The 1150874-nt window shown below is 39.4% G+C and overlaps 4 protein-coding genes and 1 long non-coding RNA gene across 11 annotated transcripts; 3 read left to right on the forward strand and 2 right to left on the reverse strand.

Moving 5' to 3' along the window:
- Window positions 1-372: 372 nt before the first annotated feature.
- CCSER1 (coiled-coil serine rich protein 1) lies at window positions 373-742910 on the reverse strand. 5 transcript variants are annotated; one of them, XM_052776395.1, is made up of 11 exons: window positions 742805-742910; window positions 665300-666658; window positions 662464-662651; window positions 606447-606540; window positions 553296-553416; window positions 443758-443968; window positions 380369-380446; window positions 328320-328403; window positions 273954-274031; window positions 145060-145105; window positions 2746-3056 (listed from the first exon to the last, which is right to left on the reverse strand). In XM_052776395.1, the coding sequence occupies exons 2-11, from the start codon at window positions 666612-666614 to the stop codon at window positions 2971-2973; spliced, it is 2301 nt and encodes a 766-aa protein (XP_052632355.1). In that variant the 5' UTR covers window positions 666615-666658; window positions 742805-742910; the 3' UTR covers window positions 2746-2970. The 5 variants fall into 5 exon arrangements, with proteins under 5 accessions (XP_052632377.1, XP_052632346.1, XP_052632355.1 ...); XM_052776416.1 differs by lacking the exon at window positions 145060-145105 and adding an exon at window positions 101312-101359 and having other exon boundaries at window positions 2949-3056; XM_052776386.1 differs by lacking the exon at window positions 145060-145105 and having other exon boundaries at window positions 374-3056.
- Window positions 742911-805765: 62855 nt separating this feature from the next.
- Window positions 805766-853759, reverse strand: MMRN1 (multimerin 1). Its single transcript, XM_052776427.1, has 8 exons — window positions 853150-853759; window positions 836260-836379; window positions 833872-833978; window positions 828325-828423; window positions 823517-823690; window positions 816576-818555; window positions 810037-810183; window positions 805766-808917 (listed from the first exon to the last, which is right to left on the reverse strand). The coding sequence occupies exons 1-8, from the start codon at window positions 853674-853676 to the stop codon at window positions 808496-808498; spliced, it is 3576 nt and encodes a 1191-aa protein (XP_052632387.1). The 5' UTR covers window positions 853677-853759; the 3' UTR covers window positions 805766-808495.
- A 37938-nt stretch (window positions 853760-891697) lies between these two features.
- Window positions 891698-963855, forward strand: SNCA (synuclein alpha). The gene is made up of 6 exons (XM_052776442.1): window positions 891698-891777; window positions 893713-893858; window positions 900265-900306; window positions 908608-908753; window positions 962113-962202; window positions 963220-963855. Exons 2-6 carry the CDS (start codon window positions 893738-893740, stop codon window positions 963250-963252), a joined length of 432 nt encoding a protein of 143 aa, XP_052632402.1. The 5' UTR covers window positions 891698-891777; window positions 893713-893737; the 3' UTR covers window positions 963253-963855.
- Window positions 963856-970257: 6402 nt separating this feature from the next.
- Window positions 970258-972007, forward strand: LOC128152492 (uncharacterized). The gene is made up of 2 exons (XR_008238674.1): window positions 970258-970955; window positions 971905-972007. It is a non-coding gene; the product is annotated as an uncharacterized LOC128152492 (long non-coding RNA).
- Window positions 972008-1089516: 117509 nt separating this feature from the next.
- Window positions 1089517-1124663, forward strand: GPRIN3 (GPRIN family member 3). Of its 3 annotated transcripts, XR_008233432.1 has the most exons (3): window positions 1090266-1090593; window positions 1115578-1122349; window positions 1122389-1124663. XR_008233432.1 is itself a non-coding variant. In XM_052776469.1 (2 exons), exon 2 carries the CDS (start codon window positions 1115687-1115689, stop codon window positions 1118066-1118068), a length of 2382 nt encoding a protein of 793 aa, XP_052632429.1. In that variant the 5' UTR covers window positions 1089517-1090041; window positions 1115578-1115686; the 3' UTR covers window positions 1118069-1124663. The 3 variants fall into 3 exon arrangements, 2 of the variants coding, with proteins under 2 accessions (XP_052632429.1, XP_052632416.1); XM_052776469.1 differs by lacking the exon at window positions 1090266-1090593 and adding an exon at window positions 1089517-1090041 and having other exon boundaries at window positions 1115578-1124663; XM_052776456.1 differs by having other exon boundaries at window positions 1115578-1124663.
- The last annotated feature ends 26211 nt before the right edge of the window (window positions 1124664-1150874 follow it).

Raw genomic sequence — 1150874 nt, forward strand, 5'->3', positions numbered from 1 at the left:
ACATGCTGTTGCTTTATGATTTACTATATACAAAAGAGGATCAAACAAAGGACCTCTGTTTTACAGTTACTGCTGTACTGTACATTATCATGTGGCTAACACCCTTCTCTGGGTGAGATATACACTTAGTATTACAAATAACAATGCTGAAAATACTGATACAAAACAGCTTCAAGATGACATTTTAAAAATATCCCTCACTTTAATTGAACTGTTTTCTCCAGTTTTTTTAAGTTTCAGCTTTATAAAAGATTCTCCAAGAAAATAGTAGCATTTAAAATGTTCTTTTTGAAATGTATAGATGGATTTTTTTTAATAAAGCGTAATCCAAAAGTTCATTTTTCCAGGAAAAAACAACTATAGATACAGTACATAAGTTAAAACTGAAGAGGGGTTTTTTGGTTGGTGGTTTGTATTTTTTTTTTTTTTTTTTAATGTAGTATAGTACATTTGTATCCTGGAAAAAAAAAATCCTTGATTACAGTGTATGTTAATTTATTTACAGATCTGAAATATAATTGCATACATCAACTCTTGAGATGAGCAAGATTGAAATGTATTGTTAGTAAGAACTAACTGTCCTTTCAACCTACCATGACTTTAAGAGATTGCTGAGATGAAAACATGATTCTGAGTAGTGAAATTCTGTTACTACTATTTTAAACTTTTTTGGTAGACGTTAAACTATGAGTTTCAATGCAGGACTGGGAGTCTTGAATACCCATAGTTAATTCGGTCAAGCTATGTTTGCAATTTTTGTACATTCTGTTTTGGCTGTAGCAACACACGCGAACACGAAGAAGTTTGGCAAATGTTTGTCTTGATTCTTATGTATCCAGCTCTGGATACAAATTACCACTACAGAATATTTAGACAAAACCTGTTCTCTTCAACATCAGATAATGTCATAAAATTTGCTCTAACCAAATTAGAAACCTCAATAAATAGAATCCTGAAAGTTCAGGCTGCTGAAAAGGCTTTGCAGAATATCTGCCAAGCTCATAGTCTAACTTTTTCTTAATCTAACCAATCACTGTATTAATCCAAATATTAAGTAGTTAAGCAGATATATTTAACACTAGGTAAACTTTTTATCATTAATTCATTTTATATGCCCTATGTGACTTACCTTTTAAAAGTTACAGCATTTTTAGTGGCTGCAGAAGCTTCCTTTTTCATTATATGCTACTTCAGTTAAGTCACACTGGTTTGTTTCTTTGTCTAAGAATGTGCTGCACCCTTGTCTTTTGTTATTAATCACCAGTTAGAGAGGTGACCTGTCTCAGATCTGCCTCAATTGTACTTAAAGGTGCCATATTATTTATAAACTACTAACTATATGTCCTATTATCATTCAAACAGATTACCCTCCATCAGAGAGGTTGTAAACTAAGTGTTGTGTTTAGTATACGCCACATGTTTAGAGTAACTTGACTGAGATTCCTGTTTTCAAGCCCTCTGCAAGGGGAAAACAGGATCTTTTGTTACTGACAAGTCTGCACGTTCTATGCTGTGATCAGATGATTTCATATTCCCATGAGACCAGCATGCTGCACGTCAGGCAGCATTAGATTCATCTAACTTGTGTGTAATACGTCAGGACTAGCAAACCCGCTGAGTTGGTATAAACCAGGTCATTAAGTGCAGATGATACAGTCTACAGAAATTACAACTTACCCAGGTAATTTGGACTGGGTAATAAGAGACAATTTCTCTTACTTTAGTCTTTCACCCTTTTTTGGTTTGGGAAGTGAAATGAAATTATATGATGCATTACATAGCATAGAATGTCACATTGTGTCATGAGCGATACAGTGCCTGTAAAGCACAAACATCACCACAACTTGACATGTCCTCATAGACCAAAACCACTTGAACAAATGTATTTAAATAAAGGTGTGGAGAGGGAAGGGAAGGTTGAGGAACCAAGTTGATATCCTCAGTTTGGGACTCAATTACTGACTCAAATACCTGGTGAGCCTCTATGAACCTTGTTAGAGGAAAATCAGTCACTTCCTCTACTTGTGGCATGAGGCATTCATAAAATACATACAGTAGGAAGCGGTAACACACCTCTACAAGTGAGCAAAGCTCATTGTATTAAAAAAAAAAGTGTAAAAAGGGGATCCTCAAAGATTTCTGACTCCTTATTTCCCTAGTCTCTATGAAATTCAAGGTTTACTAATTACTTATCTATTCATTCCTCACATCTACTTTAACAGTAACATTATTAAACATACACATATTATTTAAGATCACCTTCTAGAGCTTCAGGAATGATAGTGGCTTATGGAGGGAAAAAAAATATACATATTTAGCCAATATTGGACTAGCAATGCCAGCCAAATGGTCCCATTTATTATACCCATGGTGACTTTTGCATGACAAATCAATCTAGTCTACTTCATCCTTTTGCCACAGTTCCAGATAGGAAAGTATGGAACCTACAGACAACGTTAATTTTTTACTTTATTATTTCAGATGAAAGTAGCAGCAGATAAAAACTGAAGATTGAGCTCTAGGTGAGCTTATGTTCCTCTTTAATCCATGGCAAGAATACAAGCACCTTGTTACCCATCTTGTTGACCTAAAGTTTGTAGCTCTGCTGTGTGTAAATTGTGGTGGAGGAAAACATTTTTTCTGCTGTACATGTGTAAAGAGATGGGTCCCCTCGGAGGCTGTCCGAGTCTCCCTGTGAAAGTGGTATGCTGCCGAGGTGCAGCTGATGGGTCTTTTGGAGCTCCTGAGAACACTGGATAGCTGTCTGCCTTGGATGCTGGCTTTGCTGTGCTTGGTGTGGTGGTGGCCAAACCGTTCTGGGTGGCTTCTGAAGCGAGGGTTTCGTATGTGCTTCTAGCATGCTTGATGACTTCCACAATCTCCTTCTCTTTTAAGAGGTTGCTCAGACACAGATTAGACAGCTGACAGCTCTTGCTTTCATAGGCCGTTGCTTGGTTGCCTGATGAATATCTAAAAGGGTCCTCGGTGGGAGTATGTGCTGACTTTCTGTCCCTTGTGCTGAGATTTTGGCTCACCATTCTGTTTGGATATGTAGCCTGGGGAAACAAAAAAACCCGTATTTGTAATAGAACATATTAGGAAAATGGTGTAGAGTATATAAAACACTCCTCACTACAGATGTACAGCACACGGGGCTGGCAGATTAAAACAAAAGACAAATCTCAAATACTGGTAAAACTCCCAAAGTTCTGCTAGCATAAAATAGAAGTATTGTTCATTCATATTTAACAGAACTAATATTGAAAAATGCTTATTATAGGCAATGATTTCGGCATTTTCTTTAAAAAAAATAGTTTAAATCAAAGGAGGAGAATTTTTTTTCAGAACATAATGAATGGATAAAAAGGTTCCATGAATTGTAAACAGATTTTCAAAAGCATTTCACATGATGAAACAAAAAGAATTTTGATTGCATAGAATTCAAATCTTAATACTCTCCAATACTTACAAAATGTAAAGAACACCTTTTGTGAATATCTTCATGCCTTGGTTAAGCTCAAAACATGCTTAATTTTCATTGTCCCTTGAATCTAGGTGTTTTGTTGTGTACTTACAGTTAAATACATGCCAAAATGTTCTGCCAGAGCAGAGCAATAATTTTATTTCAGCTGCCTTGAAAAAATACAATGCAAGAAGGATTCCAGCATGTTAGCAACTTTTGATGCTGTGTGAACATGCATGCATTTGTATTTGTTTAAATAAGGGGAATTTATCTGTGCATGGCAAGCCAGATCACTGCAGATTTCCAGTGTGTGCTTAGTGTGATGCTCCTTTTTGTCCTCCACAGAACACCTGGCTGGGGAGGAGATGATGGGGCTGTGGGATCTTTTCTCACACATTTAAAAAATATACTCTCAGTGTATAAAGTGTTGAGGCGAAAATGCTAATACAGTCACAGCAGAATTCTGCCTGTTCCATGACTGACTGCACTAGGTAGCTTCCAGAGGTGAAGCCCAGGAACTCAGCTCACAAAGAGATGAGGAATGGCACTACTCAAGATGTGAATGTTCAGAAGTCTGGTCCCTAGAGGAACTTGAGCTTTGAGCCTATATGGCTTTGTAAGAAAGCTTCATCTCTTTATATATAGTTACAAAACATATATGACACCAATTTGCCCATTAAGACTTAAATACCTGAAAGCTGTATGTGAGTTTCAAAAGTTGTTGACACAACCTACTTAAACTCTACTGTCCTTTGTCAGCTAATATTGTGTGTGCAAAAAAGAAGGGGGTGAGTGGGTGTGTTTCATTAGCTTCTCTAGATACATATCCATACAATGTTTCAAGGAAATCTTTAACTTACACTGCAATTAGTGCACCTCCAATTATTTTTTTTTTCTTTTTTTTAACTAGTCAGGTTATGGTAATTAAGCTGCAGTTATGTGAAGAAGGATTCTAATAATAGCATCAATTATACTTTATTTTAAAAGTTATTTTGGAATACACACTTGCCCTTGTTTTATCGCTGTCACACTTTCCCAGATACTGGTTAAAGCACCTAGTTCATTTGCAACAGAAGTCCAATTTTACTCCATATAGGTTTTTTGCAACAGAACTCTGAAAGGACATAGTAACAGCTTCTTGACATTTACATTGCTATATGGGCTCTGACGTTGCAGAACAAATCTGAGAAAATAAAAAATACTCCCAAGCCTTACAACAATACTTTGCTAAAAATATTTCAGGATGTTTCCATGATTCCATAGGAAACTTGTATACATTGTTTCAGGACAATCTGTATCACTTTGCATGCATTTCTATTTTAAACAACACAGAAGAATGATACAGTTAATATTCACAGCTTACTTCTTTTCTTCTTTTTTTTAGTGTAGGCAGGCTAATGGTCATGCTTCTACACAGATTCATATGCAGGTTTAGATACAAGTATTGCAGGGCATTGTAGGCACCAGAGATAGTATTTTCAAAAATTATTAGTACTGGAGTAACATTTTCCGCACTTGATTCAGTGCTGATTGCACCCAGACTCATAAATGGGAGTAAAACACTTCCGGAAAACAGCACTTAAGTTTTTATGCCTACAGCACATAGATGTTGAGATGAAATTCAATTTAATTCCTAGGGAATCATTCTTGGGGAGAACTGTCTGTAAGTTCAATCACTTTTTTTAAATTTATTTATTTCTATACCAGTAAATAAAATCTTCCTACTGGGACAAGAGAGTCAAATTCAATGCCGTGCCAAAAATCCCTGCATTTGTTGTAAGAGAATGTTTCTGAAGTTACCATGCGTCACCCTATGCCCTTTGGCAACATAAAGATTGGTATCATAGAACTGAGAGGAACTTCCAGATGGGACATCTAGTCTATTCTACACTTCTGGTTAGCATCAGCTTATCCCTATGTTGTTCCTGACATATTTTTTTTTTAACCAGCTGTTAAGGACCTTCATCGATGTAATCTGTACAGCCTCCTCAGCTAACCTTTTCCACTACATTACCTTTACTTTTAGGAAAGGTCTTCCTAATGTCTAAACTGAATCCTTCTGGCTTCAAGTCTATTCCTTCTATCTCTCTCTACCATGGAAATGAAGAAAGAATTGCTGTTTGATCTTTGAATACCTGTTTATGTCTTTGAAGAATGCTGACAAGCTACCCCTTAATCTCTTCTGCTCTAGAAGAAAAAATATCACATTGATCTTTTGTCATAGGACTCATCTTTTAGACTCCGAGTCATTCACACTTGTCTTCTCTATAGATTCTCTTCAGTAATTCCACATTTTTTCTTGAAGTAGATGGCCCAAGAGTACAGCACTTAAGGTAATCCCCTACCACTACGAAGCAGAAGAAGCACTATTAATCCTACGAAGGACTTTGCCTGCTTCTTTTTAATTCACTCCAGTATGAGGTTAGCAATTTCACTTTGCAACAGCATGAAATTGTTCACTCATGTTCATCTGGTTGTCCACAATAGTTCCAAGATTTTTTTCTGCAGAATTATTACCAAGTTGTTCAGCTGATTATTGTCACATAGGCATAATTCCTCATTTGCCTCTGTTGAATTTCATCATTTTTCCTCTGATCTTTTGTCTAAAGTATCAAGATCATTCTGAATTCCAGTTCTATCCATTAACATGTTTTCCATCCTGCACAACTTCATGTAAGCTGTAAATTTAATAAGAATATTCTCTACTCCGTCATTCAGGTAGTCGATGACTAGTTTTGAACACTATAAAACCCTACTTACTATAGCCTTCTGCTTTAACATTGGGCCATTGGTAACTAATTTCCAACGACAGTTTTCCAATTTACTCTATATTTGTTTCATTTAGTCTGCATAGTATGTTTATAAAACAGTATCAAAAGCCTTACTAAAAGCAAGAAATCTGACATCTACAGCTTTTCTTCTAGCCAGAAGGCCTGTTACTGTGCTGTTGAATGAAATTAGATTGGTTTGGCAATTGATTTGATTTGTAATCCACATTGGCTCTTGTTCATCTTGTTTTCTTCTATGTGCTTATAGTTTGTTTGATTACTTGCCTCAACTTTTTGTCTGAGAATTGAAGTTAAACTAATGGAAAACATTATAATATATTTAAGATGAATCACAACCTCCCCCCAACACTCATAAAAATAGAGACTGATACTGCACTCTGATCAGTATATTCTTGTTTTAATAAAAATGCCTCAGAGCTTTTTGTAGTGGCATACACTGCTCAGTAAAAAGTCTAGGAATTAAGAACAGTTTCTCTTCTTACAGCTGCTATTGAAGTGCCAATGAAAGGATATAATTTATCTGTTTAATCAGCAACTATCCTTGTTCTTGTCTTCATTCAGTGAGATTACTCAGTCATAAACAGCATGATATGTGAATAATTGGAGTTTAAACATGTTGCTGCAGACTTTTGTAGCCTTGGCTACAGAGGCCACTTCCAGTGAGAAGCATGACCATTGCTGGAGGTCTTGGATACAAATTGTCTTACAGTCTTAAGAATGGCTTAGCACTTACTTTTGTCTCTTGAAATAGAATAAAAAAATAAAAACTTGTAGGGAAAAAATTCTTATGAAATGAGTTATACCAACAAGGTAGGTTTTACAGTAAACACAGCAGAATCAACTGGTTTTGAAAATGAGAAGTGCAGAAGCATATTCAAAACAAGGCATATTGTTGAAAGTGGGTACCAGTAAAAGGTACAAGGCATGATTACATCATTTTTTTATATTGCTTTTTTAACTTGATCTTGATGAAATGCTCTGTTTTGAATATCTGGCACTGTGGTGTTTCTTTCCTCTTCCTTATCAAGGTTCTCTTTCACATGAAATATTTTCATTTTAGAAAATACATGCTGGATTTGTAGGCCTCCAAAATATTTGCTTCTGGTTGTTGGCCAAAGGGGGGAGACAGTGTGTGTGTATGTATCAATAAATATTTAATAATATATATGTGGTGAGGGAAGGTCTTAGTTTTGTGAAGCTGTAACTTGCTGAAATTCCCCTTCTATTGAATAATTAAACAAATACCAGGTGGTGACAAATTAAGAGCTAATTTACCTAGATTTTAAAATATCAATAGAAATTCAGAATATGCCATCAGTATTCTAAGACATTGGTTTGATCCTGTCTCCAGCAATAAGACACAGGTGGTTAACATGGAAAGACAGACTCGTTCTATCAAATGCATAGTTAGACATGAAATGAACAGGGATTTTAATAGAAACACCACCAAAAAGCAATACTATCATTGTTATCTATGACAAATTACCAAAGAATAGCTTCTAATCAGGAAAAGAGAGAACAGTGGTCAGATAGGAGTCAAAATCAACAAGAAATCCTCTCCCCTTCCCCCTTCCCCATAACATTATTCTCCCCCCTGTCCTGGTTTCAGCTGGGATAGAGTTAACTGTCTTCCTAGTAGCTGGTACAGTGCTATGTTTTGAGTTCAGTATGCGAAGAATGTTGATAACACTGATGTTTTCAGTTGTTGCTAAGTAGTGTTTAGACTAAAGTCAAGGATTTTTCAGCTTCTCATGCCCAGCCAGCGAGAAAGCTGGAGGGGCACAAGAAGTTGGCACAGGACACAGCCAGGGCACCTGACCCAAAGTGGCTGTATTGGGTCTGGCTGAGATGGAGTTAATATTCCCCATAGCAGCCCTCATAGCGCTGTGCTCTGCATCAGTAGCTAGAAAGGTGTTGATAACACACCAGTGTTTTGGCTACTGCTGAGCAGTGCTGGCACAGCATCAAGGCTGTCTCTCCAACATTTTTGCCCCCCCCTCAATGGCAGGCTGGGGCAGGGCAAGATCTTGGGAGGGGACATAACCAGGACAGCTGACCTAAACTAACCAAACAGATATTCCATACCATATGACGTCAGCTCAGATATAAAAGCTAAGTAAAGGGAGATGGAACGGGGGGCATTTTTGTTTTCCAGAGCAACCACTACGTGTACTGAAGCCCTGCTTCCCAGGAAGTGGCTAGACATCGCCTGCTGATGGGAAGTAGAGAATAATATCATTTGTTTTTCTTTGCTTTCACTTTATTGAATTGTCCTTATCTTGACCCACAAGCCTTTTGTTATATTTTCTCCCCCCCTGTCCAGCTGAGAAGGGGGAGTGATAGAGTGGCTTTGGTGGGCACCTGGCAATCCAGCCAGGGTCAACCCACCACAGTGGCCAACGGTGTATTCCATACCATGTGACGTCCCATCTAGTATAGGAACTGGGAAGTGGGGGTGGGGAATCACCGCTCAGGGACTAGCTGGGTGTCGGTCGGCGGGTGGTGAGCAATTGCACTGTGCATCATTTGTACATTCCAATCCTTTCATTATTACTGTTGTCATTTTATTAGTGTTATCATTATCATTATTAGTTTCTTCTTTTCTGTTCTATTAAACCGTTCCTATCTCAACCCACAGGTTTTGCTTCTTTTCCCGATTTTCTCCTCCATCCCACTGGGTGGGGGGGAGTGAGTGAGCGGCTGCGTGGTGTTTAGTTGCTGGCTGGGGTTAAACCATGACACCCCCAAAATATTGACAATAAAAAGTCCAATGCTGCTTTGAATTTCATGCAAATTATTTTTTGTATCATTCAAACATTTTTATAAAAATCACAACATACAGAATTGAAAATAATTGTATGTTGTTGTTTTTCATTTGCTGAATTCAGATAGTTTAGCTTGAAAGAATGTAGTCCAACTGAGTTTTCTTGCTGGCCCGTTTTACAATTATTTAGAATCCTCATGATCTGGTCAGAATAAGAAAAATATCCCAGAATGAAATGCACAACAGTGAGAACCACACATGCAGCACCAACAAGAAAAATACTCTGGACAAACTTGAACTTTTATTTTTAAGCTATTTCTCCTTATCTTCCTGTAAATGTTTCATGCAAAATTTTCTGTGGTGGACTTTTGGGTACCAACTGCATTCTATGAGCATTAGATGTGAGGGAGCAAAGCCACAATCCCAAGGCATCTGTTTGCCAATTTGAAGGCTGAGTCCTTGTCCAAAGCTGAAGGTGGCTTCATGCCAGTTGTGTTCCAGCCTAGCCTAGAGCAGCTGCAGGGCTGCTGTAAACTGCTGCTTGGCAGTGCTCCAAGGGGCTGATCTGCCAGCTGGTGACTGCCGAAGCAAAAAATCCATTCATCTCTTTCCCTTTTACTTTTCAGTAGCTCAGCTAGAACCAACAACTTCTCTGCCCCAGAAATCCCCAAATGCCACCCTACAGTCTGCCTAACTGTGGACTGAGGAAATGGGCTGCAATTAGGATGCAAATGTGGCTCTGAAACTTTTTTCAGAAGTAGCCCATTTTAAATATATGGAGAGAAAAAAAGCGCCTCCTTTGTTGTTTCAAATACATCTGAAAGTTTAAGAAAACATGTAGATTTGAATTTCCTGATCACATTAAACAAAAAAGTGCATGCTTTCTTGCTTGAGTCTAATTCTCAAAAAGAAAAGAAAAAAAAAAAAAGGATTTCTATTAAAATCTGATTGGCTGTAATATTTTGATAGGTTGGTATCATGATCACTGGTGTTTTACGGTACATGAATATGAGAAAGATCTAAATATCTTAGGTTTGATTATTCCACACTGGTGCTAAATACATTAAGATTGAACCAAAAACGGCAACTTAATACTCCTAAAGTATTTTTTCCATAAATTTTTTTGATGGTTCCTCTTTATGATTGTCATTCTGGCAACTTTATCTTAGAAAAAAACCCAAACCCCTCAATGACCCACTTTAAAGTAATGAAAACTGACTACTCTTATAGAAAGCTCCAGAATGGAACACGCTATTAAAAAAACACTGCAGCCGTTCATCACTTTCCATTTTCAAAACCAATGAGTGAAATATGACAAGAGTTAACGACAAGACAATAGTGCTGCAGGACATTCAAAAATGGATATTGTTGCTGACTGTCTTCTGATAAAGTACTGATATAAAATGACAGAAAAAGACATGAAATACAAAAAAAACCAAAAAAGGGTGCAGATTTTTAAGATGCCTGTGCCCAGAGGCATCTGGGAGTCTTAGATGCCTATAACGTAATTCTTCCAAGTAGAGCAGCTTTCTTAAATACATTATTCTGACAGCAGGCACAGAGAATAAAACCAAACAAAATACTTTCTCATCAGTGGATCCAGCACACCCGGACGACCAACGAACAACAGTGTATTTGAAGAACAAGGTTGTACCACCCCAAAGTATTTTTACTTTCAGAGGTATTAATGGAAGCACGCTCTAGAGAGAGTAATTATTCTGACAGAAACATGAAGATTTCCTGGATTTCCTCAAGTTTTCTACTGCTTAATTATTTTGTGTTTGCTGTTACATGAGGAATATAAAATGTGTTCTGCAATATAATATTAACTATATAGTCAAGCATAGCTCACTTGGCCCTTGTCAGGTCTCAGCTGGACTGCAGCACCTTCTGCAGAACTGTCTCCATTTGCAGCCTAGCCCAGAATTCATAAAATATAAAGCAACATAAAGAAGTCCAGAAATAAAACAAGGTGCTATAGCTCTATGTTTCGAAGGACAGAAAGGATGAAGCCCTGCATCACGCTTTTGAATTTATATCCCTTCAGATGCCTTTCACACTTCTGACAGTTTATATAAGTGCAGATCTAATTTACCAAAACACAGGTTAACTCAGTACTTTGGTATGCCACATCTGTCACTATGTCAGTTCCTTAATTTCTACACCTCCTCACTTTCGTGCTTATCAGCTTCCAGCCTAGAGATGATCCAATACAAAATGTAATTTAGCTGCAGCAGGTAATTGTTCTTCATTCAAGTCTCTTAAAAAGCACTCATTCTTATTGATTTCAGTAGCATCTCAACCATGAGAGTAGCTTTTACAACTCAGATCTGGACCTATTGATCAAATGATGCTGCCTTCTGGCAACATGCGACACATGAAAGAAATAAAGTCCAGTGTGTCAAAATAAGGCATGGACTAGTATCAACAGGTTATGGGTAAGAACCAGCTGCTGATCAATTTGCAAGCTCTGCTGTAATCCATTACAAAATGAATGCAGTTAACAGAAATCGGAAACATTCCTCTTTCTGCCTTTCAAACATCTTTATTTACTTACTGAAAGGAAAAATTATGACATGCTAAAATGCATGCCTCTTTCCCATAATGCCCTTTTAACCAACAGGCCAGTTGAATACAGGTGAACTATAGTGGTGAGCTAATGCCCTAAAAGGATTTTATGGTAGTGGTGGTACAGTGTGATAAGTAGCCCACAGAGGGCTTAAATCAGATATTCATCTTCTCACAGCATAGAATTACCCTTGAAAAATTTCATTTATGTAAGTAATAATGCACAGTTGAGGCAACAAGGTATAAAAGGATGCAATGCTGTTTTATAAAGTAGGAAGAAAACAGTGAAGAATTTCTCATTAATCTCTAGTAACTTACAGTAAATCACTACTCTGCATTCTCAATACTGCATTTTAAGGGTTAACTGGAAGATTTTTCTCATTAGTAAAGCTAATAGAAAATTTTGCATTTTACAGCTGTTTTTACTATGTCTTCCAAATTAAACATTTGGAACTCTGGAGCTGTTCACCAGTGTTAGTCATATTCTTCAAAAATGTTACAAAGTTCATTTGAATGATACTGAATACACCTTATTATACCCTGTGGCTTAAAATTCTAAATAACTATAAAAATACTGACGATAATGAAAAGCTACTAAATAGTGTGAATCTTTCAATGACATGACTACAGAACAGCAGGACATACTATGTGAGACAACAAATCTTATTTTACTCAGTCTGTATCTAAGACTTCCCCAAGATCAGAAAGTCAATCCAGAAAAGGTGATTTTTACCAGACGGACTTTTCTTATTTTGGACCTGGGGACACAATGGTAAGAAAAATGCAATGGACTTTTACACCCATTTAAAAAATCTGTTAAATACCTAATCCTGGAAACATCCTGTGTTTAGCAAAGACTAGCTCCCCTACCTCCAGCAATTCTTGTAACACCTCTGTCTCTCTTGATGCCTTTGGCACCTTTTTTTACTGACCTCCTATCCCCTCAGCTTCTTTGGGTAGCCACAGCTATTGCATCCAATGATGAGGAAAATATCTTCATTAGGCTCTTGTTGTACACAGGCTCCACCTTTGGTTATAGGTAGCAGAGTCTAGAATAAGGTGTCCAAGTCATACTTGGTCATGGACCTTCTAGGTTCCATTCAAGGGGACGGGATCGGCCCCATGTTCACCCAGCACTTTGGGTCTCACTATCCCTGTGCAACCCACGAATTAAGGGCCACTTGTGCCACACTTTTAGCTACAGTCATATAGAAAGTCATAGGTGTCTACACTTACGGTCCTCTTTTGCATAACTGATGCAAAATGAACCGATAGAACTTGGGAACTAGGGAACACAAGGGTCACTTCAAAAGACCACAGTTCATGCAGTATGAGCAATGAAGTTTGACACAAAGGTCATGAGGAAACACTAAGGAAATACAAGCAGGAAAACTGCACAAGTGCTAATTAGCACTTCTGAAAGAGTGTGCTACTCAGCTGACATTTATTGCTATGCTAACGCAGGTGTTATGGCTTTGCAAGCCAAACTACTATTTCTGTACAGAATTTGATGTGCCATGTAGACATAAGTAGTTGTTCAAAGATGTCTGCCTTGTGCCTTACGTATTTTTTTTGATGACCAATTGCCTGAAAGCTGTGAAGTCCATTTCTAGCCTCAGGCCTGACATGTGGTCACCAGAACCTGATTGTCATATCTGTAGATCATCTGAATTAAGACTGACTTGTAGGTGGCAATTACCTTTGACAACTAACTTCTATTATATACATGTTTAGGTTTTACCAGGTTTCTAATTATACAGTAATTTATTGTCCTACTCTAATGTCACCTAACATAATTTCCTATAGTACCAGAAATTCTGTATGTAAAATGAAATTCATATGACAAGAATTCAGTTAGATAAGATACCAGGATACAGTTGTCTTAGGAGTAGTAGTCTCAAAAAGATTTAAATATGCCATGTTCAATTGTCTATATACTGTATAGCTCTATATCTGAGACATACTTCTAGGAAAAGAAAGAAAAAATATAGTGTCTACATTAATTGCTTATAAATTCTCATTTAAAATGTGGAGGAATGCATTAGACATTGTGCTTACAGATGTATTCCTGTTATGTTTAGGATAAGAATCTTAAATACTTTGGCATATGAGGCTTTTGCTTTATCAGCTGGACATAGAGGAACTCAAACCTCTATTGTGTCTCTGTATATTTTTATTATCTTACCTTCTGTGAAGAAAATAATCATACATACTTATCTTTAAGTTCAGGGCTTTCCTGTGTCACTTTTAATTAGTGAATGTCACAAATCAGATTTCTAATGAACATGTGTCTTCTGAAAACAGCACTGCTTGCTCTTTCATAAAAAACGACACAAAACCCCAGATGAATTGTACTTAGCCAACACTCACCTTTTTACATTACATTCTTTAACAACAATAAAAAAACCTTCCATTGAACTGAGTTTCATAAATTGGCATCCTCACTTTTGAAAGCAATAGGGGCCGAACTTATAAGACCAGCGGGGGAAATTGCATACATTGGCAAATGATGTTCAGCTACTGTCATGTTAATCAGTGACACTACGCCTCAGCTCAGTATACAGTCTTCAAAGGAGAAATCAAAGAAATAACAAAAAGGGGAAATTTTATCCTGATGACAAGAAAAGAAATCCTAATTGCCCTTTAATTGACTTGACTTTTTATTTTTATGACAAGATTACTGAGACCAAGACATCCTTGAAGACAAAGAGAAAATAGACTTTTTGTTTTTCTATATATGTATATGATGACACCTGTTTTAGGAATGAAATGTCACAGAGTAGCCAGATTTTTTTATCCCTAAAGTAAATTCCTATAATTAAGCCTTTTTTGTGATTAGACAAAAACATAACAACTTACCTACAATCAATCCCTAGTGTTAACTGGTCAGGTTCAGTGTGTTTGACAACATGCAGAAATAGTTTAGACTCCTATGACAGGATGAAGCATTACTATTCCAGAAAGGTACTGACTCCCTGCTGTAGGATTCAGTCAGAAAAAAAACCTGTATGAACTTTGCACCGTAGGATGACACTCAGTGAATCAGATTTCATTCATAATAGAAAAACTTCCCTTAAAATATTTTCTTCAGCGATATTACTATCTATGATGGCTATAAAACTATGCTGAGTGAATCATTCCATGTCTATTGGTTTTTTTAGGTATTGACAGTCTTAGAAACAGGGAAAGAACAAATAGGATTCTCTTGGAGTAGGGAATATACTTTTTTTTTTTTCTTCTGGTAAACCAATGACCGAAGAATGTATTGTCTTTGTCGGTATGTAATTGGTGCATATAAATTCTGTTCTGTGATCTCCATCTGTCAATATCAAATATATTTACAGAAAGAAAATATTGTCAGGGAAAGAAGGAGACTCACAGCTAGGAGGTATAAGTAGTTCAAAATGTGACCCCCATAAGGAATCCATATAACTGATTTACATGAAAGAGATACTGCTCTAAAAAAACAGTTAGTGTTTGTAGTTGAATGACGTAATTTCCCTCATGTTCTAAAAAAATCCAGAAACCTATCTTCTATCATTTCAAAATTGTGTATAGTTGGCAGTGATAGAAATTTTCCCTTACTGCATAATTTCAAACAAACCAAGTTTCACATAGGTAAGATAGCCCATCAGATAAGTACACAAAATAACCTCTTCCCGCCTACACCAGTAGCTTACACAAAAGTAAAAAAATATTTCATAGCATCTTTACTGTACCTCTATAAGGGTCCATTCAGTTCAGCTCTCTTTAAAGCAGCTAGCGCAGCATGGTGTTCATTACAAGATATACTACTTAGTGTTCGGGAAAGTCAACTCTAACAAGGTAAAACTATTTCATATATTTCATGTATTTTAAGGCCAGTGAAAAACGTTATAATCATCTTGTCTGACCTTCTCTGCAGTAGAAGCCATAGATTTCTCTTGGTGAAATCATGTATGCCAAAAAAGGGGGTAGAATTAAAGCATAACTTAAAAGGCTGAAAGTAATGGAGAATATATTTTATTTCTTCATAATCCACTAAAATATTTTTATAACAATGCAATCTAGGTCCTTACTGGAAATGTTGCTATATTCTGGTAACAAAGCTTAAATTAATATTTGAACAAAAGAAAATAAGCAATATCTGCTGACAAAACTGCTGCTAAAATATGCTAGGAGATGAAGCGTCTTTAAAGAGCAGAGGGGAATACTGTCTAAGATGTTTAGGAACAGACAATTCTTGGAGAAAGCGCTGGTTGGTTTTGGAGTTATCCCTATCTGGAGAAAGTTTTGGTGATGTAAGTAGTTATATGTACGATTTGAAGGTCCTATTCTCTTTTCTAAATGATTATACAGGGTCCATGACCATGAGGAGCCCACTACAGCCTGCAAAATGACAAAGAACCCAACACTTCACAAAAACCTTGCAGTACCAAGATAATGTTACTTGGAAAAATAACCTTCGTTTCCATCTTAATTCCCTGGAAACATGCAAACAATTAATGCAGCTTTTTCAAAATATTCAGCATATCAGCTCCATATTTCCTTCAGCAAAACTATATTACATAAACTTAGCAAGGGAAAACAAACAGAAGGAAACAATAACATAAATAAGCACCCGCTGAAATGTCTTGGTTTGCCTTTCTTTCTAGGAGAACCAACATCAAAAATTTTGGCAAAAATACTGAAATACCTTTATTGGTTTCTGCTTGTCTATTCATTTGCCTAGCCTAAGGAAGTTTAGCAAGATTATATTTCATATTATGCCTCCAACTTTCTGTAATAATGCACATAGGGAGGCATTTACCTACTGACTGTTGTAGCATACCCTTTGTAAATGTAAAAGTTTACATTTTCTTTTCTTTACAGATGATACTGTGGGTCTCTCATTTGAAAAAAGTAATAGAAGATGATTTGCTCAGTTGGGTTTATAGGCTTTTCAGCTGTAAATTGATGTAGTATTGCTGACTTACCAGTTGCTGCATAATAGCTGCTAAAATGGTTGAAAGTTTTAAGCTTCTTGTGACATAAACATCAGCTCAACTCTTAGCCTCTGCTGTTTGCCATCTTATTTCATTAAGCACTATTTTAAAGGAACTCCTAAATTCTGAAAGGTTTTAGTGAAAACATGGTCCCATTGAATCCACTAGAAAATTTCCACTGGCTTTATTGTGCTGTCTTGAGCAGGAAAGAACTTAAGCATGTGCCTGAAGGCTATTTACTACCATATAAATTAGGGACCAGTGTTTTTGTTTTGTCTGAACACCACATGCTGTTGTGATGGCAGTCTCTTACCCCTCCCTCCTGCCAAATTAAGGGTATAAGTTACTTTAAATAACTCATAACCAAAGTAATTTGTTCAAATACACTGTTTTGCAAAAAGATGGCTTTTTAATACCTTTTAAGAAAAAAAAAAAAGACATATTTCTTCTAAGTAGCCATCTTGAAAGATGAGTATCTGTTTGGTTAGAGCTATATATCAAAGACACATTTTAAAAATACAAGGTTTTTCCCAGGAATCAATACTGGGTCCAGTCCTATTTAACATCTTCATTAACTATCTGGATGGTGGGGCAGAGTGCATCCTCAGCAAGTCTGCAGATGACCACAAAACTGGGAGGAGTGGCTGATACACCAGAGGATCACGCTGCCATCCAGAGGGACCTGGACAGGCTGGAGAAATGGGCCAACAGGAACCTCATGATGTTCAAGGGAAAGTGCAAAGCCTGCACCTGAGGAAAAACAACCTTATGCACCAGTACATGCTGGGAGCTGACTGGTTCGAAAGCAGCTTGGCAGAAAAGAACCTGGGGGTCCTGGTGGACACCAGGTTGAACATGAGCCAGCGATGTGCCCTTGCTGCAAAGGCGGCAAATGGTATCCTCGGCTGCATTAGGCAAAGTACTGCCAGTGGGATGAGGGAGGTGATCCTTCCCTGTATTCAGCACTGGTGAGGCCACACCAGAAGTGCTGTGACCAGCTCTGGGCTCCTCAGTACAAGTGAGATATTGACATGTTGAAGAGAGTGCAATGAAGAGCCACAAGGACAATTAAGGGACTGGAGCATCTCTCTTGTAAGAAAAGGCTGAGAGAGCTGGGACTGTTCAGCCTGGAAAAGAGAAGGCTCAGGGGGATCTCATCAATGTGTATAAGTACCAGAAGGCAGGGTGCAAAGAGGACAGACCCAGGCTCTTTTCAGTGGTGCTCAGTGACAGGACCAGAGGCAATGGGCACAACCTGAAACAAGGGGGTTCCCTCTGAACCTCAGGAAACACTTTTTCACTGTGAGGGTGACTGAGCACTGGCACAGGTTGCCCAGGGAGGTTTTGGAGTCTCCATCCTTGGAAAAAGCTGTCAAAAGCTGTCTGGACAACTGGTCCTGGCCAACAGGCTTTAAGTGGCCCTGCTTGAGCAGGGGCTTTGGACAAGATGACCTGCCAACCTCAACCACTCTGTGATGATGTGAAGGTATTTGCTAGTCTGAGATCAGATTAAGAGCACAGGTGAGAAGCAAAAGTCTGAACAGGATGGAGTTTAGGAAGTTACATACACATAAAGCCTGCAACTCACTTTCTACTTTCTCTTTTTATTCACACCCTATCACCAGGGCTGAAGCTCTGAAGTCTGCTGACCCAGTGCCTTGGTCCTAAATAAGACCAGAAGAGCTTACAGTTAAACCTGGCAGGGAACACAATTTTTTCCAGGAGGTGAGTCCTTTGACCAGCTTAAGCACCAGCTTGCAGCCATGCTGCTCCAGTAACAAAGAGCTCTCAAGCCACTCTCAAGAGGAGAGATCTCCGCCCTGACCATCAGACTTTCTGCTGTAAGCTTAAATCCTTATGAAGCTCAACTCCTCCATTTTGTAGCGTTATTAGTGTTGCAGATGTTCCTAGTGTTTTCCCCCAACAGCCAAAACAGCACTGTTTTAAAACTGTGATTTATCTATAAAGGATCCATTTAATGTAATCCACAGGCAATGAACCTGCCTATCAGTTGAGAGGCCCCAACACTTAAACTGGCTAAAAATTTAGCCAATGTAGCTAAAAAAGGCACCATGCTTAAAACTCATGAAAGCCCTAGAAGCAGGATAACAAACTTTGCACATAGGCAACAAAGCTGTCTAAGGCAACATACCAGACACTCCAATTCACTGTACGCTGAAAGATAAAACACGGGCAATGTTTGACATTCACGAAGGAGAACAATGTGCATGCACACACTCACACACCCCCTGGGGATTGACAAAAGATAGCCTCACATTTGACTGACATCTGTCAACTCATAAAAGCGTATAAAGCACATACATACAAACAACTCTCCAGAATATCCCAACAGCACACCCGAAGTAGGCTATGTAGGCTATGCTTACAACACATCCTAGGTGACCATTATTTAGGAGGGGATATGTTACAAGCTGCTTATTTCACCTCTGGATTTCTGCCTCAGCCATTGGCAAATCTCTCCCCCTACTTTCATAAACCTTGCAGGAAACGGGGAATACTGTTATAATTCAGGGCACATATCCACTCTGCTGCCTCCAGGCGTCCAGCTAGTGCGTGCCATCTACCTTTCAGTCTCTCAAACATAATCTCTGTTGTGATCTGGAAGATGCTTAGGCATTAGTTTGGTAGTTCTTTGCTCTGGTCCCAAAGTAAAAGTCTTCCTCAGCTGTGGAAATAGAGATTAAGCAGGGTGTCCTGGAGTGAAAACAAGTGTACTGATGCCGTTCATGCCCATACTGCGAGGTGTGCTGAAAAAGCACCTTTGTCTCATTAGGAATATCAAGCAGAAATTTTGAAAACCCCAATTCACAAAAAATTCCATATCAACCAGGAGTACAAATGATGAATCAAGTGTTTCTTGGGCATTGGAGCACAACTGAGCATATTCCTCCTAACACATATCTAATTTACTGCTGTCAGGATAGTCCCAAGATCACATTTCCCTGCAAGTGGCTGAGTAGTTGCATGCAGAGACACTAGTAACCTCAGGAAGACTGGCAAACACCCACCAACTGCTACCTGCCACATGCAATAAACAGCACAAAGCCACCCGGTCAGAGCAGTCTCAACAGTTCACCTCCCCAGGCCAAACAGGTTAACAGCTGACTTGTGGCTTTTCATGTAGGAATAATCACACACTTCTCAGCAGACAAACTCTTATGCTGATACGCTGCCTGCATAGCGCTAGGGAAGGAAACCGAATGCAGAATGTCTACACCAAACCTGACTACCCCAAACCTGCAACACAGCCCCTTTTTTTTTTTTCAACCACAATCAGTTGTTTTGTAGTGCACAGTATGTTGCTGCTTTGAGAAAATTCAGGCTCAAGCAACATCTCTCTTTCACCTTTCTCTTCCTTGTCCTTCTCTTTTTCCACTTGCTCATTTTCCTGGAGGTGCAGCTACAAGGAAGAGGAACTTATGGCAGTTGCTTCTATGCCAAAAAGCAATTTGTCGAACAGTCACAGTGACAATATGTTGAATAATGCCAACAGAAAGTGTTGAATATGCCTGAGTGCCAGGCTACAGTGCAGAGAACTGCTCCTGCCCTGAGCTCCAAAGAATTTGAACGCTGATGCCAGAAGAGGAGATCATCAAAATGGGAGTCATACCCCTTCTGCAAGCTTGACCTGTGATGTGGCACTCTGTGATTCCCTTTCCATGAACTATCCTGCCTTGGAAAGTGGGAAACACAAGGCTGCTTGAAATCCTTTCATGAGATGCAGTGATATATGGAGCAAATTGTGTTGCAAAAAAACCCCCCTCCAACTGACTCCTTTGCAAACTGGTTTTGAATTGAAATGGGGATCTTAACTTTTCAGACCACTTCCCTTTAAATGCAGAAAAGCATATTTTAGAAAATAAATAGGAAGTGGCTGCTATGTGGAAAGAAAAGCACTCTCCTTTTAGTACCTGAAGACGAATGCTGAAAGTGTACACGAATACCAAGCTTTATATGGGAACAAAAATACATCACGTGCCCATGCAAAAATGAAACTGCTTTTAAGTAGCAGAAATGTAGGTTATCCTTTCTCTTCAGAAATTATTTAATTGAAAAATAGTCCACATTTAACACCTTTCATTTCAAGATAGAGCACCATTGCTTTGAAATCTTAACAGTGGATTTAACAAAATTTATGCTATAAATTCAACACACATCGTTACTGGAATCTGTAACCAGAATGTCTCATTATAAGTTCTCATTAATATGAAACCACATCCTCCTGAAAGCTCTGATAAGGGCATCTAACATTTTCTTTTTTTTTTTTTTTTTATCTGATAACAGTTACTAAGCTTTATTTTAATAGGATTTAAATCTCACAATACCACCTTAACATAAGATCAAGCTGACTTGTATGTCCACATAAAAGAAAATAAAATTAAAATTTATACCTACAGTACAAACATAGAAACTTTTCTCTTTCTATGTTTAGTATATATTTACACAGAAAAAATATTAATGATTGTTATTTAAGATCCTATTTAATGAAAATATTTCTACTTCCTTCTGTGGAGCTTTTAATATTAAATCATTTTCAAACAATGTTGCCTATAATAAAGCTCACAAATCCAGAGAAGGAAAGAACTTGCATAGATATCAAAAAACAGAAAGGAAAAACAATTAAAAAAAAACAACAGTGAAAAAAAAAATGAATTATTCACCCATGAGAAGTGTAAGAACAGGTCAGATCAGACTAAATCCACATGTATGTGTGCACATATTTGGGCTTATGTCTATGGCCTCATCAAAATATAGATGTCCCAATATGGAACCTATAGATTGCACAGGCAATATTCCCATAACGTTGCTAGAAATGTTGACATGATGTACTGGCTGAATTTGACCATTTTTGATTTATATAGCCAGTGCAGACATGAAATAAAAAGTACACTAAATCTAACTAGTCCACAATGCCATAAACAATACCTATTATACTTTATTTCATTCTCTTGGGGAAAAAACGTATGGTAATTTGCTAAGCTTTTTTCCCTTCATTCTTAACATTTATGGCTATTACTAGCAGAAAGCAACAACAGCTTGACTTTTTAGCATGCAAAATGCTAGATCAGAAAAAGACATATAAAAGAAAAATATGTGCTACTCTCCATTTGTACTGTGTCAGCAAAGCCTTTAACTAGGTATCCTTAGTAGATTTTGCTAATTATAGGTGATATCCAGTTCTTACAAATTACCAGGGGAAGACAAGGTAATGAGGTATGAGAATAAGATAATTTATAGGGGTGTGGCATTAAAAAAACTAATGTCTCTATCTTGCCAACGTTTTGCATGTGAATTACAGCCAACGCACAGTATTCCAAAGCCTATTTCAGAAATGCCCCATATTTAACAGCTGTGTCTCTATTTAGACTGTATATTGCTATGTTTAACTGTGGTCGTTATTGTTTCCTCCTCAAACGTGAGGCAACAGGATGTCTACATTGTAGGGAACCACCTCAAGCTCATACTAAAAAGCAGGGTAGAACATCCACAGAGCATTATTTAAACTTCTGCCCTGGGGGCTTGGGGTTCTCTGCAGAATATTTCTCTTCGGAACCACATTTTTGAAAGCGATATCAAATCAAATGGCCACTGCTACAGTAGCCAATATGGGGCACAACCCCATGCGCACAAAACTTAACCCACTACGTTAAGTTCTGTACCTTTGTCATCTTTACTGTTTAACTTTGAGTAAATGTTTCCTGCTGCTTCAGGGAGGGTAGCTGCATTCCCAGCCATCCCTGCCTGCTAATTCTGTTGTGCCAGTGTCAGGGTTTGAGGGGTTACACAGTGAATTAGATAAGGAAGTTGGTGTGGCTGAAAACTATGTCTTTCAAATCTTTCTATATGTGGAAAGTTATTTTTCAACCAGAACAGTTCACTGATCAAGCTCACCGTGTGGTTGTACAAATGCTTTTTATTCACACAAGGAAAGCAGCCAGAACAATCAGCCAAAGAGGAAGAGGGAGACCAAGATCTCTTTTTTTTTTTTATGAGAGGGCAGCAATGTGGCAAGTGAAAGTGGGTTATGCAAAAAAGTTTGGTGGGGATCCATCTCCTTCTCTGCCTGAGCTCTCCTGCCAGAGGCACAGTACTTACTTCTGCTTCTATTGCGCTGTGATGCTAGCAAATGCACCATCGGCACTGGCCCTGAAGGGAAGCAAGACTCCTGTAGACCCAGGGGATTATAAAGCTCTGGTGGGAATAGATCCCACCCATCTCCAGTGCCAGAGTTGTCCCTGTGCATAACTATGACCATCATACTCCTACTGCAACGCCAGTGCCACCTCCAGCCAGCCTGCCCAGCTACTGGATTTGCTGCATTCATCTCTGAGACTTTTGTTCCTAGTTCTGGTTTGTCAAGGCGTGGAAGCAGCTGCAAGTACTGGCTAAACTTTCTCTTATATGTGACATCAGTGGGAGTTACCGACTTTGGAATTTCACAAGGTCGTCGTCTAACTATTAATTTTGCTGTTAAAGAACTTCTTATTCACTACTTCACTATGAAAAAGCCACAAATATCCAGCTACCTTAGGTCCTATTAGACCATTAAATGAAAGCCATCAGCACAGTAAATTTTCTTGTCTTCACATAAATAATGACGAAAACCCAATCAAAACTTAAAATATGTAAACAGACCATCATTATTCTTTCTAGCATGTAAATTATTAATAAACATATTGCACTGGAATAAGCACATTTGCATGGAGTTTGCATGGGTTCTACATCATCTCAACACACTCAAGTCAATTGACTTTCACCCTGAGATCAGATTTGTTCAAAGACAGACACAGGATATTTTTCTGTAGGGTGATTTTTTAAAAAAATTACCTGCAAAAGTGTAATGTTCTTATATTTTTCAGTTTTTAAAAAGAAAATGTAAAGACAACATTTATTACTGAATTTGAGAGATAAAATTATTCAGTAAATGCTGCTATGAAAACCTACTGGTCATAGGAGGATTTAAAACAATCTTACCCATATTATGGAAGTGTCAGTTGCAAGGGTGATATCAGGAATAAAGTACTGGAGTGTCTCATCTTCATCTTTCAGCAGTTTGGCTTTGATCATTTTTTCCATTTGAATTTTCTCTCATTTTAACTTCTCCACTCATACAACCACTACCCCCCCATTATATGAGCACTTCACAAATATTAATACAATTATTCTTATGACAATCAAGGGAGAAAAGGAAGAATTATCAGCTTATAGGCATATGACAGACAGAGGATTGATGATTTCCTAATTTTGCACAAGGATCTTTTGACCCCAGGATTGACTCGGGTTTTCTGGATTCCAGTCCAGAAGAACATGGTTCTCACCCCTTTGCTCTCTGTAAAAGATACCTGCTTTTACACAGAGCCAATAAAAGGTTCATCATTTGTTATTACAAAAAAGGTAATGAAATTATTAATGGACTCTTGTACTGCAATACCTCAATTCTATTTGTTCTGGTTTGGCAGGCATTTGCTTATTTTTAAAATGTGACAGAGTCTTTATCAGATTATTATCTATCACCTTTAATGTTATTCTCAGACACACTATTCAATATAGTGCAAATAAATCAGCATCATTTCTATGTCTTGTTACATATATTAAAAAATGCTTTTCCAAAAATTTTACAGCTTTGACTTACTTCAATATTTCTATCTTGAGAGTGAAGATACTAGTTTTTTTGCTTATCCACATTGCTCAGAATCAACTGATGTAATGACCCAGACAAAGCCTTTTTCATAATTAAACCCTTCTTTTCTTTACAGATTTCTGGGAGGAGGTCTTGAATTTAGACAAATGATTGCAGATGGTGACATAAAGCTGTACAGACGATAAATGGTAGCCGTGGCTTTCAGGTGAAACTCTCCATTTTATACAGAGCCCTTCTAAGGTCTCCAGAACATTTTATACCTGAAAATAGAACTTAGCTAGGATTTAAGTCTTTTGTATACACTTGTTCTAGCTGCTTACAAAGAGAAGTTGCTCAGTGGATCTATTTCTGTAGTCAAACATACACCTGCATGGCTCTTACCGAAGGTTTGGGGCTTTAAGGAGTACACTTAAAAGGCTTTTTTGGTGGTTTGTTCCCTGCCCCCCCCCCCCCCGATATCTTTTGAGTAATGGGAAGTATGACAGCTGCCAACTCCTAGAAGTATCAAGTGAGAATTCATTGTCCCTGGCTTTATAGATAGCATGTCAGATAATTTAGAAGGAAGAAATTATTTTTCTTCTTCATTATATATAGTGAAATGTATATGTTCAGATTTTAGAGGCAGATGTTTTTATCACAGTGTATTCTAAGGCAGATCATTAAGCACACAATCATAGTTTTTAAGCTTTTAAGCAAGGATGCAAAGCAGAAATCCTCGTTCACCTCCCACATTCTCCGTTATGATGGAAGCTCAGACACTGCAATGGAGAAGTTGCCACAATACAAGAATCCTTTGCTCCACATTTTTATTTCAGGCCTCTGAACTCTGCACAAAAGGCAGCAGAATGGTTTCCTGGGGCTGTTAAGTACAACTGCATAAGGCATATGTATTCCATACATATATCCTTACATCCATTGCACATATTGTTTTCAAAACAATCCGACAAGCTTATTTTAATGCCACATGTTTAAGCTGAGTTTCCTGATAACGTTGTTTGAGACTTAAATTAAAACTCTCTGAAGTCAGTGTATACCTCCATCAGTGGTCTGAGCAGACTTGTTATAAACATCTTTAATCCTACTTCAAATTTCTAGTCTTGTCTTCCCCCCCCCCCCTTTTTTTTTATTTTATTTTTTTTTCCCCTCTTCTTTCTTTTAATGATCTGTATAAATTCATAGCTACTTTTACTGTCTCCTCATTCATTCAGGATTGCTTTCCTGTTTGGAAACATTCAGGACTGCTTTTCCTGAAATGGCTAACTTCTGCCTTTCCTCCCCAGCATTGCTAACTATCACATATATTAACTTCAAAAAATATGTAGGAAGAATCTAATTTGTATTTCCTGGTGCAGTTATATAAAATTATTAAGCTGCTTCTTAGGCTCCAGTTCAGCCTTTAAATGATATAACTCAGTAGTTTCTTGCCAAGGAATTTACAAATTGACCCACTAACTTTAAAGAGCTCTGAATTAGGCCCTTAGTAATTGGGATTTATTTCTGAAATTTTTAACGTGTAGGGAGTTCCAGAGCACATTAGGTCCCTGCTGAAAAGAAGGTTCCTTAATACTATATTAATATATTAGACATTTTAAAAGAGAAGCTCATATTGCTACTCTGATCCTGCAGTGATATATCCCAAGCAAGACTGAGTGCTTTCCTGGAAATAACCAAAATATCATTCCTCCTTTCAAATTAAGCTTCAGTATTCTTGACAAAATGTACCATTATCATGCGGCAGGACAGCAGGGTGAATTTCAATGGAAATAATATCCCCACTAAAATTCATTATATAAAAGTAAAAAAACCTCAAAAGATTTCTCTGATTGAGGTTTGAACTTTGTTAAAATCTTGTACTAATCCTTAAAAAATGTCTGGAGGAATTATAAAGGAGCTTTTGCAATTTCAGTAAGTCTGTGCAACTCCAACTGACCCTTTTTGAAAGGGAGATTATTTAGTCCTATATTTAGTCTTTTGAAAAGTCCCAATAAAATGTAATGAAGTAGTATTTAAATTCAGTTTGGAGACTAACTCCTAGGGAGTCTTTAAGCAAACAGGATTTTTCATGTTACTATTTCCTGTTGTTGTTTTAATAAAAATAAAAAAAAGGAAGCTAATTAATTTGTAACAGAAAAACATTTTATTTTTCTTAACTTTATTAATGAAGCTGCTTGTTCACATTCAAGCTAATTCAGTCCTCATTGAAACAAATGGGAAAAACTTAATTTGATTTCACTGGGCTTCAGGTCAGGACCCCAGTGGCTTGCTATAATTCTGTGGTCTTTGTTTCTTCCTTCTTCATCACAGGCTGCAATGGAACAGGAAAAGATTGTGTATAGCATAGAGCACAATCATCTATTGTACTCTCAATATAAATTTGGGATTGTCATTTCGCTGAAAATTGCCACAGTTCTCTAATTTTACAGCACACGGCAGTCACTTTGCCATGTTTTTTATGGAAAAATAGTTTCATAACAAAGACGTGAAATCTTTAGGATGCAATGCAGGGGGTTTTGGCATATCACTATGTCTTTAAATTTAGACATGTCTAGATATTTCAGATCTTAAAACTCTTGTTTGTGCTACCAAGGTAGGGATATGTACCCACCTCAGAGGTTCTGTTAAAGCTAGAAAGACCTGCCCATCCTAGGGCTGCAACTGTTCAATGTCTGAATAATGACAATCTTAGCCACTGAAATTCTTTGTCCCCACATTACAGGGGATGGGGAGTTGTTTAGATTGCTGTGGTTTATGACCAGCTCCCTGGGGTCAACACTCTCGCTTACAGCCAAGAATCAAAATCCACCCTTTTCCCTCTTGAAGACATGAAATTCATTAGCATTAAAATCGACAACTGATTTAAAGCAAGAAATTTTGCTCTTTGAAACTGCTCAGACTACAAAATGCCGGAAATAGTAACACAAAACTGGAGAAATATAGACTAACAACTCAAATGTGGTAGCAGTCCTACGACAAACTGCAGAACCATATGATATAAGTTATTTTTTGAAGTATATTAAAAATGTCATCAAACTGTTTCATGAAATACTAATTTAGTTAGCATTATACTGTACCTCACATTATAAGTAATACTTTAAACTTCATTTCTGAAACAGCTATAGAATATTTTCAGCCTATTTCTTTCTCAGCAAGTGTACAAAGTGTCTCATTCTGTTGATAAGACTATTGTACAGCAGCGTAGTCAACAGTCTTCAAAAGAAAACAATGTGGACTTTAATGGCAGAGTTTGTATAAAATTTTACTGTATTTTAAACAGTAAAGCTGCAAACCTATCCTCTTGTGGGAGTCAAAATTAAATCTGGATCCAAACATGTTCAAAACTGAGAGCTTTGAGCCCATATAGCACATATAGCACTCCTAATATTAATTATGAAAAGCAACATTCAAATTTCCAGTTTAACATTATGGTTCAAATTTGCCAGGGGAAAGATTGAAACGCAGCCTCTGTATTTTGAAGGGAACACCAAGGCAGATTATAACTTACAGCAACTTATTTTGCTATTTCCTTAATTTTGTTCAGTCAAGCAGTAATGAGAAACATTGTAATTCTTATGACTAATCAATATTCCGTAATGATCTCGTTTAGAAAACCTCGCAAGAAGAAACAGAAGTCCCAGTTAGCTTACGCTGTGTAATAAAATGGTCAATTTAAGCAACGCACGCTATTTTCCATTTTCAGTCTTATAATAACGCATTACTAACAAAGCATTAGTAAAGATTACATTACATTGCATTCTGCAATTTAACTGGGGAGCATTCATCTTTGAATCAGCAATCCCCAGGTTTTATGCTTTTCACCAGCTGACAAATTTTATTCTCGCTAAGAAGGCTACACCACTGTGAAGTCTAAAGGGGCTTGCTGCACCCCTGCATGGAGGGCTTTCCCTACCTACACTATGTCACGGAAGGAAGCGAAGGAGAAGGCAATGAAGCTTAAACGGACCCCGTTTTGCATAATCTTCTGCGTGCTTGCATTGAGTGCAGGCGCCCAGGCGCTGGCAGTGGGCGGCTGCAGGTCGGTCTGCGTGAGGAGAGGCCGGGGCTGCCCCGGGCCGGACAGAGCCGGTTCCAGCCGGCTCCAACCCACCCACCCACCGCGGGGCAGGGCTCAGCCCCGCAGCCGAGATGGTGGCGCCTCGCGGAAAGGGTGTTTAAGAAAGGGCAGAAAATGCTGGGCAGAGAGAGGATGAGGGAAAAAACCTATATCCAATACAAACATCAATATCATCATTGAAAGAAAGAAAGAAAAGAAAAAGAAAGGAAGGAAGGAAGGAAAAAAGAGAAAGGAAGGAAGGAGGCGCATAAAGGGAAAATTTATTAAGTATTCATAATTCAACAGAACTTTTTTCCATCTCTATGTCTGTTCATAAAGCCATCAATGAATATGCTTTGCATAGTCTTGCTGTTTACATGATGCACAAAAATATGCTGAAAGCTGATCTTCACTGGGCATGTTGATCACTTGCAACGAATAATGAGATGTATTTTTTGGTGTATCTATAAACTCTATTTCTTCTACTTGAACACAGTAGTAACATTCAGAGAAGGAACTGACTCGTAGTACACTCTTCGAAATCAAAAAAGGCAGAAGACTATTAGCATGAAATAATTCCTTTAGAGGTATTTTAAAACTATAAGCCACCGAAGTATTTTACTTACAGTTTTATTACCAGAGCTGTTCAGTACAACCTGAAGTGTATTTTCAGCACCCCAACCAACAAAGTAATGTCTTTTAGGGTTGACAGTAGCATTTCAAACCTCACAGTTTCCTTGCTTTATCAGTGTGAATAATAAAAGAACAAATAAGCTTCTCATAAGCCTTCCATTCCTGACTTGGTGGTTTTTTTCCCTCACAGAAGAAAGTCTTGCAGCAATGTAAGTACTGTGCATAGGCCTTTGTTTTCCAGATTTGTTGCCTTAACAATGTATTTTTTATTCTTAATCTGAAAAGCAGTTTCAGAGTGCAGTGGATATGAAAATGATTCATAATGGAGAGGAAAACGCTCTTGGGATATGAAGTGCTTCAGGGAAGAGATGTAATATACATACAAAAAGTAAATAAATTCCCTCTCACTACCCTCTGATGTGAATTTTTGTAAATATCTACAACGTGTTCTGTCAATACTAATGTTCAGAACATGTATCAAGCATGTGACACAGAAAAGAATGAACCCAAGTAAAATTTATTAAAAAGGCTCTTTTTTAGCCTAGACCAAGAAAAATCAAGCAATGACTTTCTCATTAGCAGAGAAAGTAATTCGCATGTTGCTCTGGTAGCTTCTCATTCCAGTGAGTGGTTTTCTGATTCTCTACAAAAAATAACCTTGCTAAACAGTCTCTGCTATAGACTCTTTTTAATTCTATTTCTAAGACAAAGAAATTACAGGAACAGCATTGCAAATTATCTTTGCAGGTTCATTCTAATATTCTCATGGTCAGTCCCATCACACCATCTAATCATATAATGCTCATGCAAAATAAGGTTAAAATTGAGGCAACTATAGAACAATTAATTCACATTAGTTTGCCACATTTAATTTAAACAAACAGTTTTTATATGATTCTATGGGGTTTCATAATCACTTAAATAGCACATACTTGAGAAATTTTATTGAATAATGACAGGACTAGACAGATTCTTAAGGCAAGCTTTTGCTAAATTAATTCAGTATAGCAGGACCATATGCAAATACAGATTACTTCTGACGTTATGAGGGTCTGATACACTAGGTAGTGATGTGACATGACTTGACACTGAAAATCATATGCATGAATCTTAGGGCTTTCTCAAAGCTTCTAACTCCATGGTTACTATTAGGAAAGCATCCAAGAATTCACAAAGACTAACATTATAACACTATACATGTTGCATACATATATGTATATATGTACTGCACACTGAAAATCAGTACATAACCAAATTTGTTTGTTTCTTTATCCCCCCCCTCCAGTTCCTCCTTATTCTACAGAGCTCTTAGTGTCTTCTAATGAAAAACACTAGAGGACATACAGTTGATAAGGTGATATAAAATTCCCTATTTGTTTATTGCCTACCTGAGACCCACAATAGAATATATGTCCAAGTATTGCGGATCTGTCACTTAGGTGTTTCATTTCTTACACATACACGTCAGGCTACAAACCTCTGGGAGTACAGAAACATAATTTAAAATTCACCATACTAATCTTAGCAATTTCCACAATACAAGAATTGAGCAGAACAAATGCTTTACCCTACCCTCGTAATGTCATTTGCTGAAAACAGGGGTCCTACTTTTTCATGGTATATGTCCACTATTTTAAATGGCCTTATACCTAGGAATGAAGTTAGCCTGCCAATTTTTAATGAAGGCTATACCATAGAGCAACACATAGAGGTATAAGGACTCCAAACGATATATGTATGCATTGAGTATGCTGAACTGTTGTCATAAGCAGACATTTTCTCTTATTCTTACAATGTTAATTTTTTGGCAGCATCACAGCCATTAGACTATTTCATTAGAGCTAAAAACACTGATATGTATTCTACTTTTAGAGCCTTTTTGCATTTTAGTACAATTTTGAAATTTCACCTATTCCTGCTGTAAGAGTAATGTTAGCCTGTGCTGCACCAACAAACTGAGATATGTGAAATTTCACTCTGTAGATTTAATGGACTGCAGGTAACACATTTTCATATTAGTGTTGTTGATATCATGGGGGTTTTTTACATATATTTTTTGTTCCAAGTCAATCATTCAACAGAAAAGTTATTTTAAATTTGACACCTACAAACCTATTTTGTACTCCTCCTCATTCCTCCCTTTACTCTGATAATCAGCTGAATGATACCTATACTTCTGTAAAGATCTTTCTTTAAAATCCCATATCCTATGCTCACATTTTCTATATTCTTCCTGTTGGATATTACCTAATTTAAAATCAGAAAGGAAAAACTAATCCTTTTGGCCATCGCCTCTGCGGTTTTATACATCATAAGACCTCTGTGAATCTTCAAAATTGGGTTCTGTTTTATATTGCCACATGCACTAGTGTGCAACAAGTAGATAACTAATCACTGCATTAAAGGAAACAACTCCGGTCCCTGAAAGCTCACATTTAGAGACTACATGTGCATTGCAGTATCTGATTTGCATGTGCCTCTTAGCTATACACTTGTAGGTAAAATGGGCAAGCTAATACAGGTAGACAGGTGACTCTGATTTTGAAAACCTGACTTAATGCAGGAAATACTTTAATGTCCACTAAAGACATGTCACTCTCAGATTTTTTTTTCCCATGGTAGCTCTGCCAGAAGCCAAAACAAGAGTATAAAACATCACACTGAAGGGCTACAGTTTATTTAGAATGCAATGAAGGTTCCAATCTTTCAGCCCTGACTAAGTTAAGCTTGCATTTCTTTCAGTGACACATGATAACAGAACTGGATCAGATAAAAGTAAAATTGCTTCTGATTAGAGAGACAAAAAAAAGGTGCTCATTACAACAAGTTCTATATTCGGGTTGTCAATATTGAGACACCTTCTAAAAACACAAGCTACTCTTGAAGTGTTACAGAGAGTTGTTCCGGTGTTTCATTTCTATAACAGATTAGACAGTTCATAAAGATCTTTGTCATAAATTAAGAAAATCAAACTATGCAATGTTGTAGAGCTGAATAAAAGGAGACAGAGAATAATATGAAGGTAATGAGAGAGTAACATGCAACAGTTTTCTAGTGGAAGAGTTTGTCTAGTTCCTGACTTTTTTAAAGATATAGTTCTCTGAATTCTTTTGACTTTTTGAATACACAACTTTGGCAATAGCAATCTCCCTACAGAAGTGAGATCCGTCATTTTTACTGAAAGACTTCTGCTTAGCAAAACTGAATTTTCACCTTCAAGGGCACTGTGAAATATTGCCATAGAGACTACCTATTTTTAGAAAGAACTACCAAACGTGCTTCTAGAGCTCTTGATCTGCATAATGTGGAGAATAACATTTTGAAAGCCAGAAGGGAAGTATTGTTGATATTAAACATTGAGAGAAAAACAACAAAAAAACCTCAAAGCAGGAAGGGGGGGGGATATAAAAGGTGGGAAAGAGCAGAATGGAAGAGAGATGTTCATTTCATTGGGTTTTAATTTTAGTGGCAAGCTTTTGTCTTCTCACCAGTTTGGAAAATATTACTTTTCCTCACATGCAAAATTCTGATGTGCGTAATCAAAGTTCAGCTCATTCTAATTGCATAACTTGTAATCATTCCCTTGAAGGAGATGAACACCAATACTGCTCCTTGTATGCTTGAATAGTAAACCAGTGGAATCCTTAACATCATTTTCTCCTTTTGTTCACTTATTTATTTCTATTTTAGCATGTAATTCCTTGACTATAGACTTTTTCATCAGCTTTTCTGGCATCCATTGCACTGGAGCTTGGTGAAGTAAAGCCACAAAAGACTTAGCAAGTATTAATAAGCAAACCTGTAGTGCTTGCAACCCCTGCAGTTTGGAACTAGCACAGCACGATTAATTAGAAACAGTTGGGCATTGCAACAAGCTCCTATCTATATTGCCCTGGTTGGGCTAGCTCTCCGATATGAGGATTCTCTGTAGCTGAAAATCTCCTCTAAGCTGATTTGTGTAACTACTCTAGGTTGGTTTTGGAAGAAAAGTGATTTTCCACCATCTATGGCATAAAAGCGTAACTTTGTACATTGCCCCTTCTCTAAACCAAGAACACCAACAAAGCCAAAAATAAATGGTGCACATGATAGAAAGATGAGGAAAAACCTGAGAAATTTCTTTTCATATTTTGTTCACCTAATAGAACTATGACTTGTATTAGGTGCCAGCTATGCCGTATGATTGGTCTGAAGACTAAGAGCTTTTTAAAGATTCATGGAATAATGAATCAAATCCATCTGTTCTATCGTAAATGTCTATTAAAGAAAAAGCCAAACCTTCCCCTTTCAAATTTTATATTTTTATCACCTACATATGTGGCATATTAACATCTATTTCTTGCTGGAGATAAATACATAAAAAGATAGACTGTTTTAGTGGCCCATAATAGCACAGACATGAATTACTACTAATGTGACTTATTGTTCATGGTCCAAAATAAATTCTATCTTATTATATTCAAAGCTGTCTTCACTTACTGTTGTTTTTAACCACCATCATATGAATTGGCTTTTATTCTTTGAGATCATTCATAGACCAATAACACTTTTATTATACCTATCTTCCCTTATGTAAAAATCCTTTTTATAGTAATTTTGAACCTCTTTACTATCTCAATAAGTGTCATTAAATTCAATGAGACCACATATTTAGTAAGGTCTTATTTGGTGTAAACAGAACGTTAGGCTCCAGCTCCAGATTTTCCTTGTTTCTCTACATATACTGTATTCATCAAGATCAGATTTTAATCTTTATTTTTTTTCCTCCCCTGTTCCCACACATACTTATCCTCCTTGGACTCCAAAAGAAACAGTTTCAAAACCAGAAAAATTATGGTGCATGTTTATAACAATGAGCAATGTCACTGGAACAAACAATTTGTAAACTAATGGGTTAAGAACATGAAGACTAATTTTTTTTCAGATGAAATTTCATTTGCCACAATTTGTCTGCGTTACTTTTTTTTTTTCAATAGGATTTGATTTGCTGTGCCGTGCTAGGGACCCGTGTGTCCATGTCACACCTTGAAAGGGCAGTGAACTTCACACCACGTGCCAGTTCTGGTTGGCGGTACCCACACAGAGGGAACAAGTTGCCCAAAGACCTTGTGTCCACATTGCAAATAGCTCTTGTGTGCAAAATCAGCCGTGGTTACACCAGGAAGAAAGTCAGCTCAAACACACCCTCAAACACACACGTCGACTCACAGGTAAGACTTGGACACACAAGGCAAAACTGTCACAGCAGGATGAAACTCTTGGGAACATGAGGTTGCTTTGGGGCTACTTTAGCTTAGTACCAGAGATTTAACATAGTCTTGCTTAAAAAAACTGTTAGAATTCTGCTTTTTAAATGACACAAATGGAGATGGGGCAGCTGGAACAGTTTTTCCACTGTTTCTTAGAATTTTCTTTCCAAGTTTCTAATGCTGAATTGATTCATCCAATTCAATTGTCAAAGTGTGTCAGCTACAAAATTAAACAGCATGTAGCCTTTGTTCCACTATCTATTTCTAGTGAAAAAAAATAAGTCTAACATTCAATAATAAAGTCACAGCGAAGTTGGGAAGTAACTTTTTTTCTCTTTCTTTCCTTTCTTTTCCTTTTTAAAAAAAAATAATCACAGGCCTATATAAGAAATTACCCTGGAAAATACATAGCACATCAGGAGCTGTGGCAACGTCATTTATAAACCAGAACTCTAGAAGAGAAAATAGTATTGCATTACCACTATTTATATACAAAAATGCTCATTAATAAGAAATCATAAAATAAGTTCTTTGGAAATTCAGCTGATGACATTTGCATTACAGAATGTGCAATACAGGAATTCATACTACAAAAAGAGAAGGCAGTGACTAAACAGGTTTTCAGTCTATGGATAAATCTGCTGATTGATATTTTTGGGAAGGTGAAGGACAACTGCATCTATCATAAATAAAATTCTTCAGCTTTTCATCTGAAACACCACATTATCCCCCTACAAAAGAAAACTTAAAAACAGTGTTCTGTGAAGGCTGGTAACAATAACTCATACAAATATCAATGGTGTTCCTGCTCAGTGCTGCTCTGACTTGCAACCATGAGAAAAAGTTCCAATGGCACAGAGCTGTGAAATCTGAAACACTGGTTGTGAACGCAGAGATAAAAAACTAGCAAGGTTTTCTGCGGGGTGACAGAAAGGTACAAATTCAGAACCTGCTGAAAGAGCTTCTCAAGAGATAACACATCATATTCATAACAACCCAATAATAATGCTACGGATAAGAAAACCTGAAAGAAACAACTCTTTTCTATGTAACACGAAGCTGCTGAACAAGAAATGCTTAGGAAATTTATGCACTAAATGCAAGGTCAATGCGACAGAGCAGTAAGATACTTTTAAGTTCAGTGGAATTAGAAATACCCATTTCATGTATTTTAGTCTATGGTTTTTAATATTCTAAATTCAGCATTTAATGTGGTGACTACTGGAAGGTATACATGGTTTTTACCGGAGAGATTATTAAAAATGTGCATTTAAGTGTACCCTCTCCAGTAATGATACTGTGTGCAATGTAATGTTTATTTGGGGAGATTATGCCTTGAGTTTATATGGGGCTAGGCTGAAATATACGGGGCTCGGCAGGATGAACACACTGCCAAATTCGTAACTCTTTATGTGGAAAATGAGACAAACCCAGCAGACTGGGCTTTTGCCTATGGCAAATAATCACTTATCATGAAGGAGCTTTGTGAAAAATGATCCTTCAATTTGCATTAGTGCACATGAATATGGAGTACTTCACGCTTTCCAAATGCACTCTGTTTAGCTCTAATGCTTACACTGAAATGATCACTTCTTTCTCTTTCAGTATAATTTCCACCTGCATTCATTGTTCTGTGATTAGAGACAGAAACAAATACAATGTAAATCATATCAATCCCAATACATTAAGCATGCCGTACAATAATAATAATAAAAAGAGGTAAAAGGAAACAGGAATGGCAAGACTTTGAGAGGTCATTTGATCTATGTACCTAGGAAGGATCATCGGTGCTTAAATCATACTCAATACTGCTAACGTTTTTAATGAAAGCTCTCAGTAGAGCTCCACACTCTGTGTGACTCCTTCCACATGTTGGTAGGAATTGGCCAGTGTTGTGAACATGTTGTCTTGTTTTTTGGGATTATTCAGTATTTGGAACTATCATTTTGTACTGAAAGCTTCTCTGGATAAAGATTTTCCCTTTTCCCAGAGTGCCGACAAAGCTTTCACTTAAAACATTTTATCTCAACAAGAAGATGCTGCCACTACAGCTCCCCACAACCAGCAGTAGTTCTTGTGCCTTTTGTAGCCCATAGGTAATAGTAACAACTAAATTTTACAGTCTTTGGAAGTAATGTGAAAGGAAGCCATTCCCCTCATTCTGTATCACGTGCTCTTTTTCCTCAATATCTGAAGCCTTTATACAGTTTGCTTAGGCATATCACACAGGGACTATCTACTTCTCTCTTTAAATAGAAAACCTGAACAACTCACTTCTTTCATGCTTGAGGGCAATTATGAAGGCACCAGAAAGCAAATTAGACAGTACATGTTTAGGCCTCAGATATAAAATAGATCAAAGTAATTTAATCATTGCACATTTCAAAACAAATAGCATTCAGCTATTTGATGCTGCCTTCATGAGAAATCACTGGACTAGGGGTATTTTCTGATGAAATCTTTGTTTTCATTCCCCAATCTATTTAAAAGCCTCACAAGGAAAAATTTCATATAACTCAAGTGAATTCATGATACTCCATCAAACTTACACAGAGGACAATCTATCTGGGCAACAATTTTGTGGTAACATTGCCTACAGTTTGAAGATCAAAGCTTACGAAAATTTCTAATAATTCCAAAATTTTATCAGGCTTCACAATGCATACTGAGTTAGAATAGCATCTGGCTTTTGACAATGTACACAATATAAGGAAGAAGCTTATTTATGTACCCTGCCTGTCACATCTGAGGGTCTTGAATCCAGGCCCTTCTTAGTAGCCAGTAATGAGCAGTGTTTATATGGCTGTATACTTGTTGATAATTTGTAGAAAAAAACTACGGTCAGTCTTGTCTTATATTAACCTATCTTAAGGTGATGGCCAACCACCACCTGCTCAAATACTAGGACTTACATACACAGAATTTCTTTCATTTGCTTTGATGGAAGAAGGAATTGGCCTCCAAGAAGCAATAAAGATAAGGATGTTCAAGGCAAATTCTGAAGAAAAAGAATTCCGTACAAGAAGGTAGAATTTGTGTCAATTTACTAATTAATCCTGTAATGCAGACCTTAAACATGAACCACCTGGAGCAAGAGGTAGACTTTTGTGCACTGAGATTTCATTTCAGGTACATGGGACAAATGCAGGACAACATGTGACCCCACAAAATTTCATACTACTGGCAGAATGAGACGAAAAAAAAAAATGAAAGCAACGATTGTTTGACAATTGAAACATGATTCGCTAGAGATACTCCTTCATTCCACATCTATGGAAAACCCCTTGAATTTCATACCCAGCCATCTGTGACTGCCCAGAGCTGCAACTAAATATGCCACCTTAACAAATCAAACAAGAAATATGATAAAAGCGATTAATACCATCCATACAGACCACCATGCTACATATGAATTAGTTGTACTCACTGGCTCTATTACTGTAAATATTGCTGTAGTTCTCTTGATTTGTATAAAATTGTTTTTCCTTTAATATCCTACCTAATACTATCAATAAAGAAGTCAGTCACTGACATGGTGATTTGTACTGGATTACATAAATGAAGGTTTTCTCCTTATCCCTCCTTTTTTTGTGTTTTGTTTTTTGTTTTAATGTTCTGCGTGAGATGTGTGTTTATACAGAGGAATGTGTGTGCACTCCTGTAATATGCAGGGAGGGAGACAATCTTGCTAGCAGCTGACAAAGACCCAAAGGAGAAGATTCATCATACACACAGGCTCCATAGACAGGGATGTCACCTATGATCTGATACATTTTATAGGATGAACACTGACAATGATATAGTCAAGCTGCTAAGGTTACATCAGTTCTTCAAGTGCGATGAACATTTTTGTATTCCTACTGGCAAGATGGCTAACAATTCTCATATAATTTTTTTTCATTCCAATAACAACTGGCGCTTTCTCTCTCCTCAGTATTGTATGTTCAGTTGTTTGTTTATTTTCATTGCTAAACAAACCAAAAAAAGAGTGCCAACTGAAAAAAAGGATATGTTTGATATTAAGTACTGCAAATAGGGAATTATCCCAGTAGAGTGGTGTTGAAACAGCACATTTCAGATGCAACCATAAGAACAAGCTGACAAACTGCAGGAGTCCTACATGTGAGAATACAAGTATACTGAACAAAATGTTATTTTATATATGTATGCATATGTACATGTGTTTATATATGAGAGACCTTACTCACAGTAATTATCACAGATCTGGAAATAATTATTTTATGAAGCTATAGTACTTGCTGAAAAAAGTGCTAGATTTCTTCCTGTGTATTCATATAAAGAAATTTTTTATTTAAAAATCCTAGGGGTTTACCAGGCAGACTGCACATTAGTCCCTCATATTTACATGTACATTGCAGCATCCCATGCTAGAAACCTTTGGTAAAAATACTTTTTTCTATAGGCATGCTGTGATTTTCAATTCTCATACAATCTGTCAAGGCAGAACCACTTTCCATAAGAACACTCAGCGGCTACTGTCTTCTGGCAACCAAGATCTGTGACCTCTGACTACCAAGCAGCTTCACTGACACACTGCCATGACTGGGGCTCTGTTTCACAGCAAGCTCCAGCATGCTAGTTCCAGGCATTTTGATGCTGAAGTTGTTTGCAGAAGTGATTTTTTTTTTCTTTTGTTTTCTTTAAAATTACAAAAACATTTTTCACTTTCACCTTTCCTGAAAGTGGATGACACACATTTGGCCAACCACCTCGTAAAAACTTGAAACAATAGATTCACACATTACAGAAATTGGAAAAGCCAAAATGGAAGACAAGATAGTTTAATTTTGAATTAATTTTCAGAAGGGTGGCGTAAATGGGAAGACTCAATTGAGAATGTGATTTCATATATTGAGTGTGATGAGTGGAAATTAAAAGCAACAGGAACATATTTAAGAAGATGAGACATGGAGGAAGTAAGGGATTGTCCAGAAGAGTGAAAAGCAAGTGGGTGTTTCAGAGTGGCATTTATATAATGGATATATAATGTACGAAAGTGTGTAAGTACTGCTAAGGCAGAAGTCATGGAAAGTAAGAAAAGGAGAACTCATGAAGAAACACTTGGGGACATCATAACAGACTTAAGCTAGGAGGGGGTGATCTCACATTGTCGATCATGGAAAAGTGAATGAACGGAAAACAGGACTAAAGGCATGACAAGACAGTAATCACAGCTTCAAGATAAAAAGCTGAGCTTTTACGATCATAAATGTTCATTTGGGGGGAAACTTTCAAACTACGTCAGTCCTTAGGCATCTCCTATCTAGAATCAAGTACTACCAATAATGCATTGGTGCAGAGGAAGTGTTCAGAGACTGTATGTGATTTTAGATTAAAAATCTTTTGTTCTGTAAGAAAAGGATGGCATCTATATTGTATACCAGAAGCTGCAATTATGCAGATAGCACAATTCAATCCATTATCATTAAAGCTCTTCACATAGAGTTTGGAATATAGAGTTTCTCTGTGAAGATCAGTGTGACAGTGAGTTATCACCAGATACACTGCATGAAACATCAAATTGTACAGTGCAGATACTATGTTTTTCATATAGCAATAGCTGCACTTTGTTCTTAAAATATCCTGGAAAATGCACACTGCTGTTGCAAAGTGCTGCTCAGAAATTCAGAGATATGTTTTTTTCTTGGACTATCCTTTAAAATGTGTAAATTCGGGGCAAATATTAATGGGTGCTGTGCCTCCTGTAAAGCTAATCTGCAGGATTTCCAGATATTGCTTATTTCAAAGGGATTCTGTGATTCAGAGAATACCCCAGCAGAATGTTATGTAAATGAGTTATTAAGAAAACAGACACTAAAATGAGTGAAATGAATGCAAGGGAAAAAAAAGTCATTTTCAGACTGATAATTCTCGGCTTGCATCACATCTGGGATTAAAGATGAGACTGCTTTAATAACAGATTTTTAGTTAAAATTCCATTCTGGGTTAGGGGTTTCATATTTCAATCCTCATCTCAACTCAAAAACTGAGCTCAAAAGTTCAACTCAAACCTAGTCTTGCTCTCCAAACACTCTGTGTTAAGAGATAGCAACTGGATTCAGCAGTTCGAAGGCTGTGTTTTGTTGCAGAGACATGGCTGTTGGGGAATGGGTTTTCAGAAGAAAAACAAGGGACTGGAACAAAGGCCTAACACACTGCTTTGGCAGCTTGATTAGCCATGAGATCTTGAGCAGTAATCAACTGGTGCTTTGTAATGATTCTTATTAGTACATTGTTCAGGTTCCAGCCTCACTCAAAACTAATAGGATACAGATTTAGCTGTTACTTTATATATGTAACTATAATTGTGCAAAACACTGTTTCCCTTTACCTGGTTTAATTATATTAGAAGATTAAAGTTATAGGCTATTTTCAATTCTGTGTAGCTTTATGCATGAGCAGAAATTTATCAATCTGTGAATTAAGCAAATGCTTGAACATTTAATGGGATAATTTAGGGGAAAAAAGAGCCAGGACAGAGAAAGAGGGGTTCTCTCATTAATAGTGTTCTCATAGTTAGAGAATTGATATCTTCTAACTGAATTAGAACTAAGTTCATCCAGCCAGGCTGGTCTTGCTCCAAAATAAATGGTAAATGATTAGGAAAACAAGATCAGAGGTACTGTAGCTTGAGTTTGGCAATTGGAAGTAAATGTCACCTGAGATGGTGGTCAAACAAAGAGCTTGATTTGCAAATTTGATTTAGTCTGCGACTGAGGAGGAAGACATTTGTGGGGCATTACAAACAGCCAAAAGTGTCTTAGGGAAAGTGAAGACTGACTGTTCCCTAGAAAGATGGAAGCCTTTAGCACAGAGGAACCATTTCGCAGAAATGTTTGTTCCTGTTTATTTGTCCAAATGTTTGGCAGGTCTTACTGCTGTCGTCCTAAATTCTTCATCTTTTTCTGCTCTCTCCTTCTCCAGAAAAGTATCATCTTTTGAACTTACAGATTCAAGTGTATTTAGGGATGCTCCAGATTTTTAGTACCTCTACACTGAAGAAGGCTAAAATTGCTTATTTCCCAATTTCCCAACCTCACTTCTCCTTTAACTCCTGAGGGGTATAAAAATTTTTAAATGCGAAGTCAAACCACTGACTGCTTACCATCATTGCTAATGTACCTTCCCTATTAGAAGTTACTAAAAATAGAGCCTATACAGAAAAACACACATTTATGATTTCAAAACACCAGGTCAGTGCTGCTTCTGAATGTCATCTGGAAAATGTGAAGGGCATATGCTGTGCTAGGGACATGTTGCTGGACAAAAATTACTGCAAACAGGTAAGGAAGTGAAAAAGTGCAGACGACGGAGTCAGAGTTAAAGTAGGTGTGCTAGGATCCACTAACCTCGCAATGCTGGAGCATCAACAGACTATTTCTAAAGAAATTTAACATGACATAATAAACCATCTGCTTAATGGGAAATGCAGTCTTTCACCATTTAAAACAAAAACATTGTATGTAAGGTGAATGAGCAGGCAAGCTGCTGGCAGCAAATCTAAATCTGCACAATATGCAAATAAGCAATTTATTAACCACAATTTATAACTAGATAGCAAAAGCCAATGAATTCCACAGATTTTATGGAGATATCTATATATATGACTGTAATGTTTATATTTACAATTATCTTAGGCATCTGCTAAAAAATTATCTTTTCAAAGGTAATGAACACTGAAAACATGAAAAAGAGGGATCTGTTTTCTTGTAAGAAATAAACAGGCCATTAAGTAATTAAATATAGGCACTGGTTTGACTGTGGCGTTTTATAAACTATTCTCTGATCATCCAGTTCTGGTACTAAAAGCAGCATTTCGGGAAGCAGAGAAGAAAACACATCTGCAGACTACTTAATAGAGAAGGCCACAATCCTTATAAACAAAATCCATCTCCTTAGCTAAAAAAAAAAAAAAAAAAAAAAAAAGCCAAAATACTGAGCATGTAGAAGGACAATGTATTCATTACGTTGGACATAGCAAGATCAGGGTTTCACAGTGGAACTGTGAGCATGCACATCATATACGCATGTGAAGTACATAAAGGCTTTACAGTTCAACCTACTGTTGCATTACATCTCTTTACAGAGAGAAGGGGACTGGCAGAGCAGGATGAAGTTTAAGTTAAAAGCGTGATATAATTTTGGTCCAGGTTCCAATATCTGAGATTTAACATTTGTAAGACATTCTGTCTCAGAGAATACTTCTGAATCTATGGGGGAGGAAAAAACCCAAACAAAAACCCCAAGCTTTGTGTTTCCTTTTAATTTACGATTTATTACTGTATTTTAGAACACATTCATTAGATCTGTCCTAAGCCATTTATTTCTCATGTGCAAAGGGCAGTAAAGGACAGAAAAAATAACTCAAAGAATAAACAGCCTTAATGCTCGGGCACCATCGCCAGATATACTGTACTGAAGTGCCATGCTATGGATATTAAAAACAGACTGATGCATAGAAATACAGAATTCAGTGTGAAAGACTGGATTTAGTACACACGCTATCAGCAATAATCCGCTGCTTTGGCACAATCAGAGAATTTCCATGCACATCCTCGACAGAATCATGCAATATCTCTAAGGATAGAAAAGTCTTCTTTCTAGAAGCTCAGTTGAACACAGGGATTTAAAGCACAGGTTAGGACATTACCACTGCAATAATCTCAGCTGTGTGAATAGTGAACTTCTTGGTCTAATTGCTAAATCAGCTTTTTTCTTTTTGTGTGTGGGTTTGGGGTTTTTGGTTTTGTTTTTGTTTTTTAATTAAAAGAAAAGAAACTAAACAAAACATGTTGCTTTCCACTTATTTTTTAAATGAAATATCAAGTGGAATATTTTTATTTGCATACAATGTTGGCTTCTCTTTTTGACCTGAATGTATTCACTGAATTTGATCTAACTTCATGAACTGAACATTTGCTGAAGTTGTTCATTGACATTTTGTCAAGTTCTACTGCTTATAGGGCTTTTATATTAAGTTGGATCATTTGCCAAGAAAGTTGCATGCTTTTTGTAGGATTTTCTGATCCTTCCTCCCCCAACTAAATCCCCACTTCTGTCAAGATGCTGAGTTGCACCACGTTAGCTGCTATTACGTAAACGCTTTTTGTAGGTATTTTTTATAATGACTTTTATAAAGTCAGACCATTTTTCCTGAGCTGCTGTGCATTAGTGGTTACACATGCCCCATTTACTTTCATTCTTCTGAAAACGTATATGTTTAAGCAGCATCAGTTCTTTTCTGATACATGATTAATTCTTAAAATTAAATATGTATACAAATATTTGTCCACCAGTACTTACTACTGCAACTGAGGAACTTTTCAAGTAAAAGCAGTCAAAATAAAGATTATTTGCTACTACCATATCTCTATCTGCAGATAGCTGAATTATTTGAATGAAATTAAATAAAATTTTATGCAGAAGTATTATAATTATCAGTTGCTTATTTTTTTTTAATGGTCAACATGGGTCTTTTATTTCAGGTGTCCCTTGGCATAAAAATAATGAAGATTTACTCTTTGTTTCACAGGTATGATGTGATGAAATTTAGTAATGACTTGTTCTCATCTAGAAAAGCACTTAAACAACATCTTAATTTGAAGCATTTTAGCAACTGTCATTGCCTTCAGCAAGACTACTTATATGCTTAAGATTACAGTGGTGTTAAGAATGGATGAACTGCAAACTTTCACTGATTTTTTTCTTCACAGAAAACCAAACCAAAATTGTTCTTCCTAAAACTACATGAACTGGTTTCAAAATTTGGAACGCCTGTTATGGCTTCTAATTGACAGAGAAAAAAAAAATACAAACAGAAAAAAAGATATAGAAAACCTACAGCTTGCCTAAGACTTATCACTGTGCTGAACCACTGTTATGCCATACGATAGAGTTCAGCTCTTCCTAAATTAAAATTCTGTCAGTGACAGCTCATAAAGAAGGCAAAACCCCTTTGATTCCTCTGTAACACAGGAAAAGAAACCTGCAATTCCCTGTCTTTAAGCTGTTTGTATAAATTGACATTTGACTGAATTCCATGTTAGATAGTCAGCTGAAAAAACAGGGCTGAATCAAAAGCACTAAAACTCTCTTTGTTAACATTTACTTGTATAATAAACCATTTACTTATCATGCCAGAAGAGTTCACCTATGGCTTTTCCCATTCCCTGTATATTTATTGGTCTGCATGTAGACTACGTAGGAACATTTTCATGTCCTGTTCACAAGAGAAGAATATACTGTAGCAATTTCTGTATCTAATGATTGCAGTAGGTGTACCATTATTATGTCCTTATTTCCCAAGCCTCCCTCTGGCATTTTTAAAAGCTGCTGTTGCTAGTAACCAAAATTCTCTTATGCCTTACTGGAAAGGAGCTATGAGAAGTCAAGGTAGATTTTTTTAATGCTGCTACAAAGTGAAAGAAAGCTCAAAGGAAAACAGCAAACGATGAGAATCCAAGCCCCATTAATAGCCAAATAACTTTCATCGTATAGTGGAAGTCTGGAAAAACAATGGAGTCTCTTGCTCAAAGAGCTATTTTTAAGAGAGTTTAATTAAAACCTGTCTGACATGCTCTGCTTTGAGCACAGCTTTGACTTGTTTCAACTTCAGTGGCACAGCATTCATTTATGGCATAACTTTTTAGAGCAGATTAGCTTCAAATGACAGGGCAAAATCCATTATTCTAGAGCTCTTGCAGAGAGACACAGAAAGCTCCTTCCATGGTGATCTTGTTACCTTTTCAAAATCTAGCAGCACTAGCTCAAGCAGATAGCTAAGCTAAGGTACCTGCTTAAAACAGGTAGGGGAACTGAAGACTATTCTCCACAGTTGAAATGCTCATTATTGCACACAGAACTGCCTTACCTAACGTTTTGTTCAGTATCGCCAGTACCATCTGTTTTGGACTACGGCTTGCTGATTTATATGTTAATGAGCTCTTACCGGTCTTCCTTGTTCTCTTGCTAAACACAACCCTCGCCATTATTTAAAGAGGCACCAAATAAATAAAAGTTAGAACAATAAAAGAACACAAAAATTAACTTCTCAATGAATGATATTTGGGGAAAGGCAGAACATGTATCTGCAGTGACAGAAAATTATTTAATGTATTAATTGTGACATATGTTTGAGTAGAATGGTTCCACTCATCGGGAGCATTATAGCAAATAAAACTGCATCCAAAACATCAAAGAAAAGGCAAACATATTACTTGTTACTGCACTGCTAAAGAGTCACTGGAGCATATGAAACTGTAGAGTAACAGCTAAAGTGTAGCACACTATCTTGGTTAGCATGTCATATTTTCTCCTTCCTCATACATTAAAAATATATTAGTCAGAGTTGCCCATGACTTCATGAAAATATAGTCTCACTTTTCCCTATCACTTTGTAACAAAGATGAAAGCAAAAAGGGGACAAATTTGTTAGTTAATATACAGAAATATTTATACTATAAATCTCTCATGATTCAGATATGTAAATTCATTCCTTCTCATATTCTCCCATTCCCTCCACAATCCATAGCTTTTCTAAGCCTGTCAAATCATCCTTTTGTCCTCTAAAGTATTCTGGAACAATATCTTCTGATGACAGTGACATTTAGTGATGACAGTAAAGCTGATAAACTGATTATTGGGTTGCTATCATTTCCTATTCTCCTCTCCCACTTCTATAAAGCTGGAATAAAGAAAGTCTAGTACCTGCACTGCATTAAGTAGTCCTTTTAGCCTTCTCTGTAATATTAGTCTCAGTAAAACTGAGCCATCTGCAGACTGAAGAAAAATGATGCTACCATGAACTGTTGTTTCTTGTCCATATAAAAGTACACGCCATGTCTACATTCTACCAAGGAAAACATTGTGCTGCTAAGATTGTATTTCACGAGCAAGAGATTCAAAGCTGATTCTGCTATTTATAATGTACACATTGGTTATCTTGGTTGTCAAGGAAGAGACCCTTTTAATGCTGGAACTTCACGTGGAATGGAATAGAACGGAACAGAACAGAACAGAGTATTTCAGTTGGAAGCGACCTACAACAATCATCCAGTCTAACTGCCTGACCGTTTCAGTTAAAGCGTGCTATCAATGGCATTGTCCAAATGCCTCTTAAACACTGACAGGCTTGGTGCATCAAACACCTCTGGAGAAAGCCTGTTCCAGTGTTTGACTACCCTCTCAGTAAAGAAATGCTTCCTAATGTCCAGTCTAAACCTCCCCCGGCGCATCTTTGAGCCATTGTCGCGTGTCCTGTCACCGAATACCAGGGAGAAGAGATCAGCACCTCCTTCTCCACATCCCCTCCTCAGAAAGGTGTAGAGAGCAATGAGGTCACCCCTCAGCCTCCTTTTCTCCAAACTAGACAAGCCCAAAGTCCTCAGCCACTCCTCATATGACATGCCTTCCAGCCCTTTCACTGGCTTTGTTGCCCTCTTCTGGACGCATTCAGGGACCTTCACATCCTTCTTAAATTGTGGGTCCCAGAACTGCACACAGTACTCAAGGTGAGGCCGCACCAAAGCTAAAGTACAGCGGGATAATAATTTCTCTCGACCAGCTGGTTACACTGTGTTTGATGCACCCCACGATGGGGTTTGCCCTCTTGGCTGCCAGGGCACACTGCTGACTCCTATTGAGCCTGCTGTTGGCCAGCACCCCCAGATCCCTTTCTGCAGGGCTCTTCTCCAGCCACTCCTCTCCCAATTTATATTTGTGTCTGGCATGCTCTCCACTAGCAAGTCTTTCCCCAAAAATCCTCATGTGTACTAGTGAAGACTGAAATCTCTTGCACCTCTCTTGCAACTGCTTATCTTCATATCTTTGACAAGTATTCTTAAAACAGAGAAAGCAATATGCATGCCAACTAGTCTTGACTTCTGCCTGAAGACTGTTGGTTTCATATTTGCAAATGTTCCCTTTTTTCTCCTACTAAGTTTAAGTTTCATTTTGTTCATCGTGGAATAAGTAGGTTGCAATCCAAGTTCTAAAGTCAAGTTAAAATGTGGCAAAAAGAACTGCTTGAGAATGCATATCTTATGATGTTTCTAATAACTGGGTAAATATTACTTACTCTTTATTAGGGAAATGCAGGCAGAAGGAGAATCTGACTTACCCAGAGTAGTCTGCAAGTCACTAGATTGTCTAGGAACAGAACAAATTAATCCTAACTGCCCATTGTTTCCAATCTACTATATAATGTGCTGGTTAAGCTGTACTTTCAAAGTGCTTGATTAATGAGTGCATATGCAGGGGGACTTAATCAAATCTTCCCTTTGCTCCATCTGGGTGAAGCCACTTCTGCTTTGGCTAAGTGAACCTTCTTCATCTGTGGAGCATGGGGGAGGAGGGCAAGAAAAAAGCTGCAGGACTGTTTGGCATCATCCTTTTGCATGTCAGAAGACAGTGTTTCACATGAGCAATTCTAGAAGCCTGACTCCACGGTCTTCTCGGTCAGTGCGTATCTACGCTTTCTAATGAAAACACATCCATTTCTATCAGTTCAGTCCATGAGTTTAAATAGAAAAAAGTCTTCTACATGTGCTCATGGTAAGAATCCTAACTGGTATGAGATCTCTGTGTAATAGGATATCAGTTATGGACTCGAGAAATTTAAGAGTATATTTGTTGTCTTCTGTGGAAGCAGATCAAGACCTTCATTAGAAAAGAAGATCCTATTTTACTCTTTGACACCATTAACTCTTGTTTCTGTAGCACTATCGACTTCGGCGGAATAAGATACAGCTAAGTATGTCAGGATATTAAATCTGGTTCTTATTTAATACATCTCAGAGATGTTCTAGCTATACACTTCAGCAGTTCCTCTATTTCAAAAATGCTATAAAATTTTATGATGTCATTTTGATCAATTTTGCACTTAGGAAACGATAGTAGATGTTCTACTTTTTTCTCAGTAAGACAAAACCAGAAAAGTAACACGTACTTCCCCTGGCAAAGGTGAATCATCAGGACGTGTCCATCTAAGTGAGCATCGAACAGTCAAAACTGCCAATAGCTTTTAACATATACTCCAGGCTTCACAAAAAAATGCAGACAGTATTCCATTCCTGTAGTCTTCTCTCCTGCATGCACTGTGTCCCACCATCTCACTTCAGCTTTCTGGAATTTGTCTCACTTTACATTTCCAACTTGCAAGTTTCCCTTTTTCTAATAAAAGTATCAATGCTGATAACTTTTTTCCCCAAGACTCTTTTCACTTGGCAAATAATAGAAAAGGAACGTATCCTGTTTCTCAAAACTTGGATCTGTGTGTCAGAAAAAAAACGTATCTTTAAGCTCTATTTCCCTGTTTATACAAAACATAACTGATCCTGTCATGAAAGACAATGCAAACACACAAACATGAATGAAACTCTAAATGACTTTTTACCACTGTTTTTACACATCCATGAAAATGCAAAAATCTTGCTCCTTTTTTGTTTATTATACCTCACTTTTCCTCAAGTCCTTTCTTCCCTTCCCCTGCATGTGCACAATTTTTCAGCAGTTTTTAGTATTCCACGTTTCATAACCAATATACAGAGAATTTTGCTTGCTGAGAATTGTGCTGAGCCTTGAGTGAATCAGACTACTTTTCTAATGACTGGAAGATCCTCCATTAATTCTTGTATACATGATGTTTTCTATGTACTTTATATCCTCCAACCTAAGCAAATTGACTCTGAATGAGAGTTGTCCTGTGTTTCCTTCCTTCTCTCTGTCTAATGGATTGAGACATATAAATGACAACTGGTGTGATGCCTATAACTGTGCAAAATAACGTTCTCAGATGTACTGCCAGACATATTACTTTACTGTAAAAAAAAAAAAAAAAAGAAAAAGCTGCAATCTTGCAACTACTTTTTACAAAGTGACTAAAATCAAAACAAAGCTGTTCTGGTGGTATTTGGAGCCTTTTTTCATTTAATTATTTAGAACATTCATTCACAGCATCAGACATTAGATTAAGTACTCAAAATTTATCTCTAGACAATCCAATCCATTTTTAACAGCACTTCAATAAAACAAAAATAAAAACCGACAGAGCACAGAGACTAAGGGGGTCTAAGACTTCAACTAAATTATAATTCAGTAACATTTTTTCACCACAACTAACACCCAGCACTTCAAAAATGTCTGAAGATGTGAAAGCATCCTGAAAAGGGTAGTTCTACCATTCCTGTTTAGAGAACAGATAGAGAAGCTGAACGTAACAGAAAATCAGATTCTCCATCCAACTGCCGCTTGCTATGTGACCTTGCCACCTGAATGTTGTACAAAGTGCAATGTGACTGAGTATCCAGACTTTCTGAAGCTGAAATACCAGAAATTGAGATGGGAATTGTCCTGGTTTCAGCTGGGATAGAGTTAACTGTCTTCCTAGTAGCTGGTACAGTGCTATGTTTTGAGTTCAGTATGTGAAGAATGTTGATAACACTGATGTCTTCAGTTGTTGCTCAGTAGTGTTTAGACTAATGTCAAGGATTTTTCAGCTTCTCATGCCCAGCCAGTGAGAAAGCTGGAGGGGCACAAGAAGTTGGCACAGGACACAGCCAGGGCACCCGACCCAAACTGGCCAACGGTGTATTCCATACCATGTGACATCCCATCCAGTTTAGGAACGGGGAAGTGGAGGGGGGGCAGGGATTCACCGCTCGGGGACTGGCTGGGTGTCGGTCGGCGGGTGGTGAGCAATTGCACTGTGCATCATTTGTACATTCCAATCCTTTCATTATTGCTGTTGTCATTTTATTAGTGTTATCATTATCATTATTAGTTTCTTCTTTTCTGTTCTATTAAACCGTTCTTATCTCAACCCACGGGTTTTGCTTCTTTTCCCGATTTTCTCCCCCATCCCACTGAGTGGGGGGGAGTGAGTGAGCGGCTGCGTGGTGTTTAGTTGCTGGCTGGGGTTAAACCACGACAGGAATGAAGAAAAGATAATGAATCTCTTTTTCATACATGTGCATACACACCACATACCTGCTCTCCAATGGATCACAGCATATGGATCACTATTCTAGTAGTCTAAGATGACTGAGTTCATAGCTAAGGAAGCAAGTAGCCTTCTCCATGCCTACCTCAATCCAGTATGACTCAGAACTGCTCGCTTTGAAGCTCTTCTACTAACTTTTGGAAAAAAGGCTTTATATTGGTAGCCTAAGTGTTGAATGATTATGCTTCCATAGAAAGGGCGAATGCATTAATCTAAATGAAAACAAAACAAAAAAACCCCAACAAACAAACAAACAAACAAAACAAAAAAAACCAAACAATCACAAGTAAAAGAATAGTATGGAGAGGGCCATGTACTGAGTATCTTTTGTGAATATTCAACCAGCACTCTTCTCAAGCAAACAGTATGCTAGAGGAGTGGATGCTTCAGAAGGCCTGGTGTAGGTTTTCTACACACAGGTAAATTTGCACATCAGAAAGAACAGCAACCAACATTAAAAATAAATGTTTTAATACGCAAAATATTTCTGTGAATGCAGTGTGGCATTTTATTTCTGAATTGCAAATTTTACTCTTATCTCAAAGCATAAGAGCTTGACAGAGCTGCCACAAAGATGGCCTGGTAAACATACTGACAAAGAACATCTCCTTAGCTGGGAGCCCGGAGACATCCCTGATAAGCTCTGCTGAAACCTTCTTCATGGGGAGTGGTTGGCAGGACAAAGAAACCTTGATGGGTGCAGGACAAAGAAACAGCGATAAGGAACTGACCTTCCAGGAAAACAGGAGTCAGCAACAATTATTCTGGGAACTGATGTCCTACACCCAGTTACACCAAAAGGGATGAAAAGTAAATTGCTTCCTACTTGAAATGAGCTTCTCTGCACAAGATGTCCCAGACAGCCTGGGCCCTGGCTGGGGACACCTGACTGACTCCAGACTCCATGACACGGGTCATCTTTGACGTGAGACTTTTCTGTCATTGATTAGCCCCCACTGCTGGGACTGGTTTGGTGAATGTCATACTGATAACACCTCACGTAATATATTTATAGGAGCACACACAGGTAAAGGTTAATTATATAAGTATATACTTGCTTCACTAGTTGGAATTCTGTAACAACTTTTAATATACATATATTTGCTTTCTTAGTGGTAATTTTGTAGTGACTTGTAGGGTGTGCGTATATATATATTTACTAATAGTAGTTTTGTAGTAATTTGTAATAAGGAAATTCTCAGAAACCCAGACCCCCGTGTCCTTGTGTATTGCAGAATCCTGAGACCCCCACCGTCACGATCTTTACACACCTGTGGGTTGGGTAACCCACAGACAGGCTGTGTCTGTGACCGCTACAGAACTGAGAAACTATCCATCAAAAATTTGGCATCCATTTATCTCTTGAGTCAGGGGCAACATTTGAAGCTCATACTGGCTATCAACGTCCTCTCCTGGAAACACCAACAGCAGGTCTGGGCTAAGCATTTCACTTCCAAGGGGATCTTCTGTTAACTTCACTGTCAGTCCTTTAGCAGACATTTTACTACTTCTTTGAAAATTTGTAGCAACATAGCCCTACAAAAAGTCCAATTACCATCATTTGCCTCAAGACAGACAGTGAGAAACCCTGAAGTTAAAAATACACAAGCTGGTAAAGTAAAAAATTGTCCAAATATTATGAAAAAGAAAATTAGCTAAGTGAATAAAAACATCTTCTAAAAAAGCAAAAATATCTAAATACAGTCATTACTGTAAATCCTGAAAAAGTATTTGTGTGAAGATGATTATAAAATATGCCACTCACTCTTTTATTACTCAATATTAAACCAGACATGGCATAATAATTACCATTACTGCTGACTGTTTGAACTGCTTTTACTCTATGCTGACTGTATTTAAAATAATCCTGCCTCCAAGAACCTCTTCCCTCAGAAGTGAAAATAAATGTTACTTCTGTGTACAGTTGCTTATCCTCTCAAATCTTTTCATTAGCTTACTGCCTTTTCTGCATCAAGATCCTGAGCAACTTTCCAGGAGCTTCTGTACTCCTGCCTTCTCCAACACAATGATGGCTCTCTCCCTCAGGCAAGCTCCCTCTCTTGTATCCTTCCTTTTAAAATACTCCTCATCCATATTACCTTTAAAGCCTGGAGCTTCCTGGTATATTTTACACTTCCTTAATTTTCTCCTTTTTGAGGCTTCCCTCACAGTGTCCATATTCTAAGGGGTAGCAGCAAATCCATCACAGCTTCCTATCTCCCTCAGCACCCCAAGCTGCTGCTCTTTGCGAGTTTGTGTTGTATGCACTGGAAAGGGTCCTACCTGTCTAGCAAAACCACACTCCTTTTTGAAGACTTCTGCCATAAGCATGTGCTGAGTGTTTTGGTAGCGTGTTTGACACTGCAGCATCTCACCTACTAAACTCAGTCTGCAGTAAGGATTTGCAGGACTGAGCCCAGGATTGGACTGAGCATGTTGGATTTAGGGCAATGATTGGCATGGGTTTAATTTTTTCTGTGTGTTCATTCTTGCCTTCTGATAAGTTTGATACAGGGCATGAATGGAAGGCACGTTATGAAATTGGAGAAAAGAGAGCATAGCTAACAGAAAACTTTTGTTCCCTGAATGACACTGAATGCTTCACCTGTTTTTGTAAAAAATGATATTATCTAACATGGATATTCTCTCTTAGGCTTGATGCTGTTATCTGGGTAAGACAGGTAACTTGCCAGATCTCTGATCACACTTACCATGTCCGCCTGCTTCAGCCAAGATGTTAGCCTGCACTTTTCTCACCAGTACCTCCACATTTCTTCATGGAGACATGTTTCTTAATTTCAGATGGATTCAGGACACTCCTCCCATTGCTTTTGTCAGTGGTTAGTGGATTAGCTTTCACTTGGCCTCCCTCCACACTTCTCCAATCTTATAAGAAAATTATTTCTTCTTACCAAGCCAGAGCATGTCTTCTGTATTTCAGGGATAAAAATCTGATACAAAAGCCCAAAGCAATCATGCTGCATATGTATTTAAACCCACAACTAACAGAAACACCGTACTTCTAGTGCCAGTGAAGAAGAGGTGCTGCAAGAGATACATCAGGAAAAGAAACACCCCTTGAAAATAAAGACTTCTGCGTTATTTTATGAAGGATAGAATGTAAATAACAAATGCCCTGCTACCTATCCCAGACTTTCTATTACTCAGTCAGCTTAAAATTCAGGAGCTTTCTTCTCCCTTGGAAGTAATGTAAGATTCTCTGGTAAGTGACCACATATCCCAGCATGGTGCATGCCAGCCCTATAGGAGATCACCACAAAATAAATCCATTTAACTCTGCCTCTTCTTTTATTTCCCCGAACATTTAGAAAAAATATTATCTACTTGCCAATGGAGGGACAGTATATTGATCATTTCTTGGGAAAGTGGTTATGGGAATAATGATGGTTACTGTAACTGTCTACAGTTTTTTGTTCTCTGGGAAGGCAAGGGAGAATATAGTTGGATGAACTGCCATAACGTTATGTTTCATGTGCATTAGAAAAGTCTTCATATGTACACAACTATCTTTCTTTTCCAAAGCACATAAGATACAGAAACACTTCTGTACCCCAAAATGCTCTGCAGAGTTGAGCAAAGGGGAGGTGAGGGCGTGGGGAGAGGTAGAGAAGAAATAATTGATACAATGCTGATTAAGAAAAAGGAATTTGCATCTTGTCCAAAGACTTTCTAGGTTGACAGGAAAAGACCTCAATCAACTTTAACAGGAGCTTTTGGCTTCTACAGCTGTGCCTAAAAGAAGGGAGAAAAGTTGCTGCGAGATAAGCAGTGGTGCAGAATATAGAAAGAAAAGTTATACAACACGGAGAAATACCTTCATGGTTGGGAAAACTATGTTTCTACCAACATCTGTCTGAGGCCACAGTCTTTTTTTAGCTACGTACAGTTATTTCTATTGTTGTTTCTCTATTCATGCCAGTCACAATCAAGCATTTACTGCAATTTCTTTCAATGCTGATAACATGTCAAAGACTAACTTTTAAAGTTAATGAAAGTCTTGCTGGTAAAAAAATGTAATTTCTGTAATTACTTGCAAGTGTTAGTAATAATTGCCTTTATGCTGATTTGAAGATGTATATCAGACATGTTTTCAAAGGCAAACTCGAATTAAAATTTGACACATAATACAGATATTATGGAAAAGATTTTTTTTTAATCTAAGACTAAGAAACATTTTGTTTTCAATAACAGTTGCAAAAGAAAAAGATTTTTCCACAAAACATTAAGTAATTTATCTAATTAACAATCATTTTTTTCTTTATTTTGAAAATAATTGAATGCTTTGTACATTTTGTTGTATGAAGATTGTTCCCAAACATGGTAATAATAAATTTCATTTTTAAATTATTTTTCTGCATTCTTATTGGTCAGAAGTAAGCTTTGGCCATAAATTATGGACAAAGATTTTTAGGTTGTATGCATGAAGAAACAGCAATTTTTTTAACAGTTATACATAATACTTTTTTTAATGCTGGGCTTCTCGAATGAAAAAAAAATTCCTATTCATTATCTGCAATCTAATATTGCCAGATGGACAATTTGAAAATGAAGCTGTTGATAAACAAGAATTGGTGCTTGATTATCATCATTCTAATTCTAAAGAAAAGGCTTGCAAAAATCAAATAAATGCATATGAAATCCAGCCTAAACAGTAAGTACACTCAAATACAGAAAGCTAGTCTATTTTAATAATGCCAATGTGAAGTGTGTGTAAAATTAACTCTGAACTGCCAGGTGTTCCTAAAAATGAACTTTTTTGTGGGCAGCTTTCTCTAAATCAATAATCTATAAAATGTTAAGTAATTTATTTCACAAAGCAAAACAGAAAAAACCCCACCCTTATTCTACTATCTTCTAACTTCTGATGCTTTACCTGATCTTGTACACTTCCTGAAACCAATGTTACAGCTACCATCCTTAATGAGGCATCAGAATGTGATTCTTAACCATTTTTAGTCCAGATGTTATCTGACATACGTACACTTTTGTTTATTCCTACCACTATTGGTCGAAATGTTCAAAAAATGATTCACTTTCTTGGTAAGAGCTTCCTTAGGGTGTTATTTTACCAAACCAGATGTGAGACACAAACAAATGTTCAATTTTGCCTTCCAGCTGCAAGTAAATTCCTACCAAGTCAGTTTTTGTTATATATATGAGGCAGGTAAGTGTTAAGTACAAAGAATAGCCCAGATGAACAATTTCCTTCTGTGGAAATTTAAATTAATTGCAATTCAGCAATTTTATTATGCCTATAACAAAGATAGGGCTATTTAAGCTGACTGGGAAATACTGTATGTGAAACATAATTTCCTTCTGCTATTGCTTTAAAATTATATAAAATATACACACCAAAATCATTTCTTCTAAATGATGGCTCACTGCAACCTGATAATTCTTCTGACCTGTCATTTAGGCAGTATCTTTCTTTACTTCCAGCAATCTCTCAAAGGCATGCTGTGCAATGGCCTATACACAATAACACTTCATCCTAAACATGTAGAATTTCAATGTGTTTCACTTCTTTGATACAAACTAAGCTGAAAATTTTATTTACATATGCAGCGCTACTTTCATTGTACATCTGGAGAGAAGACAACAACACCTACTTCTCATGCTACCACAACACAAAGTTCAGACTTGCCCCCCTCCCTCCCCCCCCAAATTTTTCTTTAATGCACTGTGTTAATGTGATCCATTAAAGCACAAGTGTTCTGGCTTTACCTATTTAGCCTAATATCATCTGAAAAAAAAGATATATCGAGGCTGGGAAAATTGATTCAGTCTCAAATTAATCTATCCAATGGATAGATTTAATGCTGCTCATGCAAAAAACAATAGTTGTATGCGTCAGTGCTGAGTTTATTTTAGTCTGTGTTCCCTGCACCAATATGAAAAAACTCCTAGGACCCTACGTACCACTTACATAGCACTGAAGGACATAGTAGGCAAACAATTAGAGGGCTACATTTTTAAAAGTCAGAGAATAATTTTGGTAGAAAATATGGAGAAAAATTGTAGACACTTTGAAATAAGCTTTCCTTCCCCCCTTCCCCCCCTAAACATAGCAACTTGGGGGGGGGAACTTCCCAGAAAACTATAGAAATTGCAATTGGAAGAGAGATGTGAAAAAAAGAAGAGACTGGGGGTGATGCTGCACTGCAGATACACCAAACTGGAAACAATACAAACAGTTTTTGACACTAGAAAAAATTTCAGTCACTGTTTTTTAATGGCTACATCCCTTATGCCCTTGCTGCCACCAAACTAAGTGTAGACCCCATTTAGCTGTTCCCTTAGTGCTAAACACACAGATCATCTTAAGCAATGACAGCAGGGAAATGAATACAGGTAAATGTGGTGCAAGTCAAGGATTGAGTATTGCCAGTGGTTACAGAGGAATAGACAGGATGTAGCAAACGTGTAAACATAACTAATAAAATAAAACATGAAAAAAAGCATGTACTTTTGGCTCTGTAAACGTCCCATCTGAGTTATATAAAAGAAAAAGGCTATTCTAAAATCACAAGGAAACCTATTTAGACAGAGGTGTTCCCATTCTGTTTGTACAAAAGCATATCCTTGGGTCAGCATGAAACATTTGTGAAATACAGCCATACCAAACAATAAGCCTGTTCTGAGTCTTGTCAAGCATCTATTCTACTCATAGGACTTAACATTATGCCTGCTGCTGTACCCATACTCAGAACAAGTGCTAATATTCAGTAAATATCATGCATCAATACTACTTAAAGGTATGGTTTATAAGTAAATCAATCAAAAGTTGGTTCAAACTTGAAAGTACATTATTACATTTATTTTATAATGGAAGCATCTGATGCTACATCTTTCCTACAGAAGATGCTCATCTTTGAGCTCCAGAAATCCATCGGTGCAACTCATCTCTTTTATTTCCATTGTCCCTTAGTGCAAAGCCTTTTACAGACTACAGCGTGCAACTTACTTGTAATGGCCCACAGCTCTGGAGCTAGGACCCTATTAAATCACAACAAATATTTTCCCCAGTTGTACTGATTTTCGCTGGGATAGAGTTAAATTTCTTCATAGTAGCTTGTATGGTGCTATGTTTTGTGCTGAATGAGTACAGGTAAATGTGGTGCAAGTCAAGCATCAAGTATTGCCAGTGGTTACAGAGGAATAGACAGCATGTAGCAAAAGTGTAAACATTTGTGCTGAAAACAGTGCTGATAATGCAGAGATGTTTTAGCTATTGCCGAGCAGTGCTTGTACTGCATCAAGGCCTTTTCTGCTTCTCACACCACCCCACCAGCAAGGAGGCTGGGGGCGCACAAGAAGTTGCGAGGGGACACAGCCGGGACAGCTGACCCCAACTGACCAAAGGGATATTTCAGACCATATGACATTGTAACCAGCAACAAAAGCTGTGGGGAAGAAGGAGGAAGAGGTGACATACGGAATTGTGGTGTTTGTCTTCCCAAGTAACTGTTACATGTCATCGACAGAGCCCTGCTTTCCTGGAGATGGCTGAACACCTGCCTGCCCAGTGAATGAATTCCTTATTGTGATTTGCTTGCATGCACAGCCTTTGCTTTACCTATTAAACTGTCTTTATCTCAACCCACAAGTTTTCTCACTTTTACCCTTCCGATTCTCTCCCCCACCCCACTGAGGGGAAGAGACTGAGCAGCTGGGGGGAGCTGAGCTGCCCACTGGGCTTCTACCACAACACCGGTGCTACTAGGCTGCAGTCAGTCAGTGTGACAGCACTTGTTGCAGCAATTTTTAGTACTTATGGTATTGACTATAGGTGGTTCAGAGTTTTGTTACAGAGCTTGAGTTCGTCTTAGCTGCAGCAGGTAGTTCAAATTAGTATCATCAGGTAATTAAACTATTATAGTGACAGTGGAATGCTACAAAACAAAAGTTGAAGCTACAGAGTGATTACAGTAACAATACTAGATGTACAACCCTTTATTTAAGCCTTTCTGCTCCCACGCCTTTATAAAACTGCAAAAATTACCCTTAAACTTTAATATTTCTATGAGAACAAATCAGAGGAAAGCATGACCCGATTCTACTCAGCACTCTGCAAAAAACCATCCTGAAATGGTTTATGCCTTAAAGACCTCATACATTTGGATGTTAAAAAAAGTGCAACAGGAGAGACCAGTAAATCGGAGGACAGCTGCGTTAAGTGCTGACACCCAAGCAACCCTGCGTCAGATGGCAATCTGTCAATAGAACAGGAACAGAATTGAAGTACAGTACTAAGGATTACTCTTTAGAGAATAAATATGTATCTTTGTGATTTCTGATGTAGAGAGAAAGACAGGAAAAAGCACTTCTTCTGAAGCTAAACAAATGGAGAAGTTGAGTCCTGTTTGGCTTTACAGCATTGCTGCAGCAACACAAGCAGCTGATAACTTTCAAAATTTTTTGAAGTTCACCAATAACTGCCAGTACTGCTGAGCTGTGGGTGCTTATAGTGTGTGGGCCCTGGTTCACTGGAGTCCAAGCACTGAGGTGCCTGGAAGATGTCCTAAATAGGTATCACAGAGGGAAACATTTGAATAGCTGACTATGCTTACCATTAGATTTTCTACGTGAAAAGGAGTTGTTGGACATTGACTTGAGAGTTATTCTGTTATACCCTAGAATGCAAGATGATCTGGGTTTCCACTCGTGTTATCACCCATAGTCTAGGTCTTCTGAAGAGCAGCTGATATTTGAACTCCCACTCTGTTCAGGTATGTTGACTTCTCATTTAAAAACTGCAAGGAGTTCTCTTTATCATATGATGACAAAAACTGTCTGGAAGATATTCAGTATTATATTTCAAAAAATCAGAATATGTATATATGCTACACAGCTAACAATAAAGACAGTCTTATTTATCAAGGAGGACTTAGAAGGCCTTGAGAAAGGAACAGGAGAGAAATAAGGACAGAAAGGAACTAGTCTGGATGGTGGCTGAATATGCTTCAGACAGTGAGTTAGTTATAGGGATAGATCGTTGGCCTCATTCTCAGCAGAAAGAACAACTGGTCTATGAAATGACTGTACTAATAAAATAGCATTTTAAAAGGTTGAAATGATAGCAGTGTAAAATTTAAATTATCCAGAGCCTAGATTGCATCAATTTGAAGTAATAAGGCCAGGGGGCACAATACGTTAGACTATCTGGAATGTGACTAAATTCAACATATGCAAAGGAAAAATATTCCTTTCAAATTGCAAAGGAATAGAAAGAAAGCATCAGAATAGGTGTGATTTAAGGCAGCGAAGAATCTCAGCAATGCAAATTTTATTTAAAAAGAAGTTAAGTTAGGAAGAACACATATACTGTCAAGCCTGGGTACAGTTAAAACTACATGGAAGTAAACAATGAGGCAGAGAAGTAAGAATAAGTGAAAAAGGAGGTATTGAGAATGATTAACTGAACATACAGATAGTATTGGCACTGATTATAGGAGTTAGAAAGTAAATAATACATTGCTGCAATGCCACAGCTCTGTGACATTTGGCTGGAAAGGTAGATTGACAAAGGGACTGAGAAAAAGTCTTACCAGAGCTTATAAATAGCAGTGAAGGACGCTGAGTGAAAAATATACAAACAGAAATTAAATTAGAATCTCAGCATGGATAAGGAGGTATAAAAGCAGCCAATGAAATAAAAATCGCACAGAAAATAAAGATGAATTGAAGGCAAGTCTTTGACAGATGAAATCAAGTTGCTGAGAGGTTGCATGGAGTCTCTGCCTATTTTTTTAAACAGTGAAAACTGAAGGTGATCTCAGAGAGAGAGATCTTTCTGATAGAGAAGTGCTTTACCTGCTATTTTCATTACCACAGGGTAAAAGAACACTTGATGACGGGGCATGACTTCAGGCATGGAGTAAATACTTAATACCCTGGCATCAATTAAATAGTTCAGTGTGCTGGTAACCAAGACCAGAAAGATGCACTGAAACAATTAGAAGGGCAGAGGCCCAGAAATTAATAAGAGAAACAGGTAAACCTCTGGCAGATAGTTTTGTCATTCACATGACGCTGAATGAATTCCAGGATATAGCCAATGTGTGCAGATGTTCCCATAGGTAAGAAAAAAACCCAACAAGATGAAGGAATGATTCTGTCTTCAGCTGTGAGGACACACTAATAAGAGAGAAGGATTATATACAACATGCAGTGAAGTAAGGGCCAGCCAGCCCAGACCCATGAAAAGAGGATCGCACCTGTCAGACATGCTTGAGTTCCTCCAAGCACGTTATTGAACTGGAAAGCAAAAATGTGAAGTAATGGATATGTTTGTCTGAAGTGAGAAACAGTCTCACAGTGTAAAATCCATGTCTGCAGTGAGGTTTGATTGCTCGTGTCAGAGTGCCACAGCAGAAGAGAATTATTAAAATTAATTAAAGCCTACTTACAGACAAAAGAAAAGGTCTTCGCAAGAAGTGATTATTAGAAATGGAGAAAGATAAAAGGTGAACCTACCTGTGCCACAAAGCTTAGTCTTGGGTTTGGGTTTTTATTCCTTACATATGAGCATCCGGGGTGACGACGTGATTTCCAAGTACAATGGAACAAAGGAAATCCTTTCAAGATGCAGCTAGGCAGGGTTAAGAGGTGAACTGAAAGTCTCTCCTTAACTGTCATAATATGCAGATGATAGGTCTCACAAGAAAATGTGCAGTAAATTGAAAATTATAATTACTATAAGAAAAGAGAAAGTGACTTATTAGGAATGATGAAAGCCCTCTTCAAAAGAAAACATAGATGGTACTGCAAATGAGATCGTCTTATTTCTGCCAGTTACAAAACAGCAACAAACCATACCTACGTACTCTTCCAACTCTCACACTCTGATAATTATTTCCAGCCTACGCAAGTGTTACAGACAATGTGGTTCTTCCTATGGAATTCTTATGGAATAGTCAACTGAAACACTGTGCTGAGTGTTGCTTGTTTTAATATATCCAAGACACCTTTAAATTAATTAGAACAAGTATCAGTAGTTACATAACCACTATTTTCCTTAATCACAATTTGGGCTGCTCCCCCCCCACTGATCCACATTACAGTTCCGAACATGGCAGTTAAAGCTGTGTTCATATCTTAGATACATGCACAGCCAAGGGCTACTGAGACTCTCCAGTCTATTTTTTAATCTGGTCCACAAGTTATAAATCACAGTGTAATTCAACTTCATTTCAACCACAGCAAAATTTTCAGTGCTTTATAGATGGGAGAGAAAAAAAAAAATTAAAAAGTAACAAAAGAAAAAAACAAGAGCAAACATCAGCTGTAGAACATTTTTGATTTCCACTTCTCATCCTTCAATATTCTGTGAAGAGTTTAAGGAAAGACTGACTGAACTATTTGCAACTAACTCTTGCTGATTGCTGTAAGGAAATAAGATCAATTTTAAGAACAGAGTAAAGCCTCAGATAATATAGTAAAAGAAGTGATCCTGCCCTGACAGCCAGGAGGCCCATAAGACCAGATAAGCCTCATCTTTTATTTCTATATTACTGTGCTAAATTTATCCAAAGCACCTTTGAGAAGGGTGGATGTCTCAAGCAAACCGGCAAGAATAGTGGGCATGGTTTTTCTTCACCATCCTTTACAGCCAGTTTTAATTTTTGTAACAGAGAAGTTAGTGGTAAGAAAGTTAAATGCAGCTCCACCCAAATAAAATGTTTTTAGGACAATATATTGATTACATTATATTTTCATCAGAAAAAGTAAAAATAAATTGACTTCCTTTTTCTGATAATGTATTTTTTTTCTGACTAATTCTGATAATTTAAACCAACATATAGATATCTTTTACAGCAACCAAAAAAGGGTGTTTAAGTGTAACACTATGATGATTTTAGCACAATATAAATGTGAAAAAAAACCCTAAATATTTTTACCTAATGACTAATAGTCAGAAGTTTTATTCTGTAGAAAATTTAATCTTATTCTTCCAGTTTGGAATGGAAAGTAAAATTTTCTGCATTTGATATTCCAGGCATATAAAAAGCACCACTTCTTTCTTGCAAAGAATGCAAATGGTCACATAAATTGGTGCAAAGAAAAGTAAAAAGTATAGGCAACAGGAGTGAGTGATAATAAATGAAAAGAGAGCAGAGCAAGAAGATGAACTGAAGCCAGGTATCAGTGAGAAAGAAATAAAGGGGAAGGGGAGAAAGAAAGGACAGGATAAGACCAGTCAAATGTGAGGAGAGAGAAAAGCATGTTAAAAAATGCATATACCCAGTAACGACAAAAAAACTTCCTGTCTTCATCACTCATTAAAAATCTGAGGCCTAAATCATTTCTCAGAAACTGTGTGTGGATGTGTGTTTTGTGATATAGACATGGACTCACCACTTTTGTTTCTCTTCATTTATTTTAGTGTAGGTAAGAGAAGAATTTTAAATGCCATGCTATGGAACGAGATTACTTTACTGACACCTCAGTGCAGAATTGTAAAAATTTAATACATAACTCTATGTTTATGAATAGAAAGTTTATTTTATTTCTCTGGCTTCTCTCTCCACCTTTCTTTTAAACCGCGTATGTGACGTTTGACATATTTTTGGTCTCACAACCCCAGTGAACACAAGCGTGCTGATCTTAAATAGATAAATAGGTAAAAGCGGCCTAATTTGACATTTTCTTGCATACCTCTCAAGGCAAAAGACACTGCAGAACTTGGATGCAATGCTTGCAAAGTGCCTATTTTCTGAAAAGAGAAATTAAATCCGAGTAGCACTTTTACCTTAAGTAGATAATTTTGGTATGAGCTAAATTTTCATGTGAGCTGTATCCCTTTATAAGGTCAAAAGAAGTGACCCATCCTTAAATGTGGAATACTTCACATTTAGCAAATAATGGGCATTCTGCACCTGGGCTGTTCAGCTGGGCGTTAGATAGCAGAGATTTAACTTTGGCTTGTAAATCACAGTATCCAAACTCTTTGAGCCAGCATAGGTTGTTTAGTATTGCTGCTGCTATACATTGGCCCCAAAGTCTTGCTTTCCAAAACCAAGTGAGACTGAGAAAGGATATAAAACCCAAATTCCTGGAAATACTCCTAAAGACCATCAATTTAGCAAAATCTGATCTTGTACTCATGTATGAAAAGGTCATTCATACCTGTGAACTTTGACTGACCTAATGCGATCAAGCTGTCTAGAATTAAACTATAAAATTAGGCCCACTATGCCCAGTAGCAAACCTCTCCCTACATCACTGGCTTTCATGATCCATGATGACACTGAATCAGGCAAGGTGCCTTTTCATGTCATCATGCTAGAAAACATTTAACGTTCAGAACTACATAAATGGTAAAATACTACTACTGAAAATATGCAGTATGACAAGTCAGAAACACACTAGTGTTTTCTAGTTTATGTGGTACAGTTACAATAATTAAATATAATAAGCCTTTGTATGTTATTTCCCATTCACTTCTGAATATGCTACTTGAAAAGAAGAATTCCATGTTTCCACAAATATCATCAGCTTGAAAGCAAGTAAAGCTACATTAATGGCTGAAATTCCTTTTAAGGGAAAAACAGCTTGTGTCTATATTGTTCATCACTCCTCATCTGCACAAGCCTGGAGAGAAGTATCATTTGCCAGATTATCACCCTATTAGCACAAGCAAGGAGAAAGTATAATGTATCATAGATTATAAAATATAATTAAAGCTTGCACAGAAGAAACATCATTAAAATTATGTCAGCCTGCTGTAAAATATATAAAGCCTGTGAATTATAATGGGGCGGAGGGATGAGAAGAAAGTGGCAAGTAACAAACTTATCTTTAGATGCTTCGATTAATTTCACCCATAAAACTGTCAGTACCCCATGGCACATATAAATTCCATAAATACAATTTGGATGACTTTGCAATGATGGCAGTCATGAATAATGTGAACACTAAGTATCCTAGGACTGCATATGAAGATTAAAGCCTAAGGTCACAAGTTATGATTGCAGAGCAAGTACCAAATGTGGTATTTGCATAAATTCAGGATCAGTTCTGAGCCACTGGTGAAGAGACTGAAATGGGTATGGAGAAGTTTTTACAGAATAATCCCTGGAACAGTTAAAAATCTCTTTTCTAGCATAAAAGGAGTTTATGCAGACCATCATATATGTTATATTACATTGTATTATATTACATATAATCTATCCCTGTATGCAGCTGGAATCTTTATGCATTTGAACTTGCAGTAGAGCACTACAAACATACACAAGTATGTTATGTACAGATGAATGCACTTAGCCAAGCTTCCTTTCTTCCAGGAAGGAGGACATCTAATGTAATGGAATAATTTCTTTTGAACTAGCTATGAAAAAATGCTGCACAGTTTTACAAATAACAAATAATTATAATAAGCAACAGAAACGCTAAGGTTCAAGAAAATAAAACATTCTCAAGTTAAAATATTTCTGAGAGGAAATGCTTCAAATATTTCTTTTAAATGCTGTACCACAAAATCTGTCAAAACCTTGTCACCCTTCACTTGGATTTCGCTTTCCTATCTAAACTTACGTTAGGAAGTCTTAACTTTTCCAGTTCTCCATTATAATTTCAAAACACATCAAGAATTTAGCCATACACTCTGGTGAAATGAGACATAAATACCACAGAAAATTTTGAACACTGTATAAAGTATTTATCTTTATGGTAGCCTTATTTATCTGAGAAACTCGTCCCTATCAGAGACAACCCTCATCCTTCAACCTTGGAGAAAGGGAAAAAAGTGGTTTAAATTTAAAACCAAACAAAACAACCCTACATATCACTTCAGGGGAAGATAACTTTCAGACACTTCTTTTGTTCAGCAAAAAGTATTTGTTCTGAGAATAGTGGAAAGTATCAAATAGCTCCAGCTCAAGACAAAACAGATTTGAATCTTTATATTAAAAAGAATGAATGTGAAGTCCCATATCTGAGCAAGGGTCATAACCACAGGGCTACACAATATTCTGAGATAAGACCCATCATTTTTTCCTGTTGGTATTTCTTCATTAAAAAACTTGAAAATGTGCTGAAATAGGGACTGAAATACAGACATTACTTTCCCAAGTGTTCACAGCCACCTATATACCCTCTTTTTCCTTCCTCAATGACAAAAAAAAAAAAAAAAAAAAAGCGTTTGAAACAAATCACAGAAAAGAATCAACAGGAAGCCTGAAAGTAAGTCATCCCATAATACATGATGACTCTATGTCTAGGATGGGGGACGGAAACTGTGATTTCAAACTCTTCAGTCAAGGAAAAAAAATCAATCCAGGTGCCCACTGCCTAGGCTACACATTACCTAAACTGAGAGCATGACGTCCTCTTGCTTTCTGGCACTGTGACTGGCTTTAAAGGTTAGCCCTACATTTCTGTTGCTTTATTTCTACTTAAATAAATAAATGCTGAAATGAGACACACCCCCCCTCCATTCTATTTTAAATAAAATTAACATTGGGTTTTAATTAAAAAGAACATAATTTCAAGTTTTTTATTTCAAGAAAAAATTGGAAAAATATTCATTTTCATTGGATTGAAAAAACGTTAGGTTTCCTCCTGGGGAGGAAAAAAGAGTACACTTTAGGCTACAAAGGCAACAGAGAAGGCATTGAAACAATTCCTGGAGTAACTGTAAAGACACGTTTTTACAGCATCACTACAGAGGCATATTGGACATAACAAGAAGTGAGCACACACAAATTGTATACAGAAATATGAGATTTTAAATAAACTTTCAGAGTAAGCAAAAATACAGCAAAGTTACAAAATCCAGTCCTTACTTTGAAAAGGAGTGAACAATTTGGTGTTTCACTTTCATGTGATTATTAAAGTCCTAAAGCACCAATCCCTCCCATACAAACTTTTATCTCAAATCAAAATGTTATATATCAAACTTGTTTCTACAAACAGCTTAAATGGAACTCAAATTCTGATACACAGTGGACTCTTCTGTTCCCAATTTTCTACTCCCCAAAACTCAAAATTATTTTCAAAAAATCTGCTATTTATTTATTTTTAATGAGGAATATGAAAGTGCTAACATATGCTCCTTTAACAGAGTTCAGTAGCTTAAGGATCTGCAAGGAGGGAATTAAAATTCTCTGCTCTGGGGTAATACTCAAGATAATATAATCACTGATAACATAATAAAATACTCTATATAATCTAATCACTAGATAATAATCACTGCTGGAACAGCCTGCCACGTAGTTTTATGCTGAGTAAGTCCTGTCCACATGGGGCCATCTGCAGCACATCGGTACCCTACACATCATAATCTTCCCCAGGAAACCATGGGGCAACACATCACACCAGCACTACATACCTTCAGCCTTCTGCATACCTCCATTACCTGGAAGAACCCAGTGTTAAGATTTGAAGGAGACATCAATGTGGAAAAATACAACATTATGCATTTGCAAATGAGGGGCATACTGAGTATTGCTCTATTATGCCACATTTCCCACCTCAGAATTTGTCTAAATTTAAGTAAACTCCATGTAAAATGCCTGAATCTGTCCATATTGGCATCTCTTTATCTCCTCTGACCTGAGATTACACTATACATGAAATCTTCAAACACTTATACAATATAATGGACCAAAATTATGAAAGTTTGGAGTTAATATTTCAACTCCAGCATGAAAAAGAGCAATCCAGACAAATAAGGAAGTGATTGTAGCTCTTCAGTTGTGCCTTGCACATAAACCACCCATAATTTTTAGAGTGCATTGAGTTTACAAAATTCAAATTGCCCATAACCAGGACTGTTGGAGTGAGGCAGCAACTTCCACTCTGGTCACTGTGCATTGTTTTGAGTTTCTGTGCTGCTACCGCATGCTCACTGACCTTCATATGACCTCAGGAATAATGCTCATACAATAAATCACTTGCCCAGCAAACACAACTTGTTATTGTTATGTCAAAACACATGGCAGCCAAAAGCTTTGCTCTTCGTTTGCACTATACCCAAGGTTAGCATAGTGTGCCAGTGAGATTAGCTGCAGAAACTAGGACTAGATCCACTACATAACCACTCTGAGAGAGACCTGAGTTCCTTTGGGACAACTTCCTGAATGTAGGTAATTTCAAATCCCTGAAGAGGATTTGAATGAACACCGGACGCCATTTGTCCCTCCCCCTTCTCTTCCTTGAAATGTCTCCATTCAATCTCCTTTCTCTTTTTTTTTAGTCTATAAATAGCTTGGCATCAAGATTTCTTTTTACTAAGGCCACAAATAAACAAAATAAAATAAAAGGGTTGCAGCTGTATCTGAGGACAACTAGTATAAGAAAGAGTACCAAAGCAATTATAACTGGCATCTTCACCTAAAAGAGACCTTTCTGAGTCAGAAACCAGTCATAAGTAATGAAACATGAAAATTAAAGTGTGTCCTCAATTGCTGTCAACTCTGAACTTACATTTTAGCACTGAGTACAAAATATAGAGGTTTATGAGTAAAAAAAGTAATTCAAAAGCTTAACTCTCTCCTTTTTATACCAGGTTGTACACAATGTATTCCAGTTTTCCCTGCAGGAGTAGCCCTGTATTGTGTTATATGTACTTTTATAATGCTCTCATCACAGCAGTATCCATCCATATTTACACTCTGTTTCAGCAACATCTGCTCTCCTGGAAAAAATAAAAGTCATCCCTCTGTTCTCTACAGTGCTTCATAAGAGTTAGGTTTCAAGTACTTTAGTCAGGGACAGAAGAGAAGCTCTTACTACTTGAAGATTTCTGCAAGAGCTAATAAAAACTGGAAACAGCATAGCAAACAAAATCTGAAGGTCAATACCAGCGTATCAGTGCAGGGATACAGCCATGTGAAGTTCCTTTGCGTCAACAGAGGCAAATCACAATACTTCATCTTCTGACAGTGCCTTTTTTTCTTGAAGCTCTTATGTGGTCTTCATGGCACTAAGATTTGAGTGGCTAACATATGTTGCACAATTGTGCCTGTCAAAGGATAAATTTTGGCTCAAGAATTAATGTATTTATTCTCATATTAAAAAAAAAAAAAAGTTGAGCTGGAGAAACAGCATCCTCTTCAGGAGCTGTGAACTGAGAATGAATGGTTGTCCCACTCCACATCTACAGAAAAAGAAAGGGAGCTTTACCAAGCAGAATAGTGAACTTCTCCAACCTGTATCTGTATTTCTGACATTAGATCAGGGCATGTTAGCAACACCATGCACAGATACCCCTTCAAAGGACAACAAATCCACCAAGGACTTCTCAGTACCCGCCTGTTTAACATTTGATAATAAGAGCTTCAGCCATGTCAGATGGACTGCATGATGCACAATTTCATACATACTACTTGAAGACTTCTGCAAGAGCTAATAAAAAAAGTTCAAAGAAAATCTGTGTTGTGCTTGTATGCACTCTTCTGTTCACACCATAAAACTAAAATGTTAGAGAAGACCATCGCCATTAAGGATGCAAATAACAGTTTTGCAGCTAGTGATCTCATCTTGGAGTTGAGAACATCTTGTAGTCAAACATCTAATAAATCATAATATTTTGCTACTATTATCTCTAACTCCTCAAATAATTCTCAAAAATGGAAGGGATTTTCTAGCAGACTTCTGCCTAACTAAAAAAATTCTCCTTAGAGCACAAATTTCCATGATGCACTCTGAAAGTATTTTTTCCCAAATAATGCTATAAACTAAGCCTTCATTTTATCACTGTGCTTGTACAGCTTTGTAGCTAGGCTATAGCTAAAAAATTGAGGAGAACACCCGGTTAAGATCTTTTTAGCTGTCTCCAGGGCTAGAAGGCATCTTTACTAGAACCCTTAGTTATGACAAAGTTTTTACTAGTTTTTTTTCTTTAATAACTGTGAGATGAACACTGCATACAAAAATGTTTAAATTCATTGTCAAAGAGTACGATGAACCCAATTTTGACTGTTTTCAGCATACCCTTAATAGCATTTTGCAATCAACAATACTACACTGAGTGGAAGACTGTTAAAAGAACAGCTGAACCATGTATCAAGGAAGTTCTGAAACATCCCAACATTAAGTGCCAATTTTACAGCAGCTTATTAAGTAGATTTTTTTGTTTAGTTAGAAGAATACATTCAAATCAATTCTTGTCAGTTTTCCACCTTCCATTAGATGCAAAGTGCCTATTAAAAATGTGGTTTGGCAAATTGGTGTTTTGCTTAATTTCTCCTTGTATTTTTCTATATTTTGTTCAACTGCACAGACAAACTTCATTTGTCTGGCCTTGTTATTGCTTATGCTGGTAACACAGTCCTCTTCTAATATTGTGAGTCTGACTCTTCTTCACTAACGCTAATTGACCTAAAAAAAGAAAAAGCACTAGCTTACTGTACCTGTTACAAATTATTGGTAAGGTGCATCATATTCTCATGACCTCATATATTTCCTTCTTTAAGGACAAAGCGTAAAAAATAATGCTTACCGCAAATACGTGATTTACACCTATTGGCTTTACATTATGTAGTATCAAGAACAACAGAAGGCACTAAATGAAATAAAATATGTTAAAGTTTAAATGAGTTTGTCACTTTTTCTGGTGTTTTTTGGAAGACAACAAGATCACCTAAGGGGCTGGTCAGGCTGGGTTTTTGCTGGCTTTATTACCCAGCAGATGGAATGGCAAATGTGTGACATACGGAGAAAGCTATCTTATATGCCAGTTTGTTAAACAGATTGTCTTCATCATCTGACCAGTGTTAGAAAGGCAATTGAAAACCACAGGCTTCTAGCTTCTCCATAATGAATGTTAAAAATGCAAATATGGAGCCATTTCTCACCCTTCAAAATGACTGTCAAAACCACACACACAGTTCGGCAACAATCCCCATCCTGAAACCCCTCTATGGGCCTTGGTGAGAATTTAAACCTTAAGAACTGGTCCTTGGTTCTCTTCTCATGGGTATTAAGTGGGAAAAGATTTCAAAAGTCTGTCAGTGCACACCAACAAACACTGCCTTCAACTAAAAGGGAGATAATTTCTGTTGCATTGTATGTGCTGATAATGTACTAGTATACTACACTGACAGGTTCTGTGCATTAAATAGGTTGCACTACTATTAGCATTCTTATTATTTATAATACAGCTATATATTGGTATGCAGTTGGTATGATCAGGTGATAACTGCAAGTAACATAGTGTACAACTGGTCAAATACTTTGAAGCACTATGTCTATACACAGTCTGATTTTCAATGTATTAAAACCAGTTAGTCTTGCAGTATATTTAGATTAGAAAATAGGAGAAAGGAATATTGGAACTGTCCTCCAAACAATGCAGCAGGACAGGAAAACTAATTGCTTTAAGCTGTAACTTGAGAAACTTATTAGATTATGTGATTCACATGTGTCTATTTCTGCTGGTTCTGCACAGGGAAACTTGTTGGCACTAGGAACAAATACCTTTCCCTTTTTGATGCATAGTTTACCTTCGACTGCTACAACTGCTACAATTGCAAACGGGATGTAAAGCAAGGTAAACTGGTATCAGTTAGTGGTACTAACTTTTCTGAGGTACTTGATGTGTATCCGCTCTCACTCTTGAGTCAAACCCATTGCTAGTTTTGGGGACAGCAGGGGCTCCTTTGCTCCTGTTAGGTCAGCACCATCACTGGGGCTTTGGTACACGCCATGGCGTTATATAAGGCAGTTTTACTTAACGCAGACACTGATGCTGCAGAGACCCGGGACATTAGTGACATTATTGTCCTCTTACCCAGGCACATGTTAAAGGTTCCATTTTGAGTCTTTTACAACAGGTTTTGAGACTGCCAGAGACAGCTGCACCTGTCCTTTGTGTGGGTTGGGACTTTGTGGGCATCACCAGCCTTTTCCAGGGCACTGTGTTCAATAAAGTATATACTAATTTTCCACCCTGTGTTCCTATATAATGCAATTATGTTTGTGCCATTGCTGAAATTAATATTTATATTCTATTCAATAGAACTCCTTATCCTCATTAGCAAACTTCATCTTTAAAGCTTCCTTCTTGCCATTAAGCCAAGCCCAGGGAGCTGACAAGAGCAAGTTCTGTGAGAAGGACAAAATGCACAGATACATGCAGAAAGGTAGTTGGAAATATTAATGTGTAAGCGATGCAACTTTCCTGTGAGCCTACAGCAATCTCTTTAATGCATATGTTGCTTAGCATGTGAACAGTTGTAATACATTTTAAATCAAGAGAATAACACCCCCTTTCCCTCAGGGAATCTCAAAGGTTAGCACTGCTTCAAACACTTGCAAAGCAAGCTACATACAACTCACAGTCACTTGGTTCAGAGCTGAACATAATGCTGGCTTAAGTGTCAGTTAGATATATTTTACTGAGAAACGTACCATTTCTTTCTAGCATCATTAAGCCACGAATGCAAACAATTAGCAGAACTACAACTGCTAGAATCATGCTGTCTTGCCATTTACATTAACACAGCCCAATGCCATGACACAGTTACAGCCTGTGCCACTGGAAAGCATTTGTTAATTTCCACTTCTATGCATTCACTCCACTCATGCTCCTAATGATTTTTTTTATTATTATTATTTCAATACCATTCCCACACTGCTTTCTTTGGTACATGCTTTAACTGAGCCTATGCCTTCAGAAAAAAATGAATTAATTTAATTTGTCAGCTTGAAACTTCAGCTTTTTACTTTATGAAGACATTTAAAACCAACTTATACTATTTACTGCTTTTAAAGATCCTTCCTTTCAGCTGTTTTCTGATTCCTCACAATACTTTGACACAATTAAATCTTACTACTCTGCCTCTAACGAAGGGGAAAAAAAGACAAAGAGATTAAGTGAGTCTCTCAAGACACTGTCAATGGGAATGAAGGAATAAAAATGAAGGCTAATGAATATCTTGGAAGCTTTTTTTAAATGAAAACTTGGGTTTGATTTATTTTTTTTAACAGAAGTACTTGCTTCCTTTGAGTTTTCCTTAGAAGACTGAAAACAAGCAGTTTCTTCTGAAAACACTATGTGCCTTTGGTTTTCAGCTGAAATATTTCTTTTTTTTTTAATGAGGTGGAACAATTTTCTGCTGTGTAATGAATATGGAGATACTTTCTGCCCAGCTATGTTTAGACTTGCAGTTCAATACTCCAGCTTCAGCTTCACATTCACAAGGTTTGAATTAAAGATGCTCCAGTAAAATGTACAAACACAGCCAACACCCAAATACCTTCTCTTTCTAATACTGACTGGTGCTGTATTTTCACCTATTTCCATGCATGAATGGAAACACTCTGTTTCAAAAACAACCCATGAGCTTGAGAGCTCAGCAAATGTGACAGGTGAATGAAAAAGCCTGCTGAACCCAACAGGAGACTGCCAGGCTTGATGCATGCACTACAGGAATCTCCTTGGAAATCACGATGTAGAAATTGAAATCACAATCAGAAATCAAAGAAAGGCAGACATCCTTTTCTTAATATAAAACAGAAAGAAAAATAAATATTGTGTGTGTAAGCTTGGATCCTAACAGCCCAATCTGGAGAACTGGGCAATCAAATGCCATTTCTTATTTTGACTCCTTAGGTTGAACAACTTTTTAATGCTTTTACAGTGTGTAGAACTGTTATAGTCCCATATCAGACTGAAATCAGAAATCCTTAGTGCAGTTACGGCAGAGATTATTTCTCAGGTTTGTTTCCACTGAATTTATTAGAATTATTTTGAAGCATGATATTATACATCATAAATAAAGATATAATAATATAAAATATTATAAACTTCATGAAGAATTACTCGTTCCATTCTCTCTTAAGTAGTGTAGGTACATAAGCAACAAGAACCAGTAGAGAGCCCCAGGATTTGCATGAATAGTTTAAAGCATCTCAAAGACAGGAGAAGAAACCCAGAAACAGAACTATTGCATCAGTCTAATCTTTTAACCTAAATAAAGGGGAATTTTCAAAGTCACTTCCATGCCTCAAAGCTTATCTTTTTTTTTTTTTTTCATTTTCCCCCTTCATATTTATTCTGATGTCCATGAATTATAACAGAAGTACTGCTTCCAGGTCACTTAATTGATTTTGTAAACCCTTTCTAAAGGCTAGATTTTCAAAGAAGCGTGGCAATCAATGCTTCCAAATCTCACTGAAATAAATACAAACTACAGTAAACTTCCATGGCTTCCTTAAAAAATCCTGCCAGAAAACTGAAACAACAAGTGTCAGATGACACACATTATAAAACTTTATTTTTTCTAATGCATTTCAGTGACCTGCTATAATGAAACCCCCTCAAGAGAGGAGGAGTAGTAGAGTTCACTATCACTTGGAAAACCAGAATCTGAGTCAATTGCTATCTGCAGTAAGAGACCAGGTTAATCATGAGGGGGGAAATAAATAAATTAATATCTATTTCTTCTAGTATGCTAACTTAGTAGAGGCCCCAGCAGGGAATATTCATTATTACAAATGCATATAACTTTTCTAGAAGGAAATAAGGACACACTGTGTAACTTAGATGGCAGACAGTGAAATACATCAATATTTGCCTCTCAGGTAAGTGGGCTTTAATATCTCCAACACTTGCTTGCTTTAATGGTATTATCTTTAGTTTTAACTGTAATTGAAATGTTTCCATCATAAATTATGACCCCTGACAATTCATGCAGTTGCAAGTAAATATCTCTTCTTGCTTTGAAGCTGTTAACATGCTATGACAGGAGGATTTATGCTAAGATGCTGCTAAGAACTCACACTCTTTTATAACTGGAATTTTAATTGCATTTTACCACTTTAAAATTACATTCTACATATTTTCCAATGGTTTAAATTATCTTGAGGAACTAAAAAAATATTAAAGATCACTCAATTAATTCATGGACACACACGCCACTTCCACCCCAACCTATACATCTAGGACCGAGCAGAGCCACCTTTGCCTTAAAACATGGGTAGAATTCACAGCGGTTTCAGTGGGAGCTGATTTAGGTCAATGCTGAACAAATCTGGAAATCTGACCTCAATTATTCATCATCAGACTCAGTACAAATTGTAACAGAGAAGAAAAAGCAAGAAAAATAAATTCTCCCCAATTTTTTTTTAAAAAATCCCATTGCACCTGCCAATGAATCTTCCTAATTAATAAATAATTACTTCTCTGAATACTGTATCTTGGTCAAAGTTGTCATCAAACCACATGGAGAAGATGTTAACCTTTAAAGACTGCCCTTCAGTGCAGCTTAAATTACCTTTTCCATTGTTAACCCTCGGTGCTAAATATCACAAGTGCTTTAATCATTTAAATTAAAATTGGCAACTATCAGAAGACAAAAACATCTTTTCTGATTTTAGATGCTTCGGTTCTCTTACATGAATTGTTTGTGGACAGATCAACATATCATGAGAGTCTTTTCTTCATTATACCTTCTATTACTGCAGTAGTTGGCCACAGTAAATAACAGATCTGACAGAGCTAGTTAATAAAAGGTACTTACTAAATAACATCCTATGCTACACTGTGTCCAGTGAGAAAAACAGCATTTCTGAAGTGAATGACACAAAACGGCATGTTTCAAAATTAGTATCACTACTGTAACACCGTTCCTATGGACAGCATGGATTACCAAGTCACACCAACAGCTTCATTCCAAAGTAAACTGACTACAGCAGCAGGTCTATATAGCCTCACATATTTGAAAGTGTGTATTAGCTAACAAACTGGTACTTCTGTATGCATTGCAATACTTTCTTTTTGGCCCTCATACCAATCTTCTATGAGATTTTATTGTTCTTAAGTAAGTAAAGGCGTCAACTGAGTCAGTAAAGCACCTTTTACTGAATCTGCAGCAAAATTACAAGTACTCATCAGAATTCTTTTAACTCGGGACGTTGCCTTTAAACTTGCACAGTTTACACAGGAAAACAGATACAATAAATTTTAGGCTTATTCAATGACTTACTGTAACAAGTGAGCAGCTTGTGAGTGGGATGGAGGGTATGAATCTGATAAATTAATGAGAAATCTCTTTCTCGCAGAGTACAGCAGCCAAGTAGGACTCTGCCATTAGATCATTTATTTGTGCTTTGCTTTATATTAAACAGCTCCTTCTAGAAGGAAAGATACTGGAAAGTATGTATTGGCATGCAAACCCCAGTGGTAGGCAGCTTGTTATGCGCAGATGCTATCAGGAAACTGATAGACGCACCAAGGATCAAATCCATATACCTGACTGGTGTGGTGTGAAATCCTTTACACCATCTGATGAAAGATATAAGGACTTGGTCCAACAGGAGCAGATATCAGATGTCCTGCATCCCAGAGTAGGAACTGGGGATCAAAACTTTAACTCTTCTATTGAGTCTAAACACAGTCCTTGCAACTATCTTTGACTACATGAAAGCTACCAAAGGAAATCAGGACACAGCTACCTGAATAGCTGCCTGTTTGTGCCAGAGACTTCCCCTCCTGCAACTAAAAGAATCAACAAATTCTGAAAAGCTATGAAAAGGGAGTGTAATTGAAATAGTTCTATTTCTATAAAGAAATCCTAAGTGTTAAAACCCCAGTACATAAGAAGGCCACTGCCACCTTCATATACCTGAGAAACTCTTTCAGATTCTTAAAATAGGAAGAAAATAATACCATCAAGGTTCATTTGCATATGGAAAACAAATTCTTGCTTTCAACGGTGATCATGCCACCAGCTTCCTGGTGACTAGCAAAGAGGACACCTGTGTGTGCTCTTTGGTTAACAGTGTAGGAGACACAACACTACTTTTGGTAGTCTGTGGAAGTGTGCTCACTGTTACAGAGATGCCATGTTGCTGTGTCACTAAAAAATGTGTCTCCTACAGTAGCAGTTTTTTGCAGTCAGCACGAGTATGGCTATCCACGACTACAGACTAGTTAAAGCACGTAAGGGTAATTGCATTACTGAAAGCTAGGCTTACAAATGTATACAAAGTTTTAGAGAGAAAAAAAATTCAGATGAGGTTAAAAACATGAACACAAATGGAATTCATACACTTATTGAAGAGAATCACTTCTGACTGTTGCCACATCCGTATGTTTGCATTTTTTATTGCAGGTACGTGTTTCCCACTGACCCAAACATGGAAAGAGCATTAAGGTCAATAACATGACACAAATCACAAGAAGCGAGGAGATCATTATGATAATACAGTTCTCCAAAAAGCTAGTATTATTTGGAGGATAATAATTTTAAACAACTCTTTGAACAGAGATTGCATTATGCTTCCACTGATGTCATTAAACAAAAAATGGCGAAAATGATCAATCACACAAAACCAGTAGTAACAGCCAGTGCAACACGCTTGCAAATTTCTTTTTATTACTATATCAATTGACTTCCTTTTATTTCCTCTACCTCTGGAGGAATAAAGAATGACAGTAAATTAACTATTTATAGTTATAAAAATAGTGACTTCCATCTGCTATAACTTGAAACTGCTGTCCCAACAACTTGCATGCTTGATGAGATATGAACAGCAGAATATAATTAGGTAATGTGAGTGATGTATAAAGTCACTTTTCACTAAAATACTCTTTAAAAAAAAGCATACTAATATGCCAGCCTGACAGTATGTGCGAGGTATACCCAGATAATCAGAAGATTCAAAAACTTCTGGAACATTATCTCGAATAGTTTTACCAATTTGGAGAGCTCTAGAGGACTAATATCTTAGCATTGCCATCCACAAATGAGTACATTACTAAGACAAGCAGCAAGCAAGCTTTAATAATAGATAATATTTAGACAATGATACTAAGAGTCTGGGGAAAAAAAACCCCAAAATACAAAATGAGAGTACCATTGTTCCCATTGCTAGCTTAAAGCATATGAGCAAAAATTAAAACTTTTAGAAGTGCTTATGTGATACCTCATAGCACCATGTACCTATTTTTTATGTAACCCTGATTTTTTTATCTAAGTATCAATTCAATTATCCACTGCAATATACAGTAGAGAAACTGTTGTCAAATGAAGGTCTCACTGAAAATAACAACTGGCAAACTGAAGCATTCAATCATTTTCAGGAATATTAAATATGCTTTATTCCTAAATGAGCACATCTAAACTTTGTGAACTAAGGCACTAAATAAATAAGCTTCACACTTTATCTTATTCTGCCTGAGTCCTTCCATTTAGGAAAATCTTTAAAAATTATCTCTGGGGGCTTACTGGGAGAAGTTGCACTGCTAGTATTTAAATTGTAACTGTGCTTTAGAAAAGATTTTTCCTAGCAACTTTTGTGAACAATATTTTTTTCACGTGGAAGAAGAGGAACAAAAACTTATATTTAAATATACCTTGAGGTCTAGCAAATAATTTAGCAGCGGTTCTCAGAAAAAAACAGAACTTCTCACAAACCTGCAGACGTTATGGGCAGCTCATCTGTAGCCAGAGGTTTTGTTTATTTAGGAGAATCAAATTTCTTTGGTTTCATCACAGAGGAAGAAAATATGGTTTTACTAACTCAAAGTTATACTTGGAGTACTTTATATTATTTTCTCTTCAATCACTGTTAAGATTTATTTTTCACAGACAGCAGCACTTTTGAAAGGGACATTCTCTTTTTCCCCTGAACAACAACTGTAAAATGTTTGTTTCGCAAGTTGGTGACTAAGCAAAAGCAGAAATTTTAGTTTAAATGCTAGCAGATTTTCAGCTTCAGAAGAGTCCAAATGATTGCTCCACTGAAACAAAATTAATAGCAAGGAAGCTCACAGGAAATAAGTTTTTAAATAACCTCTTCCAGTATAGAAGTATATTTCTTTTTTATTTAATCATTGCAGGCAATCACTCCTAATAAACACTCACAATTAAGGCAAGGTTAAGTAGCATGATGATAAACACCTTTTATTATTCAGAGGACAACAAACCTTTCCATTTGTAATTGTTTCAAATGGTTGTGGTTAATCTTATCATCCACCTTTCTACAAGAACTAAACCTGGGCTCATAATCAAATCTAGATCCCTAAATCCCACTGACCACAAGGGTACTCATGTTCCCAGATGCTTCTGGCATCCAAGGAGAAATCTCTGCCTTCTTGTGTAAGGCTAGATATGACTATCTTGACTACATTGAGGAATGAACCACTTTCCACATTATGCTTATCCTCACTTTTCCAATGTGGACAACTCCTCTGTACAGATGGTAAAAACCATTGTTTCCCCTGCTGACCCTTCAGCACATGATTAGCTTTTAGTGGAGTAAAGAGTATGTGAATTAACAAGTTGCAAAAACTGTTGACAATTAAAGGTAAGTTTGTGCACATTTTGTCACAATGGAAAAGTTAAGGTACATGCAGATGATCTACCTGCCTACAAATATAAGTACACCCATGGAGAAATTAAGCACCCTAAATGTGGGACTCAATGGTGCCATTTCTCACCATAATATATGCTTTATTTATGTACATACACAGTGATGTGCTCATGACCTTTAAAGACAGCACCCACAGTGCTTTGCACCTTCATTGTATTTTTGAACTCTAACCCACACATTGGTGGACATAGTTGTAACACAACAGGGTTTGCCTGATCAAAAAAATGCAGACTCCTTTTAACATTCCCTTTTAATTTAGGAGGGATGGGAAAGGCTCACTGCCCGCACACGAGCCTTGCTAAAACAATTTGTACAGATATTTTCTTTCTTTCAGTTATTTATTTTTGCTTGTATGTATCTTAGGAAAGGCCAAGCATGAAATTGGAGCTGTAAAGCAAGTCAGAATTTATTGATATGACTCTGCTCTGAGAGCTCAATAGGTGTGCAGCAAAGCAAGAAAGGTAAAGGGGCTGAATTATTCATTGAATGTTTAAGCATCAACAAATAACACTTACAGTGAAGAATGCCTGTTTTGCAACAGTAGGTGTGAGGTGTACGCATAAAAGAAAGCAGATGTTCCAAAACCCGTCTTGTAAGACCATCATAGAATCTTTTTCTTATTAGTAATTCTGAGGGAAAAGAACACTAGTAAGTTATTTACAGGAGGTGCATAGCACAAATGGTTTTTATATTTTACTTAGCATAACATCTTGAACGCTGCACCTACTGTATCAGCTTAAAGGGAGAAGAAAAACTGATGAAAAACTGATAAAAGGAAAAGCCTTTCTTATCAAGCAATTCCAGTGCTGGAATAAACCAGCTGTTATTAGCATAAACTTGGTCTAAGAAATGAAAATATGTGAACTACACCTAACAAACTATATAGATAAAAAAAATATATAACAGATATTATAACACAAGCAAGTTGTTACTTTTAAGCTCCAGCTTCCATTCCTAATTCCACTTCTATGATAAATTTCTCAGAAAAATCCTTTCAGTCAGAAATTGTATTTGAGGCAAAAAGTAATTATTTTCTTATTTTTCAGCTATTCAAATTTTTAAAGCATACATTTTTTTTCTGTATGCCCACATCTGTAACCAGATCCACTTGGTGGTGAGAGCTACTCAATTAATTGATAAATCTGAGATGCCCTGTTGGTGAAGTCAAGTGGCTGCAAAACTTTCTAACAGTGCAAATGGAAAGCTGGTATTACATAAGAAGATGCAATATTTTTTCAGGTGGAATTAAGCTTTGACCAAAGGTATTTATGTTGCAGTTTAGAAATATGCATTTTCACTATTTGCTATTTTTTGACAGATCCAGAAACAGTAATATTTCTCACTCTCATCTAGCTTTCAGTGTCCATAGTTCTGGTACTCTGATTTGCTTTCATTTCATCTACTGCAGGCCTAATCCTAACACTTTACCAGCAGCCTACTGCTACATCTTCTGAAGGGCCACCTGCAGTATCATTTGGGAAAAAGAAAAAAATAAAATGGTACGATCACTTCTACTTTCACTTTGTACCTCAGTGAATTCAAATCTTTTTCTTTTCCTTTTAATTTTCATTGCAGTTTCCTTCTATCATACTGACTTTCCAAGTTTCCTACCTGCTGGTTATGAACAAGAGGACACAGAAGGAAATGTGCAAAATTGTGGCAACCCAGCATCCAACCTCTGACTGTGGCCAAGACTTAATGCCTAGGGCAGGGTATAAGACCCTGGGCAATCATACAGGCATAGTTTCCAAATATGCTCCACCAGCCTCCAGACTTTTTAAAAGAGACCATGTAGATTTCTACCTTGGCTTTTTTTTTTGTGGTTCATCAAGAATGTCATATACAAATGAGTTAGTAACTGCTACTCTTAACAAGAGCAAGAAAGCAAGGCATGGGAATTTCATCGCCTGCAGACTACATCAAAATGCCACAAAAGTGCCTCCCCCTGCTTGCCGCTGCTTGTCAAAAGCGACTGCACCTGCAGCAGAGGCAGCAGGAACAAACACGTGTCCAGGGCTCAGTGGCTGCAGCTCACCGTCGGAGCACAAAAATGACTGTTGGAGGTGGCATGGCAGTCTAGACTTGCATTTCTATCCACTGCTCCTGCTGTGGTATTACTAACCCTTCTACAGAGGGTGGGTAACAAGTGTTGGCAATCTCTTAAAACTGCAGCAACCACAGCCAAAGGAATAATGGTGAAATTTGACATCACAGTAAGACTACTGCATCGCTGAAGATGGCTTTGGGCAGAAGCAGCTTTGACCCCTATTCTGGCACAGGCAGATAGATCCAGACAGACTGAAATTCAGGGGCAATACTCATAGAGTGGCACTTCTCATATCTCACGTTAGACCACATGTTGGAAAGACATTTAAGACAAATACTGCTTTCAGTTTTCACCAAAAACTTCATAAAAAAACACTTCCAAAACCATCACCTGTATTTCAGCCTGGCACAGCTTCCCTCATGTGACAAAAGTAATTTCCTTAGCGAGTTATCATCTGTAATATCCACTTGCTCTTTTCCTATGCCAGGCCCACATACCACCAAAAAGTACAAGTTTATAGTTTGAAGCTCTCAAAGAGGAAAACAAGGTTGTGATGAATTCTCCTCTCATTTCCTAATAACTTACGTACACCTTTATATAAAAGAAATTATCTCTCATTTTGAAGTTTGTACAAAATGAATAGCATTTCTAGAGAATGGAATAATTCAATTGTACTTCTAATTAACTGCATCAATTATTTATTATTTTGCTGGATCACAAAGGATGAGAGCTATGTATGAAATGAAAGCCACATAAAATAAAGCTTTAAATTTAATTCAGTGTTATTCCTTCAGTGCAGATTTTGTAAACTTCTTGATACTGTTGTGAAAACAAACATCTGGCTTTTACAGAAAGATTCTGTAAATGAAAGTAGTACATACACATCCTGAACAAGACTGGAGTCCTATTGTCATAGGACTTGTGTAAGTCATGGCAAGGAGCCATCTTTATCTGAATAACTTTGAGTTTGTTAGCCAAGATGATACAGAGGAACAAAAGTGTAAAGCAAAGTCATAAAGCAAATCAGGGGCAAAACAGTCACGGACAGCTGATTCACCATTGCATCCACTGAAATGCTCTGCCCTCCTGCTTCTAGCCCTCACTGATAAGCCCAGGATTGCTTTTAAAAGGACCAGCTCTTCCTAGACATTTGCCTGCTGCTCAAGAGGATGTTTTAAAACTGTACTGCCTTAAGAAAGTTTATTACAACAACTAAGAGAACTGGAGCAGAAACTCCCAGGGAGCCAATTCTGCTTTTGCTGAAAGGTGTGAATGATCTACCACCTAGCTGCACAGCGAGGTGGCCAACATGTGGACCCTGCTATGCCCCAGGAACCCTTTCAGAATAAACTGAGCTGGAACTAAACTGTAGGAAAAGGTCATGTGAAATTACTTCGTGAGGAAGTATCATGCTTTCCCTCTTACTTTTCTATATCTTTGCACCCTGTGTAGCACTTCAAACATAGGTCTTCTCTGCTAGGAATAAGTCAATCCACAAACAACCTGTATTAGCTCTTATTTTGAGTCAGCAGTTAGACCCACAAGGAGAATGCAGCCTCGTTACTCTTTGCTCTCTAGCACAGGGATTTTACAATTGCATCTACTCCTATCTCCAGACTGACATCCTGCTCAATATTTGTTAACTTCTGGCTAGTGAGTGCATGTTCCCTTTTATGTGCTTTATCCCATGTTATTGTTATTCTATATTTCCCTACATGGAACTGGAAATCCATCTATCCAACTTGAAGCCAAGCCTGTTTAAATCACTCCCAAGTTCATTACTTTCTTTAGCAGTTCCAGCTCAACAGAAGATTTCATCACATTTCAAGTTCTTTCTCTTAAGTCTCTAAACACATACCAAACAAAATCCTTCTTAATAGCTTCCTATCCAGAACACAACCAGTTCACCTCCCTTGTATCAAACTGTCCGCTCATGTACTTTCTGGCTGCTAGTCTCTGTCATGGCCCTCAGTCCTCTGCCACAATTTCTCATTTTGAACTTTAGTTATTTAAGGCTGAATCCCAAACAATTAATCAGATAACTTCTCCCACTGTCAACCCAGAGAGAAGAGAAATTTTTTAACATCTCTCTACAAAGTTTACTGTGTAAAATACTCCAAAACTTCAGGGAAAAAAAAAAAGAGGAAAAAAATTACATGCGGCAAATCGTTCACTGCCAGAGACGTCTATCAAAGGGATCACTCTCTAAGCTCCAGATGGCAGGTCTCCTACAGGAAGCAGCTGGTCCTTTGGCAGCATGTCCTCAAAAAGCGCCAATGGCTAAGTCCGTCTGTGGTACTTCAGGGCCACCACAGGAATTTTATGCTGAAATTATTTTAGCTGTACAAGCTAAGCCTTTGCTCTTCAGCAGACCAGAGATGGTAGCCAGACCCACTGCTTCATCACGTACCACCCACCATGCCAGAGATGCTCTCTTCTCTCTGAGGGGGCACGTGGGTGTACCATGTGCTTTGAACTGCTTTTAAGATGACTACAAAAGTTGGTAAACTTGATTTATTAGTTAGGCCACCGTCTGCAATTTCTTCAAGCAGTGACATATTACTGCGTGTGTAAAATAGCTAGCAAACCTATGGTACTACGGTGCGTAAGAAAGAGAACAGTAGGTCATCTTTTATGCACAGTGGACGATACCCTGCTTTCCTGACTTGATTTTTTTATTCAGCCTTTAAGCAAAAGAATTCTTATATTTTAAGTTCAATACTACTTGATTTTACCATTTCTAAACTTAATACATTCCATAACTAAAAAGCTAACCATAAACTGATTTTGTTTTCAAATTTCTCTTATTTCTGATCAGCATATTTGGTGCATAGTTACATCTTATTTCCTCCTTTCCTCCACTCTACCAGTCCTCTAGAATCTCCTTAGGACAGGAGATAGGTAGCTTGCTTTCAATCACACTTTTAAAGCCAGAAAAAGTGTAGCTCCTCTCCCTTCTGTACAAAATTCTCCTCAACATTTTTAAGATGCTGATCAGCGATTCCTCATTACAGTGTTTGTGAGATAACCACCTAACTTCTCCAAACAGCAATTAAACTCAGTGGGTGTTCAGCAGACTTGTTCTGCACTAGTGTGCAATACACTCACCGTTCATAGCATTGATCTTCCTACACCAGCTATATCCGTCGACAGAGAATGCAATCCCCTAAAAATTAGTACACCTTCTAACTTATGTAAATACAGTAATAGCTTAGGAAACAGACAATGACACACAATGTCAAGATTTCCAGGCAGGCTGCAAAGCCCTGCTCGCTCCACACATCAGTGACACCAGCTGTAGCCCAATTAAACTCAACAGTGCACAGGTGTTCCCAGAAATGAGTAACAAAAGCAAACTTCCCTTTAGGGTTCTGAAAAAAAATAGAGTTCTTTAACTTCTTCAGGTCTCCAAACATCAAACAGATTGAGGAAACGGGAAAGAGAGAGAAAATGACATGCAGAGGAATAATGATAATCTGAATTATAACTTAATTAAATTTAACATATATTTGTACTAGAAAATACATATGCTCATGGTTTACCTGTACAAACAAAGACTCATGAAACATTTTAGGACTTTGACATGAAAGTCTACTTTTGTTTTAGCTCTGTGTTAAAGGAGTTGTTCTAACCTGGGAAAATAGCATGTATGACCCAAAAGACAAAATGCAAGATTTCTAAATAGCATTCTAAAGCTTCATCTTTTATTGACATTTAAAAGCTATCTGCAGCAAAGATAATTTGGGGTGAAAGTAACTCAACTAACTGTCTACAATTTTTGGCAACAATTCAGTGTGTCTGTGAACAGAGTGGAATCAATTCACAAAAAATATCAAATAGAAAATGTGACCGCTTCATTTTAAAAACTTGAAAAAGGTCACAACTGCAATATTCCAAAGAGCTAATTGAAAGACAAAACCAAGGAAAATAAGTCTATGGAAACATATTAATGGTAAAAAACCCCACATTAAATTCACCTTAGAATAACCTATTTGATAAAAGAAATCCACTTCATTTTCATGCTAAGAAATTAATCAAGCTGAAGATTTGGAGAGTTTCATTCATCAGTAAAACATTATTTCATTATACCAATAAACTTGCTCTGACAAAATGAGCAAATGTATGTTTATTAATTAAACTACTAGAGAGCCAAGACACTACAGTACAGTTGTCAGAGTGTAAGATTCATAGATTAACATTCTCTTATTAAAAATAAGAGCACTTACACTGAGTAATTGATGTTATTTTCTTAAGAGAAGCTGTGAGGCTGTACAGAGAGCACAAACAATAAAAATTTAATTACACTATGAATGACAGCCTTTTCAATTGGAGGCAATATTTACCTTTATTGATATGAACAGCCAATATCACTGGCAGATGCTCAATTGTCTTACAAATTATTCTAATATACTAACTGGCAACACAGCAGATTTTCAGCTCATAAAAAGATATTAATTAGTAATATCATTAATACTTACTCACTGAACAGAGAATTTGTTTGTAATTTTATAAGGTAACAGAGGCCCTACAAAATGGATAGGTCAATAAAGGAGAAGTGCGTGTTCAAAAACTCAAGACACTCAAAATAATCGAAGTCCACAATGCAGCTGCATTTGGTAGACCATGGGACAACATTAGCTCCTAAAATAGTCATTACAACTGCAGTGTGATACTGTGGAATGTTTTTGGTTCTGCAGCTTCTAGATAGATACAACCAACTCATTCACAGATGCCATTTTTAATAGTTTTCTTACCTGACACGTTACCAGTTGAGAAAGGTAAAGAATGCACAAGCTCGTTGATCTTTAGTTCATTAATATGGGAGTGTGAGAAGGGAGCTGGCCCCAAAAGAGATTTTACAAGCCCTCAAAAGTAGTTTGAAAAAGTTGTGATTCTGTCTAATAGATCTGATGTATTCAGCCAAAATCTGTGATGTTTTACAGGTTTATTTTATTTTGAAATTTAAGAATTAAATAAGGCAGGAGAAACAATACCTTGTGAACTAAAGCTGGAAAATGGATCACTGAGTCTCTGGGACCAGAAACCTGAATTTTATACTGTGCTTTTGTTATGCCAGCGTGTATGACTGTTTACTGGCCCACGACTACTGCATCAAATCAAAGCACTTCCAAAGAGATACATAAAGTTCCACACCTGCCCTGAAAAATCTATTCACATAAATCTTTTTATTTACTCTGGAGAGAAAGACTCAGAGACAGGATTGAAGCTTTCTGTGCTGAACTCAGATCACATCCCTCCTTTGTACACAGCTGATTCAAATAGCAATACTTAGATAGAAAAAGTCGACAAAGCAATAGCCATTCATATTTTTTTTTCAAACGCCATCCAAAAATAATGATCCCTATCTCTCATTCTTAATAGGATTGCAGATGCTGCTTGATGACGACTGCACTTGTGAACAACTTCCTTTTTTTTTTTTTTTTTTTTTTAAATTGGGGCTGCATGGAAGTAGAAACCTGAACGCGAAAATCTGCAAAGTTTGTCTGCAGGTTTCACAAGACTTTGTCCATTGTATTACTGATAAAGTCTGAAAGTCAGTCAGGGAGCTAGCTTTTCAAGATGTTTTCAGAGAAGAAAATGCAGAGAGTTTGTTTTCCCTCTTTGCTAGTTCATCAGATTTTGATAAGATGGCTGTAATCAGCCTAGACTTGGTAGACCTCAGATTACAAAACTTTGGGTACAGATGTGCCCTTTGGTATTTTCACTAAAAATATTTTCCAATAACACTAGTGAAAATTATGTAGAGATTACATTAGGGTGAGAAAATATTTTCCAAAATGTCACAAGCTCTAGGAAAACACACAATAAAGAAAAGCTACAGGTAACCTTAAGTATGCCACACTTGTGTGACAAGTATTATACTTGTTGTGATATAAGTATACAACTTACATAAAAGTTGTATTATACTTTCACAATATAACTTATGGCAGCAACTGTCATGTAAACACAAATTGTTTTGTGGCTGCTAGTTTTTTTTGTCACAATCCCTAAGCAAGGGGCTGAGGAGAGAGAGGAAAACATGGCTCAAAACAGTTTAGTTATGACCCTCACAGACACAAGAGATGAAGTGATTAGTATTAGCCTTACTGTGCTACAGAAACTTCTCAATAAGAGAGGAAACAGAAGCAAGTTCCACCAATAAATGTAAATCTCAGCAAACAAGACTCTTAGTCCCCTCTAGAGACATATAGTAACATGACAGTTTGGTCCTTAATTTCAGGAACAACCTACTAGTTTCTCCTAGTTTCATTCCACTAGTCTGGAGGGCTTTTCTTCAAAGGTTGGAGGTGAAACAAAAATAAAATAAAAATATAAAAATCCTTCTGATTGCAAGTATAACCAAGGGAGAACTCAATTTCAGAAAGCCTTGAAAGGCATTAAAATGTTATAATGAGATTTTTTTCCCCATCCTTATACAACAGCGGATAATCCTCCGAATTACAAGTCTCTTTTTACATATAGTCATAAATTACATTGTTAAAATATTGATATAGTCAGACCTGGTTAATTCAAGCCAGTTTTGCTTCTCATTAAGATTTAACAGAGGCTGAAGCATTTATGGTATAATGTCATGCAGACTGTGGGACACCAGGAATACAGCAAGCGTGAATTAGGCAGGAATACAACAGCAACTGAATTGCATTAGAAATAAAAAGAATATTTGATGGGGAGAAGGCAATTTTCTCTTGGGCTAAGGGATGGAGACATGGCCAGCCAACCTCCCCAGAGAGTTCACATGCAAGTAAGACTTTGGTGGCCCCTTCTCATCTGCTACCTTCTTTGCCCAATGGGTGCCACCAGTGTTTATCAGAACACCTCCCTGCATGCCACACACGCCTCACGGGGTGAATATGACCTCTCAGGCAGCCCGTTTCAACTGCAGGCATCCATCATGGCTGTGTGATGGGTCTTGGGCTCTAGGTTGCGCAAATAGGCAAGATGGTAAATCTAAATGTACTTTTAAATCTATTGTGAAATAAAGGAGTACTTCAAAGTAACTGCATTAAAAAACACTTTACAAAGTCATCACTTTGCAGAGTGGCAGTACATGCACTGTAGCTTTAGATCAATATAAGATCCAACTTTATTTAATCCAGAAGAAACACCAGCATATAGTAATTGTGACAACGATAACAAATGTGTTCTTGAGAAGTGTTGAAAAGAAGTGACTCTTTCCAGGCAATCGTAAGTTGTCTGTACTATCAGAGACTGCAGACCAGCTAACAGCAGCAAAATATCTTTCGAGTAAGAAGTTCAATGAGGAAAAATAAGCAAAAACATTCTAGAGCTCAGATCTAGTCCCAAGACATTCAGCTGAAGCATTACTATGATGATGGATGTTATTTACTATCAGAAAATTGCCTAACCTGAGACCAAGTGACAAAATACAAACTTAGGCAAAAAATATCAAGTTTTTCGTTCTTATAGAATCCAAGTTCCCAATGTTGAATAAAGATGTTCACAAGAAAATTCTTTGTTACAAAATATCTAAGTTGGAACAATTGCAGAGAAAAAAAACATCCTCCAACCACATTCCTACAACATTGCATCTCTTCACAAAAAAAAAAAAAAAAATCTATAAATATAAATCAAATATTAAATACAGTAAATAAGAGAACCTTCTGGTCTACATTGTGACCATGCATTTTTACCCCAAAGTAGTTGCAAAAGCATGGGAATATAAAGAAGGGGAAGAGAAACATTCTTACTAATGTTATGAGTATAGTAAAATTATGATTAAATTCCAGAAGGAAACAGCAAATAATATCTTTACCAACAGGCAAATGGAAACTACAGAAATGCTTATTTAGAATTAACTTATTGCATTTATTTAAAAAAAAAAATTAGGTAGAATAACTTTTTTTAGTATTTCTGAGTTCTTGGCAAAGACACTTCCTTCTGGGTTCCAGCAACAGGAGTCAAACATCCAGCAAGTCTTACACACAATGTTTTAAAATTAGAAAATCTGTGAGCACACCCAAGTTTGCCTGTTATGGCCAGTTACAGATCTGTGGTATAGAGCATATATGCACACTGGGAGTATCAGGGGATTGCTTAAATGAAATGACACGGCTCCAGGAAGACAGAGCCTTTCTCTCCATCAGAAAATAAGTCTGCTCCCTGTCTGAAATGATGAAACCAGAATTTCCCTGATCATACATTTATCCTTCAACTATCCCATTGCCTTTTTGCCAGCAAAGATGAACACATCCTTGCATAACATCAGACAACACCATCCGTTTGACTAATAATTAAAGAGCGGATAAATGGTTCCTTTTTTACTGCACATCAGAACCAGAGTTCTTAAAAATGTAAAAATCAAAGAATATAACTCATATTGGGCACTAAGTCCAATTACATTTAAAGGCATTTCCGAGCCTTACAGCAAAATTAAAACATAACTCTCCAATCTGTTTCACAAAGGAGCTTGGTAACATAGCTCCATTATTTCTGCACAACTCTACAGAGGTTAAGAGTACTAAAGACTAAAATTTTGCAAACCATTCTTAAGCAAAAAGCTACGCTGCTGCTATGGTTTAACTGTGATGAGGTAAGGAAAATTTTATGGTGACACAGGACTTTTCACTTCCACTTTTACTTCTGACACAGAGTGCATAAACAGTAAATAAATCACAGGTCTCCATTATTTATCATGCAGCAACCTGGAACTTCCTCTCTGACATCAACAGAAAAGTAACTGAAATATTCACAAGTGTCCTAGTTTACAATATTCGCTACAAATGTAGCGTATAACTGCAACTGCAACCCAGCTCTGCTGGTCTCGCATAGAAGGTGCAAGCCTTGGCTTGAGGAATCCTGATGGATGGTTCCCTCAGCGAGGAGCAAGGCACCATCAGAGGAAGGGTGTGCTCCATGAAGCAACCACTGCCCAGCTGTTTTGCAGTTCCTCTGGTTTCAATGGGTAGTACAACACTGTCATGGAGCTAAGCTTTCTGCAAAACCACCACCTGGTGTTTTGGACATCGAAATAAAACAGAGCAGTTTCACTACCACTACAATTTTCATTTCTATCAAAATATAAATGGTAACATCTTTGGAAGCAGAGGTCTAGGCTCATCAAGATATATGCAAACATATTTCGCGTTGAATGCTAAGCAGTATGTACGTATGCATGCAGTAAAGGAAGAGCTGTCTAAACCTTAGTTACAACACGTTCCTTATTTGTGTCTAAAACTGTGTCTGTGTGATGGGATAGAAAGTCCAGTGGAGATTCTGAAGTAGATACAGGTCTATACTTGAATAAAATATTCCCCAAAGTTAAGGCATTATTAAAAATTAGGTTTTCTGATTGAGTGAACATCTTGTATCACTTCTTTGAGAAGGTGGCACAAGGGATGTTTAAACAAAAAAACAGGAGGACATATCAATTGTTTCTTATTTTTCATAGACCAGAAAACTAACAACCTTCCCCTTCCCAACTGTGTGAGTGAGAGGAGAAAGAGGGAATTCTGCTAAATGGCAAAGAGACTCTAGTACTGAAATAGAAAGTAAATATAGAAGCTCAAAGATAATAGTAAAGCATCCCTTTGGGAAATACTGTATTAAGGCTACAAATGTGGCCACAAGGACAATAGTGAAAGATCCAGTAAATGGCTACAAGATACACTAGTGGAATTAATGAGAAAAATGATGTTTTCACTATCAAAATGGATTGCTGCTACTTGGATGTAATTGAGTGAAGAATTTAGAGAACATATTCTTCAGATTTATGGGACAGACTCATTAAAAAGTTGTGAACAACATGCCAATTTAGATGACAGAAATTACATTAAAATACTGAAAATGCAAAGTTTGTGGGGTTTGAGAAAAGAAACTATCACTGGGTTAATATTCAGAACTGCATGTTCCTTTGACGGCTTCTTTGCCTAGTGGTTCAGGCTACTACTTGTTAGGTGGGAGGACAGAACCTCCATCCAACTATTATTATTATTATTATTATTATTATTATTACTACTACTACTACTATTATTATTATTACTATTATTACTACTACTACTACTATTATTATTATGAACTCAAACCTTGCTTTTACAGATTATCCAATCATAGCAAAAGAGGCAGCCTCTGGGATCTGAATAAAAGAAAGACACAGGGTTGTAGCTGATGAGCAATGAAGTAGATCTGAAAAAAGATTAGCAAGCACGAAAATCCCAGAGGCGCCTTTAGGAAGTTGTTGATATAAGAAATCTCACAAAGCAAAGCAGATTATGTTACAGAACTTCTGCTGAATCAGATGGGGAAACCAGGCCTCTTTCATATTGAATCTGGTTAGACAAGAGATGGTTAAAAAGGAAAGGACTAAATTAAAGTTTGAAGTTTTTGCATATCCCACTAAATGAAAATGACAAAATACTACTGACAAAGTGTCTTCCAGAAAGAGTGCAATTTATTTTTTAAAAAGTGAAGATTTAAAAAATGTATAATTAGATGTCACTTATTCTGCTTCAGCCTTTTTAGAAGAGGCTTATTCTTTTACCTTGGTTATCCACATCTAAAAAAATGGCTTGGTGCTACCTGCAAGTCCCATTCTTAAGCCTCCCCTTTTGGTCCCTGGACAGATTGGCTGTAGGCCTGTCACTGTTCTTAACAACCATGATGACTCCCAGATCACCTATTAATGCAAATTTGGTAAACACCTGACATGAGTCCAAGACCGTTTTTTAGGTGGAATGTACAACGCAGAAGAAAAGGTAGTTCTAATGTCTTTACACTGGCCGTGCCTGAAGCCACATAAGGCTTCCCAGGTAAAATTAACCTGTCAAGATTATTTGAATCAAACAGTGAGTTTATATTGGATTGGCACTTTACTTGACATAACTGTGACATTTCTGATGCATATACTGAGAGGTCCACAAACACTGCTACAGCTTCTCTATCTAGAAGTCGACAGTTCAGGATATGCCTGGGCAGGGACATTTAGATCCAGGCATCAGCCATTTTACAAAGGGAATTTTCCTTCACTGGTCACTACTGCCCCCAAAACACTCAATTTTCTGTCTTCCAGAGACAAGGAACTGCAAATGAAGAATGATTCACCATTCAGTTCCCCCCAAAGGATTTAGTGTGATGAGACATGTAGAGGCACTAATAGACTGTGAAAGAAGCGTGGGCTTGACATGTAGAGGCATTAATAGACTGTGAAAGAAGTGTGAGCTAAACTAATTGAGTAGTATTGATCCACTAGTGCCAGGGAGATTATCATGCAAGTTTATTTGCCTAGCTGTAAAGTCCTCACAATATGGAAGATTTCAGATGGAGTGAATTGGGAAAAAATTCAACCCTCCAACTGACTCGCAACTGTGCATTTAGCAATGCTGTTGCAGTAATACTTAACACACACACCGCATAGCCTGATTTATCTTCGGAGCTTCACAAATATTAGCTAATTAATCTTTCACCATTGTAGTTTCACTCCACAGCACATCTTAATTTTTCTTTATAATTGAAGCCAAAGATTTTACCTGGCACAGATCTATGTACTATTTCTAAGGAGAAAGCTCCATGACCTCATCCTGCTTAATTTGTATCATACCACAGCTGAAAACTTAAAAAAAAATGAATAGAGGAAATATGCATATTTATAGAATGAACTACAATCACTTTTCTGATTACTATTTAAAATAAAATGCATGTTGACAGTCATAACAGCCAGTAATCCTGTTTTACTGGAAGTTTAACAAGGGATTTGCGGATGAAGTCAGTACTTCTGCATTGCAGCCAGTTGAAGTGCTAAAATGTCAAGCATTGACTGAATGCTGTCTAATTACAGACCCATAAAAAACTTTATATGGCTACGGAATACTCCCCTAGGTCTTCACAGTGTTGCCATCAAGACTAATTTCAAGAGAGGTGCTTAACTTGTGCACTGTATTCAACATAAAATTTTCTTGGACATTTTGGCATCAGCGCTGGTTAAAATCTGGATGAAGCTTTTCCAGCTATCTTTGCAACAAAAGCTTTGTCTCTTGCCTCTAAAAGTCATTTATTCATTTATTTGTATTTCTAGTCCTTACTTGCTATTGAAGTTGAAAATTTCTTGAACAGACGTGGCGGTTTTGTGAACATGTAAATTTTAGCTCAAGACAAAAAAGAAACCACCAATTCACCACAACTCAGTTGTGAAGGGGGAGAAAGTTTACTGTGTATGCTCAGTGTATCACCTCTTACTCAAAGCATTCAAAAAAATAACATTTGGTGTATAATTATTAACAAATTTTTTTATCCCTCTAAGGGTGTGAAACCCTCCTGAGCTCTTTTGAAATCATACACGATCTCTATCTCTTTTACAATACAGCAAATGGGCAAGGCAAAGTTTGAACTGTGTAAATCTATGACTCTTCCCTCCAGGTGATGTCAAAGAGGAAAGAAGTAAGTAGATAGAGCCAAGAGTGAGAGAAAGGAATTAGGAACTTGGTTTTTTTTTACTGAGGAGAGGGAAAAAGGTAGATTTTTGTTTCCAATGGCTTGATTTTGGAACTACCTTATGAAATCTTTGCCTATGGGTTTAGAGTATCTGACTCCCTGAAATATCTAAACAACAACACAGACAAGCACAAGTTCATTTGGATCAGAATTAATAGAGGATTAGCGTGCCATCAAGCTCTGCAAATCTAAATTGCTCCCAAGAAAACAAAAAGCGGATTTTAGTAATAAAAAATTTTCATATTACTCACACATTTTTTAATAAAATTGTAAGTTATTAATACAATTGATATGACTCTTACTAATGTCTTACCATTGTTCTTAAATTGGAACATGAATTTGAGCGAAAATGACACATTGTAGTGCATCGGTCTTGAAGGACACTTCTTCACCTGTTTTACACTGTATAGACTGATTCACTGTTTATTAACACATCTGTTATTTATTTTTTAATGCCTTATTAAACAGCCTATCTAATTACCTAACTATATCACACACATTTTAGCACCACCACACTGTGAGGTCAATTAAAGATTTTGTTAAAACAATACAAGAGTAAAGTATATGTTTTCCTTGGTGTATACTTTAAAAGCCAGTCCCAGCTTTGTTTGATTATTTTGTGGTTTATGCAAATAAGCCATTAAGCTCCCAAGGAAAATTTCACATTTCCCAACATGCTTTCGACTCATTTTTCTAATCTGAAAGTGTAAACCTAATTTGAGAAGTGTATCGTTTCAGTACCACTGCTGTGTATAATGCATTTCCTTCATATTGAAAGTGCCTCTTTCTCATTTTTCTAATAAATAGCCCATTGCATTTATTTCATATTACATTTTTGTTTGTATCTCAGCATATTTTGCTTCACATAAAAATAACATTTTCACCTCCCTTTTAAGAGCTCAGTACATTTTCTTAAGAACTTGATTGACTGAACAACTTAAAAAAATGCTGAATATTTGAAACAACTAGCCATTCCCATTGCATTTTGTACTGCTGAGTGTCCTGTAAATCTACAGCTTTCACTGTAAATTTGCACAGTTCAGTAAATCTTTAAAATTATACTGTTATCTTTGCCTCTCTTTTCTGCTGCCCCCAAAAGACTGCATTACAACTCTGATAAAAAAAACACAACTGGTCTTGACTACTAAGCCCACTAAGACAGATTTGCATGGAGTAGTAGCATTGGTGCCTGCGGTGCTGTCACAACACTTTTATTTCGGTCTTGTTCAGTGTGTTTTAATCCTGGCAGCTTGGCTGAACTCTCATTTAGACCTAAATCACGTACATCTGTGGTCCTTTGCACAATCTTACTCTAAGTTTGTATGTACATATCAAAGGAATACTTTTTCCCCCCTCTGAAGATGTAAAATCACATTGTTATTGTGACTGACAATAAAGCTGGTTAAACAAGTTTCCCATCTGTCTGTCCCTTGACTGTTCATTCCTGTCTTCAGGAGTGTCAAAATCTCTCTCCACCTGAGTTGTGCTGTTATAATTTATGGCACAGCTGCCCTATAAACCAAATCCCTGATTTGCTATTGATTAAAAATAAACTTGAAATTTATTTAAAAAGGAACCCCTCCAATCTGTGCTGTTTCTGTGAAACAGAAAACAGGTATGAAAAATGATCCCATAAAGCATTGTATAGGCATGTTTGACAGTGTGACAGCATCTTTTTCATATCAAAATGAGTAAGCTTCTGACTACTATTTTCTACTATGGCCAATGATAAATGCCTGACTCTATCATTTACCCCTATTTACATCTTCTTTTGAAAGGTTACTTCCAGTTAACACTTCATATTTAAAATTTCCTCAATTAGTCAGAGAATGCAGAGAAACATTATACTGTCAATAATAAGATATTCAACTGAAGGGCTTTTTAAGCTAATTTATAGAATTATTTAAATGCCATAGTTCTCCTTTTCCTACGAGTAGAAATGTGAACTTACTGGTTTTGTTCATCCTACACTGGAAATATAAAAAAAAACCTACCTGAAAGCATACCATTATCATAGATGATACTATTATCACAGGTTCAGGTTACATTCTGAGTTTTACTCTTTTATTTGAAGGTTTTAATTCACCCTGACTATGATTTCTCAGCCTCCAACATTTGGAATCAAATAGGCACTTGTGAGCTTGAGTTCTTTCTTTCTCTATTCTATTGTCTCATCTTCCTCACAACTTTCACAATGTTTCCTTCCTGCTTACAGAGATTTCCTTGACAGTAGCTAATACATCATTGCCCCTTAAACATGCTGCTGAAGTTTCCATAAAACTGGAGCTTCCTAAATTAGTATATAAATACACATATCATCTTTATGCTCTGCATAGCTCCTTTTGAAATTGAAAGAAACAGCGTGGTGAAATCCTCTGAAGAGTACTGCAATAACCCCTTCTCCCAAATACTCCCATTTTAACTGTCCAGCAGTGATTTGCTGCCAAGTTCTGTACCATAGTACGATGCAAGAAGTTTGTTGCAAAAAAATGTTCTTCATCCTAAGTGGTACAGAAGTGAATTTTACTTATGAATAACCCTGTAGATTCCTGTCAGAATTTTTTCACTCCTTTCCTTCTCTGCCTGTTTTGCCTCCTGTAACCCTTTTTGCACCTGACTGCAAGCTAGACTCTAAGAAAGATTTAGATGAGTCAACGATCAACAAGGTGGCAACTTGTTTTCAAATGCCCAGCTCTGGAGAAAATCCATAATCCTTAATTAGGCATCTGGATTCCCTATTTAGGTCTTAAGAGTGCTTCAGAAACTACCTGCTGAAAGGGGAGGTAATCCCCTCTCACGCTAGACCTGCTAACTCAGGACTGCAATGTTTGCACCCACGGGGTACCCCAGGGCATGGCATCCCCCCCGGCAAGGGAGAAAGCCCCATCACCTCTTGGAGAGAAAGGCAGAAGCCTCTCACTCTTGGTGCAAAACAGGAGGAGGCAGACACTTAGGGGGTCATTTTTTTTAAATATTGTTTTCATGCCCTCCTCAGCTGTGTGACCAAAGTCACTCACCTCCAAGCTCATACTAAGAGGCCCTGGTACTGGCAGAGGGTCAGGGAGAGCAGAGCACTCACTGCTCACCCCGATGATGCTGTGCCGCTGCAAAAGGGGAGATTTATGGGCTCAGAAAGAACACGTGATATAGAGCATAATTTAGGACCTTTGAGGTGTGGGCACTCAGTAGACATTAGTCCTAAACTGGTATTACAAAGACCAGCAATTGACTAAAACAAGAAACCACATTTAAAGTGAGGCTGGCCACTAGAGGTATGTGCAACCAAGGAGAGAACAGGAGAAGTAGAAGAACTGGAAAGGGCAAGAGAATAAAAGTTTGAATAACAGTATGGGTGTTGAGATCTTGATTCTACCTAAAATACTCCTTAAAATACCTATAGCCATGATTTAAGGACAACTTTCATTTTGCTTCTCATGCTTACAATCTCTTTATGTCCTGTGCAGGCCAGCTGGATTACCAATAACAACTTTTTCTCCATCATGGTTGCTCTCTGTCATATTCCTCAGTTAACTTCTGTATTTTTCCCAATTACGGACAAATACATTTGACTACATTTAACTGTTACATCTCTCATTGATTTCTTACCCACTTGTTATTTCTTTGAAGGAAGTGCTATACTATACCTCTGGGCAGACTTATGTCTCCCTTATATTACTTCTACATGTGGTTTTTCTTCTGCTTTATGGTTGGACTCAATGATCTGAAGGGTCTTTTCCAACCTGAATGATTCTATGATAAATATACATTAAAATACTTGAGGAAAATGAGAAGGCTTGGTTAGACAAGTTAGTAGAAGCACGTTTTCCTGGATGAAGTATCTGAAAGAAGAAATAAATAAACTATGTTTAAGAAATGAAACAAAAGAAACCAAAATAAGACAGAATTGCAACTTTGGAAAGCCCTAAATACAGACAATTTCAAAGGACCATCAGCACTCTGTGAATATTGTGAGTAGTAAGCATAGGAGAAGGCAGTACATTTTCCCAGAATAAAGTTTTATTAGTATTGATCCTGCCTAAACTCCCTCACCCCCTCCTTCAGGAAATGACCTAAAATTACAGGCCACAAACACCCATGGCACTATTCTTATCTTAAAATGTAAATTATTACCGAAAGCCAGAACGTCCCGCTGAGAAGCAGGAGACCTGGGGCCTTGGACATAGATGTCCATACTTGTGGTGTCATACATGTGGATCCATTCTCCTCTAGTGGAAAAAAATCTTGATGGCTAATTAGCAGTATGCATAAATAACTTCAGTGGGAGAGACACGTTTTGGAAGTAGTAATTGGCATGCTGTCTTGCTTTGATTTGCAGTTATATTGCATGACAGACATATGGCTGGAAAGAAGAAAACATTCACTGCCTCAGCCTACTGTAGTATCTTCTTAAATAGCTTAGATGAGTGGAAATGGAAATAAAGTGATTATTCCAATTATCAAAGGCTCACAGGAATACATTGAGCCATGAGAAATTTACTCTCATTTAATAAACTGTTTGATATTAGAACTGTAAAAAACAGTGAGAGAGTCAAAAGCTGTAGGAAGTTCACCTGACCTACATGCAGCAGTGCAGGGCAGCAGCATATACCGAGCAAATGGGGACACGTTCCTCTTCCCACTCTGTGCTGACAAACACCAATTAAGATCTCTAAAGGACTCCAACTAGACTTGAAAACAACAAGAATGACATTTAAATTGTCTTTGAATATCATTTATCTATTGTTTAGATTTACTGAAATACGCTGCCCTTTGCTTCTATCTTCTGGCATTTGTTCATTAAAGTGGTGTGCCAAAAGTGAATTGTTTCATTAAAATCTGAAACAAAATGGACTGATGCTCTGAGTTACAAAAAAATTAGTCTTTTTAAAAGATACTACTTGTTAATAGAGAACATCTGATCACCAATGATTCGGTACCTGCACGTAATTCCATTAAGCATTCATACCCCCAGTGCATTTCAAATTTACCCACAAGCAAGTTTTCAGAGAAACTCGAGTACTATTTTCTTTATAAAATAAAATTACAGATAGATTTGATTTCTTGGTTTTCCACAAAATTATAACTGTGTAGAATTTCAGCTGCTTCATGAGTGGAATTACAGAGATCTCCTTTAACTTAAGTCTTTGGGGGTTTTTTTTTTAGAATTTAATATGTCCTGCATAAATCCAAAACAGCCTCATAAGAAAATCCTCTGGCAGATTTTTAATAATCTGGGTGAAAAAAAATACTTTGAAATCTCACAATTTCATCACAAAATAACACCTGCATATAAGCTGAAATATCAATGATATACTGTTTAATGAAAAAGTACAGTATTAATTACATGGCATTCCATTCTCATGAACTAATATATTTATTATATCTCTTAGAAACTAAACAAAAGCAGCACTGATAAAAATATAAAGTATTTAAATGCCAATAGCCATATCTGTACAATTTCAGTGAGGTAGCTCAAATTGCCAAGATGTGACCAAAGAAAAAGGCTTTACAAGTGAAAATATACAGAACAAAACGTTCAGTAGCATAGGCCAGATACAAATAGTACCCCTTGCATAGCCTCATTTAGTACTGATTGCATCTAAAAAGTGCTAGCCTATTCTATGCAATCATTTAAGGGATATTTGTGATAAATAATATAATACTAACTAATATAATCAGAGCAGTCTTAGATTACCAGGATTGGAATTTAAATAACAGTAGCTAACCACAACTTTTCTTTTTCTCAATTCACTGCAAATTCATGATCAATGCAGTATAAGAACACTTTTGTGTGAATTGCCCTACTCTCTTACTCTCTTAGAAAATAGGCAGAATGATTTTGTAGATTTTATTAGCACTGTTGTAAGCAGTGCTACAAGATTTGGCTTTGCTATTTGTTCTCAGACTGTTCCCAGAAGCAAAATACAGACCTATGCATTTCATTCAGATCCTGTTCTCCTCCACCATTATCATATATCTTCACTTTCCAAATGATTTTCAATGCCTACAATTTACTGAACTTTGACCAACAGACTAAAGGTTATGCTCAAAAAAAAAAAAAAAAATCAAATAGCTGCTGGAATTATATGGTCCTCATAAATCAAAAAAGGAGCTGCTTGAACTTCAGGAGTGATCTTGAGATTGCAAAACCCTAGTAAAAGTGGAACGTGTAAATTTGCAAACAGATTTAAATCTTCTTTTAAGTACATGACAGGTATACTGTGCGCTGTTGTGACCCAAATACTGTTTTTAGTGAAGAATTGTCTCCACTAATTTGAATCCAAGAACGCTACATAATCACTGAGCCTACCAGTGGGATTAGACTCACAGTGATACATCTATTCATCCACCCATTACATATCTCTCTAGTTATCTCAGTGTTTCTAGTTCTTCCTTCTCTAGGAAGCTCACTGTTCAAAACAAATCAATTTTTAATTATTTTAAATTAAATTACATTTGTGTTTTTGCAAAATATGATTCTACAGCGGGTTCCATAACAAAGCTATTATCCCACATGATTACCATAGCTGAACCATGATCCTTATCCATTGGCTTAATTGAGGCAATTAATAGCTAATTTTATATCCCACATCTTTTACCTTACTAATAAGTAGGGAAAATCCATTAAGGTAATGTAATTATACAGGTTGGAACATAACAAGGAAGCAATAATAGTTCATTTAGGTTTGACCTCACAATAATGTACCTTGCAGTTTGCACGCAACAAAGCTGCAGCTTTCAGCTATTTAGGACCATGTCTTTTTTATGGCAATATACATCCTGAATACCTTTACGTAAGCTTGTGAATGAGATACTGAGATGAACCTCAGCAGCTCTAACTGTTGTTATCACTCAATACAAGAAATATTTTTTGTTTCAGCTATTTCAGAGTATTACTTTAAAAAGGAATATTTGCCACTTCCCTTTTTATTTGACTTCCTAATATTTATTACCATTTTACAGTATGAAAAAATTGAAAAAAATTTGAAAACTTGGACATTGAGGTGACAGACAAAACAGCTCCTACTGTCCTAGCAAAAGAGGAACTTATATAGCAAGTTAATTATGTTTACATGGGAAAATGATTATGCTGTTAAAATTGTTGCAGAGACACTGGACATAAAAATGGAAAAGTCGAGAGGTATATGAAGAGCCTAGAAATGGTCATGCTTTAATTTTCAAGATTTTTTTTTTCCTCATTCAGGAAAAGTTATACCCCTAGGTACACTGCAGCTTGGAAAGTCAAAAGGACTGTAAGTTGTTCCAAAACAAATGTTAAATAGAAAAGGCTGGCATTTCAAATGGTGTATGAGATGTGTCACCATCAGAAGCAACTGGGTTATATTAATTTTCACCAGCTCTGGATCTGGTAACTTGCATTTAGAAAGAACTCTTGTTCTTTCTTATTTATTGTAAGAAGAATGCTTGGAAACACGTCATTCATGTTTAACATGTCTATGTCTAATAAATGTGCATAAGCTCATGAACTCACATTCATTAATTACGTTAATTTTTATTCCTGAAAAACAAGTTGTAAGACATGGTTTTCCACTATGACCAACAACAGTTTACTTGCAACAGCTCTTTAATGAAATTTTCTTCTGCTAAAGTGCAAAAGTAATCAAGCTACAAGCCAGTGATGTTCAGAAACATCATTAGAAAGTTATAAAAATTTGCATGTAAATGAGCATCTTCAGAATCTTGCTACTTTCTCCAAAAAAAAAAAAATCAGCTAGCCATATAGCAATCTGCATATAATGTTTCTGAAAGCCACATAAACACTGATGAATGACAGTTTGGATACATAGACCTAGAACAATAAGGAACGACAAAAGTACTAATTTATTCATCAATGTTTACCATTACAGAGGTGAAAACTACAGCTGAGTATCAAGCATTTAATATAAACCTTTCACAGTCACAATAAAAATTAACCGAACAATGCAGTTCAGGATTTTTCAAAAATGAAACTTCATAGCAAACATTAATCCACTAAAAAGATTACAGGGTCCAGGCCATGACCTATGAACAATCAAAAACCTGTACAGTACTGCTTTCTAGCCCCTAAGAAAGACAGTACCTCCTTGTTCCAGAGCATTAGATTAAATTTTTTTTAGAAAAAAGAAATTAATTTTAAAAATCACTTTCCTGCAGAAATGTTAGTTCATATCCAATGGGAAAGGAAGAGAGGAAGAAAAGAGGTTAATGTAAAAGAAATTTACTATGATAATGCAGAACACTGAAAACGTTTGAAAACACACATACATGTTTCCAGAGACATGTGACACTGTACCTGGTGATGTGGGGAATTGCCTTCACACGGTGGTAACAATTACACAGACTGTAATCAAGAACACAATACACGACAATGGATGGATGGAAGGAAAAAGAAAGAAAAAAAAAAAGAGAGAAGGAATGAGTATGATATTAAAACACATATAACAAAGATGAACAACTAGAAGACTTAATGGACATACTGAAGAATTAAATGTCCCCTCCAACTCGGTTCTGAGACCTCTACACTAAAGTGATCATCTTTACAGACCTCACCCTGACCTTTGGTTACTTTCTGCTTGTAACTACAGTAAAGACAGACTGGTCTTCTGTGGGTATAACATTGCAGTTGATATTACCCTCCATTATTAGAGTATTATAGACTGTGGAAACAAGTCCCACCACTGTCACCAGACTGTAATTGGGTTTTTGTTGTTGAGGATCTTGACCTTACACATTACGTTAGGTTATGAACACGTGGAGTGAGATGTTTAACATTTTTGCAATCACTGGAGAAAAATCGTGGTTAAATCGACATGAGAAGAGCCATTTAAAATTTATCTTAGAATTCCAAAGGAGGAGAGATGGTGTGTATATATATATATATAAAAAAATATACATATATTAAAAAAACCAAACCAAAACAAAACACCTCCACTAAAACTTCACCCCCTGACTATATCTTTTGTTTTACAGTATCAGTCCCTCTATTTTGCGAGGAACAAACAAATGGAGAGGTAAGTGAAGCACAGATCACACTGATCTCTGACTCTCTGGGCCAGTGTGGTACCTGTGGGGAGCTAAACAAGAGTGGTGTGATCCATCTGCTTTCAGAAAGCCCAGTCCAGGCGTTATTTGGCCTTATGTGAATTTGGTTCCCCATAAAGTATTCTTCAGCTGAAACACCGCTTAGGAGGTTCCTGTTGTTTCTTTCTTGTTCTTCCTTCACCAATGTGCTTAGGCTCCCTCCCCTTGAAAAAGGCCACAGTGTAACTGGAGGGAAGGGATCTGCTGCAGTTTGGGGGTGTAGGGATGGGGCGGCAGCAAAGGGAGGGGACCTCTTTAAGCACTGTTGGCAACAAAGCAAGGGCAACATTAAGCAGTAGCAAGACAGTTCACAACTCCCATATTCAGCCTTTCAAGTGATGCACAGCCAGAAAAATAAAACCGCAGATAACCTCAGACTACAGTAAACCACCAATTTTAATCTGTCAATTATATATAGTCTTTTAATTACCGCTGTGACACTAAAATCAGATTTACAAATTTTCCAATACTTTGGTCCACTTAAGGAATAGACTCAGTTGCCAAGATGTAATCACTGCTGAAAGCCATTCATAGAACGAGATATAAAAACAATTACTCTATATGGAACTGGTCTTGTTATTTATTGTATCTTTTTGTTTTCTTTCTTTCTTTAAGGGTAAATAGCCAGATTACTGACCGTGGGAGGAGAAAGGGGTTGCATATTTAACTGCAATGCCCTCTTATGCATAGACAATGCTCAATATGAAAGAAGCTGAGGGACTGCATTTCTGGATTCACCACTAGAAATGCAGCTATAAGGACTGGGTTCCTATTATGTTGGGGTTTTTTTTGGTAGAATACAGGTTCATAAGAAATTAAAGATGTTAATATTACTTGGATAGCTGGTTCTTTGAATCTTTTGAATAATCTTCTCTCATTCTGACCATAAAGATTTCTTAGAGCAGAAAATACTAGCCTAAATATAATAAAAAATTGCTAGTACATGTGCAAAAAAATGAAAATTTGTTGAACTGGTACTCCTTTGTTTACCAATATTATCTGTATGTCCTCTGTTAATATCACATGTTACAGTATGTGTATACTATATACATTGTATATATTCTATATTTCATGTGTACACAGATCATGTTCATTTTCTGAACACTACCTAACCATGACAATTTGGAAATAAATGTAAAACTTAGGACATGGGTCCTTTAAGCTGACAAACAAACAAACAATAAATTCATTATAAACAATTACACAATTCTATTTACTAAGAACTGAGTTTGTACCTACCTTATGCATTTTTAATTTTCTTTTTTTTTTTTTTTAAGGAAACTATAATTTAAGTGCTATGTAGGGGTTTTGGTACATATATATTACTAGTGTAATTTGAAAAGCATAACAAATGAATAAAACTGAGAAACCAAATACAACTAAAGCAACCATGTAATGATGAAAAATAGCATTCATTTTTCCTGTCATTCAGCTGATTTATCTGAAAAATCATTAAGACTATTTTAAAATTAATTTAAATTACTTTCTAAATCAGCAATAATTATAGACTGAAATCCCACGTTTCAAAGCAAAATTGCTATATATTGTGCAGCCAGCCGATGGTTCAAAGCAGCGAAATGTTGGGATCACTGCAAGTTGATTCTTTTACGCTACCATTCTCCTTAGGGCACCATCACAGCTTTCAATTACCAAGAAAATACATCTAAAAATAAAACACAGAACTAAAACCTCCATTCATGCAAAAAGTTGTGTTCTGAAGTTGCATATAAATCAAAGTAGTAAAAGCCATTGTAATAACACACAAAGTTCAAGGCACCAGGATGAAACAGCTGTTGGATCTACTGATGCAGGCAGAAAAATTACCATGTTATCCCACCTCTTCCTAATATTTTCATTAAAACTGGGAAACTTGGGAGTAGTTTCAAATAGAGATTCTGCTAAAATTTTGATGGTAGGTCAGTAAAGCCATCATTCACTAACAGATGTTAAATGTCTTCTACTACTAATTGGATACCACTAAGGACTGAAGGAAAAACCCTAAACAAATGGTGTTTAACCAAGTTGCTTATAGCTGAAACTAAAAATTCTTTTCAAAAAGTCTGCTGAAGACTGATAACAGGGGCAATCCCGTATCATGAATAAAAATAATCCTAAATGCAAACCAACACCAGAACCAAGATTCAAATTCAGCAAGGTGCTGAGTGCAGTAGTCCCACTGAAGCCACACAAAGCTCTGTCACAGTTCACTTGGCTACCTGTACAGTTGGGCTTCATCCTGGACTGACGATGCAACCACAGGCAAATCCACCATCATTTAAATGCACATCACATTCCTAGGCTTTGATTTCCACCTTACATTTTATTACAATTTCAACAAAAAGATGAGACCGGAAAATAATTTAGAGAAGTGTCCATTAAGCCCCCTACTCCTTCCCATCCTTTGCATGGGGACCTATCTCATGTTCCCACAGGGATATATCAATACTCTAGAGGGGCTGGCACATCTTTTCATCTGCTGTTGAAATTCACTCATAGAGAAGTTGTGCCACTTAATCACTGGTTTTGGTAGACTGGAGGAAGACCTGGAAGGCATTTTTTCCTTTCCCCACAGTCCTACACAGTCTTGGGACAAACTGTTCTCACTGCTGATGTGGGCATAGTTAGCGGCTGTAAGATTTAAAAGGCAAATGCTGACATGAAAGGTACAAAACTCTAAGGAGGAAAAGAAAAGAAGAAAAAAAAAAAGCAAAGCAAAGGATCAGGGAAGAGCCACCCTGCAGCAGGATCAGCTGCTCCAGGGAGAAACTGAGGGCAACCTTTCGCCACCTGACTGGCCAAAAGGGACTAAAAACAGTATGAGACTGATTTCTCTGAGGTTTTTTTTTGTGTGTGACACCCTTTCAGCTCTATGAGTCAGCAATGCTCTGTGTTCCGTGCATCAAGTGGCAATTTCTTTCACTAATTTCTGCTGGGTAAACTCTGTTCTTCCACACGCGACACATACATTGATTGCCACCCGTTTGCCTATGAGTTAATTCGGAATCCTTGTTACTACTGCCCTATACTGTAAACTACTTTTCCCAGATGAAACTATAAAAAGCGGTTGTCTCAAAAAGATATGTCTTGTTTCCTGTTTGAAAGACAATTTGTTCTTTTCCTTATTTTTTCATGCAATTTCCTTCATGAATATCATCAGTAGTATGTTTCTTGGTATGTCTTAATTTGAACGGTTCACATTTGTCTTGGTTATGTCTCTTATTGGGGAAGAAAAATGTTTTTGTCTGGAAACATCCAATAACCACTTGGAAACTTTCCATAAGAATTGTTGCAAAATGAATGTTTATAAATACTTCCTTGACATAAATAGATTTCCTGACACTTTATAACAAACCTCCAAATTAAAGATATAGCCCTAAATAAATATCTAACATTTGGTAAAACAATTCATATTATCTCTCCAATGGAGCATGTATGGTAACTCTTTTGGCATGAAAGGGAATAGTTACAATTAATTATTCCTATGATGGTTAACCAGCATGCAAGTACTGGGCATTTAATCTTTTGTCAACAAATTTTATATGGCACTGTAAGAGAGAGATTTATGGGAAGACTGGGAAAGGATTCACATTAGCAAATTTTCATGGGGCTTAACTCCACATGTAGTGACAGCAGAGAAACAGGAGGTTGAGGCAAGGTATTTGTGAGTTTGGCCTCACTGAACATTTTGAATACCTGGGGAAAGTGACAGGACAAAATTTAACAGGGGCAGGCTCATGAGGATTTGTATTCAACCTTGAGACTGAGAATGAGACTTTTACATTTAATTCTCAAAGCCAGGGATCAAAGAGTCCGGCACAATAACTTCTCATACATATAATGCCCAAGTACTTTATTCCATGAGTAGACATACTGATTTTAATTAATCAATCCATTTATCTCCAGTCATTTTGCTGACTGGAAAAATCCTCCTTTCTAAACTCACAAAGGTCCTCCTTTAATTTTCATTTTTGCACAAAAGTAGCAGTACTTTGGGCATCAGAGATTCATGCACAAGATACCCTTTAGCTATGCACAGTCATGTCCTCAGCAGAACACAACAGCAATCCAACTGTCCTGTATCACAAGAGTTGGGTGCCAGGTACCTTCAGCAAATGGGAAGAGAAGGCAGCAAACATTGTCCTTTACACACTGTTTCAGCAAGCACCTGCATCTGGCTTCTTCTACAAGGCCCTGTTTGAAGCCACAGAGTCTGCGGACATCGTCGTGTTAAAACCATATCTGAAACTTAAAGTTTGCTTAGCTGCTTTATCAAGATAGCGATTCACATTATGCTGGAGTTGTTCTGGGCAAAGAACAAAATTACCTTCATTTCCTCTTGAAACCTCAAGGCTGCTACATAAATTCATTGGTAAACCACAACAGCTATTCAAGAGGATGAATTAGTTTTACACAGACTTTTATAGGGATTTCTTTTCATCAGAATTAACCCCTCCACCCACTTAACACTAGTACATACTTTCCTATTGAAATATTGTATTGCTTCTCACCATATAAAACCTAAACTCAACAGCAGCATAATTGCAAAATGGTATCTAATATTTCATCTTCCACCAACCCCAATATGTAGCACCATACCTATTACTGGTTCATCCAAAACTGTTACTGTTATAATTTCAAAGAAACAAAGAACTTATACCATCAAAAATAAGACTGAAAAAGAAAGGGCTAAGAAAATTGCTAGTAGGATTCCATATGGAGCCCAGTATACGCCAAGTCCTCCTTGCATTGCAAGGGATACTGAATACCATTTTTTTGCTAAAGCTCAGGATTTTGCAGTGTGGCTAGACCCTCATCTGTGTTAAATATAGCAAATTCTTTGAAACCACTTCAAAATTTTCAGAAATAAAAGCTTATGAAAATCATGAAAGGTGCAGTTAAGTACCCTGATTACCCTAAGCTAGAGTAGCATCAGTTAGGAGCTATTGCAGACTGCGACAGTTTATAACATGCTTGCAGCTTATACTAAGCTAGTCAGGGGAGAAAGAGAAAGCTGCAGGAGAATAGCCCTCTTCCAGCTTCCACACTGGTGTGGGCGTACCGCAGACCTACTTATGAGAAACATGAACTTTTTTAATGGACTCCAAAAGCCCATTAGAGCTTGTTGACCGTTATGAATTATGTGTAAATGTGTGAAAAGAAACGAACTCTATGCCATAGAAAAATGATCTCATGTAATGCAAATATATTTTAAAAAAAATAAAATAAATTGTGGTGGTGAGAAGAAGAACAATAATGGAAAAATATCAAAATGCCTCAATGATTATCATGGGTATAGAAGACTCCAGCACATCAGCCTGAACAAACGCATGAAATTCTGAGAGATTACTTCAGCTGAAGCAAGGGGTGTTTGCCATCTCAATACACTCAACACCTTGAAGAACCGGTCCTTGAGGGATTTTTGTTTGTTTGCCCCACAGAAAATTCCTAATTGGGAGTGAATGACAAATTGGGGACACAAGGGATCCTAATGGGTGAATCCTGTACATTTAACTTGTACAATGTGTCTAAACATTCAGCTTGCAGCAATTATTTCATCAGCTGTAGTACAAGATCTTGTTTTTTTACTGTGCTAATGAGTTGAGCGGATGTAAATAAAAAGATATTGCTCAGAAATAAAATGTGTCTCACATTTCTCTCCGAGGATACTGATCAGACAAAGAAAAAAAAAAAATCAATCTTTCTTTGAACATGTCACTTAATTTATGTAATTCCTTCTGGAAAGCTTTTCCCTTCCCAGCTTTATTCATACTTGCTATAGCATAAAATCCTAGTTATGATTTTTAAGTTATGAAAATTTGTCAGGATTTTTTAATATTGGTCATCGATCTTGCACTAATCATATGTAATAAGGATGGGTTTAGACCACTTATAGTTCTACATTCTTTATTAAAAAAAAGAACAATAATATCAGAAAGAAAAACAAGAGAGCCTTATTGGCAAAACATGGAAGTGTCATGCATATATATTTTAAATAATTCCAAAATTGTTATGATATTTCAATTTACATGTGTACACCCATGTCCTCTATGGAGGAGGTCAGAACATGACAATTAGTTAAATCTGTCAAACTGCACAGTTTCATGTACAACAGCATGCCCTGTTATTAGCTCAGTTATTTTACTGACCTAGAAGGCCATATTGGGCACGTTTGCTTTTTTACTGATACACATACACACACAGACTCTTAGAATTTATCTTCCAAGTCTGGGCTTGAGAAAAAGCAATCTGAGTTTGCAAAGTCTTTTGAAGGCTAACTAGGATTTCCTTACAAGAAAATAATCAATGTCGCTGACTAATAGGTAGCATAGATTTGCAAAAATGCACATGTAAACACTTTGAAAGGTATTCAGGTTTTTACTTCTAGATTTCCTACTGAAAAACATCCAAGAATTATGGCAATATGTACACTGTGATTTGTACCATCTTGCTAATTCTTCTGTTCAGCCTCATGGCTAAGCAGAAGAGTTTTCAACACAAAAGTTTCAGAAATTGGCAGTGTCCAAGAGTTTGAACTACATGTCACTTCCATCCTTGATGATGCTGTCAGTTTTATGAGCTGTGGCATACACAGAATATATTGCACACTTTGAGCGTCCTCATCAGTGTTATTTTAAAACCATGACAGATGTACAGCTCCAGCAGGATCTCACATTACAGAATCTACAGCAACTGTGCCATACAGCTGATCCCGTTGTTCAAGGAGGCACAATATCACCCAGGAAAACCAAATGCCCAAGCCCATACAATTCCTCCACCTATTAAGTTGCTACTGAATTCCAGCTCAGTTTCTACAGTTCATTCTGCAACTTGTAAGGTCTTCATGAGACTGACACAATTACTGGAGATGCTTTTCGTTTACCAAGTGCTCATCTGTAACAAGAAGAACAAAAGCATACAGAATAACACTGTTCCTAACACAGAAGATTGGTCACTTGACCAGGTATAGTATGACCAATTTGCTGAATAGGTCTGAAGAGCTCTGAATTTCACCACCTTCAGAGCAACTTGCAAACACGCTTCTTTCTTCAAGCCCGTCCATGATAAAGTCAACAAAAAATGACAGTGAGTGGGGATCCACTCTACATATTTCCAATGAAAATTTGATGTAATCAAGTGCCAAGGGTGATGAATGCATAAAAGATGAACTGCTATAATTGAGAGAACATTATGGTAGAATCTTTAGTTAGTGTCTCTCCCATACTTTTTCTTTTTTTTTTTTACTCACATACCTTCTTTAAAACAAGATTTTAATATATCTAATTATACATCAAACAATAATCTATCTCCTGGTGAGAAAAATGAAATTGTGCATCTATATCAAGCAAAAACTCATATGAGAAGCAATCTAACCTTCTGAAATGACAGTCCTGTCATGACAATTTGATGAGAAGGAATAATTATTTTTTGAGCATTTTTCCAGTTTTTCTAACCCAAGCAGACTTTCTCTCTTGAGCTGGCTTTTCACTTGTAGGGAAAAATATCAACTGTATTTGCAGCGTTAGGAGGCAATTTTTTAATTATCTTTCCTTTTTTCTGTTTTATTTTTCTTTTTTCTCCTCCCCTATTGCTTGTTGTATCATGTATCAGATAGCGCCAGGGATATCTGTTCACGATATGAAACTCCACTTGTGTGAGCACAAAGTTTTGAATTTCCTATGGAGACAACAGGACTGGATAGGTATTTAAAGTTATTGTAGATAGAAGGATAAAATATGCTTCTCCTCACTTTCCTCTTTCATGAGAGGGACAAATATCCGTCATCCCACCTGAGAGCCAACACAGCTGTGAGCATTGCTGACCTATCACAAGTATCAGTGTTTAAGGAGAAAATCCAAAGAAAATAGCTGAGGTTGTAGCTTCTTTTCTTAGAAAGGGTATGGATTCCAGAGTATTTGGCTCGGGAGCCCACAGCCATAAACACCATTTTAACACTGCTGCAAAGCTGTTACTCTAAGAAGGTAGCAAATTAGACCAAGAATAACTTTGGTAAGAAAGCTGGTTTAAAGCTACATTAGCATGTAATACAGACCCTAAAGACAGACACCTGAAGAAGGAAATTTCCACCACCAGCAAAACAATCGAATGTGCATTGTAACTGTCAGAGACAAAACAATCGTGCTAATCGACCTCATATCACCTAGAGTCACAAAATGGCCAAATACTACAAGCCTAAAAGCTTAGTCACATTTCAAGGCTTTTGTTAGGGTTTTCAATGGTGAACTTTTATGAAATGAAGCCCCAGAAGCTGTTACTGACTCCAAGTTTTACTTCCTGTTTCCCTAAAACTCCAAAATGATACAAAATTCAGATTTACTCAAAACTGGAGAGGGGTTCAAAACACAGAGTTCAAAGCCTAGTAGGAACACCTTCAAATGACAAAGGGTGGAGGGACAGGACTAGATTTGGGTTTGGCTCTGATGTACGTATGGAGATATGATAAGGTTGAAAAACTCATATGTTAAATTTCCCCAAATTTGAGAAGCCTTCAGATATTCTTTAAAGTTTTGTCTTTTAGCCAGAATTGCCTAAGGGACATCCAGAAAGCTTCATTCAAAGTCCTGGCACCATCTGCCATGACCTGAAATAGAGCCAAGGTATGACATTGTATAATTTCAGGTGTATGTGGCCTGTCTTCATTGGAAACTGGGTCATTGGTGTGCCTTTCAACTTTGCTGAACTACATTTCAGGCTAGCTTTGTGTACTTCAGGGTTTCTTTGGGAATGATTTGTCCAGCTCTGTTTAGAAACATCACCAGTTAATTGGATGCTCTCCCTCCTTCAACAGCAACCCTCAGCCAGCCAGATGTGCCATTTTATATTATCTTCCACTGAGTAACAAACACAAGCAGATTTAATGGACCCAAGAATTTGCTCGATCGATTCCCAGACGGAGCTAGGGCAGTAAGATGGCAGTAAAGTGGCAAAGCCATGCCCTGGCTCTCCAAAGAGGAGATGGTTAAATGGCAGCATTTATTGATTCAAGGAATTTCAACAGCATAAAGTTATTCACATTTCAAAAGGAGAAAATATTTTCAAACTAAATTACAGGGCAAACAGAAAGAAGGGGTTTGCTGCACTTTAAAGACAGAATTGGAAATGTAAATCATAGGAAGAAACTGCAGAAGAAATTATTTTCAAACTTATTTTTTTCCCCAATACTATGTTAAAACAAAAGTTAGAGAAATAATAAGTAGTGCAACCCTTGCTAATATCTTCTCTAACAAATACCCAGGGAATACTCAGCAGCTTATAAAGTTTCTGTAGCTTATAGGTTAGTTTGAAAAGAGTACTTTCCTGATGCTCTATCATTTGTAACTACAGTAACCAACTTTTCATTCAGATGCTGCTTTGGTAAACAAGTAAGTGGCTGACACACCATGACAGCTGACTAAGATTGTGTATTATACGGTATTCAAAATTCTTTTCCCAGGCTATCAATCCAAGCATAATGGTATGTTTTAAAAACATGTACACATGGACAATTCCTCTGATAACAATAGTATCCCAAATGTTTATGCAGCTCTTTAGCTCTTTCTGACAAGAATGGCTGGCTAGACACAAGCACAGAGAGAGAATTTCTCTGTGATAAAACTATCGTTAAAGATGTATTGAGTCAAAAAATAGCTTAAATGTGGGTTTGAAAGCTTAGAAAACATTTAGCTCAGCAAAAAGGGCTACATATTATCAGGTCATAATTCATTCTACAAAATGTTTAATTTTGTTAAAAGATAAATTTCAAAAGATTTTATAAAAAACAACTGGTAAATCTTACTTTCATAATTACAATAACATATTAAAAGAAAAAATATAACAATAATGATATTTTTAGCCTATTGGACCACTTGGGGTTTTTTTAATCTGTTTTGCTAGCTTGCTTCTGAGAATTTTTTTGTACAGCAATAATAAGAGAATCAAGGTTACAGGAAATCTTTATATTACTTGCTTTTAAATTACACTGTATACATTTATTTTATTCCTGCCATAATTTCATAGTCCTTTATGAGATAGGACTGAAAATTAACATTAAGTTTCTTGAGTTTTAAAACAAGTTGAGATGAATCTATTTGGTTTTTGTTAACTAAAAAGCAATTCATATACATATTTAGAATGAATAGACTTTGTTTACAATGTATTACACATTACAGGAAAATATTCTGATGTTTGGATAATTCAGTCCTCCATATTAGTAAACTTACTTCAGCAATGTAATTAAAATGCTAAATTAGAAGTCTAAAATATCATAAAAAATATAATCTATGTAGTCCTACTTATAAATGTATCCTTTCTGTTTTAAAGTTATTATTTTTAAATATAAAGCTAAAATGTAAATATTTATTGATACAGTCTGTAGAGTAGCTCCTGGTTATCCTTGTTGGTACTATTATCTGTTTCAGTCGGCGAACCTTTCAAACCTTGTAATGAGAAACTGAATCTAAATCCTTTGAGATAAACCGATAAACTCCCATGGAAATAAATAAGCTTTGAGTCCAGCAGAAATTTTCAGTTTTTCAAAAACTGTCAGAAACACTTAACATGTTTAAAGCCATTTCTCCTCCTCTTTTTTGGTCTCAAAATAGGAAAACTCTTTTCTCTCTGACTTAAGGGAAAAATAAACACCATCAAGAAGAAACACATCCAAGATTAGGTATTTTCATGTTTGTGATTGCCTTCTAGCCTCAACAAAGCTATCCAAATAAAGCTAAAGGCTTGACACTTTGTTTTCACTGTGAAAACATTGTTCAGTTTGTTTTATTTAGCACCAGCAAAGACACAATTTGAATACACCATTTTCTCTGTTAGGGAAAAAGTTTCAATACCAACTGTGGAATAATTACTGGAGGTGACTTAGAAATGAAACCTTTATTAAAGGTACAGTATTGTTCACACATTAAGGAAAGGTATAACATTGAAGAAGCTTTCAGGGTGGAATGCAACTGGTATGCGAGTAATCCATTCCACAGTGGTTCCCTAGACAAGATTGCCTGCAAAATGGCACGGAGGGTGGAGCAGAGTGAAGACTCCATGGCGAGGTTCTGTGAATCACTGCAGAGATGGGAACTTCATGGTACTATGGTACTGATAAGCTGCCTATTTGCCACACTGGGCCAATAGTCCATCATATTTTGACAAAATGCTGTCCTTTGTGTGAACTTTGCTCATTATAATATCATTATAATACCAAGACACACCTCCATCCCAAAAGTTACCCACCTCCAAGGTGCAACCACCCCTCCACAGAGCATGCGTTCTGAATTTTTTCTAGTATATACCTTTAAAAGCAAAGTGAGAGAACTTTATACCAATCAAAGTAAAAGTATGTATGACTAGAGTCACTCAAGCTCCACCTAAAAGGAAAAAAAGGATAAAAAGACCCCAAAAGAGGGAGACTATTGAGGGAAGATACCATTATAGACAAGTTGGGAGGACATTGCTGACTTCTGGGATCAGCCGACGGGCTGAATCTCTCTTCCTCCCACCATAGGGACGCCTATTGGGTAAGATTCAAACCCTTGGTTATACAAAGTGCTTCCCTGGGAAACTTAGAATTCTTTAGAGCTCTTTTCTTTCATAATTTTATGTGCTTGTAGTCAACTGTATTATCATTTGCACATGCTTTGCAGACAGTGTATTCATCACCAACAATCCATAAGAACTTGTATTTCAGTTGCTTTATTAAACTGTACTATTCGTTAAGCTAGCCATAAGTTTCTCATTGGGTGCCGCTAAACTCTCTAAGACTGGCCGTGTGAGTCCATGGAGCCCAACTAAGCTGGAAGTGCAGTGCACGATTAGTACATCTGTAATCGTGAGAGTTCAGTAAGTTGAACACGACCGGACTAATAGTGCCAAATTGGATATCACTCGGAATCTAAACCTAGCTGCCCCCAGCCCCTCTGATATCTGAAGATAAGCTGGAATGGAAGGGGGTTTATGTTCTGCCAAATTACTGAACTCTTTCACGCGACACCTACCACCTACCAAAACCTAATATACAAGGAAGCCAGAACTGCAGCATCAAGTCTATAATCTCTGACACTAATACATCACATACAGTTTTAAAGGCCTCTAGAAGACATAAAACCTCATAAAAAAGCATGTTCAGTAAAATTTTCATATCATGTATGATCAATAAAATCTGTTGACAGTTTTAACTTCTGAAGTATTTTAAATAACTAATACAGCACTGCTTCTCCCAAATGAGCAGTACACACTTCTCCAGCATGAGCTAACCATGACACTCCTTTCAATAGGAATAACCCATTTTACTGGAGTAAGGGGGGGAGGAAACAGGCGACACTACGACTATTCAGTAAATACATGTGACTCAGCAGAAACAGGCTTTCTGTTTGGAAAAAAACACAAACACACACACAATGCCCCAAAACAACAACAACAAAACCTTGAACAGACAAGTAGTCCAGTGGGTTGGAGCATAAAATTAAGAAAAAGACAAGACATGGAAGAACGTATTATGCAGAGGAAGGGGGGAAAATAGCAGAGGCAGGACCAGATGGTGTCTGCCTAAGGATCCTAAAGGACCTCAGGGATGAAATAGCTGAATTACTATGTGCAGCATATAATATCATGCTTAAAACACCCTTGGTATCTAAGGACTGAACAAAGATAAATGTGGTTTCAATGGGGAAAAAATTGTGACAGATCTGGGGACCCACAGATGTTGATGTCTGTACTAGGGAAATGATTAGAAATAGCGGAAAGTCTAGAATTGGTGTACATCAGAATAAATGTTTTCTGCTTGAGAGGAGACGGCTAGCTGACAGTTTGCTGATGGTAACATGTTATTCAGGATATGGAGGGCAAAGGCTGACTTAAGAATTGCAGAACACTACAAGGCTGAGTGGATGGGCATGAAGTGGCCAGAGTGAGATCATCTCTGGATTATGATCTGTGGTTCTATGGAACTTCAGTTCAACGCTCAGCAGTGCTCAAGAAAACAAAAAAATACACTGGAAATTTTAAGAAATGGAGACAATCCAAAGAAGGGTAACATGGACTATCAAAATATGGAAAAGTTTCCTGTGTGAGAAACAAGCGAATAAACAAGGGCACTTCATCCTGGAAAAGAAATTATGATAGGACATGGAAAAAGTTGCTAGGAATGAACTATCCACTTAGGATAATCAAATGAACAAACAAAAGGAGATAGTTCTTCATGCAGCACATTACAAGTCACAAATATGCCCTGCACAATCAGTGGGAAGCCTTGAAGCCACTCAGACAAATAGCTGGTAGGCAAGGGACTGAAGAAAACTGATCTTGTAACGTGTTTAACCCAACTCAGTGATAACATAAGCCAGATCAAGGGAGTCTGAAGGCTACAGCAAGTAGGAGAAAATGTGACATGAGGATTGACAATTTATGGATGATGTGATGAAACCTCTGACTAGAAGGCTATTTTTGCATAGCCTTTAGGTGCCTGTAAAGAGTGATGGATACGTGTATGGAAGCAAAGAGGAAAAAAAAAAGAAAAAGAAAAAGAAGAAAGAAAGGTCATGACTTCATAACACCAAGGAACAGCACCAGGATCAAAGAAAATACAAGGTCACTAATTCCCTCATGAAGATACTTAAAATCTGATCAAATATCAACTATAGCTATGCTCATTGGCAATAGATACAAAGTTAATTTAATGCAATCTGTAGTTGTTAATTAAGTCATACCTTCAGCAACTGGTCATGCACAGAGTCCCTTTGTGCTGTGAAGCATCCTGGCAAGCCATAATACTTATCTGTCCTCACTGTAGGGATTACTTTGCACACTGCCTTTGAAATGAACAGGATCGATATGGAAAAAATATTCCATTGAGGGTTACAACACAGTTGGAAGCATACATGAATTGGAGCTGAAAATACCTGGGCTGTGGGAAAGTATAGGGGAAGGCACTATCATAGAGCCTTACCACTATTGGAGATAACACAGGGCAAGCTGACATTCATATGCTCTTATTTAGAAAAATCACTGCAGAAAGCAGCCCAGAATTGGAGAAAAGAGGTCCTCAGATCCCTTTTAACAATCAGGTCGAGTTGTATTCAGGGGGCTAAGCTGAGGAATACTCACTGCTAAGTGAATCCATAACTTCAAATACCATCAGGCTCTCGCACCAACACTGTAAACAGGATTCTTGATACGATCAATTTTCTGTGTGTGTATTTTAGCCACAGAATTGAAAGCTTTTTTATGTAGCCTGAGTGAACTCTTCATTCAGTTCTATTCTTCAATATAATTAGGTTCTACTGTTGGGTGCATATGTGAAAATACTCTGCCCTTTCCCTATACACGACTAAGCATAGACACACAAATGACATAGCTGCTTTTAGTGCAGCTAGTTGCTCCTGTGAAAGAATTCAAGTTTCTCTTGTACTTTCTTTCGGACTTAGAAGAGCTGGATTTTAATCAAGAGACAAGAATGTCAAACAATTACTTTTCCAAATAAAAAAATTAGATTAATTTCCCATTAAACAATTGATTCATAAAGTTGTGACTAATGAATAAATATCTCCATTTTCCAAGATAAAACTAATGCATCATTTTAGCATCCCCAGTATTCTATGCTATTAATATTTAATTGTGATTTCAGCTTGTTTTTCTTCTCTAGGATTGAAAGAGAAACAGAATAGTGCCAAGTACTAAGGCTGTGCAGGCACATCATTCCTAGCAAAGAAAAAGTAATAGAGGAAGAAAGATCTGTGAATTGGCTCATGTATTAGCCATATGGAATGCTGCCAATGCAAGTAAGCAATGTTCAGTACAAAAAATGGGTGAGACCATGAGTCTGATTCAAGATATCACACTACAAGGCTGTGCCACATACTTCAATCTCTGCTTTTCTGTGGAATGCTAACAACTCTGAAAGCAACCTTGACCAACAAAATATTTCTGTCTTGGTCTTTTATCTGTCTCATAAAGTTGATGATGAAAAAAGACTCCCCTGTTTTCATTGGCCTCATAATTAAAAAGGTGGCAGAAAAAGCAGAACAGAGGATTAGCTGAGTAAAAGGATAGACTATCTAAAGCATCATTAACTTCTGTGGGCTGGTTTTGGTGCTTCATTGCTATAACACATCTTTGCATTTTAGCAGCATAATCCAACCCAAGAAATGTCAGAGTTAATGTGGTAGTGCATCCCAGTAAGCTCAAACATACTTGGGATACAGTTTTTCCCTTATAAAACAAACACTGTCTTCCAAAAGTAGAGTAAACCAAAAGCAGTAGTAGTTCATGTACGCATCCTTATAGCCTTGCTTCACTTTTTTCAAATGCTATATTGTCTAGGCTCCCTCTGGTTTAATACAAACCACTAAGAAACACAGAAATAATTACTCCTAGGACCTAAGAAAATATCCAGACAGGACCACCATGCGCCAGTCAATAGCTTGGTGGATAAGTTTTTCACTTTCCTCTCCAAGACACAGAAAATTAGCATATATAAAACATTTGTGAGTAAAGGCATTGCTTCACTATACCATGACCTACAGAACATCTGAAAAATCTTCTGCTCCGAAATGATTATGCCTCGTAATACTGTAAAGGAGCTGGCAGAAATGAAAGAAGCAATCAGGTGGATAATGGGGACTTAAGGAGTACTAGATCATTCAAGCAACTGGAGCATCAGTAAAATAAAATCAGATATCAGCACATCAAGCTGCTGTGAATATCTTCACAGTAAGAGCAATGACCCACCACGACAACTGGTAGGTAACCTTTTGGTGTGTCTCTGAAAGCTGTCCTAAACACTCTACAGTGGCGGTTTCCATTTTAAACCATGCATTGATCTTTTTGTTGTTGCTGCTTTTTTCACCAAAACTCACTGATATATATTGCTGCCTCTCCTATTTAAACATTGCAAAAATGAACCATACAAACAAAATATTATTTATGTATATGGAGCTTCTTATTAGCTGCCAAATGCTTATAGAGGCCAAATTCCATCAGCAAAACAGAGGGGAACTTCTGGAATCAAACCTAAATGCTAACCATGCTTGAACAGGGTTTCTTTTAAGCGTCTTTAAGTATTAAGTCTTTAACTATATTTTTTTAAGCATTATCCATTGCTAGTAAAAACAAGGATGGAAATATTGAAACCTGAAATAATTGTCAGATTTTACAAGTTGTATGAAGAGAAGCCTCAGAAGAGTAAGCTTCAGGAATTATTTTCTCTCCCTGTTTCTGCACCTCACTTATATGATAGGCTCTCAGAACTGTAATTACTGACATTTTCCTACCCTCAAGCCTATTTGAAATACCAGATTGCTCTGTGGCACCAGAGAGAAGAAAGAATAAAAATGCCCACTTCTACATTTAAGAGAGCTATACCAGATTGTCCTGGTTTCAGCTGGGATAGTTAATTGTCTTCCTAGTAGCTGGTACAGTGCTGTTTTGAGGTCAGTATGAGAAGAATGTTGATAACACGCTGATGTTTTCAGTTGTTGCTAAGTAATGTTTAGACTAAGTCAAGGATTTTTCAGCTTCTCATGCCCAGCCAGCAAGAAGGCTGGAGGGGCACAAGAAGTTGGGAGGGGGCACAAGCCAGGGCAGCTGACCCAAACTGGCCAACGGGGTATTCCATACCATGTGATGTCATGTCCAGTATATAAACTGGGGGGAGTGGGGGCGGGGAATGGCCACTCAGGGGACTAGCTGGGTGTCGGTTGGCGGGTGGTGAGCAATTGCACTGCGCATCATTTGTACATTCCAATCCTTTCATTATTGCTGTTGTCATTTTATTAGTGTTATCATTATTAGTTTCTTCTTTTGTGTTCTATTAAACTGTTCTTATCTCAACCCATGAGTTTTACTTCTTTTCCCGATTTTCTCCCCCATCCCACTGGGTGGGGAGGGATTGAGTGAGCGGCTGCGTGGTGCTTAGTTGCTGGCTGGGGTTAAACCACGACACAGATATAGGTTATCTTTTTTGCTGACCTGTAATGAAGAAGCCATACACTGATAATATGTGTGGGAACAGCATGAATATGACTATGATCAGCTCCCCTTCTCTGTCCTGTGGTTACCCTAGGGTTTTTTTAAAAATGATAGGGGAAAATTAAGACCTCCATTGAACAGATATACTTACAAAACACACTCCATTGCGTGGCTGAGATAATACAACTGTATCAGACTTTTCAGCAGTGGGTTTGTTTGAATTCGGTCAATGTAGTATACAGCATAGTGGTGTCTACTTTATGTTCTCCCACCGCATTGTTCAAGACAGGTATATACTCTCAAAAACATAGAAGGAATTGCAGTATGATAACATTAAGAAAGATCAATTATAAGTTCAATTATCTGTAATTTATAGCGCAAACATTTGCTAACTACAGCGAGGAACTAACTGGTGTGATCTACCTCTAAGAGAGGTGCAATGTGCTGGGAGTTAATGTGTACACCTGCTCATGCCTGAGCACGTGCCTGAGCACATGCCTGCATGGCGCTGCATCCACACAAGCAGGGAAAGAAAATGTTAGTCTGGAAATTTGATATAGTGGGTGCAACTTAGATATTTTCAGTTGATAGTAGGGAGCCTACAATTATTTGCACAAAAGCAGGAATAAAAAAAACAAAATTAGTGTGATAAAACTACAGGGATCCACATAACAAAAGGTCATTAAATCCCTCACAGAAAGTAGTCAAGCCATGAAGAAATATATCTGTACAGAATGCTTTCACAGTCCTGACTTTTGTCTACCAGAATATATTATATCTCCATAATCCTCTTTTAAGGCTATGTAAGCAAAATGTTATCTTTGTGGGCTTTTTTCACCCTGATATGGAAGGATTATTTATATTTCAAGCTGCAAAACTCATTACAGTAGCTACTTCTATGTAATCAGATAAGTTTTATAGTAATTGATTACCATAACTAATTAGTATTTTCGATATTTTGTAAGAAATTTATTACACCCATCCTGAAAATAATGGATTTTAACAGAACAAAGAAATGCTGTCACCGAAAATTATTGGTTTGCAAATATAATCATTATTTTATCACATTACTTTCTGCATTTATGATGAAGCCATTATATGGTTTTGCAATCAAATCCTTACATAAAAGTTCTCAACTTCCAGGCTTCAAAAAGCCATGTTGTTAGTATTTCTGCAAGCCTTCAGAGCACCTGTACGTCAACCAGCAGCCACAGCTGGACTCTGAAGTATTTGTTAGATTTGGTACTTAAACTCCAACAAATGTGATTTTGTATGTGAACTTGTCTGCATAGCTTGTGCTACTGTTTCATGGCTTAAATATTCAGTTTGAAAAAGTGAAATATATACTCTACATTAGAGAATATTCATATTCAGAATTTGATTGGAGTGCTGGCAATGTCTTTTTTTTAATGGAAAGATACTGTCAGTACACTAAGGTTTGGTACTTCCAAGCCCATGCTCTTATCTTAAACAAATAAATGAATAAAGGAATGGATTTATAGAGAGTTGCTTCCATGGAAAGTATCAGGACCAAAAATAATGAAACTATTCCTAGGGACTAATTAATCACAGAACAAATAACAGAAGACAAAATCTCTCAACCACACTGCTACGAGGAACAAACCCACTGTATTCAGAAGTGATTTTTATTCTAGTCTTAAAAATACCAGGTGATTCCAAACACATTGCTCCACGTATGGAGAGGGCAAAAAAAAAAAAAAAGCAAGACCAAGTTCATGTGGTCAATGCTTACTTAGGTTTTTGGTGCCCTTAGTGTTTGATGACTATGAAGTAAAAGAAATGGTAGTGTTCCTAATCTCCCCAGAGGAAGCAGGGAGGGCAGCAGCTCCACCCTGAAACCTCCTCATGTCAGGAGACACAAGCACTGGCTCCGTTACCATCTCAGAGAGCACTGTGTGTTGTGGGGACCAGAAACTAGCTCACGCGCCTCTCCTGGCATCAGGTAGTCGGTCAGCTTAACTTCCTGGCCTTTCCTCTGTCTTGACTGTGTCTCAGGACTGACTTCAGCAAAAGAAAACTTCTGTGTTTCCTTGTGCTAGCTCTAAGAAACCTGGTTTTAGCTCCCTCCAATTACTGTGAAAATCCAAGAGGCTTCTAATTATTATAAAAATATTGGAGTATTATCTTTCTTTTGTTTGATAAGGTACAACACTTTAATTTAAAAGACATAAGAAGTTTTTTGTTTGTTTCTCATCGTTCATTATACTACAGTATCTCATCCCCAAATCTTTTGTTTCATTTTGTAGTGAAATGTTTTTATCCCTTAACATTACCACCACCTATAGTAAATTTGTTAAAATGTAATGAAAAGCTTCATCCAAAAGGCTACAACATTCTGTAAGTTAGATAATACAAAATTATCATTGCTTTATAATTGTAGAGGGCTGGACTCCCACTCCTTCGTTAGTCAGACACAGTCCTCCATGTTCATGAAGATAGCAGCCTCAAAGGGAAACAGCTCACCCCTGGGCTCCGACTATGCCATTTAGCCCTACTTTCTTCTTCTTTCATGCTCTTGGTATTCCACAGGCAATGTCTGGCACTGTGCATATTATTAAGGTGCCTATTACCATGACTTAACACTTTAATATACGATTGAACAAGTTGGTGAGCTGTATTATTTCTGGACGTGGGAAACTGCTCAGAGCTGATTCAGCCACTGGTTCCCACAGCACCTTATACCTACCCCCCCCGCGCCCCCCCCCGCAAAGTGTGGTTTGCTTTATTCACCAGGTGCAATCAAATTATGAGGTTATACCCTGTCTAGGAATAACTTTCTCCTAGAATTCTAGTCTGTAAGATAACAAATTTTTATAAATGGAAAACCATGGAACAAAGGAAACAAATATTAGGGATGCTTTATACACACACACTGTGTCTACATATGAAGCTGCAGAACTGCATCCTACAGCACAGCAGGAGCACGGCACGCAAGATACAGCTATTAATTTACCTATCTATGCTATGGATGGACTAATTAGATTAATACTGAGGGTAAAGGAATATCCTAAACTCTGCAGGATTAACAACTTGCTGGAGATACTTAATCCTTCACAGGAATTGCTCTGTGAAAGCAGACAAGTATAAATCATGTTACCATGATCAGTCTAGAACATAACATCCGTTTCCAATTAAGAAGCACTTTGCTGCATTCACTGTCCAAGAAATCAGCACTGACAAAAGCTACTACAAAAAGGGAATAGAAGTATCCATATTTAACCCCTGGCTAACATTTGGTGGTGGTGAAAAATATATTAAGCTTCAGATGCCATTTACATTTTTGCCACCCTACACCATAATTTTAAAAGTGCAAATTATGTAGCTTTATATCGAGTTTATCGACAATTAATATCGAGTACTTCTGGCCCTGGAAGTGCTACCTTCACCTGCCTAAAGCGCACCTATAGGGAAACAGGATTACAAACATTTTTCTAAGAACCACCTGAATAACACACAGGAATTTACTGTAATACACTGTTAGGGACTGTACACCCTGGATGCCACGTACTACACTACCCTAGCACCTATACCAAAAGTCATTAAACAGTTACACCTAGCACCAAAAGAAATCCTCCCAGAACCATGTTTTCTATAATTCAAGCAGTTCACTATCCTGACTAAGCTCACCATCAAAACCATCTTCTGAGAGAACCAACATGCCTCAAGAAAAGCTACATCATGAGTGTTGCCTGTGTGTAAAGCAGGATGTACATAATTTGTTGACCCTTTTCCTCAATTACTGGAGTAAATACTTCCCAGACATTCCTCTTTCCCTTTCTCCTAGGAGAACCTCAACTATACATAATAACACACAATTATAACATAATTATCTCCTTCCTGCCTCCATAGTGAGTGAAGCATATATTATTTTCTTGTCTCTTTCCCTTAGACACTAAACATCGTATTGCACCTTTTTGCTCCTAACATCTCTGCCTCAGAAGTACCAGTTACTGTTCCACTCACATAAATGGATGAATGTCTAAATAAACTCATAGCAGTTGCTTTTAATTTGAAATTTGCTGGGTCTGTGGAGCCCTTCATAGACTTAGAACACTGTTGTTGAATATGATACCACCTATGACACAGTACCTTGATTCAAACAGGGAATAAATGCCACTCTCCATTTCCCTTCAAAAACTAATATTAAATAAAGGTGTAATTTTAATGCTCGGGTTGATATTTAAAAGGGCAAGCTCCCCTGAGAGATCATCTTTCTGCTTTTCAGCATTAAAATCAGTAGTGCCAGCAATCCCTATTGCTTTCCACAGATGAAGAACACAGCAGTTTATCAAATAAGTTCACTCCAGGATCAAATGACTGGCATTGACTTTGAAGCCTTTGAGCACTTAAGCAATGCAGTGCTGAATATCACCTAATGACTGTATTATATCAGAACCCACAATTTTCTTGTATTAAAGTTCATATATCACATGTAACGACGTTCCTCAGACATTTAGGTTTTCTAAATATAAAACACAGTTATTTCTTAGAAGGCAGCATTAAAAAAACCAATAAATTACACTACTTCAAACACCTTTTTTTTATCCTATATTATTCTTGTATTTATAGCTTTTGTGAGAAAGACTGCAAACAAGTTCCCTTTAAATAAGTGGATTATTGCAGGATCACCTCCTGAGAGACACTACCTTGCTTGTGCTTCACTCAAAGCAAATGCTATGAGAGGTTTGGTTAGTTATTATAATTAAATGGAATTTAAAACATTATGGATTCAGCATAGCAGAATAGCCTAGATATTTTATAGTCTGTCATAGGACTTGAACTTATGCTTTGAGGAGTTTCTGGTTTAAACCACAAATAAATAAAATAAAAATAAAATAAAAACCCCGAAGCAAACGGAAGACAATAGCTGACTGGCCAAAGTAATACTGTGTTTGTGCGGTCTGTTATGTTTGAATAAATGTGTATCTATTCAATTTCTTGGGTTTTGCAGGGAGTAGGGCAAAAATAGTGCACACCTAAAACTGTGAATACTGGTGTTTTAAGAACCTGAAAGAGGAAGATACATGGAAGTTAGGAGATGATGCAGCAGATGAACTATCTGTGATTTTGTTCTATTTGCCTTACACTCAGACATACTAAAATGACTTATGGTAGGAAGCAAGTGTTTTGTAGTAGCTCTTTGTTTGGTACAAAAATAGTAAAACTAAGAGAATTTCCAGCCTGCAACCGTTAGAATTAATCAGATGACTTGCAGTCAGTCAGCAAATAGTTAATGCTGGCCTCAGTGAGCCAGAATAGATCTGTACACAGGAGATAACACCCATCCAAATAAGTTCCAACAGTAGTAGTTGAGCATAAATAATTACTTAAGGTTTTGATATTTGCCTGGTGACTCAGTTTCAGAATACAGCCCTCACAGCAATGCCCAGTTCCTCAATAGTAACAGCAGCAACAAAAGTACTGAAAGAGGTTAAATTTATAGGTGAATGTATATTTCTAAAATATGTTAAAGGTTCAAATCCAATCCAATCTTTAGTTAGTGCAAAGATGATGCACTCTATTTAAGGTATAATAAAGGAATCCATTAATTTTTCTGTATATTACCATTCTGCCTTCTTTAACACTGTGTACAATGGAAAGCTTGTCTTGGAATGAGACACAGCAAGAAGGAAAAAACTTCTATGAGAATACAAAGTACTCTGGCTTGAAAGTTACTACATTTTACCAAGAAAACTCTAAAAACACTGAGTGAGTCCTCAGGTAAATTATTTAAACTTCACTGACAACCAGAAATATTTCTTCAACCAAAGGCTTAAGTCCACTTTACAAAATTAGTTTATTTGTAATGCTCAGTGTAAGATTTCATCTCATACAATGTGGCATGACCACTGCTTACACACACACTATATGTGGGCTAAGTGTTATCTCGACAGATCTGCACCACAGATATGAAAGATGGTCTTTCATCTTTTTTCTCCCTTTTCATCCTGTTAAAAGACCACAGGTTAATGTATGCTTAATGGCATCCAATTATATCAAATGATTTATAAGGGAGTGGGAAAGTACCAAAATTATTTCTCATGTCGACAGACTTCCAAGAAAAGTCATACAAACATAGTCTCACTTTTTGGCCTGACTTGGGCTGGGCACAACCTAGTAACGTAGTTTGAAGATGTTAAGCCTCATCTATAATTATATTTAAATTATTTTATTTAAAATGTGTTACTGTTCATACTTCAAAGAAAGTATTTACAGCCCTACTTTGTGTAAGATTTGGTGTAGCTCTCCCGCTAAATCAGAAGGACAAGAATACTTGTCTCTCTCCTTCAACTTAGTCATTCAGTGATCAGGGTAGAGAATAGTGCTTGCCCCATTCTGTCATTACATAAACCATGAATTAATAGCAATGTTATAAATCATAATTTAAAATCATAAGCTTATTCCAATTTACAAAAAGATAACAATGTCTAATCACGCTACCTATTATGAACCACAGTTGGTCTTAAGCAGGTACGTGACTTTAAACCTATGAAACGTATATTTATAAATGTCAAGCATCTCAAAATTACTCCCACAGATGCAAACCACCAAGGAAAAATTATAACTGACAAATAAAAAAAATTTAAAACCCTGGTAAATCTAAAATCATTAATGCCAGTGGACCAAATGCTAAAATCATCGATATCAGTGGACCAGCATTTCAGTGTCCAGGAAAAGCAACAAACTAAGCACTTAAATTTTCTCATTGAGAAAATTATAGTTTATATTTCTATTCACTTAAATTTACAATGAACTTACAAAATTCAAAGCAAAATTAAGATCTCTGAGGCTACCTGATAAAAAAAGATAAGGAGAACTTAAGCTAAGTCTGAAAAAAGCTGTTAATGTTTGCCTGAAGCACAAAGAACCATTTAATACTTTTGATGTCAGGATCTCAAGGTGAAACCAGCATGCAAAATTTTGTAATGTGAATCACCCCGAAGCCTTTGCAAAACATGTGTTGGAAATAGGATTGCAACAAATCTGTCTGGTTTTACAGATTTGCATTCATACCATTGATTTCAGTTGGGAATGTAAAACCGCATGATGTATTTTATGTTTTCCTTCAGAGGTCTGATTGCGCACTATTCTGTTTACCTACGAGGACTTGCATTGTTTTCTGAGCGATGGCTGGTGATCGAGGAGGAAAAAAGCCTGTGATAAGGAGAAATAATCCAATATTTGCCCAAGCGTGAGGAGGTCCCCTTTTTAAACCTGGCCTAAAAATATCTTAAGTGGAAGATTGCACTCTAAAATTACAGATACGTTTCCTGGTATGATGAAAAATGGGGTTGCCACCATTCACATGAAAAAAATAGTTCTCTCAGGAATTTTTCTTGGGACAATAAGAGGTGATCCTGAAGCCTGTCTTTATGCTTGCAAGATCTCCATCTCCGTGTGTAGCTTTAAGGTTGACTGTATAAGCTTTAGATAAACATCTTAAGCTACTTTAGCAGGACTCAAATTTACATAACTCTTGGTAAATGTAGTGAGGCAGTTAGCTGACTGCAGCATGACGTTAAACAAGGAAATCTTTTTTTTTTTTTTTTTTTTTTTTCTGCAGGAAAAGGGTCAGATACCCTGCTTTATAACCTCACCAGCTGCCTCCATGGGGCAGAGGATTTGACCTTGTAAGACAAGCCAGCTGTGGAGCCAAAAGCACGGCCATGCAGATCTGGACTGATGGGAATGAAAAGTGGCTTTTTGACTCTTACCTTCCCTTTCACCTTAACTGAAAGGGCATAGCTTAAACTATGTTCAGTTTAGATAAGAAGTATAATGTAATGCTAAAAGAGCCTGAATCAGTTGTTTTGTCCAGAGTCCTGCAAGAAGGGTAACATCATGGCAACACAGTTTCACCTCTCATTTTAGTCTTTGAAATGTAAAATGGTAATTCCATTTCTAGTAAAGGATAAGCTGGTCAAGACTTACTGGCTTGTTTCTGGTAACAAGTGATGCAGCATTGATACTGACTGCTCTTTTCTGATATAACTCACTCTTCTGAAAGAATCACCATTGAAGCCATAGAAGTTCTTATGGTAATGACAAGAAGAGTAAACAGATATTAACTTCCCTTGTGGCTTTTCTCATTGTTTTAATTAATCATGTATCTTCCCAATGCTTACTAAAATAATTCGGCCAGCTTACTAAAATCATTTGACCTATGAGAAAATGCAAACAATAACAAGAACATGGAAAGTTATTTCTTTCAGAAAATGTATTTACACATCCACACTTCTTCAAACTGCAGAAACCGATGTTAAATTCTGTCAATCTGATTTTTTAATTTTTATTTTCACTACCGATTCTGAATGGTTAGCACATAATGTGCTATATCTTCAAATACATTAATGTCAAATTGTACCAGAAAGAGAGTAAGAACAGCAATTATGTGTCATTTTGAAAGCACTTGGTAAGGCTAGTAGGGTGACAGAGGGGAAGTAAATGGTCAAACTACCCAGAGAATATTTTGCATTCTAATTTTTTCCTTCCTTCCTTTTCATCTTATGAGGTCACTGGCCCAATATTTCTTCATTTTCTGCTCATACTGAACTACTTGAAAATCAGCTTCAACTAAGTTTTAAGGGGTATTTTTTTCCAGATTTCTCTAATTCTATTTCAAGTGAATATATTATCACAAAATAGATGTTTTACTCCAAACAAAACTATTTTGAGGGCTCGCATAAACATGTATTATGAATCTAAATGAAAAGGCCTGGTACCACATTAAGAAATACCATAAGCAATAGTCAGCCTTTTCAAGTTATTTTAACTGCTATGATAATAGTGCTCCATGTATTCAGAAAGCCTTATTAGAGTAAAATTACTCATTGCATCGTTTCTAAATGCAACGTATATTTTCATTGATATTTATTTTGTAATAAGCTACACATTTATGTTATAATTAAAAAATGAATGCTATTGAAATATGTGTTCTGATACAGCAGATACACTTTTTAGACATGCTGAACATGCCTGGGGATTTCACAGGGCTGCAGAAGAAACAAGAAGCCCCACCACAGCTCATATAGGCACTGTACAGCCCAGCTGCTCAAAGGGTAGCTGGACAACAGTCAGTAGGTGACCAACAGATACTAATGCTATCATGGACTGTCGACTATCACAGTAACACAAGCACAACCCTGTTAGCTATATAAACAATTTAAGCCACTTGAAATTACTCATGGAGGGCAGGGAAACCAACCCAAAACCAACTATTGGATCATTTTAAGAACTGATTTCTACTTGCACTTGGTTTCATGAACATACTCTGCACAGTTAGGCCTCACAATTCATACACCGGTTCCCAAACATTGAATCTGTTTTGTATTTTAATACCACAATAGAGAGAAAAAGTTTGTAAAAAAATCTTTTTTATTCTTTGTTACACAACCCTGATAAGTTAACCTGGGAGCCAAGAAAAGACTGCAGTCACATGATGGCATGGCAGTAAGTTACTTTTAAATGCAATTATTAAGCATACTATAGCTTATGGATATCAAAGTACACATATTTTCTTCAATAATAGCTTTCAAATGGCTCCAGATAGCCATCAGTGCCCTTTCAGAAAGGCTTGGATGTTCACTTAAAGTCTAGCCAGAGAAATAAAAGGGTGAACAAAAAGAAAGCAGTACCTAAACTGAAATTATTTATTACTTCATCTTTAGATATCCAAAAAGCATCTTTTAGTTTTAAGTATTTGTTTCATTTATAATTTTCCTAATTTTACTTTACTCAGAGATGCTGTTTCTCTCTCAAGCAAGATTAACTTGAATGGCTGAAATAGATGAGCTTAATTTCAGAATTAAGCTAAACGCTACAAGGTAGTGCAATTTCATGTAAAGTCAGTATCACAAGTGCAGAGTTTTAAGGAAGACGACATCTGGCGTATGCTGTTATTGAGATACTACAAACAAAAGGAAGTTTGTAACTTCAAAGTTTTATTACGAAGTCAGTATTAGAAAGATGATCCCACTGCTGAGAAAAGAATCCTTTGCAACTTCAATATTCATTCTGTCAGTAGCTTCCTACATCAAAACAATTCAGTTATCTGCTAGGTAATGCTCTCTAACAAGAACAAGAAATAAGAGTTCAGCATGTTCCCCTAATTGGCAATAAAGGCATAGAAGTATTTTATAATATGAAGAGTCTTTTTTCCCCCATGCATATAATTGGAAAAAGTCTGAAATCCATTAATGACACCAGAAAGTAAACACAGGCATTTAGGAAATAACATGTCTAAAATATCAAGGGATTAGCCTATAAAGCTCATTATTATCTAAACCAGCCTTTTTAGAAAAAAAAATTGGTCAAAAGTGCACGGACTATATGTAGATGGAATTGTTTTTCCTGAAATTGGCTAACTTTTATAATTTCATACCTTTTCTTTACACATGTGCACTTTCAAAGTAGTGCTTATTTACTTGGTGTAACAGAGGTTGAGCTACTGCCTAAAACCCAAGCGAACAACTTCACACTGATCGCGTATAACCAGTCCTGGACTTTCTTTTTTGAAGAAAACAGCTTTGTATCTTAGCGTCACCAGCGCGCTTCATCCACAGCTTCTCTCTCGCTAGGAGACGTCTGTGAAGAAGCGATGCAAGACCATGCTGTTCAATAAGGCGTTATAAAAAATACACACATAAAATATGACTATATGGCTGCAGGATCCCATGGGAAAAAAAGAACACAAACCTGCCTTTTGCATTTCTCGACATTTTGATCCAGATTCCAGGGGAGCCGAACGGGCATTTCACACCACACAAAACCTCCTTACACTACAGCCGTACTGCCATTGAGGAAATCAGTTAAGAGCAGCAGAGTCCCTCTGGTGTCATTGATTCTTCTCCAACAAGCATTCAGAAAAACAGAATAGGGAAAACACACTGTGCCTGGGACTCCACATCATCAGCAATCATAAGGATTTATATAAATCATGTAATATTTGGTTCGTATCATTTAGGCTAAGGATAAGGCTTGACAAGTCACTGGGTCATGACTCTTTTTGCGCCTTCCCAAAGGGAAGTTTGCAAATTTTCTTTGTAGCAACAGATTTGGCCACCAAAATCTGAATGTGCTAGAAAAAGTTTTGTTCAATCTCTTGGCATTTCATATCAAATCAACACAGGAAAGTGTAACATTTTTCCTTTACAGCTGAAACTAGAACTAGACCTCATACCTGCTAAGAGCTGTATTTGGATGGTGAGGGTCAGCATATGCAAATCCCTTAGTGGGATCAGAATGTTAATTACTACATGCTCAAATTATTTGCTTTCAGCTCCTTTAAATACAACATCCATCAAAGATAAATTACAGTATTTAAATTGCCTTCTGCCTGTTGTTTTTCAAAGGAAAAAAAAAACAAATGAGTCTTCACATAGTTATAAAATAAGCAATATGAAGAATTACTCCATATTTGCCTTTCCTGATTTTCCACCTTATTCAAAAGCAGGGCAACTGCTTAAACAATATACTAGAAAAACTACAAAAATATAGCACCTCATCCTGTAATTATTTAGTTAAGTATTTTTAGGGAATCTTTGTTCCATGACATTATAAGTCCATTAGGAAACAACATTATTAGCCTGCTTCCTGCGGTGGTTCCTTTTGTACTTTATAGCTCAATGTAAACGTGAATGCAGAATCTGTAGCGAGGCATCCTGTGCTTACGGCAATGAAACACACATTTGGCGCACAGAAGTACTCAGACTCAGGAGTTTTCCTTATCAGATGAATTAATACTGTAGGGTATTTTTCACGCTACTGTTTTATTCCATATGACTTATTGCACAAATTGCATTTAAATTTATTATAGCACTGAAGTCAAAATGAACTGTAAAATATCCAGATGTGATTTTCATTTTAGTCTGTGGCTATACTTGACAGTTCCTTTAAAAATATTTGAGATACTTATACTACCATAAACATAATATTTAATATCATAATAAATAATAAAAGAGATTGTGTTTGCATCCAAAGACAGATTACAGGCTTCAAAAAGATGAGAAGAGAAATAATTTTTCAAATCTTGAGACTTGTGCTCATATTCGACCTGGACATCTAACCAAATTTATTGTATTGTTAAAAGCTTTCAATAAAGGAGCAGCTCCATTGCTCCTAACAGATCATCTGGATGTGCAACTCCCTGATAAGTTTGACAGGTGGATGTGAGATCTTTCAAGCTTTTATAAGCATTTTATAAATTAATAAAAACCCTTCACTGTCACAGGAAGTCCTCCTAAATGCCCTGATCCTCCTGCTGTGTGGTTAGTGCTGAGGCAACAGAACACAAAATCTGTCATAGGATGGAAACACCACCACCCCTGCTCCGGGAACACAGACATATTTAGTCATGCATGGGAATAGTCTCATTTTGTTCTATTCACACTCATGAAGTTAAGCACATACAACTGCCTGCCTGACTGAAAGGCATGTTAGCCAAAAAAAATCTTGTATGTAGAAGTTGAGAGGGGAGGCTCACAGCCTTCCAGGTGAGCATCCCACCTCCCAGGTCTCTGTGTTCTGCTCCCATAGAATGCTTGAGAGGTCAAGCCAAGGGGCACCAGTGGAAAGAAATAAACATAGGACTGCTATTGCTAGCATCTAGTCATTATACTTGTATCAATTATTCATGCCATATGAGGATGTTGACAATTTAAAATGAAAATCTGCAGCAAATGCCTACTGTCTCCATGTGGGTAATTTAAGATGACAAAAAGAAGAAACGAGGTATTGCTCTTTTTTATACACTTTCATGTTATGCTAAAGTACAGCCATATAGTTCCCAACCTAGAGTAGCAGTTGCTTTATTTTGTTTTAATTAACTCAGCTTCTTTTGCTGATATAATTGACTATTAGATTGTTCTGTAAAGTCAAGAATGCATCACAAAAATTAATACTTTGTGTACTTAAAAATGGAAAAATATCAGAATGCTCCTTCCATTGTAATCCAAAGAATATATGCGCAAAGACTTTTGTTAAGCATATGTTGGATAAAATATTTTAAATATCATTTTCAACTTATGAACAATCACTGCTGCTGAAAGACAAACTACAGGTGCTTACAGTTAGGTGACAGCAGCCTAGCTTTATCATCTTTTGTATAGTACAATTAAATTTCATTCTTTGAAATTTCCCAGCCAAGGAATGTGAACAGGTCAACAGAAATCTTTAGCTGAGCTTTCTCCTACTGAACCCAGTATAGGCTCATTACCCAAGAAAGGGTTGACACAGTCAATGAAGCTAAAATAACAACTAGACTGTAGTTTTACTTACAGCCATAAACTGGTAAGCAAGATTATTATCCACTGTGGGGCACCACCATACATGCCATAGTTGAGGGCTACCAAACAGTGTGAGGAGACAGGAGATCTGGTTCATGCAGAGCTAGCCCAAGCTCAGAGTTCATCACTTAGCAACTCTTTTCATTCTCAAGGCTGGCCCTGGCTGCTAGCAAAAAAGAAAAAAAAAAAAAAAGAAAAAAAATCCTGCTTGGCCTCAACCTGTGTGCTCTTCACAGGAAGACACCTTTACTCTTTCTAATGAAGATGGACTATATATTATGCTGTTTATAATTCATTCAGGTAGGAGTGAGTAGGCAAAGGTGATGCTAGCAGATACGCAGCACATGGCCAAGACAGCCAACACACAAATGAATTCAAAACTTTAAAAGCTTTCCACAAGCCCCAGTGAGAAAAGCCACAACACGCTGAAGATCTCTGTCAAGGTTTTATCTATAAAAGGAGTAGCTCACAGAGTGGAAATTCAGACACAAACTGTAAGCTAGTGAGGCTTACAAAACACCAGCTAGTGACGAGTACAGACCAAGCTGATCCCCCAGTACTATTGTCTCTTTTCTCAACCCCCACAGATTTTGATTTCTTTTTTGAAAAGACACTATGAATAAATTAAATAGAATAGTCAGGCTTTTCACATCAGGAACTATTGTTGATGTTACAGGAGATACAACACAGTCAGATAGAATGGGTTGCCTTGAAAGGACAACCCAGAAGCAGGCAGGGACACATGATGACACTGAAACACTAGGGATTGTCCTGTACGTAAACCCATGACTAGTGCAAGCTGATCTAGCCTCAGCCCTCCTGGAAGGAATACCAAAACACATTAATTCATGCTTTCGGACTGTTTCTGCATATAGCTAGTGAACCACATGTCTTCCTATGCTTGTCTTCCAAACACTTCTGTCTGCATGGGTGATGGTATTTTTCTTGTTTGGAGTCATGCTTCAGTTACCTTATTGCCTGATAGCTTAATTTCAATGTCTAAACCTACACATAAAAACTAAATACAAGCAGCCCAGGGGTAATGATGATAATCTGATGACTAAAATATTAAATGCTAGCATAAGGCCAACTTTATGCATATACTCACTATCCTAACAAATAATAGTCTCTGTTAACCCTTCTTACAGTTTTAACCTGTAAAACCATGGAATACTGCATCCTTTTGTCAGAGAAGGAAAGGGAGACTCAGTTACCTATACGATACAAGTCATAGAGCATTTCTACTTTCTGGTTCTCCAGTCCAAGTCTGGAGCCATTCCCAGAGTTCAGTCGAGACAGCTGGCAGGAGACTGTGGTAGAGGAATGACAGCAACCACAGCTACCCACAAGAGAAACAGAACAATTCTTTCCACTAGGGAATTACCATTGGGTTTCTTCAGCTATCCTGTTAGTATAGAGAATAAGATTTTTCACTGCCCAAACCTGTAATTTTAAAATAACTAATAAAATCCCAGTACATCTTTATTATACATGGTAAAGTTTATTTTCACTATGTTAATTTTTACATCTATTTTCTTCAGAATGACGGTCTTTTAAAACCCCAAAGATCAGATAAGCAGGCAAATGTCAACGAATATCAATTATTTTTTAAATAAAATTCTGGAAGCAGCAAACTTTATATAATATGCTATTTTAACAACAAAACTAAGGCAATTATTAGCCTTTTGAAGAGAAAGGATGTAAAAATTATTGTTGCTTTATAGAAAAGTTTAATGAGGTTTTGTAGTGAGTACTGTTTTTATTGTATTTTCTTATAACAAATGCTTGAAATAGCTTCCAGAAAACATTCAGCAGATATTTATTTCCCAACAATAGATGACTCTAACAAAGCACATAAAACCCTCTCATTCTCTTCCTGTGTGTTTGAGCTTCAGCAGTATGACCAAATGACGATAACGAATTGACTTTCATAGAAAAGTAAAGCAACAGATACTTTCCAGATGTTAGAAATGAGTGGATAAAAAGGAGGAAAAACTTATTAAAAAAATAACTGAAAGACAAATGAACTGGAATAAACTGAGTTGATACAATCATGTAAAGTATTATATACATTGCTACTTAAAATTGCATGATACCAAATGTTCATTTTTAACAAATCATACCACATTATTTGTATTTATAGTTCCTAGGGTGAACTTGATAAATACCCATGAATAATTCAAGCATTAGCAACGTTTTGCTTCCTCACATTAAAACCAAGTAATTCTAATTAGCGGTCTATGAAGCATACAAAATCCATGGATTTTATGGGAAAATGACAAAATGAACAACAAAGAGAAAAGGAGAGGGAACAACACAGTGGACCATTTGTCTAGCTTCTCTTTAGAAAGGTACATTTCTGCAAGGGAGAGAACAGCAAAGTGTGCATTTGCAAGCATGCTTGTGTAGCATCGAGAAATGGTGAATATATTTAGTCCAACTTTTAACTCTTTTCAACCATCTGAAGTAAAATGTCTATCAGTCTGCTTTTTCCAGTGTTGATAAAATGCAAAAGTGATTGCAATAATTGCACATGCCTAATCTTAGAAGGGAATTCTGGGGGAAAAAAGAATGCCTTCTGTACCAGGAGTTGATTAAAGGCAGCATTTTTTAATCTATCCAATGGTTTTAAATACAGTCCAGAAAACTCTTAGTGGTTTAATAGCTATATCAGAAGAGCAACAAATGGCATCATTCATTACTCGGCCTATACACATCTGTAGTTACGCCAAAGCAAAACATCTTCATGATATCTCTAGCCATATATGCAACAAACAGCAGTATGCCAATAAATGTAGTTTCATACAATTTCTCCACTGTGTTTAACATACTCTAATGGGAATGGCTTGAAAACTTTTTAATATTGACTTGCCTATTAAGCCATTCAGTAATTTAAATAACCATCTTTAACAGTCCCAAATTTCATTAATCCTCTGAAGACAGAGCTACTGACCAAAACAATGAATATAATAGTTTTTAATTTAGTGACATATGAGAGAAAAGCACTATCCATTACAATGATGAAGCAAAAAGCAAATAATCAAAAAGCAAATACAGTCTCCATAATTGTACGTGCTGAATGTCACCCAAGGTAACTATAATACAAGTGTGTAGGCTGTAAATCCTCATCATAAAATGATGTAATTCTTCATATCATGAAATAACATTTTTTTTCATGACTGCACATACTCTAAATCAGAAAAACATAGGTAAATATTTTCTTTAGTTTAAATTCTGCCTGAGACTGCTTCACTTAAGTCTGTTCCAACATCAATGAGAAGATCAGTACCTGAAGCTGTGAAGTCTCTGACACTCGATGGTCCTGAAAAAGAACCTTTTAGCTGCAGGTTTTATGTGTTCTCAGCAGATAATATTCATTGTTCATGTTCATTCTAATGCATCCTTTCTCTACCACAGTTTCTTTCACTGGAAACTTTATCTTGAATTGCTATATACTCTACTATCCTACTATACTCAGTAATGAGCTAAAGCTTCAATTTTCTGGAAGCCGTTTTTCTTCCTTTTCCTGACACTTTCATTATATAAACATTTGATAAGTATGTGATCAACAGAATATTTACAATAATTGAACAACTAAGCTGCTAGTAGTAAGAGTTTTTCAAAGCAAAATTTAACAATAGGCAATTTGAAAGTCCGTATGACTATTATTATAGCACAGTAGACAGTCACCTGGAGAAAAAGGGGGTTTTGTGTAGAAGAGTCCAGGAACAGCAGCAATATTACAGTGGTGAAAAGGGGAAGTACTGAATGAGGGAGATTACTCCACTGACAAAGCATAAGCTAACATATGCCTATACTGACAATTCATTATAATTCCAAAATAGTTATTAAAAAAACCCCAAAACCAAAACCCAACACTGTCAGATTTTAGATAATTCACTAATAGGAAATAGGATTACTTTCATAGGTAATTTATTCAGAATAAATCAATCACTGAGTTTACTCTTGATGGAGATCCATCAGAGATTCAATTTCATTACTCAAAGTAGAATTAGGTAAATAAAGGACTCTTCAGTTTAATGCCTGAATGAAAAATATCAGATCAATCAGAAATATTTTGTTAGGCCTAAAATTAAATATTACTTTAATTGAAGAATTATTTACCATGTTAACCTTATTTTTAGGTTTAAAAAAAATAAATGTATCACCATTTTGAAAAGTCAATTTCATTTGAAAAACCTGAATCCAATCATTAACTTCTTTAAAAAACAAAAAACAAAAAACAAAAAACTTGTTTTAGTAGCTGAAGTTTCTTAGATTAACTGCACATGAATTTGCAAGAAGAAATTAAACTCTGAAGAAAGATGCAGCTTCAGAGCACTGCCTTTTTTCCCTTCTTTCCATCCCTACAAGTGCTCCCCAAATTACAGACTCAAAGAAACATTGGCTGGAAGGGGCCTCTGGAGGTCATTTTGCCCTGCCTCCTGCCTGGGACTACCAACTCCAAGTGAGCTCAGTCACGCCTCTGCCTGGCCAAGTCTTGAAAACCTTTGAAGATGGAGATTTTACAACCTGAGTGACCTGTTCCAGAGCTGCACTACCCTCCTTGAGAAAAGTTCTTGCTAATGACCTGTACCTGCCAACCTGTAATTTATGGCCTGCACCCCTTGCCATATCATCTGGCACTATCAAGAAGAGTAACTCTCAAGCAGCTAGTAAGCTGTCACAAACTCTCTAGGACCTATAGTTAAAAGCCACCTTTTTGTAGACACAAGATCCAGCATTAGAGATATGGAATTGACAATTCCCTGAGTTCATGTAAAAGCTTCATGAATTTCTGCAGAAAATATAAAGCCCATTCTTTAGGAAAACAGATATTCATAATTTCAATTACATATATTTTTCAGAAATGTTAGAGCAAGAGAGGCCTCACAGACCTTCTTTGCTCTTGTAGTGACCACAGACATAGTCACCACAGAAATTACTAATGGAAATACAAAAAAAAAAAAAAAAAAAAAAAAAAAGGCGTAAACAACTTCTGTTGGAGGCTGCCATTTCTGCTCATTTTCAGGGGAAAAAAAGCTTACAGAAAACCAGAAGACTAAAAAGTGTTTCATATAGAAATTACTTTAAAACACATTTATAATAATGAATTATACAGATGTTTTGAAGACAGAACTTCCAAAAACATACAATTACAGCTACTTGAGAGAGTTCAAGAAGCCCAAAGGTTTTCTTTTTAAAATTGTCTAGTGCTTTAAAATTGATTTGATAAAAGCTTATCTAATTTCAATGGATTCCTTAGTTTTCATCTTCTAACTTTCAATAGAAGTGTAAAAGAATGTATTGCATTTTTATACACTATAATGGCAGTGAAAGCAGAAACAACAAACAGAACAAGCAATTCCTCAGCTCATGGCTTCTGTACTCTACTTTCACTTGATTAAGGTGTAATCAAGTCCGTGAATTCAAAGCAGGACAGAAAAAACTGATTGCATATGAATTCAGTGAATCTCATCCCGATAGACTATTTATTTCAATGATGAAAGACTAAGTTTTTGAATGACTATTTTATTTAAACAGGAAACAGTATCTGATTTTTAATACTACTGTGACCATGGTGTTTTTAATGTGCTCAGGGATAAGATAGCCAAGATAGCAACAATGTATTTGTTTTATTTCTTCTTCCATATTAGGTGTAGTATGTAAACCAAATGAAGATTTTCAATGTACCACTGTACATACCAGTCTAACAAATATTATTCTTCCTCATCAAGCACAAACTGATGAAAACAAAAATTCATTTTTCTAAATTCCTCAATGCTCCTAGGTACAGAAACACATCCCTCAGTGTAATACCCCTCTTGGGGAGTTCTGTACTAGCACGATCTAAATGCAATAAAAATTATTTTTTTAAGAAGAAATCTTTCTTTTCAATCATGGAATTAAGAAACAAAGACAAATAAACCCCACATGCTAAGCTATAACATAAAAACTTTTTATTTCTGTTCTATATCTAAGCTCCATGGTTTTTTGAGTGGGTTCCAAGTTTGCTTAAATGAATTCTCCAGTCCCCAATGTTTTAAAATAATCACTTTTTAAAAACTTTCACTGTGCTAATGTTTGTTTCCATAGAAACAGGACTGAAAGCAGGAGCTGCTGTTAAAAGAATTAGATTTCTCTCCCACAAATGAAAGACTTAAAAATAATAATATATTAATAAAACTATTGTCAGAATATATATTTTCTCATTTTGCAAAAACGGAGCATGATTTTACATCCACTGGAGTTAATAGGACTATCACTTGTGATTACAATAGAATATGCCTAAATTACTAAGAACATATTACTGAGTTAAAAAAAAAAACTGATCAAAAGATTATTCAGTTAAATGAATAATTTTCTAATGAATTTTTAAATCAAATTTAGCAGGTGACTGTCAGATGAGTCCATTTTTAGAAATATTACAATGAAGAATTGTGAGCCAAAAATGTAAAATAATAGTTGCTGAGGGTTATTACTGTTTACATAATTTATTTATATTACTGTTGCTTAATTTTTTGAGAGTTAATTACTTTGTTAAAAGTATTTTACAGTTAGTCAGATACGTTTCTAAACTCCAGCCAGACAGTAAATGAATCTACAGACGTCACGCTGGCATAAACCTAAACTTCTGTAGGATTAAGTACATACTTATTTTACAGTAATTAAGAGATTTGCATTTTTCCTCACAAACGCCCTCCTAAGTGCACTTCTCTGCATACCTTGTAAACATTTAAACACCTCCTGTAAGAAAATTAGTAACTTAAGAAATAATAATTTACCTCTCCCCAAACCATAATTTCAGTCAAAATCTTGAAGAGAGAATCTATCCAGGATTGGCTTGCAGTTAGTAAGGTTCCTGAACTCACAAAAATCTTACCTGTGCAGAGTTCAACTGAGTTAAGACACTGAGTTATTCCAATTCATTGCTGCACAACTATAATTTTTAAGCCTGAAATGATAGACAAAGACAACTTTTCTCCCTTTACATCAGCCCCAACCACTTCATTCTCTGGATCAGCTGCTGTTATACTGCATATATATACTGCTATATAGAACAGCAACAAAGCTGGTGAAGTGAAGGGTCTAGAGAACAAGTCCTATGAGGAGTAGCTGAGGGTTGTTTAGCCTGGAGAAAAGGAGGCTGAGCCTTATCGCTCTCTACAGCTACCTGAAAGGTAGTTGGTCTCTTCGCCCAAGTAACAAGCAATATGACAAGAGGAAATGGCCTCAAGTTGTGCCAGGGGAGGTTTAGATTGGATATGAGGAAAAATTTCTTCACCAAAAGGGTTGTCAAGCATTGGGACAGGCTGCCCAGGGAAGTGGTAAAGTCACCATCCCTGGAGGTATTTAAAAGACGTAGCACTTAGGGACATGATTTAGTGGTGGACTTTGTAGTGTTAGGTTAATTGTTGAACTTGATCATAAGGGTCTTTTCCAACCTAAATGGTTCTATGATTAAGGCAGACACAGCCTTTGATAGCTCAGGTTTGCATGAAGCTTGGGGACTTCCCGACTGCACCACTGAGAGTGGCCCAATGAATTAGTATTGGTCACAGCAACAGCAGCACCCAGGGCTTGGGAGGATAGCTACCTTCAAGTTCGGAAGGAGCCATGGTAAAGAGAACATCTGAACAGCCTTAGACTTTGAGCATTCTTCCAGATTTTCCACCCTTGAGGATTGAAGCAAAGCTATTGTTGCAATTCTCCTACACAAGGTATTACCGTGTACATACCTTTTTCTAGACCTTACTACCTAGTTAGGTAGTAGCCCCCAACCTACTTAGGTTGATTAACCCAAATAATGTTGTCGTCCTAAATTTTACTATACAAATACCTTTGTCATTATTCTGAAAGATGAAATAGGTATTTGCATCAATTCAAGCTGAAACCCATCAAACAACTGACACCAGTCTTACTATAGACTTTGAGACCCATCACTGAAATTGGTGACCCTGTGTGAGATTAAGACATTTAGCATTTTCTTAGTCAGTTGTTCAGTCTGGAGAACTCGTATCTGGCCTATGGTTGGGGGGACAGTTTTGCACTCTTCTGTGAGGGTAAAATTTCCTTATAAAGCTCAAATTATGCAAATTTATTTTCCTACGCTCACAGTTTTTATCATATATGGAAGAGAATTCTGATAGATAAACATTTGCAAAAAATGCCATGGTTGTACTTTACAAATGTGCAGGTATTTTTAATAAGCATTTTGGGGGCATTATTTAAACCAAACTACTACTTATATCTCTTCATATATTTTGATCAACCATACAACAAAATGACTGCCAGTACTTTTTCATAAGAGAATCTATTTTTACTAGTAGGTGAGTCTACTAATTTCTAAATTTCTTTAAAATTCTGAAAGGACATTTTATATCTTTACATTTGCAACTTACATGTTTACCATTACCACCTTAGGTTTTTCTCTATATTAGAAAATTGCTCCCATGAAAAAGGTTTCTTCCTCCACAATGCACCATGAAAAATGCATTCAAGAGAATGGTTAACTTCTCAGCATTGTATCTACCTTCCTTGTTTTCTCCCTCTGGTTGACCAAAGAAGTCATCCACTCCTTTGAAATATCTTGACAGTGGGCAACTACTTCTTTAAGACTGTTTTGTCACTTGAACTAGCCATGCTAGGAATTTAACTCTCATAATTTCCATTCTACATATCTTCCGGTGTAATTTATGCCTTAAAAAAATCACTACAGCTGAATTAAAAACTCTGAAGTTTTTATGTTTGCCCCAAGTAATTAAACTTTGCTTGTGAGATTATAACATTAAAGTGCCATTTATCAACAAACTAAGGATTTCACTTCCTTTAATTTTGATGTTAGGTTGGTTTATTTTTAACAGTGAATTCTTCATTGTATGAAATCCCCTGCCTAAAGGTTAGTTTAACTGCATTAGATTTTAGCACTTTTCTTATCATTAGAGGGTATGAAATTCTTTGGATATAATATGGCTATTTCAATTGTCTGATACAATTTGTTCTGTCTGTAAAGTTGATTGTCAGGTACCACATAACTGTATTGATTTTTGTTGAGATTCTACTGTGTTTCAGGAACATCTATTATAGCAAGGCTCTTTCTATGATGTTTCTTCTCATTGATTTCTTCTACTAAGTAGTGCTAATCAAAACTGGTAGAGCATTTTTCATTCCCCAAATTACATGTAAATGATAACATGTTTTCTTAAAAGTACTGCCCACTGTTACCAAAGAAAATGTTTGGAATAAAGTCTTGATAAAAAGTACCATAGATATAAAAAAGTTAAAGCTTTGTCATCTGGTGCAAGGCCCACTAGCTTAATCCAGTGGTTTAACAGAAGATATAAATTCAAAACTCTGACTCCAATATGTATTTCTGCAGGACAAAAGTGCAGTTTAAAGGAAATCTTGCAATGAACATGTGTATTTTCAGAATTGTGGGGTTTAATCTTCTTCATGTAGTTTGCAAATAAAATATTCCGGCAGTTTAAATTGCACGGTATACCAGTTTCACTGGTGCATTTGTGCTTCTGCTCCATGTAATGGACAAGTGAGAGGAGAAAATATGACAGCTTTTCTCTCCCTAGGGAAATTATATTGCAATTCTGCCCAAAAATCTGGAGCTGCATTTTGGTTTGGTACAACATTTTATTTAGTCATAACTATATTTTGTAAATTTGTATTTTGTTTTTAGGTCAGTAGTACTCCAGTGACCAAAGCTGGGTCATATAGCTATCATTATGGACTTCTGATGACATCTGTATTCGCTTTGGATTCCCCATTCAGTTTGTCCTCTGTCTTTACGTCTTATTTTGTTGCTAATTACAGATGATCTCATATTTACAGTCAGTTTGGATTGTATGTTCCTTTATTTCCACTTCTGTTGGTGTCTTCATTGTAAAACAGAAACAAAGTTGCAACCTATTACATTTCAAAAGGCAAGTTTTTATCTTGTGGAAAAGAGTTTTAATTCGGATTTTGGAATTTATTAGTCATCCTTGTACTCAGTATCTCACAGTTTATAGCCAGAGTGTTAAAATGCCCCATCAGTAGAAGCTTGTTATTTTCACATGTGATATAAACAGCATCTTAGTCTCAACCGCTCATTACTTTGCCATGTTTCACCAGCAGCTTCTGTTGACCCTGGGCTACAAGAGGAAATGTCATAACACAGCATTGGCACAGTTGCCACTCAATGTCTATGACACTTTCAGATGCCCAGAGGTGCATGACTTCCCAGTGACTTGCAACGCCGCCACTGAGCCTACCCTGCTCACTCTAGAGGTGAGGCGGCCACAAGTCCCCAGTAGTCTAAAACATCTCGTGTGAACTCAGATCAATTCAATCTTGCCTCTTCTACTGTAGCAGAATTACTGTAGGATCACTGGTAATATCAGTTGGAAGAAAACATAGCCTACATTTCAGTTTCTGTGTGATAGGACACAGCATTTGTCCAGTATCATTCCTGCTCTGGATTCCCAGACATCCTCATTTCCCATTTTTGTACGTGAACAGTAACAACATTCAATGACTTGCAAGGACCAGAAAAGTTACCACCAATGACTAGAAGACAAGCTTAGGAAGTTCAAGCTCTAATTTTAGCTTCCTTGTTAGAACTTTGCCACAACATATTCATAGTTCCATATAATCTTTACCTCCTAGTACACATAAAAGCAGAAAACAGCTAGCTGAAAAAATTTTTCCCCTTTTTCCCCCCCTGATGTTACAGATCCCCTTATGTGTTTCTTTTGCTTCTGTTTGCTTCACAGTTAAGCCACTGACACATTCTATATATGCAGTTTTAAACCTACTTCTCCCATCTCACCATTTCAGTGATCTTAGTTTTACCATTATTTCATCAGCTAATCATGGAGATTAGCTTCTTCTAACCTATTCTTCTAATCACTTCTTCCAACCTATTCATCCACATATTTAACCCAACCATTACCCATTCCTCTGTTTACTTCACAGTTCTGCATCTTCATTTAGGTACACAGATTTTATCCTGTCTTTGTCAGATGAAACATTTTCTGCCCTTCCCACACCTTTCCTTATGTTCAAATCCCAGACACTTCATTATGTGGCACTTCAACATTCATCTCGAACAGGGCCTCCGTACAAGGAAGGAAGCTGTCAACAGTGGTACCATGCACACTTCTGATTATTTATAACTAAGCATGTTAAAGCATGTTATCATGTTGGTGTGCATCCAAAGTCTTCAATGATGTTGTTAATCATGTAGACCAGTAGCAGGATTAATTAAAGTAAGCCAGATAGCAATTTGAATTTTCATTTTAGCAGAGTGCTAAGTGTCATACATATTGGATAAAAATAACTTCAGCATTGTTTTTCTGAAGAATTCAATGAGAATATTAATTCTTTCCACCATACCTTAAATAACTGTAATAGGAGCACAATTATATTTCATGAACAGTGTTTCATCTTGATTTTTTTTTCTCCCCTTAAAATATACGTAGTAGAATAGGAACATCTTAGATAATTGCACAAAAGAAAGGACAGTCATATACAGATCAAATTTTTTGTTACTTTTGCAAAATCCACACTCATAGACGAACGCTGTGTTTTCCTATGAATACACAAGAGCAGCATCGGTGAATTTATGCAAGCAACACGTTTCAAGACTGCCAACAATGAAGCATCGTTCAAACTGCACTGTATTTTATGAATAAGCCTGTAATGTTATATTATGATGAATCTATTTGACATTCAGCGGTGTGATGCAGTGCATAATAATTATAATAATGCAGTGCATGGCTGTAGCTTATTATATGCATATGGAAGACGCCAATGTCTTTAGGATGGACATTTAACTCAAGGTAGGAGGAGAGAGACAGGAATAGACTCAAGGAATGTAAGAAAGTCCTCATCTCAAAGTCTGATGGTATTCTGAGAATCTATGTATTCAATATACACACTCAAACACACACACTGTTAAAACAGCAGAGAGATCATCTTGAATTAGAATGTAAGCCTTTCTCTTCTTTTTTCAAAAAAATATATAGCACATTATGTTTGTGATTTCTTGGGGGTTTGGGCAGACAAGAGGGGGAATTTTATTTTAATTTAAAATAAATGTTATCTATTGTCAATACTTCCAATAGATTTAAGGAAAAAACTGAATGAGATCCCTCTATAAAAGTTCCCTTTCCTCCCCAACTCAGGGGATGGACTTGTTCTTCAAATTAATTAGAAGGAAAGTCCTACAAGAAATACAGCTGGTCTCAGTAACATCTGCCTTACACTCTATTGTTTGGGTTTCCATTTCTTAATTTTTTGAGACCCAGATTCTTTTTTGTTTGCACAATGGAGATTAATTCGAAGAATAGGAAAGAGAGAGTCTTTAGTTTTACCAATGCTACTCATCAATATGTTGAACACATGATCTGAGGATATTATTCTTATTCCCCTCCAGACTTTGAGTCATTATGGTAATTTCTTCCCTTCTTGCAACTTTATAGTGCACAGCGCAGCCCCAATTTATGATGTGTTGAACAAAACACAACAAAGAAATAAAGGGGTCAATAGAAGCTGTTAGCTACAAACACGTTACAGGCAATATACAACACCAGCGGTTGAATATTGACCTCGGGGCATTAACTCTATATTGGCATGCCATGCTACAGCACATGAACACATAGTCATCTTTACAACACAGAGCGGAATTTAAGAGACTCACATAATTGCCTGCGAGAAGGTACAGGAGCACTTCCAAATGCTGTGCCCTGTAAATAAAACACATTTTTTTTTTTTGGAGCAAAGGATGTCAGATTAACAGCAGCAGCAAATGAAAAAAATGACAAGACATGAAGAAAATGAAGGCAGTGAAACGGAATAGAGACTGTTTAGATAGAGGAGCTTGTTATTACTGAAGAACTGCAGTTCCTATTTTCAGATAAACATAAATTATAGTGGAGAACGTTCCAGGAGTAATCCACGCATCAGCAGACACAATGAACCAAAAAGAGAGAAAAAACAGAGTGAGAAAGAAGACAGAAAAAAAAGTATCAGCATAAGACAGGCATGCTCACACTTGTCAGAAATTAAATTTGATGTAAAGGACAATGTACAGAGTATATATTAAAGTTAATTCCTTTACAAAAATAAGAAGGCTCAATTACACCAATGTCTTAGCTGATACTGTCACTGTTTGAAGGTAAAGTACATTTCAAACAGGTAGGAAGGAGAGCAAGCACAGTACAGTTTGGTTCCTGCCACTTCCTCCTCACCTGCTCTCCAAAATTCTTTAACAAGTCCTCACTGGGTCAGTTTGATGACAGCTGATAGGAAGCAGCTTTATTAAATCCCCGATCAATATACGCAGTATGCTCTTTCAGTAGATAGAGTGCTTCATCTTTTATGTATTATGTCAGCAATTACCACACATCTCTGAAATACCAACTGTGCATGTAAAGAAAGTATGAATGAAATGCCAAGCAAGTCATACCAGTTGGGATCTGTAGGCAAGCCTCTTCCCGATGTGATCCCCTACCCCCACTCTCCCCACCTGCCCCCCCCAAAACACCCCAAACTTAGAAAAACAAACCAATAACAGAAAGACATTAAGAGGATGACTATTTAAAGAGAAACTCTAGTGTACAAAATTTGAAGAGCAGTATTAAAACAAACTATGTTGTCTCATTCTCAATCTAGACCATGAATCAGAGCTTTGCTTCGAATTTATGTCCAAGACTGCATCCTCCTTCCCAATGTAAAAGAGCACACTGATCATTTGGACTGGGTAGTCAAGGATGACTACTTACAATAATATTTAGATTGCACTTATTACCTTAAAACAAAAAAATAATCAAACACCTGAAACTTATGAGACTTGAGTGGAGCTTAGCTTCCTTTGAAGTCATTTGACTTCCACCATCTTTTTGAATTCAAGGCTGGGAACTGATTTACCAGGCATTTAGACAGTGTTAGGTATTTGTTCTTTGAGATAGTTTTCTCTTTCAGATCTTGTAAAATTCTGTTTTCCTTTACCTAGAAAGAATGAAGCATATATATGCATATCCAGAAAGCCGCAGAGAGAAACCATCTTTATGCCACTGCTGGCATACCATTTTATTTAAGGAAAAGCAGAATAATTAGGATTATTCATCACTTCAGATGCCATGGCTGTGCCACTGAGACTACCACTCGCTAAGCTGTAGCCACATGCAGCGCTGGGTAGCTCTGCAGAAACCATTTGTCCCACTATGCCCCAAGCTTGTCACTCCGAGACTAACTCCTTCCTGCAACTGTAGTAAGAGGTCACAGTCACCCCAACAAGTAGCCAAGGGGACAAGCTGGTGTTAACTTGTCCTGGGGCAGCAAAAAACCCACTAGCTGCCTCCCTTGTTTCCAAGGTTGCATACACTGCCAGGAAAAGGCAGTAAGCTCTCCTATTTACCAGGCAAACAGTGCAAGCAGGCAATGTGCTCAAAGCCCTTCCCTCCAGGGCAGGCAGTGCCCTGCCAGTGCACTATCCCCCAACCCTATAGCTATTTGTTGAGTTATTTCCGCACTGCCAAAGTCCACCTTTATCTCCAACTAACTTCTCAAGGTAGCCAGAGGACAAGTTGGTTTGGGTACCAAATCTAACCGTATAATCGGCACTTAAACCAGTTCTTCAGTGACTGCTAAGGCTTTACCAATTATTTCCAGTGCTCTCTTAAGTCTTTCGGAACAAAAATACAGTTATTTGAAATACTAAGAATACACGTATTCATCTAAAGCAAAGCTAGAAGTATTGAAGAATACACATTGCACAAGGGCAGTACCACAGCCTCTCCATTCTGTCAACTATAGTCTCTTCTGCTTTGCTTAAAGGCAGCTTTCTAGAAAAGCGGAGGTATGCAGTGGTACCTTATATTAAGGTACCTCCTGAAAGTAAGTTTTCAGTTCATCATTTAAAGACATTGAAATGATTTATGAAACCATATATAAAAAATAAAAGCACAAAATAAATTGGTCTGACAGTGGTTAGCTGACTGCTTGCTTATTTAGCCCAAAGTACTTCTTTTCCTATGCTTTGAATGCGTTGTAGCATCTACATTTTTTCACCCCATGAGTCAAAAAGAAAACATTAAACAGCCTCAACTTACACAAATCCATCAACCAAAGAATTGGGAATTTAATTATTCATTGTTAGTTACTATTATCACTACTGACACCGCTCAAGTAATGTATTTCTAATGACATAATGCTCCTCTGAAAAGCAAGATGCCAATGAATTTGACTGCATTGCTTTTTCAAGTTTCTGATTTCCAGAGTAAATGGCCTGCCAGGGGGAAAAGGATATATGCCTTTATCTTTTAATCAGGCCTTCCTTTCCTTTTTTCCCCTTATATTTCAGAAATAAATGTTATCTTTCAGTAACATCTGGCACAATGATAAGGAGCATTTTTCAAAACTAAGCCAAGTTTCAGATACTCTCCATGGAAAATACAGGCTCTGCTGGAACTCTTAGTAGTTCCACAGTTTTAATCACATATAGCTTTTTTTTTCCTGTCCTCTCTGTGTCATATAACATTTAATCTTAAAGGTGTCTAGGCTTCCATGATAGCATCAGTGGTAAATACTATATTAAGTTTTCCAAGTGCCCTGTGATTCCTAGAAATGTAGACACTTATACAGGGATAAGATAATGCTATTAATAATGCAGAGGCATTGTAGATGACTAGTTACCTTGTAGTTACTAAGTTAATGATTTCTAAAAGCACATTCATCTGAAGCTTCTAAGTGGCTAACCCTTCCCTACCTTTTTGCAGCATAATTTTAACTAAGAGATCACTTACAGAATAGCATCTCTCAAAATATTGCTCTTAGTATACAGTAAAGTTTGAATTTGGATTCATCTTTAAATACTGTTGCACGCATTAGGTTCACCACAGGACACTAATGTACGCTGAGCATTCCCATACATTTTAAATGTAAGTCATTTTCATTCAAAATGTTTTGAAGTTCTTTTAGAGGGTACATAATACATGTTAACAATGGCATCTTCTAAACCTTTATTATGTAAATGCACAGAACACAGGTGCACGTTCAACATCTCAGGATCACTGTGCAAAATGATTTTTTTTTTGTTGATCACTCTGCATATATCAGCTCAATGTCACTTAATTTTTTAATGCTAAAATCCCAGCAAGTCCATGCTGTCACTGATGAGAAGCAGGAAAAAAGTTTTCATGGTGATTGTATCTTTTACCTTTCCTAACCACTTCAATTAGTTCTAAAGACCTTTTTGACTTAACATACATAAATAAATCTCTTTTTGCTAATTCTTTTAACATGGAATAAATTTTAAAAATTATTTTCTTGATGTTACTACATACTTTATGCTTCCAACAAATACCAAAATAGTCTAATGAGCACAGTAAGTTACATTTCATCATCAGCTAATTAACGTGCCAGTGCAAGGAAACTGAAAAAAAAAGTTGCTGTTTGTGATCAGGGACCTTCTGGAGGGAAGGTTTAAAAATGGACAGCCCCTAAATTTCACCTTTGAACATACAGGTGAGGAGAAAAGAGTCATCAGTACCTGACAACTCAGAGCTTAACAGCCAAGAAAGAATCCATCAAGATCCAGAAGCCTCTAAAAGTGAAGCTGTCAGGATGCCTCATTTGTAACACCTGGCCTATTCAGTAGACCAATGAGGGAAATACAGTTTTTAGGACTGCGTCGCCCATGAACACAGTATGATGAGAAAATACACCTGCTTGGGTCTTGATTCCTGCCTACTTACATCCTGTGGCACAAAAAACCCAAGTATTGAGATTTCAGTCTGAAGTGCTTGCTGGCCTGCTGGTCTGGGAGGGCCAGAGGTCATCCTCTAGAATTGAAGTGCTAAACCAGTCAGCATCTTCTGTCTGTAGATGCAAAGTACGTTCAGACACTTTTTTGAATAAAAAAAAGAAAGAAAAAAAAAAGGCTTAAGTGCTCTATGCAACCATATTCATTTATTTAATATTTACCATAGCATCAGATGCTGAACTAAGCACTAACCAATTAGTTAACTCATGCTTAGGATAGATTCCCTAGGTGTGTTCCCTTTGAAAGCAGGGAAAAGACTAATTTTTCTATATGTTCCTGTGCCATACAGTTCAGTGCTACAGTCTTTGCTCCTCAGAAGGAAAAAATAAGAGAGGTTTTTATTTTATCTTTTCGGCCTCCATATAGCATATCCTCAGCATCCCCTCATTGTTAATGCAAGAATGTTTGATTACCCAAAACATCCCTAAAATGAATGTGGATTTTATGCACCACACAAGCACTGTTGTTCTGTTTACATTCCTTCAGTCAGTCATTTATAATTTCTTTTCACTTAGCTTTCAGAAATGCAATCAGAACATTACAAAACTCTGTTCTTTTTGAAAACACTATCAATTTTTAATCTTGTCAAGGTGAGAGTATGACACAGTTTCCATCAGAAGTCACAGTTAAGTATTCACTGGAAGCTCCAATGAACTCCGCAAGGGAATCTGGCATTTAGTTTCCACAGATATTTTATTTCTCACATCCTCACATTGAACAAAACCAGTTACTGTAAATTTTTTAAAGTAATGACCACAAACACCAGCCAGCCTAAATATTTGTGACTGGAGCTATTCTGGGACAATAGCAGCAAGGAAGTCCAAATGAAAAGGGTTCATAATGCAACCTATTCAATGAAGCAAAACATCCAAGGATGTATTAGTTTGCTGTTCGAATGAAGCCTTTCAGTAAAAATACTTCAGTGATTGCATATGTTTCCCTACATCTCTCAGAACTCTGAAGTAATGAGTTCACCTGTTATTAACTGCATATAGAGACTGAAGTCCTCTGGGTTCACCTTGAGCAACTTGGAAGTCCTAGTACTGCAATATATGAAATGATCAGATCAATCCAGCCGAACTGAATACCCCCTCTGCAGCATAACTACACAAATATTGCTGTTCTTTTTGTATCACTTTCTATGAGGAATCTGCACAAAGATGTGTATTGACAACAGACCAATCAATGACAGAATAAAAGATAGCTCACAACCCACCAAATAAATGCTTTTCCAATAAATGCCCTCTTTTCTCTTAGAACACCCACCCACCTATTACACAGTTAAAAAGGCACTAATTTAAAAAACATAAAAAACCAAAAAAACCCCACCAAACAAACAAAAACCAAACCCCCCAAAACCCCAAACCCAAACACACACAGACCCCCCATCCCCACCGCCAGATGATGATTTTTAAAGAGGTTACTCAGGGTAGGCAACATTTTCCCTAGACAAAGCGCATCATACTTTGACATGAACTTTGAAAATCAACATACCCCTTTTTCTTATCATAGAAATTAGACTGATAGCTCAGAACATTTCAGAGCACTACTAAGAATAAAAAGCACAGTCTTAAATGACAGGCTATACTGAAGTCTTAGTTATTAACATAAAAAATTGTTCATCTGATCTCACAAGAGTTCTGAAACATAATTCCTTGTCAATACATGATGGCATAATACCACTGACAAGTAAGATTTCCCAGAGACAAAAAAACTTGCTAGATCGCTACCACATTCTCCTGTAAGGGCAGAATGTGTTTCTCTCATAAATAGAGCAAATATTAAAATGGGAAGCTGTGCTCTGATATGATAGCTTTCACTTGTTTCATGCAGCACTTCATTGGTTGAGTATATCAATGAAATGATGCTCAGAGTAGTGTGCTGCTACTCTTGAGTTCAGTAGTGAGTTCAGTAAAGGCTGTCTTGGACTGACTACTTTTCTAATGCAATGTCACTCTTAAATGGTTCTAAAAAAAATATTTAATTCAATATGACATTAGCATATCTCCAGATATCATGGTGCCACCATATTCTAAAACATACAGACTCTTACCAAACTTCATGTCCTTTCTCCAAAGTTTCAGTTTTGGTGCAAGAAACTTGCTCATTAACACCTTCTTGATCACTGGATTTTACTGTGCACACTCAACCATCTGAGCACAAACATCTCAAAAGCCTTTGCACAACTGAAGACCTATATCTAGCTCTTCAGCATCTCCTCATTACCATAAAATGATCCATGGCCCCCTTAACATAAACATTGCCTCTTCCAACCACATTTAGAAAGCAGCTTGTAACAGCTGATTTTACCACATGAGTTCCTACTCAACTCTCCACCTTGGTACTAATGTCCCACCACTTATTTTTCCATAAATGCCTGAGGTGCCTTCTGTAGGTTTCTTCATTTCAGGCCATGGAAATTCACTCTTTTTTTTTTTTTTTTTTTTTTTTTTTTTTTTTAAGATTTTTACCGTTTTGACAGAAAAACCTGCTCTTTGTCACATCACCTATTTTGCATGAGCTGATTCAATGGGACTATGTTAGTTAGGATGCTCTGCCCTGTTTTCTACCCGAAATTCATATACTGCCTTTTAGCCTTCACTCCACTTTTCATCTTAAAAAAATTCCTATTTAAAATTTTAAGTGCTGAGACCATTTCTACTTATGTAGAAACCATCCATCCTTCAGGCTTATTTTGACAAGTTGAAGAAACTATCATTTGAATACAGAAGGAGGTGGAGAGTTTGATACTTTGGAATAATAATCATCTGCATAAATATAAATGAAAAATTGTAGTCAAAGTAGTAGTATCAAAGAGGAAGATCAAGGCTTTAAAGCAAAACTAAAGCAAAACGCAAGCAGAACAGGAATTCTTTTTCCTTAAAAAAAGATGGGATTAGAAAATACTAAAAAAACCCAAGCAAACAAAAAAACCCCACTACTTTTCACAAGCAATTGTTTACAACTTAATCTCTTTTATAGCATTATCCAACTTTAATAACAGCCAACATTCAGTCTTTACAATCCCTCTGATGAAAAACTGCTTATCATTTGTGTCTTTTTCCTTTATTAGATTTCAGATTGCAATGTGTTTTACCTTAAACAAAGAAAGAAGAAAAAATATTTTGTTCCTATGGTGGCCTGAAATATCACAACGCCTTCATACAACTCCAAAATATTTAAAGCTATCTGCAATTGAAGATGATAGCACAGCAATCACACATATTTATTCTCTTTTTTTTTTTTTTTTTTTAAAAGCTATGCCAGGCATGAACAAAATTACTAAAAGAAAATAGCCTCAAGAGCAAATACTGCTCCATAGTCTATACATAGATTAATATAAATATGTTCCTCCTCCAAATATCTTCCAAACTGAAGTTATAGCTCAATAAGGAAGACATATTTCCATCTTAAAGTTATCAGTAAATATTTTACTAGCAGTCTCTTGGCACATTTTCAACTCTGAATCAACATTTACATGCACTTTTCAGCAATCTGCTTCCACATATCAGTGAAAGATCCTAAAATACACTTTCACACCACAGTTTGGATTGCAATCTCATAAGGCCAAACTATACATACTACGTTAGATCTAGATACAATTAGACAAGGCAATAACAGTCTTTCTGGGTACCTACAGTCCCTTATGTGATAGCAATAGGATAATTGTTTCAAATGCATAATCCAACTAATGTTTCTGTAGAGCTAGCTTGCATTTATTAACTGAATACTTCCTTGCAACTATCTTACAACAATCTGCTCCGATTGCTTAGGTAGAAATTTCTTATAAATTGTGAATTCCTGCATGCCTCAACATCTGCTGAAATACTGTTCTTCCATTTTAAAAAAATTATTTGTAAACACAATAAAACCCCCACAAAATAGGAAAATACTAACTCATCTGCAGACATCTCATTCACACTAGAAATGTTATATTATATTAATTTCTTAATCACTTTATGACCTGTCTGATTCTTTGTCCTCTCAGGGGACTTAAGAGAACTTGAATTTAGCTATCCCTGTATTCAAGCTTGTGCAAGTTGTTCTAAAGCCACCCTGCTTTGCTCATTTAAGTCTTTCATGAACTTGGTCTTACAGGTCTCTTAGGCGCTATTGCCTACGACATCTTTCATTTAGAGCATATTAACTGTACTCACTTCAGTAAAAGTGTTTCTATTTTAGGACTGTGCGTTGGAAATTCAGACCAGAACTGCTGGGCAGCCTCAGTACTTAATCAATTTCCACCCCTTCTCTCATTCTCATCTGCCCCCCGTTCCTGCCAAAAGCTGCCCTTCTGCTGACAGTCTGATCCAGGCTAGTACCATGCGTTTAGGTCCTCTTACTTGCACTAATTTTTCTATGAATGGCCACTTTTTGTCTGCTGGTACCTGGTTCATAACTATGATATCCAGTTCTGCAAAGTGATGTGCAGCCATTGTTTGGAAAACATACAAGATCCCGTTGAAAATAACAACAACAAAAAGGAATTCATTGCATTATACAGCAAGTCAGTTTGGCATATATTTTAAGGACAATTAGACGACTTCCATGCAATAAATTGTCACATACATTAGACTGCCACAGACGAATAAAACCCCACCATTTAAATTTGTTTAATGTTGGAAAAATACATTTTGCTGTTCAGTTCTGTAGGTGGCTTAAAGAGTCATGGGTACCTCACCGCCTCTCAGAGTGCATTAGCTGTCCAAGTGGGGTGGATGTAATTTCTTATGTGAACCATTTGGCTGGAAGCAACCCCTGTGTGTGAATCTGATACTGTTCAGGAATACATATAGTGATTCTGAGACATGGCTACACAGGGTTTTGGGGTTTTCTTTAAGACTGGTCTTATTTACTCCTAAATTACTGCCTGCTTCAGCCATAGGAAAATTTCTTCATTAGATTCAAAGGGAGGCAAAAAGGCAAATTATTCTGTTTGTGAAGTTAATTCTTTTCGCTTCCCTTTTTTAGCTGCTGTAGATTTTGTCTACCTAACTGTCTTCATATATATACACACATATGAAAACTGAGTCTGGAACATACAAGTAACACTTCAAAAATGCATATGGTGTAGATGTACACGCATCCTATTGATTGATTATCACAGAATCAGCACCATTCTGTTTGGAAGACGCCTCAGCTGGTCACCCGCTCTAGTTCCCACTCCTGCTCAAAGCCATGTGTCAACAATGAATTATGACTTAACCACCCCTAAATTAAACATTCAATAGAGCAAAGGGCAGAGACCTTTGGGTGATTATATCTAGATTAGAAAATAACACTGCAGTAAATGTTTGTATAAAGCTTAACTGAATGCCTAGGGATTCACATTCCAATTTTATTTTAGAGTTAGAACCTAATGCTGAAGCACACGTTTACTGCTACCTTTTCAGCTCATATTTCCACTAGAGCTCATTTATTTCGAAAAAAAGACCTCCTGTGCCTTCATAAAAAACAGTGTTAACACTAAAAAGAAATATATGCCAATGAACAATGAATGTGTGAAATTTGGACTTTTCTCCCTATTGCAAACTGCAAATCTATTCACATGCTTAGAAAGTGCAGACCTGCAGCATTTACTTTGCCACATTAAATAAATGTTTCCACAATTCAGTATACTATTTCCTGTAATGGTCTCTGTTTGAAATATCCCAGCAAGACAAACTCATTTTCTTATTTTTAAGGGGTGAATATGAAGTTTGTACAAATCACCATGAATGCGATTACCACTGCAGGTTTCGATGTGATTACTTCACAGGTCTGACCAAAAGTCATGGGAAATCTTTCACATCCCAAAGTACTTTCTTCTTGTGTAAACTCAAATACAGTATGGACCTCTAAATATGTATTAGTTGTCCATATGAAGTCAGACACTCACAGTCCTCAAGCTGTATGAGAACATTTAAAAAAAGCTCTTGTTTAGTTGAGATCATTTTAAGTTTAACTGTCACAAATAACATGAGTAGATAACAGAAATAACATGGTAACATAAATAAGGAGTTATTAAACTAATTTGATGGCTCAATTGGGAAAATGAGGATTATAGTTGAAAAATACATCTACAAAAAAAAAGAAATCACATGATTATACACAAGAAACAGGTGATTGACTGTAGAGGAAGAAAAGGAATGTTTATTAGAAGATGGAAAATCTCAGTCAGTATGAAAGCAATTGCCATCAGACCAATGCTTGATGGCCTTCGTGAAACGGTGTTAGTACTCCTGGACCTACCTGGTAAATGCTCACATTCCAGCAAAACACTACTGCAGGGGTGTGGGGATGAGGTAGGCAGGGAGGCAGAAAACAATATCATCTTTACTTGATAGAAAAATAAAAAATTGATTGGCCACAAGGTCTCCTCTTATGCTCAAGAACTGAAGCAAACTGTTATTTGAGAAAGATTTTGCTGTTGAGATCTATGTTAATTTGTATCACCTTCAAACAGAAGGCTTCTTTTTTCAGACTGTTGATTCAGCTTCATTTCAAAAACAAATTAAAATATAAATAAAACACATACTATACAAGAAAAGGGACATGATTCTGGATACATCTCATTTTGATTTTATTTTACAGGCAGTGTGACAAGCTCTCAGAATTTAATTTCAAACTGCCTGGCAGGAAATGTCTTAATTTCTCAGCTCCTGAAGACAGTTATCATTCCTGTCTATTCTTTTCCCTTATAAAGAAAATCTTTCTTTTTTTGTTTTCAACACAGGTAGATAAGTGTCTTGCCAGTTGAACCTTACAAAGAGTAATAATTGAAAAAAAACCCCAGCATGCAAATTAAAACCACAAAAATTGTTACGATTCCCATATCTAAACCATAGTCTGATTGATGTGCTCACGCTTTGATCCACTTTTTTCAGCATCTGACCTTCTGAATTGATACAATAAAATATGATTCTTTGTTGAACAGATGGTCAATTGTGGAAGTTTGCTATTAGATTTAGCTTTGCTGTTTCTTGTCTTTGTTTTCATTTAGTTTTATATATATATGAGTTCATTTGATTTATGCTAACCTGAGCAATATAGTATTTCACCTTTTCTGGCATGTCTGGATGGAGATCAGTGATGAGTGGTGTCCCTCAGGGGTCTGTAGTGGGACCAGTGCTCTTTAATATCTTCATCAATGAGATAAACAGTGGGATTAAGTGCACCCTCAGCAAGTTTGCCAACGACACCAAGCTGTGCAGTGCAGTTGACATGCCTGAGGGTTGGGATACCATTCAGAGGGACCTGGACAAGCTCAAGAAGTGGGTCCATGTGAAGATCATGAGGTTCAACAAGGCCAATGGCAAGGTCCTGGGTTGGGGTAACCCCTGGTATCAATACAGGCTGGGGGATAAAGGGATTGAGAGCAGCCCTGCGGAGAAGGACTTGGTGGATAAAAAGCTGGACATCAGCCAGCAATGTGCGTTTGCAGCCCAGAAAGCCAACCATATCCTGGGCTGCATCAATAGAAGTGTGGCCAGCAGGTCAAGGGAGGTGATTCTGCCCCTCTACTCCGCTCTCATAAGACCCCACCTGGAGTACTGTGTCCAGCTCTGGAGCCCCCAACATAAGAAGGACATGGACCTGTTGGGTCCAGAGGAGGGCCACAAAAATGATCAGAGGGATGGAACACCTATTCTATGAAGAAAGGCTGAGATAGTTGGGGTTGTTCAGCCTGGAGAAGAAAAGACTCTGGGGAGACCTTATTGCGGCCTTTCCATACTTAAAGGGGTCTTATAAGAAAGATAGGGACAAACTTTTTAGTAGGGCCTGTTGCAATAGGACAAGGGGTAATGGTTTTAAACTAAAAGAGGGTAGATTTAGACCAGATATAAGGAAGAAATTTTTTACGATGAGGATGGTAAAACACTGGAACAGGTTGCCCAGAGAGGTGGTAGATGCCCCATCCCTGGAAACATTCAAGGTCAGGCTGGACAGGGGTCTACACAACCTGACCTAGTTGAAGATGTCCCTGCTTATTGCAGTGGGGTGGGACTAGGTGACCTTTAAAGGTCCCGTCTAACCCAAACTATTCTATAATTCTATCACTCTATGTAATACAGGGCTACCCAGCATCTTTTTACAGAAGTCTTTTAGCATAGTGTTTCAACAGCATCTTAGCTGTTTAAGGAGTTTATTGAAAAAAACCAACACAACCTTATACATGGCTGCAGGGAATTACTGTGTTACTAACCTGTGTGGTGCTATTACTACCTGAATATTTCTGTTGCTATTTGATTTTATACTTTCTTAAAGTGGTGAGGGCTGGCACACCTCTCTCTTCTCCATTTAGTCCTGTCCCTTCCTCAAAATTCATCTACAAATAATCAAACACTATTTTTTCCAATCTGTTATACCAAAGTGCTTTCAAAACAAGTGAATGCCTTGTAACTACCTTAAAACATTCTGAATGCAGCTCAGTCCCTTGCCTTTGTTCCTTGTCAGATGCCCTGACATCTTGTTAATGCATATTTCCCTAAGAATACAATGCTGCATGCCTCACACAAAGGGTGTGTAGCATAACAAAACCTAATTTGGCTCCAAACATTTCTTCCTTCCCACACTCTGCAATTGAACTAATATTTTTATGCAGTCCCAATATGGAAAAGTCTTTTTACCACTTGATGCATTAAGACTCATTACTGTAATTAGATTTACTGGTAGTGCATATGCCATAATAAATTCCAACTTTTTACTGAATGGACAGTAGGCTATGAGGAAAAAAAATATGTATCTATTTTACTAAGTAGCTTCATCAATGAGGCATAAAACCAGAGAAAACTAGGGGTGGGGTAGGAACAAAAATGAGGAAACAGAAGAAATGGAGAAACTTGGGTAGAAATTGATGGACTAAATGTCTACTTCTCTTATTAGAATCAATAACAATGCCAAAGTCAGGAAGACCTCAGCTACAGCATATGGATGATACTAGTAGCTGTGTGGAAATTACTTCTAATAAACACAGCTCCAAACATGACTGAAAATAAGGCAGGTGACATTTCTACTTTGAACTCCAAACTGCTGAAGGCACTTTGGGTTTAGGTTTGGGGATCTTTGAAATTCTCATTTGATTAGAGCTGATTCACAGCGACATCTAATGCATCTTTGTGCAGCTGGAGATACATTAAAGCTGTGTCTAGTCTTCTAATTGAAACTTCATAACTTCCCAAATCACGGATATAACTCTACTACAAAACAGATGAGATTAGATATGAAAAAAGAGTAACTATTGGAAAGAAGGTTATTAAACACAGTAGAATTCAAACCTGCACAATAAGGCAAGATATTACAAGGGGTCTTTTGGTTAGGGGAGTGTTAGTTACACACATACATACACATGGGATTTGATACCATACCAAAGTTTTCAGAAGTACCACAAAAATGACAGTAACATCTGTTTGTTTTCTGTATCACTGACAACAGTCACCTTGACTTTTCCTTATTATTTTGAGGTGGGTTTTTTTCTTTTTTACATAGCCTTGAGGCTATGTTACTGTCAAAGAAAGGATACCAGTTATTAAGAACTAATGATGACAGACAAAACTGTCCTAGAGTGATAGTTGTAAAGATAATGACAAACACGAGTTTTCAAAATGTTTCTCCTCTCCTTTTAGAGAATGTCTACTATAGTAAGAAGGATGTATTACCAAGAGCATGAAGTATACATGCAGCAGCTTGTCTGGGGGTTGAGGGCACATTTTTCTGTCTCCCAATTTAACAAACATTTAAATTGACATTTAAAGGGAAATAAAAAAAACCAAACCTCCTTTAACTTTGAATATGCTCTATGAATTAGAAGTCAAAATTTTCTCATAACAGTACCAACAGGGTATTTGTTCATCCCATCAAAGCACTTGTACCTCCGAGTACTTCTTGTCAGAGTACATATCTCAATAAAACAAGAGTTTAACTATTATAAATAACAACAACAAAAACTGTAACTGCAAAAGCTATTTTAAAAGCTGCCAAGGCATGATTAATAACAACTAATGTCACATTTAGAAATCAAATCCTCATTTACGTATCATCCACTGCCCAAATGATACACCTCCAAATAGAGATCCCATCTTTATAGAATTGCTTTTTTTGAAGTGAAACCCATACGATCAAAATGGTTTATTTCACTACCCACCAAGAATAATACTTGAGAATGACAAATTATTAGCAACTTTATGGCACACAGTATTTCAGTATTTTGACACACAACCACATAATTAGCTTGCAGTGAAAAGAGGCATGGCTCTAACGATACTTTGAGTAACTTAAAAACTTTGTGAACTTACATGAGTGAAACTTCTCAATGTGGCTCATGTACCCAAGCCTACAAAACAGGAATATTCTTTTTCTCCAACAGAATATATAGTGCACACTCACACTGCCAGTATGACTTCCTCAGTCAGACATACAGCAGGGAAATATTTCACACTATCCTTACTTTGAGAAGCTCTTCAACTTCTTTTTCAGAAACTCAGAACGACTCTAACAGAGAAAAGGCAGAGAATGGATGGTGAAGAGATAACACCTGTCAAGGAACCATAGTTACTATTAAGCAACCCTTTTCTCCCCTTCACATGGTACCTACAGTCACAGAAGGAAGGGTCGATGGGAAGGCCATCTAAAATATAGGGGAGGGGGAAGCAAGGAGATTTGAAACTGCTGTTCATTTTCTGCGTCTACTAACCTCCAAGACTTCAAAATCTTCACAAAATCCAGGTCAGGTAGAGAAGAAAAAAAATGAAGAATTTTGCATAGCAAGCTCTACCTTTCAAAGCTCAAGAAGGGAATAAGGTGCTTAAAGTATGAAAATCCTCTAGTCTGCAGGATGTCAGTGGAGTTCCACCCTACTGTGAAGCAGATGCAAAGAGGCACTCAAAGGAAAATGTAAATTGTCCAGAAAATAAATGTTACATTGTACATGGAGGTAACTTCAATGACCTAAGACCCAACCAATATTCACTGTGGGAACCAAAGGAAAAAGCATAAGGCATGTCAAGGAAAGACAAGTTCAAAGGTTTTGGAGATCAGCAAAGAAACACATCACCCACCCAAGTATAAGCAACAATGTACTTGCAATTAGAGAGGAGATCGAGCCAGCTGCAAAGCAGTCTGAAAAGGAAAATCACATGAATTTGTTGACCCTGCAGCAATGGATACAGTCAAAATAGAAATGAAGAATGAGAATTGAAGGACTGTAGCTCAGAATTTCACCAATTTCCTGTTTTCTTGTGCTTTACTAACATGGATAAGGCCACCAAGGTCTTGCTTGTGCTCCCAGAGAGAACTTGGTTTGTGCCCAGGGCGACAGAGGTGGAAGGTTAACGTACTGACTCGCAGCGCCGGCTCACCATTTCCACACAAACATTCACATGTCTCATTTGAATAGCTTTGTGTCTAGCTGAGCTAGTGCTAGTTAAAATGTGCCAAAACCAATTAGTGAATAAAGATGCTGCTATAGCAACGGCATCTAATTTTCCAATTAGTAATAATTGCTGACACACCTGCCATAAAACATAAATACATTTGGATTGGGGGGTCTCTGAAACAAATTTTGCTTTAAAGTTGGGGGGTTTTTAAATTTACCTTTATCATGATAATGAAAGTGAAGAAAGTGCCAGTTCTCTTTTTCCTGCTATCAAATGTAATACAAATAGGCAAAGTATTATTTATTTTTAAGAGAGTCCAAAGAATGTGTCCTAAAGTCTTAAACTAATTAACTACACTGTGCTTAGAGATTCCCAGGCAAGAAAAATTCCAGATGGCAGTCAGTTTACAATGAAGAAGGGTGCAACGAATGCAATATTGAAATACCACCTGTAAGATGCAAATGCTCTGATTTTCAGACGAAAAGACAAAGCATATAGTACTGCTATGGTAAACAATCGTGGGATCAGGCAAGATATAGATGACCATATTCACCCTAGACGTGTTCTGAAATCTGAACATATATTTTTACATGTAATTTTGAGCATATCTTTACTGTCCAGTTCCAGTCACAAATGGAAATGGGACTCACATTTGCTCTGTGTTGCACCTAGAATGTTTTTAGCACCTTCCCGTAGCAGCCACTATCCAGCCACACATTGGAAGCAACTGAAGTCAGCGAGCTAATGCTGATTTCCACTCTTAGACAGCAGCAGTGGATGAGAGTGTAAATTCCCATGGTCTTCACGTACTTAAATTTTCTGTATTTCAAACATTTACCCTTGCTCCCCGCCCATGTAGCAGGGATTATATAGTTTTCCAGCACTTCTCAAAAGTTATTTTGAGACTTATCTGTGATTGTTCCCCTAAGTACATTCTCATACACACAGAATTAAAAATAATGTGAGTAATGCGATGGAAAAACATAGTCATAACACACTGATGTTTGTAAATAATTTTTCAAACACATTAAATATGGGCAACATGCACTCCTTGAGGAAAGAGGAGAAAGGTGGGGGGGGTATTATTTCCTACACAATAACTGTGCCCCAACTTTCTGATTTTTTTCAGAACACTAAAACCCAGGGCAACTCTACGATCAAGCTCTTACAGGTTTCAGAGAGGAAGAAGAAAGTGTGCTATTTTCTCCTTTGAGTGAAATGATTGATCATACAACGGAGAGCATTTCATATTGGTCAGCAATTCAGACTGTAAAAGACCAACTACACATTAGTTCCCTGCTTGTAAGAGCCTAAAATCACACATAAGGATTCCCATTTAAACTTCTTCAGAGATCCTAACTGGAGTGAACGTAAGCAGTTAATCAGAAAGGCAGGTTTCACAACAAATGTAATAAATTCCCAAATGGTCAAGCCCAGCAGTGCTTCTTGAAACAGCAGCAGCAGTAACTGCAGCAAACAGATGTTGTTGTTTCACAAAGATAAGTTTTAACATACACTTTAAGACATGGCTAAAAAATAATGTTTCTGTATCACAACAGAGTTTTGACTTGTTTTTTGATTTGAACAGAAAAGAAGTAGAACAGTGGTAAAGACAAATTTACACTTTTAGTGATATACACCGCTCACTGCATTTACGTTCGTAAACTGGTTATGCCATCTGTTGGGACCAACAGAAACAATTTGTAGATTTTTTTTTTCCTGTTTTTTTTTAGCTTATAAAAAATAAGCTGCTTTTTGTTGCTTAAAAAAAAATAGAAAAGAATAATTTAGCACTTTAAAATCAAATATTTGACATGAAAAAACAGTTGTTACTACAGCAGACAGTCAAGAGCAGGAAAAACTAATGGTGTTTTAATACTCTGTTTTGCAAACGACCTAATTAACTTTTTACAGAAGCGTCCTCTAAGTGACATACTAGCATATTCTGCTTCAGAGTTTCAAGAACATGTTAACTTCAATAATTTATATAAAATGACGGTCCTTGCCCAGTTATTATTCCTGAACTCCAAAGGGACATCTTTGGATAGAGGGACTTGTCTAAAAATTACTATTTCATTAAGCAATTCACTTTCACTTCACCTTTGAAAGGTGATGTCACAGTGACAAATACATTTTGAGAGAACAAAGTTTGTGATAAAGGCTCTTGCAGCATTATTAATTACATCCACACTCTGAATGCTTTAAAAATAAGATGTGCTACCTTTATATGCTTAAACCACATTAAGGCACATAAGATGCCACGGAAACTATTGGAAATCTTACCGTTGAAAGGAACACAGTGCAGGACATAAGCCCACTTGCTTTTAAGCACTGGTAATCTCATTGACACTGATAAAATTACTCATGCTTTGGAAATTAAGTGATTAAGCATATTCTTAATTTTGTTTCCTGGGCTGGACCTCTAGGTAATAGGCTTAACACACTGCACAGGCTGCACATAGCTTTTACATGATGGAGTATGTTTTAAAACAAACCAAAAGGTCAAGTACACTGTTTACCTCTGGTCCTTTTGAGCATGTTAGTCTTTCAGGGGGACAATTATGAATCGTGCTCTCTGGAAATGCCCAGGCTAGCATGAGAATTAAAGGAGGTAGAAGATATGCAATTACTTCACAAAAGGACAGATCTACAAAGAATCAACGATGGGCTACACTGCAGGGAATAAGCAGAGTTAAGATTTGTATTGTGAATTAAGATTTAATGAATCCCCGGGCAAGTTTTATCAAAGAAATTAAAAGAAAGGGAAGAGAAAAAGACGACTGCTTGATCATGGATTAGCTAAATGAAAATGCTATGTATGTTAAAAATAAAATCCATCCAAGACAGAGTGACCTTGAACATTTAGCTACGGCACTAATCATCAGGAGGTAAAATACTCTGTTATTTCAACGTAATGATGAATTGACTGCCATGAAAAGAAAACTGCTTTGTAAGAGTATTTCAAAATCACAGTGGCATATTTGTAATATGCATTTTCTGATAATAAGAGATTGCAAAATATGTTTTTTCTTTATGGCAAGCTTAAAAAAGGGAAGAGCCTTCTAAAACAACTAAAATAATCAATTAAGCATACAAAATTTTCAATAGAAGAACATCTATCTCTCTTTTCTCATATCCCTCCCAGAGACAGTAATCTAAAATTAGATGGGCATCATATCACATCCAATACACAAATATAACTATCAAACACAATTATCTAAATGACAGTAAGAGTTCACTGCACAAAGTGATTTTTTCCTTTGATAACTATGCTAAGGAACTGTTTTTCAGGACAGAGCAAACAGAGTTTATGGACTGATGCAGATATATTATAGGCATAAAGTGGTTACTTAGACAAAACATTCCAATCAGTCTGTCACAGAAGTAGTTCCCTTTCCTATTTCCAACTGATGATAATTTTAAATGTAATTGATGGTAAATTATTTGTGGAGCTGGGAACAAAAGCTTTCAAAATCATATGTTTGAGGACATTTTTCAACAGTTTTTATTCTATATTATACATAAACTGACACAAAGAACAGTGGGGAATGTTCTGTTCCCAACAAATTGAACTAATCCATGCGAGATACAATCATAGCCCCAATCTCAAGTACCAAAATTGCTGATTAAGAACGCAGCTACTAAGGAGAAAAAGCGTGATCCGATGTCTTCTGAAAGAGCTCATCGAACACTGCGCATTCCACAAAATAACAGCAACAATAGCAATTTTATTCTGTTTAAGAAACTCAATGTTCTTCTGTGAAATTGTGGGACAGAAAGTTCTCAATGGGAAGGCAAAGAATTTCAAAAGACTTAATTTCTGTAACTAGGGTCACAGTCAAAGGTGAGGCCAGAGGCATAAACCTGATGAGAAGAAGCATTACAGCTCATCCCCATGCCTTGATGGAAGCCATAGGAGTGTATCTGACCGTGCTCAGGCCCAGGCTAGCCAGAGGAGGCTCAGTCCCCACTTCTGTTCCCCAGCAAGAATCATTAAGCTGCAACCTCTATGATATCCTTGGCACCAGCAAGAGCTTAAGGCTGTAGAAACAGTTTCAGAAACAAAGTATTTTGTAGTTTTAAGGGTGGATCTCTCTGGATCTCTCACAAATTATTATGGAAAAGCAGATTTTTAAAAAGTATGATTTAAGAAACAGAATAGTCAGAATCTTCACTTTTTTTCCCTTTTTTTTTTTAGTTTTTCTTTAGAAATGAGACCCTAAGGGAGTAGCTCCCTTCTGCATTAAACAAATATAAAACTTTAACAGTATTGAAGCTACTTTTCTATTGTATAAACACAGTATTAGTAGATGGTAGTATAGTAATTGAAGTTACAGTAACCAGAGAATAGCAAAGCACTGAAAACTCCTATCTACAAACAGGATAGAAAAGAAGTAGTAAAGCAAGTGGCCATCTTCCTAATTTCATGTAACACACTGCTGTCAGACTACATATCTTAAATTCTGTATTTTGTTTTCCTTTCTCTGCACTTACTTGAAACAGTTGAAAAAAATGCTCATTTTTATTTGCTTTAAGAACCATGGCCCAGTAAATTAAGACTCCAAAATTCCCATTGAGATATGGTCTACTAAGAATTGTAAAGAGCGAGCCTAATCCCTTCCCTAAAATGATACTAACTCAGTAACAAGAACATATTTATGTTTCTCCTCTATTCAGGACACACTTGCAAATAAAAAAATAATTCTGCTCATTCAGTGCTAGAAAAAGACTTTTTGAGGCAGTCTTCAAAAATCAAGAAATCCATATGCATGAATAGAGGCAGTAAATTGTGGCTCTGATAGAAGCCATTTGGCTTTCAGCTTCACCTTCCGCTTTCTCCTTCTCTTCATAATGCAGCTGCTAGCAGCTGCCCTTTATTCCAGTAAACTTTGGGGTACACATATATCCTCTCTGCCAGTCAACATAAAGACTCATTAGAGACAAACAAAGTGGAAGAAAATCCAAGCAGCATGAGAGAAATTCTGACCTGCTGACGTCAACAGCAAAACTTCTATTTCTGCGTGACCAGCGCATCATCTCCACACGCTTCCCCAGAGAGAGGTAAAGTGGTCTAATGGTTTCATCTCAAGTCAGAAAATATGCAAAACTGCCAGATTTCAGGTACGACCCTGGGCAAGCCACACAGCTGCTCTCAATTTCCTCATTTGCAACATACAGGTAATAAATCTGGCAAATGGAGACTGCCATAAAATAACTAAGCGTGATTATTGATTTTTGCCTTATAAAAGGCAAACAGTACAGACCCCAAGTTAAGGACATTGTAGCCCAGTGCTAGTAAGCAGGAGAACCTGGGAGGAGGAGGAGGAGTAATAAAATTACTTTTATAATTATTGATTTTTATAGGGCACATATCACTTTACCACCTCGACACTTTTTAAATATGGAGCTTCATAAGCAATTAAAAAACCAAACACAAGAACAAATGGACCTGATATAAATGCCAGTAGCAGACCCACTTTAAAGGACAAAAATGAGAGAAATGCTATTAAGCAGGCTAAATGTCAGAGATTCCTGAGTGCTTACACTTAATTAGAGGAAGACTTTGTTTTAGTAACATATCCTTAATCTAAGAGAGTTCATAGTTAATTGTATACCTGTGAGGAACAATCTCCATGGATTTCTGAATTCTATAAATGTCAAAAACTGAAGGAGGCTTTGTTGTGTACATCCTATTGGGGAGATCTGTGAAGAACAGCTAAGCACCCTCCCATACACATCAAACACAGAAACTACTTTTGGAGCTTCTCCTAAAAGCTAATACAGATTGCCACCAGGACTTCAATCCTGCAGGCTCCGCACAGAAGCTCCAACTGCTCTGTCCACGCAGTGCAGAGGTCTGCTCATACAGGCAAGTCCTGTATTTGCAGCCACAAACACTATCCTCGCAAATACAGCCTATAACCAGTGGTCGTGGTCTTGATTTGGAACCCTCCCGTGGTTCTACTCTTGCATTTGTTTGTTAGCAATAATAAAGATACATAGCTTGTACATGGTGGAAGGTTGTACAGAAGTCTTAAAACATCTAGCAAATTTCTCACAGATTCTCTCCACCCCACCCCACCTCACTGACAAGAAGCTGCTGATCAAAGGGCTCGTCTTTGTGCCACTGCCCTGGGTGATCTGGTCCACCAGTTCGTGTTGCCTGTATAATTTCTGGCAACGTCACCAGACAAAGGGATATTCTTCCCTTTCATGGCATGTCACCTACTTATCCTTTACCTACATGAAGTTCATTATCTACGGGAGTAGAAGACTGGCGATAGTGAATTGTGTTTTCCCAGAGACTGCTCTAACCACTTACCAGAAAACACCTAGCAGCTGCGTAAACTGAACTCCTGGTGTTCTCTCTCACACAATTGCCATTATTAAGGACAGCACAGAACGGGGGAAATGACTGAAGATTGCCAAGGCAACTGCTAAAGGGGAAAAAGAGAAAAAATGAACTGATCAACAGATATATTTTCTTCCATAGAAACTAAGGTATAAATCCACACAATAATTTATTTTACAACAGATTACTTTTTAAAAGTCTGCTGAAATTTGGTCCTAGCTCCACCCTCTCACCACTCCCTGCACTGCGTCATTTAAATCATGAGTGATAATTGCCACCGTAGGTGAGACAGGACCTGGTAATGAGCAGAGGAAAAAAGCAAGGGACAATAACCTTTTAGACCAGCCTCTTCAGAAGAGAAATCATGATACTGCTACGTACTGGCAAATAAACACCTTTATTGCAAAACATCAGAAAGGTTGCTGCAACTCCCATACTGATCATAAAAAATATCAGCAACACTGACATGTTATATCTCTCTGTGGCAAGCCAAGGACCAACAGTGTTTGCCACCTCATGGACAAACTGTAAAATACAGACAGCGTGTATTCATGACTGGCAGCATCTGGAAGCAGATGAAAATTTGTTCTGTTCCAACAAACAGGATTTGCAGTCTTCCACAACAGTCCTCAATATTGACTACAGCTACCTGTACTTAGGTGTAGCATTTTCAAATCCCTCGTACATAGAGGAAAATTGTATCTTCCTAAACGCATTTGTTTGTTTCAAACGACAAGGTAGAGTTAATAAGAAACAAAAAAAAAAAAAAAAATTGAGGGACCATTATTTAGCCTTCTGGATCAAAGATGTTTCTAATATGCAATTTATAGAGCAAGTTTACTTGCATACAGCCCAACAAAAGTAAAAACTGTTCATACTAATGTGGAAACTGATTTTCACATACACAACACCACAACTCATCACAAACAACATTTATCAGAGAAACTAACATGTATGATTATTGAATATCAGGATAGAGCATGTGACAGGAGTTCTTCTCCCTCCTCCCCCACCAATGTTTAGTAGCATCTTTTTTCTTTCGGTCTAACATCATTTGTGAGGTGTCAATCAACTGGCTCCAAATTCCCTACCCTTGTCCTAAAAAGTTTCTGAACCCGACCTGGTGCTTCTCATTCCAGTCACTGCGACTGCATAGAAAACAGAAGCTCAACCTCCTGTTTTTCTCCTCAGTCCGTGACTAGATTGTTTGAAAAACCCACTGCTAAGCTGGGAATTTCTGCCATTTGTCTTAAAAGGGGTTTTAATGTTAAAGGCCAAGCTCAGCCATTTCAATGCTAGCACTGTCAAAGTACTAGATGAAATACGAAGACTAAGCCGGAGCCATTAGAATTTCATCATTCAGAAAAGGATTAGACTAATTTGGGTTTAAATCTCAGTACCAATATAGAATAAGAATCAACAATACATTCAACAATCTACCAATAAACCTCACATTTTCAGGGAGACAAACTAGAAGGCTTCATTCGTCTCTGCCTTATCTAGGGTTCTCCTCCCAAAAACTGACCAAATGTCTTATTTTGTACAATGTTCAAGTAGTATTTTGATTTGTATAAAAACTAGCGTAAGAGAATTGAGGGTAAGTGAATGTAAACTGACAACTGTACTCTACAACCTAAATTAGTTGGAGTTACTAACTTGTTCTCACTTCTAAAACTTTTTACTGAGAATGGTATTTCTATTTCCCATAATCAATGGTTGGAGAAGGGAGTCAGACAGTGAAGTCCAGTCTGGTTAGGTATTGCCGCAGGCAGAGTAACTGTACTTACCAAAGTTGGAATAAAAATATTCGATTTAAAGTGCAAACTCTCTGTCTATTATGCATGTTAAAAACTTAAACAAATCTGAAATCAATAAAACTTAAACCAAACCTTAAATCACAACTCTGCAGATATTTTTGCCTTATGTTTATATTTTGGCAGTTCCCCGCACTTGGTTATATGATTCTCTTTAGCAGGTTCCAGCAGTTTGTAGATGGTTAGTGTGCCAACAGAAGTTGGATTTCTTTTTTTTTTTTTTAACTAGTAACTAATTAATATCAAATCATGTCCCTTCCTGCTAAACTCATAACGCTAGATATTACATTTAGACCTTTCCTGCAGTATTTCTTCATAGAGCGCAATGCATTGCAACTCAGTGATCTTTCCTCCAATTTAAAAGGAAAAACCAAGGACAAAATCATGGCAAGGGCTGCATCTTGGTTTTTTAAGTACAGTGTTTAATCAAATGAAAAACACTCCATGAAGAAGGGGAGACTGAATGATAGTAAAAAAAAGCATTTATGAGGATTCAGAACATCAGTCTGCTTCAGTGTTATCCAGAATAGACTAAATACAGAGTTTAATTTGTAGCAAGATGGTAGAATTTATATACTGCCAATAAATCAATTCTCTCATCCTTCTACATAAAAGAGAAAATCAAGAGAGTAAATATGATGTATTTTATACGCATTACCTTAAAAGCCAGTCTTATCAAACGCATCAAGAAGGAAGGTGAAACAAATCTCAGAGCTCTCACCAAATGCATCTCACCAAATTGAACAAAACACCTGCAAGCAAACGAGTCTGCAGACTTGTTCTAATGGGAGCAGTATGTAGACAATTGCTCTTTTCCTCCTTATTTTACTCATTTAAGGCCACCTTACTGATGTTGATACAGAAACTCCCATAGAAACTCCAGTTCTGAGCAGAGCCAAACTACTGGTTGTTAATCTTACTTTCCTCCGTATTTTCCTACTTCTTTTAGATATCCTGTGAACCATCTCATTAAAAGACAAAATTAAACCAGATTGATTTATGTAAATTAGTGCAGTTTCTGAGTACTTTTTCTTCTGAGAACAAAATCCAACAGCATGGCTGGCTTTTGTGCCAATTGTATTTACATTATTTATGTTTTCACTATGGCTGCTGATTATTATACAGATCACTTATTAAATTACTAAACTTTTAAAGGTAACAAAACACACCAGTGCAATTACAACGACCAGCAGAAATCTTTCAAATTCCATGTCCCATAACGGAAATAAAGAAGACTCTACCTGAAGCTAAGCTCTGGACACATTTCCTAAAGCTGTCATTCCTGCCTCTAGATCGATATTCATCCTAAACTGCCCATCTATCCATTCCATGGTTTTCTGCAACTTTCATGTCACTGGTATTAACAGTATTAAACCTTTGTCCTCAAATCTACCTTGCAGCTCTTGACAGTGCTGAGAATCCCCTCTTTTTCAGGCTTCACGTACCTTACCCAGACTTAACATGCTCCTCCACCCTACCAGAAGGGCCGTGATGGCAAGCCTTTCCTCAACCCCTTATAAAAGCTTTCTTAGATTCTCTCTAGTGCAAATCCTATAACTGATCTGATTTCTCTCCCTCCCCTTTCTTCAATTTTTCTATCAACTTCCTTGCTAAACATTTTGGCTTCTCTGAATTCTCCCAAACTCCACACCCTGAACCCGAGAAACTTTCTGCACTGCTGAGTTACTGCAAAGCATCTGAAAAGTTGTGCCGGATACCTACCTAGATGTACAGTGATGGGGTGGCTACTCCTGTAAAAAGGCATCTGCCAAGTCAAAGAGAAATACTCCCTTTTCTCCAGAAAGTTCTTGGAAATGTTGCTGCCTTTGTCATGAGTAATGGTACTTTGCTTCCTGCAACTGGCTAGCTTGGGACAACAAAGCTTGGGAAATATCATATAGCAAACATCATGTAGCTGCATCTTCCTGCAGCAGTAATGATTACAGTTTTTTTCCCAGTCTATTAGAACTACTGATTATATTTAACTCTTTTTTTTTTTTTTCCCCAACTGAAAGTGACAGGCAGGAAAAGTATCTTGATAAAAATCAGCATAATCAAAACAAATTAATCTGGACAGCACTTTTTCCAAGTGAGTTGCCAGCACATTAGCAAAACTAGAAAAAAGAGGATCGCAGTCACAAGCCACCAGCCTGTATTGGAAGTGGTTAGAAATAACTGTCCTCCAATCCCATTTTGCAAAGAAATCCACATCAAATGCTTTCTCATACACTGAGAAAACAGTAATACCAGAACTGAAGTATATGCTTCCTTTCTGTTTCTAAAACTCTCTGACACACTCTGCAGGTCACAAGGCATCATGTCATCATGTTACATTCTCAGCGGAACAGGGGAAAGCATATCAGGACCTAAGGGAAGGGAAAGTAGACTGTAAAGCCTCTTCGAGAGGGGAACAGAAAATAATAATTTTAAAAAAAAAGTAAAATGCAAAAAACTTCAGCAGGTACAATTCAAGAATTTGTTCTTCAAAGACCAAACAACCCACTTGCACAGGAATTTAAAGAGTTTTAAAAGTCTACTCAAATATGTTATTTTACTGCTAGATTAGAATAATGGCTTTCTTTTCCATGACCATGTCTGTCTCCTTGCCTTGGAGAAGCACTAGGATGGCGAGTGAGCCAGAGGTGTAGTGGGGGAATCAGTGCGGTACAGGCGCAAAAGCACTCAGTGGAGTACAAGAAGGTTTGCAAGAGGGAAGAGGAGCAGGAATGAGATTCTCCAGCTGCAAAGCGCACTGACAGTGTCCCAGTGGCTCCTGTGAAAATGCTAACAGCCAGCCACTGCAACCCACGATCCTTGCAACTACACGTGCACTGGTCTGCACAGAAAGCAATTCCTTTTATCCCACCAGAGCTTCCTAGTGCTCCTCCACCTCTTCAGCTGGCTGTACAGTACCAGAAATTGGATAAAAAGTCTCTTGTTTTGGCAAGGATGCCACTGGTGTCCACTCCCCCATGATCAAACTGACTGGAAAAGGAGGAAACTCAAAGATGTACAGCACAATATTGTACACATGATTTAAAGGTTCGAGTAATGGGTAGAGTGAGCAGAGACAGTGAATCAAACACCAACACACCCTGAAGCTTACATTGGAAAAGAGAAAACAGATAGTGAATTTAACCCTGTGTGGGGGGAGAGGGGAAGTGAAACTCATGAAACAGCCACAACATTCAAATTAATTTTAAACATTTCTGTGATATCCACACAGCCTAGAATAACTTCTCCATGTAATTTCCAATGTTAGTTATCACACTGTAGGTGCTGCTAGAGTAAATATGTACTCTCACATGTAGCTGTGAATTTTAAGACTACAGGCTATACCTCTGAACCTGCCACTGCTTCTTTCTTCAGATGAGCTCTCAACCATGACAACTGGCTCCTTGTACTATCTATAAATGTTCTCTTCATATAAATTATGTCTGTTCTACATCTCAACAGGAGCAACTTCCCAGGAACAGGGAACAAAGTAGTTAAAATAATTTCAACTTCTTTAGTAGTAATGGGAAAAAAAAAATTCCAAGGGTATATTTTGCATTTCTAGCTTACCCAGACCCTGAAAAGTAAGCTCTGCTATAAGTAGCAGAGCTGCTTAAAACTTAAAAGCAAGTTTTACAGACCTAGGTGGTACCTACTGATTCACCATTACTGATTTGCATTTCATAAGTACAAATTTCAAAATGTTAATAACCAATTATAAAAGCAATTTATGAACATTTATTTTGGCATGACATTTTCTAGCTATGAGAATTGCTCTTCCCATCAAAAATATCTTGATGACACCTGCTAAACAGTGTCTTCCCCCAATGATTACTGTCAAGATACCAGATAGAAAAAATGGTATGAAAAAGGTAGGTACAAGGTACTCTTATGCTACAGGATTCCTTGTTAAAAACTCTTTCCATACATATACTTCTCTCAGAAATGAAAACTTGGCATGATGTATCATTTACAATTTCAGAGATTAGTTTATTGTGGGAGAATCTTGAGGGCTGGTTAAAAAAATAAGATTGATATAATGGAAAGTTTGATTCAAGCTTAAATATTGGGATTGCTACTGCTGCATTATACAATCAAGATGGATGACTGGATAAAGAAGTACTGAAAAAAATGCAAAAGGGCTTTATAAGAAGCCAGCCAAACATTAATGTTGAAATAATGAAATCTAAATCCTGCTGAATTACTTGAAAGAATAGAAAACTTATTATGGAAACAAGATAAATCTAAATAATAAAAATATATTAAAATGCCTTAAAGCTGTCTTGTTTTAATCCTTTTTTCAACACTGACAGTTTTATGATGTATATGTAATCAAAATAAGTTTGGGGTTTTTTTAAATATTGGGTTACTTTATTTGAAGCGACAGATCACACACAAATCTTTTCATAATATTTCTTCTTCCCTCCAAATCCATCATGTCTACATTTTGTGAATATATATGCAACAAAAATGTTACTCTTTCAAAATGAAAGAAATAACCTTTCAGCAATCAAATTGTATAACAACTGAAGTAAATAGTTTCATAGAAGCTTTTCAGAATATTGTATTTATTCTATATTATGCAGCTAGCCTAATTAGACTAATTAGTTAAGCTGACAATCATTTAAGTAGGGATGATCTAAACAACTTGGTGATTATATTCTTTAATAAACATGCCTTTTTGTTTGGGGTTTTTTGTTTGGTTGGTTTGGTTTTGTTTCAGCTAGCTTTCAGTATTAACTTCTGATGCTAAACTCCTCCAGAGAAATCTTTACAAAAGTAAGCAAGCAGCTGGTAGCTAAAAGCTACCTTCTACTAAGCAATTATTTACACCAAACAGCTAGGAAATATAATGTAAACAGTATTTCAAGCATCTAAGTTCCTACATAGAATTACACACAACACCCCAATTAATTTTTAACAAGAAAAACTATCAGCATGCACCCACAGAGTTTTTTAATCATTATCTTATGCAGCAATAATGTTGACAAGGCAGAGCACAACCCTCTTTGGAAGCACTTTCCCAATCTTTAGTCATGCTGTCCAATGTCAAATCTCACGGATGCTGAGGAAATTTCATGCTTACCTGGCTATGCTGGGTTCACAAACACCACAGTTCCACCTTTTACTATTCACAAAGCACTTTGCAAACTTTATTGTGTCTTTAAACGCACTGACCTCTAGGCATGGAAAAATCACAAATATAATATTTCTTGAATATAGTTTATTTGTACTAAATTTTCAAGTTTGGTGGGGGAAATAAAAACAAAATTAAGGAGCAATGTCTTCTTTTGACTATTTAATAGTCAAGCAAAGAAACGGGTGTGTGATTTAACAGTGCTATAGTTACATAAGCATACATTTGAACACACATCCAATTCAAAAACCTCACCCTCTGGGAATCTGTGCCCTAGTTTTCCTGGTAGCCTACAGCACATGCCAAATTTGAAATGGAAATATTTCCCTAATCAGCTAAATCTGGGTCAAAATGTCAACTCAGCTTAGGTCTAAGTCATTGCCACTCATGATCTCTAGAATGGCCATAATGAATACTTGTGCGGCATGAGTGGCTCCAGACATTAATGGTGGAGCACGGTCTCCTAACAAGTACCACAAAGCGAAAAATATATACACACTTATGCCTTCCTGTGGTATGCGTGGATCTGACTGCTCACCTTAGGAAAGTACGCAGCAGAACAGAAACACTGCACTGGTCTCCATTGCCTTTGCACCCTCTCAAAGGCTGCACAATAGTTCCTGTTCCATAAAAAGGCACTTTGCAATCATGATTCTTGTTGGGATGCAACTAATTTTCACAGTAGCAGCTTTTGCATTGTAGCTATAGCAAATTAAAGGCACTTATTTCTAGGCAGTGAACTAAGCTAACTTGACTAAAATACATAATATACATAACATTTCCATATAAAAGCCCACTTGCAAGGAAGGGGCAGACACACAGTACTTAACAGGAATTGCTCAACTGTGCTGAAGAGGAGGCTGGCAACAACAGCTAAACTCAGGGGTAAGCAAGTGGGTCTCTCACTGACACGTACCGAGCCCCCCACCATCTCTAGTCAGCAGCTACTGATATTTTGCAAACTAAGATAGCACAGACTTTATTAGCTGTTCCTGTTCACTTATATTGTATTTAAAAAAAAAAAAATTGATATAAAAATAGAACATTACACACGAAAGCAAGGTCTTCACTCTGCAAACTGCTAAAAAAAGGTAGTGATTTATTAATTACAGAGAAAAACTGTGCTCATGCAATTATTGTCTTCAGTGACTTACGCAGGCAGATCAAGAGGAGAAAACTAAAGCCAAGTCTTAAAGCTACCTGATCCTCTGACTTTACTAGACTTATACCAAGTTACACCAGCAGGATGACTAGCTCTTCATTATGACACTTTCATTCTTTTGAGTCACTAATGCACAATTTCAGCATTAATTTCAGATTATTTTTCTAGTCTGTGGAAAAAAGCTACGTACATTTGACGTATATGAATACATGCACATACATGTATTAATCGTACTATAGATAAAGACATGTTACAGAAACTTAATTTAAGTTGAAACGTGTTCAAAATCACCTTCCCTTACTTTGTAAATGGTTTCCATTTTGATGTAATTGGCCCATTATTCAACAGAAAGCATACTGAGTACAATAAAACTGCATTACTTGATTGTCTTGGACTGCATCATTACATAGTCTGGCAGTAAGATACCATAACCTATAGAAGGCTATGCCCTTCACCTAAACCTGACATTTTTGCACATTATATATATTTTGCTGAAAACTGACTTTTGTGGGGGGATATCTTATATACCTGAGGCAATCCCCCAGAAGTTCCTGTACTCTGCCTAACCTGGTGCTGAGAGCACGCAAGCAGCTTTCCCTAGCTACAGAGAGTACTGTTTCAGGGGTTAATCATTGGGGATTGTTTAAACAGAGGGACATCTGGCACACCTCCCCACAGAGAGCAAACAAATCATTTCTAATCTCCCTCTACTGTATCAGGGTCTGGGTTTCATCCAGTGCTAATTTGCAATTTTACTGCGCATTCCATCATTTCCACAATACTGTGTAGTAAAAATACCCAGCTTTACATTTATTCCAGAGGAGAAGAAAAAAACCAAACAAAACCAGAACTGTAACCAAAAGAGCTTTAAACTGCCAAAAGACAAAAGAAAGTTTATTTTTCTAAAGAACACTCATCTAGCACGGTTGGTATTGTTTTTCAGAATATAATTGTGATATTTGGCAGACCTACTGAATTGTGCAAAACCAAGAGTTTGAAGAATAAACAGAGGAAAATGTGACAATACAAAATGCATGTAGTTTGAGATAATAGAAAGGGTGAAATGAAAAATGATACTCTTAGAAGTACCAGTTCTATAAAAATTTCAAACCATCAATTTTATGTAGCAAAATGAACAAAGCAACTCTACAAGCAAGGCATTTACTTACTTCTCATTGTACTAAATGCAGAAGAAATGGAATTAAGCAGAAACATTGTTTTTGCACTGCAAACGTAAAAGCTTGAAGTTTCGCATGTGAAAATGACTTTAAGCCTTTCCCCCCCCTTACTTATTTTTTAATTGTTCTACTCTCACTTTTCATCTGAATATTTTAATGTAAGTGAGAAAGCGGATCATAGGTCTTCCACCAAGGGGCCTTAGTAGTGGTGATGCACAGGTGGAACTTTGACTAGGATAAAATCTGTTATATTTTATTTGAAACATGAAGTGGTATAAAGAAAAAAAAGATCCTCTGAGAAGTATATCACATGGCATCTGTGTCAAGCAGGGTAAGAAATATGGCTATATTACCCAGCTGTGCTAGGCAGAGTATCATAAAACAATTTGAGACTCTATCTTTCAGTTTCATCTGTTAGCATATGTCCTGTTTTTCAGGGAATAACCTAATACAATACAAGTAATTTAGAGGTAATTAACTGTAAAAGCCTTTGGATGGATTATCACTTCAACAAAGCAATCAAGTCATTATCTATATTCAGATATATTCAGGGACTCTTTCATCATAGAGCAATATTACTGCTACGCATCTTGGGAGGTACACTGCATTTTAAAACCTCTCTGTATATTTCAGCCTTAGGACAGTAATCTAAGCTTTATAATTATATCCAAATTATCATTTGAAGTTGTTTTTACAGACTGACAATGTTTGGGGAGAAAAAAAAAATTGGGAGTGTGTGTCTGTCTAGGATTTCGAGATGTTGCTGTTCTTTAACTGGACTTATGCGATGGTGGAGAAGCAGGCCGAGGGCCTCCACTGAGTCACTAAGCCATGGCAATGCCATCAGTCAGTAAAGAAAACTCCCCAGCCTTTCTGAAATTTACATATTTTTGCTCCCAAACCAAACAGGAATCAGCCTGGACAGTTTAAATATGGAAGACTGAAACCCTAAACTCAGTTGTGTGCACATCTTCTCATGCCCATTTCATTAGTATTAAGAAGAAGAAATGATGATCATGATAAAATATCACAATAGCTGAAAAGTTTATGTCTAGCGAAAAGTTCTGTTGTAGCCCATAATATTCAGTAAATCCTAATACTTTTCAGGAGAAAGTGTAACTGGCCTTTTTATCTCCACTCTAACAGCTGCAACAATGTAAAAGTGATCCAGGCACAGCCCTACCTTCACCTTGACGAGGCCTAAACGTTAAGAGTTAGTTATGCAAATATTACTGTGCACAATTCAAGCCATTACTCATACTTTAGACTAAGGAGACTGAACAAAAGCTATAATAATGTGATACTACGATTCCAAAGTGGAAAAGATAAATGACATTTACTCAGCAACACCACAGCTTCTGTATATTTAATGATACACATTAGAGAACCTGCCAACATCTGCCAAGGAAGTGATATATTAAAAGAGAAAATTGGTCAAGTTAATAATACTAAGGGTTTGTAATTTAACCTCTGAAACGTCACTATTACTGGAAGGCATTTATATACAAATAAATACATACACACATATATCCAGATGAGCCCATACATAATGCTAGGCCACACTAGCGCTTGTCAGGGCAGCTAAAATATACACTATCATTTCTGCGTAATAGTCTACAAGAAGAAACAATTTACACCAGAACATTTACATTTCTATGGATTTACATATGCAGCTTATTCACACATTATAAACACAGGGATGTTTGCAGATAATGTTTTCTGTCTATGTAAGTGTACCTCACATTATTTTTACACGTATGTGTACCTACATACTCTAGGCTACAGATATATATATGTAGGTACTATAAATAAAAATATGTACATACAAAGACAGTGTGTGTTTATGTTTTATTGCTAATTTGATGCGGGCCAGATTTCAGATAGTGTAAACCATTTACTTCTCACAAAAAAATTCCATCCTGAAATGTTGGCATACTTAAATGAGTGACAGTTTATCTTCAAATTTTATCTTCAAACTGTTATTAATATGATTTCTATATATGTATAAGCTAATTATACATCATTATGACCTAAAAGCTTTTGAGAAGAACCATTTCAGTTCAGTTTCTGTAAGTAGTAATATCTTGGTTAATAAGTTTCAGTAATGTGGGGTCACTTTATTCTGAATTGGAGCAATCGGTGGAAGGAAAAGTCAGTCTGTGGCACAGAGACATTTCATTCATCCTGCCTTGCAGATGTAAAGCCTCAGCCATTTCAGCCGCACTTCAAATTGTCTTATGTATCAGATACATACATATTTAAACACTTTACACTACTGAAAGCCATATTAACATTTATATTGACTTTTAAAAATATCTATATAGACTCGGGAGCAACAAATGTTAATTAACTGCATTTCTAAGGCTATGCAACCTCATCTTGAAAAACAAAGCTTCCATTTCCTCAGGTTTCCTAAGCACCATCAAAGAATATGAAATTATATGTCTGTATTTCCTCTGACAGAACCAGTCTACCAGCCAAGTCGCAGCAGGCATAAGTTTGATCCATTTAACAGGTGGTCTTTACAGTTTCCAATAGAGATGCAAAAGCCCTGGAAAAGGCAGAGTTAAATGGCATAATAATTACAGATCGGATTTTCTCTTCTAGGATGATGCAGATTTTTATCGCCTGGAGAAGATCCATACACACGATAGACAGCAACGTCAGACTGGGCGCCACACGCTGGTCATCAAGTTTGGCATTTCTTTTGCAGTAAATGTTACATACACTGGAAAAGACCAGCTCACAGTCTCTACATGTGGTTTATGGTTTTACCATATAGATTGAGATCTAAATATAAATGCACCACTGCAATTTTTTTTTTTAACAGAAACCTATTTATGTTTAGACAATTTGGATTTTGAGTGAATTACATTTGGAAGCATGGTAAATTTATTCTGAAATCTTTGTATGCATGATGACCTTTCAGGTGCTAATGAGCTAATAGAAATACATCTTTATAGTTGTAATAATCAAAACAAATGGGCACTTGCTCTGAACTGTAAATTCATTTATTCATACTTTCCAAGGATTCACAGAAATTTAAACTTGCTGAAAACAATTCACAGTTCTGATTGGTAACTGAACAAATACCTTGCTAATTTGTTCATTCAAGATGGGTTCAGTGTCCCCTAGAGGATTTTTGAAAACTGTAGAGTAAGTGCTTAGAATTTTATTTTACTTACTTAATTTTTTAATACTGCCTTTTGAATAGCAGTAGTTTTGAGTTAAACCAAGATGAAAATTTTGGTAGGTATTTCCACAAGAGATACACCTCACTGACACTGCCTTCCATTGCTGTCTCCAGGTCTGCACGCAGCAGTCGTTACCATGTACTTTCAGCACGCTGCATACTCTGCAAGTGCCCAGTTAGGAAACCAGATAAGCAAACCAGAGCCTAAAGTGTAAGAACAGGGTATGTCTTGCTGATCATCTTGCATATCAAAGGCCAACAGCTCTTGCTTCCAAAAAGCAGGAAGCATTAGAGCCTAACACCACCAATTTGAGAAAGATGAAAACAAGGGAAATTCACTCAGTTTTAAGCCTTTATGCAAGAATACTAGCATAGGAGCTTAGTTAAAATAAAACTTTGGACTACAGAATACTGATTTTACCTAACCACAGTTTTTCATTAGCACCATATTTACAGGTGTCATTTTTATCATGAAATTATATAAAATAATCCCTGATCAGCACTCCTTAGATCTTAACAATACCAAAGAAAAGCACTTGAAAATAGAAACATTTGTTGCCACTGGCTGGTACATGCAAACTTATTTTTAATTATTCCAATATAATTAAATACAAGTTTTATTTTAATAACAGCTTCTTTTTTCTACCATCTACAAATAAACAAGAATACCCAAAACTCCAAAATGCTTACAAAGTTTTCAGAAGAGAGACTTCTTTTCAAGTGAATGTTTCGTCCTTTAAAGACTGTCCATAGTTTCTAGCCTAACATCACAGCAATACTTTTCATACTCTGTGAGATCTTAGCACTGCAGCATAGAATGTAACAGAAGGGGAAAAAAAAAGGGAAGATGCATGTTCATGTAGGAGCAGATTTTCTGGGGTGGCAGCTACGTAAAGTAACAGGAGTGGAGGCAAAAGCGAAGCTAATGCACTTAGATGAACTGCCCAGGTGAAATACAAGCAGTCACAAAAATGCTTAGAAATAAGAATTTGTTTTGTTTACAATATCGACGATATTTTGGTAGAGAGCTGTACTTTAGTCCTGTGCATCCAGACCTTCAACTTATAAAATGGTGTAAGCTTTACTGAATGAAATGGGGTAATGTCATGTTATATTGCAGAAATATCTGCTTGGTATATTTTTAGGTACCTATAAAGTTCATTGTTGCTAAAGAACAGAATAATGACGGTATATAAAAGCAATACTGGTTTACAGAGCAACATTAAGATGAACTTTATATAATCATTGAGCCTTACGGTGTCATATACAGCATGTAAATATAATATGCTTATAGCTGGAGAGATTCATATTTTTAAAGAAACGGTCACTCAAATTGTTTTAAAGTTTTGCAACTGAAGCATTTCCTTTTTTATTTCCAAAAGATAGGGTATTTCAAATATGCCATTTTTAACATCAAATTTTAAAAATTTTGTCAAGAAACAGAAAATTAATTTCATATTAAAAAATACTTGCAATGCTTTTTATTAAACTTTAACTTCAGTACCTGCTATAAAAATAGTTTTATAGTGTGATTATTTTCAGTGTTAAAAAGCAAATCCTTTACTTTGTGAATTTCTCATCTTTCATTAGAACTGAATGATACCATTACCTCTGTGACCTCCTTCCTTCAGTCATCTTTTTGATGCTTACATCAGTAAGCATCAATATTAGAGATTTCCAAAGTAAGGCCATAATATTGATTCACAGATCTAATAATATTTTCTATATTTGTCCTTACCCTGTTCTCTTCTGGAATAGGGTAGGGAGAGATTCATACTCTATTTCAGACCTTTCTCCTCCATGTCTGTGTTCCAAGTCCTTGCACAGTTAGCAGAAAGAGCTAAGCTCCAAGTTTATGTGATGGGGATAGAGGGCACAGGGATCTTAATGAGATTCAGGATTATCATAGGAAAAGCAGGCAAACAAGAGTATTTTTCCTAACACTCTGAATGACAAGCATAAAGTTAATGGCAATACAAAATCTTAAATCTGATAGATAAAACAATTAGCTCAAGAAATACTACTTGCTTCCTGGCCTTCAAAAATGACTCTGCAAATCATCAGAAGGTGTTTGTACTATAAATATTCTAAATACAGTTTAATTTTAAGCTAAAGGCTTGGAAGTCCACAAAAGTGCCAGAAAGGCACTTTTATGACCTTCTATTATTTCCTTTACTGCCCTTTTCCAGATTTGCACATGCAAACTGTAACATCTTCATCATAACTATCTTCTGCTAGTTGTTTTCTGCACAGGGGGATCATTTTTGGGTGAGCAGTCAGGTCTTACTGTTTCCTGCTTCTTGAAAGCAAGAGTAAGAAGTGAGATTGTAGAAGATTCATGAAGATCAGTGTGACGTATGCTTGCACCTCCCAGCTTTGCCACTGTCTTTGGCCCTGTGTTAGTTACCTATTTACCTCCACAGAGTAACAGGACATCCACAGAGCATCCAACACGCCAAGATATGATAATGGCATGAATCACATGCATCCTAACAGCAGTAGTAGGTTGTGAGAAGAACATAAAATTCATTTATTAATAAACTATTGAAACTGCTTTTGTGAGAGGCAGAAAGCTGCTCATCAAATCTACTAATGCCAGACAAGAACAATTTTCTCATTTCTAGGTTCTGAAAAATGCCTTCTAGAACCACGGGGAAGGTACATCACACAGACAGCAGATACATCAACTACATCTGCCCATTCCTGGGAGATTCCTAGTGTGCAGATAATATGCAAATAAGCAGCAAAGACTAACCACTACAAAGGTATCAAACCAGCCTGAACAAGCCAAAAGAAGTTGAATGCTCACTCCAGCACCATACTTTGAAAGGGTACGATTGCTGGGGAGACCAAATGGTCTTACAGTAGCCTTAAGAAAATACTTTAAAATGCCTTTCCTAAGGGAAACTTAACATTCTGGATTCTGATAAAAACCATGTCACAGAAACAATTATAAACAGGCTAACAAACTAGCTATTTTTTCCAGGAAACATATTCTGCCTGAAGCTTATTCTGATATGAAACTTTCTCTGATATAATCCCAGCTGCAACCATGAATTATACTTCTTATTTTAAACTAAGAAGGAAGATCGATTATGCACTTTTTCCTCCAAGCTTGATACAGCTGTAAAGATTTTAAATGTCTCTTCATCTAAAATTCTAGCTCTGTAAAGGGCTGAACTGCATCTATTCTAACAGACAATGTGTTTTCCAGACTGAATGTGTTTAACTATTGCTTGACATGCTTTTTTGATTTTCTGTGGCACATCTCTATGGGCTGAAATGGGATTTAGATTGCTTAATCAATAACAGGTTATAAAAGCACATCATTAGGAATGGAGTTTACTTGAAGGGAGGAGGCCATCAAAAGCTACTAGTGCAATAGCATGGTCAGCAGCTCACGCTCTTGGTGCCAAGACTGGTGTCAACTCAAATAATAAATTACTTCAAGGGAGAGACAAAGATAGCAAGCACAGTAACTGGCTATATATCACGCTCGATTACTATATATTTGCATTTCATGAATTCTGGGCTTTTTATTATTATTAGAAAAAAAACAAGAGAAGGGAGACCTGCTGAGAAATATGAAGCTGTATTTCTCAAGTCGTAATGTGAGAGAAAGCAGCAAAGACCTTCATTTCCAAAACAGAACTCAAACCTTAAGAGGGGAATTATTAATCTATACGGCATGCGTCTTTTACCATTTGTGATACATCTTGTTAGCAGATTTCATGAAGAGCGAGGAATGACTATTAAAGCTGGGAAAATGCCTTCATTTTCCAGTTGAAATTTGGAGGATGTTGAGCAAATATCTGAGACCACCTACTCTGATATAGCCTATAAAAATACTTCCACATAAATAAATACCATATTTTATAGGACAAAGCATGAACTAGCTCTTTAGGACACTGTAGCATTAGCAACAGTGTAATGGAAGCCATAGAAAGTAGATTAACTCTCCTACAGTTTTCCATAGTGAGATTTTACACTATTGTGACACTGCAAGTCTTCCAGGGAAGGAAAGTGTATTTTTGCATGGCACTAAAAACATTTTGGGTGCCACCATAAAAATACCAGTAGCAAAGACTTTTGGACTCAATCCAAGCGACAGGTTGAACTATCTTCTGGAAGAGAGGAAATCCAAGCTTTAAAAGCTTAACATTTGCTCGGATAGTGACAACATTAATAGGATGTGAACTTTCCTTCTGAAAACAGTTTGTAACTGTTTCAAAAATAAGCATCTCAGCTTCATCTCAGCATTCATCTGTCAGAGGTGGATAACGTCAAGAGAAACGCACACTTGTATTCTATTATCTTTTAATTACATTCACAATTTTTACTGTCAGAAGGCACCATATACATGAGGCTTTTAGTCTCTCCTAGAGCGGGACAGCTTGCTATGCATTTGACAGCTGCAGCGGGATGTTACTGCTCCACCTTTTCTCCCCTTCCTTTCCCTTTCATAGGTAAACAAAGAATTAGGGGAAAAAAAGTAATTTTAGACATAGTACCTCAATTGACCACTTGCAGAACACAGGACTAAACAATTTCACATAGAAAAGGACTGGACAATTTGCATCCTGACAGGGCTTCCATTAGTGTTACGATTTGCTTCTACTGCTTTCACAAGCCTGTTTATACCTGATGAATTTCCACCTGATTTGTATTTTTAAAGCAATTCCCCAGTTAGATTTGTTGCAAAAATCTTCCACTGTTCTTTGTTTACGATGTCTGTCTTATTTACTTCCAAGGTCTTCCATGTAAGTATTTTACTAATGCACAACAATACTAAACTGTAATAGGACTGCCTAAACTCATTTCTTCAGGATAAATTGCATCAGCGCAAGGCAGTTTTACAGGTAAAAGAAGATATTATGGCATGTCTTAATGACATGCAGCACACTGCTTTAATCTCTTAAAAAGGCATTTCAGTATAATGACTCCTATAACATTAAACATGTTTGCTAAAAGTAGTACCGAAAATTTGAAAGGATCAGTTAGTAAGTGATCTTCATTGTTTAAAGTGACTGTTTCTACCCACTTTTGGGTAGAAATATAAATATATGTAAAAGCCCTTCTGTCCTATTCTGGACAGAACCTGAGAATTTCTTTGAATATGCATTCACCTCCTTAACTAAGGCACCCATTAAGGTAATGAAAATACATATTTTGGGCTTGGGAAAACCACAAGGTTTATATATGAAATGAAGATTAAAAAAACCACAAAAAAGTCCTAAAAATAACTGAAAAGTTGCTAAATCATAATTCTACCACTTCTTAGAGGAAGTCACTTGGATTTAAAGTTATCTGTAATATAAACTGATAACTTAAATTGCCTTAGTATTGGCTTATTCTCTTAAGTAATTACAGCAAACTGAAGCACCTTTTAGTGTTTCTCAAACAGAAAAATAGTTTGTACACTCGGAATTTCTGTTCATCTTTAGTATAAAGTAAAACAGACTTGAATTAGAAGTAATTCCTGAATATATGATTAATTTTATGTACGTTTTATGTATAAATGTGTTCTATCATCCTTCCTCAAAACACATACAGCTAAAAAATACATTAGAAGGCTACGCCTGGCCAGCCTACCTTTTGATACCAATAGAAGTAGATTTATGAGCACTATAGAATACGCAGAATACTCACTATCTTTTTGGTGTACATACACACACTCTTCAGAACCAATCCTTTAGGCTGGAAACCAATATATAGGATTCTACAACCACAGCATAAAGAGAATAATGAGGGCTTCAGAAGGGTCTTTTTCAACAGAGCTTTATGTATCCACTTTATATAACTGAGAAAAAGAAAATTCTATCTTAGCAGAACATAGTGTTTAGATTCAAGTCTTTTACTTCATTTAAGTCATTTATTATATATTACTCTTCCTCTGCCTCATGAATTACTCAATATTTGTTTGGGAATGGCACTGGATTTTCAAGTCATCTAACTTTTGAAACTTCACAATAATTTCCTTTTAAAATAAGTAGTAGAAAAATAGGCTGATCATCCTCAGGAGAAAGGCGGAGGGGGGAGAAGAAAGGATGTAATTGAGGTTATAAGCGAAGCTGGCTGCTACCCAAGAATTCTACCAGCTGAACCAATGAATTAATTGTCGGCCTGAATTCTCATTATATATTGCTGCAAAATTATACTGCCCAATTAGGTTGGTAATCTAATATTCTAACTACACCTTAGATTTTTTTGCACAGTACCCAGCAGTGAATTCCAAGAACTAATTAGATAGTCAATTTGAATCCTTGTTCATAGTTTTAATAACTTTTAATGCAAGTTTTTGTTATTTTGGTGCTGTCTTAACTCAAAATCCCTTTCAATTCCTCTGTCCCTTCCAATTTGAAGAAGCATGGTGGGAGGCTGGCATACGAGCAACATAAACATATCTTGACACAGGCTATGAATGATTCATTAATTCTTGGTCAATAATTCAAAATGAGGTTTCCAAGCTAATAGTCACAAATTTTCAGATTTTATTGGAAAAACACTCAAATTAGAGATGTGCCCAATTGTCTGATGCAGGCCTGTTAATTCTTAGCTGCACAAGAAGCAATCTAATACACTTCTGTGAACAATCACTGGAACCTTCTCAGATTGCATTTGCTTTAGTAATAGCCCATCAGCACACCCTTCCACCCCTCAAATAGGTGCCTGTTAAATAATGGTTTAGTTCAGCATCTGGGCAGCAGTTAGATGCAATGCATTAGTCTGCTAGGGCCAACATGGTTACAAATGTGTTTCCAAATGCTCGCTGACAACATGGCAAATGTCTCAAGTCTGTTAGCTACCTTTATCACAGAACACAAAGGTTCTTAACGTCAGTGAGAATATAAGGTAAATGAAAACTGTCAATTCAAAATGACTTTTCCTTTTATAAATTAAACTCTGTATGAACAAATGGATTGGTGCTTGCTTTCTTCCACACTTGGTCAACAGCTATACTTCTCAGTTCTGGGCTGGGGTCACGCTAAAAAGGAATAGCATCAGGGAAGAAAAAAAGGAAGGGTAGGAAAAAAAGAAAAAATATCCAAGGTATTTTCTCCTTTTGCCTTGCTGCAACAGACCAGTCCTCTAAATACATTGCAAGTAACCCTTTGCCTGCTAAGGTGCCTGCTAGAGGACAACACGTACCAGAATAAAACCTGAGATGAATACACATTTTAACCTAAAAATCTAAAAGACGACCATGTTAGAAAATCCAGAGAATAAAGAAAAAACACATACTGTGATATAAGAGTCCGGGCTAGTTGAAATCTTGATTTTGGCAGGTATGAGATCTGATCAGGCTCCAGTCACAACCTCTAGATATTGTGTGACAGACTAGCTCAGAAAACCCAAGGCGCATCAGCAGGTTTTGTGTAGTAGTAGCTTAAACTCAGACAGCAAGAGCAGGGAGCAGTAGACAAAAGGGTTTGCTCAGTAAATTTTTACTGGAGTTACCACAGCCCTCAAAAAACTGATCCCTAAAACTAAATTTTAACCTTTACAAGAATAGAACAGGTCTTCTAGGGACCTGCTTTAATAGCCAAATGAAAACTGAAGTTGCTTCTTTTTTCCAAGACTGACTGATGTTTTGCTCATCCTAATGTCATAGTGTTTAGAATTAAAACAAGGTGTCTTTCGTTAGGACATCTATATAGCAAGGAGGAAGGAACACAATTTGCTCCAAAATGAAATAGGTCAGACAGATATGTACAGAGGTAACACTTCAAGCAGATAGCGATGACTGTGAACATGAGTAGCTGCTTATACAGAGGGAAGGTTGGCAATTTTAGAAACAACATAAAGCCAAAGACATGCTTTACTTATTTACCAGGTCCAAACTGACAAGCCCAGAAACGAAGCAGGTTTGTTTTCTGATGCACATTCTGCATAGAAATGCAGAATTCTGCCGCAGCCTCTGGTACTATTTCAGCTTGTCTCTTGGCTAGTTTAAACTGCACTCTACCGCTTAAAAGGAAAGAAGAAACCGAACGCTTGGCATAAATACAAAAGGCTAACTGAAATAATGAGCATTTATAGTGGTCTACATTAGTGATGCCCTACCTAGACGTTAGCAAGGGGAAATATTTCCCTTTGGTGCACTTGGAACTCTCAAGACAGACTGTGATTCCCAATCCCCCTTTGCAATTTTCCTGCCATCAATGGCTTTCCAGTCATTCTGTGAAGACAGTAAACTTTCACAGACCTCCTAATAATTGAACAACACACTAAAAGGAAATAAAATAAATAGCTTCACAGAACTTGCTCTCTGCTTTGGTTAAGTAACACAAAAAGTATACTCTACTCCCTAATATAAGCATAAAAGTGGTGGCTTATATGAGACCATTGACACAAATTTGTTTTTATCACCCTACTGATCAACATATACTGAGCAAACATAATGAATTCTGAAAGAATTTAACTGGGAACAGATACTAAACAGCACGTGTAAGGGTAACAGGATCTGCTTTACAGTGTTTTCTACGTAGTTAAATAGATTCCAGTCCTGCTGTTTCCCAAGTAGGAAAAGCATAGTGCCCAAGATTACACATAACAACTATTTCTGGTTAAATAACCTCTGTGGTTTTGTACACACTGTTCTCTTAGAGGTTCACATATTTCAGTTATAAAAGCAGCTATCCCTGGAAGCTTTTATCAGCAACCCTACTGTCTGTTGATGGTGGTTGTTTTTTGGTTTTGGGGTTTTGGTTTTTTTTTTAGGGAAGACAGCAGTTTCATTTCCAAGCCAACAATACAAATCACTCAGCACTTTAATTGAAGCTCATTCCCACTCAAGCTAGTTTGAAATGAACTAGCATGGGTACCTGAGCAGTGTCATCAGCCCCACACAGGCTACCCAAGACTATTCAAGTGCCTGTATATTCAGACAATGCTGTGTAGATATACCCTAAAATGTGAAATGATACCTTGTAGTCCCCAAGCAACACCTAGAAATAGTCAACCACGCAGATTTACTGTATCAGATCCTGTATACTTATTTTGAATAGAAAACCAAAGATGCATAGATAATAAAAAGCAGTTCCCTAACTCGCTTCATGTGCTTTCTGGTATCACCAAAGGCAGATCCTAGATGCAACTTTCCCTGGAGCCACCCGCAGCTCTGCCTTCAGCCCTGTCACTGAAAGGAAGGCACACTTTAATGACCCTGCTCACTTCTGCTTCCCTTACTGCACTCATGCCTCTCTCTGAGGCAGCTTGACACAGCTCCCAGCAACTGAGGTCAGGTCAGAGGCCATGTTTGGTTAAATGCTGCACCCCCTGGGGCTGCCTTTTGGGGCTGGTGAAGACTCTGCAGTTGGACAAGATGGCAGGATACTTACCCATATGTGCACATGCGTGTGTGTATACACTTCTGCACAAGCGACACGCAGGAACATTAGCATGACGCGAGCTGGTCATGCACCAGCATCATGAGACAGTCAGTGTAACTATCACTTGTTGAATTTGTGCTTTCCAAGGAAGCTCTAATAAGAATTACTATCTTTCTTTTAACCCATGGCCTAGATGAAGCAGGTGACAAGGGAAATCGCCTACCCTCTTCTTTTTGGAGGAGAAAAAAAACACACCCCAGACTCCACAGTCCCTCTACTACTATGAATGTAACTAAGTGTGTGTGAGACTGGCACAGTCCTGCTGCTTGGGACAAAGGAAGGAGAGAAAGCACAGTGAATTTTATTTTTTTGTGCAGGGACCAAAGCCATGCTTGAAGGAAATAAATAAATAAATAAATAAATAAATCTAGTCTCCCAATAAGATTTTTTTTTCCCCTCAATACTTTGAGTATTTTCTCTTTGATATCCTACTGAATTTATTTTTATTTAGTGCATGCATCTGGTGAATTTATTTTAACTTTATACTCTTCTACTTGTAGTCTGAAAGCAGGAGAATATTTTTCCATGTGGATCACCTTTTTTTTCCTGATAATACAGGAGAAAAAAAGTATTGAGGTTTATTTGGATTAAACAAACAAGGTGAAAATAATTTTTCTTAATTTCCTTTAAAAGGAGATATTACCCTAAAGCATTTCTGATTCTTTAAGAATGCAGCTGAAATCTATCTTACATAAAGACATAACTGTAAAGTTTAACCACAGTTAGGATTTTTCTGCAGTTTTGCTTTTGAAAATGTACAAATATATGCAAGTATATAATATATATAACAAATCAGTACTAGCTACTCAAAGTAAATGCTGACTGTATCCTTTTATGGAAATGCCTGTAGAAAATGTTATTAATAATAGACCAGTTCTTCTTCAGTACATTTCTTTTACTATTTCTGAAGATTTTACCCAAGTGTGATTCCCCACCCCCACTCACCCCCCTTGCATCAGGCAATTTTGACTCCTCTGTGGGTTCCAAATTAATTTATTTCAAGGTACTTAGTAATTTCCTTCTGAAAGAAAGGTGAACAGTGACAGAAACAGCATATTTCCCCTTTACAACAAAAGCTGAATTGAAGTACACTGACTTTTCTCAATATCAGAACAATTTTGAAAGTGTTTTTCTACTGTTACACACAAATTACCTTACACAGAAGCCAGCTATGGCATTTCATGCTGTCCAAAAAATGCCCACAATCAATAAAAATGTTCTAACTATGTTCTTCCATTTAAATAAAGAAAGAAATAAAAGGACCTTGTGATGCAGGTATGGCTACCTTGCATTCCACTGCAGAGTGTATGGGCCAAAAATTCAAGCCTAGCTGCCCAGTATGCTTTCCCTTGGAAATTACTTTCAACAGTAATCTAGGCCTGGACCTTCTACATGCTGAAGAACTCCTCTCAGGTTTGAACTTGTTCAGTGCTAGTGAAGGACAGTGAGTTCTGCAAAAGCTCAGACTTCAGGTTAAGTTCCCACTGCAATACAGTGACAAATCTGCCACACTGCAAAACTCACCAGGTCTTCCAAGCGGGCATGAAGTAATTTCTCTGAACTAATTAAAGTGCTTTGAAGCCAACTGGATTCTGGGGGAAAAGGGGAGAAAAGGGGATGGGGGTTTAAATTCTTACATGACTGTAACGAAAATACTTGCTATTTTCCTGACTGGCTCAAAAGATACTACTGGGAGCAGCAAGAATAAGATGAGGCAATTATAACAGAGAATGCCAACAGTGTTTTAAGAAATGATGGGAAAATATCTTTAAGAGAAATATTTGAAAGTGTAGCTCCTCCCAGGCTGGTACAGTTTGTGTTTCTCCAGGAATAAAGGGGATTCAAGTTCCGGCACAGATGAGGAAGGAAATGAATGGATTGGGCAGTTGTTGAAATGAGAAACAATCTCAAAAAGTGAGAAAACCATGCTGTCTTGGATGTTGATCTAGAAGCACAGCTATCTGTTACAAACTTGTCGATCTAGAAGCAAGGCTAATCTGGCCAAAATTGGGCTCATAATTTTTATGCTGTGCTGTCGTTATGCATTTTGGGCTAAATGAATTGCTTTCAAGGGCATTGGAAGGAAGCATCAATCACAACTGGGACACAGTTGGAAAACTCGAGGGATCACACCTCAGAAAACATTGCCACAAGAGCTGAATAGCTGGCTTCTGTCTCACACAGCTTCCATCTTGAAAGAGCTGCAGAAAGCCAATCCTGATGTACGTGTGAAACAGACACTCAAAAGGATCTAAGGTAGAAACTCATTTGAGGGCTCCCAGCATGTTGCACATAATGACCGAAGATAATTAGTTCATTAATCTCAGTCCAAAATGTCAAAATTATGTTTACTATGTGATTTAAAGAACCCATGTTAAAAATCTTACATAACTAAACCTATTTTTTGACCCTGTAGATCCTACTGCACTATCTTTTATTCAAAACCGAGCAACTTATCATATTCATGACCTGTCTTATGAAAGTTATTACCTAAGGTCAGGGCTAGCTTCCAAGACAGCCATAGCAGGTAGCAATCCGATAGGAAATGAAACCAGCAGAAGATTGGCTAGCCTAGATGCCTTAACCCCGGCCATGGCTCAGGGTACAAAATACCTGAACCACCCAGGCCAAGTAACAGGCAGCCAGAGCTCTGCTAGAAACAGGTCATAGCAACTTTCACTTCTGTTATCTCTTCAACAACCCCTTAAAAAGCCTTGTTAAGGCAGTCAAGCAGAATAAGAAAAGAGTTTTTTACCACACAGGACTGCAATAAACAAAACAAAAAAGCAAAAACGGTTTCAGAGTACAAATAGATCAATTTATCAGCAGAATGCTGAAGATTTAGGAGCCTGCTTTGGTCTTCTTACGTGTTACCATTTTCCTTAAACAGCGTACAATAGAAATGGTGACAATGATGGAAAAGATGAAAAAATTGCCTCAGTTCAAAATTCCAAGACAGAATTAATTTGAAAACATTTTGTATGCAATCCTTCTTATAGCATGGAGACCACCACCAAGAGGTTGAGCTCCTTCATGGTTTTTTTCTTCTCCTTTTCTGATCTGCAGTTTTGCTGGTGTCACCACAAGGTCAATTCTTATTTCAGCATCGCATAGCATTTTCTCTTAATGACTCTGCCCACTCCCCTACTCCCCAACAGTATTATCATGGTAGGAATACAGGGGAAAGGGGGAGATGGAGCCTGAAGACATGACTGGTCTATGTCAGTAGTGAAGATACAGACAAGCAGCCATCACAGGAACTCTTGGTAGGAAAAGTGTCCATACAGACTAACATTCATCCACTGGTTATCTCACTTAGGCTCTGCCAGATGAAAAATTCTACCTTTTGCAAACATCTGGCTCTAAAATGTAATGTTATGGGAAACTTCTGCCACAAAACACATGCAGACAGTAAACAAATTCATGAAACCAGTGCAAAGCCACAGGGACCATGTTCTCTCTGCAGTGTAAGTCATGCTTCCATTAAAAGGAACAACAATACAATTATAATACTTGTTTCCTGTATATCACCTCTCATCAGACTTCATTTTCAGCACATGCATTATTCAAGCTCCACAACACTCTCAGATTCCAGAGTATTTAAATTTGAGCTTGTTTTGCCACCGTAAGCTGATTTGACCATTTCCACAACCAGTTTCTCGAGAGAATCTCATTGCAAATTTGGTCCCAGATTTGATTTTTTTTTTATTGCTTAAGATCAGCATAAATGAATGAAGAGTGCTCTCATATGCATTTGTGAGAGATGTTCATAAAATTCAAAGGGAAATAGTTCTTTTAAATAAATATATCTTCAGCAATAGACAATTCCAAAATTTCAGCATTGTACAGAAAAACCTGAAACTAACGAACCTATTTCAGTATCCCTGTAGATGAAGGAAAGAAACAAACTACATATAAATAGAGAAATAGGGGATTATATTATAGTTATGAGAAAACTCTAATAATTAATTACCCATATCTAACATCAATATGGTAACTTTTTTGCTGATCTTTAATATAAAAATATTTTTACTTCAAATGAAGCAAAATATTTCTCTGGATTAACCTTTGAAAATGTTTTATAATATGACTACAAAGTAGGAATAGCTATCACCTGATTTGCCTGTTTCTTGTAGATGAGGGAAATAATATCTAAACATAAAGTGAGAAATTCTCCATGATGAAAAATAATGGAAATTTTTTTTATGACTCAAACCAGTTTAGTCTTGCCTGAAGAGAGTCACAGTATCAGATGATTACATTCTGTTAACTCAGCAAAAGAGAATAACAACTAAATTTTAAATTCCTATGCTATTCTTTACCTCATATTCTTAACATGATGTATATAAATCACTGAATTGAACAGTAAAATAGTCTATTATTTGAAGAAAAAAACCACCAAAACCCACAAACCATAAAAAGCAATTATTTTATGTCATACAGAGTGTAACAAATACTAAAAATTAATCATTTTTTATTGAGAGAGAATATTCTGGATTGAGATGTGTCTCTATGTAAACAGATAAACAAAGTAAAAATGTACAGATGTGGGCACTTAATTATTCCTCTACATTCAAGTACAGAGATTAATATATGAATGTCAATTCAAATATATTTGCTTTAATTTAGACTTAGTAATTTCAGTCTTTGCCAGTTACTATACAAACTGATATAAAATGTACTAGATTGTGAAAGCATGTAAGAGATCCTGTTGATATTTCTTCCTACTAAATTATAGTATTTACATGAAGAACACATTATTAAAAGGATGCCAATTTGAGTGCTAGCTCCACTTTAAAATTGTCAAAGTATTGACTGTTTTACAGGGCTTCAAAGAAAAAGAAATTATTTAATTTCTCGTGCTTTTATCTGGTGGTTTCCACAGTTAACTAGAGGTATTCCCCACTGTGAGACTATTGTGTGCAGAGCTAAGTTCATGTCAATTAGATGGCAATGTTTTTTAAAATGACACCAACCACAGAACAGAGAAAAGCCATTACGTTTCATGAGAAACTCTACTCCTTCCAAAGAAGCTCTATTGGTTTCCATGACATTAAATAGGCATTTGCTTTGGTAGTAGCAGGTAAACCATCCATGAGTACAAAACAGCATATTAGTTAAAGTGAATTTCATGAAGTCTGAAACTTGTATATGTTTTTTATTTTGTTGTTGTTGTTGGCATAGGTATATCTAACAAGGGCAGGGGGAGCATTTTAACACCTAAGTAGCAGTTACTCAAGTCATTCTGACAGCGTAACACAGACGTGGGCAGAATGAGTTAAATTGCTTCTCATGTATGCCATACTCTCCTGCTTTTCAGTAGGAATTTTAACTTCCAAAGAAGCCAACCAGATGTAAGTGTTAAGAGCCTAACCTATATCCACAAACGTGGAATATTCCTTATATTGACGCTGCAGAGTACAACCAATGCAGCTTGGAATGGACCTTACAAATGTACATGTTGGTTTGGTTATGGAGGAGGAGAACTAGAGTAACACTACGCAAGTTGAAGAATGATTATAACTATATCATGATGCTATGATCAACATGAAGACTATGCTTGCTTTTATCATAGAGCTACTGGGATTTGATGCTACAAAGAACAAAAGATTTCAAGACAAAATTTAAGATATTAGCATGGTATCCCATGAGTGAACAATTCACTACCCATGGAAAGACAAAACAGAAGCTTGCTTAAAAAATGGTGGAAGAAATAAAGGAAAAAATTATATCAAGACTTCAGAATTTGTGAAGGGTTTTTAGTACATCTATAGAGCTCTTCAGGGAGAAGGGGTGGTTTACACTATGAAATAGGCAGAAAGCCAATGCCAGTTTGCAGTTAAGGCTGCAGGATACAACATTACAACTGTGGCAAAGAAATTCCTCTGTTAACCCCTTTTTCTTGCTTGTCTGAAGAATACAATCAAAAAAATTCAGTATCCATAGCAAGATGGGAGGGAAAGAAGACACACTGGTTTTAGGGCTTAGGTTGAAAGCCTTTTCATTTGTAGGAAGAACACTTTCTTCAACCAGCACACCCAGAGGATATGAAGACACAGAGAAACTCTTCTTACTCCCAAATCATGTGTATGAATTTTTATTTTTTCTTAAAAAGCTGAAGATCACATTGCTTAGGACTATAATCCTGCATAGTTCTTAAAATGACATTACATGCAGGTATACGGAGACATATATACATGTATATATTTTTCTAGACCAGGACAATACACTTGAATGAAAAATTGAGTCAGTGAAAAGGCCAAGGTTATAATTATGTAGTTCATTTTTGATAGTAAGTTTTGCATTTTCTGTATCATAACAAATGCTATGAAAACATTTTTATTTGCTGAGAAACAAAACAAAAAGCAACAAGCATGCAACAATATAGCCTACTAATTCATTCCTAAGGGAAAAGTCTTAGCCAAGGGGGAGAAAAATTGGCTGAAGAACCTGACAAAAGACATGAGACTGTAAATCATCCATTTAAAACCAGCTCTGAGTGACACTGTTGGCTAGATTTTCTTTCTTGCCATGCAATGCCTTCTCCTATAATGCTATTTACACAATCATCACTGGGAAACTGTCTGGGAAAGTCAGCTAATGATTAGTTAAAGGGATCGCTCGTCAGAGATGGCACAATGACAGTTTGACCTACCTCCCCCATTTTTATACTTCCCCCAAACAAGTTGCTGCTTTTCTGATTTGTGTCATAACCACTATATCATTTAAATATAATTATATACATGAGAGAAAGTAATCTTTCCACAGCACGCATAAAGAAAGCATAAATATTAAAAAAGCAGATGATTGCAAATGACTTGAAAGAGCAAGTGATTAAGCTTAATGCTTGTAATTTAAAAGGCATAGGCAAAGCACGTTCACCTACAGACTTGCAGAGCTCTCTTGAGCAAATAAAAGCCAACACAGCTCACTAGATCATTTTAGTCTTATTTATCCTATAAAGAGCACTACAGAAGGAAAAAAACAAAAAAACAAAAAATCACCACCCCCCCCAAAAAAAAAACAAAACAAAAAACAAACCACCAAACCAGCCTCCCATAGTGGACAAATTTTGATGGCATATGTTCATTGACGAGTACTGCATGAATACTATGAGGATCAACAAAAACCGACTTTGAACTGAGTATATGATACACATCCTTTTCAGGTTAGGCTGAAATTTGAATACATTTAAGCAGTACCTGCACTGAATTCTGTAAGCTGCTGTTATGCAGTAAAATATACTTAAAGCCACACATACCCCTGAGAGTAAGAACAACAGCTTTCTCTTTCTTTTTAGTACAGAATATAATTTCACAAATCACTATGCATATTTAGTGTTGGATATGGCTTTCTGTCGGCATTTTTCTTTTTATTTGTTACGTATTTTTTTACTTGCAATATCCAGGTGTGTTATGCAAATCTGGTTTGCATACAGAATGGCAAACATATACTGCTTGCTAACTTGCTTTGCCCTAATTATTGGTTGCAGCTGGTCATATCCCTTAGTCCCAGCAGAATACTGCAGCAAAAGTGCTGGAAGTCATAGTAATTAGATAGTCTGACAAGAGCAAAAGATGCATTTGTTAAAAAAAAATATTTTTTTTTTCTTAAGGGAAAACAAACTCCCAAACACAAACTGCAACAAAATTCTCTGCATCTCGGAGTTAGCTGATTATCTCTGTGGAGACACTGAATATAATATTCACACAGCATGCTTTTGGAAAGAGGCTCAGAGTTGGATGCAAAAAAGGAACAGGAAAATTTCAGTGCCACACAGGGGCATAGATCTGAAAATGAAATTTACTACTTCACCACAGCTTGTCAATTCTCTCCAAAATAAGAAACGATAATTCAGACCATACCCTGATTACAGTAAGTATTTAATAAAAAGAGAAGTCAGCTTAAGTAAATGTGTGTGTTTAATTGACCATTTAGGACTCTAAAAAAAGCGTTTCTCTCAGTTGCTTCCTCTGAATGAGCTCTATGAGCTCAGATAGCCTTGTTTGTAAATATAAAGGATTTGAATCAGAGTAAGTTTCTTTAATGATTAGATTGCAGGTTTAGACATATGTGAAAGTCAACAGGTTTGATTGAAAGTGCTTTGATTTAGTTTTTACATCCTCATCACTAGATTAATAATGAGCTGTTTTTACTACTGATCTAACTGTAGGTGTCTACATAGAGGAACTGAAATGTCCTAATTAGCAGGAGAAAGCAGCCAATATACTATGGCAATAAAGCCAGAAAGTATTCCTCTGAATTACAAATTACATACACAACTGAAATTAGCAGAGGTAATTGTGCTTGCTTTTTTTTTTTTTTCTTTGAACACACTCACCTCCTGACTGGCAACTCTGAGTGAAGATGTGCTCTATTATGGACATTCCTGATAGGCACTGGAGAGGTTCTTGACCTTGTTTGGCCAAAAGGATCTACTGCTCTACCAGAGAATGATTCACCTTTTTGGGGGGTGATGGTCTTTAAGACTCTTGTTGCATATGTGAAATAAAAAATCATGCCTCCATACTCAACGTTCAATGGCCGGCTTTTATATGGCAACTTCTCTCTCTCACGCTTGACATTTTCCTTTTACTGAGGACTTTAGAGTATCACTGACATCCAATTTTAGGAAGGGTCAAAGAAAGCCGTTAAATTGCCAAACGCATTGTTACTGATATCTATGTGCCCACAGCAATGTTCAATGTTATGTACCAAAACTGAGTAGCCTTCAGGCTTAAAGAATTGATTCTTCTTTTATTAAATAATCTCTGCTTTTCCTAGTTATCATTATCTTTCTTAAACATCTGTCAGACTGAGTATATCCTTGCACAGTAACATCATTATGGAAGTGTGAAGCATTTAACTATCCTTCTGTACAGACTGACACCAATTATGGTCTGACTGGAGGGCATCGTGAGCACACCTAACTCCCACCGAGTTCACTAGAGTTTTGTAAAGCAGCATCTGAGTCAGAATAAAGTGGTAGATTCAGATGTCAACAGGTTTCACATGAATGTCTGTGGTCTCAAACCACTCTCAACCTGTCACTGAAATATAGGAAGAGCCATGCCTCTGAGATCATGTATGTTCCTTTAGAAAAGTTTGGGAAAGAGCAGAGCCCAGCTCTGATCACAAGCAAAATATCAGTCGGTGAAAAAGACTAATATCCTAAAGACCCTGATAATACTAGGAAAGAAACCGAGAATCATTTTTTATCATTCTCCTCTGGAATTACTGCAACTAAACAGTTATTATGTATTTAATATATGCTTTTTATTTTTATTTTCTAACCTTTTGGAAAATCCTTTTTAGTAATGTATGCTAATGCACAGGATAAAACAGATTATAGGCTGAGCTGACAGTTCAGTTCTATGTATTGTTCTGGTTGCTGAACTAGATAAAAGTTTTTTCAAGCATTTATCGTTTACTAAATTTTAAACTGTCTGGACTGATATTTTCCATCCCTCAAGCTGACTTTTTAAAAACCTGAAGTTGAAATAATTTGGCTAAGTTTGAGAATGGCATCAAAGCAAAACACTCTAAGATAGAGTTCCCAAATCAACATCATTCACTTCAAAGTTTCAGTGCCTTGGTGTTAGGAGGTTAGAGAATCCTTCTGTTGGTTTCTTAGACATGTCCTTTGTCTGTCTTATGGAAAGGAATCCAAACTGGGGCAAATTACAAGCCACTGAAAAGCCTTCTTCACACAGCTTCATGGTAGACACGTTGGTATTTGGCCTCTACATTTTCTTAAATTTTTTTCTGTGCGGAAAACAAACCCTACTTTCTCACGTCCCAAGTGTGCCTACAATGCCGCAGGCGGCTGAGTGGGACTTCACTGACACTCACACCTCCTACCAGATGTCCAGAGTTTTTTCTGCAGTTCTTAACATGCTGCCAACCCCCCTCCCCACCCCCCAATTATCCTCTTATCCTGCAGATGCTCATGCAGTGTGGAAAATGAAAAAGCATTTGGTTTAAAGACAAGGAATTGAGGGGAAAGCCAGAAGACAGGCCACAGGATCCAGAGTGCCAGGAAAGAAACAGAGACAGAGAAAGAAGGCAAGAATCAAAGCAGAGGGATACACATGCAGGCACAGTAGATAAGGATGTAAGAAAATCGGATGCAGGCTTAAGCCACAAAAGTTGAAGAGAATATGAAAAGAAGAGCCTACAACTACGAGAATCCCTATTCTGGACAAAACCAACTTTCCTTACTTTCAGCAATCACCTGTGAAATCTCTTTATCCCAAGCAAATCTCGACCTTGTTCCTTGGTGAGATACAAAATTTCATCAGAAATCACTGAAGTTACAAAGTCAAACATTGTCAAGAGAGTAGAAGCTGAATTTTAGGTACTTGGTATAGCCTGAACGTACAGCATATTAGGGTGAATCATAATGCAGAACCTGATAACCATGCATTTTTCCCTATACCACCTCTTATGATTCAGTGCCCAGGGTAGGTAGGTACTGTCCAGTGAATGATCACATCTGTATAAAGAATGAACTTGCTATCTATATGTATCTTTGATAAGTAGAAAATGGAAGATGCGAAATGAATGAGACAATGAAATTACTGAAAAGTACCTATAGAATCAGATCTTTGCTTCTCCCATCAAGTTTCTAAATGAAGAGAACAGACCCCAGGTTTTCACAGCTATCCACTAGCGTGTATATTCTGCATTTTAAGGGTTGTGTGAGGCATTTAGGGTTTAATTTGATAAAGTACAGAATGCTTAGGATTGCAAATTAGCTCAGCTGGATCCATGCTTTGAAAATTACAAAACTAAACCCAAAGAAGAGTAAAAAAAAAAAAAAGTTCACATACAAGACCTATGTATTTTTGACAGTTTGAAGTGTTAGCATCCCTTTCCCTCTGTTTTCTATGTGTGAAACAGGCATACAGGATTCTTGTGATAAAGCCATTATTTTTGGGTGCATTTACTACAGAATAGCATTATGGGACTGGTTAAGGTCGCAAGAACTCTAATTCCACCAGTTCTAACCAAATTTGAAGCTGTAATAATCTTTTCATATAGTTGTTGAAAAGCAATCTCTAAACACATTAACATACTAAACATAATAATGTGCCATTAACCTTTGTAATCCAGGCATATTAGATATACATGCATACTCTAATAATGTTCCCTAATATGATGACTGTTATGTATTACTGGATTGTGCAGACAAGGATTTAAGCTAGTACCTAACAACAACAATAAAAACCAGTTTACCATCACAAACCAACAAAAATTCATTCCATTTGCAACAGGTTTCTGAATGTGTATGGCATATTTCTACCTAATATTTTCAAAGCACTGCGTGGATAGCTTCTGAGGCCTCAGAATGGAAACAAAGTGATTGTTTATTCTTTTGGCAAACTGTGAGTTTCATACAAACCAGCATGCTTTCAGGACTGCTTAGGAGAGGAAAAAGCTGATGTAATCTGATTAGAAATTTAATGAGATTATGTATGCACAAATACATAGGATTTCTATTTAAACTGAGAGAAAATATCCATCTCACTACTAATACCTATCAATGAAAAATAATAGATTTCTCTTCCCTGTGCCTTTCCAAAAACCGATCAAGAATGAGATCATATATCTAACTGCAACTTCTGCTAAAGTACAAAATGACAATACAATTAATAGCTGCTCTGGCTGACTATACAAATTGCCTTTGTGGTAGCAGCATCAAACATTGTCTGTATTCCCCAAGAGCTATCAGGAAGGACAAATAGCTCAAGAACTTCAAACTCGCCACTGGTTTAATGATAAAATGTCAGAAGTCCAGAGCAAAAATTTCTTACATTGCCTTTACAGAGTGTCACCTGCCTATGAACAGGAACTGGAAATTAATGAATTTTCTCACTGTCCTAATGAAGGAAGATGAAGATGGAATACATGTTCTCTTGGCTAATCTTTTAGCCAGGGGGCACTGTTTCTAATGACAAAGGTAAATGAGATAGAGCCCCAGAAAAATCCAGTTTTCTCTTTGAGCAATAATCAGTGCAACTTTATGCTAAAAGAAATCCTAGGGCTGGGGAAAAAAAAGCAATTAGCACACATCTTTAAGTTTCCTTGGGGTTTTAGTTAATGTTAAAATATAAAGATAAAAAGTTGAGCTTGATAGGTAGTAGCTTAATTTCCATTCAAAAGCATTACAAACAAATGGGGATCTAAACAATCTAAATTCAAAACTTGAAATAGACACCAAAATAAAAATTTAACTTCCTGAAAATGCCATTTTCCCAACTCATTCTGTATGAATACCATGCCTAAAACATTTCATTTCTCATAGGTGGTCTTGACCACACATTTCAGCTCTAGATTTATTTTTCCTCAAAGTTTCATTTAGTTTGCTTTTTAGATGAAGTTTTACTTCAACCCTATATAGAAATAAGGGTTACTCATTCATCTGAGATTGCACAAAGACTAATTAATGAGTTTTGTTTTTTTTTTAAATATGTTAGTTCTGCTACAAAATTAGACAATGGCCCCTTTAAAGGACATGGTTGGAAGTCCAAAACGTGTTTTCAAGCCCCAAAATCTCACCTTCGTAAAGTTACACTTTACTGTTTTTATGGCAGATAGGCAAGAGAAGCAAAAAAAGACAAGAAAAAACAACTAACAAAGCAACATCAAAACCAGCCCAGCCCTAATAGTTTATGCTATATGAATGACTGTTTGAGCCATGGTTTCCCTTTGAATCCTATTGGAAAAGAGTCAATTCGGAACATAGTGTTCAATGAAAGTAAACTTCTGGGTTTTTTTTCTTCTTACAGGCATATCAAATTGCAAATTACAGTCAGAGAAATCCAATCCCTTTAAAAAGGAATTTTTAAATACTATGTTTAAAATAAATTTGCAAATTCAAGTAGAGCATCAAGTACACTCTACTTAAGGTGCTGGGAAAGAAAACCGTGATCATGCACAGTACATTAATATTCAAACCAGTACCACAACAACAAAATGACACATCATAGTTATAAAATTAATTATTATCTAGTTATAAAATTAATGTTACAACCTCAGGCCACTACAAGATCAGAGTGCTTTCAAGTTTGAACTGAGGCAGTAATCCACATCTCTAAAATCACTTGCCTTGAAGTGCAAACCTTGCATGATCCAGCAGCCTCTTTCAAGGCTGTGGATAGAAATCTGCTTTAGGTGATCACAGCTCATCAAAGTTTGTGCTTCCTGTAACAGAAAGAATTTTCTGAGTGGAAGACACAGGTGAAAACTTTGAAATCTTCGAAATATTCCCTACACAATTCTCCGAGGATCAGCAACTAAGGAGCTTCCTTAGCTATGGAAGAGCAACCATTTCCACAGCACTGCTAGAGAGAGCTGCTCAGTGCAGCCGAAGACTTGGAACATATCTGGTTTGTAGATGAAGATATTTTCTACCTCTCACTAGAGCTCCAGGAAAGATTTTCATTCATGCTTTGTTAACTGAAAAACTTGCTGCATATTAATTAAAATACATAGGGACTCTTTGAATGGACTTAATATTTATCATTACCCAGAGAAAGCTAAAACATTCTATAACAAACAAACAAAAAAAATTCAATGTGACCACCCATATAACCACAACCACGGTATTTATGTAAAGTACTATATATGCAAGTCAGTAGCTTTTACTTATGAAGATTGCTTGCATAATTCCCTTCCTAAATATCCACTTAACTGTCTCATACAGCCACTACCAAAAAACTGCTGGCACTTCCACTGACTATGGATATAACGTTATTACCTTTCAAACTATCTTTGAGATAGGGTATCACTTAGAATGTCAATATAGTATAATTATGTACTGAAATCCTAAACCAGATAAACACAGGATTACTAAAGATGGGCAAAGACAGATGGCCATGAAAAGTACCAGTTGTGCCACAAAATTTTATTACCTATTCTATATTTTAATCTCCCAGGAATCTGCCCAATTTCTGAAATCAACACAGTACTTCAAACACGGCAGACCTGACATTAGGTAAGGAAGGATGCATGCAAATACCTTTAGCTTGCACTTTTACTACTATTGTCTTTTTTTTTTTTCCTCCCATAAAAAATAAACATGCTACCTTTCCTTCAGTTTGAAATACTGCATTGTTCAAAGCTCTTCTGGTTTAATTCTTAGTTCTAAATTACAACATTGTGCATTTATAGTGTAGAGGGTCAGCTATTTAGAACCTAAAGCAGTTATTTTATATCAGCTTTATTTCTAAAATCGTATCTAGCTTGAGTTGATACAGAAGAAAGTAATTGTTAAAACAATGGATAGTCCCAAACCAAAATATATTTTAAATTTGGTTCCTCTCAATGGAAGGACATCAGATGTTCTGCAAATAGTCCAAGTAAGTCTTTTATACAGAGAAACATCTGTAGCAGCCAACAGTTCTTCTGATTTTTCACCAGTGGTAAGGAACACAAAAAATTTCACTGATATACATCTACTTCCTTTGCTGAATGTGGATGGCTGCTGGTCTTAGCTTTGAAATCTTGATCCAAAGACTAAAGGCATTCCTTTGGCTGGGCTGAATTATCATGCGCTTACACTGTAAATTACTGCTGATATTCAAAGAGATCATTAGGCCAGAATCTACAGGCTTCCAAGGAAACTTTCAGCTTAATGCATCTGAATGCAAGTGCCATTAGTAAAACGGAGACTATGTTAACCCTGAAATCAGAAGAGCAGTAACAGGTTGTAGGTATGCCCAAACTACCATTTACTTACCTGATGTGTATATGTATAGCAATGAAAGAATGGGCACACTGACTTTAGCTTTCATTAATTTTCTATCTAAGGTGCAGGCTATGCGTTGTGTCATACATTCACTGCTGCTCCATCTCCAATAGCAGGAGACACACAGTGGCTTAAACCAGATATCCAACTTTGCCACAGTGTACAGTCACCACTGAGAATTAGTCATATTTCCCTGGATGAAAAGGAGTCACAGAGTATTAAAAATAATGGACCCGAATAGTAATTTACGAGCAGAAACTTTGGGCTTCCACTAACATCTGTCTTGGTAAATAACAGGCAGTAACAGGAATTTTTTGATAATCTACATGAAAGCAGCTTTTGACTGTCCTGTGAAATACTCTTTGAAAAGTTCTTCAGAATAAAACCAGTGCATGAAGTTTTAAGCAAAAGACAGACACAGATATTAAAGACAAAAAAAGTCACAGACTATGTGATCTTAAAGTTATTTGCACTGTTTTTAAAAAAAAAAAACCACTGGAATTAAAAATATAAATCTGCTAATTTACAATGTGACAATACAACTTTCAGGGAGCAAAAATCTACGTCCTGCTAAATCATTGCAGATCATCTGTCTGCAGCCCCTAGAAAGGGTACAAAGCCAAACACTTTCTCTTATAACCTAGCAATTGTCGGAGCAAGGTATGAGTTTCAAAGAAAGCATGTCCACTTAAATGTTGCTTTTATTATTTTGAGCAGGAGAATATTAAATTTGCCTGCATTTATCACTTTTCCTGGAAACCCCAAATACCCCTCAAATGCTACCACAAAGGAGTAAAAATAGGAAGTCCTACAAATTCAATTTTCTAAAGGTTTTAAAAGTTCTACCTGAAGTTCCACTTTTACTTGACCACAATTCATATAGTACAAAGTGTTACAGAACTTGTATTTCAGGTTAAATAGCTTCCTTTATTAAAATCAGTTATTTTCAGCTTTGTAAGTGTCACTTGCTGAGGTTAAAACCCAATTAAAACCTAAGCAAGCTTTCTAATGTCCTACTTACTCAGCTGATAAAGTTCATTCTCCTAATGGCAACACTTAAGTATGAGTGTCACTGATACAAAAACAATTAATTGGTTTTCCCTCTAGTTTGTTCCCTTTCTCCTGACTCTCTGCTTCTGTCCTCTCCTCTCATTTCTGTGGTACTAGTCAAAATATATCTGCTTTGCTAAATGACTTGAGCTCTGAATATCTTCTGAGATTTATCACAAGAGCTGATACTTGAACTTAAAATTTTAATGGCACACTTACAGTCTTATAATTCAGAGATAATTTCATTGAGGGTAATTCACTAAGATCAATCAGATCTAAAAAAAGATAGGGTGGAGAAAGAAAAAATTAAACCAGCAAGTAATGTACCAATGAGACACTCTTTAACAGAACACCTTTCATTAATTCAAATTTCTAATTAACCACTGAACACTTGCAAATCATGGACAATGAACATCTACAAATCAACTAAAAAGAAAAAAGCCACTGAGCTTGCGATGGAGATCACCTAGTAGGCTGTGTAATCTGACCTAATATATTATCTGCTGATGTTTCTGTGTATGTAGGAACCAAAACTTGAATGCCAAGCATCACCAAAGCTTTGGATTCTCATTTATCATTTTTCACATCTGCATTAATTTTTGTCTCTGAATTATTCCTCTGTGTTTACTGCAAGTTATGCAGAATGACTTCCAAGTTGAAACAAGCTTAGCAGTATCCCCGCTGGTTTCGCCAGAGGCAGGCTTTGCTCTGGCTCACCTGGCAGAGCTGTACTGATGCCTCCGCCTCAGGACAACCGCAGGTCTGAGCCTCTGCTGTGGCGATGTGAAAATTGTACACTCTGTGGAGTTTATGAAGGATACTGTAACCCAAATTATTATATGGTCAATCATTCTCCAGTAATCATCAAAAAAATGCTTAACATCATTTTTCTATTATTACTTTACTTTGTTTTGACAACCGTAGCTTAGATTTTACCCTGGTTTTCCCCTCTTGCACTGCCTAAAACCAAAATGGCTAATATCTAGTCTTGACTTATTTGAAGTTCAAAATATGAAAGGAAAAATACTCAGAAACAAGAAGCGGGCTAAGGAGAGAATAAAGATGCATTGCCAGAGCGTGAGAACACACCTAAAGCCACTACAAAAGCAACAAATCTCATTGCACACAACAAACACACAGAACACAGGCTCCTCTTGCTACACCTACCTGAGAAGAAGAGAGTGGAGAATAATATTCCAGCTCACCTCTTAGAGAATCCCCTGCATGGATGCATTTTTTTTTCTTCTCTTTTCTAGATCAACTTTAGCAGAAGACACAGCAGCTAGACTTAGGAACTAAAACTGGAAACATCTACACCCATTGATTTCTGACCCCACAGAGCAGAAAGAGAAGCACAGAGTCATCCTTTATACCTGATACATTCCAGCTGAGAAGACTTTTTCACATGCTTGCTTAACAGCATAGGGATGCTTGTAAATAGTGATTTTTTCATATAATAACTAATGTTTTATTTAGAGAACTGAAAATGATATACTCTTAGGAACTACAAACTCTGCATGATAAGAAGTAAACAGTTGTGTTTTTCCCAAGGGAAGAGAAAGTTGATGTGTCCTGTAATGAATAAAGCGCCCAGCTGTTAAGACTGGGATGATTTAATCCTATCTTGATTTTTTTTTTTAAACCTTAGGAGAGAATGGGTGGCAGACTGATTTGCAATGAGGTTAACTTCACAAACCTGTATGATCCCCTCTCTCTGTAACCTTGCTGGAAGCTCCTTCCCCACACCCACCCAAGGGGCTTCGCTGCCTGTGTAACAAGGACCCTGGGTCTGATACCGCCCAGCTGTATTGCCTCGACTCAGGTGACTAAAACAGACCTGTGAGAAAATCTGTAGAGAGACAGAAAGGGTGAAGTTACAGCCAGAGGGTAGGCTTGTTGAGATGGGATTGCTGTCAGCTTTGTGATTCAAGAGGGAAAACAGCAGCATGGAAAGAAGTGCTGGGCCTGGCTGGGATGGGGGCAGCCGCTGGTCACAGTAGCCCACACAGTGTTGTGCCTTGCATTTGTGGCTAAAACAGCCTTGATAGCACACCAGTGTTTTGGCTGTTGCTGAACAGTGTCAAGGCTTTCTTCCTCCTAGCAAGTAGGCTAGAGGGGTACAAGAAGTTGGGAGGGGACACAGCCAGGACAGCTGACCCCAACTGACCTAAGGGATATCCCTGACCATATGACATTGTGCTCATCAGTACAAGTTCAGGGAAGGAAGGTGTAAGGGGGGGATGTTTGTGGTTATGGCGTTCGTCTTCCCAAGCAAGTCTTATGCATGCTGAGGTCCTGCTTCCCAGGAACTGATTCAACATCTGCCTGCTGAGGGGAAGTAGTGAATGAATTCTTCTTTTTGCTTTGCTTGCACGCATAGCTTTTGCTTTCCCTATTAAACTGTCATTATCTTGATCCCTGAATCTTCCCACCTTCCCTCTATTTTCACTTTCAAGTGAGAAGGGAGTAGGTGTTGGCTGGGGTCAGCCTGCCACAAAAGGTATAAATCTTGAAGAGAAAAAAAACAACCCTGTTTGTCTCTGCCAATGGAGCTGGTGAGATATGGCAACTCAGCAACCTTAGGATGCAATCCAGAGAGCTGTGGAAGCTGAACCTTCCCTGCCTGACTGATGCCTTCCTGGTCAGTAAAGACTCTTTGTGTGCCTTATTAGCAGTGATGAGCAAAAGACCTCAGTAAATCCTTGCCACCTTATTTGTGTGTCAGCCAATAAATAATTGCTTTAGGTTTTAAGTTGTGTATATCCTGATTGCAGAAGACTTTCTGTATCAGGCCAAAGGTGCCTGAATAAACTGATACATGCTGTTATATAAATCTGATATTTTGACAAGCTGCATGCAAAAAATTCACACTTATGTGTACAGATGCTACATAGAAAAGTTTGATCTGTTCTGTGCAGGCAGTAGCTATTGGGGACTCTAGCATCTCAGAAAACCATATCCTACATGGTCAAGTTACGCTCTTTCAAATGAACCAGTTTATAAACAACAATGACACGGTGTGCTGCAGTCTACTATGAATGGAGTAATGTACAAACTACACAAGAATATACCTAGTGAAAGTCTGCTGTCAATATTCCACAACTCACTCTGGCTAATCAGACTGCTTCGCTTACTATCACACCAACACTTTTCACCAAGGGGCTAAGTATGAGATATTTTTTCCATTATGTCAATGTTTGTTTTATGCCAGCTAAGAATCTCTTAATGAGAAAAAAAAAAAATCCAAAATAGCTTCATCTGGATAGGCAACAGCTGAGGGCTCAGCACTTCCTTGGGAAATAAGGGCACGGTTCCAGATCTGCTGCCTTGAGACAGAACCCAGCTTTTCTGCCACCCACGTCGCACAGGAGTCCCCTGGGATGCAGCTACAGGATACTCCAAGATGAGTCCTAGTTTTTCCTGAGAGCTCACTGAATATGTAAATGAGTATTCATTAGAACAGATAACTGAATCTTGATCTCCCACTTCGTGGGTGACTACTGTAAAAAGCAGGAGACAATTGTCTCTCCACTGCTCTAGCTGTTCCTTTACATATAAATAATTAGAAAGTAATTTAAAAAAGCTTCATCAGAATATTCCTACCAGTTTCAAGTCATTAGCCTTCCCCCCCACCCAAGACTGGAGTTTGTAACTATTCCTGTCTCTCTGGTTTACTCACTCATAACAGTTCCATTTAATCTCCTGAGCCCACAGGAAGTTTTGGAGGTGAAGGAAGTGGGGAGAAAGAGGTTTGACAAAGGCAATAGTAGAAGAAAACAATCTTGCAGCTGAGATTTTAAAAGCATTCTACAGATTTGGACACTCAAATCCCTGTTAATTTCTATAGCATCTAATGGAAAATATTAATGCAAACTCTTTGGAAAAGCATCATCTAATTCTCTAGATGTGCCGTTTGCACCATTTAATGAAGCTCATAAGAGAAACAGTGCTGAGATGAACACGGAAATGAACTAGAATTCACCTCCTGATTTATCCATATGTTTTCTGTGCAAGCTACTTGCATTTAAGCCTGAACATAAATTTACATTTTCCCTTCTATAGATTGCAAATTTAAGTACAGGATATATTAAGTCATTTTGTGTAGACTATATAGTACGCCTGTAAAAAGACAAAACCGGTATCTCATATGGACAAGGAAAATGACAGCACTCAGCAGAATAATATAGCACCCGGCTTTATGGTGATGAAACGGGTAAGTTATACCACAATATAAATGATGCGATTTTAACAAATTACATTTGAAGGTACAATAATGGACTAACAACACCATTCCTCTCAGATACTTAAGACATTATTGGTAATACTTATTGCTAAAAGACATTGGTAATATACGGACACATCTTCATACTTAATGAGTTATAGTGCAAGTGACATGGAAAGCACCATTTAATGTTATTAAAATTGATATGCTAATGAATCAATGTACTGTTCTCCACTTTTAAAATAAATTAAATCACATTTCAATCTTTTCTTCTTAATTTACATTTGTACTCAGCATGCTGTGTTCAAAGTTCAATATGCTGTCTAGCAAATGGTTCTCTAGGAGTACTTACTGGTTAGCTAACAGTATACTACTGCCTGCCTTTATTTCCCAGGCATACCTCAACTGTTGTCATTCCCTCCAATAAGCAAATAGAACCTCTTTTTCATTGACACAGCCAGTAGTCACCTTAAAACCATCCAGTAATAGATGCTTTGTAATATACCCGTGACTACCCCATGGGAAACAGCTGCAGTTTGAACTGGAGTAAATCAGTTCACTGTAACAGGCAATTATTGCAACAAAGCTCTGAGTTTAAAACATACAACTCTACACTGTAAGAGTCAGTCCAAGTGTTAGGCCAGAGTTGCACGCTGTTCAGCTCAAGATCTCTCTAGCAGGTTTGCATCTGGGGAACATCTAGATGGCAAGCTACAAATCAACTTACTGTACAAGTCAGTCAGTGTCCTGAAAGGAAAGCCACAGACAGACCTTGCTTACAGCAGGCCATGAGGAACCAAGGCTTCTCATGGAAAGACTTGGGCTAATCCATCTTTTGGATGTCACACCTATGATTCCACTCTTTGTGGATGCACATTATGAGCCACACTGTCAGCCACCACAATTACAAATCACGTCTGGTTTAGGTAATCAGTAAGGTATATCTGACTAATGGCCATTCCTTGATGAGGCTCAAACTTGACAGGACTTCTTAGGATCCTGCCAGCTGGGCAACAGAGTAATTTGCTATTCTGACTCCTTTCAGCAAATCTACCCAGTCACCATACAATTTCTTGATTTCTTGTCACCTCTATGACAGTGCGTAATTTCCCTTGTACCTAAAATAGTAGTAAAGAGTCCCTTTGCTGTGCCTGAAAGTTGGACAGAATTAAAATGTCAGAAAAGCCTAGGCATGTAGTTTGGGCTTACATGTCCTTTTTCTTCTTATCCTTTGTCCCGACCTGTTTACAGCCTTTCTTGCAATAAATTCTGAGTTACCTGTACAGCTACACTTATCTAGTTACCAAGATACATACGACAGATATTTATACCCTGTTCCAATGGCACAAAAGGGATGGTTAGGCCAGGGAGAAGAAGCATCTGCAGTAGCCTGCTGTGTCTACACTGGGTTTTTAACTAATGTGACCTGCATTACTGAAACACTTTGAACAAGAGTATAACTTGTAAGCATCTATCTTCTGTAACTATCTTCCAGCAAAAGAATGACAGTCCATATTTTAATAACATTTCAGCTGTAAAAAAGGAATCCAGAAAATGTCAAAAGCCCTACTTAAGAAAAGTTCTGAATACATTTGAATCTATCTCTTTTTGACTGCATCAACATCATCACACATTACTTCTCCTGTACATGGATTCTGTGTGTCATTTGAACCATCTTCTATTACGGCCATATCAGAAACTAGGCCTTACCTAAATACTGAAGTTATTTCATCAGAAACATCACCATCTCACCTCAGGCCACTTGGGTAAACTTAGCAGAAAAAAAAAATCAAGAGGAGAAGTACGTGCATAGCTTAACGATAGCACTCCCATTACAGTCAGGAATGCTGTAATGTCAGTTCCTGCGTTCTCCCTGCTCCAAATCTATCAATCAGGGACGTCTGGTCCGTCACATAAACTGGGACAGAATTCAACTGGTCTGTGTTTAAGATACACAGACTACGATATTACCCAGATCTTCCAGTGTCATATTTTAAAGCAAATGAACTATAAAGGCAAAAAATATTTGAAAACTTGAAGATGATGTTTTTTTTAAAACTTCTATTACAACACCTAGAAAGAAAAGATAAAGGGAATGTAGAATTTTTGACAACATATTTGAAGATGAACTAGAACACCTTTAAACAATATAAGCTCAGGAAGCACCAATTTTTAAAAAATATTATTGGTGTGACTTCTTGGGGCAGTGAGATTCTACTAAGAAAGGTTGACGTTACACTGCATATTAAGATAGAGTGTCTGGGTACTACATATGATAGTGCACAACTCATTTGAAAACCAGGGTACTTTGTCAGTAAACAAGAAACCTCAGTGTCCAACAATTAAATAATACAGACTGTTTCACTTCTGTGCAATTTCACAGACTGCAGTGCAATTTATCATTACTCTATCACACTCAGCCCACAGAAAAAGTACCCCATCTCATCGAAGTAGATTACTGAGAATAAATGAGACATCCAAAGAACGAAAAAAAAAAATTAACACATCATTTTCACAAATAGACATAGTTAGATAATGAGGCCCAGAAATACTAAATCACATGACCAATGTCACACAGGAAGCCTATGGCAAATCTGAGACATTCACACAGATATGCCAAACCCCAGTTTGGTTCCCTATCACGTAAAGCTTTCCCAGCTCTAAGTTTATACCTGTGCAGATCCTGAGAGAAGTAGTTTAACATTAAGAGGAAATGCAAAAAATATGTAATAAGTTGTTCAGCCTAGACAGTATTTTAGATATGGCTTACCCTGCTTTGCTTGACACTTGATTTCTTTTGTTTTAAAACACCTGTTTCAAGAAGACACTGTAACTAATCACAATTGGAACCTGTTCAGAAAAGGGCTTTATTAAATAACTCTAAGTGTGAAAAACAAACAAAAAAAAAATCATACGTTACACAGCCTGTCTGGACTGATATTGCTAGCTCCCTGTTTAAATAGGCAGGCAGAAAGAACTGCTCGTACTTGTTATTCAGTGGGAAAAAGAGAAGAACGCTAGCTTGTGCCAAATATTTTTAAGTGTTATGAATTTACATCAGCTTAGAAGTATATGCTTTTGAACACTGAATTTTAAAGTAGGTTAGATTTTTTTTCTGTTCCTTAAAATGCTTTTTCCCCATTAAAAAAAAAAGAAAAATATGTTGCAGTGTGAAAAAGAAAATACAACAGTCTGACTTTTATAATCCAGTATGCATGACACTTACATCTTCATGATGAAAGCCGCAAACTGCTGTTTGCTTATGCTTAAATTTTTCATTAATAGACAATGACTTATAGGTCTTGTCTGTGAGCAACACCAGTTCTGATAATTCCAAGACAGAAACATTACCTAGATGAAATGACAGATACTGAAATGTTTCTTGTTTCTCCTCCCATTTTATCTTGAAAATGAAGTCCTTTTTATCTTGCTCCACCACAACAAAAACATAAGAGTTTGTTTGTTGCTTACTCTACAATTCCTTCTGCAATCAATATAAAAGATTCAGTATGTCAGTCACAGGAAGAGATCCAGCCATTTTGAAAACGGTGGTGTTTAAAAAAAATAAAAATAAAAATAAAAATAAATACATATATATATATATGCACAAAACAAGCCTGGCTTTTAGCTGGCATCTTTGCTGTCAACATTAAAAAGGCAGACACCAGTGTGGATAATGGATGAACTGAAAAAAGCACGTACTGGGTGCCCAAAACACTTACAGAGCCAAAGGGGAAACTGGGGACTCAAATCAAAGAAATAATTACAATATGCACTCAAACCTGCCAATCGGACAATGAATGCAACATGTGACTGGGTTACAACAAGTTTTGATTCCAGAGAAACATATTAGCACAACAGTGATTTTTTTTTTTTTTTAATTTTTTGACTACTATATGAAGTCCTCCTGTGTGGAAAAAATTAAAAGTATGGAGAATACAATTCCCAGACAAAACACTATTACAGAGCTGAGATTTTCTGTGTTCTTTTAGTATTTTAGTTTCACTTATTACAAATGCAGCTCTTAAAGAAAAAAAAATGCAGTCATACATAACAGAAGCCGCCTAAGTTTTTAATAGCGTGAATAATCCCAAGCTTCAGCTCACTTTCTTGGGAAAAAGGGTATGGCAGGCAGCAATCCTTTCTGCACATTGCTTACATTACAGCACATGGGAACTGCATTATGCCAGCTGTTTTGCTCAGGAATGAAGCAATATTGGCAGAAGGGTCAGACCAATATATTGAGATGATATTTATTCTCCTATCTGTCATTCTTCTCTCTACCCTCATGCAGCCAAACCGTAGAAAAACTGGTGAATCACAGCGAACATATCTGTGAGGCTGATGTTGTCACCAGACAACAACTCAAAGCCAAGGCAGGTGCCAAAGCAGCATTGCTCACCCTGGAAGGTGCCTTCAGCTGTGCCCCTCTCCCTTCCATACCCACACCTACCCAGACTAAAGGAGCTTCCATCTGTTTCAGCTTCAGATGATCTAGTTTCTGGGATCATAAGTTAGAGGCTGGCAGTTAGGTTCAATAAAAGTATAGATTTTTTTTTTCTTAAATTGCTTATTTGTTTTTTAATTAATATGGTGGGGGGATTACACATTTTGTTGATCTGTTACATTTCTATTTGTAATATTTTAATGTAATTATTTAATGTCCTGAGGCCAACAACAGATAAGGTTGTGTGCAAGCACAGCAACACCCACAAACAAAAGTACACAACCCGTGTTGTGATTTTATATGCCTAAAGCCCAACAAAAACCACATAATCATTTCAGTAGCATTTTGATGTCAGGGGAATATACATTTTATTCCCATTTTATAAAATATGATGGCACCCTGATCCTACAGGGTGACAGAGACAGCAACCCCACATGCTTGCTTATTTGCAGTGTTAAAAGTTTATTAATTTCTGTTTCTGCAGCTCCACAGTAAACAGGCATGGTACTGTTTGCCAGGTATCTTCTCCCTGCAGAAGCTTGTTGCTGTAGCAACCTGTTGGAACAGCTGGGATGCCAAAGTGACCACGCACCACTGTACGTGCATGCAACGCACAATAGTTCCAGGAGAACCAAGTTGAAACAACGGAACAAATCCGGCTGTAGCACTGCTGAATGGAGTATTTCTGCAGTTATAATGCTGTTTAGGTAGTTAAATCCACCAAGAATGAGTCTCTTTATACAGGCGAGAACATCAGAAGACCTTATGTAGATGGGAATCGGCAGTAAGTGAAGTCTATTAATTTCTGGTGAGTTTCCCCCACACACTATAAAATGTAGTCCTGAATCCATCAGAAACTACCTAAACATGGGCTTATCACCCTGACAACTTGTTTTCAAGCCAGGTGGCACCTAGATGCTCTTCGCAGCCAGGTTTTAAAATGACCTTGACTATGTCATAGGTATGGCATACTTCCAATGCTAAGTTTGAACATTTGGGTATTTACTAGAATTATTTTCTGTTAATAATTAAGTACCAGATTAATTTTTACACTAATAAATTAAACACAGTGTCCTGGTTTCAGCTGGGATAGAGTTAATTGTCTTCCTAGTAGCTGGTACAGTGCTATGTTTTGAGTTCAGTATGAGAAGAATGTTGATAACACTGATGTTTTCAGTTGTTGCTCAGTAGTGTTTAGACTAAAGTCAAGGATTTTTCAGCTTCTCATGCCCAGCCAGCGAGAAAGCTGGAGGGGCACAAGAAGTTGGCACAGGACACAGCCAGGGCACCTGACCCAAACTGGACAACGGGGTATTCCATACCATGTGACGTCCCATATAGTATAGGAACTGGGAAGGGGGGGCGGGGAATCGCCGCTGGGGGACTAGCTGGGTGTCGGTCGGCGGGTGGTGAGCAATTGCACTGCGCATCATTTGTACATTCCAATCCTTTCATTATTACTGTTGTCATTTTATTAGTGTTATCTTTATCATTATTAGTTTCTTCTTTTCTGTTCTATTAAACCGTTCTTATCTCAACCCACGGGCTTTGCTTCTTTTTCCCGATTTTTTCCCCCATCCCACTGGGGGGGGGGGGGGTGAGTGAGCAGCTGCGTGGTGTTAGTTGCTGGCTGGGATTAAACCACGACACACAGCAAAAGGAAAGTTAAGTGCTGATAACTAGGATCAGTATAATTCACGTGACAGATAAAAAACATATCCTTCATGTATTAGCCAGTATAGTTACAAATTAATATTTATGCATTTCTCAAATTTAGTAAACTTAGATACAGAAGGCTGTCTAAAACAGTGTCTCCTTTCAATTTTTGGCAGCAATCTTGGCTTTGGAAACCGCACAACTTCACTTCCCTGTCTCTCTTCTTCAATCTGCATCTGCAGGGGTTTTGCATGTACTTTTATTATTTGGGTTATCTCAGTCTCTCTCACTGATCATGACATTCAAGAGATGTGCTTACATATTCATGCATATGAATGCATACATACTTCTGAAATTGTATTCTCTGGGTGCATATATATATGTACCTGTATATGTAATGCGTGTGGAGTATTATTCATATGTATGAGGGATGGAAACACATACATAAAAAGTACTGTGAGCATGTAGCACAATAAAAGAATTAAGACTATAGTCAACTATATTAGGCGTCTAAGAAACATGCAAAATACACTAAAATAAATAGAACTAGAATATTTATAATGACTGCATATATAAGAATGGGTATATGATCAAATACATTTATTCGAAGTAGAGTAAAACTTTAGATATACTTCCCTATTGAAACTGAGAGAGGAAATATATTTCCATATGCAAGCGAGCAGACACACCATCTAACACGCATGTTTTCTATGTATGTATTAATTATGCATTAATTACAGAAACACAGAGTGGTTGAGGTTGGAAGGGATCTCTGGAGGTCATCTTATCCAAATCCCCTGCTCAAGCAGGGCCACCCAGAGCCAGTTGCCCAGAACCATGTCCAGACGGCTGTTCAGTATCTCCACGGATAGAGTCTCCATGACCTCCCTGGGAAACCTGTGCCAGTGCTCAGTCACCCTCACAGGAAAAAGTGTTTCCTGAGGTTCAGAGGCAATCTCCTGTGCTTCACGTTGTGCCCATTCCCTCCATTCCTGTCACTGGGCATTACTGGAAAGAGCCTGGCTACATCCTCTTTGCACTCTCCCTTCAGGTACTTATATACATCAATAACATTCCCCCCCCAAGCCTTCTCTAGGCTAAAGAGTCCCAGCTCACTCAGCCTTTTCTCATAGGAAAGATGCTTCAGTGTCTTCATCATCTTGATGGCCCTTCATTGGACACTCTCCAGTACGTTCATGTCTCTTCTGTACTGGGGAGCCCAGAACTGGTCCCAGCACTCCAGGTGTGTCCTCACTGGTGCTGAGCAGACGGGAAGGATCCCCTCCCTTGACCTAGTCAATAACTTGCTTAAAGTGGCCCAGGATACCATTAGCCTTCACTGCGGCTAGGGCATATTGCTGGCTCATGGTCAACTTGGTGTACACTAGGACCCCCACGTCCTTTTCTGCAAAGCTGCTTTCCGGATGGCACCTCTCCCAGTTGCCATGATCATTCAAAGATTACTGAGGGTGGCCTCACGGTGACAACAGCCATCTCCCCCAGCATTCGTGGGTGCATCCCTTCAGGGCCCATGGGTTTATGTATGTTCAGTCTGCTTAAGTATTCTCTAACCTGATCCTCTTCTACCAGGAGTAGTAGTCATAGTAAATTAGTTACATAGAGATAATTAGTGGATGTATACATAATTAGTACCTTTGTACAGATCAGAAACTAAATCACAAGTTACAGAAGTTATCTAAATTTTAAACAAAACAAAACAAAACCAGAAGTGGAGTTTTAAACCAAAAACTGAGTCCCAACCTACTGCTGCTATTCTGTTCTTTAAGGCACTTCCTTCCAAGCAGCAGAACAGACTTCAATCTTTTCTGCCTGGAATTCAGCAGCAAGGGTCCTTTCTTGCTCAGAACATTTTTCTGTATTTGTTTAATCAATAGATTCATTTTACGTAACAAAACACAATCTGGACTTTTAATCATGCTGATTTAAGTTCCCGCTTTTAATTATAACCAGATAAACAATCATAACCAGTGGAATTTAGAGGAGGTATAAAAGATAGCCTAATTTGACTCATTTTCTTCCTAAAATGAAAATGTTATCCTTTCTAGCTTATCTTGCATTGTACCAGCATCAACATCTGTACATCCAGTAAATATTATCATGTGAATATTTTAATAACATTAAAATCCTGCTTAATTATAACAGCACAGAGCAGTTTTCCCCTGAATTGTATTACCAAAAAATGCTTCTCAAACACCATTGCCAAATGGCTTGTTCAAATCTCTACAGGAAGGGCACAGCTCATTGAGAAACAGTGTCAGAACTTTGCTGTCAAAATTATCCACAGGGGACACATTTTACCATCTCATAATGTTTCTAAACCTTTTGAAACACTTCCGTGGTCTCATAAAGATTTCCCTTGATACCCTGTAAACAAAAGGTCAGATCTGCATTTATCCAGGTTCCACAGTTATGGGAGATTTATCACTGCATTATCTGAAGATATGGCATGGCCAAGCAAGCTGGAGCACTGTATTTCATTTCAAGCAGCTGAGGCCTCCAAGCTCCTATTTTGCCTTTTTTGGTGTGGTTTGTTTTTTTTTTTTTTTCCTCTTAGCAGAACTGAAAACAAGGCTCAATAGAACATTTTGGTTTGTTTTCTAGATCACCTAAACTATTCAATTAAAAAATTAGAGGTAAAACAAGCTATTCATGTAAAGAAGCACCAGCAAGAAATGTTGATTCTTTTGCTAGGTTTGGCTGATGAGCAGTCTTGAAGTAAACTAGCTATCCAGAGATACATTTTTGGCACAGAAATTAGTCCTGATTATCAAGCATCGAAAGACCAGTAACAGTTTAAACATCATAAGTGAGCCTGTGGAAGCTTTACATAGTAGAGTGCAGTTATTCTAAATCAAACAGCAAAGAAACAATATTTGTCCTTTCTCATTTGTTTACTTTGGGCATTTGACAGAACTTTCTGTGCAGTTTGTTTTCTCTGCAGTGTCAATTCTCTCTGCTGTCTCTACTGTCAGCCAGCACCAGGCACAAGCAAAGGACCAGAGGCTATTTTTAAATTTTTCCTTCCATCCCTCTCCCCGCTTCCCTTAATTGGCTAGGTTCAGGTCCACATTTTTCCTTTAAGCTAGAAATTACTTGAGCTCTTAGTGCTAGGTTTTAGCAACAGATGGTACACTTCCCTCTGAGTTAATTCTGAACCAGTATCTCAGGGTTGAGATTGCAAGAGGTGTTATCATTCAGCAAAGATCCTGATTTTACAATCATTACCAATCCAAAGCCTACTTTAAAGAAAAAGTTGTTAAGCTCTGCTATGGTATTATTCTATGTCAAACAGCTGCTTCAATCCATCTAAGAGAAAGATGCTACCAGAATGCTGAAGATGCAACAGTGAAATAGGGTGTTAAATGAAGAGTTATTCACTACTTGTTATTGAGTAAAATATTCTCTCCCAAACAACACCTGAGTTTCTGCAAGTTCTTGCCAATACCCATGAAACAGCTTTCCTCAACCTGGGGTGTAGGCAAAAGTAATAAAATAAAGTTGAAATTTTAAAAAAAAGGAAAAAAAAGAGAGCTAGAATCTCATGAAATGGGAAAAGCAGGAAAGAAAACTGGGTAAAAAAAAAAAGTATCAATCAACTGTGAGGGCAAAGCTGGAGAGAAGGTTAAGACAATTTGATAAAGTTACAAGGAGAACAGGAGATAGGTTTGGGCCAATAAAAACTGGGAGAGCAGCATAAGGAATCCATGGAAGCCCGACAGGAGGCGTAAAACAGTGAAAGAAAGAGAGCAGCAATGGGAAGGGCAGAGAATACAAAATCGCCTGGTCAGGAAAATGCCACTAGACTGAACTGTGAAACCGAGATCTGATGTTAGGAAATTCAATATACTCTAAAAAGATGTTGGGAATTTAGCAGATGGGCACAATAAATACATATTTTTAATTTAACATGTTCTTACAATAACTCCAGTATTAGCACCATGGGTCATGAATCTATTAAAAATATGGAAATAAAGGGAAAATGAAAGGAAATGAGCTTGGCTCTCAGTACTCTTGATTCCTTGCATGAAGAGCAAAATTCATTTGAAATGTTTCCTGGGGCAGAGAAAGATTAAAAGAAAATTAATGGTACTCTATGGGCACAAATAATGTTTCATAGGGTTTGTCTGTGGTTATCGTAGCTGAAGGCTAAATGAAATATTAAGTTTGAGTGAAAGTTTGAATCATATGATATGCAGCTGCTCTTACTTCTAGTTGCCTAAATAAATTCCATTGCACCAATGAGTAAAGAGCTGAAACTGTAATGAGTCCTACTGTTTTGACTTCTGACCAAAATATTTCTATTTAGGTATCAAAAGGTTAGATAATCTGTTTGGTTTGGGGTTTTTTTTTTCCCCAAGAGATGCTGTGGATGCTTAATTTGCACAGATTTTTTTACACAGCAGCCTCTGAATTCTCCCAAAGGCAATCTCATTTGCCCTTCAGCTACTGTCTTTTGAGCATATTGACCTTTATCCTTATTTATGCCCCAGACTTTCCAACTAGCATAATGTTATGCAGAATTTATTTTGTAAGGGACCCTTAAATTTGTCTGCAAGTAGGACATTTCTCTACAGTAATTTAAAATCAAAATTCAACCACTTATTCCCATTAATTAGATTTGTGGAACAACTGGGAACTATTAAAACATGTATGGCATGATGAATAAGCTTTGCGCTAAACATTATTCTCCAGTCTCCTTTACTCCTTTCGACCCAAAATTCACAACGTCATCACTACTCACTTCAGCAGGAGTTCTCCTTCTCTTCATCTCTCTCCCTCCCCTGTTCATAAATCCTGTAATTCATCTACTAGCTGAAATTCTGGCTTTCTTCTACACGAGGTATAATTTAGGAGGAATTCCCAATAAAATACGCAGAAGAAGAAAATAAATATATTGTTGCTTGCAGTTAGCGTGGACCTGATTGTTAGCTTGCTTTCTCTCTGGCAGGGCCTGATGTTTTCTAAGAGGAACAATGTCTCTGTATTCGTTGACATTTTGTGATGTAATTATATTCATATTGTTGATATAAAAGTGTATAAAAGTGAACAATCCAACCATTGTTAAAAATACCGACTCTAAAACAACATTACAGCTGCTGTACAAAATCAGGAGGGATTCAAATATGCTTCTTTTGCTTAGGCAGATAAGCTCTTGCGCCCTTTCTCACTAGACAATGTGAAAAGCAGGGAGGGTTTTTTGGGCGAGTGGCATGTTTTTACTGATGTAACATACAGTTGCAACACCCTGAAGCCCATATAAACTCCTGGCCTTGGAGGGCAGGATTAGGAACACACCATCTGTCTGACAGCTGATTCCCATGGGAGGAGAGCAGGGCACACAGCCTGGAAGAGAGCTACAATTCATTGTAAGAGGTTCTCCACTCAGGCAAACCAGGACAATGGTGGCATGACAGCGTGCATCTGTCCTGAAAGCTAGACACAACCTCAGAGCGCCAAATTATCTGCTGATGTTTAACAGTGATGTTCCATCAGTAAGTAATTTTGCCCAGAATGAGTTCATTAGTGTGGGAGAACTTGTGGGAGAACGAAGGAAACTGCATAAGGCACTGAAACAGCGTAAGGCACAACTGTTATTCTTTGTTTGCTAGCACAAGACACCACTGTTCTTTGTTATAAGTTTGCTGAAGTAAGCACAAAAAGTAGAACAAGGTCGGGCATATGTGACTGATAACAGGAGGGCGACGTGACTGAAGACAGAGTGCAAGACAGCATGCAGGCGGAGGAAACTATTCGCGTGATCAGAAGACTTTATCCAATTAGACTATTGTTTAAGCGCGTGAACAGCACATGTTAACCAATCAACAAATGGCTTATGCGTGAGTAGATACTAGAAACATATATAACCGAGTGTTGCGCAGTTAATAAACGGAGAAACCGTTTGATCCACAGTATCTGTGTTGGTCCGTTTTCTCCCCAGGGCGAGTCCCTGGCGATGCGTCGTTTTCCCTAGATTGTCGCAGCGGAGAAAGTGCAGCAATTAGTTTTCTCCAAAGATGTTTACAAGATGAATAGGCTAATGGTTTATTAAATCAGCACGTATAGTCAATACTTGCTTTTAAATCACTGCCATAGCCTGTACTCCAGTCTGACCTTTTTGCATTTAAAACACAAAACCTTTGAGGAATAGACAAATAAAGAAAAATCAGAAAACGTGCAGCACAAATTACTTAAAAATGTTTTCCCCAAATCAAGTTCAGCTTTGACTTCCCTGTTTATCCCTCTATTGTATTTCATAGCTACGTACAAATTGCATGATGATATGCTTTGAACACAGAACTGCATTTGTGGAGCACCACATACAACACCCCAGTACCATTCCCTAGAAGTACTTAAAGGCCATCACAGTATGAAATCTTAAAATTAAAGGGTTTTCATTGCCTTTCTGTACACCCTATCATAGCATGCCTGAATAAGGCTGTGATCCTCTTCAGAAGATCTTCCTAGAAACCAGATGTTTGTTGAGGTTTTAAATTGTTACTTATTGTATCATACTAAAAATATCACGCTGCGAGAAATGCATTATGCACTTGATGTGTGTGCTCATGCCCTGGTATTTGCTTACTGAACCAGGACCTCTAGATGTCTTATTAGCATTTACTTTGCAAACAGCAGCAAGCAAGAAAAAAAATACTTACCTTAATTCACCATGTGGGATTAAATGGATTAAGGAATATTTTTGTTTAATATTTTGTTTAAAGACATCTGGGCCAACTCCTGTTGCCCTGCCTAGAGCTAGCAAATAATCAGGAGGACTAGAATTTTTCACTGCATAAGATACCTATCCTGTGCCGGAATTTCCTTTTCCAAAAATACATGTTTTCATTCAAGCAACCTTTCAACTATCAAGTTCTGACCTTTCTTCTACACTGAGGGTTTGGGTTAGGGTTAGGGTTGATACTGTCTGGCCTATTGTAGTCAACACAATACACTACACTCAACAGAAGTGAGCAGCTTTCTGGAATTGTGAGCAATTTATATTGTCCACTGAACAATATATGATGCAGTAAACAGTAACGTTAGACTTTAAACCTCGTGTTTCAAAAGCAGCAGGCTGTGCATCAATAGTGCCTATCATGGATAGTAACAGCCCGTTTTCAAATAATTTTGGTTTTTGAAGTGGAGATACAGGAATAGAGCAATACACGAGCACAGAGACATCAGCCAAGACGACTTCAGCCAGGTAGAAAATATCTCTCAAAGTTATAAAGTTAAAAACTATTATTTGTGGAAGTGGATAATACTTGTTCACTTTGAAATAAGGTCTATTTCTTTAGCAGATAATCACAGCATTCTGGAAACATACTAGTGTAGAATATCTTGTATAATTTTTCCTTGCATATGGAAAAGATTTAAGAATAAGCACAGCTTCACCCCCTCTCCACCAAAACCTGAAAGGTAGATTTCTCATTTTGGACATTGGACTGCTTGCCAGCCAGCTTTTGTCAGGAAAACCTTTGCAGCTCCCAGTGGCAGCGCTTTCAAGGCTGACGATCTCTAAGCAGAGCAGAAGACCAATGTGGATGACATGCAGTGCTTAAAGACAATTTTGGCCTCAGTAGTATGTGCAACAACCTTATTCACCGTACATGTAGTTCTGGTCCAATCCTAAATGGCTCCAATCCTGGAATTAACTCCATCTCATTCAATTCAAAGAACTTAAATAGAAAAATCCTTACAAAGTTTAGAACATATAAGAAAAAGTTTAGATTAAACTATCAAAACTGTTTCTTAAAGCTCATACACTTTCAATCCAATCTGGACTTAAATGTAATTATTTTAACAAATTATTTCACCCTTTCATAGTTTGACAAAGAAGGTGAGATCTACAGAGTGTTAATAACTAGAGCAAAGCAAGGGTACAGAAAAGAGGAATGTGACATCCCAGATCAAGTAGAACATCTTGGAGAATGTCTCCAGACTGTTTGGATAGTCTGCAAGCTGCAGTCAGACTGCACAGGATGGACAAGCTCAGCTCTTTGAAATCAATCTCACCTTTTATATAACAAGGCCACACTTCTGAAGATGTTTAGGTACTCTGCTCCCAGTAAAATCAGATCACAAAAGTGCTCAAAAGGCCTTTGAGAATGTATGCAGTTGCCAGCAACCTAATGGGGTAAGCATACAGGCTTTTTGTTGAGGGTGTGAAATAGGAGGAACATCAGGACAGAATCCACAAAAGGCAGGCTGCTGAACAAAAAGCTTCCCCAACAAGACAGCAGAAACAGGGAGGCTTTAGCCTGAGCCCTAAGAACTCAACCAAAAGTTAAGTAAGTTGTTAGAACATGTACCCAGAATGTGAGAAAACAGTTTGATTTCCCTGTTCAGCCTCAGGAGATTCGATTCTCCCAGCAGGGTGCTCTAATTAGCAAGCTGTCCCCTATTGTGGAGTGGGAAGCTTTGATCTCTCCCACTGAAGCTATTTGACTTTTCGGAGAACAGGAACACTGCAGCTGCACTGTGCAGAGAGAAAAGAGTTCCTCCCCCTGCTCTAATGACTGCTCAATACACCTGAAATGCATTAAAGCATAGACCAGAGCTCTTGGTTCCTCTCCCAGGCATATGTCTCAATGGCTATATTCATAGAATCACAGAATAGTCTGGGTCGGAAGGGACCTTTAAAGGTCATCTAGTCCAACCCCACTGCAGTGAGCAGGGACATCTCCAACTAGATCAGGTTGCTCAGAGCCCTGTCCAGCCTGACCTTGAATGTTTCCAGGGATGGGGCATCTACCACCTCTCCGGGCAACTTGTTCCAGTGTTTCACCACCCTCATCGTAAAAAATTTCTTCCTTATATCTAGTCCGAAATTCCACAAATTCTCCTTGCTGGTCAAGCAAGTCTTTAAAATGCTATGAAAAGTACAACAGCTTCAGCAGAGGGACTGGCTGGGAGCATCACAGACACTCAATAGGCTGGTGGGTAGGTCACCTTCTGGGAGGTAAGTGATGGGCAGTATCACCTCCTCAAGCAGAAATGTGCACAGATACTTGGTTTCCTGAATCCCGGGGGCAGCTCTATTTCCTGGAAAAGGTGGCAGAAGACTGTGAAAAAGGGGGTTACTATCTAATGCATGTGCTGCAAGAATGACCACTGAAGTGGCTGTTGCAAGACAGACTGAAAAACACTGCCTAATTCATGGAGCATGAAGAGCAAGAATGAGATAAGCACCAGGCACCTCAGAACTGCATCCCACAATATCTAATTTCAGAAATGTACCCACCCCCCCCACGAAGTAAAACAGCTAAACAGGTTTTTCAGGATAAACATTGCACTCAGATGTCCAAAGAAGCTTTTAAACATCTTGCACCTTTTGTGGATCTCCTTTCTGGGCTTCTAGGTCTCACATGAGATTTTACATTAAGTGTTCATCTATCAACTACTGTTGGCACAGGAGTAGACAGTCTGAGCTGTTAAATACTCGGTATCTAAGGATGTGAACCTCTGAATTTTTCAGTTAAGGGTTGATTAGCCAAGAATATAAGAACAGTTTGAGATCTTTTGATGGAAGATAAAAGGAGACACTTGCATTCATTACACTGATGCATAAATGGCAATGGCCCTTTGTGTTTAATGAGACAACATATATATTACATGTTTACGGAAGTGGAAGGAAGGTCCTCAACTTGGAGCCCTTCTGACAGGAATGAAGTTACACACGCACACACATGTTCATATGATCATGGCCTTAGGGAAACTATAACAAACAAGTATTAACAACATACCTCTTAAGTAATAAGCAAACATCTTGTATATGATGATGAAAACTTTTAAACATCATCCTATGTACTAATACCTTTGCTTTGCTTTTCCTTTTTTGCATTAGGCTTTCTTTTTCTATGCCAAGATACAGTACTTCAATATTGAAACTTGTTTTGTAGTTTGACCTCTAAAGAGTCACCTTCAAACTTGAATTCCTTTAATTGTTATTCGACACTGTGGGAACCAACCTGGCTTGCAAAGGAGGCCAGGTGAATCCCCAAGGTTTAGTGTTCTGTTTCATTTCTATACCCAGTCACTAACTGTGAGGCCATTTGGCAGCAGCAGTCTTTAAGCCTTGAAATAATTAGTTCTTGCTAAGACAGGCAGAGATTGTAGGAAGAACATAATACGGAAGACTATAACCAGAAAACCCACAAAACCCAACAACCCACACTTCTGCAATGTGCCCTACTTGAAAACAGTTGAAGAAAACTTTGTCAGCTAATTTTGTACCTCTATATACCCTTACATCCCAATTAAAAGTGGCGCAAGAGAAAGAAAAACCTTTCAGAAGTGGGATGTGTACAAAGGAAAAGAAACAATTAATCTCAGCAATTAAAATTGGCAGTAAACAAGAGAATTGGGGTGGGGACTAATTTTCTCTTTAAATATTCTGTACAGCTCCACAATAGTATTTTCACAGATCACTTTGAAGAAATGTTACATAGGGAAACAGACTTTAAAAACAACTTTAAAAAAACTCTTGTTTAAAAAAAAAAAAAAGAGCTGTAAGATTTTCCCATGATCATATCTGTGGGGTTTTTGTTTGTTTGGGTTTTTTTGACCAATAATCTCGGTACTCATTTATGTCCAAGAAGAAACATAGCTTTTCTGAAATCAACAGAAAATTTCCTGATGGCACTGCTGGAGGCAAGATCTCATACCTGTGTCTTAGTCTCCTAGTTCTGAAGAAAGTGGTCTTTAATGACACTAGCCACAGAACTGAGTATATGTCAATGTTAAACACAAAAAAAGAGAGGACTGGGGATGACAAGAACAGACAATCCACTAGATGACCTTTACATCTTAGAAATTACCTGTGGGATTGGGGAATGGTGGCTAGACTCTGTTAGCCACTAAGAGACTGCAGATGGGATAAAGGGCCTTAAAAAGCTACAGATCTGCCTACAAATGATGCCAGAAGCTAGGGGATGTTCTTCAGAACCAACTCTTCCCTTGTTTGCCTGCTAACATTTATTTCAACTGTAGAGCTGGACCCAGCATCATGCTGAGTATAAAAGACTCTTGGAAGATATTCCTCTCCCATACAATTGACACTCAGCATGGTGACAGGTTCCTTCTACCCCGGACGTCCCCAGTCAATTACCAATTTTTTTTTTTTATTTAAGTAAGTATTTCAAAACTAATTCCTTTCTCTGCTCTCACCACTGTTCTTACTCCCCTTTTCATCTCCAGAAAGTGTAAGTATCAGAATATCTATAAAGTTTGATATTAGTTACTCCTTTTTTCTTTTTTTCTTTTTTTCTGTTAATATTTGCCTTTTAAAAATATTCTTAAAATATTTGCTTGTGAAAAATCAGAGATAGTGAGATGGAATTGGTTTGATGTATCACCAAGCTGGAAACTGATAATGGGGATTCTCACAGCAACCAGCTGTCCTAATTTTTCTGGTTTATGTGGAAGATAATGGAAAAGGTGAAAGGACAAATAGTCAAGGGAGACTCTTTCCTGCTGTTTCTCAAGTGTAAATCAGTGCTTTCATGCCTCATCTTCTGAATTGTCCCCCTGCCCCCCCACCCCACTGGTATAACAAAATGCAGTCTCAGCCCGCAGTTGAAAGTGGACTTACTGGTTCCTGGTGGTGCTGTTTACAGTTTAGATAAACTGTTTCTGTGGGCAAGAGCATTGCCCATCATCTTTCAGCTTTTCTGCCTGTGTTTGTACAACATCAAAATTCACCAAATACACAAAATCTCAGATGAATTCTATGATATGCTCAACTTAGCACACCAGAACCAAAAGTCCAAGTTTTCCAATGACCTTTTCTAGAATAGGGAGAGCAATATTTTTTTTCTTTTCTAAGTTAAACAGCTGTTACGTATTCCACTAACTTCTTACTCCAGCTGGGGCACAAGACTCAAGGGTTTTGTCAATGCTAACAATACTCCCAAATATCTATGGCTTCACTATAATGTTCTAACATTATTGATAAGTTTGGGATGTAAAAACCAGCCACACCCACGAAGAAACCTCCCCAAACCCCTTTGTCTGTTGTGACCATCGAGGTACAGGAACAAACTCTGGAAATAAGCATACGATCCTGACACCATTATGATATTAATATGATTACATTATAATCTTCCTGTTATACTTAATACAACAAATTTCAAGTCTTTGGAGAAAAACAATGCACCTGTAAAAGAAAACCCCAGCACTCCTCCATTCATGTGATCCTTGTAGACCTAAAATTTCGATGAAATTTGATAAACTGAAATTTCTTTTCAATTGCACATGTAATAAAAAAACCAAACTAGCCTATGCTGGGAGGGCGGGGGGAGAAATGCACAAAAAGTAATTATGCTGCGAAAGAAAAGTTCTTCATTATAATCTGTTGGCAGCTGCATTATCAATGGATGGCAATCTATCCATGACAAGCTCGTCCTGCTTAAGTCCATTACTTATATCTTCTTATGCTCCCAACTATTTGTTGTGCCACAGAGTCAGGTACTTTACAGAGCTATAAATGTTTCTTTTTAAAAGTACAGAAAAAGTATTTTAGGTATTAAAAATCTGAATTTTAATTTATGTTTGGGTAAGTTTAGGTAATGAAAATATTCCACTTTGATATTTGGAGCTGGGAAGTAGTTAAAGGCTCACTATTTCTTACAATGTAAGAAGTCAGAGAATAGCTTCAAACTGCTGATTTGGGGATGTTCAGCTTGGGACACCATTTTATTTTCAGTATTTTGTAAAATTAGCTAGAAGTAAAGGATTTTAAACAGTATCCTGGAAATCACCATCAACCCTATAGAAGTCTCCCATTCTGTTTATATATCTGCACAGCTACAAGGAGTGAGTTTAGAATTTTCTTACATTTGTATAAAAACAGGAGGATGTCAGTGGTTCAAGAATGCACCTGGCCACAGGCAGGAAAAAAAAAATATATATATTGCTCTGGAAATTGTTCTTTTTAAAACAGGTGAATACGTTTTTGCTTTAATAACCACAACAAACTCAGAAGAGTGGTCAGAAATACTTAAGATCACATTACATGCTTTCCACAGTGTGCATCTCAGTTCAATGTGTGCAGCATGCTCACACACACCCACAGCCATATACCTGTGCCTATATGAAACCACCCAGTATTTTTTGTAGCTTTGATCAACTTTAAACACAGGTTTTAAAAGTGAGACTCAATTTAACAACAAAATATTTACATACAGCTGAAGTGATTATCATCTACAAAATAATTAGCTTTCTAACTTAATTTTAGGAGCGTCTGTCCTGGAATACTTTTAATATAGGCCAAGTACAGTGGAGGAGATTTTGTCTGTTTGAAACAGTTGGTCAAAGTCTTTCCCATAAAATGCCTGAATTATGATAATTATATAACTTAACCCTTCCCATAGATTTCACATCAGCTAATAGCCAACTATACTATTAAACATCCTATGGGTGATATAATAAAAATTAATGCATGTTATTCAATTACTAACTAATTAGAAATATTTATTGTGTTTAACTACCACACTGTCTGATAGCGGAGTGGTGATTTCAATGAATGCACTAACATATTTTATTAATCACAAGGTAATTATTGTAATAGATTTAAATAAAAATGGTATTAGCGGATCATAATTCTAATCATCACCCTTTATTAAAATTCTTGTTAGAGTCAGACAATTATCAACAATCAAGAGGAGATAGTCTGCCAGTTGCTTGTAGTAGAAACATAGTATGAGTCCACAAAAATCAGAATACAGGGATGACACAGGAGCATTCCCTGCCTCTCTTCAGAGGTTTCCGAGGAGGCAACAGCTGCAGGTGGTGACAGTGGCCGTGAACGAGCCAGCTCCTGCTCCTCAGCTCTGGTAAAGCCAGCGAGCTCATCAGAGCAGGGATGAGTCTCCTCATAATTACACATTGCCATCACTAACCTGCCAGGCCCGCAAGACTATGACCCCCAGCACAACTCTCTACAACGGCTTTATTTGCTTCATGACCGTTTATACCATCACTGTTACAAAGCACAACAAAAAAAGGCCATAGAAGTGGCTAGGTAAGTAACTCTTCAGGCTCATGTCAGCAATAAAAAGTAACAACCAAAAATTAGGCGTTTAAGCAACTCTTACATTGATAGCAAACTGTTCATCTCCATGTCTTACGTATTGCTTTCAGGTGAATAAAACAACAGATCTGGTCATAGAGTTGTGATTTTATCTTGCTTTAGAGATGGCAGGCTCCAACAGAAAAACCATAGTGCTTTTAAACAAATTGAGGGTTACACAGGTTGCTGCTACAGCTCCACGCAAAGCCTTCATACAAACGTACACAATCAATCGTATTTAAGCAGCCATTCCCACAGTCTTACAATGAAGCTGTTTGCAAAGACAAATATTTCTCTGCTAAAGAATCTGATGGGCCAGGGTCAAATTTTGTCAGCTTGATGGCACTTGCTTAGTTGCAAGTACTGGGAGAGTTTGGTTCGGGCAGATTCTGCACCATACATGAGGGAGCAAAAAAAAGAGTTATTCGAAGGGACAACGTGAGCAAAGCCCAGCAGGTGTGTATCATGTTCTTCCACAGATCACAAATAAATACACGCAGGCACAATTTACACATACAATTTGTTATTGGCATGTTGTCTCCCATGCATTCCAGTCTCAGAACCTACCAATTAACTGAAGATTCCAAGATTTCTGCATCATAAACTATTACAATACCATGATATGTAAAAAAGCCTTAAAAACCCCACAGTAGCCTGATACCTCATGGTATAACAACTATGGGCTGGTAGGTCTTCACCAAAGTTAATGAAGTCACAACAGCATGGAACTGGTGTAAAGAGGAATGATGGTCCCTTTTAAAATACAGTAATCCAAGTGCTCGAATACTTGAAGTGCTCAGGAGAATCATTTCAGAGCTGGAACCACACATAATATTCATTGTATGTGCTGGCCTACAAGGGGGGGGGGGGGGGGGGGGAGGCTGCAGCAGCCTGCATTAGCATTTTAGAAGTCCTCCAGTAGAAACAAACAGCCTAGTTTGCATGCTAAAATCAAAGTCCAGGATAGCAAACAACCCACAATCTATGCAGCTGAAAGTCAAAAGGCAAAAAGCCCCGAGGAAGTTATATAATCACAACCTTACCAACTAACAAATACAATTTTATGAGAAATATCTGTGTAGGTGTGCGTGGTTTCCAGAAGAGGAAATAATGCACGCCATTAAATAGATTCTAGGGGAACTATACTATGCAGTTTGCATAAAGCAAGTAATTTTAAAAGAAGACACTAATATAGCAAGTTTAGTTTCAAATAAGGTAATCCAATTTTTCCTCTCTTACATCCATGAAAAATAAAATACAATCGAGCTAGGAATATGCATACAAGACTGATATTGTACTATAATGAGACATTCCATAATTGGTTATATTTTAGTATTCATTTTGTGGTAAGCATTTAAAAAATAAATACCAATATATGACATGACTTCTCTATGCATGAAGCTTATTAAAAGACAATAAAAACTCTTCCTGTACATTTGCAGCAAAATTAGGGAACAAAAGAAATGTGAACTTATTTACTTGTTCTAGGAAGCACACAAAGGTTGACTCAGAAAAAAAAATCCACATCTTAAATACTTGAAATACTGTATTAGGCCATCTATTTCCTGAACATACTGTATTTTTATCTAAAGTACATTCTAAGCTTCTTATTTTAAATTAGCTGAATCTCTTCACTTTCAGGAACTTAGCTGAATTTCTCTGTTGTTAGTGAGCAGATGCAACGTACTTTTATTAAAAAAAAAACATTTTCAACCTATGTTATATTTCCTCTGTACTGAAGCAAATTATCTAACCCTCAGCTACACAGCAGCTGGGATTTACTTTTCTAAACAGAAATTTTATACTGGCACCATCAGTTCTGCTTCATTTGTGATAGACCCACAGATTTTATGTTTTTTTCCATGAAAAAAAATGGAAATGGAACACCTGGTAGCTGTCATGTCAAAACAATGTATTGCAGCCCATGGGACCCTCCATACCTAGGGACTTCTTGCATAATGACATGAGAACTCTTCAGTTCTAGCCTTCTCCTCCTCCTGCAAGAGTTTTGCAATAGTCTACTGCTCATAATTTTGTATGAATACTAGGCTGTTGTTGCCCCACTATTAAACCATCCTGGATTTTCATCCGATAACAAATGCAACAGAAAAATTATTCTATCGAGTCAGATGCTTGCAACTCTTGAAAAAATTTTTCTCCTACACATCTCAAATTTTGTGTTTACAAAGTTCACAAAAGCTACTTAAGAACATATTCCTACCTACAACTTGCCTCAAAAAAAAATAAAATCCTTTTTTCATCTCAAAAACATACAGGACTTTCCTGGTCACAGAATACAAGAGAAATTCTCCAGAATTAGGCTACCACAAATAAGAGACACTCAAGCATTTGATAGTAACATTTGCTTTATGTTATTTTTTTAATTTCTTGGAGTCTTAACTTCGGAATTTTACTCTTGATCTCTCTTTCTACTCCCTCCCCCCCCTTCCATCTTTGCAAGAGCTGCTCACTGGAATCAACAGCAGCAACTCGCACTTTTCTAACATTTGCACTAGACAAGCTCTACTGTTGGCTAGTAACAGAAAGCTGCCATCCTTTGAGTGCTCTAGATCTCAGAAAAATACCAGATAACATCCTCATAGAGTTTTATTAGTTATTAAAAAAAATTAAATCTTTCATTCATGGGAAAGTATCATTAAATCACTTAACTCAATTTGTCTAAGTAAGAAAGAACAAGTACTGTGGATTCTGGCTCCAGTTGTAAAAAGAAAAAAAAATCAACCACAAATGGACAGTGTTTTATTTTTGTGAGGACAATCTACACTTCAAATACTCTCATGCTATGTGTCCTAGGAATTTAAAACATCAAAGCACTTTGTGTCCCCTCTCTTTCCAATCTTTGCACAAAATAAAAGTCTTGTATATATGAAAAAAATCCACCCTATTTTTCTTTGATAGCAACCTTTATAAAATATCATGTAGAAAATGAAGAGAAGGCAGCATTTCTAAAAGTATCAATGTAACAGCCAGCAAAAAGAAATGCTGATAGTCAGATCTATAATTACTATACCCATTTGTTCTCCTACTTCCTTCTTACAGCCAAACTTTGGACCAGTTAAACACTGATACCAGCAGTGGTTTGATCATTTACTATGAGAACTACAGAGACACATATCTTCAAAGCCATAGCTGGCTTGGTAAAAATATAGATGGAAATAGAAGTGTGAGAGAGCTCTCCTGTATTTTCCCGTTATTCTTGGATTATGTCCCTTTCTGCTCAGGGAAACCAACAAGCATACACAACACATGCAAATACCCATACAGATAACAAAATCATAGTCAAATTTGCCTAAGTTACTCAATGTAAAAGCAAGACTCAAGAGTTAGTAAAGTACATATTATTTTGAGTAAGATAATTCCGAGAACTGAAAACACAATTTTTTTTCCTTTTTTCTCTAGTTGTGCCTAACTTGATACAATGCAAAACCACACAATAGATTTAAAGTCCTCTTTAATAGGACTATGAAGATTATTGAAGCAGAACTTTTATCTGGTTTTTAGAAAGTTATAAGTAAATAAATTAAAAATACATTGAACAACATAAGGATCCATCTTAACCTGAGAGGATAGTACAGTTCACCTCACCTGCAGAAAAACTCCACATAACAAATTAGAACGCTAAATTTACAACAACCAAAAAGCAAGCTGCCTGTGCAGAGCAGTAGCAATCAGCTTGCCAGTTCTGCTCGGATCTGTAAGTCACCATCAACTAGGTGGCCTTCACAGGTTCCCTCCCAAATTAATTGTTCAGTGATTCTATGGAGCTCTGGACCCAGAAGTCACAACAACATCAAGTAAAAATGGATAGATAGAGTACATGGACCTTAACAGTCAAAATTGCTGAGATGAAGTGGAGGGTGCAGAAAGACAAATTCCTTCACCAGGCTTTTAGAGATAACTGCAAACACATCTGAAAGGTACTCTCCCATGATCTTTCCAAACAATTCAGCAGCTCTAATTGTTGAATGCAATTTAAAAGTAACCAATTTCTATTCCTTTATTCAGTACTAGAACAATACAATCTGTCTTTAATTTAAAGTCCACAATGAAATCCTGAGTCACATTAATGGATCCTTCAGCCTTGAATTTGAATTCCTAGTCCTCATCCTTTTATACATTCTCTCACTGCCATTTCCCCCACACGCAAGAGAGAACATCTTAAAATGTGTTTGCACAGTGCAAAGAACAAGTCACAGTACAGAAAAGAATCAAACCTCAAGAATCAGAAACATCATCTAAATTCATTCTTACATTGAGAGCTATGAGTACCCAAAGTCATCTTCACTCCAGTGTGACACCACTCTGACACCTTACCTTTGATAATCCCTCCAGTGCTCTTTATTGCTCTGACGCTAATGCAATTAGAGTATCTAACAGTATAAATGTTTCACCCATCACCGGATCTCAAACTTCCCTCCCTGCCCCCCTGCCTTTGGTATGTATGATTTTCTTAATCCAAAATGCAATAGATAAAACAGGGACAATACTGCTTCTCCTAACTCATTGCTGAGTTCCTTGATGAAGGACCTGGAACAACACTCTCTATTCAGAACACCTCCATCAGGCACAGAAGCAGCATTCATTCACCTGACTCTCTGGCAAAAAGTCAGACAATTTAACCTTCCTTATTATCCTAGGATTTTGCCAGCACTGATTTAAAAACCCTCTATCCATCCATAAGTGAACTACCCTACTTAATTTTACTACATAAACACTTAAACAAAACACCTTCCGCTCAGAAGATGAAGACTTTCAGGAATACTTGTGCATTCCTGACTCACCGTGTGTGTTTGTAATACAGGTGTGCTTTAGCCTCATGACCTTGCTGGGGTCAACTTCCCTCGCATAAAGCCACCGTAAAATTCAATACCATCAGCAACTTCATAAGAGAACATGTTGCAACTATAAACAGAAAAAGAGTTTGAATGATATTGTGAGATCCCACAAATGGTGCCTCAGCTATGCAGCTACAGCAATCCTGTTCTAAAGCAGATATTCATTGATACATAAAATATTTAAAGAATAAGTATGAGGTCCATTCCTGACAATTTTTTCCAGGAACAGAAGACAAGGTCAAAAACATCTATGTAACATACTATATATCCCCACCAACGAGTGAGACCTCATTTAGTTGAAAGGAAAAAGGAGATTTCTTAAAATTGACAACTGCATATGCGTATCGAAAAGGAAGCCTAATAAACTTGTCTCTCTAACATATATATCAGTCTTTCTTTAGCAGGCTGCTTTGACTAATATTTAAATGTTAATCTAGCATTCTTCTGAATTGCTTCACAACAATGCTATTTTTAATTGGCAAAATTTCCTATGGGACAGAGGTATGAGACATAGCGTTTGGTTATATTATGGCAGCATTTTAATTTAAAACAAAAAAGAGGTGGGGTAAAAAAATATACAGAGGGCAGCATTCTACACTAAAAATAGCCATGGCTCATGAATAGATACATGATCTGACAAGAGATTTATCTGCAGTTATGAAGATTGAGTTACACAGATGGGATTACCTTCTTCTGCACAGTTAGGCTCTGAAAAAAGGGCAAAAAAATCTTTTATTTTTTATTTCAAATTATTTCTGACATGTGCCACAATCATTATTTAGCTTGGCACAATATAACTTGTATTTTTAATGAGGAGAAAAAAAAGAACATCACTTAGAAAAGATTTAGTCATGCTATATACAATCATTCATGAGAAGTTTAAAGTGTATGTTATCAAAGAAAATCAAAGCAAGCATTGAAGTTACTTGAATTATAGTAACAGAGCCTTTGTTTCACAGATAGCTCAATATCTCTTTTTCACGCTTTTTTTTTAAAGCTCTCAGTATGGATCGTGTTCTCTAAGTAGTAATCTGACTCACTGCCAACCTCATTAGCGATTTATAACAAATGTTCCTTTTCTAAAGAATCCTGATTTTTCCATCAGATTAAATGAAATGTATATAACTTTCATTAAGCTTTCATTACATGCTTATGAAAGACTGCTTTGATTATAGGATGAGAACTAGAGAACATCACATGATGCATAGACTAGAGATAAGAACTTCTTAGAAATAAAGAACCCTCTTCATCCGTCACTGATCTAGGATGAGTACTTTACTTTATCTCTACCACTATTTACCCATCTGTAATAATGTTTGTCTGTTTCATACTCACGAAATTCCTTTCATCTAACCCCTAGTTTTGGAAATCCCTTCTACGTTTTGCTTCACATTATTTGGAGACACCTCTTACAAGTGATGTTCTCCCTCAGGCCTATAAACTATTGGAATTGAAAAAATATCTTAAAGATACTGAAAAAAAGAAATTTTTGTCTTCTACTTAAATGGAAAATGTAAAAATTAAAATAAAAGTATCAAATCATTTCCCTAGTTAAATACATCCTCAAACTTGCCTTACTTAAGAATAGAATTAGGAAAAGATTCATCAAGTCACTCAAATTAATACTTTAATGCTTTTCTGAACTGTTGTACCTTTGCTACAAACCTCTGAGAACAGACACCTCTGTTTTTCACACCTTCCTTTACTTAGATGTATCAAGTATCAATTCAATCCAAAGATGTGCCATGAAATCTATCATATTAATACATTATACACATTATTTAATAAAGTATTCAGTCGATGAGATCACATATATCATGCATATGGATCTGAGGCTTCAGTCCTCAAATGGGGATAAATAAGATGCAAAAGTACAATGTGGTTTGCAAAGAATAATGTTTAGAGAGCAGTTTACACTGCCATCTTCGAGCAGAACAAGGCTGACAAGTATAAGCCTGTGAAACGCTCCCTCTTCAAGACTGAGGTTTATTTTTATTTCCACATTGTAATACATCTTGAAGAATAAAAATAGTGTTTGCTAGCTCACAACTAGTACGTGCCAAATTATTTTGAAACAGGTCTGAAATGAAATCATTGCCTAATTTACCTCCTAACCTATAATTTTCAACTTTGGGTGATGCAGTCCTTTACAAACACACAGTATTCATGATACAGGGAATATTCATGTGCTTATGGACAAAATGTCTTGCAGATATACCTCCCTGCTCTCCCAACAGGATGGATGCACACACAGGCACATGCGTGTATATACACCCACTCACCCACACACCCCCCAACAGAAACAAGCTGATATTAGGGGACAGACAGACCAAATTTGATCAAAAATGACAGGATAAAAAAATCTCATATTGGAAAGTCTCATGTAATACAAAAAATAAGGAACTTCCTTCACGTCCCTTCAAGTGAAGGACAGTTTTATGGTTCCTCATATTCTTCTGTCCTTGTCCTTCCCTTGCAGTCAGTAATGCAGCATTACCTGGCAGAGGCTGGCACCGCATTGCTGTCTCTAACAGAGCAACACAGATTTATATCTGACCTCCTGCTCTTCAGTTCGTTTCCCTGTTCAGAGTTTTAATTATCACTCCCATGCCCACAATTTGGAAAATCAGCCCTTCTCCATCATCACTGCTTGTACATTATTTCTCCATGTTCACAGCTCAAACATAAATTTTCTAAACATCCTGCTACCCAACAATCACATTAAATTTTAACAACATTGCAGTATGTATAGTCGGGTAAAAAAGAGCACTGGACAGTGTTCATGTGCTAGCTCTATATGATCCAAAAAAAAAGAATCTGGAGAAACTGAATGGAAAGAATAAATAGTTATTTTAATCCCATTCATTAATAAATTCCAAATTAAAACAAGAAGTTATGCGAAAAAATGCTCAGCCTTCCTACAAAACATACTAATCATCTGATCATTCCTTTAGTTGCGTGACATACAATTCAAGTAATTGAGTCTCCTTGCTTTTAAAAATACTGCATTTCAATTTTTTTTCTGTTCTAAAATAACTGTAAAGTAAGCCTTGCCCTGAGTTACTATTGTGTCTGGATCTTTATAATCTTCCTATTGCTTAAGGTAATAATTGTTTCTAACACATTAATAATGTGTATTAAAGACTATTAGAAGCTTAAATGATTTGCTGTGGTACTTTAAAAGCACTCCTCCTAGACCAAACTCTATTTTTCCAGAGCCAATAACATCATTTTCAGATCTTTTGGGAGACAATGCACATTACATTCACTGGGATTGAAGCTTTCTGCCTTCATTTTCTGTGCATGTATAAATAATCAGAGAACTATTTACATGCATGGAAAATACAAACAAACAAACAAAAGATTTTCTATTATTACATTGCCAAACGTGGTTTCTGTAGTGAAAAGCTTTTAAATAAATAAATAAATGATATCTATAAGCTGTGCTTGTGTGTGGTAATTTTTTTGTAAGCTATTTAGTAGTTACTAAAGAATTTGTAGCTCAAATGCAAATATTAAAGAAGCATCACTTTTTTCCCCCAACAAAACAAAAAACTTTCAGTTCATTTCAAACTGGTCTCTGGTGGTTACCTTGTATTTTATCCTGCTTTTTTCTTTGAAGTCCATTCATGAAATGGGACAAAACAAAATAAAACCCCCTTTCCAAAAACACACTGAAGGAATGCCACTTTTATGAGTTCTTATGCTGGACACACCACTCCCAGCATATTTCACAGCACATTAAAAGGACACAAGTGGAAAGGCAATCATCGTTTTTATTATAAAAGAGAGCGCTCTTTGGATGCAAGATGCACCGCACTAAAAGCCTGCACTGTAACTCTGTACCACAGGATGATTACTAGTGCACTAAAAGGTGATGTCAAGAATTGCAACAAGCCTTACATCTGCGTGGGGTTTTGTGGGATATACTGTGGGTCAAACGTAGGCCACCCGTTCCCGAGGAAAAGATGTGACAAGGACGTTGCAGAAACATCAAGAGCGCTGGGAAGGGACCCTGCTCAGGGATAGGTTCATACGGGTTGGGCTCCAGCTACAAGTCGAACACACGCTTGAACACTTTTGCCAGGAAACTAAAATAAATATCTTCTACTTTCATCATTATTGCCCAATAAACTATCCTTTTTATTACACATACCTTCCAGCTAATGGTGTGCAAAAACATGGCTTCTCACTTCAAATAGGAGAGTTTAAATCTGTTTAATAGCTTTTAGAACTTTATGATAGGTAATAGCTTGACAAAGTTTTACATTCTTACAAAGTCAGGTACAACTGAGGAAAAATTAAAAATTTTGACCAGTCACTGTATTTGCTACTGGTTGTTTTTTGGTTTTTTTTTAAATTACTTGTATTTTTTAAAAGTCACATATAGAATTTGCAGCACTGTAATCCCAGGCTATCACACTAGCAATGCTTTACACTTATGGATTGTAAGGCCAGGAGGACACAGTGGTTTTACAGTGAGTGTTTAAACAGCTACTACCATTTCAATAGATTGAAGAGAATACATGCAGTAAGAAAAGTATATGTAATTCATAAAATTTCTTTACTGTCAAATCCCAAATAAGCTAGTATTGGCACAGATCTATAAGCATGGCACGGTCAAAGCTAGATATTTCATATCCAACTATGTTTTGGAGACAGGAGTTCACAATATGCAAATGGAAGGCAAAAAGATGTAGTGCCTGAAAGAAAATTAAAAAATAGATCTTTTATCTTCTTTGGATAGTGCATCTTCGTTAATTGTCAAATAAAGTAAATGGGATGGATGATGGTTCTCTCTTAAGAGCCAGGCTACCGTTTTAAAGCATTACAGCTACATTTCTAGTTCTGCTATAAATGTCCTTTCTTGCCTTAGGATGGACAGTTTACTGTCTCCAATTCAACTCAACAGAACTCCAAAGAGTGTCTGCACTTCTGTCTAGCTTATGTTTCTACCAAATGAACACAGCTTACAAATTTATTAAATATGTTATTGACTTACAGACTGTTTCTCAGAGACCTCTCCTACCTCTCTGGGTTTCTTAAGGACTTACCTGAATGAGCAAGGATATGTGTACACCGTCAACTCATGTAAGATTTCTTATATGCATAACTGAATAATCAAATTTCTTAGAGAAAGACAAACATTTAACATATATCTACAAGATGGAGAAATACTGCTAACTCAAAATTAGAAAGCTACAGCTGTTAAAAAAAGCAGAGGAGAGAAAATATTTTAATAACAACTAAATAGAGGATCTATACATAGATGCAGGATCAACAGGACCTATTTGTTTTAATCACTGAGATTTCTTTTATTCAGAGGAGTAAAAAGCCCTACAAATTCTGGAAACTTTGTTAGGCTGCACCAAGGCACAATACTTACAGAGAAAATAAGCATTTGAGTGAGGTTCTTCATCTTCCTGTATTTTCTTAGGTAAATACTTGTGTTACTAGTGCTAAGATGGCAAAAACAGACTGGAAAATTTTAGAGACAGCCAAACAAGAATCCACTTGTCTATTATATTAATTAATTGAATTTAATATCTTTATTCATCAAATTAAAAATAAACCAATTTAGGCCATTAAGTCTTCTCATTACTTGAAACTTTCAAGTTAATGACAACCACAAAGAGCTTAAAAAGTATATAAATGTAAATATAATTTATAAATATATAAAGTCTTCATAGACACAGTCAAGGAACTTATGTGCTCTTCTTTCTCCAGTACTACTTTTGCCATTTAACACAGAAGACAACACTGCTTTTATTCACGGTACATTTAAACCAGATAAATTGGGATATACACTTTGGATACTCCTAAGGCAGTGTTCAGGGTCACAGGACCTTAGACTTTGTTTGTTTGAAGTCTTCAAAACCAGATTTTTCTAATTGCTTTCTGCCTAACTGGATACTTGTAAAATGTTTAATTTTCACAAGTCCCTTAAAAAGATGTAAAAATCTCTGGAACTACTCATGTTCTTGATCTGAGACATTTTATTACCTTTAATAAGCAATACAATGTGACTGGTAAATCATGTCAGAAAGTTTAACAACAAAATTAAACTAACTTGGCTTGAAAGTATCCCTAGATGAATCACAACCAGTGACAAACCATAAGTAAAATTAATCATAACAGAATTCCATCTAGTGCAGATGAAAAGCCTACTCCAGTAGTGGCTGGATGAGTGCTAAAATTTCATCAGACTTCTACAAGTAGTCATAAAATGAAGAAGCCATTAATTAAATCTGCAAATGATGCAATATGTGGGAAGATAGTTAAGTGCTAGACAGATGAAAAGAAAAGAAAAAGTGGGCCTATGCTGATAAGAATTACCAAAATGAGAATAAAAAAATGCTACTTAGCACCTCTAAGGGAGATAAGCTAAACTTTACATGTATAAAAGGCATTAGATTTACGTGTCTATATAAATGCAAAGTAGCATTAACCAATGCACTGAAAGATCTAAGACTGAAAATGGAACTGATAGCTAACCACCCCCCCCCCCCCCAAATATTAAACCCTGCACAATCCGCAAAAGCAATTCCAAAAACTGAAAAGTAGGGTGATGTTCTATAGCAGCGACTGCTCTTTGGTTTATAGCATGGAATATATTGAAAAGTCTCCCTACAAAATTTGGTAGTAATTCACAAGCTGCCTAAAAGAAAAAAATTAGAAAACCTTGGCTGCTCTAGTTCACCTCTAACTTATTCAGACAGACTGACTTGTGATTATCAGTTTCTAGGGTATCTCAAGACTCATAGGGTACAGTCAAACATAACTAGCCAGTAGTTTAGCCCTCAAATTCCCATCATCACCAGAAATTTGTACTGGTATAATCAGCTAATGAAGCTTCAATAAAAACCCGGCTCCTGCTTACGCTGCCCTATTGAGTAGGATTACAGTGGTATTTCTTTCTGGGAATGAAGTGAACTATTCTGATATACAGACAGGCTCTCTATATATCCATACAATCTACAGATGTGATACCAACAAGCATGGACCAAAATTGCTGTCTTTTCCTATGGTCAATCAGTTAAATGTTTGGGTTTGTTCTTTGCAGAATACAAGTTACTGGATCTAAGTAAACAAATTACTGTAACATAGAAAACAATTCTAAGTTGTCTGTTTATAGTGGGTTTTCACTGTAGCTTTTTTTTTTTAAAGCAGAAGTAAAAATTTCTTTCTTTTTATTTTATGTTAATATTGCTGTCTCTCTTATGGTGTAACTCTGCTTCGATAGGACATTACTATCCTGTGTTTCAGGAATAGCATCCAGATCTTCACCAATCCCCACAGTGCCTTACATAAAGCTGCATATTTTATCTCATCTTACTTGCCATTCATGCCCACCCACGAGACACATTACTCAGATCGAAAGATTATAGCATTGTTATGCTGATGATACCTAGATTTATTTCTCTATTAAAAATGAATGATGCAGTATCCTGGCATAAATTTAGACTCTATTTTCAGATGTACAAACTTGAAGATAGCCAGGAAATATATCAATTTTTCTGCAAAACAAATTTTATACTGTCAATATATAGTTAACTGCTACTATTTTGCCTTGTCTCTTCCAAATAATTAACCACAAACCCACATTTCTGCCTGCATTTTCAGCTGGTCCTGGTAACACTGTAAATCAGCAGAGAAAAGTAACCAAAAACACTTTATAGGAATTAATGCTTCTGTAAAGATGATATAGAAATGAGTTATGTACCACTTATTGTTGAAGCTTGCAGTCATGTTGGTGCATTAATTTTCTCATATCCTTTAATAACAGAATTAGACTTTTGACAGACACTGACACAAGATGGCAATGCTTTTTCAAAAAAAACTTTTTTTTTTGCATAAGAAAAGACAATTTCCACAATTAAGTTAAAATTGAAACCCCAGACTTGATCAGACACCCAAAGGACTAACCACTACAGTTCTTATCAATCCTCCACTACTGAGTACAGCAAGAGAGACACAAGACATGTAAAACAGCCCAAGCTGGTTTTGGATATCACCATTTCTAGCACTGTCAATAGGGGACACTTAGTAAGATAATTCCTGTTATCTATCATTCAGCACATCTCTCACAATTTAAACGATCTGCTGCCTCAGCAAAATGGTTTGCTTGCAGCTTGGAGGCTCACTTCCACAGTGTAGCTCATGTTCTCCACCATGGGATCTGTATCACACTGAAAAAGTAGAGGTCCTTGCAAAGGCAACAGCAAACTATGAAGGCAAGTGAAGAAAGAGAAATAGGAGGTTGCTGCCTTCCACAGCATTCTGCATTTTCTTTTTCCCTAACAATGCTGTTGCAGAGGTCAGTTTTGGAGTCATCACTTGTTCTAATGAAACAGGACACTTTGGGGGGGATAGTATTTCAAGCACATGCTAGACTTCTCACTAAACTGGCTGTTAAGATAAGTACTACAACAAAATATTTTTGAAATACACAGATATAAATAATTTTCTTTTTCATAACAAACCATATTTTCCTTGGGACCAAATCCTCTACTGTTCTCTATATAATGTCCTCTTGAAAGGAATCAGGCAGTAAGACATAAGTGCAGGCTTCAGGTTTTACAGCGCTTGCCTTTTACTGAACTAATAGGATCACGGACTAGTCAAGGAAGGTGTGATCTGAGTTGGGCGTGTTTGGAGACAATGAATCCTTCTACACTTCAAGAGGAAAAAGAAACCCAAAATACCACCACAAAATGGCTTACAAAATTAAACTTAATGTCCTGAAATCTTTACAAAGTAACCCAAAAACGTGTCTATCTGCGATCAGAAAGTACTTAATTAACATGCTGGTTTATTTTGCTGATGTTACAGAAAGAAAATGGCACACCCTTACATCAAATCCAACAGAAGAGCAGAATGCAAAAGTGGAAGCCAATTGACCGATCATTCATAACAAAAGACAGTAGGACTCACTGGTTACAAGCAAATTCTGTCTTTTTGAGTTATAATTCACTTTTTCATTAAAGTCTGATATTTTAGAAGCTCAACCTTGCTACGAAATAGTAGGTTATGGCAGCCCACTGGGAAAAATGAGATACATTACATACCAAGAATGATGAATTTGGAAACATTACAAGGCTCACGGGGTAGGTTGCTGTCCAGCTGGCCCATATTTTGTGATGCATTAATCAAAATAGCATTGACTACAGTAGAAATTAATCCTATCATAACATACTAAAGCAGAACAAGCTGCATTATGGTTCCATGCCATGCTCCCATACACCTTCAGTAAAATAACACCACGCATAAAAACACAATGCTTCTAAACAACATTATATAATTCTCCACATGTGCTTGTAACTGTGATTCATGTTAAATCAAGGGATGGGTGTCACAGATGTCAATGGAGCTTTTTGGGGAATAATGCAAAAATTATTTCTGCATATGCACTCCTCTTAGTGGCGAAAAATTTGCAGGGGTTTTTGTTTGTTTGTTTTGCTATAAACCAGCTTATTCAGTAATGAAAAGTCTCAAAAATTAAGCATCCAAAACCACATAAGCAGTAATCTTAGTCAGAATAAGTTCTATTTTTGGAAACCTCCTCTCATTTTTCTGTAAGAATAGATGAATTCTGTCTCAGCAGTATTAACTTGATCAGTATTTACTTGGTCAGTATTAACTTGATCTAATCTCAGCACCATAGAATGTACTTTCAGATTAAAATCCTCCAGATCTAGTAGAAAATAAATATTTTACCTACAAGGCAGAACATAACAAACCATATTGCAAAGTATTCAAAATGTAATGCCATGAACTGCCTCCCTCCCCAAAAAACCCCAAACCACCCAACCCCAAAACAACAACAGAAAAACCACCCTTCAAAAACTGCTTAGGTTAAAGCATGTGAATCTCTGACGAACATTCCAGTTCAATCAGAAGGAACAAAAAGAATAAACTTGATCCTTCCATTCCTGGATTGTTGAAAATATTGTCCTTTTCAGAACTCACAGTTTTCTTGGTTATGTTTTGAGAAAAGTTCCAATTTGTTCAAACAACCTGGCACAGGAACAGCTATATTAAGTCATTTATATAATGCATTACTTACAAAATTCAATAATTCTCTCTTCTCATAGTATGGGCATGTTACAGACAATCTTGACAGACAGTGGTGGTAGTGTCAGATACAGTCCAGTGCCATACGCTAAACAGCAGACCAATTTCTGAGCACATACATTTCATGGTTTAATAGCAGCAGCATATAAAATTAAGAGCAACGGCACTTAAACTATGCCAATTTACGATCCACTTAGAATCTTGCTGTATTACTTTTCAAGCTAGGAAAAGACAGATAAGAGTTTTAAAATTACCTATTTAAACTGTTAATAATGATCTGATTAGCTAATGGCTTCTGTATTATGAACACTCATTTTTACTTTGAAATGTTGACACAAGCCATCACACTTGTTACCTCTACTAAACCAGTATAAATCAATAATGCAGTATCGCAAATGTAAATATTTTATGCAAATACTAACAAAAAAGCTGGTATGTTTTCCTAATAAAGAATAATTCTTGACATTCAGATAATTCAAAGCACTTCAATAAATGGCAAATAAGGAAACCAAGGTACAGAAAGGAAAAATTACCTAGGTGAGATCATACAGAACATCAGTGGAAGCATGAGGTCAGAAAACAGGTTTTCTGATAATGAACTCAGAAGCCTCACTGCTAAATCATGCTGTGGTGAAAAAAAAAAAAGGCAAGCACAGAAAGGTAAAGCAGAAATTTCAGAACAATCCTCAAAACACTGAGTGACATTACAGCTACATGTACAGCACAAGATGGCAATGACACTGAAAAAGCAAAAATACCAATATTAAGGTATCATCAATTCATTGCTCCCTTCAGGGTCGTAAAACATATTACAACATTTTATCTTCAACAAGTACTTAATTAACACGTAGAACTACTTCTGCATTTTTTCAAAAGCTATGAATTGATTTGAGTGGTAATTCTGCACAAATGGTAAAACAAAAATTTTCACATACATCATGCTTTGGTAATAGCACGTACAACCCAGGCATGAACTATTTCTGTTTGTATATGCTAATTTAGACTTCTGTATCATTTTGTGATGAAGAGAAATGCTCTTGATAAAACTGAACTTCAATTGCAGTATTACCATGGAAGTTTTCCCTCCATCTGATACTTTATCTTCTTTATGTATTCTTCCTTACCACAAATAATACTGTGCATGCTCTTTTTTTTTTGTTTGTTTGCCTGGTGGTGTGCAAGGATTGTTTTTTTCAGCACCACGCTTTTCAGAGAAAAACTTTTAGTGTTTGCATTTCTCAGAAAGAATTATCCTGTCACCATCCCCTACCTTCAACAGCTGCCCATAACAGAATGGGAATAATTCTTAAGGTATTTACATCATTGATTACATTATCAAGAACATGGGCTGCCAACTGCTAGTATGTCACTAGTTGCACCCCTCAGTGGCACTCGACATTTGCAGCATGGCTCTCTAGGACCATGCTTGAAGCATTCCCTCTCAAGGAAGGTCTGTACTAGCGTGAGACACGTTCTCCAGGCACTCTGGGTATACCGGCATGTTTCTCCAAGACTTGCCACATATGAAAGTATTCTGCTTATGACCATTCACCAGAAGAAACTTCTGACCACAGTGAAAAGTTTCTTTCCCATTGTGCCACCTGGCAACACTGGCTCTTGAGCCTGTCCATGGAGCACCTGTGTGTGTTACCACTGACAGTCACGCTCCGCAGACTGTCCTGGGAAGCTGAGTGTCAGCTTGCTTCAGTCCTTCTTTTCCCTCTTACAACTTAAGGTGTAGGTTTTAATTTTGCTACAGCTAACCTGCTGCAGGGGCAAGCTGCACTGAAAGAGAAGCCAGCGTGTTCTAGCACCCCCGTATGCCAGCTCTAGAGATCAGGATGCTGCAGGACAAGTTGGTGCAGGCGGACCCCTCTTAATATATCAACTGACTCACACTGTAGCTCCATGATCACTACATTCAATGCTACATGGAAAGCTGAAACCACTTGAGTTAGCATCTTGCTGTTGGAGCACCGTAAGTGTAGGGCAGAACTACACCATTATTAGTTACTGCTTCTCTTCCTTTCTTTCCTCCACCCTAAACAAAGAAAAATATTCAATTCATCCCATAAGATGTAGTAACAGTTGACTGAATAGCTGTCAAGAAAAGAAAGAAATCAACATTTGGAGCTAATATACTATGTAAACATCTTCTTACTCCTACACTCAGGGGTTTGCACGATGCTAGATTAAGGATAGAGCACAAAGACATTTCAGTTGAGTTTGGGGAATATATTTAAGGATGGGTACTTCTGAAAACATTAAGATAAATTTCTCTAAATGCAATATTGATGAATAGATATTTACCTCTTGCCAGCCTTACATTAATAGCATTGAGTTTTCCTAGCAAACATAAAACTACATCTTTAAGGCTTCCCTTTCAACAGCTTCAGGGTTTCAGCACTATGGTACATACAGTAACTGAATTATTTTTAATGACCTAGTTGAAAACACAGTTAACAAAATTAGTACTTTCACTTCCCCTTTTTATTTAAAAAAGCAAGTCTATCAACTTACTACGCTATGTGGAACTTTGAGATTGATTACTCAAGGATTTAAAACATTAGAAAGGCTAGCAAGAATATATACCCACCCACCCACAGACCTGAGTATGCACGTACTCATGCCATGGCCTGAACTCAGGCTATTTACACTACATTTAAAAGTTAAACTGGTTTCCACTTATGCCCGTGAATTCTCAAGCCAAGGTCATGAGTCTTCTGACCCCACATTTAAAAACCCGTCAGATCAACAGAGTATCAGGTTAAGCTTGAGTTCAGTTCTTTATACCAGCGAGTTATTTCTCCCCCACAGCACATGAAGACAGTCAAAGTTTGTGCTCCACAGTCTTGTCCTGCAGCCCTATCCGCTCTTAGGCAAGCACCGGTGATTGCATCATAGGTTACTGGCGTGGTGAGCTCTCCAAGACAACCTGAAAAGCACTGTCCACCGTGGGGAAAATGGAAAAGCCACACTGTGTTGTCCCTGGGCCCTCTGCTTTCACGGAGACCTGAAGTGGTACACCAGGCAGCTGCAGCCTATAGCAATGGTATTGTTGGACCTCCAGCCGCTCCTTTCTTAACAGCACTGGCATGTCTCTGACACCCCAGGGAGCCAGGTCAGGAGCTCAGCCAGTGGTAACTAACCCGATAGAGAAGTGAATACATTCCTGAACTGGCTCACCAGGTTGTCTGGTGAGAGCTAGTGCAAATTCTGTGGCAAACTGTCAACTGACAGGTTTAGCTGGGGTGACTCACATATTCAGGGAGGAGTTAGGCTTCCCTGTAATCACCTACTCTTTCCAATTTCATGATGTTGCTCTTCAAACTGCCAGGCCCGGCATTAAACAGCTCTTGAACTGAAACAGTGAGCAGAAAATTGTTTACTTTTTGCAGAGGTAAGATGTAGGTCCATAATATGAGTGAGCAGTTCAGCGCTACTGAAAGGGTCAGCAGGAGGACACAAGTCCACTCTGTGATGGAACTGAATCCCAGGGGTGATCCTTCCCAGGTAACCTCAGCTCTGGATCATTGAAGGCTGCTTTTGCTAGTATATCTTCTTGTTCCCCAGGTTCCTATTAGTAAAATATTCTTGCCATTTTTTTTCTTCCCACTTAGCTTTAATTAACTATTTGAACTTCACCACTGCTTATATGCAGTACCCGAGCTGATAAGCAAACAGTTTTTGTAGAAACTCTTAGCTTAGAGATCCAGGTTGAACAGTTTCTAACATGGTTTGTTTTCCTTAAGCTATCCAGACTCCAGCAAATCCTCTGAACAAGAGATGGTTTCTAGACTTTTGCTCATCGCCTTGTGCTTCCTTTGGACTTTCACAAATTGATTCATTTCTGGTCTTGAAATGCAATCCCCAAAACACAACAGCAACCTCAGGAGGCCTTACCAGCACCAAATGGTGCAAGAAGGATTATTTTGGATGTCTTGCTGGCAAATTTCCGATTCATTTGTGTGTATATACGTATATACAAACTAAAGTGACTTCTTACTGAAATTTATCTGGTACATGCAACCATGCTTATTTATCTGAACTTCCAGCAAGAGTAAGGAACAGCTAAGGTGGAAAACGCTGTGGCAATCCAGATCGTGGTGGTAATTCAGAATCCCTCCCTGCAGATAACTGGTGTTGCCACTGCAATCACTCTGCTTTCTTAAGGCCTTAAAAAGGAGGAAACATTTAAATGTGACATTCAAGTAATTATGACAGTACAAGTGAATACCTCAAATGAGGACACACATGGAGACTCAAACTGCCTTAGCAGTGATTGCTTCCAGCTCTCGTAAGTCCATGGCAAACATTATTACATAAATTACTGTTGGATCACATCTTGTGGACAGTCCGTGAAGTTCAATAGAGACATTAAAGAACAACAATGCATAAATTACATAGTTTAAGTTTTAAAAATAATGGAGAAACAGGGACCTACTGAATAACTGTAATTTATCTAAATTGAGTCCCAGTGAAGGGAAGGTTGTGCTATTTATCATACCATGTCTTTTGATTTTGAAGACTTTTTTTCTAGAAAATCTTTAAACAGCAATAATACACAAATTTTAGAGTAACAATTGCCAGTACTTAAAATCAAATTTGCACTTGTGAATAAAATCCATCTCTCTTTAAGCTAGGACTTTGAGGAAATGATACATGTTATGTGAGATAGGCAACTGCACAGAAAACTGCAGAAATTTCAGTGACACAGCAGTATCAGAACATGTGAATTTCGATTAACATGCTTTTCATGGACCTGGAGAATTAATACGAGGTTAAGAGCAAAGGGCTTGATTTCAGAACTTAAAATGAAGGAAGAAACAGTCTACAGAAGGTTAAGAAGATGCAACTAATAGTGAAAACTTGAAAGTAGAGGATTGGGTTCAACTTTTCTGAAATAAATGCAAACAAAAAACAATCATTCGATTAAATCATTTGAGAGAACCTTGTCTTGCTACTTCAATCCCAATAATGCTTTGCTGTTGCATATAGAATCTTTGTCTTCTTCTGGCCCCAAAAATGCATTAGATTACAAATTTTTAAAAAATAAGGTGCATAAAAAACCATGACAGTGTCTGAACAGTCACAGATGGATCAAGCACTATTAAGAAATCAGACCTGGAAATATCAGATAAGCCTCAGCAAGTAAAACAGTTGTTGCTTTTGCTGTTCTCCATTAAATTCTTTTTTTTTTCCAATAATGATTACATTTAACATCTAAAGATTAATCCTTCAATGAAAGCATCTCAAAAGCTTTCCCTAGAGACTTTTTTCAAGCAATTAGTAAATAAATCAAAAGCACATACATGTAAAAGAGTTACCATATTCATGAAAAACCTATAGAAACAAATCTGTTCATTAAAACCGATGTACTTTCTTGATTCAGGACAATGTGTAAAACACATTATAACCTGAAAAATGATAATAAAGTTAGCAATTTTTAAAATATTACCAAGTATAACTACAAGCCCTTCAGCATCATCCCTAAAGTTAAACTTCATAGACTAAGAGATAGACAGGAATGGTCCAAGGAAAAGCAACATTGGATAGTCATCACATCTCTACAACGAAGGTTATCACTAGCTCATTGGAATAATGTCTAAATCAGGCTTACTGAGCAATTTCAGTGAGCTTTTATAAATTTAATTCTTCATCAGTCTGTGCTGCAGCTTTCCACGTAGTCAATTCGGACAATTTACCCATCACTACATCACAGAATTATGTCACCGGAGAAAAAATATAGGTTACATCACTGACCTGCATTACATCCCACTGTGAAGCCCAATGTTAACACTGGCAGCAATGTCAAGAACTTGTGTGCTCTGGAATCCTCTATTTACCTAGCCTGTATCAGGAACAGTGTGGCCAGCAGGAACAGGGAGGTGGTTGTTCCCCTGTACTCGGCACTGGTGAGGCCGCACCTCGAGTACTGTGTTCAGGTTTGGGTCCCTCACTACAGGAAAGACATTGAGCTGCTTGAGCGTGTCCAGAGAAGGGCAACCAAGTTGGTGAGGGGCCTTGAGCACAAGTCTTATGAGGAGCAGCTGAGGGATCTGGGGTTGTTCAGTCTAGAAAAGAGGAGGCTGAGGGGAGACCTTATCGCTCTCTACAACTACCTGAAAGGGGGTTGTAGTGAGGTGGGTGTTGGTCTCTTCCGTCAGGTGGCTGGAGATAGGACAAGAGGAAATGGCCTCAAGTTGAGGCAAGGGAGATTTAGGTTAGATATTAGGAAAAATTTTTTTACTGAGAGGGTTGTCAAACATTGGAACGGGCTGCCCAGGGAAGTGGTTGATTCACCATCCCCGGAGATATTAAAAAAGCGAGTGGACAGGGTACTCCAGGGCATGGTTTAGGGGGCATGGTTAATGGTTGGACTTGATGATCTTGAAGGTCTTTTCCAACCGAAATGATTCTATGATTCTATGATTCTATGGTTTATTTAAATTAGAAACTCGCACTAGTATTACAGAAAATATAAAAACCATAATAACAGTTTTTAAAATGTCTGAGATCAAATGTATTTGCAAGTCTTCCCCAATGATAATTAGTTTGGGTTTTTTTATTACAATAGCAGGTATATCCAATAAATAAAACAACAAATATTTCACTAAGCAGCATATAATCACCAATTACTGTTAATGGCTATTGTTTTATGAGATGGTTGAAATGTAAGTATTTTTTAACTATTGTTAGTAAATGTTTATAAATAACATTTTTTGACTCAGTAGGAAACCAAAAAAAAGTGAAATTATTTGAAAGCAGTGAATGGATTTAAATACAAGATAATAATCGGGCTTCAGCTATGGGTTTTACTTTAATTTAGAAAGTAGTTTGTATTAGACCAACTATAAAAATAGGATCTGCTAAATTTTATTTTTAGCTTATCATGGTTGAAAATTAATACTTTGCTTAAACTACTACATTATACAAATTGCATATTTCATCACAATGTGCATATGTACTTTTTAATCTGCCTCTGAAAACAGAACCAAAATTAAAGCCTGCAAGAAATTTTCTTCTCTTTCAGAATTTTAGATTGCCCAGGTTTCAAATTCTGCTCATATATACAAGAACAGACAAAAAAATGTATATCAATAAAAATCTTAAGATAATTATTATTACTGTTAGCACAAGAAATTTCTTATATTGCATACTGACCCATGCATTATTTGTACGCCATGATCAAGTTTATTACTGCATAAGGGTTTAGCTTCCCAAGAATAAAAAGGAGATATTCATCAAAATGGCAAAAGGAAAAAAAAAAAAATCCCAGAATTTCCCTCCCTTTTATGTGCAGGTAAATTTAATTAAATCAATAGGAACTGTTAAATAAAATGCCACTAACTAGTTCAATTCATCAAAAGATGAAATTAGATTCAAAATCAGGTTTAAGATGTATATTTTGGACCTGTGCCAAAAATGGCATGTTATTTTCCTTTGTTCACAAAGCATTAAGTTGAGTAATGAGAACAAAATGTGTTTGCAAATGTTAATACAATGAAGCAGTCCTTAATTAGCACATGCAAATGTAAGTTCAGAAAATTGCTTATTATCTACAATGTTCAAAATTGTAACTTCTATTTATACAAATTTAGAGATTATATTCTGTGTAATTAGGTGTAAATTTTAAGGATATGCATTAATCATAATTTGTCTTTGCAAATAGGATTAATTAGTGTTTGTAATAGCATATGCAAGTGGAGATTAACTGTGAATCACACTTGCTCAAGTAACAGACTAAATGAAGTCAGCATAAGTTGGGGTTTTTTTAATTTTTTTTTTTTTTTTAAACAAAGGGAACTACATACTTCAGTATCATTTCAGAAACTTTCATAGTAAAAGAAAATATCCAAAACAACAGATCATGCCCGCGCAAAAGACACTGCAATACATGTTGCGTATGAGGGACCAGAGCACCCTGGTGGAACGCTACTGATTTGCACAGATCAAGATCCCAGAGTTCAGCATGCTAAACCAGAAGACAACTGGAAAAGGTGACAGAATATTTACTTCTCTCTGCGTCAGAAGTGATAAATGCCTGAATACCCACACTGTGGCCTTTTATGTAATTTACAGTTTCATTACAAACTTGGATGTGATCAGAACCTAATTAAATAAACTACAAAGGCCATGCAAAGCTAAATAGTGGCAGAAAACTGCTTTCTGATAAAACAGCATCACATTGTACTTTACGTATATATACAGTACTATACTTAAAATTCTAATGTTTTTGTCAAGCACTTTGCAGGTAGAAAAATTCAGATTCATTTTGCAAAGATAATAAGTTTTTCTAAATTCTGAATGAGCAGTCCCCTGCTCTCTCCAGTCACAGTGCAAGGAATAATAGTAACAATAAAAATAAATACTACCCGTCTACCTCATCCCATTTTTTTTTTTGATAGAGAATGCAGCCTTCAAATTCCATGGAAGGGGAGCAAGGCATAACTTTTAAATAATTTTTGAATTTGGAGAGCTAAACCAAGGAAACAACAAGCGATTGCTGTCCCCCCTCGTTCTCACAATTTGTAAATAGCTTTTACTTCAATCTTGATAATGGTTCACATGAACCATACAAAAAATGTCATACTATTCTATTTATGCCACACAAATAAATGAACAACATATTCAATTTCAGATCCCATTATAAAAAAAAAAAATAAATGGATAGATCCCATCTCTGACACCCTTCACAGCAGCCTATCTGCACCTTTTAAAGGCAAAGCAGATTTCTATTCTAGCAATGGTGAAACCTCTTCGAGGCACATACAGTGGAAAGTCCTTACTTCTAGGACATAACAATTTCATGCATTCATACAAAGTGACACAGTGATTAATACTCATTAGTACAAGATAAAGTTTTTGGCACATTTCACGTACAAAAGGTTCACACTGGAAAAACCTCCATTATGCTAATTGAGAATACAGTGATGGAAAAAAGGAGATGCACTAATGAAAGAGATCTATGAAAAAAAAAAAATGCCAAAACCCCCACAAAACTTTAAAATAATTATTATTTCTTCTACAAAACCTACCAGCTCCTCATATTTGCATAAAAAGTTGTGCCTGGGTCATTTACATTACAAAGATATTTAAAATTCCAACAGTTACATTGACCCAAATCCACAAACTATATTTAGGATTTTGGAGGATGTTGACTGCAGCTGGTACTTAAATACTTCTCTGTATTTGGGCCTGTGTGTTATAAAATTTGGCATATTAAGGTGTCTCCTAATAAGTTCCATGTGTCTGCAAAATCTTCAGTGAAGATAAGGATCTGTGTACTGATCTGACCCTGTTCACCAACAAATGTCAGTGCTGACTGGTTTTAAAAAACAGCTTAATTATTTTTGAAGATACTGTTCAAGATGGTGTTTTAAGTTTTGGTAAAAAAAGGCCCCGGATCTTAAATATTCATTTAGCGCAACCTTAGAGCCCACTGGTGCAAGTGTATTATACTGCTCATTCCTGAAACAAGAAAACTACAGTAAGATGTTGAGTTACCGAAGTTAGTGTTTGTTGCAGCAAGTAACTTAACCCTTTTGAAAAGGTAATGTTATTAAAACATATGGAAACAAAAGCACTTTGAATATTTTACATTAATATTATATTGGCCTTAGAGATCCTTTGACATTGTATGCTGTGATTTGGGTTTTGTTTCCTTTTATAGCTAGTGATGAAATTGTAATCCTCTCGTAGGTAGTATAATCATGTACAATCACAAATTGGTTTGCCAACTTTGCCTAACTAAAGGCATCATAGATAATTTAGACAACAAGAAGAAAAGGTTTAAAGCATGGCTATCAGTCAACCTGCAAAAGTTCGAGTTGTTACTGGCCAATTCCTACCTCAGCAAAAGTAGCTTCCTTTGAAATTAAGAGGGTGTCAGCATAGCTATCCAACATCTGCATATTGCTTCTTATAATCATATATCATTTAATCAATTACTTTGGAAAGGTTGCATTGAATTCAAAGCAGTTACAATGGGTAGGTAGCTTTTGTATATTATGATATTTATAGTGCCTATATGTAGACACATATTTAGCTAACGGTCGCAAGAGCATTCCAGATGCCTTTAGAAGACCTTGAACAGAATAAACAAGAAGACAAAAAAAGAAAGATGCCAATTAGAAGAACACAGGTGCGCATTCCACGATAAAGGGAACTTGGCACAAAGAACCTCAATTCGGCAGTTTATCTTGACCAATTAGACTGAGACAAGTTTCGCATGTTTTAGTTGGTATAACCAATTATGTCCTATGTTTATGCACGTGTACAGAGTTAGTATAACCAATTATATCTTATGTTTATGCGCGTGTACAGTGTTGATATAACCAATCATATTTTATGTTTGTGCGCGTGTACAGTGACTTTGCAGAATATGTGACTATAAGTATGTGTGTGTTTTAGCAATAAAGGGTCGTCTGTCATCTGCTTTCAACTTTACAGGCGTCCGTCTACTTCAATCTCCTCACCTATATACCATTTTTTACATGGAAAAATAACAATTAACTAATTGGTGATTAAATAAAGTACACTAGAGACAGATTCTGGCGCTCTCATGTTTTTTTCTAACAAATCCAGGAAATAGTTTGCATCTAAGGATGAGAATCTGAACTGCCCTGTGGATTAAATATCTTCTCTCCCAAAACTTGTCACATTCCTAGGGAGCTCTGCAGAGTAATTTTAAAGCATCCTTTTAAAAGAAACTTTATATGTGGGTTTTCTTGGTTATTTTAATTGCGACTAAAGTTATGCAAAATAATAGATATTAATGGAAATGAAGGTATTATAAGTAGGCAAAGACCTGCTGCAATTCCTAGGGTCACTGCAATTCTATGACAGCTATACAGTTATCAAAAATGGGGCTAACTGGCAGAGCCTCTCCCCATAGTGTGAGGACCAAAGCAACGCTGATATAAAACATTGCCTCCAGAAACCTCTATTGTAAAGGTTACAAGTGCAGAGTCTGTCACGTGGATCCTCTAGTTGCCAAATATTGCCAAAACTTGCCACAGATGTTGACTATGTAGTCAGATGCTGGTTTCTAGAGACAAAGCAGGTGAAAATGATAGCAAACAGTAGGAGAAAGTGTCAGCATATTTAAATATCATAATTATTATTTCTGAAGTGGCCATGCACAAGTGGAAGCATACTTGCTAATGTGCTAATTCAATATGCATTCAGGTAATCTGCAGCTGATGCCGCGACTCAACAATAATCAAAAGCCTGGAGAACACACTTTCGAGACAATAAAAAAAGATAAAATAGCTAAGGATTTTGTGACAATCCTTGATTTAACTTATTTTCTTAACATGGGCATACTATTTTGCAGTAACTGATATAGATGTTGAGTAAGATAAAACATGTTAGTTAAAATTAAGCAGTAACTTTTTTCCAATTGGAGATTTTATTCTATACCCAAAAGTTTTCCATCTTGACTTCACCAGTACCTCCATATAAACTTGCACTCCAAGTTACTGGTTCTGCACTATCAATATGACTATAAAGATAATAAAGAAGATACATTTCAAGGAAAGATTTCAAGCAAGAATGAAAACTGCAGATGGGGAAGACGACTGTTCACAAATGAGCACAGAAGTAGCATGGAAACCAAAGTGCTGACAAAGAAAAAGTCTGGGAAATAAAGAAAAAGAACAAAAAAAAAAAAAAGAAAGCAAAAGAAAGCAAATACAGGAAGGAACAGAGATTAGGGAATTAGAGAATTGTAATGGGTCAATGAGGCAAGCTTACAAGAATAGGAAGTGAAAGCACTAGAATTTTCCAGAGAACATTTCAAAGAAAGATAGAATAAAAATAGGAAAAAAACCCCCGAACATTTAATTAAATATATTGCACAGTCCTCATCCCTGCTCCCCTCCCTAATGCCTTCCCCCTCTTGACCCTTTTAAAAGAAAATAGTTTCAGGTAGGGAGCAGGCCTTTTTCAGAAATAATGTATTTGTTAACCTGTGAGAACTGACCTAGAATTCAGTCTTGGGAGAGGTGTAAGAGTGAATAATTGTCATATACTGTGGGAGGTTTCCCCAGTAGTTATTTGAAACATCATCTCTTACACACACACACACACATATATAGTGGAATAAATTTATGCAACTAGGGGTTACAGAATAACATGTCACATTACTGTTGTAGTTACTTTTAATGAGTTTTAGCTATGTGTTTAGCAAAAAGGAAGAAACCTAAAATTTACTATGTGCAAAAGAAAACCCAAATACTAAGAAAATGTGCAGAAGAGATTTTGAGTGACTCACCCTAATGCCTCTGCATAGTTCAATATAATGTTCTGGCATCCCAAATTGAACATGGAAATTGAGTCAGGCTGTCCACACTTCCTTGTTCTTCAATAAAAACAGAGCTTCCCCTGGCTGTAGGTATTGAGCTGTACACCATAAATACTTCTGTAGAAGTTTCTCTTAGACTGATGGCTAAGAAAATCTGAAGCAGCAGCATGCTTCCTCTGGACAAGAATTCTCTAGACAACAGGATAGTTCACTGATTTCTTTAACCTGGCCTTTAAAAGGCCTCCCGTGAAAAGGAACTGAAATCTTGCTATGCAAAATCCTCAATGGGTGTGCTTTCCCAGGTGTATTTAATAAGATTTTTATTTGGTCCTGCAATAGTCTACTCAAATTAATACAAGAACAAGATGAGTATTTTATGAGCTCATGGCCTCAAGTCTTTGAACATGTTTTTTATGCTTATGCAGAAATACTGGTACTAATCATAGACTAAATTTATCAGAAGTAAAGCAGCACATTACATTCGTTACTTAAAACCAAGGGGCAAGGGGAAGCAACAGCTGGAACAATACAGGATAGAAACAAAGCTGAAATGAGTGTCTTCGGTAAAAGGAAAGCTGCCCAATACTGTCAAAATATTAAATTCTCCAGTCTTTACTAACAGTAACTCACCTAGAGTTTTAGAAGTCAGCTTTAAGAATTTTATGGGTATTTGTGTGCAACAAGGACTATGAGATCTGTACTCAAGTGTACAGACTAGCAGTATGAAAGAGGAATATATGATGTCAGTGCTCTCTTCGCACCCTCCAGTTTACTGTGCTAGGATCTTCCACGAATGTGTGACATGATAAACATAGAGAAAGCATTCTGTGCTTAGCCGGAACAGTGGCAAGACCTACTAAAAATTCATTACATTATGGTATATAAGGTACTGCAAAGCAATAATGCAAAGTAAGCCTTCTAGCAGTCTAAAAAGTTTTCTGTAGATGCTCAAAAGAATTTAAAAGTATTTTAATTAAATTGTACATCTGCATGGTCAGCTGAAAATAGCTGTTCTCTATGCAGTTCAAGTTGACAGCACACAGTAAAGCTTTCTTGATATTTGCCAACAAGAAACTGCTACAAATAGTTCAAGAAAACCAAAGGGTGGGTAAACAAGTTTTACAGGAATTTCTTACTTGATACAAAATGGAATAAACTTATATGATTTTGTAGACATTTAAAAAGATATATAAAATTAACTTAACATCCAGAGAATTGAAAATGGCATTATTTTCTTCCCATAGATTTTGAACATAGCAGCTAGCATTTGGAACTATAGGAAAAATATAACTTCCTAGTCCCTGAGAATTATTCTGTATGGGTAGTTTGTCTTAGATGTCTTTTTTCTCTTCCTTTCTGCCTAAAAATAAGAAAAATTGAGGAAAAACAGAAGTCAAAAGAAAAAGTGTGACTTCCTGGTTTCTGTTATTGTTGAAGTTTTAGAAGCATGCTTTATGGGTGATAAAAATGATGTTTTATAGAAAAGAAAGAAAAGAGAGGATGAGCCAAATGGGACTGTAATGTGGAGAGAGAATAAAAACAATACAGCAAGATAAAAGGAAATGAGCAAAGGAGCAACAGCAGGGGAAAATAATGAGCCAGAACAAAAGCCCACCACTAACAGAGCTTGCAAATATTCCCAACAGCAAGAGAAATTTGCAGACATGGCAACAAGAGATTTGAGAAAGGAAGACAGAAAAAACTGGAGTTTAGGAATGGAGTCAGCCAACTAATTTCTTCCCTTTCTGTTTGAAGGAGTATAAAAAGCTCCTAAGTTCAAGCATTTGGCACCTTCTTTTGGCAATATATGCCCCACGTACATAATATCCACTTAATCTGCTTCTCAGCATAAACATGTTCAATAAAGACAGAACTATAGTGACAGTGAACCACTGAAAAACACCTGTTAAAAAATCATGAACATTGGACACTGGTTTTATCACCACTATAGATGATGTGAAGCACATTAATTAAACTAATATCATGAAGAAGAATAATCAAACTAAACCCAAACCAGAACATATTCCTTTAAAGATGTTGTTGGGATAGAGAATCACAAGGGAAATAAACTTATAAAAAATAGGTCTATCAGCAATTATGAGTCTTCAGGTTGATAAAAATCCCTAATCTCATTTGGTAAACTGGGCAGTTTACTAGTAACATCCCTTTACACTTGTTTTTAGTTTTTTCTTTCTCTACTACTGGCCAATATCAGGAAAGAGCATTGAGCTATAAAGACCTTGAGAAGACAGACCTATTGCTCTCCATGGATATTTGTTGCAAAGGGAAATACTAAAAGTAAAGAAAATACTGGATGGATGTTGGTACACTCTCATGGATTCATAAAAGTTTTTGTTTTCCTCCTTGTTCTCACTAGTTTTGTTCTTGTTTTGTCTTTCACACTACTTGTCCATGGTATTTTATCAGTCAGATCACTCAAATCGCATCTAGGAGTTCCATAACAAGGAAATTTTTAAAGGTTTTTCTATTTAAGTTACTCTTGAGTTCACACCTGTACTGTTTTAAAAAGATTTTAAAATTTACTTCTCTAGCAATACAAAAGCAGGTATAAGCAATGTGTGTACACAAATTTTATTCACATTTCTGTAAGAGACTATTATTATTTTGCCAAGTAGTTTAGTCCCACAGATTAAATTGCCAGTGTTTGACACATGCTTGTGAAATGGCTACCACAGAATTTGTGGCCAAAATTTGAAAGGTAAATTCTACCTGCTGTTCAACTCCTATTTGGTTGACATCAAGCTTGCACACTCTCAAGTGTTGTACGGATTTAACAGAAAATGTGATGAAGAATCACCACATACACAGGACTGCTAATAAAGATGTGGCACACCACTTGGTCAAAGATTTTCCAGAACAGTAATATTAAATGCAACACTAATCCACTGCTAATACAAGGACAGTATGCCATTCTTAAAAAAATGCTATCTTTAACTTGGCCTTATTGATACAAAATTTGATTGGTAGATTATTTTGAATGAGAATAGGGGAAGAATGTATCCCAACAGAACATGGAGTAAATAGTGGTTTCCCTTTTTTTTTTAAATTAGGCCTTTCCACTGACATCGAAGATCATCTTCTCCCAAATAAATTGAACGTAGTCTCACCTACACCCAAATGACCTCTAATCCAAACACTTGTTCTTAATTCCATACCACCAAAAAAGAATTCTAGTATGAAAGCAATTTAACACAGTATCCCAATCAATTTATTCATTTTTCAGGCCAGCTTGCAAGCAAAACTCCTATTTTTTTATAATTCCTGAAAGCCAATTGTTCTGAGAATGTAATTAAATAGGAGCAAAGTTATTTATAAAACTTTTCTTTCTGAGGCTTGGACCATCTACCTGACACACTCAACGCAATGCTCAGCTCCTGTAGCAAAAAAAGGTCTCTTGGCCTGAGGCACCAATGGAAGTTCTGTCAACACTGTCTCTCATTGCGAGGATGAATTCACAGTAGTTGTCACCAACACTACCAATCTCAGTGTATCCAGGTATTTTTGGAAGAGAAGTTATGCTAAGTTTCATTTGTTTCTGAATTTGCTAAGTACCTAAATTCACACATCTAATCAACCATTTTATAATACTCACCCCTCACATATTAACAGATCTGTAAGTCCAGAGAAGCATTTTACTTATGTGAAAAACAATTATAAGATTATTAATGTTCATCCCATTCAGGTCAACTTTGGGGTTATGCTTTGCTTTTGTTTGCTTTTGCAATGGGTTTATGTGGCAAGGTGTTGGCAGCGGGAGGGCTGCAAGGTAGACTCTGTGAGAAGAGATCAGGGGCTGCCCCGGGCCACACACAGATGCTTCCAGCCAGCTCCGCAATGGTGGGTCCACAAACGCCACAGTGAGCATCAGTAAAGCTGGTGGCACCTCTGTGAAAACATATTCAAGAAAGGGCAAAACACCAGAGACCAGAGGAGTGAAGGAAAAAAGGGTGAGAAAAAACCCTAAGAACATCAAGGTCAGTGAAGAAGAAGGGAGAGGAGGTACTCCAGGCACTGGAGAAGACATCCACACTGCGGCCTGTGGAGAGCACTGTCCTAGAGGAGGTGGATATGCCCTGAAGGAACTGCTGCCCGCAGAGAGCCCGCACTGGAGCACCTCCGGGAGAACAGTCAGACCCTCAGTTCCAGATCCCAATTTAAAAACCAGGAAAGAACAAATGACACAGCCTCATAGCCCTGCCTCAAGTTCACTGGGATGCTCTCATCATTTCCAAAGAGTCCCATAAATAACATTATCTGTGGCTTCAGCTCATCTTATACTTAGTTTTGCAATTCAGAGAGCTTCTCACATAGAAACAATGAGCTCACTTCCATCCAGTTACCACAGTGACTGAAAATTCCTGGATTTATTTTGCTATACCTATATATGAAACAGGTTTTGGTAGGCAACTAACCTGTTAGCTACTGTTTCTCTAGTAAGCACCTTCTAGTGTCAGGAGACAGTTCCACAAGCCTTCAAAAAAACTTGTGACAGCAGGAGTATGAGTAGATACATGACAATGTCTGAAAAGCCAACTGTTCATCCTTAGTCTCAGGATTTTTATTCATGTTCTGCAATTACTTGAGTTTTTTCAGGGTACCTGGATGTTTGCAAAACATACAGAATCTTAAAAACTGACCACTGGAGCCCGATAGGACCATTGAACTGATCCTTTGCAAACTTCCACTCTAACCAGCAAAGCTTGTCTGTCTTCATGTTGTCTTTATTTCTGTAATACATGAAACTTGGCAATTTCTTAGGGGTTCTCTTTGCAGAATTTATTCATAACCTGACAGGACTCCTGTAGTAGATTTGTCTCTGCATTAATCTCTTCTCATTCATTTAACAGACTAGAAGATGAAATATAGATGTACACAGATGCACAAATATATATGCACATGGACACTTTTTAATACCTGCACACTGGGAAGCTCATGTCTCTGGTGTGTGCACTTAAAATTGTTTCATATATTTAAGGTATGAAGATCCTACTGCCTCTATCATCTACTCCTCTCATGAAGTTGTGCTTTCCTCATTCTTTGCTTAAAACACAATATTATGTCAGGGAAGGTGTTGGCATTTCTTTCCAAATATTTGATAGTTTGTATGCACCATTACATAATATAGATCAAGGCCCCCTATTTTAGTATCAAATACAAAGCTATCACTTAATTTCATCATGATAGTTAACATGAACAGCAGCACCAAGTTTTTCCTGGATGTTTTTCAGATGACTTAAAAACTCCCTGAAAATAATGAAGCTGGTACTGAATATAAAGTTGTAATATGGTATCTAATTCATGTGCTTTCAACTGCAACGTGATTTAATACATGCACACACAAAAATATATCTTTGCAAGTTTTTTTGCAGTGCATTTGCTAGTAACCAAACAGAACTTTTTTACTTTTATTGCTAGTATCCAGTAGATTCTGTTTTCAATTTAATGCCTTTTTGTACCCTACAAAAGAAACGTATTACTATTCCCCAAATCTCATTTATAATCCTTTCCCTTCATGCTCCTTCTTGCTGTTTTATCATTAATGTTAATATTCTGTTGACTCTTAAAAAGTAGAAACTTCCATTACTGGGAATGAATAAATGAATACTAAAAGAGCACTGTATTGAAATGAAGGCAGAGTACACAATCTGGACATAGTTCTCACTGCACTTCTATTGAGAAAGTACTAGTAATAGGTCAGGGATAGAAATGGCATTTTCTGTTTCTATTATTGGTATAACATAGATCCTATATTATATGCTAACTTTATCCTCCTAAGCTCTTTCAGTTTTAACACTTATATAAAAGTCCAAAGCATACTGAACAGTTTAAGCTATAATCTAAATTACCAAATAGTGTACATATACCTAAAAACCACTGGTTAACACTGGGAAAACTCATCTCCAGAAGATAAGCCACTGACCTCCTAAATATTTAAGAACAACAAAATTTCCAGCCCTTTCACCATGCACACAGTACCTATGCCCACAAACAGCCTCAATGATTATGTTTCAAATTATTTGAGAGACCTGTTGTAAACATTGTAAGCTATAGGAATTCTTTATTGGCCCAAATGCATATTGAGGTACAGCAGAACAATTTATATGCCAGTATTCATGCTGTCCTGCATGTTTTCATATTGAAATTGCTTCAGAAGATTAATTAAAAAAAAAAACAAACCACTGACAAATGAAAAAAAAAATTCTCCCTTCATTTCAAGCAGTTATGTAACATTTCTGCCTCTCTATACCACACCAGGCTTTTTGAGACTTGTCTGCCTCTCTGACTGCTTATAACTCTTAAAATCACTCTCGTTCCTTCTCAAGCTCTCAACGTTTACCACAAAATATTTGCTCTAGTTGTAACATTTTTGCACCTTCATTAATTTTAAATCCAGTGACTCAATTTCTACTTTTTCCCCTCCTATGCTGTATCAAACAGCATTGCACTCACACATTCAGAAATCCCTGGAGGAAAGCGCAGAAAGCAAACTCAGGCTATCTGGTACCACTTGCAAAGCATCAAATGGAGAAAGAACAATACGTGCTAGTTAAAATAACAAACCTCTGCACTTGTTAAATGTCAATGCTCAGAATGAGGACAAAGTATTTTGCCAATACTGTTTTACCATTGTATCCCAGTTAACACAGTGTTGCCATTGCTTGTAACAAGACACAGGCTTTGGATCAAGCTAACAATGTGGGCATCAAGATTTGTTTTTGTCTGGCCTGCCTGGACATTTACTTTAGCTCTAAAGAGTGGTTATCTAATGACCAGGTTACTATTACCTTTTTTTGCACTAGGTGTTGTTCACCTTTTTACAGCTATGTGGCATAACACCTTGTATTGGGCTTACATGGCAAGGTTTTGGTAGCCGGTGGGAGTGGGGAGAAGGGGGGGCTTTGTCAGCTATATGTTACAGATACTGGTAACCAGCACTTAATCTGTGAAGAATGATCTTCCAGTAATGAGCAATCCAAATAATTAGAGGCATTGGATGACACCAGAGGTCCCAGGACTATATACAACTCAGCAATGGCCAGTTACCATCAAAGGAAAGAAACCTTTGGAGCATGGTAAAATCAGTTGCAAGGATAACAGAGATGACATATGAACTTGAAATCAATGATAAAGAGCAAGGTGCACAACATGCTAGCAAACATATCAGAAATCCCAACTGAATTCTAGAATGAAGAGAAAGAAATCGTCAACATTAACATCAGACTCCTGCCAAGGAGTTGTGATACCGGATTTACTGTAATACTACCACTCCCATGACTGACCTTAAGCCACTGACCTTCAGATCACAAGAGGCTGTGCAAGAGTGAGCAATACATCAAAGAAAGAGGTAGGTACCAGGAACTTTATGTACATTTAATTTTTGACTGTTTGAACTAGATGTGCTAGTATCACTGTAACTGGGATAATAAAAAAAAAAAAAAATCTTTGATCAGACTGTTAAGACTTTAATTAAACTAACATTAAGTTCTTGCCTATGCATATAATGTGTGGGCTTTGCCCACACTGATAGTGTCTCCTTGAAGTCTGAACAGTACTTGTCAATCATGATTTTTTTCCAGACCATTTGAATGCTATGTGAGCAAAAAACCAAACCTGAATAATTTCTTATTGGTTCATACTGTTTTGTAAAGTTACAGAAAAATGAAAGTAAAACAAAACAAAAAAAAAAAAGAAAAAAGGTATTGGAAATGATGGGTAATTTCATGGGAAAGTTAAAATCCCAACTCTTACGCTCTTTACCCCCAAAGTCAAAGAGCCATGTTCAGTTTTACACTAAAATGACACCTGCTAGCAACACCTCTATCAGGCAACAGGTTTAGAAATACATTAGCTGTTTGAGTATTTTAAATATTCTTTCACAGACTTATGAGGAACAGGTAAAAAGCTTGTTCATTTAGGAAGTGAAACTAGTTTTCTTCTCATCAGAATCTTGAAAACTATTTTTTTCTTCCACTTTTCTTCTTTTTCTTCTTTCACTGCCTTCCACAGTTTTTTTCACAACCCTCTCCATTCCCAGTATGTATTTCTTTAGGCAAAATACAGATCTCTGTGCCAAAGCATCACAATCAAAAATGTTCTCTCTATCCTCTTCCAGATAACAGTATCCTACAAGGACTAAAAATATTACCGTAATAAAGATGGTGATGGAAAAAGAAAGCATGACAGACAGCAAGAGGTAGATATTTCTATGCTCATCAATGATTACAAAAAGGATTTTCTAGTACCAATGAAGAGAAGAAAGAATGGCAACAGATGAAGATCAACAAGGAAGGTGAAGTTCAAAAGGATAATATGCACATGCTCATTTCTGTTGTTTCTTTAAATTATGTATTTGCTACTTAATTGGTTTTTCAAGATACTTCCAACAAATACAGTAAGAAATATGCAATCATACACACAAAGAAGTTTCTGGAAGCCTGACCGAAAGGGCGAGAAAGGATGCTGAAGATGGGTGTTATGAACAAAAGAAAAGATGCTATAAGATAGATAAACAATAACACCATGTTTACTGGTACAGAATCAGCCAACGTAATGCAACATCACCTGTAAAGAAGGTTCATTCACTTTAAAGACCTGCATGAATATTTAGCTGATTGCTTTTATTTTCAGTTCAGATCCATTTAAGAAAAACTGGTGAAACGTTATTTTTAAATGAGAGTAGTATGTCCTGTGTTTGAAATTAAAGCCAGAGGTGCTAAACAGGTGCTCCAGTTGAATAACTGTTATTACTATATTCTACGAGGCCTGTTCAAAATGGCATAGTAACAAGATTCAAGTATCATCTCTTGTTAGTAAGAAAAGGTTTTAGCAGGAAAGTTTTAAGAATACTGCTGGCACAAGAACCTTCTTACTTTACCTGGTGAGGGTGGCTGTAGAGTACATCCTCAGGTGAATGAAGTCAATCCTGGGTAGGGGAACACTGAAGCAACTAACAGTGGTGACAGCGTTTGTGGTGAACTCTCCAGTTTGCTTCTGATTCCTTGCTTAATAAAGCCATAAACCACGAATTACCTCTCCCCGCCCCACTTTGGACAACAACAGCCATCCACTCAAGTAGCACAGTCATGTCCAGCAAACACAATATTCGCTTTGCTCACGTGTCGGTGCTGTCTCAACAATGTCTCTTACAAGCTGAGGCACTCAGAAAATAAAAGTAAAGTAAAGCTATGATTCTAATGGATTAAAAAATCAGAGTGTAAGTTTTTAGGATCAGCTCTCCTATTTCCTGGGATAAAGCTGGGTAAATTCTGACCCTGTAAAAGCTTACCACATCCTCTGTAGAAATGTCTCTTGAATCACACATAAAAATTACATATATCATTAAGAACATGCATCAAATAGACCAGATATTGAAAGGTGCTGACCGTGTACTCACAATCAGTGCAAATGTATTACTACTGGAAGACAAAAAATACAGGTTTTGAAAACTAATAGTTTCCTTAGGTTTCCAGATCTTGAAGACATATTTTTTTTCAATCTCAGAGACAAGCATCACTGACGAATTTTCTTACTTATAGTGAATCACCAATGGATGATTAAGTGCACAAAATGGTAAGAATAATTGAGTTTTATTTCAGATAATAACTTTGTGATAGCTTACTAATAATTTATTTAGAGATATATTTAATAATGAAGATATTACTGCCAAAAAAGTGATGTTTGACTGTTGATAATACAAATATTACGTTAAGTAGTAGAATTTTGCCAGTAATGGTAACTTGCAGCTCATTTCATATACAGCAGTATTTAGTTAAATCCGTAAGTGCAGAGTGTCCAGATGTTGTTTTTTAATTTAATAATGATGGAACCAATGAGATGCTGATAGGTTTGTAAACTAAGCCTTCAGAACATGGAGAATTCCACAGGGCCTTGAAAAAAAAAACAAAAAAAAAAGAAAGAAAAGAAAAAAAGAAATGAAATGAAATCTTAGAGATGCATGGTTTGATGGCAACACAAAGTTAAATGAAAAATGATCGTTTCTGCTGTACGCAGTCATGCAGGCACCATGTAATAATAAAGCTTCTTTCACGCTAACGATCAACATAACAAGGAATTAAGTGACAATGCATACAAAACCAGAAATATGACTTGTCAGCTTGTGCATGACACAGTTCTAGTTAGAAAACAGTTATATACAACAGATGTCATGTTTGTAGAGGAAAAAGGTCACCAGAGTGAGCTAGTTTATGCTAATAGAGGGGATCTACATGCAGCATGCACATAACATGAAAACATGTCCACGTTATGATAAAACTGTGTAAGTAGCTCATTCTGCATTAAAAAGCACTCATCCTAAATGTACTAATATGACAAAACCCATACACGTTGCTTTATAATACAGTAGTTATCCATGCCTCATTTCTGAATTTTGCTTGTTGATCTTTTCTTCAAGGTGAATCCAAGTTTTTATCATTTTTAAGAAAATATACTCAAAACCTATTGCGAAACGTTGCTATGTTTGAGAACTTCTGCTTGTCATAGAATGCACTTTACTAAATTCTCAGTTCATTCTTTTCAACAAAATTCAAAAGATTTTAGTGCTGCTATGATATTCCCAAACCATTCTCTGGCTTTACAAATAGGACACTGCTAGTATTCAGCATAATGCATGAACAAATTCAGCAAGGTATAATCTAGCGGTACAAGGATGGCTTTTTAATTTCAATCGAATAAAAACTATTGAAAGGTCTTGTTTGTCAGTGTCCTATTTCTTTCTATCCTTAGCATAGCCGGTCAGAATGGATGTAGTAAGAACATGTTATTAATTCTGGGGATAACCACTCATTTAATTCATACTTAAAGATGTCACGAACTGCCTGGTAGCATGTTTATGATAGAAACAACGTAACTATAACATGCTGAAAATGTACTACTGCAGTAACATTTTGGTAAGTCATACTCACTTATAAGTACTGTACAGAAATTAAAGTAAAAAAAAAAATGAGACAAAATGTCTAGATGGATATGCTTAAGTGAAAAAGCAAACTTCTGGAGAGCTCTCATGAGAAGACAGTGATGGAGCTAAAGTAGAAAAAGTGGGAAAAGCACTACCTTCAAAAGAGAACTTCTAGGATGAATAAGTAGTAATAACTAAACACCCTCCTTTCCTTCTTCCCCTTCTTCTCCCACCCCAAGACATCTAAGCAAAGGTTAGTGACAGTAAGTCTGGTCAATATTTTATTGCACTTTAAAAGCAAGATAGCAACAGCATAACTGCAGATACAAAGACAGAAGAACTTTATGACAGAGAAATGTAGAATAAGTAGAAAGATGGAAAACTTAGGCAAGAAAAGCATTGCACTGTTATTGCAGAGTATATTATAGGAAAACAATATTTTTTAAAGATACAGAGACTACACTGTTAAGTTCTGGTCTATGAGGAAACTCAGCTATGGTATCATCAAGCCACATATTACTACAAATATTTAAACAGCACACAGTTTATTTATACAAGCAGCGAGCAGTCAACTTGCATTCCACAAATCAAAACTGAAGATCATTCATACTAATTGAGCAGCACTACAGAATGTAAATGTTACTGTTCTTTATTCCTAGAGATGGCAAAATTAGAATGCATAATACCTGTTGATAATCAGCCATGGAATTAAAGTTATTAGTGGAAGCCTGTCTCTTCCATACGGCAAGTCTTAGTTTCTGTCCCAGAACCCGGTTACTTTTGAACTTTGTTTATGTGAAAGCCTGTATCACTTTTTGTATAGTGCCACAGACACCAAACCCTCAGCACAAGCAGGCATCCTCTGGCAAGTTCAGCACTGGCGACTTGAACTGTTTTTCCCTGTAGTGAGCAATACTAGGTGTAACAATTCATCCATGTTCATGACCTCGTGGCTAAATGGAATTCAAAGAGCAAATACATGATGGTGAGGCAGTATGTTTGGTAAGGGTTGGTGGGAGGCAATCATTAAAACCAAAAAAGTTTCAGTATAATATTTCACTCTTAATGGATGAATAGTTTGAACAGAATTTATGCAAGTAGCACATCCTAAAACACACGTAGATTTTGAAACAGTATTTTGAAATTGTATACTAAAAAAAAAAAGGAAATTGGACATGAGAAGAAGACAAAATGATTGCTAGAGGAAGTTGTGGAAAGGAATTAGCATGCCAAGAACTTGGATATCCAGATATGAATAGGTAGACAGAAGTACAAGCAGAGCAAAGACTGAAATGGTTAATGGTTTATTTGATTTCTAAAGGTACTTAGTTTTTTTCAAATAATTTTACATTAGGGAAAGGTATATTATGCTCAAGTTTGCATTATTTCACTGTATACATTAGAAAAAGACTTAGAGAGAAAATAAGAAATAAATGGAGAAAAATAATCTAGTAGTAACATACAATAGCAGGTGGACATCAGTCCCCAAGGCGGGACGGCGGGGAAGGCAGAAGCAGGATGTATTTTCTGGTTTAGGTGGCAAAATGCAACTCATTTCACACTGTAACAAACTAAGCAATACTGTCGGCAGGAATATATTTAGATTAAACTGGAAAGTTCAAGAAGTTCAAGTACTTTAGTATTCTGTTCCCCTGCCTTCCTGAAGTAGAGGACATAATGCAAGACGGGCCCTCACGGCATCCGTAAACCATGCTGGCTGGCTGCCAGGGAGGATGAGGAGCTGTAAGAGACTGTGTCAGCCAGAAACGTTTGTCTCGACATTGCTGCTGCAAAGCAACCATTTGCCAGCCTCAACATCCTGTGGTTGTGGGGGAGAACGCGCTCAGGGAGACAAAATGTCCCTGAAGAAACCACCATATCCGCCCAAAGCTAGCAGTGCCCACCAAGCTGTGCTTGCCCACGAGCAAGGTGAAGAAACCACCGAGAGCACCTGGGCATGCGCCCATGGAGGAACACGGGGCGGCACGTACGATAATGAGTTCCTTGGAAAGGGGTGGACTTTTCGGAGAAATTGTGGGGACTGAGACAATAAAAGAGCCGCGTTCTCCCCTCTCAAAAAAGAAGAACTTGCAAACCTGCAAACTGTGGACCACCGGAAAGCAACTGAAGAGCACCTGCTGCGCTTAGAACTGGGACTTTTGCTAGAACCTGGAACTTGGACCCTCCACCTCCTCCACCGAGACCGAGTCAACGGGACATTGCTGGCTTCGTGGTGGTGGTAACTATTCTTGCTATCTCTCTCCCGCTTTCTTGCTTAGGTCTGCCTCTTGTTTTCCTTCTTTTTCCCTCTGTCCTATCGCTATTACCAGTCGTTTGTGTTAAATAAAATTTGCAAGGTTGTACGGCATCTGACCTCGTTTGTGTCTTAATCTCGCTCTTGGGATCGTTTAAGAACCCTCCCCGATATTGGATCGGGACAGGAGCTTAGAAGGGAGGCGGAGGGGAACAGTTAGAGCATCCACCTCCATGTCTTCCACTCCCTCCTAGTGAAACACAGAGGCTCTGCAGAAAGCGGTGGCCAGGCTTTGAGAAGGAAATGGTGGCATGCTGTCCAAGGTAATGTACAGAAAGCTACAAAACAAATACCCTGACAAGTGTATTAGTATGGATGCCTATTAATTTTAATATTGTATGGTAGTACCGGTGTTTAGAGTCAGTGCTTGCTTGTGTATGACCCAGCACTGTTGTAAATGTAATGCTGGTGATCACCAAGGAAAGGTAATTTTTGCTTGTAGCTATGCAAATCAAACAGTAAGCAGATTGGGAGCAATACCACACAGGTTTGTTGTCTGAGACTCTAGAAGCATAATACAAAATGTAAGGACCACTAAACTGGGAAGAATTTTCATTAAATGTAGAATGAGTTAAGGACCAGTCCAAAACCTGTTTACATCAACTTTACTCTCAGTATGAAAGACAAAGACCAAACAGAATAGCAGTTCTGAGATGTGAAACCTATAATATCAGCAAAAGGCAAACACAGAAAGGACACTGTAGAAATCATGTCAGCTCTTAGGGATTTCTACTCTGTGTAGAACAAAATTAAGTACAAATTCTTTTCATCCAAAGACTGATAAAGATTGACAAAGTGATGCTGAGTCAGACTTCTTTTGGTGACAGAAATAGAGAACTGTACTGTGATTGTTTAATTCTGCTTTCGAGACACATTTTAATGAAAACTCATTAGCAAAGGCACATGCTGCAGAGTGTTTGTGCGATGCCTGCATGATACTTTGGACTACCTATTTAGCTAGCAGCCATTACTAGAGTTGTATTGTTTAACATGGTCTTGTAATCAGTTGCAATGCTAGTTGACTGTATCTATTCATCTTCCGGTCCGTTTTAGTAACCTGATCCACATGGGAGAAAATATTCCTTGACTTCTCAATAAAATAAGGCTTTGCAAACAAAGGAAGGTGAAAGAGGTTAAATTGGCTTTGATTATTTAAGACACATTAATCATTTATTATTTAGCAGTCTCCCACATCAATCTGTTGTGCACATGGCTCTTTCTGCAAGACTCCCAACATGTTTTAAATGATGCTCAGTACACATATTGGAAAACAGAATAAATTTAGGACTATCATAAGGTGGAGATCCCTTGACATTCTGCAGTAGAAAGCAATTCACTTCCTGAGAAACCTGGATTACTTTCTAATGTCTTCCCTTGAATACACATGGCAGCTGGCTTGATATTTTACTTTCAATTTAGTCAAGTAGCAAAGTGGTCATGTTAATCACTTAATGAAACTGTAGTATTTCTCATCATAGAAGACCTTTTTCTTCCTTATCAAAACATTTTTTAAACTTTATGTTTTAATTCCATAATTAAGTTTCGTATTAGATTGTTTTAATACAGAAAAGAGATTAAGCAGTATGCTTTCCAGTTCAAACAGTTCTTTATCAGAAACATTTTCTTTACTGCTACAGACTTTAGCTTTCACTTGCTTGCTGATACAGTACTGTAAAGCAATTTTAGCTGAAAAATCTCAGTGTGCTGCATGTGAGAAAACAGAGAAATCTATCAGAAGTATTATCCACCAATTTACAAGTATTGCAGGAGATTGCATGATCCAAACTTTGCTTGGATCATCTTGATAGCCAGAATCTGACTGTAATTATGTTATAACCCCTAGCATAAAATATACTATACTACCTTCCATTCTGGTAACCTCTCAAACACCCAAAACAGTCAGTCAACAGTGTTTAAATTTCTTCAGAGCAGCTCCACAGAGACAAGAACATTTCTTCCCTTTGAAACATTGCATTTCTTCCTTCTTCACCCATTCCTTCCTAAATACAGACTAGCCTCTAGCCTTTTTTCACTACTGTACACCCTATGGACGAAAGGATTCATTTCTCGTCTAAGTCAAAGTCAGAACTTCCACTTACTTTTAACAATGCATCTAAATGAACTCCAAGGCTTAAGAATATTCTCTTAACTACTGGAGACATTGTCCAGAAGTCAAAGAAAACAGAGCATTGCTTTCTTTTGGGGACTAACCTGTCTTGATTTTTTTTTACACTGCAAAATAGGCAACTATTAAGTTTATACAGTGAAATAAAAGACTATGAAAGAATATAAACCAAACTATTCACAGAAGCACTAACTTAAGGACTTCTGAAATACTACATTATGAAGTGTATATTAATATTTGTACAACATTGATGAAATAATGCTAATATGCAAATTCCTGATAACACTTTTATCCAAATATTGTTAGCTTTTAAAGTTGCATTAAGGAGAAATAAAACTGGTGACTTTTTTTTGTTTGTTTTGGAATTACAGCAGCAAATCTGTAGTGATGATGGAATGAAATTAAATTTTCTGCTTACCTGTTGAACTAGATATCTTAAGTATTCAATGAATGCTATTGTCAGAATGTGTGACTAATAGGGTGAAAATTATTTCTTGCATTGTCTGATGTGTTTTGTGGTTTTCTATTTAATCTAATTTCACATTAACACAATATTCTTGTAGTTATACACTTACACACATCCTAAATAAAATGATGTACAGATACTACTTGCCAGGGTTACAACTCACTCTTTAAAATCTCATATAAAAGCAAAGAATACAAATGTAATTGCCACTTGGTTTCAACAGAAACACAGTTGAATCTATCCTTAGCTGTAAGAGCTATCCTTTGAAGAAAAGCTGCATAATCTAATAAATAAGTGACCAAAAGTTTTTAACAATATTATGAAAAGTGCTAACACTATTTATTTGCACATTCTTCTTCACTGAGTTCCCTTCACGATGATCATAGTAAGCATGTCTTATTCTTGTAGATTAGTTCAACTTTCTCTGCAATCAATTCCTTGTAATGCAATTTTCACAAGTACTCTGTACAAGGTAAATACAGGTGGATGTGTTGTTCCATACGAAAACATACCACATTTCCTTTTGTTCTTGCATTGAATCACCCTATATAAGAAAATATATAATTGCAACTATGACATGGTAGAGGCATTTTAGCAGGGAAGGTTGAAAAATGTGTTCCACTAATGCTGAAGAGAATGCTGCTAAAGAAAAGGATTTTTTCAAATTGTTATAATAATTGTTATAATTATCTTTAATACTCAGATCTCAGCCAGAAAACTGTATCTGTTTGGGGAAGGGGGTTCTAATTTTATAGCAGAATTGGCAATCATCTACTTTACTGACAGAAGACACACTCCCCCCCCGCCCAAACTCCAAGGGAACACAGACTGGGAAAAAAAAAGAAAATATCCGTTAACAGCATGGATCTCTGCAGCATGAGATACCACATATTTGATTTGGGAGCTTGAATCAGCTTAAAAGACAGTCCAAAAAAACACCAAAGTGTAGTTTGTTTCAAGAACTTTTCAGATTAAAATGTGAAATTTTTGGTTCTACCTTCAGAAGACTATCTGAAAATTCAGAAGACAAAACTTTAATGCTCCACTGAAACATACTGAAACATACTGAAAGGAAGGTTTCAAAACCTGCTTTAATTCCAGTGTTCTTTGTATAAATTTGAAGCAGCATGTTGATATACACCAGTGCAGAACCACAGCCTTATTTTGCAGAACAGTCTTTGGCAGAAAGTATTGTTAGATTTTGCTCAAATCACAGAATAGAACTGTGCTAAATATTCCACATTGTGGCATTCTTAATCAAAGATTATTCAAGAAGGCTCATATAAATAAGTGAATCTCTTACACATATTCAACCAATGTCCCACAGACAGAATACTTCCATTAAAAAAAAATAGGGAAAAAAAAATATTTCTACAGTTACGGAATCTTCCTTGACTATGTTCTTGCATGAGGATACATACTATCAGTTCACCTTCTAGCAGAAATTCTGGCAGATGCTCTTCAGGAAACAGAATTTTAACATCACTTGACAAAATTGTATTTATTCCATTATCTTCCACAATTCAAATATTGTTTGGACAGCATATGGTGATTATAAACATAACCACCTCATTAAATTGTCATTAAGTGTGTAAATGAATACTGAAAAAAAAAAATTACAATCCACTAATACATATCCTCCACATTCACTTATGCTAATTCTCAGCTCTTTGTGAAGAATAAAATAAATAGGGCATCCATATGCTGGCAGGTAGTTGTAATTATCTTCTCATGTTTCAGAAGGTATTTTAGAATCATCTAAGAGCGAAGTATGAACGGTGTTCCAGTAAATCCCGCTAAATCAGTGCATGGACACAACAGCAGCAGAGCCAAACAGGCTGACAGAAGTCTGAACACCCACAAAGATAATAAAAAATACTGTTCAATACAGCTACTTACATCATGGCCTACAAGTTCTGTCTGCGTGGATTTATCTGCTTGGGAAGCAAGAGCCTTCTGAAAGCACTGAGCCTTTTCCTGTAAAACAAAATAACATCATAGGTGAGTCATGTTTTTCCTCACTGGGCTTTGCAGCTACAAATATCCAGATAAGTTCAAAACTCATCCATGGGCAGCTGTTCAGAAATAAATTTATTATGGCACTGTTCTCACTGGGAGGTTGATTTCCTTACTGTTATTTCCTTTTATCAACTTATCTTTCTCTTAAACAGACAGTGAACTCGGAAAGACTGACTATGTGGTAGAGCAGGGCCCACAGGAAGGACGTCACTGGAGCATGATGCAAAGCAATCTTCTTCCAGAGCAGATACAGGTACAAAGCACTGAGCAGCAGCAGTGACTCTTGCAAACACCAGCACCATTCCAACAGCAAAGAAACCATTTTTTTTCAAGAAATATTATGGAACATGCAAACTGAGATGACTTCCCCCTTGCCTGATGCAAACACATTAGCAATGCCTAAACATTTCTTGGGTACTGTACTGATTTCTGCTTTTCCCATCCTTGTTCCTCTCTACATACCTCAATCATTTTTGGAAGTGTGGTGTGGAATCTCTGGGACAGGCTTGAGCAAAGAAATCTGGCCACCTTGACACAATTATGCTTCACCAAAACCAAGCATTTTGATACTTCATTTGAAACTCATCATTAAGTAGAAATGTTGATCCTTATCAAGCCCTTATATATACTATATTATTTTCCAGGAGAAAGTATATGATGAAACAACTGTAAATATGCGGGATAAGGCAGAAAAAGGCACACAGGAGGGGAAGGTTCCATGAACAGGGACCACAAAGTCTCTTACTGCACTGATTTATGTTTTCCTATTTATCAATTCAGTTTTATTTTTCAGCTATATCCATATGAAATACTTTTCTTTGACTCAAATTCCTCAAGACCTACAAAAGTATATTTTAATGTTACTTACAGGTATGTATTACAGTAAAACAGAATTTGTGTAAATTGAATTTCAAGTTAATTGAATCTCAAGTTGGATGAATCTCAGTTTTTACTGAAATAAAGACATAGAAATGTGATTATTTTCAGCTATTGTCTGAGTTGTGCTTTCCTTTATCTCTTCTAAGTATTTTAAAAATCACTATGTTAAGTGAATTTTGTCCAAAAGCATGTAAATAAGAGGAAGAAGACAACACCTAAATGACCCTATCTCCAGTAGCCAAGTTTGCACCCAAACTTGCTGATGTGAGTGAGTTAAAACTGAATTCATAGCAAAGATAATCTCATTTCTGACAGAAAAGCTTCATCATCTCAAGGTTTGAATTACTAGTCCACTGCCCACAGCATTTTTACGTGTTTAGAAAACAGACATTGTTATATATCTACTTTCTTACTTAGACAATAACATTTTACTGCTCAGAAGCGCCACAAATTTTCTAGCTACAAACTCAGACATTCACAGAGATTGAATGTTCAAGTAACATTATCATTGGACCAAAACCAGTATTAAACCGTGTATCTGATCAAATTTAACATTTGCATACTTTCTCTGTGGATTCACAAATACATATTTTGAAGTAACTGGGGAAAAAACCCAGAACAAATCAAAACCTTCATTAAGGTTAATTGGGAAAGCTAGGTAGGTTGGAATAATCAAATCCATTTCTTTCTGAGAAATGCTCATTTAACTGCATATATGCAGTGAGATCCATTTTTAACACATCCAAGTTGACTCCACATTAACACCTTTACCAGAAGTAGAAGTTAAAGAGGTCCATGTTGACAAGTAGTATCTTCTCTTTAGTCTACAAAAAGAGTACTTTGTGTTGATGCGAAACAACCTTTATAATGATTTTAAAAAAAAAAAATCAAATATAATAAGAATACAGTGTATTTTATCTTCTTTCCAGTGATGCAGCAAAAGTCTGCAAAAAGTTTAAAATCACAGAGATAAATATTTTCCATGCAGTAATGTAGACAACTTACAGTTTGTCACAAAACAGCATCCTACTGGAAGAGGCTACTTACACTTAATAGTCATTCAACTTCATCTCAGTTACATTTCCCTAACTTGCACTACTTTATTTCTAGAATTCTTGTTGCCAGAGTAAAGTAGCTGTTCCAAAAGACATACCTTTGTTTATGAAATAATTTTAGTAATATTAAAGGTATTAGAAATCAAAAACCACTATAAAATGTTCTTTCCAATATAAAAACACTTCTTTAAATGATAAGTTGGTATTTTAAATATAATTTCATGGTACATTGACTATATCAATAGACTTCTAAAAGCTTTTTCATGAGTCTATGTTGAAATGTATGGATTTTGAGGAAGTCAAAACACAGTATAAGGTGCATCCTTAATGCCCCCATTTTTCTTTTGAGGTATTCCATAGAATCACAGAAGGTTAAGTTGTTCCATCCTCCTGCTTTCTGCCCTTTCACTGTGTGTATCTGGGAGGAGTCGGCTCCACCTTCTCTATAAGATATTAGGTAGTAAAAAGATTGCAAATAGGTCATTCCTTATCCTCCTCCTTTTCAGGGTAAACAAAACAGGTGCCTTTGCGTCTTTAAAGACCAAGAAGGGACCAAATTATTTATTTCTAAAATATTTTTAGGATGAGACAAAGTACTTCTAGGTGACTTTTTAAGATAGAGCATAAAAGAACATCTTTTCTTACCATTCTGTGTGTTGTTATTCCCTCTTATTAAAATAAATAGCATTAAGAGTACACTTGCAAGGTGACAGGGATAAGATCATGAAAAATTCTCATTCCCTGGGTTCATCTTAATTAGCGAAAAGGTAAGAAGAGCTGTCGGCAATTTTAAAGTCAGATAACTCATAGCAACATTGCCAGAGACATTTATTGCAACCCCTCCCTCTCACGTACGTGTGTGTGTTTGAGAGTGTGTGTGTTGTGGGAAGAGAGAGAGAGAAAAACTATGTGGAAGGACATCTTCTCCATCATTTGCAGTTGCTTAAATTACTGAGATTACTAATCTAAGTATTTCAACAGCCTTAGTGAAAAGCATTAGACCATGATCAATAAAGCTATTTCTTCACATGGGAATAAGTTCACATGTAGTTTATATCTCAATAGTATCTCTAGTATAAGAGTGTCATTGTTTATATACTTACTATTTTATTACTACATTTGTAATAAGTCACCAAGAGGTGCTGAAATAGGAAGATAATAGGAATCAGCAGATCACATGCATGTAAAAACACTACAGATAAAATAGAGAAGTGAAATATAAGATAAAATATTAAGTGAAAAAGGACTTAGTCTTCACCACTGAAAGACAGCTACTAGACACAGAGTCAGTTACTACCAGACTACCTACATTTAAGAAGTTAGTATAGGTTAATACATCTTGAAACATATGAGTGTCTTTTTAGAATGTTCCTTCTCTGAACAGAAGAGCGTTAAAACAATTTTCATAGCTTTGACTGTGAACAGGTCAAAGTTATTTTTTGTGACCATTCTTTTACCCAATTCCCTATCAGTGACAGCACGGTGACCACCTGTGGTGCTTTGTTTAATTGCAAATTCCAAAAAGAAAGTGCTTGAAAATTACCTTGAATGGTCATACTAAATCAAACAGCAAAACTTACCATTCCAGCTGTTTTGGAGGAATCAGAAGTCTGTTAGCCAGTACAACTGTGGCCTTTGTCACTAAGGAATCTATTTTGTCTAGCTGATAACATATTAAAGATTTTTTTTTTTCTAACAACTATTTCACCTTTATTCTTACTTTGATTAAAAAAATCTCAAAACTTAACCTTTTGCCTTCAAATCTCTTCATACTCAAAAGCCTCAACCTCTCTCTCCTATAGTCTGTACAGATTATTGCATGACTTTATGAAGACAAATCTGTTTTATTTGGGTTTTCTCTCAGCACACATCCAAAACAGCCTGCAATTGTCAGCATCAGCACTGCAGTCTGATTTACAACTTACGCACGATTGTTTCCCTTGCTTCAGGCATTTACCCCACTGCGAATAACAACTTCTGTTTGCAACAGAACTGGGGGAGAAAAGCTTGTCTTCAGAAGACTTATAAAAATGCAAAGTCTTTTAATTCTGATGTGCTTTGGGATTAAACTTAATCAACAGCAGCAGTTAGGCCATGAGAGCAAAGGGATAACAAGTAGCACAAAAACCTGCTCTCCAGCATCTATTCTACCTAATTTACAGACTACAATAAGCTACAAAACTGACTATATGACAGCTATTTCCATAGAAATTGAGTCCATATTGGTCTGAGACTCAGTTTGGGAAGAAAATATAACATATACAGCATAGCTCTAGTGATCAGCTGTGGTATGGCTGAATCACATCACACTTGAAAACTCTTTGTGAAGCCCAGAAAAAAGCCCAGCTGTCCCTCGAGCACAGGTTAAGAAAGAAGCTACAGCATGGTTCAACACTCAACAGATAAAGTACTGAGGTGCTAAAAAGCCACAACAAATTTAGAGGCATTACTCGAGTCACAGCGGTGAATGGATACGATCATCCCCAAGGGGACTAGCCCACCGTTCAGGAGAAAAACAAGGGAGAACTTGGTGGGAATGCACCCAAGTATGCACAAATAAAAGTTTCATTGAGGGTTACAGTTCTGTCAAATCACTGTAAACGACAAAGACCAAAATAACACAGAACTTCAATGAACGTTTCATAGTTTTAACATAGGACTCTTACACAAACCAAAATAGTTTTCCAGTTATTACATTATAAATTTTTTGTGAAACGCAAAAGCAAAGTCCTATGCATATGGTAAGTGTGGTATCTGGAATGAAAGATGACATCGCTTCTGGTTTGATTTCTATCAGAACTCAGTATCCAGGTGTGAATCAAGAAATCCTAAGACAAACCTGTCTTCAAGCAGATTGCAATACTTTAAGAATTAGTTACTGCCATTCTGAATACATTTAATGAAAAAAAAATGCAACTTCTAAAAGTGTAATCACTTCATAATAGCTCTTTGAAGATGAACAATAATTAGGAAGATTTCAGATCTTAATAGAAATACAAGCCCTGCTATAGTCATGCCAGCTAACCTTACTCACAGTAATACAAAGGTTTACTACATCCTAACCAGAGAGGGCTATTACTATTATTTTAAAAGAACTTTTTAAATCCTTATAATCCCAAGTATTTTCTTAAACTTTCCACCCCCAAGCTCTACAAGAGAAAAACTCTTCTGTTTTGCTGAGTGCTGTATGACCTTACCGATAAAAAGAGGACTCCAAGCCTTGAGAGCACAGGCTATCTAATCAGAAACAGAAAACACACAAAAAAGTGAATCTCCTAGTCCACTTAGCTGATGAATGCCAGAGACAGGAAAAGAACCTTAAAAATTGTATCTTCTGGCTTCCATTTATTTGACTGGACCATGCTATATCCTAAACATTGCCATTACCACTTGTGTATGTATTACAAAATTAAAGCTAAATGTTTACAGGGACATGAGACTACCACAGAATTTCATGGTAAGGATTTTGCAAATGTACCTGAGCTTTTAACTTTATTTTTCAAAAGCATCTTTGGAAGATGCCTTAAGACATAGCATTAAACAGTGGCAGATATCTGTTTATGCTGTATTAAAAAATAACATTGCATTTCTTGCATCAGGGGAATTTTTTTTGGAAAACAAATGTATTTTGATTAATTATTTCCTGTTTTATCTGTTGCATCAGAAAGCAAAAGGCTCCATTTCCAGGTGGTATTACAATTTATATTTTAAAGCAATACCTTGTTATTGTTTATTACTATCATTCACGCAGTAAAGCTGTATATCAAGTAATCATTTCTTTACTGATTATGTTTCCCTTAATAAATCAATGCTACTTTAAGACATAAGTTTATGTACACACATCACTGAAAGTATAGAGGAACTTTTTCTAGTCATCACATCTCTAAAGTAAAAAAATTACAAATCACACTTTCATATATGGCCCAGACATGGCCATGCATGCTTTGAATAATGCAATACAATAAAAAATTTATATGGTCACACTCTATGAATAATATGGCCATAACAAGTGATGCCAATCTTAACACTCCCCCCCAACAACAACAAACCCCAAAACCTGAGAAAGTTACTGAAAGGGAGGAAAAAACAAGCAGTAATGGAGTCATAAAAACCTTTAAAAGGCTGACACATCAAGCATAGTCATTCATGCAGAAATTATCTCTACAAGTACAGTTCTGAACTTTTAAAAAGCATTGTAGTTAGTCTTGATTTGTGTTATGGTTGCATCCAGATGTTGAAGAAGATATCCTAAATTTTATAGTAGTTAATCTAATAATGAATTAGCTTGCTCTCAACCCATACGTCCTTAGACATGTTAGACACCCAACAGACTGCTACACCACCACTAGGACCACCTAGACAAATACAATCCTGTCCCAAAATATAAGACACCCAACAGACAAGCCTAGGAGACAGTATTATCCCAATTTGATAATTCAGAAATTACGATACAGGGACACTAAGGCTTATACTAGCAAAACACAAAAAACCCCATTAGCGCTATTAACTCGATCTTCCTACAACTATTTGAAGAAAAATAGCCAATAGGTGATTTATTTTTCAAGGTCATGCGTGAAGCCACCTGCAGAGTGGAGTACTGCATAGATCCACAGTCCAAGTCTTATGTCCTATACACAAAAGCAGTCTTCCTCACACCGTTAAACTCCAAACACATTTGCTTTAGATATGCATTTCTGGGCTCAGTTATCTTCTCAGAGTCCACAACAGTGAACAGTATTCAGTACAATTACATGTGAGATTACTGCAAAGCAGGACTACCCATTTGGATTCAAAGATCCAACTTGCACACCTTCGATTCACAACATTTCAGCATTTTTCTTCTAAATGGACATCACAGATATGGCAGTGGAATTGTCTTCGATTACAGCTCTCATTTACTTAACTGTACAGTATTAAAAAGCCCCACTGAAGATGTGAAACTGGTTACTGTTCTTTTACACAGTGACTGTTAACCCATCAGCTGTAAACTACTAAATCATCAAGAATAACAAGGTTTTACCTCATTTAAGTTACGCTTTTCCTAAGTTTACTAGCTGCAAATGGAGATGAGTCATGTAAAGTCTCTAATTAAATTGCTTATAAGCCCAGCAAACCAGTGTTCAGCTTTTTTTAGAAACAACTGCAAGTTAGAAAATTACTATCCTAAACCTTAAACAAGGATATAAACATATTTATTTCAAGTATTTGTCTCATGGGAGTAGCACAGTACCTTTTTCATAGCATAGCGAGAATTAACTCTTCCAAGAACCGAGATTAGGACAAAACGGATTAGATAGATTATTCCTGCACTTCTACTTTCATTAAAATATACTGCCACAACATCGCCTCTAGTTCCTATGCTCATGATTCAGCTGGCAGAGTTGTGCTGACACACAAACACAAAACTAACACGAAAAGGAATGCAAACCTATCAACTTTGGTGAACAAAGAAAGCACACATTTTATAACCTTGGGTTTTTTCCTTCCTTTATCCCTTTTTAGAGCAACCACATTTATCACTTTCATGGCGTACATGATTTTAAATGCTGCCAGGTTCTGGATGGGTACACAAACAGAATTTCACGGTCTGTTCCAAAACATCTGTTTTGGAAGGGTTTTTTTTTTCTTTCCATAACTTCTTCCATGTTTTCTTGGTGACTATCAGTATTCATTAAAGGAAAAACTCTCTGGTTACACAAATACATTACAAAATAACAGCCGTATGAAAATTCTGTAGCAGTAACTAACAGATGATTCTTCAACACATTTGATATAAAGTTTTACTGAAGGAAGTTATTTTATTAACATTTGAAAGCATCAAAGGCACTCCTTAACTTTTTATTATGTTTTTCTTCCCTACCACGTGAAATGCTAACATTACACACTTTGTCCATCAGGCTTCTAAGTAGAGACGTTTAAGTGCATTGCCGGTCAAATGTTTCTGTTGGTTTGCAGTTTCCTTTCCCTCTGTGCATGCAGGGACATTGGTGGGATGCGATTAATGTCAGTGCCAGCCACTTTGCACATAGATTTAACGGCACATGCATTAGGCAGAGTGCGGGAATCATTAACTCAGCACATTCCAAATTGCAACTGATGTTTATTGAAGGCTTCTGGCATTAATTAAACCTCACACAGCTAAGCGTTTACAATAATTTTACAGATTGCTGTCCTGAGGAACAAGATTCACAACTGTGGTATTAGAAGCGTATACTACAAACACAACGAAAGGGTCATTTTCAAGTCGTCCCAGCAACAACTGCATGGGGCAGATTTTGATCATTTGTTGGTCAAATGAATAGGAAAAAAACAAACTAATAGTAAATCAAATAATTGCTGCCACCATGGAAATCAACAAAAACATGTACCAATCCTTGTGACAAATAAGGCTGCAGTTTTATGCACTGATATCAACAATGTATGATCCCTGCATCACTGTAAATACACCTAGCAATACCAAAAACAATCCACAGCTGACATTCTTTGAGTTGACCATGTGTGACATTATGCCAATTATTCAATAAATTATTTGTACATTTTGGCAAGTATTTTGGATAGAACCATCAGCTTGGGTTTAGCACTGCCAGAATAGGACAGCTATGTGACTTGCTTTTGTCCTGCACTCATACGCAGCCCATTAAGTGTCCATATTCATATGTACCCACTGGAAGCGATCACACTGCCTGTCCACCTATTCCTTAATAATAATTTTTTATTACAATGGTCAATACTAACTAGTCCAAGCAGCAGAGTTAGAAAATTAAAGTTTCTCTAAGTTTCATGAAAGTTGCTGTCTGGACAGATGCAAAGGGCCTAAGCTGGCAAGGGGCTTCAGCATGAGCTTGAAGCTCAAAGTCAGCCGGATGAGCAGCAGGCAGACAGCTGTGAGTCAGCCACACTGCTCAGCACCTTCGGCCCAGGTAACAGGAGCCCAGAAGGATGTTTAGGGACTGTATGGGAAAGCAGGGCATGGAGAACTACAGGGAAACAGTGGAGACATACACGGTATAGGATTTAGTGGTATTGCTTGTGAAAAAGCTTCAGCCACTACACCAGGCTTTCAGATGCACTGCAAAGACTTTTTCCTAGGCAATTACTTGCTTAAGCAAGGACAAAAGGGAACTTTCACCCTTTGTGAACCTGCTCTCAGAGGGAGCCACAGCATGGGTTTTGCCAGTAATCGACACTGGAAGGTTATTAAAGTAGATACCTTTTTACTGTAAATTTAGGTTCATCACTCATGCCCTCCACTCTTACCCACTCACCTCAATTGAGATACTGAAAATTAAATATGAAGTACATCATATTTAATTCAATGAGACAAACCCAACATGCTTTAATATGCATTATCATGATATTCCAAATACTTTTGCTCATCTAACCAAGGCTCATGAGTAATGTTCAGGAGCTTCGTACTGCTTTGCCAAAGCAGAATAGTTTTGATCAGACAACAAAATTTGCCTTCACTTTTACAATACCAAAGCAATCCAAACCAGCCTTCCTATTTTTGATAACACCTGACAGACTATGACACAATAACATTCCAGCACAAGACGGGAGAGAAGCCTATCAATCTCCTCTTCTTTCAAACATTTCTTTAATTAATTCAGAAACTTTCCCAATGATGGGAGTTTGACTTCATGAAAGCTGTCTGACTGTTACGAATTCTACAGCAAATCAGCGGGATGCTGGAACTCAGTCGAGCGTTTATAGCACTGACATTCTGATTTCAACTGATGAAAGTAATGAAATACGTAGCAGTATTTTCATCACTGTATAAAAGTTGTACTCTTCCAAGTATCTGCAAAAGATACTAAAAAATCTTATACTGTATAAGGAAAGTAACCATAACATTCTAGTTTTTGGTATGATGCATATGCACAAAGAAGCTATAGCACAAAGAATCTGAAATAAGTTTTTTCTTACTATTTCTAGAAGCATTACAGGATCTTAATGGAAGAATATTGGAAAAAGATCTCTCCTTTTTTCTCCCTTTTAAAAATACAATTTCTCACCATTTAAGGAAATGGTGACTAGACTTCTATTTCCCACTGACAGGTATCATAAGCAAAACATGTTGCTATGGTCCCCAGAATACTGCCGTAATGAACAAAAAAGACAACTTATAATCATGACCATAAGCAGCTGTCACATAAAACTGTTCAAAGAGGGGAAATAACAATCCAAACTACGATATATTCATAAAAGCATAAGGATTACATTATTCGAGTCTAAAGAAACACCCTGATACTATCTTATATTTTTTCAGGCAAAAGAAGAATAAATTCTAATTTTGCCTCAGAAAGCAAGAAATGAAAAAGAGATGAAGGTGAACTTATGGCACTTGAGAAACATTAATAGTCAGTTTATACCATAACATAAATTCAATGCACCAAATAAACCCTCTTTATTGGCTCATAATCAGCCTGTTGGTACACTATTGTTGAAAACTGTTTTGCTAAAATTTTTACAAGTGTTCTTTAATGCTGCCCTAGTGCTGTCTCAGCTCATAATATGTGCCTATTAACAAAAAAGGAGTTGTTTGTAAATGCTGCTTTTAGATAAGCCAGTGTTGCCTAGGAAGATGCCTCATTTCTCAACACATGCTACACACTGTAGTATCTTGTAAAGATGCAGGAGAGAGCTTAATCCTGTCTGTGGGTCGAAGACCAAGGACTCCCTCTGATCTGTAAGTGTAAACCAATAAAGACAGCTTTGAAACAAAAGCACTTTCAAACTAGGCACATTAAAAGATGCAATTAATGGCTGAAGTAGAAGATGGAGGTATAAAACTACAAACACTGTAAAATTGGACAAGACAAGTGAGCAGCAGAGGTCCTTTGGGGGTTAACAAATAAACAGGTAACAAGCGGTTCAGGAGCTCCCTTGAGCTGCAAAGTGATGGACTGGGAGAGCATTGAGGAAAATATCACATGCTTTCACATACTAGCTTTTCTGTAAGCACCTGCTTGTGGCCACCACTGGAGACAGACATCTGAAGGGCTGGATAAACCCTTGCACTGACCCAGTACACTTTTTCTGATTTCATGTTCTAAAGCCTAAACCAAATTCACTCTGTTTTGAAATACTGCAGTATCAGCCTCCCAAGCACCCAGCTCATACTGTTCCATCAGACAAGAAAACTGGTTGCCTCTACTTTTCATCCAGTTATTCCCTGTTTCTTAATAAGGAAAAGATAATTTGTGTAGATTTTTCCTCCTTCTTCAGTTAAGCTTGTAGTACTAGGAGCTAAGAAAAAAAATAAAAACGAGCAAAAGCTAACAAACAGCACATCCTGGGAAGAACTTTCTAGCCAACTAATGTAAGCTCAAAGAAAATAGTAATCTCTACGATTACGTTTCAGTAACGTTTGCCACGTGGTCTAACAACAGTATGTATTCTCAAACTGGGCATTATAAAAATAGTCTGTATAGTGTTACTGACTTTGAAAAATAAGCCCCGCCTACATATTTTTATATGCAAATCCAAACCTGACTATACTTTGAAGATCCGGAATCCAGAGCTTAAATCAGGAATACTTAAAGACATAGGAAAAAAAATTTAAAAGATTATCATAAACAAAGACTAATGTGGCAGATAAGGGTATATTTTATATGATTAGGTGGCGGGGTGTGGATGGGAGGGGAACGGGCTATACTTCAGTAACCAAAATCAATGGGCAACGTACAGTGAAAGGTACTAAGTCAATGTTACAATCCATGGGTGATTTTAACAATGCACAATGATGTGATGTTAAAAAAAAAAAGTCTCTGCCAAAACTAATACTAATAATATAATCATAAAATAGCTTACTGGTTTGTTTGATCTTGAGTTATAAATATTTAGCAACCGCACAACATTATCCAGGGACGAAGTACTGGTTAGCATTTTTAGAATACAATAACAAGCATCTGTTTAATCTAAAAAAACCCAAAGAACTTATTTTAACCTATAACTCCTTGTACTCAATTGGGAGCTGTATGGCAGCTCTCAATCAATTTTCAAAATTTCAAACTGAAGCAAAGTTATAAAACATGTTAAAGAAACAGGTGGTTTATTAACACAGAAGTGAGAAGAAAGTCTACAAGAGCCTCTAAATAGCATCCAAAAGCTAGTGGCAAAAGCAATTTAGAATTTACTTGTGAGACCTTGGGGTAGGGTAACAACCTGTGCCTCTACACCATACTGCTGCTACTTGGTTGGGATTTCTGTTTTCTCCAGAACCTTCCTTCAGTGTCCACTGTAACAAGATATCTGTGGATTTAGGAATCACCGTAAGACAGACAGCACCTACAATCATTAAGTGTAAGCTATGCAAAAAGCTCAGCCCCCATTTTTGTTTATTGCTAATTTAACAAAACCAAATAAGGTAAAAATCTGATTTTGCTCTGTTCATTAAATGGGTTTTGCAGAACTTAAATCTGACTAAAGCTTATTTTTTTCTATCAGGACATCAATCCATTTGTTTCCCAGTTTCCTATATATTTTCTTGAAACTGAACCTGACTCAACAGGCCAACAATTCAGAACACCACTGAACTCTCAGTCAGGAGTATGTGGACAAACTGCTTTAGATTGTTGCATATTTGATAATCACAGAAGGTTTGCCAGTCTTCATGTCTTAAGCATTTATGGCATGCTATTCCATTCATGGTAACAAAAAGCCTTATTGCTCTGAATTCAATGATGCATTTACAGTAGGCCATCACATGGCTATTACCAAATTGCATAAAACATGAAATACAAAAGCAGAAAATAAAACAGATTTACTTGAAGAAATGTAATTTCAAAGTATAGATATTATCAGAAACGGTAGACGTATCTTGTCTTTTATGGAAAGATAGCTGAGGTTTTCATGAGTTCCACAGAATTTCGCAAGCAGGTTGTCTTAAACTTTCAGGTTATCCTAGCTATTTGTTTAAGAAATACTGCAGTCAAAATTGACTTGTTATTCAGAAGCTCCACTCTATGTCAAAAAAGTGGCAAGCTTCTTGAAAAGTGATACAGCGTTCAACGTTTTTAGGAAAAGATGTTCAGTTTATTCTGTATACACTGACTTTTCTAGCATCACTTACAGAGACAGCATTTGCTTTTCTATCAGAATTTGCACACAAGCGAAAGTGAAGAAAAAGAGTGACTATTTTTTGAAGTGCCAAAACTGCGTCCAACCTGTGAAAGACTTAATTGGTTTTGGCAGCCTAAGTCTCCACTTCTACCACAGGGACTATGGTAGACATTACAAACAGATGAATTTTCCTCGTTTGTGCTCTTCTGAGTGCGTTTGATTTCTATCCTAGTCTTACCTTGTTCTCCTGAGGCACTACAGAGATCTTCCGTGGCATTTGATCCTACATATTCAGCTCAGCTCCATTCATCTGCAAAGTTTTACCTCAGAATGCAATGCTCCATTAGTTGTCTGTTTTATATATTTACCAGTCCTGATGGCAGTCATTACATAGACTCTTAACTAGAAGGAAACCGCACCATGTGGAGACCTAGTCAAAGCACTCACACACAAAACACAGCAAAGGAAACAGGCAAGATGAAGAGATCATTAGTTTGTAGGTGGATATCAAAACTGGGGTTATAAGAGGACTACATCCAAACGAGCACCTTTAGCCCAACAACTGGTCTCCCAGAGGCTCGGGTGGTACCACTGAAGCTTTGCTTGCGTAGGCTGGTATAGTATGTGTAATCCTTACCTGGTTATAGATAGTGACCCAATAGGACAGTCTATTCCACTACTGATATGAACCAGGAACTTTCATAGGGAAAAGAGGGGGAAAAAAAACCCAAATCAAACCAAACCAACAACCACAAAAAAGCCAGACAAAATTGCCCATAAAACTTCTCTATGATCAGAATAGTTAAGAATAGGACCCAAATGCTATGAAGGTAAACTTCTGACACAAAATTCTCACTTCTATTCAGCTAAGTTCATTTCCTCTTGTCTCTCATCATCTGCACTAGATATGAGGTGACCATCACTTGTGTTCCTTCCTTTCCACTCATGTATTCTCCTAGTAGATCTATTTCTTCCTTACTTGTGCCTTTTCCTGGTCCTTTCTTTCCCTGCTACAGAATGACTAAGAACCTCTGTTCTTTCTCTGCCAGTGAGAGATTTTCCTGTTCCCTTTAGACTTTAGCTTCCAAATACAAGTGACCCTTAAATCCAAAGTCTCTCTTCATTACAACAACTTCAGCTTCAGGGGCAGTCACAATTGGCTGCTAAAGTGCCAGGGCTGGCACCCTCTTCAAAGTTCTTGCTGAAGAAGTAAAGGTGTCATGGTGAGGACAAAAATGGAACTCACTTCACTGCAAAAGTTATCTTTGAACTGATACTTTATGGCCTTAGAACATCCTGACACATGAAAATACAAACACATAGCATCTTTGTTATCCTCTTTACCTTTTTTTTTCCCACAGCAAGGGGAGCACCCATTTTCTCCATCACAGAATAACTTACAAACTGCATACATTTGCTTTATATTATATCCTAAATGTGCATCTAGACTTTTAAGTCAAGGTCAGCAGTTCTCCAGAGGGCGGGGTGATGCCCCTCACTTTCTGCTTCATCTTCTAACCACTGCCTCACATAGGACATTTTTGTTTCTCCACCTGACCAAACTCCAGGCCAGCAGTGAAGCTGCAGCTAGGTCTGTTTCTGTAGCTGGGACTCCATGAAATCATCTAGAATACAAGACCTTCTGGTCACACTAACTGCAGAGCAGTATAGCCTTCAACACACTGCATGGCACCGGTCTTCACCCTACTTTCTTAAACCTTCCCCACCTCCAGAACTCCTCTGCATTCAGCAAAGCAGCACGCACAGGTCAGATTTAAAAGAAAGCTGAGCAGACTGGGATGTTAGATAGATAGGTAAACGTGGAGGACATAGTTAACGCCACTTGTCAATACACACTCCTGCATTACTGAGTTCTCAAAAGAGAAAATAAGAAAACCCTTTTCATTAACTTGCTGTCCCCGCAGCTGGCACATTTAACATAGTGGGCTGTCGGAGACAGCTAAGAATGCTTTTTTGTGAAATGGAGTCCTCTATGGGTCATGTCCTAGGAGCTAGTTGGTATTGATTCTAGAAACTTAGCTTATCATGACAAGAAAAAATACAGCTCTACGCTGCATGCTGACCCTGCACGGTGCAGAGTGGACAGGACAGAATAAGACTAAATTTGTTATAAACTTTCACTAAATACATATATATATATATATGCACATTTACATAGGTGAAAAAGATCATCCCTCTGATGGTGGGTGACAGGTGCTGCCTTCCATTGACAGAAGCCATGCACCATTATACCTTCCTGTTCTTGATATAATCCAATTTAAAGAGAAAAACAGTCCTTAAGTTCCAGTCCAAATCTCTTTTAGCTGCAAAGACACCATTAGACAATCCAGTTGCATATGTATTGCGAGATGACCTTAGCTTTGAACAGTTTTGCAACCTTCTCACATGATGCAAATTTGTTGTCACTAATTACTCCATGACTGTGAGCCAGCAGGAGTTGCACTCTGCAGTTGAAGTGACCCCAGACAAGTGGAATGAAATTTTGAGTGCATAAGCAGGACAGAAGTGTATTGCTGCACTCTGCCTTTAGTGGTAGAGGTCAGAATTCTGGAAAATTTAGTTGCAGTGGTCCAAAGAAACACTGAAGAATCTTATTTGAATATAACATCAGTATTACAGCAGTCTCAACTACTTAAGTTATACCTGGTAGAGTGTAAGTATTTCTCTTGCACTCTAGGAAAAGCCCAAAGATTTTAAAGGTAATTTAACACACATTTTTAGTAACACATTCTCAGGAAAAAAAAAAAAAAGCTCCAAATCACATTGGCTTTGATGCTACCCTTCCAGGGAAATCTTTAAATTGGACATAATGAGAGATCCAAGGTCAAAAGGGAAAGAGGGAGTTGTGTTGTACTGTACTTCTCTCACGCACCCTTTCCTCTTACATTTTCATTCATTTTGCAGTTCAAAAAGGTAGTCACCAGAAATTCAATGTTCTATACCAATGATTCTTACCAAATTGCCTTGCAGTACAGGTCACACAGTTCATATACTCCCCTCTGTTATGTCTGCTCTTGTGTTTCAACTGACTGCTTTACACAGATGGTTTCTTCATCCATCTCTGAATTTCTGTTCCCTACCGTTCCTGAGTGGTAGTATCAGGATGCTACTCTGCAAAGAACAATAATTCTGATTTCCCCAAGTGTACTGTGTCATTACAATCTGCCAGGTTAGCATATCCAGCTTATCACTTCATTCCCTGTCCAAAAAGGAAGCTTCAAAATCATGTATACCCTTTAGACTTCTTTTGCAAATGTGAACCATGAGCACAACATCGTGTTTTAGTCACAAGCACAAATGACAGAATACTTCACTGCAATATCAAATTAAAAACATTTGTGGAAAATCTGAAGAAAAACATTAACATCTTCCTGCATGCTTGAACAAATATTATTATTTATGCAATTCGGGATGTCACAAAATTAGTTGTCTAGACCTTGTAATATACTGTGAAACTCCTTCATACCGATGTGGTAGTAGGAACATGTTCCTTAAAATGCTTTGGCACCTGTGGGAAATCAAGTACGGTCAGACATTAGTTCACATGAAATAAACCAGTGATTCAGGTTCCACAGACAACATGCAATAAAAAGAAGTTCATCTATATTGTAGTAAGTTGTCAGAAGATTTATTTTCTATGTGGTAGACAGAATTTTTAGCATTACAGAGATCATTGCCTTCTAAATCCAGGCTTGGTTTTGTTTTTTGAATTGAACAACAAAATATAAACATATTTCCTTCTTATTTGTTCCTTAATAATAACAACCTTACAAAACGCTGGGCAACATTTGCTGTATCTCAAAAGGGCAATAGCTTTGCTGAAGTTCAACTTTCTTAGTGTTTTTCTTACCAGATATTCTGTCCTGGAACTTTTTAAAAAAAGTTTTTAATGCGTTATCAAAAATTAATCCATGTAAAATATAACTTTTTGATTGATTTCTAAGGCCTCCATCCTTCAGCAGCAACTTCTGGCAGGAAGCTGGACATTTCCAAGGCTTAGACATGCTATTCCAAGGATTTAGCTCACAAGGAAATAAATTTTGTGTTTGGCTGAACAGAGGAAACAAAATCTGAACTGCATAACAAACAATGACTACAATAAAAGCAATATACTCTCATCAGAAGATTAATTTCTCCCTCTTTTGGGGGCTGGAGTGGGGAGGAGGGGACAGGAAGGTGGCTCATGTAATGAAATTTTATCACTGCCAGCAGGAACATGAGCAGAAAGGAAGACAGTCTTCACTACAGTACCTCCCACAGGAGTGCTTTCTTTTGCAGCCTTCATTTTCCTTCAAAGTTTTGTAATTATATTTCCATAATTTAGTCATATAAACAATATTATGATTTAGCTACTTCTCCTTAATTCTATCCCATAAAAAGAGCAGATCTGAATTTTTCACTTATCACTGTAATAGCTGGCTTATTAAAAACATGCGGCAGAACTAAGTGATATTAGGATAGCCTTGCTTTCCGATATTTTTTTTAGAAACAGCTTTTACATATCTCCTTGGGACAAAGCTTCTTGAACAATATGTCTCTCTTCATTGTAAAGTGATTATATCAAATTGAAATTCATATATCTGCTTGATGAACTTGCTTGTAGTTCAAAGACTACATAGTGTTTAAATAAAAACAAATTTTTGGTGATCACCTTACCCTATTACTGAAAAAAGACTGTTCTCAACCATATTTCTCTATGATCAGCACAGAAAATTCTGATGCTCAGCCTGAGAGACAGGTTTTAAAAGAATTAAAATTAATTTATTATGAATTACTGTCAGCTAAACTACTTTTCTTGATTAGGACGTCTAGCACTATTTTTCCAAAGCATCCATGCCTGCGCCAAGACTTCTAAAGCCCTTTATTTAGCAGATGACTTACTTGTACAGTTTCATTTTTTTCCTTCTTTTTTGTTGGTTTGGGGTTTTGTTTTGTTTTTTAATAGAATGCAGCTCTGGATTAAGTTATTAAGCCCATAAACAACCCATTTTTCAAATGCTGGAAGCACCCAATGTTTTGTATTAACTTCTGTGAGACTCCCAAATACCAGTTGTATTTGAAGACCTATGCAATTTTCAAGGTAAGGACCCAGAAACCTAACTTTAATAAGGGGGGCAGGGGGGGGAAAGACAAAAACCCACTTAGTCTCCAAAACTTGGCTGTATGATAAATTCATGCCCTTAAACCAAAAGAAAGGAGAAAGGGGAGTTAAGTACTTTACTTTCTATAGCATCAGATTAAAATAACATTTATATATTCACAGCATAACATACTGTCACCAACTGAATTAAGTTCTCAAAAGCCAATAAGCAACAATTGTTGCTGTCAACTTGTCAAGTAAAACTAAATTAAATGAAAACCTGAAGCATTAGCACAGAAGTAGAGGCATTTAAAAAATAAACACGAATACAGGAAATTAAGTTGCAGGAAATGAAGGATATTTTTTCAAATATTACGAAAACCATATCCTGGAGATTGCAGAACAGATGCTTTGTGAAAAAACTGATTCCAGTGAACTTAACAGTCTGTTTATTTTTACTTCTGTAAATATTTAGCAGATATCATTACAGGTATGTAACTTTTCTTTTATAGACTGAAGTCAATCAAATAATTACTTAAGTTAATGAATGTACCTTTTATTTCTTATTAACACAGTAACTGTCAATTAAATTCTCTATGATTAAAATGGTGGAAAGAAACAGAATGAAAATGTTTTAATGTAGCATTGCCTTAGGTCATTAATTCATGTTATGGCATTAAGTCTTGAATCTACAAAGGTCAAAGCCAGTTAATGTTGATATAATACAAATACTGAATTTGCACCACATTTGATCTTGGGCACCACAGTGTGAATCCAAATGTTATCAACACAAATTGCTACATCAACACCAGAGTTTCAGGTGCGAACCAGAAAAAAAGCTATACTTAACTTCACACGGGTGACAAAGTAATTTAAGGACCATATTCCTAATACCATATCAGTATTAAAGTGGAAGGATAAACTTGCAAGCACTTGCAATTTAAGAAATAGAAGCTTTACTTTACAGTCAGAGGGATTTAGTCTCTCAATAAGTATTGCTGCTATGCATTATTACATAGCGTTAATCATCTAATCACATGATTTTAATGATTTCTTAAGTTCCATATAAGATGACATATCTGGGGAAAAAGAAAAACCGTACCTGGTTTTGCAAGATCAAAGAAATGGGCAAGCAGAAATAGAGTATAGAAGTAGCAAAGAAAAAAAGCTGGGTTTATGTTACAGGAAAAAAAATGATTAAAATAGGTAGCTGGATATTCATGGAACCATGGAAGATGGTGATGAAGGAGGTACAGTCATTGCTTATTAACTGAATACATAAAGGTATTCTACCAAGAACACTAGCTGCTAACTGCAGAAAACCCATCAAACTTTGCTTTGTAATAAAGAGTTGCTGTATGAACTGGGGTATTTCAGGAGGTCAATACAGGTACCATAGAAACAAGAACACTGTCAATTTAGATCAGAAGACCATATGATGAGAAAGGCATGATTAAAATCTTGACATTCGGTGAAGGAAGAACACAGAGTAAACTGGATTTTCAAAAAATCAGAATTCATTTAAATGTATATGAATACATTTCTTATAAGAAATAACACTAATGCAAGCCCCAACTTCTGTCTCAGACAAGCAAGGTAGTAGCCAAATGAAAAACAATACAGGCAAGCAAACTGAACCAACAGATTACTGCCAGCATTTCTTCAATCTAAAGGCTCCATAGGGCTTGCTCGTCAAAGGACAAGTCATTATCTTTGGTATGAACCAGATCAAACTCCTAAAGCACATACAAGTTAGAATTACCTACTGCTTAGGTGAGCGAAAACTGCTGGATCATGTTTTTCAACTTCATATAGAGGTATGTACACCAAGTGCAGTTACAGATAAATTACCAGCTATATGGATTTTGGGTACATATTAAAAAGAAAGTCTACAGACACTTCCAGTACTCAGTATTAAACATACTGTATTTTGAAGTGTGCCCAGTCTGCTTTTGTTTTCTTTGTGGTAGCTCAGTTTAGTGTTTTCTATTAGATAGATACAAATTCTTAACACTAGACTCACATTGAAGAGATAGGGAGCAATGACAGCTGCTTTGCATTCCAGGCCTTTCTGAATACTGAATGACGCATTTTTCTCGGTCAACTAGAAACACAGCTACAGATTAGATATCTCTAGATGCCTAGATTTCTCTTGTTCAACTAAGAAATCCCCTAAATGTGGATGAGATATCAGCCATACTAACTATGTTCTTAAAAAGCAATAAAGTTTAATGGGATAAATGGATTAGAAATTAGGATTAGGAATTATATGAAATACATATTTCTATACAAACATGTATGAAAGAATCCAGAAGATCTGGCTATCCAGAAGATATTCTGGTTTTAATTTTCTTCTGAAAATTTGAGACAGCTATACTATTTTTGACTTCCTTATTATACCATATTATTTTTAAGCGAAACTGATTGAACATCCTTTGCTAATCTGTTCTGCACTGTCAAATTCCATTCCTCTAAGCTAAGTTCCACAGAATACATTTAATATATCCAAATAAAGGAAATTTGCAAATCAGTAGGCACCATGTGCATTGACCTTCGCTCTTCTTTTGAATTTGCAGTATGGTTCATTTTAGTCAAGCTGTTGAAACATTTGTGCTATAATGCATCAAATTAAGGCAACCAGCTGTGATGTTTAATTTAAGCTAAAAGTTTATGATCTACAACTACACAATACCTTAGGGAATAACTGATATTTCATGTTACTAAACTAAATGCAGTTACAAAATGGTTACAATCTTCCCCACGTTTTACTCAGAGCACATTGTCATTTAAGCTTTGGGCCTGTAAACAGCACAAGCATTCAGTCAAACCTGTGTATTGTAGAGAATAAATGAACAACCAGTTCTAGCCTTTGCTGAATACATAGATGCAAAGCTGTCTGGTCTAATGTGTTGTTCGATTACTCCTATATTTTATCCTTCATTACGTGTAATGGAGTTTCTCCATTTGTGAGAAAGCCAGAATTAGGAAAAGTCATTAACTATTTCATCATAATGCACCATTTTTAGCAGATATTCTGTCCAAACCGATACAGTACATAAAGTTGAATAATTGGAATAAAAAACAAAACTAAAAAAAAACCAAACCCAAGCACTTTCTAGCTATGAAGCACTCTTGAAAGAAAATCCCTTCCAACAATGGTTAAACCATTGTATTGTTCTTGACAACGGCAATGTGTAAAAGGAGAAAGAAACAACACTTTATGAATGATTAAGTAACAATACCTTTTGGAACGTCTTGAGAGATTAATAAAGGAGAGAAAACCTAAGGTATGGCTATATATCAGATGCAAAAAGTGTGAAAACTAATGTAATGGAAGTTGAAACTTCAGGTTACCCATCTAGAAATGAACAAAGTCAGCTAGAACATTGATATATGGCAAAAACATTGCGCGTAGTAACTAGCTCACTAGTTTGTTCATCAGCGCTTGGCTGTTCTTTTTAAAAGTGTAAGCTATACATGTGATGGTTCATAATCAAAGGATACATAAGGCATATGCTCCAACTAGAAAGATATATTGATAACTCTTACTGACAATGACAATGTGCCTCCAGTGAATTACAAAGCTGATTTTCATTGATTCCAAGGTGTTCTGGGTAGGTCTTTAAACATTTTCTTTGTTACAACTGACTAGCAATCTTCTGCAAGAGCCAAAACACCCAGACAACATCAGCAAAACAAAAGATAAGATCTTTGTGCTTACTGCAGCCTTCTGGTAAGAAGCTATGTCATGGGCAAAGAGATTTCAGCACAAGCGTGTGCTACAATGGACACAGCTCCACCATAGGGGTGCACTGAAGCCTCTAGTTATTTTTTTCCAAGCACATAACGTATATGAAGGCAGGCAGCTATAGGAAATTTAATTTTATTAAATTAAGAATTTTGCAGATTAATTCTATTTGTGTTAGTGCAGTCTTCCTTACTGGAAACTGGGAAATTACTACATCAACAAAATCTCTCTATCAGAACTTGCTTCAACTAAAAAGAGGGAGAAAAAAAAAATCTCTATATTTCTTATTACTGCAAGAACAATGAGAAACTCTCCACCTTTAACATCCAGGAACTCCCAGAAATTTTAAATACATGATAATAAAATAGATTCCCACTTTTATTTCTCTAAATTCATTTTAATCACCACCCTGCTTCCCTGCCATATTTCAATCTTGCATGATTGCAGTTGGCAATTTCATCAAAGGGTCATGCAATTGAGAAAGTCATGCTGCTTGAAAGCTGATTACTACTCCAACATCCTTGTGATAAAAACTATTAAGATCTAGTGAAGGATGAAAGCAAGCACAGAATCTGCTGCTTTCAACTACATGCTGTTTGATACCACTCTGGAATCAGAAAAGTCTGCTGTATTAACACTTGAAAACTGGAGATTACCTGGTACAACATAAATGTCTGCTTTCCACAACAATATTTCAAACCCCTTCCTTCAGACTCAGGAAAAAAACCAAAAATTCAAAATGAACAAAGCCAACCTCAGCCTAAGATGGTTTATAATGTTCTAAACAATTGCTTAAAGGATTTTTGAAGACAAAATCTGGTGCTGAATACTTGGCTTGATATTTAATAACACAATTATGAAGGGACAACCATTAAAACACTCATATAAAAGTTTATGCAAATGATATGCCATCTGTACCATTTCAAACAAGCATTATAATTTCACAGTGAGAACCAGAAACTGTGAAAAAGCCAAGTACTTTGTGGATACAAGATGTTGTAAGGCATAGTTCTAATATCTACAACATTTGCAACTGATTACAGTCTTTCACTCAAGCAGACACCAGTTACAACCCAGAGAGGAACAAATACAACCCAACAAACTACAAAATAAAGATCCACAATAATTATACTTAAACACAAAATACTTGACAGTCAATTCCTCCTTTGTTTGCCTGCCAAATACTGAAGTCAGAATTTCACGTTACTCTGGCAACAGTGAATTAGATCAAGTGCCTGTAAAAGTTGGCTTTCAATCCTGTTACAAGAATACACTACATCAAGAGTTGAAAAAAAAAAACCGAGAAAATGAATCCATAATTTACAGTTTTCAAGGTCAAAAAACCCTGAGTTGAAGCATTTTGTTTTAAAATGCAATTTATTATGCCTAACAAACACCTAGAAAATGGTAATCATGAGTGATTTTGTTCTGCTTTTAACAGTGAATGAAGAGTATTTCAACCTCAGTGGCACTTTCCTTAGTGGCCATGTAAATACCAGCATAAAAGAACTGAAAGAACAACGCCGATTTCTCTCCCCAAGAACCAGCTGTGTTGGAGACTTCCTGGAGACACTGGCATCTTTAAAACTCGACCAGAGCCTTGTTCATAGATGACCAGGAATGATTTGAGACTGCTGTTGCTTCCAAAGTTTTTCTACTATTTTCTCCCAAAGATACCAAAATAAAAATAATTTTTAAAAAAAGGTAAATGAAAATACAGTTACCTGCATGCTGAGAAAACAATTTATTTTATTCCATACTGGAACTTCAGATGTGCAAGACTTGCACACAGAGCTGAACTCCTGTTACTATGGCTAGAAAGGGTTCTTTGAGTCAGTGGCTTCCCATCCATCAGTATAACTGCTCAGATGTTTGCGCTTTTTTTTTGATCACTACAATTGAGTTCCCATGAATATTACTTCCTTATTATTCCAGGTTAGCAAAGTAATAAAGCATGTGTTTAACAATGAACACGTCAGAATCCCACTTGAATTTCATTTTAGAGTTGACTTTATCTTTTCCTAACCTATGCTGATGACCAAAATTGGTGGAACTTGCAGGGATAAGCATTTGAAAATGTGAAACTATCTCACTCTTGTGTATCAAAAATTCTATATGCAGCATGTAACTTTGAAGTGTTGCTTACAAATGGTGGACTTGGTGGAGTATCAATTGAATTTGCATTTTGCAGCCAACATTATAGTGCTTAAAATGGTATTTTCTGTTCAGAAGCAAATGAGAACCTGCCAACATTGATAGATGTATGTGTGAAAGACTGGACAATGCTATGAAGAAATAGCATGATATATCTGCAAAAGTAGTGTATTAATTTATTTTCTGTTTTGTCTTGTGGAACAGAAAAACACACACAAGAAAGTTTTCTGGAAGAAGTTCATCTTCTGCAACTTTTATTGTAATATTTTACTAAAGTATTACCTATCAAAGAAAACTAACGTTTTGTATTCAGGTCTATAGCAGCTTTGCTGACTGCAGGTTTCAAACCCACTATTCTCCAATATGCTGATTCAGTGTTTTTCCCCCTTGTTTTTCTTTTACATTCTAGAAGGACAATGGTTTTTATAATTTTTAAGACTTACTGTCCTGGTTTTGGCTGGGATAGAGTTAGTTTTCTTCCTAGTAGCTGGTATAGTGCTATGTTTTGGATTCAGTATGAGAAGAATGTTGATAACACACTGATGTTTTCAGTTGGTGCTGAGTAATGTTTAGACTAAGTCAAGGATTTTGCAGCTTCTCATGCCCAGCCAGTGAGAAGGCTGGAGGGGCACCAGAAGTTGGGAGGGGACACAGCCAGGGCAGCTGACCCGAACTGGCCAACGGGGTATTCCATACCATGCGACGTCATGTCTAGTATATAAACTGGGGGGAGTTGGCCTGGGGCGGGTCGCTGCTCAGTAACTAACTGGTCCTCAGTTGGTGGGTGGTGAGCAATTGCATTGTGCATCACTTTTTTTGTATATTCCAAACCTTTTATTATTATTATTGTCATTTTATTATTGTTATTATTATCATTATTAGTTTCTTCCTTTCTGTTCTATTAAACTGTTCTTATCTCAACCTACGAGTTTTACTTTTTTTTACAATTCTTTCCCCCATCCCACTGGAGGCGGGGAGGGAGGGAGTGAATGAGCAGCTGCGTGGTGCTTAGTTGCTGGCTAGGGTTAAACCATGACACTTACCTTGAAGTTCATTTTTACTAAGGGTATGTGTATAACTTTCTTAATAGTTTTCATTTTGACAAACCACTTAGGAAAAAAAATCCTTATATTTTGTAAGGATAACTATTAAATATCAACAGCTAAGATTTGAGCCCTTTTTGGAGAAGAATGCAGCAGGGGAAAGAGGGTGGTAACGCTTGTATTTTTCCACTAATCAGAATATATCATCTGCTTTACATGAAACAAATGTATGGTTCATGAAAATGTAAGTTCTGGTAATACCAAGAATTAAATTGTCAAAGATTTTAGGGTAAACCCATACGAAGAAAATTTCATTTTCTCCCCATGGACTATACTACAATCAGGACTGAAAAGACTTATATCATAATCCATACAACCTCCTTCTAAAACACATTAGTGCTGCATTCAACAAAATCTTATATTCCATACATTTAAATTTTTCACAGAAAATCTGAAGAAACTAGTAATTCCTAATAAGTCTCATTAAAAAGCCTGTTGGCCAGTTTTACAAGACAGACACAGACACGGATTTACAGCTTTAGAACCGTATCCTGCAGAATAAATTCCTGTGTGGAAAATCCCCTTTTATCCTAAAGTTTCAGGAAACTACCAAGTGCCAAAGTACTTAAGCAGTTCGTACATTCAGTAAAAAGTCCCACAGAGTAATGGAAACATTGCACTTTCTCTCTTTCAAAGTAAAAGCATTGCTTGTCTTTGGGCTTTTATTTCTGTTCAAGAGATTAATAAATTACTTTTTAATTATAAGGAAGGCTACTGTTTGGTAGGTATAGAATATGGTTTTTGAAGAAAAGCATTGTCTTCATGGTGAGTTTCTTTTTCATGGTTGAAAAGCCCTTCTAGACATCAAGTTATTCATTGCAAGCCACTGCAGAAGTGGCTTGCCAAACACAGAAACATATAGCCAAACACAGAAAGCACCTATTCTTCATGAGGAAAAGGACTGGAAGGCTTCAGTACCCCTTATTGGCCAGCTTGTCACACTTGCTCTTTCTATAGTTCAAGGAGAGCAATAAAGCTCTGGAAAGGAGCAGGAACCAGCTTCTCCACGAGGGACTGCCCAGGAGACCTCCAGCAAGCTTCTGGGGAAGAGGGCAAAAGAAGCCTAAACCCACATATGAGCAGTATTGGTTTTGCCCACCTAACATTGCCATTCCAAAGTATAATAGACATTTCCAAGCCTAATTTAAATGCACAGCTTAATCAGCCTATGAGAGACATATCACAGTGAATTGCTAATACTGATGTGCATATTTTATTCTCATCTGCAGATCTGAAGGAAGATTAAAAATTTATTGGGAGAACATATGAATACTTATGAGATATGTTAGTACATATCATTACCCGTGGAGTCAGTGTTAATTTCTTAATTCCACATTAACAGAAGCAAGGAAATGGAAAGTGACACAGATTAGTCATGCTGAATATTGATGGAATTTGGGTAGGAATATGAAGTAATATTGAAAACATTTGCATACATATGTAAATAAATAGATATCCACATCTAGGTTAACAGTATATTAGATAGAAGGATCCAAAATGAAGGAACTAATTAGATTTTTTTATACAGCTTATAAAATATGAATACCTTGGCAATATTTTAGTAAATGCATTTTGTTCAAATCTAATTCTATTATGCTCAAAATATTTAAATACATTACCTTCAGCCAGTATAAGTCTAACTTTTTTTTTTTTTTCTTTTTGTCTTAGGCAAAAATAAACAGTGAAATTACCACAGGAATGTTGGGGGGGGGGGGGGGTGTAATTTATTTTGGTAGACAGAGCTCAGCTTTGCTTTCGTCTACTTGGCTCCTACCAAGATCAGGGTATTAAACTAAACTGACCAGGAAGGACATATCTCAGTACCCAATGACCTTGCTAACACCATTTCTTTACAGACTGGAAGAGAGCAGAAACCTGGACAGAAATGGAACAGAGTACAACAAAACCGGCCTTTGAAATTGATTCTATGATTATGATTCTATGATTCTACGATTCTATTCTTACTCTCCTTCCTCAAACCCCTACTGTCCAGCTGTTCATTTCCACTGTACTTCTTGCATTCCGTCTAGCACTTATGTGACCACACAATGAGCTGGATCAGCTCTTCAACGTGAGAGCAAACTCATAATTTATTTTTCTTGGATCAGTTTTCCATTATATTCAGATTGACGCGTTCAGTTACTAGCCCTTAAATTGGAAAGGAAGAAGGAAAATGAGCAAAAACTTCCCTCTCAAACGCAGATTCAGTAAAATCGACTGACAGAAGTGTGATACCTACAGAAACCAAGCATGCATTTGGAAGGATTGGGATATTATTCTTTCACCCTCTGGTGTTTCCTATCATGCAAGAATTGGAAGGAATGCTCAGGTGGGAAGCAGAATTCAAAGGAGGGAATATCTGCACACACATGTTGCTTAATAATGCCACTCATGGATAGAGCATATTGTGGATGTAGAAACTGTAGATGGATTCAAAACTTTATTTGGCAGATTTGGAGAAGGAAAAAAAATAAATAAATCCATCAGTGTTTATAAAACATAAAGGTAAACCTTCAACTCAGAATGCTCAAAGCCAACAAATTACTGTAAAATGTGAAGATATGCTAGGAAAAGCAGTACTGTAGTGTCTTTCCCAAGGCATCTGCTACTGACTACTATTAGAGATAGGACTCTATGAGACGAACAGTTCAGCTGAACCAGCTGATGATGGTTCTTATATTTTTAGAAATAAATCATTTTTATGACTTTATGGAGAAAGCTGCAAGCATTACACTGGAGCAGGCAATATAGCTCACAGTGAAATTTCAGGAAAATTAAAGCCTAACTTCTGGCCAAGCACTTAAACACATGCCTAATTTTAAGGTCATGCATAATTGCAGTCACTTAAAAAAACCCTACTTATTTAAATCACACATAACGCTCAGGCAGGAAATGACCCAGAGGATGGTATGGAACTACTCACAACCTTCCTTCCTTTTCAGTTTTAGGTTAACCTCTGGCTTATTATAAAGAAAAGGTTTTGAATACAATCGACTGTCAGTGTTTTAGAGATTGGATGCAACTTTAACATACTGACATTATCACTAATGCTTTTTGAAAACTAAACCAAATAATTACTGTCACTTTTTAATAAAGATAAAGGGGGATCACTGAAGTCATTAAATGAGAATATGAAATGCATCATTTTGTTTTAATATGGTTAAAATAGTCATTTTACAGTTGTCAGTGTTTAAAGGGGTTAGTGTTAGGCTATTCATCTGGAAGATAGTATTTCATATGTAGCCTGTAATATGAAAATGAAGTCTTACTTTCATTCTATAATTAATGTGTGTTTGGAAGTAGGTACTTCCACTTCAGAAGAGAAATAAGCTAGTACAGCAAAACATTCACTTTTGCATGTTACAAAGCAGGCTATTTTGCTGGCTCTGTGATAATCAGGCCTTGAACATCAAAATGTTATTTTGCTTTACATTACAAAAAGGTTTGAAAGTTACGGACATGTAAGAAATTTAAGTACCCAGAAACATACACATTAGATAACTTCCTTGTGTTTCTGTACTCACTTCTTAGTGGCAAAATATATTTGCTCTCTCATTCATGATCTTAAAATTGTCCTTCCCCACACGGCAGTAACTTTCTTATCCCCATAAGACAATAAGGAGATGTTAAAATATCTCCCCAGCAAAATCAGTTCGATCATACTTAACTGTCTACTAATGATACTATTTGGTAATTTATTAAACTTCCATAATCAGGTAAGCCTTTACTACAGTAATTGAAAGAGATACAGCACACCTTGACAAAAACAATTTAAGTTCTGATGTTTCAGCTCTTCAGAGTAGAGGTTGTTAATTGCTGCACATCTGCACTCTACCTAACACAGTTAGTGTCTACTCTTAGATCACCCCTTTTAAAGTAACACAAACAGATAATAATAAAGTTTTCCATGGATAAACTGGCAAAAGCATGATCGGGGGCTTGTAGAACCACTGTAAAACACAATCATTTCTGAAAAACCTATTTGAATAGTTTTGCTGTTTTTTTCTTTAATTAAAAAGAGTTATTCATATTGTTCAGTAAATGAGAAAATTTATGGCTTCAAAATACGAATTTTCATTGCAGAAGTCGTTTCCCAACAGCTGAAACAAGGAAAAGAATAATAATAAAAAAAAACCCCCAAGAATTACATGCACACAAGTCAAGAATGAGATCTTGATTACCAATACACATTAACTGTATCTTGATTTCCAACGTATTCTTTCCCTTATATCATAGAATCATAGAATCATTTGGGTTGGAAAAGACCTTTAAGCTTATCGAGTCCAACTGTAAACCTAACACTGCCAAGTCCACCACTAAACCATATCCCTAACTGCCACATCTACACATCCTTTAAGTACCTCCAGGGATGGTGACTCCACCACTTCCCTGGGCAGCCTGTTCCAATGCTTGACAACCCTTTTGGTGAAGAAAGTTTTCCTCACATCCAAACTAAACCTCCCCTGGAGCAACTTGAGGCTGTTTCCTCTTATCCTGTTGCTTGTGACTTAGGAGAAGAGACCCACACCCACCTCGCTATAACCTCCTTTCAGGTAGCTATGGAGAGTGTGAAGGTCTCCCCTCAGCCTCCTTTTCTCCAGGCTAAACAACCCCAGTTCCCCCAGCTGCTCCTCAGAGGACTTGTTCTCTAGACCCTTCACCAGCTCCGTTGCTCTTCTTTGGACACGCTCCAGCACCTCAATGTCTTTCTTGTAGCGACAGGCCCAAAACTGAACACAGTATTCGAGTATCATGTGACTGTATGCTAACATTTACCAACAAACTACATTGTCACGCATAGGCAATTTCCACGCTAATTCTTTGTGTAGAGTATACTGAAAGGTCTTAATCGCTAAGGTACTTTATCATAAAAAGTGTAGTTTAAAAAAATACATCTTTTTTCAGTGCTACAAAATGCTCTTCCTCTTTGAACTAGCAGAAGACAGCTACTGAAAGCATGTAAGTCCTATAAACAACCTGTATTCTGTGCTATGTTTAGACACATTTCTTGTAATAAGGAAATTTCTCTTAATGCACAGAAAATCAGAACCATTATTGGGCAAACAAACAATTTCAAAATCATTCTACTTCCTTTGCTTGTTATGTTAGTTACCAGCTCCCTCTGAAATCCCATTTGAAATCCCAGTCAGTTGGGAACATCAGAAGAGATACAAGACCTTCAAGGTTAAAAATTCAGCAGCTTTTCAGCAGCATCAACTAAGCTGCTCATCACCTACACAGCGTGTTAGTTAGGAAAGCAACTTCTTACTGAAGCAAACCTGCATATTGCATATTGTGGCCTTTGTTACGACTGCATTTACACTGATAGAAAAGCCAACTGCTTTGTTTGGGTGCTTAACATTTATACAACTCATACCATCATGAGAGAAGCAGGCAGCCCCTGCTGACAGAACCTGCACCTGTGCAGCTTATGTGTATGTGGGATATAAAGGAACAACAGTTGTTTTTATATCACATATAAGTCTGCTGCTGTAGGTAGAAGCCAGCTGCATTCAGCAGCTCCATCTTTCAGACCTACTCTTTAGAGACTTCTGCACACTCACACTGCAACAAATGAACTCTGCCACGAACACTGCTCCGCTGAAAGAGCAAGTTCTGCTAGCATAAGAGCTTTTGAACAGTGGTAAATGGATCCAAACTAGGATTTGTATTATATAAAATTAAGTTGAATGATTTTGTAGAGAAGAAACTGTAGGAGCACAACCAAGTTTCGAAGCAACAATAGCCTCTATATTGCAAAACATGTCTCAAAGAGTTTAAGGGTACACTGATTTGGACTTAAATTGACCAAACTAGATGAGTAGATCTGCACAAAACATGAAGACTAAGGTTATACTCTAATGCCTTTGCTATTCTTTAACTCCATAATCATGGCCCTTCAACTTACGGAGTTTGGTCAAAGCACATCTCCAGTACCTCTCCAGGTATGGGTACATCCTGGTAATGTTCACTCATAATGAAACAGTCTATTCAAAGCTTTCCGAAAAGCTGCTTCCCACTCTAATAAAGGAAAAGAAATATATTTGCAATCACAAAGCGAACATCTTACATTTTACACATTAAATTAAACATTGGAACAGTGAGGACAGTCAGCTCTGTTTTGTAACAGGTGGCTTAATAGAAAATCTCACTTAATGGGAAGACAATTTTCTATCCCACTAACTCATTTTTGCAGTAATACAGGACCACTGTATATATTTAATATCAATTGTCATTAATAGTTTCCCATTTAACATCAATTGAAAAATCACAGATTTCCTGCTTGTGATAGTATTTAATATCAGGTACTACATGTCACAGAGATATTTTTTTCAACCTGTCAATAAAAAACGTGGAGTCCATTTATGGCTTCATTCAAGTTGTTCCAGTGAAGGACTATTCTAAATAGCAGCTTCAAAGAACAGGACTGGGTAAAGCACTGTATGGTGATAATGCCTCTATAACCATACTTATAACCTGAGAACAACCAGGCAATTAATAATCCTGGATATCATTAAAAAAAAAAAAAATCCTACAACAATCTGGAATTCACTTCAGATTAAGAGGAAAACTTTCAATTTCCCTCAACCTTTTAAAAAAAGAAATAACCTGTAACTACACAAGTATTCTGGCAACAACTACAAAATCTTGGGAAATGTGAAAGATCTTATCCAAAGGACATTTTTGAAGATTTTGATGAATTTTATCAAGTCTAATATAAGTTCTTATAATGGCACTTCAAAAATAAGAACATCAGAACTATGCCAGTATTTTTAATGCACATGAGAAATGAAAATGAGTGTATTTTGAAGCACTTCACAAAACACACAGTCTTCCTCTAATTATCAATAAGGACTAAAGAATATGTAAGTCTTAAAAGTGATATGCACAGCATTTAGGAGACAGTTGTCTTGTTCATTACTAACACATAAGTGATTTCATTTTCTTCATAATTGAAGGTTTCAAATGTTTGAGAAAGTGGTCAAGGATTTAGCATAACCTTTCTAGAGTGTGACCTCCCATTCCAGAGCTGTAAACAATGCAGTAAGAGCCAGACTTTCAAAGCTCTTAGGTGCCTACAGACTCAGTCAAAGTTACCCAGCTGGAATAAACCTAACTGCCAGATGCCTCATTTCCCCTAACCTCTAGTAAATATAATGCCTGTGAAAGGCTCAATGACTTCCCTGAAATTATTGTGCTTTATCTTAAAGTGATTGTTCACTTTGTGTCTTAAAGACTGAAGACAGACATTTGCACTTGGATGTCTCATTTTTAAATATCCCCTATCAGAACTAAGCAATGTTCAGCTGTTCAAGGCTTTGGTTGTTTTCATTATTGTTGCTTATAATTTGAACACACAGATTCCAAAATTTATTCTCTATAACAACATATTCTACACATAGTATGAATTTTGGAAGTAAGCATCACTCAGTATAAATACAGATATCAGATTTTGGCTTTGAACTTTTGAGAGATATAAAGAGAACAGAGATACAAAAGATCTATTTAATCAATATATTTAGAGGAAATATACAATGAGAAACAGCATTCAGTGAGATAGAAGACAGCGCTATCTGCAGGAAATTGAGTTTAAATGGGAGCAAAGCCCAATAAGCATCACAAAATAGCAGCATAAACCTCTTGCACGGCAAATTTGTTTTCTTTGTATCCATAATCACATGGGACAAATCTGACCTAATCAAACATAACAGATATCTTGTCATCAATTTCTAGAAGTGACTGGTATCTGCTTGCTTGAAATTGTAGAACTGCAGAGGTTTTTAATATGATAAATCATTCAGAGAGAGTCAGAATTAAATGAATTCTGTGCTAGTTCATTCATTAACAGTAAGATTTTATGCTATCACCCTGCATTCAAGATCTCATTCTCTCTTTAGATCTACATTGATGATATCACAATGGCATAAATGATACAATAATGGGACTAGCAGGATTTTTATAAACTGATTAGGCACTCTAAGGGAGCAATAATGATTTTTCCACTTGCAACCTGTGCTTCTTTCAGTGATTCGCAGTCACCGAAAAGCAGCAAAACATGGCATTCAAGTGAACGTTTCACTCACTCAGAGAAAGAAGGAGACTTTGAAACACTAACAGAGCATTTCATGGTGCTTTCTTCAAATATCAAAGAAATAACATTTTTAGTGCTTACTGAAGTCATGCATCACATGTTAAAGTTGTGCAAACAATCCATTTCAGATCACCTTAAAAAGGAAATACAACCACTATATAGCTGCTCATCTAAGGTGGCCCTTGAATATATTCAATTCATCTCATAGCTCCAAGATGAGAGGAAAAAATCGTGGTCTTTAAATCTTTTGACAGGAACCATAGCATCTTCATGATTAAGAGCGAGGAGAAGTCCACTTCCACTTTATTCCATGACATACACAAGGTCACACTTTCAAATGTAAAATCACTTGCAAGTCATTTAGCTTAATCCCACAAAACGAGTCACCAAAAACTGAACCCAGGGGTGCATCCACATAGACAATGGAGTTCAGATAGGGTTTCAAAATGTAAACTCCCCTATGAAATTTCGGTTCGTACCAGATAACAGCCTCTGAGTGCACAAACTCAGCTCCTTTCAGATCAAATTGAACAAAAACATGTATTTGAGGAACACAGTCGGTATGCTTCAACTCCTAATGGGAGTCCAATCCAGAGGAGCCGATTTAAGAGTAAAACTCCATGAAATTGCACAGAGTGGATACTGGATCATCAGAACCAACTGCTGTAATCTTCAGATCCATTCCTACCCATGCTGATAAGTACTACTTGATAGTACAAAAACAACGACATTTACAGACTTATGACGTAAGAAATGTGGACAACTTCCCTGGCTACAAATAACTGTTCTAATAAACAGTGATTTGAACCCTGCCTATGTTAAAAAAATCTTTGCATCTTATCATTATTTTTTTTGTCAGGTTTTTAAAAAATGTTAACATGAGGGAAAAAAAATACAGTGATACTGAAGTTAATTCTGAAAGTTTCAAACAACTTCAAATAGAAATCACAAATTCATCCCCTTGGCTTTGATTTGGAATTTAACCCAATTTCTGACTAACAAATTATTTCTGTCTTGAAATAAGACAAGTTTGAATCTCTAGGTTTTTCTTCTTCAAGACCTTCGAGACAATTTTAAACTGAAATTAACTGAGTGTTAACTTGGTCATAGAAGTGAAACCAAAGATGCTGCAAGCCACTAGGCCTGCCTTGCTGACCTGGACGTACTATTCTGGATTTTCATCTGAGTAGATTCAAAACCTAGCCATACTCCCAGAAATGTTAGAAAAGTCCATTAAAAAACAACAACAACAACAACAACAAACAAAAAAGCAGCCTGGTGTGTAATGGATGGCCTTACAAAGGAGGCCAAATAAACCATCACGTCTTTCTGGTCCTAACGGAAATGAAAATGAGCTCTTCCAAAACCCTCCAAACAACAACAACAACAAATTTATTTTCAATAAAAATTATCTACTACATAAATAGTTGCACTAAACTTTTTAGAATCTAAGTATCCTGACACCAGTGAGAGAAAAAAACTTTTCACTTTCACTTTCAGAAGTCATCTGCAGAAAAGTATTAAACCCTTGTGGAACTGTACACAAAAAGCCTAGAACTGCTGAACTTTCATTCCTGCTGAAGAGAGGTCTCCACAGTGGTTTAAATGGAGTTTACCATTATTTTTAAGAGTAATTTAAAAGAATGGCCTGAATGGCATGGTATGTTCAGCCATACTTTTTTAAGAACAAATAAAAAACCCTGTGTTAAATAGACTGTAGGGGCTTCTCAGATGATCATTTGGAACTCCATCTCCTAAAGCTTAAAGGGTAATGTACTGTTTTAAACCCCTGTGGCACCATGATGCAGATCTCTCCTTACAAAGTTAACTTTCTATCTCTCTAGGTACTCATTACAGTATATTCTGTATATATACAAAAAATGCCCTGGCTATTAAACTATAAAACTGTACTCTGCTCTTAGTGCTTTAACTGTCTCTCTCCAAGATAAAATATCTATCCTTTTTTTTTTTTTTTGACAATAAAATTGTAGTCTACCAAATTCATGAAGACAATAATACAGTTTTGGTAGGGTGAGCCTCCTTTGGATGACCATGGAAAGCGAGAGATACAAAAAAGCACTAACATTCTTTCTTTCATTCTTGTTAACCTCTCCCAAGCCTGGGTGGATATAAATATATGTAATTCTACTATCTCATCAACCAAGAGAGTCTGCAATAAAAGTAGTGTCCAATTTCTTTTCACAGAAAGAAATCTTGTACCATATGTAGCTTTTTGGTAACTCCTCTGTCAAAGCTAACATATTCTGACTTGGTAAAACCTTTTTTTCAGTACAATTGAAACAACCCTTTAAGCTGATGCTAGTGCCTAAAAACCACTCAAAGTCATTTCCTACCTAAGTTTCATTAAAGCTTAGATGTGTTTTAATGCATTTCTGATTCCTCTTGGTGACAAAAATATTACAGGATTCACAGCAGTTGCAGTGAAAAGGACAGTAATCACCTCCAACAGATGACCTTGTGAATAGAAGAGAAATTTTCTCTAGCATTCAAGCACAATTTTTTTCAAATTTTCCCTGAAGGCCATCTGCCATTCTGGTTGAGTTTGAGATTGCACTTTTAGAGCTGCTATTGTGTACTTCAGCTACCATGAACCAAAAAAGTCTCAAAAACAAAAAGAATTACTAAACCTTCAAAGTTATTCTCTTGTTTTCTTCATTTTTACTACGTGAAGTCTGAGAGACACTGTTGCTATTTTACCTCAGAAAGATTAGCTTTCAATTTTCTATACAGATAAGGGTGGCAGGTTTTTTGTGTGTGTGAGATAGCATATGGCATTGTCAACCTTTTCCTTTCTTCATTTCCAGCCTGATGATAAAAATAACACCTTGTTCTTTTGGTTATTTGGTTAAGGAGATCACACCATTTGTCACAAAGGGAGACATCCAACTTGGTTAACACTGGCCTTTTTTGCACTCTTCTATTTCCAATGCAGTACACTAATCATCTTGAAATCAAAAGACACAATCTGATCTAATGAATGACAAAGTAAGTTGCCAACAATCTTTACATGTGAGCTATTACATTAATGAACCTGTCCATCAGAAGTGTGTTATTAAGTAAATTAAGCATTCTATTATTCTCCTACAAAATGGATACTTACACTTTTCCCCTCTAGGCATACAATGACAGGACTTGCTGTAAATCAGCATAGCTTATCAGCACATCAAGTACTATGCTTATGTGTGCCTGCAAAAGACCTAGCCCTTATTGACAGATACATCATCATGAGCAGAAATTAGAGCTTTCTTTCCACTTATCATTTCACACTGAAGTTTTGCAGAGGAAAAGATTACTTCTTTTTTTTTACATTATAAAATGGTTTAATTGTGATTATGGTAGAGAAGCTCTCACTTAGAATTTGTTTTGTTAAACAACATATGTGGGTATTAATGCAAGCAGAGAGTTGCCAGGAATGAAGCCTACACATGAGAGCTTTCATGGCATGATTTAAGGTGCTTCCCAACCTTGTGCGAGAAACAGAAAACAGCTACTCTAGGGCTGGCACAAGGGAATGAGAAAAAGACTTCATTATTACTTCAAGTCCTACAATGGAATAAGAGATTACATAGCTCTAACCCTAAGACATGAATGGGATGCTATCAACTTGTTTTCTATACCACACGCAAGTTCAAAGCAGACACAATAGGGAATCAAGTCCAATGTACACCTTGATGTACAGCTGACAACCAGAATTGTTAAATGCTATTTTTTTTGAACAGCAAAGAACCATGCATAAGCCTGTCCTGCAATTCTCTCACAATAACTACATATGAAAAACCAAAGCAGCCAATGTTTCACAGAAAAAGGAAGGATAGTTATTTTTACTTATTTTAGCATAAAAACAGATGAGCTGTGAAAGATGCCTCCTTGTACATGATCATTCTCAATTGCATTAATTAGTCATAAGTATAAAATTCTACTCCCACGCCTTCTGAGAAGTATAGCACTATTTATAGTACAATTCAGGAACTACTTCACCAAATGCCTAGTGGGAGACTAGCAGCGTTACAGGGCTCTGGAGTATTATTCTATGCTTTATCTACTCACATCAGTTTATACAAGTACAAGGACTCCAACACCATAAAACACAAAGAAGGATGCTAATAATTAATAGAGCTCTATGAGAAAAAATGAGAATCATCATGAAATGTTAAGTAACTGGGTTTGACACTTCTTTAACATTCTTCACCAATAAACATTTCTAATTCTGCAGCTTGAAGTAATTACCAAGAAAGTTGATCAAGAAATGCTAAGGCATTCACAGAACTAAATTCATGTAACCTGTAAATGTGAAGCCCTTAAGACCCTGTCGTGGTTTAGCCCCAGCCAGCAACTAAACACCACGCAGCCGCTCACTCACTCCCCCCCACCCAGGGGGATGGGGGATAAAATCGGGAAAAGAAGCAAAACCCGTGGGTTGAGATAAGAACGGTTTAATAGAACAGAAAAGAAGAAACTAATAATGATAATGATAACACTAATAAAATGACAACAGCAATAATGAAAGGATTGGAATGTACAAATGATGCGCAGTGCAATTGCTCACCACCCGCTGACCGACACCCAGCCAGTCCCCGAGCAGCGAATCCCTGCCCCCCACTTCCCCGTTCCTATACTGGATGGGACGTCACATGGTATGGAATACACCGTTGGCCAGTTTGGGTCAGGTGCCCTGGCTGTGTCCTGTGCCAACTTCTTGTGCCCCTCCAGCTTTCTCGCTGGCTGGGCATGAGAAGCTGAAAAATCCTTGACTTTAGTCTAAACACTACTGAGCAACAACTGAAAACATCAGTGTTATCAACATTCTTCGCTCTGAACTCAAAACATAGCACTGTACCAGCTACTAGGAAGACAGTTAACTCTATCCCAGCTGAAACCAGGACAGACCCCTTCAAAGATGCTGTAAGTTAGACATATGGTACAATACAGTTATGAAGAGACATTCAGCAAACTAAATGAGCAAACTTTTATTAACATTTTATGTTGACAATTTTAGCACACACTAGTGTAAGTATACTTAAAAGCCTGAAAACCATTCCAAAAGTTACCCCACACAAAAGGTATACTAGTGTACTAGTAGCTACCTGGGCAGCAGTTCTCCAGGAAGAGGTGAATAACTTCCTTACCTTTCTAAACAAACTTTGTGTTGATCAACTCTATTACTATGGGATGTCCTTTCTGTTAATTATATTATGCCAGATGAAAAAATGATTAAAATACAAAGCATTCTGTGCAAATAGATGATACTGATTACAAAAGTTATAACAGCAAGAGATAACCATTAAGAATTTTTTTTTTTTGAGCAGTGCATGCATGCCTATCTATGCATACTGAATAAAATGGTAAAAATAAAAGCAATGTCAACAACAGCCTACACATTTTACAAATTGTATCAGTCAAAGCTATGGAAAGTAAAGTGAGAATAAGTCTGTTCTGAAAAGGGATCCCATAAGCCTTCAGTGTCTTATTTTAAGGAGGAGTAATTGTATTCTGGTTTCACTGTGACAAAGCACAGAAACTTCTAGTTGGTGCACCATGGGGCAACTTGAGCCTGCTGCTCATCTGTCTTACATGGTCCCATGTAGTGCTGAAATTCTGAGCTGTAATCACTCATACAGTCCTCCCCTTCCACATTTTTTTTATTTCATCTATTTTAGTTTTATACTGTGACATGTCCTTGACATGAAAAATATTTTTCCACATATTAATTTTCTTAAAAGTCTTATTCTTAAAAATATATCCTATTTCCTTAAAGATATATCCCATTTCAACATTGCATACCATAGTCACTCAGGCATTCCTGAGGATTCAATTAAACAGAGGCAATGCTGGATTCTCAGCTCTATAGGACACCTTCTATTAGGTCTTTGTGTGATTATCTCAAAGGCCAGTGTCCGTGTAGAGATTTTATATAAAGCGTCTTGTTGGGATATTCACTTGCAATGCTTACCGTCAAACTGGAGTTCACTTGAATTACTCAAACTCGCTGTTAGAGTCCTTGCTTAGGAAAAATCAAATTGATGCTCACCAGCCTTTTTACACTTAAGAGAGACAAAAGGGGGGGGCGGGACGACGGGACACAGGACACGACACGACACCAAACATAAACAAAAAAACCCCAAACCCCAAAAAACCACACCACAACCAAAAAGCTTCTCCATGGGCAAGTTCCTCACATTTTCAGAGGAAGAATACTAGACAGCAGAAACACCGAAGTATTTCACCTGTAAGTCATCAAATCTAGCTCAAACCCACAATGAATCAAAGCTCTTACTATCTATTAGATGATTACTAACTTAGTAAAATGAGCTGAATCCTGCTCCTACTGGGCAGGCATCTATACCACCAAATCATCATTTGTCATTAATATCCACCCTTCGCACAGCCTAAGCAACCTGATCAAAGATTAGATGAACAAGCAGGCTGCACTTGACTCTTTCATGTTGGGTGATAATTCCCAGTCCAGGGCTCAGTCATATCAATAAAGCAGTATAGGGAAAGACATAACAGAACAAAATTAAGCCACAATATTTGGTGCTTGTAATAAACAGGTTGATTTTTTTAATCTATACTTATCCTTACCCAAAGGCCTCTAGGTGGCTAAGTAGAGCTAAAAATACATTTGTAATTAAAATTTGCACAAATACCAAATCAATACACAAAACTGATGTATGCTTGCTTGAAGCAGAACTCCTTTCTCATTATTTAATCTCTCTTTCCTCAAATTTTCTTTAACGTGCCATTGATCATTCCATAAGGTGTTTTTTAAAGCAGATCTTAATATTGAACTTATTTGCATGAAAGAATAAACCCTGTACTATTAGGGCTTATTTATGTTTCCAAACAGACTCTGACAGCAAACAGGAGAGCTTTATTCCATTTTACTTAACAGTATATCTAACAATCATAATACATTGTACTTTTAAGCCTTTCCACAGGCAAAGCAGTATATATAGAAGAATACAGGACTATCTTGAGTCTTCCTTTTTCTGTGTTTGTTTCATTTATTTTTAAGTACATGAATCTATTTAGAGAAGGAAACACTATGGCATCTGGTAGAAAAGGTGTTGTTTGTGATGATCATTTCTGAGAGATGTTAACGCCTCAGTCTCACAGTTATACATTAACCTGAATTTCAGGCATCTTTCCCAAGTGAAAAACCAGTTATCTGCACCTTATCCATTAATAGGAAAATATTATTCAGCAATACATCACACATGGTCTCAATTCCCTATCCTGGCCTGAATCCATATTTTACAGTTTCTTAAACAATAAGTTCCTAAATAATAGTTTGACATCTGATATCATTAGAAGACATGCTAGGAGTCTGATAACTAGCTAGCTTTTTCAATAACACCCACATGAAAGAAGGATCATGCTTTCAATTAGCCCAGCACTCCCTAAAATACAATAATGTAAATAATAATTTGATTATGATGGAATTTGATTATGATATTGAATAATAATATGATTTATGCTCAGACTCTAAGACCAGAAGTTTAACAGGACACTGGGCTGCTGTGCCAAAGACACAACCAGCAAATGGCTGCAACTGTTTTTTCCCTTCTAATCAGTGCTGTGGAGAGTGCACCTGAAAATAACACACATTGTTTTGGGGCCCCCAGTACGAGAGGTGGATGCAAACCGGAGAGAGTGCAGGCCACTAAGATGGTGGATCAAATGACATACAGGGACAGGCTAAGGGAACTGGGTTTGTTTAGCCTGGAGAAGGGAAGGCTAAAGAGGCATCTATTTGCTCTATCGAACAGGGTATGGAAAAGAGGCAGCCAGATCGTTCTCAGAAGGGCACAGAGAAAAGCAAAAAGCAACAGCACATGTTGCAATGAGAGAATCTCCTACTGGACACAAGAAAAAAAACCACCTTCACCAGACTGGTTAGACAGGTCATCCAAGGAGGCTGCAGTTTCTGACCCTGAAGGATTTCAACACATGGCTAGAAAAGGCCCTGAATAACCTGGTCTGACTTTGAAGTGATCCCTGCTTTGAGCCAGGCGGAAGGACTAGAGCAGTCCTGAGTTCCTTCTCACCTAAATTACCCGTCATTTTAACTTACCTGCTTTTGTGCAAGTAGTCTTTACTAAGCAGCTTGCCTGGTAGGCTACACGCAGTTTGCATATGGGGTTTGGTACATTTTTGAAACACTATTTCCAGCCTCTATGCTAACACATACAGAATATTAGTAACTATATGGTACAGTGTTCCAATAAATAGCGGGATGCCAGAGAGGTAAAAAAATGAACGTTAGATAACTTGGACTTTAGAATTTGCTATATAAGCCTGCTGGAAGATGTGAGAGAGAATAAATTGCCTTATGTTTCTATTTATTATGTTCAGCAACTGGTCTTACAGGGCAATGATTGGGTTTTATTTTATGTTATTTTTTATGTCAGTAGGCTTTGGATAGGGATTCATGTTCAACTGAACACAGTAATTGAGCAAATAGTGCATGGGAAAGGATGGAATAGCCCAAACTTAAAACTTTTGGAGTTCAGCACTATTCATAGGCAGAATTACAATTCAATTGACTGCCTGTATCAATTCCTCTCTGGTAACATGATCACTGCTAGGCCTTTGCTGTATCTACTTCTTTTCATGCTGAATTTTATGTATTCCTTATCAGACCAGTCTTCCTGTCTCATTAAACTCCCTATTAGGGACTTCATGTATATGGGATGGTTTAATAACTCATGAATAATGAAAATAAATTAACAAAATTAATAAAAAAGGGGGGGGAAAGCTGAAATTGAATTAAGAAAAAAATTCTTAAGACCCCCTGTTCTGCAGATATGTTTCACTACTGATTCTAGGAATTATTAAAGACATAACCTCGGCTTTGCCGCTCTTGTAGGGTTCTTCCTTTCTAGGGAGACAAACAGATAACTGGGTGTGCATGCAACATGCAGCTTCCTGATTCCCTACAGGTTGTGTACAGTTTGCACTTCCCAGTTAATTGTAGCCTTACTGATTAAGACCTAGCACTCTCGCTCTCTCCCCCCTCAATCTGCTTACGTGATTCTGCAGAAAAACAGATTTTGGTAATAACAACATATGTGAAAAAAGCTCTCTGCTTGGATACTTCTTAAATTTTGCTGGCTAAGCAGAATGGTCCATGAATTTTAGGTTTAAAAATCAAGAGAAACAGACATACGCTGCTAACCCTGATTTGACAAATAAAGATGAAATAGTACTAGAGAAGATGTCTTAAAATTCTCTATTAGACAGAAGTGGTAGAGAGGGTAGAGAGAAAGGAGCTGATGAACCACATCATCCCAGTGGTTCTGAACTGGAAAGAAAAAAAAAGCAAACATCTTTGTCCCGTAAGAACTGAATTCAATTTCCATAAATTAAACAAGATGCAACAAAATAAATTCCACAAGATTCCAGAAACTGATCTAAGCTTCCTTATTCACACTGGCTAAGGGAGGAAGGATCATTTGCCCAGCAAGTTCTGTTGGCTGAGCACACATATATTCGCTGTAGTCTTAAAAGGTGGGTCTAGTGACAACTTAAAAGTCCTCAGTCCTCTCTGTACCACCCTTCCCTTCAGAATCTATCACTCTGCTCTTGAAAGTAATATGATAAATAGGCAGTTCAGCTGAAAAATAAAATGAGCTCTCCTGCAGCTTTAGATTATCCTTTAATTCCACCACTTTTTATTTTTCCAGCTTATTAACCTGAACTCTTCCACAAGCACACCAACCACACTGAAGCAAGTTTACATAAAGATATTTTATTCTTCTTCCTTCTCGTCGCCATACTCCTAGTACAATAGCTCCACTTGTTCTTTCCAAAACCGTAACAATAGAGCATCCTATTGCCCAACTAGCATTGTTTGGTGAAACCCTCATTTGTAAGCTGGAACACAAATATCACACTGTGAGAAAGTCTGGTTTTATAAAGTCCTATGTTGATAAAGTCCTATGGTGAATTCTGATAAATACTACAGCACGCAAACTCTATTACTCTTCTGGTAAATCATGAGAGCTCCCTTTGAGAAAAACAATATCGTCAGTAAGTCAAATTGGGAAATGTAAGATAAATGTCTTGCATTATTACTAGAAAACAAAAATATGTTAAGTACATTTCAAACATACTGAATAATTCATAAACAATAGCTCTGAAAAATAAAAACAAAACCCAAACCTGAAAAGATATATATTCACTCTATATTCTGAACTCAACAAAGAACAGTAAGAAACAGTTTATTGCTTTTATTTTACTAGCCATACAGAGCAACCTAATGAAAAAATATTTAGAAATGAATACCCTAGACAAACCAAATAGATGTATAATGTATGGGATTAAGTTAATTTACTATTAACCAGTAGCTATTTTCTCCCCTTGTAATTTAAATATAATATGCGGTTAAAAGTCAGTAAGATCATTTGATTTTCTGACGATGACCGTATATTACCTTTTTATCTTCTTCTAAATCAAGACACAAAGGAGAATAAAAAGCTCATCCAGTTAAACTATCAAAGGAGCCAAAATATGAAAGGTTATTACTTGAGCAATATTTTGGAAAGAATTTACCAGCAAAAGTAGAAATTTGCAAGCTAGCTTTTTGTTAGGACACTAGTCAGACTTTTGTATATAGTCTTGGAACACGCTGTTTATCAATGATATCACACATGGCACTTTTTATTACCACTCAGCATGAACGCATTACAGCACTTCAGTCATCTGCGTCCTTCTCCCCGAAGGGCGATGAAGCATTTGCATAGACCACTGCCTATCTCACCACACCCCCAGTTTAAATACAGGGTAATAAGCAGGTCATTTCTGAAAGCTTTGCCACAGAATCCATCCCCTTCTTGTTATATTGGGATACTGGTGAAATCTCATTAAGAGTCAAAGGTATTACAGCTGAACATCAATCCAAATGACTGAGCTTGAAAATAGTAGCAGCCTCCATGCAAAAACCAGAATCGGGCATCAAGCCAAACTTCTCAAACAATGGATAAAACATGCACAGGACATTGAAAGAAGCACACACTGTGTGTGGTTTCTACAGAAAGGAAGAGGGAACAATATTTCAAAAGATGAAGAAAGATGCAGGAAATTAAAACAGCAGAAGACCAACCCAAAGTGGAGCATTAAAGAGCTGGATAGAAGAAAGAGGCCTGGCACTGTGACCAAAACCTACCTCTTGCTGTCAGATTTCTACTGTGCTCCAAAAGAAAAAAAAAAAAAAAAAGAATTAATCTAAGTTCTCTGAATAAATGGCACCACTTCCACTAGCTATCTAGCATCAGCATCCTTCTTGCCCATCCTAGCAAAAATAACACAGGACATCCAAGATGCTGATTTGCTACTCAAATCCAGAAGATGAATAATACTTTTTTGTATTTAATTAACTTCTCCCAAGCACGGGAAAATTTCTCGCTTTGATCTCTCCACCCCCTCTGCTTCCCAGCCTCTAGACCAAATCAACCGAAAAACAGCTATGGAAAGGGACATTTTTGCTATCCAAAAACTGGAAGAGATAACAGAAATACATTCTGAGCTAAGACTTCTCACAGACAAACTGGGTATGCAGCGGTACCTTCTATGAAAGTTACAGTAAAAATCCACATACACGTCCCAGCTCTAAACCCAACTTAAAATCACTAAAGACTGTGTCTCAAAGAAAGCAGAGCACCTGAGGAAGGGTTTGAGCACCCTTTGAACCATGCAATATTCATGATGTGTGGTGGTGCAGCCCCCCTGGGCCACGTTGCAATGTCAGGACCAGACAACATTGTGTTCTTGCACAGTGAGTTGGGACAGCCTGGTACTTTCTTATCCTGGCTATGGTAGAGTAAGTCAGGACAATTAGGCACCCCTTAACTGCACCTGAAACTCCTGTCACCTGGAACCACACCTGAGACTCCTGCTGCTTAGATCATGACTCACTTTTGTAGTTGCCTGACAAGAATTATGGCTGGAATGAAATGACACTGACCAAAGTCAATCATCTTGCGAACCCATAAACAGTGGTCCCAAGAGAGGCCCTTTGAGCTCTCCTGGACCCCAACGGGCTGTGACCAGCATCTCCCTCTGAGGAGGACACCTCTCAGAGCTCGCAAAGTCTCTAGTTTGCAAAAATTGGCCGACCATTGCCAAAAGCTGGCAGCAGGACCTGTGCTGATACCCTTTACTCCTTGAGGGTCAACCCTTTGCCTGTTGAGAAATGCTGAGGCATTTGATGTGAATATTTTCACTGAACTCGAGGGGAATTTTTAATAGGTATACCTCTGTTTATTTATATATCTCTATTTGTATTTGTGTATGCGTGTGTGAATTGACCTAGGTATATTCTTTTGAATGGCTTTGTAAATGTTAAATTAATCAGTGATTAAGTGTTACTAAATCTTGTCATTTACCTCAAACTGTAAATGAACCTCAGACTGCTGCTACACACATAATCCATTAGACATAAACCGTTGGCTAAGTCTGGGACTAGGAGTAGATCCAGCCACACCTAAGCTCCAACAGGAGTTTAGAAAGGAAGGGGGTCTTCTCTGAACCTTGTGACTCAACGGGAGGGTCTCCCCTACCTTTCTGTACCCCCGATCTTTGTACAAATCATGAAAAACTAATTTTAACTCAATTTTCTTTTGTATGTTTCTCCCTCACTCTTTTACATTTTTGGTCTCTATATAAATCATTCTAGTTTGATTCTAACTTGTTTTTTCTTTGTACGCTTCACCCATGTATTGAGTAATAGAGTGAAGCTTGCCATCAAGCTTTGTGAAGTCGTGCTTTTATAAATTCCTATTAAATCACTTTTGCTAATATCTTTGATGGTGATTTTTTAAACAGTCCAAACCACCCGTTTGTGACATGATGCCAGAGTATAAAAAGTATCTTCAGTGAGAAAGTGCTCAGTCTTTGAAACAGAGGTTAAATGAAACGTCTTGAATCTCTTGTACCTCAAATAACATTTTTTCCTTGCATACAAACTGAAAGTATGTAATAAGAGAATGGTAAAAAATCCCATACAAAACTTGGAGAGAATCTATGGAGTCAGTTTCTGTGAAGCAATACTAGTGAGATCTAACAAATACTTTAATACAGCTAATTTCTTGTTAGGTTATTTATTTAGGAAAGGACAGAGATTGCAGTTCAGCTTTTCAGTGTCTTAAGAAGAGTTTCCCTGTCCTTACATCAAAGTTTTTTCAAATAAATGTTACTATTTTTCTTTCTAAAAATTCTTATTTATGGACAAAAATGTCTTATTTACAGACAAAAATATTTCATTCATTTACAGACAGAAATATTTAATGTCTTTAAATGCTGGAATATACTGTGAGTGAAGGAAAAAATATTCATTGAGGTTGAAAACCGCATAACACACTTCCCTTACAGAACTTCACTAGAATGTAAACAAAAATGGTATTTTGCTATTAAAATACAAATGATTCTTCATTTGTTATGTTTGCTATACCAGTGTGTACGCACAGACTTTTCTGTGAATCATGCCAAGGTGCAGCAAAGTAAAATGGATAAGACCCTAAATTATAACTGGGGGCAAGCAAAACATTATTCTTAAATTAGATCCCTAGTGAACTGCACAGACAGTTCCACATCTTCAAAAGCAAAAATATTTCCCCAACCAGAAAATTAATTATTGGAAGAAACAACAGTACTAGTTGATTCATTAAACATTGCTGTGCAGAGCTGAGGATAAAGCATTTATTAATCTGAAACTCATCCACATCAGATGACTACAGTAAAAATGTCACACAGATGCCTTTAGCAACATACTGAAGCTAAGTCGTACAAATTAAACTGCTGATCTTAAGAAGCAAAACAAGATTTCCAGCATATGTGTATTTGTTTTCAAGCAACATTACTTTTCTTTTTGCTCTTACAAACACATATAACGCAATAGCATGTCATTAGATGATACTGACAGCAGTCATTTTTATGCAAGCTCAAACTTGAGTACCTCTTTGAGAATTTATCCAATATCAGGAATATAGGGCCATGTCAAGCAATAGTAAATTTCCATATTTTTAGCCAACTTTCCTTCTACGACGTTCTTTATTTTAAAAATGTTAGCAATTCTTGAATGGAAAATAACTACCAAGAAGCATACTGAATAAGAGAGGCAGCGTGTGTGTGTGTGAATGTGTGCATGTTTCTATGTATCTCTATATACATATTTCTCTCTATATATTTATAAGTGTGTGCACATGCGTGTATATGTATATATGGAAAACACAAACTGAATTTAAAAAACCTAGGCTTTTGAGCAATCAAAACTATAAAAAAAAAAAAATCACACTAGCTCTTTGCTGCCTCCTTCATATCCTTTATTCCTAGCACTTATAAAACAACATAGATTTTCCTTTGCCTCAATTACTCAGCAAGCCTTGGTCCAAATCCTGTTTTGCACCATGAAAACTCCCTTTGCAAGTCTTAGGTGAGGACTGCTCCAGTTAGCCCCTCAGGTGAGGCGTAGCAGCTTAGCTCCCCAGAGCTCCAAGGACACAGGTTAACGCTCTAGTTTGACCTTGACACAATCATAGTATAAAACAAACACTACACTATATGCTGCTACATAGGAAATATAATCTACCACCATTCATTTAAGGAGAAATTTGAATCTCTAAAACCACGTGTCAGTCAAAAGTATGTAACATCTACATAGCTGATGAACTGCAACATACAAAGTCTTCCTTCCCACCACACCTCCAAGACACTGCCTTTTCCATTTGTCCTAAAATTCATCTGTTGTTGACAATCTTTATATCTTCATTAGAGTTAAAATTGGTTAATTCAAATTGGCTCAAAAAATAAAGTGAAAAAATGAATGGTGACATTGAGACCTACTTTTTGTCTTTCATAAAAACCAAAGTGAAGTTCTCTGAGATTTCAGAGTAAGGCCAGATCATATTTGCCTGCTTGTACTAAAAGACCCATCAGTAAAATGCTGTGCATCTCATGAAGCAAGCAGTCTACAAGTGCTGCCAAAGACAAGCATATGTGGTACGTTATTATTAAAGGAGTGTAAGCCTCAGCACTGTGTCTCAAGGGAGACTTTGGACAAATTTTGTATTTGCTCATTTCTGCAGTGTTATTTTTATAAAATACTCAGGAGCAGAATCTCAGTGAGACCAGTAAGACACTACTCTGTGCTAGTGACATAATCATTTATCTATGCCAAACACCATGATATGACAATGGTTTGTGATAGGGACTTAAACTCATATGCAGAATCACCTCCACAAGTGCTAAGGAATATTAAAGGAATATCTGACTGGCAGCTTGTCATCAAGGGACTGGCGTAGATGAGGAATCGGAGCCTAATCCCCATCGTGTGTCATAGGATATTGCCACTTTCACACTCCACGTCTGTCTTGCGGAACTGATTCAGAGAGTAATTACAGCTCAGATAAGACTTTTCTGGAATATGTGCAATTAATTCTTCTGTAAAAAAGGGGGAAAGAAGCCTGACACTTTAATGATGTTTAAGTACACCTAATCTATTTCTTTTCTGCTCCTAATGTTTCCTAAATATGAGGAAGAAAGAGGATTTGAAAGTACTTACAACTGCCTGTTCTTATGTAAATCATCCATGGGTCTGTAATATCCCCCATAAAATAGCCAACGTACTACAAAGCAGCAGAATGTAGAGCAAGTGGGTAACCAGTGTAAAGATTAATCTAGATTTTTTTTTTTTTTAATATAAAGACTATTATTCTTTTCAGATGGGAATTACCTCATTTATTTAAAATTTCAAGGACAATTTTTTAAAAATTTTGAAAACAGACTAGACTAATCAAAATTTCTCTTTTTCTTAACGATTCAAAAAATGGTATTCACCACGAATTCATTGATTTATTTTTCCAAATCTCACTCTTGGCCTGTCAAAACAAAACAAGTTGTGATTTTAAGACTGTACAATTCAAGGCATCTATATTGTCATAACTACATTTTGAGGTAATTTTTACTTGTAACTCAAGTGTCTTTCATAAACAGTTCATCGGCAGCATTCAAGTGCATTTCAGGCTTTCTGTTACACTTCAAAGCTGGATAACAAGTACTCATCTTCACGATACTTCAAAACTGCAGCAATTGCCTAATTGCCCATTATTGAACTCAACCTACAGAAAAGAGCTAAGTTTGCCATCATTCTGCCCTCCAGGAATACACTATATTTAGGAAACGAAAAAACAAAAAGACAGCCCCCCCCCAAAAAAAACCCCAACCCAACCCCCAACCCACCCCCCCCAAACTCCTACACACACACCCCCCCGCCCCAAATCATTTAACATCTATTTTGGACAAGGAGGTAGAACTTGTTTACAATTTGCAAAGACAAAACAAAACAAAAAAAGAACAGTTATATTTTGTTGAGCTGATTCCAGAGTCCTAAAGCATTTATTTCTACAGCTTGAGGTAAAGCTCACTTAGCTAGCACTGTACCTATATATTCCATAGATGTAAAAAGTCTAACAGTTGATAAAGAGCCACCTCCACAGCAGAGAAATATCTCCAACAGCTGGGCTACAAGGGGGATTCATTTCCTGACCTAGCTTTGCCTCCAGCTTCACTCAGAATCCACCCAAAGTGCCTCACTACATTTTTTATTTCGATGGGACAACACACATGACTTAAGTTACACAGGGAAATCAAGGTTTAAAGGATAATATTATTAACACTCATTTTTCAGTGTGAATGCTGCTGTACCAATGACAGCAGTAGAATAAATGTTACTGTAAGCAGCACTCAGTTATTTTAGCCACTATACCATGAAAATATTTTCTGCTTAAAGTTGTTCTAAGTGCTCACACTGCAGTGGAAAAAGATTGATTTGGAAAATGTACACTAAGATGCAGTTGCAGGTAGAGCTGGGTAGGAGACAGCTGAGGTTTCAAACATCTTTCTGCGTCAAATGAAAACTGAGACCTTCATTTATTTTGTTTATTTTAGGGAAGGAAGAAAACAAAAGAGAGAGAACAAGACCAACCGAATGACTCCTTTTACCAAACCCTGAAGAATGGATTCACTTCGTTTCTTTGATTTTCTGGGTAAGAGGATATTTTCATGAATGAGTACAGCTTTGAGACAAAGCCATGCTTTGAACCCAGATTTTAAATTCCTGCTCAGGTTCACCATTTCCAAGGAGCTTTAGAGCAGTTTTAGGCGCCTGACATCTTGAAAGCCAAACTCTCCTCCAATTTCTGGAGCAGGTATTTTTCAGAAGATAATGAGGGAATAGAGGAATTAATTCCACTGCTCTGTCTACCTATATTTATTCCTCCAAAGATGGACAGAAACATTTCTGGTGACCAAGGGCATCAATCCAAAATTATCATGAAAAAGAGAACAAACAAAAAAATTGGTGACGGACTACTTCTCTAAGTTCTTCTTTGTTTGCTCAGAGGTAGGTGAGGGCTTCTTGCATTTTATCCTTTGTACCTGGGTCTTGTAGCTGAACATCTAAACCCCCATTTTCATTCCTCAAAGATTTACCCTTTTCTTCCTTCAAGAGCTAGATAGCAATTAGGAGAGAGAGCAGTTGCAGGTGCTCTGAAGCGTCATCAGCTTACAGCAAGTCAGCTTGTACTCCATTGACATTTTCTACCCTCAGCCCTGTTCAAGGTCTCCTTCATAACGCACTCAAATGTGGTAGAAATACTTTTTTAAAAGTACTTGAAAATAAAATTAAAAAATCAAAAAGAGGAGGGGAAGATTACTAAAAAACTCTAGAAAAACTAGAGAAGAGAAAGAAACAAAACCTCCTTCAGAGCCAAAATTTACCTAAGTCCACTTCAGGTTAATTGCAGAGTTCTGCAGAAAAACTAATTAACCAAGGGTTTTAAATCTACATGCAAGCATCCAACTTAATGGAAAACCACAAGGCAAGTACAGATTTTCATATACTTCTCTCAGGAAGTACAAAACTGACTCCCACTCAAATTGATTTTTATGTTAAAGTGCTATCTCCGAAATAACATCATGATGCCATGATTTTAAGACAGGCAGGTTGTATTTACAACTGTTATATTTCCATATTCAGAATGACAATGGAGCATGGGTTGCCCTAAGATACAAGAATAAAAATGGTAGTTATCCATCAAGTGTTATGTCTGTAATATATTGTATCTAAGTGAAAAGGCGTACAGTTTCATTAGCCAAAAATTACTGCTTTACTTATCTTTTGTAAACATTCACTTTCCTAATATTTACAGTCTAACAAACACATAAATGACTGTAGGATTTGCAGAATATTAAAGCATGTTTTTCATCAATTTTTGGCTCATTTTATGTAAGTGAAGAAAACATTTTTATCAGCATTTTCTAGCAATCATTTCAAATTTACTTCATTTTTAACAGTTCTAAAAAGAGAGATTACTTTTCTTGAATAGTCCACTGCAGACAGCTCCTTAAAGCACCTCGAGCAATGAGGAACAAACAGCATGATGCTCCCGTTGGAAGGGCAGAGAAATGCAAAAAAGGGGATTGCGACAACCGCCTGGCACCTGGAGTGACTTCCTTAGCCTGCAGCGTGGTGGGCAAAACTGCAGCAGGACCTTCCCCTGTGGGCCTGGTGCCCTGCAAAAAGCCCCAGAGCAAACCAGAGAGGGAACCCTAGGTGTATCTTTTGGTGGGCCACAGTATTTAGTAGCGCTGTGATGGCAGGGCCCAAGGCACCTCCATGAAGAGGACACTGGATGTGTAGTGCAAGAGGTCGTGGCCAGAGGGACTGGAGCTCTGATGCTCTTCGGAGGACTTCAAGTTGCATCCTCAGCCTCACACAGGCTCGTTACAGGCATCAGGGAAAAAACAGGAGCTCACTGTAAGTATACTGAGGCTTTTTAGATGCTTAAGACCAAAACCATGGTTGGAAAGAGCTGCTCCATAGCTGCCTAACTTCAGAAAAGCCTAAGCTGAGTGGGTGCTTCCCCTGTTGGATTGCTGAGGTCCTTCAATAAGTAGACTTTAGTCTGGTGATCCCATGGATGCTAACAAAGCAAAACAGTTGCTTTGTTTCCAGAAGACTGTTCTGGCACAAGTTCTAACCATGTTTTCAGTGAGCTCTTTTACTAGGCTGTCACTTTAATTCTAGCTGCTCTAGAAATCCTGGCAGCTCTTACACCACCACACCCTTAAACAAACGAAACCCCCAACTTTTTACAGATAAATAGTATTGCAGGAGAATACACAGTCGAGATTAAAAAATACACAGATGGCCAAAGCTAGCATACTGACTCTGTACTTACACACCTCACGCACAAAAATCCTTTTTTCCAGTCCTGTGGGTACCCACTACACTTCTTTTTTTTTTAATAGGTTTCATAACCTTAAGTCCAGCTTCTGTCATGTTCACCTCCCAATCTAGTTTTATTTAGTTCAATAGGAGTAAATGAGATATACTGAGCCCTTTCAAAACTTAATTTCAAATTACTAAACGTGCTCTCAAGACTCCCACCTGTACTCTCTTTTATAAGTCCTAGAGTAACAAAACTGAAGTCAGTTAATCATGGATTAAATTCAGGATATATACTTTCAACCATATGGAAATCCTTATTTCAAGACCCTAGGAAGATGTACTTTTCTGCCTATTATGAGGTACAAGAACTAAATTCCCTGTGGGACTTTTTTCTGCAACTGACGTATATACAGATGAACTTTGACAACAGTTAACAGCAAATGAGCTACAGCTCACTGTATCAATACAGGATAATTTTACACTGACAAAATTGTCAACCAGTTAAATAGCATATGTTCTGAACTAGACTGATATAAAATTAATGCTCCAGGACTGTACAGAAGCTTGATGTTCCCTGTGTCCCATTTTGTCATTTAATTTTAGATAATAATTACATAATACATCATTTCTTAATATAGCCAAATATGAAACAAAGAATATTGATGACCTGTATTTATTTAGCCGATGTTAATATAGCAAAGGAATCTTTCATCCTTGAGCAGCATTACATTTTTCCCATGCAACTTGAAACTTAGCTGTTTGTGCTGGTGTAAAAGTATACTGGTGGTTTTGGTTAGTATATAAAACATGCAGTAATGGATGGACCTGAATTCATTCTGTCCAAGTTCTGAGCTAGCCACCAGGCCTGAGACAGAAAGGCACAAAAAGCCCCTGAGCTAGATCAGATAATTAAGATCTAATTAGGGAAACAACCCCACCTCCCAAAGGGTGCTTATACAAAATCTTAGGTGCCTGCACACCTGCAACTTCCATGAAAGCAATGTATGTGCTGAACATCTTCCTGAATGTGGTGACCCTACATGATTTCTCTGCGGAGTCTTTAAGTTCTCTGTGAGAGGAGGCAGAAAAATCTCTCTCCTTTATTTAAAAATACTGAAGACATACATGTTTTAATCATGTTCCATCAAAAATGGAATTTTAAAATTATGTTAGTACAGCCTTAATAGGACAATAAAATGCATTTTCATGTGTTTAGGTTTTTTAATTGCTGTATCTCATATTTTACCTCACTCAGTCACTTGAGAGTATTCTGTCTATCCTTAAAATGGTAGTACTCAAGCATTAGTAGCTCAAATGCTAAGGAAAGGCTCAGCAAGTGTAAGAATATTTATTATTTTATTTAAAGACATCTGTTAAGGAGAAAAAAGTATTTCATTTTCTACTGAACAATCTTGTAGATGTGAAAAGCAGCTCACAGGAGAAGTATTCACAATTCATCAGGACATGTGCACAGCCCTTCAAGATTTCTGGCGTATGCATACAGTGCTGTGCTACTTCTCTGCCTCTGATACTGCAAGACAACTGTCAACACAATCTTTTCAAAGAAACTTCTACTAGCAGTGCATCTAGATAGTAGCCACTTCAGAGGCTGACAAGTCCCTAGAAATGTACAGTCAGTGTTATCAGTGTTTATCTGAATGATTAACATAGCCTTAGGCTAGCTCTTCTGTAGGGGGTGTGAAACTGTATTTCTTTACTTTCTGGTCTTGAGTGACATTATCAGGTAAATGAATTTAAAAAAACAAACAAACAAACAAACCCAATTGCTCCTGCTGCTTACCAGCTCCTCACGAAGTTGGGCTATGAGTTCATCTCTCTCCTTCAGCTGCAGCTTCAGCACCGAGCATTCATCTTTTATTCCATCCTACAAAAACATCAAAAGAGATGTTATAATAGGCTTAATGCTTTTATTTTGCTCTTGACAAGAAAACGCTGTTTCACATAGTGGGAGATAATTACATTCAAGTAATGAAACTCAATTCTCCTTTGTCATGTGTGGTATTTTCAATAACATATTCTAAGTTGCTGCATAAACAAATTAATGCATCCAAAGACTTTACATAGAAATGTGAACGGCTCCCTTCACAGAAGTGTTTCCTTTTTTTCTGAATACTTTAAGCCTTTTTACTGAAGATCCTATCAGGTCATTCCTTTTCAGTTAAGGAATGGCTATGAAATGTTATAATTTTAGTCATACAAAACAACATTAGAGAAATATCAATTTAGAGGCATTATTGTGGAGCTCTTGATCTTGGAGAGGATGAAAAAGAAAGCACAACAGACATTCACAGGAAAAGTAAAGCATCCTTCCCATGCATACATCTTTTTTCCCACATCAGCCAAAACAACGGCAATTCTGGTATTAACTGGGTGGAGGAAAGAAAATAGTTACCACTTGGCGATATAACCATTGACTGTAACTCAGTTCGACTTGCATGAAAATGAACCTGATAGCTAGGACTGTAGCCAAACCCAGGTCCATGAGGCAGTCTGCAAGCTGTCCCCAGGCAATTTCCTTCCATGTAAGTTTAAACACCTTATTTGGAGAAGAAATGTCAATCACATATTTTTGTGTTGTTCTGATAAACATCCAAGAGGAGAAACTCAAATGAAATGACTGAACTGTTGAAGAATAAAAGCCTAACTAACTAACTAGCCAACTAGCTGGTCATACAACTATAAATGAAGAATTGTATCTTTACATCCTTCTTAGTACGGAGACATATTTATGAAGTTTGGGAAATTTACTGGTTTGGAGTATCATTATTTTCCCCAAAAACCCAAGCCATACAACAAGAAAACTTTTGGAAATATGGTGATATTTGCACAACACTTAGTTTAAAAATAAAAAATTAGACCTCTAGCTAACAGATGATAACAAGTATAAAAGTGCAGAAATTATTTAGAACAAGGAGAGCTCAGGGGTTCAAAAGGGTATAACCAGTGTGATAAACATCAACTCTGTCAGTACTAATGTGTTTGTAACTCCAAATGAACACACAAATATAAGACAAAAAAGAGTGTGAAGTCCATTTTCCTCAGTTAAATGTTAGGTTATAATAATTACCTTTCAAAGTCATTATATTGCTTATCATCCACTCTAACAGAATTGGAAGAAGAAACAAGATACTCACATATAAACCCCCAAATATTTACAACTGCAATAAAAAGAGATACCCCATGTCTGGCAGATGATAATGAACCTGCTTACACAGTAGTTCAGTACTATGTACTGATCTCCTGAAAGATTCAAATTTAGAAAAAAGCCAGAACTTACACTACATCCTTTAAGGAAAAAATCACAGGAGTTTTTCTTTGCTATATGGTACAGCAGCATTTCACTCTTACTATCTACTAATAGATTGCTGTTTAGGAATGTTAGCTGAAAGTAAAATACTAGCACCTTCCACAATACAGTCCTCAGCACGGAATATGTTATTAGTACATATTGAACATTTTTGTTAGCAAAAACATCTGCTTCTAAAAAATATTTATTTTATCAAAGTGAGGTCTTTATTTAAAAAAAAAAAAGTTTTTTAAAAACAATGTGGCATTAGCTATTGTACCTCAATTTCTAGTTACGTTATTCCGAGTTCTTTTTGTCAGCATGGTTTCACATTGTTGCTGTCTCCTGATTTTCCCCTTTTAACTTAAAAAAAAAAAAAAAAAGGTTAACAAAATACAGAGTGGAAGAAGGAAAAAAATAAGATCCCATAGCCAAGACTATTACAAAAAACAGCTTTTAGAAAGCATGCACAAGCAAATACAGCGATGAATGAGGCCTGTAATAATGTATGGTAACTACAGCAGAAAAGATTTTTGAGATGAGCTTTGGCACTAGGTATTGTCTAAGAGGCAATGCAGGCCTCCTTTGGACTAGTGAGAGCTTGAGGAAAGGCTTTGCCTCCCAGAGCTTCCAAAGACTTAAAAATCACTGCATCTATCCTGGCAAAAAACACTCATGCACCCAGCTGGATCTTCCTTACCCACACAAGGGACTGACCCCTCTTGCCCAGCGTAGTTCTCCAGGCACTTCACTTCTATGTTCCATTCAACAATTTTCTCATACAATATAGACAGTAACTGTCGTTACAGTTTGGAGAAAAATATCTAGGACTAAGGTAATTTTTTCCCTTGTCTTGCCACATATCAGTGAAACTGATTAACACTTGCCAGTGGAACATGATTCTTGTAAATCAATACCCCACATTATCAGCTCCTATGCAGACCACTGCAGCTTACTAAAAGCACATCCTGCAATTTCTGGGGGACCCACTGTGCTGGGATACTTGAGACTGTGAGGGTTGGACCCATACCCTTCATGCATTTGCGAGCTTTAGAGAAAAGAATACCTATTGTTTCCACTGCTTACTTAGCTTAATACTGAAAATTATTTAAGCCAGCAATTAGGTAAACTTAACTGCAGAGTGCAGGCGCTACAATCATTGCCACCAAACAGGAGACTTCATCTGCGCCCAAGCATCTCAGCAAGGACTGACCTTAGACAGGATCTTCCTTGCAACTTGCTGTACAGGCACATCAATGTGTATGCAGGAGTTACCCAGAACTGTCTAGTAAAAGGGAAATGCTAGCAATTCCCAAATTTTTGTTATTGTTTAGTAAAAGAAGGAATAATAACATAGTATATATTCCATCTACTCTACACCACACTGGGTTTGCAAGCAGCAGATAGCTCTTTTTCTTGTTGAACACAGTGTAGAATTAGGATTTTATAATCCCATTCTGCTGCATGGTATCTGCATAGGCATCATTCGTTGAGCAAATGCGAGACACAAGGAAAAAGACAAATGGTCCTTGGTGCTTCTGTTTCTATTATATTTTGAGGACATTTCTGCTATAATACCAACTGAGAACATGAATAGAAGAAAGAAAATAACATACAGGAATAAAAGAGAAAAAAATAGTTGACTGCAGAAAGGCTTGGGTAATTTCAATATCCCATATATCTGTCTGAATGTAGTACTAACAGAATAAAAAATGTTATAGAATCAACTATCTATTGCCAAAACAGTGAATACAGTTCTTCCAAAAAGTAACTATTGAAAGCTAGGGAAGGAGAAAAGGCTCCAAAAATCACATTTTTGTGCAAGAGCCAAAATATTTCAGTGAAGGCTTGTGTGGAGGATACCAGAGAAGTAGCATGCCATTGAAAGGTGTAGGAGGGGCAGCAAGAGCTGGTGGAATTCTGTGTTAGTTATTAGTCCAGGAGCAAACAGCAATGCATATCAGATAGTGTGAATTCAGGAACGGATCACCTTTACTCCTTAGGAGGCCTGAAATGTTTCATTATCTACTGTGAAACTGTAGTACAGCGCAGGGCTACTATGGAAAGACCAAGAAATTTGTTGAGAAAAGCTTCTCAATATGAATGAAGAATAGGAGACACAGTCCAATGGGGATTTATAGTATTAAAAAAACCCCAAAACCAAAACCAAAATCCAAAAACCCTACCTGAAAACCAGAATTCCCTTCTAAGGAATTGTCACAACAACAGACATCAAAGAGGAAGGGACTTGAAAAGGATAGCCTGCTTTTCGCAAAGCATGCAATCAGTGCATTCTAAGCCTACACTGTAATTACAAAGCTGGAAGAAACATTTTCCGCCATAAAAGAGGACTTCTTATATACACTTTGAACACTTTGGGGCTTCATGATTTGGGCTTTTCACTATCCCCACATTCTAGTAGATACTTAACCAATGTATTCCTATGTTTAAACAAATAAGCTTATTTATAATGCTGGGTATGATCATGTGTGCAAAACATTTCTCATGTTTTCACAGCCTTTATAATATTTATAGAGTGTAAGAGAAAAAACAGATTGGCATATAAGTATAGCTGAGTTCATGTGCCAACTACAATCAAATGACCATAGATTTAAAAGTCTGCTAGGTAACATTTACCATTTCTATTAACTAAACCAACATCCTTGGACACTCTGATTCCTTATCTTTCTGCAAAATGAGTTTATACCAGTATATTTTATCAAGGCTATCAGTCCAATGAGAACATGGACGCTATGAAAATATTAGTCCAAATAATTCAATCGTATGCTCTATGCATGTTTTCATAAGCTACCTGTATACACCATAGCTTTGAGGCCATTTTGATGAGTTTAATAAATTATATGTACTACATATTACATACAGTATTACATGTTATAATGATATTCTCATCATTCTTATGAATGTTGATCATGATCTCATTATGAAAAAAAAGGATAAGAATTCTGCTCTCCCTTGCCATAAGCATGTTCATAACAGGTTTGTCCAAGACTCTGGAAATACTTGCTAAAAAGAGAACTCAATTAACAGCTCATTCTTAAAGAGAACCATTAGACACAGGATGATCTGTAAATAAAATGGTACATCTTCAAACTACTTTCTGTTATTAAATGGAGGTAATCAAAAAGGTTTGTAGTCTAAATTCCAGGTATACTTCACAAAAATGCAAAAGCAGCTGTGTGAAAAATGTCCATCATGTTTTCCTCACTTATATTCTCTGATTGTAAAAAAAATCCAGGATGTAGCTGTATATTCACTATGGATCTGCTGTTATTATTGTACAAGTTTACAGTCAGAATATTATTTAAATTATCCTCTTTGTACTTCTTCAGATTATCACCCTTTTACTTATTTTCAGTCATAGCCTATGACAGCAATTGCTATGTCTCAGTGCTAGTATTCTCCTATTTTAGTTTAATTCTGTCCGTCTGGGAAAATGCTAAACATAATAGCAAATCCGTTTCTCATCAGATTAGGTCACAAGATGACAAATTGTACTGCGTGTGTGAAGACAGCTGCAGCAGGTTATGCATAAGTGCCAAAAAGCATAATCATTTCCATTTTGAAAACTTACTTTATACCTCTTCATACTTCGAAACTAATAGGCATATTGTGCTTACTGTAATCAAAGTGCTATAAACAGAACTAACCAAGTATTATGGAAGATAAATTTATTGCAATTTTACTTTGATTCTAAACAGAATATGCTGCCAAAATAGTACCATAAAATTAGAATATTATAAAACTCATTTGATAAATGTGCTGAATGTCAGATGCTAAGCAGATTGTTTACCAACTTAGGGTAATGTAAAAACCAGCAATCACTTAGGGTGCAGTATCTTAAAAAAATCACCCTGTAACAAACCAAACTAAGAAATTTAAAACTGAATATCAGGTCCAGAAAGCTACATAAATGCAATAATACTTGAAGCCTCCTCTAAATTATGCAGCAGATTTATACAGCAAAATTAATACATTTCTGGATAAATATCTAGAATATTCAGAGAAAACAGTTTATTTTAAAATGTACAGGATTTTTATGCCAGCAGCGTAGGAGTCTAGACTGTACAGGGTTATGGATATCTTTTATGGTTCACTTTATACCACCTGGCATCTGAAAAGCACCAAGTACTTTTGTGGATCTTACTTGAAATTTGTAGAGAAGCACCATTATCTATCTACAAACTGAGACCCCACTTGTGTTAACTTGTGTCATGTTGACACACACAGTTTTATTAAAAGGAAGAGCGTCTACTTATTTGAGATTACTCATGTGAGTAGTCTTGTGGATATTACACACTGTGTTTTTAGAAATGGGTTTTTGTCAGATCAGGAATAGTTTTATTGATTATCATTGTTTTAATGAAAGTTTTAATGATCTTACCATGAGGGAGAGAACCTGAGACCGACTTATTTGTTTCAGGTGTCAAAATGAAGTCACTGGTCCATCTTTGAGAGATGGTCCCCTGACATATTTACACCATGTTACTGTATGTACACGGTATGACTTTCCAGTGTTTTATTTTCCCTTTCTGTGTTCACTCTACGTCTTGTATCAATTTAAATCTGTCATATCAATTCCTCTCAATCACAGCAAGAGAGAAATGAATTGGCTGGCTGCAATTCTTCACACGTGCAAAGCACATGGATTTTGCTTCTTTGGCTCATCTGTTGTTTTGGTGCTCTGCCAGGCCAGTTAGTCTTGGCTGGAGTCCTGACAATGCTCCCAAAGAGAGACCGCTGACCGCGGGCAGTGGTCACAGTTAACTTCTCAAGTCACACTGCCATGCCAGCTGTTGCTCAAGCCCAGCACAAGGGTGAGGGCAAGCCCATGCTTCAGAAATTCCCATTAAAGCATAACACAGCAACTCAGAGCAATCTCCCACAGCCACCCTGACTCAACACAAGCAGAGTCTCACGACAGGGTATCCGTCCAGTAGGAACAAAACAAATCAAAAAAATCCTGAATCAGCTTTGGAAGCTGTGGTCATATCAGAAAACAGGCATCGTTATGTACATCTCCTTTCAATGCAGCTACAGCATTCAAATGGCGTTTCTGAAGGAACAGCTCTATATTTCATTTCCTGATCATGAAATCAAATGGAGTTTCAGGAGCACAGGATCTGGTCTCAATGATAAATAAGGGTGATTAATCCTCATAAAAACCTTATGCAATTCTATACCATGTTCTACCTAAGTTCAATTACATGGAATATGTAAATAAATATTTTACTGGAACAATTTAGGGCAGCTATATGCATATGAATACTAGAATTCAATTGATATTTTACTACGAAGGTAACACTCAAAAAGACTATGTAGGCTATGATACTTTAACTTCAGACATTTATAAATACAGAGCTAAATAAACGATGTTTTCTTCATAGTGATCCAATTGTCAGTTAACTGTGAAATACAGATTGAGCAAGTTTGTTTGTGGTTTTTTTTTCTTCAGCTGAATTTTGCTCTCTTCAGGAGTGATAATAAAAAGCATGGAGTTTAAAGGAACGCAGCTTGATCAATAAACTGCAAAACATAAAACTGAATGATCATACCAGGTAAAGCCCAAGGTATATCTAACCTGCAGAAATCACGAACAGCAGCCAGGAGTGGAAACGTGTAACAAACATATAAATGCATTTTTCCCAATATAACCACTCCATTTACTCTCTCCTTATGGCTCTTCCTTAGCCAGAATTCACATACACAGTACCACGCCTCCTTTGGTAATATCTCTAAATAAATTATATGTTCATGAAAAGAAAACAAACCAAGTGAAACAAAAAAAACCAATCCCCCAAACCTTCCTTTTGTTTCAAAACTGCTGTCAATGTCATTGTTTCTGTCTTAAGAAAAGAGAGGACTATTTCCTATTTTCCTGTGGTTTTGGTTTTATAAGTCTACGTGCTTACATAAACCACCTGTATCTCTGATTAAAACCTATGATCCACCTTTTCTAGTTGCACTGTTTCAGTCATTCGAACCAGGTAATCAGGATTCCATGTAGCATTTGAGCAGTGGCTTAGCCATCCATTCACACAATTGCATTATAACATTTTGGTTTGCATTAATTTCTAAGTAAGTATTCAAAATAATTCTTAGGGGCCCAGATTTATAGAAAAAAAACATGTCTTCTACATTTTCTGTAGAAAGGGAAAAAATTCAATCACCAACCTTTTCGTAAACCTAAAATCAAGTGTCACAAACTTCAGAATAAACAGACTTTGGGAACAATGTCCCTGTACCTAATTCATCAAGAGCCCTGCAAGAACTACTCAGAATTACTCAACTGTATGTACTTTTTTTGATTTTGATAAGTACTAAGCTGGTGTTTTCAGGGAACTATGCACAATGTCTGAGAGATCTCTTTCCTCATTTAGAAAAATAGGACTGTTCTTCTCCATGTGTATTCCTTTGTGTCTGCTGACATTGAATCTCAACTGCCTTTCATCTTTAAATTATTTGGTATGATGAGATCTTTCTGCAACATTTCATACTCCATTTTTATTCTGACTATTCTGGACCCTTCTGGAAGTATAATTCTTCCTTTAATAAACGACTACTTACATCTTTTGTACTCTACACCTAATCTGCCATTAATCCACGAGAAGACTTTCCCACTCATCCTCTTATTTTTTAAAAGCCTTTGATGAAGGGCCTTGTTGAATGCTTTTTGGAAATTGAGTTAACTACACAAAATAGATCATCCTTATTCACATGCTGATGACTCTTCCAGCAGACTTCTGAGGTGTGATTAAAATTGCAGAAAGTCAGGTCTGCTCTTCCCCATTTATTATATTCATTTATGGGCCAACTAAATCTATTTAGCAGAACAGTTTCTACTAATTTAACCGGTAACAAAGTCAAATTAAAAGAACTATTAAAAAAACCCAAACAAACAACAAAAAACTGTTATCTTATTTCCATCTGTCATTTTGCTATGAAGATGATTTAAGCAACAGATGACAGGTAAGAGTTAGTAGTTTGACAATTTCTCGTAGCAGTTTCTTTAACATACTTGAATGAGTAGCTGGTGCAAGAGATTTCTTATTCTACGGTATTCCATTATTATTCTTGGATATCTTCAACTGACATTTCAAGACTCTTTCCTCAGACTAGCTCTCCAATGCTGCTGGTGTATCTACTTATGTGGAAACAAACACAAATCATTTATTTACTTTTTTTTTTTTTTACAGTAACCTTATTTGCCAGGAGTGCTTCCTTACACAATTATCTTTCAGCATTGCAATTTCTCTGTAAGATCTCATGCCACTTATTAATTGAAGAAAACCTTTTATAATCAGGGTGAGGGCTTTGTTTGTTTGTTTTACTATTTTGGCCTTGCTTATTTTATTTTTACGTTAAATTGTAACCATGAAGTTTAGCGATTTAATTTTCTCCTGTTAACTCTCATTATCACCAGGGAAAAATATCCTATTCATATCTAATTTTTTGCTCTAGTACCAAATCAGCAAAACCCCTTCACACTCTTGCATGCAAACAACCTTAATCATGTAACACATATAGATTGATTGACGTCAAAGAATACCCGTAAGATCTATAACTTTGTAAAGATATAATTTCACTCACAATTGAAATGCAGCCACTTTTTCACTGGTATGTCACAGTTTCTTTCTGCCAAGCTGCATGTTAAAACCATTTAGTCCAGAAGTAAAAATATCTGCCAACTGCCGCATTTTTGTAAAAGTTTCTTTACTGCCAGGCCAGTAAATGCATTTCTTCATATTCGGAAAATAATGTCCTACACAAAACGTCATTTCTCAAAATGGAAGGAGACAAGTCCAAATCAGATCCTGGCTCCCCTGGGAGGAGCTAAATAGCAAAGTTCCTTCTGGCTCCAACACAGCACAGGCCACCAAGCTGAAGTCTCCTCTGTAGTCTCCTACTATTAGCTTGAAAATGTGACACCATTTCCATTATGTTATGCCGAATTCAACATTTATGCTTTAAAATACTCTTTCTCCTGCTTCCTGGAATCACAAGAAAATTTCAGACAGGAGGAAAGGGGAGCCTTAAAAAATAGTGACTTCAGCTCTTTCAGTTGTGAGGAAAAATGTGACAAAACAACCTCTTGTGCAGAACAACCAAAAGACAAAACATATTTTTAGGTTTTCCAGTTACCATTTTTAAAGCCAAGTCAAGATTTTCTTTAGGATCTGAATAAAAACAATTTTAGATTGACCGGGATGATTCAGGGAGGAAACCAATGAATAAATTTTTAGATCTTTCAAACACGTAGGAACTGACAGAAGTAATCTTATTAAATGCTCTCAAGAGAATAAGAAAGGAGAAGAGATTCAGCCACCTCTGATTAAGGTTATAATTACAGAAATAATGTGTAATTCCAGGAAAGTTTTTAAGATCAAAAATACTAATGCTTGCACGCATAGATAATGCGTGCAAATAACAAATACTCACAGAACTAACAGTGATAAACAAGTTACCATTAAATACCATTTAGTGCAGGTTTGGAGACTAAGTGAGAAGAACATGAAAGCTCATGGTGGCAGGCTACCTGGTTCTCTGCCAGATATTTAAGAAAATGATTAAATGGGGGCAAATACTACAAATTCTTCAATTGATGTAAGCAAGGTGTCTTCATGAGACAGAATTTAGATTTTTTTCATGCATCCCGTGTTTTATCTTTGTATAAAATGGGAAATATGCTATAAAGACAAATGCAAATTCTAAGGAAAGAGGTGTCAAAAGAGCATATAGACTAGTAGAACAGCAGAGGACACACAAATATACTTTGGAAATAAAAAGTTTACCCCAGATTAATCTAAATGTTTTCCTCACTATTTTAAACCATAAAGTTTTATTTGACCACTAATAATATTTTATGATATTAAGAGACCAATACTGCGAGTATTGAGGCAACCATGCATTTTTAAATATAGGGAATTTGGTAATTTTGTTACACTTTAGTAGATTACAAATTGCTGCCTTATTTCCCCTTCCCCCTCCAACTTCCCTTACGTACAATATTTTGAAATATGGGTTCTTTTCAGTTGCGGATTCCAAATACTTCCATATAATGAGGTCTCTGCCAACCCCTTTTTATTTTTCTTTTTATTTTCTTCAGGGTCGGAAATTCAGACATACAAAAGGAAAGTAAGCATTCACCTGGGGTACCCAGAAGAACCTGCAATAGGTGACAGGTTTCCCGAGCTTGGTGCCTATGAAAAAGGACTCTCCTGTTCACATCACACAAAACACCATGTAAATGCTAATATTGTGTTAATGCCTAATGACATCTCTAACCATGGCCATATTCATCCAAATAAAAAAATAAAACAAATTAAAAAAAAAAAAAAAAGAAATCTCAAAACATAATATCTTTTCTTTGGCAATTCTTACAGTACTTTCATACCAGTCTAACTCTATTTATTGCAAAAGGCTCCCTAGATCCACAATGGTAACACAGAAAAGTAAGACCCTCATATTTAGATAAAATGAGGCCACAGAAGTACCATACACTGTATTTGTTCTTATATCATTAAGAGGTATTGAGGAGAACATGATGTCCTCTCTTAAACTTCATATAATACTTGTAATTTACTGCTGCTTATAGATTATCAAATATTTTATATCAATAAACATACTACATAATATTACTGACCCTTTAAATAAAACTGGAGCGAATAGCAAAATGATGCACAACCAGTGAGCAAATCTTTAATTCATTTTGATATTTCAGAACATCTTGCACATATAAAACATGAAGATTGTTTCCTGCCTTTATCACACTTGCTAAAGACAGATGGATTTGTTTCTCTAAATGAGCAATTTTGTGGAATATTGACATAGCCTCTTTCACCTACTGCCATTTAGTACACTGAGCTCTTGGATACCCATTTCTTGTATAGAACCACTGAGGTTTTATGCCTTCTTATCAGGTAGGCAAGAGCAGATTCTGAATTACAGTGAACATACTTCACACTGTCACTATGCTTCTCACTTATATAAATAAGTATGAGGAAATTTCAGGGTAATGAAAGGATGTAATTTTCAATATATATCTTACCAAAAGGATAATTGGCTATGTTTATTTTTTATTGAAACTATTCATGTTACTCATTATTTTGATGCTTTCAATGAAATATTTTGCTTTTCTTTTCCTCTTCAGGTGGTTACATCTCCATCAGCTTCTAAAAAAGAATTCTGAATTTTGCAAGTCAATATTCAAGCTAGGCGGTCACAGAAAAGTAAATAAAAAAAAAATCTAAAAAGACTCAACTAGAGCATACAATCAGTGTGACTCCCTTACAAACTGCACAGCCAATTACTTACTGACCTTAAATGAAAATGCATTTTTCATTTGAAAGTAAACCTTTGTTCAACCAATGTGACATTTTGCTGGTAGTTTTTATGCAGCTATATCAATCTTTAAATTCTGCCAACTTTGCATACATATAGAAAATCTAATTTCTGGACTGGCATTACGATCATTACAAAAGACAAAACATCTTTATCTTAATGAGTTTTTAAGCAAAATTAAAAAAGGCTTTGACAGATAACTAAAAATTCAGCTATCAGAAGATAGTTATGCTGTCATAGGACAATTACAAAGATACTACAAAAATTCTCTTAAGACAGTACAGTACCACCTATAAATACCTACCTAGTTTAGCCAGTACGGAAGACACTACAGTCTAATTAGTACAACACGCGTTGGCATAATAAACGTGCTAATACAGAACTGCTCTTCCTGTTTCTGAGCTACCATGTAGAGAGATACGCCACTGTACTAAGCCAAGTAGAAATAAAATTCTATGCATAAATAATATAGAAATAAAAAGGGTTGGGTTTTGTTTGTGTTGTTTTGTTGGGGTTTTTTTTTTATACTTAGAGCCCCCTACCTTGCACATTTTAAATTGGAATATTTCAAGTATACAAGTCTTCTAGAAGAAACTTGAACTATATTGTTCTTTTCCTGTAAATTTGGAAGACAGTCTCTATAAATTTTCATCTGTAAAAAGAAACAAACAAAAAGCCTAATAATGCCAAGACACCACTGGAAACAGCAATGACCATGAAGCAAAGACATCTTTTGTTTGTTTCTTTGTAACTGAGTGGCAGATTACCACTTTTTCTTTAGGACTGAAGCCAATTGGGGATTTTATAACAATGTATTTTCTCACTTTAAAGTGTTTATTTCATTAGAAAATAAAGCCCTTGACGTTCTTGAATAAAAATTCATCAGCTTTGAAGAACCTCACAGGGGCAAAATGTTTTCATACCATTGAGCTGGAAGAATAGCCAGTACCCTGTGCTGCTGCCTACCCATGAGCTCAGTGGCTAAGGTTACCCCTGGGGAGGTGGGTACAGACACATGTGCTTCCTCATGCTCACAACAGGGACTTGAACCCAGGTCACCTGCATTTACTGCGTCTGCCCTGGTCACTGCCTTACTGAGATTTTAGAGCAGCCTGCACTTTTTCTCTCTGCAGGAAAATGAAACAAAGCCTCATTAGTTTGCATAAAAATGAATTCCTGTTTCATGTAGAGCATCATTCAAGCTTCTTTGTTACAGATGAGAAAAGAGCGCCAAATAGGTGGTGGAGAAGACACTGACAGAAATTTACTGTTGAGTATGGCTGCTGCTTCTGCTTTAGAACAGTGTATTTGCTTTACCTTCTTTTCATACGCTGGAAATGTACTTTTTGCAGAACTTTTTATTAATATTAAAATACATGAAATGAATGGAGGTAAACTAAAGATTAATTTGCCTGGTAATAACATTGTAATTATGCCTGTAGGATTTGAATTAAAAGCATCCAAATGCTAATAAGAACTAGTTAACTCCAGTGGGTAGCCATAATTAGCTATTACTAGACTTGATCTTTTACAGATGGGGAAAGTTGCAGGGTTACAATCTAAGAAAAATAGGTGGTTCTGCTATATGGATGTTCATATGAATCATCTTTTTCCAATCATAAATCTTACCATTTAATTCTTTAATATTTGTCATTATGGAATTGGGAAGCCTAACCTTGTAACCTCTTCTCTGCTTATTTTGAGGAAACAAAGAAAAATGCCAAGAAACTCAGCCAAAAATGAGCTTGATGTTATTTTCTTCAGGCAGTTTCCCAGAGATCCAGTTACTAAAACATTTTTGGTAAGTCATATTTTAAGTGATTTATGTGTGCCACAGAGGCATTAATTATGCTGTCACTTGCAGTGCAATATTACACCTAGTTAAGTTCCTGCATGATTCTTCCTTTGTCACTATTACAGGGTCTTAGCTATTTACCCTTTCCCATTTTGATTATTAAAAAGCATATTCTACTTACAGCAGACCTCTGCTGTCTCCTGGTTTTTGTCAAAAAAAATTAAAATAGATACATTTCAGTGTCCATTTTTTCCTGGGCAAGTGTTCTACCCTGACATACCCCCAGAGAAGCTTAGCCAATAGATGCAGTGAGTGAGACTGGATAGATTAATGAGCTCATTATAATTCATTAAAGAGTGATGTGGGGATGACTGCCTACTTTAATTAGTTTTATTACTGTAGGAAATTGTTTCATATGCCAAGCTCATCACCAGGCATGCCTGGAAAACATTAGAGTGGTAATCAGACTTGATACGAGAACCTTTCATTAGCTTGTAAGGCTAAAGGCACTTATAATGACAAGGCAAGTATTAAAAAGATGGACATGAGAGTGGCTAGCATAAAATAATTTATGGTGTCTAATAATTCAGTGATAAACAGCACAATGGTGATTTCACGTTAAAAATTTGGTGGAACAGCCGTGTTGCTATGGCGCACCATGTACTCTTCCTGTAATCATAACATTAGCTGGCAGTAATAGATTTAGAAGGTTTAATAGGTCAGGTTTGCTCAGATAATAAATCCTAATGCAAATTAACTATGACTCAAATATTCTAATGAAAATGTTAATTGGTAACTGGAATTTCTTCAGAAATATGTGGGCCTCTTTTCTAAGTCAACCCCCAGGTCAGCAAACACATTTCCACACATTTCTTGACAATTGTAAGTAGCAGGTAAACAACAGGTAAACATTTTTTTGTAGATAACAACAGGTAAAAAAACCCAGGTAAAATAATAGTAGATTTGGATGGAGAGAAATGGAAAATCAGCTTAAGAGTTTTGTTCAGTCTGCGAAAGCCCCACTGAAGAAAGGATTACATTCTAGGATCCACTTTTTTTAACATTTAAAAGCCTAAAACATATTCACATTCAAGGTCTCTTCATCTTTACGCAAATGCTTTAAAGTCTAATCTTTGTAACCTCAATAATTACAATCATGACTACCTTATCACCATTTTAATTACACACTCTTTCACTCTAAGCAACAGTTAATCTTCCTAAGCCCTACATTCCTGATTAGTTGTATTTTGAATATATTGTGTTTTATATATATATATATATATATAAAAAAAACTTATCAAGAGTTAGGTATTTGTTTTAATACAAAAGTTAAGGGATACCTATAAATAAATGCCCCTGTTCTATTCATGAACAGAAGTGATGGAACCATAGTCTAAACTGGTCATCAATAAGATCATGGATGATTAAATTTCTAAATAATATGTCATAATGAAGTATAGCAAATTATGGCTGAGCATATCTTTAGTAATAGGAATTCCTTCCATTTGAAGATAATTTTCAGGTGGTTTTAGATTAGCATAATGCAAGATTTTCCCCCCCCCCTCAATATATGAGCTAATTAAACAATGTAAAATAAAACTGCTTCTAAAGTCACATCAATTCTCAAACATACCATTATATTTTCATGCCTTGTGTTGTTCAGCCACTCTGAACACCCACTACCTCAAAGCCACTCTTTCTCCTCAAATTTTGACAAAGAAATCGCTGGTTACTCTTGAATTTTCTAGTGCAAAAGGGAAGGTTTCTTCCTGATTACATAACAGAGCAAATTTCCATTGTTATTTTGCTTGTTCTAAGAAAATAAGTGTCACTAGCACCTCACTCCTTTGCATGAGCTTTGCAACATTTCCCTTGGCAAGTGGCGCCACGGGTTATTAGCTGAGTATGATACTGTTGAGACTGACAGGGCAGCAGCATCTGACTGTCAGACATTTTCAGATTCCTGTTGTAAATATGGCACATATAAGCATCACAAATTGAGGGTTAACAAAAATAAAGATAGCCAACACACAGATTTCTGGGATGTCTTCTGTACAGGTCTGTGTGCTGTTATCTTAAAAGCAGTCCTTGCTATTGCACTGTGGCTTGCAGTACTAATAAAATAAGTCTTAAAAAAGTCTTCTGACATAGGTTGTTGTTACAATCTTACAGAAGAGGAAGCTGAACAAAAAGGACAATGAAAAATCTATGAATAAAACCCTTAGGTTTTTTACTTTCCATTTGTTGCCATGATCATATCTCAACTCTCTCTTTTGCTTATTACTGCTCTCACACCTCTTAATCTTCCTTATCCTTGTACCACACCTGGGTTAGGCACAATTAAGGGCTGTATACTTTTCCCAAGCCACACTGGTTCTGAGCCCAGGACTTTATATTCCCAAAAGACTTCCAGTTACTTGAGAGTGGGAAGGGTGAACCAATACTACCAAAACTGAAAATATTTACCAATAAGATTCCTGGGTCTACTTTCAATCATTGAAACGGATGAATTTTTGTGGGTGTTATTTTAGGAGTGATTAATACTGATTTCCCAATCAGTTAGTATTTGCATGTTTCTCCCTCATGTACGTAATCTTTTTGAGGCTCAACAGTATCCTTAGCAACTGAATTGGAATATCTAGTCCAACATGTGAACTGGGAATCATTTTATATTTTAATAGTCCAATGTGAGGAGAAATATTTCCTGCAGTTTAAGCTGTGAAACAGAGAAAAGAGAAACAAAACAAACCCAGCACATCATACCACCCCCCTTTCACATCTAGGTGGGAGGATTTGAGCAGATTTCAGCACAGTAATCTGACAATTGTACACAGTGGATTTATGGGAGCTGCAGAAAACAGAAAGTAATTTCAGCAATGCAAGATACAACAAATTCATCTATTCAAGTAAAATTTGTTCAGCATCACCATTGTTTATGTATATAGGATAAAGCAAGCTGTAGCTTAGCTAATCTATGCAGACTGATCATTCTGCACATTTTGAAGACTGCTAAATTACTGTCATCTCACCTTGTTCTCACTTGTATCACATACTTATTATTTGCAGTTTTCTGGGAGCTGTGGAGTGGAACTGGGGTTAAGAATCAAGTCTCAAGCAAGGCAGTAACATAAAAGAGACATTGCAGAGCAGTTCTGTCTTGCTATGTTGAGTTGATTCTCTCTGAACTTGAAGAATAATTGCCCCTGATAACACAAAATTAATGTAAAGGCTAGTTTTTGTGTCTGTTTGAAAAGCCACTCAACATACTAAAAAGTTGTGTTTGCCCTAGAGTAAGACCTATATTGTTTGATTTCATAGTTTTCTTTAGCAAGGGGATCATGTTGCCTTTTAACGCAAAGGGCTTGTATCGCTTATCAGAAAAAAATCTCTGTTTGGGGGGAAAAAAAAAACAAAAAAACCCCAAAGATGATTCTGGAGTTTGGGATTTTTTTTTTTTATTTATTTTTTTTTTAAAGAGAGAAAAGAGATGGGGTATACTGCATGCAAGTGAGGACACTTCTTGTTTCCTTCTGCATTATAGTTCAATTCTCTGAAAAGTTTCATTCTCCTTAGTAAGTATGCTTTATTTATTGTTGTACCATAATACCAGCTTAAAACCATTTTAAAACAGTTCCCTGAGATATTATAAGACTGATTTGTATACCTTCCTTTCTCTTTTTATAAGGCTACACAACAGAACCCATTTGTAGAGCTAATGCTTGAAATTCTTACAACAAATCTGTGGTTTAGATGTTTTGTAAATTACTATGTCATACACATTAAAGACATAGTAGGAAAATAATCTGTTTACTTGAAGAGAACACTTTGAAAATCCCTGTTGAACTGGTCACTGAATCTGTAAATGATGCTAATGTTGTTCCTTGTCATCACTGAATATTCTACTTGTATCAGTTTGGCTGTGGAAAGAATACAGTCACACTTCTACCACTCGCTGTCAGTTGTTGGTACTAACAATGAAAGCTGTTGCTGAGGTACTTGGCCATGTCCAGAAGAACCATGGTTTTGTTTTGTTTTAAAAACTAACAGCAATAGGATTCTTCAGATATTCAGAACTATATATGGATGTACAGAAACATATGAGCTATACTTTCAAAATAAACTTACAATTTCAGTTCCTTCAGTTTTTGGGTACCTGACATAGAAAACCCAAACAGGGCTCTAATTTTGAGAAAACACTCATAAAAGTCTTCAGTACAATGTGAATAAGGAAGAATCACTGAGAATTATGGTGAGTGTTGCTGTGTTTGGAACAACTGCATTAATGAAAACTATTATTTTGTTAAAAACAAATATTTGTTTGAAGAAACATAGTCCAACCGATTCAAAACAAATTATAAGTGAATGCACAAATTGAATTTCCCTGTTTCTCAAGTTCTATTTAGCTTTAATAACCAATCACAACCTTTTTTAAATATGGTAATACGGTCCTTCAGTATGTACGTTATTAGCAGTTTATTCACTGTAGTTTATTTCATTATATTTTCTCAAGTATGTCTTTTTGAAATCCATATTAAAAAGCTATGGTATCAATCATATTATTCTCCTCTCATGAAAAATAAACCTAAATTTTTCATCAGTATAACCTGTTCATGACAAATGACTTACCAAATAACATCACTGATCTGTATCAACCTGTATGTCAGATTCAGTCATTGGGACTCCCACTTGAAAGATGTGCGAGATCTCAGTCTATTCACCTTTATTTATTTTAAAGAAAAGGTACTTACTGTCCTACACTTCAAACTCTTTCTACATACATTTTTAAAAAAGGTCAAACCCAAGCATCAGCTCCATGCATGCAAAGCAATAACAAGGTAGAGACTAAACTAAGGGAACTAATGAAAAACAATCAGCAAAATAAGCCTGAAATAAAGACCACATATTTATGTGCCTAAAATAAAAAGCAGATTATGCCTATTAACCTGGACCCTGATTTTGCTAGCACATATATGTTTAACAACTGTTGGCATTGAGTACACTGCCTCTTGTACAGCGCATTATGTGTTTTCATGCTTACAAGTTCTTTGTCTTCTTGCTCAATTCAAATTACACAGAACAGTAAGTGGGAAAAGGGGTTATTTCCTTCTCAGTTAAGTTTCTCAATTGGACATTAAATGAAAATCTGAATGAAAGAAGATGATGGCTCTTAGGGCTAACTGTAGCTGATGGACACGGAGTACTGGTAAGCTCTTCCTGAGAGTGTATCTGCTGTTGTCAATGCTTTGAACACTCATCATTCAAAGATCTTCAGTCTGACAGAAAAGGAAGCAGAACTTAGACAACTATTCTTTCTCAGCTGCTGCTATATTTATGCGCCACTGGCATTAACTGTGTCCTACAAAAGTCAAATGTTATCCCTGAAAATATAAAGTGGCTGCTTTTGCAGTAAAAGAACAGAAGTTTTATGAAAAATTAGTAGAGAAAAATCATCTGAGTGTGAAACTGCTGTGGAAGTACACATGGTTTCATCGGATATTCCACCCCCCGCCCCCCCCAGGAATTTAGATGTGTGAAAAGCCTATGACAACAATTACAGAATGACTTAGAAAATCCTGTACTTCTGGAGATACTGTCCTTCAGCACCTTTCAGATTGTGGACGAGGAGTTTAATTAAGGCTATAAACTAGGGATAGAAATTACTTCCATATCTATATATATGATTAAACCTCTGTCCTAATGAGGTCCTGATCTTTAAAGATGGTATTAAGCACTCTATCTCACAGGTTAAATCTTTGAAGCAAACATCAGAATTTACTGCCATTGTTGATCGAATGACTCATTTCCACAGGAAGTTTTCATCACATTAAAAGGTGCCTCCAAAGAATCTCCTCTACAGTATAGAGAGACACTGCTTTGTTTCTTCTCTCTGCCATATATAAAACAAGAACTCATGCTAAAGGCTATGAAAACATTAACTGTAATCTCTAACAAAGAAGCCAGTTACATCCAGTATGGGACATGCTTACACTTTGAACCAAACTGCAAAACATTAGAAAACTTACTGTCATTTTAACAAGCTAAAGTAAAATGGAACCAAGCAATGGTCATGAACTTAATCTTTTTGTTGTTGTTGTTGAAAACCCTAGAATTTTTAAGGTTAAACAAGTTTGCCTGTACATTTAATAGATACAGATATAGTATCTAGATGCAATACTTGTAACGCTGCAGCATAGCCTTCCTTCCACGTACACAGAAGCAGATCCTGCCCAGGTGAACACCGGTGCATGCATTAGCACTAACAAAACAAAAAAATTACTTTTCCACAAAATTCACCCTCTGTCCCTCCACCAAAAGACTGTTGCCACAGTATTCATGGAACTAGATTCTCATCCTCTATATATCTCCACAGTTGTACGGAGATGGAGGATTTGCCCTACATATTTTCTCAACCAGTAAAAATAGGCTTAGTACTTACTACTGGGTGTTATGAAAATTAATGGGACTATGCAAACTAGTAAGCTTGTGTTATACACTTACAGGAGTGAGCAGTAATTTTTTATATCCTGCAGAGAGACGGGCTTAGACTTCAGAGAATAGAAAAAGCCAGACTGATTTTGCAGAGATATCAAATCGAATGAAAACCCCAGAGCAGAACTTCTCCATTAAAACAGAGGCATAGATTTTCTTGATTCAATGGAAAGAAGCAGCTTATGGGAGAAACACAATGGTTTATGGTATCATAAAGATCAATCTGGGCAACCCCTGTTTTGCTCTGCAAGAGTAATGTGTGTTCCTCTAGGCATCTTATTGCCTGGCTGGTTTATAAATTTTTACTCTCATCCCTACTTTTTAAATTGTTGGTATATAGCCAAACCTGTCGACAAAAGGATGAAATTATTTCACTCTTCATAACACATCAGATGAATTATTTACTGTTTAACTCTATTGTCAATTTCTACTAAACCTCACAACAAGGAAAATGCTCTTGCACCGATACAAATCAGCTATTGTAAAACACTTTAGGAATGCTATTAGCCTTTGTAATCCAATCCATTAAAAGCAAAGTAGTATATATGCAGTAAGTATGCATGAGATCAAAAGGCATTAAACTTTTAATCACCAAAAGTAAATCGAATTCTAATTTATTAGCAAAAGAACCATTTGCTGACCATTTGCTGCACAAGAAGTTTGCTGAATGAATCACCTTTCTCAGTGCTAAGGAAGGTGCCAATATATATTCAGTATATGGCACAACTAAACAAGAAAATATATATAAACCAGCTTATTTCCAGAGAGCATAACCTGTTATATACAATACAAATTTATGCATTTGAATGCAGACATGAAGTATACAATCCTTTCCAGTGGATGTGAAATCCTGCAATTCAAAAAAAAAAAAAAAAAAAAAAAGTGTCTATGCAGTCCCGGATTGGATATAGGTGACATGATGCATCAAGTAAGGATTGCCCTTTCAATTTACTCTTATCCCCTCATTTCAACTACCGATTCCTACCTATCCTACCTGAAGTTATTCCATTCTACCAGTAATACAATTAGATGCAGACATCAATATTGTATTGCTCTGGACAACATGTCTGCTTACTTGGTCTTGGGTATCCAACAGGGGCGATGTTCCCTCATGCAGGAGTGCAGTAGGTCAATGCTGTATCAGGATAGCTGCTTCTACGCCCTAAATCCTTAATCAGCTCCATGAAGTGTTGCTGAATGCAAATGCTAATGACACATTAAGCTCAGTCCCAGTTCAAACACAGTTTCTTATCCAGGGCCTCCCAGAACCTGCCAATACCTGCTGGTTGAAATTGGGCTGAGAAAGGGTTAATCTTATTTTGAAAGTGATGCTTTCTCTCCTGCTTATCAGACCTAGCGCTCCAGAAAGCCTAAGAAAGTTCCCGGGCTTGTGTATGTGGGGACACAAACAAACCCCCCAATCACAGGAAGGAGAAGCTGTGAGAGAAGGGTAAATAAGTAATATAATAGAAGAATGGATTAAATAAGACACAGAGGAAAGAGATCATAGAATCATAGAATCATTTAGGTTGGAAAAGACCTTTAAGATCATTGAGTCCAACCATCAACCATGCCCACTAAACCATGTCCTGAAGTGCCTCGTCTACGCGCTTATTGAATACCTCCAGGGATGGTGACTCAACCACTTCCCTGGGCAGCCTGTTCCAATACCTGACAACCCTCTCAGTAAAGAAATTTTTCCTAATATCCAACCTAAACCTCCCCTGCCTCAGCTTGAGGCCATTTCCTCTCGTCCTGTCTCCAGCCACCTAACAGAAGAAACCAGCACCCACCTCACTACAACTCCTTTCAGGTAGTTGTAGAGAGAGATAAGGTCTCCCCTCAGCCTCCTTTTCTCTAGACTAAACAACCCCAGCTCCCTCAGCCGCTCCTCATAAGACTTATTCTCTAGACTCTTCACCAGCTTCGGTGCCCTTCTCTGGACGCGCTCCAGCACCTCAATGTCTTTCTTGTAGTGAGGGGCCCAACATTGAACACAGTATTCGAGGTGTGGTCTCACCAGTGCCCAGTACAGGGGAACAATCACCTCCCTGCTCCTGCTGGCCACACCATTTCTGATACAAGCCAGGATGCTATTGGCCTTCTTGGCCACCTGCGCACACTGCCAGCTCATATTCAGCCAGCTGTCAACACCCCCGGGTCTTTTTCCGCCAGGCAGTTTTCCAGCCACTCTTCCCCAAGACTGTAGCGCTGCATGGGGTTGTTGTGACCAAAGTGCAGGACCCGGCACTTGGCCTTGCGGAACCTCATACGATTGGCCTCGGCCAATCGATCCAGCCTGTCCAGATCCCTCTGGAGAGCCTTCCTACCCTCCAGCAGATAAACCCTCCCTCCCAACTTGGTGTCATCTGCAAACTTACTAAGGGTGCACTTGATCCCCTCATCCAGATCATTAATAAAGATATTAAACAGAACTGGCCCCAGTACTGAGCCCTAGGTAACACCACTTGTGACCGGCTGCCAACTGGATTTAACTCCATTCACCGCAACCCTCTGGGCTCGGCCATCCAGCCAGTTTTTCACCCAGCAAAGAGTATACTTGTCCAAGCCACGAGCTGCCAGCTTCTCAAGGAGCACGCCATGAAAGACAGTGTCAGAGGCCTTACTGAAGTCCAGGTTGACAACATCCACAGCCTTCCCCTCATCCACTAGGCAGGTCACCTGGTCACAGGAGATCAGGTTGGTCAAGCAGGACCTGCCTTTCATGAACCCATGCTGACTGGGCCTGATCCCCTGGTTGTCCTGCACATGCCATGTGAGTACACTCAAGATGAACCTCTCCATAATATTCCCCGGTACCGAGGTCAAGCTGAGACAGGCCTGTAGTTCCCTGAATCCTCCCTCTGACCCTTCTTGTAAATGGGCGTCACACTGGCAAGCCTCCCGTCACCTGGGACCTCCCCTGTTGACCAGGACTGCTGACAAATGACAGAGAGTGGCTTGGCAAGCTCCTCCACCAGCTCCCTCAGTACTCTTGGATGGATCCCATCTGGTCCCATAGATTTGTGAGTGTCCAGACAGCGTAGTACGTCACTAACTGTTTCCTCCTGGATTACGGGGGTTATATTGTGCTCTCCATCCTTGCCTTCCAGCTCAGGGAGCAGAGTACCCTGAGGATAACTGGTCTCCCTATTAAAGACTGAGGCAAAGGCGGCATTAAATGAAGTACCTCAGCCTTTTCCTCATCTCTGGTGGCAATGTTCCCCTGTGTATCCAATAAAGGATAGATATTCTCTTTGGCTCTCTTTTTATTGTTAACATATTTGTAAAAACATTTTTTGTTGTCTCTTACGACAGTGGCCAGATTGAGTTCTAGCTGAGCTTTTGCCTTTCTAATTTCCTCTCTGCATGACCTAACAAGATCCCTGCACTCTTCCTGAGTTGCCTGCCCTTTCTTCCAAAGATGGTAAACTCTTCTTTTTTTCTAGAGTCCTAGCAAAAGCTCCCTGTACAGCCAGGCCGGTCGTCTCCCTTCATCTTGCTATGCACAGAAATAGCCTGGTCCTGAGCCATTAAGATTTCCTTCTTGAAGAATGTCCAGCCTTCCTGGATCCCTTTGCCCTTCAGGACTGTCTCCCAAGGGACTCTCTCAACCAGTGTCCTGAACAGGCCAAAGTTTGCCCTCCATAGTGGTGGTTTTGCTGACCACCTTCCTTGCCTCACCAAAAATTGAGAATTCTATGATTTCATGGTCGCTAAGCCCGAGACGGCCTCTGACCATCACACCTCCTACCAGTCCTTCCCTGTTTGTAAACAGTAGGTCTAGCAAGGCTCCTCCCCTGGTAGGCTCACCTACCAGCTGTGTCAGGAAGTTATCTTCCACACACTCCAGGAACCTCCTAGACTGCTTGCTCTCTGCCGTGTTGTATTTCCAGCAGACGTCTGGAAAGTTGAAGTCCCCCACGAGAACAAGGGCACACGATTGTGAGACTTCTGCCAGCCGCTTGTAGAATGATTCATCTGTCTCTTCAACCTGGTTGGGTGGTCTGTAACAGACTCCCAGCACAATATCTGCCTTGTTGGCCTTCCCTCTCATCCTTACCCATAAGCATTCAACCTTGTCATCACAATCGTGTAGGTCTGTATAATCAAAACACTCCCTAACATAGAGAGCCACCCCACCACCTCTCCTTCCTTGCCTATCCCTTCTGAAGAGCTAATCGCCATCCATTGCAGCACTCCAGTCATGGGAGTTGTCCCACCATGTTTCTGTGATGGCGACTAAGTCACATCTATCCTGCTGCACAATGGCTTCCAGCTCCTCCTGTTTATTGCCCATGCTGCATGCATTGGCATAGATGCACTTGAGCTGGGCTATCAATTCCACCCCCAACATTGGTATGCCACCCCCAGGCTCATCTCTGGTGAGCCTAGTTTTATCCCTTCCCCATCCAAACCTAGTTTAAAGCTCTCTCTACAAGCCCCGCCATCTCATGAGTGAGAATCCTTTCCCCCTTTGAGATAGCTGGACTCCATCTGTCGCCAGCAAGCCCAGTGCCATGTAAACCTCCCCATGATTGTAAACCTCCCCAATGATGATGTGATAGAAGAAATATAAGGAAGAAATATGAAAGAAAAATTAAGCTAGAGGAAGTTATAAAAAATAGCAGAAGAAAAGTTTTCAGCTTTTGATAGAAAATATGATCAAAAGGAAAAAAAGAAAAACAAACAATAAATGCCACAGAAAATCTGAACTTAATTTATAATAATCAACACCAAAACAGATTCAGTAATATAAATAGTGCCATATTATGTATAAGCAGAATATAATTTTCTTGTACAAGAACCTAAAATTAATGTTTTATCAAATGTCTGAATTTTTGATGTGTAAGAAAGTAATTTGCTGAAAGACTGAGTGCAGTATTCATCTTTCATTCTTGCCTTGGAAAGAAAGGCAATCCTGTGGAAATCATCTAGAAGAAATAACGGCCTAAGGAATGAAGTCAGAGTTACATCAACAAATGCCCACAGCTGGAAAATTCTGCATATTCGATAATTTTTAAAGAGCAGCCCAATTGGAAAATTGCTGTTCCAGCAGGAAAAAAGACTCAAGTCAATGAAAAGACAGCAAAGGAATGAGAGAAGAGTTTGATGTTACAGACCACAAGAGAAAAGACTTTAATGAGTTAAGAAAAAACCCCCAAAGATCAACTGGACCTTGAGTAGACAGTGCGTCTGTACAGGAACACAAGCTAAGGATCATTTCCCACCAGGGGAAGCTGATAATTAGAGATAGAAAATAAAGGGCCAGAGCAAATGAGGCAGCACAAGGAGGTGAGGAGGCCATACCTCTGGATACTGGGTGAAAAGTGTGGGGTTTGATGGAAAGGCAAATATGCCTAATACTTTTTAGTCTTTTTTTTCCATTCCTCAGACAATGCTATGATCACTGTACATTATTTCTGTATCATTTTCAGTCTCTAGATTCAGATAAAAGACAGCTTACATGTGGCTAGCAGAGCACTTCTTCACCTATGCCTCTTCAATTCAGCCCATGTCTTAAAATAGCCATGCTTTGTGCTCATTCTCCTAAGACAGAAAGGATGGATCACCATCTCATACAAGCTTCACTAGTTAAGATTTCATAAAAGTTTTATAACTTTATATGGTACCTATTTCAGTATCAACAGAATGGTAATCATAATGAATGTGATTTAATGGAGGAATGTGTATATCCTGAGACAGATTTGATAGAAAATAATAAAAATTTACCCTAAGCTTCATATAATAATCAAAATTAAATACCAGATGGTACTATTTTTGCACTGACAAGAACATTCTGTCTATGCTTTATGTCACTATAATAATCTTCAGGGTAGAAAATAAATTAAAATATTGATCATTTTTTTTTCCTTTTAATGCAGGCATTATAAGGCATAATGATTACCTATTAAAAGAAGGTATCTGGTTTATTTTTAAACACAGAATGGCAAAAGAGCCATCTAACTAATCAGAGGATAGTGCCGAGATGCACAGCCTAGGAACCAAGAAAGGAATTACACCTCATTTTATCCCCTTCTCAAGCTTTTCCACTGTTGAAAGCCAGGAAGGTATGGCTTATTCTCACCAGTGTACTTGGCTATCTTATCATACTAGTAGGCAGAAGCCATAGCTTATCCTCTCCCATCATACAAAATAGTTCAATGCATTAAATCGCAAGGCTTTCCATCCTCAGTCTTCTCATTGTTCAGCAACACTTCTGACATTTCTAAAAGCACAGTACCAAAAAAATGCCAGATTACATTTTTTAACTGTAAAAATTTGTTCATTAAAAATGTCTTCTAATTGGGTCAATAAATAACTTAATTCTGTAATTTGCTGAAGGAAAAGTGTAAGAAGACAAGAACAGCATTTTGCAAAATCAGTTAACTTACACAACAAGAATAAAACATTCTTAAGTGTAACAATATGCAAAATGTTTGTTCCCTTGTGGTTTATCCGGGAGTGGTTTTTATTCAGGCTGCTGGGGAGGATGGTGGGATTATTCTCATAGCATTTACAGGCTAGAGGAGGTCCCACTTAAACTGCTGAACTCAAATTGCATATTCCAGAGCTGAGAATCATAATGACTAGAAAGCCCAGCAGGAGCTTGCAGCAGGGACAGGAGAGCCAGGTAAGGGAATATGCCAGTCCAGAGCACAGCCTCGAGGGAGGGCAATCAAAGTGGGCACAGCCATGAAATACATACAGGCAACTAAGAACATAAGAACAAGGGGTGTCAGAAGACATTGATCGAAGGGGTGGCCTCCTCTTTCACGGGAGAACTAGCTAGGTAGCTCAGTAGTCCAGTACTAAAGAAAAGTACTATTACTACTCTGTCCAGAAAGAAAACCTATGTGAATCCAGGTTTCAAAAACAGAAATAACCCCCCAAATGGTAAGTGCGGGTGTTGTGGTTTAACCCCAGCCAGCAACTAAGCACCATGCAGCCACTCACTCACTCCCCCCACACCCAGTGGGATGGCAGAGAAAATTGGGAAAAGAAGTAAAACTCATGGGTTGAGATAAGAACAGTTGAATAGAACAGAACAGAAGAAACTAATAATGATAATGATAACACTAATAAAATTACAACAGTAATAATAAAAGGATTGGCATATACAAATGATGCACAGTGCAATTGCTCACCACCCACCAATCGACACCCAGTTAGTCCCTGAGCAGCGATCCCCCTGTCCCCACTCCCCCCAGTTTATATACTGGACGTGACGTCACATGGTATGGAATACCCCGTTGGCCAGTTTGGGTCAGCTGCCCTGGCTGTGTCCTGTGCCAACTTCTTGAGCCCCTCCAGCTTTCTCGCTGGCTGGGCATGAGAAGCTGAAAAATCCTTGACTTTAGACTAAACATTACTTAGCAACAACTGAAAACATCAGTGTGTTATCAACATTCTTCTCACACTGAACCCCAAACAAAGCACTGTACCAGCTACTAGGAAGACAATTAACTCTATCCCAGCTGAAACCAGGACAGTGGGAGACTACATGCCTTGGTATTTAGGGTTTCCAGAGCTCAAAGCCCACAGTGGAGGCTGGTACAATTGCTTGTCTCCCCTCACACAAAAAAAATGTGGCAACTTTTATTGTAATAAAAAGGATGACAGATTTACAAAGATATGGAATTTGGGTCCAGAAAAACTGGCCAACAAAGTTTCTGATTGTTTCAGCATGGATCTAAGGGCCAAGATGGGGCTTTTACCTCATAAAACTCATTGTCTCAGGAAGGTACCTCTTGTCAGAAGGTGAGGAGGATTCAGGAACTGACTCATGCTGAAGGTGGAGTGGGTTTCTGTAAACCTCTGAAGGATAATATTATGCAGATCAGATTGAGTGCAGTGCCATCTCACAGTGGGGGATACTCTGGATTACATCCTGCTACAGTCAGACATGAAATATGACAACTAATTTCTAAAAATTACGAGTTTATGATCAGGCATAAAACTTGGATCTTTCGTTATTTGAGCTACAGCTAAATCTTTTTTAAAAGTATGTATAAAATACACTTTATAATTCAGCTACACAATAAAACACTTTAAAATACATAATTTCAAATTTCCAAAAAGCATTAATGCTATGTAACCTTAGCTAATAAAGTCATAATAAACACGGGATCAAAATAGGAAGATGCCAGTACGCCATGTATGAACAAATGCAACAGGAATTAATCTCTAATGATACTGTTTTGAAAAATTTTGGTAAAAAATCAGGAGATTTTCTTAGTCAAAGTTACCTGACTCTAATCAGGATGAAATGAAAACAATTTATGGTCATTTAGACTGTTAAGTCAAGCACTTCCTGAATCTAATTTTTGGTTTTGGAAATCTTTAGAAATTAATGATGATTTGACAGATATTATCTGTATAACTATGTTCCTAGGGTGTAAAATACATGTTATGCATTACTCAAATGAAATAATATCGTATCCCAAAGACCTATTAATCATGTAACTTTTCACTGATTAAAAAGGAACATGTATCTTTTTTGAAATATTAGGTTGCAGCTGTATCTCTATCAGAAAGGTTAAACAGATTTATCTTTCGAGTACAAATACAATGGTCTTGATATTCATCAAACATTCCTTTTGGGATCACAGGTCTGTGCTTTCTTTTAGCAGACATTCACTACTGTACACTCACTTGGCAGATGCACAATATCCGAACTGTCTAGTTGCTATGTGATGGCTATTCATTCTGAACATCAAGTTTGTTGAAATGATTTTCCTACATATCTGAGGGCATGACACCACTTTAGATCTTCTATTTTTTTAAGCTGCTTATACAATAGCACTCCTAGATAAAGACATTGGCAGTAAAGATGGTGGATTACCACATTTTCTTCTGAACTTGGCATGGCCATATAATAAAGGAATGCTAGATAATCCCTGTTTTTTAAAAGGAAATAATTGCTGTTACTACAACACTTACAATCAGAATATTGTTGTATTATAAATATGCAAAAAATTTTTAGCTGCTGAATTGTTTGAGTGCTGGTGAATTCTGCTTCTATGTATCATGTTCCAATAATTAGGACCCTTCCTCAAGAAAGCATTCCTGTTCAGTATGGCTGCTTTTGTTTTGAAGAGCACACTTTTAATGACTCTTGGATTTTATTTCTCCAGCACTGAAAATGCCAGAGGTAAGCACTAATGAACCCAAGCATATGTGCAAAGATAATCACATGCTTATATTAGACCTACTTTTAAGACTATAAAAGGAAGTTGTTGCAGTTGAAGTTACATTTTTCAAAATATTTATTAATTCAAGAAGCACAGTATGTCAAATGTCTTCAAAGACCACGTGCAAAAAACTTCTTATCTTTTAAGCAACACATCAGAGCTATACAAACAACTTTTCATGAAAATTGAAGGATACTTGATTAATACATTTGGGAGAACTACTGTAAAATCAATATATTGACAAAGACACCAAGGTTATATGGATATTTCTAGCAGCGTCTTATATTTCAGTTGATAAATTCATTCAGTAAAAAGTTGAGAGTGATTTACATATTGTGATGGCTTTACAAAACAGGAAAAAATATATGAACTACAGTAAACATGGACTTGAACAAGTTTTCCAAACAGAAAGAAGTTTTATGACCTTACTTCTTTAGAAATGTATTTAATGTACTAAAATAAGTAGGTACCTTGTACACCTCTTTGAAAGTACGTTTGTGCATTTTACAAACCATGTACAATTTGAAAATTCTTTTTTCAGACAACCCTGTTTCTCCACATACTGTGTAAATTGTGCAGCTACATTTTATAATAAAGACTTAATTTATATAAATACCTACCATAACTACAGTAAATTTCCTTCTATTTTAATTATCTTCAATGACATAGCACAGTGAATGCTTTTAACTGATATTAAGCACTTCTGCACATTCAAATTAATCAGTAATGCATTTTATAGTAAGTATTAGAAATAATTTGGAAGCCTTTGACAATACATGTTTGCAGACCAGCCCCCAAAGGAAAAGGCATAAGCTAACTAAAACATAACAAACTTTAAACATTTTAATCTTAAGCACCCCAGCTGGTTGCTCTATTTGTAATTTTCAAACATTAAACTTTCATACAAAGCTTTATTATGTACCAGAGCAGGCAGTAACTGCTCTGAAGAATGGCATTTCGTTTTTGTACAGGAGGTGCTTACCAGTGGCTTTTAAGGAATCTTTAATTTTAGGTACCAGCAATTCTTAAAAGACCTGACTTGAAGAAAGTACTGATATTTTGCACTCAAAATTTCATTCTTTTTCACGTCTTATGCTAAGCAGCAATAACTAAGCAGCTTACATCAGTGGGCACTTTTGAGAACTTCAGCTAAAACCAGCTAGTTTTGAATAACAACATAACTACATCTGGAAGACCTACATTTAAGAATGTCCTTCCCGAAATCAGCAAACCATTTCTGTCTAGGCTTTTTCACTTTACGGACACTTTGAAATGAGGGGGGATGGGGGAAATGAACAGTGAAAAAAAACCAACTATTTCTTTTACTTCTGACAAACTTGAAACTTCAGCCACAGCTATTCTCCTGATTTATCTTGGCATTGAACTGCACACTTGACTCTAAACACCCAGTTAATCTCCTGTTTCTGCCCCTTCCTCCCCCATGGAAAACCCAATGATGTACAAGTGCATTTTCAGGTTAGAAAATAATTTAGTGATTTTCATTTGATCAGGCAGAACCTTTTTTTTTTAGACACTACTGATGCATCCCTTTTTGCACAGGTGGAATTTCACAATTCAAATACAATGCTTTCCCAACAGCAAGAGAAAACAAATGTTTCTGCAGAAGCTTACTGTTAAAGCTCCTGGAAAGTGACATTGAATTCATTTGGTTTTCTGAAGAACTAAATAAGAGAGTTTAAGAAAGATCTTTACCTTCTTAGTAGGGAAAAAATATCCCAAATAATTTGACTGGGAATGGACAAATTGCTGAGGAAATATTATTTGGCATCACTCTCCATTGGAAAGATTTAACAGATGCAAGCTAATGTGACTATAACGGAAAGACAGAATTTTTCCTCCCTTAGCATCATCACATAGAATTGAAAGAGACAGCTGCAAGCATGCAGTTGATCTACCCAGGAGAAACATAGCAGCTGGCTTTGCAGCTAGCTGAAACCCTCACTTCAAGTAATCTTTGTCCTTCAACCTTGATTGCTTAGATCAGGGATGACCAGCTTCTGTTGTGGTGACAACTTGTTTGTTCAGGTGACTTTTGGACAACCTATCATTTCCCAAAATAGTAAGTAGGTGGCATATTCTAAATAATGGAGAAAATATTGGCAACTGCAAGACCCATCGGTGAGAGAACCTGCAGCTCAGGGACATCACAGGGACCCTTCTCAACCCTCTGCCCACGAGTACTTTTCCCATGCTAGCGCAGACCCCAGCTGGAATGATCCTGCCCCTAGTGCAGGAGCGTTGCCTATGTACCCAAGCCCTTTTCCACAGAAATGACCAGAGTAAAACAGCCTCCACATCACCATTGTGAGGGACGCTGCCCTCCAATCCATCCAGCAGTCTCTTACTAGCCCCCCGCTCCAAATCTAGTCCTTGCTGCCTGCAGGGGTCCCTTAGCCCTGTCCAGCCTAGCCTCTTCCAGTCCCTATATAACAGAGCCTGGACAGAGGGGAATTTGGCAGTGGAAAGCCAGCTACTTTCCAGTATAGACTAAACTTTGCATCAGAAAACTAACCTTGCTCCTGTGAGTCCATCACGTGTAAGTCAGTCAAACTAGCATTATTGAACTGCTAAGCCATGCCATTTCCATACAGATTGGCCAACTAGCTAGAGAAGCAGCAAACCCTTGACTTCTCTCCCTGTTCAGTCTCTCTTGCAGGTGAGGTATGGCTCATCAGCCATTTGGTGACTATTGCCAATTTAGGTATCTTCTACTACTCTTTGCCATGTGGCTTTCCAGCTACTTATTATCTTTCTGCTGTTCTCAAAAAAATTTTCATGCCTTATGAGGTGTATGATCACATCATACCTGTAATCTTTCTATTGTGACACATTTAAAGAGTTTTTTTTCCTCCATCTTGTTAATGGCTTTACTAAAATTTAATTTTGACTGATTAACTGAAACACTGTTATCATGCTCTAATAGCTACAGAAATCTGATGGATATATTTCGGAGCAAGAAATTAGTGGTGTTGTAACAGAATTTGAATGTGGATCTAGCTGTCTTCACAGGCAGTTTCATCTGTCTAGCGATGTTGTACTCTTGCTTTTTATACAGAAATTATATCTTCCTTTCACTTCTGAGTGAAGCATCTCTCTAAGCTTATTTTCTACTGAAAACAAATAGGACCAAGTCTTATGGGTTTGAGTTGTTTTGTTTTTTTTAAATGAAGTTGTTGGAAAGATGAAACCATGTGTCATCCTTTTCATTATGTGACATCTTTACCCCTCTGCCTGTTCCTAGCCTCTCATCTACCTGGGTGAGAGGAAAACAGTGATTTGCTTAACAGAATTTTCATTATTATCAGAACTTCAATTTCATTATCTGTTAAACAGGAAAGAAGTGTTTGTTTTCTCTTGTGATATGAGGGGAGGGGGAAGAGACTTCAAAAGAGAAAAATTGGTAGTGAAATATTACTTAGAATTCAATGATAAAGACTCTTATCCTAAACTTTCAGACTTTATGAACCTAATGTAATAGATGACTACTAAGAACTTAATGAACAAAATTAAGATTAGCAGCCTTTTTCAAAATTTATTCATCTTATATTATTTACAGCAGCTCTCAAGCCAAACTTATTAGTTAGGGTACAATGCTACTTAGAGGGGAACCTAATTTTCATTGAAACTGTCAAAGAGGCAGGTTTTTTTAATCTTATCATATTCATGAGATGAAAAAGAACTAGAGCAAGGTGATTCCAACATGTTTCCCATAATGTAAGGTGTCAATCCTTCTGAAGCTCTGTTATGTTCGTAGTAGGGAAAAACTAATTAAGACATAGCTATATTAGGCAAGACATTGCCCACCCCTTTCATGCACACCAGATCCAATCTTACCAGTTTGATGGAACATCCTCAGACCTGCCAAAAAGTAGTAATTAAATCATAACATTCACAACAGTCAAACAGTCAGATGCCAGTGTGGACTATTTGCTGTGAATTAATATTCTTATTACCAATTAGCACTCCCATGGTTTTTGGTATGCAGCCTGCAGCATCATGTTCACTGCCCTATTCTTATGTATTTTGGCATCTAGAACATTTGCAAGTACTAATATTTTGCACATCTACCACTGCTGCCTTCTAAGCACTTCAAAGGATTAATAAAATTAGTCTCACTATGCCACTAAAAAGAATAAATGTACTCTGGCAGTTCTGCAGATAGAATTTAAATCACCTACATTATCTCCCCTAGGAAGATAGGCAGCTTCTGGGACAGAAGTTCCCTATCCTCCGATCTTCACTTTTGTACCTTAAACCCAAGGCCATTTTTCTCTATAAATAAACTACTAAAATAGCACAAAGCTTGCACTATTCGCAATTTAAACACATTTTTGTAAACCACAAATGGAAATTCCCACCCCTGCAATCTTCTCCCTTTTGTCCACCCAGAAAGAAGAAAAATCCAGTGCTACTTTTGAAAAATCACAGGTAAACGCAGTCCTTTCTTCTTCTGAGGCACTTGATAAGAACCTTTGATTGACATTTGATTTACTTTTTCCCCCTTTTCCTTTATTGCCCTTTTCTCTCATGAAACAAAGGAGAGAAAGGATGAGTAGGCTGCTGTCATCGAGAGCTACAAAGACACAGCTCTGAACAAGATTAGGTACAATCTAAAAAAAAAAAAAAGTGGCCTAGGAATTGACAGCATGTTTACAGTAAGTATTTCTGTAAGAAATATGTACCTGTATCTGTGGGTGGGCATTTATCAGGGTGAAATCGGCTCCCAAGTGAGCCTGCTAGTAAACTTTATAGTAAAATAAACTTTATATTAAACTTTCTAAAACTCCATGGAGAAGTCTGAAAGGCCTTTAACTTGCACAACCCAAAAAGGCTCTGCTAGGATTAAAAGAAGAACACATAACTTTTCAAGTAGAGAAAACTTTTGAGTTTTCTAGGGAGAACTGAACAAAACCACAGTCACTTCTCAGCTGCTCCCGTGCCATGGGAGATATCTTCGCTGCTATGCTGGCCTGGCTTGAGCAGCCCCGCTCACCCTGAGCTTTGCCCCGGGGCCCAAGACTGCCTGCAGGGTCAGCTCGCCACCCTCACTACAGTAACCTGGGCTCCCCACACAGCCCCCAGACCCACACCGCCTCCCTCATCTGCCCCTGGAGGGAGGAGGAGGCAGCTCCTCGCCCTGGTGCAGGCTGGCTAGCTCACCCAAAGGCACCAGTGACCTCCCCCCCCCTCCAGGATGGGCCCTTCTCAAAAGCAGAATAGTGCTTGTTTGTTTATATGGACTTTACAAGGACTTCAGTAAAAATTGTTCTGTTTTCTTGAGCAGAAAAACATCGGTCATATCACATAACACTCCGCTACCTCCTACACTCTGTTATTGAATTGAACTTGCTCCGCGACAGCGGTGCAAAGCTGAACTCTTGCTGCCTCTTCCAGTCCTGCCACCCATAACACTTCTCAGGTAAGTCTTGTGGGACTTCTCTTTATGTACCAAAGTCCCATTATCTAAGAAACTATATCCTCATTCCTAGCATCTTTGCTCTCCATTGGTTATCCTGCTAGTTGGAGCATAGTCTAGTCAAAGCTAGATGCTTACGTGTTCTGGACCAAACCAGATTGTTGTCACCTACAGATTTACTGAAAGCTGTTTCATTCAGATAGTTTTGCTCTAGCTAGTCACAGAAGGAGAAAGAAAGGGGGTTTTGACTAATAATAGAATTTACTGTCACTTCGTGTAAGTCACTTGTCTTGGGCTTACAGTTCAATTAATAATTTATTGGAATGAGCAGGTCCTGTGCCAAGAGACCAGCTCCTGCTCTCTCCTCAACCCCAGCTCATCTCCTACCTGTATGCAAGCAAGCAGAGTCAAACCAAAACAGGGATCTCACATAGAAAGAGGTGTGATGGCAGAAGAGAAGTGAGGCTGGAAATGGGACTGCTTCTTCTGGAAGCTTGAGATTATACCAAGTTCCAAAAGAGATTAAGTCAGAAGCACCAAGTAGCAAAGTGGAAGATCATGAGATCTGGAACTGTCACTGACAAGCTGTTTGATTAAGTCACAGCTCCATGCTGTACTTTTCCCTTTTATTTTGTTACTTTAAATTCTAAAATTTTCAAACTTCTTTTTTTTTTTTTAAATTGATGAATAATAATCATCTTGTTAAAGAAAAGAACTAGGGAAGTTCACACCTCCTGGGTGGTTTATGACCTTGAGAAAGCCACCCAACAACTCCATGCCTGCACAACAGAGTGTGGCAGCCCTGCCAATCTGTACTATATATACACTGTTGCAGTGACTTTTTTAAAAAAAATACTTTTAAGAATTTCACGCATATAATGAAGATTGACAAGCATACAATTCATTCTGTAGGTCATCTGCTACACAGATGTATTTTATATTCCTTCTCTGAACAGCTTTTGTCAGTTAAAACAAGGTCATTTTGGATTATCAAATTCTATTCTGGATTATCAAGTCTTCTCAGTTCAAATTATAATGGATGATATCGATCCATGATCCTCACATTTATGTGGTCACAGCGTTTTTCACATAACTCTGAAACACAATGAAGCAGCAGCCATATTCCACCTCTGTGGGAAAACAGCATAGGTCTTTTACAAAACTGTAGATCCTTGCTTATATACCAAGAATCCACTGTTGAATAGAGCTCAGCAAGCAGAAAAATCACACAGCTCTGACCATACACAAAACATGCCTAAATCTGTTAAGCGCATGCAGTTTAAAAAATTACTTCAAGTCTAATAATTGAAGCCTAATAATTATTTAAATAAGCTCTAGCCTAATAATTATTAAAATAAAAGCTTCCCAACTGTATGGGATGAAATATATTTTGATGTCCTTCAGGGATGCAAGAGATCTGTTGCCTTAAAATGATGTATATTTACTTTTCCTGGATAATTCCTGATCATTTGCAATTCATTGCAGACCTCTTCCAGTCCCCCGATGAGAAGTAAGGTAGTAGGTTAATCCAAGTGGGACTACAGGGCATACAAAAGACAAATCAGAAATGAACTTGTATCTAACACCTGCTGAGTATCATGTTACCTAATAGGACTTTGCAATACGTTGTTTCTCCTAGTGACCACGTACTCTACTCATCTGAATATGTCTATTAGCTTTTCTTGGCTTATAGGCTTGTTCTCACAAAGCTCCCATCTGGCATATAAATAACAGTTGAAACTCCTAAAAAAAAATACATAGGAAGTTATGCAGATACATTAATGCTTGCTTTATCCTTCTTCAGATTAGGAATGAAGGAACTAACAATATGGACTCTTACATTGAATTTTAAAATGTCAGTGGGCACCCTCAGTTGACTCTTCACAGTGAGATGATAGCTGTCATACAAACAATATTATCTTTACAAGTATATCATTTTGCTAAGGCTGTAACATTGTCATATTCCTTGGTAACTGACTAGGGGTTCATACCTTTTAAAATCTCTTTAGTAGTCATTTTATCTGACTTTTATTCAGTACTTTTAAATAATTTTACAGCTAGAGTTGGAGCTTAAATAAATGTCAGTAATTTCTGTAAGGTGTTTCTTTGAAGCATGTTGCATTACTGCTGTTTTGTTTATACCACCATGATACCTGTAAATACTAGTTTTCATGCCAAATGGTTTTAATATCAGAAATGGCTATCATGATTTGTCACGATCATTGAGTACATTCGTCTTTGCTGAACAATAGCGTAACAAGTGGAGATCAACCTGCTCTGCAGGAGACTCCTAATACCACCACTGAGGACAAGGTTATGCTGTGGCCAAAAGAATCACAGTAGGAAATACAATCATCTCTCTGTAAAAATCCCAGCAAGCCCCCAAATTCTTACTTTTAAAAATTCAACTGCCTAAAGGACTGGGAAGGAGTAAGAGTCAATCTACAAGAAGCTGGTATGACACAGTAAAATTTCATAAGATACTCATCTTTTTCATAACATCATTTCACAATGGCACAAAAGGAATCCTCCCCTCTATTCATATTAGCAGTGTTCCTCATAATATACCGTACAAGCATTTTTATTTAAAAACAGGATTAACATCAACTGTCACATCACAGACTGTATTTGAAAACTTTTTTAGGTAAAATATTTATAGAGGAGAGATTTTCTGGTGTTAGCCGTGTGCTATTTTGTGCAATAATTTTATTCTATAAGAGCTGATATCACAGAGACAAAACTGAATCAAGAGGGCAAAATGATGAACATACTGTTATTTAAGACAAGACAGGAGAAAAAAAACAGATGGAAGAGCCACCTGATAAACTGAACCTCATGCAGGGCAAAGAAAGATGGCTTCTGTTGATTTAACCTAACAATTGGCGAATTCCACTAAACATCTTGGTTGTAAACGTTTTGGTTATGCTGCCAAATGTTCGGTTTTGCTCCACAGTCTAATGCTCCATTAGTCACAGCATGACAGAGTCAGGATTTTTTTCACCCCCATTACACCCACATACCAAGGAATGAAGACGTTACTTGATTTATTTAAAGAAATTCTACTTCCTTAACCCAAAGGACTCATAGGTAACTTTCTTTAACCATTCTTAAGCCTATATTGATCTTATGAAAACTATATCTCAGCTAAAAAAACCCCAACAAACCTTGATGATAACAGGCTGTTATGGCTGAAAAGTAGTGCAGCACAGCTTATGTATATCGTATCTCTGCAGGGGTATCTTTTCAGCTGAACTCTTTGATGAATTTCCCTGGCAGCACTCTAAGTTTTGTAATGTAGAAAAGTCAGGTTAAAAGTATCTCTTCTACATTAATCTGCCTTCAGACTAATTTAATGCAGGTACAAAATAGAACATTAGTCACATTGATTAGGACGGTAATTTTAATTAATACTTCAGTCACTGGTCCAAACTATAGGTCGGTGGTATCCCATAGTGCAGATATTATGCTTTGGAAGGGACCTGGGGAGGTGTCATACCTTCATTACACAGGCGAGAAGTGGCATGGTCCATCTGACATTATCCATCCGTCCGTCCATCCATCCACCCATCTTGAATTGGACACCTTTGGCACAAGTGACTGCCCAGAAAGACTGGAACTGCAGGGCTCAGACTTCCTGTGGCTCTTGCTGTGTGAAATAACAAGCCCCAAACCTGTGGCCTGCAAGAGTCTACAGAATCACCATACCAAGCTCTCCAAACACATAGAGCAGGAGCTTTGTTTGCTTCTGATCTTTTGTTTGACTTAAGTCAAATCATTGTTTCTTGACTACTTGTTTCTCTGCCATTAGGCTTGCACTGACATTAAATGCCACCTTTGTTTGCAGTCGTATCTTCCTTACCTTTCTCCTGACAAATTACCTACAGTCAGAGGTATACAAGTACCCGACAAAGTGATCAGCTGCACTTCAGTTCACAACATCATGTTTAGTTATATTTTTCACCCTGCCAATACAGCCTGAAGGGATGAAGCTGCTACAATTGGACAGACAAATAGTAACCTCTTAGATATACCACAGAAGAACATTTGATGCACTTCAAATCATAATCATAAGCCAATTTAACTTAATCTGTTCCCTGGTGAGATATTCACTTGCTTAGATTCAGTTAGTTTTGCCTTTTTGGACCCTTCTGGGAGTACTCTTTTAAGCTAACTGCATCATGAATCTTGCCTGCACTGTTGCTTTGAATGATTCATGGAGGTGTGCAACAGTCCTACAAACAGGTGAGCAATTGATTTCCACAAAAAAGTTTATGAAAATATTAGAGAAGAGATTGAATACAAATGGACACTTATACCTCATCTCCTTGTGGCAAAAGAGCAACTAAATTTTTTTAGCAAATGACTGCCATTTATATTTCCACACTTAAAGCCCTTGGTGTACAGAGTCCCAGAGGGGAAACAACATACAACAAAAAAAAATGAAACTCATTTCCATATGACATGGGAAGAACTCTGCAGATAGAAAATAATAAGAACTGTACAAAGAAATATTTAACACATCAAATAATATGATGCAAACTTGAAGAATTATTTTTCAAGCTATCTTTCCATTCCCATAAGCAAAGAATTTTTAGTATTGGAAGAGAAACTGACAGGTCACATAGTACTGATTACTTCTGTGTTTAACGTTATACTGAATTGAAAGTTATCTTAAAATATAATAAATATTCCTCAGATACCACTTCTTTATTTAAGGAGAAATTATCATTTCCTACACGTGATTGTGAATGGGGAGATCTGGTTGAAGAGCGGGCTTGGCTCCCCAGTTTGGGTAGCAAAGGAGTTGCAGAATTCTTGTTTTGAGTGGGAGGATTAGCCCTTTGAGTAAGACATAGGTCAGTGAGGAATAACTAACAGCTGGAAATTGAAACCAGGAAAAGCAGAATCAGTTCCCCAGTCTGAGACCAGGACAGCAAGCAGTATCACCAATACAGTGGAAACACCTCAAGCCTCTTCCTGTGAAAGGAAGACAACAACGCCTCTTCATCCTATAGGAGTGTTATGAGGATTAGTGATTGCAACAGCCTTGGCACCTCAGAATTACTTAATATTTATGATGATCAGTCCCCTCAAATTTTCATGCTGAAGATATCTAGATGATAGGTGAGTAGCATTTATATGATTGCAGTACTGATATATATAAAAAATGACAGCTTCATAACATGTTAATTTTTTCCCAGTTAATTTCGTTTACTCTAAGGACCTCTTTCTGTCTAAGAGGTAGGTACATACTGCTTTATAAAATGGATTAAACCCAACAAGAATGTTGGTTTAATTTATGGACGGATAATTCCGCATTTTTTTTTCTTGTCATGATAAGGAATTATCATTTTGCTAACAAATTCGCATTCATCCTCATGCATCACTGAAAATAATTATGGAAATGAGATGAAGAGCACTGGAATCAACCATTCTGTGGTTATAGAGGGAGAGGGGATAAAGATATTCAGAAGAGGAGACTGAAGCAAAAGGCTTGAATGATTAATAACTTAAAGGCCTGTATATATTATTCATTCAAAATGTTTATAATCATGTCAATAAACATCAAATATACAAACTTGCAATTGAAGGAGTGTCCTCAAGAATATAGCAGAGCATAAAGCAAAATAATGAAGATAGCAAGAAGCCACAAGTACCATTCTGGTCAATTCTAATTAAGACAAATACCTTACTATCACAGCTAAAGGGTTTGCTTCTTATAACTAGGGGTGACCAAATGACACAGCATACAACCTGCTTGTTTTGTGCCTGTGCAGAGCATGAGAAAGTCCTGAAATGTTTGACGCTTCTGTGGGACAGGAAAACCATTTCTCATCCAAATTTAATTCTGTATTGATATGACAATGAGCATTCAAGTGGTCAGGTTTGACAAACTCCTTTCGTTTCCACAAAATCCCTCTTAGTGCTGCTTAGTGAGCAGAGCACACTATGGACAGAGAAGCAAATGCACATACAGAACTGCTTGCAGAAAGGTGCTGGCCTATTGAGCTTGCAAATACAGGAACATTTATTTTATGTTTAAAGAGATTGAAAATTTGATCAAACAAAGAAAACTGACCTATAGCAATTCAAACAACCACTCAGAAACAATAATAAGTCAACATTATATTCCTAGTTCCCCTCTCAAACAGTATCCTAACTTCATCCTACTTCACAGCTGCAATACCAGCATGAAAACAATATTTAATCTTTAAAATTTTTCTCTCATAGTACTAGAAAATTCATCACGTGTGTGTGTGTGAAACTCCTGAATTCTTCAACACTGGCATGCCAGATTAACTACTTTATTTTAAACATTCACTGTCACCAGTTTTTTTCCTATTTGTCTTTTTTCATGTTTTTATTGCATCTATTTTTATAAGAGACATAATTATACCCTGCAGATTTTCAGTTACTGCATGTTTCCTAGGCATTTTAAATTTTATGCAGACATAGCAGCCTGTGAAAGAGGTGAGGCTCTAGGTATTTTAGTGAAAGGTAAACAAAAAACTTCAGCAATAGTATTTGTTTGATGTTTCTTGTAAAAACTTGATATTTAATTGGCCTTGAAAACAACTCTTAATTCCTCAGATCCAATCTACCCTTTGTTCAGTTTCAGATAACCCATTTTTTTTTCCCTGAACTTTACTGATTTATTGAAATAAAGTGGCTATTTAGGCATCTTGTTAGAAGCACCAGAAACAAAGATTTGCTTTGTACAGTCATGTGGAGCATTACGTGTTTCCCCCTTCCACTCTGTTTTGGAAGGATCCTGCCACATGGAAGAAAAAAAATGAATGCTCGTTCATTCATTTCTTGGTTACTGACAACATCCACAAATGTAATAATTACAGCAAATGGCAATGTTGATTTCAAGCAATGGAGATAATCAGACACCAGAGGAACAGAACCATTAGGGGATGAAAAGCCTGTTCTAAGGTGACTTTAATCAAGTTACGATTGGGACTATACAATACTGCTGAGAGTAAATACTACAAGAGTAAAGAATTGGCTTGGAGGGAGAGGAGGTCCCTGTCTTTCCCAATTCCTAACAAAGAGCAACCATGCTGCTGACCATGATGAACTTTATTATCTGTTGTCTAGGAACTGAGCTGAACTGCTCAGCGTCAATGGAAAAGGATTTCTCCTATCCCTTTTTGAAATACACAGTTCTGTACTTAAGGATACCTATCCATTCATTGTTCTTATATCCTGATCCACGATGCCCTTGCTAATCTTAATCTTATCAAAACCTACAATTACTTGGACATAAGCATTCATTGTTCTCTGCTCATACCAAGATCAAAAACTGTTAGGAGCTAACTACAAAGCCAGATCCTGTGAATTGAAATGATTGTTTTATCACAAAGGAAAGCTACCTTTTATGAAGACAAACATCAAGTTTTACAAATACAGATCTGGGAATCAGACGTGTCCATGATCTGTCATGTACCTAAAGAGAACTTTTTTCCACTGTGCCCTCATTAGCCTTAATTTAAGTTTTCAGAGCTCCTGTTTAAAATGCTAAAATCTATCACAAGGCTACCCATGACAAGTGTACAGCTCTTCCCCACATAGCTATGTAAGTTTAACACACTTAGAAAACATTATCCAAATTAAAACTGTGTTATACCTTCTCACCTATAGCATTCATCCTTGCTTGAAGATATCAAATCTAAGAGAAAAAAAGAAGTTTCTTCTTTGGTTCATGTGTTCCCTCTGAATTTCTGTCCAACTATCCACTGAATATTTTGTTCATTATTCACCTGATCAGAATCAAGTTACTAAACCTGTTTACAGTTTTTTTTCCACTCTCACATTATCAATTCCTTCAACCACAAAAGCAGTGCTCTTTTTTTCCTTTTGCCCCTTTTTTTTAAACAGCAATTTGTAAGTGAATCATATCCACATCTGTTTAATAAAAAAGTGTTTAGAAATGTATGTTATCTAAAAACTACAGTATTTTTTAAAATTGTCACAGTTATCTGTAAGCTACTTGAAGTACGAATGGCATTTTCCTACACGTTCCCCATGACAACAACGCAACATACCCACAGCCTAGAGTCTAGGTTTTCAATATTTTAAGAAGAAATAAAACTGACGCTTTCCATTGTTTCTATCCCCAATACCTTTCATGACTCTTGGTAGTCTCTGATAAATGAAGAAGCCTGAATAAACAGATTTCTTATTCTACACATGCGATGAGACATAAAACTTCCCTGAACTACTATTAAGAGCCAGAACATTCAGCCACCCTTAAGAACCGTTCAACAAACAAACAAAGATCTTTTACTTTTCCTGTTTTTTTAAAAATTTGTGTAAAAAAGCAAAAGAAAACTCGATGATTCTTAAACAAATTATGAGGATGAAAAGGTCACCTTAAACACACAAATATATTTCATCACCAATCATCAGCATACTGAACTGTACTGGGAGCAAGGAAAAGGGCAGAGAGTAAATGGAATGCACATGCTGTGGCTTAAAATCAGAGTACATCACACAAGAAACTGACCCCAATAATACAATAAGAATGTTATACTCCTAATATTTAAATACAGCGAAAAATATTTTTTTTTCCACACAGAACTAGCTTTAATGTTATGCAACCATACAAACGTTGGTGGGAAGAGGAACAGCATTTGGAAAGTCCCAACCAAACATTATGAGTCACCTAGTCCAGTTCTATCACACAACCAAAGCCTCCCAAACAAGCCAGTTTCCTCAGCAAAATTAAACAGCCCAGTATAAACACATCACTTGCAAGGGAGCTTATAACTTAGCAAGAGACACACTATGACCAAGGGCCAAACTCAAAGGAAAAAAAAAAAAAAAAAACAACCACCAAAATGAGGAATACAACAAAAAAATCAAACTGCAGCATCCATCACCTCTCACTAATTTGCTCTACTAAAGAGACACATGGAGGAAAGGCAGGATATAGCTGGGTTTCTTAAGTGGCACAAGGTGTTTGTGTTTCAGCAATTAAATCTTGCCTTTAATTTCAGCTGATTAAAATTAACAGAATATATCCCATTCTCCTTAATAGCTGTCTAAATTGCTCACCAACATATCTGTCTCCTTAAAATCTAGGAGACCATTATCAAAATCAGCTAGTTATTTTTAATGTCGTACTTTTGAGACATCCAACTTGATAAGAATTTCAAAACACCAACCCTGTATTTCCTATAGTAAAGGATTATGTTTGAAAACATGTGGCTGGGTCATTAACATTATTTATTTAGACACTGGGTAAGTTTATACATATTTTAATAGAAGAGTCAAGGAACTTTTTAATGGATGTTTTCCAGTTGAAAACTTTTATTTGATGAAGCCAAAACTTTTTTTCAAAAACATGTTTAGTTTCCATGCAAGTGCCTGTCAGAGGTTTTCTGGATGAAAAATACAATTGCTGGCCAGAAAGAAAGACCACCTGCTATTGTGAGAATACTCGTCTGAGATGTGGGAAACCCATTTTCAAGTCCCCAGTTTGTTTAATTTATTCCAGGAAGAAAACATCTATTGTTCTAACACATACTGGAAACCAAATCATTATTATTCAATAAATTCTTGCATTGCAAACAGTTCTACATTTTTATTATATTGAATGAAATTTATGAAAACACTCCAATTTTATCTCATTTACAACAATACAACCACAAAAAATACTCTTGGGTTGGAACAGTCAATATGGATTTACATTTTCACCTCTAAAATAATTGATGGGGTTAAAATGGTCAGTACAGATTTGTATTTTCACTTCTAAAGTAATCAAAGTCTCTGACATAATCCATGCCATCCATGACCTGAAGGCACATGCCACTGTAGTCAGTGGGCACTGTGCCATTGATTTAAACAAAATTTCACTCCAAAACACTTGGAATAATTCTGCTAACTAAAAGAACATTCATCATATTTTCAAATGCCAATGTACTCCCACAGATTTACTTATGCCTATCGGTCCATAGCCAAGGGAAATTAGGAGGATTTAATATCTGTGTTGAGATGATTAGGATGAAGAACTTTAAGTGATCTTACTGGGGATATCAGGATCCTCCCATGAAGCTTCAAGAAAATCTTTTTTCATAGTCAGTGATACCATGTTTTCAGCAACCTGTAATGCTACAAATTTTATGACTTTTTAGTCTTAGATATAGAGTACTCAGCAGGAAAAACTTACCTTATAGGTACATATCAGAATTCATTGCGTGATCATGTGTCTGCTTGAGGGAAGGAACCTGAATGAATCTAATATTTACCCTTGTAGTATTGATTATATTAATTTTTAAGTTATGCTGGAAACCCTGTTAACTGAAAAAAAGTAATGATGATCCTTCTGCATGCCTTTGGTTGAAGCGTCATCTGTGTTTCTCGTTGTTTTTGGAGATTTTAGTAAGACAGACATTAATCCTTTTTCTGTATGTGGCTTGCTGAGAAAATAACTGAATTTATAGCATTAAAAGCACCAATTTTGCCTAAGCCAATGGCTTGCAATTTTGAAATATTGAACTAACCCTCACTCTATGAAGAAAGTTTCAAAAAATTAAGGAAAACATACTAAAAGAAAAGAAAATGCATGCTCACAAAATTTGGGAAAGGCAGGCATAGAGGCAGAAAGAAATCAGGCAATACAGGCATAGTTCCCAGTTTCATTCCTGATTCTTTCAGTAATTATATCAGTGACACTGGGAAATTACAGATTTTGTACTTATGCTCCCTGCAATCAAAATTAAAACAAAAAAAAAGGCGGGGGGGGGAGCTAAATCTTGTAAAAATGTCCTTGTACCAGGACAACTGTACTTCTGAGCTCACACAAGTTTTCTTGAAAGATCCCACATTTCAGGTGTTAGGGCCTTCAGCTATTAGTATTTTGTTCTCAGACCAAACTTGGAGCTGCAAGCCCTGAAGGAAATGGTAATCTCAGGAAATACCATCTTGTGTTCAGAATGTGTAAACATTTGTCTGTCTTCTCCATACATGAAGCCTGGCAGATATACATTACCCACAGGCGCTCAAGACCACTTTTGTCTGGGTGATAAATTCTTCCTTAGCTATAAATCAGTCATTCAGAAAAGAATCTCCATTAAGGGGTTCTTGATGTTCGCTCTCTTCTACAGTCTGGTTTTTAACACTTCATTACACTTAGATTGGTTAATTAGTACCACTAACCAAACAAGGATGGACCCCCAGTCCTGGAGGCAGTCTTTTGTCCTAGTCTTTACTCTGCCTTGGGAGATTGCTTATTTAGTCTATTTGTTTCTTTTTGCTCACCCAATTTACCCTAAGAGAGCTAAATCAAATACTTTCATGTAGGGAAGTCTAATAACCCAAAGTAGCTAAGCAGTAACATCACCTGAATGATTCACTCACATACATTATTCCTAAAATTGTATAGCAGTATTTTTAGATTATACAGTAGCTCCATTGTCTTCTGTATCTCCTCCTTTCAAAACCTGCAGGAAGAGGTAGACATTTCTGGTTCCATAGTGTACAGGACAGCTTTTTCAATGGACACACAAAAGGTACACAAAGATGTTTAAATTTGGCCATAAACACTGTGTATTTTCAACAAGAGCAAGAAGTCAGAATCAATAGCAGACACAGAGAGCATGTTGGGAGAGAGACAACTCATTTCCCAGACTCAGTTTACAGGCCAGTATAAACTAAGACCTGAAAGAAATTATTAGGTCAGGGGAAAACTGGGCAAGTATATATATACATATATAATTTTTTCTTCCATTAAGTTCTACTCTGATGATGTTACTCTTTGTCACTCCATTTTATATCAGTCAAAGCTTAGGAGGAGAATTTCACAGCCACATCCACACCCTGCTGAATGAGCTGATGCAAATATTACTCATGGAACAGGTGATGTGGTTCTACTCAGACAGAATTGCTGGCAGAGCCCTGTTCCTTAGGAAAAGTGTGCACAGAGCTACTGAGAAAAAGGGAAAGAAAGTGAATAGATGCACAGATGCTTCTTGCAACAGGACCCATAATACCTACTTCTCACTCCTACCTTCAGAATAAATTCGGTGCTTTTGTAGATCTCATATACTATGATGATAAAGACTATGAAACAAATCAGATGTATAAGTCTTTTCTCAGAAATTACAAAATGGAAGGCTTTCATCAAAGGCAGAAAGCTGCTGTGATGACGTGACTTTTGAAAGTCTGTGCTACACCAGTAAGACATAAGGAGTGATAGAGAAAGTGAATACTGATACAGGAAATAAAAGTAAAGAGTGGGAGGAATTGATTAAACCACTGAAGAATTATGAGAGACTGGTTTAAAATAAGATGGAGATTGGGGCAGCAGATTAGGAGAGGTGGAGTTGAGTGAGTCATACTTCTATAACTCTATTTACTTTAGTAGAAATACCAAAAATATTTCTGTAACAAATAAAAACCAAAAAACACAGAGGCTTCAGAGCTTACATGCTGCTCAGTGCAAGCAGAAATTCAGGTGGAGGGTGGAATGAGAGGGACAAGAGCTAATGAGGCCTCCAGCCCATGAAAGAGGATCACTGAACCCTAACCTCTATCTGCCCATGGGTCATAATGTCTATGTGATTATTTCAGACTCTGTCTTGAAAACAAAAAGAAACAATACATTAAAATAGTGTTATTCAAAGAAGTGCCAGCAAATACTTAAAATATTGGAAATAATGCATTTCAGGAAGAGAAGGTAAATAGGCTGGCTGTGTGTCAATTAGCATAAGAAGCTTTTTGAAATACAAGCCCAATTTGTTGTCATTGTTCCTGTCTAAGTTAGGACAAGATCTCATTCTTCAGCTACATATGTAAAGTCACACTATTGTCACTGTCATATTGATTATTCCAAACATCTGCAGTAAAAATATTAATCTGATTATTGACCAGATGGAAAATTTATCTCTTGTTAAAGATGTATGCACAAATGTCATGAGCTGACAGAGAGTCATGCCCATTAGTGACTGCAAAGATCTGCATTTACAGAGCCTGCAGAGCTGCAGGATGAATGGCGGAACTATTAGTATAGACCTAATTTAGTATAGATCTATACCTTATTAGACCTTGGTGGTCTTAGCCGTGGTAATACTGCTAAGGACTGTTAGCTTCTGCTACTTGTGCTGGCACTTCCATTTCTTACTCAGGGAATTAGCATTGAGAGTATTAATTACAGAAGTCAGAACACAGTAAGATAAAAAATGCTGAAGGAAATTCTCAGCTCACTCAAAGCAGAAAAGAAAGAATGTAAGGATTTTTTTCATATGTTTAATGCCAATTAGTAAAGCATGGTTGAGATTAATCATGGAATTAAAAAGCAATTAAACATTGCTATACTAAATTACTATTATGGTTACTATTTACAACTTGGTTGTGGCGAATAATCAGAGAGACTGGTGCTCATTATAATAGATAATGTATAATTAGGTAATATTATCTATCTTACATACCAAATGGTTGTCACAGATCCCTTCTTAAAAATGCCTGTCACTATATTTTAGAATAACTTAAAAAATAATAAAATACTATTATAATAAAGCACAGTATAGTAAGTAGGAGAAAGGAACAGGTTCTAAAAAATGGCTGAGACATTGCTTGGTAAGTTGACCTTTCAGAAATACCCACTCCTTCACTGATCTTCTAAATGAAAGGCAAGATTATTTTTAATTACAGCTTATGAGCATAGATATAAGTATTCATAATGAAAAGTCACTCACATTTAAGCCAGCTACAGTTTTGCTATTATAATGCAGAATACCACTTGAGTTAAGGTTGCATGACAAATACCATTCTGCTCTGCTGTATTTCAAATTCTTAATTCTGAAATTTTTCAACTGTGACATAGCTTTTTTCCCCAAGATGAGGTTCTAATTCTTCAAGGAATGTTATACAGGGACAGAAGGATAAACTTCTGTTCAAAGGAAGATCCTCCTTACAGAAAAGTTTAAGTGCAAAACCACCAACAAAGAAGGTGTTCTTTTGTGAGAGAAGAAATAAACTTCTCCCATAATACAGGAAAAGATCTTGCTTTTTTAAATAGCTTTAACCACGGAAAACAGCAGAAAATTGAAAGTTGGAATTTGACATAAAAATAACCCTCACTAAAAAGAAATGCCTATGAGTGTTTTATCAAAAAAATGGTTTAGAAAAGCTTTTCAAAAGAGCACTGTCTGCATACATGTCTGAACAGGATTTTTTTTCTAAGCTTTTGAAGAGCATGGCTAAGGAAGACTGTTCCGAACACGTGTGTCGCTAACTCCACAGAGAGAAGGAAACCCAAAGCCACATGAAAAATTGGTTGTACTTCTGGCTACTATGCAAAGTTGCTGTTTCCTCAAGTAAAACCAAATTTCAGTGCTATGTCACTATTTACAACAGTTATGGAATGAAGGTTGCTGAATGGCATTAATGATACATTTATGTTTTAATTTTCTCAAGGTTGCTTTTAGGATTAAATAGCACTGGAGTTGGTTACCCTTATTTCTTACTCAATTGTTTTCTATTCCTTTTCTTAGGTATCACTGACACTCCTTTAAAGGTCCTGTCTCACCATAAATAAAACATAATGATTCAAATAAAATAATGGTATAAAATGGACCCAGGTGGAGTATCGCTTGCGGTACCAGAAAAGACTTTGCTCCAAATATTCCTGAGTATGGTCTCACATGATTTGGATCTTTCTGGCAGTGCTGCATTTCACAGCCTGTGCAATATATTGTGAAAATGGTAGCCGAGGTCAGTGTTACCAGAGCTAAGATGCAACACGCAAGGACTCCCATGGGAACTTTGCTTCCAGCTTTCCTTAGATTAAATTCAAAATCTTAAAATGTTTTTGAACAAGCTCAGGTTCTCCTTCCTATTCATAGAGCACATATCCTGTGGGATTAAAAATGACAGGCATCTGCTTTGGTGAGGTTGGATGTAATAAGAGTATGATGACAGGATTTGCATTCCTTCTTTATGCAGAAACGCAGACTTTCTTTTGAAGATGAATTGATAAAACCCAAGAAAGGACAGTTCTCTTTCTTGGTATAAAACCAGGTACAATTGAGAACAGGGGCTTGGTTTCATTTCACAGTCCAATATAAAAGCTCATTAGCTCAGAGATCTTCAACTATCCCAAAGAGACGCAGCATTTATACTGTGCTGCTTCGTTACACCTGTGTTTTCAGAACCACAGAATGGAATTTCTTTTTCAATCTTCAATTCTACAGCAAGGAGGTGGGAAAGGTTATTATCATGTTGCTAAGGGAAATGCATCATCCCATCATCAAAAGCCAATATTATAGACTGACAGTATTTGGAAAGAGTTATGGCTTGTAAAACCAGTCATTCACATTACTACTGGAACAATATTGCTCTCTCTTGGAGTGAGTCAGGGAGAAATAACAGAAACTGTTACATTTTATGTTACTTTTATTTCTATTTAAGGGCATTGGCTGTGAGATGTATTGGACCTTTTCCTGGCCTAGTCTCCATTTTACTTGAATTCCAAAGGAAAATGTTTCCTATTTTGAAAATTGACTGAAAATGAAAGATTAAATAACACTTCCTGCCCTTTTTTTTTCAGTTTCTTGTACCATTTTCTACTATAAAATATAAAGGAAGGAGACTTTTAATATGAAGAAATACCTTCATTTTTTATTAGAGCAACTATTGCACTTCAAAGAAGTCATTTACAACCCATTTTGAGCTATACAAGTACTATTTCCTTTAAAAATAAATAAAGGCACTACGGTGTATTTGTCAGAGTGCTCCTGATGCAGAGAGAGCAGTGTTTGCTTACCTCAGCTGCGAATTTAAGCATGAGAGTTTATTGTAACAATTTCAAGTTAGATTTTCTTACCTCTTACACATTTATCTGAGCTGAGCAGCCCATTTCTTTGTATGTGACATATCTTAGCGGTTTCCCAGGCACAGGGAGAAACAATAACTACCAAATCTGCCTTATAACGTTGAGTAGACTTTAATGTGCATTTAATGTAGTTTCCCAAGAAAAAGACATGTGTGCTCTAGTATCTCGGCACAACATTTCTCAATTTCAGCCAAATCTGATTGAGAGCTAGGGGTCTTGGAAACATTAAACCCCAAAAGAGGAATGAGAATCAGTGAATAGCTGACCACAGATATCCCATCTGTACCTCCACTGATGAAACCACCAAGCAAGAACAATCCTTAACCATTCTAGTAACAGGAATCAGCTGGCTAGCTAGCAGGTTATGAACTGTAGAGTACAACTCTTGCACAGACATACAAAATATGGGAAAAAGGAAAAAAAAGCCCAAGTTTTTTTATGAGGTTGGCCAGGTCTGAAGGAGGCTGGTATTTCCTGTGCTGGAGGCTTGTGCAGGAGAGACACAAACTTTACGTCATAAAACTTCATTAATTCTACTTCCTCGGTTTTAATTCAGTGTCATCACAAAGCGACTGAAAACACAACCCAAGCTACTAATTGTTTTCATACAGTAGGTGGAAACTTATGGGGGAAAGGGGAAATTTTAAAATGGATGTTCCTGTGAGTGTAACTTTGTCCATATTATGACACACATTTAAGACAATGGTGCTGAAAACCCAAGTTCCCTCTTCCTTGTCTCAGCAAACAACTGGCAAGGCGACTGCTTTGCTTGCAGCTGCAGCACTGCTCTGAATATATACCTGGGTGGCCTCAGGAGACCTCTTCCAAGAGGCGGACTCTGCCTAAGGCCATTCTGTGCCCCAGGGCTGGATACCATGAAGTCAGGTGAAAAAGTGACATAGGGCCACTTGTTCCTTGCAGCTTAAGCCTTACGAAGTTGCAGATATTGTCCCATCATTTATTATTAAAATTAACTAAAATGACAGGCCTGTGGCTTACACCGGATTTATGCCAAAACTGTTCTTTGACATACCTTTAACTCCCGTATTTTTGCAGTAAGTAATCACTGTTTCATTAAAACACGCACTTGCAACATAAAGAGAAATCTGTTGATGAAAAATGACATACATGCATATACAGGAATGCACATATCAAAATGTATCACCAGCAGATGAGATGGATAAAAACACAGTCTTATAAATAATGGTTTATAGCTCTAGTCTGCTAGAAAAATAATCCTCTCAAAACCAATAATGTTTTATTCTAGGTATTTCTTGAAAACTGCATGGTGTATATATAAGAACATCTGCTGATATCACAGTAATTTAAAGAAAAGGAAGCAGTAATAATAGCACTTCATAGTACACCAGATAACACGATAAGCCAAAATTCCTATACAATATTTATTATAAAATTAATTCACCATACCTTGAAAAATAACGGCTCCTCAGGAAGAGGGCTAACAGGGAGTGAGGTGGTGCTACTAGCTGGACTCATGTCTGTACTCTGAAAGAAAAGCACACAGGAGGTTGCATTTCCAATCAAGTTCTACAGACATCTTTTTACATTTGGGGAAAAAACCCAAAGAGCTCAAAACCAACACTGAAAATCCAACAGAATTAGATTGACAAAGCAACTGCAATCTGTACGGTATTTACCTTTATTTAGTAAAAGTATTTCACTAATGAGTAAGTACTTTGCATTTTCTTTATTTTAAGTGAACTCCCCATTCAAAGACTGAAACATATGCACAAGTACGCAAACATATTGTGTCTACAAAAGAGTAATACAAGAGGATAACTGAGAACACAAAATTTTGTTCATATAGAACAAGCTACGATATACAATTTTTTTTTTATTATTTTTATTGGTTTTTGGATGGCCCAATAGTAAAGTTAGAAGGCAAAATTAACAGGAAAGCACTATACTGCAGGAAAGTATTTGGATCCAAGTTTAAAAAAAGATCACTTTCATATGAGTCAATATATCTTACAAATGAGCACTAACATATGAAAAGAAACAGGGAATACCAAAGTTAATCATGAAAATAAGTCAGTATACTTCAATGGACCTATCCAGCCAAAATGCTTGAAAGATTGATCTAAAAACCCACTCCTTTTTTAGGTAATATTTCAGTAACCTGTTGGTTAGCACGGTCATTATTTTTACAGATGTGACAGATATGAAAAGAAGTGTGGAAACTTAATAATTTGGAACAGTAATAATAATAGAATAACAAAATCTGGATTTAAAAGAACACACAAACAATACCAAGATTGTTCTGGAGAAAACTAGAATATATGATACTTCTTGGGAAATAGGTCCTTAAATGCTAAAATGAAAAAATCCACTACCACCACCACCAATAAAATAGAAAAGATGTAATGGAGAATATAAAAAAAAAGTTTGCATGGGCTAGAAGTTCATTTCCTTTTCACACTGTGGCACTGCAATGCAGAATGATTTAATGAACTCAACTTATGCAAGTAACTAATCAGATATCTGGTTTCACATCACTATGAATCTATTATGACCCCTTCGATAAGTCCAAATTCTGCAAGTGAAGAATACCGCTCCACCCATGAAGTTCTAACAGTTCATTCATCAGAAGATTTTTATGCAGAGATACCATATTTTATTTAACCAATTGGTAGAGGATGAAAACTGAGATGAAATTTTGGGTATGAAATCCCTATGTCAGATATGAAATAGCAGGCACAGACTTCAAAGTTAACACCTACAGAGAAGATCACTGAGTTTAATTAGATATGTAACAGTTACACCATACCTGAAAGCAAAGGCAACAGTTACTTGCTAAATAAAAGGGATTCAAATAAAGGAGAAAGGAGAGGGCCATGGTAATTATTACCTAAGAGAGCGAGCGAGACGGGTAGTTTATAACCCATGGAACACAGAGAAGTTGTTGAGGAATAAGGGAGATTATAACATGTCAGAAAGCCAATACCTTTGTTGAATCCATTACTTTGATATGCAGAAACATTACAAATTTTAACATGGACTCCTGCACTTGATCATCAAGGAAGCTGACTGATAAAATTTACTAAAAGGAGGTGAAACATAGCTCTTTTAGATTAAACTCAAAGTGCAGACAAACCAGGAGACCTCCTCTGTGACAACATTCTGCCTCAAAAGCCAACAGTTCAGCTGAGGACAATTTGTCTTTTAATTTACACAGAATAGAAAAAAACTAAGAGGGGAAAAAAAATCAAGTAGCTGCTTTCCAAACCAAATCAAGTGCCCTAATTTGCAATTAAAATTGCGCACAAAGGCAGTCCAATCTTTTAAGCATTGAAATAGCCTCAGTATGCAGATTTTGCAAAGCAGATTGGTACATGTACGCTACATGAGCTGCAAGTTCTTCAGTGATAGCTGGAATCTAAGAAAGGTCGAACAGCCCTGAGGGTGGCGAAGTTGCTTTGACAAAACTTCTCAGGGCACATCCACACGATGGCCTCAGAAAAACATCCCCTCTTCCGTGATAACTGGACATGAGCCAGCCCAGGTCTGGATGCCATGCTGATGTGGCACTGTGCCTGAACTAGAAAGGCTGCTGAGAGGTGGGGTGTATTAGTAGGGGCACCATGATCATATAGCTTCTGGACTGCAAATGGTTTGAGTCTGGCCAGATAGGAGCATTGGTAGAAGAGCCTGTGTCTGTCTACAGCTGTCCATATATACATACCCTCAGTGGCCCCTCCAACAACTTCAGTAACTTTCCTCTCTAAGGAATGCAGAGCAACTTCTCTGCCAGTATAAATTAATTAAATCCAGTGGCGCTAACACTGTTTATTATAGCGGAGAATTGAGTGAGACAGCACCAAAAGGGTTGTTTTTTGAGCTATTAAAAAAACCCCCTTCCAAACTAATCACTGCTTTGAGAGATGTTGTCAGCTTGCCCTCCTGAAGGGACATATTAACAATTTCAAACAACATCACACCTCCCACCTAAATTTACCATCCACAGGGTATTTGTCATAATCACACTTTGCAGTTTAAAGCCTCCCATACATACAAAAAAACCACCACTGTAAGGAATTCACCCAATGAGGACTTTTTATTTGATGTTGCTTAAACCAATTCTGTTCTCATAATAGCAGCCACTCACTGCAAGTCTCACTTGAAGTTGATAGATTTTATTATAAATTAAACAGAAGATGCTACACCGTTAGGCTATAATCATATCTTATAAGTTGTAGTAGATGTTAAACATCATTTGTATCATAATTATACATATTAGGCAAAATTAGGTAAATTAGGACATCTCCTAATTTTGCAGTACTTAGCTGTGCAACTGCAATGTTTTAAAATGTATTTTTGATGTGCAGTGATACCACAGCTGGGTTTTGTAGACTGAGTCTTTTCCCTGTGTTGCTGGAAACCTCTGAGTGTTCTGGAGGGCAGAGAATTTGCAAAGCTTTAATTACCTAAACTCTATTTTTAAAATGTCTGAATACCAAGTAATTCAAGTATTTCTCAGAATAACAGTTTAGAAAACACCATCTTGCCCATGTCAAAAACAACCCTGTGAGCTTTTCTTTTAGTGCTCTTAGGCCATTTTTTAAATTTGGAGCAGGCTGTTAAAATACAGACAATGGACATTATTAGAATTTTGCCGATAACTGTTCCACGATTACAATGGTCAATGCTCAAGTTTTCTTCTAATTTCTAGAGCTGATCAGATTAAATATACATCATCCTTATTGTGCAACTGAATGGGTACCATGGAGTCACTGCTAGGCTGTGATAATAATTTATCCTCGGAAAGCAATGTTAAAAATGTGATTAACTATCAGGAAATTTCTTGATAATGAGGCAAAGGAAGAAAACAAGTCTAAGAGAACTAACTTTTCCCACTTCTGCATCCTGTTTGGAGATCCAAGATCAGGATCCTGCTTGTGGACAGATTTCCACCATTTTAGCTAGGTGAATGAGAAAGAAGTTCTTTCTGGAGCTGTTTTAAAGTAGTTACAGACTTGGTTTTGGTTTGTGTTCTTCCACTTCTGTATACCTGCCTCAAAACAGAATGTTTCATAAACCTACATACTGATGTAAATTGCCTAATGGCAGATTAGAGAATGCAGTCAGTGTTTTTCCAGCAATACAGAAGATCAAGTATATATAAACGCACATTGTTAAAACCATGTTCCTTTGAAAACTATAGTATCTTCCAGTCTTCAGCAACTGTTCTTTAAATGAAAACAGATTTACCTCACCTCATAAATTGGGATTTTTCTCACTACAAACCCTTGTCTTTAATCTGATCTTCTCTAGGGAGAGGCCTATGTATCAACCTTCGTTAATTGTACCATAAAATATGGACCATCCACTGTATATCATCCACTGACAGAAGCCAATTTAATTTGCTGTGACTGCTTTTCAACAAGGGTAAACACTGCAATGATAGTTGGCAGACATTGACTTCTCTGGAGATCAGTATCACAATTTATTGATCTAAGAAGTTAATACTGACAGAGAAAATCTTCAGTGGATATTAGAGCTAGAGATCAAATAAATCTTTATAATAACTGAAGAAAAGAAAAGACAATCTGTGTACTTTATAGCTTTTTCTAAGGAGTACTGGATGATTGCTGAACTGACTTTCAGGATAGTTTTAGTTGTATCATAAGTTACGCCAGTAAGTATCATTTTATAATCTAGAAGTCGAGTAGAACTAGGAAATTAAATAACTGCAGTCAGCAAGCTCAGCAGTGACATTCTGATATACTGAAGGTAATCAAAGACCTGCAAATGGATTTATTAATGGATCTGCACAACATCTCTATGAAATACTGTGCTTAAATATTATTAACCCATTTTATCAATGAAAGTGAAAAAGAAGGGGAAGTGATTTGCTCAAAGCTATGAAGGGCTCTTAAAAACAAAGATAGAAATCATGAACTCACAAGTCCAAGCACTCCAGTTGTTCATCCAGAGTGTGCAATGCTCCCCTACACACTTTGGAGCACTGCAATTTCTGTAGTCTCTATATTATTTAACATCATAAACAGTTTTTGCTGATACATACACTTCGTGCAAATAAAATTACTATAAACAATTGAGGCCAGAAAAATAAAAATTAGTTTTGAGAAGAAAAAATAGCAGACACATGAAATGAGCTTTCACCTCCCAACCCCCCACCATGTTTGATTAATTTTCCCCAACATCTCCAATCTCACTCACTAAGAATGGAAGTGCCTCCTTAAAATGTGTTTAGGCCTATTTTCTAACACCTTTGAATACATTCCAGGCGGTTATTTATAAACCTATTTCATGTGTCTTTTATTAGTAGGTATAGTTAATTATTCTTACTAATTACTAATACATGCAATTATCAGCTGAGACATCCAGTATTTGCCAGGTCCATTGCCTAGAGCTTGCTGCTCCTATAGTTTAGAAGGCTGCATGGGTCTTGCATCTGACCTGAGTTATTGTAGCTCCCATTGCAGGGGCAAACCATAAATTACAGCTGCTACTGCTTCTTGCTACCTCTTTTTATGCTAGTACATGAGGTGTGGATAGCCAAGTGAGTTTTTAGTGATTCAATTATCTACTGATTCTCAACCAGCACTTAGTATACAGGTGGACAGATTAGCCTCGATTCCTCTTAGAATCTAAGCAAACCTAATCACCTGAGCTGTGAAATGCCAAAGGAAAATTTCACTTTATTTTAAATAAGACATTGATCTGTCACTTAACAGCATTTGTATGTCTAGTACTGTTTATTTTAGTAGACTGAGTTCTCAGCAACTCTAAGCAAACACATTTAATGTAATATTTTGCACAATAATATTTTTCAGTGAGGAGGGATCAGGATGAAGACATTTTGTTGACTGCTATTTGTTTCTACTTTGAAAAATACCTGGAAAGATGCTCTTTTAGCCTTTTAATTAGGCTAAATTAATTATAAAGCCTATAACCAGTAAGCAACATAAAGAGTATATAACCAGTCCATGGTTTGTTGCAGGGCGATAGTGTTTGAAATAGTTTGGACTCAGATTATGTTTTTGCATTGTTCAATTTATATTTAATATATATTTAATTTACTCAAATATTTAAATTTACTAAGCTAGCTATCTCCCCTCTCCTTATATTAAATGCAGAAGTGTAAACATACTGAAGTACCAGGCACAAATGACTATTATTATCTGCTTTTCAGTTTCTAAAAATGCCAATATGAATATACCTAACATATAAAACATCTGATAACTGGCACAAGGAGAACACCTTAATAAAAATGGCTTTAAATTTGTAAACAAAGTAGAAAGCTGAACTAAGCCTCTAAACAGAGGCACAAGAATTGGAGGTTGCTGGTTTACAAGTGAGTACATACAGAGGGAAAAAAACAGTCTGTTTTTATAAGCATATAAATGTCACATTTCTCATAATAGGAAATGACATATATATCACTATATAACTAACAGATTTATTTAATAGCAAATATCCCTTCCTTTCTGCTCTTTATTTTCACCTTGATTTTTCATTGCTCATTCTTCCCGTTTGTCTTCATTCCCCGCTTTCCTTCACAAGACTTGTAATAAACAGAGACACAAGTTTCCTTGGTCAGATAACTTCCTGGCACACAGAGGTTAGATGAAGGGTCCATTAATATGTAGGAGAAAACCACTTTTACCTTCCCAAACAGCAAATTCAACTCCAGTTAACCTCTAAAAACCCCCTTCACTTCTATCTGCAAGCAGAATGTAATTTCAAATGTAATTTGGTCAATGACTTTGGGGTTAACATCTCTTTGTGAAGAGTACTGCAGAATCATCAATGACTGTCACTGTGTAAGTTGGGACTGCTACTATGATGCATTATATTAAATGCAACTCCAGTCATATTTTTATCCTAATGAAAACCAGGGTGTTGCTTTCACAGACGCAAACGCTTTGTTGACAACACAGTGGAGAACTGATTTCCTTGAGCAAAACTCTACTCCGTTTTCAGTTTCTATTGTTTCTTTCATACTTCATTGACTATACTATCCAGCCTTGACATTTTGTTATTGTATATTCTTCCCTAATAATATCATATAACATCAGCTTTTTCTGCTCTTTCAGCAGTCAATTGAGAGAACCAAGTACTCTCCTGGGATTTTAATCTGCAGGCTGCCTATTTCAATTGCTTTTATTTCCTTGCAGGAGATCTTTCAGGTTCAAATATATTTTGCTCAAAATGCATTCAGTTTTGTAGCAAATATGACGGTTGTCTCATACAGTTGGTTCAGTGTTTGGTTGTTTTTATTTTTTTTACTCCAGTCATAAAGACTTTCTCTTTCTCCAAAGTCTGCATCACAGCACTAAGAGTAACTACACTGATACTCCATACTACAGCCATAGCCTGAATCTGGAAGAAAATGTCTGCATCCATTCAAAGAAGATTCTGTCAGCAAAGTATCTCTGGGCTCTCTCAAACTCCTACATCTTCACTGCATACAGATCCATCATTTTTCTACCCTTCCAAATAAAACACTTAGGAAAGAAGTAATAAATTAATTAAACCAAGAAGGATCAAATCTGATAACAGAATCGCCTCGTCTCCCTCCCTTACACATTCATGTATGTTCTGCATCATTACGTATCATAACATACTGGGACCAAGATATAAGCTGGAGCCAAAAAGGATCAGATATTAATACAAACAATAGATGCACCTACAACTACATTAAAGAGGATAAAAAACATACACAGGATATACATTTATATGCTTCTGGATATGTGAAAGTAACTGTCTTGGTGGGTTAGGAAAAAAATGCTCCTGAAAACAGGTTGTTCTGTAAGTTCCTCTGAAGTATCCGCAGATGGCCACTGTTGAAGCCAGACGTGGATTTAGGTGCCAACTTCAGCAAAACAGTTCCTATGCTCACATACTCATACAATTAACTATTCTCTATGAAGCTCTGAAAGATGTTCATGATCTCCTTACAGCCTGTGTAACATCTTTTTTAGTCTACAAGAGACAGACGTGATTCCTTCAAGACAAAAATCTATTTGCACCTGCTATTAATGAATATTTTTCTTTAAGGTACACATTTTCTCATACACTAAACTCATGTCCAAAAAACTACACATGCTTTACTGTTCAGTACAACCCTTTGCCCTTAAGTACATCGGGATATAGGTGGTTATCTCCAGCAACACTGGTCAGTTTTCTGCCTACAGTTTCCATGACACACATTGTTTTCATCTGAATGAGGACAATGTTTCATAACATTAATAAAACTTATTTTTTAAATCTGAACATAATGAAGCCAGCCTAATTTTCATTAATAATTTGCTGCTCAATTGTCCAGTTGCTTTCTACCTTTATTTTACTTTGTAAGCATCAAGAACAACATTGCCAGATTTTCACACTGGTGTTTTAATGTAAGGCCATGTTTTATTTTTCTGTGTTTCTCAAAAAGATTCAGATGCCTTCAACTGCTATACGTTTCACTGAGGTTTTAACAAGCTACTTTGCACTTTCTAAATGTTGTGACTGCAATTATTCTCACTTCTTCATCAGTTCTCAGAAGGGTTTTTACAATTTCAGTATGGAACCACTTCTGACAGGGTATTTTAACTTATTTAGATGCAGAGGCTTCATTCTCAAAACTGTCTTGAGTTCCCCAATAACACCATAAAGGAAACATTTTAAACATCTGTATGCATCTGCTGCTAAATTAAGGAAGACAGATTTTTTTTTTTTTTTCCCCACTGCAAGAAAAGAAGCAAGTGACATTTAACAATTTGAAATATGCTTTCCCTGGCTGCAGCACTTCTTCTGCATGATGTTGTTAGAAATAAAAGGTAAACGTTTAGTAAGTTTTGCCACATTATTTGCTTCACAATGTTTTTAATAGTAATGTTCTTTAATGTTTTTAGCAAGTTGAATCCCTTTGTGTAATATAAGGCAATATTTCAGCTCCTGAAAGGTAGAAATCCTGATTACCATAGACACAGTTCTGAAGCATGCTAAGCCTGCTTTTTGGTTTAGCAAGCAGGTTCCAAAGCGGAGTTGGTCAAGGCAGAACAAATATTCCTTGATTTTGTAAATATGTGGTACCATGAGTTTCTACCTTCAGACAGCAGCTTTCATTCTTAAGGGAAAGGTTAAGAAGAATAAGGCACAACAGGAAATTCAACTCCCACCCTGGCAGAGGGTTCAACAGAAACTACCCCAACTGCAGTAGGCTCTCCACAGTCTTTATAGCTCTACTTGTTCCTCTTCCCTTCTCTAGTCTAATGCTTACTTCTCTTTCCACCAGCTCAAATCAAGATCTGTCAAGATTGCCTGCTCTTTCTTACCTCTTAGGGTACTTGCACAGCATCGTACTTCCCACTCCCACACCCATCCCATCACCAACACTACTCCTGTCGTGCCATCCATATGAACCTGAAAGTCTTCCCACCTTCTCTACCGTTCTCCCTTCCTTTGGTTGACACCCAGCCCCTTCAGCCTATATATAGAGGCTGATATATATAATATATTAGAATATATATACACTAAATATAAAGTATATATAGTAAATATATTAATATATATTTTTATATATATTTAGATATAAAAATACACTCAAAATTGACTGAAAGAATCTATGTAGTTGCTGTGATGTAGCAGCTCTACGATTGGTTTGCTACTGAAAAGATACACAGTGAAGCTGGTCAAATACTGCATGTCTGAAAAATATCTCAGGTTTCACTACAGTGAACCTTCACTTTGACACAGCTTCTCAGCCCCAAGCTCTGTACGATGTGGGGAGGCCAAACTGCATTGCTTAAGAAACTGATGCAACTTGCAAAGGAATGGAGGAGTTAAAAGTTGCCTGTACTAGTACTTAGGCATTGCATTATCGTTATTTTTAGAGCCCTCAGCTGAGCATTTTGTTTTCATTTTTGTGTTTTGCAATGGAGTGATATATTAAACTTGCTGAGATATCTGAACAGCATTTTATAAAGCCATTAGCAATAAAATATTCATTTTTCATTTATATTATGTCCAGGAATACAAATAAGTATAATTTCTTCCTACCCTTCAACATTAATAGGGAAACCAGGGAGAAAAATTGAACACACCTTTCACATTCATTTAACTACAATAAAATATAAAGAGCTTTTCAAATGAAAAATACTTTGAAAAAATAAATACTGTCTGTAGTCTTTGGAAGTATTGTTACAGGTATCTCCACTATTGTATTTATATATTTATTTATTTTCTTGTTTGGTAATTCTGCCAGGCAAGGTTAAGGTACTGGCTCAATCACCGTGTGATAAATCAGTATTCCTTGAAACAGCCTTGGTAGAACTATTATAAAAATAAATCAGCAAGAGTCAAAGCAAATGAGGAGACATGTCAGCAAACTCCTAGGCTCGTGTCATAGGCTAGAAGTTTATCCATATTCATGTTGTGCCACGAAGCAGCTGGCACCCTGGCTTATCTGATGGCAATCTCTCTACATGGCTCCATTGAGTTTATTTGCTTCTCTTCCCTTCCCCTTGCATCCACAACTACAATTTTAGCTCTCAGCAGCTGCCACTGCTTACGAGAATCTCTGTAGGCTCAGTTATGACAAAACCAGAAGTTTTTCTTGGCATTGCCATTGCATCTTTCACTCCTCAGCACCGCAGAAGTGATGGCAGGTGCTAACACCACTTGGCTCCTGCAGGGAGGCCGTGTGGTTGTCACTGCATCAGCTGCTTCCAGAGGCAAGCTCGTGCAGAGCAAACTGCATGTGACTACCTCGTCCTAGGCACGAGCTGTCATCTGAGTTACAAGCAAAAGCTAGTTCCCCGACTTCTTCCTAAAACCCCCAAGAACTCCAACAGAACTTGATATCCAAAAGGATATAAAACAACACCCAGAGAGGTCATAGGATCTGCAGGCAGCAGAAACACTCTGGGTTTAAGTGACGTCCGTCAGTAGAGCTGGGCTGAAGAGCCTGGCTCACATTATTCCTTTTGTACTCTGGCTCTTACTGCTGCTCCCAACCTTGCAGGGGTGCTAAGTTCAATACAAAAATTTCATCAGTCTGCTTTTTCATGCCTCTTAAAGTTGGGACAATTTTCTATTTCTCTGCATCAGATACTGCATACAAAGGACAATCTTGGAAAGGATGTTGCTCTGAGAATAGAGACAAATGTTTCTTGGCAAAGAGTTTGCACTGGAATGCAGGAAATGAACAGATCAAATATAAGAAACTTTTAGCACATACACTGCAAATGCAAAAACATACTTGTCGAACATTGCATTTTCAACAGAAGAAATCAATATTGAGGGAATGCTAAAATCAATATAGCTCATGCCTATCTATTTTATTATACCTTTCGATTAATGGCCACATGCATTTTTTGCCAGAACTTCTGTTTCAATCTGAGCACATGATGATGGCTTTTAAAAACTGCTCAGTATTTTTTTTTAACATACAACACTCATATTGCAATGGGTCTGGAAGCTGCCCACATACAATCAGAAGAAAATTCTGCTGTCAGGTTTCAATCCTTTCTAGTCTAATGGCTTCATTTCTTTCACTCAGTTATGCTTGTCCTTCAGTAGTATAAAGTCTAATTGGTTTCTGTATTAGAAGGGCGATGGATAGGTGCCCAGAAGCAGTTTTAACCCTTGTCATAGCCAGAGACACAGAGTTCAATGCCAGGAGTTCTGGGAAATCTCACATTAAACAAAACTGCATTAACACACTTTTTCAAAATAAGGAGAATTTGCAACTCTTAGTGATGGCTCTTAAAGACAATATATTAACAGTGAATACAAATGGCTTGCACATCACTTTTCTTTTGTTTGTTTTCTGCAAAACAAGAGTATCATATCTAGTAAACAGGAAAAAAAATGCCATTCTGTAGCTTTTTAACAGATGCATGCAAAAATCCAATGGAAAATCTTGATCATTTAAGTATGGTTTTCATGAAGGAGAACAATGATTTTCACAGGATTCTTGCTGAATGCTTCCTACAGGTTATTACAGGAAGATACCTAAACTTAAATTTAAGTAAGAATACTGTGGTTAGGAAAGCTACTTGCAGGTATATAATTTTCAGAGGATTTCTACAACATCACGCAAACTAGAAAACAATGAATACTATTATTTCCATCTGTTTATCATAAGTTTCCTAAAACAAAAGAACTCTGTTTTTAAAACATCACTAGTAAATGCTTATATTGGGAGCATGTGAAAACCGAGCCTAATTGCCTGAAAGTCAGACTGTGTTATTTTAGAAAATAAGATGTCTAGCATCCCAAAACCAGGAACTAAAGCCACTGAGGCTTGAAATCTTAAGGATTTTGTAGGAAATTACTATGCCATTCTTCATGAATTGTGATCCAGCTATAGCAGAATGGAACCATCCCACCAAATGCAAACTGAATCTAGCTAGGTCAGATACATGTATTAAGTATATGTAGTAAAAGTAAGAAAGAAATCATAAACCTTAACTATCGATGTTGTTAAACTCTTTTCAGGGGAATCATGCACAGCTTGAAGCATAATCAAGGAGAAGAAAACTGCCATTCAACGTTTGCCAGAGCTCCAGAAGATACATCTCTCCCCATAGGCAACAACGCTGGATTCCAAATGCCTACAAATGCATACCTGATGTCCTGTGTCCACATGGACTCCTAACCTATCCTAAACATCAGAAAAGAAAAAAATGCACAATATTTCCAAGTATTATATGAACAAGTAAATAATCTCAATTTATTTTGAAAAAACACTCATTCCACTGGGAGGCAAAAGTAATGAAGATTTTAAAACAATTTTAGCGAGAGTTTTTCTTGAACATAGGATGTCAGAGAACTCCAAATCTTCAAAAAGGCAAGCATGGGCCTTCAACAGATTTGCACAGCAGTAACTTATACCAAACAGTTACAGAGTTAAGTGCTGTTCCTGTTTTGCAAGCCATTTCAAGCAGATGAAGGGTACTGCCCGCATGGAGCATCATGTATAATTGGGGCCTGAAGTAGTGAATCACAATTAATAAAGTTCAATTCATGAAATCAACACCAATGAAAAAAGACAAGGAAAAATTACGTGGGGAAAAAATGTAAAAATGCATGAACATCAAAATAGCATTGTGTCGTGGTTTAACCCCAGCCACAAACTAAGCACCACACAGCCGCTCGCTCACTCCTCCGTGCTCCCAGTGGGATAGGGAGGGGAATTGAAATAAAAAGTAAAACTTGTGGGTTGAGATAAGAACGATTTAATAACTAAAGTAAAAATAAAATATACTACTACTACTAATAATAATCAGTAACGAAAAGAATATAACAAAAACAAACAAACAAAACCCCAACACTCCCAACCCAAAAAACCCAAAACAACAAAACCAACACACCAAGAAAAGGTAAGTGATGCACAATGCAGTTGGTCACCACCTGCTGACCGATGCCCAAGCAGTGATCCACCCCTCCCAGCCAACTCTCCCCAGTTTATATACTGAGCATGACTTTCTATGGTATGGAATATCCCTTTGGCTAGTTCGGGTCAGCTGTCCTGGCCATGCTCCCTCCCAGCTTCTTGTACACCTGCTTGCTGGCAGAGCATGGGAAACTGAAAAACGCTCAACTTAGGAGAAACGCTACTTAGCAACAACTAAAACATCAGTGTGTTATCAACATTATTCTCACACCAGATCCAAAACACACTGTACCAGCCACTAAGAAGAAAATTAACTCTATCCCACCTGAAACCAAGACACATGGATACTTTATTTTCTATTTTGATCAGTATGATCACTTCTGCAGCCTCATTTGAACACATTTATTATTGAAGCTGATTAATGGTTTATAGTAGAAAATGAATACAAATTTCAATTCTTATGATCATTTAAATACTTTTCAAGAGAAACAGGGCTTTCTTCTGCTGCTTCTCATTTAAATCTGTGCCTTGGGTGCACAAATTTAATGTTCACCTTACAGCATTTGTATAAGCAAGGCTAAATTAACCTGTGAGCCAAAGTTAGCCAGTTCCTCCAGGACTAAAGCAGCTTCTCCCCTATGGTCTGTCCAGGCAGGGAGCTAGTGCACAGTTAGTTAAGTCACGAACATACACAGTGAATAATCTGTTCTGGTCTACCTTCCCACATGAAAATTCTTCACACAATTGCCAGTGTGAAATATAACTAAATTCTATTTTAAAACTGGAAGAAACCCATTGCTCTGTAAATGCAAACTGTAACTGTGCAGTAAGTGCCTCTTCTGGATAAATCCCAATTTTTTTTCTCACGCTTTACATTTATAAAGCAAAATAGGGAAACTGGAGATTTGAAAAGGTCAAAGCCTTCTGTACAGAATAATGCAATTCTCCAGCTAAGAGTACTGTACTCTTAACAACTCAGCTTAAAGTCTGCTGAGTGATTATTATCAGAATAATTTCTAAAAATAGCATCAATAGCTAGATACTGGGAGGAAAGAGAACAGGGTGTGACTGCTGAAAAACAAGCCTGCGAAAAAGAGCCTATGTCTTTTGTGCTTATTTTGACATGAGCCTTTAAGCATTTAACTTTCTGAATTTCAGCTACCTTCACAAAGATACACCACTCATTTGATATATTATATTTAAAGGAAACATTCCTTATTTTTACATGTTTTGTGAAATATGGAGTCTCTGTTTTCTTTATCCTAAGCAGACTAAAGAATCAAATTTAAAAGTATGTCAAGCAATAAAATAATAAGATACTGTGTTGCTATAGGAATCTGAAAAATTCTGAAGACAAAAGTCACATCCCTCAGATTTCAACTGTATATTAAGAGTAATTTGCATAAAATACAGTATTATTTTTCATGCATGAAAACGTCACAGATGGAATCTGAAATAACTCACATCATACCAAAAAAATTGCCCTACAACTCGACCAAGAGCTAGAATAAATTGTTGATTAATAACACTAACTCCAGAGGTCTATTTTCTGTTTATTCTTTTTGAAGAATTCTTTATGAAGAAGGGGTGGGAGTGGGTTTCTAATGTTGCATGACTGTCTTGTAAAAACAAATGACTTTTCAGATCTCTTCTTGAAGGCCACCAGTCAAGAACAGATACATTTTGTTTCTGGTTGCCGGGGGATACAGAAGACCATTTTCACACAGTGAATCATCACTGCATTTAAAAAATGGTGTTAGCAGGAATTTGTCACCAATATGTGGATGAGTCTTTCTGTCACATTCAGTGATCCTGCAGTGATCTAGTCCTGATGTAGGATGAGATAATTGTTTTTTAACTCTCAATAATTATCTATCCCCACGGCCTTTACAAAGTACATATTGCCATTAATACATAGCAAAACTCATAAGCATGATTACACAGGGGCTGAAACACTTCTTCAGAACAACAACATGCTGTATAATTCACTACCTATTCAATTCTATAATAACGTATACATTCAGAGTAAGATTTGGTATGACTAAAGCCTCATATGACATGACTTTCACCAAGTTAAATGACAGCTGACTTTACAGACAATGGAGAAAAAACAATTGTATCTGATAATTTACTCTACCGTAGTCATTTCAGTCAGCATTCTGACATATGGGTTTTGTGCAAATCCACTTGTTATGCCACATATGGGAGCTTCCCTAAGAAGAAACATCAGCTGCAGTTAATTTCCATTGAGTAACACAAACTTGTAGGAAGGAAGGGAAGCCTTCAAAAGATAATTTTTCTGACATGAAAAGAACTATGTTATACAGAAATAAAATTTTGCAGTTTACTGAAGGATTGTCTCAATAAAAGACAGTTCCTGAAAAAAGTCTCAGTGGTATACTACCAACAACAGTTTTGGTGACTGATTTCCATTAATAATTTTGTAGATTTTGTATATTTTGTTTTAAGGAAGATGAATTAATGTATTCCTACATGTAAACATTAACAAGACAGTCTTTATTATGGCCTCAGTTCAGCTGATGCCTGAACTGCTTGCTGTGATGAGATGTGTTCCTGAAATGAAGAATCACTCAGAAGAACTGAGAACTAAGGCATTTTACTGGAATATTTTCGTGAGAGTGTGAAAAATCAGGAAGCGAAATACAACAGCATCCTAATGGTGTAATTGATTCCAGAAGGAACTACAGCAGTGCACATAATTAATTTCAGAGGTACATTGCAAGGTATAGTTAGGCTGGATTGATATCAGGGCAATAAACAACATTACATGTGACTATACATGGGGTTTTTCTCTGGACCGACTCAGATTTAGTTTGAACAAAACAAAACATGTCTGGAGAAGATTATGAAAGCTCCGAGTTAACCTTTTATCTGACAGATTAATGTAGTCAGGTAAGATAATTCAATGAGCTGTGAATGAAGAAAAAAAGGACACAAAAGTGATTGATGGCATCCAACAGTGTGCTGGTGAGAGAGCCAGGGCATTCTGTACTGAAGAAACCACTAAAGAGTCAGAAGCAAAAGAGCCAAATACCCACTGATGTCAAAAAGGACAAGACCTGAAGAAGAATATCTTGACATACATGGTTGGCAGGTCTAAAATAAGGGAATGGAGTATTGATTATAAGTTTGGGCTAGGAAGTAGTCGCTAGAAACTGAAGGTTTTTGAGCAAAGGAGATGAAGGATGGACTTGAGGAAGAGCAGGATGATTGGAGAAGCAGAAGTCTAAGCACAGTCTAAGAGAACTCTCAGTAAATCTGAAAAAAGCCATTAAAGTGGTCCTGAGGTTGTCTTCAGTTAAGACAGAAGACATTAAAGAAGGCTTGTCTTGTGAAAAAGTAAGACATGGAAGAGGTTGAGGAGGACAAGTAGGAGGAAGTATTTACATTAGGTTTTCTATCAAAAGCTGACTGAAATACAGTGGGCTGACTAGGGCAAGTGGGGAGACTGGAGAATAAGAACAAGTGAGGAACTTGATATGGGCTGAACAAAAAGCAGGATGGAAGTGTCAAAAGAAAGGAATTCTTTGGAAGAGGGAGGTAGAAGAAGGTAATGAACAATTTCTTCTCTCTGAAGGGGAAGAAAACCCAGTAAGAAATAAAGCAACACACCACCCTCACTACTATTTGGGTTGTTCCAGGGATGGACTTCTCCAGTTTCACAGTGTGCTACACAAACTACAATCTGAGGCCACAAAAGAAGAAACCCATACAACAAAAGAGAAAGGTCATGCCATTCCTGGCTAGATAAAAGCAGATTTCTTGTACAGTTCCAAGTGTGTGTTCTAATAGGGGTTTTGCATGTAACTGTAGTCCTGCTATACCTGCCAATAAAGAAAAAGAAAAAAAGAAAAGAAAAGAAAGATGAAGCATTGAAATCAGCCCAAGACACTAGACAATATGAAGGATAAAATCATTTCATGTGCTTACAAATTAATACAAAGAAAGCCAAAGCAAACCAAATTAAAACAGACTACATTAATGCATGTAACTATTGTTTCACCTTGACCAACAATTTTTTTGACTAAGAAAAAAACCTATGTCTGTCTGCCTGTCTATCTATCCTCAATACATATACTCAAGTACGTATGCTTCACTATCCACTGATGTTCAAACAAAGCAAAAGAAGGCTTTTCACTTTCCTGCAGGAGCATTCTATAAGATAGATGATAAAACAGATAAAATATGATGTCTTGTGAGACAGTTTACAGCGCCCAGTGCAATCTATAGACAAACGCAATTAACCAGGTAATTATAGATCGATTTCATTTCCCAGCAGAGCCCACTGTTTTTTTTCCTCTCAGTTAATGCATTGATATTATATGCAAACCACCTAGTTTATAATATATATGAACATGGAAGACAGTATCTTCTCCAACCCCAAAAAGCAAATGAAGTGTCAATTTAAGACCAAAAAGTGTGTCACAGAAAGGAACAGAAAACAGAAACCATGATAATTATTTGTCCATGTATTGATGTGCTTAGCAAAATAATCCAATTTAGAGCACAAAACAAAAAAGCACAAGTATTATCTAAAAGAGCTCTTCAATGTCTTGCAATATAATACCAAACTTATATTAGACAGGTTCCCCACATTTCATTTCCATGGTTTTGTTCTAACGGCTGAAGCAAAACCTGTAAACTGAAGATCTTACAAAAGCTGAAAGATTTCATTTGTCTTATTGATTTGGCAGGTACACAATTAAAGTTACCCACATGTCTGCACTTAATTGTTTCCAAGATTAGGCCTCCAGGTACACACAAACCAGCTTGTAATGACACCTACAGGCAGCCTGCCTAATGTTTTTCGTTATAAAGAATTCCTGTGACCTTTTCTTCAAAGCTTTCATGCACATGGTCTTCACTGCAGGTCTTTTATATTTAGTGCAGAAAACAGCCTTGAACTGAAGAAGTGACTTTTCTTTGTCTCAAGAAACCTTGCTGAGGTATAAAACCACTTTAAAGTAAAATTTCTCTAGACTTTTTCGCATTCCTTGGGAAAACATTGGCAGTCTACTTAAAAAAATAACCCATCAAAGCAAAAACCATACAACTTAGCCCATTGCACTACTAAAGTACTATTGGGTACTACTAAATCCGCAAGGGAATAGCTGTGAGCTGCCAGTGAGAGGAAACTGTCCATTTGCTGTATGACACAAAACAGTTTCTACCAGGAAATAAAGAACTCTTCACCTGAATTGAACCATAAGGAGAAATTCACGGAAGCAGAAAAAAAAAGTCCTTAAAATGAAATTGCACCGAAGACACCACACCTAGATTATATGGACTGACATGTGACCTTTATTACTTAGAACTGTAGCAGCACATACCAGATGCAACACTTACTTGTAAGGAAAATACTCAGGACAGTCATTCTGTATTAAAAAAATAACTGTTCAGGTTTCAGTTGTGCTTGCTGACTGCTGGTGTAGCTGACTTAATTAAGAACATGTGGGCACCAGCTGTAAGAGAGCAGGCAGGCGGTGCAGGAAATTTCTGAGAATCACACACGACATGTACAAGGAGGTTAGAAGCAAAATGTGCCCACTGTATCTGCCAGCGGAGTTATCTGTCCTTATCTGATGGGATATATAATGTGTTTTCTGATGCACATCTGGAAACTTAGGAGGAAATTCTCTGAAGATGAAATCCTTCAGCAGTTCCTCATGGGTTGGTATGGAAAGACACCAACACTACTTTCAGTTAGAGGCTGTAGTTTGAAGCGAGGCCCTAGAAAAGGCAGCAGTGTACTGAAGTTCCCCTGTGCCTTACTACTGGTGACCCTCAGATCCAATAGCAGCAAACAGCAGTTTTGTTCTACTACCCCCTGCTCTTTTCCTACAAATCCACCATTTCACAAAAAAAATGTCTGAAAGTTACATAGACACCTCAACTATCTGATGTTGTTCTTCAGTCTCAAAATGTGGGCAAAATAAGTAAGACTAGGCTCGAAAGATCTCACAAAAGATAGATAAATGTTGTGAAAGCATAAAAAACAATCATAAAGCTCTGTTATTACGGTTTAACGTTACTCAGCAGTCACTAATAGGCTCATTTATTCAGCACCATAAGTGCTGAATTACCTTGCTCTTCTAATACACAAAACAGACTGACTCCTTTTCAAGATGGAAGCAGTCACTATCAAGCCTTGTCTGTTGATCTGTAGCCAGATGGTGATACTGCAGGCTCATGATCTCAGGTCTGTGCTGTCTGGAAAGCAAAGCTTCACCTGAGCCTATCATTTTTCATTCCCAAGTGACAAGCTTTCTGGAAGCATCATTGAGGAGAGAGCGAGATACAGGTGGACAGAAAGGAAGCCTGCACTGGGGAAGTGATGGAGATTGATGGGGGTTGCTGCAGACAGACCACATAGCTCAAGGTGGCTTACGTGCTTGTTTGCATGGGCAGACCTAACAACTTGGTAACATGCAGTCTGTTTGCTAGGGGTACGCTAAAGCTATGGTTTCCATTTATAGCAGAAGAGGCTAGAAATAGTTATTGGTACCAATATAGTCACGGCGATAGCATTTTATGTGATTAATACTGCATGTTGTCTACTCTAACCACCACCTTCAACACTAACCTTCCTCCTGCTTACACTACAAACAGCAGTGTGGCACAGCTCACAAAAAAACCCCACAAAAACCTAACTGCATGTAGCATGGTAGAAACATTGTATTTGTGCCTTCTCTCTTTAAAGCATAAACAAAAGTTGCCCTCACTTCACAATTTATGCAAGCGGAAAATATTGTAATAGAGAATCTAACTCTCTTGTCCAAAAAATGGCACCCTTTCTCAGACATTTTACTGGCATACTAAGAAAACCCTCCTCCAGAATCAGACACACACCAGCAAACATGTGGATGATTTTCAGCAGAACATTTCCTCAGTTTTGCAAGTAGGAACATAAAGTAAAACAGAAGACAATGTAACGCTGCTTTATGGCTTGCCTATAAACCTTCTATTTCCTTCTAACAATGTTCCTCTGTTTCTCTTCCTTCTTTCCCCTGAGACATTTGTCATGGTATCTTTAGCATCTCCGTGAAGAATGGGCTAGAACATATACCATTTATGCATGGCGTTGCATACATATTTTTAAGTGCAAATATCTCTGTGAACTGGTCTATATAACAGATGTGCAGGATACTAATACACTGTTTTTGTTTAAGATGAAGTTGATATTTCACTGCCTTGAAATTACTATTCTACTTCAGCAAAAAGCATTCAAGATGAACTGCCCCCTTAGCAGTAGCTATAGGGAAAGCATTAATAGCAGTCTACAATCAAAGTGAAAGTATATGTAGAAGTTTTCCTGTATTTTTTGCAGACTACTCAGAAGTTACATGGCTTTCTTCAGAACCAAAAAAAGTCAAGGGGGAAAACATCCAAGTTAATTCATTTACTTCACAGCAAGCAGTCTCAACTGAACCAGCACAAATCATAGGTTTTGGAGGAGGATTTAGTGCCCTATTGTTTTTGCCCCATAGAAATTGTGGGGAACAAAGAAGAATCATAAAGAGGGTAAGTTTAGTAGCAAAGACAGGCCAAACACCTGCAAGTGTTTCTGGTTTGACTGATTCCTCCAGCATGTCTGAGCAGCCCTTGAGATCTGCTAAATGAAGATTTAGGCTCAAGTATCAATTATATGGTGTAGATTCAAGCATTCTTGGCTAGTACCAGGGAAACAGAGTATGCCAGACTCACTACTATCCTCATCAATGCAGATCAACTCAAATAAACTGAATAATAGCTGCTTATGCCAAAACTGAATTGAGAAAACACCTTCAGGCTGCTTCTTAGCTAACCAGCACTTATTGGTTCTTGTCTGTAAGAATTTCAGAGTCTCGGAACCAATAACCCTTACCGTACTTGTAATCCTGTTGATTAAGATAGGGGTAACTGAGGTATAACAACAAAAGAGATAATTAAGCCTAGTACCAATTAATTCATTTTCACAACAGTCTATGACAGTAAGATGCAAAGAGTAAATAGATGGCCCAAGAGTTAAAGACTCCATGGCTGGTGCAGGCGCTAATCTCGTATTTGCCAATGTCTCAAATCTGAGCTTCACCCGCATGATCTTTTTTCACCCATATCGGCTTTAATCACTTGCTCACAGACCATAAACAAAGAGCTTACCAAGAAAAATAAACAATAAGAGCAATGCAAACACATTGCTGTAATATAAACACTTTCTCCCTGACAACTTATTTTACAGAGATTACAAGCTAAATTAAGAAACAATAAAAGAGAATTAAAGTAAACTCTAAGAGGCTGGGTGGAAACAATGAGAAATATAGCAGTGGTACATGTTAACTATGCAGCTATCGTGATAATATACTTTTATATCCTACTATCTCAGTAAGGCGTTAGAATTTTCTGTGAGATACTAGGCTGTTTTGTACTGAATTTTGAAATTTTTAGTGTAATAACTAAAGTTATTGTTGTCACTGAGTAGACAGAATAAATCACTGATATCTACTCCTGAACTGTCATGGACAAAAAAGAACCAAAGGGAAGGGATTATGAAGCACTACAACTCCTTCATCTCCTGCTCAGCTGACAAAGCAGCTTGCTCAAGAAGTAGTTAGGGAAAGTTAATAATATGTTGCATTTTTCTGCAGTACATATGGTGAAGAAGTTTTAAGAACTGACAAATTTTGAGATCCCAGACTCAAAGACATAACCTACAAGCAGTAAAGGAGGACCATGCTGATTCTCATCTCAGCAAACCTAGATACTTGTAAAGTTAACACGAAGTGTGCAGCCTTAACTTGTAAAGGGTGATTAGTTAGCTTAAGCTGTTTCCAAATTAATATTGCATAATATCACAATCACACTAATTTTCTCAGGCTTTGGCATGACATTCTGCATGGTTCCTCCCAGAGCTTGGCAGTCTTTCCTCCAGCACCTGTTTCTTGTGAATTGTAAAACTCCTGCTCTCCTCTCTCTGAGGATGGTCAGAGCCCTGTTCCAACTGTTCTGGGTCATGGATGTAGCAGAGCCTTTTCTCATACTTTGTCCTCATTCCCACCCAGTTTTGATTTTTTTAAAAAATCCCTCTTTGTTTAGACACTAACAGTACTTACCCATTAGAGCAGAACCTATTCAAACAGCCCAAATAAAAAGTTCCTGTACAAATATGCTACAACATATAAAAACTATGAATTCTATTGACTTCTTGACATGATGCAAATAGGTCTGAAAAATGTACTGACACAAAGAGTGTCACAAAGCAAATGCGTTTCATTATGGGAATTTCTGATGCCCTAGAGGCTTGCTCTCCACTGCTTTCAATTGCTGATGCTGGTCTTAAGCATGTATTAAAATTGTTGTGAATTTCAAGGATGGCCTGAGAGAAACATGTATCCAGGTTTTAAGTGTCTTTGAATCAAAAGCACAAATATTTTAGTTAGGACTCATGCTTTCAGTTAGAGCTTTTTTAGCAAATATCTCAAAAACCCTTCCTTTCTCTATGACGCCAAAACCATTTAGAAACTTCTCTTTCATCAAAATTCCCCACTCAACAGGCAACACTAGTGTATCACAAATAAATGCAGCACAATTCAGCATACATGCATGCACAAGAAGTGCCATATCAAATTAAATAAAAACCCACAGTTGTGAGTACTTTCTCTGATGCTCTACATAAGCCATTCCATCACTGTCTCATGTTTAGGGATACTCTTGATACATGGTCAAGAGTACCAGTCTGATTGAAGTTCCTAAATACAAAACTTGACTAGAAATTCCTAGGAATAAGAGAAAGGGCTGGACAGAAAGGCAGAATCAAAGTAGGAAATCAAGTTGCAGAAAATTTTCTACCCTGCAGCAAAGTTCCTTATGAAAACAAAGGCTTACAGAAGGAAGTAGAGCATTGATACTTAATTGAACAGCTTTGCCCCCAACTATTTGTAGCTGTTAATATTGTTATTCATATGGTGTTTCCCTCCATCGTTGCTTTGGGTTTGTCTGGCGGGGTTTGGGTAGCGGGGGAGGGGCTGCAGGGGTGGCTCCTGTGAGAAGCTGCTAGAAGCTTCCCCGGCTCCAAGTTGGACCCGCCTCTGGCCCAGGCCGACCCAGTCAGCGACGGTGGTAGCGCCTCTGGGAGAACAGATTTAAGAAGGGGAACCTGCAGCGGGGGAGGAGATTGGAATGTGAGAGGAACACCGATGGAGATACCGAGGTCAGTGCAGAAGGAGGGGGCGGAGGTGCGCCGGAGGAGGGGCTGCCCCTGCAGCCCGTGGTGAGACAGCAGGCTGTCCCCCCCCCAGCCCATGGAGGTGAGCAGGGGAGCAGATGCCCACCTGCAGCCCATGAAGCACCCCATGCCGGAGCAGGTGGATGACCCCCAAGATGGCCGTGACTCCATCCATGGGAAAGCCCGTGCTGGAGCAGTCTGCGCCTGAAGATCGGCCTGCGGGAAGGACCCACGCCAGAGAATTTCATGAAGGACTGCCTCCAATGGGAGGGACGCCATGCCTGAGCAGGGGAAGAGTGAGGAGTCCTGCCCCTGAGGAGGAAGGGGCACAGACACAATGTATGATGGCCTGACCCCAACCCCCATTCCCCGTCCCCCTGCACCGCTGGGGGGGAGGAGGTAGAGAGAACCGGGAGTGGAGTTGAGCCAGGAAGTGGGGGTGTGTGGGGAAGGTGTTTTAAGATTTGGTTTTACTTCTCATTATCCTTGTTTTGATTTGATTTGTAGTAAATTAAATTGATTTTGTTTCTTCCCCAAGTTGAGCCTGTCTTTTGCCCGTGACCATAAGTGGCGAGTGATCCCTCCCTGTCCTTGTCTCAACCCATGAGCGTTTCTTTATATTTCTCCTCATCCCACCGGGGCCGGGGGGAGGAGTGAGTGAGCAGCTTCATGGAGCTTTGTTACCAGCTGGGCTTAAACCACAACAGTCATACATCCCTATTTTTAATATTTGTATTGCGTTTACATGGCAAGGTTTGGGTAGCAGGGAGGGGGGACTGCAAGGGTGGCTTCTGTGAGAAGACACCAGAAGCTGCCCCCATGTTGAACAGAACCAGCTCCAGATGGCTCCAAGACAGACCTACTGCTGGCCAAAGCTGAGCCCATCAGCAACGGTGGTAGCACCTCTGTGATAACATATTTAAGAAAGGGTAAAAAAAGCTGCACATCAGCTGCAAGAGAGGAGTGAGAATATGTGAGAGAAACACCTATGAAGACACCAAGGTCAGTGAAGAAGGAGGGGGAGGACGTGCTCCAGATGCCAGAGCAAAGATTCCCCTGCAGTTTGTGGTGAAGATCATAGTAATGCAGGTTGTCTCCCTGCAGCCTATGGAGGACCATGTCAGAGCAGATATCCAACCTGCAGCCCATGTAGGTCCCCATGCTGGAGCAGGTGAATGTGCCCTGAAGGAAGCTGAAGCCTGTGAAGAGCCCACACTGGAGCAGTCCATTCCTGTAGGACTGCACCCTGTGGAAAGGACCCACACTGGAGCAATTCTTGAAGAACTGCAGTTCATGGAAAGGATCCATGCTAGACAAGTTCATGAAGGACTGTGTCCCATGGGAGGGACTCCACGCAACCCCTGTTCCTCATCCCCCTGCATCGCTCAAGGGAGGAGGTAGAAGAGTTGGGAGGACATTGAGCCTGGGAAGAAGGGAGGGACAGGAGGAAGGTGTTTTTAGTTTTGCTTTATTTCTCACTATTCTCCTCTGTTACAATTAATTAGCAATTAAATTAAATTAATTAAATTAATTTCCTTGAGTCAGGTCTGTTTTGCCCATGATGGTAATTAGGAAGAGATCTTCCTGCTCTTATTTTGATCCATGAGCTTTTAATTGCATTTTTCTCCCCTTGTCCTGTTGATGGAAAGGAAGTAATAGAGCAGCTTGGTGGGCACCTGGCAATCAGCAAAGGTCAACCCATGACAATATTGCACCAGGCCAAAAAAAATCAGTATTAAGAACCTACAGAGCTGAAGAAATTCTGATTTGCTGTGGAAAGATTGGAATAGGCCCTCTTTATTTTGAAAGATCTTTGACAAAGCTCCAATTGACAGGTGTCTGCTTTCACCATCAGCTACACAGTAGATAACAACAAAATAATATTTGAAAGGGACTATGCCCAAAGTGGATGCAATGTTGAGCATCATTCCAAGGGAGAGTATCTAAACAGATGGTCAATTGTACATGAGTGAAATGGACTGACAACATGAAATTGTGAAGAGGAACATAATAATATAGATAAAATTCCGAAGACTTAAAATACTGTTCCTCATGAAAAATGAAAATTAAAGGCACTATTTAAGGAGCATAATGTGTGAAAACTAAACATTAAAATGATGTTTAAAGAAATCAAACTGCAAAAGTGTACCTTCAGCAACTCATCAACTGAATCAGACCTCATTTTCACCAGCATACTTCAAGCCACCAGTCTTGAAAACTAATTTTAGAACTAAGGGCCTCAAATGAATGTTGACAAGGTTCTTTTGTTATATGCGCTGGAGGAGCAGCAAGGACTGATCATACAGTGGACCACAACATTACTATACGACGTCTACAAAAACAGAATGAAAAGATCAGTCCCTAGAGCAGTTAGCCATAAACTTGTGCACACCAAGATAGAAAAGGAATAAGGCTTTTAAATTCTGTCTTCTTTTGAAAATTCATTCTTTTAATAGAGTGAAATAATCTTGCGCTTTCCACCTCAACTTTATCAGCAACTATTAATGTTTAAATTTTAGTTTATTTCACTGGTGCAAGCCCAGGATCAGTAAGCGTTCTCAGACAACTGCAGCCTACGCACAATTTATAGAATATGTATAATATATACAACTATTAAAAAAAACCCCATCAAAATGCATGACAATGTGCAGTTACATGTTATGTAACTTCCATAATTCATATACCCAATGAATAATGGGACCAAGCTAATGTATAATGTGACATTGCCTTGACTCTGCCTTAAAAGAATAATGAACATTACAGTTCATTTTTCCTGTTACATAAGCACATTCACATCGCATTTATAATCTGGCTTCTACATATAAATCTGTTATTGCCATACTTCTGCTACATATCGTACATCCTAGTGTATATAGCTTATGGTTATTATTTTTAATTGTTCTGTTCAAGTGCAATATACTCATAAGACTTCCCAGTTTTTACTAATTATAGAAATAGACCTCAATTCCTAGGCAGGTCAGCTTTCATTTCCTCTCACTCTTGAACTGTCAAGACCAAGGCCTTATAATGTTCTGGAAAGAAGAGTGCAGACTGAATGATGTAATCGTAGTTAGACAACTTTTTTTCTTTAAGACATCCAAATATGTTGCAGCTGTGTAGCAATATAACTTTAACTGTGCAAATGCCTCAAACATTCCATAACTCACTGAAAGAAAATGCCTTATCTTTACCAGAAACCTTATTTGGAGAACAGGTAAAGTCTTCCAACAGAACAAAAGGAAATTTTCTTTCTTTCAGCAACATAAGTATTTTTCAGTGGACACCTAACAAAGCTTATTCATGTCAACCTTTGGTGAAGGAGGGTGACCTTAACTGTGATCAATAACATACTCAAAGATCAATATAAGAGAGGAAAGCTATACATCAGATGAGTAAATGCCTCCAGGTTATGGGGACAAAATAGGGAGGGCGGAATGGAGGGAAGTAAGGAGAGAGTGAAGCTGCTGCCAGCGGCTTTGAGGGACATAAAGACAAGAAACTTTATCTTAAAACTGACTTGCTTTAGAATAAGAGGGGAAAATCAGTAAAAATAAGAACAAATGCTTCCATAGAAAGCACTCCTAGGAACTGTGGACTATACAGGTTCCCTTGGCAGGACACATCAGACTGGTAAGAGGAACCGGTGAGTTTCAAATCATAGGGTTTAGCACAGGGTCATTTCAAGAGGCAGACTATAAAAGGAGGCTTTCTGCTTCTTTTCAGATCTGCTTGATGCCAAGTACTTCTAGAAATTCCACTGACAGCCTCTACATTTGTAGTTAATGTATTGCAGGATGGAAACCAGTGCTGGCGGGTTTCATATAACTTATCCACAAAACTAGTGTGTATTTGGGGAACAGAGAGAAAGCACTGTGGAGATTCACATTTGATCACAGAGAAGCTTGTGGGGATTATAAAGAAGAAGGGGAGAACTGATGCTGAAAATGCAAAGTTGTGTATAGTTAAAACAGATTCTTACTCTTCCTGGTGAGGAGAAGTGAGGAGACTCTTCAGTAAGTTTGTATGCATATATTAGTTTATCTTCCTACTTTAAGTCAATTAAATTGAATTGAAACCTTAGTCCTGTGGGTTGTCCATTTCCTAAAATCTGTATATCACTGTTATATCAAAATAAAGGCTATGACAAAATCTCTGATGGTTAGTGTAGAAACTGCACATTATGGAATATTTTTCACTTCTTTAGGAACCTGAGATTCAATTTCAGTGACCAATTTAATGCTTCAGACCAGAAGAAAAAGCAGTAATTCTCCCAGAATTGATGAAACTGACAAATGAATGAGCGTATCAGCTAGAGGCATCTCTCCTTAGGTGGAAGTTAATGAAGTCAAGATCCTGACTTAGGTATTAGACTATGTTCATAATACATGACCTGCAGTTTGCTAAGTGCCAAGGGAAAACTGAAAGGCAAGACAGGCGAAAATAACATTTTCTAAGATCCAAGATCCCTGCTTCGGAAACAGGGAACTTAGAATTATTCTTCTAATTGGATTTGTGAGGTATTTTTCCTTTTTTGTTATTCATCTCACTGAAAAAGGCTTATTAACTTCCAATGCCAATATATTAACGTTTTACTCAAAGCCAGCTGTCTGCTTTCCACATTAGTCTAGCACAGTGATCCAAAATCATTTCTGCAATGCATTAAGTTACTTCAGTATTTTTATGGTAGCTCTTCTTGATATATTAGTCATTCTTAAGAACATAATTTACATAAAAAGCACTGCATTAAATACAGAGATAGTCCCTGGATTTAGAACAAAAACAAAAAAAGACATTTCCTTCTTAGACAAGTGTTGAACAAAGATCAGTGCAAAATCACATTTACTGATACTCACATGATGTTTGTTGGGTTTTTTTCTCTCTCCCTGAACCAATGAATCTTGGATACTTTTCTGCACAGACAAACAATGTGGAAGGGAGGAATGGAGAGCGTTCGCCTCCTGCCTTCATGAGCCGCTTGCTCAATCTCCAAAAGTGGGTCTGAATTTCCTTGGGTACCAGAAAGACGTAATCACAAGCTTCCAACATCCCTCCCACCCTGCTGTTGTGGAAGAGAGGTGCCACTGCTACCACTTTCTCTGGTTGCTTACTAAAACGATCATCAGTGGGATTGTTGAGGAGACCCAGTTTTATTGGTGTTTGGCAAACACAACCATGGAAAACATGTAGGAGAGAGACCCTTGAGTACAGTTAGATGAAGGCATGCTTCATTTCCTGTTGTCTTTCCCTTTGACAACCTCAGGCTTGTGTCTTACCAGGTCAGAGCTCTCCCCGCTCCGGGCCATTGACGACTCAGACACTCATGGAGTAGAAGCAGCAAATGGCGTTTATTGCGTCGCAACAATTACATTTATAGTGTCCAAAAGCGCGCCCTCCCCTTCGTGGGTGTCACCCTCTACCCCCAAGCGCCACCCCTCCGAGGAGGCCGGTGCAATACTTATACTGCATTGCCACTAGTTCCCCACAGTTCCCCCTCCCCATCCTAAAGTGCTGTATCTTCTTGCGTTAAGCGCATATATAAAACGCGATTCTCTACCCTTATCAGCCGTTGCCCTGCTGAGCGTAACCAGCGCACTGCTACGGGTAAAACACAACATAAACATATCCAAGCAATCAATACTCCACCTAAAATCCACCAAATCCACTCCCAATTCAACAACAACAATAGCCATTGCCATACTGAGTCAAAGATATTACCCAACCATTCCCATCCCCCTTGTTTTGCCTCTACGAGCTTAATTATTTCTCGAGCCATGTCCCTCCACCGCGACTCATTAATGGCAAGTTGCTGATAGTCGTCAGTTGTGAGACAACAAAAGGTGGTGTTGCTTAGCACCGCTGCCTTGCAACCCCCTTGCACTATGACAGCGGCCAGCACCTCTATCATCTCCCGGTGTGCCAGAAGAACGTGCTGGGTCTGCTTTGTGACTCTTACCGTCTCATTTCCTAACCACTCCAATACTTTCCCTTGCTTTAATACTTGACATGTTATGCCTTGCAAAGCTTGGGTATTCCGTACCCCAAGCTCAAGCTCGGACCCAGTACACTGTAACGGTGTCTCGCCCCTAAAGCCGCCTTCCGTATTGAGAGTCACGCAACACGACCAACCTCCTGTAGGTAGTTCGCTATGGTTGAGAGGTATTGCTACCGAGCAGCTCTGTGTCCCCAACGGCACACACACTTCCTCATAGGAACGTTTCTGCGCCACGTGCCGTAAGGCTTCCATAAACTGTCCTTGTGCTCCCCCAAGCACGGCCATAAAATAGCCGAGCACCCACACTATCCCGCTACCGCCGAGCCCACCGCCCTGCCCTCCGCTTCGCCTGCTGGCGTTTGACCTTCTCCCAGTCATTTTCCGCAATCTGCCAAATCTGCGGGACCCAGATGTTTCTCCGGCACTCCACGCGGCTTCCCCACGCGCCCAAAGCGTTGACGTGGATGACTTCAGCGGCGGCATCAGAGGCGGCATCTTGTCGACTTTCATGATCTGCTGACGCACCTGCTCTTGACTCACTTAGATGCTGTAGGCCTTCTCTATAAGACACAAGACAAGGCCTGCAACGAGTTAACAGCCAACTGGCGTGCAGCCAAGAGCGTTTCCCACAGTCAGGACACTGCACAAGCAGCCAAGGGGCACAATCTCTGCAGTCCGGGCACACCACCCGGTTACGTAGGTACCACACCTGTAAAAGACACAGTTACATTTGAGGTTTCACGCACCGTGCTGGTACCCAACGGGTCTGCCCCGTGTCGTCTTGCACGGCAGCGTATCCACGCCCCACCGTTACCAGCCGATACCCCTCCTCCCATTGACCGGTCTTCAAGTCCTTAACGCGCACAGGCGGCCCGATCGCTGGGGATGCTGCCGCCCAGTGTCGGGCCATCGGGGCCCCTGTGGCTCCCGAGCGGGCGAAAAAATTGAGAGAGTAGAGTGCTCTCGCTAGAAGTGGGCCTTGATGTGCCACGGGAATCCCCTGGGAGAAACCTTCCCCCTCCCCAAGCACAACTAGTTTGGCTTTGAGTGTCTGGTTCGCCCGCTCGACAATGCCTTGGCCTTGGGAATTATAGGGGAGGCCCTGTTTTAACTGTATGCCCCAACGGTGTGCCCATTCTCGGGTGCTCGCAGCAGTAAACGCAGAGCCGTTATCTGTTTTAATGCACTGTGGACGGCCCAGGCAGGCTATGACGGCCATCCAATGATGTCGTGCGTGAGAAGCTTTGGTGCCTCTATGGTGTGTAGCCAAGATGACTCCACTGTAGGTGTCGACAGTGACCGCCAACCATGCATTAGGCTTGAACGGCGCAAACCAGGTAAAGTCGGTTTGCCACAGCTCATTGCTACATAGACCACGAGGATTGACGCCCGACAACCAGAGAGGGGTTTTTTGGCAGTGTGGGCAGGCACTGACAACTTCTCTGGCTGTGCTGATAGGAATGTTGCACTCTTTGGCTATCGCATGCGGACCAATATGTAGGTCTTCGTGTAACCGGAACGCTTCCTCCAATGTCCATATCTGTTTAGCTACACGGTCTGCTTCCGCATTGCCTTTAAAATAGCCTTCCGCACTTTGGTGCGCTTTTACATAGGCGAAGAACACTGGTTCCGTCCTCGCCTGTAAAGCTGTATAGATACTCAGTGCTATTTTTGTTCCGGGCCAGCCAGGTTGTCCCATGCGCTCTGCTAACATCACTGTAAAACGAGAGTCAGACACTATGTTGATGGCCGTATGCGGCATGGCTAACAGCGCCATGGCGACAGCTCTGGCCTCCAATTGCTGAACTGAGGCCTTTTTGTCTGTCTCGGTGATGCGTTTCCATTCCCCTTGTTCACGCCACACCACTGCGGCTTGATGCGTCAAAGATGAGGCGTCTGTGAACAGCGTAGGACCGCTTACTGGTTGTTTGGAAACCTTCGGCTGTACAGGGATCAGAGTCCGGCAATGTCTAAAGATGTCTAGAGTGGCTTGTATCTGTATTCGATGTGCTGTGTCTTTCAGCGTGCTAAGGAGGTAATCATCACTGTGACAAAGAAGCTCCCATTCCTGTCGCGTAAAGGGGAGTAGGATTACATCTGGCTCTTTGCCCCAATAACGCGTGCATACGTGTCGTCCTTGGAGTATGAGCAATATGATGACACGTACTACACTCGACCACGCTCGGTCTAACCGTGTGGAGCTCAGCCAATAAAGAGGTCGCAACGCCGAGTGTTCTCCTTGTGCTATTACCCCGACACCGCCATGTTCGGTATTGGTAACCGCCAAGACAAGCGGTAGGGCTGGATCCCATCTGTGTACTGAACTCGTTTGTAGCAATTCCTGTATCCGCTTTAGACTCTCCTTAGCTTCCTCACTTAGCTGACAACTCTCTGTCGCCTCCAGTTTGCCCTTTAATAGGTCAAATAGAGGGTTCAATAGTTCTGGCGTAATAGGTAACAGAGGTCGTAGCCATTGTAGGCAGCCTAAGAGCCTTTGGGCATCATGTAGCGTCCGAATGTCCGTGGGTAGCTCTACCGTTTGCGGAACTACTGAGGTATCTCGGACACTCAGCCCCAGGTATATGACGCCGGGGCTCCTTTGTGTCTTGGCCGTCTGTAACTGCAGTCCCTGACTCTCGCAAGCAGTACACACCGCTTTTTCCGCTTGTGTGAGTTCAGCAGCGGTACTTGCGGCTACTAAAATATCGTCCATGTAATGAATAAAATACACGTGCGGATACTGCTCACGGACAGGCCTTAAAACCGCTGCCACTACTTGTTGACAAATGGTGGGCGAATTCTTCATTCCTTGAGGCAGCACTGTCCACTGATACCTGTTCGCCGGTTGCTGTAAATTAGTCGTGGGTACTGTAAATGCAAAGCGCTCCCGATCCTGCTCGGCTAGTGGTATCGAAAAGAAACAGTCCTTAATATCCATTACCACCACTGGCCAGGTGGTCGGGACCGCCCCCGGCCATGGAATGCCAGGCTGCAGAGCTCCAAAACTCTCGACACAGTTGTTGATCGCACGTAGATCGTGCAGCATGCGGTATCGTTTCTTATCTTTTTTCATAATTACAAAGACTGGTGCATTCCATGGACTCCGAGAGGGCTCAATGCGCCCATCAGTCAGCAAGTCTTGTACAATCAACATGAGGGCGTTCAGCTTTTCTGTCGTCAAGGGCCACTGCTCTACCCACACCGGGTCATCTGTTTTCCATTTCAGTGGTATCGCCCATTTCGCGTCCATTACTAGAACAGTGGCCCTCAGGGTAAATTTGACATCTGACAGCCTATAGCAGCCAAGATGTCTCGTCCCACCAAGTTGGCCCCAAATTGGAAGACATAAGGTCGAACGCCGCAAAAGTCCCCGCCATCCACCTCACAACACAGTTTATATACACTACGAGATGCTTCTACCATTCCGCCGACTCCTTGCACCCCACAGGTTCGTTCCAGCGGCCATGTAGGTGGCCAGTGCTTCATGTCGATAACTGTGACGTCTGCGCCGGTGTCCACCATAGCTTGTACTTCTATAGTCCTCGTCCCATCGGCGCACCGAGGATTGCTCAACCTCAGTCGCACCATCGGGCGTTGCTCAAAGTCTACGACCAAGGCGACGGTGGAGAGGTCTGGGGGTTCTCTCCGGAGTTCTGCCGCATCCCGGGCCTCTGTGGCTGTTCTGGGCGAGGGCTGTTGGCTCCAGCAGTCAGGCCTCGCCTCCCGGCCGCCGGTCCCCCGTTTCCCTGTCTTCTTCGGCACTCCCTAGCTGTATGTCCAAATCCCCCACACGCCCAGCATCTTATTCCTGCCCTTTGCGTTGTCCCCATTCTTTCTGGACACTGACCTTTAAAGTGCCCTGGGCGACCACACCTATAACATACTTTCTCCCGACCTGCCTGAGTGATAGCTGCAGCGAAAGCCTGTGCTTGTGTCTGCGCTATTCCTTGTTGCTGTTTCTCCAAAACCCACTTAATTAGGCCCCCTACGTCTAGCCCCGTTGGAGCACCGACCATGAGCTGCTGAGTTTGTGGGTTCCCCCTCTGTCGAAGACATTCGGCCATAATCGGGCCCTTAGCCCCCTCGGGAAGGTCTGCCTTTGTTAACGCCTGTTGCAGGCGGTCGCAGAAGGGAAGAAACCCTTCATCAAGCCCCTGGCGAATCGAAAGCCAAGGCTCCCCCCTCTTTTCCAGTTTCGCGATCTTCCGATACGCTTCCCGTGACGCCTGAGTGGTGGCACGGATTTCACGGCCTCTCAGACTAGCTGCCTGCAGCTGGGGTGTGTTGGCAGCTGGGTCAGACCCCTTGAGCTGCTGTAGGGTGGCGTGCCTCAATGGATGTCCCCTGTCCCTAGACGCCTCCGTTAATTGCTGCTGCAGCACATTCACCCATTCCATCTTCCACATTTGGCACATTGTAGGTGGTAGCAGGCATCGCGCCAACATGCGACAATCCCAGGGAAGAAGCCCTGACGCATGAACCTGGTCTAACAAAACACCTGCTAAAGGACCATCAGGCCCTTCCTCCGTCACAGCGCTCTTCAATTGTGCGACCAACTTAGGGTCTAAAGGCTGCCATTCCACCCCTTGGCCCCCAGCCAAAGCGCGCACAGGCGCAATAGTGGGTGGTAGTTGTAACTTGAGCCCTTGTAATGCACACTCCGTGGCGACTAATTGCCAATCCGTCAACGGGAGGGTATACCCCTTTCGCTCTGTCTCCCTATCTTGTGACGCCTGAATTGCTTTCCGGCATAGTTCACTCTGCTTGCTTGTGGTTTCCTTCTGTTTCACCACTTCCTCTCTCAGCAGCTCAAAGAGCCGCTCCAGCTCCGCCCAATTCTGCCCCTCCTCTTTCTCCACCTCCTGAAACCGGACCCTCCTCTGTCTACGCCCCCTGCCTTTTCGCTCCTCCTCCTCTTCCGTCTCACTCCCTGACTCATCGCTTGACCGCACCCACTTCCTGATCGGAGTACCCGGTATCCAATCAACATTCAAGTCCTCGTTTTTCTCCTTATTTGGCCCGTCTCTCGGTCGCCTCCGACCGCCTCCCTCTTCACCCCTTTTTCCCTGCGTAGGAGCCCGTTCTTCGCCCTGTTCCCTGATCTTTAGCTTAGCCAATTCTTCCCAGGGATAGGCGGGAGGTCTCTCCGCCGTTCGATTGTCCTTCTCTTCCCGCCCCTCCGTATCTCCCTGCTCCACGGGTGGTGCAGTGGGCACCTCCCGATAGTCTCCACTGTCCTCATCACTAGCTACTGGCTTGGGCTCCCTCCAACCCCCTTGCCCTGGGCTATCTTTTTGCTCTCCCTCCCCTGACTTCGGGGTCGGTCTCACCGGGCAGGCAGTTGGTGGCTGATCTTCCGTGGTCTCGGTTTCCACAGCCCGTTTCTTTATTTGTTCTTGCGCAATCTCCGCTGCTGCTCGAGATCCGGCTTGAACTGCTACAGAAGAGGGCAAACCCATGATTGCTCTCGCCGCCTTCCACGCTTCTTTCTCTTGATGGGCATGTCGGAGCACGGAGACGATTTGTCCCCACGTCTGCAACTCTTCCGCTTTCCCTGCCATCGCTCGCTCCGTGAGCTCCCGCAAACACTGCGGCCACACACCAGTTGAAAGAACATCAGCCGGTGTGTTGATCACTCCCGTCTTCAGGAGATACCCCACACACTCTCGCACCCGTTTCGATTTCACAGAAATCTCGGCGTCGTGGGCCAGTGCCTTCAGCACCTTCACAACCGCTTCCATGGCTGCAGCCTTCTCGCCCTACCCGGGCCACCTGGCAGTATCACGTCGGGGTCACCACTTGTTGTCTTTCCCTTTGACAACCTCAGGCTTGTGTCTTACCAGGTCAGAGCTCTCCCCGCTCCGGGCCATTGACGACTCAGACACTCATGGAGTAGAAGCAGCAAATGGCGTTTATTGCGTCGCAACAATTACATTTATAGTGTCCAAAAGCGCGCCCTCCCCTTCGTGGGTGTCACCCTCTACCCCCAAGCGCCACCCCTCCGAGGAGGCCGGTGCAATACTTATACTGCATTGCCACTAGTTCCCCACAATTTCCCAACCCTGAGCTAGCAAGGGCAGCATTCTGGCAGCCTCATAACATGGTAGACAACATTTGCTAGACTTCAGTTTAGCATTTCAGCAACAAAATTCCCAAATCACTCTTAAATGATTTAAGTTTCTTTGAATCTGGACCATTAACAGTTCTGCATGATCAGTAAGAGCTGCCTTTATAAAAATAGAAGTGCTTACAACTATATGAACATATTTGGAAATGGTGAAATATATATGTAAATATCTGTCAGCGGCTAATCAAATGGAGATTTTTGCTTTTCCACATGACTGGCAAACTGTACTAGCCATTTGGCAGGGCACATGCTTGATTCGAAATATGCCTACATAATCCAAACTCAAGTGTGCAGTAAAAATAAGTTTAGTAATATTCCCAGTTACAAAGCTACCTACTTAAAATGGTTAATAAATTTATAGCCAAAATGAGATTTCCTAATACACCCACTATACAGACAACAGCATACACCTTGCCCCGTACCATATTTTGTAAGAACATGAGTAATTTTGCGTGCACACACACACACAGTTATATATATAATGCATATTAATACATACATACACACAAACTGATGCACACATATACTTTTTAAACATTTTTTCATACTTTGACATATATGACATATAAGTCAAATATTATTGTTCCTTTATTTTAACTCAGTTCAGAAACTTGAAGTGCTTCTTGGTTTTGAAGTTAAATCTGATAACCTTGAATGCAGCTGTTTTTTCTTATTGTCAACAACAGTTATGTAATTACACTGCTTTGAATGTCATCTAACTATATCTCAAAACAGACTAAGATTTTGTGCTTTGGATTTTAGATTTGACCTAATGAAGTTTAGATTAAAATAATTTATTGAAGCGCCAGTAGGTGTTCCTATAAATAAGTAACTACCTACTTACACGTCTGCATCAAATTTCTGTTTTATTTTATGTCGACACATTTTGATTTTATTCTTTTGTTGAACAGTCAGCAATAACCATGATAGATCTGAACCCTATATTCTTTAAAACAAATCCAGAAATGAGGATAAATCTTTCTAATAATGGCTAATCACTACACCACATTCATATCATTCATACATGCCACAGCTAAAAATAACTTCATCACAAAATCTCACAGTCCTGGAGGGGCATGCCAAGGAAACTTCATCTCCGTGCCATCACATGGCACCACAGTAATACGGAGACCTGGTTGTGCACTGTTGCAAGCCTAGTTTGGCTTGTCTGAAAACCCACATTTTAGAACTGTCACTGTTTTGGCAGGTCGGTTCAGTAGGAAGCAAGCACTCCTCAGGCACCAGGGAAGCCTACGACATGCCCGAGGCATTCTCCAGGCTGGATTAACAGACTGATGCATGAAGCTGTGCAGAGAAGACGACTGCAAAGATCGCTTTTATACACCTCTAGTGAAAGAGAAAGGCCTTCAAATCTGCCTCCTTTTTTGCAGGGCAGTTACATAACAGTTCTTAACTCCTGACATAAGTAATAGTTATTTGAGAAACAGAAATGAGAAGCATTTCAGGGCTAAAAAAGGGTCACTTTTAGCCTGAATATTAGCATCACATTAAAGAATACTCTTCATTGCCTTCAAATATTAACCTCAGGATAGACAAGATAGGGTTTGGTTTCTTTCTTGCATATCCTATTGTAAAGAGTGACCGGTTAGGATAAATTTTTCCTGATTCTCTGCGGGGTTTCACAACGCACATGTAACTCCCTCCAGTTCCAGGTAATCAACTATCAATTTTGAATCAGTACTTTACAGGTAACTCTTCATATGCAATACTAACAAATACTTGATACTAAAGTGCAGTCACTGGTGAGACTGCAATGTTGTCGTATTCTGACATCTTCGGACAGCACTCTTAATTTTTAAGAGATGGGCAGATTTGCTTGTATTAACAGATTTATCTTAATTTCAGACAATGTTTTCCCCAAAAAGATGCTTCACTACTGACTTTGTGAACATTAAAGAAAGGAAGAAGAAAATACAAGACTCTGGATAGATAATTAGACAGGTAAGCAGTCATTCCTTTCTTCCTTGTGTTACGTTAATTCCTACAGGTTGAAGTTAAAATAATATGCTTACAGTATTGATGTTCATATAAACAGATTCCTGGTTAGTGGGCAGGCCTTTCCTGCACAAAATCATAAATTGAGGTCCCTGTTTCAGAATAAAATAATCACTAACATTACTCCCTCCTTAGACAAACAAATTAAATCTAAGCAAGTGTTTGCATCCCATTGACTTCCAAAAGATTTTAAAATGTGCTCACATGCTACTTTAAACAAAAGCATTTGATAATTATGTGGAATATACACGTGGCCATATAGGTGATAAATGACATGTAATTGTCCTCCGTAGCGTTTTAGATCATGCTCTATATAACTCCATGAATTCCAGAGAAGAAATCCAAAAATAAGCCAGGGTTTGAGTAGTTATTCAAACTGTAGCTCACTCTATCATTGCTGCTTTGACTTTCCATCCTCCCATCTCAAAAAGACAGTGGGATAGACTGTTTTAAGTTAAATTCAGTATGTCGTTCAGCTCTGGCTGTCAGTAATTTAGGAAACAAACTAAAAAGGGTCTTTGGGACTTTATTATACAGGCTTTATTTTCAACAGACAGGCAGAAATTAAAAAGCATTTTCCTACTTCAGTGTGACATTTATAATGCAGGAAGGTGAGCAATTAGATCAGAAATTAAAAGATAAGAGAAATAGATTAAATTAGTACTACACATTCATATTATTCAGGGAAACTACTGAAAATTTTACTTCTGATCAATTTGATGGACTGGATTGGACCGACCGCTGTCATTAGCCAGTATACTACCCAACGCTAATAGTATACACTTATTCTAATCAACCAATGCCATCTGGCTGCTGGAATGATTGAGGTTAGAGGAGAGTGTTCATTACAAGCAGACACAAAGAGGAGAGTGTTCATTACAAGCAGACACAAGGAGGAGAGGTAAGCCGGCATCACGAGGCTCAGAGCCTCGTCCAACCCTATGCCCACTCCTCCCAGCGAAGAGCCTGGCTTTGACTTCAGCACTTGAACATATCCTCAGAGAGGCTGAGCCAGTAACAGTTTTCAGATCAACATCCCAGCTACTGCATAATTTCAAGATTGGATTTAGGAGACTGGTTTGGGTCCAATTCTCAGAATAAATTTAAATAAACTATATGCACAAGTGCAACTTTCTTGCTTTATATTACTCATAGATAAATAATCATGACAGTGCCTCAGAATAATTCAATTCTGATTTCTCTCCATAAAACTATTTTAATCAAATGACAATTGTGTGCAGTACTTAGAAAGACTAAGTAAGCAGAGAGCTTTAAAAGACAAAGCAAGAGGACAGGTACTTGGGGGGCTGCGAGGCAGACAATGTGAGTTTACCAGCAGCTGCTGAGAGTCTAGACTTACACATCCCATAAAACTAGAAAAAAGTTAGCACTTCCTCTTGGATAGTAAATATAAACCACCACTGAACTATGTTTGCTCTTTCAGAATCCAAATTCTACACTACCAAATTGTTGGAGACTCCTAAATTATAATTAAGACAACTCACACTGAAGGCTTCTTTAGCATGAAAAACCTATACGTTATTTTAGACTTCTTCTATTTAAAAAGCTTTGTTGGCATTTTTCTAAATGCTATTTTATGCCACACTTTCACTCAAAATGTAAAACATGTTTGTTCTTTTAGTAAACTAAGTGAATACACAAGGACTCTGTTGTTCACAAGATGAAAAGTGAAGGTATAAAATAAGAGACAGTTTCAGGAGTTCTTGACAAGCAACAGTAAAACCATGATTTCTTAATTTTCCCATACTGCAAATGGTGTAGGCAAAGCAAAAGACATCCAAGCTATTATTATGTCACACTGAATGATAGTGAAGGGCACTCTGGCAAGCTGAACATAAAATACATCCTTCATTTCAGCAGACAAGCCCTGTTTAGTAAAGAAGATGTGATATCCTGGCATAACAGTAAAAATGAGTGAAAATTATACTTATTTTTCAGGATCTAGAATAAAAGATGCCATCAGAGAAACACAGCATCTTCTAATTTGTAGTAATTTATACCTACAATATCCAGATGGAGGATAAAAAAAGCTTTTCTATACACATACACAGGGAAATGTCATTGCCGAATGCCTCCAATTTGACTTGATTTATGGGAAAACACTATTATCTTCCAGGAGCTAATATCCCGAAATATTAAAAAATAAACTGTTCAGGATATCCATCTTGCCTACATGGATAGTATGAGCTGTGAGGTCTAGTTTTAGAAGGAAAAAAAAAAAAAAGAAAAGAAAGACAACAAAATCACTTCAGGGATTGACCTGAATTAAGGGAAAACCCATAATCTGCATCACTCCAGGAAGTGTTACTCCTTAGACTGTAAATTCCTCCCAGGTAGCCACAAGGCAATGGGAAAGAGAAGGGAAAGGAGGAGGAAATTAGAAAGGAAGATTGTTGTCGGTCTGCACTTGTTTCTTTATTAATAAAATACAATGAAAACCAGGATGCTTAATTTCTTTTAATGCTTTTAAACACTGTGAAAAATCATTGCCAAAAAAAAGTGATGCCTTACATGTTGACTAAGGAATAGGAGTGAGTGACAGAGCACATGTGGGTATCTGTGTGTCCATGTATGTACAGACAGAAGGTATGATGTGGATTCACACTACCTAATAGCCTATTTGTATGGCATGAATCTAGTTTTCCTCACTGTTCAGGGAAGCAGAGCATTCTGAAACGGAGAACTTTGTCAGGAGACATACCAGTCTTCAGACTCTTAAGACTAATACATTAGTATGTTGTACATCATGGTCTGATGCTTACTAGCTAAGCTGTGGTACCTGGAGGAGGGAAGGTCGCCCCTGGCTCCCTCTGGATGGTACTAGCACTCAGAAACACAAACGCATCCCAGTTCACAGACAGCAGCTGGGGAACCATGTGCCTTTGCAGAGTGCAAATTGGTTGGTTTAAAACCACTAACTCATCTTAAGAAAAGAAAGGAAGAAAGACAGGAGGTTCAGATGTGACAGGCAGAAGATGGGACAAGCCAATTTACTTCTTCACTAGCTTGAATTTTGTTCAGATTTATCAGTTATAACTTTTGGCCTGGTTTCTGGCCTTCACTCAAGCTAGAGGCATATAAGCTATTTTAGGCATAAAATTACTTTGCACTACAGGCAATTAGTGAGGCCAAGAGGCCAACAGAGAGCTGCACATGATGAATGTAATAGCTAGTGGGAAATCCTGGAGGGTTTTTGACCTTGTTGCTAATCTTTTTTTTTCTTTCTTTGGGAATATCCTGAAAAGATCACACAGCTGGGGCAACACTGTTGCCTCAGAAAGAAACGATGAGGCAATTCACTCATTACAAAATTAATAGTTTCAGAGGCTGAAGAGTTTATAAACAAGAACATTAAAAAGATCTTAGTACCAATACATAAGAAATTGTTAACAGCAGTCTGCCCAACTTAAAATCTAGTAGGCTTAATGTTCTTTGCAAAAAAAAATTTTTTAAATTCTCAGAGAGGAGGAATCGGAAAAATACATTGCCAGAATTCTGCAGAAACATGAACCAACGTGAGGTGGGAAGCAGCTGCTGCATTGCGAGTAACGCCGTTCAGCACGGATAAAAATAACGTAACTGAAACAACTCCAATGAGTTTGTATAATTCACTTCCATATTTCTTTCCAAAAATGAAAAGGGAAGTTCCTTAAGACAATACAGCATTGAAGCCGTAGGGAAGGCTGTACTGAAATCACTGTTGCTCAGCAGGACACCTCCACTCCCAGCATTCAACGAGCTGATCTGGGCACTGCCAGCAAGGAGGCTGGAGCAGCCCGAATTTCATGTCGGCACTAAGGCTGCCTTAGAGCCTATTCAAAGTCTCTGGCAGCTTTTGAAGCTCATGTTATGCTTAATGGTGTGGCAGCTACATTACGAGCTACTTCAAGTTTAAAACAAGCTCTGTTGCATATACACAAGCTGCAGCCACTGCACTGCAGATATATCCTATGTCTGCTCCTTTCCAGTTTGGTGTTGACAGTTCTTTTAGACGGGTTTGTATTTTTAGGTGCATAGACAGCTGCTCTGAGGAGGTTATGTCTCCTACACAGAAAGGAGGATTAACTGGCTGAGAGTAGTACTCCTTCACTTGGTGTACAGAGAAACCAATAAAAATAAGTGTTAGACAAAAAAAACAGAAAGCATCAAAGTCTAACAGGAAATGTAATAACAACACTCCTTGGGTAACCACGAGGAACGCTCTGAGCTTCACTGGAGCTTGTCACCAGATACAGTGATAAATATGTATTCACATAAATCATTATGCCCACGCTGATGGATAATACTTTACTCCAGCTGCCTATTACACGGAAGGTATTTTAACATCTTCTTGCAGAGCCTCAATAAAAGGAGCATCAAACGGAAGGTTTAATTTTTCATCATCTTATGAACACTCTGATTCCCGCGGGAGTGCTCTCTGCAAAGGCAGGTGGATTGTGCAGTCAGAGAAACGCAGCAGACCTATACCTTGTAATAAAATCAAAGAGCTCACTAAATCTAATACACACTCTAGCTGAAATTTGAGCTTCAAAAGCAACAGCCCACAACTTTAGAAATTAAACCTAGCAGAAAAGCACTGATGGTGCTGTTAGATGTACTATTTTAGTGTCATTCTTGCCTCACATGAAAAGTTTCTTCTGAAAGATAGAGCCAAGCTGTGTGGGCTTGATACTGCCATTAAGTCTTGTAACTGCATTATTTTACTGCATGCTTAACAATGCTGAAAAATGGAGATTTAGGTTTTCTTTTCTAAAAAGTAAGGAGACTTCCACATAAACTGGATTTGATTCTTTTACTTATGGGGGGCAGGGTGTTTGTTTGTTTTAATGCCTGTTCAAGACCTTTTCCTTAAAAAGAAAGGCTGCAACAACGAAGTAGCATAAAGGAAAACAATTTATTTTTTTTTTTAATATGGAAAATAGAACACATACCTCCATGTGAGTAGCCCTACTGCAGCAAACACATTTAGAGGAAACATTACTCCAGCTTTATATTCTGTTACTCTCTACAGTACTACAAAAATTCAAACATGGTAGGTGGCAGTTGTCTTGACCTGTTTGGTTTCTGATTTGAGATTCTGGGAGCAGTTCAGTTGCCTAAATGTAAGTATCTCTGAGATATCCTAAGGTATTTAAGTCATATGCATAGGCCAACAGATATGACATAAGACCTATAGGAGACCCATGCTCTTCAAGAGCTGGAACTAGAAGGTAGATGAGATTACCATAAGGCATATTAAATGGTATTCAACATCTACAGTAAAGGAACTGAATCAAGCCCTTTCAATATTTAAAAATATTTACCTAATGCCTTGCTAGTGTACATAACTTCAAAGAGTGCAGTTTATGATAAGGTAGAAGTCTGCAAGAACCTTTGTAGGAAGACAGGGTTCTTCCCCTAAAACACCCTGAACTTGGAGTGAGGTTTTGCCACCTTGGGAGATGCACCTAGAAAGCTCTCATCAAAACTGAAACAATGTGGGAAACTACGACACTGCCGACCTTCAAGAGAAACCTTAAGAATAGCTAATCAAAAAGAATAATCCTTACTGAGTCTTATATTACATTATTCATCATGCCTTTGTCTTCATCTGTTCATTTTTTACTTCTTGCTGTGTATGGAATTATGAAAATAGAGCATGAAAATCTCACCTCGCTCGCACTCCCCCTTCAGTCCTTATACACATACCTGCAGGGCCCACATTATGCTCCAGACACCAGTGGAAGCTCTGGATTTCCAGAAGAAATTGAAGGTGGCTGAACCACCATGGTGTTTGTTCAAGTTTGTATGTTCTTGGCTACAGCAAACCAGGGTAATTCCACACAAACCTGTCAGAGTTCCAGCAGGACTGCAGACCGAAAGCAGCACTGGCATAGCATTTCTCACAGAGGGATGAACTCAAAATGCCACTGTCACTCAATCTTATAATAAATTATTTTTTACTTAAAGAAATCACACGAGAAAGCTTGAGGACACACACTACTACCCCTAACATTGTGTTTCTCAGAATTCAGCGTATTATGTCTGAATATAAACAAATGGTTCCACCATTCCTATTACACCTTAATACCGCTTCAGAAAAATCTCTTTTAGTTCTCGTATTCTCATTTCATTCCCGTGTACATATTAGCAGACTGCTCCAGGAAGGGTGGTTCCTATTCCTTATAGTCTGATACTGATGGATATATTTAATTTTCCATTGCCCACACCTTACCACTCCTACCCAGTGCCTATAACATTCTCTTTCCTCTCCATTCTCTCTGATAAATGGAAAGTACCATCTATGATATTCAAAACCAAACGCAAATGTCCCTACATCTCTGGGAGACTCTTCCCAGTGAGGGAAGCAGCTATAAGAAGAGCCTTTACTATTCTTGAACCTATCATTAAAAAACAACTGAAGAAGATCTAATTTTATCCTTTTTTTAGGAAGGAAAGAAGTTTGTCTTCCATTTCCTACCACAATTTTGATTTAGTATCAAAATTAAATATCCTTTCATATTGTCTGCCAGACAGCAGTACCTATTAGCTATTCTCTATCCTCCCTCACTGTACTACTTTATTAATGTGAACTCAAGGTCTCCTGCCCTCTTTCATAATTTCTAATTATCTATAGACAATATTATAAGGAATGTCCATTAGCATAAAGATTATTTTTGGCATGGTAAGACACGTTTTAAGGCTATCAATCTTTCTCCAGACTGAAAATGATATATTTTGCCACCTCTGCGTTTTTCCTTAAAACTTTTAAAAAGTAGTATTCCATGTAAAGAGGTTAGATTCACTATATTATGTTTTAATTTTATTCCCAGCTATTTTTATTCCACTAAGTTCCAATTTAAAGTTGAAGCTTGCCATCATGTATAATGACGGACAGAAATTTTAAAAAGGATAATTTCATCTTCCCCCTACGTTCAGCAACAGTGTTTAGAGTTTGGTCTGTCATGCTGTGAAACTTGCTTGGCTCTGCAATCTGCAAATGCACTTCTAAGTACCAGAAAACGTCTGTGTGAGCATCAGGCAGGAAACAAGTTCACCATTTGAAAAGGCTTGTCATTTGAAAATACAAGTAGGACATACGTAGCTCATAAACGCTAGCCCTCCTTGTAGGAAGAAACATCTACTTTCTAGCTCATGTATTCTTCAAAATTTAAAGCTAAACCTGTATGTGACAAATATGAGATCATTCACAGAGGCACTGTAAAACACATGCATATTTATATTACATTCAAAGGTAAACTCAAAAAGCAGTCTTTCTTGTTCTATGTGTTTGCAAAATGTTGGTAAATGTTGCTGTCCTGGTTTCAGCTGGGATAGAGTTAATTGTCTTCCTAGTAGCTGGTACAGTGCTATGTTTTGAGTTCAATATGAGAAGAATGTTGATAACGCTGATGTTTCCAGTTGTTGCTAAGTAGTGTTTAGACTAAAGTCAAGGATTTTTCAGCTTCTCATGCCCAGCCAGCGAGAAGGCTGGAGGGGCACAAGAAGCTGGCACAGGACACAGCCAGGGCACCTGACCCAAACTGGACAACGGGGTATTCCATACCATGTGATGCCACATCTAGTATAGGAACTGGGGGGAGTGGGGGTGGGGGATCGCTGCTCGGGGACTAGCTGGGTGTCGGTCAGCGGGTGGTGAGCAATTGCACTGTGCATCATTTGTACATTTCAATCCTTTTATTATTGCTGTTGTCATTTTATTAGTGTTATCATTATCATTATTAGTTTCTTCTTTTCTGTTCTATTAAACCGTTCTTATCTCAACCCATGAGTTTTACTTCTTTTCCTGATTTTCTCCCCCATCCCACTGGGTGGGGGGGAGTGAGTGAGCAGCTGCATGGTGCTTAGTTGATGGTTGGGGTTAAACCATGACAGTTGCCTAATTTGAAAAGGCTTTTTAGTACATGGAAACTGCAGAAGGAGGTCAGAATTTGCTGATGTGCTCTCAGCCATGTAGAAGAATAAATTACTTACTCCTCCAACCTTACTTGTCCTACCCAGAAATTGCTTTGGTCTAATGACTCCCTTGGTGACTGCCCAGTGGATTCTCCCTTCCTGTTACAGAGGTGTTGAAGCTATACATCAAGAGAAGGCAGAGGTTTACTATTCCTGACTTGCAATCAGCGCAGCAGAACAGGCACAAGGCAGGAAATGAGATTCCCTCTTTGAAGGACTCTACTAGTTCCCTTCTCTTTCCTGATCTTCCCTTGCCCAAAAGAAGAGCACGGCAGGAAATGAAACATCATTTCCTCCTTAGGCTTCCTCTAAGAAGGGCAGTTACCAGCTGCTCCTTGTGTTGACACATGCTAAAAGACTGATACTATACCAATTCATCTGCTGTAGTCTTGGTATAGAGCAAAAACTATTTTATATGAGAGAATGAGAAAGCACCAGATGAAAATCTCCTGGGCTTCTATCTTTTTCAGAATGAAAAACTAAGACTACAGGAAACATTTGCTAGAAGTTTTGAAACAGAAAGTAGCAGCAGCTCGGCAGAATAAATCACCAAGCTCTTGCCATTCTGTATATTGTTTCTAAAACAACTGCTTCTGCTCCCTGAAGGCATTTAACAGTGGACATAGTTTAACAGCTGCTAAGCATGTAAAACTGTCTACTTAAAAATGCCTCTTGGAAGTTTTACACAACTTGTTCATCTCCCACACAAACATATTCCATTAAAAAAAAAAAAAAAAATCTATTCCCACCAAGAAATCAGCTCAGAGGTAATCTCAGGTAATCTGAGAAGCCTTTCGTTTTCTGCATGCTATAAAGTTTTCTTCCTTCTTTCAAGGCTGTGTTTGCCTTTTCTTCCCAGTTCTATTGCTTCTTATAATCAGCATCTGATTAAGCCACTCTATTAAAAAAACTAACAGTATACAAATACAAATAAACAACTGCAAATTTTTCAGGTAGTACTAAAATTCCTGACAATTGGGCCTAAAGGTATGAGTTCATTTGAAACTAGATATTAATTCAGAATATATACACAGGGTTTTATCTCGCTTTCACTGGAACTTAAGACAACCTCCCTTCTACCTCCAAAAGCCATTCTATATGCATGCATGCACTTCAAAATCGCTTCAGTTTTGTCTTTGAAAGCAATCGACATTGCTATTTGTATACAAAACTACGTGAACATTTTGGCCATGTGGCTTGCAAAACCTAAAAACTGTAAAGTTTTTACAGGGTGTAGTATGATTAGGCATACAAGCATGTATGTGCCCTAAACACAGAGCTGTATGACCTTAGTGATTAATCTGTTTCTGTCTTTTAACAATGAAGGTGAAAACACAACAAAGGCAATGTACAGGTTCCACAGAAAATGCTAAGTTTTTAATAGGTCTTTCAAGTCCTACAAAATTCTATAGTAACTGGACAGTAGTCTATTAATTTTTAGAGGACAGAAAAAAAACACCTTAATAAAGGCTTATAATTCTACATTAAACCCTGTAAAATTTATTTTAAAGGAGATGGAAAGACTCTTTTGGAGGCTTCTTTCAATTGGTACCTATTATGGTTAATGGAAAGACTTTAATTGACTTTTTTATATACCAGATAGACATTGGAAAGATGGATATTACAAAAATTGATAAGCATATGCAGAGCAAGAGGCCAGGGATACATGGTAGCAGAAATTTACTATTAATTAATCCACCCCTGGATGGACTAAAATAAAAGGCAAATATTGGTATCTTGCAATGTTCACAAAATATTCACAAATATTCAGAACACCTAGGAGCATTCATGAAAAAAAAAAAAAAAAAGAATGTTTAAAGCACAGATGACAAATGCAGATCAAGAACAGCATCAGCCATATCTCTGAAAGCAGGCTTAAGGAGTCTTTTGTCCAAAGTGCTGTCTGGAATGCAATGGTGCATTGGAAGCACAGGTGAGAACCGCACAGCCATCATGAACTTACCTTTGCAAACATCTAACTTTTGGAATTGACTTGGCTTGAGAAAATATTAAGATTACATTAAAGCATGACAATATTTATTCTAGTTATAGGTAAATATATAGACTAATTTTGTAAATAGAATTAGCCTGAGCTAACTTGTACCATATCACTTCTGTACTATAATCAAATGATAACAGCAACAAAAAAGCTTTTTAATTTTCACAGCCAAGGATTTTTTCATGGGCTAGTCAAAGACAAAACAATTGCAATAGGCAGACTTTCAAAATAAAACTGATGACTGCACTATATTTTCTGTTAGTATGCAAAAGAACGGAGTTATAAACGTAGCACCACTCAGAATACATCTGTGCTGCACAGAGACACAGAAGCTTCTTGGTGCCCACAGAGGCCTCGTGAAAACTCTGTCAAGCTGTTGAGATCCCTAGCTCTCAGAATTTAAACTAGGTCTTCAGTGCTTTTTTTAAAAAAGTACTTTTGGGGAGAGGAGAAAACATTTAGCAGGAGAGCAGCTAAATGAATGTAACCGTAAATTCATACAGCCATTATTTTCTTTTAATCTACTTCAGCAGAAGTTAAATTACCACAACCACTGGTGTAAGTCCACTATTTAAGGCTACTGAAATCTAAGTTGCTTCAAAAACATTATTTTCTAGATAGATAGTCTCTATGTAGAAAAAAGTCAGCGTTACCAGAATAGTCAGTGCATGCATTTGCTTTACATACAAGAATGGAAGCAGGAGATTTTGTCAGTAGAAGTGACTGCTGTGCAGCACCCCAATTATTTCATGTCACAGTCCAGCTTGAATGGCTGATCGAGGCAGGCTCTGCAGGCCTTTCTAGATGGTCACTGTGTGAGGAGTGCCTCCATCTGCTGTGCACTGGTTATTTTACAACTTGTAAATTCAAGTTGCCAGATTGACTTCATCTGTTTCATTAAAGCCTGTACATCATGCTGCAACTGAGCTGCTGGGTGTTGAACTCTGGTAGAAAACTGGAATTCAGGCATCCATGGCAAAAATTGCGCTAGTGATTATTTGACTACTTATGCAGCAAGACCATGACATGAAGCATACTAGTATTTGAAACTGAGAAGAATGGCAGATTTCGGATTTGTTGTTTTCAGTGAAAATTAAGAATTGTTGGAATAAGCCCACATAAAAATCAGAAAAATACACAAGCTACAGTTTGTGCTTGAGTTTACCTAAAAATTTAGCCCAGTTTTCATTAATGTCATTATTTTAATTTCAGCTGTACTTTGCCAACCATGGTGTGAAACTAAACACTGTGCTTTGGTACAAGCAGCCTCTTTGCTGGTATCCGGCGGTACACATTGCCCTCTCCCCTGACAATATTGCAAGCTATCAATGCGTTCTGCTGGGCAGAAACCTCTCTAAATAAAGCTCTGCCTTAAAACCTAATATAGGAAGAAAAACTCCAGACATCTTAGGGGTTTTTTTTAAACTTTCAGGATAATTTGAGAATTTCAGCAGGCAGTATATGAATATTTCACATTATTGCTCCAAAAGCCATCTGGAATAATGGCTACCCCAAGTTTTTGTCTTCTTCCTTTCTCTTGCAGTTGGAGCTCCCAGTCTTACAACAGGAGAAGGAATTAAGGAGAAAAAAACCCTAGTTCTTGATATGCTAAAGTGATAAAACTTTTAACACTAGCAGTAATTGGGGCAGCAGACCAGAGGCTGAACTCTCACATGATGCAGTGCTGTCTTGTCAAAATAAAATAAAATTAAAAAAAAAAAACAAAAAAAACCCCAAAAACTTAAGAAAGCTAAAAAGCTCAGCTGCTAGATCTTATTTCTTGAGTTCATGAAAAACACTTGCTAAAGCGCACACACACAAACCACAGTGAGACCAGTAAGACAGATGACAAGAAGATCCAGAAACAAGAAATAAAGCATATTTGTTCTTGGAAACAAGGGAGAAGGTGTTAATCTTAGTGAAATAGGATTCTTGCAGTACTGGCAAAGTTACTGTCAGGATAAATTACTTGCTTCAGCAAATATCAATACAGAAGCAGGCCTGTCAAGGTGCCAGACTAGCTCAAACAACTGCCCTTCCAGCGAAGCATTTCTATTCCGCACATTTAGTTCATATTTCACTGCTTTTCTCCAGTTCCTATTTTTGCACCTTTGCTTCATGCCCTCTCCTTTCTGCAGCTATATTCCAGATCATGGCAAGAATTTGCAATTTAACATTAAACCCAAGATGGATGTAATGAAGGGTTTTTTTGGTGTAACTTGCACAGAATGCCTTCCTGAATGACACATATGAATAAAGCTATCACTGCCAGTATTGCATTTCCCAAAAAGAAGATATGAATGAAAAATTAGTTTATGGCTATGTACATTTTGATTATTCTGACACATTGAAATAGCTCTAGAAGAATACATATTTTCAGTTCACAGCAAAGGTTCATTTCTACCTTCATTCCATAGAAAATGGAACAACGTTCTAAATTGTAACCACAGCACAGACAAAACTAAATGAGATCATAAAAGATAAAATTCAGCATGAGAATAATATGCTCTTGAAGACTCACTATATATCCATTTATATCCTGCTCCTACTACATGAACAAATGCAAACGATGCAAGCAAGCACTGGCTTTGAAGACCTGCGGTGATTCTGCCGCTACATGCTCAGGGTGCCTTCTTCCAGCTCTGATGGAAACATATTCCGTAAGACACTTACTCTATCAAACTACCAAAACCTCAGTTGTTTTCCAGTAGCATCTGTAAGACCACACTGCATTTCAGCTATCTGTCCACAGTTCTGAAAATCACTTATAAACAGTATCAATTTAAACACTATGGAGAACATACTATTATGCTATGACAATATTATATTACCAAAGTTCCTCCTAGTGTGCTTAAGGATACACCAGAAACTTGGTGTTTATGCAATGCAATTTTTTGTATCTTTAAATGCTGTCAAAATATTAAAAAATGCCTCTCTAAGATCCTCTACAGTATTCAGATGGAAACTTACGGTGGGAAGGAAACTGAATAATATCAAAATAATGATAAGAATATTGTGTACTAATTCTAATACTTGTATAGTATTGTATGCTAATTCTTACTAATTCTAGCCAAATACGTTGCACTCAATGGAAGTCCTAAAGTGACTGGAATACAAAAAAATAATTTATCCAAATAGGACTACAAAATTATATATACAGAAAAGCTGGAATATAAGTAGTAAACAATTATATTTTGCACTAAAAAATTGTTCAAGAAGCTGCCAAAACCATGAGATAGACAGAAAAATGCTTAAGTTGTGAAAAAAAAATTCAATTGTATGAATATATAAACAAATAAACAATCAAATATTGTATGAGCAAACTACGTTATATGGTAAAATATAGCCTGCAAAACTGCCACACAAAATATACTTATGAAGCCTGCATTGTCAAAACATAATGGCACCACAATAAAAAAAGACACAACTAAGAAAGAGATTAATCACAAAAGTCAAAATAAATACATAAAAGTTCATATTCATTAGAAAACTCTGTTGTGAAGAGCAACTCAATGCCAGATGGAATGACACTGGGTAGGAAAGAGCGGTATCTAAACAACAGTCTAAGAATCACAGATTTTAAAAAGACTTTCTATTTGGAATTATATTATGGGGTTTTAGTATGGTTTCAGTTTTTAGCAGCAAATTCAATACTACCATCAGTGTAATTAGCAAGAGACAGTGGGCTTATTTTAGGTATATCTGTAAGAACTATATGCTCATGTGCGTATTACAAAGCCATATGTATCTTAACTAATTTATTGTAAAAATAGATAAATAATTTACAGCTATATACCCATATTTTACCCACAGACACACACATACAATCACAATGAAAAAAGGCAGTCTGGCACCACCAGAATGCAAATTATAATGACAACCACATACGAACAGAAACTATGAATACAAATTCCTTTTGATGTCACTGTCTTATTCATTCAGGGAGTTATCCAAAGCTCACTAGCATCAATGCAGAGTTCTCCATTGCCTCAAAGAGCTTTGAAAGAGATCTTTAACGAGAAAGAGAACTAGCCAGCATATACTTATGATAGTTGACTGGTTTTACAAAAGTCAGTATGATTAGCAGTATTTTTATCCTGGGTTATCTTAAACTTTACCTTGAATGTTCAGTTTGAGTACTCCAGAAAAGCTAACTCTCTGTTTAAATGTCAAAGTAGCCTACACAAAAGGAGTATAAAGTTCTTCCTTCTGATGGAGCAAATCAGTAAAGGTTCCACTACTGTGATCTTAAGTGATTATTTTGGTTAAATCTTTTATCTATAAAACATCCAGACACACTAAACTGTCTCTCTCTACATGCACCATGCTAGTCTTATTTGGAAAGCAATCATTGCATCAAGCACTGTGCATGAGAAACAAAGTATCAGACAGGCTAGGAGTACAAGTTTAAGACATCATCTGATCCAAAGCTGCATCACAAAGCCTAGATGGAAAAAAAGACTGCTAAGTCTTCTAACCCCACAGGGGGTTGGGGACTAGAGAGAAAAACAAGTGCTCATTCTTATAGCAAAAGGACTGACACAAACACTGCTTGCTTTCTCTGTGCTATTACTGGGAGTTTAACACCAGCAAAGGTCTTACACAGATGAGCAAGACTGGCATGGCTATACACCGGAGATTCAAGCATTTATTTCATCACTGATCTAAATTCATAACATATTTTAAATCAAAAGTGAAGAACAATTTTTAGAAGAGATTGTGCATGGGGTGGCAAGTAATAGAAACCTGGCCCTCTGTTTCCATAGTGGCATTTTGTAGCTGTGGCCCAAGAGCTGTTTCCCTTACATAAAAAAATAAAATAAAATAAAGAAAAAATCAGCAATGATTTGTCCAATAGGAATAGGAAAAATTGAGCCACATAAAAGAAATAAAAATCCTAGAATATAAGTGATCCTTGGCTAGCCATTCATTCTAGTTATCTCTATCCTGCTTAAAAGAGGTAAGTTGTCAAACTGTATCCTTGCTTAGCTGCTTTATGACATGCTCAGTTTCTACTGAGGCAACATCAATGATTTCTGAACATATCTTTGTTCCTATCTAGATTATCGTCACACAGATTTGACATAAGAACTGTTGATAAAAACAAGAATCCTCTCTTTTAAGCTCATAAATTAGGATATTGCTTTTACCTGACAACTTCCCAAAATTTTTTATTGAGTCCAGGAGTGAAAACAGAGGAGGGTTTTTAATTTAAATTAAAAAAAATAAATAAATTCCTAGGCATGAGCTAACTTCGCATTTTTCATCCATGAGCTCTAAATCACATGTACGATACTGTCTCTGTAAGGGGAGCTCACCGTGAATGTGAAAACCTAAGGAGAGAGAAAGATGAAGAGAGCAGCTTTCTGAGAAGGCATCAAGTACCAGCTGGATTAAATGGACCTATGCTATTTCACACCCAGCTGAGGCTCTGACTGAAGGCAGAAAACTGCTGTATTTATAATATTAAGGTATATAAAGGAAAGAAATACAGATTATTAGACATATGCAATATTTCTTTATATACACCACATGTTCATAAAGAAATACATGTGCCTACCAACTGGCTCTGGACAATTACAAAACCAGGTGTAGGATATGTCCCTGATGTGTGATTTCTAATCCTTTTCCAAAAAAAGGTTACCTTTTCTGTCACTGGGAATCATGATGTCACCCTTCAAAAAAATCACTTCATCTTCATGAATTAAAGTGGAGCCAGACTGCACAAAATGAGGACTATTATTTTGGCCAAAATAATGAATTTATGTAAGCATGCTATATCAACAGTTTTCATATCTTTTCTTTCTTCCACTAGGAAAATGATCAGCACTGTTCTGATAACCTGGGCTGCAAAGTAATGGCATGCACTGTGCAGAGAAAACATTAAATAAATCCGCAGCACAGAGCTATGCCAAGATCCATGCTGTGAACTGTGAGAATTTCTCCTGCAACCACACTAGCACTTGTTTCATAAATTCTGGCTGATCAAGGGTAAGGGATAATTAATTAAGAGATTAAATTTAAATTCTGCCAAATCATCTATATGGTCATATACAAACACAAATATTGAAATGGGTAACTACATGCATGGTTTGCACTCCGCTACCTGAATACTAGACCCACATTTTTATCTATTACATTTTTATTCTTCTTGTACATCCATTTATGGCAACAGTTGCGTATCATCAGTTTTAGTGCTTTATCTATATAACCAGTGATTTTTCCGTGTCAGGAAATATTTGAAACCTATACTGAGGAAGCAAAAATCTTAATATGGCTGGAATACAGGACTGTGAAACTTCAGAAGTTGAGAAACTATTTAAATGAGGATAATTTGGGGGGGTTTTAACCTACTGGGCTTGAAGGCAATGGCACCAGCTATAAGCCTCATACTAAATGCTCCTTTGCAAGTTACAAAACTGTTTGACAAGTTGGTATTTTCGTATCTACGACCCCAGTAAATTTGCAGGAAATTCAATTATAGTGCAGCTTGGGTGTTGTGCACTCATCTTCATCCCACTCTTTTTAACAAAAAGCAATTGGAAATAGAACAGGATAAATCATTGGGAAATTTGTTAGATCTGGCAGTATTACTCGTTTTCTTATCAGGAACTCTTCCATCTACCCTCTGTACTAAATGTGTCTTTTAGCTCAAAATTACTCATGAGCTCTAACAACTGAGTGTAATCAATTCCTTCTACAGACTTTTACAGACGTTCTGGATTTCTTCCATTGCTAGCTCGTTATTTTGCAAGGCACTTCTCAGTATTTGCAGATTTATCAGAAAATGTAATTGGTGTGATCAGCTCCATTGCCAAGGAGTGTCGGGTAGGATTTAGCTGACTGACCTGCAGCAACTGATCAAAACCATGGAAGTACTAAATGGGAAAATGGTTTCATTTGTGTAGCTGTTATAATTTTATGGTCTTCAGCCACAAGTTAATCACAGCCAATTGCACAGAACTGCTGATGTTGGGACATTACATATTAATGGAGTTGCTATTTAATGCTTCTCTGCAAGGTGCTGTTAAGACTTGGCTGTTGAGGAGGCTGGGGCAACATGTTATACAAATCCATGCTGACCTGGAGCAGATCACACTGTCATCTGAAAATGTTTCATTCAGGCAACCACAGGAGAAGTAAAAAAGAAGCTACTCACTTGCCTTCTGAATATATGGAGTAGACACATGTATCAATATAATCGCTACATGTGGGAGGACGTGTTTCATGGTGAATCTTGTTTCAATAAGGCTGCAGCACACAGACATATGTAGTCTACAAAGATTAAGTCACTAGGTCAGCAGCAGAACATAAAAAGTGGAGAGAAATTCTCCATTTTTCAGTATTAAAAATGAGTGCATTTGAAACTGATAATCTCAAAGCATGGCTCAAAAATGCTCGGAACATGGCCTGCAAAAGAACTTCATCGTGAGTGTGGGCATTGACAGGAACTGATAACTGAGTTGGATCACATCCGAAGATCTTTTTGTTGACATGAGATTAGTGTGACTCTGCAGGACCCCAGAGCTGCGTGCCAGTGCCAGCCTGTAACCTCACACTCGTTAAGTAAACATAGAGTGTCAGCAAATGAACACACTGTCAGAAGCACCTGTTGTAAAGTATAAAGATCCTGAAGGGCAAATTGAGTCCAGGAAGGCTGGACATCCTTCATGAAGGAAATCTTAAAGGCGCAGGAGCAGGCCGTTCCAGTGTGCTGAAAGATGAGCTGACAGGGAAGAAGACCAGCCTGGCTGAACAGAGAGCTTTGGCTGGAACTCAGGACAAAAAAAAAAAAAAAAGAGTTTCTGACCTTTGGAAGAAGGGACAGGCAACTCAGGAGGACTACAAGAATGTCGTGAGGATATGCAGGGAGAAAATTAGAAGAGCCAAAGCCCAATTAGAACTTAACTCTGGCTACTGCCATAACAGACAATAAAAAATGTCTCTATAAATACACTAACAACAAAAGGAGGGCTAAGGAGAATCTCCATCGTTTATTGGATGCGGGGGGAAACAGAGTGACAAAGGGTGAGGAAAAGGCTGAGGTACTTAATACCTTCTTTGCCTCAGTCTTTCATAGTAATACCAGTTGTTCTCAGGGTACCCAGACCCCTGAGCTGGAAGACGGGGAGCAGAACGAAGCCCTTGTCTATGGGGCTGGATGGGATCCACCCAAGGGTACTGAGGGAGCTGGTGGAAGTGCTCACCAAGCCACTTTCCATCATTTATCAGCAGTCCTGGCTAACCAGGGAAGTCCCAGTCAACTGGAGGTTAGCAAACATGACACCTATCTACAACAATGGCTGGAAGGAGGATCTGCAGAACTACAGGCCTGTCAGTCTGACCTTGGTGGCAGCGAAGGTTATGGAGCAGATCATCTTGAGTGCCATCACGCAGCACATAAAGGACAACCAGGTGGTCAGGCCCAGTCAGCATGGGTTTATGGAAGGCAGGTCCTGCTTGACTAACCTGATCTCCCTCTATGACAAGGTGACCCACTTAATGGATGAGGAAAAGGCTGTGGATGTTGTCTACTTAGACTTGAGTAGAGCCTTTGACACTGTTTCCCAGAGCATTCTCCTGGAGAAACAGGCTGTTTGTGGCTTGGACGGGTGTACTCTTTGCTGGGTAAAAAACTGTCTGGATGGCCAGGCCCCAAGAGTGGTGGTGAATGGAGTTAAATCCAGTTGGCAGCCGGTCACAAGTGGTGTTCCCCAGGGCTCAGTATTGGGGCCAGTTCTGTTTAATATCTTCATCAATGATCTGGACGAGGGGATCGAGTACTGCACCCTTAGTACGGTTCCAGACAACACCAAGTTGGGTGGGAGTGGGGATCTGCTTGAGGGCAGAAAGGCTCTCCAGAGGGATCTGGACAGGCTGGATCGATGGGTTGAGGCCAATTGTATGAGGTTCCACAAGGCTCAGTGCCAGGTCCTGCACTTCAGTCACAACAACCCCATGCAACGCTACAGGCTTGGGGAAGAGTGGCTGGAAAGCTGCCCGGCGGAAAAAGACCTGGGGGTGTTGGTCGACAGCCGGCTGAATAGGAGTCGGCAGTGTGCCCAGGTCACCAAAAAGGCCAATAGCATCCCGGCCTGTATCAGAAATAGCATGGCCAGCAGGACTAGGGAAGCGATCGTCCCCCTGTAGTCAGCACTGGTGAGGATGCACCTTGAATACTGTGTTCAGTTTTGGGCCCCTCACTACAAGAAAGACATTGAGGTGCTGGAGCATGTCCAAAGAAGAGCAACAAAGCTCATGAAGGGTCTAGAGAACAAGTCTTATGAGGAATGGCTGAGGGAACTGGGGTTGTTTAGCCTGGAGAGAAAAGGAGGCTGAGGGGAGACCTTAATGCTCTCCATAGCTACCTGAAAGGAGGTTGTAGCGAGGTGGGTGTGGGTCTCTTCTCCCAATGAACAAGCAACAGGACAAGAGGAAATGGCCTCGAGTTGTGCCAGGGAGGTTTAGATTGGATGTGAGGAAAAATTTCTTCACCAAAAGGGTTCTCGAGCATTGGAACAGGCTGCCCAGGGAAGCGGTTGAGTCACCATCCCTGGAGGTATTTAAGAGACGTGTAGATGTGGTGCTTAGGGACATAGACAAGTGGTGGACTTGGCAGTGTTAGGTTTATGGTTGCACTTCATCTTACGGGTCTTTTCCAACCTAAATGATTATTTGATTCTAAGATACAGGCATATACAACCTTTTTCTTAACCCTTCCCCAAAATGCTGAACTTCTACCAAACAAGATCTTCTAAATGAATCACTGGAGAACATGCCTTGATCTGCCAGGTAAATGGCTTTCCCAAGTGCTATTAAACAACTGTTAACAATCTTGAGAAATTTTAAATGTTGAACACACTGAAATCTCTATTGTACACACCAAAATAGACTGACAGCTCTCCAGAACCTTTTTTAATTATCTGAACTACCGCTTATTCAGCTAAGAAACCTAAGCAATAGGACTGGGACTGGAATTGCGGCGTTACAACCTGTTTCAGCTAAGTTCACCACACATGATGACAATGTTGGAGACGGTATTTGTCCTATGCAGCTTGCCTAAAAAATATAGGGGAAAAAAGAGTTTTCTTGTACCTCGAGAATATTGAGCTAAATAACAAACACTGGGTTTGTTTGTTCTTATTAAATCCCTTATAATTGGTAAACTTAGAATAAAACATCTTCACTGCCAAAAAGAACATCTGATTATATCCACCAGCTCCCAATATTCTCCGTTACCCTGAGATAAGTTACTAGAAAATATACACAAAGTGTGCAATGGGGTCTTCTGCACTCTCTTTGCAGGCAGCTGGGCAAGGGTATGCCAATGTATATTTCCAAGTGAAAAAGCAATTTAATACGATAAAGTTAAATCCTATTACTAAATCTAGTACATTTTTATTATTAGTTATTTAAATTTATGGGTATATGCAGTGTCAACACACCATGAAATGAAGGAATTACCAATTTCCAGCATGAATTACTTGATAAAAGGGACTGCATTAAATGCAGAGTTGTTGAATAAATCAGCAATGCTACAGTGGTTAATTACAAAGTTACTTAAAGGAAGAAAACCTGCAGTATTTCACAGTGTATTAAACTTGCTATTGCTTCCTAAGTGGCTAACAGACAATATTAGTAAACAATACATTTCATAGTGGACTGCAGGAAAAGCTTTAATATCTTTAGAACCCATAGTTTAAGGCCAATTCCATATTGCTTAGCAATCAGTCTACAAAATATCGCAAAGAACACTTAGCTTTCTCTTAGTACATTCCATTAGTAGCTTGCAAGTGCAGCATAAAAGAAGACTCTATAATTATGCTTATTTTACTGATGAGGTGAAAGATGCATGCAGAGAAGTAATGTAGCCCTTGATATCTGACAGGCTAATTGCAGACTGAGTGGTCTCACTCTGTCCCCCAGGTCTCAGGCAACTGTCATGGCCACTCTCACAGTGATTTTGACATAATTTTCCACATTTCTCATTTTTTCAAGTGCAATCTAAAAACACTGTATTGGATACATTAAGTTTTAATGACAGCCACAGACAGCTGCAATTTCCCTCAGTAAAATAAATGATTAATTAGTAAAAACAGTATGCAGTATATGTCCAGAGTGACTTATCCCTATTGCTAATCATAGCAATTAGCTTCAATTTCTAAAGCTCCACAGCCTGCATGGTGTTTTGCGGAGCTGTGAAAGAAGCATGGGCATGCACTGAATAATTTATATTACAAATTACACAAACATACAGACAAAATATCTTAAATTTTCTGGATTAGCAACCAGTAAGGTCACTTCTGATAGCCCCATAAAAATATCTAAGAGTAGAATTTAGTAGTTGATAACCCATAAAGAATACAGGGAAAATGTGACCTGTAGAAATAAGCCTAAATGTGGGCAAGATTTTCTTTTTACTGGGACATGCAGTAAAATTAATCAACAAGCTCAACATCTAAAGTTTGAACAAAAACCCATTACCACTGACTAAATGGATTCCTTCCCAAAATAGCTGTATTTTTTCACTATGTTTATTTCAGCGCAAAGACCCTCTCTTGCCAGGCACAAAACCAAAACCATGAGTTTTCCTCATATGTCTCTGCCTGAAATGTTCTACCAATGATTTCAACAAAGGCAAAGCTTTTAAATGTCCTCTCAATTAGCCAGCCTTTGACATTGCCTCAGTTAGCTATAACTGAAACCATAAAAAAGTTAATAGACGGAAATAATTTTAGTCTCATCTGGAAAAGTACAGGAAAGCCCATATATTGTTTGGGAAAGAGGCATTATATATTCATTATTGTTTATAGCAGTAAGTGAGGAAGAAGCTACAGTCTAATTTTTAGAAGCTCATTGACTACGCGCAATCAGTTAGTGGCCAGAAACGTAACAAAACATAGAAAGTACAGCACAGCATGTGGGGGAGAAAAGTTGACACAGATTCTGAGTTGAAGACCAGTGCAGAGCAGAAAGGCCTGCCTGAAGTCAAAAAGTGAAGAATCCATTGCTTAGGAGAAGGCAAACCTATCAATTTCACCCACCCAACTCCCCATTTTCTTGTCTTTTTTTTTTTTTGAATGAGAGGAGTTATTACTGAGAAAAAGGTAAACACCAAGTAGACTTTGAGGAAAACAAAAACAGTTCAATAAACATCAGTGAGATGGAGAGAAAAGGGAGACCAAGAACTACTTGTAAATCACAGACAGGCTTGTATTGTCTTATATGATGAAGTGGCTTTTATCCAGCTGCCTATGCTGCTAATCTCTGGTAATGCTTTTTAATGAAACTTTGCAGCCCACAAGTCTTGGTTACTCCATGTATTGCAGATTTGTCTGTCAGAAATGGAACATCCACGAGGAAAAGCTGCAGAACAGATTCGGACATACTTTCTGGACCAATTTCTGGTGGATCACCGAGCTTCCTCACGTGCCAGGGTCCTCCAAACTCTTTTCAGCTTTGTTCAGTGAGGTTCTCAAAACATTAGGGGACAATCTGCCTTATGAGACTTGAATGGCCAAAGCTATAAAGAATTATTAGTAGACATTTTCAAGGCTTTTTCACTGAAAGTGAAATGGTAATTAATTCTCTTAATTGAATGATCATTCATTAGTCTTTTACTAAATATATTACCTAATAACATTCTCAATCTTGCAAGTTACTGCCATGTCTTCAATTTCCCTTTTCATAAGACCAATAACAAGCTAAACTCACAGCTTTATAAATCTGCTGCACAGTACAGCATATATTGTATGCAGGTTTTTCATTTAGATTCTTCAATTATAAGCAACTGCAACAATAAAACCCCCATATTGTACTAGCTAGTATTACGTTTTGGCAGATCATAATTAAATTATTCCTTAGAAGCAGTGCTCAGTGCTTAAGAAGAAGGATTATATTGAATAATGGGGCTAATATTTTAACTCAATTAATATGTTATTTTTCAATAGAGGTATACACTACTGTAATTTCTTCTTCTATGGGTATCATCAGGTATAAAACAGAAATACTGCAGGTTTTTTTCTGACAACTTGTGTAATTTTTCGCCACGTAGATCGTATGCTTTCTATATTTTTGAAGTGAAAACATGTGACATATTATTTTTATAAATAAATATATTTATTTTATACTGTTATAGGCATAAAATATTTCACTTCTATACCATATAAGCCTGCCAGACTATGTTTGACTACATCTAAAAATACATGAGCATTCCATGGTAAGGAAAGAATTTTTCTTTTATGTCTTTTAATTCTGTACTGTTGTAAGTTTGATTTATAATATTGGTTGGGGTGGAAGTGATTTTTGGATGAAGAAATTACATGTAGTTACAATGGAAGTAGGGTACCTTCTCCATGGAAACTGCATGGCAAATATGCTCCGATGACTTATTTATCAGATTCTTCAAAACAATATTTCAATTTGATGAAATTATATTTTCCTGGAATCTTTCACTAATAATTTAAAAGTGACATAAATGTATAAATGTCTGTATTTCTGAAGATAATCAAGTTATGTCATTCCAAAATCAATTTGTAATATATTTCAAGGTCATCTTCTCTTTGGTTGTTCAAACTAGCTACTTATGCTCTTTTGAATCATGCTCCAGTTTGGGTTCAATTCCTAATATTTTAATGTGTTTTAAAGACTGTTTGTGAATATTTTGTTGCTGCTGCTCTTTCACTCTCCTGCAATTATACCATGGATGATGCCCACTGCATAGTAGACAGGTTTCTTAACTCTTTATGGAGATATGAAAACTGTGCAGTTTAACAATGACCTTGAAAAGTAATTTTTTGTTTTAAGAAATAGTCTGTGTATTTATAATCAGTAGAACTAGAATATTGCACTACCTATCAAACAGCTGTTTCTCAGATGGGGCTACTAAAAAGGACATTCCCACACCATTTTACAGTATTCTCCATATCTTTTCTATCACTGATACTATACAAGTTGCTTATTAAAAACCAAAATACAAATAACAACTCGACATAGCAAAAGTTTTTGATAATCATCAGATTGGTCGCTTCACTCTAGCTATGTAAGAGTTTTGTTTAGCTGTGTACTAGAACAATGTGTACTACTACTAGGATATTCCATCTCAAATGTGCTGAAAAACAGGGAGGTAAATTACAGCACGTATATATTATAGATGCATCGCATATCACATCCAACTGTAGAAGTAGAAAAAGGCCATTTTGATTTCATAAGGAAGGCAAGACAAAAAGAAAAGTAAAGGACAGAATCACACTGTGTTACAGTCAGATGGGGAGATGGAAATTATGTGGTGCAAAGGAACAAGTAAGTAAAAGACTGAATCATGCAAGATGAAAAAATAAAATCAATATGAGTTACATAAGGAGGTATTAGTAACTGGACATGAAATTCCAGTGAGTTGCACGAAATACCTTGTGTTCCTTTTCTGGAGATCACCTGGTGAATGTTTTTAAAGATGAAGTACTATAAGATACAACATATCTCCATACAGAAAATCACAGTAGATTCTTACATAAGTTTAATGGAACTTGTTAAGTTAAAAATAAAATTCTTATGCTTACTGTCATGGTAAGAAAGAACTTTTCTGAGCAAAACACAGAATTATTCACACTAGAAGCTACAGAGCATGCTGCCAATATTACCAGCTGAATGTTACAACTGCTATGTCATGTAATACTATAATTCTTATTATTTATTTCCATATATAATAGGGTTACAAATCCTTCTCAGTGGACAAGAACCTTTAAATTCACTCTGTATTCTGACATTATATAAGCAGGAACTGATGGAGAATGATTTCAATTCTGGATTCAGCAAAACAGTAGTCCATTAGAAGCCCAACAGCATACATAAAGCTTCTAGTGAATGGAAAGAATCTGGAAGGCATGAGGCTTGCCATCCAGCAAAAACATGCTATTTAGGAGGACTAACGGATAACTATCATGGCTAAACCTTTGACAAACCTTCTCAGACAGGACAACAATTAGTTTAATTTAGATACAGATGATCAAGAAGTGAGCAGTAAAAAACCCCAAACTTGCCAAAGCCTTATTTTGTTATTTAAACATCTCAGTAAGTGACTAGCATGTCATCATACAATGAACTTGCAACAAGGGAAATTCTGATTATATCTTAGGGAAAAAAATTACAATGATGTAGTCAAATATTGGAACCCTTGCCCAGAGACAATGTGGAAACCCCATTAAGGTACCAAAAACTTACGTGGACAGGGACCTAAGCAACCTATTCTAAGTTGGCCTTGCTTTCAGTAGAGGTGTAGGACCTCCCGGGAGCCCTCTGAACCTAAATTATTCTGTAATTCTCTGAACTATATAGATTAAAAACAAAACAAACAAACAAAAAATTATCTTTCTTGTAGATCTCAAAGAAGACTCACACTGCAGTCCACTAACACAAAGCTGAACTCATGTAAAGCATGTATCTGAATCAAAGCTCCACAGCTGGAAAGTGTCAAAAAAACCCGCCAACCCAATAGTAATTTGATTTCTTCTAAAATCCTAAAGGGAACTGGATGCAAAAGAAAGTTTTCAAAGCAGCACCAGCAGTTCAGGGGGGAAGCAGGAGAATATAGCAGGACAGGACAAGCCAGGACTCTTGAAATTGTTAGAACAGCCTAAGAAATCTGATTTCGGCCATCATTTACAAACTTAAGCTAGTAACCTTTAATTTTAGTACTGTTACTTAAAAGAACATTTTTTCCTTTGCATCTCTCCTCTGAATAAATTGCATGCAACTTACTTCATACTGATTAACAAATGTAGTAAGAAAACTGAAAAGCTCTAAAATACTAGAGGAAAAAAAAATACAATTTATTTTGCTCTAAAGCAGTTCCTGTCCCCTGCCCCCTTTTTGGTAAAAGCTCAAGAGAAGCTTTATACTCTGCACACCGAGGTGGCAGTATCAGTTAAATTCTGCTATAGTATAAACTTTCTGACCTCCACCACGTTGAGGTACTACTATTTATACTTCTGCATCAATTCCAGATAGTCAAGACATATTAAAAGACATCAAGTCCATAAACTTTTCTGATCTTTTTCTGCCGCTTAGCTCATTAATGCTGAAAGCTATTAATTTAACAAATGAGTGGGTGATTACCTCCTGAAGAACCCTCTTCATTTTCAGAAGCAATGTCTTTACAGCTGTGCAGTCTTGCAGCATCAATCTGAAGGGCAAAGATTCAATGCCTCCGCCTTCTTCCAGACCAGTAAAAGGCCACTCCACAGATGGGCTGCCGGCCAGCTGGCTAACACGAGGGTACCTGGCTTCTCCTTGATCTACCTCCTTCGACAGCTTCAGAGATAGGCTCCTTACAAGAGAAAACAGAAAGATCAACTCTGAAATACGTAAAAGAAAGAGAACTAAATAATTTTTGGCTTTTAGTTCCTTTGAGTTTAAAGACACTTTACACATTCACTTGTTGAGCCTGCTAGCATGAATGGCCTTTATAATCTACATATAGCCATATGGTGTTAGCAATAAAATATGCATTTATAAATGTACCATTTTCTACAGAAATTGAAACCATGCTCTATGCTACACCCTTCAAAAGAAAGCAATTTTTTTGAAACAAAATATCCTATGGGCAAAACTGTTATGGGTCTATTTTATTTCAGTTCAGCTTTAATAAAAAATGAATGTCATGCACTTTCAAAAGCTAAATCATGTTCTTCCATATGCTTTGACTTAGAACTCAAAAAGAAAAGAAAACCGCCAAAGAAAATACTCCCTTCCGGGCTGGCCCAGTGGCATAAGATGAACCTGCTATGCTATAAAATGGAATTTGAAATTTAATTAAGCTGTACTCACTCTGAAGTTTGGTTACTATTGAAGCTATTTAAGCAGAACATGAAACAAAACAACATTAAGTAGTGGTTGAGAATCCATTAAAGACAATGGAAAGATTCAGAAAGATTTTGATGGACTTTGGAGGTAACAGAATACCATTATTTTGCTGCATACATACTATCTTCCTTTAATATCAGAGCAAGATATATATAAGACTGCCATGCTGGAGCAAGTCCAGCAAAGACCAAGAAGATGGTAAGGGGGCTGGAGTGCACAATAAATGAAGAGAAGCTAGGAAAGCCAGCTTTCCTCAGTCTTCCAAATAGGAGGTGAAGGGAATCTCATTGCTAACAAGAGCTATGTCCCCACTGGAAGGGTGCAGGGATGATGGAGCCAGGCTACCCTTACCCGCACAGCAACAGGATGAAAGGCAATGGACAGAAGCTGGAATACAGGAAATTGTGACCAGATATAAGAACTTTATTTATTTACTTGCTTATTGCCATGAGGGTGGTCAAACAAAGGAACAGGGGCTCAGAGATGCTGGATACCCATCCTTGGAGATATTCAGAACATGATGGGGCAAGCCCCTGAGTAACCTGCTCTAAATGGACCTGCTTTGAGCAAGGGCTTGGAACAGAGACCTGCAGAGGTCCCCTCCCACCTGTGTAATTCTATGATCTAGAGGTCATAGATTCAATCAGCCACAATCAGCCAAAAGTTTAATAGTAGAAAAATAATTTAGAGATTACTTTACATTTTGATGGAACAGGATGTAAGTAAAAACACTAAGGGGTTTTTTTGGCATGAAAGCATTCACAACTTTTAATGTTGCACCTATTTCTCTTCAGCCAGCAGGGAAAAAGGACAATCTGAATGGAGAATAAATCTGAGAATGTGGCTGCACTGTGTAATGTAGTATATTAATTACTACTAAATTACAAAAGGGTTGTAACAGCAATGCATGACGCCCATATTCCTACTAAATTAATTCACTACAATTAAAGGTGTTAGCATAAGTGGTGAAGAAAATGACAATTATTATTCATTTAATGTATAGTTCCAATTTTCTGTTCCATTTGAATTTTCACGCAACACAAAACTGATCCCAAATTTTAAGCATGGCCATATTTTGGAAGGTCAACAGATATTTTTCTGTCTGAAATTTCCCTTAGTTAACTTTGGTTTCATAGGAACCACATACAAAACTGGATTAATGTGATTTCTCAAGACAAGCAATTCCCAATGCCATACTAACAAACTGGAAATGAGACTACTAGAATTATGTTTTATGGATGGTTCATTTTTATATTTTGCAAGCTATGTAATGTGCAGCAGGGACAACGTGTTAGATCAAGAAATGCACCACAAAGGTCACAGATATAGACAGATGCTCATGATGGCCAATAGAATTAAAATTTTCTAATCCAGGCTTTTCAAGACTTTCAATGAAATTAGTCTGGTTTAATTTTTAAATACATTGAAACAACTTTGTGAGTAGAATATTTTGCATCCTTTAAAATAATAATCTGAGGTGGATGATAAAGGTGCTTCTAACTGAGGGATATTAAGCCACTGCTGATTCATAGCCTTTATTAAAGAAGCCTCAAGTATAAATCATGCAAAGAAAAAACAACTTTTAACTGAAGTTTCATAACACAGGCCACTTCTACGGGTTTATAAAAGAAGCCATATTCAAACTATTGGAATCCACACGAGTAAGATTTATGTAGCCAGAAAAGGACATTATTAAAATTAAGTAAGATGATACAAGATCCTCTTTTTTCCTGCCCAGTGCCTGCAGGCTGGGAGATGAATTATTCCTTAGAATATTCTGGATGTTCACTTTGCAAGTCCCACCAAAGTTTCATCTTCCTCATGCTCCTGAACGGGCATGTAGTGGGTTGACCCTGGCTGGATGTCAGGTGCCCACCAAAGCCGCTCTATCACTCCCCCTTCTCAGCTGGACAGGAGGGAGAAAATGTAACAAAAGGCTCGTGGGTCAAGATAAGGACAGTTTAATAAAGTGAAAACAAAGGTCACACGCGAAAGCAAAGAAAAACAAATGATATTATTCTCTACTTCCCATCAGCAGGCAATGTCTAGCCACTTCCTGGGAAGCAGGGCTTCAGTACACGTAGTGGTTGCTCCGGAAGACAAAAATGCCCCCCCTTCCATCTCCCTTTACTTAGCTTTTATATCTGAGCTGACGTCATATGGTATGGAGTATCTGTTTGGTTAGTTTCGGTCAGCTGTCCTGGTTATGTCCCCTCCCGAGATCTTGCCCTGCCCCAGCCTGCCATTGAGGGGGGGGCAAAAATGTTGGAGAGGCAGCCTTGATGCTGTGCCAGCACTGCTCAGCAGTAGCCAAAACACTGGTGTGTTATCAACACCTTTCTAGCTACTGATGCAGAGCACAGGGCTATGAGGGCTGCTATGGGGAGTATTAACTCCATCTCAGCCAGACCCAATACAGCATCTTATGGGGGTAACATCCCAATACTGAGAAAGGACTAACTTAAGATGTAGTGCCTCCCAGAAGGGGTCTTTTACAGCACATTATCAGGGAGAATAACCTGGTATCAACACCAATACCCTGCTGCCCCAGTGATAAGGAAACAAGCAGTACTCTTGGAGAACTATCATTGCCTCTTACATGGAAGAGATACAGAGTTTATGTATAAGCTATAAATGTACTGGAAATACAGCAAATCTTAATTTCAACTGAGGAAAACACTTTCAATGATTTCAGCGGGCTTTATGTTGACATGACACTGCTCAACGCACAAAATTACGGTCTTTTCAAATACAGAACCTTTTACTAAAGTATGAAAAGCACCATAATAACATATTACCACTCATGGCCATAAGAGTTTAAAATCTAACTCAATTGCTACTGGAAAATGGTGACTCAGAGTTGGTATACAGTGAGCATTCAGATCATATAGTACCTCTGAACTATCTGAAAAGAATATAACTGATCTGTGACAGAAAAACTCTTCACTGTCTGATACAATTCTTTCTACTCACTGCAGGAAAAAGCTCATTTTAAATTCATTCCAGAGCTGATATTTCATCAAGTTCATTATTAACAATGTCCACGTGGTCTATTACAGTATTATTATGGTAATCCACTGCAATTCATCTCAAAGCAGCAGTAGAAGTTTAGCAAGGAAAAAAAAGTTTTTACTAAAATTAGAAGTTTCCCCTTACTCATAAAATACCTCTACCTCTGAAGCTGGAGAAGGGACTGGTTCCTCGACTGGTAGTGCAGGAACTCCTTACAGTTGGCCAGCCCTCTCCACCTTCCAAAGATGCATTTATTGTACTAAAAACATTTCACAGGCAAATGTTATCTTTGACAAACTTCTGAAACTGGGGATAAATAGCCTCGAAAGGTCTATTTTAATGACTAAAGACAATGCATTTCATTTAAATGACAATATTAGATCTATAATATTATCAATGTAAAACATTTTTTAAAAGTAATTTGGTCACTTTTAAATATACGTCTCCTGTCTGAGCTCTAAATTTGCCTGACATACACACTTTGGCTATGTCCCTACTTAAATAAAACCATACCTGAAAGTGTTCCTGGGCACTGGTAGTCAGTCAGTGTTAAAGCACTTCTGAAGTGGCTTGACCCAACTCAGCTATCACTCTTTCAGACGATTCCCTGGCATGGTTTGATTGTCAGTACAGGCAAATTGAATCGGACTACTCCATTCTGGAGGATGTCAGTGGTACAGCTGTGCACTAAAGAACCATCCCACGTAGATGTCACCTCAAACCTCTGAGCATGGCTATGGAGTCACGAAACTCCAAGCCTGAGATCTGAAACCCAGCCAGACTCCTAGGCAAGAGAAGAGCCTAGGAAGAAGAGCCTGTTTTGAAAAGTCTGAGATGAACTGTGGATGCTGTGGCAAATCACAGCTGAGAATACTGTTAGGAAGCTGTTCTTAATTTTCTCCCAGGTATTACAGACTTCACTTCCCAGATAACAAGTGGTTCTCATATCCTGTTTGACAAAGATCAGAAAGTCTGACAGATGGCATACTTAAAACTGCTCAGTCCTCTAGATGAATGTCATAGGGAAACAGTAATTCAAGTTGCTCAAGTGGTGTCAACGTAAAGCCTGTGGAATACTTACCATACAGCTGCATGTTACATCTAAGGGGACCACAGATGACAACAGAGAAAAGCAAGCTTAATGTCAGTAGAATTATGGTCACCATAAGGTCTGAAAATCCACAGAAAATTTCTTACAAATTTGTAAATGTTAAATAGGAGGAAAACCTGTGCAACTTGATGGTACTTTGGGCCTGCTGCCTTGTTTCTGTTGTATCTGGACATATCCACTGAACGTGAATATATTTCCTCATTTCTAACGGATACAAAAATCAGAAGCTACAATATCCGCATTTAGCAAAATGGTAGTGCCGTTAAGACAGAGTTCTATTTCAAAAGCAATCTTTATTGAAATAGTGAGATAGCATTAAAATAATCAATCAGTGACTTTTAGCATTTTAATAGTCTCCATAAATCCAATCCAACTGCATGTTAACTGAGGAATAGACACAATTGTGCAGCTCCTTTCAAAGCTTCTTTCCCTTAAGAAGGTAGAACAAGAACCACCTTCTTATTCCAAAGCATCTTTAAAGGGGTTTACTGAAAAAAGGAAAAAGAAAAAAAAAAAAAGGACCCAAAGATTTGCAACTTCAGCTAGTTTGAGTTATTATTCCCTTCTTACTGATCCTCAGATCAATGATTTGAAGAGCTTATGGTAATTTGAACTTCACTTACATAAAAATCCCCAGATTATGTGGAGTTTAATCTTCTTAGTTTTCATCAGCAGTGCTCAAGACATTGCTATAGTAGAATTGGCCTAAACTAATAAAAATGGTCCCACAGAGTCTGTACTTCTTGATACCAGCTTAACTGAAGAGAACCCACATAACACTGTGGGCATCAGGAAGGCTCTGCAAGCCAAGCAAAAGACCCCAGCCTCTATAGGAAGAGCTGAACATACCTTCTTTCTTCCCTGAGGGTTTATCTTCTAAAGCAGGGTCTTAGAAAAAGCCTTAAATCACTTATTTTCAGTGTTTGAGTGTGCAACTGTATGTGTATATATTCACATATAAATACATCATGCGTATGTATATATATACATACATATATATTTTTATATATGTACAGATATAAAATTCATACACACACTCATCAACACATATAAATTTGATCTTCATAAACCTTTTAGCAAAAACCTCTTATTTGTTTATAACTTGGCTCAGTAGGAAACATACGTCCTTTTATACTAGAAAAATGTTATTAGCTCCATACAGAGGTTATATCCTGAAATCCTATTTCATACAAATCTAGATAGCCTTCAATCCACACTTTTTTCTCCCATCCGGCATTTTCTTTTTTCTCACCAACAGCAAACAGATGAAAGGGATGCTCTTTTAGAAAAATCACTAATTACTGTTTTGAGAAAGGTCCCTCAGCTAGAACATGTAAGACACATAAAAGCAGTTACTTCTGATTTTTAGAGAAAAATCTGCTTATCTCAAACACCTCCAAAATGCAGTTCAAAGCACTCTGTGGCTCTCTTACAACGATGTACATTACAGTCAAGCTCTACAATCATCCCAGACTGAATCTTAATCTCATACTAATCTCACTTCATAAGACACATTTTCTATCCCAGTTTACAACTGAAATATGTGGACACATTTTGGAAAAAAGAAAGGCCTTTCCCCATATTTAGCAGAACTAAGGCATAGACTTTTAAAAGCATGTTCCTAAATATTCCAATGATCATATCAAATAACGTACTGCTAGGTGCCTAAATATTCTCAAGCTCTGGTCAAGGAGGATAAAAATTGCCAAACTCCTCACTCAGTTCTGAAAATGCAGCCTTTGCAATAAGTACTGAGAAGATAAAAGGGTAACCAGAATATAAACACTTGGCTAATTACCCATATTAGCATTCTTTGGCATCAAAATTTATACCTCTCCGTCTCACACAATTTCTCAGCGTTACTTCTGTTCTAACAGAATGATTCAGAATTTATAGGGATGCCATCTCAGAATATTAAACCGCAGTGTCATAAGGTACATGTTGTTTCACATTTTACAGCTTTTAGAACTATGTATCATTTATTGGTACTCTGATGCTATGATTTTTCAAGGTCAGCCTTTTAGAAAAATCATGTTCGGTATCTGTCACTATCAAACTATGCACCCACACACAAATGTGCCCACAAACTCTAATGGCTAGTGCTGCTATAAGTTAAGAGACTGTCAGCCTTTTCCATTATAACCCCTTTTCTTTCAAAGGTTTATATCACAGCCATAAAGACTTCCTTTGGGCTAGAACCTCATGATCATGAAATACGGAATCAAATTCAAAAAAAAAAAAAAAAAAGCCCTCCATTTTTCAGCTGCTGGTAAAGTACAGCTGATAAGGGCATGTCAAGCATTTCTTTCCTTTCTCTAACTTCTACAGGAGTCAAGAGCTCTGTTTATATCCCCTGACCTAGCACACAAAACCACAACACTTGAGATTTCAGTCCTTTTCTTCCTCCTGGAATCTATTAGGAAAATTTAAATGTGAAATAAGATAATGTAACACCATATAGTAATCAGATAACGTCCAAAAAATAGCTGCTTGGAAAAGACCAGTGGGCCTTATTAATTTTCAAGTACTAATAATGCAGTAGTAAGTAATGCATTACAGATAAACCAGGAAAAGTAAATGAGGCTGTCTGGGCATTGAGAGTTTGGTAGAGTTTGAGTCTTTTTAATTTAGCTTGTTTTTGCCGCCCCCACCCCCCCAAAAAAAAAAATCATGAAAGTATTTTACAACTGGTATACAAAATATAAATTGCAGCTTAATTACGCACAAAAGCAAGCAGTAACTCACATTACATCTCTGGTTGGGATATGAACAGAAGGCAGCCTACCTTTTATTTGGACAAAGGATAAATTCATCCACCTGCAGTCATTGCAGCCTTTGTAAACAGGATGTACTTCTGGCTGGACACTGCCTCAGCACAGATAAAAGCTAAAGGCACTTGGTGTCCTCTCCAAATCTCACTCCAAATGTACTCCACGGAGCTGACCAACTCAGCTGACCCGGGACTAGAACAACAAAATTTTGATCTAATCTATTGAAGAAGACAGGTGTTGAAGCATGCCCAGCAAACTTTATAGTATTGGGGAAAAGGAGAATTATAAATTTGTTTTGCCACTGTCATCTTCTAGATCAAAACATTTCTCCTCACCTTTGCTCTCTGCTCTAAATGCTTGAGTCTTGCTTTTAGAAATTGTGCAAGTGCAACATAAAACTTTCAAATTTTTACAAGGTTAAAAAATGTAAAAAAAAAAGCTGGAAAATCATGATGGATATTGGATATGATGACTGCCTTCCAAGCAGCACAGGAAGTGCACTCCTTTCATTCAGTTACCAAACTAGTTTCCCTTAAAAACAAATTGTCAAATACGTCTTACTACAGGTCAGCATTTTTTGCTACCAAGGCTTCTCAAAATTCTCCTCAAAATGATGTATATTTCAACTTAAAAAAAAAAAAAGCTTAAGGCATTTTCTGTGCCCAGTAAGAAGCTACAGAACTGTTAGTACAGGCTTCAGTGGGAAGATAGCTCTGTTAACAGGTAAAGTTAAATCCACTAGAAGACAAAAGGACAGCAGGGTTTGCAACAAATATTTGCTTAGTGCCTGGCAAAATTCATAGACATGAGTTAGACAGGCAAGATGGACTTCCAACAAGACCAGAAAATTAAGTGGAAATTTCATATACTTTATAAAGGAGACAAGCCACTCACTTCGACTCCTGTCTGACTTGGTTTTTAAATATCTGGGAAGCACCTAACCACATTACTACTGTGTAAACCAAGATATTATCTTTTGATGAAGCTATTAAGCCTTAAGAACACTTTTGTGAAACAAGCAGGCAATTCATTATACCTTGTGCTGGCCAAGAGATTCATCTGAGATGCATTACAGTCAGTTTTAAAGGTCTAATTAATATTTACTAAAATACCCAAAGTGGAATACCTTCAGCATTCTGCTTGCTTTCCTTACATCCCAACCCCTACCTGCCTTCATCCTGGGCAGGTGATTCAGGGAACCCTTCCTGGATTGGGTCCAGTTACAGAAATGTCCTGGCTTCTGACCATGGCAGGGCTTGAGAACATATACAGACATCTAAATAATCATCCTATAGTCACACACATTCCCCCACTAGCAAAAATGCACATGCCTACAAGATTAGATGGCAGCTGAATACCAGGGACTAGAAGAAAGAGGACTAAAACATCAGCAGAGCTGAGCAGTTAGAGCTAAGGGATGCCCTGTACAATAATCAGGTATTTAAAACTCCGTGGGAGTTCAGAAAATTCCAACTAGTAATCCCAAAATTTATCATTAGCTCTGTACATTTTCACACAGTGAAATATATAATCAGTAATATAATCACCAAAATAATCAGTAATTACAAACAGCTTTCCACGTGAAGATAACATTCAATGCTCTTTAATGGAATCAACACAATGGACCTTCATTTTGGTTAAAGTATATGACTAAACAAATGTATCCCTTCTCATTGCCCTCTAACAGTTTAAGAATAATGAGTAGAAAAGAGCTGTGTTTAAATTCAGAGGATACCGTCCACCTACTTTATGTAGGGAATTTGATTAATATGTCAGGAGGAAACTGCAACTTTAAAACCCATCCTATTTCATTATCACATAAAATAGCTGGAACCTAGTGTTATTGTTGAAAGAGCTTTTATGTTAAACCCTCTTTTATGAGCAATAAATGAAAGCATGTAATGGATTTAGGGACATAATTTATGAAGAAATCCAGAACATGCATGTTACTATATATCCATTCTTAAAAGACAGCAGTCTACTAGAGGTTTATTAATGCTTAAATTGGATTCTTCTATAATGTGTTTAGGAAACATTATGGAATTAATCTTTTACAAAATTTCCAATTCCACTGACAAACATGAACAGCCACAGTGACTTCAAAAGCCTGATTTAAACAAAAGTAACAAAACAACATGAGAAAGCCAGCACCAATGCTAATTAAATACACCAGTTAGTGAAGTTTGCTGATAAAAAACTTCATGCTGTGCCTGGCACAGTGGTTACAAATAGTGTGTTTCCTTGCATGCTGAGTACTTGTGGGTATGTATCTATGTGTGCGTACATATACTTGGTTTATATTATCAAGGAGGCTCATAGAATATCCTGAGTTGGAAGGGACCCATGATGATCCTCGAGTCCAACTCCTGACTCTACACAAGGCAACCTGAAAGTCAAATCACATATCTAGAGAAGTTGTGGAACTTATAAAATAAGAGCAGTATTTTCAAGCAAGAAGTGAGAAAGCAATCTTCCGCAGTCCATTCACTGATGTGAAACCTGTTGTTTCATGATGCACAGTTCCTGGCAGACTTAGACACAAGATAACATGTATTTTTTTTCCCCCACAGTTAAATAATATACACTTTCTGGGCTCCAGCCAAAATTGATCATAAATGAAGTGTATAGAACAGAAGAAATAAAGAAACTTCCTTTTAGAGTAACTGCATAAAAGCTACTCAAGAACTGCAGGTCTCACACTTTGCACTAAACCATGAGTGCCAGGTACCAACATGAAATAAATAGCTCGCATCCAGATGTATGTCATCTTAAAAAAAACATAAAAGACTGAGAGCTTCACAAGCACAAAGTCGTCCCAGGAACCACCCACCTTCCAGAGGCTGAAAGCCTCCCCTTCTCTCCTGAACGCTGCACAGCTTGACACATCAACTTACAAAAACTGCCATTAGCATAAATAGAGGCCAAAAACTGATTAAGAACAAATTCCCAGCTATACATGGGGATGAAAGCTTGTAAGTTATGGGACCCTTTGGGTGTTATTTCCTTGTGAGCGTCCTCTCAAACTTCCAGAGGGCTTGTATTCATTCAGACAGGTTTCACTTACAAGGAAAGTGTTGCAACGTGTGCACTCAGATTTTAATTAGTGAAATTAAACCCCTCCAGAAGCACATGCTCCATTTTTTCAACAAAGGCATTAGAGACCAAACAAAAAGAAAGCAATAAACTAATTAATGTGTAAATTAACCTAATTGGTTTGTTCTTACATGGCATAATCAATCACTAAGTGCCACAGCAGAAATGTGTTATTTTATCATATGGTGAAACTAGCCCACCTTCAGGAGATTTCCCTGCCTTTGCCAGTATGGTCTTCAATGTTTTTCTTTTTGATTGTAAATAACTCATTAAAAGATAATCAGAACACTTAGTTTAGTTTGACTAAACCACTGCAGTAGCGTTTCCATACTACCCTTTTTTAGAAGAAAACATTCCTCCTCTCTTCTTTCCCCCATAATGTGAAAAGTAAATCTAAAAAATTGTCAAACTGAGGCCAGAGCCAGGTAAAAAAAGAGATGTTTGGTTTGGCTGACCATGAAGGACCAAAGCTCAGATCTCTGAATTATATTTAAATCTCTCTAAATATTTATTTGTACACCAGCACATGGAAAGAAGTGGCATGCTAAAACTTCAATACTAGCACTGAGCTGTTTGTTGCTTACAATATTTTTGTGTTGATGCAGTGTTACTTGATACATAAGTGCTTATAAACTATGTCCCATCAGAAGCTTCATTCTCTCTACAATGCCTCATCTCTTTCTTCCAGGACATTAGGTCCCCTGCCTTTTAACTTTGTTTTTTAGACTGTCACTTTAAAATTAAATGTTTATTTCAGTTATTTACTCTCTGGTTGTTACATTCTCTACTTTGGGGACTCTGCTTGAATTACCTGAATATTTGGAGTTACTGTAACTGCTTCTAGTTTGCAATGCCAGGCTTGTTTAAGGTTGAGAATAACATGAAGAACAGTATTGTGCAAAACTATGCAAGTTTAGTAAAGCTGCATCTCACTGAAAACATATGGCCCATGATTTGAATTTAATGTCTGATGTCTGAATTCTTTTGCACTGCACATATTTGAATTTCAAGCAGTAAGTAACAGTAATATTCAGAACACAATTTCTTTTAACTTAACAGTACTGTTATAACCTGTACCATTAATTTATTCAAGGTTGCAACAAATATGGTAATGAAAAAACACACTTGTAAATGTTGCTTTAAGGAAGTTATTAAAAATTTAGTAAGATTATTAATTTATAATAGAATTCATAGCATTTCTTCTGTGAAACATTAAATGTACATTACATAAAAGAGTAATTAATATTTTTAATTACTAATTTTGCAAACTCTTTGTCAGGACAGCATTAATAACATGCAGCCCTAATAACTGTTGGAGCGTGTGCTAAAACTTGCTGTCCAAAGCTACATCTAGACTTGATGTCGGAAGGACAATCTGTTATTGAAACCGTAGGAATAAGAATGAAAGGCCCCTACGTTGAATCCATTGAAGCAAGGAGGTGAAACAATGAAGTTCTGTCAATGCTATTGCCTTACTTCTGATTTATATCACAGGTGCCCACTTATGGCAAAGTGTGTCAAAAAAAAGTGTGTCCTTAGCTAACTTAGCTTGATTTTAATATTAAAAATTACACCCACTTGTGCATAATGAGTATGTAAACATAAGATCCCCTTAATATAATGAGTTAGGTAATTACCTAGACTTGTGTAGAAGTACTTTTGTTATATAAATTGTTTGTAATCAATCATGTATTTTGTTACTTTTTCCTTGATCCTGATGTGTATATAAGACCCTGTTTATGTTTCAAATGTGTGCTAGCTTTGTGGAGTTACCACCTAGCACCCCTCTCTGCGCAGACATGAAATAAAGAAATATCTCGGCTCTGTGTGTTATCGGCTCTTCGCACACCAGGTGATTAAAACTGGACTTGCCAACTCATTTATTTTCAAGGCATTTAGCAATACCCCTCCAGCTTTTGGGATAAGTTGAATTTTTTTTTTAAATAAGATCAAAGTTGCACAAAATGTCTTTTTCTGGCCCGTACTGTTGCCAGATACAGCTTGAAAGTTTTATCGAAGCACACCCTACAGATTTTGAAAGCAGAAAACAAATAACTCAAAAGATATGCCTGTGCACATATAGACATTGTACAATCTTTGAAGTTTAGTATCACTTGACTTATGACTCTGAATCTTCTGTGTTGCTAATGCAAGGCCATCCTCCCGCTTTTGCTTTCAGGGACCAGAAATCCATCAGACACTGGCATTAGCATACATATTACTGGCAAGTCTGTCCTTCTCTAAATCTGGCACACAAAACCTTAGGAACACTTTAGGGCGTGCATGCATCAACAGGGAAGATGTTGCACAACTATACATCAGACACTGGCAGAAGAGAAAAGAAGAAAAAGAGACACGATTAATTAGGAGGGGGTAACAGAAGGATGAACAAGAAATTTGCCTGCTATTACCAGAATGTTTTTCTTTTCTTTTTTTTTTTCTTCTTTTTTTTACTTGGGGGGGGTGTTGTTTTTTTTCTTTTTATGTGGGTTTTTGGTTTTGTTTTTTTTTTATAAAAGAACTTTATCTTCTTATGCATTTAAAGAAGCAGTGAGACATTTTGAAAACAACTGTAATAAAAAAAGAAGCAGACAACATGCGTAGGAATAAAGAGGCTTTCTCTGGGCCTGTACCCGTAATTAGACATGTAATTAGTGTGGAGTGTCTCAGCTTTAAGATTAATGCCACAACTTCAATACAATATACAACAGAACAGACTGTGTTCAGAGGTGCTCTCTGTGGGTGATTTGGGTGGGTGTCCTTGTTAAGGCTTGCACAGAGGTGTGAATACCCATCTCCTGGAGCCATACCTCTGTTTCCAGCATGGGCCTATGTGAATGCTATCTCGTCTGCTCTTTTCTGCACACTGAAGGGTACCTGACATTTAAAACCAGATAACGCTGGCTGGTAGCAAAGGGGAAGGTTTCTATTCACAATAAGCCACATAAACACAGATCACTATCTTTGCTCCATTGTCTTTTAAACAAAGCCTAGAATGCAAATACCACTCTGTCCAAAGATGGTAAAAATGATAAAAGTCTTCCTCTCCTCTGTGACATCTCCCAGGAGAGAGAATCTTGTTCTGGTGAATACAGTGAAGGGCACCGGTCAAAAAGGGATAAAGTTCATTTTTTCTGACAGGACTGACAAATATTATATATTTGACAAATATGCACTGTTTTTCACTTGCTTTGTGTGGAGTTGATAAAGAAAGATGAGCCAGATATCAAATTACCTCTTAAAAAAAATCTTGATGTCACAAAACCATAGGGAAGCTAGCAGCATTCCCTTAAGTCCACAGTTCCTAGGCCCCCAAAATCAAAATGTCATGCCTTTGATTCCGCATCTAGCCATTTATGGAGATTTTTACCACCTAAATAAAAAGTTCTTTTATTGGTTAAAATAGGAAGTTGATGTAAAGTGTGGTCCAAGCTTCAGACAGGGAAGAGGGCACTAAAGACCTGTGGCATGCAGAATGCATATTTTTAGTTGTTTCTTTGAGCGGCCAGGAATTGTTCATATTCACAATACAGAGGAGTAGGGGTATCAGTCCTTGAAATTTTTTATTCCATCTCACTTCTTTGATCTCCTAATATCCCTTCTCCCGCAGTCTGTGTACCTGCATCTCCCACACTTTAACACCTGGCAGCAACCGCTCAAAACTACTACAGAGGTGTTTCCACAAAGAAAGGAGAGTATCTTCCTACACACACCCCCAACAAGCCACTACCTGCCTTCTCCTGGAACACTTCATGCAGCCAGCATAATAAATTGATGTAATTAAGCACAGTCAAGCTAAACTGAAAACAGGCTGATTTAGAAGGTCCTTTGACCATCCCTAGCATGAGAGTTTCTCCAAGCACTCCAAGCACAATCTGTAATTTTTTCTCCTTCCCAATAGAACCACTGTCCATCATTTGCTGAAATAAATTTTCAGCTTGGCCAAGGTCATATGGCAAAACACAATGTTTGCCAGCAAAATCTGGCAGCGGACAATTAAATAAATAAGTTTTCTCTTAGAGACATTTTTATTAGTTCTAGAAGCAGCATTTTTAAATTTTAGTATCATCCCTCAGACAAAATGAACCCCGATGGTCTGCAGCCTGCATTTTTTTTACACAACATCATTTGTCAAGCTTTTTGTTTAATTTTCAAGAACAAATGCAATGTTGGAAAAAGGAAAAAGAAATTCCTAGATCAGAGCACAGTTTAAGCAAAAGTCTCTTCTGCATTACAAGTCCTGTAATTTTACAAATTATTTTTAGAAAACAGAAAATACAGTAAGAATTCATTAATCTAATGCACATGGTTCCTCCTTCAGCTCATCAATCCTGAATAAAGCACTTCACAGGAATAACTGAGACAAATGAAGCAACTCGTGTAAATGAAGGCAAAAACTGTAAGACAGAGATTTACACCTTTATCCACGTGTCAGAAAACGAGGAAGAGCCAATCTAAACCTACTGGACTCTCTGACTTGCACTTGCAAAGCCCTCCAAAACACAAGGTGAAAGGTAGGAGATGTTTGCTCTTGCTCCTCAGGATAAGCCACTAAGAGTTTTTGACATGCAAAACTTGCATGTCACAAGTCGTGCTCTTGCCACAGCAATAATAAAGAGAAGAGAAAACATGAAAACATAAAGCAGAAGGCACAGGAATATTAACTTCATTTTTAAAGCAAACTAAGCGAAGATAACCAAAGAAATAATTGCAATTCTCACACCTTTAAGTGGAAGGCTAGAAGGCTGCTTTTTACAAATGGTGATCAGCTCACTACCAACAGAGAGGAACCCTGTGGATCCTACAGGGACGATTAAGCTACGTAAGAATAAATGATTGTTCCTTCAGAACACGAACCAGAGAAGTCACTTGGGTACTTACTGCAGGGACTGCAGTATCAATATAATTGTTGAGGCAGCCATTGAAACAAGCAAAAGTTTTAAGGAAGAAAGTTTAAGATGGTGTATCTTTATTAGTCTCTACTAGTCCTTGTTTTTATCCTGGTTGGCTGATTAAGCAAGACAACTGGTAATGTTATTTGTGTAGATGACATTTTTCCCCACAGCATCATTTAAAACAACAGGCTGAGCATTCTATATTTAATTACTTTATTTCCAATTTTGTATGTGCAACAACTTTTTTTTTTTTTTTAAAAAAAGTTTGGTATTTTAATCAGCATTAAATTCCAATACTTCAAGACACACAGTGGGTAACTACAGTTGAAAATGGCAAAGAATAACCAAGATGATAAAATACCAATTCCACACCTTGATTGATAGATTTATGCCTGTCTCTATGTCTCTATACTCATCTCCGAAACCAGTGAAAGCTGTGCAATGTTGGAAAATACATACATACTCTTTATCCACAAGATTCCTGGAATTTAACCAAACTAAACCAAACTGAAAGTGCTTTTGTTTCTAGGCCCATAAGGTTATCAATAGAAAGAGGTGCAAAATGAGTATAAGGGATGTGTGGTAGCCAGCAGGTTTGTAATTTTGTGAATATCTGGTACATGCTCCCTCTTTTCTTCTTGAAATTGCCAGCAAAAAAAATTAAGGCCGTGAATAGGTGCACTGCTTATTACAGTACAGATAAGTTAAAACACATAAACCTATTTGCTGCTGAAATACAAATTTCTATTTCTAAACTAGCAAAATTCTCTTCAAGTTTTTGATCAGTACGTTGCCCAGTTTAAGAGTAGAAGTTTAGAAACATCAATTACAAGTAATACCTGGGGCTACTGCTCTTATATGAGAAATATTTGGACTTTTAATGACTTAATATAGGCAAGAATTCTACTTTATATCCCTGCTTAAGTTGGCACATTTTATCATCACACTAAACTATTCCTTAAATGTGAAAAGAAAGTACTGAGCCTCTCATTAGCACTACTGACTACAGGAGCAGTAAATTTCATGGCAGTCATACGTCCAACTGTTGGTAATAACACATAAAATATATCCTGAGAAGTTTTTAGAGAGGAAGGGAAATAATGTAGAGTGAACTTATAGGGAGGTACTGTTGAAGGACATCCTCTTCCCAGCCTGGGGGACACTATTTCACCTGTGTTCCAGCAGTCTCTCTCTGTGCATGTTCCAACTCAGAAAGAGATCAAAAGCAATTTCATATTCTGCTGAGGCATTTCAGAGCTTATCACACTACTTGTGTAACTTCAACTGTGGTCTCTCCTGACTCCACTGAATTTCAAATTTCAACATCTAAGTGGAAAAAAAATCCATTTTCAGTTAGCTTGCCATCAGTGTTTGAAGTCAAAAAGCAGAGTTAAAGCAGGGGACTTTTTTTAAAAGAGCTATCTTCTACTAAAAAATACTGACGAGTAGGGGCAGCTCTTACACTGGGGATTGTAGGGTCCATCCCTACCAGAACATTAGCAGGCCAGCTTGGTCAAGTATTTCCCAACCATTTTACTTCTGTTAAAGGCCCAATGGACATGCCAATGCCAAACCCAACACCACAGCACACCACAACAAGAAGTGTATTGTGCCTGTGCAGTGGCCTCAGGGCAGGGGGAGGTAGGGAAAGGGTGAATCCATCCCAGCTAAAAAGCATAAGAGCTGGTCCTGCTCTAGGAGTGAACTAATCCTGATATATTTTTGAACAGATGTTCTGAAGCTCTAGAAGAGTATTCCCACTAAAATGTTTTTATTGCCTCCCTCTATTTCATGGCTGCAGATAGAATAAAGATTTAGATACTTAAGAGAAGGAGCTTCATGTAGCAGCATGTTGGGATCTATCTGTGACAAAGGCTACTGCTGATGAAGGGAACTTTTTTAGGTGAAAAAACAAGTTTCACTTATATAAAGATGTGGGGTTCACCTTGTACCACAGCACCATCTCAACACATTGTATTCACTGTATGAGGTAATTAATGCTGTTTCTTGGCTGATCGAAGATTCCTGTCATACATGTACTAACTGCACTTAGGTAGTTGAGAGCAGGAGGAAGCTCTCAGCCACCCACAGCAATAATGCAAGGGCTCAGGTGAAAACATGCAGAAGAAGAGAAAGGGCATATAATCAAAAAATACTCCCTTCCTCAAGGACTTGTATGTGAAAGCAGAGGGCATAGAAGTTATCACCTCATTTCGTGCTGTGAATCCCCCAAACTATCCTTCCAAACACACTCCAGTAATGCCAGACAGAGGGCAAAGTATGATTTCAGTTGCTCTAGGTGAACACACCTGGCTAAAAGCCTTATTATTCATTTCCTTGATCCTATCAAAGACATTTAAGAACAGTTTGCCTTGCTAGTGTTTTCTAACATTTATATATACTTCCCCCATCGCACTTGTTTTCAAGAGAGAAAACCTTGCAAATGGACAAAGGGATGGGAAGAGGCTTCTGCATTAGAACTCATTTGGGCAATACAGTCATAAGAAAATATAAATGTTTTTTGAAGACATAAGTGACATTTTTTCCTGCTCTTCAGGGAGAGCTGCTTGGAAGCAAAGAAGGACAACAACAGAATCTATTCTTTGCTGCCTGAAAGCAAAACCCAGGAAATAACTTCTTCTGTATTGGGATATTCTTTCCAAACTTGTGATGACAAGACCTGTTATTGCTGTGCTTTGAAAATTCTACCAAGTGCCAAAGCCCATGAGCCACACTACATCACCAGTTCACTACTCACCACTGTTTCCTAGTAGAAATAATGACTGGAAAGACAAATAGACTTCAAGACAGGCATCTCATAAGGAAGTGGAGCATAGACGCTGAAATAAAAACCCTCATCGAAGCACTAACAAATAAATAAATACATGATGAACCATTCATGGAAAAGAAAATCAATAACTGAGAAGTGAAATTTACAGTGAGAGCAATTTGACTGTGTCTAACACAGAGACTGACAGCTCTGAAGAGCAACAGAAAGAAACTGTAAATATGTACAATACATCAAGTACCCAGTGATGAGAGGCAACTGGAACAACGCTCACATCTGTGCCTTACTTTATCAATTATGACCACTCAAAATCCATGAAGAGATAATGATGATCCTGATCTACAAGCTACATATCCTGGTCCTGCAAGCACATGTAAGTGACAGGATATAGCAGACTAAATGTAGGTATTTTAGGCTCAACTTCAGTTTAGCATCACGTGTGATATTACATAGTTCCAAGCAGCCCAAGTGAGAACTACAATGTAAGCATACAGCTGCAGGCAAATCCTGACTGACAGCCAAGAAAAATGGTGAATTATTGTCACCTGCATACAGATGGAAAACTCAGGCATTAACAGATTATGTTTCTTGTCAAAGCTGACTTGAAGAAGGTTGAGGTCAGACCTTGAAAAAGAAACCAAGCATTTCAATGAGACAAGCAAGTTAATCAGTGAGAACTGGTTCGCAGAATTTATTTGTGCTTATTTGTGTTTGTACTTGTAAACAAAAAAGGGGAGAGTTTAACTGGCATTTTTATACCTTTTCATCCCTTAAGAAAAAAAAAGTAGAAAAAGGAAGAATTCCTGGTAAGATCCCAAAGTTATCTTCAGCACTAATTTATCCAGATTTATTGCTTTTATAAAACCATCATTCTAAGATTTACTTGATTTCACTATACATTCTAGAGAATTTACAAAATAAATTAGCTTTAGTCTAGAAAAACAAAAAGTTCTCAAAACCATAATTGGGTAATATATTAAAAAAACAAAAGGCATGCATTGGGAAAATGAAGATTTGAACTATACTGGGAATTAGTCTTTTTACCAAGCTGTCAGTTAAGGTTCTTCTAAGGCAGCTCTTCCACAGATAAGGATAGCGATGATGCATCCATGCCCCAAGAAAGCTGCCTTTGGGAAGTAATAAAGTTTTATTTTAATCTAGGTGTAAGTTTACCTGGGCTACAGTGTTTGAAAATGACTCCTGGAACCAGAGCCTGAAACTCTTACCCTTCCTGCTAATTAATTTAGCAAAATTTTTATGTTTAGGTCAAACTGCTTGTAAGAATTCTAAGTTCATTCTCCTGTCTATGAAGTTAATTAAACCACAGTCTCTCAGACTCACTCTTCCCCAGACTTGCAACTTGCATACTATAAATAGTAATCTGTATAGAACTGTTACAATATTCTCAATTGGAGAAACAAAACATCTGACATATTAAAAGTATACTACTGACAACATTTGGCACGCATAGTTCCTTCTCTATCTTTCCTTTGTTGTAACTTTTTCAGATTACATCACATTAATGTTCTAAGTATGCTGTAATATTTTTAGCTCATATCTAGAAAGACTCAGTCATATATTTGTCTATTTTTTTAAAATACCTTCCTGCACAGTAGAAACAAAATGATGGAATACAAGTTACACATCATTCTTGCAAATGGGGCAAAATGGGCACAAGTAGCCACTCAGCTAAGGAGAATTTTTTTTTATAGAAATAATATGGGGGAAGAAGAGAAGAAATATATACATGGTAATAACCTTAGAAACTTCAATAAAGAGCTAATTGCTGTTGCAATCCTAATTGCATTATCAGTAAAATATTTTGATTTGATGAAGAAAGTAATGGAAGACTCTCTGCCACACAGTGTTTCTTCGGAGAACTGACATTTACACTTGTCTTTTTAAATCCTTGCAGTGAAAGTGCATAAAAGCAATATGTGATATAAGCCACTCTGTACAATCTCATTCTGAATAAAATCCAATGATTTTATTTCACTTAATGTGAAAATCCTTTCTAACTGTTAATGTTTTCATAAAGAGTTCAGTCTCCACTCTCAGAAAAATTTAAACCCCAGAGGGAACTTCTGAAGCATAAACAGGATTAAGATTCCTTGATGATTTTTATATAACACATTTCATACCCCAAGATGAAAAATCTCGGTGTATGAACAGTTCCCATAAGCCTTTTCTATGCATATACTTTTCTTTTTTATCCCAAAGCACAAATACAGTATAAATAGCAATGACAGTGTTTCAGCCTTCATAATGTTAGCTTATAAAATAAATATTAAAGATCACATAAAGGGACACTTCCCATTATAACAATGTACAGCAGACAGCAGGCTTTGGTTCACTCCCTACGGAAAATGTGCCAAACATGCTCTTCTGTATAAAGTACATAGCTGAGAAATTCAAATTGTGAAACCTTTGTTCTCCTGCATGTAAATTGCCTTCTCAGTATTTTGTGCCAGAAGGGCTTGCTATGCCAAAGAGCAAGCAATTGGGAGGAAAAGGAAACAGCAAGAAGAAGGATGTGAATTTGGTGTTACTCTAAAATGCATAGAATGCATTTAAAATGTGAAAAACAGTAAGACAAAGAACTGGGTAAGCTACTGCTGCAGCTACCAGGTGTGGCAGGTATCTCCAAAACTGAGGCAAGCTTGGCAAAGTTGTTGCAATTCTTCCAAAGTGAGGTTCGTGGGACAATAACCAGGCTGACCAGCTAGCAAAATACAAGAAATGGCTTCCTCATGGAGACCTCCTTGCCTTTTTCAGCAATGTTCCATGAACAGACATGGTCACACATCTTTGTACGAACAATTTTCACCAGAACACATTCTGATGGACCTCAATTCTCCCAAACCTACACGGCTGTCTGCACTTAAAAGTGTCATCTTTCAACAAAGTTCAGCTCTGCTTCAATTTTATCAGTCAGGTCAACATTATCTTTGCATACTTTCTTGGAGAAGAGGTGAACCCTTATCAAATATACAACACCTGAAATAGTCTACTGTTTCATTTTACTTTCTTTTATTGCTCAGTTGTAACAGCAATTGCTTAATACTACTTGAATTAGCTCATTTTTCACTGTAAAAGTAAATGTTCCAGTTTGTGTTGTAATTAAACAGTTGGAGCTAACTTTTTGGAGCCTCTGTTTCATTGGAAATGTAAAAAAAAGTTTTCAGTATTGAATCAGACTAAACATGCATTGAAAAATTCAAGGCAACCCATGAATGGAGTGTGCCATGTTCTGCCATCATCATTGCTCTGGGGGTATGGAAACAGCAATTTAATTGTGTGAACTAAGTTTCCGCTTTGGACTAGTGTAAGGCAATTGGAGCAAGCAGGGAACCCACTTCAGAGCTTCCAACTCTTTGCTCAGCTTTTGTTCCCGTTTTTGCAGGAAAAGAGATTTTGTTTTCTTTCCTGGACAAAAATGTTTGTATTTCCTAAATTGTAAGCTGTCTCCTTGACTGTACAAACATTTTTAGAGGTTGTTTACCCCTACAAAACCTAAATTTTAGTCAATGGCATGGGCATTACTTTTATGGCATCTAAATCCTATAAGAAACACACTCACAGCCAGACAAGAGTTTAGCTCCAGTAGTGTAAACTGCTGCTCTCAGTTTCATGACTCTCAAGAGTGTTCAAAATGCATATACTGTATCGGGGTACTAAAAAAAAAAAAAGTCTTTAAAAATCTGTCCTATATTTGCAAGAATGAACACCTTTCGCTTTTTTATTCATTCTTTTTTTGCACTAAATAATCATCATCACATGTGAAAAACACACATGAAGAATGACTGAGAAGAATTTTGGTCAGAACAGACTCTGTACCAGCAGGATTTGGGTTTCCCTCTCAGCAGTTATTCGTTCAGCACATGGAAAAACAAAAACAGAATAAAAAAATCATGGAGCAATAGCCACTGGCCACACAGGATGGCTTTGTGTGCTATGAAATTTGAGATGTTTTTACAGGGAAAGACATGGCTAAAATTGTAATTGCTCACAGAATTCATAGGATATCTCAAGTTGGACAGGACCCATAAAGATCATTGAGTCCCAATTCCCTGCTACTCACAAGACAACCTAAAACTAAACCAAATGACTAAGAACATCGTCCAGATGCTCCTTGAACTCTAACAGGCTTAGTACCATGACCACTTCCCTGGGGAGCCTTTTCCAGTGACCAGCCACCCTCTTATGAAGAACCTTTTCCTAATGTCCAACCTGAGCTTCCCCTGACACAGCTTCATACCATTTCCTCGTGTCCTATTGCTAGTCACCAGAGAGAGGAGATCAGCACCTCCCCCTCCACTGACCCCCTTGAGGAAGCTGTAAACCGCGATGAGGTCACCCTTCAGCCTTCTCTACTCCAACCTGGACAAACCAAGTGACCTCAGCCACTCCTCCATCTTGCCCTTGAGGCCTTTCACCATCTTGGTCCCCCTCCTCTGGACACACTCTAATAGTTCGATGTCCTTCCTATACTGATGCACCCAAAACTGCACACAGTACTCGAGGTGGGGCCGCACCAATGTGGAGTGGGAGAATTGCGTCCCTCGGGCTTCTAGCTCCTCTTGTTTATTCCTCATGCTGTGTGCATTAGTACAGAGACATTTCCAATGTGCTCCAGTGTATTCAGCACATTATGGAGTAGACTGAAGGACCTCACTAGCACACTGTCCCTCAAACACTGGCATACCATCCCATGGCTCATCGCTAGCGAGCCTGTTTTTATCCCTTTCCCCCTTCAAATCTAGTTTAAAGTTCTTTCAACGATCAAGGATCTGGTGTGAAGATCCTTTTCCCCCTTTGAGAAAGGTGTACCCCATCTGTTGCTAGCAGGCCTGGTATCATGTAGACCTTCCTGTGATCAAAAAACCCAAAATTCTGCCAGCGACACCAGTCACAGAGCCAGGTATTTATCAGCTGGGTCTGCCTATTTCTTCCAACATCATTCCCTGCAACTGGAAGGTGAGAGGAAAACATTACTAGTTGTCCTGAACCCTTAACCAGTCATCCCAAGGCCCTGAAGTCTCTTCTGATTGCCCTTGGACTTCTTATTGCAATTTCATCACTGCCTACACGAAAAAACAATAATGGATAATAATTCAAGGGACATACCAGGGTAGGAGGTTTTCTCATCACGTCTTTTAAGCCAGGCCCCAGGGAGGCAGCAGACTTCCCTAAGAAGTGGATCAGATCAGCAAACTGGGCCTTCTGTTCCCCTCAGAAGACTCCTATGACAATAACCCATCTTTTTTTTTTTTTTGTAAGAGAAGTGGTTTTGAGGCGGGGCATAGGCTGACTTCACCTTGGCGACACCTCCAACCTAGAAGGACCGTCGTCCTCATCATTGTTTCCTTCCACTTCCAGCGCCTCATACCTATTGTACAGGGGCACCTGGGAAGGTGAGGTAGTCACAGAGGAGATGCGCCTGCTGCACCGGGCAGGAACTTGTCACCTTTCCCCCTCTATCCCTTAAGTCACTGCCTTCTGCCAGGTGGAGAGAGGACACGGGATCCTCTGTATCATGTGTCCTGTCTGCCTGACAGGCCTGTCCCAGGGATGGTAGGGTGCAGTTCCAGTAGTCTATCACCTCCTCCTCAAACTCCCTGATACTCCTCAACGCTCTCTCCTCCTCCCAGACCTCTGCCACTAAGCCGAGGAGTTCCCCTCTCCGGGGGCGCACCTCCCACGCGGGCGCTCACCGCTGCCCTCCGGTACTGGCGTAGGAGTAGGGCACAGCCTGACGCCTGGGCGGGTGGCAGCATGTTCCCTTCGGAGCTCTGCCTGGGCAGCTCCACCGGTTGCGGACACGGCCTTCTGCCGGGCCGATACCACTCCCTGCTCCCTGCTCCCGCCCGCGGAGGTAGAGCGCCCGCCCCCGGGGCTTGGCGGCGGTAGCTCCCGGCCCCGCCCCGCTCTCGTCGCCAGCTCTCGCGAGAGCTGCGGAGTCCTGCCGGGCCTCCCCGCTCCCCTCAGGCGTCCCGGGCTTGAGGAAGCGGCCCCCTACCCCGCGCTGGCGGCTCGGCTGCCTCAGCGACAGCTCGCGGTTTGAGTTAATTCACCGAATGAACTCACATGATATTTCTTCAGGTAAGAAAAGGGCTTGCCGGTACTAAATAGTCCTTCAAAAAAAACCCGAAGAGGAGTTAAACGCAAAAATCTTCAAGTCTTCTCCCTGCCTGGTCAGCAGTGTGCATTCACACCCTAAGCTATGCAGCTGCTTATTGTATATGTGGGAAATTAATAATGAAGGCCTATGTGCGGTACAGTAAAATGTAAGCACCTACTAAATAAGAGGCCTTACGAAGCCACTTAAGATATGCGTATTACATGCCTCTGGACATACGATTAAATCAAATTTTATAATGTGAGAATAAAACTCCTACCAAGCTTTATCTCTACCAAAACTGGGAACAATAAAGCGGTTGATGTTTGAGATTTTCAAATCCGGACATATTTTGCCTGGGGAGAGAAGGCCAGCCCTGATACTGCATTATGACTGAGTTTATCTATTTGCGTCCTGCATTAACCCTTGCGTCTTCAGATGCCCCGTCTTATTTCTGAATTGAGAAATGCATACACCAGTGATCGTTATTACCTCTGAGAGACATCATAATTTCAGGAAATGAACCATCAAATTAGAAATTTTTTAGGATTTTTTTTTTTTTTTGCGACATTTCCGTGCAGCTGGTTTGGTGTGAAATGATGTGTAATGCTCCAAGTAATAAGGATCCATTTATATTACGTATCAGGAAGGGTAATCTTCTCAAATTCATAACAATGAAAAAGTAAGAAATTGAACATTTAGTCAAACACAGACAGAATAACAGATAATACAACAATATATCCAAGAGAAAAGAGATAGAGATGACTTACTATGACTGCAGGTGTTTGAACTATTCTTCCTATTGTCATGGTTTAACCCCAGCCAGCAACTAAGCACCACGCAGCCGCTCACTCACTCCCCCCACACCCAGTGGGATGGGGGAGAAAATCGGGAAAAGAAGCAAAACCCGTGGGTTGAGATAAGAACGGTTTAATAGAACAGAAAAGAAGAAACTAATAATGATAATGATAACACTAATAAAATGACAACAGTAATAACAAAAGGATTGGAATGTACAAATGATGCGCAGTGCAATTGCTCACCACCCGCCGACCGACACCCAGCTAGTCCCCCGAGCGGCGATCCCCCCCCGCCCCCACTTCCCCGTTCCTATACTAGATGGGACGTCCCATGGTATGGAATACACCGTTGGCCAGTTTGGGTCAGCTGCCCTGGCTGTGTCCTGTGCCAACTTCTTGTGCCCCTCCAGCTTTCTCTCTGCCTGGGCATGAGAAGCTGAAAAATCCTTGACTTTAGTCTAAACGCTACTGAGCAACAACTGAAAACATCAGTGTGTTATCAACATTCTTCTCATACTGAACTCAAAACATAGCACTGTACCAGCTACTAGGAAGACAGTTAACTCTATCCTAGCTGAAACCAGGACACCTATACAGGAGCATATTTAAAGGGAAGAATACAGTGCATGTAAATTCTGCAGTTCACAAACTTTTTTAATGATTGAGAACATTTTAAAAGCTTGATTCAGTGCAGGGAAATACATGCAGAGAAGACCAGAAAGTAAGGGCTAATCTGTCAAGTCCGCACTATATTCATAGCAGCTGTCTTCAGGAGTAAAATTTGTAAGCAGTTAAAAAAGTAGTTTGTGGAAGAAAAAAGTTCTCTTAAAAAAATAATAACGGAAAAGTTTCTTCTAAATGGGTGAATTCAGCTGAAAATGTTCCGATGAGGAGTTTGGAGTTAAGGTTGCTTTTAACAAACCAACCAGAACAACAGCTTCAAAATTATTACATGGGTTTTTTCCTGTCAAGTTTTTTCTTCACAGGAGGTATTAGACCCTGGTTTGAAAGAGACCATGGCAAGATGTAGCTGAACAAAGTCCAGTGAGAGACAGCAAATCACTCACATCCCATTTACCATTTTGAGGCTTCTGAGGAAGGAATGAAGGAAGACGAATTTGTGCCAGAGAAGAGGTTAATCCTTAGCCTTATCTTTCCAAGTTTAAAATTAATTTCTAGGCATAGTTCCTTATTTTTTGATTAATCACCTCTGCTTTAAAGCATTTTTTGTGGTTTTATGTCCTTTCCCTTTAGTTCCTTCCTCTTCACTTCTACAAAATCTCCATTGCCTACTTTCATCAATATCCTTTTGATTTCTTTCTTTGTTTTCTTTCCCCAGTTCTACCTCATGAAATGTAGCACTGTCCGTTACATTGCCAATCTTGTGCCACCTGATATCTTTCAAGAAAAACATACAGCCACCTAAGTGGCATTAGAAATTTACTGGTATTTGTTTCAGACTTGCTATCAGGTCTCTCTGATGTTTTCCTAGGCCAGGCTGTATCTACAACACCTAATGACTTTACAACCCTTAGTTTTACCTTCTGCTGCTGTTCTTCTCATACCTAAAGCTTTCTGCTTTAAAGTCCACAGAAATGGCACCTAGGTATGATATGTAATGTTCTGGTGTTTTAGAAAGGAAGCTTTTTTTTTTTTTTAATTTATTTTATTTAATACTGGTGGCAGCAGAGAGGAGCTGCTTTGTTTTCTATGAACAGGGGGGAGAAGTAGGTTCAAACCTTGATTGTCTACTTACGAACCTATTTATAGAAAATAAAAAAGGTTTACTAGCCACTAGTGCAGAGAATAAAATTCAGCTACAGAAAATTCATTACACTAAACCTGACAGGGGAAATAAATTAAATTAAACCCAGGAATGGTCTTGATTTTAAGTGCCATGTGGTTTAACAAGTGCTTTTTTGGCAGATCCCTTTGCTAGTTTCTTAAATGGCATCAAGTGCCTTTCTACAATGAAAAGAAATTAAACAGCAAGAAGCACAGAGTGAATTGTATCAACAGTTTGTGAGAAAATAACTCAGCAAAGTTAGGTGAGAACCAATCTTAGAGAAGTAGTTTCAGTTCTTCAGCTGCTTATCAGGAAGCAAGAGAAATTTGAATTAAATTGCCTAACACTATTTCTGACTCCTGCCTGTATGACAACAAAAACCCTTTAAAAAGCAAGCTTAATGCCCATCTAATTTAGAATAACTTTTTTCATACTCTTAGACAAACAATACTATTTAAACCAAATGGCTGAATCATGGTTCACTTTTGTTTTAAAAAATCTTCATGTAAATGGTGATATAAAGCCAAATGTTTCACAGTTAGAAATTTATGGTAGTGTATCATTTTATTGGCACAGTAAAAGGCTACAGTCATGTTAACATCTCTGTATATAAAATGCTGATATGCTTTTTAATGTCCATCCGCCTCTACCCTCTTCTATTGAGAACCATGAAGATCAGTCTATTGCTGGCTTTTGGACGATCGTTAACTTCCTTTAGCTCAAAAATTTCGATTGACTTCCCTTCTCCCCCACATTTGGGGACAGCCATAAAAAGTCCAGGAGCAGTTAGAGTGTAGCACTTGAAGGGTTATGGAGACCGTTTAGTTGCCCACCTCAGTGTTCACTTCTGTGCCTTCACAAAATTTGTGTGCCATTACTAAGATATAATGGGGGCAAAAAGGTGGTTTAGGAAAACTGAACAGTGTAATAACAGTTGTCTCAAGTGTCTGCGGCACAAGATAAAAGTTCATATTGCTCCAGTGACTCGAAACTTGGTTCTTCATATCCAGAGCCGACGCTTTTTTCCTTTGCTGTGCAGTGGGAAGGGTGAGGATGCTGTCAGCCACATGGGCAGCATGACAGCACCAAGGTCTACTCCAGACAGCACGAGTACTCACCAGAAGTCAATTTATACTCTTTCCCCCTCCAGCTGCAAAGAGTCATTCTGCTAGACCTCTGGTAAAGCACCCTGCCTTTCAGCCCTGCCAGCCCAGCTTTATGAACTAAAGACGTTTCACCTGATCTGCAGTTACAGGACGTACACCATAGCTTTTGACACTGGCGCTTCAGGAAAAGTTTTATAGCTATTGGGGAAAATCTCACCCCCCTACCACTTCCAACAGTAACTGGGCCCCTTGAAGAGCTGATAGGCTGTGGAAGAAATGAGATTCTGACAGCAATGATCATAAGAGAAATGGTATTAGAAGAGACTGATACCAGGGGCAGTAATGCTATAATCTACTGTGCAGAAGACACTGCACTACAATTCCTGCGTGATCAACTAAAAAGGTCAGAAAATGTAATGCTAAAATTATACAGCAATTTTCAGTTGCTATTAGTAAAATTATTGCTTTAGGAAAGTACCTAAGAAACAACCGTTCAAAGAAATGATAAAAAATGATGGCTTTGCAAAGCTGGAATGACTGCTCCATCTGTCCTGGGGTGAATTGAAAGAGGACACATTTTACGTTCCAAGTCTGAAGTATTAACAGCCTGGAAAGCACCATATGGATTCTGGCATTCCTTAGTTTAAAAAAAAAAAAAAAAATCGAGAGTATGAATCATTAAAAAGACAGATCGGGGAGGGGGGGGGGGCTGGGGGTGGTGTCCCTATTGTGAAAAAGTAGGTCTATATGACTGAAAATGTTTAAAAATAACAGAAGTTGTCTCATGCCATAGTAACTCTGAAACAGTGTGCCAAAACCCCTCAAATTTTTCTGTTACCTTTTCTTAAATTTCTGCAAGTCTTACAGTATTTGCAACAGAAAATACCAATTGCAAAGTAAAATCTACTAGGTTTTAATATTTGGTGTATAAATAATCTTCTCAATAAAATATAGTCTAAAGACATTTGTCTTTAGAATTCCATTTGTATTGAGCTTCAAAACAGTAAATATCCAGATATGATGCAGAGGTTGAATACTAAGGGCTGAAAACATCAAGGACAGAGTCACAAATGACATTCAGAATTAAGGAAATGTAATAAAAAGAAGCAACAATTTATGTTTGTGAATTAAATTCTCTTCTCTAAGTAGCAAGAAAAATGCAAGAATTATGCCAGGCAGCAATATTGAAATGCATAATTTTTTCTTTTTTCTTTTCTTCCTTTCTTGGGTTTTTTTTGTTGGTTTTTTTTTCCCCAAAAAGAGCCTAAAGCTAGTAACATACACAATTTTTGTTCCAGTGCATCTCTTAAAACAGTGGAATATAGTATATAATATTTGAAGCAATTCCTGTAATGTATTATAATAGATGCTATTATATGCTATATTCAATTAGAGTACAGAATAGAAAAGGCACTTTGCTTCATTATCATTGTTTATTATTTATGGAGAAAGAAAATGAAATTTGGAAGAAAACCATGATCAAACATGCTGAACATCACAAATAAATGTAAAAAAGAGCGCAAATAGGAGCAAAATCTTCATTCTACAAGCAGTAACAACACTCATGATGAAAATGGTAAACTCTGGTATAATTTGCATGCTTTTGTTTTGGCATTCTGTAGTAAATGACACTTCTTCAGACATAAACTGCCTTTGAAAAATAAAACAGATGAGAATTTTAAATGCAAATTTTTTATATCTGAGTGCAAAAGCTCATCCTTCATTAGAGATGGTACTGGCATCAGAAATCCACAGAGCTGCTTGTTTTTGTAGCTTAAGGAGCTCAGTGTTTCTTGGAGTTGTTTGACACTTCACAGCATTGATGTCAGGCTGCCTAACTTCTTCATAAGGTGAGATTAAGCACTAGGCATCGTTGCCTGATCATAAATATTAATATGAAACAATTTATATACAAAAGTAAAAATATAGACCGACTCATTCATTCCTGTTCATTAAAGATAATTATTATTGGCATTCTGATGCATTTCCAACAGTTCGTATTCTCTACTACTAGCTTTCCTTACACAGAGATAGCACATCTGCCCAGCAAAATGAATACCAGAAAAATCATTATTATTCATTTTGCTTCCAAATAATTTTGCTAATCTAGAGGAAGCATGTTATAAAATAGTTTTGAGACTGAAGTACGGTATATGCTGCCTAGGAGAGCTAAACTAGACAAGAAAAAATGGGCTAAACAAAAGCGAGAGGAAAATAAAAAGCTGTGTCTTTTTTTTTTTCCTCCTTAGATTGACCTTAAATAAGCTTTTGGAGCTAGATATTAAAATAGCAATTTAACAAGGAAATCTCTCATTTGTTGAACTCAAACTAACAAAGCCCATTTCTAATATAAACCACCAGTCTTACTATGTCTCAAAAAGGTGAATTTTAATAATGCAAGCTGATACTTTCTTTTTTCTTCCTGTTCTACTTTTTTTTAAAAAAAGAGGAAAAAAAATGGACTGGAGACAAGACAACCACTGGGCCTTCCAAATAAGCTGTTCATACTTGCCTAAATTGACCACTTTGGTCACAGACATATCTTTAGTCTGGAAGTGACGTAAAGAAAAATTGGATTCTTTTCCTCATAATGGCTGCACAGCCAACCTTTATTTAGTGATAAATATCAGAGACAGTTGAAATTAAGAAAAATGCTTCAACTAATTCCGGGTTTGAGCTATTATTATATATAATATGTACTGCATGGAACTTCAGATGAAATTGTCATGAAGCTGTAAGAGACTGTTGCAAATATTCTGATAAAGAAATCAAAATTTAATCACATGGAAGAGTTAGGTTTGATTAAGAAGTAAAATGGTGAAGCATAATGTATAGGATTGTTAAGTTTGAAATGTAGCCATAGAAACTTTAGGAACTGTGTTATGTGTGACTATAGGAACCTTAAAACTGTTGAAGTTTGAAATAACTAACCATAGAAACCTCACCAGGAAGTTACTGGTTTTTCTATGTTTTGTTTCAAGAAACTAAGGAAACTGTCATGGACACCAGTTATGCTGCTTGGAAACCCCTTACCCTTCCCATCTCGATTTGAGTATCGAAGATTCCAATCAGTAGAGCTAAATGAAATTGACCAATGATTGTTTTTAAATAAGAATATTGATAAGGTTATATAATCACAGGACCAATCATTATAAAGGTTAAATTTAAGAGCAAGCATCGTATCCATTTTTATGTAAAGAGCTTATGTAACAATGACCTGACAGAAAAAGTCTATAAAAACTGATGGATTTTGATACTGTTGGACACGCCCTTGGAGGAGGAGCGATCCCCCCTGTCCCCAGCACTGGAATAAACAAAGTGCCTGCTTCTTAACTTCACATTGGTGTTAAGGAGTTTTATTCCAGATTTCAGTAATAAGACAAAGACAGGAAATACTATTTAGTAGGAAGAGTCTAACTCTCTCACTTTACTTTCTTGACTCCTACCAGCATTACTACAGTTCTTATCTGCTAGTTTTATTCATGCTAGACATCCTAAAAAAATAGATTACTCACCCAAATAAAGCAAGGATGATTAGGCAAAGAATTACGGACAACAAGCTAGTGAAATTATAACCTCATCACACCCTTTAATCCATGCAAGTTATCATCAACATATGTACTTAAAATACCTCAGGTATTTTTAGGTATTTCTTAGGAAGTATACTTTAGGTATACTTCAGGTATATTACAAAAATTCCTTTAATGAGCTAAGAACACTTACAATGTGAAAACTATAGAGACAGCAAAGTTGTAAAATGTGTTCATTGTTATCATGAAGACAGAAGCAATTCCTGGCACCAAAATACAACTTTGATGACATGAATTCCAGTTTCCACCTACATCCTATAGAACAGAAACTGGAGTTGACCTGAAATTTTTTTTTTTTAAAGGATTAGTCTCCTTTCATACGCATGTGACACACATCAGACAAATGAAATTCCTGTGAGATTAATTCTGGTAGAATTCATTCCTCAACATACAAAGGAATATAAACTAGGATTTTTGTACATGCTTCCTTTTCCTGGCAATACACTGTCAGGATTTTAGTTTGTTTAAATCACCATTTGCTAGTTTTAGCTGTTTTAAATCAGACTTTTCAGACTATATAAGGCTATCTCCTACCACCTATCTAGCTGCTTAGAAGTCCTCATACTCTCAGGGATGGTAGTAAATCTAAAACTATTAGATAGAAATACCTGACAGGATGGATTTCTACTAATGTAAACAAAAAAGACACCAGAGCTTTCCGATCATGGCATTGTAGAGGGGTACACAATTCAGTAGCAGGTATCCCAGTAGGGCGATGAAGAGGCAGCCTGAGGGCTTTCAACAGGACAAAGCCAGATTCTGTTGCTCTCCCATCCTCTCTACCCAGTACGTTCAAACAACAAATACCATATACTCAGCAAAATCAATGTAATATTTTCTTTAGCAATTTTGTCATCACACTTTATATCACATCATTGAATATGGGAAGTATGTTTTCAGTTCAGTGAAATCCACCAAGTAGGTGGTGTTTGCAAATTGTATGGGCTTCACTAAATCTGGAATGTTATAGCCCAAGAAACAGTAAAAGACTTCAGAATAATGATATAACTAGATCGCTACTCTGCCAATAGCTCCCTAACTGTTTCAAAGAGCAGGATCCAGTTTAATCACTATCAGATGCAAATAGAGGAGGGCCTCAAGCTCATGTAAGACTTCTCAAGTCATAAGCAAGTATTTTGACTCCACACAGCCATCAGTGGGAAATCAGTCATGCAGTGTGACTGCACTCAAATTGCTCTAGACGCTGTAATTTGGAATTTCTTTACTGTTTTGTATTTATATTTTTAACGTGACACTGGAAGAACAAAGGTTAACTTGGGCATCTTGTGACCATCTTTTACTATCACATATTTTTAGTTCACACTTACACAGTGAAATGCACAGAACACATCCTCAATAACAACATCTCTGCAGATCTCTAAGGTTCAATTGTCCAGGTTGCGGTCATTTTTTCAGCTTTTTCAAAAATACAATCTGAAGCACTTTTCCTCTATGACCTGCCAATTTCAACTGAAGCTCTTCAGATTACCATTTGTAACAACAGTTTTCCCAAAGTGAATGAAGTTTGATGCAGAGAGGGAAATTTTTCTTCAAATGCCAATGTTCTTTATATGCTTCTTCCTCAGGATAGCAGATGCAGAAGCAAAATAGCATAAATTATGATTGACCTCAGCAGGAATAATTTATGCTCCTGAGCCACTTTATGTGTGTAGCCAGGAGGGAGCTGTCTGACTGTATGAATTTTTACATATCTTTCAGCTAATTTACAGATCTGGTGTAAAATCAAATGCTCAAGGACATCATAAATATTTGTGGCACCCTCTAAAGAACTTTGGGTTCATAAACGAATGAATCGATTACACCAATCCATAAAAGTATTCCCCTCATCTCCGACCGATACAATCTTCATTTTATTGAAGTGCTTCAGAGCAACATAAGAGAGGGCAGATCAAGCAGCATTTTCATGGTATGAAATATGCGTGTCTCAGTGCAACAAAAGGAAAGCCACATGCTGACCTTTTCTAAGACATACCAAAGAATTTGTAACCACTACTGTCAAATACTGGAAAACAGAGTGGGGGCATGTATTACTTGTGATCCACCATAATTATCAGAAAGTTAATATCTACATATAGGTCTCCATCTGTTAATGGTACTAGGTCTTAACTTTCTTCAACTTTCCACCTTCCAGAAACTCATTTATTTTTAACAATCACTGATATATCCTTCTTAACAATTACTAATGAGTCATTTTATGAACAATAAGAGACATCTTGAAAAACAGGGTCAGATCTCACATGGCTTAATTAGCTAAACTCCATTAATTTTCATTTTAAGAGGCTGATTCGCATTACTAGAAAATTTGGACATTTACTTCAAAACACAGCATGATGATAAAGATCCATTTTTGATACAGGTATGTTGCCACAAAAAAACTTGCCCACAGATGGCAAATTGCATTTACTACCATCTTCTTGCAGAGAGTCCCATAATCTGCCAATTAGGGGAATAATCTCAAAAGGAGCCAAACTCAGCACTAAACGTTAACAAAGAGAATTTAAATGCCCACGGTGAGTATGTTCTCTAGTTTTAGATTCTCAGCCTCTCTCCCCTTATATTTTTTGAATTATTTACGCTATATTTAATTTACTTAGGAATTTACATAGGAAAACTGCAATGTTAAGAATGCAGCAAGTAATACATAATTTAAAAGAAAATAAACCTCTTTATTGTCTTTTGCAGTGCTTTAAAAAATTACCTGTAATCATATTAGGTTAAAACATTTCAGAAAAAATTATGATTTTAAACTGCCCCATTAAAATCACTGAAAAAATCCCACAAACAGTTTAGATTTTTGTTGACTCTGCTGCTGGTAGTGTTCCCTTAAAACCTGGAAATTAATTGTGTCAATTTTACTACTCACATTTTAGCAGTTTTACAGACATTTCCCTACTCCTACACTGACTGTGTAGTGGAGCAGAATCCACCAGTGTTACAGAAAAAGGAAATAGTTTATTTTAAACATAATTTTATCAGATGAGAAAAGTGGAAAAGTATCATACAAACAACACCCCAATCACCATATTAGATTAGTTGGGTAATGCAAGGACAGTCTACATTCATTCTGTAGTCGCAATACACAACACACTTGAAAGATCCCATAAAAGGCACCATTACTGAAGCCAAGGTTATTATAAGAAATAGCAGCATGTGGTTGTGGGAATGTAAGGTGAAACAAGTTAATAACTTCCTATTATCTACTGGTGAAGCTGCTACCTCCATATGTGGAAATAAATGACATGAGAAAAAAGCTAAATTAAACAACCAATAATTTATGTGAGGTAGCAAGAGAGTACAGATGGTGATCCTAGGCTGCACGTATCACGGCAACAGCAAAAAATCACCTACTTCTATTTGGAAAACACTCATTTAAATGGCTTCTTTAGTGAAAAGCATGCTAAGGTAGAAAGCACTTGAAAGCATTAGAGGAACATTATGGTAAGTACTCATACACACTAGCAGACAAAGAAACCTATGAGGTGCTAAACCTCTCTGTTCCAAAGCCTGATAATAAGAACTTGGAAGAACATTTAGAAGTCCTGGACTCAAATCCCTCCTCTGCCTGAGGGATTTTTGACCTACATGTTTCTACTCCTCCTCATGATTCAACCACAAAGCTACAGGGAGTTTTTCTGAGCGTGTTGAACGCTCCATGATTTTCTGACCATTTTAAACAGAAGAGCTCCAACAGAAGGGAATGAAATATCCTCAGAATACTAACTTAAGTCAAATTGCTCCCCTTGGATGTAGGGCTTCACATTCTCTAAGCCAGAAGGACTGAAATGGAGGTTTCCCAAATACAGTCCAGTTTTCAAGTCATTGACCTACTGGATAAAGCACAAGCCTATGATTCATCTTTTCCAAAATTTTCTCTCAGGTCAGTTATGGCCTTCTTTTCCAGCAGAAAACCAGCGTGTACAAGTGGAGAAATATTATAAGACTACCAAAACACTGGGCAAAGAAACTGGTAGAAATACTTCTGTCAAGTTGAAAGAGATTATAAGAGAGTTGACAAAACCTGAAACTGCTCCTTAGTATTTTTTCAGTGGCTCTTTGAAAGAACCCTTTTAGCATCTTTCTAACATCTGGTTCCACAAGTGAGGAAGTCAGGGCAGTGCCTATTCTGTGAATCCTGAAGGAGTTGAAAAAAGGAGCCAGATGCAGAGCAATTCATGTCAAAATTAACTGGCTTTGAGCATGCCTAGAGGCATAAAGTTGGGCACCACAAATTAGATAAAGATTTTGTGAATAGTGGAAGTGCCTCAAAGCTCTATTCACATTTTTTAAAACTATTCAAGTACCTACATCTCCCTTGTCACTGCCTCAAGTGGATTTCTTCCTATACATTTTTTCTGACTCTGGTATCATAAATAACAATATTTAGTTCTGTGGGTGGTTTGTCAACTCTGTAGAAAAGTCATAGTTCTCTTCTACATTCTGCAGGAGTTTATAGAAAATTATGCACCCAAGTGTAAGAGATGTTAAACATTCTTTAAACCCTGAAAAATATTATCAGTAGATTTGCAATGTCTCTACTAAATTGTTTATCAGATACTCTGCAAATACCTACAGGCTTCACAATTCAAAGCCTGAAGAGACTGCAATTCATCTTGTCTCCATTGTCATGTAGGCCAATTTAGAAGAGATTCATTCCTTCAGCACTAGGTGGAAAAAATCACTTAGAAGCAGTGTGGCATGAATATATCACAATATACCTGTTCAACTAACACAAACTTTTTAATGAGAAATTACTTTATATAAATGCATCATGAAATAGCTGCATGTTGGTTATATATATGTATGTCAAATTTTAAACTGGTTAAATATAGTATCATATAGACCTTAGCATGGGCTGCAAAACACAAAAGCTGAGTAAATACCTAGTAAATCTTTAACAAGGAATGAACTGGAGAAAGCAGCATTGAAAAGAAAATGGGCTATGCAGATAACACCAGATGGAGCTAATACAGGAGATATATTCCCTCCTCCTACCATAAGACTCCAGGTGTGGTAGCTACACAGATAGCAGCCACCGAACAGAGTGGTTTACAGCTATCCCAGTCACAGAATACAGACACCCCCCTGTTGCAAACTCTTTAGGTGATGTGCCCTATCTTAATCTTGTATGCTTGTTTCATACCAGCACAGCTGGGTCCTAATCTCTGATAAGGAGTTCTGTGTGTCACCTGTTATGGTACAAGCACAAAAAAATGGTGTTCAAACAGACTGAAAGAATTAGAAGTCATCATTTACAAGTGAGAACAGAAGCAGAGATCTTGTGTTTGCTTTCCAGGAGCATAGAAAAAGTCAAAAAGTCAATCCTTAAATTCAATAACTTATGTACTAGGCAAAAAAAGGGCTTCCATTTGATAAGTAGTATTACAAGACATTATAAATATCAGCACTGAGACAAACAGTCTGCTATCATGAATTAAGAACACTAGAACTCAGTGGGAAAGGTTAAGAAAAACCATACACATTTCTTATTTAAACAACAACAGGTATTTTCATTCTTCCTAACATTCGTGAAGATAATGTATACAGAATAAGTAACTGGCTTGTTGAAAGTCTGAGAAATTTGGGTTGAGAACTTTGCCTTCTGCTTCCACTAATGGCTGGAACACTCCATGAGAATAACCAGACAAACTTAACATTTTTATCTCTGTCTGAAAATTATCACTGATTCAATGGCTTACACACAGTCTTCTCCCATGGCTTTCACATAACTAAAAGAAAAAAAAAGATATCTGCTGAAAATCAACAGAGCTCTATACTCTTTTCAAGAAAACAGCCTAGATTGCTACTGCATGAGTAGGTTCATACTGTGTCTGCTCTAATTTAGCTGCTTTTGTCAAGATTTACATACCTCTCTGTGTGAACTTGACTCTTTCTTTCTTAACTTGCCCTAATGCCAAATGACTAGAGAACAGTGTCTGCAAATTAATCTAGCACTAAGACAACTGTGTTAAAACCCCATCACCTATAGTGTGGAAGTTTTCTGTGATGTTGCTGGGAGCATCTGCCAGGAAAGCTGCTCTAGGTTTTCCATTCCAAGCTGAATTTTATATGCCAAGCTTTTTGAACCTTAAAGCTGACATCTACCAAATGAGTTGTCAAGTTCCAAAAGACATTTTCAAAGACATTCATAAAATACTGTGTATTGTAAAAGAGTTGTTTCTAGCATTCAGAAAACCCTTAGCATCGACTAATTAATTCCATCACAAATTTATTCCATCTCACTTCTGAATTAATTGGCAAATACTTCTCCCTCTTATCTTATCCAGGCTTTTGGTACCTTTAGACACCAAGTCCTTGTTGTCAAAGACGAAACAGTATGTCTTGCCCAACTACCTACTAGTAACACAACACTTGAAAATACTACTAAAAAATTAATAGTCATAAACAACAAGTGATATCCTGATTTTAACTTCCATCATTGATTTCTGTATTTTCCTGGACACATACAAACTATGAAGCTAATATTGATCTGAATAATCTCATTTTATTAATTGTATTCCCTGCCTACTCTTCTGTTTCTATGTTCTTTGTCTCCTGCAAACAGTGACAGAGAAATTAAACCTCTGGTAGCATTTCCTCGCAAATCTACAGTACGACACTGTACACATTATTAGGACCAAAAGATGCAGGGTATTCTTAAAGAATTTACTTGCTAAATGGTTTTGGAGAAACCACTTACTGAGCTTCTCCATATCACTATACTCACGTAAAAAGTAACAATCAACTATTTAACAGTGTCTAGAGACCCACAAAGACAAACTGACCTAATTTCTTTCACAGCTCTATACAAGGTGGTGAGTTTACTAGGTTTGAGTGTGATCCACTTCTGCTACAGGGATTTTTCCACAGAAGCATTGTCTCCTTTCAGGGCTTGAAAAAGTAACTTGATGTTGCCAATACCATTTACAGAGGAAAGAGGTGTTGCAGAGTGGCCTGAAATACCTAGAATTCTGCTTTAATTATCACTCTGTTTACAACTCAGAGATATCAAGCTAATAAAGAAATAAAATGTGAAGCAAAAATATACAATAGTAATCATAAAACCCCAAACTAGATTCCATTCTATCTCCTTAGAAAGTAGCATCTCATTCTTGTGATTATTGTGGTTTCTTTTTTTCTGGACTACTGATGCTTCACCACTCCATTCTTAAAGCTCTCATTGCTGGGATGTAGGTAATAACAATACTGCCACAATTCAAATTTGTGTTACCCAGAGAAATGACAGCCTTACCTTTTCAAATTTTTCCCGCACATGCTCCCAGATTTTCATCAGAATTTTTAAATGCATACTGTATGGTCTAAGTCCTTTCAAAAGGAAAATCACAATAATCTCTTTGGCTGCAAGTGCTAGTTGAAACCAGATGTAGACTTGCTGATACTGCGTGCCCAGTCTACGTTCAGACCTATGTTCCATAGTCACACCTTTCAACATTTGACAGCAGTATAAGACTACACAATAAAAATGTTTTACTGGTAAAAATGATTACTAGTTGTGAACAAAACTATTCCATAACACCTTGTGATTGGTGTCTTGACATTTCCCAAATCACTACTCTCCATAAGCCCCAAATGATTCACAAAAATCAATGGCTACTGGCAGAACAATACTTTTCAAAGGTGACAGGCAACAGGCAGTGTAAGGTTATCCTTTTTAACCTGTGTGGCAGTACAGATGATACTATTGTTGTATTTTTAGGCATACATGGCTCTTAATACATATAAATGTACATGGAACGATACAGGTAAATAAAAGATCACTGCTGAATCAATGAGATTATAGGCTCAGTGCATGTATGCCACAGAGGAATAACAACAGGGAAAATAAGGTTGAGGCTAGAGAGAATAAGGGCTACTCAAATATATGAACACATCACTGCTATGTTATGTGTTCTAATTCTCCACAGGAGAGAGCCACAAATAGGTTTCACATACATATGGAATGTCTGCTTACATATGAAAAAATTAGTTACGTATACCTGTTCGTGTAATCATATCCCAACATAAAATCTAACATCTATCAAGAAAAGTAATGACTACTTCAGAGATCATTTCTGGTAAAGGCTAAGTCCCTGTTCTGTGGTATTGATAAGCACAACCTTTTAGACCCTATGTTTGCAGTAAATAAATTCAGCTGTTTTATTTGTTAGAAATATAGATTAGAAGAGGTAGGAATTAATTGTAGTTTAAAAAAAAAAGGAGGTTCAGCATATTGGAAAACAGCAGTGAGACATGAAAATAGTAATTTTTCCTGGTTTCAGCTGGGATAGAGTTAATTGTCTTCCTAGTAGCTGGTACAGTGCTATGTTTTGAGTTCAGTATGAGAAGAATGTTGATAACACTGATGTTTTCAGTTGTTGCTCAGTAGTGTTTAGTCTAAAGTCAAGGATTTTTCAGCTTCTCATACCCAGCCAGCGAGAAAGCTGGAGGGGCACAAGAAGTTGGCACAGGACACAGCCAGGGCAGCTGACCCAAACTGGCCAACGGGGTATTCCGTACCATGTCATGTCCCATCTAGTATAGGAACGGGGTAGTGGGGCCAGGGGGAATCGCCGCTCGGGGGACTGGCGGGGTGTCGGTCGGCGGGTGGTGAGCAATTGCACTGCGCATCATTTGTACATTCCAATCCTTTCATTATTACTGTTGTCATTTTATTAGTGTTATCATTATTAGTTTCTTCTTTTCTGTTCTGTTAAACTGTTCTTATCTCAACCCACGGGTTTTACTTCTTTTCCCGATTTTCTCCCCCATCCCACTGGGTGTGGGGGGAGTGAGTGAGCGGCTGCATGGTGCTTAGTTGCTGGCTGGGGTTAAACCACGACATAATTTCATAATTGAAGAAAAATTGGTAAGATGAAGGATAGCACAGAGTAAGTTAAAAGACTGACTGGCCGACAGTAGCAACTCGAAATTGAGTGGCAAAGTACAATTCGCATGGACTCTGATTTTCCAGGATTCTGCATCCAACTTCTGTTGCTTTCCTTTGGAGTTAGATGCCTAATCCCCTTATTGCATCTAAAAATATCAATCACTGATCATATAGGGAAAAAATTATTTCCAAATTTTAATGGAAGCATACCTGAACTAAGGATCTAAACAGTTCTTGCTACTTCTCATATTTTCAAAGCATCTGTCAGCACAATGAGTAAGTTCTAGCTGGTAGCAGCATTTTGAAAAATAGGAGGATGAAAGATTTGTGCTTTAAAATTCAATCATTGTCACAGGAGGGAAGAAGTTTGTGTTATGAAATCCTTAGTCTTGGAGCTGTACAGAAAAGAGAGAGTAACTGAGAGCAATCAAGGATATTCTAAATGGTGCTGACACAGAAAGGCAACCCAAGCCAGGCAGCCTGGAGTCAGAACTACATTCATGGAGTAGTTGAGTCTGATAAGTAAACACAGAAATAGAGAAACTGCAGAAGCACCTTTTGTATGATGGTTTCTCCAGGTTCTCTTTTTTGTTTACTTTTTATTTTCCACAAGATGCAAGTTTTCTTTGGATTTAATCACCTATGAAAAGATAACATTATAGGCTTTTAACATCCTCAAGCTCCAAATGTTTCTTCTCAGCAAAAAATTTTGAAAATTTAATAGATGTTACATTGACGTCAACAGAGACCAAGTAGTTCAACAACAAACTGGAAATCTATCAAGGCAATAAATGAACAGTTTTGCATATAAAAGTGCTTGGATAAATTCTCAACCTAATCCCCAGGTCCTCTGAGAAACTGTCCTCTTCTGGTTTCGTCATTGTTTATAGCTATAAGCTAATGCCATAAACACTTCAGTTGTCTGCAAAGTGTTACAGTATCTGCATTGACATAGCCATGTGTAATTCAGGTAATTAATCTTCTTGTTGGAGCTCCTCACACATTTGTCAGTCACAGCAATGTTTGTAGTATCATGAAGGCTTGCAGTTATCTCCCTAACACAAGCAAAATTAGAAATTCATCAGAAATCCGTCTCTTTCCTGTAGATTTGTAATACTCTAATCAAGGAAACATTATTTTAACATTTCAGATGCATTACTGTGTGTAAATTACATGTGTGTGGAAGAAACTGATGCTGAAAATTAAGTAAAATAATTTCATATGAGGCAATGGTTATCTGACACTCCCAAGATTACTTCTGATAGTCCACCTCAGATTCAAATTCAAAGAACAATCCACAGCAGCCATTCAGCCATCGGACTCCAAAAAGTGTGTTCTCCAGCCTTTGCTTTGGGATAGGCTGGAAATGGAATGAAGGGAGGCATGAGTGAGACAGGATGGAAACATAGCATCAGGGAACATTTGCTACATGTACAGGGCTCAAGCCAAAAAAGAAATAATAATTGAGGTTGTGCAATTCACAGTATTCAAAAAAACCCACTCCAGTCTTTCAGACTATTTTCTCTTTCAGTTTATCTAAATGAAAGACAGAAAGATGGAAGAGCATCTTGCCCCATGAAATGGTGAAAAAGCATTGAGGGGCTGGCAAGGGGAATCCCCTGTGCCAGAACCGCTACAATAAAATTGAAAAGCACTTTTGCTCTATATGCTTTTCATTTAAAAACACACAGAACATAGGACCTGACCACTTGTGATCTTCAAGATTCCCAGAGCACAGACTGTACAAAATGAGGGGTAAAATTTACAAGGTGTCATAAGTAATTAATTTTCCTATATTCTCTAATTTAAGACAATTAGATGCTTATCCTAAATCTCATTAATGGTTAATTGCTTCTAAAATATTAAATGCATAAGCTACTTCTGAAACTAGGATTTTTAATTCAAAGTGATTGAGAAATTATGACCCTTGATGCTGTTACTAGTGATCTGTGACCTCCCCCAGCACTTTCTTCCCTAACCAGAGTATTGCTAATTATCTTGCTTTCCTCAAGCCCTTCATAGTGTACACTTTACCCCAGATACGGTCTTAAACTTCCCAATGGTTGAAATAAACTCCTACCCGTTTCGCATATGGCTTCATTACATAAGGAAAAGTGATCTGATCCACTTTGATTGGAGTAGCAAATCCATTAATGTTAGTTATAAGTATACATAGCCATAATATTGCTAGTAAAAGAGTACTTGAATGAAATTCTTGTGCTTATTTTAAGGAAGAGATCAGACTTGATGACCTGCTGATCCCAATTAGCTAGGAGAATCTATGAATTATTTACTATCTTTATGATCAGAACATATAGTTTCACATGATTTGTACTGTTGGCCTTGGTTTATTTTTGCCAAATACAGTAAGAATGAAACTTGACATATCAGGGTTTTATACTGGCATGAGCAGTAACAAAATAAAACAAAAATATGTAAACTGGAAGAAAACAAGGTCAGATATCAGGTTTCTGATCAGGAATGAAATTCTGCTGTATTTTGAGGTCATAACCTATAACATAAATTCTCATCAATATTCAGTAATCTTGTGTATGCACATGGAGGGTGCGGGGGGGATGATCACCAAAAAGGCTTAATCTATTCAAGATTTTTCCTGAAGCAGAGAACAAGGATAGCATTAAAAAGAAATAGGAAAGCTACCTCTCAACCTACAAGATCTAACCAAGGCTTTTGAGTGAAAATGATGTGTGTATTGACTTATTTATACAACTAAATCCCTACCACGTTTCATAAAACTAAGTTCTTATTTCTAGATAAGATGCAGAAATAAAAACAGTAAGTGTGTCCTCCTGCTGATATTTAGTTAGAGAGACAGTATTACGAGAAAGAAAATAGTAAGGGAAGTTCGTTCTTCTCAGTTTCCTTCACTCTGAGACGTATTTATTAAGATATTTTGATCGAATCCCAATATGTTCCATGCTTGTAGCCCTCACTGACATCTGCAAAAAGCTACAGACCTTTTCAATGGGAAATACTTTGTTTCTAACAGACCCCATCTGCAATTTTGGCAAATTCCCTTCAAGCCAGCCTCACATTTATATTTGGTTTCACTCAAGTGCATTGGGAAGTTTATATTCTAGTCTGTACTCAAGGACTGTCTCTCACTATTTAGATAAAAGAAAGCAAACAGACAAGCACAACAACATAACTATAGCTTTAATTTCTTGCAGTGCAACTAAAGCCTCAAGGGCTTACTCCTCAGCAAAGAGAACTGGAAGCTGCAAATTAATCTGGCTGAAACTTCCTAATATTACAAGTAGTAGGGGATCATTAAGCTCTCAGCAGCCTAGGGTGATACATGGGGTTTGTGAACTGTGACAACCTAGAAGACCTTATACGACTCAGGGACTGCTGGAGTACAAACAACACTGTGTGCCTGCCAGGGCTTCTCCACACAGGTATGTATCTCACACATATAAATCTATGGCAAGGAGATACACGGATGCAACTGTCAAGAGAGAAGCATGGTTTCCCTGCAGTACAGTTACATGTATGCATAGTTCTACTCCAGCATAATGTATATATTGGCTTTGTGTGGCAAGGTTTTGGTAGCGGGGGGGGTTACAGGGGTGGCTTCTGTAAGAAGCTGCTGGAAGCTTCCTCTGTGTTCGAGAGAGCCCATACCAGCCGGCTCTGAGACAGACCCGCCACCGGCCAAGGCCGAGCCAATCAGCGATAGTGGTAACGCCTCTGTGATAACATTTTTAAGAAGGGAAAAAAAGTTGGGACAGACAGAAACAGCAGCCAGAGAGAGGAGTGAGAACATGTAAGAGAAACAACCCTGCAGACACCAAGGTCAGTGAAGAAGGAGGGGGAGGAGATGCTCCAGGCGCCGGAGCAGAGATTCCCCTGCAGCCCATGGTGAAGACCATGGTGAGGCAGGCTGTCCCCCTGCAGTCCAGGGAGGTCCACGGTGGAGCAGATATCCACCTGCAGCCCGTGGAGGACCCCACGCCAGAGCAGGTGGGTTCCCGAAGGAGGCTGTGACCCCGTTAGAATCCCATGCTGGAGCAGGCTCCTGGCAGGACATGCGGATCTGTGGAGAGAGGAGCCCACGGAGCAGGTTTTCTGGCAGCACTTGTGACCCCGTAGGGGGCCCACGCTGGAGCAGTCTGTGCCTGAAGGACTGCACACCGTGGAAAGGACCCATGCTGGAGCAGTTCGTGAAGAACTGCAGCCCGTGGGAAGGACCCACGTTGGAGAAGTTCATGGAGAACTGTCTCCCATGGGAGGGACCCCACGCTGGAGCAGGGGAAGAGTGTGATGAGTCCTCCCCGAGGAGGATGAAGCGGCAGAAAATAACGTGTGATGAACTGACCATAAACCCCATTCCCCGTCCCCCTGTGCTGCTGGGGGGGGGGGGGGGTGGTAGAGAATCCGGGAGTGAAGTTGTGCCCGAGAAGAAGGGAGGGGTGGAGGGAAGGTGTTCTGAGATTTGGTTTTATTTCTCATTACCCTGCTCTGGTTGATTTGTAATAAATCGAGTTAATTTTCCCCAAACTGAGTCTGTTTTGCCCATGACGGTAATTGGTGAGTGATCTCTCCTGTCCTTATCTCGACCCACAAGCTCTTTGTTATATTTTCTCTCCCCTGTCCAGCAGAGGAGGGGGAGTGATAGAACAGCTTTGGTGGGCACCTACCTGGTGTCCAGCCAGGGTCAACCCACCACAACGTAATAATCGTCAATTTAACACCCACCATGAACCTGATCCAATTCTTTTGCTGGAGCAAAAACCAAGATCTATACCATATTTTTGAGAAGAGTGCTGTCGGTATTGTTATTGGATTTCAACACCATCAGAAATTCCAGCATTACAGGAGAGTAACTGTGAAGAAAAGCTGACTGGTCAGGAAGCAGACATGCATAATATCAATTCTTCTCATGATAGCTTTTAAGTGAAAACTAATTTGTCAAGAGAGAATATTTTGATGAGGTAATCAGTCTCACTTTATAAATATACAACAATAATTTCCTCTATCCTTGCATTTACAAATATTTACAAAAGCATGTGTTATATAAGGACTAAAATACCGATGCCATTAATGTACACTGCTAAAAATAAAAATGAGGGGTAAAAATTTTACTGCTTCATTGCACCTTGATTGATATAAGCACAATCCACACAACTATCTTACCTCAAGACCCACCATATGTAGTAAACAGAGAAGAATTACTTTGCAAACTTGTCTTTTTGCAAAGAAAATCAATACCATTTTACAATCATTAGACTGATTTAGTCACCTCTATATTCAAATACTATCTATATTGCTTTATTTACATAATCCATTACAGCATTGAATTTTCCTCATTTCAAACAGCATACTGCCTATATAAACACCCTACTCCTCCTAGCCATTTCAAGCGTGTCTACTATTATTTCATAAATAGTGGGTGATTTATCATTTCTAGTTTAGGCAAAGCACTGTGTTTAATATGGTATGTCAGAATAAGGTCTATTCTGCATGCCATTACTTTCAAATATTTTTCCCATCTCTTTTACTAGTCAGTCATAATGGGTTTTCTTGCTTGTGTTTCACTTTTATATTATTACTTTTTGCTTTTTTCTCTGTGGGTAACTTCAATATTTCCAGAGAATTGCTTATTTCCTCTCACCTTTAGAGTGGTACTGAAGTCATACCCGTTCTCTCATGCTTTCTCATCCAGATTTGCTTTTCTTTCGAAAGTTCATCTTTTTGTTCGACATTAACCTCTAAACCACCATGCCCCAAAAAAGCCTCTAAGTAAAATAAAAAGTAGGACACTATATTACTTTATGTTGTTGTAGCCCAATGTGTCTTATATCTCACAATTCTTGTTTCTCTTATATGATCTTGTACAGATGAATAAACAGTGAAAAGACCTTCCAACTAATTTAACTGGACCTCTGCCCTTCACGTAAATGTAATAAATAATTCCTTTATGAAATAGCGTTTGCCTATGTCTACTAGTTGACAAGGATAAATATTGCCATTATTTAGCAAACTGCAAATTCTTTAAATCTAAATTTAACAGCAGCTAACTGAAGGCTCATGGCAAAGGTCAGGGGGAGATCCCAAATCACATTTACCCACTAGTCCCCCCCAGGAGATATTACCTGTACATTTTTAGTGAAATATTCTCTCAGTGATGTCATTTCAATATCTTCTAGATTCAAACTTCATGGAATATAAAATGTGTTGTTCCCCCCCCCCCCGCTAAAATTTGCTTCTTAATAAATTTGGACAGTAACGTGCACATGTGTAGTAACGCTGAACAGTACAAATACTGCATTGAAAAGATTACTTAATTAATAAAGCCAGGCTACTGCTGGCAGTGTGTCAAGTAAAAGATTGCTGTGGCTGATCACAGCACGCATGAAGACAATCCCTGCTTCAAGGAGATTACAGTATCTTCTGTAACAATAAATAAACAATAATACTAATTACTGAAGCCTTAGGAAAAAAAGGGGTTGCAAACTTCATTTTTTCTTTGTCCCTCAACAAAAAAACAGGTGAAGGGATTTTCTGACACTGGTTTGTGTCTGGTGGATTAAGCAGCATGAGCCCTTCTGTGGGAATAATTCTCCTGAGACTTTTCTTGGCCTGGCACTAGGCTCTTGTTCCAGGAACAGGGAGAAAATCCAGGAAACAGATTCATGGAAGGGATCAAAATACATTTCTATGGCATGACTAACAGCACACTATAGGGGAAATTCATATGCACTTTGCATATATAATTCAGTTGTTAAATATACATTATATATGTACACAAATTCAAACATATATATGTAAAAATCCCTTTCTTTGAATACAAGCCAAGAATTTCACTCAAAAGTTTTCAGAAGTCTGGCTCTACTGAATACAGTAAGACTTTGACATTATCTATACTGAATTAAGGATTCACCTGACAGCTATTTTATAAATTTCATACTACTTCCCTCTATTTAAGATTTTAGTCATAACTCTCATGGATTTTCTTTCTATTTCAAATTGTCACTGTATACATAGACTTATATTAAAACTAGATAAAGATCCGTGTAATTAAATGGCATGGTTAATATGTGTCTTATTAATCACGTGGAAGAGAGTTCACAGGATCACTGCCTGAAGGTACGTTTGAACTGAGAGACACAATGTTAATACAGTCCTAATGCAGGATTTACCCAGATAACTTTTAAGCTATGAGCCTGGGTATGAGGGCAGCACTGATTCCAATGCGCACTTCATGCAGTTTTTGAGTAAGCCTTTCTGAAAGAGACATCTGCTGTGACATGTGTTTTCTATTGGCATCCTACACAGTCTACCTTTCTTTCAGACGTTCTTCTTTTGTTTCATTAATTTCAGGCTTCAAATGACAGAGAAATGTGTCTAGGGAATGTTAAAATTACTTTCACACACTTTTTGCTACTTTCTTCCACTTTGGTCCTGTATTTTCAGTGTGGTTTTAACCTGTTGTGATCATCTTTCCTTTTTATGCTTGCTTTTTCCTTTACAACTACAGTCATCATCTTGCTTTAAAAAAATCTGTGTCCTAATTTATCAAATGCATTTTTCATCCAAATATAAAAACCGACAAAGCCCCTATACAGTCTTGTGAAACTTCCTGAAAGATCTCTAGCACAGGCGTTTTACGAGTACATGATTTTTTTTTAAGGTTCATAATGTATTACAAATCTATTGCATAAAACAGGCAGCGAGCTTTCAGTTAATGCATTTTCTTATCAAATACAAATTACACTAAAAGTACAGCAACACTTCTCCCTGTCTTCCTTTTGCACTTCAGTTTTGGGGCAGGCACTATACTTTTTATCGATCTTCAGCTCTTTTGAAGATGTTTAAGTGAAGAGGCCCTGCTAAGCTTAGAAGCAAAAAAATTTGAGAAGTTAGGAAATCCATAATTAGAGTGAATGAATGGACAGAGAATGTGTCCCTCAAGCACAACTCCTGCCGATGATCAAGTGCCAAATGAACATCCCTGACAACCTTCCTATTTTTTATTCAATCGAGTCTTTGGAGAGTTAGTGAAGACCAGGCTAGCTTCCTACTAACTATCCTGTGAAACCTGGATGACTTCAGTGAATCACGTCATGGTCATCAGCTTGGCCATCATCATGTCTTAAAACTGGAGTTCACTCATCAAGAGAAGATAAGCTGAGTTAGCTATAGTTCAGACAGGGATCCTTGTCCACAGAGGGAGAAAATGGTGTCAGAAAACTTCTTGTCACTTGGCCTCAAACTTAATCTGCTGGTATACAAGAAAATGGCAGAAGTTGGCACCATTTATTGACAAATTGAAGACCTATAAGATGAAATAACCAGACGGTGCTGGTCTTTCTCTCCTGCACTTTGTCTTACAGCAAGATTTACAGGACAAAATTAACGAAACTTTTGAGTTCTGTTGTTGTAGCAATTTAACAAAACACTTTATTAAAATATTCTTATTTTTACAGTGTCTGATAATCATTACATTAACAGCTCTTACATTCCCCTGAATTTTCCTTTTATTTTCAACAGGCAAGAGAAAGCAAAAGAACAACAATATTGTTGAACTGGAATAAAATTTTAAGATATTATAAACACCAAGTTGTACTTTAAAACCTCTTCATTTGAGGTGGTGATTACTGAAGTCATTTTCCCATGCAGACTGGGGTTGTTCCTGAATTCTCATCCACAAACATGTTACATCATATACGTTCAAACCAGCTGCCTGACAGGCATAAAATTGTGGTATGGTTGATTGCAAAAGCATGCAACGTATTGTACTCCTTGCTGAATAGAATCAAGCCATTAATCTTCATTAGGTAAACAATCTCTCAAAAAAGGCGCTCCTTCTGCTCATTAGAAAACTTAGGGAATTTAAGATAAACACAGCAGTGCCTCATGATCACCAGTAATGACTTTCAGGCTCATTTTACTTTATTATAAAAAACTCTGCACAACTTATGCTGACTTAAATAGCAAAGAGTACTAGGAGGTGGAAAAAAACCCAGCAAGTAGGTTTTTTGTTCTGTTTCCCACCTTGTACATCAATCCGTCTTGACCAGATGCACATACCCCTTTTTTCCTACTGAAAATTGCATTTGTGGCTGGTAGAGGTGTTTGGGTGAAGAAGAGAACGTGGCCAGGATTTCTGGACTTTTGACCAAAATAAATCAAGTCTGCGCGGACTTCTAAAACATTCAGAACACAGAAGGTCCACAGTACTTACACTTATGTAGCAGAGACTATGTCCTCCTATGCTAGTCAACAGAATTTAGGGGTAGACAAGGTATACTTTTGGAAAGTGAGTTTTGGCATCTGTAGTCTTTGAGCAAAGCTGTGAAATCTTCCATGTCAAATGGAAGAGCGAAAAAAGAGCAAGCAAAGTTCTAGTATGAGAAACAAAGATACAGTACAACTAGGTTGTTAATTCCATGAAACTTATTTCAATAATTACCTCCTTATACACATGCAATTCTCTAAGATTATTTATTATCACTCTGAACTTTTGAGTACTAAGTTGAAATAAAAAAATTCAATATGCTTCTTCCATAAAAAAAATATTCAATTTTATATGTAATCAGCAGGTCAAATCCATGTTCAGATGAAGTCTATGAACAGCTGCTTATTAAAATCTACAAGATCTTACAAACTGAGAAAATTATATCAATTTATTGTTTGGGAGAGAATGAGAAGTTAGCAGTAAGAAACTAAGAGTGCCAAGTATTAATAGAGCTAAAATACAGAAAAAGCATATCAAAAACCTTGAAAACTGTCTCCTGACTAGGGCTTTCTCATATGTTGTCACAGCATGCTGAATCCACCAAAAGAAGCCTCACACTTTCATTGCTGTAAAGAATGTTACATTCAACATTTCATTTGCTCCAGCAGTTGAAACACCACATGATGTGATTCAGTCAGTCACAAACTTAATATTATCCCAAAGCAATTGATTACCACTGGGTCTGGTCTCAGTCCAGAGCTATTAATAGGCTTCACACATTAATCCAATTTAGATGTTTGTGTCGTGTAGAGTTGTTCACTTTATAGGTTAATACAGAATATAATGTTAAAGCAGTACAGAGACGTTATAATAAAGTGTAAATATTGAGTCACCCAGAAATGGAGGAAGAAGGAATTTTTTACTTTGTTGAGTCAAGGAGTTACTAACAGATCATGCAACTACAGGAGATGATACCTGATCATAAAAAAAGGTATTTGTATCTCCAAGGAGACATGGCAGTTCTTCATTTAGCACTGTCAAACCGTCCCCTGAGTTACAGTGATAGAACTCTGTGGACATGTAAATGCATTTAAATGGAGGTCCAACAAAAAGGCTAGTATACATTTCAGTGAAATGAATTAACTGGGACAGAAAAGAGGACACAATTCCTGATGAGCTGGGTCAGGAGTGCATCTAAAGAAGGTCAAAAAAATATAGGGAGGGAGATGGTGACTTTTAGAAATTGATGTGGCATAAAGTAAATTAAGCTTTGGGGTTTTTTTATTTCCTTCCTTTTTTTTTTGTTTTAAACAAACATTAACACAGTCTTTGTAAATAAGGACAAAACCAAACATTTATGTTTGATCTGAAACTTATGTGAATTAAAGGTTTCATGCTATTTTGCTAATATCAAGCATTTGACATCTACAGACATGGCAATATTAAAAATGAGAGTGTAAGTCTTCAGAAGCTACATGATATCGGTGGGGCAGAAGCATTTTGCAGTGAACAATACTAAAAAAAGCTCTCTGGCATTGAATAAAGTAAGGAGAAGCTCACCTGAACCCTGATGTAGTTTGTGAAATCATCGCACTTTGATTTTCTATCAGATTTTGTCTAGATGCCCCTTACGGTCCAAAGCAACTGTTTGTGGCTTATCATCTTTATAGAGCTGATCTCACAGGACTCATAGTCCTGTTACTGCATCTTGGTTCTTACAAATATTACCTGAATAGCTGCCCTTCTCTTAAAAATGGCAATGGAAAGAGAGAAGGGCAATATTCATTTTTGTTCCCGGAAGATGTAAGTGAGAGGCAATTATAGCTGGCAGGCTTACTAAATGCTACTTGGGACAACTTGCCACCTGCTGCATCAGGAAGAATGGAACATCTCTAAGAGAGCAGAAAATACAAGAGATGATCAACTTGGGATTATCCAGAAGTATGTCATGGGATTCATCCTGGAAGGTCGCTTCCCAGATTCACAAGTGAAAGAACAGTCCAGTAAATTAACTACGTTGTACAAAATTTAAAACTTCTCCTTTTCTATAAAAGGTATTCACAGCTTCCTTGAACAAAAGAGAAGACATAATAACCAGGAGAGCTGGTGCAGCTCTAACAACAGCCCAGGAGCATGCGATGATTTCTTGCATTCTTATTGCAGGTAACAGTGAATAACTGAAGAGGTTAATGCAAGAAGAGAAAGGGGATTGCTCTGGGGACAGGGACTCAAGTAAAAGCTCCTGCAACCAATACAATGCTCAGAAAGGAAGGATCCAACCAAATAAGCTTGCAGAGGCAGACAGGCCTACACACATATATGGTCTAACCTTGAACATGCAATCTAGGTATTTTAAACATGCAGAGAAGCCAAGAATTTGGCTCTTTGCTGCAGATCTGTAACTCTAAGCTACTGCAATGAAAGCATTTTTTATCTACTCAATTTACCTCCTCAATCTTTGTTAATAAGAAAAAAATGAAAAGGCAAAAATCTGCTCTAACTCTACTTGAATACAAAATGGATTCAATCAAATGGAAAAAGAATTACAGCTCTTAGCCAATTTTATTGGAAATCCTTCGTAAAAAATTGAAATAGCTAGTTCTTATACTTTAAAAAAAATGCAATTTTCAGTTTGAAATAATTCTTGTTACTCAAATTGCATTTTATTTTTAAGAAGGCCAAGAGAAACCATTAAAAGCTTGAAACAGAAGCAAAATATTTTGGGGATATCCAGCTTACCCTTAGTTTCACATCTGCCAATAAAGGCTTTCATACCAAATTGGAAGAAAATAGTTTTAAACTGCCAAGTAACCAAAGCATAACAACGCAATCACATTATACTGAAGCTTTCTGAACTGTTTATTCAAATGCTGTAAGTTGACTATGAAGAATATTGAGTGTTGTAGAAAATGGTGGGAGTTAGGTAACTCAGATGTTTAAACTGGAACTCATACAGTGAAAATAAATTTGATATCACTGTGCAAATAAAGATATTTATCAGGCCATAATATGGAAGTTACAGAATTATATTATTTACAGGAAAACTTCACTTACGAGCTCTCAGTTTAAGTATACTCAATGAAGGCAAATAAAGCCAAATGTAATTTATAATAATTTTTAATGCAGAGCAGATCAGGAAAAAGAAATAAACAACCTGACAGTTCACTGGTTTAAATCTAGAGTACCCAGTCTTAATATAATGTTAGCCTCTTCTTATCTGTCTTTACCTCAGTGCTGTCCACCCAGTTGTTTCTGCTTTTAAAACTGATAAGCATGAAATAACAGTGAATTATGTTATTTTTGTCAGAGAGAAAGGAAATACTAAGTTTCTGGATTTTAATGGGGCCAAAGATTTAAGGAAAAGTGACGACTCCATCTCCAGAGCCTTGCAAAGGCTTTTACTGGAAAACAGGTCTGAGCATTGGGCCAGCCAGTGCCCAGTATGGTACCATCTCCACTGAAACTTCTCCAGATGCAGAGGAGAATCATGCTGGCCAAAAAAGCAGAAATTTTAACACCACTGGCAATGCACAGAAACATTTCCTTTCATGCTCAATAGACAAACTCATTTAGTGATGTGAAGGTCTATAATGTTGCTCACACAGACTTAAACATTGTGTGAATGACAATATAAAATGACAGAACCTATTTACTATGTGATTCTCAGACTCTTTCTTCAACCTACTTAAGAAATACCACCCACTAAGGGCTTGAAAAGTTTATTTTCATTGATGACTGGATTTTCTACACCTATTCTCTCTCTGAAACTTCTAATACTGAGGAGTCAGCCACCAATTCAGCATTAAATAAGCACTGGTGACCTGTATACATAGGAGTTAATATTTGTATTCTCCAAAAGTGTAGAATGATATGCCTTAGCCCATTACAGTCTCCTCGGTAGAAATGAAACATTACACAAACACGACTATGAAAAATGAAAGCTTAGCTTTAAATGGGTGTGAAGCTGGAGAAGAAACCCTTGGAAACTCCTTGTCAGAATTGTGCCAACATTTAGAAGGTTATTTTCTTGCCTATGGTGAAGTTTACTGTCTTTCTACACATTGTTAAAACCATCTTTCTCAGAAATGATAATCCCATAGGCACATTAAAAAATTATTCTATAATGTGAAACTTACACAATTTGTAAAGAATCTGATTGTGCCAACTAGCAGGTATTTTTCCTCATGTTCCCAGAGTCTATATCAAGACTGTATCTCTCCATGTGGCCAACTGATCTGTTTGCTGGAACCACAGTTTAGTACCTAGTTTCTGTCTGAAGTGACAGAAACTGTTCGTTACAGTGCTGTTAAGGCAAATGCTTTTAGGGAACACACAAGTCTCTTGGGTAGGCAGAGACATGTGAATGAATGTGCCCCCCAGCCACACAGATGCCATGTTCTGAATTCATACTTTGAGGGGCAAACCCTGAGGACACTGCTTGGCTTCAAAGAATGGTATGGGGGAAGTCTGTCCAGTTGTCTGTGCTTCATTCGAAGCATCCCAATATAGCTGGTGATCCTGAAGCATTTCAGATTTCATTTCAGCTACAATTAGAAAAATATGTTACTCTAAACTTCATAACTGTCCTTCAAATTATAAAAAAATAATCCCCAAGGCCATTATTCAAGAAGGAAGTCTTATTTTTTTATCTTGCTTTACACACTTGCTTTCCAGCTTCAATTTGATTTATCAGGTTTGTTACTAAAGATTGTCACAAATGAGAAACTAAAGCAACTGAGCCCTATTTGCATCAAAACAACTTAATTGCGGTGCATGAGGCTTAACTCAATAGCTTTCCTATTATTGATGCAATTGTTACCAGCAATGGGGAGAGAAAAGGCGGGGGGGGGGGGGGGGGGAGGAGAAGAAAATGTATGAGAGTAAGTACAATGTCTGTAAGATTGACTGGCATAAATGCTCTTCTCACTTTCTTCCTGCTGTGTGAAGACTTGTTTTCATCTAAACTACAGAATATTTCAGAGAATCTAATGTGATCTGACAGTTAATCTTAAATTGTGTCATTTTATACAAAAGTAAAAGGAAAAAAAAGCTTCCCCCCCCCCCCCGCCCCCATATTACCTATCATACTTTCAGGAAGTTGCATAGGGCTGGAGCAGCTCTCCTATGAAGACAGGCTGAGAGAATTAGGATTGTTCAGCCTGGAGAAGAGAAGGCTCCAGGGAGACCTTATAGCAGCCTTCCAGTACCTAAAGGGGGCCTACAGGAAAGCTGGGGAGGGACTTTTTACAAGGGCATGTAGTGACAGGACAAGGGGTGGTGGCTTTAAACTGAAAAAGGGTAGATTTAGATTGGATGTAAGGAAGAAATTCCTCACTATAAGGGTGTTGCCCAGAGAGGTTGTGGATGCCCCATTCCTGGCAGTGTTCCAGGCCAGGTTGGATGGGGCTTTGAGCAACCAGTTCAAGTGGAAGATGTCCCTGCCCATGGCAGAGGGGGTGGAACTAGATGATCTTTAAGGTCCCTTCCAACCCAAATCATTCTATGATTCTTTTCAAATCTAATATATAACACAAGCATTCACTGAAAAGACTGCTTAATAATTTCTACAGTCTTCTTGAAGTCCATCCCTTAGTAATGAATTGGTATTTCTGGTGCAATGAGTAATCATTGGGCCACTTTCCTATTTTTTAGAGCATATTTACAGAGAGCAATCTCACTATCACATGAAAGGATCACTCAAAGCATTCAGCAAGATGCCACACAAATGCCTGTAAGCACTGTGCCCCATGGCGTGCTGGAGTCACTTCCCCCTGAACTGCCTGGGGGCAGAATGATTTCATAAACCAAAAAGCTCTGCTGAATATGTCCTGCCTTCAATCCTACAAGTTTTTATTTCCAGAATCGAGACAAAAGCACTTCAAGGGATGTGAAGCACAGTGACAGACATTGCTCCTCTTGAGCACTGTACCTGTAAACACGAACAGTTTAAGAGCAAAGTTTAAGTGGCTGAGACACTAGCTAAGTCTCCTGTGGTTTAAGACAACCTTATAAATATTTTGGTGCCTAAAAAAAGACAAGTCCCAGGTCAAAATCTAAAAAAAAATATCCTAACTCCTTGCCCACAATAAAAATAGTAAAAGGCAGCATTTTTAAAATCCTATTCTTTCTTTAAAAATCTGCCTTTTTTATGGATCTAAATTCCATGAAGTTTCAATAAGACTGAACAGACAAACAAACCTTAAAAACTTTGAAGATGGATCTTCTATTTCCAGAAGTACTTGAGTAGGGTAGTAAATAGTATTTACACACACCTAGAAGCGTGCATGACTTTGCAACCTCCCATTCAGCCACAACACACATACAGCTAGAGTAGACACTATAACCATACACTCAAAAATTTCTTACTTAAGGAATTACAATCAATTGGGATCTAGGCTATGTCTGCACTGTACACTTCATTGTGTGCAAAGAAACCTAACATGGTATAAAATAGCTCAAGTATTTGAAGCAGACTCATTTATTGTTCATTGTACTTTCAGGCATTTTGGAAAACATTACCTCTAGCAACTGTAATATACATTTTATCATTTTATTTCAATATCTGATTTTAAAAGCATTTTAGAAAATTGTAGGGATTTTTACATCAACTTTTTGAAAGATATTTTTACATCGGACCTTTCTGGAACTGATTTTGCAATCACAACAACTCTTTTTTGGCAGAAAATGCTACTAAGTACAGCGGATGTAAAGCTAGGCTAATACTAAAACCAAGGGGTTCGCGCATGATACTTGCATGTAATCTATCTCTAAAGCCAGACTAAGAATGAGGAAGAGGTCTATGAATTAAACACCATTTTCACTAATATTGTATAACAAGTAACTTTACTATCATAACCAGTCTTTGTTACCTAGGGTACTTGTTCATCAAAACATCTTCTTGTGCTAACCAGTTTTGAACACTCCTGTTCCAAAGATCCATTTCAATTAATGCCAAGTACTGGTAAGAGCTGTCTCAACATAGCATACTGACTTCACAAATTCTGTTGTTCCTAAAAAACCTGACAGGCAGCATTATGAAACAGCATTACTGTTTACAAACATTTTTTTAGAAAAGCTACAGCACAAAATGCAAGCTGTGTTTTGCATAGAGCAAACTTCTGACTGTAGTTCAGTCTCCGAGATAAGGTAAGACATTTTGCATGTTTGCCAGCTTAATATTTTGCCTGCAGTAGATCTTCAGATCTGCTAAATTAACTTCTTTTAAACATAATTTTTTTTCAGACTGCCCACAGTGATACATTTCATCTGCAACCAACAATGGAAATAAATCATAAAAATAGACCAAATACATGCTCTAGCTGACATACAGACTATATCCTAACTGGTGACCTTTCAGATTTCCTCCGAGATGCGTATGTTATGTGTAAACTGCAGACCAGAGGTGATTTGCAGTCAGTCCTGGAGCACTCCAGCCTTTGTGCTTAGGTTTGATTTCCACAAAAACCATGGCACATATGGGAGGACAGGGATGATGTATACACAGTTGCCACCTCCACACAGAGACAGGACACAGCTGGAGAGCATCCTCCCCAGGAAGGCACCTTCTTTTAAACACAACCTTCTTCCTTCCATATGCTAACCCCACCATCCACCTCTGACTCTCCCTCGGGTGTGGATTCCTACATTTTGAGAAGCTTAAGTTGCCTACTACATTCAAAACAGGGACTGCTTAGATAAATGCCACTCCTCCTGGCATCTCTCATTGGAAGGCTCTACATTTCCCCAGGGCTTTATTTATCTGGTTTGGGTTGCGTTTTAGAGGACACGGGAAGCAGTAACTGTTCATACATTTTTCCATTCTTTCTTCTTTTTTTAAGAAACTGTACCTTCACACTACCCTGTTCTTAACCTTCCCCTTCCCTTTATACAAAAGAATATTTCTGCTTACCCCCCTAACTCCCAACCCAAATGAATCTTAGAGATCCCCTTATATTTCAGCTCTCCCTAGGAACAGAAAATGAGGAAAATAAATGGCTCCTGGTTTGGATCTGTTCTTACACCTTACCAGTATTTAAAACAAAAAATAAACAACCCAAAAATTTCCCATGAAACATCAGCTGAATGTCAATATTTTAATACGCAACAGCAAAACATTTTAGTATGCCCAGCATTAAAAGGGTCTAACAAGGTGCCTACAAAATCTCAATTTTCTTTTATCGCTTTGTAACTATAACCTTGGCACTTATATATATATACACACACAGAGATTTTGAGACACCATAACTGTAAACAGAAGCTAAGGAAAAAAACCCAAACAAACAACAAAAACCCACCAACAAACCTGATCTAAGGTAGTCAAAGTTTATTCATGTAAGTAGTGATTCAATATAATTTGTCAGTATCTAAAAAGCACAGTAATTCTTGTCACATCAGGTTATGAGTCTGCCAGTCAGCTCTGACTTATTTTCCACTAGCAATGGCAACAACTGGATTTTGAATATGTTTCTTTCCTTTGATAGCTCTACATATGCACTTGCACAGTGACATAATTGTAAAGAACAAAGAATGAAATATCCAGACTATATGTTTAAACAAAGAGGCGATGTTAAAACATATTTTTGTGAGGAATACTGGGCACTAACCTGTCTTACTAGAGAGAAAGAATCATTTAGTCTTATGAACAGTCACTCAAAACTCACAGGAAATATGCTATGCTAGATTGTGGTCTTCAGCTTGCAAGCATGGGAAGTACTTTAATGCAGTAAAAGGAATATAAGCCCTAATGAAAGGAATAAGAACAACTTGGCAAAATAGCACACATTTTGAATCCGGGGTATGAATTTCATACAATTAAGCCTGTGATTTTAAAAATACTTGACAAAGCCATTCTTTGAGGCTATTCAGATAGCTCATCTAAAATGTACTCTCTTCACAAACATTTGGCCAGAAAAACAAGCTAAATATGTCAAGTAAATTATGCAGAGTGATCCAGTCACTTGTGGTGAGATCCAAAAGATACTTAAAGGTTGTGACACTGAACATGGTAACAGATGCTGAGAACCAGCTCCTGGAGCAGAAACCACAGCCCTAACTTGGGCACTTAAAGTTATTATAAAGTGGGTGGAGAAAAAGAAGCTGCCAAAAAGTAGAACAGGCTCAGAACAGAAACCCTTAAGCAACCCATGTGAAATGCTCGTTGGAGAAGACTGTCTTAAATCTTTTCCATTTAAGGTGACTAAACTGGAAGGCTGAGACATCCAAAACTGTAAGATTGCAATCCACATTGTCCAACAGCTGATCTGTTACAGATTACAATTGTCAGATTGACACTCACATTTTGTTTACTGTAGGCATCTAAACCACCAGAACATGCTCCACCATTTATTTTGCCAAATGAGTGCAAGTCGGAGGGAGGAAGCAAGAATAAAGCTGTTTTCCTACCCCCATGATTACGCCATGCACCGAAACAGAATGAGCACTAGCTAGATAGAAAGCAGCTTTGCAGAAAAGGACTTCAGGGTCCTGGGGGACAACAAGTTAACAGTAGTCAGAGCATGCCCCAGCAGTGATGAAGGCAAACCACGTACTGAGCTGCAATAGTGAAGCCAGCAGGTTGAGGGAAGTGATTCCTCCTATCCATTCAGCACTTGTGAGACCACCACTGTGGTACTATGCTCAGTTTTGGGCTTCTGACAGTAAGACAAACATGTATCTACTGAAGCAAGGCCAGTGGATGGCCACTGGAACCAGGGGCTGGAATACCATGATGTATGAGGGGAAGTTGAGAGAACAGGGTTTGTTCAGCCTTAAAGAGAGTCTCATTGCTGTCTAAAACTACCTAATGCCAGGCGCAGAGATGATGGAGAACATAACATGCAGATGCAGAACATAATAAATTCTTATTAGATATATAAAAAAATTGTTTCTCATGAGGGGCATCAAACACTAGGAGAGGGCCTCAGAGAGGCTGTCAGACCTCCATCCTTGAAGATATTCACAACTCAAATGGACAAGGCCTGGAGCAACCTGTTCCAAATGGACCTGGTCTGAGCAAAGGGTTGGACTAGAGAGCTCCAGAGACCACTTCCCACCTAAATTATTCTATGATTCTATGACTGAGCTCAGGGATACTTTTTTTTATATCATTATTATTATTATACAAAGACTGAGGTACCTAAATTCTTCCTAAATCTTTTTTGTTGATATGAACATAGTTCTGAATACCCAGCTACTTCTCACTTCGCCAATAGTTCTTCTCTCCCTACTGCCTTGAGCACTTCATCATTCTCTGCTGGAAGTACCACTGCCTGATACTGTCTATCACTAAAGACCACAGACACTTAGACTCCACACACTTTGTGTTCTTTCCAAAAACAAAATTATTTTCAGCTAAAATTCTGGGTTGGAAAAATCCAAAGCCATTTATCCTTTGGCCATCTGCTTACCATGTCACTTCTCTCTCCTTCTGTCTTCCTTATTTCCTTGTGTCTCTAATGATTTCTACTATGTGAGTACATAAAAGTAGATAAAAATTTAGGGCTAACCATTCAATAGCTTATATTCTGTACTGAATTGCTAATAGTGAATATTAACTCAAGTATTTTGATTAGCGTACTGGTTAATATGAGCACATATATCATATGTAACCACCACAGTAATCCCAGATAATTGTCTAAAATATGACACTTAAAATAAGTTCAGGGGGTCAAATAATAGACTAATTTACACACTAATGAAATATCGCTAAATTGCAAAAATATTCCTATTCTCTCTCTTACATGAGCAACAGAAAAATAATAAAGCAAAGAAATAAAAACCTAACTGAATAAAACTTTCTGTTTTGTAATTTTTAAATCTGCAATTACCTGAATCCTTTCTAAAATAGAATTAATAATAATAAAATATATGTTATTTTATAATTTATGTTACAGGTTTAAAATTGTAAGTGTGAATACAATTTTATTGCTCTTACAAAAAAAATGAACTGCCAGATAAACACTGGATGTGTTTGATAGTGTAGTATTATTATCTCAAATGTGAAAAAGTGAATTATTAATCTACAGTGTAGTTTGTTTCATAACCATGACAAAATACTACTTCTAAAAAATAAAATGCTTAGACTTTTGCAGAAATTAGTTTAATATATCATACCACAGGAACAATATAGTCAAGCCACAGTATTTCAGAAAAAAATTGCAAGTGAATCTGTAATTCTCAAACAGTGGCAAAAAATGATCAGACTGAACTGAAAAATATATCTGACATGTCTTAGACCTGAAATATTTGGAGATATAAATTGTATTTTAACATGGCCAGGTTTTGTTGGCAAATCTTGCAACAAGTCGACTAATACCCCAGCTGGTATCAGTGACAGAGCCCTCATTGATTCCAAGCAACTGCTCCCATTCAGAGAAGCAAAATGCTTTCCTAGCCCAGGGGAATATCTTTAATTCTTTCACAACCATACACAAAAATAGAAACAAACAGAAAAGAAAACCATGACTCCCTTTGCTTTTCTTTGCATACTTAATGTAGTCATTTCTCTCAAATCTCCTTCCAAGTGAGTTTAATAGGAAGAATACTCAGCAAAAACAGTAAATATTTAGAGAAGTTCACAGAAAGCAAAATTATTGCTGTATTACACAGACAAAAGCAGCAGAAAAACAACTCTAAAATCCACCATGTAAATCCCATGTCCAAAATGGACATCCCTTGTCGTTCTCCAACAGACACTGGAAATCTTACCTAGCTCATGATGGTGAAGTTAACAAATGCATTCAAAAAAGGAAAACCTTGATTCTTCCTAGAATCTATAAATCCTGTAATTTATTAACTCAGCTCCTTCCACCATGACTTTTGATCATAGAAAAGGTAACCAGAGATTGTAGCCATAAGAACCTTGGAAAGCAATCATCCTCTTATTAGCATGATAATTAGTTATGCTCATGTGAGAATGGTAAAATACTGATGAATGAAAGAAATCATGGATTAAGAACATGGAGGGGGGGAAAAGAGACAAAGACAGAAAAGCAAATCAACATGTCACATAAGCCAGCAGAGTCGACATAATGATTTATTTCACAGTTTTCCCTGGCAAGGAATACCTTCTTTTAACACCCTTACGTTTTGAAATTGATGACTCAAAGGCTTTCTCCACTACTAAGTGCTGTCAACCAAGACTCAATAATTTAGCACTGGTTTGTCATATGACTCTGACAAATAATGTTTGATCTTCATCATCCCATCACAGGATGCCATGCAACGTGATGAATTGGCAATAATATGCTAAGATGTTAAGAAATGACAAACACTTCCCCCTGTCTCAAGTCCAAAGGATCTTTAACATGATAGTGCACAAGAAGATGTAATCTAAAAATATGGAAAGAAGAATACAGCTACAGAGTCAACTCATAGTTGATGACAAAGACAGGGCCATTTTCTCCAGCACAGGGCTGTACACCACATGGAAGTGCAACTCTGCACGGGGATCAAAAATAACATATGTGAGAAAGTTCTCCAGTTTTGATCCGATAAGTGCATTCCACCAGTCCAAATTGCTCTATTTTCTGAGTTATCGCTGCTCAAGCCAAAATGTGAGACTGAATCATGAAAGAAAAATACCTGACTCCAGAAGAATCTTGAAAATTTCACTCCCAGAAGAGCCATCTAACTGAGAGGTAGGGAATATATTGTGGTGGGTGCAGGGAATAAGGAGTTATTACGGTTTTTTCTAGTTATTTTGATATATACTAAAGTCTTCTCCACTGGTAATGCCAATGCATTTAGAGCTTTCCCACCTCATTTCCTGGTTTCTAGATCTCTTTAACCTCCTGCTTAAAACACCATGCATTTCAGAAAAAAATCTTCTCCATTATTAAATCTTTGGTGCTTTTTTTTGGTAATTTCTAAAATGCCTATTTCCATAGCTGATAAAATCCAGGATATTAGAAAAGCATCTCTATTTCATTGAGCTAAATTTTATGCTGTTTTGGCTTTGCAAGATAACAGTCTGTTCAAGATTTACAAGAGGCAATGACAAGCCTTTTCTTTAAATTATTGTGGTAGATTAGGATTTCCGCTTGAGTATTTCTATTTCATAGTCTACATTCAGTGCCTCTATCTAATTATTCAAACAACTGATGCATATTGTGCAACAGAGATGTACACCTCCACGAATCATTAGTTACATATATATATCCTAACACATAGTGAGCTCAAAATTAATTTAAAAAAAAAATTTAAAAGATATGCCATTTTATGTGAGATGGCAACATCATAGTAAACCACATTAAACTGTTATTCAAATTGATGTATTAAAAACAGTTCAACATGCAGAATTGCCTGACTGGATGCTTATGGTGCTTCTGCAGAGCTAATCCAGCCAAGGCAGAAATTTATTATTCATTTCATCTGAGCAGCTAAGCATAAGGTAATATAATGAGGAAGCTCAGCTAGCAGGCTACTTAACATTTCTTCCTTGAAGCACTGAAACCCCTATTAAATTTTTGTATTAAGAGACTTAAGAAAAAAATCTAACTCTAAATCTAAGCACCTCATGATTAACTGGTGCTTGCTAGGGAAGGCACTGTAAAATCATCAATTGCAGTGGCATAGCATAGGAAAGTTTTTACAAACAAATAAAGAAACCTGCAGTGAGAGAGACCACGTTTAGTCAAGATCTGCATGTAGAGGCAAAGGTCAAATACAATTTTCTCCTATACCCTTCACGCAACAAAAATAATTGTTTTTTAGGATGCTATTGCTTTCTTGTAAGGCACAATAATGTTGACCTAAGGCCTCACTTCTTTAAAGTGTAGCAAAGGCTGTCTTCTTCAGTAAACCTTTTTGGGCAACATTATATTAATTCACTATTACTGTATAAGGCACTGCTTACAGACAAAAGGAGTTGGTGGAGAGTGTAAACTAGCAGGAAAAAAATGGAAAACACAGGTTTGTTGACAGGAAAGTTAATTCATAATGAGCCATCCTTGGCTATGATTACTGAATGATTAATTTTTGTCTTCAACTTTCAGCAATTAATTTCCTGGTCAGGACAGCTCCTCCACTGAAGTAGCTTGATATCATCTCTCTGACTTGTGTGTATTCACACCATTATAGGATTTGAAACTGTATGTATTCTACTGATATTGAAACACTTCCCCTGTTAAAGAATCCCCCAGGGATGCATTTGCTGTAATCCTGAACTAACTCTACCAGCTCTCCAGCACCCCAGAGGTCAGCCTCCAACAGAGCCACCCCAGGGCTGCTACAGGTTTTGATGGTCCACCCACTTCTGACTGGATACCTGCAAAATGAAGCAGTTTTGCTCAACAGCTAGAGAAAAGCAGCATGAGCAAAATATTAGTTTTGTACAGTCACCTGCAAATTGAGAGGAAGGAAACAGGAGAGAGCGGAAAGCCCAAAGCATCGCAGCTTGTTCAGCTGAACCTCTAAAAATTCAGCTCCTCATTACTATCTTTTCAAAACCATAAAATTCTGGCATAAGATGATTTTCTATTTAAGACTCACGTTGGCGCTTTCTGTCTCAGTACTGCCAGGAACACCAGCAAAAGGAAAAGATAGCCTCACCACATTTTGGCTATTCTAACTGATCCCGGCTAGAAAGCAACATAACATGGTACAGAACAGTTTTAGACTTTTCAAAGAATCAATTTTGCCAATGTTTCTCAGAAACACATTACAGAGATAGGGCATTCATTTTTTCCACCCTAAACACCAGCTAAAAGCATATAGTGACACGACAAGGAATTCCTCAAGTGGGATGGGACAGCAGGAACACAAAAAAAGACGGAAAAGAGAGTGAATTCTACCGCTCTGTCTCTACCAGGCAAATCCTCAATGGCTGTGCCAAGCTCCCATTTATTATAGCAGACTAAACTCTGCAGGCAGAGGTTGGCCACTGTGTGTGCTTCAGGAAAAAAAAGAAAAAAAAAAAAAGAAAAAAAAGAGGGGAAAAAAAAGAAAAGAAAAAAAAAAGCCAGAACAGTTAAATACCAACTTGACTTTATAAAGGAATTATCATTTCTAAGCAGGACAAGAATCTGTAGTTGCATTATCTGCTACACAACGGTATCCAGTTTTGCATTTATCTTGTTCTTTCTGCAGTGAGCAGAGAAACTTGCATGCTTCAGTTACAGGCTCATAAAAAGTGCCCAATGGACTGCAGAAGGTATTTCTACTGCCCTGGAAAATTACATAAATCAAATCCTGAGTGATTGCCACTTTCCAGCTAAATGCTATTATAAATAACTGTTTGTATGGCCTTATCATTTTATTCTACCTGTCAACTACTGATAAAGATTCACTCCCTAAATCACAGTAATTTCCTTTTAGCTGTCAGAAAGGAGATTTAATATGGTGATAAAGAAATAGATGAAAAAAGTGTGCTTTACTTTTAAAAAGACTTGTATAATTTTGTGTAGTTGTTTCAAAAGCATTGTTCTTTCATTTTCTAGTTCATGTCCAAACAATGACACCAATTTATTGTGACATATGATATTCTCTTTGACAACTTTGATATAAATAACTTGATAAAGTTTCTTCTTCCCACTCAAACTTAGCACAAAAATTTTCGTTCAGACATAATGTCTATTATCAGACTGCTTTTAGATATTTTAAAGTAGAATCACAAAATCAGTCACTTAGAATTTTATTGGAATTAGCATTCAAAGCTGACTATCCTTCCTCATCATTTGTAATATCACATAGATCATCTTAATGACATTTATTCCTAGTACCTAAAAACACAGATTCTGTCAGAGACACAAGGATTCATGCATTCGCATATGATATCACAACACTATTAATTGTACAGACTAATCTGTGAATGGCAGAATTAACATAAATTTGGGGGGTAAAAAATAGGTAGGCTATGTAAGATTTGAATGTAAGAAATTAAGTCCTGCTCACTAGTCTAGTTTCACTTCTACATTCTCGCATGCCATCATGCAGATGGCAGTAACTGATAGTGTAGAAGCTGCTATTTTTTTCATCTCCCAAAATAATATTTTTAAATTTAAAAATACTTTTCAAAATAAACTGTGAAAAATGAATTACATTATGAACTGAAAAATGCAAATAGAAAGAGAAGACCCTTCAAACTGTGGTTACCAAAAACGAATATACACAAATATTGTGTTAGTCAAGAGTTTTAAACAGAGGAAGTGATATATTTCTACATGTAAATAATAACTTTGAGCTGCGATCATCCTTTGGCAGCACTGAAATGGCATGTGTAATTGCTAAAGTCAACAGATTTTCTTCAAGAGCTTTGCTGCTTATGTTTACTATCCAATTTTACAGAGATTAATTTCACAAAAACAGAATTTTTATGTGGCAATATCCCCAGGGGTGTGCAGTCATCAGTTCGCATAATGATATTTTAGTAGATAGAAGAATAGCTCTAAGAGTCTTACAAAGAAATACAGCTCATCCTTGTAAAAAAATGCACACAAAAGATAACAAAAAATTTAATCCAGACAATATTCATCTTAATTTCCTCCCTTTTTTGAGGGCTGAAAATAGAAATTTTCAACCACAAATGTTACTTTCAATTTTTCAATGAATGAAATGGTCCTCCTGTGGAATTCTCAGAATGAAAATATTAATCCTCCCAAAACACAAGGTTTTGTTTCCGGCTTCGGACGTAGAAATGAAAATAGCTCAATGCTGCTGTAGCAGACACAAACACCAGTGATGCCCTGTGCTGCTCCAGGTGGGAGTTCTGGGGTGGTTAAAGTGGCTATTTCATATTAGCTTCTTTTCAAATCTCATTTTTTCCCAAACCTCACATATGATACGTGAAAACACAGTTATCACCCGGTTTTCACACTTGCATTCGGAAATGATGGACAACTGATTTCAACCTACATCTTCATTCTCAGTAATTCATTATACCTGATGCAGGTTTATAAACCAGCTTTTCTTGCAGTGTCTTCCTTCACTTCAGATATCCTCCGCCTTCTTACAGCCAGGAGGTGATGTATAGCAGAGGGCAGCCAGGCGAACTCTGGGTTTATGAGGACATTTTCACTACCGACTTCCCAGGTGAACCATTTCAGTCATGAAAGAACAACGTTAAATGAACTGACTGACAGATCCCAACAGGCAGAGGTAAGGGCAACATATGTCTTTCCAACCTTTACTTGCTCAAAACGTTTTTTGTCCTTCCAGCATCCCTCAGCTCTACAGGATACAGAGTTCTTACAAAACTTCTCCCTTTGACAAATTATCTTCTTTCCTGGGATAGGGTCAGCGTTCTTGTTGGCCCCATGAAGCTGAGAAAGATATATTGACCTGACTTCTAGTATTTTTTAAAAGATAGGTTTTCATCACAGAGGAGTCACCAGTCATCAATTTAACCAAGTACATACCATGGACCATATCTGAAGAGGCAATCTTTTAGTGTATAGAATTTATTGGTATTTTTTATTGATGACACCAATATAAACTTGAGCTAGGGCATGAAAATAAAAATCAAATGTTACAACTGCTCTTCGTTTTCATTGTCCTTGTAAAACCATTCAGATTTAGTATTTAGGCATTTGTTGTAATGAGTATGATTCCCATTGGACTTAACTGACTTCTCAGACCTGAATAGTAAGTGAACAAAATATGTGTGGATATAATGTACATTTGTTAAAGATTTTCCTGGCAAGCTGAGGAATAGTGCTTTGAATTCTGTTCTAGATTCTGTCAGCAAAGTCTACTGTTTCTAATTACTTCTATCCAACAGTCATAATAAACATTTTTCTAAGCAGAAAATAAATTGCAGATTTAAACCAGACTTTCCTCTGAGAACAAAGGACACAAGGAAAAGGGCCCAAACTGGATGGATGTCAACAATACTGTTTGTTGCTTCTGTTCTTTCAGTTTTCTGGATATTTACTAAATTCCTGAGAATTACAAGAAAGAAGTCTGCCCTGTTACTTTTCCACACTAAAATCAATGAAGAGTCTCACATCAAACTCATTGTTGCTTTTCAGAACAATAACCAGTTTCTCCTTATTTTGCAGTGTTTCCTTTTCATTCCTTTCCTCCTAATGCTAGTAAATATTTTCAGATTTCTGAATTCGATGCTGTAGCAATTTTCTGTATTTTAATATTGTACCACAAGAAGCAAAGGGTCCATGTTATTTTCTATAACATCAATTTAATGTTATTTAAAAAAAAATTTAAAAATCACTCTCTCAAAAGTATAAAGGCTTCTTGTGCCATCAAAGGACTATAAATGTAATTAAAATGCTCCTTTAAACAAATACTTTGGTCAGATTTGCTTTCTGGTACTTCAAGGATAACCTGACATTTGAAACAACCCATTCAAAATGGCTGACTCTGTGTATTTCCTGTCATCCAAATGATTCAGCACGTGTCCACACCATAATCTTTTGGGAAAGGTCTTTTTGAGACAACATGTTAAAGAACATATGATTGCTGCGCTCTTACAGCATTTTGTGGTTTCTAATCACACGATGAGGCTTACTTCCCTCTCCAAGTTTAAGTATCCAAAGGTTGATTAAAATAAAATAAAAGCTATCATAATGTCAGATTATTAAAGGGAAGGCAAGAACAAAGACAACAAATCAGGTTTAAAATAATAAACTTTAAAAAGTCAGATAGTCCTCAAGTTCACTGTATTCATCTGTCATTAGTAAGGCATAGGTACTGTGGGCTAATTAAATGTTAATGAAATACAAATAATCTGCTGGTCTGTGGGTAGTTAGGGTCTGGTGGCCGGAAGATGTCGCGCTGTACGGAAAGATAGGGCCCCTCTCCTAAGAGCCAATAACCTTTAGTTTATGATGTAAGCAGGCGGAAGTGACGTTGTAAACCTTAGCTATATAAAGCTGTGTTACTCATCAATAAACGCCATTTGCCATCCACCATATTGGTGTCTGTGAGCCGATGGCCCGAGCGGCCTGGGGTTGGTCGCCGTGCCGTTCCTGAACCAGGTCGCCACGCCTTTGAAGGCAACAAGTGGTGCCGAAACCCGGGAATCATCGCCTGGACGGGTGAACGGCGGCCGGAGCGGCAGGACCAGCCCGGCGGGGAGGACGCTCCCGGACCAACAAGGAGGATGGAAGCCCTTGTGAAGGTCGTATCACAATTACATAAGCAATGGGGTATTGATTGTAAACCCAAAGATTTTACTCTCGCTGTTGCGAGGCTCTTACAAATAGGGGTCATTGACCAGCCGGTGGATATTCTCCACCCTGAAGTGTGGGATAAGTGTACTAAAGCGTTAGCCGAGGAGACGATGTCCTCGGGTTGTGGGAAAAACCTTAAGTCTTGGGGGAAAGTCGTACAAGCTCTGCAAAAGGCCATACAAGAGCAGGAGACCTGGGTGGCAGCAAGGGACTGTTTGTTGGTCACCCCGAAAGTAGGAGTCGGGGCAGCCACACAGACTCCGCTCCCCCCAGACGGTGGCAATTCTGCTGAGCCTAAAAACTTGCAAGAGGGCGATACGCCCCCCAAATCCCCGAACCCCGACCCGCTTACAGACGGACAGAATCAAGCAAAATCCTTCTGGGGTGGGTTAGCCGAGGAGGCCAGAGGTGCCGCGGGGAAAGCAGAGTCTGAGGACGTCTGGGCTAGACCACCGCCCTATGCGCCCCAAAATGGCGCCGAGCAGCAAGGGGGAGGGCGGGGCGAGGACGCCGCCGGCGGGAACAGGAGGGAAGCGCTAGAACTAACAAGCGCGTGCAAACGGGAAGGGGAGGAGAACGAGAAGGAGAAAAGTGGCGGGGACAACCGGGAAGGGAAGGGGAGCGTGAGTGATGGGTGGAGGGCCAATCAGAACGGCCATCTGAAGAAATGCCCTTATAGGGCAAACACCCCCCCAGTAGAAGGCGGGGCGAGCCAAGAGGGGGGGAACAGCCCGCCCGCAAGGGAAGTGGGCGGGGCCGGAGCCCAACAAAAAAGTATCGGAGCCCGGAAGTAACCAGTCAGTCGAGTTCTGATTCCGGATCAGACACTAGCTGGGACGAGTGGCTCGCAACCGATCCAAATTCAGAGGGGGAGGAAGCGGAGGTAAACAAGGTTAAAAACCAAAATATCCCCATCCGCAATAAAGAGGGGCCACGAGGGGGAAAAATTCCTCTCATGGATTGGAAAAAAATAAAGATTGCGTGTGCCGATTGGGCCCCATCGGCCACGCTAGCGTTCCCGGTCCGGGTGACGGACGGGGGACAAAGGGTCTATTCGCCAATAAACCCTAAGGATATACAAGCGATTGTTAAAGCAATTGCGGACAAAGGGCTTAATTCTGCCATGGTCTCCACCCTCATAGATGGGGTTTTCGGAGGAGATGACATGCTCCCATTCGATATAAAACAGACTTGTAGATTGATTTTTGATGGGGCAGGGATGATTGTTTTTAAACAAGAATGGGAGGACAACTGTACGAAACAACTAGCCCAAGTAACTGGGGCAGATCACCCACTACATGGCTCCAGCCTGCAGCGACTAATGGGTACAGACCCAACAATGATTACCCCCCAGGCACAAGCCCAAGGCCTGCGGGCCCATGAAGTTACGGCAACTACTCGTGCAGCTAGAGAAGCTATTCGCACAGCCTCTAGAGTTATCGCCAAGCCATCGCCATGGTCTACAATAAAACAAAATGAAAGTGAAAGCTTTACACAATTTGTGGATCGCCTCCAAGCAGCGGTCGACTCCTCGACCCTACCCGCGGAAGCAAAAGGTCCGGTCGTTGCAGACTGCTTACGTCAGCAGTGTAATTCAAAAACCAAAGAAATCCTACGATCACTACCGGTGGGGTCAAGTATCGCAGACATGATTAAGCATGTCATGAAAGAAGAGCATCTGGCCCCGATCCAGGCGGCTGTTCGCACCGCTATAGCTAATGTGATGGCATGTTTTAGATGTGGCCAGGCGGGCCACGTGGTGGCAAACTGCCCCCGACTGGGGGACCCGCCAACAGCGCCCCCCCCGCGCCAAAATCAATCCAGAGGACCGTGTTGGGCCTGTGGAAAGAAAGGACATTTCGCTAAGGATTGCAGATCTAAAACCCAGGGAAACGGGGGGGGGAGAGGGCACTCGGGCCGCGCACGACCCTCTCCCACTTGGGACATGAGGCGGCCCAACTATGCCAACCCCGGGTGGGGCGAGGCGCTCCCGAACCCGCTGCCCCCTCGAGAAGCGACCAACTTCATGGTCCAACCAATGGTCCAGCCCAATCAGCCCCTATCACAGGGACAACAAGGACTACCCCTTGGGGGCGAGACCCCAGGGTGGCCCTGGCAGTAAAGTGTGACAACCCGCCAGTGGTATGGGGGATCTGTTCCCTCTATAATATCTCAAATGACACCACCATTAGTGTTCCCTTCTTGATTGACACCGGAGCAGATGTTACAGTTATTCCTGAGACGAATTGGCCCCCACGCTGGAAATTGGAAGATGCCCCCATGGTGGGTGGAGTCGGGGGATTAACCCGAGCTCGGAAGAGTGCTCAATTGGTAGCAATCACGCTCCACACTGAAAAGGGACCAGAGAAAACCATCACCCTTTTCCCATATGTCATGTCAGGAGTCCCACCCCTGTTGGGGAGGGACGCTCTAGCCCTGCTAAAAGCCAGAGTGACAAATTTACCCTAAGGGCCACTGCCGCACACCCACTTCCACCAATTAAGCTGACGTGGAAATCTTCCGACCCAGTGTGGGTCGAGCAGTGGCCCCTATCGAAGCCTCGAATGGACGCTCTTTTTGAGCTAATTGACCGCGAACTACAGCGAGGTCACATAGAGCCTTCCACTAGCCCGTGGAACACCCCAGTTTTCGTAATACCCAAACGAACTGGCGAAGGGTTTCGTCTCCTCCATGACCTGCGTGAAGTAAACAAGACAATCCAACCAATGGGTCCTGTCCAAACGCTGTTGCCTATGAACTCTATGATACCGGAAGGACAACCTTGTGCTGTCCTTGATATTAAGGACTGTTTCTTCTCGATACCCCTGCATAAGGAGGACAAGGAGCGGTTTGCTTTTTCCGTCGTGTTCCCAAACAGCCAACGCCCCAACCTACGCTTCCAGTGGAAAGTGCTGCCCCAAGGAATGATCAACTCACCCACTATCTGCCAGATTACGGTGGATCGGGCATTGGCACCAGTCCGGCGCAGTAACCCGACTGCGACTATCATTCAATACATGGATGATATTTTAATCGCTGCACCATCAGGAAGTCAGGTAGACCAGCTAGTGTCAACGGTTTCAGAAACTCTAAAAACAAATGGGTTCGAAATTGCAAGCGCGAAAATTAAAAGAGGACCATGCGTAAGTTTTTGGGGAGTGGAGATCACAAGTTCTTATGTAACCCCCCCCCAAATAAAAATCCGTCGGAACATTAAGACACTCCATGATATGCAACAGTTAGTGGGGTCCTTGCAATGGCTCCGCAACATTGTTTTGATCCCTCCCGAAATCATGGCCCCCCTGTACGATCTTTTGAAAGGAAAGAACCCATGGGAACAAAAAACTCTGACGATAGAAGCAACGAACTCTCTCGACTTTATCGAGCAACAGGTGTCATCAAGCACGCTCGCCAGGTGGAACCCGAATATACCACTTGATCTGTATGTACACTTCACGGTGGGGGGGGGGAGTAGGAGCATTAGCCCAGGGCCCCCCTGAGAAAGCCCAGCCAGTACAATGGATAGTCCTAGGAAAAACGTCACGTGCATTTTCTCCAGGAGTCGAGTGCCTTGGTAACCTCATCATGAAAGGCAGAAAACTCGCCCTAAGGCACTTAGGCATCGAACCCGCCAGGATATACCTACCCTTCCGCAAACAGCTTCCAACGCAATCAGTGGCGATGTCAGAATATCTGGCCATAGCTCTCGTCGGATTTGGTGGAGAAGTCCGGTACGCCACAAAGCCCCCCTGGGCTCAAATGCTGACAATTGTCAACATCGACCTTCCACGGAAGATCATGGACCGGCCCCAACCGGGACCAACGGTCTTCACAGACGCATCCTCAGTGACCTCAACCGCGGCAGTAGTATGGCAATCGGGAGGAGAATGGCACTGCATTAAAATGACCGATTGTGCTCTTTCAGTCCAGCAGCTAGAAGCGACGGCCGTAGTACTAGCGTGCGGACTGTTCCCAGCAGAACATCTTAACATAGTAACTGATTCGATGTTTGTGGCCAAACTTTGCTTGGCCATGTCGGGGCCCGGCGTGTCAACATCCACAACAGCCCTAATGCTGGAAGAAGCACTTTTTTCTCGAAAGGGCACTATATCGGTCATCCATGTCAACAGCCACAGCCCAATTAAAGGGTTTTTCCAAACCGGTAACGACAAAGCAGACGCCGCTGCAAAAGGATTGTGGACACTAAGAGATGCCCGTCAGCTACATGAGTCTCTCCACATCGGAGCAAAAGCGTTAGTAAAGAGATGCGGGATCTCAGTCACTGACGCAAAACACATAGTAGCTACATGTCCCCACTGTCAGAAAGCACCACTGTGGTCCAGCGGGGTGAACCCCAGAGGTCTTAAAGCCTCCGAGGTGTGGCAGACGGATTTTACACTCTGCCAGTTGCTAAAACCTCGAGCGTGGCTAGCGGTAACTGTAGACACATATAGCGGGGTGATTGTAGCCACTCAACACCTTAAGACTGACTCCAAAACAACTATCCAACATTGGCTGACAGCCATGGCGTGGCTTGGCGTCCCTAATCAGATCAAAACGGACAACGGTCCAAATTTTGTTTCTAAATCAGTTCAGGCATTTGCTCTGAAATGGGGTATTACCCTAACACACGGCATCCCGTATAATAGCACGGGACAAGCCATAGTAGAACGAGCGAATCAAACTCTGAAATCTAAATTGGAGGTATTGGCAAAAATAGAAGGTTTTGTCAACACCATTCCCCCGGGAGACCAAGCACGCCTACTAGCAACTGCTCTACTGGCACTGAATCAATTCCCCAGGGGGGAGGAGGTGAATAGCCCCACCCAAAAACATTGGGCCACTCGAGCACTAGAAGAAGGCCCGTTGGTCATAATTAGAAATGAGCTGGGAGAATGGGAACAAGGGTGGAAACTGGTTCTGACAGGGCGAGGGTATGCCGCTGTCAAAAAAGATGGTAGAGTTAAGTGGTGCCCGCTTAAGTCTATCAAACCAGACCTTCAGAATAAAACTAATGAAAACTGTGAGTTTTTGTTCACAGGACCGGATCATCAGACACCCCCGTAACCCGTACATCCCAGCAACAAGAGAAAACGACAAGTCGGCAAGCGTCCTGTCCAAGCCAGGAAGTTCCACACTGACAGAATCCAGACAACGGCAAAATAGCCTCCGCAGGGGGGGGCTGCAATGCCTTTGTGTGATCCTGATTTCGGAGCTTGTCACTATAGGACAGGCAGAACCAAACTACTATCACCATCAACTGTTCAGATGGATCCTACGGGACCCTGCAAGTGATCGAGTGATAAGGGAGAACGTAACAGTAGGTGCCCCAACTTTTACGATAAAAAATAGTGACTTATTCTCCATAATTGGACGCGATTCATTATGGGGAACATACTGGTGTCCCAGTTCAAACCCAGGAAAAAGTTATTGTAACTATCCAGGATATTGGTTTTGTGGGTATTGGGGATGCGAGACCATTGTGACAAGTGATAGATGGAAACCACAAAAAGAAGACGAATTTTTGCGAGTAAGATGGGGACCAAATAGGTGTAAACATCCAAAGTTTGCGAGCGATGGATTACTATATGAAAAAGGTACTTGTACCCATTTGATTTTGGAAATCCTAAACCCGACCAATACGGGTTGGGTTGTGGGGAAAATGTGGTCAGTATTTCTTCACAACGGGTTTAAAGATCCAGGAGTAGTGATACAAATCATTAGAACCACGCAACAAGTACCCCAAGCAATCGGGCCTAACCCGGTTCTTAACCCACAAACATCCAAACCTTTAATACATAACACCAAAAATAATACCGAGGATACGGCTCCCAATAACACCAAAATTTTAACAACTTTAGAATTTGAAATGCCCCCCCTATGGAAGTTGTTGAACTCAACGTACCAGATATTGAACTCTACAAATCCAAATATGACAACAAACTGCTGGCTTTGCTATGACGTAAGGCCCCCTTTTTATGAAGCAGTAGGTATACCCTCTAAACCAGAACTAGTGAATGGGTCTAATCCTGTACAATGTATATGGAACACTGAAAACAGCCCAGGAATGACGATGCAATATGTATCAGGACAGGGCAGATGTGTCGGCGAAGTACCCCCCGAGAAAAGGCGTTTATGTACAAACGAGACCACACTAGAAAAAGGATCAAAAGGTGATTGGCTAGTTCCTGCGAACAACACCAAATGGCTATGTTCGAGAATTGGAGTTACCCCATGTATATCTCTTAAACTGTTCAATGGAAGTAATGAATTTTGTATACAAGTAATAATTATCCCAAGAATCATATACCATCCTGAAGAATTTATATATAATCATCAAACCCTTTTAACTTTTCATCATATACAAAAGCGAGAACCCTTTACCGCTCTGACCATAGCTACCCTACTAACTATAGGAGCCGCAGGGGCAGGAACAGGAATAGCCTCATTAGTCGAACAAAACAAGAGGTTCCACTCCCTTAGAATAGCAGTAGATGAAGATTTGGTTCGAATTGAACAATCGATCAGCGCTTTAGAAACGTCATTGAGATCATTGTCAGAAGTAGTTTTACAAAATCGTAGAGGATTAGATCTCATGTTTCTACAACGAGGCGGACTATGTGCTGCATTAGGAGAAGAATGCTGTGTATACGCAGATAACACTGGGGTTGTCAGAGATACCATGGCCAAACTTAGGGAGGGTCTAGACAAAAGAAAAAGAGAAAGGGAAGCCCAACAAGGGTGGTTTGAATCATGGTTTAACCGTTCACCGTGGTTAACCACCCTGATATCTACCTTGATAGGACCGATCGCAATGATCATGATAGCACTGATCTTTGGACCCTGTATACTGAATAGGCTCGTGTCGTTTGTCAAGAGCCGACTAGAGAAGGTTAACATTATGCTGGTAGAACACCAGCAACTGCTTTAAGGATGTACCCACTCAGTGTTACCCCCAGTTATCCCTAAGTTACCCCAAGTTACACCCCATTATTACCAGTTACCCTCTAACTTCCACCCGTTCACTGTGCCTTATGTTTTTTATTCAAGTTTATGACATATACTTTTTAAGATTGTTATAAAGTATAGAATAAGAATAAAAATAGAATTTTTTTAGGATTTTTGTATTTTAGCCAATTTAGTTATGCATAGGGAGGGGGGAAAATGTGGGTAGTTAGGGTCTGGCGGCCGGAAGATGTCACGCTGTACGGAAAGATAGGGCCCCTCTCCTAAGAGCCAATAACCTTTAGTTTATGATGTAAGCAGGCGGAAGTGACGTTGTAAACCTTACCTATATAAAGCTGTGTTACTCATCAATAAACGCCATTTGCCATCCACCATATTGGTGTCTGTGAGCCAATGGCCCGAGCGGCCTGGGGTTGGTCGCCGTGCCGTTCCTGAACCAGGTCGCCACGCCTTTGAAGGCAACACTGGTCTCAAAGCATTAGCTAAGGAGCAGTCACTGCACAACAGCTGCTGCAGCTCACCAAAAGTGCTCATGTCAGCAGCTCAAACAACATCTAAAATCTGGCTTCAAAACATCTGAATGAAATAATAATGACTTCTTCATGTAACTCATTTCAGAGGACCTGCAATTATTTTTGCTTAAGACAGAGATGAAAGGTCCAAGTGATAGCAACAAAAGCTGAAGAGTTTCATGGAGCAATACAATTAAATATGAGATTTTTCATCTGCTGTTTTGTTAAAAACCTTTTTAAGTAAAGCACAGTGTCTGTAAAAGCAGTACTGTATTAAGATGCTAATGATATCGATAAAAGAAACTCATGCCAGAAATATTAATGTTAGATACACAAAAGCTTTACTCCTCTTCCATAGCATCACGGTCAAACAGAGCATTTGGCAAAGATAAGATTTAAGCTCACTCCCCACTTAAAGCCTAATTTTTATGCACAGACTTCCTCCTAGCCAGAAAGAAGGCTTACATCTTGTTGCGGTCCAGCTGGGGATGACGAGGATAGACAGGAAGGACTGGCATGGCAAGTGAAATGTCACACACACAACATGCAGGAAGCCAAGCTAGAGTTTCAGGAAGATCACAGGATGTGCTGAGAATGAAACACACCACGCCTGACACATAGCAAGCAATTTAAAGGCCAACCCCAAGAACCTCATGTTTAAATTGTATCCTTAAGATGGAAATCTTTCTCAGGAATGGCAGAGATGTTCCCTCAGCTCAGGCTGATGCACTCTTACAGCCTCCTTCTGCAAGCTAGCCTCTTGGGGGTTAGGCAACTCATCTGTTTGGGGGATCTAACACGGGCACAGTTCAGATGGTCCAAGACAGATGCCTGTGCTCCCTATCTGCTCTTAGATAAAGAGAGATGCCATCTACAAGGAGGGGATTCTGAACATCTTGCTTGATAACCTGAGGTGTCATAAATCAAAAAGAATGACTGCCCTCAAAAATCTCCAGTTCATGATGAGACAAACCCTTTTCCTCCTAACATTTGGTCAACCATTTCACTTCATACCAAGTCAGATGAAGGTGGCATTCTCAAGTTATCAAACCACTTCTCCCCATCTTTAAACCTGCTTGTACAACAACGAAAAAGAACATTTTGTGTTCTGTTGGAATACAATATATTTGGTAAAACCACCTTTGGTTTGAGTGTTGTGTGCCAGTTCATAACTGCCAACTATCCTGTGTACTCCCTGTATCCCGGTCTCCACGGAAAGCAAAGCAAGGCAACGGTTGGAAACTGCCAGGGTAGATTCCAGCCTTCAGTTCCCAGTCCTGATGGCCAGGGGACCGTAATTTCTCCTGCCCCACTGCCTGGACACAGGCTGTGAGATGGAGCTCAGGCTCTTCCTGCCAAGGCTGATTTAACGGAAGTACTGTCACCAAATTACTTGAAAATAAGCAGACCCATCATTACCCGCATGTTAACAATGACAGACACAAAATTACATATATATCACTCCACCAAAAATTCTGCATGCAATAGTAATGCAGGTGTTCCTATGTGCACACAAACTCACATCAGCATGGATTATAAAAACACACGTAACAACTAGAAAAGTTTCTTGATTGATGGTTTCTAGGGACCTTCTAAGCAACCTGTAAATACAGAGCTGTTGTTTGAAGCTATTCATATCAGTGCTGTATCAGGAAAAATGATTTCCACTCCATACCAAAACCCATTCACCCCAAAGATACACACCATTACTGCAAAGATGTAATATTTTTCTTTAAGAGGCACAGCAAAAACATTCTTAAAAACACAGAGCAAGAGTACAGAAACTCTTTTTGCTAAATGCCAACAAAGTCCATCTGACACAAACTGTGATTCTGAAACTATAAGGGAAATGTTTTACTCTGCTATTGAATAATTTGGCATCTCTTCGGCAAGAAAGTAAGTTGCTGGAAATGAGTTGAGAAACTCGATAATCAGTATGCTAGTCACATTCATCCCTTTCAAATAACGCAAAGGAAAAAAAAAAATTACAATGTTACAAAGACACAGTGTCAAAATCAATTAAAAACTTCAGATTCTTTGGTATTCTGAAATCAGGGGAGTTCTTGTTATAACACAAACAGAAGTAGTAATTCCATTTACTATAGACATAGCACATCAGTGTTTGTACAATCCCTTTAGACTGGGTGGGCACATGCATAAACACTGGCATTTGTCATATAGGAAGTCTGCATTTCTGTGTTCAGAAAAAAAAATCAAATACTGATTTTGAACCATTAGTCAAGAATTTTCCAGCAACTTCGTGCATTTTGAAAATACAAGCTCTTTTCAGCTCCTTGACTGAGAGCATTACACACATCATCAGACAGCGCGTGTGGTGTGTGTCCATTGTCAGAAATATGGTCACCATTTCAAAGAATCCGATTTTTTATTAGAAGAGGTCAAACATTTACCTGGCGTATGGAAATTCATGTTGCCTGTGCTGGTGTTGAAACTGTATTCTCTATCTAGCAAAAAACATTTTTCCACATGAATCCAGGAACTTCCTAACTGAATAGCAAACATGAAGCGTGCTGTGTCACTTAGCTCACTGATGAACTGCAATCACCTTTAGACTGGAAACTATGGACTAAGCTACATCAAAGCAACTCACACCAGGGATTCAGGATGGGAAGCAAGGAATGTCACATCTAACCAAAACTGCAGGGACAACAAGGTAGTCACTGTGGAACTTACTTATTATGGCAAAAAAGTAGAAGAAAATCTTGTTTATATTGTGCTTTATACTACAACTTATGTAGTCCTAAAAAACATTATTAGGTGATACACTCATTCCAGATTTCAAAATATGTTATTATGAAAAAGATGAAACACAATGGAATATTACTGTCATCTTCAAAGTTCTCCTACTTAACTTGGGGGAAACACAGAGAGATTTCAAGCTTTTCTCAATTATTTTTTTTAACGTTTAGATCATATCTTTCATCTTTTGAATATGTCATTATGTTCTTTTAATCTTTTATATTTTGCTTCTTTTTAAGCTCTTGTTCACATGCCGGGAGGCAATTAAGAAGGACTTTTTTGTGTGTGCAACTTGCAAATAGATAGGTTTAATGAGAGTCACTCACTTATACCAACAGCTTCTCTGATGGCAGACATATTCAAGAATGCATTAGCCTTCACATTGAGCAATATCTATGGACCATTAAAAAAAAATACCCATCACACTTATTTCTGTAGAGAAAAGGCAAGAAAAGAGGTAATATCCATGTTTTAATTTCACTCTGTATAAATTCTCAGAAAACCCCAAAAGCTTTCCTAACCTTTCCTATCAAAGGAGCCAACAAGGAAAGTCATCACAGACATGACAGGTGTGAAGCTTCCATTTATTTTCCTTAAGTATGGTGAAAATATATTTTATCCAGCGCTCTGGAAGCCAGAAACTGACTCGTAGCTTTTTACCTCCCAACCTGCAATCTGACCTCAGACTTTGACTCTTCTCTTTGCAATTAAATAAATGCAGCGTATTAGACGAAAACATTAGTCCTTTGATTAAAAAACAAATCATCTTCAAAACAGGATCCTCTCTACTGTAATTGTGTGGGGTTTTTTCCTCCCTTCCTCCCTGAGATATAATAAGATTCCTTGATACGTCATCACTGGAGACTGAATCCTAGATGCACATCATGAAGCTCCAACGCCCGTTAGCTAGTCTACACTCTTTCTCCAAGATACATCTTTTTAAACAAGTCTCTATTAACAAAACTTTTCCCCTTCTTCGCCCATGTTGTGGGTTTTTCAGCATTCTTAGTTGTATTTCACAGGTGTATTTTAGATGTAGAGGCAAGGCAAAACTTAACCGTATTACTGGTATACAGCCAGTACCATGAAGTAACATGTAGACAGGAGCAAGAAGAACCCCAGCCAACAACTCAGACACAAAACCGGTGTTCCATGAGGTAAAGTGCTATATAAAACAGCACATAGTGTCATGTGAAGAGGTGGGACATAGGTATTTATAGAAGCCACATTAGGCAAGCAACTTTTCACTCCCAATTTGTCCCTCAAGTTGTTGATTGACTGCACGTAAGTTACAAAATTATTTTAATCAGTTCAAATGAATAATAATAATAATGAAAGCACTGCTGAACTGTGGGCCTTCTCCAGCTCTTGAGGTATTTTTTGTTACTCTCCTCCTTTTGTCAGGCTCATGTAACTGAAGAGTCTGTTTAAAAAACATGACAGAAGCCTTCAATATTCTTTTCTTTTCCAGCATTAAAGCTTGTAGCTTTCTTCCTTACTATTAAGAACTACATGGCAACACAAAGGAGACTGCCATAAGAAAACTGTTTAAATTCCAGCTGACTGTGAGATTAATAAACCATGGAAATCTGACATTACTGCAGATGCACAGCATTAATTTCTTCAGGCAAAGCTTTAAAAAAAAAACATATTCCATAAAGATATAGACAAAATACTTCATTTTATGTGGGGGGAAAGGGGTGGCATCAACAATTAACTTCAAAAGTACCTCTATTTCCTGAAATGTTACCCCCACCTGTATAATGTATTTTTTTGTATTTTAAAATAATTTTAACAGACATGATTACTGAAAAAAACCCAGTACGTCCAAGTCAACAGATTTAGGATTTGCAGAGTATCAAGACTGCTCCCACAGCTCTGCCAGTGTGCCTACTGTGTTACAACATACTGGTGTGCTGTTCCCAAGCATCTCCTGTATCACCGCAACCCAGCTATCGCAACTGCTCTCATCCAGTTGTCCACAGCACCTACATCCTTCAACATTCGCTACAAATTTACCTTCCATTTCCTAGGCTTCTCTGGGAATCCATCCTATCGTTTGGCAAGGAATGCAGCTCTGCATCTGACTCCCATCATGAATCAAGATTATAGTTCAGGGAAAAGAGTTTATGCTTTCATACAGAATATTTTGAAATATGAAAGTTACTATGTTGATCTTCAAGCAAAACACCATTGTTGGCATTCTTTGTGAATTGTGACAATATACATCTGTAAATCAGGATTAAATTTAATCGCCATTAGAAATTACAAATATCAGTGTATGATAAATAACAACTCAACGGTAAAAAATTCTAGAGTCACAATCCTTTGACCACCAGGATCCTCATGGCAAACTAAACAACAGACGGTGCAATTTCACAGTATCAGTTTTCTTCACGTAACCACCACAGCAGAAGCTCTGCTAAAGCTACTGCTGTCACGAGGTGGGTATACCAGGACAAAAGTACAGGTTGCATGTGTGAGTTTCACTTCCACACCCACGCTCCCAGACATGCACTTTAATGCCTTTTACGCCCAGTGACATGAAGATGACCTGTATGACCTAAGTTTACCTGATTCCCTTCTGGGAAAACCTACACCAAGATTAACAGATAAGACCAGTATCAACACAGAGAACATCACACTGCTGTAACAGCATCAGTTCAGCTAAAAAGGTTTTACTTTCTAAAACACGTGATGCCTTCAAAGGACAAAATGTCAACTGAGAAGTTCTGGACAGATGCACAAGTAGTGTTACACTCTTAGCATACATATAAATTAGCTTACTCAATGTGTAATCTGTGCATATTTGTAAAATACATACTTGTAAATAAATTTCACACAATCTTAGATTTTAGCAAAATGTCCCGGCCAGATGAGGAGGAGCTGAGAGGCAGGGCTGGGAGAGTGAAGCTGGAGAAATGGTCACTTAAGTAACTGTTTATGGGTTTCTAGCACCTAAGACTGCCAGGCCTCTAAACCTGGGTTTTAAATGTGAAAAGTTGGTGGGTGGCAGCAACAGTTACAGTTACTATGAACATGAGTAGGCAGAGGTGCAAGCAAGGAGTTTACACAAACTACACTGGTGATGGGCAATGCGATCTGGTGGCAAAACTGTGATTTAGGACAGCCACAAAGGTGAAGACACATAGCTTACATCTATGATTGGCATGACTTCAAACAAGAGGTCTGTGGTCAGGAACTGGAGCCCATGTAATCACAAGAGATATGAAAATCTAGTCAATATGAAAAGAAGCTAATTCTCATCTTCAGTAAGGTTTTACTAACTGGAGGTAAAGATCCAGCTATGTACTTGCAGTGAGAAGACAGCTTGAAAATAACCATGTAGAAGTGGATATCGAGGGCTCAGTGATATATTTTCTGACAAAGCCTGAGACTTTTCGTTCACTTTTGCTTGACTATAGCAAGTACTATCAATTGCACATAACAATGTGCACTACTGTTCATTAAAGTAATATTAAACTGCCTGGCAATACTATATTTTTTCATTTATAGAACTTTGCAGTACTACAGAAATACTGAGGAAACATAAGAAAGCAGTATAATATATGATACGAATACAAATTTAAGAGCAATAAAATGTTTCAATAACAAAATGAAGCTTCTTGCCCAGTCATGGATTTGACAGTGATAAAGGTAATGGTTTATTTATCTTGTCTGATGTTAATCTTTGTTGATATTCCCTGAGGTCAAATATATCCACATGAGCTTATGGTTTTATATGAAATTATGATTATTGCACAGGAGATGATTTTTTACATTACTTTCATAAGGGGAAGAAAAGAGGCCAATTTTGATTCTCAGTCACTCAAGTGAATCGTCAACAGTTTCCACTGCATTGCATATATCTGAACAAAAGCAGAATTACACCAAGGAGTTTTATCTGTGTAGGTGTATGCATGCCTGGCATCTAAAAAGGCAGAAGTTATTCTTCACCTGATGTATCTTATTATCATATACACATGTCCTGGGTTCAGCTGGGATAGAGTTAATTTTTACAGGAACCTGGGGGGGGGGGGGGGGGGGGGGCATAGCCGGGGCAGCCGACCTGAACTAGCCAGGGAGCTAGTCCATACCATGTGACATCATGCTCAGTATATAAATGGGGAGTGGGCCAGGGGGAGCTCTCTCGACTTTCGGTGGCGGAGCGTCGGGTTCCGGGTAATGAGCAGTTGCACTGTGCATCACTCGTTTTGTATATTCTTTCATTAGTACCGTTGTTGTTGTTGTAACCTTTTTTTTTGTGTTGTCCCAGTAAACTGCCCTTGTCTCAACCCTCGAGGTTCCAGGTTTTTTTTTTTCTTTTCTCTCCTCCGTCTCCTCCCTATCCCACCGGAGGGGGGCGGGAGGAGTGAGCAAGCAGCTGCGTGGTCCTTTGTTACCGGCTGGGCTGAAACCACAACAACACACAACTTCTAAATTCAAGATATACAAACTTGGAAATATTAATTTTACATCAGTCACAAATCAGAACAACACATATACAGTTTTCCAGAGATTCCATCTGCTTACACTGTTCATCATCACGTTGGCTTTGAACATCCTAAACATATGTTGCCCTGCTCAGAAAAAACACAAATAATTCTGGAGAAAGGACAAGATTTTTCTCTGGAGCTACATTAGGTTATACAGCTGATCATTTCATATGACTGGAAAAGAAATGTTGGATTTCCACAAAATTCTTCCCTCAAAATTCTTCTGATGGACTGAGCAACCCTACAGCAAATGCACAATATCCTCATGCAAGTAGGTAAGCAAGCTAAAGGCATTGCATCATAAGAACCAACTTCTGTTGGCTGGACAGAGGGCACTAAAAAGCATCTAAAAGCAGCTTTTTCCAATATAACATTTTTATAGGTGTCGTATAACATCTAAAAATCCTATGTAAAACTAATGAGGTTTTTATATTTTGCTATGTTGGCAAAAGACTTCTCTGCTCCTCAGATTTTGCACGCTACTGCATACTGACAATACTAAAATCTTTCAAAGGGAACATTTTAACACAACTCTTTTCTTGCATGGTGATATAATCCAAGCAAGATTTTTTTTTCTTTAATGTGTTTATAATAAAATGCTCACAACAGTGAGAAAATTGAGATTTAAAGCAATATTGTTGGGCTTCAAACAGCACGAGTTCACTGGAAAAACCTGAAAAAAAATCTTAACACAATCACTTTGCTTCAGCTAGCACCTCATGATTTCTGGATTTTAAAAAAAACAACAAACAAACAAAAGAAACAAAAAAAAAAAACAAACGCAAAGAAGACATTTGTGTCTAGCTTAGCAATGACAATGGGTTACAAAAAAACCCCAACCAACCCAAGTTTAAATAAGAAAACTATTAAATAAAATCAGCAGTCCCTACAATCGATATTCTGGTATCCTTTTTTGGTCCCAACCACATTTCAATTCTATAAATTAAATTATACATTTGTATTTTCTTGTGCAACGACATTTTAGGAAATTCTACTTGTGCAGTTACTGCCAAGCACATTGGATATCAACTGGAGTTTTGACTAGGTTGTCGTAAATGAACCTATACAGAAGAAAAATTAGTAAAAGTGATAGATATACCCTTCACAATACATAGCAAAGACAATGTAATAGCTATAGCTCCTGTACCACTAGTATTTTAGAATTAGAAATACAGACTAAAGTAAAATACATTCCAGAGGAGACTGAGAAAAAAGCAGCCATATCCCACCCCTGCAAAATCCCAAGACTTTACTACAATGATTTTTCTGCAGTTACTTGAGTAAATCAAATAGACTGGGGAGTTCAGCAAATTAAGTGACTGATGGTCTAACAACTAAGGAGTGGTGTCTGGCCTAATAACAAACCATCTCTGTTGTGATTGTTTTTTGGTTTTGTCTGTATGTCGTCAAACATGCTGCATACAGATGAACAATAGGGAACTTTAAGCCACAGAATGTGGCTTCTTAGCAACTTTAAAAAAGAAAGCGTATTTAATACTGCCAAAATAGCTTTGACCAATAAAAACTTGAGTCTTTTATTATCTGCCGAATAGGATGCCATGGAAGGTTCCTTAGAGGAAACCTGGAAGGATTATCCCTAACATTAAGGGTACAGATTAGTTTCTATATCCTCTGAGCTCAGTAGGAATAAATATTCCCTCAGGTTATGTTCTTAGGATATGCCAAATACAGATTGCAAGATTTCAGAATAAAATCTGGATTTTATTCTGAAAAAAATCAGCATTGAACCACCTGAAAATGAGTGCATTATTTGGGTTAAGAGTATCACTATAATTTTAAGAGAAAAAGATGGCATTAGACTCCCTGTTGTGCCTTTAGAAAAACAGTGCATAAATCATGCTTTTATAACTTATATATACAATCAGTGAGTTTCCAAGAAAGTCTCACCACAAATTAAAATAGATATTAAAGGAAGATATTAAGCTTTTAAAACCTTAGCAATATCTAGTATAGTTTTAAATGCTTATCTCAAAACTGAGTTAATACAAAGGCATTCTGTCTTTGGCTGATGCTTTTTGTATGGAGCCATTCTTTCCCACAACAGTGGTCTATTAATTTTAGAAATTCATTGGTACCAGAATCTACAACTCAGCATTAATTAAAGTCATCTATACAATTTATTCCCAGTGTAGATGAAGCTCTAGTGTTAAGACATCTAACAATACCTCCAGCTCCTTAGATCCCCCATAGTACTGCTATTCTGCTGCTTAACTAGATTTGCTCATTCCTGCATTGTAATAAACAGAGATTAGATCTGTTTTGCACTCAGACCATTACATTTAATTAAACATAAATGGTTCGTACTCTGCCCGCACGTATGCATGGATAACTCCCATTCAGCTGAGCCACTGATTTCAACTCCTATTGACCAATTTCCTTTTATTTGAAGAACAAAACAATGACCAACAGTTCAGGTTTGTATGAGGCGGAGGTGAATTTAATGTGCAGTGAATATGAACACTGTACTTCAGAGAACATTTTGATCTAGAGTGACTAAAAGACACTTTAGGATTTTGATGTAATAGAACTTTTAAAAGTGAAGAATGTAATTTCATAAAAGATGTACCCCTGAATCGTCAGTATTAGTATCTTTTTTTTTAATAGAAATGGTGAATATTTCCACTATAATAGTGAATACACATGCAACTTCTGAGTTTCCACTGTATGGAATTGTATCTATACACTAAGATTTTGGCCTGACTTGACTTAACATTTCTGTGGTTCTCTTCCAAACAGCAGCATGAAAAATCAGCTCAGGGAACACTGTTGTGGACAGCTGTGGTATCATCAGTTCATGCAGGACCAACAAATATGTTTAATCCAGAATTCAGCAGCTAGATAAGGAGTCTACTTTCACTGATTTTTCTTTTTAAAAATGTCCTCATCTTCCGTTTTCACCCTGTATACCAAAATTCCTAATGATCTGAGATCTATTTTAATGATTATTGAGGTTTGTTCATAGTTGAGATTTATTTTAATGGTTGTTCCTAATGAGTTAGGATTTGTTTTAATGATTGTCACAGAAGGATTAGTTTTACATAGGAAATATAAAGAAAAGACGCGAAGAGCATTGGACTCTATTGGTTATTCTGTTTTGTTATTCAAGGGTGCGGACTTTGACAGGGATGGATTCTTACAAAAATCCCACTTCTTAGGAACATCTACTGTAGCATGTTAAATTTTCTACATCATTTTTCAGCACCTCAAAATCCATGAAAATACATGTTTGAGAACAGTAAATACTGTAAACAACTTGTGCTACACCTCATAGCCTGAAAACATGTTAATCGACTTAAAACACATCTGTTACCATGTCCTCACCAAAGCATTTTGAAACTCAAAGCTATAAATCAGCTACATAGTGCTTGGCTAGGGATTAGGACTGTGAGGACAAAAAGCTCCGGAAGCAGACTCGCCATTAAAAAAACCCACTTTTATTCTATTGATAGTGGTTATGCTTTAGCGAGTTTCTGCTTCATTCCCTCGCTCCAGACATTCACTCCTCTCCCTCAGTTGTCTGCTTTCGGTTTCCGCTCCCGACTGATGCTGAAGCAAGTAGATTTGTGGTTGTATCCTAATTTCAAGGTAGGGCTGGCATGAGGGAGATGGTGGAATAAAGAAGGCATGAACCTCACTTTTTATCATCCATAGCTGAGAATAACTATGGTGTAAGTAGATGCTGCACAAACTCAGAACCCTGCTGACAGTCTTCTATTTCCAGTTTGAGAAAACTGTGCAAGTATGTAGAAATCTTTCCCTAAAATACTCTGGTAGACTTTAAGACTGCAGGTTAAACCTCCCTCACTGCTGGAAGGTTTCAGTGCAGTGCCAATGCACAATGAACAAGGTTTGGAACCTGCAGAAGGTGACACTTGCCTGGGAAAGCTCTGTACAAGGTGTAGAGCTGCTACCCATTCAATTAGAATACAAGGGATAACTTCTTTACTTTTTCAAACTGTGATTTGGAATCTTAATCCATCGAAAGTGGTTAAAATCCAGATTAAGCATCCCCATCTGGAAGAAGTAAGATCTTAAGTATGTAATAACTAATACTTAGAAGTCCATTACCCTGAAAGACTTCAGTCTTCCCTAGTGAAATCATTATGGGTAGCAAATGGATTTATAAGTATGATTAATATCCAAAGTGAATTTCAGATGTGCATGTAATGAAGGACAGAAAAGGTAAGAGATCACCAAATTTCTTTTTAATGGTTAAAACGGTACAAGAGATCTTTTTTGCTCTACAATCTTCGCCTCAAAAGAAAGAAATAGTTTAAATTATTCAAAATGAAATGAGAGTCCACTCTTTACAAGGACACAGCCTTCACCTGTTTGAATTACAGCTTTGTCCTTTGTATCTTCCCATTGAATAGTTGAAAATTTATGACTAGTTCTGTTGGAAATAAGAATGCTTTTATCTTTAATTTCTGTTTTTCCTTCAGTTCTCAGTACATATGTTCCTAAAGTTTTTTAAACATTGCCATGCAAAAGTACTTATATTTACATTTCACAGACATATATCATCCCAGTTTGCTTTACTAAGTGAAAGAACACTGGATAAAACAGCACAAGCTTGCCACAAAGACTTAAGCACAGGCTTAAATTTCAATGGACCATTTATTTGCTTAAATTTGAAGAAGTATGCAGATCTTCATAGCACTGTAGTTGAATTTTTGAAATATATTAACTTCATTATGGCACTTTCAGACTTCCAATAAAAGCACATTTATGGTAAGTTACATTTTCTGCAAAACTCAATACATCAAAATATGTGACTTTCAGACACGGGAGTAATCTGGAAGAGAATTTTCAAATCTTATTCTATATCTTTTTTTTCTCACTTTTCACTGAGGGATTTGAGCATCAAAGCTATTTGAATCCAATTGGCTCCCATGAACTTTGTTGACTTTGTAATATTCTAATACACATAGCCATTGTATTTTAGCCAAAAAAAACCCCACCAAAAACCCCACCAATTTCCAAGATGGGAGTTGAAAATCAATGGCTACTTGATTTCAAAAGGTACTATTCATACATGCTAAAGGCCCCCATTTTACTAGCACGCACATGTATAAGGACACATTCTCTCTACTAGTTTTGGGGAGTCAAAGCAGCAGCACCACTCTTGGGCAGTATCAATTACTGGGCAAAAACACTCAGCATAATGCAGTATCTGGCATTTTATCGTTAAGAGTACAGAGACCTTTTAATGTCAGGAAATTAAAGTCTACAAAGCGAATCTCAACTGTTCAACTGCTTTACCACTGTATTTGCATTAATATAAGAAACAGGGAGATTGTAATTAGTGTTTTGAAGTCAGTATAACAGCTGCCACATTTTATACTTATCTATCTATATAACTCATGGTTTAAAGCTCCTACTTTTAAGTACCTTAATTCATCACTATCTGGAGGAAGTAACAACCTCAGGATAGGCATGATCTTCGATCAAAGTTCCCCTACAAATTTTGGCTGATTGAAAGTTTTTCTTTATTTTTGCTTTGGCAGACGAATAGAGCCATTGTGAACTAAATTTTAAAAAATATAGCCTTCGACCAATATGTGATGTGCTCATATAGCTACCAATATGCATCCAAGGTGACAGATCTTTAGAACAGACATGAATTTTTCATAGGTGTGCTTGAATGAACAAGTTTATCCCTGTATCATCAATATACAATGGGATTCATAACCCCAAGAAACCTGAGGGGTAGACGGCAAGACAGCAAATCTGCTTTCTGCTCATCAGCATTCATAGGATAGACAGGGCTGAAGCACATTTTTTCAGCAGCAGTCCTGATCAGAAAATACATACGCCTGTTAGAAAAGAATGTCCTAATGTAAGCAAGTCCAGATTCAAGATCAGATGCCTCGCAAAACATAGTAGCTCTACCAAAACAGTCTACAGCTAACCCCTCTTGTAACAAAATCATGATGATTGAACAAAGATTAGCACATATTCTTCGGTTCACCATCAACAATGAAGAACATTCACATGATACTTTAATCAGTATAATAGACATAAAACATCAAGTTCTTTCGCTCCAACATCAATGAAGAATCTATAGAAAAAGGGCTACAACATAAAAGAAAAAAAATCTAGATCATACTTGATAAAAGCATCTTAACCACTGATCAACTGTATCAACAAAAAAAAATTGTTAAAAATAATTAATCTGCTATCATTTCCAGGTAGCTAGTTGGTGGTATGTAACTATTTACTTATGCCAACAGTGATATGCAGACATACTCCAATCAATTTAGGTAGCATTCCATTCAAGCTAAAATACTCAATTGTCCAGTAAAACTAACAACAAGTGAACAAGAAAATACTAAGTTAACTGTTGTTTCTAGGGTCCAAGGAAGGTTACTCAGCAGCTGTTTAAGGTTTCTTGTCATGGCATTGTATTGAACCACTGACACCTACAGGCATAGTTGCATATATTAATTCTTCAAAAAATACCTCTGCAGCTTCACTGTTATGAGACAAGACACCTCTGAGGATAAGCAATGGAGCTGCATTGAACAGCCTGATTTATTGGCAAGGTACAGGGGAATCCAATGCAGATGGCACAGGCATCCCATTTTGTGTGAAGTATTTCTCCCCATTTACCCCAATGAAAATGCAGCAAATGAGTAGATGAAATTCTTTCTGCATTATCAGGAGTTCCCTAAGCCTGTATCATTATTCTGGTTTTACCCTGGTGTAAAGAAAATGTAGTCAACAAAATTGATCCTTATGAACCTCATGTATAGTCAATTGAAGACCCCCAAAGATATATTGCTTATATGTATACTCTAAAAGATTTGAAATTTTGCCTGCCTCCAATAGCTACTGGTTTGAAGATGATCACAGGGAAGCGTAATGTATTATTAAGTAAGCTCATTTATAGTATCTTCTTTTAGTTTTGACTATTTGCTACTGACTTTATTTCATTATATATAATAAGGAGGATATATTTGGAAAATATTTTAGAAAGTATTCAAGGTCTAAGGAAAATTTGTTCAGAATTAAGGAAAATTGCTTCCTTCACCTCAGTCAGGCTAACTTTAAGCAAACTGCAGCATAGAAAAGTAACTCTGACTATCACACAAGCACATGGATGAAAATCATAAATACCTATATTTAAAACAAGATAAAAAAAAACAAAAAACCAAGTTAATTAGCTGGTCCCATAAGAATCACTCTACCAGACTTTCCATAGAGGTATGTTTCCTCCATAGCCTGTGCTAGCAAAAATGGTGCACAAAAGTAAGCTTTCTGAAAGATCCATTTTGCCCTTTACTTACTTTGCAAAGGTCATTTAAGAAAACAGGTAAATGTGGCAAATCAGGACAATGCCACCTATAAGAATAACGGATGCAAGGCTGCTTTTACTTCGTTGAAAAGAAACTAATCATTTTATGGTATACTGACTGCCCAAATCACTGAAATACCTGTAACCCCATTTATGAAGCCTCAGCGATGACTAAGCTTGAGTTAGCTTTCTCCAACTCAAACGAGGAAAGCAATCTACAAAAATGTACTCATTATCTTTTCTTGTCTAAAGCTAGATTTCTTGTCTGTCTTTTATTAGCTTTTTGAACATGTTCTGAGGTCATCTTTGAAGCAGCTGTCAACAAGCAAAGAAAAACAGCCCTTGCCTTCTAGTCAGTGCTGTGAAAGGTATTCTCCTGCCAGAGGAGGTACATCAGTGCCCGTTCTGCCCGGACTGTGGCACAGTCGGGCTGAGCAGTGCCTGTACTCGCTGCTCTGTTCCCTATCAGTGATACTAGCAGGCTAGACAATGGGAAACAGGGCTCAAGCAAGGAAGTATTTCAAACAGATAATGCTGAGCCCTAAACTCATTTCAGTTCTGTTAGCAATTTGTCTGCAGGCAGCACAACAGATTTGTCTCAATTCCCATTAAAGGCAATTTCATCAGCTTTGCAATACGGCTTTGAACAGGCTCGGGATGGTAATGAAGCAGCACATAATAATCATGGCAGCTATACATTTCGAGCGTATGGCCTCTGAAGCAGTGTTCAGTGGGAATTTCGCAAAGGACTACTAACAGAGATCAGCACAAAACCATCTGTAACACAGCTTACTAGCTTCACAGCCCCCAAATCCTCCTTCTTCATGGAGGAGAAGGTCAAGGTCAATGAATATTAGGAAGTTGAGAAGGCCACTGAGCTTAATCGTACCCAGCATTATCTCACCCTAGTAGTTTTCTATTCATTCATTCTTGACAACAATTTGGAGTTAGATTGAGAAATTTAAGGTTATTAAATGATCTAAACAAATGAATATGGGTGAGAGTGAAAAGCAGTTCTAAAGACATGTGGTTTTTTTCCCCAAAATGCAGAACCCAGAAAATTTCAGTTTATAACACTGTGGCTGCAAGATATAAAACACTTCCTCGCTTTTTAAAGGTGACTTGTAAGGGAACAGGAACTGCACACACAGGCACAGTAAAGGTCCCAAACAAGCAAAAATGAGTCTAAATCTAGAGACTTTCCCCTCACTCGTGACTGCACACACATATGTCAGTTAGTCCCAGGTCTCTCAATAATGATACAGAAGCATTTTCCACAACAATACAGAGTCTTTCTTTTTTCTCATATACAACTGTGAAAAATGCTGCATCTCAATCTCATAATGAATATTACATCCAAAAGAGTTAAGACTTTTAATTATATATCTTTAGTGCCCCTAAACATGTGTTTCTCAACATACAGTACTCTTACTTCAGTACTAAAAATAAACAAGCTGTATGGTACTTCATATCGAAAGGTAGGCACTCTCAATTTATGAGTAAGCACAGAAAATTAGATGACATATTTAGCAGAGTTTACATAACTGCTGGGTTGTAGTTCAACGTCAACACATTCCCAGATCTGGAGTTTGAAAGACATACACAGAAATAACACAGTATTTTTTAATACATATTTAAGTAATAGTTAATAATATATTTTCCAGACAGTTTATTTCTTCTTTTAAAAGAAGTCAGAGAACATTCTCCTTTTTAAACTCATTGTCATATAATGAAAGTAAGTGTGCTAATTGGCTTCAGATACAATTTCCTTTACTCCAAGGGACCAAATTTCAGATGTTCCCAACTCTTGCAGATTGTGCCATTTTCAGTACAGGACTGAGCATTCCTGATGATTAAGCTTTTAAATCTTCCTCAATAGATATATAAAAACCTGGATTTAGATCAAGTATAAAAGATGCTTTAAATGCTTTTATTTAATATTTGCATTACTGCAAACTTGATGCTTTAAGTACTTCCTGTCTGATATGCTTTCTTTTAACAAATATAAAAATTGAGGTACAGATGTGTCCTGGTTTCAGCTGGCATAAAGTTAATTTTCTTCTTAGTAGCTGGGATAGTGCTGTGTTTTGGATTTAGTATGACAATAATGTTGACAACACACTGATGTTTTAGTTGTTGCTAAGCAGTGTTAATATTAAGTCAAGGACTTTTCAACTTTTCATGCTGCCCTGCCAGCAGAGGCTGGGAGTGCACAAGAAGCTGGGAGGGGACACAGCCAGAACAACTGACCCAAATGAGCCAAAGGGGTATTGCACACCATATTACATCATGCCCAGTATATGAACTGGGGCATCGCATCTTGGGGATTGGCTGGGCACCGGTCAGCAGGTGGTGAGCCATTGTATTGTGCATCACTTGTTTTGTATATTAGCAGTAGTAGTAGTATTTTCCCTTCCTTTTCTGTCCTATTGAACTGTCTTTATCTCAACCCTCAAGTTTTACTTTTTTCCCCCTGATTCTCTCCTCCATCCCACTGGAGGGGGAATGAGCAAGCGGCTGCGTGGTGCTTTATTGCCGGCTGCGGTTAAACCACAACAAGATGATAATGTTTAGAGCAAAAAAAAAATAATAAAAATAACAAGGTTAACACCTGGCTTCGCAATATTATTAAGCATAACGTGCATAAAGTGACTGTGCAATCCTATTTGAAGGCACTTAAGCTTTAGTGAAATACAGAACTGATAATTTTCCCTACTTCTTCCTCCTCTAGCTTGTGCATTCATTATTTCCAGGTTAAGTGAATAAAGAGAAAAGGATGCCAAAGAAAGTGTGAAGCTATGGTACAGATGCCCTGATCTAAGTAAGATTTATGAGATAGGATTAGATCTCTTGTAAAGGGCCCCAGAAATAAAATAACTCATCCACATTGCTCTTTCATTCACTAATCCTCTTTGCAAAGTATTTTTTGCTACTCAACTCAAAATCTCAAAAAATTAGTGGCAGAAAAATGGGGGGAAAGGCTGAAGAGGGAACACAAAAACACCAGCATATTGTAGAGACATATTTAAAAGCTTTTGCTTCAAACATTTCATATTATTCAGCCTTTTCCTTGGAAAGCTTTCATAGCTTCTTTTACTCAGAAGAACATAATTTCTCTTGTATACACACAGTGGTTTGTAATGCTGAAAAACCTTTCTTTAACTGTTCCCATAGTAACCAAAACCATTCTATTATATGTATTTAATTGTTGCCTTTTCAAGTATAAACTGTTATTGTTGCTGGAGTCAGCGTGTTCTGTTGCCGTCTAAATTATGGATTCCCTGAAGTCTATCAGGCATTCATTATAAATTCAAGTTTGCTTTCAATAATTCGGAATTTAAAGCATTTAATGTATTTCATTATGTAGTATCACATTAAAAAAATAATTTAGGAATAACTATGTAGATAGCACAAAGCTGGAAGCATTAACTATTATTTTGAACAGGTGAATTTTAGTCATTTCAACTTTAAATATGCAGATAAACAAGCATTGCTAGTGCCCATATCAAAATTCCCTTCCTGAATGGGGATATGACTCCTTTTTGAACTATGGCTGAGCTTTGTGATTTATTCCTGTAACGTATTTGGACTGAATTCCAAGTTCTCTAAATATATTCGTGGTTTTAGGTGACACCTTTAAAAAACAGAAGTAATTTCTGGGAGAATAAATGAAGAATGACGATTTGTATACTTAAGCTTTCTTAAATAAGATAACGTGGTTTGTATCAGCACTGTATTTATTCTCTGAATTTTAATGGCAGTGTATAATTTTAAACTGCAGCGCAGTTGAAGAGTAGAGAACTTGAACATGATTACAAATAGTATTTATTATTACACATCATATTTGCATTACTCCATTTCAAGTCCACCTGATATTAAAGTAAAATATATTTTGTACACTATTTTTTATGTATATTGGCTCCCACAACACCAGCACAGAATTTAGAAAGCAATATGGTAATCCTACTTCTGAACACTTGTGCTTTCTCACTGACCCATAAATGCTATTTTCTAGCTTCTCTATTAGTTATGCCAAATAGAGTGCACTGTTCCTTGGACAAGAAAACGAGTAGGTTTTTATTTATCTATGGAGGTATGTGGCACCTTTTAGAGTGCTGTAACACAATTTGTCAGAATTGACAATAAATAATCAATATAGCAATGTTTATCTAGACCATATCTCTGAAAGTGTTTATCCATAACATTTAAATTTTTCCAGTCAAAAATATCAATCAGTTCTATTTATTCAGGTCCAGACAAGGAACAGAAAAATAAGATTACAACATTAGATTAAGATTAAAATAGGATTACAAAAACAAGGCTCAAAATACAGCCGCATTAATAGGGGGCTATTGTAAGACAAAATAACTTGGCATCACCTTACCACTTAGTTCACCTGTCAAAAAGGACTTCCATTTCTCCTTTTCTGCCTTCAAACTCTGTGCACGAGACATTTAGATTGATGCAATCAAAACTTCAAGAATATATTTTAAAATAAAAGAATGCTTTTCATTCTTGGTTCTCATAACGGTTATTCCAGGTTGTTTTGTGGCTCTTACTTGAGGTCTTTCTCACTTCTGCACCTTCTACTGCCAGGAAAGAAGAGTCCTTTTCAAATCAGTATCTTCCAAAGTAGTAACCTGGGCACATACTAAAATTGTATATAAAGATGTATATTATACAAAAGGACATAGTAAAAAGATAATTGGAAGCGGGACTGGAATACTCCTGAAAAAACAATATTAAAAATTTTGAATAAAGGGCTGGGGATGGAGGAGTAGGTAAGTACAACAGTTAGATGAACATTACCATACTTTTGGGTGAATACCCTATAAGCTTTCTGTAAGAGAGGGGGGCGGGGGGAGAGAACGTTTTACCAAGAGTATAGGTTATAAGCATAACTGATTAAAACATGGGAGAAGTTTACCTCAGAGCTACCCCTCTTTTTCCCCTGCCTGTGCTTCCCTTGATTTTTCCCAATAGCTCACTCCCAGTAATCTCTTATCCATTTTTACCTCCTCCTACTTGTCCTGTTCATCCCAGGAATCCTCCTGGGATCTGGGGGATTTGCTGAACATGTAAAACAGCCGATCTTGGAGAAAAAAAGGGAGAGAGCTGCAGGTTACAGCCTACATCATACTTTGATGTATAGGTACATGCTTCTGAAAAAGACACCTCACAGTTACAATGCAAGCACTGGCCTTTCTTTCCCTTCTTCTTTTCGGGGGGGGGGGGGGGGGGGGGGGGGAGCATTCATTAAAGGTGTACACAAGCTGATGTTGTGGGCTGCTGTGATGGAAGCTCTAAATCTGGATTATTAATAGGTAGATATATTTGCAACACACGTACAAGGAGCAAATATTTTTCATGTGCAACAAAAGTTACATACTACTCCATTGTGTAATGATAGGGAGAGGATTAAAATACCAAAAGCAAAACCATTTGTAATCAAAACAACTGGAGTAAAATCCTACCATATCCACAAAGACCTAGTAAATTAATCTGGTGCAGGAAACACATGAGATACTTACAGGTATGGCACGGGAAAAGAAAAACAAAAAAAATATTCTTCCCTCACAAACATCAGTGAACTTTTTACATGGTAGCTACTGCAGCTACTACTGACAAAAAGCTGCTTGGCCAGCTGATCTCCTCAGTATAACAGAGCTTAATCCTGCTCCTGGAGCACAGGAGAAAATTTTTATTTGTACTCGCTTCATAACTGTACAGATAATTTTTGCAGCATTCAGCTATTTTAAATTCAGTGTTGCTTGGTACAGTATTTTGTCTTTACAGCTTAACTTTATTGCACTATAATTGCAAATTTATGTCTCAATCCAACTGCACCAATGCTGCATGTGTCCTAATGTGTTGATGCAGTGTCCTTTCACTTTTATCTCCTCTGCTTCCTACCTCCCCATTTCCCAGTTTGCCTTTTTTTTTTTTTTTTTTTTTTAATGCTGTAGGTGTCTTATATCTCCCATATGGCGGCCGACAAGGTATTGGCTGGATGGTCGCACTCAAACAGTTGCTGTCAATGGCTCAATGTCCAAGTGAACACCAGTGACAAGTGGCGTTCTTCAGGGGTCAGTATTGGGACCGGCGCTGTTTAACATCTTTGTTGGCAACACGGACAGTGGGATCGAGTGCACCCTCAGCAAGTTTGCCGACGACACCAAGCTGTGTGGTGTGGTCGACACGCTGGAGGGAAGGGATGCCATCCAGAGGGACCTTGACGGGCTCGAGAGGTGGGCCTGTGTGAACCTCATGAAGTTCAACAAGGCCAAGTGCAAGGTCCTGCAGGTAGGTCATGGCAATCCCAAGCACAAACACAGGCTAGGCGATGTGCAGATTGAGAGCAGCCCTGAGGAGAAGGACTTGGGGGTATTAGTGGATGAAAAACTGAATATGAGCCAGCAACATGTGCTCACGGCCCAGAAAGCCAGTTGCATTCCAGGCTGCACCAAAAGAAGTGTGGCTTGCAGGTTGAGGGAGGTGATTCTGCCCCTCTACTCCACTCTTGTGAGACCCCACCTGGAGTACTGCGTTCAGCTCTGGGGCCCCCAATGTAAGAAGGACATGGACCTGTTGAAGCGAGTCCAGAGGAGAGCCACAAAGATGATCAGGGGGCTGGAGCACCTCCCCTATGAGGACAGGCTGAGAGAATTGGGGTTGTTTAACCTGGAGAAGAGAAGGCTCTGGGGAGACCTTATAGTAGTCTTCCAGTACCTAAAGGGGGCCTAGAGGAAAGATGGGAAGGGACTCTTTAACAGGGAGTGTAGTGATAGGACAAGAGGTAATGGCTTTAAACTGAAACAGGGTACATTTAGGTTAGATGTAAGGAAGAAATTCTTTACTGTGAGGGTGGTGAGGCACTGGAACAGGTTGCCCAGAGAGGTTGTGGATGCCCCATTCCTGGCAGTGTTCCAGGCCAGGTTGGATGGGCTTTGAGCAACCTGGTCTAGTGGAAGATGTCCCTGCCCATGGCAAGGGGGTTGGAACTAGATGATCTTTAAGGTCCCTTCCAACACAAACCATTCTATGATGAGTAAGAGGGATATCGCCTCTATATCTTCATTACCTCTGGGAAAAAATATGTAAGAACAAAACAAACTGGAGCTGGAGGTTGGGGTAAGGAGATTCTTAAAATTATTTTTGTCCTTTCTCTAGTATCTCTTTTTTACTACGCAAAACAGAGCAAATCTTTCTCTTAGAAATACTAATATTTAGATTATGCATACTTCTGTAGTATCTCTCCCCATTTAGTTTTGCAAAATAAAAAGTGAAATCCCACTGATGGTATGCGAAACATAGCATGCAGGTATATATATTTTTTCACATAATTCATTCCCTCTAGGATGCAGGTGATATCTCAACTTGAAGCACCATGAAGCAGTTTCAATATATTTAAGCAGTATGCTGATTGAACTTACATTTGCTCCAGCAGTATTCCTATTTAAGTCATGACAATATGACACAGAGTAGTATATTTTCTAACAAAGTTAACTCTAATACAGCCACTGCACAGGATGATGGGTTTTAAGAAAGTTCTGCAAAATACATGGTTTAGAAAACCCCTCAAATAAAACCAATAACAGCACCATCACAACACTATTGCTTTTCACTGATCAGATTCAAGAGAATACCTAATAATGTTTTTACTGGAAGTGTACAATGAGCTATGAAACAGCACAGTGTAGTCTGATAGCTATACCATGCAATCATAAATGCAAATCTACCTAGTTTTTCCCTGACATCCCTCCTTTCCCCCACCTTCCAGTGACAGTAAGAAATTACCAAGAAATGCTGTTCTTTGTTATGCTTCAAAGATATTATTAAATTACTGTGAAAGTGAAACAAACACACATCTCTGCTACGTACTTGATCTGTTTTTTCTAGTTTTAATCTACAATGCATTTGTCTAACCAAATTAAGTACTTCGCAATCCTAGCATTACATGTACAAGCATATTTCCTTCATATTTGTTTTCCATTTTATGATGCTTTAATTGTTCACAAGTAATAACATAGTTGATTAATTTTTATATTTGAGCTGCAATTATGCTTTGAAATCTAATTTGTAAGAACTGAGGTTGTACTTTACTACAAACACCACAGACTTCTAAATTACAAAACAAATTATCCCCTGGTCCCTTCTCCCCGCCACACCTCTTTAGCATTTAGAGAACGCTACCTCAGACTGATGTTTCTACTGCACAAAAGTACAGACCCAAACCAACCTTAATATCCTTGTGAGATGATAAAATACAACCACTGGCTGTGGCTCACACAGAACCTTAATTATGGTTTAGAAACAGCCGATGCTTTTACATACCAGAAAGTATAATTCTGTTTCTGCAGTGGTTACCTAAGACTAAGCACTTCCACTTAATTTTGTGCAGACTTGAATCAATGAAGTCAAGTTTAACAAATATTTTTGCCCCAATTTTACAGCAATATAACTTCTGTATCCTTTCAAGATTTTGGACATACTAGCATACAAGAAGAAAGAATAAATGGGCACAGCTGGCACTTCTCTCTTTCTCCCCATTTGAATTAAACGGGCTTTCTCCCAAAGCTCTCAGTCATGAACTTTAAAAGCATGTTCCTTCGGTGAAGTCTCACTGCGACTGTAAATTCTCATTAGGCAAAACCGGGCATTAAGGTTAACAATGGAATTTAACATTGCCTTCCCAAATGCTGCAGTATGCTACAAGAACTGATTATTGAAATACAAATTTAACATCCACTATACAACATAAGTGCATATGAACTAACTTTACGCTTAGACTATCATAAAAATGGCTTTTTTGAAATGAGGAAAAAGACCACACAGTAAGACCACAGTGTTTGTTTTGAGGCTTCATTGTGCTGCCCCAAGATCAAGTTCTTCCAGCCCCTTGAATAAGTACCTGCTAACTAAAAACTTTAGATCTCCTTTAATACATGAAGCTGGCAGAGTAACGATGCTTGTTCTGAGTGTCTATGTTGGACATGAATTTAGCTGGATGAAAATGAAGTCTGTTTTCCACAGGGAACTTTTTTTTTTTTTTAATCCCAAGTAAACGACTGAGTCATTTTCCACATGCCCAACTGTAACCCTGACTCAGAAAGACATTATGTCTGAGTGGCTTTATACAGTCATCCCAGCAGACGATGGGTGTGCTCTACAGGGCTCAGGCAGCACCATGTAGGATAATGGAAAACATTATAATATTATTAGAATAACGAACCCTGTAAGTGACTAATGCTACAAGTTAGAACAGCAACTCTTCAGATGTGGATCTCCAGATAAAATAATTGATGTTCAATTGCCTAAGCCTGTTCCAGTGGCTCAGCTTCCTAGAACCTCTCAACCATCTCTGCCTGCATTGCCTACAGTAACCATCCTTTTCAAGGAACCAGGTAAGATTTTATTTATTTCAACTACATCTCCTTTTAGACTTGCTTCAGAGGTTAAGGTGTCTTGATATGTACGTAATCATTCCCATTTCATCACACAATAAAAATCTCAGCACAAAATTCAAATTCAAACAAATATCCTATCTAGTCATAACTGTGTCTTATGGTTCATTGCTCTAATTACAATGTATATGCCAAGAATATTTTGCAATGATTACTCTAGGCCATTAGCTTAGAAGAGTTCTTGGTTGCTGAGTGTTAGGCTGCCATTTTGGGATTTGGTTGATATTGGTGGTCTGACTCATACTTCTCAGTAATGTAAATAAAGCAGAAACTTCTAGACACTACAGTACACACAGGATAAAATTTCCACTCTTGAACCAAGTACATCTTAAACACCTGCCTGTGTATATCTATCTGGCTGACAACTGGCATCTTTTCAAATAAGATCTCTAAAGACTGCAAAATTACTTATCTTGATGTATTTCTTTTTGGGAAATTTCTGGACAAGAAGGATGAGCAAATCAGATGACTAAAGCTTCCACTATTGCAGAAGTGTCCAGTGGAGAAAATGAGGATTCACAGAGAACAAAGAAAAGAAGGATGCATGGGAATGTGCAGATTTTAATTTAATTTAGGAATAAAAAAATTGTCTCGGGTCTGATACATGAATGGATAATCTTACTCTGAAGGACATACTTATTAGAGTAATGGCCAAAATCAGAAAGACATTATGGTATCATAAAGGCATATAAGTTTAGGGATGTGAATGGAACAAAGTGATCTTTTATTCTTGCTTCAGGCTAAACCAGAGCCATTTTCTAAATGTAACTGTGATTTGGTGACAATGTTTTTCTTATAATGACTTCAGGTCTATTTAAGAAATTGCAGTCGTTGATGCAGTTATGTTGTCCATTGCTTGCTGCTGAAGCAGGGGAAATTTGTATTCCAGATGACTATAATTGCATTGTCCTTAGTTTGTACAGTCTAATGCTTTAAGTCAGCTTTGGTCATACTCTCTGCCAATGTAAATTACAATAACTATTTTGATTCCAGAAGTTCTATATGAGTTTTCAATTGCATCGTCCTTAGTTTGTACAGTCTAATGCTTTAAGTCAGCTTTGGTCATACTCTCTGCCAATGTAAATTACAATAACTATTCTGATTCCAAAAGTTCTATATGAGTTTTCACCATTTGGAGCTCAGACGCATCACTTTTCAACAGAGCTGTATTATCCCTACACATTTTTATCTCCTGAATTTTCTTTTATTAATAAAGATTAGCTACACAATGATACAACACACTGGTCTTATTTTGAAATTACAACAATTATCTCAACTTGGAAATGCCATAGTGTTCTTGATCCTCCATGCTTTGATTCATTAAGAACCTTGCTTAACATTCCATCCCTATATCTTTTCGTGAAATGCCATTAAGTTCAGTCACACCAGTAATACTTTAAGGACAATGACTGAAACACAGTCAATTGTCCATTAGAAACCAAGTCTCTTCTCAGAGGGAAGAGGAAGCTTTCCAAACAATGACCATATTTGCAAAGGATCGGAGCTTTCTTGGCAGGGCTATAGGTAAAATCTACATAACACCTTTCCTTCATAGGACAATTGCCATCATTCCTCTTCCTCCTGCATTACTTGCCACCACACAAGAAAAGACAGGACTTGAACTACAAAATATTGAAAATATTAAGTGCTGTAATTGCAATTAGTTAGTGGCTCTCAAAAACCAGCTTATTCAATATTTGCAACTAAAGATCAAATTAAGCTGTACAGAACTTCTTAATCCTTTGGTTGCAAACAATTGCCTAAGGTATTTAAAATACTTATGTAGATTGTTTTCCTGTCAATCTTTCCTATAAATTGCTGGTTGCTGTGACTGAGAAGGAACTTGAGAACTGATGATGCTCCCATTCTATAATTAGATACAAAGCTTCTTCCATACTCGCTTTGCAGTGCAATTATATTTCCTTTGCACAACCATTATTTATTTTATGATTTTTTGTACAAAATCATTCTCATTTTCACAGTAGCCAGACACAGAGAAAAAAATAGAAAAATCAGAGTCTGGTTTATTGTTTTGTTTTTCCTCAAAGCAATCAGAAAGAGGTTACCAATTTGAGCAGCCTAGACAAGAGGCAATGTCAGGTAGGAGTTTCAGCTAGTTAGGGTTAGGGAATAGCAGACAGTAAAAGGAGTCTAAATATTATATTTTTCCTATTTTCTGAAATGTTTCCCATTTCAGAGAAGACATGAGTATAGCAAAATAACTCATTTTCCCATTACGTGCAAAAAGCAATACAGGATGTACAAGGAGACCATGGAATTGTTATGGCCATGGGCTATGGTTTGTTTCTTCTCTGTTTTATTGCAGAGGGACAGGGAATCAGAATAATCAAAAATGAGTTTTTAATCAAATGTAACAGCTTAGTAGTGCCTTTTAAATGAAGAGTTAATTTGTTGTTTGTTGCCCTGATTATGTTTTGGGTATTTATTAATTCTTTGCATAGTGATAGCCAGAGTTATATATTTTTAATATGCTCTTCTTGCCAGTACAAAGATTAATGATTCAAAAATCAAGCAGAAAATATTTTTTCAAAGAAATGTTTGCTTTTTCAAAAATAAAACCACCTTTGTTTCATTAAGCATAACTTTATCAAAGGAAACTGACATCTATTACTAAGATATATTCAGTTCATCCCATGTTTCTTCAGAGACTTTTACATATCCTAGTTAAGTATAGGCATATCTAACATGCAAAACCCACCTGTTCACTAGGGCCTAAAGTAAATCAAACATCCTACTATACTTTGGAAATTACCTTCCCAAACACATCCACTGCGATTTCCAGCCATTGCAGGTGGCCTGTCACAGGAAAGGTAGGTCATGCTCCTCACCAGTAATACCTGCATCTGTCCTGTCCATTGAGACAGGCAGCACACGTGACTAGTTTCCACAGGTCTGAGAAAGAGACAGCACACCAAAATTTCCTATCGTCTGAGACACATTAATGTGTTTTAGCCATCCTTAAATCTACCCAGAGAACGAGCCACGCACCCACCAGCAAAGGCCCATAAAGTCGGGGGATTGTAGGTCCTGCGAGGAGTACGAGCGGCAGGGAGGAGGGACGGCTGTGTTCCTCAGGCGTGCTGGGAGCAGACGTGGTACAACACAGCAGAGGAAGCAGCCTGTGGCGAGCTCGGGTGGGACCTGGACCCACGCATGCACACCCCATCATTCTGGCCTGCATGCTCAGGACACTCAGGCCTGGCTGGTTCCCCGAGGAGGACCTCCAGTACCCCTGCGTGTCGAGCAATTCTGGGAACGTATTTGGCCCTTGTGGAAACATATTTGATTCCTACTAGTCCAGGAAGTGATTTTAATGGTGCGTTTGACCACTGACAGCATAATCGTATTGCTCATATTTACTCAAAGTACCTGCTTTAAAGAAATGGATATGAGTTCTACCTGCTCTACCTCTTGCCTATCACTAAAATGTTATGGTAGAAAGTATACTGTAATTCAGCTGATGTGTCTTCGGTTTTTCAGCTGAACTGGAACCACAGCTTTCAAACCAATGTCATTCCAGAGCAACACTGGTCATCCCTATACTTTCCGTATTACCCAAAGAGTGACACATGCTTTCACAGCGCATATACGTCCCAAATATCCAGGAAACTGAAACAGTTCAATCATCTTTTATCAGGTTGTCCAAACGAGTCTGAAAAGCGTTCATTTTTCACATTACCGAAACATGCCTTATTGAATGGACTGTCAAAGCAGACACAAATCTTGCAGTGGGGTACCACCATCTGACAACCTGGCTGCACTAGAGACCACAGTTCATGTCACCACTAAGGAGCACCAAAAATTACAGAGGTAAAATAACAACACTGTCACTCTGAGGGAAAAAATGTCTTCCCTGAGTTTTATCAAAATACCAAAAAAAAATTAGAGGGGGAGAGAAAAAGGAAAAGAAAATCTGCAACCAAAATAAGTGAAGAGTAATATATTATCAGCCTGGTTTGAACGCCTTTTGAAAGGAATTAGGCAAGGCTGCAAGAGTCAGAAAGGATTACCGCTGTCTTCAGATGTAACAATTACATTTTTACAAGTTGAAGATCTCAGAGAGAAAAAAGCTCCTACATTTTGGAATATACTTACTTCAGCTAGCAAGTATAAGATATATATGCACCAAAACCTTCCTAGATGCCAAACTGAATATCTGTACTAAACAGCACAGTACAGAATGGCATTAAAGCTGTAATTCTCCCACTTACCACCCTGTTTCCCATCAGTAAGCACCCAGCTAGTCACTGTGACTCCAAGGAGCCTTCTCATGTATTTGAACTCATGCATAAGAATCTTGCTCAGGTAAGTACAGTAGCAAGGTACAAGTTAAACAGCTTTGGCACAGACAGAATATTGAAAAGACTCATTACATAGGCCCATTCATGCATTCACCAGAAGAAAAATCTGACTTGATTCTTAAGAGTCTGAAGAACTGCCAAAGGAGCTGTAGCATTTAGAATCATAGAATAGTGTGGGTTGGAAGGGACCTTTAAAGGTCATCTAGTCCAACCCCACTGCACTAAGCAGGGTCATCTTCAACTAGATCAGGTTGCTCAGAGCCCTGTCCAACCTGACCTTGAATGTTTCCAGGGATGGGGTATCTACAACCTCTCTGGGTAACCTGTTCCAGTGTTTCACCACGCTCATAGTAAAAAATTTCTTCCTTATATCTAGTCTAAATCTACCTTCTTTTAGTTTAAAACCATTACCTCTTGTCCTAGCATTTACCTAGGATCTTCATTTGGAAATTTCCCCTAAAGCTCAGGAAAATATTTCTGACATGGAAAACAGTTGGCAAATTACTGTATCTGCTTCATGACATAACAAGATCTGTAGCTCTAAAAACAATTTAACAGCAAATAATATCTTTCAAAAAAAAAAAAAAACCAAACCCAGAAATGTGATGGCAGCTGAAGTACAAATGTACAAAACAGCTTTAAATTGGCCAGCTCAGAGGGCTACATGTTGCCATCACTATTCTGAACTGCAGGGCAGTCCTACCCAAAGATACCGATCAAATGAAGTACATAAGCACCTGCTTAACTTTACATTCCATAAAGTAAAATGATGCACCTGAATTTCACTACTTTTTTCAACCACTAGTAGCACGTGAATAGTTTTCTGTATTTACACATGAACAGCATAGAGCAGCAGAACATTGTCTGCTCAGATACACATGTGTCTGAGAAACTTCTTTTTCCACGCTGCCCCTTGTAGCATGAGCTTTCAGCTGATAGTTTGGCCAGAGAAGCTGAAGGTAAGTTGTTTTAAAGCATAACACCCAGTTCAATGGGCCATGCCTCCTTTCCCATGCTCCCTTGTAAGAACTTGAAATGAAAGGGAAGATTCCTCATGTCATTGCTCTGTCCCGGCAGCTGATTTATTTATACTTGAATTCAGATAGGAAGGACTAAAATTAGGACTATGCAAAGAGAATACACTGTTCAAAATGTTCAAATTGTTTTAGCATCTGGGTGTCTTCAAGAGCAACTGACTGATTTATCACTACAGCAACACAAAGAGGCCTTGATAACTTAAACTGTTAAGACAGCATGAGGGTTTTAAGTCTTGTATTTCTACAAAATATAACAAAGTTAATGCAAAATCCTAGACAAAGTGGAGGGCCCAGAGGATGAAGTAAGGTAGAGCTCATATTTCTTGTTTTTCATCCTGACCTCACACTGACATTCAGACTATATATTTTCTCTGCATCACAGTCTGTTATGGAGTGGAATGACAAAAGCTACAAAGGGGTGCTCTTGCTCTTGCCAGCTGAGTACTGAAAGCGTGCTTTGCCAAGTGCAGAAAACAAGAAGTCTTGTGCATTGTTCTCCTATTAAAAAAAACAGAGAAAGTCCTCTGTTCCAAAACGCGTATTTACAGAAGAGCAGCGAACCCTTTTTGCACTTTATCAGCCTTCAAGGCAACACAGAATAACGGCCAAAGCACCTAACAAGGACTTCCTCTTCCTTCTGCAGGTGCTATAGCTTCACCAAACAGGTTCCTTCATGCTTCTTATGACAGGGGTGTCACTCCCAGGCTGCTAAATATATGATGTTTGCATGGCCAGAGCCTTCTCTGCTTATTTTGTGGCTATCACATTATTCAGCCAAGTGCACTCCTTCTGAATGAACGAGGTACGGATTTTGCCAAGTGCACAAGCATACAAGAGTTAGTAATTACCTAGATATCACTAAGGAATTACTTCCTGATGAAATGTTTTGAGCTTCCAAGAAAAAATACAGGGGAAAAAAATTGGCCTTTTATTCCTCCAATCCTGATAACACCTAATCACTGACACTTCAAAGAAGCATTAAGCTTTGCTGTTACCACTTCTGGCATGATTCTTTAGTGCTTACAATAAAATTATAGTAAGCAAATACAGTACATTATTTAAAGCTACTAAACAGTTTCTTTCTAAGACAAAATAACATCATCAGTCAAATATTATGCAATTCACATTAAAGGCTTTTTTTTTCCCTGCCCAGACTTAACATTTTCTTGTGTCCTGAAGGTCCTGGATATAATTCCCACTGTGGTTTACAATATAATTATTTTTAGGTTTTTGTAACTGTTTAACATCTTTTTATCATTAATATGTATTTTATCTGTTTTGGATTACACATGTAGTAATCCAAAATCCTTATGTAGTTTTACAAAGCATTAGTTATTCTAAACATACTCTGTCCAAGGCCCTGAAGGCAGCAACTTCTCTTTACAAGACCTCAATGGCTGGCCACCACTCAAGCCCTCTGTGATATGCACAGTTTTGGGAGGTATAAGTCAAAACCATTCAGGTGCACAAAGATAAGCATAAAAATCAAATCATCAGTGTTAACTTCCATAGAGGTAATTACTAATACAAATAATTATAATTCACCTGTGCAGATCAGCCCTGCACTCAAGCCAATGGAATTCAACATTTGCCAAGGGCTTCCTCTTGCTTGATGTTTACATTGGAGAGAGATGACCTGGGAAATTTAGACACGGGAACTGGGATCTGTATTGCTTCCATTAAAACTGGATATGGGGAAAATGATCTACATGTAGAAAGCACAGGATGAAATGAGAGAAGTGAAAGGTATGCTGATGTTTCACAATGCTTAAGATTTTCTTGAAGCCGTATGCTTTCACACTCCTACAATTACTTTGAAGGTTTCAACAATATTTACTGAATTCCCATTCTAATAACACACAAAAGTTTTCCAGCAAGGTGTTTCTGTTTCATTTCCAATATACTTGTAAGAAATGTTGGTTTAAAGATACTAATGCAATTACGCTGTTTCATGTGCAGAAGTTCAAATATATTTAATCTGCTTAAGCACAAGCTTGTTTCTTTTTGAAAGAATTCCAGAGCCACAATTCATATTTTTAGATGTGAAAACTGGAAGAGTAGCAAGGGTTAGAGCATGTTTCTGAGACCTCTGAGTACATAAGACAAGTATGATTTAAGTCTATGTGTTTAGAAGATATCACTAGTCAGGTTGTAATGAAAAAAACCAAGCACACCAGAAAGCAGATTAATATACTTGCTACTACCAATAAGGTGTAGGAAAGAAAATCTAGGAGGTGGCATCACTCAGCTTTCAAGCACATGCTAAACAGATACAGGAGTTTCCTTACTTTGAATTCATAAGGGGTTATGAAATGCTGAACTGCTGATAGTAGAGGAAAAAGCCAATCAAACAACAGCACAGGCTTGCCTTTTAGTGGAGAGAAGGCAAAAATGTACTATGCTGTTTGAACTAGCCACAAAAATTATTCTGGATTTCAGCACAGTATTTTGCAGCCCATTGCCTTTCCAATCCCTTAGTATTCAGAGCGCCATACGACTGAAACACTAGAATAATGAGATGCTAACAGTATTTCAAACATTAAGTCATTGTAATAATACCTAGATGATAGGCAATATACTGTGTTAAATTTTAAGTACAGGTACACTAGATGAAATGGGTTGATCACCAGACTGAAAAAGATGCCACAGTCAGATACAGACTTAAGGTATAGATCTGTACCAAGATCACATCCCATCTAATCTAATCTAACATAATCCACTAGTGATGTTTTGGGGTCTTGGGAGTTGGGGGTTTTTTTTGGGGGGGGGGGGGGAATGTTTTCATTTTCTCACAGTAATAGGTATGCAAGCTAGGACTTTATAGACAAGTTGAAAGCTAAACTGGTATATACCCAGAGAAGCAGAAAACTAACATAAATGGTAAGGACCAATAATGATGTCGTATTATCCATTGTCATGTTTTTAATTACCTTCCCCACTTTAAAATGTGCAGACCCCAAGTTTGTGTTGTGGTAAAGCATTTACCGTTATGTTTTCTTCCTTTTAACGAAAAAAAGGTCTTTTCATTCTCCAAGGACTCAGTTGTTAAGAAACAACCATCCTGCATGGTATTGCAAGACAAATGTTACTGCACATGCTGTGGTTATGATTCTCATCCAATGCAAGATATCAAATTACAGTCTATTTAATTAAATAGAATTTCCTTGGAAGACCACTACCACACTTTTGAAGATGCCATCATATCTTATACCACAGCAGCAAAAATACTGAAAAATACTGAAATATATCAGAGGAGCAGAGCATTTAGGAATTATGTTCTTTCTAAAAATCAACTACTGACTAGAAAAACTGTGTGAGAATGAAAGGACTATTTAAACAAAAAGAATTGCCTTATTAAGCCTGTTAAAAAGTCAATTTCTCAGCATATAAATGCCCATTCCCTCTATATACCTCATTACTAAAAGCCTTGGAAAAAAAGGTAGGCTAATGAACAAAAGCAGCAGCCTAGCCTAAGGCCAATTTCTGCTTTTGGAAATGCCTATGTAACCACTGAGGAAACAGAAAGGAGGTGTATATGCATATCCACAAGAAAGAATCTGGCCTGGTGTTTAAATTGCACTTGTAAAAGATCATGTTATTTGAATAACTCACTGTTTAGACACATCGGGCATTATTGTCTGTTCTTTTTTCCTTGTATCCACTGTCGGCTCTACAGGCGTAAGTACTACAGCAGCACATGAGACTATCGACTGGTATGAGTCTTCCCGGCAAACTGCAAAGATAGAAGAAATCTCAGTGTTAAAGAGTAAACTCAGTTTGTATTTTAAATGCTTAAAGAAAAAAAAAAATATAATCAAGTCATACTGTGATAAACAAAAACACAAATGATTAATCGAATTTCACTGTGGTCGCCTGCAATGAAAACTTCATTGTTTTTCACATTTCCTAAAGTGCTTGCCTGGCACTTTTTTTGCCATAGACTGATACCCCCATCATCGTTCACTAAGTTTTACCTAGCACAAAATCTGATGTCAGTCTGCTCTAGCTCATTGGTGTCTCTGAGTCCTAAAAGGACGCATATTTCCATGAATGACATCAGAATATGATACAGTTCTTTTTCCTTTTTCATCACGAACTGAAAATGAGACTGGAAATTATGGATGGTTTTCAGACAAACCTCCTACCTTCAAAAATTTCAGACTTTGTAAGAAAATAGATTTGAGAAAATCTGATTAGTGATTTTTTTTTTCTTCACCTGTTATGTCTCACTTTAATCCAAAAGGCCATATCCAAATGCTCTAGGAGTGATATCTGATATATTGATTCATGCTTTCCGTTAATACAAATTATCTATGTATTACTGTGCTGGATGATATGACTTAGACTATATTTAGAGCTAGAAGAAAGATCATGTATTTCAGCTGAGCATGTGGCTCAATTAGCACTAATAAATGAATACCCAAAAGTTCCTGACATCCAAACAGACAACTATATTTGTTAAAAGTTATACATATTCTAATTTCTAAATTTCAAGTGTCACTAGTAATTTAGCACCTAGCGTTCACCACTCCTATTGAGTTTGAAGATATAGATTTTCTTTACAGCCAAGGCGTACCTCTATGAGACAAATAAAAGCTGGAATTAGGAGTTGGTTGTATTGAATAAAGCGCAGCAACTTCTTATATTATACATTTATGGTACTATTATATATCATATATAAACAAGAAGAAATGTGGTTACCTATCTTTTAAGCAGAAAGTCACATGGTATTTTTTATGTATAACGTAGAGAACTATTTTATAGAGTGTACACATGCACGTACACAGCCAATAACATAGCCTGTAAAAGAAGGATGACCATGGCAAATTCTCAGCAATTCAAAACCAGAAAGAACTTGTTTTACAAGTACACACATTTATGCAAGATTGTGACAGGTGGAAACATTGAACTGTGGCATTTATATATTAATGGAAAACTTGTTTCTAAAGACTTTCCTACCTTCCATCCTTCACAATCATGTGCTTCCTTATTGCCCACAGACAACATACCTTTTGCATAGTCTATGCTCCCCTTACAAGAGAAGCAAAACTGGAGTAAAACTTCATCCATATTGCCTTGACTGGGTCAAGAGCAACTAACTGTGGCATTTTACCCTGAGCACTCAAATTACATTCAGCATGAATTCAGCGCAGATCAACAAGATACATTGCATGCCCGATGAACACCCTGGAGTGATAACTAGTGCTTTAAGGCAGCTAGAGAGTAGATTTTAAGGAACAGGTCAGAATGGGGTCAGATATTTCTACAAAGGTCAGAAAAGTGCAAAGGTCTTTCTGTTTTCAGAACAATTCTGAGCCATTTAGCAAGCAGCACAAATGGCCAGAGCACAGGCAAATTCTGGCAGGAAGAAAACCTGTTTGTGGAGTACATGTAATTATGTTGAATGCATCTGATGTTCTCCAGCATTGCTTATGCTTATATTTTTAAATATTAATGTGCACGTTGTGCTAAGTGACTAAGACACATAAGATGACGAGTACTGAAACCTTACCTTCATTTTTCTTTGGAACCAGCACTACTCAAAACTTTGTCACTATCATAGACACCCATCTCCAAAACATGGTCATATCCAAAGAGAACTTGCTATATTGCCTACACATATGCAAGTAGAATATGCATTACAGCTTCATGCATAACAAATTAAGGAGGGAACTAATGCAAAATACATTGAACTAGAGAGACTACTTAAGAAAAAAAGAATTTTAGGTGATTTTTATCCTACTATGTTACATGCAGCCAGCAGACCATCTACTAGCAAGGTGCTGTTTGGTAGGCACCAAGTAATGTACAAAATAGTATCTTCTCATTACAACCAGTGACTGAATATGTGCAGATAAGAACATTTATGTCTATTTAACTCTTGATTTACAGTCAAAAAATTTTAAAAAGATAGGTTTGTTAAAGGGTGATACTAATATTCAGTATCTGAATTTTAACCTGAAATGCTGACAAAAAAGGGGGAGTAAAGGATGAAGCAAATACTTATTTTTCTCTAAAAGACCTGTGGTACCACTTGAATATCTAGTTATTACTTTAGAACTTGTAAAACGTCTGGTGACTATGGAAGCACCACAGGGTAGGATTTTCCCCAGATGAGCCACTGTCCGTCAGGGCAGTTACAAAGAAAGATAAAATAGGAAATCACAAGTAACAAAGACGACACTGCTAGTCTCCTACCCTTTATAGAAATTTCACAAATGAATAAAACTGTGAAATTGCTTTTGTTTAATAATTAATGCTATATTGTATAATCCCCTAATTTACAGCTGAAGACAAACCCAGTGGTCACCCAGTGATCTGAGCCCATGGAATTTATTATCCTCCCATTCTAGACAGCTATACTCTTGGTCTGGCTTTTGAAAACCACTACAATTCCTCCTTTTTCTCTCAAGTCTCTGTGCACACAGTCATAAGTCATTATGGGACAGTATAATTAACTAAAATGTCATGAAATAGCAACAGCACAGCAGCAAGTAATTTTCACCTACTGGAGTGCATTCTCTTATTATCTGTTCATAACTTGCATTTAAATAATGAGAATGTGCTTGAATGTGGACTATCAACTTTAATATTGATGGGGATGGACACTGTTTTACTTAAGGAGACTGTTTTCATTTTACACTTCACACTTCTCTTAAGTGTAGCTTCTATTCTACACCTTCATTTTTTATCTACAAGTGGCTTACATTACCCCCAAAGAAGCCCATTAGTGATGTCCACATTTCATACTCTTCATGAATCCAAATCTCTTAGATCCTCAAATTACAAACTTCAGAATATCAAACAATTACACAAAGGGATTACCCCCTTTTACCATAAATCCTCTCATGTCCAACTTGCACTTTAACAGCCTGCAAGAACTTTACAAATTTAGCCTTACCACATGAATTGATAAGGAAAATAGAGAAAAGCAGATTTTTCAATCATCTGAGTTGGTGTTTGGAAAAGCCATCAATGTAAACAGCTGCCCCTGCCTATTACATTATTCCTGACATGAGTGTCCAAGTTAATTCCATGCTTATCACCCTCTGGGCACAGCCATTCAGCCAGTTTTCAATCCACCTCATTCTCTGCTCATCCAGCCCATACATCAACAGCTTGTCTATGAGGATCTTATGGAACAGTGTTGAAAGCCTTACTGAAGTCATGGTACACAATATCCACTGCTCCAATAAAGAAACCAATAAAGAAAATTCTCCCATCTATCTGCTACATTTTTACAATGGCACACAAACATTAAGTACATGTTGTAGGTAGAGGTTCATTATCACACTTGCTGTTGCATACCTCTGAAGTGTGGAAAAAACTGTACAAGGTATCAACATCAAGCAAAACAATCAGCTAATTTTATACTACCTGTAACAATTTCTTTAAGTTTAAGAGACTAATATTTAGTATCTCTGAATGTGTTATACACTGAGCACCTTCTGAAAAAATCAGTAATTTGCCTGCAAGTGAGATGGTATTTTTCAGTACCATCGCATCTCCTTCATTCACAATTCAACCATTGTGTGAACCAGCTAATAATTGTAGTGAAATAATACAATTGGAGGAACATCTTTACTATGTATTATCATTAAAGAAACATATTTTTTTAAGTGAAATAAAAGACACTACATATCAACTACAAGTCATATAAAGGACAACTCTACAAAAAGAAAAAACAAACAGTCTAACTTCATATAATACTGTTATAAAAGATCTGTACTGCTTTTGAAGTTCCATGATTTCTCCCCAGATTCTTCAATTTATACTTTAATGATGCATACAGCTTGTTTTCTTCCATTGCCAAGTGTTTGAAAAGTATCCCATATGTTTATCACTAGGAGTGCTGGCTTGGATTTACTCTAGTTAGTTTAAGCAGTCTCAGAACATCCTTCACTATCAAAAAAGATCTCTACATCTGGAGAATAAAAAAGGTAGCTTTTTTTTTTCCTTTGCTGTTTCTTTCAAGAACAATAAGAATGACTAATTAAACAGTTTTCTTCTACTTTGAACCAACCAGTGAAAAATTTTTAATTCCCTAAATAGTAGGACAGTAGAAAGCCTTTAACAGCTACTGAATAGAATGTATCTCTCCAGAGAATAAAAAGACTTTTAAGCTCTGGGGGTGTCATTTACAGCATCTATTTCAAACACTGTTAATTGTACACATTTTTTTCCCTTCTTTTTTCTTTTTTTTTTTTAAATAGAGAAGAGAGAAAATCTGGTTATCACCACTCACTATCAAAAAAAAAGTCTCCCTTGACACAAGATGCAAGAGAGATGAAATTAGCAGCAAGTACTACCTGCTTAGAGAAAACAGAAGGGAAATGTTCACATGCAGTGTGCAATGAAGCATAAGGGATTTATGACACAGGAGACAAAAAACAGTGAAGTATTTCTGGATTTAAAAAAGCTGGGCACTTATTGTGACAATTCAAAGCATTTACACTTGTGCCTGTAAAGTTTAAAATAATCAGGTCTCATCGTTCAAGAGACAGATCAAGTCTGGAAACAACTGCTGTTTTATACCACAAAACCTTCTGCTTTGGTAAAAAGCTAGGCTACCAGCCAGGAGCATGGAAGGTGCTAAATACCTTCCCATGAAATATCTGTCAACTGCCATTGTAGAAGACAAGGGACTGAAGCATGGGGGAGCAAGGTTTGGATCCCAAGTATCCAATCGCACATTCCTGTTGCTACTCTAGGCCAGAAGATATGTTTTAATTACTGCAGAGCACCAATTTTCAGTGCAGGCATTAACATTTTGGCACACTGTTTCCTAAATGTGGCTCTGCCATGACAAGGCTCAGGAAATGAGCCACCCTCTGAGGTGCTCTGAACAAAGGACAAGGAAGAGCTACAAGACATGCAACCCATATGCAGGTTCTTCAGATAAGGGAAACACAGGACAAAGAGCTGTTACACGTGAGAAAGATTTTGCTAGAAAAGAAACCAACCCAAAAGCCAAACAAACAAACAAAAAGGAATGGAGGATCTACTGCAAATTTCTCTAGTGATTAGTCTAGTTTTGAGGACAAGTGAAAAGCTGAGGAAAGAAAAAGGAGCATTTAAAACATGTAACTCCAGCTATTTTCCCAGGAAAGCTGCTGACACTAGAAATAGTTTATAAAAGAGGATCTTGAAATCTAGTCTATTAATTTTGGTATCTCCAGTAAGAACTGTGGTTAATCACCATGCTAATCCCTTCCTCATCACACAGACATGTCCTCTGATATTCTTGGTCCACTCAGCGGGCTCAGAAAAGAACCACTGTTCAGACCTGTCTTCATCAACCACAAACACCACTTGCACGAAACACTTCAGCAAAACCAAGTGTATGATTTCAGTTCCATACCCTCTTTCTCAGCCCCAGAAACACAACAAAGTCTCTTAATACCTTGTTATTAAAACTCTAAAGCCCAAGGAGACTTTCAGTCTTTTTAAAGCAACACAAAAGGTCAAGGTACTTTGCCCATCTACTTAAAAAAAAGCCTAAAATTAAAAAATAATAATAATTTAAAAAGCCTAATTTTCCTGGTGCTTGATTCTAGATTTGATGGTGATCTTTCAGGGAAAAAAGGAAACTAAATGGATCTCTATTTTATTATTAGTTCAACAGTTATTCTAGGGCCTCTTGTCCCTTAGAAAGTGCTCCATTTCACAATATTGGCCAAATGAATACTTAAGAGAATGAGACTATATGCTTACAGTCCCCAAAGGGTTTGCTGTAATAATTCTGCAATAAAACCACAGGCCCAATTCTTAAACACAGCGTAGTCACAATCAGAAATTTTGTAATAGCAACAATTACAGGCCCATTACGGGCAAATGAATTACTTTCTATCAGGTTCTTATGTTTCCTGACTCTTTTGTAGTATTCACGAAGGCTGCACACACATATCTGCTTTGTGTTATCTACACTGCTACCCAATGGTGAAGGGTAAATAACGCGGCGTTAAGCAGGAGCCAGGGAATTCTTCTAACACACCAGCAGTTCTGTAGTGATTATCTGCACCCTTGCTTTTGTACCCTAAGTTTGTTTGTTGTCACAAGCCACTGTGATAATATAGTAACAGGCACATGTGAAATTTGGGCCTACTGACTTGTACTCTATGTGTAAGAAATTAAACTGTAAGCAGCAGTGAATGCTGCTTCTTTTAATAGTAATGCTTAATGGAATGGTGCCGTTACTGTTGATACTGAATGGAAGGGTATGCCTTGATCACCTAAGAATGCTACACGGACTGCTAAAATAATGACCTAGATAACAGTGACACTGGTGGCCCACTTCTTGCACATTTTCTGTAAAGTATGCCGTATTGACAAAACGACTGTAGTTTGGTCTCTCTTAAGAAGGACGGGGTAGCACCTTAACCCCTGTTCAGTGTTCTCAAGTAGCCTCTCCCAGCTTACAATGACTTGCAGACGTGTTTGAACAGAGGGGTTGTGTCTGTATTTGCTAATCCCTCATGGATTTTATGAATTTGTTCAGTTACTTCTGTTCTTGTGCAAACTTGTAGTGTCCACAGCGCCCTGTAGAGTTCCGAAGCTGAACTATAGGTTACATTAAGAAATAGGAATTAGTCCACTTTAAACTTGCTACCAGCTAGTTTCATTTGACTCCCCCAATTTTAGTGTTGGAAAAGACAATGCACAGTTCCCCCTTCACTTTCCACTCAGGATTTTACAGACTTTTGGATGCTTTGCCAGTCATCTCTTTTACAGGCTGCAGAATCTGCTTTTGTTCCTATATAAAACCTGTTCCATATCTCTGGCCACCCTGCTAACCTCTCCACGAACAACCACTCCTTGTTGCAGTTCCTGCAATAATGGATCACTGTAGCAACACCAGCAGAAACTATAACTGCATTCACAGAAAATTAAATAGGTTAGTTTTTCAGCTGTAACTACTATACACCTAAAACATTCTAAGTATATCCATTTATGCTTGAGGCTGCTTCTAAAATACTTTCTTATTCACAGTGACCTACTAAAAGCAAATATTGTTCCAAGCAGCCTACACAGGAATTGAAAAAACAACCTTTAAATATAAAAGCATATTCTATATCCAGTAGGTAGGTATTGCTTCTCAATATCAGAAAGCATTGTTTTAGTGTTAACATCAGGACTTTTAAAATAACAACTAACTTTCATTGGCTTTTGGCAACACTATTTGTCAGGGTGATGTCACAGTCTTGTATTTTTAGCAACATAGTCGGTGACTTGTTTTGTGAAATGGACATGAATAAAAACCACGTGCATAAATGAGGGAAAGGTTGTGATGAAGGACTAATGATCTGAGCCCCAACAATATTTCTAATTCTGTCAAATTGCAGGAAGTTTCATAATTGAACGGTATGAATATCCATTAGAGTAAAAAGTGGAGGCTTAGTCATTCCATCCAGGACGCATAGTAATAATCACCATGTGATCCAAATAAGTGCATTGGTTTATTCACAAAGAGGCTTAGAAGATAACTGGTTAAATTAATTTACCATAGAAAACAGCCGCAGGTGGGTTCCTGGGGCAAAGGAGGCTCACCTAGACCTCCTCTGCCAGTAGCCTATCTGCTGTTCTTGGCCTGTACATAACCTGAGCTCTCAGACCCCTTGGTACTCCTGACTCGCCAACAGAGCCACAAAGTGCGAGGCTGCCTGCAGGAGCTCTCGCTGGGAAATAAGAAAGAAAAACACCACAGTCCCGGGTATGGAAGAAAACAGAACAGCCAAAACCTCTGCTTCTCCAGGAAGAATGCAAAAGGTATTACTGAAATTGCTAACTTCAGATGGAAGCATAAAGCCACCCCCCAGTAATAGCCATAAGGTACCAGAAACTGAGAAACCCTCGTCTCTCCTCCTACGGGACATGGAGGAAATCCTAACAGGGATTTCACCAGCCACAAGAGCTGGCTGCCTCCAAGTTCCCTTTTCAGCCAAGGGAAGAATAGTTTTAGTTCTGTTTTTGATCACATTTGGGTTTCTATTTAAGCTACGTGATGCCTTCAAGAAAAGGAGAGAAACAGGAGCGACTGTGACACTAGCATCTTAAAAGGAGGAATATAGAAAGACCTGCAGGGCATTTCTGTAGGCACAATACAAGCCCCTGAAGGAATGACTACTCTAACAACAATATCCTTGACTGTCACTCACCGCAAGTAAAACCATCAAAACTCAATAGCAAGCATTTTCAGGAGCATAGTCTCTTGGCTTCAACTATTATTCTTGGCCTAGCTAAAATAAAGACTGACAGGCAAGCAAGATTAATTTATTGTTGTTTGTATTGAATGGTTGTAGTCACAAGAAATTAATTTAAACAATTAATACACAGATAAACCTCAAAAAGCATAGCTTCCCAAGAGAAATTATTAAATAAAATCACAACATCAGCTCTCCTTGCAGTCTCTAACAACAAAAGCTCACCAGGAAAATTATGTGAGGTATTTTTGTTTTGCAAGAGTACGAGGCTATTTGGCTTTCTATTATAACCATATTGGCACCCGCTAGCAGGAGCACGAAGTACAGCTGCCAGTAGAGCTGTATGTCTTCTCAGTCACAGAATAACAGCCTTTGTCAACCTCAGTGACAAGCAACCCAGTGAGCAGTCCCTACAGCAGCACATCTGTCATAGCTATTCCTGACTCATTCCTTCTTTCACAGAAGTCACTCATATACCATCTATTAGAAATTTACACCAGACATTGAAACGATTAGAGGATCCATAACAAAAATGTCCTCCCTGTCTTTTCTTGAGGAACACATCTTTCATATTTATTATAAAATGCAAACAATATATCTCACACCTTTGCCCTCTCTAAGGTGAGTGGTTTCCTTTTTTCTTTTTTTCTTTTTTTTTTTTAAACTCTTGAGGGAATTTTGCTGTCATTGGTTTTGTTTAGTGATTAAAACTGCCCCAACTCTGGAACATTGCTTAGTTAATAACTCCAATATTTGCACATCCCCCTCGAGAAATTTCAAGATCACTATGTGCTTAACTGGTATTGAGGTTTGGTTTTGTTTTTCTTAGGGCTAAAATCATCTAAATTGTATAAAATCAGTTTTCTGGTACTATTTAATAAATCTAACAACAACACATACCAAATAAAAATCAATCTCTTTGGAAAATAAAAATAAACATATATTGGGGAAAGTCAATTCCACCTTATTCTTCAGACCGTGTCTGGAGTGGTTACAGACCTTTCCTGGGCTAAGTTGCAGCCCGGCCCTCACGCTCATACAGGATCCTACAGGAAAGCAAATTCAACTCAAATGTCTCTGCAGTCACTTAATCTTGCGTACCAGCATGCGTAAGCAAACAGCTGGCTACTAGTCCAGCTGACTGCTCCAGTGTAACTGCAAAGCAGTGGAGAAATGAGGAAAGCGGATAGAGCATCACCCACAGCGGCAGCCGTAGAAAGAGAAAGGTATGAAGTCTTCTGTGCCACGAAGAAAATGTGGAAACAGAATATGACTGTCCATTTGTCGTGTCTGCACTTTTAAAATTCTGCCCATTTACATAGTTTCCAGATTTTGCTATGCTTTGTGTTTGTTCCATATAATTTACTAGATTTCAAGGCTAAATGAAACTATTGTGGTCATCTGATCTGACACATGGCACAGGTACATGCTGTGGTTCTTCCAGAAGTTTAATACTACAGTCCTGATGCAAAACTTTGAAGAGTAGGGGTCACTGCTATGCCAGGTTCATAAGCGATCTGCTGAGTTCTTCCAATTAATGGTCAAAATAACAGCATAATTTTTCCAATTGATTTTCAGAAGTGCAGATTGCTAGCCAAACATCTATGCTGCAGATAAAGCATATGCCAAGTAAAATATATGCATCTGTCTGAAACGTAATAAAACAACTGATCATTACGCTGACACCTTTTCACACTTCCTCTAAAAGTCTCAAATATTCTAAAAAAATCACTAAGGTTTGAAATCCAACCAAGTTTGAGGGCAATGTATTTTACTTTAAAGAAAAATAAATTGAAACAGGAATAGATTATGCTTTGCAAAAAGGGTCAGGGTCAAAATGACAGGCAGGTCAAGCAAGCTGAGTGGTCTTGAAGAGCCATTAAAATGGATGATTCTAACGAACAGTGCTTGAACGGAGCCCAGTGCAGGATTATAACCCTAGAAACAAAGAATGCAGACTATCACTACACCTCTGAAGTGGAGTTTTGGTTCACAGCAAACCAGGAACTCAATGTGCTGCCTCTGCAAAAATGTCCAACACAAACCTTGGCTGTACAAATATGAAATTGGTGACTGGAGTCACTGAAGGCAGGCTCAACTCAGTTACCATCTCACCTTCTCAAAAAGATGACTGAAGGGTGTGTTCATTATGCTGTATGTGATCCTGTATAGGAGAAATCCCAGACCTCCCTGAATAAGCAGAGAAAGGTATAATAGAAGTAAAACTGTAGCTTTAAAAGCAATTAAGCTATTGGGAATAAAAAAAATCCCAAACTTAAAAATGGTGGTTGTCTGTCTTTAGACATGTTTAAAATTAAGACCAACACCTTTCTGAAAGATGTGTGTTAGTCAACTACGTATTTTAAGGTTCATTGCAAGCATAACTATGCAAAGTATAATCACTTTGCTATTTAGGAGACTAGTCTTGATGAATTGAGGCCCCTATCTAACTGTGCAAGTCACAAAAGTTGGTCGCTCAAGGTCACACTACAAGGGTGCAACACAGACGCTTCAGTTATCCTGACCTGTAAACCAGTGTTTTTAATTATACGAGCAGTCATGGCAAGCAAAATAACATTAGCATGTATAGAGGTATTTTGGAGGCTGTTTTCCTTAAGAAAGTTATCTAAATCATTTTCCTTTTCCTGTAATTTTCAAATCCAATACTGACATTTACACTGCAGCCCCACAAAGCTCAATGGAGTAAAAGAAAAATCATGTATTGGAAAATGAGATATAAAACAACATGGGTTTAATTTCTTCCAAAAATATTTTCCTCTGCATAGGTCATAATGCTGCTAAACATGCACATGTCTGTTAACTGTCCATGTGCTTGGCACCCATACATAAATACGCCTGAAAAACTTCAGAGCAAGCTACCACAGGACAATGAAGTACCATGCAGATAGACCAGTACTGGAAGCAGAATAGCCAGAGCTCAGTGGTCTCCAGCCAGGCCTGTATTAGATATGCTCTAAGCTCCTTAAACATCAGAAAACTGACCAATGAGGAGTAATTCAAATTTCTAACATGATTGTCCTGGTTTCAGCTGGGATAGAGTTAATTGTCTTCCCAGTAGCTGGCATAGTGCTATGTTTTGGGTTCACTATGAGAAGAATGTTGATAACACACTGTTTTCAGTTGTTAAGTGGTGTTTAGACTAAGTCAAGGGTTTTTCTGCCCCTGATGCCCAGCCAGCAAGAAGGCTGGAGGGGCACAAGAAGTTGGGAGGGGACACAGCCAGAACACCCGACTTAAACTGGCCAAAGGGGTATTTCATACCATGTGATGTCATGCCCACTATATAAACAGGGGGGAGTTGAGCAGGGAGGGATCACTGCTCGGGAACTAACTGGGCATCATCGGTCAGCAAGTGGTGAGCAATTCCATTGTGCATCACTTGGTTTGTATATTCCAAACCTTTTATTATTATTGTCATTTTATTAATGTTATTATCATTATTAGTTTCTTCCTTTCTGTTCTATTTAAACTGTTCTTATCTCAACCCACAAGTTTTACTTACTTTCAATCCTCTCCCCCATCCCACGGGGGGCGGGGGGGAGTGAGTGGCTGTGTGGTGCTTAATTACCGGCCGCAGTTAAACCACGACAACGATTAAAATAAAAACCTAACTTGCAAAGAAATTCAGTTGCTTCTCTGCTTATTTTGTGTTACGCGTGAAGTTCTTCACAGAACGCAGTGATACAAACGTACGAAGCAATACAACATATAAACCCAAGCCGTTACAAATTCATCAGGGTCTGTTCAGATTCTACCAGTCATAACAACTGCAAAGCAAAGAATTAATAAAGTCATTTTTCTTCAATTGGCAACCAACGATTTGGAGACTAGATAACAAGAAAATATACATTTGCATATTACCTCTCTACCTCGATTTGAGCACCTTCCCTCTGGTTTTGGCTGTAAAAAGGGAAGAGTGCCATTTAGTGGTCAGGTAGATTTACTGCACCTTTTGAACGGAATGCAAGACTGTACACTGGTAATATTAGTACGAGAATTGCAAATGCCGAGTGATGGCACGGTTATTAATACTGTTGTTTTTCCTTGATGAAATACTGTAAATGTTTTTTGGAGGGGAAGGACGATGTTTTATTTAAAGCATGATTTGGAACCTGCACTGAATCTTTTTGTGCCTCATCTCCCCTAATAGCAAAGAACTACATGCTCTTTCTCCTGCACTCCACCACGTGATAATCTAGACAATAAATTTTATGAATACAGAAGAGGATACAGGGAAATTCTGTAGGTGCTGGCAGGAAGATAACTTGAAAACCTGTTCCAGAGAAAAAGTCATTATGTTCTAAAACAGCAGAACATGCAGAGGAAATAGGAGTAAAACACACATTACTGATTTTCACAGGATAACTCTCCAGCTGAAGATAAAGAGTAAATGGCCAAATTCACCTGGAGCTTTCTGTGGATTCATCAACTTAGGATTTCTGAACCCAAGGTGAACTGGTTAAATAGAAGCAAAAAGAGGAAAGCTCAATTCTCAAATTGCACCATTTGTCAAAGAAGATGAAGAGTGTTCATGAATATGGAAGACTGGTTGTGCATCTGTGAATCCAGCAAAATCTGGCCTAATGACTATTTAAATAGTGAGAACACATTCACAGCCCCACGTTCCATCTTCCCTTGGGAAATCTTCGATCTTTACTTCAGATGTCATGCCAGAGGCATCCAAGGAACCAGTCAAGTACAACAGATCCTTTTGAAAGTTAGCGGAGTGCGAATGGACCAGATTTCTAGAGGTACCTAAAAATGAAGATGAACCACTTTTTTCTAATCCACAGTGATTCTGGAGACATCTTTTACCTTCAACTAAATATCAGGGAATCTGGCCTAATATAAAATCAGCTATGTCCATCAGTGTCCACTGCTTGTTTCCAAGGGACAATACTCCCCTTTACTACATATTTATGTAGCTTGCTCCTAAAGGATGGCACACAAAAACACCAGATGCACACAAAAATCCAGGCTCTAGAAAAACTGTAACCTACATAGTGAAGCTGGATTAATTGGCTCCCAAGTTTCTAAAATGTAGCGCACATAATAGCACTGCTCCATTCTCATTCAAATGTCAACAGCCGTCACCTCCGCAACCTTATTTAAAATCCTAGCACTCACTGGAAGGAGTCCCACCTAACTTCAAGAATACTCTAGACACCAGGGCACAAAGGTTATCCTTGTCTCTTCGAAGGGAGGGTGACTAATGTGATCTTTGGTACGCAGAGCATTTACTTGTATTTTGGAGTGCATGACCACTGATTCTGGAACCCCCTTCCAACTAGTCCTTTAAGCCGCTGTGTAAAAGGTGATTTACTTCACTCTCTAGTGAACAATTATGCTCTTAGCTGATTGGAATTTAAGAGCCAGCCTAAGATTAACACTTGACATTTGTTGAAAGCCCTCCAATTTAAAAACAAGAATTATTTGGAAGTTACCCAATATTTTAAATATCATATGTATTAATCAAAATAAAACTTCACTTGTGATAAAATCTTAAATATGAATGTTATGTACTTAATTTAATCTACAGTTAAGATAATATTCAAAACATAAAGATCCAAAAATTGAAGGAAACATACTTAGCACATCCTCCTTAAAAACCTCTCCTAATTGTCCTATATGATTAATTTGTATTCATCAGTGGCATTTGAACCAGCTAGATGCTTTATACACTCAACAGCATAAAAAAGCTGGAAAATCAGCTATCTAAAATAACATTATTGCATTTGAAAGAGTAACTCCTGTTTCAGTCAAAATACAGTTTTATAGCCCTGCAATAAATATATATAAAACAAGACCACTTGGATGTAAGATGCCATGCATAAAATGTGCTAAAGTTACTGTGCTTAGGCCATCAGCACCCATTTAGATTTAGAAAGCAGGCAATGCATTTTCTACTCAACAAAGATTTCTCACTGTATGCTTTTAGTTTTCTTTCATATGTTCAGTTTCTCTTTATTATCTTTGGTTTCAGAGGTACTGTCTAGTGTAACAACATAAAGCATAAAATACTGTTATGAGATAGCTGCAGTCCCCTGGGATTAAACACTTGACCAAGGTTTCATTTGACTACCATTCCCTGTCTGCCTCTGTACAACTGTACAAGCAATGTGGATAGTAATGATTTCATACAGAACTGCTACCCACAGATGAAAAATGCTATGAAAGAGCAATACATTAAAATTTGATATTGATACTACTTCTGAATTCTGAGCATCTATTTTTATTTTTAGATCTACTAATGGGTTTGTTGCTGAAATCTGTTTTTAATATGAAATAATACATTAAACATTTTGCAACCTGTCAATGCCAAGACAGCAGAAAGACTATTCAATCTAGCTAGCAAATGATTCCCAGAGCTGTACTGTCAGTATTAATGATGTCAGACCACAAACATGAAAGAAAGGAACGATTACTTACTTTACAGAACCATGATTCCTTCCAATAGAGTAGGAAGCAAAGATGGCACAGTAAGGTATGGTTCACTGCTGCTTCAGATAGGATATACATAGCCCCCTGGTGCTTCCCAAGGAAGATTAAGAATGACAGAAGGACCAACACTCCTCCTCAGTCCCTTGAAATTCAAAGATGTAACAAGTAGCTAAAGATTGAAAACTAAGTTTGAGAGTCAAGATGATTGTGGGATCAAGGTTGACCATTAAGATCTCCAAGACATACATTTACTGTGGGGTACATGAAACTTTCCTTCTTAGATAACTATTTTAACTATTGTATTTATAAAAAAAGCAGCCAACAAGTGGTGTCTTTTCAGGACAGTGGAAGACAGGATTTCTGGCTGTATCAGTCAGAAATAACAGCCCTCAGCTTGGTGTCTGACCTAGCAGCTAAAACCTAAGGGACAGAAAGTTTTAACCAGTTCTGGGGGTCACGCTTATGTTACTCTCTGTGATTTTCTGATGTTGGCATAGTCCTGAAGGAGCCAGAGCAGGTAGCTTGTCTTCTAGTTGCAAGAACATGTTGAGAGCAAGAGAAATGTTAGTAAACCAGAAAGAAACTGTGAGATAACATATGGTCTCCACTTCAGCAGTCTTTGTGCAGAAACAGCTTAACATTAAAACCATCCAGTTATGCCTCTAAATAATAAGGAAATGCATTGAAAAGGTGTATACAAAGCGTATGAAAAATAAAACCTTATGTAAAGTCCAGGATACAGCTAATGCGCACCCAGTAGCTCTTCTCAGTAGGAGTTTCCCACACCTCAGTTAAAGACTATGACATGAAGATGTGCAGCCTGCTGTGGAGGTTAGCAGTGATGAGGTCCTTCTGCTGATGTACAGAGGTCTGTACAGTCAATTACCACATGCATTAGCTCTGTTGTCTCTTCCTTGGTTATGGAATATCTAACGTCATGAATATAAAGAGAATGAAGAAATATTTCTAAATAAATTAATCAAAACCTGTTTGAAGTTCATCACACAGCAGTGTATTAGGCAATCTCCAGGTTCTGCCTTGCTGACACATGGAAAACAAGGGAAGTAACAACAATTTGGGGTTTTATAGTTACTCATAGGACAATGAAACATCACAAGAAATGTTTGTGGGCCAAGACATGACTACTAAAAACAATGCAGTCACAAGCATTTGGAGGGCACTTGCAAAGTCACACAGGTACATCTCCAGTGACACGTCCTTGAAAGATGGCAAAACGCAGCCATCTTGCATGAATTTTTGTGTAACAGACGCTGATATTTACACAATGTCTTCCAAACAAATAAAAATAAAACTGCAGGAAACGAAGAACTGATTTAAAAGAGAGCTCATCAACCAAGAGAGGGTTCCCTTGATAGGGTCCACAGTAAATGTCTCAACTAACCAAGATTCAAGAAACTACTGGGTTAGTACTACCTTCCAGTCTCCAGCTTCTTGCTTTGAAATCTCAAGAAGAATGGTGCTTTGCTTGCTAGAGTCACTGAAAGGAAAGGCAGAAAAACCCTGCCAAATTTTCTAGTGAATATAAGGCATGAAAATAAATGCTTTTGTTTCCCCAAGTGTTTAATACCAAAAAGTATCACATTTACTGTCAGAAACTGAACGTTTTTTCTTTTTTTAAAAATAGTGCATTTATTAAGTACTCACACAGAGATTCACAAGTGTTAGTTTAGACTCACAGTAAAAAACAAACAAACAAAAAGCCAACCAAACAAAAAAAAAAAACAGAGAAAGGTCTACATCCAGGATTTCAACACTACCAGATATATTCCTGGCACAAGGCTGTACTGCTCCAGACTTATCCCAGCAGAAATCCCAGAAAACAATGAGGACTGAAAGGGACTGTAGGCCCCACCACATGCTGCAGCAATGCTCAGCTTGATGTGCAGTGCCGGGGCTCTGGGAGGGAAGAAGGCTCCAAAGCAGTCGTTGCCTGCTCCTGACAGTAGGTAAGGCAGAGGTGGGCATGGTCCTGCCAGCAGGCAAGGCCAGGTAGCCCCAGCCCTACGAGCCAGCTGCCAGAGCCATGGTGACAAGGGCTACAAGAAGTTTCTCTGCCCAGTTGAGCAAAGGCAAATAAGGGGTCAACTCTTACATTAAGTCAACGGTGCTTCCCAAGGCACCTCTGGAGGAAATACAAGTGCTAAACTGCTTTATTACATCCATCTTCGAGTGAAAGCTCAGTCTAGCTTTTCCTTGTTTTTATAGGCTTACCTGAGATTGTGAACCAAGGCTGAAAATACAACTTCGGTATATCACTGAAACTGGAAGGCAAAGAAAAAATACAAATTCTTCTGCATTTTAAAAATCTCAGCACTATCAACTAAATTATTTTTTGAGTGTTTGAAGTTGGCCATACTTTGTTGTGATCCCTGCCAGCAGAGCCCTGCCCTCTAAGGTCTCCATGATGATAGAGTACAGAAACAACAATATACAGAATTTTAAGCTTATCAACACTACCTTTTCATTGTTAATGATGAGCGTGAAACAAAATTTACAGAGCTGCTACAAAAGTATATGAAAGATGTTTAAGCATTTAATAATATTTATTTTAACAATACTTAAAAATAGCTATGCCATAGCGTAAACTTCTGTAAGTTTTTATAAGTTCTACCTAAAAAATTGAATAGGAAAGCTTTTTTAAAGCAAGAATTTCCTGAAATTGTATATACCGTCTACATTCATGCATGCACATTGTCATTTGAAGGTTAACACTGGGCACTTCTGTTAATAGCATACCACAGATGTTACCACAAATCTAAGCATAACAAACATGCTGAACAGAAAACTTAAGAGCCCAGTTAACCTCTCCTTAATGTTAAAGGGGTAAGAAGAAAGAGGCACATGAGAAACCTCACTGCTGTTAAGCTTGTTTGGGAAAAGGTTCGTCTAATGCGTATCGTGTACGTTGCTTAGAATACTTAACAACAAAAAGAAAATGATTTGTTGCATACTCCAGTGGCTTGCTCCCTCCCTCCCATGTGCCATCAGCTTTACAGGTAAATGAACTGGCAAGCTGCAAAACACCAGTCCTGATGGGAAGCTTCAGCCACGTGTTTCCTTTTATCCTGTATTTCTGTATATGCAAGCAGGAGGCATTCAATTCCTGCCACTCCGCTACCTACTAAATAGAAGACCGTTCCCCTCCCAGTTACAGAGTATCTCTGCTCTCGATTTTTAGGAAAATGTAACTGCCTGTTTAAAGCAAATTTTCTGATTTTTCACTGAACAAACAACAAAGGCAAGGGCTGAAATCAATTTGGATAAAATATCTTAGAAATATTTCTACAGAGAAAACAAAAGTACTACTTCATACATTACAAGCTCTGTTTGCAGGTCAACTATGACCGTGCTGTGAAACAGGTATTTCACAGTTTTGACTATGGAGCTGCATTCCCTTGAGAGGTATTTTCACAGTTTAGTTACTATTATTGCAATGTGAGAATGCTAAAGTCCAATATAATAGAAATTACCCTTGCATATAATTTGCAGGAATGCTTTGTCATGTACATAAATTAGTAATGCTATTAGGATAGGAATATTCAGCAACAGTAGTTAATTTTAAAAATTTTACATAATAAAATTTATATTAACACAGCACTAACTTTGAATTTTTAAGAACCTCATAATCAGCGATGAAGAAGTAAGCAATCCACTTAAGTAGCTTACACTGTGTGTTACGGTGCACATTCAAGCGGGCAGTTATTTCAGAAAGCTCCAGATCCAGGTCAAATCAAGTGCAAAATCTTACTAATATTAGTGAGGAAAAAAGCACAAAGAACATGCATGCACTGCATTTTGTGTGCTGAATAAAAATAGGCAAATAAATGCTCATTTCTGTGGAGTGCTGTGGACTACTTCTCTATGTGAACATGAAAAAAAGTTTGTAAAAGCACAAAAAAAAGGTTTAGCTGTTCTTTGCACCTTTGAAATTCATGCAATATTCACTTAATTCAGAAACTAGCTCTCAGGGCCCATAGCTAATCAGCAAAGTTACTGCTAATATCAAAAAGCATTTTGACTCACTAAGAAAAAAAACATGATCACACCTTAAATTTTAATTCTTTTTCTAATCTTTTAAACGTCTAAATTTCTTATGGGCTTCAGATATGTACCATTGCCTCCCTGATACAGAGTGCACATACCGTGGAGACCATACACTGTAAAAAAATCCCACAGGGTCTAGCAAAGGCATAAGCAGGGCCACGACCCTGATACATAATGAGAACGGTGGCAAAGGTACACTTTGTAGAAGAATTTGCTCTTTAAGAATCTGATTAACCTTTATTAATTAGGTACTGGATAGAGAGGAATTATCATTCAACTTCTCAGTAACTTGTTGTGTTGATTTTATAGTGATATGACTAAACCTGTAGTTGCTGTAAATGCAATACTCTTTTTGGATTTTGTTTTCATTGGCATGGCTTTTTAGGGATACTGATACACATTCACTTAAAAATGTAGAGCCTCTATATGACATAGTTACCTTGTTACCAGGTTGCTAATTATGGCTGAAATTAACAGTATCATATAAGATTTTAAAATAATTATGTAACATGCGGGTACAGATTAAACTTACTGACACATAAGCAAATAAACACCATCAGAATTATTCTGCCTACAACACACCCTGTGTGGTCCAGGGTCACAGCTCAAGACCACAAACCATCCCATCAACACGTTTTGGACTCTGCTGGCTTCAGGTACACAGGAACAACAATTCTGATGGAGGGGTTAGGGGGCAGGTGGGGATGAGGGCGCAGAAGGATAGGATACAATTTCTCCACATGTTGCAGTATATCAGATAATCAAACCACCCAAGTTTTCCCTAGTGCTTAAGAATACAATCAGGGTGCAGAAAGTTATATGAGGGATGAATTTGGCTTTTTGTGCTGTTATCTTTGTGGTTTTGAGCATATGCCTATTAAGTTCTGCAAAATCTTTTCTACAAAAAGATGAGGTTTTCTTCTCTATTGCTAAAGTCTCCCACATAAAGAGAGGAGAATGGATGAGAAGAGACATAGTTCTAATCCAGAACAGAAACTCCCAGGTTACCACATTATTCTGGCCTTTTTATTATAGTACCTATATATAGGAATTCCCTGTACTTACAAATCAATTTTTATGAAATGAATTATCACCTCTTTACTGAATTATATATATTTAACTCCTTGTCCTGGTTTCAGCTGGTATAGAGTTAACTGTCTTCCTAGTAGCTGGTACAGTGCTATTTTTTGAGTTCAGAGCGAAGAATGTTGATAACACTGATGTTTTCAGTTGTTGCTCAGTAGTGTTTAGACTAAAGTCAAGGATTTTTCAGCTTCTCATGCCCAGCCAGCAAGAAAGCTGGAGGGGCACAAGAAGTTGGCACAGGACACAGCCAGGGCACCTGACCCAAACTGGACAACAGGGTATTCCATACCATGTGATGTCCCATCTAGTAGAGGAACTGGGAAGGGAGGGCGGGGAATGGCCGCTCGGGGACTAGCTGGGTGTCGGTTGGCGGGTGGTGAGCAATTGCACTGCGCATCATTTGTACATTCCAATCCTTTCATTATTGCTGTTGTCATTTTATTAGTGTTATCATTATCATTATTAGTTTCTTCTTTTCTGTTCTATTAAACCGTTCTTATCTCAACCCAGGAGTTTTACTTCTTTTCCTGATTTTCTCCCCCATCCCACTGGGTGGGGGGGAGTGAGTGAGTAGCTGCGTGGTGCTTAGTTGCCTGCTGGGGTTAAACCACGACACTCCTTGTTATCCCAAATGTAGGTAGACTACGGTCATAAGTACAGGAAGAAATAAAATAATTTAAAAATCCCAACTTCTACCAAAGCATACTTCTACAGTAATTTTTCCCTGTGGCCCTAAGTCACATATTTCATGCACTTCATAGCCACTGAATTGCTGCTTTCCTTAATTCACATATTCCATTCAAGCACTTTATAGCCACTGAATCACAGCTTTCCTTTATATCTTCATATTTCCAATCAATGCTGGTAGTTGAAACTCTGTATTTGCAGAATCATAAAAGCATATTCCTTTATAAAGTAAAAAAAAAGCTCTAAGGATTTTTAAAAGTACTTAAGCATACAAGATATCATAGTTAAACTGAAAGTGCATTTTGACTGAACCTTGAAATAACCTTTTTCAGACAAAACTGGAATGCAGATGAAGAGCCTAGACATAAAAGAAAATGGTCATCATTCCTAAATCCATCAATGACACAGCAAAACTTCAGTAAGCAGATCAGTGCATTGTGCTCCTGTTTTCTGAATTCCAGCCTTCCATTTTGTCCATCGTGTGAAAAGGTAAAGCTAAGGCCCAAGTTTTTTACACAGATGTGCACATTGCTTTGTTTAGGCTGTAGGGCTTAACTGAACCAAGCTTTAATAGATCCAAAAGTTTTAACAACTACAAAAGACAACACCTAGCTCTTTTTGGACTCAGGACTTTGGCCTGATTTCAACAGTCCTGGGAGCCTCCTGGGAGCCTGTATCTCACTGAATGTCAGAGGAAGAACCCAAAGTAACCAAGTGCCTTTATAAAATAAGACTTGTGCTCTGAGGTCAGTTAGGTCTTGCAATGTGAAGCACAATACCTTTAAAAACCAGGACACAGACCCTTAGCTGAGGAAAACTGGGATAACTCAAATTGAGCATGCATATCTTACATATATGTGTGGTTCAACACGGCTGTTTAATCAGTCCTCTTGGTAGCTTGGGAAAACAAGCAGTATAAAGCATCCATGTACTAGAAACAGAAATAGCATGTTCAGCTAGCTAAAGCAGATATGTACAATAATGTAGTCCCTATACAAGATCAACGTCTCTTCACAGACATATAAAATTGGAGGGAGGACTCACTCTTGCTTCCAGTTATCCTCTTAGCCACAAGAGTTTTTTTGGAGTAAATGTTAATTTGAATTTTAAGTAACACCCTCTGAAGCCACCATTTATTACCTGACTCTGTAAAGGACAGCTAACACCTTAAAATGCTACAGCATTAATTATGTATATAAATCACTACACAAAGGACATGCAGTTAATTTTAATCATTAATTAATTGTTTGCTGGTTTTGTTACAAAGACTCAAGGCTTAATTAAGTACCACAGGAATAGTCTTTCATGTTTTCTGACAGACACTGTCATAGATGAAACGTTCAGAGACTTTCTTCCTCCTCCCAATTAGGCTTACGTCCTCTACAGTCATCCTACCAATTCAAGGCACTATAACAAAGCATATTAAGAAACATCCCATGGAGATAAGCATGACAGACCTACCTGCAGTTGACCACATACTCCCAGAGCTCTTCCTTTAAAGCCTCTGAGACTCTACTGAGTACTCATTCATACAACTGAACGCTATCATAACACTATTTATGCTGCACATAGTAGAGCTATATTGCTTGTTTTCCAGCTTCTCTGAAATTTTCAGAGACTATCAGAGAGTCTTATATGGTTGAGACTGCTGTTACAGTTAAAATTCATTGACTTGAGACCTACGCACTGCCAGAATCTCAACCTGCACAGGGCTGTTCAGGTAATTTATTAAAAGATGTTGCAACTTCTTTTGCTAAAGAGTAAAGGATAAAACTGTGCAGATAGCTAAATATGAAAAACAGCTCGAACAACAGAAGTGATAATTAATTTAAAAGAAAACAGTGAGGTACTGTTAAACCAAGATAAGAGTGTGTCCATGTATGACAGCAGTTATGCTCCACCAGTTTCTAAACCAATATACTTAAGTTGGTACAATTTGTCATACAAGCACTATGATACAGCCTCAGAAAAAACTTTTGCCTTCTCACTAAAAACTCACATAAGCAGTTAATAAATACAACTCTCTTGCTCTGGGTCATCTGAAAAGAATCTTACTTCACCGTTTTGCCAGGATTTAGCTTTTCCACACTCTAGTTGTCAAGGCAAATCCTTCAGCTGCATCTAAATTCTCTCTTACAACAAAGATTATAAAAACAGACACATATAAAACAGAGGGAATTCTTTCTTATTTCAAAATGTTATTATTTATTTTATGATTTATTTTATTATTTCATAGCAGTAGTATTCATCCAGAGCAGTTGATACCAAACAGCGGTATTTCTACCACAAAGAGGCTACTAAGCCAAAAGCTCATTAACTAACAGACCCTTGAACAATGAGCTGATGAATGTGTGATCCTGACATACATGGACACAGGTAAGGAATTTACATTGCTGAGCTACATATCTTCACCTTTAGCCCTGGAAGAGTACGGATGTTTCTTACCTTTAATGCACTCTTCCAGGATGTCCACCTTTGTGGCATATGCAGGAGTCTAAGCTTTTCTCCAACCCACAGACGGTCAATTGAGTTCTGTTGTTATTTATTTTCCATGTAAACATGGAACACTTTGGGAAATACACTTCATTTAATGACAGCAAGGCTGAGAAGAACAAGTTACCTTTTAAAAGCAACATGAGCACCAAAACCAAACTATTGAAATCGGTACTATTAAACTTTATGTTTAGGCACCTAGTAAGCATTCATGGACAGTCAAACACAGAAAAGCAAAGACTAAGTGTGGATCTGAAAGTTAAAGTGTAAATTTGACTGACCAAAGCCAAACCATTTGCCTTCTTTGAGAGTTCTATTTAAACACCAAAAGATATAAGAATATTTGTATTATTTTCAGGACTGGTGTATGTATTTTATGAAAGCATCATCTCAGCATGACTGTGTATGGAAGAGTCTCACGAGGCCCTGCATTTATTCTCAAAATTATTCTAGAGCAAATACACTCCATTTATTACTATAACCTTTTTCTTTCCCTTGTGGCAACATCAGAATGTTTAACGTAGCCTCTGGGTTTCTTTTTAGGCTAATGAATCATCGCTAATAAAAATCAGAAGCTCACAGTTCTGTTGATTGAAAAACCTGTTGATTAAGACCAAGAAGAGTAAAAAAGTCAATTTCCTCCTTTTTACACTCTTTCCTCCACTAATGAAGTAAGAGATCAAACAAAATTTTAAGTCTGGACATTTAGTTTTTTAAGAAAGTGAGCAGATTAGAATCAGAATATGCAACAGAAGCAAACTTACTGAACAAGATGGTATTTACCTGGATGTTTTCTTTACTACAAAGAAGAAACCATATTGCTTCATAGAAGTCATATACAGTATACCACATACAAATACAATGTGGTAATCGCTTGTATTTATAGCTCTGTGTGTATTAAGAGACTGAACTTGTATTGGTTTTGTGTGGCAAGGTTTTGGTAGCGGGGGGGGGGGGGGGGGGGTTACGGGGTGGCTTCTGTAAGAAGCTGCTGGAAGCTTCCCCTGTGTTCGAGAGAGAGCCCATACCAGCCGGCTCTAAGACGGACCCGCCGCCGGCCAAGGCCGAGCCAATCAGCGATAGTGGTAACGCCTCTGTGATAACATTTTTAAGAAGGGAAAAAAAAAAGTTGGGACAGATGGAAACAGCAGCCAGAGAGAGGAGTGAGAACATGTAAGAGAAACAACCCTGCGGACACCAAGGTCAGTGAAGAAGGAGGGGGAGGAGATGCTCCAGGTGCCGGAGCAGAGATTCCCCTGCAGCCCCTGGTGAAGACCATGGTGAGGCAGGCTGTCCCCCTGCAGTCCAGGGAGGTCCACGGTGGAGCAGATATCCACCTGCAGCCCGTGGAGGACCCCACGCCGGAGCAGGTGGGTTCCCGAAGGAGGCTGTGACCCCGTGGGAACCCCGCGCTGGAGCAGGCTCCTGGCAGGACCTGCGGATCTGTGGAGAGAGGAGCCCACGGAGCAGGTTTTCTGGCAGCACTTGTGACCCCGTAGGGGGCCCACGCTGGAGCAGTCTGTGCCTGAAGGACTGCACACCGTGGAAAGGACCCATGCTGGAGCAGTTCGTGAAGAACTGCAGCTCATGGGAAGGACCCACGTTGGAGAAGTTCGTGGAGGACTGTCTCCCGTGGGTGGGACCCCATGCTGGAGCAGGGGAAGAGTGTGATGAGTCCTCCCCCTGAGGAGGATGAAGCGGCAGAAAATAACGTGTGATGAACTGACCGTAAACCCCATCCCCGTCCCCCTGTGCCGCTGGGGGGTTGGTAGAGAATCCGGGAGTGAAGTTGTGCCCGGGAAGAAGGGAGGGGTGGAGGGAAGGTGTTCTGAGATTTGGTTTTATTTCTCATTACCCTACTCCGGTTGATTTGTAATAAATCGAGTTAATTTTCCCCAAACTGAGTCTGTTTTGCCCATGACAGTAATTGGTGAGTGATCTCTCCTGTCCTTATCTCGACCCACAAGCTCTTTGTTATATTTTCTCTCCCCTGTCCAGCTGAGAAGGAGGGGGAGTGATAGAACGGCTCTGGTGGGCTCCTGGTGTGCAGCCAGGGTTAACCCATCACAGTCTTTTTGGTGGAGAATGCGGGCAATTACTGTAGTTGTTGTTGTTGTTGTTTGGGTCCCTGCCTCGAGCATGGTGTCCTCAGATGCAGTCTGGGTCCCTGCCTCAACTGTGGTCCTCAGAGTGTTGAACTATGGCTCGGTAGGCATAGGCCAGGCCCCAGTACAGTGCGAGAAGCTGCTGGTTTTCACTGGGATAGGCAAGGCACCTTTCTATCAGGTGGCACGTCAGTTTGCCAGGGTTACTTGCCTGTTCAGGTGTAAAGTCCCAGATTATGGGAGGTGATAACCGTCCTAGGAATCTGCCCAAATCCTTCCATATACCCTGCCACCCAGGGACCGGTCGCTTGAAGGCACCTTTCAGTATTGCCTCACCCGAAACTTGTCTTCTCTTATACCAGGACGAGACCAGATTCCACAATACCCATAATATACCACCAGTATTAATTATTAGTACTGAACAACTCACATAAGGGTGAACAAGGACCTCGGGAGCCTGCATAATAAAACCATTCACATCAATGCCCGGTAGGGAGAGGGAGATGTGTTCCCTCATCTCCTCCACAAGATAGCTCCCACAACACAGCAAAGCCATCAGTGCCAGGACAAAGCACATAGATATTATTTGTATTAGTATGTTCCCGAGTTCCTTCATTCTCCCCACAGGATAGCTCCCGCAGCACAACAAAGCCATCAGTGCCAGGGCAAAGCACACAGCCATTATTTGCGTTACCATGTTCCCAAACTCAGCAAGGTAGAGATATGCAAGCAGCCAACAATCTCCGTGACCTGCACAGGAGCTTGCCACTTAATAACTAGCTACGGCACGTTTAATGCAAAACTGCCGTTGTCTTGCCCCACGTTGGGCGCCAAAAAGGACTGTAGTGGGTTGACCCTGGCTGGATGCCAGGTGCCCACCAAAGCCGCTCTATCACTCCCCCTTCTCAGCTGGACAGGGGGGAGAAAATATAACAAAAGGCTCGTGGGTCAAGATAAGGACAGTTTAATAAAGTGAAAGCCAAGGTTGCGCGCGAAAGCAAAGGAAAACAAATGATATTATTCTCTACTTCCCATCAGCAGGCGATGTCTAGCCACTTCCTGGGAAGCAGGGCTTCAGAACACGTAGTGGTTGCTCCGAAAGACAAAAATGCCCCCCTTCCGTCTCCCTTTACTTAGCTTTTTATATCTGAGCTGATGTCATATGGTATTGAATATCTGTTTGGTTAGTTTAGGTCAGCTGTCCTGGTTATGTCCCCTCCCGAGATCTTGCCCTGCCCCAGCCTGCCATTGAGACTGAACTAAATCCCTGTGGCAATGAGGTTTAAACTGTCAGTTATCAGTAATATGGCATCTCTTTACTACTTTTACATCACATAAAGAACAGTTTAAATAATAATGTTGCCTACATTGTTTCTGATTTGTTACCCCCATCAAGAAGAAAAAAAAAAGAAAAGAAAAAAAAGAGATTTGCATCTTATATCAGTATTCGTTAAGTTTAAAATAAGTGGCTGTTACAGAAAATCATAAAAAAATACAATTTTGATTAAGAGTCAGGGTCACAGAGGTAAGAAACACAACAGTGGAACTCCAAGCACATCTGTTCACTCATCTCACCGTCTATTTTTCCTCTGCATCACTTCGGGCATCACTCAAGATCTATGAATGCTAGATACGAATCAAAATAAGGAAAAAGCTGAAACATGGAAAACTCTCAAGACAACTGGCCATCATCTCATAACTGAGGTAATGGAAAGCTGATAGGAAACACACCGTAGGAAACATCCTGTATTGGCAGGAAAAAGGAAGAAGAAAAACAAAAATGAACATGCCAGATGAGGTAATTAGCTCTCTCCATCTGTAACTTCTGTGTTATCCAACCCTACTAGGTGAACGGAATGCTGCTGGTGATGTGATTAGCAATGAATGAGGTAAAGCTGGCATGTAAAATTTCAACAGTAAGCTTTAGGGTTATTTGCCTACTGCTGTCAACAGGCATTTTATACTAGTTGGAGCAATCATGACAAATTCTTTTTCAAATACATTGGCTTTCACTGCAGGTATTTGGAAACAACCCAGTAAAATGAGGCTTGTTAGGCATAGCTGGAGATTGAGTTTATCTCGTATTTAGGAAGTCATCTCTATAGCTGTTGAAGTTAGCAACTTAATTTGTTTTGAATTTAAAAATTAAAATTAATGGCAGCAAAAGAAAACAATTTTCAGCTCAATTTCAGCATAATGAACAGGAGCTGCATACATAAACAACAAAAGTGTTCTGCATTTTAAGATTACATGGTGAACTTGAATCTCCAGCAGTTCTTCAAATGGAATTCCCATTTCAGTCAATTATAGACTGTTTACTCCATTGCTTTTTGAGCCTTCAAACACCACTGGGTTTAATTAATTAAACAAATAAGCAACAGTTTGATTAAACAAGTGCCCATGCAAAAGCCATTGAAAAATCAGGATCAAGGAAACCTTTTCAGCAACTTCAAGAGACTTTGCGATCAGGCTCTGCAAGACCACATCAATAATGGTCTACCAGGAAAATAAATAAAAGACAAATAAGATAACTGAGATTCTGCAGATATGTATCTGTATGCATGTGACTACAGCTTTACCACAGAACCTAACAGGCATCTAGCACTTCTCAAATACAACCCAGTTGTATTTGCAAACAAAACACAGATTGAGCCCTTATATCTGTTTTAAGAAGCCAAGATAGAATCCACAAAAACAACAGTAGGATTCATGTCAGCAGGCATCTACACCTGGGTTAGCTGTTTAGATGCCTTTATAGCCCATGCAGAGAAATGGGCACATCTGAAGTATGTCTCACGACAAGCAGTGGTGCTCATCGGCCACTGAGCATAGAATAGTCCACGATGGTTCAAAAGTAGATTTCTAAGATTATGCAATATGAATTTCAGCCCTGGGCAGTGACAGAGAGAAAAGGGGAGAGAGAGTGGCCAGGTGTAGAAGTAACAGTTTGAAGTTGTCTGCACTCATGCTCTGAGGACAGTGAGAGACATTGTAGGAAAAAGTGATACAGCTCTGGATGTCAACTTAGACACTCAAAACGCCTGCTGTTAATACTAATGAAGGACTTGCAGTTAAGACAGGTCTGAAGTCCTAGGGATTTAGCTTCTGCCTGGATATTTAGCCAAACCAACTAAAGACTGAGTGAATAGCACCAACAGCTTACTTGGGATAGCTTGCAAGATCATCGCTATCCATCTGCCCATGCAGAAAAATGTCTGAGCAGCTCTTAAATCATCTCCTGAACCACATTTTAAGGTAAATCACCATTGAATCATAGAATCATAGAATCATTTAGGTTGGAAAAGACCTTCAAGATCATCGAGTCCAACCATCAACCATGCCCACTAAACCATGTCCTGAAGTACCCCGTCTACTCGCTTTTTGAATACCTCCAGGGATGGTGACTCAACCACTTCCCTGGGCAGCCCATTCCAATGTTTGACAACCCTCTCAGTAAAAAAATTTTTCCTAATATCTAACCTAAACCTCCCTTGCCTCAACTTGAGGCCATTTCCTCTTGTCCTATCTCCAGACACCTGACAGAAGAGACCAACACCCACCTCACTACAACCCCCCTTCAGGTAGTTGTAGAGAGCGATAAGGTCTCCCCTCAGCCTCCTCTTTTCTAGACTGAACAGCCCCAGATCCCTCAGCTGCTCCTCATAAGACTTGTGCTCCAGGCCCCTCACCAACTTGGTTGCCCTTCTCTGAACACGCTCCAGCAACTCAATGTCTTTCTTGTAGTGAGGGGCTCAAAACTGAACACAGTACTCGAGGTGCGGCCTCACCAGTGCCGAGTACAGGGGAACAACCACCTCCCTGTTCCTGCTGGCCACACCATTTCTGATACAGGCCAGGATGCTATTGGCCTTCTTGGCCACCTGGGCATGCTGCCGGCTCATATTCAGCCGGCTGTCAACCAGCACCCCCAGGTCTTTCTCTGCCGGGCAGCTTTCCAGCCACTCTTCCCCAAGCCTGTAGCACTGCATGGGGTTGCCGTGACCGAAGTGCAGGACCCGGCACTTGGCCTTGTTGAACTTCATACAATTGGCCTCAGCCCATCAGTCCAGCCTGTCCAGATCCCTCTGTAGAGCCTCCCTACCCTCAAGCAGATCGACCCTGCCTCCCAACTTGGTGTCATCTGCAAACTTGCTGAGGGTGCACTTGATCCCCTCATCCAAATCGTTGATAAAGATATTAAACAGAACAGGGCCCAACACCGAGCCCTGGGGAACACCACTTGGTGACCGGCCGCCAACTGGATTTCACCCCATTCACCACAACCCTCTGGGCTCGGCCATCCAGCCAGTTTTTCACCCAGCAAAGAGTACACTTATCCAAGCCACGAGACACCAGTTTCTCAAGGAGTATGCCATGAGAGACAGTGTCAAAAGCCTTGCTGAAGTCAAGGAAGATAACATCCACAGCCTTTCCTTCATCCACTAGGCGGGTCACCTGGTCATAGAAGGAGATCAGGGTGGTCAAGCAGGACCTGCCTTTCGTAAACCCATGCTGACTGGGCCTGATCCCCTTCTTATCCTGGACTTGCCATGTGAGTGCTTTCAAGACAAACTGTTCCATAATCTTCCCCGGTACCGAGGTCAGGCTGACAGGCCTGTAGTTCCCCGGATCCTCCCTCCAACCCTTCTTATAAATGGGAGTCACATTGGCAAGCCTCCAGTCCTCTGGGACCTCCCCTGTTGACCAGGAACGCTGATAGATGATAGAGAGTGGCTTGGCAAGGACCTCTGCCAGTTCCCTCAGTACTCTTGGATGGATCCCATCAGGTCCCATAGATTTGTGAGTGTCCAGATGGCGTAGCAGGTCCCTAACTAATTCCTCCTGGATTAAGGGGGGTATGTTATGCTCTTCATCCTTACCTTCCAGCTCAAGGGGTGGAGTACCCTGAGGATAACTGGAGTCACTATTAAAGACTGAGGCAAAGAAGGCATTAAGTACCTCAGCCTTTTCCTCATCACTGGTTGCTACGTTCCCTTCTGTATCCGTTAAGGGATAGATATTCTCCTTGGGATTCTTTTTACTATTAACATATTTGTAAAAACATTTTTTGTTGTCCCTTACAATAGTGGCCAGATTTAGTTCTAGCTGAGCTTTTGCCTTTCTAATTTTCTCTCTGTATGATCTAACAAGATCCCTGTACTCCTCCCAAGTTGCCCGCCCTTTCTTCCAGAGATGATAAACTCTTCTTTTTTTCTTGACTCCTAGCAAAAACTCCCCGTTCAGCCAGGCCGGTCGCTTTCCTCGGCAGTTCAACTTGCGGCACATGGGAATAGCCCAGTCCTGAGCCATTAAGATTTCCTTCTTAAAGAATGTCCATCCCTCCTGGACCCCTTTGCCCTTCAGGACCATCTCCCAAGGGACTCTCTCAACCAGTGCCTTGAAGAGGCCAAAGTTTGCCCTCCGGAAGTCCATAGTGGTGGTCCATTGATCTTGATTTGTCTTAAAATGCCAAGTTCTAAACTGCAGAGGCTCAGTCAGGGAAGTGATTCATTAACAGCTCAGACACCTAGGCAGGGGGCACAGGCTTACTAACAGGACAGCTCTCAATATTAACTAAATCATAGAGTAGAAACATGATTCTAAATAGCTAGCAATAGTAAAACATATAGAGAAAGGCACGTTTCCATGCCGTTCGAAGTCTTCAAATATAGGAAATTCCTGCAAGTCATGAGCACAACCAAGGCAGACCCTATGTGGGCAGATACATGAAGAAAAACCAAACTCATATGTCTCTAGTAGAAGGAAGATTGCAATTACACACGACCAAAAAAAGAACTGAAATAATTTAAAAATGCTGAATACAACCCATGGTGTAAGAGTGACATGGAAAAAAACTCTCAAAATTACAGCTCACCTAAATGACTGACACTAATTATGACAATGACACGAAACTACAATGCACGAAGAAATACTCATCCTACAAAAATGTTTCACATTAATATAATTAGGCGAGATTCATATATCAATAATTGACAACACTTACTTCTTCCAGCTAAGTGGCTTTAAATAACTTCATATGAAATACAATGAATGTAGGTTACTATGGTGATCAGTATAATTCAGGAATAATTGGTTTATATTTTAAACAAACACGTTTGATTCTTCAACCTGAGGCTCAGAAAACATTTAGTAGCCTCTTTGAACTTCAGTTTTCCTGCTTAAAGCCCATGACGTACTGAGGAAACTACGACCTCCTCAAAGTGAATAATGCATTAAAATGATCGGTCCACGATGTTGAATTATGTATAAAACCATACCATTCTGCCCTTGATTTTTGTTGAGTGATAATATTTGGAAATTATCACAAAAAAGTATCATGCAATTTGCCTGTAAATTGATATGACTGCATTTAACTGATCAGTTTTCAGGCGTGGTATTCCAGGCTGTGAACTCCCCATCATGACAGACTGCACTAGGCCCAATGAGTATCTAGATGAGAAACCACTGGAAGAGCAGGAAACACCTGTGACTTGGGGATTGGTTCTGTTTCTTCGACAAGATCACTGGCTCCCTGTCCCAATATTGTGAAAGAAGATACTGTGCCTTTTCATAGTTACAGTGTAAAAACACAGATGCTTAGTTCATTAACATAAGCCCAACACTTCCAGAACTGAAGTGATTTATACTGGCTCATAAAATCTATGTTTGTTGGCTGGATGAAAGATGTCAAAATATTTTTCACACAAGTAGGGATGGTCAATTACGTGTTCTTTCAAAAATTCTGCATTTTCTTCTAGTTTTGAAAGAATTTTTCCACTTCTGCAAATAAACAGATGTTAGCAACATCATAATTAGTAATTTCTATAGCAGAAGTATCTCAACTCTCAATACTAGTGGATGCCAGGAAACAGTACAGAGGAGAAGGTCTTATAACCACAGGATCCAGAAAGTCACAAAACAATCCAATCTATGATTGGGTATAGGGCATACTGGTAAGTGTAGATGACGAAAATGGCTCAGTTTTGTCATCTTGGTGGTTTGCAGGTTTTTTTCTCTCATTGTAGTTTGTTTTCCAAATTGGGTTTTAAACTAAGAATACAATTACAGATATAATTCCACTAATATTGCTTGTGATACCATAAAATGTTTTGAGATTCTTCAGGATGAAGAGCTTCAGTTAAAATATGGATGCGTGTACAGAATAAATACTTGTGAAATAAATAACATTTTACACTTTGGTACAGTATGTATGATGAGAGCACACCTATAGATCTGCCGAATGACAGCACAGAGCACTGGAGCCCTTGGACCAGCCCCTTCTTCAGTCCAGGTTCATTATCACAGCCTGTGAGTGCAGCTCTTGATCCTCATTCCTGATACTCCAGTTCGGAATCTCCTGTTTGCTTCTATTCACTGTCAATCAAGAGATCGAGCTCCCTGTAGAGCATTGTTTCATCATTGTCAACTTTAAAGCTATTTACTTTCTCTTTTGTTAAGAGTAAACATCACTTGAAAACTTACAGCAAAAAAAGGTGTAACAAAACATTTCTCAAGCAATCCAGTTGGTATCAGAATGTTATTTGCAAAACACTTACTGTAAGTTATTAAACTGCAGGAAATACTATAGGACTTGGGATCACAGTTTATGAACACCTATGAAATAAAGAATGCATCCCAACAGGATCCTTATGTGACAGATAAATACTGATGAGCAAATAAAATAGAGTATCTTGCAAAGGATTATATAGACAGTCTGTGGCACAGATAGAAGCAGATCTCAAATGTCCTGAATCGAGACTACACACTTTTCCTGTAAACTGTATGATTTATTTCTGCTTGTCCAGAGGAGGGCTGTAATTCCATTACAGTTTCTGGGAAGACTACGAAACATACCAGAAAAGAAGCTGTTCAGAATACAAAAGACTAACATACAAGTAGAAAATTAGTGCTGATTTAATTTAAGATATTTATCAAGTAAAACTGGTTTAAAAATATATTCATTCTTATTTGTTAATGTTTACACAGCCTCTACTTGTATCCAGTTAAATGAAAAAAAAAAAAAAAAGAAAAAGAAAATCAAAACTAACAAGAAAAATATTTCTCCCCTTCTCAGCTACTTTTTCCTTTTTTCATCCTCAAAACCCACAAATCCAACAACCAAACCTACAACATTTTTGAGTCAGCATAATTATTGCTTTCTGGACCAGAGGTACTACAGGGAATCCACAAATCTGCACGATACCCTTGAGTGCTAGATGCACTGTTAGAATCTCTGAATTATGTGAAAGACATATGAGATCTCACATTACCAGACAGTTCCCTACTGGGTACAAATGTGAAGAGGAACATGAATCAAATGTCACTCTCTCCAAAGTCACTGGAAGTAAATTCTTTCATCTAACTCAATAGTCACCTATTTAAAATGACAGTACTTGACTAAATTAAACCTCCCAATGATATTTTACATCCACTTGTTTTAGTGTATGTAACATACTACATCTCTAAGGAAACCAGCAAGTCTACACTAGAAGATATGAATCTGTGAAATTCAGATTATCCTTACCCCTCCCCAGTTTCATTAGAGCTGAATCAACCCTACCATCATAAAGCACCAAAGACCAAGGAGGACAGTCTGATACAATAACAAAATTAAGCTGTTCTGCATTTTATACCTGGAACAAAATTACATCTTTACCAATCAGTTTGCTAAGGATACTTTCAAAAGCAAAGCACAGTTCTGCATTCATTTGGAAATTGAAACAAAGTTCCTAACACAAATTTTTCTTTAAAGTAGATCTGTCTGTAAAGTTATACAGAGAACACAAAACATTTGCTGCTGTTCTTAAAGCCAACATACACCTTACCAATGCGAGATTTCCTTTTAGCAAAAATATTGAAAAAAAATCATCTAACATAAATAATGTATTGAATATTATGTTCCCTTCAAACTACTCTCCAAATACTCAGCAAGTGCTACAGGGCATGAAGAGATCCCTAGATCACAACCACAAAACCCCATTTGCTACATTAACAGGAAGAGAAAATTTGCTGCTTGAAGATGAGTGAAATTTAGGTTACTTCTTCATTAGAAACTCTAAATAACTCTCACACTGTCCACAAGAACTCCATTCTAAAACATCTTCTGTGTCACCTCCAGTATATCTGAACTACTCTTATTCCCATTTTCAAGTGACAAACTGCAGAAGTAATAATCAGTAGTGACTCAGCAGCACCTCAAGAATTAAGAAAATAAGTAAGGAGTTTTAAGTATTTTCAGCATGCAAGAAGTCTTGTTTCTGTAATGTTATCTCACACAATCACACTTAAATCTTCTCAGGATAGTACATGATAATTTTTCAGAATGAGTACCAGCTAAGGAAAAGGGTTTTGAAAAAAATCACAGGAAACAGTCCAAGGACGTCCAATAAAAACAGTGTAATACTCCTTATGGTATTTGCTATGGAAAATACAAATAGAACTTTTTAAGCCACTACATTAAATTCTAAGGTGAAAGACTGCAAAAAAATCCCCAGATAAATATTTCTAAATTCTGTCCTCTGCTCAGACAGCACACTGGCTGTTATTTTTAAAATACTTAGGTATGCTAGAAGGCATGAAAAGTTATTAGCTTATTCTTGCAGTCTGGACAGCTATACTATATGGAATGATGCATATGAATAGCAAGGAAAAAAAACCAAACCACCAAAACAAAACTACTGAGATCATTAAAGAGCAGAAGGCCAAGTACAGCTAAGTATGGAAAGCTGCATCAGCACACGAGAAATTACAGCTCACCACATTGCTAACAGCCTAAAGAACTATGGCTTCATAGATCTATTCCCCCGTAAGCAGTCTATACCTAACCTACTTCATTTTTGCATCTATACATACCTTATTTACTGCATGTATGCACTGCACCAGACAAAGGAAATACAGACAGTACTTGGATTTTATCAAATCATAACATCTGACACTTGAACAGTGAGTGCTCCATAACTCCATAAAACCACTTTAATCAGTGTGTGATACCTCCGTAAGTGATTTGATTACTTGGTACCTAACCAGAACGGTAAGGAGTAGAGGTTAAAGCACTTAACAGCACAGACCACATACTCAGGTAGGAGCTAAGATGCCATTAAAACTCTGTAGATCTAGCCTCCGCTTATTGAGACAAAACCGCTTTTCCAGAAATTTTGATTTGATTCTACAACACACAAGCTCTTTCAAAATAAATTCATTTAAGTCTTTCCCTGGGTTTTGACTCATTTTTCCCAGTGGAGGTATTCTAGATGTTTATATAGGTCATCTCAGAGATGGAAAATCCTGTAAAAATCCTGTGCTCATAAAAAAAAATCTTTTTAAAATATGTATGGAAGAGAAGAAAGTAGGAGTATAGTTTTAGCCACCCACTGGGAAGATTTATTGGAAAATACCTGCTCAAGATACGAAATGCAGAAACAAACCTGTGAGATCATGGTCTTTGGTTTAGGTTAAGAAAAATCAAATATCCTCATTAAGAATCCCTTATTCAGAGTAGTTTAGTTAGGAACCTACACATGTGAACAACACTGCCAAGAAGGACAAAGCTTCTCTTTCAGGAAAAACCCAGACTGTAGCACTTTCTAGGATGACTTGAATCAATTTCAGTGGAAATTACTACAAAATTAATTGACATAGTGCCCAACAATTTCATCTGTTAGATGCAGAATGTTCAGGCGCTACATTTATGCAAGAGAAACAAAAAGAATTTATTTAAGAAGAGAGATAGTGAAGGACCTAATCTGCTTCTAATCTGTTTCTACTTTATTAAAGAACTAATCTCATATCACTTCTTAAACAGGAGTGTCCTGGTTTCAGCTGGGATAGAGTTAACTGTCTTCCTAGTAGCTGGTACAGTGCTATGTTTTGAGTTCAGTATGCAAAGAATGTTGATAACACACTGATGTTTTCAGTTGTTGCTCAGTAGTGTTTAGACTAAAGTCCAGGATTTTTCAGCTTCTCATCCCCAGCCAGCGAGAAAGCTGGAGGGGCACAAGAAGTTGGCACAGGACACAGCCAGGGCACCTGACCCAAACTGGCCAATGGTGTATTCCATACCATGTGATGTCCCATCTAGTATAGGAACGGGGAAGTGGGGGCGGGGAATGGCCGCTCGGGGACTAGCTGGGTGTTGGTTGGCGGGTGGTGAGCAATTGCACTGCGCATCATTTGTACATTCCAATCCTTTCATTATTGCTGTTGTCATTTTATTAGTGTTATCATTATCATTATTAGTTTCTTCTTTTCTGTTCTATTATACCGCTCTTATCTCAACCCACGGGTTTTGCTGCTTCTCCTGATTTTCTCCCCCATCCCACTGGGTGGGGGGGAGTGAGTGAGCGGCTGCATGGTGTTTAGTTGCTGGCTGGGGTTAAACAACGACAAGGAGTCTAGTGGGTTAAAAGGCATGCTGAGATTTTAAATGAACTTAATCTAAATGAACCTTGAATAAGTTATTTTTGCTGTGGGTTTTCTTTCCTTCCCCCGCGTAAGTGTTTTCAAGGTCTCCTCAGACCACTGATTGTAGAAAATTGGCAGTTATAAAAAAAAAAAACAAACTATTTAAAGAAAATATTTATTAGAAGTAAATTCTTCATATTACCTATTTCTACATTGCTTGGATGATTAAGAATGAGTCAGGAATTATGCCCTCATTGTTTTGGAAAAACAGCAGAGTTTGTATGGACTAAGCCTCACTAGAGAAGAGTACCTTCTGAAGGATTTTTTTCTTGAAAAGATATTAACATTTTAATTGAAATACGCATACTGTGCTTTGCTACCAACTCTAATTTTCCTTGCAATATAAACAAAAATTTTGTGGTATCTTCAAATCTTTTCTTTCCTATCTATGCCTGGAAAACACATGAAATTAAACAGCTAGACAGCATCCCAAGATTTATTTTAAGAAAAATAATCATTACTCATTTAATAATATGACCTTTTGTTCTTCTAAACTATGCTGCTATTAATACCACAATTAAGAAGAAAATAGTCCATACATTAGCTATCTGTCACTATAGATAGCAATACTGTACTTACATATACTTTTAGCCACAACATAATTATATTTAAGGCAAATGATGGCAACTGAATAGCTATAAAAATTCAGTCACACACGGGGCACTACATGAACCAAGTCCAAGCTCCTAGGACCAAGGTCACTTACGAATGAGCTTAAATCTGAAGTGTATGATCCCACTGACTTCAGTGGAGATAGTTATGTGCTTTAGGCTAAATACATGCTTAATGCTCCACCGAGCTGCTTTCACAGCAAATTCTTGAAGCATCAAACAATTTCTGTTTCCTAAAGGAAAGATGTCTTTTTTCTAAGTACTCTTTGACACACTAGCAATGTATTTCCCATGAACTAGTGAATATGCATATATACAAATCGGTAAGGACATAGAAGACATCTGAAACTATAATGAACTTAAAGAAATCAAAGGGATAAGTGGTAAATGTAAAATGTGCTGACTCATCCTTTATACAGATAGGAATTTGAACAGAACAGTAAACACAGTGACCTAAATCCTGATGAGATATCAAAATTTCAAATATATTTTTGCAGCAATAAATACAGGGACGTCTCATCCCCACACATAATTAGAAAGTAGGCTGATCTCCAAGGAGTTCTGCTGACACCAGAATGCCTAACTTATAATTTATAAATACAACTGGTGTTATTAAATAATCATGGTGATTCTATTCTACAACATAAAGAATAAAACAGCCGATTGGGAGACAGCATTCTCCATTATTGTATCAGTAACAAACTGGCAAACTGTGGACTTTTAAGCTTGCATGCAAGCAAGACTTACCATCTTCGACCTACAGTTTCAAACCATACTGTTACTTGAATACACTGTTACCAGAAATCAAGAACTAACTGAAGGTTGAAAAGATACAGGCTAATGTAACTGATTTCATAGGCTAGAGTTGTGATCATAATAAATCCAAATGTCATCTAAGATAACACAGGCTCCTGCATATTCTAGGAAAGTACAGGAAGCTTGTTAGGAAAAAAGAGAGAAAAGACAAACTAAATGTGACTGGTGGGGTCGGGATGGGGGGGAGAAAAACAACCTCATTTGTATTTAAGAAGAAAGTTACACAACTGAAAGTGTCTCCTTTTACTTACAGTTACAAAATCTGGGAAATATAAATTCTCACACTGGAAGAAAGCACAGCCTTTTCTGCCGTCTCCTCAGGCCTCGCTGCATTCCCTTTTTACCACCCTTCTAGCACCTGCCACTGAGCTGATTCAATGGCTCATTATTCCTGTATGCCAACAGAAGAAATTCTCAGGAGCTTTTCTTGCAGGTTAGGTAAGAATGCAGGCTATTGTGAGACTAGATATACCACATAACATACCTCCCCATCCCTTCTTACCCATAGTCTGTGTTTGCTGTGGGGAACAAGGGGAGCAGTGCACACAGCAAGCATGCTTGTATTGCGGAGAGCTCCTGCTTATGACCCCTGCAGCCTGAAGAACACACTCCTGCATTTCATTCAACCTGTCGATTTCTTTTCAGAATAGAGGGACAGAATAATACTTCTGCTGGTATCTGAAAGCTGGGAGAGTTTGACAAATTCTTTTAAGCCGCTTGCCATATATCATTCTAAACCAAATTTAAAGCAACTTCATTCCAAAGTATGTTATTTTTCCCAGAAGCTAAAGGTGAGATTTTTCCCATACCATTTTTCCTTCTTCTATTCATTTCTTTTCCCCTTTCTACTTACTCCTACTATTTACTGCCTGTCATAACTCAGTGTCAAAGGATCACAGTACAAGATTCCACAAAAACTCAGTACAAGGCAATGCCTTTTGCCTGGTAAACCTCCTTCCACAGCTAAAACCACCCCTTCCAGATGCACAATGATACAGTCACCAGTTTCTCCACGTGAGTAACTCCACACAGCTCTGCACAGCCCGTCTGTGAATACACACGTGCTGTATTTGCAAACTGAGGGGTTTTGATTTAAAATCCTCAGAACCAGGAGCTATTTGCATTTAATCTAATACACGCTGACAATAAGATGATTAAGTAACATACCTGTGTCATTCTAGCCTAAAAACCATAATTTACAAGTAGTACATCGTTGTCAGTAATGTTATATTAAGAAGCATAAAGAATACCTTTTCCTGAACCTCCAATGCTGCAAAAATCTCCAAACAAGTCAAACAAACAAATTAAAGATTGAGTAGGGAAGAAAACAATGAAATTGAACCTTAGAAATAGAGTTATTCCATGTTTTATTCATGGAGAAAATATATTAGAAATACAGAGGCTTGTCAAAACTATTTTCTGTGAAATTAACAGTTTGGGGAAAAAGCACAAAAATAATATTACAACACAGCTGTACTTTCATTTTATCTACTGCCTGCTTTTCAACCTCCAAATAAGTGTATTTTTACAGTAAATTGCTTTTTAATAAAGAAAAACTTCTGTGAGAAAAAAATTGGTCAAGTCAAAGATCTTCAACAGGTTAATCATGTTGCCAGGGCTTTTGACAGTCAGCAAAACCATAATCTGTTATAATAAAGAGAAGTTTACTACTAACGCTTTCTTTTTTTTTTTTTTCTTTTTTCATAAGGGTTTCTCAGGCCCTAGGGCCTCTCTGGTTTCCTTAACCTTTGCAAAGACACTGCTTTAATCCTTTTTCCTACAAAATATGTGAACTGTGTTTGCAGTGCTGGAAATATTTAGAGAGGGAAGAGAAAATGAGCGCATTATCCATCCTACAACCAAAAAAGCACTACAGTCATTTACTATCAATTTTTCTGTTTTATTTCTCACCCTTGCAGATTCAGCAGTTACTGTGTTACAAACAAAACCTGTCACTAGTTCTCAAAAGTTGGGTGTGAGGAATTAAAGCATTTAAAACCCTGAAACAGCTCAAAGAAACGCCCTTGGTTTGTCAGGTACCTTTTACATTTATGTATGTACTACTACTAGGTACATGTGTTTACGTACACACTACTTTCAGCACATACATGCAGCCCCATGGGCTGAGGGGATGCTACATGGGGCCATCGCCTCCAGCGGCTCCGGGGCTGGGGAGATCCCTCCTGCCCAGCCGCGGGGGCTCAGTCGGGAGGTCTGTGCCCCAGCCTGAATGACGCTGCTGCCACTTGCCCGTTTGCAGCTTCAACCAGTAGTGAAAATGAGCTCCTACGCCAGAGACATGCGGACACGCACAGGACACTCACATGGCCAGTCACACGGACTGCCACAGACAAGGCGCTGCCTGCAACAGCACCTGTGTACAGGAGTTGCATAAAATGGAAGCACAGACAGCCAGGTCCCCTCTTCCTCTTGGGCTGGTGAAGACTGAAGGTCACTAGTGAAAGCACACGCCTCCCCAGCTGTCTGGATTGACACGCACGCTCATGGACCCCTGAAGTACCAGCACAGCCCCTGTCAGCCCGGCACGCCTGCCTGCATCCCAGCCCCTCTCACCTCTTAGGATAATCCTCTGCTTTAGCAACTGCCTATTTTATTGGCAGCTTAAGTCATCTTAACACCATACTACTCACCACAACTATCTGCAACCTCTTTTCCCTAGTATGCAATGCACTGCCTGCAGGAATATGCTGATTTTTTCTTTTTTTTATGCAGATATGAAAGAATTTCAGTTTCACCATTGCTGGTGGTGAAAGAGAAACTTTTCGGAGAGCAAGATTCAAGGAGCTCTCAAATTACCCATTCATCAGACTACTTGGAACTCTTCCAACTCTTGGAGGTTGAGAAACCTTCATTGGGAATCAGCTTTTCACAGACTAATGTATGGTTCAGCAATTCTCTAAATATCAAACTGATAAAAACTTGGTTCTGTGAAAAAAGAAAAATGATACGGATAGCCATAGATTCAATGCAATATCAATTTGTGCATAACTTGCCACTTGCAGATCCATCAGTATATATGTCATCCACCCTGCAATAAACCACTTGTTGCTTGTTTTCAAAAGCACATTCTGAACATTTTCAACTGCAACCACACTTTCCTTTAAATCTTAACTGGAAATAGACTCTTTGTCCTAAAGATGTTACAACGTTACAGAAACAGGAGGGGAAAAAAAAAAACAAACCCAGTCATGCTGATGTTATCCTCAGTAGGTGTAATGAATGCATTGTCTTTTGCAGAAGCTACTGGAGCAGTGGCAAGCAGGTGCTTTGTCAAACCTTCATTCTAAAGCTGTTCCCTATAGTAAGGGTTCCATGGAAGAATTTTTAAATCAGGTGTGTGAGAAGGAGATGGCTGGACATTATTTACTTTGGGTCAGATCAAACAATCCTAAAATAAGCCTAAGTACCGAAGGTAAAACCAGAAAATAATCTTCAAGGTCACCTTTCAGAGTTTATCTCTGTCCTGGTTTCAGCTGGGATAGAGTTAATTTTCTTCCTAGTAGCTGGTACAGTGCTATGTTTGGGGTTCAGTATGAGAAGAATGTTGATAACACGCTGATGTTTTCAGTTGTTGCTAAGTGGTGTTTAGACTAAGTCAAGGATTTTCCAGGTTCTCGTGCCCAGCCAGCAAGAAGGCTGGAGGGGCACAAGAAGTTGGCACAGGACACAGCCGACCCAAACTGGCCAATGCGGTATTCCATACCATGTGACGTCATGTCTAGTATATAAACTGGGGGGAGTTGGCCAGGGGGGCAGATCGCTGCTTGGGAACTAACTGGGCATCAGTTGGCAAGTGGTGAGCAATTGCACTGTGCATCACTTGTTTTGTATAATCCAATTCTTTTATTATTTTTATTATTGTTGTTGTTATTATCATTATTATTTTTGTCCTTTCTGTTCTATTAAACTGTCTTTATCTCAACCCATAGGCTTTACTTTTTTTTCCCCAATTCTCTCCCCCATCCCACTGGGTGGGGGGGAAGTGAGTGAGTGGCTGCGTGGTGTTTAGTTACCAGCTGGGGTTAAACCATGACAATCTCTAATTGTTCCTTTTGCAAAGAGAGGTGTACGATTTCCTTCTTACAACATACTACAGAGAACTAGCTAAGCTATACAATCCAAAAGCACAGACTTCTGGGGCTCTCCAAGAGGCCGAAACATTCTCAGGAAGCCCCTGTGTGCCCCTGATCTACATCCAAAGTGCTTGCTACCTACTGACCCCCTCTCCTAAAGCTGAAACTAGGCTGCAACAAATCTCATGGCTTACTTACCTGCATGGCATTTATTTGCGAATTCCTTCCCCCTCAAGGGAAGTTGGAGGTAAAAACAGAAATAAAAATTGACAAAATCCAAACAAAATTAAGTATTTGACAGAATCCTCACAGGGACAAAAAAAGGGGCATCACAAGAGACTCAGGTACAAGACATACAACAATAAAGTGAACTAATATTTTCAAACACTACAGCAGATATGACCCAATCTTTGAGTAATGATGGATGGTAGGTACAATTTTGGAAAGATGTAAAAAGTAATTTATTTTTGAACCAAGGCTTTAGTTGATGAGTATGATAGGCTTTTACAGGGTTGTTTTTTTTTTCCTGTTACAAAGAAGCTTGTGTTTTGCTTTGGCATTTTTTCAGCAGAAGGGAAGACAAAAATAACAGGAGCAATAACAGTAGCAGACACACCAGCAATGGTAGTGTCTGCTCCACTTCCTGGAATGATGTATGAAGAGGCACAAAATATAACATAATTGGCCTCTAAAGACTGTAATGACTCTAGTTATTAATGCAGCTCCATCCCAATGGTATGCTGAGTATCTCTCAAACTTTAATGTCAAACCCCCACGACTACGAGAGTACCACTTCCTATGTACTACAGGTAAATTAAGTGACTAGCCTGTAGTAACACTGGAAATCTGCATCAAAGAACCCAGCTCAATGCAGGAGACCTAGACTCAAGTTTTAAGTATCAGACTACCCTTCCTTTCTTTACCTAAGAGTGGAGCTACAAGGATCCCAGAGATAAATACTTCAAAATGTCGAAAGCTATCGCTAACTCACATTTTCTAGACACAGGCAGTTTCAGTTTGACCTTGAAGTAGGATCACTGCAGAAGTTGTATGGAAGGTGCAGTTGTTTTTATACAACTGAGTTATGGCTGCTCTGCAGAATAATTGTGAACTCATAATTGTTCCTCTTAGTCCCTAAATCTCTTGGTTGTACTCATGGAAAACTGAGAAGAAACAGCATGCTCCTCTCAAGTTCTCCTCACATTTCCATTTTGGCAAGACATCCAGTGCAGATCTTTGTAAACTCAAAAAGCAGGACAGAAAAGCAGCACTTGACACCCTACTTAAACTTTGCCATCTAGAAATGCAGAATTGCTTTAAATAGGATGGTATGCTTTGATTTGTCATAATGTTTATTATTGCATTTATTTTCTGCCTGCAGATATTATTAAAAGAGGTTTCATCTCAATGTATGTATAAAATCAAAGGAATGAAGAAAGGCAGTATGCCTATTTTAATTACTGTCCTTGTTCCTTCAGTAAATGATGGCTGAGCATACCAATATGAATAAGGATTTGTAACTAAATGTCACACTATAATTATGAAAAAGCAGGAAATTGAGATACAGACTCTGATTCTAATTGCTCCATGATAACCATACAAATGCATTTCACTCAAAGTCTTTCATGACCGTGCTCTTTTGCCCTTCTTATCTATTTATGAAGGAAAAACCTCTTGGCATCTACATTGTGGCTGTGATGTTCTGTGATGCTGATCTTCTAACTGCTTCATTTAACTGAATAGGATATACAAGTACATATCATCAATAAAATTTGTATCAGCCAGAAAGGAACCTAACTTATACCCACTATTTGAACATATCAGTCCTTCACCCCTCTTCACACCAAAAAAAAGAGTTAAAAATACTAATTTGCTCAGGAAACTGAGTATTTTCCTTGATCCACTGAGAACACACAGCACAGGCCAATTATCTATAATATCTCAGACATGTTTTAAACATACTCTGAGAGAAGCACAGCTAGAAGCTAGTGTTAACACGCCTCCTGCAGCTCATCAACTAGGCTCATTCACAACTCAACTTTTCAGGTAAAATACACTAAAAGAGTTTTAGGATAAAGTTAAATTGGTAGCAGTTCCGGGCTGCAGGGGTTTTTCCCTCAATTAAAATTCAAATAAGATTACATCATTCATTTACATAAATAACAGAACAGAAGCAGGACTCTCAATTCAGTAGTTTTCCAGAATGTGGACCAGGGTGCTCCAGGATGTTAGAGGACTAACGTTATATCAGCCTATGATTTCTATTTAGTTTCATTCCAATGTAATACTAACTTCTTCTCTAGTCATTATTTCTTCTTCTCCTTACTTTCAGTAACTTAAGCTTCAAGACTCCTAATAACAGGCCTAGCCACATGTGTGCAAACGTTATTTTTGACTAACACAAATATGCTCTTTTCATTTGATAATGCTACCTAGTCTTTCACTGTGAAGACCACAAAGATCCCTTTCCTCCATGCCCAGTGCTCTTTCAGAAGCTGTAGGTCATGGTTAGAAGAGTACAGAAGATGACAAGTTTTATTTCAGTTCCCTGGAGACCTTAAGTTACTCCATTACTGTGTCAGATTTATTAAACAATGCTTCAGGGGAAAATGTGTAGCTAAATAGAATAGGTCATTCTGAAAATACAAAAATCCCTCTGTTTCTAACTTTTCTAGCTATTGAGAAACTAGTTGCACGTGACTCTCCACTCCATACTTCAAAGCCATGCTAGAAGTCAGATGTACACATGAAATCAGGCTGGCCACAGTTTGGGCTCATGCTGCTCTCCCTTCACAAGGAGTTTCATAGACAATTAGCAGGCATTTATTCAGTGAGACTTTTTCCCTTGCAAAATTAAAAACTAACATGAACTTCCCCTTTTAATCGCTATTAGGATATCTATGTAGTGTTGTAATTAACATAGTGAAGTCACACATCAGGTTTTTTTATGTTCATTATTAGTATACTGCTCACTTTTTTATTATCTTATTGGCCAAAATCTGTAGTGACAATACAAGGTGCTACTGAGCTAAATAATCTGTGAACCTCCTTTTTGGCAGAGACACAGAGCTCTTTGTTTTTGCAGAAAACTGAAGGGATGCTGCCCTAGATTAACCTGATCTGTAACATATACATCTCTAAAGGTGGCATTTGGGAATGGTGAAGCTTTCAAAAGAGCTCAGGGAGTTGGGTGCCCAGTTCCCATTAAAAATCGAAAGTTGTCATTGGTTTTAAACACAGAAACATAATTTGCTGCCAACGATACATTCATGAGTAAAGCAATACATTCAAATTACCGAAGTATCTTTTCTCTGGTTCTAAGCAGTTGTCTGACAAAAATACATAATTAGGATCTTTTTTTCCTATTCTCTATTTAAAGGCAAATTAAAAACTGAAAAATCTGCTTCCCTTGCACTGATAAACATGAATGGATTACACAGGCACTTTGTCAGACTCCCGGAGACAACTTTTGCTTGGGAACAGGAGGTCTGCTTTGCTAGAAAGCTCAGGAAGAACACCCAGCAAGTGGTATTTGCCCCTGGCCACTGTATTATAAAATGAGATACCATCTACCCAGACAACAGCAGTGCTAGTGCCAGAGCTCGCTGCCCACGCTGTCCTCCACAGAAACTGATGCCGACTCCAGGCTTCTGACAAGAGCCACCCCTCGGCTGGCTGAGGACTGGCCCCAGAGCCAACGGCACCCTGCAACCGCCCTGCTTTGGGCACACTAATAGCTAATGCTTTTGGTTTTGATGAATCCCAGCTGATGCACCATAGCTGAGGAGCTGGCTTTTGGTGTTTTGCTGCCAAAACAAGTAGCATAATTTACAAATACATCATATTTTTCTATTCCCTTATTACATTTAGTAGATGTTTCACATTTCAAAAGCAAGCAAATTTGTTTCTCCTTTACAGTTTGTAACTACCTGTGTTAATGACCCACTACCAGCACTGAATTTTTCTGTACTTTTTCTTTAATAGCATTTGTATTTCTCCCACTCCTGGCCAAAAAAACCCCAAAACACCAAAGGGGTTTCATCTCAGCTCAGCACTCCTACCCTCCACTAAAAAATTAATAAATATAATTAGTACATTTAATTAATAGACACAGGAGGAGCTCCAAACCCACCACAGAATTTTCACACAGCTTGTTCATCACATGCAATATAACTCAGCAACTACCTAATTAATATCACTGGGTCATTACACCAACACTCTAGTTTCACTGGGTACTGATGGCAATTGATCTGCAGGCTATCTGAACTTAAAAGAAACACAGTAAAAATTCCTGACTTTTACTTTCTAAAAAACAAGTGCGCTGCATTTTTGTTGGTGAGGCTGCTAATACCTAATGTAATTATGTTATTAAAGATCATAATCCGATATGATGACTGTAATTTGACATTTAAATAAGTTGTGTATCCATCTCAAAAATTAAAACGCTATTTCTACCTTGCCCTTGGAAGTTAGCAAAACCCATACATTAATATGTCAAATTAATAATAATTTTTTTTAAATGAAAAAACAAGTATTTGTTTTGTGATAGAGTACTGTAGCCCAACACACTATGTTTTGGATCTCACCAATGTGCACTAAGTAAAAACAAACACACGACAAAGGTTAGAGCCCACAGTTTCCAACCACTTCACTAAGATGTGCCTCTCCCTGCTCATTACTGACAGTGCTAAGCAGACACCATACCACAGCATTACATTTAAACATAAAGAGCATCTATGTAATAACTATTTTTCTGTGTTTTATTATGTATACATGAGCAAGCATTACATCATAAACGTGATACTCCTACATCAGAACTTCACATGCTCATTGCTTTCAGTTATATCAACACAAAGCTACACCAAGAACAGGCCCTTCTTTCTCAACATCCACTAATAGAAGAAAATATACATAGGGCACACAAAAGCCATTACCACCACGTCAAAAGTCATTTTCTCAAGTCACGTATACTCTTTTTCATTCATAAACCTTGAGCAAGTACCAAAGCATGTATTACCACATACATAGAATTTAGCACACACTTAAAAACTTTTAACAGAGATGGTCTTAAGTTAGGTTTGAACAAAATGCACCCTATCTCTGAAAGTGTTTGGTTTAAGAGTTGAACAATATATAGATGGATGCTAAAGTATACTTTCATATTTCCACTTTTAATTCATTTTTTTCCAGCAAAGAAGAGAAATAATTTCATTTCTGAACTATGCGGGGTGAAATAACTATGCTTTACGTGTACATTGGATCACTCCTTTACAGATGAGGCTGAGGCATTAAACCCAAAAATGGCTAAAGCTCCGGCTGAAGACAAGTCTCTTCTAAAAATTATAGCGAGCTACATTATTTAAAACTATTCAGCAAGCATTCAAGCAACAACATGATGGATGCAGCAGACCAGTCTGTGTTCACAGCTAATCAACATCAAACTCGTGAATAGTCACTGTGTAGTGTGGAGCCTGGTGTGGAGATAACATCCGCATGTGCGTGATATTGGTATCATAAGCAGTCCCCCCGACTTCAGCAAGACCACTCACTACAAATCCCAGCTACACACCTGTGTCTTTGTAGAAAGATGCAGGGGTACCGGTTTTATGACACCTATGGCAAATAGTTAAGAAATTACAAAAGACCTTGGATAGCTATGCCTTTGTGAACTTTTAGAAAAGGCTACTATTTACTGCAGTCATGATTTAATGACAACACTAACCATACAAACCCAAGTATTTGGTTTTTCAATAGGCTATGGCACAACACAAGCACACAACTCACCCACATTAATGTGCATTGCTTGAATAAATTCCCCACTGCTTATATCACTGAATATAAAGGTCTTCCTTATACATTTGAGTAATCAATACTTGGAATCAAATAAGTCATGTTTCACTGGGGAAAAGGAAAATGAATGAGGTTAAATTAATGCTGTCACTTTCTATAAACCAGCAATGATTTCCCGCTACAGAAACCACTAACTTCATTATTTTACAACAGGAAATCAACGCTGTAGCATATTTTAAAAGTCTAATTTACTTAGAGTAATAAAAAGGCACCCTCAAGGCTCATCACGTATGTCATATTATGCTTAGTTTTAAACATTCCAGCTTAAGAACAGTATGCAAAAATCTCAGCGAATCAAGTTGATTAATATTTTGCATTTGTATGCAGTAGCGCTCTCCACTCACCAAGTACTATATAAATATTATTTTATTAAATTTCAAAGCAATTGTGTTAGGCGGGATAATAAAATGTCTCTCTCTTACATTCTTTATCTCAGCAATACAGCCTTTAAAACAAAAGCAAGAGTACTAAATTAATGCAGTAAACTCACTTATGGAGAGAAGGTCAGAAATGAGGGAATTCCAGCCTTCTAAAGCCATGCTAAAACTAGCGGGGCACAGAAATGTACATTCAGAGTAGAAGCATCTACATGAGGTTTGCAGGTATCTTCTTATCTTCAATTGTATGGTTAGGGATAAAAAAGTTAAGGATATTTTTTAATTTTCTACTACTCATCAGGGTTCATAGTGCCTTTTTGCAGGAACCCCATTTCATGAGGATGCTGCTGGAAGGCAACCAGTTCATTAGGGAAAAGCTGAGAGGACAGAATACAAGTAAAAATTGAGTTGGAGTAACAAATAAAAAAAATCACAAACAATGAAAGAGGTGACAGATCTTTCTCCTTTCTAGCTCTGTATTTTAATTAATACAGAGTTCCACTTTCTGCAACAATGTCTCCTTGCCTGCCAATTGGCTCCTAGCTCCTCTTCTAAAACTCACTCCTTAATACCCATTTCTCCCATAAATCCTTCCAATAATATCTTATTCTCTATTCATAAACTGTCACTAAAATTATGGTAGATCAATACAATTAATTTGTTAAATTATTATTATATTTTTAACTTCAGTAGAAAGTCAAAAAGACATATCCTCACCCCAGCAAATACTATTCTTTTCAACCACAGCAGCTAAAAGCAGAAGCTATTGTAAATCAGGCCTTAACAAAAGTCTCTAAAAATCTGGAGCTCCTAATGGTAGTTAAGAGACTTTCTCAATTCACTATTAACCAACCCATCAACTGTATTTATTAACTGTGGCACTACACTTCAGAATTGCTATGTTTCAATGATACAGCCTGCTGCATACAGCCTCCTGACCAAGGAATAGTTTGTGATACTCAAATCAAAGATGTGATGTTATCCCTCATATTCATGTAATTTGTCATTTTAGAGATATTCATAGGCTCTTGAAGAATAGGAAGTTGCCTGATTCATTAGTTATCCCTCCGTAACAACCGAAGAAAGAACTGAATTATTTTCCAATTACACCTCTCCATATTCAACGTATTTGTTAAAATACTGAACAGAGCTTCCCTTGGAACATTTCCCCCTATAGTAATTCCCCACAGAAATCCTTATAAAGACCCAAAGTGGGGCACAAGTGAATTGTAATATAGCCCTAGGACTGATAGCCTTAACCAAATAAATGCTATAATCAGCATCAGTATGTAGAACATCAACAGGATTTTTACTGCACTACAAATAGTCACAGTAGTGTTGATAGCCTTGACTTCCAGAAGAGAAAAATTTTAAGGTTTCCATGCAAAAAGCAGCATTTTGTGTCATATTTTTATACTCATAAACACCTTCGTTTTGATAATGGATCTAGAAGCACACATATTAACTCCCAGTTGACTTCAGTATGATACACATGTGAACGTCAGATATACAGATCCCTTTCAAGTATTAGAGAAACTTAAGGAACTTGTTAGGAACATAAACAAATATTGCTATGAAACTGCTAAAATATGTAAAGCTGACATAACACAGGGCTGAATCCTGTATACGATGGACAGCATGTACCAACAGGGAAGAGGAGGCTCACAAATCTGTACGTCTGAGATTGTCATCAATGATTTTTGGTGAAGCAAGCCACAGGCAAACTATCAAGCCCATTGTCTTAAAGAAGCCTTTACAAAGAGCCCAAGAAACCAGCTACTAGCAAATACTATGGAAAATCATCTACTCTTGTTTTCAGGCTGGTCACATACTAAAATAATTAAACAGCCCCTTGGTTTTATTTAAATTCGATTAGAATAACAAATTCTACCATAACGGTACTGGCTCATCCTCAGTGTGTAATCCGTTGTCGTCTTGTTTATGAAGGGGGCAAGAGTAAAGATCTTTTAAAAAACATACATTGCTTCCCAATTATCTGCAATAGCTTATATGGTCATGCCCAGAAATATGATCACTTCCAATCTGATGAGCTTGCATTAAACTAGTTGTATATCTTGAACGTGATCACTTGATCAATTCCGTATTCACGTGCTTATAAAAAAAATTGCATCAATAATATTTGATAATATATTTTAATTGAAGACGTTTAGAAGAATTCTATTTGAGTATGAATTGAGAGTCCTATTGGAGAAAACAAACAAGCCCAAAAGTGAAAACAGAGAATGGATTGATTTGGAATTACTAAAAAGAATTTTGGTTGAAAAGTCTTAAATCCTGGAATTGGGCCACACCTTAATATAGCAATCAGAAAAGCAACTTGTCAAAAATGTTTAGATGTCAGTATCTGACTCTAGGGTTTTATGTACTTCAGTGGTATGTAAATGCTAAAAGACTCTGAAAATCAAGACTCTTATCTCAATATCTCAACACGAATTAAGACGACGACTTACAAAAAACCACATCTAACCATTTTGTGCCAGATCCTAACCCAGCACAAAGACATCAGCTTTATTTGGTGAAATTGTGTCAATTTACACTGTGGCTCTATACTTCCAACCTTTCTTCCAACTGAATGACTGAAAAACAACAGTGTCAACTAGGCAAATCCTAAATTTTTTGCAGCTAGACCCCCCACCAAACAAATAAATCAAAGAGCAAATACTAGTAAGAGAAAACACCTTTGTGCTTAAAGACGATGTATAGGCTGCAATGTGTTATCTACATTACTGCTCAGAATAGAAATGGTCACAATTCTTCAAAGGGCAATGTAGACCTTTCTGTTTTAAAAGCATCTCATTTGCCCTGGATAATGAGCCAAGAGTAGAAGGATTATGTGTCATATCATATCTCCATTTTAATTACTTTTCTATCAAGTATAATGTCATTCAGGCATTATGATCTTAGCTGTTCCAGAAGCTGCTACAAATCTTTATAGTGGACATAACTTTTCCGTAACTGTTCATTCAGTGCTTTATAAAGAAGGACAAAACCACAGGTGAGGCCAAGTGCAACATGTTAGGGCAGTTTATTTATGGAAAATGGTTCTGCCAGTTAATTTGTTTCCAACAGGTCAAGGGAATGAACAAGTCTAAACACTATGATTTCTTATAAAAATGTAATGTTTGTTTTTGAAGCTTTTTGACCCATATTTCTTCATCCATGAGTTGACTTTCTGTAACCAGTTAATAGCGTTATTCAGTACTAATTAGAAAGAGTAGAAACTTTTCTGTGCAGTTAATTTGTTGCATCCTAGCTCCCAGCAATTTAGGAAACTGGTCATGCACATATTCCTGCTACAACCCCGCATACTCTCTGGCTACTTTGCTTTCTACCAAATGAAACGGAAGGGATGTTTTAACCTATAAGTAGATATGCAAACAGGTTTAAAAAGCACAATACAATGGTTAAATAGAATTATCATAGAGCTAATTCGGATACATTCACAGAATTATCAAACACAAAACATTTAAAACAGGAGCATAATTCAAGCAGTTTATCTGTAACCATTGCTAAATTTGCATCAAAGGAGGGACCAGAACTGAAAATGGCGCACACCAGCAGGCACATGTCTCATAAACCCCACTTCCACACAAGTCTGCATGAATATGCACTATAGATACCTAGGTGGGTGGATGGAGAAAGAGGGGTCAGAAAACAGCAGGTAAAAGAGAGGGTGAGAATTACTTCTGCTTAAAAGCATGTCACTGCCATAACAGAGTATCACAACAGAGTACAAACTCAGAGCTCTACCTGTGATAAAGTACAACTCTCACGTACATTTTAAGTCTCTCCGAACCCTGTGGAGTTACCTGGACCTTTCCTGTTCATGGACTAAGCCCTATGCTGTCCCACATCACAGCCAAAGGAAATGCAGGATTCCCCACTGCAAGTGCCACAACTTCCCAAGACCTTGGGTAATCCTATTATAAAATCATTCTGAACACACCACAAATTGACCTTGGTTATTGCTATTTATCAAGGCAGTGCAACAGTGCCTTAACCAACCATGAGAGAAAGGATCGAGTTACACTCATGTCTCAAGTCAAACCTTCTTTGTTTGAAGCATATTATTCTGGCACACACAAAATGGTATCACAATTATCAGCTATGGTCTTTTTGGTAACTGCCTGGGGTAGGCAGCAGTCATTTTAAGTATCTAGAAAACCAGATGGGTCTGCCCTTGGTGCTGGAATTCTTCTGTAGCTGTAAAAATCACTTCCATTTCATAACTGACCATACGAAGTCCAAAAGCAGTGTAAAGAATATCCTTCTGTTAAATAGCAAATGCATTTAGAAATAACACTACAAAACGCATACTACTTCCACTTCCAAGACAATGACTTTTTTATTTCCAAGTGATTGTACTAAATACATTTACTTTATATTTCTAGAATAATACTACCTTGCTGAAGATATTCAGTATTTATCTGACTTACCAGAACGATGGTGATGTTGTTCTTCTAGGAGCTCCAAGTCAAGCATTAGGTCATCTTCATCCAACTCACAGGAACCCAAGTTATTCAAAACATCCTAATATATATTTTAGAAAAAAAAGAAAAAAGAAGCATTTAGATAGATGTGTTAACCAAACTGTTCTGCACAAAATAATGAACAATCAGATCTGGGAAATACATTTAAGCAGGAGCTACAGAAAATTTTTCTACTAATGTTGGACCAGTGAGAAATTGTATGAAACAACTGTCCAAGTAGAAATGTATTTGTTACCATTCTCTGTTTTTACAGAATCTCGAATATTTAACAAAAACCCAGAAGTACGAGTAATACCATCTATATAACCCTGGGGGTTTTATACTGTTCAATGATGGTTTTGTGTCTTTCCAAGTTTAATCATAACTTTTTATGAAACATAAAAATGTTATTTTTAGCACAATATAGAAGTATCAGTACTTGTTTTTCATTAAATTTTGGAATTCTAAGCGCTGCCTGCCCTTACCAATACACTCTGAAGAGAGATTTACTATTCTATTTATCCAAGGGATAAAGAGACACAAATTTAGGATAAACAGGAAATTCAGGCACGAATGATCAACTCATGAATTTTTAAGTATTAAGGTGGGTGGTAAAGGCTTACATGGACAGAGAAGAAAGCCTGACTGTGAAGCGTAGCTGGCTGGGTCCTCATTTCCTTTTTGTGATTCATTTTGTTTGCCAAGTTTTAACCACAGACAGATAAGGCAGGTTTATATAATGCATCCTCTGGAAAGTCAAAAAGGGGTGAGTGGGCTACAATCAAAAGAGAGCAAAATGGTAGCTTTTCGCACTACATTTTTCCCTACAGGATTAGCTTCTCAAAGATAAAATGACTAGTTATGTCTCAGGTAGACATCTTTACTCTGTAAACTCTGAATACACCAATATCACTTTTTAGGTGTCATTTGTGGTTATGAAATGGTGTTCAGCTCAGGCTTTGCGAAGCCCTGCCTGGACAACCAGTGCCTGCAGCCAGACACAGGAATGACAATCGGTCTCTGAAGAGACACACCGTTGACAGGGGCCAGAGCCACACACACGGAGCCATGGCTGAAGAAAGCCTCTCCTCTCTGCCATCCAGGGAGAAACAGCAGCAGGGAGAAGGCAACCCATGCCCAAACTGTTCACTTCTTTCTTGTTCCCTGTTCCTACGTTCACCACGGGCAACTCTGGAAAATGAGGCACCTGTTTTCTCTAGCCCCTACCAACTTAAAGTTGCTATACTGAATGTATTAAGAGAGATACTCATCTGCCATTTTCTTTCCATGTTTATTTTATTCCATGGTCATTTCTTTTGCCCTGATAATATCATGATTTTCTCCAGTCACCAACATCTAATCAAAGATAATTCATGCATTCTCCAGCTGGCATCTTGCTTGCATATCTACAAGTGATATTGCAACAGGCTTAATTCTTCAGTCCATTCGCAGGCAAAAAAAGTCGGTAGATCCTGCACGAGATGCTGGCACTCCATACATCTCACATGCTCCCTATACAAATGTAACCCAGAGAACATGGGAATTCAGGTGAAAGAGGCCAGATGACTGTCCCAAAGTATCAAGCTGTCTGTAAGATCTCTGTATAGCAATCCGCTGTATGAGAAGCAGAGAAATATAACAGTAGTATACACTAAACTAGCAAAAGCCCTCCCTGACTTCAGTTCCAGCCATATTTTTTTACATTCCTTCTTTTAAGTATTTCCCCCCCCTAATAGATGCCAACTCTTATTCACACAACTTGCACTTATTCAACCTTTTTGAGTAACTATTTCTTCAAATTCTGTTTTCTACTCTTTCACAAACACCACACAATCAACACAAGGACTTTTTCTTGCATTCTTTCCCTGGCTTACTATCAGCAGGAGAAAACCTCTTTGTAGATCCAGAACCCACTGTTAATGCTTTTACAGATAATTACAGATGCCAAGCACAGAAAATGACAATTGTCAAGTGCAGAGACCTCCACACAAGCAGCGAGCAGTGTTGTACAGAAAGAAAATATAAATCACATGAACGTTAGTGACAAACACACATCTCATTCCCCTCTACCTTAACTCAAAGAGCTGCTGACAAGCCTTTGTCATAGTGACTGTTTCTTTCCCTCATGCTGACAAAATGTAGACTTTCAGTAATCAAATTATTTATTACTATACAGTACAAAAGCATAAAAAATAAAACAGGAAAATGCAATATGCAGATGCATCGTATCCGGTTACTGTACCTGATACTTACGCAGACTCAAACTTTTCTAGTCTAGATTTGCATTAACACATAAACCCAAACGAAAACTAGTTCACTAAAAAAAAATTGTAAAGAAAAAGTATTCTGTATTAAACAAAAGTGGGAGAACATACACTGCTCAATGTTACAGATAACCTAAAACTTAAATAACCTTTAAATCACTGTTGGAGCCAGTGAAACACTGAAGATTGAAAATCTCATTTAGGGCTTATGTGTATCTTTTAGTACCTAAATATCTTTCAAAATAGTAGCAGCAAGACATTTCTAAGATTTGTTCTCTGTTCTTTTTCACAAATTCCAAGAGCACTGCCTGACATGACTGAAGTATCTTCAGTCCAATTGTTATTACCAGCTGAATTTCCAAAGGAGAATTAATGATTATGGCAAGTTAAGAGCAGATGAACATAAGGAAACAATGTCTAAACAAAGGAAGAATGTGGGGCTTTTTGCTCCCTTTTTAAATTTAGGTGCTATTATGCACTCGAGTTTCATCAAATGGCATATTAAACTACTCAGAGAATGTACAACACACCTTGTTTATATATTGTTTTATTAATGTAAGAAAAGCATTCTGGTGACAAAGTCCAAAAGAACAGTCCCTGTAATTTTTAAGCAACAGCTGAAAGTTTTTCATGCCAGTAGAGGCAAAAGGTAAAAAGGTTTAAGTACACAGGTTTGTTCCTTACCTTAAAATTGTAATCTATATTACAGTTGACCAACTGAACCCATATTGATATTAATGCCAAGCATCCTTTGATGAGCCATACCAGTAGTAATGAGCATGATTTCATGCTAATTGAGCATCTCTGACATCTTGTGCAATAACTTATGCGTGGTCTGAAATCTCGGGAGATTTCTGCAAATATGTAGTGATTCACAGCTTTCATCAAAACCCAAATTCTGTCTGATTTGGAAAGAACAAACACACACAAGCAGAACTACAGTTTTCTAAATTGAAGAAACTCCACCACATTAAGATGGACCAAAAAGGAAAAAGTTTGTATACAACTCTCCCCTGCATATTATTGCCTTTCAGGAAGGTCTTCATTTCCAATAACCTTCGGAGTGGAGGCAAACCATGGTCTGTGTATCCTCTCTGTCCTCCGAGGCTGATGTGCACCCTGCTCCTCACAGCAACATCTCTACTTGTCCACCTGAGCTGAGGGCTCCCAGCTGCCTTCCCAACACACCTGTGACCCCCTTGCCTTCCTTTTCCTACAGCCTCTTCAACTGCAAGCTAAAGTGACAAAGAAAAGCTCCCCCAGGTTTATTTTTCTCAGAAGTACCTCCACCAAGGGAGCAGTCTCCCTCTTTCCCCAGGAGTTCACTTGCTCTTTACAAAGAGACAAATCACAAAACTGGGAACAAATTAAAGCAGCTACTGTCCATCATGGTGAGAATGAAGGCTTGGCAGAGAGAGCTGCTCTACCTGCCAGGGGTGTCAGTGATGTCAGTCCAGCTGCTTCCCTGCTCCCACTGCCCACCTCTGTGGGTGGAGTCCTTCCACAGATACAAAACAAACTCACTCATGAATGCATAAAAGCACACCCAAGCAGAGAGCGTTATTTAGGTTCCCAGGGCTGTCCTAACTGAGTAATATTTTCTGAAAACATACAATTAGAAAATATAATAAGAGAAAAGGGCTCCTAGAATGACCTGCCTAATGCCACAGAACAGCTCAGCAGTACCCCTGCAGGTGCACGCCGACATCCCCCACCCCTCTGCCTCCTCACCAGGATCCATCACTCCTTTGTTGCTATGACAGTTAGTAACAATTGTAATTTCTTTTTAAGTTTAATATCTCTTGACCCTTTCCCCGTTCTCCCCCTCACTACTGCTGCTGCATTCTTTGAAGAATAACGCAATTAAATTTTTAAAAAAGAAAATAAGAGAGAGACAGAGATCAAGCCCTAAAGAGCATTCAAAGTGAATAATTTCAAGGCTTTGCTACATAAAGAAAAAGAAATGAATGCTTCCATCAAGGTCCCAAGGAAACATTTGTTGACTATTTATGGTGGCATACCTTTTATTTATTCCAGGAGGCAAACTATTTAGTTAAGACAGAAGCTCTGCAGCAAAAACCTCTTTATTGACTGTTATAACCCCTTAGAAGCCTTAAGACATATTTCCTACTTCTGGTGTCTGCTTGACTTCTACCATTGTTTTGCCTTTATAATGGACCCAAAATTAACATGATGGTGCTTTTTTCTTCCAGTCGATCTGGAAGTTGATCATAACCTGTGAGAAGAACATATGAACACGCTTACTTAATCCATCATTTGCCCACATCTCTCAAGTTTTCCTGGTCAAGACAGGCTGCAGCCCCAGTTTACCTATCAGTCTTTCCACCTTTGACTTGGTGAACTACCACCATTTTTTTAAACAAGTTTCTATTTAAATAAGAGTTTAACAGAGATATTTCAAATGTTACTAATTCAGAATAAAAAGCAGTAATTTGTACAATGGTTCAGGCTGCTTTTGAGAACTGATAATGGCTGCAGCAGAACAGGATGCTAATCCAAGAATATTTCAAGGCATCAGTAACTTTTCAGTAACAATTTTCATATTCAAAATTCTTTCAGCAACAACAAGAAGTATAAACTGCTGTTTTTCATCCAACAGCTAGGTATCTTACTCAAAGCTCATTGAACTCAATGGTACACAATTTAGTTGTGACTGGGCCCAGGCGTTCTTAACATTCTTAAGAAACATGACCTAAGAATCATTTTATTATCAAAAGAAGCAAAGTGATTTGTATGGGTATAGTTCAGAAACAGCTGAAATGTTACAGGGATAGATATGTATTAGACATACAGCTCGTCCCAGCCAGATGGTGTGTATCTGGATAGTAAGCTTACTCAGGGGTTGCTGAAGGGGGCTTCCTTCCTACCTTATTTCCCTCTCTATCTCTGTCTTTCTCTCTTCCCAGCTTCCCTTCCTATAATCACTTAAAGGAAATCTAATGCATAATACATGAATTTTCAGTCCTCTTCCAGAATAGTCAAGTATTTCATTATTTTTAGACCTGTTCCAGCTCAGACTCTCCAATACTTAAAATGTGTTTGAAAGCTGGAATAAATAAAAACAGCTTTAGTAGTAAATACGTATAAAGTGCCCCACATAACAGGTCTCAAATCTACTGTTAAGCTTAAATCAAACAACAAAAAGCAGATAATATTTCTTTATGAAGCCCCTTTTACTATTGGGGTTTTTTTTAAATCATTGTTCCAAATAACCAACTCACACATATAAATACCTAGTGAAATTACTGCTTATGGAATTATAGTAAAGTCCTCTAAAAATTGACTAGTCTAGTATTCAAAAATGACAATAAAACATACATATGAATATACAAACACACTAAAGCATATTATTTTGCTAAGCAATGCAATTCAATTCCAAAATGGACCTAGCAAAATCGTATCAATTGCACAATATATATAAAAAAAGCAGGGTAAATCCATGTAGAACCGAATGTTTACAACTAATATGCAAAACCAAGATGAATAATTGGGTTTAGGTGACAAATCTGCCCACTTGAAACAGCCAGCAATCAACAGCACCAATCAAAAGATTCATTTCTTGATGTTTTCACACATTTTTATTCTAGACTTCTTGCTCCCATACCATTGAAATAATAAAGTAACAGCAAGGTCCTAAAGACAGCAGACAGAGGTTCTCGTCATTACCAGTATCTTTGGATAGTTGTATATGTTATTTTGTAATCTTATTCTAATTAACATGCAGTACCTAGTCAATATGATGTTCAATGGCTTCTGTTCCTTCTTCATTTTCAGCCCTGACAAATTTTGTTTTCCTGAGCAAGGGGATGCAGATTTCGTTTCTGACCACAGGCTGCCACTGGGGCCTGGCATTTTCCAGTGTTTTTCAGGGCTCTTTTACACAGGTGACAGATTTCCATTTCATTACAGTATAGTGATACTGCAACAAAATCTTGACTATTGCTTGGAGATTGTTCAAGACCTTTGAGAACTTGAGGTCCAGTAAGCAACTTAGTGAAGCTACAAGACTAAAGCACTGATATGTTTGCAGTTACTCAGTTCATAAACATTTCTGTCAGACACATATATGGCTGAAGATAGTATTCACAGAAAAGTTAGCTCTGGTTATATATACACTGATATAACCTTACCATCATGAACCTGAACATATTGACTACATTTTAATCTTTAATGTATCTTTTGATCAAGCTTTGCACCTGTGCTCAGAAAACACTTTTTCCTGGAAAGCATTTTGTCACTGTGCTTCCTCTGATGTGTGCCTACGAAAAATACTCACTGCTGCTGCAATTCAAACCGAGCATATGAGCTTTGGTCACAGGCATCCCTCTGTGAAACATTCTTCTTCATCATCACCTATGTTATATACAGTTGACATGTACATGTTATATGCATTTCTCCTCAAGAATCTGTAATCTTACTTCACTGCCACTTTAGACTATATCAGGAAAGTCCTAAAATCCAGGGGAATAATTTTTTAAATTTTTTTTCTGCTGACATAATAGCCTGTGTCTCATTTGCATAAGTGATTATGCAGTGATCACTGGACTTTCAAAGGTATTTTTAGAAATACAAGAACAAAATTTTAAAAACTCACTTTTCAAAAAAATGTTGTGGGTTCTGTTTTGTTTTCCTTTCTCCCCATGTTGGCTTCTAGACATCTTTCTGATCACCTTTCTCTGTGTTATTGTTCTTAACTATTTTCTGAATACAGATTTTCATTTTTATTGGTTTGGGTTTCTTTTCAAAATGTAAGGATTTAGTGTTCATGCCTCCCCATTGAAATGATGTACTAAATGTGGTTTATAAAATCCCTCTTAGAGAAAAACACGCTGGTATTGCATGTATAACAGTATTTTAGTATTTAATATTATAGATTCCTTTTTTCCTTAACTGTAGAAATATATGCGGGGGGCTATTTGAGATCAATGCTTTTGCAAGAGCACATAGAAAACACACTCTAGGGAGAATAATTTGATTCTTTTGTAAAGTCATATGTACGACAATTCACCTGTATCTACACAGGGTCACTGCATATCTGATGCTGGAAAAGATCAGAATTAAATACTTATTTCAAGTCTGAAATGATTTCTAGAGATTGCCAAAAGATAGTACTTCATCAAAATTGTATTCAGCAAAGGAACATGGCATACAATCAGCATAAGAATGAAAACCGAGATATACTCAAGGAAAAAGAAAGACCTTGAGCTATTTAAAGTAATGTTAACTCCTAGAACCATACCTGAATAATTCATGGACATTATGAAGTATTTCACCTTCTGCACTCTCCTACACACTTCAAAGGGAAAATGAAAGTACACAAAACCCAGCAAACAGAAAAACCTTTAAAAACACAGAATCCCTGCCAGCAGCCTAGAAATCTCTGTATCAAATATAAAGCTTATGGATGCCTTTCATATACCAAGAGCAGGTTAAAAGCATTCTTTTCTCCTGAATAGCACCACCCAAAAAGCATATTATTCCTTACTCAAATAAACTACAGACTTTAGAAAAGAAAAAAATAAATCCTGTAACATTTGGTGAGAACATTTTCTGTAGCTAACGTGTGGAAATCCATTTATATTATAAAATAATGCACCCTTAAGAACCAAAGACAGAAAATTATCAGTGGAGGGAACTGTCTAACTGTAAAGCTCAGACCCATCATACTATTCTTCAAAGTATTTTTTGCATGCACACTTTCGTCTGTGTAAGGGAAGCGCAGTATTTTCCATCCTATTCTTGTTTCTGCCCTTTTGATTCTCTCTGTGCATTAAATCAATGTCTGCAATGATGCTCCTTTTGCCTGAGTGATTATAACTAATGGACTCTCCTAACAGATCTCAGTTTGCACTCACCCACACGGGGTTCATTCTCCCACAATATGGTCCGCTCACTGAAGCCACAGAAGTGTAATACAGCAAAGCCCAAGCACCACTGGCAGCAGAAAGAGGAGCTGACCATGCTCCTGTCCAGCCACAGTGTCAGTCAGGATCAGATGACAGGGGGAAGTGGCACCTACCTTCAGAAGTCCACAGACAAAAGCATTTGAGCAAACACTATGTTGATGTACAGCACCAACATTCACTCTCCCCATGCTAATCAGCTTTCCTATCATTGGGACAGCGCACATAGGGATCATATGGTAGGGTACTTTGACACCTGGAGGTCACTAGCCCACCTCCCACTGCAAACCTACAAGGGCTTCTCTTCCTACATAGCAACTGTAGATGCTGCCAGCTGGTCTTGGATATGTTTGCTGCTGTTGAGTCATCCAAACACTACAACACTGGCGAGGATAACATGCAGCTGAAAGCCATGGGTTGGCAGCATTGATCATAGTGCAATAGTGTAACCTACCTCTAAGACAGCACCCGTGAATGCCAATGGATTCACCTTCACAGGAGTAACCAAAGCCACACTTAGTATTAGCTTGCCTTGAACTCAGCCATATGCACACTAAAATGGAGGAGCAATAGCCAGTGTTTTTGTAACACGGAAATGCCACTAATAGTTTAACCGGTAACATACAAGTATCTTATAACACTGCTAAGCACAGGTATATAAATAACATGCAACTCCAAAGACTCAAACAGAGAATGGTGGCATATTTGCACAAACGTTGTACAGGAAAACACGCAAATTAAAAAAAAAAAAAAAAGCCAGCAAGGTGACAACAAAGGTGGTATAACAGGCAGGAAAGGTGTGTGATGGAACCAGGAGGCAGATAAGGTCCTCTCCCTTTCCTTTTGGGGAAGAAGCCGAGAAGCACAAAACCACCAAGGATGAGTGCATAAAGACGGGGAAGGAAGAAGCAGCACACTTTGGCTCCAGTTTCCAACACCTGAGAGCACAGGAGCTTGGCCCCACAGCCTCAGTGAGGGCAATGGCAAGGATCACCACCATCACCGGTACCCACACCCCAGCGACACTGGCCTCCTTTGTCAGTGTCCTAAACTCCACTGCAGCCATCTTTAATTCCTACACTTACATACGCATACATGTGTGCACACACCCACTTGGAACACGCAGGCCAGCTGCACAGACAAACAGTTCTTAGAGAGCTGGGAGGCAACAGGTACCCTCAGCATTTAAAATTTAGCGTACTTTATGCATTTATTATTGTAATAAATCCAGGTTCAAGTCACCCCTAGGTAAGTATCAGCTCTTGACAAAGCTGATAAAGACAGCAATCACGTAACCTTGAATTCACTATCTAGCAATAGCATATCAAAGACACATTTAAAATGTGCACAAGCTTATGTGCACCAGAAAGCTTGAGATCTGAGTCTGTGAATAAAAGAAAAAACAGTATCATTTCAGACAGAGAGGCACTTTGCTGACTATTTGCCATTCCTTCAATTAATTCTGGAGCACTCTGATCCACTTTGGTTATAAACAGAATCAAGACAATTCGATTTTCTGTGTTCAGAAAGGAAAAGGTGTGTACGTTTTTCATACATCAATGTAAAATTTCATTAACAGAATCCTAGAAAAAAAAATTCTTCTATTAAGAAAGTATGAAAACTCAAAGAAATGCAATAAAGCTTAAAATGACCAAATAAAGCCTCCTTTAATAGATTTTTTTTTTTTCCCCCTCACTCATACACACATATGCTTTCCTCCCAGCAGAGGGATACATCTGCAACACATAATTTGCTTTGTGGATTAGTTAATGTTTTTACAGCTTTTGTAATAGGCAAAGCGCTATGCAAGCATTCTAGTGCAGTCATAATCATCATATAGCTTTGGGAAAGTTTTCTACATCTCATGTGCCAGATTTTTCTGCCAAACAGAAAAAGCTCCTTGAGTATCTCTATCCTGCATTTATATAGGATATAATTTAGACCATTCTGTGAAGTTTATTTGTATATACCTTAGAGATGTGAGTAAAACAGGTTATTCAGCACATGGATTGATCAGGTAAATTTTTCCAAAACCATTCAAATTAAACACATAACTTACAGTTAAACCTTTTGCGATTGAACTTCGGCAATGAGAAACTTCTGGCTGTGTCCTGACAGCACTCAAGTCAATATTTCAGCCAACATTTAAAGGGTCAAAAATTGCTTTATGACACCTAATCAATCTCCAATTTCATTTTTGCCTTTTCCTGGCTAGTAGTACACAAAGAGGAAAAAATAAAAGGGAAAAAAAAAAAAAAGGATAAAATCATACAGCTAGTGAGGGCCTGGCTGCCAAAAAAAGAAACATTTAAATTCAGGGGATACAAGAGGGAGAACCTTAGCATTTATAATCTTGATAAACCACTACCACTCCTAAGGGGCAAACCATGGCAATCTCTTTAAAGAATATTATTCTTCTGATGAACCACATCAGAACAATTCTCCTTCTGCCACCATCCAGCACCAGCCACATTCATCTGGCAGAGACAGCTGAATTAAAGCCCCATTTCCCCAAACAGGACTAACATTGTTTAGCATGTGTTTTCAGTATTTCTGAAAAGCAATGCAGGAGAGGGTACGTGTATGGTACCAAGCTCAAAAACTGATCGATTCTTCTTGCAAATAATCTCTCCCCAAAATGTCCCAGTTCTAGTTTTATCATCTATACTGTTGGAGTCAGTATTTTTGGATGCCAAATGAAGATAATCTATTTTATGGCTTGAGTATTATTTCATTTCTAAGAAAAGACTAAGATTTTCTACATATGAAAAACTCAAAACTCTCCTAGACATACGATTAAATAAAAAAAAAAATTTTGTCTAGTAACAGGAAAATTTAATACTTTTTCCCTCCCAATATTATTAAAAGCCAATTCAAGGCTGAAGCTTCTGTTTCTAATTCTAATTTGTAGCTGGTAATATTGGTGATAAATCACTAAAAAGTAAGCCCTGTAAATGAAACCACAAGTGTCCCTTTACTATAGCATCATTAATGCAATATCATAATAGATATGCTATTGCTAATATTATTTGAATTCTTTCTGTTTCCATGGTAACTTTGGCCTACGGCAGCTCTGGTAAACAGGGTTTTAAATCATTCTTTGACAAAGGCTTCTGCTCAAATGTCATTTTTCCACTAGCGCATACTTTTCCCCACTTCGTTTTGTTCTTTTTTTTTTTTTGAAAAAGATGTGATGGCAATTACTGGTCCAGAAAACAGATTTTTTTGGTTATTGCAGTTGAATGGGCAGTGAATTGGGAACTTGAGGAAGCAAGGCAACCTGCAACAAGCTTTGACTAACATCAGCAGTACAAAATGCAATATTCCATCCTGGAGAGGTATCTAAATCTCACAGAGACTGAGAAACAACAATACCTTGCTGGAAATTCTGTCATGAATACATTTTACAGGCTTTGTTACTTCTCCTCTGTACTCTCTGATGCTTAAAATTACTCTCTCTTTCAGTAGCCACATGTGCATTTTCTTCTAACAAATATTTAGGCCCCTAGACATCAGAATGGAAGAACAGCACGAATATCTATGAACCAGTGTTAAATTCTTTCCCATGACTTACACAGGTGCTTAAACTGAAGAGAAAAAATTGGTTTGCCAGACATGCCCAGCTTAAGAAGAGAACAGTATACTGGTATCACCTGGCTTTTTTATCTGGATTCAGAGATGACCAAACCTGTACATTCAGCTGCCAGTCACCTTGCCAACCACAGCCAGGGATAATCAACAGAATCTGGTTGTGTCACATCATTTGCGCTCCCCCCCGCCCCGAAAAAATCTGTTGAAGAAATCAGTACACTATTACGGGGACAATCTCCTTGTAGGAGCAAAGTGGAAATACCTGAGAACATGACACTCTTGGAGAGGCATAACACTGCCCGAACTAAGGCCAGGGCAGATATTTAGGCTATACCTTAAGCTTTTGGGCACCCCTGTCTATTCAACCTACCCCAACAATAGCACTAGTTTTATTACTGCTTCAGAGCCCAAAGAAGCAGCTAAAGATGATTCCCTTTGTAAGGCAATGAATTCACAATCCATTTTCAGTATAACACAACCCTTAGTAATGTTAATTGCATCACAAACTATTACTTGCTGGCAGGACATCCAATCCTTCAATAATTTCCTGGAGTCAATATAGCTGTTTACAAATCAGACTGATGTCAGGTTTATCAGATCAGGAAAATGTAATTGCTGATGCATTCTAACCAGTGAAAGCTCAAATAATATTGTTACATATAACATATATTATATATACATACATATGGAGCCCAAATAATGTTATACACGTATTGTAGAGCTTGGATCAGTGTCTAGTTCTTCAGAAGAAAACAGTATTCTAAAAAACTATGTACCGGATTTGCCACAAAGTGAAGCACAAAACCTGTTCTTCACTCTGCTTATAGGTCTTTTACCGGTAATTCTGTTTCCATTTATTTCTGTTCACTGTGTGGCTTTGCAGTTTAAATGGCATCTGCAATATTTGACAGTTCCCATTTTTCCTATAAAATTTAACAGAAATAATGTGCATATAATAAAGAATAGCAAAGACACAGTATATTTTTTGTTTAAAAGGGCAATGACTGAAAATATGCACTCCCTTAATCAGCAACTTACTTGTTAAAGGCTCTCTGGTTTGCAATTAAGTATCATATATCTAGTCACAGAATTCTTCATCCTGAGCACATGAAAAGTCTGCTATTTGAACAAGCAGGGATGTGTAGCGTATTACGCTAAGTTAGATGTCAGACCCGAGACATTCAGGAACGACTTAGCTCTGCTAGAAAGTACTCCAAAGACCTTTTTCACTAACCAACATTTATGCATCTTCAGTCTAGACAGCGACTGAAACTCTTTGAGGTCATGATGACACTGTCACAAACTTTCTCAAATCCTTACCAAAAATGACTGTCATTATAATGACCTTCACTTGCCATTAAAATGATCTTCACTTGCCATTAATTCTCAGCTGCTTAATTTAGTAGGGTAGAAAGCATTCCCCCCAGTACTAATTGGAATAAATTTTTCATTTAATAGTCTAACGTGCTCCCGTTTGGGGTTTTTTTTTGCTTTCAGTGAATCAATGCTCTCATTATTTGTTAACAGCTAGGTGCTCGGGGCATACTGTTAAGAGGCCTACAATAAGATAGCCTCTTGGTCGAAAGTCTAGGTTTAAAAGTATCAGCACCACATACATCACAGGGTAGACTTCTTTAGTGCAGCTATGATTTCTTTCAGAAAGAGGTGAAACACAGTCTTCTGTTCTGTTTTGAATAGAATAGTGATATTTAGAGGTTCAGTTAACAAAACATTGCTGTTTCATTCCCCCTCTAAACAGGCAACACCACAAAAATCCAGACTTGCTCAGCATCAAGGACAGGTTTTTATCCCATAATGTGAATAAACCAGATCCTCATGGACTAGGCTTCAGTAGGGCCATCACAATAAACTCATCTGGAGAATACTTACCGCGAAATGTTATTCAGCATATAACAACACATAACCTTAATGCTCAAATTTATGCTAAGAAGAACTTGGACACTTAAATTAAGAGACCTGTCCTTAATGTCTATGTAGTCAGGACCTTACAGAATAAACTTAAGTATTACACAGCAAATATTTATGTCTTAGCAATGGCAGATTGCCATTAATTTAAAATGTTTACTAGAACGAGGAAGCACTTGTACTATACTTTTCAGTATGGTACTTCTATAGTACTTGTACTATACCAACATTAGTGACATTAAAACTACTTGATTTTTTCTTGTTGCCTTGATTTTTCACCCAGATTCAAACCTCACTTCAGTCAATGGGTTCTAATAATGCTTTACAATGATTAGCAGGCATCTTCACACACCCAAAATAGAGTGACATGTTCTTTCTTGGTCAATATCCCTATTTTCAAGATGCTTTTCTGCACATAAGCGCCTTCTGTAGCTGCTCTTGCTTTTAGGGTAAGATAAGAGGAAAGTAAAGAGGTTTTACAAAGTGCAGTAGAATCTACATAAAGATTAGATTCTACTGGATGTGCTGATTAAAAGAAATCTGATCAAATATCAAAGCCCATACCTTCTACAGCCTTAATTCTGTATGTATAGACTGCATTATGCCAAAAATTAGTTTTGGTTTTCTTTCTATTTATTGGAGTCATAAAGAAAATATAGTCACTATGATAAAGCCAGCACATGTAAATGCCATTCTGGTGTTCAGAACTATGCAGGACTATTATTCCCAGCTCTGCAGTGGAAGCATGCATGTACTTTTACAAATGACCACTTATTAGCCTACTTTCCTAAAGAATAAGGTTGATGTCATCCCATTGTGTAAGCACAAAATTTTTCTTGTTCTTTTCCCAGGAAATTTTGAACCTCTTTACCAACATTAACTGAATTGGACAGAAAGGTAGCAATCCTAAAAGCAAAATGCAGAAGCTAAGCAACAGCAGATATGTGGATGAAAGTGTGAGACTCAAGCAGTGCATTTGCTATGAGCAAAAGTGCTGTACAAACTCACGCCTTACAACGGTGGGTATGAAATATCCTTTTTTCTGGACTGTAGGAAGTTTCAGCTGAACCCTACATCCTTCTTTGATACTGACATTGATCCATCTGTACCAAAACATAAAAACCCTTGCAAGTCAGGTTTCCCTAGTTCCGGTGCTCATAAAACTCATTTGCTTGTTACACAAACAGTGAATATTCCATGATTACTTTCCATACACTAATACAGACCAACTCAACATTCCTATTGTTTTTAGAAGAGAAATCAGAGACAAGGTGAAATTACTCCACAGAATGAGAAGGCTGCACTGCTGGGACCAGAACACGGTCTTTCATTTCTGCTCCTCCCTTATTCAGCAGTACCAGGCAATTGCTTAATTTTATTGTATTGTAATTTGAGCAACCAACCAGTTAGTGGAACTGACTAAAAAAACCAAGAGATGGAGTTCCTTATTTGCCAGAGGTTCTTAAACAGGTTTGTCTGTGCTGCCATACTAGCTGCTAAACCCCCTGTGTTCATCCTTACAGCTCCTGAAACAATGAGCGTGTACCAGCATAATCATAGGTAGCCTACTGCTACTAATAGAAGGGAAAGGTTTTTCTTCTTTAAATCTGTACTCACTTCAGATAGGTGAGTATCCTAAGCTGTTAGAGAACTATATACAAATCATTGTAATCAGAGATTTACTGAGTTAAAGGTTAAGTGTAAATGCTACAGTTGTATTATTTATAAACATGTGATAATTGAAACTGACTGAGGAACAGGCATGTTCCTTCAATGCAGTCAAACACGTGCAAATACAGAACATGAGTTCATCTGCTTCAGCAGCACACATCACCACAAACACACGATTTCAGGATCTTCCTCCCTGCTCTGACTCACAACTGAACAGAGCGCATTTAAAAACCAATGACCAGGTAATAAAAGGTGTAAGGAACGGTCCTACCTGAGAGATGACCAGTTAGTTATGGCTTTAACCTCCTAAAACAGCTGTGCCACAAAGATGCAACAGCCCTGTTGCCCAACTAGCAGAGATTTAGGAGTGCAAGAGGCAGACATTTGAAAGTACTGGGCTAGAACACTAAAAAAACCAACCACCACCAAACCAAACCAATCATACCTGCTTACAACTACAAGCACATTGAACTAATTTCAGTTTTCATCTGTTCTTTTAGGGGATGACAAAGGGAAAAAAAATTAAAACTTTGTTTTCCTTCTACTGGTCACTACCTGGGCAGTACTTCATCATGAGTGTGATGAGCCTCCACTGCTCTCAGCTCCAGTCCTGCACTTCAGCCCCAAAGCAAGAGCCCTTCTACACTCCAAATAATTTGACAGCGTGTACTTCCTTCTTCAAGAAGAAGATTCAGACTATCCATAGAAGAATGAACTACAGAGATGTAATAAATTTGTTGTTTTCCTTTCCCTCAGGATACGCAGGAGGCTAGCACTGCAAAATTTGACAATACAGTGTACCAATGAAAGTTTGGCATTCTGATCCCTGGCAAAAAATCCAGTTTAATCTATGAGAATGTAAACATCAAATGTTAAAAAAAAAAAAAAGAAAAAAAGAAAATCTTTGTGTGCAAAAATGCATGTCACACAGTGTTCTTTGGGTACCACCCATGAACAGAGCAATAACTGTTCATCTATAGGATTTTCCATGCACTATCTACAAAAGTAAAATACTACACTAAAGATTCTTGTATCATTTATCAAATATAAAGCAGAGAAAAGCTACCAATAAGCACGTATTTGCCATGTATAAAATAGGTCTCCAAAATTATCTATCCTTACTATTTTATAAGGTTACATTAATAGACCTATGGTTTGTGGGCCATAAAAATCCAGGATTCAGACTCATACCTTTGAATATTTCCCAGTGGAAGATACGCTTGCATTGCTGAAAGTAGCATTCTTCATATGTTCCACTTACTGCATGAGTTGGGGTAAGTGTCCAAGGAAAAGTAGATTTCATGCCTTTTGGAAAAAAAGCAGGTGATAATCTGCTTTTACTCAATGACACTCTGCTTTAAAAAAACTCATTTGCAGGGGAATCGGAGCCAGTATATGATTTGCTTTGTTAAATAGCTTGCAAAAGCCTTCTGACTTACTATAAATAACATTAAACTTGTATCTTTATCTTCTTTGGATATGAAACCAGAGAAAAACTTGAAACCTGATTGTATTTTGCTTTAATTTTTTGAGTTTGACGAAGCTATAAACTAGGAGGACTCCAACATGATACCTGAAAGGCAGCATAACCTAAAGGAACATTAGTCAACTGAGAAACTGTGAGCTTTGATACACTTTCTGCTTCATTACATCAGGTAATCTCTTCAACCTGAAGGTACTGTCTCCACTCCTACTCCATGTCTGTAGGACATTGGAGTCCTTATTCAAATAGTAAGTCTTAGAACAAATGACTCTGTTAGTAATTTTTTTTCACTCACATTCAGCAGGAGATTCTGCAGGGGCAGCTGAGAAGACCACCAACCCCATCTCTGCTCCATCCCTCCTCTACTTTATTGCAACCTTATGAGGACACATGGAACAAGTATTCAGTTCTGAACTATTTTCCCATCCATATAGTACTTGCATTGCTAACAAGCAACACCTTTGAAAAACTGGATACTCTAGCTCTGCCACTCAAAAAGCTGCAAATTTCTTTTCCAGCCTCTTGCTGCTTAGAGGCAGAGTAAAAGCATGCTGAACCAGCCGGTCCGTCACTTCACTCAAAGCATTTCTCCACATCACAAGGAGAACTGCTTAGCCTACCCAGTTGCCCAGTGCCTTTAGGCATCTCTTCCCTGTAGGCCATACCACACGACTCTGAAGTTGAAGCTTGGCACCTAAACCTGTAGAGCTTCAACGTAAGGATTTGACTTGCCATGGTAATTTATCTGTCAGGCTTCTTTACTGCTGAGTGATCTCAGATACTTCCAATCCCAAGGATGATGCACTGCCAACTTCATAGCATTGCAGGGTTACTGCTCCCTGGCTATGACAATGGCGTCATCAGAAATAAAAGCTCAAAGAGTCTTCCTTGTCACAGGCCTCATCTGCTGAGAAACCTTTTTCTACGCTGCACAGTGGCATAGCTTCTCCTAAATGCTTCCAAAATATTATCACACTGTTATCTGTATAAAATAAGGAAAACATAACTTATGTTTTAATCAAAAGGCTTAGCTATCATACTACACAAGAAGTCGAGCAGCCTTCTCCGAAGCACAGGCACATTTTACATCAGCGTTCATTGTTACAAAGAAGCCTACTGCCACCGAGTGGCTAAGAGGAAAAATAAGTTTATTGGTGAAATGCACTGAGTCTGCAGAAAGCCTGTAGATCCTAATTTTGATGCATTTCCCAAAAGAATGACTTTGAATGGCAGTTGGCAGTCTGAGTTAAGAAAGTCACGTAATCAAAAATTAATTTCTAGGCACAACAGTCAACAGACATCTTCCTGGATCTCTGAAATCAGAGACAAATAGTGTATTGATACCACACAGCATAATTGCCTTCAATTTTTGCCTCAGGGTTCTGTACCATAACCTTAAACTATAATGGAAAGATATATGAATTTAAATATTAATGCCACCCAGAATTTAAGTAGTACATCATTATTGCTGTTATCAGTGGCAGACCTGATAGCTTTCCGGCATACTTTTAAATTAACTCTGCGTCCAGGAGCTCCAACCGCGTTCTCTGTTATACTTGGATTTCAACCAAACACACACATGCTTTCTTTTCAAACTAAAAATAACAGGATGATATGGTACTGCCTTCTGCCCTTTATATATAAACTTTATATTTTAAGTTGTCACTTGAAAAAAAAGCTTTTAAAATGTGAATTAAAAAAAAATTATGCCAAAAGGATTTTTTAAATCCTCAGAACAAAGTCCCACATAAAAAGAAAAAAGCACTTAACTTGTGATTGACGATCACTTATCTCAATGCTTATTTCTTCATGGGAGCTCTTAAACTGGGCATAATCTTGTTAGGGGACTGTGGTCCACTCCTGGTGATTTGAAGGTACAATGAAGGAAGACACGGTGGAAGTTCTTCAGGTGTGACTTGTCATTTTCTCTTAGTGATATAAAAAACCCGAGTATAACAATCCTAACAACTTTCTGTATCCATATACATTATATCACATGGTTATGCATTATACCACATAAATATTCTAAATTTCTTTGTTCCATTATAAACAAAAATGATTGCTCAGAATAGTGAACGCTGTCTTCTGTTTCATGTGATGCATGGTACTAGAAACACTAATAGAATCATAGAATCATTTAGATTGGAAAAGACCTTTAAGGTCATCAAGTCCAACTGTAAACCTAACACTGTCAAGTCCACCACTATATGTCCCTAAGCACCACATCTACATGTCTCTTAAATACCTCCAGGGATGGTGACTCAACCGCTTCCCTGGGCAGCCTGTTCCAATGCTCGAGAACCCTTTTCGTGAAGAAATTTTTCCTCACATCCAATCTAAACCTCCCTGGCACAACTCGAGGCCATTTCCTCTTGTCCTGTTGCTTGTTCATTGGGAGAAGAGACCCACACCCACCTCGCTACAACCTCCTTTCAGGTAGCTATGGAGAGCATTAAGGTCTCCCCTCAGCCTCCTTTTCTCTCCAGGCTAAACAACCCCAGTTCCCTCAGCCATTCCTCATGAGACTTGTTCTCTAGACCCTTCATGAGCTTTGTTGCTCTTCTTTGGACATGCTCCAGCACCTCAATGTCTTTCTTGTAGTGAGGGGCCCAAAACTGAACACAGTATTCAAGGTGCATCCTCACCAGTGCTGACTACAGGGGGACGATCGCTTCCCTAGTCCTGCTGGCCATGCTATTTCTGATACAGGCCGGGATGCTATTGGCCTTTTTGGTGACCTGGGCACACTGCCGGCTCCTATTCAGCCGGCTGTCGACCAACACCCCCAGGTCTTTTTCCGCCGGGCAGCTTTCCAGCCACTCTTCCCCAAGCCTGTAGCGTTGCATGGGGTTGTTGTGACTGAAGTGCAGGACCTGGCACTGAGCCTTGTGGAACCTCATACAATTGGCCTCAACCCATCGATCCAGCCTGTCCAGATCCCTCTGGAGAGCCTTTCTGCCCTCAAGCAGATCCCCACTCCCACCCAACTTGGTGTTGTCTGGAACCGTACTAAGGGTGCAGTACTCGATCCCCTCGTCCAGATCATTGATGAAGATATTAAACAGAACTGGCCCCAATACTGAGCCCTGGGGAACACCACTTGTGACCGGCTGCCAACTGGATTTAACTCCATTCACCACCACTCTTGGGGCCTGGCCATCCAGACAGTTTTTTACCCAGCAAAGAGTACACCCGTCCAAGCCACAAACAGCCTGTTTCTCCAGGAGAATGCTCTGGGAAACAGTGTCAAAGGCTCTACTCAAGTCTAAGTAGACAACATCCACAGCCTTTTCCTCATCCATTAAGTGGGTCACCTTGTCATAGAGGGAGATCAGGTTAGTCAAGCAGGACCTGCCTTCCATAAACCCATGCTGACTGGGCCTGACCACCTGGTTGTCCTGTACATGCCATAGTAGTAGTTTTCACTACTAGCTGATGGTTTCAACTCAAGCACAAAGCAAAGAAAAATTATGTCTTCAGATTCATTTTTGCACACCTGAAAGTCCTTCCACTTAGGTCAGAGAAAATAACAGCCTCTGACATAAGCAATCTTCCTGTACTCTGAGTCAGCAATGGGAAAAAAAAGAAAAAGTTGCTAAAGATTGCATTTATTTTTTGAATACTGGGAGGTAGTTAAATTCCATATCAAGTTAACTCTATTCATAGGTTGCTTGTGCACTCAGAAAAGAACTCCTGATTTAATCTCTACAGTCTAACTAAATAATCTTTGCTGCTTTTAGCTGATAATACACCCCCTAACGTGATGTGATACAAATGGAAGTAAAAGAAAAAGGCTCTGGGAGGAGCTAAAAGCAGCCTGCCATTAGTGTTGAGAAGATTAGAGAGAAGACAGAACCAGGCTCTTCACAGCAGTGCATGGCACAAGGACAAGAGATAAGAGACATACATTGAAACAAGAGGTTCAGACTGGATATAGGAAAAAAGCTTTCCATTCCCCATGAGGACAGCCAGGTACTGAAACAGTTCCTTGAGGCTGTGCAGTCTCCAGCCTTGGAGGCTTTCAAGACCCAGCTGGATCAAGCCCTGAGCAACCTGGTCTGAACTCACACCTGGCCCTGCTGTGAGCCGGAGGTCAGACCAGCAACCTCCTAAGGCCCCTTCCAACCTGAATGATCCTGTGATTCTACAAGAAACTATACGCATAAGGCTTACAGAGACAAGAGATCTATCTTCCTATTTGGTATTTTAAGTTAAACTAGTAAGAAAAAAAAACAACAGGAAAACATTAGAAGCACAAAACATCACAAACAAGAGATGACAAGGCATTTCCAAAAGCAGTATTAGGAAAATAAGCTTGATTCAAACTAGCAAAATAAGTATATCGCTGTTTATCACGTGATAATTTTCCAGTACAGATAAGGTAAGAAAATCAGAGTTCCTTTCACAGACAACTCTTGTATTAAATACACGTTCAAGCAGAGGTTACTACCTGTAGAAGCCCAGAGACTTTCTTGAAAATTATTAGGGCAAGTTAGATGGGATTTCTTACCAAATAAGGTTGTCCTCTCAATGATCTCCAGGAAAGAATCTGCAATCTTCTAGATATCAAATATCCATCCTATTCTTTCACTTACTATCTCCAGATACTTTTTTCTCTTTTTTTTTTAATCATCAGTTGCATTGTGTGTTTAGAATTAAGAGAAGTCCTTCCTTATCTATTTGCGTGTAAAGCCTGTGGAATCTTGACTTCTAGTAAGGGGGCCGCTGAACCTTCCTCGTTCCCTGCTCGTGGCTGGTAGTCAACACACAGCAATTATAAATACAAATGGAAAGTAACTATTTCCCTGAGGACACTGTATAGGAGGAGAGTTTCATTCACACAGCATTCAAATAAGCGACCAAAGCATCTTCTCCATCCTGCGGTTGTTTGATGTACAGAATATTTTTCTATGACTGTGAAAAAACAGTCTCCTTTCCAGAGTTAGACTTCCAAATTTATGAGTTATGAAATTACCTTATGACACCACAGTTTCTTATTAGAGTACTGCTGAAGAAAAATTTCGAACCCATTTGCATCTGCTGATACAATATCATAGGATTATGTTTTATGCTGACAGATAAAGGAGTCATCGCTACTACTAAATTTTAAAAATAAAAGTTAGCAAAAAAATAAAAGATTATAGGTTTTTGTAATTCATTTTGAAACTTTTCAGTCTCTGGACAGTAAATTCTAATGAACGGCAAAACTCTCTATGTGAAATCCAAGTAACTTGTGGTCTGTCCACAGGTATATTTGGAGCTTATATTACAAGAAGTCCACAATGTAGTAAGTGTTCTGCAAATTTATCCAAAGGCAATGTAGTGGCACTAGGTGACTTGCTCATTTCTTACAAAACAACTCATTGAATCAGCTGCTTGGCAAAGGCAACAAAGCAGTCATGAGTTCAGGTGCAGCGTCCCTCAGACCATCCTACTGTGAAATGTATATTGGCTTTTGCAAAACGAGAACACTGAAATTTGCCTAACTACTGCATAAGCTACATCCCGAAAGGATGTTTGCCTCACTGCCACTAAATTAGGCCTTAACACGGGAAATATGTAGTTAATATATTCCAGGCATCAATTGTATTTTATAGTTTGTAGGCAATAAATGGGCACAAGCAGAATATGTAGTTTCTTTTGATGAGATAAGACATCCTGTAACTCAAGTAATTAAAGGATGTGTAGATAGATTTGTGGAAACATAGAAAAACAGACATATGGACTCAAGGACGAGTAAAATTGAGAACACAAGTAAGAAGATAAGGAGTGATTTGTTAGCATGAGAACAGCATTTTGGGGGTCAAAGATTATTTGACATGAAAGATACGAGAAGAACAAAGGAAAACCAGGAGTTTAATGTGAAAATATTAAAAAGTGTGACTGGAAGAAAACGACAGGGTGAAAAGTGCAGCCAGAGGAAGACTACTGACTTCATCCCTTGCAGATCCCCGAAGGCCCCTCTGAACCACAAGAGATGCGCGCAAGGGGGGTGGTCTGGGGTGGAGTTATGTTAACAGATACCTGAAATATTAAAATAACCCCTTTGAAATACCACAAACACAGTGTATAAAAAGGCAAGTTTGGGTATAACCGGCGCGCCTCTGGTTTTGACCATGTGCCCAGCACTGTTTGCCTTTGTTCTATAATAAACTTGTAAAATTTAGGAAATTCAGCGTGAGTGCGTTTCTCACACTACCATCCCACAGGCTTGCAAATTAATCAAACACCATCCCAAGAACATTTTCAACTATTCTTTATCCACAGATAGGAGTCATGAAACTCCTTTAAACAGAAGTTGGATTTCAGAACACAGATGTTACACTCTACCAGCTTAAAACGCAAGGCTAATCAAATTTCAGGAAGTGTTTTTGGACTGGAACTACTCATTGACTAACAGGAGACAGGAACAAGACCAAGAAACAGCACTTTTGAATTTACTCACTTATTAATGAAATGACTGCCCCAACAGTGCAGCCTCCAATGAAGAATACTTCTGCCGTTACGGAGTAAGTGGGCAGCAGAAATGTGTGACTTACAGGTCAGCACAAGCGTCATTACTTCAAAGCACTTGTTCGGAAGCAGGTCTGTAACTGAGCATCTTGACCTCATTGCCCCTCCTAGATGTTTTAGATGGGCCCTTTACTTATTCTTTTAGGGAAGTCTGTTGGCTGGCTGCAGACAGACCCACATCCAATGGGAGCTCTATTTAAGAGTTTTACTGTGCAAGTCACAGTGCTCTTCTCGCTCTTTAGAATTAAAACAACAGTGTAGTGAAAAGGATTTTTTGGTGAAAGAGACACTGACACACACTTTCATTAAACTCCCAGAAGCTAAAACTATCATGTAAATTCAATGAAAGATACCTTCTTTTAAAACCAACAAAACTCAGAATCTTCCTATTCCCGTTTCACTTTAGCTGGATATTCAGCCCTTGTTTCCCCAAATTCCTGACAGTCTGATACAACCATAACCACATGCTTTTCTTTCCTCACTATCACTGTGACATTTTCCATGCTGGGTGTTTTGGTTTTGTTTTGGAGTTTGATTTGGGGTTTTTTTGTTTGGGTTTTTTTTTCATTTTAGATGTTCTTTATAAGCAGCACAAACATAAGTTCCTGATTTTCAAAAGTGAAATTGTAGACATGCTAGTCAAGTCCTGCATGAACACAAAACAATTCCATGTCATTAGGAACCAGATCTTTTGCCTTTTTTTGAAATGTCCAAGGTTTTTACAAAGAGGAGACAACTGCCTTACAATTGCCACAACAAGCATAATTTAACCATATGGAATCATCTGAAAAAGCTCCAGTTTTGACTCAGCTGGTTTGAATACCATCCAATCCTAGTACCAACATCAACACTCTCAACCAAAGCAAAACTTAGCAAGCATCAATGTTTTGCGCTTCTTTCATTTTTCATCTCAGGATCCAGATAATTCAGGATATGCGCTACAAGAACAAGGAGGCAGAAATACTGTTTTTTCTCAAACTCCCAGAGGCTTTTACTGACATAGCACAGTAAAAAAAGAAATCCAAGGTCTCCATTCCTGTGCCACAGCCAGTTCTCCCCATGAATACTGTTCTATCAAAACTGGCCTCTCACCAAGTTTTGATTTGAGAAAAACCTCCAAGTACTGTATTACTACTAGTTATGTAGCATTAGGCTTCAGACCAAGATATATTCCTCAATGAAGATACAGCATTAGTATAAAAAGTTATACCTTCATCAGTGGTCATCGCAGATATAAATATAATGACTACCTTGATGCCCAGCAGATGTTTGGGGCTGGGGGAACAAATGACCCACATACAGTATTACATCAGCACATCATTAAAGTGAAGTTCTGATCTGAAATTAATCGCATTCTCATAAGGTGGCACATTGACTAATAAGAAAAAGTACTTGCTGGAGGCTGCAATTTTTTCCTGTTAGTAATGCTTCTGCTCATCCCAATTATTCTCATGAGCACCACAGCACAGTATTTAATCAAGGGTAGAAAGTGAAAGGGAATAGAAAATGAAGTGGTAAATGGGGGGAATGATGGGATACCCTTAGCAGACCTATCTCCCATATTAAAATACTGGATATTTTTCTTCTAAACTGCAGATAATGCATTCAGTGAATACTAATACATTCTCTCAACTATCTAAAATGCAAGCTGCTTGATAAATTTATTGCTGCAGACTTTCAGACAATTCTATAAAATAAAGAGAACAACTTTACACAGCAATATTTGGGGGGGGGGGGGGGCTGTTAAAACAATACTTTGTTCCTTGAAAGATTTGGCCAATGTTTTTTGGGAAGAGAAAATGCAAATTCTACTTCTGAACACAAGGCCAGTTATCAACTTTTCCCCTCATTAAGAAAACTATAAAAGCATTTTATCATACTCAGGCCCAGTTTCAGATTGCTTAAATTCCATCAAAGTCACTGTACGTATTTTTTGCTATTGCTGGTTGGCTCAAAGCCCTGCAGTAGCCAAGAGGATGCACTGAAGGCAGAGGAAGTTAGTGGAATTTAAGATGACTGATCCTGCCAATACCACCTGAAACATCTGAAGCCTCAAAATGGGAAATTTTGCTCCTGGAAAAAGAAAGTGGGATTACATCAGTTTGGTGGACAAAACTGGCACTTAGTTTTCCACCAGTTTGCTGGTGTGCTAGCGTACCTTGGTATGTGTAACTGAAGGAAGTTTGTAAAATGTCACTGTAGAAAACTTTATAAAAATACACTGGTTGTTAAAGTTAAAAAGAATCTCTGAGACATTTCTAATTTAGTTTTCCTGAGTGACTGTGATGCAAAGACATGCATGATGACAGCTGTTATTTCTGGACATTTGAACTCATAACAAGTTCATGTAATTAAATATATATATGCACACACGAGCTAATATAAAAGTCTTAACTTCACACACAAATATGCACTCCAGAATCTCTCTCAGACAGAAGACAGGGGCCCAATGACTTAATACCAATAACTGCTACCAAATGGGAAAAATACTTTCAGTTAATGGTGATCTAATAGTGCTTTCAATGAGCACTTCAGGTTCTTGCTGATTCTCTGGTATTGGCTCTTCTACTAACAGGTTTTTCTTCCTCCTCCACTCCTGTGACACATGCAGAGAATAAATGAATTGTCTGTTGAAAATCCTGCTTGTTTTGACTGTGTGCCTTTTACACATCAACCTTACCTGCTAGCAAGTCACGCTGAAGCTTCACAACTGCCCACAGAGTGCACAGCACATAACTCAGTGTATTGGCTTTGTGTGGCAAGGTTTTGGTAGCGGGAGGGTTACAGGGGTGGCTTCTGTAAGAAGCTGCTGGAAGCTTCCCCTGTGTTCCAGAGCGCCCATACCAGCCGGCTCTAAGACGGACCCGCCACCGGCCAAGGCCGAGCCAATCAGCGATAGTGGTAACGCCTCTGTGATAACATTTTTAAGAAGGAAAAAAAAAAGTTGCGGGGGACAGAGAAATTGGCAGCCGGAGAGAGGAGTGAGAACATGTAAGAGAAACAACCCTGCGGACACCAAGGTCAGTGAAGAAGGAGGGGGAGGAGATGCTCCAGGCGCCGGAGCAGAGATTCCCCTGCAGCCCATGGTGAAGACCATGGTGAGGCAGGCTGTCCCCCTGCAGTCCAGGGAGGTCCACGGTGGAGCAGATATCCACCTGCAGCCCGTGGAGGACCCCACGCTGGAGCAGGTGGGTTCCCGAAGGAGGCTGTGACCCCGTGGGAACCCCGCGCTGGAGCAGGCTCCTGGCAGGACCTGCGGATCTGTGGAGAGAGGAGCCCACGGAGCAGGTTTTCTGGCAGCACTTGTGACCCTGTGGGGGACCCACGCTGGAGCAGTCTGTGCCTGAAGGACTGCACACCGTGGAAAGGACCCATGCTGGAGCAGTTCGTGAAGAACTGCAGCCCGTGGGAAGGACCCACGTTGGAGAAGTTCGTGGAGGACTGTCTCCCGTGGGTGGGACCCCACGCTGGAGCAGGGGAAGAGTGTGATGAGTCCTCCCCCTGAGGAGGATGAAGCGGCAGAAAATAATGTGTGATGAACTGACCGTAAACCCCATCCCCGTCCCCCTGTGCCGCTGGGGGGTTGGTAGAGAATCCGGGAGTGAAGTTGTGCCTGGGAAGAAGGGAGGGGTGGAGGGAAGCTGTTCTGAGATTTGGTTTTATTTCTCATTACCCTACTCCGGTTGATTTGTAATAAATCGAGTTAATTTTCCCCAAACTGAGTCTGTTTTGCCCATGACGGTAATTGGTGAGTGATCTCTCCTGTCCTTATCTCGACCCACAAGCTCTTTGTTATATTTTCTCTCCCCTGTCCAGCTGAGAAGGAGGGGGAGTGATAGAATGGCTCTGGTGGGCACCTGGCTTTCAGCCAGGGTTAACCCATCACACTCAGAATCATGGAAAGTTGTAGGAAGACTAAAGCAGCATAAAAGCAGTTACTGAGTCAAATCTGCTACTCCAAGGCAGTAGGAAATACATGTATATAATTTCTATCCACTGCTTGTCCAATTTGATCTTAGAGATGTGATGGAGATTCCACAATACTTTTAGTCATGCTACCTGTGTTTTTTACCATCCCTTACCATCAGAAAGCATTTCTTAATATAAATCCTGGACCCTCCTTAATGCAAATTAAGACAAATCCTTCTTGTCCTAACCATTTTCAATACAGAGAATAGATTCTTTCCTCCAACATTCCAGCAGACTTTAATGTATTTGAAAGTAATTATTACTTCCTACACAAAATTTCTCTTCTTAGGCTATTTGACCTCAAATAATTCAGATATTGCCCAGAGTTTTCTTTGATAATTCCTATTGCTTCTCCTTCCCCCATGCTTCACAAATGTTTGAGATATGGGTGCCTAAACTGAACACAGTACTCTGGGTTGAAAACAGTTCATGTTTCTGCATCCCAGAATTACGGAGTATCTCTCCCAAATACAAAGAGTTTTCCAGTAATAGCTATTCAGTTATGCAACTTTCAAGACACATTAAAGTACCGCTGTACAGTATATTTTATAAATCAGGATATGGATACTAAGACTAAAATATATCCAAAATAATGTTTTCAGTTCAGCAGCTTCTGGGCTTACAGATACTAAGTCCTATGTTGAATTGGTGTTGCGTAGCTAACTTCCACCCCTCTCTTCCCCTGCTGCTGTAAGCACAGGATTGGGCCTGGCTTTTCATATTTAGACAGGCTCTTCTCCTGAATATAAGCACAGGACATACAACCTCCAAGGGCTCACACTGCCCACCAGCAATGTGGTTTTTTTCTGCTAGACCAGGTTTAATATAACTGAAAAAGTATGTTCTAAGAAACACTATTTCATGATTTGCGCCTGAAGCATCAATATTTTTGTAGCACTTTATTTACCTGCGACAGGTTATATGGAGCTCAGCATCGATATCTCTTAATCTATAAAGGTGTGTTTTATTATTATACTGGTGAGTGAAAAACTAGCTACCTCACAGTGTAATATACTCTCAAGTACTGCAAATCCAAACACAGGTTTCTCATCCACAGTTCTGCAGTCTGTGCCTATCTGTAAGATTAGAGCAGAGCCCAGCCAGCGAAGATTGCTCCCTTGCTGATACCGAGTTTCGTTAACTTGATCAAGGATTGTATTAAAGCATTAAGTAAAACCTTAAATCACTGCCTGTTGCAGCTCTTGCACAGACACTCACACGCCTAAAATTTATTATTATGGGCAACCATATTGATAAAAAACAACATACGAACACACAACAGCAAGTAAAACCATATAAAACTGCAAGTTATAATGGGTCCTGCGCTTCTCAGTGAATACAGAGAATTAACAGCAAATTATTCTCCATCCTCCATGGAGAAATTCAAGGCATTTTTTTTACTCTTTTTTAACATTCTCTTCACTTTTTTTTTTTATAAATAAATACATAAAAGGCAAGAAAACTAACCCCTGCAGATCTATACAATGCAATGAGAAATTTAAATGCTCCATTCTGCATATCTGTCCTTTTAGTACGACTTGGATACCATTATTTCATGTCCATCAGTAAAATTATCTGAAGATAAACAAATTAAATTTAGTATTGTGCAGGGAAAAAGCAAAACTCACAACATGTACTTGCCACTAAAGTACTGCTTGCAACACAATCACTACTGATCTCAATTTAAGCAGGAAAAAAAGTTTGATCCAGTAATCTGGAGAAAATCACTCTTCCACTTTCAGCATACAGAATCAATCAAGCCTAAACCCAGCATTTTTCACACAGGCTACTAAACAGTCCAAAAGGGGGGTGGGGTGGTGTTTGTTTTTTAGTTATATTAATAAAACCATAGAATTTTGGTCCCCTGCCATGGATAGCTGCTTCCCTACTCGTATTTGATATGTAACCAAAATAACACTCTAAGGTTTCCAGAAAAGCAAAACTCATTTGAAAAAAAGCAAAATTTCATCTTATAATACTTTAACCAACTTCAGTTGAATGTTCCCAATGATTCCACTGAACATCACGGTCCCTGATGTCCCAGCAAGCTTCACTGTCAAACAACATCTGAAGTACAAAATGCAACAGGCTTCAGATGTCTCCTTCAAATGGTTTCTCTAGAGGCACCGTTCAGGCAAGGCCTTGTTTTTCTTATCAAAACAGAATATTCATTCTCATGCTGAGGTTTTTTACATCCAAATTGTTGTATATTCTACGGTGACTTTCATGTGCTTCAATATAGCATGTGCAGGATTAATGGTAAATTCTAATATTATATTCATACAGAGAATAAGAAATGCAAAACCTAATAGCAGATGATTCTAAAACCCAAAAAACTGGTGCACTCACAAACTGTACCACTGACACTAGTGTGAAAGCCCCTAATTGCCAATGAAATAGATTATTAGTTAATCTTCCTAATACTTTGCCAAATTTCTTTTACAGGTCTGCTTTATCAAATTTATTCTGCATACATGTAACTTCTGTTCCAGATAAATAGCTTAGGTTCATCGTAAGAGTTCAGCCATGCCTGCAGGCTAACTGGAGTCGGAGTTTTCATTTTCAATCTAAGATTGGATGCGCTTGGCCAGTCAATGCACCACAAACCTCATTTTTTTCCTCTAGTAATATAAACGCAATAAAGCCCGTCAAGTTAATGGAGGTTTGCACTACAGTAAAAACTAAGAGAACAGGGTTGGCTGGGGAGGTAGCTGGTTGTGTTTTAAATGCAACAGGAAGGACACACAAAGACATTTTTCTTCCCTGATTAAGGAAGTCTAAGATTTTCCTTAAACAAATCACATAAGTATCTCCTTCACCCATGAGAATATTAATACTTGAAATAAATGTTTTAATGAAATAAAAAGGAGATTTCTGTTTATTGCCTGTAAGGCTAACAGGAAAAAATTGACTTCTCTTGACCAATGCCACTGGGCTGAAACGTCAACAGCCTCATAAAACAAATTGATACCTATAAATTAGCTATGACATTTTTAATGAATGGAAAATGAATTCTGAACAATGTAGTAGTAACTTTACTTGTTGAATCAACATTTTGAAGTATATTTCCCATCTCAAAACCACCAGAAATCTGTAGAGCTGTATCAATAATAAACTGAAGAATATAACATGAAGTAGCTACCTCAGAATTACAAGCATAAATCTTTGTTTGTCTTTCCTTTGTCATGCATGTATACACAGCTGCTTCTGATTCTATTCATTACAGCAAAATCCAGAATTCATACAGGCCTTTAGCTCTTGCATACATTCAGACACTAAACTGAAAAGGACAGATTAAGAGATAGCAAAACGCTCCAGTAAAATATCTTTTATCATCTTATGCTTCTAGGGAGATAATCCCTCATTACATCAGTATCTTCACAGCCAGCAAGATGACTACATTATTTTTTTTTTTTCAGATGGGGGAAAAAAAAGAAGGCATTTAAGCAATTTAGCACAAGCTATGCAGCAAGCCTGTGAGAGAGGGTAAGGGAGAGCCTCACAGTTAACAGCTCCTCATCTTTTCACAAACGACGCTCCCAGGCATAGCAAGTCAAAGTCCTCCTCCAAGAAACGTGAACTCAAAAAATCTGTCCAGGTTTTATTACTATCCCTTCACCATGGTATCTCAGAAAAACAACAAAGACATTCATGCTATATTACACCATACGTACATAAAGCATAACTAACATTACTATGAACTACTTGCTTTTTATTATGGTAAACAAACCTGCACTACGCAAAGACCTAGATGAATTTATCAAAATATTTCAAAATTTGTACAGCATTCCAAGCATGCCACAAGTTTTGTACAGATAAAAAGGCAATGCTATGACTATAAAGAGTCTGCAAGTTAAACAGATCAGATAAATGGGCCTTTCCATCAGTCCCAGACACAGGAAACAAATGGAAAATAAACATCAGCAGGACTGACAATGTTCCATTAATGACAACAACGGAGAGTTCCAAGTGAGAAGACTGTGAATAAGGAGAATTTAAGGGCACAGTGATTACAGGATTTTCCAAAAAGAAATGGAATAATTTAATAACCAGGCTATAACTTTATTCTTACAATGTTACGCTTCCTATTTATAATGTATGTATTTGTGTTAAGAAGCCAAACGTCTGCATTATGTTCTCAGTGAGCTGTAACTATATGTAATGCTATGAGTATTGCCGGGGTAGCCAACTAAGCAGAATGACCGTCAATGTACTTTTTCTTTTAACACCTTTATTTGTAATTGCAATGCACTGTTGATTCTTCTTCCGTTCTTATCACACAGAGCTTATACCATTGCAAGGAAGGACAGAAGGAAGTAGCCTCTAATTCCCAAAGGTCCTATTTATGAGTTGTTGACTTGCAAAGACCTACAATCATTTGTCTGTCTTGAGAATGTAATGGGTGAAATGTGGTGTATCAAGCCTAAACCAGATTTCACCCTGGAATTAGTAAGCAGGAACATTGAAGTGCATTATACAGTGCTATATAATACGCATGTATTTAGAAATAAAGGCAGCAGCAAACCAAATTACCCTAATACATAAATCAACAGAGGGAAGCAGGTAATGAAAAAGTAATATCTGCTCTCTAAATATTAAGCTGTTATCTCTTTATCTGTTATTTCCATATTCTTTCTTATTACCTCCACCTGTAGTTTCAGCTTACTGGCTAAATTAAGATAAAATTTGTTCTGCCTCAAAAGGTATTTTAATACCTGCTTGCAATCCCAGTAATCTCCTTCCTATTCCTGTTGCATCCTTTTTCGACCCTCTGTGAGGGGCCAATGGCACAGCAAGCATTTTTCATATCAGATTCTTTTTCCAGCAGTAAGAGCATTTACCAAACCAAGTTCTTGTCAGTCTTTTTGCAAAAATAAGAAAAGAAAATTCTCGTGCTACAACAAGCATTTTTGAGAGCAATGCTACTTTTTGCTTTTCCTGAACCTTTATTCCTAGAGAGTATGTAAGAAAAAAGGGGTTTGAAGTACTGTTTTGAACACATTTTTTTTGCGCTCTCAGGCAAAAAGGAATCTCCTTGCTTAGTGATTGACATTTCTAAGTTGATGACATTAAAGGTTTATTTACACACCACAAAAATCTAGTGTGCTCTTTCACTCATTTCTCAGGCCTGCAATTCCAGGATCGTACAATAAGAGAGCAATATCACTTCAATTCATGTAAGAATTGGGAAAAATATAATCTCATTAAAAAGAAGCTTTTGACTAAGTTTATACTATTTGTTTTCTGGACTTGAAACAAAAAGCCATGCTAAGAAAGATGATTAAATGGAGCATAAAGTAAGCAATCTAAACTGCAGGTGTTTTCCAGTATTTGACAATGCAACTTATATTTGAATGTCATGAAGAATAATGGTATGAACCTTGGCTATATCCAACCTTTTACACCCTGTCTTTCCTCATGCAAAATTTCAGTTGATTTTATTAGGAGTTCCCCAATATAATGTTTCTGTTCTAACAAAAAATACAATCCTAAACCAAAATGTCATATGTTCTATATACTATGATACTCTAGGAAATAAAAAGGGTGAGTATATTTTTTCCAAGGTTACAGAACATTATTTCAGATAACATCAACAACTAAACCTCCTTGACACACAGTCTGAAGTACTATTAAAAATGCTAATCAATCTATGAATTTCAGAGCAACAGTTGTAGAAGTCAGTCCTAGTTTCTTCTTGCAAGTTTGCAGTGAAATATTTATGTGTATGATAGATAACAGACTTCAGCTTCTTCAGATCGACTGAGTTGGTGAGGCTGTGATAAACAGTATGTAAGCGTGCAGTAACTGTACACTTTTTAGATCGCTAAATTCAAACACATTGTCATGTATGTCCTGGTTTCAGCTGGGATAGAGTTAATTTTCTTTCTAGTAGCTGGCATAGTGCTATGTTTTGGGTTCACTGTGAGAAGAATGTTGATAACACACTGACGTTTTCAGTTGTTGCTAAGTGGTGTTTAGACTAAGTCAAGGATTTTGCAGCTTCTCATGCCCAGCCAGCAAGAAGGCTGGAGGAGCACAAGAAGTTAGGAGGGGACAGCTGACCCAAACTGGCCAAAGAGGTATTCCATACCATGTGACGTCATGTCCAGTATATGAACTGGGGGGAGTTGGCCAGGAGGGGCGGATCACTACTTGGGGACTGGCTGAGCATGGGCCAGTGGGTGGCGAGCAATTGCATTGTGCATCGCTTGTCTTTCTTGGGCTATATTTCACTCTTTTTGTTATCTTCTTTTTCATTACTATCATTATTATTATTATTATATTTTAATTTGTATTTCAATTATTAAACTGTTCTTATATCAACCCACGAGTTTTACTTGTTTTCAATTCTCCTCCCCATCGCACCAGGGCAGGGAGGAGGAGTGAGTGAGAAGCTGCGTCGTGCTCAGTTGCTGGCTGGGATTAAACCACAACAGGGTATGAATATGGCCTCCTGACTTCAAGGACCATGGACTAAAGGAAGGAGAACTCTCCTGAAAAAAACTGCTGTAATTTGGTGATTTGTTTCACAATTTATAGTATTTGTGCTGGTAGTTAACCAAAATACTGTTTCTACCATGTCTACTAATGATGAATAACACCCTAGTGCTGGACACTGGGATTTCTGGATGACACCTACTTTATAATAAAATTGTCTTCCATCTCCTCTCCCTGAGTCCATCCCTTTATCAAAAGACCTCTAAGGACAGCAAATCAAATGAAAACCTGAAATGAATTATTCTCACTGGCTTGCTGCAACTGTTTGGGATGCCCTCTGATATCCTTCTAGCAGGGATTTTTGGATAATTTTTTGAAAATATTTAGCAGTAAGGCTAAGAACACTGTAGGATGCAAAATCTGCTGGCAAATAAAAAAAAATATTTCCAGAGAAAACACACATCCAAAGCAGGGCAGCACAAAAAAGTGCTGGCTCACATCTATTATACATGCCAGCACTAGTCAGTATGTATAGGAAAAAGACCTCTGTAAAATGTGACAGAGTATTTATTTAGCTATATTAAACCAATTCCTATTTAATAAAATGGGAACTATGGTATACAGAATCTCAAATTAAGCCTCAAACAGTATCAATTGGCTCAGATCAGATGAATTTAAAAACCTGTCTCATTTACATAACGAGTACCAAAACACCCTGCAGATACTTAAGAATCCAGCTAATCCAACAGTACAGAGAGGCAAGGGGACAAACACTATCAGTTGAAACAGGTAACCATGTGGTACACTCAAAAATTGGGCTGGATCCACATAGCACATGATTTGCCATCACAGAGAACTAATTAACATAACTGGGTCGAATGCTTTAATAGTGAGCCAGGCTCTCAAAGATGAACCAGCCCAGTGAAGCTCATCTGTTGAGGTCCTCTCAACAGTCAGCAAGGCAGAACAGTGAGGAAACTTACCCATGGTTTTGAAGTGAGATTGAAATTAGCCACTGTTAATTATCTCCTGGAGGAGCCCTTTTCTCCACTGACTACAAAATACACCAGGGAAACTGACCATAATTTAAAGTTAAGTTTTACAAATAGGTCCTACCAGGTATGTGCTATACAAGGTCACAGAGGACAAATGTCCAGTGTTACGAGATGAGAAGACTTGAATCCACATGCAGTAGAAATAAGACAATATATTAAGTAATTTATTTGTTACACTAGAGTTAATACAAAACATTAGTAAGAGTTAGCTAAAGTTTCTCTTCCTTTAGCTCTAGGCTCAAAGATTTGCTCAGTAAAAAATCAGAGATGTAATCTTCAGTATATAAATGAGAAATGTTGGGAAGCTATGCAAATTATAATCAACTCTGCTTGCTAGTTTTAAGATGGCCCTGAAGGAATGAAGCTGTTCATGCCAATCCCTTGAAACACTTGGTTAAGGCCAGATTCACCATGCCTTTAGAAAAGACAACAAGGGAAAAGCAGACAGGGAAATACTTTACTGTCTGAAGCCCTACAAGAAGTTAAAAGCATGAGCAGTCCTTTAGCATGGAAGATCCACCAGGGTTAGTGATCTTCCATGTTAGAGAAGGAAAATACGTGGGGCTGACGCAGACCTTGAAGAGAGAGCAAATAAGCTCTCTCTTAAATGGGCTTGTGCATTCACTAAGGCTTTTGTTATCTTAAAAGGGGGGACCTTTCTGGACTCACAGAGAGGGGACTAAGCCAATTTGCCCCCAGGGCAAACCAAAGCAAGTGCCAGATTACTGCAGCTACCAAACAGGAACAACTGTATTCATCTTCTTCACAAGCCTTCTTTTTTAAGGGAAGGGAAAGAATAGCAGCCAAGCACAGTAAGAAATTCAGTAGGTAATGTCTTTGCTCTCTAAAGAGGTAATCAGAAACAGCACAATAAAACCAAATAGCCCACAGGTTCTCAAAAACATATGGTGCAGAAAGCTTCATCTCCAGGAGCCATAAAAGGTTTATCTTGCCATCCTTTTACATGGCAATATGATATAAGCTTTCCGTCTTTGTGGTCTCTTCCTAGCATTTATTCCTGTGAATATCTACCCAATTCTTCTACTGTTGCTAAATAAAAGGAACGCTTTTAGAACATAGTCCTGCAGACTTCACATCCACAACCAGGACATAAGGCTGAAGACTGGGTTTTGATTCTTAATCATGAGTGATGTGCCTGTGATTAGCAGAGAAACTTGCAATCAACCCAGCTAGATTGTGTACCTACTCAATTCTTCTCTGCTGTCCACATCTCTTAGGAGAAAGGAATCTGTCAGACAGGACCTGCGAGATGGCAGCAGTATCTGCAGCTATCACACCAAGATATACAAAGCATCCCTAATTATAACGCAATCAAAGTGCAAGTCCCTGAGCTCATCACTTGCGCTACGTACAAACGAGATTTTCTGTTACCATGAACACCTTCTATTAGCTTATGTCACCTCCTGCAGCCCCTCATGTGCAAATGTTATAAGAGCACTTTATAGGTTGACAGTTCGAGTTAACAAGTGTAGAGAAAATAACATGACAAGCGTGTGGAAATGACACGAGTATCCCCCTTGTGAGTTTAGCCCCTTAATAAAGCTTGGCAGCTTTCACCTAAAATGTAAATGATGAAAACTGCCAAATTAAGAAAGGCACCATCTCTTTCTTTTTTTTTTTTTTTAATCAACAACATAAATATGAAGAAATAGGAGTTTGTAGTGAATAGCTGCAGTGGGAGATGAGCAATAGCATCACCTTTGTAAAAAGAAGCTGTATAAAAAAGTTGATTAACCAGGTATATTTTTAATTTTTCTGATGTACTACTGCTTTTCAAGACTTTTACATGTGTGTAAAACAGAGAGCTTACATTCTGCTTGTGTTGGCTGAAGGCACATAAAAGTAGGGAGATAAGAAACTGAGAGCTGCTGAAAAACTGCATTAGCAGAATTGTTGCAACCATGATTGACTAAAGACCTAGGAAAGGCAAGGTTTATTTAAAGAAATAATATCTTTCACTGGACCAATTTTATAGCGAGAAAAAACAGACATGTTCCCTGGACACAAACACTTCTTCCAGGATAATTACTTATTACCTAAGGAACAGACCCTGAAAAGGATTTATGTGCCAAAAGCTTGTTATTTTTTTCCTCTATTTCAATTAGACTAATAAAAGATATTACCTGTACTGCTCGCATCTTTCTGCATCATGGTGCAGCACATCTTTTGACAAGAACAAATATCTCTTCACAACGTCTGTGGAATTCAATGCAAGTGGACGATAGATGAATTAACGGATGAAGAATATTCACTTAAAGGCTGACAGACACGTGGTTATGATCAGCAGCCCTTCCAGAAAATATACATGTAGCCCTCAGACAAATAAAAACCATTAAGAACAACAGAATGGCTGCAACGAAGAAAATCCAAGGTCAATTATTTCCCATAACACACTGGAATAATTTCATATGTCATCCCACTGAGCTACAACAGGACTCCTACTTCAGTGAGTACAACTGATAACATGAACTGTGCGTTGCTGCCTATGCTTTATTTTCTTTAATGTATAAATAGTTGCATCGGCTTTACAGGAAACAGCACAGTGGAAAATCGCCAACTATACACAAATTTAGAAAGAGCTACTCTCTTCACTGAGCAAAATGCTTTATGAGGGACTAGATATTCATATCATTTGCATAAGTAACATCTAAGTGAAGTCATTATACTTTGCAGCAAAGAATTCATCTTCTTGGGAGGTGCAGTGTATCCTACCCTGCAGAATTAAGGTATTCACTGCTATTGTAGCTATCAACTGTACATACAAGAGTAAGACAGGAATAAGGTGGTGACTTTTGCCTTTTTGTACCAGTTATTTTCACAAATGCTTGACAGGGTATTATTTATTATTTTGTTAGAATCTTTTTTTTTTTTTTTTTTTACTTTTGCTAAACCCACCCTCCCCCAAAAAATTTCATGCAGACAAGTAAAAAAAACCATAAAACCAATAAAAAGACTCAAAATGTTCTGCAAAGTAAGATATGTAAAGACCTCAATCTGTTCAACCAAAAAGAAAAGACCAAGAAGGTAGCTTTGTTTACAATTTACAAGCAGCTTTAATGTACAGAAAAATACCAGATATTAAAATATGGTCTTAATTCTAAGTACAGAAGTGTTGTGGTTTAACCCCAGCCAGCAACTAAGCACCACACAGCCGCTCACTCACTCCCCCCACACCCAGTAGGATGAGGGAGAAAATTAGGAAAAGAAGTAAAACTCCTGGGTTGAGATAAGAACGGTTTAATAGAACAGAAAAGAAGAAACTAATAATGATAATGATAACACTAATAAAATTACAACAGTAATAATAAAAGGATTGGAATATACAAACGATGCACAGTGCATTTGCTCACCACCCGCTGACCCACACCCAGTTAGTCCCCGAGCGGCGATCCCCCCACCCCCACTCCCCCCAGTTTACATACTGGACATGACGTCACATGGTATGGAATACCCCGTTGGCCACTTTGGGTCAGCTGCCCTGGCTGGCTCTGTCCCCTCCCAACTTCTTGTGCCCCTCCAGCTTTCTCACTGGCTAGGCATGAGAAGCTGAAAAATCCTTGACTTTGGACTAAACATTACTTAGTAACAACTGAAAACATCAGTGTGTTATCAACATTCTTCTCATACTGAACTCAAAACACAGCACTGTACCAGCTACTAGGAAGACAATTAACTCTATCCCAGCTGAAACCAGGACAAGATGACAAACTGAGGCCTAATGGCTGGAAATAAAAAACACAGTTACCATTAATTTAGGAATTAGGCATGTTTTTTTCAAATAGTCTTTGGGTTTGGTGTTTAGGTTTGTTGGGGTTTTGGGGGGAAAAAAAGAAAAAAGAAACCAAAAACCTCACACCTTTGGAATAATCTAGCAAGTGAACGCGCAACTGTTCCATCTCTTCATATTTTTTATATCCTTACTCCAGTAGAAGTCATTGTCCTTGACCCAGAGGTAACTGGTTAGCTTTTATGACATGTCCTACACAAAAAGTCTAGTCAGAGGATCCAATGGTCCTTTCCAGCTCTAGAAATCTATCAGTCTTTTTTTCTGTTAAAACCTGTGGCTACATATGTACCAGGAAGTTCTTTGATATTACTTCTTGTATACACATGAGCAAACGGTCTGTTCTCTACTCTGTGACCCCACCATCTATGAAGTTTTGTCGTACCACACACATTGATACTTGCCTCCTACTTGGACACAGCACCACCTTTTACCTTAGTAAACACAAGTACAGGAAAGAACAAAATAGTTTGGTTTTGGTCTAGAAATACTGTTATTAAAAATAATTTCCAACAGTTTGTCTAAGAAAAAAATGCTAAAAAAAAGAAGGGATCTCACGCAATAACACAGATTATTTTTCCTATTCATAGATGTATATCCTTTTAATTTTTACTCAGGAATATCGTCACATACATAGTTCTATTCAAGTTCATCTTTATTGTGAAGCCACCCATAAGAGTCAAAACTTTTATGATTTCAAACAATATGTAATGTAGGTAAGACTGAACTTCAAAGTATGACCATTCTCTACAAATACCTATTAGTGTGTGGCTTTTGTAATGCTAGTGTGCAAACCTTGTATGCAGCAACCGCGTATCAGAATGGAACTCAGGTCTGAAATGAAATCCTATTTCATGTTAGGATCTGCTAATCCTTTCTGCTCACTTCGAATATGCAAATAACTTGCAGTACATCTATACAACAATGTTGCCTGAAGCTGCATCTTTCTACCTTTGAAATATGTAGAATGAATAAAACCAGAAATTTCTTTTGTTATTTGCCAAACAATTCTAAGCTTGAACAAAGCCCTTGACAGAATCTGCAGTGTTTGTTCTATTTTTGGTAAACAAATACTGTTTGCCATCACAACACAGAGACAGAATAACAAGTGATGAGTTTGTTCACCAACTATTAAAACATGCAATAATGATTAAAGCATCTGATCATGAAAAAGTTTTTACTTACCCATAGGAACATTGGCTTTTCTTTCCTCACAACAACAACCAGGCTTATGAACAATTTAGTTTTCGCAGCTTCACGTGTTAGCTCCAAAAAGGAGAGCTCCATTAAACAAACTGAAATATGCATTACAGGGACAACAGAGGATCCTAAAATCTTTTATCAGACACCCTACTGCATGGAATTTTTTAAAAAATAAATACTGAACGACAACAGATATCTTTGAACTTCTCTAGTTAATAGACCTTGCAGACCTCCTGCAGTGCAGCAATAAATATGCCTCAAGAAATCCGTGTATCACTTCATACCATCTAATAACGTCACAATTGCTTTTGTTATGCAGACTATATAGAAGGGTGAATGCTATCCGAGAGCAAAACCATGCATTAATAGCGCCTTTCTTTCTTGTGTTAGTAAGCATAGCATCCCTGCTTCAGTTCTATTCTCTTCTACCTGTAGGTCCTTCCAGTAGACAGCTGAGTCCACTTAAAGCATTGAGTTCAGAATAGTTTGGCATCCAGTTTCCCAACACAAGTTATTAAAACAAGAACTGCTGTGATTCATGAACCATGGCTGAATGGCTGACTATTCCTTTCACTTAAATTCAAGATTTTTATTCATGTATCTGTATCTCTTTGAAATAAAAACCTCACAAAGACACCAACATGCTGAGATTCAATGTCTCATCTTATCAGTGCCTAATACAGGCGATAAAGAATCTGACATCCACAAACCCCCATCCTAAATCTGTCTGTTCTGAAGATTTCATTTGCACAAGTAAGCTTTGTAGGTTGCTACTCACTTCTCAGCGAGCTATTTTACTCCTGATTTTGCATCTGGGCACAGGAAAGTGAGAAGGATATTTTATTTTTCCATTATTTTCTTACCTTAGAAATACCAATATAAATAAAAATATATGCATATTTATGAATATACACATTCACAAGAACTCAGGAACATTCTTTTTCATGTAAATATACCAGTTCTGATCATATCTTATTACTAAACTGTACTGTTTTGAGGAATTAACTTTACTTCTGCTTCCCTTCTGCTCTTAGAAACCTGAAGAGCAGTATGAATAGCTTGACAGCTTGTCTCTGAAATAGAGGTAGTTCCCAGTCATTAATGATGATTCTTGTTTTTTTTAAAAGACATATAAATTTTCACACTGTGATCAAATCATAGAAGATAATCCTCTTTTTTTTGAACCTCTTCTTCCAACAGTAAACTTTAGAAGTGATTCAGTGTAACAACAACATAACGTATGCATTACTTTGTAGCTGATTGAGAACTAATTTACATTAAGTAGACAATGTGTTACATAAAACACAGGTCCTTAGCATGTGCCTGGGAGCAAGCAGCATCTGAAGCACAGCCATGACTCAGTCTTAATTTCCTTTATTAATTTTTCTTTCCACATAATCTTTAATGAGTGCACGCACACTTCCTCTGACATAGGAACGGGGAATACAAAGAACAACATCCCAAGTTATGCGGAAAGCAAAAGTTTCCCGAAAGTTACCTTCTGTCTGACACAGGGGAAAAAAATTTGTCCTGACTCCGTATCACTAGTGATCAGTTTAATAGTGTAGGTGTGAACAAGACATATTAAATAGGCATCTCAAAATCTTTGCAACACTGTGAGACCCGCCTAATACCACATCACCAGCAGCAGCCAGTCTCTGATCTCCAACACAAGGCTGTAGTTTGACATGCGCTTTAAGTTAACAGCCATGCCAAAAAAGATGTTTTCTCTGCTTGCCACCCTCAATTAGCAATTCCCCTATGCCCACATCACTCCCTACAGCATGGTGCCAGGTCTACAGTGAACAGGGTCAATTGATCCAGCTGTTGCTTGGTTATTTTTGACCACAGAATTTTTCTGACCAGCAAAAGCCCTGAAGCATAGGGTTAAAACAGTTAAAGTAACAGTATGAATAAACAGGTGACACGACATCTTTTCATAATTCCCTTAGAAATGTCAACACATTAGACACACAGAATTCATTTCAGAAGCTTACTTTTCTGTCTGTAGGTATATGCTCTCCTGGATACAATTCTGTCCATAAAACAGTTTGTAGTCTCTACTGACTGCTTTTTTTCCCCCCTCTTCATCTAAATCCACTTAATACAGCCTCAGTCTTGTTCTGAAACTTCATAAATTCATTTTAGTGTGTCACATTTATATTTTTAGATATTGCCCTGAAGAATGCAAAATCATTTAAGGAAACAATTCATCACATAAGCCTTAATCACAAGTAAAGAAAAAAAATATTTCCCATGTTATATACCTGCAAAATAAGGAACACAACAGGGACATCTAAACAACAGCTGTGAAAACAGTTGCACCTGGTGAATACGAGGTGAAAGAAAAAGATACAGAAAAAGAAATATTGTGGTCCGTGCAAAAAGAGCACATAATTGTCACATCAGAAAGGAGAAAATGTATCTTGTGTAAAGACTTGAATTAACAAATTAAGGAAGATGTCAGTGCTGGGGATACTTTGTGATTTAACATTGATCAGAGCTAACGTGAATGGAAGTTACAGGCATAAATATCTATGAATCAAGGTGCAAAAATATTCCTTTTCCTTTTTCTTCTTTCCTCTTTTAGAGGGTCAGAGAAGGTAAAGTGTTTCAAAACAAAAGGTATAGCTTTGATAACAGGATCAAATTGCCTTCCATGTCACATCTGTCCTTAAAGAGTAAAGGCAAAAATGACAACTTATTCTCATCTGGAGGAAAAATTCTGTTAAAATGTGAGTAATGAAAATATGAAAAGACTTATACTACCATGCACGATGCCACACTTACAGCAGGAAAATTGCATTACTTCCCTCTTTCAGCTGAAATGCCTGACAGGTTGTTGCCAACAATGCATATTTCACAGGTTGCCTTACTTTCCTCTGAACAATGTCCCTTAGAGGGAATATTCATAGAAAATAAGACTAACCCCTGGATTTCGGTATTTCAGGTAAAAGAAAGGTTACAAATTTTTCTTGGCAACCAGTTCTGTCAGCTCTTGACCTGTTTAGTTCCCAGCTTCTCCCTCAATTCCTGCCTGATTTACAAAAATACAGAAAGCCTCTCCCCTCTTTCCAGCTCCTTCCACTGACCTACTTTCCATCCTCTTAATTTTCAGAGGTCCAAATTTCCTCTAAACTTCTTTCCTTCCCAGTGCTTCATTGCTTCCTTTTCCACATTACCTGCAGTGAACTCCACCCCATACTAAATCCCAGTTTTCTTACCTTCAACCCTTCCTCTCTTATCATCAGCACTTCATAATCCTCCCCATTTTCTGATGGAAACATAGCCCATCCTGCAGTAAGTCCTACCCTTTCTTTATCTTCCTCGCTCCTCTCTGGATCAGGTCCTTACTTTCCGCACTCCCAGTTTCTTCCACTCCAGTAAGGAGCCAGATTCCAAAAGTTGGCAGATTTATAAAGACTAAAGTCTGCCAGGGTAACAGTCTGCCAAGTCTGCAGATTTATAACGACAATTTCATTTAACTAAGTGTTCCCTCCCACTATTTACTCATTTTACTTTGCACAACACAAGTTTCACAATGCTTATTTTGGGATAATTTCTTCAAAATATATTCCAAACACTTAAAATCTTATCATTTCAGGTTAGAATAACTAAGTATAAAACTGGTGGGTTTTACTTTTATCAACTACAACATACCAAAAGAAGATGACAGGAGACTTCTCATGCAAATGCAAACTTCTGATTTTTGGAGCAGTCAAAACTAACCTCATTTCCTTTGATATACTCCAAAAAGTTATCCAGTGAAGAATCTTATAGGAGTCATTTTTAGGAGACAATGTGAGTTCTGCTACAGTGCTGCCTGTTTTACAGGATCAGACGTAACAGGGTAGGTATGTGGGTATAACTTAAAACATGCATACGAATAAAAAACAATTAAGTAAGAAAAAATGAAGCGCTTCTTTTCATCCAAGATATTTATCTGAGCAACTGAAATAGACTGGTGAACAATCATCCATTAGCCTTGGATTGATTAAAACTCTCCATCCCGTTGCAGATGTTCAAGAACCTGAAGCAGGCTGCTACTAAAAATTTTAACTCCCCTCCCCAGGTTTTCTTTGGTACCAAACACTGCGTTTTGTAAGTGTCATGCAATGAATTGCTCCAGCTATTACTAACCACTACTTCTCAAGTACCAATGTTCCTCTGACTGCCAAACAGCTCCGACTCATAACAGCTATCCAGGCTGTTTATGTAACTGTAAATCCTAGACAATTATCTGACACTAATATTCTTCAAATCAAGAAAGCTTTTCAAAGCACAAAAAAGCAAAATGTTTGTTTCTTTATGAAGAATTCAAACACAAAAATGCACATTCTTGTCCTGAATTTAAAGTGTATTGATTTTAGAAAGGTTTGTGGTGTTTGAGGGGTTGTGTGTGGTTTTTTTAATGAAAACATCTATTCAGTGAGTTATGCAAATTTAAAAAGAAAGATATTAAGCTATTCACCAGGCCTAAGTTATTTCAATGAATTTTATTAGTTTTACTGAACGAATGCTATGAATACAGAAAATGATCTCTGAGGCAACAAAATGTGTTTTTACATCTTATTCCATTCCTGAATGATACATTTTTGCCTATTCCTCTATTAAAAGGTGAATTAACCTAGATAAGCATTCCCAAACCTAATTTCCACATATCAATCAGTAACATAGCATGTAAAACATGATCCCAAGTCTTTAGTGGGCTAGCATGCACTTGACTCTAAATCAGAAAACACTCTTGCTCTAAATGGCAAGCTTTTGGGGTCTGCAGCCAGTTTTCCAGCCACTGCCACTTCCTTAACCCAAGGTTCACCTAGCATTGCCTCCAGCAACACACTGGCAGGACAAGAAGGACTGCAAATATAATGACCGTGACCCAACAGCATTTCCATTTCTCACCCCATTACCTTCTTTTTTTATCAATCAAGGGGATCAAAGGCCTGGAAGACGCTCCCTACCATGAATTGCTATAGCCTGGAGGAAAAAATACTGTATTTATTCTGAGTTTATTCTCACATAAGCAAAAGAATACAAATAGGCAGCTTATGGGAAAGCATTGCAGAACTCTCACCACACACTGTTCTTGGTCACACGGTTTGAGGGACCTATACCGCAGCAAATGATATGCACAAGAAAGGACAGGAGCTAAATTAGTCACTCTATGAACAAGACCAGGGCAATTTTCAATTTTTAGTTTCATAAAAACCAAGTGAGTGCAAACTATCTGTGAATCATCTGACCTACATGATGAAAAACCCGATGCTGTTTAATTTGTATTCACTAGTCATAAATTTCAACTTCAGTGAATTAGCTCTCCATTAACTGTCTCCCTTAGAGAAGTCACCTAGTGATTTCTGTTTTCCTATTGTATGTATCAGTTGCATATGCTAACCTGAGAAGTTATACCACAGTTGCAAAGAAATCTGCCAGTGCTAAGAGCATGTCCCAAGATAACAGACGTGACAATAATCTTCCATTGCACAGAAGGAATTAAATTAAAATCATTTACCTTGTTTTCTTAAGAAGTACTTTCTGTTACCAATACTGGATAGAAAGATTTTTCCCACTTAAGTGTATTACTCATTGCATAAAGACCCCTCTTTTATTTAAAATTCAACTGTAGTAATTGAAATACAGATATTAGATCAGCCACACTAGGTCACATAACCCTATCACCTGTCTCCACCAATGATAACTCTCAGGTTTCCCTGACCTGTGTCCCTTCTACAATGAGAAAGAGATCCCAGTATGCAAGCACACACAGTACATCAGGTTGTACTACCTCTTCCGATTCCTTCAGAAACATTTGTTAGGGTCCTGGTTGCCTCCTCCCCTGCTTACACTTCTGCTTTCCCATCTACCATCATAGCACGTCACAGGAACTCCCTGTTAACCACCTCCTTTCTCTGGCACACCTAGTCCATACAGCAGAATAGGGAAATATAAGAGGGTGTGTGTACACATGGGGATGATGCCAGTTCCTGTGAGTTTATGATTTCTTCCCATCCCAGCACGTCTGCAGGCAGAGCACGACTGGGCAGAGCCCACTGGCACAACAAATGAGTTGGGAGTGCAATGGGAGGTGTCAAAGGAGTTCTGTTCAGTATTCCCTGCAGCTCCCTGTCCTTGCATTTTAACCCTGGACTCTCATCTCTTCCCAGTATCAAAGGGCTTTGAGCATCTGACATACGAGGGTGGTCACAGGGAATAATGAAGACAGAGCCAGACTCCTCTTAGTGGTGCCCAGTGAATAGACAAGGCGCAAACTGAAATACAAGAAACCCAAGAAAAAGCTTTGTTGTTTGTTTTTTTTAAACCATAAGGCTAAACAAACACCAGGACAGGTTGCCAAGAGAGATTCTGGAGTCTCCACCCTCAGAGATATTCAAAACCCAACTACACATGTCCCTGGGTAAATCCTAGCTGACCCTGTTCTGAGTGGAGGTGTTGGACCAGAAAATTTCCAGATGTCCCTTCCAACCTCGGTGATTCTGTTCCTCTCCTACTACTGATTAACATATTGTGAGAGTCAGTAGGGAGTATTGATTAGATTTGTCAGAGGATTGTTTAATCCTTGGTAAATCCCTGACCTCTCTCACATCTCCAAAGCATGACAGGCACTGAGCAGAAGGTAAAGGTTTTCACCACAAATAAATTGTTTCTCTGGAGGTGGCACGTAGGTGGCGACATGCAGATTTCAGTAGCCTACATACACAAACACACTAAAGACCATAGAATTTTTTTTTTTCCAACAACATTGCATAACAGTTTTGCTACAGTACTCACCTGTACTCAGAATATGTTGTGCTTGTGGAAAATGTGGTAATGAATAGGGAACTAAAATGTAAAAGTCAAAATAAAATAGAAAAAGAACAAAGCTGCTTTTGCTTGACAAATATAGTTATCTGTTTAAACAACATTGATCATTATTGCACATTTTAACACATTACTAGATATTTATGTGCAGATAGAAATCCTTCCCTTTATGTGGGAAAAGAAATCCTTAAAGATAATATCAACTCAAAAAGATGAGCAGCTTTGAAATAAGCTTTCTCCTAACGTTAACTCGCAAAATTGTTTGGGGAATGTAGTGAGACTAGCACAGAAGTATGTTTTGTTAGAAAAATCCACTAATTGGGTGTGTTTTATAGTTATATTTTTGAGTCTCAGTAAAGAGCTAAGTATTCCAGAAAAATACAGAAAAAGAAAAATAAACATAACACATGACAGAGGACACCTATCTGTAGTTTTAAAAGTCCAGTCCCCTGTAAATTAGTTCAGACAATACTTACAGCAAGTACCCCTACATTAGAACTTCAGAAGAAAATACCAGATATCCAACTTGTACTGGTTTTGGCTAGGAGAGAGTTAAATTTCTTCATAGTAGCTAGTATGGTACTATGTTGTGGATTTGTGACCAAAACAGTGTTGATAACACAGAGAAGAATGTTTTAGCTATTGCTGAGCAGTGCTTGCACAGAGTCAAGGCATTTTCTGCTCCTCAGACCACCCCACCAGCGAGTAGGCTGGGGCTGCACAAGAAGTTGGGAGGGGACACAGCTAGGACAGCTGACCCCAACTGACCAAAGGGATATTCCAGACCATATGATGTCATGCTCAGCAATAAAAGCTGGGGGAAAGAAGGAGGAAAGCATGATATTTGCAGTTACGGCATCTGTCCTCCCAGGTACCCGTTACGTGTGATGGAGCCCTGCTTTCCTGGAAATGGCTGAACACCTGCCTGTTGATGGGAACTAGTGAATTAATTCCTTATTGTGCTTTGCTTGCATGTGCAGCTTTTGCTTTACCTATTAAACTGTCTTTATCTCAATTTTTCACACTTTTACCCTTCTGATTCTCCTCCCCATCCTGCTGGAGGGAGTGAGCGAGTAGATGCACGGTGATGAGCTGCCCACTAGGCTTAACCCACAACAGAACTAAAAGAACTAATTCTGTCCTATTTTCACTATGTAACAACACATCCATCCACTGCCATGATTACTCTGGGACTTAAAATTGCTAATAGCACGCTCTACCTTCTACCTGTATTAACTAACTCTATTCAATCGGAATAATTATAGCAATGTTAGAACAACACTTTACCCTTTTTTGGACTATAATGATTATGTCCTTAAAGAATTGCATAGAACACTATAGCATAAGTATTAAGTCACATCTAAATTAATTTCCATTAGTTACTTGATCTCAAGAATTAATTCAAAGTATCTAACACCTGCAATCTGATTTTCCCAAGCTCTTAATGCGTTAAGAAGTGTATATTACACCACAGACATTAATTTCCCACAGGGCATTTAGCTGAAAATCTTCTAGTTGACTTGACCTAAAAATCACAGACAAAATGTTTAAATCCCAATTTGCCGTTTCCATTTTTTTCATGCTGAAAGTATGTGAAAGGCACTTTGTCCATGCTAAATTAAGAATGTAAGACCCAAATTACTACTTACCTACAATCAGCAGTTTGTTCCTATTTAGACAGCACTGTTCAGCCTTATACTATCAAAGCAGTCCTGACAGTTCTTGCTTTAAGTGGCTTCCACAGTTTCTGTCCACAAAGGAGCAAAACGCCAAATTCATTACAAAAGGGCAGATTTTGTTACGTTAGTACAAAGCTAGTTATAAATGAATGCTGTCAAGTCCACTTCACATGAAGGGTGAACCGGTGCCTTACAGAGTTTGCTTGAACAGTTCAATAAGAATTGATGTTCCTAAATATTCCCCATTGAGCAGCCCAGTATAACAGAGAAGAATTTGAATTAAGCAGAAATCCCATAATTCAGTGACAGAACAAAACATAACATCTATTTTAACTATGAAAAAACTTTTGTGAACATCACAGATACCAGAGATATGTATAGCAAGTTAACAACAGGTTGCAGTTATTCAGAGAAAACATAGCCTTGTTAGTTCTAAATAAAGTTGTGCTGAAGACATTACGGAAGCGTGTGCATTTTGCTTACCTGATTCATATTTTTATAACAGTTTTGGTATATCTGAAAAATGCTGTTTTGCTGGGGGGGGGGGGGGCGGTTAACCTGAACTGAAACCCTGAGCACTCAAGTCCTCTCTATAACCTTTCATTCACTGCCTTTCCAGTGCAAGCTGTCAAGACAGAAGCTTATCTACTGTTAAGACATTAATCATTAATGTGTCTCCAGTCTGTAGATGGAGAGTGTATCCCATAGGGTTTTCTCAAGCCTCTACAGGTCACATTTACAGGTCACAAAAACAACCACCTTCAATTCCACTTTTAAGTGTACTGGTCACCCACTGTAACTCATAAACCATTCAACTCATGTATTTTCAATAGCATTTTCCACATAATGTGTTGGCCACAGATTGCATAAAAAACTCAGCTTCCAAATGGTCTCAGTGTAGACTGTCAGAAGGTATGAAGCAGGTCAAGTCCATACTCAAGGAGAAAAGAGCAGGAGAAAATAATGTTAAAGCAACCTGGAACAAATATGAAAATCACTTCAGTCCTCTCTAGACTAGCAGCCAACCTAGTTTTACCAACACTCAGTGCTTCATCAGGCACCAGCAAAATATCATACTATTCAGCATAGAGAAGAGGAACATAAAAAACATTTTAGCCCTTATTCACGTACATTCAGTGAAGTCCATGGGGGCACAGGATCCTGTCGTTTCTCTCATGATGTAGCAACTAGGTTAGAACTGGTGCTTGATAACAAGACTACTTAGGAAACATTAAAAATAAAGTAATCTGTGAGAAGCAGCGATCACACTTTTCATGAGTTGCAGATTTGGATACTGCTTCATAACGTACGATATCAAACACAAAGGATAGATTTGAATACAGTGGGGTTTGGATAATTGCTCCATCATTGCAAGTACTATTTCTGAAGTACACTAGAAACCTGACTATTAATTGCTAAGTCACCCCAAGTCACCTAGGTAACAAAACCTAGGTACTGTTACTCACACAGAATATCCAGGACACCTAACTAAAATCTAGACACCAGCTGCTAATTAGATAATTATCACAAACAGACATTCCAAGCAGAGGCCACATTTCCATTAAAGTGACCTATGTTTTACCTTTCTGCTTCCTCCAGAGATATACAAAGAATCTCAAATACTTGCAGATAATATCTCTTTTGCTAGTATCTCACTATTTCTGTGTCAATCATTTACCTTTGTAATATCTTCCCAAAGTTTCAGATGGCCCTCTCTACACTAAATTAGTCAATTATTAATTTTTCAAATTTAACGTTTAACTGACATATTCAACCCCTCACATTATCCAACTGAACCCTGCAGTAGCCCATGAAATATTACCCTGTTTTCCAACATTGGTTTTTGCATACACAGTTCTTAATTTAAGTTGTCAATATACATACTGAGATGTTAGGTACTCAGAGCATCCCCACATAATAAGCATAGTACAAGCATGAGGAAAAGGGGATTTTGCCTAAGTGTCAGCATTGGATGGATACGCAAATAAACTTCAGTAATACAGTACCGGCATGCATATTAAAAAATTATCTTAGTTCAGTAGTGTGTTATTAATATAGGCAAGGCAAAAAAATAAAATTAAAATTGAGAACGGAAGCAAAGAAAGTTTTGTGGTAACTGCAGTTACTCTAGTGCGTGATAGGCAGTGTGGGAGAAAACATGAATGCAACTATTTGACAGTTTGACAAGTGGGCAATGAAGACTTGTATCACTGTTAAAGCTGAGGGGAAAAAAGCTGGGATGACCTTTTAAAGGATGAAAGTCCTTTAACTGGCAACAAGCACTTTTATCTAATATATTGGAACCACGGGAAAGATGCAAAGAAAGAAATAGCACAGTCAAAGCAACAATCTGGAAAAATAAGTTGTGCAGCTCTAATTGGACTGACACAAGTAGACAAGGCTGCCTTGCTCTAGGCAAAAGGAGAGAACGACGCAGCACTGAGGGCAAGCATAAAAATTTTAACCTGCAAGGATGAAAACTTGTAGCTGAATTTAAGAAATGAAAAACAGGCAACATTTAGAGGAGATTCACGTATGAGAAACTGAAGAAAAACCTGTGCTCAAGAGAGTGCCCAGAGAAACACAGTCCTGCAGAACAGAAAGGACAGTGGTAATGTTCATCTACTGACACAGGAAAAAGCTGGAAAATGAGGTTTCTTTCAGTTATATAGCACACATGCTGATAGCCAGGTGTGGGCAAGGGAGCAGTCACAAAGACAGACAATTATTTTCTTTGTAAATAACTGCAGAGAGGCAGAAAGGCAGGTCTGTGAGAGCCAAATGTAAAGTGGGCAGTCTCGTTCTACTGCATGTATGCAGTCACATTTCTACACAGAATTAAAACACATGCGTTCATACAGCACAGTGCAGCTCACTTCTTGAAGTTGCACATTGTGGTCTAGGAGCTCCAACAATCCTCTGAACTTTTTTTTAACTTGTTGTAATATACAGCTACTTTCATTCATATCATCCTTCATGATTATCTGGTTTTAATGACTGACTGGAATCTGTTAGCATTTAAAAATCTCTATCAGCAACTTAAAAAAGGCAATTTTTTTTTTTATTTTTTTTTACATTTCCTCTTTAGTAGTGGTAAAGGTGATATTTAAGATAGTCATCTTTACACATTAACCACTACTATGAGAAGCAATGGATAATTTTGTCACTCACACACACCTCAATTTCTACTGTTAATTCTAAGTAGTGTAGCACATCAACTCTTTTTTCCTGCTGTTCTGTCTCCTAATCCTTTTAAAGAACAAACTTACAGCAATTTGGGGGTCTGATCATATTTTTTTCAATGTGGTTATTCTAATTGTCTCCTACATTTCAACTATACACGTCTACATTCTTTTCATTGGTCTTGCAGGGCTGCATATTTCAGGTCATTCAGGTCTTTTACCATGCTGCTTTGCATTTTTGTTTCTTTCTTTTTGCCTCTCTTACATATTGGAAAAGAACCACCACCTAGCTGGAGAACAGAGAGGTCAGCTATAGCCTCTATCAATCTTCTGAGACATAGTTAACTAGTCTATATGTTATGTCTAAATATTTAAAGTTGTAACTGATGACTTCATAGTTGGAACATTTGAATGACCAGAGTTTCTACAGCAATATGAATCTCTTTAAATTGCATCAGTATCAACCATATTCATTTGAAAGGGGTCTATTATACTGCACAGGCTAATCAACATTAAACTGTTCCAAAAACGTGTCCTGAATTGCAGTTTTCACCTTCGGCATAAACTATGTAATACTAAAGTCTAAAACCATTTTTAGTGAAATGATGGCATCTTGTGGCAGAAATCTGCCACTGCAAGAATGATGGCTTTGAAACTATTGATGAAAAACACACATAATTAGTAATCTAAGCAGTTAATCTCAAGTGTCTGTTTCAGTTCATTATTTACATTACTACAGAAATTGGCACGTTTGCAGAGTTATTTTGAATGACTTTTTTCTTTCCTTATATCTTATTTCTGAGTAGCATTGCTCTTGTCCAAATTATAAATTACTTTCAGCATCTCACAAAGGAGTTAATGCCACTCCTGGGGGAGCTGGTGACCATCTTTGTAGGTTTGATACATATTCTCGGTATTTAGGAGATCCACCTATCCAAGCTTTTCTCTATCACCTTCAAGAAGAGCACTGCCAGTCATGCAAGAATATTCTGCTGAGCAAGTTGTTTAGGAGGAAGAGCAGTTTCTCAGATGCCAATCTTTTTTTCTTCCTCTCATCTCCTGTGAAAATCTAGCATCCCCTGAGTTCTTCTGGCTCCTCACTCCTGCCAGCCCCTTAGCAGAAGCAGCCCACACTGCCTGCCAACAGAAAAAGAAAGCAAACAGAGTCTTGGAGGACTTTCTTCAGTTTGTGAGGAAAGGGTATCTTCCACACTACAAAGCTTCTTCAGCCTAACATGACATCTGGATGATGCCAGAAAACCAGCATCCGCAGCTACTACCACTGGCTTGGTGCTGCAGAGCAGAACTGAACCACAGTGGCTGGGAGGCCTCACCAATCCCCCATGAACATGCCATCTCTTAAACGCCTGTGGCTCCTTCTCTTCCAAAATTGAACAAAATGAATACAGATAGCCACAGAAGAATGCCTAATGTTTTTCTAGGCACACAAGAAAGTTAGGTTAAGGTTTTTAATAATACTTCGTTTAGTAACTCCAATTCTTTACCTAGTATTTATTCTTCATTAGGATCATTCACTGGTAACAATCTGCTACCATGGTGTTAAATACTAATTGCTTGGGACAAGTATTTTGAAGGGGCCTTTTTACTGTTCAGACATGTATTATTACAAACATTCAATTTCTTCAATTTTTAATTCCTTTTCTTTCCAGGGAACACTACTTATTCTTTTGCCTTCTGGTTGTTTGGGGGTGGACGGGAGTGCTGTTGGTCTTGGTTTTGTTCATTTTACCTCTTCTTAAACCTCATTTTTTACTAAAAAAGCTTTCACCTAGCATTTTTCTTCACACATGAAGATGATATCCTTATGTATTGGGGGAAAGCAGGAATAATTTTACTTTCACTCATGAGTATGCCCAGTAATCTTGACATAAACGTTCTTGGTCTGTGACTGTAATACAAATAAGCATGAGCAAACACTTGTGAATTTGTGGACAATCTTGCTAATGGAAGTGAAAAAAAAAAAAAAAAACCACCAAACACAACTGTGGATTTCATACACAAAACATGAAGAAGAGACTCAAATCACTACCTACCCCACATGCACACTTTGCTTACTTCCTGTTACCATGTTGTCACCTGCCCAGTCTCATGATTAATACAGGGCTAAATAGAATGAAGTGCTATGGCATCAGTCTAGCCTAGTACTTAATGAACGCAGAGATCTGCCAAATAGCTTGGGTCTAACAACCCAAATAAGGTTTACAGGCTTCAGCCAGGGTTAACCAGCTTTTTAGGGCAGGAACTACATCTGTGTAATGCTCTATGCCTACATGAAACTGCATCTTTAAATGGCATCATGTTCTTTCTGGCTTTGAAAAATAAGATGTTATTCACTGACATTTGGATACGAACTTCCTGTAAAAACAGAGAAATACACTATAACTATACACTTTAGTAGCACAAAGCTTTCTTCTACTGTTTAGCAATTCTACTTCATCATTTCTGTGCCGTATCTCTGGGTGTAATAATCCAGTGGTGGTCAAGGTGGTTTTGTGGTTTTTAATAAACTTTGCTTTACTGGACTGCTTCATCTGACAAGTTGGCAACAATCTAGAAACAAGAAAGGCAGATGTATAAAATCTTCTCCTTCCTAAAATGAATTTGCCTCCTGCCCTTTCAGGTAGATTAAATTAATCAGTGAATACTGATAATCTGCACAATCTGATACTGCTAAGAGAAGAATAATTCTGTTATTGAAGCATAGGTAATCCAATCTGCACAGGTTACACAAAGTGAGTGTACGGGCAAGCATTCTGTAAAAGACATCAAGTAACTCCATTTTAGTTGAGTCTGTTTAGTAACCATTGCTTCAGTACACTGGTACACTGGAAAACCTGTTGGGTGTCGGCCGTACGTAGTAAGAATATGCTTGGTACTGATGTAATTTTCTCCTGCCATCCACAGCATTTGTGAGCCCAGCCACAAAGGAACGTTTGGATGATACGTTCAGGCACATGGGTGAGATTTACCAAGACAAAAGAGAGATTTCACATCCTCTTGAGAAACCCCCAAACCCCAATTTCCCACCACAGTTTCCTTAAGGGGATTTCACACTAAATCAGATCCTTCTCTGGGGACCTATTTTTAAATGACCAACCAGGAACTAGCATGGGCGAATCTCACAGAGAAAGACAATTTTAGCTTTCCTTGCCTTCTCAGGTGAGAGTGGCAAAGCAGCACACAGTTATAAAAGTTGTCTAAGTAATGGTATGAGTAGTTGAATTTTGGTATTAGCCTGTAAAACTACACCAGAAGAGCACATAACTGGAAATCTAAGATCAGTTTGCACCAATAGTTTCACATCTCCAAAAAACTGCAAAAATTCTCTTTTACAAAAGGCAGTTGTGTTCACATCTGTGTCTCTCGGGGATGTGTTTGGTCCTGCATCATTGTAACATAACGACTATTACATAAACGTGAAAAGGAAAAGCCCCTTATTTACACATCTGTTTAGCAACTCTATGCAGGGGTAAGAAATTTGGAGATTTTTGCTTTCTATGGAAAGCTGTTTTCAGATATAAGTACAAAATGAATCCTCCTCTTTTTCAGCTAGCATGTTGAATAAAATATTTCAAAATAATAACGGCCATAAAACTTGTTTTAGTGACTCCCATAAGCTAAAGAGTGGATGCCATTGCTGTAGATGTTCAATTTTAGCATCTTCTTTATTTGTCTCACTGAAGAGCACATGCGTAAGTACCACTTACACTCATCTTAAAATGTTTATTCTCACTGGCTATAGGAAAGCACAAACTTGTCAGTCATTCAGTTCCTTCTACTATTGTTTCACTTGAAGAGGTTTCGAAAGTACTCTCCTGCAGTTATCTGATCTGTCTTAGTTTTTCCAGTCCTCGGGACCCTCAAGGGTTCTCAGAAGAGATCCCTTCCTCTCCTCCCTACCTTGTGCTCAGAGTGAAAGCATTCAAACTTGTCACCAGTTTCAAAAGGGACTGCTCAGACCTTTCAAATGAGCCTCCTTACAGACAACTTCCTCTCTATCCAGCTTCTGATCTGAGTCTCATCTCACTCGTACCAGACATGAGTCCATAAAATAACTAACACAGTAACAATAAAATGTTGCCACAGAATAGCCCACTGTATTTAACCTCAGAAATAGTCATATAGAATTTTGCTGCAGCTCCCTCTCCCACTATTTTTCTCCCAGGCAAATCAGCAAAGCATGACAACAAGAATCTCTTCACAGAAAGTATGCAAACCTTTTCGCAATGTCACACCCTGAAAAAAATACTTTTAATGTCTGTAGCTGAGCCTGGATCACATTTTGGAAGCCTGAGACAGCTTCCTGCACCCTCCCCCCCCACCCCCGCCCCCCCCGCCCCTTTTATTACCATCCATTACTTGTAAAGTTGCTGCTTTTCATTATAGTTACATCAACCACTAAAAACCAAAAACTTACGCATATGGGAATAAAACTAACCATGCTGTTCATTTTTGAAGAGGATGAGCTTGCTCTCTGCTTCCGTAGGCTGTTAAGCTCTTCTGTATTTCCATCCTTTGGTTTTATGATCAGCCGACTGCCTCCAGCAGTACCTTCTGAAGAGGATCTCAGTCGTTTCTCAACAAATCTGCCTTCTCGGTATGGACTGAAGCTATTGGCAAGATCAACTACAAATAGAGAAGCAATCAGCAATCATTAAAGAGAATTACTCTCTACAAATATTTTCTTAATGAGAACACCACTTTGCTTGAAATGCTTACATTGAAAGGCAATCGCATAAGAGATGTTTCGTACAAAGCAGATCCTGCTTACCTAGATAAAAGCGTCACCTGGGCCACCAGTTTGCTGTTCAGCCTCCAATGACTAGCACACTCTGCACACTACAGCTCAGTCCACAGCTCCTAACAGGATCCAGAAGGACCTTTGCTTCATCCTTTCCTTTCTTCCCTTGTTCTAGGACACTTCCAAACCACTGTCCAGTAAAATCCACCAGAGAAACTATCACTGGTCCACTGGTGCCAAAACACAACCTGTCTTACCCTGCGTCCTGAGGCAAGTCCAGGTTTCGTAGGGCCAGGTCACAGCTTTGTTATCACTGCATAAGACAGGGATGCACATTGCTTTCGGTTTCTGTTTGGCCTTCCTAGCTCAGCTCTGCATCCACACCCTCCAAACCCAGCCTACAGCCAGCAGGCTGAACCCCACTCCCCAACTCCAGTTAAACAATAACACATCACAAAAGAGGAGAAAAATTACATTTGGAGGTGTTAGGGCAAATTTAGAGATGGGGAAAGAGAATAGCATAATAGCATAATAAATGTAACACAGAAAATCTTACCATCTTTTGCCTTGTGTGAGAAAACAGACATTTTCTCTAAGGCTTTTCAAAAAATCCGTATCACATAAAAATATATACAGGTATACTAAGAAATATATGGCACATCAAACCTGCTCATACATTCATGTCATGTTCACGATGCTCTCTATAATGATATCAGCTATGAGACCAGCTACAGAAGAGAAAATATCTATTGCCAAAGAAAATGCACTGAAATATTTTGCATTTGCATCTAGTTTTAAATACTGTTTTAGCAAAACCAAATGTTCAAAGCAGTCAGTCTGTAACAGATATAACTACTAATAACCATATCTTACTGAATGCCACGTAAGCTTTTTCTATATTTGTTTCATTTCATACAGCAGGATTTTTATATGTTTTTTCAATGGCTTTTGTACAAAGCAGATCCTGCTTACCTAGATAAAAGCATCACCTGGGCCACCAGTCTGCTGTTCAGCAAACTTTGTAGGCTTGGCCAGTTTCTAATTTTAAATACATTCTTCACCACACAAGTAAAAAAAACCTGCATTTTGAGCAGCAGTATAAAACCCTAACAATTAATCATCGACTTTTAAATAGTGCAGTATTAGCTCTAGTGTTTCTGTGAACATGAATCCCATTTACAAAAATCCCCCTATCACAGTTTCAACTCCAGTTAGCTGCCTTCCAGAATTACAGATTAAATATACAACTGCCAATGCATGAGTTTCAAATGCACTGTGTATTTCTAAACATCACTGCAAGCTGCTCACTTGCTGTTCTGCAATACACTCTAGTAAGTCAGATTCAAAAGGATGAGCTCTTTCACAGATGAGCCAATGTTGCAAGGAAAACCAACCAAGTGCTCAGGACCAAAATGGAAATATTTTTTCTCCCAATTGACTAAGGTTCAGAGGGAAAGAGGTCCATTCTGGTGAAAGCCAATTTAGTGGATTAATTTGACTTTATATTGCCATTTATGTACAAGATATCCGACCAAGCCTTGCAGTGAGAAATAATTCAAAAAGCAAGATTGCTTTTGATTGCTTATAATCTACATGCCTAGATAAATGTCCAAGCAAAAAGATGGGTATGAATTCATATGCGTTTACACTCATTCATTTTCTAATACAAACACTATAAATGCAGTCTTGTTAACTCTCACAAATTTTGGCCCACGAGATACAGCCTCAGGATTATGCAAGAAAGCACCAGTCTTTAGGTTGGTTTGAGAAAATAAACTGTCAGAGATAAATGTCGTCTGACAGGTGTCCTTCACTCAAGGGCCTGGTGCCTTTATTCATCTGCATCTCTATAGACTGCGATTTCTAGGCACAGCCTTTCCACTTAATCTTGTTAATATTTCCAAATTCCTTTTCATAAGCTAAAGATCCAGTGTGAAATTTAGATGGTAATTAACTCTGTTTCATAGATTACATAATAAGAACTTGCACAATATTATTTCAGATGGGAGCAGAAACAGGATCTCTCATACTCTGCCACAGAGACATCCACTCCAAGCTACTCTATAACATCAGTTGAATAGAGCAAGCAAGAGTCGGGAAATTGCAAAACCCAGATCAATATAAGATAAACTGTGTTATTTTTCATAACCAGACTAAAAGAAGGTTTGTTTCTCTGGCAATGTTTCCATCTCAAACAATGCAACTCTCTGGCTCAAGTCCAAAATAGGCATGCCTCAAAAATCCCAGCTTCAGCCTTCAACAAGAGACAAGAATCAATACTCTCTTAATTCATTTTCTACCACAGGAAAGCACAGCTGTGAACAGCACTGATGGGCATTAGCAAACTGTTAAATGCAAACTCAAAAAATCACAGACTTTTTAATTTCTACAATTTTGGAAGGAGGACACATTTCACAACTTACTAGCTAGCATTTGCAACTCTACAAAAACACTTTATGACCAAACAATTCTTACAGAACTGAGCCCAAAAAAACCCGACCAAACCCAACAATGAAAAGACCACGAGACATACCTTTAGAATGGTTTGTTTCATAACCCTGTTGTGTTTTAAAGGACTGAGGTTCAGAACATGGAACAATCTTAGACTCCATTACAGGAATTGTCTCTCTTGTGTGCTTGCACAGCGTGCTTTCATCTCTGTCCCCACTCAACCCCTGCGCCTTTGGAGAGAGTATCACTGGTTCTTCTCTGTGCTGTAACGCAAAGGTTTCTAAATGTGCATTTGCCGAGTTAATTTCTCCTATGTGCCTGGCATCGTTAACATGTAGTTCATTGGCTTGCAACAATACTTTTGTTTGATTAGGAGCTGCGGTTTTGAATAAGGTATTAGATTCAACACTACACGAGCTTGCATGACTCACAGGAGATACACCAGTAGAATGGCCATTACTTTCCACAATATACGTTCCCCCTGCAGGAGCAGTAGCAGGATTAAAGAAGATCTGAGAGGTAGAGACATTGTGGCCAAAATCCTCTGCAAGCACCACCCCAGTCCCACTGCTGGGCAGAGCATCAACCTCCGAAACAGAATCCTCTGTCAGGGCGACAAAGTCAGAGGGGGTCTGGGCAGCCGTGAGGTCAGCTGAGAGCAGCGGGGACTGCAAGGAGCTTCCCATGCACTCTGTCGTCTCGGCTGAACACGGAGGAGAGGACTTGGCGATCACAGGTTCACTTTCCACATATGATTTAACCTCCAGCAAGCACCTGGACTGCTGCACAGAGGAAACTGACTGACTCTCCGGAACTGGTTTGGAAAATTTGTAGTGCGATGAAAAAGATTTAGGGAGAAGTTTTCGCGTGGACTGTTTGACAGAGTATCGGCTCTGCTCCTCTGCAAAGCCTGAATCATCACCCTCATTCTTCCCAGAGCTTATGCAATTTATAAAGACATTCTTATTAGCTGAGGGCTCCTTTCCTTTTTCAAAATCGTCTGTCAAAGACCTTGTTATCTTCTTGCTACGCGAGCTGCCAAAGCCAACTGAATGCCTTCCTCTGCTTTTAATGTGTTCCTCTAAGCTCAGTTTTTGAAAAGTGCTGAGACACGACTGGGCACCATTTGAGATGTTAACATTTTGACTAGCCGAGTCAGGCTTCTGCTCACTCCCTTTCTTGTTATGGAAGCTAATGGAAGGAGTGCGGAAAATACTCCGGCGCTTGCCTGTGCTCCCTGAGCTGGAGTTAGTGCTGGACGGGGAGGAGGTATGGACACCAATGGCATTAGCAGAAGAAGGTGATGAAGGAAGGGAGTCGTGTCTCCGGCTAATACTTCTCCTGAATATTGGCAACCGAGATACTAGAGTCGATCGTCTGGATCCTGAGTCCCCCATCAGGGCACAAAGTGTCCGTGGCTCTTCGCAACCAATATACTAATCTGGAATGAGAGAGAGACAAAAAAACCACCAAAACCATAAATGATTCAGCCTCAAAGTCCACTTGAACAGGCTTTAAGTCAGCCTACATACATGCGATGCCAACATGAATTTTATGTACAGCTGCAAGTTTTTGCACGTGCATTACTGAAGATTTTTAGAATTTCAGAGTGATTTCAATAGGCAGCACTGAAAACCCAGCAGCTGAGCAAAGATGTGGCTCAAAACACTCTGTAGGCGAGATACAGTATTATATATGATATATTATACAATGCAGATCATACTGGGTAACAGTATAAAATCTACATGCCAAAAGATATAAAAATACAACATCCTTGTTTTTGTAAGTTCTTGGGACAAGTCTTATAAACTGTGAACTCTCTTAAAAGAGACTTGATTTTTCATGATCCGAGTAGATCAAAACATTATTTTGTGTTCCTAAATACTCAGATTTTTGCAAGAAAGAAGAGGATTTACATTTTCTAATCTTCACTGAACTTTCAGTTGGATTTTTAATTCCTTTATGTGCTCCTGCTAAAGGCTGGATGTATCACCTTACAGCAGAGAAAATGTTGGCATTGCAGTCAAGCTAAAATATGCACCACCAAAAATTCTTCCTAAGGAGCTATAAATTCTAGGAATTTACTGTCAAAATATGGGATCATGTTTCTAGATTTGAACTTTAATGTTTCCTTTGAACACTTCTCTGAAATCCTCTTGTAGCCTACTTGCTTATAATTAGCTATTTTTGCACTTTTTTAAAATTAGTGAAAAGTGTTTCATACAGACACTTGGCATTTTTTATAAGTGTTTAAGCAATAAAAACTTATTTTGAACAGCACAGCAGATGTACTAGAAGAAAATTAATCTTTATGAAATATGTACCAGTTCTATCTCCTTTTTGTTCACGTTATAATAAACTACCGTTGTGAGAGACAGGACCACGGAGGGAGCAATAAAAACCATGTGACATATAATCACAAGAACAAGAGAGGATGTAGGTATAATGCCCAAGTGCAACTTCATGAGCTGCAAGTGTTCAGCACACAGGAGTAAAAATCAGGTCATTTATCTAAACAATGTTTGTATGTCAAGTGCAAAAACAAATTCATTGATCTAAGAGCAATTTAATATGCATTATGCAGCTACAATGACTATCTAAGAACAATATATCTATTTATACAGTATATATATACACACACACATATATAAAAATAAAAATAGGAGCAGAATATTTAAGGAGTACCGAAACTACATATATGTTATATTACTGTGAAAGAAAGGGTAATGAGTAAGTTCAGAGACTATTTCTGACTGGACATTGGACTGTACTTTCTGCATTCTTAACTTTTTTTTTTTAAAAAGCTAGTACAGCTCCAGTCTGAACATGCACTGCCAAGTAGCCACAATATTCACAAGCACCAGGAATCAATAAGCAATTTTGTAGTTTAAGATGAGAGAAACAGCTTGAGAATGATCACGAATTCCTAGAAGTCATCGGTGATCTCTGATGACAAGCTGAAACTCGACCTAGACAATACCCAGGTCCTGCGATTGAAACCCAAATTTGAATACAGGCTGATTGGGACAGAACTGATAGTACAGGCACACACATAGGTTGTCAGAATAACTTTACAACTACCAAATGAACTGATGCACAGCCAGTTGTTCCATTTCACTGACACGTAAGGTAGTTTGCATTCACACCGCTGTAAGAGCAAAAGCAGAGGCAACAACACACTGAAGCTGAGGCCCTGCAAACTCACATAGGGGCTTACGTTATACCAGCTTGTTTGTCTGTCCACAATTCAGCCTACTGAAAATGGACTTTGGAAAGCCACATGCAACCATCTCCACCCTCCCCATACAAACCTCTCTTGGTTCTTTAACTATTTCCAGCCCTATTGTGTTTGGGGTTTTTTGTTTTTGTGAACATGTACTTGCAGGCATGCTGCTATGTATGGATATGCACACACACACACAAACACAAGATTATTTAGCGATTGTGACAGTTTTTCCTTGTATTTTAAGGAGACATCATAACTGCTGAAAAAAAGACTTTAGAATGCAATTTTACAACTGCAGTAGATGAGGAAAATATTTTAAAAATATGTTAAATTGCTATAGGCATCTTATGCTCAGACAAAACGTTTGCTCCCATCATTCTCTCCCTTGCCCACACCTTAGCTGTCAGTTCACTGGAGAACAAACTATCCTGGTTTATAATTACGAAATTCTCCGAGTTGAGAGCAGAAGGAAGCAAAAAACTGAGCAAAAAGCAGGTATTGTAACTTTCGCTGGAAATACAAAGGCTGTATCTAAATAATAATGGAGATTATTCCTAATAACTGACCCATGAACATACACAGCCTTAGCTTTCCAGGTGGTAACAATTTTTAATAGAATACATTGCCTCTAACTGCAGATAACAAAATGGCATTTATTCATTCTTCCTTCCTTGCCTCTTGAAGGAAGAGCACAAAAACTGTGAACGTTTCTCTTCTTGTCTAAACAGCAGAAATCCTCACCCATAAAATACGAACTAATTACAATATACTGTTCTTTCTAGGTCTACAATAGCTATCAGAAGACATTTCTTAACACACACACATCCATGTATATATGCATATATGAATGCTTACATGCATATACAGTTTGAATATTGTGAATATTTTATTGAATTTTGAATATTATTTGCATATACCATTTATTTTATAGATACATATCTATACACACACATTTTGCAGAGTAAAAGTGCTTAAGTTTAGCACTGAGTTAAAGTGACAATTCTACTTGCAACACAGGAAAAAATAATATGTATTTCAAGATATTAATACCCTCAGAAATTGAAGAAATAAAATCTTTCATTAATTTTTTTGCTTATTGCAGAGGAGTTATAAACTATCATATATGTCCTATTATGAGCAAAATAAGTGTTTCCTTTCAGTCTTCACATTTAACAATCACTTATGCTTACCACTTTATAACAGTAACCCTTACAGAGTGAAATTCACTCCAGGTATATATTCTCTACAAAACCACTAATTTTCTGTATCTAGCATCCTTATCCCTACTGGCATCATTCTTAAAAGTTGCAGCAGAGGAAAAAAAACAGCAAAGACACCTTTGCAATGGTATTATGCCATTCCAGACAACTCAAATTTAAACTGGACAACAATTCTGATCCTACACAGTCAATCTAGGACCTAATAAATGTTTGAAAATAATTAACCGCAGCCAGAGTAATGGTGGATTATTTCAGGATCTGCTCTTCCTCAAGAGCTTGGCTACAGCTCACAGTTTCTGAGCTCCTGTGCTGAAACCAGTGCAAATGAGAAACAGGCAGTGTGAACAAAACGTTTTCCCTCTTATTAGCAATTTAAGAAGTTAATCAAATGGAAACAGTTTCCTTTCACACTGGTCTCCACCAAGATGTTGCAAAATGGAAATTAATCTCAAAAATATCTTAAAGTTGTGTATTTAATTGCCAGAGAAAAAGAAGAGGCCAAGTTTTTTATACTTGGGTCTGGCTTATTCTTTCCACACAGGAGATCATTGGAAGAACCATCCAATCATACCATATTAGGCCTTTATCTTGCCTACAGCAGTTGTATGAGTATAAAATATGTAAATGTACAGGCTAAGAATTATACAACAAGCTCTGAATTTTATATATTACTGTATCTTGTCAAAAGAAACAAATTGCTCAACTTTCAGACAGTGAGTGTAATGGCGGAAAAAACCACAAGTGTTAAAACAGATAAAGGTGTCAAAATATTACACGAATGTCTCCAGAGAAATCGACTCCACCAGTCCAACAGCTGAAAAATAAAACCCAGTATTTTTTATTTCAGCTTCTGCCGAGCAGTTACTTACAGAAGTGTGCCTGAGTGCAGTGCATTCAATAAAGAGCAAATCTCACTGGTGGTTTTGAACTCCAGTAGATGGAGCTGTGGATCTACTTTTTCATTGACTGCATGTATGAAAAAGCAAGTCAGTGCCTTTTACATTTCTCATTGCCTTTGAGGCAAAATTTAGGACTTGAAATTATTTGTGAATTTTACCATTATCATAATTACATGTACATACCAAAAGCTAATATATGTTTATTCAACAGAGAACTGTAACGCGTAGGCCGGTACAAACACTCCCTTTATAAATAACCAGCCTGCTACTACCTCTCAACATGTTTTAAACAAAGCTTTCCTAATGTTCTCCTTAAAGGTGCGCCTCCTAGAAATATCAAACAATATCTTCCATGCAAGGAACAAATCTGAATTAGCTATCCAAGTTTAAATTGGGAGATGACATGACACATAGGTGAAAGGCCCCAACTTCAAATCAGAGCAGAACATCGATACCCATCTGCTCCCTACCTCTCTCCTCCACAGCAGTATGATTTTTAGGCTACACTCAAAGTTTAAGGAAGATGATACACTTTCTTTAATGCTTTGTATCAGGAACCATATAATAAAGCAAAACACACAGGACTAACACATGAATCAAGCTGCAAGCCTACTCCAGCCCTCACATGAGCACTACCATATGGCAGGAGGCAACAACCACATGATAGACATAGTCTGTACAGACCAGCTGGCTCCAGACTTACACAGAAATTAAATTTACCCCAGGATACTACAAATACCTACAAAAACACATGAAAACAAATATTTTTAATTGTTGGTGAGTCAACAGAAGTCCTAATGCAGCTGGTGCACTTGTAAAGAACGGTCCTTTAGCCCAACGGGTAACTTAATAGCCTGGGGATCCCACCTGAATCATTAAACTTCCATCACTCAGGATTCCAGCACTATATTGTTTTCAGCATTTAAGCATTACCACCTTCAATATTGTTCCAGTTTTACTGCAATATTATTTGACTCTCTAGTATGTTTGTGACTTGTTTTTATCTACATAGCTCCCAAAGGTCACTACGTGTGAGCAATCCTGTACACAGGGAGAACGTAAGAGCCTAAAAAAGTCATTAAAATATTGTTTTACATTTAAAACAAAAGCAAAAAAAGAAACACCTGCATAGAAATAATTAGGGCTTTAGCTGTTATCAAGGATAATGTAACTGGATTAATAGGGCCTTACTGAAAATACTAGCAGAGCCCAATGCCTGTACAATAGAAGGCGCTAGCTAAGAAAGATGGGATTGTTGATACTGAAGCAATTTGTTTTTGCAAATGAAATGAGTGAAATTCCTTCTAATACATAACAGCTCCATTTGCTTCTGTGAATAACACTTTTCCCTTTTCTTTCCTTGTGCGTGTAACCCTTGCAGCGTGGTACAAAGCTCAAGAATGTATTTTGTGGAACAGTGGCCACAGCCGTAATCTTGGCGTGAAATTTTATAAGCTACTACCATGTCCGCACTTGCTTGGAGTTTGATTTTTCTCAACAGTTTTTATAAACGAAAGAATACCCAACATAGGGAGTTAGAACTTTAAAAAATTATGTGTGTCTACACATGCACACACGTACAACTCCACGCACTTTTTCCCTCTGTACTAAAAACTGATTGGGCAAAATAGCTTTTATACATCTGGAAATAGCTTTTAGATATCTGGAAAAAAAGAATACAGAATCAAAGCACTGAGGTATCATAAGGCAAGACATGCGATTTCTTTCAGTTTCCTGTGTCCTGCAGCCCAGGCCTATCTTTAATTTCAAATGCTCCTGTGCTATCAGGAAGTAAGAGAGGAAGCACGCAAATAAATTTGCAATAAATAAATTTGAAGGCACACACACATCAAAACCCCTTCTCCCATTTTGACTGGTCTCAGTCAAAACTGGTACCAGTTGAAGACAGCTATTTCTTAAGTTTGTAACTGCTATTCCTAGCACTGGGATGAAGTTAGAAGTGTAACAAACATTCAAAGAAGAAAACTGGAGATAAGTTATCTATATATCCTCTTTTGACTTTAAATTAGCCAGAAGGCAAACATTAGCATGAGACAGGTCACATGCAACTCATTCTTTCATTCGTTATCACTGGGTATGTAAATCCATCCCGCTTGTACCAGGTGAACTGCGGGTTTACTGAAAGAGAACCAGGGAAACTGATCTCTAGAAATGTAGAGGCCACAGTTCTCTCCTACCTACGTTTATTTAAATCATCCCCTACTTCAAATGCTTCTGTATCACACCAAAGGTTCTCTCAAAGCACTTCAGTATAATATACAAAACATCGGGACAGAAGTGAACCAATCTTACTGGTAGTATTTACATACACCCAACAGCCAGTTACTCTTCAGTAAGAGCTGGGATAATCTACTAGAAAAAAGTTGACCGTGTGAAGAAGATAAACAACTAACTTTCACCTATTCAACAATCAGAAACAAACAGGTCAGAAACAGGGCAAGGACCATACCACTGTGAAGCAGCAGTCACATTCATGTGACTGGGTTTTGGTGTGTTGTGTTGTGTTGGTTTCTTAACAGAGGTATCTCTCACCTCTATCACTTACCTGGATTCTGGAGAAGTGTACAATGCATTTCTTACAACATCTGGTATTCACAATACTTATAGTTTAACTATAAAACAGTTACAAGTATAAACAATAATGTGGAAATAGAAGTATCGAAGAGTATATGCTCGCTTTGTGATTCAAATATCATGGCACCAACTCCCCTGATTACCTTTCCCAAATGTGTTTGTAAGCAATTAATTATTCACTTTTAACAAGTGGACTTACACAGGTCCCTGAGTGTATGTGGAAATTATACCATAACAGGACAAAAAGACATCGACTAATGTTGAGACATCTTTGGTGGACATAGAAATGGCAGTCTCGTGACCGGGTAGGATTCAATAGGATCAAATGGCATCCTTCTTCCCTCACATGTTTCTCTCCTCTCACCCCTACTCATGATGCACAATGGTAGTGTTTTTATGATGCTTAGAGATAGCAGAAAATCTTGTTCAATTAAGGCTTTAAGGAAAATAATTAAGTTTGGACTTCACACTAAATACTAGGATTTAGTCATAAATACGGGATGTGTTCATTTATAGACAGCAATTTGACTTTCAGCTGTATTTTATTTTAACCAAAAAGGAAAAGCAACCTAGAAAGAATCAAGGATCTTCTTTTTTTCCTTCATGAGGGAAAAATAGGTGTAACATGCTCATTGGAGCACTGACTCATTTGCGCATTGGAAAACAGCAGATCTAGCATTTGCCTCAGCCCGGGACATTAAGAGAGGGAGAGACTCCTTTCCAGCCATTTGCTCTGGAATCCGAGTAGAACAGATCACCACTGCACAAGCCAGCTGCTATTCTCAGGAGGAAAATATTGGGAATAACACTGCCCTAGCTCTGTACCCATGGTGCACCGTTCATTGCATGAAATTTGTCAGCTGCGTGAAGGAAAGCACCAATATTGGCTACAACTCCCACAGGCATTCAAAGCATCTCTATCAGCTTGCCCACTGTCCTGGTTTCAGCTGGGATAGAGTTAACTGTCTTCCTAGTAGCTGGTACAGTGCTGTGTTTTGAGTTCAGTATGTGAAGAATGTTGATAACACTGATGTTTTCAGTTGTTGCTCAGTAGTGTTTAGACTAAAGTCCAGGATTTTTCAGCTTCTCATGCCCAGCCAGTGAGAAAGCTGGAGAGGCACAAGAAGTTGGCACAGGACACAGCCAGGGCACCTGACCCAAACTGGCCAACGGTGTATTCCATACCATGTGACGTCCCATCTAGTATAGGAACGGGGAAGTGGGGGCAGGGATTCACCGCTCGGGGACTGGCGGGGTGTCGGTCGGCAGGTGGTGAACAATTGCACTGCGCATCATTTGTACATTCCAATCCTTTCATTATTGCTGTTGTCATTTTATTAGTGTTATCATTATCATTATTAGTTTCTTCTATTCTGTTCTATTAAACCGTTCTTATCTCAACCCACGGGTTTTGCTTCTTTTCCTGATTTTCTCCCCCATCCCACTGGGTGGGGGGGAGTGAGTGAGCGGCTGCGTGGTGTTTAGTTGCTGGCTGGGGTTAAACCACGACACCCACAAAAAGACCCCACAACTTCCTTAAAATATTCTGCTGGCTCACAGGACGTCCTAAGTGTCTCTAAAGCGTGATCTGGCTGATTTGCACAGTCAGTAGTGAATTCAAGTTCTGCCTTAACGTGCTCCTTCTAAAATCTGTTTTTCGATGTGTTACAAATGTGTACCTCTTGCTGACTTCAAGCAACCATCTCATAACCATCTCAGCACTATGCAGTCCCAGCAGAACTGTGAGTCTTTGTTCTGTGCTCTCCCGTGTCTATTCCTCTTATCTTCCTGAACCACAACTTCAGTGTCATCAGCAATTTATTTTTTATGCTAAAGCTTCCTGCACGTTTTCCAGTCTGGCTGCTTTTCAGTCTCAAGTGCTGCCTGCTTCTGCTGTGTATATGGCAACCACAGTGACAACAAGGGCTGGGGTCATTTATCACCTCTGTCACCGGCTGAACGTGTGACCTTAACTGCATTAAAATGGACCAAATCCTCATCTGTTGTAAATTCATGGAGCTCCACTGAAGTGAATCATGCTGATTTAAACCATTTGGCCTTTCATCCCTATAAGCCTCAGTCACCCCATCTGTAATTCTTTAACTCTTGCAAAAGCAACACATGGACATGTATGATGTAGTCCCTCCTAGTACACAGACTCCCAATTTAAGTGGATGGAAGCAGGATTTTGTTTGCATCTTTTTTTTATGCTGAATCCCTTAATGGATTATAATGAAAACTGATAAAACCCTAACAAATTAATCATGCAGTTCTGAAGATCCATACACCTGTACTCCATTCCTACTTCTCCCTAACTGTCTGTTCAGAGCCACTGTTGAAAATAGAGTACTGAGATAGAGGGACCCATGGTCCACCTTACATCCTCACAGTGAAAAGGAATGGGCAGTAAGAACTCTTCCAAGTGATCCAGATAAATGAAAGGATTTAAAAAAAAAATAAATTGAATCAATGTGGCTAATAGTACTCATGAAAGCAAACCATGAAAGCTTTGCCTAACATTAGGCAGACTAATTTACAGATTGGTCTTTGATTAATAATAAGGTAATTGTAGTACATGACTGTAGCAGCTGTTGACTATGTTACCATGAAATAATATATCATTAACAGCAACAGAAGCAAGAATGCTCTTTTCCAAATTCCCCTAAGCTCAACAGAAAAAAACCAACAATTTCGAGCTCATGCCTTGAAAGAATTCTGGTTGTGCAAAATGAACTGATAATCCTCAGACTGACTGTTCTAGGCAAGGTACTCACAGCTTACTAAACTCTAATGAAAGGGAACCACATGATTCCTGTTCCCTGCAGGTTTTACCACACATAAGATGTGTGCCTCGTGGGCCTGAGTATTAAATACACCCATAATTACCATCCCAAATATTGTGTAATTTTATTATTTTAATTGCAAACTAATTGCTTTAGTTTCTTTATGTTAACGTACTCCACTGGACACCACTTATAAGAAGAATACATTTTTAGGTATCAATCATACTACACTTAGAAATAAATCATAATACTCTATCACGTTCTACTTAAGACTTCAATGCATCTTAGCAAAGACTCAGGCAATTCCCCTTTTGCTATATTGAAAATGTAATTATTGCTAGATTAGATTTATCAGACTCATTTCAATCCATCTCCTTACTAATAAAAACAATGAAAGAGAAGAAAACTCAAGACAACTGAATATATTCATACACTCAAAATCTGACTGCGAGTTGTTAATCAAACATTAAAACACAGTGGCTCACATGTCTGCAGCAATGAGTATAGCACACTTTAGCAAAATCAAGTGCCACAGAAGTAATGCCCAGAACCACATACACCAAGTTTACACACACATAGTAAAGACCTGCATTTTGTTTTGAAAACTGAAGGTTAAGAAGGTCTAAGCATAAAACTGAAGCCCAAAAAGCAAGAACAGGAAGGGGAAAAAGAAACCAGCTTGCAAACTCAGAGCTGCCTAACCAGAAAAAGCCAGCATGGAAGTTCATAGGAGTCCTAGAAAAAAACCACCCAATTTCATTTTCTTTCCTCTGGACTTAGGAACCCAACTCCCTGGAAATTCACAGCTTGTAGTCACAAAACAACACAGACTCCGTTAATGTTAGGATTCAAAACAAAGTTCAACACAGAAAAGTTTACAAGAAGATGGTATATCACAGTTTCCATTTATCCCAAATGCTAAATAAATAGCCAGATATTAAGCGAAAGAGCAAGCCTCTTGGAAGCCATCAGCTGTGTTCCCTCTACTTAGCAATGATCTGCTCTGTGACCAAGGGACCCATGAGAACCTATCCCTCTCATCTAACATAGGGATCATACTCAGGCATTGTAGTTTTTCCCTGTAAAAGCAGCTTGAGACAACTAGATGGAAGGCTGCCGAAAAGTATTGCTGCATTATCAGAGAATTATGATGTATGATACCAGGAATATTTTAACCAGATAGATATTTTAACTTCATGTTTAGAAATCATATTTTAGAAACAGCCAAATAAAGACCTTTGGATGATACCTAACATTATTTAGGAGAATGTTGTGGTTTAACCCCAGCCAGTAACTAAGCACCACACAGCCACTCACTCACTTCCCCCCCTACCCAGTGGGGTGGGGGAGAGAATCGGGGAAAAAAAGGTAAAACTTGTGGGTTGAGATAAGAACAGTTTAGTAGAACAGAAAGGAAGAAACTAATAATTACAATAATAAAATTACAATAATAATAAAAGGATTGGAATATACAAAACAAGTGATGCACAATGCAATTGCTCACCACCCACCAACCAACGACCAGTTAATTCCCAAGCACACGCCCCTTCCCCCTCTGCTGGCCAACTCCCCCCAGTTCATATACTGGACATGACGTCACATGGTATGGAATACCCCATTGGCCAGTTTGGGTCAGCTGCCCTGGCTGTGTCCCCTCCCAACTTCGTGTGCCCCTCTAGCCTTCTTGCTGGCTGGGCATGAGAAGCTGCAAAATCCTTGACTTAGTCTAAACACCACTTAGCAACAACTGAAAATGTCAGTGTGTTATCAACATTCTTCTCATAGTGAACCCAAAACATAGCACTATGCCAGCTACTAGAAAGAAAATTAACTCTATCGCAGCTGAAACCAGAATGGATAATTTTATTAATTAAAAAGTAAGCAAAACTGTTTGTCAAATTAATTTTCTACAACTTTTTCACACAAATCTTCGTTAAAATTATTCACATCAACATAACACCTTACAAACTCAAGACAATTCTAATAGTCAGCACTGTATGAGAAGAAAAAGAAGCCACCTGTCCACAGTTACTGTCAAAATCAGGTTTCACACTCAGGTCGGTGCTATTTGGGAATCAAATACTAAATCTGATTCCCAGACAAATACTTCTCCCAGCCACCCCCATTAATAGAGAAGGTGTTGTAGCAAGTAAAGGTGAAGGAGACAGAGAGCAGCGAAAAGCAACCCTTTGGGAAGAAAAACAGGGAAGGAGAAATACTGATTATATTAGGGGAGAGTGTTTCCAGAAAAGGAAAGCTGTGTGGTGGCTGCTATGAACAGATGATTAAGTTTGTTTCATTCGGCTTGCTTGAGAAACAAGAAAGTGTACACATAGGCCCAAAATGGGCGAAAACAGTTCTTTCAGTTGAGATATTCAATTAATAATCTTTTACAACTGCCTTTTGTTCTAAAGTTTATTGCCTTACCATATTGCCTCTCACAACTGTGGCAACTACCTGTTACTTGAACCTCCCTCCACCACCGTTTTCAACCAACAGCTTCTAACAATCATCCCCAAACCTGATCAGAGCAGGTGACAGTTAATCTTATTAGATAATGCTTTTACTGTAACTTCCTGGATGTCTCTGGTGTGCTTTGTCATTGTTAACCAAAACAATGGTTCAGCTTGCAAGGGTCTTTTTACTCAGACTCCATCATTATGTCCAAGCTGGTATCATTTGCTCTCCCTTACCATCAGATGTAACCCTCAAAGCTAGTCTGATTTTCTGAAAGATCAGGGACACTTGTGAAGGCATTTGTATAAAAGTTAGTGGTTTAAGTCAGTCCTAGAAGTCCAATCAAAATATTATCTTCTTAGCAGGGTACAATCCATCTGTACTCTGCCTCCTGCTTGGGAAGACAGAAAGCAGAGATAACTACACCATGCCTATAAGTTTCTTAGGAAGACAAATTGCTTTTTCTTCACAACATGTTCCCTCAAATCTAAGAAACACAGATCTGTAGCCCACATTTGGGGGGGTTTCAGCATATAAACAATTTTCAGCATATAAAAAAGTTCAGCAAATAAAAAGAGAGAAAATTGGTGAGCAAGGATGCCAGCAGCAACAGAGAAATGATAACAGAAATAATCCCTCATGTCAATTCAGAGTTGGCAGTCTGGAGACCTATCTCAAGGCAGAGGAATATAGAGCATAGGTAAGGCAGCACCCTAGCGGGAGAGATGCCTGCTGAAACACAGAACTGCTCAGAAACTCAAGGAAGAAATTAAACTCTGCTCTCAACCTAGAGAAGATAAATGTCTAGAACAGACAGTTAAAGAAAAAGCAACTGGAAAATGCAAAGTAAAAAAAAGTTAATAGAAGAGACAAAGATGGAAAAAAAGAGAAGTTTGGTGATAAAATCATGTCCAAATGAGGAAAAGTCCTCAAGTCATCCTGATTTTTTTTTTTTTTTAATTCCATTGAAAGATATCACGCAGAAGAGTTTACTGACTCTTATTGCGTAATGATATTATCTCAGAGTCGGTCAAACTCAACTGGAACTTACAAAAAGGACCTTCTGAACAAGCATGCTACAAGGCTCTTTTTTCTTGTTCTAACTCATAGATGCTAACTAATTCAATTCTACCAAGCACTTAAGCACATGCTTGACTTTAAGAATGAGAATAATCTCATCCCTATTCAGTAAAACACTTAAAAGCACATACTTAACTTTCAAAACATGAGTGGTCCCGTTGACTTCAATGGCACATAAGCACAATGCCGAGTGCTTCGGTGGATCAGCGCACAGGGATATAATTTAGCCCCCCTTCACTGGGTGATTTGGACATCCTGTGTCTTGCCATTTCATAATAAAAGACAGAACAGTAAAACAAAATTTAAAGGGTAAAATTAACTATATAGTAACTGTAAACGAAGTTGCTCTATTCTGAATGCTTTTTAGGGTTATTGTAAAAGCTGAAATGAATTCTCAGTATATTTTATACAGTAAGAACAAATGAATACATTATTTTCTTAAATTTATGCACAAGCCTAATTGCTATGCAGGCATAATTAAGATCTAAGAAACGCAAAACCAAGATACCATATGGTTCTCAGTTCCAAAAATCAGAGATATAAAAGTAGATTTCACACACTTCTGTGTGAACACAAAACTCCGATTAAAAGAAAGCTAAATACAGCAGGTCTCCATGCTTTCCTGGTTTTTTTTTTTTATATGCAGTTTTGAATGCATAAAGGAGGTGTCAAAAAACAAGCCTGGGTATTTCCCAATTACCTCAATCACTTCTAATAAGTAAACAGTTTGCACACTTATTATTTAAAGGTTAATAATTCTAGGATAAAAAAAATGGATTCAGAAGCTCATATGACTCCATTTCTGCATATATGAGATACCAACATTTATATATCACTGACCTCTGACTCAATATAGATCAGCAGTTTTGCATATTTAGTTATTCTCTTCTAAGTGACATAACTAGTTTTGCACACTGTTCATTTTACACAAGCATATTTTGGCTGCTTTAGTAGCACTTGTGAGTCTGACGAAAGTTTGTGTAGAGGAAGATATTAGTAAACAGGAGTGAAAATTCAGAAAATTAAGCTGTATGATCTCATTTACTATGTAAGCACTCACAACTGAGTAACTACAAGCCCGCAGCTAAAAGCTTTGGAGAGGCTGAAGTTTTAGCTCATGATAGTGTCTATTCATGACTTATTCCATCACACCCAAGCTCTACAACATTATATAGCAACAGTGCTTCCATACTTTCAAAGTGGCCTAAAAACATCAGAAAGCATGTTGTGAATACTAACATACAGTCTCTCAGCTGTTGCAAAAGACCCATTTTTTTCTCCATGGCCCTCAAGTGATCAGGTAACAAAACTCACACTCCCAGCAATAAATATTATTCCTATTGCAGCTTGTATTACAAAGAATCATAGAATCATAGAATCATTTAGTTTGGAAAAGACCTTCAAGATCATCGAGTCCAACCATCAACCATGCCCACTAAACCATGTTCCGGAGTGCCTTGTCTATGTGCTTTTTGAATACCTCCAGAGATGGTGACTCAACCACTTCCCTGGGCAGCCTATTCCACTGCCTGACAACCCTCTCAATAAAGAAATTTTTCCTACTATGCAAAGACTGGTCCTTCACATTATAAGGGCTTGCTTTTACATATTCAATAATTTTAGCTTATCCTGCTTAGATGTATCTGCTTCAAAGAGGAAAACGTCAGTCAGAAAGCTTCGTTGCACCTGAAAGCAAAGCTAACAACTGATTCATTACAGTCAATAGCTCAATGTCTAAGTGGATACCAGTAATGAGTCATGTCCCTCAAGGGTCCATACTGAGACCAATGCTACTTAATATCTTCACCAATGACATAGACAGTGGGGTTAAGTGCACTCTCAGCAAGTTTGCAGATGACACCAAGCAGAGTGGTGCAGTTGATATGCTAGATGGACAGGATGGCATTCAGAGGGACCTCGACGGGCTTGTGGAGTGGACCCATGCAAACTTCATGAAATTCAACAAGGCCAAGTACAAGGTCCTGGACCTGGGTCAGGGCAATCCCCAATATCAATACTGGATATCCCAATACCAATATTGGACAGGGGATGAATGGATTAAGGGCAGCCCTGTGGAGAAGGACTTGGGGATATTGGTGGATGGAACATTGGACAGAGGAGGGCCACAAAAATGATCAGCACGCTGGAACACCTCTCCTGTGAGGAAAGGCTGAGAGAGTTGGGATTGTTTAGCCTGGAGAAGAGAAGGCTCCAGGCAGACCTTACTGCATCCTTTCAATACTTAAAGGGGGCTTATATATAATTAAGACAGAGTGAGACTTTTCACCAGGTCATGTAGTGATAGGGCAAGGGGTAATGGCTTTAAACTGAAAGAGGGTAGATTTAGGTTAGATGTAAGGAAGAAGTTCTTAACTGTGAGGATGCTGAGACACTGGAACGGGTTGCCCAGAGAGGCTGTGGATGCCCCATCCCTGGCAGTGTTCCAGGCCAGGTTGGATGGGGCTTTGAGCAACCTGGTCTACTGAAAGGTGTCCCTGCCCATGGCAGGGGGGTTGAACTAGATGATCTTTAAAGGTCCCTTCCAACCCAAACCATTCTGTGAGTCTGCCCAATTCCCAGAGCTGCAAAGAAGTGTGGAAAGGCATCTAAAACCTGTGAGCTGCACAAAGCCTGCTAGAATAACTCCAAAACAAGAGACCCTGTATGCTAGTGTCAAATTTAAATTCCAGATGACACACAAAGGTGCCCCAAAACTGATTTTGAGATATGTAGCTCTGGAAAAGTCCCTTAACGAGCAATATAAAAATGAAAATAAGCCAGCAACATGATTCAGACTCTGCACACTAGGAAGGAAAATATCTTCTGTTTAGAACAACTGCTTAACACGGCTGCTGAACCAAGCCCTCCTACACCATAGCACAACATGTGAATGTATTCCCAAAACACAGCACATTTACATCTGAATACAAAAACATCTACCGATCTCCATATATTCTAATTTTCATGTACTCCTTGATCTTTTTGTTTGTTACATAATGAAGTTTTCAAACTGGCACAAACTAGTAAGTTAAAAGCCAGAACAGGGACACGTAAGCTACTGTTCTTACCAGCTTCTGTGAATTCTTGTTCATACCCGAAATAAGCATACTTGCTCAACACTGAATCTCTTTGCATATTTGCAGCTCTCCTTGTATTTTCATGAATTTATTTTCCAGAAATGGAATGCGTTCTTTGATTATTCTTCTTCAGAAAAAAAGACCAGAATAATGTCAGATTAATTCCAACAATGGTCTTCAGATTAAGCAACCTTATTTTGAAACCTTGAAAAGCAGCCTTCTGAATCCTGGTGTAGTACATCTACTTGTTATTCTTGTGGGGATATGCATAGATGGCATAACCAAGATATGGATAGCATGAATCAGGAGCAAGCACACACTGTCTAGAAGTCTCACCAGGATGGTGAGTATATTAATACTTAGCCTAGTAGCTCTCATTAGTCCTAACTGTCAACTGCATGTATTAGACAATAAGCAGTTGCTTTGCACTTGAAATCACACATTTAAGGAAGTATCCTGCCTGCAGACTCTCTTTGCACACTGTAAAAACAATCCTAACAAAATGACATAGAGAGGAGTTACAGTCCACAGAGGGGAAATGTTCGGAAGTAATGAAGGAGAGCTCTGTTGCCGGACAGCAAACTGCCAGCTTCAGAGCAAGCAAACGAACCTCTCCGCTTTAGCGGAGCAGGATGTATTTTGTGTGAAATTTCTAGAACTTAAAGTGTTACCAAGAAATTGAACTAGTGACAGCACTGTGCCATCTGCCAGCTTGGACAAGATATTCAAAAACATCTGACGCACAGCAGTCTTAACTAGTCAGTCTTACTGAGATCTTTTGAAAAATCACAATTCTGTGCAGAGGGACAATGAGTGCTTTTAAAAATCTACTATATCTGACTACTGCTAACATAGGCTGTGGCAAAAAGCGGCATATACTTCATGAGATAATTTCATAGAGTATTACATTCAATGCCTTTATGCTCAGTGATGACGTAGGATGGCAACAGCAAATCTCACTCATTTTCTTCTGTCAAGAGCATATGTCACAAAGGCAAATCTCATACATACCACGTGCAGGAGATGACTAAGAAACGAGGTAATAATCCTCCAGCATCTGACAGGGACCAGACACTATGACCTAGTAAAGGAAAATACTGAATGGAAATTAAGTCTTTTCTTAAAAAGAAAAATGCTGTTAAAAGAAGCTTCAAGACAGTTTTTCTTCTTCAATTGGTGACAAAAGTATCTAGTATTAAAAAAATAAATAAATAACATTGAGCTTATTATTTCAGAAGCTAATTATTATTTGGATTAGATGAGTGCCTGCAGGTCCTGTCTCAGGCACCCTATAGTACATGATACACCTACATTTAAGAAAACGTGGTCCATACTTCAATGGGTTTACAACTCAAATACAAATCAGACATCTGAACTTAAATGAAGGTGCAAGATGAAATTAAAATAGTGGTATAGCAACTACAGTTATTTTGTCATGCTATGAAGTTGTCTATTGTGGTTCTAAGTTAGTCTTACAAACAAGAATTACACATCACATAGACAGCTCATGGAATTCAGTAGAAATCAGTCTTCCTTCTCCTCTGCCTTGACTTAAGAGATAATACAGGTATTTTGTAACTTTTTTTAGTTAGCCACAACCTCTTCTTTCATGTTACATCAAGTTTTCTTCTCATCACTTATAATTCAAATCAGGACTTCTTAGGTCTTCTATGGTCAACCAAAAGGTTTAACAAAATACAGGAGATGTCTCTTGGTTAGCACACCTATTGGTCTTTATCTTCCTATCTGCATTCACTGAGTGCCTCAAGTCAGTGGAGTATCACTAAATTTCCTGTTTCTTCCCCTCACTGACTTTTGCCATTCCATACAATATCTTCTGTGCAGACCACAGTCCCTGAGGGATTCCAAAAGTGTCCCTTCAGACATACTTTCAGAGCCTTTAATTGTCTATGTTGCTTCTTAGTCAATGCCCAATTATCAAATCAATAAAAAAAACCTTTGTAGTTGTTTTACACCTACAAAATTTAAATTTTTGATACATGACCTTTCAAAAACTTGCATCTTATCTTTGTCTCTCTGGTTCTGCCTTCAACCTAGCTGGAAAGTGGATGCAGTCCTTTAACTTCCATCACATGCTGAAAATTACACTATTGCTGTATTACTTTTCCTATAACATCATCAATAAAATTAACACCTCTGCTTTAGTCCTAAATTCCTGTCAAGCAGGGCAGAGATTGCACTCTGTGTCACCTCTTAAGCTCATTACTGCTCTAATAATTATGTCCAGGGTTACAACATTTTTTGGCTGTGGGCCAAAGGCCATTCTATAAAATATTACAATGCATTTTCTTTAAGTCTGTTCTTTTGATCCAATCACAAACTATTTTAGAAGAGATGGCTAGCTGAAAAATAGTTGTAGCTCCAGGGAAGTCAACTAACAGCAGCCCTGATCATCACAAATTACTTTCCCTTTGTTACGTACACACCATAAACACAAGACACGCGATTCTTCGCCCTGCTACAATATTAAATACATTTTCTCTGATTCCTATGGTCAGGTCTCAATTTCTCTCTTAGATTTGTCTCTGTCTTAGAGCAATGGGGCAGGACATGGCTTTTCTCATGTCAAGACTCTAGTTGACTGCTTTTATGCTCTACCTCGTCCTTGGCTCAGAACTCTTCAAGTTCTTCACAATAAAAGTCAGGCAAAACAGACACGTACAACATTTTTACAACAACAACTGGAAATACGATCATGCAAAATATTTTATTGACGACTTCTTCCAATTAAACTTTTGTTAGAATACTGTACGTATTTGTGCCAGGGTGTGCCAAAAGGCACAGGGAGGTGGCTGGGTTGCACCAGAAGGCACTTGGAGGACCCTGGGCACCAGGGAAGGGGCAGGACCACCCCAGGGTGCTCCGAGAGACACACAGAGGCCCCTGGGGCACAAGCAAAGCTCAGACAAGGCCTGAATTCACCCACCAAAATACACACAGGGGCTGCTCAGGTCGACGTAAAGGCACACAGGGAGTTCTGGGGTACCCCAAAAGTGGTGCATAGCACGTGGGCCGCGCCAGGGCCACACTGGCCGGGTCAAGGCCCAGTGTGGGACCCACAGCCCTCGGCAGCAGAGCCCAAGGCCCAGCCCGGAGGCATGTGGAGGGCAGCCCGTGGAAGGCAGCCCTGAAGCACCGCTGGGGCTCGGGGGCAGCCACCCACGTGCAAGTACGCAGGCAATGCCCCTGCCCTGGCACGGCTCCTCCTCAGTGAGCGCTGGGGAGCGCAGCCCAAAGCCCCTGGGGCTCAGGCCCACTCCCCCAGCGGGGAGACAAAGCAGCAGGCTGAGATATCCGGATGCTCGGACCCTCCGTCCTTGCCTTGACCTTGCCCACCTGCTGGGTGCTGGGCAAAGGCCTCGTGACATCACAGGGCATTTGGTGACAGCATGGTGGGTGACGGCTCACGCCATCACCCTCTCATTGCACAGGCGCTGCTGGTGACGGGCTGAGCTCGGCTCGGGGTGACGGCGGGGGACGGTCTGTGCAGAGATTGCAGCTCGTCAGGGAGCAGCGCGATGCTCAGCCTGGGGCTCTCCCTGGTCCTCGCTCTCTGCATGGCCTCTCTCTTCCCCAGCAGCCTCGGCCTTTCCAGCCGTCCCGCCTGGGCCACAGTCATGTGGGATGTGCCTCCCCAGGACCTGGAGCAACAGGGCACTGGCACAGGGAGCCGGTGCTCCTACCGGCCCTGCCCAGCAGAGCAGCTTCAATCCTCCTCTGCCCAGCTGGGTATAACCCTGGGGTCCCTGGAGGTGGCCTGTTTGAGATGCTCAGGCCTGTGCCTGCTGCTCAGCGGGGTTTTGCTTGTAAGCTGCCTCTGCAGAAAAGCCAAGAGACACCCAAGAGAGGCGAGTGATGGGGGTCAGGCAGGTGGGATGGTGCCAGGTGGCTGAGAGCCAGGACCCACCAAGGCCTTGGGCCAACAATACCTAGGACAAGGACTAACAGCCCATGTGAAGAAGGAAGCCTGGGCAGGCGCCAAAGGTCCTCTGTCTGTTCCCCAGCCCTTTGCCCAGCCCCAGGAGGCAGAGGTGGGTCTCAGCAACAGAGGAGGAAACAAAGACAGGCTGACCCACAAGGGGAACAAGACAGAACCTGCCTGAGGTCATCTTCACACAACCTGCTGCCTGGCGTAGCCCAGCCAGGCCTAAGTTTCTCCAGGAGAGGCCAAGCCCAGCCAGAGAGGTCTCAGCCCCCTGAGGCCCCTGCCCCTTTCATCGCACTCCCTGCCCTGTTGTTTCCAGGAGACAGTTTCTCCAGGGACATCCTGCCAGGGTGACTGCTCCTGCAAGAACTACGAGCTGATCTGCCAGCTGAAGGGAAATCCTGACTTGATGAAGAGGTACCTGAGGCACCTGCGCCACTGCTACCTGCAGAATAACATCCTCCAGAGACAAGAGAAGAAGAAAATGTGGGAAGACTTGGAAGAAGAGGAGACACATTTCTCTGCTTGATCATACACCCACAGCTCCAGCAAGGCTCTGGGCAGGGCAGGACATTGCAGGGGATGCAGTGAGCAATGCTGTCCCTGTGCACTGGGACATCTCCAACAATAAATGTTTAATATGAAACCAGCTCCAAGCTATATGTAATATCAAATGAACGTTCAAAGATACAGAGGCAAGTTATTCTGCACAGGGATGTTGCAAAGTGCCTCCCAACCAAAGAGAAATCACATTCATGCTAATTGTTCAGGGTTCTCCAAAGAAAAAGCAGGAAACAAGGACGACTGCATTATCAGCAGTTAAAGCACAGTCACAAAAATCAGAACCCTCCCCTACACTGCCTGTGAATAACATTATTCCTCTAATTAGTCCCACAGGATTAAGTGAGGCTGCTCTCACAATCTAAGGTAAACACATCCAAAGGCCTGCACAGACCAACACAAAATTTTACTTCTTACTAGTTCCACTGCCAAAACACCTCCTTTGTTCCTATCACCCTGTTAACGCATCCCTCTTCATTCACAGAGAACATGCTCTCATCCTCAGCCAAGGTTACAGATATTGTAATTGAGTCTTTGACCAACTTTTAGCCGATTGAAGTATTACTACAAATCAAAGCAGGGATTTGGGTACCCACCACTGTAACAGCTGTGACTTTCTACTGTGAATAAAGGAAAACTGCCCAACTCAAACACAGGGGCACAGGAACCCAATGAATGAGAGAATGCAGAGACATAGGAGGCAAATCTGACAGTAGTGTTAGGGCTTGAGACCCCCTGGTCACTGGCCAAGAATGAACTGGTCAGAATCTGGTCTGAAATTCCATCGTTTTCAGATTTGGGGTATGTTTAATGAAGCCAGCACACTTCCAATGAGGTATGTACAAGCACATCCGTGAATGGATGATTGGTTATGTGTGTATACAAGCAAGAAGTCTTTCGGAGGGACTACAAGATGTAAAGACCAGTCCTTATACCACCATCATTCCCTGCTGTGATGTACCTATCTTGTCATGCAAAATTCATCAGCAAAAATATGCCATAGTGAATATTCCATTTGGAATGTCACCAGAAGAAGAATTGTGTGCTATTCATAAGGGCTAGCAACATATCTCTCAGGACTTCTGGACAGATTTTGTCAATACGACACAGTAGCTCTGCAGACAAAAAAAAAAAGTGTGTGTATATCTATATATGCAACACATTTTGGTTCTGAGCAATAATTTTACCTTATCAACACCCTTCTGCAACTTGTTTCCCTGACTGAATTATTGTTGTTAATATACAAGTTCATTATATATCAAGATTTTTAGTTCTACCTCAAGTTCAGTTATTTGAATCCTTCATCAATGCCTTCAGTAGTTCAGAGCAAGCAATGGGTCAGGACGAAGTCGAGGACATTTTTTTTAATATCTATTTTCTTATCATAATCCTATTTTCAGAGCTGAGTATTTTGAGATACATCCATTCCAGTTGGTTTGAGAGAAAACACCATTACTAAAGACAGTTATTTCAAACAAGAAAGTGGCTGTCTTGTCTTCTGTGCAGGCTATGACCCAAAAGCACTCTGGTATCATTTTATATCCAATGGTCAAAAGAGTGAAAATTTGAAATATCACTCCCGAATACAACTGATATAGCTGTAACAGAAATGTGTGTGTGGTCTTTCAAGGCCAAACAAAGGTTTCTGAGGGTAAAAGTCTTTTGAGTTTTGGGAGGTATTTTGTGCTAGTAAGGAGAGTAAAGTACTGAAGTATGGGAAAGCAGGTTACTCTAGCTGAAAAGACAGGACACCATTTCTTAAATAAATACGGCTTTAAGAGAAGTGGTTTCATACTTGTAGGAGAGCTGGTTGTCTTCAAATCTCAAGCCTAGGAGCTTCACTTTTTCATACAAAGAAAGTGATTTAGTTTTAGAAGAAAAGGCATGGAAGAAAAACAATGTGTTTCAGAGCCATAGCACCCTGACTGTCCTGCAAACATGAAGAGCACAGCAAAAGTCAAGTCAACAGATGCCTTTAGCAGACAGGGAAGTTAGTGACAGAGCAACTCTCTCCCCCTCACAACAACTTCAGCTTCACTAAAACTGACCTTCATTAAACTGCACTTCTTTCTACTGACGGTCAGAGCTAAACCTCTGCAGGGCCAGCATTTCGTGTTTGCATCTAATAGAAAGTCAGCTTAGATCAGCAGCACATTATTTGCATATTACTTGCACTTTTAACTCCTCCAGGGACATCAGAGAGGTTGGACAAGAAAAAAAAAAAAAAAAGCCTTTTGAGAAGTAAAAAATGGTCATTCTACGAATGCAGCAGTAGACAAATGCAGAACAGAAGTATTGAAGAACAAGCCCCTTAATTTTGGCGAACCTCATAACTGTACAACTCCAATGCCAAAATGAGGTCCACATCCCTAGAAGCAACTACTGGATAGGTCCAGGGGCAAAAAACCCTAAAAGCATGGTGTACGCTTTGGAATTAAATCTGACTGGGAGAAGATCCGGTACTGTGTCAGGAACTAGACCAAAGTGGGAATGACTTTGGAAGCCTACTCCTTCAGCTCCATTAGAAACAGCAAGTGAAAACCAAACAGGTAAGATGTGCTGAATGCTAAACTTAATGACTGTCTTCCTAGTGAGAATAATACCCACGCCTCACCACCAGAACTACAGTGCATATCCCAGGAAAGTACAGACTATTAGTGCAACTAATGCAGTCTTACACAGTTTTATCACTCATCCAGATATCATCAAGAAGTATCACTGAACAATAGAAGGATTTTTTTTGCTTGTGTTTTATCCTCAGAAGACGCTTTGTATGCCACAGTGGCCCAATAAGGCAAAATAATCCAAGATGCAACAAAGAAATCTATTAGAAATTTGTCCACATACAAAAACCATGCCATCTGTTCCCATTTATTGCACTCTTGATAACTTTGTGCATAACAAAGAAATGAGTATTCAGCCTTGACTCATCCTCAATTAGATGAGGGATAGAGATCAAACATCTACAGCCTGCAAAATTACTACCAAGGAAAGATCTGACAATTATTGATTGGCTTAAGCAGAATTAAAAAAAAAAATAAACAAACAAGTCATGGACTTCTAATGCACTGTAAATGAACTGTAGAAAGAGACAATAACACTTTGTAAGGAATAGATCAAGTTTCAGACTTGACAAAACTGCTAAAAGAGCTTTTACAGTTAAAAAAAAATACTGAAAAAAAGGGAAGCCTTTTGCCTTTTCTTACAGCTTTGGTACTATTTTCAAGAACTTAAGAATCCAAGTCCCATAAGACTACATATATCTCTAGCAAAGGGCTATGCGAGAAAGTCATAAGTTCATCAGTTTTCCACTGAAGGAAATATTATACACATTTCTACACATTATACATGCATTAGACATTTTTCCATAGAACTGTAAGGCTGAATTAGAAAAAGGAAGTTAATCAATACATTCCTCGGAAGGCTATAAAGGCTAACACACTATTCACAACAAACAATACCAGATTCTTCTTAGAGAACATGACTAGACAGGAACAATTTTAACTGACACTTTTAAAAATAAATCCTATTACAGCCAGTCAATCCCTTTCTACTTCCCACACCATGGCTAATTCTAGTGGACTTTTGATTCAGATTATATTCTTCAGACTACTCCAAGGCTGAGCTGATCTATCAAAACTTGCAGTGGAAATCTGCCTTTTTCCCCTGTTCCCATCATCTTGTATCCTCTTCTGACATAACTTTGTACCTACCTTGCACCTCCTCAGTATTCAATAGTATTATAAAGCAAGAACCTTCCAGCAGTAGGGAAAACTGGAATTAACATCCAGTATCTGGAATTCCCTTTATTAATGAAATATATAGTATTCAAAAGGGGTAAAGAGACTGACAAGACAATGTCTTTCAGCACTGCCTCCAAGGTGGTACCATGTCATTTAACAGATGCTATGCCCCTGGGCAGCTCTCCATCAACCCTGCAGCTGTGGCTGTCTTTGCAGAAACATTAGTCTTCAAGACACCTGTGGTGTCCCCCTGCACATCTATGGTGCCTTGTGTGATCTTGGGGAAGTCACTTAGTCATTCAAGCATTAAAATGGAGAATCCTTTACAGGGTTATTGAAAAGATTTAATGCAATGTCTATATTAGAACCCTAAAACCTTTAAGTGGCAAACCTTTCTGGAGCAAACAGTGGGGACAAATAGCACCAAAAAGAAAAACTGTCTTACAAATGGAATACAAATTAATAATGAATTATTTTAGTATTATCCCAAACCTTCAAGTGGGAAAGTTCTGTTGCTAATTGTTAGACCGTACATCTGCCGTTTGCTGAGAACATATGGTGCAATTGTAACAGGAACTGCTGACTAAGGGAATACAGCACTTTATTTGGATAATAAAGCATAACTTGAGAAGCACTTGCATTGTTCATCATCTTGCACTAAGCATATATAAGTTGCTCTACCATTGAGTATCAGGATTTGGGCACATATTTGCATGGCCCTGCTTTGCAGTAGGACTAATCCACAGGATCCAATATGTGTACTCGTTTTTGTGTCAAATTAGATGATTCACATGCTCAAATAAACACAGGAGTGTCTTCCATGCTGAAGAATGGGTGATGGTAGAGGACTGGAGTAATAAGAAGTTCAAGTAAATATGAACTCATTTACACTCATTCATACATTTCAAATTGGTTAGCACACACTAACTAATTAGTTAGCAGGTTTTTGATGGACATATTTTGGTTGTAGAGTTCAGTTAAGGCTTTCAGGACAGATCATAAGTCTGAGCTGTCACCCAGACACTTTTTTAAAAAAAAAAATTTTTATCGAAACAAAGATAATTCTGAAAATATTTATTTTCTCTGGAGGTTAGCCCACTATTGCCAACTAACCCAAGGAGTGAGCGATGTCCTTTACTCCTGTATTATTTGGTCTGTTGAGTGACTTTGGGTCCTAGCTACATATTCAGAAAGGAAAAAATACAGATATAGAGTGAACAGTTGTTTCATCTGCTTTCAACAGACAAAAAGGATATTCAGCACCTTACTGCTCCTTTTACTAAGGCTTCTGTTTTCCTTACGTTCTTGCAATGAATTACAAAATATACATTTTCCTCTTATTCAGCTTTGACAGATCAGCAGCCTGAATTTGCCCAGCACAGGAATTCAGTGTTCCACAATTTATTGAATGAGGAAGCCATTAGCAGGTCAAAGCTCAAATGCTGGCGTGCCTGTTTAAAGTTATTTTCATTCTTATACAAATACTTCACAGGCATACAATGCACATGGCACTTTCACACACTTGCTCCTGTCTGATTTGAGGAAACCGTATGGAAGGAAATATTTGCAATATTCAGGCCAATAGGTTACATTAACTGTTATTGTCTCATCTTTATCCATTATGACTGCAGCTTTAAGAATCTCCTTTTATACAGAAGATCTGAAGAAAGTTACAAACAAAAGGCAGACACACCCATGAAATGGAGAAAGCAGCCAAATACTCAGACTTTAAACTTTGCTCAGGAAGATGGCTATTAGAATACAAGGAATAAAATAGGTATTTTAGAAGGCAAATACAAGGAAACTGAGGTTTAGGAACAAGGTTACTAAAAATAGAGGTGGAGCCAAACTATCAAAGTATTCCTAAAGATATGTAGGAGATACGGTTGGACAGGCAATTCAAATTGTACTGAAAACATTACTGAAAGTTATTTAACATAACAGAGTATTATAGATAGTGTATTACAGCCCAACGCAAAACTTTCAGCCCAAAAAAATAAAGCATTGCTGGGAATTTCCACACCAAAGATACTGGTAAAAATCCAGAAGCTTAACACCAGCTTTTCCATAGCTGATTTTAAGCTATTAGATATATCTGTACTTGCAATACATGTAATCCATTGCTTTAATCCAGACCAACTGAAGTTACACGGCAATAGCAAATCGAGTGCTGATCCTACCTCTGATCAGCCAATTCATACGTCACCTGCAATCACTAGAGGTGCTAAGGAAGAATAAACTGTTTTTTGAAAGAAGAGATTCATCTATGTTTTTATTCCTCTCTGTTCCCACAACTCCTGCTCTACCTTCTTCTCTTCAGGCTAGTTTATGCTGTGTAAAGTTTTCAAGGTGGGCACGGCAGCGCAAGGCACACACCTGCATGGCTACTCCTGGTCTGGCCCTGACACCTATCCATTGCACCAGCAGAACTCTTTCGCACCACGCCCAGGGACCTGCTCCAAAATGACTCCCCACCTTCAGCCTGTAGCATCTAAAAGACCTCCAAAAGCTTCACAAGTGAATAGCCAAAGTGACAACTATAATCCTCAAGCTCTGACAGACAGAAACAGAAATGACAGAAGAACTGACCAAATAGCACAAACCCAGGTTTCCCTCTGCAGTTTCTGAAGCTGAGACTAATATAAGGCAGCACAGTAAGCTTCTGGAAAGGCAGTAAATGCAGAAGGCGCTGTAGCAAAGCAAAAGAAATCCCTTGAAACACTGACATTTCAGGGCAATATGGACTGTCCGGGCAATACCAGTATAACGTAACATTAGCAGCTCATACTGCTTCTGTGGAGATTATGAAAATACCAGATTTCAATACTGTCAACAGGAATGGTGAAATAAGTAAGGCAGATCAAGTGGAAGACTTAGACAAGACATTATATAAAATCTATCTTTTTACACAACTAAGACTGTTTAATAGTTTCAAGAGTTGCTGTTGACAGACGTAAGTAAAAGGCAATGTTGAATGACAGAGGGGAAGGCTTGTAAGGTTGGCCAGGAATACTTACTTGAGTCATTCCCCCATTTAGGAATGGGCTGTACAGGAACACAACACCTCATACGAAGCATTTCCAAGGCAAAAACTGGAAGAGAAGTTGGCAACAATTCCCTGATGCTCTGCCTTGGTGTACATGAACTATTTTGTCTCTTCATTTAAGGGAGGTAGAAATACTTAAGAGAAATAAAATCCCACAGACAAGCTCCTATTCTGATAGCCTCTCTTTAAATTGCATGGGAAAAGCCAAATGGAAAGTGTAACCCATTAAGCTATAATTATTAATTTGGTCAGTAAAAGGTCAAATCAACCCATACTCTGAGAATATAGGCAACCCCACTATGAGGAAGGAGGAAATGTTTATTCTGCTGACAAACACCTGAGCATAACAGGCCAGGTGCAGTGATGGCACAAAGGTGCGAACAGCTAGAATGCTCCCAAGAGAGGATGGCCACAGCCATGGAACAAGAAGATAATATCGAACATCAACTGAAACAACATCAGCCTGACACGATTCAGCAATAAGGGTCCTACAAAACTTCATCTGTAAACACAGTCCACAATTCACAATCAGAACTGCCTGAGGCGCAACAGGACATGCAATAACAAAGTGCACAACTCATACCACTTTATACAAGGAAGGGTGAATTATACCTTGCTTGCCCATCTACCCACGTCATTTAAGGTTAATGTGTTATGATATCACTTCCACTTCAAAATCAGGAGAAGCTTTATTTTGGGCCCATGCTTTACAAGTTCAGGCACACTGAAGTCTATCTGAAACAAAGATGTTAATTATCCAACAGTTTAGATCTTTATATTACATAGAAGACAATAAAATACACCAACATCTTTTAACCCAAAACCAGTATTTGCTAGTGTAACAGTGGCTATGACTGCCAGCATATTTGGGATTGAGTCAAAGACCTCAGGAACTAAAAGCATGGATTTCTTTAGAGCAAATCCTTTGTCTACAGTTTGGTCTGGTAATCCATGCAGAAATTCAGTTTTTCCACAGATGGAATCTAAAACATATGCTGATGGCTCCACTTGCTAGAGGTAACTCCTTCACTCTGCCTCATGCAGAGTCTAAAAAATAAAAATTAGAGAGCCAAAAAGCTCTCTAATTTCTTGTACTAATTATTCTAAACATGACTTCAACCAATATTAGTGCTTGGATATATAGGGAAGCAAATGCAAAACAGACAGTAAATTAATCAAAGGTGCCAAGGTTTTGTCTAGACCAGAGATGAGCATCACATTTAGCAGCAAGCCCTCTGGAAAGCCTGTACTGGTGCAAGAGTCGGAGAACAGACTCTAGATGCACAATTTGCCTCATCAAAGAAATTCCATTGCCAATCACCGAGTGCTGAAAATAAGACTCACCATCTCTTTAGAACCAGGATCCAAGCACAGCAGAGAGCAACAGGAAGAAAACACAGGCCAAAAAGATAAAAAGCACAGTTCCAAACCGGAAGCACAGAAAGCAGAAAAAAAGTGAGGCTAAAGGTGGTGAGGGGGAATGAGGAGAAGAGATAAGGGCAAGAACATATCCTTATGACCTGGACATTAACAATTTTTGCTATTTTTCTAGTTTTATTTCAGCCACCTTCTCCATCATAGATCAGCAAAAGAAAATGAGCAACTCAGAACAGAATGCAAGGGAAAATAATCTGGAATTTGAATCCATTAAGTTTGAAAAGTAAGATGTGACAGCCAAACTGGTTTCAGAAATGAAGAACCTTCCCAGCCTCATGGATCATCACTGACATCTCAAAATAAACATTCTAAAATAACCCAGATATTTTAGGTAGAAGTACTGAAACAAATTGAAAGAGACCTATTCTTGCATTTTTCTTGCTGTAATGCAGCACAAAAGGACAAGAAATTTTGTCCCACCACATTACCACAAGGGCTTGTCTGCTGATTAAGTGACAAAAGAAGTGGGTTTCTGCAACATCTTTTTTTGGTGCTGGTTTTATTGGTAAGCTTTAAATAACACCCCTCACGCTACCACAACCATCAATACATGACAAACATAGAAACAGTAAGAAAACCGTACAACAGTTGTCTATAAGTGGTTGTAGGGCACAGCGTAGCTTTTACTTTCATGTCTCTATCTGAACGGTAATTTTGGTGATATCAGTATCAAAGCACTAGAAATGACTGACTGCTATCAAATTGAACTGTGCAGGCACACACACTCCCTAGCACGTAAGAATCAATACTGTTATTTAGGTTAGCAATAATGAACTGCATACAGTGCTCCTAGGCTAGACTCCCGGGGTAAACACAGTTTTCCCACTGGCTTTTATAACAGCATAAAAGTGGCTGCAAGTCAAAGGTAACTTACTGATACTTCAGAGGTGTTTCTTCGTAGGGTTTCTCAATGACTTGATCTGAAGAAGCAGCTGCCTATGAGAATGCAAGCCTATGGCTTCAGGCTTTAAGTCTTTATTAAGCGTTTTCCAGTCATTTTTCCCCCAAAAAGAACATTAGCAGGAAAGGGTGTCCAGTAGCATCAAAACCAGATACTGGCATTTGTTTCCATTTATAACATAAAAGAAAAGAGACTTTGCATTATTAGACATTACAGCCATGTTTATGAATCCACTTGCAAAAAACAACTTGCTCCTTCCATCTCTAAGAAAGCCAAACAAATTGAACTATGTTTCAGTTAGTACTTAACCGCTTACTTTCAGGAAAAAAAAAAAAAAATTCTCATTTTTTACAAATGAAGTAATGCTAATTAAAACCCTATAATTAACAAATATCAAACTGATTTTTTTTTAATATTGGTGAAGACTTCTTTTTTTTTTTCTGACATTACATCACTTGAAAAATAAAACTGACTATTTACCTGAAGTATTCTCATAGTGCCATGGATCAGTGCTTGAAGCACAGTATATATCTCAGTAGCACTGAAGTAATCAATATGATTGGCTGAACAGCCATCAGAAAAGCTGTTATTTTTAAGAAGATTAGCTCCTTGAAGACACATAAACACGACACTATCATGACTTATCTCGAATGCCTCGTTTACTACACAAAATGACTCTAAAAAGGTATTTTTTCATCCCATGTTGAAAGTACATTTTAAAAATCATAGGCAAACACAGATGTTTGTTTTTAGCAGCAATCTCTTCTATCTTTTTCCTGCTCCAAAAGTCTTGTTGCAGATGAGACTGACAGTTAAAGCTCAATTAGATCAATTCTTAGATGAACAATGACAAGAGGTTTCACCGCTAACTCAGTATGAAATATTTTTAGAAACAAAGTAATACAATCGCTAATAATCACATATATAAGTGCTAGTTGTTCATGTATGCATTTTTAAGTGCTAGCGAACCCAATTCTTACATATCCACACTAAGTTGTTTGGTTTGGCATTATCAGGTATGGTACCGGCAATATGTTCATGACCCAGAAAAAGAGTCCAAATATCAGCTGTTCCTTGAGACTGAAAATAACTGTGGTCTACCTAGAGTAATCAGTGCAACCCAGTGCTCACTTCTGGATAGCAGCTTACCTGAGGAAGCATTTGTTCCCCAGATGAACCTGCAGCACCAGACATGCAATGCCAGTTCAAGGCCCTTACCCTCACCGAGTCTAACTTCATTAAATATTTTCTATAGTTTAAAGTAAACAAGTTGGAAAAATCTTTAGCTTATGGCACAGGAGAATGGAAAAACTGGGTCACTGGTACATCAGTCTTCTACACTATGTGGGCAAGTATTGCTATGAAGACTATAACGTATGCATAACTGAAATACCAGTGCTTCAAGGTAAAGTTTGCTTTAAAGACCATTTTAACAAAAAAGAACAATTACCATTTTTATTTTTAACACTGCTAATTATTCCTCAATTTCCTGGAATAACACTGGCTTTTATACCGTCCAAGAATGAAATGTTTTTTCTTTCAAAGAAGCAGAGATAACTGCAAATGTGTTAAGACATACTTTCAGCAGCAGGCTACACAACCGTAATGGTAGGAAAACACTGTTTCATACTTTAGCCAATGTGCTCACTGAGAACAGCAGATGCAAGTTGGCCCTGAATGGCATTATACCACTTTTCTACCCAGAAAGTGATTTTTGTGAGCCTGGGTTCGACAGCTAACACAGCAGCTCAACAAACTTGGGTGCTGCCTTATTATTACAGGTTCTGTTAGAATCACTATAATTAAGGAACTGTCAGCACTTTCATTAGGAATTCTTTTCCAGGGGTTAATAATTGAGCTGTAAAATTTGCTTTGGGATGGGATTTTGCATCTGGGTGCGAATGCCTTTTTTCAGTACGAGAAAAAAAAGGGGTCTGGGGTTTTCCTCTTTGAATATAGACAGTTACAACGCTTAAAAACATCTGAAAGCATTCTAAAATACAGTGCCTATAACAACCGAGCAGCACTTTCAGAGTTTTTAAGAAAATGATTCAATACGAATGTCTTACTGTGGTTCTGTGGACATAACATGGACAAGACATTTATGAGATGTGGAGTCAGTTCCTGCCAGCGGACTCTCTTGTGACTTTAGGCAGGTAACTTAATGTCCCTGTGCTTCACCTTCCCTGTCTCTGGAAGGAAGATAATTGGCGTAATGATCTACACATGAAATGTGCTCACTGAAACCTAGGGAATACGCTGTGTAACCGACATGTCCTTTTTAATATAATATGCAACTGTTGACCCCTTGCACATCTGCAGACTCTACATGATTCACATGCACATAGATGCTGTGCATATGACAAGTCAGGCCACCTATGTACATTCAATGTCAGCTTCATAAATATACCTGTCCCATGTAATCAATGAGAGGGCTAATATCAAAGTTGCAAGATCCTGATTATGCCTGAATGTTGGAGGCTTAATCACAGGAGTCTAGTGAGCTTAATGCGCACAATACTATAGTCTAACCATTTGTTACCACCCAGATAATTCTACCAGGAAATTTAAGTTGTTTAATCAAACATCAAAAAAAAAAAAAAAAAAAAAAAGGTGAACAAGGCTTTTGTTTAGTCAAAGGTTTTCAAAGTTACCACTGTTGGTATTTATCTTTTGCCACCTCCCTATGTATACCTGATCAGAAATCTGTGTTATAAAACTGATCTTTTTAAATTCTAGAGAACTTTTTTGCCTCTTCTCAAAAGCAGAATCTCCCATTTATGAAGGGTAAACCAACAACAGAACAGCTCTTGGAAGTAACACAATTAGAAAAATTGCCCTACTTTCAAAACTCTGAACAAATTAACTCTTCTAGACAGTATTCACAGGCATACTTCTTCCCTGAGGGTTTTTAAACAGAAGGACTCACATCAAGAGACCTGAAGTCTGGTGCTGCAGTCATGCCATCAACAGAATCTCAGGGCAGTTTGTGAACAGAGATATTGCAGTTATCAGTCTCTTCAACATTTTATTTTCTCTGCTTGACTCGAGTCACAGTCATTGAGGATTGTGGTATCACTATCCATGGCATAATACTGACCAGAACAAAGAACCATTATATCTGTACAGGGAAAATGAGCTTTGGGCTTTAATCCTTGACACTACATTCACAATCACTTAATACTTGCAATGCTGCTTCTCTAACAGTATAATAGTACCCTTCCTAAAAAAATACAAAACAAAACAAAAAAAACCCTCTGCTCTCTAAGTACTTAAGGCACAAGCTAAATGACAGCAGAAATCAGAACAAGTGAAATAGGTAAAATTAACACTTCATTGTATCTGTACCTCTTACAATGTACATACGTTCACGCTTCAGATAAAAAGAATAATAGTTGCCTATAGCTATGGCTTCAGGAAACATGTAAAAATTGCCTTTGAATCACTACTAGGATTACATTATTCCTCCAAACAAACAAAAACAAGAAAAAAAAAAATAATTCCTCGTTTAACTAAGTGTAAAGATAAAACACACACTTAAGTACTCCTTCCTACCACATAAGAGGATCTGAATATCCAAATTCCTGGCACTCCTCAGAAGCCTGGAACCACAGGAGGCAGCCAGGGGAACCACCAGGTGGTATGACAGTTGGGGATGCTTTAATACATAAACACACCCCTGTTTTCCTTTACATCTCTACTTTCTCCTAACAGAGAGCAACTACAAAAAAGAAAACAAATATCTCACCTAAGCCACTCTTTGCAACAAAAATCTACCACAGGTTTAAGTATTTTACCAAGTAGAGATCAACTTGAAACTAAATCCACAAGAGAGTCTAGTTTTAGAAGACTACGTTAAACTGATAATAAAATGACCACACCTCTCTTTCCTGAAAAAGCTGAAGGTCCTCTTTCTGTTCTCTTTTGATTGAAATGCCCATTTCAATATTTTAATAAAGTCTTGCTGATGTTAATATACCATTACATGATGAAGAGTCCTGCACTGAGACTGTGTGAACTATATTACAGAACCTGGGAAGCTATTACCTCGTTTGAGCCTCTTTAGCACTTTACCAACCATTGAAGGAAAATGGGAAGTGCACCTCCCAAAGGTCTTGTCGACAAGGAGCCAATGTCACCACACTGTCTCTCTCTCTGCTTGCTCTAAAGCAGAGTTAGCTTACAGAGTTTACCAAACACTAGATTTCATATTATAGTAAAACAAGATGACGCAGCAATTTACATGAACAAACCAAGGCCTCATGTTTTACAACTGAATTCAGATTCAGCTGACATACAGAATGAACTTTGAAAGCAATAAAGAACCTCCAATAAAGTCTATTACAAAAAAAAAAAAAAACACCAAAAAACCACCCACACTTAGAAAACCTGCACAAGGCCAGAGGAATACATTTTGCTACAATTTTAAACAATGTTTCAAGATGAGATAAAGTAAAGCCAACAAACAAAACCACAACACTCAAACCTCAAAGTGCTGTTTTACAAACTACCTTGTAAAATCATCATCCATTCAAAGACTTTGCAGAATTTTTTCATCCAAATGTCCTGGGTGGTTTGTAGGTGTTATCTAAGCCACACACCCAGATAATGACATTACAGAAGGATAAATTGAGACAAGGATACAAGGTTCTCACTGATGGTCAAACATCGAAACAGTATCAGAGTTGAAAGCAGTTTCCTACTTTGGAATTTGGGGGAAGATTCCACAAACTTGGGAACTTATAGCATCAAATTCATTCATTGTTAAAAATATGAGTAAAACTTCAACAACTGTGTGTACCTGTCTATGAGAGGATCTCCCAAGTTAAATTTACTTCTTGTGCAGCAAAGTACATGAAGATCTCAAATTTTCAGTGTTTTCTTTCTTCTAAAAACTAAGAACAAGTTTGCTGAATCTTATTCAGGGAGTGAAAAGTTCAGACAGCTCATTCAGTCTATTACAAACCTCACTACCAAATTACAACTGTAGTTTGAATGAAGGAATGGTCAGTATGTACTGCTTGGCCTCTTCCGTAAGCAAATAAAATAAGAGGTCTATCTCCCTGAAATCAATGTTGATAAAGAAAATCCATACTGGCAAAGAAAGTTAATACACTGTGGATTTAACCAGGTGAAAGTTACTGTATCTTTATTTTTTTACCTGAAAGAAAATAAACCAATTATTTGCAGAATGAGTTGTCTGTAATTGGCATTAGTCGGCTGCTAAATCTTGTATGCTGCTTCACTCTCTCAGTAATAGATGGATGTGTATACTGAATACCTCTAAAAGTGGTAACTACTCAACTGTTCTAAAGAAGCCAACTTCCTAAAGCAAAATCTTATTCTACTTCAAATAAGAAAAAGAGCAAACCACCCCAAGGTTTTACTGTAAATACTGTCATATGATATACATTCAAGTTACAAAATCTTGTAAAACAAGGAAACAACTTTTGAACTTAGTGGCCTCACCTGTATTTCTCTTAAGCAAGTTGTCTGTCATAAGATTTACTACAGAATTTAGCAGAACAGGACAGTATATGAAGAAATAAATTAGCGTAGTTGGAATCTTAAAAAAAGCCATGAAAAAATTCTTAGAAGCAGAGTTTTAAATTTAAACATAATTTTTAAAATATAAATAAATAAAGCAGCAGGGTATGGAAAATTATACTGCTGCATTTCTGGTCCACACAAATTGGTATGCACACTTAATTATTTAAGGGTTTTTTTTACAATGAAAAACAGTGTTTCTTGAACAAGTTCCACCAACTATAGTCTCTTTATGGCCACCCTAAAGGCAAACAGGCTAAGAACCGTTCATCCAGGTTCCAGCTCCAGCCATTCAAAGGTGCTTCTGGGTGGTGCCAGTTAGGTTTGTAGAAATTAAAGAGCAAGCATCAGAAGCTCAGTCATCAATCACAAGACAGTAAGCAAAAACAGCAGAGGTAGCAGGAAAGGCTACAGCTAAGAATCCTCCTACAAGAACCCTGAGGAGAAGAGGAGGATTGGGGGGGGGGGGGGGGAGAGATAATTAGGGAAAATAAGTTTTGTGGACAAAAGTGAGCTTACAGAAAGGAGAGTGAGGAATATTAGAAGAGATAAAGGCTAAGGCATTTGAGAGAGAAAAAAACCTTACTGCTAACAGAGAAGTGCAGAGGCAGAATTTTGTTTTCCTCACTATATTTTTGGAAGCTCAGTTATCTCCAATCCACCACCTTTCAGCTGCCTGTGCACACATCCCAGCACTTACGTGAAACTCACACAAATTTAACCCAACACTGCACTTTTACACCTGTACAGATTAGACCAAAGAAACAAAGCCTGACTCACTTTCTAAAATCCACAGCTGTGCTGGTTTTGGCTGGGATAGAGTAAATTTTCTTCATAGTAGCTAGTATGGGGATATGTTTTGGATTTGTGCTGAAGACAGTGTTGATAATGCAGGGATGTTTTTGTCATTGCTGAGCAGTGCTTACACAGAGCCAAGGCGTTTTCTGCTTCTCACCCCACCCCACCAGCGAGAAGGCTGGGGGGGCACAAGAAGTTGGGAAGGGACACAGCTGGGACAGCTGACCCCAACTGACCCAAGGGATATCCCAGACCATATGACATCATGCTCAGCAGATAAAGCTGGGGGAAGGAGAAGGAAGGAGGGACATTTGGAGTTATGGTGTTTGTCTTCCCAAGTAACCGTTACGCGTGATGGAGCCCTGCTTTCCTGGAGATGGCTGAACACCTGCCTGCCGATGGGAACTAGTGAATTAATTCCTTATTGTGCTTTGCTTGTGTGCATAGCTTTTGCTTTACCTATTAAACTGTCTTTACTTTAAGCCACAAGTTTTCTCACTTTTACTCTTCCAATTCTCTCCCCTATCCCGCCATGGGGGGAGTGAGCGAGCGGCTGTGTGGTGCTTAGTTGCTGGCTGAGGTGAAGCCATGACAACAGTAATTTGATCAATTTTAGGGGCATAGAAGGCATTATTAAAACTGTATTAAAACATTATTAAAACAGCATAATCTCACTCCATAGTTCCATATCATCCACTTCTTCCTTGTTCACCTGCCACATACACTCATTCCTTCTCCTCCATCCCAAGCCCACATCCTCAGAGCCCATTAATTTTAATTAGTCTTTCATTCCTATTGCCTTGAATTCCATATTTTGAGTGGTCTTCTGAACACAATTTTTCTACCAGAGACTGCTCTGCTGTGTAGGCTGTAATCCTTTACAGTAAAGCCAGATCAAGTAAAATCCTTTTTAAAAAACTTGTCCACTGCCTAGCAGGGAAAACAGCAAGCACTGCTCACCTCACAGACCTTCCACATTCTTCAACACCTGTAAGAGTTCACCCATGCTCTGTGGCAAGCTTCCTACCCCTTCCCTCTTACTTTTTATGCAGCATCTTTTCTGGTGAATGCAGTTATCCTCCAGGTGTAACTAATCAGGTAACAGAAGGCAGCAGGCAGGCAGAAACATCTTAGGACAGGGTGAAGCACAAGCTGGCCCTTGGCAAGGTTACAACAACCTTCCGTGAAGAAGAGTCTGATCTGACTGCCAGGGACAGGGAAGACCCAGACCGCGGTTTCCCTCTCTGTGTGATTCCTAGCAAAGATGTGAACCAAGGACTGATTCCCAGGCAGTGCCTCACTGACAGGGTGTGAAGATCCTGGGGACTCTCCCCAGCAGCCTCCTGTCAAAGCAATTCTATTTTGTACCAAATACATACATATGCACTCAGCAAGAGAAAAGAAAGAGAAAGATGTCCCACTGAAGTGAGTGATCCCAGACTCACCTACCTCCAGAAGTCAATCAGGACACCTGAGGGAAAAGATAAGTATCAACAGTCCTATATTTTCCTGCAAACTGCAGGGAAAATTACATCTTTTCCTTTCATTGAAAAATGTCGAAAAATCAGAACAAAACAATTTGATTTTGTGTCTTAACAAAACATTTTTTAAGCTAAATTACTTTATTTCAGTCTGCTGTATATTGAAGCAATAATCCTTGTTGGCTGAGCCAGTTGGGTTTTTTTAAAATTTGTTTTGTAGCTGAGCCTCCAAACTAAACATAAATTAATTTTCAGACCTCAGACTTTCTGTTTTAGTACCTTAGTACAACTCCTACAGCTCTCAAGGATTAAGACATCTAGAAGCCAAAGATCAATTATTTGTTGAAAGCCCCACCTGTGTAACAGCCCATTTGATGGGGTTTTTTTGGCTCTGACAAGTATTTTTGGAAGAAGCACATTCTACAATAAATGAAAGAGAACAGACATATACAATGCACAGAAGCATAAGGAGGTATAAGCAACATTGCTGCACCAAATAGTAACAGAAATGATTCCACCTCATTCTTAAAAGCTAGCAATCCTCTTATTCAATTGTTTCGGGTTTGTGTGGTGGGGATTTTGGGGGGTGGGGGGGGAGCTGCAGGGGTGGCTCCTATGAGAAGCTGCTAGAAGCTTCCTCAGCTCCAAGTCAGACCCGCCTCTGGCCAGGCCAAGCCCATCAGCGACGGTGGTAGCGCCTCTGGGAGAACAGATTTAAGAAGGGAAACCTGCAGTGAGTAGAGAGATTGGAATGTGAGAGGAACCCCTCTGCAGACACGGAGGTCAGTGAAGAAGGAGGGGAGGAGGTGTGCCGGAGGAGGGGATGCCCCTGCCGCCCGTGGTGAGACGGCAGGCTGTCCCCCCCCAGCCCATGGAGGGGAGCGGGGGAGCAGATGCCCACCTGCAGCCCGGGGAGGACCCCACGCCGCAGCAGGGGGATGACCCCCAAGATGGCCGTGACTCCATGGGAAAGCCCACGCTAGAGCAGCCTGCACCTGAAGATCATCCCGCCAAGGACCCATGCCAGAGAAGTTTGTGAAGAACTGCAGCCCATGGGAAGGACTCACGTTGGAGAAGTTCATGAAGAACTGTCTCCTGTGGGAGGGACGCCACGCTGGAGCAGGGGACAAGTGAGGAGTCCTCCTACCCCTGAGGAGGAAGGAGCGGCAGAGACGAGGTGTGATGAACTGACCCCAACCACCATTCCCTGTCCCTCTGCGCCACTGGGGAAAACTGGGAGTGGACTTGAGCTGGGAAGGAGGGAGGGGTGGAGGGAATGTGTTCTTCGGTTTGGTTTTACTTCTCATTATCCTCGCTTTGATTTGAATGGTAGTAAATTAAATTGATTTTGTTTCTTCCCCAAGTTGAGCCTGTGTCTTGCCCATGACTAACTGGTGAGTGATCCCTTCCAGTCCTAGTCTTGACCCATGAGCCTTTCTTTATATTTTATCATCATCATCTCACCAGGGCCAGGGGGGGAGGAATGAGCAAGCGGCTTCATAGCGCTTTTTCACCAGCTGGGCTTAAACCACGACACCGATCTTGAAAATACGCAATGCTCATTATACAATGTGTAAGCACTGTCAACATTTGTAAAAATACATACATTACGTTCTAAACACATATACTAAACACACTCCTGTTAAACTCAAAACAACATCGCTATCACACAGGCTGGGATAAAGCACTCTATTGCAAAGATTTTTTCTAAAAGGGAGCAAAAATCTTAAATAAAATTAAGCAGAAAGGGTCGTGTGACGTTTTTACATGCAGTTACTCTTTTTGAAGTCAACAGGCTTCAATATGCAGAGCGATAGGTGTTTATCTAAGAAAAAAATGAATCTTAAGTTAGATTCATATGTACATAGAGTGATACTTAGATTAGCAAAACTGTGTGTGCTGTACCCATATTAAAGAAACACAAAACAATCCTTGCTCCTTTCCACTTTTCAGTACAAAGTATCACTTATTGTACATGTATCCATAAAGTTGGTTCTAATGAATTATGACATTAAGGCGAGTAAAATCAACAGAAGAGTCTGGTGCCAGGAGAGTTTCAACACACGTATGTACAAATTCACTTTCCTACCCTTTCTAAATAAACCTGGTGTTGAAATACACCTTTATATTAATCCAGCAGACCTTGCACTGACAATTACTGAAATCATGAACTGGACTGTCAGGTCAGAACTGCTATATCATTTCATAAGTCTTCAAATTGATCATGGTGCATTTGTACTCCCACCACAAGGTTCCTAATGCAAATAAACATGTAAAGACCTCACTGTGAGGCAGCGTAGACCTCACATTCATCAGCTACATCGTCCGTACTAGCCAATACATGAACACAAACAGAAAAAGCTACTTCAGAGAGCTCCTACTTCTGGCCAAAGTCTAATGACTTTGAGATCTGCTCATGAGAACTGGGACCCAGACATCTCCCAATTCAGGAATTACTGTATTTTCACAGATGGAAACTGCTTTTAATCTTTACTTGGACATTTCGTTTGCTGAGGTTACGTGGCAGCTGCAGCTTTGAGTTGCAATAAAACTGCATGCAGCAGGAGCATAAATCACCACCTTCCTAGGTATATTCACAAAAGCTGGAAACAAAGACTTTTCACACATCAATGAGCAGGAAATACATATTGTTAATCCATTAGTAAAGGAGTTGCTTTAGTGTTCGCTTTAATGATTAACATGAGAATCATTCTCATGCTAAAAACATGGTTTTAAAGAGTTTTGCCTGTCCACTTGTGGGGTCTTTTACATATTTTCCCAAACCTATTTTTCCCCATGCCTTGTACCACTCATGCATCCAGAAAAATGCTTTACAAGTTTTAATTTGGAATCTGTAATAAGGTTCAAAGAAGAGACTCTGACTATCATTTATCAATTAACATTTATCATAGCAAATCATAATGCAGTTGTGTTTCAGAGAGAAAGCATTTCCATGGATAAGATGAGGTAGCAATTTCAGTGAAAAAAATTCATAAGCATCACCATCAAGCTCAACATATGCTGTGAGAATGCAATTAGAGTGATCACAACATACAATAGGTCTGAACTATTGAACTGTAATTAGCAAAACCCTTTTCAAATGTGCTGTATGGACAGAAAAAGATACAGAATGCATACCAGATTTATAAATGGACAGTGTAGCTGTGCTTAGTAAAGTAATAAATTAACTGGAAAATAACATGAGCTAGCTCAAGGGATTGTTTACTAAGTGTTAAATACATTTTATACAACTTCACTGGATTGTTGAAACACAGTCCTCAAACAAAGAAATGGAAATTCTACCTGGCAGCAATGCACCAGCCACACAAAACAGTTATGTGCTTGGCAATGCTCTAAAACACAAAAGCACAGGTCAGACAAGCCCTGAGGTCTTAAAAAAGGAAACTCCCATGGAGCCTCACATTCCTCTGCTGTAATTCTTCACACAAGGCCAGCTGAGGGAGAGGGTTTAAGGATCAGCATTTAGGAGTGCAGTCCAGTCTGGAATTGCAGAGGGAATGAGAACACCTGGACCAGGGGGTGCTACCTGCATCCTAAGCAATTTACGCTACTTAGCTGGTTAACCAGCATATTCTGCACCAGCTGGAAATTCCTCCTGGCTGTCACACTGCTGTCCAGACACGCTGCTTTCCATTAAGAAAGCTCATCAGTCATAAATGTGTGTGCCTCAATAATATTCAAAAAGTAAAGGAATAGTGATTGCAGACCAAATGAAGTAGCATGAATCCGTTCCTTGTTTTCAGTACTGAAAGAAATATGTCAATCATTTTTCTTTATTTTTTTTCATTTTAAATAAATCCTTTCTTAATGGTAGAAACAAAATACAAAGTTTATTTTCTTTTTTGTTTGTTTTCAGGCCTGCCAAATCCCCCAGGGAACAGTTGCAAGACACTTCAACCCACTGCAAATGGACTCTGCCCTTCTCTCCCACCCAGCTGTGTCTCACTGCCCCCTCATCCTTTCCTGCTGGCATGGGTGCTATTAGGGCACAGAATAAATCAAATCAAGAGAACTTAACTAGTTGAAAAATAACCAGACAAAAGCAAAGTGAATTCTCCACAGGCTTAGTTATGATGCAGCTATGATGAGGAACAGCCACACAACACTAATGCCTGGGACAAAGATGACAACGGGATCATCCCTCTGGTGACAGCGTGGACATCTGAGGAATTTAAGTAACTCTGACCACGGCTGCAACATGTAATAACACCCAACAGACAAAAACAAAGTGGCAGTACACTGTCTTGTAATTTTGCTCAGTTTAGTTTTAAAACATGTCTCAAATGGTTTGTTCATCCTCACTCTCTAGGGGATGACTTTAGTGAGGCTTTGTCAAAAGCACTAAAGATCAATATTCTTTGCTGCTAATTTGCTACCCTTATGAAGAGCATCCCTGTCCATCTTTACACACTGTGTTGAAGAAAGGTTTTGTAACAAAATAAGTAATACTAGTGTTAGAAATAATCAGTGTACACTATGGCTGAAAAGCTGCTCATTACTTCCCCAACTGTAAGTGTAAGAAAAGCTCATTCGCCTATTTAGCTCCAGAGAAGACCCAAAGATATGCAAAACTATATGCTAATATATGGATATATCGCATTCTATCCAGGAAACACCTGTGTACATGTAAGGGAACTCTACCACTTCTGCAGAGTTTCAAACAAATTATTCCTTCCTTCCTTTCAGAGCAAATGGCTAAAATTTGTTCTCTTGCGAGATGAGTAAAGGATAACATTTGAACCTTTACACATGTCCAAATTTTTGCAGGAAGCTTTCACACTGCTCCCACCATCTCTTTCCTGTAACTGCAATGCTACACAAAGACCTCTCTCTCCTTCACATGTATTCTGCAGCAGAGAGATTTTTGCAAGCTAATCTGTGCTGCTTTGCAAACAGAACTTCTCTGCACACAGGAAGGCTGCCCAGTCACCACTAATTGCATTCTAGATACAATAACCGTGCAGCCAGCACCAGCCAAACATAGGATACACAAATCCTTGCACTTATCAAGCATCATAATTTGGGTGGCTGTCAAATCTTATCCTACATTTACCTAACACCCTCAATAGCACTGTGAATAGTTCCAAGGGGGGAAGCCTTCATAAATTTTCACATCATTTCCTATTTAGGCTAATATCTGCTCATGCTACCTCAAGAGAACAGTATATATCCCCTTAAACACAGTGTTAAGAACCAACACATGAGGCTTTGTGATATTATTACAAGGCTTCCATCCTTTACAGATGAACATGGGAGAAATTGCATCTTCCAAGTCTGGTTTTATGACTCACTTGTACTTCCTCTACAGGAAGGGACTAAAGAACTGCCCAGAGCAGTTCTGCTCCCAGGATTTGAAAGAAGTGCACATTGTTTAATGCTTGGATATAATTTCATAGAAAAAGTAAATTTCTGCAAAGCTATTAGGGAAATTAATTCCTCTGTTGCCTCTAATTTTAAGTTGTCCATAGCATTCATTTGTACATCTTGAAACAGTAATTTCCATTAGTCAGAATGGATAAAGAAACTGGTTTATTACATGATACCTGGTAGTTTTCCAAAACCATCACCTTTGTGCCTCAGGGAAATCAGCATTTTTTTATATATATTCTAATTTAAAAAAAAAAAAAAAGCAAAAAAAAAAAAAAAAAAACAAAAAACCACACCAAACCAAAACCCCCAAAAAACACCTCCACTTTTTTTTTTTTTCTTCCCTCCTTCCCCACCTTCCACTGCACTTTGATAACAGATGCATTTGATTAATTACATGCTGGGTCTGGGTCTAAAGCACAAATGAAGGCTATTTTCTTGAGGGCCATTTGCCAGGGAAAGTCGCAGTGAAAACAACATGCTCTCACCAAAGCTTCAGCTCCCCTTGGCCCATGCTGAGTATGGCAGGAAGATGGCACAAGAAAGATCTGTTTCAAACAGAGATGTCTGGAAGCTTTTATCACATTACTGTTGGAAGTATGGGGAAAAAGGCTCCAAAATTGCAGGAAAATATTCTGAGGATACAACTTTCTCTTCCTGTTCTATCAGTACTGCTGTAATAAAACTTCCCTACGCTTTTACTGAATCTTTAAGGATAATAAGTATAAGCATGTTTCTACTTACTGTTTTGAATGCTTGTTTTCAGAGTATTTTCAATAAATCAGAACAACAGAGCCAAATCAAGGCCAATTCTGAGCCCTACAACCATCTCTTAAATGCTCTTTCTTTTTTTGCCATGTTTTTCACTATTTTTTTTCTTTTTTTATTCTAGATCTATGCTTCCAGGGCTTCTACTGCAATTGCCAAAAAAAAAAAAAAAACACACCACACAACAGTTACAGAAATTCTACCACAGTCTTTTCTTTCTTAAAAATGCTCCAATATTCAAAGGTATTTTGCTGATAACTAGTGCAATATCAAGTAACAATACAGGACTCACAACCATCATCGTCTAATATGCATTAGAAAAGAAGTCCCTGAGACAAGATGCTTCTGTTAAATAGGTATTAAGAGTAGATGCCAAAAAGAGATGTTAAACAGCACAAGCTTAACTCCGTGCAAAGAAACAAACCAGGAGCATCAGCTCAATTTATACTGGTCACTGAAAAGCTGACAGGTGATGCCAACTACAGGTTGTTGTTCACAAGACTTTAAATAAATAAATATACCCAAATCCAATAGTAGTGTACCAATAGCTGTCTGAACTAAACACTGTATGTAGTTCTGGAAGCACTATAGCTTATTATCAGCGTGCTGGATCCTACCTCCTCTGACCTAGCCTCTCCTCACACACACACAGAGGCACCCGTGCTAGGTTTGCATTAAAAGGTAAGATTCTTATAAGTATTTCTTTCGGCATGTTCAATCCTGTTTACAAGCTACTTTTTATAGCTTTCATTAAGACGACAGAAGTTTACTACATTTGAAGCCATTTTCCTTTGAACACAGAATGCAGGAAGGCACCAGTTGTCGGAATATTGAAATAAGACCCATGAATGCCTTTGAAAATATGAATCAATTAAAATGAGTGTTTTAAATAGCAGATGAACAATACTCCACCTCCAAAACTGCCTCTTTATATAGAAAAGCTGTATCTACTGTGACAATGCCTTTAATTTTAACATTCACCTTCTTTCTGAAGGAGGGTTAATAGCCCCACGACTAAAGTGCCTACCACAAAGACATTTTCTTGTAAGGTTGGAAACTGAGAGTCAGTTTAACCCCCCCCAAAGCATGACACAGAATTGGAGGATCTTTCTTTCAAACACATGCCTTTCAATTGTATCAAGACATTTCAGTGAAATAAAAATCCTATAGTGATGTTCAAGAAGCCTGGTGCTTCCACCAACTGGCTATCAAATTTGTATCATTAGCTACAACCCCCACACCTCAGTGTATTGTACCAAACAGAACCGATACCGTTTGATGCAAATGCTTCTTGAGGGGAAAAGAATCCTGCAGAAGGAATGGGTTTGAAGTTACAGGGCAATGAACTGAATATTTAACACAAGCTGGGCTCTGCAGGAGAATGTTTTAAGAACTACCATGCTAGTATCTCTCTCCTTTGTAAGCTAGGACCCTAGCTTTCTCTTACCTCAGTGTTGAAACACAATGCAGCTAAACAGCAAGAACTGTAGCTGATTTTTATTGATTCTGCACCATTTCCCCATCACATGTCTATGTTCAGACTGCATTTTAAATATGTATTTGATACAACATATACATCTCTGATTGATTTGGAGCACTAAACAGAAAGCTAGAAGATCACAACGTGACATTCGGTTTTCACTCATTCTTACCTTAAGCAGCTGAGAAAATGCATTTGAAGTAAAGGCAACTTAATTTAATAGACACAGCTTTAAACTAAATGAATATGAGAAAAATAACTCAGAAATAGATTCCAGTAAGGGGATTACAAATCACTCTCAATTGCATTTTGAGAGTTCTCTCAATCTCAATACTGGCTACATATGCTTACAGATGTGATCTGATACACCACTTCAAGGAGGGGACAGATGCCCTCAAGGGTATAAACATTCACACCGAGTATAATTCAGGCTTTATCAGAATCTAGCTTTTGCTTTGTGAAGGTCTGGTCCTGCACTGCATGGAGAATGTGCTTGGAGAAAGTGGACTCATCTCTCACTGCTTGACACTCTGCAATACGGTTCAGAGTCCATAATTACACAGGGGTAAAAGATTTTAAAAATTCCATAAGACAGCAAACACTTGTTAAACAACTTGTAAATATGGACTAAACTCAAGACAATACTAGGATATGATCACCTCATCAACTGTTTATGCAAGCAATATCTGTACTAGTGCATAGTAATAGTAAACTGGGCATTCCAAATTCTTATTGACAGCTAATCTATAATAAAATAAAAATACTACGCTTTCTTATAAATTGTAGGACTCTCATTAAAAAAAAAGAGACTCATTTGGAAAAAGATGTCAACTTTTCAAAACTCTGGTATCTCCAAACAAAAAGCAGAAAAAAGCTTGCACACCATGCTTTTTGCTTTTAGAGTTGCCACAGACAGAATCAGTGAGACCCAAGTGGTTTTGGAATGCATTCTTTCTCCTGATTTTTAAAAAGATTTCCAAGTATCTCTAGCACATATTTAATATTTCTGAGCAAATATATCTTTATCGAGTGCAATGAGATGCACATACAACAGCTTGAATTTTACACTTGCAAATGCAAGTGTATGTGGATGAGTAAGCATGAGAGACTATAATTAGCCCTGTCACTCCCTGTTCTGTCTTCACAGACTGGCATAAAATCAGGAGCAGTCTATACAATTGAATCTTACATGGACTGACTAGTTTTGCAAATAATGAACAGAAAAGAATATTGCACAGACGTGGGATGAAAATTTCCATTTAAACATACTCAAAGTAATGCACTTTTGAAGTCGAAATGTGATTATTTGCAGAAAACACCTGTTCCCAAGAAAATACTAGTGTTTTAAATTTGAAGACAGAAAGGACTGCTAATCTGCCTTCACTTCTATAAAAAAAATATTCTCTTCATTTCAACCTAAAATAATTGAAAATATCCATAAAAGTTTGTCAAAAACAAATAATAAAATAAACAGATTCCATCAAAACATTCTGCAAAAACATCACTGCAACCCAAACCTATACCCTGTTTCATGATCAGATCTAGCAGACTATAGTATCAAGTCACTTAAAAGAACTGTGCAACACGCTGTCCTTCAAAACAAAACTGGTGTTAGCAGTATCAAAAAATGGATACTTACAAATCAAACAACTTGCCAACTGCTTTTAATGGTCTCCTACTAATCCCTGTTTATGTACCAAGTATCTTAAGTACATACACGGTTTTCTCTCTACAAATGACACAGAATAATGGTTAAGTGTGACATTGTATATTATCAGTAGGCAACTTTCAAGCAGGAGTAAGTATCTAGGTATGTAGGCATAATTTCGCTGGCTTTGTTGCCTTAGAGCTTGCACACATGCAAGGTGAGATGAAGGACAATTTTGTCACTGCTTTAAATGCTAAGCATATCATGTCCAGCACTACCAGGTCACTAATAATCCAATTCAGACCGTTTTATGAACTTTCAAAAGTTGCTTTTACAAACACATAGGAAGCACTGCACAGAAAGCATGCCAGCTCAAGCCTGAGCCGTAAGTGAAGCCAAGCAAAGGCTGTGCTGAGCTGGAAGGGGTACTGATGCCTTACCAAGCATTGACTGCCAGATGATGAAGCCCCACTCCCAAGCTGCAGGGGTCTTCCGTCAGCTCCGAGGATACTACAGGTCACTGCCATGCTGCTGTCTGAGCTCTCAGGCCCTTTTCCAGCATTACATACCTCATTTTTTTTGGTGTAAAGCATTTCACAGATTGGAAGGAAGCAAAGCATAAAGCCAGAGCGTGTGCAGTCTATAGTTAGCTCAATATTCTGAGTAGGACAGTGGCTTTCCTGGTTTGAATTCTCTAATTTTGCAGATTTGTGCTTCTGGCAATAGGACAGCTCCTAAAATCAGTCATTCAGACACTGTATTTTTATCTCCAGATATATGTACGTATTATCCTTTGAAGGGTTGAAGCCTTGAAAGTCCACTGAGCTCACTAGCTTAGCACCATGTAAATTATTCTAAGAATATTTTATTTATGTTTGCCTCTACTGTAAACCCAAATATTCCCAGGAAAGAGTTATAGTTCATCAAAATATTTTTCTGGTTTATGTCCTTTCTGACAAGCCACACTTGTCAACTGAATGCACCACTCTGATTTATAGATTTGATTTTACTTTCATTATGGGATTATAAAGAGATATAACTCCATATTTCAAACAGATTACATAGCATTCTAAACATTTTCTCATTTAATACTGTTGTCCAATGTCAGCCAAAGTGTCTCTGGCCATTTTGCTGCTCTCCGTGGCACATTTCTTTTGCCTGAAAACACCAGCTGTTTGATCAAAAGCACTAAGAATATGCTACTGCAAGAGACAGGAGCAACAGAGAGTATAAACATTGTCAACTTGGGACTAATTTTTAACATTTCTTACTTCATCTGAAAAATCACTGAAACAAGAAGTTTCAAGAATGTATTTTTACATTTCAGTACATTTTGTTTCAGCTTAGCGAGCAATTCTTTTGTTACACTGAAATAAATGAATCAAGATGCATATATGCTTAACTTGAGTAACTTTGTGATCTTACTGCAGCAACCTTTGGGGTCCCTTCCCAGGCCTGGCCAGCTGAACACTGCCTCCCTGTTTCCCATTGCCTCCTATCAGGCTGCAAGTCCCTGGGGCTAGGAACTTTCTGCTTGTACTTTAGGAAACGTAGAACAATCTGAAATAAACTGTTAGCAAATGCCTGACACTGAGGTGACCTCTTTCAATTTTTTTAGTTTTAAGCAACAAAACATGTCCCCCTTACATTGGAAATTATAGAAAGGCTGAAAAAGATTAAGATAAATAGAGGTGGGATCCTTTGAGGAAGTGAACCCCTGACCCTGATCCAACAAAGCACTTCACCAATTATTAACTTCAAGTACACAGTGATCCTGCACAACTCATCAGAACTATTAAAAAAAATCTGCTTAACTGTCAGCTGGAGAGAAAGCCTGACTGCTTGCAATTATTCTTGCAGTTGTATGCCAATTCTGCTGGTCAGTAATAGAGATCCAAAAGCAGTACTTCTCCTATACACTGTAAATGTTACCATTTTAATGTGTTAGTAAGTCAGACGAACCCAAACACTTGTAAACACATCCTTAAAATCCACACACTAGAGAAGTTTTCCCCAAGTCGGTCAACTAATTATTTTATATAGGAATAAAAGCATGCAATACTTTCAAAAAGTGTCTCTGACCATTACTCCCTCTCAACTGCAAAACATCCAAAACTGAAATACATATGTCACAGACAATATTAAGACTATTTTTGCAGAGACACAATCGCATATTCCTTACAACTGACTAAGCTCTTTTTGCCCCCCTTGTCATAATAAATATTTTCAAGCATGTAGCACAATACTGTATTTTATTATCCCATCTTGAATGAGATGTTCAAAAGCATCTGGAATTTCTTACTTTTGATGACAACATAAATACACTAACACTAAGAAATTCTGAAAGCACCATTATATAGTAATTGCAATATTTGCTGACTATCACCAATGTTTAATGGAAAAGGGTTTTTTTTTTTTAAATGAAAAGGGAAGGCTTAGTGTTGTGATACTGAATTTCATGTGGTTTTCCACCATATAATGCAATTATATATTATTAATGAAGTTGGGTAGAGGTGTTCCAGCATATCTGACTTAAAAGAGCATATTATGAGTCTAGGTTCCTGAAGGTCCCTCTATGAAGAATGGTGGGCTCCATCAGGGAGCAAATCAGGGAATTAATCCAATTTAGAGGTTCTGAATTGCTTTACAGAGAAGCCTCTCTGTCTCCACTGACCATAGAGAAAAAAATAGACTTCTAACATAAGAATCCCAGTTACATGACTGAAGTTAGATGATGTGGATGCTTCTTCCCCTCAAAAATGCCCATCTTTAAAATCAAACCACATTCTGAAATATGACTACTTACTGCTTTGTTTGTGAAGCTGAAGACACATCTTGAAGATACATCACATCTCACCTTCCCTGAAGAAGAAACCAACTGGTGTAAGCATGTCGCATCCCCCTACTGATAATCAGTGCCAATGGGATCTGCAGCAATTGCAGGTACAGTTCCGCACTGTAACACTGTAATAACTCACAGGACCAGTTCACTCACTGGCTTGTAAGCCAAGATGGCAGCTGTCACATAAAACCCTGCTTTCTCCTCCAAGCAGGTAACCCAGAACAAGTTTTCTACTACACACGCTCACCTTTCACAAGTAAGACTAGCAGAAATGCTGTTCTCGCCCGTTCCTCACTTCACACCAACCCAAACACCAGCAGACATGACAAGAAGCCCCCTCTTTCCCACAAACTTTCTGTCTGAAGTCACGCTTTACTGTAGTTCAGTAAAGCTAACACACCAACAGCAAACTCGCTGCCATTGCTCTCATGGCTGAAAAGTATCAAAGTTATTCTAACTTTGTAGTTGCTGTAAAGCTTCATAGCCCCAGAGAGGTGGAAGCTCGTAGCCTGCAGCCCCAGAGAGGTGGAAGATCGTAGCCTGCATTTACTGATACAGGACATTAGGAAGCATTATGGCGAAGACATCATTTCCAGGAGGTTGTTCAACTACTCCCAAATTATTCTTTATCTGCAGTGCTACACAGATATTATTTTAGAAATCTTACAAGTATGGCCCACCATATCTTGAGGGTAGCAGGAAATACTCCAGAAGTTTCCTGAAGGATATCAGGGATTTAAACCCAGAAAATTAACCCGTTTGGCCATATTAAGCTTAGTTGGCTTTAAGCTAACCACCTATCCTTCACCAATAGGAAAAGTTGAAAAACACACTAAAATGTGAAAAAAATAAATCCATACTCACCGTTTTGCCAAAATGTAATAAAATGTAATATAACCTGTTACATAAAAGTTTGTAATTGTTGCCCCCACACACAAAAAAAAGTATTTCAAATAAGGTTATTAAAATAAAACATTTCTCCTGCCAAAACATTTCAATTAACAACATTACAATTACCAAATAAAAGGAAATAGAATTCCCTGGGAGAAAACTGTAAGGCTTCCTTTTGGAAACTGTTTCTGTGTAAATAACACACAAAGAACTTCATGCCAATTTTCAAGCAACGATTTCACTTGATATTTTTTTTATTATTATTTTAAAGAAAAACACAACAGTAGATACTTTAGGAGGAAAAGAAAAAGAAAGGGTTATCATCTTATTTTGATTTCACCTGAAGCACAAGTTAACCAAGATCTTTCAAACCCTTATTCTTGCCTCCCTCACTGTAACTTGCATGGTTTATCATAATTGATTCTGATCTAACCAGTGCTAGCCAGAGTTCTTACTAGCTGTACCCATTTTCTAGAAGCCAATTTGTTTCTCCACAAGTCGTAATTCCTTCATGCTGAATTCAGATATCATATGAGCCACTACAAGGCAGGCAGGCTTCCCTCCCACCAATGAAACTTGTATAGCATTACAGTTTTTACTGTTCAAACGCTAGGCTGTTTCCAAGTGCAGCAACCATGCAGTAATTTTAACCTCTGATCAGGTTAGAAGAGAACTCTCTAGCCCCTGTGCCGTCGATATCATTTCCAAGGGATGAGCACTTTTGCATAGAAAGCTTAGTAACCATCCTCACCAAATTCCAAATAATCTGCTGATAGGCATCTCCTGCACAAGCCTTCAGCTAAGATACTGGACTTATGCTTCTTTATTGAAAAAGATTTGGCATAAACAAAGAGCACACCATCACCTATTCCAATAATTAACAGAAGTTCTACTTAGTACTTTTTCCCAACATTAATATCACAGCTGCAAGAGTAAAAGATGTTTCTGATGCAAAAAATACATAGAAGTTACACCTAGCCACTCTACATGAATACAACTATGTTTTGTTCTTTCCAAAGCTATGCAATACTTTTGTTAGAATAACTTCACTATTGTTCCTGGAGGAATCAGTCAGTTTCTCCCTTCCTAAGAAAGCATAAGGAGCTTGAAAGCCTTTTCAATTTTTAAAATTTGGGGGCTTTTTTAATCATTATTTCCAACAAGATTTCACAAATCAAAGAGAATAAAAGTCCAAATGTTTATATTATTGGAGGACTGATGTGTACCAATGCAGTCACACTCAAAACTAAGCATTCCTTCTGTCTTCTATGCCTCTAATCTAAGCAATCAGATTTAAAAGGCCTCTGCAATTTCAAAGACTTAGGTAAAAATCCTTGCTGAAACCCTGATTTCTGTGCATTGTTCCTGACATTTCACAATGGCACCAGACAAACTACATACTCTCTGAGAGATCAATCACAGCTACATGGGGAGTCATTTACTGTGTCCCACAACAGACCACTAGACCAATTTCAGTACATGAGAAATACAGTAACTTCCAGCATGAAAAAGGAGTTAGATATTCAATTACATGAGGGGACTGGTTTTTGCTCTGCAGATTGAGGTTGATAAGCAGGAGGGGAATCCCTGTTATAGGCAGGCTTAAGGCATCTGCACATCCCTAGCTTTTGTGGCTATTTTTTTTGTGACTACAAGATCGAAAAAGGTGGAAGAATCGGGGGGGGGGGGGGAAGATGACGACAATGACTAAGTCCCTCTATGTTTGTAAAGTGAAACAAACAAACAAGCAAAACTATGCACATTTTTTCTTCACTTATCCATTAAATGTGCACAGCATGAAGCTTATCTTATTCACCCACCAAGTCTCCTTGAAGTATCTGTTGATTAGGACAGTGAGTGATGTTAAGTAGATGCCTGTAGCCCCACTGCACCAAATGGTTCAGACAGACATACTGCTCTCTTCAGAGCAATAGCCCACAAAAGTTAGGGTATTGTACTCAATAAAACATCTCAGCCTAAGCAGGTTCCAATTTTCCAGTTAAATATACAATGAGGGATAAAGTTCAACTCTAAATGGCTTGAGACAGAACACAGGTGGGTGGTTTTGGTGGTTGTTTTGCATTGTTTTAGTAAGAAACCCATGTTTCATTTTACTGCAATGACAATATACAGTAAACAATAATTCAACACTTCCAATATTCTTTCACTTCTCCATTAATTAGGGAAATGTAGAATAAATAAGGAAACGTAAAGGAGGAAATAGATTTCCAACAAAATGTGGGGAAAAAAGTAGCAATGTAATATAAAGAGGGAAACAGACTATGAGAACAAAGAGAGTGACAAGGTAATTATATTTTAGGTTAACAGCTCTCCCCCACAGCACTAAAAATCTAACTATAATGAAATCTTCTATATACCCAGAGTGGTTATCAGAGTATAATACATTTCAGCACATACTCAGCTGCTGAATCAGTGTGTTTGAGCATCAGCTAATAATCTCTCAAAAAAACATGGTACCTTCTGTTCAATATTCATTCATAAAGTCCAGATCAACAGAGAACATACTTGAAATTGCAGCCAGTCCTGAATAAACAGATACTAAGCAGCAGATTTTCTTTTTTTTTTTTCTCCTAGTTGACTGTATCTGGCTCATGTACTCTGCTGCCTTCTCTCACATCAGTAATTGATTGCAAATTTTTTTATAAAAAGTATGCTTAATCAACAAACAAGAAACATTTTACTCACTTGTAAATTCAATTTTTATTCCATGTTTCCTTGTGTGTACTCTTTCAGTAGTAAACAAACAGATTAAAGCTGTTCAGCTCTGATTAACTCTTATAATAGTCTCAGTATGGCAGTTCTACACATCTTTTCCCAAAAGCTTACCAGATTCTCTCTATCGAGGTATCTATCTGTACTGACATGGAGATTAAGAGTTCTTAATCCACTTCTAAATTCTCTAACTCATACGAAGCAGCTCCTATTACTTTATCCTAATAGTGTTTTTGGCAATAGTCAGGCACAGTACTTTATCTCCCTATGGTGCTGCGCCAACCCTCACGTAACACCTCTGCATTGCAAGCATCTCATCGGTATAGAGGAAGTGATGCAACATTCACTATATAAGTTGAGATCACTGAACCTTTAACTCCACTATCTTTTTGTTTACAAAGATGATTCAACTGTAAGAAAACCTTTTTATCCCTTTAATGCCACTAGCTCTTGCACTGTTCTAACATGAGTAGAGGAGGGTAGCGGCACCACAGATCCCTACAGCAATCAGCTTACAGAGCAAAGCATGATAACCTTTATCTTAGTATGCATAACTATTAATGCTGTTATGGGTTATTAAATTATCTGGCCCTGTTAGAATCCAACTCCAATATTTAACTCTCTGACCTCCAGCAGGCAGTCTGCAGTGACATTTCCTGATAAAATACATGCCACAATTTAAATTGCAAAATTGCCTGGGTATACAGTGCTTATGTCCAATGCTTCCATGACGAATGTTCCAATACAGATGAAAAACACCTCTCTCAGCATCATACTGATAGTAACATCCACATGGCTAGAAAAAAGAGTCTGTTCCTATCACTTATCTTTCTATACTCATTAAATTTTTATTATTTAACATGGATTTCAACATCCTTATTAAAGCCAAACATCTTTCAGCTCAATGGTTTCTAGTCTTTTTTCTTTTATTCAACTAAGTGCATAATCATCTATTTGGACATAAACACAGAATAACCCTACTGTCCTTGGCAGAGTTACTGCAGGCTCATACTAGCCTAAATTTGAGATCAAAATTTTACCCATTATCAGTCTTCCCACTACCTGATGTGTTCCAAGGGACCACTGATTGACCAGTGATCAACACCATGCCTACTGGAAAGCATAATTTTACTTGTATATGCAATAGCCCAAGTATGTTTTTTGAGGTCTCTAATACTCTACTACTCTGGATTATATTTTTTAAGTTGCACAGATGCCTTAACCTCTGAAAAGCTGCTAGGACTACTGTTCACAACACTACTTTGATAATTTTCTAAAAAATTGTACAAACAAATCAGATCTGATATTCAGATTATTAAAAACTTTGGGCTTGTAATTAAGAGATCTCAGCATCACCTCACTTTTTTCTTAAATTCCTGTTAGCTAATATGGAAATTCAGCTTTCTTAATAAGCAGCAATCAGGACCTCACATTTTCAAAAAACTTCAGACTTCCTGCTCCGATTGCAGGATTTACCATTCCTGCAAGACCTAAGCTGCCAAGAAAAGAAAAAGAAAAATCCTATGTTTCCAAGCTAAGTTTCTCAGTACGAGTAGATAGAAAACAAAGCAGAGTTGTTTCTCTGTACCAAGAAAAGATTAAAAGTATAGGCCTATGTGTGATACTGAATTGCTAGTATTCATATAAACAATGCATTAACTTAGTAATCTAAATATCAACTTAAGAACTTCACCACTGACCAGTTCAGATAAAACATTCAGATAACATGTTAACCAAGTGTCACCAGACACGGTGCAATGAGACACAAGCTGCCTACTGAGGTGATGAACTGGGTGTTTAATTACACCTATTTCAACCAGTCTTTAAATAAAAAAATTGTTAGCTGTTAAAGTCCTATTCCCCCAAAAAATTCCTAAACTTTAGTATATACTATCATAGAGAAAGCTGCACACACAAAAATGGAAAGGACTTGAAAAGAAGCGGAGAGCATAATTAAGCAAAGATGTGCACTAAAATTAAAATCTAAAAGACAAAGTGAGCTTTTACTTACAACTAACCTGTGTATATACATTAGCTTTCCAGGTAGTTATGATTTTTACTACAACAAGGTGCCTCTAACAATGGATATACATCCATTCTTAGCTGCTTCTTGAAGTAAAAGTACAAACAGACCAACAATGAAGATATGCTATGCTGATTATGCTGTTAGGGTCTAGTTGTCTTTATTTAAAAAAAAAAAAAAATCCCTCTGCCATTTAAGGGTAATCAATATGCTGCACATAGTGATCAAAATCCATAATTCCGTGGGATTTTAGCACATTCATAGATGCTTTACAACACAGTGATTTATGTTCCCAGCTCTCATTTCTTGAGGGGTACCAAGGATTGCGGATACCTGGCTCATTACCAGTTGCAAAGGCTGGAACGTGGAATGAATCAAAAACTGTATTCAATTTTATGAAGACGACAATGCTGATGACTACAGTATTTAATGTCAACATCCTACCCAAATATATTGTTAAAGCTCAACTTTCAGGGCTCTAGCAAATCTCAAAAGTGCAAGGAATAAAAGCAACGCCTATGTAGGAGTCATATCTGCAACTCTTCCTGGAGCCCTTGCCACTCTTTACTGTGCAAGGCAGGACACTGGATTAAATAGGCCACGGACTGATCTATTTCAGCCATATCTGTGTTCTTACTTTGCAAAATGCCTACTAGAAAGTACAAACCTTAACTACGATGCACAGTGAAAGACAGCAAAGAGAGGAATAACATATTGGACTGATTATTCTTAGCTACCAAAGATGATTAAAAAAGTTATTATCTCAGCTGAGTCCATTTGACTTCTCAAGAAGTAATAATTTATCATAATCATCAGCTAATCAAGTTTCTGTTTCTGGAAGGTCAAAAAAATTGACTTTAAATAAAAAGCAAAGTAAATTTTTAAAAAATGTTTAAATGCCAATACCATCTCCTGAAACTGTAGCAGACATTGCTCTACAAAAACCTAATACCAGGTTAAAAAAAGTCTGACACGTTTGAACATTAATCTTCTTTCCTGATTCCATCTGCCATTTTCCTCCTTTCTTGACATCTTCTTCCCTTTCCTATTTGATTTTTCAACTCCAAGCCCCTGTGGGATCACTGGAAATGACATCCTGTTCTCCTTGGACAGGATGGGGCAAGAAGCACAAAGAAAAGTGCATTCGAACTTGGCTAGCTGCAGTCCAAGCAACTATTGCAGAAGCTCAGAGGGCTGTGGGAGCCCAGGGCACACATTATAATCGTACCTCACCAAAGGCAGAGGAGCACAACACTAAAGCTATGCCTATAACTGGCAGCTAGAGGTGAAGATCTGTAACAGCAGCGGTCCTGGTTTTGACACACCAGTGAAAGAGAGCACTGGAAAGAAGTGTTTCCGTGCTTCTGAAGCACTCAGGAGGAACACAGTTTCATGTGCTTGGTAACAAAACTGGGATTTAAACAGAGATTTGTGCCAGTTCCTCTGCTGGCAAAAATCAACACAGGTCCACTAAAGTGCACAGAGCAATGGTAATGGGTGTGGTCTGAGACAGGATTTTTTGCTGTTGGTACTCAGTTAGCTTTACTTGGCCTTGTTTGCTAATCAATCTGCTAATGAAATTAAATAACGATAGTACCAATCATTTTTCTACACAAATTCCCAGGTGTATGCACTATCTTACTGTGAACCCAGTTTGACACGCATGGATATTGGCTTTTCCTTTCCTCTGACTTAAGCATGGGATGTGAAATATATTGCACCTCTTAAGTCCTGTAATCTTGTTCTTTTCCATAATTCAAAGCATTTCTGCTTTCCATAGTAAGACAATCTTATTCATGCACTTAAGGAGAAGCTACTTGACAGGACACCAATAAGTTATTTTCAATTCTGTCTTCTCTGAGCTTTAATTTTTTATCCATCTGCAAAATGAGGAAATGCCAACTTTGTTAGACTCATCGAGATCACTATTTGGAAGGTACCACACAAATGCTAACAACTCCTAGTTTGAGGCATACAAAGAGAATATAGCTATAGTAGCTGTTTTCCAGTCAAAACCTCAGTTTTGACTATATATAGTCAAACTATATAGGAGGTGCAACTTCATGGTGTATTGTCAGAGGAGAGATTCGTTAAGAAATACGCAGGGTGGACTCCTCAAGATAAGAGCTATCAAGAGGAAAGGATGATGAAAGGTGGCTGGCACCTCTGACAATAGTCTTTACAACGGGAAATAATGAGGTGTAGCAAGATGCACTCTGCTCTCCTGGCCTGGCTTTCCCCACTGCTCCTGCCCACATTCTGCAATGTGTAGCTTTTTCAACCTCAGAAAACAATTAATTAATATTTGTGAAGTGCTTTCGGAAAGGTCAAGCACTGTCTAAGCACTAAATGTTATTGTTATCGTAAGGAAATAGAAAAGGTTTTAAAGTAGTTGAAAAATATATGCTATCAGTTTTAATAAAGCATTACATAGTCTTATAGCAGAACAGATATTTATTCTTAAGTTTTAATCCACCTTGCTTTTACTTATACCACAGTTCACAGGGAAAGATAAATTTTTTAAAAAATCAAAGAAATTTAAACCAATTAATATCATCACTACTGCAGAAATCTCCTGACAAAAACAACATTTACTCAAACGGATCACACAACAGTTTTCACCAGGCAGTAGCAAACACCTTTATCATAGAAACCATGTATGCAAAAGGATGGAAGCTTATGTAAATATGTACGTTTCACACAGCATACATGCACAAAAACAGTGTATGTTATGTTTGCTCAGAAATTTTTTCAGAAAAAAAAAGAAGCAAAGCAACATTCACTGTCAGACTGTCCATCTGACACTGGTGCTGCTGTCTTTTCTCTGAAAGCATCCCCTGGTCCCCAGCTGAACAGGTTCATTCCAAAGAGCTACAGCTGTCCAGCTGTCATACGGCAAAAGGAGCAGCATTCAAGGTCAGCAGTCCCATTGTCATCCTCTAACACGCTGTCGAGCTCCTGACACACAACCTGCACACGTACACATAAAATGTCACTCTTTCCTTGACACAAGAATTCTCCATTCCCTCTTCACAGGCCCTTACTGCTGTCCCTCTCTACCTATATTACTCATTGTCCACATTTTTCCATGAGGGCACGTTTCCATTTCTGATGCAGGCACTACCCATGCCCTTATCTTTTGCTATAACCAAAACTGGAACGTGGTATTGAAGTGGTTGATCCAAACCAGTCCAGGAATTTGTCTACCACAGCTGACTGGGCAGAAATAAGGACAGTCCTTAGAAGAGGGCATCCCTATCCAAATCCTTCAGTCACCAAAATGCTTACGACCAGCCTCTTGGACAGCAACCAGTGCTCCCACTATAGTCTGTTACTGTGACATGGCATCCCAGTAGTTTTAGCTGATGCACAAAGGACAGCCTTTGAACATGCCCTTTACTTGCAACATCCTAGATATCTAAGGTTCAGCTTCACCACAGATGCTCTATTTTGTGGTTTCATTTCTGTCATATTTCATTAGCATATATTAAGTATTAAATAATATTTTTAATAAAAAAATAAATATGGAGGGGGCTTTATGCCTCAAAGTCATTAAAATATTGAACTTCCCACTATGTCATTAGCTGTGTACGTCTGCTGAGTCTTTAATCACATTTTGAAGAACAAGAAATCACAGACATGGAAACCACATGAAAGAAATGGCCTCAATCCAAAAGGAAATAAAGTATCATCCTAAACTATATAACTCAGTAGTAGTTTAATTATAGCTTGCCTAATTATACCTTATAACACTACTCTATGATATTGTAGTATAAAATCAACTCTCAAATATGTACACACGCACACAAAACCTGTATTAAAAAAGCATTATGCCTATGCTATACACAAGAAAGTCAGAAGTTCACAGTCAGCCAAGAAACATGCCATATGTCCTCCATGTACTTCACCCCATGAAATGCTACCACAACAATCTTCTGAAGAATCCAGCTGCGGCAAAGTGGTGGATAACATACGGTACACCTCAACTATCTACAAACTTTTTCAGTTTGTTCTCCTCTTGAAATGTTGATGTGTTTGAATATAACTCTTGGCATAAAGATTTCTTCGGAGAAGTACTGTTTCCAAGAAAGAAAGAAAAAAATATCATACGCTGAAGTCCTAAAAATACAGAGAATCATGGTGGAAATAAATGAGAAAAACCTGGTTAAATTAGGGTCTTTGTACTGGACAGCTCAGATAAAAGACTAGTAAAGCTCACTTTCACTTTCTGTGGGTTCAAATTTACAGGTAAGGTATTTAGATATCCACTAGAGTCCAAGAAAATGTCTATATGGAAATGTGTTCATAACAGTTTCAAGCCATGTACTGACTGCATAAAGTGTCTTATAAAACTCCAGGTCAACATCGAACTGCTATAGAAATACTGAGCCAATACATTAAGATACAGGAAACTATAAATATTTCCCTCTTTAATCTCCAGATGATGACGGACTTTATTAAGCAGATGCCACCCATCTTTCATTTCAGTTAGCTGAAAGAACCAATTAGATGCACGTTTTCATAATGAAAATGTGAATTCAATGTGAAGCTTTGTCTAACAACAGGCTTGTACAGCAAAGCCTACGCAGAGTTAAGCCATGGTCTCTGAGGGCTCCTCCTGGCACAGACTGCTAATGTAGGATAGGGAGTGACTATAACTGCATGCGTCCACAGATGTAAAAGGCAAAAGGCCAACAGATAACAACGAAAGCAGCTGCAGTCATAGCTGCAGGGTGGGAGGAAGAAACATAAGTTTCTGGTTAGCAAAACCTATAATCACTCAATTTCCGAGTTAGAAAAATGCTTAATCTTTTTCATTCAGTATTCTCAAGAAAGCAAGACTTTAAGTGTACTCTTACACAACAGAATTGCAAGCTTTTAGAAAACCCACTGACACTAGTAGGAGAAGCCTACCATGAGAGCTATGAACACTGGCTAGCCATGCGGACCATCCAGAGGACAGCCTGTGGGTCATACCAGGCACATGGGACACTTCCGTCACCTGGAGGAGATGCAGAACAGCTGCTCAAGCAGTGATTGCAGACCTAGCAGCTGAACACCTCCTCCTGAACACAGTCCAGGATACAACATAGATGCCACTGCTGCAGTGGCCCTGGGGGGATGACATTTGCTGCCAAGGATGGAGGGAAGCACTTTTCAGGTCCTGGATCCCTCTTTTTAGCCCAAAAACTTCCTACCATCCTACCCCTTAGGCCATATCAAAATAAGTTCCTCCAAACAGATTTTAAGCCAAATTTAATTCAATATATAGGCTTACAGAAAACAGTCTTCTATGAGAAAATGAACTGTATCCATATTTAATTTTTTTAAGTCCCATGGAAACCAATTAAATTAATTAACCTCTCTCCATCAACTTTCTTATTAAAGCTGCCCTAACGTGCAAGAACATGAAGATGGAAGAGGCTAGATCATTTTCCTACTCTAAGCTGTAAAAAAAAAACTAAAATGAATTAATGGACAGAGTAATCAGCATGAGCAGTGAAAAATGCTTCCATATTAAAAACACTTTAGTGTTAAACAGAAGATACCTGGACTGTGGACTCTTTGAAAATAATCACTTTTTTAATCCATCCATCACAGAGTCTTAAAATAAAATTTACCATGTTTGCATCCCAGGAATAACTCTATTATTCTCAGATTTTAGGGACTGAGTAATCAAGTTGAGCGTCACTTCAGACCTCCTCTATAACAGTCCACACAAATTAGTTTCTTCATATTCGGATTCCAGATTTTATAGAAGCTCTTCTTGTACTTCCAACTACAAAACTATAACTAAACACCACCCTATGTCAAGAAGCTTCCTCTTACCCACACTTGCATTTCGTATTTCTATTTATCAAGTTCCTTTTTTTTTTTTCCTGTTAACTCAAACAAGCAGACCATTTTTAACCCCTCAGGGTAAAACATTTTCTGATTCTTGAATAAGCTTCCCTCATTTTCTTTAAACCCTCCACAAGCTGACATATTTTTCAATATAAGACACCAAACTGACTCATTCCAGCATGGAGTCTCACTAACAAAATACACAGCAGGAAAAACACCTCTATTTCTGCCCGGTACTCACCCGTGCAGAGGCATACTGTAGGCTCATCCCCTGTATGAAATGGGGATTGGTTACCCACTACTTCAGTAAGTCACTGTTTTTCTAATGTAGTTTAAGGGTGACCTAAATCTTGGCTTCCTATTCATGCGATATTTCATTTAGCTTATTAAAATGAATCCTGTACAAGTGAGTTCATCTTATTATGCAGCACAGATCACTCTGAAATTGAATTCCTCTCATTATGTATACACTAACAACCTTTTTGTTCATCTAGAATCTGAAAGTTTAAGAACTCATTTTTTAAAAGAAGTGATGCTAGTCATGGCCACAGTGCTTTCCACACCATTATCTGTTAAGGGGTCAAACTGTGACACACACATGCTATGTAATAACATAGGGGAGATCAGATTTAAAACACAAATACCTCAGAGAGAAGATTTTTTCTTCTTATGAATAGAGTTGAGAGGCTAAAATACCATTAGCTATGAGAAATCTAATGTTAATCTGAAGTCATGTTACCGAATCTGAAATTAATTCAGCTGCCAAGAAATCGTTGCCATCATTTGATACACAGAAAACAAGATTTCCCTTGTTCGACCACGTGGGACAGTGGATTATCAAAGTTCAAAAAACAAAAGGAAGATCAGCAGCATTCCCTTAGCTCACAGAATAAGATTGTCAGCTCATGCAATTTGCATTATCTTGGGCACTGCAGACATAACTAACTCACATGAAGACTTTCGGTTCTTAATTTCCACAACTGTAAACACTTTTAATTTGAGGATGCTTTGTGAATGCAGAACTTTGATCTCGCATGGCCATTCCTAAGATGTAGCCAGCCTGCACACCTGCTTCCAGGCATGGGCAAAATCTTATGTCCAGGAAGAACATAAGATACTGTCCCCAAAAAATATTCTTCCCGCGCCGTACCATTTTCATATCAGAATTTCTGCATACTTAATAACACTCATTGGATTTCACTTCCATAAGCTTGTCCTGCATTCCCTTGAAAACATACACGCTTTTAAACTTCACCACACACTTTAGCATGAAGCTTCAAGTTTACATACCCATTGCACGAAGAACATGTTAGAAAACTTTTTTTTTTTTTAAACTGGCTACACCTAATTTCATTTGTCACAGCCAGTGACAATCAATAAGCACAGATCATGTATTTTAAGCACAAAACCCAACATACCAATAGTATTTTTGACTGTATTTTTCACATCACAACTGATCTAGAGAATGTATACATTGGGGAGGCAAAAATCCTTTAAACCAAAAATCTTTAAAACTTGATAATTACATTTTGTGACAGCACTAATTCCTTCCATCAAGTTGTGTGAATAATTCAAATTAAGTACAGCCTTCTCTCTTAAATCCACAACTTTAAGTGACTTCCACCATTAAAATCTTTTAGGTATCTATGCCTTACTGTACCCAAGCACTGATATCACCAATTTCATGTCTTGAACTAATACTTCATTTCAATACAGCCTAAGGGAGGGGAAATAACAGCATACCTGAGACCTCTAGCATGAACCAAAAAAATTAGAAACAAAAATCCAAAGAAGGGAGAGCTGCTGAAATGGTGTTTTAAATACACTTTAAATATTTTAGTCAATGAATAATTTATTAAAAAATTTTCAGTATTTATTTAAAAAATACAGGGATTAGTTCTCAAATTTTGTATCTGCAGATTATCTTCTTCATCTCCATCACTTGCCTGGTCTGTGCTTTCTAGGGAAGACTGCTGAAACCACAGTAACAGCCTGAATTACTTATGGATTTAGGGAGAGATTAACCCAGCTTTTCAGTAATGATAGTATTTTCTCAAAAGCCCATGGAGGTCATGACTAGCTTTAATGACATATTGTTTATTACATTCAGGACATTGACAAAATGTGATTTAGATGAACGACGTACTTCAGCATGGAAAACATTGTTGTGAATTGTGCACCTTACTCAGCTCTTCAAAAGATGACAGCCTGTTCCTCTGCAGCAATCACAAGTAATGATATTCCTTTCAACTACACTAACTCATATACACCATAAAGTAGGCCAGGAGCTGCCAGAAAGCTATTGTCTTGCTAGAAGTATATGCCATCCCCCCTCCTCCTGTGGTTTCAAATCCAGCAAGATCTCCCCAACAGATAGAAACAGTGAAGTGTCAGATGAGGATAGAGGATGAGCGCAAACCAGAAAGCTAGCTAAAGGGTACAGCTGCTTACATGGCAGGGGTTTGGGGAGACAGACAGCTAACAAGGCATGCAGGGTAAAACCAGCCCATGAGCGCTAAGACCCCAAAGATGAATGAGCTGGAAAGCACACAGTTCCTCTTGCTGGAATAGACCTAGGAGACCTGCTCCTTGTGAAAACTTCGCTGCACAAGCTGTTGTTTCAGGTACGGTATAAAAAGAAGGTCCCAAATCCAAAGCTGCTAGGCTGAGCAAATGAAGGAAAGGATCAGAGGATCTGCATTGTTCTGGTGAAACAGAAGACTCACATGCTGCTCCATTTGAACAGAGCGCGCAAAAGAGACAGAAAGTAAAAACAGCATAAAAGGCTGAAATACATGGGGAGCCTGTCAAACTGCTTGCAATACTTCCTTATGGTGAACGAAGGGTAAGCACCAGGACAGATGGCATAAACTTTTAAAGCCTATCGGTGGGGTTTTTTTCTTTTGTAATCAGATGTAGCTGTAGAGATTAGCACAACATAGTAAACAATTTGAGGATTACACTGAAATTCAAATTCATCTCTGTATGTATCTACTCCTAGACAAATAAACAAATATGAAATATATTCTGTTTCATCTTCAGCCAGGATACTATTTCAATTTCCATCAAATCTGACCTCTCCAGTAAATGCCACTCAGTAGGAAAACCCTCAGGGCATTAAATGGACAAAGTGAGGCATGCAAACACTCCATGCTAGCACAGCACGTGTCTCCATGGGTCTTAAATTGATTTTGAAAACTAGATTCATGACAAAACATTGCACTTTATAAAAATCTTCCCAGAATGATATGAAAGGCTATGACCTAGCATTCGTTACAGGAAAAACACCTGTTCAGTTTTCATGCACTGATTAACTAATGGCAAAAATCTAGTTAACAGAGAAAAAAAAAAGAAAACAACACTCATGGCAAAATATCTCCTGAAATAATTTCACCTATACATATCGCAGTGACTGGCATCTTTCCCTTAATACCATGAATGTATGTAGAATATTACTTTGTTCAGTTATATTGACTTCCCTAGGAACATACTTAGAGTAAGAATTGTAGGACAGGGAATAAAGAGAATCACATTTTGTTCATAATAGCTTTTGACCTGGGAATTCAGAAGATATCTAAGCAGCATATTCTGGTTAATTTACTTTGATATGTGACGATTAACTCCAGGGAAATAAAAATAATACATTCAAGGATTCTTTCTACCACCCCTGTAATTGTTTCTATTGTCACAGATTCATTAAATCCCTCTGGTAAACCCCTAAGTATTATAGGTCTGCGGTATTCAAGATAATAAAGTAGCCCATGAAACAACTTTCCTGAATAACAATCATTCATAATTGATAAGTTACGAAAGGTCTTTTTAATACACATACACAGTAACCAGAGCACAACTGAAGTGCAACCAGCACTGACTGAAGCACAATTAACATGAATAAAGGCAAAACTATCACAGTGCCAAAGCAAGAATCCCAGCTTAAAAAGGATGCTTCACCCTTAAGTCACTTTGTTGTACCCTACATACCAGTTTCTCTCAGCTGAAATTTTCATTCCAATAAACAGGTGCATTTTCTGCACACAAGCTCAGCAAATGGTTTTACAGGAACACAGCAATGCACACCTGTCTGACAGAGCAAACCAAGCTCATTTTATATATAAACATGCTCTGTTTATCGTGCCCTGCCCAAACTGTTTTCCAAAATAAATAACCACATGAGGAGGTTTTTGCTGTTGTTACTGCGCCAAACACTCACACTCTATCATTATTTTTCACAGTCACTCTTCAATATTTATTCTGTATGTTCTCCACCATAAATTGCGATCAGCTACAGTTCAGAAACATAATATGCTTTCTAAATCTTAGCATAAAGACTGAAGTACTGAAACTTACTGTTCCATATGTCTGTTAAGCTTCTCTCGACACAAAGACTCCCTTGCTTTATTTCTAAGCTCATTTTCTACTAGAGCAACAAACCACTTAAAACACTTTGGTAGGATTGTACACTATTTGAATACAAATATTTGGATTTTGTATTCACTACTAATTGGTGTTTTGCTATTGCACAGAAAAACAGATGCCTCTATCTGAAGTTCTTTCCTACTTCTCTACTTCTAACACGCCTCCTTAAACCAGAGGTACCAGAGAGCTGTTGAATGGCAACAGAGCGTAGTTTACTAGTTTCCCATCTTCAGCTGGGTATCTGTAACTGGGATTTTCCTTGGTTACTTACACTATGGCCAGCCCAATACACTGTTCACTATGTTGGCATGGCTTCTGTTCTTCCAAGCACTTAGGGTGCATTAGTTCAAAGCAAAACCAATTAATCTGCACCTTCTTGACAGTGGGGTTTGTTTGGGCTTTCCCCATGCTTTTCTGACACCACACAACAGAAAGAAGTCAAGTCTGGCTTGCTTTGCTTCTGCTGATAGGTTTGCTGGATGTCAGTGAAAACAGACTAACTTAAACACAATACCTGCTAGCTTTTCAGTCAAAAGCTGAGTTTAACAAAAGCTCCGTACCTGCAACATGCTTCCTTGAGGACTTCAGGTAGGTAAGTATTAAAAACAAAAAGAAAGCCAAATCTTCAGGTGGTGTAAATGGATACAGCATACAGGCTTAAACAAATCAATTCTCATCAGGCAGGTGTCAGTCCAACGCCCTGAATGAGTGCTCCACCCTACGCTTTTGGAAAAGGTGATATAAAAATAACCCAGGGGGAGAGAGGAAGACCATTAAAAAAAAAAACAAAAAACAAAAAACAACACCACCACCACCACACACCACAAAAAAAACCCCACAACTTAAAAAAAAAAACATTCAGGCCTTTTTCTCACATATCATTATGAGCACCAGATCTAACAAGGCCTAGTTACCTACAGATTTGCATGTTGTGGTTAGTTCATCTTAATGTCTAAGAAGCTCCCAGCAGCCAGGACACATATAAGACTCCTCTCCTAGTCTGACTCTTTGATACTGATCATAGAATGAGCTCACCAGGCAGCTTTTCTCTCAGCCAGAGAACGAGTCTCTCTCTCCTCTGATTTCGCAAAACTTATTAAAACTTTAATTAAGTTTTAAGACTTCCATTCTTTTGTCAAATATTGCTGAAAGTAACCATCAAGTTCAAAGATATCTGGTGCAGATTAATATACAAACAATACACCAGGACAGTAGGATAGCAAGTATTGTTTCCTTAGGAAATCAGGAGAAGCTATTTCCACTGTATTGTGTTTTCATCTGTCCTCTGAGCAACACAATTTACCAAAGGTTTGCGAGCTTCATTTTCAACTTCCAGGACAGAAAACCAGTTTCAAGAGGAATGGAGAAGAACCAACAATATACTAAGGGAGAGCTGCTAAAGGCACCGTACTTCAAAAGCTGTTGCGTTGCCAGCCTACTCCATTCTTCTTTCACTCAGCCATCAGTAGTCACTGCTCAGCCTAACAAATACAAAGCCAAACAGCAGCGACAAGCAATAGGTGCATTTGGCTCCATTGAAGGAAGCAGTACTATTACCCTAGCTGAGGATCTAGACCCATAAGCTTACATTTGTAAACAGCTTTTAATTCCTTCATTATCTATTACTAAAAAAATTTCCATAGATTTTATATAGTTACTGGTTTTACTACCTAAATTAGAAAGAAATAGTGGTTTCTAAAAACTAGTAACAAAACCTGAGCAACAAAAGGAGTGCAAATCCCGGTATCTTTTCTTTTTTCTTTTTTTTTTTTTTTTAACTGGGGGGTGAGGGGGTGGGCCATCTTCACTGTCCTTTCAAGCCTTCCTCAAATCCTTGACTTGAAACAGTTACTCAGATCCTCACAGTTCCTCACCAATAGATCTCATGCCTCTCTCAAGCGGTTCTGTGTCATGTCAAGTCTTGTTTTATTTTAACTGTACAAACTCTTTATGACAAGGACTTAGTCTATATTTAGAAAATGCTGCATAAAGATATAGTGCTGTGTAAGTGTTTTACGATTTCGCTGCTGTTCAACTTCAGCATTTTGGAAGCCACATGCATTGTCCTGGGCAATTGCAAACTATAAGGAAAAAAGAATCATTAATGTGAGTAGAGAATTTTTTCCTTCACACATACTTTTTTTCCCTTGACTATTTTCCAAGCATACAGAATCACAATAAAATAGCTACACTGCAGGATCTCAATCAAATTCAAATGAAAGTATGAGAAAATGGACAGAAACTAAAATTCTCACACCCTTTTCCAACACTAACTTCTTGCTTACCTTCTTCAATGAATAGTATCATCCTAAGGCCCTCTTAAACTAAGACTACAAATAACGTTGTGTATTGCTAATATACAGCTTTCAGAAACATCTTGCCCACAACATACTAAACTTCTTAAAACCAGGATGAGTAGTATTTTTTTGTTGTGTTATCTTCTCCCCCCCCAGTTATTAAGTATTTAGAGATCTGAGAGTAGATTTTAAAAGCTGTGAGTTTATGTCTGGATTTTACTGTACTAGAGCAAGTAAATGAAAGAAATCCTTTTTTCTGAACCATTCACTATTCCACAGCTAGAACAGAGAGTAGCTTTCAACTGAAAGCACAACAGCTTACCTTCTGACTTTCACAAAGAATATTGGTATTTTATATATATATGTGTAGGTATACACTATTTACCACAGAAAATTGATCCCTACGGTGTCTAGGGAATATTACGTATCCCTGTAGGCAACTCACAGGATGGGTTAGCTAAAAACTTCATTCAAGTCTTATTAATGTCCTAGTCTTCTTCACCTGCTAACACTCTTAATTTGAAACTACTATAGGCATAAATGATATGCGTCTCTTGACAAAAGATTCAGATGCATAATCAAGTTATTAGGCCTTTAGCTATGCCACATAAGGTTGCTGTTTGCATGCTCTTAGCTCACGACAAACACTAAATGAAAAAAGTTGAAACTAAGTTTTCTGTATGTTAAAAATACACACAAGTGTAGCAGAGCTGCAGATCTGACAGTTTAAAACAGCCTTGTAGCTTCTAGTTCTGATTTCTGCCTGTTAAAAGTTTAATCTGTAACAAAACCTATCATTAACAGACAGTTGTGCATTACTCCTTTATTAAGGGCCATGAGCAAGTACTAAAGGCTGGTGTGAAATTTGCTGAGACCCTGCCACAGACAGTCAGCCACCAAAAACATATTTGACCAAGATCAGGACGTTAAGATGAGGGCTTAGAGAGGATAGAGATTACCTTGTGGCTAATGTGACTAATCCCTGAATTTCTTCTAACAGCCTTTTTGTGGTAGAGTAGAACAAAGGCACAGAGCTGGGAGAACATAACAGCTGATTTTTCTTTCATTCCCCACCATCTCACTATGTCTTTTTCTTCCCTGTCTCAGTGGATGCCCCAGAGTTTGCTAGGTATAAAATAAAGATTACCAGATAAAAAGAAGCCATTTGTGGTGCAAACTCTTAACAGCTGACAAACTAATGTCTCTATATTCCTTCTACTTCCTCCTCATCTACTCCATATGTATGTTTTCCACAACACTCTTCTCAATTTTATTTTGAAACACAGTTTTCCCAAATCTTATGTTCCTCTACTTTCCCATTATTCATCAACTTCTGAAAATTTAAAATCCAGGCAATCATTTTAACATCCCTGGTCTTTTTAACCCCTGCTCCAGTTGGACTTCATAAAAACTCTAAATGCCTTGTTTCCCACCAGATATTGTGCCCTTGCATAATTACCATTAGTATAGAATAGGTGCCTATAGGTACAGAACAGTTTATTTTCGGACACACTGAACTTTTTCACGTCAATTGCATTTGCAGTGTTTTGACCATTCTGAAACTCCTATTCTTACTCTTCTGGACTCTCAACTCATTGTAAGAAAAATTTTGATAACCCAATTTTTAGAGGTACTAAGAATTTAATGATGTAACAAAAAACATCAAAACAGTACATGCTCGGTAACTTTTGAAAACCAGTCCTTGACAAAAACAAATGCTGTACAAAGCAAACCAACAGACACTTAAGTATTATTTAAGGGTATAATCAAGGCCTCATTAAAATCAGTAGCAGTTTTGCCACTGGCTCATGGAGCCAAGTATTCTCACAGAGCTTATAGCTGCTACATTAAAAAAATGGGTTCAAAATACTAACAAATTAGGATGCTTGAGTCTTCTACCCACAGTATAATCGCTGCACTAACTACAGACACAAAATGCTAGAGAATTCACACAAAACAAAACCATATTATTTTGCTACTCACAATGAGGGCAGAGCCTGCTGTCACCTTTGCACACCACATTCCTTATACCACATCTACTTTTACATTGGGAAACAGCAAAACCAAAGAGAAGAGAAGACACCTACATAGCTCTCCCACCCCAGGATCCTTGGCAGCTCATTAACCTCTAACAGAAGGAATGTAGGTGGAGCAATTAGAATGCCTTCATAGACTGCCTCTGGAAGACGTACAGGTGTGCCTTCACATACAACACGGTTTTTTTCCAAGTAGCCAAGTAGTCATGCAACAAGCGATTATACACGATGTTTGCACTTCTACATGCATATCAAAACCAACATTTGTGGTACATGATATCAATTTGTAAATGCCATTTCCTACAGATGCTCTGTGTCTCAACAATACTTGTTTTAAATATCAATACATACTATATTTTTAATAGTTCTTGATACTTATTATCTATAGCTACTTTGTCATTTTAAGCACAATTGATAGCTTGCTCTCACAGCCGAAGGCATAATCTGCTCTCAAGGTGTTTGAGAGGTCTGTGAATCTGAAAGAATGTAGAATGTACATTGACTTGCAGCATCACTTTAAATAAATATGGAGAAAGCCACATCATTTTTCCTATTGCCATATTCTGCCAGTCACCTCCCTTCAGCAGTATCAAGAGAAAAAACATTAATATATCATTGGAAGAATCTGCTTACTAAGGCAGTTTATTAATATTTCTGAATACTGCAAACAAAATCAGCTTGTTAGCACTTTCATCCTTTCAGTATATAGATTAAGTTCTTATTTAAAGCTTCTGTGTTAACAGCAGAATAAATATTATTTTTCTTGCACAACTAATGTAATAAGTATGGTGACAATTAATGAAGAAAATGAAAGGCAATCTTATTTTTGGCAGGACTGTTACTCTATTTCCATTGTACTTGTGCCACAACATGTTCAGTTGGTCATCAAGAATCCAGCCAGCATATTTTAAAGTTGTAAAACCTGTTAAAACAGTCACCAAGGCTCCTATTCAAATCAGTAGCAGTTCTGCCACTGCCTTAAATAGCCAAAACGTCTCTGAGAATTTATAGCAAAAATTCATTCTTCTCTCTCCTCGCTAGTCATATCGTAAAAAATGACTACAAACCACTTTATATGAATGAATAAACAAATAAGTGAGCCAGGAGAGTTCAGAAATATACCCCCCAGGCTGGCATTGCACTAAATATAGCTAGAATACACTGTAGAATTTGGAACTACTACCTAGCACACAGAACAAGATACAAAGCACAGAATGCTGGTTTAGTTGGCTACTGGCAGAGGCTGCCATTACCACCTTAGCACAGCACACGCCTCCTACCACGTTCTGACTTTACCAGGTGACTCCATCTTTCTCAGGGTCTGAGATTTTGCTAGCATGGCTAACGATGACAGGTTAACGTCATTGGAAGGTGACATTTGCACAGATGTCATCGCTTCACAGGTTCTGCTTCAAATGACAAGGTTTAGACTAAGTCACAAGCAACATACAGACGAGGAACCTGTTGAATACTTCTATACTCTCACCCAAATCTAAATCTCACTGTACTATACAAAATCAGTGAATCACTTGAGAGCTGCTGTTTTCACATTAAAACATTTGTAGAGATCACATCAAGATGGCACATCAAAGAAGAAGCAGGAAAGAGGCCTGAGAGCGAGAGTGAAAGCAGCAAAAACAGAGAAGAAAGCCGGAGCTGGAAATGCACTAGAACCAATCAATGTATTTTCAGATGCAATGATTTGCACTACCAAAATGTATAGGCAAAGAATATTTTTTAAAGCTTCCTACCAGTCTGTCACAACTGGTTCTTCACACTGGAAGGCAGCTGTGACTCTTATAAGCATTACTGACTGAGCTGGATCTCAAATTCCTGATATGCTAGAGCATTATAAAAAATTAAGTGGTATTTCCTTAAATAATGTAAAAGTGTCTTTACATTCTAGGAGCGCTGAACTGCTTTCTCTCAAACTTAACAAAATAAAATCCAGGAAAAGCTTTTTCTCCTAGACTGAAAAAAAAAAATCTGCTAGTAACTAGTCTTTATAGAGAAAATGCTGCATAACTTTACACTCAAATCCTGCAACTGGATCTGTAGGAAGTTTCCACACCTATGCCAAATTACAAAAAAAAAAAAAAAAAAAAAACCTATACTAACACAATTAAGTCATTAAGATAAGACTGTGGGACTTGGGATGCATATTCCAGTTCAGCTGTCTTTATCACAAATCAACTGTGTGACTTCAATGCAATCACTGCTTCAATTTCCCATCTATGAAGAAAATAATTACATTCATACCTCAATACTCACAGGGGCTTTCATAGCAATAACCTGGGCAAAAAAGTAGTACCATCTATAGTCAACTTAGAACATCTGGATACAAAAACATGATCATTCAGATCTTATAATACACCTCAGTAACTTATTTAGGGTATTTTTTTTTTCTTTTTTCAGTCTTTGTGCAGAATTACAAAACACATGCAACAGACTACAGCGCACATTTTAAAAATTTCTTACTTGTTGCACATCCAGGACTTTTCTGCTTTTGCTTGCCTGTGGTTTCTTTTCCCTTACGCTATCATTGTATTTTATTATAAAACAACTATCCCGTACAGGACATCACATTTCAGGTAAAAGCAGCAGTCTTTGTATGAAACATTAACATTTTGTTGCCATACAATGGAGAAATTATACTAGTCTTCAGTCACAGAGTGTGCGAGTTTATATTGTCTAAGCAATACACATGTAGTGCAGTAAGAACAAGTCAAAAAGTGGTAAGTACAAGGAACCACACGTTTAACTAGCGAACAGCTATGGAGTTTTAATACAGTTGCATGTAAAATATATGGCTGCATCTTCCATAATCTCAAAGTTATAGGCCCTTGCTGAAGCATAGGAATATACATGAAATGTTACAAGTACAAATCACACTACACATTTTAAGTGCTTGCAAGTTCTGTATTATACATGCCATCTCACACAGCCAGCGCATTCAATAGCTGAAATCTAATACAAAAGTATATTTACTTTATCAAGGTAACCCAGTTTACTACCATTGCAGAAAACTGTCAAATAAATGCAATAATGAGAGAAAAGCCTGATGAAGCTGCATAGTTATTTCTCAGGAAACAAATGCAGGCCCTACTTGCTATTACTTATGTATACGTTTCCTCTTGTCTCCCCATCCTGTGTGAGCCCCTTCAATTGCAGCAAAACTACTCACAAGGGGAAGAACTAAGGCACTGAATCTTGTAACAAGCAGTAACTTCTGCAAGGTAGAGGATATAGTTAGGTTCTTGCCCCTAACAAGCTGGTAGTTATTCCAAAAATAAAGTATGCACTGCTTATTAATTTGACTTGAAGTGTCTATAAGGTTTCTTTTCCATTAATGCTTTCACTGACACACAAATGCTATTTCATCTCATGCTTTACTTGTATTAATCAACCTCAGAAAAACAGCTGTGCAGTTTTTACTTCTTACCTTGCCTCAAAGGTCTGTAACACCTGGCAAATACACATCCTCCTTATATTAGGACACCTCCAGAAGTACAGTGAAAACAATCCAGGAACTTAAACTCTACAAAAATGTCATGTCCTCAGAACGTGCAGATATTTATGTTTTTCAAAATCTACCATTATTTATTTTGACAAAACACTTTTCTCAGTGACTTGTATCTGTGCAATTCACCAACACCACATAAAAACCATATATTGGCCTTATGCATGCAATTCTGACCTTCCAAATACTCCAGATGGGCTAATCCAACAAAGCCATAGTATCTTCTATGAACCTTCATGGAAGAGTGGGAATTTGTCCAGATGGAGCAACACCTCTACATCTCCCTTGCAATTTATGAAACACTCTATCTAGCGAACAAAAACATTGCCAAATTTATTTTAAGTTGTTCAACATCCAGCTATTAACCACAAAGGCTTATGTGAGGCATTAGGCTTGAATCAAGACGGACAAACTCAACCACACACAGCTTACGCAGCATGAGAGAACGTGCTCTCTCACAACCATATGCTTAGATCTGATGATACAAGATGCTTTTCAGCATCTTCCAACAGACTTAAATACCAAACGCCATCTCTTGTAACCCAGTCATGGTACATACCCTGTGTACTGTTCCAGGTCCTCCTCCTGTTACAGCTCCCCATGTCTGTCCCCCTACTCAGGCCTGCACCAAGGTCTCCAGAAGGCAGGCCTTGCTCAAGCCAATGTGCACCAGCTATTCCAAAAAGTCCTGCCAGGGACTACAGCCAGGGCTACAGGACTTCACCCTGTGGGCTGACAGACAACTTTCCCACTGAACTAAATTCCCTCACCAAAATGCCGCAGAAAGCTGCTGCACTTAGTAGCCCTCCAAGCCAAACTGGGGAAGTTCTTCAAACTACAGGGACCATTGCACTCCGCACTCCAAGGGGTAAAGGAACCCCAATTTGCAGAAAATATCCCTTGTTTGTACAACACGCTTTCAGCGGATCCTGGACAGCCATGTGTTATTACCTTCTCCTGAGACAATGCTGCCTATTTAGGGGATGTTGCTTTCCATTTGGGATGCTAGAGATGAATAACAACTTCAGGGTGAAAAGATTCGTCATCATCATGTCTCTAAGAGGACTTTCTAAGGCTAGTCGTTCCTCAGGGTTATTCCAGGTCTGAGTCAGCCCTTCCCATCTCCATTTCTAAGAAAACATTCTTGAAATATTTTTTACTGTTTCTGCAATAATTCTCTGTTCTACAGCAGCCTCAAAAATCACGGCTAAATCAAGCCACTGCAGAGTTGATCACCAGTGCAAAAAATATTTTATGTAATATTACTACTTCTAGCTAAATACAAATATCGCTGTCTTTTATACCAATTGCATTTGTACTACAGACACATACAATGAGGAGTTGTAAAGAGGACAAGAACACTCCTGAATGATTAGGTGCAATGTCTTTGCTATCTGAGCTTTTCCAGTTCATTAATATTTCACTTTTATATATTCCTCAGCTGCTTTTACAAGATGTTCCTTTCTCTCATTCTTAAGTATGAGCAAGGAGAATTGTTTGAAGTAACTAGTAGACCTTGCCTCACAACCCCACCTCCGTGCCTCCTGAGAGTTTAACATTTCAAGTGCAATATATACTAGATAGAAAAACACATCTGGCATAGAAAAGGATGAGAGAAGATCCTGAGTCTCCCGCCTAGTTCCATTCAACTATAAAGGTGTGCAATAAGAAAATAAAGCGTACTGCAGTTTCTCTCTATGCCAAGACACTTACTGTTGTCAATCTCGAAGGCAAGGGGGAAACGTAAAGCTGTGGGGGGTTCCCTTCTCTGTGGAAAAGCAGAACCACCCCGTTCCTTTGCAAGGCAACTCGCAGCAACATTCTTTTCCTTGCCAAACGTGAAAGATAACCGCTTTCAGCCAGGAGAAGCAACACAAAAACTGTCTAGAGGAAATATGGGATTTTCACGAACCTCTTCCATAATAAGCACTACCATCACCATCTGCTCCACTTTTTAAAAGGCCATGCAATTTTGGAAAACACAGGCAGGAGCATCCAGCTCCTGCCTGCAAATCCAACCCCACGGCAAGGGCCACAACACGACGGCCAGTGCCCCGGCCCTACCCATTCACGTTTCTGAAACCACTTCCCCCTGCCCTCCCCACAGGTTAACTGCAGACTGCTTAACAAACATGGGAGGGGGGCGGGGGAGAACAAGAAACGCCAAAAACAAACAGAAAAAAGGACTTGATCCTCTTCCCCTTCACCTGCAGCGGCGAGGCCGGAGCTGACTCCCAGAGAGAGGTGCAGCCGCCGCGGCACCGGCTCCCCCCGGTGCGCCCCACCGCAGGCCGGGCCCGGCGGGCCCCACACCCCCCCCCGGGCCTCCCCCTCCCCGCCGCCCTGCTGGCGCTGCCTCTGCCTTGGGCTGGGCCGGCCCGCGGGTGACACCTGCGGGCGCCGAGCCCCTGCCCGCCCCGCCACAAAGACGCTTGTGCCGGTGTCCCCCCCGCCCCGCCACCCGCTCCCCGGCCGGCCGCCCTCGCTAATCCCCGCCGCTACCGGAGCGCGGCTCCCGGGGATCAGCGCGGAGCTGCGGCACCGGCAGCCCCGATCCTCCACCGCCGCCGCCACCACTGCAGCCGCGCCGCGGGTCGACGCCCGGCGGCCGGCAGCCGCCGCCCCGCCGGCGGGGAAGGCGAGGCCAGGCGAACGAGGGGGGGGGGGGGTCCGCCCGCGCCCCCGGGCGACACCCGCCCGCATCACCTCAGCACCTGGGAGGCGAGGCGGCCCCCACCGCCGCGCACCCCTGCCCTCTCCCTCCAACAACCCCCCCACCCCACCCCGCCCCGGGGAAACCGCACGCCGGGAACCCGGCGGCGCCCCGCGGCCTGCGCCGGCTTCCCCTCACGCCGCGCGGGCAAGCTCAGCCCGGCGGTAGCGCCCGGGGGACTGACGTGTTACCTGGCCGGGCTCCTCCAGCGCCCAGGGCGCTCGCCGTCCGCCGGCGGGGGCTGGGGACCCTCCTGGCCCCCCCTGCGGCGCCGCCACCGCCCCGCTTGCGCGCTGGGTGGTTTCCTGCGTCCCCCCGGCGCGGGGTGAATAATCCGTCCGGAGCGGCGGCGCCCCAGTCAGTCAGTCATGTTACGGCCGGCCGTGTGCGTGCGTGTGTGTGTGTGTGTGGTGTGTGTGCGAGGCGGGAGGATTGGCGGCGTGTGGGGAGGGAGGCGGCGGGCGGGGGCGGGCCGGGGCGGCGCTTCCGCGCCGGTGCGGTGCGCCTGTGCCCGCGGCGCGATGCGGGGTGGCCTCTCTCTCTCTCTCTCTGCGTGCGTGTGTGTGTGTGTGAGTGAGTGAGTGATGAGTGTGTCCGTACGTGCGGCGTGGCGTGGGGGTGGGTCGCGCGCGCGCACACGCGTGTCGCGCTGCGCGCCCCCGTGTCTGTCCGTGCTCCCCCCCCACGCCCCCGCCGCGTTGCCACCTGCCGGCGCTGCCCCCCGCCGCTGCGGGACCGGTGAGGCGGGGGCCGGGGGGCCGGGGAGGGCCGCCCCCCGGCGGGCTCAGCGCCAGCGCGGGGGGGGGCGGGCAGAGCAGCTTCCCCGGCCTCCTCGGGCGAGAGGGAAACGCGCGGAGTTGGGGGGGGGGGGGGGGAAGTCCGAGTCTCCCCGGGAGGAATTCAGCTCCGCTCCGGTGTGTTTAGACTCACCATCTGCTCAGGGATTTGTATTTGTGTTTTTCCCTTTCCCGTAGGGCGGTGGAGCCGTCTGATTTCACTTCCTCATCCTCTTTTCAGATACGTGTTTTGTAATTATTTTCCAGTTGCACTATCGCCATCCCGGCGCATTGCCCATCCTAGGAAGGGAACAAGGAGACGGCGTTTAAGAAGTAGTCGCCACACCAAAGGCAGGTCTCGTCTGCGCCGCTGCAAGAGCAGGAGTGATTCCCTGGAATATTGGGTCAGGGCAGGGGTCAATTACGTGGCATTTAAATGTAATGAATTAAGTTCCTTATTCAATTCAGAAAGAAAAGGCAAAACAGAGGAATAACCATGTTCTCTGCAACTAATACTTAAGGAATATGATTGAGTTTTCCTACTGGTTTTGCTTGCCAATTTATACAGGATCCTTCCTGCATTACATACCAAAGTGATCTATCTTGCCTCAGTAAGGACGTCATTTGAGTAAAACGAGTGACAATTCACGAGTGACAGACTGCAGATATGTGCCCTGTCCCTTCATGTTACAAAAAATAGCATGCATAATTTGGTGAACTGAAGAAACGCGTTGACTTTGCAGTCGTAAGTCTCCACAGGAACAAAGTGTGTTCTTCATTCCGTAACATCATTCCTCACCCTGAAACTGAACCCAAAGAAATTTTAATTATTAGGCTTACGCAGAGAAATGCAGATCAGAATGAAGTCAATGAGAGTTTTGAAGAATTTTGAGTAAAACACATATACACGGAATACACCTACAACTTAACAGCAACTATGAGGTTCTGCTGAAATTCTGAATAAGAATTGTGTGAGAATGCAGAAGCAGTTGTGTCTGTGTCACATTTGGTATGACAGTGTCAGGAAACTGAATGCTTATAAATGCGTCTTTACAAAAGCTAAACTTTCAAACAAGTGAGTTCATCATACCTAATTATATTTAAATATAACTGTCAATCCCTTCAACATGTTCACAAGACCGTTTGATGAAATGTTGTAACCAAGCCTAAAGGTGTTTCTCTTTCTTCTTGGGCCAGATAATAAAACTAAAACAGATAAAATGTTCTAGGGTCGCAGAGGAAAGTTTGGCGTACGCAGCACACAGCAGCACCACAACGATGCTACATAGAGAGAAACAGATTTTTTAGTACCCTGTCATCGACATTTAAAAGGCAAAAAATCTCATGTGACACTGCCTCAAGAGTAGGTGTGTTTGTTAGTGAAAGTACCTACATTCACAATTTGGGAATTTCAAACAAGAGTATGCAGTAACCAGATTGTTTTACTGAGAGCTAGTTCACAAGCCAGCAAAGCATTTAAGCATGTACTCAACTCTATGCGCATGAGTCGTCTACAATGAAGACTAGGGTATTTGCCGTAAGTAAAATTATGGGTCTGCTTAGCCACTTTATTAAGCTGAGGCAGCCTTGAAGTTAGAGGCAGAGGAATCTGTGTTTTGCTGAATCAGGGTTATCCTAAGAGTCTTGCATGATTTTCAAACTCCATCTCTCACCCTCCTTCTTCCTTGTATTCAGCAGAAGATTCTCAGAGCCTCCTTAATGGTTAACTCCGACTGTCCGGCACGTTTCTATAAGCTCTCCTGCCTGCCGTTGCGCTGAAAGGTGAGCCCCTGTGATTAAGCGGCACTTCCAGACACACTCACAAGTGATGCTTCCAGTGAAGCCGGCGAGGCTTTGATCAGCCCAGTGACACAGACAGATCAACAACAGCCAGCAGCTAGAGGTTGTACGGAATAATGGCAGCTTTTCCAACACTAAATTGCATTCTAGTGAATTGGAGGTGGGAAAAAAGCCCCAAACATTGTAATATGCTTAAGCATCGAGCAATGCCTGATTTGGAGTAGGTTTGCTAACTGAGGCCCCAACAGAGAGCTATGGGAGGTACGGGAGGAGGAACACTTGTGGCCACCACGCCCTGAACCTGCCCAAGCACACACACGTAACCTGATTCTCTGTATGAGGCAGAAAGCCTCTCTGTATGACAGGGTGTTTCACCAAAATCTTCATTAGGTTTTGCTGGCACAATGAAGCTTAAGAGGAAATTCCAAATTCAGAGATGAGCGGATTCACCAGGAGCAAGACATTCATGTTGACTGAGAAATAAATGTTCTCAAAGTCACGCAACTGACATGTACGATTCCCTTGCATCATTTATCTGCTCTTCCCACTCCCTCTCAGTTTGTGTTCGTTCCTTGTTGCGTGACCAATGATTTCACATGATCCCCTGTGCTTGATGCTGCCTCCTTCCTAATAAGTAAGAGGGATGTGTTTTTTTCAAACTTTTATCCCTTTTTTGGTTTTTTCCCACCCCCCACATGTCAGTGTGGGTCCATCACAGGGCAGGCACAGGGGGAGCTTTTTTTCAACTTTCTGTTTCAACAGACATGTCCATCAGGGTCAAGCATGCATCCCTGTGTAACGTTCTTCAAGGCCTCAGCCCTTCATCAAACAGGCATCTGTATTCCCGAGACAAGTCTTCAGTAGAGAGAAGTAAGTGCTAGTCTGCCTTTATTCAACAGACTAGACTCTCAGTGGTCATCTGCATGAGTGACCCTAACTGCATCGAGTTTGGGGCTGGCCATAGCTACCAACAGTCCTTTGGGGGTAAAACAGATTCATCTCTGTTTTGCAGGAGCATTTTACGAGCCTCAGAGGAACCGGTTCTGGGAGGGCAGCTAAGTATGCCAAGCAGTGACTCACGACCACAGGCTGGGGGAGTAACCTAACCTTGGCACTGGGGTACTCCGGAGCATCTTGGGAGGGCCAGGGCATGGATGTATGGCTGTATGGACTTCACTAAAGGCTTTTCTCTAACAATACTCTTTGAGCCAGGTTGGCATTGGGGGTGTTGCTACACCACAGCAACCATGAAGCACTCTTGTCAGGTCCTGGTTTATCTTCCCATCACAGGAGAGGGCAAAGGAGGCCTCCTGTACCAAATTGTTTTCACTCTCCTTTCAAGAAACATCAGTTCAGTGGAGCATTGTCATGCTAATCAATATGTATTGGTTTTGTATTGCATACAATCATATCCACTTACACCTTTGGAGCAAGGATTAATCAGGCGACCTTCCACTTGCTGTATAGTGCCATGTACATGCAATATACTGAATACTGTCACTGAAACCAGGCAGTTTGTTAAAAGCGATGAATTTTATCATGCTAACTCTGCAATCTCAAAGGAGGTTGAAGTCCCCTTTAGTTAATCATAAAAGAATAGTAATCTGAAGCAGTTTTTAAATTCATGCTCATGGGTTTTGTCCCCTGCTTTTAAATAGGCTGTAAATTGATTTATAGTCTCTGTCACTGGGCTCCCTCAGCACCAATGGCACAAATAACACCACCTTTTAGGAATATAACCACCTTCACTACAGAGGCCAGAAAGAACAATTACAATTAGAAAAATAGAATTTCTGTTCATTCAAAAAGATAAATGCTCCTTATACTCTCAAAATTTAGTTTATTAAATTGAATGAAGAAAGGTTATTTGACTATCTCTGTAGTGAGATAACTGACATGAATCTACCTTTGGTGAAAAGTCTCCAGTTTGGCATTAAAAAAGGATCAATCCCCATGCCCTTGCTTTTCTCCTTGTTTAGCCTGTTAAAACAGCTCCGTTCATCTATTTTGGCTTTGCTATTTCTTTTCAAACAGATTCAAACAGTTAAGGCAGGTATTGTTATCATTCATTGCTGGAAATTGTGATGCCAGTGAATGTATAACTACCACAGAAGGGCAGCAAGAAGATTTCTCTTTAATAAACCAGCTTTGTGAATCTATTTTTTTAGCTAGTCCAATTTTAAGCACTGTCGATATGCAAGCTTCGTGCTTTACTGTTATTGGTATAATCAAAGTAGTAAAAACCTTATCAGCTCTAATATTCGTATAAATTAGCTTAGCAGTATAGTTTGTTTACATTTCCATATAGAAATACACCGTAACTGGAGAACACAGTTTTGTACCAGCGTAAATGTATTTACTTCAACGTTTCTCACTGGCAAAACTGTCTTGGTGAAAAAAAAACACTCCTAACTCAGAGGCATATTTTCCCAATAAAATCTGTACATACTGGCTGAAGGTCCAATCCTACAGTAGGTGAGCAAACTCCTGGTTCTCTATGGTAAACCCTGAAGATCCACATGGATATGTAAATCTGAGGGACTCCAAAGGACTTGGGTATTGTATTTTCACAAACAGCAGCTAATAAAAGCATCCAATGGCCGCCTTGTGTGTTTGCATGCCTTTTTATTTGGACAACAGAAGTCTGCATAAAGTCAGGTTTACTTTTCATTCTGAGCTCTTTCACTTGGAGGATCCCCATGGCAAATATTTTGGTTCTCCAGGCTACCAGGGTATATTTGCTTGTAATTTGTCTGTTCAGCTTTGTAATCTTTGCACTTAAATTGTGGAAATATTTTGGTTTGTCTGGGGATTTTTTTAAAGGTTATTTTTATAACATTTACATGTTTGGCAAAATTGAAGTTGACAAGCATTCTTTTCAGCCTTGTTATTTATCCATTGTACAAAGTGGGAATAGGAAGGAAACCTGCTGAAAGGGAAAACTGCATTTCTATTTGAAACAGATTGAGTGTTAGCATTGAAAACATAGTCTGAGGGTGGTATTCTGTACCAGAAAATAGAGGATTAAAAAAGAATAAGGTATGCCTCATTTTATCATTTCTACCACTCTAATGCATCATCACAGCAGGAGCTTTCCACAGTACCACTGAACCTGGGGGCCTGAGCAAATTCTGCATTTAAGTCTCATTAGTTAGGTTTGCCTTAGGCCTAAATAGCACCTAAAGTTGTTCAGTTAGCATGGAATTATGAAAGTTTTCCTCGTATGTTTAATGAGCAGCAACTTTTCTGCTTTGCAGACAAAAGACCACACACAAGCCAAAAAAAAAGAGGTGGGCATCATCTCAGATTATGCAGAGGAATGTAGGATGTCCAGGTGTAGACACTGATACATGGAAACGTATAAGGCGCACCCATATATTATGCAGTGTAACACCTAAAAGACCAGTTAATGAAAAGGCTTCCAGCACAGATAGACTAAGGGCCCTGCAGTCCATCGTTACAACTGTTACAGGCACTCCATGCTGCAGGTTTTGCTCAGTACTGTTCACCCAGGTAGAGCAATGCCTGCTTTTCAGCACTCCCTTCTGAAATTCTCCCTTTCACTTCTGCTGCTGTAGATCTAATTTCTCCCCTGAAATGCCCATTCTTCATGCACCCGTGAATCGATACTGGCTTTACTGAGGAGAAAACACTTGTTTCTCTACTTCTTTGCCTTGGTAAATTTAAAAAAAAAAAAAATCTGCTAGTAAGACTATCTAGTTAAACTTTAAATATTGGTCAAAGAATAAGAATTAATATCAAAACAAGAAGAATACGTCATATATTTTCTATTACTCAACTGGCTTGTATGATCAATAACCAGCATCTTGGCAACACCCAGAAAAACACAGAAGCTCATTCAGTTACTGATGTTCTTCCACACAGCCTTTCAGTTTGATCTTCAGTAGGGGGAATCTACCTGGAAAAAAATACTGGAAATAAATACACAATAACTTCTGAGTCCCCTCAATGCATTATCTCTGTATATCCACTATGTAGTGGTCACATTGGCAAGAATTTGGAAAGCTGTATGTGGATGATCACCAGTGCTTTTTCAGGAAGGCAAAGGATTTGGTCTTCATATAAAACATCAGCTCTGTATTTCCTCAAGCACAGGAAAAAGCACATTAGTTTTTAGATCTTTAGCAATCACAAAAACAAACCTGTGGCAGACCTTGAATGCCTATACAATGCTAAAGTTGTACCCAAGTAAAAATTAAAGCATTTAGACTTAACTAAAAACTTGAATTTTTTAATCCGGGAAGCAGATTGTTTATGGGCTATTACAATATAATATGTCTGAATATTCAGCGAGCACCTTCCTGTGCCCTATCTAAGGCTGCAGCTGGGGAGTGGATGTAGGGAACTAAATGAACTGACAGTCTCGCATTGCAAGCCCCTTGCTGAGCTGGGGTTAGAGAAAGCTTTCTCAGTCTGACCCTGTTGCCTTCTCCACCGCATCACCCTTACTTTGTATTTGCTACCACGTGCAATGCAGTCTCAGGCAGATACGTGTAAATGTGAGATAGCGGCTTTACAGAGTAGTACTTGCATTGAAATTTCCAAATTTTGTACTGAAGTCTGTAAGAGGTTGGTGCCTTGCATTTCACTTCAGATTGCTATTGCGGCAGGGGCAGCTTCTCTTCATCAGCCATTGCACTGGCTTGTGTGATCACGAGGCTCCAGGAGAGAAGGCATCAAGCCACAAGCTCTCACAATGTGCACTCAAACTGAGATCCAAAGACATGCCAAGAGGCATCCATTTTCACATTCATGTCTATTATGCCTAGCTTCATACTTTGTATTTATGGAAGAGAGGGCATTTTCTTTATTCAAACATCTCATTTTAAAGTTGGTTTCCAAAAACATTCTAGTCTCCATTAGAGATGGATAGTCGCCGAAACTCACATTGTGATTCTGATTTAAGTGCAAGGTCTGCTGCTAGTGGCTGGAAATCTAGTCTGTTTAATGAATTTATTGGGCTTTGGCTCACATGCTAAAGGATATTTATTACTCTATTACATACTCTATTATTACACAGTATTATTGTTATGAACATCACAAACACCCATGATGTATAGCTCTGTCATAGTCAGTGTGAGAAAAAAAATTAGCACACTTCCCCAAATATAGAAATGCTCAGTGTTGCCTCATGCTCTGAATATTTGAACAGCCTCATATTCTGGCTCAGGTCCCTGAAGCACATATCCCTTCCTGGGGAACATGCATCTGGAAAAGAGGATCTATGGTAACAGTACAAGTCTGGCATTCAGTGAAAGGCACCAGCTCCGTACTGCTCTTCTCCTGGGGTAGTTTCTTTCCCAGTTGGTGATCGGTTTAAATGACCTAAGGATGACACCAGAAAGGTCTGTTAATTTCATCCTGGGTAATTTAATTATTTATAGTCACATAAATGTAATAATTGACATTAAACAGCCAAATTTTCAGTAGCATGGATTTCAAAAGCATTAGCAAACACAGCAGCATAGAGGATGCAGGTAGAAAGGTACCAGAAGTTTGTGGAGTTCAGCAGTGCCCAAACATTGCCAAATACATACACTTCACAACTAAATCAATAAGAAAAACTGTTCAAAACACAAAACTAACTTGACTAATATATAGTGATAATAATTCACATGTCACAACGTGTCCTGACTTTTATATCCCTATTAACACTTCCCCTGAGTATAATTTTATATTTATCATGACAATCTTTGAATCATATACAGGTAATAAATGGCTCCTTCTGAGATACATGTACAGAATAGTTATGAAATAAACGCAGGTATTTGTTACCAGCTCTGAACACTAGAGTTTTTCAGATTAGTTTAACTCATCTGTGCCTAGACCCTAGACAATTAAGTGCCATTGGAATGGACGTTAAATAAAAATGGAAAATGAAAACCCGAGTGTTGTAGGAAGTAAAATGTGCCAGTATATTAAATATGTGTTCATTAACACACACATACAAATGCAGCGTGTCTTTCTTTCCCAAGGGTAACAGTAAGTTATGCCTCAACAAGCAGCATGGATTTATGTCCCTAAATGCTTCTCTCTTCAATAAACATTTGTATACCTGCCATGAAACCTGAAGAATCATATGTCCTTTAGTTAATTCCAAGATACTGAATTAATCTTTGAGCAAAAAGTGCATTAGATAATTCTATTCATTAAATGATGATTTAAAAAAACACTAGGACAAGACAAAATATTTTTTCTATATTGTAGGTATAAAGCCTTTTTACACAAACTTGTGGGTTTTTTTTTCTTTGACCAGATCCTATGTTTGAAGTGATTATATATAGGATTCTTTCAGACAGAAATTGTCACTTAGTCTGTGTTTTAGCCCAGCAGGATTCTGGTCTTTGCTGAAAATTTTGGGGACTAAATAAGTCTGAGAGATTCTGGAGAGTATATAGGAGCTAGGGACCTAAATCCAATTAAAATACTAGAAATTGGGTACTAACTCCCACAGACTTCCTCAAATATTCCATCCTAAATGGATGTGCTCTTTAAGACCACACTTTGCTTTGAGTCTATATGAAACATTTCTTTTGTAAAAAGTAGGACCTCTGAAAATACCAACTGATGCCCACAGATTTTATTTAGAAATTATGACTATCACCTGCATTATATAAGACCACAAAATTTTAGCCCTTGCAGAAGACATACTGACTTAGTGAAAAAGAAAGCTTGCTGTCAAAGCTCGTGAGCAAATATACATATATTTTGCTAATACTCAAGTGAAGAATACAAACTTGTATCTGCTGAACTTGATGGCAAAGGTCCCAGTATTTTTAATGGAAGCAGCACTGGAGTCCTATCAGTGGGTGAATTATCTGTAACCACAGTACTAAACACATCCCCTGTGTAAGGATGGTGCTTATGTTTAGAGTCCCAAGAGCTACTCCCTGCCTCTTTGCCAAAAATGGAATTTAGGCCTTAGCTATTAGGAAGAGAGCAGGGCTTGGAGCTGTGTATTTTAAAGCATCTATAGCATTAATAGCCAGAACATAAAATGCAGATGGGAGGACAATTACACCTAATAGCCTTAAAAAGAGAAAGGTAATTACATATATTTGGGGCCTGATCTAAATACTGTTAAAAACACATCAAGAAAAAAAGCAGTTGTCTGCAGAAAGCACCTAGAGTTACTGAACTGCCATTTCTTAACAATTGCTCCCACGCTAGTAGAGGTGGCAATAAAGACGAAATATGAAAATTTGTTCTTCTACAGTAATGGGGTTTTAATTAAAAAAAGGTAGTAAGATATAAATATGTTTTCTAAAAGTATACGTATTCTAAATCGACAAATACATAGAGCACATCCCTGTGAGCAGAGGCAGAATTTTATCCCGTTCCAGCTTTCACCAACTAGCTTTTCCACTAAGACATGCTCTCAGAAGCACTAAAAGAACAAATGATTTACTATTTGCAAATGAAGAAACATGTCTTTAAAAATTATTTAAACTTGCCTTCAAAACGCATGCAGAAAATTCTGAATTATCATTGATAGTATAGGCTGTGTTCAAACAAAACTCGCTGTTAGGCTCAACTATCAACACCACTCTGCTTTAGCTTTTAAATAGTGTGAAAGAGGGTGGGAGAAGAAAGGCAGCAGAAGTGCTAATGCAATTGTTTGATGTGTGTATGCGAGAGGCGGAGAGGAGGAGGCAGGCGTTCTGCTACTCAGGCTACTGGCAATGGGAATTGCTGTGCTTTACACTTCTCCCACACTCTCTTCAGTGGAAAATAATTACAGCTGTACATAAAAATCATACTGTTGATTTTATTGGTCTAACGTTGCCATTACTTACATCTTCACTGAACAGTCCATTTTTCACGGATCTTTTTTTCTGTCCCTCGCTGTACGCTACAGCCAGCAAAGAGAGCTGTGAATGCATCTGCCCCTGCGCCATTCAGTATGGCAGTTTGCCAGTGGAGAGTGACTGACTTCACTTCAAAATGTTTTCTGTTTAATTAGTGTGAAAAAAACCAGCAACCCAATTATCTAAAAGGACCATGCCGGTTCTCTTCACAGCGAGGAAAATAACGCCACCAACATCCTCTAGTGTAGGAATCTAGGTTGTTTTATCCGAAGACTGATCAGATATTTAGCAGCATATTCTTAGAATAACAGGTTTGGCTATAAAGCCTTGAGTTTCATGACTGGCCTACTAGGAGGATGCTGTGTGAGATTTTCAGCCCTTAACGCCTGGGTTCAATCATTTCCCCTGCAAGAAAGCTTCCTCCCAGCCTGCTGCCTACACCTTGCCCATGCCCCTGCACAGCTCCAGAAACCCACAGCGAGACATTGGGTAAAGGACTTTAAAGGAATCAGGACTCGAGGGCTAACAAATAGTTGGGGAAATCTGAAGCAGATATATCCTCAACACAGAACTAATAACAGAAATAATGTCAGGTTTTGCAGCATCCTTCTTGGCTCCAACATCCTGTATCTACCAAAATCAATTGGAAAATTACCTTTTACTTCAGTGTTGGGTCCACTGCAATCTGTTTGTTCCTTGGACTTGATCCAGACTCATTTGTTTCAATTCCACTTACATTAATCTAACTATGCATGGAAGTTGGGCTGAGGGCTGAAGCTGATTTTGCAGAACAGTTCCTTTTATTCTAACAAAATGCCTAAAAATACTATTTCTCCATGTTGTATATAAACCAGTCCAAACCAGTCCATTGATTTATGATTAATTTAAAGTGCATAATTTGAAATACACACTGAAATGTTTTACTTCTAAAAGCCAGAGGCAAAAAAAAAAAAAAAAAATCATTTTCCTTTGCAATAGAAAGCCTGTTACATCAATAGAATTTTATGTGTGCACATATGTAGAAGTTCAGAGTTTTACATAAAATTATTTGGATCTTTCTTACCATATTGTGCGAATACACTCTGACCTACCGCAGGATAAATTTCTAGAAACTCAGACTCTAGCATTTACTCAGGACTTAAAGGAGAGATGATATTTGGCACTGGTTGAAAAACTCATTTGTGCCCATTATTGCAGTATTTATAGAAGAAAGCCTTCTGACAATGATTGTAGAGTACTATTTTCTTGAGAAAAAGACAGGCAGGCGGCCTCCAGGGCCTCACTCTGGTCATGCCAAGGGCCAGATATGCAGGGAAAAAATGAGGGCACCTTTCAGTTTCATTCAGGACTGCTGTTGTCCCTCAGTATTAGGCTGGCTGCTGCCGTGGCCTGGTTGTAAATATGGTTTCGATGCTGGTATGTGGTTAACTGCATATATAGGGATGTTGCCCAAAGAGCTAAAAAGCTGTTTGAAGGCATGGCAAGCATCAAAACATCTACTAGTGCAGTAAGGGGCTTGAGCCAGGAGGTCAGACAGCCACATTCAGATGCCCACTTAACCCGGCTATTTGACACTCAGATAAGCGCAGTAACCTGGAAGCTATTTTCTATTCTTCCTGGTCTACACTGCGTAAATAATTCCACGTTTGTTAGCCCGGTCTTTTACATCTGCAGGCAAGTGCAGTAACCTATGGAGCCAGCATCCAGCTGTCTCCTTCTCAAGGTACGTTCAGATAAACACCTCCAGAAGAAGAAACCGAGGGAGACCTCAGCCCTCCGGAGTATCTACTAGCCTGTTTGTCAGGACAGTCCCTCTGAGGAGCAAATCATAGGGATTCATGTTTTTGTGAAACAAGCAGGACAGGAACATGAACTTGGGCCTCTCACATGCGGCTGCTTTAATCACAAGCTACTGGAAACTGGGCAGTGTTGAGCTATGTCCCTCCACCCAGTCCCCACTGGGCAGGAATAATTTAGGTCAGATCTTGGGAGGTCATCTGGTCCAAGCCCTGCTTAAAGCAGGGCCAACTTCAAAGATACATCCAACTAATGTCACATTTTGGAATAAACTCCCAGAAAAGGGTCACACTTCGGATCCCAAATGAAGGGGTGGGTGGTACATAAGTAAACTCCAGTTCTGTCTTTTGAAGTTCACTTCCTAGCTGTTCCAAGCAATATGGGCTTTCTGGTTTCAGAGGAACCCTTCCTCAGACTTTTTTTTACTTTTTTCCAAAGGAGCCCTGGTGCCCAATTTAGGCCTGAATGCTAAGTACACATTGATTGTTGAGATACATGGGGAAAGTCCAAGAAGGTGGCCCTGACCTGCTGAGCACTCTGCCTCCTCTGCAAGCGCTGCAGCACTCTGGAGCACCTTTAGCATGACAAGCATCTGTCCATGGACCCTCCAAGATGTTGAATCAGCCCCTGTAAAAAGGGGGATTGCCAGATAAAGTCATCAGGCAAAGGAGAGACCAGAATCAGTGGCTCTGGCATCAGAGCTCTAACATTGCTTTACCTCTGGTATACTACTGCAAATAGTAGACACTCACAGTTTTTCATGAGGGATTTTATGAAGCACAGTGCTTGCTGTTTACCAATGTCAGCTATTAAAAAAAACCAAAAAACTTACAAATCTAAACAGATCTTTACAATGGAAAGTATAGACTGAAACCCCAGCTAAAAGCTACTCTTACAGAAACAGACTCAAACAAAATCCTATTAGTATGTGAATTATTATTTGACTAAAGAAAATGCAGGACAGAATGTGAGTGAAGATGATTATGGTAGAAAAACTATAGGTAGAGCAGAAGAAAGTATGACTCAACACCAGTCACCCTAACACATGACAGAGCTTGTGATGTGGTAGAGAGCTGTGGCAGAAAGGCTGTGGACTAACCAGCCTCTTCACAAGTTGACAAAAGTTCTGAGGAAAGTAAGAAAAAATAAACAAATAAAACCATTTGAACATCGGAATGGTGGCTATGCAGTTAATTAATTACAATGGGTTAGGACCAAGCGATAGAAAGTTTCTAACTTTCACATAAACATCTTTTCTTTTTTTTTTTTTTTTTTTCTTCACAAAGCCCAAGCAACACTGAAACGATCAGTGACCAAGGGGTAGTGATTCAGCGGTCGGCTACAGCTACAACTAGACATAGCTTAAACTCTAAACTGAATCAAACCATGCTTTATGGCATAACCTTAATGAGTCAGTTGATCATCTTGTTTCACAACTATTCCATCCAGATGCCTGAAAAGCTGAGATGATTTAATTTGCAACACAACTATCAAAAATAACAAATATTCAAGAGAATTCGATGTGTCTGATCTTTACAAACTAATTAATGGGGAAGTTGGTCTGATAGCTAACAGACTGATTTCCCAAAAGGGATGATGAGAGGTGTTGAAGTTTTGGTGTGGCTAGGGTGAATGTGATGGTCAGAGAGCTTATCCATGCTCTGCTGACGTACAGCCCCAGGAATCTGTATCAGTCTTGTGCCAGAAATAAATATGCTTTGATCTCTTTAGTGAGCAGGCCGTGTGAACCATGGCAGAACCAGATAGTCGAGTTTGTCCAACTCCTGGGAAACCAAACACCATCTCTTTGACCAGAGCGACTCCTCTCCCTGTGGGAGAGGCCAGACTGGGTGCAAAGATGGGTGCTTGGGTGGAGAGGAGAGGAGGGTCCCAGTCAGCCCATGGGGCTAGAGAGCTGCTTTGCCCTGGCTGTGCTCTCGGTGCTTGCCACCTCCTCCAAGCACCCCCCTGCTATAAGAGTGTCTGAGCACTGTTTCTCACTGTCCTGCTTCTTCCTTCACCCTGGGGTGCAGGTTGAAGCCAGCACCTGGGGCAAACCCTCAAAACAGAGATCCTCAGAATTTCATGTTATCCTTTGCAGCATTTTCAGTGTATTTGCATCTGAACAAACAGCAAAATCTTACATCCGTGGAAAAGAGCTGTTAAGCAATGTTCTCAAACTAGCAAGTTTGCAAACTAGCAAACTAGTCAACCAGCAAGTAACTAGCACCCAAATAATTTTATATCGGCAGGAAGAAGAGGTGCACGTGCCACACAAAGCCCAGCATTTCTATTCACATGATGACAGCAGTGTGCTGGCAAACCTTTTACAGCATTTTTCAGTTGTTCCACGGCCCCTCTGCAGCTGAGGAATAAAGACAGCAAGGCCCTTTGTGTACCAGAGCCGGACGCCTGAGGAACACCCCTGCCCCACGCAACGGGCTCTCCTGTGAGCCCTCCAGCTGCAGAGCAATGGGGAAGCGACCCCAAGATCAGAGGAGCAAGGAGCAAAGACAAGGAGGCCCTTCAGGAAATCCTGGGAACAAGCCAGAGGAAAAGCTCTTGCTCTGGTAGGTTTTTTTGTTACCAAGCCCTAAGGAGGGGGCTTTGAGAAACAGTTCAAGCTTACCTTTTAAATGAGGTAAAGCTTGTACATGACCTTTCCATAGCATCTCCTCATTTCTTCTTAAATGATATACGACACATACACTTGAATCCCATTTATGAAAATAAATATCCTTTCTGAACAACATGTCTTTCTGAGGAGAAAGAAAACATTTCTAACAAGTACTAGGCCAGCCCATCCAACTAACGCAAATGCATGTTTATAAGTAACAGCTAGTAACAACACTGCACATCTGAGATGTTTCTTTCTGGCTGCTAACCATAACATAGAGAGAAGTGAAATTATGTTCTTTGATACAAACCAAAAACACCCTAGGAAAAAAAAGCCTAGGTATTTAATTATTCTTTGCCACTGTGCATTCAATCAAATCTTCTATCATAGTTGACAAGGTCAACTTTGCACCTTCCTGTTGTTTTGTCATATAAAACCAGGATGTCATTCCACTGGGGAAAATAATCGTCACAATAAAGAGTTGGTTTCTTTGACATTTGCTAAGATATTGCTAAAAAATCTCTTTAGTATGGATCACCTCACCTCACTGAGTAGGAGAGCCGACTGGAAACTAAGCTCTAAAGTGTGATACCTACCATTGTGCCTAATATGAAAACGCAATGTCTACATTCCCCATAGCTTAGAGAAAGACATACCCCCTGCCAGGCAAAATACACATGCACATACTCCGCTCTTTCTGCCTCAAGTTCATGCTGCAACATAACAAATGGCTATTCACAGATACTTAATTTCTATTCACAGGGAAGAAAAAAAAAAAAGAAAAATACTGCTAAGATCGAGATGGACATGCCTGCAACGACAGCATAATTTTTAGACTGGTTCAGAAAGATAATCTTGAAAGCACAGTTATAGTGAAAGCCCAGTGGTAGTTCCATATCCATAAAGATATGGAGTACTTTTTGTTAAAATAGTCTGTGGCATATAGCTGATGTCTCAAGGACAAATAGGCCTTAGGGGCAGAGGGAGAAAGAACCTCAATCAGATTCCCTGACCTGACTCTCGTTTTCCAACATTACACATAACATATTCCCAACAAAAGACACAGTTTTGTAGGGAGTGTTCTTAATTTCATGAGAAAATTGTTACACATTAGACTATGAAGCACATGGTTAGGTAGTTTGTCAGTGGTTATCTGATAATGTATAACAATTTACAGTGATTTTCTACAGAGCTAAACACTTGCAGTGTCATCAAAATTAGTCGCTGAGGTTTTATTTGACATGCAAATTAAGAAGCATGAAGAAATTAAGAAGAAAAATACTGCAACTTTTTATTTTTTAAGAATACTCAGGCAGATGCAAGAAGAATCTCAGAATGGTGTTTCATCTTTTCCTTTTTTTAAATCAACAGCACGATTCCATTACACATGGGCTTCCTCAGTCTACACCAGAATAACTTGAATAACCGAGATATTACATCTTAGTGCCTCCAATACAGCACTAGTTGGGCTGAGTCAGCTGGTGCTTAGAAGGAGCGAGAGAGATGATACGCCTTCCTTCAGTTTTCCCTGGCAGTTGAGGTTCTCAGAGCCAAACCTGTCCTTGGCTTCTGCTGCAGGTCATGGGAGGTGATGATGGTTTCTGAGTCTGCATGATTTCCACCCATAACAACTCCCCTTAAGCCCAACCCACTGAAGCATCCTTTGTGCCTGCCTGGAAGGAATGGGAACAACTGCAGGAGAAACATAGCCCTGGTACCCCCTCCCATTCCTGGGCAAAGCAGGAGCTGCTTTGTGTTCTGACTTACAAATACTGAAGCTGCACATTTAACCTTGCCTTTTGTTTTCTATCTTCTTTTTCAGTTTGCTGCTGCTTCAGTGTCAGCCCCTGCACTTAAAGCAATTGCCTCATTAACAAAGGCCAAGTACCAGCTGTATTTCTTTTAGCACTTAAAGTCCCACCTTTTCCAGTGAACTTTACTGCTCAGCAAACCTTAAATAATCTTAAATAGCTGCTGCTACTTCTACGTACTGCTTTGCCCACATTAAAACAAATCTTTCAGGTACTGGCTCACGAAAGAAAGGCATTTACTATAATACAAGCAGGGTTGGACCATGTGCCAGGTGTCTCCTTTTAAGCTGCACGTATGTTAAACTGTCAAGTGTTGCATACATCACTGTAGATTAAGAACAAAAAAGTGTTGCCATTATTTCTTTCAAGTCACTTACTTTGCTGAAAGCTCAAGTCTTAAATTATTTTCGGTGAACTACCCGTCTATATCTATGTATAGTAAATGCCTGCGGTATGCAGAAAGCTAATGCAAGGTCAGTAATAATTAAAATTAATTGTGGAACTTAATTACAATGGAATAAACACCAATAGTAATATGTGCATTAAAATACACTGTCAATAGCTGTGTGCATTTAAGCACTCATAAACAGCATCAGATATTTCTTGTAGCTGCATATGGGTTTACCACCTAAGCAATTCACAGTATGTGTGAAATCATGGTAAACTATTTTAAGAGTGCAGCAATTAATGCCACTAGATAATTGTACAGCACAAATGGCAATACAGCCAGTGTCCATGTAAGCATAGGGAAAAAAAAAAAAATCATAAAGATCAGTATTGTTTCAGAGCCATATAAAATTAATTCAGAAGGGAGACTTAAATTGTTATGCCTTATTTACGATTTTGATATAGAACTCACAAAACAAATGAATGCTTATCCTTGTAATTCATTCTACTCAATACTTTGCTTTTCATAAAGCCCATGGCTTGTCTTCATTCATAAACTAACACATTGTAAATCAGATGACACTTGACAGGGCATTTTTGTATTTCATCTTTTTAGCGAAACAGAGCATCAATTGCCAAAGATCGCCAAGTCAATATGAGAATGTACATAAATGAGAGCAAGTGCATCCGTAGAAAATGCAGTCAACTGCTTCTATTGTTATTTCAAGCACGTGAGGAGACAGACCTGTATTTCACTTAACCCGTTTACACTCCATTTTATATTTACGAAATTGAGCTGATGGGTGCAGATGACTGCGGGGTGATTTGTGGTTAGAGCACAAACAAGGGTTGGGAGCTCTGGGCTCTGCATGTGGATCTTCTGCTGGGACTGGCAACAACCTTCATGCACTCACTGTACTCGTACCTTTGTTTAAAATTGGGCAAAGATACCGCATCACCTTGGCAAAGCTCTTTGTGTTTTTAATTAGACAAGAGGCAATATATTTTTAAAATAGTACTGTAACTGGCAATTTTGCATCAATTGGGTTAAAGTAGCAGTAAAATGTAAAATTCCTATGATATTACTCTTGAACTGCTATGTGGGTAGAAAACAGCATCAAAGAAAGTCAGCCAGGGATCAGATCATCGTGTTACTAACTCAGGTAGTCCCACATGCTAATAGGTTGGAAATATCTTACCATACAGACTGAACAACTTGAAGTAATGGTACAAAAAGCTTTGAAAGTTTTACCAGGAGCTGGAAAATAAGAAATTGAGTCTGGCTTGGGTTTTGCCCAGTACATTTTTTCCTATTGCCAGCTACCAAGCAGTTTCATTTGTATCTATCAAAAGAAGCCATCAGGATACACAGAGGGTCTGGAAGTCCCTGTGCCTGTTAACAAGCCAACAATAGATAAATCCAGATGTGTCCACTCCACCTCTGCTATGAGACCACTGTGAGGCAGTTTGACGGCGAAAACCAAAGCAAATGACTGCAGTGTCAGATGCAGAGCCCTAGATAAAGTACTGATCCATGAGAGCCAGCTCAGTGCAAGCTGTCGTGAGCTGCCTGACTCTGAACTAACTCAAGAGCAGCCTGGGAGCATCACGGTGAACCTAGAAGCCCTCACGTTTTAAACAAAAGTCTCTTCCTCAGCAACGTCAGTCATTCCTGGGCTTCCCAGAGCAAGCTGACTCCCAGCACTCTCCAAGGAGGGGAAAAAAATTAAAAGTTGCATCTTTATCATCATATCAGGCTTCCCCGGGGCTCTCCCAGAGACCAAACTTGGAGACTGTACAACAGCACTGCCTCAAGCATGACCCCAAGCATAGCCAGAGGCCGTCCGTCAGATCTCTGGCAACAGGAGGCAGCTTAAATCAGACGCAGACGGACATTTGCAGACAGACTGCGAGCATCGGGATGCCGGCAGGCTGCAAGGAAGCCCTGTGTGTGGGAGGAGGTTGGACATGGAAGACGCAAGTCTACAGTCATTCTTGCTTCTTCCTGTGATCACCGTACCTATACATTGCCAATGTTTGTTATCAGAAGCACATGTGTTTGCAGTAGCATTAGGGATAACAAAACCCCTCAGTATCGGCAATCCAAAGACGGTTATGAGAAAAGGGGAAGGGTCTGTTACCAGTCTTGTCACCTTTCTGCTGAGCTCTACCCTTATTTTCATGAGCAGCACCAGGTTGTAACTACCATCCACATTAGTAAGAGTTACTGTACACTGACATATCACAAAGGAAACTGGGCCCTTTAACTTCTGAGTAGACCTCTGGTTTATTTCTTTTGTGATGAAACTGAGATTTTGTGTAGCCTACATTTAAAACTAATTTTTAACTTATTTATTCTAATACTTTCATTTCAGAGCCTTGGAAGTCTTCCGCAATGAACAGTTAGCAACAGCAAAGCACATAAGTTTTTATTTGCTTCACAGAGATCAGGTTTGCATTAGAGACCAAAGCAGGGGGAGATTGGTTTGGGGAAGCACTTTATGTCTGCAGCCGAAATGTGTGGGGTGGGGAAGAACTAGGTTTGTAGTAAATGCTTAGGTCCAGTTGCAAGCTGCTTCATCAGTGGGGACCTGCATTACATTTGAGACAATTCTCTGCTACAGGGAATAGTACCAAAAAGGAAGAAGGCTCTATGCACTTGCTATGTCCCCTTCTGCCAAAGTATGCTCAGCTACTTCCTTAGGCTGCTTCAGCCTATCATATAGGAGTAGGAATATTTGTGTAGCTCTCACTGAATATGCATTTAGATGGCTTGGATTTATTTCACTCTTTCCAGATACATTCAGAAATTACTCTAGCCTACCAGTCTGTAGAGGACCACGTCAGCCCTAACCATAGATGTTATCATCTAAGCATGTGATAAACCAAAAATTTCCTTTATACAGCTCTTCAGTAGCAGACAGTATTCAGTGTTGAAAAGAAGCGTAAAAACAATTACCCTGAGCCTGACTGCATTGCTGGATAGAAGCGTACAGAGCAACTGTGTGTCTACACGGAGAAAGCTTTAAATCATTTTCATGTCCTGTAGCTCTAGATCGACTCCCCAAGTCCACGCTCTTCACGTAGCCGTCACAGCACTGACTCAGACTGAAGGATGTGGGGAATTTCAACACTGCATCTCCTCTGCCCACTCTCGGAGACGTCAACGGCACATGAAATAGTGTAGTGACAACATGACGTATGGCAGCATCCGCATCATACAAAGGAGATTTTGCATCTCGTTCTACAGGGACAAACACCAAATATCTTAAAAATGCCCGTCAACCTGTCTGAACTGTCAAATACTCACTGATGAGCAGGGTTGCATAACAATAATAAAAATGTATTTGCCAGATAAGGCCCAGGGATAGTGAAATTCTTCAACTAGGCAACACAGTTAAATCACCCTTTCTGAACTACAAAACATATTTCAGAGTTTGTTATGATGCCTCTAGTTCCTGAGCTCAGGAAAGGCTCCTGCGTTCGCCAAAGTCATTTCACATGATACTTTTTCCTAAGTATTGCTGAATCTTGAGTTCAGATAATCAGTTCTTAAAAGTTTTTGTTGACCACAGTAGATGACTCCACCTTTCTGACAACTGTTCTAGCTAGAATTGGAAACAGCATTTAATCCTGCTCCAAGAGTGCAATCTGGTGGTTTCCTTCACACACCAAAGAACAAAATGTTACCTCTAATATTTTTAAGTTCACTAGTTAAGAGGAGTTATTATAAATCTCTCACATGAACTGACACACTTTACATGATTTGGTGTTAAAATCTGATCTAGAAATGTCTACATTAAAACTACCTTTTGCTTGAGCAACCTCTTCTCTTTTAAAAAGATATCCAGATCTAAGGATGTCAAATGAAGGAAAATCCATTTTTTCTCCAGGCATTTCTATTCCAATGGCTAATTGCTCTTAAAAGTAAATATTAAAATTCATAATTAGTTTTCTTGATTACTCAGAATAATTTGACCCTTATGCTATTCATTTTTCATGTTGCTTTTAATAAGCAATAGGCAGGGGGCTGGGGAGGGGAAGCAATCTATGTTTTCTGCAGGAGGAGGGGGTGGAACTGAGAAAACCCCGGGAAAACACAGATCCACCACCAAATGGCAACATTTTCACAATGTGAAAACCTAGAGAGCTCCACTGGGCTCAGTAATTGTGCCAATTAAGACTAGTTGATAACCAGATTTTATTTTTAATGCTTAAAACTTTCTATGTTAACTTATTTGAGTTTCTGCAATTATCTATCAACAGACAAAGTATATGAGCAGAGTCTAAAAAAGGCTTGCAGATTTTGCATCAATAGTTTTGTAGCTTGCAGAAAGACTCCCCAAAATCACTTAAATTCACTCCAGGTTGAAGTTTTACACTTAGATCGGCAAAGGACTCTTGTTCTAATATACAGAATATGGATGCTCACACAAGATACATTCATAGCCGTAATTCAAGTCAGCTTACAGAGCTCTGGAAATGCAAATTAAATCTCAAGATATGTGACTTCACAGGTTTGAAATCTTGTACTATTGAACAGTAATTCACTCTCTCCTACTGTCCTATATAATTAAGTCATATGCCACTGTAGAACCTGAAGGCTGTAGAGAGGTTGAAAACAACATTTACCTCCCTACAGCAAGAAGCCAGTGGAGGAGTTGGGAAGGGTTCAGCAGCTTTGTCACTTACTGAAACAGAGGTATCTGTGATAATTAATGGTTGGATATTCTCCAGCTTGAGCAGTCTTTCACAGGCCAGTAATAAAATTAAAAAAAAAAAAAAAAAATCACGGGTTTATTTCACAGGTTTCTGTCTGCATATGCACTTATCATCAGAGACATGTTTTAGTATGTGTTTGCTAGAATACAGACAAACGCATCACATTTGCAAAACGGGAATAATATTTTAGCAGGAGCATCAGCAGTAGATATGTAGCTAGCTATTGTTCCTGATGTGGCCTGCCTGTTCAAAATGAGCAGAAAATGGCAAGTTTGGTCCCGCTGAGTTAGTGGCATGTTCATTTTTGTCATCTCAGCATGATGTGACATAGCAGAAAAGTTAAGGTACTTTTATGCCAATTGATAGACGAGTTCAGGTTTAAATCCAGATTAGTAAAAGTAGTTACCTTCCAGCACTTTTTTCCTTTTTTTTTTTTTTTTTTGGTGGCTACAGAAGAGAATATATTTTCCCATACTAGCTTAACAGATCACTAGCACGGGCAGATGTTTGATATTCTGTTTTATGAGCTGTTTGTCACCTGAAACAAGGACTTTGACTTTTAGAGCCAGCATCTTCAAAATGTCCAGCCACCTGGTAGGAAAACTTGTGTTTGCTGCTTAGCTCCTCCCTAAACTCCCTCCCAGTCTCCAGAAGGGCAACCTGGCAGCAGTGGCAATGTGTGTCCCTGTCTTGCATTCCCTGTGCTCTCTGAGGGGGCTGAGAGGCGAGTTTGCCAACATCAGTAACCCCTTGGATTCACGTGGCAGGCCCTTAATTTTCAGAAACAAGGGAGTAATCATTCCCTGGGTACACCTCCCATGATATATTGGTTTATTTTTTGTTTCTGACTGTAGATCCACAGGCTTCAAATGAAAACAATAAAACAACTGGTCTTTTTTGAACTCTTTTTTTTTTTTTTTCCAGTGAGCCTGCCATTTCCTGAAATTCACCTTAAAGCAGTGGGACCAAATAATTATGTAACTATACCAAATAGTTATGTACCAACATGTACATACTTAATTATGTAGAAAGCACAGACATCATAAATTTGTTAGGCTGAAGAAACACTTCTGTGGAAAGTAGATTGCAGCACAAGTTGGAGTGGATGATATCACATACAGTATGTTGCCCAGAACTTATAGACTAGTTAGTATTTTCTTAAGGAGCTCAGAAGGTAAAATTGAAATCACTAGAAAAACAAATCCCAGTTTGCCTGCCTAGTACAGTCTAGTGCACCCCTACCTTTGGGCATCAATGACAAGGCGGCTGCTGCAATACAGCAATACAGTAATTCTGAGGTCTGACAAGTCCTTGACAGAATATAGGAAGACATGCACTGCAACACTTTATTTGCTGACTTCTTGGACCTCTCATATCCTTGGGGGGGGGGGGGGGGGGGGGGGGGAAATTTGTAACTTCCTGTAAATAGTAACACAGAGGAACTATTTTCCCGTGTTCTGTTCGTTGTCTTTTTGCCTTAGCAGTAAGTTATATTTACAGAATATCTCTGCAGAAATAATCTTGAAAGAGCACCATAACTTCCTAAAAAGATGTAAGAATAGATACTTGTGATGCCTTTATTACTAGAATTGGAATCTGCTAAATAAGAATTTCTATCACTATCGTACAATACACATATCTCAGTGGAAAATACCCCTTTTCACCCTAGGCGGAACGTGTATATTTCATTCACTTAATTTCTAGGAATATTAAGTTTCATTACGTAAAACCTTCTATCTTCACAACAAATTTTAATGGGTGGAAGCATTGTACATCCAAAATAAAGAACAGTAAGGAGAAAGTTTTAGAAAGAGCTAGCTAACAACCTCTCGTCATCAGTTTTCTGCAAATGTGTCTGCAGAAAGCAAGGCACATCCTTCATTTTAGACTTCATCACCCACTGCTTACACCACATGGAGGGAGGACAAACCAAGCACAGAAGGGAAAGGAAATCCATCAAGACCCTGAATGCCAGGATAACTCTTCTGCAGGAAGGAGTCACAGCTTAAGTAAGGAGATCCTGGGGCACGGAGCCTTGCTTGAACATCATGTATAATGATGCATACAAATAAGTATGAGGATCTATATGTATATACATTATATATGGCAAACATATTTTGTATAGGTATACAACTGAATTCAAGAATAGCAATCTTTTAATTCCTTTGGATTATGGGGTATGAGAACAGTCAAAATACCTGTGATCCAAAACATGTGAATTCACAGCTACCTTGTCTTGTGAATATTTGTTTGATTAACAAGTGCTTTGAGTAGGGTGGTTGCATAGACTCAAAGCACTTTTTCTAGATCTAGCCTTTCAAATCTATGATACCTATATTAATAGTATTAACTTCACAGGAAAGACTTCGTAATTACTTCTGCAGAGAAAGGAGCTTAGGCAGCTCTTAATGCAGGGCTGTTCTCTAAGCTGACTTTCCAATACCTAGATTTATCTGTTGTATTTCAAAAGCAGTTTATAGAGATAGGATGTTAAGGGGCAACAATTTTCACTATATCTTTCTTCTAGTTTTCTTCTGTATTCTCATTTTGGTCCCCCTAGATAAGAATGCATTTTAATTTCACATTTTCTTAATTAGCTATTATCATAACTGGAATATTATGGATCAAGTTGAGACTATAGTGTGAAATTTCACATCTCCCCAGCGTACCAATTCAACAATTAGGCAGAATATAAGCACAAGCCTGCATGGCAATTGCGCAAACACTCCAGACTGAGAACAGGTTTATACAGACAACAAAATGAATGCAAAAAGTGTCTTTAAGAAAGGGTGACTATTTGTTATTTTCTTTAGTAAATTTGCTGCAGTTACAACCCAGTCCATGCAAAGCAAGGGACCTTACCATCTCTTCCTTGCTCCCTTTCTGCTCAAATAAAGACGACATTTTTTGTTCATCACTCTTTAGATTTACCTCTGCACTGCTGCTTCAGCCCTTCAAGGTGTATCAGGAATGCTCTGAGAGCAGCAAGGCAAAGCATTTGGCTACTTGTACTTATATGTTCTGGATGCTGAGAGCAGTCGTAGGGACCTCTTCCCAGCTCTCTCATATCTCCTCCTTGGACCTTGCTTGCAGAGGGCACAGGTACACGTGGGCAGAAGCAAAGTCTGCTCTGACTGCCCCATCACACAGCAAGTGGAAGACACCTCTCCTGCACAGCAGTTAAGAAACAATGAAGAAAAGCACGATCTCTTTCAGCTGGCATATACTGTCAATGAACGACTCATGATACAGCCATGTGTTGCTGGTAAAGGCAGCAATCAAAACATTAGAGCCCCTTGAAGAAACAACACTAAAACTCAATTGCCCGAAAACCAATACCAAACAAAAAAAAAAATCTCTTTATAAGTTGGAATTAAACTAATCTCCTGACTTTTTCCAGGCATCACAAATTGAAAAAAGGTACCATATTCCTTCCAGGATGGATTGTTCTGTTTCCTTCCACCTGAGATTTGTTATGGCTCTTAACTAGCACAGGACTAATAATGCTAGAGCCAGTCTGCTTAGCCAGACCTTTTCTCTAAAAAAATAAATGGAAGGAATAGTACAGCTATACCTGCTGAGAAAAAGAGAAGCAGAAAGAAGAAAATAACGAGCCACAGTAGCCCTCAAGTAATAAAATAGAAACGCTTCTATGAGTTAACCCTAAAGCAAGCCCCAAAGGTTTTTTCTCACCTGAAGCAAGACCCTGTTTAAATCTCTCGGCTGAACTGATCCACAGCACCCAGGGCTTATTTTATTACAGACCAGGGCTAGCTACTCAGCTTTGGCCATTTTTAGCTTATTTCAGGAACAAAATGGGGTTTTTGCCCTCAGGATGAATTTAACAAATACATTTGCTGTAAAATAAAAGAGGAGGAGGAGAAGTTTTTTGGAAAAGATAAAAGTTTCCAGACAATTTTAAAGGGATACAACACATTTGAAAAGTCATGGCAGTCCAGGGAAGTTCCCACTGACTGGAAAAGGGGAAATATAACCTCCATTTTTAAAAAGGGAAAAAAGGAAGACCCAGGGAACTACAGGCCAGTCAGTCTCACCTCTGTGCCCAGCAAGATCATGGAGCGGATCCTCCTGGAAACTATGCTAGGGCACATGGAAAATAAGGAGGTCACTGGTGACAGCCAACATGGCTTCACTAAGGGCAAATCATACCTGACAAATTCAGTGGCCTTCTATGACAGAGTTACAGCATTGGTGGATAAAGGAAAAGCAATGGATGTCATCTACCTGGACTTGTGCAAAGCATTTGACACTGTCCCATGTGACATCCTTGTCTCTAAATTGGAGAGGCATGGATTTGGCAGATGGACCACTCGGTGGATAAGGAATTGACTGGATGGTTGCACTCCAAGAGTTGCTGTCAATGGCTCAATGTCCAAGTGGAGACCAGTGACAAGTGGCGTTCCTCAGGGGTCAGTATTGGGACCGGCACTGTTTAACATCTTTGTCGGTGACATGGGCAGTGGGATCAAGTGCACCCTCAGCAAGTTTGCTGACGACACCAAGCTGTGTGGCGCGGTCGACACGCTGGAGGGAAGTGATGCCATCTAGATGGACCTTGACAGGCTCGAGAGGTGGGTCCGCGTGAACCTCATGAAGTTCAGCAAGGCCAAGTGCAAGGTCCTGCATATGGGTCAGGGCAGTCCCAAGCCCAAATACAGGCTGTGCGGAGAATGGATTGAGAGCAGCCCTGAGGAGGAGGACTTCGGGGTGTTGGTTGACAAGAAGCTCAGCATGACCCAGCAAAGTGCGTTTGCAGCCCAGAAAGCCAACCGTATCCTGGGCTGCACCAAAAGAAGCATGACCAGCAGGTCGAGGGAGGTGATTCTGCCCATCTACTCCGGCTCTCGTGAGACCCCACCTGGAGTACTGCGTTCAGCTCTGGGGCCCCCAACATAAGAAGGACATGGACCTGTTGGAGCGAGTCCAGAGGAGGGCCATGTAGATGATCAGAGGAATGGAACACCTCTCCTATGAAGACAGGCTGAGAGAGTTGGGGTTGTTCAGCCTGGAGAAGAGAAGGCTCTGGGGAGACATTAGAGCAGCCTTCCAGTACCTAAAGGGGACCTACAGGAAAGCTGGGAAGGGACTTTTTATGAGGGCATGTAGTGATAGGGCAAGGGGTAATGGCTTTAAACTGAAAAAGGGTAGATTTAGATTGGATGTAAGGAAGAAGTTCTTTACTGTGAGGGTGCTGAGGCACTGGAAGAGGTTGCCCAGAGAGGTTGTGGATGCCCCATCCCTGGAAGTGTTCCAGGCCAGGTTGGATGGGGCTTTGAGCAACCTGGCCTAGTGGAAGGTATCCCTGCCCATGGCAGGGGGGTTGGAACTAGATGATCTTTAAAGGTCCCTTCCAACCCAAACCATTCTATGATTCTATGTTCATTTCATTCACAAAAAATGGTTAAATAAGCTGAAAGTGGAAGTGTTTATCCTGCATAGAAGAAATGTTTGATGTTGGACAACATTTTTATTCTTAATTTTTGTCTGGGCTTTTGAACAAGTGCCTTTTTTTAAAGGGGTGAATGCTAAGATCAAAATAGGAATCAGTAAGAGGGAAAAGAATCAGATATTACAGAAAGTTGGGAGGATGGGGACTGGAATCTCATTACGCTAATACCTGGGTGTATTGCAAAAATTAATTAATTTTCAATTTTCATTGCACGCTCTGTGAGATGAGGGGATGATAGTATCTCTGTTATACAGCAAAGGAACTGAAGCACAGACAGGAGGAAAAAAAAAAAAGACACTTTCACTGTGGGGATCTCACTTGATCGATGTAGCACATGGTTTTTCAGAGCACACAGTATTATATAGCACTTAGTATAGTTAAAGCCCAGCCTTACGCACTAGTTTCTCTAAAAATATAAATACAACATGATCAATATGCTCTTGTAAACAGTGTGTTCAGAGCTTTCTTATGCCAGAGTATGAATTAACAGTTAATAGCAGACGGCTTTGCATTGCTATTAAAAAAAAAAAAAAATTAAGATTTTAAGAATCCCCCCCCTTAGTTTCTGTAATACCTAACATTATGAAGCACTTAGTAAGACAAATCATTATAAGAGACAGAAACTTTTGCAGATAAAATAGCCTGTATGTGAATTAATGCTAAGTGGTCTGTTTTCGGTGCTGGCTAGCCTTCATTTCCTGAGATCTGTATCTGATGTTAATGATACAACAGGAGCTAATTACCGAGTAGTCAAGTGTGTACTAGAGAAATCCTACCTTTTTTTCCCCACTTTTCAACTTAAAACTCATGGCCATTCCCTGCTAATTGCACTGTATGGATTACTTAAGTGCCGGTGTAAGCTGCATGAAAAAGATAACACTAAACTGGGAGATGAGTGAAAAGGATCTGACCTTCTTAGTCAAGGTCATTGATAGTGTAATTATTCTGATTAAGCTAGGCATAATGATCTCATGTGCTATCAAGATGCTCAGGCTATTCAGTTCAGCAAAAATACACTGCATTTCCCAGTATACAATCCATGAATATGCTTTTAAAACATGTATCATAGGTTAAAGCTACCCATGCTGATCTGCCTGAACACAGGACTGTGTGCTGGGATGATGCTGCCAATGGGAGAAAGGAAGGTATTGAAAAGGGTTGTTGCATGCAAGGCTGCCCTAGACATCCCTCACTGGACAAGCAAAAGCAGGGGGATCCAGATCTGAAGTTCTCAGCTCTAGGCAGGAACTTTTCAGCTGTCTCCCTCTCACACAGCTCTGGGAGATCAGGGGTGTGAGCGGTAAAGAAGAGCAACCTCAGCATCTGCTGCAAAAGAGCCCAGTGTCAGTGTATAACGTCTGGGAAGCACCGTCAAACTCCTCAGAGAGGATGCACCGGCAGCAGGACCAAGCTTCAGCTGCCGTGCTACTTCTCAGGCTGGGGCCAAAGCTGAGGGGGAGACACCTCACAGCCCCCACCAGGAGTCCTGGCTAAAGCAAACCCCTTGCCTTCACTGGATCCTCATCATACTGTCCCACCAGCTCTAGTGCAAACTGTAGCCAAAATAAAAGAACTAAAGAGAAATCACCTGCTCTGTGCAACTGGCATATGTTTGTGGAATCAGATGAAATGAGCCCATGGGGGTTTATTGTGGGGTGTAAAGTTCAGAGGGAATTGCTCCCACTTTCCCAACAAACAGTAGGTTGGAAGAAAGCTTAGCCCTCATAATAATCCCTGCATTTAAAAAAGCCTTAATCTTTATTCACAAGGAAATCACTTACGCATGCGCAGTTGACAGGACAAAATGCAAAGTTTCACTGAACTTCAGGCTAGCTGCACTTTTTTCTTTCTCATTCCTTTGGCTCTACAAATAAACTGCAATGTATCCAGGAAAAACAATGTTATATCATGCAGGTTCCTATAAAATCAAGGCAAGGATATTCAGCACATAGAAAACACACCTAACTAAGACACTTAAGCAATGTAACACAAAATATCACAATGCTTGCAAGGACCTGTATTTAACACACGACCAACCACCGTGGTGGACTGTTCTGTGTGACCAGCCCGAAATTATGTACCCACTTCACCAGGATGGCTATCCCCACTGAAGAAAAGCAGCTGGGGAAAGGGCCGGGCAGCTAGTGGAAACGCAGCCAGCCAGCACACAAAAGGCTTCAGAAAGAATCAGCCCTCCGAGGACATGTGGAGCCTCCCACCAGAGCTGAAAGCAGACCTGTGCCTGTGTGGAGAAACAAGGCTGCAAAGAAATAATTCCTTAAGTATTAAGATTAAATGAAAAGAAGTTGATTCCAGTGAACAAAAGCAGTGATTCATGTTTCTGAAGTTCTACCAAAGATCAGATGTCTTTTGGGCTCCTTTTTATACTGCAGCAATGGCAGAATATGTATTTATTCGATAGGAACAATGTCTTTCTAGTCTCAGAAAGAAATACAGAGTTTCCCATTGCAGCTATCAAAATTATATGCTGGTCTGTGACTTGTTCTGTGTATTTGCTGCTCAGTAATATAATATCCCCTGCTCAGTAGCCTCTGGGCTGGCGTAAAGGTTTGTGCTGCCTCACTTAATCTTCTGATCAACATGTCTTCTCCGCTTTTGTTTGTTCACAAGTGTAACATATCTCTAAGTAAAGCAACAGAGATTTAAATGAATTAATCATAAAAATCACCACACTGTAGTAGAGCATTTTTCCCTCTGTGCCTTTGCATTTATTTCATGATCTTACCAGCAAAGTCTGTAGCTGCTCGTGGTGCCTTCACACATCCACAGAAGGGCAAAAGATGCATAAAATATGCAAGCTTATGGACAGACATTTACAGTGAAGGAGACAACATACCTCCCTATTCCAGCATAGCTCCTAAATAATATTTTCCTTCTGTTACAGATGGGTTTGCTCTTTGTGAAACCACTGAGGCTGGTTTAAGAGTTGAGACTCAACAGCTTACAGATAACACTGGAGCGACATTTCTATCTTATTCCCAGATCTAGTTCATCATGAGTCTGAGGCAAGAAACGTCCAACAAGCACTGAAAAACAATGAGATTTGGGAAAATAATCTCATTGACCATTGAATTTTCACTGAACTGCAGTCCCAAAAGGCGAGATGGAACATGTGTTTTTTCCTCAGTGACCTAGACACTTTAATCCTTTGCTACAGCCTAACAGCTATTCTTTTCAAACCTAGGATATTTGTTCTTTGACTCTGAAATAAAATATTCTCTCATCTGATTCCACACAGGTACACCCTTTCTTCTTGATTTCAGGTCAAGGAAGGCACTAACTAAACTCTACATAACAGAAGTCTCTGAATTGCTATGCAAGCTGTTAGGAAAATTAATGTATTCAAGTCTCTGCAAACCTCCTTCTCCTTAATCCTCATTTTGGGGTTGGCAAATCTTCTTTTCCTTGGTGACTCTACATCTCCTGTGGAATATGTATCTTTAATTACATTTTGCTATACATAATCCAAGCCATCCAGTGTCATATATGTGACAACACAGAAAATGGCTTCATAGCTAGGGTAGCAGTTAGGCTGAAGGAAGGCTGTCAGGAATATGAAGAAATACTGTGTGTTGTTTCCTGCATTTTGAAAGATGCAAAGGTCATAGATAAAAACAAAACCAAAAATCTGAAATGTTTCAGATTTCACTAGTTTCACATGGTTATGCTAACTTGATAATGAAAAAAAGCAGCAAAAAAAGATTTCAAATTTACTGTGAAACCTGCCTTAAAATTATATTCAGTTTCTCTCTAGATTTCTACAAATCACTTTTCTCCTGCTTTGCTTCTCAGACAGAAAGCTTTCCCTGAAAAAAAAGTGCCTTTTGCTATGTGTCTGTACAGCATACTTCACAAGGTCCAGAGCAGCTGGGATCTTTCAGTGCTATGAAAAAAAAAAATCAGTTAAAAACTATTGCTTTAACAGCAAAAATATACTCCGTAGGCTTTCATGCAGCAATCATCCACGAGGACTAATTTGAATATATGAGAAAACAAATGGCTTCTGAGGGCTGCAGTAGTAATCAAAGGAATTGCCTGGGCTGGATAGGGAATCAAAAGCAACGACATACGCTACGTGATGGACCACCGCCCACACAGGCCAAAGATGATATTTGAAAGGTGCTTTTACAGCTGCTAAGATGATGAAAGACTGCTGTCCCAGATGCAATAACGTTTCTAGAGTATCAGTCAGGAACAAGCAGCATCTGGATTTACCTTGTCATTTGGCTCATGCTGTATCCTCCTCTGAGCAAGTCTGGGGTGCCTTGAGTTTTTGAGAGTGTACCTTGCTCTGCCTTGCAATAATTGCGTAATTACTGTCCATAGTCATCTAAACATCATCCCCGTTAGAGGTGTTGCAAGTTGGACAGACAGAAAAATCAAGATATTCTTAATAGCTAACAATTTTCAAAACCATTAGCCAAAATGCTTTTAAAAGCAAATCCGTGTTACAAGTTCTTTAGCAGTGCTAGGCGTTTTCAGAGCTGCCTTGGGTCCTATATGCCATTAAAACATTTGATGGGAGATGTCTTAAATATGGTCCTCCTGTTACACTGTCTGTTGCTGTATTTCTGCCCTAGATAATTAAGCAAGAAGTTTCCTTTTTTTTCCCCTGTCTTTACTAAATTAGACTCTGCTCACATTAATCTGCTCCATATGGTTATTAGCTGAGTTATATTTCATATGCAGGATAATAAGATGGGATTTATTGTAGACATCCCACAATTCCAGATGTGGCTGCGTGGTCACGGGTTGAAAAAGTCAATTCCCCTCTCTGCCCCCTCTTCATTCCTGTGTCAGATATTGCTTCTGAGTAGCCAAGTAATATGCCAACGCAGTCTGACAGAGGGTACAGATGAACGCACACCATAAATGCCAAATTAATAAAACTGGTGTTTTTCTCTGATGAAAAAAACCTGTAAGCTTATTTTCAGCTATAGGGAAGCAAATACAGCGCAAGTGAACAATAGATATGGATGGAAGGATTACAAATTTCTCAGTTCCAAACAAATTATCTTAATTAGACAATTCTTTCTTCTCTCTTCATCTCTCCTTTTTTTTTTCCTGCAATTATTTTGCTCAACAATGAATACTATGCTCTGTCTGCTAGAGAGTAATGAAAGAGAACAGCTGTGTGTCTATGTTTCCACACCAATTGAAGAAAAAGGCAAATAGTCTTTTTTTTTTTTCTTTTGCAATCATGCACTTCTGATACGAGTGGTGGGTTTTAGGCATTTAGCCCAGTGGATGTCAAGAATGCTACAGTGATTAAATATTATCTTGTCACATCTGTTTAGAAGCAATACATATCTCTTAAAAAATCTAGGTCATGATAGCTTATTAGCCACCCATCTACACTGGCAAGATACGGTAACTTACGTAAGACTAAGACCCATGCTGGAGATGGAAAGTCAAGGAGAGATGTGGGAGTTGTTAATGATAGGTCTGAGAGGAAATCTTGTATTTGCAAATAGAGGCCCCCTTGTCCAGTGCAGTGTCCCAGCCAGTATGCGAGTGGGGCTTTAAAAAAAGAGAATGAAAGGGGAAAAAAATCACAGTGAGAGGATTAAGCAAATAATGATCCTGTTATAAGCAGCATGCAGCCATGTCATGGTTTATGGTACTCTCCAGAAAAATTCAGAGAGCAAGACACATTTCTTGTAAGAGACAACAGAGTGTGGGGGCTCTGGGTTAAGGTCTTTCATCTTCCACATGGACAGTTCCTCCAAAACTGTTTGTTTTTCTATGGACTAGAGGTCTATTGACAAGACTATATAAAACAAAATTATTGTCTGACCCTGATGGATATAATGTGTTGAATAGCATACTTCATTATAAAACTTAATTTGCTAGGAATGGGAGCTGGAAGTATATTCCCCATGACAACAAATGTCCATGCATTAATGAGCTGTTTGCATATTCTAGATTACCCTACCAATCACGGTGCTCTGTCAACAATGAATACAAATATTATAGAAACATCAGCTTCACAGTGTTTTCAAGTTTTGGGAGGGGACTACTATTTATTTTGTGCATTTTTCTGTGCAGGATCCTTGCATTCGAGGAGGTGAGTAGGCGGTTGTTGCAGTGAAAATAGGAGAACACAAGGGCTGACAAGCTTTTAAGTGTCTCTGGTCTGTATTTCCAGCTGTCAGTATGGAAACACTTAGAAGAGACAGAGTATGGCAGGGAGAAGGTTATCATGTTGCCTATGTCTTTTTCCAGGTGTATGGATTTACAAAGAAAACACTGGATGACTCCTTGTTCTCTATAATCCACATGCCCACAGATCAGATAAATCTGTGCTTGCCAATGCCTTCCTGGGAGTGGGCTTCTGGAATGAGATGCCAGCTAGAAATCAACGTAGCATCCTTACATCAGTTTAGGCATCCAGTCTTTGTATATTTATCATTAATCCCAACCTCCAAGTTAAGATTTTACCTCATATTTGTCAAAGCCTCTTGCAGTCTCCTCTCAGCTTAAGCTACTGTCTAACATGTTTATGAAGGTGGACTCCTGTGCCTGAAGAGCCTGGGTCTGTGTGGAGGGGTGGCATGGGCTGTAAGGACTGTAAGCTGTACCTTCTTATTTAGTTGTATAGCACCTCGCACATGTTTTGGATTTTTGAGGTCTTGCCATAGAAAAGTACTAACAAACAAAAGAATAAAAAACAACAAAAAGTAGAGAAGTGCTTTGGAATAGCTAAATTCATCATTTTTACAAGAGTTAAAGGAACCAGCATTTGCCTAGTTGGTTTTTAGCCAGCAATTTGACTGAGAGTAACTCTCTGGGTAAACACAACACTCAGAACTCTTTGCCAGTGATACATATTTAAGTAGAAGAGGCTGACACAGATCCAGCTGATACAGCTGTATGCATGTGGGGTTTTCTGCCATTTCAGTTGTGGGGGTTTGTCTTACTTTGGTCTTTTGTGATTTGTTCTTCTCCAGCTACCAATTTTAGAGATTGGGAGGTTTTAACGTGATGAGGGCTCTAGGGAAATAAGCAACAGAATTGCTATGCCATTTCTTCTGGGACTACTTCTGTGTTTTTATTCTAATCCTAGTGTTTTGGTCGCGTAAATAGAGATTATGTGAAAGAATACAAAAGATGTTAAGCTACAGAATTTCCTCCCTCTTGTGAGCACAGACTGGCAGCACCTTGGCTGGAAATCTCTCAGATGTAGGAGATCAGGGGAGGGTAAAGGAGATTGCTTTTGAGTGATGTAGGCTGGGCTCCTTTTTTGGACTTCAGTCTGATCACTCAGTTTAACAGCAAAGAATTAGCAACAGTGAAGGGAGCAATCTGCTGGAGAGGCTTTAGCAGCTGCAGTTCTGCACCATGTGCGTTATGCAGCACCCATCACCAGTATTCAGTAAAAACACATTGGAAAACAAAAACTCCGGCACACACTTACCAGAAAGGGTGTGTGAAAAAGACGGGTGTAGGAAGACAGACCCTGTACCTGGTTGCCAGTGTGGTGGCAGAGCCGAAGGAAGAGCGCAGGCTTGCTGGCTGTGGCTCCACCAGTAGCAAAGCTAACGAGACCGTTATGTCACGTTGAAACTAATGGCAGTTTTGCAGTTTTACTTAAACAAGAAGCAGGCATTTCACAGAAGAAACTTGTGCAACAATGTGTAATATGCCACCAAACATGGCATGCCAAATATTGTGGCAGGACACTGAAATACTTGGGAATTTCTTCTTTCCTCCCTCCAGCATAAATGCATCTCTTTCTGTAACCTCATCTTTGCAGTTCTTGATTTATAATGTGAACTCATTTTCAGCAGTAAAAATGAATTGAGCTCACATTTTGGCAGCAGTAGAAACAGCTCACTCCTGAGGCTGATATGCTCTGGACGTCTCAAAGGGGAGATAGGCTGAAGGGTGAGGGATTGTCTGCAGAGGAACGTGTCCAGGGCACACCTCATATCTTCTCTGTACTTTCGGAGCTGCCTAAAGAAAGGGAAAGAACCACCATATCACAGGTGGCTGGCTAAACACATGCACATACCATTGCTTCACAGAGAGCTGAAAGGAAGACACACACCTGAAATAGGAGGGAAAAAAAAAAAGAACAGAGCAGAAGATAACCAGCAGTGGACAGGAGAAGGTGGAGAAAGGAAAAGATGCATAATGAGCTATAGCTAGCTGACAAAGCTATGGGTGATAATAAAAGCCTATTTAATGGAACGGGCATAAAAGAAGAGCCAGGGAAAAGCAGGTCCACGATAAATGAGGGGGACAATCAAATTAACAAGAATTTTATAATGGCAGGGTTAATGAACTGTTATATCAGTCACCCAGAAGAGAAAAAAGGTGAAGAAGTATGAGGGATCACACATTAACGAAGACCTAGATAATGGGGAAGAAACAGGTGACTGAAGTAATGTAATAATATTGTGGAATTTTTCAGAGGAGATTTTAGTTAAGAGATGGGAATAATAAAAATGTGTTGAAATCTCCATCTCTATCATTGTTCAAATTCAACTACAAGGTGTTCAGGTAAGCTAAGAAAAATTACTGCTGTGAGAGGGCCCGATTCAAAGGCTGATGGAGATAACAGTGTCCATTAACAGTGAGACACTGTTTCCTCGCCTTCAGCAGGTTCGGATTCAGACCTGAGCAGGTGAGCAGGTCATGTGGAGTGTTCAGTCCTGCAAGGCGGAGACACCTCTGGACTCTCTCCAAAAAAGCACTTCAATAGGCGATAAAATTTTAAGTACAAAAGTTGCTTTCTTATCTGCCATGTGACTCTGAAGTTGCTTGTGGTTAAGCATGTGCTTTGCTCGATGTGGGCCTGATTGCTCTGTAGTTTTCGGGACTGACCGCTTCTGAATTTGGTATTCCCATCTTCCCAAGCTTCGTAGTCCGAACTTGCTGGTAACTGGCGCACGGGAGCTTTCCCAGAAGGGAAGGAGTAAACTAGATCCATAAATACGTTGTTACAAGAGAAGAATTCACATGAGGGTTATTTGTTTTGCAGAGGATTTATCCTTCCCTCCGCCCCCCCCCCCCCCCCCCCGCCATGTCCATAGCAGGACCGATCAGCTTCTGATCAAGGTAAAATGTGGTAAAAATAGAAGTGAGGTGTAATTGGTTCTTTTAGTAATACTCTGCAGAATAGCTGGAGTTCTCGACACACATTATAAGTGAACACCGAAACTGTGGTTTCTGTGGACATAGGTTTATTCCTGTGTTAAAAAGACAATACATTGATGCTGGTTTTAGTGATCTTCACACAAAAGGATTTGTGCATTCAAATTACAAATGCACAAAAGAGAGAAGAGTGGGGACTACAAGACTGCTTTCTAGCTTGATACTTATTTTATATGTGGAATTGACAGACAGATTTGTGATTGCTAATTAGGAAGGGGACAATTCCTTAGCTAGGAAGGCATTTCTATTCAAATTCATGTATTTCCACATTAAAAGAGGATTATAAAATTATTAACCTTTTTATGTTCCAGTTAGCAATCATATTTCCTGGCATCTCAACATTTAAATCTAAAAGATTTTTATGCACTGTCTGGAAAATGATTTGTATAAACAGTTTTTCTTTTATAAACTGTATTAAAAATAAGGCAGTCAGACATTCTGCTGTTGGCAAGAGGCAATTCAAATCATCACCCTCACGGCCCTTCTAATCCAGTTGTGTGTTCACGAAGGAGAAAGTGCACGTAGGCACCTTGTGCCCCCAGCAGAGTAAGGCTGCTAGAACTGGAGGGTGTTTTGCCTACGGATTTTGGCTCTTCCTAAAATGTGGATTTTCCTGTAATGCATTCCAGCTGTTCTCAGCAGGAAGTCTGTAGGGAGTTCCCTGTGGAAGCAGAGCTGCAGCTAGCTCTGCGCATTGCAAGGGGTGCTCTGTGGCTGCTGGCACTGCCGGCTGGCAGTCAGCAAGTCCCTTCCCTCTGCCCGTCACCAGCCTCTTGGTCAGAAGGGGAGCGGGAGACAAACCCCCTTTTCTCCAGCAGATCAGTTCTACTGGTTGTGCGGTATGATTTCCTTTTGCTCCACGAGTTTATCCAAAGGCCCTGGATTCATGCCTAGAAGTCTCTGGCTCTGTCACTGCGCTATAGAGCTGCTCTGTTACCAGAGCCCTGACATGTCTGCAGTGGTGAGGGACTATGCATATAATACAGTAAAATAACACCTCAGTCCTCCAAGCCTGATATCATCCTTTTCCCCTCTTCTTTCATTTCGGGTAACTCATCAGTGAGATATAACACCCTTTCTTGCTTCCTGTTTTCAATTACTGTGAAGGAACTTTAAGTAGTAATTAGGTCCACTAAGGATGTGTACTAAGTCTTCCACTAGACTTGGAGGCATATTTTAGTTTGTGCTTACTGGGCTCAGAAACAAACCCAGCCCAACAGTCCCATCCAAGTGGCAGTCACGCTGAAAAGCGAAAAACTGAAGCAGTTTTTCAATGTCAGAGATTTGCAGGTTTTTTTCTGAGCAGCAGGATGCTTGTGGAAACAGATTTCATCCTACCAGAAGTCTCGGGTTAGTTTAATGTTGGCTTCTTGTGAAGTATGTGCTTTCTGGGATTGGACAAGTGGATAAAAATTACATAGTTTTTCACTTGAGCCTTTTTTTAAAAGCATCTAGTGATTTCACTCTGTTTGTACGTGTTAAAAATGTTGCAAAGCACAAACTCATTTCTTATCAGACCGAGAGAAATGGGCTCATTTAAGTCTGTAGTATTTCAAGAGAATGACTGCTCTTCAAAAACCCGATCATCTATGGAGCTATTCCTTCCTGCCCAACATGCCTTTTATTTTTCAAACAGTCTCCTGATAAAAATGATTGTATTGTTTCTCTGTATGAAATACTAATTCATTTCAACTGGCCGGTCTTCTTTTTTTGTCAGAAGTGCTGTCAAATAGAATCTCAGAAATTACTTTCCTTACTAGAGGGGGGAAAAAGAGCTTTCACTGGCACATGCTCTCATTCTTACCTGATCCGAAAGCAAAGTGTCTCTAGACATTTTTAAAATAAAATTTAAAAAGGATTTATGTATTAGTCTCTTTTAGTATGATTTAAAATCCACTCACCTAAATTTCTAAAATTACTCATAGATAATTACATATCCAAATTCAATACAACTTTTTATTTGAAGTCTTATTTTTCTATTCCCCCTGAAGACACTTGTAATTTTTCTTGTAGGCCTTGTTTGATGGTACTGTGCTGTGAAACGTATCAGCACATTCCTAGACTCCAGACTCATCAGGCAAGACATTCAGAGATAGCATGGCAATATGAGCAAGACAGACACATTGCATGCATTCATAAAAGCCATTCATTAAAATTTTGATGTTTTTCTACCCATGATACAAGACACAGCTTGTTTCAACACACCGTGAAGATTGAGTACAGAAGCTTAAGCGCTGATAAAGTAAGTTTCTAATAGGTAACTTCAAGGTAAAGGTTTTCAAAGGTATAATGGATGCATCCACTAGAACTCCCATCTGTGTTTTTGGAAGTCCCTATGTCCAGGCATCACTTGCTGGCCTGATTCTAAAATATTTAAGCCCTCCTGCTTTGTTACACATTCAGTACATTCAAACACCAAATTTTCTCTTTCTACTTGGAAGTAGAGAAACCGAAAGTTTAAGCAATATTCCCAATACAGAAAAAGGCAGTACGTACTATACATCTAGATTTCCATCTCACTCATGATAATAACTCTTATGCAGATAATTTTGGTAATCTTGGTTTGGTATTTTACCATTTCAGAATATTTCGAAGGAGTCCTAAATGCAACAGAATAGGGAATACAAAGGCAAGACCTCTGTGGAGAGATGCTAATAAGATTGTGGATGTAAGATATTCACCTAGAGACTGTATTGATCATGGAAGATCACCTTAATCATAGATGAAAGAATGCCAATACTAGTTAAATACAAAGTATGACTGGGGGTGGCGGTGGGGATTGAGGGGTGTGCTTATACGTATATTACATAAATGTATAAATTAAGAGGTCTGGAAATTTTACATTAGGAAGATAATAAATGGCAGAACAGTGGTACTGAGCATTTCTCAAAGTACCTACCCTAAGAACAGCAGTGCTGTGATATTGTGCTGTTTCAATATGGTTTTTGAGCCTCTAGGGAAAGAGAAAAAGCAGGGCTGTGATAATAATGTAACAAAAATAAACTAAACCAGCAGGGAAATGGAGTTACAGGCCAAGATGAGGACACACACTCTTGTTTACAAGTCTTGCATAAGACTGGCAGGGCTGAATGTATAATACAAGATCTGTTCTGCTGCTGTCTTGCTACAAGCCTGAACTAGACCTGGCAAAAGGATGAAAATATTATTTGGCAAAGGCTTCAAGTAATTCAAAATCTGTCTTGGCGTCAATATGCATTACAATGGAACATGGTAATTTTGAAATCCCTGGGAAAGAAATATTCTGGGAAGAAAATTATTTTACTTGGAAGCTCTTTTTTTGAATAAAGAAAACATTTCATTCTGAAAATATTAGAAGATACAATAATAAAGAACTGGAGACTGAAAGTCTCTTAGAGTTATAAGTAATTCATTCCACAATGTCAAAATGGCACCAAGCTTTGATCTTTTTAGCATCAGTATTGGAGAACAGGAGGGTTGAAGAGATTTGGGAAAGGGAGATAGCACCTCTACTCTAGAGGAGGAATGAACCAAGAGGAATAAGAAGATTAGAGGGCTTCTGACCATGCCAGCTGAAGCGAGTGCTGCTTGCTTGGAAGGCCAGGGTTGCAGTATCAGAAATATTACCAGACAAGCTCTATTTTGTTCTTTCTCCCAAATGTCTCTCCTCACCCCCTCCCCCAGCCATACGTTTAGCGTGCATGGTGGGCTGCTTTCCCTCACATGCTCTCATTAACCAGATCTTCGGTTCATGCTTGCATCTCTCACTTAGTATAGTTGCTGTCACCAATAATATATTCTCTTTGATTTCCTTCCTCACTTTCTTCCCTCCACGGCCCTCCAGAAGACATCAGGAAATTTGCATTTCTATCTTAACAGTGCACGACTCAGGAACAGTGAAGATAACTCATGACACGCAACTGGGAATGGCATCACAGACAAGTCTTATTTGACATATATGTAGGCATGCCCTACATAACTCCTTTGGCAAAGCACCGCTCCCCAGTCAGCCAGACTCCTCTTGTGATTATAGCCATTCAGTTAGGCTTTTCAAAGCAATCTCTGCATACCATCCCCCAGTAAAGAGATTTACAAGGAAATAGTTTGGGTTTGTTTGTTTTTTTTTTTTAAATAAGCATTCAAACAGACAAAGAGTGCTGGAAATGTTAATATATCTGTATCACACATGTTATTGTACACTTTACATCAAAAGTGGTTTCAGGCACACCTTATTATTCTACACAGGACACCTGTTACTTGGAAAGTTAGCCTTTGGTCTCTTTTGGGTTCCTTATTTTTTCAAGAGAAAACAGGTGGGTTTGTTTCAACATTTATTTTCAAAATGCTGCATGAGTGAGTGTTTTATCTTGATACATGATTTGCTTTGGAAGACTTTCCAGACCTTGCTGGTTTTATCCACAAGTCTCCTCAGTCAGCCAACATATGTCTAAAGCAACTAAAGCATTTAGTCACTCCAGGACAATTGCAGGGCTGCCCAAAATTAAGCTTGTGTTTCAGGGGTTTTGTGCCTAAGGTGGTGACAGAGCACAGAGCACCTCCAAAGATTAAAGCCACAATTTCAATGTTCATTCTCTAACGGATGTTGCTTCTTAGATTCTTCAGTAAAATAACAGACTTCTCAGCTGTGTTTCTCTGGTGTTTGCTGATGAATTTTTAAAATAAAGATTACTAGAACAATGTCACTGTACTCCTCAGACACATATTAATATAATGGATTGTTTGTCAGCAGACAGGAGCAATGAGTCACAAATGGTGTGACAATGGGGAAAACACGTCAGCTTTATAATGAGGGGATTAAATCTGAGGTGTGACTCTCCTTGCCATTCAGAAGGATTTTATAGCAGGTGCCACTCAGATTCAAAATACAACCTTATAAGAAAGCTAAAGACAAAACTTGTGGTTAATACAACCTTGAGTTCACATGCAGATATCCAGCATTTAAAAGGTAAAAATCTAGCTCAAACATTGTAGATAAATACAGCTGAGTTCAGTGCAAGAGTAAAACGTAATTATATCAACACACCCTATATAGAACCCTAAAGGATGGCAAAAAGAGACCTGCTTTCTGATCACGAACAATTAGCAGCTGGCTGATGTCCCACAGCAGGAATACCAGCATCCTTTCTTACATTTTATTCTAATGAGTGCAACTGTGGAAATAGCATTATTATTTATGTAGGCCCCAGTCCAAGACAGCATTTAATCTTATCAGCAGGAATTTTAACTCCAACATACAGCTAAGGCAAATAGGTTAGTAAGATTAAAGAGCGATTAGTTGCTCGCAGCCACGGTTCAAGAAAGCATTTGTGCGTGCAAAGAGCACTTTGCCGTGTAGGTCCTGGAGACATCCAGCCCAAGCTTTCTTGTTGGCTTTCCCCTGGGAAGGGTGAAGGAGTAGTAGCTGCTGAAGGGAGCAGCTTCCCTGGGATGCTGCGGGCTCTTGGAAGCGGCTGGAGTAGAAACAGGCTAAAACAGCACTGGCCAAAACAGCAAGCAGCATGATACTACTTTCTTCTGCCTCTCCCTTTGCTTGCTCTGCAAAGTCCAGCTTGGTCATACCAACAGCTGTTGCAGTGCCTCAAGGAGTTGTAGCTCAGGCTACACAGACTTTACATCTTTCTCCAACTCGTCCTTTGGAGGCTTTGCAGTGACACAAAGAAATCACCAAGAAAATAAAATTAGGCCTTTACAGTTTGGAAATGTCGTGTATTTATTGATCTGAAAAGGAAACCTGGTGGGAAGCAAATGAGAAATGCAAGTGAAGCCACCCACTACATAAACTCTCCCAATTGGTTTGGGGTTTGGGTTTTTTTTGTTGGTGGTGAAAGGCTATTTGGTCAGCAAAGCTTAATTTTCCCTTCTGTGTGTCAGTTTCTCCTGGAGCGTAGCATCCATCTGTAGCTTCAAAAATTATCTTTGCTTTAATAGCTGTGCCTTCCAAGCTGTGCTACAGGTTTCTTATTTTTTCCCTGAAATTGTAATCCTTTGTATCCACTGTTTGTTTTCATTTACCACATAGCTACCTTTGCCTGTCCATTTGGTCTAGCTGAAACAATACTAAAAAAGCTGTACTCGTTAACTCCTTATCATTCTTTTTAAATTTTTATCCTTATATCCTCTTTTTCTAAATGCCTTTTGTAACAGCAGTATTATATTTTCATGAGACTTTAAAAGTCCTTAATTTTAACCTTGGAAAATTCTCAGCCTTTTGTTTTAAGGGTTTGTTTCACTTTTTATGCAAGGAAGAAACAAAATTAATGCGAATAGAGGGAAAGTCTTAGACAAATCATGTGTCTTGCTACTTTAGCCTTCTGATACAGCTCTGCTGTACTACTTGGAGTCTTTCATCTGCTTTATGAACACTCATGATTATTTTGGAACAGTTTAGAGAGCTACTGCCCAATTACTTCATTGCAACATCCCAGCTAAGCAGCTTTTCTAGGCTGTGTGAAGGCATTGAATCCCCTTAGAAAAGTTAGCCAGGTTATTCTGAAACACCTCCAGTGGTGATTTAAATTAATTTGGCCCAGTGCCTTGAAACAGGCTAAGTTCCCTGAGTCCATTAGGGCACACTGCCTCCAGACACAGACTGGTAGAGCGAACTTCAGTTTAGCTACACCATCACAGAAAGACAAGTAAAATTACCTTCGTGAAACCATCAATGTTCCCATTCACAGATCCACCCTGAAATGGCTTTCTACGGCCATCTTTGTTCCTTTTGTCATCGGGGACTCTCTATTCTATATGTTGTCAGATATATGTTTGGCATACAGCATTTGAAAGACTTTTCATTGGGTTTTATTTAACTCAAGCCAAAGAATCATAGTAAATCACCTCTACAGTTATGTCTAGGTCAAAACAATATCTGTTAATGTAATGACAAGCCCATAAAAGCCCGAGGCACATATGCAAGTCCATAATGCAGTATTCATCACCACAATAACTAATTTAGAGCTGCCTGTTGATTCTACCTTTTTTTTTTCCCCATTAAAATACACGGAAACAGCTGTCTCTCTATTTTCCCTTTCAGACACCTATGAAATCCATAGGCCTGCTCTGGGCTGGTGCCTTCCGTGTTACTGGGACACAAGCAGATGGTTACATTTGTGGAATCCTAAGTACTTGGTGTGCATTACTTACGGCCGATGTTACCTGAAGGCAAGCCGGGTTTTAAAATATGCATACTGAAATATTACTCCTTGCAGACCCATTGTTACTTAGACCTTAAAGAAATAGTACATCAGGCAGGTTAAAGCTCCTCATTGATAAGAAAAATCAAATCAGCCAAGTTTGGTGGCTGAAGTGTTGTGCCATTATATATTTTGTCTTTTTTTTTTTCTTTAATGAGCTGATTCATAACCCTTAACTCTAAAATACAGCATGTTATCTTATCTGTTTGCCCAAGACTTGAATGGTATGCGCTGTTCTGTGCTCTGAAAAGGCTACATTGCAATTTTTAAGTTGGTGTTGTAAGCACCCTTATATTCTCATCACCTTGAGAATGGCTGAAGGTGCACAGAAGCTTTGGCACACCTTCCCATATCCTTGCGGCATTTTACAACAAATGTTCTTGACACAGAAAGAGCCAAAGTCACATGCTGTCGTTGCTTAAAGGATACAACAAGGTGTGCCAAAAATTTGGTGTTTCTCAGAGCAATCCAGCCAAGCCCAAAGGTATTATTTAATGCATTCAGCACCTTATAAGACCCTTGCAGAGAGGTTACAATGGGTTAAAGAAGACCCTGTGCAAAGCCCCTGGATAGAGGTAAGTTTAACTCAGGGAAAAACCCGATTCACTCCCCTAAAATCAGAATTTGGCCTGAAATCAAAAGCACAACAGCACAAACTCTTGCCTACCCGCCTCACTGACCAAGAGACGCTTTACCTGCTGTTTGCAATACAGACCAATGTCACCTGCACTTTTCCTGCCAACAAAATTATCAACCCAGCTTTGATATTTATTGCTGGTAATGTAAAAAGTATGAACCCCCCCCAAACGATTTTTCAGTCTCAAACTCAATTTGCAGCACAGGCTGCAAAGCTCACAAAACCCACCCTTTTCTTCCCTAGGGCAAATTGAGCTCCCACTGGATTTCTGGCATTTTCTTTCCTCTGCTTCAGAGGAGGAATGGGGTGTATTTCCCACGCAGACTATTTGTGCAGAAGTTCTCTTCTCCGTCAGAGCCCCAGCTCTCGCCTTCACCTGGTTAAAGTCCCCTTGAGCCCCAGCAGGGGGACAGTGGAGGAAGCCCTCTTCCAAGCTGGATTATCTTCCTCACAGGATCTTCAAAAGGACATGGGAAAGGGATCCCTCTAAGAGCCTGTGTTTGAAAATTCCTATGTATGGTCTCCCAAGTGATTGCCCTGGGTGATTTTAAAAGACAAGGGTGATGCCAAAGAGGTAACAGAGCCTTGTGAAGGGAGACTTCTGCTTTCACCACGGGCGGCCATCATGGTCCACAGAGCAAGGGTTTAATTCAAACTACAAATATGAGCTATTGCAGGCTGAGCTAAAGTGCCCATGGTGATTTTGTAAGATTCCTCTCTCCCCTAAGTACCAGTCAGCAAAATCTGCAAAATACACACACAACACAGGACTAAGAATATTTTGGGCCTTACTCTGACAGTTACTGAATAAAATGTATGCAGTACTTCTGTTCATTTTTTTTTTAATTATTTCAGATGCATTTTTTTTGCTAAGAACTTGTTTTACTGTTATTACACATACCGATGATTCTAAAAAAAACCCAAAACCTCAGTTCTCAGATTCTTAAAATTAATCTCATGTTGATCAAAGTGTGGCAAATATTCTAAGAAGAATTCATTTTAAATTATGCAGCATACAATCAACTTGGAAATTTCAAAGCGCATCATGAGGTGCTTTGAAAATGTTTCAGTCAACCTTCACGTGGCTCAAAAGTCCCTCCATTCTGATTATGCATAAATAATCTTGCCCTGTCCTTACTGATACTGCAAGGACTACCAACAAGGTGCTAATGAGGATTTTTTTGTGTGTGCGAGTAGGGATGTATCTCTTAACAAAGAATTTGACTAATCTGACAAGGTCACTTCTATATAAGCAGCCAAACATCTGTCAGCCTGTAATGACTTCTTCTGATCAATAATGACATGGCCAGATTTGAAACTGGCAACCTGGAGGCAAAAGACTTTGTACCCTGTTACTAATCTCCTGAGCTTTCCAGTCCCCTCCGAGGTGCTGCTTTCTAATGAATACATTCCACATTCAAAATGACAAATGGCTTCAATTAAAAAAAAAGAGATCTTTGGGAAAACATTCTTGTTATTGAGCGAATGACCCTACAGTATTACTCATTTATTCTTTTAGGCCACTGGAGTTAATATGTCAGTTCTATAAATTAAATGTTTCTGTGTGAATCATGAAGAAAGATGCCTGGAAGCTGCATTGCCCTGGGACACGAGCTGTTCCTCCTGCGCTCACGATGAGATGGGAAGCACGGGCTAGTGAGGGCCAGGATCAAGAGATATGTGCCCCTGAGAGCATCGTTGATACCTATAGAATTGAAGCCCTACCTCTCTTCAGGCTTTACAATTGTTACAGGTGCCACTTATAAAAGACAGAAAGGATTACAGACACTGCAACAGTGAAGGAACTGGGTGAGCTCAGTTACCACAAGAGGGAAAGCTCACTGCTTCTCTCATTACTGTGAAGCTGTAGGAATGAAGTAGAAAGGCCAGCTTCTACAAAACTGGGCTTTTAACAAGGAGTTTTGCTTCTTTACTCCTCATCCCAGATTATTTTTCATGCTGTTACCTGCAACACAAGCACTTTCTTTCAGCCTTTGTTGCTGGCAACAGAGGGAAAGCTAATGCAGGGGTCTAAGTGCACAATAGCCTGCTTTGTGCACTCCACAGACCTTCCGACCACTTCGATGGTGTGTTTTTCAAAGTTAAGCCTTTAATTCAGATATTCATGGTCTAAGCCTAGTGTTCCTCCTGAAGCCTGAGGTCAAGTGAAAGCTGTGCAGATCATAACATTCCTCACAGATGTACATGCCAAGCAGTCCTGAGCCCACCTGAGTTGCAGAGCAGCAAGTTCAGGAGATGAAGAGGAGAGACTATGCTAGAAGAATTATAAATCCTTACCTTGATTTTAAGCAAACTATTTTAGAAGCATATCATTGTGGTAGGGCAGCAAAAAATGCAGCAAAGTTTACTGGCTCACATAACTCGATTAAGCTTAAGCTTTGCTGCTTAAGCATTCTTGAGGGAGCTGAACGGGGACAGAGGCAGAGACTCTACAGCAGCACTGAAGCTTTTTTGGCCTGACCTCTTCACTGCTGAGGCTTACAGAGGATTTGCACCCACCCTGTGGACCCCAAATCCTCAGAGCTAGTCAGGCTGTGATCAGTTATCCCAGCATGACTTTGAGCAGCCCCACCAATTTATATCCCACTCTTGTCTCGCAGCTGGATGCCACAGGAGCAGCTGACAGATGGCCCAGCTTCACTCGGCCTGTTCTGCCCTGAGCTCTGTTGTGCAAAGAGGTCCTCATCTTGCTCTCTGTCTTTTTTACAGCTGCCCCAGGATTGCTATATCAGGTCACCATTTGAATCTCCAATGGTTTGCACCCTATTGCCTCTGCATTGAATTCCACCAGCGTCTGGTCACCAGAGACAAACTGGACATGAAATGTTACCATCTGAGCTCTTCTAAAATGGTTCACAGCTTCTTCTACTGGCATAAATGGGAAAAAGCAGAAGGCTGTGAGAAATTAGACCAAAATTTTTAAAATGGTTAGAAGCTGATCCAGAGGTTTATGTTGTCTGTAAAAAGAGGACTCAGAGTCAAGAAATCACATTACCACTTTGGAACATTTTCTATTCATGACGTTACTGAGAAATATAAGCTTTCACTTCCTCTCTCCTAACTGTTGGGAGAGTTTTCTATGACTTGACTTTACTGAAAGGTCATCTAGATGGTTGGGTCCAGCAATTTCCATCTGTCCCTCTTTTTTCAAGTTCGGGGGTTACCAACTCTATACTCGTCTCAGCTCTTTGAAAAGCCTTCAGAGATCATTATCTTCAGTTAGGACCAGTGAGTTTTTTACCTAATGAGCTCAAACAGAAACAAATTGGTGGCTTCATAAGGAAGTACTAAAAGGAAATAAAGATGATTCTTGTTGTCAATTGAATATCTGAAAAAAAAACCCTACACAGCTGAACTGCTGCAGTTCTGGTTCCTGTCTATGCTCATTTCTGTAGGAGCCCAGAGTATAAAACTGCATTGGCAGTTCAAATGAGATCCTGATCAACTGGAATCCTCTAGGCCTGATTACACTCCAAGTCCATGAAAATTAATATCTGCAGGCCCTGTTCATTAGCAGCGATGCCACTATTAAAAGAGATTGTATAAGGGGGGGCAGCATTTATGCAAGCTGAATGCCTATGATGACACAAAATGAGATGTTACCACAGCATATCCTAAATGCTTAGGCAGTACTATACAGTTTTCATAAATGTGAAATTACCTACCTCAACTTTCACAAGAAAAGCTGTAGCTATAATGTAATCAAATGGCAAAAGTTGTTAGCACTCAAAAGGAGCCAGCTAATAGTAAAAGACCATGCACCATAGTCCTATCTTAAGTGTATCAACGCTCTGTGGCTTGAAACTGTAACAAAGTCAAACCCACAATAAAGTTTTCCATTAATGATCTAAGGTGCAACACAGCTGGGGAATAGCTGGTTAGGCTTTTGGCTAAACTCTTAACAAATTTTTGGGCGCACCATTAGTCTGCTGTACATACACAGAAGTTCTGTTGTGTACATACACAGTAACTCTACGCTCCACCATTAACTGAATCCAGGATGCCCAACACACTAAACATCACTCCACATTTACAGGAATCCATTTAAACGAGAATTTCAGAGGTCCATCCAGTGTATTGCTCCATTTAAAGTCTACTACCCAAAGCATAGCGGTAGGCAGATATAAAACCTCAGCCTGAGGAGGGTTTTGGCTCTGATATTGGAGATTTGGAATTTGAAATCCCCCTTAGCGAGATATCTGTGCTGTAATTTATTTTAGCTTTGTTACGAATTTGAATTCTCTGATGCTTCTACTGTATGAAATGCTGAGGAGTCTGTTCAGATTTACAGTTCACTGATCTGTGCTGAAAGTATCTATTATGATAAGCAGAGGAATGAATGGAAGGTAAAATTGTCTATCAGCGCTCTGAGAGGTGAAGTTCTCAAGAACAGCAATCATGAAATTTATAAAACGGTTACGTTTTGCAAGTATAGGTCTGAGAACATTTCCCCATCAGCTCTAGAAAATTGCATCATACTTGGGTGTATCTGTCAGTATATTAATGTCACCATTAAACATCTGATAGAAACAGGGCGTCTGCAGAATCTGAGAGTGAGAGAAATGAACACCAGCAGTAGGACAGCAATTCAGTGGTAAATGCATTCATTTTCATTTGGAAGCAACTACACAAAGCAATCTGAACTGTAATTCAGAGATGTTAGGAGCACTCAGAAAGCTTTAACCTGAAGAAGCACCAAACGTCACTACAGTTACTTACATAGCAGTCCAAACTGCAATATAAGAAGTTGTTTAAAGGCTTAAGGTAGTTTAAGGATTTTCTTGATGCTTACACCAGTATTGCCATGGCACCTGCTTTATGGTTTGCTGCTATTTTTTACATAATTTTTATAAAGAAGATTTAAAGCTCTAAACTGTAACCCAAATGCAACCCCCCCCCTTATATATCTTAGAAAAATGAAGACAAACTTCTGTGCCAGCTTCAGCCCTGTAGTTTTCTAGTTCTTGTAACTGACATTTGAAGTACTAAAAGAAAAGACTCACCTTGTTAGCTAGCTTGTCTATCTCCCTGAATACATTTTCAGAGTCAGGATCCAAAGGGTTGATGCTTTTTGAAATTGCATTTTATTCTTGCAAGTGCTGCAGAATTATCTTAGCAAGAGAAATGTGAGAGGACTCTCCTTGCTATCACATCAATGCTAAACAAGCACTATCTACAGGATCTTCATCAAGCCCAAATCTGTACCTCAGCTGCGCCTTAGCACCTGGGATCAAGATTATTGGCAACAACTGCTGATTTATTTGATTGTTATCATGCTTGAGGGTGGCACTGTCTCCTTTCATGTCTGTCAGCACTTAACAGACAGTAACAGTTAATTGTAATTAGGAACCATCATTAAACCTGTGCCAAAATCCAACTTGACTTCAGATTCCTGGTTGAAATACTAGCAGCATGTATAAACTGCGCACATTTCTCTGCTCGTTCCTCCCAAAACCAGGGAGGCTTTCTGCTTTTCTGGGCAGGATCAGCTGGAGGATCCTTAGTGCTTGTGAGATGTAATGTGAAGTTGGAAGAACAGAGGAGGACAATAAAAGGACGTAGATCTTATCTGCCCTTTCTCTCTTGCTGTGTGTGCTATGCGGCTGTGCCTCAGCACCTTGCCAGCCATGGCAGCTCCCCGAGGTGGAGCAGGCAGCTTTAGAAGGGCTCTCCTCCATCACCTGCTGAGGGTCTCTTGGCTCTCCCAAGCTACAGCTGTAAGTAAGGGAGCAGGGACTTCAACTCAGTTTCTAAAGGAGAAATGCCAGCATCATGAGTTACCACAACTAGCATTGAGTATTTTTACACCCTACAAAGCCAAAACCAGCTCAGGAGATGCGTAGTGCAGGATTTAAAGTGCATCTGCCCTGTGCAGTGATTTCCGTGTCGAAATGTCTCAGGGCGTTAGCTCAGGCAGCTGATGCGGTGTAATCACCTGCTGAAAAGCAGGGCTGGCCACCACAGGAAGAACAGGGTAATACTCCAACTCTCACGCACCTCCTACTGAAGGCCAGGCAGCCTGTAGGTGACAGGGACAACAGTTAGTGTCAGTAACCTACACTTGAAACACCCTGGCATTACAGGAGTAGCTGCCATTGCGTAATTAAAGAGTCCCTTTTCTCTTCCGTCAACTTAGGAATTATGTTGGGAAAGACAAAGTGATGCAACTGGAATGGGAAATACAGCTGCTGAGGTAAGCAGGGACACCAGCAGTCTCAAACAAAGAGCTGGGACAAATGGAAATGAAAGGCGGCAAGAGCAAAAATGTTGCAAACGGTTTGGACGTAAAAGTGCATGACAAACTACATCTGGGGAATGAGTAAACGCTGCCTATCCAGTATCGGCATTGTAACTCAACTATCAGTACCTCCACAGATTCACACTTTATTCAGAGGTGACTGGTTTTACTCAGGATTTCCAAATCACAGTGGGAAAGCAGTAGGTGTACAGCTGGTTGTGAATGGATTCCTATCCAAAATAACAATCAGGAGACAATACAACGCAAAGTCCATACAGGTGGAGGCTGGGCCACTGGAATACACTTGAATGGCCTTGAAGCTAGCTGACTGGGCACGGAGTGCTGCAGTCAATGTAAGATGCCAATCGACTCCTCTTTCTAAAATTGCAGTCAGAGATGAGAAACCTACAGCAAGCCGGGAATGTGGAGATGCCTCTTGTTTTATTTAATCACTATGATGGAGAGCAGCCTCTCATTTCTGTTGCTGCTTCTGGCCAAATGCATGTAGCACTTCTCCACCTGGAGTGCTGGTAGCTCCTGGAGGAACCTCTCACCCGCTCCAATCCCAAGCACTTTGTGACCATTGCCGTATGCCTGCTCAAACGTCTAGTGCTGATTGCGCAACGTGGTGCCACTCCCCCTCTCTTTAGCCTTATTGAGAGTGTAAAAGAGAGAACTCCCATCCACAACCTCCTCATTACGACCCACAGTGTGGTGCCCTTAAATAACACCTTTTTTGTGTAGGTCTAATTGGCCAATATATAGTAGCTGGTATTGGCTCCTTTGAGTACTCGCAGAGCACACTGGGCGTGCACACATGTAATTTATCATGTCAAACTCATTTTCTTTTACACGGTATTGTTCCCGCCTTTCTTCTTCCAGAGAGTTATTATTCTGCGTGAATTTCCTTTGTAATTAAGTAGCTTGGTTGCCATTCCCAGCTCTGGAAAAATGACAAAGGGAAAAAATGAAAGAGCTGCCACCTCAAATTGGTTTGCATTCAGCAGGATTGCCTGCCATTTGTGGAGACCAGCAGATGTCAGCCTAAATTGAAAAATGGAAAAGAAATACTGTATCATAATGTTAGGATCTCCCATGCCAGATGGGAGCCTTACACAACATGGCAGGAGCAGTTAGCCAGCAGTGGTTAAAATTCAGTGTTGGAACAAGTATGGTTATGCTGCACGCACTGATAGCATATTTTGATTATAGAACTTAATTGTATCATAGATCAATGATAGTTTAATTTATGAGGATTGATTTTGTTAATTCAAGCAGTTCAAAAGGCACTGTTAAAGCTTCAGTTCATTTAACTGTATCTGACTTAAGCTTTGCTCATGCTATCAGAAGATAAATGACTGTATATAAACTAATACCTTCACCCCCCTATTCATATATTTATTTCAGCATCTGTCACTAACTGTGGGTTACATTTAAATGCAAAGTGTTTTCTGGGCAGGATACAGCACTGGGCTTTGAATACTTAAGATTCAGTAACAAAAGCATCACAGAATTATTTGCACATGCACACTTACTGATGCTTCTGATGTTTTATTATTGCCATATCCCTGAATTTCATAATAGATGATTGTTGCACTCATATTAAACAGCAACAGGGCAGTCGCAAATGCTGTGTCAGAAGGAAGAAAGGATGGGCAAGCCTATTCAAGACATGGTTTATGTAGACCACAGCTTACCAGCTATGGTACACAAACCTGACACCCAGTACAAGCAAACATGATGTTAAGTTTCCAAGAGTTTCACAGGACTATTTCTTGACGGTCCAGCTCACAAAGCCAGGGTTTACATGAAAAACTTAACATTTACTCAAAACTGACATTTCCCACCAATCCACCCGACACAGATTTCTATCCCTGACTTTTCAGGCAAAAAGATCTGAGAGTTAGAAAATCAAGCAAATAAAATCCCAACTAAACAAACAAGTTCACGATTTTTATGCAAGTACAGTGCAGTTTTTGAGCCCTGAGAATTCTCACCCTAAATGTGAAAGCGATTTCCTGAAACAAGTCAAATCACAGGGAGGGACTGGTTTGTCAGCTTTAAATAGACTGTTTTCAAGGAAAAGCATTCGTACACTCACCTTACTTTCACACTGATTTTTGCTTCTTCCTCTGTCTCTTGCTTCATCTGATAAAATCAGTCAATACTCACTCCACACTTGTGCTGCCTGTGACGAGCCAAATCTATGCAGGATGCACCTTGCTGCAACCTCTGCACTTTACAGTGAGTCTGAGTAGATTTTTCTCACCACAACTGGGCAATCAATAAACACGGGGTTTCACTTCTTTGTTTTAATCTTTAATCCCATGCTTATCCTGTATCACTTACAATGGGGTTGGAGGAAGGCATAGAATCATAGAATATATTGAGTTGGAAGGGACTCATGTACTGATCTTATGAAAAACCAAGAAAAGGAGATGCATTTTTCTACAGAGTCCCAGTGAATCAGGAAGGCTTCTCCATGTGACAAGCACGAACTGTGCAAAGATGCTGGAAAAGCAAATAAATCATCTTTCTGTCAACAAAGTGTCATATCACAGGCAAGTGCGAAATGGAAAGCTTTCCTAATATCTGTTCTGATTCAACAGCACTGGTCAAAAAATGAGAAGCAGAATCATATCTATCACTATTAATTTTGTGTTGTGATATTAGGGGAAATTCCTCTTCCCTCCATCCCTCTGCCATACCAGCTCCTCAAGTCAGCTTTGTTTCACCTGTTTTGAAATCAGTTGAACAGTGCCGACTCAGACCATCTGATGCTTTCTTAAGCTTTTGGAAAGAACAGCAGAAAAAAATTCATTATATAGTTGACAATCATAGCATCGCCAAAACCACAAGTTACAAAATGAAGTCAGAGCACAAAGAGAGAATTGCACACAAGGAAAGACTAGCCCACAAATTGCAAGTCCCACTACAACAGCAATAATCCATAAAAGGGATAAAAGGGAAAATGAAAAATATGGTCCAAAACACATTCTTTGTGCTCATTTCTGTCCCCTGCCTATTCCTTCCATTTCTGTAAGAATTAAAGTCAACACACCCATAGCCAAGTGACTGTGGCTCCAGGAGTCTCTCAAACCACACAAACAGAAGGTGCATCCAAGCTTTCCCCAGGCACGTCAGCCATCAGCTCTTTCGCAGGCCACGCACTCCCAGACCTGCTGTCCAGGGATTCTCCTGACCCCTTGGATCAGGAAGCAGGACCTGCTCTCTGTGACTCTTCATCTTTCCTTTGCTGGTTTCAGGGTTTCTCAGACAGGTTGCCATTTTACAGGACAGGAGGGAAGAGGCAATCAGACAACTCTGAGCTCTCAAAGGGATGTCATCTCTCCCCTTCAAACCACCACAAAGAAGTGCTCTTGCTTCCTGATGAAGAACAGGTCTCCCCCACACCTCCCAAGCAGAGGGACGTTCTTTCCCTGGAAGTGGCAAATTGGAGGGGACAAAACAGAGCCGGTGGGCTGATCCTCTCATCAAGTTTTCCCATTTGAGTTGAGAGACTTTTTTCAGAACAACCTTCATGGACCCCATGGTGTTTCATCTTTTTTCAAGCTTTACCTGTAAGGAAGACCATCTTTTTCCACTCCACCTCCCCCGAGACTTACCTTGTGACTTCCTCTCCTGCTTCACATAACACAAGCTATAATAGCATATATTGGTGGGAAAGGAACCAAGCAGTAGCAATTTGTAATAGGTTTCTACAGACCAGCACAAGGACAAATTGATCTGGCTTTAAAAAATCAGGAATGCATGAAAATATGCTCTGCTCATCATAAAAATCTTTCAGTTCTTCCCCTCATGGCATTAAACCAGTAAACCTGATACAAATGCTTAATTTTGGTCAAAGGGGTGTGCTGACTGGATAAAATGGCACTGCCTAGCTAAAGAACAGCTCAAATCACACAGAAAGAAAATCAGTGTTAGAACAAAAATACTTTCTCAGTGTCTCTCCTGTTCTTTGTTTTATCTTGCTCACCAGCTGGACTCATTCCCCCTTCCCTGAGAAGACCTGAATTTACTTTGAACCATAACTCGAAGTTGCCATTTAGCCCTCTGCAAATCACACAGATCCTGTGAATGCTAGCCAATGGATCACTGCCCACAATAATTTTTTCTTTGTATTTCCTTTTTTTCTTAATCATGATTTTTTCTATATTTTCTCCTCTGTTTCAGTATCTCTTGTCAAATATTGCTTTTCCTTTGTTGCTTGCTGCTTTCCAGTTTTGCACGCTCTCCTCCAGCAGCACGGCAGCCTTCAGCTCACAGTACATCTTCTTTCCTTTCCCTGTGAGCCATTTCCCTTAATGGTGACTTCTCTCACTCCAGTAACATACTTTCTTTCATCATCATGAGGATGCATCTCACACCTAGGCTTTTAAGTGGGGGTTTTTACTGTTGTTGTTGTACGTTCTCAGCATAGTTTCTCCTTTTCTCCCTCTCCCACTTTCATTTTCTGGTGACGTTCCCAGGGTCAGATCCTGCCATGCAGCCACCTGTTAGGAAGCAGAGAGCAGGAGCCTCTGGGGAATGGACTGTCATATTTATCTGCTCAGCACTAAGTTATGGTGGTGGGCAGGTGGTGTGCAACTCATCACGGCACGAGCACAAATGTATTAGACTGGTAGCAACATTACAACCGTTTAAGGGGTGCAGATCCTGTAGGAGAGAGAAACTGGAAATCTGAAACAGAGCCACATGTCTACGGGAGGAACATAAGTGAACTCTTGACAGTGTAATTATACTCACCAGAGCACTCAAAAATAATTGCTATCCTTAAGAATCAAGCTGCTTGTTTTAATCTTAATGGGAAAAACTGTTTTAGATGGCATTGGTACAAAGGAAGGAGAGGCCAGAAAAAGCAAGATGCTTTCCTTTTGTTTTCATTGGGTTTGTCTTTAAGTCTTGAATTGTCACACTTCTGTACCTCTGCACAATACAATAATTATCAAATTAGCCCCTGTAAATCCCGAACTCATTCCATTTGGTCAGATAAAAGGATCAGGAGGACACATGCATGATAAAGACATTTAATTTGGAGGGGTTTAGATTTGCAAGAATTTCTGGCAATTTGTGTAGAACTGTCGACATACAAGTAAATCAGAGCAAGTTTCCAAAGCAAAATGTCACTATTGTCTGAAAGATTATAGTAGTTCAACAGTCTGGATAGTTTTGTGGAGGAATTGGGTTCACAGCTCTAGAGGATAGAGGGAAGCTTTTTGACTTCAAAACACACAATTTAGATCTGCTAGCTGCAAGGAGAATTAGTCTTGTAATGCAACAGGGTGTGAAAATGAGGGGATTTTTTTTTAAAGGGTTGCAATTCTGTGAAAGCATTTTTGTATCTATGTATTTGAGCAAAGCCTCTTTGAATTTTAAAGTGTTTAGCTTCAAATGTTCTGTGGACTCCAGAGGAATACATAGTTTCAAGCTAGGTGTTTGAAAGGCTGTGACAAATAGTCCCACTCCAACAAGAAAGTATCGGACATCAAATCAATCCCAGCAGGAGAAGAAAACTGAGTCATTCAATGTATTTTAAATTACTTTTCACAATCACAATGTATAAAGCCATGTATGACACCAGATTAGGAGCTAGGGTCTCTGTGGTTACCAGTAAGTGTAGCTTTACCAAAGTTAGTTTTTATGCTGAAAGACATAGAATTCTCTCCTTTATCTTCAGCTCTGAGTGTTTGTGACACTTTCTGGCTCCATGTGAAACCCACCATCTAGAAATTGTTCCTGTTCACGCTGCTCTCAAGCCAGGTGTCTCCAAGCTGGGCAGCAAAGCCCAGGCTGGTGAGATGGAAATTGCAGTTGCAATCCCTGTGTCACAGAAAGAGGCACATCTGCCAGAGAAGTGGGGAAGGGAAAGCTATTCAGGTGCAGCCTTGAAGGGAAGCTACCCCAAAAGGAGAGTTTAATTTTTTAAGGCCCACGTGAGTCAGCTTTGTGGGAGTGGCTGAAGCAGTATGATCACAGACCAGACCCTAAACGCGTGCATGGGAACCCAGTTGTGTTTGTAAAGCTCATAAGACAAAACGGATCAGAGATCACACAACACACACCCTTAAAAACAAACACAAAGGTGTACTGAGGTGGTAGAGAAAGATACCATTCCCAAGGCAATTCCTTTTACACTCCTGCATTATGGAAGTAATAGAATTTGAAAGCAAATTCCCAAGCATTTGATAAAGAAACCAGTGAATCATCAGCATAACAATGATGGTGGAAATTATGTTGTGTGCTGCCTGCTCCAATGAAATGTAGAAGCTCAGAGCAGCATGGATGTAAAAATTGAGTCCTCATGAGATTTCGCAGTGTGTCTGGAGTGAACTGGCAGGAAAGAAAAGGAAGTTAAAAGCATGAAACTGTATGGGATTCACTACAGAAAGATTGAAATACTGCAGAAGTATTGACCACTTCGGAGGTGAACTGCTGTGATCAATTCTGTCAGGTTCGAGAGACGGGTCCAACAACATCAGCATTTGCAGCATGCTGTTCTAAGCACACATGAGCACATGGCTGGTGCTGTAACTCTGCAGAGGATAGTCAACACGCTGGGGAAAGATCAAAACCCAAACAAAAATTTCTCATTAAAGGTGTTAGCTGGGAAGCAGCTTCATAATCAAGCTGTCATTGCCAGCACTTTTGAAAATAATTGTGGGAAGAAGAGTAGCGAATTGGATGGTGATGAAAGGTTACTCCAAGACAGTCCTTTTACCCCCAGACATCATTATTTTAGTCAATAGTTGAGAAGCAAGAGCTATCCAGTTTACAAAGACAGCAGCGTAACTGGTTATAGGCAACACTTCATCCTGAGATCAGTGATCCACCGTAACACTTGGTGGCTTAGGAGCAAGTTAACAGCATTCACTAGTTTTGGTCACGCTCTTCATAGATGACAAACAGACATTGCTCTTCATAGTAATCGCACTTGTCACAGGCTGTGAGCCTCATGATCATATCTTAGAGTGGCCTGAAGGTGAAAACGTACAAACACAATAGGAGACCAGCAGGAAAATGACTTGAGCAGGAACCTGGCTCTTAACCTGTCAATGCTGTCAGGCACTTCTACTTCTCTGATACTTCAACTTTTTATATGCCTGCTGTAAATGTTAATTTACTTCTGTCAAACCTATTGGTCTTTTTAACATCATTGCAGTAAATGCTGTGCACGTGTTGCTCCATATAGCTCTATTCCATCAGACAGTAAGAGTGACACGCATACAGTTTGGTATTTATTCGTTGCTATAACCACTTAAGCCTGAGATTTTAAAAACTTTGCCACACTAATACTGCCACTAAGCACTGCTCTCTGTGTTCAGGAAGAATAGCCTTCCTCCCTCCTACAAGTTCAATACAGTTAGCAGAACTAAAGGGCTACAAAACCAAATCCCCATTTTTAGCTTCCCTCAATATATACTGAAAAATTCTTGGGCATTGTTCGCTGCAATTTTTAAAGTCTATCCTGGGATTTTTAACTGCAAAATGTAATCTCATTATTTTCTTAAACAAATATTTTTGTAATAGATATTACTTGGCTTAAATTCAACTGAACAGTTCCCATTTAGGTAAGGATTCAATTTTTCCCATGTAAGTTATTGCAAAAGCGTATTCAGAATTGCATGCAGCTGATATCAGGTAATTTGACATGAGATAGACACTTCACTCAGTGAGTTTATTTTTATCAGTGCTCACAAGCCAAGGGAAGCTCTGTACATACACATCAGTGCATAAGCTTGTTACATACCTGTTTGTGAGTTATACCCCAGTTTTGATCTAATAATTGGAGACCTCACAATAAGAGCTGAGATTGCTGAAGGCACCCTAGATGCCCACAGCTTAATCATATTCTTCCCAGTAACAAAGCGAGCACGCTATTCCGATCTACTCAGCTTCAGTTTTGCTGTTCCCATGGGTAGCTTTCCTGGCAAGTTTCAGACATCGCACGATTCTTCGTTCTGTACCTCCCTTCTGCTTTCAGGTGGACTTCAGGACTTCACTTGTGTTTAAGTGCTTTAATAAAATCTAATTTTACAGATCTATATGTCTTGCCATTCATTCTCTGTCTTCGGTAAATAGGAAGTTTTTCTGATCAGTACAGAAGAGAATTTTTCACCTGATTCTCAGCAGTGGTTAAAAGGTCTACAAGTCTATCCTATACACTGCACAACAAATTCACATATCAGCACTTGACTAACTCTTCCTGCAATGATTTTAATTATTCTTTGGTTTTAACTGTCCTCTTCCAGCTTCATATCTTTGAACCTGCTTCTAATCCTGTTTCAAAAAATAGATTAAGCTCTACTTGCTGACTACAGCCTTCTGCTGGGCAGCATTGCTGGGTGACCAGCAGTATATCTTAACCTGAAAGGATCTCCAAGTATTTTTACAACAGCTCGATTATTTTTCTCTGTCATTACAGAGCCTTTGACACACACATCCCTCATTAACAGTCACTGGGAAAATAACTTCAGAGAGTATAATCTGCAGACAGAGGTATGAAACAAGCTATTAAATGAGTGGTCAGATTGTATATACATCTGTAAAAATGAAAAGCATGGCATGAAGTGGCATGAATTTTAAAACAGGGGACCACTGGACAGCTTCTGAGCCATGTGCAATTTCTCTTCTAACAAAAGTGTATATCACCTGGTTGAAAAGTAATTTCTCCCCACCAGCTTTTCCTGTTATTGCCTGAAAAAAAAAGGGGGGGGGGGGGGGGATCCACACACAAACAATAGCAATGAAATACTGTGTTTGTGTACAAATAGATTGAAAGAATACTCTACCCTTTCTACCACATGAGCTTTTGGGAGTTTTGTAGTGTACTATAACAAAACTAAACTGAACGTAATTGGGGTGCCCGCAGGACTTAGCAAAATAATAATAATGACTTAGCAAAATAATAATAATAATAATAATAATAATAGATTTGGGCTTATTTTATGGCTCAGAAGTCGTCTGGTGCAAGGATATTGCATCATAAACAATTGTGAGTCACCACAGTCTGGTCATTCTCAAAACCAGCGGGGAAGTAGAAAGAAATGCAGGGTAGGAGAAAGGAAAGTCTGAGAAAAGGCAGGGCTGTGGTTCAGCTCACTCACAGTGAGCGCACATGGGTGCTGGAGAGCCTGAAGAACTCGTACTGAGTGCATCTGGCGCAGGGCTTCACAGGGCCAGTCGTTCAAGCTCTCAACCTCCACTGAAATTTGTAGTGAGGCTTTGTACTTGTGTGGTAATATCACACGCCCACCAAATAAGCTTCATATCACACCACAGAGGTGAAGTCCCACAGGAAAATCTACTTCACACAGTGAAACATGGAAATTGGTTTCCTAGACAACAACTCCATGAGGAAAGTTAGTTTCTATTCTGAAATAATTCAAAATTAAGCCTTTCTATGCTGTAGGGCAGATCGCTATAAAAGCTCACCCTTCATACAGCCCCTCTCAGCTGGGTGTCCTATTTGTTGATGAACACTCTCCCTTATTCATCAAGTATATTAAAATATCTTAGCTTTAATTCATTTTTCTCTTCATCCTTATTTAGGAAGGCATATGTAGTGTTACTCATGCATTTTCTTTAAACCTTTCAATTGTCTAATTTTGCAGATGTTTGCTGTATAAAAACTTGCAGACTGTTTAATATGTAGTTGTTTGTGAGGTACATTAAACAAGTAAAATGGTAATAGGTACAAACAGGGCCTCTTATTTCCCTGGCTTATGCGTCTGTGCCTTGCCTTCACAATTATTTAAGCATGTGAACTTCCTTTGGGGAAAATGGCCATATGTACTAGTTAAGTCAAAGTCCAATCCTATGCAAACAAGACAAGCCCACAGACAAATTGAAGGGCAGACCTAGATCTGTATCTTCTGCTCTAGAAGCTAGGAGTTCCTCATAGCTCTCATCATATTTCTGTTTAGCTCACACAAAAAATTCAACATGTAAAGGGATGACTTTTAGCACTTTTTGGCCAAGATAGGCTGTATTTAATGCATTGCTGATGGCATTCCACAGTTTCCTTTGCTACCTTTTAACTTTTAGTGAGATGCGTCTCCTTTTCCTGTAAGCATAGTTCCTGCTTTTTCAGAATTAAATGTATTATGATAGTGTGTACCTATGAACAAGCTGTAGTAATGCCCAGGTGTTGGGGCCAAGGTGACAGAGTGTTCAACTTAGACCCTAGAAATTATTGTCAAAAACCATACTTGAGGTCTACTATGTTCTTCTAGAATGTGTTTAAACGCTGAGCCTGAAAATCATCTCTTGCTTGTATAAGCTGGTAATGGCACTTTCTTTGTCAGAAAGTAAGCGTAAACAATTTTCTCACATGTATTTTTTCACTTCAGTAAGTAGCATTAAGTAGCCTAGCAATGGATGGCTGAACCTTTTTTTTGTTCCCTTCCAAGGCAATTTGCAGAGGAGTCAGAGGACTCAGAGCTGAGGATAATTCTGTGTCTAAACATGTCTATCATCTTAGTAATTTTTTTTTAATTGACACCATTCTTGACTCTGCCATTAGATAAGAATGATGCTCTAGCAGAGGTTTAGTGTCAAATGTGTGATTTCAATTGAGACATACAAGCCTTCATCACACTAAATCTGTGTGGATGTGAGATATACTGGTTTCCAGTAATGGGTTCAAAGAGCTTTCAAAAGGCTTTTAGTATTTATAAAGAACTTCTGGGCACTTCAGTTCATTTGTATGGTATCTCCCAACTCCTGCAGATCCGAATAGCAAGCTTTCTGGAAGTACTTGTATGCTGTTTGTAAACAACCATGGTCTGTTTTGTTTGCAACTTGCATTTTCTAAGATAAGAATCTTCGACAGCAACCACCGCAATAAATATTTTCAGAAACACTTCAGTTTGTTTACATGTAATATGTGAATGCAGAAGACTCTTTTCAGCTAGCAGCCACCACAGATTTCTGAGGGTGGGGAAGCAGGGCAAGGAAGTTCATTACGAGCCAGCGTGTTGGTTGTAACATATCTATAGCAACTTCAGCTAGGAAGCAGCTTGCCGATAAAGTTTTCTTACCAAGCACTCTTAACTGGACTCCCATCTAAAGACAGTGTTTCATTATATCTCGCTCTTGACAACTGTCCTGCCATCACTGCTATCATACAAAAAGGGAGGAGGGCAGCTTTGCAAACACAAAAGTACTACAATGGGACTTCTACTGTATATTTTAAATACAAAGTGGTGATAAATATTTGTACTTCTTATAGAACTCTGCTGAAAACATGATTACACCCAGAAGATTTAGTAATTACAAAAACTTCCTCTGCAATAATTAAAGAAGATTCCCATCTTCTGCTTTTGATAACACTCCAGCATGGTGGCAGGAATATGGGGCTCAGGCTTTCTAACAGTCAGCTGAGCATAGAAAGAAGCAAATTAAAACTGGATGAAAAAACGTAGGTCTTGCTAACTCTGTGATACATCTCATGGCCTGAAGGGGTTAATGAAATCCATGGAGCTGCTAGGCAACAGTTCCTGCACCCAAGTAGCAGCCACCACCGAAAGGTGTGTAAAGCCACGGTACACATTTTTGGGTTTTGGAATGTCAAAAGTGTGTGTGGGGGGGGGTTCTTATTTTGTTTTGCATTGTTTTGCACTCTTCTGCTTACCTGCATGAATTTAGCTGTTAGGAAGATTCAGTTTTGGAACTGTCTCAATGTGCTTGTTATCCCACTGTCAAAGGTACTTAATCATCAGATACCCCCTGATTTTGGTGGGGTTTAGCTGCAGTGCTGCTTCTAACAGATGCTTTCAGGTCGATGCCTGAATTCAGAAATAACGGCTTTCTTCCCATTTGCTGCCAATGTAGATGTTATTCTCTCAGAGAAAATAAATAAATAAATAAATAAAATTGAACAAGAATATCCCAGATGTACAGACAGACAGCAATACCCACAAGTCAGGCAGGCATGTGTTAGCAGGGAATTTTGGCATGAGCTGGAGCGAAGCAGGGTTGTGCTGGCTATTCAGCTAGAAAAGGTATGTGAGGAAAATAAACTGCTGATCTCAGCATGAATGCTAAGTATGTGAGGGGCTGGGGAATGCATTCAGTGGTAACTTGCTTGGTATAGGTGAGGAAATGATAATGCAAGCTCCGGAGTAAATTGGACAGGCTTGTCAAAGCCAAACCAGACAAAATGTTGCCATGGTTATTGAGTTACCCAAATAAAGAGAGCACCACTCACTCTGAAGTACAAAGGCTCAGGATGGCTTTGTGGTCCCTCACAAGGGCTGTGGGTAGAGATGAACATTCAGATTTGCTGCCTGCTGTCATTAGGGAATGCAAATCAGAGTGTGAAAATGAAAGCAGAGAAGTGACAAGGTGCCTCAGGAACCACCTTTCCTGGCTGATGCCTAAAAAGTTCTCCTGGGAGTTCGGACTGATTGCTGTCTATTCTGCATAATGGGTAGGCTGACTGATTTTATTGATCCTCAGTTATTTTTCAGTATTGTTTGCTTCATTAGTCCAGGCAGCCCAGGTACCTAGTCACGAGCCCACAAATGAGCCTAAGTGGCCAATGCAAACCCATCTTCACAGTGAAGAATCTGCATTTTAGTTTTTAACAATAGACAAAGCCAAGTATACTTAGTTTTAATACATCAGCAGAAAGATTTTATTGGATTATTGCACAGTATAAAAAGGGGAGTGTACATTTATTATATTTAAAAAATATTTCTTCCGTGTTTTAAATAGTACAATGAGAATAAGCTTCATTACTATTTTCTATTAGGGAAATTATTTTTCTGTGTGGTGTTCCTACAGAAGTGGTTTTAATCAGAATTCTTACTCTACCCAAATGAATTCAGAGTTTTGTGAGAAAAAAAGGAGAAAAGAAAAGAGGAAAGAAAACCAGTACAATGACATAGAAAGTATCTGGCTGCTGGGGGAAAATAGTGCCTGTGAAGATGTAGACCCAGCTTGAAGAATTTAGTGGCAAGGGCAGCAAGGGCGAAGAAAGTCACATTAAAACAGAGATGCAGTCTCTGGTGGGTCATTTGAATTTCATCTGCAGAGTAATTTTCACGCCATTTAGCCATAGCCACAGCAGGAATGAAGAGGGCTAAACACATTAAAATGAAAAAATCATACAAGGAGGGATTGGGGCTTGTGGTCATTATATTTAATAAAATTCAATGCTACAGTAGGCTGAGTTAGTGCCGTATCAAGGATTTTGAGTGTTTACAGAAAAATATGGTATGCAACAGGAGAAAGGTCTGTAGCACACTCATTCAGGGTTCGTGGTACAATAAGAATCCATCAGGTACAAAGAAAAAAGGATTTCTGGCCTCAAAAAAAAATGAAAACAAAATTACAAGCAACAGTAAAACATCCCAACCTGTTAACAAGATTTGCAATTGACCCTTAGAGTAGTGGCTCTGTTTTTTTTTCAGATCCTTCAAGGAAACATAGGATATTTTAATAACTATTTGTGTGCTGCAAAATCTCTTAACAATTAATTAGTGGATTTAGGGCCTCAGAAAATGAGCTTGGATTGAAAGCTTTCATCAATTCTCAGTTGCTCTCCTTAACCACAAGCCATGGTAGGATACCCCCCCCTGAAGCTGGGAGAATGCCTTTCAGTGCAGCACACTTCTGTAGTTCAGGTAACCAGTGCACACAGACACACGCCCACAGACACGCTTCAGTACCAATGCTCCTGGTGGAGAATGCACATTTCAGTTTTGAACAACAAAGTGTAGTTTTATACACCTGAGGAAAGGTGCTGTGGATTATCTTACCTGACATATACAGCACGGGAGAATTCAATCATGTCATGGACATTCACCTTAAGACCTGGTAAGGCACATTAACTAAGTAATACCTAAGAAGAGAGCTGAAGATTCTCATGTGTTTTCAATAAAAGTTCCTGACACTGGAAAACAAAATTATTCAGGGAACTTCAAAACATTCTGGGCATAAATTGCCATAGATCACTGGAGCACAACGATTAACAATAACTGACTGTAAGGGCCACGGAAGGAGAGCATCTGCTCCTTTAAGGGTAGCTGGTCAAAGGAGCCATAAACAAGAACAAGCAGAGACACACCTGCCTGACACATGGTAAGGGAGGTAGTGATGAGAACAAACCTGGCTGGTGGCACTAATTGGTAAGGACATGTGGAGTGTGAGAAAGTTTATTTTCTCAGCTCAGAGGATAAGGAAAGGGAGGGAGACAAACACAGAGACATAAAACCTGATCAATTAGCATTAACAAAGGCAGTAACCAGAAGCAAACCTGGCCAGTCACACCAGTCAATGGGCTATCAAGAAACTGCAGCAACCCAGGACTTTGCAACTGATAAGGAGGTGAACCTGAGGGTTTATTTATTCAGGCAGTCATAGCATGAACTAAAATTTTTTTTTTTTTTTATTGGTTTGGTGCTTGGAAATCACATTCTGGTTTATGCAGACTGAAGTTCATTTCATCTTGCCTTAGTAGTTAGTGAATATAATGCAGAAACAAATAAAATCATAGCATTATAGAGCTCAAGCTTAGAAAGTATGATTATCTCATTTAACCTTGTGTACTTTGTAGGCCAAAGTTTACACGCTAAAATCTGTGTGAATCCAATATAACCATGTTTGGTCAAAAACATATTGCCTAAGAAAAATCCAGCTGTGGTTTAAATGCTTCAAGCAACAGAGAGACTCCACCAAATCCATTATAATGTTTTTCCCATGACAAATTATATTCACTGCTAAAAATGAGCACCTTATTTCTAAACTGAATTTATCGACATGCAGCTTTTCAGTATCCCCTCTTGGGTTTTTTTTCTGCTAGGTAAAAACCAGTTTGTTATCATACTGGTTACATAAAAAAATCATGAATCAGTTAAACGCTGACATATCAAGATATGTGGTGAATGATGTCAGACAAAATGAAAAGAAATATATTTTTTCCAAACAGAATATATACACGATTATGACTTGATACAATGAGCTAAGTAGTAACCCAGCATCTGAGTCATCAAAATCTATCCATCACCTTTGGTATGCACTCAGGTTGTAAAGAAATAATCAAAACCAGCTTTGATTTTTCTTGAGAACTGATTCTCAGCAACCTTGTGTAAGTACGTTTATGCAATGTAAATGTAGAACATAATTTGATTTGTGCTTCCCAGTCATGCTTATATATAAGGAAGATGCTTATTTTTCCCCTATCTCCAACCTGTGGACTCTCTTTGTAAATGCACACATGGCTACAACCAAGCAACTTCTTGGAGAATCAGCACTTCAAACACCATCACACTGGTTACTTTGAGAAACTTGCTGCTGTTAAAGAAACAAAGTATTTAAAGGCAAAGATAAATTCACATGCAAGTTGCTTCACTTGATGGCAACTGTTTACATTTATGACTGACTTAGGTACGATACAACAAGTAACCACTAAACGTAGTTACTGGTGGATACTTGGCTGGTATAGAGCCAGTTGCCAGCCTGAGCCAAACTTCTTGACCATAGTTTAACTCTAATAAAGCATTCCCAGTAATTACTCTGTCAGTGTACTTGTTACTATTAATATTTTCAGCCTGAAAAGTGAGTTTGTCTATTCCATCAATGACCAGATAGCCAGAGGCACGTGGACTAAATGATTCAATGGTATATTCAAAAACATAGACCCCCAGATATGGAACATGGAACTTCCCGGTTGCTGGGGCAAATGAAGCTCCGTAGTTGACATCCAGATTGTTAAATCTGATGGGTCCTGGAGTCGTCATTCCATACGTATGAGAGGCAAAAAAAGCCACCATAGGTGCATATCTGTATGATCCTTTTGAAAAATCTGGAAAGGAACAAAGAACAATTTCAAGTAATGTTACATTGTAGAAAGGCAACTGGGACCAGCCAGAAGATCAAAAGCAGCTTTTCTGAAGTCACATCATCCAGTAGCTTGAGCAACTGAAACATAGTATTTCTGCATAAACACAGAGTTTTTGAGTATTGTAGAAAAAGTCATTTTCTTCACAATTAGTGCTAGGTGTATCCACAAAAGAATAATTTTAGAAACAGCAAGGGAACTTTATGTTTGTCTATACTATGTTATCATTAAGGGAACTGCTATTTTTCTTTCTCCCTGCACTCCTCCCCCCCCGAAGTTTTTCCCACCCCTGGATCTCTTTCATTGTTCATCTGTGTGCGCTGAAGCCAAGAATTTTCTCCACAAATCTTAGACAAACACTGAAGAGGTTTAGCACTCCTGATGTTAAATGAGGGAATAAAAGTATATGTTTTTTCCCTTCAAGCTCAGCCTGCACACTATGATTCCCTGCCACTGTACAAATTATTTTATTCACTATTCATACGCTGTCATGACTGAGAATCAGCCAAATGGCTGCTGAAAGCTGCATAAAATTCACATTCCATGAGGCCTGGATGTAAATTATTTATTTGTTTTCTGGACTGAATAGCACAGTTTCCACTTTTCTTTTTTGAAATATCTTTCAAGGGCTGCATCTTTGCCGATGAAAATCAGAGGCACGCCTAAAATGACTCCTTGAGGCCATAGTCCCACACATCATGGTAGCTGCTGGTATTTATGGCCGTGCTGAAGCTGGTATTCCCCAGTGATGTGAATTTACCTCCCCCTTCAAATTCTATGATATCATGTTCAGATACAGCTATTGCATACCCTCCCACTCTGTGCAATTCAGCAGGGAGCTTTCCAGCTATTATGGCTGGTCCCAGCCCAATTTAATCCCATCATCTGGTCATATTAAAGAAAGAGATCATGAGTCACCCACAGGGATTGATGTCTTCAGCACCAAAACACAGGACACTACTACTTGAGTTGGCACTCATTAAAGTGAAATGTGAGACCTTTGACCAGCAAATGCTCTCTAATTAGGCCCTGGGGCAGAGGACCTTACCACTAGCATATTGCACTACTAAATTCTTTACTTGCCAACACTCAGAGAATTGTCGTTCACCAGCTTCGTGCTGCAGTTGACTCCTCCAAAGGGGTGGCGACAAGCACAAATAAAACTCTGTCTGTCGTTGATACAGGTTCCTCCATTGTGGCATGGGGAACTGACACAAGCTGAATACTGCCCTGTGATAGAGAAGGAGGAAACCCAACAACATCAGTTACAATATCATTACAGTGACACTTCCCAAGTTTTCAGTATCTTGGAAAGCCTCTTGGTCAATTCATAAAGCTGGTGGAATTTCTGCAGAGGTTCTGTGTGAAGGCCAACTTCAGATCCTGTCCAGGCTGTTCGGACCCGTTGCTAGTCTAACCTCTCTCTTTGCCTGAACACAGCATGCCCTCAGCTAGCCTCCAAGGTATTCAGAATAACCTATAAATGCTGAGTTCATGTTGTCTGCAATCACATGATTAAAGAAACCTGTTGGATCAGCTAATTAGTCTTTACTACGAATGGGAATGTGCTGAGAGGCTTGGAGCTGACCATACTACAGGAGTCCTTCAGAAACAAACAGCAAAACTTTGGAGAGACAGTACTGACATATGCAATTTTATTTCCTTCTTTTGGTGAGACAAAAGAAATAGTTATTTTCCTGCTGGTTCAGGCAAATCTGTGCTTCAGTTTGGTCTCACTAGCACAGGCACAGAAGGCTGCTCTCTTTGGACAGAGCCAGCTTATCCTTGGGTGTACCAAAACACAGATTTTGTACTGCTGGTGTACAGGTTGGACTGTCCTGTCTATGACATTACTCACCCAGATGTGTCACAACCATTGCAGAAGAGTCTGGCTACTGGTGGTGAAAGATCTTAAATGCTGTCCAAACTACTTCCAGTACTTGTTCTTGCCCATAAATAACTTAATTCCAGGATATCTACTGAGACTGTTGTAGAAGTTTTGTATTTCAAGCAACACAAATTATATCAAACGAGTGGTTTTGCAGAGCACCCTCACCAAGGATGTCCTTGCCTCTCTTCGTGACTATGTATGAGCTGGCCAGGTCATGCCCAGCCAATATGGATAAATCTGTCAGTCCAGTGCTGCTGAGCTATGAGACAGTAACTACTGAGTGTGATTGTATAATGTGTTGTCATAGCAGTTTGGGGGGGAAGAACATTCAGATCACATTAGAAATTAAATATTGCTATGCAAAATTCTGAACACAAAGCCATACATTTTTCCTTTCTCTTGCTTTGGTCAAATAAAAGTCAGATGTTTTAGAAAATGAACCTTTACTCTCTGGGAAAGAGTACGCTCTGGAAAGACAACTCCACACAGTCCTGTGATGGTAAATCTAGATTGGTAGGTGGGAGCTGAAAAAGCCTTTTATGAGAGGATCTACTTTTTGCTAGGGAAATGTTGAACTGGATCTTCACATAGATATTTCAGTAATGCCCATAGTTATCTTCAAATTCTCACCCAGCCATTTCACAGACTGCTGCAATAAGGCAAACTATGTCCGTGAGAAATTTTAGTTCAGCGAGCAGAATGCTAAAGCACTTTGTCCAGTGCCACTTGAATTTGCACTGATGGGGCATATGGACTTAAAAACACAACAGTAATTCTTTTCACAGAATATAATGTCCATCCCATAATGCCTGAAATAAAGCAATTTAGGACTGTCATGACTGGGGTCACAGCACATGCAACTGGACATGAGGAAATAACGTTTTTCTTCTCAGATAATAGTTTTGTTGCACACTTATTTGAAGTTATTTTTCACTCATATTTACCAAGCATCCACATATTTACCAAATGTGAAAGGAAAGCAGAAAAGGAAGGAAAACAGCTGATTGTGCTGACTGTATCATATTCCCAAAATACAAAAGCTTTGTGCAAGAACATGTCAGCCTCTCTGCTAATTGGCCTCTGCTTATCATAAAGAAGAATTAAATCCAAGAAACAGGAAAAAGATCACAAAAAGGAAATGATGATGAGATTGAGACTAGTGTTTTAACAGTCTGCTGAGGCATGACTTTGTCTGAACTTAACCTTGGAGTTAAATCAAATTCAGACATAGCTTTACCTACAATAAATTAACCCTCCAGGTGCAGCATTGCTTAACAGCAGCTGGGGAGCCTGCTCCGTTTGCTAGAACTAGGAGAAGCTGTGGAGAGATTTGAGTCAAGTTAGGATTTTCAGAGTAAGAGGCAAATGCCCTAGATCTCCACTGAACAGGTAATCTCTATGTAACTTCCATGTGATCTTACAATAACATGCTTTTGCTGTCATTTCTGGCTGAGGCTGCCCCTCTGACCAGTATTTTCTTTTTCTTTTTCCTTGCTGAAGGCCGTCCTGAGATAATATGTCCATATTCTCTGCTTGGGGTAAAGATGCCAAGAGGTTCAGATTAGGAAAGGATTTCCTACTACAGTACATATCCTATTTTTAATTACTCTTTCACAACTTAGTAGCGTAGATGAGTAAAAGAGAGAGACCTTATAAATTAAATTAAAGGCTTAAATTGCAGCTATTAATAGCAGAGAATAAATGGAATGCAGTTGCTATTTATGCTCGGTATGGTAGGAGTGAAGAGAGCCAGTTAATGCTGAGTTTTGCTACTCTTCGGGAAGGCAAGCAGCCAGAAGCTCTTTGGGGAAATAGACTGCCAATGCTGTACAAACAAATCTTCAAACAAATAATGAAGCTCTGTCAGTATCTACTGGGGTGTTGTTTAGAAGCAGCTCAAATATTTAGCAATTTAATGGTCTCCTTATGGAAAGAAGTGACTCCAGTGTTTCAATTTGGAAATGTCTGAACAGGAAGTAACCAACGTTTTCTCAATATTTAGTTATCAGTAACTCTCTCAGGAAGCCCTGGGAGATTGGAAGAGCCTGGGAATCTACTAAACCACCCTGTTTACACAGGCTCAGTCTGGTTGTCAGCCTACAATTATTAATCACATCTGGCTTAGCGCTTTCAGTCTGACAGTGATGAAAGCAATGAGCATCCCCAGTAGCCTCGATGCGAGGAGTGCCAGGGAACAGCAGGAGAGAGGCAGCCCCACCGGGGCCAGCACCCAGGAAATGAAGGTGACAGCAGGGCTGGTGCTTCACCTGGAAAGGTGACAAGCAGAGCATGACAGGTTGATCATGGTAACCAGGGTTAGTCACAGCCCAGCATGACTGAAAAGGCCTTGGATTTTGGCTTGAGCTGAAGCAGGGATCCCAGGCCCATGGGCAGGGTATGCAGCCTCGGGACTAGGTCAGGATGCCCAGGGCAATTAAGGCTATCGGTGCACTCAGGGCCCTGACAGGGAATTCAGATATAAGTGCTGTGTGGGGCATTTGTGGTGCAAAAAAGCACAAAGATTCACCCACAGTGTTCTTGGGCAAAAAGCAAGGAGGAGAGGTGCCCCAGCTGTGCTCTCCAGTTTTGGGTGGGAGCAGATTGTCAAGACTGATCTGAGCTACTTGGACTCTGGCAACTCTGCTTCTCTGTTAAGCAGAGGTATCTAATACTTTCAGTGTGATGATTTCAGAATCACAAAATTAAAACCACAGAACAGTTTCATCTACCCATTAGTCTAAAGAGTAAATACGCAAAGTTGAAGTATATGTCATCAAAGAATGATGTAGAATTAAGACACAAGATGGAAAACATTTAAACAGGTTAATTTCACTGCAGGCTTGAATGATAAAGAGACAATGGAAGCTTGCATTACTGTTAGGAGTCAGAAATCATGTGAAAACAAAATCAGAAATAAGACACAGAGAAAAGAGAATGAAAAGAAATTACCTCTCTCACACATGGATGCACTATTTTAAATACATAAATGTAACACAGCTGCACTCTCAGTTATTCATGTTGATGGGAGGATGGCATAATCTGAATAAAGCAAAACCACAACTAATACAAGACATGCAACAAGAGAGCTGCATTCACCATGGCAGCCTCTAGATTCTGTAGAGAACAGACAGAGCACTAAATGCCAGTGGGAAAATGGGAACTGAGCTAAGCTGCCCTCATGCTGTATCATGCACTTCTGCAGTAGAACAGCACACTGGAAGGTAGGACCAGACATAATCCATAATGAAGACTAATAAAGAGTTTACTGTATATTTTTTTCTTTAAAGGCTATCATCTCCCCTATGTTAGATACTTGAAGCTGTCCTAAGACCATCACTTTTTTATTCACACCAGGTTGCCATTACAGTTAGTATCAGGTAAAGTGTTGGGGGGGTTTTTGTCCCTCATACACATATTGCAGCCTCTAGCTGACATAAACCTTTTCTTTTGTTCATGGGAAGTCTCCAAACCTGTATGTCCCTGCATAAGCAATGCAAACTCACATTGTTTCCCCTTGATTTCAAATAACTACTGAGGAAAGTATTACCTCAGGGCCAAATCCTGAACACATTAAAGCCAATGAAAATCCCAATCTGTTAGAGGAGGATCGAATGTTGGATGTATTGGAATCAATGACAATTGTCATTCACCTCTTTCTAGAATTTTATTCTAATCTTTTTTAATTGAAAAATACCATCTAACGTCAAATACATTTTATAATTAGCCAATTATGCCTTAGGGTTTCTTCTAGAAACTTTAGCAGAGTCAGCACATATCTCTGGATGGTCTCCTGGAACTTGAGAGAAAAAGCTTTCCTGGAGAAGTGAAATCAACCCAGGTAGAAGATGGGTAGTTGTTAATTAGGATAATAGTCTTACTTCTTTAACTTACAAAAATGTAATGTATGACTGCTAGGCATGAAATATCATTGAGTACAAAAGCTCATTACTGATGGAAAAGTCTGCATAAACTTTGCTGTGTAGAAACCTTGCATAAAAATAGGGCTTTTCAACATCTGCAAAGATCTGCACTTTCTGTATGAGTGAGCATACATCCAATGTTATCAAGCAAGCTATTTGTTAAAATTCACCATGAGACAAATAATAAATAGGAAAGACACAAATTCATTAACGTGGAGTAAAAAACAGAGCAGGTGGCAGCTTCCTGTGCTCCAGGCATGTAGCACTGGTGACATATTCCAAAAAAGTAGAAGACTCAGGACGGATCAAAGGCATCATAGCTCATTTTCCCTTAATTTTAATTGTGAATGAGGGTTTTGAATTTCTATCCTGTGCAGTGGCAGGAATGGGCAGAAAACAGAAATGACTGAGAAAAAATTGTCATTTTTAATATAAAAATATTCAATTTACTTTGTAGTAAGAATTTGGCAAATCTTGGTGCGTTTTTAATTGTGACTGCCTGTTTGAATAGCTGTGTGTCCTCTGTAACTGAAAAGATAACCAAGGACTGAAATATTTCAGTGGGGATGGCTTTCAGCAGAAGCTAAGCTACTCATGGGACTGGGGCTTTAAAAAGAATCCTTTCCATTGATTATTGAAAAGTGCAGTACCTAAGACAGGAGGAGATGAAGGAGGGAGGGGGGAAAGGGAGGGAAGAGGCACAGAGAGGGAGAGAGAAAAGGAGATTGCCCGTGGTCTTAGCACATGAACAAGATTGGTAGCTCTTACTACCCCTACATCTGCTTACAATAGGGACCAAATATAATTTCAGAAATGTTCATAAGTTTAAGAATGCTTTACAGAACAGATTTTGGTCTGGGTCTTCAAAAGTATCTGGACATCTCTCTGTCAGTTAGGAATCTGTCTCACTTATTTTAATGTGAATTTGAGTCCTCTAGTGGCTTCTAGTCACTTAACCACTCTTTATTTTCTGTCTTTTCCCAGAAATTATATTTCCATAAAACCTTATCTTGTGCTATTGATTTTCACTCAAGTCTGATTCCAAAAGTCATAACTCAGAGTTTGTATTTCTGTGAATTCATCCATATGAATTCATTTCACATGATGACATTTGAATTTAAGTTCAGAAGCAAATCACACTCAAAATGTCCTCTATAAGAATGGCAGCTCCTACTTAGCTGCTCTGTTCTCCAGATGGATTCAAGTCAAACCTACTTTATTGGCTGGGCTCCTGATTCTGTGAGAACACACTGTTGTAATTGTAACTGCGCTAATAATCTCAATGAAGTACTGAAGGAGGTGGCAAAATCCTCATTACAGTCATTTGGTGTATTCACTTGCTTCAGGTTTTTGATACTTTTCATCCCCACTGACACTCCAAAGTACTGATGCAACTCCAGATTTCTCTCCCAGCTTGCATGTTTTTTTAATGAAATTGCTAATTGAGATGCAGGCACAAAATTCTTGTAGTTTAGATTTTGTCTAAATTGTCAGTTACATTTGAAAGGTCAGGTTCTCAGTTGAGTATGTGTGCATACACTTATATCTTAAACTGATCATATGTGAATTTATTAAGGAAAATTAAATGGAGCTCCTAGGATGCCTTAGTGCAGAGTATCCTCATAAGAAAAATAAATTCTCTTGTAAGCAAGAGACCAGAGTAACCTCAAGTTCCTCTGAAACACTCTTTATTGCAGTCTTTGGACTTTTTATGCAACCCTCACTCAAGGTCTGCCACCTCAGTTCATCACAATGGTTACATAAGCCTTTATTACAAAGACCTTCATTTTTAGTAGAGTAAAATGTATTACCTGGATCTATAGTATTATCTGTGTTTCTCTGACTTCGGCTTGCCAGGCCCATGGTTACATTTGCTGCTCCTTTTTTTGCTGGGGCTGGTTTCTTTATAACCGGTTTCACCTGCTTCTGAAGTTTGGTGATGTTGTTCATTGCATTTGCCACCGATATGTCAACACGCTGGGTTAAATTTGTCAAGATGGTTCCTGCTTTTATTTCAAGCACAGATTCAATGAGCTCTTTGAGGCCTCTCTGCAGCAGGGGGATATCTGGCTGAGCAAGTTTAATTAGCAGAGGTATACTCGCATTCACTTTTTGGATGCTGTTGTTGGTATCCTGACACAGCCCCCAGGCCTCATGAGCAGTCTTGTTCAGAAATGGAATAGTGTTTGAGAAGCGGATCGACTTGGCTTCCAGGGCCTTGATCCTGGAACTCAGCGTCTGGAGCTGAAGTGAGACCACTAGTTCTTTCTCTGTCGAGGCAGCTTTGGTTTTTTTCAGTGGGACACAGTTGTTTGCCAAAAACTTGGAAATTTTTGACTCCACATTCAGAAGGCGAACCTCATGGTCCCTTGATTCCTCCACAGAGTCAAATAGTTTTTCTTCCAGGTGGCTGATATCTTGTTGTTGATTGTCCACTTTTGACAATGTATCATTTAAAATATAGAAAACTCTTCTGAAATTGTGGAGGATACTTTTGTCAGACTCCTCGTATGGAAGATCAGAAAGGGGTGGCGCTACTTGTGAAGTGAACTCATACTTCTTACCAAGGAGCAGTGTCTGGAGGGATTCATTCAACTGTTGGAATTGGGGAATGAAAGCCAGGAGGCTGTCCAGTTTCTCAGCTCTGCCACAGCAGACTTCAGTCTCATTTCTTAGAGCACGTAGCATATCTTTCAGTACATAGTTATCTTGAATAGAATCAATAGCATTGTTTATTACTATCATGGTCTTGTTTAACCCATCTTCTAGTTCCATGGAGCATTCATTAACACGACTCTCAAACAGTTCCTGATAAGCTTGAGATTCATTTTTAAGTCCTTCTTGAGTTTTGGAAAGCTCCTTAATTGCAGAACTCATTCTGTTAATGACAGTAATGAGGTTTTCAAGCTTCTCACTGATTTCTTCAGTTTTGATTTGTTGCTCATACTCTGAAGTCAGACTAAAAGGAACCCCTTGTTCAATCAAGGGTTGCAGGATCTCCATATCATAGCACAAATCATTAATTTGCTCATTCATTTTGTCCATCTTATTGTCCAATGGAAGAACCAGGTCAGAGAGACTTTTGTTTAGGACAAGTACATTCTCTTGAGCTGCTGCCAGCTGTGTTTGGAAATCCCTTCTGCTCTCTGACAACATGTCATCACAGACCCCCAGAACAGAGTGCCTCTGAATTTCCAGTGCAATACTGAGATTGCTGATCTTGCTATCTTGGACCCTTAAGTCATCATAGATCTGCAGCACCATCATGCCTTGTTTCTTTACTTTCTCATGCAATGTGAACATGTACTCTGTAACATTGTACTCCGTGACTTTATCTGCTGAAGGGATGTTTTGGCTTGAAGACTGTTCAGCTGATAATAGCTGTTCATGAGCACCTTTCATTTCAGTAAGAGTCCTATTTAAAGATTCATAATAAATGACACTTCTTGATTGTTGATGCTCCAAGTTATCTTCCAAGGATTTCTGCTTTTCCTGTAAAGCTTTCATAGGCTTGTCACAAGTGAGGGTCATTTCCTCTTTCATCTGCACCATATGACTCTTTAGCTCCAGAATGTCAAGCTTTGTTGGCCCACTGTCTTTCTCCTGAGCAAATTTTTGTTGGGTTTCATTCAGACGCTTGACTAATTCTTTCGTATTTTCAAGATCATCTGACAAACTAGACACAGCCTTGAAAATCTGAGCCATGCTCTCTTGCATTTCACCTTGAAATACTTCAAAGTGCTCTTTGACAAGGTCTTTGACTAATTCATTAACGTTTCTGGATTTGAGACCTTTGGGAAAAAAGGAGAAATATGGAAACAATCAAACCAATTGTGTTAGCAGCATCTAAGTTTTTTCTACAATACGAACAAACACAGTGCCATACAGAAGTGAAACACACACATCCCTGCCCCGATTTACCCACCCATAGAGCAAAATTTAAAACTGAGGAATGTAGAGGATGGGTTATAGTGTTTGAAGACTCATTCCTGCTTCTACTGAAATCAATGGGAGTTTTGCTATTTTGAAAGGGCACTCAGACTCTGTACATGGTATCAACTTTGATATCCTAGCTGTGCTGTTTCTGAGCACTGAAATTAGGAGATCTGTGTACTTTTGTGGCTCGATCATAAGAAAATGATGTGTCCTTTCTCCACTGGGAAAGTAAGGAAAAAACACCTGCTTTGTCAACATTATGGTCAAGAAGTAAAAGCAGAGATTATTACCTTCCTATTGTATTGTACATGCTAAGTGATCACAGAACACACTATAGTGAGAAAGAAGTAAAATAAAAAGAATAGCCTTATTGAATATCTAAAGTTAGTAACATGACAACTGCTGGAAAAGGCAGACATTTTAAAGGTACAAATGTTTAGTTAGTCTTGCATACTACAACTGTTTAAACAGCTTCTAGGAATATTGATCCTGAAAAGCACTAGGCAGAGGTGAATGTGTGGGAATTCTGTTTGTGTGAATAACATCAAAATATGTCTTCCATATAGCCTTAGATGGGTTAAGACAGTCATAAAATAGTGTTCATCAAGAGTGCTGCATAACATATTTGCATTAATTAGAGCAGTAGTTCTGCTCTGGTGTGAGATTAGAAGGAATTTTTTAATTTGTTCTCCAAAGGTAGACCCTACATCCAGCTAAAACACTGAAGCATTCTTTGCACATTTTTTTCTAAACCCTGTGTACACTTGCAGCCAGCTTGTGATAGAATGGTTAAACCCTTCAACCTCTACAATGCCTTGATGACCATTGGTTCTCTGATTAAAACTGTATTGATAAAGGCAGAAATTCTCTGTTGCCTTCCTGTATTTTCCTCTCAATTACTTCTATAGCCTGGATTTTATTGCTTCATCTCTAAAACAGCAAGGCAAGTTCTGAAACCTTATTTGAAAGTGCATTCTCAGCAAGAGCAGTAAAATGGCAGGAAATCAGACCCATGAAACCCAATGCAACTTTGGGCTCCAGTGGTGCAAAATGATTCCAAATAAAAATGGTTTTGTTCAGCAAGCTAGAGAGAAGCACAGTAGTTTTTCTACACAGGAGATCCATTTGAATTGTGCGTGTATTTCCAGCTGGAAACAGAGATGAAGTAGTTGATAATATTTGCTTTTTATGAACTATAAATGAGTCTCAGTCTTCATTACATCTGGTAAAATGGGCAGTGAACACGTCTGATCCTTAGGGTAGAAAACTGACACTCGTTCAAGTGGGGTTTTTTTCAAGGCAGGATATAATAGGCAAGTGCAATAAGTTTGCTAGCCTAGAAAAGAGCCACTTCAGAAATATAGCATGAAGTTTCCTAAGTAATAAACTCAATTACTGTCAACTTTGGTCACAGATGTCACAGCAATTTTTACAAAGTACAAAAACCAACAAGGTGATAATACTGACATTGCCTTTATTATTTTACTTTTTACTATCTGAACAGCAAGTAAATGACTAGACAGATGTATATACATGAATGTGCATGTGAACGTGCACACTTACACACAGAGCTTTGTCAGTGGACTACAGTGAAGGAAAAACAGTAAAATAAGATACCTGAGAATAAGGATGTCCTGGCAGCTACGAGGAATAACCAAGATATGAATGTAGAGTAAAATAACTGACATGTAGAGAAACCATTGTAACTGATGATTTGGTCAGGTTACTTTATGATGCTGAAAGATGTTCTGTGCTTTAAGAGATACAATGAGCTGTGAAGAAAAGTTTAATGGCTGTGGAAAGAAACAAGGTTGCTCTGCACCTTCTGTGAGGAATTAATTAAATTTCTTCATCTCAGCAACAAATCTTGATAACAGACCTGCTGCGAGAGGTCTTCCACGGGACCTATACTGGTCTTTTCTTTATGTGACAGTCGGGAAACTGCCAGCCTCGCTCTCTCCTATTCCTACTCTATTTAGTTGGATTGCAGGTGGTGTATGGAACTCAGCTTTGGTTCTCAGGTGTTCTTTTTATCAAGGGGGTGGAACTTGATAAAACAGACAGCTTTGGGTTTCTCTCCCTTGCTTGCTGGCTAGGACAACTAGGTACTTGCTAAGCAAGTCCTATTCCAAAGTTCACCAGCGGCTGTGGGAGCACGCTTCTCCACAGAAAGACCTAACTCAAACTTGTGTCATAGGTAACAGTTGCGTATATTCTTAAGCTTGAGCTGAGAATACACGAGCACATTCATGGGTGTAACTCAATTTCTCTGTTGCTCATTTTGAAACAGAAAGGTCCAAACTACCTGTGAACATTAAAGATATCTTGCACTTTTTATGAGATTATAAATTTTAATTTTAACTCCCTAGCTGAAATCCAAAGTGTGTCATTAATTTGTGTCAACCTATACTCCCTTTACAGTTTCAATTATTTGAAGAATAATGTGCAAAATAAATGTTTGTACACAAGAGACTGAGTTAAGGTTATATATCCAGCTGTAAATAACATTTCTGACTTGGAAGTGATTAACACTCCATTTTTTAGTTCATTTTTAAAGGAGTGTACATTTTAATAATGAAGAGGAAAGGAATCTATGAAAAGGTTTGATGTGGAACAAAAGGAGGAAGAAAGAATAGCAAGAAGTAAGCAGAGTTTATTAAATTAAAGGGAGAACACCAAATTATTTTCTCTAAGTAAAAAGTAGGAACAGTCTCCTGAGTACTGAAAACAATTTAGAAAATGCAGAACGGGTTTCACTAATCAAATTAGAGGAGTATATCAGTTACTCCAGTGAGTGTTGCCCTGTATCAACAGATGACAGGTTTGTGGGACTAAAGTATATTTACAGATGAAACCAAGAAATAAAGACTTTGTAAACTGTATTGAATTGTTTGTTCAGAGAAACAGACCTCACTCCTAACAAACCCTGATACAAAGCTGGTCAACTATTAGAATTTCTGTGATAAGAAAAAAGATGATTAATGGATATGAGCAAAGGACCTGGGAACCATCAGAAGAAAATGGAAAAGTAGGGGAAGAAGGAAGAAGTCTGAACAGCATGAAGCAAGAACAAACTTAACTGTGCTTCGAAAGTATGTTGCTTCAGGATGGCAGTGGTAGTGGGGAAAGTTGTGTTTTGCTTCAGGTGAGCCTCTAAGAGTAATTTTTAGCAAGTCTGATGTGCCTATACTGCACATCTGTACCAAGTTAGAGGACAGCATGGAAACTCCTTCCAGCTCCTGCTACTTTAGGATGCTCTTTGTCCACTTGGAGTATGACTGACGGATATTACCTGGACAGAAACTGCAGTTGCCCTCCAACATCACATATACAAGCCAACAGAAACACTAACCTTGTTCTTTCTCCCTTCCTCCCCTCATTCCTTCTGTTTACCTATGTACAAGCCAAGAATAACCTGTATTGGAGTGCCCATAATTAGAGTCAAAGAAAGTAGTTGATAGCAGCATTTTCATTAGAGCTACTTGATTAGGGGATGGATTGAGACACAAATCAAAAAAGGGCCAGCAACTGGAGATTTCATCTAAGCAGGTATAATATAGAGCATTGCAGATAAAAACAATAAAGGCTTGAAACACATTTGCGGAGAAGCGTGAAATAATGGGGGGTTTTGTACTGCACATTTTAATTAGGACTTGGACCCTTAAATATAGATAAGGAATGGAGAAGCAGGAGCACAGGATGCAACAAAAGACCTCTTGGAATAGCATGGACATGACAGCTAGAATGAGTGGAATATAAAAAAAAATCAAGAGAAAGCAGAAGGGAAATGGGAAATATTCAAAGACAAATTAAATGTACGCCCAAGGGTCAAGAATGCCATCTAGCAATATGTGGAGAGGTGAAAGCAGGTCACTGAGTAAGAGATGGGATAAACTTGATCCAGGGTGCAAGAGAGCCATCTAGCATGTGGGACAAGCAACTCGAGGCAGAGGACAAAATACAAGAAATGGTACAACAGTTGCTAAATTCGAGATAGGTACAATAGCACTTATTTTTTCATTTAGTTTTATCTCAACGTAAGGAGCTCCAGTTCCCTCATTCTATTTTTAAACCATAGGAAAGCCCTCTGGATTCTAAAGTGTGTAATACAAACAGTTTGGGGAAAATTCCTGAAAAATAAGGAAAATATTGCACATCAGGGAAATGAAAGCTTCAGTTCCAGTCTGTTTATTAAGCACCATTTGTAGCTGGGTAGCAAACAGATCTTGCTGTAGGATTCGCAAAGAATGGATGCATAATTCTGCTGGTGAGGGTCTGCCCAACCTCCTGATCCTTGGCCATGTCTTTCTCATCTACCAAACATGAGTACAGATGTTTATCAAAGGTAGCCTAATATGATCAGAGGCAAATTATTCAGCAGGATGTTTGCCATGTTATAAATACCACTACCACAGAATTCCTTATATGTTTCCCCTGCATATGCGAATTAAGTATTAAAGAATATTACTTAGACCTGGTAGCAAAGCAAGTACTACATCCTTTAGCAGCAGTCAGATAAACAAAAAACAGATAAGAATATTTGCAGAAGCTTTAAGTAAATGAAAATGTCTTGATAGCAGCTTAACTTACCATGTAGGCAATGTAGTACCCAAGAATGTAATTTTTTTGTTACTATAAAAGACACCATAACAAATGTAGAAATAAACAAATCCCTCTATTATGAAATGAAACTAAAAAAGAGTTCTCCCTATAAATGTTGAGCAATAGAATAGGACAGTCTATGAATGTTTTTAGCATTTATTTTTTTCTGGCACCTTTAACTGGGTGAGTGATTGCATTAATTTATTTTTCTTGCCTTTTAGAAAAGACTGGAAGTCTTTGCCCTTATCTTCATTGATTTTGCCTTCCAGAGAAGAAAGCGTCTTGCTCACATCATTCATCGCAGCAGCAATGCTGTCAACCTTCTTCTGTAGAAAAGTCAGTTTCATCTCCTGGCTGCTAATCTTCTCATTCATTTTTTGTGTAAGTGCTTGGTCAGACAACAAAATGAGAAGAAAAAAAAAAAGTAGTGTTAAAACATTGGTGGGGTAGGGAAGAAAGTATAATTGACTTGAGAGACGTTAGCTGGAAGTGGGGTGAAAAGTTTCTGAATTTTTAGTCTTGAGTGAATCATCTTGATTTTTGTCATGTATCATGTATTAGTGACATTCAGCAGCAGAGCAATAACTAATTACTGAAGCGTCTGTATCCATTATAAAGTATTTATAATTCTACAAGAGTATTTCGAATGGTTAGCATATTTTAATCAGCATAATGCCATTCTTTCTCTACCTAGCACCCTACAGGGTATTCAGTTAACTCTCATTTAGGCTATCTCGTTTAACACAATCACAAAAGCACTGATTTTTACTTACCATTTATAGCATAACTTCATGAATTTGCAAGGATGTGTCTGAAGGAATACATCATCTTTGCAGTGTTGGGGTGAAAATAAAGACTTGTTCAACACAGCAGCAAGGCAGAAAAACAGCTAATACATAAATTACTTTGGAAAAATCATTAGTCTGCCACTAAAAAAAGATGCGCAAACTGTGAAGGCAAGTTTATTTTAAAATAATCTGCCCAAATTGTTCCTGACACTTCCAGTCTCTTCAGGTGTAAAAAGGCCTAGCTGGATGCTTTTAAGATAGGTAGTGGTGAAGAAGGCCGTGGTCTTGCAAATTAAGACTCCACATGACTTCAGCTAGCCATCCGAGTTTCACATCTGACAGGAATGAGACTTAGTCTGGCATTTTCAGAAGATGCTGATAAAATTAAATGCTCTAATTCCTGTAAGAAAAGCTACAAAATCTCTTCAGTTCCTTCAACAATTCAGCCTAAATGGCCTACCTTAGACACAGGATATGTTACCCTACATGATCCAGGCCATACTATGACTTAATAAACTGCTATGCAAGAGATTCTTTAGCAGCATATACAAATATTTATTAGTGTAAATTTACAGTATTGTTATTGATCTTACGTCACTTCTCATTATGGCATCGGTATCTATTCCCATGGCAGTAAACAGTTATAATCAGAAATCACGTAGAAGCACAGGGGCCTAAGGACTACAACAAAAAAAGTCAAGTTATGTGTAAAAGGGCATATTCTTCTGACTAGACTTTTATTCTTCAAAACTCTAGTATGTTGTCCTGGTTTCAGCTGGGATAGAATTAACTGTCTTCCTAGTAGCTGGTACAGTGCTATGTTTTGAGTTCAGTATGCAAAGAATGTTGATAACACTGATGTTTTCAGTTGTTGCTCAGTAGTGTTTAGACTAAAGTCAAGGATTTTTCAGCTTCTCATCCCCAGCCAGCGAGAAAGCTGGAGGGGCACAAGAAGTTGGCACAGGACACAGCCAGGGCACCTGACCCAAACTGGCCAATGGTGTATTCCATACCATGGGACGTCCCATCTAGTAGAGGAACTGGGGAGTGGGGGCGGGGAATCGCTGCTGGGGGACTGGCTGGGTGTCGGTCAGCGGGTGGTGAGCAATTGCACTGCGCATCATTTGTACATTCCAATCCTTTCATTATTACTGTTGTCATTTTATTAGTGTTATCATTATCATTATTAGTTTCTTCTTTTCTGTTCTATTAAACCATTCTTATCTCAACCCACGGGTTTTGCTTCTTTTCCCAATTTTCTCCCCCATCCCGCTGGTGGGGGGGGGAGTGAGTGAGCGGCTGCATGGTGTTTAGTTGCTGGCTGGGGTTAAACCACGACATATGTAAAAAGTAAATGTATCATATCTAACTCGATAGTCTTTGGGAAAACCCAGAAAATTCACTAAATGCACCAAGTTAGCGCAGATGAATCGTGCCAACACCCATGAAAATGCTCTCCTGTAGAGGCATGTTGGTTGTAAAATTCATAATTGGTAGAGCCCAGTAAATAAGGCTGGCTGGTTTACGTTAGGATGTTAGCTTCTCCAGCTGTTTACCTTGCCCATGGTGTCTACGTACACAGATACAAAGTTGTGTTTATAACTCAACCACCTAGTTTAGATTCTGGCAATTCTCCACAACAGCACTGTGGAGACAAGACATTGATGGATCTTCTTTGTCTGAATACTCTTCATCATAACACTGCTCTGTGACAGACAGACAGGTCTGGATACTTCTGCTCCTGGTTGAATTGTTAGTATGAGAAAGTGATTTGAATTCATTACTGGGTCATGCACAGTCACCCAAACTGATAACTAACCTGCAGGGTGCAATGCTTTCTTCAGTTCGGTTTCTGTCAGTTCTTAGTGAAGGGGGAAGACAAGCTGCATAGATGAACGTGAAAGTGAGGTTTATAAGTGGCATGGCTGCATAGTGGGAGCTGGACACAGAATCTGGCTTGTAGAGTCCTGGCAGCTGCTGATGGAAAGACAGACCAGGGCAGTCAGTCCTGGCCCCAGGTCATGTTTGCAGGGTTGGCAGCCAGAACAGGTATCTCTCTCCTTCTAAACTGACCCCATTTGATTTAAAAATAACTGAAAAGCAATTAACATGGAGCTATGAGATTCCAATTTCAGAGTTATTTTTCAGAGCAGAATTCCTACTAAGAGAAGTGGTATGTTTTAATGCTCTATTGATCAAGCTCTCTTTATCATATGGGTCCTGCCTACTTTACTAGACAACATCCTCCTCCCTCCAGCACTGGGAAACTCTGTTGCTCACACAATATCACCAAGGGGCAACAGCCTTCTCCTAACTGCCATTTGAAAATACCTTTCTATACCTCCATGCCAGATTCAGTCTTTCCGTCTCCCACCTATGCTAATTTTTCTATTTGTCAATTATGATTTAAAGTAAAATACATATATGGACATAAGCACATACACGTGTACTGTCTCCACAAAATCTGTGGCACTCTGGATTCTGATATCCTGCTCTCCCAGCATGCATGAATACCCCAGGACCAGAACAGTTTATTGACAACAGCAACACACAGAACTGAGAACATAACTTGCCTTATTATTTGGTTCAATAAAACGTTTTCGGATATAGGCCAACTGTGTGAGTGACAATAACACCACAGTGTATAACAGCTGATGATTATACAAAAAGCCAGTGTAGACATACGTAACTGAAACATCAACAGTTTCAAAAGAAAATTGAGGTAGTAAGAAAGTTCAAGCAACATGCCTCCTTTACACTGTCTTTCACATGTCCATCTGGCTCCTCACGACGTAAACTACAAGCTTATTTGACAGTATGTAGAGAACACTGCCAAATAACTTGCATATAATTTGCCACCAAAAATTTGCCTGAGAAATGCAGTCTCACTCACTGCTGGGGAGTATATCACAAGCAGAGAATAATTTTTTCAAACAACTGCCTTATTCAAGCATGTTTCACATATTTCTTTTGTTGTTATTTAAACACGATATGCTGATTGCTTGCAGTTCCCTGAGTACACAGACTTTCTAAATAATTCTGCATTACCAACATCTCTGTACCCTCAAAGGCATATACACCTTCAGGTGGTACAGATTGGAATATAGCACAGTCTATCAACTACTTGAGTACCTCTGAATCATAGATATCTTTTCATGTTTCTTTACAGTGAACACTTAATATTTGAATTCATGGTTAATTGAAATGATCTGATAAACCACGGTTGTTTCTGTTCCCAATTTAGTGAGTGTGCAAACACACCTGGCATGAATAAAATTCCTTTCCCATGAATACTTATGCAGACAACTATGAAATTAATTTTCTGGAACATTTGTGCTGGTAAACTTTAAATTATACAGATGGTAATGGAAAATAAAGAGAAGTGAGCACACCCAGCAATTCTAGAGACTAAGAGGTGGAGAAGCTTTTCATGCAGCTGTCACCTAAGGTAACTTCTCAATGTAGATCACTGCTTGAATAAAAGCATTACGGTTACTAACTAGCTCTTACGATGCTGAGGTCTGTACATACCCTTGCAAGGACACCAACATTAAGTTCCACAACCTTATGGTCTAGGTAGGTTGAAGGAAACACAGTAGTAAGCAAATGAATAGAGTAATAAGAAAAAAATCTCAAACATCTGTAGCATACAGCTGTAAACTGTCCCTGTGTTGCTTAGCTATTTGATCATCCTAGAAGGAATAGCTTAAAACACACCTAAGCTGCCCTTGCTAGAGTTTGAAGCATCATTGTACTGAATTTGAATAAAGCAGCAATTTTTGTAAGAAAATATATAACAATAATCACGTATTTAGATAATACAATTAACATTACTACATTTTCTTTTATGACCAATGCTGGTCTATACTACTCCTAGATTTGGGTTTTTTTGGCTGTGTTGCTTCATTGAATTTTTTTCTTTTTTTCTGTTAATTCATCTACTTTACTCAGTAATATAATAGTTTAAATATTTCTAGGTAGAATGACTTTCCTCATTTTAGTTTAGTCACAAGACACTCTATAAGTGCTAAGCTACTGGTACCTTTAAATTCAGTTTCTTCTGCCTATCTTTATCAGAGAAGCATACTGCTGAACCATGACTGCTAGAAATTCTAAGGGTTCATTCAGGTCCCTTCAGCTGACAGCAATTTTTCTCAAATTGTTTTTGCAGTGATCTTAGTGAATCACATGGTCAGTGATTGAGCTAGAGTTGATAGTAATTATAACAGCTGACCTGGCCCACTGGGGTCCTGAGGAGCTCCTGGTGTCCTCTCACTGATAGTTCTGCTGCTTTCAGCCAGGTTGCTGTGTATAAGTGATTGTTGTTCTTGAGCTAAAAGAGGGAGGAAAAGGAAAGGATGTGTGTGAAACACGGAACATGACAATCAGGATTCCACAACAATTGCTTTCTCTCTCTATTCTGTACCAACTTTACCAAAGCCTAATCATCTGCAGTGATTCTTGTTATCTGCTTATTCCATCTATAACACAGCGTGGGACCACGCTGAAGACAGTGAATGGCTTTATAAATGGCTTCCTGAGACTGGCAGGGGTTGGTGTTAATACTTAAGTGTCAAAACTTGTCCTATAACGAACAGAATTTTGAAATCTCCAGGGCTAAAAATTCTAGAAGAATATTTTAGACCAATATAAAACAGCAGTACAAAGACAATACAGAGCTTGTCAGCTGTCAAATTAATTGGGGGGGGGGGTGGTTTATAGCTACAAAATTAGTCAGGTTTGTTGAAAGTGATTTTTGGGTTTTTTGACAGATTACACAAATCTTCAGCCATGGAAATCTTCCCACTAAAGGCAATAGTGATACTACATTGTTGCAGCACCTAAAAAATAAAAACCATTTCAAAACATAATAAAAATACTAACAAATATCATCTGAGATTTGTGACTGGTACCTACATTAAAAAACTTAACAAAGGTGACAAGTTTGTAAATACTTTCTCTGGTCATGGTAGATGGGATTTTCTGTGTTTGTTTTACATCTCAGCCCAAGGATCCCAAAGAAATTTTCAAAAACTTAGACTAACATTATTATCATTTCAATATTACAGTTGGGGAAACTGAGGTCCAGAGAAGTAAAGTGCCTTCACTCACAAAAAGTAGGGAACAACTGACAGGATAGCTACGAACTGAACCGAGATTTCCACCTTCCTGACTTACTTCTTTAGCCAAAAGGCTTAACAGTGTCATTTTCATTTCATTATTATTTAAAAAAATTAAATATGTACAGAGTAGGTTGTAAATTTGCTAGTGTAAATTCATACCAATTTGTATACGCTTGCTCAGTTCATGATGCTTTTGAAGTAGGTGTTGTTCCAGCTAGAGCACATCTAAGGAATGCCACTTATGTGGCACTGATGCCATTTCCAGTCTTTAATACAGTACAAGCAGAATAACTTGGGTATGGTGACATTATTTGCTAGTTCAAATATTAAAACCTAGTCTGGCCATAATATGAGTTTCCAAGGAAACAGAATAAAATGCTGAATCAAGAAATTCCCTATGTTTCACCAGCCTCTTAGCAGTATATATGAGGATCAATAGATTACATCTAAGGATGGTATAAGGTGGTTTATGTTCTAAATTGGCGGGGAGTAACAATTAGGACAGGAACTCAAAGAAAATTATCATACAGACTGAAAGTTTCATAGAATTTATTGAAATTGGCTGATAAGAAATACAAAATCCTCAAATACTTATAATTTCAATAGCTTCTCTTATCTTTCTGTGGCATGCTTATTGACAGGAGTTAAATACTTGCATTCAGCCCAATTCATTACACAGGATTTATCAGGTGGTGATGTGATGATATAATCTGTGACAAGGGAGTCACCTACTTGCCTGTGATAAAGACCAGCTGATCGATGTCCTTTTATTCTTTCATTTACCAATCTTTTTGTTGCTCCAAATGTATTCACTGCCACCGTTAGTGCTACAGACACCAGATTTTTTTTTTTTTTATACTATCCATCTTATCTTTCATCCTCCCTATTAAATCAATTGCCCCACTCACAGCTTCACATTGTGGAATACACAAACCCTTACAGTTTTCACTTTTATTAGAGTTTCAAGGATATATATTTATCACTCTGTGCTTGGTTTACTAATGCTCTAAACTGTTCAGATAACTTAATCCCTGTAAGACCCAGGACATAGTATCACTCTGTTGGAGAAAACCTGTAATGGAGCAAGCCAATAGTGCATTACACTGCTAAAAGCAGCAAGGACTGTAGCCAGTGATGCACACACACGAAAAACTCACCCAGAGACAATACCTCATATTCTGCAGTTATTAAATTTCATCACTCTATAGGAAAGGTACTTCTCAGGCAGCATTAGAAATTCAGGGTTTTCATTTACGAAAAAAAATTCAGAAGAGTCACTGGCAATATAGCTTCTCCTACATCATTCTTCCAGTTTGGCTCAGTCCTTTTCCAAAGGAACCACTCTGACACATCATACGGTGATTATGTCTTATGTGCTCCTTGGTCCCACAGCTGAGATTCCCCATCCTAGATGCTGAATAGAAGCACACATGATGGGAGCACTAGACTGAAACTCTAACACATACACCCTTTAGGGTAGAAATAGCCATCAAATGACTCTCATTTGAGACCTTTTAAAATTGTATATGCTATGCTCAGTTTAAGCTAAAAAGATAAAACATAAAATAAAATTTAGACTGCTAGACCCATCTTATAGGTGCTATTTACAATAACAAAGCAACACTACCAAAAAAAGCAGCAATTCAAAATGCTGAGCAATGAGTTCTTCCAGTTCCTCCAGGAGCTTCAGGGTCCTCAGCACTTCTGAATATCAGGTAACACACATAGGAATTTAACATTAGGCTCCTATCATTGAATATATTGGCCTAGATGTATAATTTATTGTCCCATGTATTTTTAAACACAGCATGCAAAATGATTTCAGGGAATATTAAAAATATGGAAATTGGATCTTTTTCTCTCAATATATTTTTGATGAAGCAGGAGTGGCTGAAGGGGAATCCCTGCGGGGAGTTTGGTAGTTTCCTCCCATTCCCTGCATTTCAAGGTGAATTGCTACCTTTTGTGTCTGCAGCTCACCCCATGCATAGGATAGCACTCACTCCTGTGTGGAACATTTTACAGCCATCTGCTGGAGAAATGACATCGCTACCATGTGAGAGAATTCAGTGCTAACAATGGCTATGGCATTGTCAGCAACTCTGAGAACGAGCTGTTTGCTCTAACCCACAGCCAGGGCAGATGGAAATGAACTCATATACATTAAGTCACCTCAGCTCACTCCATGGCAAAACTGAATTCAAACCGCATGATCTATATTTGAAGATGCATCTTCCAGTTCTTGAAATCATTTTTGACACATAATACAGTGTTCAGGGACCATATGTACATGACCAAACTGGGATTTCTTCCCCTCAGACATTACTAGAAGCACATTGTTTTCTCCAGCTTAAGGATGAAAAGTTAAAATAAAGCAGTGTTTAACAAAAATGATGTCATGAACTTTGCAACTCAGAACTTACAAGTCCTTTCATTTTAGCCTTTTTGCTCCCAGTTAAGCATTTGATATTCCCAAATCAAAGTAATGATGTTCTATTTGTTGAGTTGTCCATATTGCACTGTTTCATGAGACTTGCAAGAAACGTCTACATTTTTCTCTTCTTAAGAAGTTTGTTGTAAAATTGCATTGTCCATGCTGGACTAGGATCCAGGTCTTATCCATTTTGGTCATGTGTTGCCACATGGGAGGTAAAATTAGAAATAGTGATCTGAACACATCTCTTCCCAGAGGCTCTTCTGTCTCACTTACTACTACATTACCTTGAGAAGCATCTGTAACCAAGCAGTTACAATGAGGCTACCAAATATGGTTTACAGATGTCTGGTAATAACTATCAGAGGGTGACAAGTGTTTCCTCCTGCCTAGACTATCAGACTGAAATAGTTATGTATGATTTCACTTGGTTTGAGAGAGAAGCTAAACCAGAAGGTGTTTTGAATTAGCATTTGCTACAAGCAACCCACATCACACTAACAGCGCCTTCCCAGGATCTATAACATATTGTCAGAATACCCTTGTTCGCTTGGCACAGAAACCCTTCTATAACCGTTCTGTTATTGAGCAGATCAAGCGCAGAGAGGCCAAGCGGAAGGCTCGGTGACTCTGGAGAGCCTCAGTCAGAGCTTACAATGTCTCTCCCCCACCATTTCAGAAAGGGAGTGCCTGAAGACAAGGCTGTTGGGCTCCCAACTGTTCAAGTTCGTTAGCTGACATCCCTTCATGGGAATTGAATAATACAGGCAGGGCTTGTGCTGGTGGTCTGCTCCTCGTGGGAGGCAGGATTCCAGAAGCAGGGAAGAAGAGCCTTTCTGACATAATACCTTTCATCCCAGTCTCTTTAAGCACTTCTACAAGCATTAATTAATTAAATATCCCAGTGCCCCTGTGAGATAAGTGTCATCTCAATTTTCTAGATGGGTAAACTTGGGTATGCAGATTATAAGTGGCTTCCCCAAGTTATTCAGCAAGCCAGAAGAGGTTTGAAAATAGAACCCAGGAGATGTAATTTCAAACCCGCTGCTGTAACACTTGACAACATTTTCCTTTATTCTTATCTTTACACAGATACCACTACAAATTGAGTTATACAGCTTTTTTTCCTGGTCAATGCTTCCCTGTTGTTTTGATGCCATTTCAATTTTATCAACTGTAGCCTCCCCCTTCAATAAGCATTTTCTAATCTATTTTTGCTAATGTTTGCATTTTTAAAAAGCAAACCTTTAAAACATCTGATCCGTGCTCACTGGACAGCCTTGCTGACTGTGTCCCGTGTTAATATGTGACTCCACGCTCAGCTGCACAGAAGAGAATTCTGTGCCTGCTGAGGTTCTGGCTTTTCAGCATTGAAATTTCCCTCCTGAATGTGAATAACAGTGATTTCTCTTCATTCCTCTACATTAATTTTTAATCACAGCCTCTACTTTACCACTGCTGATTGAATTCCCTACCACATCTAATGGCCTTTCTTGTAATATTCATTCATTTAAAATATGTATGCTGATGCCATATCTTATTTTTCAAGGGCTGCTTGTTTAAGGCCAGCAGCAAAGAAATAGCTATTATACAGATGTTAAACTACAGTACGTTGCCATATGTTTGATCACCAAGGCAGAGGTAAAACACTCTATTCTGTCAAAAATGGGCACAATTATACAGGGATCATGAGTAATACCTAGTAAAATTCAGTCACTGTTGAAATGAATGACAAAAGTCCTACTCAATTCAGAGGAAAACAAAGTTGATACATTATTTTATCATGTCTAAAATGTATTCTTAGAGCCTGAAACTGAAAACCAAGAGAGTCACAGTGCTGCAGATGAATTTTACAGCAAGTATTCAATAGAGGACCTGGATTTAATATCCCCAGCACTGCAATACTCAATAACTAAAAGGTCAAAAGTAGAGACACACTGAATGCAAACTCCATATTTTAGCAAAATGGAATAAGGCTGAAGATTTTATGAGTTTTATTTAGAGTGGAAGAGAGGAAAGGACATTCTGCTTAGCTACTCTGGAAATTCATGTGCGGGGAAGAGTCAACATCCCAAAGCATTTTAGTTTACTGTGCATTTTTCCTGGTTTTAAATTAACAGGAAGGACTGCATTGATTTTCAGCAGAGCCATTTGCTCACAAATCAGGTTCTATTGTTTTCTTTTGCTGAAGTGAATAGTTTCAAATCCTTACAACTCTACTCACCTTTGGGTTGGCAGTTTTGCCCACTGTACCCAGGACAGCACTTCCACTCCAGTGATGTTAGTATTTTATGTTTGATTCTGTAGGCTTGGTGTGTTGTTGTCTGGGACCTGCAAAACAAGAACATTTTAAACCTATTTTAGGTGACCCAACAGGAGTTGTAGGATACCTGTATAACCACATTACATTATCTTACATATGTCAAATGTATCTTTTAATTAACTGCTTGAAACTGAAAGTGAAGCCTAACTAGGGTTTGGTGTTTCAATAGTAATCATAGTTTTAATATTGCAGCCTTCAGATCACCTGCATGGATTTTAAAGGAACCTTATGTCTAGTGCTGTCAGACTTATTCCCTGAGTATCTTATTCAGGAGTCAAATACTGCCAACTTTTATGGAAGTTATTACAATTAATATCTACTAAACTGGAGAGAGTGAGCCAAAAATACAATTGCAATTATAATGTTTTCTCTGAAATCAGTGAAAAAAAGGATTCACAATGAATTTATGCCACATCAGTTCATATTTAGTGCACACTGGAAGCCTTCTATTCTGGTTATTTGAAAGAAGATTATACAAACATTAATCCGATGAAGCATGAAAATTTCCATTCTGGATGTCAATGTAAGGAGGGTATGGCTATGTAATTGTGATGCCTCAGTTATTACTCTTACAGTGTGCAACTGCAGAGGCAGCAGCAATTTTGTTTCTGTGTCCAACACCTTCTGCATGTCCTGGCTACCCCATCACTTCCTTTAGCTTTCTTAACTTCACAGAGAAGTCAGTTTAGAATGAACACGCTGCAGCAGGGCATACAGAAGAAACTAACTGCAGCAAGTCTACTTGCCTCTTAATATGTTAAATACAAAGTTTGAATAAAAAAAGTATCACATGGTTCTGCTAGTTGCTAAACACTAACATGAAGAACACCTCAGAACTCAGAAAATACAATGATATAATTGTTACAGAACTGTTTTGGACACACAATCCCCATCTAAATCATTCCAGAAAGGGGGACAAAACTGAAGGCTGTCAGACCAAAAAATATCCTCCCAATGAATTAGAAAATGCCACCTTGTTTTACATTATAGTTAATCTTGTCACCCCTTCACAAGGGATGTAATATTATATATATTAAAATTCGTAGCAGCTGGCAGGAGCTTTGCATATGTCCCCAACCAGCTCTGCCTCGGAAAAATGGCTTTTTCAGCAGCAAGAACTCAAAGATTAAGGTGAATTGAAATCAAGAGAGTTCACAGGTATTTTGCTGTATGGGTGGTCTTATTTTATGATAAAACTACCTTATTCTGCATTAGCATAATCCATTCCTGAAAGCACTCATAAAAATGAAGTGTCCATGAAAGGAGTTAATCAGGAATAGCTATTTCAAAAATAACTCTCCATGTAAACAAGCCTCAAAAATGTATATAGTAGAGACTTATTTACAAGATCAGCTCAAGGAGCTAAATTTTCCTACCAAAAAAAAAAAAAAAAAAAAAATCAAAGTTTTTATGAATCTTCTAGATTGCATTAGAAAAAAACTGGCAACATTTCGACCACAGGGTCCACTCCACAGTTTTACAATACAATCGACCATATTTAAGTCACCAAATCCTAAAGGTACTCTATTCCCTGTTTCTCCTCAAAGCTTTAAGCATGTTCTGCCATACCACCTAGAGGACAATTCTCAGAACAGTCAAACTGACTTGTAAGAGGCTTTTGAAATTTTTCAGAGGAAAAATATGTTACAACCTCTATTTTGTTGGTTCATTTTCCAGGCCCGTGCATTAGAATCCTATTTCAGTTACTACTGAAGTCTAATGTTTGGAGAATACGAGGCACCCAAACCACAAAAAGCAATCTGAGTATGTTTAACAGAGTCATTATTTACAAGTTGTATCCAGGCCAATTACTTTTCTAGGTTCACTGTCTGACCAAAGCTGTGCCAGAAATAAGCACCCAGCAGAGAGATAACAACAAAAATATTTATGCCTCTCAGGGGAAGCCTTTTCCTCCAACAAAGCACAAACTTGGAAAACTGCACAGAAGGGATTTTCCTCCCCACTTGTGCTTTAAAACTTTGTACATGTGTACCTTTCCTTCCAGTACTCTGGAAGAGGGGAGCATACAATGGACTTACTTGAAGACTTTGAACTGATCAGAGGATGCCAGAGTGCAAGCATGCCAAGTCATGAACTTTCATACTTGCTATAGGGACAAGTCATGAGCTTTTATACTTGCTATAGGGGCATGTGAAGATGAGACCTGGAAACATGCTAATCTGCTCCCTCCTGTTTTCATTTTCATTTCTGAAGTCATGGTTGTATTAATGATGCAGCTGGTGATAATTAATGTACTTGCAAGTACTCTTTCTTCCTAGTTCTACACACCTCTGAGCACAGGATCCAATATGCCAAGTGCAAGGCTTCGCTCTGCCTGATGAGAAGGTTTCCAGATTGTCCACTACCGCTGTAGGCAAGAGTCTGGTATGGACATAAGCACACCAGTTTCTGTAAGATACAGAAGGTAGATATAATGAAAAGAACAAATAACATTTTCCACAATATGAAGATATATTATACTTAAAGGGGAAAGTTAAACCTGTAATTTAGGGATAGGATTAAGTTATGAAGATTAAGTTTGGTTTCTTGCAGACTGCCATCATAGTCTTGGCCAATTACTTAGTCTTTGTGCTTTGCTTCAGCTACCCATTAACAACAAAGAAAACAGACAATCATTTCTCCATCTTTACATGTATTTATATTGCAAATCTAAATTTTTCCTTGTAAATGTTTGTGGAACACCAAGTACAAAGCAGCTCTTCTCGACTGCAGTAATGACAGGTCTTAAAATATACCTACATTTCAGACTACAGAAACTGTTTATCCAGAATTCAAAGGATTGTTTAGTAAGGTTTTTAACCACCTGCAACTTTCACTTTATGGATGGACATTTCTACTCTTCTTCCCTTTCCCCAGCAATATTGTAAGTGCATGTAGACTGTGTTTTGCAGTGCACTTTGAGCCACACACAGCAATAACATGCCGTAGCTCCACAATTACCTGTGCCACTGGCTACCCACCTAGAGAAGGAAGTCACACACAAAATGATCAAACTCTTGATCACTGCAGCACAGGATGTAGGACCTGGCAAGAGCAAGGCCAGGTTTGTTTTTGGTTTTTTTTTTTTTAAATAATTCTAAGGAGGTTGCAAGAAACCACAAAGTGTTAAATTGGATTTTGAAACCAGGTGACTTGGTAGAATCTACAGTAGAGAACAGAATTAAGTACAAATTATAAACTGAATGATGGATTGGGACAGATTTGTACAGGGAAATCATGCCTCAGAAATCTAGTGGCATTCTTTGAATCAGAAGCAGGTAGATTCAGAAGCAGGGTCATTTTCAGAGGCTTTTGGCAAGGTCACTCACCAAAAGCTATTAGAGGGGGAAAAAAGAAAGCAATCTGTTGCATAGTAAGAGGATAGATCCTGTTACAGATTAATAAGGCATTAAATCAGAGAGGTGAAAGACTAGTTAGCTTTCTCCAGAAACAGTTTATCAGCAGAATCCCACATGAATCTGTAATAGACACTATGTTCATTAATTAGGGGGAAGTAGGTGAATAGGGAGATGACAGTTATACAGAGCTGTACAAAATCATTTTGTGTAGTAAACCTAAAGCCGCTCTTGAAGAATTGCAGAAATCTCATGATACTGAATTTCCAAATAATTAAGTGTCAGAAAAGAGTCTTGTAATGCAGAGTCAGGCACAAATAAAGACAGCCTTATACAGACAGTATGACTACCTAAATTAACTATCATCAGGAAAAAGATCTTGGAGCCATTGTGATTAGCTCTTTGAATATGCCAATTTAGTATTTTACATTAACTAAACTAGCGAATCAAATACATGAAATTATTAGGGAAGGACTAGACAACAGAAACCACCACTGTTTCAGTACATCAACTCCTTGTTGCTGCATATGAGTTTATGGTTAGACCACAGTTTGAATACAGAATTCAGGTTCATTCCTACATCCCAAAGAGAGGTGAAAAGAAAGATACAAATAGAAGATGAAGAGCAGGAAGGATGGGAAGTCATGGCATTCATTATTCAGTTGGTCTTGTTATGAGAAAGAAGCATCAAAACAATACATGTTTAAACTTAAAGGAAAAAAAAGCAGGGGGCGGGGGTGTGGGGGGTGTTAGGGTACTGTTTCCACAAACAGACTGTGTCAGATTTGGAAATTTGGGAAGCCAAAATGGATTTTAAAAAGCAGTTAACTGATTTCATGAAAGAACAGGCCTTTAGGGTGTTGTTGGTTTGTTTTGTTTTTTTCTTTTAAACATAAAGTTGTAGCTATAATCTCCGTCTCAGGAAGTCTCCCAGCTGCAGATCAGAAGGCATCCTGAAGAAAGTATTATTGCATTTCTGCCAGTGGAACAAATGTCTGTTTGGTCTAGCAGTGATTTCCAGCCCAGCCCCCGCCCAAACTTAGTACAGCCTTTCTCAGGGTCACACATTACTCCCCTATCCATGCTGAAACATATTTCATTTTTGACTTGGCAAGTTAGTGACAAGACACTGTTTTAGCTGTAGGGCTGGTGAACTTGCAAGTACTTCCAAACCAATTTGCATATGAGAACTTAAAGTTCATCTTCCTGGGTCATGTTTTGCTGCTAACCTTTGCTTCCAGCTGTAGTAATTCTGTTAGTGTTTCATAACCCAGTATAGAAATCTGTATTTACATTACCCAGCGGGTCCTGAAATCAGTATCTTGCTATGGGCTCCTTACAGTGGAAATTGAAATACAATTAAGACCAGATTAGTTCCATTTACTTAACTGGCATTAATACATATTTACTCTGCTTCAAACAAGAACAATGGCACAAAACACAAAATAGTATCAGCATCTATCCTTAAGTGATTGCTTTTGTCTACCGAGATCACTCACATTAAATTCAGTAGTGCCTTACTTGGAAAATGATTCCTGAGAAAACAGCAGGATAAGCTAGGAAGTAAGATGCTAAGTAAGGCCAACAGACTGAATGTCTCAGTATTTCTTCTTGAAATTGTATTGTGTATTGTGGTGCTCCCTCACACAACACATTCTTTAATTGATGAATAATGTGTTTCATATAAAAATAGGGGTTTATTGAGTGTCTTTGATCTGATTTCGCTCACTCACTCACTACTTCCTTGAGAGTTTTCATTAGGATAATATTTCTTTTTAATTGGGTATAAAAAGGCTGTGATTTTGTGTGATGCTTCCTTTATGTTCTGTCTCCTTTAGCTATAGCCTTTGTATGTATAAATTAGAGACTCCATGAATAAATATTTGCTAAAAATTAAATTCAGCTCCTCAACTATAAGCTTAAAGATTAGGTACTCTTCTCACTACGTCTGTGGAAGCCAGGAGCAACCTCTATGCAAGTTTGAGACACATAAGATTGGCAGGATTAAAAGAAGACTTAAGTCTTTTGAGTTTTGCAGAGAGATCATGAAGTTACTTTACACCACCCCTATGGTTGGGGTATACGGGTCCTTTACAGGCTCCTGTATCACACAGAGACTAGCAGCAGTAACTAAATGATATGTACAGTTAAACATTGCCAACAGTTAGCCAGAGAGAGCTTGTAACTCCATCCCTTCCAGCACACCTCTGCAGCAGCAAGGGAGGATAGGCACCATGTTCAGCAGGAGCAGGACATGGCAGGACACTTAGCTCACTTAAAAGCACAACCAGGAAGACAGTTCTTCCATGGGGCATCCTTGCTGAGCATCAGCGAGCAGCAAGAGCAGGGCTTCTCCTTAACAGAAGGTGAGCCAGGAGGGGAAGGGCAACTACACAAGTTATGCACTGACCTCAACAGCAGCATACAGTACCACAGCACCAGAGACAGGCAAGAAGCAGTAGGGTCACAGGAACAGGTCAATTAGCAGCCCAGCAAGTATCAGGCAGAGACTAGGTAACAAGTCAGGTCCAAGAAAGCTAAGAGAGACAAGCACCTTTATAAGGAGAACAGGCTCAAGCCTGGGCTTAAATGGAGCCTCCCCGGCTCATGTGTGTGGGTGGAGGTTTCAGGTGAGGTTGCTTAGGGCTAGCAAGGCTTGTTAGTGTGCCCAGGGTACTACCACTGAGATCCTTTCTCACTACAGGCATGAGGTCTCTTCCATTTTACAGCTGTAGTGAGGGTTCTGCATATTTATACCCTAGATTGAAGACTGTATTTTTTCTCTGGAGTGCAGCACAGAGATTAAAAAAAAAAAGAAAAAATCTCTCAGCATATGAATGGGATACTAAACATTTCTTAATGGATGCAAAAAGTGATACTGGGCCAGACTGACAGTGGTCTATTCAGGAGGAGCTCTGACTAAGCGTGGTGGTTTGCTTATGATTTAAACTCGGTAGAGAAAATGTAAACATCTAAATTCCTGAATAACTCTCAGCAATTAACTGATGGCATATAAAGTCTGATCAGAAGACATCTGAAGTGATAACACCACCTGAAGCAGTTATGTAGTACCACACCCAATAGCTGTCTGGAAAGTGAGGAACGAAGAGCTAGCACCTTGGGCAGCTGGGTGCTATGTTTACCAGCTCTGCAAATCAAGAACCCAAATATAGGAGTCAGATTTTAAAATCTGGGCTACAATGGACCAGCAGTGAGGTTAGGACTTGAGCTCATGGCTCCCTCGCCTGCAGACCAGACAGCTCACCAGAGAAAGGGATTAAGCAGAAGACATATAGCAGTGTTGTCAGTTATGACCTTTTCTGCAGTGCGCACAGCTGGGATATAATTTTTGGTAGTTGAATTCCATTTCACATCCGAGCAAATGTGGTCAACGAAAAGATAAAAAAAGAAAACAGGCAAAAATGCAGTTGTAAAATACATGAAAACCTTGGAATACAAAGAGTCCAGTTAAAAAAAATAAAATCTACTTTTAAAAATTCATAATGTAAATCCACTAATTTTCATTATTATTGACGGTGGCTAGCTTCAAGGTAACAGCTATTGGAACTTGCCCATTTGGAGATGCCCATTCCTTCCTCCACAGGAAAACATGGTACAATACAACCCAAATGTATCAGTTAAGGACTGCTCTTGGTTTTTAAAGATAGTCTCAACTCAGCCTCTGGTCTCTACCAAAAATTTAACTCAACTTGAGCAGACTGTTTCTATTTAAAATGTTTAGCTCATTCTTAAGCTACATGAGTGCAATGTCTGAAGCTGTGGTTCTCACACAGCCCAACAATCTTTGATCAGGCTAAATTGGAGGAAATATTCACAGCAAAAGAGCCCCTGGTGTGACTCATAATTAGGTTTGTGCAACCAATGAAATAAGCTCATTAAGAGATGTTAAGAATGTAAATATAATTTTGAAATCAAATTGTCTGAAAAAATGTAGATTTGGAAATAGAAGATGAAGCGTGGCGGAAGAACTATGACAGGCTGTGTTAATGCAAAGGCAGAACAGAAGAAAACTGATTTGCATAACAGGACTTTAAACCTGAAAATCCTCTTTACCCTCCATGGAATAATATATTCCAGATCAGCAACACAGGCTTCTAACATGCAGGTTTTGTTGTGAGCTGTAGGAGCCTGGTGTTTCTTTTGCATTGAACCTGATTTAAATCAGGAAAGCTGTATTTAAAAACAAAACAAAATCCTTGCAACATACAACAGAAATCCAGCCTGGAGAGAGAGCGGTGCAAGTCCCCGACTGGCATAAAGCCTATATGACAGATTTCATTCTCCTCTTGCAGGTATTGGCCAGGAAAACCCACTGGTAGCAAGGTGTGGGAGAGTACCTCTGAGTCTTCAGGCCTTTGAAATAGCCTCTTTGTTTGTGATATTTGCAGCAGTATTTCCAGCTCGAATCAAAATACTGGTGCCCCAACTCTGCATCAAGTGTGGTTTGACCCTAGCTGAGAAGTAGGGCATAGTACGAAGAGCAGCATTTGTTTCTTTTGCAACCAGTAAACATGTCTACTCTGCAGCCTTGGCAGGCCTGCGTCCTCTGGGGTTTATGGCCATTGCAAATTCAGTCCTGAGTAGCTAATAGGCTGCGGAGCCTGCTCACGTGGCTGGAGCAAAGCACCTACAACTGGCAGGGCATTAGTGGGACCCAGATGGTGCCTTTAAGCCTGTCTTTAGCTTTTGGGATCCTACACGTCCCATACAGCTTATTTAGATCTTGCGTTAATACCCTCTCGGAAAAGTTTTCTTGTCTTCTGCTTATACCAGTCCTGTTTATTTTTCCACAGAGAAAACATGAAGCATTTCTTCATTTCCACAGTTGGCCAGAAAACAGAAAGGATGCAGCCTAGAGATAACTGTGAAATAGAAGTAGCTTCAGGGCAATTGTAAGCAAGGACTGCCTGTGCTGCGTCCGTGGCAAGAAACCCAATGCCCAGTCTACATGAGCGTGTACCAATAATACCTGTGTTTCCCTCAGCTGGAAAAACAGTTTATTTCGGACAGTGTAAGACAGATTACTGTAGTGTTGCCTTGTGTTCAGCTGACATCCTCAGCAATTTACATCAATCTCATGATACAGAGGTGTGTGTATATATGTGGTGTGAATTACTGGGCAACATCTTGCAACTTCAAAGGGATGTGATTCCCTGCAAAAAGCAACTTCCCTGTTGACAAAATGAAACCATGTGGCCTATGGAAAGCTGCCATGAGAGGTGCACGCCTAGGGGACAAATAGTAGGTAAAGTCTCGGCAGTACTTACTTATTCTTGCTTAAGCTTTCATAAGCACCGAATCTGGTTTCTTAATTTGCTGTGCAGATTTCTGAAGCTGGACTTGACTTTATAGGACTAAAAATACCCCACTTGGTTTGAAGTAGCTATAGAAGCATGACCCTGCCTCCTGATTCGGCGGACACTCAGGAGCCCTTAAACTCATCATCGCTTCGCTGGTGTGTTGCCAGCGCTCTTAAAACCCTCGCCTAATTCGCAATTAGCAGGGCTTATGCTCTGCTTTACCACCTCTTTGGCGGCAGCCCGGGCGCCCCGTCTGAGCTGCTCTCCCCTACCCGGAGAAGCGGCGGGAAGCTCACCCCGCCGCCCCCCGCGGGCTGCCACCACCGTGCGGGAGCCACCGCCATCTGCCTGCTGCTGCCGGCAGCCGGCTCCTGGTTGCGACGCCCGCCCCAAAGCCCAGCCGGCTACCGGCTCCACCGCGGGGCAGCGCCAGGCGCTGTGAGGCGACGGCGCGGAGAGCGAGGGGCGCTGGGCGTGAGGCGCTGTGAGGCGAGGCGAGGCGAGGCGGGGCGGGGCGGGGCGGGGCGGGGCGGCGTGAGGCGCTGCCGGGCAGGGCCGGCAGGTGGCGGCCGTTGCCCGCAGCGGCGGGAAGCTGCCGGGGGCGGGTAACGCGCCTGCCGCTCCGCTCCGCGGCGCTGGCGACGCCGGCGGCCGTGTGGGCGCCTCTGTCCGCGGCCGCCATCCCCCTCACGCCCGCTGAGAGGGTAGGGCTCGGTGGGCGTTGTGGCCGTGTAAATTCGGGTACAGCTTCGTACGGCTCACCGGCAGGAACGGCCAGGGAGAGCCCCGCCGCCTTCTGCTGAGCTCCCAGGGGATGATTAGGGAGAGCAGAGGGCCTGCAGGAAGGAGGGCAGCAAGAGAAGAAAACAAATTTGTTTAACTCCGCAGGAGGAGCGCTGCAACTGCTTGCTGGTAAAGTTGTCTGGCCTGTGGCAGGCTTGTTCTGAATACATTCGCGGTCAATGGAAATGTTTCCGTTTAACTTCAGCAGGCTCTGAACCAGTCCTCTTGGTGCTGTGATACCCCGATATCGCTGAAAAGTGAAGTACAATTTACAGTAACACCGAAAAATTGTAATTTCCTTATGGTGAGAGGGCGCGTGGAAGTTTATGAGACTGCAAGGACTCACGTTCCACAGCACATTTCCACGGTAAACTGTTCTTTGGGTACATTGCCAAGAAAAAAAACAAACCCTCACAAAAACTGCCAGCTACAGAGTTATCAGATACACCTGTATGCCATTGCCTCCACTTGCTTGTAAGCTCAGATCCTTGTGAGTGGTCCTAAAGCCACCCAGCAGGAACACTGGTGGCGGTCAGGCCACAGAGGGTATAGATTTTTGTTCTGCCCCTTTCATATTATATCTGAAAATGACTTATTTTTATCCATGAGTAAATTAGATTACCTGGCTTTTAATAGAAATGCTATTGAATCAGTGCATCTGAACATCACTGAATCATGAAAATGAGATTATTGTGTTGCTGAAGGAATACAAAAGGACCCAGAGCTGGAGCCGTAGTCCGTGCACAGCTTGGTGGTTGTGCCTCATTCACATTGTATGCAGTTTATTTGTATTTCACAGGGTAGTTTATGAAATACTAATCTTGATTCTACACCTGTTTTCATTTCGTATTGTCCTTTACACCTTGGCAAAGGGCATGTAGAAAGATGCTACAAGCATCTGGAGCCAGTAGATGCCTTGCGAAGAGAGGCTGAGGGACCATGGCTTGTTCAGGCTGGGGAAGGGATGGCTATGAGGGCACCTAACAGCAGCCCCTCAGGCCCTACAGGGAGGCTATTGAGAAGTTGGAGCTAGGCTATTCCCAGCTGTACTGCAGGAGGACAAGAGAAAACAGGCCCATATTGAAACAGTTCAGACTGAGTATGAGAAATTTATTCCCCATGAGGACACCCAGGCACTGGAGCAGGGCCCAGAGAAGTTGTGCAATCACCAGCCCAGAGTGTGGAGCTCAGTACCTGACTAGATCAAGCCCCAAGCAACCTGGTCTGATCTCACACCTGGTCCGGCTGCAAGCAGGAGGTTGGACTAGTGACCTCCAGAGGTCCCTTCCAACCTGAATGATCCTGTGGTTCTGTGAACCTGTGACCTTTGCTTATATATCTCTCTCCTTTGGGTGATATGATTGTTCTTCTGAATACAGTAGGTTAAGTGCATTCATACATAAAAATATATAATGACGTGGTGTGGAAGAAATCCATTTTTTCTTTTTTTTTCTTTTTTTTTTTTAAGCTAGGATCTTTTTCAGTCTGAAAGACTCTTACACAAAAATCAGAGTATAGGCCCTGAATTTAGGTTGTATAAAAGTACATTGCTGTGATATATTTTCAGTTTGCTTTAAACAACCTGTGAAGTTTGGATGAGGAGAGATAATGTTGGTGGACATAATGTAAACACTTAGATTATAGGGATAGAAAGCACCCTCACAAGATTTTTTTGCTATTGCATGGGAGAGCAGGTTTTGGTTTCGGCAGCTTCCTTTGAACTCCACTAGGTGACTACAGAGACCCCTCACTTTTTTGATACTAATGATACAGTAAATTCTGTATCTTTAAATGAACACCAGTCATCTTTCAAAAATGTAAGCTCTAGTTCAAAGAGAAATTATAAATCTGAACCAAAATCAGTTAATTTTTTATGTTCACTGCCTAGCTTCCTTTGCTCTGAAATGTATGAATCTCAGCTGAAATGAAAATTCAGTACTCACTAGGGACTGACCATAAACAAATCAAATTGGGAAATCTGTTTTACATGCTGATCAGAATGGAAACCTGGACAGCCTCTGAAAAGTGCATGTGATATACAATATAATACAGTACATGATGGTAAAATATGTTATAGGATATGTTTTTAGCCGTGAGAAACAGCTGACTTGTTGACACTGAAGTATCAGGTGGGGGCAGTCATACCATTTGTTTAATTTATTTTCAGGACTCAGGGTCCTGACACTTTGTCCTGTCTATTACAAAACACAAATTCTATTCTCATCATTCATTTCCTTTTTTTGTATGTACAGTGCTGAAGCCTTGGACTGTGAACAACCTCTTTGTCTCATCCAAGTTTTTATTTACCGCTGTGACCAATTCTGTGTCCTACCTTTTGCTGCAAAAATTAATTCACAATTTCCACTTATCTAGCACTTCACTGATCTATTTTAGCATTTAAAAAGTTGTCCTGTTGTGAACCAGATCAACTCTTTTAGACCTTATCTCCCTCTCTGTGTTCCGAGCCTTTCAAAATAATCAAACTTTCCCACAAATATAATTCAGACTTTTGAGAAGATATCCATTAATCTGCTTTGCGAATCATCTGGTAAAACACATTTGAAAACCCAGACAAACTGTTCTTTAAAAGGTTCTTCATTCTGCATTTTTCCCTCTGGAATATAAATTTATTTTCCATCATCTAATTGACCCAGAGTACAAAATTCAGTAAGCTAGTTCTGGTCTAGTTTAATGTCAGTGCTTCTCAGATGACCTTCAGTGGTGCTGGTTTTCAGTGGTTTGTTAGTCCCTTTGTAATCTACAGAAAAGGAGATTGTAGTATGTCAGTAATGGCTTCTCCACTTTGAGAAATACTGACCAAAAAAAGCCTTTATAAATGACAAAATGAAAATGTTAAAAAAGAAGATCCATCCCAGTTCCGGAGGGGTGAGTGTTGTTCTTTAATCTGTTTATAGTGTTGTTTTGGGCAGCTTCTCTTTTCTTATTTAGCTTCATTAAATGGTTAAATGCCTTGCCAGTTGCTTTGTACCTGATTTGCCACTTAACTCATGCAGACCTGTATCTTTACGCTGTCACTGATTGATTTCTTAGGGGGCACTTCAAAAAACAAGGATCTGAGCCAAAGTCCATTAAATTCAAGGTGATTTTTTTCCTCAGGCTTTTCCTCATGACCTATGGTGTTACTTACCAGGAATGTAATACAGAATAGATGCTTTGAGATTTGGCAGAAAAGTTGTCTTCTGAAACACTTGCATTCTCTAACTGGCAACACAGATAATGCCTTTGGAAAACATATGGGGACACCTTGCTACTGTCCTTTTCCTTGCCACTTCTATTCTAGGAATTCGTGTCAGTTTTCTAAAATGTTGATTATATTCAGATTTTTAAGAATGCATATTTTCTGTGCAGACTTGAGCAGATGTTTCTGGTGTACCTTAAATGAAATGCTGTGAAGAGTCAAATGTTTGCAGTGGTTGGGAGGTAAATCCTAACACTGTGTCCAGTTCGTTACAGTAATCCTAATCTATGCAGAGGGGTGAATAGACATTAGTAGGGATGGAAAACAGTCTGTTCCTAATCCTCACTGTTCCCATGGCAGATGAAACAAAGAGTAAGAGCAAAGATAAGCATGAGCATTAATGCAGTAGTTAGTGTAATGAGATGAATGGAAACCTTTATTATATTCATTAAAAAATTTCAGAAGTCATCTGTATAGTAGTGCCTTATCTGAATCTGATCCCAGAAAAACTAAATAACCAGACTCTGAGAAGGCTAAGAGGAAAAGATGCTGGGGCTTTTTGTCTTGTATAAATACTTTGTGAGTGTCTCAAAAGCAACCTGGGTGGAGATGTGATTTTTTTGCCCAGTGCTGTTTTCTGTGCTACAGAAAACAGTCTGTCATGATTCTGCCTTGCCATCATTGCTGAAAGGCTGTTTCAGAAAACCAGAACATTGGATTTTGTTGTTTCCTGAATTTTTGTCTAGTTTTCAGAAATTATTATTTCATCACCTACAGTTCAGAATTTTATGGAAATGCGTTTACCATTCCGTCTCTCCCTGAAAGACAAAACATCCTACAGGGTCTCTGTGGGACGTAGTACAAACTGGGTAAACCATTTCCCGCAATGACTCCTTCCCACCCAGGAACTGGAACCCCTTGAAAAGTGACCACCACATTGGAGCAAACAGACTTTCTAATTCATTCTGTGCATGCAACATCATCAGTGGAAAAGATGTCCTCAATGCACAGGGTATAATAGCACTGATACAAACTAAAAGTCTATAAATCGCATGGACCTTGTGCAGCTCTTGCCCTATACCAGTACTGCTGTACAGCATGCAGTAGTACCTAATCTGCATGATACAGTAAGGTGTTTTACTACTTCACACCAGCAGTCTCAGTCACCTGTTAACTGTTTTACTTCTGTCCTCAGCAGAAGACAGCACCAATCTCTAAATACTTGCATTAAAATTCTCTTTGGACAGTTACATTTTCTTGGTACCATGCCACATACATCGTTGTGGAACTACATAATTATGTCTATTGCCCCATTTATTCTGTGGATGAAATAGCAATAAAGTAGTGAATACTAGCACTTGGGTGAACAATTTGCTTTGGTCTTTAGGACTGCAATGGGAGTAATAGTGTGTTCAGCATGTGTAGGAAAATTAGATTGTGGGCTTACAGCCAAGCATCAGAAGTACATTCAAGATGCTGCTGGACAAGAGGGGCTCATTGCAAAGGTCTTCTGCATGGCTGGAATTCAACACTGTGAGGGCAAAGCAAGCACTGCTTGTCAAACATCCTCTGACACTTCGACACCAAGGCAACCTAAGTACCAGTGTAAGAAGTTCCTCCTTCCAGGTCATAGTGAATATACCTAGTGAGGCAGAAACCTAAGCCATGCGTGACTTTATTTATTGTAAATGCACAGTGATGCAAAATCTTAAGAAATCGATTCAAGAATTGTTCTCTCTGTTCCATTAAAGGGTGACATGATCAAAAAAGACTGTGAACTTTGCATTAACTAAGCAGTTAAATCAGGTTTCTATGTGTCTTGTGTATTTGAACCATCTGCTGAGCTTAACCATTCATTTTAATTTGTCAGTACACTAGAAATTCTACCAAGCTGATACAGGCAAAAGCAATTTCCGGGGAGAAATGCAGAGGTCTGGCTGGTCATGAGAATGAAATATTTCAGCACTCCTACCACATGTGACAGCTAAGCAAATATGTTCCTGGTGCTGACTTTATTAAACCTTTCTGTGCTTAGTAATAGAATACTGTCACCTCACCACTACCCAAGGTAATGGCAGGGGAAGTCTATGAAGACCCTCAGTGGATTCACGATAATTGGAAAATGTGTAATATAAACATACTAAGAGAAAAGAGTAATGTAGAGCTATCCAACAATGTGGAGATAGTGTGGTTAATTTACAGCCTGAATGGCTCATATATTCAGGAACTACCTTGAATAGTAATTAATAAAACTGGGTTCAGAATGGAAGGATGAGTGTGCTAGTCTCAGGACTCCACCTCAGACATGCTCCATAGCACCACTGTTACTTAAGCTGCTTTATACAGTGAAATACTGCAATTGCCTCTCTCCACAGGCTAAAAAAGATGTATCTCACATGAACTCAATTGAAAAGAATGTATCATCAATTTTCTTCTTTGACACCAAATTGATGCTCGCATTTAATGTCACTGAACTTTGGAAAAACTCTCTTTGCTGCTGAAGCACAGCTCTAGTTTTCCAGCATTTCTTTATTCATTGATATGGATAGCACAAAAATTTGAAGACAGGTAGAAATAAAAAAAAAGCATATTTGTTTGTAGAGACATAAGCCTTACATTTCAGAGCTTAAGTCAAATTCATTACTGAGAGTGAAGAAAGGAATTTTCCTTCAGCTCAGGCCATTCCAGGTGTGCTTCCTGTGAAGTTTCCTTATACTTCTGAAAGCTTGGGTGCAGGCCCTCCCAGAAAGGGTAATACCTCACCAGAGAAACCACTCTTCTGAAATGGTTTGAGAGCAAGTAGCTACAGAATCTATAAATTATGTCCTCCTGTACCTATTCTAATGTCACCTATAAAATTGTTCCACTTCACTGGAAAACAACAGGATTTCATTGCATTTTCATTCCAGTGAAGCATAAGGAAGAGTTTAGTGGTTTTAAAGATAAGGATATGCCCAGTATTTAGCACTTAAAATACCACATCGGGATGTGATATAGAGGGGCTCAAAGCCAAGCTTTGCCTTATTAACAGCAGAATCTTGAATCTGGAGCCTTTAGCCCTACTGACTGTGCTCCTCATCAGGTGACTGCCTGTTGCAGTATGTCTCTGCCCCAAGAAGTTCTGCTGGAACCTGAAAAGCCAACCTGACACAAGTTTTTAAAATAAAGTCATGGTCTTTGGGACATATGGTTCTGTTTCAGTAGGAAAAAAAGAACTAATTTATTCTGACAGTTCTAATAGTGCATTTGTTTCAATAAAATGAAATGGAAGCTTGTCAGGACCCTGATGGCACTTGTGGGTTTTATTCACCCTGACCAGCCTGACCTGGGGTCTCCATCCATACACCCTGCCTGTGGGCTTAGGAGCCCCACTAAAGTTCACCCCAGGGCTACATTGCACCTGCAAGCTGACATCCTGGCCTAACTTTGGCCTTGCTCCATCACTGTGGACCTGCCCAGTGATCACTGGGCTCTGTCTTACCCTGGCTACCATCACCAGCCCTGATCCTGACTCACTGATTTGCCTTCCCAGCTTGATTGTGGCACTGCAGCATCACCACGGCTGCGCCTGGCAATTTGGGCTGAGGTGATGCTAGCTGCCATACCTGGGTGTGTCCTGCCTGCCACACTTGGTGGTTGTCAGAAATATTCTTCAGGTTCAGACTTTGAAAATCCATGAAATATTTCCAAATCATGCTCTTCTGACATTTTAACAGGAATTTTGCAGAAATAGCATGAACGGGAACTTTTTTCTAATCTAGTTCCAGTATGAATGTGATATGTGTACATAATATTGTCCTCAGGTAATCTAGGGTAGAGATAGTGAGGGAATTATCTTTGTAATTAAGCCAGTAAGGCACACGACCTCCTTCAGAAAGGGGTATTTGGGAATTAAGCTTGTACAATGGGCACATATTATACCTTGTGGGTAATCTGAGAGTCCTGGAGACTCTCCAACAAAATATATGTATTGTTATTTTAAAAATTTTAAATATATTAAAAAACAAATGCTCATTCTTGTTTTGTTTTCCTTCCTCTTGTCTCTCCCTGACCTCTCTCTATTGTTCCTTCTATATGGAGCCTCTTAACATCAGCAGCTCTGCACATATGTTAACACAATGGGTTGCCATAAAGGATTAGAGTCATGCAGTTCCTACAAGGTCACTCAGAAATTCAGGTTGGAATACAGACTACAACCAAAGAGTTGTTTTACTTCAAAGTAAATTCAAAAAGCAAACTGTGCTTCCAAATTTCCTCAGAGGTAGTACACTTTACAACCATGAAATCTGCTACTGAGTCATTCATGCTGTGCTCAAGCATTAAATGAGTAAACCTTGAAGAAAGCTGTATGTCTTTATTGGAAGTTTTACAGCATCTCTTTCACTTTATTTGCAATAAAGATGCAAAATTTTTTTTAAAAAGAAAACATATGCTAGAAATGGATAACACCTGCACATAATAAAAATGCTTGCATTCTTATGCATAGTTTCTCAGCAGTAGCTTTCCAGGTGTTTCACAGCAGTGATCGGTAACATTGAGCACACTAGACTTGGCATTTTTTCATGACTCTAGCGAAAAAAAATGAGTCACAAGTGTCTTTATTATTCATCCAGGTCTAATTCATAGGGAAAGGGAGAAAGAATAGTGACGTGACTTACTTAAGTCACAGTCCAGGTCAGTGGCAACACTGGAAGAAAAGCTGAAAACACTTTAGCTGATTGTAAAAACACTTGTATGTAGTAGGAAGACAAGGCTTATAACACAGGAATATTAATGTGAAAAGGATCGAGCCACACCTAGAACTGTAGACATTTGCTAGAGACAGGCTATGTAACGCAGCAGTTTGAGAAAGAGAGTGGGGATTCAACATGCTGTTTTATGCTGGGGTTTCATGCTGTTACACATTCCTGTAACTTTGATATGGAATCCTAGATTTATCACTAACTTGCTCAATGGACTCCAAAAAAAAAAAAAAAGACCTTTATGTATGTTGCACAGCAGGTTGCTCCTCAACCACTCATGAAATAAGGTGCTAGCCAATACAAGATTTGCTTATTTTGCCTCTCTGCAGTTGCAACCATATCCCATTATGATAAATAAAATATGAGATGTTGTTCACCAGAGACTAATTTTTTGCTTCCTATATTTACATCATATGTAAAAGGTAGAAATGATACCTGCCAATTCACAGAATTTTTCTGAAGATTAATTTCACTGGAATATTATTCTTGAAAAAAGCTGAGAAAGCTAAAGACTCTAAGGTTAGCATATGTTAAGACCTGTTTTGATGGAGATGCAGTTATCAGCTCTCACGTGTAAAGAGAATCCATTTAACTCGGGTTAACTCAGCCACTCTGCCAAACACTGTAGTAAGGTGTTGTAACAGATGACATTCACAACTGAAGGAGTATGCTAGCAAAGCTATCTGGGAACCACAGCTCCTTAATGGGATATCTCTTCCAAGCAGAGGCAAAGACCTCCCTTCCTTTGGGTCTTTGTGCATTATTTCATTTATGCATGGTCCAAAACATGCTCAGGTCAATGGGACTCTTCTCTTTGAGTTGAAGGAACATTAGCTCTCAGCCACACACAGCAAGATAATTGTAGGAATATTTCTAAGTGGTGATTTAGTCTCTTTTGTGTGAATTTAAGTGAAAGAGTTTTTCCTCCTTTTGGATGCTAACATTTGGGCAAGTACTATCAAAAGAAGAAATCTACATTCTGAAAGCCCACTCTCCATAAATACTATGGAAAACAACCAATCCTTTGTGTCTTCCATTTTCTACCAGTATCTGAATATATATTAGCAATTAAGTGAACCTTGCAGCATCTCCAAAGTCAGTATTAACATCCCCATTGAGAACTGAAGACATTGGGGAACAAAGAATGTAATTGAGTGTTCCAGAGCTATAAAGCTAGACAGTACAATGTGATATACTATGTTATGTATAGCTATTATGTATTAAATTATACAGTTTTGAATGCACATTCACCTGCAAATGCCAATTTTCCTAAGCTCTTATCACAGAATAAGGTGTTTCAAATTGTCAGACATCGATGCATTTTGTACAGTTATTTGCTTGTATTTTCAATTTAGTGGAGAAGCCTACAAGCGCAATCATTTTTTAATAGATTCCAAATGAAAAAGTGCATTTGAAATTTCTTTTACCCACAAGAAAAGAAAGAAAAAAATCAACAAAAGTTTACTGTGCAGAGAACAGGGAGGCATCTATTCTAGTCCTTTCCTACCCATATATGATAATGACTTTCCTGATGGTTTTGAGATAACTACCCTGAGGAATAAAATATTGCAGCATTTACTCTGTTACAAATGCATGGTTTTGACGGAGTAAATACTGCAGGTTTGGTCCCTTGCTTGTTTTAGATGGTTTTCTTTAAGCCCAGAAAACAATTTTACTGAAATTACCAGGACTTTTGCCAATTATTTCACTGGGAACAGGAAAATAACCATTCCTAAGCAGTACATAGGAGACAAGAAAAAATATGTAACTTTCCTTACTTTCCCCTGGTAGTTTCAAAGCCAGATGTTTTGGAGTTGCCATCCTTCTGGGTGCTGGTGATACCAGTGCTGTGCGATGACTGCTGGAGAGATCTGTTCCCTGTAGCTGTATCCTGGCTTGTAGTGACCTCTTGCTGGAGAGGGACCTCTCTAGCATTGCTCTGTAGAGATGTCCCTTTGCTGCTAGATGAGCTTGCCGTGTTATTTTTCTCAGAGTCACCATCACTGTGTCCATTTGACTGGCTTGCAGGGCTAGAGGTTGTAGGATTGGAGGTTTTCTTCATGGCTTTCATTCCCAGAGTCTTGCCTGAAGATGCAAAAGGAGGTCCCTGTGAGGCAGTCACTTTGGCAGCTTGGATCTCAGAATGGGGTGACCCCACAATTGTGGATGGAGATGGAGTCAAGTCTGAGTGTCTTGTCTGGCTTTCACCACCCTGGCCTGTGGTCCAGAGCTTTCCTGGTGTGTTAAATCCAATGCTGCCACTCTGTAAGTGCAATAGGAGCAGCAAGAAGATGATCTCCTTCATTCTGCTGGCTTGTAAATGCCACAAGTTATCTCACATTTATTTCCCAAGCAAGAAATCCTGTAGCTTCTCCCTCCTCCTGAGCTGCTGCACATACAGTGAGCCTACCCAGAAGATGCCCTGACAGGCTTTATTTCTATAGAAAGGAAACAGGTTTTGGTGTTTCAAATCCGACTGAGGAAGCCTGGTTTCCTGTTTCTGTGGATTCCTCTGCAACCTGTGACCCCTTGGAGAGCGGGAGCCTGGCAGCCTTTGTGGGAGGAAAAAAGAAGTTTCTGCAGAAGGCACAGGATAAAGATTAATGGCACAATAGAAATGAGGAAAAATGTGTACTGTGAAGTAATCCTGAAGGATAAAAACTGAAATTATGAGGTAATTTTCCTTTCACATGTACGTGTGCAGAGAACAGAAGTGACTTGTCACGTGTGCCCTTTTGATGGTTCGTACTTGTGACCTTGTTATTGAAAAAAGACTTGGCAAAACTGGTGTGCTACATAAAGCTGAAAGTTTGCTGTGTCTTCTTTTATTTGAATGTTTAAGCACACTGCTGCCAAAAGTGCGGAGATTATAAGGAAGATGTTCACACTGTATTCATCATTGTACAAGCCTTCAAATGTAATCATTTACCTATAGGTCATTGGCCACTTATGTCACATTCTGTTTCTATAGTTCATATAACGATGCGTATGAACTATTTCTGTAGCATTGCCCATAGGTGTCTGGTGTCATTTCAGATTCTCTAGGGTACGAGAAACACCTATGTGTGTGGGAGCAGCTCGGAACACCTGGCATTTGTTTTCAAGAGTGACCATCAGAATTTGTTGTGCTGTATGTTTGCCAAGCCTTGAAGAACTAGTTTTACAAGGACAGGTTGGAGGATGGCCTTGTGTAGGCCTGGGAAGATGTGGCTGAAGACAGTCATGAGTATGTGTATGGAATGTTTTTATCTTTAACTGTTCTGAGGACTGGCAAACATCCCAGCTGAGCCAGATATGCACTCCTGTGTTAGTAGTATTGGCTGTGTGCCGTTAGTGCTTTCTAGATCTTTGTTGAAACATATATAAGTTGGATTCTTTTGTGAAATAAAGGGAATCTTGTACCGATAGCTTGAGCGCTTAATTCAGTCGCCACAGATGGTGAGCCCGACGTGATCAAGAGAAGAAGACGACGTGATTAAGAGAAGAAAACGACGTGATCAAGAGCAGAAGAAAAGAGGTGATTCCCCTTCACTGCGGAGACCACGCAATCTAATCGGGAGAGTTTTGAAGAAGTGGCCACGACTCCGAGAAAATAGGTAACAGCAACCCCTGCGGAACGGGTGAGTTGCGAGATTGCGGTAGCATGGGGCAATCAGTTTCTCAGGAGCATAAGCTCTACTTAAACGTTTTGCAGCAGATTTTACGGGCCTCTGGGTATAAAATAACAGAGGGACAAATTGCTTCACTTTTAATATGGGTAAAGGATAATTGTAACTGGTTTCCCACAGAGGGAACTTTTGATAGCAAGGTTTGGGAAAGAGTCGGGGAGCATTTACAAACGCGAAAAACTTTGGCATTCGGTGTATCAGAAAATTTAATTGTGACATGGAAATTTATTTATACTGCGCTGGTGCATTTACAGCCGGCAGAGAAAATCATATCAATACAACCTGATACTGCTTTTGAGGAGACAGTTTGTAAGCAGGCCGCTAACGAGCAGGAATCTGATTCCGATAATAATTCTTTTGCATCAGGCAGGGTGGACTCTGAAAAAGAGCCGGATTTATATGCCTCATTACCTCCACCGCCGCCTGCACTAACACCGTTAACGCACACACCCCGCCGGCAGGCAGCGGGCGGGCAGCACGGGCTCGCCGACCCTCACCACCGCATACAGGTCCCCGCCGCCCCGCCGCTGCCTCCCGCCGCTTTCGCACCCGCTTCGCCGCCGCCGCCGCCTGCCGCGGCCGCCCCGCCGCTGCCTCCCGCGGCCTCTGCGCCCGCTACGGCCGCCGCCGTGCCGCCGCCGCCGCCCCCCACCCCCCCACCCCAATCGCCTGGTACTCCCTCTCCAGGGTTTGCAGAACTTAAAACGGAACCTGGCTTTGCTGCACTGCCTGTATCTCCTTCTCCTGCTAATCCCTCTAACTCTATGCCTCCGTCTAATCCTGCGGCTCCTGCTTTACAGCCGTGCGGAGAAAAAACTGTAGTGCCTTCAGCTCCGCCTTTAACAGACTTTGATGCTAAATGTGACGATTCACTTAATGATTTGGGAACAAATACACATAGCTTGATGCAACGCTGTCGAGAAAAAGCTCTACAGCAAGGAGATACCACGTTTACTTTTCCTGTTATATACAAACCCCATAATCCACCACAGCATGACGGTTTACCTTATGAAATGATAAAAGAATTACGGAAATCGATTCGTGAAAATGGGTTACACAATTCATTTACAATGGGACTAGTGGAAGCAATTGGAGGCACTTATACTATGACTCCTTGGGACTGGAAATTGCTTATGACAAGTGTGTTGACTTCTGCTCAGTATTCTGTATGGCAATTAGAATACAATGATTTGTCAGTGGAACAAATTATGGACAACTTGTCATCAGGGATAGCTATAGATCAAAATATGTTACGAGGAACAGGCCCTTACATTACACCTCAGGCACAAGAAGCTTTGCCACAGCAAGTCTTCGATCAAGCTGCTCGTATTGCGATCATGGCTTTGCGACGCACACCTGAAACTGGGCAAGGTATTGCTTCGTTTGCCTCTATACGACAGGGCTCTCAGGAACTGTACATATCTTTTATTGATCGCCTTCAAGTCGCGATAACACGGCAGGTAGAAAATCCAGAAGCTGCAAAACTATTATTATTTCAATTGGCTTATGAGAATGCAAATACAGACTGTCAGGCTGCACTGAAATCAGTTAGAGGAAGAGCTACTGACATTGAGCAATATATTAAGATATGTCAAAATGTAGGGACAAACACTTATAGAGTTAACATGTTAGCTGCTGCACTGTCACAGCAACTAAATGTTAATCAAATTACTGTGAAATGCTTTGAGTGTGGAAAATTGGGACATATGGCTAAGCAATGTCCTAAACGACAGAAATCCAAACGTGATAAACCTGTAAATCACTTCTGCCCTCATTGTAGTAAAGGATATCATTGGGCGAATCAACACAAATCGAAATTTGACAAAGAAGGTAATATCTTACAGGGAAAATACAGGAGGGGCGCGAGACCCGGTGCCCCGCAAACCAACAGGGTCCGGAATTCAGTGCAGGCACCACTAACTGATTGGACTGCTACACAAACAGGCAGCCTGCAAGAACCATCTATGACCTCCAGCCCGCAACTACAGGGAGTGCCGGGCTGGATTTGGCAACAGCAGCCGACCTCTCAATAAAAGAACAGAGGATTTATATTGTGGGGACCGCAATATGCGGACCTTTGCCTGATGGCATGTTAGGATTAATAATTGGACGATCTAGTACTACAACACAGGGAATAATTGTATACCCTGGAGTTATTGATTCACATTATCAAGGGGAAATTAAAATCATGCTAGCTTCAATGCAAATTCCATGTACAATTCCGGCAAACACAAAAATAGCTCAATTAATATTGCTTCCTTGTTGAGTACCTCAAAACATGCAAAATAATCGAGGTGATGGTAGCTTTGGTAGCACCAGGAGACCTTTTGTATTATGGTCACAGGAAATAACACAGCAACAGCTGATTTTAAATTTGCAAATTGAGGGTAGATGGTTTTCAGGATTGCTAGATACCGGAGCAGATGTTTCTATAATATCAAAAAAGGACAGGCCAACTTTGTGGCCATTGCAAATAGCTCTTTCTACAATTGTTGGTACAGGAGGCACTCGACAGCCCATGCGAAGTGCCAAACTTTTGTCAGTAAAGGGGCCTGAGAAGCATGAAGCATGGATTCAGCCTTATGTACTTGACTCATCTGTAAATTTGTGGGGCAGAGATTTATTGAACCAATGGCACATTACCCTAACCACAGTCAATTCAAATTTATCCTAAGGGTCACTGATGTAAAACCCTTGCTCAAACTTACGTGGCTAACCTCTGCGCCTGTTTCGGTCGATCAGTGGCCGTTAAAAGGGGACAAATTGATACAAGCACATAAATTAATTCAAGAGCAGTTGCAGCAAGGACACATTGTCACTTCAACTAGTCCATGGAATACACCGATTTTTGTTGTTCCGAAAAAGTCAGGAAAATGGAGATTATTACAGGATTTACAAGCTATAAATGCAGTGTTACAACCTATGGGGATTACTCAGCCAGGAACACCAAATCCTGCAATGATCCCTAAAGAGTGGGAATTACAAGTCATTGATTTAAAAGATTGCTTCTTAACGATTCCTTTACATCCTGATGACTGTGCACATTTTGCCTTTTCAGTGCCTAGTGTAAATAACGCTGAGCCTATGCAGCATTATCAGTGGACAGTGCTACCTCAGGGCATGATGAATAGTCCTACTATATGTCAGATAGTAGTTGCTGGGGCTATTCAACTGAGCCTAGTTGCATTTCCAAATGCTATAATATATCATCATATGGATGATATTTTAATTGCAACAGAAACAACACAGTATTTGGAAAATGTTGTGCAACATCTTGTAAATTCTTTGCAAACCTTTGGACTTCAAATTGCTACAGAAAATATTCAAAAGATGCCACCCTGGAAATATTTAGGGTGGATTCTTACAGAAAGAACAGTACAGCCTGAATCATTAAAGTTGCAGACAGATATACGAACTCTGAACAATGCTCAAAAATTATTAGGAACAGTAAACTGGGTATGACCCATGTTAGGTATAATCACGGAGGAATTAAGTAATCTCTTTAACATTCTGAGAGGTGATCCTGATTTAACATCACCACGGATCTTAACTCCAGCTGCCAAGGAAAAGTTAAATTTAGTTTCACAAAAGATATCTATGTTACAAGCCTATAGAAGGGACTTAACTTTACCTGTTGATGTGTATGTAATACAAGGTCCAAAACAACCTTTTGCTATTATAGGGCAACATGATAAAGTCGCTCAGAAAATTTTATATTTGGAATGGGTGTTTCTGTCTAACACTTTAAAGAAAACTATTACACAGCCTTTAGAAATGGTTGTGACGGTGATACAAAAAGCACGGTCACGTACTCAGTGTCTCATGGGTTTCGATCCCGATACCTTGTATCTTCCTTTTTCAAAACAAGATTTTGGTTACCTTTTTGTTCAGTCACAATCTCTGCAAATTGCATTGGCTGACTTCACGAACAAAATTTCTTTCTCACTGCCTAAATGTAAGTTACTGCAAAACCTTCACACACTAAACATCAAACCACAGACGATAGTATCAGATACTCCTGTTGTTAATGCTTGTACAGTTTTTGTAGATGGCTCTGGAAAAACTGGAAGAGGTGTAGTTGCCTGGCTAGATAATGGGGTATGACAGACGTCTGTTGTTTTGTTACAAGGTTCCGCGCAGCGTGTGGAATTACAGGCTGTTTTACACACTTTAGCTTTATTTCCATCGGAACCACTCAATATTGTTTCTGATTCAGAATACGTCGTACATGTTGTACAGCGATTACCAGGATCTTGCTTAAAGGAGATAGATGATGAAGACTTATTCAACAAATTTTTGGAATTGCAAACTCTTTTAAATAAAAGAGCTTATCCTTTGTTTATTTGTCACATTAGATCGCACACTGTGCTGCCAGGACCTTTGACTAAAGGCAGTGCCGTGGCTGACTCTTTTACTGTCGGCACAGTGCAATTCCACTCTGCTGTGGCCTCTCATTCCTTTTTTCACCAAAATGCTGCAGCATTGCAAAAGATGTTTAATTTGACAAAAGCACAGGCTAAAGATATAATTTGTTCTTGTCCGGATTGTCAAAGAGTTGCTTCTGATGCAGTGAGCATTGGAGTTAACCCACGTGGTTTACATTCTAATGCCATTTGGCAAAGTGATGTTACACATGTATCTGCCTTTGGCTCCTTGAAATTTGTGCATGTTTCTATTGATACCTTTTCCTCTTATATTTGTGCTACTGCTCATTCTGGAGAAAGGGCACGTGATGTTCAACAACATTGGTCATGATGCTTTGCAATTATGGCGGTTCCTCAAACCATTAAAACTGACAATAGTCCAGGGTATGTAGCTAAATCTACTCAATTATTTTTGCAACAGTGGCAGGTATCCCATGTGACAGGAATTCCATATTCACCTACTGGACAAGCAATAATTGAGCGTGCGCATCATTCTTTAAAGTCCATGCTACATAAACAAAAAAGGGGAAATATGCCACCACAAGAACAGCTAGATAATGCTACATTTACTTTGAATTTTTTAAATTGCTCACCAGACTTAATGGCCAGCACAGCGATAGATCAGCATTTTAAAACTCCTGATTCTATTTCACACAGACCTAAAGTACTGTATAAAGATCCTTTTAGTGGACCTGGTTGGAATGGACCTGTAGAACTAATCACTTGGGGGCGAGGGTATGCTTGTGTTCTTCTTCCCACAGGAACCAAGTGGATTCCAGCTAAACACGTGAAGCCATATCATGAGCGTGCGAAACCCCTCAGACAACCCAATCCCGCAGATGAAGACTTTGAATTTGAAAGAGGAGAAATGAATGAGGAGAAAGCGGCGCATCGAGAATGAAAAAGCTATCACATAGGGACATTTGAAGAGAATGCAATAACAAGCTAGCGTGATGATGCAACGTGTATCCTACTCCAAAGAATACCTTTTTTAGCATACCTGGCAATAGTGGCCAGCAACAGTATTGTAAGAATTCTGATCCTTTTTTCTTTGCAGGGTCACTGTGGCTTGGGTGCAGCATTTTTATTGGGCCCACTGGAGGTGTTGTGCCTAAGCCACGGTGACTATATAAAAAACCATTCCTTGTATAAGTTTGAACCTCACACAGAATCACAAAGATTCGGTCATGATACATACTTCACATCCTTATGTTTTTGTAGCAGCTCAATTTGTAGATATCACTTTACGTAACCATGCTTTTGAAACTAATCTGAATTAACCTTGGTATTTTAGCTGTTTTACTCATAAGAATATATCTGAACTAAGTCTAACAGTAATCATACCAATGTGACGTCGTGCTGAATTGTGGATCCCTGTAAATATGACCAAATCGTGGGAAGGGGAATCAGGATTAAGTCAATTATCAAGGCTTTTAAAGCAGACAATTAGTCACCCAAAATGATTTATAGGATGGCTCATTGCCTTTATAATATCAGCTATTATTATTGCAGCTACTGCTGCCGTTGCTACCACGGCGCTTGTGAAATCCCTTCAGACTGCTCACACAGTAGCTAATGTATTAAAAAATGTTATGGCTGAAATGAATACCCAGGTACAAATTGATCAACAATGCTAGCATGATTGGATGCTTTAGAAGCAGTGGTAATTTGGCTTGGGCTGTATTGGATTTGTGTGGCAAGGTTTTGGTAGTGGGAGGTTACGGGTGTGGCTTCAGTGGGGGCTGCTGGAGGTTTTCCCCTGTGTCTGACAGAGCCAATGCCAGCTGGCTCTAAGGTGGACCTGCCGCCGGCCAAAGCCAAGCCAATCAGTGACAGTAGTAGCGCCTTTGTGTAAAAAAAAAAAAAGAAAGAAGAGATGATAGACAGAGGGAGAGACAGAAAAAAAAAATAAAAGCAAAACAGCTGGAGAGGGGGAAGAGAAATGCGGTTGCGGAACACACAGAAACGGCAGCTGAAGAGAGGAGTGAGAACATGTAAGAGAAATAACCCTGCAGACACCAAGGTCAGTGAAGAAGGAGGGGGAGGAGGTGCTCCAGGCACTGGAGCAGAGATTCCCCCGCAGCCTGTAGTGAAGACCGTGGTGAGACGGGTTGTTCCCCTGCAGTCCATGGAGGTCCACGGTGGAGCAGATATCCACGTGCAGCCTGTGGAGGACCCCACACCAGAGCAGGTGGGTGCCCGAAGGAGGCTGTGACCCTGTGGGAAGGCCGCGCTGGAGCAGGATCCTGGCAGGACCTGCAGATCTGTGGAGAGAGAAGCCCACGGAGCGGGTTTTCTGGCAGGACCTATGACCCCGTGGGGGACCCACGCTGGAGCGGTATGCTCCTGAAGGACTGCATGCCACAGAAAGGACCCATGCTGGAGAAGTTCGTGGAGGACTGTCTCCCGTGGGAGAGATCCCACGCTGGAGCAGGGGAAGAGTGTGATGAGTGCTGCCACTGAGGAAGATGAAGAGACAGAGATAACGTGTGATGAACTGACCGCAAACCTCATTTCCCATTCCCCTGTCCAGCTGAGGAGGAGAGAGTGGTAGAATAGCTATGGTGGGTGCCTGGTGTCCAGCCAGGATCAACCCATCACATAGAGATAGACAAAGTGCATTACAAAATAGAATGAAATTACATTGAAATTGGGAATTTCAAAAACGAGGGCTCTGTGTAACTCCTTTACAAAGGAATGAAAGTGTATGAGATTGGAATTAGGTGAAGGCGCATTTGCAAGGTGCATTTGCTACTAATATTGCAGGAGACATCTAAGATCTTGCACAGATATTACAAGATCAACCGGGAAATATATAAAATTAGCAGAATAAGGTGTTTTTCAAAGAATTGTCTAATAGTGTTAAATGGTTAAATCCAAAAACATGGTTTGAAGGTTTAAATCTGTGTATCTGAATTTGTATTGCTATTGGAGGGTTATTAATCATTTGTGTGTTTGCAGCAATCAGAATCATCTGAGGAGCAGTACGAGGATTGTGCCAGTTCAAAGCTAGAGTCCTCGCTGCCTTCCTCGTGAATCTGATGTTCCTAAACAAAAAAGGGGGACATGTGGGAGCAGCTCGGAACACCTGGCATTTGTTTTCAAGAGTGACCGTCAGAATTTGTTGTGCTGTATGTTTGCCAAGCCTTGAAGAACTAGTTTTACAAGGTCAGCTTGGAGGATGGCCTTGTGTAGGCCTGGGAAGATGTGGCTGAAGACAGTCATGAGTATGTGTATGGAATGTTTTTATCTTTAACTGTTCTGAGGACTGGCAAACATCCCAGCTGAGCCAGATATGCACTCCTGTGTTAGTAGTATTGGCTGTGTGCCATTAGTGCTTTCTAGATCTTTGTTGAAACATATATAAGTTGGATTCTTTTGTGAAATAAAGGGAATCTTGTACCGATAGCTTGAGCGCTTAATTCAGTCGCCCTATATGTGGGCCTTGCACAGGTGGCATATGGTCTACGGGAGACATGTGCCCTTCTGGGGCAGGATACTTGAGGGCATTTCAAATGGTGTTGAAAGATTACATAGGGGCAACTGAATCCCATCCATGATCCCCATTGACTGTAATCGGAGTTTTGACACTTAGTTCACATGCAGATCCATATTTATGAACCTCTAAATCCATATCTCTAAATCTGCTAGCTGAATCCCAGCCATAGACAAGACTGAAAGGAATATCCTGAATCACTGAGTCCATTCCTTCCCTTTTATTGCACACTTTTACAATTAATTAATTACAATTAATATTATTCTAAAACAATATTAATTGCAGCCTAAACATAATATTGGTAACTTCACATGCAGAAAAGATCTGGGGAGATGGATATTCAGTACAAAGAGTAAAGATAACTTTTTACACCAGAAGGGTAGACAAATATTGGATCAGGTTACCCAGAGAGGTTGTGGGATCTCCATGCCTGGAGAAATTCAAAACTCAACTAGACAAGACGCTGAGCAATGTGATCTAAGCACTGCTTTGATTTGGGTTTTGGACCAGATGACCTTTGGATGTCCTTTCCAAGCTGTATTACTCTATGAAATTATGCTTAATAGCTGCAAGGTTGAATAGTGCAGTCAGGGAAGAGGAGAAGGAATCTTTCCTCCTCTACTGCCATTCTCCAGCTCTCTGAGACTAAGGAGAGTTAGTTTCTTGTTGAAGGAAAAGAAAGGGAAAAGATAATTGCTGAAGAAATTGCATAGAGAAATGTAACATGAAATTTTAAAGTAGGGACAAAGCAGTAGGAGAATAGACCTGTCAGGAACCAAATAGATCTCACAGGGTATTGTCAACCTGTTCAAAACCCCTCTAGCCACTGATGCAAGTGCTGCACTAAGAACTATGGACAATGCATCTATGAAAGCAACCTTACACATCTGGAAACAGAACAGCATCTCCTGTGCATGCTTCATATTATTTGAGAATCACCTTTTCTCAAAAACAGAAGCAAAATCCCCATTCCATGGAAGTTTCATGATTAACAGTGACACCATGGAAAAGCTGGTAAATGACTTGCAGTTCTTTTCAGAAGGTACTTTAAAAAAAACCAAACAAACAACCAAACTAAAAAACCCAACCATGGAGGATAAACCACTAGCTCTTACTGCAGTCAAGTAAATCTCTGTGATGGCTGTTCCTGTTTTGAAAGATTTGGGTAACAGTGCCTCGCTTTCAGTTTCCAGGTGATAGTCTGGGCTTTTAGGTGTGCTGAAGTGTTGGGGTTTCCATTTGCTATGATTTTATTTTTCTGTTTTATTGTCTTGGTGAAGTGTAGGCTTCTACTGTGCAAGAAAAACAGATGTGATTTTGTGATACAACATGTTACAAAAGAAATGCAGTTGTGCTCCCTTTTGGAGACTTTATTTCCCCTCTCTTTCTTATTCATAGTGAAAATCTGTAAATGCCCTTTGAATGTAGGACACAGGAGACAGTCTGATGAACAATGTCATTTAAAGGCTAACATAAGCTATTTCATGTGAGCGGTTCTCTTTCTGAGCTCTGTATTTGAGATTTTGAATTAATACCATTACCTGAATTAGCATTTGTCATCCCATACTTTCAGAAATCTCAAGACAAAATGAGGGGTAAATTAGTATTGACCATATTTGCAAATTAAATGCAAGCTGGCTTTAAAAAAGAAAAATCACAGCAGCTGCATACTGTGTTCATTTATACAGTCAGAGTGCCTAATAACAAACAAAGCTTGGATTCTGCTTTGAGTTACTCAACTGCAAGTGTTAATTCTGCCTCTAAAGTCAGGGAAACAACTGCAGATTTCCACCAGTGCAAAGAAGAGTAGTGTAGAAGAGTCTGGCTTTTGGTGGTTGGTAGATTTCATTACAACAGTGTTTATTTCCCTGTCTGAATACTCCAAAATGAAAATTTAATGTTAATATGATTTTATTAGTACATGTCTTGGTTGTTGATTAAAAGATAAAATAGTTTGAAGCTGGTTTTATTTAGCAAAACAATCTCGGGACTGTAAGAAACTCAGGATATCCATTTTCAGATTGCTGCATGCTGGATCTGAATCCCAAGCTCACTACAGATTGTATTTCAGCATTAGTTCACATTCCAGTGCTGCTTGTCTCAGTGCAAATTGAACCTAGGAAAAGATAAGCACTTGGATGCATTTGGTGAAACTTAGGTAGAAATAGGTTCAAAATTATCCTGAAAACTCCCACTCAACATGCTGCTTACTTCCTTATGCATAAATCCATAGGTGCCACATTTTTTGTATTAGTTGTGTATCAGTGTTACTGAAATCCCTGCATGTTGGGCTAGCCTCGTGGGCTTTTATTGTAAAATTTAAAAGTTGACCTTGGAGCAGAATCTGGATCTCAAGTTCGCAGTCTGTATTAAGTGCCCATCCTGGAGTCTACACTTGTGCTTGCTGTTGTATACATATTCTTTCACCCAGTGAGTCTTAACTTACGTATATATTGGCACATTCAGCAGGAGGAACAGAGAGTCTCTCATCTCCCATGAGAACACAGGATGGTAAAAGAAGCAATTTCCTGGGAGGCGGAAATGGAGTCTGAAGATGCAACTGCACTCCTGGGGGGCATTTAAATCACCAGGCTACATTACGTAAGAGAGTAGTACCCTTCTGCTCACAAAAGAGTTATCCCTGTTTGGTACTGTGGAAAAAAGAACGGTATGTATTTTCCGGGTCACAGCTGTGGCTCTCCAGATAAGGCAAGTACTTTACTGAAGCCTGAGTAAGCTGACCGAAGGCTGGGATTTTAGAAACACTTTTATGTTTAACATCTGCTAATGGCATACACTCAAGACTGTGACTTCAGACAAATCCCTGCTCATCTCATGGAATAACTTGAACCATCTTCAGGGACTTCCATGTCTCCCCAAGCACTGTAAAGGGAGCATCAGGTTTGCTCTCTTCTGCAGTTATCAGACTGCACAGCCACTTTGGCAGAGCTATTGTTGATTCTCCAGATTATTTAATAACTTCTATAAGCTCACCTCTGCTACACAGCCACGGTCTGTCTTACAGCTCTCTATCATCCTCACTCTTTGGGGTTTACTGGTAGTAAAACTGCTCCCCGTCTTAGTCAGAGTAGTCCAAATCCACAGGGGTTAGGCATGCCAGAACTATCCAGGCCAAGGACTGCACAGCCAGATCATCTTCTCTACCTGTGCTGGCAGTTACGACAACAGGTGTAAAATACTGCTCAGACCATGGGCTCTATGCCTGCTTAGCACCTAGTGTCACAAGTGATATGGTAAAAAATGAGAGTTTCTGTGTGAGAAGGTCGTTATTGAATAGCACTTTAGTCCACTGGTGTGCCTGCTGCTGCAAGAATTTTACTTTCCCTTGCCCCAGATAAAATACATTTGTATTTGAGGTAATTTCTCACATTGCTTGCAGTGCCTCTTGGTACCAGCTGAGCTGGTCCAGTGAAAAAGCCACTTTGCTTTCTCCTCTCATATACAGATGGGATAGGGCAGCACTAAAGACATGAAAATAGGCACATCGGGGTCAGGAAGAAGAAATCACTTCTGTAGTCACTCTGCAATGATGCAGGAAATTCTCATCAAGTTATATGAAGAGCTCTAATACCCCTCTATATCAGAAAAGAAAGTCTCTTCTTCTTGTCATAGCTTCCCCTGTAACCTCCAAAAGCATATTGAAGGCTTCTGAGCAATTCTGAATTCCCTCCCACCCCATTTTTTTTTTTTAAGTTAACAGCTTGTATCCAATGTATATGGCTGGTTAGTATGAATTAAAAGCACACAATATAAGAGATGCCATCATGCTCAAAGTGATTACGTTTTACTGGTTATAACCATTGTGTACTTACACAAGAATATTTCTCCATAAAAGTCAATCCAGGAAGTTCAAATTTTACATCAAAAATAAAATTCAATAAATCAATAAGATTTCTTTATGTTTGTTTTGATTGCATAATACAGACCACTGTGTACCTCTCAAAAAATAACTCCTATGAATCTTACTTTGCTTAGAATAGTAGTAACAGGAAAAATCATTACTTAGTGTAGAAAGGAGATAGCAGCAGAGGATTTTCCCATTAAAGGTCAGTAGGTGAAGTTTGCATGTTTACAGCATGAATTCTTAGTGGTTTTGGTGAGTCAGCTGCAATCTGGATCCGGCTAAGGCAGAGAGTTATATTCTATCATCAGCATCACTCTTGATCAAACTAAGTGTTTTGGGTTTGCGTGGCGGGGTTTTGGTAGCAGGGGAGGGGCTGGAGGGGTGGCTCCTGTGAGAAGCTGCTAGAAGCTTCCCCGGCTCCCAGTTGGACCTGCCTCTGGCCCAGGCCAAGCCCGTCAGCGACGGTGGTAGCGCCTCTGGGAGAACAGATTTAAGAAGGGGAACCTGCAGTGAGTAGAGAGATTGGAATGTGAGAGGAACCCCTCTGCAGACACGGAGGTCAGTGAAGAAGGAGGGGAGGAGGTGCGCCGGAGGAGGGGCTGCCCCTGCAGCCCGTGGTGAGACGGCAGGCTGTCCCCCCCCAGCCCATGGAGGGGAGCGGGGGAGCAGATGCCCACCTGCAGCCCGGGGAGGACCCCACGCCGGAGCAGGGGGATGCCCCCAAAGATGGCCGTGACTCCGTGGGAAAGCCCACGCTGGAGCAGTCTGTGACTGAAGGACTGCAGCCCATGGAAAGGACCCACACTGGAGCAGTTCATGAAGAAATGCAGCCCATGGGAAGGACTCACACTGGAGAAGTTCAGGGAGAACTGTCTCCCGTGGGAGGGACCCCACTGTGGAGCAGGGGAAGAGTGAGGAGTCCTGCCCTTGAGGAGGAAGGAGTGGCAGAGACAAGGTGTGATGAGCTGACCCCAACCCCCATTCCCTGCCCCCCTGTGTCACTGGGGGGACGAGGTAGAGAGAACCGGGAGTGGGGTTGAGCCGGGAAGGAGGGAGGGGTGGGGGGAAGGTGTTTTAAGATTTGGTTTTACTTCCCATTATCCTTGTTTTGATTTGATTGGTAGTAAATTAAATTTATTTTGTTTTTTTTCCCCAAGTTGAGTCTGGTTTTTGCCTGTGACCATAATTGGTGAGTGATCCCTCCCTGTCCTTGCCTCAACCCACAAGCGTTTCTTTATATTTTCTCCTCGTTATCCCACCAGGGTGGGGGGAGTGAGTGAGCGACCTTGTGGTGCTTTGTTGCTGGCTGGGCTTAAACCACGACACTAAGCAAACAAAATACCCTACAGTATTTGATTATACCTTTGCTGAAGTATCATGTAATAGCTGTGATTTTAAAGTGTATTCCAATATATTCTTTTCCTTTGCCTGTGGGCAAGTTTTTAGCCTTCAGAGACATTTATGTATCAAAAACATCTTTTATGTGGAAACTGTGGCAGCCAATGAAGGAGATTGCTCTCTGCTCTGCTCTAACTTCAGCTTATCCTTAGGGCAAAGTTGACATCAGGTAAGCAGGAATTGGCAATGGTCTGGGTTACTTTTAAAAAATACCCGTGAGCTGTTCCTAGCGTTTCCTTTCTAGAAAAGATTTTGGTATGCAAATATACCAAAGAACACTAGGATTTTCCTAGAACAAAAGAAATAACTCATTGGTGCAGAGGTCTAACCTCAGCCATTTCCTTCCCTGTACTGCCTCCCAAGTGTGATGGAGGCACTGATCTTTGGTAAGCATTGTAGCCTCTTTTAGCAGCCTCTAGCGGATGGTGCTAAAAGGCAGTTTAGCTTAGGGAATGCTCACACTTATTCTGGAGACCAAACCATTCCCAAGTGCCAAGAAATCAGCAAAAGACATAGGAAAGCAACAGTTACTTATATAGCCTTTAAATCCAACACTAAGAAAATCTTGGCTAGCCCCAGGAGTCAAGGCTTTACCTTCAGCAGAATGTGGCAAGCTGGGGACTACGTAATCATCTCTGAAGCATAGAAACTTCCTGGATGCACTTTTCGTCTGTCTGATAGTGTGAAATTCCCACGCATATCTGCTACTGGCAAAGCTTCGTTAGCAACACCCTGTGAAAAACAAACTGGTGCTGCTAGAGATAAGCACTGAAAAGCTCCCATGCTAGCTCATTCCCTAGTATATCAATCAATAATATTCAGTGGAAACTAGAAGGAAGCCAGGGCTGTGACAAAAGATCAGAGCAGTAAAAATTTCCTCTATTGGTAGCACACGTTCATATCAGTGCTGGGCTGCTTTCTCACAGCTGCATGTGGCTCCACAAGGAGTGATCAACCCTCCTGAACAGCAGTGCTGCAAGTGAGTGGAAAAGCAGCATTTACCTGAACTCTGGAAACTGTCAAGCCCCTTGGCATTCTTATTATGGACAGGTCATCAAGGGCTGCTAACTCCTGGGGAGTGTGAATCATCTCTGTTTTGCAGAGTCTAGTGCTAACAGAGAGCATTCAGCATGTGCGTCTCTTTCCTTTGGCAAAAATGGGTTGGGGTTTTGTTCACATCAGTCGGGAGGAGAAGGGAGATGGGGATGCTTCTACTACAGCTTTGGTAGCAAAAAGAAGGGAATAATGAAGGGAGAGAGAGGCAACTGAAGAGGAACAGGGCATCAAAAGGAAAGGAAACTAATAAGGGGCAAAGAACAGAGAGATGACAATTACAGAAGTAGTGACAATTCTGGAAAGGGAACTCTGTGCTAAAATTTGGATTTGCAACTTCGATTAAGCTTTCTTAGAGCTTGGAGGTGCTTTTAATGTCAAGCTTCTCCTGATATGGATGAAATAAAAAATTTCCAAAAGTAGAACACCAGAATAAGGCCTGCACTGCTTTGTCTCCAGGGGCTCTCCAAAGAAGTCTCTCTCCTTCCTCATACTGTGTGCCTGTGCCAGGATGTAAAGGAACAGGCAAATGGGTTAATGAAATATGCGTCAGGGCTACTGCCGGCCTCACAAAAAATGAGGTGAGAATCCAGAACGAGGTGGGAGCCCTTTCCACCCTTGCTTTCGCCTTTCCATTTCCAATATAGTAAAGGATACCTAGGACATTTCAAAAGTACCAGCCAGAAATGACCCATAATTATCAAGCTAATAAAACTGGCAAGTCTATCAAGCTGCATAAGGAGCAGCCTACAGTTAGCTGCATCTGCATGCTGGAAAAATCAGACTGAAGTGACAGTTGACATTCCTCCCATCACTGTGTTTCTTATAACTGCTGTTTCCATGGCAAATATACAGACTTGGCTTTCTACAACCACACTCTTTTATCACTTTTCTTGTAGATATGTATTTCATGGGAAAATAGATTTTTTTCCCCGCCCTGAGCAGCTCAGTCTGGAGTGAGAGTCACAGCTACTTTAAGAGACAGTGAGAAGCCATTCGTGTTTTTTGAAGCAGAAGGAACGTTGTGCAAGATATGCAAAGAGCAAGTCTTAATGCATACAATCGAGATAAAAATCTGCTATAAAAAGTCTGCATGTGATTTCCTAAGACCACAGGTGTTCTGGTCATGGTGTTTTATTTTTCTGCATTTTGCTCATCCGAGGCATCTATGGGTCGATTTCATTTTCATCATTTTATACACAGAATTGCTGTTTCCATTTTCCAGCACTGAGGCCTCAGTGTTCAACTGGTAGTGCACAGATAACTTTGAAGTTCTTCATTACGCTTCAGCTATGGTCTGGGGCATTTGAAAAGACTTAGTGGGATAGAAACCTAAAAGGGAAGGTGATAATACAGCTGTAGATGTTTCAGTACACATAAATTTAAATCTAAGTTTATCCTTAATTCTGTCTCCTGATTTTTGCTGCTATGCTTGAAATTTGTCCAGGTTTAGTTGGATACATGACTAGAGCTTGTTGCTGTTCATAGGGTGGGTGTATGAATTGCACAGGAATAAATGTGTCAGTCTCTAGTTTTTGTAGTGATCTTTGGTTTGATAGTGATGTTCTAGTTCAATAGGGAAAGAAACTTGATTTGCCTGGTGTTTCCCAACTGGAATCTCTGTGGCTTGAAGTCTATTGGGTCAGGATGTGGTAGTGTCTTAATTTCATTTAGATGTGACTCAGGGGTAAGTTGAGTCCCAGAACCCAATCAGTTAGCTGCACATTGCAGGGGGATCTGTAAAAGTGGCTGTATCTAGAGTGGAGCAGTCTTGTGGCAGAGAGATGTTTTGTCTAGTTGGATCTGTAAGCAGGTTTTTATATGTATAGTCTTGGTAGAAGAGCTGAGGATGCAGAATGCCTATGCAAGACATTAATTTGATTTGCAATGACTGGCTGGAGCCAATTTCCAACACTGATTTTGATTTAACATGCTCAGTTTCTTTTATAGAATTTGCTTTATTGTGTTGTTTTCCCTTTTCCTCTACTTATAAAGATACTTGGGGATCTCTGTTCCTTAAGATTTGGCATTTGAAGGTAGGCCAAATTACCTCCAGATGTGTCCAGTGACATCGTATTTTAATTTTCCGGTCAGAAAATGGTGTATAGCCATGGGGAAAGCCCTGGATTTGTCAGAAAAGATATTCCAAACCAGCTGAAATTTACTCTTCGTTGTAGCCTTTGACACAAGGGTTTCAAAACTATCCTTTCCACCCTGACTTAAAACCTCACCTTCTGCTACTGTGTGGATTGCTACTATATGGGGCCATGCTTTGTTTTCCTGGAAACCCTCATAATATGTGAAATTTATCTATATTGAAGGCTTCTCAAAGCCCTCTGATCTTGCAACAGAAGGATGTTGTTCCAAGCTCTAGGAGTGAGCCCTCTGCTACTCACAGAGGAGCTTTCCCCATCATACGGAAAATAGATTTGAGACACTTTTCTCTGACTCATGCGATTAATTCTATTCCTAGAAAATTAGTTAGCAGTCTTGACATGCCCCGGGAGAAAAACAAAAGGAGGGCAACAGGAACCTCTGTGTGTAATCTCCAATTTGAGCAATTGCAGATTTGTTGTAGTGACTAATTTTTCTCTTGGAACCAAAAAGCGAAGGAGGGTTGACTAACGTGTTATGCAATGGTTGCTGCAGCTGGGAGTTTAGTGTTGGACTGGAGCCTGAAGGAGCCTAATTTAGAAAATAATGAGTTTTGGGAGTGAGTGCTAAATCTAAATATATGCATGTATGCTCATGTATAGTAGCCATGACAAAATATGTGCCACATGAGTGCTTGGATTTGAAAGGTCTCTCTTTCTTAGCTGTATCAGTAAGAGGAAAACTGGAGGTTAAGAGAGGGTCTATGGAGGTAACAACAAGCAGTAATGGCCACCAGCAACTGATTTCAAATGGAAGAGCTGGAAAACCTTGTACCAAGTTCATAAGCATGATTTCTTACTTCTCACCCTGGCTTCATTGTTTTGTTCTCATTTCGGATTGAAACCCCAGGAGCATGCCAGTAAATCTACAGGAGAGGTTTATTTCTTAAAAAAAATAGAAATAATAATAAAATCTTATTTCATCAAAATGTTTGGGGGTTTGTTGTTGTTAGAAAATCCCCAGATTAATAAAGTGTTTTTCATCACTGCGCCAGTCACCAGTGGTGAAAAGATGAAAGGGAAATAAAAGGAAGAGAAACAAAATGAATAACTGAGAAAAAGCTTTCAAAATAAAAATCCCTCACAAAACAAAACAAAAAAATAATGAAGTAAAATTGCTCCACTTTGTAAGCTAAGGATTTTAAATTTCAAAGCTTTCTGTGAAACCCTTTTGCTCTCTTCTGTCAGCTCTGCTACAGAGCTAGAATGGTGATGCATTGAACCTGATATGTTTTATCATGTGCAGCTGAAAGGTAGGACCTCCTGCCAGCTCTTTTAGGAATTGAGGAATGTAAGACCGCAGTATGACACCTAGCACATTGTTCCTACAGGAGGTACAGCAATATGGGCCTGTCTGATCTATTTTCTGGAGTGCCTTTAAATGCTTATGAAAAGATCAGGCAGCCTCCCTAAGCCTTGCCAGGAAGGCACTGAGATTTGCTCATCCCTCTATGTAATATTCAGACACCGAAAAAGAACAGGGAAAGACATTTTCCAAGCATCGAAAAACTCCACTGTTCAAACTTGGTGCAGGAGCAGCAAAGGGGCTTTGGGAACGCAACTTCTTGGAGTGCCCAGCGTGAACCTGTTTTGGACTGGATCACTGGAAGAATTCGGAGTGAGCAAGGCCTGACTTTTTCTTCAAGATTAAACCTTAATCCACCATTTCCCTTTCTAGAGGGAACAGGAAACATCTATTACGGAAAGCCCTGCCATTTCATTGCAAGTCATGGTGTTGGGCCATAAGCATCAGGATCTTTCAGAGACCTAGAAACAACGGAGCAGCCACTAATTTAAGCAGCTGCTTCTTGGCCTGGGAGGGGGGGTGACCTGGACTTCACATATTGTATTGCAGTGAACATCCCAGGTGAGAAAAGCCCTGTAACTTTTCTGCATGGTTTTAAGCTCTTCCATGCTAATTTTAATAGAGAGAGAAATCACAGAATCATAGAATCATAGAATCATTTTGGTTGGAAAAGACCTTCAAGATCATCGAGTCCAACCATTAACCATGCCCTGCTCTTTCAACATGTGCAGAATTTCTTTCTTCAGCTCATCCTACCGCATGTGCAAGTGTCTTTCCACTTCTGGGGAATGCTGGAGCTCTGAGCCCTTTGGGGATTGATTATTTCTATATCCTCTAGCTCTTTTTTTCCATTCAGAGGAAGGGGAGTGAGCTAGATGCTTCTCTTCCTTTCTCTATTTGTACCAAAAAGCATTCTGAAAGATCTGGACTTGTTTGTGTTTCCTTGAAGCTTTGTTTTAACCTGTTTTCATTGTAACAGTAATTAGCTAATGACCAGGTAACTATTACTGACCTTGTTTTAGTGTTTGCTTAGCTTTGTACAACTGTGTGACATAATGCATATTGTTATCTCTACTTAACACGTAGCAATAGCAAGCAGTTATTATGTGTAGAATGAATTATCGACAACCCCCAAATAAAATGCATTGCAGAGGACCACAGGCATGGGATCAAAGCAGGAGCTTTAAAGCACAGGCAAAGGATCATATCAGTGGACCCACGACTATGAACAGCTCAGAACTGGTCAATTGTTATGAATGGGTTATAAATAGGTTATCAAAGGAAAGCAACCTTGGCAGCTGCGTAAAACCAGTTCTAGCGGTAAGGGAAGAGAACAAAGAATTAGTATATAACATGTTAAACACACAAATGGGGCTGTAATGTGGTATCACAGACCAAGGGAGAAAGAGCAGAGTGTAGATGCTGTTACCAAACATAAAAATGATGCCAATCATGGGTCCTGGGTTGAGAAGGAAGAATCAACATCCCACTCCTCCCAGAGAGGAGGTGCTGACTCTGCTGTAACTCCCTGCCCATGGCCTGAAGCCATCAACCTTCACACCCAGAGGGGCAGTGCAAGGCTAAGCACAATACCAGAGAAAGCAGTAGGTTCTAGGAAATTTGTGTATATGTCGGTTTTATCTGTATTTCATTTGAACTCTGTAAGTATCATTGTAACTGGACTAAAAATAGTTATTTGATTAAACAGCTTAGAGTTTAACTAAACTAAAAATAAGTTCTTGGTTTTACACAAAAGGTGCGTTCCCTTTTTTGTTCATGGATTTGGAGTATAATGATGGAGAATTCAGGCAATCTAGTCTTTAATATAGATGCAACAAACTGCTAACACAGTGTAGAGCAGAGTCTGTACTGTGAGTAGCAGACTGGAGGTAGCAGGGAAAAAAACCATCAGTGTATATTGCAGATTGCAGTCTAGCACAAGCCTTGCCAGTAACTGGGGCTGTTAACCAGGGGTGTTTCCAACTACTGGGAGGGGGATTTCAGTGGATTAATTTCTTGTAAAAGGACTCACTGTCAATGATGTGCATTGCTAGTGAAAATCCAAAGAAAATATAGCAGAGCAGGGCAGGCCAGGCTGTGCCCGGCTCCCTGGGAAGCTCCATGGTTCTATAAAATGGGTTGTGTGGTCTGCTGGGAAATACAGGCTTGACAAATTTACGAGGCACAGTAAAATGAAATGATGATGGCTTATTCCTGGCTTTTCAAACTGCTTGAACTGAGCAGTGTATTTTACTGTCATGTGGCAGGTCAGGGCCTAAGATGCTTGTTTACAATTGTGTGTGAGCTGTGCTCATCCTTTGCAACAATAAAATTTTCCCTGAGAGCCCCATTTCAATTTCTACATGTTCTGCCTCACTGTTGGTTTGCCACTGCCAGCTACATTTGCTGAGTTTCAATCAGTCCTAACTGATAGATTGGTGAGACAGAGGGGCAGAAAAGATAGCTGTACTTTGGGTTGACAGGTGTTGCTGTGCAACAAAATATGCGTATCTAAAGCAGCAGGCTACAGCCTTCCTACAGCCACTCAGGTAGGCATTGTAGGGTATATAAAAGAATATGGGAACTCCTGACTGAAGGTGCATCATCGTGTTGAATAACCCATAGTGGCAGGCATGTAATAAATTTGGTTAATACACAGAATTTGTGTATAGTCCCTTTCGTCTGCCCCAACATTCAGCCCCGCTGTTGTCTGGATCGGGTCCAGGGTGGCAGTGCATCACGGCTCCCCTAGCCTGAGCACTGGATCTTCTTCTTAGGGTCAGCGGCAAACTGGTGGATAGGCTGGGAGGTGGCTAGGGACCCCTTATTTGACCAGGTTACATTTCAAATCTTTTTTTTCCTCCACTTTGTACAGTGACTTTTATGTTGGTAAAAGAAGAATGAGCTATCTCTTTATTCAAAGAGAAGAAGCAGGGGGAGCCTCAGAAGTACAATCCACTCTGTTTCAGTAGTATGTTTCCACTGGACTTTTGAACGCTTGCCCTTCATAACATATGGAAAACCATTAAAAATTAAAGTGTGGCTATTCTTGTAGGACTGGATGGGGAATAGGGGTATTGTAGACATGGATGTGAGGGAAGCATTAATTAAATATATTTTTATATAAAATAAATTACAGTGATTGGTGGCAGGCTTGTGTTACCATTATTTTCATTATTCCTTTGATTTCAGCAGGTTCTGCTCTAACCCTAGTCTGCTTAACCTGGGCTGTGGCCAGTCTCCTGTATGCACAATAAATGGGACATTTGACTTAGAGCAGTGATAAAGTTAGTGCGATAATATGCCTTCAGATTGCTCTGGCTCAAATTATAAATTCAGTGTAAAGAAAATGTTACTCCCTCTCAATATGTATTTTCTCCTTTTGTTTTTAGTTTCCTACACAGGGAACACTATTTAAATACTGTTTCACAGAGATTTTCACTTTTTTCCCCCCATAAAATTATCAAGTCTATACGTTGTATCATTACATTATGATGTCCTAACTTTAAAGTCCATGCCTCTCCGCTTGAATTTCAGCTGACTTTGGTGGCATCAAGACTAGTTGTGAGATAGGATATGGTTTTGAACACATATAAAAGGGAGATGATAAAATCTAAACCTTACTAACATGTTTTTTATGGTTACATCAGTTGGTTAGCTGCTCTTACGCCCTTTTCTCTGTACTGCAATCATTAGGCTCCATGGGGAGCAGTCACCTCTGATGGGACAATACTCATCATGAAGATGAGAATACATCCTTTATGCGACTTTTAGACAGTAAAAGTAGTTAATTGGAGAAACCATTTGCAGAGAAAATAAGCAATATGCAGCTGAGCCCCTCTATTTCTCAGGGTCCTGAGGGCATGGAATGGCTTTATCTGCCCTGAGCAGCCTCCCCTGACCCCACCGAGCACCTGTGCCCAGCCCTAACCCCCATCCCCTGATAGAGTGACCAAGGCCACCCTTGTCCCCTTGAGCTGTTCTGGTTGTCCCTGGGCTGGCAGGAGCCCGTTACTGCCTATCCTGCCTGTTGGGAAGGTCCGTGTCCATGATGGAGCCACCCTGCACCCTGTCTCATCCCTGCTGTGTAGGGCAGCCCTCGTTGCTGCTGCTCCCTTATGCTGAGCTCAGGCAAGGGTTTGGGGCCTGGGACCAAGCTTAAACAGGACTCCTAGGCCCTTGCACAGAGGGCATGGGGTGGGGATCCCAAATGAAGTTACTCAGGGCAGTTAAGGCTATCGGTGCCCTTAGGGCCATGGTCCTATTCTCTTTAGCCATGCAAATATTTGTACAGCCTCTTTATGCTACCCTGAGATCCAAAAGGTTTGTTCATTTAAATATCTCACCCTGTTCAGAAAGAGCTTTGTTGCAGAGAAGCAGCTGTGTCATGTGCAGCCTTGTAAATCTGGAGATACTACAAAGCTCAGATATTGAACTGAAATCCCACACTGAAGATGGCGATGGTCTGAGCATGCACAAAGAAAATTACATATTTTAGCATGGAGCATTGATCCAAGTGCTAATGGCATATTCTGTCTAAACTGTAATGCGGGGTTTGAGACTTTTTTCATCTGTTATTGTGATTACAGATTTCAGACAGCTTATATATGATGGAGGGAGAAAACTGTGAGAGCCAGAGCTGCTTGAGAGAACAGGGCTTCCTGAGAGAGCAATGCATTTAGCATTCATGGTAGAAACAGCAGAATGGCGTTAAGCAATAGAACAGCAGGATCCTGTTGCAGTATTCCTTTGTAATTGTAAGGAGAAAGATATTTCTTGCAATAAACTTGTATAAGTCCACAAAGACAGCCTTATTCTTTCTAGCTGAGAATCTGGTGAAGATCAAATGCGTTTTTCTCAACAACACGTCTGCGTAGGCATGTGTAGAAAGACCTCAGTCTGCTGGAGAGAGTGAGATCAGTCTGGGAGGCTGTACAGCAAAACTTAGCCCTGCTAAGAGGACCAGAGTGATGTACAGCTTCCAGATCTAAGTAAGCGTGCATGGAAACAAAAGGGCCCTCTCTAGCCAAGGGTATTTTATGTTTGCAGGCTTAGCTAGGGAAAAAGTTAGCTTGTCTATGTTGCTGCAGCCTGTATAAAACTGTTAGTGAGTGTCATTTACAGAGCAGATCAAGACTTCACTTGCTTGCCTCATGCACGTTAGTCTTGCCAAGCTTTGCCTTAGTGTCATGGTTTAACCTCAGTGGACAACTCAGCACCACACAGCATCTTGCTTACTCTCCCCCGTTGGGATGGGGGAGAGAATCAGAAAGGTAAAAGTGTAAAAACTCATGGGTTGAGATAAAGACAGTTTAATAGGTAAAGCAAAAGCTGTGCACACAAGCAAAGCAAAACAAGGAATTCGTTCACCGCTTCCCATCAGCAGGCAGGTGTTCAGCCATCTCCAGCAAAGCAGGGCTCCATCACACATAATGGTTACTTGGGAAGACAAATGCCGTAACTGCAAATGTCCCCCCCCCTTCCTCCTTTTTTCCCCCAGCTTTTATTGTTGATCAGGACATCGTATGGTCAGGGATATCCCTTTGGTCAGTTGGGGTCAACTGTCCCGCCTGTGTCCCCTCCCAACTTTTTGTGCACCTCCAGTCTACTCATTGGTGGGGTGGGGTGAGAAGCAGAAAAGGCCTTGACTCTGTGCAAGCACTGCTCAGCAATAGCTAAAACATCCCTCTCTGTGTTATCAACACTGTTTTCATCACAAATCCACAGCATAGCACCATACAAGCTATTATGAAGAAATTTAATTCTACCCCAGAAAAACCAGTACACTTAGTTATGGTTGAATTATCTTTCAGTCTGGTTTGCAACCTTCTAGGCTTCCTTCCAAACATGTGACCTGCTGTTACCATTAGAAGCTCAACTCTACATCTGTTTACCAGGCTCTAAGCTCTAAGATGCTCTGCTGTGTCACTACCTCTCCTATCCTCTATTGTACTTTGTGAGTTACAACCTTGTCTCTCTCTTTTTAATGTACAAGACTTGCGTAGGGGGACATGAAGAGTATGTCATTAAGTTGTGGTTGAAGAAGTGGTTCAATAACTTGAGCAGACTCATCAACTTTTTTTCTCCAAAGGATTAACATTTGTCTGTATTTGACCTTTTGCTATGTTCTTTCAAGTTTTCAGATGCTGAACAGTCGAGTCAGCCAAAATGTGTTGAGTTCAATGAGAATTAGGCTTAGATGAAAATTTCTGCTGGTTCCTTCTTCTGTTACCTTAACAACCAGTATGTAAACCTCACAGGTAACATTTTCATCTGAAAACATACATTTCCATTCTGAATATTCACTGAAGAATGATACTGGAAATCAAATATTACACATAATTTATATGTGCCTGTTTTCCCATAGGAATTCAAAATGTCAGATATCAAGCTGCTCTCCTGCCAAGTTGTTCGGGTTTTTTTAATTTACCCCCATCAAAAAGGGAAAACTTCTTGATTAAGCAATTCAACACCGAAGACAAGATTACAAAATGGAGGAGATCAATGGGTGGTTCTCCATTTTCTGCAACAAGCTTTGGATAAGGAGAGGTGTGTTTCAAAAATAATTTCCTTGAGAAGCAACGAGTAACCAAAGCAGAATTAATAACTGATCCTCAATTTATTCCTAAGAAAAAAAGTTCTGCTATGTTCTACATTAACAGCTCCAGGAATGGTAGTTTTCAGTGGAGGACTGCAGATTTTTTAGATTTAAAAAAAAAAAATCTTCAAAATTCAGTTAAAGCTGTAAGATTCTCAATGATTATACGTGTAAAAGTGCCACCAAATATATACTGGCATGTAGTCCACAATATCCTTCAGTATGGTAAGGCTTAAAAATTGTTATATTCCAAGAAGTTTTGTCTGGTAATCTGCCTGTATGAAATAATTGCTCTATATGGGAACACTGATAGGTCAGACTCCTCAATTCAACAGTGCACACCAGCATGTTCTTAAATTTAAAGTACACACAGGAGCAACCCAGACTTCATGTATGATTAATGCTCAGTTTGTTGACAAGAGTCCTGAAATTAGACCATATTCTACACATTTTCTATAGATGGCTGTCTCTAGGACTTTTAAACTGTTGTAATACTAAGTTTACTTTAAACCCTATCATGAATGCACTTTGAGGATATAACTAATTCATATTATGCTTATGAGTTTTTCATCCTCCAGTATGGTGTGCAAATTTTCAATGCCAGTAGTCCTTTTCTGACAAATCAAACCCCCTAAGTCATCACATTAAAATGTCTTGCAATGATGTTACACTTTTAAAAATTATGTTTCAAACTTTATAAGGCCTCAATCAAAGAAAGGACTTAACCCTTCCTGAAGTACATGTTTCAACACACTCTATCAAGTCAATGGATTTATAATCTATTTGAAATGTGTCAGCAAGGTTTAAAGTGGGGAAAAAACCCAACCCAAACCAAACCCTAACCCTTTTTCTATTACATTTGTTTTGAAATGGTTACTATTTATGTTTATTTTGTCAGCAGGCTAAATTACTCTCCTTAAAATTCCAAGGAAATTTTACTTGGCAAGTGCTTAATGACAGCTAGGTGCTGCTCAAAAACCCTTGGCTAAATTCGTAATGCTTACTATAAAATAGGTGACTGCACTTGCAGTTCTTGCCCTGATTAGCTGTTCTGCTGAAGGCAGGTGGGTAGGTAAGACAGACAATCCGGTTTCTTCCTTTCCCCTCTCCCCACTTTCCTCAATCTTGTTAAGTCTCAGATTTGCTCATGAGCTAGAGTTGCTAGTTTCATATCCAGAGCTGATCACACCCACCTCAGTCATCACACCAGATGAGGCAAAACGGAGAAATAGAGCGATGTGTATAATCAGTTATAAGCTCTGCTTCCAGCTTATCTCTACCCCAAGTTCTTTTCCTCTTCTTCCTCTGTTCTTAGCAGTTTCTTCAGATCTACACCCACAAGAGAGTAGATTCAGATTTTATCTTCAGTATCATGTCCATAAATTTGTATTGGGATCACATTTGTGCCAGGAAATGTGCTTAAAGATTGTATAGTTCAGGTATGCACCTGTAGCCCTTGCTGCTTATTGAGCAGAACTCTTCAAATGTTTCTGAGCATCTTGCAATAAGAAAAAGATTAACAAAAAAAAAAATCCTCAACCTCCTCCTGTTTTGCTGAATAGAATAACTGATATTACACTAGGAATACAAGAATTCCTACATCATCACTGAGAATCTCAGTTTACTGCTTTTAGATTAATTGGTATGTGTTTTACACAATATTTGAAGGTAGCAATATCAATTAGCTTTAAAACTAACCCCTCTTTCCTCTCTTCAGAGTGGTAAAATTGACATAGACATAGAATAAGAGGTAGTATTGCTGCAGAATTGCAATACAATAGTTGTGTTTTCTGACAATACTAGAAATTCCTCATTAAAGGTGTACTGAATTTATCATACTATGTAAGAACATTATCTTCTACAATACCAATCCCACATTTTTAGCAACAAAAGAGACCATAAAGAGACATTCTCTAACTGATATAAAATGAGCCTTTGCTTATTCTGTAGTTGTGCACATTTGTACAACTCGGAAGAAAACAAGTGTACAAAATTCATTGATGGATCCATTGTTCTATTGCTGGACAACGATGCTCAAAATTGATTTAGGCCATATGACAATTTTTTTTTTTTTATTCACGATTGTCAGTGCATCTGCATTACTGGTTTAGATCAGATCAGGAGAGCACTTTTGAAGCAGAACTCCCACTCTGCCTGATTTACTAGTTTGCATCACAGACCAGTCTCAGAGTATACAAACTTTTCCTTTTGGATGAAAATAAACTGGAAGCTGTGCTCATTCCATTAGTGGGTATCCTGTCCATGGGACCAAATTGGAGCTACTGTAGAATACGTTTGTTCCAAAAGTGTTCTAGATGCTCTAGATGTTCCACTCTAGAACTTCTTTGTTCCAAATACGTAGCTTGTGGACTCTGAGTCCCAGCAGCAATTTGTTCCTATGGATCTTTCCTTACAATACCATACTGCTTGTAAGCCAAGAAGACTGGGTCAGGAAGACCTTCGAGAAGGCAGAAGGAGATTGCAACTTCTCTTGTGGAGCTACTGACTGCCAAGGGAGATAAGGTCCTATGGCAGGGCCATACAGCACCACCTGGAGCCAGAAGCCCGCAGCTCATGGACTGTGGAACTGCACTGAAGAGCTCAGAGCAGCCACCAGGCCTCAAGTCGGGCTGGAGAACTTCACACGGACCAGAGCTGAATGTGCAGGGCTTGCTTGCTGCAACTCAGAAAGACACCAAGTTAAACTGAAAGCAAGTCTGGAAGCAAGAGTTGCTGCCAGAATGTGGCAATCGGGGAGAAAGTTGAGTATAAACTATTTTTATTTTCTGCTAGGCTACTTGGTTGGGCTAATCTAATTGAACTTCACCAGTAAGTTGGGTTTATTTGCCTAGATTTTACTCACATCATACCTGGCTTTTTGAACATTTTGACCTTTTTTAGGGAGCTTCTTTAAGGAAAGGGACAAGGCAGATCCACCTCAAAGCTTTGGCTGACTCAGCGTCTCATACTAGGCCATGTGTAAAATTAGTTCTGTGGTTCCTGTGAGGAATCAGTCTTCCACAGAAGCTCGACTAAATGGTAGCCCCAATCAGACAGGTAAAGTCAAACGGAGATCATTGAAGTCAAAAGCAGGCAAGGATGGTTTTCAGTACCTACACACTAGATGTATCAAAACTGCAAAATTATAACATTGTGTTGAGAAGGTGCCAGATGGGAGCAATATAGCTGACTTGTGAAAAATGGTAAAGACACTGGAAATGCTGTTCTTAGACTGAGATGACTTAATGAAGTGTCAAGGTCTCATTTTGTCATTGATGCTGTTAGTATCTCACTGCACAGATGACCCCACAGAGTGAATGCTATATTATTCACAATAGACAAAAGTAGCAGTGACTGAAACACAACCTTTCAAAATCACTAAATGGAAATATAATACTCACCATTTCTTTAAGGTGTTCAGCACAATGATTTTAAGTGAAGAACATTGAAGTTCATTTAGGAAGCTGGATGTTCAGTTTAAAAGTACATCATCAGACATTTCAAATCGAAACACAAGCTTGTTTATGATGGGGAATGCCTTCCTTCAGCAGAGCATTCAAGCTAGTCATAGAATAATGAAAACTGCATTTGGCTCATGAATAGCAAGAGGAAATTCTTTACAATTCTGATTTATGCCCATCTGAAGTAGTTCTGAAAGAGTTTAATATTTGGAGGGAGTTTCATAACTCATAACATGGTTATGAGGATGCCAGCAGAAGATAGTATTGAGGAGCGTATGCCACAGGTACAAAGAATTTACTGCTTGGTTAGACATTAGCAGTAAATAACAATTGTTAACGATTGATTGAAACATTGAAAACACATTAGCCCTTTATAAACAGTTTACATACAAAAGTTTAATGTAGATTGTAGCCAAAACATATAAACTGTTACCTGTGAGAGGCCCCTGATTAGGGACAGTAGCAGTTAGCTTCTGCCGCTCCCAACCAGAACAGTGCTGTGTCTGATGACATGGAAAGGAAGAAGATATTGAGTGGGTTTGTGTGTGGTGTACAAAAGGATGCATCAAGTTCAATGCATCTTGACACAGACATTTTTGAGCAATGGCATAACCAGGAATCTTTTCATTGTATGGTAAATCAGATCAGTCTCTTTCAGAGAAGTTTGAAATTGCAGCAATAAAGGCAGCATCTTGTGGTGTGTTAGCCACAGGGTGAACACAGGCGGACCTTGGCTGCAAACAGCAGAGAAGATTACAGTGAAAGCTGAAGAGAAACGATCCACTCCATATTCTAAGTTCACTGCTAAAAAAGCTACAGGGATGCTAAACTCTCATTTCACAGGGCAGTTGGTACCTAGGCAGGCAGTGATCTGTGATTACCGTTATTGTGAATGGTTCACCTGTTTCACTACTCCTTCTTACATCCTTCATCCGTGCTTTATTTCCCTGTTTGTATCTTGTCATGAAACCATGATAATAAGCCCTTTTGAGCAAAGAATATTGTCTGGTCATGGCTGTAAAACATCAAGCACAATGGGGCATTCATCAGCAGTTTTGAGTGCTAGTAAGAAATGAATGCAAAAATATATTGATAGCGAAAATAAATTTAACTTTGAAAAGGTTTTGAATATCTCCTGTAGATTAGAACCATGAAGAGCAGATAAACTCCAGAGACTCTGATTCTGCACAAGTTCTGCATCTGTGTTTCAAAACTGAAAAGGAAATCCATATTTTGGCCTAGGGAAAAATGCAGATCCCCAATATGAGAGCAGACCAGTCTTTTAGGATGTTTTTCCTGGAGATACAGGGAACTGACTACTTGTTTTAAAAAAGGAGATTCAGCTGTTTCAGACAAGATCATTTGGATTTCTTACACAGAGCACGTAGCAGGGTAATGACTACTGACGGATCTGAACCACAACATTGGGTATTGAATGTGGCTTCAGGACAGTGCAAAGCCTTAACTGTCTAAATGAAAAAGCCTATTTATATAAACTGAATCAGTAGCCCTGTTTTGGGGAGCAACCAATTTTGGCCTGTTACAGGCAACAGTGCTGCAAATCCAGCCACTTGTTTAGCTGCTTTGGGTGACTGACTTCACTCACCCAAGCATTAAAATCTGAGTATCTCTCAGTCTGACAGTGAGTCGCCTTTGAGTCACTGATGGTATGAACAGCCTGGGAAGCAAGCACTCCTACAGCTGGGACTTACGAACTTTTATCCTAGTAGAGGTAGGACGTGATTGCTGTAACTCTGACCTTGCTGGCTTGGGACATTTAAAATTATCTGATCATCTGACAGCTTGTAGGTTTTGGCAAATACAGCTTCTACTCTGACTTTGACAAATGCAATCTTTTTCCAGTACCCCCTCAATAAACTGCTGGAGAAATAATTTTCCTAGCACATTGCTTCCAGCATGCCACCTCTCTTCTTGTGTATCCTTGCTGTCCCTTCTTTTTCCTGGACAGCACACCTCAAGGCTCCCTGTGGCCTGTCCTCACCTAACCGACCACCTCCTGCCTGCTGCCAGCATGCCAGCTCTTGCCTCCCTTCTGCCAGGTGCCTGTGCCACCTGACCATTACAGATTGTCTGAAAACCTTTCATGCCCTCTCCCCCATCGATCCTCATACATGAAAAGTCATTCTCCAGAAACCTCTACTTAGCCCACTGACATCTTACAATTCCTTTCTGGACAAACCCCTCATTGAGATGCCTACACAAATTTGACTTGAATTTGACTGTGGCCTTTCATTGTGACTACTGCCAGCCACCATGTTTGCTGCTTTGTCCTCCCTTTGTCCCTTACCTAACTAACTTATCCCTTACTTGAGTCATCTTTCAAGTCTTTTTCTCCTGCCCCCTGGGCCTCACTGCAAATGTGAATGCTTCAAACTGCTTGTGAATTGAAACAAATTGGAGAGCCTAACAGAAATTAAATGTTTCTAAGGTATTTTTTTTTACAAGATCTGAGCTTGAGGCTGTAACTGGAATGGTAATTTAAATTAAATTAAATTTACAGGTACATTTATTTTGTGCATGAATACGAGGAAAAGTAATCTTTTTTTTTCTGTTGATTGTCTACATTGCCCAAGCCTGAATATACATCCACTTGTGAAGAAATCTGAAACGGGTCCCTGCAGTCATTCTGTGCCCTGCTTAGTGCTGCATATAGATAAATCTTAATAGCCCAGTTGTTGCCTTAAAATCAAGAATTTTAAAACAAGACAAGTGCCTAAACGTTTTGTGGTTATGAAAACATAGACAAGAAGGTACAGGCCTTTGTGTTGGAGATTGCACTAAGATAGGATTCCAATAAGTGATTCCATGTAATAAATAATGGAGCCAAAGAAACCGGAACAGATAATAATGTTCTTATACAGATATTTCCTTTGTTATTCTTGGTTCCCCGGAATCAATCTCTGGTTTAATGTCAGCATGAATGGGAGTAGAATTAGACCTGTAGTTGGTGTTACAAAAAAAGTGCAGGCAACTGATGACCATGCCATGAGTTTTTGGTGATTGGAGTGGTACCAGCAAACAGTATCTAAGGGACCTACTTGGCTGGGAAGGTTGCTTGTTGGAATCAGAGAAATGAGAAGAGAATAATGTGTTGCCTTTTCCGGAGAAGACTCTAGGTTTTCCCTATGGGTTAATATGGCAAAATGTAATAAAAGAAACTATGTAGTCTTTATGTACTTGTTCTGTATATCATTGTTTATATATATTTTTTTGCACATGCTGAATGTTCAAAAAGGGAATCTCCTTTTTGTGTCGCAAATGTTGGTGAACATCAGGTAAATAGAACTTTTGTTTATTAAATATATCAGATAACAGACTACTAGCAATAAAGCCAACTTGTTCACAAGCAACATGAAAAACAAAAATTTCTGTCTGAAGATGCAGTCATGTGTTTGGATTGCTCATATGCTTATCACTTCTGATGGCAAAAGTGCGATTTGAATGAAAAGTGCCACTTTTCTTTTGTGTGATGTCTACTTTCCCTTAGAAATTGTGGAAAGAAGACAGTTTGATAGAATGAAGTATGCTCCTGTCTGGGTTTTGCACTTCTTTAAACAGTTTGCTGGTGACTAACTTCAGTATCTAATTAAAGCTGCTGCCTTCCTGGTGTATCTCTTGAGAAATGCTGCCATCCAGGTAATTAATGATGTGCTGTACCTGCACTGGCTCAGATACCTATATTTGCACCAGGCTACTTTAGAGCATGCAGTCTTATCATTGACCTTGGAGACATCTGGTGTTGGCCTCTCACTCAAACAGGATTTGGGACAGGACAGGTGTCAGACCTGACCCTGCACGATGATTTCCACTTTTCTAGCATCAGAATTTTCAGTTATATGAGATAACTGCTAACATGTTGCATCACATGTGAGGAAGATGATTCTTTCTTTCAGTTACAATCAACCCATAGGTGCTGCGTAATGGGAAACATCTTAAAGAACAACCAGCACTGATTTTGCCAGGCACCCATAGGTCAGCCTCATCTGATGTACTGGGTGTCTCTGAGTAGAGACATGCTGCTAGATAGCCTCCTTGGCACTTAAGCTGTTGCTTTTCAGAGTACAGCTTCGCTTAAGGTCCCAGGTGCAACAGACAGAGTTGTTTTGCCCTTCAGCGCTGAATTTCTAGCCCAGATAAATTAATTAATTTATGAAATGTTACCATTGCCTATGAAAGATGTGATGTCTCTGTAACTTCAGCCTTGACTGCATGTAAAGGAGGTGGAGGTCTGGCAGATTTTGCCTGTAACAGAGGTGGTATAAAGCTGTGAGACCTTTCTTTCTGTTGATTAGAGTTATGTCAAGATTAGTGTAGTTGGGCTGGTATTTATCAGGGCAGAGACATACATCAACCTTCTTTAAATATATATATACATATACATGTGTGTGTATGTGTGTACATACCTCCAACATGGTATTTTGGCATATATTTCTGTCTCAATTAAAATGTTTTTTATATATATTGAATTATTGTAAACCTTGTAAATATTCTCTCTCACATACACATATAAATATACATGTACTAAATCACCAAAAATGGCTGAGCTATGCCTGAGTAGCTTTTGGGGGAGAAATCTTATGTTTTGCCTGTGCTAAAATATTCTGGTGAATTTCTCTTTTGAGAATGTTTATATTGTTCATGTTTGGAAGAAGGCATTTGAGGTTTAGCAACCTCAGTTGAGATATACATGTGGATTTTTTCCAGATATGCTTTCAGTTCCAGCCTAATTTGTTCAAAAGTTAAGACTTAGGGAAGAAGCCCTCCTTCTTCCATGATGTCAGCCCATGCACCTTTTTCTTGGTTAGATCTCTGATGCATCCACCTGCACTGGACATGTTCTGGCCTGAAGCTGAAAATGGCTTGGCCTGTAGTTTGCAGATATGAGATGGTACATGCTGTGCGGTGTGCACCTGAGCTGAGAGCAGGAAGGACTAGACCAGTTGTTTGATCTGACTGTGTCAAATACAAGGGCTGGAATGGCAGAGAAATGAGATTTCTGAGAAAGAACCTGATACCAGAGAGGAGCAGGTAAATCAGAGGAGAAGCAACAAGATTAAAGGCTGGAGCTAGGTCTGGTCATGGAGGTCTATCTCTGTGAAGTGTTCTGTCCTTGCTCCGGTTTTGATCTGAGATGAAGGACTCTATGCACAAAGACACTGAGAATATTGATCTGAATTTCAAACAAACCTGCTTCAGCTCTACTTAGGTCTCTTGTCAATGATTGCATGGCATGACAGTGGACACCCAGTGACCCAGCCCATAATCAGCACTCAGTTCTATCTAATCTATCAAAACAGTTCATGAGCAGAAATCTTTGCAACAGGAATGAATTAGAAATGGCAACTGCTGCATAACAACGGATATGAATTTTAAATTAATAGACAGAATGCTTCCACTGGAAAACTAACTCTGAAATGATAACTTGCAACTTGATTGCACGAAGGTGTTAATACATATGCTTAATTTTTGGTTGAGTAAACAGCACTGGAAACACCATGCAAGTGAGGCACGTACATGCTCTAGTGTGTTACAACGCTTATGAGCAGTTACGTGCTAAACCTCAGGCTTACCTGTAAGCAAACGAGAGGTCATACTCACCTTTTTTTGAAATTGAGCATGTTTTTGAGTTCTCAGAAATTGCTCATGCACACAGGTAGTTACAGCATAGACAGTGACGACAGCAATGACCCACAGACGGACCTGAGTGGGAACAGAAACGCAAACATTGTGATGCAAAAGTCTATGAAAATGGTTTGAACTCCCAGTTGCCTCTAAAGCAATGCACATAGTAAACTGTTCTGTAAGAAATCCAAAGACTGAAATATATTTGCATAAAAACTGCACTGTTTCACGCAATTAACAGATTAATCAAATTAAGACCATTTTCAGATTATCTGCCATCAGTAGAAAGACCCTGCAGTGGAATAATCAATGTTACCTATGAATAGCCTGCCCTAAGATAGCTTCCTTTCATACCGCAGCTTTTCGGGTTTCCAGAGGTACCTTTCTTCTCAGGAACATCACTGATCAGTTCTGTGGTAACACAGAGAGCCTGTGTGAGTCACTCTTTGAATAAACAGGGGAACGCTTTCAATTTCGTATGTCGTGTTCAAGGGGAACACCTTTCCAGTGTTTCCACATGAAGAGTTTTACATTTGAATTTTTTAACCTGAAGACAGTAAATTCTGATCGGTTTTACTCTGCAACATTTTTCAATTGTCAATAACTGTTCTTTTCATAGTGATAGATTTACTTGATCACTAGCAACTAAACCAATAACTTAGCCTGCAACACAAGATGGATTGAAGGAGTTTTTATTACTACTTAATTGATTTTTGCTCTAGATGCTCATGCAAAGTAAACAGTGTCATTAAATAAAGATTTGTTTTAAATGCGATCAGTGGGCAATCTGCTTGCTACCATCCTTTCTTCAGACAGGAAAGGCTTCAGGGGAGAACTTATTGTGATACTAATAGTACTGAGGAGACAACCTAAAAAAACCCCCACCCAGCTGTTGCACACAATGTGGTTTAAATAGGAATTACCTTGGAGATGCAATGCTAATTCCCTACCATATTTAATTCCGTTTTCCACTTAAGTCCCACCCATTTTCAGAAGGAAGAATTTCTTGTGTCAACATTCATACTCTATCTTTTTATCTTTCTATGCCTCTTACCCTCTGATTTAGAATTTAACAGCTGCCTATTTTGAATACTACAGCTGAAATTTTAAGCTTTATTCTGCTGTGGTAACTGATCCCTCTTGCCTTTACCTCTCTATTTCTAGCTGCATGATTTTATTAACCGACAAGCTGTTACTTTGTTTAACAGCAGAACATAATGCCTGCCTTGATAAACACAAGGCAAAAAAAGAACTCTTGCAAAAGCTAGGAGTTGCAAACATCTGAGCTCTTCTTTGAGAAGTTTTCAGAAATAGAGCCATAAATATACAAGGATATTTATCATACTAGATTGGCTGTTATTGCTAAGATAATTAAATAAGTCTGTCCAGATTTATATCAGCATAATAAAAAGCAACATTTCATGCTCATAGTCACTTGCATGCTAGAGAAACAAAAGGCTTCTTTAAATCCAGAAGATAATACTTATGTAAGGCAAGTAATATTCACTTTAATTCTAATTTGGGGTCTATGTTTACTGGCCTGGGTAGTAGAGAATGACGGAGGGAGTGGCTTTCAATGACCCAATTTATATATTAAGGTATATAAATTGCTGGGCCACTTAACAACATGTGGAAAGAATGTGATTTTGATTCACTTTGATTTACTCTCTGAAAATGTGCCTATTTTCCCCCAAATTGAGAGGAAATAGAAATATCAGATCTAGTTCTTGCACTACTAAGTATGAATGTGCTGCACAGGATGGATGAGATGAAGCACCTTATGTAATTTAATTCCTGAGCTCCTTTTTTTTCTTCTTCTTAAGGCTTTCCTTGAGGGCAGAATTATGAAGGAATTATTTGTATTCTCAGTCCACACCTACTTAGACAAAGAAATAAAACATATTGCCGAATGCTTGGTTGATTAAAACTAGTAGTGGAATGAACCAAAAGAAAGTTTACCAAACAAACAGTATAGAAATATTAAGGCTTATGAAGAAACCTGACAAGAGGAAGACTCTGCACTACGTGTTCAGAATGAAAACAAAACCAGGGATGCATCAGCTGTCTTCACCGGATGATGGATGAAAGATGTTCGTTGCAGCTCACAACCTTGTATCTCATCTATACCATGTTCTGTTTCTCTTTTGGAGTGCAATAAAACCCAAACTGTTTCTGTAGGTCTCGCAGGATTTTATACAGCACATGAACTGATGTACTGAAGCTGAAGGTCCATCTGTTATAATGCCTTGTCTCCTACTGCTCTTGGCTTTTCGTGCCTAAATTCTGCTACCAAAATAGAGAAGTTTGATAGCTTTCCCTTTCTGGGCAAAAAGTGACTTCTACGTATCAGATTAAGACTTGAGTAGCAGTGGCCATGGAGCGTATGGTGGAGGATGCTAGTAGAGGTGTAGGGGTTGGGCAGATCTGGCAGGAGTGAGGTGGGGCTTCTCATAGTGTTCCTGATTTGGGATGAAAATTTTTGTGTGTGCGCGATACGATTAAGACTCAAATTACAGCTGCAAAAGCATCACCTTCCATACTTAAAATTGAGCTGGGACCACGAACCTTGTGAGAACAGTCACACTGAACTCCAGTCGCTTAGGGCCGAAGATTTGGAAGTGGAAGAAAAAGCAAGTAGATGCTCGGGGAGGTTTTCTAAGGCTTTGGTGTAGTAAAACGTAGGTGTACTGGGGTCACCATCGACAGCTTCCTTACGCTTCTTCTCGGATGCGGTGCACCAGCCCTTTGAGCGAGTGGTGGGTGTGCGGAGTCACAAGGGGACCAAGTCGCCTGGCCTGCCTTTTACTCTTGTTCCTCTCCTGGGCTGCACCGACGGAACAAGCGCTCCCAGGTTATCACGCCTCCCACCCACCTCTCTGCCACGGAGGACGCGAGGGGGTGGGCGCAGGAGGCCGGGCGGGGGGCGCAGCCCCTCCGCGCAAACCCCCGCAGAGGGTGGGCCGGGAGGAGGCGGGGGGGGGCGGCGGGAGCCTCCTTCCCTGCCTGCCTCCCTCCGCTCCTCCCTCCTTCCTTCCTTCCCTCCTTCCCTCCCTCCCTCCCTCCCTCCCTCCCTCCCGCGGCGCATCCTCTCTCCAGCCCTCGCCCTTGCCTCTCCCTCACACTCGCCGCCTGCGGGGCTGCCGTCGGGGGTGCTGCCAGCAGACCCGGCCTCGGGGATGTGCTGAGAAGGGGCAGCTCCCCTCGGCCCCCCTCCCCACCCCCCCCACGCGTCGCCCCCCGCCTCACCGTCGTCGTCGCACCCTCACCCACCGACCCACCCACCCACCGACCCACACGCCTGCTCGGAACGGGTCGGTCGCCGGTGGCGGAGGAGCCCGGCGGTAAGTGGCGGGGCAGGGCAGGGCGGGGCAGGCGCCGTCTCCGGGACCGGCCGGGGGCGCGGGGGCCGCTCCGCTCCGCTCCGCTCCGCTCCGTTCCGTTCCGCTCCGCGGCGGCGGGCGGCGGCGGCCCCCAGCACCCCCGCCCCGGGGCGCCCCGGGTTCGGGGAGGGAGCGGCGCGGCGGGGGTGAACGGCTCCGCTCCGCGTCGGTGCTGCCCGGGGCTGGGCTTTCCGTGCCTGTGTAGCCGTAGGGGTGCGTGTATGCGTGTGTGTATATATATACATACACGTGTAATTTTATAGATATATAAAAAATATTTTATATATATATATGTCCTGTTGAACGTGCTCTTGTGGGCACGGGGGAGGGAGGAGAAGCCGGGCGCTGTGGCCGCCTTGTGCCGACGGCGTGTCAGCTGGAGCCAGTGGGTGCCCACACGGTCGCGTCGCCCAGCTCTCCTCGGTAGGTGCCTCTCTCTCTCTCTCTGTACGTATAGATATAGTCACGACGCCCAGCCCTCTCCCTCCCTCTGCAGGTGCCTGGGTATTATTTGATATACGCCCGCGCTGCCCGCCCGCCCGCCGTCCCCAGGTGCCCCTGCACCTGGTCGTGGCGCAGCCGACCCCCCCACCCCCTCCGGGGATGGGGACGGGGACGGGCCTGGGGACCCCCTTGGTGGTGGAGCCGGAGGGTCCCGCGGGCTGGGGCCTGCCTCCCCCCCTCTGTGTATAAGGCATCGCCGTCCCCCCTCACCTCCCCCCCCAGGCCCAGGGTGACAGGTACCGTAGGCAGAGGCAGTTTGGCTGGAGCACAAATATTGCCTTTCTTCACACGCTCGTCACGAGTTAGTAGAAAGCTGCGGCAGCCCAGATGCCTTCCTAGACACCCATTCCTCCTACTCAGCCTCCGGCAGGGAAAAGAAAATAACAGGCAGCACTTCTTTCTGTGTGGGTGGAGGAAGAGAAAGGACTATCGATAACCGATTTGTTGAAGGGGCACCGACTTCTTGGTTTTAATTACTATTGTAGTAGTTTCAGTGTAGCGCTGGGTTATGTAGTTGGTACAGAACTCACTTGGTAGCTTTAGTGCAGTGCTTTTAAAATCCTGCATTCTTGCTTTTGCTTTTTAGTAAAATCTCTTCTCAGGCCTGATACATGCAAAGAACCCATTTGGGAAGACTCAGTTTCCAGAAGAGTGACGTGGACTGTGCACAAAATGCTGGTCTACTAGAAAAGCAGCATTTTTCTATTTGCTCCAGTCCTTCTGGGTCGTAATGGCAGTTTCTTATAACAAGTGAACATTTGTCATTTAGGAGGGGTTTGGGTTTTTGTGGTTTGCTTTCATTGTTTTTTAAGTTGCTAGTGTTTCTTTAAGTCAGATTTTTCCTCTGAATGAGAGGTGGAGTATCATCAAATCACAGGGCTAAATCTTGCCATCAGCACATGAACAGAACTGTCCTTTGGAGGAAATGATGCCTTGGTAGGCAAGGAAGGGACTTGTCGTATCCATGAATCCATCTTCCAACCAGAGCTGCGTTATCGGCAACCTCTCTGTAGGATTCTGTGGAAACAGGATCCCCGAGCCTTTCTTGGACTGAGGGAACTGCTCTTGCAGCACTGTTTAACTTACTATGTATAGCAGCATGTGAGAAAATGTAAAGGTGATTCGTGTAACCTTACTCCTTGTTTTTCTAGTTATTTAACTGTTCTTTCTGTCTGAAATACTGAGTCCAACCTTGCATATAGAGAGGTGTTTGTGTATGGCTAATAGAGATGTGGATGAAAGCTACATAATATGTGGGTATAAATAATATAAGTTTTAAGTAATTGCAATCCCGTTCAGTTTGACTGAATTTTTCCTCCCGTTATGGGATAAAAAGCTGAAAAAAATCTTACTGGAAGTGTACTGTCTTTTTTTTTTTTTTTTTCCCTCTAGAGCTGTGTGAAGAAACTCTTCAGCCATGGATGTGTTCATGAAAGGACTTTCCAAGGCAAAGGAGGGAGTCGTAGCAGCAGCAGAAAAAACCAAGCAGGGTGTGGCAGAGGCGGCAGGAAAGACGAAAGAAGGTGTCCTCTATGTAGGTAGGTGGACGGCAGAGATCATGCTGCTGGTCGGTGTACCCTGACATTCACAGCTGGATCCTCATCAGACCTATTCTTCTGCAAAAAAAATATGCAGTCACTCATAGGAGACCATTGCAAAACAAACAAGAGGAGAGTTGTGCTCTCCTGAGCTCCAGTTCTCTGAAGCCGAATATTGGTTCTTATGTCACTGCATTGTGCTGGCCATATATTACTGCTCTGTGGAGCCACATCCGTAATGCCATACTGGATGAGGTTGTGTCGTAGGAGGTGTCTTACAGTACAGGTCACTAGCTGGCACTCTATTCAAGAAGTTTGCTAGGTTAAGGTTGAAGGGGTAGTTGGTACAGTAAAAATAAATTTTTTTAAAAAAAGTAAAAGCTGAAGTGGAAGGTAGCTTCACAGCATCCAATTGAACACGCGGGGTTTAAGTGGGATTTTAAGAGAAGAAGCTTGAGAGGTTAATTTGGGAACTGAGCATAAGCCATGCTGACTGCTTGGCATGCTGACAGTAACATTTTGTATGGCAAAGTGACATCTTCTCATCTTTTGAAATTAACTTCATGTTCTGTACTTACTATTGCATATCCATAGCAGATATTTCCCATGACTTCTCAAGGAAGAGCCACTACAGTTAATGAGGTAGGGCAGGTAGACCCCAAGGTAGCAAAGCAGTTGTTAAGTGACTTATCTAGGCCACACACAAGAGTCTTGCACAGAGCCAGGGATAAAATTCTTTTCAAATCCCCAGTCGGTACTTTGATTGCATGATCATCATCTTCACTTAGCAAGTATCGGGCTTTAGAGGACTATCTTGCAAATGCTGCCATGAAAACTTCACAGGAAAATAATCTACCAAGACCATATGAATAAGTGGTCATTTAAAAAAAAAAATTATGGATCTATTTCTCCTATTCATCAAATAAAGTTTGTCTATAAAAGAATGGAGGGGAAAAGATACTCTTTTGTGTAGGTCCTTTCTTTTTTGCTGATTTTGTAGCAGGTCAGTTCTGTAATGGATGCTGTGTGTACCTAGGGAGATGTGCACAGATATCAAAGAGAAGTTAAACAGAGTTGAAAACCTGAGACATTTCTTTTAAATGGGAGCACTGAAGTCTCTGCAATTCCAAAGTCTTTTCAGGATTCCCTCTGCCCTTGCAGGCTAGTGCCAGTCTACAACAAATTATTTCTGCTCCAGATAGTTTGGACTACTCATTTGGAATACACTTTTCTCCTGCTGAGCCATAGCAAAGCTCAGTGCTCTTGCCAACAGAGATGGCAGTCATTTTGAAAACTAATTGTAAGATGAGTCTATTTTAAAATGAGCATCTGCTCATTTTCAATACATCAAAATAGATGTTCTTTCACTGTACACTGTGCTTGATATTGGAGTTATTTTTCAGGGGGGGGCTTTTTTTTTTTTATTTTGTTTTCTTGTAGTTCCTGACCGTGCTTCTGGGGTCATTGATTTCTTTGTATTAGAAACCTGCATTGTGTGCTGAATTAATCTTTGTGTCAGACCTGTTCTCCAGACCGTAATAATATTTGAACCTCGTTCTGCTCCCAAAGGCAACAGATACCCTATTGTCTTCAGAGACGCTTTTGATGAGGTTGAACTTTGGAGGGCAGGCTTGCTATTTAGTTCAAGAATAAAATACTGAGGACAGCGGAGCCCTGAGCCGTGATAGGGACCAGTGCATATGACTGTAGTAGTGGTAAATGATCCTTCCCACAGCAGACGCCTGCTTTGCAGGAGGAAATAGCTATATGCGCAGTTTCAGTTGTGCAGGTAAAAAAGCCTTTGGTTGGAAGCTGTCTCCAGGAGCTCTGGCAGCTCATGTGTCCGCGTATGTGCCTGCCCATACCTGCTTGTAGGGAGCCACGCTTTCCCCAGCTGAAGTTTCAACAGGATCAAGTAGGGTAAGGGGCAAATCAGGAGCTGCGTATTTCTCTGTCTACTTCCCAAGCACACAGTGGGGGCGGCTCTTCCAAGCAGCGTTAGCAAAGGCTGGTGTGATCCTCTTTGGTTCTGGAGGCTGGTAACAGTTGCAATGCAAAAGGTGGTGAAACCCCTTTGTGAGCAGAGGAGAGAAGCAGCACACTGCATTAGAGCTCCTGAAAGTTTCTCCCTCCCTATGTCTGTAGCTGGGTTTTCAGATACAAGTTTCACAGCCAGATTATGCTGTGAAAGCTGCCTGACACCTTGCAAAAAAGAACCTAACACTGGGCTGAGAGAGACCTGTTAATCGTTTTCAGTTTCAACAGTCAGCTCCATAACATTCAGCCTTCCATTGCTGCTGGAGAATTAATAAGATGCAAAGTCTTTGGTCCAGATCCCCTAGGTGATACGGCCTCCCACTGAAATCAGTGGAATTTAAGTGAATACGGAAAACATCTGGACCTTTCTGTCCAGGATGCTGTTAGCTATTATGTGAGAGATTGTAACATAATTCTACCTGGTAAGTGTTCTATTAGCAAAAGCTGCTGCTTGGGATGAAATGTGGTTGTTGTAACTTTTTTTCCCTTTTTCCCCGCACAAGGAAAGTTGCCTTTTGCACAGGGGGAAACTTAGACTCTGAGGGAAAGTGGCATATTGAAGGATTAACTGGGGATTTTTTTCCCTCTCCATGCTGAAGTCTATTCTTTCTTCCCTCAGTCCACTGTCTTTGTCGTGCTTTTTAATACCCAAGATACTGTGCAATACAGTCTGTAGTGTGTTTTTATGCTTTCAGGTGGTTTTTTTCCCCAAATTCCTCTGCTGATGTACTTCAACATTGGCCAGCTGAAATCAGTGGCTGTGTCTTGACTCATACAAGCACAGCATCAGGACCTTTCTTGATGTCAAACAACGGCCTGATCATTGATTAGAAAGGAGGACTGAGGCTCAGCAATCCTGTGCTGCATCGTGTATGCTGTAAACTTAAAACTGGGTCTCTGTGTATCCTTCAAGTGCTGTTGGTGTGAAGCAGTGAGGAAACAAGTGGCAATAGTTACCCCCACTCGCTTTGAAACCAGGAACTGAGAGTAAGAAGGACGCTTTTGCATGTTCTTAGTGATGTACTGCTCAAGAGCTCCTCTGAGCTTTGTTTATCCTACCAGGGAGCTGAAGTTTTTGCTAAGTTGACTCTCGAGTGCATGTTCAGTGCTCAGGAATGGAATTTTCCAGTGTGATCATTTTTGCTGTGTTATACCCTAGCAGAACAAAGGAATAGTTTATCAGGAGCAGGGTAGCTAGTGGATAAGTTGTTTACTACTCCCTGTGCTTAGCTGGCACATGGCCTTAGAGTAGAATAGTGCAGTCATGACCTATTTGGCAAGACCATCCAAATTCCTCTGCTGCACTCTCTTTTCATAAGGTTCCTTATTTTCCTGGTAACAGAAAAGCCAGCGGAGTAGTCAAGGGACTCAAGGTCCGTGTGGTGCAATAATGAGCTTCAGCACTTGGGAGGAAGTGTCTTCCGTAGGCGATGATTTCTCCTTCCCCTAATTTGGTCTTATGTCTCCCTGTCTTTAACCAGCTCTGACTAAGCAACCTGAATCTCAGGCAGGACTTCCTTGGACTAGTCTGTTCGTCTCTCAAAAAGCCCATAAATGAGTGTATTGCCAAACTGCTGATATACACTTTTGTTTTGGCATAATGACAGTGATGATAATAAATAATGAAATTAAGAGTCTATTGTATTTTTTTATAATTACAAAAAGGCAAAAATTCTGGTTTTTGCTTCTCCTTCCCCTTGCACAAATGTGTATTGTAGCAAGGAAAAGTAGCATTACTCTGTACTACCATTGCTCCTGCATCACCTAGGTGGTGTAGGTCAGTGTCAGGTTCCTTGGTCTTTGTATTATCCCTACTCCGATTCCTCTGTTCCCATTGTTATGCAGGGTAGAATGAGCAAGATTATTGATGTTTTGGGAATGCCAGAATGAAAGACAGCTAGTTTCTCTCAGAAACAATGTGGATGGCCAGCTTTCCTTCATTGCCAGAAGTCATCCTACTGGATTCAGCTGTTGTTATTTATAGGCCTGTTCTGGCAGATCCTAATGTACTTCTAGATCCTGTTGTAGCTGTGACTGCAAAAACAGCTACTTCCATGCAAGTGTGCAGTAGTGGGGCAAATAGTATTGAGCTCTAACATATGCTGTAAGGTCTGGACCACTGCTTAGCTGGTTGTTTGCCAATTAATGGATTTGGCTATACATATCTCTGTTCTGTATGGGTCTGTGAGCTGAGCTTTCATTAAAGAAAAGCCCGTCTTCCACTAACAGAAAGAGACTAGCGTTTCTGTATTAGCTGTGGTTATAGCAATGTTACGTCAGGGTAAGTGAGGTAAGAATCAACTTGCATATGACCCTCTGGAGATATATGCATTGCAGAGGTCCTCAGGGAGTTCTGGTGTACCATCCATCTCTTACTAGTCCTAGGGGACTGAGTACTTGCTATTCACAGGTTTCCATGTGTTTAATAGCTTGGCTTGCAGACAATAACTTCAATAAGATGAACAAGACACTAGCCAGGTCTAACTGCATTTAAAAGCATATGCTTAATATTAAGTATTCCAATAGACACACCGTAAGCCTGAAATCATGTTTAGTCTCTTTCTAGAAGTCAGTAGAACCATAACCTGCTTGGATTCCAGTAAGCGTTCAAAGTGCTTTGCTGCTTCAGGTCTCATGGTGCTGCAAGATTGAGAACCAAAGTCCTAAACCAAGTGCTTAGACATTAACACTTTGGATTTAATAAAATGGACAATTCTTTCAATGGTAAATATTTTCAGTGAGAGAAAATAAGCTTTTTAAAAAGAGAAAATCAGAATAAAGGGGGAAAAAGACTTCTCAGCTTTTTAACCTCTTCATTAGCTAGTTAAAGGAACATGTCATTTTACTGGATGCAGTATTTGTTTTCCTCTTATTTATCATGGATTATTATTCTGCTCTTGCTCATTGATAACAGAGCTTTTTCAATGCTCTGATCAATCTGATAGTACTATAAATACGTGGCTTAAGTTCCATAAATTGGCACTAGTAGCAAGTAGGACATATTGATGAATGAACTTATATTGTATTTCAGTGTTTAATTTTATTATTGTAAAGAATTGTGGACAAAGTTGCTTTCTTCTAATATATTTCTGGTCATATATTTTCCTCTAATATATTTCTGCTTATATCAGTTTGTATATGATTTTACACATAGTGTTAAGCTAAAATTATATAGATGTTAGAAGTGTAAAGTCAGAAGTATACATTTTAATGTGTAAAATACTGAATGACATACAAAAAAATGCATTACAAATAAGGTAACTTCTGTGTTAGTAATAAAAAAAAAAAAAAAGGCATCCTATCTCAGGCAGACTAGGGTAAGATGATAAACTAGGAGCCATGAACTCTGTCTCTGTAATGCTTAACTGCACATTGTTAAGCATCATAGTCCACAGATGGCTACTAATCCCTGAAATATAGCCAGGTTATAAAACCTGACAAGGACAAGTAGAGCTCTGGTAGGGAGAAAGACATGGAGTTAGGTTTTCAACAGCAATACGTGCTAATTTGTTTCTTTTCCCATTGAAGACATGAGAGATTGTTCCCTTTCATGCAGAGTGGTAACAAGTCATGGTATTTTTACATGGGTGTTCCAGATACGGTTTGGTCTTCAGGGTGGCAGAGTTACATTGCTTGCATAGGTCTTGCATTACGTCTCAGTCTAGTACTAGCTCTAGGTTGCTGTCTGCAGAATCTTTACATGTTGTCACATGTGCCTGTGGCAAGGAGGACACTGGATGCGGCAGACCTTGGGTTTGACCCTGGTGGCATTTTCATGTTTAAATCCTATCTACTGTTTAATGTTTCCCCGTTCAGATTAATTTTTGTCTAAATCTGGCTAGCACTACCAGCTCTCCGTGATTTTAACCTCTAGGTCTTTCTGTAGTTCAATAATGGTTGTTAATGCCTTCAAACTGAGATCTGGAGAAGAGTTATAATATGAAATTGTAAGGATGTTCTGGAAACTTGGGCTCTGATCTGCAAAGACATGCGTTAGCCTCTTAGGATGTTAACAGTAACATGGTTTCTGTGCAGAGTCATCCATGTGAGTTTGCAAAGTGGGAGCCTTAATTAACACAGCTATTAAGAAAATGGCAAGGAAGTCAGTATGTACAAGAAAAAAAACCTGCAGAAGTGTTTCCAGTATTATTCACCTTTTCCACAGTCAATACACATTCACGCAGTTGCTGCTTATTGATGGTTTTGCCCTTTCCCTCAGATTGAATTTCTCTTTAATTAATTTTAATAATCTTAGAAAATACTGTATGCAACTATATGTAATCTGTATATTCATCCCTCTTTATCACCCATCTAGGCTTTACCAGTACTTCAGACATGTATTTTCAACATAATATTGTTCTTTGTTTAGGTTCCAGGACCAAGGAAGGAGTTGTTCATGGTGTCACAACAGGTAAAACAATTATCTCTTAATTTCAACTGCTTCCCTTCGTTTGATTAACGAACCATTTAGCTGTTTAAAGTTCTGTGTATTTTTTCTGAAAGCACTCCAATTTATGAATCATAGAAAAACATAGAACAATTGAGAGGCAGAAAGCAACATTCATTTTGTCAAAACACATACAATGTTTTACAATCAAATATGTAAATTTAATATAGCTGTATGTGAGAAGGGTTTTTTGAGGGAAGTTCCCAAATCAAAGCCAAGCTGTACTAGTATGAGCCAGGAGACTAACGAAACCAGATTCCTAAACAGAAGGAAATAACTTGCTTTTGTGGAAATAGATAAATCAAGCATCTTTCTGTTGTTTATTGCCAAAGGCGAACTATTCGGTGCTGGAAAGTTATAAACTAATTGGCATAAAAAAGTGAGGTCTTTCTTAATTTTGTTTGTTTATTTTTTGCTATGAAGAACTTTGACCTATAGAAACGGCAAGCCTGGCTTGGGTGCCCAGGCTTGTCTCCTTGTGAGCTGAGGAGACAGCAAAGGCGGATCTGGAGAAGAGGAATGCTGCTGGAGGAGGACTGAGGAAGGCAAAGGGGGGGAGGGACGGACCTGGGCATGTGTCAGGAGGACTTTCATCTGCTGATTTGGGAGCTCATAGTCGGCTGGGACTGATGCTAGTGGAAGAGGCGGGAATTACTGCAACAAACGAAGGAGGGAAAATAACATAGAAGGAGCCTCCTTCATACGGTGGGGACTGCAAGAGGTAGGTAGGAAGGAAAGACCACAGGGAGCGTCTGCAGTTAAGGCAAACGAGGTCAGCAGCGTGTCCGCGCTGAAGTCTTTTAGACTGCCCACGGGGGAGCTGGGATGCAAAATGGAGTTTCGCCTCCGCAGTCGCCAACTCGGCCCCGTCGTACGGTCGCCGCTGTTCACCGCAGCCTGTGCGATCAGACCCCAGCTCCCGTTAAGCTGGCTGCCGTGTAACTGCAGCACGGCCCGACTGCTGCCCGAGCCTCGCAGGGCGAGGAGCGGCGGGGGCAAACCGCGGCGCGGCGTGGGGCCTTCCCCCGCGCGGCTGAGCCCGGGCCCGCTGATTGGGCGAGCCGGCAAGGGGCGGAGCCTGCGGCCGGCCGCGCGGGTGATTTACAGCGGCGGCAGCCGCCCGCCCTCCCGCCCGATGCCCGGCGGCTTCTGCCGGGAACTTAATACCCGAGTATCCCCTGTACTCCTAGTGGTTCTTCATCCCAGCCTGGGGGCTGTTTCCAGCAACGCACAGATAGTGCAGTTTCAGACAAGGTGTGCTTGCGGCACCCACAGTCATGCTGCCGCTGCAGTGTGGACGTGCCCCATCACCCTCTCTAGTCCCACAAGATTGGTGTGACTCATCAGTGTCCCCCACTGGAGCTGGTTGGGTGGGAAGATCGAAGGGAAATAGCTTATAGGAAAGAAACAAATTCCAGACTTTTGATAAACTGGTTTGAATTTGTCACAGTTATGAGGGTTTTGAAACGTTTTTTTAGAACTACTAATCTCTCGGCAGCAACAGCACTTGCAAACTTTGAAGTTAATGCCAGGCATGTATATTCACATTAGCGTTTCTACACAGAAGAAGAGTAAATTCACATTTTAAATTGATTTGCAGGGATTGTTTTAGGTGTGAACTGAAACCGGTAACCAATAATTCGTAGTAAGTGGCAAAATGAGTGGAAGTCTTTGATCTCTACAGAGTGCGGGAAAGCCTCAGCTGACCATAGTGCATTGAATAGAACGCGTAATTTTCTGCTGTAGAATGTGGGACTTCCGGAGATGTGAAGAAAATGCATGGCCAAGAACTTTAAGGTGTTTTTCCCCTAAGAAATTAGGAAACAAATAAGTAAAGGAGTAGAAAAGGATTTCTTCTTTCTTTTCATTTTGTGTACAGCCAGTGTGTCATTCACCTGTGCTCACATAAGCCAATGCAAAGGATGAACAACTGTAGGTAAACAAATGGCAGTACTTAATATCACAACCCAAATAAATGGTTGAGAAGTCAGTCAAGAGTATTTTTAGTAACAAAACTGAACAGAACATCTATGATAGTCCTTCAGAGTTTAGCCTCAGGCTGAACATGCATGCGGTTGTTACGAGGTTTGAAATCACAGCTTGTTAGACCTCAATTAAGAGAAATATGCAGAGGGATCATTACTATAACCAGTAGAGGATTGCAGTAGAATGAGATTTGAGACACATATATCTAATGTCATCACAGATGTGGGAACAGCAACTGACAGCACTAACAGGCAAGTTAATAGAGGTGATGTTCACCAAGCTGGGCTGTGGCAGATAAAAGTCGAGGGCATTTGCACATGTATGAAACTTGCTGAAGCGCTGGGACTCTGTGGAAGGCCTGCTTAGTGGGGAGCTTCTTTCCCTTCTGTGAGAAACAACCGATCTCGAATGCTGCGAGTATCCATCTTTATCTGATTGCAATATGTGTAGTGAGACAGGAAATTTTAAGTAGATGAATAGAATTTTTGCCAAGTTTGAAAAGATGTTAAATTTTGTTCTGCAAGATACAAAACAGACTATAAAGCCAAACATAAGGAGAGCACATCTGTTATGTGCTGTGCCTATGAATAGAAAATTCAGAAAAGTTACAGCTAATTTTAGGCAAGACAGTCGTCGCTCCTCACCTGCTTTAGGAAATGGGTGATGCAAAGTGAAACACGCAAAGCTTGGGAATAATGGGTTCTGTGCCACAGTTTGCTTCCTTCTGGCCTATTAAACTGTTTGAAAGGAGTTTGGCTGTTGAATGAAAATGGAAAATGAATAGAGGGCATGTGGGTTGAAAAGTGGCAGTGAGACGAGGAGACCTAATGCAAAATCCAGAGATCATGGTTTCTAAAATGAAACAGGATGGGCTTGGTAGTATAAGAACAGAGGAATTGCTTGGGCACATATTTTAAAATAAAAAATTTTAAAAAATTGCAAGTCTATGAAGGGTTGTTCTGGCAAGCAGGGAAGGTAGGTAAAAACAGATTTGGGTTCACCGTAGTGATGCTATGAGATATAATATGAAGACACTGAGAAATGCTAGTAAAGTCTTAGAAATCAAATCCATTTAAATCAATGCTATTAAAGTTGATGTGACAAACTGCCTTTTAGGGCACTTGTAAAGACCTGCTTGTCTCTTTTCGTAGGACTAGGAGTTTGCCGGTTCCGGTGGTCTTATGATGCACCAGTGTGTTAATATCATGTGCAACCTGAGGTGAAGTAACACATTTTATGTGAATAAAAATGATTCAAGAGCTTGGAGACAGTCAAATGCAAACTAAAAACTAAAATCACAGATCAAAATGAGTGTGTGCTCACAGTTGTGCAGTCAGTCCTCTCTTGCTGTCTGAGTTCCAAGGTCTTGCTAGTTTTGCTATTTTTGAATAGTTTGTGGTTTAAAACCGTTTGCTGGTGAAGGGACTGGGAGCTGATGCACCTCAAAGTGCTGAACAACTAAATACACTTTTCAGTCAGTTGCTTTCCAAACGCAGAAATACTAGACAGATGTTTCTTGCTTTAAACAAAGTATGACCTGATTGTACCAGTTTTAGTGGCATCGAGACACTGTAAAATGAGGATGCCAGGCTGTGATTCGCAGGAATATGGTGAGCATGTTATTTGTCAGGTCACCCTTTCTCAGAACTTCTGAAGATGAAGTAGCTTTGCTTATTGCTTTTATGGGGTGTTAGCTTGTGTATCTGATTTGCCTGCCTAATTAACATGTCTATTGGCCTTTGACTGTAAATGCATAGTTCATCAATCTTGCTTATCTCCCAGGGATAAGTGTCCAGAAATGTATAGTATCAAAGATGAAATATTTACCGTCTATTTCCTGATAATGAAAGTAAAGCACTGGTTTGTACAAAAGATCACGGCCAAAAAGCCCCTGATACTTCAACCATGTGTCTGTTTCCTGAAGCTGAGTCAAGACACAATATCAACAGTTACGAACCATAAGCAAGTGTTTTGCTTAATTCTTTTATCTGATCATTCTTGTTCTTCTTAACATTCTTAGTCATTGGTATTCCTGTTGTGTTTGTTTTAACTCCATCAGGTATCTTTCAGTAAATTGTATGAATTAAAGAACCCCCCCATGTATTTATGGCTTCTTTGTAAATGAATTCTTCAAGTACCTAAGGCAACCTTATTGTCTGAAATACACATTCAAAAGTATATTTAGTGCAGTAAAAGTAATTTCATGAATTCAGAGAAATCCTGTGGTTTTCATCCACTTTTCTTGTTCTAAATTGAAAGCAATTAGTTCTCATTTTGAATTGCTCCAAAGGTTTTATATTGATATCGTATGTAACCCAGTTGTCTATAAAAAGTAGGGAAAAGAAACCTTCAATGCCAATAATTTTTGCACAGTACTATAGTCAGTATTAGAACTTCAAAGTTAGCCTTGGCATGGTCATTGTACACCATCCCAGGATCATTTACTGGAATGGACAGTCTCTGCATAGATGGACAGAAGTAATCAGGTCATAGCACGGCAGAGCTCTGCAGAAGCTGATTTACTCTGTTTCTCAGCACCGTGATGAAAAGCAGACATCAACTTTAGAAAGACTTAATGGCTTAAGATCATTAAACAACCAGGTATTCAGATTAATTTAATTAGTTGCTATCAACCCCCTGCATTCTGAACTGATTTGTTTGTGTGCACTTAATGCTTTTCCCCTGTTACTACTTAGTGTAAGCAATAAAATACATGAGGCTGGAAACCTATTTTGTTTTTTCTTCTCCTGTTGCTAGGGCTTCAGAGCTGAAGGGTCACCAGGCTGGAGCTTATTTACAAAGTCACTCTGGTAAAAGGGACTTTGATGGTGTTTAGGTATTCCTTAGAGACAGGAAAGAAAACTCTCTCTTTCTCCTACTAGTATGAGTGCTTTTGCACATCTGTGCTATGTGTATAGTTTGCTGAATTTATCTTCATGACTCTGATTTCTGAAGCAGTGTATGAGAGAGCTTTCATGGTACCTCCTGTGTCAGCTTTCTTATGCTATGTCTGTGTGCTGGTTTGTCTGGGATAGAGTTAATTTTCTTCATAGTAGCTAGTATGCTGCTATCTTGTGGATTTGTGACCAAAACAGTGCTGATAACACAGAGAGGGATGTTTTAGCTATTGCTGAGCAGTGCTTGCACAGAGTCAAGGTCTTTCCTGCTTCTCACCCCACCCCACCAGCAAGGAGGCTGGGGGTGCACAAGAGGCTGGGAGGGGACACAGCTGGGACAGCTGACCCTGACTGACCAAAGGGATGTTCCAGGCCATATGACGTCATACTTGGCAATAAAACAAGGAGGAAGGTTGGCTGGAGGACCGCTCTTCAGGGACTAGCTGGGCATCTGTCAGTTGGTGGTGAGCAATTGTTTTCATTTGCATCACTTGTCTTTCTTGGGTTTTATCTCTCTCTCTTTGTTATTTTCCTTTTCATTACTACTTTTAAAAATTATTTTATTTCAATTATTAAACTGTTCTTATCTCAACCCATGAGTTTTCTCACTTTTACCCTTCCAATTCTCTTCCCCCTCCATCCTGCTGGGCAGGGGGGAGTGAGCGAGCAGCTGTGTGGCGCTTAGTTGCTGGCTGGGGTTAAACCATGACAGTCTGAAATAAAAGCAATCTTAAATGTACTGCTTTTGTTACTCCTTCTATCAGGTATCTTCTTGTTGTGCCAGTAACAGTGTTAGTGGCCTGATTCTTTGGGGTTTTTTGTTTGCATGTGCTAAGCCCTTTCTAGGGTAATGTGGGTTTGGGAGGAGAAAACAGACTTCAGACAGAGCCTCCCCAAAACACTCTAATAGTGTGAACGGCAGCCACTGGGTAGTTACTCTTGGTAGGTGGTCATACTTGTCATGACAACATAGTCTGAGAAATGTGGGTTTAATAGTGGCATTTGGAGTTAGGTGTTTTATATTGCAGCATCCACAATGCATTCAATTTCACTCTATTTCTTGATATTTTGCTTTTAAGGTGCAGGTTTTTTAAGATCTTGAGATAATGAAAGTAATTATGACTATTGACAATGAACACAGTGCAACCATGCTTTATCATTTTATCAAAAGCAAGGAGTCTGCTCAAGAGCAGCTGAGCATGTGATCCTTTGTCAGCACCAAGCCTGCTGAATTTGTCTCTTTTAAATGTTCTGCCTTTCAATGTATTTTGGAAGAGGGAGTTTTCAAAATAGCGTATGTCACTTCCATACAAGGAAAAGGACCTTGATTTATGTATCTTCTGTTGGGTTTGTTTTTTCTTTTTTCCTTCTCTCTCAGAAAAGTAATGAGACAGAGGAAAAATAAAAAGCAATACTGAAATTTACCCAAAACACATCTCTTTCTTTTATTTATTTTTTACATTTCTTGGAGAATATAACTTTAAAACGTATTTTTGCAAGATGCTACTTTTTTTACATAGCTCTGTTTGAGATTTCTTCTTGCCATTCTAAATAATATGAAAGTGTTAACAAGTTTCCGTCTCATAACATTACTCAGTTTGTTTCTGAAAGACTCTGTGCACAATCAGATCTTAACATTCTTTGGAAGATATGACATGTTACTAGGACACACATCTTAAGTATGTGTTTGCAAGAACTAGTGAAAAACTTCCTATATAAATTTTATGTGTAGAATCCATAGCTTTTTATAGTCTGTAGCTGGTAATAATCAAATGGGGCATCTTAATAGAGGTCTTTCTGCACTTGCTAGCATTATGTCAAACCTTCCCTGAGGGCAACATTTGCTTTTCAGCAAAGCCCACTTTTGATTTTTTTTTTTCTGGAAAAAGCATGGCAATAGAGTACTGGATGGATACAATGAAATTTCTTGTGAATTTGTATCTTATTAGCATGTACAGGTTGGAAGATATTTGGAACAGACTTTTTCTGTTTCTAGTTTCAGACTATGTATAGTCCATTGTTGTCCTGCTCTATAATGAAAGCTTCTGGTTTTGGTCGTAACAAAGGGAATACTCAATTGGTTACTAACTTTAGTTAGAATGAGCGTTAAATGATCTGCCTCCATTTTCAGTCAGCAGATATTTATTGTTTGGGTCTTTAATAAAAATCACATATTAGGCACATGTTGTACCTTTCTAGCTTTTTCCTAATTGTTGTTATTTAATGTCAATCATAGCAATCTATACTGCATGCCCTGTGATATGGGCAGCTGATACTCTTTATGTAAGGAATTAAATCTAATTTATCCATAGAAAGTCTTCTATTCGTGTGTGCTTCCCAAAAAAGGGTAGTCTATCTGCCAAGCAGAATCCATCCTGTGCTCAGGGTGCAAATAGAGCTATCAATACATTTTATGGATCAGATGGGATTTGGGCTGGAGGAAATTATAGGATTAGTTAAAATTACAAAACTATATGCTGGATGTTTTTGAAGAACAGTCCCTTGTTTAGATGAGTAAATGTGTTTCTAGCTGAAAATCTGCCTGTGTAACTTGAAGGCATGAAGTCATCCCATCTCTTTTCTTAGTGCAGTTTCACTACAGTGCAAGCTGCTGTCAGAAAGAGCCCTTGGGGATGAATGAGCAGAAAGAACCCAGTGATATTCTGAAAGGTAGAATGGCAACTGCTGATGTACATGTAGGCTAAATGAGTTGTTGTTTCCCTGCATCTTGGAAGTTAACTATTAAATCTATTTTGCTTTGGCATCTTTGGCATTCAATCTTTTTGTAGATTAGTATGTTATAGATGGACACATCAGCAGTGGAGCAAAAAATCTCAGAATTGGATAAAAGGTTGTATTTGAAATTCTCTGGTTGAGTAACAGTAGCTCTGCTTATTAATCAAGTGTATTTTAGAAAATAAAAATAAAAGAATAATCAATGGCTTTTGAGTCTAATGTAAAAAAATCTTGTCTTCCGTGCCCTGTAACATGTAGCAAGTGTTTGGTGGTCTAATTGGAATGCATTTCCAAACTGGGATATGTTGAATGCAATTATTACATGTTACACAGCGAGTTGGGCATAATAAGGGCCCTTAAGTAATGACTTTTCTTCCCTAAAGTACGTACAGCTAGGCATGAATGAAAATGTCAAATGTCTTTCACGTGGAAGAAATTGAGCCACAAATAAGGCTTATTTTTACCTCTGCAGCTCCAGTGTTACCAGATGGATAGTCTCATTTCTTAAGACCCACTTGGGGTACACAAAGTGTAATGACCTCATGGCTCTTCATGATGTTGGGCTGTCAGTGATAGATACGATTCTCTGAAAAGCTTACAGCTCCCACAGCTGTAACGTGTTTTTCCATCTTCTGCTTCTCCTCAGTGGCTGAGAAGACCAAAGAGCAAGTGTCTAATGTTGGGGGAGCTGTGGTGACAGGAGTGACGGCGGTGGCCCAGAAGACAGTGGAAGGAGCAGGGAACATTGCTGCAGCCACTGGCTTGGTGAAGAAGGATCAGTTGGCCAAACAGGTTTGTTTATTTACAGTCTTTTCCAGGTGAAGAAGTGAACGATGAATGGCCTCCCTGAACTGAGGGGCAGATGGAGTGTTTTCTTTTGTGTCTGCCAGTGGTATGAATGCAGGATGATTTGTGTTATGCTAAACAAATTACCAGTAAAGAAAATGTCTGCTGTTTATAGCTTGTATTTTGAGTGACTTCCAGGATTTGGGAACTGGAGTAGGATTGGGCATGGAACTTTACTATTCTGAAAAGTCTTAGCAAGTTTGCATCACGGTTGGAAGTGTGATCTAGTGCTGATTCTGAACTTGGCAGCCTCTAGTTGGGGGCCAGCAGCTGTAGGGTTGCTGTACAGTTGAATGGGAAGATAACTTTTTTCCAAATAACTCAGGATTGAAAAGCAACCTGCTAGAGCTGAAAGGTCAAGCAGCAAATCTCAGGTTTAACAGCACAATTTGTATCCTTTGCAGATGAAGAGCAGAAGGGTTTGTGTACCAATCCACTAAGTGGTTACATACATGGCATCTGAAGTCTAGATCTAGCTATAGAGTCACTGTCTTCCATTAATATAGTGACACAAACTCAAAAATGCCTCCAAACTGTTCTGAACTCTTCAGATTAAATTTGCTCTAGCTCATGCTATAAAACACTCTGTAGATATTTTTATTCCAGCACCAAGGTAAGCATTAAGTATTTGCATAATACTAAGCGCTACTACATTTTTGTTGCTGATACACTGCAGTTATATACTTCCACTTACACTGGGTAAAAAGTGACCCCAAGTAGCTGGTGGGAATGACGCTTTAAAATGTGTATATTGTTGTTTGGAGACAAAAATAACCCAGAAGAGACAAATACATCCTTTTGTGCTGTTTTCTGTATGAACATTTAAGTGTTAGAAAAAAATAGGATTATGAAGAATATTAGTATTTGCACAAAAATATGGGTGTCTCGTGGATTTAGCATGAAGAAGTTCTGTGGTGTATCTTATTTCCAATTAGTGTCCAGAGGAGCTGTTAAAATTGAATCCTTAAAAACTCTTCTTTATCATTATCTGTTATTGAAGTGAATTCCTGTCTGTCTGACAAATCCTATTGGTGCTTTAGTTTGGGGGGGAAAAAAAGGGGTATTACTTTGTGGTAGGCATTCACTCCACTGTGGTGGATTGGTCTTGAAAACATCTCACAAGCAGTTTTATTCTCTTTCAGAGCATTTTTCCTGGGGGGCTTTTTAGTCCTTTTTTGCTCAGCTATAAGTAAAATGTTGCTTTTGATGTGGCCATGGTCCTTTGTAAAAGCTGTGTTGAAGATTTGCAAAATTGAGTATCTAATGAACTGCCAGGGGTTACACGAGTATGGCATGGCCACAGTAGTCTATACCCTTAGTTTCTGCTAAAGCTCTTTTGTAGTTTTACACTGAGAATATTTTTTTCTGTTTGTAGATCTTCAAACTCAGTGTCATAAGGATCATCATTGCCGTAACACGCAATTACCTACTTTAGTATTGACCGTACCTAATATATATATATATATTAAGATTAAAAAAATAGATCCTTGTAATTATAGAGTATGAAGCAAATCTCTGCTGACTTTCATTTAATTCTGTTCTGTATATTTTAAAGCTTAATATGAGTCATGATGGCTGTAACAGAATAAAATCACATCTGTGAAATTAAAGGACATCCATAACGTACACGCATATTATCCCATAGCCCTATAAATAACATCATTACTCTGAACTGGTGCTTTGTTCTTTAGATACGCAAAACCATTCATTTGCTTCTTGATACTGGTATTTTTAGAATGAGATTCTCAGTCATCCATGCAGTATGGCCATCTAGCTGATTAGTATCTACAGCTCTTAGCAGGCTGCTCTGCCTCTCTGTCTCCTACTGGTTTTGCAAGGGATAAGTAGCCATTTCGAAAATGTTAACATCAAAATTCAATCATGTAAAGATATTCTACAGCCTAGTATTTCTGCATTTCTGTGCGGTTCGGAGGTACACAAGATTGATTTTTCTTGGACTTTCCAGGTAAACTGACAGTTGGGTGGGGACCAGGCACGGGCATTCAGAATACCAGTAGGACACAGGTCCCTTGTAGGAAACAGGGTGGGTCTCGGTGAAATAAGAGAAGGTGCCAACCAGGTATATAATCGAAATATCAATGTAACTTTGTGTATTTTATCTCTAGAAGGTTATGTCTCTTAAGGCTGTGATATCTTTAGTCTACTCTAAACTGGGAATAAGAGACCACAACTAGCAAATTCATTCCTTGTGCTTAAGTAGGGCTAGCAGTGCCTTTGGCAGATTATTCTTCCTATGGACATCTATTTGGGATTGTCCTAAAGCAAATGGCTGTATATCCCATGTGCAAGATGAACACTTACCCTGCTTACACAGTGTAAGCAAGTAATGGAATTTGACAGGGAATTGCAAATGAAGCATATCCATTAAAAGTGGATAGAAGCATGATTACAGGCTGTTTTTCCACAGAAGACTAAAAGGCATTAGCCAATAATCTGTTATTTTAGTTGGCTTCTAAGCTTGTGACAAATGTTTTCTTCCAGTTCACACGGACCCACATAATCGAGTCCCAATCCTCCAACTGAACATAGAAAACAGTGACATCCTGAGATCCCTTCCAACCTGAACTATTCTGTGAACTGCTATAAACTCAGCCTCCATCCAACTGGAGGAGTTTGCTTCTTTGCCATCAATTACAGGATCAGGGACTGTGAAATACGTATGAGCTGCCTCAAAACGTGTCTGGAAGCCCATCTAAACTAATGGTCATTGCTGGGATCTGCTACTAGTGATCTGCTCGCTTGTGTGAAAGCCTGTAGTCTTGCGTGGTGACTGGCATTTTTCTTGTGCCTTGATGGAAGTCTGGTTTTGACTTTCAACTCATTGAAAACAGTTGTAGCGTTTCTTTACCTGTGGACACAACAATATTCATGCAAAGGAAATACGAAGCAGATTCTTGGCACAATGCTTTCTCAATAAGTTTGTTCAAGGTTGCCTAGTGCAGCCTTTAATGCTGGTGTGCTTTGGACCCTGAAGAACAGGTTTAACCATCCAACTGAGGCCAGGCTGGAGGGCTGCTGTCACACCACACTGTCACTTACCCACCCTGTAGCTGGTGTAAGCAGGCAGTGCAAAGTGACAGCTGAGACGAGTGAGTGACAGAGCTGACTTGATAGTGCCCATCTGAGGACTGCCCTGGGGGATTTACGCTTTGGCAGAAACTCACTGCTTAACACAGCAAGGGTAGTGGCAGCTAGGAAGCTTGTATTCATTTTAAAAGGGTTAACATGCTGCAAGTAGCATTTTAATAAATGACAAAACAATTCTTAAGATTATTTAGATTCCAAAAGTTCTTTCATGCATTGCCAGCATGCATCTACTCAAAAATTATTTCTAATGCACATTAGCATTTAGCATAGAGCCTATTGAAAATGGATTAACTCTTTATAAACTAGTTAAATTTGGGCCTAATTTTAAAATCTGCCCATAATAATGCTGTTATTTGTAATCACTGGGACTCTTCCTGGAAGCAGAAAAGAAGTTGCTTTTCTTTTTCATGCTTTCTTCTCTGTGTTAAGAGAAGACAATAAACTGAAATACTGGGTTATAAACTGAAATACTGGGTTATACAGATAAAACATTTGCTTTAAATTTATTCTGTGCCTGTGCATGTTTTATTTCTGTGTACAGTGTGAGTGTGCTTCTATATTAATTGAGTAAAAAAAAAAAGGAAGATTAATGATAATTACATTTACTGTAGAAATGAACATGTTTTTTTCCTAAATTAAGAAAGCTGTGATATCCTCTGAATATTCTATTTTCAGCTTAGTATGAGCGTATAGATCCAGATAGTATGGAGGGCTACTAGTTAGTGAATATCTAGTGTATAATATTGCCTGAGAACAAAATGTGGATTATAAAGTTTATTGTTTTCAGATAGGTAATTAACTAATTGAGGTTCTTAACCTCACTAAATTCACATCATTTGGTTCTCTAGCATCTCAAGAATAAATCTGTTGGTAAGTTCTGTGATTTCTATAGTGAATAATTTTATTTATACTGTTCTAGCACTAAAATCCCCAGTCAAGCTGAAACCTCAAGGTACTTTGAGTACCATGCAAATACATAGTTAGATTTTCTGTGCTGTAGATCTTACTAAAGTAAATAGAGTAGCAGGCCTTGTCCTTATCGTGTTCAGGATCCATATGATCTATATGGATTGTGTTTGGTATCTATATGTGCTAAATCCTTTTTCTTTCTAGAGTGTCTCTTAACTTAACATTTACAGTAAACAGCACTGTAAACACAAACATAAAATTACAGTAGCAGATAACATATAGATAGACAATATACTTACAGAGCAGATAATATAACTCGTTGGCTTAATTACCAAGCTTTCAGGGAAAAGACGACCGTAAGTGGGAAGACTGTCAGTTTAGGCATTAGGCATTTTTTTCCATAGAAAATACTATTTGACTAAAAGGCCTTGTTAATTGCATTTAACATGAAAAATAATTTAGAAGAATGAAAGCAATGGTAACTTTGCCATATCTTCTTCCCCCTCATCCCAGCCTGTATTTCCTGGGACTTGTTAGAAGCCAAACACTGTCCTCACATAAATATTCAATGCAGTGGAACCCACAGGTATAGAGTATTTCTTGTATTATTACTTTCCTTGGTCAGAATAGCTAGTCTTATGAACAACTGAATTTTTCCATTTTTACATCACTTAGGGCCAGGATGAATCCACACTGGGGAATCACCATAATCAAATATACCAATATGTAGGAGCATTTTTCCTCCTTTTTACACAGAAGCACCACGAGACATTGTGCACTGCTGAGAATAAAGACATCATGAAACACCTTTTAATTTTGATGAAATGGGAGCAACTTAGCTTTGATTAAGATACCAAGCATCACAGTGTACTCCAGCCAGCTATTATTTGTTCATTTGGGCAATCTTTCTGGGAGAAGGGATGCAAATCCTGTAAGTGCCTCTGAAGATTCGTCTCTTTTTCGGTGGCAGAATGGAGGTTTCCTTTCTACTTTATTAAAAGCCCATTTTGAAATGCAAGCAATATCTCATCTTTCAGAGATTTCTGTTCTGTCTTTTTGCAAACTAAGATTCCCAAGTGTTCCCAAAAAAGTGTTAATTACCACCTGTAGTTTAAAAAGAAAAAAAGCTGAATATGAAATCTTTATTTATTGCACTTTACATCTTGCATTTAAAAAATGCAGAGATCTGTTTAGAAACCCTTCTGTAGAAATCCTATGTGGAAATAAGTAGAAACTTGGGATTGACATTTGGCTTTTACCAAAGTTATCTTGGGTAGCAGTCCCTGAAGTTTAAATGCCTAACATTAAAGTCTCCATCACTGTTTTAGTAGCCCCCTCGCTACCTGCATATGAGATAAATGCCTTGCTTAGTGCTTGAAAAAGCTCAAACAGGCATTTTCTCATTTTGTCTCTTTATCTCTTTGAGATATATTTTGCATATTTTATTTCCTACTGTGCCATAATACTGACATGCTACGGAAAATTCTTGAAACTTTTTAAAAACTGATTTTTTTAATGCACTTTTTTGTAAATAAGGTTCCAGAAATAGGTCTAATCATGGCAAAATTTTGGTTTAGGTGGAACCATGCATTTTGATAGAATATGAATGTCTCCTAGTTTTCTGACCATCTTCACACTCAGTATACTCTACAGAGTGCTTGGCTTGTTAAAGGATCACTGTTGCCCATCTTCCTTCCAGTCCGTAGGTGAGTTGATTAATCTTGAAAAACTTCGCTCAGAAACACAAAGGAAAAGCTACTGAGCAGACATACACAATTTACTTCTTCAGAAAGGGTGTTAGGGAGTTTTTCCACCTTTCCATTACATTTTATGCTTTTAGGCAGCTGGTGTCCCAAAAGGCTAATAGACCCAAATGAAAAGCAGGACAGTAAGTGCAAGTTACATGAGACTTAAACCATTGTTCTTTTGTTGCAATAAGCAGGTTTATTCATCTCCCCTTGAAGTTATTATGAGGAGAAAGTCAAGCCTTGAATTAAGCAAAGAAACTTTAATAAGATTTTAGTGTGGCAAATGCAGAAATAGCCTCCACCCAATTAACTTCTGGAGTTGATAACTTTCCTGCAGACACTGTAGAGCAAGCAGGCTGCCAGGGTGCAGCAACATCTAATTGCCCCCCTCAACTACTTCTTGCCATTTATGGCTCTAATATAAGGTCACAGTAGAGAATGGGTAAGTTTCTGATTAAATATATGTAATCCCTAGCAAGTCTGCTAAGCAGCCAGAGGTCTAACCCTCTACACTTGAGCTGAGCCATGCCAGTTCCACCTTGCGGTGCAGTGCAGAGGGGTGGGATTTTTGGTTGTTCAGGGTGAGTCCAACTGCAGTTCTGATGTGACACTCTTGCTTGGTTTGTAGGAGCAATTACAGCAGTGGTTTGGAAAGCTTGCATACTGTGGTTTCTGGTAGGATAACTAGCAGACAGTAAATCTTCCTCAAGGAAGCCAAAGTGTTTTAGCTGATGTATAGGAGAAGGCCTGCTCAGGTTGTCACAACTAAACATCAAGCAGACAATACTTGCTTTCATGTTCCTATTTAAATCATAACGCGTGAAGAGCACATAGTTTGAGATAGGTTTTACTTTTTCCCTTACTGTTCTATTTCTTTATCTATGCATAATGTATGAGTGACTGCTGCAGAACAGAACGGATGTTTAGCAACAATTAGCAATGCTTCCTTTTTTAATGTATGTAGATGGATTGAGAATGGAAGAATGAGGAGAGAGGTTCCCCGTTAGGGGATCCACATTGCTCAGGAGCTGAATCATGAAGACCCTTCTTAAGAGAAAGCATTTGTTAGCTGTTTCTTTGAATTAATGAAGGAAGTAGGACTGTCGGTGAACTGACATATCTCTTTGATTGTAGCATAGCTGGACGGATTTATTTTGGTAGGGCCTTTCTTACTGGTCGCAGAATTAATGATGGTGTATTGTATTAAAACATCTGTAACATCAATTCTGTAAAGCTAATCCATATTCTTGAAACAGGAAACTGATTTATTATAAATAATAAGGCACCCATAGGCAGGCAATATTAAGGTTTTGAATCTGCTTTACATACACAGTCAAATCTCCCCCTCATGACAGTGCACATATTTTTTGGATGGGAAAGCTCAGGAATCATCTAGATTGTACAGAGGTATGAATGTCAGCAGACTTGTCAAATTGCATTACGATCCTGTATGAATGCTCTGTGTTGGAATGCAAGTGGCTTTCATTCAATGATTTGTAATTTTTTTCCAAAATAAATTCAACAATTACAGTTGAGGCCACTTAATGTAATTACATTAATACAGTTCTGTTTTCCTTTGATGTTTCCACATAGGCAAGCCCATCGTATGTAGCTTGGTATATGTTGATACTGCATAATGGCACTGTAAAGAACAGTACAGAGTGCTTGAAGCAGACTCTGATGTTTACAAGCAATTTTATTTGGTAAAATGTGCTAATGATGCCCACAGAGAACAGGTTGATAAATAGGAAGGCTACAGAAGTCACAAAGCCAGCAAGGAAATCCCATGTTTTTCTTCTACCTTTCTTTTGCTTTATGATAAGATCTTACCTGTTGCTTCCTGCTCGGCAGGTATGTGCACATTCTGGTAGCACTTCTGGACATGAGTAGCTTAATTTTATTTCAGTCTGAATACCACCATTTGAAATGTTTAAAATTAGGCCAGGCAAGACAGAGATGAATATGCACAGAAAATAACAGTCCTCAGGGAAAAAACAGATGGATGACTCCAGGTAAGAGTGCTAGAGTTTCTGTGTTTGTTGAAGAGAGTGTTGAAGTGCTGAGAGGATTTTGAATTGCAACCTGTGCTTGCCCTTCCTGGTTAGCAGAGAACATGCCTTTCCTGCACTGGGGCACGTTGTTAGTATTTTTTCTCAGAGGGCAAAAGAGCAGTATTTAAAGGAAGACCATGTTCTCTGTGTCAAAGCATTTCCATGCATTGCCATCTGTGACTCGAGCAGAACTTGAGTTGAGTCACAAGGGAAGAAAACATGTGTGGTATTATCTAAATATCCTGGAGGTTATTGCTCTTCATTAATTCGGGAACAAATATGAGTTTAATGTAAAGGTCTCATGAGTTTTCCTGCTTTCCTAATGGCTTTCATGCTGTGAGATAACATTTTAGTGCAGACTAATGTTCCGGGTCTACCTGCTGCCTTCACTACTTCTGACCATAATGTATTCCTAATTGCCTGTGGAGGAATTAAGTTGAGGAGCTTTGGGGTGGCATCATACTGCTTTTTGTTTTCTAGCAATTGCTCAACCACAGATATAGCTTTGACCCTGGAGAAATAAAGTACCCCCATCCTTAAACTGAATGTGCCTATCTCCCTTAATCTCAAAGAACAGGAATTGTTTGCTAGCTGATAGAAGGGTGAACACATTCTCCACTAGGAATTGTTCATATGTCAGAGATAGCAGAACACAACTTTTCATTTCTTTTTCTTTAACTTGTGAGGGAGAAGCAAAAGACACTCCCCATCCTTTTACCAGAAGACTGACTTTTGCATTTATTATAAGGGTTTGCTTGTCTGCAGGCTATGCTTTTTTTCCTCCCTCTTGTGTTATTTACTCTGGTCTCCCTTCCACCTCTTACATCCTCCATCTCCAATTTCCTTTCTAACTAACCTGATATGCCCCTGTAGCACGTTCCAGACTGCTGTGTTTGTCTCCCCTGCGTGTATATGGCCATTGCATTATGCAAGTTTCCCAGGCTAACGTGGGACCGGTTCTGTTTCAGTGTCCCAGTCTTTCCTATGCATCCATCTGTGGGATTTCATGCAGTACCCACAGAAATGGTTTGGGTTTTTTTTTCCTGTTCTAAGTAGTTGCCAGTCCCATGTCAAATATTCAAGAAGGTGCTGCTTGCTGAGAGGAATATGTTTAAGTTCATTTGGGGATGATTCATATTCATGCCAACTATTCCTGTTCTTGCCCACTGTTGTGTGAAAGATTCTCCTCTTTCAGATGGGAAGTAATTTTATGTAACCCATGATAGTTGGGCAAACTTAATAGGAGCATTTTCGTGCAACTTAAGGTACAGGTTTTATAAGCTTGCAAACATTACTGGGTTACAGTAATGGTCTCCTTAGCATCTTCTGCCATGTTTAAGTGTTTCTTTCCTCTGCTGGCCAAGAGGAAGCGTGTAAGCCTTGGAAGGTAAGGAGCTTAAATGTGATTCATTCAGTGCCTATCTGGAAGTCATTATCTTCAGAGGATTTGTGATGATAGCTGATGCCATTTGCTGATATTGTAAAAGCCAAACATTGCAGCTGGAGGGGTTTTTTTTAGCTGGCAATGAAAGTTTATGGTACTGGAGTGACATTTTGGCAAAGCACCGCAATGTGTGTTTATGTCTGCCAGTCTCTATTCAGCAAAGCACTGCAGTGGGATGCTTAATAGGTATGAGTGCCAAACTGAAGTCCTGGATTGGTGTGGTGGTGAGGGTTGTATAAACTTCAAAATGATTTGGGACTGAAGTGTGCAGGAAACACGTCTCTGTGGAGAAATAGATTAATCTATAGTTTCAGAATATCAATCCAATGTCGTCTCCTAAAAAAACATAAACAAATAAACCCCACCTGTAGGTTAAGGAGAAGGAGGAAGAAAGAAAGAAGGCAGAATGCTTTTATTAGGATTACGTAATTATTAGTACTATTAGTGGAAAGGAAGTTTATGTGAGGACTAGTGATTATCAGCAAATACCAGTAGCATATGATACACGTTATTTTGGTGGCTATTTTTACCACCGATAGAACTTCCTAAAGAATCTGTGGGTTAATAAATAAAAGCTTGTACATAGTCTGTGGATGTCTGGGACTTCTTCAAAGCTGCTAGCACATAATGAAGGAGAAGAGATGACCCATCTTTCCTACAGTAAACTGTCATTAAACTGTCTGGCTCTTACCTGCTTTCAGCTGTGTTAAATCTGTCCCTTAGAGAAAGTTAAGTGGCCTGTGTAAGGATTCTTAACAATAATTTTTCAGGTTTTAAGTACTTGTCTCAAAGTGTTTCAAAAGCTTCCGTGATATATCTGGAGACTGCAGTTTGCTACTGGAGAAAGCTACATCGAATGTCTCAAATACATCTGAAAATTTAGATTGCAAACCCTTTTTTGCCAGTGGCTTGTCTAATGCAAAATACTCCCTGTGAGGAAACTGGAGGTGCAAGCTGCTAAAGTTGTCTTCTAAAAAACCATGCTTTTTGCAAGAGTGAAGCAGGCAGAGAACCTGATTCTGAAATGTATTGGACATATTGATTGCCCTCCAAGCTTTTGGTGTTAGCTTTCAGAGCTGTTTGCTCATGCTTTGTTAGCACATGCCCAGGAGGTTTGCCAGGCTTGGGTCAGAAAAGTCAAAATGAAGCTCAAGATGAGGAGACACAGCCAATAAAGAACTTTTTTTGCCCTGCTTAGTAGGTTAGCTACAAACAGAAAGAGGAGCAGTCTGTAACTGCACTTCTTCAGAAGCACGTAAACCAGGATTTGTGCCTTTGAAGCTGCTTAATCCCTCTGTCCCACCTCCCACTCCATCCTGCGTGGAAGGGGCATCACCTAGAGCAGCTGATACCCTGCCAGTATTATGTCAGCCACCTGTATTTCTTCTCTGGGGCTGTGGGACGAAGCAAAGGCTCTAGGCTTTTTTTGTCTGACCTTTGCTACACCTTTTCATTGTGAAATGTAATCCTTTCTTCATGTGCTATTATATGTAAAGAAGTATGTGGGGTTTTTTTTTTCTTACTAATTCCTTGTGATGATTTTAGATTCCAAAGGGTGCACTCTGGTCTAAACAGACACGCATTGCCCTGGAGTGGTGTGAAAAATTCAATTAAGGTGTCATGAGAGGGTCACTCATAAGAAATGTGTTCTTATCTGTAGAGACAGTATTTCTAACAGGGAGTGTCCATTCAAGCTGAAGAAGAGAAGATGCCAGTGGTTGAAACAAACTATCACATCTAAAGAAAATTATTTTTACAGCTAGAAATGCAAAATATGCTTGGGGAAGGAAATTACAAGGGCAACTGAGCTAGGGTAGAGAACACTTTTAAGACTTGGAGCTTCTTTTAATTTTGTGTGAGCCTTTAGGAAGGAGGCTGGAAGCTGTAAAACCTGTTAGCAGTTCTAGTATTAAGAACTGACTATGAGCTTTTGATTGCTTCTAATGTGGAGTATTTATAATTAATTAAGCTAATAATTTATAATCAGTTAATACTTTAAAGGTGTTGAAATGTGTGGTTTAATTCTAAGCATGTATGCAGTCACTGGCCAGTTTGGTAGAATTTATGTCCCAAATGCAGCTTATAGACGATAATGTGCACATGAAACACGCTTTACCTAATGAATATACTTACGGCAATTAAAAATAATAACATTACACTGTGGCATCAAACACTTTAGTTCATTACTTAACACCGAGCACATCTTGGCCATGTAAGAACTGCACTCTAAGATGCTTGTTTAACCTCTGTCTGACTTAGCTAATGCTTTGTGTAGTTGATCTGAATAAATGCTTCTTCTCAGACTCCTAGCAGCATCGGTTTTAATGGGTCGCTTTTAATTTTATGCATGCGATATTTCATCTTACAAATCCCTCAAGATATAACTGACGGAGTTCAGATAGACATACTGTATGTAAATTATTTTGTAGAGAAAGATCAGAGATCAAATGGAGCTGGAGGCTGAATTAGTTTCCCTCTCTGGAGAAAACTATTCTAACAGGTCAAGAGAAAAGTCACTGAAAAGGTGATGTAAATATGAATGTGTTTCTCACGGATCCTCAGATGGAAGAAAGATTTCTCCCCCACCCCCACCGCTCCTCATCCCTACCATGATCTTAGAAATTTGTCTGAAGTGCATTTGCTGTGATTGACTGTGCCGGACCAATGCATTTAGCAGTTAAACACTCTTCCTTGTCCACAGCATGGAGACAGAGCTATGTACTGCCCCGTTATGAGCATATATTTGCATAGCAGAAATTTAAAGGGTGAGGGTAGGAGGGAGTAGTAATGGCTGTTGTGATAGAGTGTAGCACAGGGTTGTCAGACCAACAGGTGAAAGATGGAAACTTCTACTAGGAGCTTTGTTTATGTCAGTTGTTTCCTTTTGTTTGCTTGGAATTTATAAACAGCTTCTTGAAATGAGGATGAATTTTTTTCAAACATTATTATTTCAAATAAATTTAATGTGTTTACTTTTTTAAAACGTAATTAATAGCTATTCTAGTAGCTTTGAATTGGGCATGTGTTCGCATACAGCTGACCTGCTGTCAAAACTGGAGTAGTGAACTTGCTTTTCACGGTCATCAGCATAATGTTTCCTTCATAGTCTATTTTTGGAAGGGGTGGTGTGCTCATCATTCACAGCAAAGGTAACAGATTTAGCAGTGCTTCTTTCCACCTCCTACACACCATCTATGCATCTATGAGATGGGGTTTTTAAGTCTTAGTTCTCTCTGCAGATTTGTCCCTGAGCTTCATTTCAGCTGTATGATTTATAACGTGGCTGGTTGGACTGCTGTAAAAGCCTGCTGTTGTGCAAACTGAGAAATAGGGGGGCCTGGGAGAAGTAATGAAACTGGTTTAAAAAGCAAACCTTAGGCCTTGCTTTGCAATCTATTTGGAGTGGAATAATCGCCTTGATGACAGTTAAGAAGAGGGCAGTGGATTTGTTCGTTTATCTTTTCCTATTCTTTGTTCCTTAGCTCAGTTTTACACCTCTAGATTTTGTGTTGTACATAATGGGAAGGGAAGCAACTAACCAGAAGCCTTTGCTGGCCTCCTGAAGAAGAATCAGGCTTAGCGATTCATCTTGGTATGCAGGCTATGAGAAAAGAACAGGGAGAACTATTGGTCATACTTGAAATAAAATGGATGAGTGTAGCTGGTCAAGGTGTCATCTCCAAGTTAGCATGTTCTACAGACTGGTAAGGACATTCAGTTGCTTCAGGTTTTGTTTGTGCATCTTGGGTTTAAAGTTGACTGGAGAAAAAGGTAACTGTTTTGACTAGGACAGATGGTGCTAAACCCAACCTGGCAGCATCCTTTGACAAAATGCTGTTGAAGGCTGCTGACACACCTTGTTTCTGCTGGTAAACCTTGTTAGCCTGGTAGTGTATTCTTTGTGCTAATTGTTACAAAGCCAAGTACGAAACTGTGTTATTTCAGATGGATTACAAAGTTGGTAGATAAAGTTTTCTCTTTAACTCTGTCACTGCTTCTCCCTGCAGCTCTGAAATTTGTGCTACCACTATATTAAACACCTTGATCGGTTCCACAATGCTCTTTATTGTTACAGGGAGAAATCAGAAAGAAAATTACCCTTATGTCAAGTGTTGTGTGTACAATTCGTAAACGTTCATCCCATGTCAGGATCTGTTCCTGTTTTAGAAATCTTATGCAAAGTTAGCCAAAGACTGATCATAGCTGTGGATGCTCTGTCAAAGGCTCTCTTGATTTCAGGATGAAGATGCACAGAGGATTAGGACCTGGTCAGAGTTGTCTGTGGAATGATAATGTTTCAAGTCTTTAGGTTTTTAAACACTGATTATTTTTTTTTATTTTCTTTTACCTTTTTTTTTTTTTTTTGAGAGAGAGAAAGCAAGCTCTTCCTTTGTTTTGAAAGTACCTGAATCATTTAGGTGAATGTGAGCAAGTCTGCTCAACAGCATTTAGTGTAACTCTCTAGGCAGGGCTTGGCGTTCATGGTCATATGCTTCTTAGTACCTCTGCCACCCTGTATCTGTTTTATCTTGTAGTAAGGGAAGGTTTACTACCAAACTATCCTTTGGGGGAAGAAGAGGCAGAAGGCAAGTAGTTCTATATCTAGAAGCACGTGTTGCTGTTCTAGGACATGCAACAACAGGTTTCTCTTTTACCTAGTATTGATATCTCCTCTGAAATGCTCTGAGGTTTTTCTCTGCATCCTCTAGCTAGCAGAAGTCTATTTTGTGGCAACAAAGCAGATGGTGGGAATGAGTTGGGTTCAGGAAGGATGGAAAGGCTGGGTAGAGGAGGTCTGATGGTCAGGGAACTTGGGGGGGGGCGGTGCGGGAAGAGTCGCCATGCATCAGAGAAGGCAGCTCTTTTATTCCCCTAACATTCAAGCACCATGAGGCAACCTCTTAACCCTGTTTTCTTGGGGTATGGGATGCTGGCACAGAACTCCCCTTCCAGAAATCTCTGCTTCTGCTCCTCGGCTGCTGGGAACAGGGAAGAAAAACGGCTCAGCCTATGATACGGGATGTGCAATGGATTCTACCTTTCTCTTACACCCAGCTGCTCATTTTTTGCCAGCAAAATAGTGGCTCTGAAGTCTAGCTGCCCTGGAACTTGAATATTTCAGCCTGATGTTTTGCCTTTTTGGCAAACATCAGTCATGAACATTAATCCTATGGAAGGAAGAGATTACATTTCAGATTCTTTTTTATAACCGCTCTGCATCAGTCCTAATGCTGATCCCATTGATAAATGCCAGGAGACTTATTGGAGCAGAACTTGATCAGTGTTGACTGCTTTTGAATATCACATCCTAACACTTAAAACTGGAGTTTTTGCATGTTCTGATTTCATTTAAAAAAGCAGGGCTTTTGAGTGTTTGTTTTTCAGGGACACAGATTCAGCTGAAGACTTTGATTTATCTGAAAGGACTTGTACAGTGTCCATCGTGTCATGTCCTCTTCTGCTGCTTTCCTGTCCCACCCTTCAATGTCTGAAGCATATTTTGAGCTGTGTGCAAACCATCACATCAGCCTAAGTGTTGCTAGATTCTGTGTTGCTGACATGTCACTAGCTCACCTAATTAGTACCCCTTACCCCAAGGAGAAAGAAAGTGTTATCTTGGGTTCAACTGAGTCAGATTCTGCGGATCTGGTATTTGAATGGGTTTGTAAGCATGAAGGAAGGAGAAAAGTAATTTTCAAAGATTAATGAGTTTAAGAAAAATCTACAGCTACACATCTTGTATGTGTTTATTAATTATCTAAGTTTAAAAAAATCTGAATACCTTCTAAAATTTCCAGTGAGTTAAAATCTGTTCATACTGGGCCTTAGGCAGTCTCTTGCAAACACTCTTGTGTCCTGTGGAGGAGAACTATCCTTTTGGTTTGCATGGGGTGCATAGTGTTTGACCAGCTATTTCATCAGTCTAGTGCAACATCATATTGTGCCATTATCTTCCCTGCTCCGTTGTCATGATCTCTGTAGCCATCCTGAGGAAGTAAAGATGACCACCTTGTATTGGTGGACACTAATCTGCCCTTCACCAGGATGGCAAGGGGAGTGACTGTCCGTTGTTGGGCACAATGCTGACACTCAAAGGAAATGCCAACAATTTCAACAGTGTAAAAATTTCCTTCTAAATGTTGTCTCTCCTCTTATCTATTTTTACTGTTTCAAGAGTGTTGCGTGTATACCACAGCTGTAACCACTTCCTGCGCCTGACCTCCCAGGTAGACTGGTAGGAGATCAGAACTGGACTGATGCTTTCCTGCTTTTCTTACAAATCATCAACATACAAGTCAAACTAGGTTTTTTTATTACCCTAATGCTCAGTTTCAGTTATTTAAATCTATCGAAGGCTACCTTGCTTGCCCAGGTGTAAACAGGTACGTGATTTTTATCCAGAGTGGCTATGCCGGAGAAAGATGAAGTAGAAGATGTAGTTTGGCTAGAAACATCTTTATTAAATATAGTGATGGTCCAAGAGAAATAAGATCTCATGTTGACTTTTGGGCTTTTCTTTACATTTAGCTGAGCATATCTGGCATTCAGGGAGAAAAACATACCTGTCATAGCATTTACTAAAGATTTTTCAGAAGGAAGAAAACTTGTAATAATTTGTAATTTTTGTTTTGACATGAACTGTCCACTGCTTGCAAAAATCACTTCAATGTAGCTGTTAAAATCATGACTGTGTTTCAAGCTACTGTACGTAGTATGTTAATGAAGAGCTTTACTGTGTTACAGTATGTCATCTGTAACGTCCCTTATTGTAAGACTGTCATGTAATTTCAGATTGTGGTATCTGAGTTGCATTGGATTGTTTTGGTTTTTTTAAATCTCTTCTGGAGGGGAGGAAGGACTTTGTCTGGCTCATCCCCAGACATTGTGGCCCGTCTTTCAAAACGCCCAACTATCTGTTGATCACTAGCTCTCTTTGTTAGAAGAATACATGGCGCTTTGACAAAATGTCATTCTGCATGTGCCACCATTTGAGACTGATTTGAGGGTGGGGGCAAAGAAGTGCAGAAATCCTGTTTATCTTTGCATCAGAGGAGCTATCTTTCTCACAATGAAGCATTGCATGAAGTTTCCTCACTTATTCTGGAGTGAGTAGCTAACAAAATTTCGGAAGCTACAGAAGCTTAGGAGTGAGGGAGCCTGACCAAGAAGCTCCTCTTTTGGCTGATGAATTGAACTGTGGCTCTCGAGAAGCACAGCCTGCTTCAGTTCCAAAATCAAAGGGCAGGAGACCAGAGTCCAGCACTTGCATGCTCTGTGGACTAGCGTTGGGAAGACTTGGGACACACATTTGCCAGTGGGGTGTGCATGAGAAAGAATTGTTCACTTGAGTGCGTGCTTCTCATGATCATCTTTGTCCGGGAGTGCTAGACAGGCTTAATTGCTTTAATACATTAATGTTAATACTAGAAGTGCATCAAGGGTAAGACTCTTCTATTCTTCAGCCACTCAGTAGTGCTTTGGTGAGCAGGTGAACTGAACTGTGGTCCATGGGGCTACTCAAAAAATAAGGAAGAATTTCAGCATTTGACAGGTTATTGCAGGAAAAACACGCAGAAGTGAATGGGCATATTGATAACATAAAATAATCTAAACTACATATGCAGGTATGTATGTAACTGGTGACGTGCAACTAGAGCATTTAGCAATGCTAGTACACAGTTTTGTAGTTGTTCTGATTAATCGTGTGCTTTCTCAGTCATCTAAGTAGACTGGCTACAAGGAGTGCATAGTTTCGTTCAGCAAAATCAGTCCTTGGGATATTTGATATTTCCATACAGAGTTTTTACCAGGTTTTTTTTGGACTCTGTCTTCAGAACAGTTGTGACTCATTTCTGCTTAGCTTTTACTGTTGGAGCAATGCATGCTGCAGTGTTCGAATTTTTGTTAATAATCTCGACCGTCATATGGTAAAGTTGTATATAAGAAAGAAATTATAGTAATTGTCCTTGACAAACAAACAAAAAAAAGAGAGTTTTGCCACCAGGCATTATTGAATAATGATTAGAAACAAGTTTCTAGAGAGTGGAAATAAATGGGGTGTGTAATTTTTCTGGCTTTAAAATGTGACATGAAAATATTTTGTTCTTTGTTCTTTGTATTGTTCTTGCATAGCATCTTGAGGGTTGTCGTCTCTACTTTAGTGGGGGAGTCAGCATTAGTCATCTGGGCAGGTGCTCCATTCCAGAGAAATCAAGAAATAGGTGGATAAGATTCAAATAGTACAGAGCAGCAAATAACATCATATTCTGGCTATGCAAGAACAGTGTTGGGGGCTGTTAAATTCATCCCTTGATCCCATTTGATATGTGTCTTTGTCTGCATGAAGAAGGGCTGTTTTGAGCATGTCAACTGTCCTATTTTGTAACATTGTTTCTTTGATCAACCCGGTATATCTTGTAGTTTGGCAAGATTTTATAGAAACTAGAATTTATTAGGGACAAGAGGGTTGGTGGCAGCTGGGCAAAGGCAGCAATTGAGTTTTCTTACTTCCTTTGACAGTAAGTTTTTGTCTCGCTTTTCTCAGCCACCTCAGCATGGACTGACACTCTTTGAGGATGAGTACAGCAAGGAAGGATGGGGCAAGACAGGAAGGGATGATATTGTCAGTCAAACCTACTTAACAGAAAAATTTGTGTTCCATTTACTTGGTGTTTGCTTTCTATTCTTCTTCCTGTTGAAGATTGTTCTGGACTTTGAGTACTTAATTATGCCATATAAACAGTTTTGTTTTTCAAGACTGTGTGGAGACTGAACATCTGAGATAATTTGGTGCATGGCCAGATTTCTTACTGAATACTCTATTCCACTTCTTGATCATCAGTACTAATATAATTGTGATATTAGTAAAAAGATTAAGAAGTAAAAAAGCCAGGGAGCAGGATGTTCTTGTCAGAGGGATACTGGATGGTTCTTCAGCTGTGAATATACAAAATAATGATTGGTCAAGCATTGCACAGAAGTGCTTCACAGTAAAAAAAAAAAAAATAGCACAGGTGTGAGTTGTGCTGTTGGACAGATCATCCAGACTGTCATGTGTTTGATTTCCTGGAGTACTATTGTATCGATATGCATTTAGTCTATTGTATGTGCCATGATCAGTCATGGCATATACTGCCTTTTAACTTGCTTTCCCTTACAAAAGACCAGCATATTTCCTACCCTGTACGCAGACTTTTTAACTCTGTAGTAAGTAATAATAATTTAGAACTATCCTGTCTTCCCCCCCCTCCGCCCCTGCTTTTCCCTCCTCCTTCCTCCTTTCCCAATCCAAGCAGTTTGGGTCTTCACTGCCATATTCTCTGGAATACAATAAGTTATTAGAGTCTTCTTCAGACTGCCAGAGAAGCAGACAATTATTGCAAAGTGAGTAGAGTTTTTGATCTGATACCAGATAGAGCAATCACAAGGCTGGTGATCTTTAGGTTCTCAAGCAGTTATTTTATGAGGACAGAATAGTAGCACACCCTATATTGTAGTCTTTGTCCTTCATGTCCATCACTGCATGTCCATCACTAGAAGGAAAGGGGATATTTCAGAAGAATAGACCTGCAGCTATTAAAATATCAGTGAGATGTGTGTGAAATTTTGCAGCAAAGTGATTACACTTTTAATTTCAGAGGAAGAATTTTGCCTTGCTTATTTTTGCTGTACCTTCTAATGCATACTAATTCTTTCATCCTTGTGATTTAAGTGTTATCTTAGTACTTGGGCTGTATTTGAAGTGTTTCCTACCAGAACACATATGCAGTAGCATGAGACAGAAGTACCATTCTGTGCATGTTTTTCTTGACAATGTCTTTCTTCTGTATCACATTATTCAGACAAGATTGGCTCAAGTGCCACATATAGATGTCTGTTTGAGAAAGGAGATGGGAAACTGAATTAAGTGTTCAGTGCCAGTTAGTATTTAAAGATACAGTTAAAAAGTACATATTCAGACAGTGTGAAGTGGCAACGCTGAGCTCCTATGTGACTCGTTTTGCTCAGTCCAGACATGATAGATAGATATAGATGCTGTAGAAACAACTGGATTTGTATGGTCCTAGTCTATTTTAGAAGATAGCGAGCATCATGAGTCCTAGTCAGTCTCTCAGCATTGACTGTATTAGCTTCGAGACCAATCCTTGTGGAGAATAAATCACTACCTCTTGCATGGCTGGGGAGGAGGATGCCTTGTGCCTTAATGGGTTGCATTGAGGGGGGGATGCACACAGGCCAGTGTTGGCCTGAAGCTGATGTGTTGATACTTCTCTTTCTGTACCTCTAATCCTGGACCAGACCCACCAAAACCACATTCCCCAATCACAAGGGATTGTCTTCTAAGCACTCACAGGGCTTCCCTCAAACCTAGTGTGAACTGACGTAAAAGCTTTTAAGTAAAACACAACATGGTTTTTAGCAGTCTTTGGGTGAAGAGTCCTGTGCTGTTGTCTGAAGTCGCACTGTATCCTGAAGAGTGTAGTTTGGATGGACAGAGGAATACAGTTCTCCAGGCTTTGTAGGTGTACTGCTCTTTTGCTTTGGGAGTTTTTTGTATTTTATCCAAGAAAAATATGCAACAGAAACGTAGCTCACTAGAATAGGGTCCTCAAACATTTAAACTGACAAAAATCATTAGTCCTTACACTCTAAGAGCATGCAGATTATTTCAAAGAACTTAAAAGCTAAATGTCACTTTTCATCTTCAGAACAGATGCTTCTAGTCTGTTGGAAATGCGAGGCAGGAAGCTTGGATTTCTCTTGCTCTTTGGGAGGCAGAAGAATATAAGCTACATTAATTAGTCCAATTAGTAATGTTGATGTCAGAGGTGGGAACCTGAACTGGCCAATTGTCTGCCAAACATAGACATGTATGTAAGGATAGATTCACTGCCTCAGTATCGATTTAGGCAGCTACAGGTAGTGTTTATACGGCTTATTGGAACATCCCCCAGGGCTTTACCAGCCACTATCTACACTTGTTAAAATTTGTCAGCACTCCTAAAGCATTTTAGAAACTGTGCTGTCAACAGTTTCTGAACACTGAAAGAAATCTTGATGCCATCTGTCTAGTAAAGAACAGACCAACCCTGATGAATCGCTTGTCCTCTTAAATTTAAACTAATTAAAATTTTATTTGGGTGATGACTGTTTGTCTTCAGCTTTTTAAAGATTAAATTTCTTACAGTAACAAGAAAACAAAGCTTGGTAGCAATCTCTTTGAACAACGTTTCTATTTAAAAGCTTCTAATGCAAAGGCAAGGGGGAGTCTCACGGACTAGCATGAAATTCAAATGTGACATTGAGTTGAGTTGTTCAGACTCAGAGCTGCATCTTTTGGTATTGCTGCTTCAGAGTGTTCAGCATTGGGCCAGGTTTGCAATGTAGATTTAAATTGTTCATTGTGCTTCTTGAAATTACAACCATCACTGAGATGTTTGAAGTCTCTTATGGTTTTAATATCTTTGTGGATTTGGGAAGGAAAAAAATGGGGCTTGGTCTTCTATGTTGTCTGCTGAATTAAAAGGAAATGTTTGTTAAGTTCTGTTTGAGTCAAATCAGACTCAAATGGCTGGAACTTCAGTTAACGTATTGCCATAGCCTTATTTGTTTCTCAGGTCCAAAATGTCTAAAAATGAATGTATAAGAATAACAGCTGTAGTTTGTCTGTCTGGAAACTATTCTGTGTAGCTGCTGTTGTGGGTTTTTTGGTTTTGGTTTGCTTTTTTTTTCCCCTGGGGTGAACGAGGTCAGAGTGAAGGTATATTCAACTGGGGATGTGATAGCAGGCTGAGAAATCCCTCTGTCTAGAATGATGTTTTATAACATGAGACATGTTTCATACTCAGCAGGCAACACCATCCTGTTGCTGTAGAAGAGCAAATGATTCAATTCCTGATTATAAACACCCAAGTAATTCCTGGGAATGACAGCAGTGAGCATTCAGTATTAAAGACAGAAATAATTTTCCTCCTCAGGGGCAAAAGGGGAGAATTTTGAAACAAAGGCAAAACAAAAAAAAAAGGGATGAGTGTTCTGTAACTTCTCTACCCCCAGCAAGGGTATTTTTCTTACTTGATAGTGGCGCTATTTGTGATTTCAGTTGCCATTAGCTTGAGTAGACATTGATCTTACAGTAAAAAAAAAAAAGAAAAGCGCTTAAGGACATTTATCTACAGGATTATTCACTCTCAAGTGAATGAATAGTATGAATATTTGCAGGGATATTCACCTTCAATGAGATATGGTAAGTATCAGGAAAAATAACAGCTGAAGCAGTCTCTACCTTCTTGAGAACTTCCCACCAACATACTGGAATCAATCACATGGTGGAGATGATTAACAGCCTTATGGCTTTTACAGTTATCATATCTCTTTTCATATCCACCGTGGACAGAAGTGACCTTTGACACATTCTGAGTTCTTGTACTTTCCCTTCTGCATGTGTAAGCTGTTTTGAACACATTGCGTTGTATAAGGGAGCCGTCCCTGGCCACTTTCTTTTTTCCCTTCCTGGTGCCTACTGACTGAGAGAAAACTTCTTCATCTTTAAGGAGTCCCATTGATTTCCTAGGGGCATGAGTAGGTGCTACAACAACTATCCATCCTCCCCCTCCTTGGAAATTAGCATTAGGTGTTTTAGTCCCTTTGCTCATAAATGCATCAGATATAAGAACCTAAGAAGAGCTATAAACGTTGGTGTGGCATGGGAATCTCATCTCAAAGATGCAGGACATGCGTGGTATGGTCTTACTCCACAATATTCTCCCCTTACCAGCAAGGATTTGCAATTGGGGGACTTCCTAACTCAAAGGTGCCAGTAGGCTGTATGAAAGGTGCTATGTTTCCTATGATACCCCTCAACTTGTCCAGTGATTATTTGAATTCATATAACCCTCTGCAGCCACAATATCCTATGGTAAGGTTTTGATCATGGCACTGCTGATTTTATTTGATGTCCTTCAGTTTTCATCTGTGAAGACAGCTGACCTATCATTCCTTATCATCTCTGTGCTGTTTAGCAGGTAAAGGTCAAGTTGGTGATCAAAAAAATATCAGATCTGAGCTCTTTCAGTTGCTCTTCATCCTGATATTTTTTGATGTTAACTGGGTTTCTGTTTTTATTTGCACTTCCTGAAAAATATTCACGTTGTAATAAAATGAGAGAGAAGGGGAAATCCTACATTTTTATGTAACTAACTCATTCAGTGGAGCTGTGTTTTTGTTGTCATAGACTGAATGATTATAAGGAACTGAAAAAAAAATTATCTATCTTGGTCCTAGTAGCCATCTTTTTCCTATAATACATTTTCTCATGCTTATTTCGAGACTTTGTTATGCAGAAAAGAAATTTCAGCTGTTCTGTCCACAAATGATGTGTGAACAGATTTCAATTTCCATGAATTTGCCCATTATTCAAAATTATTTGGCTGTTCCAGCCTATTGATTGCTCTATCTGTTATTTGCAATTTGTTATTTGTACTCTGCATTTGGTCACTGATTGTGCGTAATGTTCCTGCTCTTGGATAGAAAGTCTTCCAAGCTCACAAAGCCTTTTTGAAGGGACTGTGCAAATACTCTGGCAAATACATTAGTGCATGCATATTTGTAGTGGCTTTTCATATGTATGATAATAGAATGTAAATAAAAGGAATGGTGAATGCAATTGAAATGGTTATAAGAATTGTGTTTGTACAAGTCTTCTGGAATATTTTGTGATGGATTAATGTTACTGCAGCTTCTCCTGGATACTTTATAAAATAGGTGTTGTAAAGACACTGTCTTCAAATTTCTCTTTCCTATGCACCGTTGAGAGAGAAATTCATATTGGCTATTTCTACATGATAAGCCTTAAGTTATTTTATACTTTATTTAAAATTAAAAAAAAAATCCATACCACTTAGTCCCAGACAAATTGCATGCAACTGCTACTGTCTCAGGAATGTTCTGGTGCAATAATTTGGACATCCGCTTATTTAAAAAAAAATTTAAGACTAAGCAGTGTCTTTCTATGGAGAGCATCATCACAGCTGATGTTGGAAATTTTGGTGGGAAAGGGAATCTGCCATTGTGGGTATGTATGGGCATTAGCTGGATGCTTCTTTTGTAGGAGACTTACTGAGATAGTTAATTGTGCAGACCTTTAAACTGTTGTCATTCAGTTTCAGACTTAACAGCCAGAAGTGAAGGGGAGAGGTGACATCTCTGAGCTGTCATTTGGGTCTTTCTGTAGTTTTGAGCACACGTGTATGTAACAGTTACACTTGACTCATGTTTTCAAAATTTCCTGATAGAAATAGTTTTTTTTTTTTTTTTAAGTGAAACTTTAGGCTCGTGAACAAATACAGATAGGGCTTCCGGGATAAATTCTGGAAGTTTTGTGCTTGAGGTTCAGTTTCTAGATTTTTGTGTTCCTGTTCTGCTGCCAGTATTCAGAATTCCTTCCACTGCATTACCACTTCTAAATTTGTGACTAGTACACTGTCTTTTCTGTCACAGATCTTTAAGGAAGATGTTTAAAAAAAAAAAAAAAATCCGTTTAGTAACCAATGAGGCATCTTCCTTCAAACTGAAACACTGTCAATTTTCAGTATTCTTTCTTTTCAGCCTTTCAGTTTTAATACAAAAGGCCTTGTTTTTATTCAAATCAGTTTGAATTAATTTTTTAATTAAGAATTTGAGGTACAACATCAGCTGCTTCATTAAAATCTAACTATATTAATTCCACCGTGCCCCCTTAATCCACTGATTTTGCAATTCTCTGCAAAAGAAGTAATCTTGTCAGACAAGATTTGCTCTTGTGTTTTGTTGCTTGTGATTCTGTTTCCCTCCAGGCCCAGGATTTTCAGCTGTGTGTAATGTTGGCCTACATCTCTTTCCAGTGCAGTCAGTGGGAGACTTACTGATCTGTTCTGTGAGAGCGTCTTTGGGGCCTGTGTGGTGTGGTTCTCAAATCCCCACCCTAGATGTCTAATTTTTTGTCCATGAAGTGCCAGAGTACCTTGTGACTCTCTGTGGTTGTTGGTTGACTTTCACTGACGCTTATATTAGACCACCTGAAGATCTGGTCAAGTATTCAATAGAAAATTTGGTAGGGAGGTAACTAGACTTTCAAAAAAACATGATATTTCACTTCTAGGTGTTTTTCATTTTATTTTTTGGTTTTGTGGTTTTTGTAGTTTTTTTACATAGGCTTGTTCTGGTTATTTTACTCCCTCCTCTGAAGCAACTGGAGGGAAGGTTGCCTTCAAATGTGGTGTTCTTACGTTCTCTCTAAGGCTATGAAAGAAGAGAAGCAGTGTTTGCTTGAGAAAGTGGAATAACATACCCATTTTAGCTTTTTAATGATGCAGTTCTCTCCCATCAACCTCTTACTCTCTGTGCAATGGGAGCCTATCCTTGGCAGTGGAGAAAGCAATTCAGCAAAGCTTTATTTGCAGATAACTCTACAATTTTGACTATTTCCAGGTAAAGGAAACTTAAATTGCTGGTTGTCCTGTTGTATTTTAAAGAGCACCAACTAATTACTTTGCTTTGTTCTCAGCAGCAATAAAATAAGTGATGTCATTTTAGCATTAAAAATTAGGACACTGTCCAAGGCAATTGTTGAGTGACCCATAATTAGGATTCTAACTTCAGGGTGTCTAATTTAAGATTAATTAGAAGTGCCTTAAAATAGGTATTTCTAAAGTGCCTCCAATTGGGCTTCTCAGTGTTACTAATTCTGAACCACTCTTAAATGAACATAGGCTTGGCCAAAAAGTCCAACAACAAAAATTCCTCAAGCCGGTGATTAAAACCCCACACTCCACCCAAATGCGTGCCATAAATAAGTGACATACTCCTACCATGACAAAATTAGTTGAGGAGAAAAAAGGCTCATGGTAAAACTTGTAAATGTCATCTTTGTTAGCATGGCGCATGTAGGAGCCTTTTCTAAAAAGGAGGATTCAGTACTATGTGAATAGATGAGTACAGTATGTAAAGACTCGTGAATAACATAGTAACTCTCAGTCTTGCATTATGCAGTATGTTGTTGGGAATGCTATTTCTTGCTGTTTAATTTCTAAGACATACTGTTCCACCAGCTACAATGCAGCACTGAAATTATTGCTGCTTTGGGGAAAAGGAAATAAGGCCATTGGTTTCATTTGTTTGAGCCTTTGAGAAAGATACAATTCTGTTGTGTTCAAAACAAATGTTGTACAGAATTGTCAGAGAGTCTGGGGACTCCAAGTACGTAACCACACAACTACAATTTAGGACAGGTCAGACAGAAGCTTTGTTCACTATGGTCACAGTGGGGAAAACATTGGACAGCATCTCCCCCTACGCGTCCATGTGCTCTGCCAAGAGATTGCAGAGACCCAACCCATAGGCTGTTTCAGAAAAAAAGAAAGGTGAGGAAAACCAATCATTTCAGTGTTAACAAAGCCAGGTACCCATCGCTGGGAGGGATGGGCTCCTCAAGTAGCTTGCTAACCACCACAATTCAAAGAAGGAATGAAACAATAAATAGCGTTACAATGTGGGGAGATGGCTTTTGGTGGAGCCCATAGGAGTGGCACAGCCGGTACTATGCTAGCTCAGAAGCTGGGAGTTGCAAACCATCCCACACTGTTAGCTTTTAGTCAAAGGGAATGTTCTTTTATGTAGGATAAACTTCTTAGCCAGATCCCTCAAATCTTAAATACTAATAATTTTATCACCACAGAGTGACTGAGAGAAAACTTAGAGAATTTAAAAACACAAGATTTTTCTAAAGGCTGTAGCTATAGTCACTAAAGCATAAGGAATGATCTGTATTGGGGAAGTTCAGGAGATGTGTTGTTCACTATGTTGGCTTAATAATTTCTCTGTACCTTTGCTGAGAGTTCAGCACCTTTTATGTTTCAATTAACTTGTTCCCCATTAAAATACATTTTGATACATAATTCTGCAAGGAAGTGGTTTTATTGTGGTTCTCAGTGATTTCTTCAAACAACATGAGAAACACTAAGGATTCTGACTGAACAAGAATCAAAAGACAAATTGAGAGTTAGAACGAGGATAGCAGGGAAATGAAAATTGGCTACAACGTGTCAGAAAACTCTTCTGTGAGCAACCTAGTGAGTTATGACTCCTGCTGGAAATTGCACCACTAAAATCTGGGATTGCATGTTCTGCCAGCATAACCCTGCTGTGAGCAACCTGAATTTGGAATCAGCTACCTGGTGAAGCATTGCCCTAGAGCTTTGCTTTGGTGGCATGCCTACCAAATCTCCCGAGGAGGAGCTCGCAAATGGCAGGTGATATGCTTAGCCGCACTTTGAGGACTCAGCTTTGGATTTTCCTGCAGGAAAAGAAAATAAACTTACTTAGTCATTTGAGCAGAAGAGAAGCCAGTACTGTTGCATGCTCTCCACCTTATTATTTTTTTTTTTTTAAGGGCAATGGACAGTGGTGCCAGAGATTATAGAAACAATGACAGAGAGTATATTTCCTGCAATGAAAGACTGAGGATAAGTACTTGGTGGGCTATGTTTCTGTGTTTGAAAGATCAGCATGGCGGCAGAATCAATATCAGAGTTCGTAACCTACACTAAATAATGAGGGGATGCAGCCAAACCAGCTATATACAACCTGTGGCTAAGGTAGTGATGGGAGCAGCATACACTGGAAAAGCAATCTGCATTATTCCAAAGAAGGACAGCACGTGAAAATAAATAAAAAACATTGGTTCAACTGGCAAAAAGATAAAAGCAGTGGCAGCATATAAAGTGATCAGCAAAGACCCAGCAAGGTATCCAATGTGGAGAATGTGGCTGAAAAACAGTTCAAGGCTTCCTTTTTCCCAGCAACAATTGATGTTTTGGAGGGCAGAATAAAAAAAAAATTTAAAAAAAAAAAAAAAAAAAGGAATATTAATCCTGAACAGCATTATCTGGGTGGTACACAAACTTTTGTACGGCTCCCACTGAACACCTGTTTAAATGAGGAAAATTTTTTTTCTCTATGTAAGATTCATGTCCTTTTTCTCTGCTGAGGACTGGGAGGGTGCCGTGTATGTGAAGTACACGTGGATAAGTTTTCTTCATAGAAGACAAAGGAGTTCAAAGGACAGTTATTTGTAGGATGAAACTGAGGAAGACAGAACATGCGAAGGCTTTGTCAAGGCCTTGACATGAATTGAAGTGTAGTTATGAAGCTGGTGAATTTTGGGGATGTAATCATTAACAATTAGATGTTTTGCCCTTGGAAACAAGCAGTCAGAGAAACCGACAATAATGCACAACAACCTGCCTGATGGCAGATGAGCACATAGTCAAGAGAAGTTCCACAAAAGTATGGGAAGTGACATTTGCAGTTGGTGACCCTGCCGTGAAGTCTGTGCGTCCTCCCAGGATGTCAAGAAAAAATCAGAAATTAATATTGTATTGTCCTGCAGAAAATAAGTAATTTCCATGAATTGTTCTGGTGGAAATGAGGACAGTGACATTCAGTTAAGAATTACTGTAGGAAGCAGGGAAGAAAATTCAAGGTTGAATGAATGAAGTGAAGCTTTTTCCAGGTTCTTCCAGTACCAGTTGTAAATGAAATGGCTGATACTGAACACAAGCTGCTTCTATAACAAAAAGGATCACTGAAACAATTTCCATGAAAGTAAGATACCTTAAGGGCACGTTGCTAGGCAAGATTAATTTTTAACTCTCGAGCTTAAAATGCCTGGGATGCATTTTGAGCTGCTTTGAAATTTGGATCCATGGACAGAGGCTGCTGGAAAAGTAGGAGGAATGGTTCTGCTCCATCATAAACTTCTGGTGGCTTTGTATTGAATCACTGAAGATCTTATAAGCCCTGTTTCCCTACCTGTAAAGCTTGTAGTATGTTTCTGCCTTCTCTATGTAAAATGTAAGAGCTTAGCATGCTGCTGTTATAAGCAAGTTTAAGACTTCCACAGAGGTTAACATCAGCACAGTGTTTAGTAAAGCATTCAGAACACTAAAATTCATGGATGTAGTTGACAGAGGTGTATAGACTGTGTTTGATCTCAATTTAACGCCATGGCAGAGCTTGACCACCACTCTTCCCAAAAGTCATTCCTGTGCAAGACTGGTTAACACTGGCTATTTTGTGCTGGGTGATCTATTTGCCAGAAGGTGATTAAGTGAAGATGGAGTCCCCCAATAACTGGGGCTCATAGGTAACATAGCTATTATCATAATGATAACACTAGAAAAAAAAATTGAAGCATTACATGGAAGTGCTGGGAAGAGGGCTTGAATGTAAGAAGGTGACTGAAGCTGTCTTATTAGCTTTGGGGTTTTTTTTTCTCTATTTCCTTATTGGTTTTGAGTAGTTGAGAGATCTGTTTTCCTCACTTAGTTCACATGTTTCCCATCAGAAACTCTAGAGGAACAGAGCCATTGAAAACAAGGACTTAATGGTTTCATCAAAGCTGAAGAGATTTGATTGAGACATTTCCTTTCATTACACCATGGAAGTTGGATTGAGAATGATAGCTTTTGCTAGTTCATTCCTTTTCATATTGATTTTACACAGTAAGATCTTAAGAAAGTGTTTTCCTTGCTATCTACACATTTTGTTTACATGTGTTCTCGTCTTTGTTTTTATACCAAATTCTTAGATGCCAAATAACATAAATAGAATTATTTTCCATATTTAAATAAATAATTGTTTTAAAGAAGGAAAATAAAAATAAATCTACACTACTAATTTGAACAACACTATATACGTGTGAATACCAGGATAAATTTCTTCTAAAAAAAAAAAAAATTTTTTTTTTTTTTACGTTGATAGGTTAGGAGAAAAGAAGGATACTCTTCCTCTTCGTACAGGTGTTGCTGGGAAATGGCTGTATGGGATCTCTAATTATTCCCACTTTGCAGGCAAGAACAGGACACCTGCTTTGACTTTTGGCCTCAGGAAAAGTTACTACAAAGCGTCAGGACCATAGATTTTACCTGTGGCAGTGACTCATTCTTGTTTTTTCTTGCGGTTCTTCTGTAGCTATTTGCTAGGAGTTTGTGGACTCTGCTTACATGGTTACTCTTAAAAACCCCTTCCTCTGCTCATCCTCACTGTCCACCCACCTCTTCTCTCCCTCCTAGAACCAAGGATGAGATTTCCCCATGGCTCACCACAGGGTAATTGAAGGCTTGGGGATGTGGAAAAAGATGCTGCCACTGGCTCTGTCTACAGTTGCTGTAGGACTGTTTCCCGAAATGATGATGCTTTCCAATATCACTGCTGTTTCCTAAGTACTTTCACCTGCACTTTTTGTGACCATGCAAGTTAAGAATTTTGGTAATGCTAGAGGAATCCATGTGATGTAGATAAGATGTGATAAGGCTGACAGCCTCGTATTTTGCTTTTTATTATCATTTCTGAGCATCCGAGAGTATAAGCCTAAGAGACAAACGACAGCTCTAGTCCTGAAAAACTTGCAACCACAAAGCTTGATCCAAAACTGACTGAGCTTTTGGAAATAATGCCGCTGACTTTGGATCTGGGCCTTTTGCTCAACGCCAAGCACGTTAGCCTTATGTGGTTTTGATCAGGTAAAATATAAACTTGAAAAAGTGCCAATATAATAGATGCTTGTTTTCTTCTTAGAAAGCTATTGCAGTGTGGGAGCTCAGTAATTAGTTCAAAGATGCCTTCTGAATGTGTGTCGGTGACCACTGTTAGTAGCAGCTGTCGAATGTTGCCCAGGTGGTCATTTGATCTGATTTGTAGTAACTTAAAAAGATGGATTCCTGCACGTGTCAGACATTTGTCTACTCTCCCCCTAACAGCTGTACTGGCAGTAGAAGCCAGAGATCAACCAAGCAGATCATCTCATGGTCTTCTCATTCTTAAAATTAATGGTTAAAAAGTAAACATAATTTAAATGATTGATTTAGATGATCTGCACTGACAGATATATAAATAAAAATCTGGCCTGATTTTCAGAAAGGACTAACTAAATAGGATATTCTTTGAGAAATAGGTTTCTAAAAGCTGTCTTGTTTTGAATATCCAACCACCCTCTGATAATTCATCCAGAAGAATTCCTTACAGGCCAGTTACAAATTCTTGTCTTCTAGCAGAGTTACTTGTAGTGGATAAACTATAATCATAGAATTGTCTAATGTTTAGGCAGTTCTGCTTTACGGTAAACTTAAATTATATTGCAAAAAATAATATACCTGATAACATTTCAAATTTTCCATTTCCGGTATATTTTACACATTTTGCCTATGTTTTCTTAATCTAGTGTTATATAATTAGGAACTTCTGGGTTTGGTGCTGTAAGTTTTATTTGACATATCAAATGTTTTAATATTAATTTTAATATTGCTGTTCTATCAATTTCTTCATTTCCTACTGTGAAGAAACATAGCTCAGTCCACGCGGCACCCAGGAAACTTCTGTGCACAAAACTGGGTAATAAAAATGACAACAAATAAAGAGTTGATACTTAGAAAATAGGCTGAGGCTTGCAGCTGTGCAGCAGGAAAGCACAAAATTCATTAAGTAGTTAATGAGCTCAGTGGTTTTAAGTGTGGGGGAGGAATGGTTTTGTTTATTGAGGTTGGAATCTCGACAGCGAAGGAGAGGGGGAGGTAACTTTATAAGAAACATTCAAATGTTCTGAAATCCTGGTTTTCTCCTGGCTCAGGGGAAAAAACCTGTAACAGTTGTAAGGAAATTACTAACTGCACTATTTCATATTGGAAAATATAGAAAGCAAAAGACATGCAACTCTGAAAATTGCCTCCCATGAATCACACTGCAAGAAACACCAGGACTTGGTTCTTGTAAAGGACCATGTGTGTGCTTGGGTTTGTTCTTGTGTGTGGGTATGTAAACTCAAGCGTGTGTATACAAAAATCCTGACCAGGATTAGGACATCGGGGTGCTGTTGTTAAAATAAGTGGAGCTCGTGGGTACTGTTGGTTTAAACTTTCTTGTGGAATCACCAGTGCTTGGGCTGAGCGAGGGTTGTGGGGATCGGGGTCACATCATGTTCCTTCAAGCCTGCTTGCACCAGCTAGCTAGGCTTCTGCGTATTTCTTCCTTAACACATATGGCATCAAAATAGCTTCTAACCTGAGGGAAAGTACTCTTGTTTTCTTGCTGTGATAGATGTTGTTGGTGATACAGGCCTTACATGAATCAGATATTAGTCACGGAGCATTCTGCAAAGATGCAGGCTGTAACTTAGCATGCAGAGAATGGAGTGATTTTACGTAGTGCAGCCCCTACTTTCTAGTTGAAACAGATGAGCAGGATGATGGGATTAAAGACTTAGGATCTTACTAAAGGCCAAGCAAGGCTGGGGCTGAGGTTTTGGTTGGCACCTATGCCAGGGATGCAATGGGGAGAGAGCAGGGAGTACTGTGTGCATTTCCCAGGTGCTGGCTACACCTAAAGGGACCCAAGTCACTCAGGTCCCAGCTCAGCTATGCCGAGTCAGATGAAAAGCACCTATGAGCAGCACTGCTTGGGCTGCCCTTCTCTACCTGCCAGCCAAGGATATGCTGGTACCTCTGCAGTGCCTACGGGGCTTGTTGTGAGCTGCACCCTGGTGTCAGCAGGCAGTGGCTGTGACATACTTTCTGTTTCAGAATAGCAAAAACCTTCCTCACTTTACATAAAAATAAAAACCGTGTGAAGCAGCTGAGTAGCATGTAATCCTGATTGATAGTGTAAAGTTGGCAGGAGAGGCAGAGCTTTCACTCCTTTCTCCTAGACGCTAACGCGGGCTGTGCTTGGATGAAGAGGGAAGGAGACTTGTGATTGATGTGTGGTTCAGTGTTTGAGCATTGCCTGGCTTCCAAAGGCAGAGAGTTCAATTGTTTTCTCTGTCAAGAGCTATGCCAATGTAAAAATGGCGCTTGCAACAGGATTTTTCAAATGTTCTGTCGTCATAGGTAAAACCAGATTTTTGAGAGATTCAATATGCTACCCTGGATCTTAAGTCTGATTATCCCTTTGGTACTCCTGTGGAAGCTGAGCTACTTTGAAAAATAGTCCCTGGAGTATACTTAATATCATAATAAATTTTACCAGTCCACATGTCTAAATAGTTTTAACTCACTTTTCTGAGCTTCTGGCTTGCACTAGTTTTCTCAGGCATCAGGTGGATTGGATTTTTTTTTTTTTTTTAAATAAAATGCAAGTATGTAATATTGATTATGGGAGCTGAGAGCATAAGAAAAAACACCCAATATCATGAGGAGGGTGACTAACGTTGGCAACACTGGCAATGCTGATAGACGTTAAAAGATGGAGAGCAGATGGCGTTTCATGATTTTTCAAATCCTTTGCTTATCATGGTATCTCTAATGTAGCCCTTTAAAGAACATTACCTGAATTTTAACCTTTTCCTTCTCTCACAAGAAAAAAAAGTGAGAATAATCATAATTTTTTGAATGCAGAGACTGTGTTATAGTCACATCTGGTAATGTCACAGCATGGTACCTAAAGCGTCCCTGCGTGTGTACAAAGATTTGTTTGCACTTGGAAGGCACTGCTTTGTATCAGCAGTGAGCATTTTATTTTCAACTTTTCCCTCCAAAACTTCCTGAAGAAAACAGAAATTGTAAGTAAACATGGCATGCCTATGACTTCAGAACCATGGCAAGCCTCTAGGATTATTTGGCTTTGTAGCAGTACAAAGCTCATAACTCCACACTTCAAGTGAACCTCAAGAAGCAGTCTGGGAAGCAGGTTGCCCAGGGGAGAGACTGGGAGCCAGTTCCTGCTGTGCAGTTTGTAAAGAGCAAGCATCAAAGGGCGGTTTTTGCTTGTGAACTTTACAGACTTCGAAATAGGTTTTTTCTCAGCAGTCATGTGGCACTGGGAGAAAACAACTAACTACACAGTCTAATAATTATGGGAAAGGAAAGAAATGTCAGAGAAGTGCTGGCAGATCTATACTATCCCCAACCTGGCAAATGCAGAGTTAAATCTGGCACTGAATGTGGAAAGCTTGAACAGATTCTGTGTGTACCATGAGAGGTTATGATAGATGTCTGAGGAAAGATTATATTTAGAAGTCAGAGAGGTACTGGTATAGCTCTCTGAGAAACTTCATCCCAAATGTCAACACGGCTTTTATAGTAAAAAAAAAAAAAAAAAAGTTTTAGTTTAAGGAAATTTTTCAGAGTATGCTATACTGGTGGAAAAACTGCATTACGAGAGTTGGTGCTGGTATAGACATATCAATAAAGACAGACTGGTTTCACGATCCCAGTATGTACAACTAATCCAGCAAAACTTTCCAGTGGAAACTCAGTCTGGGATTTCCTTTCTGCAGGGTGAGTTCATTTGGCATTTTGGCAAGCTCAGCAGCTAGAGTTAATTACTTTGTTAAACTCCCATGTAGAAAGACAACTTTTAATTTGCAATTGGTTAAATATGGGCTGTTGAGCAGTGTCAGATTGCTATGACTAAAGCAATGTATTGTGGAAGGGGATAAAAAGTTGTTTTATTTGAACTGGAAAGCTCTTTTAGTGTTTTGATAAGTACTCTTACTGTGCTGGGACACTTAAACACCTACTGGCTAGTTTACCGAGATTTCAAGTCTCAGGGTCAGCTAAAATGTAGAATTGAAGTGGTAGAGCAGCAGCATCGATGTTCCCCAAGCTGGAGTGTTGAGTGATATTGCAGATTTGGTCAGTACTGCATTTTGGTAGTCTTCAACTACCAGGCCGGCATGCTGGAGGAGTTGTGCTGACAGCCATCCAGCAGCGACCATAGGGCTTGGAGCAGGGTAGGTGGTCCTTTGGGGACATGGAGGAGAGAAGCTTCATCACTTCCAAAGGTCTGGCCCCTTGGGCCAGGACATCTTCCCGTGTAACGGCAGGGGACCGTTCATTGCAACAGGTCAGTCCTGACTGGCCTTGGAGGACTGCTCTTACCCAAGGTGAAAAGCATGGTGAGATGGGGATGGTGAGGTCCTCACTGAGGGGTCATCTGCCAGAGGAGCTGTGACTTTGAGGGGCAGGCAACACATGGCTGCTGGGTTTGCGGTTTGTGATCCTAAAGTGTAAAAAAAAAAAAAAAAAACCAAAAAAAAAAACCAGAAAGGGAAACAAAATGTGTTTCAGGCAGAAAAGCGAAGCCACCTGAGACGTGAGCTCAGCTGGGCTGGGAGTTTTGACAGCTGTGGGCTGCCACTTGCTGCGATGAGCGCAGGTCTCAGGCTGTTGTCTGACAGCAAAATGTATCACTCACATGTAGTACGTATAAAAGTAGGTTGTTTTCTGTGCTCAGCCACATCTGTGCCAGAAAGGTATTTATTTAGGAAGGCAAGAGGAGGAATGAATGCTTTCTTTAGGCTAGCCACGGACACTTGTCCTGTGGAAGGAAATTAAGAGTGGTGTTTCCAAGACACAAGTGCTAGGGAATTACCCACTTAGCCTGGTACATCCACTTTTAGTGGTGCTATAGGCTTTTGTGGGTTCAACCTGGCAGCCACAGAAGAAGCTTTCCCCTTCCTTTGTGGAGAGAGCTCTATGCAGAGATCTGTGCCTTTGGCTTGACTGAAGCAGACCACTTGAGCTGAAGTTAACCAACTCTCTAGGAACTGGTGCCCCAAAAGATACAAACAAGCTTTTTCAGTTGATGTCTGGGTTACTTTGTTGATTTTTTTAATATTATTATTATTTCTATATATTCAGAAGGTCACGTATTTCCATTTTTCTTGCCTGTCACACCACAGGGAAATATTCCTGATATTAGACATTGCTAGTTGCTCATTGCAGAGTGACAACTGAGTTACCAAATCAGTTGGTGCTGTAAAGCTTTCAGATAAAGCTGCAAACATTCTGCCTTGACTGTATGAAGGAAGCAAAATGAGTGAGTATTAATGGAAGTTAGAAATATCTGAGAAAATATTTGTGGTTCAAGAAAATTTTTCTGCAAGGTTTTGGACCACATGCTCAATGACACCTATTTTTTTGTGGCCCATTGTTATCAAACCCGCATCCCTCCCAAACAGATGTATATCACTATAGCATTTTCTTTTCCTCTGAATTTACACTCTTGTGGCTTAACCCCAGTCGGCAACTAAGCCCCACACAGCTGCGCGTTGACTCCCCCCCAGCAGGATGGGGGAGAGAATTGGAAGAGTAAAAGTGAGAAAACTCATGGTTGAGATAAAGACGGTTTAATAGTAAAGCAAAAGCTGTGCACACAAGCAAAGCAAAACAAGGAATTCATTCACCACTTCCCATCGGCAGTAAGGTGTTCAGCCATCTCCAGGAAAGCAGGGCTCCACCACGCGTAACCATTACTTGGGAAGACAAACACCATCACTCCAAACATCCCCCCCCTTCCTTCTCCTTCCCCCAGCTTTATCTGCTGAGCATGACGCCATATGGTCTGGGACATCCCTTGGGTCAGTTGGGGTCAGCTGTCCCAGCTGTGTCCCCTCCCAACTTCTTGTGCCCCCCCAGCCTCCTCGCTGGTGGGGTGGGGTGAGAAGCAGAAAGGGCCTTCGCTCTGTGCAAGCACTGCTCAGCAGTAGCAAAAACATGCTCGGCATTATCAACACCGTTTTCAGCACAAATCCAGAACATAGCCCCATACTAGCTGCTATGAAAAAATTTAACTCTATTCCAGCCAAAACCAGCACAGCTCTGAAGCTTCTCAGATAAGCATTAGCACTTTAAAAGCTCAGTTTTATAATCTGGAGGTGGAAATTGCTCACCAGATTTAAAACAAAATAAAATAAAATACAACCGTTTCAAACTGTCTCAATGAAAAGCAGTTATGATGGATGTGTGTTGTATTTTAACCCCAGCCAGCAACTAAGCACCATGCAGCAGCCACTCACTCACTAGCCCCCCACCCAGTGGGATGGGGGAGAGAATTGGAAAAAAAACCTAACTCATGGGTTGAGATCAGAACAGTTTAATAGAACAGAAAGGAAGAAACTAATAGTGATAATAATAACAATAATAAAGTGACAATAATAATAATAATAAAAGAATTGGAATATACAAAACAAGTGATGCACAATGCAGCTTCTCACCACCTGCTGACTGACAGTCAGTTAGTTCCTGAGCAGCAATCCTCCCAGGCCAACTCCCCCCAGTTTATATACTGGGTGTGACATCACATAGTATGGTATACCCCTTTGGCCAGTTTGGGTCAACCGTCCTGGCTGTGTCCCCTCCCAACCTCTTGTGCCCCTCCAGCCTTCTTGCCGGCTGGGCACGAGAAGCTGGAAAATCCTTGACTTAGTCTAAACATTACTTGGCAACAACTGAAAACATCAGTGCGTTATCAACATTCTTCTCATACTGAATCCAAAACATAGCACTATACCAGCTACTAGGAAGAAAGTGAACTCTATCCCAGCAGAAACCAGGACAATGTGACACAAGAAGACAAAAATAAGAAATTGCCACTAGGCCACACAAGCCCAAAACCTAATATCCAAATAACTGTTTCAGCTGTGGTTACTGAGAAAGGGGAAACTAGGTTTTCACATGATTATTTTTCACAGGGTAAAGCCCAGGAAGTTGTGAACAGCTGCAGTATGAGCCCTCACAGATGGATAAAATGAGTGTGTTTTCTCTCCTAGGATCACTCTCATCATTAAACTTCTATTACTTGAAGTTACTTTTCCTTCAACATTGGAGAAGTTCATCAGCCTTATAATATTAAGAAAATACCTTTTTTTTTTTTTCATGGACATCTGTGTATTCATTAATGTGAACTTTGGGGTTTATGTTAATAGTGTTCTGGGGTTTTGTGTCATTTTCCATTGCTAAGTTCACTGTATAAACTAGCTAATAAATTTAATTTTGCTTTTTGTACAACCAAACCTCCATCAACTGCTGTGGAGCAGCTTCCATCTTTCAGAAGAACAAGTGAGACCATTCAGAACTGAGTCCCTACCAAAATTATCTGCCTTCACACAGTGCAGTTGAATAGTTATGCCTAATCAGGACCATCTCAGCTCTTTAATGTGTATGTGCTGGGAGAATTCAAATGACACTGTGATGGTATTAGTGACCAGTCTTCCTCTGAAATTGTATCAGTGTTTTATATTCCAGTTAATTAAATTTTACATCTGAGTGTTCGAACTGCATAAAAGCTTCTCCAAGACGATTTGTAGCCTTAATGAATTTTGTTTTTAGAGTTGCAATGATTTGGGGTAAATTACAGTCTTGGTAGATAAGCAATCTATCATGGTAGATAAGCGATCAATCATGGGGTCCAAAGTCAGCACAACTGCTCTGATATACACCTGCTGAATATGTGGTTCTAGATACCTAGAAAATATGTATTTTAAGAAAGTGCTACGTCAAGGAGTGGTACAGCATTGATGTGTCACTTATGTATCTGTCAAGTTTCTTGTGCTACTGTGTCTGAGTTCTGATCTCCATATCAAATGGTACACTTATCGGTGTAAGAAGTTAGAAGGGAGAGTTAGTCTGTTAGTCTCTGTGATAAAGCCTCTTGGGTTGTCTGCGTGATTGACAGCAGTTTTGAAGTTTTATTAGAGAACAAATTGATGGGCTAACCAATGGGTGGACATAAGTTTACATCAGTTACACATTGTTAGTTTTTGCTAACAGTGCACTTTGCCCTGGTGTTTATTTGTGCAAAACCTGTTTTAATCTAGAGTATGAGGGCAAGTTACTTTGTAGTTAGCGTTAATAAAAAAAGGTCATTTGTCAAATGGAATAAAATATAGTAGTTTTAGAAATAACTAAGACACAGTTTATTGAAATTGAAAGGGATGTAAAGAAGGAGCTGTGAATCTAATCTAGTGGTGGCTGGGATGCGGGAGAAAGTGGCAATAGTCCATCAAAAGTCAACGCTCCTCTCTGCAACCTGCAGCTCTCCTCAGTGGCTTTCTCACTCTCATAAAACATACAGCATCTTTTGCAGAATATTTTGAGGGAGATTTTTTTTTTTCTTCCCTTGAACAATAAATCAATTTGCAGTACAGTGCATTCATTATTTACTCTAGGTTTTTCATACTGTTGAACAAGCTAGTCAGTGCTTTTTCTACAGGAAAGATAGGCTGGGCTGTGGTACAGGACTAATTCTCCGTACAAGCGCATCACTGAGAATGTACCAGCAGTGACCGCCTGGCCACGCATGCAATTTAACAATCACATTTTGAAGGCAGTATTTTGGCTGGTAATAAATATCCAGGAGATACTCAACAATGGGCTGAAAAAAAAAGGATTCCAACCATAGGGTATTTTCTGTGAAGTTACAAAGTCATTGCTGAAGTGCAAGGCCTGGCCCACAAACTCCTTCCCTGTGTTTGTAATGCTGAAGCCTGAATTATTCATAGAGTGGGAACTCTGAGCAAACTGCCGAAGCCAGCACGCTAAGGTGATTAATGAAAAGTCTGAACTGGTGCTTTACGATGTAGATGAGTCATTAATATAACAGACACGCTAACAAGCACAGCAGAGGGTTTGTGGTGGAAGGGTGAAGGAGCCATCTCTCCTTAGGCAAGCCTGAGCAACAGGGCTGGTTATATCTCAGTGCTCCCAGGTGTTTAATTTAAGCTCGTCGGTTAAAGAGACACATATCCTCATAGTGTGTGATTAATATTACGATGAAAAACAATCACATGCACTTCAATGGGATTAACACGTTCAAGTGCTTTAGGGTATTGGTGCCCGCAGAACTGGTGTCCTACACCTTTGAAGAGGGTAGTGTTAATTCTGTGTTCAATGAGTTGAGCATGTCTCCAGCCACTATTCGCAAGGCACTTAGCTTTGAAAGGGGGCACAGTAATTAAAATTTATTTCACAGAAGCCACCAAGATGTACATATGTTCTGTGCATACAGATTGTGTAGCCCGTTTGGTTCACAACCCCATCTTCTGTCTGTTTATACTAATTCCATCTTCTTTTTTCATTAAAGTTTAGAAGACAGATCAGTTTTTAATTTGAGGATTTTTTTTTGCTGGAGAAATGGTCAAATGGTGATACATTGTATCCACATGAAGGAATTAGTATTAGATTTGAAACCAGTTAAACAATCACAGAAGGAAAAAAATCCTTTCTTCCTGACTGCTAAATATTTAACAGGCTGATGAATGATCAAAGGTCCCTTTTAGGATTTGAGAATGACAAGATAAAAATGAGTTTAAATTCTGTAACATTTGCATTTGTGACAGCAAGAATATGAGGAGCAATGTCAAATGCTTGAAGTCCTCCCACTTGCACAGTGATCACTGAGTCATTGTGCTGATACAAGCCAATTTAGAATACTTCACCCCTGCTATAAACATTGGGCCTAACTCAACTGGGAAATGGGAGCATCACCCACACAACACAAAATACTGGAGCGGTTTTCTTTTGCATAGGGTAATCATCAGCAGTATATATAAAAAAAAATAACTTCAGTGCTGAAGGTGTTCTGTTTCTGCAGTGAATAGTCATTGGGAGAATATTGTCTCCAAAGTTTGCTTTGACTTACGTAAATCTTGGTTTCCACAGTTATTGGAACATGTATTAGGAACACACTTTGCTTGAATGTTGTCCCTTTATATGTGAATCTTAATGCTCCTATTGCATTGAGGGTACAGTAGAAGAGCTCTCTTGTCACTGACTTAATTTGAGAAATTACAGGTGGATAAATGCTGAGTCTGTCTATTTCACTGGATAAAAATGGTTTGCATCAGATTTCAAAGATGTCATACCTTATATTAAGTAGTTTGTTCTTTGACACTTGAAACACTTGAGATTTCTGAAGTTAGTTCTTGATTCACTACAGTGTTTTTTTAGTATTAAATCTATGTAAAGGCTTTGACTTCCATGGAACTAACTACTCGCTTAAGTGTATGCTTGAAAATCTTTTGCTGAATCAGGGCTTACATGAATTTAAATGTGTAAAAATAATTCAAGTGCAAGTAGATCAGCTTTTAAGCTTTCACTAGTAATGTTATTTTAAGCTTCTTTTATCAGATTGCTTACATATGGTATACATTTGTTGTCGTTGTTGCAAAGAATGTGTTGAATTCCTTTTCTGCAAGAATCTGTTCAGAAAAATGCTTCTGAATATTTGTGGTACTAGCTATTATTCTGTAAATAGCTTTTTGAGCTAGATGCTAGATGGTCCGAGGCACATCCTGGCAGAAGTGTCTCCTGTTTAGGTAAATGTAGCCCTCTAAGCATCCACTCTTTATATGTATATGTTTGGAATGTTGCAAGTATAGGAAAGAGATTAATAATGTTAGAGCAGTCGCTGTTGCAATTTCCAATGCCACTGCCTTTCTTGGATAATTCTTGGCAGATGGGCGACTAAACCAGAGAATAAGAACCAGTTGGTTTGTTGCCTGCTCTTACAGAAATGATACACATGTATAACAGAAACCACTGCTATTTTCAGTAGTATGGTTTCTCATTGAATCTGCTTGTTGAACAATAATTATTATGAAATAGTAAACACGTCAACTGGCTTTATGCTAAACCACTACAAAAATTATCATACTTTAATGACAGCCATTGAAGTATCCCTACGATGGGAATGCACAAATACTTATCATTAGATAACTGAAACAAAATGATTTGGAAATCATGATTAAAAGACAAATATAGCATACTGCTGAATTTCATTTAGTTTGTTTGTTCATGGCAAACTACATTTAGCCTCATAGTCCACATAAGTATTTTCTAGTATGGCTCATTTCTAAAATGGCATTTGAACATAAATTCACCAGCTGGGTGTCTAACTGATATTGCTTGAGCATTTGCAAACACTTGGGCATCTGCCTGTGACAATCATGCGAGTGAGTTGTTTTGTGTTCAGATCTGCATGGATGATTCTCAAGATCTGGCTCTCATTCTTATCTGAATGTTCACCAAGCAGCACATATAGAGAAACATCTTTATGGCTGGTAGCAGATAGTTTTTTGTGTTGTTTTCAAACTACAGGGAGTAATTTCATAAATGCACATCTTTTTCTGAAGCATGGACTCATCCTGCCAGTCTTTTTGCATCATCCCAAGTATTGAAAATATAAAAGAGCTCCATCATAGTGAGAACATAAATGCTGAAGGTGTTGTGTTGCTCTGGGCAGCATATCAATGTCCATTGCAGAAACTGCAAACGTGGCTTGTAGGAGAAAGAACTGTAGTGACTGTAATAGAGTTGCCACATGTGTTCTCTCAATTCCTCCTCTGTTTTAACTGAGTACCCTCATCTCTATAGAATAAGCTTTGATAATCATTCTCATTGGCATGACATGCATGAAATTATTCTTCCACAGCTTCATCTGAACTTCTGTAAATGACACGTAGCTGACTGTTATGCCATGAATTTGAAGAAAAGTGGTTTGGTTTTGTTTTTTCTATTTATCCCCAAAGTAGAGGGTGTAATGAGTGCAGCTGCTAAGCAGTATTTCACTCAAAACTTCCTGACAGAAATGTGGTTTTACCTGCTGTTCTGGATGTAGTGAACAGAATGAATGCTCTACCTCAACTACTTTTTTGTGTGCTACCTCTGTGGTGTGTATGCATCATTTTTTCCTCTTGTATGCTTAAATATTAATGCAGCAGTGGCTGGAGTATGAGTGGAGTCCCTTCTCTCAAGTCATAAAAGCAGATGTGGAGAAGAGGAGAATATTTGCCTTTCATTACGCTCCTTGTGGCTGTGGGACCAACTGCTTCTTGTGAATTGTAGCAGTTTATGGTGATTGTTTTGCTGTGACTCCAGTTCATTCCCGGGTGCAGAGGGCAGACTCCTGCTTAGCAGGTGAAGTTTGGGGAGCTACTGTGATTAATAATAAAAAAGGACCAGAGGGAAAGCGTCATTCTAACAATTCTGACAACCAACATTCTATACTTCTTTGATCCTTTAAAAGCAGCTCTGCATTTTAATTTCAAATGGTTTGACAGAGTTTATTAATAGAAGGCTCTTTCTGCTAAAAACAGTGCAGTTAACAATTCCCCTTTGAAGCTCCATTTATGGCTGAGGAGATCATCAGCCCACACTGGTTCAGGTAGTCTTCTGATGTTAGACACCACTGGGGCTTGCCCTCCCTTTCCTCTATCAGCCTGATGAGCAGTATCTCCACCCTACTCGACTCTGCTCCAAACACCAAGCAGCCACATCCCGACTCTAGCAAGACTTACCTTGTGTGCAGCTCTCATAAATTGAGCACCAGAGATATGGAGTAGTGGATGCTCAACAGGTTTTTCCTAACTGCATTGTGTGGACTGAACGAGCTGGCTTAGTCCAGAGAAGACTGAAATGAGTCAGGGTAGCAGTTTTTCCAGCATCAAAGCCTTGCAACAGAGAGCAAGAGGACTGTGTCCACTGGGAATAGGACTAGAAATACTGGCGCTAAATGGTAGTGAGGGAGATCGAGGTTAGACACCCAGAAAGATGCTAATGGTAACAGTAATTAAGTGCAGGAATAGATTGCCTGGGGATGCCGCGCAATTTTTGTCACTGGAGGCTTTTAAGGTGGCTTTTCGCAGACATCTGTTGGGAATGATTTAGGGAAAGCTGAACCTGCCTAAAGCAGAGGTGTGACTTAGGTGGCTCCTCAAGGCCATACAAACTTGCACTCTTATGATTTTCTACATATGAAGAAGTAGTGAAGATTTTTATGATATGTATCCCTTTTGGAACAGCAGCAGATGTCTAAAAAGAGGATCATAAAGACAGGCTGCTCTCAGAGGTACAGGTATGAGTACAAAAATGGCTTAGTAAGGTGAAGAGTTACACCAGGCTTATATTGACATAGATAAGAGCAGAATTTGGCTTGGGAAAGGCTGTTTTGCTTTGAACTCCACTCACATGCAGAGTAGAGGATAGCAGACTTCAGTCTGATGCTTTCCCTCATCCAAGCCAGAAATGAAAAGCAAAGATAACAGTAACAGTGCTGGGTGAGGAGGGAAAGAAAACACAGATACTCAAGTATTATATATTTAGGTACTAGTCCTTTCAGAGTCTCCTCACCTTCTACACCTTGCTAAGTAAACTGTACTAAATAATTCTTTCCACTTAGCTAAAAAGAATTATTTCTTCTTCTACAGGAGAAGAATAAGCAGAAGAGATGTTTGTGATGTTTGTATTTCACGCCACTGGACTGTGAAGTAATCTTTCCCAATGCAAGTGAAAGCTCTGAATAGTTGTATACTTGCTTCTAGATGAAGAAGGATACTTCAGGAATATGAATTTTAAAATGCAGGCTGACTCTCTAGTCTTTTGTAGTGTTTGATCTGCTGCTGAATAGATCACAATTGCAAGAAATACTCCTGAAACCTTTATAGTTCAAATAATTGTTGCAGGTGTTTTTCAGTGCAGCTGCTGGTTTTTTTCCTTAGAAAAAACATATTTTAAAATTCCCCGGCTACATAAAGTGTTGTAATAGGTTGGAATTAAAGCAACGCTTTAGAGAGATGCTCACTGATAATAACCGAAGGGTAACAACTTCACTAACAGCATGTCCTGTCAATCAGTTACAGCCTTTGAAGGTGACCGTGCTGCCACTAGCTCTCCTGTCAGCCCACAGCTCAGTGTGCTGGAGAGTAAAAGCAAATGAGTCAATGCTGATTGCATTAGCTTATCCGCTCATACTCTATAGAAAAGCAAAAGGAAGAAGATCCTACCCTCTTTCCACTACCTGTAGAGATCTCTTTCTCTTTCTTTAAAAACTTCCTTGGAAATGAGTGAAGTTACTTTATTGCTTTGTGAATGCACTCACACAAGATGGTGTACAGAACTGAAATGTGTGCTGTCTCTGGGGCTATGTGTAATGGGGTGGGAACTCATGCTGTTCATGATGCTAGAGGGTGGCTGGTCCTGCAGTTCTGTATAGGGGACTTTTTCTAAGACTAGGAGAAATAACTATGGTTTAGAGATTGCTAGTTTAGATAATGCAGCATTGAATGAACTGTTTGTGTGAGTGGAGAATTCTTTTAGAGAGAACTCATTTTTGTCCTTTAATTTTGTCTCTTAGGAAAGAGAATATATACTCATGGAGTCTATAAAATAACTTCTTCTGGAGTTTATCTGCACTAAAAATTTATGTACTGTTGTGATTATGATATTCAGTTTTAAATAAAATATGGGAAAATAACTTTGCAGCTTTGACTGGGACCATGCTGTTTAAAATCATCTTTACTGACTTAATGGAGCCAAATCCGAACAATGTTGCTCATTTCTGTGCTGACTGCAAAGCTGATGTGTACCATTGTTTTAGTTAATGTGATCAGTCAAGATCATATATCATTATGTTCTAGTTTTATTTAATGAAGACAAAGCTCAGGTATCATACTTGGAGGTCGTTCTTGGTGATGGGTTCATACAGATTGGAGAATCCTCCGTTGCTGCAGGGGGACAGATGGGATTGGCTAATCCCATGGAGCTCCTGACAGATGTAGGGCCAGGCTGTTCTTAAAGACTTCTGATTAAGGCGATTCCTTTAGGATCATATAAACCTAGTTCACTTATGCTTTCCTGACAGGTTCCTTCATCTTTTCTCTCTGTTCTAGGATGTGATCATTCCTGCTGTATTCCTTTGGGATATCCCAACATCCCCAGCAAAGTGTAGGCTGAATTCTATATTCAGGAGAAGGCACCCTTGGGCTGGATTAGACCAAGTAGATTACCTCACAGGCCTTGTTAATACATGAGAGAATGGCTTGCCTTTTTTGCAGTAACATGACATTGCTGGCTTATATTATTCTTTGACTTTGTAATTCTTTTCTGTGTTCCGTTTGTCCTTCCTCTTTGATTTGGCGAGTGCCTAAGTGCAGCATATTAACACCTTTTCCTATTGAGCTGCATCTTATTTATTTCAGTCACGTACTCAGCTTTGTCATGGTATCTTTGAATTATGTAGTAAGAATAACAAAAATAAACTCAGGCTGTTTATTGTTCCTTCTTAATGTGTAAGACTGAGCATACAGGTAAGTGCAGTCCCTGGTCCTTCTTCCAAATCCTTATTGAAAATAGTGGTATTACTGGACTCAAGATTTCTGTGAAACTGCACTCTGAAACTTCAATTTTGAGAATGTAAATCACTACGTTGATAGTGGATATTGTTTAAGCAGATCAATTGCCCTAAAATATTTTTATTGACCTATGCTGCTCTACCTTGTTCAGGAGAATGTCAAGTGAGGCACAGCTGAGACCACATGCCCCTGATGTGATGTTTAGTTAGCATATATCATTCCCACTATTTTGCAATTATAAATTCAGTCTTTCTAAATGGTAAGCTCTAGCTTTTTCTTTCCCTACCTGTGGAGTTTTCAATGTCACCGCAGATTTGCGAAGCTGAAAAGGGTGAATCTGAAAGGACTGTGTGTTCTGCATGCATTTACATGCATTACTGATGGCACATTCACTCAGCCCCTAGGCAGCCTGTTATTTTAAGTCACGTGTAATTAATGCACATGTCCATCACTTTAGAACTCATATGACCTGCTGGTCTGACCTGGGCGATAGGTGGGTTCCCCATGTAATCCACATCCATTTATCAGCAAATAACATACCAGCAGCTCTAGTTAGTACTTCACCAGCCTGGTTAATGCAAAACATGAATCTGAGTTTGAGGAAAGTTGATTGCTCACAGAAATGTTCCTGTTGTACTCTGAACTGAGTTGAGTCTCATCTTTACAAGTAATACTAAATGGGGAATTTTAAAGGAAAGAAACAAAAATATACACAATCTATGTTGTATTGAAATTTGTTTTTCTAGGAATTTACAACAGTTCATAAATTTCTGTAAACAGCAAGTATTTCCAGCTATTTATAGACACCAAGAGGGACCTGTAACCACAGACGCTTAGACAGTCTTCATGTTCGTTCCTCTCTCTGTAGGCCTCGGTCTTTATCCTTTTCACTGTTGTCATTGCTAACTGAAGGGTGTAAAAACATGAATCAAAATGCAGCCTGTAGCACTTGTAGGCACTATGTTAGCCTTTCATTGGAATTGTGCTATCGCACTGACATTTATTTGTTTAATTAAGTGTCTCTTTTTCACTTCCACTCGCCATTTAAGGAGAAGGAGGGCCGTAGTCCCATTTCATTATTGGTACTCTAAATGAGTTGTGCACTGAACATCTAGTTTCCTTCACACATAATGCTTTCTCATCATTTCCTTCACCTAGGTGTTTAGCTTAGGGGTAATTAAAACAGCTTACTTCTTTCTAACTAGTGCACAGATATGTCTCCTCTCTGTATCTCTGGAGTAAAACCACTAGACTGCTGCTAATGCTTTGTCATTCACAGCCAAGGCTTGGAGGCACTGACTATGGCAATGAGTGAGTGGGAGCTTTAGAGCATGCTAAGCTGACCTGGCAACTCAGTTATAACCAGTCAGCACCATATATTTAATACCTTAGGACTCGGATAGTAAATAAATTGAGGCCATTTTAGCATATCTTTGGTTTGCAAGTTGTTGGGAATTTGCTGTTTTGTTCAAGGGGTTTTCTCCCATCAGGTAAGTTGGACTTTACAGTCAAAATACCTGTGAAAAATAAGTTACCAAATGGAAGAGACAGTTATTTGTTCACTTAAGTCCAATATCCAGCCCCTAAGTATCCTGATATTTGGTGGAGAAAAAAGAATACAAATTATTTTATTTTCAAAGGGGAATTTTAAGCCCATTGGCACAGCAAATTCCTATTCAGCTTGTAGCAAGAGGTGAATTTGGACAGCTGCACTCGGTATACAAAAGGAACCCCAAAATTCTTTAAGCTCTGCCATATAATGACTGACAGTTCTTGAAGAAAGTTCTTACAGGGTGCATAATATCAAATTTAAATGGGTTTAGTCAGGCTGGAGGGATATTCAGTTACCAGTTGTAAGGGCTTAAGGCAGCCCTGCTGAGTTATAGGTTTGGGGTGTGATAACAGGCGCTAGACCAACAGCTTTAGGGATAAACAATTTATCTCTAAATAATGGTGTGGTAATAAAGACGGATTAGTAGTACAATTATCCAGGCTGTGACAACAGCAAATTCAATAATTCACTAGTACTGGACTAGACTTAGTATCCGGGCTCACAAAGATGTACGTGACCATGGAAGTCAGGCAGGCAGGAAGCAGGCATGGCTGCTTCTCCGGACGAGCTACTTGGATCAGTTGAAGAGCTCGGGGAATATCAAATTCCCTGATGGGACTGTCCTTTCCATTGTTGAGTTGGGAAAGCACTGTTTGGGCTTGTTCACCAAGCACCACATCCCACATCTCTGCCAGTTCTGTCCTTGGTGTGCACAAGGCTCGGAAGTACAGTATAGGGCAATACTACCCTTGCTCTAATCTAATAGTACATGGTAATTTTGCCAGGTAATAATGCTATTGGATGTGATTTTTTTTTTTTTATTTTTTACATTCTTATTTTTATTTCAAGCTCCCCCATGTACCAGCTGGTATGTATGTACAACAAACTGGACTATGTTAAAAAACGCTTTGCATAGAACATTTCATTGTAGGTCTCAAAGGACTTTCCAAAAGGGACTTTAAAGGTCTTTAGAAAAGAGGTGTACCAAAATTATCTTGTAAACCAGCTTTTCCCCTGTTCTAATTCACTGCTTTTTCCATAGTGCCTCTTACCTTGGTTCACAGCTAGTCAATAATTATAAAACACTCAATAACAGACTGGCAAGTGATGTGGTGTGACCAATGCTTGTTGAGTTTATAATAATCAATTTTGTTGAAATTAACTATGACTTCTTATGTTACATTAATTTGTTAGGTGTTTGAGGCAAGTCTCACCTTATTTTTATGTATATAATTGATTGTGCACAGTAGAGCTTTCCACTAGAGAAAAAATCCTCCCACAATATCTGCATGGGAAATTTCGGAGGTCTCAAGAGCAGACAGAAAATCAGAAAGTGTGAAACAACATGAATGTGAAAGTTTATGAGGGGAGCTCATCAATGTGTATAAATACCTGATGCGGTGGTGGTAAAGGAGACTGAACCAGACTCTTCAGTGGTGCCTGGTGAAATAGCAGGAGGCAGTGGGCACTAAATGAAATGCAGGAAACTCCATTTAAATGTAAGGAAAAGCTTTTTCACTGTGCGAGTAGTCAAACACTGGACCAGGTTATCCAGCGAGATTGTGGTGTCTCCATCTGTGGGGATGGTCAAAACCCAACCAGGCATGGCCCTGAGCAACCTGCTGTAGGTGACCCTGCGCTGAGCTGGGAGGTTGGACTGATGATCTCTGGAGGTGCCTTCTGACACTGTGATTAGTGGAAGTGACTTCCAGGGTGATCTCCTCTTGCCAGTATAAATGTTTTAAGAGCTGACACTTTGGTAGCCTGGTTTATTTATCGCAGAATATGGAATCACTCCAGAAGGAATTAGTCTCCAGTAATCATGAGAATATACATGACTGTGAGACTCCTTCAGCATTCATAATGGAAAGAAAAAATGTGTTACTAGCCAAAGAGATAGTAAATTATAATGCCTAGATCAGCTGCTAAATTAAAATTACTGTACTTCCTTTTGACGTTGCTTTGGTCCGTGACTTGAGATAAAATAATTTATTTCTGATAGCAGTAACTTGGCATTCAAAGACACGTCACCGAGAGGGCTGAATGCACACTCCTGAAGGTGACCATTTCACCACATGGTGCTGACATAGGTGTGGTGCCATGAGCAGATCACTTGGTCTCTGTTCCATGTGTATGGGATCTTAAACAATCTCTCCCCTTCACCCAAGAGTGTTATGAGGTGGGAAAGAGGGTGAAGGGAAAGAATGGGGTGTGATTTTCACCAAAAACACTGAAATAAGAGAAACCCATTTGGTGACGTTTCCTGTTAAAAGGAACAGGCCTGAAGTTTTGGCAAATACTCTATAATTTAAACAGGGCCAGGTCTTCAGGAAGACTTTTTAATTAGTTTGATTACTATTTGATTGCAAAAGTGGGTCATTTCACACTGTCATGCACATAGCTTAGGAGGATTCATTCCCATAGTAGAGGAAGAAGAGTCAAAATTTTTGAGCCATTGCAGCAAGTAAGTTCTACTTCACATCTTATTTTTGCCGCTCTTGTATACCAGTTATTTTGTACCTGTTCCTTGAGTCAGAACAGGCCCCCAGGGTCATGCAAATGTACCACTTTACAATGATGGGACGCTGTCTCCCCTTTGTTTATAAAATGACATGAGTTGCTCAACAAAATGAGAGCACAGCATGCTTTGGGAGGGAGGCGTACGCCGTAGCCGTTCGTTCCCAGGGAAGGTGTGGGTGGGCTTGCAAGGTAGCCTGATAGCATGTAGGTCTTGGGCTGTACAAGTCTGATAGTTGTGAAGCTTTGCAAGGCAGGCAGGAGTGCTGATAGCACAAACTGACACCACTGTTGGTACCTGGGAACAGCAGTGTGGTGTGGTGTGCTCTGCTCTGGCTAGCCACAGAAGCTTGCTTTCCATAACAGGGGGTCTGAGAGCGCAAGACTGGAGAAGTGGAAATACAAGTCTTACCCAAACTGACCATGCTTCAAACCAAGATATAGGTGGGCATTTGCTTTTTCTTATGGGAATCCTCAGGGGACAAAAAGAGGTCTTCACCTTGCTGTTCTTTCAACACCTTGTTCATTGTTGAGTTGTAATTTTCCCTTTTTGAAGTGTTTTCCCTGCAAAAGAGCTCATGCTCCCCACTTAAAAACTGACTTCACCTCTGAGAAGCTTTTGTTTACCTTTTCAGATCTTCTAATAAAAAACTTTCCCTCTGGAAATGCCCTTCTCTATGGTTTAAGAATAGAGGTGGCAGCTTCAAGAGAAAAATGTGTCTTTCATACTAAGACAAGAATTGGTCTGTTGGGTGTTTTTCCTCTTCCATAACTGAATTAGGATATGGAATTATTGATCATGAGAACATAAAATTGCATTTCTTTGTTTTAAAGGAGGTAAATAATGATGTAAGGTGTACCTTAGATGGCTCTGTCTTACTGGGGGTGGTTGTTTACTTTTGTGATATCCTAACTTTGGGGGGACAGTACATCAGAAGGAGAGAGATCCACCATTAAAAATGATGTGGTCACCTATGTAATACATTTAAATGTAACAAATGTGACCTTGAGTAATGTCATTCTCATCTGAACTGCAGTGACATCAACATGAAAGGTGGTGTTTGTGTTACTGTTTGCAGCTGGACGAAGGTGATAAGCCTTTCCTAGGCAAAGATTTCCCTTGATGGCTTGGTATGGCTTATGATTTGCTTCATTTGAAAAAAATATTGGTGTTGTGGTTGATGCTGTATTTCACTAGTGCTGCTGATTGTTTTATTTGAAGCTGTAGAGGAATCTCCATCCTGAACTCACTGAAGGAACTTGGGAAGATGATAAATTCAGCCCTTTTTTAGGCATTGTGCCTCTATAATCCTGATGGACAGTCCAGACCTGTGGCAGAGGTTCCTAACAAACAAACAGCATACGAGCTTTGAAGCTCTTCTTTGAAATTCAGCTGGCAAATCTTTTTCTTCATCGTTACTAATGGTCCTGGCAGTTTCATTTGCCATCTGTTTTCCCGCTACAGATAACGTTAAGCTGCATGCTTTCTTCCTCATGCAACCTCAAGACTGATTTTGGGCACAGTTTTACTTGATGTACCGATGGTTAGCCGAAGCTGTTCTTTAATGATAGGGGGAAGCAGAAATTAAATTATATTTTGGATTAAACAGGAGAGCAGTAGACTAGAGCTGTAGGTCCTTAGAGTTGATATGTTAGATCAAGCGCACAGTAACAGCTTTAAAACTTGAATCATACGCACACTATTTAGTTATTTCAGTCAAAGCTGGTAGGGATTGATGCTACTTCTCATAAAAGTAAATAGGCATAAATACTCCTAAAAATTTGTTTAGAAGCTAGGGTAATTAAATATTGCACATCAAATAATCTTAGCTCAAGTGTAAGCCGGGGCAGAACTGTAATTGGGCCTGGTTTCTTCTGATAATTTCATGCTTGAAAAGTTACCTGTCATGTTGAACACCCAAAATTATTAGTTCTTCTGGAAGACACAGGCCTAAATAAAGATATTGGCAACGTTATTCATTGGTGTCCCTTGACTTTTGGGATTTGTCCATGTTATTTATGCCATAGAGTAGCACAGGGTGTTAACTGATAGCAGGCACGTGCATGGAGGAAACTTGGCAGAATAGTAGGCATTGACTCCACACAGACTATACTGTTTACTTCTAAAGCAAAAACCATATCTGGCTCCACTGAGACACAATGGGACCAGATATCTTCATACTGGACCTTTTAAAGTCTGAAGTAAGAGCTAGAGAGAATCCACGTTATAGATATAAACTCTGCACATCATGGACTTTGATGATGAGGGTGAAAACGTGTAGATGCACATGCATCAGTGGCAGAAAAGGTGACCGAACCGAGGAAGAATAGGATTCATATCTGGCACATAAAGTCACAATTTGTGCATGGAGAGATGCAGCAAGTGAGGAACAGAGTATTGTGACTAAGGTCACCTGGTTAAACCACAGAGGGAGCTGATTCGTGGCAAACGATGAACAGCAGAAGCATGAAAAATACTGTGTGAAGGTAAAGAGGGTTTAGTGCCACCTGTTTTGCATATTATTTTCTATTTCAAGTTAAACTTGCAGAGGTGAGTTTTAGGTTTAGCTTCTCTTATCCTCATTTTATCTAGATCCTAAATTTAATTTAGCATCACTGTCCTATAAATTGCAGACTCTGAAGAATTACCTCATTAGTCTGGTTTGTGACTTACTTAATTTTATATTTCTGTGTTAGCTACCAGCCTGCGGGGGGGGGGGTTAAGTGAATTTCTTCCTGAGTGTCTGTAATTGTTTTTTAGTGCATTTCTGTCTAGATTGGCAACTGGTATAAATCAGCGTGGTCACAATAGTTCCACTGAGCTACTCTGCCTGTTTTCATATCAATTTTCTTACAGTTCAGGACAAACTCCAGCAGTCTTTGTTCTGGCAAAACTCATGTTTCTTCTCTGTGAACTTCTGTAGTAACAAATACTACAGGAATTGGCCCAACTGGAATGTTTTTGGGTTTTTTCCTTTATAATTTGTGTTTGTTTCAGATGGTAAATAGTAGCTATGATTCTAGGACAAAACTTAAGTAATCTTACTCAGCAAGTTATTCCTTACACCGTTACAATCCCATTAATTCCAAGAGGCTGTTATGAAAATTGCTATAGAAAATAGAAGCTCTTCTATAATGGTCAATAACAGAGGCCCAGAAAAAAGTGTAAGAAAGAAGCTGGGTATCAGGTAGTGCCGTGTATCATGTACTAATACTGCATACAGTAACATGCTGGTTGGCATATTAAAGGAAAAAAAACTTTTCCCAATACGATTAGGTTCTAAAACTGAAGGAAAAAAACAGCATGGAATAGTCTGAGTTATAATAGTTCTCCCTTTTTTGGCTGCTTTGAAATGTACTGGAAAAAGGCTAAGACTCTAAAATAAACAATGAGTTATGAGAGGATCGATGTGTCTATAACATTAAAAAATATATAATTGAATTACTAACGTTAAAAATATATATACTTGAATTACTATTTCATTTGTGTATCTTGATACTACCCAATTCTTTTGGCCTGCTTTTAAAACTACTTTTGCATACCTGTGACTGTATTCCCCCAAGTAGTTAAACAGAAATTAATGTGATAACCTACTTAAACAATTTGTGTGGGACTATGTTTCCCAGATCAGTTTCTTAAGGAGCAAAAAACTTGGTTTTGTTTGCTTCATGACTTGACCAAAGCATTTTCTGTGGGATTAAAATATTTTCCAAAGATATTCAGCAAGTTGGTGGTGGTACAGTTCTTTTGTTCAGATTGACTTGTTGGCCTGTCCGCGGCAAGAGAGAAATGGGATATTAGCACTTCAGCTATTTAGAAAGATGACAGTAGTCATTCCCATGGATACCCCTGTGGAACATGGAGATCTCTCTGGAGCTGATGTCCTCTAGCTCTTCACAACCCCTGGCAACATCCAGCAACCAAAGGACAGGCCAAGAAGTCAACCACTGAAGGGGAGGAAAGGCACACTTTGGCGTAAATGACGAGGCAAGCAGTTACAGTCTGTCACTTTTCTTTCCCTGTTTTAAATGTAGAATGAAGAAGGTTTCCTGCAGGAGGGAATGGTGAATAACACAGATGTTCCTGTGGATCCTGAGAATGAGGCTTACGAAATGCCTCCAGAGGTAAATCTGTTGTGGTATTCGCTGTAACTGCACGTAGGAGGAGGGCACAGGAGGGGGCTGCATGCTCGAGTTACATTAGCCTGGCACAGGCTGGTGCTGTGAGCTGCAAGGGCACAGCAGAAGCGCAGTCTCTTTTGGCCAAGATCTCCCAGAGGTATAGTGCTGGGAATCAGGAAATCCATTGCTCTCTTGATAGTGAAGAAGTTTAACAGGAAAGTATTGTGTGTGTTTCAAAACACTTGTGCCTGGGTTTCTGAGCAATCCACAGTAAATTTGTATCTTTTTCTTGTGTTTGATAGGTAATATGGGAAAAACAGCATCTTCAGAGATTGTTTTAATAGCTTGGCCATTTATCAAAGCATCATGCTTTGTAAAACACAATAATTCTTTATTATACTCTTAAGTTAATGCAATTATGCGAGTAAATTATTTTGTTTTTCATGAACCTGCTATCTAAAATATTACTACAATGTCTGGCATGATGCATTGGTAGTTGGAGTGGCAGTTTTACAGTAGTGCAGATAATTAGGCTGAAAATGAGAGGTATAAAACATTTAGGCCATGATCCAGTAAAAGACTTAAAGGCACACCTGATCACTAACACCTTGAATATCACTGAAATTCTGGGGGCTGCTCACATACCCATAGTTAAACACACGTTTAAATGATTTACTGACTGGTATGAGTATCTGCAGCACCTGGTGTGCTGTTCAGCCCAGAGGCAGTCCTCCTCGCTCTCCAAGTGAATTGCCATGGGTGGCTTCGTGAGTTCCTGGCAACATCAGCTGAATGACGTGTTAACCACTGTAAAAGCCTAATTCTCCTGTAAATACCACAGCTTGTCAGGTACAGTATCTGGAAGATGTAACAAAATAATAATAAATGGCTTGCAAGATCCTGATCACATGAAAAGCCATAATATTTTGGCATTGAATCCACTAGGACTAGAACAAGCAGTGAAAGTAGGATGTATTTATCTAAAATACTAGTAGCGCTGATTTCTGCTCTCCTCATTAGGAAGAGTATCAAGACTATGAACCTGAAGCATGAGAGTCCTTTTCTTCCTTTATATCTCCTGAAATCTACTAACTACTAAAGACGTCCCATCCTGTACAAGTGCTGAGTTCCAATGTGCCCAGTCGTAAAATTTTTTTACAGTTTTTACGGTGTATTTTGAAGTCTTCCATCAGCAATGATTGGAGTATCTGTGACTGCATCCACCTTGTTTCAGCATTTCCCTCCTGCTGAAATGAAAGCTGGTTGGCAGGGTCATTGTTGTGCTGTGGATATTGTGGCTTCAAGTTTAAAAGTTGAAAAAGAAAATATTAAATAAAAACACCTAAGTGTCTACTGCTTATTTCTAACTCTGTACATGTTTTGTTGATAGGCTGTCAGTAATTTGATATTGTTTATGATACAATTTTTATTTGTTTCCTATGACTATTCTTTCTGTGCAGAGATGACTTATTGTGAGAGCTTTATATATATATGTGTATGTATTATACATATAAAAAAAAGTAACTGAGCATGAACTATGCACCTATAAATATTAGCTGTTGAAATTTTATTGTTTTGTGATGTGTTTTATTAACTTGTGTCTGTAAATAATGGTGTTCAACTGAAGCAAATAAAATGTAACCCATTAAAAATGAACTTCTAAATTAGTGATGATTTATAACACCTTCTTTCCTCTCCAAAAGCCCTTGTTAAAGCATTCAGGCTGTGTTGCTTCCTGTGAAGGAACTGGAGGAACAAACCCAGCGAAGAGAAGCCCAGTCTATATAAAAAACAGTGAAGAAGGAGAGTATCAGGTCTGGTACCTCAGCTGGAGTAAATTGTTGACAAAATAGATTCATTTGTAGTGCTAATAAACTTTCTGTTGTAAGGAGAACCTGAGAGTGAATGAAGCCATTAATAACGGGCTGCAGCAGATTATCAGGAAATCATGAGGCCCTTTGAAGAATTACTGTTTCAAGGTTGTTAAAGTGCTGGGCTATACAGAGGAGTGATGGATTAATTGCAATCAATTTGTCTTGCATAAAGTCCCATTTAGCAAAAGTTCAATCTACTGTCTGTTTTTAGACACGGTAATTTTAGTTATTGTGTTGCCTGGAAACTTTTCCATATAGTAAAAAGATTTAAATGTGAGATATTTTTACTTCTCTCATGTTTTATTGTCTGTTATTTTGGATCAAATATTGCCTCTAACCTGAATGATACAGTGGTTTTTTGTTTAAGGTTCTCTAATCCTGAGTAGGATTTTGATCTTCCCTTACAGCTAGTCTTTCCAGTGTTCTGGGGCATGGATCTTAAAACAAGTAAATATCATTGTCTGTTTTTTTAAATGGGGAAACTTAGGCACAACCACATAATGCATGTCACTGGTATGTACGAAAAGAGACCCAAAACCCCAGAGGCTGAACTCTCCAACTTATTCTTGAACTGAGCTCCTTTCTGGCTTTCTGCCCTTCCTGGTATTAGCATGCCCAATGTGGAATAGATCTTTCCAGGTATGTAACCGTGGAAGCTGATGGTGTAGTACTGTGAGCCAAAATCACATGAACGTACTGGTTTCACGATGCTTAGAAAACCGGTGCTTCAATTTCCCGTGTCATCCCCCAGTCCCAACCCCATATTTCTAAGGAATTTCATTTATTTCAAAAGAATTGCTATCAAACTCTTTTTTCAAAGCAATTAAAAATCCTGTTGATCATTTCAAACAACTTGTGGATATTTTCATCAGTAGTTAAATTGCTTAATGGAGCCTAAAGTCCTATGCTCTTTTGCAGAAATCTTTCATGATAATCTGTAACAACCCACTAACGATTTGCAGTCTTCTTCACAGGTGGTATATCAAAAGAATCTCTTGACCTGGACATCACTACTGTTAAAATTCATCTTAATGCCTCAGTGGCAAATCTATTGATTGCGTCCATGGAAAATTAATATCAGGACAGGGCACAATGTAAGATACTGCTTTTATAATTATTAATGTAGTTTAAGGACCTTTCTGTTGCAGTAGAAGGATTCAGGAAGAAAAGCTCAGTGCTCTAGTGTGATTTTTTTTTTTTTATCCCCCTCCCAGCTTGCTAGCAGGGACTCATCCACCAAAAGCAACTGAGAGCAGTCAGATACCTGATACTTCAGGAAATAGCACTGGAAATAGCAGCCTAAGTAGAATACTTATTTCTGTTGTTCATCTTCTCTATCTTCTCTTCCGCAGCCGACAGGTCTTGATTGCTCTGTTGTTTCTCTATTAGGGAATCAAATTAAACTGTTTGGTTGCTCACATGTTGCAAACAAGTCGTGCACTTCTTAAATAAGCTGTGGGGAGCAGTATGTCATAAAAAACAGTAATAAGAATAAATTGACTCCTGAGACTTGCCCATTGTCTGAGCATGTAGGAGTTAATTATTTTCTTCTGTAGGTTAACATCAGCAAATCATTCAGAGTTTTCAGGTCATTTAAAATGTACCGTAAGAGATCAGTTAGTTCTTGTGCCTCTTGCAAACATGCCCTCAGATGGCCCCGAAAGTCCATGGGACCCCTGGTTACTATGGCAGCACAGTGTGATGCAGTGCTCTGGTAACAAGCTGCATTTTAATTAGATTCCTTAAGGGCTGTCTGACCATTCTTTCCAGGTAAACTAAATGCCATTTTGTCTTATTTCCTGCAGTGAGATGAATACTGACACGTGGATTGCAAATGTCGGAATTGTCTTGGATACTAAAGCTGAACTAAATAGATACTGCTGCATTCAGATTTTTTTAAGTGTCTGCCCTGGGTATTAAAAAATGCTTCTACTGTCATGATAACATTTGCTTAAGCAGTGCCTGCCAGAGAGGAATATACCTCAGAGCCCTCTTTTCCTTAAGAGCCTAGATTTCAACTCAAACTGAAAGCAATCTTCTGTCCTCAAATTACTTGTTAGTAATGAGTCTCACCATATCCCAGTCTTCCAGGGAAAAAACACATGCTGCTTTTTTGTTCTGTTTTGACAGCTTTGATTGGTCTTATAATGGTTTCTAATTAGACACATTGTAATAATGTTTTATTACTGTAAATCATAGTGTTAATACTTGGGTTACCTGCCTTTTGTGTAATGACTTCCAAGTCATTGTATTTGTCTGAGGGTTAAGGCAAGAAATGCCCTCCTCCCACCACCGAGACTTTCCTTCATTCCGTCAAGGCAGCTGTAGGCAAGTTAAGGTAAATTACAGTGTCCTGAACTTGAGGAAAAGTAACATGCCTGCATCTCTTCAGGAAGCACAGATTTTACTCACACCAGTATTCGTAGTGTGGGCAGTCCAGGCTCAGTGATTCTCATATGGAAGCATCTGACACGAACAGCAGGTCAATCAGCTGCGGCAAACTCGGAGTAGAGACCTCTGCCTCCAAGAGCTGGGAGACTCGAAGGTTCAGGGCCATCCATTTTATGGCTGAAATTATTGCAGGCGCACAACGGAAGACAGGTATGGAATGGCTGCCTACACGTATTCATAAAATCTTAATATACCAAGTAGAACTACTTAAATGCCTCTAAGATTTGATCCAAAGTTTCCTACTGGCTTCACATGGGTGTTTTAGGACACCCATAGCTCCAGTGTACATTTGATCTTCTCATACAAATTACGTGTGGCAGTCTGTACTGACATGATGAGTTTCCAGTGGTTTTCTGTGTGCTTTTTACTAGAAGATAACTGCTGAAACCCTTGCTTCTAGAATTTCCTAAGGCACTGGCTGTACAGTAGGTTTTTTGTCAGATAGATGGTGCGCAGTGGAGGTGATGCTCCAGGGCTCTGATCCCTAACTCGCTGAAAATAAATGGAGTCTTCTTGTTGACTTATGTGGGTGTGGATGATTGCTGGTGCCACTCTTAAGTCTGCATAGAACTCAGAGATGGCAGAGATGAGATGATCAAAGTTCCTCTGCAGAATATGTAAGAGTAGCAGAAGTAGCAGAAAAACACAGATTACCATAAAATCCCACAGCAAAGTCCTCAACAGGCTTTTTCAGCAGTGCTGTGGTCTTATACTCTGGCAAAATACCGTACTGTAAATACTGCATGGTACAGCGTGCCTCAAATGTTGGGTTTGAATGGAGTAGTTGCCCTTAGGTATTACAACCTTAGAGGTAATTACTCCTTCAGGTAATTGATATTTAATGACATATTAATGCAAACTAAATCTTTGTGTTCTGCTCTGGAATAGCTTAGGAAGTAAGTGGGAGAAGATAGATGGTTCCCTGATACTGGTTTGGGTTTTGATTTCAGTCCACACAAGGCTTCCAGTGACTTTGACTAAATTATCTGATACCTTTTGGCCCCCAGCTTGAGGCTTTCAGTATTACTGGGAAAGACACAAATAATGGTCTTCACAGGGTATCATCATTCTGCTTGCATATACACAGGTCTGAACTAACAGCATCAGTTTTCATGTAAGCAGACTTGCTCTTGAGTTACAGTAACCAAAAGCAAATGAGATCTTAGCCTTTAGTGTCTCCATGCTGCATTTTTAATGGAAAATATCATCTGTTTAAATGCAGACATAAACAACTTTTCTCAAGCCTGCCTGACATTTAATGTGTAACTCAGAAGGTTCCTCTGATCTAAAAAAGGCTGGCAGATGGAGAAACAGCAGGTGGAACCTCAGATGAGACAGCCAGGAGGTAACAAACAGGGTAGGAAACTAGGTCAGATGAGATTCCTTCCATGTTGGAAGAAATGCTTTGAAAATGCTTCCTCCAGTGGAGGCATAAAAGTGGGTTTTCAGCATTTTCTGTCAATATTTGTATCTCTGAATAGGTCAGAGTCTGTCAGCATCTGATACATCTATAGGGCATATTTCTGTGGAAAAGGTGAACGCCCGAGATTTACAAGTGTGCTTATTTCAGCTGCAGCATAGATCTCTCTACAAGAGGCCAGGGCACCCATGCATTTCTGATGATTAACTTGAGATTTAACAAGGAGAATGTTATTACGAAAAGCCAGCTGCTGGGATACCTCAACTTCTTTTCTTTTTCTCTCTACTTACCACTCTCCCATTTGTTTGTTTCTTTCCACTCATCTGCTAAATTTTCAGAGGGTTAGATCTTACCCTGTCCCCATTGCCGAGTGTCCATTTTATTGCAAAATCTTATTCCAGCCATTGCGTCTGGTACATTGTGATGAGGCTGCAAGCGCATGCCTGGAGAGCTGGGGTTTAGTCTTCGACCCTCCCTTTAAAAAGAGGAAAGACCACAGCTCATGTCCTCCTCGGGATATTCCCATCGCTACTGTATCCAAAGACATGGCAAGGTAGAGGCGCTGCCCAAAAGCAGTGAGGCAGAGAGGCATGGTGGCTATTGAAGGAAGGTAAAGGAGGAGGCTGGACAAGCAAAACGGGCATGAGAGCCTTGCTGAGAATTGGCTGGCATTCATCCTGCCTCCCTCCCCTGGGCAGTGCTTTTGGTGTCAGAGGCTAATGATAGAAAATAGCCTGTGGTTTTACAATTCTTCCAGGGACAGGCACCTCAACGAGCCGGGTAAATTCAGAACAGGGCTGCTTTGCTCTCCGTGAGGCAGAATTCCCATGCTGTTTGAGGAGACCTGGCTTTTTATGTTGAATTCCCTTTTCTATTTTTCTGCCACCTGAAGTCCTCTGTACCAAGAAAATAAAAGCAATTAACTGAGGAGTGTTCTAGATTAATCAACATAAACTATGAAAGCTGATTTTATCAGTCTCCTGCATAGAAAAGGGAATTGTGCAATGCCCATAGGACTGTTATCCTCTGTTGTTTGATCAGGAGTTTTATTCATGTGAATTTCAGTTGTAAAATTCCGTGAAGCCTTGCAAAAATAACAAAGATGGTCATCTAATGTTAGCATTTGGTAAGATAGCATCCTGCTGAATTGGTTATATTGCCCACTTCCCCAAACCAGAAGAATCTTACAAGGAGCAGCCTTAGCAAGAAGACAAGGCAGTGTTGTTGAGTAAAAGTGGACAAACGTGTTAACAGTGAAAATGTAAAGGACAATAATCTACAAATGCTACTTAATAAGGCCAAAAAGAAATGAAATCTGTTATCTCGGTCCACTAAGTGGCAACTTTCATTGGTGAAGAAAGGTGATGGCAGCTTCCACGAAACTCTTGAAACAAAACTCCTCCTATTTATTCAGCTCCATCACTCCAAAATCAAGTTCCCTCCTGGTGCAGATTTGCAGCAAGAGAGTGATTGAATAATTGGATGTTCTTAGGTGTGAAATAAATGGAAGTGAATTCAAAGCCTTCAATTTTGTTTTTCATTCTCAGTTTTATGAAAGCTCAACCAATTCAAATATGATGATAATTCCAGTCTGTAATAGTCTGTGTGAAAGGCAGTTGCTGTGCGCTAAAGGGACAGATCTCCTGTATTACCGCATTTCATGGACAGATGAGTGTTTCCTGCCATTAGGAGTTCTTCAGTGCCTGCATGTTTATAATCTAGGTTTGCTGTTGACTGTACCTGATAGAGACCTGCTATTTGGGAAATGCTTGAAGAAAGGAGATTTTTTTCAAATTTCATATACATTTTACAATATGTTTGAAACATGATTTTACACATCCTTATGATGATACCATCCTGGATCACGTTGGACACATAAAAGTATACGTATATATGTATTTTTTAATGGGTACTCTGTGTGTGTGCACCCATATGGGTAAGTATGTATGGGCATTACTGTTAAGCACTATAAAGTGCTACTATTTTAATAATGGTCTTTGCTGGGGGGAGGGATTATCCCAAATTCAAGGAATGCATTTTTAAGGCATTTAATGTAAGTATTAGGTAACATATTTGAAAGCTTCCAAATTCTAGCCTCACAACTAACATAACAGGCCAAATCTGTATTAGCAAAGTTTTGCAGGTGTAACCACATAACTCAACAAATCCAGATGTGGCTTATCTTAGCAGTGTTACCGACATTGTTTGGTCCCTTACAGTGAAATATGCTATCTTAATAAAGATGCACTGTTGCTGCTATACTGGACTAGGTGTTCTTGATGATACAGCTACATCAGAGGAGAATCACATTTATTCTCACCGGTGCTGTGTTTAGTGCTCTTTCAGGGGCTGAAGCGCTTGTCATGGTGCCAGTTCCACTTGACTGAGCGTGATAATAAAAGCATCCTACCCAGAAACCCTGGCATTGCCTAGTTACACAATGGATTTCTTGGCAAGCCTTTATTAGGTGGGATTGGCCTTCTGCTCCTAGGAACAGCGTGGTTTTTCTGAACCCCTGACTGCCAGTGGGACGTCGGCTCCGATGCGACCATGAACAAGCTCTTCGTGTAAACTATCATGTTAAATCAGAGTAGTCTCTCTCTCTCGCATGAAGATGTAAGTTATGCTGCTTAAATAAAAGGAATTATCCTGAGCTTGAATATACAGCCAAATAGATGAGTGTTAGCAGAGCAGCTCTGACCCAGAGCAGCTTGATGGCAAGGCAGCTCTAGGAGGATGTTAGCTGGCTAATGCAAGTCAGTCTAGAAGAAATGAAAGCAAAAGCGCACACTCCCTCAGGAGGGTGGGTAGATCTGAAAGAAGAAAATTGGTGGTGAGAGGAGTGCACTTTGGGGAAAACCAGCATTTAACATGTTGATAAATTGCCCATCTGTTTTCTCTCTTTAATCACTTTGTCTTGTCTTACATGTTACAAGGTTGCTGGAGAAAAGCATTGCCTATTCCGTGACTGTTCACTCCCTAGTACAACGGACCCCAGATATTACTGAAACGTAAGTGAAGTGTGAGGATAATACTGTTAAACTGGAGGTTCAGAAGTCAAGTATGTTGCCTCTGGAGACCCTTTTGAAATCCACAGGAGAACGGTACAGGTGGTGTTGGAGCAGAGTTCAGTTCTCAGCCCCTGCGGGCTACTTCAACTCTTCGTAAACTGTTGCCTGAGTTCCTGCCAGCCTTCTCATTACACAAAACACAGGTGCTGCCATGGAAAATAAAGTTTGAATTTACTCAAGCAAATAATTTTGGCATTGTTTAAAATGATGTACCTGTGCCTGCCCAGCTCCCACTGCTGAGTGTCTGAACCAGCTCTACCTCCACCTGGCTGACAGGGATGTAATTTTCAGAGAAGATGCTGACTTAAAAGTGAGATTTATCTCATCACGGAAACTGGGAAGGAAAGGAAGAAGAGCGTGTGGCTGCACTTTTGCAAAAAGCAGATGCTTTCTAGAGGTTAAGTGGGAAGTATTGCTTTGCTGTTTCTTCAGTACCTGCAGAAGCAGTGCACTCAATGTAGGGCTGTGCCTTCTGGTCTTGCGTCTGTGATGGGCATGAAGGGTTGCCATTAGACAATTAAATCCATGGGCAAGTGCAGATTTTACAACGCTGTAGCACAGCAAGGGCATCCCTTGGTAATATAAGCTACAGAGGCAGGCTTTAATTCAAATTCTGCTAATTGCTTATGGTGTTGTGGTAGGAAAGTCATCCCAGCTGAATTTATGGCCCCAACTGTAAAACAGAAATAGCTGTACTTGTAAAGTGCTCACAGATCTCAGAGGTGTTATTACAGCTAATTCGGAAGCTAATCTGATGCCCTTGACTAATGTGGACGTAATATGACAGAAGAAGATAAAGAACTGGAAATTAATTTGTAGCTGGTTGCCACAGTCTGGCGTTTCTTTTCCTCTGCCTTCTCCTGTCACACGTTTTTATGTCTCTTACCAGGGCTGAATGGCTATCTTGACTTTACGAAACACAGCACAAGATCATGACAACTGAGCTGGAAAGCGTAAAAGAAAGAGGTTGCAGGCTCTCCTGTGTCATGCAGGTATTACTGCTGAAGTGTCCAAGCCATACTGTTTATAGAAGGCTGACTTTTAAAATAAGGAAACATTACTAAAAGAGGTTTTTTAATATCCCAGTTATGATTCTACTGGTGGAAAAGACCAACAGCAGGTCTTTTCCTCCAACTTTTTAATTTAAGCTGAAAGCAAAGAATGGGTTCAGTTAGATGTAAAATGCAAACAAATCTCTAGTTGTCTTATTAAATAAACTGAAACATGAAGGTTCACATGGATATCATTAATTTGCACAACATCAGTTTGCAGCTGAAGTACCTGAAGATTAATGTGTGTCCATCTTCCCTGGCCTGGGGTGATGCCCCAGCCACATGCTGACCCCAAGACCCAGATCCCTACTGCAATGACGCCTGGGCTGGAGGAGAGCTGTGACTTGCTCTGATCAGCTCTACGCTTGTTCATTGGGGCAGCAAGACTCTAGTTTGAGCTCTGGTACTGTTGTGCCCAAGTGTTAAGAATTGGAGCACATCCTTCCTAGTCATTTTTTTACCTCTGGGATCTGGAAAGAATTTCACTCACAAACAAGAATAGTTCTGACACTGTTCCCAAAACACTCTTGCCAAAGAATAGTCTCTTTTCTCTTTTAACTTTTGTCCTTGTCTTTCTGCTGATCTTATAGTGTTCAGTTACAAAGCCAAGGATGTGTTGACTGTCAGGTCATAACCTTGCACATCCCTAATTCCCAGTGGAATCTCTTTAGAGACATGACGTACAAAAAGTGCAGGGTCAGGACAATTGGACATGTGCTGATGTAAAAAAAAAAAATCTCCTTTTGTTTTTCTCTTCCATTTACGTTATTTCCAAACTAAATGGTTATTAACATGTTCATTTTTGTGGGTACATTACTAGATAATAAGTAGGTAGCTTGGCCATCTGAAGGGAAATAGAGCAACAGAGCTAGAGAATGGAAACCAGCATTGTGGTGGCTTCTCCATAATTATCTTTCTGTATCAGTGATTCTAGCTACATCTCACAGTGTAGTGAGTTTGGGTTTGCAGAGCCATACAGGGAACCTTAGAATAAGTGGTCCAGGTGAGAACAGGCACTGGAGAAGCAAAATCCATTTTTAACTATAGGGACAATTAAAAGTCAGGCGGATTTCAGAGTCCAGATTTAATTAATCTGCTCATTGCAATCCAAGTAGTTTATTTTCATGGTTGTCAATCTGATTTCCTTCTCCAGAAAGGAGACTGGTGTCACTTTGCTGTTGCTTTTGAATCCCACTTTGCACAGTACATTGCTATTAAAAAATCCTAAAAGAAGCCATTTCCTCCTCCTGCCACTGAGAGCATCTGGGCTTCAGATTTCTGCCTCTCTCTTTGCTGATGCATATCAGGTTTTCTGTCTCCAAAAGTAACTTGCTACAATTTTTGTGGGTGTGCAAGACTTTACCTATCACTTGAGAAAAGCTTGCTGAAGTGCAGAGAGACCTACCACTTTCCTGTTGGCATTCACCCAGGTTCACACAGTGGTGTACTTCCACTGCCATTTTTAATGGTATTGTTTGTAAGAAAATCAGTATTTGTGACTGTCATTGGCCAGCTCGCTGGTGTCATTTCTGTGTTTTCTGATGAGATTCTAAATTGTCCGGACAGGTCTGCAGCCTGTTTCAGATCTCACTTTCACAGTAGTTACATATCCATGAAACCCCAGGCGCTTCAGTTATTATTCATTGTCTGCGTTAGGAGAGCATCCTCAGGCCCTAGACACAATTGGGCCAGGAGCTTTAAAATAATCAGGCTGAAGAAACAAACCTGACGAAGAATGTAAATGGATTAGCTGCTATTTACAAAGCTGAAAGGGAAATGAGGTTTTGGTGACTTTTTAGAACATCTGGCATATCCCCAGTGCCATGCAAATAAACAACAACATTGCAAGGAAGGGCTGTGAAATACTTTCCTTTTAAATGCCACGAGTCCCCCATTTGCCACAAATTACATACGCTTGGGGGTGAGGGAGATGATTGTTTTTGAGCATCAACCGGGAAAAAACCTAGACTGTAGACTGACCTACTGGGGATCGAGTACTGACCCTCCGATGCAATGTTCTTGCGTTTTCTAATGAAAGAGTAGGTAAACTGTAGAGTACTGTTGGTGACTGAGCATCAAGTAGCAGCATAAGCCAGCACTCAGCATGCTCCTCGCTTTGTTAGGATGTCACCGCAAGGTCGGGGCCAAGTGTTTCCCCTCCTAGGCTGTGCAGTCACACCTTACCTCTTGAACACAGGAACAAGAGTGCTCTGTCGTGTATCTCTGCTTCTCTGCTGAAGTGGTGCTGTTGGAAAACATAGTCTCAACCCCGTGCCGCAGACACCAAGCAGAGATGCGAGGCGGAGGGTCCCCGCTGGCGTGGGGGGCCTCGTGTGAGGACCAGTAATCTCATCCCCTGTTAGCGCAAGCCTTTCTACACCCGGGGTATGAGCGCTAACTATCAGCTGTGTTTAATTATAAACTACCCGGATAATCAGACTGGCTTTAAAGACTTGCCTGTTGCTTTTGATAGTTAATGAGAAGTTTGTCTCTATAGTGGCTTAAGAATAGGGCAGAAAACTCTGCACTAATACCAGGCTATCACTATTAGCTCTCTGTGAGTGAAGTACTGAAAATTAGTGTGGCTCTACTGGTCCCAGATAAACAACAGGTCAACCCTTGAAAATGAAAGAGCTGGGGAAATACTGCATTTTACAATACAGTTTAAGTTTATAAAGCTGGAAGGTTTCAAAACAAAAAGAAAATCCACACTTGTATTTCCAAAACCATTTTGCAACTTAGGTTTTTTTCAGCTAAATGAGATTTTGCCAAAATTCACTCTATCCCATGAAGGATTTAAATTTGGATGGAATTTTGTAAGATTTTTCATATGACTTCTAGCACCACATACTCTAGTAAGATCTTTCCAGTATTTCTACCTTGCAGTAAGAAACTGTCTTAAAACTGTCTGTGTTACTAGCTGGATAGAAATATCCTAGGCCTATCCTCCCCCCACAGCAAATTCTGGTCTGTAGATTTACCATTGCTATTATTTTAGGTGAATGACCCCCTCAACTTCTGAGACTAACCTTGTTGCGGGGTATCTTGAAAACCATCATCACCTTTCAGGGCCATGTCTGAATATACTTTAAAAACCCTACCAGGAATGTTATTCATATGTCATCACTTACATACTGTTTTTGAACAGGTTCTTAAAAAGGACTTAAAGAAAACCACCTCTCAGCTGATTTGTAGCATCAATATGCCTGTTTTTTCTTTTCTTAAACACTATTTGCCATTCAGGCCATCAGACAAGCAGCTGAGGAGCAGACAATCTGTTTAGATTTCAGATTTTTTGAACAAATGATTCACCAAATGATAGCGTACTGTTTCTATTTCAGTTAATCTAGTGACAAAATGGTATAAAATTAATTCCAAGTCAGGCTCTCAGTGCAGGCAAGGCAGCACGTCTGAATCGCAGTGCCTGCTCATACCTGCCTCACCTCTGCTTCTCCTGCTCCCCATTTTCTCCTTTCTTTGCCACGTGTGTGTATGCAGCCTGAAGTGTCCTGCATAGCTGACGAGCTTCATGAAGCCTGGGGAGTTTCCCGGTCAAGGCTTTAGGTCATTTGCTGCTGAACACACAGAAATACAAATATTGGCGCTACAGACAGGTACAACCTTTTGTCCGAGTAAGTTTCCAGGAAGTCAGAGTTCCTGTGCTACCACCTAAAATGCTTCACCTGTGTATTTAAATAGCAGCTTTTTGTGGATACTTTTAAAAATCTGACCTCATAAATTTCTAGCTCTAGAGATGTCTGGACACAAGCCACTGTGATGGAGATGACTAGTAAGATTTTCTTGGTTTGCCCTTTTATTTGGGAGGATGTTCTTGTCTTTGCAGCCTGCCCAGTACTTATGGGCAGTCACACCACAGAAACTCTTCTTGATTTTTGAATTATTATTGTTTAGAAGTCAGGATCCTTTTGTCGCTTGTAGTCTGTAACTCAGATGGAAAACAACATCTGCTACAATGAAAGAAAACAGTGTTTAAGCAGCATTAAAAACACTCATTTAACTCTGTACCAAATATAGCTCATTTCATATTAGTGAATTCATATTTCTTGCATCAGCTTTTGACTTTCAGAGAGCCTCTTCCACGTCACACTCACATTGGACTACCTCAACGCTCATTTTAAAGGAGACACAGGGTGTGGGGCTGATTTTGGGTTTGAATCTGAGTTCTTAATTTCTTCTTTCAGCAAGGAGAAAACCCAGTGGCAAGTCCCCAGGGAAAGGCGGGGGGGGGGAAGCCAGTTCTTCCTCCTCCAATCTCAGGAAAAATTAGTGTAGAAATGCCCAGCAAGGCAATTCTTCCAGTCTGTCCTTTTCACATGAGAAGCCTCCTTTCTTTTTTCATCTCCATTCACGTGCTCCCGCTTTCTCTTCTTACCCGCCCTGGCGCAAAAGGCAATCTCAGGTGTTTGGGGAAATGCCAGCATTCACTGATACTTCGCAGCATCCAGCTGTGGCTTCTAGGAAATGACTTTTAGATTTTGCACTGACTGCCCGAAGGCTGGGACAAAGGACACATGCAGAGGGGATGGTAGTGAAGCTGAGCAAACAGAACAGAAATGCAGAAGAGAGGTGTAATGTGAAGGAGGGGAGAGCAGAGACAGAGGGATAGTCTGCTGCTTCTTCTGTCCTTAGTTGTTGGTAGGCCTGCTCTGTGTGCTTGAAAATCTGGACCTTCTATCTCAGAAAGACTATGGTCGCTACCATATTTAGACAGAGAAAAACAAGTGGCTGCTCGATGGCAATAACATTAACAAAACCAGGCTGGACTCAAGCTGATGACTCAGTGTAAGATAGCATACTGTAATTATGCCATGCCGTTCATTTCTAATCCACCTGCTGCTGCTTGTTGTTTATTTGTTTAATATTTCTTCACTTGTACATTGCACCACCCTTCTCCATCCTTTGCCAAAATTATATTGCTAATGCTTAATTGCATGTGGCACTCCTGGAGTGCGGTGCTCAGCGCTGGGTTATTTTGTGCAGTGCTGTAGTGAAACAGCAAGTGAGAAAATTCAAGCCTAGAAAAGCAGTAATTTATTACAGTAGAAATGAGCGCTGAATGAGTCACACTGCTGACAGATTCTGACATGGAACCAATCTATTAGAGGTTTGCCTGTCTGCAAGTTTTTTCTCCCTCTCTGCTCCAGATGTGCTCTTCTTAAAGGCTGCACAGACAAATATTTCCTCGCTTGGAACTTTCTGTGTGTTCTTATCTACAAAAGCTTTTGAAAAAAGACCCTAAACCTGAAAATTGGTAAATGTGAGAAGATGTAGCAGGGCTTTTCTTCTGTCTTGTGATGCTTTGATATTATTAGTAGAGGATGAATGTTAACAGCAGGTATTTTAGGGTTGTAAAATATAGCCTGGAGGCTGATAACTACCTGGTCTGTGAAAAGATATTTATGCTAGCCAAGTTTTTCCAAAAAAGAGATCTGTGTCATCATCTGTTTCCTTGGACTTTAGGGCATTTGCTCAGTGCCAAGATATGAAAACTTATAGTAAGGCAGCACTTTAAGGTGCACCTTTATTCCCAGCTGCATACTATAAATACTAGGTCAAGCATCCTTTACCTCCTAATGGTAAGCAGTCCTCCTAAAGAGTAGGCTATTGAAGCCTGCTGGTAATTTCCTCAGGACTGAAGGCTGTGTGATTTGGGACTGCGTGAGTTAGAAGTCCTGTTTATCTTCCTGTCCACAGAATAGTCTTCTGTCTTGAGACAGAGCTGTGCAAAGGGGCAAAAGGCAGGAACCCTCTTGTAGAAACTGCAGCTAAGTGCTGCCTTCTCCATAGATGAACGATAGGTATCTTACACAATTAGTTAGTCTTCTAAATTCAGAGTACAACTATATTTTACACTGTAGGCTGGGGGTGGGCCTGAAGAATGAGACTGAACTTAATTAGTAATCCTTATGTACAAACTGTTTCTGAACCTCAGCAGGAGTTGCTAAGAAAGCAGTATGAAATAATATTTGAGTATTGACAGTGACAAGGACTGCATAATACTTCAATTTCTGATGCTTCCTCAGCCCTGAGTTGTTCCTTAAAGAAAAGGAAAAGCAGCACAAGAAAATGGTATATATTCAATTCTGTGCCTATAGATGCAAACACAATATCAAGAGATTTGATCAAAACCTTCCCAGAGAGGAAGAATGAGTTCTGTTTAAATTTAGTGTTCATCTCCTAGCTTTAGTAGTTTGGCTGGGGGAGATAGGCTTGTTGTCTCTGCTGATGCCATCAGAGAAACTCTTTGTAAAGGCTGAGGTGTCTCAAACAGATAAACTGTTTTATAGGTGTCCTTAACAGAGAGAAACAGCTTTTGTTGTATTCTGCATCAACTTTAAGTTGTTTTGAGTATGTATGTTAACCTGAGCTGCATTGCTAAATTCATAAAAAGTGCTTCTTTAAGAGTCTGAAGAATCCCAAGAGATCATTTTGGGGTTTGGTGGGGTTTTTATTTTCATTTTAATCTCCTTTGCAAACAATTCAGTTAAAATGTGAAAAAAATGTGAAAATTTTTAAAAATGTCAGCCAGCCTGCCCTAGTTAGCATCCAAAAACTTAAATTTTAGGTTAATGTCTTGCAGACTTTAATTAAAAATAATAAATAGGATGAAGTACTTCTGAACTGTGCACCAGAATCATAGGAATTCATGTTTCTCAGAGGAAAAATGCAGTATATTTTTTCCCCAAGTGAGGGAACAGTGTAGGGCCGGTGGTGGGGGCAGGTGGGACCTCCAGGGACTTGCTCGTCAGTTATATCATGGAGAGAACAAGGAAAGGGGCAAAGATGAAGCGTGGTAAAGATCCTACAGAAAGTAGGTTCGGGGCATTTCATTTCAGTGACACGAAGAGTTACAGAAATGAGCACAACAGAAAAGGCCAAGGGCACGACAGAGGCTCCGAGAGCTCTTTCAGCAGAAACGTGACCGAAGGGAATCCGTGGCTGGAAGAAAGGAGGGAAGGCGGCTCCAGACGTCTGCTGTGCTCAGAGAAGATGGGGAGGTAAAGAAGCAGCGGCAAGGGTGGGCCCTGCCATGAAGTCATAGGCAACGCGGGGACAGAGCTGAAATGCTTAGTTGTAAAGCTCCGCCTTCCGAAAGTGCTCAGCCTGCTAATTAGAAAGGGATATTTGAGACTTACCACTTCCACAGAGCTGTTAATGGACTGTTGGGTTGGGTTGTTTTGTTGGGTTGTTTTTTAAAAACTTATTCCAAGAAGATGTGTCTGGTTGCCAGCCTCACCTTACTGTCTCGAGAGGGAGTTATTTAAGGCAGCGCTTACTCTGGCAGACACAGCTGGTAGTTCAGACAGGGCTTGCAGGGAAGGAAACTGTTGGCTTAAACTGTTTTATCAGCAAAGGCTTTGCTTCCCACCAGAGACCTTGTGCACAGCATTTAAATCTTAGGTGCATTACTAACAATAACAGAATATAAAAGAAAAGGAAGTGATCTTTAAATACGCCCTGGCATGCATGATTATATGTTCTCTGAAATCGCCCTTTGGTGCTCAGTCACCTCTCACGAAGCCTCCTGCTCTTAAAGCACTGGCAGATTTCCGTGTGCAGCACAGTGGGGTTTTTAGATTAGCCTTGAAATGTGATCTTTTGCATCCCTACAGCAGTAGTTACATCTGCAGCCTGTGCTTTCAGCTGCATTTCTGTTTCTCACTGGAAGTTGGCAGGTTGTTGGGGTGAGGTTGCCTGCATCTCTCCAGCTGGAAGGGTTTCTGGAACGATGGAGAGGCAGGTACGGTTCCACCCATCACTGCCCACAAGGCCAGGGGATGGATTCAGTCCACTAGCTCTTTGGCTACGGTGTGGTATTATACCTGAAAAGTGTTTTAACTGCAGCTAAAAACACGTAAGATCTGCAGATTGCAAAATATTCCTAATGGGCAGGAAGAAAAGTGTATCGGTAGTTACTTGCATTTTAGCTCTCAAAATAGGCAGCTCGATCTCTGCACAACATACAGTTAAATCACTGGGGGGGAAGTTTTGAGGTGGGTAATGAGTGCTGGAGCTCAGGTGGTGGAAGAGCTGGGCAAGTGCAGTGTGAGCAGAAAGCTGCTGCGTGGGCCAGGCAATGTTTCCACTTAAAAGCACTTGTAGGAAAGGATTAATAAAACAGAAATTAATTGATACAGTTACTGGCTTAGCTGAACAGATAGACAAGTCAAATGTTTCCCTCTCTAGAGAAATCAGCATACCATCTGACAGAGTCAGAGAAGCTGCTGGGGCAGCAGAGGTGGCAGTGACCCTGCCTCTGCCAGGTGTCCTGCCCAGAGCTCGTGGGCTCGAACCGTGCGGCAGGGAGGTCATTCGTGGTGCTCAGTGCTCTGCTCGCTACAAGCAAGCAGGTTTTGTCATCCCTTTACCTACCCTGGCTATAAGGTGTTCCCCTCTCAGCTGACCAGATTCTTATACCTGACCTTAGTGTTGTAAAAGGCATTGCTCGTTCCACAAAAGTAACAGGAAAGACCCATTCAATAAAAACAGTTTCCACAAAACTGCAGCTAATCCTTTTCCATGGACTCAAAATATTTGGAAGTCCTTATACTTGTTCAGTCTGGCTGGCAAAGAAACTGCTGAAGTACCATACAGGGCATTGTCACCATAATATTTCTTTAGTGACTGGAGATTGATGGTACCAGAATGTTTCTAGTGTTACAGGAGCTGATGTTGAATCTCTTTGGTGCTCATCTGAATGAAAAAAAAACCCACTCGTCACGTATTTCTGGTGCCAAGAGAAATACAACTTTCTTCCCCCATACATGGATATTCAGATGACAGTTCCTTCATTTTTCTGTAGTGAAGCTATTACATGGGCATCATGATAGTAATGAGTTTTGTTTTTAATTATCTTTGTTTTCTCATTGCCTCCATAAAATTCATTATTTCTTCCCCAGCTTTTTATGTCTCCCTTCTGAAGACAGATTCTGTTTATGGGTGCACTATGGTTCTCCTCCCACTTTATACATTTTTATCACTATTTCCAATTTTGACTAAAGAGTTTATTTCTATCTGGAGTGGGTACAGAGGGCTGGAGAGTTGCAATAAAAAATTGACTTTTAATGCTAACACAACTGAAAATTTGCTGATAGAGCATTTGATGTCTCAGGTCCAAACTTGGTTCCAGGTCAGTAAACGAACTCAATTCTGGCTATTGGCTTGTCAATACAATACAGATTTCTCACTGTCATCCAGTTCCCAACAGCACCTTGGCTGGAATTCAGTTTAGAAAAGATGGAAACAAATGTCTTTTATCCTTTCAGCTCAGGTTTACAGCCCTTTCTCATGCTACTGGTCACTGTATTACATTTCCAACCTGTGTGACATCCTGAAAATATTAGAAACAAAGAATGATGTGATTAGCCCAACTACTGGAATGCTGCCTATCAAGTATAAACGGCAAATCAGCTTTCCAGACAAAGCCTGTGTGGAGTACAGCCTGCTGCTCAAAGCATTGGCATGATGCTCCTACTTCTCTCTTTAGCTGACGTAGTGTTCTGTCTTGGTTGCTGGTATTTCTTCTTTCTGGATCTGTTTTTCTCCAGTGTTTTCCATGAGAGAGATCTTAGTCAATTGAAATGGGTAGAATAGTAGCATCATTCTTTTCCTTTCTTTTCTTTTAAAAAACATGCATTTTGCTGTTGGCTTTTTTTGGGGGGGTTGTATTTTTATAAAGCTTCAATAACTTATCAGCATCAGCAGTTTGTTCATAATGCTCAGCTTCAGTTATTTTGGAAACACCTGAGTTTTTCTAGGGAAACAAGTCTATTATGATGGTTAAGCATCTCTTTATGTTATATCAAGGCCCTTATACACTGATTTGATAGATTAAAGAGGACTTAAATTACAGCCTTCCCTGTCCACATACACCAATTACACCTCCATGTCTATTGAACAAAAACTCTACTTTAAGTAAAGAATTTTTCTTTTAAATATACACATTACATATAGAATGTCAAGTACCCATAGGCTGCAAATCTACTACTGTGTGAAACTGGGGGAAATCTATACGGCCTTAGGAGTAACAGTTTAAAGAAAATGCAGCAGTCACTGCAATACACGTGTTGCAATACACTGAATTCTTGTGCTGAGAAACAGCTGCATGTTACAGTATGCAAATATATGTGTATCAATTTAGACTGGTTTTAATACACTCATGGTCACTGCTTGTTAACTTACGATTCAGTGTATTCTCATTAACAAGAATGATATTTTGCTCTGTGCTCAATAATCGCCACCAAGGGGTACTTGTTTGTTAGGTCTGGGGTGAAAAATATTCCTGGTCAATGACCCTTAAATACTTAGACAATTCAGAGCAATAAAATGAGAAGCAGACTTGCCTGCCACTCTTCTAATATAGCACAGGTTTTTTCAAAGGACCCTACAGTGTTTAGATACCCTCCAGGCTTTGTACTGCAATTTGTTTAGTTTACTCCGGGTAACTCTTCAATCTTCTTTTAGCATTTTAGCCAAAACTCCAAGCCCAACGTGAAATGGTGGAGTATGACTCTAAGGGAGCTTGCAGGCAGGGTGAAGAACTGATTTTATTGATGGTGGTGTTTTTAAAGGGAAAATGACATCTTGCTTTTAATATTCCATTTTTTTTTCCCTACCTGTTGTGGAAATGTTTTCTATTTGTAAAGTCTGTGTTTCTTATGCTATATAAGGCTTTATTCTACTGAAAAATTTCCATGTGTTAAATGCTCAAAAAAAATCACTGTGATTCGAAGAGATTCTCAGACTGCCTGACAAATAAGGTATGTGTCTGAAAGCAAGTCCCTCAAGATTTTCTCCAGAGAATAACAGACGTGGTCATTTCAGTTAGCCTGGATTCTTTCACCAGAAAAAAAAAAAGAGGGAAAAAGATTTCAGGATTAAGACTGCCTTGATGTGAAATATTTCAGGGTTTGCTCCAAAATCCATTGAAATCGGGGGTAGGATTCCCCTTGGCTTTGGCTGGCTTTGGGTCAGCCAGTGTCTCAGTAAGCTGGAGTCAGCCACAGAGCTTGGAAAGACTCGTGACCTGGTAGAAGCTGCCACCCTCCCTTAGGTACAACAGTAACGTGCAGGCAGACACAGGCATGGTGCTACACGCTCTGATTTGAAGTTACCAGATGGTAACGTGATGAAAGGAAGTCCGTAGATCATCTTACTCTTCCAGATGCATCCCTGCCTTGGCTGGTGTATAAATTTTCAATGAAAGACAGCACTTTTTTCATCTTTTGGTCCTTAAATTGTTCGTCTTGTGTGGTATATTGCAGTTTTTGTTTTCAAACCAGAAATGGGAGGGACGTTGTTTCTCTCAAGACAGCAAGCTTGTGCTTTTAAAAGATTTTAGTTTAATAACTGTATCTACCCACCTCCTGTTTGTTTGCTTCATTTTTCTTCTTCCCATCCTTTTCATAGTTATCCTATTAGAAATGTTATTAGTGGGGGTAAAGGTCAGTGCAAATACTAATGTACCTATATTTCCTAATGCCTGACCAAGCAAGGCTTTCTTCCTTCCATTTTTGAAGAAAACCTATTTATTTTTGTAATTAATTATAGGCTCATTTCCTTTATGCCATTCCCAGTTATTGGCTGCTGTTCAGGAGGGCGTATGTGTGTCACTTGAAGTCAGCTATGCTCAGCAGGGGTGTATGGATGAAGGAACCCCCCCACCCACGCAGGTGCTCAACAGGGAAAGGTGGAAACCGGTCGTGGGAAAATCTGAAGAGCACATCTAATTCGGGGGCTGTTCGGCATTAACTGCGCTGCCTGCCTGTGCTGCATCATGAAAGCCCTTGTGTGAAGGTTTACTGTCCTGCCCTTCACTACTGTGGGCAGATGTTTTCTGCTGGATTGCCTGCTTTGAAATGCAACATGGCCTCGCCTCTCCCGACTCCACGGGGAGATGGGAAAGCAGTTGCGCTGTGTGACGTGTCCTGTAAAGCAGTCAGCTAAACCCCAGCTGTAATTGTAAATGCGACAGTAGGGGTTGGGAAGAATATTAAGCCTCAGGCTTTAGTCCTTAAGCCAGTCTCTAGTTGTCTGGGATCGAGATGGGGTGACAAAGGACTTTTTTTGCGTTTTGTGGTCTGGTCCTGGTCTCGCTGTGCTGAGATGGAGAGGTGGTCTCTGCATGTCTAAGCAGCACAGAGCAATTTCCATAGCAGCTTGTGATCAGCTTGTGTTTTAATTCTTAGTGTTAATAATGTTATTAATTGTAGGGTGGCAGTGCATATGGGTTTCAGCCAAATCGGGATTCAAAATTCTCTTGTGCTAGGTGCTGTACAGTCATAAATGCACGTTTCATGCCCCAAATGCTTTCTAATAGCTCCTTTGGGGTATTGTACTGATAAGTGACACCTATATTTTCTTTTTTCTTTTGCTTATTTCAGAGAGATTTTTTGAAGAGCCAGGTGCTACACTATTACCAGGAACCAGGTAACGGCAGATGCTTACTTTTCACAGTACTTGTAGGCAATCCTGCGTTACCAAATGCTGTTGTATCATAACACTGGGAAAAGGAAGGAATAATTTGTACCAATCTGTGCGCACAGTAAAGGAAAATATTTAATAAGTCCATGATCACCGGGTTTCATTTATTGAAGCTCAATGGATTTTATGTAATATATTAAATGTCATGTATAAACATAGCTGCGGAATTTCTCTTCCAGGAACTCAGGGTTTTGTCTCTCTCCAGTGAAGCTGGGTGCTCAGCGTGTCTCTGAGAAAAGGGAGGTGTTGCAGAGCTTGCTGATGCCTCCCTTGGAAGAGCATGTCACCTACCTGCCGATAGGCTTGGATGCTCTGTGCCTACAGCAGACACTGGCACTCTGGATAATTGTTGCCTGCCTAAGGTTTCTCATGCTTCGGATTGTGAAAAATGAATTGATATGACATTTATGGAAAGGCCTCATGTCCACTTGGCATTTCAGTTCTGGCATATGTCTTGATTTGGCTTTGGAGTGGTGTTGGTGAACCTGGTTAATTCCAGTGGAGGGGAAAAAATCAGACGTCAGTACTAATATAATTAGATCTGTCATCTGCTTAGAAGTTCAGGAATTATGAGATATAAATGACTAGTGTCTGTATCACTGATCACTGTTCTTAACCGGTCACATCTGGAGCTCTCACTGAATCATATAGAATCCTATGTATGGAGCAGGGATGTTCTCATGCAGAGATCTGGAAGCAAGGAGCTGAGGGTTCAGCCATCTCCAGGAGGACACGGCGTCTTTGCATGTCCTGTGTCTTGGCCCAGGAATGAGTGTGCTTGCCCTAAGTGGCTGTCATAGATGGGGAGAGATGGCATAAGGCATCTTCAAGCATTATTGCAGGCAAACCTGACACAGTGCTGCCCCTGCTAACTTCACTGGCATGGATGAAGGCTAGAGCTAGGTGTTTGGGAGGCATTGCATGGCATCCTTTTTATTTTACAGAAGCTTTCTTCTACTGTCAGCAGAATTTATTCTATGTGCCTGAAGTAGATAACAACTTGGGCCTTTGTGAAACAAAAGAATAGAGGTATTAAACATGAATTTACAAATATCCTTACTTCCCAGGGTAAAGAGTTTGCTGGCCTCTTACCTTTTGGTGGCTTTTCCAGTAGAATAAGGTAGCAAGAGTATTTTTTTCCTGGTCTCCAGCTCATACATAGAGGCTACAAACTCCCACTAGTATGCATGGCACAACAGCAAGAATTGCTGCATTAGCAAAGAACTGCTGACTAAAAATTGAATTTGTGCAAGCAAAACTCTGCTAGGTGTTTCAGAGGCGGCAGCTTTCCTAATCTCTTCCTGTGTTGCAGACAAATCTTCACAGTGCAGGAAAAGAGGCTGTTGCTGCCTTCTGCTCCTCAGGCAGATTTCCTGAAAAAGCAAAATGCATTCATGCTTGATCCCTCTGTTTGTCCTTTATATTCAGCAAAGTGGTCCTTCAGAGGACCGTCAGCTTACCCCTATTAGTGTAGGACTCCAAGGAGAAGGCAGGTTGGAGGATGAGTAAGAGTGGGAAGGGGAAGGGTTTCATACAGATGCCAAATCTCTGCTGGTCAGTGGTCCCTTAGTGGTCCTAACTGGTTGTCACAGGTTAGAACAAGCCCAGATTGCTCTGACTTACTGCCAGGGCCAGGTCTGGAGCTGCTGTGGCTGAAAGCTGACCCCTGAGACTCTCACTATGCTTTTGCTAAGACACTGTTTATTCAGGATCAGATCTAGCCCCTCCATCTCTCCCTGGAGAACAAGGCAGGGAAAGCTTGTCAAGGAGGTATTAGCCAAGGGCATGCAGGGGCAGAAATCTGAAACAGTGCAGTGCAGGTTAATATAAACACATTTAATCCTCGAACCTTCTCTCAGCATTAATCATTTCCATCTGTAGCACGTGCCGCTGTTGCTGTCAGAGTTGGTCCTTGTCCAGCTGGCTGTTGCAACTCTCATACAAGATGCCAGATCTTCTCAGGAGCCAGGATCATTAACGCCATGAATCACACAGCCTCAGCTGGCTCAAACTGCAGGACTTTGTTTCAGAGACCTTTGTGTCCGTGCAGTTTTTCTTTTCTTGCTCACCTTGAGAAATGCAGTAGGGTTTACACTGTCGTGCCTACCCCTTTTCCTGTGCAGTGTTTATCCTTATGCTTCTGACACGTTTAATTTGTTAGTTGTTGTGCTGTTTTAATTGACGTCTATAGCAGATCCATGTGAATACTACAGAAATATGAGAATGCTTATTTCCACTTGCCAATAAATTTGCATCTATTGCATCTGTGCTATTTAATTTCTGGGGGTGAGGGACGCTGCCTTTTGTTCTGTGTTTATGAAGCACTGGAGCCATATTAAGCTGTTCAGGCCCCTAAAGTCAAATAGCAGCTGTGAGGTCCTCTTGGACCTGAGCCACCAGAGTAGGAGGGATGGTCCCAAGAGGAGCCGTGACTGGCTGAAGTCGCAATGTGAACAGCCATCCATTTTCTCCTCCTTTTAGGTGCCAGGGAGAGGAAGACGTGGCAGGCAGGGAGAACGTGCACAGTTCTACTCTGCGTGGGACCATGACTCTTCTCTCCAAAGCTCTTTCTGAGTGAGTGCTGCTGGCAGGGAACTGTGGGCAGGGTCCAGGTCGGAGGGGAAAAATCAAAGCTGTGCCTTAGTCCATCACCAGCAGGCATAAGGACAATCCCTGCTCCTGGAGCTGAGCTTGGGCCTCTTCTCAAAGTCTGAACAGTGACAAGAGCCCTTCTTGTACTACCCTGGCTATGGCTGAGGCTATGCCACCAAGTTAGCCACTGTTTGAGCTTAATGCTCTGCTGCATTCATGTATGCTCTTGAAGGGCACCCAGTCTTGATGAAGACATCCAGGGGTGGAGACTCGGTTGCCTTCATTCACAATGTGCTTCAGTGATTAATCACTCTCATGATGAAAAGTTGTATTTTACTCCCAGTTTTAATTTCTCCGGCTTCAGCTTCCATCAAGTGATCCAAGTTACGCTTTTCCTTGCTAGATTAAATAGCACTTCAGGGCCTTCTTGTTCTCCTCCAGGGAAGTACTTGTACATTGTAATCACATCACCTTTCTGTCTTCATTTTGATATTCACTGAACAGATTGTCCTCTTTAAGCCTTTCAAGTGCAAGGTGTATTCTTTGTCTCTCAGGTCTTTGTGGAAACTCTTTTCTGCAGCTGCTTCAAATCTTTGCAAAGGAATTACTAAAAGACTTAACTCAATGTCACTGTCATACACTCCTGTTTCTGCTGCAGGACATGTTTTTCTGTTATAGCATGACACTGGGACATCAGGGTAGGATTTCTGGACGTTGCGGCAGAGCCTTCCCTGAGTTGCTGCTGTAGGATGAAGACTGTCATCTTCTAAGCTTGTTCTGTAGTCTGTGTGTTTAGATACGGTGCTTTGCACTGAAACCTATTAAAATGAAAATTTCATGGCCAGGCCTGGCTTCTCAGATTGTCTCTGTTGTTCTGTATGACTGCTTGTCTGTCTCAATATTTTCATTCTACCCATCTTTGTCATCTGAAAATTTGATCATCAAAGTTTTTGAAAGTACTTCTGGATCACTGGTGAAAACAATTGAGTAGTATCAGATCTAATACACTTCCATGCAAAAAATCACTAGAAACAATGTGATTTCAATTATGGTTCTTTAATAAAAATGTGTTCTTGAAATCTGTCAGCCTGTCAAGTCAAATCCATTTATATGAGCCAGTTTTTATCAGAACATGCTGCAAAGCTAAATGGAGCACCTGAGCAAGGTCTATGTACGCTACACTACACACCCACAGTTTTCTCCATTAAACAAACCATAGATCCTCCAGGATGTTTTGCATAAAACTGTGTTAAAGGTGTCAATTACATCCTTCACTGTCTATCAGTTGAATCTTGTACTCATTTCCCCATGATTTTACTTGGGACTGATGTTGACTTAATTTCTCTGGGTCATCTTCCTTTTTTTTTTTTTTTAATTTGGGGATGAGAAAATGCACTAGCTGTGCATGCCAAAACTAATATATATCATATCTTTTGAATTTCTGTCCTGTGCTATGGTATCCACAGATATAACTTGTTACAATACTCATGTGAGTGTTGCGGACAGCAGATGATTTCTCGCTTCTCCTGAAAACAAGTACAAATGGCCACTGTTGCTTGATAATCAAATGATAAATATTTGTTTGTTTGAACACTACATCTCCCTGAGAAAGTTCAGTCCATTCTGTTTAGGAGCAGAAAGAAAATCAAACTCATCATCAGCTAAACCCCTAGTTCTGGCAATTTTTTATATGTCCGTATTGCTTTCTTTAGTAATTCTTTGACAGAAGTTGTCAGGAAGAAAATACTGGCAGGAAAAAAACCAGGGAGACAGCAGGGTTAGCAATAGCTGGCCTCAATTTGCAGGGGAAAAAAAAGTATTCTGGTCACTTTAAATAAAGGATATTTTTGCAAAATTACACATGAAAATATATGTATTTTAGCAGTTTTCTCTGTCTTTTGGTCACCAAAAACATTACTTTTTTTAACCTCATATTTGAGAACCTGTTACATGAACATATACATAGCTTTACACTGCCTTTGATTCCGCTGCCACTGGAAGACTGATCTCTGCTGACATCGGACTGCTGCTGACTTGAGGTCATGTAATAAGCCAAAAAATACAGGCAAATCAGACTGTGGTTTGCTCAAGACTGAACAGAGGTTTCAAAACTTCTTTCTCTCTACTCTTCTTTTTGTGTATAAATGGTGAAAAAGTATTAGTCATTAAACTGTTTAATTTGTTTTGCTCCAGCTCTTCAGCTTTGAGTTGTTGTAATTGTATTTGAGAATTAAGTCGCTCATGATTGTATTATTATGATTTTTCATTTTATTTTTTTATTCCTAACAAGCTGGTACATGCAGAAAAGAAACTAGATCATAGTGCTAAAAGCATAGTCTGAAGTTTACAGAAAAGGGATGCTGTAATTTGCAAACAATCTATATCTTTCTCTTTATTTCCTAACTGTAACTATAACTTGGGAACTATTATTTGCAGCATCACTGGCATGCAAATGTACCAATTAGAGAAATTTAAAAGGTACTAAATGAATAGAGCTTGACTGATTTTTATGTTCTTCAGGTTTATGGACAATTCCCAGATGACAGGAAAATATGTCAAAATATGCTGGAGGTGTGCATTTAAGTTCTGGAATTTAATCCCTTTTTTCCCCTCTAGTGTGACTGATTCTGTGTTTGGATATACTCCGTACAGTGAGGATCTGCTTACTCTGAGCCAAAGCCCATCAGAGTCAATTCCAACATTTGACAAAGACCTTCAGGTGAAGTCCTGTTTCCCTCAAAAGGGCTTTAAAGGTTTGTAAGGGTCTCAGATGTGCAATGTAGAAATTTACTTCCCCTGAAAATCAGGAAAACATTTAGTGTACCTATTGCATGTGACAGCCTTACTGAATTTTCATCCCCCCCCCGCCCCTTTTCATTCTGCAAAGACTCAATTTGCAATGAATTGGAAAAAGTTCACAGGTTTTTGGGCCAATAGCACTCCAAAACTTCTTGGGTCCAACATATCTCAATATTCAAGAGGAATGTCTTCACTGAAACTCCCTCTGTCATCTAGATTAATCTCATGTTGCTTTACAGTTCCTAAATGAATGATCCAATTTACTCCAAATCTGAGAAAGAGTGTGAGGCTATTTAATGCCTGGGAATAAAAAAAAACATGAGGTAGAGAGGCAATTAAAAAAAAAAAAAACAAAAAAACCCCCATAGCCTTGGCTTGTACTTTATCTCACTGCTACCAGCTCTTTTATTACTCCGATTAGGCAGGCAGCATGTTGACACAGCCCAGACTGCATATTCTTACATGAAAAAGCAGCATTTTTAATTAAACACACTCGCCTACTTTTCATAGTGACAAGCCTGCTGCAATTTACAGTGTTATTCATTCTCCTTAAAACTGAATTTCTTATCTTTTTTCCCAACCAAGAGCTTTCATTCTCAAATTCATAGTTTTCTCTATCTGCAGTATTTGCCCTGGTTCACAAGAACAGTGTCATATTAAGGTTCCTTAATTTTCCTTACAAATTATGTGTTTGGTTAGACCTCATATCAATACTATGGTCATTTTTCACTTCTTTTTTCTTCTCCTTTTCTTTTCCTTTTCTTTTCTTTGAGAAGTAGACTTCAGTCCCATACCTCATTTCAGCTTACAATCCTTTCTATTTGGGCTCACTGACTAGCAATGTTTTTTAAGTGGGAAGACAAGCTCCTTTTGCTAATCATAAACGGCAGCCAGTTTATTAAGTGGAAGGCAGAATGTGTTCATGGGCTGCTAAATAATAAACTCACTTTAACAGCAAAACATACTGTATATTTCATTTTGATAGCAGAGACCACAGGACATATTCTACAGCAGGGCAGTTTGGTAGATACTGTTCAACTTTATTCTCACCTTTGGTTATATTTCAAGATGGACTGAATTAAAAACTGCTCACATTTTACACGTGTTCTTTAGGAATGACTTCCAGCCCAGAACAGAGGATCTCTACAGAGCACCGACACTGCTTGCAAGCTTAGAGAGTCTCCATGCGGGCACAACTCTTAGCTGGTCTCAAAGTCCTCCCGTGATGTTAAGTCAGTCTGCGCACTTTCTAGTGAATTCATTTGGTAGCTAGAATATTTTCCCCAATGACACAGTTCGCATGAGTTTTTGCTGAATATCCATGTAATGAAAATCAGTTCTGAAACAGCATGCGCACCAAAATTAATACGGACAGTAGAAATGTGATTCTGAAGAGTAACAAGGGCATGAAAATATACCAGGTGATCTCTTTGTTTGGTCAAAACATCTCCAGTGAGGAATGTGAACACTTGAACTGAACTGCTTACAAAGAATTACTGCAGATAGTATTTAGTGCATAGCTCCCGATTAAAGCCTATTCGGGAAATAAACAATATGCTTTTGCCCTGCACGCAAACCTAGACAGAAGCAGAATTTGTCAGATTCAACCTGAATTATTCCTTGAGCTCAGGGCTCCACTTTCACATCTGTTAAGTCTACAATAAAACTCCTCCTGGTTTCAGTGCTGAAACATCAAGTCTGTACTCTGGATGGTGTGTGGGGACCATTTTATTAAACATGGCAAGACTTACTGCCAAGGTAGACTTTCCCATCCAGCTGTTCAACAGTTTCATGAGGGCAAAAGTGTGCTTTTGCTGGGCTGAGAGAATATGATCATTTGGCTGCTGAGTATGAAAGGAAGAGGTCCACTAAGCTCACAAAATAGATTAGAAATTTGATTTGCTGAAGATAATGTGAGCTAAAGTGCATCTGGTCTAGTATTATAGATATAAATATGATCCAAAATATGAATTTGACAGAGGTGGTGTTGATTGGCAAGTCACAGAGAGAAAAACTGTAGAGGAATTGTGGCCTCACTGAAGTGAGTTTGCAGTGATGCTGTTTATACCATATTTTCCCCCTTCAGGATCTCCATTAGATGGAGGTGTCTCCAAGGGGCTGTGCAAGATATACGTTGCTGTAGATATAAAGACTGTGATTTTCCATCTATCGACAGATACAACCTAAGTACCTGAGGTAAAAGAGAAAAACTGCAATAGATGTCTCCAATTGCTCAAAGCTCTGTTCATCAGTGCCTTGTTTTTTCCAGTTACATTCACATTGGACATATTTAACCATTCTTTTGAAGAGAGTATTTCTTCTCAGCTGATGCTGGCATGGGTGGAATTCTGCGTGAGGCTGCAAAGGCTCACAACATCGCTAGCTGCAAGGTTCATTCCTCCAGCCAACTCTCCGTGTCATCAGCATTAAAAATCCTGAAGGAAGGACCTTCTTTTCAGACAGAAACCACTCTGTTGTATTGTTTCTTCTGCAGTAAGCTCAGGCCCAGAACTCTAGGACAAGCCCGAAACAAACTTTTCTGAAGAATACCTTTTAAAATTAATCTTCCAAACTATTACAAATTTGTTTGTAATAGTGTGTAGCACTTAAATATCAGGAGGGTTCACCTTCAGTGTAACATAGACACATTATATAGTGAATTTAACCAATTAAGTTGCATCAAAACATTACAAATTGCAAACTTCTTAGCAAAGATTATCATAATTATATTGGAGCCAGATGTTCAATTAAACTATTAATAGAACCCTTAAGCATTTTTTTTTACTCACCTGAAATGGATACCCCCTGCCCCCCCAAAGCCTCTTCTGTATCCTGTGACGTTAGTAAGTAAAGAAAATTTAGCAAGCAACTTGAAACATAGGCAGAAAGCTTATGTTCTTCTGTAAATTCCAGCCTATTAGCTACTGTTTAGGGATTAACATATGAAAGAAATGTCTCCTTTGATTCATTTTCTTTAAATTTTATCAACTGTTTCTAGGAAACATTTTAATATGAGAGTGATATTACCAGTTTCCTGCTCTGCCTTTTGTAATGAAGTGAACAAGCACAAAGACCACTCTAAGCTGTGCAAAGGCTTTTGAGAAAAAACATTTTGCAGGCTATCTGACAGCCAGGGTAACTTGAACTGCCAGGATTCGTTTTTCTTAGAAAATCTGGAGTAAATGCATCACAAAGTGTACTTCTGGGCTTAAAAGTAAATCCAACCCGAAAACAGTATTCATGAATCATAGTCCACAGACATCTGCGCCAATAGTGAGGCAAAGCTGAGCAAAAATACATTTGCAAATTCTCTCCCTTACCTCTAATTCGTACAATTTAACAAATGTTTACTAGAGTTTTAATGGATCTAGTAAATCATACCAAAACATGGCTATGGAACTAATTTTCTAAAGCAATTAGAGATGAATATTTCATTTAGTATTTTGTTGTATCAGTACTCAAAATAACATCTCCAGTCAGGGTGCTTGCCCATCAGGAAGGCTGTTGTCTGAGTGTAAGCAGTGGAAACCTCTTATCTTGTTGACTAGAGGAAGAGCATGCTATCCTTAGGTTGCAAGTGTTCCGAGCTGGTAAGTAGAGATTGAGCACCTCAGAGTGTATTGGGGCAGTCTCAGCCATTTCACGCATAGAGCCTGTTCCTAGTCCACTCTCACCACCTGTTAAGTCAGCCTAAACTTTGAGACTTTGAGGTCTGTGTTTTCAGGGTTTCTTTCTTACTGTTTCAGTTTTTTGATTAAAGAGGAGATGCCATGGTAGTATCCAGCTGGATGCAGAAGGAGAGCTGTCATTCTGCATATGTCACTGGTTTTGTTTTTAATTTGGTTTTGTGATTTCAGAGGCAGACCAGTCTTGGCCTCTGCTTAGGCTCAGTGCATAATTGCGTTGCCTCTGCAGACTGCACTGACTGACACCATCCTAGGAAACTGTTTAAGTGGCTGGAATCCACCTTCCCAGGACCACTAGAGACTTTCCTGATCCATTGTTCTACACACTGAACTGACCAAAGCTTGCCTTCAGTTAAGAGCCCTACTGATACCTTATATCTTAAATACCTCTGGAAAAGGCTGGGCGTACCGCTGGGAGTGGGCTTGTACCCTCCACTCAGCACATCGGCTCTTTTGAGGCACTGGTGCCGTGGTCTTACAACTGGCCGGATTCTGCCTGCTGGTGAGAGGTGTTTTGCAGAGCTGCTGGAGAGGACAGCAAACAAAAATCACACTGCCTCTCTGAAACAGAGACTACTTTGCCAGTCTTTGGTAAAGTATTTCCACTACACAGCTGCTGTTTAGAGGATGAAGGCTAGCCCACTAAGCTGCCCAGAGAGCAAAAGGAGATTGGTAGGTGTCAGGCACGGTGGGAGAGGGAGGAACTCTGCTCCAGATGCCTGCTTGACCTCATTCTCAGAAGTTGCGCTTTAAACAGCAAAATAATATTTAGGTATCTTAGATGTCATTTTGATCGAGAGGATGCCCATCAGTTGGGCTGCGGCAGCAGCAGGTTCGCAGCATGCTGCTCAGGGAAGGTGGGAAGGAACACAACTCCCCAGTCACCTTTGATCCTATGGTGCAAAGTTTCCTTGAGGTGTGACTGAGCAGGAAGCTGAAATTCTTTAGGGATATGGCATGACGAAAAAGGCAAGGAAAGCAGCATGCCTGTTGGTGATCCCTGTGGAGGTTTACCAAATTGGCTTCTTCCTAAGGGAAAACTAGCAGCCATTGATGTAAATTCAATGCTCTCCCTCCTTTGCTCTGCTGAAGATTGCTGCAGGTGATGTTTTTTAAATGAATACATTATTTGAGTGAAAGCAGTGATGGATCAGAGCCGGAGTGCTTTCTACTCCCAGTTCACACATCGTTTTAAAGATTTTTGCATTGATTGATGTTGGTAAAATTGTGCAGGGTTGTTTCTTGCACAGGTGTTAAGGCTGCAGTTACCTCACACTATTTTGTGGAACTAAAGCAAGTTGCAATATAGCTGTACCCAGCATCCCTGTTATTTATCCACCAGCAGAAAAGCAATGGGAAACAGCCTCAAATCAGGTTTATTCTAAAGAACACCACCACATAGAGATGGCTGCACAGCCAAGGTCCACTATTTATGAGACATTATTTGATTATTTTAATTTGATTTTTTCTATTTCAGGCAGAAATCTGTGAACCAGAAGTCAAAGAAAATTTGATTTCAGAAGCACCTGAATGAAATATATTTGAACCAAAATATTTCCCTCACTCGGCAGCTGCTCCAGGGGACCATAATATTCTTGTTGCCAGCACCGAGGTCTGTGGAGCAACAAGGGAGGTCCAGGGCGTCTGTCTCCTGGACATCCCTGCGGTACACGTCACTTCAGAGCAGCCCAAAACTTCCAGCTCCTCCATCCCAGCTCTCTCATGGAAACAGTGGCATTTCTAAGAGCCCCGTGTCCAGCTCTGGTTTAGGGATTTCAGGATATTACTCTAGAGGCCGGAGCAGAGTGTCATCAGGTTCTGCACCTTCAATTCATTAATTCGGTACCCAGGAACCCAGAAGAGCATTCAAGAATTCAAAATCTCAAAGTAACTGGACAAGAATGAACTGTCAGACTCCCTTATGTTTCTGTATTACTTGTAGGCTTTCTGTACACAGCGTTTTAAGTTATTTAGATCAGAACAGAATATGCATGCCACAAACTGGGAACGTTTATGCAGTCTTAGATATATCAGGCACAGCTTTTTATTTCCAATGGGATTTATAAAACAAACCAGTTACCTCCAAACATGGCACAGTAGCATTCGCTCCTTTTCTCTGAATAATTCCAACTTATGCCTAGCAGGGTTGGCTTTGATTTTAAAGGTAATTCTGAAGAATGATTTAATTTTGCTTTTCCTTTGCAGTGCCTAGGCTGCAGGAGTCTGACAAAAATATTCTCAAGGTAATGTTACTACTTGCAGTCCCTGTGTTCCCATGGCAAATTATTCACCTTTGTGTATTGTAGAGGGTAATAAAAAAACATGGGGAGTGATCCGAACATTTGTTTTTAACAGCACTGTACATCTAATTCCTCTCTTCCTGGTGACATTCTTAGATGTGTAAAGTGACTGGATCTTTTCCAGGCCCTTCCATACAGCTTAGAGAAGTCTTTCCAGCAACTCATTACTGACTTACAATAAGCACGATAGACTGAGTAGACTAATAGTTGGCTTGGATTATGACTTACAGGGTTTCCTACTTTAATTTAGATGCATACAATATAGAGTGTAACAACCACACAATTACACAGATTCTTTCTTAGAAATTGCCCAGCAGGGATGGATGATCCCCATTCAAATTTTCCATTGAAAATTATAAATATGTAAGCAGAACTGCAGTTTCAGCTTCTCTCTACTTTTTTTTAACAGCTGAGGAATATGTCTGTAAGCCTCAGGATACATTCATGCGTCTCTGAACTTACCTTCTTTTTGCGTTAAGAATTTGGCTACAGAGCCAAGTTGAGTTTATACTACACAATAAGACTCAGAGATATAACAGTACTGATCTCTGCTGATGTCAAGAAAAGTCCTGCAAATGCCATGGGACTGAGTTCTGAATAATTTTGGTGGCGTTAACATAGTTTCAGAAATTTCAAGGCAAAATTGTAGTCTTAAGGATAAGAATTTTACTGACTCCACACTGTAAAACTGCTGGATATTCTGTTCTTCAGATGACGCTTGATTATACACATTTTTCTTTCTCAGACTAGAATGTTAGTAAGCCAGCTAGCAAGCCTGCTTCAGATTGATTTAACCTGGAACAACATCTTTCATATAATCAAGTTATTTCATAGCTGAGGTTCGGGATGTATTTGTTATTTCATCTTCTGGTAGTTTTAATTTTGGTTCCAGGCACAGATGAAGCAACACTCTTCCAGTAGAAAATCCAATGAGCCTGATACAGTCTACGCAGGGACTTGAATATCTAGTCCTGCCTTATATGCATGCCCTCACCTGTGTATGCTTTCCCAGATGAGATTGCCTTATGCTTCTGACCACTGTATGGGTGCAGGCGCAGGGTGCCCAGCTCAGCACCCAGCATACAGAAGGACCAAATCTAAGCTAGCAACACAGCATAGCCATCCCCAAGAAACTAATCAATAATCTACAGGGAGATGGGAGCTCCCCCCTTTTCTATTCCTTATATACAGTCTGTCATTTCAGTGATGTGTCCTTGTCTGCTGTTCATCACATAGTATCTAGCTTTATCTTTACAACAACTACCTGGTAGATGGTTTTCAATTGCTCTGAAAAGACTAAATATTTTCTTCTCTCTCCTGGGACACTTTTACCTATTCTTTATCTTTTCAAGCTGCTTCTCTGAGCTGAAATGCCTCCAGACAGGTCTTAAAAGGTCAGCTCCACTTTATTTAAAAAAAAATGAAGTATTGTTTGTCCAGCTAATTCCCAACAGTTATTTAACACTTGTGAATTTCTGGGGGTTTTTTGGTTTGGGGTTTGGGGTTTTTTTTCCATTCAGGCCTGCTCTGACCATTTCTGTTACATGTCGGACAAGGGAATGCTGAAAATTTTGAGTCAGTTCTCAGGTTGCACTGAGAGCAGGTTGTGATATGTGAGCTCATCAGATACAGACGGGGCTCACAGAATAAGCTCTCTTCATCCATTCTGGGATCTCCAGGCCCTGGAAACATCTTACTAGTGGTCTACACAGGTGATCCAGAGACAACTTGCCTTCAGCTGCTCATGCACCAGGCCAGCCACTTTGATGTCACTGTATCACCAGGCCAATATATAGCTGGGTCTTGGTTTTAAGCCCAGTTGCTCTTAAAAGAATGACAGCTTGTTCAATTGCAGGTTAAAAAAAAACAGATAGGTTTGAACTTTTGGGGGTGATTCCTGCTTTTGTTTAAGCATATGAAACTCATTTGTTTAGGGTAAAATAAACTTGGCAACTTTTATCCACCTCTGCATAGCATATAATAGTGCATTAGGCATACAAAAGTCTGCATCTAAGTCAGAAATTAAGTCATTGAAAGACCTACACGGAGTGACACAACTTGAGGACGTAAAAGGTTGCTGTGGTCTGTGTTTTCATAATAGCTCCGTGATGGCATTTTCAGTGCCCAGGAGCTGGATTTCCCTGCTGGTTTCCCAGGTGCTGGCATGGATAAACTTCAGGAGGAGTTGTGGAATACTCCTGGATTCTTGCTACTTACTTTGAGGTTGACCTAGAGAACAGCTTGTGTTTACTTTTAAGTAGAGCTGTAATCAGGAATGCAGCCCCAGTTGCAGATTTGGCAGATAATGGGCTTGTTTCCCTCCTCCTCCTCTTCAGTCGAATGTAAATTCTCAGCATCTAATGTAATGCTCTCTGCTCATTCTTCTTTTAACTCTGTAAGATTTCAAGGTAGGTACAAGTTTGCCTGAAATCCCATCGTGGCAGCTCCTGGGTTTGATGAATACTACTGATGCAGATTGAAGCATTATGAAGGGAATCCCAGCCACAGACTGCAAATGTAAGTTCTCTGTCATGCTAATGTTAATGTTCTTCTCCTGGTGACATCCTCTTACTTCTTCCCCCACCTGCATCTCAAACTCCCACTCTATAGAGGCTTCCTTTGTGCATGATTAGTCACTGCTGCTTCCTGCCAAAATAAACCTACCTACATTTTTCTTGTTATCATGTCTGCGAGGGCCCTGCAATTCTCTCTGACTTGCTTTGTTTGAGCGGTTCATCCCTTTTCATTTCTTTCCTTCTTCTTTGCCGTTAGAAAGTATTCATTACAGGGCTTGAGAGGCCAGGAGAGGTCAGGAAAAGTTGCATGTGCCCTTTCAATCAACTGTTTACTAATGGTAGGTAAAATTTTTGCAAAGAGCTGTGCTCGATATTAAGCCATTTCAGTGTAGCTTTAGAAATTGTGCAGCTTTTGTGAATTTTGCTTTGCAGTTTGGTGGTAAAGCCGAACGATATGCAGCAAAACTGAGATGACGATAATGAAAACATTTAATTCTGAGACTCTGAAATTTCACCAGTCACGTGGTTCTGAAGACAACTTATGATTATGAAAGTACTGTAGAGCCATGCTGCCTTACAGAATGCAAAAAGAAAAAGGGCCCATAATTAACTTAGAGAATATTTCCTTTTAAATATTATGAAAATTTATTCTCACCTCCCTCGTGAGGAACAGCCTTGAGTGTTCAAGCTGAATTGCAAACAGCTGTTGAGATATAGGTAGAGAGAAAGGACAGGCACCAGTAATAACACAACTACAGTAGTCTCAGTGTGAGACTCCAGAAAATTAATTGCATCTTCAGATGATACAGGTGAAATCTGTATTAACCTTTTTTAATTCAAACAATTTTTTCTCAAAGGGGCTGACAGCTCTTGCAGAGGGACCTTCCAAACTTAGGGAATATGATTTGAGGTGACTGATCCTTTTGCACTCAGACGCTGAAAGTCTGCTATGGTAGAGGAAGGGGGGTCCAAGACACAATCTGAGCAGCTCATCTGAGCGCACTGGAGATTTCTGACTGCTGCAAGTCACTTCAAGATGACTGAATGTAACAGCGGCTTTCCTTTGAAGGAAGTCTTAGGCGTGGATGTTCTTGCTGTCATTATCTCAACTGTCCCGACAGACAGTCAATGCAAATATTCAGAGAGGCCGTGTGCAGGAAAAATTGCTGTATTTAGTAATAATTTTGTCTGGGTTTGTGTTAGAAAATAGATGGGAAAATAAAGCGAGGGACAGGTGTCGGGAATACCTCTTAGGCTCTTGTGAACACGATCTGCAAGTTCTCGCAGGGACCCGCTCCCGGGGAGGGCAGCTGCCCGCAGCGCGGGGCTTTGCTGGCGTCACATCGCCACCTGGTGACGCGCCGGGGAGAACGGCCCTTAAGCCCCACCTTTGTCACTTGTCGTCACTACGGCGACGAGCCATCCCCTCCGCTGTCGCCCCCCTGCTGACAGCCAGCCCTGCCTTCGCAAACCCCAGCGTGCCCCCACCACCCCCCTCCTGCCAAGGCGTCGGGAGGGGGCTCTCGGGAAATGTCGCCAAAATGCTGATGATAACTTTCCTAGGAGGATTAAAAGAATTAGCTTTGGCCCAGAGGGTGATGGTCTTGGGCGCAAAACTGGTGCAGTGTCTGCTGTCCTGCCCTCCTCTTTTTAGGATCTTTTTCCTCCTTTGTTCGGCTTTGAAGATGGTCATCTCCGCACTCCTCCTGCGTCACCAAAGCCAGTTTTTCCCCTGAAATGTAGCGAAAAGTGAGCTGACATGCATAAGCAAATCATCATTTAAGCACTTGGTGAAGCAGTGCTTGATGTTGGGACAAATGATTGCCTTACTTTCATCTATGGGTTGTTTTCATCTGTATAAAAAGGCATAAATAACATAAGAAATTAAGTGAACAACTACAAAAATTATACAGTTCTGATCGTGCATCACAGATGATGGCAAACTACGCCAACAGAGAGAGACAGAGCCCAAATGAATTGTGAAAATCTGACTGCAGGATGCTCAATCTTTAACAAGGATAGGTGAGTCATTCTGACTACCAAGAGGAATCAGAATATTTTTTATTTCTTCTGAAATAAGGAAAAAAAAAAAACAAACCCCAGCCCAGTACTTTAGCATGGTGAAATAAAGAAATGAGTTAAGCTTTGGGATGTCTATAGGAATCACTAGAACCAGCAAACACTCTTGAGATTGTGGATGTATGGAAAAGAGACTCAGACCTCAAATCCAGTAACTGGATGAGTGAACTGGTTACTTTTGCTAAAGGCATCTTTTTATCTTTGAGATTGAAGGGAAAACTCTTTGGGGGTTGAAGAGTTACTACCTGTTAGAAGTACAACTATAAGTGTAAAATGTATTTTTACATTCACTAATGGTTGTCTCTAGATAAAGAGTAGTAAGAATCTTCCCCATGTTAATTGCACTTCAGTTTGAGCCTATTAATTCCACTAATTAGAAAGTCAGCCTGATGAGTCTTTTTAACAAATAACACCATGTTTTAAAAATATAGCTTAGTAAATCATAATTAAAAAAAAAATATTGATCTGAGCCCCAGAAAATGTCACATATGGTAAAGTTAAAAATTACTAGTAATGTTTAGCTGGAAGGATTTCCTTAAAGTATAACATTAGCAAATCATCTCTCTTTTAACCTGTCTACAGTTCCTGTAAACACATATTAGTACAATGCTCAGTGTGCCCACTGCTGACCAAGCTTAAAATAATGGTCAACGTTTCATATGCCCTTGGGGAAATCAGAACAAAACCACTCTTGGAAGAGATTCGTTCTAGACTAGAATAAACTAAGAAGAAACTATCATCTGTGAACAATATTATTTATTTTGGCTTGAAAGAGAGATACATCTGTTCACTGCTTAGAGGCACAAAAGTCATATTGGAGAATTAAATCTGGTCACATAAATAAAAATAATCATAGATGGAGCAGTGAGGGCAGAGCCATGGCTGTTCAGGAAATCTACATAGTACTATAATTCCTACATGTGCTGCTTAATTTTGCAAGTCCTGCATTATTTTAAAGGCAGTTAGTGAACTCAATAGTCTATAGAAAAGTAACAGAGAGCAAAACTATATTTAATTTCATAACTTGCAAGTCTTAAAGGCTCTACTGGAAAGCATTCAAAATATACCAGACACAAATGCACATGGTTGGACGGATTAGTAATCAGAGTATTACATTTCAAAGAAGTATAACTACAAAACAGCCTCTGCTGAAAAATAGAACTTTTTAAAGTATTTGCAGATACACTGTCCTGTATTTCTGTTTACAGTCTTGGGGTTTATATCTAATTGGAGACCGTATTTTTTCTCCCTACTGAAGATGCCGAGAAAAATGGCTTCTGTAAGATACCTTGATGATTAAAGGTGAGTAAGGTGAACGCTGTCCATGATGAAGAGTGAATGTGCCAAGTGAATGGATGATCACAGGCTCAGGGAGGCTCCAGGGAGCCAGCTGAAGGTCACCAGCACATCATAGCTTGACTTACGCTATGGCACTTTTCTCAAGATCTGTCTCCAAACATTACAGAGGTTTGGTAGTTGAGGCCAATGATAAAGGAAAAAAAACAAAACTCCTGCATGTAGTTTATTCAGCAAGTTAATTCATTTAAACCATTGAGCATTAGACTCAGCAAAACAATATTGCCTCCCCTTAATTCAGCTGAAGGTTGTAGGGTTACAACTAGCTACAGTTATATTCATTAGCCATTTTGTACTATCCAGTACCGTCTTGTATTAAGACGGCATACAGGTCAGGTCCCTAAAACACGCAGGAGTTGGTCGTCCAGTCTGAAACCATCTGCTGGGATCCCCCTGTAATCAATGTCCTTCCCATTTCTTGGTTTCACTGACACTTAAGCTGTGACTGAAGCATCCATGCACATATTCATCCCACCTCCTCCAGGAGAAAATACAGCGATTTCACACAGAAAGGCACTTTCTGCTCTTAACGGTAGCCACAGCATGTCATTTTCAGGTGCTTTGGCTGCTCAGTTGCCCAGTCTTCAGGCTGATTATCGTGAGCCTAACAGTCAAATGGCAGGGGACTTGTGTTCCTCAGGCAGAGCCAAAAGTGCTCTCCTAGATGGCTTGCTGTGCTCTGCATTGCCTTCTCAGCTTTTTTCATTTCACAGCTTTACTTTAAGAGTAATTGGGTTTTGCTCTCTTACTGCTGGAACACCAAGGAATGGAAAAGACATATCAAAGCCAGAGCAAATAGCTGTTCAGGAGTGAGACTAGAAAGTCCCTTTTCTCTTTCTTTTTTCAATTGTCTCCTAACAGTGGCTCCCACTAGGCAACGTTTCAAGAGCAAAAACACCGGGCCTGCACAAAAAGTGATTAGGGCTACTCTGCAAATATACATGCATTTAAAAAGCTGATCTTAATGGGAGGAGAAACTGTCGTTTGAGCTATTTATAGACCCTTGACTCTCACTATTTTGCTGTTCTCAGATCATTTACTCGTGGCAGTTTTCTTTTGCAAAGACGGAATGTACATTACTGCACGACTGTGCCATGGTATGGCACAGGACTTGGAGCTGGGACTGCAACCCTTGCTTGGAGAAACAGCATTGCTGACAGAGCATAACTGGTGGATTATCTGGCCTTAAAAAGTCTGCACAGATTACCACAGATAAGAATGCTCTAGCTTCTCTGGCCTGAAACGTGCCTCGTCTTTGGGCTAGCACAAGTATTTGTGCAGTCAGGTGACAGGCAAGACTTGAGAAGCTGAAAAATAGCCTAGTCAAAACCAATAAAGAAGTTTATTTTTCAGCCTGTTCAGTACCCCAGTATATTCACACAAAAGCTTGTGCTAGCACAAGGAAGAAGTGTGGAAATAAATGATCGGGGAGAAGGGCAGGACTGCCTCTTTCAATGGCTGTGCTTGCTTAGATAGGCTGGAAGTGTCCTTTGATGTACAGCCAAAGGATAGTCACCTGAAAATGTCTGAGTCACTGCACAGCCCAGCTTGATTCCCTCTCCTTTGGAAAATGCAACTCAGACTGTTAATGCTGTTAGGGAAGTTAAAATTTGGAAAGTTTCCCCCATCTGGACACTTACTTTGGGAGGTAACCTTGAGTAAAGTTTGGGGGAAAACAATCAAACTGGGTGACACACCATCACTGACACTGTTGGTTGTACTAAAAGTCTTTGTCAGCTTAACAGCACACAGAGAAACAGGATCCTTGCGAGGCTCAGCTTTGTGAGCCAGTGCAACTGCAATGGGAGTGAACACACCATCATTCGTTTTTGGCAACTGACTCTTAAGGCCATGAAATCTTGACTCACAAGTACTGGAATATGTTATGACAGTATTACAAGGGTGTTTCCTCATCGCATGAGAAGGAACTGAGACATAGCCATTGGGCTGATCCGATGTCGAGGATTTTGTGAAATATTTGCAAGACAGCTGCGGCATTACTGTGTTGTTAATGTGGAGGTATGTAAATATTAATGCATTGATGTCTATTTGCTAGAAACATTTTTATCTCAAATGTACTGATGGGATAAAAGTTTATAGCTTCCTTTAAATTAGCAGGTAATTTACCTTGCTTAGACTGTAGAAGTCCATGTTTGCAGACAGCTCTTTAGAGAGTGTCACCTTTAATGGGTGTCAGACACCTTTAATTGGTGTCAGTCACCTTATCTGACCTGGGAGATTATCAATAGGAAAGGAAAACCACACCGCTAGCAAGGTTTTTACTTTATGACCAGAACCAAAGGTTTCTGCTGAAGTTAATCTGTGCTATTTTGTATCAGCAATGAACCAAGCAAAAAATGACTAACATACCTGGGGCTTGTCTAATCTGGTGGTCAGCAAGATGCAGCAGATCACTGAAGAAAGATTGCCAGGGATGTGGAGGTTGTGAAACAGCTGCCTGAAATACAGCAAACTGCAACAGCAGCAGAAGCAGGTCCAGCAGCAGCAGCAGCTGAGCAAGCCACTGTAGTACAAGCACTGGCGAGGCCAGAGATAGGCTGTAGACATTTATAATGAATTAGTCTGGGATGAAGAGATAAAGAAGACCTTGTAAAATCACTTAAGAAGTCAGAACAAACTGTTCAAAGGAAAGCATTGCCTGCAAGGAGTGTAATCTCAGCAGGAAAAAATCAAGGTCATTCTAACTTTGCAGCAAAGGAGTACTTGTTTCAAGAACGGCAGCGAAATCCTTTGTGTGTGAAGCCTGTTGGAAAGGTTTTGACAAACAGTGTGAAAGCAAAAGGCTGTTTAATTTGAGCCAGTGAATAGGGACAGGACTTATGAGATCAATACTCATTAGCTACCATCATCAAGAGTAAAATATGATCAGAAGTGACGGAGTTACACAACTTATCATCACCCACCAGTTGAACTGTGGTAACTTATGTAGTAGTTGACAGTCATCATGACTGATGTAAAATAGAGCACATGTTAGTAAGATGAGACAATAGGTAGAAGTATGCATACACTGGTAAGACTAACCTTGAGCTGTATCCTTAGGTACCAATTAACCAAGACTGATGTTTAATAATCTAGTCTAATAGTGAGGACTTTTCCCTTACCTAGAGAATTTATGGTTTGTTTGTCTGAATGTATAAAAGCATGCAAATCTAAAGATAAGGTGGAATTTAGCCTCAGGGCTTCTCACCAAACATAGGTTCTCAGTAAACAGCAAATGTTCAAACTACAATTATGTTTCAGAGCCTGCTTTGACACTTAGCATATGGACTCTTCCAGCATGTTCCAGTCATCAACTAAAATATGTGACCTTCAGTCATCTTCAAAATGACCCGTTTAGGAGCTCTACACAATTCCAAAGGTAATGTAACTTTAACAAAAAATTAAATGTGTGTTCAACTGCTGCTGGATGAAATGGTTGGTAGTGAAGAGAGAAAAGGGCTCTTTCTGCCTTCTGACCACCTGGGGGGAGGGTGTGTTTTCATATACAGGGACTTTTCAGGGGCTTTGTACTTCACATACATGTGTGACACCTAAGAAGCCAGAGAAGTGCTGGACTGGTAGATGTGGAACAAAAAAGAAACATCCCTCAGATGTAATATGTGCATAGCTCTGAACTCATACCTCATCTTTTTTTCTGCTGGGTTAGTCACCATTAATTACAACACCAGTTGCTCACATATGTTCAGTCAAGCCCCTACTGTGTCCTCAGAGCTCTTCACAGTTTTGGGCTGCTCTTGCCTTAATCTGAAGTTCATTGAAAATATATTAGGAAAGGTGTTTTTGTTTGTCTGTGTGCCTGAAGAAATATAGCCCTAGCAAGAGTCACCCTGGTATCCACAACAGTCAACAGGATGTGTCTAAGACACAGACTGCAGGAGAGCATCGGCATCCAGCATCTCACCTCGCAGACACTTCCCTTGATAGTAGCAAAGAGTTAGGCAAAGTTGTTCATTCATTACAGAAAGGATCAGAGGAGGCTAAGCTGGGAAAACTATAAAATGTGAAATTACATAAAATTGAATGTGATAGGTCTAAGTGTTAATTAGGAGTTAATTATCTTCTATTAGCAACTGATTCACAGGTGTTCTGGGCCTCACAAAAAGAGACAGGAATTCGTAAGGTAACGACGACAGCATTTTGACTTTGTCATATAACCTATGTGTTACTGTCTGTTGCAGTTTAGTCTAGTGGTTTAATTCATGCACTTTTCCATTTTTTGGAAAGGAGACCTAGGGAAAACAAAGTGTTGCTACATTGAAGGGATACCACCAGTTCCACTTTCTATGCCACGAGTTCTGTGGATGGTGGATGTGGTCAATCTAAGATCACACAGAGAAATGCAAGTGCGGAGGCTTTTATTTGTCTTTCTTGTTTGAATGCATATATTTTCATGTACAGAGGAAACTCCAGCACAGAAAGAGGGGTTGGCCAACTGGTAATGTGAGCTTATAGATCCGGAGAGGACCTCCAGTCACTTCATGTTACAACTGTCCATGCCAAACCATTTTTTTCTATAGCGGCAGTAAGCCCTATTTGAATACAGCTCTGGTGGCTTATCTTCATGCTCCTGTTGGAAGACTATTCTGAAAGCTCAGTCCCAGCATTGAACCCTCAAAATAACCAAGAGAAATGCATTTTTAACTGATTGGTACCTGTTTGTTTTGCTGCCAGTACAGTCCAGTAGTTTAAACAGCGTTCTCCATTTGCAGTAGTTACCATTCTGCAATGTTCCTGAGGAAAAATCCTACCCTTTTCTAGCTTTCGTTTTGTTAGGCAAATAAGCTATGCTCTTTCAGGTTTTTTCCTCATAGGTTGCCTACAAGTATGTAAAACATTAAGCAAAAAAACAGGGAAAATACTGAGAAAGAAAATCTGTGTGCAGAGATAGGAGAGTGGAAGGGGTTATTCAAAGGAAGTTAAGAGTGGAGAAGAAAAGGAAACAAAAATGCCTGTAGCCTGGGACAGAGTATGAGGCAATGTGCAGCTGATAAATTCAGGTAAACCTTCTAACCTTGATTTCTTTAGAATCTATTTAAAAAAAAAAAAAAAGTGGCATCTGTTGATGTATAAACCATTCTTCATACCACTGGTAGATGCAGCATTGTAAAGAATTGTTTCTTTTCATCTTTGAAGGAGTGATCTGCTATTTCTGGGCCATTTCTGAGAAAAACAAATTTCCAAATACTTGCTCATAAGACTGCACTGAAACAAAAAGAAATGGGTGTAACAAGAAATAGTTGCTGTTTCTGTGTAGAAAGCTGTTGTCCTATTCTTCCCCAGTACTACCGTACTTGCCTGCCAGCCACATATGCTGGTGACAAACTTGTGGTAGCAGACCCTGCTGGAGTTGATCATGTCTATTCTGATATGATACCCGATTCATTTTTCATCCATAGAAAACCAGATGTGCTTTTGTGATTGCTTTCCATTATTCAGAAGCAAGAAACAAAATAGCAAGCTCATTTGGTACCCATGCTTGTTGCCCTCTTCATATTCGTACTATGACGGACTATTCCACAGTGAGGTCTCTCGAGCTTTCTGCAGATGTAATTTTGTCTAAGTGCGTGAACTTGTGCATTTGGGCTACCAGGCCCGACAATGATAAGTGGCAAAACTCTATATCACTCAAATTTAAAACAGACAGAACTGGGGTACGGACTCAGATCTTCCTTGTTTTTTTCCATATCATGCTTCCACAGTTGCTGGTATGGTCTTGTACTCAAGCTGTGCCCTACCATCACTACGCTGTAGTTGGATCAACAGGGGGGAGTTACCTGGGGTGTTCATCATTGCTTGAAAAACAGGAGAGAATGCAGGAAACCCTAGGCATTTTCCTTTTTTAATGTATTTTGATTAAGCAATAGAGGTTACAAAGGCTCTTCTAACCTTAACATAAATGGCTGCAAAAAGAGCTTACATAAAAAAAAAAAAAGAGGAATCTTTAAGTAACCTTTAGACAGAGACTAAAATTACCTAAAATGCTTGAGCAAGTGAAAAATAAGTAAATTAGCCCAACCTTGGATGTAAATATATCACATAAATAGATCAGTTCAACTGAGACTTAAATTTCTGGTTTTAACACAGAAGTTAACTACCTCTTAAACAAATTATATTCCAAGGCAACAGATATGTCACAAATGTAAAACTAAAAAAGTGCAATTTACATTTTGAACTGATAAAAGGAAAGAAAAATTGCATTTCAATGGCTTAGCCACCTTTTGTCAGATCTTTTGTAGCTCTTCAGACAGCATCAATTTAACACCATTATTTTCTGTAAATGTGCTATTTTCCTCTGCAGTTATTACGCAGAGTTCACCAGAGAACAACCAAATGATCTGAATATGCCTCTCACAGCCAGTGTTTTATTCCACCTTGAAGTTGCTTGCTGAGTATATATCGAAAAGTATGTATTTTGCTCACAGTATATATTGAGTATCTGTAATTTTCCAGGAAACCCAGCAACTCCCTTTGTTTAACATCAATTTAAATGTATGTCAAGCAGAGCAAAGCAAGCCATACCAACCATTCTGCTTTGAGGAACAATTACAAAAACTTTGACCATCTGTAGACAGGGAGAGCATTCCTAACCTGAACTCTTGGTTGGAAGGAGATTGGCAATATGGAGAAAACCAGGCTGATGCCAGCAAGCATTTCACACTGATCTGCTTGAAAATAGCATTTACATTTTATTTCAGTTGTATTTGCTTATTCTCTTTATATATTAAAATTTAGTAATAATATTGTAATTGCTACTTATTTTAGTAAAAAGGATAATAAGGCTTGCAGTAGGGGGATATTAAAAAGGATATTAGGAGATTATAGAATAATGATAAAGTAAAAATTACTGCTGCTCAGGCAGATATTGACCATGCAAAGGAAATTAGAACAAAGTTTTGTCTAGAAAAAAAGAAAAGAAGAAATGGGACAGTCACGTAGAGGGAATGGGATTAAGTTCAGCACAGTTTGCATCAGTTTTCAATGAAGATTGCAGCAGAGGCTACTCTGGCCTATAGAAATAAATAGTTGAGCACTGAAACTAGATAAAGAAGATGGTTCTAAAGGTTAAAAAAGACACAGGAAAACAGGTCCTAAAGGTTAAAAAAAACACAGGGAAACAGGTTACTCTCCATCCCAGAGCTCTGGCTCAAGGTATCAAAGATTTTATTTTTTATTTTAAATAAACACCAAATCAAGGTGCCATAAATACCATCACCATCAAATAACAAATGAATAACTGTTTTTTGAGAAAGATTAAAAAATTAGTTGTGCAAACATTGCATCCTGTCATCTGACCTCAGAATGCACAAAATTCTGAAACCAGACAGAGAAAAATAGAAACATTGTGCAGTGGTATATGGCAGATTGATGCAAACTAACCTCTAGATCCATGAGACGTATGATTATTTAAGATGAGAAAGTAGAATCATTTTCATCTACTTACACTGAAGCACAGTATTTTATGTCGTACCACCAGAAAAAAATACTATTTCAACTGAGGGAGACAACATTTAATAGAAAAAATATAAAGCAGATAAAAAGCTGCTCAAAGGGCATATAGCAGCGGGCAGTCAGGAGACAGCTGGCTAGGGGAGGTAACAAGGAGCAGGCTTGGGGACGATCTCTGTGGGCCTTTGTAGTTGTGCAGACGAGCTTTTATCATATAACCTAACAATTATTACTAAGTGTTTGATACTGCATCATATGGGTTGTATTTGCCTGTTCCAGGTGCTCAGCATACATAGGTGCTCCTGTAGGAGATAGTGTGTATGACTGGCAAAGTTCTGCATCTATGGTAGCAATGCCATGACTGGCCACATGCAGGCTCTTCAGGGAAACCACACAGCTCAGTAGGACTTGCTGAGTCCAGAGCAAATGCCATGCTAAACTGCAAATCACTTAAGAAGCTCAGAGCTATTTTTTGAGCTCCATGGAGGAGCTGAGAAAGGTGAGCAGCCTCTGTCTCAAGGCGGGTGAGACAGAGGCAACTCTGAAACAGAGCAGGCCAGCACTGTCATCAGAACATCAAGTTGGATGCATTGCAGGGTCCAAAACTCAGCGTTTAAAGAAGGCTCTGACTGAGCTGCTCAGTTATTAGCATCTTTGTATGGCTGCTGCTCCTTAGCAAAATGAGACATAGATCTCTCCAGATGTTGTCAGTTTTCACACATTACGACAGAGCATGAGATTTCTACTAATCCCTCCGCTTGGCTGAACAAAGCTATCCTAGTGAATGGCAAATAAACAGATAGAACATAACAAAGAAAAGATTTTGTAAAGCTATTACCACTAAGCTTGAATTTTAGGAAACGTAAAAATGAGAAAAGACAGACTGTTAATTCCATCTAAATTACTAGCCTTATTTCTATTCTAATAATCTATTTTAACTCCATGTAATCACAATATTGCATTGATTAGCTCACTGAAATGTAATCTTATTAGTGGTTCACAAGGTTGCATTTAATCTAGCTGATTATGCTAGTGCATATCTGAGTAGTTGGTTCTGTATTGTTGCGGCTCCTAATGAACTGTCTGTACATTAAAATTCACCAAATAAAAGTTGTTACCTAGCTTATTCTGATTTGTTCTAGCACACACTAGTCATTTTTCCTTTATTTGAAGTCTTATGTAAACTTTCTATTGCTAACAAGCCACCAAAACCCTTATAGCATATGTTTTCTGTATGTCAGCATCTATTTGTTGTCTTAATAATTAAAACAAACAAACAGGTTTTCTTCCCATGAATGCTAGTATAGCTTGTTTCTGCACTCTCACTCTGTTGATAACCTCGTTGGTGAAGAGTGCGTGACTTGGTCAGTAGCTCCACAGCTCTATTTGCAGAAGGAAATTACAACTGCAAGACAGGCTTTGCAATGGTTTCACTTTCTTTCAATAATGGATTAGTTCTTATATTAATCCCTATTAAGACAAGTAATTGTTTATAGAGAGCAGCTTTAATAGCAATGCTAAGGTTTTCACTCTGGTTTTGCCTATGTATTGGAAGTCACTCAGCTGTGAAAGATTACACTTCCATCTGGGGACTTGTGCCAAGGGAAAAGGAAGGTCACCCCTTGCAAATGGACAACAACAGCACTTTATGCAGCAATTGCTGGTTTGGTACAAGAGTTAAAAGGCAGAACAATGGAGCTATGGCTGTTCAGGAAAAAGGAAACGTGGAATGAAGGAACAATTTTAGCCTGGTTGTAAAGAGATTGCAACCTCACTGAGGCCACTGTAATTACACACCAGAGCTGAACTAAGCCAGGCTGTCTTCAAAGAAACAAGCTGTATCTAGGAAGAGTAAAAAGTCTAAGTATTTGATATAGCCTTTTGAAAGTGGATTAGCTGAGCAGTAACATCTTTAGCCATCCCACTCTGCAGCACCTAATACCACAGAAAGCCGAGAGAGTGCAACATGTTCATCTTTCTGCTGTCCTCCTCACTACTTGTCTGTTTTACTTCCTGTATCAGGGAAAGAAACACTTGCCTCTACCCTGTCCAGAAGAGGCTCAGCTTTGCAGGTCTCTGTGAGGGGGAATTAGTGTTTAAATCTACAGCTGTGCAGTAGAAATCAGGGGTGCTGCTATACATTTTCCAGATGTTTATTGCCTGGGTGTTTGTCATGGTTTAAGCCCAGCCAGTAACAAAGCACCACAAAGCCGCTCGCTTACTCCTCCCCCCTGGCCCCGGTGGGATGAGGAGGAGAAAATACAAAGAAAAGCTCGTGGGTTGAGACAAGGACTGGGAGGGATCACTCACCAGTTATGGTCACGGGCAAAAACCAGACTCAACTTGGGGAAAAAACAGAATCAATTTAATTTACTACAAATGAAATCAAAACAAGGATAATGAGAAGTAAAACCAAATCTTAAAACACCCCCCCCACTTCCCGGCTCAACCCCACTCCCGGTTCTCTCTACCTCCTCCCCTCAGTGGCGCAGGGGGACGGGGAATGGGGGTTGGGGTCAGTTCATCACACCTCGTCTCTGCCGCTCCTTCCTCCTCAGGGGGAGGAGGACTCCTCACTCTTCCCCTGCTCCTCCGTGGTGTCCCTCCCACGGGCTGCAGTCTTTCACCAAATTCCCTGGCGTGGGTCCTTTCCGCAGGCCAATCTTCAGGTGCAGACTGCACCAGTGCGGGCTTTCCCATGGAGTCATGGCCATCTTGGGGGTCATGCCCCTGTTCCGGCGTGGGGTCCTCCCCGGGCTGCAGGTGGGCATCTGCTCCCCCACTCCCCTCCATGGGCTGGAGGGGACAGCCTGCCGTCTCACCACGGGCTGCAGGGGCATCCCCTCCTCCGGCGCACCTCCTCCCCTCCTTCTTCACTGACCTCCGTGTCTGCAGAGGGGTTCCTCTCACATTCCAATCTCTCTACTCACTGCAGGTTCCCCTTCTTAAATCTGTTCTCCCAGAGGCGCTACCACTGTCGCTGACTGGGTCAGCCTGGGCCAGAGGCGGGTCTGACTGGGAGCCGGGGAAGCTTCCAGCAGCTTCTCACAGGAGCCACCCCTCCAGCCCCTCCCCAATTACCAAAACCCCGCCACCCAAACCCAAAACAGCATTTAAGGCTGCATTTGCTGTGGCAGTTCCTGGAGCTGTTCTAGATACATCTGACAGAATGAAGAGTTTAAGAAGTTAAATGGCAGTTTTCAGTCAATGGAAAGAGGGAAAGAGAAAGGACCTGAGGGAATGGGCTGGTGTTCAACCTCAAGGTCCACCTCCAGCTACCAGTGTGAGATGGCCTAAACTGCTCAGCATTTCTTCACATCTCAGGGGAATCTTGCTCATGAAACACTGCTGGAGGGACACTTGGTGCATGGTCTGGTCTCTTGCTAAGACGAGGCATTTCTTAGCGGCACTTAAACTGCCCAGCCATTGTGTGTCAACATATACCTACATTTGGCACCACCAGAATGACTTGTGCTCCTGTGCATGGTGGTCGTGTGGCATTAAAGTGCATTTCAAATGCTCAGACTTCTTTCCATCTATCAAGTTGAGCTTGACCATGAAGCCAACGAGCCTTACAGCTCTTACTAAAATGGTATAAACCTCGAAGTGGATCTAAAGGACATAAAACTGCTTGAGTGCTTGTAATTACCTTGTAGTTAAAACAGATGCCTTCTACAAAAGGGTGAATAACAATTTCATAGGATCTGTGTGAGCCACCTTAGGCTATTTTTACTTCTCGCTTATAGCCATAATGGTGATGGGAATGAGCAGCCAAACCCGGCTGCCATCTGTGGGCCACCCTGTTTGTCTCACCTGGAGCTACAAGGTCACACCATGCCCTGAAAGCCTTTTTAAAATGATAAGCATACAAAAATGCTTTTTGATGTAACCAGGGTGTGTGTTGCAATGTTGATACAGGTGTTTATAGTATACATGGGACAGAGATGCAGTTACGGGTATTTAGTCTGCAATAGTAGAAAAGAATGCACAGTAAGAAAATAATATCTATTTTTCCTCAACTGCTTTATATGAAATCTATTTGAGATGCTGTTATCAGGCTTCTTGAGTGGTTCTACCTAGTATAAATTTTTGCTTTTGGCTTTGTACAGATACTCAGTGAAAATACAGTGAAAATACTATCTATCTCCTTTCCCCATGAGTGAGGAGACTGTTAGATCAAATGCAGTCTTATGATATTAGCTATAAGCTGCCTCTGAGGTCATGGTTTCATGATAACCTTACTGAGCCAGAGATTCTCCCTGCCTTAGGGGCAGCTTCAGATATGAGCAGACAGCACAGAGTATGGAAGAAGGAGCTTCTGCTGTGGTATTTACAGAGAAACAGCAAGTGGACACAGTAATAACAGTAATAATCTGGCTGAACAACAAATCACAGAGCGGCTGAGACTGGAAGGGACACCTGGAGGTCATCTGGCCCAACCCCCCCTGCTCGCGCAGGACCGCCTAGAGCAGGCTGCCTAGGACCACGTCCAGACGGCTTTTGAGTATCTCCAGTGATGGAGACTCCACAACCTCTCTGGGCAACCCGTGCGAGTGCTCAGTCACTGTCACACTAAAAAAGCTATCAAAATTAGCTTCTACATACTGGGTCAGATACTCAGCTGGGACTATCCTTGTAGTCGATAGAGTCTGCAGTCCACTCTTCTGTCCTGTGCTGAAAACTAACCTTACTCTGCCACGTAACTGAGAGTCCTTTCAAGATCCTGAATCTGCCGTTCCCCTTTGTCTTATGGGCTGCCCCTGGCTGACAAGATAGATGGATGTTTTCAGAGTGGAAGAAAACTTTAATGTTTTTTTCCCCCTCTTCCTACATGTTTCTGAAAAAAGCCTGAAAATCATGACGCAAACTCTGTGTGGCACACTGTGGTGCCACCTGGGGAAATCAGCTTACCCGACATTCAGCTTCACGCTAATTCCCAAGGGTGCCATCAGCAAGTCAAAAGGACAATAGTTCATGACCATACTGCAGCTCCCATATTCTCTTTCCAAGCACAGTCCACAGGAGAGGGGAGCATAGGTAGGAATATACCTCTGTTTTGATTTATTACCGTATGACACCCCCACCACTGAAGTGCTGTGCATTTGCACGGCACCCGGGGGAGCGGTGTGCTCCGTACATGCCTCCTTTCGCCGTGGCTTTTCACTGTGCTGCACAGTGTATCTCCAGACAAACAGCTTCATAAAGGAACTAGAGAAGGTCTGCTTGCAACAAGCGTACAGCTATGAGCATGTCTCTCCACTCTGATTGAATGCCTGCTTTTTATTCATGTCTCCTTCCACTCTGATAAGCATCAGAAGCAGTCTAATTATGTTTTTCTCACTACTCAACTTGTGTTCATTAATCTTATCTACACGTATCTCCACATTACACCATAGAGACTTGGAGTCAGATTTTTCAAAGGCTTTTAAGCACCTTATGCACAGTGATTTCTATCAACTATGACAAGGATGATTTCTATAAATTCTTGTTTTCACCAATCACTGTAAGGAAAGCTGGTAGCTTAGAAAAACATTACACAAATCATCTGGGTAGAAGTGAGGCAGGGAATGGAAAGTCTGACTGGTTGTGGGTTTTCATATTTCCAAATTAAGTTTCATACTAAACAGAAAAATAACTCTGAAACAGAGTCGATCTAACAGTCTGTGTTTGGCTATACAATTGGAAAATGCTAAATAAAACACCTAGCACGAAATTCTTATGAAATGGGGGCTATTATGAAAAATGGCATGTTACAGTATTGTCAGAATTCTTTTCCTTGTATTGTCCTCTGAGACAATGTTTTGCCAAATCAGTACGGTTTCACTAAGTACAGTTTCAAGGAAGACACTTTTTAAAGAGAAATTAAGTTCCCTGATCACTGCCCAGCAAGCCCTGCCTGAACTGTTGTTTTGTATGAGCTGAGCATGTCCATGGATTTTTTCTGGGGTTCTGATGAAAACATGACCTAAGTCAGTCCTCCATCTGGGATTGTCTGAAAGTTTCAGCTCCAGCCCTGTAAACACTTGTGGTTTAGTATACTCACTGTGCAATATGGACACATGTGCCCCTCCTTCCTTTCTGCAAAAACCTCATGTCTAGCAACACTCTGAATAAAGCAGGGAGAGATGATGTGAGAGTTTTTTCAGTGGAGCAGCCATCCGCTTAAAGGTGCCCATCAATTCCATATGGCTGTAACATCCTAGGGCATTCATGGTGCTTGAGGGCTGGCCTGCATGTCACTATGTAGAGCAGCGTGGATGTTAGTGAGACACGTGTCTTATGTCTTCAGCTCACAGAGCCCATCTGGGGCTCTGGGGACAGCTGCAAGTTTTGGAACTGATGTGCTCAGAAGAGTCTGGATATGTTCAATAGTAGAAACCCCCAAATTTTCCATTGAAGGCATGAAAGCCCTGCTCAGTCAGGTGTTTTCTGAGCCTTTACTAAAACATGGCAATTCTGACAAGGCTCAGTAGCAGAAATATTTATGTTTGGCTGAAAGTTGCCTGGGCAGTTCAAGTATAATGCAATAGTTGTTTCCAGTGTGAGCAGAGAACAGCATGAGTGTGCCCCATGATAACAGGGTGACTAACAGAAACTGCACTTTAAATAGCAGAATAAAATCCAGGCAGGATCTGGCCTCTTCAGGGCTGTAAAAAACTCACATATACAAGGAGGAGGGGAGGTGAAGATTCTGCTATATGCATGTTTTAAATATTGCACAAATTATATTGTTTACCGTGTGAAATCAGTTTCTAAAAACATTTTCAGTAAAAATCTGAGTTACTTTATGAACCCACTGTTCATTCATAAACAGCATATGTACTTAGAGTGCACCACCACCCTGAATGACAGAGAAGACTTGCACCTGTTGTATAACAGCATAACCCAGATGTCTTCACTAAATGTGCAAGGATACAAGAACACAGCTGGAGCAAGTGCTTGCAGAGAGGTGTCATGCAGGTTTCTGCATGGATTTTGTGTGCTGAACAGGTGCCTATTAGAAAAGCCACAGGACAATTTGCTCTGAAAAAGTGCTGAAGTCAGAGGAATTACCCTCCTAGGTCAGACCATCCATACTGTCTGGAAGTTCTTGGGATTTCCAAAGAAAACCACCACTAGAAATCATCACAGCAAACAAATATGGTGTAATTTTTCTCATCCTGTTCTCTATTAGTCAGAGATGTGTTGCAGGCAGAAACCAAAGGCTCTTATCCCTTGCCCAGTATGAATGTGGATATTGTTGAAATTTGTGTGTGTTCTCAGCCTTTTCTGGAAGGTCTCGGTGTGGGGTAGAGATCTGCTCTGCAGCCATATGTAGCACAGAAAAGTGTTTCGTTTTATCAGTTTTCACTCACCCCACCTTTATTGGCTGGCCTCTTGTTTTGGGGGTGTGGAATGGGATAGTGGAAGTTTCGTGGCAATTGTATTTTTATATGTAATCATTAGGTCTCCTCTTCCTTGTCCCCTGCCTTCCACAAGAAATTCCCAGGCTGTTTCTTAATCTCTCTTCATGCAAGAGCTTTTCTAGATCCGCGATGACTTGCAGTGCCCCTTTCAAGCTTGGTTCAATATCAGTGTCAGATGGTGCCACTCCAGCTGGAAGCGCTTTGCCTCGAGTTACATCAATATCATCACACTGTTGTCTAATATTCAGTGTCATCTCGTTTGCCAGGCTGCTTGTCTGGGTTGTTTTGTTTGTAACTGTACATTGAACAATGGCCTTCCTCGAGCAGGTTGCAGTCCCCCTTGTGCTTTCCAAGCACCTGTAAGTGAGTCTGTTTGACAAGCATGTTCAGCAGGTAATCAAAGGTTACCATAATTTTGACTACAAAATACTCTGTCAAAACACAATATTGAATTATTTCAATTCCTAAAGTATTCATGTATTCTAACTTCAGGAAATGTAGGGCCTCTGGTGTAAAAAAAAAAGGTAAGCTTGTGAGTGACTGAATATCTTTAGAGAAGGCGGGATAATTAATTGGTAGGTCATTTCTGAGGAGCATAAAGACATTCTTCAGATTAATAAAATATTGAATCATTTCTAGAACCTGAGAAAAGCAGCCATGCAAAGTGTTTCGCTTTGTCACATATCAGTGGAGGAGACATGTGAGGTGCTGGCGAAAACATTTTGCTTTAGAACACTTCAGAGTGTTCACCCAGAGCAGAAAGCAGAAGAAAGAAAATTGTCTGTATGCCGTCAGATCTACAGCCTGTTCTGCTGCCTTTTCTTTGAATGTCAGATAATAACCATGAATTTGTGTGAGCTTTGTGCCTAATACATGTCAGTTGCGGAGGCGAGCTGCCCCGGTGTCGGCCCGGCGCGCAGCAGAGCGGCAGATCCTGGCGTACCCCGCAGAGGGTTTCCTGAGGCAGGGAGGGACCTGCCAGCAGCCGGCAGCTCTCACCAGAGCAGCTGGCGAGGCCTGGCCATTGCCAGAGCAACTGCGGCCTCCCTCCCCACACCTATAAAAACTGGGGAGCGAGAGGGACCGGGGCATGGCGCGGCATGTTGGCGCAGGCAGGGTATCGTCACCCTGCCAGCTCAAAAGGTCCCTTCAGTTGGTGGTCACTACCCTCCCACAAGGTGCTTAGCTATGTTAACCGCCAGCAGAAAGCCATGTCCTCTGCACTCGCCAGAATGGATATGGCAACCCAGACAGAGCTCCCATGAAATCACGCAGCCATCCAGGTTTCAGGCTGCAGGGTGTGCCAGAGCCTTTCACCAGTAACTGATGGCAGTAGCGAGAACACTTGTGTGAGGTGTGACCAAGTAGATGATTTGCTCAGCTTGGTGGCAGAGGTTTGAGAGGAGGTGGACAGGTTAAGGAGCATCAGGGAGTCTGAGAGAGACTGGTGGAACCAGACTCTACCATCCCTGAGACAGAAACAGGAACATCCACCAGAAAAAAAATGAGATCAAGGGAATCGTGTATCCTCCCCGCACCAGGCAGAAGCCAGTAACTTAAAGGAAAGGAATGAATGGAGGCAAGTCTATGCTCAGGGCGGCAGGCGAACCCCCTCCTTGCCTACCTTGCCTTCCCAGGTGCCTTTATACAACAGGTATGAGGCTCTGGATGTAGAAGGCCAGTCAATGGATGATGTGGATGACGGTCTATCATCTACACCAAAGGTGTTGCCAAGGTCCAAAAGGCTTACCCCCCATATCACGGCCACCTCCACAAGGAAAAAAGATGGGTTATAGTTGCAGGCGACTCCCTTCTGAGGGGAACAGAGGGTCCAATATGGCAGGCAGACCCTCCTCTTAGGGAAGTCTGCTGCCTCCCTGGGGCCCAGGTTAAGGACATCACTAGGACACTTCCTAGCGTGGTACAGCCCTCAGACTATTACCCATTATTGCTTTTCCATGTGGGTGGTGATGAAGCTGCAACACATAGTCCAAGGGTGATCAAAAGAGACTTCAGGGCCTTGGGACAGTTGGTAGGGGGATCTGGGGCACAGGTAATTTTTTCCTCTATCCTTCCAGTTGCAGGCAGCGGTATTGGAAGAAGCAGATGGACCCAGTCTATTAATACCATTAATGGCTCTGTGGCTGGTGTCACTGCCAGAATTTCGGGTTTTTCAATAAACTGGATGGTCCACTTGGCACCAGGCCTGCTGGTGTCAGATGGGATTCATGTTTCTCAAAGGAGGAAGAGGGTCTTTGCTCATGAGCTAGTGGGGCTGACTGACAGAGCGTTAAACTAGACTTTAAACTAAACTAGGGAAGAGGATAACATCAGGCTCACCCGTGAGAAGCTCTGGGATGACACGCGGGAACGGGGTGCTAGAGGGAATGGGGTGCTAGCAAAGGCCCTCACCCTGTTGCTCTGCAACATGCTGGGTACACTGGAGCACACCTGAAGTCTTACAGAGAGGACCCAGGAGCTCCTGAGGTAGTAGGAGCCAACAGGCAAGCACCAGTGGACTACCTGAAAGGAACTAAGGTGTGTTCCTCTAAAAAGATGACACAGCTGACAGCCCAGCTGAAGTGCCTCTACACCAACGCATGCAGCATCGGTAACAAACAGGAGGAGTTGGAAGCCACTGTGCTGCTAGAAAGCTATGACCTAGTTGCTATTACTGAAACTTGGTGAGACAAATCCCATGACAGGAGTGCAGCTATTGATGGCTACATGCTGTTCAGAAGGGACAGGTGAGGAAGGAGGGGTGGAGGGGTTGCCCTCTATAGCAGGAAATGGATAGATTGTGAAGAGCTGCCTCTGAAGAATAGCCATGAACAGGTTGAAAGCTTATGGGTAAGAATTAGAGACCAAGGCAACAAAAGTAACCTTGTGGTTGGTGTCTACGATAGCCCACCTGTTCAAGGAGAGCCTATTGAAGCGTTCTTGCTCCAGCTACAGGAGGCATCATGCTCACAGGCTCTCATCCTGCTGGGGGACTTCAACCACCCCGACATCTGCTGGAAAAGTAGCACAGTGAGCTGTAGGCAATCCAGGAGACTCCTGGAGTGCATCGAGGGTAACTTCTTAGGCCAGGTAATAGCCCTACAAGAGGGGATGCGATACCGGACCTGTTGGTCACAAATGCAAGTGAGCTAATCAGCAGCATTAAGATTGGAGGCAGCCTGGGCTGCAGTGGTCATGCACTGCTGGAGTTTGCAGCCCTGAGGGATATGGGACAGTAGAAGAGTAAAGTCAGGACCCTGAATTTTAGGAAAGCAAACTTCCAGCTGTTCAAGGAATTAGTCAATGGGATCCCCCCTGGAAAACTGCCCTTTGGGTCAAGGAAGCAAAACAGAGCTGGCAGATCTTTAAGGACACTTCCCATACACCGCAAGAGCTCTCAGTCCCCACGTGTAAGAAATCAGGAAAGAAAGGCAAGAGACCAGCATGGCTGAGTCAAGACCTGCTGGTCAAACTAAAGGGCAAGAAGGAAATGCACAGGCAGTGGAAGCAAGGACCCGATTGTGTAGGGATGGGGTCAGGAAGGCCAAGGAGCAGCTGGAGCTGAACTTGGGAAGGGACAAAAAGCATAATAATAAGGGCTTCTGTAAGTATGTCAGCCAGAAAAAGAAGGTCAAAGAAAGTGTACCTCCCTCAATGAACATAACTGGTAACAACAGACGAGGAGAAGGCTGAGGTACTCAACAACTTTTTTGCCTTAGTCTTCACTGGCAATCTCTCTTCCCACATCTCTCAAGTGGATGGAACTCAAGGCAGGGACTGGGGGAACAAAGTCCCTCCCACTGTAAGAGAAAATCAGGTTTGAGACAACCTGAGGAATCTGAACATACATAAATAAGTCTATGGGACCCGACAAGATGCATCCCAGAGTCCTGAGGGGATTGGCTGATGTAGTTTCCAAGCCACTCTCCATGACATTTGAAAAGTCATGGCAGTCAGGTGAAGTCCCTGGTGACTGGAAAAATGGAAACACTGCACTCATTTTTAAAAAGGGTAGAAAGGAGGACCCTGGGAACTGCTGACCTGTCAGCTTCACTTCTCTGCCTGGGAAGATCATGGAACAGATCCTCCTAGAAGCTACGCCAAGCCACATGGAGGACAGGGAGGTGTATTGTGTTTGCGTGGCAGGGTTTTGGTAGTTGGGGAGGGGGCTGCAGGGGTGGCACCTGTGAGAAGCTGCTAGAAGTTTCCCCGACTCCAAGTCAGACCCGACTCTGGCCAAGGCCGAGCCCATCAGTGACAGTGGTAGCGCCTCTGGGAGAACAGATTTAAGAAGGGGAACCTGCAGTGAGTACAGGGATTGGAATGTGAGAGGAACCCCTCTGCAGACACGGAGGTCAGTGAAGAAGGAGGGGAGGAGGTGCGCCGGAGGAGGGGATGCCCCTGCAGCCCATGGTGAGACGGCAGGCTGTCCCCCCCCAGCCCATGGAGGGGAGCGGGGGAGCAGATGCCCACCTGCAGCCCGGGGAGGACCCCACACCGGAGCAGGTGGATGACCCCCAAGATGGCCATGACTCCATGGGAAAGCCCGCACTGGAGCAGTCTGTGACTGAAAATCAGCCCACGGAAAGGACCCATGCTGGAGCAGTTCGTGAAGAACTGCAGCCCGTGGGAAGGACTCACATTGGAGAAGTTCATGGAGAACTGTCTCCCATGGGAGGGACCCCATGCTGGAGCAGGGGAAGAGTGAGGAGTCCTCCCCCTGAGGAGAAAGGAGCAGCAGAGACAAGGTGTGATGAACCGACCCCAACCCCCATTCCCCGTCCCGCAGCGCTGCTGGTGGGGAGGAGGTAGAGAAAATCAGGAGTGGAGTTGAGCTGGGAAGGAGGGAGGGGTAGGAGGAAGGTGATTTAAGATTTGGTTTTACTTCCCATTATCCTTGTTTTGATTTGATTGGTAGCAAATTAAATTGATTTTGTTTTTTCCCAAGTTGAACCTGTCTTTTGCCTGTGACCATAATTGGTGAGTGATCCCTCCCTGTCCTTGTCTCAACCGATGAGCTTTTCATTATATTTTCTCCTCCCCATCCCACCAAGGGGGAGGAGCGAGCGGCTTTGTGGTGCTTTGTTGCTGGCTGGTCTTAAATCCCAGCAGGACATGATTCAAGACAGCCAGCATAGCTTCACCAAGGGCAGGTCTTGCCTGACCAACCTAGTGGCCTTCTATAACTGAGTGAGTACATCAGTGGACAAGGGAAGAGCTACAGATGTCATCCATCTGGACTTCTGTAAGGCCTTTGACACAGTCCCTCACAACATCCTTCTCTCTAAATTGGAGAGAGGTGGATTTGACGGGTGGACTGTTCAGTGGAGAAGGAATTGGCTGGATGGTCGCATCCAGAGAGTAGTGGTCAACAGCTCAATGTCTGGGTGGAGATCAGTGATGAGTGGTGTCCCTTAGGGGTTTGTATTGGGACCGGTACTGTTTAATATCTTCATCAACGACATAGACAGTGGGATCGAGTGCACCCTCAGCAAATTTGCAGATGACACCAAGCTAAGTGGTGCAATTGACATGCCTGAGGGTTGCAATGCCATTCAGAGGGACCTGGACAAGCTCGAGAAGTGGACCCATGTGAACATCATAAGGTTCAAAAAGGCCAAGTGCAAGGTCCTGCATCTGGATTGGTGTAACCCCCAGTATCAATACAGGCTGGGGAATGAAGGGAGTGAGAGCAGCCCCGCAGAGAAGGACTTGGGGGTACTGGTGGATGAAAAACTGAACATGAGCCAGCAATGTGCACTTGCAGCCCAGAAAGCCAACCGTATCCTGGGCTGCATAACAAGAAGCATGGTCAGCAGGTCAAGGGAGGTGATTCTGGCCCGCTACTCCATGCTGGTGAGACCCCACTTGGAGTACTGCATTCAGCTCTGGGGTCCTCAGTACAAGAAAGACACAGACCTGTTGGAGTGGGTCCAGAGGAGGGCCACAAAAATGATCAGAGGGATGGAACACCTATCCTATGAGGGAAGGCTGAGAGAGTTGGGGTTGTTCAGCCTGGAGAAGAGAAGGCTCCAAGGAGACTTTATTGCGGCCTTTCAGTACTTAAAGGGGGCTTATAAGAAAGATGGGGACAGACTTTTTAGCAGGGCCTGTTGTGATAGGACAAGGGGTAATGGTTTTAAACTAAAAGAGGGTAGATTTAGACTAGATATAAGGAAGAAATTTTTTACGATGAGGGTGGCAAAATACTGGAACAGGTTGCTCAGAGAGATGGTAGATGCCCCATCCCTGGAAACATTCAAGGTCAGGTTGGACGGGGCTCTGAGCAACCTGATCTAGTCGAAGATGTCCCTGCTCATTGCAGTGAGGTTGGACTAGGTGACCTTTAAAGGTCCCTTCCAACCCAAACCATTCTACGATTCTTCATGCTCCACAGATACATGACTGGAAGAGAAACTATAGATCTTCTCTCAAGTATGCCTGTCAAGATGATGAATTTCCTCAGTTAGAGAAATAAGGAGGATCATGTGGACAAGCTGCCACAATGTTCTTTTGCCAGCCAGGAGAGGTTTTCCTGTGCTGTTATTAGGCAGTTTTATATTTGATATTATGCTGGAAATCTGGTCCATGAAGGGAAATTAGTGTGACCAAAATATAACATTTAGTAGTGTGGGGCACTGAAAATCCCGCTGCCAGGTGGGAAAATAAATAAATATGTATTATTTGTGAAGTAAAGTGAGACCTTCATGAACGGGGAACAGCCAAGAGCATCTAATACCTCTAAAACACTGAATATGGCAGGAATTATCAGAGTTACCATTGACATTGTATCCCATGACCTGGTAATAAATCTGAGTTTTTTCACCTACTTGTAACAATTTTAGATTATTTACTAACTTTTGAAACAGCTGCATAACTGACAACAGAGATCTGTATTCAGTGTGACTTAATTTCTTTTGGACAACCATTGCTAATGCTTAGGATGGGAATCCATGTTGAAATTTAATTCCTGTGTAAAGATCACCATTTGATCTGTCTACAAGTATATCCACATGATGGCGCTGTTTAAAAATAGGACTAAGGAAAGTCTCATGCCATGGTTGTGAGACGTGACTCGCTTTTGCCTGGTCAGTGTTTCTGAGGTTTCTGGTAGAGCGTGAGGTTGTGAACTGACAGAAATGCTTTGGATGCTGTTTATAGACCCATTCAGTGTAATAGGAATTTTCTGACTTAAGCAAAAGCAAGGATGGATCTGCATTTCCATAGAAGCCTCTCCCAGCAGCGTGGATAAAGCATGGCCCAGGAGTAGCTGCTATGAGCAGCGTGCCATGGTTTCGTTCTCTCAAGGAATTTCAGAAATGCTATGGTCGATCGGAGGTGGACAGGAAAGAGGGAGATTGTTTCTTCTGAGACACCTTTAATAACCAGAAACATATCCTGAAAGGAGTGACCCTGACAGGCAGTTTGATGGCTTTTATGTCACTCCTACTGAAGAGATTTCAGTAGAGAAATCTGTGCCATTTCTATGATATTGGCTGCTAATGGGAGTGTTCATTCAAATGGCAACAGCCTGTCAGAGCTTCGACATGGCTCAGTGATGCTCAGCAGCTGAGGCAGAGAACCAAACTGGTTCTTACCTGGATTCCCTTTATTACTTCTTATAATGGCTGTGAGAAAGAAACGTGGAAGATCTTAATGAGTTTTGTCACCCTTTAGCAACACTGTTTATAAACAGCTTAAAACGGGGTTTCTGATTTCAGTGATGTTCAGTTTTCCTGACCTGATTCACAGGGTTACAAGCTTCCTAGAAGACCAGTGGTACCCAACAGGAATGAACCAGATATAATGGATGCCTGTATTAAAATGGCACTAGCTGGACTGAGGCCCCTGAGAAACTCAAAGCCAAAATGGCTGAAATGCTACAAGTTATCAATTACTATGGCTCAGGCTGTTTTCAAATAGGTTTGGATTTTTTTAACAGGGCAGCAGATGTTTTTCTTTGGGGTTTGTTTTTTTTTTTACATTGTTAGGTCACAGTATCCAGCAAAAAAAACAGGCACACAGTTTATAGCTATGCCCACACCTCAGTAGTGAGGTAAAATGTGTACCTAATACTGAGTCGCATTTTGATAATAATTATGTAAAATTACATAGACTGGGAACTGTAACAGCAATTTCCTGAAAATTTGACACAGTGATGGGTGCACATCAGGCTAAGATCTTCCCCTGTCTTTCCCCTGAAAACTTACATTGGAAAAATATGCATCTATAATCCTGTACATGCTACTGTTATTAACTACATACAATGTTAATCTATTGCTGTTAACTGACAGTGTGTTATGCCACATCCACCAGAGAGCCCTGCCAGTGCAGAAGCATCGGACTGGTAATAGCCCAAATAAGCAGATGGTTTACACAGAAAGAGCTTTCTACAGCCCTTTAAGATGACTGTTTTGAGACAGTGACTTGAGGACACAGTCTTGAGACAGTGATGTCTCCTAATGAAGTCCTAGCTTACTGGTTTTCACTCTCGTAGATCCCTGCATAGTATATTTCTTTGTGTTTGAGGAATCCAGAGAGAAAACTGGCCTTTGTCAAGAAGTCAATAGGCAATTTAATTTAAATGCACCCCAAGAAATACTTGCAACCCTGACTTCTGCTTCATCATCTCAGAGCCATCTGTTCAAGCCTCTGTGTTTGGCAAGCTGTCGCAAGTGTCCAGGCTCTCCAGGTAATTCCAGGCTGTGGTTGATATGGTGCCACTGGGGAGAGGAACTTGCATGACCCATGACTGATTTTGTTCACCGACAGAAGCTGTGAGCTTGTACCTTACACCTCAGTGCGGGAGGCTTTAAAAGCTAAATTACTTGTTCAAGTAATATCAGTGTTGTTTATAATTAAACTGCCTTGTGCTGTGACTCAGTCAGAAAGCAAGAAAGAAATTACACACACACACAAAACTCAGAAGATCCTTACCATGCACAAACTATTGGTATGACATGATGCCAGTAAGTTGGCAAGAGTGCCTGTGCTATTTAGGTTTAGCATTAAATCCAGATTCAGTACTAGATGTGGCGAAGCTGATGGACTTTCAAAACTTTTTTATCTCCAGGCTTAACACCTGAGTCCCAGATCAGGAGAAGACATTGTGAGGACACCAGCAAGACACAGCTGAAGTCCCATGGAATTTTGCTGCTACCGAGGCAGAGATGGCCTGAGGGGAAAATGAAGTACTGCAAGTCCTAGTTTCTTACCTTACACAGTGACCTCAGTGACTGGACTGCGGTAAGTTGACAACTGTGTCTCCCATTTTAGCCCTTTGCAGAGGTTCCCAACAATGAAATTGTAGCAGAGATATAAATTCATCAGTGGACAAGCTGTTCTAACATTTGAGCAAAGCCCAAAATAACCTTGAAAGTTGCTGGCATAGTCAGGTAATTAATGATTAAAGTGCCATGTGTTTGGGCCAGTACAGTGTCCTGTGTCAGTGAAAAAGCTCACATGTTGTTAAACTGCTCATCAGCTGAGCCTCCTGTCTTCAAAGGAGCCTCCTGCTGTGTCTACAACACTTACAGCACCAGATCAGCACTGGAACAAAGAAAAAGGAAAAGGCAATGGAGTCACGTGGGATTTTGATCTGCAGGGAAAGAAGTCCATGAAAACCTCTAGAGTCTAATAAGGACTCGGTGCTTGTTACTTGTTCATTTAGGGGTTTGCACCATTTTTCATAACCAACCTCAGACAAGCAGAGGGGGGTAGATTGCCACAACTGCGCAGGAATTTTAAATTGTCTCTCCAGTGGGCAACTGTAGAGTTACAGAACTAGGACTGGGAGCAGGATTTAGCTCACATAGCTTACCAGGGAGCAAAGAAAAAGGAGGGGAAAAGCAGACAAATGGCAGTAAATAAAGCCTCTGGAGGAGGCTGATGAATGTGGATTGCCACCGCCACTGGCTCAGGGCTAAGGCTATGAAATGGAGTGACAGAAAACAAAATCCAGAGATGGCAACCAGCCGTGCATAATTTTGCTTTATAAAAAGAAGTACCATTTGCTCTATAGATGTATCTCAGTGAGAAGTAGGAATGAAATCTCTCTTAAAACGGCTTGTGAAAATGGACAGAATAGTTTGCTATTTTATACCAATCTGTCTTTCTTGCTGATGTCTGTAAATACTGGTGCTTAGTTCTTTGAATTCCTATTTGTTCTGTTCTGGCATTATTATCTCTCCATCATTACCAACAAATGGGAGTTAGCCATCTGGAAAAAAAAAAGTGTATTCTAAATTATGTTTCTTTCTCTACTGTCATGTGATTATTAACTCAGATAAATGAATTTAAGCTATTCTTGGGTCCATTAGCAATTTGCTAGAGAATGATAGTAAATTACTCTCTAGCTTTTTAAAAAATGTTTTGAGATGTATCAAGTGAGAGCATCAAATAGTAATTCACCCTTCTGAGTGATAATACCGGTCATTACAGCACAGCACCTGTTCTCACACTTTATCTGTGACTCAGAACTGCAGCTTGCCACAGCTTTTCCCGATGATCTACAGGGAGAGGTGTTTTGGGGAAAATGCTTTTTCGTGATTATGAAATGGGTCATATTTTGTCTGTCAGCTCTTCAGAACAGGTATGAATTTCTTTCACTGCCTGCCAAATTTATTTTACTGCTGACCACACGTAGATATTAACTACAGTTTGCCTGCATGTTGTTGCTCACATGAAGCATAGCCTTCAATGAGCTTCCACAAATAAAACTTTGAAAAGTAATATTCCATGATTTAGCTGATAATTCTGGTGGACAAAATGGAAAGGATTGCATCTCATTCAGTTTTAGAAACAGGAACTTCTCACAGCTTGTAAAAGTAAGAGAGGAATACTGTAGTTATCAGATATAAATGTGTAACACATGCTGACTGAGAACAACCTGTTTTGAGACACTTGGGTCTTAGTTTAGATGAGTATTTGTGATGCCTCTTATTTGAGTTGTAGTGCAGAATTTTTGGTCATTTTCCAGGTACTTCAGAGAGGTTATGGTTTAGTGACATCAGTGTGTGTCTAGATTTCCTTATGAGCAATCAGCCAGCCTTTAAAAATTGAAAGTTAACATGTTTGCCTACAGTGAATAGACTTCTTTCTCCATTTATTTTCCTTCTGTTTCTTATTTTGGAATGTAACTTTCCCATACATATTCTCATTTTAGATGTACATATATAGACAGTATATATAGAGAGGTTTGTTGTTTTTTTTTTTATAATATATATGCATATACCTTGTGTATACACACACCCCCAGTGTAACACTACAGTGACTTGGGAATTGTACAAAATGGCCTATGGTTATATTTTTAGCAAAACTGTAAGATCTGAAAAGAAAGTACAAATTGTAAACCTAACACACCACATCCCCATTCCTATACCATCTCCCAACTTTTTCTGTATCTTAAAGGGCCCCCAGGGCTCTGCACAATAAATTTTACATAGGTTCTGACATGAACTTTTCTGTCAGGAGTCCCAAACTTGTAGTGATTTCTTCGTTAGAGATCAAAGGAAAGGAAGATGCTGTGAGAGATTTCTATGAGCCCTACCTGCCTTGTCTCCACAGATCTTGCCGAAAGTGCATTCATCATTTAAGTTAATGTAGAAACAGATAAATAATTTCATATAAACTGCTAATTTTCAACACTACCAAAAATCACCATCATCTTTTGCAAAATTTGATCCATATCCCCTGATTTTTTTACTTTGTGGGGAGGAGGGAACGGGGATTTTTTCCTTAAAATCTTGTGTCTAACTTACAGCTTAAGTGTTGATCAGCTGCTGGCCTAACAGAGCTCTGCTCTTTGTTAGTGTAGAAAACCAGTTATGCTATTCCTTTACATGATACTCAGTTTTTAGGTAGATGTGTCCACAGGGCAAACTAGTTTCTTAGTTTTGCAGCAATATCATGACAGCTGCATTTAGTCCCCTCCTCCTGTCAAGGAAAACAAAGGTAAATAAAGAAATCAAAACCCTTCCATAAGTCAAAGAGAAATTCCTAGTAAACTAGTAGAGAACGCTTAGTGAATATAAAACCACACATGTATTTCAGTCATGGACATGTCTAGCATGGAAATGCAGAGGGAAAAAGAAACCAGGAATGAAATCATTCCCTGTAACTAAGTTATCAGATCCTGGGTCCTCTAATGTCTAAATCAAGGACTAAAATAACAGGGTCACGAGCCATCCTCTGCACCCCAAGTCTCTCCTTCAGGCTGTCCTTTCTATTGAAAGAGGATGCAGGGGCACACCTGCTTGCATAGGTACCATTCCCACCTGCAGTTTGCATCTGTGTCTGGTGTGTGTCTCCAGCTCCCACAGTTCAGAACTCCTCCAGCTGCCCTGGAGGGGTTGGACCATCAAATTGACAGCTCACATCTTCATTCTTTCACCTACCCACAGGAACAGGCCCCAAAGCTGAGACTCCAAATCCCAGAAGCTGGATATTATTTTACTGGTACAATCATTAGAGCCGGCTCCAAACCTTCCTAAACTTAGTGAAAGAGTCCTGTCACTGTAGGGGCTTTGGATAAGCTTAGCATTTAAAGGCAGAAGTTGGCAATAGTCTTCAAATGGATGGGCTTGCTAGTGAGCATGTTTTATAGGGCACTTCTTTTCTCCCCTACATATAAACAGTGGGCTGAACATACCACTTTGTTTTAGCTGCTGGCAAAAGGTCAATAGCTATTCTCTTTCATTTAATGGAAAGAAAGCATGAAGAGGGACTATGATTTAGCCCTTCTATCTCTGCACTAGATTAATTATAGCCAAAATGATCAAATCCTCAAGTTCACAGGCAGCATTCACTTCAAGGAGAAATCATTTCTCTTTCTCATTGCTTTTTGTATGCAGTTGTGCTAACCAATATTTTTAACAAACCTTTTTTGATAACAACGACACTAAATAGTGAGAAAACCAAATGAAGCTGTGCCAATTCAGTACAAGATGAAAACTTGACTTTCAAAGGGGAATTATTGAGAATGCAAAGAGTTGTATCTAATATAGTCCTTCAGGTACTGAACCTTCAAGATTTTCGGCAACTTCTGAAGATGCTGAATAGCACTGATTTATTTTTTTTAATTGGCTGGGGAGAGCGAATGACTTTGTAGCCAACTGGCTGCTGCATTCCCATTGGGCTGGGATGAGAAGGATATATTCTGCAATTGGATTCCTTGTTGATGCAGAGTTACTACGAAACATGATTCATTCCTGGCACTGTAACTTGCTGTCACCGTCTAATTCCTATGTCCTGCCTAATGCCTGCATAAGTAATGAACATGGTAAGTCTTTCTGTCCAATGACTGTCTAATTACCATGTACAAAATGCAACACCAAGGGAAGTTAAGACAATTTTGCTATAGGGTGTGATAGGGAAATAGGCAGAGTGAAACTGCCTCAAGAAGGGGAAGGAGATGAAGCTGAGCTTCTGGCAGCCCAGTCTATTAAGTCAGTAGCTGAAGGAGCAAGGTGTTGCAGGAGGATCATCATACTGCCTTAATATAAAACTTAGGTTGTCAGAATACATGCTGGTTTGTACACTAAAGACTAGGGAGATGGAAACGAAACATCTAGTTGTGGATTCAGGGGACCTCACTGCTCTGCACTTCAGAGTCTTTATTGCACTGGGATTTCACTGGTGAAAACCCTGATCTGCAGAAACTTTACATACCTCCAGAAGTCATGTGGCAAACAAGCAGGAGAATGAAGAGTTAACTTTTCAACTTTACACTGGGCCTTTAAGTGTACTAAAGTTTCTAAATGCTTTTGTAGATATAGTCCTTCATTAAATATTATTAGTGTATTAGAAATGTTTTTTATTTATATTTCAGTAGTAGAGGCATTATTATAATTGATTTAGGGAAACTACAGCCCTTAATACTAAATGCTGTCTGCAACTCTGTGTGTAATACTAAGGTCTTTAAATTGGTACCTCACCTCTACCTACCTTAGAAGGGTGTGAAAAAAATTTCTTTAATTATGTGTTTTTAAACCAAGGTTACAAAACAAGGAAAGTAAATCCATGTACCTTTCTAATGAAATCAGTAAGGCAACCTCTAATTCATTTAAAAAAATATCAAAAGAAAAGCTCACAATCAATAATTCTACCCTGGGAGAAAAGAGAGGCAGAGATTAATATGACATTCTGTTGGTACATGCCTGTGTATATGAATGGGAGAGCAATTACCTCCCTGTATTGGTTTTGTGTGGCAAGGTTTTGGTAGCGGGTGGGGTTACAGGGGTGGCTTCTGTAAGAAGCTGCTGGAAGCTTCCCCTGTGTTCGACAGAGCCCATACCAGCCGGCTCTAAGACAGACCCGCCGCCGGCCAAGGCCGAGCCAATCAGCGATAGTGGTAACGCCTCTGTGATAACATTTTTAAGAAGGAAAACAGTTGGGATGGCGGTATTCGGCAGCCGGAGAGAGGAGTGAGAACATGTAAGAGAAACAACCCTGCGGACACCAAGGTCAGTGAAGAAGGAGGGGGAGGAGATGCTCCAGGCGCCGGAGCAGAGATTCCCCTGCAGCCCATGGTGAAGACCATGGTGAGGCAGGCTGTCCCCCTGCAGTCCATGGAGGTCCACGGTGGAGCAGATATCCACCTGCAGCCCGTGGAGGACCCCAGGCCGGAGCAGGTGGGTTCCCGAAGGAGGCTGTGACCCCGTGGGAACCCCGCGCTGGAGCAGGCTCCTGGCAGGACCTGCGGATCTGTGGAGAGAGGAGCCCATGGAGCAGGTTTTCTGGCAGCACTTGTGACCCCGTGGGGGGCTCACGCTGGAGCAGTCTGTGCCTGAAGGACTGCACGCCGTGGAAAGGACCCATGCTGGAGCAGTTCGTGAAGAACTGCAGCCCGTGGGAAGGACCCACGTTGGAGAAGTTCGTGGAGGACTGTCTCCCGTGGGTGGGACCCCACGCTGGAGCAGGGGAAGAGTGTGATGAGTCCTCCCCCTGAGGAGGATGAAGCGGCAGAAAATAACATGTGATGAACTGACCGTAAACCCCATCCCCGTCCCCCTGTGCCGCTGGGGGGGTGGTAGAGAATCCGGGAGTGAAGTTGTGCCCGGGAAGAAGGGAGGGGTGGAGGGAAGGTGTTCTGAGATTTGGTTTTATTTCTCATTACCCTACTCCGGTTGATTTGTAATAAATCAAGTTAATTTTTCCCCAAACTGAGTCTGTTTTGCCCGTGACGGTAATTGGTGAGTGATCTCTCCTATCCTTATCTCGACCCACAAGCTCTTTGTTATATTTTCTCTCCCCTGTCCAGTTGAGAAGGAGGGGGAGTGATAGAACAGCTCTGGTGGGCACCTGGCGTCCAGCCAGGGTTAACCCATCACACTCCCATAATGAAACTGGACAAAATTATGTACTTCTACACACAGTAGACAGAAAAAAATATGTCCTTCTTATTCAACTAAATTTTCTAGTGCAGTAAACTAGTACATTCCTAAATAATGTCTGAGTAATATTTCTCTATAATCTATTTAATCTTTTTCTTCTGTAATATTTATTCTTGCATATTTCCCTGTATATCGGGTAAACCTGTATATCAGGTTTATCTGTATATTTGCTTATACAGATTCTGAGGAAAGATTCACATTTCTGAGCACTTCTGAAACAACTATCCAATCCTGTTGTAAAAGGTACCACTTTCTTGGCCTCGATAATATGCAAAAAATAAATTGTGTGTGTGAATTCTCCTTTTCTACTATTCTTACAGTTTCCTGCTTTTCAAATAGCTGTGGGCTGAATCTGAATATAGAGAGAAAGATAAGGTCATAGTGCAAGATACTTTATTACCTGAATGTGCGTCCTGTGTTTGCTGTGCCAGTGAGGAATAGGAACAGTTTCTGGATCAGGTCTTGCAGGACTCCTGTGTCCCCTAGAGATGCAGAGAATCTAGCCAGGTTGGTATAAATTAATTCAGTTTTTTTAAACTGTGTTATGGTTTCAGAGTAAAAAATTAACTAGAGTACACCTTTATTTCCATGGAACATGTCCACAGAGCTCAAGACCAGGCAATCACTTTCCTCTTCTAGCGTCAGTTGGCTGCCAGGAATGGTGGTGATTCATTACCTGCTGAGCACAAAGACAGGCTGTACAAAAACTGAGATGCAGATCTGATGCATGTTGCATAGAGTAATTACCATCCGTGCCAGGGCAACATACTTCCTCTTCACTTCATGTTTGACCCTTGTTGTCATTCTTGTTGATCTTTCCCAGTCCAGCATGAATTCAGTATTGTGTTAATGAAACGTGAGGAAAATGGCTGAGTTAAATCTGCTCCAATTCTTTGCATCAGCCACTCTTCTTTCAGCAGGCTGTTCGTAATCACTGCTAACACAGAAAACAGACTGACAGCTCTGACGTAACTTTTGAGTCAAGCACGCTTAGATTTTACTATCTTTCCACTCCATTTCCTTCCTGCCGAAGAAAACAAAAGAAAATATTTTCCTCTGTGTTGGTCTGCTTGAAAGAATTTTGTTTTCTGCAGTTCTCACAGAATATTTCAAACCCCTTTCCCTCCAGATAATGGACCTGAAAACTGCTGAGCACTGGCTTCTCTGCAGCAAAGCACATGTGCAGATAAGTTTAAGCATGCGTTTAAGTGTTTTGCAGGATCAGGGCTGGAGTTAGCAGCATTTTGCTGTACAAAGGATAACAAAGTCCCCAGTCCAGTGAAAGAACATTGAAAATTCATGTTTAGGACATTCACTCAAGAGCGATCAAAGGAATCAGATTTTGGTCAAATGACCGTACAACACACTAAGATGCAGAGGGTTGATCTGTGTTTAAGATGCAGCCCTAAGTGTTTTCCCAGATAACAGGAGGGTTTTTTCTGAGAGCTAATAGCAAAGAAAACCTTTCTTCAGTTTTGCACCTCTTTCTACAGCATTGCAGATGTTCATGACAGAGTGCAGTAGTGAAGTCTCAGCTGTCTCAGGTGAAATAGAAGCAGCTACTTACTGACATTTTCAGTAGATACAGGTTTTCCAAACGGGTGAGGACCCATTGAGAGTACCAGAAAGAGAAGCACGAGCTTTCCATTTTCCTTCATGAAAAGATTTAAGCTGCCTCAGATCTCTTAAAAAAACCACCCTGTTCTCTTTCTCCTTTTCTCTTTCTCTTGCTTTCAAACCTACCATATGCTATCAATAAATAATTCTAATATGGGCACATAAGAATGGCTGTCATCCACAATTTCTGGATTTTATATATTCCTTTCATGTATTTTTCACTAACTCTTGTTAGAATAGGGGCTGAGATGGAAATAGAGAATAAACTTTCTCTGACTGCAGAAATTTCCTAGCACTCCATTGGAGAGTCTAAATTCTTGTTGAACTGTAGGGATCAAAAGTAATTCAGGAATATGAAAGAGCTACTTACCTTATACCCCTGGAATTTATTTGGTTGCTCCAAAACCCTGGTTAGAAACCAAGGCTGTCATTTCAGGACATTGGAAGCACCAAATATATGGTGAAAATAATTAATTTTGAAGTTTGTGACCTGAAGGGAATTGCATAGTATATATACTCATATTTAACATTCAGTTTTACATTCATTTCTTCAACATGCTAATGCATACAATTTACGACTGACTTCTAGTGCTGTAAGTCAAAAAAAGACAATCTAATAAATTATTTTAGCATATCCATCTGGGCTTCTAGGTGACAACCTAAGTAAGAATAATAATAATATAGTAATAATAGCAGTGAACTAAAAGGCAGTCTCTAAAAATTGCCATTTCACAGGCTTATAAGAATATGCTACTTAAGATGAGTTAAATGTAAATTGAAGTTATCAAAAATTTTCTACAGTAATATCTAGGAATGACACAACATCAAAAATAAAACAAATTAAAATAATCTAGCCATTTGTCCAGCAGTGCAGGAGTAAAGGGAACAGATGATTATATTAGATGGCTACAGTATTTGGAGTGGCATGCTTTAGCCACACTAGTAGTGGAAGGGATCCCTGCACAGGAATTATAAAAAAATCAGTATGCATCTTTTTCATTCTCTCAGAATCTGTCTGTTAACCTAAAATACTAGCCAGGACAAGTCAAAGGTTAAAATCTGCCTACCATTTTCTCTGAAGTGTGGAAAAACAGCAACAACAGTTTTCCATGTTCCTGGTAATAGCAATAAAATCATGTGAAATACCAGGAGAGGTGAGAACTTTTGTCCTGCGTAGATATATTATTTAAATATTGGCACAATACACTTTGGCTGCACGTTGTCTCTTTTCCTGCAGGTTCACGGACGTGTTCTTTCCAGATCCTGCGCACACCCTGTTATTACCCTCACGCACAGCTGACAAGTGAAATTACTCCCCTAACCTAGCAGCTTCGACATCCTTGTTGTGCTGAGTGCTGAGCAGTTCAGTGGCAGAAGACCAGTGGTCCAGATTTTACTGGAGCACAGTCATAGCTCAGGTTGCAGAAGCTAATATTGGGCTAAATAGCTGGGAATAATCACTGCCCAACCTGAGAAATGGAAAGCATGGAGATGTTGATATTCTAGCAAATATCCTTTTGGGTTTTCCTAAATAAAGACACTTAAATGGGTACTGATATCGCTTTCCTAGACAGCTAGGATCTTGCTCACCCCAGGATATCTTAGCTGATATGGCCCAATATACACTAATATACTAATACTAATCTCTAATATACTAATACTAATACACTAATACTAATATATGTCTCTAATATACTTGCACAATTAAAACGGTGGTTTATATCATTTGAAAAGGTCACATTTTCTGGAGTTTCTTGCATCATCCTTAAAAGAGACTCCAATAGCTTTTTAAAATGTCTTCCATCAAACATATATTTACTCAGCTCTACATCTAGCCAGTGTGGTCCAGCTGCCACATGATTAAGAAAACTTCAAAATGCCTCACAGGAACAGTTTTGTAACCGTAAACTTTAAGCTTAACTATACCCATTTGAAAAATGTGTTACAAGAGTGCCTTTGAGCCAATTCAGAGGCATACTCCATGATCAATTTTTGCAAAGGTGCTAGCAGCAGCTCTGTGGGCTGAGCACTCAGAGGCACTATCAACAAAATGTGTAAGCACCAAAGAGCAAAGCCTGGTCTTTCCAGCCTAGTCTTTCCCACTGCTATTCTAGCTTTTTAATTCATCGTCATGAGTTCATCATCACCTCTTCTTTTTCCTTTGAGAGTGGTTACCAAGAGGGTGCTCCTTACTAGAAACTGGAAACGAAGTATCTCTTATCTAAGAGTGCTTACCTTAGAGATAAATAAGGAAGAACAGTAAAAAAAAAAATGCAGTTTGAAATGCTGCTAGCACCTCTAAACAGCAGGAAAGCAACTGATATTAATGATGTTCTTTTTACAGCACCATTTCTCAGAGGCTCCAATCCCTAACTGACTTCAGGAAGGTGTGCATTTACACATATCAAGGAGAAGAGTACTGTGGTACAGCTTTATGCTCTCTTCCTGCAACTACCACACAATATGTAAAAGTTTGGTTGTCTGAGAGGAAACAAAATGCATTAGGAAGAGCAAGAGGGAATTCTCAGACCCTAATTGCTCAGTCAGCAGTGTTAGCTCAGCTTGGTCTGAGAATGGCTAAGTTAGGTAAGGAGGCCTTACTGTAGTTGCAGTAAAAGAAATGTGGAAAAATAAAAGAAACCTGTCCTACCATATGTCCATTATAGCTCATGCCTTCCCATATCAAAGGACCTACCACTCTAGGTCAGCCTTTTGGAAGTGCTCAATAGAGTTCTCCATTTTCACTTAGGCCTGATGGACCAACTTTCCATGAAGATCAATGACAAAATTGATAAAATCATTATTGGTGGCCAGATGTATTAATAAAGCCTTCTCTGAGGGACAGAACAGAGCTGCTTTTCCACTCATTCTCAACTATACATTGGTGGGAAGAGGCACGCTGTAACTGTGAAGAGATGGCTTGGCCACAGAGCTGGTAGAGCCTCAAGCACTGCAGTGAAAATACCCTGGGAACACCTGACAGACTGCAAGTTACTTAAAACTTGCTTGGGCGAGCATTCTGAAATCTTTCATTCTCATCACATGTATTGTTTCAACAGAAATGGCAGAACTGGCACGTAATCCTGGTGGGTCCGCGCTGCAGACCAGGTGCAGTGCTGCCAGCTGGGAAGGCTGACCAAATTCTCCCTTGCCGAGTGGGAGAGCAACACTATTGCTTGGAGACCTTAACACTACACCTGAAAAGTGTGTAAGCATTGTTACCTCTGCTCCACAGGTTGGGAACTGTGGCAGCAAGAGATGAAAAACCAAAATGATCAACTGGGTTTCAGTCAAGTCTGCAGCGACTGGTGGTGCTGCCAAGTGGGTAGGGTTTCCAGGTGCATAGTGCTAGGGAGTGAGTCTTTGTGTCAGTAGAGAAACCCCCTGCCTCTACCCTGCGATGCCGGGATTGTGAGAGGCTGGGCTAAGGATGGTGCACAGTGAGCGGGGTTCACCTTGGTACCAGAGCACCAAGTGAAGAAGATGCCTTCGGAGATATCTGTGTGTGCTGACAGTTAATGATAAGATCACCATCTACTGGTACGTGAAAACACTTGCCACAGCTTAGGTACCTATACCCTGTCCCATGCCTCCCACATTATGTCTGTCTTTAGACCTGTTTAGATCCATCTGACCTGGCAACCGACAAGAGCTGGGCTCCTGTGCTCTGTCTCAGGACCCAGCAGAGATCTCTAGTATCATCTTCTGCTTGCTAGAAGGTCAGAGTTGGCTCAGCAGCTCCCAATTCAAAGTGTGCATGGAGGAGTAATAATTAATGTTTTGGGGTTTTCTCTCTTGTTTAAAGACTTGGCTGTGAGACAAGAATCACTGTACACAGAAATGACAGGCACGCACTCAGAACAAAAGAGACAGCCTGGAAATTATCTGATAAAGTTTTAAATGTCTGAGAGAGAAGCAGTGATCTTGAGGAGCTCACAAGTGCCTGAAACCTGACTGCAGCCCATCCTTTGTTTTAGGATATTACTCTGCAGCTAAGGTAGCCTTGACTGTAACATTTAGATTTCTTTCCAGAGATCTGGATGCAGTGAAGCAGTGTGATTTAACCACAGGGAAAGGCTCTCTGTGCAATGTTCTGTGCTAGCTGTTTTCCCTGCCACAATCACAGAACTCCGCTTGTGGGCCAATGCTTCTACATTTCATTCCCTGTAGTTAGATGCCTATAACATGCTTAGGTTCTCTACAGGAACCCAGGGACACTCAGCACCTTTGAAAATTAGGCCACCCTACTTTCCCTGTCTTCGAGTGCTTAATTAGAATTGCTTGAATGGATTCCTAGAACTTCCCTGAGCTTAGAGAAAGATAGAAAATTACAAAGGGGGCGGAAATTCTCAGTATTTAAAGGTGCTGCAAATGTCACCATCTGACACCTTGCAATTTTATTGGGTTATCCCACTAGAGTATTGCTGGGATGGAAAGTCCACCAGTCCCCTTCCTTATGACAGTGCACTGAATCCAGCATTTTCCTACCATGGTTGCATTTAGTTTGGACATAGAGATGTGAAATTTTCACGTGGGATGCATAGAAGTTGCTTATGCATAACTTTTACTTTATCTGCTGCTCTAACTGAATTTCCATCGAGCGATATCAGAGACAATAAGGCTTTTGACTGCCTCATGTGACATTATCAGTAGCCACCTAGGGAAAGCACCACAAAACATAACAACTCTTTGGGAAACTCTGCAGAGGGGAATATTTACCAGTGGGTTTATCACTGAAGTGAAAGGCTGCACGAAGCAGGATTCTGCCAGGCTTTGCCTTACATCTGGTTCTTGTCTGTATTTTCTGTAACAGAGACAATATGTATCCCATTTAAAAAAAAAAACCACAATCTGGAAAGATCTGAAAATGGGGTTTAGAGGATCTCATTAGCTGGTCAAAATTATCTTGACAACTTGGAGCAATGGCCTGGAAAAACATGATGCTATTCAACAAAAAGAAGTGATTATTCCTATCTAGGCAGGAGTTATCACTAGCATATAGCAGGATAGCATTGGATATAACTGGGGCATGGGGCCAGTTTTACATTGCAAGACAAATGCAAGACACAGTGACACAGGTACAGCTGTTCCTGACTTGAGGCTGGAGGTGGACTGGCTCTTTCAGACCAGATTTTCTTTGATTCCATGCCGACTATTAGCAGCAAGAGAAATGGTAAGGTAGCACATAGCTAGGAGAGGTCTGTCTGCGTTTTCCCCAAAGGCAGCTAAGTGGGACTATAGCTGACACAGACACAACTTCAGCTCTGGGCTGAATTCAAGATCATTAGCTCTCCTGAAGACTAAGTTTCTGCCCAGGATACAGGTACAGTATCCCCATAGACATTAGTGAGAGTGGCACAAGCACACCCAGGGGCAAAAGATAGACCCACTGCTTTAATACCTCCTATAGCTTTTGTTACCCATAAGATTGCAAAGAACATGTTCATGTTAGAAGAAAAAGAACAAATGGAATAAAGGCAATTTAATGGCTAAAATATAAGTGCTCCTAATCCTACCTCTCTGTGGTACCTGCTGCCAGAAGCAGTTATAGGAGCCAGAGCTAGAGTTTAAAGTTATATGAGTCATTTGTCATTTATGTACTAAAATATATCCCTAGAGATGTTTCAAAGGCATAAATACTTGCAATTAATGCAACGCCCCCCCCCAAAAAAACCAAGAACTGCCCCCCCTCCCAAAAACAAAAATCAGGGGTTTGCTTTTTTTCCTTTATAAACAACCCTGTTGACTGAAAGAAGCTAGGCTCTGGAGGGCAGACTATAGGATCCTGAAGTGGATTTTTGGAGGGTATTTAGCCTCCAGAATGCGCATATCAGTAAGCCAAGAATATTTTCCAAAATGGCTAAGTGAGCTAGGAACCAACCTGCTATTGATTTTCACTAGCAACCATGCTTGTGCATGGCTTTGTGAGCAGAAATGAAAAGTAAGAGCCATCTAGAAAAGAGAAGGCAAATATAAGAGAGGTGGTTGTATGATGTGAGAAGGGAAATGCTTCAGTTCAGATCTGTGGCTCCTATCAACCCACACTTGGAATAGATAGTTTCTGTGGCTCATAATTCAATCCTGCATGGCAGATCTGGGGCTGTGGGCGGTGATAATACTACAGGACACATAAGGTTGATTGTGGATAAATTAGATATTTTTTCTTGCAATGGGGGAATGCAGCAGGCTGGGGTTTTTTGGCCTTCACGCAGTGGCTTCCCATCATACAGCAAGAACATAGTGAGACAACAAGCAAAAACTGATATTCCTGAGTGAGAGGTGACTCTCACTTGGTGTCTGAGCTGACCCTCACAACTAAAATACCTAAGTGATTCGTATTCTTTAATACATTTATGCTAACAATGAACCTTTGAGACAGGAGACAATCTTCCTGTCTTACGGATGTGTGCTACAGCAAAGTTAAGATACCTCTCACATTTACTAGACAAGAGCCTGCTGTGGATTTACAGTCCTAATTTAGGATTTATTGTCCTAATAGCTTGGTGGACTGGATATACCCACACTAATTAAAGCATTTGAACCTCCTGCACAGAATTACTTAGGCATCCCTGAAAGATACAACTCCATGGACAATCATATCCCCACGGAGACAGAAACAAATTGCTTTTTTACACCACTGAACTGTCACCGCTCCACTATGCTTGGACAAAGCAATGCTTTGGTTTTGCAGGGCAGGAATTCTATGCCATTCTCTAACAAATGGCAACATCATAGGAGAGGGAAAAATCTGCCTTTATAACAACATTTTGTTCATCCTATGAGAACCGTGACTGCAAAATACAGTTCAAGCAGCAGTACTAGAATAGAGGATAGCTTCTAATCTATCACCAGAGGACAAATATTTTCACGTAAACCCTAGCTGTGTACATTTCCCCCTGCAAAGCCACCAGAACAGCATTTGTTTTTCTATTTTACAGTGACACCTGCAGGGTTAGGAAGGAAGTGCCCCTAGCAAGAGCAGTGCTTTCAGCTGTTTCACGTTAGGACACATGCTGCTTAGCTTTGAGGGCAGGCTGTGAAGCAGCACAACACATTGTCAGCCTTGGAAGACACTTTCTAAAGAGGACAGGTCCACCACGAGCTTATCTATAGGTTAGATGAAGTACAAGCGTTGATTGCTTGGCGTTACAAGGCAAGCCAGGATTTCTCCTGTCCACTCCCTGTGGTAGGGTGAAATCACATCTTTTGAAGCAGTGATAGCTTCCAAAGCCTTCCTTAGACTTCACCCTTCAGAGCTTTAATTATAATGACTATATATGATTCCTGTGTCTTTAAACAAGATGGTGTTTGAAAGGCAGTTGGCAAAAATAAGCAGCTATGGAAAACCCACAGCATAGTCCCTTCTGTGTCTTGGGGAATGTAAATTCGGGGACTGACTTCACTGTCTACATCCCAGGCATGAATTATCAGGAATTCTACACACACTATTATTTTTATAAGTCTAGTGATCTTTCTGAAAGTTTTCAAATTTTCAAAAGTGATTCTGTCTTCTTTCTGTTTTGGTTTGGTTTTTTCTTAACCAAATTCAGTCCTGACCTCTAACGTGCAGGTGCTGGCAGCTCTTGTCATAAAGCAAAACCAGGACTGAGTTGGTTCCTGGAAGGACAGGTTTTATTGTTAAGTTTTTGACAAAACGTCTCTCTCCACAGACAGGAATGGTTCAGAATATGTTTATATATTGTCCCCCAGCTGTAACTGTGCCTTTCATGTTGAAACTGCTGAGCTGCTGTAGGTAATCTCATAAGAAAAGTGCAACTGCTGCCAAAAAAATGGTGCATGCTACACTGTCACTAATACCATATTTGGTTATATTCACAGGTTCTTTCCCTGGGTTTAACCATCAGTGTGAACATTAGCAGCCATACGACTCTTAAAAAGATTCAGGTCTATCCAAAAGTAGCCAGACTTCAGAAAACCGTAGATGTTTGAAGGTACTGACTGCCAGTAGTAATGACCAGTTCCTCTGAGGAAAGGGAATGTTTCTTACAAGAAGATATGTGAACAAAACTTCTTGCATGTTCGAAGGAGTGGGGCATTGAATCTAGCTTCCAGAATGAGTGATGGCTACATTTCATGCTTGTTAAAATGCACTTCTAAAGACTCAGGGCCTGTCTTCTAGTTTCCCTGCTTACATATATGTCATAACAGGCTTTTTGTGCACAGAAATAGAAATATATGGAAGTATATATTGGAATGGAAATGAGGATTTTTTTTTTTTTTAACCTGTAGTGCTGGTATTCCTCTTGGAAGTGGAAGAATGAGAAAAAGGTTAAAAGAAAAGGACTGGAATTGAGAAAACCTAAGATCCAACCTTACATAGCGATAATACACTAAAGAAATAAGCATATATTTGCAGACCTCCATCTGTCACTGCTTCCATGTTCCCCTTTCTGATGGGAGGGCAATCCATGGCACATGGATGTGTCTCAGGTCAAGCACTCTGCAATTTGTGGAAAGCAAAAGTTCTGCCCTCGTCTCTGCAACTGCACTGAGGCCTTGGGAAAGTTGCACTTTTATGTGTGGGCATAGATATTTCCAGGCACACCAGCAATTTCTTAAACCAATTATTTTATTTAAATTGCTTTAAAACTTCTTGCTTTACACCTTTTTCTTCTCTGATCACCACCAACTGAAGGGATGTTTTCTTTTACACTGCTTGTGCTGCTACTTTAAGCTTTTAATCCACTTCTTTAGAAAGTCCTGTTTGGTGTAGTGATCCAGCCCTCTCTGTGCAGAGATGCTCATGACAAAGGAGTGTCACTGTTCCCAGCTGTCTGCAAAGGACCCATGTCATACTAATTTTTCATCTGCCAAGCAGACTGATTACATGAATACAAAGGGAACACACGTAAGAGAACAGCTACAAGGTGACCGTGTTAAAACATATATGCTTTTTATGGTGAAAGCTGGATTGCTTCAACCAAAACCTTGTGTTAGGGAAGTTAAGCCTGCTCTTGTTAGTGGGAGTAAGCTCTGGCCCATTTGTCTTTTGTCATTCCCCTACATGTTGTTAGTGTTCAGCTACAGTCTATAGAGGAAAGGGACTTTGAAGCAGCGACTGAGCAATGCTTGGGGGTGCATGTGTATGAAATACATTCCTCCATGTTATTTGATTTAAACAGCAGACCTGCATAAAAGGAAACATGAGTATGCCTCTACTAGAGGGCCACAATTCAGTGCATGAAGACAACTGCAATAGAGATATAAAAATCTTAATGTCTTCTGGAGAGATCAGGACATGAAAACAGATGTTGCAGGCTAGAACATGCAATTTACTTTATGCAGTTGCCCCAGTTTCTCTCGAGGGACAGTCTTGTTCTGTAATCTTCATGTTGTTGCTGTTACGATGACTTCCTATGATTTTCTTCCATGAGGCAAGACACAAAGCAGGAAAGACTCTTTCATATCAGCCAAAGGAAGTTTGACCAAGGGGATAGGGTCATGGATGGGGATTTGGGAAGCTTGGTCACTCTTCCTGGCTTTACTGGCAATCCTTTTCATTGCATTGAATAATGCCTTTTTCACTGCTGCTTGCCCCATCATTTATCTCCACAGCCTGTTCAGCCTGAAAGCCCTCAAGGTCAATGATGTCTTGCATGTTTGTACACCAGTCAGCATGTTGGAGCCCTTATCTCCATCTGGGCTTCTAGGTGCCAATCTACATCATAATAATAATAATAATAATAATAATAACAACAACAACAACAACAACAAAGTAATAATAATAATCTCAAAAAGAATAGGCAAAGACAACACACGTGACAACAGTCCTTGCAGAGGATAGCATATGGAAGTTGTTGCAGTGGGAACACAAGGCAGGAAGGATTTCTGGGCTTGACTGGTGAATGTAAAAAGATGAAGGTATGTAAAAGAGTTCATTCTTTGAGTCACACAGCAAACGCATAGTGTGAATCATCAGACAGACCTAACTGCAAGAGGCAGAGATGCCGCCCTACTCAGAGTAGAGCTTTGAAAGCCCTAACCAACACTGATCAAAATCTGGACAAGAATGACTACATTTTACTGGAGGAAAAACAGGAGAATTCTTACAAACTGCTATTAAACCAGGCCCTTTAACACCTCGTAGAAGTATACATTAGCCCAAACTGCTCTAAAAAAGTACTTGCAGGTAAGCAAAGAATACTATGGTTGGTAGAGAATCGCACAACACAGTCTCACAAATGAAGCAGCGGGCCATTAGGCATTTAGCAGCCTAATCTTGCCTCAGTTATTAATTTGTCTGCCAAGCCCTCAGCTAAAGGAAGAAATTCCACGGGTAATTGCTTTTTATGAAACTTCCTTTCTGGAAAAGCACCAGCTGAAATGAGAAGCAATTTCCTCAGAGTCTCCTCTGGCTCAGGACAGCAAGAGCTGCTGCTGGGGTCAGTGCACTGCCGTACGCAGAGCTGGGGGGGAGCTGGGCTAGTCCTTGCTCCTCTGTGTCACAGCAGGAATGGGCTTGCAAGCTTAGCTCTGAGCTGCAGAGCAGAGGGGAGAAAAAAAGAAAAAAAGAAAGGTTATAATGCTACCTGCTGATAACCAGCTGTCTTAAATGGTATCACCACCTGCTTCCTATCTACACATCTGTAAATCCCCCCCTTCTTCCTCCAACCCCCCCACTGCAGTATCTGTCTAGCTCACCAGCCTTAAGGACACCTGTTGCCCACGCAGGCATCCTGGCCCACGTGTTACTACGTTAGCACCTGGACAAGTGCTGCACACTTTTTCTTAGCCTAGGTGACTAATTTACTTTCCTACATTCCTGTGAGATAAGAAAATGTGTGGGACTCCAATACAGGATGAAGCAAAAGCAATGTGATTTTGGGGGAAGGCTGTATCAGATGTATTGGAGCTGAGCTTCTGCAAGCAAACTCCAGAGCTGAGGCGTAAGCCCTCTTCCCTCTGCAAGACTTGCTTCTGTTATTTGCATATGGTTCTGCTTACATGCCTGTAGACACCGAGCAAGTTAGCAACTGGCCAACTAAAATAGCACAGATTTGATCTGACATGTGATCCTGACTACCAGTCTGCTAATTGCCATGTCTTTGGGCACAAATTTTATATTCCAGGGCTTGAGACTTGACTTTTTGTCCCTTCTGTTCCCTTCTCTAGAAGGGAACCAGTTACTCAGCTGCATTTACCCAGTTATTTAGCCACATTTTAATTTCTTGTTTCCCTACACATGGTCCCTCCATTCTACTTATTCTTCTCTCATAGAACACAGGCTAATTTGGATAAATATATCATATATCAAAATGTGTATATATATTATCTTTGTCTACTAATTTGACTTTCAAGTTAGTGGTGCTGTTTCTTACCAGGCACTGACTGAACCCGCTTTACTAGTCTACTCTAGTGAATAAGCACAACTGTGTTTGGCTTGGGGAAGGCAGAAATAGCTACAGTCAGAGGAGCTGTATCATCTTTTTCAGGGCTGAATTCAGCTGAATGTGTGTAGAGACTATCTGCCTTTTGGTTCTGAAATGATATGGTTGGAGTACTTGCCTAATTTAATCCTTTATACCTTAAAACACGGTCTGCTTTGTTCTGCAGGCCTCAGGTACTATGGGATTAGAATAAAATATGAAGAGCTTCAGTGCCTAAGCAGTGTTTCTAAGGTCATCACTTATTCCCTGAAATAATTATTTCTGTTCTTCTGTGAAGGTTGAGATGAGGAACTGGGCAGGTTGAGAGGACAGGGGTTTGTGCTGTTCATTGAAAAAAAAAAAAAAAATCAATCATTCTGAGTACATTGTGGAAGTCCCAAAAGGAAAGAAAATGCAGTGAAAGCTCATTTCCACCCTGCGTGCTGTATGCCCCTACATGCTCAGGACATAGATAAAAAGACAGAAGGAAAGTGACTTCTCTAAGAGTTACTCAGCAAGTTAATGACAGTCAGGAACAGATCTCAGCCCAGTGCCTAGAGCATTTGGGCACAGTGGGGCTGTCTGCCTCCGCAAGTGCAAGCCTGGGAGACCCTGACTTCACCTGCTGGATAACCAGGAGAAAGTAAATTATTCTGGATCTGAAAGATCATCTTCCTCTTTGAAAGTGTGACATGGAAGAGCTCTCTAGATCTGCTGTGAACTTGCTAACCAAATAGTGAAGCATCAGAAAAGAGCAGTCTGTGCAGCTGCCTCTCATCAATGCAATGACATGTAGACTAAAAGCTCCAGATAACCAACAATGGAGCAAAGGTAAAGCTGTTTCTTTCTTCCATAAATACAAAATAAGATATAACCTCTGAAGGGTTTTGCTAACATCTTTCACTCCAGTATTTTATTTTTTGTTTAATAAGTGGAGGTGAATATTGACAAAATTCACCTGAACATTTCAATTCAGGTACAACCCACGTATTTGTTTCTATAACAGGAATGCTTGCCATTTGTTAAATAAATATGTCATGGGTGATCCTCAGTTGGGGCAGATCAGTGCAACTCCATTGACGTTTCAGGAGTTCATGTCAGGAAAGAAAGGACTTTGCTTATTTGGGCTCCTCCCATAGCTACAGCAGAGCTGCGGTTTCTAAACTATTGCACCACAGGAGATGAGACAAGTAATGCCTTCAAGCTGCTATTGTTAGTTTTTCTTGTGAAATCTAAACCTGCTTAATAATATTCCCCTTGATATTTAACTTTTGGAGGCACCGTGTCTGAAGGTCACCACCTAAACCAGCTGAAAAGCCAAGTGTGAGGACAATTTTTCTATGTTCCTTTGGTGCTTCCATTTTCAGCATTTCAGCCTCTAAGAACAGAGCAAATATATTCAACACCAGGAGTCGAGAAGGTTTAAAACTTCCGGTAAAGCCCACTTAAACTTCCAGTAAAGAACATTTCAAGTGACAGGTGAAGCTTTAAATTCTTTCTTATTTTATCTGCACCAACTGTCCTTAGCTCACCATCAGATCAATCTTGCAGCTGGTATCCTTTGATGACTTCTCAGAAAGCAGAGTAAAGCTTACCAAGTGGCCTCCAGAACACATGCTAATTTAAGAGCACAGAATGAAATGATGTTAATGGATTGCTACTTCTTGTAGCAATAACACTTCATTTGCACTCTTTTTTTTTCGTACCTAGACTCCAAATGGTGCAAGGTGACAGCTCCGATAACAAACATTGCACTCTGGTAGTCACTTGGTAACAGCCACCTCCTGCCAGAAGAGACCAACCCTGTTTCTGGGAGCCACACAGCAGTGCCCCGCAGGTCAGTGGGGAGAAAATCAGGAGCAGAGGGCATCAAAACTGGAGACAAGTCAAAAAGGAAGTAGGCTATAGAAGTGTCATCTGATGATTTCAGACTGGTAAGAACCTGGGGAATTCTGGCATTTTTCCTAGGGAAAATAGGATGGACTTCATTTTTTCTGTTCATTTATGGTTCATCTCTCTGCTGGTCAGGATCGCATAGGCATTAGGATGCTTAAAGGAGTTGTGGAGGGCTGAGAGCACAGGGTTACTCTGGCAACGCAAAGGAAAGCCATAGGCAAGCCATCAACTTTGGATGGCTGTCAGTCAGAGGAGGCAGACATGTGCCAGGACAGGCAGACCAGGCAGGACAGAGCTGAGGATGTCCGGCTGAGCTGGCCAGCTCAGGGTGCAGATGAAGCCTGAGGTGTTGTTGAGCAGGAAAGGAATGAAGGCAAGATTTTGCAGCAACTTAACTTTTTTAAAGATTAAATAACCCTTTTCAGTCAATAGCAACATCCACCCACCATATACCCAGTGCCTCTGTTTGTAGGCCACAGCTTCCATTTCATGTTAGTTAGCATTAGCCTGCTCTGTAATGCCTCACACTGAAAGCCATGAAGCCCCTCTCTGCCTGTAGTCACTGGTAGCTGGAAATTACAGTGGTTCCCTTTGTGATGCTGTATGTGGCAAAGCAAAAAAGAGACTAAGCCTTTGTTTCATCTAGTAACAGCTATCTCTGTCAGCAGCAGCCTGGTATTTTGGTAGAGATGTGCCCTTATTTCCATAAATCAGACCTGGATGTAAACTGAAGCAGTAAAGAAACCATGATAGGCAGATTCAAACTGTTAAGGCAGTGCATTTTAAAGGCATTTAGTATAACTTGTGCAATTACACTTGGTGCTGTGCCTTGTTGCTGTGTTGGAGCAGGGCCACCAGACACAGGGGCTGCCAGAAGTGCTCTTGGCCCAGGAGCAGGGCTTGCTGCTTGGGTCCTTCGGCAGTGACCCTGCGCAGCTTTGCCAGCCAGCGCCAGCGGAGCCAGGAGCTCTTTGGAGAGGCACGGAAAAATGCGTATTGAATTCCTCTAGATGGCACAGCACCTTGACAAATCTGGGAATGAACACGCTCGGCGGATGGTGAGAGCCAGACAGCCTCTGGTTGTCTCCTGAGAACGCTTTTCCTGCTTAATTGTGGTTAATTGTTCTAATTCCACTGTTATGCTGGAGCTCCTTCTTAAGGCAAGGTGGGCTTTAGTGTCCAAAGCCTTGTCTCGCCCATCAGCCTCCCAGGGCACGTGGGCTTTGGGCTGTCTGCTGTGGGCACTCACACAGGGATGGGGCACGTCCCGCTGAACATTATGCCTTATGTAAGAGCTGGAAAAGGTGAAGAACGAAAATTTGAGTGGTCACTGATTCTTCTTATTCTGCAGCATGCTGGGATTTTTCTTTTACCATAATGTAACCGTATGCTCAGGATTCAGCAGTGAGCTGCTATTCAGTCAAGTCCCTTGCTCTCTAACACAAGCATTTTTTTCATGAGAAAACAGCTTTCATGAAGCCACTAAGTGGCATTGCTGTCCTGTAACAGTAGCCCTGAGAGAGAGTGGCAGGATGCTTCCTACAGAGCTACAAGCCAGGCTGCTCCTTGTGTTACTACAGGAAAGCAGTCAGACCAAGCACATCCAGCTTGCAGTAACATGACCTCTCCAGCACCAAATTCACTTGCAGTGGTTTGCTCATCTGGTGAGTCCCATCTCTTTATTCTGAAGCTTCTGTCTCATTTTTAGGAGTGGATCACAAACTGCTTCACGTCTCACCTTCCTACAATACACACCTTCCTCAGGACAGAAGAGCTGCGGGATTTTAACCTCAGCTGAGGACAGATTCTGATGCCAGAATTTCTTGGATTTATTTCTAACCCTGGTTGGTACCTCTGCCGCTCCACACCGGTGAGCAAGCAACTCCTTCTATCTCCTAGAAAAGTCCTATGGACTGGTCCTAATTAAACAGTTAACAATTGTGTATTTGCCCCCAGCAGGCGCTCTGTCTCCCCAAATATTTTGTTTACAGTTAGAAACACAGTAATCTGGGGGGAAGAACCTAATCCATACAGTAAATGGACTAAATTTTACCCACACTGATACAGAGCACAGGAGATTTACAGAAGGCTGAGCAAATTGAGATATACACCAAAGGGGAAAGTACATTTCCCTTGACCACACAGCACTCATCAAAAGATAATGAATATGCAAATGACTTTTGACATGCACGGAAAGTTGTGGGCCCAGATTGCACCAGCTGTACTCCAGCAGCGTTTTTCTCCAAAGTCACCTTGGCTGCTTTGCTAGGCTGGGAGCCCGTATAAATACAAATGAGCAAACTGTTCTTCACCAAGGCCACTGCTGTTCTTTAACATGTGAAATATTATAGATAGTTTCTAGAACACCACACTTGAAGCATATGGGGGATCTTAACACAGAGTATTTTTAGATGTAATATATCTCAAGGCACCATAGATCTGGAATCAAAACCAAGCAGAGATTTTTAATTTGTGATTGCGCTGGCTTCCTTGTGAGTGGCAGCTTGTTAAGGTAGAGAGACTGTTTTATGTGCAAGCTCAAGTGTGAACCAAGATCATTGTGCCGATTGTTTCTAGTTTACACTGTTCACTTAATTTGCACTAGATGTGCTGCTATACAAGCACAAAGAAAATAAAGACACGCATGCTAGGCAGGAGGAGAGCAACTAACCGAAGAGTCTGTCTACTTTGAGCAGTTGCAGTGTTTGAAGACTCCCAAGTTTTACTGCACATAGTCTTCCCTTTGGGTCAAAACCATATTTCCATTTGTGCTTACAGCTTGTAACTTAAAGGGAGTCATGCATTTTCCTCTATGGTCTATTTCTGTCTGGTTGTATAGAGCTGCATCTGCTATAGCTTTTTTCCTTATGCCACAGACAGTGATGGTGTGAGTACTGGTAATGGGAAAGCAGCTATGGGCTGTCTTTCCAGGCACCGCCTAAGTCCTGTATAGGCAGATTTTGTACAAAATTAGTCATTTAAGTGCTCATCTTCTTTGTGCTCTGTGGCCACCAAAGTCCCTGTTCTTTCATCTCCTTTTTCAAGGTGGCTCAAAAAACTGGAAGATCTCTGCACCAGGACTTCCAGCAAAACTGCATCAGCCTTAGCAACAGCAGAAAGGTTTTCAGGGAAAAACATGTGTGTTTGCAAAGTTTAATGACGTCATCGTCCTGTTCTGTATGCCCCTGCTTTCTGTGCACTATCCCCAGTAATTCTGAGAAGCGAGGAACAGCGCGACTTTGCTTGCACACTTTGTTTTGCATCTGTAATTGCCCAGGTTGCATGTACAAAGTAGGTCCATGGCTTTGGAGAGCTCAGCCTGCCACCTTTCTGGGTTATTAAAGGGACTCAGGGATTTAAAAACAACACTTCTGTTAGGAAGCTTTGCACCTGTTATTGCCATAAGTAACAGCTCGCATCACCCGGGCAGGCCAGCATACACTGCAGCAGCCATGTCATGGACTGAATCAGCCCATGTCAGGCTCTGGCGAGCGAACAGATGGTTTTCAAGCCTCATTTGCCCCTACTTGCTAGTCTTCCACCATGCACAGCTCAGATCGTACGGCCGGGGCTCAGTGGTTTTACTCGGAAAGAAGCTAAGGACAGTGACACAGCACTGTGTCCCCCCTCTGCCCCCACACTGAAGGCAGTGGGCATCAAGAGAACTCTGTACCTGGCAGCGTTAAGTCATTAATGCTCTTTGCCTGGCAGGGTTAAGTCATTAATGTATGTAAACGCAGCAGCGGAAAGGAAAACAAGATGGACAGATGCGTGCTGCTTTGGCATAACTTTGACTAGAAAGGAAAGAAAATGGTGATAAATTCTGCTGGAAAGGTTGCTCACCGGCAAAGTGGCTGGGACAGGGAGTGTTTATTTTGTGTATTGCCTCATTCTTGCCTGGTCTTTAGCAGTACCATAATAAAATGGATGAATAATCACAACTCTGTCCCAATGCACATTTATAGTTTAAATCCTATGCTAATCCTAGCAGTGCGGTCTATTGTACCTGAGAGGAAAGAGGGAAAAAAACCCAACCCTGGCTCTAAGCTAAACAAGTCTCTCCTCTGGAAAGGTAATTAACAGCTGGTCTCCATGGAGCCTTTATCACAAAATCAATAGTAGTCAGTTCTGATTTGCCTTGTTCTTCTTTACTTTGTGCTGCTTTCACTGTTTATAAAAATGTTTGTGGGTCTGGCTGCTGGACTCTCGTTGGAAAAATGAGGCTAAGAGGGTTGTGTCAACTGAGGTGCCTGAAATCAGGTAAGTTTGCTTTGTACAGAGATTTTGGTAAATCTTCATTTCAGGTTTTTACCCTACCTTCACTTTCCTGAGCTTCCTATTGCAAGCTGCCAATTTTATCTTCCTTGTGTCATTACAGAAACCATACAAAAATTATGGCTTTCCATTGATTTTAACCTCAATAATACAACTTAAGACTTTTCTTTTTTTTAAGACTACTGTCACAGCAGCTGCCCTAAACACAAGAAGATTTAGGGATAAAACCAGTGGCAAAGTGGAAGACAGAAATGTTTCTATAGCTGTACACACAGACTAGGGTCCCTCTAGGATCATCTGGAAAGGCTTTAGAAACCTGGAGTGGATTCAAAGAATCACAAATAATGAGACCTAGTAATCACATAGCTAAATGTACGCATTTTATCAAAAAGGGAAGGAGCAGATGGACATTTACTGAAATGATGATATTCTTGCAAGGGAGGAATTGCACAAGAAAGTTGACAGATTCTCTGTCAAATGGATGTTTAAAACAGATCAGATGGTCTCCTAGAAGTCTTATCATGGATAACATAAAAGCTGTTGGGCCTGATGTAGAAATCACTGGATAAATTTCTCAGGCCAGTCTTACGAACGATGCTAGACTAGATGCACACAGTGTTTTCTCCTGACCTTAATCACGTGAGCATTTTAATCTTCTAACTGCCTGATGTGGTCAGCATGGCTTGTAGCTCTCTTTTCATATGCCTTCTGAGAAAATAGGACTCTTTTTCAGATAGCTTCCACTAAGTCAACGGAGGACTCGGAAATTAAGTTTGATTTCCCATGCCTTTCTAGATCAGCTAACCTCTTGTTACCTTTTTCTCTACCCTTTGCCTGGCTTTTTCAATTCTCATTTACCCTGACCTTCAGGGCTGTAATAAGAAGGGACTTGAACGTGGACTACTTTCCCTTATCTGTTGGCTGCATCCCAAGAGAGCGGAGCTGCCTGGGAACGCAGACTTTATGGGGTACCAGGGTGTTAAATATTTATTATATAATGTGCAACCTACACACAAGAAAGGCCTCCTTTCCTTCCTGTCCCCCTTCCCATCTTTTTCTTTCACCCCTAATAAACTTGCTAGGCTACAAACAGGAAAAAAAGTACTCAAAGCAAGCCCTGTTGCTCTTACCGTTATTGGCAGGGAACAAACTGTTGTCAATAACAAAGCAGAAGGATATGAGGAAGACCTTTTTTCTCATATGCACTGTACAGTGCTCTGGATTTTTTTCCTATAGATTCTGTATCGGTTTTTCCCCTTACTGTTTGTAACAAAATGGGGAAATGAGATTAAAAATTCAATACTGAATGCAAACAGACCATTTAGGTTATACTTTGTTCAGTAGTGCTTCATGTTTACTTTACCGATATAACCTTTCCAGACATTGGCCACTTCTGGTATGATAAATAAATATTATCTTTAAAATAGAAGCCTTACATCACTGCATACGTAATAGATCTGAAAACATGGACACTTAATAATCACCATAAATAACAAATAGCCATTTATAGGTACTGAGCTGCCTGTCAAGGAGTGAGCTTTTATATGCACAGGAAGATGAAGAGTGGGATGAAAAGTGAGAACGTGTTGACCCAAAACCACATCTGTAAAAGCACTGACTCCATGGATTGTTAGGATATGGAAGTTCTTTAAAGGAAATGTCAGATTTTTCTTTGAAGCTCAGATAATTCTTGATCTTGTTTCTGCTCTCAAAAATAATAAAACCCAGTTCCAGAAAAAACAGAGAAAGCAAATGCACCTATATCTAGACATATTTTTAGTTTTTGGAGGAAAAAAAGGTAGCTAGTCCAAACTGGGCATGAATAAGGACTTCTGGTCAGGGTCTGACCTGCCACTGTACTGGAGAGTGCTTGGGAATGGAAGCTGGGACTGAGACTCACTGGGAAATAATGAGCAGTCTGCTTTTACCACCTACCCTGGATTCCAGGGGCTTTCCTCCCAGCACAGGCAGTCAGGGTTTTTAATTTTAAGAAATACAAAATATCAACAAAAGAGACCCTGTCCCTTCTAAAGTCAATAAAAAGATATTTAGAGAATTCAGTGCAGCCAAGGTCTCACAATGCAAAAATGAGCTGAAATCACCAGGTTTCTCTTTCATCTCTGTAAATCATGGAGGTTTTTTTATAAGTGCATCTCCAAAGATGCAATTCTGCAAGATCTGAAAGCTTTCCTATAATCTTGAATTATTCTTTAGCTGATAATAATATGCAAGCGCTTGTTACAGCATTAGAGGCATAATGCTAGAACATTCACAACAATCTGTTTTGTAGTGCAGATAACTTTGGCTAAGCGGGTGACTGTATTGGTTTTGTGTGGCAAGGTTTTGGTAGCGGGGGGGTTTACAGGGGTGGCTTCTGTAAGAAGCTGCTGGAAGCTTCCCCTGTGTTCGACAGAGCCCATACCAGCCGGCTCTAAGACGGACCCGCCGCCGGCCAAGGCCGAGCCAATCAGTGATAGTGGTAACGCCTCTGTGATAACATTTTTAAGAAGGAAAACAGTTGGGACGGCGGTATTCGGCAGCCGGAGAGAGGAGTGAGAACATGTAAGAGAAACAACCCTGCGGACACCAAGGTCAGTGAAGAAGGAGGGGGAGGAGATGCTCCAGGGGCCGGAGCAGAGATTCCCCTGCAGCCCGTGGTGAAGACCATGGTGAGGCAGGCTGTCCCCCTGCAGTCCATGGAGGTCCACGGTGGAGCAGATATCCACCTGCAGCCCATGGAGGACCCCACGCCGGAGCAGGTGGGTTCCCGAAGGAGGCTGTGACCCCGTGGGAACCCCGCGCTGGAGCAGGCTCCTGGCAGGACCTGCGGATCTGTGGAGAGAGGAGCCCACGGAGCAGGTTTTCTGGCAGGACTTGTGACCTCGTGGGGGACCCACGCTGGAGCAGTCTGTGCCTGAAGGACTGCACACCGTGGAAGGGACCCATGCTGGAGCAGTTCGTGAAGAACTGCAGCCCGTGGGAAGGACCCACGTTGGAGAATTTCGTGGAGGACTGTCTCCCGTGGGTGGGGCCCCACGCTGGAGCAGGGGAAGAGTGTGATGAGTCCTCCCCCTGAGGAGGATGAAGCGGCAGAAAATAACGTGTGATGAACTGACCGTAAACCCCATCCCCGTCCCCCTGTGCCGCTGGGGGGTTGGTAGAGAATCCGGGAGTGAAGTTGTGCCCGGGAAGAAGGGAGGGGTGGAGGGAAGGTGTTCTGAGATTTGGTTTTATTTCTCATTACCCTACTCTGGTTGATTTGTAATAAATTGAGTTAATTTTTTCCCCAAACTGAGTCTGTTTTGCCCATGACGGTAATTGGTGAGTGATCTCTCCTATCCTTATCTCAACCCACAAGCTCTTTGTTATATTTTCTCTCCCCTGTCCAGCTGAGAAGGAGGGGGAGTGATAGAACGGCTCTGGTGGGCACCTGGCGTCCAGCCAGGGTTAACCCATCACAGTGACTTTTAAAGGTGCTGAGTGTATAGCTGATTTTTTTCATTTGCTGGCCAAAGTGGTAAATGACTATTGAGGTGGAAGAGTATTAGCAAGAAATGTAGCCTAACGAAAAGACTGAGCATAGCGATCTGCAGATCTCACATACAGAGAAATGTTTCTCTATATTTATTCTTACTTGCTATGATAGGGTAGCTACTCCCTATACATTAACCGTAGGAATTAATAAAATGAATTTTCATGTCACAGAAAGGATGTCTTATTTTCCTCTCTACTGAAATGATTGTCCTTACTCTTCTTCTAGTGCAAAACTCATATGGGTTCTGTTTCACACCAAGCTCTAAGAAGCAGATGCTCTTTTGGAAGAGTCAGGTTCTTTATTCTTCCAATTTGGGATGTTATACAGAAAGAGATTTTGGATTTTCAGTGTGTAACTACTGGCTGATCTATTAATGCAGCACTTCTGTGGTGGATACCCGGGCCAGAACCAGCTCTGCTGCCTAGACCTCAATCTGTTCAGATATGAAGTTTGCACTTTGATCAATTCCACACCTGATTTTGGATCCTCTGGCCTTAACCAGCAGGCACAAGATGAGGTTGAAGGTAGTAAAGGACAGCATACTATTGTCGTTGTTATTTTTCTAGCAACAGCTAACTGAGTTATAAAAGAAATATGAAAACAGATGGAACAGCAGCAATGAAAGGCAAAACACGTTTTTTTATCTATTGACTCCCTCTCATAGTTTTCCAAGGATACCTTTAAAAGCAACCTTTTGTCGCTTCTTGTGTGAAGAGGCTGGTGTGGAGAAAGACTTGGGTTGCCCAAGTTGTAGACCTGATTCATGCCTAAGGAGACTTTATACCGCATCTTATAGCTTTGTCACATCATGCAGCCCTAATATCTCTGTGCTGTTAATGTTTTTGTGTACTTCTCTCAGAGCTGCTCTAACTGCAGCTTTAATGGGGCAGATATTATTTGTTCCTTATTCAGGAAGTGAATTCACATTGAAGTCCATGTGATGTTGCCCTGAATAGGACCAAGGTAGTAGGTTTGTTAGAGTCTGAAATAGCATTCAAATTAATGGGCACTCTTTAGTTGACTGCCAAGGGCAGGCAGTTGGGTGGTGCAAAGATGCATCTAGTGTGGGACCTGCATGCATCCTCAGCTACTGCGACCTAAGTCACTGCAGATAACTAAAGACAATGGGGCTGTGCCAGCTTGTGCTGATAAGCTCTTCTCTCTGTGTGGAGATACAGGAATAAAATGCCTTACACATGGAGAGAGCCTGTGAGGACACACAGGAAAATAACTGGAACTGTGGGAAGACTGTAAATAATTTCATCAACATTTCACTGGGAAATAGAAAATAATACCTCCAGCTGCTTATTTTCAAGCAATTGCATGATGGCCTGTGGAAAGATGGGATATTTCTCTTTGGAGTCCTGCGGTAGTACTATTACGTCCACTACACACACTGCAAATATTACAGGAAATACTTGAGAGAGTTGTTTAAAACTGGCTAACTTCAAGTTTTTCTATAAGCTCTAAGATATTTCTTCCTCTACGTGGAGCTACATCTTTCCAAAATTCAGATACTGATAACTAAATAAATAACTGTTTAACATCCTATCATTCCCACCAGGAAGAAGTCAAGTCACTTTGCATGAAAATTGTATCTGCTAAGTAATAATGTTCAGAAGAAAGTCCAGTCCATGTGTCACTCAAGGCAATATATATTTGGGGTATTTGTGTTGGCTAATGATAGTCTAACACACCCACCCCAGCCCAACCAGGAGCTGCATGCTTGTGGGACCTGTTGAAGTTGTGGCACTTCTTTTTTTTTAATAATACTAAAAAAACTCTGTATGGCTTTCTGGGATCTGCAGGGCTTTCTAAGACCGGCTAAGAACTTGTCCCAGTGACTATGAGGGGGCATGTGCACAGCCTTGCACAGCGATGAGTAGGCAGTTTGGGATCACAGAGCCTGATCTAGGGTGGCGGTGGCTGTCACGTATCTGTTGGGGAAAGGGGTGTTCTGTGCTTTTGCTAGCACCGCTAGCACTGAGTCTGTGGGAAGAATTACATCTTCTAACATGGCCAAATCAATCATTTATTCCGTGGGATAGATTCCTGAATGCCAGCAGGATGAAAAAAAAGTGCATAAACAAAGTAGTCTAACACCTGCCTTACAGCTCTTTGCATTAGCAAACCAGCATAACTTGGGGTCAGAGCAGATTGCAAGAGGGAGAGCCACAAGAGCAGCAACGACTTCCTCTCTTGCCTGTGCAAACTATGCAGGTACAGCTTGGTTCTGATGCCATTCACTGGCATGCTGGTCTAAATACACCACAGAAGAATTCCTTTAGCTTCCCAACTCTCACACGTCAGTACCATCCAATGGTGAGGAGCTGGCAGAGGAAACTGAGGCAGATGGTTTCTCAAACGCTTCCTCATCCAAAGGTCTTCAAATCCTTGTGTTTCTCTGGAAATCTGTCTGCATTTCCATTCCCCAGCAGGGAATAAAGAGGAGCATGACATCTACCACCTTATTCTCCCATGGCTTTGTCCCATGACAGCTAAAGTCTCAGGGCAAAGCCCTTTCCTTTATCCCCTACAGAAGGGAAACGTGTGCTGAGGCCTCCTGCATCACCAGCGCGTCTTGTTTCCACCTCACACCTTCCCACTCATTTTCCTCCAGCCTCTCCACTGCTTTTCCAGCTTTGCACAAACACTTCAAAACCTGTCTCAGCTTCAGACACCAAATGCACAGCAATGCCAGGATTGGCCGGGGTTATCAGCAGGAAGTCTCAAATCCTGCACCAGATGGCTGAGAGAGTCTAGCAGCTCCTAACAGTGGGGGAGGCAGAGGAGTGACAGCCTGACATGGCTATGAGGAAATATTTTTTTGCTCCGCGGCACACTTGTCTCACCATTTGCAGAGTTGCTAAGCCATACGGTATGCTGTCAGAAGAAACAAGCTCCGGGGAGTGAAGCGGGGAGCACCACTTCAGTCGGTGGGCTGGCTTCCTGCAGGAAATTTTTACTACGTCTCTTCCCATTGCCTTCCTTGCTTTAATGCTGGCTGTCGTGGAAGCAAGGGGTTCGTGAAGGAACATTGCTGGTTCTTCCTATATGTTTCTGAGACAAAAAGAGCGCCAGAATTGGGTGACTGAAAATGAACTCTGGGTGTTTGGGGATTTTAGGGTTTTTTTATTATTATGGGCTACTTTGGGGTTGGGGCATGGTTCTGAGTTCTGGGAAAGGGGCTTGCTGAGGACAGTCGTTTTTTACCTGCCATTACAACAGCTGCCAGGTAAGGGGGTAACTGCTTATACACTCTTTTTCTTCAGCCTTCAAAGCCTTTAAACTGCTCCCTCTCTTGCTCATGTTGATGAGAGAAACTGTAGCTTGTCCACATTGCTTGAACCTGACCGCAAATAAATTAAAGCAGACCATGATATTCTGGAGTAACTTGCTCCCCACACCACAAAGCCGCTGTAAAACATCAGCCCTTTGTGATACTGGGCTGCAGAAATATAGGAAAGCTGTGTGCACACTGCATAATGTACAGAAAAACAAGCTCGATGAGATCCTCGCTGGCAACTAGTTAGCCGTAGGAGCTCACTGTGCTTCTGGCTTCACAGCGCCAAGCAGGGTGTGTGACTTGGCACTGTCTCAGCTGAGCTGCTTGACATAGCTTGTTCACAACAACCTGGCTATCATCTCCCTCCCCACTCTACTGCAACAATGCAGCATGGATGTACCTTTGGAGGTTGCTCCTAACTCCAAACATTTAAAGTCACGTCAGACAAAGAGGAGGGGAAGGGAAGTAGAATTTGCTCGCTTCTGCGGATGATCCGGCTGCAGTCGGCTGAGGTTGTGTCTAGGTCTGTCTGCTGCAGAGCTAGAAACAGAAACTCGGTCCCCCGAGTCCTGGCTGGTCTCTGCACTTGACCAGAAAGATGAAGAACATTGGGAATGTCAAAACTTCACTTCACAAGGCTGCTGGCAGAGACTGTGCTACAAAGAAATGGTCTCCCAGTAGATTCATAAGCAAATACCACCATAAAATGAAAGTTATTCCTTCCTGCAGCAGACCCTATCAATCTGTCAATGCATGTATCCAGATTTAATTTATGCTTCCAAGTAAACTGGCATTTAGAGCAATTTGCATGTATTTTTTTTATTAGTTGTGCAACCCTAATGTGGACCAAGTGTAGATTCAGCAGCATTTCAAATAAACAGGCGCTCTGCCCCAAGACAAATTCTCTAAAGTAACTGAGATTTCCATAATTCAAACTGATATGCTAGAAGAACTGGAGATGTGTTCAGCTCAAGATGTACAGTGCTGTGGCAATAATATTAGTGGCACCAAGCTGAAAAGGTAAACAAACTGACGAAACACTTTGGGATGAGCATTAATCAAAACCTCAGGGAACCTGGGGCAGGTTCAGAGCAGGATCCATGCTCTGCATGTTAGACCCCTTCTGCCAACCTTGGCACTGCTCCCATATAGCCATATTGTGGTATTACAGATCATCTGACAAGAGACGGATGTCATACAAGCACAGCCAGAAAGAAAACTGTTCCCCCCACAAAAGACCGTGCAATTCATGATTTTCCTTCAAAGCTTGCCACTACATTCCTGTCTCCAGCATGTAAGTGCTTTATTTAATATTGAGCCTCACCAGTTCGGGACTGATTTTTCAACATTCTATCCCCCTCTTCTACCAGGACTTCTCAGCCTGCAAAATGCACCTATGCTAAGACACCTAGTCCCACAGGGAATGCCTTCAGTCCCTGACTGTATACTGCAAGCAGCCTGGGAGGCTCAGCATGCTGGATGAGCAAGCTTACTCTTGGCGTGAAAAAGAAATGTACTTCTCCCTGGTAGAGTGGACAGGAAAAACCAAAGACCTGGAGCTCCCCAGAAAATGTAGAAGCAGGCCCCCAAACCTTCCCCTGTCCACTCTCCCATAGATGAAAGATGTTTCACGGGGATCAAGACCCCTGTTGTTTTCCTTCTATTCTCTGAATGTGTTGTTCAAAAACTCTATAAACCTTTTGGGCAGGCAGTGGTTTGCCTACATATCTAACCAGGAGAAACGTCTTTGGCTGCTTTGGAATCACTTTCTTTTTCTTCCCCTTTCAGTGTTTTTGCCAGACAACCAGAGAACCTAAACAGTGTCATTTAATAGAGGGGATTGAATCATACCTTGCAAACACAGAGCAGGTGGAGCAAATAGGACATATTCAAACTGTAAGCTGGGGTAGGTTTACATTTGCATTTACAGCTGAAAACTCAACAGTTGTCCCTAGGCCATTCATGCACAGAAGAAAAAAAAATGCCATCAACCACTTATCCACATTTTAAAAACAGTCTCTAAAAATGGAAACACCTTAAGAACATGAAATACAGGATATTGGGAGCTAATACTTATTTGACATTGAATGTGTAATTATTGTTATTTTTCTCTAGGTATTTATTACACATTTGAAAGAACTTGTCTGTTTCCCCTTAAGTCGTTGCAAAAACAAATGAGCAAAATTGTTACTACTGTTGCAGTAACAAATACAAACAAATAAAAATACCTTATCCCATTTTAGTTAGCTAAATTAAGTTTGTGGTTAATTGCTTTTCTAATAACTTTGGACCTAAGGATGATAGTGTTGGTGGAAGGAAGGAAATTATACAGTAGATGACTGCTGATTAAATTATTATAGTGCTTGTGGCAGGGAAAAGAGCTTATCCTGTAATAAGCATATCCAAAATACGCTGAGAAAGAAAAACGCAACTCTAAAAGAGCTTGTTCCTGCCTGCATTAGGGGGTGTGGTTGTGGCACACCAAGGTGAACTCAGGCCTTTCACAAATGGTCCAGCTGTGTCCTGTTTTGAAGACACAGGTGGAGGCATAGGGTCCTCCAGACCTCCCACTTGGGCATCATGGTGAGCTGATCTGTGAGCAAAGGGATCTCTCTGGGCATGTTATAAAACCACCACGAGCAGGGCAATGACAGAGCATCTTCTAGTTCTCATCAAGCAAACGCAACAGACTCTGGGAGACTCAGGTCAGTTTGGGGGAGGAGGAACTATAGCCATATTATACTACTGACACGTTTTATTCCCTTCTCCAGCCCACCATCCTTTCCCTCGTGGTCTGTTTTCCTGGGCTGTCTTGTATCAGGGTTCCTCTCTATAACTGGGGTCACATCAAGGTATGGACTTAAGCCTAACTCTTTCTGAAGTGTGAAGAACTCAGTACTGGTATCAGTTTGTATCGTACCACATGCAGCCCCCAACTGGAAACCAAATCCGTTTTCTGCTGAGAGCTAAACAAATGAAAATATGCTCATTTTTCCTGCATATTCTTTTTAAAACAACTTGGTCTTTTATAGAGTGGAATGGTTATATTTGTGGGAACATGCAAAGGGTAAGAACAAACATTTTCAAATAAAAAATGAGTGTATCAAGTCTTCACTGCCCTTTCTTGATCGGAGACTGAGGTTGGTGCATCTTAAGTGCTAAGGGAAAGAGAGAGAGCAGAACAGCAGTGAGGGTAAATGCAGTATTTACAAACTGCTACATTTGGGTAGATAGTCCCAAGCACTATGGGTATCTACACCCTTGTTTCATACTGCACTTTGAGATGCACAGGGTTATTCTGTAACACACATCCAAGATGATGAGAGAAGGACTGAGCTGGAGTCAGGAATTTTCACTGCCAGAAGCAATAAGAACAAGATGGCCTTAAATTCTGTTGCTTGGCCCTAGTCATTCTCATGGTGGAAGCTGCTATTTTGCTTTTTGGCCCCCTGCCCATCAAAACTAAACATGCAATTAATGTTAAAAGGAAAATGGGATCAAACTAAGACCACCTTCTCTGTGAACCTTTAGGACTGAAAGGTTTTTCTTCTTCTGTTCTAACAGACCCTGGTGCAAAGCCAGAATAATAACAGGCAGCTGGTGTGGAGCCAAAGTTTAAGCCTTATACCTGACAAGGCTGTTATAAAACTAATATGCCCTTGTTTGTATCCCTTATTATGCCTAGAGATGGGAGGGAGGCTGGCAACTGGGTGTTAGTTCATGGCATGTAAAGGCTGGAGCCCCTCTTGCAGAGATTGCATGTGGGATGTGTATATTTAGCATCTAATGCCTTATACAGCATCATGTTTTAATGTATTGCTTGTCAGTGCCAGGGTTATGGAGTTAGTGCAGGTGAATGCTACCAAGTGTTACATATTTCAGCAGTGATCTATTTTCACAGTAAAGTATGAAAAAGGGACCACTGCCTGCTAGCTTTTGAAAGAAAAAGCCAATAAGATTAATCTGATTGGAAACATTCCACAGTTTCCTTTTAAAATTGCAGTCAGACACATCATTGTTGCTGCTATTTCATTTGCCCACAGTGATGAAGGACATCACAAAACATCTTCACGTTCCTTGGGCTAAAGGAGGTGAAATACGATAGAAACAACAGACAAAATCCCCCATTTCATTCCTTTCCCCAACATCCCTGCAAAGATGCCTGTTGAAATGACATCTGGCTAAAGTCGGGATGCCTGGCTCTGCCTCAGCTGCACCAAAGGAGAGCAAATGGCTGGTGGGGGCCACAGACAGCTTGTGCAGGTGTGCAGAGGGACGGGTGTCCACACCTCCCCACCTGCCTGGTCATGTAGGCTCTACTTGCTGCAGAGGGTGTGCTTTGAGCCTGAGCCTGTATTGATCTACAACGCAGTGAAGCTGGCCTAAAGAGTGCCTCTGGCCTGGAGCTGCCCTACAGTTCAGCCTCCCTTGGATATATTGGGTCATTTTTTTGTGGCCCAGCTGTAAACTGGGTAGCAACTGCACAGGATTAGCTGGCAGAGGGCAGGGGGTTGGACGAGCTAAGAAAGTCTGTAAAGGGTCACAACAAAGATCCAGGTGTCCCATAATTTGCATAAGCAGTTTTTTTGAGGTCCTCTCTACCCATGTTTCCTACCTAGAAAAACCTATCATGGACCAACAGCCTGGTTAAGGCATAATATTACTCATTTGGTTAAACTGTTGTGTCTGGCTATGACACTATTTTGTTTTAAACTAGTTTGGCTGGAATGAATTAAGCCTAATTTTGAAAGAACTATCAATCTTAAATCATATTTTTAAATGCCACAATCACATGTAAAGTCTTGATCCAGTTTAAGTTCATTCAGCTGGTTTCTATTTGTCCAGCTATGGCATCAAGGATCATGCAACCACAGCCTAGGAATTAGTTTGATTAAAAATGAAAAAAAAAAAAAAATAAATTCAATTTAGGCCTTTTTCTCAAGGTTCTCTTGTAAGGTAATTATGCAAAAGGCAAATTGCCAAACAAGAGTCCAGTTCTGAAAACAGGTAGGCAAACCCCAGCAGTGATATGGTGCTAACTGCACAGGTAAAGCATGTAGATACATTTTGTTTTCCAAATCAACATTCACATGCTCTTTGCTAAAGATTTCCTACAGCAATTAGTAGAGGTAGTCAAAGAAGGCACATTATTTTCTTTTCTCTTTTCATCTTTGCTTGAGCATTGAAGTACTGTCTTTGTAGCCAGTTGAAGTTTTTTTAGCAAATAAACTTTTTCAAAGGTCTTTTTATCACCAAAATTCACAATATCAAAACCAAATAGTATTAACGTGCAATATTTTAAAATTTTGACTAATCCTAGGAAGCATCAAAAGATTCTCATTTTCATGAATGAATAAAGCCCTGCTCAAAAGTGTGGAAAAATTGTGGTTTCCATTAAAAATTGTTATGAAGATTTAAGGAGTAAGAAATCACATAAGTACAGGGAAAAGCGAAATTGCAGCATATTCCATGCAGTTACAACTCTGAATGCCATAAGGCCTACATTGGAAACTGTAAAAATATTCTCAGGTTAGAAACCCATTTCAATTTTGTCTTCTGATGCTGTTCTTGACAGTGTAAGTTCATGAAATCATGACAGATCAGGCACTTAAAGCAGGTTTTTAAAATGTCTAGGAGATAGGGATGCCTGGTTCCATCCACTTTAATAGACACTGGGAATCCCTGAGGCAGCTTTTACAGTTTTGCATTAGGCTTTTCTCCAGCTCCCCAAACAAATATAGTGTGTGGCTGCCATTGCATGGGAAGATGAAGTAAAAGACAAACACAGAGTGTCAGCATTGGTCAAAAATTAAGGTGCTCTTGAAGCCCTTTAATGCCTTGGCAGGAGTAACCAAGCAAAGGGCCGAAGTGGGACTCTTGACAGAGGCAGCAAAGACTTGGAACAACTGCAGGTAAGCAGCACAGAGTGGAGTGGGGAGAAGAGCTTTGGCAGGTAAAGACACCCTGAGATAATTGGCCTGGAAAGGACAGCAAAGGACCTGGTGTTGGAGAGGAACACCATGGACGAGAAGCAGGGGGGTCGTGCCTGGTGCCTGTATACCTAAAGGTTAAAAAAAGTTCACTGAGTCTGCAAGCAGCAGCTGGGACTTAAACAAGAGCTGCATTCCTTTAACTGAGGTTGGCAAAGAGGGGATAAAACAGTGGTGGTGTTTACGTTGCTCTTGAACCAAGCAGACTGTCCAAGCGTCCAGGCTGTCCCTCTGCTGCCTGCTGTGGCTCCTTCACCACATCTCCGTGTGACAGAACCATCTGCCACCTTTGCCAGTGGGAGAGTCTGGCTGTTAAAAATGATGCTTCTCAAAGCATACCCAAAGGAATTTATCCGTGGGTATTAAAAAGTCACTGTGTTGCAAAATATTCTGCGTTTCTGCCACAAATTATATTTTTTAAGTAATTATAGGTCAGAATATTGTAAGGTATTTTTGCTGATGCTTTATGAAAACTGTTACAATCTGGAACTTGTAAAGTACCGTATTTTTGCACTTCATACTGTTAACTAGTAAGCCAAAGGGCGAATTATGAGGACCACATACATTTTGTCTTGTTAGGAATAAAAACAGAATGCGCCAGTTAATGCTAATGATTATAAAATGGAAGCTAGTGCCCGTTTTGCAAAATGACAGTCCAGTTTATACAAATGAAATATGAAGAAGGCAAAAAATTTTGAGTAACATTTAAGAACTAAGCAAGACAAAGAGGTGTGTTGTTTGTACAAAAAGCTTGATGAAATTGCCATTTCCTTCCTCTGTATGGCACACAGACATAGCACTACGCAATTAACTTGATATCTTTGGATTACTCCCAAAATATATTTTACTTCATTGCACACCCACAGAGGAATGACTGCTGCTGCTTCCAGTGATACCAGGACTGTGCAGTCAGATCCTCCGTTGATCATGTGGATCACAGGCAAGGCTTTCTAAGATCTTGAATTGCTAGTATATTCTGAAGTTGTAACCTTCTCCTTCTCACAAGTTACCTGCTTCATGGCTTAACCCACCCACAGTTCTCTCTTGGCTGGAAAGGAGGGGGTCAGCTTTGCTAGGAAATGAACCCTTCTGTAGACTTCTCTGGCTCTGGCCTATATGTGGGGATTATATGACGTATCAACCCTGGAATATGTGTAGGAGTCTGGGAGACAAAGGTTAAAGTTCTTCTGGAGCAATAACTTACTATACAAAAGGAAAAAACTCCATCAGCAGACATGTGATGAATCAGAGACAATGTCTGTTGCCCCAAGATCAAAAAACCCCAGGTGATTCAGTCATCACTGCTACCTGATTTGAATCAGGCAAGGTAAGAGCTAGAAGTTCAGATGGCCTACATACCAGCAAGCGATACAACCACAGGACACAGGGTCCGTCTTGCTCATGATCTCTGTGGTCAATGAAGAGTTAGCTGACAGAACATGGCAGAGCTCCAGCTGAGGAGCAGTACAGACTGATTACCAAATAGCAAAGGAGGTGAACAAACCTCAAGTCCCTTTTTAATCTGATAGAGGAAGAGCTGGGTCTCTTGCACCATAGAGCAGTCTCCGATTTGGAGCTCATTTGATTAAAGGGAAGGCTGTCTGTGTTTCTCTCAGCTATTTTTACTGGCTTTGCTTTATTCCAAAAAGCACTCTGTCTTTAAAAGCCCACAGTTTTTTTGCATGTGCAGCAGATAGGATTCCTGAAATCTTGACATTTCATGAGACAAGAAAAATACTTCATGCTCAAGGAACTTCTCACTGAAATAAGAAACAAAATTCTAAAAGCAGGAAAAAATAAAGCTTGCTTGAAAGAGATAATTGTCGTGGGAAAACTAGCCTACACTGGTACCCTGTAAGGAAAGCTGAGAATCTGATTTGAACAATTATCAGCAACCATGGTCCCATGATGTGGCTTAAAGTGCCTGCTTTGTTGACAACTTCTGTTTTCATCTTCATGGAGAGGAATACTCCATTAAAGACATGAGTCTGTTTCCGCTTACGCTTAAATCAGAGGAAAACCTAATTACATTTGGACCATCTCCTGAGCGAGATACACCCTGAATTAAATGACGATGGCAGACCCTGGTCCAAGAAGAGCCACAAAATACGTGTCAGTGTACCAGCATATACTTTCAAGTCATTTAGTGTTGGTGTGTTTGTAGTCAGATCTCTACTTCCTCTGTAAGTGAAAGAGTGAAGAGAGGGAACTGTGAGAATACATACCAGTGTATGCGGTTGCCAGACATAACTATCTGGAACATTTCACATTTGTTTGAAAGCTTAAAACACAATATTAATGAGCACAAGGACTGAAATTTTTAGCTCTCAGAAAATACAGAAATTGACATTATCTGTGCAATCTTTATTTCCGTCCCTGTGTATCCCTCTCATGTTAAATGCTTAGCTTCAAATAGGAAGCCTGCAACTGACCCAGAACCTTTGACTCATTTTCTAATGCTTTAAGCCCAGAAAAAAACCCCTGTCTTTTCCTGCAGTTCTCTTCCTTATGCACTGCCCGCTCTGTGCACTCCATGAGCTAACAACCTTCCAGGGCCACTAATAAGAAAATAAAGATTGTGTTGGTGTATTATTGGAAAGAAGGCATTTAGATCTGTCAGACTGCTAACATTTACACTAGGGAAATAACTAGCAGAAAAGTAATAGCAAAACAATAGTTTTTGGCTTATGTAGACTACCTACTAGGGGTTGATGTATACGTGATCCTGCCATTTTACGGACCCTTGTCTAACCGCAGCACACAATCTCCAGTCATCTGCAACAGGGTGCTGTGGCAGAGACTGGAGCTGGTATATTAAAGAATTAGGGGCATAGTTCCCTAAATATGCTTGGGAAGGTCACTTCAGGGCTGAAAGAAAAAAAAAAAAAAAAAGCTTTAGATAGTCGTTTTACTTTGGTGGGGTAGTTCGGCAGTTATCTGGCTTCCTTATCCAGATCAGTTTGTCCAGCATTTGTGTTTACAGTTTAGCGCAATCTGAAAAATGCTGTGTAAGTTACCAGAGAAATTCTCATAAAAGGAGGCAGATGCTCAGTGATGGCCGATGCAAAATTCTTGAGAGAAGACACCTTAGCTCTAAACAGTGTGTCTCTTAATGCAAGGAAGGGCAGTGCCAACCAGGGCAACGGGTGCTGCATGACAGGTTACATTATGAATGAGATATTTAGTGTCTCTTATTCAATTGCCTTATTGAAGAGGCCAAGTGAGTGTTTTATATACACCCTGGTGCATTGTTAGGAGTGATTGTAAGGATGTTGCAGCTATACTTATCTGTAAGCATTCTAGCAGATGGAAAAGGCAGCAGGAGGAATTTGAAGGTGGCCACTAAAGCAGGAAGGGTGTTATTGCAGAGGAATGTTTGGGTACACTCCACCAACATTTCTGATCAGCCTAGGAGCTAATTGATGGGGAGTCAGTTAGGCTGGCAGTTTGAACATCACAAACATCGCAGAATGAATCAGAGGAGCTAACTTGGGACTCTCTGGTTTCACATACAGATAACAGGAAGACTTTGGTCCCTGCCACATGGCTCAGAGAACTTCCATGAGATGCCACCTCCCCTACTGAGCAGGCAACCAACCTGGCATGTGTGAAGGGCAGGCAGTGTACCGCAAAAGAGAGCTATCTGGCAGGCAGTATTAGCAACTGGCTTGCCCTATAGTTGTATATGAAATGTACATATGTATGCATGTATTGCAGTTAGGACTGCGCATTAACATACCCCAAAATGTCTTCCTCCTCCACACCACACCCCTCATTTCTTTTAACTTATGAGCCCTTCAGGTTGGGGGTTGTCTCATACATTTGCCAGCTGGGGGTTATTGTAACACAGATTAGACGAACTACTCAGGGTTGTGCTGACGGATGCTGTTGTTTCTTGAAATCTTGCCATGATGCCCTAACCAAGTTTTTATTTCCTTTCATCAAAAAATACCTCTTTCCATTCTGAGAGCAAGGCAAGGCTAATCATTATTATTATCCTGTAATGGAGTGATAAAACCCAGTGACACACATGAAGCAGCTGTCACAGCTTCTCTCAGCCAGCCCATCAGCCCCGTCTATTTCTTTACGACAGTTTTAATGACAGTGCCGTGCTGATGTCAGGGACAGGAAGGGCCGTAGGAGGGGCAGAGCATCACGTAGTTTGTCCCGTTGCCCAAGGCGACTGTGTGCACAGACCTTTGCAAGCTGCATGAAAAGACATTATTTTCATGGCCCTTGTCTTGCCTAATTATCACTTCAGCAAGATAATTTCATTTCTTTTTTCCCCCATCCCTGCCTATTCTTTATAAAGATCTCTCTTGGAGTAGAAAAGGTCAGCTATGGAAAAAGTCATAGCAGAAACTAATGCTAAATAAAGGTTAGGTGATTTGATTTGACTCCTGTGTAAACAGCAATTGTGTTTTGTTCTTTGTGATTTATTAATGAGGGAACTGACAGAAATGTCTATATTTAGATTCTGTGAAAGATTTTGTTATAACGGGTTCTTGAGACTTTTTCTTTGCTTGAATAAGCCTGATGCTTGACAGAAGGACTGCCCCATAGCCGTAGAATGCCTCTGCTTTGCTTATGGAGCTCCATGCAACTTTCATCCCTGCAAATAATGGGCTTATGCATTAGGTGCAGAGTCAGAGGCCACCTCTTGAAGTCAATAACCAAAATCTTAATCCAACCAAAGTGGTCAACAACCTTTAAAGAGATGTAAGCCCTGCACTCGCTGGAAGAGGACATTAAAAATGGCTTTATCTCTGTTCTCTGTCATCTGATAAATGCAAGTTTTTACAATGGACCACATTCCCCATTTGATTCCTAGGAGTGACTGCAGCTACTCCAGACCTAAACTGACATGAGTTAGAAAGAATATACACTTAAGGGGCTAGAAGGTAAAAATAGGAAGAAACTTTACTTGATGTTCTGAAAGCATAGAGAGATACCCTGGAAAAAATAAAGCTACAGTTTAGGTGCTGAACCCTTCAGGCTTTCTGTTACTTGTTTTTACCTAATATACCTCTGTATTCCAGCCACTCAGCACGTGAAGTTGTAAGGCTTAAGAGTCCCTTGCATCTCACTACATGTGCTTAATGTTACGATACTTACACTGGCTGTCGTTATCACCTTCCTTTTGGTCTATTGGACTGAACAGTATGCAGCTCTGATGGTCTGTCTCTACTCCAAAACATCTGCAAGATAAAGCCTCTTGGATAAAGGTGTTATAAAATAATAATGCAAACAAGAAGCACAGGGGGGTGGGGGGGGACTGACTTGCAGAAACAGAGTGGGGTTAAAGGGAGATTTAAGGTATAAGACTGGAGGAGTAAGGGAGTATTATTTCAGTTGCAACAGGATGAATACTGTTGATGAGTACCAAAAAGCCAGACAGTTTTCATAACAGGCTTTTGCCTTTTCCCATCCATTTGTATGCAACACATCACACGTTCAAGCTCTTGGAGAAAGTGACCTTACACAAGGGAAAGCGAGAGTGAGCCCAACCACTGTGCTGCTCCAGGGCAGCCAATCCACAGCCGATGCCTTGTTGCTAAATTAAGCAACAGGCCAGGGTCTGAAGCAGACATGGACTCAAGGCTTCATAAATCAAATTTCCCTGCAGCAATAGAAGCTTACAGGGAAAAAGCAAACAGTGCTCTTGCAAACCCATTCATGCATTTCCAGACTGGGCCTTTTTTTTTTTTTTGGCCATTTCTGAACAGTTCAGAGCCATTAGTAAATAAATGTTGCAAGAGATTTCTACTACATGATAATAGAGCACTTATACTATTACTGAAATATTTACTGAAACTAAACAGTATTATGTGTGCAAAACCCAAATCTCATCTGTAGGAAAACTGAAACAGAAGCAGTATAAATGTTGGATCGTAATTATCCCTAATTGCGAAAGCCTTGAACTAAAAAAGAATTGAATCCTTCCACTTGCTGGGCTTGATTTAGCACTTCATTAGTCAGATTTTGCACCAGTTACAGAGCTGCTTTGAAATTCAGCTGGAGTAGCACAGCAGTGAATAATGGGCATGCTTTACGGATGTACTGCTTGTGGAACTGGAGATTTTAGGGCTTCTAAGATTAAATTCTAGAGGCCTGCCAACCAGACATCACTTGAAGTTCCTATTAAGGAAAGAATCTCAAAGCTTTTACTTTCGTGGGTAAAATTTGAATGGTATGTTCAAGCTATCAAGTTATCCTGCAGGGTTGCTAGACCCACTTGGAGTTCTCAGCTGGAAAAGCTTTTGGTGAATCCTGTAAAGACACTTCCCTTTCAGTGACAGTCCAAAGAAAAGTAGGCAGGGCCCTGGAGCAATCTGCCTGGTTTCTGCAGGAAACCTTCCCACTTTGCCTGTTTAGCTGCTCGGTGACACGCTGCGGTATTACCTATGTGGCAACAGAGACTGAGGTTTCATTGGTAAAGCCTTGTGCAAATATGCAAATATGGAATAAGGAACAATGTGTGCCAAATGGGTTTACAGTCTCCATCACAAGGTATTCTCTTGTGTGGGACCATGCAGTCTTCCCAGGACAATCTGTTTTTCTATGGCCACTGGTTTTTATAAGTTCCCTGCTTCAATAGTAATCACCAAGTGGTAAGATCCATGACAATATTACTTTAATCTTTCAAACCTTGAAAAAGGCACCCTTCCTTTTGAATTAAACCTTGGAGTATGATGTCTTATTGTAAGAAGGGCATTTTTTTATTTATAGAAATTGAAAGACCCACTTCTTGTTTCTGAAGCAGAACTGAGAAACAATTGGTTTTCATATCAGCGTTGAAAAGGGAAGTGGTAGAGAAGCACTGGGACCTTATCCATAACTTAGGTACAGTTCCACAACAGCTTAGGCCACGTCTGTGACCTGGAGGTTGCATTTCTCTTCCCACTCTTTACTTGAGGTGGTGGGGGGTCCCTACACACTTGCGGTGAGACAGTTTGGAGAGCTGGTATAGCTAAAATTAATCATTCGGAGAGTGATAGGTTTTGCCTGGATTAGCCCTCTGGTCCAGCTCATGGTGGAAGCAAGGGAGTGTTTATGCTGGTGTGGGGAGAGGCAGGAGTGTGCAGCTGGGGAGGAGGAGGCAGGCAGGGCTGTGACCAGTGCAAACTGCCCTGAAACTACACTCCCACACATCCTTTGGGCAGTCCCCAAGCAAAGACTGTGTCTGTGCCCCCTCTGCTGAAGGATGAGGCCAAATGTCATGGAGCAAACTCCATCAAATTCTGTAAATTCTCATATCCTCCACAACAGGATGATTGCATCCAAAGTGCTATTGGGCATGGACCTGGAGCATCCTACCTGGCAGCCAGCCATGCCCAGGAATTGCTTGGGAGAGTGCTAGCTGGCGCTGATAAAATCATGAAATACATGAAGGCACGATGTTCTGGTCTAGCAGGTTACATCAGCATGCCCCCTGGGCCCCCCCAGGAGCTTGAACTTTGCTAGATCAACATTAGTTCTCCAGAAAAACTATAGTTCCAGCTGCACACGCTGTATTGTATGAGCACTCTGGGTTGCATGAAGATCAGAAAATCCATGCAAAGGGAGAAAACCATCTTGGGTAAGTGCCTTTTTTTCCTTGATGAATTCCCTCCGAAATGCCTGCCCTTGCTCCTGCATTATACAGACAGGGAAAAGTCTTGGAGGAGACTGGGCTAAATCTGAGCTGTGTGGCTATGGAAAGCAAGCATATTGCTATCCTCTGTGGAAACACGATTAAACGAGTCAGTAAACAGCACATGCAGCACAAGAAAAAAATCCAAACACTGCTGACTTATACGGAAAAGCAACATGTTGATTACTCTACAAACACACTACATCTCTTTTGTATGAGAGACTTGAAATTAACTCATTTGTCTCCATTCACTTCACAATTTTCTTTAACTTCTGAAGAGTCAGTAAGTTAAAGCTGGCACATCAAGGCTCAGCACATGCAAGAGGCTATTTGACAGAACTACCCTTGTAAATGTTTCCAGCTTACTTTCCCACATACAGATGTGCCATTTTCTCAAACAAAAATAATTGACTGTGTAGAGGAGGCCTCGCTAGGAACATGTTGCATTTTCCAGAAGTTTAAACATTTGAAAACTGTATGAGGTCTACTGTTGTTGTGAGACATTTCTAATGGTTGGGGTTTTTTCCAGAGGTTGGGGTGCTGAGTTTTTTTATTAGGGACTTGGTTCTGCTCCTTCTGTAGTATTACAAAACTCCCAGTGAGTTTCAGAGAAGGAGCTGACTTTGTCTAATCTCTCCCTAGCATGGCATGCATCTTCTTGCTCTTCTTTTCCCTTGAATACTTTTCCCTTACACAAGGCTAGCCTGTACCCAGCAGTTAAAAACCTTGAAAAAAATTTTAACTTCAGCTTTGGCCAATGTTTCAAAGGGCAGTATATCTAGCCTAATTCTATGAAGACTCATTGATCTTATAGGAGCATCCCTAATGTCAGAGACGTCTCAGTCTGTAGTGTTGAAGGTGCCAAATCCTTCACAGTCACTTTGACTGAGTTTAGGTCATCTGTGCCATATTCTTTGAAAAACAAAGTACAATGTGACTCAAGGCACTGCTTGAAATGTCTAGCCCCAGGACCTGCTCCTGACCCTGCCTTCACCCAGTAGAAAACCAAGTCCAAATGTTATAAACCCGAAATGACCAGAAGCACGTCCTCAGAACTGATGTCTAGGAGTTAGAATGGCTGCAAAACGTGGTGGCCAGGTCACTCTGGGATGCAGAACTGTGGCAGGCCCACCCCAGTACCCTGCAACAGGGTGACCGTTTTCACACCCATGCACAAGATGAGAGGTACACCCAGGCCTGGAGGGGCAGAAATGGCAGGACCACCCAGAACACACCCGCAGCCTGTGAGAGGCATGACCAAGCAGGGAGAAGGCACCCAGGCTCCCAGTTTTGGAGAGCAAGATGCTGTTTCTGGGGGCTATGTGCATCCTGAGGGAGAAGCCTCACAAACTGAGGGAGAAACCAAGTCTTTCCGAGAGAGGCTGGCTTTGCTGAGGAAGCCCAGCCGGGTGGCACTGACTTGACCCAGTTGTATGGATCCAAGGGTAAAGGGTATGTATGTGGTGCCCCTTAATGGAGGTCATACAGCAGCACCGGGCAAACAGTCAAGCACATAGAGGGCAAATTCCCCTGTGCCCTGCCATTGCAATGGCTCATATCCGTGATGTGGAGGGGACCGCCTCTGTAGATGGTCTGGTTAATCTGTGCAGTTGTGCAATACAAATGAACACAGGAGGGAATATTGCTTTCATTTCTCTAGCCTCTTCTCATCAATCTTGGCAAATAAATAGGTTTTTCTCTTCAGCCCAATTTTCTCTTAAGTTAGTGAGACTAAAAAGAATCTGCCTCTGACTGCTCAGCTAAACCTGAGTCCCTTCTTAGCAATGCCGCTGAGGTCAGAGAAGCATTGCCAATCATTAAGCTACACTGAGAGCACAATGGGATCCAGCTTTGATTACAGTTTTTAATAAAAAGCCTCAAACTCTTTGATGGATTCTTTAATGCTATCAGGATATTATTTTTTTCTTCTGTTCCTCACCCCTATTTCAAGAGAGCCATTCAGTGCATTGGTGATATCCAATTTATTCTTCTAGTTGTGAGTGATATCCTCTGTTAGCAGTATAAATTGCACCCGTTGCTCTTGGCAGAAGTGTCAATAATTCTCCTGCTGCCTATTAAAGCAGTTTCATAAATAGACACACTTTATTAATATACACTTTTTAGAAGACTAATTGATTTTTTCCGATATATCCCTCAGCAGCCATTGAATTATTTAGCTAGTGGTGGATGTGTACAAGCTCATGGGCAGTGACGCTGAAGAGTCACCAGTGGCTAAGGGAAAGTACAAGACGTGCTCTGCTTATGTGTTGGTTGAGATGCTTCTGAAGGCCATGCTCCTGAGAAAGCAGGTAAAATAGGAAGTTCTTGTCAGCATCATCTTGCTGTGACAGTGATGCTTTCTTGTGGGTCAAAAGACTTGTCAAAATCATCTGATGAGAATACATTGGCATAGGGAAAGGTAAACTTAGGCTGAGAAAGGAAGGAACAGCAATACACTCTATGTTCAAAACCTGGCATGGCATCCTGGGGAGAAGAAGATCTACAAAAGGCATAGGTTGCACTGTGACCTTTGATAGAAATCTTAACAACGCAAGACTTCCTTGGAAGTATTCTGCAATGATGACAAATTCAGCATCTGCTTCACACACAGGTAATTGGCATAACTAGAAGTAAATGCAGAGAATCAATGCAGGAGGAGAAAAGGGAACCAGGAAAGAGTGAGAAAACCCCGAGCATTCAAGACAGGGACCAAGCTCAAAGATAAGCAAGATAGTCACTCTTCCTACATTAAAACTAGCATAGACAAATGCGTGTCTAACTGACAGGAATGAATGAAGAAGTTCATGCAAGAGACTTGTTATCACTAACAGAAAAGAGCCACATGAACAATTGCACAAGGGCTCTTAGCACGATCGAACGTGGAGTCCCAACAAATGTTTGCAAGGAACTCATAAATGGACTTGTTTCTTTTCCTGGTGCAGTTAAAGCAGGAATTAACTCCTCTATTTTTTCCCACCTCCCCATCTGCCTATTTGGCTCCTAGGCTGCAGGTTACTGTGTACAGAGTGAAGTCGACACAGAGAAATGTCTCTTTGACCTAAGGCTTCAGAGATTTTTATTAAAATCACAATAAAGATGGTTTTAAGCATTGCATACTTTGCTCCCTCAGACCTGGGGATGGCAATTCCTGCCAGGAAGGTCACAGGAAGAAGTAGCTTTCAATTTCCCGACGAGGATTTCCAGGGCTCATTTAGAAAATCTCCCAGCAGCCTGCCATTTATTCTAGGGCAAAGAATTCAGCTCGCTCAAAAAAAAAAGACAGGTTGAGTCAGATGAACAGATTCAGAAGTAAGTTTTCTCCATGTGTGACTAATTCATACTTCTCTTCAGCTAAGATCAATAGATTTTTAACAGTTTTTCCTCTTGATAGTATGAATTCTTTGTATGTATATGCATAATAGGCAACCATTAATTTGTACAGGGAGATAATCCTACTGTCATTAGTATCAATAGCAAACTCATTCATTTTAGTGAAATTAATCCTGTTAAGACTTACTTAAAAAGAAGACTTGCCAATACTGACTGTCTTCAATAATTACTAAAGTTACTGTTTCTTTGTCTGTGTTAAAGGTTGATGCTGTGCTGAGTTCAAAAGAAGTTACACAGGGGCAGAACTTCTTCCAGAGGGCCTGCAAAGGATGAGGCTTTATTACCGACTGTATTGTCGAAATGGCTGTATGCCATCTGTTACAGGCTGCTGCCTTTGTGTCCACTAGCACAAGCCACTTAAGACTAGTCACAACCAAATTTCCTATGCTGAAGAGAGTTCACAAGCTGCTTTTCCAACAAGCAATGTGACCCTTTCCAAACAAGAGCAGGAATAATGTGAAGTAATCGCATACCCTTACAAAACTAGGGACATCCCAGTGGAAAAAATCTCTAGTGATTTTTTCAAGAGTGGTGACTCCTGAAACAGGGTATTGGTGTCTCCTGGGAGCAAGGTACTTCTGCATATACATGCGGCTTAAAAGGAATTAGAGCAAATCTGCAATGACTACAGCTGCAAATAACATTTACCAAATACAAATCAATTTTTCAATTATACCGAAGATGATATCTCAGCAAAGAATTCACTGCCTTAAAACATTCTGGTTTGAATAGTAAGCTGTTCTCTAGTAAATTTAAATGGCTGCAAACCTCTCAAACATCATGATGTTCTGTGGAGAATATGGGTTGTATGGTAGTTATGTCAAAGTCAAGTGAACAAGAGCAGAGTCTTATCCATCCTTTGCAATCTGGCAGTTAATATACTATAGATTTATGGAGATGACTATAGTTTGACTTACATCTCTCATATACATAAGGTTACCTTACAGCTGAGTTTTTCTATGAGTCCCTTAACTATAAGAACGTCTCCCAGAGAGCAATGCAGTAAATCTTTTGGTTGGGAACTGAGTAGGTGATAAGAATGTCAAGTCATATTTATGCTTTTTTTCCCCTATAACAAGTAAAAGTGATTTATACTTAAGCAAAGAGCTGATATAAAAAGACCTCTATAAATTTAAAATGTTTGTTAGCCCAGTGACATAAAAGCATGCTGTTTTGCTGGAAGTAAGAAATATGCTTTCTCTGAGTATTACAAAAGGTAACACCAAGAGATAGTGAAAATTTACAGTTGTTTTTGAAAACTCAGAAATCTTTTCTGGCTGGACTTCCATGTGTCTTCCTAGGATACAGCCTGGTTCATGTCACTACCTTATTCCCGTGTTCTTTACAGCTCTCGATACCCAGCAAAAGGAGGGGCAGTTTCATGACTACTTGAAGTTGCAGCCACCTGCTTCATCTCTCTGGGCTTTTGCAGCAACCAGGGGGCCGCTGTGTCTGGCAGGGCCACCCTGTGAGACCCCAGGATGCCCACTTAACCCAGAGCTTTCAGCTTCAGCCCGTTATGACTGCTTTATGACTGCTGAGGATTGCTGTGTCTTAGCAGAGCACTTAGACCAGCTTTAAGGCTTTCTCTATTGCTAAAGGCAGATTCTTATCCATTATAAATTGCCAGAGATTCACTGATTTCAGTTTACTGGTAATGATTGCTTCTTACAGTATTTCCAGTTGGCCTCACTTTGATTAAGATGCTGGCTCAGCGTGCTCTGGCAGGAAAAACGGGTACAATTCTGTCATTTAAATTCAACATGGTTGTATATGGGGGACTGAGCATTAAAAAAAAAAGGGGACGTCCAGCTCCTTTGAAGCTACCAGTCACACAGCATTAGGCGTTAGGCATGCAAAACCTTAGCCTAGAGGGTTATATAAATATCACTCTGTGTTTGGTTTTGTATATAACCACAGAAAGCATTGGGCATAATGGCTGAGAGCTTTGCAGTTTTTCATCTACAATATGGAAGCAGTAGAGGAAAGAGGATTTTTATTTGTCTTATTCTCTCGCTACCTTGGCATCCTATTCAGTGACCACATCCAGGATCTCACGCCAGCTGAATCTGATGATGAGCAGGAAGGGAGGACTAGTCCCAGGCCTCTGATTTTGGAGTCATCCCATCAGGATGCCATCACAGCAGAGAAAAAGTGGCAGCTGACTCACAAGCATTTAGCACAAATAGGGAAAAGATGGGAGGGCAAAAGGTGCCATCACATGGGGGCCGAGGTCATTCCCAATGGGAGCATGGGGAAATATGGTCTGGTGGAGACTCATACGGGTGAGACCCGTTTGTGTGTTTAATAGCGGGGTCAGAGTAAAGAGAGGATTTTGTGGCTGTTCTAAAGGTAGGAGACTGGGAGGAATTGGCAACTGGATTGGCAACTGGGAAAGCCACTGGGCTGCCCAGAGGGTTTTGCCAGCTGGGAAACAGTTCTGTGCTATTTGACAAGGGAACACATTGTCAATATGTATCCCTTAATACTCAGCAGCTGCTTCTTCCGAGCACAGCAGGAAAGATTTTGCCATGCTTTTTCTGCTGTCTGGGAAAATGGGAGATTTCCCTTTGCAAAGCCCAGGGCATAAGGCTGCCAACAGGGCTGCTGTTACGGGCGTCTGAAAAAGATTTTCTCAATATAAAACACAAACCACGCCACTCTTGTAGTACTTTGCTTTTAACATTTCTATTTCCTGGGAGACAGTAGAAATTAGTGCCTTAGGACCATGTTCAGAGAAAGCTGGGTAAATAAGCATCACAGGGAGGGAGACTGATCAATGTTTCACAGGGAGAATGGGGGAAAAACAAGCTGCTCTGATGGGGCAGAGATGCATGAGGTCCTCAGCCTGAGCTGGCTGGCTTCTCCTGTGTGTGCCTAGTGGGCAGCAATGTTAAAGCCCAAGAGAATTTGTCAAACCCTCCTATCCATTAAAAAAGGTACCATTTCATATATGAAGTAGGTTTTAGGTAGTTTCTATTCCCAAATATGAAACCTGCAGGTTTTGTAAACAGTTGACTGACGATACGGCTTCCACTGATTTTTCTGGCTCTTGCTGTTTCACACAGTACTAGCTCTGAAAAAGCAAACCTAGACTAAGTCCTCTCTGTCAGCTCTGGTGATCACAGTACTCGGGTATGTCCTACTCCACTGCAAGCTTGGCAAAGAAGAAAAAAACCTCTGAAACCCCAGTAGCCCTGTTTTACAGGGAGCTATCTCCTTTGCTCCCAATAGCTCCCGATTCTGTCATTCTTGAGCACCTGCCCTGTGCTTATGGATTTCTTTTTGCAACTCTCCTGTAAAGTAGAGAGAACCAAGGCCCTAAGGGTCTGACTAACATCACAAAGGAGGTCTGTGGTCATGCTTAAATGGATATAAAATAATGTCAGAATTCGGTGCTGCAACCACTGAACCATTTCTGTCTTTCTCATATTTGTAAAAAAAAAAAAAAAAATTCTTTCCCAAAGCAATTGAGCCAGCCTTAGTCATTTGTTAGCCTAGAAAAGGTTCATACCCAAATGCACAATGAGACATTCAGAGTCCTCCAGCTCCAAAACATTCACATTTCTATGCCAATTGGGAATGTTCTGGTGACTAATTTGTAGACTGTAGTGAGGCCCATGACTGCATCTTTAACAAATTTGTTCTAAAATATTCAGCCTCTCAGCCATCTAGGTCATTTGTTCCTATTTTACAGTTTGGGGGGGGGGGGGGGGGGGCTTGGGGGGTGGTTTTAGTTTGATCTTGCTCTTACTGTGCTGGTGGTTCAATGTTGTTGACAAGTGCTATTTAATGCCTTTGGCTACACACACAGCATTGATCTTAACACTCTGTAGCTACCCATAGTAGTACTAAATATTCAACTAAGAAGAATGGCAAATAACAATAGTAAGGGAATAAATGAAAGGCAGATCCAGGCTTGTGTACTCTAGACAGTGTATTCTCTAAAATATCATCTGTTTCTGGAATTTGGGGAGTTTTTACCACTATTAGTACCTAAGCACAATTGCAAGAATCATTCTTGACTAATCTCTACAATGCTTCCTGAGATCAATAAAACAAAATTCACACGTGGTGGGGTTTTTTGTCAGGTACATCATAAGAATTAATGTTTGTTGCCTTGCTGTTACACCATGGGCAAAAAAACTGAAGTAATTTGGTCAGATATAGTGCCCAACTTTATTTTATGGAGCCAACAGTGAAATGCTTTTTCTTCTTGTGCTGTTACCCAAAATAGGCCTGAAATGCTCAACTGACCTTCAGCAGGAAAATTGTCTTACCTCTGCTATCTGAGGGAGAGAGATTTTATGATTCTTACAACAGCTTTGTCTGGTAAGCTACACTGTATAGTGCATTTGCATTCATGGCCAGGTAAGAAGATTAACATCTGTTGAGAAAAGGTTCAATACTGTCTTCAAAAGAGGAGGTTAGAACATCTTCCCTAGTAGAAGATGCCTCATATTCTACCAGTTCTAGAGAGAAAGGACAGAGGAGGTGACTGGACTCAGGCAGGCAAATGACAGGTTGGGACACAATTGGAAGAGGAGAGGTTACTTAAGGTTGGCCTATGGAAGTGGGATGTTTTGTAATTTAGCTCTGATGTGGGATAAAAGGGGGATGCTACTCTGAGCATCTCATTTTGACTTGTCTTGAATGTTTTGACATGTCTTGAATATTGCAGACAAGTGGCTTGCTTTCTCTTTTTCTGTTGTTCCTCCAATCTTGTCACAGCAGTATTAAACCGAACTTTCATGGAAAGGAAAAATCCATAGCACACATCAAAAGTCACAGCTAACATTTCACCTAGTATACAGGTAGTCCCGGTTCTAGGAACTCTAGGAAGACACACTGCTGGATTGCAGTTTAACTTTGCAAATTGGCCCAAATGCACATTCATTCATTCACTCATTCCTAATGCCACTTATCCACTATATTCTTCGATAACAAAGATTGCAAGTCCCAAAGTGACACTGAGCATGAGGGCTCCTTAGCTCTGTGTAGCAATGTGAAGTCTAGCACATGTGGCCAAAGTCAAGGATCTGTGGTTGTGCCTACTGGTAATGTATACCTGTTGAGTATATTTTCTTGACAGTGAATTCTGGAGGAATATACTGAAAAGAAGAAATAACAAGTCTTAGTGTGTTTTAAATTAACAGCCTTCTAGAGCTGAGCTAAACTCACAGACCATCAGTTTCTGAGTTCAGAATGCTGCTAATTAATCAAAGCTTCTGTCATAAAGCAATGTGACATTAAATTCCCATTAGATGTAGATGCAAAAATTACTTTTTTTTTCCATGCTGAACACCATTCAAATATGTTATCAGTAGACAAGCTAGTGTAAAATGATTAGAGCTTGTTTCAGCTATTCTCCCTCCCCCTTTTCCCTGGTTAACAGGAGTCTGAAGGTTTTTTAGCTCAAAAACAAGATCAAGCTCTTCTGAAATTATTTTAAGGGATGTTGACTTTAAAAGGACAGTAAAACATTTGTTCATCTGTCAACTGTGACTTATTCCATTATTTTTGCCTTGTCCACTGAAATCAGTAAGAAATCACCTAGAAACTTCAGTGTCAGTTGTGTTGAACTCAAAGACAATTTTTGGTACCCATACATTACCTTGGTAACAACAGGAAAATGTCTTCTTGCTCTGCAGCTGTGAGAGAGGTGTCTTCCAAATCTACCCATGAACCACTGAACCTTGACTAGCTCATGTTCTGGAGGGATGTCCCAGACTCCAGAGGAAAAAACATCTTTAAAGAACATGCAGGCAAAGCACCTTATAATAACCATGCTGCTACCCCTAATGCAATTCACCAACAGCCAAAGTGGACATGTTTTTCAGGAGAACTTGCATAGGAAACGGCAATGGTCTATACAGCAGAAGGCCCATCTCAAAATGTTTTCTACAGGTTCACAGGTCATAAAAATGCTGAAATCATACAGAATGGGCCCTGTACATATCCCAAATGGATCAGTTCAGTCCTGGCTTGAATGAATCATGTCCTTGGTGTTAGTGACAGCGTTTGGATGGTCCCTGTAGCAAGGAAGGACTTCAAAAGGGGCAGTAACCAAGGAACAGTGGAAAATCAGCCTGGCAGAAAGAGTCACAAGAACAAAGACGGAGGGAGAAACTCCCAGGCAAACCTTGTCCATTCGAGTGAAACTAAACCAGTGTGAGCTCCGTGGTGAAGCCTGTTCTGGAGGAGCCCGTGGGGAAGGTGCAGAGCAACCATTCGGGCAGCCCTCTGAACGGGGCTCGCTGAGTCTGTAGGTGAGGGTGTCCAGTGTGAATGGACTGAGCTGTTTGCAACATGTGTGAAAGCTTAAACAGAAAATAATCCTGAGAAACAGAAGACAGGGCCTGACCTACTTTAAATTGAGGAACTGTAAAATCAGTTGATTTGACCAAGTGGAGATAGTTACTTCTGCGGTAAGAAAAGGAGCAAAAAAAGGCAAAATAAACTTTTTGAAAAGATCAAGGTCAGCTTCTAGAAACAGCTACCCTGAGCACAACTGAGCTACAACTAAGCTTTTTTAGCCAAAGACATTGTTTCTGTTTATTCAGATAAATAGAGCAGTTATTACCTGTTTCTGATACCAGTAATGTTATTAGACCCATGGCTGGGCAAGGGATGTGACAGATGCATGAAAAGGCAAAAAAACTGGAAAGATTTGACTTCTTTATTTTAGATAAAACTACATGATAGATAGCTAGATAGACAGACAGACAGACAGACAGATGATAGATATAACACAAAGAATGGCCAAGAGAAAGTAAATCAGATTTTTTAATATAAAATTTGGGAATAATGGGTGCACAAGCAAATTTAAAGATGATAACCAGGAATGTTGCTTCATGATGCACAGTTGCATCATAGCCAGTTGGGACCACAGGTCAGTAGGATTCTGGTGAAAATTAGTGAATACATGCAGGAAACAGAAACACATGATTTTTTATTTTATCAGCTGCCTGGAATTAATATAAGGCTTTCTGTTCCAATGCAGTACTGATGTGTTTAGAGATCATATTGACAGGTGAATTCATTCCAGATTTTTTTTTTCTTTTTGGGCATCTGGTTCTAGACTGACCTATGGTATATGTAGTTATTCTTGGTTTTATTATATTCTTCGTATTTAAACAAGAGCCTCTGCTCCTCTTCAGTTCTTTTCTCTTCATCTCCACTCTCTACTGTTCATAGTACTTACTCTCCATGCTTACATCTATCCATCATTTATCTACTCACCTTGCAGCACCTATTACATCTGCTTTTCATCTTGCCTATTGTATGAATCAGTGTAAAAATCCATGTTGTAGGGCAGGCAACTGTGAGCCATAAACAGCCTTGGTAGTGGTCCAGGGAATTACTCTTCTGGTAGCATGAAGAGAAGTTCCCATCTTGTGCGACAAAATGTGAAAATATGAAAGTAGCTGCGGTAGCCCTGCTGAAGGATGTTCCCCTCTGGAATAACACTTTACGCAGCCAAGGAAGTAGGCAGAACTAGACTTGCAATTAGAACAACCAGTTTCTTAAATTCAGTGCAAAAGTACAAGCTGTAGAGTGGTCCCACATCACAGAACTGTACTGGGAGAGTATTTAATTTACAGTTACATTTACCTTCAGCACTCACAACCACTCCTTAGAAGAATCCCTAGCCGATTTTCCTTTTTCCTGAAATTCTAAAAATGTCAAAGGCTTTTGATATATACAGTCAATATAATTTAAGCAGAGACAGGGCTCTGAATCCAGAGACCCCACATGTCTGATACTACATCAGCTTAATTTATTGTTTACAGTAGGCAGTGGTTGTCTGAGCAGATAGGTTTTCCAGTCGTATTATTTGACATCATCACAGTTGAATATGCACCAGAATACCATGTGGTGAGTACGTAATAAATCAGCCCATTATGTCTATAATCATTATGATTATGTGTTGTTCCAGATCTCAGTTTTGTTGACATAAAAGGAGGTAAACAGTATAAATTACTGACTCATCAAATGGTTTGTTTTAATTTGTTGAGAAGGGAGAAGGTTATTTTCTTGTGTGGCCTGTTTCACATTTAGAATCACAGTAATGAATATATAGAATATGAGTTAAATAGGAATAGCAGAATGTGAAATTAATCATACCCAAATGTACTACATAGACACTAAGGCTGAAAACATAAGTGTCACAACACATTGACCAAAGGTTCCCATCATACCAAAGGAATCACAGACTACTAGAGGCTGGAAGGCACTTCTGGAGGTTATCTTGTTCAACCCCTCTGCTCAAGCAGGGCCACCTGGAGCAGGCTGCCCGGGACCATGTCCAGATGGCTTTTGAATACCTCCAAGGATGGAGACTCCACAGCCTCTCTGGGCAACTGTGTCAGTGCTTGCTCACCCTCATAGCAAAGCTGCCTTCCAGCTTGTCGGCCCCACCATGTACCGGTGCCTGCGGTTATTCCTGCCCAGGCACAGGGCTTTGCACTTCCCCTTGCTGAAACGCTTCAGGTTCCCGTCAGCCCGTTTCTCCAGCCTATCGAGGTCCCTCTGGATGGCAGCACAACCCTCTGGTGTATCAGCCACTCCTACCAGATCTGTGTCATCAGCAAAGCTCTGAGGTGCACTCTGCCCCATCATCCAGACCATGAATGAGGATGCTTAACAGTCAGTATTAACCCAGTCTTCACCCCTGGGGTGTACCACTAGCAACTGGCCTACAACTAGACTTCCTGCCACTCATCACCACCCTCTGGACATGGCCATTCAGTCACGATTCAATCCACTTCGCTGTCTGCTCATCCAGCCCATACTTCATCAGCTTCTCTATGAGGATCTTAGGGGCGTCAGTGTCAAAAGCCTTCCTGAAGTCTAGGTAGAAAATAATCACTGCACTCTCCTTATCTACCAAGCCAGTCATTTCACCATAAAAGTTTATCAAGTTGGTCAAGCATGACTTCCCCTTGGTGAAGCCATATTGGCTACTCCTGATGACTTGCTGATCCTTCATGTGCCTGGAAATGGTTTTCAGGATTAGCTGCTCCATCACCTTCCGAGGATTGAGGTAAGGCTGGCTGGCCTGCGTCCTCCTTCCTGCCCTTCTTGAAGATAGGAGTGACATTTGTGTTCCTCCAGTCTTCAGGTACTTCTCCCAGTCACCATGATCATTTGAAGATAATTGAGAGTGGCCTCGCAGTGACATCAGCCAGCTCCCCTAGCAGTTGTGGGTGCATCCCATCAGGGCCTGTGGACTTGTGTATGTCCGTCCACTCTGCTTAAGTATTCCCGAACCTGATCCTCATCCACCAACACTATGTATTCCTTGCTCCAGACTTTCCCTGGTCTTTGGGACCTGGGATTTCTGAAGGACAGTCTTGCTAGCAAAGACTGAGGTGAAGAAGGCATTCTTGCAGCCTTTTCCATGTCCTGTGTACCCAGGTCCCCCATCTCATTCAGCAAGGGGCCCACATTTTCCCTACTCGTCTTTTTGTTACCTAGGTACCCATAGAAGCCCTTCTCCTTGTCTTTGACATGCCTACCCAGATGCAATTCCAGTTGGGCTTTAGCTTTCTTAACTTCACCCCTGGATGCTCTGACAATGTATCTGTATTCCTCTCAGGTTACCCGTCCTTGCTTCCTCCCTCTGTATGCTTCCTTTTTGTGTCTGAGTTTGGCCAGGAGCTCTTTGCTCATCCACACAGGCCTCTTGGCATTTTGCCTGACTTCTTCCTCATTGGGATGGACCACTCTTGAGCTTGGAGGAGGTGATGCCTGAATATTAACCAGCTTTCTCAGGCCCCTCTTCCCTCCAGGGCTTTATCCCATGGGACTCTACCAACCAGGTCTTTGACAATGCCAGACTCTGCTCTCCTGAAGTCCAGGAGGGTTGTGAGCTTGCTTTTTACCCTCCTCCCTCCCTTCAGGATCCCAAACTCCACCATCTCATTGTCACTGCAGCCAAGGCTGCCTTTGACCTTCACATGCCCAGTGAGCCCCTTCTTGTTGGTGAGTATGAGGTCCAGCGAGCACCTCTCCTCATTGGCTCCTCTGTCACTTGGGTGAAGAAGCTGATGCACTCCAAGAACCTCCAGGACTGCCTATGCCCTGCTGTGCTGTCCCTCCTGTACATATTGGGGTGGTTGAAGTTCCCCACGTGGACATTCACAGCACAGTCAGCACCAAAAACTGTCAAGAGGTGCATGGTGAGGGCCAAAGACATTTTCACAATGCTGTAGAAATTCACATCCTTATGTATTTTCAACTGAAATAGCTGCCTGAGATGGAGCAACTAGCATATGGATTCATAGCATTTTAGAACCACCATGAAATGGAAAAACACCCCAAATACTGAGTTCACTCACAATGGCATACTATTCGTTCCATGCAGTTTTCTTTATATCCTTTTTTTTTTATTTTTATGAAGACCATAATGTTTAAGGGAAACATTCTTAAAGGAAATGTGACCAACAGAACCTATTCTTTCCAGCCATAAACTGTGTTATCAGTCCCAGTCTAATGATCCAGGAGTGTTATTACTGTGGTTGAACAGCGCATCCATTTGTGAGATGCCCAGTACAGCCCATTAGGTATGTGAGAGGTAAAGGGAGAGAGAGATGCTGTGTAACATGTGGAATGAATATTTGCTCTGCTCTGCTGGTTGTACGGAAAGTGCATGATCACCAAACACATGCATCACGTCACCTCATGTGTGGTTTTCTTCCTTGATACATTTGTCTCTAATTGTACAGCTGCTGACGGCAGCTATCATACCAGAGGACTCGTACGTTTTTTGGCTCAGCTCCCAGTCCAAAATGAATGTGTTCATCCAGTTATTCACTTGTTTTTCACGTTAATGGGAGGCAAAGGTGTAAGTGCCTTCACAAAACTATAAATGTTAAATTATTCTATTCACAAGTTTGCTCTTCATTGTTCTTTTCAGCTCAGTCTTCAGCTGGAGTTTTGCCTGGGAAAAGTTCTGCTTTTATTTACGTTTTGAAATATTCCTAACTGCTTTTCCTAACGAAGACATGAAAGATGCTGCATTAAAAAAAGGCTGCTACAGAATTTAAATTTGGTATCAATGTCAATAAAACTGAAAATATATTGAGAAATATGGTAGAAGCAGTGCAATAAACAACAGGCCTAATCCACACCAATGTAAATTTGCATGTTGCTACTGAAGTAAATGAAACTACACTAGTTTAGGACAGCTACGCATCTTCTCAACGTGTTATACCATCATCAGCTCTATTTTTTTTCAGCTGCAGTAAAGAACTTTCTTTTAGCCAGGTGGTGATAGAGTTTGAAGATGAGATTTTAAAACATTCTACAAGAGCCTTCAAAGGCACTGCAGAAGTGTGGTTATCATTTCTGCTGTTTAATTGTATTCTGGCAGCTCGTAGAAATCCAGGCTCCTGTTGCCCTGAGCTCTGGCCTAACACATATCAAAAGATAATCCCTCTACAGTTAAATTTATGCTTTCACCCTGGTCAATACTAGCAAGTTAAAAAGGTTTAGTTCTTTATTATTCTAGATATTATTGAGACCTATGCACACACTTAATTTTAAGCGTGTTCTGTTGACTTTAGTGCTAAGCACACTGCTTAAAGCTAAGCAACCATCTATGTGCTGCCCTCAGTGTGAATGCTTTTTTGCATTAAGACCTACAAAAACTTAACATAAACCAAATGTATATAGCTGGAGATTGAAGCAGACGAAAAGATGGCGGAAAATAGTAAATTGGCCATGACTCACAGGTGATTAAGCAAATGAGTTAAAAATTCAGATAAATAAACCAGAATAATCTAAATATCTGGTTTGCATTGATATGACGACACATTAATATGTTGAGACATGATGACTTCTTTAGACTATCAGGACAGCAGCTAGGGGAGTTCAGAGCTCATAAGAGGGTTTAGAAAATGGTTTAGAGGTCTTTAATACCAATATTGCATGAGGTACCAAATGAAACCGTTCTATGGTAGGCTGTGGTTCAGGGAAGAGAAAAGGACAGAGGGGAAAAAACAGGTACATGAGAAGAGTTCATAAACAAAGTGGCCATGCCCTGAGTGCATGTGTGCACTTCATCACCTTAACCAATTTCTGCAATGATCTGAGTCTCTTTGATGCCTCTTCTCAGCTTTCCTAGGTCACAACTGCATTTGGAAACAAAAGCATCCATGCCCTACTGGGCATGGGGAAGAGATTATTAGTTGAGCTGTATTTCAGTCATATTACTGTCTTCATTCCTCTTGGATTTCCTTGTCCATCAGACGATAATAAGTAGACCCAGTGCTCAGCCATGACTGCTGAGAGCAGCATGGGGATTCTCAGTAGTGCTGTACAGACAGAAGGAAATGTTTATCTGAACTCAGCAGGAAAACATTTGGGAGCTAGTTTTGAAGTGCATGGGCATGGAGGGGCTTGGAGCAAACAAAGCTCCCGACCCCTCTCTTTTTTGCCTCAGAATTAGCGTGGCTTCTTTCCCGCAGGTGCTGAGACTGAGTCGTCCCCATGTTCTGAAGGTGTTTCACAGCCCTGAAATAGGAAGGGCACAAGAGCCCATAGAAAAGCTTCCCAGCCTTCCCAGCTGAATGTATATGACTCTTATTGCTGTGACTTTCAAGGCTGGATGGTCAACCGCCTCTCTTATGTGCCTCTGAAAATCCTGCCATGTTCCCACTTCAATTAATCTCGAAGGTGGTTTCCAAAGAAGAGGAACATATCAGCTACAAATACTAAAACAGCTGAAATTCCTCACTTTGCAAATGGTTTCAGAGCCAAGTAAGGGCTGCCTGGAGACAAGCCTGATTCTCACCTTTCTGTGGCAGGTTATTTCTTCCTGGGCAGGGAAGGTTGCTGTTGAAGGGAATAGCATTAACATTTTTCAGTGACTTGGACATGGGGAGAAAGAGGCAGAAAGGAAAAGATGGCAGCAGGGTGTTAAAGCTACATTAAGGGACACAAGAAGCTTGGCTAGCTTGCAGAATTGAGCTAACTGGTTAACTGAGTGCCAAGACTGCAATTTTAGTATCTCAGGCTAAGGGGGTATTATTAACAGAAAGGGTGTCTCTTAAGAATCCAGACAAGGAATCCTATGTTTATGAAAGTTTAGGAAAACTACACTAATTGTAACTGTCCCTTGCCGAGCAGCCCCTCAGGTCCCCTGACGTCCTTGTAGCAGCAAGGTCTGTAAGTGCCTAGGGCTACCTCTTCATAAAAGCACAACTGCTGACAAAAGGAAATTGCATCATCCAGCCTTTCTTCTTCTTTAACAAAAAAAGGGGAAGTTTCACTGTAGTAGTGTTAATGGCAGCAGGATTAATTCTAGGAAGTTTGGCAATGTTTCTTTAAAAATAGGTCATTTAGCAGAATAATGAAGAGGAGTTGAACACTGACTCTCTTTGCCATCCTGACCTTGTATTCCTTACTCAGACACGAGCAGGGTGAGGACCCGGCTCTATGCGGCCCTCCAGAGCACCAAAAGCAGCAGCAAGATTGCAAAAAGAACAAAGTAAAGAAGAGCTACTGGGACCCCCTGGCTGCGCTAGTGCTCTAGATCTTTTCCTTTTCCTGATAAAGTTTGATGCTTTCTCCACTCTCCCCCCCTCCAGCGAGGTTCCCTCATGCTTGGGATGTTCAGGCTGAAGAGTACTGCCGGTTTGGTTTTGGCATATGTGAAAAAGTGGTTATTGTTGGTCAATATTGGAAATATCTCTTAGATTTTCCATGGTTAAATAACTGTCAGAAAGCCACATTCAGGAATGGCTATTACATACATATGCGCTGATCTTAGTGGCCACTGTTGGGGAAGAAATTACATGTGCCACGGTAGGAAACATAAGACATTTTTCATGAGCACTTAACCCATGACTCAAAGAGATTTAGTATCAATAACTGAGCCTGAGGGTGTTTTGCAGAGCAGTGAATAAAATATGGGTCCATACATACAGATCAAGGGAATATGATTCATTGATATTTATGATGGTTAGAGATAAAAATTATTTTCTTAGGTCCTCTAGTCAACCATCCTTTTTTCCCCTCAATCTTTTCCATATTGCAACAGAGTTCTCCTCACAGCTTGTCCTACGGTTTTGGAAATCCTGCTCCTATTTATCCCTAAAGGCAGATAGGAGAGTTAAAATCTTCCCGTTTGAAAACCTGCGTTTGACTTGAATCTCCGGGCACCGCAGAACCATTTCCTGTGCTTGCAGCAGAGATAGAAAATTCCACATTGGTGGGCATAAACCTAAATTAGATCAAAGCTTTCCAGACAATTAAAAGTCCTAACCCAAAATGTCTTTTGCTGCTAATATTTTTGCTTGGTTTTTTGTTTGGGGTTGGTTTTTTTTTTTTTCAGGCAAACAGGGCAGTGCTTCATACAGGAAGCCAAATTTGCCCGTCAAAAACAACAATCCAAATCGAAAGCGTGACAAGAGCTGATCCGCATTTGCACCCCCTGCAATTCCCCATGCAAATTTGTACAACTTCGCAAGCAAACGGCTCATTAGGTGCCCGGACAGCTATCCGTGGGCACGCTTCCTCAGCTGATGCACGCAGGGCTAGCAAAGGTGGACGGAGCGAGCGGATCCGGGATGTGCAGCTCTAGCTCTTCTTGCCGCGAAGAAGCTCAGCGCGTAGTTTTGTTTTCGGAGCTGGAAAGAACCGGCTGGTAGAGGAGGCAATGCAGAGCAAGCCCCGGCGCACCGTCGGGGCTCTGGCACGGCCGCCGAGCTCTCCCGGGGGAGCTGCCGAGGGGCCCGAGGGCCCCCCTGCTCGGCCCCATGCCCCTGAGGGAGGGCAGGAGCCTCCAGCTCCCGGGCTATAAAAGCCAGGCGAGGCCTGAGGTGGGCTTGGCGTGAGCTGGAAATGCCTCCCTGGAACCAGGTACGTGCCCGCGCCCTCCGCATTTGGGAGGGCTTGAGGCGGGGCGCAGGGGCTAAGCGCCGACGGGGCGCGGGGGGGGTCGAGGTGCCCTCTCCGCCGGCCGGGGCCCGCTCGCTGCCCCCCCCGGCAGCTGCCCCGCTCTCCCTGCGGCCGCGGAGGGGAGCCCGGCCCCGGCGCCGCAGCTCGGGCGCTCCCCGCCTCCCCCCGCCGGCCGCCGCCCCCTCTGCCAGCGGCCGGGAGGAGCCGGCGCCCGCTCCCGCTCGGCACAGCTCCCCGGGCGGCGGCGGAGGCTGGCCGGGGCCGGTCTGCCCGAGCCTCCCGCCGCCGCTGCCTCTTCGTAGTCGGCACGAATCGCCTGCCTCCCTCCCTGCCCCCCGCGGCGGGGAGGGCCACCCCAGCGGAGCCCTCCTCCCTCCCTCCCTCCGCCCTCCTCCCGCCGCCGCACACCCCGAGGAAGGGCTTGTTTTCCTGCCCGGATGATGAATTTCTCCGCAAGGTCATCCCTGCCCGCGGCGGCGGCGTGCCCGCGGCTCCCCGGGCGCCGCCGCGGAGGTAAGGGGCGGGGGAAGCGGGGGGGGGGGGGGGCGGTCGTGAGCACATCCACACACACACCCCCCACGCACCCACAACCCAGCAAGTTTTTTCGGCGCCGGAGAGGAGCGGGGTCGGTGCGTGGACAGGTGCCCGGCGGGGCGGGGGGCGGCCTTGCCCGGCGCGGGGGTGCTGGGCGGGCCGAGCCGTGCCCCCCTCCGCGGCGGCTGGGGGCTGCGGCCGCCCCGACGCCCGGGGGTGGGGGTGGCCGGGCCGGGCCAGCCCCGAGGGGGCCTCTCTAATCCTCCGCTGGTTTTTACCGGCGCTCGGGAGCGGCTTTGGCTCCCGCGCGTCCGGGAGCGCGGAAAACTTTAAAAGAAATAATGATGATAATAATAACAAGGTGCCCCCCGCCACCGGGCCGGGCCGGGGGGATGCGCGGCGCGGTCGCCACGGCAGCGGCGCGGTCGCCACGGCAACGTGTCGGTGGCCCGCGGCCGCGGTGTCGCAGCGCGGAGGGTGCCCCGGAGGCCGGCGCGGGGGTGGGGGCAGCCCCGGCCCCCCGCCTTCCGCCGCCCCGGCGTGGGGCTCGGGGCCAAGAGGCGTCCCCCGGGGCCCGCCCCGCGGCCGCGGCCTCCGCGGGGCGAAGCCGGACGGAAACAGACGTGTGGGTGTACCCACGTCGCCCGGGACGGGTGTCTGCGAAACCCGGGACTCCCGAAAGAGCGCTCTCGGGGCTGCTGGGCTGAGGGCGGGAGGGTGGTCCGCTCGGGCGGCGAGCTGGGCTGTTGCGGTCAAGTACCGGCTCGCCCGGCGATGCTCGCCCGCCCGCCCGCCTCGGCGTCGCGCTGCCGGTTCGCGTTGAGCAACCTGGCTCGGGGGGGTGTAGGGCCGGTCACAACCCCCTGCCGGGCCTTTTCTTTCTCCTGCTGAAGTCGGCGACAAAACTACGGATGGTCTCGCCAGCTCGCAGTCCGTGACTTGGCGTTGTCCGCAGATCAACCTGCTTTTTGCTCCCCGGGCAGGCCTTGGCTTTGTCAAGACTTTGTTCCCTTCATCCGCCTTTTTCTCGCAGGGGAAGGTAACAATGCTGCTGGTGGATTTATCAGAAGGATTTATGATGATCCCACAGTCTAACCTCTTCCATAATATGAAGCACAGACTGGTCCCCAGTGACTCTGAGGTCCGGCCCACCAGCCTCTTCAAACAGTCTTGATTAATGACTTCCAGCAATGGGGAACTGACTACATTCCTGGATAATTGGCTCCGATCATTAATCTCATTGTTAAATGTTTGCGTCTTTTTTCCGACTTTGAACTTCCCTGACTTCATCTTCTAGCTACTGGATCTTGTAATGCCTTTGTCTGTCAGATTAAATAGCTATCTAGTTTCAGATCCGTCTCTCTCTGCTCAAGTATTTAAGGGCAGTAATTAAATAGCCACTTAACGTTGTCTCTGATGAGATAAATAGACCGGGCTCCTTTGGTCTCTCCCTGGAATGCAGATGCTCCCCAGGAGAAGTGGCTGGGCCGCTCTTCTTCTCTCTCAGAGCCCCCACCGCTCTTCTTCTCTCTCAGAGCCCCCACCGTTGTCCTCGCCGGCCACCAGCGCTGAACAGTGGGTTCCAGGAAGGCTCTCGTTAATGTCACGTGCGGAGATAATAACATCGTGCTCAGTATTCCCCTGTCTATTCACCCAATGGTACGAACTTTGCTTTCCCACGACCACGCGGTGGGAACTTATGTTCCGTTAGTTACGTGCAGTGATCCCTGCGTTTCTTTGCGAGCCAGGGTTTTCTCAGAAGCTGGCTGCCTGTCCTGCAAGGGGCATTTAAATTAAATATTCCTACATGCATAACTTTGGATCTGCCTATATTAAAAGGATTTTTCCCTCCTTCTATCTCTTCGCTTCCAGGGAGTCTGCAGCTCGGGAATGACGCTAGAGCTCTGGTGTTTCTCCCTCTAGAAGTCAGCTGAGTTTTTTCCTCGGACCTCTGTGCTAAAACTGTTTTTCTTCTTCTTGGTAGCATTCTCTCCAGATGACCTTAAAGTTATTTGAAGTTTACTAGGGGAGAAGTTATACTGAGTAATATACAAACTGCAGACTGAAAGTGCCCATTACAGTGCATTGGTTTCGTAACTGCTTCTGTTCAGCTGTGCCTCCAAGTGTTGGTGAGAGAGAAAGAGATTTGCTTTCCTGTTTTACAGAACTGTAAATTCCACTGCCGGGTGTGTTGTCTAGGTTGATACATATATTGTCGTTATGTTGCGACTTAACTTGAATTTTGGGAGTTTTACTTACTCTGAAGTGTGCTGAAGCCTGGATTTATAGCTCTCTTTAGAAAGCGCAGTGCCTGAGAGTATGGGCCAGAGGTGGGTGTTTTTGACAGGATATTGTTGAGTTTTTCAGTAGCAAGTAGCAGCTCGAAGGGGACCGAAAGGATGAGATTGAGCAATCTGAAGGCATGTGCTGTGGGAGATGGTACAAAATACTAAAGTTCTTTGAAGTGGGCTTTTTTTGTTGGTTGGTTGGTTGGTTGGTTTCTTTGTTTGGGGGGAAGGGGGGGGATGTAACCACCTTGACTTACCCTCTCTAAGAGCTTAATGCATACTGAGGGAGGGTGATGTAAGAAAGGTCCAAAAACTAAAGACCTTGCCTGTACGTGCTGACCATCCCATGAAGTGAGGTGATGATCCTTGTCAGTAAGGTTTGTTTGCGTGAACGAAGATAGCAGGTTTCAGCCTTTAGAATGACCTAACTGTCTTCAAAGTGTTAAAATTAAGAAGAAGTATGTTCTGATTGTGTAATGACTTAAGTGTCAGGACAAAGAGCTTTCTTGAAATTTCACAAGGATTTTTTGTTTTTCTTTTCAAGTCCCTGAAAACATGTCTATACAAAAGATTGTGCTAAGTATAAACAGTGATGGACCCTTAAAAGGTCTGAAAATCATCACTGAGTTCAGATATCACATCTGATTGAATGGAGTAACCCTATGAGCTCTAGAGTTGTGGTGAATTTTCTACAGGCTGGTGTCAGCATCTTAGGAATTGTATATCCCCCCAGTATGAAATTTTGAAATTTTATTACCTGGGAGGTGTCTTCCCCCCCATCCATCCAAACTCAGCTTCTCTCCCCCAAACTGGCTAATTTCTCTGAGTTTTTTCAGCATATGCTTTCCCTTCTCAAGGTTGCATCTTTAAGTCCTTTTGCAGTCAGAAGAGCATGCATATGTTTCCACAGGGTGAATTGTCCCAAAATTCTTACATCCTTGAGTCATGATGCCCATCCAGGGTCAGCCCAGCATTAAGAACAGTGGCTGTTAGTTAACCCTACAACGCCAGGACAGACAGAAGATAGTATTTGTGAGTCTCAAATTTGCAGTGTCAGCTGAAAACTGTCCAGCAAGTGCAAGGTTAGAGTTAAGCAGATTTCATTAGCAAAATATGTTGGCAGTAGTAAAATTTGTCAGATTTGGGTCCTACAACTGTTACTGCCACCTTTTGTTTTTAACAACATAAACCCCCTCCATCAGATGCAGCCAAAGCTAAGGAGAACCTGATTATATTAAGAACAACATCCTGCCTCCGATTTGTTTGTGAAATCGTCACTGATGTAGGAGTAAAAGCAAGCTGCTCGTAGTCTTACAGCTACAGACAGAGCAAAATTTTGTAACTTGTATGACTGTGCTTCTAGCAGCGGATCATTTCTTAATTTGTAACTCCCACATTAAAGGCAGAGGTGGGATATAGGCTGAAGCTGGTGCCTTTGTGGATTTAAGAGCAATGCTGGATTTAGAGCTGATATTATCTAACAGCATGTAATGACTTCATAGCTGATAAAACCTTCATACCTGCCCTACAGGGTTACGAAGTGGTTCTATATGTGCAAAATTCTTTAAAATTAGTTGCATTGTTACTGGCAGTACTTTGATGTTATTATGGAAGATTAGAAATGTAAGAAAAGTCACCCAGGATTGTTTCTGTATTAACCTTGGATACAAATCAGGTGCCCTAATTGTAAGCCTCGATACTATGTGACAAGGTGTCTAAACTGATCCCATATTTGGTTTTACACATTGGATTATTTAGGTAAACATCACCTTCTTAAGAGTCAGAACAAAACAAAGATTGATAATATTTACTGGGGGAGGAGGAGTTCTGGATATGTTCTGAATGAAATTAAACTACCTTCCAGTAGGAAAAGCTTTTGAGAGCATATCTGAGCACAGTTTACTTTTGCAAATGGTAAAAATAGAAAAGGGCTACATGTATCTGGTTTATTATATACATGGATTTTGAACTCAGTAACAGTTCTATAGAAACAAAGACTTGTACTGATTAAAAAATTAATCACAGATGATCAATTACTTATTAAGGTTGAGCAATTCATTTCTTGGAGTCCGTGGCTAAGAGTTTGCATTTGTAAATTGGCAGCAGATCCGAAAAGGCAGAGGTGTCAGCACGCTGCTGAGTAAATAGGGAAAAAACGCAACGCCAACACTTGTGTGCGGGGTGTGGGGCAGAGAGACAAAGGGAAAGGTGGAAACCAAAGGAGTAATGACTAGGAAGCAGTGTAATATCATTTTGTCCCAATTTGTCCTCTGTCAGCAGTGGACACATGTACTTGGGGAAAATAATTAAGTGGAGGGAAGAATGCCAACAATCACAAATATTACAATGAATTGCTGTAAAAGCTTCTATCAGGGTGCTACAGGCGTGTCCACAGAGGACAGATTGAATTCTTCTTTTTGCCCCCTGTATCTCTGACTCCATGATCCTGTGTTACAAACCTTAGTGGCAGGTATGGAAGCTATTACCACAGCCGATATCAACCAGCCATCCAGGGAGATCCTGGGGTTTGGGTTTTGGTTTGTTTTTTGTTGTTTTTTTTTTTTTTGAATGATCCAGGAATGAGAGCCTGTATCTGTTTTATCTGTGGTTGTAATTGTTAGCAACACCTATTACTTTCACTGTTCATTTTACTATACTTATTATACATTAGTAAAATGTGGTAATAACAGTTGAGTTTGCTCGCTTCCTTGCCTGCTTTCCTCCCTCTGAAAGTAGTTATCTTAGAAGGACAAGAAGGAGTTAATCGAGGGGGACACAAGCAGACACCCCAGTGCTTTGTTAAACTATTAGTATCTGTAGTATTAGCATCTCTACATACTATTAGTATCTGTGTCTTACATAGTAGAGACCAGCTCTGAGCTAGGACTCAAAGCTTGTATCACTTGGCAAGTGATAACAATTCATTTTCCAGGCTAATTTATATCACTGTTGTCTAGCTTTGGAGATGAAAATATTCTGCTGAGGGAGTGCAGAAGAAGTTTTTTAGACTAGGATCATAAGAAGAGTGTATTGTGAGCTGAGATATTTCTCGTCTCCCTCTCGAGCAACTCTCACAGTCACTACTAAGGAAACAAAGTCAACTATGGTAAAATAGATACGAAGCACATTGCTAGATGGGAATCCTCACTGCGCTCTGGTGAACTTTTGATGCAGGAAGCAGCAGCATTACTACGTTTAAAATCATTCATATTGTCTATGGATTGATGGTAGTACCCAGTCTCATTTGCATGCCTATACATTAATGCACACACACAAATGGGGGGAAAAAGCAGTTTTTCTGGAAGGGTTGGCAGTCTAGCAAAGTCTGGCAAGAGCTAACAAAGCTACCTTAGTAGTTCAGTTAGCTACAGCTATGTATTTGTTCAACTGAAGCATAGATTAGGACTGAAGTAACTAGTGTAGGAAAGGTTGCTTGAAAAGAGCCTGCAATCAGAAGTGATGTATTCTTATTGTCTGAAAAAACAATATGCCAATCATAGGCAGAAAGTAGTGACAAATATTCAGCTTTGGAAAGGCAGATCTTCTTATTTGCCCTTTTTTCTGACCTTTTTTTCTGCTAAATGGACCAGGCGTTTCTAAAAGTCTTGAAAAGTAATCAAAGTTTGCTTGAATTCTCTCTGTGACACCTGTATCTTGAGATTCTGCTGTAGCTCAGTGATGGTAATCAATATTGTCAGGTCTTCACAATCATCATGCAGTTATCACCAGTTGGTGTTCTATCCCAAAGAACAGGATGGCTTTCTATGTGCATATGTGGTTTTCTTTTTCTTTTGGAGTAAGTTGAACAAATATTGGTTACTGTGATCGAGATCCCTGATCGCATTCTGGTGGTGAAAATCTCTTTCCCAGTGACACCAATGTGCAAACAAAGCTCAGTTTTTAAAAGGGAAGTAAAAAAAAAAAAAAAGAAAAAAAAAAAGGCAAAATGAAACAAGGTGCTGTGCAATTATTTTTACTGCTCTTCATGCAGAAAGACAACAAGTTCAAATAGAGGACATGAATACTATGCTACATTATGACTAATCTTAAAAGGATACTATAAAAAGCAATGGCTTCTCTCAAATGATGACAGTGAAGTCGGTGAAGACTTAATTCAGAAATTTTCCAGTGGCTCCAGGCCCCCTTTTTACATGCAAGACTGGACCTGCTGCTCCATGGAAAAATCACTAGAAATCTGAGAAAACCAGTCAAGGCGTTATCATGGAAACAGCGGGAATTTCCAACACAGGATAACGAAGGATCTGATGTTACCTTAAATTTGCATAAACAGGAGTCAATTCATTAACAATTGTGTGCAAAACAAAAATAGTTATGTGGTTGGGCATAAGTTTCAGATGGATGGATTTTTCCTTTCCTGGGTGGAACAGAAAAAGAAAGGAACAGTAGACTGGTTACTAATCTGATTTTACATGGTTTTGGGAAGAGATGAGTGTTCCTGTTGGTAGAGGGTAGAGCTGGAGCGGGGTTTCTCTGGTACCAGGGAAATGTGGTGTCTGTCAGCTTAGGGGTGAGCAGAGTCCCTTAACCTAAAGCCAGACTGACTGAAAGTGAGTTTCTACTCCTGGGCAGTCATTTTGCCTTAGTAAAGAAACTGTAAAACGTTTTGAAGTCCAAGGACTGGTCCTTTACCTCCAGTGTGTTGCCAGTGGGTTCTTAGTCCAAAGAGTAGCACGTCTGCTGAGTAGTCAGGGAACAGTCCCTCCCCTTCCACAGGGCCCCAGGACTCTGACTGTGGAGTATTTCCAAAAGCAGGGTCGAACAGCAGAGTAAATCTGGAAAGTCAGTGTAGTGGACTGTATAGGAAATCTTCTAGCAAAGAAGATGACATGGGCAGGGCACTGTTGCATTTTACCAAGTCCCCATTTTCTTAGACTGCTGGAGCTACATACAGTTCAGAGCAGCTTTTAGGATGTCCTTTGGGCACTCAGGAATGAACTAGATATCACCAGGTCCCAACTTCAGAAAGCGGAGAGGTGTAAAAGTCCTATAAATCTTCCCAGCTCAGCTCTCCTGGAAGCAGTCTGGCTGTTGGGGAGTTAGCTAGCCCTTAGTATTTAATGAACTAAAGGGTCGCTATCATCAATGTCACTCTCCTTCCTCTGAAGCATCAGTTTCATGAAAAACTTCACACAGTTGAAAGACTTAGCTTTTGAGATGAGTCATTAGGAAAATGATAAAATATAATAAGCATGCTGGGGGGTGTAGGAAGGGGTAGAAGTAATGTGATAAAATATTTGTCAGAAAGATGATACTCTGAGAAGAGCTGTATGGAAACAAGATGACAGAATTATTCCACCCTGAAAGGCTGGTATTTCACAACAAGTGCTGAACTTTTTATACCACTGCAGCACACCACGGCATCTCCATATTTATTAAAAGAAAATGTTAATCCTCCCCTTGAGGTTAATAATTAGGGAGTATCTGTTAAAAGCCAGTAAACAGGCTATGAAGGTCTGCATAAGTTTATGAGGACCCAGATTTCTGCTCAAGCTAAGCAGTAGCCTTACAGGATCCTCTGTTTCAGTACTCTGAAAAATAACGTACCAGTTTCCATCCAGTCTGTAGGGACAGGTACCCCAATTGCAAACGCAGCTGTGGTAACATTTAACAATTCTTAGTTGCAGCATCAAAGGCATTTTCACAGAAAGGGTAAGTGATATTTCGAAGGGTCACCCCAGTCCATGGTATGGCAGAATAAAGTGACCAGGCTTTCGGGCCCCTGCCTGCTGTCCGGTCCTTCAAATAAACCCGTTCATGCCATAAGCATGAGCACTGCTAATTGCAAATGTGCTTTCACCTACCTCAGCCAAGGGCTGAATAGACTTGGAAGACCCATACCTATGTGATTTCAGGTCAGGACTGTGCAGAATTTGCTGCTGTTTATCTTGTGCCTGAGAACATAGGGTTCATAGGGCTAAATTCAGCCCCATGTTTTGGGGCTGAGTTTTGGCCGTGTGCTAACGATGTTAGAAATGCATGAGGATGCACTGCAAACTATGACTGAGGAATAAAAGCTGTTCATTCATTTCCTGAGAAGTCAAGCAAGCTCCATCAGGAGATGCAGAGGGAAGATTTAACAAATGGGTATTACAGAAGGATTAACTTCATTAATTTAGCTGCTTGTGCTTTGGCACTTAGGAATTAATCCAGCCTTTATTGATTGTTTAAGTCTTGATTAGCTTGATGCCTAAGAAATGGAAGGGACAAGCAGTTTCCTCCTGCGTATAGCAGGCACAGAAACTTACAGAGAGATGGTCTTCCCTTTGGTGAGGAGAGGGGTCTTTACCTCCTGGCTGGGTTCAGTGTACGCCTCAACTTAAAGGGAACAATTCAAACCTCAAGTCATGGGGCTACTTTACACCATCCACAGTGCAATATAAACAAATAATATCCTATCATAATGCCCGGGAGCCTTCCTCAGAAATACTCTTGTATGAAATGATCTACTTTGAGAGTTGCTTCCAGCAAGACCCTGCTTGGCCATTATCATAGAAACATGTGCAGTTGATATTGGGAAATAGCAGAAGAGTATTTATCCAGTTCAGAAGATGCTCTTAATATGAAGGGCCTCAGGGGAATATTGCTTGGAAAATGTTTTTTCATAATAAAATGACCTATTTTAGAATTACAGTTTTCCATGCTGGAGGAGGCAGGAAGGTGGCAGGAGGCTTGCCAAAGAGATGGGCAATAAGCACGCTCACACTTGCTCCCTAACAAGACGATGAGTGGACTGAATGCATTAATAAGGTAGCACACAGCGTTTTTTCAGCTAGGTTCCTGCATGCGGGCTATTTGTATGTGTCTACTACATCCAAATCAACATGCCTGCAGGAATGTGAGCAGACGTTCCTATCGGCAGCCAACCCAAACACACAGACGACAGGGAGAGAGCCCACACAATGTCTGTTTGAGCCGCTCCTCAAAAAGCCTTAGGAGAAGAAAATAAAGTAAAAAGAGGACAAAGCTAATAACAGTTTTGTTAAGTATCTACCAAGAAAGCAAGCTTCAATTACATTACACTTCTAATACTATGATCCCAAGCAGTGAGCTGTGTGACAAGTGTTATTTGCTGTTACTCATCAGTTCCGTCTGTACAGATGCTCCAAGACAACCCACATGTTGTTGCTTCTCCAGTGGCAGAGCCTGCCTTCTAGTGACTAATGAATCCCACCTACTCAGCCTCAGTTTGTCTCACATTTTGTCTGTTGAAACCTTTCGTCTTTTTCAACGTGATTTATAATCTAACTCCAGCAATCAAATTAGTCTTTAACCACCACATGAGTTCAACTAGTTGGCAATCAAAGCCATGCCTGCTGTTGTAAAATCACATCAGAGACAGTAGCTAACATGCTGCTCAGAAAAAAAAAACCTTAATTAGATGGGTGAAATTTGACCCCGCAGTTACAGGCTGTAATTCCTTTGATGCAAACCCCATTAATGGAGCTGCTGTAGTTTATATGAGGTATAAATTTGGCCTTTTACCAGAGGTACCTAACCAGAGATATTAAATTGATATGAAATTATTCCAAACACCATAGTTGCCATTCTGACATGAAGCCAAACACCACCATCCTTTCAGTCATCCTATCTTAGGCAGCTGATTCAGAATGAATTTAGGGCAGATGAGGTAGAGATGAATGGACAGAATATATAGCTGTGGTACTTCAGCCAGCCAGTAGCATGCCCTTTTAAACACTTGTCCTCTACAGTCTTTAGTGATGGTCTTGAAATACTCCTGGCTTGTGCAGAGCAATGTTGCCACCCTAAACAGCAGATAACGATGGATAATGAACTCCCAAGAGTTAAAAGTTTGATTGTATCAGGGCTTCTGCAAATCCGGAACCCATCACCAATGTGCTTTGCATGGGTGCAGTGCACTGTGCAGAAGGTTTCAAGCCCAAAGTTTTCTATGCAATGGTTTGTTGCAATAGCTTCCTATCATTAAGAAAGACCAGAGTGGTAGAAAATTTGCAGAGAAAAAGACACTGAATAGGTCTTGTCACGACCTTCTCGGTTCTGTGTCTGGCTGCAGAGAGAAGCTTTCTAATCACTTTTATGCAGTCTTCCTGATGCTTCTTTGAACCTTTTTCTGAGTGGTTAATGATTCAACTTCTCACATCTTGAATGGCAACAGCAGTGTAAAAGTACCTGTTTTCTAGCAGACCATATGGTGGCTCTTGCTAAGCTTATGCTCAGTGAAGTTAAAGACTCAGTTAAATCTATTTTAGGGTGGACCCATTAGCTTAGTTTTGGAGAGCATTTTGAAGAAGAAATGTGCATGAAACTATATATTACCCCTTGAATTAATGCAGTATTCTTCCATCTCTCCTTCCCCCTCTTGAAGGCTGACTTTGTGTGTTGTGTGTAGAATTTCATCCACGGGCTCCTGAGCTGAGCTCCACGACCAGAATATAACTGAGATAAATCTCCTGTAGTCACCTAGTCTTGATTTGAAATTCTTCAATGCTGACAGTTGAAATAGTTAATCAGTCGTATACACTTAATGACTAATTCTGCCTTTCTTGAAAGAGTTAAGCCTATTTGCTTTCCTTTTTTTGCTTCTTATGTTCCTGTACACAGAAAAATACTTTCTGTATAGTCAGAAAGCAGCTTTTTGAATAGTGTTTGCTGTTAGTCACCCATTGGAAAAAAGAGACTTAACTGATTACAAAAAAAATCAGGAAATGGGAAAAAATAGCCATCAGAGGCTTAGAAAGACAGAGTAATGCTTACAAAGTGCAAGCTGAGCGTGCAGCGGGAGGTAGCAAGAGGTATGAACATGGTCCCCACCACAAATATGTCTTTCAAAATGATGCTATACCATGGTGCAAAACATGATTTTAAAACATCCATTTCTTATGAACAGTTTCCTGTCCTTGAGCTATATGAAGCTGTGAAATGGTCTGGCAAGGAGCACGGAGTAAGAGACAGATGGGGAATCAGTGCTGGAAGAGTGTTCAAGCCTAGGTCCAGGAGGCAGAGGGCCAACAAATTTCTGTATCACATGGACCAACCAACTTGCTTTCTCCTGTATGTCCTCTTTTTTTCTGCAAGAGCAGCTCTCCCCTTCACCTCTTACCTCCTCCTACCTTCTTACCTGGCCAGAATTCCCTCAGCTGTTGCAGAGAGGGGTCAGCCTCATAAATGGAATAAAGTCATTGAGGCCACATGGGAGAAGGCTGGTGTTTCCAGGATCAGCATTTAGACTCATTCTCTAGTTTTGTGGGAGACACTTAGGACTGAGGCATGCTAACCTTGAAATTCAACAGCTGAGAAACTCGATCTAGTTGCTGCCCAGAGAAAAGAGCAGGGGGCTAACAAATTTCCATGTGTTGTGGCATTTCCCTTTAAAAAAGTGTGTGGTAAAGCCCACACACACTAGGGGAAAGGAACATGTTTTCTGTCCTCTTGGAAAAGTAAAAGAATGAGAGTTTTGAAGTGGTGATAGGGGGGTTTCCAGCCCATCTGCAGTGCTAACCAAACATCTGTCTCTCTCGAACCACCTCCTGTGGCAGTCCACCTTTGCAAAAATGTTTTTCTCCTGTTGACTTGGGGTAGAACAAACCCAACAGTATTCCTGTGGCTGCCCACGCCTATGGTTTAGAGTTGTTAATAAATAGATGAGAGAGCAGAGCGAACAGAGCAGAGGTAGTGATGATCAAGCTATAGTAATTACCTCGACTGTACTGACCAGCAGCTGAGCAGGGATGGAGCGAAAGGTGCAGGCCCCTCACCTCAGTGACAGCCAAGCTTCTTGGAGAGGGGCCTGAAGTTTTCATAATATGGTTATACAAGAAATACCTGATTAATTGTTCTTAGTTTCCTAGCTCTATAGCCTGGACTTACTGGATCTTCTGACCCAATCTGCCTCTCTGTCCACATACTTCTTCCATTCATTCTTGGTCTTCTCTGAGTCCCCTTGCTGAAGCACACAGGCTATGGATTTATAGGAAGGATCATTCAGAACAAATTGCCAGCCTTGCTCTCTGCAAAAGCAGCAGCTCACCTGTAAGAAGAAAAAAAGATAATCGAGTAGAGTCACTTGCTCAGTACCTTATTGCCTGCTTCCCTGTTCGCACTGGGTGTCCTCTGTTGTCAAATGTTCATATCCCATCCAGTCCCATGCCCTGCCCAAGCTTTCTGAAGAGCAAGAGCATTAACAGAGCCTTTTCCGAAAGTGCTTACCTGCTTGTATGAACACTTACAGCTCTGCAGTGGTTGCAGGTATGTTTCTTGGGTGGATGGCCTTCCTAGTCAGTAACATCCTTTGCTTGTTCAGCTTTAAGGTGGTGCTTTGGGGGTTTAGTAGCTTTGGGGTTTTTTTCTTCACAAATGCTGGCAGCAGCGTATTTGGTACACTTGTTTGGGTTTCTAGCTTGTGCTTTAACAGAGGTACCAGGCTGCTTTGCCTCTTTATAGATTCAGGACTTGCTGTATGGCAGTAATCCAGCAAGGGGAGACACCCCTTTGAATATTTTTTGGTAACGTTTCAGAGGTGGATCTCTAAAGCCAGATTCCTCCACTTGTGATTGCAAGGAGTTTTTAGTAGTAGATGATGAGATGTAGGAGAAAGGTGTTCTGCAGTTAAATCACGGGCATTAGACACTGACTGTTGCATAGTTTTCTCTGTGATCTTCAGCTGTGTTAGCTTCTAAAGAAGAGGCAGAAAAAGTACCAGTTGCTACCTCTGCTCTGTACCTTGCCTGTTTAAGCTATGAATGTTTAGTATATCTATGCTCACACGTAGCATCCAGCAAAACGGCAGAATATGTTAGGGCCTTCTGGCATTTCTTGGATAAGAACAGGAACAAAAGAAATGGTATTTTCAAAAACATTGAGCAACTTTTGATTCCCACTGGCTTTACTGGTAATTCTGATTATTCAGCACTTTTGAGAAGCAAACTTATTTGATTTCAGCACCTAGCTTTAATCACCCAGATTAGGCTAGATGACTATCTTTATGTTAGCATATATCAAGTTTTATGTGCATATGTATGTCTGTCTGCAATCACATATGTATGCATAGTTTGTGGTAATAAAAACTGTATCCATATATAGGATTTCAATAAATGTGGTTGGAAGCCTACTGTGCATCCACAGCTGTCAGATGGCAGGTTGAAGTATCTAGTGCTTATCTTCAAGAAGGTCCTGTGTGGAAAAAACCCATCTTGTCTGGATTTTCATACTGGCTCTAAGGTTGCCATGTGTTTTCTTGCTTCTTCAAGTATGCCTTTGTGCATAAGACATCTATGTTCAATGTGAGTCCAGTAATTAAGCCCTAAACTGTGAATGATCCTTTTTCACACCCTGCCAGCTTCCACTCCAGCTGACTCAGAAACAAGGACAAAGCTATCGCGCAGCCCCGCTCGCCCACAGCTGTGCTCTAGCAAGGTACAGCCTGACCTCAGCTCACTTCTAAGATTTGCAGGTTAAATATGCTGGCAGCTTGAGCAAGGGCAGCTAAAACTGCTCCAAAGAGGAGTAAAAAGGAACGCAGCTTGATGTGAGGAGCTGGGCATTAGGTGATAAACTCAGTAATTGCTTGGGGCTGCCACATCTCCTTTTTTTTTTTTTTATTGAATGCTTGGGGGGGTATGTTTTGCTTTTGTACCGGGAAGCAGCTGCATGTAGCTTGAGAAACTTGTAGTTTCACCATACGTGAAGGTGAGCTGGAGGGATAGCTGCCACGGTGAGCACCAGTCACGCTGCTTGTGGGGCTGTCTGGTTTGGGCTTGGCCAGGTGGTCAAAGCAGCCAGCTTCAGTAAAGCTGAGACTTTGTTAAACCCAGATGTAATATATCTTGTTTCAGCTGTCATTTTAATTAATGCTAATTATAATCATTAACCAATTTGGCAATCATCCTGAGGGACAGTGATTCAAGTCAAAGTTAATGCCTTCTACCAGTGCCTCCATCACAGTGTGAGTTGCTTCAGTCACCTGATAAATGGAAATGTAAATATGCCTGGCTTAAATGCAGAAGAAATGAGGAGAACAGGTATGCGCAGTATTAGGCTCGGTGTAAACCTTGAACTCTAGCTCTGGAACATCTCAGCCCTTGACAGGAGTGGGGATGTCACATTAGCTGGTGTAAGCCATCATGGCCTTGCAGAAGGTCTAGGGTATGGACCATACGTCTGGCATGGATAAGGCAGAGGTCCGGAGTATGGATACAGCTGTGCCATATCGCAACAGGCAAAGCTTTGGCTTATGATGATGCCAGTAATTTACTCCCAATATTATTATTAGCTTTGAAAGGGTTTACAAAATAAGACATGCTGGGTCTCAGTTTCCAGCATGTTTTATTGAACTAGTTTCCAGATTTTGCATTACTATCTCTTAAATATTTGCTGTCTTGAGGAAGTATTTCTGGTTTTAGTTCAGTTCTAACACCAAATAAGGATTTGTCTTATGAGCATTGTGATTTTTAAGAATTCAGAAGCAGAGAATGTAATTATTCTTAAGCCTGTGAAAATCCACATTTAAAACATAGTATAAAAAGCTGCAGGCTGTCGGGTACCTTAGTCCCCCTTGTTGGGGCTGGAAGGATGGAAGCACATTGAATCTAAGGATAAAAATACATGTTTTGAACAAGCCATTGTTAGGAGACAATTCTAATAGCAGGGAGGATGGTTCCTGCGATTGTTAGCGCGAGAGATTTTTACACCCCTGGGCTGCCTGCAAGGGCAATTCTGAAAAGCTATTACCATCAGACACCTGTGAGATAGACTGCAAATAACGAGTTGTTTCTAAAATAAGCTGTCATACAGCACAGCTGTTGGTGTTTTTCTTTGCTGCAGGAAGGCAGAGGTGTTGAGAGAGTGACTTGGTGACTGAGTTGGCTTCTTCAGCCAGGGAAAGCACTGAAGTCTCTTTGTTCAAGCACATCCACGTGGTGGATGGAGATGACTTAAGAGCCTCTCTTTGTCCTGAGGAGCTCTCTGAACATATAGGGAATTTCAGGACTCAAAGTTAGTGAAGTAAGGTTTGGGGGTTGATTTTTACCAGTGCTGAGTTGGTATAGGTGCCAGTACCTCCTTTTTCTCAAGCCAAGAGCCAGAACAATAAGTTTCTCTCAGTTTTACCTGATCAGATCTGCCATGGTGGCAGTCGCTGTCATGTGGGAGGTTTCTCAGATGTGTCTTTCAACACTTTCTGTCAGCTCTGAGTGGAGACTGAAGAAGACATGGTGTAGTTTATAGGTGTAATATTTTACCAACGTGTTCCTATCTAGCATTTGCCTTCATTAGGTCAAGTGGCTGGAAGCCATCACACAACTGCAGTCCTGTGTACATGGTTAGGCTGTTCTGTCGTTTCTGGATATAAAGAATGATGGTGTGACTGATTAGCTGCAGTACATAACAAGTGTTATTTTTCCTGGCTTTGCATGGTGCCATTTAGGATGTGTCATCCTGTCCCTGCTTGGTTAGCACATCCTGCTTTCCCCATGTCCCACGTGCAGTACCTCATCAGTTAAAAAAATAACAACAAATGAGGTGCTGGTCTCTGGTTTGGTCCAATTCCACCAGGGTCAATATTCAACAAAATAAAGCATATAGCCTCAAGTAAAGAAAAAGAAGAGTCTGAGACTGAGATGACAGCTTTTCATGTAACAGTCGCACCGAAGTCGTATCGTGAGAAGTCATATCGTAAGCTCGTGTGACTGAGGTGAGCAGGTTAGAGTCCTTAGCTGGATGTACAGGTTTGAGTCATTGCCCTCAAAAGAGCATTTAGGGGATTGGTAGAGATACCACTGAATTGCTCTGATTTTATCTCTGAACACAGAAAGCCTCCAACCTGCAGCCATTTGGTTTCCTGCAGAGCCTCAATACATCAGACAAAGTGGCCCAGGACACGGCGCTTCCTCTCGTGGTTTGTTTGAGAAGGTGTTTAGCAGGAGGCAGTTTACTAAGGAGATTATTGTGTTCTTTTTACTGCTCTTATTGTCAATGACAGACAGCAGCGGAGCAAAGTGAGAATGTGAAGAAACAGGAAGCAACTGCTGAGGTGGTGGCAGGAAGAAGGCAAGATATTTTTAACCATTTTTTTTTATTTAAAAAAAAAAAGCCCCAGTAATAGTTGTTTCAGCTGCAAGCCTCTTTATTCACATTAGTTGTGTTTCTGATAGCTAGGAGGCAACAGCAGACATGGTGAGATCATCATTATGCCTTTCTTAGGTTAATCACACACTACAGCAAATTTCTGTTACAATAATGACTGGTTAGGCTCTGCATCCTTCTTCTCTAATTACATGCCATTTGGAGTAGTTCTTTTCCGTTAGGATAATGCCTGTAAACAACAATGGGTATGTCCTTTGCCAGGTGCCTGTTATGTATAGATCTATTCCCTTCTCTAATACTGAGCCCAGCATCTTCATTAAAATAATATGATATATGAGGAGAACTTAATTTTTCAGCTGGTGCATGAGAGTTAAACATTATCATTGGGTTTTACCTTATGCAAAAGACATTCCACCTGCTATCAGCTCTTCCAAGGCAAAATTTCCTTACTTGCAAGGTTGGTTAAAAAAAAAAGTGCTGCCACAATACACTTCTCTGGGCACCAGTAACATGGTTACTCAGCTGCAAATCGGGCCTAATTATCAAGGGCGCTACCGCCACTACTGGGGCTGCTTCAGTCACATGATGAGTGTTTGCATTTAGTGCACTGGGGAATGTTCTTAAGGAGAAGGTCATCACGGAATTCGGGAAATTTGCTTTTGAGGATCTGAAAGCATGTTAGAAGTAGATAAGATCCTTTGACCCAAAGAGCCACCCTTTCCAAGACGCACCTACTCAGCAGTAGTTGTGTTTTCCTGACCACACAAAATGTGATTTTGGTTTTGGTCCAGCTCCCACAAGGTGGATGTCCAAATAAACCTCACCATCCTGGTTTCTGCAAGTTGTCTGGGAGTCTTAGCAGAGAAAGCAAGAATTGCATGGGCACTAAGCCAGTGTTAGGCTTTCAGCCCTAAAGACGATCACTCTGCTTTATAATGAAGTCACGTTGGCATTGCTGTGTAGGAAAAAGGTATTTATTGTTGGCTATTGTTAAACTGCTCTCTTGAAAAACGGCTTTTATTTGTCAGCCGTCAATGTTCAGATGCATTCAGTTGCATGAAATGCATTAATGAGGGGTTAGATTTCACAGTCCTTTTATCAGACAGAAGATGACAGCGGGATAGATAAGGAATTAAATTCCCACTTGGTTGACAGGCAATTCTGTTGCTTTCAGCATCAAACATTAAAGTGGTGTTTGAAAGGTCCATATGACCCTTCTGTTCACATCCCTCAAACACCACTTCTTGGTTTTACTCAATAAGATGAAGAAAAATAATGTGGCAGTGAGCTATGTGAAATGGAGTCACCTGCCTGATGTGGACAGCAGGTTGCTGGTTTCCTCTCACGTGCATGTGTCAGGAGCATGCGCACAAACATTCCTCCTGAAACGTGGCTTACCCTTGAAGTCAGGCTGCATTTCCTTAAAAGTGACTTCCAGTGTCAGGTACTGAAATTAAAAAAAAAAGTGTTGATAAATAATGAGGCTAAACATAATAACATGCAATTAAAAAAAAAGAAAGAAAGAAAGAAAAAAAAAGAAGGTAAATATATATCCCTGCGGGTTTTATTCACATGTCACATCCCCTCTAGGGTGGCCTAGGATATGAGGTAGGAATGTCGCTGCAGCTTATGCAGCTCTTACAGCTGGCTGCTGGTTGGTGTAGTTGTTGTTTGATTTGGCTGTTTTCATAAAGCCATTTATCCTTCCCTTTCACCTTGGAGGAGAAAGGCTGATGGGCTCTTGGCAGTGTTCTGCAGCAAGCCCAGTGTTCAGCAGGGACTTTTGCATGCTTACACGCCTGTCCAAAGCAAGCCTTTTTAGCGGGTGCTGTAACCCTGGGAGGAGGCGTGCAAAGAGAGAGCCTGTCTTTGCAGCCCCGTGCTGCTGCCCAAGACCCCTCTCTGCCAGCAGGGAGGATGCTCAGGAGCACAGCAGGGCATGACCTGAGTGGGAAAGCAGAGGCAGAGGAGGGGATGGTGTGGGGAGAAGGGTGTGGAGGTGGTGTGTGTTCAGGCTGCCACCCAGCCCTCCTGCGGTTCCTTCCCGTGCCACCCCCTCTGACTGTGCGTGGGGCTCTTTTGAGAGATTCTAGAGGTTGTAATCATGGGAGGATCTCAGCTTCCCACAGCTTTTAATCTGTGAGGTGAGCTCTGAAGGCTCAAAAGTTCAAGGGCAACAGATGATGCCACAATTCTTAATTTAAATCAGGATTTTCAATCTCCTTTCCAAACGTTGATTTCTGGCAATCTTGTCGATGCTATAGTTTCTACCGCTTTTAAATAGTCTTTTTCCCTGCTTTAAAGCATTGGAGCGCAAAGCAACCTCATTTTCCTTCTGGAAACCTGAGAGTTTTGCAAAATCAGGATGCGCCCGTAAATCCATAACCGTTTGGTCCTTACTCCCACAAAAACAAGCTGCTCTTGCAGCACTTCCACAGCACATGCCAGCCTGCTGCCTTTGGCCGTGGCCAGAGGACAGTGACCTCCTCAGCAGAGCCGGCCCAGCTTTGGTGCTGGGGAACCTCTGAGTGCAAGTCACTGGTGTGACTGCGGTAGCTGTACGCATCAGGGTACAGAAAAGAGTAATGTGATCTCTTCTCATACAATGACTTGCTGACAGAGATTAAAAGCAAAATGCAACCAGGAGCGAAGTTTGCATGCACGCAGAAGATTTACATCGTGGCACTGCTAACAGCACATGGGCTCCCATTGGGGCTCCAAGACCAGGCGCCAAAGCTGGACGTGGTGGTTGCTGCTTGTCTTCTGGCTGGGGCGAGAGGGGCACTGCCCATGGGGAACAGGCTAGAACATGCCGTCTCAAAGCAGAGCTGTGGTTGTACTTCCTTTTAGATGGACATCTTTCTAGTTGAAGGGTAACTAATTATTCTGCTGCTAGCAGGACAGTAGAGCTGAATCAGGCTTGGTCACCACACAGTTTTTATTTACCTGTGGTTATGGGCCTGCCTATTAAAAGCCAGTTGCAGATATTCCCACACATCTGTTCCTGGGCGACTGCTGAGGTGCACATGTGTCTCTGGACCATTTTGAAGTGTTGAGGTGAGGTTCTGCTCAAGCTCACAAACCCAGACTCTCAGAGGAGCCTGTCAGCACCATCCTGCACTCAGGCAGCCACGGGACTTGGACTGGTTCGCACCCTTCAGCTTGAAGTTGGAGCAGAGGTGTACCCCAAATCTGGTTCAGCCCTACCTGGGTGCATTCTTTTTATACCAGTCTAAAGCTGCTTAGGCCAGTACTGAATTTTCTGGCAATCCTGAGGTCATGCTACGGGTGGAGTGACTGATGCTTGCTTCTAAACTGGGATAAACACTGCAGTACCAGAATTATATAGACGATCCCTTGTGCTCACTGCTAAGTACCTAAGAGTACTGAAGAGACATCCAGTCTATCCATCTATCACATCTTGCCCTGTTTCTGTCCTCAGGGCAGTTGTGAGAGAGCCAAACAAGGCTTTGGGTGTGAACTAGTATGACCTTCCTATGGTCATACTATTGAGCGGGCCCATGACAGCTAGCCCTGAGCCCAGATGCTGCAACAAAAGTGCTCAGATACCATGATGATGGGCTCAGCTGATGAGCAGAGTCGAGGTAAGTTGTAGTTTAAGGCAGCAGAAAAGCATCAAGAAGCAACAGGAAAAGGTGAATAGCGAAAAAGGGCAGAAAACACCTTACTGCACTGAAAGGAGTCTAGCAATAGGCTGTTGTCCATCTGGGCTGAGTAAAGTCGTATCGGTTCAATGGATAGTGAGGGAGTAAAGAGGTATTTTGCAGTATCTGCTAAAGTGTTACAGCAGTTCTGCTAACTGAATCAGCAGAGGCCAGTAAAAAGCAAACCACCGCATGCAGTCGCTTGCTTTGCGTTAACATCTGCACAGAGGGTGCTGCAGCCCCATGGCGTTGAACTTGTTGCTTCTGCCATCCACCTCCCCGTCTGTCTCTGGCCTGGGTTCCTGCGGTGTTTGCAGGTGCGGCCTGCAAAAACGCGTGCGGTCCCCAGGTGTAGAAGGGGAAGTGGGACTTCGTGCACCTTGTCCTTGCAATGCCAACCCCATCTTTTATGGGAACTGCGTGTATGCAGGGTATCTGGTTGCATCCCCTGTCACCTCTTGCTTCCCCGTGATTGTAGCATAAGAGTCTGTCTCCTGTCAGCATCCCAAAGCACGCTGAAAGATGGAAGCTGTGTATCTTCTATCTTACCTCTTCGGGCAACCTCTTTTGTATTTTAATGAATATGTCCTTGGTTTGTGCTGTCCATCATTAGTTGTGCCAGTCTTTGGTCCCACAGATAACTAGGAGAAAATAACCCATGAAGTAAAATTTTCACAAACAAACAGAATAACAAACACCCTTTGACACTAAGAAGAGGAAGTCACAGCATTTACAGAGAACAGTAACTTAAGGAGCTGGAAAAAAAAAAACCACTGGTGCAGAATTAGAAGGATGCAAGTGCATGTGTATGTTTAAAATTTAAAGAAATGTGTTTTGTTTTCTATATATTCAGTGGTCTAATATGAGTTAGAGCGTGCCATTGTCTTTTCCTCAGGATAAGAAATGAGAAGGGAGGCTGAATTCCTGCTTCAGCAGATATTTATCTGTGTCCTTAACCCATGCGGTTGTATGATGATTTTTGTGATGATCGGAGAGATCATATGATGAGATTAGAACTTTTAAGAGCAAATATTCGGTTCTTCCATTTGTAGAGACAAGAGTGAAGAGAGGGCTCAAGGAATGGAAAGCTGATGAGAATCCAGAATTGGGGAGGGTGTGCTTGATTAGTTTGGGAGCTGCTTTTTAATTGGTTTTCATTATTTGTTTTTTAAATTCTTTTTAAAATTGAGGCTAGGTGGAGATGCTGGCAGTCTCATTTGTGCTTTTGCAGATTTTCAGATTTTTCAAGAGGGAATGGGAGGCAGAATCTTATGCTGGAATTTCCTGGAAATTTCTTGTTTTGTTTTATTAAACGTGCAGACTTTCTGGTTTTGTTGACATTCTCATAAGCAGCAAGTGGGAAATTTGTAGTGTTGTCTTATTGGGGGATGGGTGTTACTGAAATAAATAGGAGTTTCTTTACATTGTCAGTATTGAGTTGCCTGGAAACTTCTTGAGGTTTGGTTGGGGGGGGGGGGGGTTAAAGCACATAAAAAAGACCTACTCAGTGACAAGAGTCCATGAAGGTCTGCTGGCCATGCAGGGACCCTCCCAGACCATATAAGCCAAACATAGACTTTGTCAAAGTTAGAAACTTCTTGTTGCAAAGGTCTAGAAAAATTCTATGTTGAGATGAGATTGACGCAGTCAGGCAGACTAGTTTAGTCTGAAAGAATAAGGTGAAGGAGAACTGTGTTGCTGTAGAAAAGCTGTTCTTATTACTAAAAATTGATTTTGACCTTTGTGGAAATACTAATTTCACCTCCTGATAAAAGAAAATCTTGGATGCTTGCTCCAGGTCAGGCATACAACACTTGAAAAATTCATCAGTGATCTTGATTTGTTTTGACATGTTTTTTGGCCTACTACTGAGTTTTGTATTTCTGTTTCTTCTAGGTATTTGCTTGCAGTTGGTGTTGCTTGTTGGTTTGAATCCTCACTGCCTTGGCAGTTGAATAGTGTTGCCCACAGGTCCCAGCGTTGTTCTTCACTCCTATATAACAGGAATCCAATAATAAAAATGAGACAATAATCATAAATAAGACTGCAATAATAAAATGCCTTTCCAATTCTGTAATTAGTTGGGTTTGCTTGCTTTTCTGTTGTGTAAGACTTATGTTTCCTTCTGATTTTTATTAATTCTTAAGAAAGAGCATTGTCAAAAATTACCGTGTTTGTTTAGACTACTACAGTGCCTTTGGCTCCTGTCATTAGGATGGCTTAGGGAAGAGTCTAACAAGAAAATAGCTCCCATGACTTTGATGACACAGTCTTTGTAAAAACCTTATTCTCATAAACTAACTCATTTTCACAGTTATCCCAGGCAGTAGAATGACCCAGCCCCCCAACCCGTGTTCAAGGGTCGAGCGAAATGTCTGGGTTATGCTGTGTTGTCCCACATCAGAGAATAGCTCCACATAGGGTTTTTGGGGCAGAATTTCCTCTGTCAACATTATACATTGAGAGCTTGGTAGCAGAATCGCTTTTAATTAGCACATGTGGCAGTCGTTTAAATGTGTGTTTCTAGTGATGCTGGTGAAGAGCCACTAAACAGATGGGAAGAATTCATGTGGGTGTTTAGATCAGAACAATTAGTTGAAAAATTAGGAATCGTTCTTCTGTTGAGTGAGTATGAGTTAAAGACAGTGCTCCGGCATTCAGATTGCCTTTCCCAGGTTTTGTATAGCAAAGAGCCAAACAGATTTGCTCTGCTGTCTTTATTTCTTCTGAAACTGTTTGCCGAGTACTACGTCTCATCCTAAAAATGGAGGTTGGTTTTGTTCCATTATTTGTTTGGTTGTTCTTAAATAAACTCTGGATCTAAAAAAAAAAAGAAATGTGACCTGCCCAGTTGTATATACTGGTTTGGTTTGCATCGATATTTGGAAGAGGAAAGACGAGAGTAACAGAATTTAGACAGATGCCCAAAGCCATCTGCTCCTCTCCTCGTGGTCGTTAGACGTCTATAATACAACAGCGTGAACATGGAACGGCCCTCCTTTCCTTCAGAACTACGTTGGCTGGCTTTAAAGTGAGCAGTAAATGAAGTGAAGACATCTTGTAGGCAGACACAAACTTCCACCAATTTTCAGTCTGATTTACATAAACTCAGTACTTCTCAAAAAGCTTAGCAATCGTTAGCTTTGCTAGAAAGCCATTTTGGAGCGATGCAGGGCTGCTATCACAGATTGCAGCTAAGAAACTTGGGATCCTTGAGGGGCAGGATTACAGTTTCCCAGGGCTGGCTTAATCCAGCAGACTGTATATGTGTGGTTGGACAGAGCCCGAAGAGATAGTATAAAAATAATAAATTATTAATATCTGGAAGATGTAAAGCTTAATAAATAAGTAATAAGTCACAGCATTTTCCTTTTCTTAGAAGAATAGACTGGCTGTATTTGTTTTAATTTTCCTTTCATTGAGCACTTATCTCTTGTTGCTCTAAGTACCCTAAGGTGCTGAAATTTAGGATTAATTTTACAGAAACTAAGGAAGCTATACTGCTGCCCTTCAGGCTGAGAGAGAGAAGGAGAGTAGGGATGTTTTCTGGAAGGGGCTTCTGCGTACTTGGCTAGTGGGTAGGGAGGGCCTGGAAAAGCTGCACAGCTCCTTCCAGCAGCATTTCCCAAGTGATGTAGTAAAGGAGACCCCACTGTGTACCTGCAGAGACATGGGCACACAGAGGTACAGTAATTTTCCCAGCGTCAGCTCTCTGGCTAACATAAAACGAAATGTTCAGGGTGTCTCCCAAGTCCCATACCCGTGCTTTGCTGGCAGCATAAGCTGGGGAAAATCTTTTAAACAGGCATAGGTTGCCTGCAATTTAAAAGAAGACCGGGGTGGGATTTTATCACTGGCCACCACCACTCTGCTGACAGTGACAGGGATCCAGCCCTTGACCTCTAGCAGGGTGCAAGTTGGGCAGTGCAAAGTCCTTCTGAAAGCCCAGCCAACAAGCACATTTGGAGATCACCTCCTGTTTGAAGCAATGGTTTCTCTGCAGTCCTGGCCAGATTTCAGCCCGGATAACTCTGCTCCACCTGCTTAAAATCCTTCCCCAGTGTTTCACTGGGCATGGGCCCCTCCTGTTCTGCGGTGCTGCAACATTCCCCTTCCAGTTTTATACCACCTGCTCATAAATTGGTTTCTAGATCATCTGTGCCCCCAGTTATTAATCAAGCTGGATTCCTTGTAATTATTTCAAAGGATCTAAATGTGAAATCAGTAAGTATGTGCACAGCCTCGGTGCTGTACGGTGCAGTAGCTTCTCTTGGTGTTTATCTGCACCACCCAGCAGGTCGTCGTCCCTCCGTATTCCTTTTACCAATGAGGTTTGGGTTCATCCACATTAGTCTGAACTGACCTGTTGCCCCCTGTGAGCACATCCTTTTTGGTAGTGGAATTAGAGAAGAACTCTCCGTGAGAAGGAGGGGGAACTGGTGCTCAGCGAAGGTGTGGGATCCACTCAGGTCGCAGGGTGGGAATCGGATGTGCTCTTCACATAGGCACAACAAGCAAGGCAGCACCTTTCCTTCCACAGGTGGCTTGCTAGAGGATTTTATCACAGTGAGTTTATTTTGTGACCTCAAACATCCACACAAAGTCTGCACCCCTTCCCATTCATCCCTGCTTTCACTTCATATTTCTTTTTTTTTTCCTCCCTCTTGGCATATCATTATGTCTTCATTAATGTATCAACAACAGGGCAGCTGTTGTTGCTTTGTCCCTAGTATTGTCTTCTCCATCCAGACCTTGGAATTGGGCAATCCTTGAAATCCATGTCTCTTATGTGACTTTTAGGCAGAATCAGGTGCTTCACTTTCCCCCTTGCCCGCAAGTATTTCTCTCCAAGCTGTAAAATCAATCTGTTCTAGGTACTTTTTTCTTCTTAAATCTGACTGCTGCTAACACTATGTTTCTTTCATTAACAGATTAGCTTTAAAGGAAACCTGTCGCCGACGGCCTGCCCTGTTGTACCCACCGCGCGGCGAGAAAGCTCCGAGGAGAAGCTGAGGGCAAGCTGCATCTCGGAGACGGTCCATGGGGACTGTACCAGATCCTCTGAGATCTGCCAAGCTTTCCCTGGTCACAGCTTCTGCAGAGGAGGACCACCTGGGAGACCTGCAGTCTGCTAACCGCCAGCCCCAACTACCCAGCGGCGAAAGGGCCAGCAATGGCTTCCCGTGCACGCCATCCGGCTCTGCTGGAGTTTGCTTGTTCGACCTGAAATGCACGCTGGCTGCCAGCACACAGAGCTGTGAGCAATGCCGCAAGGACGATGCTAGCCAGCAGGAAGCCTTTCCTCCCGGGCTCGCCAGCAAAGCTGCAGAGGGGCACCCTGCAGCCATAGAGCCTGCTGGTTGCTCCTGGCCAGCGGGCAGCCGGGGACCAGCAGCGCCAGCCCCTGCTGCAGCCGGAGCCCCCTTGGCGGGACGAGGGCCAGAGATGATGCCAGCCCCCCAGAGCTCCCGGCAGTTTGTGCAAGGCAACCAGGTGAAAACGAGCTCCCTGACGCAAATGGATGACTCTGCCTTGAAACCTCAGGGGAGTGATGATCAGCCGGCACTTGAGGTGTTAAATTATTCTTCCCCAGGCGACCCTATCAGGGGTAATGAGTCCTGTCGTACTTCTCAGGCAAACCTTCTGCAAAGAGGGGAAAAAGACAGGGGAGCAGAAAAAAATGGTTCTGCTGCATGTCAGTCAGCCTCGCCAGCGAGGCACACCGAAGCTGACCTGGGGAGAGACCCACAGACCGGTTTGGAGGCGAAAAGCGGGGCTGCAGACACTGCGCAGTTGCATCCCACAGGCAAAACTGAAGCGGTGCAGAGCAGCGAGGCACTGGCCCAGTCTAGTCACGAGAGTCTGCATCCCATACGCAACACGGACGCCGAGCCGGGGAGTCCAGGCCCCACCCAGGTCTCCAAATTCAGAGAAGCGGGTACAATGACGGTTCAGCCAGAGAGCAGCTCTTTAACTCAGGAAGCAGTAAGCAGGACATGGCGAGATGCTGAGGTTCAGGCAGTGGCTACTGTGGAGAGCAAATCGGCCTCCACCAGTCCCAGCATCCTTGCTGCCTTCTTAAAAGGAAATCCTCCTCCAGAGGAGAAGGAAGAACTGCACATAATTTACCAGGGAGGTATGGGGCTGAGCCAGGCTGCACTTACTGACAGTTTATCCTCACAACAAAAGTCCCCATGTTCTCCCGGTGTCACGTCAAAATCAACTGTTGTTATGGCTGCGACTGCTTCAGCCCAAACCCAGCCTGTCAAACTGCCTGGGGTCCCATCTGACGTGGTGTCTCCAGCAGCAGCAGATAATGCAAAACCTGTTCTCCCCTCCTCCCCTGCAGCCGTTACCTCCCAAGGGACATCTGTGGGTAATGCTGAAACGATCGGTGCAGCCCGTGATGACAAGGATGCTGCTCAGCTGCCGATGGATGCTCCAGTCCCACCAAAGCCCATCCCTGTTGAGCAACTTGCAGTTGACTCCGGTAATCAAACTCCAGCACGGTCTGGGTCTGGCACTGGCGAACCAAGCACCACTTCTGCCGCCGCTGTCCCAGGAACCAAGAGCAACGTGCAAGATGTTGTCCATGATGCAGGAAGCAGCCGGTTACCCTTACTCTGTAGCACAGTCAGCGAAGTCAAGCAGAAGGAGGTCCCGGGCAGCTCTGAGCAAAAGCCTGTGCACAGTAAGGGTGCGAGTCAAGGGGAGGCCATTCCTAATCAGTCTGTGGTAAAACCAAAGGAAGAAAACTCAGTGGTGCTTGATCCTAAAGGAGGGATGAATGTTAGCAGCCAACATGCCGCTGTCCGCATACAGGCCCGCTCGAAGGATGAAAAGGAGGAGAGCAGCGGCCAGGGGGACGCTGGCCAGGCTCAGGCAGCCGGCGGCCAGAGCCTGCAGGCAGGACTGACGCCCGAGTTGAGTGCCAGTTCTACACGTCTCGCCCCCCCCTTGGAGGCACCAGCAGCTCCCCGGCAGCAAGGCCTCCAGGCCAAGGAGTCCAGATGCGAGCTTCACACAGCAGCTCTTCCCGCTTCAGCTCAGGCCTTGCCAAACCTGGGGGAAAACAAAAAGCAGCCCACCCTGGCCATGGAGGCGAAAGTGCAGGTGAAGCAGTCCAAACACGTCAGGGATGTTGTTTGGGACGAGCAGGGCATGACGTGGGAGGTTTACGGTGCTTCCCTCGATCCAGAATCCCTGGGAATTGCCATCCAGAACCACTTACAGAGACAAATACGGGAACACGAGAAACTGATCCGGGCCCAGAACAGTCAGACCCGGAAATCCATTTCCTCGGATACATCCTCAAATAAAAAACTGAAAGGGAGGCAGCACAACATGTTCCAGTCCATGCTGCAGAATTTTAGGCGTCCTAATTGCTGCGTCCGACCTGCTCCCTCTTCTGTGTTAGACTGACGTGGTTTGCAGGGGTGCGTAGATGTCTGCGGTGGTAGAGAGAATCCCTCCCCCCAAGTCTTGAGTCCTGCTGTTCAGTTGTGTTATTGAGGTTGTGATGCAGCAACAGTGGAAAATTATTCCTCTTTGTTTTCTGAGTAGCCACACGCTCCATCACACCGTTGTTATTGCCACAGCTGGTGTATTTCCACATTATGCCCCCATCCTGACTACTGTCAGATGAAAAGCTAGGCACTTAGCAAAAGCACAAATTTAAATTGCCACCTTGCTGCAGGGAGAGCAGCACCTTCTGATAAAGCAAGAAGCAGAGAGATTGTCAGAATTATTATGGGAAGTTATTTGTGTGCATCACAAGGTCTTATGCAAAGGGGTGGGCTGGGGAAGCTGGGTGGAGAGAAACTAAGGTTCCACAGCTGAGACCTAACACAAGACAACTTTCCTGGTGTGTAAGTTACCCACACTGAGGCAAGTCCATGAAAAGGCTACAGGCATTGATCACTGAGCAGTCTCACTTCTGTTGATGCTGTGGGGCACCGTTCTCATGTGAGCCCCAGAGAGCCAGGTCTTCCCCTCCCATTGAAATGGAGAACCAGGCAAAGAGTGAGGATCAAGGCTGAAGCATTATCTTTTGGAAGAATGGGATTTTGATGGCTAGAAGGGGAGGTGAGAGAGGGATATATTCTGCAGGCTTTTTCTCCCCTGCATCAGTCACGCTTAAGGTATAAGCACGCGATGCACACGGGGCAGGCGAGGCATGAGAGAGCACGTCAGTAGATGTACCCGCATCTGATGGGACGATGCCCTCACTCGTGCTGTGGCACTCCAGCCAGGTCTTTCAAAAGCAGCGAGCCATTCTGGCTCCGCAGCCGGCTTGGGCAGCCCCTGCTCCCAGCCTCCCGCGGCACTGAGCACCTCTCCCATAAATCAGTCTTTAAAGTGATATGGATCTTTCTTCTCTCTCCGGAGATGCACAGTAACGTTTTCCCGCAGGTGCAGGCTATCCTGTGCGTCTGGGTCCATGAGCCTACATGTCTAGTGTGTTACACTGGTTATTTTCCTTTTAGGTCCTTAGCCAAATCTAGGGGGTTTTTGCAGTATTTTGGTGCTTTTCTTGCTGCCTTTCATAAACCAAGTAGCATTTATTTAGCCTGTGCGTATTTTGTTTTACCTAATGCTCTCTATATTATAAACCATTATATCGTTAACTTGAAACATTTACTTTACAAAAGTACTGAAAGCTTGAGACAATCTTTGCTGTATTTCTAATGTTAGAAAAGTTGTAGAAACTGCTAATAAAAGGTAGCTTAGTGACTGTTTCTCCAGAAGTGTGATACACAATAATGTCTCAAATGTACGTTGGTCACATTTCTCACCTTAATAATATTTTTCAGCCTGGGAAATGTGTTTCCCACTAGCTTTTTATTCTGTCCACTAGAGCTCATGACGGGAGGCTGGGGAACTCCTGTAGTTTGTAGAAAATTTAGTTTTCAATCCTGCAAAGCACTGAGGATTCGGATATTGTACTCCTGCAGAGTACTAGAGTTAAATAGGGGTTGTTTTTATTCCATTAAAGACTTTTCATGAATCACGATGATAATTTATTTCTGTCTCTAGTAACACACACCTGACTTACTCTGTAGATCTTACTCTTACAACTTACTCTGTAAATCTTACAGTTTTACACAATGTAAATGAGTATTAATATCTTTTTTTCTTTTTTTTTTCTTTTTTTTTCTGTGAAGCAGACCTGAGGTTGTCCCCTTTTACTTAGGAGGCCAGACTTTTTGAGTATGTGAACTGCCAAACCTTCAAAGCAGCTGGTTAGGGGCAATTTTTCCCCAGCAGAGAGGCAAAATACTGTAAGATGCAATATTTTAACTCAGTTCAGTGAAAGGTGTTGCCCCTAGGCGTAGTACTGAGTTGACTCCTATTTTTCCTCTGTATATATTTGGGGGCTTTATGGCACATCCTTGTTCCATTTCTGTACATTATTTCAAGTCCTCTCTCACTTGATGCTGAACTGCTAATTCTGAAATACTACATTAGAGACTGTCTTCCCGCCTCTCCCTACCAGAAGGAAAGTCTCCTACCTTTTTTCTGTTGGTACTACTGTTTCCAGCCCCTTCCTAGCAGTGTCTGAGATGTGAGTTTCATGTGAAATTTTGTGTGGGATTAACATTGGCAGTAACAATAGGTCAGGTTAGTTGACAAGTTCAGTGTCTCTTCCCATGTTGTGTCCATGTCAGCCCTGCAGAGGTTCCTCAAGTTGTCCGCAGTGTTTGCTGTGTCCTGTCCAGGTCCAAGGCTTTGCGCTGCTCCTTTCACCTCCCTTCTACCTCCTCCCTCGCTAGCTGCTGCCGCCCAGCCTGTCTTCCTGTGAAATGGTGTCCCTTGGCTCAGCTCGCGTCCCTCTGCACTGTCCCCCTCGCTGTAGCATTGTGAGCCAGCTTACTCTGACCTATCCCTTCACAAATATGCTCAGTCTGAATATATAAATGGATTGTCATATTTTTTTCCAGAGGAGAATAAATGGCTATCGCGCATTCACTGATTTCCATGAACTTTATCCTTTAGCTTAAGCTCTCCAAAATATTTGTAGCATATGGGTATGAGTTGCTTTATTGAGACCAAACTGGGCTTGGCAATGAATGAGCAGGGTGCTGAGCCAGCACTGGAATTAATTTTTCTTCATGAGGAATGGGAGATCTCTCCTGGTTCCCTGCAGCTGCTTCAAGCTGTGAGTGTTCACCACCCACACCTCCCTCCCCACCACAAACGACATTTCTTCCAGGAAAATTTCATTAATACATATGTACCACAAAATGCTGATGGGCAAGTTACTAAGTGGATGCATCGGAACAACTGCATGGGTATAACTGGAAAAAACATAGTGGTCAGCAGAGCACTGTGCTTTTGAATTTTGGGAAAATACGAGTGCAAAGACAAACTGCAAAATGTCTGTGAAGCTGTCTGGTGGGCACAGAAGTCCTGCAGGTGTGTGTTTGAAGCCAAGCAATAACATGCCAAAAACCAACACACAAAAATGAGTCAATAATCACAAGCACACCTCATGGAAAATATTTTAGGTTTTCACTTTGTCTTGCTAGGGCAGACTGTAGGCAACCTGCTAGTTTAACGCTGGTAATTTATGCTGTCTCCTGCGTACAATGTCTAGATGACAACGTGAATCCTTGTAGGGATGATGCATCTTTCACCAGCAGCAAAACAGAACCATGGTTTTGTTAGCGATTAGCAAATATTATGCGAGTGGTCTTGTAGCAGCCAAAAAAGACTGTTCTTGGTGTCACGTCAGCATCGAAAATGAAAGCGTGCTTGGAGTAGCTGTATGGCAGAGGGTAGGGGGAGATGATTCGCATGCTCCCACTCTTTTTCTCTGCCCAGTGACTCAGAATTACATTGCCTTGGTTGGATGGTTAACAACCAAGGAAATCCATTTGGGCTAATAAAAAGAGGGTTCAAAACAGAAAGTACTTTGTCATTCCCAAGATTAAATCTGTACGGGGGAAAAAGAAAAAAAAAGAAAAAGACCTGTGTTGCAGCCTAGCCAGTTGAAGTAACTCTTAAATTCAGTTTGTTGCGAGATGAGAAATTTTGGGAAACAAGCTAATTGTCAGGAAACTCTTCCTTGTTGGTCGCATCTTCTGGGAAGGCTGATGTGCCAGAACCATTAATAAAAGCAGTGAATGAGAATGGAAGAGTTACTTCTAATTTCACTTCAGGAGCTTTCCACCAGGAAAGGAGAATAAGCATGTTTCAACGTTGCCAATACAAAACCTGAGTTGAAGGAGAACCTCACTGCAGGCAACTTGCAATATAGTCCTGGATTTCGTGTGAGGCTGTGACATCCACCACTGTCTGTGTGCACTTGGTTGGTGTCTGCCAGCTTTGCGTTGCCTTGGGCACAAGTGCTGAAGTCCTGCCCCGTTTCTGCTGACTTGGTTTGGAAAAAAGAGTAGGGAAAGAGCTGGAGGGACAAGGAGGAGAATATCTGTCTTCTGCATTTCAGAGGAAGAAAACCTTCTTTGGAATATACAAGAAGGAATTGCTAAGAAACATGGTGAGGGAGGGACCAAAAGAGAAGTAAAATGAAGTTGATGTAGGTGCTTTGCAAGGAATTCTCCTTCCTATGTCTATAAAGCCAATGTTTTGCTGAAGTTTTGCCTATTTGTTCATTCTGAGCTCACGCATTTTTCATATTGTTGGTGTCCCATGGTTTTTAGGAAAATGAACATTTTCAAAGGCTGTATATTTTGCTAGTATGTATAGATCTATCCAAATACAATTCAACAAAACCACCAGGCAAACAACCTCAGTTTATTAGTGCTGCTACCACGTAAGAGCTTGTAAAATGCACCATTTGGAGAAGTATATTCAAGGGATTCGGAAAAGGTGAATATATGCTCTAAAGAGAACACTAGCTTTTATCTTGAATTTCATGACTATGTTGAAGTGTTAAAGTTACAAGTGGAAATCCAAATGGAAATCAGCGTTGAAGTTGATGGGAAATTCAAATTGGCTGCCATTGGTTTTCAGTTTGGAAACTTGATGGAATCTACCATACCAGTGTTTCATTACTTAGCTCAGTATATGCAAGATTTGGATGAAAGCAGAAATTTTATTAGCTTATTAGCTCCGTTGTCTTGTTCTGTGTCCATCCTTCTACACCTTTTAAAAATGAATGCAAAAGGTTACCAAGATAGAGTAAGTCTTTCACACCCAACATATGGAAATGGCTGCTCTGAATGAGAGACAACTGATTGTCAGGCTCTGTGGTCTTAGAAAGTTAAGGGCTATGGTCTGAAGGAAACCTTCCCCTCTCTTTGGTTTGGTTTTTTTTTCCTGTTTTTGTAACATCTCAACCTCTGCCAGTTTATTTTTTGGTGACTGTGTGATGCCTGTCTGAGTGGACAGCACTTTCAGTCATCCCAAAGATATGCACGTAGATCCCTATCCAAATGCCACACATTACCAAATATCTCTGGAGTCACTGGATGCTGCGGTGGTCCATGGAGCTGAAGGTCAGGTCCTGTACATTGAAATGGCTGCAGTGTTCTCTTAGGGGCCTAAATTATGCCACTTGAGTCGGTGTAGATGTTTAAAAGAAAGAATTAATTATTACAGCTGAATCGAGCCAAGCTGAAATGAATATAATCCCTTTTTTTTGAAACTCTGAGATTTATTGGGTTTTCTGCTTTGTGTTTTTCTGAGCAGCTCTTCCTTCCCAGCGTTTATAATGTGGATTTTTCATCAAATCCTGGCAAGGAAGATTTTGCAATGTGAAACATACCTTTCATCATTCAGGCTTCTTTAAAGAAGAAAATGATGTTAATACTGAGCCCAGTCACACAGAGAGGAAATATTTTTTCCTCTAGGAAAATGTTTGCTGTAGGTAAGCTTATGTGTTGCATGTGTCCATGTTTAAAAGGGGCGTACACATGTGCAGGTCCCATGCATTACTCATACTCATTAAGATGATTTTTTTTCCCTTTGCCCTTCTGATTGAATGCTGGAGGCTTAGCATTTTCCACAACTTTGAAGCAAGTTTAGATCACTCTGCAATACAGAAACAAGGATTTTCTCCTTATCTGGTCTCTCAAAAAATTCCCACAGCCATATCTAAAAAAACCACCAGTTGGCCAACCTCTGGGTCTAGACTGTCAACAGAAAGTGCAGTGGCTGGGGTGTCCAGAGCTGTACACTGGCTCCTGAGCTTTGTGGAAATCCACACTTGTATGTACAAACTGGCTTCTACACAAAGACAATGGGTGATAGCAAGCATCTGAGCTCATTAGGAACAGAATCATGTCAACTGGGTCCCGTTTGAAATACTAGACCTTAAGTTTTTGTTAGCTTTCTGCTTAGACCGACACTCTCTGGAGTAGAAATAAATGACAATTCTGCCAGCAAAGTCTCCAGCAGTTGTCTGCTGCAGAATAAAAGTCTCTCCAATGCTTCTCAGCAGCTCTGCTACAACAGGCAACCCTTCTGTTGGAGGGTCCTCCTGACAACACTTCCCTTAGCCCAGTTCATAATCAATAGTTTCAAGTACATCAAACACAAGTTTAGCCAGTGCCCTGAAGAATTTCAGTAAAATGGAAGAGAAAGATCCATGCATTCGTGGTACATAAAATCACGTCTGAAGTTAAGGTCTCAGCTGCACCCTGAAAAGCATTGGGAGTTTCTACCCAGCATTAAAGGGAGAGAGGGTAGGTGAACTTTGAATTCCTGGCTGTTGCAAGCACCGCAAAAATGATGGCTGTGAATCAGTCAGCAGCAGCAGAAAACCAACTTGGGGGCTTCTAACGACAACGAATATTATTGTGGCTTTATTATTTTTATAGCTACACTGACTGAACGTGATGTACTGTACAAAGTAAAGCTAGTATTAGGCTTCCAGGTGAACCGTGGCATTCATTCGAGACATACCAACAGAAGTTTGCATGTGAAGAAGTCTTACAGTGATACTAAAGCAATGTTACCCACCTGATCGAGTCCCTTGGGAATTTAATGTTTTGCTGTTTTACATCTCCTGGTTTCCATGCTGAGTACAATAAAATGAACACTGTCTTAATTATTCTGGGTCTCTGTTTATAGGCGGACATGGGAAAAGAAAGGACTTTTAAGTGTGGCCGTTCTGGTTAAATCTGTGAACGTCTGTAAGACAGAGGAACTATGAAGGGCTTTCTGAATTCAGGCCTGAGACCTGGCACTTTGCAAAGCTCGGTACGGTAGAAGCCACCACGCACTGTCCCTGCGAGAGAAGAAACCCATCTGCTTCCTTCTGTGTAAGTGCCGTTGCCTTTTCACAGCTGTTTGTGAGCACAGGCTTTTCTGCGGAGGCCACTACCCTGCCCTTTCGCTTAAATTCACTCAGCCTTTCAGCAGCCCTGTTGCCACACAACACCACATTATTCATCCAGCTCAGCAACCCAGGAGCCGAGGTGGAGAGGGCAGTGTTTTAACCCTGCGGTGTCACTGCTGTAGCAAATTGTCGCCACCACCCGCCAGCACGCCTGCACACCATGCACAAAACCGAGAGCATCAGCACCAGAGTAACCTCAACCATTTTCCTCCCTCAAAAGAAATAAAGTTTTATCTTTTAGTACAAAAGAGCATAAGATAACAGACATGGCAGTGACGTATTTTGATCTGGCGGTGTTACAGGTATGGTATTTCCATGTGCCTAGAGGACATGAGGACCCCACCTTGGCATACTCTTTCCTATGGTGAGGGGAGAGGAGCAGAACAGACCCTGAGATAATGAGGTTGCATGGTGCCTCTGCTACCAGGGATGTTCCAGCTGCTCACCCCAAACTGGAGCCCTCTTCCCAAAAACAGTTGTTTCCTTCGCTGTGTTTCTGTACTTCTTGTGTCTTGTGATTGGCTGCTAGGGTTCAGGCTACTTCAGTTAACTGCCCAGTGCTTTGGGCAATCACGCAGGCTATTTCATTAATGAGCTTTGCTGTATTCCTTGTGGTGTCTTTCAGGTTCCTGTGTGCCAGTGGCTGCCGAAGATTAGTCCCGAACCCAAACTGCCAGGAGCAGGGTGTTTCCCTACAGTAGCTGCGTTCATTCAGCTGTATGCTGCAATTGGCAAGCTCTCTTTGTAGGCAGGAAAACTGAGGTATCCCTTTCCTACTTCATCCCTGTAGTCTTGCTGCAATAGGGAAAAAGCCTAGAGATCCCCTGTCCCCAGGGGACTGACACAGCAGAAAAAGGACCAGTGCAGAAAACAAGCTAGCATCCTATCAAACCAATAATCACCAGTGCACATTTTCCATCTGATGCAGATTTTTTTATCATATAACAGCAGTTTCAGGGAGATAGTGCTTTCATATATAAAGAGTAAGTCTGGCTTCTTGTTCATGCATCAGCTGATTTACTGAGGACGTGAGCTTTCCAATCAGCAGCACTACACCCTGGCGTATCTGCTTCACTTCTTTAACCAGGTAAAGAAACCACCATGCCTTTAGGCATTCAAATGCCATCAAAACCACTCTGTCGTAGGTGGCAGTACTGGGAGTGGAAAACTTAAGATTTCCTCATCAAATTTCAAATTACTCCTTTGAGAACCATAAATGGCTAGTTTCGCTAGCCAATGTTTTAAAAAGTAGGCACTTAAATCTGCAACTGAGTATTTAGATAAATATGGCCTCATTTGTGAGAAGTGTAGGGTGGTCTTATCTCCTGTTGAGGTCAGGTCACAGAGACCTGTGGGTGCTTGATATCGCCACAAAGCAAGCCACTGTTAATGAGACACCTATACCCAGTGTGACAGTAGGTAATTCGTAGTAGGCAACTCTGAGTAGGAATGACAGTCTGCATGTTTGGACCGACAGAAAGTTGTCAGCGCAAATTAGGAAATGGTAACGTATGCCCCATTGCTACTCGTATTTCAGCAGCGTTTGTAGGAATGAGGGTACCGCTGCTAGCATCACAGAGCACACTGCTTCCTACAGTGTTGTCCTTTGCACTTACAAGAGTCAAATTAAGTGGGATCAGCAGCTTGGGAGAGTGGGTACCAGCCTGCAAAGGAATTTGCCTTTGCTGTGCCATCTTAGTGATGAATTAACTTAAAAAAAAAAAAAATTTCTAATAGCCTGCTGTGGACTGCGGCACAAGGAAGGGATTTGGGTCATTCATGCTGAGGTTCTGCCTTAATTCCATAATTCTATTTATTTCTTTTCCTAATTAGAAACCTGGTCATGGCAGTGCTTTTTCTCTAAATCCACTTATATAACATCAGAAAGACATAAGCGAGCTGAGCAGTTGAGGACATGTTTCTCAGAGGCTGGTGAAAAATACCTGGCAGCTAGAGCACAACCGCTCGGCACCCGCCTTTTCCTTGGCACCTCTTAGAAAATGGCTGGGGCATAGGAATGGCTGCTGGGTTCTGCAAAGCCCCCCCATCCGCGCTGAGCCAGGGACTGCTGGGCTGCGTCGCCTTGGGCTCGGGAAGGAGGAGAGACAAGGTCTGCCCAGGAACTGGCAGAGGTGAGGCCATCCACGAAGCCGCTCCTCCTGCGATTTGGGAGCCCATCATGTTTCTTCCCCCACATTCAGATCTCTTCCTTTTTTAAGGACAGTTATTGAGCTATTAATTAATGAGACGAATTGCTTAGGTTTAATAAGTCTTAAGCTAAGGGAAAAGCCGCTGGGGAAATACTGGCTCCATGCATTGGGTTACTCGCCCTTCTGAAATGCCTGGGCTCCCATTAGCCTTTGGATGCTTTGAGCACCTGCTCTGTAGGCGGAGGTGGGTGGACAGGCTTCCCTGTTTTTTTCTGGCTCCAGCAGAGAAGGAATGGGGAATAAATAGGGCTGACACTTGCTCGGGTCACATCCAAATATCTCCCCGCACCCAATGTGACTGTATCGTTAAGTATAATAGCTATTTAAAGGAGAAATGGTGGCTGAGAAAGTTGAGAGCTATACAGCAGTTTAGGTAAGACACTGTAATCAAATGAGTCCTACAAACTGAGGCAAATGCAAATTCAGTATATGCTGCAATTTTCATTTATGATGTGAAATATTCTTTATTACAGCTTTATCTCCTTGCCTTTACTGACATGGCTCTGCATGCTTATATATTTCTCTGCTGGGAAAGTTTTCCTGGTATTCACTCTAACTTCCCTGCCACACAGCTGCTACAGCAGGCTATACGTCCTTCATCCATGCATCTTAAGCAGTGTGCTCTCTCCTCCCAAACTCACCCACCTTTCCAGCTTGGCTCAGTTGATGTTGAAGGGCTGTTCAGAAGAGTGAAGCAGTTGGTTGCTCACTCTTACCTGCTCTTCACTTTCTGAATGTTGCCATGAGTGATACTAGCAACTGTCTTGCATTTCTTAACGTGAGTTCCTGTGCTTTGGGGACATACCCCGAGATCATCAAACTGAGTGCAAACAACACAGCAAGTACATGGCTTCTGCTCCCTGGGGTGGACGTGGGTGAGTAGCCTCTGCCCTGTCTGCTATTCATCTCTCACATCTCCCTCTTCCCTTGCAAAGCCAAAGCCAGGTTCTCTGGCCCATTCCCCTGTGGCAGCACAGGTAGAGCGGAAAGCAGTCATATTTTCTCCACTGGATATTTCCCTGAGATGGCACACTTCCCACAGGCACAGAGCTGCAGTAACCATCTCATAATGGCCACTCCTTTGCTTGCAGGAAGAAAATCTGTTCCATTTCTTTTGTGCATTTTCTTTCGTGCATTTTCTTTCTAGCCTGGCTCACATACAGGCTGGAATAGCTACTGCTAACTAATTGACGGCACTGTAGAGAGAGCCTACAGAATTAAGGACAGTCCCTAAGCGGTCCTAATCTCTGCTGGAACAGAAGCTGGAGCTTTCACAGAACCTGCCTCTGACAAAAAAGAGAGCTATATGATATAGCTTACAGCTTTTTTTTATAGCTGCTCATCTGGAGGTCGTGTTCAGCTTCAGTACACCTGGTCCTTTCTGTCTCCAGTGTATGTTAAAAAAGAAAAAGAAAAAACTACATTGAAGCTTCCATCTACTGGGGCACAATTCTCTCTTTTATTCATTCAAGCACAGGTAGTGGCACAACGTATGCATTTCTTTTTCCTGGTAGGCTTCTCTGATCACACACTTTTCTACCATTGCAAGGCATCCAATACCAGCTCCAGAAGAGCTTTCATACTTCTTTAACTTGTTTGGCAAGTTTTGCTTGAATAAATTATTTGGGTCTTTCAGTGCTGTGGCTTATTTCTTTAAAAGGTCATATGCCAAATCAAAACCAAGAAAACAAACTACATTTCCAGATGCTAGGAGGAAAAAGAGGTTTGGTTTCAGTGTCCCTGTCCGAGAATGCAGCATGTGCAACAAACAAGTGTGATTGGGAAGAACAGCACAGAGCTTTGCTTTGATAGTAAAGAGAAAGGTCTGTAGGGGAAGGGATGGGCTGGTTTAAATGCTCCTTTTCCTGGGATGCTCCACACCTTTCCAGGTGAATGAATTATACTTTGCAAAGGCATTTCAGCACTGTTAAAACAGTTCAGTTTGGCTTTCAAAAATCAAGTGATTAACATGTTTTCCTAAGTGCTGCAATGTGGATGAAAATGAGCAATAGCTCATTAAAAGAAAAATACCCATTTGGATGGAAAAACCTCTGAGCAGCTTTCCTGTAAGACTGGTTTCTAACCAGCAGTCTTGGCGGGTTGGACCTTGCCAGGGAGGACAGTGAGAAAGGAGGCTCCCATCTCTCCCCACCTTTGCAAACACCAGGTGCATTAGTGTTGTGCATTAAGCTCAGGAGGCAGCAGACGCTCTGCCAGGTGGGAGGATGGCAGGGACACAAGTGCTCTTCATTACTTAAGCCCAGTGAGCAGGGGGAGATGGGAGGCAAGAGCCTGAAGACAGTTGATAAAGATGCTGTGAGTTGTAGCAGGGACCTAGGTGTAAGAGTGGGCAAGTGTCCCTCTCGGGAGAGTTGGGAAAGCCTTGAGTGATGGCTTGAGAAGACTGTTCATCCTGCAGGACAGCTGAGGGAATCAGGGGAGCCGCAGGTGAGGTGCAACATTGAGTTCTTGCCTGCATGATGACTTTATTCAAGGTTGGTTCAAAGGGTTGTGAAACTTGAATCTGGCAAGTGGAGAGGATGGAGGGCCTGGGTTGGGAGGAGGGACCCAGAGGTGGGGCACCATGCTACATGGAGTGCATAGTGTTATTAACGCATAGCAAGGAATAGGTGCAGCTTCTGGGAGAGGCTTTGATTCTCTGCGCAGAAATGAAGTGGTTTGAGATGCTGGGCTGGTTCTTGCTTTGCAAACCAAGGGTAAGAACAGGTAAAGTTAGATCCAAAGAAAAGAAGGACAGAAGAGCTAAGGCTGCAGTAGGTGTTTCTGTGCTCCCACCAGCCAGGGCAGCCCAGGGAGTGCAAAGTGGCATAACTGTCAGGACTTATCAGAGAGGCACACAAAATCCTGTAAGGCCAGGATTTTCCCCAGAGGTTTTATTGTTTCCCTCTCTTTTTCTTGCCAAGAGACACATAGCTGCAAAAAGAAATATGAGGTTCCTGGTAGCTTGTTTACCTTAAGTTTGCATTGGTTTTAGTGGGAGAAAAATGTGTTGACTGGGTTTTGATAGAAAAGGCAGATGTAGATTGATTGGGTAACCTCCCAGAGTACTAGAGAAATGTGACATGAAAGCTTTTACATGTATAAAAAGGTATTGTCAGCAGACTCTTTTTTTAGCATTAAGACTCCAATGGGAGAATGAAAATGTGCTCTGGTAATTTGGATGTTCTTGGCAAGTTATATGGGATTGCCACCTATCTTAAATGAGATCTCTTTTAAATTGAGTTAAATTGAGTTCTCCGTCTCATAGTTCTCATCCTAGCTCTGCCTGCCTTGTTTACCAGGGACTGAGCATTGCCTGCAGGTATACACAACACACATTGATTTTAATGTCACACTAACACACTGCACACAAACACCACAACAGTTTTTGGGAGCAGCACCAGCCGTGGTGTCACATGGATATTTAACTCTTTCTCACCCTGTGCCTTTGGCATGCAGGGCCTGAAGCGGATCTGGCCTTGCAGAGTCTCTGTTTCTATTTGGGGAAAAAAAAAAAACAACCGAGGTTTAGCTCTCCAAGCTGCAAAGATTACCTTGAAATTGTGCCTTCAGCATAATCGATGCAGCTGTATGCCTTAAACCTGCAGGTAGCTCTAAATCATTTCTTGCAGTGCAAATTAATATCTGACTGAAGAATCAATTTTAAAGCCCAAAAAGACCGTTGGCAATAATTGTGCACAGAATTTGGTCCTCCCCTGCTGTTAGCTATGGCATAGCATAGAAAAGCTGGGGAGGGTGAAGGTAATTTTTTCTTCTTTTTTTGAGCAAAAGGGTAAGATTCTTTGCTTTCTTTCTAAGTGAAGCAAATCAAATCTTTTTCCCTCCTAACTCTTAATGAACTGTCAAACCTTGTTAGAAACCTGGAGGAAACAGCTGATCTTGGCAGGACTCTTGCACTGCAAAGCTAATTGTCCACTCTGGGGAGAGTGACCTTCCTATGTCTACGCAGCTATGCAATGCATGATGACCAAGTTTACATCCTCCTTGATAAACTGTTTCAGCAAGCTGCAGACTAAACTATATTTCAAGCCCAGGGGAATCGGAAGTGTCACATAAAGTAAAGCTTGCATGTTACAAGCAGCAAAACATTGCACCCTGGTAAATGTGCTTTTTAGCAAAGGAAATGCCTTCACCCTTCTGAGTGCCTGCTGCCATGGCTCAGGGCTGGCACGTTCAATGTCTGAGCTCCCCGTCCTCCCAAGATGAACTTTCTGAAGACTCTTGCAAATGGATCACTCTGTCTTAAAGATACCACTGAAACCCAAAGGGAGCATCTACTGAGCATGACTTGTTAGGTCGTGGTGATATAGTGCTTGCATACAGCCTCTTGCTCACAAGAGCGACAAATTTGCAGTAAAGAGGGCAAATGTGTTGGCCCAGGGTTTAGTTCTCGCATGTCTCACTCTAGTAATACCCACCCCCATAGTGCTCTCTTTGCCTACTGAACCAGCAAGGGAGTGGGTTAGTCTTGGACTGTGTCACTTTGTATACATTGCCATCAAAATTGCCAATAGGTACTTGGACATCACTTTTATTGTACACTATCCTAAAGCCATCAGGCAATAGGGAATCTTGGGCACTGCTGTGTAGGTAGGTTTCAGCTGGTGATCTAGGCACTCTAGCACTGGTCTTCTAAGCCTCAGCCTTAATGTCTGAGTGACACTCCTTAATCTTCTGATTATCTGCCATATTTAGAGAAAGTCTTTCCTTCCATGTCACTTGAACAAATGTTTACACCCTCTGTTATCTCCAGCCTAAGAGAACATTTTTCTCTAGGTTGTGCTGATAGGAGGGGAGACAGAAAATGCTGCTGTCACACTGCAGGATGTTTTACAGCTTCTGTACTGAGCCCAAGCCTTTTAACCCTATTGCCTTCAACATGCAAAGCGCTCAGGTATGGGTTTGGTTGTAGGGTTTTTTTAGAGCCACTCGGATGTTGATCAGCTCATGACCTGGACAGGGTGCAATATATGGAGTCGATAGTGAGACAATGCTGGCTGGCAAGTATCGAATAGTGTCAGTGCCAGAGTCTAGGAACATTGTCCAACTAAATCACTTGGGAGTGTTTCAGGCAAGACCACTAAGCTCCAGCTCAGTCAGCTGGGTGCAGAAATTGGTTAACGTGTTTCTCTGGCATATATTAGATAGACTATCTGTTCAGGTGACTAGGAGGGTCCCTTCTGGTGATAAAACCTGCAGAAGACCTGCTCTTCATTGGGGTTTTCCATGTCTCAAATGACATAACCTTGCAGAAAACAGTTCCTTCTAGAAGCTGAGCTCACTCACCTCCCACAGGGCTCAACAGGGAGCCAAGGCCTCCAGGCTGGGTCCCTGGTAAGTGGAGGCAGACAGCCTTTGCAACCCTTGGCTAAGCAGCCAAAACGAGCGGGGAACCTCTGCTAATTAAATGCATTAAATAATGCTGCTTCCTGGAAGAATTTGTAAATCAATGCTTGTCTGTTGATCTGCCCAGGCATTGGCATCTTCCAGCCAAATCTGCAGTAGCATCACTAACAGGTGTGTTATGTGTCACTATGATGCATCTCAGTGCTGCCGTGGTACCTCGCCATCTCTGAAGTTGTTATGTATGGACACCTTACAGCATGCCCTCTGCAGAAGGGTGAATAAGGCACAGCATCTGCACCATTTGCTCCATACTGCCCAGGCTGCCTTCAAGCAGTACATGTTTTGGTTACTCTTCAATGCCATCTCTGCAGTTTGGCTGTTATTACTCACAGCCTTACCTGGCTCACTAGGAAAGGAGGTGTCCAAGGCTTTTCTTGAGGGAGGGGAAGGTTGCAGGAAGCCCACTGGAGCCAATCTCCTATCACCTTCATGTCAGGCCTTGGGCCAAACTGTTCTTGTGCAAGATGGACACAGCCTGGCTGCTGGCCAGGAGCCAGCTCTGCCTGGGACCTTCACCTGACCTAAGAAGACCCAGCTCCTTCCTGCCCAGGCCAGGTGGGATGTCACATTAATGCTGTCCTCTTCCTAGGATCACATGCAGGGCTTGTAGAGAATGGATTTCCTTTCTGCTTAATCCCACCTCTACTTTACTTTTTCAGTAAGACTCCTCTCTGAAAGTCTTATCATTCCTTCTGCTTCTCAACCCTAAGAGTTGATCAGATTAAAGAAATTCCTGAACTGTGGGAATTCCAGGAGGATCTCTGGCACCACAGCACAGCAGCAGCGATGCTCAGCGGGGAGATTCTTACCAGGAAACAAAATGAAGAGCTTTAATTTCCTTCTGAAAGCCAGAGGGAATCTGCATTTACCTATTCCCTAGCATCCTGTTTGGCTTTTAGTTCAGCCGGCCCCTGGACTGCAATCACCAGCACTCTGGGCATTGCAATCGACTCGGACAACTGCCCTGGAATGTAATGAAACTGCAGTGTATCAAGACTAATAATACACATTGTAGTCCTCAGCTGCACTGCGTTGTTTTTTTATATAAGGACAGGGACTCTGGTTTATGTAGCTTGCTCTAAAGAGACATATTGGGTCTGACTGATGTTAGATTTGAAAACAAAAAAGCCCATAGCTGTTAAACATACATGGAAAAATCACCTCTTTCTTCCTGTTCTAATTGATGGGCTGTCCACAAATGCATCTGCAGCCTCTCATGTTGGTGTTTAGCTGATTAAAGATTTGTGTCTGAATCAAACCCCAAGGGCCAGATTATCAGCTGGAGTTAATGAACATAGCGCTATCAACTGCAGCAAAGCCATCGGTCACTTTATAGCTGCTGATGAATTGGCTTTGATTCTGTATAACTCCATACACTAGTGCACCTAAGACCTGAATCTGACTTGCACAGCTGCTGCCTTGTAGATAGTGAGGCTGAGCTTTGCATGTTTTGGGGGAGGTTAGATGTAGTATGCTGTTACATTTGGAGGCTTAACTTTAACTGAGCCCTTGCCAGAAATTCAGTGTTCAGTGTTGATAGAGCCCAGTTGATTGCATATTTTTTCCCCTCCCAGCCCTGAGTCATTTTGTTTTGCTGTTCTGTTTCATTCCAGTCCTCAAGGACTGGCACTGCAGACCCAGAGGGGTAGGGAAACCCCCCGGCCCCAAGGTGTATAGTGCCTGGTGTAAAGGGGCTCTGCCTCCTGAAGGACTTCTTGCTGTTACCCAAACATGGAGTCACTGAGTATTTGTGAGAAGCTGACAGGGCTGTTGGTGCTACCCGTAGGGGTGTTCGGTCCCTCCACCAAAGTGCCCTTGATTTAATTAGTTATTCACTTGTCATAATGTTTCTCTTCAGGAATGATTGGGGGGGGGGTGCTTGTTTGCTGTAGCTGTTTCCACATCTGGATGTGATCTTCACGACCGCAGCTGGCAGAGCCAGAGCCTGGCCCCTGAGCTTCCTCTGATCCCTGAAGCTTCCCGGGAGGTTCCTTCCTTGCCACATGTAGGGCCCGAAAACACTGTTGCGGCCGCATGGCTGTGTCATGCAGGCCTGTTGCTTCCCCTTTGCTTTGGGAAAGGCTGCAGTCCTACCTGCAGGCCTGACTGCAGTTTTGTGCCTGGTTAACCCGTGCGCTTCTCTGTGGTCTCTGCCAGGAAGCCACAGGATACATCTCATAGCTACCGTACGCTGGGTTGCTAACACTAAACAGGAGGTTTGGGGTGTTGCTGATCACCATCAAATGATCTTTTAACCCCATTCCCATGGATGTGTATCAGGTTAATTTTTCAGCTGGCAGTGCGCAGCAGTGGGTGAGCACATTGTGTCTCCAGCAGTGCTGCGAGGGCAGCTCCTTCTCTTCGCCGGGTGTTGTCAGGGGGTGGATGCACGCTGCTGTAGTGAAAGTTAATGGTAATGGGCATTTGGCATCCCAGATTTTATGGATCTGTTCAAGCAGAGATGGTTTGGGAGGCAGAGAGCATGTGCAAATTCAAGCTTCTCTGAAGATGTGCCTGAGAGATAACGATAATCAGTAGCATAATAGCTAATAACAGCTTGAGGCAGCTGGGCTGATAAGAAACAGCCCAGTTGTGGAGGTGGAGCTGGCATAGCCTGTTATAGTCACTTGAAACAGATGGGGGAGTGGGGAAATACTCAGTTTACACCAGTGTGGCTTTTGTCTCTGTGAATGCAGCATGATCAGGAGATGCTAAAGCTCTAATCTTGTCTCCTGGGTACTTTTTACACCCAACTTGAGTGATAGGGAATAGCAGGCTCTAACGGCAGCCCTAAGCCCTGAGGAGATGAGAATTCAATGTCTGGGTGTTTAAGCAGTCAGAGGATTTGTGCATGTGGAAGCAAGAGGTAGTAAAGAACTCAACATCAGATGAAGTCATCCTTATTCCAAGGGCAAGTGTTTCTTCCGTGATTCTTTCAGTATCTCCTACTTTCTGTCTATAATGCACTGATTTCTAAAGCTTTCTGTCTTTTACTGCGGGTCTTCAGCTTCTTGCAGAAGTGGCTGTGGTCCGTGATGGTATGTGGAAGAGAGTGTTCCATGGCTGAATTATATCGCCACTCTGCAGTGAATGTTACTTGATTATCAATGTCCATTTTTTGCAGTTTGCCTCTGAGAAGGAAAAAGTGCACTACTGCCTTAGCTCTAAGCAATATCTTCAATACACCTTAAATCTACTGGCTATCTGCTCCTTATGCTACTCAAGGAAACATGTGGAAATAATCAGATGAGTGAACATATGTTGGTTTAAGGCATTAATAGCATGTCTTTAACTCCTCAGATGTATCTAGATTCAGGGGAAAATTATGAGAACAGCAGGAAATTCAGTGAGTCTTGACTGGTCATTGTGATTTTTTTTTAATCATTTTTAAATGGACAAGCTGTGAGTCTGTCTGTTTAGTGTTATTACTGTTGGGCTTAAAGCATAAGGTATGAGGGTTTCCTCCACACCATTCCCTGCAGTGAATTAATGAAGTTATCGCAGTGCTTTAATACATAGTCAGATTCTCATTTGCTGAATCTTTATAAAGAATAAGTGTCTTGCAGTGAAACTGTACTATTAAAGTAGTAATTTTAGGGAGGGCTAAAGTAACAGCAAGCCCATCATTTTCACCAGGCAGAATTTTGCTGTGTTGAAACTGAAACTGTGGGCTCAGACAAGTGCATTTAGATTAATTTGTAATACTGTTCTCTGTGGTAGATGGGGCCTGGAAAGACCAGAAATGGGTACAAGAGGGATGACCCCAAATTTTTGCTCAGTATTTGTATTTATACCGTCAGATCACTGCAAAATCCTGGCCTTTTTGAAGTCACTGGCAAGACTTCCACTGATATAAGAAGGTTTTTTTTTTTTCCTTGCAGAACATGTTGTCTTTCCCTCTAAATTTCCAGCAGAAAAAACATCAGAAACAAATTTGTGCCAACTTAAGGCCCAGCTGAAAATCAGGATATCTTGTAAGTGGCTTTCTACAAGGACAGTCTTCAGGTGTCTGTCCTGCTGTCTCTATAGGATGAGCCAGTGGGTATCAACATATTGTCTGAGTAACATGTTCCTCCAGCAGCGGGCTAGCCTGCAGAAAGCCTTTGGCACAAGTTCGGAACGATGTTTGGGGTCCAGAACCGAAAGCCATCACTGTGGTCCTTGAGGACCCCTCAGACAGCTCCACATTCAGCACAGAGCTCAGAGTGGGGTGACAGCCCTGACTGATAACTAAGGGCTTATTCTGGTGGCTGGGCGTGTTGCGAAGTGCTTGTCTCTAGATGTGTCATGCACACATCCCCTCTTGCTGCTGGGACACTGGGGACATTGTTGACTCACGAAGGCTATCTGCTGTTCACTCCATCCTTCTTCACTGCAGTGCCCAGGACAGCAACTGGTAGGTCCCCAGTGAATTTTCCCCTCTTAGTGTTAATTTCTTAAAACATGCTTATAAACCATTAGGTATATAGGTGCTGCTTTTCATGCATGCATAGGTGCATGCTTTTCTGACAAAGTGAATGTGTGTTCCCAGCTAAAAACTGCATGGCTAAGCTAACTGGGACCAGTATTTATGGACTAGCCCTAACTTTAGCTTTGCTCCCCATGCCTTCCCAGGCAGACATGCTTGTATACATCATCTCAATGGGAAGAGCATCCTTCAGATTACACAGGCCTCCTTGCTCTTTGGATAAAGCTTCTACAGAGCAGTGAAAGCAGCTGTGTCTAGGGGATATAAATAGACAACCTTTCTGAATGAAAACATGTCTGTCATCTTTAAAACAACAGCATTGAGAAACAGCCCAGGGATATGTGTGACAGATGCCCAGTAACAGATACCACAGGAGCCATCTAGCAGTACTGCCTGTCTGCTGCTGTATCTCAAGTGCCTTTGAAACTAGACAAAATATTTTATTCTGATAGAGGAACCCAGAACAAAATTAAAAATCTCTTATGATTTGAACCAGATGTATTTTAATTACAGATAGAGCTCAGACCTCATCTCATGATCACCAAATCTGACTCTTCATTCCTTCCTGATAGTTCAGGTTGCTTTTCTATCAACACTGTTTTCCTAAATCTTCCCATCAGTTTCTAAGTCTGGTCCAAGAAGGATTTTAAGACATGCTTAGCTCTAATGCCAAGGTATGCAGGTCTTAGAAGTCCTGTTACTTCTATTTGAACTAGACCATATATGTTAGCAATAGCATCTCTTGCATAAACCAAGTAGACAGAAGTTCCTCGGTCTTTTACTGGAAGAAGCATGATTTGGCTATAGAATGCAAATGCTACCAAACCATTGAGTCCAGGAAAATGATGAACAGGTAGTGTTTAAAAACTCTTCTTTCTAGCCATGGGCAAATGAATTATGGAAACAAGATATTAATAACTGCTAGAATTTTCTACAAGTGTACCTTTGTGGTGCTTTGATTTTTGCCTCCATCCCTGGAAACAAGAGCTGTGCTATTCCAGCAGCATTTTGAGGCAACATTTTCACTTCATGAAATACTGGCACTTTTTGCACCCATATTCTAAACACTTTTATACTGAGCCTCTTCCTACTTACCCTGCCACAGCAACACTGGCTGCAGTGGGCTGGGAGTGTAAACACCTTAATTGCTGATTTTCAAACATTTGGCATTTAAAGTTTTGAAGTGATTGATGCAAAAAAACTCTCCAAGGTTATAGAGGCTCGCTCCCCATGTGTTGTCTGTTTTCTCAAATGACACCAATACCTGACAGCAGCTGTGGGAGGTCACTGTCATCCAAACCTGGTATTTTGGCCCTTGGCTTGGCTGTGGAAGAGGCACAAACTACTGTGATTTAATGCTTGATGCATATGCTCTTGCAGGCAAAAATTGTAATAAATCAGCACTGATAAGAAGAGATGCAATAGCTGTGTAGAGATCAACTTCATGGTTCAGTGGAAAGTGTCCAATGGGTATATAAAGTAATAATCTTAGCTATTCCTATATTGTTTTCCATTAAGTTACTTTGTGTCAATACTGTCTACCCCAAACATTTAAAATATCATCAGAAAATTATTATGTCTTCCTGACAATGCATATAAACTATTTATCTGTCTTCTAATTTTTATGGTTCTAGGATTTTTGCCTATAGCTAAGTGATTCAGAATCTTGTAATCAGGAGGTGGTAAACTATTGTATGTAACAGCAAAGCCACTTCAAACATATCAAATACTGTCAAATAATGGTTCGTGTTCTGTGAAGGGGCAGCATGTGTACTCTGTAATGGTTCTTTAAATCCTCCTTTATTCAGTGTAGCAAACTTTGGTCCTACTCTTCTTTCTATAGAAATGACCAGCTGAAAATGAAGTAAAAACTTTATAAAACAAATTAACAAGGGGGGAAAAAAACCCAACCACTGACATTATTTTTGTACTGAGCAGGAATTTTGCTTGTTTCCTATCATGAGCCTCAGTGGTGTTACATTTGCTTAGTACCTGGCAGGTTACTCCATTCAGACTGTGAACTCATGACATGTGGAATTAGAAAACAGGTTTCATCTTGCTGGACTGACTCCACAAATGTCTACTACATGAAACCCAAGCTCTAGCTAGCCCTGCTCAGCTGTGATTCAGCTCCTGCTCCCTGTGGTCTGTAGAGTTAGGCTACAATGCATTTGGTTAATGAGCATGTTTGTGTGCTAATTGCAAGCATCATGATTTGAGTGGGGCTCAGCCTAGCTCTTTTGCTCTGCTTTGTTTTTATCACTGGGAATGCAGAAGGAAAAAAAAAAATATGGCAGAAATTGTCCCTAATTTTCACATCTCTTTTGAACAAAGTGGAAAATGAGGGCAGTGCTGAGCACTGCCCTAACTATAAATATCTTAAAATGAGAGTGGCTTAAAACTACACCTCGGACTTTGGCCTGTAAACTCCAGGCTAGGGCCTGAGAAAACCAAGTTTACTGACTCGTGTCTCAACAGTGCTTGAGTTTCCGAACAAGGTTCTAATGGTAGCAGAGGGAGCATTCATACTGACCTAATAAAGTCCCCTTGTGCTTCTTGTAGGATGGTCATCTACATAGTGTATGAGTGAGAGCTGCTGTTTGCAGCATCTAGTTTCTGTGGTTGTAACATAGCAAAATCATGAGCAACTCTCCACAATAAGTAGCGGTGGACCATCCCTGTGTTAGGTCCCAATGGGAAAATGAAGCTCAGTCTTAAGGCTGGTCATATGGTTACCTTGTGACAGACCTTTCTGCACACCTGTTAGCAACACTTCTTATTTTCCCTTTGCCTGCAAAAGATCCTAGCTTTGATTCTTGGAGAAGTAAATGTTGATTCAAGTCATTTGTTGCTAATGCTAATGCCTGGATACTAGTTTGATGCTGCTTCTGTTGGGAAGGTTTGCTGCAAACTTCAGCACTCATGATAATAGTGTATGTGTGCACTTAGTATACTATAGATTATAGAATCATTTAGGTTGGAAGAGCCCCTTAAGAGTCCAACTGTAAACCTAACACTGCCAAGTCTACCACTAAACCATGAAGGTGTTAGAATTACGGACTGAACTGAATTGGTATGACTGGCATATGGCTGAGATGAGTTTGAGGGTAGTTCTTAAAATCTGTCAAATACTAATACTTGGTTCTTTTCCACAGCAACCTTCCTTGCTTTCTCTCCTGTGATTCTGGGCAGCTTCATCAGTTTAACACTTCCCCTGCATGGTGAGGGAGGCCAGCAAATCTTTTCCCAATTTTGTTAAAGAGCTTCCTGTTCATACTTGGTGAGAATTTTTTTCTTCCCTCTAGATGCAGTTCACACAATCGTATACTGGTTGGGGCTGGAAGGTGACTCTGGGGATTGCCTACTCCAACCCCCAAGCTCAGACCAGAGTCAGCTAGAGCAAGTTGCTCAGGGACATGTCTAGTCAGGTTTTGAGTATCTCCAATGATAGAGACTTCACAACTTCTCAACTCCCCTGGGCAACCTGTGCCAGTGTTTGACCACTCTCACAGGAAGAAAAAAAAGTATGTTTATGTTTAAATGGGATTTCCTGTACTTCCGCTTGTGCCCATTGCCTCTTGTCCTGTCACTGGATAACACTGAGAAGAGTTGGGCTCCATCTTCTCTATTCCCTTCCCCCCAATATCAGATATTCTTACACATTGATGAGATCCTCCCTCAGCTGTCTCTTCTTGAGGCTGTACAGTCCCAGCTCTCTCAGTCTTTCCTTGTATGACAGAGGGTCCAGTCCCTTAATCATCTTGTGACCCATTCTCTGCACTCCAGTAAATCCATATCTCCCTTGTATGGGGACCCCAGGACTGGACCCAGCACTCCATTTGTGTCTCACCAGTGCTGGAGGAAGGATCACTTCCTTTGACCTGCTGGCAATGTTCCTAATGCCCCCGAAGAAGCTGATGGTCTTACTTGTTGCAAGGGCACATTGCTGACTTATGGTCAACTTGGTATCCACCAGGATCCCCAGGTCATTTGCTGTAAATCTGCTTTACAACCACTTGGCCCCCAGCAGGTACTTGTGCATGGGCTTGTTCCTCTGCAGGTGCAGGAGTTTGTGCTTCCCCTTGTTGAACTGCATGAGGCTCCTGTCAGCCCATTTCTCCAGCCTGTCCAGGTCCCTCTGGATGGCAGCGTGACTCTCTGGTTATCAGCCACTCCTCCCAGTTTTGTGTCATCTGCAAACTTGCTGGTGGTAGACTCTGCCCCACCATCCAGGTCATTAATGAAGATGTTCAACAGTATTGACCTCAGTATCGTCTCCTACGGTACACTGCTAGTGACTGGCTTCCAGCTGGGCTTCATGCCACAACTGGACTTCATGATAACAACTCTCTGAGTCTGGCAGTTCAGATAGTTTGCAATCAACTGTCTGTTTATGTAACCCATACTTCATCACCTTGTCTATGAGGATGTTATGGGAAACAGAATTGAAAGCCTACTAAAGCCTACTCAACAAATAAACAGCAACCACTGCTCTCCCCTCACCTACCAAGCCAGTCATCTCATCATTATCAGGCTGGTCAGGCATGCTTGTCCCTTCATAAATCCATGCTGACTACTCCTTCATCTTGTCCTTCTTGTGTTTAGGAATGATTTCCAGGTTTATTTCCTCCATCACCTTCCCAGTGGTCAAAGTGAGGGAGACCAGCTTGTACTTTCCCAGATCTTCTTTCCTGCCCTTCTTGAAGATAGAAGTGACATTTCCTTTCCTCCCATCCTTGGGAACCTCCCCTGAGGACCACAACCTTCCAAACATTAGCAAGAGTGGCCCCACAATCCTACCTGCTAGCTCCCTCAGTACTTGTGGGTGCATCCCATCAGAGCCCATGGACTTAATGTATGTCCAATTTGTTTAAATGTTCCTTACCTGATCCTCTTCCACCAACAATAAGTCTTCCTTGCTCCAGAGTTTCCCACTCATCTCAAGAGCCTCAGATTTCTTAAGGACAGTCTTACCGGTAAAGACTGAGACAAAGACGACTTTGCATACCTCAGTCTTTTCTGTGTCCTTTATCATCAGGTCCCCTACCCCTTGCTAAAACATGTTCCCAAGTGATATCCCTCCTGTAGGCTTATTTTTAAGAAAACATGTAGAGTAACCCCATGAATGTCACCCAAGCAATTTGTATTGTCTGTACAGCTGTTGGGCAGCAGTACAGCAAAGCACATGAATTATTCCTTTGCTGTCAATAGCATTACTCATGTCCCCAAAGTTAAGAACGTATTTAAAAGCTTTGGGAAATAGGCCTTTAATTTCTGTCAATGTGAAATGCTTGAAACACAATCTGCTGCTATTTAAATCTTGTCTGAGACATCTACAGAGTACAAAATTGTACACATTCAAAGACCAATTTAAAGAATTGCTGCTAGCAAAGGAAAATGGTAGAAAATAAGAGAACAGCTAAAAGCGGTGATTTTAAAGAGGTCTAGGAGCTGGACCGGACTGATGTTCTCATGTGTGGTATACATTTTGCAAAGCTAGATGTGTTTGGATGCATTTTGAAAGGGGCTGTATAAAGCCTGAAACACTGATCTAAAACACAGAAGACTTAAGATATGCAGAAAAAATTAAACTCATCTCGGCCCTGAGCACCTCCTTTCCTCAGATAAGGAGTTGCCTTTCCTATGTGCACTGACACTTTAAGCTACAGAAATTCAAGTCTTGGTTTTATGGGGTCTCAGATGTTTTCCTTTAAGCCCGGTAACATAAAGCATACTGCTGAGTGTCTTGCTGAGTGTGCCAGTCCAGCATCCTTGGGGACTCTTCTCTGTTTGTGTATCTTGGCCCATTCCTTCATTAGCCTCTCTGCTGGGGCACACTGTTCTTGATTTTAATGGCATCTTTGTACAGGGTAGAAAAGGAGTTTAGCTGGTTCTTGTAAATATGACTGATCTGGAAGTCAGAAATGAGTGTTTTCAACTTTGTGATACTGCTGACATAATTTCACTTCTCAGAGTGGAGGAGTTGCCTTTGTAAATTGTTTCCAGCAAGAGCTGTGTCTTTGCACAGTCTCTGCCCCACTGGGAACCACAGCTTTTGCATAATCTGCTACTTTGAGAGTAATAAGTCAATTATTGTAATGGGACCAAGATCACAAGTCCCTATTCTGAAAAGCAGCAGAGCGGCTACCACGTGCCAACAGGGTAATCAGTGCTGGCTTTTGAGAACAGCTCTTCCCAAGAGATTATAGAGATGACAGCCTGACCTCAAGTTGTTAAGGGCTCTATTGTAAAATGGAGAGATTAGTTTGACTTAGATTAGCCCTGACAGATTTCGACCTCTCTCTTTGCATCCCTCTTCCTGAAATTATCTTTGAAGTCTCAGTGAGACTTGGTGTAACAAGGCTTGTTGCTACTTAGCATCAGTCTGCTGTCTTCTGTCCTCTCCCTGGAGCAGGTCTGTGGGGACACATAGAAGAGCAGCTACACTGAGGTCAAACATGAGCTGACACAAAAATGCAGGTTTTCAATTTTTGCAAGTACCCTGAGGTTCCCTGAGATGAGGAATATGAAGAAAACATAAGCATTTAATATTGTTCATCTAGGTATACTTTTACTTGATTAACATATGCATTAATAGTGCTATCAATAGCACCATCTACTGCCTTCAGGATAGCAGGACACAAGTTCTGCATTATAACAGCAGAGATGAGTAGTGAAATGAGAAAAGGGTGTCTAAAAAGGCTGTTCTCCTCACCTCCTGGCAGCAGTGGTGCTGGAGAGCCACTGTATCCACCTGTGTTCACAATGCAGGCAATCTGCTGGAAGCTGGTATGGCAAACCTCTGTCAGTGCTTTGCAGAACTGTTTTCAAGCTATTGGGGCCCTCTTTTCAGATGTGCGTCACCAATGCATCCCATCTGAATTGGTAACAAATACCAGGAATATTATTTCTCCCAGCACTTTGCCTAGTCTCCTCCGCTTGCCTTTGTCAGTCTTTAAGCCCATTTGGGAGCCAGCATCACCTTTGCATCCTCACCACCAACTCACTGTATCTGCCTCTCTGCAAGGCCATCTCAACATGATTTCCTTTCTCACCTCCCCAAGATAGAAGCTGTGGATGTTCACGAACCTTCGTTATGAGACTAAGCCAGGAAAGAGAATACAGATGAAGAGACATAGATATGGCTGACCCAAACTAAAATCATGAGCTGATACAAGCCATTGTGGGTTTTATTAACCATACAACGTACATGTTCAAATAGGAGACCATAACACAGCACATAGTCTCAACAGCTGCCTGAGCATCAGGGGATGACAAGGTCCCCATCCTTCGCACAGGTCAGATTAATGGTGATCTGCATATGGTGCAATCTTTAATTTCTTTTCCCCTCACAGGATACCATAAGACTTTGGACCTCTTGGCTCTGTGGAGCCATAATCTCTTATCTAGTCTGTGAAGAGGGAGCTTTATTCCAAAATGAGTGTTATGGAGGTTCCTGGATGCTCCAGCTCCACCCCTGGGATTTGATTATGGAAAGGAACCACCTTATTATTCACTCCAGATTTACCCCCTTGTCAAAAGGAACAAACTTTTCTTGTTCCTTTGTTTGGCCTTTTTTATGTTGTTCCAGGACAGGATGTCTCCCTTAGAAATCTAATTTTTTTTAAGAGGAATTCAATTTCTCACGCTGTTGCCAGTTGCTCTCCAGCATTCAGAGCCACTGCTCTGCCTCAGGGAACTGAAAGGAGAAAAAAAAATCATAGGCAAGGAAAAGAATAATGAGAAGTGGCCAGCATCAACATGGGAATGATGAGTACCGGGGAAAAAGCAGTTGTTTCCAGTACTGCACAGCCAAGGACACCTGGGATATGGACAGGGATTTTCAGGGGCAGTCTCTGGTGTCTGCAAAGGGGCAAGCCAAATTGCCTACCAACTCTGCAGGAGGGCATGAAAAATACCTCTTTCCCCTTCCTCAGCCAGCTGTAGGAACCTAATGTCTCTGGGGCTCCTAATCATCTCCAGTCTCTGGCAGAAACCAACAACTGGGTTCAGCAGTGACTGTGGTTAGGGTCAAGGGCTTGGATGGGATGAACGGAGAGATTGACCCCTCGTGCTCCTCTGACTGAATCTTCTGCAGCAAATAAGCCAGCCTGATAGCCTGGCATAAGGCTCAGGGTCAGACACTCAGCAACAAAAATGAAAACACTCCTTGTGGCGAATTACCATGGGGTTCTCTGGAGAAAAATATTGTGTGATCATGTCATTAAAAGCTGTATAATGGTGCATCTGCCTTTGGGGTCAAGTTAAAGCTTGTACAGTACAGACAGACCTCCTTATAGCTCCTCCTCAGTTCTGAGTGTTTGGCTATGCAGATTAAATAGTGTTCTTTTGCTGCAGGATTTGGGGGTGTTTTATAAATTTATGGCACGAGAAAGTCAAGTGACAGCGGTTTAAAGATATGCTCAACAGAAAACTAAAAAAGAAAAAACAAATCCAAGCAAAAAAAACTAAACAAACAGTTGAACACATCAGTCCTGTCTGGATTTGAAGATTAGATAGCTTCACAGCTAATATCAAACAGGAGGGGAAGAAAAAAAAAAAAAGGGCTTACAAGACACTCAGGACCGTGTCTGAATATTAATTATGAAGCTGACTTAAAAACTGAGATGCTTCCATGGAGATGCTTCTATTGGCTTAATTGTAGTAATAGTCTGATGGGGTAGCAGTGATGCTGTGAAAGAGCACCTTAGTCCATGGGAAGGTCAGGAATCCTACTTGTACTAGTCAATTAATTGGCTAACCTATGATTTCGTGTTGCTAAAACATTGACAAGTGCTTGTGGAGTATTTTGGCACTGCTAATCACTGCTGAAGCACTTGGGTATTCACTGCAGGCAATAGGATGCAATTTTACCATTGAGTAGCTCCTGGGCTTGGCAAGACCTCACTTCCCATGCCTCCCCAGGCTGCACCTCCCTTTCCTCCCCATCAGCATACACAGTATATTTTTCAGCTTAGTGCCTTCCTCCAGCCCCTCTGCTGCTGTCTCACCAGGTCATTAATCACAAATGCATCTAATTGGAATTCTTCTGGGACCTGTTAGCCTTCATGCCATTAATTTGGCTTCCCATGAATCGGGGTGGCTTGAAAAAGGGGATTTCCCCCCTGTGGCCCTGAGCTGGCAGGCAGAGCCCTGGTGCCCCTCTCTCCTCAGGAGAGGGTTTGCTTTCAGTGCCCTGATGGGTGCATGTTTCTGTCCATTGCCAACTTCTGTAAAAAGCAATTGACAGCAAAAATCAGCCTGGTTGCCGCAAGGCAAACTCCAGGCCCTTTCTTTGTACTCCTGGATGGGTGAAAATGTCTTCAGCCCATTGGCAATGAGCTGTAAGTTTTCTCTGAGACTCGCTGTGCTGATAGTGAGGAGGGATCTTTTTTTCCACCCCCCTCTGAATAGTGGAAAGGGAAGAAGTTGCTTGGGTAGGGAGAGAATAGAGAGTAGGTTGGGCAAACCCATGAGGTTGGATAGATGAGGACATGTGCCATCATGTGCTGTAATCCAGCATGAAAACAATTATTAGCAAGTATTCACAGCAGACAATGACCTACAGAGACCCATGAAAATGACCTTGTTTCTGCTTCGTCCTCTTCTGAATCCTTATCTTGCTCTAAGGGGACTCATCAAGACAGATCCCAAGGAGGTGAGTGTGCAGTGAGCTCCTTCAGCAAGTAGTGCATGTCAACGCTGCATCCCTGTGCTGGGTATCATGTACCTCTGTATGCCATGTTGGCTTTTTAGTGTTGGTTTAGCATTCACAGTGCTAGTGCTGTTGTGTTATATGCACCTATAGGGTACTTGAATTCATACTTCTGGAACAGAATTCTTTGGAGAGTCTAAACCCCTCTGCAATTCCACCACTGTCTTTGAAAATTGGTCTAATACCACCAGCAATGGGTACCCCTTGCTAACTCAGAGTGCTGAGTTGAAATGTCAGAAGGACATTTGTGTTCCTGTCTCTGCTCAGTTTCGTGGTGTGCTGGGTTGGTGATGGGCAGCAGTAGTTGCCCTCTGGGGAGCCAGAGCCATGGGTGGCCATTGCTTTAGGTGTTCACAGGGCATATTCTCTTCCTACTAGTTTCCCCCTGAGTTGCAAATGAAGCATATGGAGGTCTTGGTAGAAGGACACTGCAGGATCCTTCTATACCTTCACTGTGAAATGGGAATTGTGCTCCTTTCCTGTCATGGTGAATACAACTATTCAATGAAAGTGGGCTTTATAATTGTGGTGCCCTAAGGTGACAATTGTTTCATCCACATCCAAGCTATACTGTTTCCATTGACCTTGTCTGGTGCCTGCATGACCCTCAATACCCCTATGGGCTGTGAAACATAAACAGAATTATTTGTGCATGGAGACTTTCCTGTCTCTGCTGAGGACAGGCACAGCAAGTGGCAGCAATCCCCACTGCTTTATGTTCCCTTTTATAGGCAAGGGTGCTGCGACTCCAAATCATTAGGCACTGTGTGGGAGAGATACAGTAAAAATGACCTTACAGCCTCTCTGAGCCAGCACAGACACTAAATCAGTTGGCAGCTACAGCAGGAAGAGAAGGCTGTGGGAAAAAAAACACAAGGGTAAATCAGAGCAATCAATCATGTCTGAGTCAAATCTGCGCACGTCCTTTTTTGTTCGGCCAGGCTCTGACAAGCGGGGATGCACTGGAGAAGAGCTGCTGTCTCCACTGCTTCCCACAGAAATTCCCAGGCATAGAGAATCCCCTTTCTTTCTGCAGCAGGAAGCACACTGTGTGTGTGTATATGCACACAGGCAAGCTTTTATTGACTAGCTGACAGTGCAAAGAAGCTGGGGTGCAACCCAAAATTATGGATCCTACTCGGAACAATTCCTGAGCTGTGGGCAGTATGGGATCACGAAATGAATCTGAAATCTGTGGCTGAGCACGCCTTGCACGTCTTGCTGATAATCAAGCTTTTTAAATGCTGCGTGAAAGAGCTGAGCTGAATTCTGTGCTAACTCAAGCTTGTTGAACTACATTTCCCAAGACACTTGTAGGTGGCAAAAATGTGGAAGACCTGTCAGAGGATGTATCTTCTCCAGGAAGAAACTTTGTTATTCCAGATGCATAAGACATACAGAGTTCTGTGTGACTCACAGGATGAGTGAGCAGGCAAGTAGGAGAGAAAGGTTCTGCTGCAGTGGATAAAACTTCATTTCTTCTTAAACAGAACTATTTCGTAATGGAATCATTGAAAAACAGGCTCTTCAATCCCATTTTTTTCTTCTTTTGGAATAGAATTACTTTTCACATAATTACATGCTTTTTACTGTAGCTTGGGTTCCTGAAATGCCTCTTGTTTTGTCCCACACAACCCTTGGCTGATTTATTGAAAACAATAATTTATTGTTATTATTTTACCCTTTCATTCAGCTTTATTCCACTGCAAAGTGGTGTTTGAGTTTTCTACGGTCAGGTTCATCATATGGTTTACATAATTGCAGAACTCCCTGCTCCAGCCTGGCCGCTGTCCAAGTGTGTCGGGTCACTCGCTGCCCTCTCCTCTTGCAGACAGCCCATGGAAAGGCAAGCTGGCAGAAGTTGGACGGGCCCTCTGCTTCCCTCACCTGGTCATCCTTTATTGTCTGTCTTGCCAAAGGTTTTTGGCACTGAAGAAACAAGGAGACGAGGCCAGTCCCCAAGGGGTTTACAGTCCAAGCAGATGTTAGCACTCGGGCTTCTTGAGAATTTCCAGATGAACTATTTTTCAGTGGAAAACAGCTTCTTGGCTAAATGAGCATGTTTGTGGAACGCGTCTGCTTCCCATGGATAAGCCTTCTTTTGCTGAAAAAGGGAAAGTCCAAAAATCAAAAAAACTTCAGTTTGGAAACTCAGTTCCTGTAAGACTCTGACCTGGGGTTGCCATGTCATGTGTCTTTCCCTACTGAGCCTCCCCTTGGACCACGGACAGGAAAAAAATCTGCTGGGTGCCCAGGGCTGCTTCCTGCTGCAACAGCACACCCATCGCATAATCCATCTTCAGACTAGTTAGGTTTCTTGCCTTTACTCCTCCATCCAAAAAGCTACTCCAGAACTTTGCTAGCTTTTCAATATTTTTATTATTTCCACCCTAAAATTATTCACTAGCCATGTGTGTCAGTTTGCCTTTTTGCTAATGTTGTTCCATGCATTATAGCTCTCTCCTCTCTCTGGTGTTTACCTCTACTATGTTGTGGCAGTAAGCAATCATATTTGTTTTCAGTCCTTATTTTGCAACATCAAACTGAATTTTCTCCTCTCTATTTCATCCTACTAGTTCTTTTCTGCACTTGTCTTCATTTAAATTAATCTCTCATGGAGCAGGACTGAACACAGCACTGCAGATGAGCTTATGCCTGTGTCTCAAACAGCGGAATTGATATTTCTTTGATTCAGTTGGACAGACATCACATCACAGATCCTAGGATATTCACCAGGGTTCGTTATCATACTGCAGCCAAAGCAGGTCTTAGACTTCCAGCTAAAGCAAAGGGTAGGAGCAAGAGTCAACTGGTCAGAATATTAATGAGATGTGGTGGGGGAATTTCAGAGCTGAAATAAATGATTTTCAGCCAAAATGGCATGTGATAACATTTTACAAAAAAAAAAAAAATCAACATTTTCTTCTGAAGAAAACTCTTTCCCTGACCACCTCTGCTGAGCTCCAGATCTCTCCTTGGTACTAGCTTTCAGGGCAGTGAACAAGCCCAGTAAAGAAGTCTGTAAAACCTGGACAAAATCAGATTTGCAAAACTTGCCTCTGGTGTGACTCTAAGTTTTGCTTGGCTCCAGGATGCACAATCTTCAGCCAGAACAGGTAATCAATGTCTTTGTTACAGTTGCATTTTGAAGGCCATTTAGAGGAGTTCAGCTGGGATGTTGACTTTTACAGTAAATCAACTTGTCAAATGCCATTCATTCTCAAAGTGCTTATTTTACACACTTGGTAAATGCCTGATAAATTAAAAATATAACTAAAAGCAACTCATAGGGCAACGACAGCCAACACAAGATCTTCCTCCTTATCCTCTGTGGAGCAGCTGGATAGCCACAATAAGGCCTCAGAGCTTTACCATGAAGGTTGGCTTTTGCTTTCCTTGTGGGCAACGACAAACTCCTGACAGACCAGAGATTCCTAAAGCAAGGTTAGATTTAATGCAAGTGTTACATGTTTGCACCATGGAGACTAAGTGCAAATTCCCTCCTGAGTGGTTTTCATCTCCAGTGCCCAAATCCTGGCTTGTGGGCTTCTCTGCTCATACAAATTAACAGGGGAGGATTCTTTAGCAGTATCAAATGTGTCTCTCTGCAGGCTGGTACTCAGAGACTTTTTTGTTATTTACATAGACTTTTATTTTCAAGACAACAGCAAAAAACACCAAATGTGTACAAGTTTTATTTAGGCCCAGCCCACACATTTCTCTCCTATTGATCATGCTTTACTTCACCTTGCAGTAAGGGACATGTAATTTCTGTTGCCTCTTTGGCTTGGCTCTATGATTCACAGCCTCTTGTGAGGCAACATCTGCTCATAACACACCTTTTGCAATGTTCAAAGCCAGTAAGAACAAAGTTTTCTGACAAACTAATAGAAACTCATAGCCACAGTCCAGTCTGGGTAAGAGTTCACAATATTTTGAGTTGGGAGACATGTGCCAGTACTATTTTCCCCCAGTTACACTTCAAAGGGGGTGAATTACTCTGATCATAATTTGCCAGCTGGTGCCTCATCTTTGAGGCCACCAAGTTCACTTGCAACAGTCAGGGCAAAGGTCCGTGTTTTGTGGCTATGTTTCCCTCATTG

Source organism: Harpia harpyja, chromosome 2 (genome assembly GCF_026419915.1).
Source record: "Harpia harpyja isolate bHarHar1 chromosome 2, bHarHar1 primary haplotype, whole genome shotgun sequence".
Classification (NCBI taxonomy): domain Eukaryota; kingdom Metazoa; phylum Chordata; class Aves; order Accipitriformes; family Accipitridae; genus Harpia; species Harpia harpyja.

Excerpts from the sequence above, each read along its gene's own strand:
- CCSER1 (XM_052776417.1), bottom strand. The coding sequence starts at position 666,614 with ATGGGGGACTCAGGATCCAGACGATCGACTCTAGTATCTCGGTTGCCA. Across the intron at positions 606,541-662,463 it reads CTTCAAAAATGAACAGCATG|GATGTTTTGAATAACTTGGG; the intron begins GTTAGTTTTATT and ends AATATATATTAG. Across the intron at positions 3,057-273,953 it reads CAGAACTTGTAGGCCATGAT|GCTACATATCCAAACAGAAT; the intron begins GTAAGTAGCTGT and ends TTGTTTCCCCAG.
- MMRN1 (XM_052776427.1), bottom strand. The coding sequence starts at position 853,676 with ATGAAGGAGATCATCTTCTTGCTGCTCCTATTGCACTTACAGAGTGGC. Across the intron at positions 818,556-823,516 it reads CTTCCAGTCTTTTCTAAAAG|GTCTCAAATCCAGAAACGTT; the intron begins GCAAGAAAAATA and ends TTTTTCCCAAAG. Across the intron at positions 810,184-816,575 it reads AGATAATACTATAGATCCAG|GGCAGTATTCAGCTTGTGTC; the intron begins GTAATACATTTT and ends TCTCTATCACAG.
- GPRIN3 (XM_052776469.1), top strand. The coding sequence starts at position 1,115,687 with ATGGGGACTGTACCAGATCCTCTGAGATCTGCCAAGCTTTCCCTGGTC.
- SNCA (XM_052776442.1), top strand. The coding sequence starts at position 893,738 with ATGGATGTGTTCATGAAAGGACTTTCCAAGGCAAAGGAGGGAGTCGTA. Across the intron at positions 908,754-962,112 it reads AGGATCAGTTGGCCAAACAG|AATGAAGAAGGTTTCCTGCA; the intron begins GTTTGTTTATTT and ends TTTTAAATGTAG. Across the intron at positions 962,203-963,219 it reads CTTACGAAATGCCTCCAGAG|GAAGAGTATCAAGACTATGA; the intron begins GTAAATCTGTTG and ends TCTCCTCATTAG.